The sequence below is a fragment of the Bos grunniens genome, chromosome 13 (genome assembly GCF_055505025.1).
Source record: "Bos grunniens cultivar Pamir isolate PY7600 chromosome 13, Bosgru_T2T1.0, whole genome shotgun sequence".
Classification (NCBI taxonomy): domain Eukaryota; kingdom Metazoa; phylum Chordata; class Mammalia; order Artiodactyla; family Bovidae; genus Bos; species Bos grunniens.
The window spans coordinates 3,913,080-5,055,984 of NC_141177.1; the positions used below are offsets into that span (position 1 = coordinate 3,913,080).

Sequence of the window (1,142,905 nt, forward strand, 5' to 3'; positions counted from 1 at the left end):
AGTGTGAGATGGAGGGTGTGCAGGTGTGTGAGTGCACACTGTGATGGGGAATTTCAGGATCCAGGTGGGAGAGTGAGGGGCCAGCGATGGTGAAGGATGGTGGCTGAGGGAGTCTGGAGAGCACTGAGGCAGTGTGTCCCTGTGATTGTGATTCCTGGGGCTCACGTGGGTGAGGTCCAGGATGGACAGTGGTGTGCGGGTGGCAAGGTGTGTGCTTGTGCGCGTGAGCGAGAGTGACTGAACGTCAGATGCTGGTAGGGGGGAGCGGGTGAGAATGTGTGTGTGTGTGTGTGGCTCGCGTGTGAGTGCAAGAGTGAGCCCGTGAGAGGATGGATGCAGTGTGAGCTTGGTGGCGTGTGCGTGTGCACACAGGCGGGCATGTGCGGGTGAAAGTGGCGTGCGCGGGGGCGGGGGGAGGCCGGGCGCGCGCACGCGGGGCGTGGGCGGGGGGCGCGCGGCCGGGTGGGCGCTCGTGGGGGGCGCGCGGCGCGGGCCGGGGGCGGGGCCTCTGCGGCGGCCGCGCGCGGGCCCGGCGGGCCGCCCCCCGTGGCAGGCGCGGCGCGGGCGGGCGGGCGGCGCGCGGAGCTCGGGCCCATGGTGCGCCCGTGTCCGTCGGTCGGGCCGCGCGGGCGGCTCCGCGCGTGGCCCGGCGCTCGCGAGCTCGCCCCGTCGCTGCGGGCCCGGCCCGCCCGCTGCCGCCGCCTCCTCCCCCGGGGCGGCGCGGCGCCGGCGGGCGGTGGCGCGGAGGCCGGACCGGGCGGCGGCCCAGGCTGCGCTGGGGGCGCGGCGGTCAAGGCGGGCGACATGACGGACAACATCCCGCTGCAGCCGGTGCGCCAGAAGAAGCGGATGGACAGCAGGCCCCGCGCCGGGTGAGCGGGGCGCGGGCCGGCCGCCCTCCTTTGTCCGCGCGCGGCCGCAGCCCGGCGCCGGGCGGGGCGGGCCGGGCCGGGCCTGACAGGTCGGCCGGCGCCATGAGCCGGCGGCCGAGCCCGGGGAGGGGCGGGCGGGGAGCGGTCCGGCTCCGCTCGGCCTGGCCCCGCGGCGCGATCGCGTCCCTTTCGGGCCCGAGCGCCCGGCTGCCGGGCACCTCTGCCCGCCTTGCTTTAGGCACCGCGGGAGGCCGGGCCCGCCCGGCGCTGTGGACCTGGGATCAGCCTCGCCTTCTATCCATTTTATTGTTTCCTCATTACGCCTTGTCTTCGTAATTCCGATTTGGTCAATATCGAACCTCGCTCTTCGCCTGGAACCGCCCTCGGGAGCCGGGAAATTCTCGGTTGGCATTGCCCCCGCCGCAGACCCGCCGCGGGGTCCCCGCCCGGCCCCGGCTGGACCGCTGGAGGGCGAGAGCAGCTCCTGCTGGTCGCCTGCACCCCCTCCCCGCGGTCCCCACAATTTGAGGAAGGAGCCTTGCCCGGCAGGGGCGGCGGCTGCCACCTGCTGTACCCTTCCGCAGAGGAAGGGCCCTGGGCCGCCTCGTGAGGGTTGCACTCACTCGGAAAGCGGAGGCGCGGGTGTTTTGCGCCCTGACAGCTTCCCATTGGGAGGAGGGCGCTGACCTGTTGAGGTTTTAAGGGGCTGTGGCATCACCGGGGCAGAGTTAACCTGGGGAGGGGGTGCGGGGGGAGGCGAGCTGGTTAAAATGCCGATTCCTGGCCCGCCCCGGCCCGCTGGTGACTGCTTGGGGTGGGACCTGGAAGCGTGCATTTCCCGAGGCTGCCCAGGTGGGGCTGCAGTCGCCGGAGAAGGCAGCTGGGCGGGGCCGGGCCCCGCGGGCAGCCCTGCGCTTTGGCGTCGGGTTCTCCCCGCGCACTCCCGGGTGGCGGCCGCTTTGTGCCGCGTCGGTTGCTTGATGCAGGGGCGTGGGCCGGATGAACCCCTAGGGTGACTTCACTAGGTGCCAGTGGGATTTTTTGAAAAGTGGGGGAAGGGATGATGCCAGCTGCCATTTTGTGGGGTCTTTGTCCCCAGTCTTCCTTAAACCTTCCGGGGAGGAGGCCCCGTTGGTAGAAGACAGGCCCAGCGGAGTCAGGGCCCACTGCGAAGATGCTGCAAAACGCAGACTGAACTCAGGATCTCTGAGCCAGAGGTGAACTGCCCTCCACAGCTTTCTTCACTTTTGGCCTACGTTTTAGTCCCGACCTCTCGAGGCTAAAGAACGGTGACAGCTTGAGCCCTATGCCTGGAGGAGGGCCTGCGCGTAATAACACCCTCAGTGAATATTTTAATGAGTTTATAAGATCAGTGGACTCTGAGGACTCTAGTTATTAATTCATGCAACAGTTATAAAAATGCCTACTGTGTGTGGAGGCTGTGCTGGGAGATGGGTGCAAAGCTGAATTAAACAAGCCCTGACCAGAGGTGTGGGCCTCCTGTCGCTGCTTGTGCATTGGAATCACCCTGGCAGCTTTAACAATTACCATTCCTGCCGCGGTTTTGACCTTTGAAATAAAAATCTGGAGTGGGACCTTTATCTTTATCTGTCTTATCTGCCTTATATTTTCATGGCTCCCTGGATGGTTTTAATGTGTCCGCATAGTTGAGAACCTCCCATTCAGTGCAAGAGAGAAAATGCAAATAATTATTTAAAAGTGATGATTACCATGGGAGAAATATGCATCCTTAGCATAGGGGCCCAGACGGAGTGTGCCAACAGTTGGGAAAAAAGGTTTCTGTTTAGTATTGGAGTGGAGGATTGCTTCTCCTTTGGAATTTGCCACCTGGGAGCTAATTTATCAAGTCAGGTCTCTGGAATTCCAGGTGTTTGCATATATGTTCTTGTATTTGCATTTTTAGGAGTAGCCATGTCAAGTTGGGGATCTTGGTATCTGGAAACACTTTTGGAAAGCCTTCTTGTAATTTAAGGGTGGGAGGTGAGGTAAAGAAATAAGAAGCAAACATATTTGTGATGGTCAGACTCTCTGCTGGGCACTTGAGGTAAATGCATACTTAATTGCTCAGTTGTGTCTGAGTCTTTGCAGCCCCTGCCAGGCTTCTCTGTCCATGGAATTTTCCAGGCAAGAATACTGGAGTGGGTTGCCATTTCTTGCTCCTGGGAATCTTCCCAATCCAGGGATCAACCTGAGACTCCTGTGTCTCCTGCATTGGCAGGTGGATTCTTACCACTGCGCCACCTGGGCTGTGTTTAAATCCTCATAACCACTGTGTGAATTTTTGGAGTTAGTTTCTTCATTTTATAGCCAGGGAAACTAACGTTCCGTGATGCTAAATAATTTGTTGGAGGTCATAGGGATAGTCAGTGTGGGGGGATGGATTTGAACCTGATCAACTCTTTTTATCTAATGGCTCTAAGCTGTAGGATGGTTGGAGGATTTTGTGGTTAAAGAAACCAAAAACCTAGGTGCCACAGGCCCCAGGAGACAGAGTATAATTAGTGCTGGGATCACTCAGCATATGCCAAGACATGCAGTTGATTTGCTGGAGGAATCCCGTAGCCCCAAAGCTCTTTTCTGTCTTGAGAAAGTTACCACATCCTGATGTTGAGAAAACTATTGCAGTGGCTTTGTTAGGACATGAGCGTTTGCCTCACATCTCTGGAAACCTTTTTTCTGACATCATGTGCTTTGGTTCTGGCTAAGTGAAATCCTCCTCCTGGTGATACTGGTTAGGAGCATGGGCGCAGGATTGGAGAACTGCGTGCAAGCCTGGGTTTTGCCACTCAGTAGCTGTGTGACTCGGGGGAAATTACTTAACCTCTCTGGGTTTTAGTTCTTTCACCTGTAAAGAGGGACTAACAGTAATTCTGTGTGTGTGCTTATGTGCTCAGTCGCTCAGTCATGGCCAGCTCTTTGCACCCCCATGGACTGTAGCCCTCCAGGCTCCTCTGTCCGTGGGATTCTCCAGGCAAGAACACTGGAGTGGGTTGCCATGCCCTCCTCCAGGGGATCTTCCCAACCCAGGTCTCCAGCATTGCAGGTGGATTCTTTACCATCTGAGCCACCAGGGAACCCCGTAATTATGTGTACCTCCTAGGATTGTTTGAGACTTAATCCATCGTAAATCTGGAACACTAAGCACTCAATACGTCTTAGACATTTGCTGGGCCAAATAGTGATAATTAGATTTTTGTGTGAGGTTTGCCTTTGGTAGTTTCTGGAACGCTCCTTTGAGAAGAAGGACTTTTGATGGTGGGAAGTTGAGAAATACAGACTTCATTGCTGTCTCCTGATCAAATCCAGGAAATGATTAACCACATAAATGATTCCAGCCAGATAAGTAGGTGCCCTGGTGTGATAGGTAGAGAGCAGGTTGGGCAGAACTGAGACTTTGCCTTTCCTGAGTAATGATAAGGGCTCTCATGGCCAAATTGGACAGGATGCTTTGACTTTTCCATGTATTTGGACTTGGGGAACAAGGAAATTTTGGATGTGAACTGAATTAAGAAACAGCTGACTATTTACAGTTTACTTCAGCTTTTTTTGGGGGGGCACACAACTTTATTGGGGTTGGTGGCTTCCTGGTGGCTCAGACGGTAAAGAAACCGCCTGCAGTGCAGGAGTGCTGTGTGCTCTGCTTAGTCGCTCAGTCTGTCCGACTCTCTGCGACCCCGTGGACTGTAGCCCGCCAGCTTCTCTGTCCATGGGATTCTCCAGGCAACAATACTGGAGTGGGTTGCCATGCCTTCCACCAGGGGATCTTCCCAACCCAGGGATCGAACCCAGGTCTCCTGAGTTGCAGGCAGATTCTTGACTGTCTGAGCGACCAGGCAATACAGGAGACCCGGGTTCAATCCCTGGGTTGGGAAGTTCCCCTGGAGAAGGAAATGACAACCCAGTCCAATATTCCTGCCTGGAGAATCCCATGGACAGAGGGGGCAACAGTCCACGTGGATACAGTCCTCGGGGTCACGGAGTCCGAAGGGACTGAGCAGCTTACACTTGGGTTAGTTTATATCACATAAAATGCATCCGTTGTTAAGGTACAATGCATTGATTTTTTAAAAATTAAATTTACAGAGTTTCTGTAGTTCCTCACAGTCCAGTTCTTGAACGTCTCCATCTCCCCCAGAAGTTCTCTCATGCCTTAATCCCAGGCTGATTTCTGTTTCCATAGGTTTACCCTTTCTGGAAATTTCATATAAATGGAGTCATAAACTGTGTTGTCTTTGTATCTGCTTTTTTTGGGGTCATTTAACAGAATGGTTTTGTAATTTTAATTTTAATACAGTTTTTAAAGGTCACTGTCCATTTATGTGCTAAGTCACTTCCTAGTTACGTCTGACTCGTTTTTGCAACCCCCTGGACTATAGCCCACCAGGCTCCATGGGATTCTCCAGGCAAGAACACTGGAGTGCGTTGCCATGCCCTCCTCCAGGGGATCTTCCCAGCCCAGGGATCAACCCCAAGGATCTTACACCTCGAGCATTGGCAGGCGGGTTCTTTCCTACCGGCGCCGCCTGGAAAGCCCTGTGCCTTTACAGTTGCCGCAAAATACTGGCTGAGTGTTGTGATACATCCTCGAGCCTGTCCTGCACTCAGTAGCTTGTATTTTTCCCTCAACAGCCCCCTCCCAACTGGTAACCACTAGTTCGTTCTCTGTAAGCCTGCTTCTTTCTTAACGTCTTATTTTATATTGGAGTACACTTGATTATCAGTATTGTGTTGGTTTCAGGTGTACAGCAAACGGATTCAGTTTTGCATATACATGTATCCTTTTCAAATTCTTTTCCCAATTAGGTTGTTACAGAATTTTTGAAAAAAATTTTATTTATCGGCTGCAGTGGTTCTTAGCTGCAGTACTCGGGCTGTTTGCTCTTTATTGCTTCATGTGGGGTCTTACGTTATGGCATGACAACTCAGTTGCAGCTTGGGACCTAGTTCCCTGACCAGGGATCAAACCAGTGCCCCCTGCATTGGACGAGTGGAGTCTTAGCCGCTGGGCCACCAGGGAAGTCCCTGTTACAGAGTATTGAGCAGAGTTGTTAACGCAGCGGTTTTAAAGTTCCCTTTTATTGCTTAAAGATTTCCATCGTGTAGGTATACCATACTTTATGTCTTCACCACGATGGACATTTGGGTTATGTCTTGTGTTTGGCTGTTGTAAACAGTATCACTAAGAACATTCAAGTCTTCATGCGGACATGCTTCCCTGTCTCCTGTCCACGGTGAGCGTTTGAGACGGAGTTTGTCGGTCGTTCCTGGCTCTTCCATGGTGGTCCTGTGGGTTCCTGGTGTCATCTTCCTCTGTCTTCCCGTTCAGAGTTGTGGTTGCTCAGGGCTTGCTCCTGGCCCTCTTTGCCTTTGGAAGTCTGGGTTGAGCTTGTGTGTGCTCATGGCTTTGTGTGTGCAGACTCGGTCGCTTGGTCACATCCAACTCTTTGCAGCCCTTCCAACTGTAGCCTGTCTGTCTCCTCTGTCCATGGGATTTCCCAGCAAGAATACTGGAGTGGGTTGCCATTCCCTCCTCCAGGGGATCTTCTGGACCCAGGGATTGCACCCGAATCTCCTGCGTCTCCTGCATTACAGGCAGATTCTTTACCTACTGAGCCATGGGGGAGCCCTTCCCTGGTGGCTTAGATGGTAAAGAATTGGCCTGCAATGCAGGAGACCCAGATTCAATCCCTGGGTTGGGAAGATCCCCTGGAGAAGGGAATGGCTACCCACTCTAGTATTCTTGCCTGGAGATTTCCATGGACAGAGGAGCCTGGCGGGCTGGAGTCAGTGGGGTCAAAAAGAGTCGGACACGACTGAGCGACTAACACTTTGAACTCATGGCTTCAGTGACCTTCAAGTCCTTCTGCCGTCTTCCTGAGTCCTCCTCTCAGCCTGGCTCCCACTGCGAGCCGGTCTTCCTCCAGTGTTCCCATGCACGGAGAATGGTGTGCCAGTTCTTCAAGGCAAAACCCTGACTCCCAGGATCCGGATGCTGCCTTCAGCCTCCTCCTCCTTTGCTAATCCTTTCTCAGGGCCTCCCCCTTTTGCTCCCTGAGTTGGTCTGGAATCTGTTCCTCTTCTTCAGCATTGCTGCCACTGGCTCAGCCTCCTTGTCTTCTTCTTCATCATCGGTTGATACCCTTCATCCAAGCTTTTAATTGTCCAGTGAGGTCTCCACCTCTCAGCCAGAATGTGTGTGCTACGTCGATTCAGTTGTGCCCGACCCTTTGCGACCCTATGAACTGTAGCCCTCCAGGCTTCTCTGTCCATGAGATTGACCAGGCAAGAACACTGGAGTGGGTTGCCATGCCCTCCTCCAAGGGATCTTCCTGACCCAGAGATCAAACTAGCGTCTCCTGCACTGGCAGGCAGGCTCTTTACCACTGAGCCGCCTGGGAAGCCCAGATATGGCCAGATGCTTTGATCGTGGGCATGTTCTGCTCAAAGCCCTCCAGGGAACCATCTTACTAGGCGCTTTGGCCCTGTACTGTCCAGCACGGCAGTCACTAGCCTCCTGTTTAAATTCCGGTTTAGAATAATTAAAACTAGATTAAAGTTTCAGTCCCACGTTTCAGCGTCCAGTCCCCACACGGCCAGCGCCTGCTGTACAGGTTGGCCCAGAGACCAGCAATCCCGCCGTTACCCGAAGTGCTGTCGAACGGCACTGCCAGGACCCTTGCCGCCTCCTGAGCTGATCTCAGCACACTTCGGCCCCTTCCTCCACCGCGTCCAGCCACGTGATCTGTGCTCACTGTCTCCTCCCGGCCCCCTCTGGACGCAGGGCTTCTGCACGTGCTGTCCTCTGCCTGGAAAGTCCTCCTCTCCCCTCTTCATCTGGCCGAAGCTCCGTCTTCCATTAAATCCCACTGAGGCCTCAGGTCCTCAGGGGAGACTTGCCTGACGTCCCCTCTGCAGAGCGGGTCCCATTCTGGGAGCCTCTCAGAGCGCCTGCTCCTCTTCTATTTTGCTCAGTTGCAGTTAGACATGTCCTTGTGTGACCCTTCAGCTGGGAACACTGCGGGGCCCTGGCTGGGGACAGGTTAGTCACCATCGCATGGAGCCTGGCACGGAGTAGGTGCCCAACACATCCTTCTTTTTTTAAAGAAGAGAACAAGTCTACACTTTTATTTACTTTTCAATAAGTTTAAATCCTTGAAGGGCACACCAAGAGTCGGATTCTGTGTCCAGTGGCCTTAGCAAAACAAGTTGCTTTGCAATTTGGCACGAATCACGCTGCTGTTTCCACAGGCGTGCTGCCTTTCCCCAGATTACTCTGGTTGTGTCACGTTTTCCTCCCGGAGTTACTGTGCTGTTCTTTGTTTGGTACACATAAGCACGTCTCTTGCCTAGATAGAACTCAGTGTTATCTTGAGCGCGTGTGTGTGTGACTGTGTGTGAGCACACATGTGCTTGCTCGCTTGCTTGGTTGTGTCCGACTCTTTGGGACCCCATGGACTGTAGCCCACCAGGTTCCTCTGTCCATGGGATTTCCCAGGCAAGAATACTGGAGTGGGGCTGCCAGTTCCTCCTCCAGGGGATCTTCCTGACCCAGGGATTGAACTGGCATCTCCTGCATTGTCAGGGGGATCCTTTCACCACTGAGCCACCTGGAAGCCCAGTATAGCTTCAGTTTTCAGGCTGTGTGCCCCCTCTGGTTCCATAGGCCCCGCTTGTAGCCAGCGAAAATGGCCACGGACCGCAGCCTTGCAGAATGTTTGTCGTTTTACAAGTCCTCCTCCTAGCCGCCTCCACAGGGGCCAAGATGACTGAAAGGGCTGTAAATCCTTGTTGAGAGAAAGCGTGCCTGAAGCAGGTCTCCAGTTTATAAAGAAACGGAGCCGCCTCTGCTGTTGAGAATGGGGCGGAAGGGACCTTCCCAGCTGGTCCAGGCGGAGTCTCGGCGTCCTCAGCTCTACGTCCGAAGGACGCCTGTTGGACGTTCTTGGAGTGCTGCTCACTAACCATCTGCTCCTGTGTTTTCCTGGCTCAGCGGTCTTCCCTGGTTGGGGGGATCAAGTCTGCCTGTCTTAGCCGTGTGGTCTGAAGGCAGGGCTGGAGGTGCCCGAGGGGCTTGTGACGTGAGTGCCAGGAGAGGGGAGTCTCAGGCCAGGAGACTGGGTGCCCTCTGTCTGCCTCTCTCTCCCTCCGCCGAGGGGCGCCAGCCCGTCCACTCCTGTGATGGGCTCTTGGCTGCCTTGGATGAGAGAACAGCCCGGGCAGGCGTTGGCAGCGGCCCACCCGGAAGCGGCCTTTGTGCCCTCTGCCAGCCCCGCTGCACCGGTGCCATCCATTTCCTGGTACGGCCTCCCTGCCGTGGGCCCGCCCCGGTGCTGACCAAAACCAGACCAGTGCTCCCTGCCCAGGTGGGCACAGGTGGTGACATCAGCTGTGGAATTACACACCAACCCAGGTGGAGATGCTGAAAGGGAGCAAGTGGGCACAGGACCGAGGAAGGCCAGGGCGCCTGCTGCACACCAGCCCCAGGGCAGCAAGGCGGCCCTTTGAGCTTGACCTCTGGCCCCCATGCGTGCAGTCAGTGGGAAGGAGGAGCCAGGGTCACAGGGTATGGAATAAGCCATCTTCAGACTTTTTGGGCTGTTACTTTTCAGCGTAGAAAGTTCTCTCAATATTTCTACCCAGGTGCAAATGATGGAAGTCACTCGTGAGGGCTGTCCAAACATGAAGGCCACCTTTGGGAATGGCCATGGAGTGGCTCGAGCTTCACTCCCGAAAGCGACTGGGCTTTGGTTTAATTTGGAAAGAAGAAAACCCATCGTAGCATATCTTTTTGATGACTTTTACTGAAAGGGAGAGAATGTGCTTAGTCACTCAGTCCTGCCCGACTCTTTGTGACCCCAAGGACTGTAGCCCGCCAGGCTTCTCTGTCCATGGGATTCTCCAGGCAAGGATACTGGAGTGGGTTGCCATGCCCTTTTCCAGGGGATAGTCTCAACCCAGGGACTGAATCCAGGTCTCCTGCATTGCAGGCGGATTCTTTACTATCTGAGCCACCAGGGAAGCCCAAGAATACTGGAATGGGTAGCCTGTCCTTTCCCTAGGGGATCTTCCAGACCCGGGAATGGAAGGAATCAGGGTCTGCTAAATTGCAGGCAGATTCTTTTCCAGCTGAGCTACCAGGAAAGTCAAAGAGAATGGTGCTGATTTTTTTTAAAGTGAGCTTTTGCTGAATTTATGTGATTTTGAAAGATTGATTTACGCATTCAGAGCTTGGCCTGTGGAAAGCATCACCGAAGATCACTTTAGGTGGCTCAGGGCCAAACATTGAAAGGCTTGCAATTATGTTTATGGTTCCTTCTGTTTATGCCAAACGATACTTGTCTTCTTTTTGAAGTAGTGACAGGAAGTTGCCTTTCTCATACGTTGCAGTAAAAAAAACACAGAGTCAGTTTAGACGTATGAAGTCAGTAGTAGTTGGGGAGCTTTGTAGATGTGCTCGCGTCATGGCTGACATTTAGGAAGCGCTGGCCTGTGCTGACATGGTGCTCTTGGTCTAAAAATATAATGGTATTGTTACAAAGGGGAAAGAAGAGGGATAAGCTGGTTGTGCTAATAGAGTTAAAATTCTAAAAAATTATTTTTCTAATTTTATTGAAGTATAGTTGATTTACAATGTTGTTAGTTTCTGCTTTATAGTAAAAGGATTCTGTCATGCATTATGCATTCTTTTTCATATTCTTTTCCATTATGACTCTGTACAGAATATAGTAGGACCTTGTTTATCCATCCTGTGTATAATTGTTTGCATTTGCTAATCTCAAACCTGGCTTCCCTGGTGACTCAGTGGTAAAGAATCCACCTGCCAAGACAGGAGGCCTGTGTTTGATTCCTTGGTCAGGAAGTTCCCCTGGAGAAGGAAATGGCAACCCACTCCAGTATTCTTGGGCTTCCCTTGTGGCTCAGCTGGTAAAAAATCCACCTGCAGTGCGGGAGACCTGGGTTCAATCCATGGGTCGGGAAGATCCTCTGGAGGAGGGCATGGCAGCCCACGCCAGTATTCTTGGCTGGAGAATGCCCATGGACAGAGGAGCCTGGTGGGCTACAGTCCACGGGGTCGCAAAAGAGTCGGACACACTGAGCGACTGAACAACAAACCACAGCGATCCGAAATCCCCAAGCCACCCTCCTGCACCCCTCCCCCCACCGCCGTTGGCAGCCACAGACTGTTCTGTCTGTGGGTCCGTTTGTGTCTCATGGATGCTCCTTTAGATCATACTTTAGATTCCACACAGAAGCGACATCATGTGTTCGTCTTTGTCTGACTTACTTCACTTGGAATGGTACCTCTAGGTGCATTCATGTTGCTGCAGGTGGCATTATTTCATTCTTTTTTCCCACGGCATGGGGGGTCTTCCCCAGCCAGGGATCCAGCACGTGCCCCCTGCATCGGAAGTGCAGAGTTTTAACCACTGAACCACAGGGAAGTCCATTTCCTTCTGTTTCATGGCTTAGCCATGTCACTGTGTTTGGTTCCACATCTTCTCTATCCACTCTCCTGTTGATGGGCGTTTAGGCTGCTTCCACATCTTGGCTGCTGTGAACAGTGCCGCAGGGGGCTTTGGAGGTGCGTGTATCTCTTCAAATTACCGTTTTGTCCGGGTGTGTGGCCAGGAGTGGGACTGCTGAGTCATATGGCAACTCTGTTTTCAGTGTTTAAGGAACCTCCATACTGCTTCCCAGAGCGGCTGCACCGGTTTGCATTCCCAGCAGTGTGGGAGGGCTCCTTTTTCTCCACACCCTCTCCTGCAGTTGTTATTTGTAGACTTAAAAAATCCTTTTTCTTTCGCCAAGTCATCCAGGAAAGAAATGCTTTTAAAACCGTGGTTGGTTTGCCCTGTTGATCGGGGATCTTATCGTTGCTTTAATCATTGTCTAAGGTTTGAGGGGATTGTGCGAAAGGACAGTTGGAAGGGGCCCCATGGAAAGAAAGGCTTCTTGTGTGAACTGGCAGTTGGGGTGAGCTGAAGGCTGTTACCTCCTTCCCCTTAAATCTCTGTGGCGTTTGCCCTGTGTCGGGGCGGAGCCTGCTGGCTGCCCTGCCTGAGAAAGAAGCCACCTGCGGAGGGAGCAGTGCCCTCCCCGTGGAGCCGGGCCTGGCAGGGCGCCTCCCTCTGCCCGGCCATCTGCTGGGCCACGGATGAAGTCGGGTTTGGCCAGGTTAGACGTCAGGGTTTGGCTAGCCCTCAGCCTCCGCCCCGTCAACGTCTTCGGTTTGACAGTTCTCTGCCGTGGGGGCCTGTCCTGTGCGTTGTGGGAGTTTGGGCAGCAACCCTGGCCTCCACCCTCTGGAGGCCAGTAGCCCTCCTATAACCTAGGGTCCCCCAGCTGGCACAGCCCGAAGGGCCCCCAGATGTTGCCGCGCCCCCGGGGGTGGGGGAGTAGGAGTGGGCAGGACCGCCGCAGTTAGGAACCCCTGGATGAGTGGAATGTACGTGTTCTGTGAATGGCCGTGGCCTTTGTTGTCCTTAAGGTGAGTCATCGTTTCTTTACAGAAATAAAAGAAAAACCCGTTGGGCAAGAAATTCACGTTTGGACCATGTTCTCAACTCTGAGTTCAGCTTCTCGACTAAGGAAGCCTTGAGCTGTTGGAATAGAGCATTTGGGAAGTATTCTGGGCTGATGTGTATCCCTGGTTGAATTTACACACCAGGGTCCTAACTGTGCATCTTTTAGAAAGTACTGTGTTTGCACACAGGGCCTTTAGAGAGGGGATCAAATTACAGTGAGTCATCACGGCGAGCCCGTAACCAAGCTGAGTGGTGCTCTAGGAAGAGGAATTTAGGATGAGAGGAGAGACACCAGGGACAAGACGACAGGCCACGAGGACCCAGGACAGAGGTGGCCATCGGCACGCCAAGGAGCAAGGCCTCCGAAGGCACCAAATCTGCTGACACCTTGATCTGGGACTTTGCAGCCACCAGAATGATAAGAACATAAATTTCTGTTGTTTAACCGCCCAGTCCGTGGTGTTTTCGTATGGCCGCCTAAGAAGGCTTAATGCAGGAAGCGTCTCCTAGTTATTTGTAGGTGAGGAGTCTCTTGGTGTCAGTGGTAAACTTTTATTTTAAACCGATGGATGAGTTCTTCAGTGATTTTCTTTAGACAGTCCAGTCTCCCTAAGCGTATTGCAAGGTCATGTGTGCTAGAGCTGAGTACCACCCGCTCCCGTAACCTAAAGCACACCCCGCGTGCTCCCCAGGGAGGAGGCACCGGTTCCAGATGTTTCCTTGTGTTTACAGAGTTTACGGTGGTCACATTTCCAGGTTGTGCTTTGGATGGTTGGTTTGTTAATTTGGACTGTGCTAGATTAGTCTGATGAGGAGTATAATAGTTGCTCACCCCAATGTGTGCTGATTGGGCTTCCCTGGTGACAGCTGGTAAAGGATCTGCCTGTGATGCAGGAAACCTGGTTTGAACCCTGGGTCAGGAAGATCCCCTGGAGAAGGGGATGTCTACCCACTCCGGTATTCTTGGCCTGGGGAATCCCATGGACAGGGGAGCCTGGCGGGCTACAGTCCAGGAGGTCCCAAGGCGTCGGACACAACTCAGCAGCTAGCACACTATTGGGCTTTTCTGTAAGGGCTTGCGGATACAGATGAGCGAACTTTTTGGCTAAGCCAATACGTGCTTTGCTTCTGGCGGAAGCAGAGAGCAGAAATGATGTGACGGGGAACTTTTAGGAACTTCAGATTATCCCAGTGATTGTGAATTCTTCAGAAGCGCAGTTTCTGTTTTCTGGGTTAGTTTGCATGTTGATCCGTATTTTCCTGATTCACTCTGTGTGAGGGAGACGTTCCTGGTAATGGAGGAAAAGGGCAGAACACGTGTTTCTAAAACGTCTGGACTCACCCTTTGAATACCTTTTAGCTTGTATAAAGCAGTCAGTCCCCAGGGAGGGCCAAAGAAAATGTAAAACCGGAGAACTGCCCCACCGTCCTGTTCTTCCCTCTTTTTTTGTTCTCCAGATTAAAGGCAATTTGAGACTCTCCTAGAAGGGATGACACAATTGTGTCCGGCTAAGTCAAAGGACCGGGAAGTAAACAGATAAGGCCACTTGTCCCGCGGGCAGGGCTTTTTTTTCCCCTAAATCACCTGATTAAAAACTATGCATATATACACACAGGGAAGTGCGTAAATCTTAAACGCACAGCTTGATGAGTTTTCATGAAGTGAACACACCCCTGTAACTGGAGGTGAGTAAACAGGCTGTGACCTCAGAAGCCTCCCCTCCTCACCTTCCTCCCCCGTCCCATCGGCATCCTGACTTCTAACAGCAGAGACTGGGCCTGTTTCTGACCTACAGGTGAATGTGGTCATGGAGCGGGCACCCATTTGTGCCAGTTAATTCTCGCTGCGTCTGTTGTTCGTAAGGGGTGACCACGCTGCCGTTTGTTAGAGTTTGCTCACTTCTGTTGCCAGATGAAGTCGGTGTAGGAATAAGTCATTGATCTGTGAACAAGGAGGGGTTTAGGAGTGTCGACCCTCAAACAGTCAACAGTCCAAGGACTGGGCTTGCTATCTTTGCCTCAAAACCAAAAGAATTGATAAATGACTCACCCAAGGGCAGAAGCTGAAACAGTTTGGGTAGAATCAGGACTCAAACCCTAGTTCTTTTTTTTTTTTTTTTTTTTAACTCTTTGTTTTGTTTGGGAGTAGAGAATCTGCCTGCAGTGCAGGAGACCCAGGTTTGATCCCTGGATCGGGAAGATCCCCTGGAGAGGGAATGGCAACCCGCTCCAGTATTCTTGCCTGGAGAATCCTGTGAACAGAGGAGCCTGGTTCTTCTCAGATATATTCTTGGAAGCAGCTTGGTCTTTCTTTCTTTTTAACTTGGCCATGAGGCATATGGGATCTTAGTTCGCTAACCAGGGATCAAGCCCATGCCCCCTGCATTGGAAGCTCGGGGTCTTAACCACTGGACCACCAGGGAAATCCCTTTTTTATTTTATTTTTTTTGCATTTCTTAGTTTACATTTTTTTTTTTAAGAATCAAAGTACCATTGGTTTCTCACCTTATGTGTTTTCTGGGAGCAACATGTTATTTCTGCTTCTGTTTACTCTACAGCCAGAGACCCCTTCTTAAGGGCAATAGTAAAAAAGTCTCAGTTGTATTTTAATTGTAAAGTCAGTGCATGTGTATTAAAGAAGAATTGGAGAACAGAGAAAGCTACTGACTGAGATGCGGGTGTTAACTTCTCCGTTCAGCGGCGCCGCAGTTAGCACAGACCTTTCGGCAGACGCTGTCTTCTCCCTGTCTTGTTTTGTGTGGACGTCGTTTGGTGAGTTAGACCCATGCAGCACATGTGCTTTTATTCCCATTTTTTCTCACCCAGCACTTTAATGTAAAGCTTTTGTTTGGTGTCCTGACGTGCTTTGTAAACGACACTTTCAGTGGCAACCTGCTGTCTCTGAGGAGGCATCTTTAATTCACATAACCCAGGACCCTGGATGCTCACAAGCTGGTTCTTACCGTGTTGTCACTTTATATTCTGAACGCTGGCCCTCCAGAGCAGAGGCACCCTGCACCCGCGGAGGCCCAGGCCTGGGTTGCCGTGACCTCATGTTTGCTGCGTGACTGGAGATGCCCCCGTTTCGGTCCACCTGGCCGCTCCCTGATGCGGCCCGCGATCTCTCATGTTTCCAGGCTGTTGCGTTAACTGGGGTGGACCTTTGTCAGACAGGCGCTGATCGCCCCTAGACAGCCGGGGGGTGTCCGGGGAGCCTGGGCTCGCTGGAGAAGAGCCCCTGTACCGCCGCCAAGGGTGGCTGCCAGGCCCTGCGGGGACCTGCCTGACCTGCCCAGAGCCCCCCCCACCGGCTCCCACATTGGAGACTTCTAAACACTAGCATTTAATTGTTTTCCAGTATAAAAGTAATAATTTCTGTTAAAGAAAACTAGTGGTTTCTCTTATAGAAGAATTAAAGATGCAGTAGCTGCAATTTAAAGCCCAACTTCCTGTTAATACTAGGTATGTTTCCTTCTGGGCTTCCCTGGTGGCTCAGTGGTAAAGAATCTGCCTGCCAATGCAGGATACACAGGTTCTATCCCTGGGTTGGGAAGATCCCCTGGAGAAGGAAATGGCAACCTGCTGCAGTGTGCTTGCCGGAAAATCTCAAGGACAGAGAAGCCTGGCGGGCTACAGTCCATGGGATCACAAAAGAGTTGGACATGACTTATTGCCTCAACAACATATTTCCTTCTGATCTACACTTTTATCAGATGGCTACTGCTGCTGCTGCTGCTGCTGCTAAGTCGCTTCAGTTGTGTCCGACTCTGTGCGACCCCAGAGACGGCAGCCCACCAGGCTCCTCCATCCCTGGGATTTTCCAGGCAAGAGCACTGGAGTGGGGTGCCATTGCCTTCTCTGCAGATGGCTGTTAGGTGACATTATTCCATTGGGTTTGCTGTTAGAAAAGAAAACTTAGTACGTAGAGGCAGTCTTGATGCATGAATTTTTGCTACCCCTTGGGCAACTTTCATGGGCTCACATCCCCAGGTCTCTGGGTTAGATGGAGCTTGTGAGTACTCAGGGGTTCTCACCATGTCTTAATCACTGAGCTACTCTTCTGGAAGGGCTTTGCTGTGTTACACCCTGGAAAAGCCAGAACGGCCCCTCCCAGGTCAGGAGATGGGCGGTGGCCTCCTCCAATCATTTACATTTTTCCTTTTGCCGAGTGCATACCCACGAGATTGGGAAAGTTTTAAAAAAGGAGAGAAAAAGAAGAGGAAAAGTTTTTCCTTTCTCTGTTTCCGAGTGTCTGAGATGGATGGAGCTGGAGGGCAGGGGGCCTGCAATTGACTGCCCGTGGCACATTCTGTGTATGGACTGGGGCCCGACCGCCTCGGGATGGTGCATTTGGTGGTCATGAGACATTCAGTGTTTGCTGAGTGAATAAAAGTCCTTGTAGATCAGTTTCTCCTGACAGAGCTGCGTACAGACATCACGTCTGCCACCCTGCAGAGAGAGGAGCCCCGGTCCTGTTCCCGGGGGGCAGCAGCATCAGGAGAGGTGTGACTGTGTCCCCCTCGGACCAGCCCCTCCACCCCCTGGTTCCAGAAGTCGACTACCCCCAAGCGACAGGTGCTGTAACAATCTGGCGTTTTACAGGTGCCCTTGGAAGCTTCACTTGTGGCCATGCGGGGCTGTCTCAGCACCAAAGCCACGCCTGGTGGGCAGCGCAGCCTCTGGGCTGCGGTCCAGGCCTCCAGGGGGCAGGGGAGGAGCCAGGCTGGGAGGAAGGAGGCTTCCTGGTAGAGGTGCTGGCTCCCCGCGGCCAGGCTCCGCTGCCCAGGACCCGGAGGGGCCCAGAGCCTGGATGCGAGCGGGAATGCCTCTCTCTGGCCCTGTGACTCTGGCGGGGTGAGTTCAGCTCTCTGAAAATGGGCATCGTGATGGCACTGCTCAGGGGGTGTGAGGACCGGATGAGCTGATGTCTGTCGTGTGCTTAGACCTCAGTGTGTGGCCCATGGCAAGGGCAGGAGCAGAGATAGCCACTATCAAGGCTGACCTCGGAGGGAGGAGCCAGCAGGGGGTGGGCAGCGGCCTTTGGGACCCGCATGCGTCCTGCTATGCCTCCATCGTTGAGTTCTGGTGGTCTGGACAATCCAGGCATGATTCTTGGAGTCTTTGGTAGCGTGAGGTCTCCAAAGGCGGGTTCTGGGATCTGTCTGCTAAAGCCACAGTCCCCTCAGCCCCCTCCAACTGCAGGACTCAGTGCAAGATGGGGAGCAAGGAAGGGATGCACGTTGATGGCTTCTGCCGGCATCCAGCGCGCACCGAGAGCTTTCTGCATGTGCTCGCTTGGAGTTCTGCCCTCTGGGGACTTGCCTTCCGTGTCATCACTTAACTCCATTCAGTTCTCTGGGATCATGTGGTCCCTGCAGTGTGCCTGGCTCTGCCTGGGGGCGGCTGCACTCAGACCTCTTCTGGAACCTGTGAGCAGATGGCCTAGCTCAGTGTCCATGCGTGAGGTCAGGTCCCTGCGTGCTGGGGGCCTGGGGCGTGTGGAGGGCTTCCCAGCAGAGAGACCGAGCACCTGCCGTATGCCAGGCCTGGGGCGGGAGGTGAGTAGAATCTGGTCTCCGACCCACAAGCTTGGGGCTGAGATTTTGGCTCCAGACTGAGAGCTGTGTGCTGTTTTGCAGCAGGCTGGCTTTTTGGTTTGTTTTGTTTTTAAATGTAAGAAGTTTAATCCGTCACAGTCATGTAGTTCAGTGTTGAAAGGTGCAGAAGTGTGTGCATTGCAAACCCAGCCTGCTTCCCACCTGCTCCGTTCAGCTACCTGGTGCCCTTCCCCAGGCGAACGCTCGTCAATTTCTTCAGTGTTGTTCTTTAACCATTGATGAAAACAGTACAGGTATTTTGTATCTAGCTAAAGAAATGCACATAGATTTTTCCCTTTTTTATTCACTTGTTAGTACCCCTTACACAATACAACATACTTTTTTCACTTAACATTATACCCTGGGCTTGTTCCATATCAGTACATGAAAAGCTTCTTCGTTTCTTTAAAAACAGTTTGTTTAAAGTGGCTTCATAGGGTTCCGTTGAATAGATGTACTTTTTTTTTTTTAATTTATTTACTTTTGATCGGAGGATAATTGCTTTACAGTATCGTGTTGGTTTCTGCCCTATATAGGCGCGAGTCAGCCATAGGTTATCTGCGTGTCCCCTCCTCTTGAACCTCCCCCTCCCTTCCCACCGTCCACGCCCTTTGGTTGTCGTTCAGCACCAAATGTGAGCTCCCTGCATCATACAGCAAATTTCCACTGGCTCTCTAATCTTCTAATCTCCCATAGGGTCACAGAGACGTACTGTGTTTATTTAACCAGTTTACTGCGGAGCGCTTGCTGTATCCCAGGCCTGGGGTTCAGGTCATTTCTAATGGTTTGCTCGTACTAGTAATATTATGGTGAATGGTCTTTGTGCCCTTTTCTGAACATACGGAATATCTCGAAGGGTAACGGTTGGGTCAAAAGGAATGTCCATTTGTAATTTTGGGAGCTCTTGCCAGGTTGCCCTCCAGGAGGTGACACTGATTTAGGCCCCTCCCCGCCGTGAAAACGCCTGTTTGGCTGTCCTGGCCAGACACAGGTGTTGTTAGGCTCTTTGATCTTGGTCATCATGCTGAGCAGAAAAAAATAATACCTCAGTGTGGTTTTAGTTCTGCCTAGTATTTTAAAATTGAGTCAGTTGCCAACATTTAAACCTGAGGGTTGGCCCCTTAGGTGTGTGTTTGTCTTGTCTTGAAGAGCGGGAGGGTCTGTTGCGCTGGGCCTGTGCAGAAACATCCTGGAAGGAGCTGCGTCCTGCCCTCGGGGTCTGGGCTTCTCAGGAGCCCTGTCCCACTGGGTCGTGCGTTTATTTTTGTTTGTTTACTCTTTTTTGCCGGGCTTCTGTGGATTTGAGTTTGCCAGTCCTGGTTTAGAGAGAAGCAGGTAAGTTTAAGGGAGAACAGAGATGCTTCCTCTTCTTTTTGGGAATAGCAGAATGGGTTTCGAAGGATAAGGAGAAGTTGGATGGTGGGCTTGCTCGAGAAAGTCTGGTGTGGGTGAGTCTTGCAGAGAGGTTGGAAGTTGGAGGAAAGTAGACCAGCAAGGAAAGATCTCTCGGAGTTCTGGAGCCCGCCTGTCTTGACTGCAGTCGGTGGCCTGACAGTGAGGACCTGGGATGAACAGGTAACAGGGATGCACACGGGTTCGTCAGTAGTGAATCATCGTGGGGTGGGATGGACGTGAGAGGCGTCATGCGTGGTGAATAGCCGGAGACCAACAGGAGACAACTTAAGCCATGAGAAATAGGGAGAGAGGAGTGTCCGCCGTCCGTGGCTGCCCCCACCCCCAGAGAACCTGAGTTAATCCCGTGCGTGTGTGTTTTCCAGAATTTTTCCTCATGCATACATCAGCATACATTACTTTCATTAAAACGTAGCATAGTAAATTGCCTGTCTTGTGCTTCGTTTTTTTCCTCCCACTTTATCGCTTGGATCTCGTCCAGCCAGCGTGTGCATCCCTCCCTCATTCTGTTCATGCTGCAGGTTCAGTGTCCGGGGGTCCGTCTGCCACGGGCACCTGGTTGTCCCCAGCGTTTTGCTCTCTCTGTGTGTTGCTGCTGTGAGCACCCCAGTGCGTTTCCCTTCAGTCACCTTGTACCAATATTTGTGAAAGATGCGTCCAGGGTGGCCTTCTAGGTGAGAGGATCTGGGCTTTACATTTGCAGAAGTTGCCACGTTGACGTGACCTTTTTCACTGATACACAGTAGTCCCACCTTTTTTGAGCTTTTGCTTTCTATGGTTGCAGTTAGGCGTGAGGGACCCAAGAATCTTATGTGGAAAGTTTCAGAAATAAATGTATTGTAAGTTTCACGTTGTCTACCCTTCTGAGTCGCGTGATGAGACTGTGTGTCTTGCTGCTCAGTCCTGCCCTGGACTTGAACATCATCGTTTCTCCCGCCTGTCCGGCCTGGTGGCCACTCAGCCCCCTCTGTTACCAGACCGACTGTATCGCAGTGCTTGTGTTCAAATAACCCTTATTTGACTTAAAAATGGCCCCAAATAATGATGTTGGCAATATGGATATGTCACAAGGAAGCTGTAAAATGCTTCCTTTAAGTGAAAAGGTGGAAAGTTCTTGACTTAAAAAAAAACCTTATGCTGAGGTTGCTAAGATGTACAGTAAGGCTGAATCTTCTGTTCATGAAATTGTGAAGATGGAAAAAGAAATTCCTGCGAGTTTTCATGACTTCAAACTGCAAAGATTACGGGCACAGGGTGTGTGATAAGTACTTAGTTAAGGTGAGAAAGTCATTTAATTCGTACTGTAAGATGTTTTGAGAGAGAGCGCACATTCACATAAATTTTATTGTTTCAATTGTTCTATTATCAGTTACTCTTGTTAATATCTTACTGTGCCTAACTTATAAGTGAAACTTGATCGGCAGGTCTGTTCAGGGAAAGCACAGTGCCTGTGGAGTTTGGAACCACCCTCGGCTTCAGGCACCCACTGGGGGATCTTGGACCGCGTCCCCCATGGATAAGGGGGTAACTGTGGTCTTGCTTCTTCTCCAGACAGTAGCATTCCTGTGGCCAGAGATACTTCAGACTTCAGTGGACTGCTTCCTTCTTTGCATTCTTCTAGATTTTACATTCTCCCAGTTAAAAATCCCCTGTTTCTGGAACAAAGAGCAAGGTTTCCCTTCATGCCTTCCCTTCCATTCCTTCCAGTGCCCCCCACCCCGCCCCGCCCCCAAGTGCTTAACAGTTTGGGTCGGGACCAGCCGTTCAGTATGGCAGCTCCTAGACTCACATGGCTGTTTTTGGTCATTAAATTCACGAACTGAAATTTAAATTTTGTGTTTCCAGTGCTCAACAGCCGTGTGTGGCTAGTGGCCGCCGTGTGTGACAGTGCAGCTAGGGAATATTTCCCGCATCACTGACACGTAGGGGACAGACTCGGGACTGTTCGCATTTTTGTTGTTGTACAGTCGCTAAGTCATGTCCGACTCTGCGAGCCCATGGACTGCAGCACACCTCTGCAGGCTCCTCTGTCTTCCACTACCTCCCAGAGTTGCTCAGACTCATGTCCCTTGAATCAGTGATGCCATCCAACCATCTCATCCTCTGTCACCCACTTCTCCTTTTGCCTTCTGTCTTTCCCAGCATCAGGGTCTTTTCCAATGAGGCGACTTTTCACATCAGGTGGCCATAGTATTGGAGCCTCAGCTTCAGCATCAGTTCGATATGAATATTCACAGTTGATTTCCTTTAGGATGGACTGGTTTGATCTCTTTGAAGTCCAAGGGATCCTCAAGAGTCTTCCTCAACACCACAGTTCAAAAGCATCAATTCTTGGCATTTGGGGCCAGGTTACCCTCTGCACGGGGCCAGCCTATGCACCCTGGGATGCTCAGTGGCACCCTTGGCTTCTACCCACTCAATGCCCTTAGCCCTTCCCTCCCCTGAACCTGCAGCTGTGATAACCAAACTTCTCTCGAGACGTCGCCAAGTGTCCCCAGAGGCAAACTGACCCCATACTCACATTGAGAACCACTGCTGCTGGCTATTCCTCTGTGCTGCTTTTTAGAAACACTGTGTGTATTTAGTGTACAGTATTATCCAAGTTTCAGATGTACCGTGTAAGGGTTGCAGTCATCTGTATTTACTATAAAATATTGGCCACATCCCCTGTGTCGTGCAGTATATCCTTGCAGCTAGATGGTAGTTGGTGCCTCTTAATCCCTTTCCCCTCTCTCGCCCCTCTCCCCAGGTACCCACAGTTTGTTCTCTGCATTGCGTTTAATTTTTCCTTGCATTCTTCCTGGATCTGCCCAGTGTCAACACTGAAAAGTCTAGATTTCTGGACTCCGGCTTCAGGGAGGGTGGATACGTCACAAAGTCAATTTAGCAAATATTTGCTGAGTGCCGGCTGCTGGCGGCAGCACCAAGGCGGAAGCGATCGTTTCTTTGGAGGCTGCTCCTTGTTACACGAGTTACCTTCTCCAGAAATGCTGTTCCCTTGGCACGTCCCTCTGTGGTGTTTGCTTTACCCCTTGCGTTTGCCCAGGTTGTGTGAAAGCACTGCACATCTGGCCAGCAGGCTACTGGCCATCAGCGCTTCTGTTTGTTCTAGAGTCAGACCGTAAGAACGTCCCCTTTGGTTTCCCTTAGTTTAAATGGTCTAAGCTGGGAGCAGCGTAAGCTCAGTTATTTCTAGCCTTCCATCTTAACCTAGTTGAATCACTGTTGCTAGTGACAGGCGAGAAACTTTTCATGTGTTTTTTTAATCTGAAAAAATAACTCGAGAAATAATACGTACTGTTAATGGAATGCCTGTTATGTGTTAGGCATTGTCTTATGCCCTTTGTATATAACGTCCTTAATCCTTTTGATAATTCAGCAAAGCAAGCTTTTTTTAAAATTATTTTTATTATTATTTTTATTATTATTACAGACAGGAAGAGAGGGAAGCATAGAAGTGGAATTGTCCAGGGGGGTGCATAGCTGGGGTGGAGCTGGGCTGGGGTTTGCGTGTAGATCTGTCTGGTTTATAAGCCAGTGTTCAGGGACTTCTCTGGCAGTCCAGTGGTTAAGGCTCCATGCTTCCACGGCAGCGTTCGATCTCTGGTTGGTGAATGAAGACCTGACGTGCCAAACAGCACAGCCAAAAAAAAAAAGGCAAGCCGGTGCTTATTACTTCGCCCACGTGGTCCTGCTGTTCTGAAACTGGGACTCCTGTTCCTTCTTTTCCAGCCTCTGTATTAATTTCCCACACTCAGGGGTTCTATCTTGCAACCCCTGTCCCCAGCCTGTCTAGAAGGTGGGATAGGAGCTAATGTGTCTGGGAAAGTGACAGACGGCTCAGTTTGGTGTTGAGAAGCAGCAGCAGGGTGACAGGTGCCCCCACAGCTCCAGGCACGCCCCCCTTGGGCCTCCTGTGGGGCTGACTTCCACCCCTGGACGGATGGGGTGTGGGGCAGCTGCTGGAAAAAGAGCCATGGGTATACATCCAGATGTCAACTGGGGGCCTGGCTGCTCGCTGCCTCTTCTGTTTTGACTGATGGGAGGTGCCAGGGGAGGACGTCATCACTTGGAAATTTGCCACCAAGCCCACAGCTTCGCTGCAGGACAGTGGTTCCCCAAATACAGGCAGATGCTGGCTCCAGGTGCTACAGTGGTAATATCTAAGTAATTCAAGGACAGGAAGTAAGTCTCATGCAGACATAAAGTGAGACCCTTAACTTCCCTTTTCAGTTTTCCTTCAATATTTCTAACCCTGTCAGGACCCACTTTTTTTTTTCTTTTTCTTTTTAATTTATTTTTTTATTGAATTTTGTTGTTTTCTGTCACACCTCTTTTCTTAAACAAAATTTTGGCTGCACTGCACCTTCATTGCAGCCTGCAGGCTCTTCGATGCATTGAGTGAGACTGAGTTGTCCCGTGGAGGGTAGGATTTTTGTTCCTCCACCAGGGATCGAACCCACGTCCCCTGCATTGGAAGGTGGATTCTTAACCCCTGGACCACCAGGGAAGTCCCAGGGTCCACTTTGGAACAGCAGACACTTGCTAATGTCTGTGCAACGAAGAGAGGACGCAGAAGCAACAGGCTGGAGGCTTAGGGCCCAGGGCCCCTGTATCAGTGGGAATTTAGTAACATTTGCTTCTCCTGATGTGGATTTTGTTGTTTACCTTCTATTTATGGCAAGTGATACTAGTTTTCCATTTATGATAGTGTTACTGTGGAAAATTCTGAAAGAGATGGGAATACCAGACCACCTTACCCGCCTCTTGAGAAACCTATATGCAGGTCAGGAAGCAAGAGTTAGAACTGGACATGGAACAACAGACTGGTTCCAAATAGGAAAAGGAGTACGTCAAGGCTGTATATTGTCATCCTGCTTATTTAACTTCTATGCAGAGTACATCATGAGAAATGCTGGACTGGAAGAAGCACAAGCTGGAATCAAGATTGCCAGGAGAAATATCAATATGCAGATGACACCACCCTTATGGCAGAAAGTGAAGAACTAAAAAGCCTTTTGATGAAAGTGAAAGAGGAGAGTGAAAAAGTTGGCTTAAAGCTCAACATTCAGAAAACAAAGATCATGGCATCTGGTCCCATCACTTCATGGAAAATAGATGGGGAAACAGTGTCAGACTTTATTTTTGGGGGTCCAGGATCACTGCAGATGGTGATTGCAGCCGTGAAATTAAAAGATGCTTACTCCTTGGAAGGAAAGTTATGACCAACCTAGATAGCATATTCAAAAGGAGAGATATTATTTTGCCAACAAAGGTCTGTCTAGTCAAGGCTATGGTTTTTCCAGTGGTCATGTATGGATGTCAGAGTTGGACTGTGAAGAAAGCTGAGCGCCAAAGAATGGATGCTTTTGGACTGTGGTGTTGGAGAACTCTTGAGAGTCCCTTGGACTGCAGGAGATCCAATCAGTCCATTCTGAAGGAGATCAGTCCTGGGTGTTCATTGGAAGGACTGATGCTGAAGCTGAAACTCCAATACTTTGGCCACCTCATGCGAAGAGTTGACTCATTGGAAAAGATTCTGATGCTGGGAGGGATTGGGGGCAGGAGGAGAAGGGGACAACAGAGGATGAGATGGCTGGATGGCATCACCGACTCAATGGATGTGAGTTTGGGTAAACTCTGGGAGTTGGTGATGGACAGGGAGGCCTGGCGTGCTGTGATTCATGGGGTCGCAAAGAGTTGGACACGACTGAGCGACTGAACTGAACTGATTAAGTTATCTTTTTTTTTAATTTTTTTAATTTTTTTGGCTGTGTCGTGTAGCATGTGGAATCTTAGTTCCCTGACCAGGGATCGAACCCAAGACCCTACATTGGAAGCTTGGAATCTTAAGCATTGGACTGTCAGGGAGGTCCTTTAAGTTACCTTTTAAGGTACACTGGTTGAAATAAAGGACAGGAATTCTCAACCAAGGCATAACTGGCATTTGGGGCTGCATCATTCGTGGGGGGGGGGGGTTTGCATTGTCCTGGGTTTTCTAGAATGTTTAGCAGAATCTTGACCTCCTCCACCTAGGAGACACCAGTAACTACCCCCCTTCTTCCTTCTGAGAATCACTGATTTAAGATATGCAGATTGAGAGGACTTCCCTATTCCCCTAGTGGTTAGGACTCCCACAGGGGACGCAGATTTGATCCTGGTCTGGGACCTAAAACATTCCACATGCCTTGAAATGCAGCCACCCCCCCCCGAAAAACACGTTCAAATTGAGGCAAACTTAAGAACTTAGAAAGTGGAGGTGGTTGGTATGTGGAAATCCCGTGTGTGTGTGCGCGTGTACGTGCGCGAGCGTGTGTGATTGCTCAGCAGATTGCCTTCAGTTGGGGGTCCGCTTACTGATGTTCCCTTGGCTGAGGAGAGTTTAACCTTGTAGTTTGCTGTGTGGAATCTTCTGCCAGCAGAAAGCAAACAGAACTCACATAAATAGTCAGCCTGACCGTCCGTGGTTGTCTTCAGCTTTCCTTAGAAACATTCCGCTCTGGGAGTCATCATTACAGGATCATTACAGGATAGGGAGAGAGTTGCTGTGCACGGCAGAGTCAGTGACCACGAGGAAGGTTTCTGCAACCGGAAGGGTGTGCTTGTGCTCAGTGCGTCCCCTCCCCGTTCTTTCCGCACTTTGCCCCACGCTGGGCCGCCTGGGTGACTCACACCCAAGAGCAGGAATGGGGTTGGACTCCTCCAGGTTTCCCCGTGTTTCTCTGGCCGACACGAATGAGTTACTTAGAAGTGAAACCTGTCCTCATGGGAGCCACCAGCAGCCTCCCTGCCCCACCCCCAGCACTGGTTTACTGGAACCAGGATGCTATTTTTAAGAAAGAGCATCGTGTTTCATCATGGAAATTTTGAGCATCTGAGCAGGCGACTTGATGGCTTGCCAATCTTTAGAGTCCTGAGCCCACGGCCTGTGTGTGCTCAGCTCTGTACCCAGCACCTCAGCAGGACATGCCTGGCCCGAAAGCGGAGGGACAGAAGGCGGGTCTGCCGCTGACAAATAATTATGTAAGTCGTGATGGCCACATCGGGATGCTTTGCTTTCAGCTGGCAGCATCTCAAGGGGCTGGCGGGGCTGGCAGTGCTGGGCTTCCTCCTTCGCAGCCTGTGCGTGTGCTGGGGCCCCGGGAGGAACATTCTGCCAGTGGTCTTTCTACCACAAGGGGCTGATAAGGGTCGTAATTCTCAAGATGCCTTGTTTACAGGCCCTCCTGAAGGATGTGGTGCCTTTTTTGGGCGAGAGTCGGGGTTGGGGATGTGTGTCTCAGAGCAGCCTAATTTCATCAGAGCCGGGCAGGTGCCCAGGCACCTGATGAGCTGTCCTCTGAGGGCAGCCCTTGGGGTCAGCTTGCCTACAGCTGGCACGCTGGCCCGTCTCCTGGTTATGTGGGGCTCCGAGTCATCTTCCTGGCTGTTCCTCCAATGTGTTGCTAAAAAGGAGAGATGGGCGTGGAAGGAGATTATTTTCCTTCTCTTCTTTGATAGTAATCTTGGTGTGACTAGCACCCTGCTTAGCTTTGAGAATAAGACAGACCTGCTTCAAGACCAGAATCAGCTGTTTCTCACATTTTGTCAGACTCAGGGTTTTTTTTTCACCTGTCCCGAGCTTTCCTCTCTCATCTGCAACATGTCAAAGTGATAAAAGTTCTTATTGTTATGTATTTACTTTCTAAATCTTAAAAAAAAAAACAAAACAGATCCTGCTTTTCGAAATAATTTGGGCTTGGGGACAGAGCATCTTTGATTTGGACCACAGCTGGCTTTGTAGATGCATCAGCTCTGTTTTCCCTGCCTACTGAAGGATGAAGCCCCATGTGGGGCTGCGGTTCTGACCCAGTGATGATGCTTTAGAGAGAGAAGTTCTGGGAGGGCGTGGCCTTGACGGTGTGGGCGTGTCTCTTCCACAGGTGCGGCGAGTGGCTGAGATGCTGCGGGGGAGGCGAGCCCAGGCCCCGCACCGTCTGGCTGGGGCACCCGGAGAAGAGGGACCAGCGGTACCCTCGAAACGTCATCAACAACCAGAAGTACAACTTCTTCACCTTTCTGCCTGGGGTACGTACCGGCCGAGACAACGTTGTTTTTTCCTTCTTACAGCACGCGTGTGCAGTGGTACCAGTCTTAGAAGACCGAGGCTCCTGCCGCAGGGCCTGTGAGCTCCCCGTGTGTTTTCCACGTCACCCCAGCCACTGGCCGTTCACCTCCCTTAGTCCTGAGCACCTGAAAGAGGTTGCCTTCTGTCTGCAAGTCTGTGAGACGCCACCTGATCGGTTGGAATAACTTCACATTTATTTGGTGTGTTCGGCCTAAGAGGAGTGAAAAAGATATTTTGAGGGCCTAGCTTTGTTACCAAAAAAAAAAAAAAAAAAAAATCAGTGCCTATATTTCCCCCGTATTACCCTCTTGGAACACATATTCAGAATAGAAAAGTTGGAGGATAAAAGTGTAGCGAGATTTTTTATTTCTTTTTCCTTTGGCTGTGCCGTCGTAGCTGCAGCCCGGGGGTCTTTTGCTGAGGCGAGCAGGCTCAGCAGTTGAGGCACACGGGTTTACTTGCCCCACAGCATGTGGGGTCTTAGTTCCCCGCCCAGGGATTGAACCTGCATCCTCTGCGTTGGGAGGTGGATTCTTTTTTTTAATTTTTAGAAATATTTATTTATTTGGCTCTGCTGAGTCTGAGTTGTGACATGCGGAATCTAGCTCCCGGACCAGGGATCAAACCCGGGCCCCCCTGCATTGGGAACTTGGAGTCTTAGCCACTGAACCAGTAGGGAATCTCGGGAGGTAGATTTTTAACCACTGGACTGCCAAGGAAGTCCCAAGAAATCTTTTTAAGATAGATTTTAATACCTCCAACCAGAGACATTTTCTATTAACATATTTGCTAATGTTTGTTTTGCTTATATTGCCCTGCAATTGTCTGTTTTGTTCATTAATTTATACACATCAACAGACAAGCCTTCTGAAAACCTTCCCCCCCCAGCACACCCTTAAGTTAAATATTGATTTTTATCCATTGTGACCTCCAAAACTTCACCAGCTGGCTGCAGAAGCAGCAGCAACAATCAGTTCCAAAGCTGAAAGAAAAAAAATCACTGATTTACTGAGAGAACATGGAAACAAATACTTTATACTGTAGCATAAGGTCAGCCTGAATTTCTTTTTAATAATTGATTGATTTTTGGCCGTGCTGGGTCTTCGCTGCTGCCTGCAGGCTTTTCTCTGGTTGCAGCGAGCAGGGGCTTGCTCTCTAGTTGCAGTTCGGAGGCGTCTCACCGCAGAGGCTTCTCTTGTCGTGGGGCTCAGGCCCTTGGGTCACACAGGCGCGGTGGCTGTGGCTCACTGGCCACAGGGCCCAGGCTCAGTAGTTGTGACCCACAGGTCTCGTTACTCCATGGCCTGTGGGATCTTCCTGGACCAGGGATCGAATCCGTGTCTCCTGCATTGGCAGGCGGATTCGTTACCACTGAGCCCTGAGGGAAGCCCCAGAATGTTTCTTTAAGGGTGATTTTTGACTCCTTTTATCAGTACCTGGTTCAACTCTCTCCCCTGGCCCCTGAAATCTCAGTATCTAAAGTCAAGTGCAAGTTAATTCCTCATTCATGGAAACTCTGAGGCACGCCAGGCCACTCTCCCGCATCTCACAGCTACACCGCCTGGGGTATGTGGAACATCCATGTCTCCATGGCAGGGCAGGAGCGAGGGGCTGGACGGTGTCCTGAACACACTGGGCATTTCTGCTTGTTGCCTGATGGCCAGATGAGTCGGGGTATGGATGACACTCCCAGGGCACGTGGGGCCAGTGGAAACCGCCAGAACCCTCCTGCCATGTGGGGTGGAATTCTGCTGTAGTTACTTCTGACGTTGGAATCACACCGTCGAGACATCAGTGTATCTCTCTTTTGATTTAGTCTTACAACATGAGCCTTTTGCATTAAACCCTCTTCAGTGGCATTTGGAGTGGCCTTTTCTGCACTTGGAGAAGAAGTTTAAGAAATAAAACCTAACAGCTGTTGTCAGGGACTCCACGCCCAGAGGTGCCCGCTGTGTTGAATGTGGTGTTTAGCATTCCGACGGGTATCATGTGCTTCTTTACTTTGACAAATGATGTTTTCATCACCCAGGTGTGTTTCTTAGTTAACAGGTGTTAGAGTGTGAAGTGTACCAGGTACCACGTGAGTTGCGTTCTCCTGGGGGAGTGCTTGAAAGGTCACCCATCTGCCTCGCTCCGAGTCCACCAGCCTCGAGTGTCTCCTGTCTCTCTCCACTGCAGGTGCTGTTTAACCAGTTCAAATACTTCTTCAACCTCTACTTCCTGCTGCTCGCCTGCTCCCAGTTCGTCCCTGAGATGCGACTCGGAGCGCTCTACACCTACTGGGTTCCCCTGGTGAGTCAGTTGGGGCATCCTTTCGGGGGGGTCCGAGGCGGCTTCTGTCCTTCAGGCGGCTGGAACAGGACGTGGTCTTTCAAGGGAGCGGACGCCCCCAGCCCAACATGCTGGGAGCCCCCGAGGTTTTCTGGTGGCGCTCTGTTCCGCCCACCGCCAGGGCCCACGGCCGCGGCGCCTGGGCTCCGCCTTCCGTCTGTCTGTCCGCTGTCCAGTCTCTCCTTGTTTCAGCAAGCGTTTCCCACCTGCTCACCGCGGGTTGCTGGGTACTGGGCTGGCACACAGTGGTCCCGAGAAAGGCAGGGCCTCCGACCCTGTGGCTTGTGCTCTTTGAATTGTTTTCTGTTTATGATGTAGTCTGTGTCAGCGTGAGGGGTTGACCACGGTTCTGCGCTTGGGTGTGTCTGTGTATGGAGTGTGACTCACCTGAGACTTGTAAATAAATACATGGAGGTCTGGAAGGTTCTTCACCAAAGCTAGTAGTTTTCTTTGGAACAGGGTTGAAAGTGTTCGTCACTTAGTCTCTTTGTGAGCTCATGGACTGTAGCCCACCAGGCTCTGTCCATGGGATTCTCCAGGCTAGAATACTGGGGTGGGTGGCCATTCCCTTCTCCAGGGGATCTTCCCAGCCCATGGATCAAATCTGGGTCTCCTGCGTTGCAGGCAGATTCTTTACCTCTGAGCCACTAGGGAAGTCCTTGGAGGGGGGGTGTGGCCTTTTATTAGGTATTTTTTATCTTCAGGTACAGAGACATCTGTCTTAAGTCACCACAGTGCCTTTCTGGAAGCTGGAAACTTATGGGAAACTACATTAGCTCAGATGTGTAGTCAAGGTGTTTGAAACCGCTTATAGAGTTGCTCCCTCTGCAGGGGAAGAAGACCACGTTGGTTCTTGGGGCTGGTGACCAGGGATCAAAGTGTTGAACACAACTTGAAGGCAGGTGCTGTACCCGGTTCTGGTCTGGGATGTGTTCCGCATATCAGTACTCATGATGCTGACCCCAGGGACTGCAGAAGCCCCTCAGGGAATACAGTGGGGGCCCGTGTGGGGGCCAGGATGACTTGCAGGGCTCCCGCCCTTCCATCGAGAGCCCCGCTCCAGTTCTAGCCCGTGTCTCTTTGCTGAAATGATGCTCAGACTTTCCAGGAGGAGCCAGGAACCTGACTTCTGGTACAAACAGCCAAGTCCTGGTTTTCCTGGGCCTCTGGCTGTAGAGAGAAGCCAGGGTTACCAGCAGCCTCCGGCAGTCCTGAGGCTTCTAAGTGCCCATGGCCTGAGTTTCCTGTGATGGTTCATACAGGAGGAGGCAGTCGTCTTGCACAAGTTCTTCCTCTCTTTCCACGGGCTGCAGAGAAGGGGGCTTAGGGGTCAAAGACAACTGGACGACACCTGTTTCCCGGTGACTGCAGCTGATTTCTCCTAAGTCCCCTAGATGTTTATTCGAGAATCAATATCCAGTGCTTGGCTGAAGTACACTTTGAAATGTGTCTGACCGCCCTGAGAGTCCTCTTGTTTCACGCCCAGCTGGGAGCTCAGTGGTTCAGAACGAGGGCTGTGGGGCCAGATGGTCGCCCTGCAGCCTCTTTGAGAAGCCGTGTGATTGTAACTAGCTTTTCCGAACCTCGGTTTCCTCATCTGTAAAGTAGGGGGTGGGTGATCGTGTCTGTTCCCATGGCTTGTTGGGAGGTGTGGTGAAGTACAGCCAGCAGAATGCTTCGAATAGCTCCTGACACATGGAAAATTCTCAGGAAATGTCCTCATTTGAATTTTAAAATTCTGGTACCAGTGCCATTGTTGGTCGTCGTGTGGATCACGTCTTAGCTGTTGGTGACAGTTTTTCTTTTTTTAAAAAAGGTATTTATTTATTTGGCTGACTTGGGTTCGAGCTCTGTCCTTGCGGTGCACAGGCTCCTCTCTGGTTGTGCTGCGCAGGCGTAATTGCCGTGTGCCGTGTGGGGTCTTAGTTCCTGGACCGGGGGTCAACCCCACATCCCCAGGATTGGAAGCAGATTCTTAACCACTGGACTCCCAGGGAAGTCCTGGTAACTTCTTTCTTGATGCTAATGTATTCGTGGGAGATGTTCCTCAGGAAACAGATGAGATAATCAGTAAAATTGTATGAAGATCAGATAATAAATCTAGATCTCTTTGTTATTAAGGCTCAGCCTACACGATACCGAGGTTTCTGTTCCCTGGGTGTCGCCAGGACCTGTGGTCGGGGCAGGATGTTGTCACCAGCCCAGAAAGCTCTCTTTGCCCCTCTCAGTCAGCCCACCTCCCCACGCAGAAGTATCTGCCTTTCTGATTTCTTTCAGGAGTTTTGCTTTAATAGATCTTTTTTTTTTTTTTTTTTTTTTTACTGCACCTTGTGGCTTATGGGATCTTAGTTCCCCAACCAGAGATCTAACCCAGGCCCTCAGCAGTGGAAACATGGAGTCCTAACTTCTGGACCTCCAGGGAGTCCCCAGTAAATCCGCTCTTGATGTACAGCTTTACAGAAGAGTCTCAGCGCCTTCAGGATTCTGTCTGTTCACTGTCACCACCTCTGATTTCCTTACAAGTTTAGACAGCCCTCCACTGCCATTCAAGCTTCTTTTTCAGTATCTTTGGCCCTTCAGCCAGTTCAGTTGCTCAGTTGCATCCGCCTCTTTGTGACCCCGTGGACTGCAGCACGCCAGGCTTCCCTGTCCATTGCCAACTCCCAGAGCTCGCTCAAACTCCTGTCCATTGAGTTGGTGATGCCATCCAACCATCTCATCCTCTGTCATCCCCTTCTCCTCCCGCTTTCAATCTTTCCCAGAATCAGGGTCTTTTCAAATGAATCAGCTCTTCCCATCAGATGGCCAAAGTATTGGAGTTTCAGCTTCAGCATCAGTCCTTCCAATGAACACCCAGACTGATCTCCTTTAGGATGGACTGGTTGGGTCTCCTTGCAGTCCAAGGGACTCTCAAGAGCCTTCTCTGACACCACAGTTCAAAAGCGTCAATTCTTCTGCACTCAGCTTCCTTTATGGTCCAACTCTCACATCCATACATGACTACTGGAAACACCATAGCTTTAACTAGATGGACCTTTGTTGGCAAAGTAATGTCTCTGCTTTTTAATACGCTGTCTAGGTTGGTCATAGCGTCTTTTAATTTCATGGCTGCAGTCACCATCTGCAGTGATTTTGGAGCCCAAGAAAATAAAGTCTGTCACTGTTTCCATAGTTTCCCCATCTATTTGCCATGAAGTGATTTGGCCCTTAGGGACCTCCAAAGCTGGAAGGTTGGAATTTATATCTGGACCACATTTGCATCTCTTTGTAAAGCAGTTTCTAGCTTAAGAGATGGCAGGTCCCCTGGGATTGGTGAGGGTTCTGTGTGTGTGTATGTGTTGGGGGGGGGGCGGTCACAGACGTGGTAACTGTGCGTGCGAGCTCCCTGGCTCTTAAGGAGTTTCACTCAGTGGACAGTCACTTTCAGCTCTGGGTCCCAGCACCTGACTGTGCGACTGTGTGCGAAGTTACTCAGTCATTTCCAACTTTTTGCGACCCCTTGAACTGCAGCCCGCCAGGGTCCTCTGTCCTTAGGATTTCCTAGGCGAGAATGCTGGAATGGGTTGCCATGCCCTTCTCCAGGGGATCTTCCCCACCCAGGAATCGAACCTGTGACTCTTGTGTCTCCAGCATTGGCAGGCAGGTTCTTCACCACTGTGCCACCTGGAAGCCCATGGTGACTTAGGAAGCAGTGTTCATATGCAGCAGGGAGGTTAGCCCCTCCTGTCTTTGTGATAAGCACACACTTACCATTAACATCGATGGGATTTAGCCAGACCCACCCAGAGAGAACTGGAAACTGGAACACTTGAAAAAATGAACAACCGAAACCTGGATTCTGGCCCAGGACAAAACAGCAGCGTGCAGTGTGGTGGGGGCGGGTCCTGCAGGCGTGGGCCGCGCTTCTCCTGACCAGGTCTTCTCACCTCCCTGTGTGGTCTGGTCCTGCTTCCATTCTGAAATGTACCGGTTCTGCTGTGGCTTCAGCGTGTACTTTCCTTCTGATCGGAAACAGGAGAAATCCTTTGATGGCAAAGATGTATGGGCCTCGGGAGGGGTTCCACGAAGCGGCACATCGCTGGCTAGATTTACATAAGAGATTTAACATCCTTTGAATCGAAGTTAATATATCGCCCGGGGTAAACAGTATGAAAATGAAATCTTCAAAGAATTCACGACTGCTAATAACCTCAGGGGCAGTTGTGCCCTCTGTATTAAAAAAAATGACTTTAAAAAGAGAGATGACAAGGCTCTTTTGTAAGAAAAATGAATGGCTGCTCTTGCTTTTATTGATACGAGAAGAAAAATCAAGACGAAAATAGATCCCTACCATGGGTGACAGACGCCAGTCCGCACCAGGTTTTCCGAGTGGGGATATCAACGCGGGAAGCGGGACGGCTTAAAGTGGGGATATCAACGCGGGAAGCGGGACGGCTTAAAGTGGGGATATCAACGCAGGAAGCGGGACGGCTTAAAGTGGGGATATCAACGCGGGAAGCGGGACGGCTTAAAGTGGGGATATCAACGCGGGAAGCGGGACGGCTTAAAGTGGGGATATCAACGCGGGAAGCGGGACGGCTTAAAGTGGGGATATCAACGCGGGAAGCGGGACGGCTTAAAATTTTCCTTTTACGAATGGGTGCTTATGTACGAGTGGGGATATCAACGCGGGAAGTGGGACGGCTTAAAATTTTCCTTTTACTAATGGGTGCTTATGTACGAGTGGGGATATCAACGCGGGAAGTGGGACGGCTTGAAATTTTCCTTTTACTAATGGGTGCTTATGCAATCAATACTTTAACATGAGGATTCCCTTGGTGGTTCAGTCGTTAAGACTTTGCCTCCAGCGTAGGGGGTGCAAGTGTGTTCCTGCTAGGGGAGCTAAGAGTCCACATACCTTGTGGCCAAGTAAGAAGTCCCCACCCCACCCCGTCCCCTTCTTACAGAGGAATCTAACCAACAGTTAAGGAGTGGGGGCTTCCCAGGTGGTGCAGTGCTAAAAAATCTGCCTGCCAATGCAGGAGATGTAAGACATGTGGGTTTGATCCCTGAGTCAGGAAGATCCCCTTGGAGTAGGAAATGGCAACCCACTCCAGTATTCTTGCCTGGAAGATTCCGTGGACAGAGAAGCCAGGTGGGATATCGTCCATGGGGTCACAAGAGTCGGACATGATTGAGCTCACATACACACACACACACACACACACACAGAGACCTTATAATAAAAAAAAGTTCAGGATATTGGAAAATCTTCAGCAGTGTATGGATATTTGTTGGTGTTTATGTGAACAGTGTTATGGCTGGAAGTTGATTTCCCTACTGGCGGGTCAATACAAATAGGCATCGTGACTCATTTTGTGCTCCGGTGGCCCCCCTGCTTGGTTCCACCCATCCAGGTTTCTGCAGGTGCAGAACGTTGCGGCCCCTGAGAGCAAGGACTCTGGAACAGGAGCCCCTGAATGATCACTCAGGACCTTGATGTCCCTGGTTTAGTTGCTAAGTCGTGTCTGACTCTTTGAGGCCCCGTGGACTGTCGTCCGCCAGGCTCCTCTGTCCGTGACATTCTCTAGACAAGAATACTGGAGTGAATTGCATTTCCTTCTCCTGGGGATCTTCCCGAACCAGGGATCCAACCCAGGTCCCCTGCACCACAGGCGGATTCTTTACCAACTGAGCCACCAGGGAGGCCCATTTTCTTTACCTCTGAGCGTCTCAGTCTCTTCCCGGCTAGTGTGGCCATCCCAGGGGTGAACTGCTCCAAGGGGGGGAAGTGCTCCGATGGCACCCGGCGTGTGGCGAGTGAGCCACAGACGTCAGGGGCGTCCCCGCCGCTCAGCCCTTACCAGCGGCCGGACGGCTCTGGGGCTTCTGTGTTTCTCACTCTTAGGAGCCCTGGGTGGGGGCGAATGGGACGTCCTGGTATCTGCGAGGGTTTCTCGGGGGTAGGAGATGCAGAGAAGTGGGCCTGCTGGGGCTCGTGCACCTGAAACCCTGCTGCCCTGGTCTTCTGGTCTCTTCTGTCCCGGCCCCAGGGGAGGCCGGTGGCTTTCAGGCCGGCTCACCCTCTCTCTCTCTCCCTCTCACTCTCACCCTCTGTATCTCTCTCCCTCTCTCTCTCATGCAGGGCTTCGTGCTGGCCGTCACCATCATCCGAGAGGCGGTGGAGGAGATCCGATGCTACATGCGGGACAAGGAGGTGAACTCCCAGGTCTACAGCCGCCTCACGGCGAGAGGTCAGCCTCCTGCTGCCCAGCCCCAGGGGGTGGCGGGCGGGGTGGGCATTGGGTCCCAACTTGGCCACGGGCCGCTGACCGTCAGGGAGCAGAGTTCACAGCCCAGGGCCGTGGGGTGCGGGCGGTTGGGGCGGGACAGTTGCTCAGTGGCCGAGCGACTGAGGGAGGCCAGGGTGTGCCCCGGGCCTGGGGGAACTCTGGCCACATCCCTGGGCCATCACTGTGCCCCTGGAGCCCGTGCTGACGGCTGACCTGTGCCTTATCCACCCGGGATTAATTGTGCGCTCGTGACTTTCTCCAAGCACTCACCCCTTTCCCCCGCTGGCTGAGGAGGCAGCCCTTCTGTTGGCGTTTGGGTGTGTGCATGCTCAGTCGCGTCTGACTCTCTGCAACCCCATGGACTGTAGCCCACCGGGCTCCTCTGTCCATGGGATGCTTCAGGCAGGAATACTGGAGTGGGTGGCCGTTTCCTCCTCCATGGGATCTTCCTGACCCCAGGGATTGAACCCACATCTGCTGCATTGCAGGCAGATTCTGTGCCACTTGAGCCCTCTTGGTGTGGAGACTGTCAACTCTGTCCTACACAGGTTTTCAAGGGAGCATAGCTCTAAAACATATTCTTTCAACATTACAAAACTAGTGTGACAACTTTGCAATGTTAGTTTTTTAAGAAGGCACCAGACTTCATACTAAATGTTGCGTCTGTGAAGGTTTCTTTGGAGGGATCTTATAAATTTTCAAAATGGAAGAATAAAGAGTGAATAATCTGACCCGAAGAGAATTGACTAGGCACACTTTCATTTGAAATTTTGAAATGGTGGAATTTAAAAAACCCATTCAAACACACCATGGAGAACCCATGAAACAACCCAACTGATGTCGACTTTTATTTCGAAGTACGGATTCTACCTAGATTTCCCATAGGAAATAAGAATATTACCTTAAACACCCAAGGATGACTGATCCCGTTCAGGGATTAATGTTTCAGGAACCGGTGAGGGGGATAAAAGCTGTGCTTTGCCTCCAGGAAATTGAGAATTCTGAAGGAGATAAGATAGATGCCTGAGGGAGCCTGCACCCAGCCGGGGTGTGAACTGCTTTATGGGGAGTGCCTCAGTCTTCGCCAGAAGCAGTTCATCCGTAGTTTCTGGGATCTGAGAAGACTTTTCCTTCTAGGAAAAATTTTGGAGAAATTTATTTAAGACTCCAAAAAAATTTTTTTTTTTTTAGTATAGACGCATGACGGCTTGCTTCCTATGTGGCTCAGTGGTAAGAATCTGCCTGCCGGGCAGGAGACGCAGGTTCCATCCCTGGTTTGGGAAGATCCTCTGGAGGAGGAAATTGCAGCCCACTGCAGTACTCTTGCCTGGGAAATCCCATGGTCAGAGGAGCCTGGCTGGCTGCAGTCCACGGGGTCACGAAGACTCAGACGCGACAAGTGACTAGATAGCAACAGCAGGAGGGTGTGAGAGTATTTTGCGTTAGTTCATTTAAGGAGATTTTCATAGTCGGTGGTCTTAAAAGTTGCCAGTCTCTGGGAAAAGGTGGGATTTAGAGTTGGTATAGAAATGTCTTATTATTGCCGCTGCTGCTGCTAAGTCGCTTCAGTCATGTCCGACTCTGTGTGACCCCATAGATGGCCTCCCACCAGGCTCCCCCGTCCCTGGGATTCTCCAGGCAAGAACGCTGGAGTGGGTTGCCATTTCCTTCTCCGATGCATGAAAGTGAAAAGTGAAAGTGAAGTCGCTCAGCCGTGTCCATCTCCTAGCGACCCCATGGACTGCAGCCTACCAGGCTCCTCCATCCATGGGATTTTCCAGGCAAGAGTACTGGAGTGGGGTGCTATTACCTTCTCCACTTAAACTACTTATATTTAGGGCGTTTTGCTACCTAAAGAAAGAAACCCCAACATAATCTTTGCAAAGGCAGGTGGCGTGGGCTTTCCACGGGGGTAACCAGAAGACCCCCCTGCAAGACATGTTTTTGTGGTTCGTGTATATTAATCCTCCATTAATAACATATTCTGACTATAATGTTTAAAACACTCGGCAGCCCACAGAAGCTTCACCAGACAGGGTGCGGTGGGTCTCTGTCCAGCTCAGGAGGAGGGTCTGGGGACCCCGTGCATCGCCGTCCAGGCTCCACACCTTCTTTGCTTCTTTTCATATTGCAATTGCTTTTCCCGTGAATGATTTTTTTTCTGCCCTCCCCTGCAGACCCCCTTTCTCAGCCCCCGCTTTAGCTTCCTCCAGCTCTTGAAAAGATCGTAAGGAGAACTGGCAGATGCTCCTGCGGTAAAAGCTTGTCGTCCTTTGTGGGTCTCCTTCTGTGGTCTGTGGTTCCCATTGTCACGCCAATCCAACGGGACGGGAGAACGGAGCAGAGTTCTGAGTGTCAGCCCAGACCCTGGCTCCACAGAAAAGAAGGCACTGAAGAAAACCACCAGCTTGGAAAGCGAAAGCACAGTGGGAGTGTGTGTGGGGGAGGGGTGGGGATGTAGTTATTTGATACACTTTGGGGGAAGGGCCAAGGTAAGAAGCTAAAATTAGAGGATTTCAGAGAGAGGAAGAGAAAGAAGCCTTTTTTGACCTTACCATTCAATCGCTTAATATTTTCTGGAGTCAGGGTTTTCATCAAGATCTTTTAGTAAGTTCAAAAGCAAAGGGCAGCAGATACATGCATGTGTAGCCATGCAGGACTATTTTCTGTTTTTATCACATGGCATCTTAAAATGTACTTTTCAATACTATTTTTGGAATTCAAGAAAGTTTGGAAACCAAAACATCAAGTCCTTGATCATGAGATTGTAAGCCATAATATTTACCTACGTTCTGCATCATTTCCTGGTTTATAATAGCAACACTGTATTAATACTAATATAGTTAAATAATTGGGGAAAGAACGTGAAAGTGTTGGTCGCTCAGTCGTGTCTGACTCCTTGCGACCCCACGGACTGTAGCCCACCAGGCTCCTCTGTCCATGGACTTCTCCAGGCAAGAATACTGCAGTGGGTTGCCAGTCCCTTCTCCAGGGGATCTTCCCGATCCAGGGATCGAACCCGTGTCTCCTGCATTGCAGGCTGATTCTTTACCATCTGAACCACTGGGGAAGCCCAAATAATTGGGTAGGGGGATGGTGATAATTTCTAACTAGCAAAATAGTTGCAAAAATTATGTGGAAAACTCCTGTTTGCCCTCACCTAGGTTTCTCAGTTTTTAACCTCTTGCTTTTTAATACTCTCACCTCACCCTTTCCAAGTCCTTGGAGAATTAAGTTGCAGACATTCCCTTTTAACCCCTTCATGCCGGTGCTGCTGCTTAGTCACTAAGTCATATTCAGCTCTTTTCAACCCCATGGACTGTAGCCACAGACTGGTTTTCCAGGCAGGAATACTGGAGTGGGTGGCCATTTCCTTTTCCAGGTAACCCCTAAATGTGTGTGTCTGTGATAGTCATTAAGTTGTGTCTGACTCTTTGCGATCTCATGGACTATAGCCCACCAGGCTCCTCCGTCTGTGAATTCTCCAGGCAAGAATACTGGAGTGGGTTGCCATGCCTGCTCCCGGGGATCTTCCTGACCCAGGGATCGAACCCGGGTCTGCTACAGTGCAGGCAGATTGTGTTTAATTCCTAGTAGGATGTTTCTCTTAAATAACACAGTATAATTACAAAATCAGTAAATTTATCATGAATATATTACTGTTAACTTTCTCTATACTTTTCGCTCAGAATTTGCCATTTGTTCTTTAAATGTTTTTTAATAGTATTTTTTTTTTTCCTAGTCCAAAAAGCAGTACAGGTTTGCCAGTTGCATTTGATTGCTTCCTTAATCTCCTCTAACTTGGCAGAGTGCCCCAGATTTCTTTGTTGTGACATTGACATTTCTGAAAAGGACAGGCCAGTTTCAGGCCAGTTACTTTGTACTCTGTCCCTCAATTTGTGTTTGTCTCAAAATTAGATTCAAGATATCGCAGAGTTAGTATCATTATAAGAATGTCAATGGCACAGATTCTGGGATGTTGCCAAAGTTTTAGAGGCATTATGTTAGTCAAATTGAAAGAGTTCTAAACTTGGAGGGAAAAAGTTGAGTTTAAATAATTGAACTTAAAACCCTGGAAATCATGAACTTAGCACTGGGAGGAAAAATGGATAGTGTTTTTTTAATTGCTGCTTCCAAGGGTTTAGATCATCTTATTTCAATCAAAATGTGTCTAAAGCAACACACCAGTAGATCAATTTTTAATGTAATTGTCATAGTTTAATAAGAAGTATTTGAAGCACTTTAATAGTAAAATTAACCTACGTGTAGAAATGACCTTTTATTCATTCTTCAAGAGTATTTGAGACTCCAGCGCTTTCAGATTTTGTGATGGGTTTCTGTATTGCAGAGATAAACATGAGAGATTGGGACTTCAAGGAATTAACAGTGCAGCAAGGTATCCAGACAGGCAATTTAGGATGATTATAAAATGTAACTTGTAATTATACTGTAGAGGCACAAGCATTATGGCCCTTCCAAGCCACCACTGCATTTCTGGTCCTGAGCACAGTGCCTGGTGGGGGAAGAAGTTAGTGATTCCGAGTTTGTGTGCCGCCCCTCTGCCGTGGCGGCAGATCCCTTAAGCAGTCAGTGAATTGGGGATAATAATGGTGCCTACCTTAGAGAGCTGCCGTGAGTAAAACTCTTGCATGAGAAGAGTTTAGCACTGGGCTGGGATTAGATCTGTGCCCGAGAAAGGCAGCACGAGTGGTATTGTAGCAGGGCTTCCTTAAATATTGGTGGAATGAGCTGGAAGTTATGGGAGGTTATGGGAGTGCATCAGGCAGGAGCTGCTGGTGTCTTCCCAGAAGAGGTGACCTGCACCCTGAGTCCTAGAGGACAAAAGAAGGCAGGGCTGGCTTTGTGATTTGCAGTGCTGAATGCAGGATGAACACAAGGGGCAAGGGGCCCCCGTTCAAAAATTGTTCAGAATTTCAAGATGGCACAGCATAGCGTTAAACCAAGTCACAGCCGCTTCCGAGTGCATCCCCCTGTGCTGTTAACGTGGATCACATGCCCGGGAAGTGGCCTGGTAAAGAATTCTCCGGGGGACTTCCCTGGTGATCCAGAGGTTAAGAAACCTGCCTTCTAATGCGGGGGACTAGGGTTCAGTCCCTGCTCAGGGAACTAAGTTCCCACACGCTGCAGGTCAGCTAAGTGTGTGTGCCAGTTACTGAGCCAGCGCGCTGTAGAGCACGTGCTCAGCAAGTGGAGAAGCTTGTAAGCCTCCACAAAGACCGGGCACAGCTGGAAGAAAGGAAAAAGAGTCCCCCAAAGGTCACAGACAGTGATGGTTAGAAGCATGGGGGACAGAATTCCATGTTCTGGCTCCATCTTGTTCTTCTCAATTCAGCCTTGTTTCCTGAGCCGCTCCTTCCCGGGAAAATAGAAGAAAAGACTATATAGGCCAGTGAAGACCTGAGACTCCGGGCAAGTTCATTTTGTGATCCAGGAATCTGTCATCACGGCATGCAGCAGGGAGATGGTGGCATTGGAACTGTTAGAAAAATGCTGTCCAAAGTGGGAAGCAGGAGAGGAAAAAACAAAGAAAGGTTTTCGACTATAAACCAGCCAGGCGCTGGGTAAGGTCTGCTCTGTACTTTTTAAAACAGCCTCATGGAGGTGGGTTTTACAGATGGACGTCCGAGGCTCAGAGAAGGATAGCGTCGTGTCTGAGGCGGTGGGGCAGTTACAGGATAGAGCTGTGGCGTGAGCCTGATGTAACACCTTCATCTGTGAGTCTGGTCACTGCTGGGCCCTGAGCTGAGGCTCAGACTTTCCCGTAGTCTCTTAATAATTGTCACAGTGTTCAGCTTGAGCACATAGTTTAAAAACGCGTTTTTGAAATGGAAGTCTTGGTTGATTCACAGCGTGGTGTTACACTGTGTCTGTTTCTGGGGTGCAGCGCAGTGATTCAGTTATATGTTGAGTTGGCCAAAACGTTTGCATTTTCCTGTGAGATCTTTTTGGCCAACCCCACACATATATATGATGGTGGTTTAGTCACTAAGTTGTGTCCAACTCTTTGACCCCCATGGTTCCTCACTAGATTCCTCTGTCTGTGGGATTTTCCAGGCAAGAATACTGGAGTGATTTCCTTCTCCAGGGGATCTTCCCAACCCAGGGATTGAACCCACATCTCTTGCATCTCCTGCATTGCAGGCAGATTCTTTACTTCTGAGCCAACTGGGAAGCCTTTTCAGATTATTTTCCGTTACAGGATTTATTACAGGATATTGAATATACAATATGACAAAACACATTTCTGAGTCCAAAGAAGTCGATCCAGCCTCCTCATTCTGAGGCAAACTGTTGAAAGCCATATAAGAAGGGTGCTTTTAAATAAGTAATCATCCCCTTTCCTCCTGCTTGAAATCCACATTTAAACCTGATCAGAGACTTAAGAGAGGTTCTCTGACCTTTATGCGTTTTATGACTTTAATGGTAGAGCTGTCTTTCCAAATTAATAGCATTCAGTGGCCCTGGAAACACCAAAGCCGAAGGAGAGAGGGTCTTAAAGTCATAGCAGGCTCAGCAAAACTTTGTTTTGTTACTTGAAAGATCTGGCTTGGGCCAAGAAATAATAATTGGTAAAGGAATTATTTTTCTTTATCTTTGACTTTCCCCAAACCCAAACTTTTTTTCTGAAGTGGGGAACCTGCCTTGCTTATCACAGGTGGGGTGTGGGTAACTGGTTTCAAATTTTCACCAGATGAATTCCAGGGGTCTTCATGCCAGGAATGTTTTCCCAGCCTAACTTGTGATCAAGGGCTAAATGAAGCAAGTGGATAATTAGCCTTGAAAGAAAGTGCAAACAGAAGCACAATTAAACAATTGCTGGTGCTTCTTTCCTGCTGGGGACATCTGGGCACAGGGTGAACCGTAAGTCGTAAGTCAAAGGTCTGTGCAAAATGGAGGGAATCTGTCTTTTCAGCTTTTTAGGACAGAGGTGGTGTAAAAAACGGAACTGGTATCTTCACCCTTCCGTTCTTTCCAGAGTGTTCCTCCCTGCTGCTCTGTGCACCCTTTGCCAGGTACAGAGCAACCTCAAGGATCTCACTTCCATTTGAGAGTGATGCATTTTTAAAGATTTAATTCAGAATCCGCTTTACCGCATTGCTTAGGACTGCAGTGAATACGACTAAAATTTGAGGTATAAAGACACACGTGTTTCCTTTAGGACCTTGTATCGCAGTGGAGTTCGTCAGGAGATTGGATAGGGCAGGGAGCATGGGGTCACGAGTGGCTGTTGTTTAGCTAATAGTTAATTAGCTAAACGGAAACTCTGTATTCTTAAACACGGGCACCATTTACGTTTTCAGAGTATGAACTCTGTCCAGACGTGGGATGACACTAAAAAAGGCTTCATACTTTTTTTGAGAAGAGAATTACAGTCATGGTCTTTTACAACTTTTTTATTAAAAATCATTGTAAACTTTATTTTTGAAGTTGGCGTGTAGGTGATTTCCAGCGTTGTGCCAGCCTCTGCAGCACAGCAGAGCGACTCGGTTAGACACATACAGACGCTTCTTTCTTCTGTGTTCTTTCTGCTCTGGCTTCTCACAGGACATTGAATGCAGTTCCCTAAAAGTCTGATTTTCCTGAAATATAGTTGATTTACAGTGTTATGTTAATTTCTGGTGTACAGCACAGTGATTCAGTGATACATATATATATTCTTTTGCACTGTGGTTTATTACAGCTCATTGAATCTAGTTCCTGTGCTAAACACTAGGACCTTATCCATTTTATTTGTAAATAGCTTGCATCTGCTCAGTGATGGTCATTGGATATTCCTGCTGCAAGACTACTGCAAAGGTTTTTACTGAGGCTCTCAAATACAGCTCAGTAAGCAAAGCATTGCCCAGGCTTCTCTCATCAAGATTCAGAGCATTAGCTTTTACAAGTCTTAACTTAAAATAGGTCTTGCCAAACACTTTCCCATACATTTTCTGACAGATACGAAGTTTGTTATTTCAGACTCATGAGGTTCCTTTTATTCTTTCAAACTTCTCAAAATTCACTTTATTACAAACCACTGGTGAGCTGATCTACTGTTTAACCAAAATAAAAAAGCAACCCCGGAAGAAAATCTCCCGTGCAAATTGCTCTGTTATCTCTCCCGACAGGTATTTACCCCCTGCCGGGGGTGTTGGTCTCGTCCATCATTATTGGGCACCAGAAGCAGGGGAGGACCATTTATATATTTATTTTAGAAGCCTCTGTTGAGTATGAACTTGTTAAATTTCAACTCCAGCCTCTCTTTTTAAAGTTCCCGCTAACGTAAACAAAAGCCCCGGGAGGCGGCCCGTGGGGTTTATAACAATGCTCTTCCACGGTTTGCCTGTTTTCACACAACAGTCTTTGCTTCGGCTTTGGGCAACGCGAGACAACCCGACTGGAAGACGAAAATGTCAACTTCAAACCTGTGAACTCTGCCGGGTCTGCAGAGGCGTTTTCGTGTCAAGCCCAGGAAACGTACACATGCTATAGAATTTACAACTCATCACTGTCACAGTCAGATTAGAGTGCGAGTTAGAGAGTTGTACATTAACCAGGGTTAGTGCATGGAGCTTGCTGCAGAGACCTACAAAGGCAGTTAATGTCCTGCGTTCACAATGAAAAATAGAAGCATAGCTGGAGGTGTTCGGGGGTCAGAAAATTGACCCCCACGCACTAGAGCCCTGGAATTTACTGTTTTTTTGCGGGCGGTTCTGCAGTTTGACTGAATTGTCATTTGCTTGTTTCGACTCATGGAAAACATCTGGTTTCTCTCTGCAGTGTAGACAAACTGCCCTTATTCTGAAGCTCTCATCCATGAAAAGCATGGTTTGGGCTCAATAGGTTTGCTTATGAAAGGCTTGGGGGTCCATCGCTGCAGAAATAAACAGATCTAGTAATTGGAAGTTCGTTCCCCATTATAAACTCCGACTCAAGAGACGGCTTGGGTGAAGTGGCCGAAGCTGAACGGGGTGCATTTATTTTATAGAAGGCATTTCATGATTTAGGATGTGGCCGGCAGGCAATCTGCCACTTAACCTTTGAAAAATCTCTTACCCAACTTCTGTAGAGTTTCTGCAAAGATGGTGAAAATCCCAGAGCCAAGAGGTTGGAGGTTGAGTGTGACAGGGTCTGAAAGAGAAGGGAGGTCTGGGGGGCAAGGTGGGGAGTTCTGTGTCTTCAGTCCCTAGACCAGATCTTCTCCTCCGTTTGTAAAGGTGTGAGTGCACATTTTCACTCCTGTGCAGGACCAGCTGTGTAATTTGTGGTGCAGAATGAGAATCCAGGGTCCCTTGTTTAAAAGTTATTAAGAATTATGGTATGAAAAGAGTAGACCATTCGCCCAAGGGTAAGGGGATCAATGTGAATACACAGGTCACATGAATACACAGGGCTGGGCTCTGTCTCTAGAAGCTTTAGGAGTCTCTGGAGTAGATGGAAAAAAAAAAAAAAGGAACAGAAAATCGGACCCCCTGGGAAGTAGGTCTGCTGACTCCCAGTGGAGTGTTAAGAGAGAATTTTCTTGCAGTCCAATAAGGGACTGTAGGGAGAGTGCCTCTCTCTCTCTCTCTCAGAACAATTTATTTATTTTTGGCTGTGCTGGGTCTTTGTTGCTGCACTAGGGCGTGCTCTAGTTGCGGTGCACGGGGGCTCCTCCTCACTGCGGTGCGCAGGTCGCATTGCAGTGGCTTCTCGTTGCAGAGCACCAGCCCTAGGGCGTGTGGGCTTCTGTAGTTGCAGCCCATGGGCTCAGGAGTTGTGGCTCCCGGCTCTAGAGCACAGGCTTAGTCGTCGTCGTGCATGGGCTTAGTTGCTCCAGGCCTTGGGGGATCTTCCCGGACCAGGGATTGAACCCACGTCCCCTGCGTTGGCAGGCGGACTCTTCACCACCGAGCCACCGGGGAGGCCTCAGGCTCCCGTCTCTCTTGAGGTCCAGGTCATCATCACTGTCACTGTGCTATTTCTCAGGCCTTGTTTTCCTCTGTCAGGAAGATGGGGAGCTCTGCGAGAGCGTGACGGTTTCTGCTCTTCCTTTCTTTGCAGGAACGCTGGTGGAGCACTCAGAACAGTGGCTCAGGCATGGTTAGACATCATGCGCTTTGGACCCCTTCCACAGTTCTGAGACTCTTCTCTTTTGGGGAGTTAATCCCAGCCACTGCGTGCCTGGGTCTTCACCAGTGACTCTGGTCCTGTTTCTGTCCTGCCGCAGCGGTGGTTTCTTTACCACTCAAGGCCTTCTTAGAGATGGCGTGTCATTCAGATGTTGGATGTGGGCAGCAAAACCCCCAGTGATGGAACCGAAGCATGGATCTCTGCTTCCCCTTCTCTTTTCTTCCGGCCGCTTTCCCTCCTTTCGTTCTTCTGGTTTTGCCTTCTCTCGTCAGAACGAGCAGGTACATGTGTGTTCTGCACACAGATGTGAGCCAGACATTCTTGTTTTTTTAATTTGGAGGATATTGGCTCCCCAGTGTTGTGTTGGTTTCTGAGGTACAGCGGCGTGAACCAGCTGTGAGTGTACACATGTCCCCTCCCTCTCGGACCCCCTCCTCCCCTTGCCCACCGTCCCACCGCTCTAGGCCATCACAGAGCACCCAGCCCAGCTCCCTGTGCTGTGCGGCAGCTCCCGCTAGCTGCCCTTTTAATGCTCGTGAACCGCGCAGTTTTCATCACCCCAGAATGGCAGCGTGACCCGAGATGTGCAGACTTACAGTCCGGCCTGTGTGTTGGCTCAGTGGAGCGGGTGAGACTGAGGGTCCCCCTGTGTGGAACCTGAAAGCTGAGGCTCCTCCCCCCGAATACTAACATGCTAATGAGGGGCTGTGACTGAGACTCCCCAGGGACCTCGGGGCGGAGGTGCCCCTACCCCCCGCCCTCCTCCCGACCTGGAGCCCGGTACAGTAGGAGGGTTTGTCGGAGGGATCGGCCTGCTGGGGTTGGTCAGAAACTGCTCTGCAAGCGCAGTGGATTAAAGGGGTTTTTGTTGAGGCAGAGCAGATGGACAGAGAGGCAGAGTTCAAATTAACTGACCGTAAATCAGAACCCTGCCATGGAAGGGGAAAGTCTGGGCCTGGTCACTTAGAGGTTGGAGCTAATTTAATTTATTATATATTTTTTCTTATTGGAAGAGCCCCTCATGTTAACTCTTAAAAAAAGAAAAATCATCGTGAAGCATTTAGAAAGTACATATGCCAAAGAAAAGGATAAATCTCTTCTGTCCCTAGATTAACCTCTTTAGGATAATCCCCCTGATTTTGTCCTCTGTCTTGCTCACATATCCAGGCACATCCAGATGCAGTTATTGTTTAATAAGAATTATAACAGTGTTCTTCTTAGGGTTGGCTGTTCGGAGAAAACGTGTGAGTAGGTCTTGAAGATCAGAACACAGGCTCAGGGATGGTTTGGGTCAGGCCACTAGCATAAATTCCAGTGAGAACACCAAGGACAGTGTGTAAATTTATGTTTGGGAAAGTTGGGGTGGACTCAGGCGAAGGAAAAGCTTACGGGCACCGGGGGGTGGGGGCAGGGGGACGCGCTGAATTTACCATCTTCCCTCCAGGAAGATCCTTGATAAGCTGCTCAGAAACAGCAGTGTGTCTGCTGTGCGGTTTTTCCCTGTTGCCCCCCTGGTGGGGCCAGAAGCATTGTTCAGGCAGGAAGAGAATTCTCTGCTTCGCACCCCCTGTTCATTAATGCATTTCTAATGAGCTGACTCTTAGGATTAGCACAGGTTCTCTCTGCAAAGACCGCAGCCTCACCGTCACCGATGCTTTAGGCCAGTAGGTTCCAAGGGTGCCCCCGCTCAGGCTGTCGGCTTGAGTTCTGGTTTATGGAAGCGAGGCTCTGTGGGAGTCTCCCTTTCCAGGGGAGGGAGGGTCCAGCTGGGACCGGCTAACCATCTTGAGAGCCCTCTGCATCGTGTCTAGACGTCATTCGTGTTTGAGAGCTCCCCTTTTAGCACCAGGTCTCCTCACTGTTACCATGACAAAGTTTAATTAAGGACAAACATTAGTTAAAGATCAAACCCCGTGGAACTCAGAAAGAATTGTTTCAGTTGAAGTCTTCGGAATGCTTTGAAGCATCTCAGCAGTGATGAATTACTGGAAAGACCTGTGGCATTAAATGATGTGAAAAGTGTCAGATAAAATAATCTGAGCTGCGTGCACAAGTTCCTGGTGGGTGAATGTTGGGTGTATGTCAGATGAAGGAGCCCACAGTGGGGGACAGCAGATTCAGGACCCCTGGACTTACTAAATGGGGCTAACAGGAGGTGCCAGGAGCATGAAGATTTTGGTGGTGGTGCTCCCTCGTGTGGGGATCCCGTCCATCACGAGGGTAAAGACCCGCATCCTCCGCAGGCTTGTTCACAGCGTGCTGGGCCACCTGGCCGCCCACAGACCTTCATCTCTGTGCTCCACGCGATGCTTCTGGTCTTGCTGAAGGAGTTCCAGCTTGCGGCCACATGCATACATGTGCTGCTCTCTTTGTCGTCTCATGCCTTTTTCCCGATGCTGGTAGCCAGAATCATCTGGTCAGGTCTGACCTCATCTCTTCTGTAAAGTGCTTGCTGACACCTCCCCAAGCCCCACTCCATTCACTTATTATGTGTCTCTTGCCGCCTCTGCTCCACGGGTGCAGGTCCACGGAGCCCACCCTTGGATCCCCTGGCCTCCAGCAGGTGTTCCACTGAAGGGGCTTGAACGTGGGGGGAGTCGTCACGTGCCTTCGGGGTGCCAGCCACCATTCTCCGTCCTCCTTCAGAGGGGGCGGTGTCCGTCCTTCCGGCTTCCTTTCTGCACCCACCTGTCTCCTGTCCTTCCACACACTGTTTTGTACTCACAGCATCTGTCCTGCTGTCTCTCTCACAGCTCATGGGTTTGCAGACTGCAGCTGGCAGACCAAATTCAGCGCACCACCTTGGCCCGGGAGCCGGGAGTGGTCTTGACGTTGTGCAGCGTAAACGCACAAAAGACTGTTGGCCTTTGGGGGGAACAGCTGTTGGGAGACGAGTTGTTTATTGGCTGCAGAACCTAAACCGTGTTCTGTCCCGCACTCCCCAGGACGCCTCTGTTGACTCCTGCACGGGACTGTGGGCTCTTTTAGGATGAGGGACTGTCTTCTTTGAATTCCTAGACCATGGCACTTTAGTAAATGTTTTTTGAGTTGAATTGAATTTCTTGTTTTTTCTTCCTTCCTCTGAAGTCAGGTGGGGTGCGCCTCTTGGTGCTGACCTGTGAGACTGGGAGCAGATGGGGCCTCTCTGAGCCCACTTCCCTTGTCTGAAAGCTAGAGATTCTATCTTTTCTGATGGCCATTGAGAGGAGGAAGTTAAGCCATTAGGATGTCAATGTGTATACAGCGCTTAGCATAGAATCCATGTTTAATGTTATTATTTATCCAGATAAGCATGCAGCCAGAGTTGTGTGGTCTGATTATAATCATGTAAGCCATTTGCTGTTGTTGAGTCGCTAAGTCATGTCTGACTCTCTGTGACACTGGACTGTAGCCCGCCAGGTTCCTCAGTCTGTGAGATTTCCCAGGCAAGAACACTGGAGCGGGCGGCCTTCTCCTCCCCCACATACAAAGCATGCCGTTGTGTTCATCCCTCAGCTGTGTCCGACTCTTTGGGACCGTGGACTGTAGCCCACCAGGCTCCTCTGTCCATGGGATTCTCCAGCCAAGAATACTGGAGGGGGTCATTTCCTTCTCTAAGGGATCTTCCTGACCCAGGGATGGAAGCAGGGTCTCCTGCATCGCAGGCGGATTCTTTAGTGTCTGAGCCACCAGGGAAGCCCGTATGAACCATACTGCATAGCAGTTGCAAATTTTAAAAAGTCATTTTGGGTTAGCTGCTTTCTTTTTGGTGGTGCTGAGAATTCAGTGTTGGTCTTTTGACCGTGGATCTGCCTTTGGATTTTCTTCCCCATTTCTGTGTGTGGATGTGGCTAAATGAATCTTTTATAGTGCTGATTGAGAAGAGCCTCTAAAGTGCCATGAGGACAGAAGATCTGACTTGAGGCCTGTGAGCCCTTCCAGGGCTCTCAGAAGTGGGGATCAGGTTTTGAATTGGTCTCTACAGCAGATGAACCTTTTTTCAGAGAGGCAGGAGATGCTGTAGCTGCTGGGTTTGGGGGGCACATCCTTCAGGGTGTGCAGGCTGGCGGACGCTCTGTAGAGACACAAGGACTTGAAATGAATTCAGACGTGATATATCATGGGCATGTTTCCTTGCAGGGACGGTAAAGGTGAAGAGCTCCAGCATCCAGGTGGGAGACCTTATCATCGTCGAGAAGGTGAGAGCGGAGTCTCGCGGCTTGTGACTGCTGCTGCCTGGGTGCGCGTACGCGGGGCGTGGTCACGCTCACTTCACGAATCCTGCCCTGCGATTCCTGGATCTGTGGCCATAAGCTTTCTGGGCTCTACCCAGCACCTTTGCCTGGGAGAAACATGAAGCACACACACAAAATACTGTTTCAAGGTTTCTGTGCTGCTTGGCCCGAAATCCCGCTTGCAAACACGAAGAGTATAAGCTCTGCTTTCCTGTTTGATGTATTCTTTGTTTGGGAGTCTTTTTGTTTTTAACTCATCATAAAGTTTTTTCCTAGAGGCCCGCTGCCCGTATCAGCACATAAAAATATTTGGCATTTGCCTGTTGAACAATTTCAGGTTGTGTATTTTTGACTTGAATGTTGTGCTTTTCTGTCATTTTATGGGGAATAGGGGTTAAGTGAAACAGAAGTGTAAGAAGGCCACAAACGCACTTTTAAAAAGAGCACTGTTGTTATGTTACTCCAGCCAAGGCTCGTATCTCCCGGTACTGTGTACGCTGGGAGGTGCTGGATGCGGGGTGGCCCCGGAGAGTCTTGGAATCATACTTGATTAGGAAAGGACTGCATCTCAGCTTCTTTCTGTAGGAAGTGAACTCTGCTCTTTTAAAAGGATTAAATCTAAGAACTCACAGTTGATTTGAGGTAAAGCAAAGCTCTCCTGAGTGGCAGCTGCGAAGGCCCTCGCAGACCTCTTTCTCTGTGGCACACTTTCCTGTTCACAATTACACGTGGGCTGCTGCTGGCGACCCTCTATTTTTTTTGAGCGTGGCTTTTTTTCGCTTCTTCCTACTTGACTTCCTTATGTAAATCCCACCCAAAGCCAAACATCAAGCCGAAAAACTGGTCGAAGCAGAAAGATGAGGCTAGCCTACGTCTGTCTGTAGTTTCGGCAGACAGCCTGGACGAGGGCCAGCTTGGGGAGCAGGCTTTGGGCCTCCCCGGCCCGGGTCTGCAGGCTGCAGTTGCAGGAGGTAATGGTTGGGTTCGCCAGAAAATGGGAAGCTCTCTTTTCGAGATAAGATTTCAATAGGGGATTAGCAGTGTAACAGCAGCAGCCCAAGATTTTTCAGATTCAAAAACAGGGTAAATCCCCAGCTCTGTCTCCGACAAAGGCAGACACTTAAAAGAGGCTGTGGGTTTTGGTTGCCCCCTCCACTCCCCACCGAGTGGGCAGGGGGTAGGGGGGTGCGAATCCCCACACAGGGGCACTCACGGTAACAGTCTCTCTGTTCATAACACAGAACCAGCGGGTCCCTGCCGACATGATCTTCCTGAGGACATCAGAAAAAAACGGTAAGCATCTGGGATCAATTTTGGAAACAGCCATTAACCTTTCAGTGGTGATTTGGCAAAATAATCATTTGAAAATGTAACAGAAGTGGATGATCATTTTGGAGCCATGGAGGCAGACCAAAAATGTTTCTTTTCATAGAGCAGTCTTTAAAAAGCAGGGAGGGTGGGGCGGGGGGCTTGGTGCATGCCGGTCAGCAGCTTCTGATCACGACAGCAACAGTGGGACCTCTGCTGAGTTGCTGCTGGGGGGTCACATGCGGTGGCTGGGCATCCCCCGCCCCGCGCTGGGCTGCGTTCAGCTCAACCTCTGGAGTTGGTGGGATGAGGAAGTGTGTCTAACACACAAAAGCCAACAGCAACAGACTCTTCTGAGAAGATACTGGGAGGTGTGTCGCGAGGTGGGGCAGAGAGAAGCCGGGCCAGGGAGAGCGGGGTGGCCTTCCCCCAAACCTCGGCTCAGGAGCGGTGGGGCCACGGTCGCCCCGCCCGTCCGTTTATTCTTTGTTTACAGCCTGTTTGCCTTAGTGACCCTCTCCAGTCTCCTTCAAGACCCGACGTGTCACAGTTACCACTGTCTTCCCGTGTCCTGGGGGTTTGGTTCCAGGACCTGCCCCCCTCCCCCCGCCAACCGTGGGTACCAAATCCACGGATCCTCACATCCCTCACGTGAAATGATGCTAGTCACTCAGCCGTCCGCATCCACAGCAGGGTTGGAGGCCTGGCTGTATTCCCCGGGGTGGCTGCCCCCTCTGCTGCCTGCCTGCCTGCCTCATCATTTGACTCAAATCTCCTTTTTATTTTTGTTATTTAAGCTGTTCTCAGGAAACAAGGCCATTTTTCTCTTGCCTAGCAGGCAGAAGCAGAGATCTTTGAACCTCAGAAAAATCCACGTTTGTATTCTTTGGAGCTTGCTGCAACCTCATTCTGTGACGAATTTAATAAAAGTGAGGATGAGGTTCATATTTAATTTGTTGTTGTTGAGTCGCTCAGCTGCGTCTGACGCTGTGACTCCATGGACGGCGGCACGCCAGGCTTCCCTGCCCACTGTCTCCTGGGCTTTGCTCAGACTCCTGTGCATCCAGCCATCTCATGTTGGTTCTCGCCCCCTTCTCCTCCTGCCCTGGGTCTTTTCCAGCCTCAGGGTATTTTCCAACGAGTTGGCTCTTTGCCTCAGGTGGCCAGAGTATACTAATGAATGATACGTTAAATCATCCAGGGTGCGTGGAATGCGCTCCCGTTAAAACAGTCCTTTAAACAGTACAGCTTTGTCCTCGGGTTGGGCCTTGTTTCCTTGTCAGTGAAAATGGATTAGGGTCTCAGAAGTCTTCTCTTTTTTCCAAAAACAAAACAAAAAAAGATGGACTGGAAGGGGTCTTCCTGAAAGTTCTCAGAAGTCTTACCTTCAGTGTCGGGATATTCGGTGGCTCCTCTGGTGAAACGTAGAGCTGCCTGCTCAGACGTGCACACGTCAGGCTGAACCACGGAGCTGCCTGCTCAGACGTGCACACGTCAGGCTGAACCACGGAGCTGCCTGCTCAGACGTGCACACGTCAGGCTGAACCACAGAGCTGCCTGCTCAGACGTGCACACGTCAGGCTGAACCTGGCACCCGTCACATGTGCGGGGGAGTCACGGCCGAGGGCTCCGTGGTCCTTCCCAGGTCGGAGCAGTTTGCGTGAAGCAGCTCTCTAGTCCTCAAGCTGGGAGTCGGCGCTCTGACACCCTCGTCTGTGCACGCGAGGAGACTGAGGCTCACAGGGAGCAGCTTCCTCAAGTTCCGCAGCCTGTGAGCCGTGGAGCCTTGAACCCAGGAGGTTCGGTTCCTGAGAAGGTGCTTGCAACGCCTGCACCTCGTAGAGGCGAGTGCTGGTGAGCCTGTGCCAGCCGCTGTCTGGGGGTACCATCACTCCCATGGAATCCTCTGCCGCCAGCTTGTGAGGTCTGCATTTCTCCCCAGTTTACAGACACGACAGGCTGAGGCTTAGCACGGCCAGGAGCCCAGCCCCGGCTCCTACTGTGAGTGGAGGAGCGGGGATTTAAACCCAGAGCTGATGGCGAAAGCGGGAAGTTGGGTATTACTTCTTGCCTCTTGGCCGTTGGTTGGCTCTCCTGACACGGACCAGAGCAGGAGCTGTCAGCGCCCCCGTGGTCGGGGTCAGGGTGGGCATGTGGTCCTGACCCGCAGGTGTACAGAGGGCGCCCCCTCTTCCCTCCACAGGGTCCTGCTTCCTGCGGACGGATCAGCTGGACGGGGAGACAGACTGGAAGCTTCGGCTGCCCGTGGCCTGCACGCAGAGGCTGCCCACCGCCGCCGTGAGTAGCTTTCCCTGCAGAAGCCCTCCGACAGCCGTGTCTGGGTGGGACTCTGATGCCCACCTCGGGGGCCACACGGGGGGCCGCCCGCTGTGAGGCGGGGCTGCAGGGGCCCCAGATCCTCCTGGTGCCTCAGGCGCTCGCTGGTTGCGGGCCACGTGGCCTTGTGAACCCCGATCTGGCCGATGGGGTTGATGGTCTCTGGCGGGCAGCTCCAGCCCTTAAGAAACCTTGACAGAGCACCTGGGATGAAATTAAAAGGCGACACAGGTGCCCGCTCCTCCGTGCATGCTCTCCGAGGGCGTCGCGGCCGCCGGGACTCGGTCCTGCGGCTCTTGTCTCTCTGCGGAGGCCCTACCCTGCCCTAGAAGCCCTCAGACAGGCCAGCGAAAGGACTGTTTGTGATGGATTTCCCTCTCGCTCTGTCCCCGTGCCCGCCGGCTCCAGCTCTGCCTTCCGACCCCGGCCCTCGCCCTTCTCCTCCAGGAGCAAGCAGACCCGCTCCTGCCTTGTGTGCACAAGTCCCTGGGGTTTCGTTTGCTTTTGAAACCTCGTTGATTTATTTGCTTCTGTCTGGGCCGCGTCTTGGTTGCTGTGCAGGCTTCCTGCAGTTGTGGCGAGGGGGGCTGGTCGTGGGGCATGGCTTCTCATCGGGGTGTCTTCTGTTCTTGGGGCGCCCAGGCTCTAGAGGACAGGCCTGGTAGTTGTGGTGGGTCCACTTAGTTGCCCCAAGTGAGGCGTGTGGGGTGTCCCGGCCCAGGGGTTGAGCCCGTGTCCCCTGCATTGGCAGGTGGCTTCCTAGCCACTGGACCGCCAGGAAACTTAGTCCTCTTTCCTATTGTTTTGATAGTAGCCACCCTGATGGGTGTGAGGTGTTCTTGCACACTTGTTCACCTCTCTGCCCTTTCCGAGGCTTTGCACAGAGTCAGCGCCCTGTGGCCCTTTGTTGAATGAGCGAGGGTTTCGGTGGGTTTGAATGACTCTTGTAAACGAGAGTGTCGCAGAGCGGGAGGGATGTGCACCATCAGTTAGTTCTGGAAAAGCCGGGTAAACACAGACTCTCCCCTTTAGGGCTTCAGGGTGTTTGGGGATCTTGCAGGTAGAGATTCCCGGACTAACTTGCGGGAAGGTTTCCTCCTTCTCCACCTGCCCCGTGGTTGTGAGGCCTGTTTGGAAAGTACAGTTGCTTTTGAAAAACAGTGGATGCCTTCCGAAATCCCTTTTAATCGTGCACTGACTTTGTTTCCAAAACGTCACTCCCGTGGGACAGGACCTTCTTCAGATCCGCTCGTATGTGTATGCAGAGGAGCCGAACATCGACATTCACAACTTCGTGGGCACCTTCACCCGAGTGAGTGAGCCTCGAGGGGCACAGGGTCCTGCCTGGGGGCATGACCGGGGTGAGGGCCCGCTGCCCACTGCCAGCAGGGCTTTGTTGGGGCGTAGCTTTGTGTCATGTGGGGGTGATATCCCCATCAGAACACTCCACCTTGAAAACTGACATGATTCTCAGTAAAGGCGACACAGCTGGGAGTTTTTCCAGCCTCCCAACAGCTGTCGTCGCCTGACTACTTAGAGCCAAGTGTTCTTGTAATTAATGTTATTCTTTATGTCTTTTTCACATGAAGCCATTTGCTGTTGTTCAGTCGCTAAGTCATCTCTGACTCTTTGTTACCCCATGGGTTGCAGCACACCAGGCCTCCCTGTCCATCACCAACTCACCACCATCATTTACTCAAACTCATGTCCATTGAGTTGGTGATACCATCCAACCATCTCATCTCTGTCGTCCCCTCCTTCTCTGGCCTTCAGTCTTTCCCAGCATCAGGGTCTTTTCCAATGAGTATCCTCCAAGTCCTGTCCACCATGGTTACAACTTTTAAACCATATCCCAACCTTTCGGAATAGAAATTAAATTTGGATTTGAATTATTTTAGGCATCTGAGATGATAGGTTTATGGAACCTGTATTGAATTGTTCCTGCTCTTGTTCTAGAAGCCCTCAGATAGGCCAGCAAAGGGCTGTTTCTGATGGATTTCCCTGTACGTTATCAATCCCACCTTGTGAAATGTTCCTCCAGTGCTGGAAGCTTGCGTTTCTTAAATCATGAACTCCTGTTTTCAAGTATTTCCATGGGACTGAAACGCCAAGAATAAGGGTTTATGAGTTTGGTCCTTCTCTCCTGGCTGGGCTGTTGGCTTCCAAATGCGGGGGTCATCCTCTCTTCCTTTCTTGCAAAGAGCAGGCTGGAGACAGCAGCAGGCTCTGTGCAGACTTGGGTGGGCCAGCTTATGTCCATCTGCTCTTTTGCAGGAGGACAGCGACCCCCCGATCAGCGAGAGCCTGAGCATAGAGAACGCGCTGTGGGCCGGCACAGTCACCGCGTCAGGTACGTGCCGTTATGGAGGAATGTGTTAGCAATTTGAAGAGGAAAGCAGATCCTCCGGTATAATGAGAATAATCATCTGTCAGTTGGGAAAATGAGCTGTCGGTCAAATGGCGTTTTCCACTGGCTGCTGCACCCCCGGGGAATGAAGCGGCCATCTAATTGCCCCCGGTGCTTGGAGGCGTCTAGAGGGGAGGCTGCCCTGGCCTGTGGACTCGGCCACAGCGTCCGCCCTGGGAATAGCCCCTAATTGCCACGTGAGATTGACGTCCTAATCTGTACCAGAAAGTGGGTCAGCCTGGATGTCCGGACTCTTGTGTCCATGAGGGCTTCCCAGCTGGTCCTGATGGTGCCCTGGTGTCGGAGACTCCCAGGTGACGTAGAAATTGTCTGGTCCTCTGGACTCCAGAACACAGTTTGTGGGATGACGTGTTGAGGCGCAGGAAGGAAAGGTTGGGACCCTGGGGTGCAGCTGAGCAGAAGGGCTCCAGGGGCTGTGCACTCCTGGGGCAGCTGGAGTGATGGAGGTGGGGCCGCCAGTCTGTTGGCACCTGCTGTGGGTCACGTGGTTCACTCACCCCCCAGCAGTACCCCGCACGCAGGTGCTGGCATCGTCCCCATGCTGCAGATAGGGAACTGAGGGCCGGTGAGGTTAAGCAACTTGCCCAAGGTCACACAGCATGTAAAAGGCAAAGCTGGGACTCGAGCCCAGGCGTTTTGCCCAGAAGCAGAACTCTGTTCCCCTGTTATCACTATATTATATATGTCATTGGCTTGGCCAAAAAGTTTGTTTGGGTTTTTCCATAACATCTTATGAAGAACTCAAACAAACTTTTTGGCCAACCCAATATGTAATTATTAACATGTAATTCCACTTCTGGCAACTTCCTGTCTTTACTATGGGAGAAGTCTGTGCCGCGCCCCACCTCCCCTCCCAGCCCGCTTCCCTCTGCTCACTGCTGCCCTGCAGCTCTTCAGTACAGAAGGCGCTCAGTCAGGATGCTCTCTGAAAGGAGAGGGACCCGCACAGCCTCTGCACAGGCTGCTTCCCACACACTCTGCACGTGGGCAGAGACGAGCTCAGCTTCTCAGCCTCAGTCTCAGAGATTAGAATAGGAAGGCGTATCTGCCGGGCACTGTGTGTACAGAGTGTTGTATCCTCCATTCCCTTGTTTTGATCTCTCAACGCTAAATGAGGACACTTAACGGAATAAGGAGTTGAGTCTCAGAGAGGTCGAGCGACTTGCCTAAGGCCACACAGCCTTGGGGAGATCGTCTCCTTGGAGGAGGAGACGGGAAGGCACACTGAGACCTGGAAGATGGAAAAAAGGTTTCACATAGCTCCTCAGAAAGGCACCGTGAAGTTAAAACACGCATTCTTTCCCCACTTGTGTGAATTCTTTGTGTTTGGTGAGGTGGGACGAGAGAGAGCCGTGACCCCCAATCCAGAACTGTTACTCGCCATGCCCCGCAGTGGGCGTCTGCTTTGCAGTGGGTTTGAGGAGCTGGGCGGCTACCATTTCTTTAGCCGGCCTCCACTTCTCCCCGCGTAGATGTCTGACCACACTCTGGTTCTAATATAAACACAAAGTTAAATGCAAGCCATTTTCTCCTTCCGTTTTCAACTCCAGAAGCAACCCTCGAGAGTAATCTTAAGTATTTGAGATTTCACTTCTGTGTTCCCTTCAGAATCTAGTTCCTGTGTCTTGATCAGTCCACTGTTATCAGTTGGAAATTTAAAGAATAAAAAAGCTTCCCAGGCAATGCTAAGGGTCCAGCTGCACTGGCTGGCATCAGTCTGTAGGAGGATGCAGTTGCCATGGTAACCGGGCTGCTAGGCTGCGGTGTCACTGGGGTGATGATAGACGGGAGAGGCTGGTGGGGGCTCGGCAGAAGCGGAACCTGGGCGTCGCAGATCCCAGTGCTTCTCAGGCTCTCCATGGAAAGGGACGTTTCTTGAGCCCCTGCCCCCATCCCCAGTGTGCAGCACGTCAATCGGTGCCCCTGCTGGGGCTGAACTGTGACCAGCGTGCGGGTCACACCGTGCGGGTCTGATAATGCCTACTGGTCTGTACCCTGTTCCTCGGGGCTTGTCCTGGAATCGCAGACTCGTGTCAGAGCAGTGTCTGGTTGCTGTAAACCTGTCGAATCCTCCCTCTCTGGGGCTCACCCTCTCTCTCTTCTCGGACGGGGTCAGAGGTCGCCGGCAGCAGCACTGTGGTGGAGGGTCTGAGGGGCTGGGGGAAATACCTGACCCCAGCAGCCCGGCTGGCTGGAGACCCTGGCAGGCAGGATGGAGTGGACACCACAGCGGGCAGGCGGCCGAGGGAGGGCTGTGTGAGGGGAGCCGCCGGGGATGTAGCCTCAGAAGTGGGGTCGGGGTCTGGGGGAGTGGAGGGGCGCAGGTCAGGGGTCTTCAGGGCTGAGTGGGGACCGTGATGAGTGGAAAGTGGGAGCCAAGCGGGTTGGCTGAGCTCAGCACCTGCCGGAGATGCGGTGAGGACTGAAGACCCAGTGGCCTCAGATCTGCCAGTTTTCCAGAAGAAACCACAAATCTTTATTTGTATATATATTTTAACATGCAAGCTTCTGTATTTAAAAGTTGGCAACTACTTCAAAACCTTAGGGACTTCCCTGGTGGTCCAGCGGTTAAGAATCCGCCTGCCAGTGCAGGGGACGTGGGTTCAATTCCTGGTTTGAGAAGGTTCCATGTCCTGTGGGACAACTAGGCCCATGCACCGCAACTCGTGAGCAGCCCCCGCACCCCCACTCCACTCACTGCAGCTTGAGAAAGCCCACCTGCGGCAGTGAAGACCCAGCACAGCCAGAAGCTGAAGAGACAGAGCTTTTGAGCACTGGGCAGACCAGCGCGGCTCTGTGGACTGCTGGCGTGCTCTTGCGGGGTGACTGAGGCTGGGGTCTGCATCTCCTGGAGACCGTTTCGGTCCTGGGCACAGAGGGGTGTAGGGGAGAGGGCGTCTCCAGCAGCCTTTGAAGGCACCAGGATTGGCCAGTACTAGATGGGGATGCTGCCCTCGGGGGCCCCTGTTATTAGGACTCTCTAGAACCCTGGACGCTGGGGATTGGGACCCACCCATGTCCGCTCTGGGGTGAGAGCCGTGGGTGCACGGCCACCCCTGCACACCCTGAGCTCAGCTCCCCCTGTCCGACCGTCTGCGGGGGGTTGGCTTGCACTCGCTGGGGCTTGCCATCTTCCTGGGAGCAGGCAGGCACTCTCCAGCTCTCCGTCTGCTGAGCGCCTCCCTGGAAGGGAACCACATTGTGCAGGAGACTGTATCGACTAGGGGCCCTTGGTGTCTCCCCTGGGGTCTCTGTCTGAAAGACATGGCCCCAGCACTCCATCTGGGGTTTGCTCCTTTAGCGACTCTGTTTGAATCTCTTGGCGGTTTGGGTGCGTCCCTCTGCTGGTGCTGTGCCAAGAGCTGAGGGGCCAGAGGAGAGAAACTTAGGGATTTCCTTTATCCCGCGGAGCCCAGGCTGTTTGTATTCCCGGGATCTTCCCTGAGTGCTTGGCGGGGCTGCCCCTCTCGTGTTTCGGGTTTCAGCTTAGATGTCCTCCACTCTGAGCCCGCGTCCCCGGTCACCGGCGCACGCCGGCCCCCTCACTCCGAGCCCGCGTCCCTGGTCACCGGCGCACGCCGGCCCCCTCCCCAGCCCCTCCTGTCTGTTTCTCTCCTGGTTTCATCAGGGTGCCGCCAGCCCCGTGCTGACCGGGGTGCTGCTGCCCTTCTTGACTCTCCACCTGCCCTGCTGTGCGGAGCATTTCCCTGGCACATCCTGAAAAGGGGAGACAGAGGTGCAGTTTTGATGGCTGTTGCCCGTTTTCCCCCCAGATAGGCTGCTCCAGCGGATGCCCCAGCCAGCAGCGTGTGCCAGTCCATTTCCCCACCTCTGGGCTCACGCTATGTTCTCACGCATCTGAATTGCTATTATGAGGATGGGAATAAGAATTTCCCATTTTTTTGGTTTTTGAGTAGGGTAAGCATCTTTTCTCATGTTAATTGGTTTTTTGGGTTTCTTTTAGATATTGTGTATAACAATTGATGTCTTTTTTAAAAACAAATGATGATGGAAGGGTGGAAGGAAGGGGTAGGGGAGTTCTCAGGAAAGAGCTGCCATCCAGACAGATGCCTGCCAAAGGTTCTGGTTGCACACCAACTCTGAGCGGAATCACAGTCCGTGGGAAGAACGTGCTCTGATAAGAGGGGCGTGTTCATAGGTTTCCAGGGTAGTTTGTGAATTTGCAGGCACCTCTGGAAGCCTGTGAGGCCAGTGGCATGAAGGACAGGCCCCCACCTCCCCCCGACCTCTTCTGTTCTCCGAGGCAGCCAGGCCCACAGGCCAGCAATGCCCAGTGGTGTGCCTTTTTATTTGTTTGTTTGTTTTTGTTTTTTTAAATTTTTTATTTTTTTTGCGCCTTTTAAAAAAATTAATTTATATTTATTTTTGGCTGCACTGGACCTTCATTGCTGTAGTTGGGCTCTCTCTAGTTGCAGAGAGTGGGTTTCCTGTTGCCGCGGCTCCCCTTGTTGCTGTGTGTGGGCTCTGTGTACCTGGCTCAGCAGTTAAGGCACGCAGGCTCTAGGGTGTGGGCTTAGGAGGTGGGGCACGGGCTTAGCTGCCCTGCGCGTGGGCTCTGTATACCCAGCTCAGCAGTTTAGGCATGCAGGCTCTAGGGTGTGGGCTTAGCTGCCCCACGCGTGGGCTCTGTATACCCGGCTCAGCAGTTACGGCACGCAGGCTCTAGGGCGCGGGCTCAGGAGGTGAGGCACGGGCTTAGCTGCCCCGCGGCGTGTGGATCTCCCCAGGCCTGGGGTCGAGCTGCTGCCCCTGCGTTGCCGGGCGGGTCTCCTCCACTGGGCCCGCAGGGAAGCCCTTCCGGGGCACGTTCAGCAGTAGTGGGGATGCCCTGCGCCTTCACCGAGCTGGATGGCCTGCTGCCCTTCTGTGGCTGTTGAGCCTGAAATGAGGCTAATGAAAGTGGGGGCTGCATTTCACTGTCTTTTTCACTGAATTGAAGTGTGAATGGCCACACGTGGCTGGGAGCTTTCCTGCCGTCTGTGTGGACACAGACATCAGTTGGCCCTGGTGTAAACTCGGGGACTTTTCTCGCACTGCAGACGCTGGACTGAGAAGAGGTGTTCTCGGGCGCGTCAGACCCTCTGAAAGCCTGCCTGTCTGCACTTACATTTCTCTGGGTTGTGTTTCCTTCGTCTTAGGTACTGTCGTGGGTGTTGTTCTTTACACGGGGAGAGAACTCCGGAGTGTCATGAATACCTCGAATCCTCGCAGTAAGGTCTGTACATGGTTGTGGGATGTGTTTTCTTGCCAGAACTTTCTGACTGATGTGGTTCGATGATTGTTGTTGGTGGGGTGAGAAGCAAGACTCAAAAACAGGAACCCCTAAAAGTGTGACTTCATTCGTATAAACTTACTGTCTTTTTGTGTACATGTTTGTGCATAAGTGTGTGTGTGTGTGTGTATGCTGTGCTAAGTCACTTCAGTTGCGTCTGACTCTTTGCGACCCCACGGACTGTGGCCCACTAGGCCCCTCTGTCCATGGGATTCTCTAGGCAAGAATGCTGGAGTGGGTTGCCATGCCCTCCTCCAGGGGATCTTCCCGATTCAGAGACTGAACTCGTGTCTCTTAGTCTCCCGCACTGCCGGGCAGATTCTTTACCCCTGCCGTGACCTGGGAAGCCCATATATATATTTACACACACAATACATAAACACATATTCAAATACGTGTTTGAAGATATTGTGGTTGGGTTCCAGACCATCACGTCAAGTGCGTGTCACTACAAAGCAAGTCACATGAGTATTTTGGTTTCCCAGTGCATATAAGTTATGTTTACACTATTCTGTAGTCTGTTAAAGTGTGCAGGAAAAGCGTTGTCTCAAGAAATGTACACACTTTAATTTTAAAATATTTTGTTGCTAGAAAATACTAACTCTTATCTGGCACACACACCTTCAGTTTGTAAAAAAAAAACATGGTATCTGCAAAGCTCTCTGCAGTTAAACAAGGGCTGCCTGTGTATGAATACATAACATTTTAAAAGTTTTAAAATGAAGTATTGAGTCTTGAGGGGCTCCCCAGGTGGCGCAGTAGTAAAGAAATCTGCCTGCCAGTGCCGGAGACTCAGATTCAGTCCCTGGGTCAGGAAGATCCCCTGGAGAAGGGAATGGCAACCTACTCTAGTGTTCTTGCCTGGGAAATCCCATGGACAGAGGAGCCTGGAGGGCTGCAGTCCATGGGGTCACAAAGATTCAGACATGATTTAGCAGCTAAACAACCACAGCTGAGTCCTTACTGTCTGCCACGTGTAGTTGGGCACCCTGTACCCACATCACTTTTAATCCTTACACCGGCCTGTCAGCACACGTCTGCAGCCTCTTCTCAAGAGGAGAAATGGCCTGGAGAAGCACCGTGCTCTGGCAAAGCTGCATAGACCTGGATTCAAACCCACACCGAGCTGCTGGCTCTGGCACAGCCTGCAGAGTCAGCTCTGGAAGTTGACCTAATGGCCCTGTTCCTGCTTGAACACAACAGGACCCGCCCGCCCAGCCCCACCCCTCCTCCAGTTTCTTAGAGTCAGAATATTGCAGAATGATTTCCTTTGTCAGTACCGTGAAAAAATATCAGTCATTTCACCTCACCGTTACAATCCCCATGACCACCATCATTACAACTATCATTTCAGTTCAGTTGCTCAGTCGTGTCCGCCTCTTTGCGACCCCATGGACTGCAGCAAGCCAGGCTTCCCTGTCCATCACCAACTCCTGGAGTTTACTCAAACTCATTTCCATCGAGTTGGTGATGCCATCCAACCATCTCATCCACTGTCGTCCCCTTCTCCTCCCGCCTTCAATCTTTCCCAGCATCAGGGTCTTTTCAAATGAATCAGTTCTTCGCATCAGGTGATCAAAGTATTGGAGCTTCAGCTTCAGAAACAGTTCTTCTAAAGACTGTTCAGTACTGATTTCCTTTAGGATGGACTGGTTTGATTTCCTTGCAGTCCAAGGGACTCTCAAGAGTCTTCTCCAACACCACAGTTCAAAAGCATTAATTCTTTGGTGTTCAGCTTTCTTTCTAATCCAACTCTCAGATCTATACATGACTATTAGAAAAACCATAGCTTTGACTAGGCAGACTTGTTGGCAAAGTAATGTCTCTGCTTTTATAATATGCTATCTAGGTTGGTCATAACTTTTCTTCTAAGGAGTAAGTGTCTTTTAATTTCATGGTTGCAGTCACCATTTACAGTGATTTTGGAGCCCCCCAAAATAAAGGCTCTCACTGTTTCCATTGTTTCCCCATCTATTTGCCATGAAGTGATGGGACCAGATGCCACGATCTTAGTTTTTTGAATGTTGAGTTTTTAGCTAGTGTTTTCACTCTCCTCTTTCACTTTAATCAAGAGGCTCTTTAGCTTCTCTTTGCTTCTGCCGTAAGGGTGATGTCATCTGCGTATCTGAGGTTATTGATATTTCTCCCAACAGTCTTGATTCCAGCTTGTGCTTCATCCGGTCCAGCGTTTTTCATGCTGTACTCTGCATAGAAGTTAAATAAGCAGGGTGACAATATACAGCCTTGATGTACTCCTTTCCCAATTTGGGACCAGTCTGCTGTTGCGTGACCAGTTCTAACTGTTGCTTCTTGACCTGCACACAGATTTCTCAGGAGGCAGGTGAGGTGGTCTGGTATTCCTGTCTCTTGAACAATTTTCCACAGTTTATTGTGATCCACACAGTCAAAGGCTTTGGCATGGTTAGTAAAGCAGAAGTAGCTGTCTTTCTGGAACTCTCTTTCTTTTTCTATGATCCAATAAATGTTGGCAATTTGATCTCTGGTTTCTCTGCCCTTTCTAAATCCAGCTTAAACATCTAGAAGTTCATGGTTCATGTACTGTTGAAGCCTGGATTGGGGAATTTTGAGCATTACTTTGCTGGTGTGTGAGATGAGTGCAATTGTGTGATAGTTTGAACATTCTTTGGCATTGCCTTTCTTTGGGATTGGAATGAAAACTGACCTTTTCCAGTTCTGTGGCCACTGCTGAGTTTTCCATATTTGCTAGCATGTTGAGTGCAGCACTTTAACAGCATCATCTTTTAAGATTTGAAATAGCTCAACTGGAATTCCATCACCTCCACTAGCTTTGTTTGTAGTGATGCTTCCTAAGACCCATTTGACTTCACATTCCAGGATGTGTGGCTCTAGATGAGTGATCACACCATTGTGGTTATCTGGGTCATGAAGATATGTTTTGTATAGTTCTTCTGTGTATTCTTGCCACCTCTTCTTAATATCTTCTGCTTCTATTAGGTCCATACCATTTCTGTCCAATATTTATTGTGCCCATCTTTGCATGAAATGTTCTTTGGTATCTCTAATTTTCTTGAAGAGATCTCTAGTCTTTTCCATTCTGTTGTTTTCCTCTATTTCTTTGCATTGACAGCTGAGGAAGGCTTTCTTATCTCTTCTTGCTATTCTTTGGAACTCTGGGTGTATCTTTCCTTTTCTCCTTTGCCTTTCACTTCTCTTCTTTTCTCAGCTATTTGTAAGGCCTCCTCAGACAACCATTTTGCCTTTTTGCATTTCTTTTTCTTGGCAATGCTCTTGATCAGTGCCTCCTGTACAGTGTCACTAATCTCCTCTCATAGTTCTTCAGGCACTCTATCAGATCTAATCCCTTGAATCTCTTTGTCACTTCCACTATATAATGGTAAGAGATTTGATTTAGGTCATACCTGAATGGTCTAGTGGTTTTCCCTACTTTCTTCAATGGAAGTCAGAGTTTTGCAATAAGGAGTTCATGATCTGAGCCAGTCAGCTCCTGGTCTTATTTTTGATGACTGTATAGAGCTTCTCCATCTTTGGCTGCAAACAATATAAGCAATCTGATTTCGGTATTGACCATTTGGTGATGTCCATGGGTAGAGTCGTCTCTTGTGTTGTTGGAAAAGGGTGTTTGCTGTGACCAGTGCATTCTCTTGTTAAAACTCTGTTAGCCTTTGCTCTGCTTTATTTTGTATTCCAACTATATTACAACTATAAATGCCACTTACTTGAGGTTTTAGCCTTATCTAGGGCCATGTTTCTGCAAAGTGATGAGTTTCATGGGCTGGTTCCATTTTTTAAAATCATGTATTAAGATAAATATAGTCATTAAAATAGTAATGTTCAGGAATGCATCACCTAAAAATCAGATGCCACGGGTCATGTGTGCCCTGACTCTCCGTGCAATACAAAACCAGTGCGTGGTGTAGAGCTGGGTCACTTCACGGGTTGCTGGGAGCACGGTGGAGGCCATGCAGAGCCCAGCACCACTGAAGGCAGCAGTGACCCGCTTATATGTTTCCATGCTAAATCTTTAAATCATTAAGAAAAAATCAAAATGAGATTCATTGAGGTCCCTGGGATGTCGGTTACTCCGTGGAGCCCAGTATTCTCACCCAAAGTTGTGGGGATCCACAGAGCCTGCTGTCTCACCCGGGGTGCAGGTGTCCAGGGGGAGGCCCAGCCCTCCGGGCGGGCTGTGGGCCGCAGCAGCTCACGGCGAGTTTCCATCTGTGCCGCCCGGGCGGGCGGGCTGTGGGCCGCAGCGGCTCACGGCGAGTTTCCATCTGTGCCGCCCGCAGATTGGCCTGTTTGACCTGGAGGTGAACTGCCTGACGAAGATCCTCTTCGCAGCCCTGGTGGTGGTGGCCCTGGTCATGGTCGCCCTCCAGCACTTCGCCGGGCGCTGGTACCTGCAGATCATCCGCTTCCTTCTGTTGTTCTCCAACATCATTCCCATCAGGTGCGCTGAGAGCGAGCCGGTGCCGCAGCGTTTGCGCGTCTCTGTCTCTCTGAAGGTTGTGCTTTTGTGGTTTTGAGAAGGAGCTGGTCCCTTGTAAGGGGTGACCTGGAACAGGTGGGGTGTCATTTGTGCTGATGTTACGGCACCCGCGGTGTGTGTGTTGGAATCGGCGTTGAGATACAAGCAGCTTTTTGTGTGTGTCCTGTTAACCCGTGTGCTCTGGTTTTCTGCCCAGCCTGCGTGTGAACCTGGACATGGGCAAGATCGTGTACAGCTGGGTCATTCGCCGGGACTCGAAAATCCCCGGGACTGTGGTTCGCTCTAGCACGATTCCTGAGCAGCTGGGGAGGATTTCCTACCTACTCACAGACAAGACGGGTGAGTGTCCGGGGCCCTTGCAGGATTCAAAGTCAAAGAAGATGCTTGGACTATCTTTCTGGAGGTATTAGAGATGAGTGTTGCAGTTCTTTTATCCTCTTCATCTTTGGATGAAGATAGACTCCTTGGTGGACATGATGATGATAGCAGCAAAGCCCTACTGAGTGCTAATCGTGTGGAAAAGCACTGTTCTGGGTGTCTGTATCTGGTCACTTAATCCTCCCCTGATATTGTGAGCTTGGAGTTATTAAGGGACTTGGTTGCATGACTTGTCAGAAGCATGTCGTGGCCGAAGTAGACTTTGAACTCAGACAGACTGGCTTCAAGTCCTGACCCTGAAACCACATCTTAAAATGCCTCTTTACAGTCTAGCACCTGTCAAGTTACGAGGTGGTTGTAGTGGTTGAGAGCAAGTGGGGAGACCTGGGTTCAACCTTCATCTCTGCCATCTAGTGAACATGGGATAAAAGGGGATCTGTTGCAAAGATCTGGGAAGGCAGAGCAAAGCTAGATTTCAGGAAGAAGAACCAGGCAAGTTCTAGCTGTGTCAGTATCAGGATGGTCTCTTGACTTGACAGCAGTCATCTGTTGTCTGTGCGTCTGTCTGGTCAAGGTTTTGATTCCTTCAAGATTGAATCTGATTGGCCTCGTGTATGTCATGCCCCGCCCTCTTGGCCAATGGAATGAGTCAGGCACTCTGATTGGCATTCTCTCTAGACCATCCCACGAACCAAGGATGATCATTTCCCCTGGACCTCTAAGATTCTGTTTTTAGAAGAAATTCTTGGATTCCAGGCTGACAGAATATCACAGATGTCTACTCCAGCAGAAGCAGTGCTGAAACCAGCGTGTGACATAGAGTAAACTCTCAAAAAAAACAAAAACAAAAACAAACAACTCTCGTTGCTGTTAATAATAGTAAGAGCTTCAGGATGCAGGCACAGTTATTCCTTGCTTTGTGTTTCAGGAACTCTTACCCAGAATGAGATGGTTTTCAAACGGCTCCATCTTGGCACTGTAGCCTATGGCCTCGACTCAATGGATGAAGTTCAAAGCCACATTTTTAGTATTTACACCCAGGTAAAGCCTTCTGTTTTGATACCCAAAGTGATTTTTAAAAATATTTACTAGCATCTCTATTGGGAAGGATTCATAATGCCATATGATTCACCCATTAAATGTGTACAACTCAGTGGGTTGTTTTGAATACTCAGAGTTGTGTAACCCTCGCCACAATCTGTTTTTATCTTCATCACCCGAAAGAGAACTGCCATACCCACGAGCAGTCACTCCTCGCTTCCCCGCACCCACCTTTCCTTCCAAGCCCGTGGCAATCACTGGCTCTTCATATTTTGAATAAACCTGCAGTTGAGGTTTTTCCCGTCTTCCTCATCCCAAGGGTTGATCTACTGAACTACAACTAATGGATGGTAGGGGAAACATGGAAGAAAATTATTTGCCAATAACTAGTATCAGAAACGGAGAAGGCAGTGGCACCCACTCCAGTGTTCTTGCCTGGAGAATCCCAGGGACGGGGCAGCCTGGTGGGCTGCCGTCTCTGGGTTCGCTAGGAGTTAGACACGACTGAAGCGACTTAGCAGCAGCAGCAGAAAAAGCTCTGAGAGTGTGATGGTTCTCCTTCAAGCTTATAGACATGTTTACTTTTCCCCAGTTATGAGCAAGAGCAATCAGTAGTTACTGGACTGCCTGTGACATAATCACGGTGTAACTGATGAGCTTTAGTTCCTCATCTCTTTTCAACTCAGCAATCTCGTGGAAGAAATGATCAGAAATGACTATCAACTTATCTGCTTCTGGTTTTCTCCCCTGCTACAAGATTTTTCAAAACCAGTCTTTTTTTTTTTTTTTTTTTTAGAGAAAGATATTACTTGTAAGTGTCCTAAGAGTCCTAAAATGTTAGACCGGTGGATTGCCACCTTGGCTGTTCATCAGAATTCCTAGTGATGTTTTAAAAAATAAATAGAATAAAAGCAAAACAAAAGACATTGGCTTGGGCCTGATCCCCTAGAGATTCTGGCTCATTCAGATGCGCTTCTGTGTGTTAAAGAAAGATGATAAACAAGCAGTTCCCTTGGTAATTCTGAAAACACACCCAGAGCTAACGTAGATCGCATTAGACCAGCTACGGGTTATGACAGTGGTTTGAGGACAAGAGAATAAAGAGGCCATATTTTGCTTGAATTTGTCCAAGTAGATACTGATTCTGTAGTCAGAAGGCCAGTTAAAAATGTATTTTTGTGTAAGGATCGGAGAGGGACTCTCTACGTGCTTAGCGGCACAGTCAGAGTCAACGTTTCATTTTCTGGGACGTTTGCCAGCTGGCACACCTGGACGTCCGGGGCGTCTCCTGAGCGCAGCGGGCGGGGAGCGGAGTCTGGAAGCGAGCGTGGGTTTTACGTGAAGAACAGCTCGCTTGATCCACGTCGAGTCATTACCTACAGCCAGCACGAAGCACCTGCCATTCCGCTGGCTGCCTGTGTGGGCATCGTGGCTTGACTCTAAATGGATCCGTGGACCTTTTTCAAAGATGGACTTTAAGACTGTTGGAAAATCACAAGGATGCGGTTGGGCTGGGGGGAGAAGCCACAGCCCACCCCGGTTCCTTTCCCCCCTGTCTGACCCATCTCCCAACGTCGTGTCGTGGGGTCTGTGCTGGGCTCCGAGTGTCACTCTCTAGGGGGCTTCCCTCTCTGCCAGCTTCTGCCGCCCTGTCAAAGCTGATGGCTCCCGTGTCGGCATCGACCCGACCTGGAGCTTTAGCCTGGAATCCTTGGCATCCCTGCTCACGCATAAGGAGAGCAGTGTACCCACATCCCGTCCTTCTCCCTGCATCCCCTGTGTGCTCAAAGTCGTTCTCGTCTTTGTAAGCACAGTGCCCCTTTGCCCTGTGAGCTCCGTCCGGGGGTTTGGGAAGTGGCCACCTGCCTGCAGTCACAGGCCCGCCCCCCTAGACCACCTGCTTGGCTTTGGTTGTCATCCCCTCTCGCTCAACAGGCAGAAGCTGCAGTCTCCCTTGCCTGGCTGTCTGCAGAGACCCTGCAGGGTTTCCCTGCTTCGCTCCTCCCCACCCTGGTCCTGGCAGCAGGGTCTGTGGTGTCCAGCGTGGCCTGCATCCCCTCCCCACCCTCGCCCATGGTTCAGCCTCTCCTCCCGCTCACCCCAGTACACCACGGCCTGCAGCTTTGCGGCCAGGGTCGGCCACTTCACTTCTGTGTCTTGGAGTAGTCTTCCCTCTGAACCGCCCCCCTAGTGCCCTCCGGACTCCCCCGCAGGGGTCACCGTGTGGATCGTCACGCTTCTCAGCCCCTGGCCGGGTCCCGCCCCCCTCGGAGCCCCGTGTCAGCGGTGCCGGCCTGCCGACGGTTACGTTAGATGGCGTCGTGCATTGCAGTACGAGCCCTGGCAGGAGGCGCACCCCTGCCCATCCTGGTATTTTTAAGAGCTCGTGGTATTGACAGAAGCCACCCTTTCTCCGATGTTTGTCTGGTTCAGCTTTGTGGCCCATTTTGGGGGAGCGCAGATAAGCCTCTCTGTCAAGTGCTGAGAGTCAGAAAACAGCCTTTTTTACGGTGAACTCTCAGCACCCTTCCTTAGCAGAGGCTCATAAATTGACTTGCCCATCCTGGCCTTGGTTTAAAAGAACGGGGTGTGATGGGGAGAGGCTGGGGCTGGTGTGGACACCCCTCCCCCAGGGAGGCCATCTGCACCCTTCTCTCCGGACAGCGAAAAGCTGCCTCACAGATTCTTTTGTGAGGACAAATATGAAGCCTTTCCTGTGTGTGTGTGTTTAACAGCTTTATTGAAGTATAACGTACATACCATAACATTTAGCGATGTTAACTATACTGTTTAATGCTTTTTTCAAGTAAATTTACAGAGTTGTGGAATCATCCCCACAATCCAATCTTACACTGTACCCACCCCCTCAGTGGGATTCTCCCGAGCCCATTACAGCCGTCCATCTGCCCTTTAGGGATTAATAATAGGATGTTTATAGCAGTGTCTCCTAAATACAGCGTTTGGAACTCCTGGGCGAGATGGCCAGGGACCGAGTCAGAAGCTCTCGGAGTGGTGGCTGGACTTACAAATTTTAACAGGTGAACCAGGTGATTCCAAAGGGCAACAGAGGCGCTGCAGCTGCTTTGATTCTAATTATCTAGTTGCTCAGCCATGTCTGATTCTTTTGTGACCCCCATGGACGGTAGCCCACCAGGCTCCTCTGTCCCTGGGGTTTCCCAGGAGTGGATTGCATTTCCTTCTCCAGGGGATCTTCCTGACCCAGGGATCGGTCCTGCATCTTCTGCACTGGCAGGGGGATTCTTTATCACCGCGCCACCTAGGAAGCCCACCTTGAATCTAAGGTCCGCCGTTATTTTTCAGAATATCGCTGTTCTAGATCTGTGAACTCCAAAGCAGAGGGTGCAAGGTGACCCGTGGAGGTGCAGGAAAGAAAGATTTGAGTGTTCACGCACACTTCAGTTTCATCTTCAAAATTAAAGCAAAATTTAAACCTTACTAAGAGCATGAAGATTGACCTGGGACCCTCCCTCAATTTATCAGACGAACATTCGTCAGGTACAGTCCTTGAAGTGTCCTTCAGAAGGAGTCAGAATTCTGGAATTGTTTATTTTCGAAACATTGGAATACAGACTGTGTTTTATGAGTGTCTAGGTGACTGGTTTTAGGGATGTTATTTAACTAAATTAACCTCATAAAAAAGGCAGGTGGTTTTACAAGATTCCTGCAGGGAAACTCCAGATGATTAATACAGGCCCAAACAAACCACAAAGAAATGGCCAACACATTATGAGGGAAACCCATGACAGGCTAGGGAGATGTGATGATTTTTCCTCTGGCTTATTGATTCACTTACTGACACCTTTAAAAAATTGAGAGATGGCTCACAAACCATAACATTTGTCCTCTTAAACGTACGGGTCAGGGTGTATTAGTACATCCTCAGTGTTCTGCAGTCACCACTGCTATCTAATGTCAGCGTGTGTTCACCACTCCAAAGAGGGACCCTCCCTACCTCTTAGACTCCCACCGTTGCCCAGCTCCTGGCAACCACCCTTCTACTTTTTGTCTCTGTGGGTCTGCCCATTCTGGACATCTCAGATGCCTGGAATCAATCAATACCTTTTGCACCTGGCGTATTTCACTTGGCGTAACATCTCCAAGGTTTTTCCAGGTTGCGGCCTGTGTCAGCACTTCATGCTCCTTTATGACAAACAGATACAACAAGTTGAATCTGTAATTTTAAATAATTATAATTTTAAATCTATAATCCTCAGCATATGTCATTTTGAACTTTTAGCTAACTCTGTGAAATATGCTCTCTTCTTTTTAACACGTCATTTTATAATCTTTTGCCGTTTCTCAATGCACAGTATAACTTGAATACACATGTGGGAAAGGTACTTAAATTTTTTTCTCAACATGGTCAGAATATGGCAACCCACTCCAGTGTTCTTGCCTGGAGCATCCCAGGGACGGGGACGGGGGAGCCTGGTGGGCTGCCGTCTATGGGGTCGCACAGAGTCGGACACAACTGAAGTGACTTAGCAGCAGCAGCAGCAGCAGCAGTCTGTATATTGCCTGGAATATGGAATCATCTGTTTTATTTTACTCACCCTGGCAAGTGGAAGTATCTTTAACTTTTATTGATACATGTGTCTGAGAAAAATCATGACTGGGAGCCACGTGGTGTCCTTTGTCAGAGAAAACCAAGACTAGTGGTTTTGAGTGTTCTTCTAGGCTGTTTTATATGGGCGCATTCTTATTTTTTTTTAAAAAACGTAGTTCACCTTGTTACACATATTTTGATCTGTGAACTGTGATTTTTCACTTAATAGTTTGTCTCTGATACTGTTGTAGGATTTGGTAGAGTTGGAATTTACTGAGCGGTTTTTCCCTTTTCTGTTTAACGAGTATGTTGGTGAGCGTGTGAGTTTGTGCTTTACTTTTTGCACAAGACGTGCGCAGCGTGTGCTCGGCCGTCAGTGGGTGCTGTGCCCAGCTGGCGCGTCTCTTGCTCTCTGCATCCATAGGGAGCACAGAGAAGACTATGTTTTCTCAGGGAAGAATTTTTACTCGTGTGTTTTTCTCTAGGACACAGAGCTTACTTTGTTTTTTAGTCATTAAAAAAGAATTCCAGTCCTTTCTTAAGATGCATTTTTTTGTTTTTTGACTACAGAAAAAATAAATTAATGTGGATCGGTACAAAGAAAAAAAATTGAGGTCACCTGTATCCACATCAGTCAGAGATTCCCGGTACCAACTGCATAAAACGCCATGCCGGTTGACTGCCTTTGTGCGTCTGCGGAGATGTCTGCTGTGTTTCTCTCTCTCTCTCTGGTTCTTTTTTCTTTCCAACAAGAAGTCATTATATTTTTGTAATTCCTTTAAACTAGAGCTGAGGATCAAAATTATGTGTAGAATTGAAAAATATGTATATATGCCTGGACCCTACTGTATTCTTTAAGTGACCGGGACCTGGGCATATATATTTAGATTTCTTAAAATCTTTCCTGGTTATTCAGTGAAGCATTTCTGCCTAAGACCCACTGTTAGGATAACACTGTCCAGCTTCCCTTTTTTCCCCACACGTGTCGTAGTTATGACCCTTTTGAATGGTTTTATAACAGGGCCAGGTAGGGGTAGAGTGAGGAATGCACCTCGGAAGGAAAATTCATTGAGATGGAAAAAAACGCAGTCATTAAGACAAATCATATTGTAATGCAGTATTTAAAAAACTCAAAACGAAAGTAAAAAATTCAAATCTTAAATCGACAGGCTCCAGTTGAGCACTTGCACAGGTTGGTCTCACCGTCCTGACCCTGGTTTTGTGGCAGCAGAGGGTGCATGTCTGGTTCCCGGCCTTGCCGCGATGACGGGATCATGGCGGGATCATTCTTGGTTGTGGGGGCCAGCCTGTGCATTGCAGGCTGTCCGGCAACATCCGTGCCCTCCACTGTCTAGCTGCGTGTAGCACACTCCCCCTGCTCTTTGTGACAACCCCACGTATCTCCAGACACTGCCCAAGGGGGAGGGCAGAATCTCCCAAGCTGAGAACCCCTGTGTTATATGTGGTTCCATTTCAATAAATTGAAATTTGTTGCCTTTGTCATACAGAAAGGTGTGTACTGTCACATGGTAAGTGTTAGTTGCTTAGTCGTGTCTGACTCTTTGTGACCCCATGGACTGTAGCCCACCAGGCTCCTCTGTCCATGGAATTCTCTAGGCCAGAATACTGGAGTGGGTAGCCATTCCCTTCTCCAGGGGATCTTCCTGATCCAGGGATCGAACCCAGTTTCCCACATTGCAGGCCCATTCTTTACACTCTGAGCCACTGGGGAAGCCCAGCTATTACGTAGTAAATGTTATATTTTTTCAGTCACTTAGCCTGTAAGTCAGTTGATTCATTTGGAAGTTGTAGCTCTGAGCCTGTCTCTAGAAGAGTGGCCCTTTGAGGTTAATGAGTTATCAGCTCTGAGCTTTATTTGGAGAGTGATGTGGACCTGTTGAAACAGGAATTCCTTCTCTTCAGTAGTGTACTTTTAAGCAGTTGCAACCCATTTGTGGTATCTGTTGATCTTGTGAATGTTCAGAAGTGGTAGTGTTTTCACTGCATTTGGAATAGAAGATGGGTAAGAGAAGGCAGATATTCATGGTGACTGAGCATTTAGTTTTTGTATTACTCTTTCCTGAAATATAGGCTGGGGTTCTCATCAGGAAATACCCTTGCCATGGATTATTAACGAGAAATGGAGGCCTCTTTTTTTTCATGGAGTCTCCAGGTCTCATTTGTTTGCTGGGGTGGCGTGGAATGACCGAGACACCCCACGGTGCGGGACACCCACCCCGGGCCCGAGGCAGGGGCCTGTGTGTGCGGAGAGCTTGATTCTTCACCCGACTTCTGACCTCACGAGGGCCTAGCGTGTCCTGCCCTCCTTAAGAGGACCTGTGGCTTCCCCCGTAGGGCAGAAAGGGCCGTAACCTGCCTCTGTGGATACCACATCTGTTTTTATTTTCCCCTGGTATTTTTTAAGTAAGAAGAAATGTGTGTAGGTTAAAGGGCCTATGGGGAGGAGGCTGGACTGTACAATGTGAAGCTTTTCCATATGGGCAACGTGGGGATGCTTAACAGCCGGACCCAGTGCAAACGCTGGCCGAGCCCCTCGTAGTGGCCAGTGCCTTCCTGGTGTGTGCGGATCACCATTTGGTGCATGGAGGAGCCTTTTATTTGCAAGTTAAATCAGAGTCGGTGGTTGTGACCCGTCTTCCCTGAAACATCTTAGTAGTGTGTGTCCTTAGTCTCTTCAGTCATGTCCGCCTCTCTGCGATCCCATGGACCATGGCCTGCCAGGCTCCCCTGTCCATGGGATTCTCCAGGCAAGAACACAGGAGTGGGTTGTCATTTCCCTCTCCAAATCTGACCTGAGACAGGCCAAAACGATCTTAGTCGTAAAGGGGGATACGTGTCAATTTCAGAGAGAGACAAAGGAACGTGGAGGCAGCAAGTCAGTTGCTTGCGACGTTGGTCTGATTCAGTCACCGTCTTCTAGTTTATTGTCAAGTAGTTCCTTGATCTGAGAGTCGGGTCTTTGCAAAAATCTGGGCTGTGTTTCTCTTTTTGCCTTGCTCTGGAGTGGTTTCACCTGGAATGCAAAGCCCCAGGGCTCTGTGTTATCCCACATTTAAAATATTAGTGGAAGTATCTGACTCCTGTAGACATAATCAGATTGCTTCTAAAACCCAAAGGTTTGTGAAAGATACCCTTAATTCAGCCTTCCCTTCAGACCCACTGTTGCTGAAACTTGCCAGCCAGAGCAATTACTTTGTCAAAGGTCTTGTTATTGCTCCTAATGGTAAATAATAATTTGGTCCAGGTGCTGAGGAATGTGGGCAAAAAAATGAAGACACACGTCCATGGCCAGAACATAAATTACAGAACTTTGAAGAAAAAAAAAAATTCTTGATTTAGCCTCACTACGAGAGGGGACCTTTCTGTAAATCTTCAGTCCTCGTTATAATTTTAGAATTAAATTCTTTATAATTAAAAGCACTTGGCAAATAATGATTCATTTAAACTGTAGTTCTGATATATTACTCTAATTATTGTTACCATGCAGCGCCCTTTGGCCTGGAAGTGAAACCCGTGTCCTCTTGACACCAGAGGTTAACAGAGCAGGAAGCCAGAGCGGTGTGTGTGCCTGCGTGACCAGAATAATTTAGTAATTGTCTAATTACCTGAGCAGTCTGATGCCACTGCTAAAAATAGTATTAAAAAATTAAATGAAAGTCTTTTCTTGTTTCTCATAACCCATCTGTTCTCTATTTTGGGCAACCATGTGTTCATGGGTATAAAACATGATTCATTTTAAAAGATCAGATCGCTTCTCCTCTGTTGGATAAAATATGTTTTTAATGGGATGTACTATATAGTAACTCATAAACAGCTCTCGCTTCTGAGACTCAGTTGTGGAGGTAGGGAGGCTCTGATATTTTGTCCTAAATTGTGACTTAAAATCTGGAACCGATGTTGGTCAATTTGATATTTATTTCTTCTTAAAAATGGCGGGGGGGAGGGAGAGTGTCAGATGAGGACTTCTCACCATTATCTCAGGAAAATTAAGTTGTTTGTTCAACAAATATCAGAGGCAAGTTATCTCCTGCCCTTGGTACTAGAATTCAGTAGACAAGCTATCTGTTCTCACGATCTAACAGGAGAATTACCAGGTAAACAAGCCAGTTTTAGTCAGTGAAGACAACAGCCCGTGGTTCCCAGTGGGGTGGGCACATGAGGCAGAGCCAATTAGGGGGTCAGGGGAAGGCATCTTTGAGGAGGTGACGTTGAATCTGGGGCCTGAACAATGAGGTGGAATGAGCTAGTTCTGCAAAGATGTGGGAAACAGTCTTCCAGGCAGTGGGCACAGCAAGAGCAAGGGCGCTGAGGCAGGATAAGGAGCTTGGAGAGAGGCTGGTCAGGTGGGTCATGGGAGGCATCTGAGTTTTACTGATCACTAACTCATAGACTACTGACAAGTAGTCTTTCTAGTGGCCTTAATTTTTTGTTATATTTTAAGGCAGTAGAGCAACTCAGCACAGCACAGAGCAAAGCAGTAGAACCCATTCTTCAAAGCAGAGCCTTCATGGTACCCGACGGTACACAGGTGGGGATGGGACTGCTTGTCCTCCACGTTTGATGCTGCTGAGTGCGTTTCTCGGGGTTCTGCTACTCCACATGTGGGTTGAAAACCAGCCCCTAGCCCACTCCTCTCATTGGCAGGAAACCGAGGCCCAGAGAGCAGATGGGCCTTGCTTGAGGCCACACAGCTGTTGACACCTAACCCGAGTATCAGACTCAGATTTCTCACCTTCAGTTCAGTTCAGAAGCTCAGTTGTGTCCGACTCTTTGCGACTTCACGAACCACAGCACGCCAGGCCTCCCTGTCCATCACCAACTCCTGGAGTCAACCCAAACCCATGTCCATTGAGTCGGTGATGCCATCCAACCATCTCATCCTCTGTTGTCCCCTTCTCCTCCTGCCCTCAATCTTTCCCAGCATCAGGGTCTTTTCCAGTGAGTCAGCTCTTTGCATCAGGTGGCCACAGTACTGGAGTTTCAGCTTTCAACATCAGTCCTTCCAAGGAACACTCAGGACTGATCTCCTTTAGGTTGGACTGGTTGGATCTCTTTGCAGTCCAAGGGACTGTCAAGAGTCTTCTCCAACACCACAGTTCAAAAGCATCAATTCTTCGGTGCTCAGCTTTCTTTATAGTCCAACTCTCACATCCATACATGACCACTGGAAAAACCATAGCCTTGACTAGACGGACCTTTGTTGACAAAGTAATGTCTCTGCTTTTCTTTTTACCGTGTTGCTCAAAACCTTTTCCCCAAGACTTAACCCATAAGGAGGACAAGCCATGTGCTGAAAGGTATAGTGAAGAGGTGGATGAGGGCTGTGTAGGCTGGGCAGCCGCTTCTTAGACAAGAATTAGGGTCCTTGGTCGGTGCCAAAGGCAGAGCTTGAGCACACTTCAGTTAACTCTTGAAAATCGACCTTGAGTGCACTTCTGGTACCATTTTGCAGTATGTCTTTACTGATGTTCTCCCTGTCCTGCCCTGGGATGTTCGTTGCCCTTTAGAGCCCCATTGAGGCTGTCTTCCATTTTAAACTGCGAGGAATGTACAGGTAAAACGGTGGCTCTAAACTGGGCAGGATTTTGGTCTCCATGGGGCATGTGGCAACCTCTGAAGACATTTTTTGTTTGTTCTCCTGTGACACCTGGGGTTGTTTCTGGAGTCTAGGAGATGGAGACGGAGACGCTGCTGAGCATCTGCTACACACAGCATGCGCCCCCACCCAATAGAGAATCATCCTTCTCAAGAGTGAGCAGTTGCTGTTTACTCACTCAGTCATGTCCATCTCCTTTGCAGCCCCATGGACTGTAGCCCACCAGGCTCCTCTGTCCATGGGATTCCCCAGGCAAGAATACCGGAGTGGGTTGCCATTTCCTTTTCCAGGGGATCTTCCTGACCCACGGATCGAACTTGCGTCTCCTGCATTGCCAGGCAGAGTCTTTACCACTGAGCCCCCAGGGAAGCCCCAAATGTCGGCAGTGCTGAGGTCCTGGTCTGAAACACCAGCATCGCTGGCAGTATAGCAGAGCCCCCGACACCACCCACCATTCCTGGGTAGAATCGCCCACATACCCAAGACTGTCATTTCTTCCTTTGTTTATTTTGTTTGTTTTTGGCTGAGCCCCAAGGACTGAACCCCTGAAGTGCGCGCCCTTAGGGTGGCACGTGCTAGAGCAGGCGGGCGGGAAGCAGCGAGTCCGCCGGCCCCTCCCTCCCCGGAGGCCCCTCCTGTCCTGGCCCTCCTCGCTGTTCTCCTCTGCCTCGCTGTTCTCCTCTCCCGCAGCAGCCCCAGGACCCGCCGGCTCAGAAGGGCTCCGCGCCGACCACCAAGGTGCGGCGGACCATGAGCAGCCGCGTGCACGAAGCGGTCAAGGCCATCGCGCTCTGCCACAACGTCACCCCCGTGTACGAGTCCAACGGCGTCACCGACCAGGCCGAAGCCGAGAAGCAGTACGAGGACTCCTGCCGCGTGTACCAGGCGTCCAGCCCGGACGAGGTAAGCCCCACGCACGCCCGCCGCCCGGCTGTGCCTCGTGGCGAGGCCCGCGAGCCAGGTTGATGCTGGGCCCCTAAAGGCCCCGCCCTTCGTCCGGAAGGAGCAGTCTTGACCTTGAGATGCATCATAAATCAGGGAAGAGCAAGAGATCTGTGTGGTTCAGACAGACAGCGCACGGGTCACAGGTCCCTTAAATGAACCACATTCCTTCAAAAAGCTTTATTGATACAATCCACATAGCATGCAGTTGCCCCTTTAATGGAAATACAGCTCAGTGTTAATAGTATTTTCGTGGCGTTCTGTAACCTCACCACAGTTGATTTTATTTATTGATTAGTGAATTTTTATTTATTTTGGCTGCACAGGGTCTCTGTCGTGGTGCTTGGACCCAGTCGTTGCTGCATGTGGGCTTAGTAGCCCGACAGCATGTGGGACCTTAGTTCCCTGACCAGGCATCGAACCTGTGTCCCCTGCATTGGAGGGCGGGTTCTTAACCCCTGGACCACCTGGGAAGTCCCCACCACACTCGACTTTAGTGCATTTTCACCACCCCAAAAGGAAGCACTCCATGCCAGTCTTCCCACAGACCCCCACCACTCCTCCCCGCAGCCCCTGGCGAGCCCTGACCTGCGTTCTGTCTGGGTAGACTGGCTGTTCTGGATGTTGCGTTCAAGTGGAAACACCTGCTGTGTCTCGTTTTCTGCCTCATTTCTTTCGCTTCGCGTGTGTTTTCAAGATTAATCCACGTAGGGGTGTGGATCAATTCTTCGTGCCTTGTTTTGAATGAACGGTATGCTTTTGAATGGATAACACTGTGTTCCGTTTGTCTGTTCTCTGGTTGATGGGCCTGTGGAATGTTTATATCTGTTTTTCTGTGAACCTCTGTGTCCAGGTTTTTGTGTGGACATGTGTGTTCAGTTCCCTCGGTGTGCGTATAGGAGAGGGATTACTGGGGGCGTTAACTTTATGTGTGACCTCGGTTTCACAGCGTGTCCTTTGGGTTGTGTCTGTCTGAGCTTTGCCTATGATGATGTCAGGTTACGCGTTTCTGGCACCGGCCTTGGTGTCTGGACTCACACGACGTTGGCGTGTCCCGCTCTCAGAGGTTCTAACGTAGGTTTCTTGGCTAAGGTGGTGTCCCCTAGAAAACTCTCCTTCCGGCTGAAGTCGCCGTTTTCTGTGACTGACTCATAACACCAGCCCCCTGGGTGACAGGGTGAGGGCTTTAACCAGAGTTTGTTTTCAGAGCCCGGATTCTTTGACTTTTCTGCTAAACCTTTCACTAAACCATTTTTAGACACCACTAGATACCAATTTTCATTAATTTGAAATATAGTCCCTCTATTAGGTTTCAATGTATTTTTTTCTTAAAAAAATGAGAATATTAATATTGGCAAAGGTTTTACATCCTCTTTTTTTTCACTTAATGTTTTATCATGCCTGTTTCTAAATTTTGTTGAGTATTATTAGAACACAGTTCTTCAGATTTACTGCCCGTGAATGGACCGTGACATCTTTTAACTGCTCATATTTCTGGAATTTAGATTATGCCTTCATTTCAAGCAGCAGTAGTTAGAAACATTTCTAACGGGCATCCTTGCACCTGATGTTTGCAGAAATGGTGTAACTGGGTTCATGATTTGGCCAGGTATCTCTGAGGGCCTCCCGTGGGCCAGGCACTAGGAGTCTACATTAAACAAGACACCAGGCCACGTCCGTAGGGGCAGCTGGAGTGAGACAGTGGAGCACGTGGATCCTGGGTTCCCAGCTCCACACCTGGGCAGGTTTCTTATCTTCACGGTGGATCTGTGGCATGGGACAAGAGGGTGTTGTGAGGCTTTTAGTGAATGGTCAATAAATCCCGCGGGTCAAACTGAATGAACATGTTTATGTAAATTACAAGAGCGCTTCCCGGGATTTTTTTTTTTAACCATTTTACTCTTCCACCAGGATTGCAGGGAATCCCAACTGTTATTAGTCTTACTAATTTCAAGAAGGAAGGAGGGGCTTCTGTGGTACATGAAGTTTTATTATTTATTTTTTTTAATATGTATGTGATGACAGTTGACTCATTGGAAAAGCCCCTGATGCTGGGCAAGATTGCGGGCAGAAGGAGGAAAGGGCGTCAGAGGGTGAGACGGGTGGCTGGATGGCATCACTGGTGCAGTGGCCATGAACTTGGGCAAACTTCGGGAGATGGTGAGTGACAGGGAGGGCTGGTGTGCTGCAGTCCGTGGAATCACAAAAGGTTGGATGCGACTGGGTTACTGAGCAACATCAGTGACAGCTGACATTCACCATGCACCTGGGATTGTGTGAAACTCTGTCTCTGTTATTATTTAATGCTCACAGCAGCTTTGGGGAAGTGCTGCAAGTATTAGTTACTCAGTCATATCTGACTCTCTGATCCCATGGGCTGTAGCCCGCCAGGCTCCTCCGTCCATGGAATTCTCCAGGCAAGAGTACTGGAGTGGGTTGCCATTCCCTTCTCCAGGGGATCTTCCTGACTCAGGGATCGAACCCTGGTCTCCCACATTGTAGGTGGATTCTTTACCGTCTGAACCATGTCAGTGACTATTACTATTTAATGCTTCCAACAGCATTGGGAGGTGGTTTCTATCATGACCTCTGATTTACAGATGAGGAGACAGACACACAGAGAGGGTAAGCAACTTGGCCAACGTTGCATAGCTGGTGAGCGCCAGAGGTTGGTCCCAGGCAGCACCTGCTCTTGCTGGCTCAGCCTTCAGCCTCCTGGTAAAGCGTGTGGTTGAATAAATTGTAGACAGAAGCCTTGGAGTTAAAGGAAATGTTGCAGGAAGGGAAACCTCTTCCAGGGTCTGAGAGCAGGCTCTTGTCTAATACTCAGAAAAGAACTGTCCGAAGAGACAGACATGCTGGAGACTTTACTGGGAAGGGGCACCCTAATAGAGAGCAGGAGGATAAGGGAACCAGGAGAACTGCTCCGCCATGTGGCTCCCAGCCTTGGGTTTTATGGTGATGGGATTGGTTTCCAGGTTTTTTCTGGCCACTCTGCCTCAGGGTCCTTTCTGTTAGCACATGAATTGCTCAGCCAAAGTGGCTGCCCGCGGGAAGGACTCTGGGAGGTGGCGGGACACGTGGTGTCTCCGTTTGGCCTTTCCCGAACTCCTCCAGTTGGTGGTGGCTTGTTAGTTCCGTGTTCCTCACTAGGACCTCCTGTCTCGTGCAGATGGTTACCTATGGTGCCTGGTCAGGGTGGGGGGTTTCAGTGTGCTTCCCCTAACAGACTGAAGCGACTTAGCAGTAGCAGTAGCAGATACTACTCAGACGGAGGGGCCTGGTAGGCTACAGTCCATGGGGTCACGAAGAGTCGGACACGACTGAGTGACTTCACTTTCACTTTCCCCTAACAGAAGCAGGCTTTTCTCCTGTGCCCCATTCGGCTAAACTGTTCCTGGAAGGAAAGAATTCAGGCTGAAACTCATTCATGTGTTTTGAAAGTCTAGACCCCTCTGAGAACATCAGTGAGCTGGTGGTTGATGTGGTCGAGGGAGGCACAACGGGAATCTTCTCCAAAGGTCAGGAAGGACACTTGGGTGTGTCTTTCCCCGTGAGGTCCTTTCTTCCTCCTCCTCTGGGGCAATGGAACGTGTCCCCTGGGAGAGTCCTCCTTCCGTCTTCTCGGTATTTGTGGAAGAGCTCAAACTGTGAAGCCCAGTTGATCCGTGACCACTGATATCTGAACCAGGCTTTTTAGGGGTGAAAAATGTGGTAGCCCTTGGCCACATTCTGAGATGGGACTTTTGTGCAGAAAGAGAAAAGGAGGGAGGGACTGTAGGTACGGATGGAGTCTACTGATCTCTTGGGACTTCTGCCCTGGAACAAAAAGCTTGTCTCTTTTGTCACTGTTTCTTCACCGGGGTTTGCCTGCTTGATCTTGCTTTTCCATTTGGGAATGGAAGGATGTTACCACTGAGTGGGCCTTGTGAGAAAGGACCAGAGTCTTGATAGTTATGGGCTGGGAACCAGTAGCTTGTGGGTGTTTGGTAGAATTTAAATTAGAACAGGTTCCAAATGTTGGTGGTTGGATGAGCACTTCTGCCTCTGGGCTCCTGTTGACTACTGACACGCATCTGTGGTGGTCTTTAATGCCTGCCTGCACCCCTGGTTCCTGCTGAACTTTGATATATTTGTTTTAGAGCTGTGCAAAGGTTTACCACAAAGGTAAATCTTCCATGGAATGCTGTGTGCTTCTCAGCTCCTTTTTTGTTAAAGAGAAGAGCCCTTTATCTCTGCTGTTCGCTAATTACCTTTGGATTCAGATTTGTTCTGTTTTGCTAAGATTCTGAATAGTGTTTCTTTGTAGAAAGATATTTTCTTTTGGTCTTCGGTGTCTTCATAGAGGTCAGTGTTACTTTCTTGGTTTCCTTTTCCCCGTGACTTTTATTTTTTTATTACTCAGTTATTTCAGGTTTATGATAGAGAATGTAGAGAAGAAAAAAGGTAAGCCAAACCCTACCAACTAAAGGCGTGTTATTGTTCAGTTGCTAAGGTGTGTCCAACTGTTTGTGACCCCGTGGACTGCAGCCCACCAGGCTCCTCTGTCCATGGGATTCCCCAGGCAAGAATACTGGAGTGGGTTGCCATTTCCTTCTCCAGGGAACCTTCCCAGATCAGGGACTGAACCCGAGTCTCCTGCATTGGCAGGTGGATTCTTTACCACTGAGCCACCAGGGAAGCCCCACTAAAAGGTGTAACCACTGTTAATATTTTCCCCACCAACCTTTTAAACTACTTCGAAAGATGCATACCTCGAAACAGAAATCTGTGTATGTAAATAGACCATCTGACAGAAAGTTGGCCGAATCTGTTGCCAATGAAATCTTTCAGAAAGTCGTCCTGTTTCCAGATCTCTTTGGGATTCCATGTAGGAGCAGCGGGGTCTAGAATCCTACCTTTGAAATTCTATATCAATAAAGCCTCACCGGTGCGGGCAAGGTCAGTTGATGGAATACATACAGAAGCCAGTATCCGTTTTACTTCGGAGCTGCTGGAGTAATTCCTACCAGTTGGCGCAGGATTCATTTCCTGTAACAGAAAGCAGGATTTCCTAAATTTGTTTCCTGTGCGCATTCCGCCTGGGAAGCCTTGAAGTGTCCTTATTCAGCTACTGATTACAGCCTGGGGGCAGCGCCCGCCCCCGCCCCGGTACAGTGGCTCCCCAGGGAAGTGAAATGGCTGAAGTCTGCTGGGGAGAATTCTGCCCTGACCGCATCCCATCCTTTCGAGGATGTTTGGCACCGTCAGAGGTGGGGTGCAGTGGAGGGGGCTTCTACAGACTCTAGAGGTGGAGAGCATCCCTGTGTCCATTAAAATGTCAGGGGCTGGGAGTGATGCAGACGGGGTGACAGAAAAGGGGTGTGCTGTGAAGGTACAGCGCTCTAGAGGTGGATTTTACTTTTTGTTCCCCACTCCGGTCTTCTCGCGTGGAGAATCCCATGGACACAGGAGCCTGGTGGGCTACAAGCCAGAGCTCTCATGTCGCAGAGCCAGACACAACTGAAGCAACTTAGCATGCTCTCATTATTAGAGTAACAGGGCTTCCCTGGTGGCTCAGTGGTAAAGAATCCGCCTGCCAGTGCAGGAGACGGGTTCAGTCTTTGATCCGAGAAGATCCCCCGTACCGGCGAACGATGGAGCCCGTGCACCCCAACTGCTGAGCCTGTGTTCCAGAGCCTGGCTTTGTGACAAGAGAAACCACTGAAGTACTGCTACTCGAGAGTAAGCCCTGCTCTCTGCAACAAGAGAAAAGCCTGTGCAGCAATGAAGACCCAGCACAGTCGAAAATAAATATATATATATATATCTAAAAGAAAACAGTAGCAAGAGCTTTTTATAGAAAAGTAAAAAATTAAAGAAAAAAAAAGCCAAAAATATTTTGATGTTTTTGCTACCTCTGTCTTGTATGTGTGTGTATATATATACCTTATATGTTCAACGACCTTGACTCGTTGCCTTGCGTTGTCCCTTTCCGGTGACCATCTATGATGGGAAGGCTCTTAGTGACTGCTGAGATGCGGCAGGGGTCATTCTTCCTGCCTCCCAGGCGTAACACTTCGGTGGCCCCTCTTTTGGCGTCGTGACTAACGTCGTGATGGAGGGCCTTTCGTGTTCAGCCCCCCTGTGCATCGCAGCGCCCACAAAAAGTCCCAGCTGTCTCATTTCGTGTTTTCTTAGCCCTGTTGCAAAGAGTGAGGAGCAAAGCTGTAGGGGAAGGGAAGCTCGTGGCCTTGAAGAGGGGCTGGCAGCCTCCCAGTCTGTTCACAGCCTTGAGGCTTTTTTCGCTTCCCTCCACGACTGCATCCCTGTCCCTCCTGAACGCCTCCTCGTGCCTGCATCTCGGCCCCAGGCCGTGGACAATGCCAGCATTCAGACGCGCGTGGGGGAGTGGAGTGTTGACGCAGAGTGGTTTGGGAGGCTGAGGGAGCTCCACCGTCACGTGGCCAGGCACTCGGGCCCGAGGGTGAGGTCAGAGAAACCCTCCGTCAGTGTCATTTATTAACCATCGGGCTGGAATCTTGAAATAGGAGTTCGGTTGCTCAGAACAGAGGGGTCCTGTGTAAAAGGCAGGACCGTGGGGTTGTGGGGGACACGAGAAAACTGTCGTATTCGCCTTGTTTGGTTTGAGCTCATCCGTGGACAGACGTGTGAAAGTTCGGTCCTTTATCGTGTTCGTTTTGGCCAGCGTGGATTAAGTAAATAGTAGTTTCTGAATGGCTAAATTTTAATGGACGGGATGCCACCCTTCCTTCTCAGATACTCATTTGCATCAGAGTTAAGTGATAGGAGGCTGAATTTTGAGTATAAGATCAAGGAAATTTAGATCAGGGAGTGGCCCTTTATTCTGCTACCTTGATCGCCGATTCTTTGTGAAAAGAATGTTTTAGCCGCAGTTCGTGGGGTGTGGGACCTTAGTTCCCCGACCAGCTATTAAACCCGCATCCCCTGCAGTGTAAGCTTAGTCTTTACTACCGGACCCCCCGGGAAACCGCCTGTCCACTGATTCTTAAACGTTGCTGGCTCCATGATGGTTTATTTTTTTAATCAGCAAACTTTAAAAATCACTGCATTCTGTAAGAGTTAGCTTCTCCTGAGAAAGATCAGAACCTGGAAGACTGGGCCCGCTTTCTGCCTGGCAGCAGCGAGCGAGTGGGGCGGCTGCTGCCTGTCCCCCGGCGCCCCGCCCCCGCCCCGGAGGCCCGCCCTGCCCCAGTCCACTGCCTGCCCTGTCCTGTCGACGGTCGAGCCTGCAGCCACCCTGTGGCACATTTTGGAAACTTTTTTTTTTTTTTTTTTGGAGGATGGTTGCTTTCCAGTGTTGTACTGGTCTCTGCCACGCATCACCATGAATCAGCCACAGGTGTTCATGTCCCCTCCCTCTTGAACCCCCGTCCTGCCCCGGGCCGCATCCCACCCCTCTGGGTTGTCTCGGGGCCTCGGGTTGAGCGCCTTGGGTTATGCGGAAACTTCCTAGCAGCGCTCTGGTTGGCGTGTGATGCTGTGTGTGTTTCAGTGCCGCGCTCTCGGTTCAGCCCGCCCTCTCCTGCCCCCGCTGCGTCCTCAGGTCTCTTCTCTGTCTGCATCTCTATCCTGCCGGGCAAAGAGGTTCATCAGAAGTACCGTTTTTCTAAATTTCATGCATGTGCTTTAATATATGGTATTTGTTTCTTTCTGACTACTTCACTTTGTATAATAGGCTATAAGTTCATCCACCTCATTAGTACTGACTCAGATTTTACGTTCCTTTTAATGGCTACATAATATTCCGTTGTATATATGTACCATAACTTCTTTATCTGTTGGTCTTTCGGTGGACATCTGGGTTGCTTCCTTGTCCTGGCTATTGTAAACAGTGCTGCAGTGAATATTGAGGTATGTGTGTCTTTTTCAATTACAGTTTTTCAGGGTATATGCCCTGTAGTGGGATTGCTGGGTCATATGGTGGTTTTATGAAACTTATTTCTTCAGTAAAGAATACCCTAGGTCTGTGGATACATTTATAATCCTGAAAGGCTGGCTTCAGGCAGACTGGCTACTCTTTGTAAGCCTGGCTGTTTATCTGATTGAAGGCCACCAAAGAACCCTTTTATTAATAAATCAGATAGTGGATTTGTGCGTGTTCTTACGTTTCGCATGTATCCTGCTTTTGACAAGAATTCAAGGCTCTTTAGCCTGCCTGGCATAATTCCCAAGCACACATTCCCAGGTACAAAGGGAAAGTTATTAAAACTTATCACAGATGGCTCGTTGCTGACCAACAAATGATGAAAAAGCCCTTTCACGGGCAGCTCTGGCGAGAGTTCTTCAGATGGGCTTTTATTTTCGTGGGGGCAGGGTAGAGTGGCAGACTGTTTTTTTTTCCCCTGACCCAAACCGGAATATGCAGCCAACTCACAGAGCCAGATCCCTGCTCTGGCACTTTCTTGGTTTCTAGCATTTGGCTTTGACTCTTAATTTGTTTATTCATTTACCTAATGCATGCGTGAACGCTCAGTCGTGTCCAACTCTTTGTGACCTCGTGGATTGTAGCCCGCCAGGCTCCTCTGTCCATGGGACTCTCCAGGCAAGAGTACTGGAGTGGGCTGTCATTTCCTTCTCCAGGGGATACTCGCTATGTAGGGATCGAACCTGTGTCTCCTGTGTTGGCAGGCTGGTTCTTTAACACCGAGCCACCTTATGCGACGTCTTTTCCTGCTGCCGTTTTGACCTCTAGATAACTTTACCCAAGGCCCTCTAAGACCCCTACTGAGTGAGACTCAAGACCCCTACTCAGACTCAGTGATACTTCAGGTGAGACTTGAGGATTTGGCAATATGGAATGATTCTTTTGAACTAAAGCTCTGACCGCCTAGGGGAAGAAGTAGCCTTATTCACATTCTCTTGTTCTGCGAAGGGATAGCTAGCGTCCCTTTTTGACCCCTGAAATGTCTGTCTCCACCCCAGTTGAGAAGGCCTAGATAGCCCCCCATTCTGAACAGCTCTCTTCTGAGTAGGCCCCAGGGGATTTTATGTCTTCTGATAGAAATCAGCTTTAAATTAAGGCTGACTTAATGTTAGTTGAAGTGAGAGAGTGGAAGGTGAGAAAGAAAGGCCCCCGCAGGGCTCATATCCTGTTGGAATCAGCCCCTGAGGAGACCTGTGAGCTTTTGATTAGGACCTTGGCCCGGGGGTGGGGGTGGAGGGCGGTGGGGGCGTTGCTGAAGCGGAGTGCGGGCCGAGAAGATGTTTCCGTGCCTGGCAGTTCACGCTTACCCGGAGCTCGCGTTGCTGGTGCTCATTTGAGATTTCCGGTTCAGCTTTCCCTCCAGCACAGTCCTGTGGGGTCTGTGCCAGGGGGCATCTGGGCTGGCTGAGGCCAGAACTGCCCCCACAGCCCTGCAAGCCGCTTCCCGTTTCGGATCCTTTCTTTTTCTTTCTTCTTTTTTTGGGCCAGCGCTGGGGCTCCGTTGCTGTACGCGGGCTCTCTCGGTGCCGCGAGTGGGGGCCGCCCGCCCGTCCCTGTGATGCACGGCTTCTCACTGTAAGGACCTCGCTTGTTGCGAAGTCCAGGGCACGTGGGCTCAGTAGTCGTGGCAAGCGGGCTGAGCTGCTCCGCAGCACGTGGAGCCTTCCTGGACCAGGGATCGGCCCTGTGTCCTCTGCATTCGCGTGTGGACTCTTAACCACTGGGCCACCAGGGAAGTCCTCTCGATTGACATTAAGAACAGGCTTTCGGGGACTTAGCGCATCTCCTTGAAGCCCAATATCTCAGACTTTTCACATCATTTCAGAACAATTAAACACGTTTTTAAGGAGTGAAATAATAGTTGTTTAAAAGCAGGGATAAAAAAACATCTGTTCCCTAGCAGTCCTGTTAGAAAGCATCAGAGGAAGAATTATTTTTTGTTTGTTACTAAATTGGTATGTAAAGGAGGATGTAAATTTAGTCAAGCTTTTGAGTCTTGTATAGACCTAGGTATTTATAATCTCTCACATTGTGTAGGGATATTTATTTACTTAATCAAAACTAAAAATGCTAAAAATAAAAGAAATACATGTATACACTAAAACGTTTCAGTAGCATACATGGAGAAAAGGAAAGGCTGGAAGGAATTTCTCTTTGTGTGTATGACCCAGTGAGCATTTTAATGCACACAAAAGTGAGAGTCGCTCAGCCGTATCCGACTCTTTGCGACCCCGTGGACTATCCAGGTCTCCCGCATCGCAGGTGGATTCTTTACCAGCTGAGCCACCAGGGAAGCCCAAGAATACTGGAGTGATCTCCAGTGGATCTTCCCGACTGAGGAATCGAACTGGGGTCTCCTGCACTGCAGATGGATTCTTTACCAGTTGAGCTACTACTCAATGTTTTTTTTTCATATATATGGATGAGATTTTAAAAATATTTACTGATTTTTTTTCATTTTAAACTCTGAAAGAAAATTGTTAGTAGATAAGACGGCCATACTGAAATTCAGAGTGATTAGAACAAACAGTTACATGAATGCATTTCTGAAGACTTATGCAAGTTAGTAGCAAAAAATAAATTACTACTTGGGACTTCCTGGCAGTCCAGTGATGAAGCCGTTGCCTTCCAATGCAGAGGATGTGGGTCCATCCCTGGTTGGGGAGCTAAGACCTCACACGCCTGTGGCCCAAAAGCCAAAACATAAAACAGAAGCAGTAGCATAACAAACTCAATAAAGCCTTAAAAACTGGTCCACATCAAAAAAAAAAAATTACTTGATTAGCTCTGTCTTTGGAGGTGGAGGTTGGTGGGGACTAGGAGGTGGTGAAGGTCGGTGGGGATTAGGAGGTGGAGGTTGGTGGGGATTAGGAGGTGGAGGTTGGTGGGGATTAGGAGATGGAGGTCGGTGGGGATTAGGAGATGGAGGTCGGTGGGGATTAGGAGATGGAGGTTGGTGGGGATTAGGAGGTGGAGGTCGGTGGGAATTAGGAGATGGAGGTCGGTGGGGATTAGGAGATGGAGGTTGGTGGGGATTAGGAGGTGGAGGTTGGTGGGGATTAGGAGGTGGTAGAGGTCGGTGGGGACTAGGAGGTGGGCATGTTTGGGGGCTGTTACTCTGCCCCCGGTGCCTCCTGTCCACTTCCTGATGGTGACGGGGAGTCAGGGGTGCCAGGCGCTCACGGAGGATGCGCTGATGTGCGTGCACCTGGTGTTCTGAGGACGGGCGTCTGGATGGCCCGGGATGGGCACTTGTCTTGGGCCTGGGTCTGCTGGACCTAGGGTTAGATCTCATCTCAGCCCGTCGTAGCTGCCAGTTGGGAGCAGCTCCCCTCCCGTCTCTGTCTGTTTCTTCATCCCCCATGTAGAGCTGGTTGGCAGTTCCTGCCTCCGTGGGCTCTTCTAACAAGTGGACACGATGCTGTCATCCGTACACCGTAGCTCATCATCCTTGCCGTCCCCCTTCCTGTGGCAGCGGGGGGTCGGGGCGGGGTGGTCGCCCCTTCCCAGCTCCCCCCTTTTCTACTCCTCTTTCCTTCTTTCCCTGAAGACCCCAGGCCAGATTCCTCTGCAGACATGTTTCATTTTCTTCACGGGCATTTAAAACATGCAGCTTACTCGCTTACACTGAAAAGTTGAGAGCGCTTTTGGACAAGGTCGGGTTTCTGGGTTTTCTTGAGAAGCTGGAGCCGTGCCCGCCCTGGGCGCCCATTCCCGGGGGACGGCCACCTCCAGCTGGGGCTCGGGCCCTTGCCGGCTGCCGTCCCCAGCGGTCTGGCCCTCGCCTTGGAATCTGCGTCCTCCGTGCCTTTTGATGTGCAGAGAAGCAAGCCTTGCTCAGGCTGTGAAAACCTCTAGCTGGTGACTGGACCCGTCCCCCAGCAAGCGCAGAGGGCGGCGGAGGGCATGGCTGTGCACCAGGTCAGCCCCCCAGCAAGCACAGAGGGCGGCGGAGGGCATGGCTGGGCACCAGGTCAGCCCCCCAGCAAGCACAGAGGGCGGCGGAGGGCATGGCTGGGCACCAGGTGAATCCAGGTTCGGCCCCGGAACACCACCGCTCACAACTTGGGAGCTTCTCCGAGCCTCGGTCTCCTCACCGGCACAGACCAGCGTTCTCACCCTCATCAGGCCTGCCGCGTGGGTGGGCTGGGGGTGATTCTCTGTCGGGGCGGGGGGCTATTCCATGAGGTGTGGAATGTTTAGCAGCTCCTGGCCTCCCGACAAGATGCCAGGAGCGAATGTCCATCCTCTGCTTGGCTGTGACAGCCAGCACTGTGCCCTTGGGGGGCAGAGCTGCCCAGTGGAGAGCTACCGTAGATTCCGTCCCAGTCGGGTATCCGTGAGGTTTAATGGGGAGCCTGGACGTGCGTGCCAACCCCCTCCCCCGCCACGCCCGCCTCGTGCTCCTTCTTTCCCCATATTTGCAGTTTGCTCGGTGCAGACTCTTCCCGATGGGACCCCTGGTTGCACTGGTCACCCTTGAACCTGTGTAGCTCTCTCCATGGTCTGGCTCGTGGCTGCTTTAGGGAAGAGAAGGCAGCCGTGAGCCCGGGGCGCCCGCAGGCCTGAGCTGGGTGCTGGCGTGTCGCCGTGCCAGTGCGCCTCCCCGAGGGACGCAGGCTCCGCCCCAGCTCAGCTGTCTCCGTGTGCCCGTCCGCCTTCCTGTTCGTTGGCTGGACCTGTGCACCGGGACGCCCGCTGTGTGTCTGACCTTCGGCCCTCGCCTCGTTTAGGTGGCCCTGGTACAGTGGACGGAAAGCGTGGGCTTAACGCTGGTGGGCCGTGACCAGTCTTCCATGCAGCTGAGGACCCCTGGCGACCAGATCCTGAACTTCACCATCTTGCAGCTCTTCCCCTTTACCTACGAAAGCAAACGCATGGGCATCATCGTGAGGGTGAGTTGTCTTTCGTTTATGGCTAAAAATTGTTTTTGTTTTTTAAAAACGCACCTAAGTCTGGTGTGTGTCTCTGGCTGGACGTTCTCTCTTACCCCTTTCTTCCTCTAGTATTGCCTGTTGTTTAGACCAACCAGAGGACACAGTTCCCTCTGCAGAAAGAGAATTTGTTCTTCAGTTGCACAGATCTCTGATAGCTGCTCAGCTTTTTGGTCAACCCCATTTCAGAGTGAAAGGTCTAATGAGCGTAGATCAGGCAACTCTTGGTAATAATATATTTCTCATTGTATATTCATTTAATTAAAATATATTTTTTCTATTGAGGTGAAATTCTGGACATGATTAACTTATTACCATTTAGTACATTCATAATGTCGTACAGCCACCGCTTCTGTAGGGTCACCCCCAAAGGAAACCTCATAGCATTAAGCAGTCACTCCTCAAACCTCCTTGCCTGTCGTCTTTGGAAGCCTCCAGTCTTCTTTCTGTCCCTAGGATTTACCTATTCTGGGCAGTTCATGTAAGTGAGATCACACAGTATTCCTGGCTCCTCTCACTTAGCCTAAAGTTTCAGACATTCATCCATGTCGTGCCTGTGTCCATGCTTCGCTCCTTTTTATGGCTGAATAGTATTCCACGTTGATGATCCATTCACCCATGAGCGGGTGTTTGGGCTGTTTGCAGCTTTTGGCTGCTGTGAGTAGTTGGCTGCTGTGAACACTCATGTAAAAGGATATAAGTACCTATTTTCAGTTCTCCAGGTTAGATGCCTAGCAGTGGGATTGTTGGGTCTGTTTCCCAGCTGCTGGATAATTCTCTTTTAACTTTATGAGAAACTGCCACAGCTTTTCTGCAAAATGATGCACTCTTTACATTCTACCATGTGAAGTTCTGGTTTCTCTTCCTCAATGCCTGTTATTTTCCCTTTTCTTTTCATTGTAGCCATCCTGGGTACTATGATGTGGTATTTCATTGTGGTTTTGATTTGCATTTCTCTAACGGCTAATGATGCTGAGCATCTTGTCATATTCTTATTGGTCGCTTGTATTTCTTCCTTGGAGACGTGTCTGTTCAAGTCATTTGCCCACTTTTTAATTGGGTTGTCTTTTATTGTTGTCTTGTAAGAGTTCATTATAAGGTCTAGGTCCCTTATCAGAGATATGACATACAAATATTTTCTCTCATTCTGTAGCTTATGTTTTTGTTTTCTTGATAAAATTCTTTTCATGCACGTAAGTTACTCATTTTGATGAAGTCCAATTTATTTTTTTCCTTTGTTGCTCTTGACTTTGGAGAAGGCAATGGCAACCCACTCCAGTACTCTTGCCTGGAAAATCCCATGGATGGAGGGGCCTGGTGGGCTGCAGTCCATGGGGTCACTAGGAGTCGGACACGACTGCGTAACTTCACTTTATTTTTTCACTTTCATGCATTGGAGGAGGAAATGGCAGCCCACTCCAGTGTTCTTGCCTGGAGAATCCCAGGGACGGGGGAGCCTGGTGGGCTGCCGTCTGTGGGGTCGCACAGAGTCGGACACGACTGATGCGACTTAGCAGCAGCTCTTGACTTTGGTGTCGTACCTGAGAGTCATGAAACCCAAGGTCATGACAATTTACCCCCGTATTTCCTTTGAAAAAGTTTTTGTAGTTTTCTCTCCTCTGGTCATCAGTCCGTTTTGAGTGACGCTCCTGCGTGGTGTGAGGTGGGGTTTAGCCTCATTTGCCTGTGGATATAGAGTTGTCCCAGCATCGTTTGTTGCAGAGACCATTGTTTCCCCATTGAATAGTCTTGACACTTTTATCGTAGTACAATATTTTCAGTGATTTTTCATTCATACAATCACAAAAGTTACTGAAAACCTTGTGATCACGCAGCAGCGTGTCATTTTGGCCTTGATGTTTCAGATTTTCTTTTTAAATTTTTTGAAACTTTTATGGAAGTACAGCATACACAGAGAAAGGTGCAGACTTCATAACATGCAGCTTAAGTGTTTGCAAAATTAACACAACTTGCCTGGCGCCCAGAACAAGGCCAGAGTGCCTCCACCGCCACCCCAGAAGCTCCGTGTGCCCCTTTCTGGTCTTGCATCCTTCCTCCCCACAAGGGCCTAGCTGCTGTCCCATTTCTACCATGGACTGACTTTGTCTCTTTGAGCTTTACATGAAGGAAGCTGTAGATGCCCTTTTAAATCCTGCCTTAAAATGGCTTTTATTTTTAATTAGTTTTATATTTTACAAAAAACTCTGATTTTTTAAAAATTATTTTTAATCGAGAACAGATATACTTTTGGAGAAGGAAATGACAGCCCACTCCAGCATTCTTGCCTGGGAAATCCCATGGACATAGGAGCCCGGTGGGCTGTATAGTCCATGGGGTTGCCAAAGAGTCAAACACGACTTTGTGATCAAACAGCAGCAACAGCAGCAGCATTAGACACGCTTTTGGCTCATTCTGTTGGCAGAAGCGGGTCACTGGGTCCAGCCCCCTCACTTGAAGGGGGAAGTGGGAATCATTAAAGAGGCCGCTTCTCCAGGTTAAAGTTAGACGTGGTCCTGATGGTCCAGTGACCCACGGCAGGGATGTGCCTTGAAAACAACGCCCTTTAAGGGATTTTATGTCCCTGAGGCCAGTAGGTCCCCGGGGGATGTATATCCGGGGATACCGGATGTATATCCTTGGCAGTTTTAAGTGGGATGAGGGCTTTTTCTCCCTTGCAGTCCCTGCTTTCCCACTGGCCTGCATCCTGCCTGCTCCGTGCCTTCAAACCACGTCTTGACTTCATGTCTGATGTCAAGAACATCCATGGCCTGGAAGCAGCCACATGAATCCTGTGGGCCGGTGTTTCCTGAGGAATTACTCATTATCTCCTATTTTAATTTTGTCCCAGCCATTATTTTTCCAAGTTCTAGGGCCGTGGGCTCTGCTGGAGTCATTTGGGGGTTGAGTCATCATCAGATAGTCCCGATATCAGCTCTTCTAGAAGCGGGCGCAGTATGCCCTGTCCCTTGCGTTGCGAAGGGCTCTCATGTGCAGACTCACGTCATAGATTACAAGCCGTGACCCCTGGCTCTGCCCACAGCAAGAGTGGGGTGTATGTCTGGGATACTGTTGGATAGGCACATCTGTCGTATTTTAAAATGGCTCTCTGTCCTTCCCAGGTAATACTTTAAAAAATCAGCAGTCGCCTAAGGCATTCAGAACAAATGCATGTTAAAGCCAGGGGGTAGATCCATTCATCTGTAGTTTCACCACCCAAAGACTCACTTGCTCATGCCTGCCTTTTCAGGGAATTTCCCTTCTGTTTTTTCTGTAAGCATAAATGAGTGTAAATAGCCACACACGTTTTTATAAAATTGACATCAAACTCTACCTAAAACTTTGTAAACTCCCACCCCCTCCATTGAACGACAGGTATGCTAAAAATATTCTCCTGCCATTAAAAGATGATTTTTATGATTTTGATGTGCACTCGGCGTTCTGTGGGAACGAATGCAGCGTTATTTAATCAAACATCCCTTCTTGGACACGTGGATTGTTTCCTGTCTCTCACTACGAACAGTGAATCCGTGCATGTCCATCTGTGTTAGTTGTCTTTAATGAAACCCAGGTTATTTCACGGATGTTCCTGTTTCCTGGCCTGTCTCCCTCTCTGGTTTTGCTGAGTGCAGCGCAGGGCCGTGGGGCTAGCTCACCTCTCTGCACAAACCTCACTGTCCTCTTTTCACCAAACGCCTCTCATCCTGGAGCCATCTTACCCCCGGGGACGTGGGGACGTCTGGAGACATTTTTTGGTTGTTACAACTCAGAGGGTGGTGCCACTGGCATCTAGTGGGTAGAGGCCAGGACAGCCTCCTAACAAAGAAGGTTCCAGCCCGAATGGTCCTCGTGCCAGGGCTGAGAAACTGTTCTCAGGTGTCCATCTTTTCTGCCTGTTGTTTGTCCAGTTACCTGATGTGAGGAGGTTTGCCCTCAGTTACAAAACGGTTCTCAACTTGGTTTAGTGACTGTTGACACTTTTTTTTTTTTTTTAATTTTCTTTATTTATTTGGCTCAGTTGTGTCTTGGTTGCAGCACACGGGCCCTAGTTATGGTGCTTGGGCTTAGCTGCTCTTCAGCATGTGGGATCTTAGTTCCTCGAACAGGGGTCAAACTCGCGTCCCTTGTATTGCAAGGCGGATTCTTAACCGCCAGGCCACCGGGGAAGTCCCTGTCAACCCTCAAACACCTGTGAGCTCGTGGGCGGAACTGAGCAGCATCTGAACAGTCACAAAGCAAGGTCTGGTCTTTGCATGAATCTCTCTTCTGAGAAGGTCGGCCAGGTTCGAGAAGCCGGCTTCCTTGGGGCTTGTGTGTTCGGCTCTGGGCTGCTGGTTTTGTTTTTGTTGTTTTACAAGATGTTCCATCGCCCTTCCCACACCCTTCCCATGTGGCGTGCCGAAGTCGGATCATTGGTAGAGACCCAATGACTCTTGTCATTGTCTGAATAAAAGAAGCCTTTGGACAGGTGCCAGAATCAGACCACAGTGGAAAAAGATGAGGCCCCCGAACGAGGCAATGCAGCAGGCAGATCTCTGTAAATTTACAGTGTGATCTTGCCATGATATGGGAACAGGGTAACCTTGCGATGAACTCGGTGGGAGGAAGTGACGAAGGCGAGGAGAGAGTTGGTGCAGCATTCATATTGGCCGAGATGCCCGAGCTCTTCCGAGCCCCTTCTGGAGCAGACGAAGCTGGGGTGGGGGCATCATTTCCCACAGCGCCTTTTGGGTGAAGGGGAAATGAAACAAAAAGAGAAGCCTGACGCTTTCGTGTTCAGACCCCATAGCTGTCTTTGGCCCGGGTCACAAGCAAGCGCAGATGCAATCCATCAAAGAAGCGACCTGCATTTGTAATGCTGCTAAGCAGGTGCCTCTTTGTGGCCTGTGGGTGCTTTTACGAGTAAGCATGCTGTTCGAAAAGATGGTCAGCGATCAGAGGCGCTCAGAAGTTACTTTAGAAGATGAAACCACTGATTTGGCACTGAGAATTTATTTCCTCTTCCATGAAGAGCTTAGAGACCATGCGTTCTGGGCTTCCTGGGGCAGCAGAATTTAGGCTCGGGCAGTGGTGGTTTTGCTGGTACCCTTGCCCGTCTCCACTGCTTCCAGGTTCCCTGTGATGAAGGTCATTGAGGAAAGAGTCATGGGATAAGAATCAGCAATTTCACCATCAGTTCCTTAAAGCCAGGGTTTCTCAACTTCCGCACTATTGACGTTTGGGGTCAGATGATTCTCTCTTGCGGGGACTGTCATGGGCATCATAGGCCGATTGTTGTTGTTCAGCTGCTAAGTCACGTCCAACTCTTCGTGACCCCATGAACTGTAGCCTACAGGCTTCTCTGTCCATGGGATTTCCCAGGCAAGAATACTGGAGTGGGTTGCCATTTCCTTCTCCAGAGAATCTTCCCCACCCAGGGATCGAACCCACGCCTCCTGCATTGGCAGGTGGGTTCTTTACCACTGAACCCCCCAGGGAGCCCCTAGGATGGGTAGCAGCATCCTTGTTCTCTAGCCTTTATATGCGGGTAGCACCTCTGGGTCGAGACAGTCAGATATGTGCCAGGACAAGTTGGAAGTCCCCTGGGGACAAAGCCACCCTCATTCAGACCCCTGTTTTCTACAAGCAGTGCAGCTGAGGGTCGTGAGGAGTTACTGTCACTCCAACAGGAATGATAACACTGGGCCAGCAGTTTTGTAGGTGTTGGCCCTTTGCTCCCTGCTCTCTGTAGATTATCTCCCTTAAGCCCCAGCAGCCACGTGGTAAGAGTTGTTAGGATCCTGGCTTCACAGAGGAGGACAGTGAGGTCTAGAGATGAGAAGCAGTCCGTCCAGGTGCACATAGCCGGGAGCTGGTGCTGGGTCTAAGCATCTGATGCCTGGGCTGCGATGTCACCCTCTCCCCAGAACAGCTGGTCGGTGTGCACCGAGAATCTGTGTACCTTCTTCTCTAGCTGACTCCTCGGGTTGACGGCTGAGTTAGGGTCCCGCTGGACCTCATCTAGGGTCCACCTCTACCTAGACTGGTGGTTCTCAGCTGAGGCACTGTGTCCTCCAGGGGATGTTTGTTCATATCTGGAGAGATTTTGGCTGTCATCATGGGGCCTGCTGCTGGCATCTCGTGGGGAGAGGCCCAGGGACGCTGCGGGAGATGGTTCAATGCACAGTCCAGCCTTCTGGTGGCAAAGAATTCTCCAGCCTCTACCTAATGTTAACATCACCGAGGCTGAGAAGCCCTGACCCCGAGAATTATCTTACTTCCCAAACTCTTTCCGACACTGGCAGCCCTGTGTATCGATTTAAAACGGTCTTACAGCACGGGAGTCCAGTCCTGCTACAGTAGTCACACCTGTAAAAAATTCTTCTGCCCTTTTGATCTTGCTTCCATCCTTTAACGATCTTCCAAGTGCTTTGAGTTTTCTTCTGTTTTCTGTGGCCTTTGCCCCAAAGTGAGCTCCCCCTCCGTCTCGCTTTTCATCTCTGGCCGAGTGAGAACGCACAGCGACACCCGCGGCAGAAGGACAGTTCGTGCAGCACCGCTCGTGGGCAGCGGGCGCTGGCGCGGCAGGCGGGCTCCTCCCGCCTATTCACGCTTCCCGCCCCTCCTCTAGGATGAGTCAACTGGGGAGATCACGTTCTACATGAAGGGAGCGGATGTGGTCATGGCAGGCATCGTGCAGTACAATGACTGGCTGGAGGAAGAGGTATGTGCCACGTGGGACGTGGAAACGGGCCCTGGAAGCACGTTCTGGAGCCCGTCCCTTGTGTGGAATGGGGGGTGGGTGCCTGCGTGCATTTTCTGTGGCCGTGTAACAGGTCACCCCCAAACTCAGCAGCTTAGAAAGATGTGTTGTTTCTTACAACTTCTGCGAATCCGCACTTCAGGCACAGCTCAGCCAGGCCCTCTGCTCAGGTCTTGGGCCGGGGTCAAGGGGTTGCACAGGGCCGGGGTCTCATCTGAGGGCTCGGCTGGGGCAGGACCCGCTTCTGAGCTCACTTAGCAGTTGGCGGCGGGATTCAGCTCCGCGGTGGCTCTTGGCTGGAGGCAGCCGTGTTCCTCGCGCTGTGGGTCTGTGCGTAAGGCAGCATACATGTGGCCCTGGCTTTGTCAGAGACGGCAAGCACAGGAACAGGTTAAACAGAAGCCGCCTTCTCTGAAATGACCTTCCCTCGCCTTGCCATGTTCTGTCTGTCGGGAAGAAGGCCCTGGGTCCGTTGCATCCTCAGAGCAGGTGATCATACAGGGATGTGGGTACCAGGAGGTGGGCGTTGTGGGGCCCCGATCCCAGGCTGCCTTGTCCAGGTTGTGATGTGGGAACTGGCCATAGCCTGGAGGGAAGGAACTGCCCGTGTCTCAGGCCATTTCTGTGTCATCTCCCAGCTCCAGGTGCAGAATTCACATTTTAAATTCAGTAAGAATAAATTTCTAATTAGCTAGATAACAGTCCCACATGCCGACAGGGGCCGGGCAGGTAACTCAGATGACTGAGACGGGCCGGGATGTGTTTCTGGCAGAGTCCCACTGTGTGTATGAAACATGTGGGCACGTCCTCACCTGACACTGTGTTTCACGGGAACAGCTGCCTCGTGGCGTCATTGACTGTGGTCATCTGGGAAAGTGCTTTTGTCAGAGGTTCAGTTTTTCCAACGAGCCAGAAATATCCACATTTAAGTCAGGCTGCGTTGACTTCAATTTTGAACCCCTTTTAGAAGGTTTGCTCAGGGAGACGGCTTTAGGAGGAAGCAGTGTTGTGATTTGCCAGGGGTCCTCCCTGGACTGGAAGGGGGTCCCATCTGCTTCAGCCTCCAGCCATCCCCAGGGAGAGGTGGGGACTCAGAGCTCTCAGCACGGCTCTCCGCTGACCGCGGTCTGCTTTTCAGTGTGGAAACATGGCCCGGGAGGGGCTCCGGGTGCTCGTGGTGGCAAAGAAATCTCTAGCAGAGGAGCAGTATCAAGACTTTGAGGTAAGTGGGCTCTGTGACTTTTCTGTTGGCTTTGAGCCCCACCCCCCTCACCATCTTCCCTCCCTTCCTTCTGCTCTGGCCCAGGCCGATGTCATTTCCGAGCACACCAGGTTCTTCTCTCTGCCTAGAACTCTCCTCCCTCGTAGCCCCCCTCCCTTGCTGCCTTTGGGTCTCAGTTCAAATGCTTCCTCCTCCGAGAAGTCTTCCTGGCTCCCCGTCTAAGGCAGTCCCACCTCATCCCTTCCCTGTTACCCTGTTGAGCTTCCTTCGTTTGCATTTATCAACAGCTGTAATATGACGACTTTGTTTATGTGTATATTTCAACGCTCTTTTTAGTATCTTCTTTTTGGAATAAAATCTTCTTGAGAGCAAACTTTATTGGTCTGGTTTGCTCTTGTACCCCAGCACTTAGGGTAGTCATTGTAAATCTTCTAGGAAATTTGAAATGAAACCTTCAAATTTGAAATTGTAAACTTTCTTGGGGCTCTGATGTTTTTTAAGCTGTAGAAAGTGTTGGCTGTGAACTAGGTCATTGACTTTCACAGCCAAGGCTTCCGGTGTAAATATGTCTTGTTAATTGTCATCCTGTCCCATGGACTGTGTGTTCCTTGAGGGGGGGGTCCTTGTTGTACCCCCTGTCCTGGCACAAAGCTGAATGACCATATTTATACATGCCTGGAAGGGAGAGAGAGAGCAGGCTGCAGGGAGAGGCTTCTGGGGCCCTTGTCCTGCTTCACCCGGAGAAGCTGTGCTTGAGTCTGTCCCTTTCACATGCGTGAGCTCTCTGTGAAGTTAGATTTAACAGGAGTTCTAGCCCTGACGCATTCTGCCGTTTTCTCAACTTTAAAGGCATATGCTTTGAAATGACCATATCCTTGCTAACCGTATAAAGGGGGGATAAACGGAAGGGTTGGGTCAATAGTCTTTGGAAGTGGGACGTCATCTTTAGACAATCTGGTTCTTGGTTACAGTGTATGTTTATGGGGGAGAACCGACTGTTTTTTGAGGTCTGCTGCTGCTGCTAAGTCGCTTCAGTCATGTCTGACTCTGTGCGACCCCATAGATGGCAGCCCACCAGGCTCCCCCGTCTCTGGGATTCTCCAGGCAAGAACACTGGAGTGGGTTGCCATTTCCTTCTCCAGTGCTTTTCGAGATCTAGAGTTGTGCTAATCCTTGTGAAAACTCAGTCCAGTTGGAGCTATTATTGTCTCTTCATGGAGGAAGACAGCTGAGGCTCAGAGAAGTTTAGCGACCTGCTGGGAGTTGCACAGCAGGTGAGCGCAGAGCAAAGGCTGGGACTCTGGTCCCTCCACCTCCGGTGTCTGGGCTGATGAACTTGGAAGGAGGCCGAAGATCTCAGTTTCACCACTTTGAGGTTCACCCAGGGCTGGGGCCCCTGCCCTGCGTGGGCCTGGCCTGCCGTGCACCTCCCCACCCCATGGCGTGACTGTGGTCCCTGATGTGTCCCAGGCCCGCTATGTCCAGGCCAAGCTGAGCGTGCATGACCGCTCCCTGAAAGTGGCCACGGTGATCGAGAGCCTGGAGATGGAGATGGAGCTGCTGTGCCTGACGGGGGTGGAGGACCAGCTGCAGGCGGACGTGAGGCCCACCCTGGAGACGCTGAGGAACGCCGGCATCAAGGTATGGCGAGCCTGCCGCCTGGCAGCACATCCAGGCTCAGACGAGTGGTCTCTTCAGCGGAGGGTGAACATTAGAGATGGGGCAGAGGCTGGAAGCCATGACAGGGAGCACAGGGAACCGGGTTTGGACGGCGACCTGCAGCGCTCCATCCTTCCTGCACTGACAGCCCGCTTTCAGAAGACGTCTTGCGTGTCCTTTCGCTGGTGGCTGCCCTCTGCGTGCTGGGTTCCATGAAGGCAGGACCGGGAGCTTCACCTTAGCTCAGGCCCACAGTATCCTGCACGCTTGGGGTGTCTGTTACATGCTGTCGAGTGGCCGGCTAGCCATCTGTTTTATGGTCTAGGTGAATGAACGGCCGCCTGGCAGAGTGACCGCCCGCCCCAGCACCCTGCGGTGTTCACGTTTTCGTACTCTCCTGTTTTGGGGCCAGAAAGTTCATATCCAGTTGTTTAATCTGGAGAGGCCAGTAGAGGGCGTCTGGGGAGCACGCTCCATCTCAGTGGACCCAAGAAAGGGATTAGCAAGCTCTTGGGTTACAAGATGAAAGTGTTAGTTGCTCAGCCGTGTCTGACTCTTTGGGACCCCATGGACTGTAGCCCGCCAGGCTCCTCTGTCCATGGGATTCTCCAGCCAAGAATGCTGGAGTGGGCTGCCATTCCCTTCTCCTGGGGATCTTCCTAACCCAGGGATTGAACCTGGGTCTCCTGCACTGCAGGCAGGTTCTTTACCATCTGAGCCACCAGGGAAGCCCTATGGGTTAGAGGCTCCTGAAGATAACGTAGGTTAGCGGCTTATCTCTACCCAACCACGTCCTGGGGCCCCCGTCTAGCAGGCGTCGTTATGAGCAGGACGGTGTGAACAAGAGACATGAGGCCTGCGGCCATAAACCAGCTCCGGCCACCTTCTAGCCCACAGGGGCCTCACACGTGTGTGGGCGTGTCTCATCGCAAACCAAACCGTCCCTCGTCTTTGGCCCACAGGCCTGGTTCATTGCAAGGAAATTGCCGGCGAGATCCCATTTCTGCACAAAGTCTGACGTCGGAGAGGCCCATTTCTGACGCCTTGGGGCGTGTCGTGTTGCTGCCAGTTCCTAAAACCTCTCCTCTAGGAACCTGGGAGACTCCGAGTTTCTGCCACTGGCTTTGTCCTGAAATTCTTTTACTCCTTAAAACCATTCTCTCCAAAAGAGGTGTTTTATTCATAGAGCGTGCACTGGACTTTTGCTGGTTTCCATTGTGAGAGGGGAGGGCGTGGAGTGTATAGTTAGGGGTCTGGCTAGCTTGTCATGAGGGTCTAACGTGTGGTCTTTCACAGGCCGGGGGGCATTAGAACTTGGGAACTTCCACTTCACTCCCTTCCCGGGTGCAGCCCCCCAGGCCGTGTGAGGTGGCTCCAAACGCAGGCTCTCATGCCGGGAACCACAGACCTGGGACTGGAGCTTCCCCGTGGGGCCCCGCCTGTGCTCCTGCGAGGGATGCAGCCTCAGTGCGCTCAGGACTTTCCATGGTTTTCTGGAACTCTAGCCTTCCAGCTCCTGTCCCAGGGTTTGCTCTCACAGAGAACCCCGAAGACTGGCACCGACCTGGGATCACATAAAGCAATATTGTTATTATTTGTAATTGGAGGATAATTGCTTTAAAACCTTGTGTTGGTTTTTGCCACACATCAGCGTGAATCAGCCAGTGGTTATACATATGCCCCCTCCCTCTTGAACAACAACACTGCTTTTAAGACCAGGTGGGAGATGGAGGGAAAAGACTGACACACTCTGGGGGTCAAATCCAGAGGCAAGGGGCCCCCAGCAGGGCCTGGTGCCTCGTCCTGGGGGTTCAAATCCTGCCTCCCCACCGACGACTTCTGTGGCCCTTGACTGGTGGCCTGACTTCACAGCACCTCCATTTCCTGTCTCATAAGGGTGTGTGAAGGGACAGTGCCCTGAACGCGCACAGGGTTAAATGCCCAGAGCTGAGGCGGTGCCTGGCATGGTGAAGAACCTTCATGGCTATTTTCTTCCCTGCTCTTCCCCTCACGCCAAGGTGTCCCTGCCCCATGACTCTAAGGTGCCTGCACCCCCACCGCCCCTCCTGGGAGCAGAGAGAACAGAGTTAAAAAGTGAACAAGCGGAGCAGGAAGTACATTGGTTTAGACTCTGCAGATCTGGGTTCTGGGCCTGGTCGGGACAGGGGCTAACTCTGTGACTTTGGGGGGCTCACCTACCCTCTCTGAGCCCACAGCAGTGAGACGCAGAATGTTCTGTTACAGGGTGATGAGGAACTTGGCATGTTTACCGTTGGCAGTTTACAGCTAGGGTAAAGACTCCCTGGCTCAGACAGTAAAGAACCTGCCTGCAGTGCAGGAAACTCAGGCTTGGTCCCTGGGTTGGGAAGATCCCCTGCAGGAGGGAATGGCAGCCCACTCCAGTATTCTTGCCTGGAGAATATCATGGACAGAGGAGCCTGGCGGAGTATACTCCATGAGGCGAAGGAGTCGAACACGACTGAGCAACTAAACACTTCCACTTTCAAGCCCCCTGAGGTCACACAGGGGAATCCGACTGTGTAGAAAGACCCCATGTAACGTGGCAAATCAGTGTTTCTTGTAGGACATGGAAGCAATCCCCCACCCATATGGCCTTCCCCTTCATTGAGATATTTACTGCTTTAAGAAAAATTCCCAGAAAGGGGGTTAGGAGGGCAGAGGCTGGGCTCCATGATGTCTGCCGAAGCACGTGCCAGTTTCCCGAAAGTGCTGCGCCAGCTTTTGCTCCTCCAGCAGCAGGCACACAGGGTCTTGAAGCCATTGAACCAGGGCTTTCCCTGCAGTGCTTCGGGGACATCGTAAGCCTCGAGGTAGTTGGAGCTGATCAGTTCAGCGCGATGTGTTTGGAAACCCAGCTGACACGGGCGACAGGCCGGCTTGAAGGCTCACCGAGGGGATGTCTTCCCTGCGGTCATTTCAGGTTTGGATGCTGACGGGGGACAAGCTGGAGACGGCCACGTGCACAGCAAAGAATGCACATCTGGTGACCAGGAACCAGGACATCCACATTTTTCGGCTGGTAAAGCACTCTCGCTTCGGGGCCTTGTGGCGGGGGTGGGATGCTCTGTTTGCCCTGTAACCTCATAATCTCACGTGGGCCCGTGTAGGGGGACGGGGAGGACGTTACCACCTAGGGTGGGGGAGCTCAGGGCACTGGTTTGGGAGGACTTACTGAATGGCCCAGGTGAGGCTGAAGGATTCCTTCCGGAGGTGGTGCAGGGGCTCCTGGCGACCGCCTCGCGTTAACCCGTGCTCTTGACCTGCTGGGGGCCGTGGTCCCTTGGAGAAGCTGACGGGATCCAGATAAGCTCATACGCGTGAAACTGTGCATATGAGTCTAGGGTTTCACTGAACCCTTGAAAGCCAAGTCCTTGGGTAGGAAATAAATTTGAGATCACAGATACTGGCCTGCCTTCCTGAAGGAAACCCTTGAGGGGCCTTTAGAAGGAGGCATGGTGGGTGGCAAAGGAGAATTCCCTGCCCTGGTGGCAAGCCCTCGGCCGAACAGTGCAGGCGAGAGGAGCCCCTCCAGGGCTCGAAGCTGAGGGCTGATTGGCTTTACTGAGTCGTGAGGCGAGAGCCACCGGGTCTCCTCCGGGGCTGAATATGGTGGTCCTACGTGTCTGCCACCCGAGCCACCAAGCCAAACACCTGGGGGTTCTCTAGATGTTCTAGGGGTCTCCCCACACCGCCACCCCTGCCTTTAGTCCATAGCACGTTGAAGCTTTAAGAAATCTAGCGGTTTCTGGAATAGCCCAACCAGCATCACACAGAGGCAGATACAGCAGATCCTCATTATTCATGGATTCTGTATTTGCAAATCTGCCCGCTCATTAAAATTTATTTGTACCCCCAAAATTAATACTCGAGCTGCCTTCAGAGTCGTATACGGACATGTGCAGAGTGGCGTCGCCTGCCGAGCGGGTTCCCAGCTGAGGTGGAGTCAGGCGATGCGCTGTCGTCTTGTCTCAGCCCTCGGCTGGACGCAGGGGGCCTTTCAGTCTATTCAGTGCCACCTGGTTTTTTGGCATTTTTGTGGGTTTTTTTGTTAGCAATCTCACGGTTTAAAATGGTCCCCAGCACAGAGCTGAGTACTGACCATGTCCCTGAGTGCAAGAAGGCCGTGACGCACCTCCCAGAGATCAGCTTCCTTCAGGTGTGAGTTACAGTCCTGTTGGCCATGAGTCTAGTGTTAATGAGTCAACTATACCTATGTATATTACTAAAAAAATTTTTTTTGAGGTACAGTTGATGTACAATGTTATATGTTGCACATGTGCAACATTTTGGTTTATAGTTTTTTAAATGGTATATGCAGAAGGAAATGGCACCCCACTCCAGTATTCTTGCCTGGAGAATCCCACGGACAGAGGAGCCTGGCAGGCTAAAACCCATGGGGTCGCAAAGGGTCCGACATGACTGAAGCACCTTAGCACGCACTGCATTTATAATTATAAAATATTGGCTGGATTCCCCGTGTTACACAATAGAGTCTTGTAGCTTATTTATGTTATACACAGTTGTTTGTGTCTTTTAATCCTTTACCCCTGCCTTGCCCCACCTCTTCCCTCTCTTCACTATTCACAGTTAGTGTGTTCTCTGTATCTGTCTCTTTATATTCATTAGTTTTATTTTTCAGATTCTACACATAAGTGACAACATGCAGCATTTGTCTTTCTCTGACTTATTTCAGCAGTATGTATTTCCAAAGATGTCTTTAAACAGAGACACATAGAAATCAAGGTTATGTAATGACCGATGGACAAAAATATTGTGACCAGAGGCTCACAGGAGCCTAGCCCTGTATCTCCCCCAGCAGCGGTGGTTCAGTCATCACTGAGTGTTCACAGCGACTTCACAGAACGTAACTGTTGGACATAATGAGAATACACGGCATGCTCTAGGATTCTGGTGGACTATGGCTGTGTGCTGGTCACCTATTTTTTTTTAAATAAAGTTTTATTTAAATGCAAGATCTGCCCATCTGTTCCGGATTGTCTGTGCTGCTTTGGCAGTGTAGGGGTGGAGTGGGGTAGTTGGGGCAGACTGTGTGGCCCACAGAGCGCATCATATTTCACAGCTGATTCTTTGTGGAAAAGCCAGCCGCCCGGCTAGGTGCCTGGCTTCTGAGGCCTGCTCTGAAATGGACAGGCTGTGCTCCTCTAGCCAGGCTAACACATCCGGCCTGCGTCCGTTTCCTTGCACATACAGTAGAGCCTGGAAGAGCCCTTGTGAGAAAGAGGGGGTGAAAGTGCAGGAAGAGTACTTAGAGCAGTGCCGGGCGCAGAATGAAAGGACACGGGCCTTTTGCTCTTCCCTGGATTATGTGGGTCCCAGCCTTCCTGGGGGAAAGGCGAGGGGACGGTTGGTGTGCAGACCCCCCTGATGCCCACAGTCACAGCAAACGGTCTGCTCTGGCTCGGGGGTCGGTGGCAGGGGAGGGTGGGGTTCCAGGCCGGGGGCCCCAGGAAGTCGCCACTTGTTGCCAGCGGCTCAGAGCGCAAGGCCTCCTTCACTGTCTTCCCTTCCAGGTGACCAACCGCGGCGAGGCGCACCTGGAGCTGAACGCCTTCCGCAGGAAGCACGACTGCGCGCTGGTCATCTCCGGAGACTCCCTGGAGGTGGGCGCGGGGCCCGCCGGGAGCTGCCGTGGGGGCGGAGGGGGGGCCGTGGCCGACCAGCCCCTCTCCCCCGCTGCCGCCAGGTGTGCCTCAAGTACTACGAGTACGAGTTCATGGAGCTGGCCTGCCAGTGCCCGGCCGTGGTCTGCTGCCGCTGCGCGCCCACACAGAAGGCGCGCATCGTGCGTCTGCTCCAGGAGCGCACCGGGAGGCTGACCTGCGCAGTAGGTAGGCCTGCGGCCGCGCCCGCTCACCTGCGGGGGACGGGCCCGAGGCTGCGCGTGCCCCTCCAGGGGACGCCTGGTGACCTTCGGGGGATGGCCCACGGCTGCGCGTGACCTGCGGGGGACTGGCCGCGACTGCGCATGACCTTCGGGGGATGGGCCCGAGGCTGCGCGTGCCCCTCCAGGGGATGCCTGCTGACCTTTGGGGGACGGGCCGCGGCTGCGCCTGGCCTGCGGGGGCGGGCCCCCACTGCCACACGCTTCAGGTTCCCAGGCCCCTTGACCCAGGCCATGGCATTGATACCCCTTCCCCCCTCTGACCCTGTTTCTGTCATTATTTTCGAGTACTTTGCTCTGAGAAAGCGTCCAGAAGGACGCTGAGGGCGTTCCGGGCCTTCCTCCTCGGTTGGTGCCTTGTTCACTATTGACACCAGCACAGCAAAGCCCCGGAGGTGAAGAAGACCACGCTACGGAGAGGGGTCTGGGTCCAGTCTGCAGGTTTTCCCTAGCTGGGGATCCACGGGGGTCTTAGTTTGCCCATCGGGAGCCCGTCTGCTCATTGGTAGAATGAGAGAGGACCCGCGGCTCCCTCGAGGTGCCTAGGCGGATTCAGAAGGGCGGTAGCCTTTACGAGGCACGTGCTTCAGTCGCAGTAAGCCGGGTAGCATCTGTCATCGCTGCTGCTGATGGGACCCCCACCCCTTGGAGGCAGGCCCCGAGGGGCTGTAGACCCCCACGCGGCTTGGACATAGTCCCCTCGCTCAGTCAGCCAGCCAGGCCCCTCGGCCGGTCGCCCGGTCCCTCTGACTCAGCTCCTCTGCCGGTAAAAGAAGCTGATGCCGCAGGCTGTTGGAGAGACTGAGTGGACAGACAGGACAGAAACTTAGCCTGCGACGGGAGGCAGCAGTGGACGAGTCTGTAAAGTGACCATGAAAGGCGCGGTCGTGTTTCTCGCCTCTCCCTCCTTGCTGACCTTCCTGTCTGGTCTGTGCGCCCCGCAGGCGATGGCGGCAATGACGTCAGCATGATCCAGGAGTCAGACTGCGGCGTGGGCGTGGAGGGAAAGGTGAGCACGGATGGGGCGAGTGCGCTGATTTCTGCCCCGGGGTCAGCGTTAGGGCATTAGGTGGTGGTCGTGAGGATGTCAGAGGGGAGCCGCTCTGCTCCAGCGGCTGGGGTTTCTCTTTCCCTCCGAGATGCAGCTTCGGTGCTTCTGGAAATTCTCTATTAGAATTACAGAGCATAAGGAACCAGGTCTGGTAATTACCTAGTGTTACTACCTGGAAGTCAGAGATCCGTGTCCCGGTATCTTACAGACAAATGCTGTCTTTGCTTGCCCGGACCTAATCTTTGTTAGTGTCTTGCTACATTCTTAGGGAGCAGCGAATGCTTCCCTGGTAGTGTTGTCAGTAAAAGCCTTAGTTTTGCACTGGGGGTCCTCTCTCAGGGGTTATGGAAGAACGGGCATGGTTTGCTCCTCCCTAAAATGCTGTGGCAGCTGCGAATTTTTAAAGGTTGTGTGTTACAGTCGTTTTTCTTTTTCCTTCCCTGTCAGCTGTGTGCCTTCCACCGATCGTTTGCCCTGCCCTGTCCTTTGTGGCTTGAGATGACCATAGGCCAGAAGGTTGAGCCCACATTTGTTAGCTCTGTGTGTGGAGTGAGAGTGCGGAGGCCTTGAATGAGGGCCAGAGATGCTCTCTCTGCATTTTGTCCCATACATTCATGCATCTGGATTTCCCAAAAATGTTTTTTTTTCCTTTCCACCTTTTTCCCTGGTTTTCTGGTTCTCATCCAGTTAACAGCTGCTTGAAGTTGCAGAGCTAAATGATCCTTGAAGAAGACGCTAGGTCTGAAATCTGTGTGATTCCTTTAATGCAGGTTGTAAAAAGCACAGTTGAGGTTAACAGATGGAATTCTTTACACGATGCCGTATAGTACGGGAACATTTTCTCTTCTGTTAAAAGTTACAGTCTGCTTCCTTTGTTTTCTGGAGAATAAAAGTGACAAGTGCTCACAGTAAAAAAAACCACAACAATGTAGAAGTGGGTAAAGAACAGTTTTTCTTTTAGACAGCTGCATCAAACTAGTAAGTGATTATTCTCCTAGAATTTTTGTCTATGTGTATACTACTTGTAATGGGGATGTATATAATTTACATGTACACACACATATATACATGGGATTCCCAGGTGGCTCAGTGGTAAAGAATCTGCCTGCCAAGCAGGAGATGCAGGTTCGATCCCTGGGTCAGGAAGAGCCTCTGGAGGAGGAAATGGCAACCCACTCCAGTGTTCTTGCCTGGGAAATCCCATGGACAGAGGAGCCAGGTGGGCCACAGTCCACGGAATCACAGAGTCAGACACAACTTAGCGACCAAACAACAACAAGCTATATATGTACACCTCACGCACATATGTGTTATTCTCATGTGCAATTTAACATTTAAAACATTGTACTCTGTTTGTTTAAAATGAAACTTGCCTAAATCTGCTGTAGCTTAGATTTCTTTATGCATCAGTACATGTAGATCCATCATTTTGTATATTTCCTCGAACTTTCTATTTTGAAAAATGTAACTTCGTCAGAAAAGTCAAATGAGCACCTGTTTACTCTTTGCTTTGATTTACCAGTTATTCGCATTTGTCACATGCTCCTTCTCCTTCCTTCTCTCTCTCAATCAGCTGAAAGTAAGTTGCAGATATGTTACCCCTCAATGCTTCAGTGTGGATCTCTTAAGAAAGAGGGCATTTTTCTACATACGCAAAATAGCATCGCCACAGTGTAACATTGATGTATAGTGATAGTATATAATATTCATGGTCTCATTTCTCCAAGGGTCCCCAAAATGTTTAGAAAGGAAATCTCCAGAAGCGGTGGAGGCTCACAGCCTGCGTTTACTTGCGTGCTTCGCGTCTGTACTCTCCTCTAGTGGAGGACACGTCTCTCCGCCTGTTTTGTGGGCGAGGCGGTGTATTTCAGGACGTTGATTTCTGAAGCGTTCAGGCAGTTGGAGCACAATCCCATGACGTCTGTGGGCCGGGAGGGTTTGCTTATGGTTCTGTGTTTTTGGTGTAAAGGGCGCATAAGAGGAGTTTGTGCCTTCCTGTTCACCACCAGGAGGCCGTGATGTCCGTCTGTCCCATTGATAGCATCTGTCACGTGCCTTTAAAGAATCCCATAATATGGCTGCACTCTAAATTATTTCCAGTTCTGTGAATGTGCAAAGCTGTGTTTGGGAATGTTCGATTTAGTACCATCGGGAGCATCGGCTGCCCCTCCGCCCCATACGTTAACTCTTAAGGGAGCTGAGTGCTCACTGCCTGTCTTGGAATGATTCTTTGCTCCTGACTCCCATTATGGGTTGGGCCTAACCCCCAAGGCTTAATACTAGATCCGTTTGACCTCCTAATTATGACTATCTGTGCTTTGGAATGTTTTTTATTTAAATAAATTCCTCTTTTAAAATCAGATTTAGACTCAGACCACCAACTGTGTATAGCTGGAAACCAAAGAATTTCTTTATTGAAGTTCTTCAAAGATCTCCTTACCAAGGTCTTGCTTTTTCAATTAAAAAAAAAAAACATGTGTTTGCCTTGACCTCCCGTGTCCCTGATGGCGCCCGATTCCGACGTCCGGTCCCAGGAGGGCAAGCAGGCTTCGCTGGCCGCCGACTTCTCCATCACTCAGTTCCGGCACCTCGGCCGCCTGCTCATGGTGCACGGCCGCAACAGCTACAAGCGCTCGGCCGCCCTCAGCCAGTTCGTCATCCACAGGAGCCTCTGCATCAGCGCCATGCAGGTGGGCGCGGGCACATGGGGGGCTGCTGCGGAGAGTGCCTGAGAAGCAGCTTTGGAAGTGACCCCGCCGGGCCAGTTCCAGCCCTCCTCTCTGCACCACTCCCCCCGCAACTCCGAAAGAGCTCGGAGCGCCTGCCTGGAGCCCTCCTGTGTGGGGGCCAAGGCTGTGCTTGCTCTGCAGCGCGTCAGCGTGGGGCCTGGCCGGGGCACGAGATGGACGGTGGTATAGGTGACTTGGGTCCGTGTATCGGGGTGCGTTGTCCCCCTTAGTCTGCCAGAGAGAAGGACGCAGAGGTAAACGCCAAATGAACACTCCAGCTCGGAGTCTTCCGCATGCGGAACCGAGGACCGGCAGACAGCAGCCGTAGACAACAGTGTGCTTTTTTGAGAGCGTCCTGTGCCCTGGGGCTGAGTGTTCAGAGCGCGGGGGTACGTGCTTTCTTCACTGTAGTCTGTGCCCATCCTTCAGATGGGGAGGCTGAGGCTCAGTGAGGGCGCGGAATCGGCACAGTATCCCTCAGGGATTTAGTCCACCCAGGCAGGGGCCCCTGGTGCCTGCCCTGTGAGTCCAGGTCTCCCCTCTGCCCTCCATTCTGGGGGGTGCGTGTTGCCTCCACCTAAGGGGGCGCTTGGTGGTGAGAGTGGGGCAGCCCAGGGCACCTCAGCTCTGTCTCCAGCGCAGCCCGGCTGGGAGTCCAGCGTGCTCCTGGCAGTCGTCCGTCCTCTCGGGGAGTTGAAAGTGTTCATCGCTCAGTCGTCTCCGACTCTTTGTGACCCCATGGACTGTAGCCCATCAGGCTCTTCTGTCTGTGGAATTCTCCAGGGTAGAACACTGTACTGGGTTGCCATTTCTTCCTCCAGGGGATCTTCCTGACCCAGGGGTCAGACCCAGGGAGTAAAATCTTGCTTTTCACAAAGGATTCTAGAATGTATAAGGTATCTTCCTGCTTTCTGTCCCCCCCAGCTCCTTCATAGTCTGTCGTCGGGCCGTGGCAGTGAAGTCGTGGTAGGGAGGGGGCCCAAATCGGGGAAAGAAAACATTCTGGGTGTTGACCATCTGTTGGCTGATTTTCTTCCTCGGGCATTTAGGTGAAAAAGAGCCCCAGTTAAGTGGTGAGAACTTAGGAATGGTACATCTTGGAACCCGTATCCCCAGGTGTCTCTGAGACCTTGAGCAAGTCACGTTACCACTCTGGGCTTCGGTCTTTCCACCTGTCAAGGGGGCATCGCTCTGTTCAAGGATCTTGGCCCTGGCCCCGCAGAGAGGCTACTTGAGAAGCAGAGAGTTTTATTAAGGCATCAAGTGCTGAAGGCGTCCTTAATCACAAATAAAAGCAGAACAGGCTAATGTGTAAAGCTAAGGTGGGGTTTTATCCTTTTACTTTTTTATTGTGGTAAAAGCCACGTAAAACATCGTTTAAACCGCATGTAACCGCGCGCTTCAGCGGCACTGAGTACAGCCTTCACACAGCTGTGCGATTCTCATCATCGTCCGTCTCCTGAATTTCTCACTTTCCTAAACTGAAACTCTGCCCATTAAGCACCAGCTCCCCGTTCCTCCTCCCAGCCCCTGGAATCTGCCAGTGCGCTTTCTGACTCTCTGAATTTGACTATTTTAGGTTACGGTGTTGTTTTAATTTGTGGGAAGCTGTTTAAACGTATGTGTAGGACACCCCGCCTTCAGGACTCCCCTCTACTGGCTCATCTGTGCATCTGCGGGCTGGGCTGGGGGCGGTTCTATTTTCAATATCTATCGCACTTATGACTGAAGGAGCTTTAAAGTCATTTTCATCAACACAATCAAAACGCTAACAGCTGCTGTGGTTCATCAGACCACATCTGTGCTCTTATGTTATGTAAGCTCATCAGTTGGACTGGATAATGTCATGGTTTTAATCACTGGGAGATTAATCAGCTCATTCCCGGGCAAACACACACAAGCTGGCCTGGATGAATTTACTTCTGTAGTGCCCGTGTGTTACCATAAACATGGATTCAGAGAAAAACAATTCTAGCGTGAGGAATTGTTCTTTGTGCTATCGAGGGAAAAACAAACAAACCATCCCTTCATGCCCAGTAAAAAACCCCTTAACCCTGTCCACTGTGCCAAAAGTAACTGGCTGAGAGAGTCCCCTTAGAATTGCACCTTGACAGTGGCCTCCGAGATGGATGAAGATACAGTGTGTTTATTTTCCACAGTGCTGTTTCCAGGGCGAAGACGGCGTGTTCAGTCTGGCCCATTTAGAGAAAGAGGTTCCTGACTGATGTGCAAAACTGAACACCAGGATTCTTGACCTTCTTCTGGCCCTCCTTCCTGGGCAGCAGTCTGTGTGAGAAATCATCTGAAAGGAGGCTTTCATCTTTCATTTCCTTAGTCACACCCAGGGCAGAGCCAGGCTGCCCGTGACCATGGCCCTCGCTGCCACCTGCGTCCTGAGCTGTGCGCCAAGCCAAGGCCCGTGACGGGTGATGAGGGGAGAGGTCTCTGGTCCCACGCTCTTTCTAGCCGCCAGGCTGGCCCAGCGTTTGCTCCCATTTGTTGCTCAGCCACTCGGTTGTGTCCGACTCTTTGCAACCCCGTGGACTGCAGCACGCCAGGCTTCCTTACCTTCACTATCTCCTGGAGCTTGCGCAAACTCATGTCCATTGAGTCGGTGATGACATCCAGCCATCGCATCCTCTGTCCTCCCCTTCTCTTCCTGCCCTCAGTCTTTCCCGGCATCAGGGTCTTCTCCAGTGAGTCATCTCTTCGCACCAGGTGGCCAGAGTACTGGGTCCTGCCCTCAGTCTTTCCCGGCATCAGGGTCTTCTCCAGTGAGTCATCTCTTCGCATCAGGTGGCCAGAGTGCTGGAGCTTCAATGTCAGCGCCAGTCCTTCCAGTGAATATTCAGGGCTGATCTCCTTTAGCATGGACTGGTTGGATCTCCTTGCTGTCCAAGGGTCTCTCAAGAGTCTTGTTCAGCACCACAATTCAAAAGCATCAATTCTTTGGTGCTCAGCCTTCTTGATAGTCCAATTCTCACATCTGTACATGACCACTGGAAAAACCAAAGCTTTGATTAGACAGACCTTTGTTGGCAAAGTGATGTCTCTGCTTTTTAATATGCTGTCTAGATTGGTCATAGCTTTTCTTCCAAGGAGCAAGCGTCTTTTAATTTCATGGCTGCAGTCACTGTCCACAGTGATTTTCTTCCATGTTCAGTTTTTAAAATCCTTCAGGCAACAGCTGTCCCTGGCCTCCGGTAGGTTTTGTACTAATTAGCTTAGGCGGTCACTTTGCTTCTGTTGGGGTCGGTAGATGTTCAGAGAAGGAAGTAACAGAGCGTCAAGCCTGGTTTTATCTCCCCAGCCAATTTTTCATTGCTAATATTTTCCAAATCAGGAAGCAGACATTACAGCAGGGGTTGGTAAATATCTTTATTGCTTTTGTCTGATTGCAAAAGTAGTAGGTTATGGGCTCTTTGTAAAAATTTCCAAGAGAAGTAGAACGTGTAATATGAGAAGGGAAGCCTCTGTGATCCCACCCTCCAGGGTAACTGGTACATATCCTTAGGGTGGAGGATATTTTTCTGTGTCTGTTTCCATGCACATGCCAGCTTGTTTATCGGTTGTACACCTAGAGAGGCGGTGGTTTTGAGCCATTGGGTGTGAGGGTTCTGGGGACAGCACAGGGCTTGAATCCTGCAGGGCCATTTATCTGCTCACTTTCCTCTTCTATGATGTAGGCGGTATTGCGGCATGATCTCATGGGTTGTTGTGGAGACTCACCAAGATCAGATACAAGGTATTCCCAGGTCCGGCTTTTGTGCAAGTTAAATGTTTACAGAGGAGCTAAGAGTGGACCCTGGAGCTAAACCCTCTGCTGTGACTCCTGGCTCTGTCCCTTGTGAGCTGTGCTGTCTTGGGCAAGTCACTTAAGCTCCCTGTGCCTCACTTCCCTCATCTGTAGAATGGGTGCGATGATAATAGCACCTCCTTTGTAGGGTTGCTGTAGGAATTAAATGAGCTGATAGCTTAAAGCACTGCAACAGGCAGGCATAAAATAAGCACTCTATGAGTGTTGATGCCATTTTTGATACACACACAGGGGCTTTGCTTACAGTTTTTGGTAACGTCCTTTTTTCTCCTTGGCACAGGCTGTGTTTTCCTCCGTGTTTTACTTCGCCTCTGTCCCCCTCTATCAAGGATTCCTCATCATCGGGTAAGAAAGTCCAGGCACAGTATTAATTTTTAATGAGCCACCCCTAAAACACCACAGAAGAAGGAAGACGCGTTGTGTTAAAGACGCCTGGATCCCCAAGTCAAGGCTGGTCTGGCAGTCTGGTTTAGAGCCTTCTTGAGTGGATACAATTTTGCACTGAGAGCTCGTAACCAGACTGCAGAGGTGGAGTCCAATCTGTGTATGGTCCCTCTGTACCTGATGACTGAATAGTGCTTGCCCGCGAGAGCCTGAGGGTATCAGATAATTGGCAGCCAGGCAAAACTTGAAGTCCCTGAGGGGTCTTAGGAAAAGCAGAGAGAGGGGCTCTGGGAAGGACCCTCGTTGCCATGGCTGCCTGCAGCGAGCGCCTGCTGGTGAGTCTCTGAGGCAGCCAGAGCCTGGCTCCCGGGGGCACATGCCCTTGGGAGAGCTTGTGCCGTGACCTACGCTGTCCCTTGGACGTTTGCTGCCGTCACATCCACCCCTGTTCCTGACCTGGAATTTGTGGCGTTCCTTTTGACCTTTTCAGAGGATGTGCTGGTCTCTGAGTTACCCAGGGAGGTGGAGTCTGGTTTCCACCCGCCCCAGGTAGATGCTGGTAGGGCGGCTGGTTACCAAGGCGGGAGGCACAGAGGGGCCGGCTGGTCCCAGGGCCGTCTTACAAAGTGCGTCTTCTGACGTTCAGCCTGAGAGCCGGCACTGGGGTTCTGCCTGCTTCTAACTGGGGAAAACGGCCTGCCCTTTGTCAGGCCCTGGAACCGGGGCGGAACCTGCCAGATCAGAGCCAGGCCTTCAGGCTCCACGTGCCTCCCCGGGACCTGGTCCCCCTTCCCTCGGGTTTCATCTGCTCGCTTCCCCCGACCTGCGCGGCTCTGGCCACGTGGGCCGCCTCGTTGCTCTTTGCACAGGACAGACACACTTCCACCTCAGGGCCTCTGCCCTTTGCTGCTGTGTCCGCCTGGGAGGCTCCTCCCTGGACACCGACACGGCCACCCCCTTTCCTCTTGTGGGCATTTCCTCAACCATCTCACCTCCCGCCCACCTTCTCTGCAGTCACACCATCTCACCCCATGTCTTGTTCCCTCTTCCCCCTCGTGTTTCCTTCCTCAGCACCTTACCTCCAACGCGCAGCACGGTTTACGGAGTTTGTTTTTTGACTCCCAGCACGGGAGCGCTCTGAAGGCAGGCGATTTTGTCTGCTTTGCATCTCGCATCTCCAGGGCTTCACACCGGCCCCGGCGTGCTCCAGGCGCTCCGTGCACGGTTGTTCAATGGAGCGGTGGAGCTGGTCTCCAGAGGCGGGGGGCACCTGGCTGGTGTCCACTGGCTGGCTCTTCGCTGAGGGGACCTTCTTTCTCGCAGGTACTCCACCATCTATACCATGTTTCCTGTGTTTTCTCTGGTTCTGGACAAAGATGTCAAGTCGGAAGTGGCCATGCTGTACCCCGAGCTCTACAAAGACCTGCTCAAGGTTCCCCAGGCGCCCGCCGGCTTCCTCCTCCAGCCCCGCTCCCTCCTCCCTTCCTGCTTGCTTCCTTCCCACCCTCCCTGCTGCTTTATTTAAATTATAAATTAACGTGTATTTAATGCAGCATGTCTGCCTTATACAGGCAAATGTTTTCTGACTTAACCCACAAAGCTATTCTACGGCTGTGGTCACGTCTTTATTTTTATGATACGTTTCTTAGACCTTTTCTCACCCTGTCAGCAGAACGTATAGTATAGACGCGACTCACACGGTTCAAAGACCTCACCTTTCTGCTTCTTTTAACGTATTTCTCACGGACACTCCACGTCTGATGTGAATACACTTGGACTGATGGCTTTCTTTTGAGAGGAAGGCGTGGGGGCTTATCGTTTTCCTTAAACTGTCGTATGCACACACAAAGACTTAAACCGTAACACAGATAGGTCAATAGAAAACAAGCCCCTCGTACCTTTTTACAAGCCCCTGACAGTTCTGTTCTGCAGCTGCTCCGTGTGCCCCTGGAAATGCTCTTAGGTACCGTCCAGAAAAACCTTTGTGTGTGTGTAATTGCATATTTTTGTCCTCAAGGAATTTTTAATAAGGAGCAGCTTTATTTCATCTAAAATCACTTATCTTTAAAAAAAGTCATTTCTCTAATGCATTTCGATGTGTGTGAGCCACTGTTCCCATGAAAACAGGCAGATTGTCTTGTCTGGCTGGCAGAGGGGCGTCTGAAGGCAGCTGGCGCCCTGGCTGAGCCCCGCCCACTGACCCACCCTGTCTCTTCCTCTCTTGTTCAGGGACGGCCACTGTCTTACAAGACGTTCTTGATATGGGTTTTGATCAGCATCTATCAAGGTAAGGATGGGCGAAACCATTGGCTGTCTTGTGCTCTGGCCTTGGCCTGAGGGTCAAATTTCCTGTGCTGTGTCTGTAGAACATGAAGAGAAAGAGCTAGAATCTTGAGACAGCAGTCAGGAGCGTGGCATTGGGCCCCCGGAAGCCCCCTCTGCAAGTCCTGAGGACGTGGTCGTGGGGCCCAGAGTCACACGTGTGAGGTGGTGCTGCCAGCTGAACTGAGACAAAATCAGAGAAAGAGCTACTCGCTCAGTCGTGTCCCACGCTTTGTGACCCCATGGACTGTAGCCTGCCAGGCTCCTCTGTCCATGGGATTTTCCAGGCAAGAACACTGTAGTGAGTTGCCATGCCCTTCTGGGGATCTTCCCCACCCAGAGATCGAACCTGGGTCTCCTGCATTGCACACAGATTCTTTACGCTTGAACCCCCAGGGGAGCCCAGAGAAAAACGTAACCAATACCAATCAAAGCTTGCCGGGGTGTTGGAGTCACTGTAACAAAAAATGCTTGCTTTCTGGGATGTCCTGATAGGTTTTCTGAGGTCCAGCCTTAGTTTTTTAACAACGTATTTACTTCCGCAGGCTCCAGAGAGGGTCCCTCAGACTAGAGGCTTTGTGAGATGATATACTGGATATACTTTGTGAGATGATATACTGGATATACTTTGTGAGATGATATACTGGATATACTAGAGGCTTTGTGAGATGATATACTGGAATATGGAAAGGCTGTCTCCCAGGCGGACACAGCCCTCTTTGTATATACTTTTTTCTCACTCTGTTTAGAATTTCTGTTTACTGGTGTGTTTTGTAATGTATCTGATGTATTTGTACAGTGGGCCTGCTTTCTATGTCTTTCTGCACAGGTACACATGGATAGTTCACAAATACATATTGTCCGTTAGGGATTCATGCTTAGTGATTTTTACTGATGAGGTGATGTGCAGGTAAAAAGTTTAGCAACCATTGCATTTGTTGGTGAGAGGCTACCCTGTCATTAGAACAGTCTGAAGGGGTCTTTTTGATAGGTGTAGCAAAGTGACATGTGTGTATCTGGTTGAAGAAAGCAAAGCCAATGTGAAAGCTCCTAGTACCAGGCAGTGGCCCTTTCCTGCACCCCTGCTACCCCCAGCTCTGTTGTGATAGACTCACCTGAGCTATCACCAGGGCTTCACAGTCTCCTGGCCCTGCTCTTAAGCAGTGGCCTCACATAGCTAGTGTGTTTGATGCACACGAGACATTGTCCGTTCAGTTCCTGCAATTCTGGATGAAAAGGTGCTTATCTAGACTCTCCGCCACTTTGCTTTCTCTTCTCAGCACGGGTGCAGCATTTTTCGAGTGTCTCTCAGCTGCCTGTTTCTTTGGTGCATGTTTGGGGTGGGTGGGAGGTAGAAGAGCCGAAACGTACCATTCACCGTCATGACTGTTTTGAGGTGCCCAGTTCAGCAGTGTTCAGTATATTCCCGTTGCTGTGAAACCAGTCTCCAGAACCTTCTCAGCTTAGAGAACAGAAACTGTGTGATCTGTCCAGCAGCAAACACGCCTTTCCCTCCTCCCCGCAGCTCCTTGGTAATCACTCTTCCCCTCTGTGTCTCTATGAACATGACTACGTCAGCCCTGGTGTCAGTGGATCCCACAGTATTTGTTCTTTAGTGGCTGGCCACGTCTGTCATTTCAAATAAAGTACAAAAACCTCTGTCTCTTGTTGCACCCAGTCCAGATAGTTACCACCTTCTTCTGCCTCTTTGCCTGTCTTTCCTATCTATCTTTTCCTCTCCCTCCCGGGGATCAACGCTCACTTGCATGTAAGTCAGAAGCAGTGTAGCAGAACTAGGGACTTCCCTGGCTGTCCAGCGGTTAAAACTCATGCTTCCAGGGGTGTGAGTGTGATCCCTGGTTGGGCAACTAAGATGCCACACGCTGCGCAGCGTGGCCAAAAAATTTAAAAGGAAAAACAAAGGAACATAGGAAACCTAGGATCTGCTGCCTGTCTCTCAAACTCCGTGAAGGCCTCTCATTACCGTCCTTGACCAGACGGTACCCTTCACGTCTAAATGCAGAGGAGAGGGGTCAGGCTGGGCGAGCAGGGGGGCTGCGGGGTTGGCATGAGCCCCTCCCATGCGGACCCCCTCCCCATGCGGACCCTTCAGGCAGACCCCCTCCCCATGTGGACCCCCTCCCCCACGCGGACCGCCCCCCACGCGTACCCCCTCCCCATGCGGAACCTCCCCACGCGGACCTCCTCCCACGTGGACCCCCTCCTCATGTGGACCCGCGCCCCACACAGACTCCCCCACGCGGGATCCCCGCCCCACACAGACCCCCCCAGGCAGACCCCCTCCCCCCGCGAACCCCCTCCCCCACGCGGAACCCCTCCCCATGCGGAACCTCCCCACACGGACCCCCTCCCCCACGTGGACCCTCGCCCCACGCGGGACCCCCACGCAGACCCCCCCCACACGGACCTGCGCCCCACGTGGAGCCCCTCCCCACGCGGACCCCCTCACACACGGACCCCCGCAGGGAGCACCATCATGTACGGGGCGCTGCTGCTGTTCGAATCGGAGTTCGTGCACATCGTGGCCATCTCCTTCACGTCGCTCATCCTCACGGAGCTGCTCATGGTGGCCCTGACCATCCAGACGTGGCACTGGCTGATGACGGTGGCCGAGCTGCTCAGCCTGGCCTGCTACGTCGCCTCCCTGGTGTTCCTCCACGAGTTCATCGGTAAGGGCCCCGCCCACCCCCGACGCAGACACACACAGCCTGCCCATCGGGTGGAGGGGTCTCAACTTGGGAAGGGAGGCGGCCCCTCGTGGCCTGGGCCCTGTGTCCAGCAGGCCTTTGCACTCAGCAGCCCTCCTTGTCTCACTGGCATCCCGTGGGGCAAGGGACCGTTGACAGTCGGCCTCCTGGAACTGAGGCCGGTGGGCGTGATCTCAGTGCTGAGTGTGGTCTTTAAATCACGCCCTGTGCCCACTGGCTTAGAAGGGGATTTGTTTAATGTGAGGACCTGTTGGGCTTTCTCCAGGGAGCTGGTCACCGTGCTGGGCTCCGTGGAGCTGGTGCTCCAAGTCAGGCTTGCTGGAGAGTAAGTGACAGTCAGCAGGACTTAACACTGCTCTTGGCTCGAGAAGCTCTGCCTTATCGCAAAGGCATCTTCCATCCCGCCTCTTGTTTATCAGCAAACTGCTCCTTAAAATTTTGATAAAGCAGCATTCCGATGGAAGGTGAAGTCTTAGAACAGTTTCACACTCGCTTGAAAAGCCTCCCTTCGGGTTTTGTGAGCACCTACATGTGCGCTTCAGTGCTTGACTCCGGGGAGTCACAGAGGCTTGCCAGACAAGCCTGCCCCCAGGAGCTTCAGTCATTGCTTTAGACGCGGACCTGCCCTAGGACTGGGCAAGCAGCCCATGGGGGGGCCTTCGGGGTGGCACTTAGTAGGTGCTTACTCAGTGCCCACTGCATTTCCCCAGCTTCTGCTCAAGAGGCAGGGGAGATGCCCCCAGTTCTCCTGGTACTCACTAGCTGTCGCTCCTCTCGCAAAAACCACCTAACCGCAGGGACGACTGTCCTGCAGCCAGGAGGGGATCTCACGCCAGCCCCCCTGCCCCCAAGGTCATGCTCGTCCTGACCAGGGGTCTCCACCCCCTCGTTCCACCCTCAGACCTGGCTCCAGCTTCTGTGACTATTGCCGAGATGAAGGCAAAAAGCCGCTCCGAAGCAGAACCATGTGTTTGAGTGTCCCTTTCTGCCAGGTTTAGAAAGAAAAACCTCCAGCTGTCAGATTCCAAACCAAAAGCACCTGGAAGGCCCCGCCCCCTCACCCCCCACGCCGTAGTTTTCCTTTCCCAGTTGTTGAAAGTAGCATTTCACGGAAGATCCGGAAGCCGCAGAAGCAGGTCAGAGGGAGGAGGGGAGCGCAGCTGTCCGGCCGATGGCCGGGCGTCCCCTACCCCCGCCCACCGCTGTGCTCTGTCTGCCCGCAGACGTGTACTTCATCGCCACGCTGTCCTTCCTGTGGAAAGTGTCCGTCATCACCCTGGTCAGCTGTCTGCCCCTCTACGTCCTCAAGTACCTGCGACGACGGTTCTCGCCTCCCAGCTACTCGAAGCTCACGTCCTAGGCCGAGCGCGGGAGGGGACCCCGGGCTGCGCACACGCCTGGCGGGCAGAGTCCAAGCCGCTTCCTGTTGACCTCCGCCCGGGGACTGTGCGGGCCCGCCGCCGAGGCTCTGGGCTTCTGCGGAGCCGTGGCCTGGCACATGCAGGAGGCAGGCGCCCGAGGGCCCCAACAGGCCTGTCTGAGCCCCTGGCGGTTCACGGAGGACTGAACGTGACTCTGAAACCCCGTGGCCCAGCCAAGAGGTTGGCCCGTGCGTCGCCATGCAGGCTTCCTTACGACTTGAATTTCGTTGTCCTGTGCTGAAAGTTTCTGTCCAGTTGAAAACTGTAGAGGGTTTCTTGTTGTTGTTTTAAACCATCCCAACGTGTGTGCACTTTTTACATTTTTCTGCCCTTAAGATAACTGGTTTCAGAGAAAGATAGAGCTCCTGGTGTCGGTTTGGGGGAAAAGACGGTGCTGTTTGGTTAAAAAAGTTCAGCAGACGGTAATCTAAGTTTTGAAACGCTAAATATCCTCTCGAAGGCAGCCTGGCTTGTTGAAACGGCTCTGGATTCCTGGAACTACAAAAAAGCTGTGAGAAGGGAGTGAGAGAGGCACGTTATCTTTCCCCCAGCTCAGCGTCTACAGCCCCAGCGTTCACGTTAACGTCACCTACCACCTCGTAAAGAATTTCAAAAGTGTTATCTTGCTTCGTTTGGACCTGGTAACAATTACAAAGCCCGTGGCTATCTGAGGACACCCTGGGACTTTGTTCTTTTTCAGCAGGAAACGTGCCACTGGGCGGCCCCTCGTCGTGCCGACAGCGTGACAAGAGACTCAGCTAATTCTTTAGACAACGTCGCACATGTGGCTCAGACCCTCCGAGTCCGAAGTGGAAAGGTCAGGGACAGGAGTCTTGACGTCCACAGGAGTCTGTTTCCAGTTAGGAGGGATTGCTGAGGATGCAGCGACAAAGGGGGACGTGTCTTAGCATGTTGCGGGTCATCGGTGGCAGCTTTGAGTGAGAAGCCTGGGGTGGGGGAAGGCCTGGGCTGTAGCTCTGCAGTCAGGGCTCGCTTGTACTGCCTCCGGATTTCAAGGGAAGCTTGCTCAAAGGCAGCCGCGAGTGGAGATTCCTCTCCCCAACCAGGGTGGGGCCCTTGCGCGACTGTTTCTTATAAAGCCATGGCTTCCGGTTTCAGAGGAAGAAGAGACTTTGCGAGCGCTGGCCGTGGCCCGGCAAAGCTTTCTTGGGTTTTCAAGTCTCCCTCCAGAAGCCACATGTGCGTGCCAGAAGGGTTAGGTTGGTGGATCTGCAAGAGCTGATTGTGCTTGAGATCTTAGATTTGTGATAAATTCTTTCTGACTGTGTCCCCTCCAGCTCTTTGGCCTGGTTCTTCTTGTGCTTCAGAAGTGTAAGTTGTGGCCACCCCTCCACGGGTAGGCCCGCCCTTGGATTGCTGGGGACGCCAGGTCCTTGCGTTTGGACCGCTGATACACTGATGTGTTTCCGTTGCCCTCTTAAAACTTTATAGAATGACAGTAAGTTGCAGGCGTTGCTAAATTGACTATGACATCACTTCTATTTTTGTTTCCAAGATTCTGCAGTTTTGTGAGATTTTTCCCATTCTGTCCCAGCCATTTCTGCCCCACAGGAAATAAATGTTGCATTAAATGAATGGTTATTTAGGAAGAAGATCTTGCTCCAAAACTTTGAGAAAGGCTGAGCCAGTCTGACGTCTTTGCTGGGTGATTTTATGTGGTTTCAGAGGTGGGACGGGAGGAAGGTGTGCTCAGTGTTCTCGCACCTGTCTGTCTGTCTGGAAGTCAGCCCTGTCGACTCAGGAGTCTGAAGGTCCTTCTCCCCTTTCTCAAACCCTGACCTTGACCTTGTTCACAGACAGGTGATGGCTTCCACAGGAAGGTCTCCTGGAACCCTCAGTAGGAAATGTTTAGATTAACAGCAGAGATGGGGAATGAAGATGGTCTCTTTGGATTTTTTTTTTACTTCCCAACTTTGATCGAGGTGCTTGAGTTGACTTGACTGAACTCCTTACTGGCATCTGAGAGGGAGAAAGGGTCGAGGGGAGTGGAGGAAGCGGTGCCCGGAGGTCGCACATGCTGTTTTGTGCTGTGCACAAACCCGCTTGCTCAGTCTGTCGACCACACCCCGGTGGAGGCAACCAAGAGCTGAGGATCCGACGTGCGCGTGGAGATGGGAGACCGTGGCCACCTCAGAGAGCTGCCCTGCCGGCAGGCAGCCTGTTGCCACCGCCTGCAGGAGTGCCGAGTGTCTAGGAAAACACACACCCACTTCTCAAACGCTGGAGACCCGCAGGGTGGGAGCCGCGAGTCAGCTGAGGGCACTGGATCCTGACCTGCACACATCAGACGTAACCCTATAGAGCCAGTGCACACGGGCGCTTCCTGGCTTAGCCTCTCTGTGGGCAGAAGACAAGGACAGAAGCAAAAGCCCCCATTTTACAGGAAGCTCCTGAGTCATAAACCTGAAGCATAAGAATTCTGTTCACCACCTGGGAAGGAATTTAGGAAGCGCCGTTGACAGCTTGGAGAGGTCCCTTCACCTTGGAACTCAGTGGCCCCAAGTCTCCCACAGCCAGTTTGATTGGAAGCCAGAGGACCCCCCCCCACCCCCTCCCCGCACACAGGCACAGTGCTGTTTAAAGACTTTCCTTCAAAGTTTAACAAAAAAAAATGACACCTCCTCCTGCCCTGCAACAATACTAGATACTTCTTTTGTTATTGATGATGATTTTTCTTGTCTTTTTTGGCGATGGTGGTCTGCGTAGGCAGGTGAGCACTCCGTTTGGTGTGTCTTTTCTCTCCTCTGTTCCCTCCTCCCTTTCTTCAGGGGAATGACCCGACGAGCTTCTCTGGCTTGAGTGACTTCCTGTCTCCGCCTGCCTTGATGCCCGTTTTGAGAGCCTGTATGCCCCCGTGTGCGTTCCCAGTGGTGCTTGGTGAGGCTGGCCACACTGACTCGGGCTGCTTGGGGCAAAGGACGTTTCCCCGAAGCGAAGAAGGGCAAGCCAGGCAGCACCTACACTTTGGAGCAGGACCATCTGTTTACAGCCACCTGGAGCTGGGAGGCCGAGAGCTGAGATTGCTCCTGCTTCATTGTATCCAGATCCCAGACTGACTTTCCTAGCGAAACCCTTTTCTGTAGCAGTGATGTTAAATGCCAGCGTCTGCTTACCCTTTTCCCCGTATGGTTTCTGCTGAAAATTTAGACTATGCTGACAGTACTTTTGAATGTATTTTGAGCTTTTGTGCTCACTGGGAACTGACACGATCATGCCTATTTTTCCTCCCCCAGACTTTTGCTTTCATACTTTTGTTTTGTTTTTCCAAGGGTGGGGATGGAACGCCCTTGAGCGTTGATGGGGCAGCATTTTAAACCTCCGCCAAAATTGCAAATGGGACCTATATGTTCTTCTGCTCCATCCTTTTTAAGGCCAACACCCATCAGCCATTTTTATCTTTGACCTTTTTTGCGTGTTTGGAATGTGTGTGTGTGTGTGTGTGTGTGAGCGCATGACGTCACCTCAAGTGTTTGAAAGACGTTCGTGGTTTTCACCGTGTTAGAATCCTGTCAGTCATGGTTTCCTTTTTCATTAAGAAATATGCAAGGAGCTTTGCAAAGGCAACAGACTTTATTTCTCTCACCTTCTTTTAACGTAAAGCACTTTTTTTGTCGTTTATATATACTTCTTAGGAAATAGTCCCATGAATTATGTCCACTCTCTCTTAGGAAAACGTGTGTATGTTACGCTTTTGTGTGCAACCCAGTAGCACGGGGGCAGTGTGGCGGCGCTTGGGGATTTGCAGGATCTTCTCCAGCCAGCACCTTGCGCCCGGAGTCTGGTCTTCTCCATCACAGTGTGGCTGGAGGCACTGTCTGTCGGTGTTGCTGGGCAATGTCTGTGAATATTGTATTTGTTGGGGGGCAGCTGGGGAGGGGGCATGGTATTTGCAAAAAAAAAAAAAAAATTGTGGCTCATTTATTGCTCTGTTGTCATGGGTCTGACTGAATTCCTCTAGGGCTCCTTGACTTCCTCATTAGTAGATTATCTGTAACCCTCACGGCAGATATTCACCAGGACAGCGTTTTTTGATTAGAGAGGAGCTCTGGTACAGAACTTGAATTTAGCAGGAACTCCCAGATGATTTACATTCTTGATCCCATGATGACACACATGTGATCCTGCGTGATTCTGAACGGTTCTGTTTTCATTGTGTGCCAGCGTGGCCTGTTGCTGTTGCCCAATAAAGCTTGTGTACTTTATGCCTTCGGGGATCATTTTAATTTGTGCGGAAACATGAAATTCTGGTGTCAGAATGAGAGCTTTTTATGAGAATGCTATTTTGTGTGTGTCTTGTACATAAAAAGTAAAGAGCTTTTTCTCTGGGTAAAGAACTATCTCGATTTCAGCAAAAAAACCGCCACAAATCCATGCGTTATTTATTATTCTGTACTGTTGCCTATTCCAGACATGTTAGAACTTTAAAAAATGATCTCTGTTAAAAAAAGGCAAACATTCATGATTCATATTTTATTTATACCCACAGTCTTTGATTGCTTTGAGTATGTTTTATTGGGGGCTTCCCTGGTGGCTCAGTGGTAAAGAATCCGCCTGCTGATGCAGAATACATGGGTTCAATCCCTGAGTCAGGAAGATCCCCCGGAGGAGAAAATGGCAACTCATTCCAGTATTCTTGCCCGGAAAATCCCATAGACAGAGGAGCCTGGCGGGCTACATACAGTCTATGGAGTCACAAAGAACCAGACACAGCTGAGCAACCAACCAACCACCTTTTGTTAAGTGACAGAAGATTCAGGATCACAGTCACTTAAGTTTTAGGGAAAAGAGGTTTTGAAGCTATTGTGTAGAATGCAGAGGACATTGTGTTTCATTCAACATGTTTGTCAACCAGGGGCGATTTTGTCCTGCAGGGGACATGGGCAATGTCTGAAGTCATTTTTGGTTGTCACAGCTTGGGGGGTGTGCTCCGCTGGGATCCAGCGAGGACCCTGCAGGGACGCTGCAGGTCACCCTCCATGTCACCGGGCAAGCCCACCCACCACAGAGGCTCACCCAACCCAGCGTCCGAAGTGTTGAGGCTGAGAAACCCACCCGCATCCTGCACACGTCAGTTCTGCCCTCTGTAGGAGCCTTCATTTCCAGAGGAGCCCAGCAGTATAAACTCCTTGTCTCAAGAAGCCGGTTAGCATCCAACGGGCCAAATGTTTTAATTAGCAGCTTTTAGCAGTGCAGGCTGCTGGTGTCCTCTCGCTGGCTGTCAGCTGAAAGGGCCGTTCTCAGCTTACGGATTAGAGAGGGGATTGTACATTAGCTGTGCCCTCGTCAGCGGCGGCTCCCTGGGCCCATGGGGGACGCATGCGCTCCAGGGCAGAGGGACGGTACTTTTCCTAACCGCATGCGGTCGATGTAAAGGCTTCAGACCACACTTGCCTGCTGTGAAATTCCATGACCGTGCAGGCACTGCTCCCGCCGCGCCGCTAGGGGGCACCTGAGGATCAAAAGACCTTTCTATTTCCTGTTTTCACCAGCCCGCCGGGCCCTCCATACCCGACTGTTGTTTCAAGATGCTGCTTTCATAGCTTCAGAATTTTATTTCATGGCCAACGGCTCCCTTAAAAACAGACATTTCTTTTTATGTTGTTGACCGGACTGTTTTGCTGGACTTAGCTTGAAAAAAAAAAAAAAAACAACCCAGCAAGATGGGAGCCGGCTGAGATGAATATTTATTTGATCTCGTATATTTGCATTTTTGAATAATTGGCAACTGGGAAGCCTTGCCCTCCTCGCTGCTCTTCGGGCTAATAAGGTTTAGAGACGAAATGTTCCATCACCCCAAGTACTTTAGCTGTTTTTGTTATGAAACTTTTCAGGGTGACATGAAACCCTGCGGTATTTGTGAGCTGATCTGTAAATGATGGATTTGCTCACCTCAAAATAGAACTGTAGTCGCTCCAGACTTTCCACAAGTCGGAGCACAGTAACAGAATTCATTCAGGACTTGCTAATTTCCTACTTTAAATGGGTTACATAACAGAGCGTCCCGCCTTCTCGCCTCTCAAAACTGCCCATGAAGTGATGGTGAGATGTATCGTTAAAAGCTAGAAATAGCTTTGCTAAACTCTGGGAAAAAGATGAGTTGTTTTTTTTTTTTTTTCCTTCTAATAGTCCCCCCTTCCCTTTTCTCATCCAAACATTGCATAATGTTAAAAAAAAAAAAAAAGTCAAATCTTTCCGTGGGATTTAATTTCGTTCTCCATGTGGCTGTGGTCGGAGGGGTAACTTAAGTACTTTGGGGGCTGGCAGATTTTTGGAGGGTCACGCACTCCCGGATTGGTTTTCATCTGAAGCTTTAGCAGAGAAAGACACCCGATCCTGGGGTTTTTCCCCTTCCCTTCCCCCCGCCTTTTGTGGATGAGTTATCTACAACGTAGCATCTTTTCAGAAAGCCTGCCTTCTCGTAGGCATGCCAGAGTAAAGCCACACTCCACTTTCCATACTGAGGTTTTGATTTTGAAATGGATTTGCCTTAAAATTTGGGGTAATTGGATCATATGTAAAGTCCCCAGCCCCACAACGTACGTTCAGTGACCAGCCGGGTCTCGTATCTTAGAACTCAACCTGCAGGTTCTTTTGCTTACGTCGGGAGTTTGGTGTTTCCAAGAGATTTAAGAACTTTTTTTTTTTTCCCCTTTTATTGGGTCTAGATAAACCCAGGAATATGTATTATTTTACTTCCTTCCAGAAAGATTGCCGAATCCAAAAATAAGGGATCAGAGTTGTGTGGAATATACTGATATTTTAATTCATTCTTTTGCTAAATATTTACTGAGCACCTACTATGTGCTGGGTACTGTTCTTTAGGCTGGAGGCACAGGGGAGAACAAGATGGATAATCCCTGCCCTCGTAATGATTATCGTCTTCTGTGTGGGAGACACGAGACATGCAGATACAGACTCCAGTGTCCTCTAAAGAAAGCAGGGCGAAGGGGAGACAGAGGGATGATCTGGTATAAGTAAGGAGAGAGGAAGTGATGGGGTCAGAGAAGAGCCCTTCAGGGTGGACTGCTGGCACAGAAGCCTGAAGGATGGGAGGAAAGGAACCGGGGGAAGTGGTGTTCAAGTAGCAGGGTGTGCAAAGGCCCTGGGGTTGAAAAGGCTGAGTGTGTTGGAGGAGCAGAAAAGAGGGCGCATGGCCAGGGTGCTGAGATGAGGGCGGGGAGGCAGATGTGCCCCCCACCCCCGTCCATGGCATCCAGACTGAGTGCTATGAGAACCAAGCAAGCGTGTTAAAGTTGGCTCGTGAGTGTGTCAGAAGCTGAACTGTGTCCGAGGGGCCCACTGACCCATCCCTGCCTGTCTCTGTCTCCACCTCTGTGTTCCAAGGGGGTTCCGGTGAGACCATTCCCACTGGAGTCAGCCCTCGCCCATGCCGACTTTCTGCATGACTTCACTGGCATGAGCGACACTAACTCTTACATAAGGGGGAGAAGAAGCTGGTCCTTGGCTGAAGTTTCCTCTTGCTTTTCCAGCAAATACTACAAAGGGTCTCTGTTCAGCCCCGCCTGGGGTGCTGTGAGCAGAGCTGATTGTTCTCAGGCAAGCCCTGGAAAGCCGGCCACCCCTGATGGAGAAGGTGAGTCTGAAGGAAGAACCAGTAGAAGGTACTTAACTGGGTCACGTTCTCTGAAGCTGCCACATTTCTTGAGTGTGCCCATTTGGGCTGGATTTCGAAGAGGAAGCCCTTTGCAGTCATGAACTGCGTGCGGGAACCCAGGCTGTGTTCAAATTCCTCCTGAAGAAAGAAATAATAACGAGAAACAGGCTGTGGAAAAGAATGTAGTTAGTGTCTTAAAGATGGGCAAATATTCATTCTCATTTGTCCCTTTATGTGAAACAGATTTTTTAAAAGGCAATTGGAGTAGCTAACAACATCCAGAGCCCTGCTGATTCGAGTGGGGCTGAGGGTGGAGGCTCCCCTCGGCCCACACGACTAATCAGACCCAAGAAAAGAGGTGAGCTGATTAGCCTGGAAGTTGCACAGGAATTCTTCAAAGATGCGGCCAGTAATTAGAGTGTAAGATGCTGCTCGCTATGCACATAACTTAGCATAATTTTATTAGGCAGCTCATCACCACCAGAATTAAAGAAAATCAAGCCAGAAAAAAAAAAAAAAAACCCGCTCGCCAGGCAGCCTGATGCAGATGTGGAGACTCCCGCTCCAAAACAGCTTCATGCTTGAGAGACACCAGGGGAAACACCACCTTTCTTCTGGGCCTGATGGTGGGTGGGAGGAGAATGAATGCAACGGCCTTTCAGGGGATGGGCTGGAATTCGGTGGGGGGGGGGCGGGCAGCAAAGGGCACCATGCCCTGGACACAGCTGGGATGAGACAGACCCGAATACCCATCCCCACACCTACTGAGTGAACCGAGGCTGATGCCTTAAGTTCTCTGAGCTTCAGTTCCTTGCCTGCTATTAGGAATGGGAGCCCCACCTGTGAGGCCAGCCTCGAGGCTCAGGACACAGCTGTGGTCTTCATTCCAAGCGGAGGGCGGGCTACAGATAGAGGATTGGGTGTCTCTTCCAAGCTCCAAGTCCTTCACAGAAATGGGCTACTGTGCATGTTTTCTTCCCAACCTTGAGGTCACCTGTGTGGATAGAGGTTTTGAAAGATTTCAGACTCTGGGCACAGAGGTCATATCCCGCCTTGACTCTCGCCACGCCTTCCTTGACTTCACAGATGCTTTCCCTTCAGAAGGCCCTGCTCTGAGCGGCCCCTCTTCCCCGACCCACTCCTTCCAAGACGCAGTACTCGGCATAGGACGCCCACCTGCCCGCCTTGCGTGGGGCTGACCTGGACATCCCTGCCCGGGGCTCACACCCCTGCAGGACTGGGGGTAGATGGAGCCAAAGAGGATGTCCCCCAGGCTCTACAGACTCAGCAACTTGGGGTGGAGAATGAGAGTGGATCAGTCATTGGATTGGCAAGTCATTTAACACATTTTTTTTTAACATGAAAACAGATTAATAGAGCAGAGGGCAAAATCTGCTTGAGTTTGAAAAAATAAACCAGGAGACTTGAGAGAAGTGAAGGGGAGTGGGTGACGGGAGCCCATGCTGGGGTGCTTCCTCCTGGGCTGGGCTCTTGAGGGTCGTGGAGGGGCGGCTCGGGAGGGACTGACTTCCGGTTTCGTCCTCAGCCAGCCCGGGACCTGGCCCGTGGCGAGGGTTCCATAAACCTTTGTGACTTTGAGTTTGCTTTTTTGTGGTGGTAAAACTTACCCAAAGTGTACCATTTTAAACCTTTTAAAGTGTACGGTTCGGTGGCGTTAAGTCATCGAGCTGTTGTTTTTTGTTTTTATTGGGATGTAGCTGATTTACAGCGTGGTGGTCCCCGAGTTTTAAGAGTGAGCTCTGGAAGATTCAGGAACCGGACGCGAAAAAAGTGGGCCTTGCTGTGTTGTGGCGTTTTACGGTTGAAAGTGCTTTCCCACCTGTTCCTGCTTCTGTGATCGGGAGGTGGTGGTACCCTCATTTTGCAGATGAGAAAAGTGTCGTTGAAAGAGACTACGGTTGAAGCGGGGCCACCGAACAACACAAGTATTCACAGCACTGTTCACAGGCGCCATAAAGGGGAAGCACTCCAGCCGTCCATCGGCTGATGAACGAGACGTAGTGTGTCCATCGCTAGGGAATGCTATCCAGCCTCAAAAAGGAGCGAGGCTCTGACACGGCACGACGCGGTGGACCTTGAGAACACTGCCGACTGAAATACACCAGTCACTACAGGCCACACGGGGCTTCCCCGGCGGCTCAGCTGGTAAAGAGTCCGCCTGCAACGCGGGAGACCCTGGTTCAATTCCTGGGACGGGAAGATCCGCTGGAGAGAGGATAGGCTACCCACTCCAGTATTCTTGGGCTTCCCTGGTGACTCAGCTGGTAAAGAGTCCACCTGCAATGCGGGAGGCCTGGGTTTGATCCCTGGGTCGGGAAGATCCGCTGGAGAAAGGATAGGCTACCCACTCCGGTATTCTTGGGCTTCCCTGGTGACTCAGCTGGTAAAGAGTCCGCCCGCAACACGGGAGACCCTGGTTCAATTCCTGGGTCGGGAAGATCCGCTGGAGAAAGGATAGGCTACCCACTCCAGTATTCTTGGGCTTCCCTGGTGGCTCAACTGGTAAAGAATCCACCTGCAATGCGGGAGGCCTGGGTTTGATCCCTGGGTCGGGAAGATCCGCTGGAGAAAGGATAGGCTACCCGCTCCAGTATTCTTGGGCTTCCCTGGTGGCTCAACTGGTAAAGAATCCACCTGCAATGCGGGAGGCCTGGGTTTGATCCCTGGGTCGGGAAGATCCGCTGGAGAAGGGAAAGGCTACCGGCTCCAGTATTCTGGCCTGGAGATTTCCATGGACTGTTAAGTCCATGGGGTTGCAAACAGGACACAGCTGAGCGACTTTCACTTTCATAGGCCACATATTGTGTGATTCCGTAGTTATATGGAAAGTCCAGAAGGGGCAACTCTCTAAAGACAGAAAGACAGTCGGAAGGTGGGGGTGACTTTTAATGGGTGTCTTATGTTCTAAAATTCGATTGCGATGATGGTTGTACCTACACTAAAACATTAATTAAACACCATATGGGGGTGTGTAACTTCTATTATATTTTCTAGTATATAACGTGTGTCAATTCTGCAAAAAAACAGAAAAACCAAGCCCTGCCAAACTGTGCCCAGAGCGGCTGCGCCGGTTTCCCATTCCACAGCAGCAGGGGGGCTCCGGCTGCTCCGTGTCTTCGGCGGCACTTGCTGTTGCCCCTTCATTTTGTCATTCCGATAGACGTGTGGTGGTCTCTCTTCATCGTTTTTAACTGTATGTTCCTAACGGTTGACAACATCGAACATCTTTTCATCTGCTTGGTTGCCACCCACGTCTTCTTTGGTGAAACGTTCCTGTTTTCTCCTTGTTGAATTCTGAGAATTCTTTGTGTGTTCCATATGGAAGTATATTGTTGATTATGTGACCTGCAAAAAATGTTTGCCCACCTGTAGCTTGTCACGTCATTGGCTTTGTCGTCAGTATTGCTCATCCTAGCCACTCTGGGGGGAGGTGCATGGTGGCATCTCACTGTGGTTCTAATTTACGTCAGATCATTTCTTAGCCTGGTGTGTGGGGTCTTGGTTCAACAGCAGCTCTGGTTTTGTGCAAAGTGCTTTATATACAGAACCTTTCTGAAGAGGGAGAGACTGTCATTATCTTTTCTACCAGCAAGGTTTGAAGAGATTCCGTGACTGGCTCAAGGTCACACAGGTCCTAGTTAAGAGATGGGGAAGGATAGGAACTCAGGTCTGTTGTCTTAAAGACAGCTGCCTGTTTGGAGCTATAATCCCCTTTAACCCTCAACTTCAGGCTCCTGGTAAAACGAACAGCCTGACTTCTGTCCAACAAGCTGCATTCTGTAATGCTTGTTGTGAGAGGTGGAGAAACGCCAGCGAGGACGACGCATGCCCTGTTTATCTGACTCCCGTCATTCCCAGGGACCCTTCTCACCTCCACCCCTGACATAGCAGCCCCCAGGAAGTTGCCACATCCTCTGGCTGCTGTCATTGTGGCTGTCCCCACCTTCTAATTATGAGCAGAGTCAGCCCTGAGATGGGGTAGAGGTCTCAAGTCATAAGTCATCTCAGGGGTGTTGTCATAAGGAAGAGATCCCCTGGGGTGTCGAAGGGTGCCATTCAACGTTCACGAGCGCCTGTTGGATGCCAGGCAGCTTCTGGGCCCTGGGGATGTGACATTCATGGCCCCCCCCCCCCCCGAAGGAGCTTTTGTCTTATTTGGAGGAGAAATAAGCATCACTAAATCTTTGATCAGATATCCCTTCTCAGAGAGGTCTTTCCTGACCACCATGTCTAACTTCCCCTGTAGCTCCCTGACACTTTGCCACGCTCAGTAGCTCAGGCGTGTGACCCCATGGACTGTAGCCCGGCAGGCTCCTCTGCCTGTGGGATTCTCCAGGCAAGAATACTGGAGTGGGTTGCCATGCCCTCCTCCAGGGGATCTTCCCAACCCAGGGATCGAACCTGTGTCTCCTGCATTGGCAGGCGGATTCCTTACCCATTCAGCCACCTGGGAATCCCCTCCTTACCCCTTACCCTGCTGTATTTGTCCTCAGGCACTTAGGACTATTAGAGCCTTTTTTTTTGGTTGTTTTCTTTGTTTTTTTCCCCCAGTATTGCCCACTAAAATGTATGCTCTTGACTTATTGGCTATTCTGAGTACCTAGAAAAAGGTCACACACAGTGAGTGTTCAATAAATGTGGAGTGAATACGTGAAGTAAGCAAATAAGGTAACTGCATTTTGCAACGATGACTGTGATGAAATTCAATCAGGGTATCATTAGGGAGGCTGGAGTGGGGTAGGGGTGAGGGATAAGGACTGTATATAGCTATCTCAGACTTGGTGGCCAGGGAAAGGTGAATTTTGAGCTTGAATCTGAGAGTTGAAAGGAACCAGGATTCTTAGGTATGAGAAATAAGAGTATTGGAGGCAGAGGAAAAGCATGTGCAAATGCCCTGTGGCAGGAAGTTCTCAGGGTGTTGAGGGAGAAAAAGAGGAGCCGTGGCCCCTGCGCTGATGAGTGGCAGGAAGTGAGTATTGTTATCTGGTAGAAAGGCATCCGTTTACCGCCCTGGGGCTGTCTCCACCAGGCCGGAGCTCATGGCCTTCTGACCTTTCCTGGCCAGCTTAGACAATGGACCTGCTGAAATTTCCATAGACCGAAATGTCAAGGATGTGGCTCATACCCCGGACCACATTGCTTGCCCCAGGTATGACTGATTTTTTTTTCTCCAGGTCCAGGGTTGTGGCTTTTGGTAGCTGGATCAAACCATGAGAAAGCTCTTGATTCTTGAGAGAATATCCACTGGGCTCAGGAGATGCCTCTCACAAAAGAAACTTCTGTGAACCACATGGCTTTCAAATGGGGCGGAGTGTGCTGTGTCTTCCACCTGTTTTGTCTCATTGAGTCCTCACAGTAACTGTGTGCTTGGAATTAAACTCCTCTGACAGATAAGGAGAGCAAGGTACACTTATACTCCAGACCTGGCTGATTAACTCCCTGTGAAATGCTGGGCAGATGATGTGCTCTGAGCCTGAGGGTTTTCATCCATGTGTGTACATGCTGTTTGTTTAGTCTCTTAAGTCGTATCCGACTCTTTTGCAACCCCATGGACTGTAGCCCGCCAGGCTCCTTTGTCCATAGGCGTTCCCAGACAAGAATACTGGAGTGGGTTGCCATTTCCTTCTCCAAGTGATCTTCCCGACCCAGGGATCAAACCCACATTTCCTGCACTGGCGAGCGGATTTTTTTTTTTTTTTTAACCACTGAGCTACCTTGGAAACCTGAGTGTATGCATGCCTAGTCCCTAATTGATAACGCTTGTTGGGAGAAATAAATGTATTGATATATGGGAGATGGCCAGTATGGCGCATGAACACATAAAGCCATCCTGTATCAGTTACAGCTCCATGTTTGCATACAACCAAAATCAGCGGTGGCAAAGCTTAGCCAAGAATTGGGGGAGGGAGGATTTATTGTCAGACTGGAGCGTGGGCTTGGAACAGACAGAACCAGGATATGCTGGGATACAGCTAGCAGGAGCTAATCCACCTACAGTCAGGTTACTGCAGCTTGTTTTATCACCTCTGGCTTTATTTAATCCATCAATAGACATGAGTCAATGGACATGAGTTTGAGCAGGTTCCGGGAGTTAGTGATGGACAGGGAAGCCTGGCGTGCTGCAGTCCATGGGGTCGCAGAGTCGGACACGACTGAGTGACTGAACTGAACTGAACCTCACATCACTCCAGAGTTAAAGTCCTGGTGGGAGAATCTGATGAATCCAGTTTGGGTTGCATGGCCAGGTATTTTGACTCACAGTTCCTCCAGATGGTCTACCATGGGGAAGAGGTAAGTTTTAAAAGGATTGTTTTTGTTTCACCAAGAAGAAAAGGCAAATGGACGTTTGGTGTTCAAAGAATAACTGTTCCTTACAGTAATAATGCTGGCTTTGCCCCTGAACTCCCTGATCAAGATGTTCCCTCTCTGGGTTTCGGTTCCCACTCTGAAATGAAGGCACTAAGTTCCACACCAGGGTGACCCTCAGGGTCTCTGGAAGAATTTTAGAAAAATGAAGACACGTTCTTTTGATCAGCTTTGAAAACGTGTCCCGGAAGTCCCTCTTACATCTCATTGGCCAATACCAAGATACCCGCCCACCCCTAAACCAATCACTGTTGAGAGAGGAACGCAGGATGACCAATCAGATTTGACCCCTGCTTTTCATTGTTCACGTGGCTCAGAAGGTTAAGAATCTGCCTGCAATGCAGGAGACATAGGTTTGATCCCTGGGTCAGGAAGATCCCCTGGAGAAGGAAATGGCAACCCACTCCAGAATTCTTGCCTGGAGAATCCCATGGACAGAGGAGCCTGGTGGGCTGCAGTCCATGGGGTCACAGTCAGACACGACTGAATGAGTAACACTTTTTCACTTTCTACGAAGCCACTGTGGGAGAGGCAGTTGACTGACCCCAGCATGGTCTGCAATGCTTTCTCTCTCTCTTGTTAGACGGACTTTTTGAACCAGTGAAGCTTGGGTGGTGGTCCTGGGGTCCTTCTCAGTCCGGAAGTAGCCATAAAGGTTGTGCCCTTACTGCTCCATGGAACAGCCCAGAGGGGCGCCACGTGTCACCTGCCAGGTAGCTCAGCCGCCCCAGGTATCAAACCTAGCTAAAATGTGCCAGAGCCAGCGGCGAACCTGAAGAAGAAAGAAACACCAGGTGGTAGCATCCAATAAATAAGGGTTTGGGCTGAACTGAAAAACAAATCCACCTTGCCAAGCACCATGGCTGCACTGGTGTTGACTTAAGGCAGGTTTTAATTATGGTGCCAAGTAAGCTTGGCTGTGCAGGTTGGGGGCTGTCCCCAGCTCAGCTGTCAACTCCGCTTACCTTCCAGAGAGCTGACAGTTACATGGTGGCACTTTCCCACTCGTGTGTGACCTAACACAGCCACTCTTCTCAAAAGTTGGTAACTAAATTTGAGGTGCTGAAAGAAATATTGCAATTGAAATAATGCTTTAGGGAACATTTATGCGCCTTGGAGTGAATTAATGTCTCGGGGAAAAAAGGCCCTTCTCTAAGCACAAATATATACTTTTCGCATTCCTTTTTAGGTACCATGGATTTTAACAGCAGTGTAAATCAGATTTTACAGGCCACATATTTCAAGTATGGAGTTCATTAAATGTGTGAAATTTGACATTTGCTTCAGGGCGTGGCTAGGGTCCCTAGTAATGAATCACAAATTGTGTCGGGCTTTCTGATCAAGTTCAAGATGCTAAAACCCCTGTGGAGTTGCACAAAAAGGCAATTTCATTCCAAGCCTTCCCCAGCCTGATTTTCCCTCGAACCTCCCTTCACTGGATCGGGTCTTAATAGGCGATGTGGTTCTGCCATCCTTATTCGAATTGAGAAGCATGAGTCCCAGGTTCTTTTAATCGATTTCGGGGTGGTGTCAAGGCATTTGTTAATTCACTGGCCATTTACTGGACACCTACTCTGTGCCAGGCTCCATGCTGGCTCTGGAGATGTGGAGGTAGAATAAACAATGTCTTACATGGTGGAGTTTGTAGTCTGGAGGGGAAAGGAACGTAGAATAATTAACTACTTTCGCCAATAATTAGGAAGCACCAACTGCAAGAAGTGTTATAAAGGAAAAGACTGGGGTGTTATGGGGCCCAGAAGAGGTTCACGTCTTCCCCTAATAGATGTTCTTTCTTTTTCTGGGATTACGAAAAGCCTTTCTTATAATGTTATTTATTTCCTTAGTTGTTTTTGGCCGGGCTGGGTCTCTGTTGCTGTGTGCCGGCTTTCTCTGGCTGTGGTGAGCGGGGGCTGTTCTCTGCTGCGTGGGTTTCTTACTGCGGTGGCTTCTCGTTGTAGAGCACAGCCTCCAGGGCACACGGCCTCCAGGGCACACAGGCTCCAGGGCGTGCGGCCTCGGTAGTTGGGGTGCCCGTGTCTAGTTGCTCCGCAGTGTGTGGGCTCTTCCCGGACCAGGGATGGAACTGGTGTCCCCTGCATGGTGAGGTGGACTCCTAACTACTGGGCCACCGGGGAAGCCCGGGAAAGGCTTATCTAAGAGTCACAGTTCACCTGAGGCTTAAAGGATGGGTAGATTCTAGGAGACCAAGAGAAGGGGACGTGGAATTGAGGGACCGGAGGTGGTGACCGGGCAGACGGTGTGTCCTGCCCTCATTTAATCAACGACTAAATGTTGGTAGACCACTTGCGCTCTCGGTTAGTCATCATGCTGGAGAGAAAGATGTGGAACTTGTATCAGCTGAGACTTATGGTTGTCAGTGACAGGAGCCTGGGCATTTCTTGACTCACATATCTAAAAAGTAGAGTAGAGTCAGCTTCAGGCATGGCTGGATCTAGGGTGAAATTGCTATCTAGCATCTGCTTCTGTCTCCCGGCTTTATTTGATTGGATGTTTGCTTCTTTCTCGGGCAGAATCTCTCCTGGTGGCCTTCACTGGGCCCCCTGCAACTTCCGGCCTGCATCTTTTTAGCCTGGCAACACCACTAGAGAGAAAGAGACAGAGAAAGCCCTTCTTTCTCAATAGTTCCATCCAGAAACCTAGTTCATGTGGCCACCCCTGAACCAACTCCTGTGTTCAGGGGAATGTAGCACGCGCATCAGCCCCGCCTGGGTCACACAGTCCCCTCCTGGAGGTGGGACTGGGGGCAGCCCCCTAACCACGTGGACTCAGAGTGGGGAGTGTGTGACTCCTCTCTCTTCCCCCGAGAAGACTGAGAGTTGAGTTGCCCAGAGAAAAGAAGGGGAATGATGGAAAACCAGAACAACGGACATCCACCACAGGAAGGTTTAACACCACAGTGAGGAAATCCGGTATTTATCTCAGGAGGCAGTGGGGAGCCATAGAGGGTTGTTGAGCAGGGGAGCGATATTATCATCTGAGCTCTCTTTTGGGAAGACACCCTTGGCAGGGATGGTGGGAGAGGGGTGGGTTGGAGTGAAGGAGAAGAGATGAGATGGTGGGAGAAGAGGCTATGGTGATGGGTCAGGAGTGCGATGGAAGTCCGGGGTGTGGCAGCGACTGCCTGAGTGGGAAAGGAGCCCCGGTAGGAGGAGGCGGCTGGGTGGGATCGGGACATGCGGGGCGTAGGCCAGGAGGCCCGGGAGCCTGCGGGGTACTTGTGCAGGGCAGGGAGTTGGGAACCACCCGCTTGGTGATGGTGGCGTGCTTGGAAGGACGTGACCCCAGGCGAAGACAGGGCTTTGGTAGGAGAACAGAGGGGCCCGGGCTCTCCTCTGCGAGCATTTGGGGGCCACTTGTGAGTCCCGCGGGCATTTGCGTTCTGACTCCAGGGAGGGGTGGCTGTCAGAGCGAGATGCCATTTTCCACAAAACTTTCCAGATGTTTGCTTTGTTGGTTTGCTTTATTTATTTATTTTTAAAGTGGTAACAACAGAGAGAAGGAAAGAAAGGGAAAAAAAAAGAAGCAAAACCAGCGTTGACATGGAAGAGCCCTTGAGGAGAGGGGCCTGGCGAATGCTGGGGAGGCTGGGCGGGGTGTGGGGACCCTGCCCCCCCAGGACCCACTGGGGGTCCTCCCTGCCCTTCCGTCTGGGGTCAGCTTGTTCGCTTCCCTTCTCTCCAGACCCTTGCAATCTGTCAGGGAAGGAAGCCACTGGGTTTTCCAGCCACAGTGACTCAGACGCCCCAGGCCTCTTGCCTCCGTCCAGAGAACAGCCACGAGGCTTCTTCCAAAAGGTCCTTGGGGAGCCGCTACCTCCCGCTGAGATGTGTCACCCCGACCCGGCGCCTGGTGGGAAACATGGCTGACCTGGTGGGACGCACAGGGCTTGTGCGCCTCCGTGTCATGGTGTTCAGTCACTAAGTCGCGTCCACCTGTGACCCCATGGGCTGTAGCCCGCCCGGCTCCTGTGTCCTTGAGATTCTCCAGGCAAGTATACTGGAGGGGGTTGCCATGTCCTTCTCCAGGGGGTCTTCCTGGCCCAGGCATTGAACCCACAATCTCCTGCATTGCAGGTGGATTCTTTGTCACTGAGCTACCAGGGAAGCCCAAGCCTCCGTTTGCTCATTTGTAAAATGAGGACTGTGGCTTGGTTACCTCCTAGAATAACATCCTAAGGAGGAAGCAAAGGAATGCCCAGCAAGCTCTGACCTCTAGGAGGCATTTCTAAACAGGAGGTTGGCAGTGGGTCTTTACTTCCAGGCGTGGTGTCCTTGCCAACAGGAGAAGTCACTGTCTGAAGGAGGACGGTGGAGTCTCAGTGCAAATTCCTCTCGGGCCACGGGGCTGGTCTGTGCAAGGAGGCAGGGCTGGTGGTACCTCTGAGCCCTTGTGGGGCTGGACATCAGTTGAGACATGCTTGGAGTCAAGTAACCTGAATTGAAACCTGGCCCAAGCTGCTAAGTTTACCAGATAAAAGACAAGATGCCCAGTTAAACTGTAATTTCAGATAAGCAGCAAATAGGTTTCTTGCCTAAGGTTTTCCAAAATATTACATAGAGCATACCTATACTAAAAAAAATTATTATCTGAAATTCAACTTCAATCCATGACCTGTGCAAATGTACAAACTGATCTAAGTGAAAAGAAAGAGTTTATTATTGAAAATGCCACGCACCGATGTTGCTGACAGCAATTTTGGGCTTATATCCTTCTACTTCAGGAGGAAAGAGAGAATGTCTGTGTGGGTGGGAGTCTCTTCTCTAATAGTTCACACTAAAGTCCCAGAGCCGGTTCTTAGTGGCCTGAGCCAGTCAGTCTAGACGCTGGTAAGCTGGAGACCCAGGTCACATGCCCATCCTCAAAGCTGGGGTGGACGCAGCCCTTCTGAACAGCATGAACTGAGAGAAAGGTTTGATCTCCAAATAGGAATCAGGGCACCATTTCCAGAAGAAGAAGGCAGGGGTGTTGGGGGTGGGGGCAAAGCCCAGGAGTATCTAGGATGCTCCCAGCAGGCTGTGGCGTAAGGTTCCTCTCACCCAAAGGACCCTGCGGCCCAGTCAGGGTTTAAGGTTGGTCAGGATTGGGACCTGGAGATGGTTGGCTATGTCCTGGGCTGTGAATTCTCGGGTCTGGGAAGGAAAGCTGGTGGCAGAGAGCTGGTGGCCCTTCTTGCAGCCTTCCTTCCATCATTGCTCCCGTTTTGGTTTTTAATGAGTTTTGCTTTTCAAGCTGATTATAGTGTGTGATTTTATGCTGCCTCTCTGACTGCAAACTGAATCAGTTCACTTCAGTCGCTCAGTCGTGTCCGACTCTTTGCAACCCCATGAATCGCAGCACGCCAGGCCTCCCTGTCCATCACCAACTCCCAGAGTTCACTCAGACTCAGGTCCATCGAGTCAGTGATGCCATCCAGCCATCTCGTCCTCTGTCATCCCCTTCTCCTCTTGCCCCCAATCCCTCCCAGCATCAGAGTCTTTTCCAATGAGTCAACTCTTCGCATGAGGTGACCAAAGTACTGGAGTTTAAGCTTCAGCATCATTCCTTCCAAAGAAATCCCAGGGCTGATCTCCTTCAGAATGGACTGGTTGGACCTCCTTGCAGTCCAAGGGACTCTCAAGAGTCTTCTCCAACACCACAGTTCAAAAGCATCAATTCTTCAGCACTCAGCCTTCTTCACAGTCCAACTCTCACATCCATACATGACCACAGGAAAAACCATAGCCTTGACTAGACGAACCTTTGTTGGCAAAGTAATGTCTCTGCTTTTGAATATGCTATCTAGGTTGGTCATAACTTTCCTTCCAAGGAGTAAGTGTCTTTTAATTTCATGGCTGCAGTCACCATCTGCAGTGATTTTGGAGCCCGCAAAAATAAAGTCTGACACTGTTTCCACTGTTTCCCCATCTATTTCCCATGAAGTGATGGGACCGGATGCCATGATCTTAATTATCTGAATGTTGAGCTTTAAGCCAACTTTTTCACTCTCCTCTTTCACTTTCATCAGGAGGCTTTTTAGTTCCTCTTCACTTTCTGCCATAAGGGTGGTGTCATCTGCATATCTGAGGTTATTGATATTTCTCCCGGCAATCTTTATTCCAGCTTGTGCTTCTTCCAGCCCAGTGTTTCTCATGATATACTCTGCATATAAGTTAAATAAGCAGGGTGACAATATACAGCCTTGACGTACTCCTTTTCCTATTTGGAACCAGTCTGTTGTTCCATGTCCAGTTCTAACTGTTGCTTCCTGACGTGCATATAGGTTTCTCAAGAGGCAGGTCAGGTGGTCTGGTATTCTCATCTCTTGAAGAATTTTCCACGGTTTATTGTGATCCACACAGTCAAAGGCTTTGGCATAGTCAGTAAAGCAGAAATAGATGTTTTCCTGGAACTCTCTTCCTTTTTCCATGATCCAGTGGATGTTGGCAATTTGATCTCTGGTTCCTCTTCCTTTTCTAAAACCAACTTGAACATCAGGAAGTTCACAGTTCACGTATTGCTGAAGCCTGGCTTGGAGAATTTTGAGCATTACTTCACTAGCATGTGAGATGAGTGCAATTGTGCAGTGGTTTGAGCATTCTTTGGCATTGCCTTTCTTTGGGATTTTAATGAAAACGGACCTTTTCCAGTCCTGTGGCCACTGCTGAGTTTTCCAAATTTGCTGGCATATTGAGAGCAGCACTTTCACAGCATCATCTTTCAGGATTTGAAAGAGCTCAACTGGAATTCCATCACCTCCACTAGCTTTGTTCGTAGTGATGCTTTCTAAGGCCCACTTGACTTCACATTCCAGGATGTCTGGCTCTAGGTGAGTGATCACACCATCGTGATTATCTTGGTCGTGAAGATCTTTTTTGTACAGTTTTTCTGTGTATTCTTGCCACCTCTTCTTAATATCTTCTGCTTCTGTTAGGTCCATCCCATTTTGGTCCTTTATCAAGCCCATCTTTGCATGAAATGTTCCCTTGGTATCTCTAATTTTCTTGAAGAGATCTCTAGTCTTTCCCATTCTGTTGTTTTCCTCTATTTCTTTGCATTAATCGCTGAGGAAGGCTTTCTTATCTCTTCTTGCTATTCTTTGGAACTCTGCATTCAGATGCTTATATCTTTCCTTTTCTCCTTTGCTTTTGGCTTCTCTTCTTTTCACAGCTATTTGTAAGGCCTCCCCAGACAGCCATTTTGCTTTTTTTGCATTTCTTTTCCATGGGGATGGTCTTGATCCCTGTCTCCTGTACAATGTCACAAACCTCATTCCATAGTTCATCAGGCACTCTATCTATCAGATCTAGGCCCTTAAATCTATTTCTCACTTCCACTGTATAATCATAAGGGATTTGATTTAGGTCATACCTGAATGGTCTAGTGGTTTTCCCTACTTTCTTCAATTTAAGTCTGAATTTGGCAATAAGGAGTTCATGATCTGAGCCACAGTCAGCTCCTGGTCCTGTTTTTGCTGACTGTATAGAGCTTCTCCATCTTTGTCTGCAAAGAATATAATCAGTCTGATTTCGGTGTTGACCATCTGGTGATGTCCATGTGTAGAGTCTTCTCTTGTGTTGTTGGAAGAGGGTGTTTGTTATGACCAGTGCATTTTCTTGGCAAAACTCTATTAGCCTTTGCCCTGCTTCATTCCGTATTCCAAGGCCAAATTTGCCTGTTACTCCAGGTGTTTCTTGACTTCCTGCTTTTGCATTCTAGTCCCCTCTAATGAAAAGGACATCTTTTTTGGGTGTTAGTTCTAAAAGGTCTTGTAGATCTTCATAGAACCGTTCAACTTCAGCTTCTTCAGCGTTACTGGTTGGGGCATAGCCTTGGATTACTGTGATATTGAATGGTTTGCCTTGGAAACGAACAGAGATCATTCTGTCAGTTTTGAGATTGCATCCAAGTACTGCATTTCGGACTCTTTTGTTGACCATGATGGCTGCTCCATTTCTTCTGAGGGATTCCTGCCCACAGTAGTAGATATAATGGTCATCTGAGTTAAATTCACCCATTCCAGTCCATTTCAGTTCGCTGATTCCTAGAATGTCGACATTCACTCTTGCCATCTCTTGTTTGACCACTTCCAATTTGCCTTGATTTGTGGACCTGACATTCCAGGTTCCTATGCAATATTGCTCTTTACAGCATCAGACCTTGCTTCTATCACCAGTCACATCCACAGCTGGGTATTGTTTTTGCTTGGGCTCCATCCCTTCATTCTTTCTGGAGTTATTTCTCCACTGATCTCCAGTAGCATATTGGGCACCTCCTGACCTGGGGAGTTCCTCTTTCAGTATCCTATCATTTTGCCTTTTCATACTGTTCATGGGGTTCTCAAGGCAAGAATACTGAAGTGGTTTGCCATTCCCTTCTCCAGTGGACCACATTCTGTCAGATCTCTCCACCATGACCCGCCTGTCTTGGGTTGCCCCACAGGCATGGCTTAGTTTCATTGAGTTAGACAAGGCTGTGGTCCTAGTGTGATTAGATTGACTAGTTTTCTGTGAGTATGGTTTCAGTGTGTCTGCCGTCTGATGCCCTCTTGCAACACCTACCATCTTACTTGGGTTTCTCTTACCTTGGGCGTGGGGTTTCTCTTCATGGCTGCTCCAGCAAAGCGCAGCCACTGGTCCTTACCTTGGACGAGGAATATCTCCTCACCGCCGCCCTTTCTGACCTTCAACGTGGCATAGCTCCTCTAGGCCCTCCTGCACCTGCGCAGCCACGGCTCCTTGGACCATGCAAAAGACTCACTCTGAGGGAACCTGGCCCAGGACTAATCCGGTGGACTGACATATCTTCACAGAAAGGAAGAGAGGAAGGAAGGAGCCAGGGAAGTGGGAAGGGAAGGAAGTGAAGGCAGGCTGAACATCAGTAAGCATGAAAGTAAGCAAGCGTGATTGCTCAGTCATGTCCGACTCTTGGCGACCCCATGGCCTATAGCCCACCAGGCTCAAATTCTTGCCATGGAATTTTCCAAGCAAGAATGCTGGAGTGGGTTGCCATTCCCTTCTCCAGGGGATCTTCCTGACTCAGGGGTTGAACCCGGGTGTCCCATTGTAGACAGATTCTTTACCGTCTGAGCCACCAGGTCAACAAGCATAGTTCCTGGAACAGAAACAGTCCCCCAGGAGTGATGCCATTGGCTTCTGCTCCGTGAGGCCAGGTTCTATTTGATGACTCTGTCTTGGCTGTCCAGCCGAGGCAGAGCTGCTAGACAAGAGTGGGCTGCAGAAGGCGCTTCCAAGGCCGCATCAGGTGGTTCCCAAATCGGGCAAATGGAGGGATCTTCCGGAGGGCGTGGATCTTCCCACATCTGCCTGCCTCTGAGAGAAGCTGCCACGCACACATAGGGGCCGGACAGTTTGGGGGTAAAAAGATTGGGACATTGGATCCATTATGCCCTGAAAATAAATGCGTCTAAAGCAGTATTATGTCTCTAGTTTGCCTCTAGAGCTGAGGTCAGCAAACTGGGTTTGTAAAAGGCCAGATAGTCGATATCTTCAGCTTTATAGGCTGTGTGGTCTCTGCTGTAACCCAATTGCACCACTCTACCGTTTTGTCAGGGAAGAGGCCAGAGACGATCCATACATAAACATACATGGCTATGTTTCAATAAAACTTTATTTATAAAAGCAGGCAGTGAGCCAGATTTTGTAACAGTTTGTCAACCCCTGGGCTAGACCAAAGCAATTGCAGCAGTTAGTTGTCCACGTCCAGGAGCTGGTATTTTTTTTCAAGTCAATATTACTAAGTCCTAATTTACATATAGTGAAATGCACATTTTAAATAGACAGCTCAAACAGTGTCCTTCACCCCATCAAGACACAGACCCCCTCTGCTGCTGTGTGCTGGTGACCCCACCCTCCGTGCCACCAGCCGTTGCTCGGAGCGCCCTCCTCTAGACCACTCAGGGCTGCTTTCCATGTTTCACACAGCGTCTCATTCAGTCTGCAGAAGCCGGCATTCGGACCCTTCCGGTCTGTTTCAGGGGTCTTTTTGGTCATTGTCATGATTTTCAAGTGTATCTGAGTTCTCTGACACACTACCCTTCAAAAGGTGAGGGTGGGCCCTGTCCCTTGGCCCTGGAACTTGGGCTGGACTCGCCGGGTGCATCGGGGAGCAGGTGTGGTGGGGTGGTGGGAGTGACTTCTGCGATCGGGTCTTTGGACTTCTGGTTCTCTGGTCTCTCTGAGGAGGCCGTCTGCCATGCCCTGAGAATGCTCAAGTGGCCTAAGAGGCCCACATGGGGGAACTGAGGCCGCCCACCGGCACCTACGACCTGTGTGCCAGCTATGGGAAGACACTTCCTTGAACCAGATCTCCCAGCCCCAGCCAGGCCTCCGGATGACTGCAGCCCTGGCTGGCTTGACTTCAGGGCAATCAAGGACCCTGACCCCGAACAAGCTGCTCTCGAATTTCTCACCCACTCTATGTAAGAGAAGGGTGTTTATTGTTATTTGCAGGTGCTAAATTTTGGGGTGATTTCTTATGCCTCCCTGGATTACTAACACAGTCACTGACACTGCATTGTCCATCTGTCTACCCACCCCTCTGTTACTCATTCAACAAACATCGATCTTTAATATATTTTAAACAATGTATAAAGTTTAATGCGAAGAGTTGACTCATTGGAAAAGACTCTGATGCTGGGAGGGATTGGGGGCAGAAGGAGAAGGGGACGACAGACAATGAGATGGCTGGATGGCATCACCGACTCGATGGACGTGGGTTTGAGTAAACTCCGGGAGTTGGTGACGGACAGGGAGGCCTGGCGTGCTGCGATTCATGGGGTCGCAAAGAGTCGGACACGACTGAGCAACTGAACTGAACTGAAAGTTTAATGAAATTTAGAACGATTTCTATAAAACTTGCTAAAAAAGTTTTGAGGGCAAACGCTCACTTTACAGAGTATGCTTCAGTTATCTGACAGCAATGCTTTCTTTGGATTTATGTGTTTTTTACTGAAGTATAGCCGATTTGCAGTGTTGTGTTAGTTTCTGGCATGGAGCTGAGTGGCTCAGTGTGCATTCATATACATATTCTCTTCCATTACGGTTTACTGCAAGATGTTGACAGTAGTTCCCGGTGTTACATAGTAGGACTGTGTTGTCTTCAGTTTTACACGTAGCAGTTTGTATCTGCTCATCCCAAACTCCTGATTTGTCCCCCGCCACCCCACCTGTTCTCCGGTAGCTATGAGTTTATTTTCTTTGTCTGTGAGCCTGCTTCTGTTCATAGGTAAGTAAGTTGATTGTGTCAAGTTTTAGATTCCACACACAAGTGGTGTCATATAGTATTTGTCTTTCTCTGACCTGTGATAGTCTCTAGATCCATCCATGTCGCTGCAACTGGTACTACTTCATTCTTTCTGTGTATTCCGGCGTGCATGTGCACCGCATCTTCTTTATCCATTTATCTGTTGATGGACATGTAGATTGCTCTATCAGCAACGGTTTAATAGCTAACCCTGCACTGTGAGCAGTTCTCTTTTGAGCATATTTTTAATATTAACTTTCGCTGCCTTCCCGTTTTGCAGATGAGGAAACTGGCTCCCTGAACGGCTGAGTCACTCTCCCCAGGCCCCACGGGCAGTCAGTGGTGGAGCTGAATCAGAGCCCAGGCCCAGTGTCCTCACCACTGTGCTGAACATGCCCCTGTCCCACTTGGCTTGTCTCCAGGGAGACACTCACCACACACCTGGGGGTCTACCTGCTTCCGCGTCTGTCTCTCTGCAAGGCTTGTGCTCTTCCAGGCCAGCGGTTGTGGTTCAGTTGCTATGTCGTGTCCGACTGATCCCATGAACTGCAGCGCTCCAGGGTCTCCTGTCCTTCACCATCCCCCTGAGCTTCCTCAAACTCATGTCCATCGAGCCAGTGATGCCATCCAACCGTCTCATCCTCTGTCTCCTCCTTCTCCTCTTGCACTCAATCTTTCCCAGCATCAGGGTCTTTTCCAATGAGTTGACTCTCTGCATCAGGTGGTCAAAGTATTGGAGCTTCAGCGTCAGCAGCAGTCCTTCCAGTGAACACTCAGGACTGATTTCCTTTAGGATGGACTGGTTGGGTTTCCTTACAGTCCAAGGGACTCTCAAGAGTCTTCTCCAAAACCCCAGTGCCGTGCCTTTTCTGTCTGGTGCTGGACCCAAAGCAGGACATCAACAAGTGTGTTTTGCCCGTCTGGCTCGTCAGCTGGAGCGGGGATGGATGGCTGTGGCCCGTGTTGCCCTGGGAAAGCCCAGGGGTCCTGAACAGCAGTGGCAGTGCCCTTCTGCTCGGGCATGACTCTGTCCTCCCCACAGAGGCAGACGGCCCAGAGCCCACTCTCCTGGGCCAGATCACGACTCGGAACACAGAGAGCCCTGGAGTAAGAACTCTGCTCCCCACACTTGGCAGCCCAGAGCCAGCCAACTGGGGTCTGGGATGAGCAGTGTTTATCCTGGAAGGCCCAACCTCTTTTGTAACATTCACTCATTGTTGCCAGGAGCCCAAAAATACCTTTATTAATGGAAAAACAGGGATGGCTCCACAAAGAAATATTTTGACAAGCCCGGAGGAGCCAGCGGGAAGGTTCAGAGCACATCCTCAGGAAGCCGGGGCCCCTTATCTTCTCGGGAGCCCGCCGGGGGCGGGCAGCACGCTTCTCCGGCCGCGTTTCTGAGCTGGGCCCTCAGGCTCGGCTCCCTGGGCTGGATTGTGCTGAGGTGGCTCCTGCAAGACAGCCGGGTCACCCCCGGCAGAGATGCAGCTCCCCAGGGCTCAGTGGCGTCATCCTGGGTGACTGCCCCATCCAGGCATTCCCCTTTGTGGCCCATTCCCTCGGACTGCACCAGAGGACTGGGGCTGCTTCTAGACAGCTTTCCGGACTCCCTGGTACAGAGCAGTGCCTCCTAGGGGAGAGAGGTTCGTGGAGACCCAAGGGCTCAGGTAACGGGTGTCTTCCAACAGTTGCCCTTGCAGAGCCTGAGGCTCCCTAACATGTGCCGGGTGGCCACTCCTCACCACAGCTCTCCAGTTGGCTAATATTATCCCCATTTTGCAGATGAGGAAACCGAGTTACAGAGAAATGAAGTAGCATGGTCATAGAGTTGAGCAGAGGGGGAGCTGGGAGCCCAGCTGGCTCTGAAGCCTGACTCTTAACTCCACCCACGGCTATGCTTCTGAAGTGCGTATCTGATCATGTTACTCAGTATCTCTGTACTTGGTACCTTTATTCTTTTAGAGTAAAATCCACCTTGACTAGGGAGCAAGTTTAACTGTTGTACAGAAGACCCACAAATAGTAGGAGATCCAACAAGTTAGATACTTGTTTTTCTCTTACAAAAGAGCCTGGGTGGGAGGGCCAGGGTTGATATGGAGGTGCCATGATCCTTGGGCACCTGAGCTTCTTCCATCTGCAGCCTGGTCTTCTTTAACCCAGTTTCTTCCTCATGGCCTAAAATGGATGCTTGCGCTCCTACCATCAAGTCCCCATTCTAGCAGCAAGAAAAGAAGGGAAAGTGGACTGTATGTCCTGTCTCTTTAAGGGTTTGATTCTAGGCTCTTCCGCCTAGTGACCTATGGCAAGTCATTTAACCTCTTTCATCATCTTTGAAAAAAATTTGAATTTCTTTCAAAGGTTATGATGGTTAGATGAGTTAGTGCATGTCAAACACTTGGAAAAGGGCAAAGTATAAACATTCAATAAATGTTAGTGACTATTATGATTGATGCCATTTAGACAACACTGTTCCTGACGGTCCCCACCCCACTCACGTGACTAGGCTATGTCGCTCTCACATGTGTTTCGTGGCTCCCCAAGCCTCTCCCACTGCAGCCCGAGAACCCTGCTTGGTGATGTGTGTTGAGCTCTCTTGCCGCTCTGGGTGGAGAGTTTCCAGAAGACACGCACTCTCTGTCTGGTTTTCCCACTGTATCTCTAGCAGTGAGTTCAGGGCCACACAGCAGGCGTCCAGAAAACTTCTGGAACGTGTGAAAGGGTGAGTATTTCCAGTGACAGAAGGTTCACTACCACAAAGGAGGCTTCCCCAGGGCCTTTGAACGTGCCGTTCCCTCTGCTCTCAAGGCCTTTCCCCAGCGAGCTGTGTAGCTGGTTCTCATACCTGGTTCAGCTCTGCTCACCTCACCTCTTCGATGAGGCCCGCCCTGACCACCTGGTTAGACCGGCCCGTTTCCCCATCCTTTTCTGCCTTCTCGCTGCACTTTCTGTCTCCTCCCTGGCATGTGTCACCACCCATCCCTGTCATCTGTGTGCCCTCTCCCTTACCTCCCCCCAGGCTGTAAGCCCCGGTAGGACGTGCTCTGAGCCTGTTTTTCTCATGGCGGTAGCCCCGTGTCCAGATTTTTGCAGGTATGTGACAATCTGGTGGAATCAAGCAATAAAGCAACAAGACAGGCCGATTGTTTTTTTGTTTTTTTAATTAAAAAATTTTTTTGTCTGCACTGTGGGGCAGGTGGGATCTTGGTTCCCCAACCAGGGATTGAACCACGCGCCCTGTAATGGAAGACGTGGACCCTTTCTGGGGCCACTGGACCACCAGGGAGGTCCCCAGCTGATTCTTCAAATACGAGGGGAGGGGCTTCCCAGCTGGCTCGCTGGTAAAGAATCCGCCCGCCAGGGCAGGAGGCACGGCTTCCATCCCTGATCCGGGAGGATCCCACACGCCACGGAGCAACTAAGCCCGTGCGTCACAAGTACCGAGCCTGTGCTCTAGAGCCGGGGAGCCAGAACTACTGAGCTCAAGCACCCTGGAGCTGGGGCTCGGCAAATGAGAAGCCCCCGCTGGCCACAAGGAGAGAAAAGCGCAGGCGCGGTACGGAGACCCAGCACGGCTAGAAATAAATGAATGAGTAAATAATTTAAAAAATAAAACATGAGGAAAACTCTAGGTGTAGGCACCTCAGTCCCTTTATTATTTTTTTAATTTTATTTTAGTTTTAAACTTTACATAATTGTATTAGTTTTGCCAAATATCAAAATGAATCCGCCACAGGTATACATGTGTTCCCCATCCTGAACCCTCCTCCCTCCTCCCTCCCCATACCATCCCTCTGGGTCGTCCCAGTGCACCAGCCCCAAGCATCCAGTATCGTGCATCGAACCTGGACTGGCAACTCGTTTCTTACATGTCAGTCCCTTTATTTTTTAGACCAAAGAAAAGCCAGAATGTTTCAGCCTGAGCTCTCAGAAGAATGCAAAGCAGATAAAGCTTCCCTTCTCCCGGCCTTTCCTTTCCTTCTGCCCGCAGCGGGAGGAAGGCAGGCCGAGGAGCCGTTCCCTCTCTCTCCACGTCAGCTCTCCAGCTTCTAGGAAAATCTTCCCCTGCCCGCGGGCCCGGGCATCCCGAGGGCTGCCGCCGGCCTCTGCTCCAACCCCGGTGCAGCGGCGGAGGGCGCCCCGCCGCGGGGGCAGGCTCTCCCTGGAAACTCGCCGTCAGCAGCCCGATGAGCTGGCAGGGAGCGTCCGGGGCTCTCTCCAAATGCCTCGGAAATCTCCCTGTTGGGTCACATTCCGGCTTGGGGGACCCTGGGATTACCAGGGTTCTGGGAGGCAGCCAGTGGCTGATTGGGAGGTAGCAAGATTCAGCACTTCTGAGTTGGAAAAAGCGGCGCCGGGTATTATTTTGGGAACAGTCCGTCATGAGAACCTCCAAGAGCAGATCAGGCAGGCTATGAGAAGCAAGACAATGTATTTTGAAATGAACCAGGCCGGGGAGACACCTCGCTCCTCGCCACAGCCACGGAACGGGGCGTTCTTTCCGCATGAGGTGAACCTTTCCATCGCCTGGAAACGGGGAAAGCCTCTCCAGCTGCCCAGCCGCCTCCCCCGTTCCTGCTTCCCTGCCAACCCCAGCCGAGCATCCCAGCCACCCCCTCGGCCATGTGACCGAGCGAGCGAGGGTCCTCCCCAGCCGGCTGAGAAGGTGGCCAGAAGCTCAGGCCGGCCTGCCAGTCATTCGACAAGCCTCGACAGGACCTGGGAGTGTGGTTCCGGAGCCAGGCTGCCACTGTCCAAGTTCACGCTCTGTCTGCTCCTTACTGTTTGAGGACCTTGGGTCTCTGCCACTCAGTTTCCTCACCTGCAAAATGGGGAGAATAGTAGTCTTCCTCCTACAGGATTGTGAGGACCAAATGAATTAGTACGTAAGGAGGCTTGGGAGAGCCTGGCCCATAGACATCACTCGGGAGATATACCGTAGGATTATTTACTGAGTACCCACCAATTCCAGACATCATTCCAAACCCCAAGTAAGGCGGGCATGGTCCTCTTTTCCTAATCTAGTGGGGAGATGAGTCATAACCAACTAAATGAACCGATGAGACAATTTTTACATTCTGTTATTCACTCAACAAAACTTTTGGAGGTCCCACCGTATGCCAGGCATCATTCTTGGTGCTGAGAATAAAGCAAAGTCCCGCGCTTGTAGCATTTATATTTTGTTGGGAAGCAAGGGAGACCTCTGATAGAATAGTGAATATGTCATTTATTTGTGGCAAGTGGTAAATGTTCTACCGAAATACAGCAGGCACTGTGATGGAGATTTGTTTGGAGGGGTTGGGCTCCAGGGCAGAGGAGCCGGTTTTGAAGATGAGGGTCATAGAAGAATGTGTTCATAGGGTGACGTTTGAACTGAGACTGAGAGGATCAAAGAAGCCAGCCATGCGAGGTCATGGGACAAAGGGCTCCAGGTGAGGGGCAAGGAGCGCAAAAGTCACCAGGTGGGGCCAGGTAGGGCAGGACAGTGAGGCTGCAGTGGGTGAGCGAGTGGGGGAGGGAGGGAGGTGAGAGAGAATGTGGGGGTCAGGGAGGGTCTTGGAGGCCGCGTGCCAGTTCGCTGACATTCACTGCAGTCTTGGTTCCTTAGGCTTAAAGGAACACGCGTGTGATGTCTCTGTGGGCCTGGAGCAGTTTCTGTGGTTGGCATGGCTGCCTCACCCGCAGTCTTGGCTGATGGCAGGAGGCCTCTCTCCTCCACCACGCGATCTCGCCCAAGCACTGCACAGCGTGGTGGCCGGCTGCCCCCTGAGGGAGCGAGCCAAGATCTCAAAGCAGAAGCCACACTTCTATAACCTAGCTTAGTGGTCACATACTGCCGTCTGGGGATGTCCTAGTGTCCCGCAGGGTGGGAGGGAGCTGGACAAGAATCGGAATACCCAGGCGGGCACCACCGGGACCTTCTCGGGGGCTGGCTATGACAGCCGTGGTGAGGTACCTGGATTATATTCTAGGAGGGATGAGAGAGCTCTGAAACGGTGTCTTTGGTGGATGTGGGTGCTTGGTAACTGCTGTGTGTGGTGGCAAGATGAGAGCAGCTTTAGTACCTATGTATTTATCGAGTGCTTCCTGCGTGCCAGGCACCATCCTTACTACTTCATTAGATACACCTCAAGTCCTCACGCCTCCCTAAGAGGTGGATGTAGCTCCATTTTACAGGGGAGGAAGCTGTTGTTTAGTCGCTCAGTCTTGTCTGACTCTATTGTGACTCCATGGACAGTAACCCACCAGGCTCCTCTGTCCATGGGATTCCCCAGGCAAGAATACTGGCGTGGGTTGCCATTTCCTTCTCCAAGGGATCTTCCCAACCCAGGGATCAGACCTGCGCCTCCTGCATTGCGGGTGGATTCTTTACTGCTGAGCCCCTAGGGAAGCCAGAGGAAGCTGAGACGTCCTCAAAGAAACACTATCCAGGGTAAGCCCTGGAGGCCAGTGGAATTACCCAAGAGAGGAGAGCGGAGACGGGAGGGAGAGGAAGTTAAGCTCAGATGGTTCGGGGGCTCTGAGCACTTCTGGAGGCAGAAGCATGGAGTTCAGAGTCGTCAGAGGTCAGAGATGAGGCTGGAAGGGATGGGGGTAAACTGGATAAACCTTTGTAGACTGCCTATGGGATTCTGGACTTTCTGCTGAAGGTAATTTTATATATATATATATAATCATATATATTCAGTGGAGCAACTGAGTTGCCACTTGAGAGGCAGTACTGCTTGGTGGGTCAGAACCTGGGCTCTAGAACCGGGTAATTGGGGTTCCAACCTTATCTTTGCCACGTCCTTGCTGTGCAGCCTAGAGCAAATTGCATAACCTTTCTGTGCTGTAGTTTCCTCCTCTGCAAAGTGATAATCCTAGGGTTGCTGAGAGGAGGCAGTGAGTTTCCACCTGTCCCACAGCAAGTACTCAGGCAGCAGTCATGTGATAAGAGATCTGTAAGCCTCGTCATTCTGTCTTTCGTATGTCGGGGTCTCTCCCACCTTCTGTGTTTGAGACACACGGGAGCCCTGCCTTCCAGCCAGGAAGGGGTTGGCGGTCAAGGTGACTGACGGGTCAGGAGGACCCAGGCTATAAACGTAGCGAGAGGACCCATGGGTGCTCGCCTCGAAGCTGCCCAAGCGCTCTTAAATATTCCTGGTGTTGAATCAGTTGTCTGGGCAGCATCAGTAAGTGATGTCTCAGCAGAAATACCTGTGTTTCTTATTTAGGAGGCTGTCGGAGGGGAGAGATTCTAATAAAAGGCTTCCCCGGTGATTCAAGGTCTCCTTCAGCCCGTGTGCCTGACAGTCTCCCTGGGCCTTTCTCCCCACGGCCACCTGGACGCCTTCTATTTGCTTTGATTCAGCTTCTCTCTTGCTTTTTCCCCATCTGCTGGCTCCTTCCCACCCCAGCTGAGAGCTTCTATTTTTGGGAGTTTTCGTGGATAATTTAGTGGGCGGAAGCTCCCCACCCACCCCCCTCGGAGCATCCCTTAAAAAAAAAAGGGAGAGTGCTCGAGAGAAGTGAAAAACAGTGGGTGGTTCAGTTCAAAAGGACAAAATATTTCTTGCCCTGGCACTGGGAGAGGAAAGAAATTGTCTGAGGAACCGAAGAGCAGCTAAACTAAGAAGCTGAGAGCTGCAGCCCATAAGGGCAAATTAGGTGACTCAGCTGCGACTCCCCCGGCTGCACTCCTTGTAGTATTAATGTGCTTTAAAAGGGAAAAATGCTTAACTGTGACAAAGAGTGGGCTCTATAAAACTGTGCTGAGTGCCAATTCTGTGGAGTTCCAAAAGGCGTCCCCCTCTCAGCAGCGCAGGGCACCTGCGGAGACCGGGCCCGCCCCCGAGGCCTGAGCCTGGGTGGGACGGAGTCTAAAATTATCCCGATAATGAGTCTGGCAGAGGAGGGCCCAGCGTGCCCGTTTCCTGCCTCCCTGCTGGTCTCTGAGACCTCAGCTTCCAGGGAGGCCTCAGGGAGGCAGGGGCATGGTGCCAAGAACACAGGCATTCTGGCCAAACAGAGTCGGGTTCCGATCTGGACTGGCTGTGTGGACATCAGTGCACAGAGCCTTGGTTTGCTCATCTGTAAACAGGGCTTCCAGCATCAAGCTCAGTGGGAGTGTGAAACAGGCTAGATGTTGCAGAGAGGATGTGTTAGGCCCTGGATGCAGCTGTGTTTAATAAAGGGAAGCCTGGAGGCAAGGGGCTTCCCTGATAGCTCAGTTGCTAGAGAATCAGCCTGCAATGCTGGAGACCCGGGTTCGATCCCTGGGTTGGGAAGATCCCCTGGAGAAGGGAAAGGCTACCTACTCCAGTACTCGGGCCTGGAGAATTCCATGGACTGTATATAGTCCATGGGGTTGCAAAGAGTCAGACAGGACTGTGCGACTCAGTGGAGGCAAAGGCCATGGACAACAGGGTCAGTCATCCTGCCTTAATGACTACTCAGTCCTTGAGTGTAGGAAGGCGAAAAGAAAACCTACACACACACACCTCCATATATATAAGCAGTATATGTATACAGACATACGTTATATACATTTTAAGCATTTATTATATACTTTAACGTTCTTAGAATCACATCCTAACATCAACCCCGAGGAAGGTGCTCATAGTGTACCCATTTTACAGACTGGGTAAGTGATCCTGTGGCAGAGCCAAGCCTCTGATTCTAGAGCCTGTACTTTATGCTGCCTCTCAGGTTGCCTAAGCGCCCACCACCCTATAGGACTTTCTGCAGGACAGAGCTCTTCTCTTCTGCTCTGTTCAACCCAGTAGCCACCAGCTACAGGTGGCTTTCTGAGCGCTGGCGATGTGGCTTCTGCATCAAGGAACTTTTAGCTCTCTATTTCATTGTTAATTAAATTTTAAGAGCCCATGTGGCTGGTGGCCACGCTGGCAGCCGGCGCTGGGCTCACCCCTCCCAGTGTCCGCGTTACTCTGCAGGGGACGCAGGCGCAGGGATTTACTGAGGACCCCGGCAGAGCTGGCTTGCTCTTCAAAGGCTGCAGGCGGAGGCTGTCCGCAGTGACGATGGCTTGCAGCCTTACCCCAGAGGCCTGGGCCCAAGAAAGGCAGCTGAGGCGGAGGTTCATTCATGGTCAGGATGATCCACTTGTCTCAGCATGCCCCAAACTTTCCCGGCTTAAAAACTCAAAGTCCTGCATCCTAGGAACCACCTCGACCCCAGGCAAACCGGGGCGGGTGGTCACCCTATTCTTGCCCCCAGATAATGGGGTGCCGGGACCTCAGAGGATGGGTCTTCCTCAGTAGGGTTCCCTGAAAAGAATCTCTTCTCTGACCTCCCTGGCTGCCCTGTGGTGTCTGCCGGGGAAAACCAGCAGGCAAGTCATCTGCCTTCTCTGGGCCTCGGTTTCCCTTGTAGAAAGTCGGGGAGAAGGCTCTCCTACTGGGAGGCTGGCTGCAAGGAGTTCGAGGCAAGGTCGCATGGTAGGTGGGCAGATACAGCTGCTTTTTTAGGGGGGAACAGTGTTACTCAAGCTGGAGGCCACCCTGCCTGAAGCAGGCTTTGAAGTGAGCTGGGTGGGCGTGGGGGTCTTTGTGGGACCACATCTCCAGCAGGGGTGGTCACGTCCGAGAGCCCAGCGAGGCTCCAGTGGGTCAAGGCGTGGAACGCAGAGCTGCCCCACCTATGGAGCCACCCCTCTCAACGTCCCTTCAAGGTCTGTAAGAAAGTGTGGAGGCGCTGATGAGTCAGCAGCCTTGGTGCTACCCAGAGTTTTATCAGTGCCCACGACAGGGTCCGAAATGGCCATTTGCAAAGTCAGCTTTATCTGGGGGGCCCCCAATTTCCCACCCTGTGCACAGGGGGAGAGGGAAAACCAGGCTGAGTTCAGAAAGAGCATTCTGACAGCAGCACCTCCCCCAGCCCTCCTCCCTTCCGGGGTCCCCGGCCTGTTGATGGGGGCCACGCGTGGCATCCCACAGACCATCCTCTGGAGGCTGCGCAGAGTTCATGACATCCCTTCCCTTTATTTTCCTGTTTATTCAGAGCATGTGTAAACACATGCGTTGCCTGGTTTCGGCGTCTCTTTGGCCATTTCATTATTGCTGGAGCCTCTGAGCATCACTGGAAACCTTGGGTTTTCTAAATGAATCTAAAAATAGACCTCTTTGAAAAAAAATCTTGGAGAGTTGACACAAGGCACCGTTATTTATTTCTTTTCCCTCCTCCCCTCCCCCCCTCTCTTCCCACACTTCCCTCTTCCTCCGCATCAGTCCTGAGCACAAAAATTCTGGGCAGCCGGGTGTCCCCAGGGACAGGGAAGGGCCCCCTTGGTCAGTGTCCAGGGGCCCTTGGACCCCCTGAGATGTCCGTGTGAGCCCTGGGCGACATGCTCTGAGAGGCGCCCGCTTGGAAGACGGGGGTCGCGGGTCTGGGGGGCGCTTGGGAGCCTTGGGCAGGGTTTATGCAAAGCTGCAGCGGGCGAGGGAGGCGGTGGCCGGGGCGATCCTTGCGAACGGCCGCCTGGAGCTCGGGCAAGACCGACTTGGACACTCCCACGCCCCCACCCCCTTCCCCTCGCCGTCGCCCGCATCGCTCCGTCTCCCTGACTTTTCTCCGCGAACAATCAGGGACTTGTGCTGGCGGCCGAGGGAGCCACGGAGCTGGCTGGCCGCGGAGCGGGCGACGTCATGGATTCCTGAGTGTGAAGTTTGCAGGAAAGCCCTTAGTTTTGGAGATGGACGGGATCCAGCGGTTTCCATGGCGCTGGATAAACAGGAGGAAACAGTGAGGGAATCCCGTTATTTTACTGCATTGAAAGCCTATAAACACGGAGCGCGGGGAAGGAAGTCGCGTTCCCTCTCGAGTAAGCCCGAGCGCCGAGCCGCGCCGACTCCGCCGCGCCGGGAGCCGGGAGCCGGGAGGCGGGAGGCGCGCAGCTCCCGGGCCGCTCGCAGGCGCCTCGGCCAGGGCAGCCCCCTGAGCATGCTTTAGAGAGGACGGCGCCCCCCAGGCTCCGGGTCTGCCCCCGCAGAGCCCTCTCAGCCCGCGCGCCGAGCCCCCGTCCCCTCCAGATGCAGAGAGAGGCTGCGCTGAGACGGGGGCACTGCGAGCCCCTCCGCGCCATGGGGTCTGTGGACCAAGGTAACTGCCCCCCGCCCCCGTTCCGGCCGCTTCCTCCTCCCGCCTCTCGGCCCTTTTCCTTCTGCTTCTCCCCAGCCAGCGCTTTCGGCTGCCGGCGGAGGTCGCGGGCAGGCCCGGGGACTCCGCTTTCCCAGGGCGCACAGGTAGCGTGGCCCGGAGGACGGGCGCCCCCACCCTGGCTAAGGAGGGGGGTCGGGGGCGCCGACTTGGGACCACCTCGCGCGGGGGCAGCGAAGCGTCCCGAGGCGGGATTCCTTCCCCGGGCCAGCCTGTCAGAAGGATGGTCCCTTCCGTGGGACACCCGGAGGGATTCTCGCTACTAACCGCGGGCTGCTTAACCATTTCCGCGCTGGGCTTTGGGAGCAGATGTCAGCGGTATTATCATCATCATCATCATCATCATTATTTAGCTTTTTTTTTTTTCTTTAGGAGAACAGGCTTGGTACTTTACTATCTAGTAATGAAGGCTTTACTTTTTAACAGAGCCGCAGATGCTCTGGGACATTTAAACAATTTTCTTTCTCGTTTTTTTTTTTTTTCTTCTCCCTGATGTGCCTAGTGGATTCAGTGTTCCAGTTCCCCCTTTAAAGTGCAATGTACCATCAGTTTGTTTCGCGATCTGATTACACTCTCCTTTCCGTGTTTCTGTCTCTTTTCCCCCTCCTCTTGGAGTTCACCCTGGAATCATACTACTTAGATCTTACGGGAGGGGCTTAACCTATACGAATATGATATGAAAATGTCCCATCTGGTTTGGGATTGTGGAGGGGTTTTGGCTGTCCACCAACCCACCGGACTTGAAAAGTAGAAATTAGGCGATGGGATGTGTTTTTCGGAGGCCAGTCCCGGGAAAAGTGGGGGGCATGGCCCGGAGGGCAGGGCTGCAAGAGTTAAATGAAATAAATATGCGTAGGAGGAGTTAGCCTCGTGTCATAAAATCAGAGTTGAATGTAGGTTTTGTGCTCTGCGTGGCTGATTAAAGTTCTAGGGGGGAAGAAATGACAATTTCTGTAAATAAACCTGAGGGGCTATTTTTTTTTTTTTGAAAACCGGAGTGGGGCCAAATGCCTTGGGTTAGGTAAATGGTGTGCTTTGCCACAGTGGACTCAATGACATATTTTTAGCTGAGTTGCACTTTTGAAAGCAAGACCCTGCCAACACGGGACGTTTTAACTGGTACCAGTTTATCCTGTCCTCGGCTGGTGGTCAAGCCTATGACATAATGACCAAAATCAACACTAATATCGCATCACCTGTAAAAGGGGTGCTTTGAGACAGGCGACAGATATATTAAGGATGGGAATGGGTTTTTACTGCCATGCCATGTATACTGAAAGGCAGTGTTTGATGTTATGATGTGGGGGTGGGGGACAGACAAACGCCAAAATTAAGTCTGTTTGGAAGAAGAGGGTTGGGAAGAGACTTCTGTTTTACAGTGTGATCTCACGCGAGCCTCACCTCTGCTCCAGGTTTGTGAACTTGGTCCTCTCTCCAGGTTTGGAAGTGTGTGGGTTTTGTGTGTGCACATGCATTGCCTCACCTCCCCAGCCCACGCTCGTGTGTCCAGGGACTGTAGAACGTGCATGCTAGTGTGTGTCCACATGTGGGAGACAGGGCACCGAGTTGTTCCCGGCAAACGACTCTTGGCATGCCAAAGCGACTGGGCACACAGGCTGCAATTCCAGGCTTCAGAGACAGTTGGCATGAGAGGCGCTTCAACTGTGCCCGCATCGGGGTCTCCTGAGGGAAACCCAAATGGCCCTTCACACTCAAACACCACCAGGAGCAGAGGGGCAGATCTCAGGGTGCTTGCAGATGGGCGGGGTCATTAAATAGCAAATAGAAGTATTTGCATGGTAAGAAAATGCCGACCTTGCTGTGCAGTTTTGGGCCGAGGCTCTGGGAAAAACTGAAGATCCGAAAGAGGTGTGTTCAGTTTTATCTGCAGTGGGATGATGGAAACTATTTCAGGAATAAACAAACTCAGGGTGAGCTCTGCTCACTCCCAGACGCAAATTCCCTGCCTTCTGCCTGGCTTAGAATTTCTGCTTCACTGCATTGCAGCTGTGTGATCTTGGGTGAGCGACTTAAACTCTCTGGGCCTCAGTCTCCACATCTGTAAAACGGAGCCAATAATAATGTCTCGCTTAAAGAAGGTTGTGAGAATCAGTGAGGTGGCACACGTAAAGCATCTAAAATGCTGCCGTGCTTATAGTCAACACTGGATAAATACCCTGTGATTCCTATTAAATGCAAAACAGTAACATATTGATATAGAAACTGGATTTCATGGCAAAATTCTTTGAAGAGTCACAGTACCTTAAACCTCTCAAGAGACTCTAACTTCTTGAAGCTTCCCAGTGACACAGGTTGGGCTAGGATTAGGGTTTGCCAAGCCTCCATTTCCTCGTCTGTAAAAGGGAATAGACAGTGATGACCTCATGGGGAGTCATGAGCATCGTATGAAATCATGCGTATAAAGCACTTAGCTCTGTGTTTAACATGCGCTTAACACATACTGGCTGTTATTATTTTCTGACAGTTGAGGACTATGAGAACCAGCTCTGCCCAGGATCACAACCCAAGTTTGTAGCACAAAGCCCAGCACCTGGCAAGGTCTCTGTCGCCTTCCGCGGGGGTGAGAGAGCGTTACCAGCGCTGACTGGGGGCGGCAGGGCTGGGGGTTTGACGCGTGTGAAGCCTCTCATCGTCAGGGCTGGAGGAGGGAGTGAAGCGCAGAGCGGGCAGGAGCCACTCTAGCACTACCCGCAGGCACCGGCTGGGACTCGGACCCAGGCTCTCGACCGCGCGCTCTGCTGCCTCTGGAACTTACTGCTGTTATCATTGGGTATCGCACTGTTCGGCGGATGAGGACACTGAGGAAGGCCAGACCCTTGTCCTGGCCTCTTTTGCCAACATTGTGTTGGTCCTTACCATATCCTGGAAGAGAGAGAAGTCTGTGTGAGGAGGGTGGTATGGAGGGGACAAGCATCCTTGATGCAGACGGGGAAACTGAGGCAGCCTCTGATTTGTCCCGGGTGGAGGGTGAGTCAGGAAGAGCGCCTCGCTTTGCCTCAGGAGCACCATCTCTCCACTTGTACTAGAGGACTAAATGTCCCTGGACGGCCAGGGGCTGTAAAGCCAGTATTGCTTTCTTCCCACGCAGAACTCAGACCCGCTCCAAGAGCCCCCAGCTCCTGGCTGAGCCCCTCCCTGGCTACCCAGTCTGCACCTCCTTCACAAAGACCTTGGGCTTTTCCTTTTCTTCCCAGAAGTTCAGAGAGAAGCACTCATTTCCCCAGATGCTCCTGCCTTTATCAAGAACCTTTCTTAGGTCAGCGGAGGACAGGGCCAGGTTGTCCGGTTCTGTGACTCTGTGGTGGATCCCAGTTTCTATATCCAAGTCGTCAGCAGCTTAGGATCTGAGTGAGAGGTTCAAACCTTGGCTCTGCCACTTGCTGGCTGCGTGACCTCATGCAAGTGATTCACTCTCCTGTGCCTCAGTTTCCCCACATTTAGAAAAGTGTTAGTGATGTTGTCTGGAGTGTTGGTTACTATATGTAGGAACTGAGTATCAACCAATCAGAATGCCAGGAGCAGTGTCCCAGGAGACTCGCCTGCTGGACCAGACTTTAACCCTTCATTTACCGAATTGTAGGGAGGGTCTAAGATAGTGAAGGACAGGGGAGGCTGGCGTGCTGCAGTTCATGGTTGCAAAGAGTCAGACATGACTTAAGACTGAACGACAACAATCAGGGAGGGTCTCGGGCTTCCCCGGTGGCTCAGCAGTAAAGAATCCGCCTGCCATTCAGGAGATGCGGGTTCCGTTCCTGGGTCGGGAAGATCTCTTGGAGGAGGAAATGGCGACCTGTTCCAGTATGCTTGCCTAGAATATCCCAGGGACAGAGGAGCCTGGCGGGCTACCGTCCACGGGGTTGCAAAAAGAGTCGGACACGACTTATTGACTAAACAACAAAAACCATAACAGGGAGGGTCTCAAGGCCGCAGAGGCCCCTGGAGGGAATGACAGATCGTTTACCAGTCTAAGGAGAGTTCCAGTCTTTCAGTAAGCAGCATGAACCTCAAACTACTCAGTTAATAAGTGCTGCTATTATTATTGTATAATTCATTAATTCAATATTTATACACTCCAAATCCAACCTAAAAACAACAGTTGCCGAGTGCTTCCCACACATGTTCTCATTGGCTAGCTCTCACTACACACACGTGTGATTGAGTATTTCGGCTCTGACCTCGAAGAAGCAGGGCAGGTTACTCTTTTTGTTCCTTTGCTGGATGAGGAATTCGAGACTCTGACCGCCCAGACTGGACGGGGGCCCTCCTGTGCCCCACAGGCCCCCACCCTGCCCTCTCCTATCCTATGCGCCTCACACTGATGGTCGTTGTCCATGACACGTCTGCATCCTCCTCCAGAACTGAACACCAGGAACCAGAGGCGTCAGCTGTTTCATTCACTCCGGGGGCCCCAGCGCCTGGAATGTGCCTGACACTCAGTGGGTTTTCAGTACTTTTGTTCCGTGGATGGAGGAATGAATGAATGACGCCCAGTAGGGTCGCTTGACCTGTTGGGGCCACAGAATTAAGACTTAAACGCCGAAGCACCGCTGCTGTCCTCTGGCTCACTCGTTCCACCTCTTTTTGACCATGATGGTGGTTTTGACTTGCGCGTTCTCCCACCAAGCGCTGGTGACCTAAGCAGGCTTCCTTGTGGGTCATCAGCAGGCCCACGCTTTCATGCTGTTGTCTGGAATGAGTCAGTTCCCAACAACAATAACGACCGTGACAGCCGCCACCGCTTCCCGAGCGCCCGGGATTTGCCAGGCACCGTCCCAGGGCTTCTCCACCGCCACCGCGTTGGCTCCCACCCAGCCCCATCTTGGACAGGGAGGGGTGCCCGCTGCGCCTGGGGCACATCGCTGGTGGCAAAGCTCGGAAGCAATCCCCTTGCACCCTGTTGCTCCCCGTTAGGGATGGACAGTCATCGCAAGGAGGGCATCTGTTTTCCCCACCAGACTGTATATACTGTAGGGCCGAGCAGTAACAGACATTATCTTAGCGGATTCTCCCAAAATAACCTGACTGGTTGGAATTGAGTATGATCCTCCCATTTCAAGAAGAGGAAACCAAGACGGGGCCTGGTCAAGGCATTCAGAGGGCAGCACCGATTCGGAAAGCTCTGTTTTTAAGGGTTGCCCAGTCCTGCCTCCGGAGAAGGCAATGGCACCCCACTCCAGTGTTCTTGCCTGGAGAATCCCAGGGACAGGGGGCCTGGTGGGCTGCAGTCCATGGGGTCTGAGAATCAGACATGACTGAGCGACTTCACTTTCCCTTTTCACTTGCATGCACTGGAGAAGGAAATGGCGACCCACTCCAGTGTTCTTGCCTGGAGAACCCCAGGGACGGGGGGCCTGGTGGGCTGCCGTCTGTGGGGTCGCACAGGGTCGGACACGACTTAGCGGCAGCAGGCCTGCCACTGCTGCTTCTTGCAGCAGGATCGCCCGGCCAGTGAGCTGGGTGGGCTCACGGTGGGGCTCTCTCCTGCCTTCCACCTGCCCCTCTGGGCCGCTGAGGAGCTTCTGGCGGCCCCATCCCTTCCCTGTCCAGCTGGGACCTGCCAGCAGGGACCCATTTCCTCAGAGCCTCTCTTGTTGGCCACATCTCCGCCTTGCACTTCTTTGCCCTGGGCCGCCAGGGTGCCTGTGTCCGGTGCCACAGCTGCTGTGGGAGCAGGTCCGGGCTGCCCAGTTACCCCTTGGCGCCCCCCAGTCCTTCCCTTGGCCTTGGCCTGAGCCAGTCTTTCCACCCCGGGGTCCCTGCTCCTTTTTTTTTCCCACATTTTTCTTCAAGGCCCAACTCATTCTTACCTCCTCTTAGAAGCCGCCTTGACCATTTAATTCATTTTCATCATTTCAAGCATCTCCGATGTACCGGTTGCCCTTCCACAGGCCGGGGATAAAGTGAACAAGACTGAGGGTGTCTGTCCTCACAAGGCAAACCTCAGGGCAGCCACCCAGGAACATCCAAGATAAACTGGAATGGTGTTAAGGGCTAGAGACCATACTAGGAGCACAGAGCTGCGAAGGTCTTGGTTTATACATGTGTGTGCTGCGTGGGTGTTTGAGTTTCCTGTGGCTCCAACACAAATTACCGCAAGCCGGGTAGCTTGAAACAACAGAGGTCGATCTATTCTCGCACAGTTTCAGAGACTCAACGTGTGAAATCAAGGTGTCAGGGCTGTGTTCTCCGGAGGCGCAGGGGCACGACCCCTCCCTGTCTCTTCTGGACCCCAGTGGTCCCTGGCGGTCCGCGGTGTTCCTTGGCTCCTAGCTGCGTGTCTCCACTCTCCATCTCTACCTTGACATGGCCTTCTTCCTGTGTGCGTCCTCTCCTCCTCTTACAAGGATGCCAGCCATTGAATTTGAACCCTTAGCTCTGAGGACCTCATCTGGACTTGATCATATCTGCAAAGACCCTCTTGCCAAATAAGATCACAGCCACCAGTTCTTGAGGTTAGGACTTGAGCATATTTGGGGAGAGGATGTAATTCAACACACACTCGCGGGGATAATTCACACTCGTGGGTCCCTTCCTCTCTAGAGATGTCTAATTCTTTGACCTCTGAACAGTGAGGGATCTGTCTCTACAGTATCTCAGGCGGAAGGAACAGTGAGCCCCAAGGCCCAGAGGAGAGAGCTGCGCTTGGGATAGTCCCGAGTGGCTGAAACAGAAAGGGAGGGAGGAGAAGTGTGATACAAATAGAAAGATGGGGGAAGCAGGCCAGGGCGGGACCCAGCAGGATTTTGCGAGCAGTTTGAAGTTCATTCTTTGAAGTTCATTCTCATGGTAATGGGGAGGCCCTGGGGAAATCAGAAGTCACTGAGGGTGTGAGTTGCTGAGTCTTTTCAGAGAATCACACTGACCATTAAGTGGGAAACCTCTCCCAGGTAACCGGGGATGCTTAGAATACAGGTGGGAGGTGACTGCAGAGGCCTGGGCAGGGATGAAGGGCTGGGGCCAGAGTGGGGAGCAGGGAGTGGGGAGGAGTTGGTGTTTCCCTGTCTGCAGAGACTTCTCCTTTTTGGTTTCCAAACTGTGCTCCCTTGAGTCCTGGGGCTGCGAAGCGGTGGTCCCTATCTTTGGCTCTCAAGGGCACTTGCCATCAATTTTGTGAGTAATATGGGCCTCTTCCAGTGGGTCTCCTCTTGGCCCAGCCTGGACTCCCCCGGCGGCCCCTCCTTCCCTCTCTGCTATCACCAGGAGTCAGAAGGCTTCTCTCAGTGTTTCATCTTAGTCCAAAAACGTCCCTCAGCGCATCCACCCTGAGCTAATAACCCAGGAACACTGTGACTCAGTAATGAGTATCAGACTGCTGTGGGACAAAACCACTTCCGTGGTGGCATGTGTGACTTCGAAAGTAACATCACGACCTGCTCCATGCCTTAGTTTCTTGAGCTGAGCAGCGGGGGTGACGGTAAGCGTCACACGCGGCGGAAGCTGGGAGGCTTGCAGATCAGGTCTGTGCTGCTCTCGGTGTGGACACAGTGATCAGTGCCTGTTAGCTGCCATTTTCACTATTATTTTAGGGTTTCAGAGTCAAGTTGTTCGTTTTCTTCAGCCTACTAACCGACAAGGGCTTCCCTGGTGGGTCAGTGGGAAAGAATTTGCCTGCCAATGCCAGAGACTCGGGTTGGATCCTTGGATTGGGAAGATCCCCTGGAGAAGGAAATGGCAACCCCCTCCAGTATTCTTGCCTGGGGAATCCTATGGGCCTGGTGGGTAGAGTCCATGCAGTGGCAAAGAGTCAGACACGACTTAGCGACTAAACAAGAACAATTAACCTACAAGAGTCCTTCCTGATTTGGATAAATCGACTTTATTCTAAGTCTTTGGGGTCTCTTCTGAATGACCTAGCTCAGTCACTCAACCAGTGAGTTCAGAGGGGTTTGTGGAGGCACGGGCTAGGTGGTACGGAGAATATCCAAGATATATAAGCTGTACTCATTTACACTCGAAAGAGAGGCACAATCGTGTGTGAAACCATTCACATGCAAAGGAACTAAAAGTTTCAGTGAAGTCTACTGATTGTGTTGATAGAGGAATTTAAGAGAGAGCGGGCAAGAGGGAGGCCCTGTGGTCTTTTGGGAGGGGAGGGTGGGAGATGCTCTGGGGTGTGGCTGTGCTGGAGGGAGGCTGGAGGCTTCCAGATCCCTGAGGTCAGCTTGCTTGTCCGCATCCCTCTCTGACTTCATAGATTATGGACTCGACATAGATGCTTGAGTCTGCAAGAGTAGGCAGGAGAGAGGATGGATATGGGAGCCCCGACCCTGGGGGTGCGGTCATCTGGGGAGACGGCCGGGTGACAGAAGGGTGACGGTGGACAGAGGGAGACGGCAGACGGTTAAGAAATAGTTCTGGGGTTGGGCAAAGGCTAACCAATGTTCCATCCCCCAGCTAACCAGCCCTCTGCTGCTGCCATTAAGGCTCTGATTCAGTGGAAGGCGAAGCTCCCCTGGCAGAGGGATGGTGACACCTCCTGCTTAATTAAAGGCAAGAACCGCAGTTTAAGGGCTAGGTGAGTGTGCTGACCGTGCTCTCCCGTGAAATGTCAGTTCCATAAGGCGGAAGGGAATGTGCTGTGGAAGCAAGGGATGAAGAGAACAGACAAAGCCAGGACAAAGTAGGTGAGCAGGGATCAGGGCGGACGAGTTGAGGGCCCGGAGACCAGGGTCTGGTGCCCACATGCCCACAGGGTGGACGGGGGCAGCGGGTGGGGCGGTGGTGACCCGAGAGCGGTAGAGTCACCTGGAAGCTTCTACTCAGCCCCAGGTGGCAGGGCCACAGGGAGCACAGGTCCCGTGTGGCCTGGTCTTCCCGTTGTGGGGAGCCATCAGACACTTGAAGTTTTAAATGAATACTCTCAATTAAAAAAAAAAGTTCAGATTTAAAAAAAAATTACGGGGCAGGCCAGACATAATATGCCTGCAGGATGGGTTTGACCTGGGACCACCGCTGCTGTGCTGTGGGGTGTCTCCTTACAGTCCACACCTCCATTTGGGTTCCGGCTTTTGGTAGATCCCTGTTTTCCTGGAGCTTTAACCCTCTCTGCCTGCCTGGTAGTAATGAGGCGGGGTGGTGGGGGGTGGCGCCAGTTTCAACAAACTGCCTTCCGCTGCAATCTTCTCCTGGAAATTATCTTTCTTACAGCAGAGAAGTCCTGTCCAGGCTTTGAAAGATGGTGTTGATTGTAGGTTGGAGTGAAAGCCAAGTTTGAAAGTGTCTTGTGGTTCCCCCAAATCATGAGGAGGTCACCCCTGAAAACTGGCTTTGAGGGGAGGCAACGTGGAAGGGGACGCCAGGACACTCAGTGGTCGAAATATTTTAGAAATCGAAATTGATGCAAAGGGACTTTGTGGTTACAAATCTGCCTTCCACTGCAGGGGGTGTGGGTTTGATCCCTGGTCGGGGAACTAAGATTCCCATATGCTACAGGGCAAAATAGTAAATAAATAAATACAAAAAAATTGATGCAAAAATCTACGATGAACCAAAAATAGAAAAAAAATTTAAGTAAAGACAAGATCTTTATTATTCATTTTTCCTTTTACCTCAGGGTCTAGGATGGGTCCACACAGCACTGATAGTGACCCTGTCTTTATTCCAAGTGTAATAGTTTGCTTAACATAGATTTTCTTTGTATTTATTTTTATTTTTAAAACATGTTTTATGAAAGCATAGTGTATTTGACTATTGAGGTTTTTGGTTCCCTCTTGAATTTTGCCTCACTTGCCTCACTCTGGTTCCAGTCCTGAAGGAGTCAAATGCATCCATCTGTAAATTAAAATATTAGCATCTCGAGTGATAATCCCCGGATGTACTTAAATTGAGGGGCGGTCCTTTCTGGAATCTGGGAGAGCTCCTACTTTTCCGATTAAACACATTTCAGGGCCTACATTTTCTAGTTAAGCTTTTCTTACGATGGGGTCGTTGGGATGGTGGGGTTTGGGCTGAGAACAGCCCGTTAGGGCTGGCTTTGTAGTGCGCAGGGCCTAGCATAAAAGAAAATTCTCAGCCCCTGGTTCAAATATTGCTAAGAATTTTAAGATGGTGGTGGCAGGGTGTTAGACCTTGTGGTCCTCTGGGTGCAGGGCCCTGTGGGCTAGCACAGGTTGAACCCATGAAATTGACCTTGGCTGCTGCTCAGGTTAGCACTAGAGCCTCCTGGACCCCCAGCTGGAACGGGGCCTCAGGTATGAGCTGATTTACTGGCCCCCATTTTACAGATAGAAGAACTGAGGCACAGAAAGGCCAGCTGACTTGCTTAAAAGTCACAGAGTGATTCAGAGGAAGCACTCAGATTGGATCCTGGGCCCCCATTCTGTGATCTTCCTGATGGTACCACAGGGTCACCCCAACCTCGGCCAAACAATGATCTCTTCATGCCTGTGGGTGCCATTGACCTCCAGGAAGTTCAGCTTGGAAGAGGAGGCAGCGACTGGATTCAAATCCATCAGTGTTGTTATAATGACCCCAGGAATCTATTTCCTATACCAGAGCATATTTTTTTATAAGTCATTTTTTTTTCTTTTCCTTTTGAAAAAGAAAAAAAGCATGTACAGGCAGAATTTCCCTGAAGCCACTGAGTCAGATGAAATGTTATTTACATAAAAATAATTACAGGTGTCATAACCATGCTAGAGGCTGGGCCACCGGTTGTGCAAAACACCAGCTTTCCGGACATCCCTGACAAGTCCCATGAAACTGAGGCAACCAGGGACTCAGGTTCGCCTCTCGATGCCACTTTGTGTTCTGAGAGATCTCTCAGGGTGAGCTCTGTTGGGCACTCTCCTTCATCCAGTCCTTCGGCTCCTTCTTCGAGAGTGCCCACCGTGCCCTGGGAACGCTTCCAGGATCTGGGGCTACAGCTGGACTTGCCAGATTAAAATACAGAATATCCGGTGAACTTTGAATTTCAGGCAAACGATGAATGCATTTTTAGTTTCAGTATGTCCCATACAATGTTGGGGGACATATTGAGCTAAAAAACATAAGCGTGCATTGTTGTCCAAAATCCAAATTTAACCGAGTGTCCTGTGTTTTTGTTCACTATATCTGACAGCCCTGGAGACAGCAGTCAATAAAACAAACCTTCTTGGTCTTGTGGGGCTTACAGTCGATTGAGAAGAGGCAGAAAAGATGAGCAAGTGCACTTATGAATAAATATGCTGCCAAGATAAGGGCTTCGAGGAACACAAAGCAGGGTCAGGGGACGGAGGAGGCCAGGGGGTGCTATTTTTATTGGGATGATCGTGGAAGTTCTCTCTGAGGAGCTGACATTTGAGCTGAGGAATGAACAAAGCAAGGAAGTGACATTTATCATTGTGAATAGTAGGTGCAAAGGCCCCAGGGTAGGGCCACGCTTGGTATTTTCAAGGAACAGCTGGACGATTGAGGAGTGGGTGGCAGAAGGAAGTCAGAAGAAGGGACCGTGGCCAGAGATGATGCCTAAAGGGGGCTGGTGTGGGGCAGCTGATCTAGGACCCTGTCGGTCAGGGTGCTTGTGTGTCCCTCCCTGACGCCTACGGGAGCCTCTGCCCTCATCTTGTTACTTCCATGTTGGCCCTTACAGGGATCCCTTTCAAAATATCCCTTTGGCTGCTCCATGTCAGGGCCGGCGTGGAAGTGACGAGGCCAGGGAGGACAGTCATCAGGGTGACAGATGACGTGCACTAGGCTTGCCGGGGTCGGAGGCGGAACGGTGAAGCTGGTGAAACGTGATGGGATTTGGGGTTTTTTGGTTTGCTGAGGGGGTTGCCTGTGGGTGTGAGCAGAGAGAAATAGAGGACTTGCTCATTGGTTTTCGGTGGGAGAAAGTGATGAATGGGAGGGTGATCTGGCTGGGAACTGTGGGAGAGGAGCAGTTTCAGACGATAAGTAGGTTGGTTTGGACAGGTGTGCTCCACGGCGCCTGCTGGGTGCCCAGATGCAGCTGTTGAGTGGACGGTGGGACAAGTCCACTCCTTAGTCGCTCTGTCCTGTCCACCTCTGTGACCCTTTGGGCTGCGGCCCACTAGGCTCCTCTGTTCATGGGGTTTCCCAGGCAAGAATACTGGAGCAGGTTGCCATTCCCTTCTCCAGGGGATCTTCTCAAACCAGGGATCAAACCCATATCTCCTGTGTCTCCTGCATCACAGGCAGATTTTTTAACTGGCTGAGCCATTGGGGAAGCCCTGGGAGAGGTAGAGACTGAGGCTAAAGATGAGCTTCATACCAGAAGGGGGAAAGGAGCACAGAGCTATGTGTTGGCCGGGGTTGGGGGGGTCCTTCCAGGGCCTTCTTGAAGGGGCCTCAGCACTCAGAGTCTCCTGGGGTGGGGTTGGGTGGGGTGGGTGGGAGAGTTGGTATACTCTGAGTATTTGTATTCACTTGCAATCAGATTATGCTGCCTTTTTAAAGAGGCAGCCGGCAAGAGGAAAAGAGAGAACTCAAGGGTGGACTAGAGGGTGAGAGTGTGCTTCCGCTGCTTCCTGTCCTCCCCACGGCCCGCACTCCCATTGTCTCTTGCCTGGATGGCTGCATGAACCTCCTAATTGGTCTTCTTGCTGTAAACCTCATCACCTTGCAGTTTCTTCTCCACCCAGAACCCAGAGCAACCGATTAAAACCCCAAATGTGGTCTTGTCACGTACCTGCCTAAATGCACTTCAGTCATTCCTCATTGGTCTTAGGTCCAAAATTCTCCACAAAGTCCCCACTAATGCCCCAGCCTTACCCCACACCATCTTCTGGTCCGTCCCCTCCAGTCTTTTCTCTGTTCTTCCTGCCTCTTCCTGCCTCAGGGCCTTTGCACATGCTTTCCCAGCTGGCTGTTAGTTCTTCCCCTCACTCTTCGCTGGCTACCTTCTGCTCAGCCTCCTGTTCTCAGCTCAAGTATCACCTCCCTAAGGAAGCCTTTCTTGAATTCCGTGTTGACATTATTGTTGTAGCCTCTGTCCTGTCGTCTGCTCTCCTTTCACGGCACTTGTCTCAGTTTGTAATTATACACTAGAGTCAGTGCTTTTGAGTGGAGCTGAAATCCTGGGCCAGGATCAGACGTGTGCTAGGATTTGCAGACCCTCAGCAGCCTCACTAACCTCCCATTGCACTTCTGTTGGGGAGCCCAGAGGAAAGCTCAAAGACCAGGGCCTCCATAAGGTCAGCGGTGGGGCAGAGGGCAGGTTGACAGAGCTGCACCGTTGGGGCCTGCATCCCAGCCCGCGCTTCCGGAGTGGCCTCTGAATGCATAAAGGTCATGCATTATGCTCCTTGCTTCTAACAGCACAAATTATTTATTTTGGAATTGAAAATATGCCATCCCCCAACTCAAGCCCCAGCCTTCAGAGTGGCCTGTAGAGAAGAAAACGCTCTCACTTCCCAGCGCTCTAGCAGAAACTCTGTTCTGGGTCAGGACCTAGTCTGAACCCCTTCCCTTTAAGAGCTCTGATTTGGCACAGATTCCAGATTCTAGAAACTTAAAAAATATTTCTACTGTTCAGAGGAACAACTGAGGCAGTTAGAGTATTATTGCCAGGTCCTGAACCGTTCTCACAAGGCAGTCTATTAAAGGGATGGTGATTTTACCTTTACTATGTCATCTTATTATTGGCTGTCTCAGGAGGATGTCAGTTGGGGGTAAGAATTTAGATTCTTGCCCAAACAATGGGGTGGCCAGATTAAGTCTTAGAGAGGAGGGTCCTTAAAGACAAATATAAGGATCTTATATACACAAGGACAGTCAGACTCTTTTATCCATCCATCCATCCACCCGTCCATCCATCCATCATCCATCCATCCATTCAGTCTTCCACCCACCCACCCATCCATCCATCATCCATCCATCCACTCTTTCATCATCCATCCATCCATCATCCATCCATTCATCATCCATCCATCCATCCATCCACTCTTTCATCATCCATCCATCCATCATCCATCCATTCATCATCCATCCATCCATCCATCCACTCTTTCATCATCCATCCATCCATCCGTCACCCAAACATGCACTCATCCATCCATTCATCTATCTGCACATCCACACACCCATTGTACATAAAGCTGTGAATGAATCAATCATGACCCCTGCCCGAGTGGATCTCACAGGCTAATGGAGATAAAAATGCTCTGATTGGCCAAGCCTGGGTCATTTGTACACTTCTTTGCCAGGGTAGTATGGGACAACTGGGTCGATAATTTACCAGAATTGCATCATCAAGAGTAGTTTCCCAAAGGAACACACTGGGGTGTTGTTATCAGAAGCAGGGGGGAATGACGCCAGGTACGCAGAATCAACAGATGTCCTCTAGATTAGAGGCATTTAGTCATCATGGCTGGAGGGATGAAAAGAGACCAGTGAGGATGACACTAGCCTCTCCTTGTCTGTAGCACAAGGACAGGTTGGTTCCTCTGATTTTCCCTGGCTTCTCCTTGTCTGTAGCACAAGGACAGGCTGGTTCCTCTGATTTTCCCTGGCTAAATTTCAGGGTTTGGATTCTGAGTCCTGTCACAGGGACCCGAGAGCATCCATCTCTTTCTGGATCATTCTGTTGTTTGGTCGCTCAGTCGTGTCTGACTCTTTTGCAACCCCATGGGCTGTAGCCCGCCAGGCTCCTCTGTCCATGAGATTCTCCAGGCAAGAATACTAGAGTGGGCTGCTATTTCCTTCTCTAGGGGATCTTCCCCACCCAGGGATCAAACCCATGTCTCCTGCATTGGCAGGCAGATTCTTCTGCCACCCGGGAGGCCCCTCCTTCTGGATGCTTGGGCTCTCAGCAGTCCTAGTGTGGGTCATCTCCCCTCCTCCACCTAAATTTATAAGCCACCCCTAGGATACTTGCTGGATTCACCTGGTGTGTGTATATTTATGCTTAAGAAACAAACAAGAGGATTTTTTTTTTTAATGTTCTGACAGCCAGAAAGAGCTTCCTAAGACTGAAAATGCATGAGTCTTGGATCCAGGCCCAGGACCCTGGAATGGAGTTTGTGTCCAAACCAGTGCTTCTTACCCCAGGCCACACACTGGAAGCATCTGGGGAGCTTTTACGAAATACTGATGCCTGAGTCTCAAACATTCTGATTGTAACTGGCCCCTCCTAGGACCTAGCTTCTTGAATTTTTTTTAACAGCTCTCCAGGTGAGGCCAATGTGTAAGTTGGGTTAGGAGTCACTGGTCCAAGTGCAGTTTGGGAAACCCTATTCATTGCCGTATCTCTTTACCAACAGGATATAAACATGATGAGGGTGGTAGGGACCCGGTCCTGCCGACGGCTGCACCCCCAGGATCTGTGGTAGTACCTGGTACCTAGCAGGTGCCCAAAAAAGGTCTGGGGAATGCATAATGATTGACAGCTTCCCACGAATCCCTTAATGGAACCGAGATGGCTCCCCTGAAAGAGGGCATCTTCTCCACCCTCTGGCACTTGGGGAAGGATCGGAGCCAGTCCCCATTTCAGGTCAAGCTGTGGCTCTCAGGGAACCCCTGAAACTCTCCCACCTCCTTTTCTGATCCAGTAATTCTCAACCCTGGCCGCCCTTTAGAATTATCTGAGGTCATTAAAAAGAAAACACCTTCAAGGGGTTTGGATCAGAACCTGGGAACAGGCATTTTTACAGCGTCTCAGGGGACGCCAATGTGCCGTAAAAGGAGGCCGCTGGCCGTGTCCCCTGTACCTCTGTGAGCCTGCTTTCTGACTGGAGCTAACTTGGTGCAAGACCCCTGGAAGGGTTTTATAAGGGGGTGTTGGGAGTCGGTTCTTATGCGTTGTTCCCTAAGTGCCTGTTCACAGCGTTCACCGTGGATGCTTGCCTAGAAATGCACATCTCCGAGCCTCTCCTCCAGACCTAGTACTCAAGCTCCAGTGCGGGCCTGGGGATCTGCGTTCTGATCAATCGTGCAGGTGTACTCGTCCCCAGCTGCCCTTTCCACCTGCACTGCCCTCTGACCTGCTCTGCCACACTGAGCTGCTTCTGCCTCTCAGTTTTGGTTCCCACCTCTGAAGCATTCTTCCTCCAGGTATGCCCAGCAGTCAGGTTCCTCCGAATGCCATCTTGCCAGAGCCCCCCCCACCGCCACTTCTTGCCCCCCGACAGCTGAGGGGACCAAAGCCGCCCCAGCCCCCAGCCTTTCCCCTACATCTCTGGTGAGCACTCTCCAGACAGCCCAGGGGGATGCTCTTTGTTCTGGAGTTTATCTCGGTCCTTACTCTTGCCCCACCAGGACCTAAAGGTCCCCGGGCGAGAGTGTCTGGTGCCTGCTGGTCCCTGGAGATGTCAGGCGGCCAAGAGGTGTAGATGGAAAGGCAGGTAGGACTTGCGCCTTGCCAGTACCTGGGATTCTTCGCCAAGTCCTGGATGTGACTGATGGAGGTGGCAATCCAGCCGCAGCTGCGGGCTCACAGAGGCTCAGGTCTGCAAGAGAAGGCAGTGGGTGCACCCCCCACCCCCGACCTTGTTGGTGTCAGCCGGTCACCCAGGGCAAAAAGACAAGTGGCTTTCTCATCCGGATCCTGGGTCCGGCAGGGCCGCAGAGCTTAGGCGGGGAGGGTGGAAGCGGCGGCTGCGCCCGAGCGCCTGGCAGGTGGCTTCGCGCGGCGCCGGCGGTGCGGCCGGGACCAGGGGCGGCCTGCTTCCTCCCGGCCGTCCCCGCCCTCCCCGGTCCCGGGGTGTCGCCCCGCCCCGCCGGCCGGGCCGCGCTGTCCCCGCCTCCCCTCCCCGGGCTGCAACAGGTGCCTCCGGAGCAGGAAGCGCGCGCCGCCGCCGCTCAGCTCCCCCGGGCGCGCCATCCCCGGACCCCGCGTGTGTCCCCACGAGGACAGTGACCCCGCCGCTCCGCCCGCCTCTCCGCCCCGCTTCCTGCTCCCTTCGCCGTCGCCGGCGAGGGGCCCGCGAGTCCACCGAGCCCGCCTCCGCCCCCGGCCCGCCGCCCGCCCGCCCGCCGCTCCGCGCGCCATGGACGCCCCGGAGCCGCAGCCTGACCCCGACGGCGGGGACGCCCCGGGCCACGAGCCTGGGGGCAGCCCCCAAGACGAGTTCGACTTCTCCATCCTCTTCGATTATGACTATTTGAATCCTATCGAAGGTCGGTGGAGGCTCGCCCCGGCCTGGCCCCCGAGCCTGGGCTGGGGCTGGGGCCTGGGCAGTGGCCGCGGGTGGGGCCCCTTTGCCCCACGCGTCACATTTCCTGGGGGGCCTGAACTTGAGTTGGGGGGAAGTTGCCTCTCCCCAGGTGAGAGGGAGGGCGGGAGCCGTCGGAGACTGCAGCCGCCTTTAGAGGGCACTAGGCTCACTCTGCCTGGTGGGGCGCCAGTTTCCAGTTCCTTCTCCCCGAGGGTCCCTGGTAGTGAAGCAAAAGGGAGCAGGGGTCTCAGCTGGTCTCTGGCCCGCCGTTGGTCATCAGTGCGCGGTGGAAGCTATGGGTTTTGCCTTTGGAGGGAAGAGGTGAGGAAGCCAAAGAATGGAGTTTTTCGGCCGGGACTGGTGCAAAAAGAGGGCTGGTGAGGCTGATCCGCCCACCTCCGACCCCCACCGTGTGCGAGCCCTTGTTGGGGACGCTGCGCTGACTCTAAGGAGGAGGCTGTCTGTGTCTAATGCTAGAGCGTGGTTTGCCCTCGTCTTAGGCGGCTGGCCCATTTCCTCCCTGCGTTCTGCCGCTGCCGTTTGCACATCACCTCACATGCTTCAGTCTGAGCTTTATTAAGTGGGCCCCACCCCCCGCCCCACAGGCAACCAGACTGTGGGGGCTTGGAGGGTGCCCGCCTGTGGTTTCAGGAAGGTGCAGGCTTATTCCTGCCTCAGCGACCTGTCAGTCCCTACCTGCAAGTGCGCTCTGCGCTGGGGGCTGGGGATTTCCCCCCGCTGGGCCGTCATTTCACGTGTTTAACAGGAGCCTTGGTCAGAGGAGGCGGTCGCACACCCAGCCTCACTGTATTTTTCTGGTTAGCAGGTTGTCTTGGAAAAAAACAGAACACCAGACAGGCTTCCTGATTTTGACAGCCTAGCCCAGCCAGTGCTTGTTGAAGCCTTGGGGGCAGGCCTGTTGGTGACTTCCAGATGCACTTGGGCTCGGCTGCTTCTGGGGAGCAGGAAGGGGTTGTGCTGGCTGGTGTGTGTAGGAGGCCCTTTCCGGACTCTCCCAAGTTTGCTGTTTCCCAGAGATGCTGTGTGAGGCAGAGAAGTTTCAACTTTCCCTCCGCAGCGTCTTCAGGTGAAACTCCAGGTGAGGGCCTTGCTTTGACTTCAGAGATGCCCTTCGATCGGATACCAAGTGAAGATGGTAGTTAGTAATTATTCTCTATTTTGGCTGGAGATGGAAATAATTAGCCAGCCAAAGAGACCAGTCTTCTTGAGTTGCAATCTGGAGGCCATCCTTTGCTTTGAAAAGATACAATTAAGAATCTGCAAATGATCCCTCTAGCATCCGTGGTCTTGCTCTTCGTTAAGATTAAAGTCATGTTTGGAGGGAATACTTACACCCCTCCAAGATTCACAATCAACGGATTTTTTTTTTTTTTCCTGCAGCGGGGAGATTTCCGGGGAAATAGTTTCTAAGCCAAATCTGATGGGAGGTGCTTTTTATAGTTTTTCTTGGCAAAGGGGTGCTTGGTGGCTGCCAGATGGGTGTCTAAATGACCATGGTGAAGGCCCCAGCATCTATCTTTAAAAAAAATAAACTTTATTTTTGGAAACAGTCTTAAATTTACAGAAAAATTGTAAAGAGAGTACAGCAAGCTCTTGTATACCCAGCACCCAGCTCCCCATAGGAGGAATATCCGTTAGCAGGATGCATTTGTTACAATTAGTGAGCCAATATTATGATACAGTTTTATAAAGCTAAGTCCATACTTTGTTTAGATTGTACCCCCCCCCTTTTCTTAATGAGCTTGACAGTTTTGAGGAATACTGACTAGGTGCATTGTAGAATGTCCTTTCAGTGGGGTCTTATGTTTTCCTCATGGTTAGACAGGGCTATGGGTTTTGGGGGAGGAAGACCACAGAGGTAAAGTGACCATTTCCATCACATCATATTGTGGGTACCTACCATCAACATGATTTATCATTATTGATGATAGCCTAGATCACCTGGCCGAGGTAACCTTTGGCAGGTTGCTCCACCATAAAGTTGCTGCTGCTGCTAAATTGCTTCAGTCGTGTCCGACTCTGTGCGACCCCATAGAGGGCAGCCCACCAGGCTCCCCCGTCCCTGGGATTCTCCAGGCAAGAACAATGGAGTGGGTTGCCATTTCCTTCTCCAATGCATGAAAGTGGAAAGTGAAAGTGAAGTCACTCAGTCGTGTCTGACTCTTAGCGACCCCATGGACTGCAGCCTTCCAGGCTCCTCCGTCCATGGGATTTTCCAGGCAAGAGTACTGGAGTGGGGTGCCATTGCCTTCTCCAACCATAAAGTTACTCCTTGCCAAACGTGCAGCCCAACTTAAGGATGAGGAATTATGCTGTGGAATCTGTAATCAGGCCTTGCTGGGAAGGCACCAGGACAGAAACGTCATGGCTCAGTAAGAGAAGGGATGCTGCGAGCCTTGAGAGGCTGAAGCGAGCTGTTCCAGATGTGGGTCAGGCTCAGTCTCACCCAGATGTTAATAGCAGTCACTTTGCTCTGCTTCCGCATGATGGAACTCCCCAAGGGTCAACACTAGTCCGTGTCTTGCTAATGGGCTTTGTCCCACATGACAATATGTTGGTGGTACACGTGAGGTGTTCTCTTTAACTCTGGGCAATGGGCTTGGCAAAAGGCCAAGAAAGGAAGAGGATTGCTCCTGGGACAGACATTGTCAGGAACTGGTGACGGCACGTAGGGAGTTGGGGGAAGTCAGATGCTTATTTTGTGGAACCTGAGCGTGTGGCAGCTGTGATTAGCCCGTGTAGTACCCCTCCAACCATAGAAGGTACACACTTCACAGAAGGTTGTCACCTTCATTTTGTAGAGGGGGTTGATGAGGCACAGAGAGGTGAAGGAACTTTCCCCAGAAAGCAGAGCAGGTACACGGCAGAGCTGAAATGTGAGCCCGGCAGTCCTGCTCTGGAGCCCTAGAGTCCTGCTCTAGATCTTTCGGATCTACCGTGTGAGTTCTCGTCCCCTCACTTGACGAGAGATGCGCACAAAGCAGTTAGGGGCCTGGCACCGTGCAAGACTGGAGTTTAAAACATTACTGACAAGATGATCTTGGGTAAGTCATTTAATCTCTCTGGACCTCTGTTTGCTCAGCTGTCACATGATTGAATGATAGTACTTACCTCATACAGGCAACTGTTTGCCTTGAATGGCTTAACCCATTCACATCACTTAACACAGTGTCATTTGTCACTAGCTTTTTATTAAACCTTTGATTTCGTTAATAGAGGTGCTCAGTTCATGTGAGTCATCATTCACTTACTCATCCATCTAACTATTGAGCTCCTATGGTGTTAGATCCTGGGGATGTAGTAGAAAATGAGACTCAGTCCCTGCCCTCAATCAGTTAGTGTCTCTAATTGTTTTTCTGTCTAATTGCATCGACTGATCCCTCCAGTAGCATCTACATGGTAGTGGAAAATAGGCATCTTTGCCTTGTTCCTCACCCAGGCAGGAGAATCTTCAGTGTTAGCTTTAGAATTGAGGCATATGTATTTATGTTAGGGAAGTATCCATCCGTCTCTATTTTCATAAGAGTTTTGATTAGGAATGGGAGTTGAGTGATGCCACAGACTTTTTAGCATCTATGGAAAAACATGATTTTATTCTAAGATCATTTATATTAATAGCTTTCCTAATATTGAAACGTTCCTGGTATTAACCCCACTTGGTCACTGGGTATTATTTTCTTATGGTGGTGGGCCTGGCATCTACTGGATAATATTGTTTTAAGATTTCTTTTAGCAGTGTTCACCTGGTGGCCGGTAAAGAATCTGCCTGCAATGCAGGAGACCTGGGTTTGATCCGTGGATCAGGGAAGATCCCCTGGAGAAGGAAACGGCAACTGACTCCAATATTCTTGTCTGGAAAATGTCATGGATGGAGACGCCTGGCAGGCTGTAGTCCGTGGCATCGTAAGAGTTGGATGTGGCGTAGCAGCTAAGCCGCGAGTGATGTCTGTAATGTGCTTTTTGGTGTGCTGTCAAGTCTAAACGTCTCTCCTTCTCTATGTTCAGGAACAACGTGTGTATTGTTGGGACTATCCAGTTTCTCCCGTTGTGATAGGATCCCCTGTGAAGCCATCTGGACCTGGTGCCTTTTTATGGTCTTGTTCTGGGATAACTTTCTCGATCGTGTCTATGGGAATTGGGCTGTATCCATTTTCTATTTTGACTAGAGCCAGTTTTGGTAAACTTTCTTCCTAGGAAATCACCCACTTCACCTTTCTGAATTTTCAGATTTATTTGCTTAGAAGCATGCAAGGTAAACTCTTATTTTCTTTTGAGGGAAAGAGCTAAATGCATAGTAATAGAAAGAATGCAGACAGGGCTCTGGGGGTCCTGGCTATGAGCCCACCTTGGAGGGGAGAGGCGTGCTGGCTGTTGGTAGACAGAAGTTTAATTTCTTTGTATGTGCATGTGAATTCAAGGCATTCTTACTTCTTCCAACTTGTAATACACTGGGAAAGACGGATGGGCCCTGGGGATCCCCAGTCACCTCCAGCGGTGCCAGATCTTCTCTGGGCCGTGTTGGGAGGGCTTGCTCCCAGTCTGCCTCAGTGAGTCTGGCATGCCCCTCCTCTGGTAAGCGGATGCATATGGCGTTAACTTTGACCTTTCAGAAAGGAAAATGGACTCCTGACCGTTGCTTATAGTTTGTTCTGCTGATCCTCAAACTCTTTGGGTCACAGACCTCTGAAAGGCTGATGAAAGCCGCAGGTCCCATGTACCGCAGGAGCACACTGCACGCGTGTGTCCCTTCTGCACCTGTAAAGCCCGGGGTGAAAGGCACTCAGTCGTGTCCGACTCTCTGCGACCCCAAGGACTATACAGCCCACGGAATTCTCCAGGGCAGAGTACTAGAGCCGGTAGCCTTTCCCTTCTCCGGGGATCTTCCCAACCCAGGCATTGAACTCAGGTCTCCTGCATTGCGGGCGGATTCTTTACCAGCTGAGCCACAAGGGAAGCTCAAGAATACTGGAGTGGGTAGCCTATCCCTTCTCCAGCAGATCCTCCTGACCCAGGAATGGAACCCGGGTCTCCTGCATGGCGGGTGGCTCAGCTTTATACCATTTTCAGGTAGAGTCACACTGACCCAGGAATGGAACCCGGGTCTCCTGCATGGCGGGTGGCTCAGCTTTATACCCTTCTCCAGCAGATCCTCCTGACCCAGGAATGGAACCCGGGTCTCCTGCATGGCGGGTGGCTCAGCTTTATACCATTTTCAGGTAGAGTCACAGACCCTGCTGTCGCCCGTTCTCTAATGTCACCTGCACTTGAGCTCAGGGCCACCTGCTCTCGGCCCATTCACAGGGCACAATTAAAGCCTCATTCTTTCAGCAAACACTCATTGAATGCTGGTTTTGTGCCAGGCCCTGTGGGAGTACACAGATGAATGAAATGTGGTCTTGCCCCTGTCTGGCCCCCAGGCCAGTGTGGGACACAGCCTGGTAAACAAATAGGGACAAATGAGGTGCTGATATACAGCATCACGGGCTTTTTTTTTTTTTGGTGCTTACTAAAAATAGAGCTCTACTCTAAGCAAGCGAGTTCGCTAAACACATGTGACATTCAGAGACGTTGCCGTCTGTGTTGAGTTAAGGACAAGCCTTAATGAGCCTGCTTTGTGCAAATAGCGTCTCCAGGTGCAGCTGGAAAGGTGAAACGAGGGCTGAGTCGAGCAGTGGCCTCGTCGAGGGAGGAGCAAGAGCTAGGGAGAAAGTTGCCTGAATCATCCTTTACTATTGAACACATGTCATCCCAGCTTCCAAATTAAAGGCCGTCTGTTCTTAAGGCGCCCTCAGCTTTTGATCAGAAGTTGTTTCGGTTGCTCTTTGGGGCCCCAGGGACGGTAGCCCACCGGGCTCCTCTGTCCATGGGATTTCCCAGGCAAGGATACTGGAGTGGATCGCCATTTCCTTCTCCAGGGCATCTTCCCGACCCAGGGATAGAATTCGTGTCTCCTGCGTTGGCAGGCGGATTCTTTCCCACTGACCTCCCAGGGATGCCCTTGATCAGAAGTAGAGGCTCTTAAAATCTTAATGCTGTGCTATTTGAGTTGGTGCCCAAGGCTTTTTAGTCCTGTAAGATGATGGGATTGAATACATTTGAGAAATGCAGCTTTGGTGGCCAGTGGTCCTTAATCCTGGCTACAGACTAGAATCTTTCAGGCATACCCAGGACCCATGAAGTCAGAATTCTTGGGGGTCAGTTCACTTTTGCTGAGAGTCATGAGCAGTACACGGCAGGACAGGCTTCGAGCCCAGGCAGCTGGGGTCCTGAGTCCCTGTCCTCAGCACTACAGTTCAGCCAGAATCTCACTGACCCCAGCTTTCCTGGGTACCCTTAATGCCAACATGGGCTGCATTCACCCATGATGTTTTGGTATCTATGCAATTATCAGTGGACTGTTCACTGCTATCCTAATGGGATTATACTCATAAAATATGCAACAAAAACCCAAGTGGGGAAGGACAGAATATAAACTGGGGTTCTGCTATTTCTGTATTTCTCTCTACAGCCCAGTGGATTGTCGTGCATGCCTCCCGGGGCACGTGTCCCCCCCCCCAAAACCACGGCCATAGGCCTACTGAGCCAGAGCAACAGGACTGAAGTCAGGAAATCCCGGCTTGAAATTCTGACTTAGGTGTCCATTACTAGCTTGGCCTTGGCCAAGTTGAAGTGCCGGGCATTGGCGAGCGCGCAGTAAACCATCGCCTTATAAATGGATGAGAAGTTGCATAATCCCCGCTGAGTGGTTTGCCTCCAGGCAGGTGATTTTGATCCTCTCCGCTTGTGTTTTCTCATCTGTGAGATGGGGGTGGTCAGGTTCCCGCAAGGCAGTGTGACTGAGTGCGGGCAGCGGGGCTGCGTGAAGGTCGGACGGCAGGCTGGGAGCAGGGTGGTGGGCTCTGAGAAACCGTCGGGCTCACCCACCTTCTTGAGAGCGTTGGGTCCTTGGAGGGGAAAGTCTCTGCCCTCGCCTTTAAGGAATCCTGAGCCTTAAGAGGGGCTTCCTTGGTGGCTCAGAGGTTAAAGCCTCTGCCTGGAAGAGAAGATGCCTTTTGGAGATGAGTCACTGGCCGCGGGGCTTCAGCTGGCATTGCAGCATGATACCTAACTTACATGCGATTTGCATGCATGCTTAGCTGTGTCCAAGTCTTCGTGATCCCATGGACTGGAATCCACCAGGCTCCTCTGTCCATGGGATTTCCCAGGTGAGAATACTGGAGTGGGTTGCCATGTTCTCCTCTAGGGGATCTTCCCGACCCAGGGATCGAACCTTGCCTCCTGCATTGGCAGGTGGATTCTTTACCACTAAGCCACTGGGGCAGCCCTCTGTAGGGGGTCAGTTCTGATGAAAAGCTTGCCCGGGGCATGGGTCCCTGCCTCAGCCGCAGAAGTAGGCCAGCTGCAAAAGCTTTCTCAGTTGTCCAGACTCTCAGGCTGCAAGGTTCCCTGAGGCTGCTCCTCAGGGTCCTGCCCCGGCGCTGCGGACCCCTGACCCTGGGCCAGGACGCGGCAGCCTTGGGAAGTGCCGTGTGGTGGATGTCTTGTGGCTTCCCCCCACTAAGGGACTTCCTGTCTCCTCTCTCCCCAGCACAGGAAACAGCCACAGGCGCCCCAGAGCTTCGGCCAGACCCGGCTTCCCTGGGCTGGTGCGAGGTTGGGTTTTACTGATTGTTCCCAAACCGAGCTCAGGGAAGAAGGCAAGACTCGCCCTGGGGCTCTTCCTGGGCTGTGTCAACTTTCCTACCTGGAAGAAAGCCCGCGGCGGGTTCCTCCAAAGCAAGAGGAACGGCCTGTGACGTTTTCCTAAACTTTGTCCAAAATGTGGAAACGTAGAGACGATGGCATCATTAGCTGCCGTGTTCCCAGCACCCGGTCTCTATGGTTACCTACTGAAGGCCAGTCTTATGTCCCCCCCTCCTCAGTGTGTGCTCTGCATCACCACTTCTGCTTGCTTTAAATCACATTGCAGATGATAGAATATTTTATTAATAGATTAGGATGTAGCTCTCAAATATAAGGGCTCCTGAGAAAAATCCAATACCATTACCAAACCTAAAAAGCTGTATTGCGTGCTAAGTTGACTCAGTCGTGTCCGACTCTTTGCGACCCCATGGACTGTAGCCCTCCAGGCTCCTCTATCCATGGGGTTCTCCAGGCAAGAATACTGGAGTGGGTTGCCATGCCTTCCTCCAGGAGATCTTCCTGACCCAGGGATCGAACCCACATCTCTTAAGTCTCCTGCATTGGCAGGCGGGTTCTTTACTGCTAGCGCCACCTGGGAAGCCTCCAAAGCCATAATCTTTAATTTCAAACGTCCAGTGTTTAAACTTACTGCATGTCTCACAAGTGTCTTTTCATGGTTAACTTGTTTGAACAAAGATCCAGACAAGACCCGAACATTGTAAATCATTGACGTGGCCATTAGATCTCTCTTACTTTATAAAAATCCCCACCAGTCTGTTTTCTTGCCTTTGTTGAAGAAGCAGGTCATGTTTCTTGCACTGGCCTCCGTGTGACAGACTTTGCCAGTGGTGTCCCTGTGGCACTGTTGAGTCTTCTTCTGTCCCTTGCATCTCTTACAAACTGGCATTTAGATCTGAAGTTCTGTGCCGTAGACTTTGAGTGCTGTTTTCTTCTGCAGAGAAATATATCCAAGGTAGAGAGGACGCTACAGGAAGAGCAGAGAGATTGCTTTTCCTGAGTTGGCGTTTGGGACCATCTGTGCGTCCTGACCTGAGGTTTTGAGAAAAAAGGGAATTTTCTCACTTGGGCCTGTTTCAGTTACTAAGATACTAAGTTTCTAAGAGGCAGTGCTTCTGCGTGAATTTTAATTGAGCCACGCCTGAGTGAGCTTTCTGAAGGTAAGAAAGGTGCCTGCAAAAGCTCAGGATTTATAAAGGTCCTTATCAAAACAAACCTTCTTGGGCACGCTGAGAAAGGTGGACTGTGTTAAACGAGCGCGGGGAGGGGTGGGGGAGCCTTGACGTCTGCAGTGCTTGCGTGCGTTATTGTAAAGACCACAGAAAGGGGCTGTTTACCTGCATGGTCCTGAGAAGGTGGGCTCCGGGTGTGAAATCCACAACCCGTGACCTCATCTCTGTTGCCATGGAGAAAGGAGGAGGTCATTAATGCCCGGGGTCGGCAGGAGCCTCTGATGAAGTGTACCCGCCCCCGGGGACAGGGCACTGAAGTGAAAGCTCCTGGCGATGAGTGTAAATAAAGAAGCCATCTGTCAATCAGGCATTAATTTTAAGTCTCTGCCCCTGGCCAGGGGTTCCAGGGCCCCCACTGTTTTCAAGGGGAAGTTTACACTTGCATTTCAAGTTGGCTAAAAGAAAGGTGGAAACCAGCTTTTCACGCTGTGTCAGGAGTTGCGGGGCTCAGTGGGCACAGCTCTTTGAGGCACTGGCATAAAGGTGACGGGGGTCTTGGCCGAGTGAGTTGGAGGAACCAAAGCAGAGAAGGCGGCCGGGCCCCTGCCTGTGTCTCCTTGCGCAGGGCCTTGGCAGAGAGGCGGGGTAGCCGCGCGCACAAGGCGGCCGGGCCCCTGCCTGTGTCTCCTTGCGCAGGGCCTTGGCAGAGAGGCGGGGTAGCCACGCGCACCCCGCTTCAGAGGGAGGATTATCTGAGGTCTGTTTCTGGTTGATTCTTCTGACCAGATCTTTTCTTCTCCTTTTGGCAAGGAAGTCACCGGAGCCCCTCTCTCTGCTGTGTGCCTCATGACAAATGGGGAAAGACTGTCCTCTCTTAGAGAAGGGCCTCTCTGAAGCACAAATCCCACCTCAGATGGCTGTCTTCCTGAAAAACGGAGGCAGGGTGGCATGGTGACTGGATAAGCCAAGGCTGATGTCGGCATCTGATGGACTATTACACGGCCATGAAAAAGAAACCGTAACTGCATACGATGTGGTTAAATCTCAGACATAAGGTTGGATTTACAGCATGTACATGTACATTCCATACAGTTTTATGTCATGGTCACAGCAGGCAAAGCCAGGCCATAGTGAGGGAAGGCAGGCGAGTGGGTCCCCCTGAATGAGGGTTATTGGCTGGGTGTGGCCACTAGGGAACCATGTAGCAGGATTGAAGTGTTCTGTATCTTGAATGGTGGATGCACATTTGTAAAAAGGCGCCGAGGCCTTTTAATATCTTACGGCATCTAAATGATGTCTCAATTTGAACCCCAGCTCTGCCCCTGGTTTCTTTCAAAAGGTTTTTTTTTTTTTGATGTGGATCATTTCTTAAAAGCCTTTATTGAATTTGTTGCAATCTTGCTTCTGTTTTATGTTTTGGTTTTTTGGTCGAGAGGCACGTGGGCTCTCAGCTCCCCAACCAGGGATGGAAGCGCCACCCCTACACTGGAAGGCGAGGTCTTCTGGACCGCCAGAAGAGTCCCTGCCCTGACTGTTCTTGTCCCTGGGGCTGAACCCCCACCCCCCTCAGCTTCCCTGGCCCCCTCGGTGACACAGAGGAGTAGATGGTACCTGCCTTCCAGGTGCTTGTCAGCCTCGTGGTACACAGAAGAGCTCGAGGCGCAATGAATGAAGGCAGATGGGAAGGTCTTTGAAGTTCTTGAAAGCATGAGGGCCCCATGGAATGATTCCACCCGGTTCTTTCCATCCCAGTTTGAGGATGAGGTGGGGTTTCATGTCTATCAGATGCCTGGGCCCTGCCCTCCCATCCGGAAGCTGAACTCGAGGCCTGCAGATTTCACACATCTCTCCACTTCTCTCCAGAAGGAGGACACGCAGGTGCATGTGGATTTGCAGACAGCCATGCCAGTAGCCAGTCTGTAAGACTTGGAGCTGGCACACTGTCCTGGGTCCTGGGTCTCGGGCGCCTGGCCTCACAGCAGGCTGCCTGGGAGGCAGGACCCAGCGCTCCTTTCTGTCCTGTCTGAAGGCAGACAGCTGTCTTAGCCGGGGCAGGGTCAGCAAAGAGCACGGCAGTCACGGTGGCTTTTTCCAGTGGCTCCACGTCGAACGAGACAGGATGGTAAACTGCCTTCTTTCCCTTGCTGGCATCTCTGGACCTGACTTAGCTGGATGGAATTTCTCACCTCTCACGCCCTGCGTCTGTGTGTGTCATTTCTGAATGAAGGGTGTGACCACCTGATTCTCCCCGTCATCATTAACACACGATTCATTGATCGGGAATCCAATTACTGCCCGCATGTGTGTCTGCTGGGGGCCATAGGGGCATGGGGGGCCTGTTGGAAAGTTTGCTGAGCGCTGTATGTGTTACTCAAAGCGCAATCTGTAACTTTTCAAAGAAGGTCTTTCCTATAGGTGGTGCAAGCCGCCAGATGCGAAGTCCATCCAGCTTCGGCTCCTCTTGGCGTTTCCTGCAGCCCCTAACACACAGGGCTCATGAGAGCCGAGGGATGGAGGGGAGCGGCGGGACCCCCAGGACCCCCTCCCTCCCGCTTCGCTTCTCTCCGCCCTCTTGCTGCACGTGCGGCCGCCAGGTTGTAGAAGCTTCACTCCGTTGCCATGGCAACAGACTGTGATGTCTCAAACCCAGGGCCCGGGCCTCCCACCACCTCGGGGTGTGAACGGTGGGTCTGTCGCTTCAGACAGGGGTGGACCTCGGCTCTGGGGCTCGGCCGCTGGGCCGCGGGGCGTCCGGCCTGCGGCCGGATCCTGGCTCCTCTCCTGGCGTCGTCGTTGAAGTCGAGCGCCCTGGCTCGCGCGGCCCCTCCCCCTCCTGAGGACAGACGCCTCCTGGAGCTTCCTGAGCTGGCTTTCTATTTTAGTCATTCTATTCTGCTTCCTGAAAATTCCACCAGCTTGTCCTCGGCGGAGAGAAGATGTTCTCTCGTTGTTCCTTTTTTCAAAAGCAATCTGTTGGCCGGTGGGTTGGCGCTGGCGGCGGTCTCAGACTTGGCCGTGTGTCCTTGAGGGTGAGCAACAGGAGGGCAGGAGCTGGGCAACAGGAGGGCAGGAGCTGGCAGAGAGCTCCATGTGGCCTGAGTGAGGTTTTTAAATAATCGTTGACTCAATCCTGGGGCAAACGGAGGGATTATGAGTATTCCAGAAGAAAGGAATCTGTGTCGTCTGTTGTCTAGGGCAGCCTACCTCCTCATGGGGCTCCGGAGCAGTTCCTGTCCTGGGGACACCTCAGTTTTCTGTGTTGGGGTGAAGGCGTCACGATCCAGGAAATATTCCCTTTTGTGAGTTACGGGGCTGGAGGAGCTGGGCTGCCTGAGACCGAATCCGGTTTTGCCACTTAGCAGCTGTGTGATCTTGGGCAAATTAATCACCCTCTCTGAGCCTCACTTTCCCCTTTTAGAAAATGAGGACCCTATCATCTGCTTCGAAGGGTTCTTGTAAGACAAATGATGCTGCTACTGCTGCTGCTAAGTCGCTTCAGTCGTGTCTGACTCTGTGCGACCCCATGGACTGCAGCCTACCAGGCTCCTCCATCCACGCGATTTTCCGGGCAACAGTACTGGAGTGGGGTGCCATTGCCTTCTCCCAAGACAAATGCTAGTGAATGTTAAATACATACAGAGTGCTTCTTGGTGTGGAGTAAAAGGTGGAGACGTGTCACAGTCACTTTTGTTGTTGCGGTTACCTTTGTTCTTCAGTCGCTCAGTTACGTCCGACTCTTTGCAGCCCCATGGACTGTAGCACACCAGGCCTCCCTGTCCTTCACCATCTCCTGGAACTTGCTCAGACTCATGTCCATTGAACTTTAGTGAGAGTTAGTTGATCAGCTCCCAGGTAGCCCAGAGGAAGGACAAAGCATGGAACGAAATGAGTGTCGGAGGCATTCTTTACCTACTCCACATATTTTCTGAAGGCTAGCAGAAAAAGAGAATCCAAAGTGCTGACCGATCCATTTTATTTTTATAAAGGTTTCTTCCCTTTTTCTTTTTTAAAAGAAGTCCCTGGTGGTGGGGTGGGGGGGCCGGTGTGTGTCACACTTTAAGTTGTAAAATAAGGGAATGAAAACAGAAAGTGTTAGTCACTCAGTCCTGTCTGACTCTTTGTGACCCCAGGGACTGTAGCCCATGCTCTGTCCATGGAATTCGCCAGGATACAGGAGTGGGTGGCAATTCCCTTCTCCAGAGGATCTTCCTGACCCAGGGATCAAACCAGATCTCCTGCATTGCGGGCAGATTCTTTACCATCTGAGTCACCAGGGAAGCCAAATGAAAGCAGAGAGAGGGTAGAATTTTCAACTTAAATGATAATTCTTTCCATAATAATGATACTAACATCCCAAAAGGCCTTATTTATCGAGTGTTTATTTTGTGTGTTTTGGATTTCGTGTGCGTGAGATGAAGTGTCAGGTGGGTATTGTCACCAACCTCCGCCCCGTATTATGCATGAGGACTCAGAGGACCCCAGGTCACACAGCCGGGGTGCAAGGCTGTGCAACGGGGGCCTCAAACACCGTGTATGGACCGAGACCCGGATCTCCATGCAGACGCCCTGCTGCGGTGGGGCTAGAGTGGCCGCCTCGGCCTTCTTGTCTTCCGGTTCCAGAGAGTGGCCAGAAGTCTCCCCAAACGTTCTTAGGGCCTGGATGTGGGGTGAGCCCCTGAGAGCCTGATGGGATAGGGAGGGCGGTGGTGATGTGGCCTCTCAGATGTCTGTTGCAGAAGCGGTTTACCTTCCAGGGCTCACAGGGAGCCGACGTCTCATTTCTGAGTCAGTTCAGGTGTGACTCATGGGCTGATGTTCCCAGCAGTGTTTGGGGCCTTGGCCATGTGCAGGCCCCGGGGGGAGGCCCCGGAGCAGTCGGGCCTGGAGCAGGGGTTCCCAGCTGGAGGCGATTCTGCCTGGCAGGAGAAGTTTGGCAAGCCTGGGATGCTTCTGCTTGTTCAAACTGAGCAAGGACTGGGGATGCTACGGACGTCTGGTGGGCGGAGGCCAGTGTGCTGCTAAACATCCCAGAGCCTCCACAGCAAGGAATTTTCTAGCCCCAAATGTCAATATTCTAGCCTGGAGAAGTCCAGGGATTGTATAGTCCATGGGGTTGCAAAGAGTCGGACACGACTGAGCGACTTTCACTTCACTTAAATGTAAGTAGTCCTGAGGTTGAGAATCCCTAGTCTCAGGTCTGCTGGGTTCAAGTTGCATGACCTCAGGCAAGTTAATTCACCTGTTTGAACCTCAGTTATCTTATCTGTAAAAGGGGAGTAAACAGCGCCCATCTCATAGGTTGTGGGAATTAAGGAATGGACTACTTGTAATGTACTTATATCAGAGCCTGCCATATAAATTCTCAATAAATTAGCTGCTGCTGCTGCTGTTCTTATTACTGTTATTATCATTGACCTTAACCTGTCTTCAGAAAGCTCACAGTCTAGTAGGGAGACAGAGAAGTGAATCTGAACTTGATAGACTTCCCTACATGACTCTGTTCTGGCAACACTGCAGAGTCTAGTGTCTGAGCCAGCCTAGGGAAAATCAGGGAGGGCTTTCAGGAGGAGGTGGCCCAAGTGAAATCTTAATGAACAAATAGTGGCTTCCTAGGAGAAGTGAGGACAGGAGGTATGGAAGGGTGTTCTGAGCTATGGGAGTAGCACATGCAAAGGCATGGAGGCACAGAGGACCTAGAGCAACAACCTCTGAATCCCCCATCTCTGCTCCATCCTCTGTCTCTTTCTGAACACTGATGTGTGGAGTGTGGGCCAGGTGCCTCCCACGGCACGTGGGGTGGTTTTATGCTCTCCATGGGCACATTACATAAGAGGGCCATCCTCTTGGCAAAGCTGCTTCCCTCTAATCTCCTTAGAAGGAGTGAGGTGTCAGTGTATCTTTAACGCCTTTCTTTCCTGACGTTTGCCATTTCCTCCTCCCACTTCCAGCTTTGGAAAAAATGTAGACTTTCTGGGGTCGTGGTAATGTCCTACATCTTGATTATGGTGATGGCTACCAGTGCATGGAACATTGGGCAAAACTCATTGAACTCTACACTCAAAATCCGTATGTAGAAATGATGCCTTACTTACAAAAAATGAGCATCGAGGAGGAAAAAACAGTGGGCCTGAGGCTGGAAGCCTTGGGCTAGCAACAGTGTCTCGCTTGAATTTAGTAACTTTTATTTGGATTGTATTTTTACCCTCCCTTCTATTTATGGAGGTGACACTGATTTTCCATTTGTGGCAGCAGTGTAAAGTTTCCTTAAAAAAAAAGTCATATGCGAATGAATTTAAATAGAAATATTAAGTAAATAATATTCACTGGTGGTACATGAATATAGCAAAGATCATGCAAGTGGTAAGAAAAGCAAGCTCTTTGGAAACCCTTCTGAGAGAATCGGGTGCTTCTGACATGAAACAAACTTGGCCCAGGGCTGCGTGGGCACGGCGCGGGCTGCAAGGGAGCTGTCTGCAAGGGTGGCAGCTGTTTACAGAGACACAGTGAAGAGCCCTAGCTACTTAAAGAAATAGCTGAACGATGAGCCTTTTGTCTGTGAGAATTACTGTCAAATGCCCAGGAAACTGAGAATTAAATAATTATAAATTACCCCCATATTCCTTGCTTGTGCGTAAACTTTCAAAATCCTGGGGAGAGAAAAGAAAAAGACGCTCTGCTGCTTGGATTAATTAAAACCAATGTAAATGCTTTAAGTGCTTTTGCTCAGCAGACACTGGCCTTTCTGTTTTTCATTGCTGCCCAAGAGTGTGAGTGATGTGTGTTTTTAAGTTTTCTGTGACTTTCACATCAGCCCGAGGAGGGTGTTTCTGCTAAGAGGTAGCTCGGTTTTTCTGATAAGGCTGGAATTTTTGCTAAGAGGCTTTCTGTGTTTTCTTTTGCAGACTGTTGTCAAACATGGATTTGACCTGGATCTCCTCCTAGATTAAAAATCTATGCTCTCTTACCCCTCAGGAAGGGTGTGTGTGTGTGTGTGTGTTTGCAGGCCCAAATGCAAGTTGATAATGAAGTGCAGCTTTACGAGAACCTTAGACCCTACAGACTCTAGCTAGAAAAAATGAAAAGATTTCAGAGCCAGAAGCAGCCAAGGAGACAGACTGGGTTTAATATTGTCCTGTTCCAAATGAGGAGGTCGAGACCTAGAGATGGTGGGGGACTTTTCCAAGGTCACATGGCTAGTCAGTGGCAGACAAGGACTGGAACTCAGGCCCCTGCTTTCCAAACCAGGTGTCACTACTCGAGACCATCTCATGTCACCCTGCTCCCCTTGGAACGAAATAAAATAAAAACATGTCTTTTGAAAATTGTATTTCTACTCTCAACATAATACAGAAATCGGACTCTCCTTTCTGCCTCTGCTCCTCGTTATTAATACTTAGTTCTTCTCCTTGGAGGAGGTCCCTGTTACCTGAGACTTGCAGAGAAAACCCTACGCACCCATCAGCATTGTGTGTGTGTGTGTGTGTGTGTGTGTACACACTCCCCCTCTGTTTCTGTCTTATGCATACTGTGTGCATCTTTAACACTGCTGCTGCTGCTAAGTCACTTCAGTCGTGTCCGACTCTGTGCGACCCCACAGACGGCAGCCCTCCAGGCTCCCCGGTCCCTGGGATTCTCCAGGCAAGAACACTGGAGTGGGTTGCCATTTCCTTCTCCAATGCATGAAAGTGAAAAGTGAAAGTGAAGTCGCTGAGTCGTGTCTGACCCCCAGCAACCCCATGGACTGCAGCCCACCAGGCTCCTCCGTCCATGGGATCTTCCAGGCAAGAGCACTGGAGTGGGGTGCCATAACACTATCTGGTGGTTATTATATATCAATGCAAAAGGAACCTTTTCCACCCTTTTATAGCTGCATTATATCTCTCTGTATGAATGACAGAATTTAACCCATCCCCAGCCAATGGATAGAAGGTTACTTCCAGTTTGGGGGGATTAAGAACAGGGCTGGACTAATTAAACTTATAAACACATCACATTGCACACAGGAGTGTACCTGCAGGAGAGATTTCTGAAAGTGCCATTGCGTGGTTTCAAGTGTGCATGTTTGGAGTTTTGATACTACCCAATCACCCCCTCTTGAGGTTCTGTCTGTCTACCTTTTGGTTTGGATGTTAGCATCTTTGAGTAGCAGTTTAAATATTTCGTGCTTTATTCAGCAGACTGACAGTATTTTTGGAGGGCCTGCTTTGTGGGCGATCCTGTCCAGGCGTTAGGGGTCCAGTGGGGGCTGGGAGCTGGGGAGAGGCTGAAAATATAAACAAGTAACTGGAGAATTACTGAATTAGAATTGTGAGGAGTGCAGTGGAGCAGAGCAGGGACATGTGCGTGGGGTCTGATCTCGTCAAGAAGGTCAGAAAGACTTTCGGGGGTGTGTGACACTTTAGCAAAACTCCACTGAAGGAGCGGCCTTAGTTACCGAGAGAAAGAGGGCTGGATGGAGTTGGGCAAGGAGCTGTTGAGCCAAGGGAACAGCAAGTGCAAAGGTCCTGAGGCAGAAAAGAGCTTGGCACTTTTTGAGAAGAACAGCCAGCGTGGCCAGAGTCCAGAGAGGAGAGGCTGGAGAGGCAGGCAGAGGCTCCGCCTGGCCGGCCTAGTTGAGGTTATCCTTACCCCGGGAGCTATGGAAAGTCATTTCTGGGCTCCCACCTGAGGAGGGGCACCACCCGAACCCTGTAAGATGAGCTCAGCTAAACCAGATAGCACTTCCTCCAGGGTGGCCAGCCCAAAAGGGGCACAGAGGAGGAGGGGCATCCCCGTTACAGCCACCAATCCTGCTGTTACAGAGCAAAAGCCAGCCACAGGCTCTGCGTGAACAAAGGGGCAGCTTTGTTCCAATAAAGCTTTATGGACACACACAACCAGCTTCTGTCCATGGACTGGAGTTCGCCTGCCCCTTAGCAGGATGCGATTCTCTAAACAGATATCTGATGTGACATGAGCTGCTAACGGGTTAGTGGAGAAAAGGTGGCTGGGAAACGGGGTTGGGAATGATCTTTTTGATGGGCCGGTCACAGGAGCTGCGGACTGAGCAGGCGGGTGAAGGGCAGCAGCCAGGTGGAGGCTGGGGAGAGTTCAGGGAGAGGGAACTCCACAGCAGGAGCTGCTTGAAGAATGGGGGACAAAGTCAGCAGGGCTGGTGCTGGGTGAGCCTGGGGAGAGTGGGGAGAGGTGGGTGGGGAGACAGGCTGGGGCCAGCCCGTGCTGAGGGCTGGCCTGGGGACATCTCGGGGACAGCCTTTAAGCTGGATTTCACTTTACAGTGGACATTTCAATAGACGGCTGCTTGGAGAGCGGACCAGAGGGGGCGAGTGTAAAAATGGGGAGACCAGGGAGGGAGCAACTGGCTCAGTGGGAGAGGGTGGTGGGAGGGGGCGGCACGATAGTTAATTTGTTTCTCTTTTAATAGAGGAGTCAGACTTAGCTGATGGATTGGACTTAAGGGCATGAGAGAAGAGTAGAGGCTGCCCTGAGCAGCAAGAGAGGGTGTGTGTGTGTGGTGGTGGTGGTGGGGGTCTTCGCTGACTCTGGGAGCTTGAAGGAGGGGCAGGATGGGGTGGTGGAACAAACAGTAGTTCCCTCACTAATTTACCCTCCAGCCGTGGCTTCTTTCGAGATGGCAGCAGAAACCTGAGTTAGGCAGCCACCATTAAAGAAAAAATCGGATCACTTTGTATCCACTGATTTTACTAGTTTGGGAGCTCTGTAGTTATAGCTGTCTTTTGGGGGCCGAATAGCTAGCTCATCTGTGGAATTTCCAGTCCTGTTCGTTCTGTATTTGGGTGACTCCCTTCCCCTCCCTGGACCTCAGTTTCCTCATCTGTAAAATGGCATGAGATGAGACACGGCTCGAGAGTCTGGGCTGGAAATGAAGCCGCTTTTTACACGTGGGCACAAACATCTAGGATTTGAGCCTGGAGAGGGCTCCACGGCCTCCAGAGCTGGTGTGGCCACCCCCTTGCATTCCTGTCACTGTATCACAAGGGTAGGATGATCAGATGGCCTCGGTCGGTGTTTTTCGAACTGTGGGTCAGGACCCACCGATGGGACAGGAAATCTGTTTAATGAGTTATGACCAGCATTTAAACAAAGTAACCCCAGACAGGAGGATAGATAAGAGTGCATGGGGTAAGTATTGTTTGGGGAAGCTTTTGTTTAGTTGCCAGTGAGTATGATGGTGTGAACCGAATTGTGAAATAAAAGGGCACCTCCTCTAAGGGACAGAAGTTTGGAAGCCTTCGGGCGGCCAGCCTTCCAGGTCTCTGGCTGAGGCTGCATGGCTCGGGCCAGCTGTGCTCCTGTGCTAAATCCTCCCCGCTTTGGTCTCTGTTCAGGGAATCTGGGATCAAGTCACCTCAATTTCCTTCTGTGAGAGAAGGAGGTTCTAGCTTTGGGGTTTGGCGCAGTGGGGATTAAAAAAAAAGAAAACAGGAGGCAAAACCCAACCTGTGATTGTTGTGCATCAGGACTTGTGTTTTAGAGGCTTAAAAAGACCCCTCCTTCCCTCCTTCTCTTTCCAGAAGAACCGAGTGCACATAAGGTGGCCAGCCCACCCTCCGGACTCTACCCCGATGATGTCCTGGACTATGGCCTCAAGCCATACAGCCCCCTGGCCAGTCTCTCTGGCGAGCCCCCTGGCCGGCTGCGAGAGCCGGATAGGGTGGGGCCCCAGAACTTTCTGAGCCCGGCCAAGCCACCGGGGGCTTCGGGCCTGAGCCCTCGGATCGAGATCACTCCATCCCACGAACTGATACAGGCAGGGGGGCCCTTCCGCGTGAGAGACACTGGCCTCCTGGGCGAGCAGCCGCCCCCGCCGGGGGTGGCGGCCAGCCCGAGGTTCACGCTGCCCGTGCCCGGCTTCGAGGGGTACCGCGAGCCGCTTTGCTTGAGCCCCGCTAGCAGCGGCTCCTCTGCCAGCTTCATTTCCGACACCTTCTCCCCCTACACCTCGCCCTGCGTCTCGCCCAACAACGGCGGGCCCGACGACCTGTGTCCCCAGTTTCAAAACATCCCTGCTCATTATTCCCCCAGAACCTCGCCAATAATGTCACCTCGAACCGGCCTCGCTGAGGACAGCTGCCTGGGCCGCCACTCGCCCGTGCCCCGTCCGGCCTCCCGCTCCTCGTCGCCTGGTACCAAGCGGCGGCATTCGTGCGCCGGGGCCTCGGTTGCCCCGCTGCCCGCAGCCTCACCCCAGCGCTCGCGGAGCCCCTCACCGCAGCCCCGGGACGACGGCGCCCCCGCCGGGTACCCCCCCTCGGCCGGCCCTGCCGCCCTCATGGATGCCTTGAACAGCCTCGCCGGCGACTCGCCCTGTGGGATCCCCCCCAAGATGTGGAAGACCAGCCCCGACCCGTCGCCAGTGTCCGCCGCCCCGCCCAAGCCTGGCCTGCCGCGCCACCTCTACCCGGCCGTGGAGTTCCTGGGCCCCTGCGAGCAGGAGGAGAGGCGGAACTCGGCCCCCGAATCCATCTTGCTGGTGCCACCCACCTGGCCCAAGCAGCTGGTGCCGGCCATTCCTATCTGCAGGTGAGTCCAGCTTTGGAAGGGATTTACTCTGCGGTCCGGTTTTAAGAGGAGGTTTTCTGGTGTTGAGCATGGGACTGGGGGTGGGCTGGGCTGATTTTCAATCCTAGCTCTCTCTCTGTTCTTGGCTGCCAGATCTCGAAATTCTCTGGGGAAAAGAATCTCTGAGTGGCAGTGTTCCCGTCTGTAAAGTGGGTGTAAGTGTACCTGACTTCCTGGATGGTCCCAGGGTGCCTGTGACTGCTCCTAAGGCACCTGGCGTGTTCATTCATTCACTTATTTAACAAGTGTTTATCAAACACCGGCTGTGTGCCAGGCACTAGTAACAGGTGTTGGGGAGAAAAGGGTGAACAAAATGGAGATTCTGCCTTCGTGGAGCTGACATGCTAGTAAGCACAAAGGTAGCCTCAACACGTGGAATTTACTATCTTTCTATAAGAAGAACTGAAGTTGGTAGGCATCTACTGTGTGTTTCGATATCGCAGTCAGTGATATAGAGGCCCTCTGAAAATGTGGGAGCCAGAATCTTCAAGGAGCTTCAAATCTTGGCAAACTGCAGTGTGCAGACTTGGGGTCTCCCAGTCTGGACCTGAGTCCTGGCTCTGCCCCTCACAGGCTGTGTGATCCTGGGCATGAGTGTCGCTGCCATCCTGCTATGCCCAGGTCAGGCATCACTAGTCATGCAGGGTTCTCTGTCCTTGAGCACCTTTTCGATGCTATGCCCAAGGCGGACATTGCTAATCAATCAGAATCTTCGTTCTCATTGAGCACCTCTCTGGGCCTGGCTTCATTACCTGTGAGGTGAGGATAACAACAGAACGGACCTCATTTATTCTTGTTGAGGATTAGGTGAGAGAATACATATCAAACTCAGCATAGAACCTACAGAAGTAGGAGCTCGTGAAAGAGACAGCTGTTACTGTTATCAGGGGAATCTTATCACTGCAGAGGAAGCACTTCGTTGCTTCCTTGTTGATGAGCTGGCTGCTAGGAGACTGAGCTTCCAATAGCTGTTAGAGTGACGATGCTGGCGATCGTAGTCACCAGCATGCCAGGATGCTTGCTGTGTGCCAGGCACGCTTCTAGTATGCTCTCTCTCTGGATTATGTCAGGTAATTCTCCCCCAAACCTGATTTGCTTATATATTTGTCTTCATTTCAGTGATAAGGAAAATGAGGTGCACAGCAATTGGGAGCAGATGCTGTTTTATCAGGTCAAGAATCGAAGCCTTATGCTGTTACCATTACTCCAGTGGTTTTTAAAGTGTCATTTGCTTTTAGCAAATGCAAGTCTTTTTTTTTTTTTCAAATGTTAACTGTCAAAATCCCCCTACTCCCCTGCACCCCAGACCAAAGTGGACTGAACGGAGCTTCTGGTCTGACGTGTCCTCCAGGGCAGGTTCTGAGAACACCATGCCATCGTAGGTCAGTCAGTGTCCCGTGAGAAAAGGAGTTTCTGGGTTTCATAGGGTTCAATGACTGCCTCTGTGTAGGGGCTACTCCCAGCTGTGGGCAGAATGTGCGGTCATTTCAAAGGCCATCTGGCCACAGAGCTCTGAGGCTCAAGTTTCCTGGAGCCAATCAAGAACAACAGCTGGTGCAGGTTGAGAAACCGGGGCTCAGAGGGGTGAAGCAACACTCCTGTCAGTACCCAGCTAGATCATGACCAAGTTGGAAACCAGAATTTGAGATTCCTGACCCCTTGTTCTTCCTAATCAACTCCTGGATTGACCTCCAAAACATGATTTGTGTCATTGGGAGTGAGGAGGAACATTAATGTAAGACATGATTGTGAGGCATTTATCTGAGACTTGATTGTATATGAAACCCTTTCCTATTACGTGGCTTGATCTGAGAGGTTCTGATGGGTTAGAGTCCTTCCGCCCCTACCAAGTGCCCAATCTGTGCCAGCCCATGAGACATTTCCAAGAGTTTTCTATTAGATTGAGAGGATGGGTCATTCAAAGAAGTCTGATGATGATATTTATCTCAGGGAGTGTGGATAACTCTACAGGGGCTGAAGTTCATGTGCAGAATGTCAGATTCACTCCAGTGGTCTGAGTCTTAAGATTGTATTCCAGTTGTTCTAGAAGCAAACAAAGTTAGAAGTTGGTACTTAGGGATATTGAATTGAATCTTCTACTCACTATATTTTTTGATTAATACAGGGGTGGAGTGATTTTTCAATAAGCCTTAATTTGCTAACTTTAAACAATTTTAAATTGAGAATGTGAGACTAAGAATATATAACACAGAGGGCACCTTGGTTGTAGGCAGAGCTTGAAGGCATCTTGGAACTGTAGCCAAGGTAGAAATAAAGGCACTTTGGACACCTTGAGATTTCAGGGTTAGAGGAACTTCACGGGGCAATGTCATTATAAAGAGTGGCTAGAGATGTGCTTGCATAGTGAGGATGTGAGGATGAGTTGAGTGGTATGTTCAGGTTAAGCTGCAGCCCTGATGGAGTGTGTGAGGTTTTCCCCTCTCCCCTTGGAATTGCTCTGAGAGAGAAGGAACAGAATTGGCCTCATTGCAAATGCTTAATTAAGTCCAGTAGCTTCTGGCAGTTCTGGACTTAGCAGGAAAGACCATCCTGATTAGATTAATGTTTCCTCCTACATGTGAAAAATCAGGACACAGTGACCCAAATTCATGCATTTGCAGCTTCAAAGCTACTTTGAACACGCGAGGGTTCCGTGAAATAAAACTGCTTGTTCAGTCTTTCATTTATCCTTCCATTTGTTCATCCGCCCACCCACTGAATATTCGTGGAAGACCAGGCATTGCTCTAGACTCACTCCATGAATTAAATATTTCCTTGGACCTATTTTAAATAAATTAGTAAGATAAGACATAAGGAAGAGGTGTGGAAGAAGCAAGAGGCTTAAATTGGAGCTTTGACTGTGTCTTCCTCTGTGATCTTGGGAAAATGTTTTTAGATTCTCTGGGACTCTGAGTGCATGCTCTAGATATAGACTGTCAAGCCTTCAGTTATCTCTTCAATGACATAATTCCAAGCTCACATCAAGTACCTGTTGTGTGTGCTGGATGGGGTTGAGATTTTATAGTAAAATTAAACTTAATGGCTTGACCTCAAAGATCTTACAACTTTCAATATCATTAATAATATAGTCAGGTTGTCTGACACTACCAATACCATTAATACAGATTGTCAACAGGAAGTAACATTTATTTGAAATAGACATTACATGAAAAATAATTATAGCTGATATTTACTGAGCATTTATTGGGCTTAAGCTCTTTCTGTGATCTCAGTGTCTCCACTTCATAGTTGAGGAAGCTAAGGCCTAGGGAGATGGAGGTATTTGCTCAAAGTCACACAGGTATTTGGAGATGGAGCTGGGACTGGAGCTTGGGTGTGTAACTCCAGTCATGCTCTTGACCTTCATTCCTATTTAACTGTAGGGAATCTCAGTGGTTTGGCTCATCCATGCCAAAGCCGGACACCTCCCTGTGGTTAGATGTTCTATACTTGACCCGAGAAGTAATGACTATGACTGGGAAAGGCCTCTTCCTAAATTTATTTTTAATTGAGATAATCAGACATAGAAATAAGAGCTGGGAAAACACTTCAGATGCCATCTAGTCCATCTGTGGTTATAGGAGACTGAGAATAAGAGTTGAAGTTGCTTACTTAAAGTCACATGGCAGGTTAGTGACCCCATGGGACCCCTGATTCCTGTGACAGTTCCTTGTCCCACACTTACTCCTTTGCGGGGGGGGGAAACAAACCATCCTGTAAGGACTATCCTTTAGAGGTGGGAGGTGATATTTTTCAAAATTCCCAGAGGAAAATAAGATGCAGCAGTTAGAAACGTGCTAGAACTAACATGTCGTGAAATGAGCTTCAGAAATTGCGATGTCAGTCATTCCGTCTTCATCAAGATGGAAGAGAAAACAGAGGAGGAGAAAGATCACCTCGTGAAGAGCCCCGCCGATCATGTCTCAGGAACGTGTGCCTCCCAGCAGCCTGCACCTTACCGGGTGCGGGTGGATGGTTTTCAGGGAAGGGGCCGTTTACGTTTATTGAACGGGGCACCGGGGGGGTCTCACTGCGCACGTGACCGCTCTGTCTGCTCTTCCTTCCAGCATCCCAGTGACCGCCTCCCTCCCTCCGCTCGAGTGGCCGCTCTCCCACCAGTCCGGCGCCTACGAGCTGCGGATCGAGGTGCAGCCCAAGCCACACCACCGAGCGCACTACGAGACGGAGGGCAGCCGCGGGGCTGTCAAGGCCCCGACGGGCGGCCACCCTGTCGTTCAGGTATGGACTCGCGTTCCCTTCCTCCCGTGTCCTCGTGGGCCACTGGGCCGCTCACTGCTGCGGAGCTTCTGTTTGGTGCTTATTAGACTGCGGTGCGTGTCTCAGCTTCCTATTCCTCGAAGGGATGGGAAGTCTCGGATTGAGTTTCGGACGCTAAAAAAGCCACTCAGAAGCCAGGAAAAAAGTCTTCCTGAGCTGGATAAGGATCGAAGTGATATTCATGCTCTGTCTTCTTCCTTCTCTTTCTGATTGACAAACTACTGTAGCTTTAGTGGAGGTGTTTGGATTGAAGGTTTCTGAAGCCATCATTTTGTGCTTAAATTTTAGGTGAGAGTCCATTAAGGAAAATCAGCATACTGAAAAGTGGGAAAAAGTTAAAACTATACACAGTCCAACTACCTAGAATATATATATATATATTTAGCCTTTTGATGTTTCCTGTTGCTTGTTTTCTATTCCCAGACATGGCAGTGTCTATCACTGTACATTTATATACTTGATGTTACAGTAGCTTGTACTTTTTTTTTTTCTCTTTACATTATACCCAGAGCATTTCCTACTGTTTTTTCCTTAATCATTATCTTTTATGTCTGTGGCTTTTGATTTAACCTCAGATATTTTTTTCAAAATAAGTAGAGAATTTTTTTTTTTCCCTCCAAAATGATCAGAGTATTCTTAATTGTATAGTCTGGTTAACCAGGAACTGATGACTGGTGCTTACCTGCTAACTCAATTAACCAGCCCTTTAATATATTTAAATTAATTTAACTTTTTTTTTTAATTTGCCTTAAAGTGAAGGCAAAGTATTTAAAAGTATAAAGTGAGGGCAAAGTATAAAGTGAAGGCAAAATACTTATCAAAATATTCTATGATAAGAATCTGATGGTGCATCAGAACCTCTGAGAGTAGTTGTTAAAAATGCAGATTCTTGAGCATCTGCTGAAGCTGTGTGACATGAGCACAATTCAGACGAAAACCAAACATACAGACCTTAAGCCCTAAAATGTCCACAGATCGCTTTGAGTGCGTGTACCTGGTTAAGGACTTTAGTGATACTAGTCGGAACTTCTAAACCCTGGTAATTGTTTTTTCTAAATCTAACATCACAAGTTTGGGTGGATTTGTTTCTATTCATTGCTTTTCGTTTACCGCACGGCACGTTTTCCTCTTTCTTTGCACGTCTAGTAATTGCTGGCTGTGTGCTGATACTGGGACGGGGATGTGCGCTGGGCATTGTAGAGACTCTTGGTTTTATTGTCTTCCTCTTAAGGTAGTTCAGTTTCTGACTAGTCACTTTGAACTTTCATGGGTTTGATTTTACTCTTTGTTACGGGGGACCTGTGCAAAGCCCGAGGTGTTCCCCGTACCCTTCAACTTCATAGGGTTAGCCAGTAAAGTCCTTCTTTTGTGGATCTAATTGAGGCTTGGTTTTAAATTTTTACTTAAAATTTTTGTTTATTTATCTATTTTTGGCTACACTGGGCCTTCGTTGCTGCATGCGGGCTTTTTTCTCCAGTTGCAGAGAGCGGAGGCTACTCTCGAGTTGCAGTGCTCGGGTGTCTCGTTGCTTCTCTTGTGGCGGAGCGTGGGTTCCCTGGCGTGTGGGTTGCATTAGGTGAGGCGTGAGGGCCCAGGAGTTGGGGCTCCAGGGCTCTCGAGTGTGGGCTCAGCAGCTGTGGGATGGGCTAATTGCCCCAAGGCATGCGGGGTCTGCCCAGACCAGGGGTGGAGCCTGTGTCTTCTTCGTTGAAAGGCAGATTCTCCACCTCTGGACGGCCAGGGTGTCGCAGACTTGGTTTTAGACTGTGTAAGGGTGGGTCCAAAGTAGGCTTTACTCCAAGGCATGACCTCATTCTTAAGGCCTGGTCTTTTCGGATGCCTTTTGGGGAGGTCACTCCTCTCTGATGGGCTAGAATTCTGATATTCCAGCTCCGCTGAACCTCCAGCTTCTCTGTTTCCCTTTTTACCCTATAGCTGCCTCTTTCTGATAAACCCTGCACATTGCCCCTGTGATTACTCAGCCCAGCCCTTGCTCACGGACTTGGGGAACCCCCCTAGCCCCTTCCCCCTCTCTGATGCTTTACTCACAGAATCTAGCTGCTTCCACAGCCTGGGACTCGGAACCCTGCCCCCACCCCTTGCTCAGCAGGACCTCTGTGTTCTGTTTGAACTCCACGCTCTGCATGTGGGAGGGAGAGTGTCCCCAGGCAGGGGGCTGCAGGGGACATGGGTTCACCTCGCGTGTCTCCTTTCCCTCACGGAGCACAGTCGTATGCTGCCTGCTGTCTAATGCCTGAAAGCAGTTGGCTTATTTTTTCCTGGGTTGAAAAGGCACATCCGCCTTTATCCTTTCATGACCTCCGATCTCAAATATATTCAGCATTGTTTTAACTTTTTATTTTATATTGGAATGTGGCCAATTAACAGTGTTGTGGTATTTTTAGGTGGACGGCGAAGGGGCTCAGCCTCAAATATCCGTGTGCCTGTTCTCTTCTAACCAACCCCCCGCCCTGAAAGCAGTGGACTTACCAACTGTTGTCATATTTTATAGATTATGATGGTAGGGCTGGTCTCATATTATTTGCTCCATCATGCTTGAAAATTGATTTTTAGAAAAGAAAATCTTCATATCGTTATCAAGTGAGGCTTATCTACTCTAGGATGAGAACCTCCTGGCCTGGAGGTGGTGGCAGGGTATGTTGGAGTCAAAGCCTTTGGTTGTAACCGAGAGAGAAACTCATTGAAAGGCAGTGAGCAAAGGGGGAGTGTATGAGGAGCCTACTGGAGTTACATGTAATCAGGTCAGGAGATTCAGCTCAAGAAGAACTTGGGCTGGTAGTTACGAGTCCAAGATTTATTTCTCTGCTCAGTCAATCCAGTCAACAGGTAGACACGTCCTGCAGGAATCTGCTGAGCACCTGCCCTTTGCCATCTGCTTAATGCTGAGGTTCAGTAAAGACTGAGAGAGAAGCTATGGTCTTCTTCTCTATGGAGCTCACAATCTGGGGGTATAAAGTTGCTAACTTAAATAATCATACAAACAATAACATTGCAAACTGTGGCGAGTGGCAGGAAGGAAGCGTGCATGAGGCTCTGGGCGTGTAAGATGGAGGTCAGTGTAGACAGGGGAAGGTTTCCCTGGTAAGATTTCCTTGACGACGAGACCAGGGCTGAGGATGCGTGGTGGGAACAGTAGGTGCAAATGCCCAGGGGCAGAAGGAAGCAAACTACGGCAGAGGAACTTGAGGAGCCAACGTAACTGGACTGTGAAGGGCCGGGGGAGGGCGTGGGTGGCCTGGTCAACCAGTAGGGAGGATTTGGCTTTCATCCTGGCGCAGGCAAAGCAGGGAAGAAACAAGAAGAGCTGGGGGGCTGTGCCCACGGTGTCTGTCCTCGAGGGGCTGCGTGGTGTCTTTGCTCTCTGGTTATTCAGCAACCCTTTGTGGAGCACTGCTCTGTTCCAGGCATGGTTGTAGATTCTGGGATATGGTATGAACGAAACAGCCAGAAACCCTCACCCCCATGAACTCACAGTTTAGCAAGATGATGCAAATAATAGTTAACACTTAGTGAGCACTTATCTCATGTCAGACCCTTTGCAAGTGAGATCTGTATTAAGCTAAATTTATTTAATCCTCAGAAAAGCCCAAGGAAGTAGTTAGAGTTAGGTCAAGGAGATGTCAAGGACCTTACTCAAGGTCATAGCTCTCAAATGGTGGACTTAGAATTTGGACTCTGGTGTCTGGCTTTGCCTGCTAGACAGCTTTTCTCATCTTCCACATCTCTCTGCAGACCAACTTTCCCTGCCTCCTCGTTCTCACCAGACAGAGAAGACCTGGTGGAAAGATGCCCGCACCTCCTGCCTGTCAGATTTTCTATGCTGTCTTAATTTTAGTCCCTCACCAGCTCGTTGGAGTCCAAATCCTGACCTTTAGGGAGATCCTAATTGGCTCTGATTAGGAAGGGTGCCACCCACTGTCCAGTTAGCTTGGCCAGATAGGTCAGACCATGTGCAGTGCAAGGCTCTGCTCACCCATTCATCAAGGGCTGGGGCCATGGAAAGTTCCAGAAAAGGAAGTAGACTGCAGATGCAGTTCTGAAGGTGTCCTCTACGCCGTGCCTGGCATTCACGCTTCTCCTTCCAGCAGCTCCCCAGGATCCATCTTTTTTCTTCTTTTTTTTGGCTGCACATGCAACACTCAGGAGCCTAAGTTCCCCGACCAGGGATCAAACTTGCGCCCCACCCCGCCTCCCACAGTGGAGCCACTGCGCCGCCAGGGAAGGCCCTCTGCCCCTCTTCTGGTTCATTACTTTGAAAACCCCAGTGTATGACTTAAAAATTTTATAGCCATATCCTCAAAAGACACAAAGTGAAGCCTTTTTTTTTTTTAATCATTTGAATAGGTTGGGTTTTCTTCAAAATGAAATGTGCTAACCCCTGATTTGTTTTAGCATAGGAAGTCATTAAAAAAAAAAAAAAACCCTCTTTGAAAAATGACAAGAAGAGGGGGCTTTAAGAAGACAAGGACTCTCAACCTTTAAGGAGGTGTGGAAACCTTTGTCAAAGCCTGGAGGATTGCCCTTCCAATCCCAGAAGAGCCCTGCTTCGCACCCTGCCTAGGACCTCCTGCCAGTTTCTCCCCTGATCTCTGTCTCTCTCCATCTGTGTCTATTTCTGTGCTGTGCCCTGGCTCTCTTCTCCCTCTCAGTAACTGGCTCCCACCCTTCTCTTTATTTGCCACACTATAAACCTTCACTTTTTCTGTATGCCTAGTGGTTTTATGCGCCTCTTTATATGAAAATAAAATGAGTACATGACCATTTCTTCCTCTTTCTTTAAATATAAAATTGCAAATCTTAAGCATATGCCATGTTCAGCTGTTTTTTTTTTTTCTTTTGTCTTTTCTTTCTCTTGAATGTCAGTTGGTCTGGGAAGAAAGTCTGCTCCAAACTTTAAATGCTTTTCAGATCTCATGACTCATTCGCTCGGTGAATATTTTGTCGAGGACCTTCTGTGTGCCAGGCAGTGCGCCAGGCACTGGTAAAGTACTGATGGGTGTGAGATGGATGAGGTCTGTGCCCTGGTGGAACTCCAGGGGGTGGGCAGGATGTGCCAAGCAGACCAAGATGGTTTGGTGTGACTGTTGCTGAGATGTGTGTGGGTCAGGCAGGCCAGATGAGGCCATCTGGGATTATACCTGGACTCCAAGGTAGACTGACAGCTGATTGGGAGTTCATCTGCTGGATGTGAAAGTTGGGGGTGACTGCTGAGACAGAACGAGCTGTGCCAAGCAACCACTACTTGGATGATCTGCATTAGACGGAGGATCTCTCTATGGAGGTGACTTATCACCTGGGGCCTGGAGCAGGTGATTGAGCCAGCAAAGAGAGGAGTATTGCCCATCCTCTCTGTCTCTCTTGGTGTGGTGGCGGAGGGGGAGTGTTCCGTGTACAGGACACAGCACATGCAAAGGTCCTGAGGCAGAGAAGAACGTGTGAGGACCCGAAGGAAGGCCAGCATCACTTGACTAGCCTGGAGGGTGATGGTGGGCAGGACTCATAAGCCAAGATGAGGAACTAGGGTTTTATTTCAGGGCAAGGGGAAGGGAATGGCGAGTTTTGAGCAGGGAAGGAAGGTGATTCTGATTGAATACTTTGGGATCACTTGGGCTTCCCTCTAAGGAGTGGGTTCCTCTAAGGGAGGAAGCAGGGAGGCGAATTTGACAGGCTATGGCAGTGCCAGGTGGAAGGCCAAGGTGGTGAGGATGGGGAGGTGGCATTGGGAGGGGAGAGAATGGGTTCCATGGTGTGAGGTTCAGGACTCAGTGCTGGCTTGGCTGTGGGTAGAGGGGAAGTATCATCTGCCACTCCGGAAGACTTGGGGTGAAAGTCATTTTCTTAGGGGAAGATTACAAGTTCATTGTGGGGTGAGGGAATTAGGAAGGGCTTGCGAGGCATCCAGGCAATGATGGCAGGTCTGTGGTTGGGTGTATGAACCTGGAAGTTTCACCTGCTGCTGCTGCTAAGTCGCTTCAGTTGTGTCTGACTCTGTGCGACCCCAGAGACGGCAGCCCACCGTCCCTGGGATTCTCCAGACAAGAACACTGGAGTGGGTTGCCATTTCCTTCTCCAATGCGTGAAAATGAAAAGTGAAAGTGAAGTCACTCAGTCGTGTCCGACTCTTGGCGACCCCATGGACTGCAGCCCACCAGGCTCCTCAGTCCATGGGATTTTCCAGGCAAGAGTACTGGAGTGGGTTGCCATTGCCTTCTCCAGGAAGTTTCACCTAGAAAGCTCTAAATCCCATGGAACTAGAGCCGATTTTTGGTTCTTTCTGAGGAAAGAATAGGCTATGGTTCTTTCTGAGGAGTCTGGGTATCTTAGCTCTTTGACCTGACTTTGACCTGTAGGGATCAGAGAAAGGGAACCACTCAATTCACCTCGAAAGAGCCACATGCCTTTTGGTGGAACCTGGCCATCATTTCCTCGTTCTATTTCAGGGCAGGAAGCAGTGGTCCTTGGGTGGACAAAACTGGCATTCAAAGGCAGCTTTGTAAGGTTGGGCTTTAAGTGTTTCCCTGGCTCTTTAGCTGATGGGAGCTCATAATACCCCAGTTGAGAGCTGCCTGTATAATTCCATTGTCACTTAACCCTTTTCCTGCCTGCTTCCAGACCCTTTCACCTTAATCCTGCATTAGAAATTCCCCTAGAGGACACTCAGTTTCTTCGTCCATCCTTGTGTGGGGGCTTTTGATAAATGTTATTTTCACCACTCTCTGGGACGTGTCTTCAACTGAAAGAAGGATTGGAAAGCCATCCTTTTTGTTAGAAAGTAATCAAAATCCGAGGCTGTTTAAGCACACTACACACCTCCAAAGACAATACTCCTGATTCTTTCCAACAGATGTTCAGACATCTGGAAACAACATGGGCAGCTCCTTTAGGAGAAATTCCTGGCAGATGCAGAAACCTGATCTCAGCTTCGTCCTGGGTAGCAGGACCGAGCTTCGCAGGGAGAAAACCCGGAGGCCAGCCGCACCTGTCCCAGTTGCCACCTTCCCAGCCCAGAGGAGGCCAGTCAAGTCCCTGAGCTTTCCTCTCATAAAACAGATGACAGGACAGTGATTTTCATCCTGTTGGATTTGGGCTTTTGTCCTTGCTGCGACTCACTTTAAATTACATCTGAGACAGGGGAGAAAGAAGCCAGATGGGGTTTCCTCCTTACCAGGCGAAACTGGAGTCGTGACAAGGAGCCTCACTTCTCTGGCAATCGGCTGGGCGTGTTGGCTTCTGTCGACTCATAAAACCCTGTGCTCGGTGAGGCTGGCTGGGGAAACGGAAGCGGGATTTGCTGAGGCTAATTGGTCTCGGATCAGGGCTGCTGCGTTTGCGTGACAGAGGTTCCATCAGACCTTCTGGGGAAGGAAGGGAGAGGGAACGACGCTCCAGCTTCAGGGGAGGGGCGTGTGCGCCGATCACCGGGGGCTCATCTTGCTCCTTCCTTGGCTCGGAGTTCATCACTAGGCACCTACCAGGTGCCCGGCCCCGTTCCAGGCACTGGGAGTACAGCCGTGACCGAAACAGAGACAAATTCCTGCCCCCATGGCGTTGACTTTTCTGGCTGCAGTGAGATAAACAATACATCTAATAAATAGGAAAATTCAATAGTGTGTTGGAAGGTGATAAGTGCTGTGGGAAAACCTGCCGGGGTGGGGGAGGGGAAGTGGGCATGGTCGGATAGGCCTTCCTGAGAAGCTAGCATCTGAGCCCGGAGACCGGAAGGTGCACGTTTCTGGGGATGAGCGCTCCGGGGGGCCAGGGCCACGCTGGGTGCGGCCTGGGGACAGAGAGGAGGCCTGCGTGGGGAGGGCAGGCTGAGTCAGGACCTGCGAGTAGAGGGCGGGTCCCAGAGGATGCGCAGACTCGGGCCTTGGGCTCTGCAGACTCACGTGCCGGAAGGTGGGGGCCGGGAACACCGGGTCTCTGCGGGATCCCTCTGGCTGCATCTGAGGACTGCCTTCCGGGGGGCTGGGAGAGAAGCAGCGAGACGCGGGAGGCTCTCATGGTCTGGGCGACACAGGGACTGGCACTGAGGGATGGGAAGCCTGAGAGGTGGTCGGGTTCTCGCTGTGTTCAGGCTAATCAGATTTTTTTTTTTTGAGACACGGGTCACAGGCTGGAGGCACGGTGTGGCCGCAGTCTTGGGGAAGGCTGGAGTCCCGAGGGTTGAGCAGGCCTGCCCTCGCCACTGTGATGCTCCTGTTTTCAGAGGGGGCGACCGTCTGGGGCTGGCTTGACCCGGCCTTTTCCTTTAAAGGTGAGGGTGGGCTGGGCTGGGGTGGGGATGCCGAGGCCAGCTTTAGGAGGAGCCGTCCTTACTGCCCTGCCTTTGTCTACATATCAGTCTTTTGATTGTAACACTGGCCACTAATTAAAAAAAAGAATTTTTTTAAATAAAAGAGTACAGACCAAACCAAGTGTATCTATGGGCCAGATGTAGCCCCCCTGGGTGATCTTGGCTGGGGCTGGAGTGCTCATGTAGGCCTTGCGAAAGCAGGGAGACAGGGGCTGGCCTTCAAGGTGAGCCGTGGCGGGGCGGGGCACAGAGGATCCTGGGGGCGGGGCCTGCAAGGGGGCGGGGCCTGCACTGGGGGCGGGGCCTGCACGGGTGGAGGGGCGGGGCGGCGCGGGGTTGGATGGTGCAGTGTGCTCGCCTGACTGCACACCGGAAACACCGAGGGAAGCATGAGGTGCTCACGGGACAATGGAAATGACCATAGGTGCTCATGGGTGAGCACCAGACCTCGCCCACCCCTCGCCCCCAGGGTAAGCAGAGAACGGAGGCTCTAGTATCTTGAAGGAAGAGCTGTTCCAGAAAGAGAACAGTGCTCGCAGTGCGTCTGGCAACCAGTGGGAACATACAGAGGAAGCTTCACTTGTTCATAAACAAATCCGTGGGTCCCTGTCAAGGGCCAGGCGCGGGGATTGAACAATAGCGGCTACGTGTGCTCAGCATCTTCTGAGGACTCTCCTTCGAGTGAGCTGCTTAAATCTTTGTAGCCACGCAGTGGAGTGTGGGTGGTAGGATGACTCGTTTTACAGACAAGGGCACTGGGACACAGAGAGGGTAGACTTGGCTGATGTCACCCAGCCGGTGAGTGGTGGCTCTGACGTGGACACAAGAGGTGTACAGGCAGAACCCGCACTGAGAAGAACCATCCTCTGAATCCTGGGAGACAGCGTGGAGGTTAGGGCTGCCTGTTCGAGCCTCCCAGAACTGTGGGCTGGTTCTGCCCATAATCGTGTCTGTTTATTGAGCGCTTACTGTGTGACAGGCGCATCGCATGGAGGGGCTCAGGCAGGCATGCTGTCCCTGCTTTGTGAGCAAAGCTCGGGGGCGCTGAGTGCCTTCCCCAGGGAGCAGACGGTCACTAGTGACTCTGACCAAGCTTCCCCTGTGTGCCACCTGCAGGAGGCACTATTAACCCCATTTACAGATGAGGAAACTGAGGCTCAAGGTCACACCCCTTAGCAGAGAGGGCGATACCAATGCCTACTTCCTAGGGCTTTTGCAAAGATAAATGACTTAAAATGGGAAAACGCATAGGACGGGGCCTGGCGTGCACCAAGCGCTCCCCGTGTGTGCAGCATCCCTGATCCCTGTTGTTATTTGTCTTCCTCTGGACCATCCTGTTAGGATAAAGAAGGGAGCCTTTTTTTCCCGTGTGGAAGTCTGGTTTCATGCTGTCACCCTGGCGCTGGGGTGGACACGAACGCAATACTGATGATACGATGACACGTGTGCCCATCATTTGCTGGCAGGTACCTTGGGTGAGGTCAGAGGACTCGCTCAGGGTTGCGTAGCTGAGGCGTGGCGGGGCTGAATTTATACTGAAGTTTATCTGTGGCGGTGCTGGGTCTTGGTTGCGGTGTGTGGGCTTTCTCCGGTTGCAGTGAGCAGGGGCCCCTGTCTACTTGTGGGGCGTGGACTTCTCACTAAGGGGCTTCTCTCGTTGCCGCGCACAGGTTCTAGGGCACGCAGGCTCAGTGGTTGTGGCACAGGCTTAGTTGCCCCGTGGCATGTGGCATCTGACTAGACCAGGGATCGAACCTGAGTCCCCTGCGCTGGCAGGTGGATTCTTAACCACTGGACCACCACGGAAGCCCTGGAGCTGAATTTAAAAGCATACCTGTAGGGCTCCTTGGCCAAACTGTTTCCCCTGCTGTGTGTGGTCCTCAGGCTCACTGCTTTTGGCTGATTCTGAACATTCTGACTCAGGTTTGGAAAAGTGTGTGTGTGTGTGTACATATATGTAATATTTTAATATAAATGTATAAACACACATATACTGTATGTATATGTGTGTGTTTATGTGCATCAGGTATGTGTAATGTGTGATCATATATATGTGATTTTTGTTCTATTTTTCTTATCTTAGTATGTATTCAGCATTTGAAAAGTATATAAAACAGGAAGCAGACAGCCCCCTTGTCACCTGGAGAGAACGAATCTCCTTGCTTTGGTGTTTTCCCCACGCTTGCACACGTAAGCTCATGGCACCCAGCTTCTGCCCTGCCCCCTTCCTTTACTGAGTCTGTGTTTATTTTCATGATTTCCGGGGAAAATAGCTAAGGTTGGGAGCTGCTTTGCGTGCCTTCGTGTGTGAGTGGATGCCATGCTGCCATGATTTCCGGAAACACCCGAGGGCACGGAGAGGTTAAGGAAGTGGGTCAGCCTCGACCTGAGCCTAGAGGCTCCAGCTCCAAAGCCTGCCCCCTTAGGAATCGTAGATGATCCTTAGATAATTTTCCAGCTTGCTCCTAAGGGCTTCTGTTGTTGCCTAGGTATTTGGGGGAAAAAGAATCAGGAAATAAATCCCCTCTATTTGAACATCAAGACAGACTTCCCCTTGCTAGGGTGCTTAGTCTCGTGCTGCCCGTCACCCTTCCCCGCACCTGGGTTCCTGCCCACCCTGAGTTGTTCTCATCACACTAGTTACCATGTCTGTGAACAAGGATCAGCTGACCGCTGGGGTCTCAGGTCCCTCACGGCGCGTTGGAAAGCATGTTACTTCTCTTTTAGGATCTAGAGGGGATGAGTGTGTGAGACAGTGCTGAGTACAGCCAGCTCTGGTTTCCTGTACCACTTACTTTTGGGGAAGGAAGTGCATTCACATGATACCGAGTCCGAAAGATACAAGAGATGCGCAGGCCAAGCCTTACCTCCCTCCTCGGACCCTCAGGGGCGGGGGCACCGTCTCCCTGGAGCTCCAGTGTCACCAGTTTCTCGAGTCCTTCAAGGGGCGGTTTGTGTCTGTCCTTGTGGCTGGGTGCGTTCTTGTCATCGCCTTCATCACTGGCGGTGTAATTTATAGAGGTTGGCAGAATGCCCTGCATATTTAAAATTGCCAATAAATGATCAAGGCCATTATTACTGTGGAGCTTAAAAAGGCACACATTTTGATTTTCCAAGTAGTAAGTAAAGCTGAGTGGATCTTCTTGGCATCATTTACTTAACCAAATGGAACTCTCTCATTCAAACTTAGGTTGCTGTTAAGGGAATTCCATCTCCCTAATTTGACATTTATTGTAAAACTGTAACTACTGCCCTAATGAATAGTTTTGGAAGCTGCCCCAAGTAAATGTTTGTTAAGCCTTGGCTTTACCTGTCCCTAGGAGAATCCCAGGGACAGGGGAGCCTGGTGGGCTGCCGTCTATGGGGTCGCACAGAGTCGGACACGACTGGAGCGACTTAGCAGCAGCAGGTATAGTGATGTAAAAGAATCCATCAGCCTACACTGGCTGTATCCCACATCTATGCCTGTATCCTTTCTCTCTCCATCCAAAAATGATACATTGACAATAAAAGCCACGATGGTATCATTGTGGGCAGGATGGTGTGATTAAAAAGTAGCAAGAAATTCCTGGAGTGGGATTGAGTGGTTTTCCTGCTTCTCTCTTATTTATTCAACAAACATTGACGGGGCTTTCACCACACGCCGGGCTCCACGCTGGAGTCTCCCCTCAGTTCAGTCCATGCACCTTCACCACACGCCGGGCTCCACGCTGGAGTCTCCCCTCAGTTCAGTCCATGCACCTTCACCACACGCCGGGCTCCACGCTGGAGTCTCCCCTCAGTTCAGTCCATGGACCAATAGCACAGACTTAATCAAAAGCAGAGACACTACTTTGCCAACAATGGTCCATCTAGTCAAGGCTATGGTTTTTCCAGTGGTCATGTATGGATGTGAGAGTTGGACTGTGAAGAAAGCTGAGCACCGAGGAATTGATGCTTTTGAACTGTGTTGTTGGAGAAGACTCTTGAGAGGCCCTTGGACTGCAAGGAGATCCAACCAGTCCATTCTGAAGGAGATCAGCCCTGGGATTTCTTTCGAAGGAATGATGCTGAAGCTGAAACTCCAGTACTTTGGCCACCTCATGTGAAGAGTTGACTCATTGGAAAAGACTCTGATGCTGGGAGGGATTGTGGGCAGGAGGAGAAGGGGACGACAGAGGATGAGATGGCTGGATGGCATCACCAACTCAATGGGCATGAGTCTGAGTGAACTCCGGGAGTTGGTGATGGACAGGGAGGCCTGGTGTGCTGCAATTCATGGGGTTGCAAAGAGTTGGACACGACTGAGTGACTGAACTGAACCTGGGGGCTTGTTCAAAATGCAGAGTCCCAGGTTTCTCCACAGTCTGCCAAGTTGGAACCTGCCTTGTATAAGATCCCCTGGTGATTCATATCCTTTCGGGAAAAGTTTGCTGACTGGAGATGGGGATAGATTAGTGAACAAAACAGACAAAATCCCGTGTTCTCACAGAGTTGGTGTTCTGATGAAGTGAGACACACAGCAAACAATAAATCTAGTGAAAAAGAAAGCAAGAAGGAGAAAAATGAGGCAGGATGGGGGATGGAAGACAGTTGTGAGTTGGTGAGGATGCTGTCTAGGGAAGACTTTCTGAAGAGGTGAGATTTAACCAGATTTTCGAGTCAGGGAGAGAATACGTTGTGTCACTGTCTTGAGGGAAAGTGCTGTAGGAAGGGAACGGTGAGTGCAAAGGCCCTGAGGCAGCAGCCTTCTTGGTGACTACTTTGGACACTAGTTCAGAGGTGGGTTCTGACTAGGAATTAAGTATTAATAGTGAACATGTTTTTTTGCCCCATATGACCTTTGCTGTGGCATTTGAGTGCCTTTTATATGACCATGGAATGTAGACAGAGGTCCCCCGTCGCAGCCCAGGGAGTCTTCTGTGTGTCATTGGGTACAGTTGCACAGGCTGTGCACTGCACAAGGGTGCTGCCTATCACAAGGGCGCCTACTCACATTTGCATTTTTATCAAGACAGTGTCCTGACACATGCCTTCTAAGGGTGCAGAGGGAGAGGTGTCTTTTCCTAATTTGTACAAAAATGCCAGGCAACTTAGCGATGGCCCTGGTGATATAATTCTTAAAAAGAGGAAAAATCTGAGTGTGAGTATCTGTAGGTTAGGCACATTCATCAGCCTTTGCACCGGCTGCTCAGCTCATTGATATATTACCTGGTCCTTTAAGACATTTGACTTTACCTCTTGGTGGCAAGAAGGGCATTTCTGCTCGTCTGAAAGGCCTCCCTTCTCCAGGCCTTTCTTTCTCACCGTGGGGTTTCTGTTGCTTTCTCCTTCCTGCTCTCTCACCAGCCGGCGTGGAGCCTCATCAGCTTCCACCTCTGCCCGAGCCTGACTGTGCAGCCCCAGCCCTCACACTTCTCCTCTCTGAGCGGTGGGGCCTTGGTTCTGAAACAGGGGGTGCTGCTCTGTAAGCTCCCTCCCACCCTTACACTTACATGAGCCTGTGACTCAGATCAATAAGTGTCACCTGAGTAGAAACGCCTGCATTTAGTTCTGTTCACTTTGAGGTGGGAGTTCCAGCTTCTTGTCACCTCGGCCTGCATCACTCGCATCATTTCCTACCTCCAGAGTTGACTCATTCATGGACTTGAAGCTAACTGGTTTAGAGTTTGGGGATCCTTGAGCTAGAAGGAGACTTAGAAATCATCTAGCTGAATGATTGGTGTGTTGGCTTCATGCCATTTTACTGAGAGGTTTAGTTACTATCTCACTGAGGGCCTCAGCTACCATTTTAGTGAGGGCCTCAGCTGCTGTTTTACCAAGGGCCAGACTTTGCTCAGCTAATGTCTCATTCCATCTTGCACCAAGTGCTTGAGGAGGGTACAGTCATCATTGGTTTACATTTATCAGATGGAGGCTCAGAGAGATGATATGAATTATAAAGTTTATTCGATGACTAAATCGGCAGAGCTACCACTCGGAGTGTTAAAAGCAGAAGTTGGGAGTGTATTTTTTATCAAGCATGTACAACACGCCAGACACTAAGTGGCACCTTGCCTTACTCATATTTCCCCTACGAATTGGGTACTATAATGAGAAAGCGGAGCCCCCAAGAAACATGTGGCTTGCCCAGGGTAAGCATTATGCCAAGAGTACGTGGAACTGTTTCAGATTTCTGATCTTTCTCTCCTTGTGCGCATCTCTCGGCACCCTGCTTGCCTGTCGGCATCCGTCACAGGCCTGTGTGTCTGTGCCAGGGAGGGTGACGCTGGCACTTCAGTGCCCCTGGCCCCACCATACTCATCACCTCCCCTCTGCCCCCTGGGGCTCTCATCCCCCCTTGTCTGGGTGGCACTACGGCTTCCTAACTGGTGTCCCTCCCCCCGCGTGTGCCCCTCACCCAGTCTGCTCCCCACACAGTGGCCAGAGGGTCTGTCTGGGACATGGATGGGTCCACAGCCCTCCCTGGTTCTGAATCCTGCTGTGTCCCCTCCCGCCCTGATCACATGGACTCCTTACTGTGGACTTCGGGGCCCTGTGTCCCCAGGCCCCTGCCTGCCTCTCTGCTCGTCCTGACGCCTGCCACGCTCACCATCCTGGCGGCCCTCAGCGTCCTGTCTCAGGGCCTCTGCACATCTGCACATCGTTCCTCAGGGCCTCTGCACGTGCTCTTCACGTTCCCAGATGTCCACACGGCCCTCGTCTCTGCTTCACTCAAGTCTCACTTTAACGGGTACCACAAAGAAGCTTTCCCTGGTTTCTCTGTCAAAATAGCTACCCTCGTCCTCTGCCACCCCTGGTGGCTCAGAGGGTAAAGCCTCTGCCTGCAAGGTGGGAGACCTCAGTTCAGTCTCTGGGTAGGGAAGACCCCCTGGAAAAAGCAATGGCAGTCTACTTGCCTGGAGAATCCCATGGTTGGAGGAGCCTGGTAGGCTACAGTGCATGGGGTTGCAAAGAGTCGGACACAACTGAGTGACCTCACTTTCTTTTTTTCCTCTGCCGTCCACTCCCTTGTTCTTTGGCGGTGTTTTTTTCATAGCCCGAGATAGTCTCCCTTCCACCTCTCCTTCCACCCCTCCCTCCAGCTTACCCACCCGCCCACCCTCCATCATGGCTCCATCCCAGGCCTGGACACCGTGCCTGTCACTCTTAGGCACCTAATGTGCAAGGGTGTCAGTTGAGGGACCGTCCCCGCTGGCCCTCAGAAGGCTTGGGGGGCCCCAGTTCGCCTTGGCCCCGTGGACAGATGGTGCCCGGGGGCGGGGCTGCTGGCCCCGGCGGCTCCTCGGTGGCTCTGCTGTGCTGAAGGAAGCGGAGGAAGGAAGTGACAACAATGAAGAAGGGCCAATTCAGAGCCCTGGGACGTGCCCAGGCTTCCGCCGCCCCTGGTCTCTCTGCCCAGCGTGACTCGGGCTCCCTGGAGGCTAACAGAAGTGCGGACTTGATGGAATGGGCACAAGTTAGTTTTATAATGAAGAAGAAGAAGAAGAACCTTATTTTTCACTTTCCTTTTTTAATCGAGAAGTATGCCGTGGGTGTTTCCTTGTGGTTTTTAGTCAAAGGGAGGATTGTGTGGAGCCCAAGTTCCCCTAGGGGCTGCAGCTTTGCGTGAGTCTAACTTTAACTTTGAACGCATGCTTTCAGGGCTGTGCTAGGATCGGGCCTCCTGGGCTCCGGCTCGGAACAAGGCAGCAGGCTTGTTCACTGTGCCTCGAGGGCCCTGTCCGTGCAGGCCGCCTCCCAGCTCTCACCCCGTCGTCTTCCTGTTCCGATGACCCCTCCTCAGCCTGCCCTGCAGGGGGAGGGGTCCAGGCGGGTGGAAGGAGCTGCAGGGAACTCGGCGTGGATGCCCATTGCGGGCGGTGTCGAATGTGGGCTCCTGGGCTCGGGGTAGCGGCGGTTTCGGGCTCAGCCAGGCGTCTCTACCGAGGGCTGGTTGTGCAGAAAGGGAATCAGACAGGGAGCTGCCGGGGTGCGTCCAGAGAGTCCGTGTACCCTTCCCATTGGGCCCGCACCCCCGTGTCCTGCTCCCACGCATTTTGCTGGTGTGTGTTTAATTTTTTGGTGGACTTGTTTCTCTTTTTGGGGAAGCAGAATCGCTCCCCAGTGGGGGGTGAGGTTGGGGGCGAGTGTGTCGCCGTCTCCTCGGGCAGAGGCACAGCCTTGGCAGGTGCGTCGCCAGGTGCCAAGTGCACTTAGGGAGGCTGTGACTCGCTGGGGACCGGGGTGCGGGTCTTGCCCTGTGGTCAGACCTGAGTCCCCTCTCAGGGCTGGGACAGGAGTAACATTCTTCAGTCAGGGAGGGGGGGTTTCCTTACCTCTTGGGCCCATCTGCCCACCCCCAGCTAGCTGCTGAGAACAACCTACGTCTTAGGGGATGACACCCTAACGCCTGCCCCTAGAACCTTCCAGGGGTTTCTAGGAGGTCAGGTTGGGCTGCATCCCTCATTCAGTCGGCAAATATTGACCACGTGTCAGCTCTGCACCCAGGGTGGAGAGAGAATCAGTCTCTGCCTTCAGGGAGTGCTCAGTCTGCTGGGAGAACTGGACTTGGGAATACGGGAGGTCTGAGGGAGGCGGTTGATGCAGAGTTAATAGCAGGGGGAGGGACAGAGCCCGGTGCCCTGGGTTCGCACCCTGACTCTGCCAGTTACTGGCTGTGTGACACTGGGCAAGTGACTTAACCTCTCTGTGGCTAAAGTGGAATACTGACGGTACTCAGAAAAGAGATGACAACGGAGAAGCGTTAAGCAGAACACCCGGTAGAATGAGTCCCATAGAGGTTAGGTATTATTATTATTCTTTTTATGGAGATAAGGATAAAGCAGATATGGATGTACTAGAGGGAGGAGGTGGTGAGGATCTGGGTTGAACGACTCACTCTGCTCAGAAAATCTGGGGCAGCTTCTGGGAGGAGGTGACATTTGAGCGGGGTGTTGAGAGATGTGAGGGAAGAATGTTCCAGGCTTCAGGAACAGCCTAGAAAGCGTGCAGAACTCGGATCTCGAGGCCCGAGTCTGTCCGCAGATGGCTTTAGCAGCTCAGGACATCAAGTTGACACCAGTTACCAACGCTTACAAATTCGGAGATTTCTCTTAAAAGGTTGGACCTCTGGCTGGTGTTAATAATCAGAAGGTCTGGCAACACTGGGCCCGTGTTCTCTGTGTTAAGAGTGCTCAGGGGTTGGGGGGGCTGCCCTCCGTTGAGGTCAGCGCTGGGCTCCCGGGGCCCCCAGTTGTAACCACGTCTAGTGTGTTTGTTCAAGTCCTTCCTTGGTTCCTCTGGGCGCCTTGATGGTGACCCTGGGTAGGGATTTGTTACTGGTTGTGGGAAATGCTTGGAAAGAAGTTCCCAGGTCTCACCGACTTTCATGTCTAAGCATTTTTGTTGTTCAATCCCTCAGTTGTGTCCGACTTTTTGCACCCCCATGGACTGCAGCACACCAGGCTCCCCTGTCCTTCATCTCCTGGAGCTTGCTCAAACCCATGTCCAGTGACGCCATGCAACCGTCTCATCCTCTGTCGTCCCTTCTCCTCCTGCCCTCAATCTTTCCCAGCATCAGGGTCTTTTCCAAAGAGTCAGCTCCAAGCATAGGTGGCCAAATTTTTGGAGCTTCAGCATCAGTCCTTCCGTGAATATTCAGGGAAAAAGGACTTTGGATTTACCCAAAGTCTTTTTAAAAAAATATGTAGATAGAAGTGAGACTTTGAATTATAAAGTTGAACTTCCCCTCAAGAAAATGACAGTGTTGTCCTTCATTTCAGTAGTGAGGGGTGGGGGTCTGTTCTTTTGCACAGATTTTTCATGGAGATCAAGGAAGGATAATTGAGATGTGAATTAAATTCTTCATCAGGTGACACACTGAGGTGTCAGCCTGGCCAGCGTGGTTGATTTGAGTTCCGGCACGTGGGAGCGGGTACGAGGGTGTTTATCATGCGTTTCAAGCTCAGAAAGTAATGGAAAGAAATGGAACTGAACCCCATAGATTGAAGACAGGGAGCCAGTTTGCTTCCCTTGGCCCCTCCAAATTCCATGCTTGCTAAAAGCAAGGGCTGTAGGCTTTATCTGCACTCTGCCAGTGAGCAAAGGAAATCCCAGCTCAGAACCGGATGAGGCTGAACCCGGCAGGACCCACACGCCCTGTGGTACTGACCCAGCCCCCAGCTTCATCTTGGGCGTTGAAGGTGGGTTTTGTCTCTTCTCGCCCCTGAAATGATGGAGAAGCTGCATTCGCTTTGAGCGGCGTATGAGAGGCACACTCAAACTCCCATCAGAAAGGAGGCTTTGGGGTGGCTGGGGTTCTGGCCCTGCAGACTGGGGCGGGGGCTCGTTCTGCCTGCCGGGGGGTCAGCTCTGAGACCCCAGTGCCTGGACAGGAGGCTGGGGAAGCCTCTGAACTTGCTGGTGGGCCCCAGTTGTGACCCTCCCGCGGGGTGCATCCGGGTCCCCGTGCAGCCTCCTGTCCCCACGTGGCACGCTTGCGGGCGGCGGGCACCCCCGTTCGCAGTCGCGTTCGGTCCAGCGAGTGGCCGTCTTCTCGCTCATTGTCTCTCTCCATGAACAGAGGACTTGGGCGTCCGGGCAGCCTCCCAGGCCTCGCTAGTCCTTGAGGAGGGAGAGTGTTTCCTTCTTACAACAGACTTCATTTCCCTTTCCTTCCAGAAGCCCTTCTTGGCAAACTCTGGCTTCTCGGCCTCTCACCTCCCTGTCTAGGGAAGTGAGAATCTCGCCCTTGCTGTGAGGGGACCGGGGGTGGGGGCCCCGGGGGGCCTCTCCGCTGGCAGCCGAGTTCCAGCCCCTCACCCCTCACCGTCCCCAGTCTCTGAACACAGGCCGAGCGGTGTTCAGCTCTTGGCTAGGGTGGGCTGCCGCCGGAACGAGCAGAAGTCTGAATGGTAGCAAAGGAAAGGGCTCTGGGGCCTGAAATAACAAATCTCTTCAGAGTGAAGTGGAAGGGAATCGCTGGTGTGTGCTGCGTTTCCACTTGAAAGTAAAAGGATTTTTCAACAAAGAGGAAATGGGAGGAGCCGCTGTAGCAGAAGAGCAGCTGGCTGGGGAAGCCTCTGGACTGGCCTTTGGTTCCCAGCTGTAACCCTTCCGAGCTGGGTGCCTTGGGCGGCTTACTTCACCTCTCTGAGCTACCGTCTGGGGGTGTCACAGTGCGCGGTGCCAGCTTGGCCTGGGCGGCAGTGTGGGCCCCACCCCTTCCTCTCTGTTCTAAGGATTCATGAGCCGAATGAATGAGTGATGACCCTGAGCTGCCTTAGAGAAAGGCTTGAAATGGGTGATGGTAACGCAGACATTTATGGAGCACTCACTATGTGCCGGGTGCTGTTCTAAATCTCTTTGCATGTATTATTTAATCCCCGAGGCAGTGAGCACACCCGAGGTGGGCGTCTGTTTCTACCTTTGTACAGACAGGGCGGTGCTCTGTAGCCCCAGTGAGTGTCAGACCTAAGACACAGATGGGCCCTGAGAAAGCTGACGGTCAGAGACGCCGGGTTCCGGGCCAGGCTCTTTGCTGGGTCTTTCTGCCCATCCTGGTAGGAGAGCATCCTGGTGCCAACGTCAGCACGGACGAAGGGGCTGTGCGGGGACTGAGCTGGACTCGGTGCTGCCTCCGCACGCTGACCTCTCGGCCGGGTCTTCTCGGGGTGTTGGGCCAGGCGGCTCTTTCTGCAGAGCTGCCTGGGATGGAGGAGCTGGCTTGCATCCAGAGCCATAATGGGAGGATCTCTCCTCCTGCGAGAGAGGCGTCACAGGTCCATCTGGGGCGTCACCCCTGAGTGGGAAGGTGAGCGGAATGGTCTGCGAGACTGAAGCGATTTCTCTGGTACATCATTAATTTTCCATTATTCAGACGTGACATGATGCCATTAAACCTCATCCCGTGTCCACAGCAGCCCCGTGAAAACACAGAGAAGAGGGTGAACCGTGCATTGAGCCCTTACTATGTGCCCACGCGGTTGTAAGTTGCCCGTGTGTAACAATTCATTTCCTCTTCACGAGTCTGTGGAATAGGCAGGCACTGTTTCCATTTTACACACGCAGACACATTTTTAGAGGGTCTGAGTGGCTTGTCCCAGGTTACCAGCCAGCGAGTTCAGCAGCCAAGACTCGAGCTTGGGTCTGCCAGCTCCCAGCCCCGCCCCCGGTCTACACCGCTGGCTTCCCCTGCTTTGAAATCCCTTCTTCTGGTTTCCTGATGAGAAATCCAGGGCCCAGAAGCTTTGGGTGACTTTGCAAATGCCACACGGTCCACCAGACGCCCAGGCTTGCAGGCTCAGCACCCCGGCCTCTTGGAGATGCTGGCCCCAAACTGAGGACGCCAGCACGCAATGGTCTGACTCCGTGGGCCCGCGGACATGGCGGTGACCAGAGGACACAGGGCGACATGAAAGGAAGGCGCTCGGCCTTGACAGGGGCCCAGCCCCGGCGCTGGCTGGATGCAGTTAAAAGGAAAGTTCCCGATAAGGAGATGCTTTATCACGCCTCTTGACAGGCGGCGCTTCCTCCCTTTTGCAGCCCGAGCCTTAAACCTCTTCCAAGCCCCTGGCGTGAGGCCTCGGCCGCCTCCCCTGCTCCCCGTTACCCCCGCCCCAGGGGCTCCGGCGGGTGGGGGAGGCCATTAGCCATGGGAGTGGGCCTGGGGGTGGGTGGGTGCCAACCCTTTGAAACAATCCAGGGGGCGCCCAGGCCGCCCTTATCTTGGCCTGTTGGTGTTTCTGGGCCGGAAAAGGGAAGCGCAAAGAGGAAAGCCTTTCTCCTGTGGCTTTTGTATTTGGTTCACATTAAATGAGGCGGGGTCGGGGTTTTGTTGTTTGTTTTCCCACTTTTCAGCGCGAGGATGACGGATGGCTGTTGGCGGTGCCGGCGCCCGGTTCTCTGGGGGTGGCACGCCACCCGCCTGGCCGTGCTCATGCGAACCCACCCCCGGCTGTGGCCGGAGTCTCTGCTGCGGCTCCTGGACGAGCCTGGAGGGGAGGGCTGTGCCGGGTCCAAGTGGGGGTCCCTGGGCTCTCGGGGTTAGCCCCGCGGAGCTCCGCCAGCGCCCGGCGGTGCCAGGGTGTGGAGGGCTGTGAATTCATTCACTCCGGGCCCTGGCAGCCAGCGGCCTTGTCTAGACAGGAAGATGTGTGTGATCGGATTGAAAGACCAGGCTCCTGCTGGGTGAGAAGGAGCCCGGAGCATCGGGGGCCCAGGATCCGGCGGAGGGACGTTTCCGGAGCTGTGTGTGAGGGGCGGGCCACGGGGAGATGGGGACAGACCTAGAGAGATCCTTAGGTCTTTCCTGGAGAGACGGGCGGGGCCTGTGTGCTTGCTCCCCATCGGTGGGACAAGAGTGAGAAGTGGATAGATGGATGCCCGAGCAGGTATGCGTGTTCACAGATGTGTGTAGAGACCCGTGTCTACCCAGGGGGTGCCCCTGCTGGTTTCTACTAGTTTATGGGAGTCTACTGTGAAGTTTTCAGGATTCTGCTGTTTTCCTATAGTCTATGCCTCTGAGGTTATTTATATCCAATGTCTCCCTACAGTGGAAATCATCTGTAGGGTCCACCACTGAACATCCCTTCCCAAACCCGGTAACTTTCCATAAGTGAAAGTCGCTCAGTCGTGTCGGGCTCTCTGCGATTCCATGGAATTCTCCAGGTCAGAATATTGGAGTGGGTAGCCTATCCCTTCTCCAGGGGATCTTTCTGACCCAGGAATTGAAGTGGGGTCTCCCGTATTGCAGGTGGATTCTTTGCCAACTGAAATCAACCATGGTGGGAATATTTACAACATGAAAATCAGCAAACCCTACAAACTGAGCTTTCCCATGGAGAGCGGGTTGTCAACCACTTAGCCCAGCCCTGGGGACCCCCCAGGTGCCCACACAGAATGAGGACAGGCAGGCTGGCCCATGGCTCCCTGAAAACATGGCCGCTTTTGGTTCCAGGAACATGCGTCGGTTTTACACCTTGGTGGGTTTTCTTTTTCCACTTCCTTCTCTGCACACAGGACCCCTCTGCTAGCACACAGGCAGGGCAGCGGTACCTTTTCTTCTTGCAGAGCTTCTCAGCTCCTTGAGCAAAAGGTTTGCTGAGCCTGTCCTGTGTCCGGCTCTGATGGAGGTAGATCTTTAGCCAGTCCTGTCCCCTGATGATCGCCTGGCTCCCGAGTCTGCCTGTGTTTCCCCCAGCACTGCCTCTGATGGACTTCTACGTCAGTTAGCGTTCTTCAAACTGGGGTTCCCTGGGGCTTCCTAGTCAATGAATTCTGTGGCGCTTAGTCAGCGTTTTAGAGAAACATGTATAATTGTTTTCTTGGCACCTTCATTTTTCTGGGCATTTACGTGTACCTTTGATTGCTTACTGATGATCCTGCTTCCCTATTTGTGGTAGAGACATAAAGTTGAATTACTTTTTATTCTTTAAAAATTTTTAATTGTGGAAAATTTGAAACATATATTAAATGAGGGAGAATGGTACGATGAACCCCCTATCTACTTATCAGTTGACAACGATCAACATTCTGTCAGCAGTTTCTACTGAAGAGTTTTGAAGAGCGTTATTGTATATCCAGATATTTCTAGTAGCTTTAACTTGAGTTTATTAGTTCTTTTTTAACATTTTAAAATTGAGATATATTTGAGGTACAATGTTGTATACTTCATAGGTATACAGCATAGTGATTCATAATTTTTAAAGGTTATATTCCACTTATAGTTATTATAAAATATTGGCTCTGTTCTCTGTATTGTACAAGATAACCTTTTTGTTTATTTATTCTTATACATAATAGTTTGTATAACTGTTTATGGTGTGCATACAGTATGAGCAAGCTCCAGGAGATAGTGAAGGACAGGGGAGCCTGGCATGCTGCAGTCCATGGCGTGGCAAAGAGTCGGACACAACTTAGGGACTGAGCAACGGCAGCCTTCTATAAATATTTGTATAGCTACATATTATGCAAAAGATGTAAAATGTATTTTAAAATGTTTCTACAAGTAAAAATACAAGTTACATTGTAAAAGAGAAAGATTCCGTAACTAGCCGCCCAGTAACAGCTTAGGAACACGGCCAGAGAGTGAGTGAGGTCTGGGGACATTGTGTGGCCCCCGTGGGTCTCCCCCGCTCTGAGGCAGCAGGAGCAGAGTATCATACTAGGGTCAGGAGGGTGGACCTTGGACGCAGACCCGTCTGCTTGGAACCCTGGCTTCTCCCTTCCTGACTGTGTGACTTTGAACAAACTGCCTAACCTCTCTGCGCCTCAGCTCCCTCATAAAATAACAGTGTCTGCCCCACAGGGTAGCCACGAGGACTGGATGGGCTGATAGCTGCTGGACAATGCCCAGTATGTAACGAGCACTCGGGACATCATTAGGTGCTTCGGTTGTTATTAAGATGATGATTAATTATAGCATCCCCCACTATATAAATTTTCCCTAGACTGGCTTTTTTTGTTTGTGTGTGAATAGAGAGTGCTCAACAAATATTTGTTGACTTGAGTTTTAAATTTTTAGAAAACTGCCAGGCCTGGCACCTTTCAACCAGGAAAAAGGAATTCGGAAACCAGACAGAAAGTAAGCAGCGATTTTATTTCTAGCGCACACCATCGTCACCCCCGCGTGTGTCAGACAGACAGCCTCTCTAGACACTCATTCCAATTGTGCCTAAGAGGGCAAGCAGACTGGAGTGTCATTGCCTGAAAGGTTTCTGAGCGGTTGGATCTTTTGACTCTCTGTCTGTGGCACTTTCTTTCAGATTGACTTCAGTACTGGCTCTTAAGACAAATCAATTTTTATGAAGCCTTGTGCACCAAAATGTCTACTCTTTGAACGTTGAGTATTTTTTAAATTGAGGTTCACCTAAGCATGGTCATCTTATTCCCACTGAAAGGCAGTCGAGGGGGATGTGAAAGTGTGGAGGAAATGGTAGGATGGTGGGACGATGGGTCTTTCAATTAGGTTTAGGTTACATCTGCCGGAAACCCCAAATAGCTGCTTCAGACACCCAGAAGCTTATTTTCTTATGGGGACAGTCTAGAGATAGGGCCTCCAAAATACTACGAAGTTATCAGGCATCCAGGCTCCTCCTGTCTTCCTGTTCTGCTCAGGGTCGCCTCACAGTCCAAGATGATTGTTGGAGCTGCTGCCGTCGCATCCGTATCCCAAGCAGTATACTTCCAAGAAGAAAGAAGGCAGGACGAAAGGGGCCCTCTCCCCAGTTAGCTTCCTCTCAGGAACTTTTGTGCAAGTCCTCTCCACGCTTTTGTTTACATCTCGTTGACTCATACCTAGTAATGTGGCTGCATTAATCTGCAAAGGGGCTGGGAGGTGTGGGTCTCAGATGGGCTTGTTGCCACCTGAGGTAACAGAGATTCTGTTACTGAGGAAGGGGAAAGGGATAATGGGTGGAGAGCAAGTGGTCTCTGCCCCAACAGATGACCTTGAAGAAAGACATTATAACACTGACTTTATAATACAATTTAAAATTTTTGAGAGATGTGAGTCCTTCCTGTATTACCTGGTTTTCCGTAGCCTGTGGCCTAGAGAGTGCTACTGGATGCCACTTCGCTGTGTCTGACTCTGCGACCCCACGGGCTGCAGCCCGCCGGGCTCCTCTGTCTGTGATGCTCTCCAGGCAAGAGCACTGGAAGACGTTGCCACTCCCTAGCCCAGGGGACCTTCCCGGCTGAGGGATTGAACCTGTGTCTCTTAACATCTGCTGCACTGGCAGGCAGGTTCTTTACCACTAGCGCTATCCTGGGACGCCTGGAGAGCTAATAACAGGGCTTTGGGAGGGGTCCGTGGAGGATGCTTCCTGATGAGACGGCAGGAAAGGTCTAGGATGGATGATCCCAGAGGAGTGATTTTGTTCTCAGAGGGCATTTGACAGTGTCCAGAGACTATTTTTGGTCATCATAACTGAGTTGGGCAGGGGAGCATCTTGTGGGCGGAGCCAGAGATGCCGCTAAACCTTCATAATGTACAGGACAGTTCTGCCCGCGTGCCCCACCCCCCATCCCTGCACCCAGATTGAAAAAGTGAAAGTTGCTCAGTCGTGTCTGACTCTTTGCGACCTGGTGGATTGTAGCCTGCCAGGCTCCTCTGTCCATGGGGTTCTCCAGGCCAGAATACTGGAGTGGGTACCTGTTCCCTTCTCGGGGGGTCTACCCAACCCAGGAATCGAACCCAGGTCTCCCACATTTCAGGCGGATTCTTTACCAGCTGAGTCACCAGGGAACCCCAAGAATACTGGAATGGGTAGCCTATCCCTTCTCCCGTGGCTCTTCCTGACCCAGGAATTGAACTGGGGTCTCCTGTATTGCAGGCGGATTCTTTACCAGCTGAGCCCCCACCAGGGAAGCTCCACAGAGAATGAGCTGGCCCCTAAACCAACCTCAGTCAATCGTGCTGAGGCTGAAAAATCCCGATTCACCAGTTTTTCAAAACCCCACATCTTCAGTAAATTGTGGGACAGTGATAATCTCAGATGTCACCGTCCATCCGGAGAGGTACCTGACTCTCCACCCAGGGCTTGTGTGGTCAGTCAGTCTTCTGAGAACAACTTTCAGCTTCACAGCCCTGCCCTGAGAGGCTGTCGGCTGAATGAACGAATAAATGAATGAGTGAATGAGCACGGGGCTGCCTCCAGAAAGAGGTGAGTCAGGCTGGATCAGCCCACATGCTTCCATCATGTTGTGAAAGCCGGCCCCGAGTGGCTCCATACAAGAACGGGCTCCTTGTTCCTAGATGATGCGATCTGTTGATCTGCCAAAGGGGCCCTGCCTCTCCCCAGGTCACCGACAGAGGCCCGTCTCCGCGCCGTCTCGCCGTGCGCAGGGTGCTAGGGTTATGCAGAGCCCTCCAAAAACCCACCCTTTGAAACGAAAGAAATTGGATCTTTAAAATCCCAAAATAGAGCGCTGAAGGGTACACATCATGTCTGCCTTCTCCTTTTTTCCTCTTTGTGGCAAAAGTGACTCAGAGTTTTTGGTCTGGATCCAGAGAGACCTGCGTGGCCTTTGGGGTGGGGGCAGGAGGGGTGTCATTTGATTGGGAATAACTCACCGTTTTAGTGCCTTGACTGGCTCAGCTGCCTGTCTTGCATTTCACAAGTTCTGGCATTTCCCACCCCACCATCTCTGGCTTCTTTTTCAGCTTTTGGCCCAAGGGAAAGAGGAGGGGCCAGAGTTTATGCCTCGCCCAGATGGCACTGTCTTTAGTGGAACGTTTATGTGAGCTGAGCTGCATTTTCTTTGGGATATTTCACCAGAGTGTTCAGAGGGGCTGCCCGGGAGCTGGCTGTGGGTTCTTGTCTCGGCATCCTCGGGTGTTCACGCAGCTGTGTTGGGTACCGCTGGTCAGAGTCAGATAGGTGCACAAGGGCTTCATGAGCTACTTCAGTCCTCCATGGCCCCTTCCAGGGGGCACTCAATTTCTCCCCCTTCCCTGCTTCTACCAGAGCCCAGGTACCCTGCAGACGTCAGACACTTTGTTCCTCAGTATCAGGTCGATGCCCTGGGCCAGAGGCTCATGGAGAAATGTTTTTGAAGCTTACTCTTGCTTGTTGTCTGCTCTTTGGGTGAACACAAAGGCCCGTGTCTCACCTTTCCTCACCATCTCCAAGAGGATACCAAGTCAATGCCCTTTCAACTCAGTTTCTCCCTATGTTCATCTCTAAATGCTACTGGAAAAGAGATTGTACACTTAATTTTTCCAGCCTGAGTTTGTCTCCTCTTTGACTTCCAATGGAATCGGCCTGGTATAATATGTCTCTTTCATGGTGAGACACATTCCTGCAGACTGGCTCAAGTGGTAGTGAATTCAGGCAGACTCCAAACATGGGGATTCTCTTCTAGACATGAATAAGTCTCCTTTCTCAGGGTCACTGGAGGATGAATCACCTGGCTGTATGTGGAGCCACATAGGAACCTAAGAATTAATCTGTTCATTTATTTACTCAGCAAATATTTATTGAACATCTGCTATATGCCAGGTACTGTTCAAGATGTTGGGACATAGCAATGAATAAGCTTTCATTCTAGCAGACAGACAATCAGCAATGAGCCAATGCATAAGATAACACTTATCGAAGGAAATCAGCAGGATTGATGGAGTGACAGTGAGGAGGCTCAGCTTTAAAAAGGCTGCTCGGAGAAGGCCCTGGATGTAGGCTGAGACCTAAAGATTCGGTTGCCAGCCATGAGAAGACCTGGGGGAAGAGCGTTCTAGGCTGGGGGAGTGTAAGTGCAAAGGCCGGGGGGTAGGAGTAAATTCAGTGTGTTTTAGGAGCAGCCTGGAGGCCCATGTGGCTGGACCAGCGTGGGGAGATGAGGTTGGTGACATGGGCAAGGGCCAGATGATGTAGGGTTTTGTAGACTGTGATGAAGCTTTTGGATTTTCTAAGTGCACCTTGGGGTTATTACATTTTAGAGACCAAAGAAAACTTTCCAAGGTGGTTTCTCCCAAGACCTTAGACTAGAAGGAAGAATTTCATTGTCCAAAGTCACCCAGCCGTAGGTGAAGGGATATTCATGAAAGTTGACATCTATTGAGTGCTTGCGACACGCTCTGTGTCACTGAAACCTCCCAGCAACCTAGTGAGGCTGTGTTATCATTAGTCCCATCAACAGATGAGGAAACTGGGGCCCTGAGATGTAAATGTCCTTCTCTGCTGTGATGGAGTCAGGGACCCATGCCAGGATGTAACCCCAGACAGTCTGACTTCTCCAGGGTTCCTGCTCTTCATCTCAGGGTTACACTGGTTCTACCCAGGGAGGAGAACAGAGAGATGTGACGAGTACTCGCTTAGCTTCTTAAAGCAGCAAAAAAAAAAAAAAAAAAAACCCCAAACCCAAAGCTCCTTCCAAAGGTCGACTCTGAAAAGGCTTGCATATTTCAGTCCAGCACTTCCAGACTCATCTCCTAGGTGACTCAGTCGCTCCTTGGCCAGGAAAGAGAGTTGCTCAGGATGGGGGTGCCGGTGGGGAGCCGTGGCTGAGCAGACGTTTCTGTTGGGTGGACCAGAAGCTGGGGGCTGAGTGCACAGAGGGGTGGGTGGGGCCAGAGAGGGGAAAGTCGGTGTCTGGGTGGGCGGGGGCGGGGGTGCACACTGATCCAGTTTCTTTGTTCAAAGACCCCTGGGGGGCTCTGGGAAGAGGGCTGTGGGGCAGAGCACTGGGTCCTGAACCCCATTCGGCTCACGTGCCTGCCTCTGATCTCGCCACACTGTGTTCCCCGGCTTCCTCCGGGTTTCAAATGTGGACGTGGTAATTGGAAACAAATTTAGCGTGTGCCAGGCCATCTAGCCGCTCTCTTTAGTCGGCGTGCTTGCTGTGCGGTAGATGTGTCTGTTTTTAATTTCCAGTGATGCGAGAAATATAGAATGACTTGATTCTTAATTTAGAATACCGAGAGAGACTGACTGGTTTTGTTTTCGAGCCCGTGCAAAACGTCTCATTCTCTTTTTAGGGCTTGGTGTGCGATTTTTCAAAACGTGGCCCTGTGGAAGGGGTTGGGGGGGGGCAGATAGGGATCGGGGGATTAAGAGGCACAAACTACTACGTACAAAATAAATAAGCTACACGGATAGATTGTACAGCACGGGGAACAGAGCCAATATTTTATAACTATAAATGGAATATAACCTTTAAAATTTGTGAATCACTACACTGTACACCTCAGACTTATGTAACATGGTACAGCAATGATGCCTCGGTTGAAATAAAGTAAAATAAAACAGAATGTGGCTCTGGCAGAGACGCCTCTGGCCCCAGAGGTCTCCTGCCAGGCTGAAGACCGCCCTGGCCGGGGGCATCCCCCGCTTGGCTGAGAAAGCAGACAGAGGGCTCGGCCCCGTCACACCCTGGAGATGCTGCCACCTCTTTTTGGAGCAGGGGGAGTCCAGGTGCCAGTTGTCCAACCAGCCGAGTCCTGCCCACACTGAGCGGGACACAATGGTCTCTGCGGGCCAGGAAGATAATTGTGGTGCCCGCGTGGGCAGCGGAACCGCCCTGTGTCGTGGAGGAGGAGGGCAGGTCTGGAAGGATGACAGCCGCTCAAACTCTTCCCAAGGGGCTCCCCTCCCGGGGTCGTGTGCGTGTCCAGCACCTGCGTGCTGTTCTAAGCACTCCAGAGGCCTCGGTGAGCAACATAGGGAAGTTGCTGATGCCCTAGTAGGGGAGGGGAAAAAAATCACATAAATACATCTCGGAGCGTCTGGCGATGATGAATCTCTGTTGCAACACAAAGCCACGGGTGGGTGGGTGAACTGTGAGATGGGCGTGGGCTGCCTTGTTGGGACGAGCAGTCAGGCAGAGCCTCTGATGGGAGGTCAGCTGGGGAGAGGCTTGAGAGAGCACGGGGATGAGCCCTGTGGGCATGGGGGATGAGCGCCCCAGGCAGAGGGAGCACTGCATGCCCAGACCCGGAGGCCGGAGTGTGACCGTGCTGCACGGCTTGTTGGAGGGCAGCAAGACCCCTGTGGCTGCAGCGGAAGGATCCGGGAGGGTGGGCCGGAGGTGGAGGGTCTTCTGAGCCACGTTAAAGACATTGGCTTTGTGACCTGAACTAGATGTTTGCCCTTGGCGGGGTTGGGGGGGGGGGTGTTGAGCAGAGAAGCGACAGGATAGAATGTACAATGGTTGTTGTTTTTCCCCAAATATTTATTTACTTGGCCACGTCGGGCCTTCGTTGTGTCCCGCGAGATCTTGCGTCCTGGCGCACGGACTCTAGTTCCGGCTCACGGGCTCGGCAGTAGCAGAGTGCGGGCTTCGTTGCTAAGCAGCTTGTGGGATCTTAGTTCCCAGATCGGGGATTGAACCCTTGTCCCCCGCTTTTCAAGGTGTAGTCTTAACCACTGGACCACCAGGGAAGTCCATCATGTACAGTTTTAAAGTACATTCTAGCTGCTTTGTGCAGGAGATCATGTGAAAAGGGGAAGAGACGGGCAAGGTGGAAGCAGAGAGACCAGGAGGGAGGTTAAGGTAGCAGTCCAGGCAGGAGATGGGCCCAGTGAAGAAGAGTCTACCGCAATGGTCAGGGCAAAAGTTGGTGGTAACTGGACTTGCGAGTCACTGGGTTTCCAACGTTGAGCCACCGAGACTTGCCGCTCCCCTGGAGGTGGTGTGTGGGTGCTTCTCTGCTGGTGTGGGCCCCTTCCCCTAGGCTCGAGGGGGCCCTGCTGGCACCTCTGCCTGCCCCTTCCTTTGCTGGCGGCCTCCGCCTTGGACTCCTGCTCCTGGGTTTCTGTGGGTGGGTGCTGAGTCCTCAGTGTCTTACAGGATGGGATGGGCCAGGGCACATGCTTTTATGCCTTTATCGCTTTTGTTTCCTTCTTTGTGGCTTTTAAAAGAAATGTCCGGGTTTACAAAGGGAAAAGCTGAGGGGCTCACTTTGTCTGAATGGATTTTTGGCTTTTCTCTTCTTATGTTACACCTTCTTTTGTGTTGAACTGTAACCCACATATTGGGTTCAGGGGAGCTAAAACCACGGGGTCCGACTGAAGCCCAGTAGACATTGTAAAGTAAGGCCTGATTTCTTTTCTACTTTTATTTTGGATATACACTTACACACCACACATACACATAAACACACGTCCCTTCTCCACCCTAGAGACACAACAGATACATTCGTTCTCACAGTGATGTTTTATTTTGGAGATTATTCTATATCAGTATATAAACAGCTTCCTGAGGGTGCCCCATATGGTTGCCCAGCTTGTGCACTGCACAACTCGAGGGGTTGCCATTCATATTCACTGTGGTGCTGGCCCCCGGCATACTCATTCTTTTTTTTTTAATAACAGCGTTATAGACCATGATGCACTGCTCCTGATGTAACTGGTGCTGTTCTGATGGACCTTTAGGTTGCTTCCAGTATTTTGCTGGTTTAAAGAGCGCTGTATTTAATAACCTTGTCATTAGTTTTTTGTTGCACATCCATGGGATAACCCACTCACTAGGAGCAGAATTACTGCAGCCAAGGGAGTGTAGTAATTTGTAATTTTGGCAGATAACTGCAAAATGCTCTGCCACAGGTTTGGGCACACCCTGTTTCTGCGGGCTCTGCTCTTGGGTTCCTGCATTTCCACCAGGTCAACTCTTACCTGGGTGACGCCCTTGTTCCGTCTTTTGTGTCAGTCGGACATGGAGCAGATGAAGGAAATATCCTTCCTGCCGTAGACGTGGGTTCAAATCTCTGCACTGCAGCTTGCTCGGTTGGGCATCTCTGAGCCTCCATTTCTTCTTCAGTAAAAGGGCAGTTAGTTGTTCACGGAACTTCAGGAGGATGGAAAGGGACCGGACAGGCAACAATTAATTGGGCACCTAATTGTATCCTGCAACTATGGGAGGCACAACAAAGAAAACTGTTACTGGGAACCCCCACCTCAACCAGGGAACAAGGAAAGACTCTTGGGAAATAATATTTGAGCCGCACCGCAGTATGACTCGGAGTTAACTCGGAGAGAGGCTGCTTCTGAAAGGTCAGACGCAGGAGCCCGTGGTGACGGCTGGGGGCGTGATGTTGGCTGGGGGGCCGGATCGCACGAGGGCTGGGGGCGTGATGTTGGGTGGGGGCCGGATCGCAGGAGGGCTGGGGGCGTGATGTTGGGTGGGGGCCGGATCGCACGAGGGCTGGGGGCATGATGTTGGCTGGGGGGCCGGATCGCACGAGGGCTGGGGGCGTGATGTTGGCTGGGGGGCCGGATCGCACGAGGGCTGGGGGCGTGATGTTGGGTGGGGGCCGGATCGCACGAGGGCTGGGGGCGTGATGTTGGGTGGGGGCCGGATCGCACGAGGTGGTGGTGGTGCAGCCAGCGGGGGCTGGGAGTTTAGAAAAGTCATTCTGGCCTCAGAACAGAAGATGATGTGTGAGGACCAGGCAGAATGCAGGGAAGCTCCTTAGGAGGGAAGTGGTGGTGTTTTGGATGGAAGTGAGGGATGGGGAAATGGTGATGGATTTGAGTGCCCTTCAGGAAATCACACTGATAGGACTTTGAGACGGAGCCACTGTGGAGGTGAGGCACAGGGAGGATTAGGGAGGAGGGATGAGTTAGGAATTTTAATGATGTTTTTAATATGTGCTCATTAGGTGGCTATGTAATGCTTGTTGGGACCACTGAGACCAGTACACTCATGGACTAGTTTTCTTGGTGTGTGTGTGTGTGTGTGTGATGGGAGTGCAGTTGGGGTAGCTCATGGACTACTTTTCCTGCTGTGTGTGTGTGTGTGTGTGTGTGTGTGTGCGTGCGTGTGTGTGTGAGTGATGGGAGTGCAGTTGGGGTAGTTCATGGACTAGTTTTCCTGGGGAGTGTGTGTGTGTGTGCGTGTGTGTGCGTGTGTGTGTGAGTGATGGGAGTGCAGTTGGGGTAGCTCATGGACTAGTTTTCTTGGGGGGTAGGGGTGTGTGTGTGAGTGAGTGTGACAGGAGTGCGGTTGGGGTAGCAGCTGTGTTCTGCAATTTTTTACATCTAAAAATAAAGGCAGAATTTGGGATCCATGTGCGTTTGTAACAGACCTTCGCCCCACGTGCTGTGTGGCAGTTGGGAATTACAGTGAAATATCCCCATGGGCTTTTTCCTTCTTTCACAATGTAATCTTTGAGGATGATACCAGTTTCCTAATATTCCAAATTCGACAAAAAAAAATGCTACCTAACATTGTTAAAATTTGATTTTAGTAAAATTCAAAACAGTTTCCTTGGCCAGTTGCCATTTTGAAAATCAATCCCACATTTTAGATTTGATGGCAGCCTCACGCATCTGAGAGTATTTAAAAACTCTGAACAGAGTTGATAGACGAATGGTTTTCAGGGAACTGTCATTTCTGAGTTCTCATTGCAACATTATATAAGAGGGAATGCTTGAGCAACCTAAATGCCCAACTGCAGGAGGCTTAAAGCTGTGGTCCAAACATACGATGAACGATGAACACGAGGGGTGCAGGGAAGCTCAAAATTTAAGGTAGCACTCACTCTCAGGTACCCAGTTTGCATTTGCACAGCCCTGAGAGCCAGTGCCTCCTTAAATCGTGTGCCTGGGCACGTCACTAGTCTTGTGCCAATCTAAGCCCCGGGAGATTCTATACAGTCATTTGTGATTGTCCCATTAAACAGCATTTAGCGACAAAGGGCAATGGTCACACCATATCTAAAATAGAATCCCAGCTGTGCTTCCCTAGAAGCACCTAGAAGACGAGTGTGGAAAGACATATACCAAAATGCGTATTTATTTTGCATGAGTATTTTCTCTGTGTTGTTCTATTACTAAGTCATGGACAACTCTTTGTGACCCATTGACTGCAGCACGCCCGGTTCCCCTGTCCTTCACTATCTCTCGGAGTTTGCTCAAACTCACGTCCATCAAGTTGGTGATGCCATCCAACCATCTCATCCTCTGTCATCCCCTTCTCTTCCCACCTTCAATCTTTCCCAGCATCAGGGTCTTTTCCAATGAGTCAGTTCTTTGCATCAGGTGGCCAAAATATTGGAGCTTCAGCTTCAGCATCAGACCTCCCAATGAACATTCAGGACTGATTTCCTTTAGGATGGACTGGTTTGATCTCCTTGCTGTCCAAGCGACTCTCAAGCGTCTTCTATAATTCATATATTTTTATATTGTCCATTTTTTCCTACAGTTTATGATGAGCCCTTATTACTTTCATAACAAGACATTGCAAGTATCATCGTGTACCAATGCCCTTTGATCTGGGCATCAGGAGAGTTAAGTTGCCTCTAAGAGTGGGCAGAGCTTGAATCTGGGGGTGAGGGTGGGTCTTATGAGCTTTCTCTGGGAAACTGGGGGTCTCTGAGATGCAGACACCATTCCTTGTATTCCTTGTTCCTTTGAGAAGGTGGGATGGACCCGCCTGTCTTAATAGACACAGTCTGAGATCTGGGAGCATCTGGAGGCAGCTGACAGAGAGGAGGTGGGTCTGGCCGCGTCCCTGCGGTTCCACCGATGGCTTTGGAGCTGTAGGTCATGAGCAAGTGGCTTAATCCCACTAAGCCTCAGCCCTCTCACCCCAAAAGAGACGGCCCTGCCTTTCCCTCTGGATGCTGCTGTGCGGGTGCAATCAGCTCTGACACCCGCCTGCCTGTGGAGCAGACCCTCGTGGTCAGAAGCACCCCCTTCTTCCTGGAACCTTGTCGACTGCCTGGGAAATTACAAGACGTGGGACACACTCGCTCTCGGCTGCAGCAAGTGGAGCCTCTTCTGCTTTGGAAGCTCGCTGACTTCGAGCTTCTGGGTTGCCGCGTCTGGCAGGCGGGCGTCTGCTATGGCTGGGAGGCCACCCTGCTTGACTAGTGCCCCTGAGATGACCTTATCTTTGGAGAAGCCTGAAAAGAGGCCTCAAGACCCTGGTCTTCCTCTACTGGGGGACCACAGGGTGTTTGGGACCTCAGGGGTGGGTCGTGCCTTCCCAAGACATCAAGCTCTGTTTGCAAGACCCAATCACTCAGTTTTTGAAGAAGCAAGTAAATTGCTATATGTTCTTATCAAACCTCCAGAGAACTGGCAAGACTCCCCCGGAATGCACATGCTCTGGGCACCTGCTGCCACCTTCTGGGGAGGGGGAGGGTGGAGAGGGGAGGGGAGGCTGTCTTTCGAGGTTAGGTGGTGTGGTCCTCCCAGCCCTCCACGTCAGGGGCTTTTCAGCTGCCCACAGAGACGAGGGGGTGAGTGCCTGGGTTTCACCACGCGCGAGCGTTTCGGGTTGCTTTTCGCGTGTTGAGTCTTTCACAGTCTTTCTTCGCTCCTCCATTCAGTTCTGTCGTATCACCTCTGTGTTTTGAGTTGCATCATCCTCTGATGACAAGAAGTCTTGTTTCGTGGGCACCTCCTGTGTGCTGGGCTTCGGGGCCCTACAGAGGTCGTCTTATTTAGCCTTCAAAGAGCCCTGGGAAGTGGGAGGTGATGTCCCTGTTTCACAGGAGCAAACGGAGGCTCAGCGAGGTGGGGTCGCCGCTCTGAGGTCACACAGCTGCTCGTAAGAAGCAGGGCCTGGATGGAGAGCTGTGTGTATCTGACCAAACATGAAATCCCTGCTCCCACCCTCTCTGGGAGGGGGAGCTCACGCGGGTGAGGTGGGCTCCGTCTGCGCACGTGGCGTCAGCTAGTCCAGCTTAACCAGGGGTTGCTCCGAGACCTGGAGAGTTCCTGCTGAAAGCAGCAGGTTCCTCTCTCAAGAAGCAGCGTTATTTGTTTTGGTTGCTGTTGCCCGTTTCTCTGCTTCCCTCCCTCCGCCTGCCTCCCCCGCTTCTTGTTCAGCAGGAAGAACATTCTGGATCTTATCATTTAGCACTGGCTTGTGTCTCCTTTGAGAACCCAGTCTGCTCTTTCTGACCCATAGCCGTAGATGATAAAGCAGCTGTGAACCCACCAGATGGCAAGGACACAGACAGCACCCTGTGGAAATGGACTTAGAGCCTGGAGGTCCAGAGCACCCTGCCCTGCCCTACACTAACAGTGCCCACTGAGGTGCACTGCCAGAACCTCGCCAGTCTCAGTGCCCTCATGTATAGAATGGGCCCATCCTGCCTAGAATTGTTGCCATACGTGTGAAACGTGGAGTCTGGTCCTTGGCCTTGCGGGCAGCGTATACTTAGTCACCGCACTGTTGTTGATGGTGGCCATTGACTCTTAGTGATCACGCTGAGCAAAACAAGCACACTTCCTTCTAACAAGGACTTCCTGTTCAAGTGGGAAAGAGAGAGGCTGAGCAAATTCACAACTAGCAAGACAACGTCAGGTGGTAACGAAGGGACTATTCCAGGGTGTGTTAGTGAATCTTTAAGATCCCCTTTTCTGGAAAAAAGAGACCCGGCTTTTAGCATTTGCTGATCTCTGTGGATGTCCTCACCATGGTTGGTTTCAGGCTATCAAAATGATGTCTGGTGGCTCTTCAAAATTCCTGGAAGTTTAACCAACTGACTCTTGCTAGTCTGAAAGAGCTGGCTCCAGCACTGGGCATATGTAAACAGTGGTGGTTTGGGAGAGACCTGAAGATCTGAGAGCTAAAAGTACCAGTGAAAGAAGAGTATGTGAGCAGAGAAGATGGCCATGCAAAGGCCCTGAGGTTGGAGAGAGCTTGGTGTGCGCAGGGAACACGAGCTTGGCTGGTGTCGGCAGGAGCGTAATGGGGGGCAGACAGAAGACAGAGGCTGGGCTGTTGGCAGCCTTACAGACAGACCATGGCATCAAGTTTGAATTTTATTCTCCGGTCACAGGAAGTCTTTAGAGGGTTGTAAGCTGGAGGGGGCGGTGGATGTCTGGGTCCGATTTGCATCTTTTTAGGGCTCTGTGGGCGGTTCTGTTACACACCGGCAGGAGGTCATCGAGAGAGCAGCAGCAGTCACTGGGCAGGGGGAGGCGGTGGTGACCTGATTAACATGCCGCTGGGGAGGAGGGGAACCAGAGGTGGCTCGACTCAGCCGTGGGGCTGTGACAGATTCCGTCTCCCGCTGTTCTCTGGCTATTTACCCTGAATGCACGCAGCCTGTGATTTCTGCTCTTAGGTCATGGGGAGGCGGACGGAGCCTCAGACCATTAGGGTCACTATCTATGCCAACTACTTTCCTCCTTGATTCTGACTGGTTCTGTAATTACCACCTCCTGAGAAATCCAGAACAGCAGGTGAGGAGAGATGTTTATCTTGGGTCCAAATGATCAACAACAGCAGAATCTCTTCTGGACACTGCCCTTCTGTGATTTTTGTCTGCATCAGTACCTTGTTCTGCAATTTGCGTGGGTGGGGGTGGAAAGATAAGACTGACGGCATTTCCACCTTTGCCCAAGGGTGCTTCTCGGGTGTATATCGGACACGTATGTAAATGTTGTGGGTGTCAGCTTGTCAGCTCATGAAGAAGGTTGCCATCTGGCCCTGCTCCACCCTGAGCTTGCCTCTTGGTCTAGAGCTTAGAGGGGCACGAGAGATGCTATCTTTCTGGACTGGCATCGTCCGGTAGAACCTTCTCGAGGATGAAAACGTCCTGTTATCTTGCCGTCCATCGTGGTAGCTGCACTTGTGGCTCCTGGGTGCTTGTCATGTGTGGCTCGTGTGAGAAACTGACTTCTCAGTTCACTTTTTATGTGATCTGCTGTCTTGAAGAGCAGAATTCTAGACCACGTGTGATCACCTATTGCCCTGGAGCCCTGGGTTTATGGTTGACTGGACAGCCCACTGAGCCCTTGTACAGCTCTGTGGAGTTGTGAGTGAGCTGTCACTTGTCACAACCCCGCTTCCTCCCAGTTGCAGAGAACGGGGCAAAGTCGCAGAAAGAGTACGGGATTTTCCCCGCGCCTCTCAGCTGCGGAGTGGCCAGATAGGAACCTTGCTTCTAACTCTTAGCTCAGCATCCTTTTCTCTTTTCTGATGTATAATTTTCAAAAACCAGTGTTAAATTTCACAGGTTTCCAGGCAGCTCTTCTGCCTGTAACTTTGTGGATCAAGTTAAAGTCCTCTTGGCCTTGACCTCAACCTTGATCTTCTCCTCCATCCCTGGAAGTGATCATGGTATGGTCCTTTTGGAGCACATCTGTCCACACCTTTTGCTCTTGTATTTACATGAGTATAAATGAATGGATCAAAAGCATGCAGCATTAAAAATAATAAGTGGTATCCTGCTATGCATATAAAAAAAATTTTTTTTTTACAAGTTGCTTTTCTCTTTCAGTTGTATGTCTTCAATCTTCCTGGGCAAGGTCATAGATTCCTACCATACTGTTTTTTTAAACTGTTGCAGTCTTTCATTGCCAGGACATGTTATATTACTCAGAAGCCTAACTGATGAAACGAGGTTCATCTACTCTGTTCATGTTAGTAACCATTTTCGTGCTTACCTCTTGTATGCAGATTTCATCTAGGGTACATCCTGAGAAGTGGATTTATTAGGTCATAGGGAATATGTATTTTTAATTTTAATAGCTGCTACTTGAAAAATAGTTAAACTATTTACGTTCTTATCAGCTTCAGGAGAGTGTGTTCTCACGGCCTCCAGAATACCTGATATTATCAAATATCTACGCGGGTGCTTCTCTAGTGGGTGAAACATGATACTGCATAGTTGTTTAATTTGTATTTTCCTGTTTACAAGGCAGGTTGAACGTCTTTTCTATGCTGATGGTCGTTCGTTTTTCTGTGAGTCACCTGTTCAAACCTGTTGTCTGTTTCGCTGTTGGGTTGTTTTTATTGACTGATTTAGCAAATTGCCTTAGAATGCCTGCCACGTGCCAAGCATTGTTCCAGGTGCTAGGGATTCCGTGGCAACTTCAATCGACAGACATCCCTGCCTGCGAGGTGATAGTCCAGTTGTAGGAGAAAGACCTAAGCAAAAGGAACTGAGAAAATAGATAGGATGTTTTATGGGATGAAAAGAAGGGGAAGAAATTAGGGAGAGCCACTGGGGGTAGGACTCGATTTTAAATAGGATGGCCAGGAATCTGGTCCTTTACTTACTCATTTGTAGTCATTCTTTTGTTTAAAATATTCATTTATTTGTTTATGGCTCTGTTGGGTCTCCACTGCTTCTCACGGCGGGCGGGGGCTGCCCTGGAGCTGTGGCGCGTGGGGCTCCTCCCCGTGGGGGCTCCTCCCTGTGGGGCTCCTCACTGTGGCAGCCTCTCTTGTTCCAGAGCCCGTGGGCTCAGTTACTCCATGGCACACAGGATCGTCCAGGACCAGGAACTGAACTGGTTTCCCCTGCATTGCAGACTCAACTGCTGGACCTCTGGTGAGAAGGTCACCAGAGGTGAACTACCCCACCCCCTTTCTTTCCCCCAGGAATAAGAACACTGAGCATCTGTGGTAGGTGTTAGGGATAAAACAAGGAACATAAACCTGGTCCCTGTGTTTTGGAACTTAGAACTGTTTTTTGTTTGTTTGTTTGGTGCTAAGCTTTCCTGGAGGGGTGTTCTCTAGCGTCCCAAGGTGGCTATGGAAACTCACGGATGGCTATGATTGTGCCTTTTGGCGTGTTTGTAAAACTTAACTTCTATGTGAGCTAATGGTGTTTTGCAAGTGTCCAGTACCCACTTCTTAAAACTTAAAAAGTTTGCAGTTTAATCTTCTACATTCCTCTGTGGAACCACTGCTGTCCCTGAGCTGAATTAATCTAGGGGGAATATTTGTTGCCATCTAAGAGTTAATACAGTGTTTAATGATTTCATTTATTTACTTGTTTTAGGCTTTCTTCTTTCTTCTCCCGTCCCCCACTCCTCACTAGATTCTAAGTTCCAAAATGCAGGGACCAGGTCTCTATTCCTTGTTTTATCCCTAACACCTACCATAGATGCTCAGTGTTCTTATTACTGGGAGAAAAGGGGGGTGGTTCACCTCTGGTGACCTTCTCACCAGAGAAGTCCCCTCTGTAGGCATACTTTACATATTAATCCTTTGCCTATTATACGTTACACATATTTTCTTCCAGTCTTTAATTCTCTTTTAACCTCGATGACAGTACTTTTGCCTTGCTCTTTTTAAAATTATGAAATTTGACTTGTTAATTGAAATATAGTCATATAAAAGTTGAAAGTTCCTTCTTCTGATCTTTCCAGGCAACCACTGTCAAGAGCTCTGGTTTATCTTTTCCAATTATTTTCTGTTCTCACTACCATCTCCGTGACCCCAGTCACCAGTGAAGCATAGTTTCTGGCTGTTTCTCCATAAATGCAGCTCTGATCTATCAGATTCTTTCTCAAGCTGCTTAATATTCATTTTTAGAGAGGATCCCTGTAATTGATCCAAGCATTCCCCTCTGACTGGCGTTCGGGTGGTGTCCAGTTCTCCATCACTCTAGACTCAGCAGCAGTCCTGTGTCCTCTCTGCCACTCCGGTGTGTCTCTGGTCTTTTCTGTCTGTAGGGACTCCAGCCACCATTGCTGTTGTTCAGTCGCTCAGTTGTGGCTGACTCTTTGGACCTCGTGGACTGTAGCCCACCAGGTTCCTCTGTCCAGGGGATTGTCCAGGCAAGAGTACTAGAGTGGCTTGGCATTCCCTTCTCTGGGGGGTCGTCCCAGCCCAGGGATGGAACCCGCATCTCCTGCACTGGCAGGCGGATTCTTTACCCCCGTGTGTTAATGGTGCTGTAACAGTTGGTTTTGTTTTCTCACCGTCAGCTCCACGGCTACATGGAAAACAAGCCCCTGGGGCTTCAGATCTTCATTGGGACGGCCGACGAGCGGATCCTTAAGCCCCATGCGTTCTACCAGGTACATCGAATTACAGGGAAAACCGTCACCACCACCAGCTACGAGAAGATCGTGGGCAACACCAAAGTCTTGGAGATTCCGCTGGAGCCGAAAAACAACATGAGGGCAACGTAAGGCCGGGGGCGAGGGCGCCAGGTCCTCACAGGGAGGGGGAGGGCTGCGCGGCCGAGGTGTGGGCTTGACTCTGTGGAATCGATGGGAGCAGCTTGATGGGGTCTCCAGTCTGTGATGGACCCACAGAAATTGCTGTTTTAAAAGTTTGCACCTGAAAAGCTCTAGACCCTGATATTTTTCAGGTGTGTTGAGAGGAAGGCTGCTTACCCACCTTTAGATGGTGTTGTTCGGAATGAGGCTAAACTTATTTTTATGAAAAGTATTTATTTGACTTAAAAATCATTAAGTAATAATGCAGGTAGGTCTAACCTCACGGGGCTAATGTGCATGTTGCTAAAATGTGGGAAACATTGCACCCATGTGTTGGAGTGTAAACAACTTTATTCGAGACTAATCTCAAACTTGAGAACTGCAAGCAGCCTACGAAGAACTCCCAACTGTTAACCTTTTCCACGTTTGCTTTATGACTCTCTCTCCCCATCCCTCCGTTTTTTCCGGAGCCAGCTGAGAGTTAGTTGCAAACGTTATGCCTTTTTTACAGCAAGGTGCATGCGTCAGATTCAAGGTGTTTGCTGGCGATACACTGTTCTTACTATCACATAGTCCATAACCAATTTCCCCCAGTTGCGTGTTTGAGTTTTTTCAGATACTTTTGAGAGGAGAACAGCTGGCATGCAGAATCTCCCTAGAGAAGTAACTTCCCCTGGGGAGTTTCCCTAATTGCTTTGTGTTAAGACCCCCCACTGTGGTCTTAATTCCTGGCTGAACAACTTACCCGTATATTGCGGTCGCCCACTGTGGGTGACCTCCAGCTCCCTGAGATGGTCGGTGGTCAGTGGGTTCTCTCCTCTCCGGCAGCATCGACTGCGCCGGGATCCTGAAGCTGAGGAACGCGGACATTGAGCTGCGGAAAGGCGAGACGGACATCGGGCGGAAGAACACGCGCGTGAGGCTGGTGTTCCGAGTGCACATCCCCGAGGCCAGCGGAAGGATCGTCTCCTTGCAGACGGCGTCCAACCCCATCGAGTGCTGTAAGTTGGGTTCTGGGCAGGGCGGGTCTGTGGCAAGTGCAGTGGACACGACCTTCCGCCCCGGGCCTTGGCGCCTGGGCAAGGTGCCCTGCAAGACTGTGCAGGGCCCACGGGGATGAACGGCGGCCCAAGTTGACCAAAGGGGCCAGAGGCCGAGCACATTTCAGGGTTTCTCTATGCTTTACTTGTGGAGGGTTTCATGTGAAAAATAATATGGCTGAGAAGTGGCCCACAGCTTGGTTGAGGAGATTTGAAGTGTATAACATGTTGGGCTGGTCTCAAAAAGGGCAGATGCAGTTGGAGTGAGTTGGCTGTACTGAGGGTCCTCTTGCTGGTCCTCTTCTCTTCTTTCAGTAGAGTAATAGCATCATCACGGTGGCTCTCGCTTACAGAATGGTGACTCCGCCGGCTACTAGGCTGAGTGTTCAGTGTGCACTCTTCCTGTCCTCGTGCCCTTTTAGAGAAGAAGGATGGAGATGAGGGGCTGGGTGACTTGTCCCAGCAGAGTGGGCTTTGAGCAGGAGCTTTGGTATACAGGAGCCAGGCATCCCCATCACCCTCAGTCCATCCGGATGTTTCCTGAGAATCTGCTCACTGTCTTGTGCTGTACTGAGGGCCTGCAGATGAGTGTGATGTTTTCTCTGTCCTTGATGAGCCTGTGGTCTGGTAGAGATAAAGATACCCAGACAAAGATGCAGGAGACTTTCAGAATCCTCTATGGGGACGGGGGCCAAGATCTGCCGTTTGACAAGGCTCTGAGCAGAGACCTGGCCCAGCTCCCCCAGGCTTCAAAAAATGAAACTGTTCTGAGCTCATTCTTAGGTACTTTGGGCAAGTTTGTTGTTGGATTTTGTAGTTAGACTTGACAAAACTCACTGTCAGCTCAGCTTCTGAGCATTTAGAAGTCATTTTAAAAAGCATAAAGAGGGAAAGATGTAAACATTGTTACAGAAACAAAAGCTGTTTATATAACTTTTGAAGTCTTGTTCTTCTGAGAATTTGTTTTTTATGTTAGAATAGTGTTCCATATTCAGTTACGTTTCAGGGTTTTCTCCCCCTTTTTTACTGGACATTTTACCATAATTAGGTGTCACAAAATCAGCTCCCTACAGAGACCAGGGAGGTGATGGACATGAGTGTGGTGGGTTGTGGGGTCAACAGTAGGTGTGGTGGAGACTGGGGGCCAGGATGGCACGTCGGCCGCCTCAGTCGGCTGCTGTTACTGAAACCCAGCCGGCGTTTTCATGTGGGAGTGTCGACTCAGTGTGGCCAAATCTTCTGATTTTTTTTTAAAAAAGATAAACCTATAATCTCATGATTTTTATTTTATTACTGGAGTATAATTGTTTTACAGTGTGTTCATTTCTGATGAACAACAAAGGGAATCAGCTGTAGGTGTACATATGTCCCCTCCTTTTGAACCTCCCCCCGCCCCCTGCTTCCTCCCACACCTCTAGGTCATCACGGAGCACAGGGCTGAGCTCCCTGTGTTACACGGCATCTTCCCACGAGCCATCTTTGTTACACACAGTACTGTATTTATGCCAATTCTACGCTCCCAATTCATCCCTGATTTTTTAAAAGCAGCAACAAATACAAAACACTCTGCGGGTCAGCTGAGGACTGCACATGGCTTAGACTCATCAGAAGTAGTCTTAATCAAACACCCATGAGCAAAGGGAAAGTATGAATATTTTACGCAGAATGCGTTGAGGAAGACTGGCCTTCAGCCAGCAAGGGGACCGGGTGGACCCGCTTTGAGAGAGGAGCTGGGACTTGGTCTCGATCGGTCCTCGGAAGAGGAGGAAGGAGGCCTGTGGTCTTTCCCCAGGCTGGTAAGTCAGGGTGGGAGTCAGGCTGGATCTGGTGGTGAGTCTGTGCTGTGATGTTAGAGAAGAGAGACCCAAAGGCAGACAAAAAGGAAAAACAAGTGTTTGAAAAACATCATCTCAGAAGCCCTGGAATTCCCCTCCTCTCCCCAGCAGAGCCCGCCCTGGGCCCCCAAGTGCTGGTCACGGTGGCTGCCCCGCCCTGCTCTTGGTTTTGAACATCTCAAGATGTTTGGGGAAGGAAACTCAGGCTCTTCCTCGGTGATTGGGGGATTTTGAGAAGATAAGGTCTCCCCTTTCTGGCAGATGACTCAGTCTTCAGGATGGGGCTGTGGTTTTGCAGCAAGGTGGGGAGCCGGAGGGACCATTGACAGGAGCCCCGTCCCTCTCCATCTTTGGGTCCTTCCAGTCCCTTTATCTCCTGTCAGCCTGAGATTTTTAAGGATCGTCACTGACTGCACGCACCTCCCCAGGGTGTTAAAAAGTAGTTTGAACTTTGAACAGAGCATTTTTTTTTTCTCATAAAAATGCATTTGAGTGATTCACCTACTGTGCTTTGACAGATAAAGAAACCGAGACTTTGTTGGTAAGGTGATGCACTCGTTTTTACTCGGTCTCCAGCTTTCTAGTTCTCTGAAATGCCTGCTTTGGGTTCTGTAACACCCGCCCTTCTGGTAAGACCAAGCAGAGCTACTGGTGGACTGCTTTCCCTCTCACAAAGGGAGACAGAATCCTCTGCCGCTTCTGTCTCCTCCTCTGCTCTGTTCTCCTGGATCGGCACCTGGCAGTTTCGCCAACATCTATGGGCTAATTGGCTCCCCGTTCATTTGGTTCTTAGGGGTGCATACAAAATTTGTTGACAAAACAGCCCATGACATGGATCAGCACCGAGCGTCCACGCCAGTTCTCTTCAGTCGTGTCTGACTCGTTCTGACCCCGTGGACTGTAGCCCACCAGGCTCCTCTGTCCATGGGATTGTCCAGGCAAGATTACTGGGGTGGGTTGCCATGCCCTCCTCCAGGGGATCTTCCTGATCCAGGGACCCAGCCCACATGGCTCACGTCTCCCGCATTGGCAGGCGAGTTCCTCACCACTGGCAGCACCTGCGAAGCCCTGTATCGACACGGTGTATGTACTATAAATATTTCTTCACTAATTGACTTCATGCACACTCTTCGGGGAAGGTGAGCTGGTAAGGAAAACAGTTAGTGGGCTGCTGCTGATTTGCAGGGTTAACTTACTGACTTTGGAGGAATCTTTACTATGGGATGGCTCAGGGATCAAGGGTGATTTCTCAGAATCTAGTGGAAAAGTATCGAACAAGACCCTGGAGGCCACTCTTTAGAAAGCGGAGTTACTTGCTGGAAAGGCAGGTCCTTCCGTCTCTTTTCTGGCCAGCGCGGCTGAGGCCATGTCTCACCTGTGCCCAGACAGACGCCCTGTTGTTCCCTAGCCTCGTTTCCACCTGCTCTTCGGTGCTGCCAAGGAGGTCTTTTGGGTTTCCTCCCCTCTTCGCAGCAGAGAGACTGTTTTGAACCTTCTTGGGTCTCCCAAGCTCTGGAGGCCACCCCCACCCTCGCCAGGCAGATAACCCTCCTCCCACTCGCAGGAGAACGTGGAAGAGGTCAGAAGGGAACGCCCTGCCTTGCCCAGCAGTAAGCCTCCACACGGTCGCAGCTGTGGGCAGCCTTCCCGCGTCGGGCCCCTTCACGTGGGACAGTTCTCCTTCCCCTCGGGTTGCTCCGAGCTCTAAGCTTCAGCTGCAGGTTCCCTGTGATGGAGGGACCCATGCTGTCCGTCTTGTGTGAGTTCCCAGGACGGGTGAAGCCAGATACCACCGCTGGGGAGCCTTCCATCGACAGACATCGATTCTCAGGGATCTGGAGCGCACAAGCCTGGAATCAGCATGTCGGCAGGGGTGGTCCCGTCTTGGAGGCTCTGGGGAGACTGTTCTAGGCCCCTCTCCTGGCTTCCGGTGGGGGCCAGTGGTCACCCTCATTCCTCGGCTTGTAGACACATCACTGCAGTCTCTGCCGCCGTCTTCATGCAACCTCCTCTGCACGCGCCTCTCTGACTCCTGTGAGGTCACTGTCATTGGGTGTCAGCATCCCCACTCCAGGATGACTTCGTCTGCATCCTCGTTTACATCGTGGAAGGCTCCGTTTTCAAACGAGGGCGAATTCTGACTTCGGGGTGGATGGGAAGCTTTCTCGGCTTCCCTCTCCTCTCTGCTCTGCAGTTCCCAGATCCGCCGGGATCTTCCTCCTGCTCCCGGGCTTCTGCCTGCACTGTCCCCTCTGTCCAGAACACTAGTTCTCGGTCTTAGCTGCGTGTTGGAATCACCTGGGAACTTGTAAGAAAAAATACGATGCCCACATCTGAATCAGAAACTGACTCAGCTGGTCTGCAGGGAGGTCTGGGCCTGGAGACTTTTAGAGGGGCCCGGTGATTCTGACTCGCTCCACCCCGCACCCCCATGAAGTTAGACACCCACCGCCGTGGCCCTCCCCCACCCTTTCACTACTCAGTTAACCCTCGTTTGTCCAAAGCCCCTGTTTAGACAGGCCCCCATAAAGGGCAATCTTGCCCACACCCCACAGGGTTCAGGGTTCCCCTCTGTATTTGCTGACACCTAATTTACCTGTCAGTCTCTCAGTTAGGGTTAGGGACCAGTGGGGTGTCAGTCAGGGCCTGGCACACAGCAGCTGACTCTAGAATGTTTGTTGAAAAATTGAAAGCATGACGACAAGCATCCCCAGGCTGCTCGGCGGGGTGGAAGGGCAGCGAGGAGACAGAGTGGACGCGCCGCGCGTCCTGGGCGAGCCTCCCTGGGTTTTCTCCCTGCGGGCCGAGGGGCCTCTCTGGTCACCACAGCCATCCCCACCGGGCCGGGCCCGCCCCGCGCAGAGTGCAAGCTCCCTTGCTCATTCTGCAGGAGTTGGGGGTGTGGGTACGAGGTGTGGACTAGAAAATGGCTTTTCTCATACACTGTTTTCAGTGTCTCTCTTGTGGCACAAATCTCTCTCTCCGAGGTGTAATTCAGATGCGCGAGATGGCGCAGACGCGGTGGGTTCTGACAGATGTGCACACCCATGTGACCGCCACTCGAGCAAGATCAAGGGCGTTTCCCTCCACCCCTGAAGGCTTCCTCCTCCCCCACAGCCATCGCCCCCTCCCCAGCCCCCCACGCAGGTAACCACTGTTGCGGTTTCCGTCACCTCCGTGGGCTTTCCTTCTCCCAGAACTTTGTGTCACGGGCTAGTACAGCGTGGCCTCTTCTGTCTGGTTGGTTTTACTTAGCAGGATGTTTTCTGAGATCCAGTGCTGTTATTGCGTGACTTGGTGGTTCTCTCTCTCTTTTTTAATTGCTGAACAGTATTCAACTGTGTGAATGTAACAATTGTTTATTTACCACTGGTAGACATTTGGGCTCTTTCCGGGGTTTGAGGATCATGCATAAGGCAGCTGTGAACATTCTCCTTCAAGGCCCTTGTACACAAACACTTTCTTTTCTTTTGGGTGAATACCCAGAAATGAAATTGCTGGGTCATGGGGGAAAGTGTATGTTTCAATATATGTGTTTTCCAAATCATTTTACACTCCGTACCAGGGCATCTGGGAATTCCACTTGCTCTACATGCTCCCCAGTACTTGGCTCTGTCGGTCTTTGGAATTACAGTCTTGCCGGTGAGTGTAAGATGGTGTCTCATTGTGCATAACCCATCGTTTGCATCTCTCTGAAGGCTAATGTTGCTGGCCCTAATCTGTGTGCTTATTGGTTATCTTATGTCTTCTTCACTAAAGTGTTAGTTCAAAGATTTTGTTCATTTTTGTATTGGGTTACTCATATTTTTACTTTTTAAATTTTTGACTGTGCCACGATGCATGGCTTGCGGGATCTTAGTTCCCTGCCCAGGATTGGACCCACACCCCTTCATTGGAAATGGAGTCTTAACCACTGGATAAGCGAAGTCCCTTGTATTTTCATTTATGCATTGTCAGATTTATGTATTATGAATATTTTCCCCCAGTCTGTAGCTTGCCTATTTATTTTCTCAATTGTGCTGTATTGAGAGGATCAATATTTTATTTTTATGAAGTCTTATTTTATTCTCTTCTTTGGGGATTACTATTCTTTACATTCCCTTAGGAAATCTCTGCCCATTTGATGATAGCAGACACACTCTCTTCTGGTTTCTTCTAAAAGTTTTTTGATTCTGGCTTTTATTAGTAGATTTAGGGATACAAACCATCTCAGATCTATTTTTGTGTGGGGTGTGAAGTAAGGTCCAGTCCCATCATTTTCCATATGGAAATGCAATTATTTCATATGCCGTTTTCTGAAAGTGAGAGCGTAGAAAACCTGCCTGTTCCTCCCTCGCCACCTCTCCCTTCCCCTCCACTTCACTCCCGAAGTCTGACGTGGGAGGTGGGTGATCGCACGGCAGCGCTTTGTGGGAATCCTTAGAATGAGGGAGACCAGACGGGCAAACTGATCGCACTTTGCTTCATGAATCAGAGATGCTGTCTTGTCCATCTGCCCCGCCAGAAGCCAGAATGACCCACATGATTCTTATGGGCTCCTTAATGTTATTCTTGCAATTAAAACCATATTTTGTTGTTTCTGCTATTCAGTCGCTAAGTCATATCTGACTCTTTGTGACCCCGTTAACTGCAGCACGCCAGGCCGCCCTGTCCTTCACTGTCTCCTGGAGTTTGCTCAAATTCATGTCCTTTGAGTCGATGATGCTATTTAAGCATCTCATTCTCTGCTGCCCCCTTCTTCTTTGGGAGTATATCATGTAGTGCTAGGAACTAGGGATCCAGCAACGAACAAAACAAAGTTCTGGCTATCCCGCAGGTCACATTCTAGTGGGGAAAACCCACAGTCAACAGGCTGGCAAGACTTCAAACAACTGAATGTCATGATGGGCTTCGCTGGTGGCTCAGTGGTAAAGAATCTATCTGCTAATGCGGGAGATGTGGGTTTGATCCCTGGGTTGGGAAGATCCTCTAGAGTAGGACATGGCAGCCCACTCCATTCTGCCTGGAAAATTCTGTGGACAGGAGAGCCTGGTGAGCTACGGTCCATGGGGTCACAGATTCAGACTTGACTGAGTGACTGAGCACACATGCACACTTATTTATCTATGGCCTCACAGTGCGGCACGTGGGATCTTAGTTCTCCGACCAGGAATCGAACCTGCACCCCCTGCAGTGGAAGCGTGGAGTCTTAACCACTGGACCGCCAGGGAAAATTTGTTTAGCACTGCGCCTAGCACAGAGCAGATGCTCATAAATACTTGAAGACCAAAGGAAGAAAGGAGATGAGGGAGACAGGGAAGAGGTGAAGGACAGGCAACAATTATTAGTCACCCTTTGTGTCGAGCACTTTCTCCGTTGCTCCTGAATCCTTGTGAGAACTCTAGGAACTCAGCATCCACTCCCATTTTACAGACGGGAAATCTAAAGCACAGAGAGGTCAAGCTAATTGCTTGTGGTCACACCGCTAGTAAGGGGCCAAGCCAACTGTGACGTCCATGTCCCGCTGAATCCCAGGACATCCAGGCTGAGCTCCATCAGGAGTGACAGATTGATTGATTAATCCTCTCATAGAAACTGGAGACCAGCTCAGCGACCCTCAGGGGGCTGTGGGTGCCCTTCCATAGCTCCATGCTGCGTCGCCTCCTTCGAGGCAGTGTAGCAGCAGATCTGGGAGGACATCAGGGCATGGAGCAGAGGGCAGGTAGGCCAGGCCGCCTCCCTGAGGTGGCTTTTAAGCAATGACCAAGGAGCCACGTTTCAGAAACATCAGAAACCAACGTGATGGGAAGCAGCAGCAGGCCGCTGGTTAGGACTGGGGACCCGGGTTCACATCCTGCCTCTGCTGCTCACTCACTGTTTGGTCCCAGGGAAGTTACTTAGTGCTCGGTGCCTCAGTCTTCTCATCTGTAAAGTGGGGCTGGTAAGAATGTTGATATCTGCATCAGTACAGGAGAATGACCCCAGTATCTCTCTTGTGGTATGGCTTGTCCCGCCCCCACGGCAACCGTCCCCGACGCTCTGCAAAGCACATGTTACCTGCCTCTCTCTGCCCCTGTGTCACTGCCAGGGGCACACAGCCCAGGTGGCAGCAGGTACGGGGGCTCAGCAAACACTTTGTTTTAGGGGAGCTGGCAGCAAGCTGCAACCCTGCTGCTCGGCAGAGCTCAGATGGTTATCTGCTATGGGTTGGCTGGGTGGCGATTACAGGAAAGCTCGGTTTTGGGGAGCCCAGGATTGGGGTGGCTTCTCTGCTGATTGACAGGGTTACCTGACCCTGGGATTGTGGCCTTTTACCAAGCTCATTTTGCAGGGGTGGGGCAGGTGAAACTCCCCTGTATTGAAGAGTTGCTGTGTGCCCCCAGCTGCCATGTATGTTAACTCATTTACATCCTCATCATAGCCTCAGAACACTTTTTTTTTTTGGCCTGATTCAAGGTCACAAAGATTTTCTTCTATGTTTCTAGTTTTTAAAAAAAGTTTTATCATTAAAAAAAAATTTGGCCACACCGTGGAGCATGTGGGCTCCTGGTTCCTTGACCAGGGATCAGACCCACACCCCTGCGTTGGAAGCATGGAGTCTAACCACTGGACTGGGCCACCAGGGAAGTCCCCCAGCCTCGCAGACTCATCTTAAAGACTGAGCTTGTATCTAGCAAGCTGAGGTTCAGAAGGGCTAACCGATTTGCTCATCACATGGCTGGCAAGGGCGGAGCTAGGGGTTAAAGCCCTTGTCCAGTTCTCTGCTGTGGCTGCCTGGGTCTCTCAGTGGCCAGGGAGCTCACTAGTCACGTGGGGATTCGCAGAGCCCCCGGAAGGGTCTTGGTTACTGGAGACCCATGGGAGTATCCTTTGGGGCTCCTTGTGAGGACAACGCTGCGGGGTCTGGAGGGGAGGTCCCAGTCCTGCAGGGCCGGGGTTCGTGTTCCATTTTCCATATGAGAAAGCTGAGACCTGCTGAGGCCCAGAGCTGGAAGGCGGTCTTCAGCGCCGTGGACCCCACCCCTGTACTGTGGGTGCTCACAGGCCCCTCCAGAGGTGAGCCCCCCACTCAGGGAGAATTGAGCTCCCCTGTCCCCATCTCCCGCTTCCCAGGGAAGAGCCAGCAACACCAGGGTAGGGGCCTGAGGGGCCGTCTGCCAGGCCTGCTCCCCGCCCTCCCGGGCGAGGCCGAAGCACTGCGTTCCGGGCCAGGCCAGGCTCACGGCCAAGGCCAGGGGCCCGAAGTACAAGCAAGAAGGGCTGTGCGGCTGGGGGATGGTCAGTGCTGGAGCCCGGGTGAGACTGACGTGGCGGGCGGGGGGCCTCCCGGTTCAGGCTGGCTGGCCGCTTTCCCACTGAGTCTTCCTCATTTTACTAAAAAGGAGTCCCTCTGGGTGGGGGAATCCCACAGTCTGGGGTCAAGCTCTGCCGGCCTGCCTGCCGTAGCTGTGAGCTCCCAGGCATGGAGCTCCTCCTCTGGGAGGCTCAGCGCCCTCAGCACCAGAATGGGAATCGTTCCTGCTCTGTGGTCTCATGAAGTTCAGCCATAAAAATAAACAGAACTGACGCTCACAGAGCTCTGACGAGGTACCACACACTTCCCGTGCGCCAGCTCATTTAATCTGCAAACAGCCCTCTGAGGTCAGCAGTGTGTGATGCGTTCCCATTTTGTAGATGAGAAAACAGAGGCGCGGAGAGGTGAAATGACTCGCCCAAGGTTCCCCAAGCTAAGATATCAGCGAGCTGGGCTTCAGACTCAGGCAGTCACCTGTCGGCATCCTTCCTTTGACCCGTGACCATGAATTGCCTCATTATGTATGTGCTTTATAATGTAAAGAACAATGTGTATGAGAAGTCTCTGGGATCCAAGGCACTCTCTGCTGCAGCTATAACCATTTGCAGTTGTTAACAGATGCCACCTACACTGCGTACCTGGTCTCCCTGGCCAGCCTCTCCTCTCCCCTGCGGTTCTCCAGCATTCTTGGCCAGGCAGCCCCATGACGGAGAATGGCAGACAGACAGACAGCAGTGTTCCCTGTCCAGGCCGACCTGGAGGACCCGCCTGGGGTGAATTTCCTTCACTTAGTCTTTGCTGCCGCGGCTCGACTCCCCGTCAGCCACTGTTGCTAGTGAAAGTAAACACCCATACGGGCTACACCAGCGGCGCCCTGTTGATTCAGAGCTCATAAAACCCAGGAGCCCCAAGCCACTTTATGACGTGCCAGAATCCAGGGGCAGGAGCCAAGCCTGGGGACGTCTCCCGGCTTCGAGGGCCACCGCGATGCTTCAGCAGGAGCAGAGGGGCTGGCCTCCGCCCACAGGTGAGACGTGGGCCGTGGGCTTAGCTTTAAGCTGCTGACCCGCCACGGCTTGCTTAGACCACTCTAGGGCTTGGGGGCTTGGGGGGCTGGCCCCGCTGATGGTTGAAGAGCCAAACGGGACTTGGTGGGGGCCGTCGGGGGTGGTGATGCAGGCCTGGGAGGCCCAGTGGGCTTGCGGGGAGCCCTGCCTCTGTGACGGTGTCACCCCAGTGAGTAGCCCTCAGAGAGGGAGAAGGAAGTGGACCCCGGGAGGGCACTTTCGGTTGCTGTTTGCCTCTCCTCAATTTCCTCTTTCAGAGGCTAATTGGATTCCTCTGCTTTGCTTCTGGGCTCTCTGAGGGTGCAGGGCCTCCCCTGAAGGAGGTCCCCTGGTCCTCAGGTGGCCTTTTAAGTGTGGGGCTTGGCTCTCAAGCAGAGTGTGTGCAACAGGTCACCTGGAAAGATTGTAAAAATGCAAATGTCCAGCCTCCTCCAAGAGACGCCGGGGCCCAGGGTTAGGGCCATGGCCTGGGTGGCTGCATTTTTATTAAGCGCCTCCCCCAACCAGGTGACCCGGGAACCCCACTTTGAAAAATGCTGGGGCTCAGGGCCAAGACACCTGGGTTTGGGGTCGGGATCCAGCAGGAACCGCGCCGATGAGCGCAGTACTGCGTGTAAACACGCGGACACAGTCACAGGTATCGGTTGACACAGGGCAACCGCCCCAGGAACTGCAGCGCATCCTGTTGTTTGCTTTCCCGGCTGGGATTTATTAAATCAAATATGCTTTCTGTGAATTCTCCCATTTAACCCTCAAACAGCCTGTGGCATGGGTCTGCCGATGGCCCCGTTTTTCCGATTTGGCAAAGTGAGGTTTCGAGTCGGGAAGCCCCCTAAAGGGTCACCTGGTGGGGACTTGAGCTGAGACCGAGGACGGTCCCACGTGGCAGCCTCACCTGGGCAGGGGCTGCCCCTCCATGGAGCCGAGTTCTGAGCATGTCTGTCTGTCTGTAAAGTGGTAGCATTAGGGCTGGAATGTCGTGTTTGTTTCGACCCCCCAGGTGATGCTCATGTGTAGCCAGGGTTAAGCAGTACTTCTCCCCCTTGACAGCTCATAAGAGTCAGCTGGGTTCCTCGTTAAGCTGCAGAGTCTTAACAAGGCTCAGTAGGACTGGGGTGGGGCCCAAGGTTCTACATCTCTAATATCACCTTCCACCCCCAACCCTGTTCCTAGGATGTAGCCCACACTTTGAGTTGCAAGACCACAGTTCAGATAAAAGCTTACAGGAAGCGAGGCTGGACTCTTGTCTGTACATTTTCTTTAGAAAAGATGGTTTTCGTTCAGGTAAGGAGAAGCAGGGGTTTCCTTGGTGGCTCAGACAAAGAATCTGCCCGCAATGTGGGAGACCTGAGTTTGACCCCTGGGTTAGGAAGATCCCTGTGGAGAAGGGAACGGCTCCCACTCCAGTATTCTTGCCTGGAGAATCCCATGGACAGAGGAGCCTGGTGGGCTACAGTCCACAGGGTTGCGAAGAGTCTGACACGACTGAGGACTAAGCATCAAGGAGAAGGGGTGGGAAATGAAGGTTTGGTCAGAGGAGGATCAGTTGGTTGCCTGAACCTACGAGGCTTTGGAGGGAGAAGCAGTGATGTTGCTCCAGGAAATGGCCAAGCTGTGTCCACAGCAGTGCTCGGTGACTCACAGAGCAGCTGGCCGGGCCAGCCTCCCGCCCAGCGCTGAGAGCCCATGGCCACGTCCAGTCTCCAGCCTGGCTGGACGCGAGCCCTTGGCCAGCTCGCCCGAGAGTGATGACTCAGGCGTTCCACCTGCAGAATGGGCGGCATGGGTCTTGAGGCCTTCCCACCCATCCATCCCTGGGACCAAAAGCCCCTCCTCGCCCCCGAAACACATCCAAGGCAGATCCGAAAAGCCGGGACCTGCTCTTCTAGGCGGTGTGACTGCTGTTTTCACTGCTAATAAATCTCCATTGATGGCAGCTCAATTAGGAAGTCACACAAAACTCCTCTATTGAAAGAAAGGATTAATAACCCAGCCCATGTGGGAGAAATTAGCAGCTCCTGCTGAGAGGCCTTTTTAATATGTGCCCATAACTGGGAGCCCCTTAGAACCACACTGGCTGGCTTGGCCCTGGGAACAGAGAGCCTGGGCTGAGCCTGGGATGGGGAGATACTGGCCGGGAGGTCACTGAGAGTCCCGGGCTGTGTTTTCGACGTAGAGTGTCTGGGAGTGTCTTATCCACAGCAGACTCCTTGAAGGTTGCCGCGTGCACGGTTGCCGCTGAAGGCATGGGTTTCAATGTGGCTCCAGGGCAGGAGGGACAGGGTGCTGGACCTGGAGGCCCAGGCCGGCCGGGAGGGCAGGGTTAGGCCCGCGCCTAGGGCCTCACACGGCTGCGTCCATGGCTCCCGGAGGGGGCGGTCCGCCGGCCCCTGGCACAGAGAGGGCTGGCCCTCTGCCCAGTCCTCGGGCTCTGGGAAGGATGCCAGGAGCTCAGGCTGACTCACCCAGGGGGCGGGCCGGCCTCCGCGGCCCACGCTGCCAAGGCGAGGCCCAGGGGATGGTCCCTTGTGTCGGCCGGACCTGTTTCCCACCCTGCCCAGGGCAGGCATCTGGAGAGGGTCTTCACTCTTTCCTGCAGCCCACCCTCCAGAAGAACTGGCTGAATGGAGGGGCTAAAGGAGGGGGCTCTGGAGCTGGGCAGGCCAGCTCTTAGGGCTCAGGTCAAATCTCAGTATCACCATAGCTGACTTCTAGGCTTCCGTTTTCTTCCGGAAGGCATATAATTTCATTATACTTTTTGCCTTAGAAGGTTATGGTGAGCATTCAAGTATATCATTGTAGTTAAACAGTCAGTCTGTCCCATTACTCACTGCAGATACAGATGAGGATATTGAGATATTGAGATAAATATGTTTCAAGATATATTGAGATACATCTGTATCCACACCTGTCTCCATCCATCCATCCATCCCTACATCCTTCTCAAGCACCCCCTGCTAAGTCCTGGGCCCTGGGCCCAGCCCTGGGCTCACAGCATGCGTAAAGCGATGCTCCTCTCTTTTGGGCTTATGTTTTCGTGGGGAAGAGATGAAATGCAGAGGAACCAAGAACGCTACAGGTAGCGTTTCTGAAGGTGGAAAGCTCTCTGGGGATGAACTAAGCAGGATGGAGCAGGATAAAGAGGTGGGGGGGGCACCGCCAGACAGATGGACAGGTGGTCCTGCTGTGTTAGCTGGGAGGGGCAGGGTGCAAGGGTGGGGCAAGGAAGCCTCTCTGAGGAGGAGACATCTATGTAGAAACCTGCCAGAAGTGAGGAAGGCAGCCGTGCTGGCAAGCGGGGAGGAGCCTTCCAGAGAGGAGGGCTTGAAAGTGCAAGCATTCAAAGATGGCAGTGTGCTGTGTGTGTTTTAGAGATGGTGAGAACATTCTAGAAGTGTGACTGGAGGGGAGTGAGCGAGGGGGAGTGCTAGAAAATGTGGTCAGAGACGGGATGGGGGCGAATGAGTTCAGAGGCCAAGGCACCTACACTCTCAGGAATTAGGCCCTCGAGTTTGCGTGCGTGAGCCCTTTGTGTGTGGCTGCCGTCAAGTGTAGAAGAGCGTGCACTCTAGCAAAGGAAACCTCTTACAAAAAGGTTGATTTGCCTATCCTTTTACTAAAAAAAAAAAATCAAATTCGTATTCTCCTCTCCTTCCTAAAAGGAGAATAGGCATCGGTCTCTTGAGTCATGAAAATGAAACTTGTTGTTAGGAGAAAATTAGCCCCAAAGACTTCAGGCACGTTGACAAGAACATAACATTCGCAGAGTCGCTGGTTGCCAGGGGTGAGGGTTGCGCGCTTGCAGTGACAGCAAGTGACAGAGGTGGGCAGAGTGCATCGTGTCCCGTGAAATCTCGGGACGGTTCCGAGTGGGTGTCTCCCGTCATCACAGCGACGTCTTTTTCTCTCGCCCACAGCCCAGCGGTCCGCCCACGAGCTGCCCATGGTGGAAAGGCAAGACATCGACAGCTGCCTGGTGTACGGCGGCCAGCAGATGATTCTCACGGGACAGAACTTCACGGCCGAGTCCAAAGTCGTGTTTACCGAGAAGACCACAGGTCAGAGCGCCTTCCGAGCGCCGTACGAAAGTGACCGTCTTTTTCTTCTTAGTTTGGGGGGTTAGATCCCACTGTGTAGCGTTTTCCTTACTCACTCGGGGAGATTTCCTTGTCTCCAGTGACCTTGATATCCACCTGGCCCACTGCTGCCTGAATGTCCTATGGTGTATTTTAACTCATCCTGGCTGGTTTGGTTGGATGAGAAGGCTTTTCCCACCCCCAACTCTTTTTTTTTTTAATTATTTTTTACACATAAGGAGACACCTTTTTTTTTTCTTTCAGATTTTAGACTTACCAAACAGAGAATAGTAAGAGCACAAAGATTAATCATACATGCTTGACGTCATACCTCCAGCCCCTGGATATCCCGGGTTCACATCCTGCCTTTGCTACTTGATTGCTCTGTGATCCTAGACAAATTACCTGACTTTTCTGTGCCTCTGTTTCTTTATGAATAGAATGATTATAACAAGAGTTATTACCCCATAGGGCTTTCACGTGGGTTAAACGAGTTAATACATGTCAGGTAATTATGACAACACCAGGTATATTGTAAGTCAATAAACATTGGCAGCTTATATTTTTATTGTAACTAATACTGCGGTCTCTCTGGTTGTACTTGTAGGACTAATTAAGTAGTCTTCTTACACATGAAACTCCACGCATATCTTTTCTGTTTATGTTGGGTTTATTCCCGTGTGGGATTTTGGGTAGTCATTTTGAGAGCTTTAAGTACATATTGCTTTGTAGAATTCAAATCACCTTCCGGAAACTTACAGATTGGAAACTTCCACCAGTACTGGGCCAGTAGTGCTTTCAACCCATCCCGGAAATGCCCTGTTTTTTAATTTAAAAAATTGTACTGAATTAGTACTTGATTTTTGTACACCTTTGCTATGAGAGGTTTAATGGACATGTGTATCCTTTCTTAATGTGGGCCATCTGTGAATGTGTTTACCAATGAGGACGTGTTAAAAAGACCATGGTCTGAAGTAGGAAAAATATCAGGTTATATAATTGGCTTGATAGTTATGGGTGCTAGGTTGAGCTTTTTTTTTTTTTTTCTTTCCTATGGACATGATTTCAGGTCAGATCAGAGGCGAGTTGATGTCTGTCTGTCTGCTGCCCTGAGGATGGCCCTGAAAGGGGCCGTCACTGACGGGGGGCTGCTTCCCACATTCACACAGAGCCTGCTCTTGGGATGGGCTGCCCCGTGTCCAGGGTGTGAGAACTGCTTCCTCACATCTTGGAAGCACGGCAGGAGGCACATGATTTGAAAGAGGCTTGCCAACGCCGCTGCAATAGAAAAATGGCGTGAAGTGGGGCTCACGGTCAGGCCCTGCGGGTGTGAGGGCTGTGATGATGTCGTGAGGAGGAGCGCGGACGTGTAGGTGGGTGTGATGCGTCTGTCCTGTGGCGTCCAATCCTTTATTGAACCGTCCTCCTCTATTGGGCGTGAGGCTGCTTCCAACTTTGTGCTGTTCTGAGTGAGTGAACTCCGGGAGCTGGTGATGGACAGGGAGGCCTGGCGTGCTGCGATTCATGGGGTCGCAAAGAGTCAGACGACTGAGCGACTGAACTGAACTGAAGTGTCTCCGTGACGCGCCTCCTGTTCGTGCCTTTGGTCAGCTAGGCGAGGGCTCACGCGCTCCAGCCGGACAGCTTGTGTTCAAAGCCCAGTCCTCCTCCTTCCTAGCTGGGGGACCTTGGGCAAGCTGCTTAGCCTCTCTGGGCAGCAGTTTCCTTCTCTATGTAACGAGGATGGTGACAGTCATACCTTATAGGGTGGTCATGAGGTTAAGAGTTGTAAATGCTCGGTTCACTTGTCCCTCGGAGTCTGCAGTGGATCGGTGCCAGGAGCCTGATAGATACCAGACTTGGAGAGTGCACAAGTCCCTTGTACTTCCTCTCGTGTACTTTAAATCGCTGTACTAGGTAAATGCTACGTTAATAGTTGCCAGTGAGTGGCATGTTCAAGTTTTGTGTTTTGGAACTTTCTTAAATTGTTTTTTGTTTTGAGTATTTTTGTCTGTGGTTGGTTGAATCCATGAATGTGGATCCTACGGATACAGAGAGCCAGCTGCTTACAGCAAGTGCTCAGTATGCATTAACTCATGCCGTTTGTTACTGTTCCTTCCTAAGGTTGAGGCCGGCATGTGCTGTCTTGGGTTTCAAGGCGTTGCACATCCTGACACGTTTTGGAGGAGGCTTTATTTTTCAGGTGGTGAAACAGTGTACACTATTCTCAATGGCAAGAAGTTACTGGGCTCTCATGAGACAGAGAGCAGACCTTTGTGGCTGGAGTAGAGGCTGGTTATCACCAGGAAGTGTTTTGATGAGCAGAGCCCAGAGAAGTCTCCTGACGCCAGGTAGAGACACAGCCTTGACTTAGTCTGCACGTGAGTACGGTGATAGGGAATCGTGGTGGGAATCATGGTGGGTTCTCGAGCAGGAAAGTGGCATGAAATGTAAATAACCAAGTTAGCATTAGCCTCCTCAGCTTGGATGGGTCTCTAGGACCAGGAAATCATCCTGCTGGTCTTGTGCTGACTTCCACAAGAAGTGTGTGGCTTCAAGGCACCTTACTGGCAGAGCGGAAAATGCTGAGAATATATAGACATCGTGTCCAGGTGAGCAGTCTCCTTGGGGAGCTGCTGGAAGTATGGAGGGATGGCTTGCAGACCAGGTGCTACCAAGTTCCTTGTGGAGCTAGGAGCCAGACAGCTTTCAACTGTCCTGGGAGTGCAGGTACTTGTGAGGCTACTCAAGGGCCTCAGATAGGTATTTGCTGGATGGATGGATGGAAGGATGGAAGGCAGGCAGACATTTACTCTCCAGCTTTCCTTCTCTTGGTTTCAGAAGAAATTTGTTTACCGCTTGAGGGGAGAAAAACCCAGAGTCTCTTTCAGCTTTGAAAAGCTGCATGTTAATAAGAGGAATCATGAAGTTTCCTCTCTGTGGGCGTGCCTTGTCTCATCTGACAGACAGGCAGGTGGCTAAGCCTGGAGAAGCTGGGGAACTCGCCTGCAGATAGTATCCAGCAGCATCTTGTTATTCAGCTTCCCTGGACATCCGTTTTCAGTCAATGAGTTAACAGTTTTCCCTCCCAGAGTTAAACTCGTCGGCAAGCAGTGGGCACTCAGTGCGTCAGGAGTGTTCCTTGTTATTTTTACGGTCTCCCCAGCGTTTTCCTTGTTCAGGCCATAGGTCACTTATTGGATACATACTGCCACAGGCATAGGCCTCGTGGGCAAACTGTGGGAAGCTTGTCAGCTGCAGTGGTTACCAGCGTAGCTATGAGGTCAGACGGCCTGAGTTCGAATCTGTGATCTGCATCTGGTGGCTTTGCCATCCTGGGTAAGTCATTTCACCTAAGTCAGCATTTCCTCTTTTGTAAAATACAGATGACTTACTTCACTTGAGAGACGAGAAAGTTAAATGAGAGGATACAGGTTACACTCTTTGCATGGAGTTTGGCATTTTAGGCTCTAATGTTAGCATCTTGCATAGATGCTTGTTAAATGTTAGTGATTGTTATTATATTTAGATGGTGGAAGGACAAGGCTGAGCATGATTTTATCTCATGGAACCAGGAGACACTGAAAAACAAGAACGAGTAATAATAAACTAGGTGCCAGGCCTTATTTGGTGCCCTTGGTAGGTATTAATATTAACAATCTGATTCCTCATGACAGCTCTAGAAGATAGCTACTATTCTTTTTTTTTTTTTTTTCCCTTTTTTGCTGAGAAACCGAGCACAGAGAGGTTAAATAACTGGTAAAGATCACACAGCTGGTGAATGGCAGTGCTGGGCTGGCCCCTAGGAAGCCTGATCATTAGCTAGTCTTGCTTGGTCATTAGCTGTTCTACTCTGAAAAAGGTCAGAACCAGGTGAGCCTGCCTGAAGGTCCTTTAGCTGCTCTGAGACACTGACTTGAACTGTTTTGTGGTGAGACAGCCTCTTGAAGTCTGCAGTGGGTCACTGAGGGCAGGAGGGTCCTTTAGGACTGTCCCATGTCTGATCAAAAAGACTCCGGGGTGGATGCGGTCCCTGGACTGATGCCAGCAGACAGGCTGGGGTGTGCGAGGTGCCCCCGGGCCCTGAGGAGTGGAGGGCTTCCCTGGAGGGATGTCTGGCCCCCAGAGGCTCCGACAGGTTGTGGGGGGGTGCCCTTGTATTCGCAGGGAGCCACTCCTGCTCTTTTGACCCCAAGCACTTGCTGCCCAGCCCGGGACCGCCTTCTGCAGGGGGAATCCCTGTTGCTCAACTTCTTTTTTCCAAAACGGCTCCCCGTTCCCATCTCCATGGACAGTTTGGCCGGCCGGGCTGCTGCGGGGTGGGGCGGAGTGGAACAGTTGAAGTTTTCCAAGGAAGGGGAACCCCAGCTGGTTCTCACATTAAGGAAAGGTGACAGCCTCCTGGGCTAATCTTAGCCCCCACGTTGGGTCATCGGCACCACCAGCTCCAGTGTGCTTTTTATAGCTGTCGACTGAAATGGAATTGGCAGTTTCCACTCCAGCAGGATGACAAATTGGAGGATGGTGGAAAAACAGTAGGAGAAGGGGAGCGTGGTGTTTCTTAAGTTAGAAAAGCTCGGTGTTTTGGAAAGTGGCATCTTATTTATAGCAGCAGTAATAATAATGATTATTATATTGTTTTTATTACTATTTTTAATGATTTGCAGGACTTCTAGGGGCCCGCGCGAGCTGGCCCTGGCCCATCTCTCCGATTTCGGCCCTTTGGACTTGCCCTCTTGCTCCTGGGGCCTTAGCTATATTGTCTTCACTCTGTCGTCAGCCCACTCTCCTTTCCATCAGAGGAGCGTTGCTTTTGCTGTTTCTGGTGGCTTGCATCACCCCATTTCTACAAAGCTCGACTCAGAGGTGACGTCCTTAAGGTGCCCCTCCTTGACATCTGCTCCGAAGGTGCTTGACCTCCCCCCCTTGCCCTTCCCTGCCTCCTCTGAAGTTCTTAGCTCTATGAGAATCACCTTTTTTAAAAAACCGTTTATTTATTAATATTTTGGCTGCACCAGGTCTTATGAGATCTTTAACCTTTGATGTGGCATCTGAGATCCTTATTTACAGCGTGTGGGATCTAGTTCCCCGACCAGGGATTGAACTCTTCGTCGGCACTGCAGGGTCCTAGCCCCCGGACCACCAGGGAAGTCCTGTCTACTGGAGAGATCTTGTCTATTTTTTTTTTTTTTTTGCTCATTTATTATCTAGTCTCACATATAGAGTTCCTTGAGGGCTGGAACGTGGCGTTTGCTGCTGTGTCTGCAGCATCTGGAACGACCTTGGCACCTAGTAGGTGCTTGTGGTGGTGGTTTAGTTGCTAAGCAGGTGTTTATACATATTGCTGAGTGAATGTATTTAATCGTCACACCAGCCTGGAGAGGCAGGCAGCATTACTCCCATCTTACAGATGAGGTCACTGAGGCTCACAGAGGTCAAGCCATGGGCCCCAAGTCAGCTCCCAGCTGGTGACAGAGCTGGAATCCTGGGGAACATTTATCATCAACCCTAGAGGGATCTCGCAAGTCACATCCAAGAGAACAAAGAGGAGCCCCACAGAACGATCCGGAGCTTTCCCATTGACCATTTTCAGTAATTGCTGAAAAGCCTTTCTATATTCTCTGAAATTTAAGAAATGTGGAACCTCTGCAGGCAAAGTTCACCCTGGGAAGTCCAGGCTGTTCCTGACTTCAGCTGGTAACCCTGGCCCCCGGCCACCCAGGCCTCAGGCGGAGTCGGGGGTCCCAGCAAAACATTGCAAAACAGGAAAAAATCTAAGGACACAAAAATAAAAGTGATGTGGCAGCGGAAACGGGGTTGCCATGGCTCCGAGCGACTCGCCGCGCCTGGGTGGGATCCAATGTTTTGGAAGGTTCCTCCACATGACACAGGGTTTTGGAATTTTTCAGCTGGTAAATCTTTCTTAATTCAGCACCCCCCCGCTCCCCCTGGCTCCAGCCAAGTAGCTCCCTGGCCCTCTGTGTCCCGCGGGGGCGTAGGTTGGAAATGTGCCTGTGTCGGATTACTCAGCTTTGAAACTTAAATTGTTTGAAGAGAACTTGTGTTTTGTTTTGCTGGATGGTTTCTTGGACCAGTCTGATGGCAGAGGCTCCTATCACCTGTTGAGAGGGCAAATTGATTTTTTAGAAAGAAGGCGTGGGTGGTGGAATTGGAATTCCCTCTTTCCCACTGAGTCATCACATCCTAATGTGAGTCATTTTATGACTTGGAGGTTCCCAAAGGTTGTATTTTGAGCTTTGTTTAATAAATATAAATGCATATGCTTAAAATAAAAATTTTTTGCTAAATTAAGTACTTTTCCGTGGATTCGTCCCCTGGAAACATTGGAACTCACTTAGAGAAGACACCTCCTCTTCCCACCTGTTTTTCTCCATGGGTTTGGCTTCACCGCATCTGGTGTCTTCTGAAACAATTGACTTGGTCTGGAAGTCTCTCTGCCTTGGACTTGCCTCTGGGAAAGGTCAGCCTTCAAACTGGGCTTGACCATGACTAAGGCTCTGTAGACCTTTGCCCTTGGTGACTCACGTCCGCGGTGTCACAGGTCCCTTGGGCCAGAGCCCACCACTTATACACAGCTGGCTGGGGCTTTGAGCGTTCCCCCAGCAACAGAAGTCAGATCGCAGCTCAGGAGCCCACCCCCACCCCCAGAGATAGAGAAGATGGTCTTCTTTTCAGAGGGCTGTTTGCCTGAACTCCAGTCCTCTTGTATGCAAGAACAGACTTTGAAAAAGGATCCTGGTATTTCAGTGTCTTAAAAAGAGGACATGAGTTTTCTGATTAACATGGGCCCTGGTGTTTTCACCATCAGGAATTGTTCTTGGCGCCAACAGACTTTCTGTAATTTGCAATTAGCAGGATGGAATTTCCACCTCCGTCGAGAAAATCATATCTTTTATTAACGAACTGTTTGACACCCTCTTGCATTATTTTTTTTCCTACAGTTTTGGTTGCGTACTTTTAAAAACAGTAGGAGTGCTATGTGTTTAAGGGTAAGCAGGCTGAATTTTGGATCGTCCGGCAGATTTGGCTTGAAGCCTGGATAGACCTCATCTTTTGTGCTTTGGGACTTGGTTTCCCCATCTGTAAAAGGGGGTTTGGTGGTATTTGGGCCGTAAAAGGAGCTCAAGGGTCTGAAAGTGCTGGGCCATGGTAGGCGCCCAGAAGACTTCAGCCGACTGTCCACGTGTCCTCTGAGAGCTCGATTTACTTACCTGAACGAGTAAGGCCCAGGTTGGTTTCTCGTCTGGGAGAAGGGTCCTTCCTGGCACAGGCAAGCCTTTCCCCTCCTCTCAGCTCCCAGCCATCAGACCCTGCTGTCATGCCCGATGCGATGGAGGGAAACTGAGGAACGTCCTGCCGCCTACCCCCTCTCACAGATGGGAAGCCAGCTCACCGAGGGGGGTGGGCAGACTTCCTTGAGTTGACAGCACACGTCAGAGGAAGGCTGGGCCCCACACCCCAACTTCCTGGCTCCCTGAGTGACTGTGGGGGCTGGTGGAGGACACCTCGGGATGACGGCCCATCGCTGAGGAGAGGTGCCCCTGGGCTGGGATGAAAGCTGAGCTGAAGTCTGGCGTCTATGCAGATGACGTGCTGATGCTCTTCTGGCCTCGTTCCTCCAGGCACGCAGCCCCCGGGATTTCCGTGGCTGCTCCCTAGATATTTATTAGAAACCTAGTGTGCACAGGTTCTGTGCCAGGCCCTGGGGGCAAATGACCAAGGAGATCCCTGCCCTCAGGGCATGGCTAGTTTCAAACTTGCCTACAAGGAGGTCACTTTGAGATCGGATGAGTGCTGTGAGGACAGGGGAACCAGTCCTAGGAGCAGGACCAAAGGGTCTGGAGGTTAAGAGAAAAATACAGGATGCTAACCTGAATCCAGATTTCTTAGTATGAGTGTGTCCCACGCAGTGGCACAGAGCTTGGGACATACCGGTCGTTTAAAAAGTATTCCTTGCTTGCTGAGATTCACATTTAACTCCACAGTCTGTATTTTGTTTCTTATATCTGGCAAGCATGGGCTGTGTAGTCAGGGAGGGCTTCCCTGAGGACATGCCTTTGCACGGAGCCCTAAAGGCGGGAAAGAGGGAGCCAGATGGGTGCTCGGAAGAGTGTCCAGGCAAGAGGAACTGCCCCGGGCCAGGGTCCCAGCATGGGGCTGAGCCTGGGGTGTTTGGGGAACTGAAACCAGACCCAGGCGGCTGGTGCAGGGCGAAGGCGAGTGCGACACCAGTCAAGCCTGGAGAGGTCATGGGGGGCAGGGGCCAGGTCAGGCTGGGCTGTGTGGATGTGGCGAGGAGTTTGCATTTCCTTCCAGAAGCGAGTAGCTGTTGGAGGCTTTTAAGCAGGGAGATGTCATGATCAAATTTACATTTTTAAGATTGCTTTGGCAATCTGCACGGAGAATGAGCTCGGGGTGGAGGCGGGGTGATGGAGCCGTCCCTGCAGTTGTGCAGATGGGGACACGGCAGGTGGGGTAGGCCTACCAAGGATGTGGGGAGGCGGAAGGAAAGACGGGAGGTGTAGGAATCAGGCTCTTCCTTGCCAGCTCTCAGGAGACCCATCGAGGGCAGTGGCACCATTTCTGTTGTTCAGTCCACTCAGTCGTGGCTGACTCTGCGACCCTGAGGACTGTAGTCCTCCCAGGCTCCTCCGTCCATGGGATTTCCCAGCAAGAATACTGGAGTGTGTTGCCATTTCCTTCTCCAGGGGATCTTCCCGACCTAGGGATCGAACTTGCGTCTCCTGCGTTGGCAGGCAGATCTTTACCACTGAGCCACCTGAGGAGCCCAGTGGTACCATTCTGGGTGGATGAAATCCTAAGGGGCCATTCCTGACCGCCCCCCCCCAACCCCGCATCTGCTCGGCTCATTAAGCCCTTGCATCCAGGGAGCGTGAGTTTTTCTGCTAGTTAAGCAATCGTAAAGAGCAGACCCAAATGACTTCAGCCATCTTCATGGAGAAGGGAGCTAATTTTAAAAAGCAGAGCCAGGCCTGGGAAGCATCACAAGCCGTTTCCTAACCCAAACTGACACTTTGATTTCCTCCCGGTTTGCTTGGAGCCCAGTGGCACGCTCACGGGCCCCAGTGAGGACGGGCTTGCTTCCCTTCTTCTGGGAGTGTGCTCCTTTCTGAGGGGGTGCTGACGTGAGCCCACCGTTGACACGAGGCTGACTGCGGAGACTCCAGCCCGGCCTGCTTGCTGCTTCCGGATGCGCTGCTCCATCAGGGGGTTCAAGAGCTGCCTGCAAGAGCTCCACGGGACCATCCACCCACAGACCCACTGGCCACGGGGCCGAGTGTTCTCCTGGCGGCGGCGCCAAGTTAGAGCAAAGGCTGGGATATTTCTTGAGCCGTGTGCTTCCCACCCCATTGTTTCTCTTACAGAGTCTTGCTGAGGCTTCTGTAGACCCAACCTCTTTGCCCGAAGGAGCTGGCTCTTTTAGCCTCTGAGTAAAGACTTGGAAGAGCCTATTTTGTGCTGGCTGCCAGCCCCTCTTAATTTAGGACAGGGGAAGTTTGCCCGAACATCTGCTCGAGAGACCGAAGTCCTTTATTTCATCTCAGCCCAGAGCAGTAGAAGCAGACTTGGTCTTCTCGAGCCTCTTCTGTTCTGGGCAGGTTTTCCGAGTCCCGGACCTAGGGTAGCAACCCGGAGTGGATTACCTAGAATTATCTAGAACTCGGGCTGAGTGGCTCGGGTTGAGTTTGACTCCTTGTCTGCACCTGTAATGCCAGGCTCCTGCAGTCAGTTCCCTCAAAGGACTCTTCACAGACAGGCGGTGATTTTGCTTCGTGGGGTCTTTTTGCAGAGTGGCCAGTAGCCGGCCGTTTCCTGAGCTCTGGCAATGGGCTGAGTGCCGGGGAATCCTGAGGTCAGTTTGTGCATTTAGTCCACCTGTGTTTGTGGAGCATCTATTAAGCGCCAGACATGTCGTCCCGGGAGAAAGCAGAGAACAAGTCGGCGGTGTGGCCCTGCTCTCTGGGAGCGTGTCCCCGCCCTCCATTCAGGCAGCCAGGCCAAATGTCTAAAACTGCCTTTGGGGCCTTAAAAAAAATGGAAATAATGGTGGAAAGACCCATATTTGAAAGGAAAGAAAAATCAGGCACCGTGCCACCTGTCAGAATTATTTTTTCAAGAGCAAAATCTTCGTTTTTTTAGGTGAAATTTCATCTTGAAATGGCAGTAGCTAGTTAAAAAGTCACTAAGCCATTCTGTAGGCCAGTTGGCTTTAAAAAACAGAGAGAGCTGTGGTAAAGTGTACGCTGGGCTTCCAGGTGGCTCAGACCGTAAAGAACCTGCCTGCAGAGCGGGAGAAACCCGGTTTCATCCCTGGGTCGGAAAGATCGCCTGGAGAAGGGAATGGCAACCCGTTCCAATATTCTTGCCTAGAGAATCCCATGGACAGAGGAGCCTGGCATGCCACAGTGCACGGGGTCTCAAAGAGTCAGGCACGACTGACTATACAAACCACACACAGCATAACACTGGTCATTCTAACCGTGTGCAGGCGTGTCGTTCAGGAGTATGGAGATGCAGCCACAGTGCTGTGTAACAGCGCTGTTTTCAGGACATTTCCTGTTTCTGGAACAGGAGATCTGTGCCTGTTAAATGACACCTCCCTCCTCCCCCAGCCCCTGGGAACTGGCAGCCCCTTTTCTGTCTCTATGAATTGCCCTATTCTGTGTGCCTCATATGAGTAGGATCAAACCATCTTTGTCCTTCTGTGCCTGGTGTATTTAATAATGTTTTTAAGGTCTGTGCTTATAGCACATATCAAAATTTGCTCCCCCTTTAAGGCTAAATAATATTCCACTGTATGTATCAGTTCAGTTCAGTCACTCAGTCATGTCTGACTCGTTGCCACCCCACGGACTGCAACACGCCAGGCCTCCTTGTCCATCACCAACTCCCGGAGCTTGCTCAAACTCATGTCCACTGATTCAGTGCTGCCACCCAACCATCTCATCCTCCATCGCCCCCTTCTCCTGCTCCCTTCAGTCTTTGCCAGCATCAGGGTCTTTTGCAGTGAGTCAGCTCTTCGCATCAGGTAGCCAAAGTATTGGAGCTTCAGCTTCAGCATCAGTCCTCCCAATGAATATTCAGGACTGATTTCCTTTAGGATGGACTGGTTGGATCTCCTTGCCATCCCAGGAACTCTCAAGAGTCTTCTCCAACACCACAGTTCAAAAGCATCAATTCTTTGCCACCCCACGGACTGCAACACGCCAGGCCTCCCTGTCCATCACCAACTCCCGGAGCTTGCTCAAACTCATGTCCACTGATTTGGTGCTGCCACCCAACCATCTCATCCTCCAGCTTTCTTTATGGTCCAAGTCTCACATTCATACTGTATGTATAGAGCACTTTTGTTTTTCCCTTTATCCACTGATGGTCACTTGGGTTGTTTCCATCCCACAGACCTCTGTTTTCCTTGAAGAAGCACTTTGCTGCTTCAGCCACCACTTAGATTATAACTGTTACTTACTGCAGTGATGTAATAAACTCTGATCATGTCAACAAATGACTGAATCCTGAGGCATGAAATGAAGTCATGGCCCCTGAGGGTGTCCTGTAGGACAGGTGATGGTGAGGGTACCCAGAGGGGATAAACTTGGTCCAAAACAGGGGACTTCAGCTGAGTCTTGAAGGCCAAGCCACCGCCAATACCCACCTACCCTCCATTAACTTGGCGGAGGGGCTGCATGGGCTTGGGAATCTGCAGCTACGTGATGGAAGAGCTCAGTTCAGCCAGTGAGAGGCTGAGGAGGAGAGCGAGGCACCAGACATCAGCATCGTCCCTTTCTTGGATTAATTTGTTACTTGATCTTCTGACATAGCTCACACTGCAGCTAGTGGGGATGTGGTTTTTGATGAGGACCTGTGCTTAGCTCAAACTGCCTTCTGAGAGGCGGACACATGTCTCTTCAATGACCTGTGACCTGTCTTTGATTTTAAAAAGTGAGGATTTTCTCAGAAGAGCTCTATCCGGGGTTTCACACACCGGACGTACCCTGTCTCGATGACTTGACTTCAGATTCCTTGACATCTGTCCATCTGTCCTCCCTTGCTTCCTTTTGAGCAGCGGCTGATGTCAGCTCCTGGTTTTTCCCCTGCTCCTGTCAGCAGCCTTTGGAGCTGCTGACACTTTTGTACATTCAGACATGAAATGTTTACTAGACACCTGCCATGTGGTGGGTGTTGGTGAGGCAGTGGCAACTCTTAACTTGCTCCCCTCCACAGAGATCTCTTCCCTTTGGGCGTAAACCTGTGTCTCCCCTCGTCATTTCAGGAACTGCAAGGCCAGGACACGCAGGCTGACTTGTTGGAGACGGCTCCAACCGGCTTAGTGCTTGTTCTTCCTGCAGGTCATCTCGATTGCATCAGCTTTGGTGGCAATCACGACTTTTTATTACTTATTATGTTGGGAAATATGTCCTCTACAAGTTGAAATAATGCCTGGAAACTCAGTTTCTTTGGGTAAACCTGCTGGTCCAAGACGACATGGTTCAAATCTGACCTATCACAGAAGCTGCTAATCACCATGCTTGCAAAGGGGGTGGGGGTCGTCCTTTGGCCAAATGTCGGGACACAATACATACCCAGCCCACCTTGGAGAGGTAATGCTATACCTGAGCAGATTAAAGGCTCTGAGCAGTCCTGCAGTGAAGAAATTCACTTGCCTGACTCTGCTTTTGCCAAATGCTTACTAGCTGGTAGAGCTTGCTTTCCTTTCTCATAAACCCATTTAATATTCTTCAGAGCCAGTGCTCCACAAAACACCCTGGAAACACTTGTGGAAATGATTTGTTTTAGCCCCAAACTGCCCACTGGCCAATGTAGGTGGTCAACAAAAGAAATCTATTATTTGCAAATGCAGAGTTTTGTTTGGCCCAACTTGTTGGCCCCAAACTGGGGAGCCAGAGCCCTGCTTCAGGGAAGGAGGGTTTACCACTGAAACCTCTCCATGCCTGTTGTGACGGGTCACGTGAGAGCCAGGCTGTCTGTTGACTAAAAGGTGGAGGGTGGGCGCCTGTGTTCCCTCCCTCTCCAAGGCCTCACGAGCCAGGACATTGTTTAAACCTCTGAGGACAGAATATGCGAGCCACCTGTGTTCTCAGACGATGGAGAAGTCATGTCTGGGACAGCCGTGGGTCTGTAATGGGGCCCCTGCGACAGTCTTGGCATATGCAGAGCATTTTGGAAATAGCCTTTGGTTGAACAAAGCTTATTATAAAGTAAAGCGTATAACAATCTTTGTATTTTAAAGAAAGATGTAGATATTTAAATATAGAGAAAAAAGATAATGGTTTTGGGATGATGGACAATTTCTTTTTTTTCCCTGGTTTTGTAGCGTTGCCCAGTTTTCCATTGTCCATGTGCCTTCTCTTTGCAAAAAGAAATATGTGTTTATAGAAATAAAAATACGTGTATATACATACGTGCATACCTAGTGCACACATACAGGTGTACTTTACTGAAATGATCTAACCTAGAAGCCAAGATCAGTATAAGTTGGTGAGTTTTTGTCTTAAATCTTCGGTTGCTAAGAATTCCTTCAAAGTCTGTCATTTCTAAATTTTTCCAGATGGGCAGCAAATTTGGGAGATGGAGGCCACGGTGGATAAAGACAAGAGCCAGCCTGTAAGCACCCACACGCGCTGACCGGATGACCTGTCCTGTCCACCCCCAACCCTTGTGTTCTCTTTCCCTCTTTTTTCTCCTTCCTTCATCAACATCCCAGTGCTTTGGACCAAATAGGCATTTAGTGGGCATTGACTTGACGAGTGAATTACATGTTTCCTGAGCATCAGACCCTCTGATTTATAACAGTGACATCTTAATATACTTTGATAGAGTAAGTAGTAAGTCATCTTTGCTGCAGCTGAAAAGTCAAGTTCCCTTTAATTAGAATTTTGCCTGTAAGCCTGCAGGAAATGTCATGAGTCTTTTTATTTTTATTGAACTATAGTTGGTTCACAATATGCTGTTGGTTTTGGGTGCACAGCAGAGTGATTCGGTTATGTATGTGTATACATATATATCCATATTTTTAAAATTCTTTTCCGTTATAGATTATTGCAAGAGATTGAATACAGTTCCCTGTGCTATAGAGCAAATCCTATTTGTTTTATACAGAGTACTGTGCGTCTGTTAATCCCACACCCCCAGCGTGTCCCTGCCCACCATCCTTTTAGATGGGCTGGCTCACTGTGCTTAGGACCTTGGATAGGAATTTACTTGCGGTTGCAGTTAAATTACTGACAACTTTCTTTCAGAACATGCTTTTTGTTGAGATTCCGGAGTATCGGAACAAGCACATTCGGACTTCGGTGAAGGTGAACTTTTACGTCATCAACGGGAAAAGAAAACGAAGCCAGCCTCAGCACTTTACCTACCATCCAGGTAAGGAGTTCTCTCTGGAGGCCCCTTGGGCGTGAAGAGGCGGCTGTGTGTGCGGGTGAGGACGCCTGTGATCTGCTGGGCGGCTTTGGGCAAGTGACTCACCCTGTCTCAGCCTCAGCTTCCTCCTCTGTCAGATGGCACCTTCCTTATGAGAGCTGTAGAAATCCAATGTGTGTAAAGTGCTTGGGACCGTCTACATCAACGACATTAGCTACTGTTATTAGTATTTTCCTTTGCAAGGGCAGAATAAGAATGGGGCACACGTAGGCTTGTTTACTGGAAGACGGCAAGGTTGATGACTCCTCTCTCTGTCGTAGATTTGATCACAATAGAGGCAGAAAGTGAATATGCCCTAAAAGCCAGCTCCTTAGGGACCCCACAGTAGGTGGTCACTTGGTGGATAAACAGTTACTGAGTGGATCACCAGGCCAGGAGGCCTCATTCCCACCAAGCACTGCAGTCCCAAGACAGGCAGCGAGAGCCATGTTTCATTCATTCCTTTGTCAAGAAAATATCTGAGTGCCCACTCAGTGCCAGGTACTGTTTAGGGTGGGCTTCCCTTGTGGCTCACACAGTAAAGAATCTGCCTGCAATCCAGAAGACCCAGCTTCGATCCCTGGGTGGGGAAGGTCCCCTGGAGAAGGAAATGGCAACCCAAGCATTGCCTGGGAAATCCCACGGACAGAGGAGCCCAGCGGGCTACAGTCCAGGGGGTTGCCAAAGAGTCGGACACAACTTAACAACTAACCAGTAACAACTGTTCAGGGTGCCGGGGTCCCAGCATTGAACAAAAAAGACCAAGAAGAAGAATCCTCTCTTGGAGGAGCCCACATTCTAGTGGGGGAGGGGCAGGTTGAGATATAACTGAGCACATGGAGTGCACAGACATTTCAGAGGATGCTGAGTGTGGTGAAGGACGGCAGGCAGGGAAGGGATGGGAGCTGCCAGGGCAGAGGCAGGAGGTGGAGGCATAATTTTACATCAAGCTTTTGTCGGAGCTCTCCCCCTGGGGGAAAAGACAGCACATGTCCCAGGGCTGACGGCAACCCCCCAGCCACTTTCTGCCGTCGGAAAGACCTATAGTTCAAGGCCATCACCCAAGGTCAAACTTCTAACCTAAGACAGTGGCACAGGGGGAGCCTCTTGCCCGAGCCCAGATCTCTGATCCCGGCCGTCTGGCCTCCCAAGGCTGTGCTCCTACCGCCATCTGCCCATCCTCCATGCCCCCCGGCGGCGCTAAAAGAGGTCCGCCCGGTGTGCTCTTCTCTTCTCGCAGTCCCAGCCATCAAGACGGAGCCCACTGATGAGTACGACCCCGCCTTGATCTGCAGCCCCGCCCACGGGGGCCTGGGGAGCCAGCCGTACTACGCGCAGCACCCGATGGTGGCGGAGCCCCCCTCCTGCCTCGTGGCCACCATGGCTCCCTGCCAGCAGTTCCGCTCGGGGCTCTCATCCCCCGACGCGCGCTACCAGCAGCAGAACCCGGCGGCCGTCCTCTACCAGCGGAGCAAGAGCCTGAGCCCCGGGCTGCTGGGCTACCAGCAGCCCGCCCTCATGGCCAGCCCGCTGGCGCTGGCGGACGCCCACCGCTCCGTGCTGGTGCACGCCGGCTCGCAGGGCCAGGGCGCGGCGCTGCTGCACTCCGGCCCGGCCAACCAGCAGGCCTCGCCCGTCATCCACTACTCGCCCACCAACCAGCCGCTGCGCTGCGGGAGCCACCAGGAGTTCCAGCACATCGTGTACTGCGAGAACTTCGCGCCTGGCCCCGCCAGGCCCGGCCCGCCCCCTGTCAGTCAGGGTCAGAGGCTGAGCCCTGGCTCCTACCCCACCGTCATCCAGCAGCAGAACGCCCCCAGCCAAAGAGCCGCCAAAAACGGACCCCCGGTCAGTGACCAAAAGGAAGTGTTACCCGCGGGCGTGACAATCAAACAGGAGCAGAACTTGGACCAGACCTACTTGGATGACGGTAAGAGGCTCGTCTTCCTCATTGCGCCTGAGTTCCATGCCCTGTAGCCAACCCCCACCCCCACCCCAGCAAGCTGACTGTATGGCCTGGGTAGCCTCCTTTACCTGTTTGGGGCCTCGGTGTCCCCCTCTTTAAATGAAGGGAATTGGATAAGATGATCTTTAAGGCCTCGCCCAAGTCTGTGCATGAATCATTGCCCAACAGGAGTTTGGGGTGGGCATTAGGGGTTTTAGTTGCTCCCCCCTAAAACCATGGCAACAGAAAGAGCAAGTGAGGGCACTTCTGGCCCTAGGAGTGTGCTCCGGGTCACAAACTGGGTCCGTTTAACTGCTTCCACTCTCTTTTCCATCTGCCAAATTTAGACCGAGGATAGGGCAACAGAAAGGAAGGAAAGCTAACCTTTTATTCCTGGAGAGAAAGGGAAAAAAAAACCTCCCACTGTATAGTCTTCTGTTGTGTATTTAGGGGAGGGGGTGGGGTGGAGGGAAGGGGAGATCTTGAAGGGTGGCTGCCTCGGAAGGGTGCATGAATGGGGGCTCGCAGGCAGGCTGCAGGCGGGCTCCACCACGTGCCCGTGGAACAGAGCCGTGCATTGATGCAGGGAAACAGTGAGCTTCCGCTGTGGTGAGCCCAGCTGATGGGCTGGTTGGGCCAAAGGACAGATGCAGAGGCAGCTTTGTGTCTCTAGGTGCCCGAGTCGGGTGGCAGGGCCCAGCGGGGGGGCAGGCTCGTTGGGAGTGGCAGTGTTGATGGCGTGGGTCTGTGATCGCAGCGAGGGAGGGTGAGCTGTGTGGACAGGACTCACCTGGGACCAGCCAGGTGCCGCTGCAGGGGCAGAGAGGGCGGGGTGGGCAGAGCGGCCTTCCCCTGGGGAAGGAAGGAAACGGGTGGCTTGGATTTCTCAGTGAGAAGGAAAGCCTGTCCCACTGGCTGGCATCTGCAGCTCCAGCTTCGCCCTTGACTGGCAACAGCATCTGAGACACCCTGAAATGTCAATTATTCAGGAAAATTTACTGTCAGGAATGCACCCAAGGCATAGGAAGTAAGGCAGAAAGCTTCGAAATAGCCACAATAGTTATCATGAAGACCAGGTGCTAGGTGTCAGACACAGTGAGTGCAGGGCACTCACTCAGAGACTGTTGACTTTTACTTTATGCAAAGTTTTGACAATCCGCCATGTTTTGTAGTTTCCACGTCCCCTCTCTAGTAAAAACTATCTTTCAAAACCTTCCCCCCAAGTGGACCCAGCAAAGGTCCTGAGAACCTCTTAGTTTAGAGTCAGGCTGCCCCAAGTCCTTACAAAGGTGACCTCGGTACTGCTGAGTTACTCACTGAGCTCACTGGTCCTGATCATTCAAACGCAGATCGAGTTAGGAGCACTGTGCTCTGTTTTAGAGAGAGAGACCCTGGTGCCATCCATTCGCAAAACAATGTATACCCGAAATGGCCGGCGAAGATCAAGCGTCGATGCTTAGCTGAAAGGGGTAGAAGACTGCACTGGTGCGGAGCGCCTTCCCCACTGAGATGATGGAGTGGGCTGTAACCCGACCGCTCTCCATGAGTCTGCCCAGGGCTGGATCAGGCAGAGGCGCTCCATGAATAAGTGATGCCGGAGCAGGGGCTGAAACTGTCCTCCCCTGACTCTGTCCCACGTTGCTTTGGTCTCTGGAGTAGGAAATGTGCTGGCCCCTCCCACCCTGTCCGTCATCCCACCACACAGACCAACACGAGCATCTTGGAAAGAGAACGGGGTCAGTTGCATCAGGACCCACGATCATTAGTAAGCTCTGAGCGCCTCTTGTTGCTCAGATAGAGGCTTGTGTTAAGGGGGAAGCAGCTGAGCGTGGGAGACCCTTTGGGGCCTCTGTCTGTCTGAACACAGGCAGGTTCAAGGTCAGAGTGAGGATGGCCTCCCAGAGGGTCAGTAACACGAGTCAGCTCTAGGGCTGTCTTGGAAAACCAAATACAGTGAACCTGCTTCTCTGGGTGGAGCCTTTTTTTAAGTACACTCTCCGTAAGCCCAGGCTTCCCTGCTGGCTCAGTGGTAAAGAATCCGCCTGCCAATGCAGGAGACACAGGTTCAGACCCTGGTCCCGGAAGATGCCCTGGAGAAGGAAATGGCAACCCTCTCCAGTATTCTTGCCTGGGAAATCCCATGGACAGAGGAGCCCGGCAGGGTACAGTCCATGGGGTCGCAAAAGAGTCGGACATGACTGAGAGACTAAAACAAGAAACCATAAGCCCAGTTCCCTGGAATCTCAGGAGGCGTTCTCTGAAACGAGGGTTCTGTGGCTGGAAAAGGGGAGAAACACTTGATAAAACCAGGTTTTCATAGCATTTGTTGACTGCTCGACTTCTCAGAACCCTTACTGACCTCGTGGACACTCTCGGCTTCTAAAACAAGAGAGAATTGCTCCATCACCTGTACGACTCCAGGGGTGCTGCTCACATCGAGTATACTCTGTGTGAACAGAGCCCTTCCAGCTGTACAGCCTGGCGGGCCTGGGACCCCTTTCCCCTGACGTTCAGGAAGAGTAACGCGGAGGCATCTCAGAGTTCAGAGCCAGCCCTGTCCCATCCCGTGGGCTGTGTTCAGGCTTCATGTTCCTGGGGCCAGAGCGGGGCATAGGGCAGGGGATGGTCTCCACCTGTGTGGCCCCAGATGCAGCCCTGTGGCCGCTGGTGAGATGCTCTGCGCCTGACTGGTGGTGTCCCCAAGCCTCTGCCCAGCCCTGGTCCCTTCAACGGGAAGGCGCCCGTGTGGCCCGTCGTGTGCTCAGGGCTGACTCCAGCCTGCCCCACCGCTGTAGCCGCCAGGAAGAGGGCTACAGCGTCGTCTGCCAGCTGCTGGCTTTGAGGTCCCTCTCGCAGACGCCTTCTGGCCCGTGTACTCACAGAACGTTCTCAGGCTTCGCCGTTGACTTCATGAAGGTGGGGTTCAGACCGGTCAGCTCTCTGGCATTTCTTCCTGACCAGTAAACTGGAAATCCCGGGGTCATCTCTCTAGTCTGTCTGGGAGGCCTGCTAGGTCCTTTTCCATCCCTTTGATCAATTCCCCAGTGGAGATCCCCCCAGAAAATATACTCTGGCTGCCCAAACTCCAGCAGAAGATGCTCCCAGGGGCAAGGATGGGGGGCTGTTTCTCAGATGCCATTCCTCTGCCTTGGGATTTTGGAAGACTTGACTTTCTTTGGTTATTTTGTGAGAGCTGGGCTGACTTGCTTTGAGGGTCAAAGGAAGGTTCCGCAGCTGGAAAGGGAAGGGGTCACCACGGAGGACTGGGGTCCAAATGCAGACGCGTCACCCTTGCAGTGGCCACGCCGCCCTGCTGTGATCCCGGGAAGCCCCGGCCCTTGGCGCTCTCTCCCCGACCCTTGGCTCACAACCCGGCCTGTCTGCTCTGCGTCCCACCTGGTCCCACCGCTCTCCTTCCCAAGCTGCATTCCTGCACACAGACGCTGTCTGTCTTGGCCCCTCTTTTTTTCCCTTGGAACTCCAAAATGCAGCTTCTGCTTTCTCCACTCCAAGGACTCGAGACGTTTTCCAAAAGTCTCTTTCTGAGCTAGCAAAATAAGTGATATTCCAGGGCCAGTGTATCCTCACTCCTCTGCTGTGTGCCTGCCTGGACCCAGGCTTGCTTTCACAGTTCTTCTGAAATGCGTGCTTTGCACACACGTTCAGTTTTTTTCCCCCCTCTGTCCCCCTTGTCCCCTTCTGTAACTGGCTTCTCGCTCTAAAGCCCCAGGCTATACCTGGGAAATACCTTCAGCTCAAAACAGTAGCCTGATCCTGAGAGCCCTGAGCAAATCCTTCCCTCCCTCCTTTCCCGCTCCCACGCATCGGGCTCCTCTCCTGACTTCCTCTCCCCTCTCCTCCATCTTGATTTAACTGGTCACCTTCTCTGTACCCTGGTGGCTCAGATGGTCGAGTCTGCCTGCAGTGCAGGAGACCTGGGTTCAGTCCCTGGGTCAGGAAGATCCCCTGGAGAAGGAAATGGCAACCCACTCCAGAATCCTTGCCTGGAAAATCCCATGGATGGAGGAGGCTGGCAGGCTTGCAATCCATGGGGTTGCAAGAGTCGGACCTGACTGAGCGACTTCACTTTCTTTCTTTCCCTGTACCAGGCACAGTCCTGGGACTCAGGGATGCGCTAGTGACAAGTCAGAAGTCCTTGCTCTCGTGGGGTGTCTTCCGGGTAAAAGAGGCAGATGTTAGCACAGGAGGTAACAGACAGGCGTCTTGCAGACGGCGGTAGAAAGCCACGAGGGAACGCACACAAGGTCAGAAGCCAGAGTGTGGCTGGCTGGGGGTGGTACAGCGAGGCTGGCCCTGAGAGGTGGGCTTCAGGGACGATCCGAGGGAAGGAGTTTCAGGAGGCAGAGTCAGCAGGCGGGAGGCCATGAGCTCCGAGGCGTGGGCTACTACTCTTGGTGGGTTTTCGTCAAGAGGGCACCGTGAATTGATTTCCCTTCTGAGGCCGTCACTGGCTGCCTTTGGACAGTGGACAGTAGGGAGGCGAGAGATGGAAAACAAGGGCTTTGCTTCCTTTTAGACAAACCCCGAGACAAAGGCAGTGAGCCCCGTGGCCAGTGCTGTGGGGGAGCGCGCAGGGGCAGGGGGATGGCACGTTTGACAGAACGCTGCCTTGCGAGTCCTCTCCTCAGTGCGCTGGTTGGAGACAGAACTTGCACTGCCAGAGTGCGGTGAGTTTACAGGGAGTTCTGACCCGTCCCCTGCCCAGGACTGAGGGGCTGCTGCATGTGCACCCCCAGGGCGCCTGCCTGGGGCAGGTCGGCAGTGTGTGCGCGTGTGGGGGGCAGGCGGGCGGGAGAGGCTCCGGGAAGCGGGGCCTTGGAGGAGACGCCTGCGGGGTCCCGCTGGTGACATGGTCTCCAAAGAGCTGCGGGTTCGCAGGTCCTCAGGCCGTCCCGTCATGGGCTCAGGGTGGCGAGCCTGTGCCGGCAGCCTCGAGACGCTGCCGCAGACAAGAACGCCAGGGACGGTGGGGAGGCTAGGGATTCAAAGGAGATCCTCCGTCCCCTTGTCTTAGGGAGAAGGATGAGGTCTCAGTGATGACCAGAGCCTCTGCCGTTGGCTCTTAAGGATGGCAGATGGTGTGTGTGTTTATACATGTCAGAAGAGCACGGACCAGTTTGGTTGTGGATCTACTTTTCTGTTCTTCATAGGAACTAAAAAATCGTTTCTTGAAATACGTTAAATAAGTTTGATTATTTCTACACACTGAAATGCAGGCACACTTAGAAATTAGTGGTGTGTGCTGAGTCTCACCAGGTGGACTGCCGTGCAGTTACCACCCGGGCCATGCAGGACGCAGCATGTGGTTAGGACCCCAGGAGCCCCCACGGCCGTTGCCCTGCCTTCCAGCCCTGGGAGTTCGTTTTGCCTTCTTGCAGAAACAGAAGTCATGCAGCCACGCTCTCCTGTGTCTGGCTTCCTTCCACCACCAGTAGCTTGCGAGATCCAGCAATCCTGGGTGTAGCTGAGGTTCATTCATTCTGTTGTCCGTGGAGGGAATTTTCTGCAGCCTCTGTGTCCATGTTGCTATTGATAGAGAGGACTGGGTTGCTCCTCATTTCATGGAGAAGCCGTGTGAACACTCTCGAACTCTTCTTTGGCCGTCCACACAGACGGTCAGGAGTGGAGCCCTTGCCAGATGGTTTTCCAAAGTGGTCATACGAGTTTCGATGCCCACTGCAGTGCAGGGGGTCGTGTGGAGTGGTTTGAAGGGTAGTTCACTTTGCATCTTCTGACTCTGGGACCGGCTCTCATTTCTGATGAAGAGACCCAGTTACGGGGGACTCAGACCCAGGAGCAGCAGGCTGTGTGGGTATAGGAGCTCTGACCTGCTCAGATACTCAGGGCTGCCAAACACGCGTTAAGGTCTGCGCTTGTAAATACGGTTCCTAAAAGACGTCCAGCAGTTATCATTCGCTCCCGTAATAGTGACAGTGGGCATCCTGATAGCCTGCTTCCCTTCAGGCTTCTTGAGGTGCCTTCTGCAGCCTTGCCTTTATTTTGGTCCCTTTAATGCTCTGACCTTTTTTGTTCGATGAGAATCCTCCATGTGGACAAAGGGTAGGGAAAAGCCCCAGAGAAGGCACCGACCTGTGACTCTCGGGGGTGGCCCTTCCGGCCCCCAGAAGCAGAGGGTCCACGGGGGGCCACACACGGCTCAGGTTCAGTTCCCTGGTGCCCCTCTCTTCCTGCCCCAGGAGAGACCTGGACAGGTTAGAGTGAGCCCCAGACTGGCCCGTGGTGGCAAGGCAGCCCCCAGGAGCTTTTCCTTGAAACTTGGGCACCGCACGGGTGCAGCGGAAGGAGCTGGCCACCCTTGCGTGAGCCTCCGTGGAGGTACTTGCCTGGGGCTTCCAGGCCGTTGAGCCAGAGGTGCAGCCGGCCACACGAAGTGTTTTCAGGACCGGAGTCTGCCCTCAGCACTCTGACCTCCGTTTGGTCTTGTTTGAATCTTCTGCTTCCCTTATTCTCGGTTCTCAGGACTTACTTGCCATGTCTCTGTAAGACACGTTGAATGGAGCTTTGAAATTAGGCTTCGTACTTACTTGTGGCCTTGCTGTGCCTCAGTTTCCCCATCCATGGAATGGGCACGATCCCAGCTCCTCCCTCGTAAGGTGGTGGTGAGAGTGTATTGAGTTAAAGTGCGTCATATCTTAGGAACAGGGCTTTGCCCAAAGAACTCCCCAATAAATGTTAGCTGCTCTTTTTGTTTCTGAATTTAATTGACTTCTTGGAGGACAGGGTTCAAAATTTTTACCATACGTCTGCTTAAGAGAGTAAAAATCAGCTATTCTGGTCTTTGGCGATGAGCCCATGTGCCCTTATACCCTGTCTCTTCCACGTGGGCTGGAGTAGGGGGGACAGAGCCCCAGGACTCGGGCTCATGGTTCCCTTCCCAAGCTTCTCTCCGGGGCCATGGGCCATCTTCCCACACAAGGGGCCGATGCCCTGGGCCCAGGGCCAGCTGCGTGCCCGGTGGAGCGTGAACGTCAGGCCCAAGTTCTGCTTGCTGTGCCATTGGCAGAGGGTCCCAGCCTTTTACCCAGAGGCTCAGTGTGCCAGAGCGTGAGAACCAGGCCAGGGAAGAGTGGACAGACAGACAGGCACACCCTCCAGCGTGTGGGAAGTGGGGAAGCACACCTGCCTGGCACGGCTTTGTCCGGCAGGTCGGGGGGCTTTCACTGGGGCTGCTCAGGGCCCACGGCAAGGCTGTCACAAAGCAGCTCGTGTTTGGAGAGGCGGGCGAAGCCCACGACAGCCTGCCTGCCGCTGACGACGGCCGTGCGTCCGGCCGCTGCGTTGGCCCGGGAGGGCTGGGCTTCCAGGCAGCCTCCCTGGGGGTGGTGGCGCTGACAGAGGCCGACATGCAGGGATCCTCTGCTCTGATGAGAACCGAGCACAGTGCTTGCCTGGCTGATGGCACCGTGGAGAGTGTGACCTGGGTGTTGTAGCGTGGGGCTGGGCAGGGCACCAGAAAGCACCAAGACCAGGTTGAATTCACACGCCTTTTGTGGGCACCAGCAGAGTCCAGGCTTCTGCTAAAAGCTTTGGTCAGCCGTCTTTTTTAAAGTTCATTAAAAGATATCTGTATTTTATAAAGGCAGTATGTCCGCATGCTTGAAAAAAAACAATACAAAAAGATACCCAGTGACGCCTTCCTCCCATTTTTGCCCTGCTCCTTGACACCAGTTTTCTCAAGCCTTCTAGAGTAGTGTTTCTTGGTTCTGTTTTGTTTGTTTAATCACTAATGCCACCCTTTCCACTTAGGCTCCTTTTAAAATAATTTTTTTCCTAATCACCACCCCCATGAACTGTCAATCCCAGTACCAGGCCCTTTGCGGGGCCACAGACCATCGTGATATATAAGATCGTCCTCGCCCTTGGGGATGTATCGTCCCAATTGGGAATGCCTGCTGTGGTTTCTGTTTGTAGTCGTGAGCACAAGCAGATATATCTTCTTCTTTTCCCCCTTGGTTCTACCAAAGGGAGCAAAACACGCCACAGGCCCCCGCAGTCGGGAATGAGCGTCTCTCGCTGTTGCAGGCAGCACTTAGGCACCCGTCACACGGGGAACGGGCGGGCGTGTCGGGCGCCCGCTCTCAGGAATGGGATGTCTGCTCTGAGGGTCCAGCTTTGACTCGGGGCCTCTGGCTGTAGAGCTTCTGGAATTGTCTTCCTGGCTCTCAGGCTGGCCTCAGCGCTTTCCTCCTTTGTGACCTCAGGCTGATGACAGTGGCCCCCGACTCTCAGGGTGACCACGGGCATGGAAACGGCAGCATCCCTGTAAGGAAAGCACTCTGACCCGTATGTGTGCGTGGGGTGCTCAGTGGTTCATATTCGTTTCTGCCACCACCATCATCGATTCTGGGCCATTGCTACCGTCTCCGTGTTTGTGTCCCCTCAGTTTATAAGTTAAAGCGTATCCCCCGGTGTGATGGCTTTAGGCCATGGGCCCTTTGGGAAGTGCTGAGGTCCCGAGGACGGAGCCCCATGACCGGGGTTGTTGCCCTTAGAGAAGAGACCTCTAGTTCCCTTCCGCCCTGTGAGGCGGGGATGAGAAAGCAGTCGTCTTGGAGGAAGTAGGCTGTATCTGCCGGCACTTTGATCTTGGACTTCGCAACCTCTGGAACAGTGAGAAACAAATATTTGTGTTTATCAGCCCCCAAGTGACTATTTTGTTATGGCCGCCCGACCTGACGAAGACAGACATAGGAGGAGGGCAGAGCTGACTCTGGAGAAGAGCTCCGAGGCTGACTCTCAGCCTGGGTCCTTGTCACCCCGCTGGGCTACTTCCCGTTAATTCAGCAGAGGGAATTCAGAGTCTCACTGGAAAGGCCCGAAGTCCACAAAACTTGCCTGGAGAGAAGCCCTTCCGATGAATATTCAACCCTGAAGCTCCAATACTTTGGCCACCTGATGCGAAGAGCCAACTTATTGGAAAAGACCCCGTTGCTGGGAAAGATTGAGGGCAGGAGGAGAAGAGGGTGACAGAGATGAGACAGTTGGATGGCATCACCTACTCCATGGCACGAGTTTGAACAAACTCCAGGAGACAGTGACAGGCAGGGACGCCCGGAGTGCTGCAGTCCGTGGGGTCGCAGAGTCGGACGCGACTTAGGGACTGAACGACCACAGAGAGACAAGCCCACAGAATTTGTGAGAATCGCGGTCGCCGATCATGGAGCCAGTGGCGGGTCTGCCTCCCTCTCCCCCGGGAGAGGCTGCTGTCCCAAGGGCACCTTTATTTTGCCCCTCCTGATGTTTCCTCACTTTGTGAGAACCTCTAGCTTCTAGCTGTGGCACTTAGCTGTCCTTTCATCCCAAATCAACGTGTACTTTGCATTGCTGGCTTATGAAAATTCAAGAGGCCACCTTCCAGCTGACTCCAGACCCAGAAGTGCTCAGCCATCTTTTTGAGATTCTGCAAAGCAGATGTTTTCAAAGGAATGTGCTCTTGCATTTTGAGGTCAGATGCTACCAAACCACAAGAAAGCCTATTCTCAGACTTGCTGTCCACTCAGCCCGCATTCCAGAGCAGCCTCTGACCCACAAAGAGCAGGCAGGGCCCCAGAAGGAGGACCAAGGATATTATTTGGTGTCATCCGAGGGCCCCCCAGTCAGCCACCAAAACCCCCAGTTTTAGCTGCACTGCGTTCCGTTTCCACCTTCAGGATGAGGTTGTGGTCTGGTGGTAACAGGTGAACGTCCTGGTGAAGGAGTAAGGTGATCAGTTAAGCAAGATATACGAGGAGGTGAGCATCCAGACCTTTTTTTCCAAGGCTCTTCTGGCCTTTCGTTCTTCCTGGCACAGCCTGCAGAAGTTGCTAGGGCTCACTCCTTCCCTCAGTGTAAGTGCCGGGCAGGCTGGAGACGTGGCTTGTTTCAGGGTCGTGAGCAACTGGGTGATTATTGTAACGTCATTCCGTGCAGGACTGTACTTGTGATGGATCTTGCCTCATCCCAGGTAATCACCTAAGATCGTGCAGAATGCGTGAATTAAAAAACACAGAACTCCCCAGTATCAGCTTGAGCTGTAATTCATTTCTCTCTAGCAAAGTTAGAACTTGAAAGGCGATTTAGTTATTTGAGGCTGTGAACTATATTGGAGGGGGACAGTCAATCAAATCTTATTTCAATACTAAATTTTTACTTTGTACTCCCTACCTTCTCTGGTATCAATAGATCTATTTCAGATAAATAGTAAAGTTTATTTTCATAGGGGGGAAAAAAAAACACCCTTCTTTAATGGAATAGCCCTTGTTTTGTTCCATTCCACAGAGTTGAGCTTTGGGTGCATTTTGTCTTTTCTCATCCCCGAGCTTAGTTCTGGACTCTCTTTTCTTGCTGTGGACCGACTCAACTTTATTTTAGCACCATTTTCTTTTACTTTTCATTCCTTTCCAAAAACAAAAAGAGAAAGGCTTTGTTCTTGGGAAATGATGAAACCATTGCTCTGGCTCTTCTCCACCGCATTCCTGACACCTCTTTAATTTGTTACTGGCCCTGAGATCTGGTTAGCTGAGACCGTGGCTGTAAGTGCAGGGCTGGAGCCTGGTTTGCTCATCCACCATGTCAAGTGTCTCTCTCTCGAGGGGAAGTCAAGGCACCCTGAGGGTGGAGTGTGAAGAGGGAGTCTGGGCAGGTCCTCAGATCCAGCCCCTGCCCCTTCCTGGCGTCAGGATGACATCGCGGCGTCCCTTTCAGCTGCCATGAAGTCAGCTCTCCAGCCAGGCGAGCGAAACAGTGTGTGCCGCGGTCATTTTACGGTGAGCACCAAGAACCCCGACCCGGCTTTATGACGAGGTTGTCTGTTGTAGGCGGTTTGGACTTAAGTCCCAGGCATGCTGCAAACCAACAAATGGGTTTCATCTGAAGCCCGTTAGTTCCACCATCCCGGGAAAGTTGAAAGGCCGCTCCCTGGTTGTTAAGTTTCCAAACACCCTGGGCAGAGCGGGGGTTCTGTTGCATAAGCCGACTACGTGGGGAACGCCTTTGAAATGTTCTGCAGCCGGTTCTTATAGATTTCTGGAAGGGGATGGTGTCTTTTGAATGCTCAGCTTTATTGGAGGCCTAAAAAAGAATTGACCCAGCGTTGATGAATGCACCCTTTCCACGCCTCACAGCTGGACTGAGTTGTGGTCTCTGCAGGGCTTGGCACGGGGGTGCCCACTGGAGCTCCACGGCCGGACTGGGCCTGCACATATTTTGTTTGGCCCACGCAGTGTTTAAAAAAAATATTTGGATTAGATGCCAACGTTTAAAAACCAGGAGATTGCATATAAAAAGACAGATTTCCGGCTTTCCTTGGAAAATCCAAAGATCTGGCCGCCCTAGGCCCCACATTCTGCATGGCGGCTACCTGGAGTCAAAGTCAAGGCTGGTGCTAAGTAGAGACCCTTTCTAGACAGAGCACGCACTTGTCCGTAGCTGCCCCCACCCGCTCCCATCTCCTGAGGGTGGATGGAGTGTCCCTCACTTTTTACCAGCACATCGGTATGTTGGTATTGTCGTTCCTCTTACACTTGGCCGACCCCGCCCAGCCAGGGATTCCATCAGACCTGTTTGGCGTTTGCCTTTGTTACCAGTCGTCAGGAAGTGCCACTCACATCTGTGGCTGCCCAGCCCAGCACCTGGTGCGCAGAGGGGACTTTGGAGGTGTCAACTCCCTCTTGCTTCCCTCCCTCTCCTTGTGGCTGGAGGTAAGATTTAAACACACCTTTTTGGATGAAAATGCTATAAGTATATACAAATAGAGAGTAGCACAATGTACCTACTTACCCACCCCTCAGCTTCAGCTGTGGTCAACTCATGACCAATCTGGTTTGTTCTACACGTCCCCCTTAACCACCTCCATTTCACAGTAATAATTTGAAGCAAATTCTCTACATCAAAAATCCTGGATACCAAAACCTTATCATTTCATGTGTACAGCTTCAGTATGTGTATCTAAAAGAAAAGGGTTGTGAAAATATTCATAATAAACCACTAAGTGCATGAAACTTAACAAAAATTCCTTAAAATTGGGAAAGAGCTGGTGTATAAAGTTCCAGTCATCTCACCATATCATAAAGGTTTTCTCCTTGTTTTATTACTCTGTAGTTTGAATCAGGATTCAGACCAGGCCCATACAGTGCCTGTGGATGCCGATAGTGTCTAAGACTGTTGTCATTCAGAGGTTCCCCCTGTAGATTAAGTGGCAGGACCTTTTTTTTCATTTTATCATCATCGTCATTATTATTTAGCAATTTACTTGTTGAAAAAGACCAGATTGTTCATCCTATAAAATTTCTCACAGTCCGGCTTTCACCAGTTATGTCCCCATGGTGAGGTTTAGCCTGTTCCCCTGTCCTCCATATTTCCTGTAAGTTACCATGGTGAGGTTCAGCCTGTTCCCCTGTCCTCCATATTTCCTGTAAGTTAGCAGTCAGTTCTGGTGCTTTCTTGGATTCGGGTTTAGTTGTTTTGGGCAAGACTGCTCCGCGGTGGGAGCATCTCTCCGTCAGGAAGCACATGGTGTCGGGTGCCATCCTCTTGGTCGTGATACCAGCTGCTGACAGTCTGTGCTGAACTGCATTAATTTTAGTGGTGCAGTGATTGCAAGGTGGTGATTGTTGTTCAGTCACTAAGTCGTGTCCGACTCTTTGCGACCCCATAGAATGCAGCACGCCAGGCTTCCCTGTCCTTCACTATCTCCCAGAGTTTGCTCAAACTCATGTCCATTGAGTCAGTGATACCATCCAACCATCTCATCCTCTGTCACCCCCTTCTCCTCCTGCCTTCGATCTTTCCCATTATCAGTGTCTTTTCCAATGAGTCAGCTCTTGACCTCAGGTGACCAAAGTATTGGAGCTTCAGCTTTAGCATCAGTCCTTTCAATGAATTTTCAAGACTGATTACCTTTAGGATGGACTGGTTGGATCTCCTTGCAGTCCAAGGGACTCTCAAGAGTCTTCTCCAGCACCACAGTTTGAAAAGCATTGATTCTTTGGTTCTCAGCCTAATTTATGGTCCAAGTCTCACATCCGTAAAGTGGTTATATTCCGTTCTAATTCTGACTTCCCTTCCTTTCTGTTAGCTGGAAAAGTTCTATAAAGAGAAACTTTCCTTCATCAACAATGGTAGAATTCATATAGGAAGAGCAGGATGAATGCTGGATTCTTTCCCTCTATTTACCAGTTTTTTAAATAATGGTTTGGTTCATTAACATCCTCCAGTGGTGATCAATTTAAGGACTTTTTTTTTTTTAAAGTACCATTATGAACTCATAGATTGAAACATAATTGATGTTTTAAGATTTTAATGGGCTTTTTCTTGTTTCTTTTGTCCTTATCATTTGATGGATCTAAATAATGACTTCCTCTCCTTTCTCCCCCTGGCTTATGAAGCAGTGTGCTCAGATATTCTGAGGCATCAGGAAAGAAAGATTTCTATATGTAAACTGAGAGTTGTATTCCCTACATGTGTGAAGGGGAAAATCATAAAATAGCTCTTGAGTGCCAGCTGGCTGAGATATTCCTTGCAGCATTGTGTGGTTTAAATAGTTAGTTTGCAGGGCAGGGGGAAGTTATGTATTGATGAGAATGTAGAGGGCTTCTGTAAGTGAAACCCAAAGTAACAATAGCTTAAACTAGATGGATGATTTCTTTCTCATGTAACAGCACAGACATGCGCAATCCAGGGCTGGTATTCTGGTCCCATGGTGCCAAGACTAGGCTCTTTCTTATCACTCTGCCATTTTTAGGAGGGTACCCTCATCTGCACTGTCTAAGATGGCTCCTGCACGCAGGAGAGGGTCCAGGAAAGGGGGGAAGAAAGGCATGTCCCGTCCCTTTAAGGTCATGACCTGGAAATTGAATTTATCCCTGTATCTGATGCCTCATTGGCCAGAGCCTTGTCATATGACCACAGTGAGCTGCAAAGGAGGCTGGGAAATGTAGTTTTTATATTTACCCAACCAACTTCCCTGGTGGCTCAGACGGTAAAGTGGCTGTCTACAATGCGGGAGACCCGGTTTCGATCCCTGGGTCGGGAAGATCCCCTGGAGAAGGAGATGGCAATCCACTCCAGTACTAGTGCCTGGAAAATCCCATGGACAGAGGAGCGTAGTAGGCTACAGTCCACCGGGTCGCAAAGAGTCGGACTCGACTGAGCGACTTCACTTCACAACCATGTGCAGAGGGTGGTGCTGGTGGCCCAGAGGGTGACGCGTCTGCCTGCAATGCAGGAGACCCGGGCTTGATCCCAGGGTGGGAAAGGTCCCCTGGAGAAGGGAATGGCAGCAACAAAAACACTCCAGTATTCTTGCCTGGAGAGTCCCATGGTCGGAGGCGGCTGGTGGGCTGTGGTCCACAGGGTTGCAAAGAGTCGGACGTGACTGAGCACCTCACAGCCGTGTGCAGAGCTAGTGGAAGACGGGAGAATGGATTTCGGGAAAAAGGATACAAAAGGAGGTCGGATGTTTTGTTTAATCTTCATAGGAGTTACCTTTCTCTATTCCACAAACATTTATTGAATCCTTCCTATATGCCAAGTGCAGTTACTAGCTCCTGGGGACACAGCAGTGCATAGTAAAGGTCCCTGCTTTCAAGAAGCTTACCTCCCGGTTAGGAAACCCAAACAAATAGCTAAATGAAGATGCAGTTGTCTCTCTGTATCTACAGCGACTTGGTCCCAGGACCCCACTGCCGATACCAAAATCCACAGCTCCTCAAGTCTCATATATAAAATGATGTAGTATTTGCATGTAACCTATACATTTCCTCACGGTTGCTTTAAATCACTTCTAGATTAATTGTAATACCTAATACAAGGTAAATTCTATAAACAGTTGCCTAGCTTTTAGAACTATCTGAATTTTTTCCCCCAAATATTTCAGTCCATGGTTGGTTGACTCTATGGCTGTGGAACCGTGGATGGGGATGGCTGACTGTGTATAATAATGTCAGGTGGTTATAGTCTATGAAGAAAATCTGCAGCAGCAGAGGGAAGAGGCCTCAAGTCCAGTTATTGCTGCTGCTGCTGCTAAGTCGCTTCAGTCGTGTCCGAATCTGTGTGACCCCATAGACGGCAGCCAACCAGGCTCCCCCATCCCTGGGATTCTCCAGGCAAGAACACCTGAGTGGGTTGCCATTTCCTTCTCCAGTGCATGAAAGTGAAAACTGAAAGTGAAGTCGCACAGTCGTGTCCGACTTTACGTGACCCCATGGACTGCAGCCCACCAGGCTCCTCCGTCCATGGGATTTTCCAGGCAAGAGTACTGGAGTGGGGTGCCACTGTCTTCTCCACCAGTTATTGCTAATTCTCCTCAAATTCAGGGAGCCCTTCTCCTCAGACTCAATCCAGAAACCCCAAAGCATTTGTTACCTCTTCCCGGAACAGGTCTCTTAGCTTGCTGTTGACACTGGGGGCCACTCATGTGTCCTGGGGCCTGCCTGGTGCGCTGCAGGACATATAGCAGCAGCCCTGGGCTCCACTCGCCAGATGCCAGTAGCACCCCAGCCCGCCCCGCCCCACACCCCAGCTGGGACACCCAGCAGTGACTCTGGTAACTGCCAGATATTGTCTGGGAGGAGAACTGCCCCCAGTTAAGAACCACCAGTCAGAAGGGTCCAGTGCTTGATTCTGCTGGAAACAATAGCTTCATAATGTTGAGTGTTGACTCTAAAGCTCTGTTTCATAGACTGGAGAGTTCTGGGCTCCTGCGGGGTGTAGGAAGCCCCTGGGACCTCCTTCTTGGCTACGTTCAGTGTTTCCCCTGGTGAGCGCCCAGGACAGTGGCTTCAGGATCAGAAGATGTTGGTGAGTAGCTGTTACCAGAGGAAGCTTGACTCGGAGCCCCACGTGGCCTCTTCCTTGCTTGTGGCCTTGGGCGAGGCACGTGTGAAAAGCAATTTATAGGCTGTTGTGTGCCCCACAGATACGGGGGAAGGCTCCTCTAGCGTGGGGCTGGCAGGCTGCCGCCCCAGGAAGCTGCCAGGAGGCGTCTCCCTGGGGCGTTTCTTTTCTTGCTTTACCTTTAAGCAGCTGCTGCCCGTTCATCGTCCCTTCTCTGAATGGACATTCACTGCGCACCCACGGTCTCCTGGGCTTTGTGCCAGGAGCTGGGCTGAAACAGTGACTGCAGCAGACAAAGGCCCTCCTGGGACCAAGTCTCTCGGGGAGATGTTAATCAGAAGCCAGATGTGAGAGCTGGACCATAAAGAAAGCTGAGCGCCAGAGAATTGATGCTTTTGAACTGTGGTGTTGGAGAAGACTCTCGAGAGTCCCTTGGGCTGCAAGGAGACCCAACCAGTCCATCCTAAAGGAAATCAGTCCTGGGTGTTCATTGGAAGGACTGATGCTGAAGCCGAAACTCCAGTATTTTGGCCACCTGATGCGGAGAGCTGACTCATGTGAAAACACCCTGACGCTGGGAGGGATTGAGGGCAGGAGGAGAAAGGGACAGAGGATGAGATGGTTGGATGGCATCACCGACTCAATGTACATGCGTTTGAGCAAGCTCCAAGAGATAGTGAAGGACAGGGGAGCCTGGTGTGCTGCAGTCCATGGGGTCGCAAAGAGTCAGACACGACTGAGCGACTGAACAACAGCCAATACGAATTTCAGATGGGCTCAGTGCTCTGAATAAAACTCAGAAGTGAAGGTAGAGGAGGGTGTATCTTCAGATGGAGCCATCAGGGACAGCCTCCTTGAGGAGGTGACCTTGACCTGACGGAGGAGGTAGCGGCAGGGAATTCCAGACAGAGGGAACAGCCTGTCTGAGTGTTGGTTTGTGTGGGGGAGAGAAGAGAGGCCTGGGATAGTTGAAATTCACGACCAGGAGATGAGATTTTAAGGGCAGGCCAGATCTCAGACGGCCTCCGAGGCCATAGCAAGAGGTTCAGATTTGATTCCTGAAGGGAAGGGAAGGGAAGCTGCTGGCAGGTGGAAGGTTGCAGTCTGGATGTATGTTTGACAGGCTGGCAAGTACAGGAAATAATTATAATGTAACAACAAGCCCTCCCAGTTAATAAGCACCTTTGGAAGGCAGAGACTAATTATCTCCGAAATCAGGGCTGTGAGACCAGGCTGAGGAGTGGGGCGTGATTGGTCTCAGGTCTCCAAGCTCGAGGCTCAGGGGATGAGCTCTTGGAAGCGTGCGTGTAAGAGAGTGATCTAGATTCAATTCATAAACAGAACGGAGCCTTGATCTTGGGCCTTTCACTCCGTGTATCTGATGAGACATCAGAAAAGTAGCTTTCCCTCCAGACCCAGGGATCTGACTGCCTCCTGGACGCTGTGTGGACACCCGGCAGGAACCCCAGCCTTGGCCAATGCTCAAGTGAGCTCATTACCTGACGCTACTCTGTTCCTGGCCCCTCTCCCCTATCTGTCATTAAGGCATTTGAGATGTTGCCATAGGCAAGTGACTTAATGTCCTTGACCTCAGTTTCCCCATCTGTAAAATGGGAGTAATAGCAGTACTTCAGGTTTAAATGAAGTGATGTATGAAAAGTGCATGTAGGAGGGTCAGCTGCGTGGCTGGCACTTGTCAGCTTCAGCATTGTGCTCTGTCCAGGGTTGTGCCGACCCTCCTTTACTAGCTGATCAGCACTTGCAGTTGAGGCCGTCTGTGCAGGCCTCACAGTGAGCCCCACTGTCAGGGATGCTGGCCCAGGCCCTCTGGACACCCTGCTGCATGTAGGGTGCGAGAGGTCCACTGCAGCCCTGTTCGTGCCAGCAGAGGATCAGAAGCAACCTCAGTATCTGATAATGAGAGTCAGCCACACCTGGGGTACTGAGCGGCTGGAAACAAGAGTAGAAGAGGGACCTTTTCCTGTTAGTTTTTATGGTTTGGAATTTTTTTTTTTTTTTTTTTTTGCCGTATGCATGTGTTTACTTTAAAAAAAATTAAGGAAAAAAAAAGATAAAAGGAAGGGACACATTTCAGGTCCCAGCAATGACCCTAAAAGCTATTAAATAATATTTTAAATGGGGATATAGAAACAGAAAGCTTCGGTTATGCCTGCAGATGCACCTCCCACTGTTTGGATGTGTTACTGTCCTCATCCACCGCTCTTGGCTTTGAGTGGAGGAGAACATGTCGCAGTGTTGAGTTTCTCTTGCTTCTGAACCCGTGCCCAAGCCATCACCTCTGCCTAGAATGTCCTCTCCTCTCCCTGGTGCTTTTTGAAACCTGACCAGCATTTCAAGACTCTGACAAGCTCTCTGCTCCCTGCAGCCGTAGGGTTTTTCTGTTCGTGCGAGTCCTGGAGACACACCTGGTCCCTCGCAGGTGCTGTTCATTACATACACCTTTCAGGTGTTTCTCTGTGTTTTTTCTCTCTCGCTCAGCTCAGGGCTCCGGGTGGTGAGGACCAGTGTCTCTACCTGGTCTGCATCCCTGCTGCCCTTGGGCTGACTCTGCACGTGGTAGGTAAGCCCCTCAGCCTTTTCTGAAGTCCAGCCGCGCTCCGTGCACGCGAGATGCTCCCCACATGTTTGTGGAACTGAATGAATATCCCAGAATGTAACGGAGATTATATCCTGCCTGGGTCTTAAATGACTTACAACTATTCATCATAAAACCACAGTGGTACTGCTTCTTTTTAATAATAATAGAAGCTAACACTTAGATATCACTTATTATATTCCAGGCACTCTTCTATGACATCGTTATATTAACTTATTTAATCTTCACAAAAGCCTCATGAGGCACAGACTATAATTATTCCTGTTTTATAAATGAAGAAACAGGTCCAGAGAGGTTAAATAACTGGCCCAAGATCACACAGCCAGTGAGTAACTGAAGAACAGTGAATAAAGAATACAGATATTCTTTATCTAGTTTTTTTTTTTGGAGAAAGATGCCATACGTTTCTTTGGGAGTTCAGGAGCACAAATACAGCCCAGAGCAACTGCTTGCGAGGTGTGACAGCATGTAAACTCTGGGGAGACGACCTGTGCTCCAGGTCCTAGAATCAGGTCTTAGCACTACAGCTTTGGAACCAAGGGCTGTGAGCTTTGCAAAAGGCCATTAAAAAAGTTTGAGACGTAGCGGGCAGAACCACAGAATTGAAGTAGCAGATGTTTAATCAAATGTCTGTAAACCTAAGGTGTCAGGCAGTCACCTTCCCAGGTGGCTCTAGTGGTAAAGAAGCCCCCCTGCCCACGCAGGAGACGTGAAACACGGGTTCGATCCCTGGGTCAGGAAGATCCCCTGGAGGCAGGCATGGCAACCCACTCCAGTATCCTTGCCTGGAGAATCCCCAAGGACAGAGGAGCCTGGCAGGCCACAGTCATGGGGTCACAGAGTCAGACACGACCGAAGTGACCTAGCACGCACCCACCTTCCACCTTTACAGCACTACTTATATTTCCTGTGAGCAGTGGGGACATCTTACTCGCTTGGCATCATAAGGCCAGCTTGGAGTTTGGGGCCCTTGAGTGTCCCACTGGCCCTTGGTGGAGAGGCAGTGTGGGTTCCCATCCCTGTGGGGACCACATGGGGGCTCCCGCAGGCCCCCTGGCCCCTCCTCGATGCCATGCTCTCCATGCCCCCGACCGCCCCGTGGACCTGACAGAGGCTGAGTCCAGAGAGTGGGCCGGGGCAGGCCTTCAAAAATGTGCTGGCTTCGGGGCCCACGAGGAAATCCACTGCTCGCCTCCAGCCGGCAGCGCTGCCCAGCGCTGGGCCATCCCGGGGCTGTTGTGACAGCAAAGCCGAGCGCCATGGAAACGATTGTGCAATTGCAGGAGCGGGCCGCCGCAGGGCCGGGCAGCTGTTCTCTGCCGGGTCGGCACAGCTTCGACCTGCCCCCTGTCTGCGTGGGAGCCTACGGAGCTCAGCCAGGGTGCCCTTTTTGCAGAGACACCCACAGGATTACTCCCCCTTCTTATGCCAAGAGGTGGCCCTGCTGCCTCTGGTGCCCCGATTCTGACTGCCGCCTTCCAGCGCCCCGTCCTCCTGGAGGCGCGTCCCCTGGGGACGCCCCGCAGTGGGCATCCGAGCTGGCGCGGGCCTTCCCTCTATGAGCAGCGCCGTGTTTGCACCCAGGCCTGGTTGGGCCCTCCCTCCCCTCTGGGGCTCCAGGCGTTTCTGGGGGCGGAAGACAGAAACCAGCCCTGTGTTTTCCAGGCTGCCAGGCTTCTGAGAAATTCACGCCTCAGCCCAGAAACCCCTTCTCCCACTCAGCCTCGGCCCCTTTCAGAGAAGAGGATACCCGCCGTTCTGCCCGCCGGCTTCCTGTTCTCCTCTGAGGAGGGGGAAGGGTCTGGGGAAGGACTTCAGCCCCGTCCCCTGGTGCCACCCCTTTGGGCCCCGGCCCTTCCCCCACCCCAGCCCCTAGCTGTCTGATGTCAGAGTGCAGGCCGTGGGGGGCACCTGGCCATGGCTGGCACCATTCTGGGAAGTTTCCTAAATCCAAACTCTAAATTGCAGCCCTGGGGTACTGAGGTACTGGCTGCCTTGAGGGATCCACTGGACTTTCAGGGGCCCGTCTGTTTGGCTGATGGTAGGGAGGCAGGAAGGAAGTGCTCACATAGGGGTGACTGGCAGACAATGCCCCGAATTCCCATGGGGGCTCATTCAGGCCGACGGATCTCGGGGAGAAAGAGGATGAGATGTTTCCACGTGGACACTGGCACCTCCAGTTTCTGCGCTGGAAGGTTTGGCATTCTGGCCTCAATTCTTGAAACACAGTTAGTTCTCCTCCAGCTTTTGCTGAGCACCTCCTGCGCTTTGCAGAGAACACATCCGAGGGCACCGATTTGGTGACTTGCGTTGTGGTTTGTAACGCGGCCACACGTGGTGTAGATGCCTGTGCGCACGTCCGAAATCAGGCCTGCAGAGGACAAGGTCTGCAGTGGGCTGCAGGAGAACCGAGCTGATCCAGCCAGGGCCTCCCTGGACCTCAACGGTTAACTCTGGCCATTTCAGGTCTGAACAGAAAGCTTCTGTCTTTACCATTAAACCAACGTTTACTGGCGAGGCGGGAAGGCAGAGCAGAGCGGTTCCAAGCCTGCGCCCTGGACTCCTGCCTGCATTTAAGTCCTGGCTCGGCCACCTGTGGGCCGAGCAAGGCCCCCTCAGCTGAGTTCTTGGTTTACTGAACTGCAAAATGGGAAGAATAACAATACCACTTACTCAGGGAGCCTTGTGAATGCCTGCTGGTTAATGCATGTAGATTCCCTAGGCCAGGACCCGGCACCGGGCAAGCGCTCAGAAGGTGCCAGCTTACAGATCGACTTCTCGACAGCTGAGGCAGCCGGGTCAGGTGCCAGGTGCCGGGTGATTGAGGGGCAGCCCCTGCCCGATGAATCTTACAGTCTAACAGGGAAGACATGATAAATACGACAGAAACGTGTTTCTGATGGTGAGACACGCTTTGAAGGAGAGACGCAGACGCTGAGAGAGGAGACTTCAGACAGGGTTGTCTGGGAGGGCCTCTCAGAGGAGGTGAGCTTCTCTTGTGCCCTGTGTGCCAGAGGCCCCCTCGCCTGCTCCCCCACGGGCATGCTGCCGCTGTTCCCCGGGCTGGTTCTTGGGTCGGAGGCACAAGGTGGTCTGCCTCGTCTCGTCTTCCTTCTTGGTTCGCTCCATCCCCATCCCCACCTCCTCCTCCTCCTCGTCTGCACGTCTCCCACCTCCTCTCTTCTCCCGTCCTTCTCTCTCCCTCTCTCCCTTCTTTCCTTTAAATGCCAGACGGCCTTCACTAAATACACGTAAGATATAAAAAATAATACAAATGAATACTGTGTACCTACCCCAAGTGTAAAGAAAAAGAGCATTATCATTGTCTTCGTACTCTTCTGCCATCTAAAAACATTTTGTATTTGCAAATCTTTCAGTTCTGTTTCTCTACAAGAGAAGTCTTCTAAAAAGAACTTTTCTCTGATTTCCATTCTCAACAGTGAACCTCTTTTTTTGGCTAATTTTTTTATTAAAAACTTTTTAAATTGTAGTATCGTTCATTTACAGTGTTGTGTTAGCTGCAGCTATACAACAAAGTGATTTAATTACACACACAGATATTCTATTTTATATATACGTGTGTGTGTGTGTGTGTGTGTACTCAGTCGCGTCCAACTCTTTGCGACCTGTGGACTGTAGCCCACCAGGCTCCTCCGTCCATGGGATTCCCCAGGCAAGAACACTGGAGTGGGTTGCCGTTTGGGGATCTTCCTGACCCAGGGATGGAATCCGAGTCTCCTACACTGGCAGGTGGATTCTCTACCACTGTGCCACCTGGGAAACCCATTTTCTATATATAGTATGTTAAACTCTTCACTATCAGACTCAGTGCTCAGGTTCTCGGCTGCCTCATAAACGCCCTTTCCCCACGGTTTGTCTCGACTGTTGAAATGGGTTTTTCCGTTTCTTTCGCCTGTCCGGGCGCCCCTCATCTTCTCCCTGAGCTGTCCTTGCTTTGGAGAGACAGGTGGCTTGCATGTAGCCTGGGCTTTGCTGGCTGCAGCTCCTCGGTGCCATCGATCACTGTTGCTCCGTCCTCAGCATTTCCTGTAAGTCAGTATTGAAACGAGCACTGGATCAGGTTGGGTTTGACGCTTTGGGCGAGGCTCCTCCTCAGTCGTGTGCTCCTCCATCAGAGGTGCTTGGGTCTGCTGTCTCTCTTCTGCAGTGGTCATATCCATGATGCTCCAAGCCTGGATTGAGCACAGAATTTTTTTCACTATTTTTTTTTTAAATTTTGAATTGGAGGATAATTGCTTTACAATATCATGTTGGCTTCCGCCAGACAACAGTGTGAATCAGCCGTAAGCACACGTGTGTCCCGTCCCTCTTTAACTCCCCCCACGCGCCTTGTCCTGGGTGGTCACACAGCACCGGGTTGAGCTCCTGGAGCACAGAATTTTGAATGTATTTTTTCTTTCCTACCACCTTAGACTTACTGCTATCCTCACTCAATTTTGTGTTTGTCTGTTTGCTTTAAAAAAAAATAATTTCACCACTTGTTTGACTCTCTGAGCAAGATGTTGGGCTGCCCGAGTCCTGAATGCTCGAGAACTTTACATGAACGAGGTCCTGCTCTAACTGGTTTTCTGCACCTCGCCTTTTCCTTCAGCACGACGCCCGTGGCACTCACAGGCTGTCGTGTTCGTTGCTGCTCTTCTTCCTCTTCTCTGCCGTGTCGTAGTTCCTTGTCGAGCTCATCAGTCCACTGCGTGGATTGTGGACATTCGGTCATTTCCGGTTTCTTTGACCCCTGTGCTGGTAGAGACCGTGCTTTCCAGAATGTCCCTTCTCTGCACACAGAAGAGTTTCTGTTGGGCTGTAGTCACAAGTGGAATTGCTTGGTCACTGGGTGTACCCTTCTGCTGCGTTAGTCAACAGCACCAAAGTGTCTTCGGAAGTGGTTGTGCCAGTGTATTCTGCCATCAGCCTCGGAGAAGTCATTCCCTGGCTCCGCATCCTCCCACCGTTTGATACTGTGCGATTACGCGAGTGTTTGCACAACTCGTGTGGGCGAGATGCTGTCTCTCCACAAACAGCAACTTGTAACAGTTAACGTTTATCTTTGAAAAGGTTTGCACTTTCTGAGCATCGTCTGGGACGGTGCTACCGAAAATGTGTCATGGGACCCACAGCATCTGTGTGACTCGTGTCAAAGTGCAAATTCTTGGGCCCCGCCCACCCCAGACCTGCTGAATCAGAAACACGCGGGTTGGGCCCAGCAGTCAGCGCTTTTACCAGCCTGCCAGTGGCTGTGAAGCTCCTCGAGCCGGAAGAACCGGTCTAGGATTCTCCCCGGACGACAGACAGTGACGCTTCTCCCTTATTGTCTTCCACTTACATCACGGTCTTACCTTTCACACCTAAGTTTGTAATCCACCCGAATTCGACTGTCGTGTCCAAAACCGAGTAAGGTTCTCATTTCCTCGATTTCCATGTGGACGAGGGGTGGTCCCAGCTCATCCGTTGAGAAGTCCGTCCTTTCCCTGCGGGCCTGCAGCCCGTCAGCGTTTTCACGTGAGTGCAGGCGCCTTCCTGGTCTCAGCTTTGCTCCACAGAGTTTGTCCCAGTGACAGTTCTTAATCGGCCGCCTTGCGGATATTCTTGATTTCTGGTAGGTTTAGTTATCCAGTAAGTGTCTTTTGGCTTTTCTGCAGACACGTTAAGAGGCCAGCTTGTCAGGCTTGACACAATGGCGCTGAATTCTGATGTCAACTTTAGATCATCGAATCCTTCGTTCAACTTGGGGACAGTGGACACTGTACAGGATTGGTGTTTATGGGGTCCTTCTCAGGCCTGCTCAAGGGCCTCTGTAGTAAAGTGCGCGCCCCCCTCGCAGGGGCTTGCTGTCACTCTGGCCCCTGGCCCCGCCGCATGGGCTGCACTGCACCTCACAAGTTCATCACTGTGGTCCCCACACCCACGTCCTCCCCTAGAAGCTCAGTGGCCCCAGGAGACACGTCCTCAGGGTTGGGATGACGGAGGGCTGTGGCTGGAAAGCTGACCCTCGTATCTTTAAGTGTCTCCAGTTTCCTGAGGCTAGGCTGCTATTAGAAACCTGCCTCCTGCTAAGGTCTTTTCGTGGGCAGTTTGTAGCCACATCCCAGCTGGCATATGAAATGCGCTCAGAATAGAGATGCTTACAAATGGAGAAACAGTTTCTCCTCCTTGAAGCTGGACCGAGTGGAAAACAAAGGTTGAGGGCCCCAGGTCCCACAGTCGCGTCTTATTAAGCCTGTTCGCGGCGTCATTTAACACGCCAACTGCGTATTGAGCTCGGTACGAGGTGCTCTGGGGGCGGTGGTCCGTGTGGGACTCTGGAGCCAGGACTCCACTGGTCAGATAAGGAGCCCATGGGGGACAGAGAGCACAGCCCACAGCTCAGAGCCCCTGGATTTCCCCTAGGACAGCAAAACATGATTCCTTCTCTCGGCACCTGCTCTGCAGAGACGGGTATCACAGCACCCCATGTTCGACCACGATGGAGTCCACACTGGGTCGCCAGTGCTCAAAAGCCAGTGTGTCCATTCGTTTGTTCCTTCTCTTGCTTGGCCGTTCATCTGACAGCTATTTATTGTTCGTTGCTGGGGATTCTGCAGGGAACACATACTGCTCTCCTTGAGCTCCTGGTAACACCAGGCAGAACAAGTGCTCTGTCGAGAGGTAAGGTAGGGCCGAGGGGCATGGAGAGTGGTGGCGGGGGCTGCTGTTCCAGAAGGGGAGCATCCCAGAGCTGACACGAGCAGAGATCCTGCTCAGGGACGCCTGCAGCTCTCTAAGGGAAGAGCACCCCTGGAGTGGGAACAGCAAGTGCAAGGGCCCTGGGGCAGGAGTATGCTTGGTGCATCTGGAGTGTAGAAGGCAGGCTGGGAGGCGGCGCCGAGGACAGTGAGGAAGAGAAGTGCGTCAGCTTCGATCCTAAAGGGACAGCCTTTGCCGAGGCCAAGTGGGATCCGTGGGTCACAGCAGGGGTTGGTACTGGCTAGTGAGAGTTCATCCAAATGGGATTCTTACGAAAGGCTGGTGGGTGTCCAGCTGTGGAGAGTTGCAGCTGGGCAGCCACTCACCTCTGTCACCTTCTGGGATCGCCTGGATCTCCCCATCAGACAGGCCCCTGCCTGGGAGGCTAAGATGGAGAGAGGGTGCCTCCTGTGCCACCAGAGCCAGAGCGACACCACGGGTGGGCACAGGCCCTCCCAGGTCTGGACACACAGGCTGGGTGTGGGTCTGTAGGGAGCGGGCTTCAGCTTCCCTCTTCTGCTGGAGATTATTGCCAACAGAAGGGAGCGGGGACGGCCCTAGTCGCACCTGGGTAGCTGCCATCTGTCTCTGTTTTGGCTGCGCGGATTCTTCACTGTGGCGTGTGGGTGTCTCCTGTGGGGTGTGGGCTCTAGACCGCGTGGGCTCAGTAGTTGCGATACACTGGCTTAGCTGCCCCACGGCACGTGGGATCTTAGTTCCTTGACCAGAGGTCGAACTTGCGTCCCCTGCCTTGGAAGGCAGATTCTTAACCGCTGGACCACCAGCAAGTCCTGCCATGTCTCGAACCCCAGGCCTTGGCTGTACATTAAGTCTCAGGAATATCCAGCACCATCTCACCTTTTAGATTTGTACCCCAAGCTTGGCCTTGTGGCCCCAAAGGGGCCAAGCCACTCTTTGCGTATTAAAGCTCCTCCCCTAGATTAGCTACAGTAAACATGCTGTGTTAGTGCACTCTCAGTTTTCCTTGAGTACTAGATGGCTGACTTCTACTGTGTAACCCTGATAAAAGTTGGGGTCTCCCAAGGACCAGACTCTGCTCAGAGGTGCATTCAAAGAAGCAAGTTCGGACTGCCAGATGATAATCATGAAAGAATTCCTATCTCCAGCAGCTTGACGCACACTGGATAGGTTTAAATTCTGACTCTGTGACTTAGCATGTATGTAAGTTGTGTATGACCCTTAATCTGTCTGTGCCTCAGTTTCATCACCTGTGAAATGGGGACAGTTAATATCTGCTCTGTAGGATTACCAGAGCAGACCGAGGGCATCTCCCCCGTCTATTTAATTAGAATTAAATAATTATATGTGGAGTGCTGTGTAGAAAGTGTGATATAAATTTAAAAAATAATGGTAATTATTATTCTGCATGAAATTATCACTCCACTCCCCTGTGTTGAAAGGCAAATTCGTAACCACTGGACCACCAGGCAAGTCCTGCCATCTCTCACGTCAGAAGGTTTCATCTGCAACTAACAGAACCGCTGACCTACAACCTTCCTATTAACTGGGGTTTCAGACCAGCCTCTGGAGGCCATCAAAAACCAGAATTAACTGGGAAAATTCTGGTTAAATCTGAAACAATCAGGAGTTTGTGTCTCATTCATTGACTCAGCTGTCTCTCCGTGAACATTTACTGAGCACCTGCTGTGTGCCGGGCTCTGTCCTTGGTGCTGGGGTTACAGCAGTGAGTGAGAGACAAGGTGCCTGCTCTCACGGGGTGATGACAACCCAGCGAGGGGCTAATGTTACCATGTCCTGAGCTTCAAGATACATGGTCCTTCTAGCCTGAGCCATGGAGCCCTCCCCACCAATCAGGAGCCGTCACCATGGTAACCGTGTGCAAGGGAGAGGCGGGCTTCACTCTGGCCCAGCTAGTGCTAAGCTTCTGTGAACACTGGCACATGTCCCCGGAGGCTGGCTCAGCACAGGGCACCTCCCCCCACTCAGTGCTTGGCACCTTTTTGGCTGCCAGCCACCGACCTGCCCTCCTCCCAGTTAGCACCTCAGCTTCTTACTAGAAACTGGAGCCTCAGAAACACTGTGTTTACTCATCCCGAGAGCTGAGGACAGTTTGGGACGAGGTGGAGCGCTTTTCTCGTAGGTCCCGCGGTCTTGCTGGTGAGACGCTGGGGCTGCTGGGGGGCTTGGCTTCCGGGGCCTCTGGCTTGCAGAAGGTTGGTGACTCAGAGGCCACTGTGCGTGCTGCTGGCCCAGTGCAGCCGGCGCACGGTGGAGGGTGGCCTGGGTGGGGGCAGGAGGGCCCTGTCGGCAGGATGTGAAAATGCACCTCTGGGGGCCCGGCTGACCTCAGACCCACCCACGCTGCAAACTCAGAAGCAGCTTCCAGGGTGAAAGTGCTTTGGTGAGAGAAGGTGGCCTGGTCACCCATCACTTCAATCTGTTAACCAAGTGTTTTCTGTGAGGTAGACTAGTACACGCTAACCATGTTAGTGGGAACGGAGGCCAACATGGGGTTTCCTGCTAACTTGCATCGTTCCGACTGTACGCATTGGCCAACGTCTTTCTAAGAGACACCCATTTCACAGATGAAGAAACTGAGGTCCAAGAAGTGAAACGACTGGCCCCCATTCCATGGTGAATGTGTGTGGGGGGCGCTTGCCACATGCTGGATGCTGTCTACAGCACCTGTGTCAACTCGTTAATTCCCTCCAAAACTGGTACCCTCCCAGGTTAAGAACCAGCATCGCCCACTTTCTGCAGGGCAGGTGCAGAGTGGGTCAAGGCTTGCCTCAAGTCGTGGCAGGGCCGGGCCGGCTGGACTTGGACCCTGCAGCCTGGCTGCCCGATGCGTGCTTCCCTGTGGCTCTGCCCGGAGTGTAGGTCCCTCCCCACAGCACTCAGCCTCTGCACCCGGCTGGGCACGGTCACCACCCTCAACATGTATGACCCCAGACACAGACAGGCCACACCGGTGAGGTCAGGGTGGGAGGGGAAGGGGGCTGTTGGCCAGAGGAACCGGGCTGCAGTTGAGGCTGGCTGTGTGCAGAGAGGCCGGGTGCATGGCAGAGAGAGGCGGCTTCGCTGGGGCAGAGCCACGTGGCACACGGGTGTGTGTGGCGCTGGGGAGCATGCCGGGGCCCCACAGCGCCTGCTTCTTGCTCACACCCGTGAGCTCACTTGCCCTGACCGTGACCCCGGGTGCCATGCTGGCAGACGCCTGCCATGGGGGCGCATGCAGAGATATCAGAGTGGAGGTCTTGGGCGGAGCAGCTGTCGTAACAGAATTCCAGAGACTGGAAAGGCCCACCTCCAAACATCATTGCACTGGGGGTCCGGGCTTCCACATGGCAAGCTGGGGGACACAGTTGGGTCCCCAGCATGAACTGTGCTGCCCCAAGCAAGGTGAACGTTTGATCGAGGGGCCTGAGTCAGGAGTTAGGGTTCTATTCGTGTGTCCTGGGAGAGTTACGGTATCTGAGGGACACCTGGGCTGATATCACACACACACAGTCCTCGCCGGGCACTCCAAGTGCTCTGTGAGGTGCCAGCCGTCCATGCCAGGCCCGGGGCTGTGACTCTCGCTGGGAAAAGTTTAGGGTCTGGTCCCTGCTTGGTCCAGGCAGCCAGTGGCTTCTTGGCCTGCACAGGGTGGCTGGGGAGCCCGGGGCCCAGGTGTACCTCGGGGTCACCCAGCTCCTTGGCCCCGCCCACCCTCCTCCTCCTCCTCCTCCCCCCATCCCCTCCCCCTCCTCCCCGCCCCCCTCCTCCCCCACCTCCCCAGGCGGGTGGCGGGCAGGCTGTCAGGGGGGCTCCACGGTGTGGGCTTGCCAGGTGCATGGGAGACAGCACTCGCTGGACGGACAGTGAGGTCCATCAGTTCTTACACCAAACTGGGCTGAGGGCCTTGAGAGGGAGACAGATGTGGCTGAAAACTTTCGGGGGCCAATTTCAGGATCAAACACCTAAGCCTGATGGAGCATGAAGTGGCCAGGATGCCTCCCTGGGCAGATGGGCTTAGGTCGGGCTCTGGAAACACATGGATAAATGTAAGGGTGTCCTTCTTGTTGGGGGGTGGGGAGTGGGCTGTGTGGTCAGCGGGTCATGACACGTGGCAGGACACAGAACAGTCTGGAAGGTGAACTGATGGAAGGATAAGGTGGAGATGAGACAGGGTGAGTCAGCAAATAGCCAGTGAGTCCTTTCTAAGCAGCAGGAGCCATGCTGGTTTTCGAAGGAAAGGTGGTATGAGGCAGGCCTGGACTTCTTCTCAGAGGCCTCGAGGGACTTCTGTGCGCTCGTGACACGAGGAACAGAGCTCAGGACGGAGCGGCCTCTTGTTGCCCCGCGCTCCCCTGCTCACCCACGTGGCCTGTCTGACCCGCCTCAGTCCCCTCCCCCACACAGGCAAGGCTAAGGACACACATCCTCACAGAAATGCTTGGCTAATCCCTCTGACCTCCAAAGACAAAGCTGGCTTTCCAAACAATTAGGTATTTATTTTATCATCTCATTTGTGGTTGCAGACTGAGCTGTGGGTTTGGGTCACTCTCTCCCAAATCTCAGCTGGTTGGAGTAACGAGTGCTTCTCTTTTGCTTCTGTTTTGTTTTTGTTTTAAAGGCAACGGCCCACGGTGCAATGCATGCTTTGTGGCTGATGCCGCTCGGCAGAGCTCTGGGGCCAAGGCCATGATGAAGTGGCAGGGGATGAGGAGGCAAGCGTGGTTTGTTCAGAATGCTTTCCTGCCTGTGGTTGCTACCTTAGAAGCCGTGCGGTTGCTTGATAGGAGAGGTGCCTCTTAGCTGCGTGTAATCGGAAGAAATTCTGCTGAATTGGAGGAAAGGACGGGGCAGAAGAGCTCAGCTCAGCTCAGGTCTCAGTTGATACAGTTGGTTGGTGCCTCCCTGGTAGGGCTGCGTAGCTTAGAGAGAGGCTGAGTTTCTCTAGCTTAGAGAAAGTTTCTCCCTAGATGGTAAGTTGGTGTGTAATCATGGAAAAAGCGGGGATGGAGAAAACAGTATCGCATTCTGTACTGGTTGGGAGGGACCCCGGACTTTCCGTTATAAAATCATTAAACTGAACGTTCCCAGGACCAGTCTGCCTCGAGAGCCCCATGCAGAGGAGCCTGGCAGGCCACAGTCCATGGGGTCGCAGACTCGGATACGACTTAATGACTAAACCACCACCAGGACCAGTCTGGGCTTCCCTGGTGGCTCAGTGATAGAGAACCTGCCCACCAATGCAGAAGACACAGCTTCAATCCCTGGGTTGGAAAGAGTCCTGGAGAAGGAAGTATCAACCACTCCAGTATTCTTGCCTGGGAAATTCCCTGGAGAGAGGAGCCTGGAGGGCTACAGTCCCTGGGGGTCACAAAGAGTTGGAAATGACTTAAGTGACTCAGCCCCCACCAAGAGCAGCCTGCCTCCTCTGACGCAGAGGTACAGAGGCCTTCCCACTGAACGCCATCCCCTTCAGACGTGTGCTGTGTTCTCAGGAGGCTGGGAGCTTGGTGTAGAACTTGCCAGGTGACAGAGGGAGTTTGTGTTTTATCTGCTGACACCCTGCACTTTCATGTTAATTATCTCTGATAATCAATGAACCATTCCTAATCCATATCCTAAATCCACGAGACTAGCAGGACAGTTCACTGATTTATGCCAAGGACTGGAAAAATGCCCATCACTGTATTGGTCCTCAGTGGTAGCCTCATAGAAGACCGCAAAAGAGGGGCAGCGACTGGGGACCAGCGGCCTCTTTCCCTGCCTTTGGGCGGGTTTCCAGGTGTCGCTGAGGGAGCGTGTCGTAACTCTAAATGCTGCCTTCTCTCTCCGTGTCCACGTTACTAACAGCTGACCAATGGCTGGACTTCGTCTTTAGCCATGTAGGGAAACAGAGCTGTGTTCTTGGTTACTGGGGAGGACGGAATGGGCTAACCTGTCTCCCTTACAGCTTTTTCTCATCCTTCCGTCTTTCTTCTTTACTGTCTGTGTGGCTGAGCTGATGAACATCTGCCTGTGACTAAGGCAGCTCCGTCTCCCAGCAGTGTCTCCAAGGAGGCGTCCTGATCCCCGCTGTGTGGGAAACGGAGGCCCAGGCAGAGGCTGTGGGCTTCACATCACGTTGCCTGAGTGCTCTCGTGCCGTGCTGCTGCAAAACTGCATTATCACCCGTTCCCAGGGCAGCTCGATGATCTCACACGTGTGACAAGTCCTGATCTAGGACTAGCACCCGCGGAGCCAGGACAGTTCCTGGATGGCCCCCTCCATCCTTCTCCACCTCAGTAACGTGACCTGAGAAGTGGCCAGCAGAGTCCCAGCCCCCAGAGATAACTGAGGAGGAAGTAAGGGGCATGGGCAGCCCCCTGCAGAGTGGGAGAGCTGTGGTCAAGGTCTGGGCTGAGTTGAAACAGGCCCCACCTCTGGCTCCTGGTGCCTGCCTTCCACCAGGCAGTGGACGATCTAAGGTGAAAATTCGTAACTGAACCAGAAGCTGCACCTCAAAAGTCTGCAATCGAGCCGATCAGTGTGATGTTTTATGAACTCTCTGAACTCTGGACAGGGGGAGGGGCATGGAGCTGGAGCAGCCCTGGGCTCCTGGGGGACCCGCTGCTGGTGCGGGGGTTTCACCTTGATTCAAAAGTGCGGCTCCAAGGGTGTGACCTTGGACACGTACATGGTACCGGTCCCCACTAAGTGCAGCTTGAACGGTTGCTGTTGTTCAGTCGCTAAGTCGTGTCCGACTCTTTTGTGACCCCGTGGACTGTAGCTCACCAGGCCCCTCTGTCCATGGGATTTCGCAGGCAAGGATACTGAAATGGGTTGCCATTTCCTTCTCCAGGAATCTTCCCGACCCAGGGATCAAACCCGTGTCTCCTGCATTGGCAGGCGGATTCTTTACTGCTGGGCCATCAGGGAAGCCCACTTGAATTGGTGGGTAAAGTGCAAACATCTAGGCCATGTTAGCACCTTGGAGCCATTTTTTCCCAGGAGCAACCACCAAGGCCATATGTTGTGCCTTAAATGCCAAGAGGACCAGCTGGGTTGGGGGAAGGACCAGGAATCCCGAACAGAGGCACGGAGACGGGGGAGGGCCAGTGCTGGGGGCCAGACGAGAGGTGGGGGAGGCTGTTAGTTTTGGGTAGACTTTGAGGGCAGATCCAGGAGCATCTGCATCTGGAGAGGATGTGGGCTGTGACCGAGATTGACCCGAACGACCGGAAGGAGGGCGGGTACGTTTCCTACGATGGAAGGAGTGGAGCGGGGTACCGGGGGCGATGGTGGTGACGATCAGGAGACAGGTTTTGACTGTGATGTTTTGAATGGCTCGTGGGAAGTTTGACATCTAAGTCAGACGTTCAGGGCTGAGGTCTGGGCTGAAAACAGTCCTTGGGTCATTTTAAGGCCCTGAGTGGTGAACGGGCAGACAGCCTCTGCCTTGGGTTTGGAACCAGCCAGCATGTAGCGGTAGAGACAGGAGATACGGTGAGGGAGCCGCCTGTGGGCTTTTCCGCTTCAGGAGAGGGCCTGGAATCCGTGGTCCACACTGTTCACAGCCACTACAGAGGAGGAGAGGGGAGACGAGCAGCAGCCCGTGCCTAACCCAGCCAGTCCCCATCAGGCCAGCCCTGCCTGGAGCCCAGCACGTGGGACTGCCTGGACCTGCAGACGAGATCTCACTACCGCGTGTCCTGTGCCTTGCGGATGAGCACGCGGGGCGCTCGTGCCTTTCTGAGAGACTGTCCGGGTTTACCTAAGCACACAAATAAGGCTACATCTAGGCAGGGGCGAGGTCATCCCTGCAAGAAGCTAATCCCAGGAAATACTTCTGAATCAGGCACTCAAAACGCACCCTGGTCTTCTAATTCAGCCACTTTAAAGGGGGATTGAGAAAACCGGTACTTTGAAAGCTGTAGGCATGCAACAGCTACAGAGCGGGGAAGTGAGACTGGAACGGACCTGAACGCCTGTAACATACACAGCTCCCGCCTCCTCTAAGCACCTTCAGTTGGGCAGGGGCTATAAAGATAGTAACTTGTCAACCAGAGAAAAACAGGAAGAAAGTGTACAGTGGTGAGAATTTGCATGCCCACTGAGGCTGTCTCTCTCTTGCAGAGGAAGCAGGGGTCAAATGTAGCGTAGGCAGAAAAGCCTGAAGGAGGCTGGCTGCATTTTGAGTAGCTGCCTCATCAGATTCTGATTTTCTGATCTGCCAGTGTTCTCTCTTTAGCTGGCCATGATTTGAAATTGCATGGCATTCCGGCAGTACAGTCATTTTGTCTCGCTTTAAAGAAAAAAGACAAAAAAACACTACCCTTATCTTTGCTGATGAACTTTGATTTCAGAGATTCCTGTTTCTTTGTACCAAGTCCCTCATCTCGGTGATACTACCCTGGTTTGGGGTGAATTCTGGCACAGGTGTTAAGACCATACAGAATTGGGGCTTAAACTATGGCCAGAGGGTTGAGTTCTATTCTGGGTTCTGAGAGGCCCTGGGTCAACAGCTACTCATTAAATGCATAATATTAGCATGAGTTGGAAGTGTAATAGAGGTCGAAGGTGATTTTTTTTTTTTCTTCTCAAAAATGGTTTTGCAAATCTTTTTCAGAGCTGATAGACACACACCTTAGCTGGATACAAAACATATTATGAAACAGAATGACTGTGATCTTTGATCCGAGAAATCAAAGTTAAAGGTAATTGATATCTTCTGCCTTTCCTTTTGTTTTCCAGCTGTGTGTTTCCTTACCTTGATTTTTTTTTTTTTAATTAAAGGAAAACTCTACCACCTGAAGGCCCTCTCATTTTCCAGCATTTCCTGCTCTTGAGGGCTAGATCCCACCACCCCCAGGGGACATAGCTGAGAGTCTCCAAGGCTGGAGCCAGTGGCTGGGTGGGGCGTAGGGGGTGGCTACGCGGCGTGGGGTGCCTGCATGCTCTCCCAGGGGACCCAGCACCCTCTTCCAGGGAGGAGGCAGCAGAGCTGGGTCCCAGCCTTTGGAAGCTCTGCTCCTGCCCTGAGTCAGCTCCCTGGCAGTTTTGTACCCCGTGCGTGGTGTCTGCAGTGAGGGAAGGTGTTCTCCGTCAGTGGTGGGGCGTTCTGCATTGGGGAACGAGAGAGGGGGCAGGCAGATCAGAAACCTCTGGAGGCACCCAGTACTTGGGTCCTCTCCAGTCCTGTCGTCAACGCAAAGCTCCACCTCCCCCCAGGGGCCTTCTTACCTGCTTAGGAAGGGGTTAACCCACCACTCGACTTCTGGATATGAAACCAGGCTCTGGACCTAGGCTAGAGCTGGGTGTGGTTTTCCCACTGAGCTCAGGAGATCCCCCCCCCAACTCTGGAATCTGGGCCTGTGCAGAGGAGCCCAGGTGACCGCACTGGGAGCAGGAGGCTCGGGGGTAGAGACAGTGCCTTTCCCTTCCCCTTGCCCTTCCCGTGCCTCAGCTGCCACTGCTGCCATCTACTCCCCTGCAGCTGGTTAGAATCCGGGAGCACGTGCCGTGCCCAGCACATGGTGAGTGCTCGCCAGAGGCCAGCCAGTGCCAGTATTTCTGGCTTATGTGCCTCTTGATGTTCTACTGGGCTGTGACTTTATAAACACAGTATTGACCGGAGACGTATTACAGCCACAGGCGTTAGTTTCTGTAGAAATCCCCTGGTCAATGATGTGTTAATTGTCCATCTGTCAGTGACAGCGGGTTCATTCCATCACAGGCCAGACCCAGAGGCCTCGGTAGCATCACACGCCCCACGCTGAAAACCCAGTAAAAATAACTATCCAGTGTCACCTCCGTCAGCACACACAGCGGAGCTGACGTCCCAAACCCTGTTTCCCAGAGGAGGATGCCCACTGAGATGTACCAAAACTTCCCAACAGCAGCATGAACCTTAGCAGGGCGGCGGGTTTCCCAGCACATTCCCCACCAGTGACTCTCAAACACCATCGACAGTGGAAAGGCAACATTAACACCAGTGACCCTTGACTGACACCCAGCAGGGACTAAGAGTCCCACCCGCGAAGTCTGCGTCCGGGGGCCAGGATGACAAAGATGCAGCTGAACGATCGGTGCTCAGACCCAGCCAGTTATCAAAGAGCCTCTTGAACGTGCTTCTTCCCTCCCTGATGTTAGAACTTGGCAATGCTTGTGACCTCGCGGGGGCCTGGGACCGCTGGCAGGCTGCCTCTGCTCTGCATGGCCTCAGAGGGGACTTACCATCACGTAACTCTTCAGACCCCACCCACGGCTTTGGGCTACAGGCCTCGTCAAGGGGGTTTTTGTCCTTTCCACTGAGCTTCTGAAGCCTGGCCCTTCTAGAAAGCTGTTCTCCAGCTCTCAGTGCCTCCAGAGCCCGTGGGGATGGCTGGGAGGGGAGAAAAGGCTGCGGAGGCACTTAGCAAGTGAAAATCTCTGTGAAACCCCAGTCATGGGAAGCCGAGGGGTGTGACATTCCATGCTGGCAACGGCCCCCTTTCCACCAGCTCGTGGGGCAGTCGGGCTTGGTGCTCAGGACACAGCAGGAGCTGTGGAGTTCACACCTGGCCTTCAGAGTGGCTTTTCCTGAGCACAGCTAGGGCAAGAGGGGGAAAATATCCAGAGAGTACATCACGGGCCTTCTGGTTCGGCCGCCCTGATGTCCAGCCATCTCACTGGCGCCGTTCGGGCCCCGTGGGGAGAAGAGCAGCCAGCACAGGCGCAGGCCCCCAGGGGGCTGACCGCCCGTTAGCGCACCCTGCTCCGCAAGCAAAACGCGCAGACTCGGCCTCTGGCCTCGAGCGCGCCACCTCCCTGCTCTGGGAACCACTCTCTGACTGCCCTGGGCTCTCGAGGGCCCGCACACAGTCTGACCAGACTTGGGAAAACATGCCTGAGGTTTGGGAGAGAAACAGGATGAGGCCCGTCCCCTCCTTCCCGGTGCTTCTTTCTCAGGGGATTAAGTTCCAAAATCAGCAGTTAAAGGGAAGAAAGCCTAGAATAGTCAAAATTCCCTGGAAAGTCTTAAGTGGCACCTCTGGTCTATCTGTGTGGGTTTCTGTGTGCAACTCTGAGTGGCCATTCTCCAGCAAGCTGAAGCTGGAGAACCTCCGAGCTCGGTCAGGAGAAGGAAGTCAGCATGCAGGTGTCTGGGCCCGCAAGTGAACCGGAAAATTCCTGGGGCGGAGTGGGATGCTAGCAGAAATTGGTTTCAAGAAATTTAACACTAATCAACCCAGAGTTGTTTAATGAACAATACTAGTAAAAGGCATTGATTCCCCCGACTGGCACCCCTGAAAAGCAGGGAAAGAAAACACACTCTGCTTTCCTTTTCTTCCTTACTATTGGTGTGTTTACTAAAGCTGGGGAACTCTCTCTCAGGCCAAATGCGGCCCCCGGCCTATTTCGTTAAAGTTTTATTGGCACACAGCCATGCCCATTTGCTCACGTATTATGTGGCTGCTTTCATATTGCCTTTTTTTTTTTTTTTAAAGCAGAGCTGAGGTGTTGAGTAAGGGGCTATAATAAAGCTGAAAATATTTTTATCTGGCCCTTTATAGAAAAAGTTTGTTAACCCTGCTATGTTCGTTTTATGTCTGTAGCCATTAGGATTGTTATTGTGGTATCTCTTTATATATGAATGACCTTTGTCATGTAACCTGCAAACATGACCTATTTCTTTTATGGAGTTTTAAAGAAAAATGTATAATTTTTATATACTTACATATAAGTAAGTATATCTTACATCTGTCTGTCTTTTCTTTCTGGTTTCAGCCCTGGGTGTCACTTTTAGAAGTCACCCTGAGGTTGTAGCCGTGTTCGACATCCGTGTTTTCATCATGGCCCCTCTCTATAAGGGTAACAAAAGGTCAGGGGTGCTTGTGGCAGACTGAACACTGCTGGCCTCAATTCTGTTCTGAGAAAGTGATTCTCAGTGACCACCTTAACCACTCAGCACACGCGCCTCTGCTCATTCAGCTAGCAGAGGCTGCCCTGGTCTTTCCGGACTCATACAAATGATGCTGAGGGTTCCAGGGCCCCAGGAGAAAGCTGATGGCTAGCAAACGTCACAGCACAGTCTCTTTACCCGTAAGGTGAAGCCATATCATTAATGTACAGGTTAATAAAATGGCTGTGGGTTCAATCCTGATCCCTCCCCCTTCACCTGCTATGCCAGGTGACTGCCTGTCTTTCTCCATCTATAAAAGGACGACTGTATCGCTAGGTGTGGTCTAAGAAGTGACTGAGGGCTTGGTGCAGTGTCTGGCACACAGCTCTGAAAAAAAGTGAACAGCTTATATTCTTTAATGGAGAAGCAGCTCCAGGCAAACAACTTACCAACAACCCATTTGTCAGCTGGATAAGAGAAAAACCAGGTGGCCTGGGCTGGTGGTGTGGGGTCCTCATGGTGGGCTAAGTTGCATGCTGCCGTGCACGGCTCAGCGAGCAGACAGGTGACTCGGATAAGGTGGCCCAGGAGGGGCAGAGAGCCTGGAGGACTCAGAGTTTGCTTCTGGAGGGAGTCAGGACCCCAGGGAAGGAACGTAAGGTGGCTTCCGGGCAAAGGCAGTACTCAGGAAGGGGAGCAGGAGGGAAGTCAGGATATGGACAGGGAGAGGAGCCATTTGGAGAACTGCCCGTGGCCGGATTTGGGAAGAGGTGGCATGTGATGGGTGCCCAGGACGCTCACTGGAAGAAGGACATACTGATGACTGACCCGGCAGAGTGGGCTTCCACACTCAGACCTCAAGAGTCCGATTTGGAGCCACATCCCAGTGTGGACAGTGTGTCCTGAGGCTACCGAGCCTCTTGCTAAGCTCTCCTTTCTCATTAATATGTTATTCAGTGCTTCCCAGTACCAGGGCACCTTCACGAGCCCGGGGTGCCGGAGGGGACAAGAAAACAAAAGAGCTAGGATCGTGAACCGCCGGGAGCTGGTGTATGGGGGAGACACGGAGGCTGAGCACCACAGGCAGGGAGGGGGCCCTGCTGATAGTCCCCAGGGCCAGGTGGGGTCACTGCTGATTGTCCCCAGGGCAGGGAGGGGTCACTGCTGATTGTCCCCAGGGCCGGGGCCAAGCCGAGGCCCACAACCCGGCAGAGGCGGGAGGCATGCACTGGGCCTGGGGAGGACGCAGAGCGGAAGGCCGTGGTTGGCTGCGGGGGTGCGGGAGGGCAACAGGAGGCAGGTCACACTGGGGACTAGACCAGGGGAAACGGGCCCAGGGCAGGGCTCTGGGATAAAAGGGACCTTTAGCACGAGGTGGGGGCTTCCCTGGGGGCTCAGTGGTAAAGAATCCGCCTGTAATGCAGCAGACGTGGGTTCGATCCCTGGGTCTGGAAGATCCCCTGGAGAAGGGAATGGCAACCCACCCCAGTATTCTTGCCTGGGAAATCCCATGGATGGAGGAGCCTGGTGGGCTGCAGTCCATGGCTGCAGTCACAAAGAGTTGGGCATGACTTAGCAACTGAACAGCGACAGCAAATCACGCAGTGGGCTGGAGTGAGGAAGGGAGGCTGAGATGGGACAGAGAAGAGGCGGCAGGGCCAAGGGTACATGATGTCAGCTCCCTGCTGACATCATGAGGTCCGTCCAGAGGCAGGGCAGCGCAGTGGCCCCCCTCCCCTCCCACCCCAGGGCTCGAGGTCGCAGAGGTGGGGCCTCTCAAGTCGGGGTGAGGTGGTCCGGTCGAGACCCGCCTCGAGGAACGTGGAGCCCATGCTTCAGCCAGACCCCCGTGAGGCCACAGCCGCGGGCACCACCCCGCGCCGCTTCAGCCACGGCGGGGGCGGAGCGCTGGGGTTTCCGAAAGGTTCCTCTGCCCAGAGGAGCGGCCGTGGGCCGAGGGGCCCGCCCGCGGGCTGAGGGCCGGGGTGGTCCCTGTCCACCGGGCGGGGGGCTTGGCCGCCCCCCAGCCCCGAGGAGGGAAACGACCCTTCTGGTGAGCGCGGCGCTGTCAGCAGTTCTGCCCAGCCGTTATTTTTAGAAAACTGAGGCCGTGGAGTTTCCATTGAGGATTGACTCCTCTCGGCTTCCTAGGTTGAGAAAACAGGAAGCCCTTCAGAATCCGGGCTTTGAAAAGCTTCGTGTGAAGCCGCACCGGGCCCCACCTCCGCCCCTGGCACCGCGCGTTCTCTCCTGCCCCGCGGCCCCGCCCAGGACCCCCAGCCCCTCACGCTTCCCAGAGGCCGGGGAGGGGGGTTGGGGGGCTTCTTCAGCCAGCTCCTGGTTCGGGGCCCCTGGGAGTCAGCTGGCAGCTGGTACACAGTCAGTGCCCAGTTAGAGCTGGTTAGCTGAACACATGAGTTCCTATCAATGGGTCCATTCCTGCACTTGAGAACCAGTTGTCACTCTGATACACTGTGTCACTTTCTCTTAGGACATCTGCACATACTACCCTGCACACCAACATCTGCTGTAACCTGGGGACTGGGATAATTTTGTGTTGTTTCATTTAAGCGTCTCAACAACTGTAGACAGAAGGGCATGTCTATACAATGTGCAGACGGGGAAACTGAGGCACAGAGCAGCTCCATCGCTAAGGTGAGGCTCACCCAGTGAGGGAGTGGCAGAGGTGGCGTCTAGCACCAGCCACCTGGCTCTGGACCCTGAACCCTCGACCTCTCCCTGCACCTGCTCTCAGCACACATCTGAACAACAGGGAGGGTGCTGATTCGCTTCTGCCACAAAGCACAGCCCACTGATGCAAAGCACTGGGCTTCCTGTCCAGCACCAAGCATGGGGGCAATCAGTACCCGTCACAGCCGACAGCTACAGCCACGCAGTGCTGGGCACCTGGCGTCCTGCGAGGCTCCTTCGTGCACATCAGAACCCAACATCCTCACCATTTTGAAATGCACACACAATAAGGAGTGTCACTCTGTAGAGAAAACCGAGGCTCGGGGAGGTGAGGGCACGCAGCCCGCTCAGTGAGAGAGCTGAGGGTTAGACCCGGCTCATTCGGCAACAGAGCAGAGTGCATGTGCTCTCTCCTTATTCTGGGCAGTGCACTCTTCCCGGCAGGGGTTTTCCAGGGAAAAGCACCCTGAACCTAGGAGGGCCGGTGTGACCACGGAGGGACTCTGGACCCATCTGAACACTTAGCCCTCGCTGCTCATCTCCCATCTCTATAGTTTCAGGATAAGACTTGAGATAAGAAAACGAAGCAGAAGGAGCCTGTGGGAAGAAATTCAATGCTGGACTGGGAGGGGGGAGATCCACCTCCCTTTGATGGGATCCGGGGGGTCTGCCCCTGGGGCCAGCCCACACCATCAGCTGCAGTAACCAAGGTGCGCACACACAGATTAAGGCGGTGCACAGCCCTGCCTGGTGTCTGGGCTGCCTGTGACGGCAACTCTTCCCCAAGAACGCTGAAGGCAGGCTTTCGTAATCGCCACTATTCCAGACCTTCCTGTCCTGATTCTAGGAGCCGGTGCCTCAGAGAAGCGGGGAGAAGGGGAGAGGAGGGCTAGTTCCTTGATGCTAGTGGGTGCCATCGCCTTCTTGGTTCCCTGCTGATTCCCCAGTCTCCTGGGGCAGGGGGTAATGGAACTTTCCAGGGTCCCTGGAGGATGCTGGTACTTGAGAAGGCTCATAGTGTGACCCGGGAGGAGGGGTGAAGGGGTGGAATTCCTGCTTGTGCTGAAGAGATGGAGGTTTTGTTTGCACTGACGCCTGGTCCTGGTGGGGGCTCCGCCCACTCTCCTTTTAAAGGCCCCTCTTCAGAGCTGTAGGTTTTGTGGGTCAAGCTGTGTTTTGGTCACAGAGTGGGTGTTTTCTGGATGTCCTAGTAACAGACAGAGTTTGGTATAAGTAGAGCACCTCAGTGCATTCAATAAAAAGGAGACTGTGTTCCCTAAATCATGCCCCGTGGCCCAGCTCCATTCTGCCACCACAATTTTTAAAAGTTACCATTTGCGCAGTTTTCACTAACAAACCCATCCACAAAATGGCATCATTTCAGGGGGTGGGGGGGTCACAATGTGGGAAGGCATTTCTTATGTTAAAAGCTGTCGAATGTATTATCGCAAAGCACAAAAACCTGTTTTAAAAAACAGCCCGCTTGAATTAGGTTCTAGAAAGCTGAGCACATTCGTGTTTCTCCTGCCATCTCACTTGCCCCTTCTCTTTCTTTTGCAGTCAATGAAATCATCAGGAAGGAGTTTTCAGGACCTCCCGTCCGAAATCAAACGTAGAAGTCATTCGTACGACACCGTCCACATCGCTGACCCGGAGCCTCCCAGGCCCCCTCGCCCTCCACCCTAGCATCCACCCTGCCCCGGGGCTGCGGGCAGGGCCAAGTGCCCGCTGAAAGCTGACCTTCATTCCCGAGCTCGCCGCCTCTCTCTCTGCATCCCGGGTCTTGCTCTGAATCCCAAAGAGCATCTCCGTTGACTTTGACGGTGTCCCATCCAAGCCTTAAGTGCCTGCTGACCCCAGATACATTCTGATCAAGACCGCCCGCTGGAACAGAAGATGGGGGCGTGGCAACTGAACCCCAGCCTTCGCCTTCACTTTCTCGGGTCACCAATATGACTCTTGTACCTTTTGAAGGAAAGGAGGTTCTCCCACAGAGCAACCAAAGGAACGTGGCCTAGCTGACAGGCTGGAGAGAAACAGAGAACTCGGCCCATGCTCACCTAGCAGTCACATGGGCCTCACCGTGGATGGGCCACAGCTCAAGCTTGGTTTTTAGATTTTCTGCTTCTGAAGCAAAAAAAAAAAACAAACCCAATCTGGCTTATACAAGCTCACCTGTTAAAACTTCTTGGCCTTAAGTTATGACATGTGTCTGTTTCCCCCCAACTTTCTCTGCTTTCAAAAAGCTGGCTGGAGGGGGGCCTTCTCGGCCAGCTGCCTTCCCCCCCTGCACGGGACTGGTGGGCGTCACCCCAGCTGCAGGGTGAGCACCGTCCACTGCGGCCGGACAAGCTTCACAGCTCTCTGCTCTTCCCACTTACTTTTCTCCAACAGCCCAAGTGATTTTCCATAATGTAGTTAAGAAGAATCTCAAGCATGTGCATTGAATTTTGAGAAGGAATGGCAGAAGGGCTGAAGCAATCCACTCCCCCCTAAAAAATAGCCATGCAGGTATCTTTGTTAAGTGAAGTGTGGTCATTGGCGGGTCCAAGTGTTTCAGTGGGTAGGTTCCTCCAGGAAGAAGGCTGAATCCCCTGTCCGGCCTAGACTCAAAGTGGGACACAAGCTCAGGATTTGGCTCCAGAGTTCGATGGTTACCTTTGCCTGGACCCACTGAAACCCGCCCCCTCCCTCACCCCCAAAGACCCATCTACATTAGCTGCTTCATCCAGCAAGAAAGTGACCTAAATAGAAGCAAACCCACTCCCTGCACAGCCCTCAATTTGAATGCACTCAGCTCAGACCACTGAAAAGGGGTGCGCAGCGTATCCCCCCCACCCTGTTTATCTCTGCGGAGTGCACCCACCAGAGTCTGTCTCCCCTAGAGCAATTTTTGCAAACGAATAAAACCCTCCAAGTTCTTGGCAGGTGAGTTTTTAATCACACAGATGTTTGTTTACACTAATTGCAGAGACCCCAGGACAAGCCAGGGATTCCTTTTCAGATGTTAATTGTTTCTCCCCAGGCGGCATGGAGTGTAAATACTCCTAACAGTCTTCAAAAGGCTTTGCTCAGGCCTTCTTCCTCGTAGAGCTGATAATCACTCTGAGACGGGTGGCAGTTAAGGGTTCCCCGTGGGTTTTCTAAGTTTTGGCTTTGTCGTCAAGTCTCCCCAGAGAGAGAAAACCTTTTGACAGCTGGACCAGAACTCAGGACCTGGTGACCTGGGCCTGCTGTGTGTGGGGCTCCAGAGAAAGCAGAATGCCTCTGCAGCCACCTGTCTGCACCCTTTCAGTCAGGACCTAGCATTTCTTTTCCCCCAAGGAGGGGGACTTTTCCACCCACCCCAAGCAGAGTTCAGCAAAATTCTTTTCAACAAACAGAGTGTCAGTAAGAAGCTGACCGCCATTGCAGGATGCAAACTTCCTGGGATGCAAACTTCTTCCTCGTTGATAAAAAGTTCCTTATCTAAGCAGCTTTACCCAAAGAACTCTCCAGCAATACTGACTTCACGGGGAAGGGGCTCGAGCATTTGGTGAGCAATCTATTCTCACTTGACCTGGCTGGGAGCCTTTTTTTTTTTTGCACGTGAGGGAATTTGGCCTTTCCTCGGTTACCTGAATGTTCTACCCAAGTGCCTTCCTGCTGTTGTGGCAAAGTCGCTCAGCTGCATTGTGCATGGGGTGAAAAAGGACTAATGCGTTTCCCATCACTATTCTAACCATGTTAGTGCAAAGGGCCTCCTAGTAGCTCAGATTTCTCTACGTATAGATGTATGTGCTTGTGTCTGTAAGACACAAACCCTTTTTTTTCTAAGACATCCTAGCTGGGTATTATAGGAAGCACTTTCATAAACAGCTATACCAAATAACAAAGCAAAGAGAAACAAAAGCATTAGATTCGAGATGTAAACAGGCCAGAGGACGTGTAACAGGGCGTGACGGCAATCAAGAAAGTTTCGTCAGTGACAGAGGCCGGGGGAAGTTTTGCCGAGTAAACCGTTCATGGGATATTTTCAGTGTGGGAAGAGGCAGTAGGGCCTCAGAGAGAGAGAGGAGGAGGATGTGTAAACTGTCAGGATGGGTGTGTTGCACGTGTGTTAGAAGGATCTGGTAGGTGGAGGTTTGCACTTGCTACATCCAAGGTTGTGTAAATAGATAACCCTTCCAACAGCAATCTGCCCTGCTGCTGAATGTAGTATATTTCCAGAGTTTGCGAGTCTTCCTGTACTGTACAAAAAACTGCTGCTTGATAATATATAATGGCAACCCCAAATTAATGAGTATGGTATTAAATTTTATTTTCTTATCTGTATTTTTATGCTTTGTATCTGTCCTCAAAATATCACATCCTTGTTGGAATTAGAAAATATTTATAAGTGGTTAAAAATCTTTTTCAAATGTCTCTTTTTACATATCTGTTGAGGATTTTTTTTTTTTCTTGAGAGAGGGGATGTATTCTTGAAGATGTGTTACTCCTTCCAGGAGAACAAAACAAAAAAAGCCCACCTCAGAGCCCGTCTCCTGTCTCCTGGAAGAAGCCACGTCCAAAGGCAGGGGAGGGGTGGCTTCGTGGGAGGCGGAGGCACCTGTGTGCTGCGGGCGGACGCTGCCAGCTTCAGCTCTGAGCCGCCTTCTTGTCACTGAGACCTGGGAAGTGTCTCGGGCCCCAGTAAGTGACCCAGGAGGTGATTCTGAGGTGATAGAACTGCCTGTGTTGTAACGGGGAGTCTAAAAAGGCTCACGTCCACGGAACAGAAGCGCAGGCTGCGGCTTACTGAGCTGATTCCATCCTGGTAGACAGACACGTCACCCAAGGGACGCCCAGAGTTCTCCAGCAGAGACGCCACCCCGACCAATCGAGGCGACTCCTTCTAAGAACGGGACGCACAGACGAAGCCTTTCTTGTTTACATCCAGTGGTCAAGCCATCCCTCTCAGGAAGCCAGCCTTGGCCAGCGTGGGAGCTGTCGTGTGCAGACAGATCGGAAGCCGATGTGTTCTCATTTGTCACTCTGGACTAAAGGGAGGCTTGAGTTTGTTTATTTTCATGTCAAACCCTTTCCAAGTGCTTTTTATTTTGTTCAGAATTGAAAGAATGTCAGGGTCTGGTTAACAACTGTTTGCTTTACGTTTACAAGAGGCATGGGGTTGTGACATTTTTGACAAGCTGGGGTAAACCTTCCTGAACTCAGTCTTGGAGGGCCAGCCCCTTGGGGGTACCCAACACATCTTAACCCTGGGTCTTGGGCATTAAATCTCATGGAGCCAAACCAGCCAATGCAAGTGGTTTTCCTGCATTCCAGCTGATTGCCTAAGAAAAAGAAGCGTCACATGAAACTCCTCCCAAACATCAGTTTCTCTCAGTTTTCATTAGTGTCTTGAGTTACAGCCAACACCACTGTCTTAACCCTGTTTGAATACAAACTTTCCTGGTGGCTGGTGAGCTAGCTGTGCTCCCTAAGCCAGCTCTCCTCTCAAAAATACAAGCTGGGGTGTTGAGTGCTGGAAAAAAGGATTAAAACCCTGCCTTTAAGCGGCTGCTGGCCAATTAGAATAAACTCCGCCTACTTAGTTCAGGCTTTAGATGCAAATAATGCGATCAGCAGGTGCTCTCAGCAAGCTGACTGACCTGAACCCACGGAGGCTGCGGTTGGGACAAGCTGAGCACCTGACACACAGCTTGTCAAAGAGCCTCACTCCCCGCTATTGCCTCTAGCGTCCTCAGAGGGGAGAAGATGTGGACAACATCCTTGTTAACTCTCCAACAAACAATAAGTCTCTCTCCTGGGGTGGTGCTGGAAGGTTTAAAGATTCTGAAAATCTTGACTGTTAAGATAAGTTTGAATACATCACATTCCCATGCAAAACGTTTTTAATCTCCAGTTTAATGTAGTTTATTTTTGCTATATGTAAAGTATTTTTATACGGCTTGTATCATGATAGTTTAGCAATAAAACTGTTGAAAGCAACGGCCCCTTGGGTGTGTCTCTTCTCTAGAGCTGCTGCTCAAATACCCTTCCATTTTGAGTTCACGTAACAGCAGGGCCTATTTTGTGTGCGTGCATGAAGCGTGCGTGGCTCTCCTGCTCGTCTCAGCCCTGTGAGATCGGCACTTACCCATTTTGCTTCTAACCTCTGACATTATCACTTAAAGAACTACTTATTAGGCTGTGTCAGGTCCTAGTAGCCACGCGCAGGATTTTGGCTGCGTCAGGCGGGATCTTCTGTTGCGGCTCATGGCTCAGCGGTCACAGTGCAGGGCGTGGGGGTCTTAGTTCCCTGACCAGGAATTGAACCCAGGTGCCCACATTGCAGGGCACTTTCTTAACCACTGGTGGTAGTTGGTTTAGTCGCTAAGTCGTGTCCAGCTCTTGCGACCCCATGGACTGGGCATCTTCCAGCCTCCTCTGTCCATGGGATTTTCCAGACAGGAATACTGGAGTGGGTAGCCTTTCCCTTCTCCAGGGGATCTTCCTGATCCAGGAATCGAACCAGGGTCTCCTGCATTGCAGGCGGATTCTTTACCAACTGAGCTATGAGGGAAGAGGGAAATCCTAATCACTTTATATTTACAGATTTGTTATAAAGGATACAACTCTGGAGTAGATGAAGAGATGGAAGAGATGCATAGGGCAAGATTGGAGAAGGGGCTTGAAGCCTCTCTGCCCTCTCTGGGATCATCACCCTCCCTGCCCAGCACTCGATTCACCAACTCAGAAGCTCTCCAAGCCCAGTCCTTTAGAGATTTTTCCTGCAGTTTCATTACGTGTGTGTGATTGATTAAATCACAGGCCATTGGTGAATCTGGGGCTGACAATTCCAACCCTCCAATCATGCCTCCTTCAGCAGCCAGCCCCCTTCCGGCAGCTCTCTAGGGGCCCCCAACCACCAATCATCTCATTAGCATACAAAAGACATTCCTAACTCTCTGGAGAGGGCTTCCCAGGTGGCTCGGTGGTAAAGAATCCACTTGCACTGCAGGAGACCCAGGTTTGATCCCTGGGTCGGGAAGATCCCCTGGAGAAGGAGATGACAACCCACTCAAGTATTCTTGCCTGGGAAATCCCATGGACAGAGGAGCCTGGTGGGCTACAATCCATGGGGTCATAAGAATCAGACACAACCTGGAGACTAAACCACCACCTCCAATGCTCTGGAGATGACGATTTGAGGAGGCTGTGTGGAAGGAACCCTGACCTCTGAATCAGAAGCCCAAGGTGACAGAGCCGTGTGCTCACTCCAGGTCTGTCCTAACCCCCCTGCTCCCCCACTGCAGCTCTGCTATCTTGAGTCTCTGGACCCCTCCAGAAGCAGCATCCAGGTGAACAGATTCACAGCATCCACTTGGGCCAGCTCGCAGGGGGTCCCACAGCTCTTACGTGAACTGGGCTGAGCTGGTCACCTGGAAGGCAAAACGGTCTCCTGCTTGAACAAAATCCCCAAGTTCCCCCAAATTATTTTTTACCATCAAACCCACAAGCAGAATTAGATATTATAAAAACTAGAATTTTCTGGCTGGCTTCCTCTTTATAACAGTTTTTTCTCCTTATAGCTAAAGCATCTATGAAGTTTGGGAAAAAGTTGCTATTGAGAGTCTTAAAGTAATACAGTTCAAAGGTCATCCAACTCTTCAGCGCATCCCCTAAACCCCAGGGGAGCAGGGTCCCTGCCCCAGGCCCTGTGCTTCAGGGACCACTCCACCCCACCACACCCTGCATTTGGGATACCTTCTTGGGGACCTCCCAAGCCCCTGCCAGTGCCTGGGACCAGCTGTTCCACGTGGGTAGGGCATCCTAAGCATACACAGGGTCCTACATGAGTGCGGGTTTGAAAGGCCCCTGGTCCCCCGCTCTGGGGGGGCCATCTCATCCATTTCCTTTGGGGCCCAAGGTTAGCCAGATGTCCCAGAGAGCTCCAGGACCCATACCTATAGGGCCCAGCCAGTTCCCAGAAGAGCTTCCTGGTGAGCAGATTGCTCCTGACAGCCAGCACAGGATTTCTGTTTTTGTGGGATCGTATGGCATTGGGCCAAAAGAACGGGGCTGAAATGTTGATTTGTGTGTGCACGTGCTCAGCTGCTTCAGTTGTGTTTGACTCTTTGCAACCCCATGGACCATAGCCTGCCAGGCTCCTCTGTCCATGGGATTTTCCCAGTGGGAATACTGGAGTGAGTTGCCACGCCTTCCTCCAGGGGATCTTCCTGACCCAAGGAACAAACCCGCGTCTCCTGCATTGCAGGCAGGTTCTTTACCGCTGAGCCACTGGAGAAGCCCATGAAATGTTGATTTGAGTATGACTCATATCACTTATAAATACAAGAGTCCCACAAGAAATATTTTCCAGGAACACCCCCCAACCCACACACTCACCCTAGCAGCAACTCTGCCCCCTCACGATTTTTGCTGTGCCTGTATATACCTGGCTGTCTTTAAATTCACTCACTTTCTGAAGACCTCATGTCCCTTTTCCTGACTAGGACCCAGAATCATCTGAAGCAGAAAACAAAATATACACCTATATAGATAACACTATATGACTGTTTAAAAAATAAATCTGTTCTACATTTATGTGAGCTACGCTTGGTAAACAAATTCAGCCTGTGCCTCAGTTTCCCCAGATGTAAAATGAAAATAAGAATAGTCCCCATTTCACAGAGCTTAATACATGTTAACTATTAATACATCTACTAGTTAAAATGTTGGGAAACTAATAGTCAAAGCTGGGCTTCAATTCCCCAATATCTGGCAGGAAGCATTCAGAGCTTTGACGACAGGTCTTAAATTTTTCTAACTGGATAGCTAGTTAGCCAACTAGTTAACTAGTTAAAGCTGCAATCTTGAACTTATCCAACTTTCAAATCCTGAAACAATAAGGAAACACACCCTGGGGCATCCGACCTCCCCTCCTGGGGGAGACTTTGCACTTCTGCTGATGTCCCTTGCTCCCTGCAGCAGAGAGGTGCATACATCTGTGCTGAGAAGGAGAAGTGTAACACTAGCTTATAACACATGGGAGATTAAGAAGGAACAGGGCTTCCAGGAGAAAACAACGCTGACTCCTACACAACCTTTTCAGGTTCACAGAAGAGAAGGAAACAGATTTCCCGGCAAGAGCAGGTTGACTATGAAATAACCCTGTGATGGAGGCACAGACCACAAGCATCATCAAGAAATGAAAGCAGAGTAGTTTCTTTTGTTGAGGAGCCCTGGGGGCTGTGATGAACTGGACCAAGCTTCCTCCAAAGAGGGCTTCCCACTCTAAACTATCTCTGCTTCCACTCTCCCAGTAAAATTCAGAAGTCCAGCTTGGTAAATGGCTTCAGATCAGTTCAGTCGCTCAGTCACGTCCGACTCTTTGCGACCCCACGAACCGCAGCATGCCAGGCCTCCCTGTCCATCACCAACTCCTGGAGTCCACCCAAACCCATGTTCACTGAGTGGGTGATGCCATCCAACCATCTCATCCTCTGTCGTCCCCTTTCTTCCTGCCCTCAATCTTTCCCAGCATCAGGGTCTTTTCAAATGAGTCCGCTTCACATCAGGTGGCCAAAGTATTGGAGTTTCAGCTTCAGCATCATTCCTTCCAATGAACACCCAGGACTGATTTGTCCTTTAGGATGGACTGGTTGGATCTCCTTGCAGTCCAAGGGACTCTCAAGAGTCTTCCCCAACACCACAGTTCAAAAGCAGCAATTCTTTGGCACTCAGCTTTCTTTATAGTCCAACTCTCACATCCATACATGACCACTGGAAAAACCATAGCCTTGACTAGACGGACCTTTGTTGGCAAAGTAATGTCTCTGCTTTTTAACATGCTGTCTAGGTAAATGGCTTAATACAGAGTTACCACCAAAGAGATGGAAACCCTTGCTTCACTGCAGGATTTGGGGGATTCTTGGTTTACTAGAGATTTTAGACTCAAATTCTGCACTGGGACTTCCCTGGTGGTCCAGTGGCTAAGAATCTGCCTGCCAGGAGAGGGTGGGACAAAATGAGAGAGTAGCACTGAAATACATGCATTACCACATGTAAAACAGACGGCTAGTGGGAAGTTGCTACACAACACAGGAACTCAGCCTGGTGCTCTGTGACAACTAAAGGAGCAGAATGGGGCGGGAGGTAGGTTCAAGAGGGAGGCAACATACGTATAACTCTGATTTACGTTAATATATGGCAGAGACCAACACAACACTGTAAAGTAATTATCCTCCAATTAAAAATAAATGGGCTTCCCTGGCAGCTCAGACAGTAAAGAATCTGCCTGCAGTGCAGGAGACTCAGGTTTGATCCCTAGGTCAGGAAGATCTTTGAAGAAGGGAATGAAAAACCACTCCAGTATTCTTGCCTGGAGAACTCCATGCACAGAGGAGCCTGGCGGGCTACAGTCCATGGGGTCACACAGAGTCAGACACAAGTAAGAAACACACACACACATATCCATACTCACAAATTTTTTAAAACAATCCACCTGCCAATGCAGAGGACACAGGTTCGATCCCCGGTCTGGAAGACTCCACATGCCTCGGGACGACTAAACTGGTGCGCCCCAGCTATGGAAACCGCATGCCCTAGAGCCCGTGCTCCGCAGCAAGAGAAGCCACTGCAATGAGAAGCCCATGGCCGGAACCAGACAGCAGCCCCCACTCACCGCTGCATGAGAAAGCCCGCGTGCAGCAACCTAGTACCAGCACAGCCAAAAAATAAAATTCTGCATTGAACTCCAGATACAAAGTACAGTGATAATCGGATCTTAGCTTTTTTGTAAAAGTGGGGGTCAGAGGGAGCAGCTGAGGGTTTTCTATGAGCTGCTGATGAAACACCCCAGATCACAAGGCTGCTGGTTTTCACTGGTTCTCAAAGTCAGGGCTGCCATGCAGATCTGATGGAGAGCTCTCTGCAATTAATACCTTCAAGACAGTTCTTGAGGAAAAGCATTCATAGGACCATTTTGGCACCGGATTTCACACACCTTCACATATCTGCTCCAGATTCACGCACCTGCCTGCGTGACTTCTTCACTCTGACAATCAGGAGGCATCTCTAGCTCAACACACCCCTAAGCTTCCTAATTTCCAATCTCCTCTCTCCACTGCCGAGCCCCAACCCTCTAGCACACCCTGTTTTATGACACCACCATCTAAGCATCTGGGAGTGGCCCTGGATCTCTCACTGTCCCTGGGCCTCCACAATCAGCAAGCTTTGGTGGCTCCATCTCCAGAATCCCAGCTCTGCCTCGGGCCCACTGGGCCACCTTTGCCTTTAGCCCCCGGCTGCCCTGGTTCATGCCTGCCCTCCCTGTCTGCACAGTGGCTTCCCTTTGCATTTATTTTTTCCGCAAATTTATGAAGGCATGATCGACAAAGTGTGCATAGTTAAGACATACAACGTGGTATCTTGATATGTTAAGAATTGTGAAACTGGAGGAGATTACGATGGCAGAGTACAAGGGCGTGCACGCAATCTTCTCCTGACAGAGCACCAGAATAGCAACGAACTGTTGAACGACCGTCGACAGGGACACTGGAACCCACGAAACAAAGATACCTTATGTCCAAGGACAAAGGAGAAGCCACACTGAAATGGTAGGAGGGGAACAATTATAATAAAATGAAATCCTATACCTGCTGGGTGGGCAACTCACAAACTGGAAAACAGTAATACCAGAAGAGTTCTGGCACTGCCATGAGGATTCTAGCCCCACATTAGGCTCCCCAGCCTGGGGACCCAGCCAGGGGACTGCGAATCCCCAGGGAATCTGACTGAGGGCCCGTGGGATTTGATTGCAGAGCTTCCATGGGACTAGAGGAAACAGAGACTCTTGGAGGGCACAAACAGGGTCTTGTGCACACGAGGACCCAGGGGAGAGGAGCAGCGACCCCACAAGAGACTGAGCCAGACCTACCTGTGAGTGTCTGAGGGTCTCCTGCAGAAGGGTGGGCTGGCAGTGGCCTGCCACGGTGGTGGGGGCACTGGTGGTGGCAGTTGTGGGAGATGCGTCTCAGCACGTGCCCTCTTGGAGGTACCAATAGCCCTACTATAGAAGCCGATAGATTCCAGGACTGGGTTGCTCAGGCCAAACAGGGAGGGAGCACAGCCCCCACCATCAGCAGGACTGAATTCAAGTTTTACTGAGCATGGCCTGCCCACCACAGCAAGACCCAGCTTTCCCCACAGCCAATCTCTACCATCAGGAAGCTTGCACAAGCCTCTTATCCTCATCCACCAAAGGTCAGACAGAAGAAATAAGAACTACAAGCCCATCAGCCTCCAGAACTAACACCAATGAAAAGAAATAGGATTATGTCCCAGATGAAGGAACAGATAAATGCCCAGAAAAACAAAGTGGAGATAGGCAACCTCCCAGAAAAAGAATTCAGAATGACAGTGAAAATAAATCAGGATCTTGGAAAAAGAACAAAGGCAAAGGTTGAGAAGATGCAAGAAATGTTTACCAAGGACCCAGAAGAACTAAAGAACAAACAGAGGTGAACAGTACACGAGAAGAATGGTGAAGTTACCTGAGGACAGAACGCAATGAATTTGGTAAAGTTGCAGGTTCAAAAGTTAATACACAGAAGCTGCACTCAATATGCCAGCAAATTTGGAAAACTCAGCAGTGGCCACAGGACTGGAAAAGGTCAGTTTTCATTCCAATCCCAAAGAAAGGCAATGCCAAGGAATGCTCAAACTACCGCACAATTGCACTCATCTCACATGCTAGTGAAGTAATGCTCAAAATTCTCCAAGCCAGGCTTCAGCAATACGTGAACCGTGAACTTCCAGATGTTCAAGCTGGTTTTAGAAAAGACAGAGGAACCAGAGATCAAATTGCCAACATCCGCTGGATCATGGAAAAAGCAAGAGAGTTCCAGAAAAACATCTATTTCTGCTTTACTGACTGTGCCAAAGCTTCTGACTGTGTGGATCACAATAAACTGTGGAAAATTCAGAAAGAGATAGGAATACCAGACCACCTGACCTGCCTCTTGAGAAACCTGTATGCAGGTCAGGAAGCAACAGTTAGAACTGAACATGGAACAACAGACTGGTTCCAAATAGGAAAAGGAGTACGTCAAGGCTGTATATTGTCACCCTGTTTATTTAACTTATATGCAGAGTACATCATGAGAAACGCTGGGCTGGAAGAAGCACAAGCTGGAATCAAGATTGCCGGGAGAAATATCAATAACCTCAGATATGCAGATGACACCACCCTTATGGCAGAAAGTGAAGAAGAACTAAAGAGCCTCTCGATGAAAGTGAAAGAGGAGAGTGAAACAGTTGGCTTAAAGCTCAACATTCAGAAAACTAAGATCAGGGCATCTGGTCCCATCACTTCATGGGAAATAGATGGGGAAACAGTAGAAATAATGGCTGACTTTATTTTCTGGGCTCCAAAATCACCGCAGATGGTGGTAGCAGCCATGAAATTAAAAGATGCTTACTCCTTGGAAGGAAAGTTATGACCAACCTAGACAGCATATTAAAAAGGAGAGACATTACTTTGCCAACAAAGGTCAGTCTAAGTCAAAGCTATGGTTTTTGCAGTGGTCATGTATGGATGTGAGAGTTAGACTATAAAGAAAGCTGAGCGCCGAAGAATTGATGCTTTTGAACTGTGGTGTTGGAGAAGACTCTTGAGAGTCCCTTGGACTGCAAGGAGATCCAACCAGTCCATCCTAAAGGAGATCAGTCCTGGGTGTTCACTGGAAGGACTGATGTTGAAGCTGAAACTCCAATACTTTGGCCACCTGATGCAAAGAGCTGACTCATTTGAAAAGACCCTGATGCTGGGAAAGATTGAGGGCAGGAGAAGAAGGGGACAACAGAAGATAAGATGGTTGGATGGCATCACCAACTCGATGGACATGGGTTTGGGTGGACTCTGGGAGTTGGTGATGGACAGGGAGGCCTGGTGTGCTGCAGTTCATGGGGTTGCAAAGAGTCAGACACAACTGAGCGACTGAACTGAACATGGAAGTTTAATGCATTTCTATATACTAACAATAAAAGATCAGAAAGAGAAATTCAAGATGCAATTCCATTTACCATGGCAGCAAAAACAATAAAATACCTAGGAATAAACGTACCTAAGGAGACAAAAGACCTGTACTCCAAAAACTATAAGATGTTGATGAAAGAAACTGAAGAAGACAAACAGATGGAAAGATATACTGTGGTCACAGATTGAAAGAATCAATATTGTCAAAATGGCTATGCTACCCAGGTAATCTACAGATTCAGTGCAATCCCTATCAAATTACCAATAGCGTTTTTCACAGAATTAGAACAAAAAAATCTCAAAATTTGTATGAAGACATAAAAGACCCCAAATAGCCAAATGAATCTTGAAAAAGGAAAAAAAAAAAAAAAAGGAGCTGGAAGAATCAGGCTCCCAGACTCTACTACAAATCTACAGTCATCAAAACAGTATGGTGCTGGGAGAAAAATAGAAATACAGACCAGTGGAATAGGATGGAAAACCCAGAAATAAGCCCACGAACCTAGTCAGTTAATCTATGACAAAGGAAACAAGACTACACAGTGTTGGAAAGACGGTCTCTTTAACAAATGCTGCTGGGAAACTGGACAGTCACATGTCAAAAGATGAAATTAGATCATTCCTTAACTCCATACACAAAAGCAAGCTCAAATTGGGTTAATGACCTAAATGTTAGATTGGACACTATAAAACTCTTAGAGGAAAACATAGGCAGAGTACTCTCTGACATAAATCACAGCAACATCATTTTTAATCCATCTCCCAGAATAATGGAAATAAAAGCAAAAACTAACAAATGGGACCTACTTACAAGCTTTTGCACAGCAAAGGAAACCATAAATAAAAACATAACCTACAGATTGGGAGAAAATATCTGCAAATGTGATGTGACTGATAAGGGATTAGTCTCAAATTTACAAACAGCTTATGACACTTAATAGCATCAAAACAAACAACCCACTCAAAGAAACGGGCAGAAGAGCAAACAGACGTTTCTCTAAAGAGGACACACAGACGGCGAATGGGTGCAAGGGGGGACGCTCAAAGTCACTGATCACAGAAACGCAACTCAAGACTGCAAGGAGATCACCTCACCCCAGTCGGCGTGGCCATCATCCGAACATCCGCCAACAGTACACCCTGGAGCGGGTGTGGAGAGAAGGGAACCCTCCTGTGTGTGGGTGGGACTGTAAATTGGTACAACCACTATGCAGAACAGTATGGAGGCTCCTTAGAAAAACTAAAAACAGCTACCATAGGACCCTGCAATCCCACTCCTGGGCATGTATCCAGAGCAAAACGTGGCCCGAAAAGACAGATGCACTCCAGTGTTCACTGCAGCACTGTTTACAGTAGTCCAAACACGGAAACAACCCAAACCTCCATCAGCAGAGGAGTGGATAAAGAAGACTGGCGCGTACGTATAAATACACACATATATACACAATGGAATATCACTCAGCCCTCAAAAAGAATGAAACAAGTCCATCTGCAGCAACATGGATGTACCCAGAGTGTGTCACACTGTGGGAAGCAAGTCAGAGGAGGGGAAACATATGACATCCTTTATATGTGGAATCTACAAAGAAATGATACATATGAACTTACAAAACAGAAAGGGACTTATAGACTTAGAAAATAAACTCATGGTTGCGGGGGTGGGGAGGAGGGGAAGAGACAGTTAAGGGAACTATCTCTTAGTTTGGGAAGATCACGTATGGGCACAGTGCTATGTTTAAATGGATAACAAAAACCTACTGTAGAGCACATGAGCTCTGCTTGATGTTCTGTGCCGGCCTGACCTGGAGGGGGTTTGGAGAAGAACGGATGCGTGTGTGTGCGTGGCTGAGTCCCTTCACTGTTCACCTGAAACCATCTTAACACTGTGAATCGGCTATGCCTCAATACAAAACGGTTTTGGTATTAAAAAAAATAATAAAAATAAAATTTTTAAAAAAACTATGAAATTGGAGGACATAGTGCTGATGAAATAAGACAAACACAGAGACCCACACACACTGCATGGCTTTACTTACATATGGAATCTGTGAGAGAAAATGAAGTCAAAATCTTAGAAACAGAAAAAGCGGTTTCCGAGGGTGAGGGCAATAGTGAGGGGTTGGTACAAGGGTACAAAACCTCAGCTGTAGTTCTGAGGATTTCATGTAAAACACAGTGACTGGAGTTAACACTGAGTGTGTGTACGCTCTGTCCTGTCTGACTCCGCAACCCCACGGACTGTAGCCCGCCAGGCTCCTCTGTCCATGGAATTTTTCAGGCAAGAACACGGGAGCAGGCTGCCATTTCCTACTACAGGGTATCTTCCCAACCCAGGGATCGAACCCAAGTCTCCTTCGTCTCCTGCATTGGCAGGCATATTCTCTACCACTAAGTCACCTGGGAAGCCCCAAGAGCATATCACCATTGTATCACGGAAATAAGCTAACAGTACAGCATTCAAAAAAAGTAGCAGACGGGACTTCCTGAGAGGTCCAATGGTAAAGAATCTTCCTCTCATGCAGGGGCCATGGGTCTGATCCCTGGGCCGGGAAGATCCCACATGCCTCAGAGGAACTAAGTCCGAGAGCTGGACTACTGAAGCCTGAGCGCCTAGAGCTGTGCTCTGTAACAAGAGAAGACAGGACAAGGCGACTAGAGAGCAGTCCCTGCTCGCTGCAGGGACAGAAAACCGCATGCAGCCAGGAAGACCCAGGGTGCAGCCAAAAATAAAGAAAAGGATAAATAAATAACAGTAATGGATGTGTCATTTAATGGGGGGTCCTTTCACAGTTTTTATCATCTCATCATGATGTACACTTTAAATATTTTACAATTTCACTTGTCACACCTCAGTAAAGCTGAAGACGACATCGGTGTTCTGTGGGAGAAGAACAGTAGAAGACTCCTACTCTGCCATCTCGCTGGTATCACTTTTTAAATTCAAAATAACAGGCAGCTCAGTCACTTAGGTCTGAGAGGCTTAGCAGCCACCAGCCACAGGACCAAGACCTTCCCTTCTCGTTTAGAATGATCTAGAATTCTGTCAAGACTTGCGACAACCTTCCCTGCTCACCGCTTCACCAGACTCACCTCTGGCCACACGGTCAGCCGGTCTTGAGTTCCTCACCCTGTCCCAACCCATCTCACCTCTGTCTCGGCTTTGCCAAGAGCCGAAACGCTCTGACCTCGAGGTTCGTGGACTTGCTCGCCCTCATCTCTTGGGTCCTCAATCAAACATGTCACCCTCAAAAGGCTTCCCTGACCTCACAGAATGTGGGGTCTCCCCCTCCCCCGCCCACCCCCCGACACAGACACACACACACACCCAGCACAACAGAATCGGACTGGAGTTGATACTGAGTGCGTGTTTGTCAGTCTCGTCTGACTCTGCAACCCCGTGGACTGTTCCAACCACTGGCTTGTTTACCGTCTGCCTCCTACACCTGTAAATTCCATGAGCGCCAGGACAGTCTGTTTTGGCTCAGTGCCATGTGCCCAGACCCTGCCCTCAGGAGGCCCTCCGGAAGTGTGTGCAGAATGAACAAACACGTCCACGTTTCACACACGCAAGTGACACGAGGAACAATGGGTTCATCCGGAATGCATGGAAAATTCATCATTTCCTAATATTCAACACATTTTAAAAAGCCAAACATCTGACTCCTGTCCCGTATGTCTCACTTTGTTCACTTCTAATTACACATCCGGGGATGATTCCAGACTGGCTCCTGGAGCGAGCCAGCTCCCTGTGCTGCAGACGGCAGTAAAGACCATCCTTCCTAGGAACCCAAGCCCGCCAGGCTCTTATCTGCCTTCTGGCACCCTGCCGTCACCCGTGGCCCTGCCGCCTGTAAAAAAGCTGGCTGCTTCGGCTCCACGGCTCCCTGGGGACAGGGAAGAGCGGGGCGGCCGGCCAGCTGCCGTTTACAAGCCGAACGCGACCCGCGGCCGCCCCGGGGAGTCTGTTTGACAAGGTGAACCTGAAGGGCAAGGCGCTCCTGCTCCGCCAGTCACACTGTTGACGCGCTTGGCCGGCAGCTCGCCTCCATCTGGTCCTCTGCAGACACAGCTGCGGCCCGCCGCTCCCGGACCAACCTTCTCAGCGGCTCTCCAGACGCCGCGGAGCGGGCCAGGGCACCGCGTGGGCGCCGCGGCCTCGCGGAGGGTCCGACCTCCGCACCGCGGACGCCTCGGCTGCTCCGACGGGCCCCCGGCGCCCAGAGCGGGTCTGCGCCTCTGAGCGCCGAGGAGGGGGCCCCAGCACGCTCAGCCTCACCCTCGGCGCGAACCGTTTCGTCCTTCACCCCTCCTGACGTCAGGCTGTGAAGCCGCCCCGCATCTCCCCCTCCGGCGCCCACCCCAGCTCCCAAAGCATGGCCGCGGCGTCTCTGCTCTCCACACCTCATGGGTCACCGTCAGCAAAACCCCACATGGGCAGCCTTTCCCGCCCAAGTGCCTGGTGTTTTTGCGCCGAAACCCACCCGCCTCCCAAAGCCCCGGCTTCCCTCACAGACGGCCATGGTACATGATCCCAAACGCAGTGGCTTAAAGTGATTCAAATTCGCTACCTTACGGCTGTGGAGGTCAGAGGTCCAAAATGGTGTCACTGAGCTCAACTCGAGGTGCCCGCGGGGCCGTGTCCCTCCTGCGGTCTCGTGGGGAGGGCCGGCTTCCCGGCCTGTGGGCCTGCCGCCATCTTAGAGCCAGCAGCCGCCATCTTAGAGACGCACCCTCTCTGGGGCGGCGTCTCCGGCCTCCCTTTTATAAGGACGCTTGTGGCTACATTGGGCCCACTTGGACAACCCGCGTTAGTCATTCCACGCACAGATTAGCGATCACACCTGCAAGTCCCCCACTGCCGTGTAGGGTAACGTGCACAAGCGCCATGGTGTCAGTAGACCTCTCTGGGGAGTCGTGGTCTGGCCCTCGATGCCCCTCAGAGGGGCTGCCTGTCTCCCACCACCCTTGTATCACTGGGCTCCAGGTTAGGGGGCTTCTTTACTTTTTTTTTTTTTTTTTTGCCACTTCTAGACTATTCTCCACCCAGGCACTGTCCTCATTTCTCAGCAACTGTAGGTCTTGAGTCTGGGCACTTTATTCTGCTGTACCCCGTCTTAATTTTCAGCAATTTCATCCCCCTCAAGCGGTGCTCTGGCCTTCCTGACTTCTCAGTTTCTCCAGTTCTTCTGGTCCTGTGACACTGTCCTCCTCCATAGGCCATTCTACCCTAGAGCTGTGGTGCTCAAACCTGCGTGCTCATCAGAAAGCTGGGGGTCGGGCTGACGAGAACACAGATTGCTGGCTCCACCCCCAGAGATTCTGACCAGCAGGTCTCGGGTGGGGCCAGAGACCCGCATGTCCGACCAGGCCCAGGTGATGCCCAGTCCTGGAACCACGGCCCTTAGTCCTCGGAGTGCTAGCAACCGTAGCCCAGCCTCCCACCGACACTGTCTCAGTATCAGGCACCCCCCTTTCCACACTGTCTTCTCCAGCTCCGACTCCAGTAACCCCACATCCCACCTGCCACCCACGATCCTTTGCCTTTCCACCTTTTTTTTCACTTTTCCCTGTCCCTTGACATGCTCCCTCTTCCCCCCTCCCCAGCTTAAATCCCACAGACCAGCATCACCCACCCGCCCAAGCTGGTTAAATCCAATGCTCTGTTTCCTCCATGCCCACAAATGTGGCCACAGAAAAACATAAAGGCACTGCAGACCATGACCGTCACTGCCTGGACACCAGAGACCATTTCTCCTTGTCCTCCACTCCAGACTCTTCCAGATGCCCTCTCTCTCTTTGAACTCCCAGCGCCTCCTCCAGCCACCCTGCCTCTCTTCTCCCAGCCTTTCTTCCTATTTGGGAAGGAACACAGAAGCAGCTAGAAGGAGCTGCCATGAACTCTTACCACCACACCTGCCCCACTAGCATCAGGGCCCCTGTGCTCGCTTGGCTTTGCCTTTGATACTTCAAAAACCACCCTGTTCCTTTCTTAGATGTACCCCCTCCATTCCCTCCCACCTTCTCAAGACATCACCCAGCCTCCTTCTCTATTAGACAAATCTGATCAAAATACAAATACGCAGTTGCTTCTCCTATCTCAAACATAATTGTGAATCCTACAATTCCCCCTTCAGTGATTGCCTTATTTCTGTTTTCCTTTACAGTGAAACTCTTTGAAGTACTGTATGTGTCCACCTTCTCCCATGCCTCTCCCCTCCCATTCTCTCCTGAACTCACTCCCATCAGCTTCCATGCCCAGTGATGCTACCCTGTCAAAGTCATCAGCGACCCCAGGTCCTTATTAAATCAGTGGTCAATAGTCCACGGTCATTTTGCTGGAACGGTCAGCAGCACCAGCAGGTTAAGCCTTCCTACTTTCCTGACACGCTTCCTTCACTGGCCCCAGGCCCCCAAGTCACTTCTTTTCCACTGGCCTCTCCTCACCATCTATCTCTGGTTCCTCCTCATCTTCCTAACACTGGGATACTCTCAGGCTCAGCTCTTGGACCTCTTTTCCATCTGCCCTGGCTTCCTTGGTGACCACACCCAATCACTTAAATACTATCTCCGTGCCCAGACACGTTTATATCACCTGCCTGCCCTGGATCCTACCCCTGAATTCTAGACTCAATTTTCCACCAGCCTACTTGATAAACTCCATTTGGAACTGAAGGTGGCATCTGGTTCGACAGTGAGGAACTGAGGCCCTCAGTCCACAGCCCAGGGAGAATCGAGTCCTGCCAACAGCTGCTGATTTTGCCTGGAAAGGGATCCCACCCCGTCAGGCCTTCAGCAGCCTCTCGGCTGCCTCCTTGATCACAGCCCCATGAGTAACCCTGAGCAGAGGCCCCAGTTAAGCTGCTCCTGGCTTTCAAACTCAGACTGTGAGATAATAAATGTGTTCTTTTCAGCTGCTAAGTTTTGAGGTAATCTGTTACACAGCTACAACCAATGAACCATTACAGAGAGCTCAAGTAACCAGCCTGAGGTCATACTCCTGTTGGAAGGGAGTCAGGATCCAAGCCCAGTCTATCCCCTACATCAGTGGTCCCCAACCTTTTCGGTCAACTCATTAGAAAAGACTCTGAGGCTGGGATAGACTGAGGGCTGGATAAAGGGATGACAGAGGATGAGATGGTTGGATGGCATCACCGACTCAATGGACGCGAGTTTGAGCAGTCAGGAGTCAGTGAAGGACAGAGAAGCCTGGCTTGCTGCAGTCTATGGGGTTGCAAAAGAGTTGGACGTGACTTAGTGACTGAACAACAACCTTTTTGGCACCAGAGACCAATTTCATGGAAGACCATTTTTCCACAGAAAAATGGGATTTGGAGGGATGGTTTCAGGATGATTCAAGTGCATTATATTTATTGTTCACTTTATTTCTAACCTAATGCCGCTGCTGATCTGACAGGCAGTACGGTCCTTTGGCACGGAGGCTGGGGACACTCGCCCTAGACCTTGTGTTTTTAAATTTCAAAACAGGGACTTCCCTGGTGGTCCAGTGGTTGGGACTTCGCCTTCCAATGCAGAGGGTGTGGGTTCAATCCCTGGTCAGGAAGCTCAGATCCCACATGCCTTGTGGCCCCTAAAAACCAAAACATAAAACAGAAGCAGTATTGTAATAAATTCAATAAAGACTTTAAAAAGAGCCCACATCCACACACACACAAAAAGCTTTACAAAAATAAACTTCAAAGCATACCACATCTCAGAACATTCCCCATCTTGAGTTACAACGGACGTTTCCACCAGCACCTCTGCAAAGCAGAAGGCCACCTGAGAGCGCCAGCCCTAACAGGAGGATGGGTCTAAACATCGGCCTCCTTACTGGTCTCCGTGCTTCTCCCACCCACTCGCTCAGCTGCCAGGCGTTGGTTCTGAGGCACCAAATGGACCACATCACTTATAGATTTAAAGCCCCATGATGACCCATCCAGGGGTCCTCAGGCTGCCGTCCGTCCTGTCCAGAGCTGGTGCCCACATGTTCACTGCACACCCCTCCTGCTCGCAGTCCACAGACCTCCCTCTGCTGGGTCCTTCCTCCCAGGCGGCCATCCACCCCTACGTGGGGATTCTGGGGGAGCCTCCTCCCGCCCACTCAACACCTGGTCACATGCTCCCCTTTATCCTCACGGCCCCCTCTCCTGGGTCCCGAGCATCAGCATTTAAACTAGCTGGGTGGCCCCTGTCTACATAAACCAGAAATAAAGACGGAGAAAGTCATCACCCCCCACACCCCTCTCCAGCCCCTGGCCTGGCTCTCTCCGCACACCCCAGCCAAGAAAAGAGCTGTTCACGCGTCTTGTCCCCGTGTCCTCTCCTCCTGCTCACCCTCCATTGCTGCCCTTGGCGGTCTCTGCCCACAGCATGCTGCCAAAACCAAGGCCACTGGGGCCCTCCTCCAGCTGAACCAAATGGGTCCTTCTCGAGCCTTCCCTTCCTGGGCTTCTCTGCAGCGTTCCACACTGTTGACTGCTCTCCACCATGTGAACCTGCTCCTTCGCTCTTGGTTTTCTGGACATCCGTGCACCTGTCTTCCTCCTGCCCATTGGCTCCTTGTCCTCCGCAGCCCAAACGGAGGCCCCCCAGGCATCAGCCCCCAGGCCCTCTTGTCGTCTCCTCCACGGGGACCCCGTTGCTTTGACTCCCATCCTGGGATGAACAAAAGCTATGTTCATTAGCTTCAGTTCAGACTCTTCTTCACCCACTGACACCCCAAGTAAATGGACCTGGGGCCCGTCACCTCTCCACAGCCCTGAAAACGCCGTTCTCCTCCTGTGAACCCCTCTCTGAAGACGACATCACCATCAGCTCCACTGTCAGACCCGGAACCCCAGCCTTCAGCCTGCCTCCCCCTCCCCAGTCCCATACGGTGAGCGGAGTGCCCCCCTGGCACCCCCATCTCCATACCCCACTGCCTTGGTTTTGGTCTAGTGCCTATTAAATGACCCCTCCCCGACTGTCCTTTCTCCCCCATGAGAAGGTCAGCTTCCTGAGGGCAGGGCCCCATCCGTCCAGCCTGCAGCTGTGCCTGCAGCTCTGAGAAGGGCCAGGCGCGTGGCAGGCACTCCAGTGTATGAGGGATGGACGGACAGCGCGCAGTCAGTTTTCTCTGGGGTCCGTGGCTGCAGCCCGCCTCCTGGGATGCTCTTCCACTGCAACCAGCATGGCCTGAGAGGGCTGGGGGTGTTCGGAGGGACACAGACTTCCTCCTGCACTTGACTCAACCAGAACCCCAGGTCAGAACCAAATCACTCCTCTGGTGTCCAGCATGTAGCAAAGGAGAGAGGGAACCCATGGTGGCAGGAGGCGTGCGGGGCCAGGAAATCAGGCATCTGGAGTGAGGTCAGCTGAACAGTGGTCCCCAGAGAGGTCCACATCCTGATTCCTGGGACCTGGGGCTATGTCACCTTATAAGGCAAAGGGGACTTTGTGACTGTGATGATGTTAAGAATCTGGGGGTTGGGAGATTATCCTGGATGATCCAGGTGGACCCACTGCCATCACAGAGTCCTTTATAGGAGGGAGGCAGGAAGGTCAGAGAAGGAGCTGTGGTGGCAGAAGCAGAAGTCAGAGTGATGTGAGCCAAGGAACATAGGAAGCTTCTAGAAACTGGAAAAGGCAAACAGATTTTGCCAGATTCTGCTCTGGAGCCTCCAAAAGGAGCAGCCCGGCTGACATCTTGCCTTTAGGACTCCTGACCTCCAGAAATGTAAGATAATTAATTTGTGATGTAAGCCATTAAGTTTGTGGTGACTTGTTGTGGCAACAGGAAACTTGTAAGAAATAGTAGTAGCTAATCTTCCCTAACAACCTGCCAGGTGGGCGCCAGCCACTTCAGTGGGCCATGAACATGGACCGAAAACTCAGGCTAAAATCCTGGCCCTCAATGTGATGGTGTTAGGAGGTGCCTTTGGGAGTAATTAGGTCTTGAGGGTGGAGCCCTCGTGAAGGGGATTATTGCCCTTACAAAAGAGGCTCCAGAGAGCTCTCCTTCCAGCCCATGAGGACACAGGGAGACGTGGGCAGTCTGCAGGCCACAAGAGGGTCCTCACCAGGACCTGCCCATGTTGGCATCCTGCTCTCAGACTCCCAGCCTCTGGAACTGTGAGAAATCAATTCCTATTGTTCACAAGCATCTTCCCCCCTACCCCCCCCCCCAACTCCGCCCCGCCATCATGGTACTTGGTTATAACAGCCCAAACGGATGGAGACAGTCATTCCCAGAATTCTGCCAAGAAGGCTCTCTTACCTACATTTTACTCATCAGGAATCAGAGGCCCCGAGAGGTGGCATGACTTCCCCAGGGCCACAGGACTGGCTGCAGCAGAGCCCAGCTGCACAGCCCCGGCTCTTTGACTCCGAAGCCCGTGTTCTCCCATCTGAGCCGCACTGCTTCTCCAGTGCCCCTCCACCTCTTTGGGCTTCAATTTCCCCATTTGTCTCATGAATCGATTTAATTAGATCAGCCCATCCAACCAAACACAAACTTCGTGAGCTGTTAGCAGGTGTTCCATGGGGAAGGGACTGGGGGAAGCAGGTTTATGGTATGATATCTTTGGAAGCACTGAGTTGGAGTTTGAAAGCTTTTCTTGCTTTTTTTGCTGCAGGCCTTCTCAGAACCTCTCAGAGACGAAGAGTACTGCGGCTGTTTAAAAGGTGGGCAGTGCCCACAGCATTTCCTGCCTGGCTGACCCATGGGGCCATGTGGAGCAGAACATTGCTCAGGACTAAGTCTGGGGACACCTCACTCTGAAATGCTGATGATCTGGACAGTCTTTTCATTTACAAAGGGCCTGGGTTCTATGAGCTTTCAACCTCCCCCCACCCCCCCACCCCCATCAGCGGTCTTCAACTGATGCTAATACTGCTAAGTTCTGCTCCGAGGAGGGAGACCCAGGTCGAGTCTGCCACTGAGCCCCCAGGGAAGCCTGGCTGTAGCCTGCCTCCTGGGATGGCTCCTTCCCCTTCTCTGAGATTCCTGTCATTGCACTGACAAATTGCCACAAACATGTGCCTTAAAACAGCGGAGGGTTATTGCCTTACAGTTTGGGAGGTCAGAAGCCTCTGGGCTACAGTCAAGGTGCTGGCAGGGCTGTATTCCTTCTGGAAGCTCAAGGATTTTTCCTGCGTTTTCCAGCTTCTGGGGGCCACCCCCACTCCTTGGCTCATGCCCCTTCCTCCAGCTTCAGCACCAGCAGTGGCAGGCCCAGCCTTCCTCGCAGCCTCAGTCATCCACGTTTACGGGCTCTTGTGGTTCCATTGGACCCACCCGGGTCCCCCAGGCCAGTCTCCTGATCATGAGGTCAGCTGACTAGCAAGCTTAATTCCAGCTGCAACCTTAATGCCCCCTCTCGAGGTGGCATCCATTCACGGGTTCCAGGTTCTACGTGGATGTCTTCAGGGGCTGTTATTGTGCTTCCCTCGCCTCCTCTGCTCAGCTCTGAACTCAGCACAGTAACAGTGCTCAGAGCTGTGCCTGTGATGCTCTCACCACGGCCCCTGGGGCGGCTGGCGCCCGTCACCCCTCCTGACAGGAAACCGAGGCTCAGAGGTGTGAAGTTGCCTGCTGAGGCCGCCCAGCAGGAAAACAGCCCAGCTGGGGCTCATGGCCACGTCCACGCATGCGCCTCAGGAGCCCAGGCTCTTGGCCACCATGGGGGCACCTGTTACCCGCCACGGGCCAGCTCCTCCCGCAGTGAGTGCCCCCACCGGCTTTGCTCAGGAGAGTGGACACAGTCCTAAGCTCCATGCGTCAGTTCCACAGGCCTGTGAGCACACTTCCCTGGCCCTCAGGGTTCTCCTCCCTGGGCCTCCGCCAGCTAGTGTGCAGAAACACTCGACGTGCAAAGACCCCACGCGGGCCTCACTGGGTGAGTCTGTATAAATGGTGGCCGCCCTTTGGGGGGCGGGGAGTGGTGATTCTCCTGACTGTATCATAAAGCCACAGACAGGGCTTCTTCCCTGGCGGCTCAGCGGCAAAGAATCCGCCTGCCAATGCAGGAGATAGGGGTTCAATCCCTGATCAGTGAAGATCCCACATGCAGTGGAGCAAACAAGCTGTGTGCCACAGCTACTGAGCCTGTGCTCTAGTCTGGCAGCCACAACTACCGAGCCCACCTTAATGCGAAGCGTGCTCTGCGAACAAGAGCAGCCAGCGCCATGAGAAGCCCGAGCGCTGCAACTCAAGTAACCCCGCCCGCCACAGCGAGGGGAAAGCCCACGGGCAGCGATGAAGACCCAACACAGCCGAAAACAAATGCATGAATAAAATATAAAATGACTGACTTGGAAAAAATGAACCATCAGTAAGTATTTTTCTCAAAAGCTGCGCACAACATTGGAAATCCAACCACCAGGGATGTGAACATGCCTGGTTCTGTTGAACCAGAATCTGGTGAGTGCCTGGGCCAGGTGCTTCTACTCGGGTCTGCTCACAGGGTCCATCCAGAGCACCTGGAGACTTTGCTCAGTAGCTCCGTCCTCACTGCACATCCCGGGAAACCGAGGCCGGGTAGCTGGGTGAGAGCTCCTACTCATTCACACGTGTACTCAACAGTATTTACTGATGCTGAGGATGTGTTCTGGACACAGCAGGGGAGAGCTCACATTCTGGCAGGAGACAGACTGTGAACCGTAGACACAGAAGGGATGGAGATGAGTGACGAGAGCCACGAAAGAGGGAAGCGGCTGGTCAGGCCAGGGGGCTGGATGGGCAGGTGGGTGGGCGCTGGTAGGGTGGCTGGCTGAGTGACCGTGAGTGTTAGGGTGTGCCTGGAACCAAACGAAGCCCGGATCACAGTCACACCGTGGGCCAGGGCTCTCCTTGTTTTTCAGGCCAGATGTGAGGCTCCAGGAGGGCCCCCTCTGATGACCACACGGCGTGAAGTGGCAGAGTTAGGACCTGAACCAGGTCTGTGTGCCCCACACAGGTACCTGTAACCCCTGCCCCCAGACGGGACCACGAGGCCACAGCATGAGGGGGTGCTGCCCATGAGCCTCAGATCAACACTGTCACAGGGTTACATCAAAACACAGCCGGGGGCTGTCCTGGTTCCCCAAGCAAGAGAGGAAGAGGACGAGGTGCCCCTAAGGTGGGTGGGGAAGACCCGCTCAAGGAGGTTTGTTTGGAGGGTCTAAAAACCCAAACCTGGCCACGAACGCTAGTACGGAAACGCACGTCTTCTCCCCGTGAATATTACAAGTCTTAGAAATCCAGCTTCCTTCCCAGGCCAGGCTGGAGGGGGGTGAACTCCTGCCAGCTGGAACCCCAACGTGCTCCCTAAGTGGGTACAGCTGTCGGCTTCTGTGTTTCGGAACCGTTCACGTGTTACTGTGACATTAAATACTTTTCTTCCTAATGAGCACTTCCCCCTCAAACGTCCGAAGGTGAAAAGAGACATCCTCTGGGCCCAGCCAAGGCCAAGTCTGTGAAGAAATTTCCCTGATGCGGACACTGGGGCACGTTCTGTTAATAACACGAGGAGTGCTTCCTGAGGCAGAGACGCTCGGTGGAGCCCTGCTGCCCCCTAGAGGGACAGGTCCCCGAGGCCCAGGCGGGAGGCGATGCTGGTCCTGGGGCCCGGGGCTCCCCCTGGGCCTCCTGTAAGGCCCCCCTCTCCCCCGCCTCTCTGCCCCTCCTCTGCATCTCACTCCAGGACCACCTTTCGCCTGACCTCCGTCCATCTGCCACGTCAACACGTTGTAGGAGGAGCCCCCAGCTCCACTAGCCGGTCCCAAGCTCCCAAGGACTCAGCTCGCTCTGCCCAAAACACTGGCCCCCAGGACACTTGCCAGGCCTCTCTGAAGACTTTAAAGCCCCCAACCCTAAAGAAAATAGGGTTTTTATCCCAGCCTCCAACCTGATTCAAACAAGCCCATTCTTAAGAGGTAAGATAAGGAAAGAGTAGGGAGCTCTAAGGGGCTTCCTAGGTGGCTCTAGTGGTAAAGAACCTGCTGCCAGCACAGGAGACATAACAGACTCGAGTTCGATCCCTGGGCTGGGAAGATCCCCTGGAGAAGGAAACGGCAACCCACTCCAGTATCCTTGCCTGGAGAATCCCACAGACAGAGGAGCCTGACGGGCTACAGTCCACGGGGTAGCAGAGTCGGACAGGACTGAAACGACTGAGCATGCACGCAAGGAGCTCTAAGATGTTTCAGGATGTTGCATGATGACTACTTTTAGGGTCTTTTTTTTTTAAATAAATATTCCTCAAATTATTAACAAAAATTTGTGGTGCCTGGCTCTGCTTGTGAGTAAGAACATTAACATTTAATTATTCCTCAGGATTAGCTGTGGCTTTTGAAGCAAGTTCTAGGAACCCTGTGGTTGTGAAGGAACCTCACGGGTTCACTCCCTGAACCCTCGGGGTGGTTCCAGGAGACTGTGTCGTTGCTGCCAGCACTTTACCTACGAGGAAACTGAGGCACAGAGGGGTGCAGCAACTGGCCAAGATCACACTTGGCCAGGAAGTGAGGGCACGCTTCCAACCTGGTCCGGCTCAGCACCTGGGGTCCAGCCCAAGTGTGACATCTTCCGTGAAGCCTTCCCTGACCTCCCTGGTTGAAGCTGGTCCACCCATCCCGCCCTAGCCAGCCCCCAACCCTGCTGGTCTTGCCCCTCCCTGCTTTCCTCTGCAGCTCTACCTGCAACCCGCGGGAATGTTTGTTTCTGCTGGGTCTGCCTCCCGCGCTGCAAAGTCGGCCCTGTGAAAGCAGCTAATGGATATGTTTGCGTTGCTTCAGTCTCCCCGGGACCCAGCACTGTGCCTGGACCGTGGCAGGTGGTCCCTTGATATTTCTGGAAGGGAGGGAGGGAGGAAGAAAGGAAGGGAGGCGGTTTCCGTTCTCAGGAAGCTCCCACTTAATGGGGGGAAATAGGTCTTACTGACCGTTGCAGGTTAAATGGGGCCTCCCGGTGGTGCTAGAGGTAAAGAACCCGCCTGACGATGCAGGAGATGTAAGAGACTCGGGTTCGACCCCTGGGTCGGGAAGGTCTCCTGGAGGAGGAGATGGCAACGCACTCCAGTGTTCTTGCCTCGAGAATCCCATGGAGAGAGGAGCCTAGCGGGCTACAGTCCATGGGGCCACAAAGAGTCAGACACGACTGAAGTGACTTTAACATGCATGCACGCCTCAGACCCCACGAGTGTCCACCAGGAACCTGTGAAGGTTACCTTGTTTGGAAAAAGCGTCCTTGGCATTATCAGTGACCTCAAGGTCATCCTGGATTATCTGGGGGTGGGGGTGGGGCCTAAACCCAGTGCCGAGTGTCTTGCTAAGAGGAGGAAAAGGCAGAGAGACCCAGAGACGGCCTCGTGAAGACGGGGGCAGAGACCAGGGCTGGGCTGCCACGAGCCAAGGAGCCCCTGGAGCTGCCAGAGGGACCGTGGCCTGGCGGACACTTTGATTTTGGACTTCCAGCCTCCAGGTCTGAAAGAAAACAGATTTTGGTTGTTTTAGGCTAGTGAGTTTGCGGCAATTTTTTATAGCAGCCCCGGGAAAGAAACACACAGGCCACCCACAAGAAACACGGTTGCTGTTTAGTTGCTAAGTCGGGCCCGACGCTTCGCCCACAGACTGAAGCCCGCCAGGCTCCACCATCCATGGGACTGTCCAGGCAGGAAGACTGGGGTGCGTTGCCATCTCCTCCAGGAGATCTTCCCCATCCAGGGATCAAACCCGCGTCTCTCGTGTCTCCTGCATTGGCAGGTGGATTCTTGATCACTAGCCGCCAGTTCACTGACGCTCAAGCACCTCACAGGAAGGCCTCACAGGACACAGACACTAGGGGTCTCATCCGAGGAGCTGCTCCCACAGGTGGGTGGTCAGCTCAGCGCTCCAGGCCTGGGGCACTTGCCTCTCCCTGGGCAGGGGTGCCGGACGCCAGGCCTCTCCGGCTGTGCCAGTCACCACTGCTGCCATGAGCAGACCTTCACAGTATTTTCTATCCCGCCTTTTGGAGCCCCTGGAATCCCCCCTTTCCCTCAGCCCACACCCCTGCCAAATGCAGCCACCGTCTTCCCTCCAGGTGTGTCTCTCAGCTAAACACACAGGCGCTTGCCCCCATCCTGTGCAGGCCCCCACCCCCACCCTGCCCAAGGCCACGGCCGCCCCTCACCGGGAGCTTCCCAGAGCCCCCTGGTTGGAGGTGACCGCTCCCAGTCTGGTCCCTTCCAACAGCCTGCAGGCCCTGGGGGATGGAGGTCTCATGCCCACCTGTCTGCACAGACCACGTGGCACAGAGTAGACAGCAGATAATCAGAACCAAGACTGTGTTCGGGGGTTCAGGGGTAAAGAATCTGCCTCCCAATGCAGGAGACACAGGTTTGATCCCTGGGTCAGGAAGATCCCCTGGAGAAGGAAATGGCAACCCACTCCAGTATTTTTACCATGGAAAAATCCCACAGACACAGGAGCCTGGCGGGCTACAGTCCATGAAGTCTCCAAGAGTCAGACATGACTGAGCATGCGAGCACGCAACTGACCTTGGTCAGCCTCAGCTTTCTGCTGCTCCCCAGCCCATGTAGCCAACCTCCTCCCCTCTCCTATCACCGCTGACCTGGAACCCCACTCACGCCCTGCTCACCACCTCTGACCACCCCTTTGCCACCTCACCGGCTCAGAGCTTCTCCCACGGGGCTGAGCAGGCTTTGCCTTGGGCTCTGTGTTCCTAACGGGACCTCCGATTCTGCCACCAGATAGCCCTGCCCAAGTGGGTCAGGGGCTTTGACCTTCCACTTTGACCTCCCAGCTCCTGAGAAGTACCCAACAATGCCACTCAGACCACAAACTCCAGGGGTGCCTGCCTGGCAGGACGCTGCTAGAACAGACAGCTCCGTGAGAACCGCGTGGTCTGTGATGACTCAGTAATAGTGGCCGGCGTCGCATGACGACGACCACGACGGTGACAAGCGTCCCTGTCGCCCCCGGCTGGCCCCAGGTCAGTGCGCTTTCCGGGGAGCGGATGGGGGACGGCACCCCAAGTTTGACTGAGGCCGCGCCCCCCGCGCCCCTCGGGCCGTGCGGGAAGGCCCCGGCCCTGGCCTCCGTCCGCGCGACCCTCCTCATCCTGCGTCGGTTTCTGTGGTGCTGGTGGATGTTTTGAAAATGATGCGCGCATACTTCTGAGGTCAACTTCTAATCAGAAACGACTTCTAGACGGTGCCCTGGTTTAAAAAGAAAGAAAGAAGAAATCGAGTGAGTCATCATCCAAACCATTTGAATGAAACAAAGACACAACAAACTCTCTGCTTTCCTCTTGCGCCAGAACAGATTACCTCAGCCCTGCAGGGCCCAGCTGGAGGGAATTAAAGGCGATCTCCGGCTCCCCAGATAGGAGGGCGGCGCAGACCCGCCATGACTCACGGCGAGAACCACAGGGATGCAGTCGCTCCGGGCAGAGTCTGGAGCCCTTGCTGGGCCTGCGGCTGAGTCGGCGGCTCCAGAGGGGGCTCTGGGGGCCGGGCGCTGATGAGTGGGGGACACAGGAGGCCAAGAGGTTGCAGACCCTCTGGGGGGTGGCGAGAAGAGACCCCGACATTGCAGGGACCGCCACCCCCCAATCCCTTCCAGGGAGCTGGAGGACACTGCCAGACCCGGGTGGGGGTCACAGATGTCCCCAACGCCCCCGCTGATGGCTCGAGGCGCAGTGCCAGCAAGTCCTCCTCAAGATTGTCCCAGGCTCGCCTCCCACACCCTTACCCTGTGGGGAAGGGACAAACACAACCGTTTGCTGGGAGTCGTGGGCTTCCTTCTGGAAAACTGCGTCTGCCAAGGTTCTGAACTTGAAAGACTTTGCCAGACAGACTTTTCCTGGGAGTGGGAGGGAGGCTTGACGGGACACAACAGAGGGGACAGGCTGAGCTGGCTGCGAGAGGGGGGCTTTGGACTGCCCCCCGCCCCACGAGCATTACTCCAAAAGGCTCAACTTCCGTTCAGGGTCGTCAAGGTGATGCAACGCTTTGAGAGAATTAATTTGGGGGGAAATTGAACTTGTTTCTAAAACGATAGCAATAATACATAATAAAACATTTTGTTTCAACAATAAAAAAGAAGTATTAGCTGCAAACATGAAGACAAATGTAATATCTCAGGATATAAATATCCGAGGGGGGGGGTGCAAAAAGTAAAGTGTAACAGGAGAAGTCTGCTTCCACCAGAGACCTCTCCCGCCCCCTCCCCAGGGGTGTCAATTCTTGGCTCAGGTTTTCTAGTTTTTCTGATGGTGAAATTTTGAAATTGAAGTCACTCAGTCGTGTCCAACTCTTTGTGACCCCATGGACTGTAGCCCACCAGGCTCCTCCATCCATGGAATTTTCCAGGCAAGAGTACTGGAGTGGAGTGCCATTTCCTTCTCCAGAGGATCTTCCCTACCCAGGGATCGAACCCGGGTCTCCCGCATTGCGAGCAGATGCTTTTACCATCTGAGCCATGAGGGTTTTCCTTTGACAATATGTCTACTTCTGGATTATCCATCCTTGCTGTGCTCAGTCACTCAGTCATGTCTGACTCTTCAAGACCCCATGGATTGCAGTCCGCCAGGCTCCTCTGTCCATGGGGATTCTCTAGGCAAGAAGGCTGGAGTGGGTTGCCATTCCCTTCTCCAGGGGATCTTCCCAACCCAGGGATTGAACCCAGGTCTCCCGCATTGCAGACGGATTCTTTTAGATGGTATTGATCAATTCCTTCCATTGAAAGATAAAGAAATGAGTGCAGTTATTCTGACCTCACTCTGTTGTTACCTCTTGCCTCCTAAGCACGTTAGTTACGATAGTTTTACTTCGCAGACCCTGAGATCAGTATGTCCGAATTCAAATGCCATCTCCGCCGCTTTTGGCTGGATGACTTTGGACAAGTTACTTACCCTCTCCGTGTTCCAGGTTCCCCACTGGTAAAAATGAGGATACGGATAATCTCTGCTTCACAAAGTTTTCATGCAGATAAAAAGTGTTAATTTATGCTAAGTGCTTGGAATAGTGCCTGCTATATATTGTCTCACTGTGTTACTATTATTTCTCATCATTCTGTTCTAGAATTTAGAACTAAATCTTCTTTGAACTGTCAACTGTTGTTCAGTCGCTAAGCAGTGTCTGACTCTTTGCAGCCCCACAGACTACAGCACACCAGGCTTCCCTGTCCTTCACTATATCCTGGAGTTTCCTCAAACTCATGTCCATGGAGTCAATGATGCTATCTAACCATCTCATCCTCTGCTGCCCCTTCTCCTCCTGCCCTCAATCTTTCCCAGCATCAGGGTCTTTTCCAATGAGTCAGCTCTTTGCATCAGGTGGCCAAAGTATTAGAGCTTCAGCTTCAGCATCAGTCCTTCCAATGAATATTCAGGACTGATTTCCTTTAGGATGGACTGGTTGGATCTCCTTGCTGTTCAAGGGACTCAAGAGTCTTCTCTAGCACCACAATTAAAAAGCATCAATTCTTTGGCACTCAGCGTTCTTTACGGTCCAACACTCACATCCGACTGCTGGAAAAACCAAAGCTGGGAAAAGTGTAGAACTGCCAATAGGCTGACTCCACAGACCGTGAACCAACAAGCAGCACCAAAACATCACCAAGTAAACAGTATTAAGTGTGAAGGGATCCACGAGGAACCAAATGTGATTCCGAGTCACTGAAAGTTCACCACTCAAACGAGAAGTTTCCAAGTGTCAGGTCTGACCCCCACTCTTCTAGTTTCTTTCTAGCATTCTTTTTGACTCTTCTGTATAATTGTCAACTGACGTTTTAAAATAATATATATGCCCTCCTCTTTCTTAGATTTTTTTTTCAGGAGGTTGATATAAATCCTTGGATAACTTTTTCAAATAGAGTACATGGATGGTGAATTTTTAAATTCTTGAATGCCTAAGAATATCTTTATTTGGTTTGGCTACATAAAGAACCCTAGATTGAGAACTTTTTTTTTTCATGTAATATTCTTTTTTTTTAATTTATTTGTTTTAATTGGATGCTAATTACTTTACAATATTGTGATGTTTTTTGCCATACATTGACATGAACCAGCCATGGGTGTACATGTGTCTCCCTGTGCTGAACCCCCCTTCCACCCCTCTCCTCATCCCATCCCTCTGGGATGTCCCAGTGTACTGGCTTAGAATGCCTTGTTTCATGCGTCAAACTTGGACTGGTTATCTATTTCATATGGTAATATACATGTTTTGAGAATCTTTTACCCTCAGAACATGGAATTCATATCCCCATCATCTTCTGGCATCCAGGTAGATGACAAATCTGGTGTTAATCTGGTTTTCAATCTTTGGTAACTTATCACTTTAAAAATTATGATTTCCAAAAGCCCATAGAGTAGCCTTTTTATTCTTAATGTTTTAAAATTTCCCTGGAAATTTTGTCTGTAGGTATGCATCGTAAACGGAACCAGGTGAAACATGTAACCTAAGGACTCAAGTCTTTCCTGGAGCACCCAGAAATGTTCTTTTCATTTCTTTTATTATTTCCTCCCCTCCACTCTCTCTCTTATTTTGAAAATCCCATTTTATAGCAGCTGAAACTCCTGGATTTATCCTCCTTGTCTCAAATTTTCTCTTACATTTTCCAGCTTTGTCTCTTTACATTCAGGGAGATTTTTTCAATTACGTACTCTAGATCACTAACTTCATCATTGGCTATGTCTTATTTCTCAGTTCACTCATGGAAATGTTTAAATGTAATCCTATTTCTCATTTTCAAAGATGATCCCTACTTCTCTGATTACTCCATTTTCATAACAACCTGCTCTCGTGGATGCAACAGTCTCTTGAATCCTGCTAAGATTCAGAGTAGAATGAAAATACTTCTTCTTCGCCTCTTTGAATACTCTCTGCTTATTTCAAAGTAATCAGTTTATCCATTTTGAACCTTCCCTTTTGTGATGTTTGTTTTCTCCAAATGTCCTGAGATCCCCTGAAAGTAGTTTTGCATTTACAAATAAAGGATCAAGATAAAGACTGTCAGAAACATGGGTTTCTTCTTCCTTGGTGAAGGTTTCTTCTTCCATGGTGGGGTCAGCCATGAACTGTGTACACGTGGGCAGAGCACGCCTACCAGTGAGCCTCCCTATAATATACAAGGGCAGAGAGCAAACAGGCAGGCCAGGGAGACCCCAGACTGCCAGAGCAAAGAGGTCTAAACAAACAAAGGGTTTGCTTTTCTCTGCTAGAAGGAGGTCTGCAGTAGGCGGTCCACGGATGGCAGGGGCTCAGTGTCATGATTAAGACCCAGGCTCCCCCTGGATACCCGCTTGTCCTAACTGACAGATGCCACTGCACTTGCAGAAACTCCTGAGCTTCCAGTAGGAAGAAGAAGATCAGAGAAACAAGAAGGGAGAGTGTTTCTATCAGAAAGTTGAAAGCTCTTCCAGAAATCCCCAGCAGATTTCTGCTCAAATTCATGGTCCCAAGGGGAGACTGGGAGATTGAAGTTTTTAGCCAAGTACTTTGTGATGTTGACCAAACGAGGGTTCCTCTTAGGAAGGAGGAAGGAGATGAGACACTGAGGAAACTATTAACCCTGTGTGTGGTGGATGTTTTCATATCTTCCCCCAGAAGGGGCTGTTTATTTCTACCTGCAGCCCCATGTCTGTGACAGAGGTCTCCATTTTCTCTTCTCTCTTAGCCTTGTGGCAGAATTGGTATTTATCTCCTGATATTAACATTTGCCTTTCTTTTTGGAAGGACTGATGCTAAAGCTGAAACTCCAATACTTTGGCCACCTCATGTGAAGAGTTGACTCATTAGAAAAGACTCTGATGCTGGGAGGGATTGGGGGCAGGAGGAGAAGGGACGACAGAAGATGAGACGGCTGGATGGCATTACCGACTCGATGGACATGAGTTTGGGTGAACTCCGGGAGTTGGTGATGGACAGGGAGGCCTGGTGTGCTGCAACTCATGGGGTCGCAGAGTCGGACATGACTGAGTGACAGAACTGAACTTGAACTTGACTTGGGGCTAGGACTCCCACTTTTACTGGGCATGTGGCCACCGAGAAGGATCACATGACCCCAACCCTCCTTGCAGCTAGGGGCGCCCATGTGGCCAAGTTCCAGCCAATGGAATGGTGGTGGAAGTGAAGGCTCCCACCTCTGGGTGTAGCCACGGAAGAAAGAGGGCATGTGCTTTCCCCTCCCCTCCGCCCTGTTGACCAGGTTCCTCACCCTATCACAGCACGCCCGGGGACCCTTTGGGCATCTCCCTCATCACAGCTGCTTACAGAGGAGCTGGAGGGAGTTCTGATATCCAGCCCATGAGTGAGGGGATCCTGGGTCCCCTGCATGTTTCTCCTTTCTGCTTCTTTACCTGCAGTGACACTTCTCTTGAAGCCCGGTGCTGCCACTACCTGGGTGTTTGCTCAGGGGGCAGACCCTGTTCCCTCACTGTATCCCAGCCGCTCAGTCATCTCTGACATAGGAGTCACCATGCTTCCCGTTGGCCCCAGGTACCCAGATGTTCTCACTGACCCCAGGTGAAGCATGTCTTACTTCATACTCAATGTCACAAACCCTTATCTTTAAAAGGGCCCACCTTGTCCAGAAATAAATCCATACATGTATAGTCAATTTAACTATGACAAAGAAGGCAAGAATATACAATGGAGAAAAGGCAGTCTCCTCAATAAGTGGTGCTGAAAAACTGGACAACTACACGTAAGAGAATGAAATTAGACTAGACTCTAACACCTTTACAAAAGCAAACCCAAAATGGATTAAAGACCTAGATGTAAGACTGGCTACTATAAAATTCCTAGAGGAAAACATGGGCAGAACACTCTGATGTAAGGTGCAGCAGTATCTTTTCAGGTCCATCTCCTAGAGTAATGGATATAAAAACAAAACTAAACAAATGGGACCTAATTAAACTTAAAAGATTTTGTACAACAAAGAAAATCATAAAATGAAAAGGGAATCTACAGAATGGAAGAAAATATTTGCAAACAGCGCAACCAATAAGGCATTAATTTTCAAAATATATAATCAGCTCATATCAGATCAGATCAGTCACTCAGTCATGTCCGACTCTTTTGCGACCCCATGAATCGCAGCATGTCAGGCCTCCCTGTCCATCACCAACTCCCGGAGTTCACTCAAACTCACGTCCATCGAGTCAGTGATGCCAACCAGCCACCTCATCCTCTGTCGTCCCCTTCTCCTCCTGCCCCCAATCCCTCCCAGCATCAGAATCTTTTCCAATGAGTCAACTCTTCACATGAGGTGGCCAAAGTACTGGAGTTTCAGCTTTAGCATCATTCCTTCCAAAGAAATCCCAGGGCTGATCTCCTTCAGAATGGACTGGTTGGATCTCCTTGCAGTCCAAGGGACTCTCAAGAGTCTTCTCCAACACCACAGTTCAAAAGCATCAATTCTTCGGCGCTCAGACTTCTTCACAGTCCAACTCACACATCCATACATGACCACTGCAAAACCCATAGCCTTGACTTAGACGAACCTTTGTTGGCAAAGTAATGTCTCTGCTTTTGAATATGCTATCTAGGTTGGTCATAACTTTCCTTCCAAGGAGTAAGCGTCTTTTAATTTCATGGCTGCAGCCACCATCTGTAGTGATTTTGGAGCCCCAAAAAATAAAGTCTGACACTGTTTCTACTGTTTCCCCATCTATTTCCCATGAAGTGATGGGACCAGATGCCATGATCTTCGTTTTCTGAATGTTGAGCTTTAAGCCAACTTTTTCACTCTCCACTTTCACCTTCATCAAGAGGCTTTTTAGTTCCTCTTCACTTTCTGCCATAAGGGTAGTGTCATCTGCATATCTGAGGTTATTGATATTTTTCCTGGCAATCTTGATTCCAGCTTGTGTTTCTTCCAGTCCAGCGTTTCTCATGATGTACTCTGCATATAAGTTAAATAAACAGGGTGACAATATACAGCCTTGACGTACTCCTTTTCCTATTTGGAACCAGTCTGTTGTTCCATGTTCAGTTCTAACTGTTGCTTCCTGACCTGCATACAAATTTCTCAAGAGGCAGATCAGGTGGTCTGGTATTCCCATCTCTTTCAGAATTTTCCACAGTTTATTGTGATCCACACAGTCAAAGGCTTTGGCATAGTCAATAAAGCAGAAATAGATGTTTTTCTGGAACTCTCTTGCTTTTTCCATGATCCAGGGGATGTTGGCAATTTGATCTCTGGTTCCTCTGTCTTTTCTAAAACCAGCTTGAACATCAGGAAGTTCACGGTTCACGTATTGCTGAAGCCTGGCTTGGAGAATTTTGAGCATTACTTTACTAGCGTGTGAGATGAGTGCAATTGTGCGGTAGTTTGAGCATTCTTTGGCATTGCCTTTCTTTGGGATTGGAATGAAAACTGACCTTTTCCAGTCCTGTGGCCACTGCTGAGTTTTCCAAATTTGCTGGCATATTGACTGCAGCACTTTCACAGCATCATCTTTCAGGATTTGGAATAGCTCAACTGGAATTTCATCACCTCCACTAGCTTTGTTCGTAGTGATGCTTTCTAAGGCCCACTTGACTTCACATTCCAGGATGTCTGGCTTTAGGTCAGTGATCACACCATCGTGATTATCTGGGTTGTGAAGATCTTTTTTGTACAGTTCTTCTGTGTATTCTTGCCATCTCTTCTTAATATCTTCTGCTTCTGTTAGGTCCATACCATTTCTGTCCTTTATTGAGCTCATCTTTGCATGAAATGTTCCTTTGGCATCTCTGATTTTCTTGAAGAGATCCCTAGTCTTTCCCATTCTGTTGTTTTCCTCTATTTCTTTGCATTGATCGCTGAAGAAGGCTTTCTTATCTCTTCTTGCTATTCTTCGGAACTCTGTATTCAGATGTTTATATCTTTCCTTTTCTCCTTTGCTTTTCGCTTCTCTTCTTTTCACAGCTATTTGTAAGGCCTCCTCAGACAGCCATTTTGCTTTTTTGCATTTATTTTCTATGGGAATGGTCTTGATCCCTGTCTCCTGTACAATGTCACGAACCTCATTCCATAGTTCATCAGGCATTCTATCTATCAGATCTAGGCCCTTAAATCTATTTCTCACTTCCACTGTATAATCATAAGGGATTTGATTTAGATCATACCTGAATGGTCTAGTGGTTTTCCCTACTTTCTTCAATTTAAGTCTGAATTTGGCAATAAGGAGTTCATGGTCTGAGCCACAGTCAGCTCCTGGTCTTGTTTTTGCTGACTGTATAGACCTTCTCCATCTTTGGCTGCAAAGAATATAATCAATCTGATTTTGGTGTTGACCATCTGATGATGTCCATGTATAGAGTCTTCTCTTGTGTTGTTGGAAGAGGGTGTTTGCTATGACCAGTGCATTTTCTTGGCAAAACTCTATTAGTCTTTGCCCTAATCAGCTCATATAACTAGTATCCAAAAACAAACTACCCACTCAAAAAATGGGCAGAAGACTTAAACAGATATTTCTGCAAAGAAGACATACAGATGGCACAGGCACATGAAAAAAATGCTTAACATCATAATTATTAAAGAAATGCAAATCAAAATGACAATTATGTATCACCTCACTCCATCATTAAAAAGTCTACAGGTAACAAATACTAGAGAGGGTGTGGAGAAAAAAAACTCTCCCATACCAAAGGTGGGAATGTAATTTGCTGCAGCTGCTATGGAGAACAGTGTGGAGATTCCTTAAAAAAATAAAAATAGAGTTACCACGTGATCCTGCAATCCCTCTCCTGGGCATATTCTGGAAAAGACAAAAACTATAATTTGAAAAGATACATGCATCCCAGTGTTCACTGCAGCACTACTTACAGTAGCCAAGACATGGAAGCAACCTGGATGTCCATCAGCAGATGAATGGATGAAGAAGATGCACATACAGTGGAGTATACACACACACGTGGAATATACACACAGTGGAATATACACACTCAGTGGAATATACACGCACGGTGGAATATTCCTCAGCTACATAAAAGTAATGAAATAATGCCATTTACAGCAACATGGATGAACTTCTTTGACAAAAACTGCAACGTGGATCATACTAAGTGAAGTAAGCCAGAAAGAGAAAAACTTATGATATCGCTTATATGTGGAATCTAAAAAGAAGATACAAATGAACCTATTTTTACAAAACAGAAAAAGACTCACAGACATAGAAAACAAAGTTATAATGCAAGGCAAGGACCTAGCCCAGCCTTGGGATAGACAGCTCCCAATAGATGATTGAGCTTTTAATTATTATACTTATGAATTCATCCTCTCTAACCAAACTGATGTTTTTCTTGACCTATCGATCCAGGTTAGATTTCCAAATCCAAGGCACAGGTTGTACTACAGTGGTCCCACCAGTAGTATCCAACACGTGGATGTGTTCTATGTCACCCCACACAATTGTTTTAAAACTTGAGACGGTTGCCAAAGGAATTGCTTAGGGTACAGGTCCAGATGCTGGATTGGAGACTGCAAACGACAGCATCTTAAAGAAGAGACCATTTCTTCTGTCTCTCTGAAAACAGGCCAAGGATAAGCAGATGGATATGGAGGCTGCATGGAGCCAGGGGACCCAGGCTCCCTCCTGCTTGTTCCTCTGTCTCCATTCCAGAGTGTCACCCTCCGGAAGGTCCACCTTGGCTCACCATCGCGTCACCTGGGCCCGCATTCAGCCTGCAGCAAGTGGGCAGGGGAGGGCTTGTTCTGTTTTTGAGGGCAAGGCTTGGCAGCTTCCCACATCACTTCAGCTCAGAGCCAGCCCACCGGCCTGAGCTTGGTCATTTGGCCAAGCTGCTGAAGGTATGGTTTATTCAGGACTGTCACAAGCCCAGCTAAAATCCAGAAATGCCATCATCGAAGAAGAAGGAGAAAATCAATCTAGGGGGCAAACAACTGTGTCTGACACACTGACATTCAAAAGTGAGGACATTTTAGATGGGGGCACCTTGTATAAGCGTAACTAACATGCATGGGCACCTCTGTGTGGCCTCCCGACACTGTGGGCTGGCATTCAAACTCACTGCTAGGGATGGCAAAGCTAAGTTCCCTCCTCTACCCTGTCTGGGTGCTGGATGGCCATGCTGGAGAAAGCTTCAGAATGGCCCAAGGAGTAAATGCCACAGCCCCGTTCCCTGAAGGGTGGCATCATCCCACTGTCTGCAGTGGACAGTGTTCTTGCTCTCAGTTCCTTTCCTCCTGATCCCTGAGGGCTGTCCAGGCGCAAGGCTTCCTTCCAGAGTGTGCTCGCTCCCGTGTGGGCCTGGAAGAGGGAGCACCACAGAAGGGCCTTGAGGGTGCTGTCAGCATCACCCCTGGCCTGGACACCTGCCGCCCGAGCTCCCCAGCCCTTCCAGGCCCAGAAGCCGAGGAGCCTTCTAGGGAAGCTGAGCTGGCGCTGGTGAGGCTGACCCTCCAGGAGGGTGCTGGGCCACCCCCAGGCCACAGCTCCGGCTGCTGTGATGCTGCAGAGTCTGCCTTCCGCCTCCCCGAGGGTCGCAAATATTGCTCCCGGAGATTAGCTGGGCCCTGAGCTCCCGACAGCAGCCTCTCCAAGGGGTGCGGGGAAGGACTGAGTCACGGCCCCCAGCTCTTTCTAAACTGGACTTAAAATGAAAAAATAAATAAAAGAGGGAAAGGGCCTGATTGTTTTTAAGAGCAGAAGAATGAGCTTTCTTTGTGCTCACACGTCTCCAGAAGGACCCCAGGGAGTGAGCTCAGAGCAGCCGCCACCCCCTCTCCCCCCAAATTCACCTTCAAGGTGAAGCCAGGAGCCAAAGAAAATATTGTGATAAAGTCTAAGTTACTGCTGATGCCTGCCTGGCCACTTGATTAAGTGAGTTGAGTGCAAACAAATCTCCCAGCTCCTTCCTCTCTGCAAACGTGGGTGGGGGAGGCCAGGCCTGGGCTCAGAGCCAATCCTTTGCCGGCCAAGCACTGCTCACTGCCCTGACCACTTCTTCTCTTGTTTCTCTCTCCACAATACACAGGACTTGCTGCCCAACATGCGGGGCCCAGTGCAAGGTGAGAACGCAGGGCCCGTGTTCAAAAAGCAGGCAAAGAAATGTGGCTACAGGTACTGGAGGTACTAAAATATAAAGTTTTTTCCTTTCTTCTGTGGTCTCTCTCTTGACTTGTTAGAGTGTTTTATATTTGCTATTTCATGTTCTAAGTATAGGGAAGCATTTTAATTTGAATGATGGTATTAAATTATATTAAATTCGTACGATATTAAGTTCACAGATGGCGTGTATTTTTGCCATCCATTTGAACATGGCACAATCCCAATTCTAAATACAGACAGAAGAGCATTTACCCCGTAAGCAGAATCACCAAAGCTACACAACTTCTATTTCCTGGTCCGTATAACCATGTGTAGTCCACCCAGACCAGAAGAGTGAAAATCATACAAAACAAACTCAACTCTTTTAGAGCTGACCCTTGTACAACATGGGTTTGAACTGCACAAGTCCACTTATTGTTGTTCAGTTGCTAAGTTGTGTCTGACTCTGAGATTCCATGGACTGCAACACACCAGGTTCCCCTGTCCTTCTCTCCCGCACTTTCCTCAAACCCATGTCCATTGAGTCAGTGATGCCATCCAACCATCTCATCCTCTGTCATCCCCTTCTCCTCCTGCCTTCAATCTTTCCCAGCATTGGGGTCTTTTCCAATGAGTCAGTCCTTTGCATCAGGTGGCCAAAATATTGGAGCTTCAGTTTCAGCATCAATCCTTCCAATGAATATCCAGAGTTGATTTCCTTTAGAATGGACTGGTTGGATCTCCTTGCAGTCCAAGGGACTCTCAAGAGTCTTCTCCAACACTACAGTTTGAAAGCATCAATTCTTTGGCACTCAGCTTTCTTTATGGTCCAACTCTCACATCCATACATGACCACTAGAAAAACCACAGCTTTGACTAGATGGACCTTTTTTCAACTAGAAAAAACAAATAAAAAGAACACTATTCCCAGTTGGTTGAATCTGCTGAATCAGAAGCAAGGCTAGAACAGCTGATTGCAGGACTTGACCTGGGTTTGGGAACCCACAGCGGGTCCTGGAACCAGTGGGCCCCGGATCCTGGGCGCGTGTCCCTCAGTCCCTGCTTGGCGCGTCTGCACACCCTCTCTGCCTCCCGCTCGCTGGCGAGTGGGGGAGCACTGACAGGAGAAGGAGCTGTAGGCTTCGCCCCACCTTCCCCTTCCCTTCCAAGTCACCATTTTCAGGGCAAACAGCTGACTAATCCGGGGAAGTAACCCACATAAGAAGGGGTTCCGCAGTCGTTCGGATTTCTTTCTGTCTGTGTCTTCTCACCGCATTCAGAGCAAACTCTGGTCCTGGCAGAAAGCCCGTCTCTGGGGGCTGACAGCATTCCCAGTATGGTTCAGTTATGAAGGTAACACATGCACCTTGGACTCGCTTTGAATCTCACTGAGCTGCCCTCCGTGGTGGGTACCCAGGGATTCCGACATCACTGGGAACAGCAAACATGTATGGACAGAGGAGCCTACAAACCATGGGGTCACAAAGAGCTGGCCCCGACTTGGCAGCTGAACAAGGAACAAGCGTTCCGTTGTGCTGACCTGCACATCTGGCTGCTCCACACCCTAGTCGATGGACATTCCGGTGTTCCAAGTTACGGGCTTCTGTGACCCCATGGACCCTGCCAGGCTCCTCTGTCCATGGGATTCTCCAGGCAAGCATACTGGAGTGGGTACCAATTCCCTTCTCCAGAGGATCTTCCCGACCCAGGGATCAAACCTGAGTCTCCTGCGTTGCAGGCAGATTCTTTACCATCTGAGCCACCAGCAAGTGGATAGTTATCTCCTCGCAATGAGGACCATTAACGTTGGTCCTGTAACTTTCTGGATGTTTCTCGGGGCCTATGACACAAGATAACTTATTGAAACCCTTTGATGAATTCTCCAGGGGCTTCCTGGCCCACTAGACCACAGCACACACCCCTGATGGGCCAGCAGGCCCAGAACTGGCCTTTTCTCCTGCCCTCCCTCACTCTGCGCCAGGTACCCAGCCTCTTCCTGAGAATGAAGCCTATCTGCTTTCCACCTGGCATCGCCTGCACCTGGAATCCCAGCCCCTGCTCCGAGTGACTGCCTCTTCAGCCTTCACGTCCCAGATCCACGGTCACCTGCTCTGAGAGCCCTGCTCTGACCACAGAGGGCCTCCCCGGCATCCTTCATCCAAGATCAGACCCTTAACTCCCACCAGGGCCACGCTCGGTGCCGACGGGACCAGCTTGAGTTACTGGACCCGCCACAGTGTGGGTTAGACGTTCACCGCTGGCTTAGGCCGTGTGGGCAGCACCTGCCCGCGGGCCGCATCTGCCCCACTGGCTTTGTTAGTAAAGAGTCACTGGACACAGACCGGCTCCTTCGTGGGTCGTCTGCAGTGCCTTCCTACCACACCAGAGTTAGCTGTGACCCGGCGTGACCTGCGAAGCCTTAAGTACTTACTATCTGGTCCTTTGTCAAGGCTATGGTTTTTCCTGTGGTCATGTATGGATGTGAGAGTTGGACTGTGAAGAAGGCTGAGCGCCGAAGAATTGATGCTTTTGAACTGTGGTGTTGGAGAAGACTCTTGAGAGTCCCTTGGACTGCAAGGAGATCCAACCAGTCCATTCTGAAGGAGATCAGCCCTGGGATTTCTTTGGAAGGAATGATGCTAAAGCTGAAACTCCAGTACTTTGGCCACCTCATGCGAAGAGTTGACTCATTGGAAAAGACTCTGATGCTGGGAGGGAGTGGGAGCAGGAGGAGAAGGGGACGACAGAGGATGAGATGGCTGGATGGCATCCCTGACTCGATGGACGTGAGTCTGAGTGAACTCCGGGAGTTGGTGATGGACAGGGAGGCCTGGCGTGCTGCGATTCACGGGGTCGCAAAGAGTTGGACACGACTGAGCGACTGAACTGATCTGATCTGATCTGGTCCTTTACTGAATATGTTTGCTGATCCCTGAGTTCAATTAACTAGAGCTTTCTGCTAGACCCAGGGTGGGGTCGGCTTCTCTGGGGTCTCAAGGCTGCATTAGAAAGGCATGGGTGCGTGTGCGCTCAGTCACATCTGACTCTGCAACCCCGCGGACCCTGTGACCCATAGGCTGTGGCCTGCCAGGCTCCTCTGTCCACGGAATTTTCCAGACAAGAATACTGGAGTGGGTAGCCGTTTCCTCCTCCAGGGGATCTTCCCAACCCTGGGATCAAATCCTTGCCTCTTGTGTCTCCCACATTGGCAGGTGGATTCTTGGTGCCACCTGGGAAACCCGCATCAGAAAGGGGACAACACCTAAGGTGGTGGAGCTGCTAAGAAGAAAGGGGAAGCGGGGGTGAAAGCTGAGCGATCAACCCACAGTTCCCGTAAAGGCAGGCGTCCACAGAAAGCGTGCTCCCCTTTGCGGCAGTGCTGTGATTTGCTCAGTGAATTTTACGAGAAGCAACGTCTAGACAGCTTCTGCATTTTCATCTTCGCAAATACCGCCGCTGTGCGCCCCTGTCCGCACGCGTCCCCTGAGCCCCACCTGCTGCTTCTCACCTGTGGTCGCAGGAGTGGGCCTGAAGCTCTCTGCACCAGCCTCTGTCATCTTCCAGGGTGGGTGGGAGGTGGAAGGCTGGCCCCCTGCTGCAGGGCGGCGGGAAGGACATCTGTGTGGACTGGCTGACGCCAAGGGAGGGGCCTCGTGGGAGTCCGCGCAGCCTCATGGCGCGCCTGGAAGGCTGGCTCTCTTGCTGCCGTTCACCCCACGGAAATGGAAGTCCAGAGGCGCACACTCACTCACTCAAGGCCGCACAGCCTGTCAGTGGCCCAGCAGGGAATCCGATTCAAGATGTCCTGCACTATGGCGTGCTCATACGGACGGACTGGCTAAGGGCACTGCACTGTAAGGCTCTGCGATGGCTTGAGAGGGTTAAAAGCATCCCAAACGCAGACCCCCTCGTAAGTTACACCTGCTGGATGCCTCTGTGAAGTCTTCTGCCAAAACCAGGCGTTTTTGTCCCGCCCTCGGAGAGAAAACTGCTCGTGTGTCTGTGCAGGAGGAGCAGCACAGTGACCCGAGCTGCTAGGTCCTCAAGGGGGACGGCAGTGTCCACTCGGGGTGGCGTAGGGAGCAATCGGGAGTGTGTCCAAAGGCCCTGGGATGGCAGAGGGACAGCCAGGCCCGAAGACCGACAGTGCCCATTCCCTGGACAGTCCGGGATTGTGATAACCTTTTTCTAACACCTCCTGGTGGGGAGACCTTTCAACGATGGGCCCTAGAAAAACCACTGCAACCAGCACTCAGCTGCCCGCTTCTATAAACCCACCCAAAGGATCGGTGCTGGGGACACGGCACCACCCACACTGGCGCGTCCTAAGTTCAAGTCATCCCAGCCTGCCCGTGGGGTCTGGGCCACATCTGAGTGCCAGCTCCATGCTTATTTTATATACATGGATAAATATATATTATATATGTTATCTGAGTATACATGTGTGCGCTCGGTTGCTCAGCCATGTCTGACGCTTTGCGACCCTATGGACTGTAGCCTACCAGGCTCCTCTGTCCATGGGATTCTCTAGGCAAGACTACTGGAGTGGGTTGCCAAGCCCTCCTCCAGGGGATCTTCCTGACCCAGGGATCAAACCCACCTCTGTTGTGTCTCCTGCATTGACAGGCTGACTCTTTACCACTGAGCCACCTGGGAAGCCCAATGACCCATCATAGCTATGTGATAAAGCTCCATAAAACTTCCAGAGTATGGGATTCAGAGAGCTTCGGAGAGGATGAACACATCCGCGGACCAGGACGGGGGTGGGGGGTGGCCCCAAGTCCACGAGACAGGCTCCCAGCACTTGGTGCCCTTCTAGACACCGATGTGTATCTTCATCTGGCTGTTCATTTGGATCCTTTAAAATATGCTTTATGACAGCGTCCGCAACTTTTTCGGCACCAGGGACCAGTTTTCAGGAAAGACAGTTTTTCCACAGACCGGGGTGGACAGGGGATGGTTTAGGGATAATTCAAATGCATTATATTTATTGTGCAATTTATTTCCATTATTATTACATCAGCTCAGATCAGCAGGAATTAGTTCCCCGAGGCTGGGGACTCCTGCTTTGTAATAAACTGATGATAGAAAGCAAACTGCTTTCCGGGGTTCTGAAGAGGGAGCTGGGGGAACCACCCCCCCCATTTATTGCCAGTCAGTCAGAAGCACAGGCTAGCAACCTGGATTTGGATTTGTGTTGAAGTGGAGGAAGGGACAGTCTGGTGGGACTAAGCCCTTAACCTGTGGGGTCTGTGCTGACTCCAGTTAGTGTCAGAATCGAATTGAATGGTAGGACACACAGCCGGTGTTGCAGAGGGACTTGATGTATGGAAACACAGCTTGCATCAGCATTAGGTAGTACGTGAAAGAAACCAGGGACCAGGGTTTTTTTCCTGCTCAGTCTGGCATTCAGGGCCTCCCTGTCAATCTTAGCTGCCTTGTTTTTCCAGTACAAGTTAAGATAGAAAGAAGACACCACACCCACCCCCGGCCCTCTGGTTTCTACTTCTCCTTGGCCTTATCTCCACAAACCAACACAATTTATTCTCATGTATGGATCCATGCAGGGCTTCCCTGGTACCTCAGCAGTAAAGAATCCACCTGCCAATGCAGGTTGACTTGGGTTCAATCCCTGGGTCGGGAAGATCCCCTGGAGGAGGAAATGGCAACCCACTCCAGTATTCTTGCCTGGGAAATCCTAAGGACAGAGGTCAGCTATAGTCCATGCTGTTGCCAAAGAGTCAGACAGGACTGAGTGACTGTTGTTCTTCAGTTGCTAAGTCAAGTCTAATTCTTTCCAACCCCATGGACTGCAGCACGCCACGCTCCCCTGTCCTTCACTACCTCCCAGAGTTTGCTCAGATTCTTGCCCGTTGAGTTGATGATGTCATCCAGTCATCGCATCCTCTGCTGCCCTCTTCTCCATTTGCCCTCAGTCTTTTCCACCATCAGGGTCTTTTCCAATGACTCAGCTATTTGTATCAGGTGGCTAAAGTATTGGAGCTTCAGCTGCAGCATCAGTCCTTCGAAAGGATATTCAGGACTGATTTCCTTTAGGATTGACTGGTTTGATCTCCTTGCAGTCCAGGTGACTGTCAAGAGTCTTCTCCAGCACCACAGTTTGTAAGCATCAATTCTTTGGCGCTCAGCCTTCTTTCTGGTCCAACTCTCACATCCATACATGACTACTGGAAAAACCATAGCTTTCACTAGATGGACTTTTGTCGGCAAAGTGATGTCTCTGCTTTTTAATACCCTAAGTTTGTTACCACTTCCCTTCCAAGGAGCCAGCATCTTTTAATTTCATGGCAGCAGTCACCATCCGCAGTTATTTTGGAGCCCAAGAAAATAAAATCTGTCACTGCTTCCAATTTTTTTCCCTTCTATTTGCCATGAAGTGATGGGACCGGATGCCATGATCTTGGTTTTTTGAATGGTGAGCTTTAAGCCAGCTTTTTCACTCTCCCCTTTCATCCTCATCAAAAGGCCTCTTCAGTTCCTCTCCACTTTCTGCCATTAGACTTAGCGACCGGACAACAACAACACGGATCCATGTACAGTCAACCCACCCCTAAGGCCAGATGAGACCCTTGAGACTCCAAGTGTTTATCAGCCCAGCGTCCTCCCAGGAAGCTGAGCTCTCCCCAGCAAGATTGGCTCACTGCATTTTGGCAGAAGCGGCTGACATAAGCCAAGCAGACAGGCTTCCCAGGACCCAAATGCCCTGGGGCTCCCAGAGGTTGGAAGCTCTGCCATCGGCAACTCATCGTGTGACTCATCGCTTTCCAAGGTCAAGCATCATTTTGAAGGTCGACTGTTGCCCAAGGCTCTGGAGGCCATACCCTTAAATAGTCAGGCTTGCAGGTCGCCTTCTTGCCCACCATTCCTTGCCTCCATTCCACAAGCCTTTATCTGAGTTTCCCCAGAGTATGCGGGACACTTTCATAAATCGTCTGGGGATGTTAAACCCCAGAGATGCCAAGCCTCCTCCCTTTCCCACCCAGGGATGCCCCTGGGGCCAAGGGTTAGTCACAGGCATCTGGACTGACATTATCCAGCGCTGGCACTAAAGTGGGTGTCCTGACGGGAGGCTCCCTCCTGGCTCTACCTCATGTGGTGTGAGTCAGATAGACACGTGTGCAGAAAAACCCTGAGTGCATCTGAAGCTCTGTTCCCACCAACAGGGCTCTGGATAAGGCCCTAAACCTGAGTGTGAGCCCAAGCTCGGGACCCTGAGTTTGGCGAGGCAATAGGCCAGTCACAACACCGCCGCGTCCCCAGCAGGCAGGAGCCTCCCAGGAGGGTAGCGTCTCAGCAGCAGTTGTGTGCTGGCCCCATTCCCAGGGCAGCCTGGACTGCGGTGCTGGACAAAGCGTGAGACCCTTCGGGCCACTGGCGTCGGCATCATGCTGGGATCTTGTTAAAAATGTGGGTTTCTAAGTCCTAATGCAGACCCAGTGAATCAGAATCTCAGTGTCACACATTTTTAGTAAGCCGCCCTGGGGAGGCTTCAGCACAGCACTGTGGCCCACCCATTAGTCTAAGACGCGTGCTTCCCAGATGGCGCTAGCGGTAAAGAATCCGCCTGCCAGTGACGTAAGTTCAGTTCAGTCCCTGGGTTGGGAAGACCCCCTGGAGGAGGAAATGGCAGCCCACTCCAGTATTCTTGCCTCGGCAATCTCATGGACAGAGAAGCCTGGTGGGCTACAGTCCATGGGGCTGCAAACAGGACTCAGTGTCTGAGCACTGAGTCGAAGATGCAGAAGGGAGTACAGTCAGCAGACACTGGCTAAGTGCCTTGGGTGACTGCTTCCCAGGGGCCAGCTGCGGGCCAGGCACTGCCCTGACCCCTGGGGATTCATAAAAGAAAACAACGCCTAAAGAGCAAAACAAAAAGGTGAAAGATGAAATAAAAACAGAGAAAAGCCCTGTCCCTGGGCAAATTTCAGTCTAAGGCATGAGTGCGTCTTGGTATTGGGGAAATAGATGACAAAAAGCAAACAGAGTAGAGGGTATTCAGTGCTAGGAGGGAATGAGACCTCATGGTGGGCGCACTGAGAGGCAGGGGCATTTCAGACAGTGGAGGAAGGCCTTTCTGGGGTGCAGTGGAGGGGACTGGGCTCAAGAAGGGCCGTGCAGAAGGTTCCAAGTGCGACAGCAAGGGTCAGGCGTGCTGGACATGTGACCCACATCACCCCACTGGACGCTCTCAGCTTCTCCAAAAAAGCAAAGCTGAGAGTGTTGGTTGCTCAGTTGTGTCCGACTCTTTGTGACCCCATGGACTGTAGCCTGCCAGGCTCCTCTGTCCCTGGAATTCTCCAGGCAATACTGCAGTGGGTAGCTATTCTCATCTCCAGGGGATCTTCCTAACCCAGGAATCAAACCCAGGTCTCCCGCACTGCAGGCGGATTCTTTACCAGCTGAGCCTCCAGGTTCCCTACACAGGGTTTACTAGGCCCCACCCTCCACCCTTTTTCAGAAACTGCCTTCTAGCACCTCCATCTCAATCAGTGGCAAATCCTTTACCAGTTTCTAGGAGCCTCCCATGGCTGCTACAACAAGGTACCGAAATAGAGGTATAGAACGACTGGGATTGATTCTCTCCCAGTTCTGGAGGCTGGAAGTCTGTTATCAAGGCGTCCGCAGGGTTGATTCCTTCTGGGGGCCCTGAGGCTAATCCAGCGTGTCCTGTCCCCCTAACTCCCGGGGCTGCCTGGCCATCTCTGGTGCTCCCTGGATCACTAGACACATCACGCTAGTCTCTGCCCCCATCCATCTTCCTGTGTCTGTCTTCTCTGTGGGTCTTCCCATCCTCCCCTTTTCTCACAGAGACTCTGAGATTGGGTTTACGGTTCACTCTATTTCAGGATCATCTCATCACGAGATCCATAATTACATCTGCAAAGACTCTTTTTTTCAAATAAGGTCACTTTCACTGGTTTGGGGGGTTAGGATGCAAGCATGTTTCTTGGGAGGCCCCTATTGAACCCACTACACAAGTTTCTGAGGTCAGAACATGGTGACCTCTCCATGGGGACTCTTCCTTATAACGGACCTCCAATCCATCGGCCAATCCTGCTGGTCCCAGCTTCAAAATATACCCCAAATATCTCCTTCACTCCCTGCTCCCTCCCCACTCCCACCTGGGCCCTCACGGCCGCCTCCTCAGGGCACCTGTGCCCCTCAGTCTGCACTCAAGTGTGACAGCAGAAGGGCTCTGTCAAACCCCCGGCAATCAAGGCCCTTGTTGGCTCAAAACTTTGCAGTAGCTTCTCGTCTAAGTAGGAGCAGGGGCAAGGGTCCCGATGACATTCCAGGGGGCCCAGGTCTCCCCCATCACTCTGCTCCCTCTGCTCCCTCCTCCAGCCCCCATCGCTGCTCCGCAGCACAGGCTTCGTTTCCACTCAGGGCCTTTCCTTCTGCTGTTCCCTCTGCCTGGATAGCTCTTTCTGGAAACATTTCTCAGACATTTCTATCTCTGCCTCAAGTCTTTGTTTTATTGCTGTGGTTCAGTCACTAAGTCACGTCTGACCCTTTTTGATCCCACGAACTGCAGCACACCAGGCTCCCATGTCCTTCACTATCTCCTGGAGTTTATTTAAACTCATGTCCATTGAGTCTGTGATGCCATCTCATCCTGTCACCCTTTCTCCTCCTGCCTTCAATCTTTTCCAGCATCAGGGTCTTTCCCAATAAGCCAACTCTTCGTATCAGGTGTCCAAAGTATTGGAGTTTCAGCTTCAGCATCAGTCCTTCCAATGAATATCCAGGGTTGATTTCCTTTAGGATTGACTGGTTGGATCTCCTTGCTGTCCAAGGGACTCTCAAGAGTCTTCTCCAACACCACAGTTTGAATGTATCAGTTCTTTGGCTCTCAGCCTTCTTTATGGTCCAAGTCTCATATCTGTACATGACTAATGGAAAAACTATAGCTTTGATTCTAAGGACCTTTGTCGGCAGAGTAATGGCTCTGCTTTTTAATTTGCTGCCTAGAAGGCAATGGCATCCCACTCCAGTACTCTTGCCTGGAAAATCCCATGGACAGAGGAGCTTGGTGGGCTGCAGTCCCTGGGGTCACTAAGAGTCGGACACGACTGAGCGACTTCACTTTCACTTTTCACTTTCATGCATCGGAGAAGGAAATGGCAACCCACTCCAGTGTTCTTGCCTGGAGAATCCCGGGGACGGGGGAGGCTGGTGGGCTGCCGTCTGTGGGGTCGCACAGAGTCAGACACGACTGAAGTGACTTAGCAGCAGCGGCAGGTTTGTCATAGCTTTCCTTCCAAGGAGCAGCACCTTTTAAATAGCCCCAGAGCAGTGAGACCAAATCCAGCCAGAAGTCTGAAGAGCGGAAGGCCGGGTCAAACCTCCAACGATGCTAAGTGGAGCACCGCTGTGAACACTGGCGAGCACAGAAGAGGGTCCGGGAGGCCGGCGTTCCCACTGTCCTCCTGTACGCAGTTCACAGAGTGGCATCTTCTTCTTGCCTCTTGTTTATTCTGAAATGGCATCTGCATAACCCCATTCGATTTCTGTTCCTTGTTTCTCAACTTTCTATTTAATGTGGTTGCGCTCGGTCTCAGTGGCAGCAGGCAGGCTCTTTGCTGTGTCCTCTGCGACCATTCCTTGTGGCGCACGGGCTTAGTTGCTCCACAGCACATGGGATCGTAGTTCCTCAACCAGGGATGGAACCTGTGTCCCTTGCATTGCGAAGGCAGATTCCTAACCCGTGGACCACCAGGAAAGTCCCCCTTGTTTTTCAACTTAAAAATCAACCGTTTGCTTTCTTCTGAGTTGCAGGACAGGACGTAAATGTTACAAACCTCAGCCTGGCAATCCCAGTGTGTATGTAAGTATTCTTCTGACTTGGTCCCGCTCTGCAAACTTGTTTGAGGTCGAGGCACCAGGTAACCAGACAACACACTTTGTGAGGATTCTGTCCTTCAGCTCTCAGGATGCCCCAGAGGTCATTCAAATATTGCACGTGTGCAGACAAGCCAGACAGGTCGAGGCCTGTTTAAAGTCACAAAGTTGCCACGTGGCAGAGCTGGGATTTGAGCCCAAGCTTTTGACATCAGAGCACATGCTCTTAACTACTGAGCTACATCTTCCATTTCCTTTAAGACAGAATATCTCGGCCTCAATGCAATCGATACTCTGGGCCATAAGATGCCTTGTCGTGGGGGCCTGTGCTCTACGCTGTTGGGTGTTTGGCACCATTCCGGCCTCTACCCTTTAGATATTAGGAACACCCCCGTGACCACTGAAAGCATCTTCAGATATCACCTAACTTCCCCTAGCGGCAAAACCACCCTGGTTGAGACCCTCTGCCTTAGCCCAAGCTCTTCTCTCTGGTCTTTGAGTCCCAGTGATTCCTGATCAACTCCACTGCCCACCCCACTCCCCACCATGCCCATCCCACTGGGCTCCCACTAGAGAAGACCCCAGTTCCTCTAAGCTTCCCCATAACTCTAGAGCAAACCTCTAGGATTTCTAGAAAAAGCTGATGAGGGATTAAGAATAAGAACAAGAAGGTAAAAGAGATGGCAGAAAAGCTGATTCTCGGTAATGCCTCCTTGAGGGAGACAAGAAACGTGAAGCAGAGCCTTGAAATGCTTTTCTATCGGGGGAGGTTGGGGCAGACACAAGTAGATGGTAAAAGCGGGGGCAGATTCTCAGCTACAGAGACCATGGCTGCTTCCGGGGTGGAGCGTGGAGACACACTCCTGAGAACACAAGGAGACTGCTCCTTTGGCTTTGCTGAGCCAACTGTACTAGAAACAATAAACCACTTCCATCCCCAAATCTGTAATGAAGACTCAGGTCAGTGAATGACGGGAGAAACACCAGGCGATCCTTGGTCCAAGCACTGTTTTGGGGGGGGATCAGAACTCCAGTTCTTTTGGGATGACCTAGTCACACTACATCTCTCATGGTACAGAAACTGCTGAATATCAGCCAATGTCCAAAGACTACACTTCTTAGCATCCCTTGCAGCTGGATATGGCCATATGACCATGACTTGACCAAGGAGGCATAAAAAGAACTTGGGTGGAGTTCTTGCCATAAAGGTTCTATAAAAGGGAAGGTGTGAGGGCCCTTTGGTCCTTCAGTTTTTTCTGGCTGTTTTCCTAGAAGGCAGATGTGAAGGCTGGAGCTGAAGCAGCCACTCTGAATCATAAGATGACCTTGAGGATGGAGGCCACATGCTGAAGATGGCAGAACAGAAAGATAGTCATTTGATCTCTGATATTTTTATGAAAGAATAATAAACTTTGACCTTATTTAAGGCATAACGTATTGTGGGGTGGGGTGCGGGTCTTCTGTTATATTTAGTGAAACCTAATCCTAACATACAATTGGCTATAGATGGAAGTCTGAAGTTGGATTCATTCTCTGAACTTTTTTAACAAATGCAACCCTACACATTTGGGATTGTTTAGATTTTACAAAACTTAACGTTCTGTGTTTTAATGGCACATCTTGGGACAAGGAGCAAGAAAGGGAACCTGCCTGGTATTGCTGTGTAGACAATACTAATTACAGTGACTGGAAGTAACAAACAAAAGTAGTTTCTTGGCTGAGGGTGGGGATGGGGTGGAGATCGGAGGAGGGCATCAGGTGGGTATGAGCTGGAAATATATTCCATGGGTGGGGATAAAATTCGTGTTTATGTGATTAGCAGAATTAGATGCAGATCAGCAGGCATAGCTGGAGTTTGTAAACAGCCTTTTGAGTGTTCGCACATTTTTTCTGGTTCGATCAAAACGAAACATCATTAAGAACAGTTCATTGCGAGTTGTCATCTCTGCCAGGGCCTTGGGAGGCATCCTCTGGTCACGTCAGGCTGCATGTAATTGTCTTTGAAGTTTGTATATGCCAAGTGCTTTGAGGGCCGCAGGCTAACAGAGCTCTGGCAGGAAGAGGTTTTGAGAGCGTCCATTTACCAATATGGGTTTAGCCTTAACTACAAAAACTTCAAGCAGTCATAAAATGCAGCCTTTGCTGAATGAACCTGAAAATAGGTTCAAGTGGGGTGAGCTCTCAGCCATCCAGAAGGAATGAAGTCATCTTAAGATGAAATGGCTGGGAACCAGACTGTCCCAGGCCTGTGGGCGATTGAATGAGACCGGCCAGTATTAAATCCCTGGCCCATCATCCGTCAGCCATCGTCACCCTGGCCAAGTCCCTTCACCTCTCTGTGCCTCAGTGTCCTCATCTATAAAATGGGAACAAGATTAGAAGCTGACACATACTGACAGATTGCTTAGAACAGCCTAGTTCATAGGAGACTTGCGACAGAGATGAACCGATTATTATTATTATTTAGCCACAATTTTTTTTCTTTTTTTAAAAGAAGATTTTTTTGATGTGGATCATTTTCAAAGTCTTTATTGAATTTGTTACAATATTGCTTCTATTTTATGTTTTGGGTTTTTTGACCCTGATGCAGACAGGTTCTCAGCTCCTCGACCAGGGGTTGAACCTACAACCCTCTCTATTGGAAGAAGTCAAAACCCCTGGATCACCAGGGAAGTCCCTGTTCCACAGTTCCTATTTCAAGTTAGTCCTCCCCAAGGTGTTTTTTTTTAATTGCATGATGTTTAGTATGCACACTTTTAGTATATTTCTTCCATTAATAACTGAACAAGGAGAAAGTTCAGAGAGGCATTTCTACCTCCTGTTCTTATTTTAAAGCAGATAACACTGGAAGAAGTTTTAAAACATCAAATACAAATGGGTTTAAAACTTTAAAACAACTCAGCAAAATAGTTGCCAGCATGTCCAAATCTCTCATTAAAAGAAAAAAGAGAGAGAGACAGAGAGAGAGATTAGGTTTCACCCTGAGTATGCTTTATGATTAGCCTGGTTTCATGAGTTTGTTTCCAAGTGAAGGTGAGTTTTACATGCAGAAAGGGAATCCATGGAACTTTTGCTCTACAGATAGGCCAGGAGGTCATTCCAGGGAATAGGTCAATGGGTGGGGTGTGATGTCCAGTCTATATCAGGAAGCAGTTGGCACTGGATTGCTGGGCCCACCTGGATATAGCCTTCCTGAAGCCTTCTGTTTTTCATGGGAATGGCCCATGTGCTGACATCTGCTCACAAAAAAGAGAGCTGGCTGACAGCGCTAACCCAACATTTGGTTAAGTCAGGAGGGACTGGGGACTCCGGCCTTTGGGTTTTAAGCTCAATCAGACGGTACAGATGGCATCTGTTGTTTGGGTGTTACCTTTAGTAACAGCACCCTGATTTGCTTCTGTGGGGACACCTCTCCTTTCTTATCAACCTAGGTTGTATGGGTGGAGTCACTCTTATTCCAGACCAGGGGGCAGGCATGTGACCCAGGCCTGGCCAATCAAAACACCACCTCTCCATGGCTACATTGGGGTCTCCATGACCCCGGGTGGGCCAGTCACCCTTGACTTCAGGACTTTTGCTGGAAAGATTTGGAAAGATATGCTTTCTTTCAGCTGAGGTTTCTAAACTTGTTTGATGTGACTCGAGAGTCATTGGCAGGGAGGGATGGAGAGGGGAGTCTGAGCTAGTTTTGGGAAGTACTTGCCTGAGAATATAGCCAAGGTAGAAGAACTGACATCAAGGGAAAGAAATTTCTGGAAACACTGCATCCTGAATCCTGCCATGCCCTGATTTTTCTCTTACATGAGCAACTGTGTTTTCTTCTTTTGGCTTAAGTGCATTTCCACCGATTTCCTCTGACTTTAGCCAATAGGCTCTTGACTCACCTAGGTAGAGCACTGAGGCCGTAGAGCAGTTTCCCCTGGGGGCCTGGCCACAGATGGCAGTGGAAGTTGGCAGTGGTAGAGAAGCAAACCTTACCAGGAGGCCGGAAGCCAGGTGGGGGCCCGTGTAAGCCACTAAGGCGCCAGGACACGAACAACAGTCGCCATTCGTCACAGTGCCCGCAAGGGCCATTGGTGACACAGAGCTCTGTTTGTGCCCTCCCCAGCGGTGACCCGGACCACTCTGTCAAGCCCACTTCCTCTAAGTCACCATCCTTCTCATACCAGCTGGAGGGTCTTGTATTGGCACTTGTAACCAATGACAGTTGCCAAAGATGAAGGGCAGACTTGAAACTAAGAGTGAGAGCAAGTAGTATTTCTGTTGACCCATGGCAAGGGGGAAGGATGAAGGAAGGAAAGAATGTTATATATGTTTATTGAGCATTTACTGCGGGCCAGGCATGTTCCAGGCCTTTTATAAATATCCTCTCATTTGATCCCCACAATTCTGCAAAGTGGGTCCTACGACAATCCCTGCCTTACAGATGAAGAAACTGAGGCACAGAGAGATGACCTTGCCCAAGAGTGCACAGGTGACCACCAGCAGAGTCTTAATCACTGCGGAATCGGGGAGAGCTCACTGAGCCCTACTCCACACCGAGCAGAGTGCTGGGCACCAGGGAAACGATGGTGTGTCAAAACACAGATGGGCCCTGTTCTCACGCAGGTTGAATCCTCTGACGTTATCTTAGGAAAGACACTGGTTTGTACTGTTGGTGTTGTTTAGTCACTAAGTCGTGTCCAACGCTTAGCAACCCCAGGGACTGCAGCCCACCAGGCTCCTCTGTCCATGGGATTCTCCAGGCCAGAATGCTGGAGTGGGTTACTATTTCCTCCTCCAGGGGATCTTCCCGACCCAGGGATGGAACCCACATGTCTTCCGTGTCCTGCATTGGCAGGCAGATTCTTTACCACTGAGCCAGCCTGGAAGCCCTATTAACTTGTACACCAGTATCTTATCTGCCTTCTCCACCAGAATGCTCACTCCACGTGGGGAAGCAGCTCACGGATCTCACTCATAGTCTTGTCTCCAGGGCTGAACAGGACCTGGCATAGAACAGGCACTCAGCGTTTGTTCAGCAAACAAGGAGCTCTAGAGCAGAGGTTCTCAGCCTTATTACTGCTGACATTTGGGGCTGGATCACTCCCTGAGGAGAGGGCTGTTCTCTGCATCGTAGAGTGTTTAGCAGCATCTCTGGCCTCCATCTATTAGGTAACAGGAGCATTCCCTCTGAACTCCAACCTCTATGGTTGTGACAACCAAAAATGTCTCTGTGCTTAGTCGCTCAGTCGTGTCTGAGTCTTTATAACCCCATGGACAGTAGACCCCCAGGGCCCTCTGTCTGTGGGATTCTCTAGGCAAGAATACTGGAGTGGGTTGCCATGCCCTCCTCCAGGGCATCTTCCCAACCCAGGGATCGAACCCAGGTCTCCTGCATTGCAGGCAGATTCTTTACCATCTGAGCCACGAGGGAAGCCCAAAATATGTCTCTGGATACTGCCAGATGTTATTGGGGAGGAAAAACCCTTATCCGGAGAGTTAGAACGACTGCACGGACGACAGGCATGATCACCTGAGGTTCAGGAACCGAGAGCCTCGGAGGGGCTGACATAACACATATCTGACACACAGAATGGCTGGTACCTACGTCAAGCTCCGGAACCATCTGTTATGTGAGTGGCCACGAGGGGGCCTGAAAGCTGAGAAATGACTTGAGCCCACAAGTATGCTGCAATTCCGTTAGCCCTCGAAACCCTGAAATCTATACATCTGTAGTGGCGAGACGGAACGTTCAGACCCTGAGTGATGTCAGAAAGCAAGTGGGCCCAAACTTAACCATTCCAAGAGGTGTCCTATTTCAGAGGCTCTGCTGGTTTGAGGAGTGGCCATTTCTCAGGAGGGTGCCCTTTGCAGATGACAGCAAAAACGTAATGTCATTTGCCTTTGCCACAATTGGCAAAAGTGAGTTTTCATCAAGAGGGTTCTTATTTCCTTTGAGAGGCATGTTTCTTCCAGCAATAGAACTGGAGGAGAAAAAAAATTCCCAAAGTGAAATTTTGGTGCCCTCTACGTCATTTCAAACTGCTCCTTCCCCAAGATTTTAATAGAATGTAAAATAAGTAAGATACAAAGATGTCATGTAAAGCGCAGGGGACAAAGCCAATATCCTATAAGAACTTTAAATGGCATATAATCTATAAAAATATCAAATCACTCTGTTGTACACCTGAAACTAACCTAACATTATAAATCAACTATACTTCACAAAATCACATACGTAGTATATAAATCCTGTTGCTGCTGCCATTTAGTCACTAAGTCGTGTCCAACTCTCTGTGACCCCGTATACTGCAGCCTGCCAGGCTCCTCTGTCCATGGGATTTCCCAGGCAAGAATACTAGTGTTGCCCTTTCCTTCTCCAGAGGACGTTCCCAGTCCAAGAGATCAAACCCATGGCTCCTGCTTGGCAGGCAGATTCTTTACCACTGCACCACCTAGGAAGCCCATATAAATCAAATATTACATATAAATTATGCGTGTGTTTTATTCTTTCTTGTTTTCTTCCCCCAGGTGCCTGTAGCTATTATCTCATTTAATTTTTGCAACAGCCCTCCTAGGTAGGAAGTTACTAATCTTACTTTACTGATGACCAAGACTGAGGTAGGCAGAGGTTAAGTGACCTGCCCAAGGTCACGGCTGTAATATTTTCTATCACCAAACACAACACCCTCATCCACCAGGTCACTCTGATCACAATGGTGTCTTTCGAACTTCCGACTTCCCTCCACTCGCACATCCAACCCAGGGGCAGGTCCTGTGGGCTCTGCTTCCAACAGACGCCCCAGGTCTGGTCGTGTCTCCTCTGGCTGGCCGGCCAGCCTGGTCCAGGCCATCCCTGACCTGCAGGCCTGCATCAACCTCCCCCTCTGCTCCTGGTCCCTGCAGCCCTGACCAGGCCCATATGCAATCATGATGTCACTTACATGAGGAATTAAAAATATGACACAAGTGAATTTACCGATGACACACAGACTCACAGACACAGAAAAGACACTTACAGTTGCCCAAGGGTAGGGGAGGGATGTGGTGGGGGTCTGGGGTTAGCGAATGCAAACCATTATCTATAGGATGGATAAACACCAAGGCCCTACTGTAGAGCACGGGGAACTGTATCCAATACGCTGTGATAAACCATGGTGGAAAGAACGTGAAAAAGAATATATATAACTGCACCACTTTGCTGTACAGCAGAAATTAACACAACATTGTACATCAACTACACTTCAGTAAAACAGAGTTTTAAGCATAGTTGACGTTCACTGAACACCTACTATGTGCCAGATATTAGTAATGCTTTATGTACATAATCTCACTTAATCTGCTAAACACCTGATAAGGTAGGCAATGTTGCTGCGACTCTCATTTTAGAAGTAAGAAAACTGAGGAGCAAAGAGATAGTCACTTGTGTAAGTTGAAAGAGTTAAGGATTCACATCCAGGCTACCTGGGTCCATAGCCCACCTAACACAGCAGGTTATTTTAAGGGTTAAATGAGATTATGCGCGTACAGTTTTAGCTCAGCGACCAGCATAAGGCAAACACCCAAAAAACATTGCTGTACAAGTTTAACTTCAGCTAAATATAACAGAAGCCCAAATACAGCCTTTAAAAGGTGAGTTTCCTGCTTCTTTCATGAAGAGGGCAGTACAGGTCTGGCACAGCAAGGCTGGCACAGAACCATTAACATCCCAGGCTCCTGACTTAACCATCTCAGCACAAGCTTCCATGTTCAATGATGAGCCATGGTCCAAAGTGGCTGCCAGAGCTCCAGCCATTTTGTTGGGAGTTCCAAGCAGGAAAAAGAAGACCAAGAGAAGTGGGACCAAAAGGGATCACCTTCCAGTGAATGAGCGAACTTTTAAGAGCTTTTTTAAAAGCCCATCTGTTGACTTCAGCTTATATCTCACTGGCTACCTCCATGATAAAGCAGGGCTGGGATGTGGCTCCAATGCCATACTAAATAAAACTGGGGTTTTCTTGTTAGTGAAGAAGGGAAAAATGGATACTGAATAGGCAGACTAAGAGTTGGCCTTGTATGCTGCTGCTGCTGCTGCTGCTGCTAAGTCGCTTCAGTCGTGTCTCTGTGCGACCCCACAGACAAATAAACAAGGGAAAGCTTGTTTATTTATACAAATACTATTAATCAGAAGCCCCACATATAAGAACGCAGTGCTCACACTGAAGTGGGGGGGGGTGAGTGCCCTTGGTTCCTTCCATGCCCCTCACTGTGACCTTGAATTAACCTCAGAGGTCCCCAGGAGGATCACACCACACAATATGAAAACACTCTCTTAACCTCAGGTTTTTTCACCTCCCTGTAACCTCCATTTCCTCACCTGGAATTTGGGACTGATAAAGGCACACCCCCATAAGACTGGGATGAGGACTTAATGTGATTGAACAACATACATCGCGGTCCAGCATGTTGCACTCAGTGCACATAATGCTGCTGTTCTAACCGGACAGAGAACAGCACAGCCCAACATCTGGCCTGGGAGTTTTCAAAAAGTGTTCTCTTGGCTTTTTTTTTTTTTTTTTTTAGAAAACCAGTGTGCTGAATCCCACGTGGTTGGCAGGAGGCCACAGCGAACTGGGGGCAGCACAGAGCACCACCGAGTGCCAGGGCGTACCCCACCACAGTGTTTTTCCACGGACTCTGCCCGCCTGGCCCCGGCTGCCAGCGGGAGCCGAGGTCCCCGCAGAACGGCGCGTCCCGGGCAGACCGCGCGGTGCTGCCCGTGGTGACTCACGCCTGTCTGTGGGCAGCCAGCACCAAAGCTGGCACACCCCGCTGCCAAGTGGGCCTCGGCTGGGCCTGCTCCCCCCGGGCTGGAGCCCCTCCAAGCTTCTTTGCTGAGCCTCAGAACCTCAGGCCCATCCCGGATTCCACCCCGATGGGTCATTTATGGCCTGTGCTCAACCCAGGGCCTGAAACATGCACACTTAACCTCCCACAACACGGATTCGGCAGACCCTCGTGGAGACACAGAGCACCACAGGGGCAGCGAGCCATCAAGGAGACAGACAGAGATCCCCTCTTCCTCCCTCCCCACCCAGATTCCAGCTGGCTATTCAGACCATGGGTTTGAGGACCTGGATTTGATTCCTGGCTCTCACAGCTTGACTGGGGGGCCTTAAGGAAGTAATATAACTTCCGTGGGCCTCAGTTTCTTCATCTGGAAAATGAAGATGGGGACAGTCCCATTTGGTGAGGACTGGTGGAGGCAATGCATGGGAAGGGCCTTGCCTGGCTCTGAGACAGATCCAGAGTCACAGGCCACTGTGGCCATCACCTTACCACAGAGCTTTCCATGCCTCACCTTTGGGCTCCATATTATCTCTCTGGCCTCATCTTTTTCGCATCACATGGTCCAAGCACATCACCCTCCTTGCTGATCCTTCTGCATACTTGAGCTCTGCCTCAGGGCCTTTGCACCCGCTGACCCCTCTGCTTGGAAGACTCTTCCACACAGTGAAATCCTTCATCTCCTTTCAGTCCCTAATCAGTTGTCACCTTCATAGTCTCATCTTCCTTACCTACCTTTTTTAAAACTGCCATTCCTTCCACCTCAGGAGTCCTCTTGCCCACTTTATTTTTCTCCATAGCACTTAACCTTGATTTGGCATTGTTTTGGGCATCATCTGTCTCGGCCCATGTATTAGCTACCTATTGCTGCATAACAAATTACTCCAAAATGTAATGGCTTTGGGACTTCCCTGGTGGTTGAATGGTTAAGACTCTGTGCTTCAAATGCAGGGGGGCACAGGTTTGATCCCTGGGGAACCAGGGATCCACATGTCCTGCGATGCAGCCAAAATAAAAATTAAAAACTTAATGGCTTAAAACAACAAACACTGATTATCTTAGAGTTTTTTGTGGATCAGGAGCATAGGAGCAGCTTAGCTGGGTGGTTCTGGCTCACAGTCTCTCCAAGGTCATAGTCAAGACGTCACTGGGGCCATGGTTTGACGCGAAGGCTCGACGGGGGCCGGGGGGGTCTGTTTCCAAGATGGCTCCCCCACACGGCTGAGGGTGGGAGGCCTCAGGCCCTCACTTTGCACAGCTTGCCACGCCGACGTGCTTCAGCGTCCTCACAACACGGCCGTTGGGTTCCCTTGGAGTGAGAAAGTCAGGCGAGAGCATGATGGAAGATACCACGTCTTCACAACCTCACCTCGGAGGCCACCGCCATTGCTCCTTTCTGCGTGCAGGCGTGCGTGCGTGTGACGTAAGTCAGCCCCGCCCACTGTGGGAGGGGATTGCACAGGGTGTGAACACGGGGAGGCGAGGATCACGGGGGCCCTTTGGAGGCTGGCTACCGCAGCCTGGAAGCATGTAAATAGCAGGAGATCGTATCTGCTTTGTTCACTGCTGTGTTTTCATTTTCTATAACAATGCTTGGCACATATGATGGGCTTAATCCATTTTTTTGGATGATTGAATCAGTGGATGAACAGGACCAGGTGGAAATGAGCCAAAACAGAATGTACAGGCTCCTCTGCGGGGAGGTGGGGCTTGGCCTCTCCAACAGGCCTTTCCTCTGGGCAGCCTGTGAAGGACTCCAAGCACTCTCCACAACTTCAGAATCAGGGGGAAATAAAAAGCAAAGCAACAGGGTTTGAACACAAAGCCACTTCCTCCCAGTATGCCCAGAGTGTTCCAGTACACAGGATAGACATGAGACTGTGTTGTAAAGGCGCTGGGTTAGATATTAGGAGGTCGGACATCCAGTCCTGGCTAAGACACTTGATTGACAAACTACTGAAGTTTAGTTTGTTATTTTTAAATGGGAGCACTACACCTATTCTGCCTAGTACCCAGGGACATAGTAGGTTTATTCATTCATGCTGGTCGCTTAATTATCACCCTGGACTTCATGGATTCACAGTTCAGCGAGAGACTCAGGGGCTGGTACAAATCTGAAGATAGCACCAGACAATCTGACATACTGTCCTGTGCCCTGATGAACTGAGAATCTACTAAACCTTGTCTATAACACCTATCTGCAGGAGGTACTTTTACTCCCATTTTACAAGAGAAGCAGTACAGTTTCAGAGAGGTGAAGTAACTTGTTCTATGTCACACAGCTAGTAACTCTAAAAGACAGAAACTAGGCTTTCTGACCTCCGGGCCTTTCCCATGATACCGGAACTGTCTCATAAATGTTTTAAACGTCTACATTTAAACAGTTGGGAAGGACATTTCTAATAAAAGCCCAAGTCAACTCACTCACCGCCACGTACTTTTCGATGTCATAATTGTTTGTGGGTTTGGATTGTGTCAACTCAGCGAGGTTGGAATTCCCAGAATTCCTTCCCCTGCAAAGTTTGTGATTAGCATGGGCCACAGGAGACATTTGAGGCAAGATCTGAAGACAGACGTGCAGAAGCAGAGCCGCAGGTTTCATGGCCAGAGGGCGGCTGCTGGGGGCGCTGTTGTGGCCGCCTCCACAAGCGCTTTTCTGCGGGCTCACCTGGCTGGCCTGGGCCAGCAGGAAGCCCCTGCCTCCAGCGCCTGCTCCATCTTCTTTCAGCTTCTCCAAATCCTGGGCAGGTGCCTGTCTGCGCTGAACCTTCTCCTGCAGGTCACTTGGGTGGGGTTTTGAGTCTGTCCTGTGGGTTCTGGCTCGTCCCCTTGGGCTTCCAATTCTCATCCATCCTTCCTTTGTGGCAGCTACCCTGCTGACACCCAGACTCACATTCAAAGAAACAGGTCACATATGCTGCTGAACCAGCTCTCACATTTTGCATGAGGTCACACTCCTGGGGGCAATCTCTCCCATTGACTTTCTTTCTCTGATCAAACCCTTATACTATAGTGTTGAGCTTCCAGATGTTCAAGCTGGTTTTAGAAAAGGCAGAGGAACCAGAGCTCAAATTGCCAACATCCGCTGGATCATTGAAAAAACAAGAGAGTTCCAGAAAAACATCTATTTCTGCTTTATTGACTATGCCAAAGCCTTTGACTGTGTGGATCACAATAAACTGTGGAAAATTCTGAAAGAGATGGGAATACCAGACCACCTTACCTCCCTCTTGAGAAACCTGTATGCAAGTCAGGAAGCAACAGTTAGAACTGAACATGGAACAACAGACTGGTGCCAAATAGGAAAAGGAGTACGTCAAGGCTGTATATTGTCACCCTGCTTATTTAACTTATATGCAGAGTACCTCATGAGAAACGCTGGGCTGGAAGAAGCGCAAGCTGAAATCAAGATTGCCTGGAGAAATATCAGTAACCTCAGATGCATGCAGATGACACCATTCCTATTGCAGAAAGTGAAGAAGAACTAAAGAGCCTCTTGATGAAAGAGAAAGAGGAGAGTGAAAAAGTTGGCTTAAAGCTCAACATTCAGAAAACTAAGATCGTGGCATTCGGTCCCATCACTTCATGGCAAATAGATGGTGAAACAATGGAAACAGTGACAGACTTTATTTTGGGGGGGCTCCAAAATCACTGCAGATGGTTATTGCAGCCATGAAATTAAAAGACGCTTACTCCTTGGAAGGAAAGTTACGACCAACCTTGACAACATATTAAAAAGCAGAGACATTACTTTGTCAACAAAGGTCCGTCTAGTCAAGACTATGGTTTTTCCAGTGGTTACGTATGGATGTGAGAGTTGGACTGAAAGCTGAGCGCCAAAGAATTGATGCTTTTCAACTGTGGTGTTGGAGAAGACTCTTGAGAGTCCCTTGGACTGCAAGGAGATCCAACCAGTCCATCCTAAAGGAGATCAGTTCTGGGTGTTCATTGGAAGGGCTGATGTTGAAGCTGAAACTCCAATACTTTGGCCACCTGATGTGAAGAGCTGACTCATTTGAAAAGACCCTGATGCTGGGAAAGATTGAGGGCAGGAGGAGAAGAGGACAACACAGGATGAGATGGTTGGATGGCATCACCAACTCGATGGACATGGGTTTGGGTGCACTCTGGGAGTTGGTGATGGACAGGGAGGCCTGGCATGCTGCAGTTCATGGGGTCGCAAAGGGTCGGACACGACTGCGTGACTGAACTGAGCTGAATTGAGTGCTAAGTTGCTTCAGTCATGTCCAAATCTGTGATCCTATGGACCACAGCCCGCCAGGCTCCTCTGTCCATGGGATACTCCAGGCAAGAATACTGCAGAGGGTTGCCATTTCCTTTTCTAGGGGATCTTCCCAACCCAGGGATTGAAACTTCATCTCTTAAGTCTCCTGCATTGGCAGGTGGGTTCTTTATGACTAGCGCCACCTGGGAAGCCCTTGTACCAAAATTGGAGGCTAATTCTCATTTCTGTACTTTAAAATATAAAAATTGAAGCCTATCTTTGTAGCTCCACTGTTTGCAAATACCTATATCCAAAATCTATGAGTGTGTAAATAATACCTATGCATGTTACAAATCATGGTTAAAAGCTCTGCTTAAAGTTTTAAAGAAAGACACTCAAGACAATGGGCAGGACTGTGCAGAGAGAAGGAGGGGGCTGGGATGTGAGGAATTCCCTTGCCTGTGACCCAGACTCCTCTGCCTACTCACTAGGTGGTTTTCCCGGGGGCCCTGGACTCGGCAGTGGCTTTGAGGGCAGGAGGATCTCGGAGCTGGCTGTTGGAGCATGCGAATCAGACTGTCTAGTGGAAAATCCTGATGCCAGCTTAAGCCTGGATGGTAAGCACGTGGCTAGACTGAAGGGAAGTGCCTGCTCTCTGGGAAGTGATGTGTCTTGCTTGACAATGCCAGCGGGCACTATTTGATATCCGTAAACTTTTCCAGGCTCTCAGAGCAGAAGATGAGCAACCCCATTTTTACAACCGCAAATAGTACATTCCTAAGCTTGTGCGTGTGTGTACACGCATGGCCTGAAAAGGACCGAGCTGAGTGTAAATCACAGAAGTGGAAGCTTCCTGCCTCTCACCTCATCCGTGATTCGGCTTCCATCAGTGTCAAGGAGAAGATAATCATGAGTACAGAGCTCCCATTGGTTGGAACAGAGCTGAAATATTTATTATATAATCTTTGAAACGCTCTTTATTTTGTACTGAAGTAGAGACAATTAACAAATGACATTGTGATAGCTTCAGGTAAACAGCGAAGGAACCCAGCCATACATAGACGTGTATTCCTTCTCCCCCAAACACTGCTCCCATCCAGGCTGCCACGTAACATGGAGCAGAGTTCCCTGTCCTCACTGGTTATCCATTTTAAATACAGCAGTATTTATACAGTACACATCCATCCCAAACTCCCCAACTATCCCTGCCCCCCCAACCACCACCCCAGCAACCACAGGTTCACTCTCTAAGTCCATGAGTCTCTGTTTTGTAAGTTCATTTGTATCATTTATTCTTAGATTCCACATGTAAGGGATGTCTTTTAATACAAGTTTGCTGACCTCCGATTTATTCTATACTCTTTGTGAGCAATGAGGTACCCAAATACTTCTCTATTGCTTTCATGTTTTCAGTAAATAAACTGAGCTTCTTTAGCAGGAAATCTAACAGCTCCTGTGAGCCTCTGACTTCCTCACCACTCCCATCGTCTAAGAACTCAGGGATTTACTGGGTCCGAAGGGGGCCAGCCCTTCTTGTGAACAATGGAACTGGTGAGAGGGAGCCACGCACTCCATGCACTGATTCTTCTTGCCACTAGGGGTCACTGTTGAACATGGGCTGTGCACACTCACCCTGGCTCTCCTAGTGATCAGACATGATAGTAGACACAATTCTAGGATTGCTCGATCTGGAAGAGATTCCAGCTGGGTCACTTGCCCTGTCGGAAGCAGCCCTCCGAAAAGCTCACCCGGGCTCTGACTTTGGCTCCCAGGCTCCCACCGTGCTGATGATTTCCCAAGTGGGTTTCTTGGCCTTCTCAGGCACCTGCCAGGCACGCGGGTAAGTGCACAGACTGTATGATCGTATTAGAGCCATCCCAAACCACTCGTAAGGTGGCACGCTTAGCTCCAATTTTCAAATGTGGAAACAGACTCCGAGAGGCTGTCTGACTCGCTCAGGCTCACACAGAGGAGAAGGAGCAAGGCTGAGATTGAAACCTAAGTGGTCAGACTCCAGAGACTTCCCTGTTCACGCTTCTCTCTAAAATATCACCTCCTCTGTGGGCAGAGGGGGGCGGTGGGAAACAGCTCTCCCAGGTTCTTCATGCTATCCCCAGCCCCTTCCCTTGGCAGCTTCCCCAACCCAAGGCAAGCACAGCTATATCTGCCCTGGTGCCCGGCTCATCAGAGCTCCGTGAGGCGTTCAGCACTCATTCACACCTTTGTCCTCTCTTTATGGAGCACTGCTCTGCCAGGCTTTGTTCTTGGCATGAGGACACCCTGGTGAGCAAGACAAGCAAAAATCCCCGCCTTCACAGAGCTGATGTTGTAGAGGGGGAGACAGACTGTCAGTAAATCATCCACCACATGACATCACCAGGTAAATTCAAAGGCTGTGAGGGGAAAAACAGAGTAAGAGGGATGGGACGAAACTGTGGGGATGGCACTGTAGATGGAGTGATCACGGAGGGCTTCCTTGTGGCGGTGACAACTGGGCAGGGACCTGAGGCCAACATTTCAGGCAGAAGGCACCGGCAGTGCAGACACCCCGAGGCCCAGTGCTGGGAAGGAGCCCGGGGACCTGGAACAGAGCAGGGGTGATATTAGGGCCGAGGGGCCCAGAAGGCGGGGGTGGGGTGGGGGGTGCTGGGCAGGGCCCACATGACGCAGGACCTTGTGGGAATTAGGATTCTCTTCTCCGTTCAGATGCAACGAGAGCTCTTTGTCTGGCGGGGGTGGGGGGGGGTGGGGGGCGGGAAGGGGATCTCGCTATGCTCCCCACACCTGGCCCATGGGAAGGACACAGGTCCCTTTAACTCAGGATGCACCTCTGTCCCCGGGGCAGGCCCTGCCCTTACCCCTCAGAGCAACCACAGCGTGAGACAGCAGACTTGGAGCGGGGACCGTGGTGCTGGAAACTGTGACTCACGGTGGGTCCTGGCAGGGCCCCTCCCACCGCTGTATCTGCTTTCTGTGGCTCTGGAAGGCCCGCACCCCCCGGGGACCCAGGCCTGCCCCATCAGAGCATCTTTCCCTCCCCCGCAGGCGAAAAGTCAGGGAAAACCGAGCCTACCACCCTTCACCCGGGACTGGGTTTCCCCAGGGCGTGAATGTTCCAGACCCAGAGCCCGAGGCCCGATCCCCCGCACCCCAACTCCCCCCAGATGGCTTCCACGGCAGCACTCTCACAGCCCCGCCTGGTGGGCCACCCCCAGAGCTCCGTGTCCTTCAGGCTCAGAAAATGTTTATTTTTGCATCTGCCAGTTCGCAAGGCAATTATCGGTAACCGAATCCACAGCCCAGGAACTCTGACTTCATCGGGACACTGGATCCTGGGAAGGGCAACACTTCTGGGTCCTGGGCTGCCCACAGACACCACGAGGGGAGCTCTGCACCGTGGAATCAGGTGACATCACGGCGGCTGGGGTCCGAGATGTGACGTGAGGGCAACCCCGAGGGGCCAGACCCGGCGTGTCTGCGGGAGCTTCCCCTCCATCTGCCCACCAAAACCCCAGGCGCTGCTATTTCTGGCCTCAAGAGAAGATGGATTCGGTGGTTGTGGGAAGGAATTAGCTGTTAACGGTCTTGCTATAAACAAAGATCAATTTCCAATTCTATGGATTTTTGAGTGGAGGGGGTTTAAGGTAAAATTCATACATTTATAAAATACTTCTAATGGGATTTGGTGGAGCCATCCCTAGCACCCTAGAAGAGCATGTAACCAAGGAAACGCCGGAAAAATTTCCACACCCCTCTGAGCAAACACTGTTTCAACTCTTCTCTTTAAACACACACACACACACACACACACACACACACACAGCCAGTTCCTCTGAAATGCTTTCAGCTAAAAGTCTGAAATTTTCAAGTTGATTTCCTGGGCCCTTCCATTTCCTAAAATATCAAAAATGAATTGGCAAGGATTTCCATGTCCGAACTGGCCAGAGAGAGGACGAGAGAGACTGAAACGGCTGAGAAGAGAAGGTGGCGTTGTGCAGTAGGGCAGAGCCAGGGACACGTCCCGAGCCCCGAGTTCGAATCCTGCCTCTGCTCCTTTCTACTCGGGCCATGTGGGGGGCAGGTTCCATCTCATTTCCTTAAGGGAAACGGAGATAGAGATGCTTAGCTTTTCACATGTGTTTCGGGGAGGACTGAGTAATGCCCCATGTGTAGACAGATTCTGTAAATAGAGTGATTGTGTGGATCACACATCAGCTCATACAAAAAAAAAAAAAAAAAAACAGCTTTCATCTGCTCTCACGTCCTCTAACCCCTGGCTCAGAGCATGCTGTCCCATTATCCAGACCCTGGAGATTTCGGGCCTGAGGGGTGGTGTCTGTCGAGACGGCTCAGTACTCCTGAGCCTCAGGCCCAAGTTCACGTTTCTTACTGGGGTGTATCCTACAGCTAAAGCCTTGCCTCTTTGCGCCTTGGTTTCCTCCCCAGCCCAGCTGTAAGGACCTAACATGATATTTCTTACTAAAGTGTGAAATCAGCCCTGAGGGGGATGAGAAAGCCAGTGATGGAATTTGTCCCCGGAAGTCCTCGGAGGGGCTCCACTGGCCCCCACAACCGGCTCTGACCCTGTGGCAGGCAGCTGGGCTGAGAGATGGCAGCCCTGATAAAAACAGGGGAGCGGGGCTCAGGTCTCTCTGCAGACAAAACTGCGGGGAAGCTGACCTTTAGAAGATGCTTCCTATGCGTGACAGCCCATTTGCACACCCTGAATGACATGTCCGCTTCTCCGAGTGGTTTCTAGCCCCTGCCCCTCCTGCGCCCCCTCCAGCTCGGCACCGCGGGCCTTTGGTTGCAGTTTACTATCTTTGGCTGGGAAGCTGGCCGGCACGGCAGGAGGTTTAGCTGCATCCCTGGCCTCCCGCCACTAGATGTCAGTAGCACTTCCTGAATCATTATCCATCAATCCCATAGTTGCCTTTACCTTTATAAAACATATGCTCCTGTATGTAAATAACACACGATTGCTTTTCAAGCTTCGAACTTAATATGAATAAACGGTATACATAAGTAACAATAAAAGACTATGCCTTTCTCATTCTAAAATGATGGGTTGAGATCGGTCTGTATTCATAAACATAGCTGTGGTTCCGTTCCACTGCGGATACGGCACAAGGCATGTCCCTGTCCTCCCGTTGATGGACACTGTATGTCCCTGTTACATGTGTGTGCACACGGTCCTGAGATGAATATCTTCAGCACGGCTCCTGAGGTACGGACCGGCACTGGTAATAGACTTTCTAGATCCTGGGGAGAAGGAAATGGCTACCTACTCCAGTACTCTTGCCTGGGAAATCCATGCACAGAGGAGTCTGGTTGGCTGCAGTCCATGGGGTTGCAAAAAGTTGGACACGACTGAGTGACTAACACTTAGGAGTGAGGTCAGCTGCACGCATCTCATTAAACCTCACCCCTGTTTATGACTGCCTCTCTCCCTCTGCCTAAAAAGGACTTTGGGGATCACCCACCACAGTCCCACTCCCCCTTTCTGGATGGTGCACTGACCCACAGGTGGTGGATCCACGACCCTATTCTCACCCCATGCTCCCACCTTCCTAGAAACCCCACCGCCTCTCATGTCTCCTACATTACCACAGGACCCGGAGGTCAGGACCAGCATCGCAGTGTCCCCAGCTCGAAAGCACCAGGCGCTCACAGGCCCACCCTCGACGCCAGCTGAACAAACCCCACGTTCTGCTCCAGCTACCTGGGCAGGGGCTGTTATCAACCCCGCCACAAAGGGGAAGAATCAGAAGCTCGAAGAGGTTAACCCAAAGTCATGCAGCCCCAGAGCGGCAGGAACCCGAACTCAATTCAAAGCCCACACTCCTCCTGTCATTGCTCCAACAGGCGGAGAGTCAAAGTCATTTCTTCCAGTCTTGGAAGGAGCTTCAACGTGTCCTTTGAAGGAGGGCCGGGGGCTCGGAACTAAGCTAAACCTAAGCTCTGAGGCTAGGTGTGGAGAATTCTCCGCGGGGAGACGAGCGGTTTCCTGCTCCTCACCTTCCCCACCCTCACCTGGGCCCTGGTCCCAGGACGCCCCCACCCAGGGGACCTCATTCGTCTGGAGTGGGGGTGGCCTTGCTTCTCCAAAAATTAGAAAACCAGTGGATGCTGTGTTAGCTCTCCTCAAAGCCGGCATCTGGGTTGACACAGTTCACTTACTCCGTGCCCTTTACAGTGTGGGGAGACAGGCCAGGGGGCCAACTGGTCTGGGCCATTAGAAGACCCCCATTTAGACTTCTGACAGTACCTGTATCTTAGATGAGTAATCATTGACCTTTATATGAAAAGCATTACCTGAACACAAAAAACTTAAAATCGACCACAATCCTTATAGCCCTTTTAGCTTTACTTTTTTTTTTTTTAATTTTAAATTTTAGGGGCTTCCCTTGTGGCTCAGTGGTAAAGAATCTGTCTGCTGATGCAGGAGAGACCAGTTCGATCCCTTGTCTGGGAAGATCCTACGAGCTGCAGGACAGCTACGCCCGTGTAACTAAGCCCGTGAACCACAGCTATTGATCCTGCGCTCTAGATCCCAGGAGCCACGGATTCCGAAGCCCTTGAGCCCTAGAAGCCTTGCTCCGCAACAAGAGAAGCCACTGCAATGAGAAGCCTGCACCACAAAGAAGAGGAGCCCCTATCCACTGCAACCAGAGAAAAGCCCATGTAGCAGCGAAGACCCAGCACAGCCAAAATAAAATAGCAGAATTATTTAGATTTTTTTAAAAATGGTTTTTGCCTTCCTCAGCTTCTGAGAGGCCCTGGTTAGGTGTCAAAATCAAGACGCTTCCAGAGCTAAACAAAAGCCAGTTTATGCAAGACCCAAGCCTGTCACAAGTCAATTAGGGTGCAGACAAGACAAACGTCTTCTAATCAGTTCCATCCCCACCCACTTCCAAAAGTCTCAAAGGAGTAAACACAACATCAGAACCACATGAAACAGAGGCTCTGTGACTTCTTTGGGTCCCAATCCTTCTGCCCATCTCATGGCTGCTCGGGGCCTCTCTCCAGGGAGATGTGCAGAAATGCACACAGCATTTCACATTTGTGAAATGGAGTCTGGATTCCCAAACTCCATCCCGGACCACTTAAGTCCCCCAGAAGCCTCAGACAAGGTTTCTGGAAAAAGCAAGTTAAAAATAATAGACATGCAATTCATGATCCACATGATTGTCCCCCGGCGGTAATAGTTGAGTGTATTCTATAGGCCCCAGACTCACCGGCTGGAGGCACAGACTCCGTGTGAAATGGATGTGGGTCCAGTGCATGTCTCTCTAAGGAAATGACACCACCATTCAAATGGAAACACAAAAGGGCCAGCCTCTCAGAGCTGCCAAGAGGATCCAGTCGGTGTCCGTAAGGTGCATGGAGGTATACCCTGAGTGCCCCACAAATGCTCTCACCAGCACCATGGGTGCCTCCCCTTCCGGGGTCCCTGAGCCTAGCCGTCAAGCCCAGAGCTGACCTCCCGCTCTGCCCCCTGGAGGACGCCAGGCTAAGCTCCATGCCGCCACGAGAGGGCGCCCGTGCCCTTCCTAACACTAACATTGGAAGGACTGATGCTGAAGCTCCAAAACTGTGGCCACCTGAGAAGAACCAACTCATTGGAAAAGGCCCTGATGCTGGGAAAGATTGAGGGCAGGAGAAGAGGGCAACAGAGGATGAGATGCTTGGATGGCATCACTGACTCACTGGACATGAGTTTGAGCAAGCTCCAGGAGATGGCAAAGGACAGGGAAGCCTGGCGTGCTGCAGTCCATGGGGTCGCAAAGAGTCGGATACCACTGAGCGACTGAACAACTATAATCTTTTAATAGCCCTATAATAGAGCATCTCTTATTACAGCGCTTTTACAGATGGGGAAACTGAGGCTCAGAGCAGTAAGTGACTTGCTGTAACAGTGACTCTGGTCCTAAGAACACAGCACAGAGTGTAAGACCCAGCTGGGACCCAGAAGGGGAACCCACCCCAGCATCACGAAAGCGCAGTGGCTGGGATGTGGAGAGAGGAAGCTGCGTGCCCACGGCCACACAGCAGGAAAGGGCAGCGTGGAATGAGGACCAGGCCCTCCCCGGCCTGCTCCCAGGCCACGGGGGCTGCAGCGTGTCCTGCAGGGGCAGGTGGGTCGGGGGCACCCCAGAGCTGCACTGTTCCGCTGAGTGACCTGCCCGTGGCCAGGGGAACCGTGGGACCGGAGGGTCCTCTGGAGGAGTTCCATCAGAGACAGGCCACGTAGCCAGGATGGCTGTGCCCCTGGATTAAAAAATACATGTGGCCAGGTCAGCTTAGCAAGCTTTAGCCCCAAGAGGCTGAGGTGCAAACTTCTATAAAGTGGGCGCAGGTTCCAGGCCCCATCCCAGGAGAATCTGACACTACGGGTCAGAGACAGGGCCCAGGAGTGTGCATTCTACAAGTAACTCCTTCTCCCATCCATGTCGTTTTTGTGGCAGGTGGCACATGGTTCCGACGGGGAGAAACCCTGGTTGGAGGGAGAGGTGACGAGATGAGACAGAAGTGGTGAAGTCCTGCAGAACCGAGCGTGGTGGCCAGGGCTGCAGGTCGCTGGCTGCCACCTGCCTGCCTTGCTAGCACTGTCCTGTCTTGGGGGATCCTCCCACCCCCGCAGCCCTGAGCTAGAAAATTCACCCTCCTGCGGTGCTGGAGGCCAGGGGGGTTAGTTAGCTTGTCCAAAGTCATCCGGGAGTAAACGGACTGGCGCAGCTGGATTTGGAGCCAGGCAGACTCACTGCAGAGCCTTTAAATCCAAAGCTTATCATCAAGTGGCTTCTGGGGACACGGCGATGCACAAAGCCATTCTCGAGGCTTCCCAGGTTGCCAACACTTGGAAGGGGAAAAAATAGAAACTAAGGTACGGAGGACGTCCTACATCTCATGGGCCTCTGACGCAATCTCTGTCAGGCCTCATGACAGCCCTGGGGGAGGGGTGACTGCACCCATTTATCACATGAGGACACCCCAGAAACACAGAGGTTAAGAACTGCCTAAGATCATAAGGTTTGGTGAGTTTAAGATCCTCTGAAGGTCAAGCCGGGTCAGTCTGGGCCCAACGCAGTGCCCTTACCCTGGTGTCACGGAGGCTCATCACTGCCAGTTCCCTGAACCTCAGAAGATCACAGTAGGCTCTGTATCTGTCAGCTTCTGCTGTGTAACAATACATCCCAGAGCTCAGTGGCATACTGCAAACATTTATCCTCACGCTGAAAGGTCTGCAGGAAAACCGACATGGCTTCTCTCCACGTGTGTTTATTCTGGGACGCAGGGTGAAAAAAGAGGCCATGATCCAAGAGTTTGTAATGTCCGCGGGTAAAACCAGAAGCTACCAGGAGGACAAGCAGAATTATGAGATCACTCTTGCAGTCTAGGCTCAGAACTGGCAAATAGTCACTCTCACTCCCATTCCATTGGCTGAAACAAATCATATGGTAGCAGCAAGGGGGCAGGAATATACTCCTTCAGTAGAGGCTTGGGAAAACAGGGAGAAAGAGAGAGTTTGCCAAAAGCCAACCTACAGGCTGCTCTGGAGGATCTGAGTGCTAATGACCCCCTCTTCCCTGAGATGTTTTCAAATACTCTGATACCAGGATGCCAAATGCCTAGTCTCTATGGGGGAGAAGAGAAGACGGCAATTCTGCAATGGCAAGACAGGCACTGTAAGTGAGGCACGCAGACAAGACGGAAGACAATAGGGAGCGGTGGGGACTGCGGCAAACTGGAGCACACAGACCTGCCCAGCTGGCGGCTGCTCCTCCGCTCCTGCAGACTGCTGACGGCGGTGTTACATCTCCACCGAGTCTGGCCACCCTTGCTGGCTTGGGCCTGGCTCCCAGGCATCCTGCTAGGCTTCGTGGCAAAGATACGGCTCCTGGAAGCAACAGCTAGGAGACATTCGCTGCCGTTTTCTGCTGTGCTGCGCACAGACCTTCTCAGCCCTGCTGGATATCTGCCCTGGGCCCCTCATTACGCCTCGATGGGCTCCTTCCCCCGCAACCCAGGAGGCTCAGGCTGCCTTCCTCCCCTAGAACTCTTCGCTGCGGGGAGGGGCTGCCACACAAGCCCATTCATTATTAGTGCAAAAATAGTCAGACTTGATCAAAAGAAATGTGAATTATCACTAATTGGCCTGAAAGTTCAGCAAGATTGCTTTGTGGGAGGAGGAGGCGAGAGTAAATTGTTAACCAGGGATTAAACAGCCTGAAGCAGAAGTAGGTAACGCTGGGGGGGTCACAGCTGGGAAAGGACCCAAGTGCCCGCTGCCTCGAAGACCCATGCCAACCTGGGGATGTCAGGCAGGAGACCAGGCCAAAGTCTGGCTCCGCCCCAAGCCTGCTCTCCCACCGTCGGGGTGCAAGCCCTCTGTGTTAGGCTCCCCTGCAGCAGAATTTGTCCCCTTTGCAAGTTTAACATGCAGCCCTCTTTTTACAATGGAAACAGCACCCCAACATCTGGGTGGGCCATCCCACCCCAGCTGTCACTGTATGCGATTGGCTGGGGCTGGCTCCACTCCCAGATCAGTGGGAGGCTCAGGCCCGCTCATCTGGGTGGGTGGGAACCTGGTTCACAGCTTCTGTTTCCCTCTCACGGAGGAGGATGAAGGCCCGGGGATGGCGTGCCACGTTGGCCATCAGCAGCAGGAGCCTGCCGTCAGCTCGGGGCCACTCACAGCCTGTGCCCAGCCGGCCAGAGTCTGAGCCAAAGAAAAACAATCACCCAGGATGATCCCGGCTTTGTTTCAGAATCTGCTATTTTGCCTTGTGGCTATTTGCCATAGATTTTTTTGTTGTTGTTTTGGGCATTGATTCTGATGTAAATATATATATATTTACATATATATATTGCATTCAAATCTAACTTATCATGATCACTGAACTTCAGGGTGTCCCCTTACATCTTGTGCTCGAGGTGAGTGTCTCGCTCTCCTTACCCCATTCCCGGCCCTGGTGCTCGCAGTCGGAAGGGCCTGGGTCCCTCTTGGCTCAGCCGCTTACAGATCTGTGCGACCTGGAACAAACTGCATGGCCTCTCTGAACTCCAAGCAGCTCACCTGCGACTCAGAGGTGGCGATACCTGCCAGGCTGGATGAAAGGTGGTGATGGATGTGAGCACTCCTTGCAAACCGTGGTCGCTGAATCTAAGGGGTGCTTCTGTCTGCACGTGCCCAGTGCTGACCACGAGAGCTCACCTAAGGCTGGGCACTGGGCCGAGAAGATAATGTGCTTTACCCCACTAGAGCCTCACCACAGGCCCTGGGATTTTGGCCAGAGGAAATAAATTCTACAGTTAGAGTGGCCCCATTTTCCAGATCAGGAAACAGGCACAGACAAGGGCCACTCGGCAGTGAAATGGTCAGATCCCGGTGGAGGGGATGCACGTGGAGCATCAGGGAGGAAGCCTCACGCCCGAGACCGACTCCAGAGCTGAGCTGAGTGGATTACGTCCCCATCGCAGCATCCTGAGGCTCGTGAACTTGCTTTGCTTGTTGCTTTTGATGAGTTTTTACAGCTGTGCATGCTCAGTCACTCAGTCGTGTCCGACTCTTTGCAACCCCATAGACTGTAGTCCACCAGGGTCCTCTGTCCCTGGGATTTTCCAGGCAAGAAGACTGGGGTAAGTTGCTATTTCCTCCTCCAGGGGATCTTTCTGACAGAGGAATCAAACCCACGTCTCCCGAGTCTCTGGTTTTACACTTGAAATGACTATAAACGGCCATCATCGCTGCCTGCGTATGACTGGTGACAGCAGTGTTGATGTTGGCTGCTGCTGACCTCCTGTTCAAATGCAGTGACGGGGGCTCGGGCCATCCTGGCCAAACCCAGAGCCGAGGGAGCGATAAAAACAAAGCTTTTCTCAACAGATGGCGAAGCCCCCGTGTGTCTGTGTCATGGAGCAGAGCCTGCCGGCTGCAGGAAGGACCACTGGCCTCTTGTCTAGACTACGAGCTGCTGATGAATGGCTTGGACTTTCTCACTTGCTTACATCTCGTCTTCAGTAGAAAATTTCACTGCCCAAAACTACACGTGTGGGTACCCAGTCGCCCCAGTCGTGTCTGACTCTTGGTGATCTTACGGACTATAGCCCACCAGGCTCCTCTGGCCATGGGGATTCTCCAGGTGAGAAACTGGAGTGGGTTACTATGCCCTCCTCCAGGGGATCTTCCCACCCCAGGAATCGAACCTGCATCTCCTGCATGTCTGGCATCGCAGGTGGATCCTTTACTCACTGAGCAACCTGGGGAAGCCAAAAACTCTACATACTGTCAATAAACTCCCTAACTGGCATTCAAGTCGAAGACATTAGCCTACATGTGAGCTTTAATATAGTTTTGTTATTTTTTGTAGTTCACACGTGTTAAGTTTTCATTTACTTTAATAATAGAATACTGGACAGTAGTGAAAGGTTTATATTCCAAAGTTTAAAAGTTTATTTTTAAAAAAAGACTGGGATTTGAATACCTGCTTCAGGTATTTCTTGTATGATCCTGGGCAAGTCAGCTAATTTCCCAGCTCTTCTGTTCTTTTATCTCTAAAGTCGGCACCACGATAGCCATCCTAGTTACTACCTGGGGATTCTGTGAAAACAAACTGGGATCACGCACGGGAGAGCATTTGGTGAATGGTCCAGGGCCTTCCCTGGTGGCTCAGATGGTAAAGAATCTGCCTGCAATGCAGCAGACCCAGGTTCAATCCCTGGCTTGGGAAGATCCCCTGGAGAAAGGAATAGCAACCCGCTCCAGTATTCTTGCCTGGGAAATCCCATCGACAGAGAGGCCTGGCGGGCTACAGTCCATGGGGTCACAAAGAGTCGGACACAACTGAGTGATTAAGTTTCACTTTCCCGGGCCATACACGTATAAAGGACTGGAGAATCAGGTTGATAGCTAAGAGATGGGATTGGTGTTTGGGGAGGTAGAAAATAAATATAAATAAGACAACTGATGACCAAGGTGAAACATGTCCAGCTATGGCAGATTGGCTGAGAAACATGAGGATAACCAGGGGAGAGATGGTGTCAGCATTTAGAGATCCTGGTAAACAACCCATCACTCTACAAGGCACATGTAACAGGTTTTCAAATCACAGCATAGCAAGGACCAGAGGGAAACTCGGTGCTTAGATGTCCAGTCCAGCTGAGTCCTCCTCCCCTCCTGGCCAGGCTCCACCCCCCACCTCCAGACCATCACCTCTGCCTGGAGCTGGACCTCCAGATGCCACCCATGACCTCCCCCCTCAAAGGGCGCCACTCCCTTCAACCCTCCCCCTGCACAGAGGATGGGGTAGACCTCCTAAAGATCAAACCTGCTGATCTGCTCCCTCGTTAGAAACCCCTCTCAGGACTTGCCACTGCTCCCAGGCTCTACCCCAAACGCATGCTGTCGTCTTGCCCTGCGGTCTTTCCGAGCTCCCCCTTTGTCGCCCACGTTCCGTCATACTCCGCTGTCTGGTAACGAGACACTGGCCACACTTCCCCTCAGGCCTCACCTCTAAGCATCTGGCCCTACTGCCTTCCGATTCAGTCCTCAAGACTCAGCTCAGTGTTCACCTGCCCCAGGAAGCCTTCCCTGAAGCCCACCCATAGGCTGAGCACCTGTCTGTGTACCTGTGGCTGTGTTCATCCTGCCATCAACCCCACGACTAGAAATAATCCAGCTACATAACTCTGTCTTTAAAATCTGAGCCACCTCTGTCCTCCCATCCGCAGCCCCGACGCGCGCGCGCGCGCGCACACACACACACACACACACGCGCGCACGCATGGGACCAGGATATAACCCTCTCTGGATCAGTCCTGCTGGCAACTGATTGTCAGGTGCTCACTGTCTGCCCGACCCAGGGCTGGACACGGGGCTTCCCCGATGGTCCAGTGGTAAGGAATCTGCTTGCAATGCAGGAGACTCAGGAGATGTGGGTTTGGCCCCTGCGTAGGGAAGATCCCCTGGAGAAGGAAGTGGCAACCCACTCAGTTGGTGTGTTGGTGCTTAGATGTCTAGTCCACTAACCCCCTCCCAGTATTCCTGCCTGGGAAATTCCATGGACAGAGGGGCCTGGTGGGCTACAGTCCACAGGGTCACAATAGTTGGACACAACTTACTGGGCACACACGAGGGCTGAACACTGAGTCCTCCTCACTACCCTCTGAAGCAGATGGTAGTATTATTCCTGATCTGAGCGGTCAGGGACCCGGTCAACACTACTCAGTCACCAAGGGACAAAGTCAGAGGGAGTCAGACCCAAGTCCATCAACCCCCAGTACCTGGCAGAGTCCTTAGCCAACATCTACTGAATCCAAGTGCAGTTCTGGGAGTGAATAAGCAGATTGAAGGTCTCTGTGAAAACGTCTTGCTGAGTGTAGCCTGGGAGGCCCTGTGATAAATCAAGGGAGGGGGCTTGAGCGGCCTCTCCCGCTGCAGTCCCGAGCGCTGCCCTCCCCCACAGCTGCCAGCTCTGTCCTAGCCGCAAGCCCTGCCCTTTATACTTTAAACATCTTTCTCGGGGATCTCCAGGCAGTAGCTGAACCTTGCAGAGATGGCCCCCGAGGGATCTGCGTGGGTGGGAAGGAAAGGTGTCCGACTTCCTACCCTTCCTCCTTGCTATGAGCCATACCTTTGCAGCAACATGTGAGGGTGGGGCGACTCAGAGATGCTTTATGCAGCCAGGATCGTACCAACAGGTATCAGTCAGGACTCTTGCCATCAAACTGAATTTATGAATCTGTACAACCATCTAGTGCAAAATTAACGGCTTCAGGAATGGCTGGATCCAGGCGTTCAAGTGATGCCACTAGAACTCCCATCTTGCCCTCTCCCCCTCAGGTTTTAGCCCTGCCTTCCTCTGTGTTGGTCTCAGCATCAAAAAGACTCTCCCAACTCTGGTTGCCAGCAGCTCCCAGTTCGCCTCTTACCCATTCAGCCCATTCCTAGTGGGATTCCTCTTGGCTATTCTTATACAAGTCCCCAAACCAAGTGGCCCGACTTAGGTTTCTCTTGATGCCTGAGCCATCAAGGTAGGTCAGAAACAGAGTGATGTCCGCTGGCCAGGCTTGGGCAATTCGGCCACCCCTACAGTATGTGTGGGCGAGGAGGCCGAGGGGGATTTCGTCCCCACCCAAATTGCCGGATCTGAGGGGAGAGGGGCAGCAGTGTCCCTGCAGGGAATCCAGGCCTTATTTTCAGCAGTGACTGGGCAGAAAAAAATCAACAGACATTTACGACAAAATGTCTTGGTGAAATAAGAAGTCTTTCTTCTGCAGTAAATTTCTCAAGCCTGAGCCCACGCCAGGGACCCCAGGACCCTAGAATTCAGGATTCTCGTGAAGGGGCCCTAAAAAGTGACAATGCACAGGACGCCTGGCTCGTTTATGACGGCGACTTTCCACACGCCCTCTCATGTGTCTGGCTAAGATGATATCAGAATTCAAAGACTCAGGAGAGCAGAAGCTGTAAAAAATAATCTTCTATTAAGCCCCGCGCCGCCCCAAATGCGGTGGCATTTGGAAGACGAAACCAAGGCCGTTCCTTTGGAGATAGCAGCTATTTTCCAATTGCACTGATAAAAAAGGAAGACATGAAGTAAAGTGACATTTACGTGCTAGGAGAAGCATATTTTCTTTCCTACTCCAAAACCATTTCAGGAGCTGGGGAAGGTGGGGGTCGTTGGTGGATGCCACCCCCACGTCTTTTAGGCTATGGGAGCATCTGGCGGGGGGGGTGGGGGGCTGCTAGCCTCAGCAGCTGGGGGGGATTCAGCCTCCATGCCTCGTGCTGCCCACACCCCCACCCCCATCTGCTACTCCGCTCCCCACAGACTGAAATACCAGCCTGTTTCAGCTGAGAAACGTGGAAATCCAGAAAGGCAAGGAGGGGCGGTGGGGAGGAAGGAGAAGCGATGAATCACTTTTGGACGGCTGCCTCATCCGCCTGCCTCGGCAGAGCCCGGTGGGAGGAAGAGCTTGGGAGTCGCAAGGACCCAAGTTCAAGATGCCTCCCCTGCAGGCGGGCAAGAGGCCCCAGGCCACTCACCCTGCTGAGTCTCAGTTTCCTCATCTGTACAATGGGGATCGTGCCTCTCATGGGGTCAGTCTAAAGGGTACGCAGCAGCTGGCCCAGGGTGGCCTGAAGTGCGTTGATCGTCTCTTTCTCCTCCTGGAAGGCGGGGCCGCAGTCTCAGGCTCCATCAGCATCGCCCCCTCTGTCTAGACCAGCGCCCATCAGTTCCTGCCCAGGGGCCCTGAGACCCAGCGGCTCAGCTTCCCAGGCCGACTCCTCCCGCTCCCGCAGGCCCTGCTTTGACCTCCAGCACATTCTCCATCCCCAGGCTCCACCCATGCGGGCGGTTGGGTGTTTCTGCCCTCCCCAGGGCTCTTTGTACTCAAGGCCTTCCCTCTCCCACCCCTCCTTCTCCCAGGGTCAGCTCCTTCACATCATTCCTAACCTCTGCTCAGATGTCACTTCCTCCAAAAGCGCTCCCTGACCACCCTGGTGAAAGCGGCTGTCCACACCTTAGTCGCTTTCTAGCTCATCTCTCAAAAGATGAGCTCGTTTATTTGTTAGCCTGCTTCTCATCCCTCCCCCAGGAGAACACGAGCATTAAGAGGCAGGGGCCGCCCCCGACGTGCTTATCTCCATGTCCTAGGGTCCAGCGGCCTGCCTGGGAGAGTGAGGGAAGGAAGTTGGAGACCCAGCCCTCACCCGACTCTAGAGCCTCTGCTCCTGACACCCCGGGGCCTGGGTCTCCCCACCTCCCGCCCCCAGCCCCCTCACATACCCCGCCCTCCCCTGGACTCCAGTGCCCGGTTCTTCCCCCATGTAGATGGCTGCCTAACATAAGGCACTCCACCATAGCTCTTCCTCCTTCCGTGTCGTGGGGGCCGGTCCAGCTCGCAGATAACACTTGCACGTCCCGTTCTGAGGGAGCCAGCAAGCGTAATGTCACCCATCTGTCAGATCTGCCTACCCCCCGAACATCCCCTTCTGGGAACAGACCCCTGTGTCCCCTCAGGAGATCCACCTTGCCCCACCCGTAGCCCCTCGAGCTCTGATGGCATCATGATGACCCCAGCTGCAGGGCTGGACATGTGACTGCATTTGGCCGATAACAAGGGAGCATTTTCCGAGCTACAGTGATTGGCTAGGAATGGTCACGTGTCTCCAGCTGGCGCCACTGACGTGGAATCCAGGACTGTTCCTGCACCTTAATTAGCACAGAGGCACTGTCTCTCTGCCGGAAATGCCAGCCCATTTGGCATCAGGTCAGCCATGGACCTCTCTCTGCTGGGGACCAGGCAATCTGTACCGTCCAGGGCACATGTGACCCTCCCTTCTGAGCTCCAGAGCCACAGGGCCACCCCCAGCTGGACGTCTCAGCTAAGACATCTAACAGACACCTCAAACGCAGGGCTTCCCACACTAAAGTCCCTGCTCCCCACACCAGCTGCCCCTTGTACTCCTCCTGTGTCCCTCAGTGAATGTCATCTCGAAGATAAATATATCTTATATCTCGTAGATATAAGTCTGGAGCTGACAGCCGCCTTCCCACCACGGGGGGACAGCCTGACTGAGAATAAAGCCAGCATTCAGGGCAGCAGAGCCCAGAGACAGAGTCTGATGATGCTGCTCGAGCACCTGGATCCAGCTCTACCTGAAGGAGGAAGATTCCATCCCTAAAAATTTCAGTGGCCCAAGCCAATAAATTTCCTTTTGTGCTTAAGCCAGCTGGAGCTGTACTTGTCACCAAAATGGTTCTGACCCATAGAGCATTAGTCAGTCGTGGGGTAGTCGAGACGTGAGGCAGCCAGGGGGACCGTGGGCTGCGTTTGACCCAGAGAAGCAGCACCTGCCCCGGCCCTCCCCCACCCCCCCCCACCCCAGCTCCTGAGCAGTTCTCTGCTAGAGGGACCCGGTCTGCCTGGAGCACCCTGCTGCTCTCTCTCCAAGAATCAGACAGCCTTCAAGTCTTTCGAGGCGAAAAATACATCAGAGGGAGTTAGTAGTCATGTCTTTGGAGGAAAAAGACTTGCTCAGCCTTTTTGAAGGTGCAAAGAATTTCCAGCATGCAGGAGGCCTCCCACCTGCCATCCGTTCCCAGGCCTGGATCAGGCATGCCTCTTGGAGGCTGTGTGCACTTAAAATGGTACCTGGGGGGCGGCTGGGGCCCAGTCCAGCTCTCCCAACAGGCAGGTGTTCACCTGAACCCACAGCAGCTAGAGCTCCAGAACAAAGCAGCCCCATGGGGTGCAGCCCAGCTCCCTGAACCCCGCCTTGGAGTAGAAGCAATGGCTGGGGGTGCGAGGCCCCAGGAAAGGCCTCCTCAGTGTCAACTGACAGGTGTCAGGCTCTCAGGAAGAGTGACAGCCTCTAATCCTCCTGGGATCTCTGACTGCAGGCAGACAGACAGTTCTCTCCCCGCTGCTGGGCCCAGGAGGAGGGCCTGGCTGCATGGGGGATGGGCCGGGCGCTGTTTGGTTCTGGACGCCCCTCCTGGCTGCAGCGACGCCCGACACTCAAGAGGTGGTCTGCAGACAGGAGGAGAAGCACAGTGCTGCAAGAGTGTGGGCTCGCAAAGACCCAGCCCCAGGTCTGAATCTCGCCCGGCGGGCCAGCTGTGGGCCTCTCTCTGCCGGGGACCAGGCAATCTCTACCATCTAGGGCACGCCCGGCCTGGCCCTCCCTTCTGAGCTCCAGAGCCACAGGGCCACCGCCCAGCTGGACGTCTGGGCTGAGACATCCATCAGACCCCTCAAACACAATGCTTCCCAGACCGAAGTCCCTGCTCCTCACACCAGCTGCCCCTTGTACTCCTCCTGTGTCCCTCAGTGGACGTCCCCTCCAAGCCCTCCTCAAATTGAATTTCTCCCTGATTCCTCTCTCCCCCGCTCACCTCCAGACAACCAGCCTCTCTCCTGTGGCTTCTCCCTCTGAACTCACTCGCCCCACCAGGACTTTCCAGCCCAGCCTTCTCCTGCCAGGGTTACCTGAGCAGACTCCTGCCAGGCTTCCCTTGCTCACTGCTACCAATTCTCCCCTCAGCAGCCAGACTGATGATCCCCAAACACACACTAAAACTCCCGCAGGGACGATCCTTTGCCAGCCCAGCAAGGCTCAGTTCCTCACCCCGGCTTACAAAGCCTTTCCTGACCTGATTTCCAGCCTGGCAAGAAGAAAGTATTCACGTGTTTCCTCTAAACCGGGCCAACTTTTTCAGGAAAGGGCCAGATAGTAAATATTTTAGACTTTGTGGGCCATATGGTCTCTGTCGCAACTACCGCGCCTTTGTAGCGGGAAAGCGGCTGCAGGCATTACATAAATGAATGGCGGTGGCCGTGGGCCAATAAAACTTTATTTACAGAAACAGGTGGTGGGCCAGATTTGACCCATGGGCCATAGTTTGCCAATCTCTGCTCTAAAGGGATGAGCTCATTTCTCACCATCTCCACATTTCAGATGCCTCTAGAAAACGGCGACAATAATCCTCACGTTGAAGAGCTGGTGAAGGATTTCAAAGAACCCGTCAAGCGCCTGGCATAGAGTCTAGAACACAGTAGGCGCTCAGATGGTGATCACTGTCACTAAAACTTATCACGGCTTTCCGTTTCTGCATGTTTAAGCGTCGATCAGGCCTGACTCCAGAGCAAGGTGGTTTTCAGGGTGGAGACCCTCCTTCTCCAAAAGCCTGACTCCAGAGCAAGGTGGTTTTCAGGGTGGAGACCCTCCTTCTCCAAAAGCCTGACGACACCTGGTGCATTTACACACGTGCTGCAGAACCATGTAGCTGAGCACCTACTGTGTGCTGGGCACTGGGCTGCATGTTGCTGAGTGATCCCCATAAATCATGAGGCAATATTCACCCCCCTGAGGCCAAGCTAAAGAAGCGGAGGGAAAACTTCAAGAAATTACTTGTTCAGGAGCATGCCTACTATGTGTCAGGCCTCATGTAGCACCAGGGCTGCCCAGAGGAATGGGAAGCAAGCTCTGCCTCTAAAAAAGGCACGGCCTAAAGAAGCTATTTCCTCTTGACCTTGAGATTTCTCCCTGGCCTTGAAGCCAAGTCTCCCACTCAGAGGGAGGAAGAGGCGCACTTCGCCTTGGGTCTCTCCAGGGCTCTGCAGGCCAGGCCTGCGTCCCCTCCATCTCCTTGATGGGGCCTGGGGATCTGATACTGAGTGAATCTGGCTTCTTCCTTTACCCGGGCGGAGCCTTAGCAGGTCCCAGCACTGAGGGTAAGAGGGGAGGGGCGTCCTGGGTCCTGGCTGACTGAAGATTCCACGTTGGTTCACGAACAAAACCTTCTCTCTGGCCTGCATCTTCCAATGACGCCTCTGTACAAATCCCAGCTCACCTCCCATCCAGGCTCCTTTTCATTCACGAGGCGGAGTTCTGGGCTTCTTCCCTAGAGAAATTAAGTGTCTCGTGCAGAGACTGTGCTCCAGTACCCATTCCCCACTCGTCTCTGTGAGAGACAGAACCCCTGCTTCTGGTGGGACACAGGGATGCCCAGTTGGCCACTTGGGCAGGGCTGTGTGCCCAAGTGTCGTTCTGCAGGATGCCTCTGGAGGAAGTGGTGCGTGCTTCTTTCGTCTCTGTCTCCCTCCTGCTACTGGGGATGGGGCCTTGCAGTTGAGGGGAGCCAATCTTGGGTTACCCAAATGCGAGGAATACCCGGGGCCTCACGGAGCCTCACCAGGGAAGGCGCGGGGTCCCCGAGGCCACTGTCCCGGCTCTGGAGGGTCTCATCCAGACTACACGTGATAGACAGACTGCCTTGGCCGAGCTACCGTGCTCCTGGGTTCTTTGTAACCACAGCTGAGTCTGAATCTTAGTTAACGCGTCACACAGACTGGCCTGACATCCCAACATCTCACCGGTGGCCACAGCACTGGGCAAACTAAGCAGGAAGTTAGGACTCACTAACCCAACATCCGCGGGACACTTCCTGTGTGCTGGGAACGGAACCAGACACTGGAGGGGCTACTGAGACGAGTCCACATCCTTGGTTGCCACTTAGCAAGAGGAAAAGAAGAATACCAATAAAGACACACGGGATACTTTCCATATAACAGACCCATGAGATATGTATGCCCAGTGAGAGCTGCCATTGCGCAGATGTGCAAGCCGAGGTCTAGGAAGATTAGATTATTGCTATGGACTCAACTGTGTGCCCCTAAAATTCACATGTTGAAACACTAAACCCCGATATGACTACATTTGGAGATAAGATCTTCAGGTTTCTTGTTGTTCAGATGCTAAGTTGGGTCTGACTCTTTGAGACCCCATGGACTGTAGCCCACCAGGCTCCTCTGTCCTCCACTATCTCCCGGAGTTTGCTCAAATTTGTGTCCTTTAGGAGGTAATTAAGGTTAAAGGAAGCAATAGGGTGGGGTCCTACTGTGGTAGAACTGTGACCTTCTAGAAGAGGAAGAGACAGCCGCCTCTCCGGCCCTCCATGTCTGCCCTGTCCCTTCTCCCCTCCTCTCCATCTCTGTGGTGTCTGCGAGGACACAGGGAGGCAGCCCTCTGTGGGTCAGGAAGGGAGCGCCCGCCGGAACCCAGTCACTCTGGCCCCTGGTCTCAGCCTTCCAGCGTCCAGTGCCGTCTGTTGTTTGAGCCGCCCAGCCTGTGGCTTTTTGTGACGGCAGCCCTCACAGACTGAGACACAAATGCAAAGCCAGGCCATCTGACTCCAAACTCTTCTCCACTCATCCTCCACGAAGACTATAAAGAAGCACATTCCAGGCAGACTAGTCCCAAATGACCGCTGACGTCACCCCAACAAAAGAGAACAGTTCACCTTCACGGGGTCCTCACGGAGAGCCTGTGTTGGGCTTCGTGTTCTCCGGGCATGAGGTCTCTCCTCGCTCGTTACAGCGCCGGGAGGCATGTGCTGCTATAATCGCCGGAGGTCCTGCCCAACTCTGCACCACTGCCTCATTCTAAGCCAGATGGGAACAAGCTCTCACTTGTCCTCTGGGCTGTGAGCGCCTCAAGGCCATGGCCTGTCCCTCACGTGTCCCCTCGTCTCAGCACAGAGTCTGTGGGATGGTGGGCCTTCCAGGCTGCGCTGGGAAAGTGGCTGAATCTATTCCTTTCTACTGGAGAAGGAAATGGCAACCCACTCCAGTATTCTTGCCTGGAGAATCCCAGGGACAGACGAGCCTGGCAAGTTACAGTCCACGGGGTCGCAAGAGTCAGACGCGACTTAGCGACCAAACCAGCATCACCACCATCCCTTTCTACTTTTTTGTCCATTGCCACCGGCTGTGCACACTTCCTGCTTTTGTGCCCAGCACCTGGCACCCTTTTTCTGACAATATTGCCCTAGTAATGTCTTACGGACTGGCCATCGGAACTCTCCCAAAAAGGTAAAACGTGTGTGTGTGCTAAGTTGCTTCAGTCGTGTCCAACTCTGTGTGACCCCATGGACTGTAGCCTGCCAGGCTCTTCTGTCCATGACACTCTCCAGGCAAGAACACTGGAGAGGGTTGCCACGCCCTCCTCCAGGGCATCTTCCCAACCTAGGGGTCGAACCCAGGTCCCATGTCTCCTGTTCTGGCAGATGGTTCTTTACCACTGGCATCACCTGGGAAGCCCAAAGTGTTGGCCAAAGCCTAAATTAATCAGAGCATAGCCCTCACCCACCCACACCAGCCACAGGGACAGGGGTTAGGATGAGCCCTTGTGCCAAGGAGGTAGAAGGACATGCCATTCTTTGCCACTTTCTGGGAGCCCGTGAGGATGGATGAGGGGCAGGAGCTGTTGCCTTCTTGCTCCCAGGCAGAGCAAGGGACTGAAGCCAGCACAGAGGAGAGCGGCTCGCTGTGACAGCGGGAAGCTAAGGTTCTGCCCACAGGTGTGTCTCTGAAGACGGACCTAGCCCTGGGTTTTCCTTTCACCCACCAATACATTTTCTCTCCCTCTCTCTTTTTCTGCTTAAGTCATTTTTGAGACCAAAAGTGTTCAAATGGGGCACGTTGTATGGGGCCTGTCTCCTACTTTCAATAAATTCCAACTTACCTTTTCAGGAAAAAACTCCCCTCATCTCCATGACTCTTTTTCCAAGGCTGGTTGGTCCATACAGATGGTTTCAGCATCCGCTGTTCGTCCCGTTCATTCACAATAGTGTTATAAGGTCGCTTCAAGGAGGAGGATCAAATACGACAGCATCGATTGCCTGAAGAACCGGCGCTAGGACTGGGTCTCAGCCTGTCTCACGTCATATTTAGATTCAGATCTCTGTGTCTCATTATTTTAAGGAGACCACAAGTTCCACGAGGAAAGCATGCCCTTTGAATGTAACAAATGACAACGAATGCCTGAGGGGGCCTGGACTCTGGCGAGAGGCTGTGAATGCAGAGGATAAAAAAAGGTCATTGTCTTCTCCAAGGAGGACGCAAAAGCGGAACAATTGCACCGATAAAAGAACGTCCCGACAGGGTGCTTCTCGGTCGCTCGCACTGGCTAGCTACATCGAGACCTGTTTCCCGCGAGTGAAAGTGCAGGTAAGATCCGGCCTCCGGGCTGGACGGTCCCGAGGTTTAACAACGCCCCCTGTGACCAGGTGTCTGCTATTTCTCAGCTCTGCCATCTCAGCAATATCTTCAGCAAGGCTGCCTGCTCGCACACGTACACCTTTCTACAGCTGCATCCAACCCGAGGGTCCAACCCAGACTTGCCCATGAGTGTCCAGGAGTCTGCAGGGGAGGCGTGGGTCGGCGGGGGCCTGCTGCAGGGTCGGGGGCACTGAGTGCAGCAGTGCACCATGGGACCTTTTAGAAGGAGGTCACCACTGTCTTCATTAGCTCCACCATAGTTTGGCCTCAGGTCAAACAACAGGGAGGGAACACAGCCCCACCCATCAACAGAAAACTGGATTAAAGATTTACTGAGCATGGCCCTGCCCATCAGAACAAGACTCAGTTTCCCCCTCAGTCAGTCTCTCCCATCAGGAAGCTTCCATAAGCCTCTTACCCTTCTCCATCAGAGGGCAGAAAGACTGAAAATAATCACAGAAAACTAACCAATCTGATCACATGGACCACAGCCTTGTATAACTCAATGAAACTATGAGCCATGCCATGTGGGGCCACCCAAGATGGATGGGTCATGGTGGAAGTTCTGACAAAACGTGGTCCACTGGAGAAGGGAATGTCAAACCACTTCAGTATGCTTGCCGTGAGAACCCCATGAATAGTATGAAATGGCAAAAAGATAGGACACTGAAAGATGAACTCCCCAGGTCAGTAGGTGCCTAATATGCTGCTGGAGAGCAGTGGAGAAATAACTCCAGAAAGAATGAAGAGATGGAGCCAAAGCAAAAACAATGCCCAGTTGTGGGTATGACAGCTGATGGAAGTAAAGTCCGACGCTGTAACAAGCAATATTGCATAGAAACCTGGAATGTTAGGTCCATGAATCAAAGCAAATTGGAAGTGGTCAAACAGGAAATGGCAAGAGTGAACATCGACATTTTAGGACTCAGCGAACTAAAATGGACTGCAATGGGTGAATTTAACTCAGATGACCATTATATCTACTACTTCAGGCAAGAATCCCTTAGAAGAAATGGGGTGGCCATCATAGTCAACAAAAGAGTCTGAAATACAGTACTTGGATGCAATCTCAAAAACAACAGAATGGTCTCTGTTCGTTTCCAAGGCAAACCATTCAATATCACAGTAATCCAAGTCTATGCCCCAACCAGTAACACTGAAGAAGCTGAAGTTGAATGGTTCTATGAAGACCTACAAGACCTTCTAGAACTAACACCCAAAAAAAAAGATGTCCTTTTCATTATAGGGGACTGGAAGGCAAAAGTAGGAAGTCAAGAAATACATGGAGTAACAGGCAAATTTGTCCTTGGAATACAGAATGAACCAGGGCAAAGTCTAATACAGTTTTGCCAAGAGAACACACTGGTCACAGCAAACACCCTCTTCCAACAACACAAGAGAAGACTCTACACATGGACATCAACAGATGGTCAATACCAAAATCAGATTGATTATATTCTTTGCAGCCAAAGATGGAGAAGCTCTATACAGTCAGCAAAAACAAGACTGGGAGCTGACTGTGGCTCAGATCATGAACTCTCTATTGCCAAATTCAGACTTAAATTGAAGAAAGTAGGGAAAACCACCAGGCCATTCAGGTATGACATAAATCAAATCCTTTATGATTATACAGTGGAAGTGAGAAATATATTCAAGGGATTAGATCTGATAGACAGAGTGCCTAAAGAACAATGGTCAGAGGTTCATGACATTGTACAGGAGGCAGGGATCAAGACCATCCCCAAGAAAAAGAAATGCAAAAGGCAAAATGGTTGTCTGAGGAGGCCTTACAGATAGCTGTAAAAAGAAGAGAAGCAAAAGGCAAAGGAGAAAAGGAAAGATATACCCATTTGAATGCAGAGTTCCAAAGAATAGCAAGGAGAGATAAGAAAGCCTTCCTCAGTGATCAATGCAAAGAAATAGAGGAAAACAACAGAATGGGAAAGACTAGAGATCTCTTCCGGAGAAGGCAATGGCACCCCACTCCAGTACTCTTGCCTGGAAAATCCCATGGATGGAGGAGCCTGGTGGGCTGCAGTCCATGGGGTGGCTAAGAGTCGGACACAACTGAGCGACTTCACTTTCACTTTTTCACTTTCATGCATTGGAGAAGGAAATGGCAACCCACTCCAGTGTTCTTGCCTGGAGAATCCCAGGGGCAGGAGAGCTTGGTGGGCCGACGTCTATGGGGTCACACAGAGTCAGACACGACTGAAGTGACTTAGCAGCAGCAATCTCTTCAAGAAAATTAGAGATACCAAGGGAACATTTCATGTAAAGATGGGCACGATAAAGGACAGAAATGGTATGGACCTAACAGAAGCAGAAGATATTAATAAGAGGTGTCAAGAATACACAGAAGAACTATACAAAAAAGATCTTCACTATCCAGATAACCATCATGTGGTGATCACTCATCTAGAGCCAGACATCCTGGAATGCAAAGTCAAGTGGGCATTAGGAAGCATCACTATGAACAAAGCTAGTGGAAGTGATGGAATTCCAGTTGAGCTATTTCAAATCCTAAAAGATGATGCTGTGAAAGTGCTGCACTCAATATGCCAGCAAATTTGGAAAACTCAGCAGTGGCCACAGGACTGGAAAAGGTCAGTTTTCATTCCAATCTCAAAGAAAGGTAATGCCAAAGAATGCTCAAACTACTACACAATTGCACTCATCTCACACGCTAGTAAAGTAATGCTCAAAATTCTCCAAGCCAGGCTTCAACAGTATGTGAAGCATGAACTTCCATATGTTTAAGCTGGATTTAGAAAAGGCAGAGGAACTAGAGATCAAATTGCCAACATGTGCTGGATCATCGAAAAAGCAAGAGAGTTCCAGAAGAACATCTACTTCTGCTTTATTGACTATGCCAAAGCTTTTGACTGTGTTCAGTTCAGTTCAGTTCAGTCACTCAGTCATGTCTGACTCTTTGCGACCCCATGAATCACAGCACGCCAGGCCTCCCTGTCCATCACCAACTCCCGGAGTTCACTCAAACTCACGTCCATCGAGTCAGTGATGCCATCCAGCCATCTCATCCTCTGGCGTCCCCTTCTCCTCCTGCCCCCAATCCCTCCCAGCATCAGAGTCTTTTCCAATGAGTCAACTCTTCACATGAGGTGGCCAAAGTACTGGAGTTGCAGTTTAGCATCATTCCTTCCAAAGAAATCCCAGGGCTGATCTCCTTCAGAATGGACTGGTTGGATCTCCTTGCAGTCCAAGGGACTCTCAAGAGTCTTCTCCAACACCACAGTTCAAAAGCATCAGTTCTTCGGCACTCAGCCTTCTTCACAGTCCAACTCTCACATCTATACATGACCACTGGAAAAACCATAGGCTTGACTAGACGGACCTTTGTTGGCAAAGTAATGTCTCTGCTTTTGAACATGCTGTCTAGGTTGGACATAACTTTACCTCCAAGGAGTAAGCGTCTTTTAATTTCATGGCTACAGTCACCATCTGCAGTGATTTTGGAGCCCAGAAAAATAAAGTCTGACACTGTTTCCACTGTTTCCCCATCTATTTCCCATGAAGTGATGGGACCAGATGCCATGATCTTCGTTTTCTGAATGTTGAGCTTTAAGCCAACTTTTTCACTCTCCACTTTCACTTTCAAGAGGCTTTTTTGACTGTGTGGATCACCACAAACTGTGGAAAATTCTGAAAGAGATGGGAATACCAGATCACCTGACCTATCTCCTGAGAAATCTGTATGCAGGTCAGGAAGCAACAGTTAGAACTGGACATGGAACAACAGACTGGTTCCAAATCGGGAAAGGAATGTATATTGTCACCCTGCTTATTTAACTTATATGCAGAGTACATCATGAGAAACACTGGGCTGGAAGAAGCACAAGCTGGAATCAAGATTGCTGGGAGAAATATCAATAACCTCAGATATGCAGATGACACCACCTTTATGGCAGAAAGTGAAGAAAAACTAAAGAGCCTCTTGATGAAAGTGAAAGAGGAGAGTGAAAAATTTGGCTTAAAACTCAACATTCAGAAAACTAAGATCATGGCATCTGGTCCCGTCACTTCAAATAGATGGGGAAAGAGTGGAAACAGTGTCAGACTTTATTTTTGGGGGCTCCAAAATCACTGCAGATGGTGACTGCAGCCATGAAATTAAAAGATGCTTGCTCTTTGGAAGAAAAGTTATGACCAACCTAGATAGCATATTCAAAAGCAGAGACATTACTTTGCCATCAAAGGTCCGTCTAGTCAAGGCTATGGTTTTCCTAGTGGTCATGTATGGATGTCAGAGTTGGACTATAAAGAAAGCAGAGCGCCAAAGAATTGATGCTTTTGAATTGTGGTTTTGGAGAAGACTCTTCAGAGTCCCTTAGACTGCAAGGAGATCCAACCAGTCAGTCCTAAAGGAGATCAGTCCTGAATATTCGTTGGAAGGACTGATGCTAAAGCTGAAACTCCAGTACTTTGGCCACCTGATAAGAAGAGCTGACTCATTTGAAAAGACCCCGATGCTGGGAAAGATTGAAGGCAGGAGGAGAAGGGGACGACAGAGGATGAGATGGTTGCATGGCATCACCGACTCAATGGACATGCGTTTGAGCAAACTCTGGGAGTTTGGGAGTTGGTGATGGATAGGGAGGCCTGACGTGCTGCGATCCATGGGGTCACAAAGAATCAGACATCCCTGAGCGACCGAGCTAAAATGAACGAGGGTCCAAACAAGATGCACACTGATTGGACACCCTAGGTCACATGCTGCCTGCGAACCAATGCCTGGGAATGAAATAGACGGTGCGGATCCTGTAAGCCAATCAGGGCCCAGCACTGGGCCCAGGGGGTGGAGTCAGCTTTCCACAAAGCGCTGGCTGAATGGAGGCAGGGTATGTACCGGAAGGAGCTTCAAGGAGCTCCAGGGAGGTGGGAAGGAAGGAAGGGCTGGTGGCAGACTCCCACTGTGTGCTCTCAGAAGTGGGAATCGGAGCAGACTGCCCTGAGCGGACTCGGAAGCCTTTCCTCCTGCCTCCATCACTGGGCTGCGCTCGTGTCCAGCGCTCAGGATTTCCCCGTGGACTCCTCGGCAGCAGAAGCTGGCCTGACGTTTCTGAACTGCTTCCTAGCGCCTGGATCCACAGTACCCAGCGTTTGCTGTTCATTGTCTCATTTAACCACTGCCTCGGGAATGGAAGCCTGGAGAGCCAAAGCGCCCTGCCCAAAGTTGTTGGCCTGAGCTGAAAAGTGAACCGCACCTTGTAGTCCTTAGTTCCTTACTTGGAGAGGTTTAGGCACCCCCGTGTGCTGAGTGCCTGGCTGGGAGATGGGCCTTCAGGGTAGACAGAAAATAGAAGACACCTCTCCACCGAGCATCACATTGTGTTTAAAATAACCCCACACAGTTCACAAGGGCTGCCACCAGAGCCCTCTGCAAATACCCAAGTCGGAGATCTCTGTTGCCTTATTTCATTTCTCTGCAAACTGCAGGAAAATGTAACTGAAGCATCCGCTTCAGGCCTCATGATGCTCTGAATTAAAGTGAATTCTGCCACGAAAAAACTCGACACCGTGCTACACTGTTACGAGCACAGCGACATTAGCCATTGCTTTCTAGAATCTGCAGAATCAACACAGTTACTGATTTTTGGGGGAGAAGGGGGCATATTTCACCAGCCGGGTCACCTGAGGACAGGTGTGCAGAGCATGGGGGGCTCCGTAGAGCCCGAGGCAGCCCTCTGGCTGGTCCTGTGTTCTCTACCGCGTTCCCCTCTCTCCCATCTGCTAGAAGTGCCAGTTAGCTCCCTGGGCTTGGAGAAGCTCTCAGCTGCTCTGCCTCAGCTGGGTCCACACCTTCTCCTCTGCAGTCTGCAGGCGAGGGTTCCAAGAAGTCCTTTCTCCACTCGGGTAAGTCCCTTCTCTGATGGGTCGGGGCCAAGGTAGGGCAAGGGTAGGTGGGGGAGATAATGAGGAAGGAGTCACACGGGGCCCGTCGCCACCTAACAGAGCAGGGCACTTGGCATTGGAAGCCCACGGAAGCTTTGAGTCTGGACGTTTCCACTTCTCCGGCCTTCTTGACTGTGTGAATGAGTTGCCTGGTGCTCTCCTGGAAGCAGCTGCCCCACTTTCCTCTAAACCCCTGGAGCCCTTCGTCAGCCTTGCCTCCTGGAACTTTGGTTCTTCCCGTCACATCAGCTCCACTCCATCAAATTCACCCCCAGTTCACCTCTGCCTACAGAGGCCTCTGAGGAGAAGCAGCCTGGCACAGCTGGCCCAGGAGGCTGGCACAGCCTCCCAGAAGCAGGAGGAATGTGCCTCGGGACTCTGGAGCGGGGGCCCCATGGGAGCCGTGTAGCTTAAGCATTGAACTTCCTAGTCCTGAGCGTCATCCATAACCTGAGGACAAAGGTGGCACCTACTCCCCTGGAGGTGCACCCCCCATTCCTCTCTGACATGGACATAAACTTCAAGCCCCCTTGCAGCAAGGCTGCCACCCCTAACACCCTCCCACCCCCAATTCTGGAGCTGCCACAGATATATCTCAAAAAGATATCTTGAAGATCCATGAGCATGTAAAATGTTTACCAGGGACTTCTTCGGTGGCTCAATGGTAAAAAAACAAACAAACAAAAAAAAACTTGCCTGCTAATGCAGGAGATGCAGGTTCGATCCCAGGGTTACGAAGACCCCCTGGAGAAGGAAATGGCAACTCACTCCAGTATTCTAGCCTGGGAAATCCCATGGACAGAGGGGCCTGGCAGGCTATAGGCCATGGGGTTGCAAGAGTCAGACACAACTTAGCTACTAAACAACAACAAAATGTTAACCACAATGTCGACCTCAGAAGCATCCAGCACAGAGCCACAATTACTATGGCCTGATGATGCTCAATTTTCAATATCTCTGTGCCTCAGTTTCCTCATCTGTAAAATGGGAACAGTAATAACACACTCTCAAGAGGTTTAAATGAGCTGCTGTAGGAAAAACACTTAGCACAGTGCCTGGCCCATAAAAAAGACTCGGTAACTGTTGGTTACTACACAGTTAAGTATTAAAACTAAATAACCGAGAGGCAGTGGGGCATGGTGAGAACAACTGATCTGTAATTTCACTTAGTCCAAGTCCAGTTTTTACCACTTATTAGTTCCTAGTAGAGAAGTTCTCCACCTGCTCTGAGCCCAGTCTCTTCTTCAAATGGAGATAATGATTGTGTAGGTTCATAGGGTTGCTGGGAGGATTCATAAATTTTAAATGCCTCACTGTGCAAAATCCAGTTACCATAGCAGGTCTGGCTGCTAGCCTTTAAAATATCACTTACAAAGTTGGCCCTCAGTGGCATCGGGGAAGGTGTATTTCAGGAAGGCTTCCACCATTCCCTAGTAAGAAGAGCTAAGCTATTTGTACTGACAGTGTGCTTTCTGCTCAACACCTGCTTCCCTTCTGGGAAACTTGTTACATGCCAGGCGCTGAGGGCCTATTTTCCAGCCCCAGTAAAGACCCTGGGCGCTGAGTCTCTAATGAGTCTCCCTGGTAGGCGACACTGTGCGTGTGTTATCACAGCTAATTGCTGGAGAAGTTCTGCTGGTCCTGTGACTCCCTGGCGGAGGGCTCTGCACACTTCTGCCTGGTTGCCCTTGGACTTCACTGCATGCGCCTTTTCCCTTGTGGATTTCCCTCTGCATCATTTTGCCATAAGAAGTCATAGCCATGAGTTCATCTATATGCTGAATCCTCTTAGCAAACCATCATTCCTAGGGGTGACCTTAGGGAGACCCGATCCACATACTACCTGCCCCAGGGTTAGTGCTCAGGAAGTAGAGTCCTCAGATATAAGTTTCCTGGGGTAGTCATGGGCTCAATGTCCTTAACTGTAAGAATCAAACAGGAGGGACTCCCCTCATGGCCCAGTGGCTAAGACTCTGAGCTCCCAATGCAGGGGGCTGGGGTTTGATCACTGGCTAGGGAACTAGATCCTATATGCTGCAACTAAGATTCAGTGTAGCCAAATAAATAATTTAAAAAAAAAAAAAAGAAGAAGAAATGAGAGACTCCTCTCCTCAAAAAGTAACTTGTTTTCCATTTTTTAAAAAAAAGTTCAAAAAGATATTTATTGGCATGAACCCAGAACTTACAAGAGTGGCAAGAACAAAGATATGCAGTCAAGAGAGTATTTACAGCCTCTTTCATCTCAAATTCTAAAGAAAATTCTATCAGCTTCGCTTTTGCTCTCTGGGAAGGAAACTTGTCTGATTGACTACGGGGCTTTTTGATTGGACTAATCAATAAGGGAGATAAAGTGAGGAGGGGTGAGTGGGGGTTCCAGTGGGAAAGGAGAGAACTGCCAAGGGGAGAAAGGGATAGATTTGGGAAATCAGGAGAGGGGTCAGAATCAAAGAGCTGGGAGCTTCTCTGGCGGCCCAGTGGTTAAGACTGCACTTCGTCATGTAGGGGATGAGGGTGAACCCTCATCCCCCGAACTCCCCACCTCCCTGGTTTGGGAGTTAAGATCTCACATGCCTAGAAGCCAAAAAAACAAAAGTTAACTCAGAAGCAATATTGTAAGACTTTAAAAATGGTCCACATCAAAAAATCTTTTTAAAAATTCAAAGAGCCCATGAAGGTTGAATTAGAGATCCTTTTGTTTCTTTAATTTTGTTTAAATGTGGTAGATAAAGAGAAGAAAATAACTTTTTGGCAGCCATTGTGTATTGAAGGACAAAGAATTGGGAAAGAACTTACACATACAAGGCACAAGATCAGAATTTCTTATGGGAAAGAACCTGCAGCAGGTTCTTTGAGGGCAAACATCTCCCAGTAGATTCTGGAATTAAAGACAAATTAATCACATATGCATAAGATGGGCTCCTGAAGACTCCTAAGATTAGAAAAGAATGAACAGCCACACTCTCCAAAGGAGACAGACAACCATCAAGGCAGAAGATTAATTTATGCAAATAAAAGGCATAAAAGATTATTTGAAGAGGTACTTCACAAAGAAGGAATCTGAAATGGCTACAAACATACGAAAGGGAGCTGAGCTGCCGTACTTATCAAGAAGACACAAGTTGAAACCACACAGCAATACCAGTGGGCACCCTCCTGAAAGGTTGATGTGAAAACATCATGCGTTAGCAAAGAAGTGAAACAGCTGGGATGCCAGATACGGCTGCTTGTAGAGAGAGAATAAGTGGGTACAACTACTTTGCAAAACTATTGAGCAGTAGCTTCTGAAGCTAAACATATGTATAACTTACAACCCAGCAATTCTGCTCCTTGGAACATACCCAGCAGAAATGTGAACATATGTTCACCAAACACATGGGCAAGAATGTTCATAGCACTATTCATAAGTAGTCTCAAATGAAAACACACCCCAAAAACTCACCAACAGAATAGATGACGGTTTCAGGTAGGGCTGGATCCAGTATTATAAACGATGTCATTGAGAATCTGCCTCCTGTATTTTGACACTGCCTTCCCCTCCGCCCCTCCTGGGTTTCATCCTTCGAGAGGCTATCTGCCTGTGGCAACCCCAGCAGATCCACACTTGCAGCTTTTACTCCAACTTTAGAAAGAACCATTTTTTCTTTCTAAATGAAAAAAATTTCTCTTCATAATGAAAGAGAAGTTGCAGAAACAAGTCTCCTTTAGCCTCCGTGGGCCACGGGCTAACATCTGACCAAATCCCTGAAATCCAGGAAGGGAATGTGGTACTTATCCAACCGTGGGTCAGACCTTCCCCCTGGAGCCTGCGATAGGGAAGGTCAGTGCCATCCAAACCTCATAACCTGAGGATGTGAAGGGAGAAGCCCCCTGCAAAGGAAAACAAGGGCGCTGTTACCCTATTACCAGCACAGCGAGGAGAGGAAAGTGAGCAGGTCAAAACCATGGCCACGGACTTCCCTGGTGGTGGGGATAAGAATCCGCTTGCTAGTGTAGGGGACCCAGGTTCGACCCTGGGTCTGGGAAGATTCCACATGCCACAGAGCAACTGCTAAGCCCATGTGCCACACGTGCCGAGCCCTTGTTCTAGAGCCTGTGAGCTGCGACTGGTGAAGCCCCTAGGCCCTCTGGAGCGTGTGCTCCACAGGAGGAGCCACCGCGATGAGAAGCCCGCCCGCTGCAACGAAGAGTAGCCCCAGCCCACTGCAACTAGAGAAAAGCCCTCACATAGCAACAAAGACCCAGCACAGCAGAAACAAAACAAAACCATGGCCGCCCCATGGGCCTGCTTATTAACTGTGACCTGAAAGAATGTTTTCTGGGACGTCCCTCGTGGTCCAGGGGATAAGAACCCGCCTGCCGATGCAGGGCACGTGGGTTCGATCCCGGTCTGGGAAGACAGCACGTGCTGAGGGGTAACTCAGCCCGGGCGTCACAACAATGAGAAGCCCACGAGCCGCAGCTGGAGAGTATCCCCCAATCTCTGCAACTAGAGAAAGCCCACACGCAGCAATGGAGACGCAGCATGGCCAAAACAAACAAACAAGTAAACCTTAAAAAAAAGAACAGTGTTTTCTGAGCTGTACCAGGGTGTGTGACCTGGCACTTAATGGTGTCTGATAAATGGTGAATGCTCTGTACCATCTTGTCCTACACTCATGCCCAGGGAGGCTGGGGACGAGGGTCAAGAGCACAGGGTCCCTGCCTGCAGCCACCGCAGAGCTACTGTGTGTGCAGGGCCCTGCCAATCACAGCCACTCAGCCTGACAGGAGAATCATTATTCCTTTTTAATCATGCAATTGAAACAAACAAGAATCAGGTTCAGATTAATTCAGTAGAAAAGTGGTTTTGTGATTTGCAAGTCAAATATGGGCTTTACACTTTCACTCCAGTTTAAAAATCACACCTTCCTGGGATTACTTGGGAAGGCACGGGGTTAGGGGGCAGAAGACCTGGTTTTATACTGTGGTTCTGATGCTGCTGCTGCTAAGTCGCTTCAGTCGTGTCCGACTCTGTGCGACCCTATAGACGGCAGCCCACCAGGCTTCCCGTCCCTGGGATTCTCCAGGCAAGAACACTGGAGTGGGTTGCCATTTCCTTCTCCAGTGCATGAAAGTGAAAAGTGAAAGTGAAGTCGCTCAGTCGTGTCCGACTCTTCGCAACCCCATGGACTGCAGCCCACTAGGCTCCTCTGTCCATGAGATTTTCCAGGCAAGAGTACTGGAGTGGGATGCCATCGCCTTCTCTGGGTTCTGATGCTAATACTGACTAATTAGTGTCACGTCTCAAGCCAGACGATGAGCTACTATGGGCCTCAGTTTTCTCATCTGTAAGATGGAGTCAGTGTTGTGAAGATTACGGGCATGATTGAAGCGTCAGAAACAAAGAACCGCTCTAACTACTTAAAAAAAAAATTACTAGAAGGCAATAGGTGCTTACAAAAGCCACTGGCATTTCAAAAGGGGCCGTCTCTGGGCTGGCTTTCCAGGAAAAACAGACCACGGGCTGCTGGCTTCAAGAACACACAGCAGAAGCTGCGATGCTGCAGACAAGAAGCCTTCTTCACCTCTGCACAGATCCCTAAACATCTCACATAATTGGCAAATGGTCACTGAAATCCAGGTATGGAAAAACTGGATGGTTCCAGAAAACCCGAGGCAGCAAGGAGACAGCCTTGGCCTCACCCTCCTCCACATCTCAACTGGTGGAGCAGAACTGCGTCCTGAGTATCCCAGGTACGAAGGAATTGGGGAAGTGGTTTCTTTTTCCTTCCTTCTAGCCTCTGCAGTACAGGACGACGTAACAGAAGGAAGTTCAATGGGATGATGACAGCTGAGAGCAGTGTGTCGTCAAGCAAGGCCCTGGAGAGTTTGGGGGTCCAGCGGCCAGTCTTGAGGAGCTGCCGGACTCATCTGTGGCCCCCCGGTATCTCCTCTCAAGCTGGCGCTCTGAGTACCGAAGGATCCTGGAGGTCAGTCTCTCAACCGCAGTTCTGCAGGGAAACGATCGTCTGACCTTTCCAGGAAGCCTGCCTGGTTCCCAGCCCCAGGCGGGGAGGGGAGAAGACTGGCAGGGGGTGAGCTTGTTGTCAAGCATTGTTCCTGAGCCCCTGTCCTCTCTGTGCCCCGCCCTGCGGTGCTGGGCTGTGTCTCTGAAACCACCCTCTGCCGGCTGGTGGGGCTGGAGGATGGAGGAGCACGCGCTGTACATGTGACATGTGTGGGCTTTGGAGACAGACATAGCACACAGCTCCCCCGTTTAGGAACGGCAGGGCCTGTGACGAGTGGCTTCATCCTTCTCAGCCCCAGGTCTTCATCTCTGTAAGAGGGACAGAAATAGTCTGTCCACGCAGAGGTGAGGCGACAGTTCGTCACGTCCGTGGTGTAAAGCACGAAACACTCATATCATCAGAGGCAGCATCCTTCAAGTCAGACTCTCTCCATAGACAGTCCTTATCTGCCTAAAGACCTCTGGAAAGATACCTGGTCCCTCCTGTGAAAGCCCATCATGCAGATGCTACACGCAACCACCTCCATCCTCCTCCTCCCCTATCGGAGTCGCACCCTCCTAGAAAAGCTGAAAGTTGCAGAAGCTCTGTCGCAGGGTCTCTTGCAGTCAAGCGTGGGTGTGTGACCCTCCCCTGGCCAGTGGACATTAAAGGGGAGGGTCTGCTGGGGCTTCTCAAAAATGCTTCTCACTGCGGAGAGAATGAGCTGCATCAAGAGAACATCGCCTCCTCTTCTTTCCTAGTTTGGACGAGTTATTCTCACCTGGGGGTGATTTTGTCCCCCATGGGGCATCTGGCAATGTCTGGAGGCATTTTTGGTTGTCACACTAAGTGGGGGCTGCTACTGGCGTCCGGGGGGTCGAGGTCGCATCCTGTGAGGCACAGGGCAGCTGGCATGACAGAGACTGCTGCTGCCACGTCGCTTCAGTCGTGTCCGACTCTGCGACCCCACAGACGGGCAGCCCACCAGGCTCCCCCGTCCCTGGGATCCTCCAGGCAAGAACACTGGAGTGGGTTGCCATTTCCTTCTCCAATGCATGAAAGTGAAAAGTGAAAGTGAAGTCGCTCAGTCGTGTCTGACTCTTAGCGACCGCATGGACTGCAGCCTACCGGGCTCCTCCGTCCATGGGATTTTCCAGGCAAGAGTACTGGAGTCTGCCCAAAACACCGATAGTGCCAAGGTCGAGAAAATGGCTCTGGAGGTGGTGGTATAAATAGATGACATCTGGACGGTGGCAACTATTTTGAGACCATGCAGAAAGGTTTAGAGAGCCACCGAGTTGACAAGGGTCCTGACACGAATGAGCTGCTGATGGGAACCTGGAAGCCCCATTCTTCAGGCTTCTTGTTGAGCAGCAAAAACTAACTCCTCTTATTCCAGTCACTCTTAATCAGAGATGCTGTTATTTGCAGCCCCAGATAACAAATCACAGTGAGAAACGGGCTGAGACAGAGAAGATGGAGATGAATGGTAGGAATGCTCACTTCTATACAGCACTTGTTACTATGAAGGGTTTCAAACATACAGAAAGCTGCAGAGAATCACAATGGGGTCAACCCCATGTGTATACCGTCCAGATTTAACAAGTGTTAGGGTTTGCTAAATGGCTTTCACACGATGCCCGCTGGCGGCTCCTCTGCCCAGCACACTGGCCTTGTCCCTGCTCCGTCACGCTGATGTCGTTCAGGCTTTGACTTCAGCTCTAGGTCTTTAGGGAAGCCCTTTCTGATTTTGCAATTTCCTCCAGGCACTCTGAGCTCCCCCTCCCCTGCCTGTCTGTTCTCCCAACCCCATCTGTGAGCTCCCTGGTAGAGGGGGATATGGGGAGGGGCAGATTCTGTGCATTACCCACTGCTGAATTTCCAAAGCCTGCCACAGACGGGCTCCGAGGGTTGATGGTGAGAATGAGTGGGCGAGTCCCTGCTTTCCGGGTGATAAAACTGAGGCTCAGAGAAGCTACAGTGACTTGCTTAAGATAAGGCTTGGAATTTGCTCCAGGTCTCCCGAGGTCCCACTACACCACGCTGCTCTGAAGCAAGTTTAAAGTCTGGAGTTCCTTTGAGATTGGCCTCGGGCTGTTACTGGCAGGGAAGGAAAGTTTGATGTCAGATTCCACAAAACCAGGTCTGCCGGTCTCCTGCACTGAAGCGACAGCAGGCAGCTTGTGAAAAAGCTGACTTCCACACCGATCGCAGAGCTGCGGGGCTGAAAGCCGTAGGCTGAGCCCCAGGTTCCGTCACTGTCGGCAAACTCCCCACGTGGCCCCAAGGTTCACTGACACTGAGGACCTCTCGCGGTCCTGGAGCACGACCCGGAGGCCACCTGCGCTGCCCTTCTTGCCCGTTTCCCAGTCTCTCTTAACACGTCTCCTCAGGCCGGCCCCTGGGATGCAGGGTGTGAGGCTGTTGTCGGAGGTAAGAACTCAACTCCCCCTGCACATTCCTCACTTCATTTTTTTTAAGATGATTAATTTAAAAAAGTGTGAAAACCACATTGCCCACGAACAGCATTTTCACCTTGAACGTGTGATCCTTGAAGCAGTGGCTGTCAAAGGGAGTAAAACTGCTGACCCCTTAGTGACAGAGAGGGGACTGGCAAGTGTCTTTGGGTCCAGCTTCTGGGAACGTCAAGGTGAGAGGACCCGAATCTCTCAGGAACCAGGGTGGGTCCCTCACACCGGGGTTGAATCTCTGCCGCTCCCTCTCTGTGGGGTCCTGATCAAGTCCCTTCAGTTCACCTGTAAAACGGGAGCAGTAATAGCTCTGCCGCAGCGTGGCAAGATCACACGGCTCCGGAAAAGCACTTGGCACAGCCGCGGGAATAACGACAGGGCGACTCTCCCATCTGCTATTCCTACTGTTACATTCCCCGTGAGATGGAATACTGAGGCTGTCTCGAGGTTCAGCCATCCCAGAATTAACAGCCTTCTCTGAAATCACGTTTTATTTCACAGCAGGTCGAACGTTTGCTGACGTTGTTCTCAGCATTATTACTGTAGGCAGGTGACATCTTGCTATTAATGCCTGTGATTTATCATTTCTGGTAAGCCACTTTTGCCTGGAGACATCACCCTCCTCCACGTTTGGGGGCATAAACTGAACTCCCTGCCTCTGCTGGGAGAGGGAAGCAGAGGAACAAGAGAAGTGAAGAGGAGACCATCTCAGCTTCGGGGTCTCTAAGAGTTCCACCAGGGACCAAGGTCAAGAGAAAGGGCAAAAGCCAACGTTTATGACCTAACATGTCACAAACATAAGCAACACATGAAGCCAAATAATCTTTAGGAATAGTGAATGGTGATTTAAGAGGCAGTACATTTCAGCAGAGGGGGAAAAAAATCCTTCTGTGACACGTGTGATGGAGTTGAGTGTGTATAGAATGACATGATTCCAGGACTTCCCTGGTGATCCGGGGGCTAAGACTCTGCTCCCAAACTGGGGGCCCGAGTTCGATCCTCGGTCAGGGAACGAGACCCCACGTGCCACAGGAAGGTAGAAGATCCCGCACGCTGCAGCTAAGACTGGTGTGGCCAAATAAATAAAAATAAATAAATATTTTTTTTAAATGACATGATCCCAGAGGCTCCGTGGATAAGGGGAAGCTCAGAGAGAAGAGCTAGTTTGTCACTGAATAGGACGCTCCCTCCCTCTGTCTCCAGTGCAGTAGAGAACGACACCGCCTGAGAGTTTGGGGACGCGATCGGAAGTGGCCGGCCAGGTCCTGCGGGCTCCCCTCCCCACCAACGGGGCGGCAGGAGCGAGCACGTGAGCTCGCATCTCCCGTGGCCCCAGAGAGTGCGGGGGCATCTCGACGTTCCCCAAGCCCCTGAGGAAAGCAAGGACGGTTACAGAGCCAGCCGTGCGTACGTGCTGCTGTTGGACTTCCCGGGTGGCGCAGGTGGTAAAGAACTCGCCTGCTAACGCAGGAGACGTGAGACACAGGTTCAGTCCCTGGGTTGGGAAGATCCCCTGGAGGAGGGCATGGCAACCCACTCCAGTATTCTTGCCCGGAGAATCCCATGGACAGAGGAGCCTGGACGGCTATACAGTCCATGGGGTCGCATCAGCAGACAGAAAAGGGCTCATGATGCAACAAGGCTGGTGTTGTTCCATCAGCTGGAGCCTAGTAAGAATCAGTGGCTGTGCGTGGTCATCACGGGGAGGAGGGGTGCTGAGGGCAGAAAAGCAGACGTTACCTCCCTCTCATCTCAACACGAGCACCTCCAAACACGCACCACCCTGGGGGTGGGGGTGTGTGTGTGGAGGGAGTCCCCAAACAGCTGAGTTTAAACCTGAAATGACCAAGAACAAAACCTGGAAACAACTCCCTTGACTTGATTACAATTTCTACCACTGACAAGAGTGAGAAGTTGAAGTCAATGGTCAGAACAAAGGTGTAAATTGTTTTGCACGTCTGCACTTGTAGTTTGAGAAACCGGACTCTGCACGAGCATCTTAATAGCAGCGGATGAGATCTGATCCCGCCAGCAGCCTGTGCTGCCCCGAGGCTGAGGCTCAGCCTCTGTTTCCTCACCACTGAGAGCATGTGCACTGCTCCGCTCATGTTTCAAGATCTATTGTGGGGCTCAAATGAGATCATATGTGTGAAAAGGCTCTAAAAATACGAAGCTTCGAGGAAGCAGTGTGGTGACCGTGATGACAGCCACAGTGATGATAGCACGGTGGCGGTGACGTTTGCCGGAAAAGCCAGGAGGAAGTCGCGTCTGCCTTCATCACGCCCGACATTTCAGAAATATGCAGAAGAGTTGGCAGTCCTAGAACCACAGAGCCCCACCATGCTGTAGAAATGTAGCCACGACATGAAGGGAGAAGCTGATCCTTGTGTGATGGACAAGTCTCGTTTGAATGACAAAGCTTGGAAATGACGTCAGTACACCTTTGAAATCGCAGTGATGGCATTCGGCTTCGACGGCTGTGTCGGGATGTGAAATTCACAGAAAGTGAAAAACGTGGTCTCGTCCCCCAGAGCTCATGCGCTGCTGTGGGTGGTGGGGAGAGAGAATGACTTGTCACCAACTCAGGAGGGAGCAGCTCCCCAGGAGTGACTGTTCCCAGACAGCCGGAGCCAAGGGGTGACTGTTCCCGGACAGCCGGAGCCGAGTGCCAAGCTGCCGTCATAGGACCTTGAGCACAAAGCCAGGATTCATGTCTTTGTTCAGCAACTGGTGTTTCTCTGTGTGATTTACAACATCACGCAGTGGGGGCCCCCCAAAGAGTTAAGAGTTCACCTTCAAAATCCCACAGTTCAAATTCCAACCGTCAACTCTGTGAGAGACCCCATGTCCTTCAGTGAAGTCTCTGCAATGGATTGAGTGTTTGTGACCCCCACCCCCCAGATTCCTACATTGAAATCCTAATCCTGATATGAGAGTATTTGTAGGTGGGGCCTTTGGGAAATCATTAGGTCATGAGGGTGAAGCCTCCGTGAATAGGATTAGCACCCTTATACAAAGGGGAAAGAGAGGAGCTTCCCTGGTGGCCGAGTGGTTAAGAATCCACCCTGCAAGGCAGGGGACGCCTTGTAACGTGGGGCCAGTTCAATGCCTGGTCCAAGAAGATCCCGGATGCCACAGGGCAACTGAGCCCGGGCACCACGACTACAGAGCCCATGCTCTAGAGCCCAGGTCCTGTAACTACGGGAGCCTGCATGCCCTCCAGCCCGTGCTCTGCAGCGTGAGAAGCCACCTCGGTGAGAAGCCTGCACACCACAGCTAGAGAGCAGCCTGTGCTCAGCGATGAAGGAAGGCCCAGTGCAGCAGGAACAACAGAAGGGACTGGACACCTCCCTCTCTTGCTCAGCGTAGGGGTACAGGGAACCAGCCGGGAAGAGGCCATGCTGGGGCCTGACCATGCTGGTGGCCCGATCTCAGAGAGCCAGCCTCTCGATCTCTGAGAAAGAAATGTCTGTTCTCTAAGCCAGGGGTCCCCAGCCTCTGGGATCTAATGCCTGATGATCTGAGGTGGAGCTGATGTGATCAGAATAGAAAGTAAAGTCCGCAATAAATGCACTTGAATCATCCCCAAACCAGCCCCGCCCCCCACTCTGGGTCCATGGAAAAATTGTGCTCCACGAAACCAGTCCCTGGTGCCAAAAAGGTTGGGCCTGCTGGTCAAAGCCACCGAGCCCGTGGTTATTTGTTGTAGCAGCTTAAACACACGAAGACAGTCCTTTGTTGCTTAATTAGCCAGAGGCAGTTTCTGTTGCTTGCAACCCAAGAATCCTGAATGCTAGGTACTGGCCCCAGTTGTTAATAACATGCACCAGCTGGCACGTGACTCCTGCCCTGAGATATGAATGCCCTCCTGTCACCCCAGACCTGTCCCTGGTACCCCACCCCGAGCTTCCTGTGATCCTGTAGGCAAGTGGCTAGTCCCTGGCACAGCCGGGGCCTCTGGGTCCTGCTCCAAACCCGCAGCTGTCTGTGGCTAAGTGCTGAAAACCACCGCTGCACAGACAGCTCAGCAAGCCACCCTCCTCTGCAGCTCCCTCCTCTCCCGACCTCAGTTTAGCCATCTATGAAATGGGCAAACTGAGCACACGGTACGGCCTCCTCCCCCAGACGAACGGGCACAGAGAAGCAGAAACAGCACTTCCCAGATGTGAGGAGTGCTTCTCACTCTCAGATCGCACAACACAGAGGTGACAAAACAAATCTCCCAGCAGAAAACGCCGTCTCCCAAAACAAAGCAAGCATTGCTAGAGGCTCTGAAAGAGACCCAGAAGTGATAAAAACAGCTTCCAAAGAGTCAGAGGCTTTAAAAAAAAACACAAAACACTGCATTTCTAAGCTTGGGTGTCATGCTGCTCTGCCTCCGAAGCGTCTCCCCACTGTTCTTGCTGGGGGTGGGCAGGTGAGGATGCGACAGGGATGGCAAGGCGATTTGCAGGAGGGCCACTGACGGGCCTCTGCTGGTTGGGGAGGCTGCCCCGCTCTGCTATGTGTCCAGGCTGAGAATCACTCACACTTCCTGTCCTGCAAGAACCCTGGAGAGTCCTCAGATGGGGACCTCCAGGAAGAAGTTATGATGCAAGTGTCGGGGGTGGAAAGAAGTTAGTTCTGCAAGGCAGAGCCTTTTCGCAGAATCCCAGAGCTTAAACAGCCAGTAAGAGCTGGAGAGACCACTCTCTTTCTCACCCCAATGCCCCTGCCTGTTCCAGGGAGGGAGAGAGCCCACGTGGGTAGGAACCGTGTCCCTGCATGAACGGATCTCAGGATGCACTTAGCGGGGTCTGAGAGCAGGGTCTCCAGCACAGGAAGTAGGCAGCTCAACCGCAGCGCTGGGGCGGGAAGCTGCCCGCTTAGGGGCCTTGCTGCAAGGCGCTGCGCTGAGCCTGACTCCTGCTAATCAGCTCATCTAATCTTAAGTCTTCTCATTGCTACTCACTAAGGCTGGGGAGTCCAAGAGCTCACCCAATGGGACACGGCTAGGACGCAGCAGAGCTGGGCCTCACAGGCAGGCCCCTGTCTCCAGGGCCCACGTCTGAGCCCATCTGCCCTTCTGCCTCCCACACGTGGCAGTAGGGGTCCCGCGGGTGTCTCCAGGCAGAGGCAGGCCCCCAAGGAAGTCCCCACACAGGGACGAGACGGGAGCCTGTCTTCCCACTTCCCACACCTGCAATTGAGCATCCCTGATCTTCAGAAAGTACCTGCCCAGGGCCTCTAGGTTTCTCTGTGACAAAGCAGACTCTCCCTAGGCATGCAGCTCTGATTTAGAAAAGACTCAAGGCCTGTTGTGGGTGGACGCCTGAGGCCTACAGGAGCCTGGCCAGGTGGTTGATATCCTACCATTCCCAGCAAAGCCCCCAGACCAATCCAGGAACACCAGTTCTTTTTACTTATCCAGGAGAAAGCAACTCAAGCAACTAAAAAAAAAAAAAAAAAATCCAAGCTTTCTATTTTCACATAAAATTCCTCAGTTTGTAAATGTTGGAAACTTTTAAATTTTTAATCAGAAAAAAAATTCAGCACAATACAGCTCATAGACCACCAGCTGGCCTCTCTCTCCAACAAGGGTACAATCTGAGGTCAGAGAAGGGGTTTACCTGATGGAGCCTCCACTTGCCTCTTCTGTGAAATGAGTTTACACTAATCCAGTTTAGAAGGAGGGAAAATCAGAACCAGTGAACAACAGGGGTTCAGTATAGAGAAAGACATGTGTCTTAGCCCCCTCAGGCTGCTCTCATAGAACTCCACAGACGGGGTGTCTAAAACAACAGACACTTATTTCTCATCGTTCTGAAGCCTGGAAGCCTGAGATCAAGATGCTGGCCAGTTTGGCTTCTGGTTGAGAGCTCCCTTTCTGGTTCGTAGATGATGTCCTTCTTGCTGGGTCCTCACATGGTCTTTCCTAATAGGATGATGGAGATGGAGGTGGAGGTGGAAATAGAGGTAGCTGCTGCTGCTGCTGCTGCTGCTGCTAAGTCACTTCAGTCATGTTCGACTCTGTTTGACCCCATAGATGGCAGCCCACCAGGCTCCTCCATCCCTGGGATTCTCCAGGCAAAAATGCTGGAAGTGGGTTGCTATTTCCTTCTCCAATGCGTGAAAGTGAAAAGTGAAAGTGAAGTCGCTCAGTCGTGTCCGACTCTTAGCGACCCCATGGACTGCAGCCTACCAGGCTCCTCCGTCCGTGGGATTTTCCAGGCAAGAGTACTGGAGTGGGGTGCCATTGCCTTCTCCGAGAGGTAGAGCTATGCTATGCTATGCTATGCTATGCTATGCTAAGTCACTTCAGTTGTGTCCGACTCTGTGTGACCCCATAGACAGCAGCCCACCAGGCTCTGCCGTCCCTGGGATTCTCCAGGCAAGAACCCTGGAGTGGGTTGCTATTTCCTTCTCCAATGCCTGAAAGTGAAAAGAGAAAGTGAAGTCGCTCAGTTGTGTCCGACTCTTAGCGACCCCATGGACTGCAGCCCACCAGGCTCCTCCGTCCGTGGGATTTTCCAGGCAAGAGTACTGGAGTGGGGTGCCATTGCCTTCTCCGGAGAGGTAGAGCTAGAGATTGCTAAAAGCAATCTGAGAGTCACAAGCTGGAGTTCTGAGCTGCTAAAGCATCCGGGAGCTGAGGGAGCAACATGCCCGAAAGGAGAAAGGTGCAGGGCAGTGAGCCCACTACAGTGAGGTTTTCCCCTTGAGGTACGTTCTGAATTCTTAAATTGCACGTGATGAGAGTCCTAAGAACAGCACCTGGAAACAAAGCGGTTTAGGGCCGTCTCCTAGCGCAGGAGGCAGATCGCTGAGTCCAAGAACCGCCCAGGAGGATGAGCCCCAGACAACATCACAGGCTGGGTGTCTGCAGGGTGGCACCCTAAAGGAGAGGTGACCAGAGGCGTCCCGGTCCCTCCTACACCAGCTGCCTCCCAGAGGGCAGGGGACTCACCTCTGGAGGCAACTGCAATCCAGAGATAGTAACTTTTCATACACAACGTCCAACATTCAGTCAAAAGTCACCAGGCATGCCAAGAAACAAGACCAAGGGAAAGGGGACGATAGAGACAGACCCACAAATGTTGCAGATACTAAATGTAGCAGATGGGGGTTTTAAAATCACATTGGCAGGATGTTCAAGAAAAATCGTAAATGGCATTTAAAGACCTCTGTTCTCCTCCTCCAATACCCACGTGGTTTTATAGGTTGAGCTCCACCCAACATTTGAGGAAGAGTCAATTCCTGTCTCCTATAGGTTCTTCCAAAAAGTCGGAAGAAGAATTCCGAGTTAATGGGACATGGCTTGAAGCTGGAAGAAGAATTCGGAGTTGTGGTACATGGCTTGAGAGGGGAAAGTGTCAGATGGGGAGAGTGGTAAGCCAAGTCAAAGGTAAGAACATGGGAGAGTGCCAAGGTCAGAGGTAGGTTAAACTGGAGACAAGTGAGTAGAGAGGGGATAAGGCTGGACTCGGTGGTCTTTCAGATCAAGGTGAAGACGTCACAGATGTGCACTGTGGATGCGGGGAGGCGACTTGGGCTTCTGACTAAAGGCATGACGCAGACACCTCGGGCATGCCCGTCCTCATCCCATCCCAAAGTGCAGATCAGCAGAAAAGCAACCTCTTCCAAAGTACATTCCCAACTTGCAAGCAGGCATCTCGTTCATGCTTATGCGTGTTTCAGAAAGAACTTGGCCAGTAGATCACTCAGCATCCCCTCAGACTCCTTAGGAAGATCCCAGCATTGCAGTGACGACCTCCGTTCCTCCTCCCACGTCCTGTGGAGGTGCTGGAAGAGGCACCAAGGGACCGCCACCCTGGCCAGGCCGCCACCGTCTCCTCCTCGTTGCAGGAGCCTCGCTCCTCCCTGACCCTCCCACCCCACCTTCCCACAGCCAAAGGACCCTGTCCAACTTGAGCCATGTCACGCCCTTCTGCTCAGAGCCCTCCAGTGACCTCCCAGCACACCCCGCCTGGCCTTGCTGCCTCTCTAGGGCTCCCAGGGAACCTGGGAGAGAAGGAGCCTGCGAAACAGCGCTGGCAGGGCCTGCCTCAGCTGCGTGCATTCTCCGGGCGATTAAGCACATGAACTACTCTGTATGCAAACAACCTCCAACAAGCCGTCCTGGCTCGCAGACTCCAACAGAAAGCAGTACTACCGATGAGCTAAATTAGACTTATAAATAATGTGTTGGGTTCGGTCTGCTTGTGCTCGGCTGGGAATGGGATTTTGGAAGCATGGTTAAGAGCCGATTCATGATTCAAACACAACATCAAGTTCAGCAACACTGCATCGGAGGAATAAGAAATTGGCGAAATGAAGTACGGCATGCTCTCCGAGGTATAAACAACAACAGTAATAATGAATTTGCAATTGTTTCTCGCTCCAGAAGGATATATGGGCACAAGAAAGTCACTCAACTTTCTAGCAGCCTGACAAAATGTGCCCTGGCCCAACTGCCCTGGCTACGCCTCCTGGTCAGGGGGCTTCATGGGACACGAAGACTGGGTCTGAGCTCCACGCTGGTAATGGACACGCCCCAGACGTGCAACAAAGCCGCAAAGGTGACAACCCGGACACTGGCGCTAAACACGGGTGTGCGTCCTGCGTGTGGGCTGGACCAGAGACGGCGAAGGGGACCAACGTGCCTGACGACCCCAGTGTTAGGGAGCGTCTGTTGTAGCATTCCAGGACCGTCCAGCTCTGGAGAGACCGCTCTGGTTAACAAAGTCTGAGTCTTCCCTGGGGGTTCAGGGCTAAAATCTGCCTGCTGATGCAGAAGACCAGTGTTCAGTCCCGAGTCCCCGCGGATCCCACGTGCCTCAGGGCAACTAAGCCCACGCACCGCAACCACTGAGCCCGAGCACTGCACCCGCTGAAACCCACCCACACCCAAAGCGCATGCTCCGCAACGAGAGAAGCCGCTGCAGCGAGAAGCCCACCCCGCAACAGAGAGAGAGTACACCCCGCTCTCCCCAGCTAGAGAGAGCCCACACACAGCGATGAAGACCTGCTACAGCCAAAAAAAAAAAAAAAAAATTAAATAAATTAATGTTTAAAAAGGTCTGCCGTGGGTACTGGAGAAGGGAAGCAGTCACGTGCATAACATTTCTATCCACTCAGTTAATCAGCAAATATCGAATACTTACTCTGGGCTGGGAGACAGTGTCAAACCACAGAAATAAAGGTCTGCTTTCCTGGAACTTAAATTCTAAAGCTCTGTGGCCCAACATGGAGCCACAAGTCACATGTGACTCTTGAGCACTTAACACGTGGCTGGGTCAAACTGAGATGTGCTCTCAAGTATAAAATACCCCATAGATTCCAAAGACTTGCTAAAATGAGCCATCAATTATCCCATTAATAATGCTCACGTGTTGAAATGATAATAGGGGATTAATAAAATGTATTAGATTCATTCCACCTGTTTTGTTGTTTGTTTGTTTGTTTTTTTCAATGTGGCAACTAGGAGACTTAAAATTATATACGTGGCAATTTCTGCACGTGGAACTCTCTTCCCACGGAACAGCACTGGTAGCTGATAAACAATAAGTTATCAAATAATGGGTTAAGGTCATTTATGAACGTGATAGATGCTTTGAAGACACAGCAGGATATGGTATAAAGAGAGAGAGGGCAGGATATTGCTGTGGTTCAGTTGCGCAGTCGTGTCCGACTCTTTGCGACCCCGTGGACTGCAGCACGCCAGGCCTCCCTGTCCGTCACCATCTCTCGGAGCTTGCTCAGACTCATGTCTAGTGATCCCATCCACCATCTCATCCTCTATCGCCACTTTAAATAGGACGGTCAGGGACTTCCCTGGCGGTCCGGTGACTAAGACTCCGAGCTCCCAAGGCCGGAGGCCTGGGTTCCATCCCTGATTAGGAAACAAGATGCTACATGCCCCAACTAAGACTTCACGCGCTTCAGCTAAGGACCCTGCGTGTCCCACCTAAAAGATCCCATACGCCGCAGTGAGACCCAGAGCAGCCAAGTAAATAAACAAATGTGTTAAGTGAATAAATAAATAGAATGGTCAGTGTTATGGGCCAACAAAGTCTTTCCCCCAAAATTCATATTCTGAAGTCCTGACCTGCAACACCTCAGAATGTAGCTGTGTTTGGAGTCAGGTATTTGGAGTCTTCAAAGAGATCACTAAATTAAAGTGAGGTCCCTAGAGGGGGCCCTTGTCCAGTATGACAGTGCCTTATAAGAAGAGGGGATCATGACGCAGACACGCACAGAGGAAAGACCACGTAAAGATGCACGGAGAAGACGGTCATCTGCAAGCCAAGGAGAGAGGCCTCCCTCAGAAGGCACCAACACGGCAAGCACCGTGACCGTGGGCGTCCAGCCCTGAGGACTCTAAGACAATACCTTCTGTTGTTGAAGCCCCCGGTCTGTGTGATGGCAGCCTGAGCTGACTGAGACAGCCAGGAAGGCCTTGCCAAGGCGGTGACACTGGAGTTGAGTGACAGCAACGACCCACCTCATGTTATCTCTGGGATAATTCTGGGTCCAGGAAACAGCAAGCACAGAGGCCCGGGGAGGGGAACAGGCAGAGTGGACTCTGCAGCTGGCTCGAGGCAGAGGAAGGCGCAGAGGCGGTGGGGGTGGGGGGCGCCGGTAGAGGGGCCAGACCTCAGCATGATTGCGGGGCAGTCACCCCCGCCCCCAGTCCCGCTACGATACACTGAACGTCACTTGATGTAAAACCTCCTCTGTGGAACGTTCTCCAGGATGTCTTTAAGAAGCTCCGTGTCCTGGAATCCACGTATGGCACCCTTCACTTAGAATCTGTCAGCCCTGCTGCAAACCAGATGCAGCCCGACAACCATTTCCCAGGCTCCGCGGGTGAGTCAGTGCGGCTGAGAGCCCCGGGGCCTCCAGGAACTGGGCTCGGCCAGTGGGGACACTCGCAGGCACATTTAACACCGCCTGTGCTGGGGAGCTGGGGGCCAGAAAAGGACTTCACGGGATGGAACAGGAGCGTCCAAGAACAGGAGGGCCGACACCGGTCTGAGCTGCGACGACCTCATTGGGAGGGGGTGGAGAGGAGTGGAGGGCTTGCGGGTGTCCGTGGGGCTCCCCCAGACTTCCACAGTGTAGGGAGGAATGAGAAACAACAGTGGGGACCAGCAAGCCTGGGACCCCCGAGGAGGGCTGGCTCCCTGCTTCAGGGAAGCCCTGAGCTGGAGGGGAATCTGAAGAACGTCTAGCCCACACCCACTTGTTTTCCACTTTTTTTTTTTTTAATTTTTGGGTTTTTTTAGACATGCTGTGTGGCATGTAGGATCCCTCCATTTTATTTATTTTGAAAATTAGCATGTGGGACTTCCCTAGTGGTCTGGCAGCCAAGACTCCACGCTCTCAATGCAGGGGGCCCAGGTTCAGGCCCCGGTCAGGGGACTGGATCCCACAAGCTGAACCAAGAGTTCGCATGTCTCGTCTAAGACCTGATACAGCCAAATAGATAGATAAATAATAATAAAAAATAACATTTAGCTACCTGCTGCAAGGGTCCATTCTCCTTCAGAGCCACAGAACTTTCCGTGTCTTCCTTCCTCCCTAGATACTCGTTGTTACCACTTTATATGTATTTGCTTATTTTTGAAAAAAGAAGTGTAGGTCTGACAACCAAAGACTAATGAACCCATAGGGGATGGAGAGAGCTTGTAGAGGGGGCTGGGGAGGGGGCGATGCTTTACTGAGTCACTGCTATACGTGGTCTGGTCTTCGGGAATCTTGTCCATGTTTTAGATAACAAAAAAATTAAATTACATCCACAAGAATAGCGGAAAATCCTAACACTGAATAGAAACAAAGGCATTAGCTGTATTTCAATCACACAGAGAGGGCTAACCTGAGTAACTTCTAGGCCTAATACTTGGGTCACTAACCCTCAGACTGAAGACAAAAAAGGACTCAAATGTATCTAGCACTCTGTTTAGCAGTCATGCTGCAGTGGTTTGGATACTACAATTGTGAAATGATTTTGTGTGTGTTGTAGGATGAAATACACGGGTGGACACTTTGGTTGTGCTGAAAGCCTGGTTTGCCACCATGGGAGATGGGAGACCCAATGTGGAAGGCAAAGAGGGGCCTGTGGTGTCAGGCTGGAATTAAAGATATGGGTATAAATTCAGATATCGGTACAAACTCAGATTATACACAGTCGTGTCCCCTGAGCAGCCGAGAAGCTGTGACAGCCTGGTAGCAATGGAGCATCCAGAACCTAATGTTGGTTTCTAAGTACCACCCCCCTGAAAGAACCCAGGGCCCCTTGAGAAATGGCTGAATCAGGCTCAGAGCAGGAACAAAAGGCAAGCAAGGTAATACCTTGCTGTGCAGAAGGTGAGGAAGAGTTCAAAAATGACAAGATCGTATAAACAAGACGCAGATGGAAGACAGAAGACAGTTCATTTCAGGGCTGGTAACCGGACAAGAGGGGCTTCCCAGGGGGCTCAGAGGTGAGAATCCGCTTGCCAGTGCTCAGCCCCACCCTCCAGAATTATGCAGGCTCACTCAGGGGAATGCATGTTCCGTTGCTGTTTCAGTGGGTTGCTGCTGGCTTCTATCAGCAAGAATGTGGTTTAACATGCCCAGGGGACTCCAAACAACACGTGTGCCCCTCTCCAACTGGTTTCATTACAGTCAGGAGTAGGCAAAGCTTTAGACTTGCTCAGTCTTCCCCAGCTTGCTTGTACAACATCGGGAGAAGATGGAAGCAATTTCCTGACGCTGAGTGCAAACATTCCACTGGTTTTAGGGTTCAGCGATGGGAGAGTGGGGCCACTTCCTGGCTCCCCCCACTGATCGGCTGTGTGAGACAGGGGCAGCCACCTCATCTCTGTGCCTCTCGGTTCCCCATCCAAAAGACAGGTGCAGCGAAACCTGCCCAAGCAGCCGGGAGAAGCCACAGTAGGAGTCAAACCCAAGAGCACCTCTGGGCTGCACCGCGCAGGGGAAGAACGGGGAGGAGCACGCGGGACTTCCCTGCTCACTCTCAGCAGCGTCCCCCGAAGGGAGAAAACGTGCCTGTCCTGGGGAGGCAGCGCTCAACGCATTTCATGTGAGATCCAGGGGCTTAACACATGTCACAAGTCTTTTAAGAGAACACGAGCAGCTTGCTAAGCGCCAAGCACCATGCCGTGCCCTCCACACATTAGCCTGTTGGACGATCGCAGAGACTCTGTGACCCGGCCACCCATGCTTGGGCTTCCCTGGTGGCTCAGCTGGTAAAAAAGTCCGCCTGCAATGCGGGAGACCTGGCTTTGATCCCTGGGTGGGGAAGATGCCTTGGAGAAGGGAAAGGCTACCCACTCCAGTATTCTGGCCTGGAGAATTCCATGGACTGTATAGGCCATGGGGTCACAAAGAGTCAGACACAACTGAGCGACTTTCACTTTCACTATGAACTGTATTCTTAATCCCATTTTAATGACAGAGAGTTAAAAGGATAAAATAACTTACTCAAGGTAATGCAACCAAGAATCATCAGAACCTGGATTTGACTCTGCCCAGAGGCCTTGTCACCCCCATCTTAAGTGGGCTGAACAGTGGCCCCCCCAAAGACATGCCCCCATCTTCATCCCTAAAACCTGTGAATATTTCCTTAGATGGCACACGAGTAAAAATTACCTGATATGGCAAAAGGTGTGATTAAATTAAGGCTCTCCAGGGGAGGCATTTTGGAGAAGGCACTGGCAACCCACTCCAGTACTCTTGCCTGGAAAATTCCATGGACGGAGGAGCCTTGTAGGCTGCAGTCTATGAGGTCGTGAAGAGTCGGATGCGACTTAGCGGCTTCATTTTCACTTTTCACTTTCATGCATTGGAGAAGGAAATGGCAACCCACTCCAGTGTTCTTGCCTGGAGAATCCCAGGGACAGGGGAGCCTGGTGGGCTGCCGTCTATGGGGTCGCACAGTCAGACACAACTGACGTGACTTAGCAGCAGCAGCAGCAGAGGAGGCATTTATCTTGGAATTTGGGTGGGCCCTGCATGTAATCACAAGTATCCTTATAAGACAGACACACACAGGGCTTCCCTGGCAGTCCAGTGGTGAAGAATCCCCCTGCCAATGTAAGGCATACGGTCGGGGAAGATGCTGGTCTGGGATCGATCCTGGTTGATCCCTGGTCTGGGAAGACCTCACACGCTGCGGAGCAACTAGGCCCACGCACCTCAAATACTGAGCCAGCACTCTAGAGCCCGTGGGCTGCAACCAGGGTGCCCACGCACCACAGCTGCTGAAGCCTGCATGTCTAGATTCAGTGCCCTGCAGCAAGACAAGCCACAGCAATAAGCAGCCCGAGGACCGCAACTCGAGAAAAGCCCTGAAGACCCAGTGCAGCCAAAGATAAGTAAAAAATAAGTCTTTTTTTTAAAAAATAAGAGAGACACACGCAGAGTGGACAGAAGTTGGTCCACCAGAGATCAACACGGACAAGGTCTAATGACCAAGCCGGGGTGACTAGGAAGCATCTGGGTGTGTAATGCAGGTCAGCTGGTCAGCGGCCATCGTGGCCTGCCTGCTGCCCCTGCCGGCTCATGCCTAGGTGGAAGTGGGTTCTGAGAACTTTCCCTGAAGCGCCAGGTACCCTGGGAAGTCTGGCTGGCACAGTTATGTGGGGTGTGGTGGGCAGCCTAATAGTCCTCCCAAAGTCGTCCATGTCCTAATCCCCCCAACTGGTGAACATGTTACCTTACAAGGCAAAAGGGACTTTGCAGATGTGAGTAAGTTAGGGGTCTCGAGATGGGGAGATGACGCTAGATTGTCTGGATGGGACCAATGTCATCTCGTGGGTCCTCACAATAGGGAGTCTGGAGTCAGAGGAGGAGATGTGAGGACAGCTGCAGAGGCGGCAGTGACGCTGACCCGGGAGCTAAGAAATTGGGAAGCTTCTAGAAGTTGGAAGAGGCATGGAAATGGATTCCTCCCTGAGAACCTCCAGAAAGAACACACCTCTGATGATTCACTCGGGACTGGTGACCTCCAAACCTTAAGATAATGAATCCGCGTGGTTTTAGAGCACCGGCTCTGTGCTGAGAGGGCCTGCCTGCTGCTCCTGCCAGCTCACCCTGGAGGGAAAAGGATGCTGAGAACTTTCCCTGGGGCCACAGGACCACTGGGAAACCTGGCTGCCACGGTCAATTATGCGGGGTGACGTGGCAGACGGCGGGCTGCAGGGGTGTGTGTGTGAGTGTGTGTGAGAGTGAGTGTGACAGGCAGTGAGGCAGAGAACAGGAGCCTGAGACTTGGAAACAGAGGTAAAGAGCGGTGTGTGTCTTTCCACACAGGCAGTGTTTCCTTCCGTCTTCCCTCACTTTACAGAACAAGGGCGGGATCTGGCTCTGTTTGCACTACGCGCTTTTTCCCAATAATACTGTTGTTGTTCAGTAGCTTAATCATGTCCAACTCTTTGGGACACCGTGAACTGTAGCATGCCAGGCTCCGCTGTCCTTCACTGTCTCCCAGAGTCTACTTAATCTCATGCCCATGGAGTCGGTGATGCCATCCAACTATCTCACTCCCTGTGGTGCCACTTCTCCTCTTGCCTTCAATCTTTCCCAGCATCAGGGTCTTTTCCAGTGAGTCAGCTCTTCGCATCAGATGGCCAAAGTATTGGAGCTGCAGCTTCAGCGTCTGTCCTTCCAATGACTATTCATGGTTGACTTTGTTTAGGACTGGCTGGTTTGATCTCCTTGCTGTCCAGTTCAGATCAGTCGCTCAGTCGTGTCTGCCTCTTTGTGATTCCATGGACTGTAGCATGCCAGGCCTCCCTGTCCATCACTAACTCCTGGAGCTTGCTCAAACTCCTGTCCATTGAGTCGGTGATGCCATCCAACCATCTCATCCTGTGTCGTCCCCTTCTCCTCCCGCCTTCAGTCTTTCCCAGCATCAGAATCTTTTCTAATGAGTCAGTTCTTCGCATCAGGTGGCCAAAGTATTGGAGTTTCAGCTTCAACATCAGTCCTTCCAAAGAATATTCAGGACTGATTTCCTTCAGGATTGACTGGTTGGATCTCCTGGCAGTCCAAGGGACTCTCAAGAGTCTTCTCCACCACCACAATTCGAAAGCATCAATTCTTCAGTGCTCAGCCGTCTTTATAGTCCAGCTTTCACATCCATACACGACTACTGGAGAAACCATACCTTTGACTACATAGACCTTTGTTGGCAAAGGTTTTTCCCAATAGTGTCTTCTTAATAACAGGAACCACGATGACAACTAGAAACTGCTGGGTTTTCACTGTGGGCCAGGCACTGTTCTCAACATTTTACATGTTTTCTCATCTTAATTCTTTAAAAAAATTTTTTTAAAATCTTTTTATAATTTTTGAAGACGACTTTCCATTTCCAGTTATAAAATACCTATATTGCCCGTGTTGTACAATTCATCCTTGTCATCTGCTTCGTTTCCAATGGTTTGTGCCTTCTACTTCCCCACCCCGTTGTGCCCCCTCAGCTGGTAACCAGCAGTTTGTTCTCTGTCTGTGAGTCTGCTTCTTTTTGGCGTATTCACTAGTTTCTCATGTTTTTCAGATTCCACGACGAGCGTTACCGGGCAGCATTTGTCTTTCTCTGCCTGACTTAGTTCTGTAGGCACGGCGCCCTCCAAGGCCCTTCATGTGGCTGCAAATGGAAACATTTTGTTCTTTTTTACGTCTGAGTAGTATTCCATTGCGGAGAAGGCAATGGCACCCCACTCCAGTACTCTTGCCTGGAAAATCCCACGGATGGAGGAGCCTGGTGGGCTGCAGTCCATGGGGTCGCTGAGAGCTGGACACAACTCAGTGACTTCACTTTCACTTTTCACTTTCATGCATTGGAGAAGGCAATGGCAACCCACTCCAGTACTCTTGCCTGGAAAATCCCATGGACAAAAGAACCTGGTAGGCTGCAGTCCATGGGATGGCTAAGAGTCGGACACGACTGAGCAACTTCACTTTCACTTTTCACTTTTCACTTTCATGGATTGGAGAAGGAAATGGCAACCCACTCCAGTGTTCTTGCCTGGAGAATCCCAGGGACGGGGGAGCCTGGTGGGCTGCCGTCTATGGGGTCGCAGAGTCGGACATGACTGAAGCGACTTAGCAGCAGCAGCAGCAGCAGCATTCCATTGTGTGTGTGAGCCACGTCTTCTTTATCTGTTCATCTGTTGATGGACACCCAGGTTGCCTCCACATCTTGGCCGTTGTAAACGGCGCTGCTGTGAGCACCGCATCTAATTGTTTAAAAGTCTCGGGTCTGCACTGGGTCTTAGTTGTGGCACACAGGGTCCTCGTGGCATCATGTGGGCTCCGGGCTCTCCAGCTGTGGCTCGTGGGCTCCAGAGTACACAGGCTCAGTAGTTGTACCGTGCAGGCTTATTGCCCCGCGGCATGCGGGATTTTAGTTCCTCACCCGGGGATAGAACCCACGTCCCCTGCATCGCAAGGTGCGCTGTTACCCACTGGATCACCAGGGAAGTCCCCGTTGCATCTAATCCTCAAGGCTGCCATATCAGTTACAGGCTGCTGAGAGCTATAAGAACACAATATTTTTTAAACAAGAAAATTTCTCATACAAAGTCACTTCTCCATTACCCCCTGCCGAGACTGGCGCCTGCATCATGGTAGGGGTTCAGTAAACATTTGTGGATGAATGCACCTGTGGTCTGGTGGGGGAAGCAGGTCAGTCACACAGGTGCACTGTCCTTCTGGTGAGCCCCTGGTACAGTTCAGGGATGGACCACACTCCAGGGTGAGGGTGGGGTCTGGAAGGTCGTTTCTGATAAGGAGAGTGTAATTCTGAAAAGTGAAAGGAGGGTGTCTGTGGTCAAAGCAATGTCAGCGTGGGTGACACTGTTAGGGAAGGAGATGGAAAGAACTGGAACCTGCGAGAGAGCCCGCGTGGTGTGGGACAGTGACCCAGGGGGCTGAGGCCGGCAGGTGAGTTCCCGTGCCTGCGGGAGCAAGTCTGCACAACCTCAGTGGCTAGCACAGCAGACGCGTGCTCTCCTGCGGGTCTGGTGGCCAGAGTCTGAAGCCACGGTGTCGCCAGAGCCACGCTCCCTCCGTGCTCCAGAGGAGCATCCTCCCTTCCCTCTTCCCATTTCTGGTGGCTCCTAGCAGCCCTTGGCTTGTGGCCACATCACCCTAATCTCTGCCTCTGTCTCCACGTGGCCATCTTTCCTTGGTATCCTCTTCTCTTCCTGGAAGGACACCAGTCACTGGATGTAGAGTCCTATCCAGAAAACCACCTTTTCATTCCTTAACCTAATGACATCTGCAGAGACCCAGTCTCCATTGAGCTCACATTCCCAGATAGTAGGGTTTGGATTTGGAAACATATCTCTTTGGGGGACACTATTCAATCCAATACAAACCAACTCTCTCAATGTTTCCAAAACTCACCTTTTCCAGCAGCCGAGGGCCCTGGAAAGCTCCCCCTCCACTGTCACCAGGATTGAATTAATAAAGAGCACTGGTGAATGGACAGAAGCATTCTAGAAACGCCGCTGAGCGCATCAAACAGGCTCCTTCCTGCGTCTGGGGGATATATTTAGGCCAGTGGGAATGCAATTCAGTCAAGGTCCCCCAAACCCAGATGGTGCCCTCCCCCGGTTTCGGGAGTTGTATTTCACTTGGTTGAAAAACTACAGCCAAAATGAGAATCTCAAAATAAGAACCGCCTAAGGATCAAGAATATTTGAATTGGAAAACATCCCCTAGAAGTGTCTGGTCTCTGTCTGTCTTTTGTTACCTTTTCCTTACCACCTAAGCATTTCCCTTGCAGCTCTTTCTGATACCAGCACCCCTCGCCAGTGAGCCACCACTTGGGGGCTTCGTCCCTGGGGTAGGGGGGCCGGGAGGGAAGGATGGATTGGTGGGAAAGGCAGCCAGTCTGTTCTGAATGGTTCTCAATCACTCGGCGTCTTTTTCCAGCCTCGGCTAGAATTAGACTTCCTCTTCTCCCTTTCTCCTCAAGGACCATGCATTATGGATGAGGACTATTTCTTATTCAGCAGCTGAGAATCAGTCTCCTATCAAAAACACCTCTTTCATATGCTCTCAGAAATCAACACCCCCCTCTGAACTCTGAGTTTTCTGGCCTGGCTCTGCAGAGGGGCCTGCTGGATGAAACTCTTGAGCGACAAACATTCGAAATGTAAAATGCGCACAGGCTCCCGCTGCAGACACACACGATGTGGTGGGGAAGGACCACCCAAAACATCGCTAGGGCCCCTGGGTTGTGGTCATTCTAACCGAGGGAGAGGAGGGGCAATTGCAAACCTTAAGACAAGGGGTCTGTTTTGCAGGTGGATGGAAAGCTACTGAAATTTTTGCTTTGGATTCTGTGTGGGCGTATTTCCTTCACCGTCTTGTGCCTTCCTTTTCCTTTATGCTTCTAAGTCCACCCTACGATGGGGCTTCCCAGGTGGCTGGGTGGTAATTCAGGAGATGTGGATCTGATCCCTGGGTGGGGATGATCCCCTGGAGCAGGAAATGGCGACCCACTCCAGTATTCTTGCCTGGGAAATCCCATGGACAGAGGAGCGTGGCAGACTGCAGTCCACGGGGTCGCAAAGAGCCGGACACGACTGAGCACACAGCACACTGCTCTGATTCAGGGGGGAACCCGGGGCCTGCTTCACCTCCTCGCTCCTCACATGACCGACCCGTCTATGCACTTGTCCCAGGACCCAGCTAGTGCTGACTCATCCAGGCGGTGGGGAGGGGAGTGCCCCTTTACTGGTTTCCCTGGTAACGAATGAGCCCACCTGACGTCAACTCCCCTGTAACTGATACTCTCGCCACCCCCTGGGAGCAAAGACTGTCACCCTGCCTCTGGCGCAATGCACACGGTGGGGTGTCTGCCACCCCAGGACCTCGCTTCAGACGTGCAAGCTCCCCCTCCTCTAAACCGCTGGTGTCTCAAAAAAATGGGGGGGCAATCAATCAAAAGCATAAGAGATGCGGCCAAACCTTTCAGTTCTAAGTTCTGAGATCCATTGTACAGCATTATGGCTACAGTAAATATAGAGCTAATAATAGCATCTTGTACACTTGGAATTTGCTAAGGGGGTAGTTCTCACCACACACCACAAACAACAATTCTGCCAGGTGATGAATGGGTTAGTTTAGCTTGACTGTGTTATCATTTCACAACATACATACATCACACTGAGCATCTTAAATATATACAATTTTTATTTGTCAATCATACTGCAGTAAAGCTGGGGAAAAACTTTTTAAAACAGAGAGAGAAGATAAAGGTCTGGATGCAAATTCAGTTTGGTATGACCCTCATTATTCACGCACAGAAATAAAGGCTGATAGAACTTGACCTCGAAACAAGAGAAAAGGAGAGAAAGAATCGCCACTGGGAACAAACAGTCCAAAGATAATAAAAGTAATTAGGTGGGTAATTTTCTTCTTTCTATTTCTAAAATAGCCATCATTAACATATGTAAGCTAGTTTTCCTAGCGGGCTAGTTTCTTAAACCTGCTTCCAAGCCCTACTCAGGGAGACAGGGAGACAGGAAGTGTGCAAAATGCATTAAGTTTCTGCATTCTGAATTTTTCGTTTTTACAATAAAAAAATTCCCTATACGAATTGTGCTAACTAATACTTGAAGAAAGCAAAGTCGCTCAGTCATATCTGACTCTTTGCGACCCCATGGACTGTAGCCTACCAGGCTCCTCAGTCCATGGAATTTTCCAGGCAAGAGTACTGGAGTGGGGTGCCACTATGGCCCAGATGCTGGTGTACATCCTTTGCATGTATCCCCCTGTTAATCCCCTGTGAGATAAACGTGATGCCTATCCCCACTTCACAGCTAAGTGAACTGAGACACAGAGATGCTGAGTGATTTATCCAAGATCACACAGCTGCAGCTTGGAGTTGAAACAAAAGCTCATCATGACGGCCTCCAGCAAGGGTGGTGCTGAAGTGACACCATCTGACTTTTAAGGCAAAGTCCTAAGAGGCAGTGCAGCACCTGCTTGGGTCACTCAACATCTCCTTGGCTCCCAGCCCCGCCTGTGTGGGTCACTGAGCATCTCCTTGGCTCCCAGCCCCGCCTGTGTGGGTCACTGAGCATCTCCTTGGCTCCCAGCCCCGTGCTATAAGGAAGGCCAGGCCGTGTGGGGAGACCATATGAAGAGGACCCAGAGCTCGTGGCCCTCCTGAGCCCCCAGCCACAGCCAGGACCAGGCTGGCAGCCACATTCTGGAAGCAGGTCCCTCAATCCCAGCCAGAAGCTCCCCTGGCTTTATGTCCCGTGGGAGAGAGATGAGCCTCCCACTAACCTGGCCCCGGTAGCTGATTTGTGGGCCAAATAAATGACCACTTTTGCTGATGTCGCTAAGTTTGGGCGTTGATTAATGAGCAGCAGAGAACTAGAAAGTAGGGAAAACCACTAGACCATTCAGGTATGACCTAAATCAAATCCCTTATGATTATACAGTGGAACTGAGAAATAGATTTAAGGGCCTAGATCTGATAGACAGAGTGCCTGATGAACTATGGACGGAGGTTTGTGACATTGTACAGGAGACAGGGATCAAGACCATCCCCATGGAAAAGAAATGCAAAAAATCGAAATGGCTGTCTGGGGGGGCCTTACAAATAGCTGTGAAAAGAAGAGAAGCGAAAAGCAAAGGAGAAAAGGAAAGATATAAGCATCTGAATGCAGAGTTCCAAAGAATAGAAAAGAGAGACAAGAAAGCCTTCCTCAGAGGAAAGCAACAGAATGGGAAAGACTAGAGATCTCTTTAAGAAAATTAGAGATACCAAGGGAACATTTCATGCAAAGATGGGCTCGATAAAGGACAGAAATGGTATGGACCTAACAGAAGTAGAAGATATTAAGAAGAGGTGACGAGAATACACAGAACTGTACAAAAAAGATCTTCACGATCCAGATAATCATGATGGTGTGATCACTGACCTAGAGCCAGACATCCTGGAATGTGAAGTCAAGTGGGCCTTAGAAAGCATCACTACGAACAAAGCTAGTGGAGGTGATGAAATTCCAGTTGAGCGATTTCAAACCCTGAAAGATGATGCTGTGAAAGTGCTGCACTCAATATGCCAGCAAATTTGGAAAACTCAGCAGTGGCCACAGGACTGGAAAAGGTCAGTTTTCATTCCAATCCCAAAGAAAGGCAATGCCAAAGAATGCTCAAACTACCGCACAATTGCACTCATCTCACACGCTAGTAAAGTAATGCTCAAAATTCTCCAAGCCAGGCTTCAGCAATACGTGAACCGTGAACTTCCTGATGTGCAAGCTGGATTTAGAAAAGGCAGAGGAACCAGAGATCAAATTGCCAACATCCACTGGATCATTGAAAAAGCAAGAGAGTTCCAGAAAAACATCTATTTCTGCTTTATTGACTATGCCAAAGCCTTTGACTGTGTGGATCACAATAAACTGTGGAAAATTCTTCAAGAGATGAGAATACCAGACCATCTGACCTGTCTCTTGAGAAACCTGTATGCAGGTCAGGAAGCAACAGTTAGAATTGGACATGGAACAACAGACTGGTTCCAAATAGGAAAAGGAGTACGTCAAGGCTGTATATTGTCACCCTGCTTATTTAACTTATATGCAGAGTACCTCATGAGAAACGCTGGACTGGAAGAAACACAAGCTGGAATCAAGATTGCCGGGAGAAATATCAATAACCTCAGATATGCAGATGAAACCACCCTTATGGCAGAGAGTGAAGAGGAACTAAAAAGCCTCTTGATGAAAGTGAAAGTGAAAAAGTTGGCTTAAAACTCAACATTCAGAAAACGAAGATCATGGCATCCAGTCCCATCACTTCATGGGAAATAGATGGGGAAACAGTGGAAACAGTGTCAGACTTTATTTTTTTGGGCTCCAAAATCACTGCAGATGGTGATTGCAGCCATGAAATTAAAAGACGCTTACTCCTTGGAAGGAAAGTTATGACCAACCTAGATAGCATGTTCAAAAGCAGAGACACTACTTTGCCAACAAAGGTTCATCTAGTCAAGGCTATGGTTTTTCCTGTGGTCATGTATGGATGTGAGAGTTGGACTGTGCAGAAGGCTGAGCGCCGAAGAATTGATGCTTTTGAGATGTGGTGTTGGAGAAGACTCTCGAAAGTCCCTTGGACTGCAAGGAGATCCAACCAGTCCATCCTAAAGGAGATCAGTCCTGGGTGTTTATTGGAAGGACTGATGTTGAAGCTGAAACTCCAATACTTTGGCCACCTAATGTGAAGAGCTGACTCATTGGAAAAGACCTGAATGCTGGGAAGGATTGGGGGCAGGAGGAGAAGGGGACAACAGAGGATGAGATGGCATCACCGACTTGATGGACATGGGTTTGGGTAGACTCTTGGAATTGGTGATGGACAGGGAGGCCTGGCGTGCTGCGATTCATGGGGTTGAAAAGAGTCGGACATGACTGAGCGACTGAACTGAGAGAACGAGAATGGTACTAGACCCAGCTGGCCTGGGAAATCTTCATCAGCTTCCTGTTGGGGGAGGAGACCTCTCTGCCCAGGGCAAGAAGCCTGCCTGCTGCTGTAAACACATCTCTCTCTCTCTCTCTCAACACAGTCTGCCAGCTGCAAATGTCCAGGGCAGCAAAGCACATTTCTCCCATGGAGGAAATTCAGGCCAGAGCTGGACAGCCATCAGGGAGGCGAGTTGTGCAGCAGACATCTCCCAGCAGCACCGTCAGGTGGAGACAGGTGGGAGGAGGAAGAGGCAGGTGGTCAGCACGCACTGAAAGCTGCATCTCTGCTCCAAGATGTTTCTGGCTCTGTTGACAAGCCCCTCAGCTGACTGGGCCAAGGTTCCCCTCGACCGTTAACATCTTTCCCCATCTCCATCTTGCCAACTCTTTCAAGTCAAACTTACACTGTGCTCAACCTCCGTTTCTCTCTCCCTCAGCTGGAACCATCAGCAAATCCTACCTCCCTTCATAGTGTGGCCATCACTGTCCACCCTAGTCCAAATCACCTCTCTCACCTGGACCCCTGCAGTCACTTCCACCCTGGTCTTCCTGCTTCTGCCCCACCGCTTGTCCTCCACAGGTAGCCAGAGGATCTATTTGAATGTAGGTTAGGTTGCATCACAAAGCTCTCTGGTGGCTCATCCCACACGGAGGAAAAATCAAGTGTCCCCCGAGATGCGTCAGGATCCAGCCCCCTCTTTCCTATCTCACCCCCTCACCCATCCGTTCCCGCCACCCTGGCTCTCACCGTTCCCCGGGTGTATCGGGGCTGCTCCAAACTCAGGGCCTTTGCACTTGCTATTTCCCTTTTCCGGAATGATCTTCCCTAAGTATCTTCGCGGTTCATATTCTCACTCTTTTCACTTATTTCCTTAAGTTGACTTTTCAATAAGAGCTTCCTTCCCTCTCAATCTCAAAACTGAAACTCACCCCAACACTTCATCTCCCCGCCTTTGCCTTATATTTTCTCCTTAGTTTTTACCCAATATGCTAGATATTTGCAGAACTTCTTTACCTTCTTCTGTTTTCCCCACTAATACTTCAAGCCTGGGGGGATGTGACTTTTGTCTGTTTTGTTCCCTGCCAAATCCCTAGCACCTAGAGCAAAGTCTGGTTCATAATAAGTGCTCGATAAATCTTTGTTGAATACATACAGACCTTCGAGACTCAGTCTGACCCTTGATTGCTCGAGGAATCCCTTCTTAGGCATGCCCACCCCAACCCCCGTGGTGGGGGAGGCGCTTACCCGAACACAGTAAGGTCATCAACAGCTGCATCGTTGTCAAAACCACTTACCCTGACTACACACCAACCTCTGTGTCAAGCTCCTCATAGGAGACATGCCAGGTTAAATACAGCATACAAATTTGAACTTCATATAAAAATTATTACTATTTTTGAGTGTAAGTATGTCCCACACAATACTTGGGAGATGCTTATACTTGAGGAAAATTGTTTATCAGGCACATTAGGCACAAGGGTCCTGCAGTTTTATTTGCTGAATGTGGCACACTTACTTAAATACTATTTCATCTTATTGTCGTGAGGTAGGCGTGTTTGCTGTGCTTTAGTGGGGAGGCTGCAGCACAGTGGCTGCTGGGGGCAGGGGAAAAAAGACAGCCAAATAGCTCTGTCAAACCTGGAACCAAAAGAAAGATAAAATGTTGGAGCCACCTGCTATTTCAAATGAGGAAATAAAGAAGAAGTGACGAGTGGCTTCAATCCAAGCAAAAAGAAGTGAGCCTCTGCCTCTGAAAAGTGAATGAAACGGGACTTCGGGAGAAACAGCTTCTCCATTGTGGAACATAAAAGGCGCTGTCTCCATCTTCGAGGATGAGCCAGGCTCTGGATAAGACACGGCAGGGATTTCAGCAGGTCAGGAGGACTCTCGGGAGAGCAGATAAGCGGGTTTTCAGGGTCCAAGGCTGGTCCCCTCCAGGGAGGCAGGCTGCCCTGCAGGAGGTCAGGAGCGCCCCCTGCAGGAGGAGCAGCGGTACTGCTGGGTTATCAGTACATTGGTCATTAGCGTGGAAAGATTGAAGGCGGGAGAAGGGGTGCCAGAGGATTAGACGGTTGGATGGCATCACTGACTCGATGGACGTGAGTTTGAGTAAGCTCCGGGAGTTGGTGATGGACAGGGAGGCCTGGCGTGCTGCAGTCCATGGGGTCGCAAAGAGTCGGACGCGACTGAGCGACTGAACTGAACTGAGTGTGTGCACGCTCAGTCGTGTCCAGCTCTTTTGAGACCTCGTGGACTGTAGCCCACCAGGCTCATCTGTCCATGGGATTTTCAAGCCGAGAATTCTGGAGTGGGTTGCCATTTCCTTCTTCAGGGGATCTTCCCAACCCGGGGGTGGAACTCGTGTCTCCTGCTTCTTTTCTGGTAGTAAAATTTCCTCTTTTCATACTATTCATCATATATACTACATTTTATTTTATTAACATCTTTCTCCCACAAATAGGATGGATACTTCATTCTACCAGGGTAAAAGTATACTACTTTTTACTAGTCTTGTTCACTGCTGAATTCCCAACATCTAAAACAGTTTCTAGCAGGTGAAAAGTCATCAAGACATGTATGTTAAATAAATGAATGAATGTGTGGCGCTTCTAGCTGGGGCCTTAAGGGAAGCATTTGGAGAGAAGAGCTCAGAGGCAAGGCTGCTGGGTTCTGCGGGGGGTTGACACCCTGATCAGACCACAGTGACGGGGTCTTGACAAATGGTCAGAGGAAGTGATGGTGGCCCCAGCGGATGACACAAACCCCACGGAGAGCTAGAAGGATGAGGGTCACAGCGGAATCAGGGAATAGCAAGACTGCTGGTGCGCTGGATCGCTAGGGCCGAGTGGAGAGGTGAGACACACGGTGGATGCGGGAGGGTCTCATTCGAAGCCCCGAGAATGCTCAGCTTTGGGGGAAATGTTCCCTCTGGTGCCAATCCTCTGGCCTGCGTGCAAGTTCCATGGGCTCTGCTGCCCGGGTCCAGCCCCGGTGGATCCAGGGAAATTCGAAGGAGAGACGGCATCGGCGAATACACTGGCTTTAATTAAATATTAATTAGAGATATAAAGAGTATTGGAATAAGGATAGCTCAGTGGGAAAATTCAGTGGAGAAAAGAGGCTGAATAACTTGGTTTACATGGAAAGCTAGTAAAATTCCAAGGCAAGGAATTTATGTCACCTACGTAGGCCGCAGGCGTCCTCCCGTTCTCCCAAAGGAGAAGAGACACTAAGGCCTCCCCGGTCAGATCTTAGAAGCCCAGGCATAATTAGTAGGCTTGACGAGCCTCCACGTTCCAGATGGGGATTCAGCCAGAAGGTGAGAAAAAGAACGACACGGGGAGACCAGTCTTTCGAGGAACTGATCCCATTTTTCATTTTTCCAGGGTCTGTTTTTATACACTGAGATGTTATACAAAAGTCACGTGGGATCAGCAGTCCTGACTTTTATTAAAGTCAGGTGCTTCATACAAATGTATACAGAGGTCTTAGGGGTGTTACATCATCTTCTGGCCAGGGGGCCTGCTGACAATTTATTACCCTCTCCTTGTAACAGCGGTCAGTTAACCAGAACACTTATTTCTCCAGGGGTGATTATTCTTAAAACAGATGCCACCTTCCGAAGGTACCAGATAAAGTTACATTCCTATTGGGTGAGGGTGTAGTGGGTTTTAATTAAGGAAAGAATTTACTTAGCCTAATGTCTAATGTGATTAATATCAAAGGTTAATACTTATTTCTTCTATATATTCATTAATGTGTATAAGGGCAGGGGATGTGGAGACTTAGCAGCAAACATTGGCTCAACAAATGAAAAACCCTTCACCAATACAATTTCTAATCAGCCCACTATACTATACTAATAGTTTGCTAACTTCTCTAAAGAACCTGTTTTTAGAAGGTTTAAAGCATCTCGTGCCTCTCACGATTGGGAGGCTGTGAACAATCACATGTGGCCGGACAAGCCTGTCAGGCAGGCTAGAGAACCTTCAGAGGAGTTTGTAGGTTGAAACACTCCTATCATGCCCAGAAATTATTATTAACTGGAGCTCTAAGTTAACTCCTTCTCCAAAAGAGGTGGTGGGAGACAGCTCCCCGTAAAGTCAGAGGTGTAGGTGAGAGCACAAAGTAGTAAAGTAGGCAGACTCTGGTTTTGGGGGTAGATGCTCGAGAATTTCCAGGGGGACTCCTGAGGCTCGATCCCGCCTTTGCGTATGCCAAGCCTCCTTCCTCATGACCTTTGCCATGGGCGGAGTTCCTCACGCTGGCTCCCGGCACTCTGCCTTGTGTGGGAAATGAGTGAACCCTAAGATTTAGGTTTGAGGAAAGGGTCTCACCTGGACCAGCCTTGGTTTCAGAGGAGGACCACAGGCTGAATCCCCCAACCCCTCCATCAGTAGGGCTGTGTCCTATGCCTCTCTCCTGGGAAGTCACAGGCCTGGGGAGGATCTGAGGGCCACAGCATCACCAGGCCATCCAATCACCAAGTATTACTCTGATCTCCCTCAGTTCAGTTTAGTTCAGTTGCTCAGTCATGTCCAACTCTCTGCAACCCCATGGATTGCAGCATGCCAGGCTTCCCTGTCCATCACCAACTCCTGGAGTTTCCTCAAACTCATGTCCATTGAGTCGGTGATGCCATCCAACTGTCTCATCTTGGTCTCCCTCTAATCCATCTAATTTCCAATCCATCTCGTTCAGCCTCTCAGGTGTGCAAACTGCAGAGATCCTCAGCTGACCACATGTCCTGACTCCGGTTCAGGAAATACAATCACTCTACATGTAATCTCCAAAAAGACACCCTGATGCTCTGAGACAGGGTTGGGGTTCAAGTTCTGGAGCCAATAGCCCAGGAAGAAGCTAGACTCTGCCCCTAAAAACAAATGACCCAAATAGCCCTGGGAGATGTCACATGAGCAGCCCTGCCCAAAGTATCCTGTGTCCTTTTAAAGAGTGCTTTTCAACAGGCGTTCTGGGGAAGAATTGGCCTGGTTCCTAAAACCCCTAATTGTGTGTAATTTTAATAAATACAGTAATTAGGACTCACTCTGACTTACAATTTAGGTGGAACTGCATTTTTACGGGAACAAGAGAATTAAGCGGAAAGAATTTTAGAGCATCTCTGAATTCACGGACCTCACTCCTAATAGGGAAACTGGCTCTTAGGACCTCAAAGTCGTGTCCAGAAACCACTGCTCTTTTGGTGGCCCCGTGGGAGCAGGGAAATAACAAACAAAACTCCTGCCCTGGCTCTCATCAACCTCCTAAATCTAAACTTAGAGAATAGAAGTTACAAGATGGCGGCCTACAGTCCATTGTCTACTGTTTAATGGACTCCGTTCAACAATTTAAAAATTCAGAAATTTCAGCTTCTCTTAACACCTCAGAGGCCAGGCCATGCGGAGCCTGCATTCCCGTCAGACAACAATGTGCTGAAAGCAAGTGGCATGTTTGACGAGGCTCACGATCCCTACTCTGCTGCGGTGGCCACTCGTCCTTATCGGCTCTGGCACCACCCACTTTCAATGCTCTTAGCATTCGCAAGGCAGGGCAGCCATCCTCTGTACCCATGTTTCTATCAGAGATGGGGAGATGTAAGGCTGATGGCCAAATGGTTCCAAGAGATACGTGATAGGTCGTGTGAGTTTATGGATGAGATGAACATGGCCAAATCTTTCTTGACTGAAAATATCACCCCATCACTATCACCCAGGGTCTTTACTTGTTTGTGAGGCCTTGCTAGGTCCTGGTAGGCGTGGGAATTCTTAATCCCTTCTCTTGTAGATTGCATTATGGTTCCCAGCTCAGGCCACTCCCCAAGACCATACCGTTCCCCCGACTAGGGTTAGGATGCACTTCCCCACCCTTCACCCTTCGCTTCCCCACCCTTGGGCTCAAGCAAATGACCTGTTTGGCTCATGGGATTTGGACAGATGTATCACAAACATAGGCTTGTGGGAAATTAGGCTTACACTCCTGACCTTTGCCATGGCCGTGAGAAGTGGCAACATTTCAGGTAGCCTCTATTTCAAAAAGAATGCAGTTTGGAGCCACGCCCTCAAAGAGCCCAGCCCTGATCAGGCAACCCAACACACGTGAGCAACGGGAAATTAGAAATCCTCATTGGTCACAGGATTTGGGAACGGTTTGTTCTGCTGCAGTGCTGTGGCATGAGCTGACTGGCACGTCTGCTGCCGTGGAATCTCGTAACACCCTCCTCCTTTTTGTTATTGTTTGCTCACTTAGTCCTGTCTGACTCTGCAACCCCAGGGACTGTAGCCCACCAGGCTCCTCTGTCTGGGCATTTCCCAGGCAAGAGTACTGGAGTGGGTTGCCATTTCCTTCTCCAGGGGATCTTCCCGACCCAGGGATCAAACCTGCATCTCCTTCATTGGCAGGCAAATTCTTTACCCCTGAGCCACCAGGGAAGCCCCTCTCTTCCTTTTTTGAGACCTCACAGTGTTGCAGGTATGGGTTCTTTATATGAATAGTGTTTCCCTTCCACGAGGTATGAGATGAATCTGGTTAATTGTAGGTCTTTCTGTCAGAGACCACGGACCCCGAGCAGCTACTCCTCCAGCATCTTAATTTGGAACTCACCCACTTAGTCACAGTCAGGCAGCTTGTTCAGAATTTCTGAACATCATCGGGCTTGGGGAAACGAATGGCACGCACAGACAGGCTTCACTTGTTTTCAAATACAATATGAAGATGCTCGACGGAATCCATACAATGTGATCGCTATGCACCCGTCGACAGCCGGTTATCCAGGGCACGTGGAGCCCTGAGTGTCTTCAGGGAGAGGGTGCTGGGTGCTTGACAAGGTGCAGCGGCGTGTTCATCACAGACCCGTGTCAGAGCCCAGGAGGAGCCGGGTCCACGGCAGGAGGAGCACGACCTTGGGGCTCTCTCCCTCCGCCCAGGCGCTGGATGTGGGGTTTGCTGGGGCCCAGGCTGTGTCTTCTTCAACTAGCCCTGTGGACCCTCTTTCCAGGAAACCTCACCCCTCCCCAGGGCTCCAGACTGGGGATCTTTGCCAGTGTCTGGTTTCGAAGCCCAGACTCACATCAAGGACCTATTGGACAGGCCTGCTTCCATCCCTCACAGGCAGCTCACACTTAGCGTGTCCAGGCAGGGCTGTCTGCCCGTATCTCCCTTTCCTCTAGCAGTAACTAGGACCACCCAACTGCTCCAGGCAGAAACTTGCAAGTCATCCTCCGCATCTTCCTTTCTTCCCCCTCCCGACCCCATGCCTGAGCCAAGCCCAACAGATTCTACTTCCAGAACCCGTCCACTTCTCTCTCAGTCTCCACGGCCAGCACCTAGTCCAGGCCACCGGGGCGTCTCGCCTGGATTTTCTCAGCAGTCTTCCCTGTTCCATCACCACCTGCAGCCTGAATGAGCACCTTGGAAATCTGGAGATGTGTTGGTTGCTCCGGTGGTGGGGACACTCCATTGGAACGGGGCAGGCTGGGGGTGGGGATGAGGGGGGCCAGGGATGCCAGATGACCTGCAGGACCCCCACAGAAAGGCCTGTCCCCAAACCAGTCAGGCTTAGAAAGCGCCCCCCACCCCCGCCCCTGACTTGCACATAGGAGAAAAATGGGTGTCAAAGTATTCCTCCTAGAATTCAACTCCTGTTTATATATAAAAAAAGGACGTTTTTGCATGACTGACAAATCCTGGATTTTCCAGGAAAGCAACTATTGTGTAAATAAAAAAAAATTAAGAGAAGTCTGAACCTCTCTATTTTAATCTTATACAAAGAGTTATTCGCCATTTTGGAAAATCACCTCACCTGTAGAAATGCCAGTGGCCGCTGTAATAATCTGGTCACTCTCCCTTTGCAGCTGTTGTCTGCTGTTTCTCTGGGGTTGCATGTAAGTGTCAGCGCACTTTTTCATCTTCTTAGCAGTTATACAGGAGTGTTTGCTTACTGACAATATATAATATTTTACTAGAAATTAATTTCTTTTGACTTCTCCTAAATAAACTACTAATAAACCAAATCACACTTCGGGCAACACGCACATGCTAACCTAAAACTGTATAGCTAGGTTGTATGACTATTAATTTTATTTCATGATAGTGAAGGAGGTGCTGTCAAACCCGTTATAAGGGAAATCACTGAATCTGCTAGGATGGGAAACCATTAATTCAACAGAAATCTCTGGAAATAGATACGGAGAGGGTGGGGGCGATGTGGGCTCCTGAGAAGAAATATGGGAAGAAATATCCACTGTGAAAAATTAACAGATAGCTTGCAGCCAGAAGGCATTTAGAAAATAAGGAAACAGGAAACACTGGGGAAAAAAATCTTTGATGTTGAAATGATCTTTGTTCAAAAAATTAGAAGGAAGAAATTTCCTTCCAAGTCAGCAGACTTGGGTTTTCATCTTCCTCTTCAAAGGAGAGTTAAACAACCCCTGTGAGCTTTCCGCTCCTGGGAGATTTCAGGGCCCTTAGACGCAGCCTTCGGGGTCTGCCTGGGGTCTCCACCCTGCCCTCTTCTCTCCAGGCTGGGAAGGAGCAACAAAGGAACAGATCTAACTTTTTTATGTTTCATCAATGAGTCAGGATAAGCTGGAGGCGACGTCCATGGGGGTCTGGGGTGAGCTGGGAGCCTGTGGTTCAAGGAGGGAGTTTTGTAGAGAAGCCTGTTCAGAGACTTAAACATGTTCCTTTTATTTCTTTTGCCTCAGGACTGCTGTCTGTAGAAACAAGGTGTTTTGTTTCATTAAAAAAATCCACTGAAAACAGAAATGTCTCAATTAATTATCCCCTTATCCAAGACTGTCAAAGAAATGTGGGTGCCAAGAGATGCTGACAGCAATAGCTCCTGTCTTGCCCCAAACAGGCAAAACAGCGAGGAGGTGAGCTGCAGCTCAGGAAGAAAATATATAGAAAAGTATTGACAATTTGGGTACAAGGCAAAAGATACTGCATACTCTCTCAAAATCAGAACAATTCTGCCCAAGCTTTGGCTATTGCTCTGGGGCAGTGGTTTTTAAAGTATGATCCCTGGACCAATAGCATCAGTGTCCCCTGTAAACCTGTGAGGGATGCAAATTCTTGGATCCCATCCAGACCTACTGAATCAGAAACTCTGGGGGTGGGGTCCCGCAGGCCGTGTCTTAACCAGCCCTGTGTTTGAACAAGGGGGTTCTGACGAAGGCCAAAGCTTGAGAACTGCTGTTGAGAACATGTAGCTCTTGTTTGACTTTCCATGTCTTTCTTGATTGAAGCCAAGATTCTGGCTCGAAAGAATACTTACTGTATGACTCCATTATATGAAATTCAAAAACAGGAAAAATGAATCTATGCAATAGAAATCAGAGAAAGGTTACCCTGGGGGGAAGCATTATAAACTGATGGGGGAGGGAAAGATGGAGTTTTTGGAGTGTTAGACCGTCTGCGTCTTATCTACTCAGGTGTATACATATGTAAATACCACCAAGCCATGCGCTTCAGATTTCTGTACTTTTAAAATGTAAAAATATAAAGCTCCACAGGTAATTCTGATGCCCCACTGAGGTTGGCAAAAGAGACCTATTTCGCCCACACCGGAAAAAAAAAAAAAGGGCTTTTTATTCTGAATATTGCTAATTAAAGCTTCCAACAACGCAGCCTACTTTGTTCCAAAACCATACATGCAAAAACCGTGCCTTCTAAAATGGATGAATTAGTTGGCAATTATTTGCTTTGCAGAAGTGTTCACAGTGGGGTTCCTTTAAACGGCCGGCTCCCTTAGGTACCTTGGAAAAATGGGATCCAAGTTGCCAAAAGGCTATGTATTTGCAAGTGTTAATAGAGGTACAAAGTCTTGGTGACTTATTGGTTCTGGAGGGGAGTCCAGATGGGAGGTGGGAATTCAGCCGTAATACTGTAGACAGAGGTCATCTGCCATCTTCAGTTCTTCATGTTCTGCATATTGATTTACGTGGGTGGAGGGTAAACCCTTTAAGAATGGAAAGCAGAGACCACAGAAAACCCAATACCCTAAAAATGTAATAGGGGGACTTGCCTAGTGGTTCAGTGGCTGAGATCTGTGCTCCCAATGCAGGGAGCTTGGATCTGATCCCTGGTCAGGGAACTAGATCCCACATGCTGCAACAAAGATCAAAGATCCCTTGAGCTGCCACTGAGACCTGGTTGGTGTTGTTCAGTCACTAAGTCACATCTGACTCTTTGTGACCCCATGGATTACGGCACGCCAGGCTACCCCATCCTTCACCATCTCCCAGAGTTTGCTCAGATCCATGTCCACTGAGTCAGTGATGTTATCTAACCAACTCATCCACTGCCAACCTTTCTCCTTTTGCCGTCAATCTTTCCCAGCTTCGGGGTCCTTCCGCAGTTGGCTCTTCACATCAGGTGGCCAAAGTACTGGAGTTTCAGCTTCAGCATCTGTCCTCTCAGTGAATATTCAGGATTGATTTCCTTTAGAATAGACTGGTAGGATCTCCTTGCAGTCCAAGGGACTCTCAAGAGTCTTCTCCAGCACCACCATTTGAAAGCAACAATTCTTTGGGGCTCAGCTTTCTTTATGGTCCAACTCTCACATCCATACAATGACTACTGGAAAAACCATAGCTCTGACTACACAGACTTTTGTCTCTGCTTTTTAATACACTGTCTAGGTTTGTCATAGCTTTCCTTCCAAGGAACAAGCGTCTTTTCATTTCATGGCTGCAGTCACCATCTGCAATGATTTTGGAAGACCCGGTACAGCCAACTAAATAAATTTTTTTTTAAATGTAATGAGCTCAGTGTAGGAGGAAGATGGCATCAAGGCAGTGTGGCTCAAACTCCACACACGTTAGAGTCACTGGTGATCTTGTTACGATGCAGAGGCTGGTTAAGGCCTGAGATTCTGTGTTTTCCCCAAGTTCCCTGCGGAAGACAATGCTGCTGGTCTACGCACCAGACTTCGTGAGAAGCAAGGACAGAGGTACCTTACATGGATCATCTCTCTTCACCCTCACCACCAGGCTCTACACGTGTGTTATTATTCTCATTTTACAGATAGGGAAACTGAGGCAGAGGCCAGCTAAGCTGCCCAGCTAGCAGGCGGGGTCTGAACTCAGGCCTAGTCCGACCCTGGTCTTCTTGCCAAGACAGTCATGGATAAAGCAGAGCAGGAGCAGACAGGAACTTCCTTCTCCACACTCCTAGCCTCCCCTTTCCCCACCTCACGGCTGAAGGTAGACAATTAGCTAGCCTCCAGCCTCGCTCTGTCTCCAATTATATTCAATTACAAACGGAAAGCTATTTTTGGTGAGGAATGTAGATGAGGGCTGTGGTAACATCCCCTCCCCTCCCTGCCACCCTCTCCACCCTCCCTGAAGCTAAAACTTCAAGAGAATACCAGTAATTAGGACTTGGCTGGGGACCAAGGTGCAGAATTTACCTTCCCTATTTCCCAAGTTAGTCTTTGCTGTGTTTCCTGTTAAACCTCGGGAAGCATCTTCTTCCCCTCACAGCCCATTTCGCAGTTACACAGCAGTGGGGTTTATGAAAGAGCTTCTTTTTTTTTTTTTTAATCAAAATTGCATCTCCAGCTAATCGCTCTGCCTTTCCCCCAGTGCGCACGCCAAGCATCATTTTGAAAGGTGAGTTCCTGGGGGTACCAAGTGCTTCTAACTGTGAAGAGAGATAAGAAATGCAGAATGATGAAACTCCCAAGACACACCAAGACAGGGGAGCCCAGGAGGCCGTGGTGGCCTCCCGCCACGCCTGAGGAGCTGAGCCACGCACACAGGGCTGTAGGAGGCTGGGAGCTCATGCGGGGACCTGCTCTCCCTCCAGCACTGGGTCTCACTGGCACTCTCACTCCAGACTCCCGTCTTGCACTGAGCCTGGTTCTGTGCAGATATGCTGACTGCTGAATATTTAGAAAAAGGGATTCTTCCCCCTGTTCCTTTCAGACCCCAAGTAGGTGCCCTCTTTAGTTCCATAAACTCAAACACCAGGCAAAAGCAAGCCTGAGTAGCTATGTTGTGTGTGCTTAGTCGTTCAGTCGTGTCCGACTCTTTGCAACCCCATGCACTGTAGCCCACCGGGCTCATCTGTCCATGGGATTCTCCAGGCAAGAACACTGGAGTGGGCTGCCGTGCCCTCCTCCAGGGGATCTTCCCAACCCAGGGATCGAACAGAGTCTCTTATGTCTCCTGCAGTGGAAGGCGGGTTCTTTACCACTAGCGCCACCTGGGAGGCAAGAGTAGCTATGTTAATTTCAGACAAAGCTGACTTTAGAACAAAGGCTATTTCAAGGATAAAGAAAGGTATTGCATAACGATAAAGGTGCCCATTCTCCAAAAAGACATAGCAATTCTAACTGCATCTGTGTCTAACAACAGGACATCAAAATAGACAATGCAGAAAGTAATAGAACTAAAAGGGGAGATATATTAATATATCAATGTGTTAATAGTTGGATGTTTCAACATTCTTTTCTCAGTAATTCATTGAACAAGTAAGTGAAAAATCAGTTCGGATACAGAAGGTCAATATACGACTACCCACCACATGGACCCAACCAATATTTATAGAACACTCTAATCCAGCCACAGAAGAATGCATGTTCATCTCAAGTGTGCCTAGAACATTCACCAAGATGCACCATCATCTGGTCAATAAAACCAACCTTAACAAATGTACAAGAATAGCAATCATACAAACTATGTTCTGGCAAAATTAAATTACGATTGTACAAAATTAAACTAGAAGTTGTTGACTGAAAAAATGCACACTCTAAAGGTTGAGGATTGTGGTTTACTTAGCGGACAAGAGCGGAGACTGAAGCCCGGGATACAACCTCTCAGATAGCCCTGAGGAAGTGTTCAGAAGAGGTAAGGGAGAAGCCAGGATCTACATGGTAGAAAACTATAAAACACTGACGAAAGACCTCAAAGAAGGTCTAAAAAAAGGAGAGACATAATGTGTTCATGGATGGAAAGACTCAATATTGTTAAGGTGTTCATTTACTATCATCTGATCTATAGATTTTAAATCCCACAAACTCTTTTGTAGATATAGACACAAAGTGAAGTCGCTCAGTTATGTCCGACTCTTTGTGACCCCATGGACTATAGCCTACCAGGCTTCTCTGTCCATGGGATTTTACAAGCAAGAGTACTGGAGTGGGTTGCCATTTCCTTCTCTAAGATATAGACAAGCTGATTCCAAATTTTATACGGAAAAGCAAAAGACCTAGAATAGCTAAAACAATTCTGAAAAAGGAGAATGAGGTTGGAGGAATCTCACTGCTTGGTTTCAAGACTCAGTATCAAGCTACAGTGATTACGCTGATATGGTATTGATGAAAACGTAGATACGTAGGTCAAGGGAGTAGAATAGAGAGCCCAGAGATAGGCCCACACAAATATGCTCATCTGGGTTTTGACAAAGATGCAAAGGCAATCCAGCAGAGAAAGAATCATCTTTTACACAAATTGTGCTGGAACAACTGGACATCCATATCGAGCCGTTACACGGCTGCCCGCTGCTAGTAACGGCGAGCCATTGGTGACCATTACAGGTGGCTCAGCAGTAAAGAATCTGCCTGCCCAGGGAGATGTGGGTTTGATCCCTGGGTGGGGAAGATCCCCTGGAGAAGGAAATGGCAACCCACTCCAGTACTCTTGCCTGGAAAATTCCATGGCAGGCTACAGTCCCTGGGGTCGCAAGACAGTCAGACACGACGTGTTTAGTATTAAGTGTTTTCCATGCGTCATAATATTTAATCTGTACGAAACACTGTGAAATCAGTATTGCTAATATTTCCAGGGCTCAGATATGGACACTGAGGCTAAGTATTTGCCTGAAAGCAGTTACTGTGTGGTAGAGCCAGATTTCAATCAAAAAGTCTAGCAGCAAAGACAGAGTTCAAAACCACAGCAGCCAATTTGTCTCAGGCAAGTCACTCAGTTTCTCTGAGACTCAGTTTCCTTATCTATAAAATAGGAATGTTAGTGTTTACTTCCAAAGGTTGATGCAAGACTTAGAGAATTTAGAATACCTGGAGCACAGTAGGTATTCATTTGTGTTCAATAAATGTTAGTCCCACCTTCGCCTCATCCCTAAAGGCCTGTCACTGGCAAGGCACACAGCTTGTGTGCTTCTGCTTGTGGCTGACATGCTGCTTCTCTGGGTAAATAGTGGTGACTTCCTCCTTTTGTGCCTAGATCAGTCTGCAGAGAAGGGCCTTCAAGGTCCTGGGTCTGAGGACCAGAGATGCCCCCAGGCTTGAATCATCCTCAACTCTGGAAGGAATGACTGGAGTCTGAAGCCAAGACACTGTGTCTCAAAATGACTCAATACATCCTCCTCCAAGATGCCTCGAGATCTTCCTGATGCCAAGAGATCGTCCGGATTTCAAAAATTCATACCTACTCGTCCACCCCCTTGTTCACTCATTTGCTAAATATCTACTTGCTCGGTGATTACAGTGTATCTGCCACACTCTAAGTCCTGAGGATGCAGAAGTAAATTAGACATCTTCCCTGCCCGGGAGGAACTCACAGGAGAAAAAGTTACAGACTGTGTTTTCTGACTGTCCAGCTCCTTTTCAATCCCCTTGCCCTTCTTTGGGGGAATTTCTGCCTTTCCACAGCAGAAGCCAGAGACTCAGTCTCCCAGCATCCCTTGCACCCAGGGCATCATCATGTGACACAGGCTCCACCAATCAGACATCGTCATGTGAAATTTCAATTCTGAATTGAGCGACTGAAGACACATATGCCCAGAGAGCCTAGTTCTGAGTGTCTGGCTTTGGGAGGCATTAGGGGCTCTATTCAGTGAGATTTTAGCTTTATTCCTGATTGCATAGCCTCCAAGCTGCCTCCAGCCCTCCTGGAGATTCTTTGAACCACCTTATCTCCTTTAACAAGTTTTCTATTAAAATGTCTAGAGTAGATTCAGTCATTTGCAAGTAAGAAATCAGGCTGATAAGGGAGCAAAGATAGTCAAACGGTTAACTATGAAGTGGTGTGACAGGGGCTGTAAGAAGGAGCTATTCGGCTGGAGGTGAAGAAAACAGTCCCCCTGCAAGGCACCATAGGAGAGCAGTCACAGCCCAGTACTTGGGGTCTGAGTCCTGGGTCAAACTTTAGCTTGTGATGTTAGCTCAGTTGCTCAACCTCTCTGACCCTTAAATTCCTTTTCTTTGAAATGGGGACAATAATATAACTTAGTCAAGGGTTGTGATAATAGAAAACCTCTGTGAGGCAAATGCTGTTAAGTATGGTAAAGACTCACTAAACATCAATACTGATCAGCAGCCATCAACCTCACCAGCCCTGCTGGGGGGAAATCTGGGACGGGATCTTGGAGGAGAGGACATTTAAACCCAACATTAAAGAATCAGCATTAGGAATATACCCACAACTAACACACTTGTTGCACTGGATTGTCTGCGAAGCAGAATCAAATTTTACCTTAAAAACATAGTATAGATCTCAGGACTTCCTTGGTAGTCCAGTGAGTGAGAATCTGCACTCCTAATGCAGGGGGCCTGGATTCAATCCTTGACCAGGGAACTAGATCCTGCTTGATGCAACCAAGACCCAGTGCAGCCAAATAAATAAATAATTTTTTTTAAGTACAGTATGGATACTGACTGTGATATGAGTGAAAGAAACCAGATACAAAACAGTCTGTCCTGTATGATTCCACTTGTACAAAATTCTAAAACAGGAAAGACCCATCTATAACAACAGGAAGAGGATCACTCATTTCGAAAGGCACGAGCTAGGGGGACTGACTGCCGAAGGGCACAAGGACGCTTTCTGGAGTGATAGAAAAGTTCTATGTCTTGATAGCAAATGTGTTTACATGTCTGTATGTGCTTGTCAAAACCCAAACTGTACAGGTAAAACAGGTGTATTGTACTGCATATTAATTATACTCCATAAAGTGTCCGACTCTTTGTGACCCCATGGACTGTAGCCCACCAGACTCCTCTGTCCATGGGATTCTCCAGGCAAGAATACTGGAGTGGGGTGCCATTCCCTTCTCCAGGGGATCTTCCCGACCCAGGAATTGAAGCCAGATCTCTTGCATGGCAGGCAGATTCTTTGCCATCTGAGCCACCAGGCAAGCAAAGTTTATTTTAAAGATGAGTAACATGGCCATCCAGAAGCACCGGCAAAACCTAGAATCCCTTCCCCTCTGTCCCCTTCTCCTTCTCCCTGCGTCCTTTCTCCGTCTGTCCCAGGGAGCGGACATCTCCCTGTCCTCTGTCTCCTCAGCCCCGCCCAACACCCAGTGGTTACTTTTCCACATCCTGCTTCTCTCTCGGCAAACTGATGGCCCCAAGCTACACAACTCCAGTGTGTCACTACAGCTTGTTAACTTGGAGTCACTCGGACAAATTCCTTTCCCTCCCATCCAGTTTTGAATTGAGTCAGGAAAAGACAGACTGGCCAAACATTACCAGAGTTGGAATTTATGACAAGCAGCTACTCTTTCCAGAAGCCTCTGCTAGCACCTCCCCTGTGGGATGACTCAACAGAAGCTCTCACCCGCCCTCTGGTTGCCCCGCCGCGGTCTTCCCCAGCAGCTCCCATTATGGTTCCACTCCACACGTGCTTTGTAAGGTGTGCTAGACCCTGGAATCTGGGGATGCGGTGATGACCAGTGGGTGGCCCCTGCCTTCAGAGCGTTTAGGGTCTGGTGGGGCCCCAGACAAGTTAACACTGAGATGACAGGGCAGCATGGAGGTGCTAGGACAGAGGTGGCACAGAGTACTAAGAAATATGGAAGAGACACGGCGGGAAGAGGAGCGATCAGGAGGGACATCTGGAGGAGGTGTCCCTTGGGATGAGCTTGGAAGGAGGAGGGGGAGTGCCAGAGATCTTGATTTTTAGCTCATATTAATAACTAGCCTTTGCTGAGCTCCATCGATGAACCAGGGTCTGGGCTTAGCTTTTTACATGTCTTATCCCATTTCAACAATTGCAACCACTCTCTCCATGTTCCCAATGAGGAATCCAAGACTCAGAGGTAAAATGATTTGCTCATGGTCACCCAGATAAAGAATAGTAGTAATTAGAGCTACCAGTCCAAACCATTTTCTCTCTGCCAGGCTCTTATTCTACTGCATCTTTTTGACAATCCAACCAACTCGGTTTTAGTATTAGAGCCTGTTTAAACCTTCTCCAATGCATGAAAGTGAAAAGTGAAAGTAAAGTCTCCCAGTCGTGCTCGACTCTTAGCGACCCCATGGACTGCAGCCTACCAGGCTCCTCCGCCCACGGGATTTTCCAGGCAAGAGTACTGGAGTGGGGTGCCATTGCCTTCTCCGAAACCTGAAAACACTGAGGCTCAGAGAGGTTAGGTGGTTTATCCTGGATCACACAGCCAGAAAGTCATAGATGTAGGATACAAACACAGACAGTTCAGCTCCAGATCCCACGTTCTCCAGCACGACACTCACTGCCAGACACGTTCCGAGGTCTGCACTCTCAGCACAAAAAGAATAGTCTCTTAGGAGGGCAATGTGCAGGGTAAGTGAGATAAACTCTGGAAAGCTCTAAGCACATGTCTGGCACACCACAAGAACCCCGTACTACTGCCCAATCTTTACAAAAATCATTTCTTTGTTTGAGCACACCAGGTCTTACTTGCAGCATGTGAGATCTAGTTCCCTGACCAGGGCTCGAACCTGGGCCCCATGCATCCGGATCATGGGGTCTCAGCCACGGGACCATCAGGGAAATCTCGGCTGCTTTTCTTATGGAGCGACACGAAGGCACAAGAAGTAACCCGTCCTCCCAGCACATGCTTGCTGAGCACCAGCTGTGCGCCGGGGGGCATTGCCGGGGATGCAAGGCGGGGAAAGACAAGGGCCCCAGAGCCCACCGGACTTGCAGTTCATATTCAAACTGCAAGGAGATTGCAATCCTGTTCCTCTTAAAGGTGAACCAGTACCCACAGCAGGAGATATGATTGCATTTACTATACGGTCTCAAGTTATATTAAAAAAGAAAAAACAAAAAAAAAACAGCCAAGAAAAAAGCTTAGGCAAAGAAATGCACCCAAATGCTAATAGCAGTTGACTTTGGGTGGCAGGACAATGGATGGATTATTTTTTTTCCTTTTAATGCTTTTCTGCATTAAGGAAAACTTTACGGTTTTCCCTGTGGGGAAAATGTTAAAGAGGCGAGAAGTGGTTATGGTCCCAGGCAAGGACAGCGGCCCATGTGGGCATGTCCCTAAGTCTGCCTAACCCTCTCAGTCCCTACCAGCCCTGCCACCCCGCTACCTGGCCCAGACCCTGGAGGAGCAGAAGGCCCTGCTCGCCCTCCAGAATCCCATCCTCCAGCATCATGTCTTGGGTCTTCACACCTCTGCAGTCTCCATCCCCCCTCCCCTCTCCCCTCAAGTTCCTCTGCCAAGACATTCAATTTCATCCAGAAAAATAATGAGACAAGGGTTCTAAATTGGAACGAAGAAATGACATTCCTATTTATTATTTAATCTGGTCTCAGACTTGAATGAACACTTCCAGGGGTAATTACCGCAAGACTCCAAATTCATTTCTAGGAAGCAGTCGCCAGAGGCGTGTGTGGAAGGTAACGGCACAATTCAATATTTATGAAGCAACATTTCCCGAGAACATCAGGCCAGTGAGGCGCCTGGAGAAACCTCACCCAGCGAAGATCAAAAATCAGGATGGTTGCTTGTTTTCAGTGTACACACACGTATGCACACACACACACACACACACTCACTGATTCTGGCCCTTCATTAGCCTCACCCCTGGGCTGTAAGAGGGTCAGAGGAGTGGGGAGCAGGCTTCCAACACAGACCCCCAAACCAGAGAGAGCCCAGGGAAGTCACGTCTTCACAGATATTCAAGCAACTTCTGCTCTGAAAGAGCTAACCATCCAAACACACACTCCCTGATGATCTGTCTGTACGGCAGACACGTGGCATGTTTACAACATGACACAAAAGCCTCAACCATAAAAGGAAAGTTGGACAAACTCATCAAAATTAGGACCTTCTGCCCAACAAAAGACCCCATTAAGAAAATAAAAAGGCAAGCCGTGAACTGGGAGAAAATATTCAAAATACACCATATCAGACAAAGCACTTGTACCCAGAATATATAACGAGCTCTTGTCGTCGTTGCTGAGTCATTAAGTTGTGTCTGGCTCTTTGCGACCCCATAGACCATAGCACACCAGGCTTCCCTGTCCTTCATCTCCCAAGGTTTGCTCAAATTCACATCCATTGAGTCAGTGATGCTATCTGACCATCTCATCTTCTGCCGCCCTTTTCTTCTTTTGCCTTCAATCTTTCCCAGCGTCAGGGTCTCTTCCAATGAACTCTTACAACTCAGTAAAAAGACAAAAACCCAATAATAAAATGAACAAAAGAGTCAAACAGACACTTCAAAAAGGTAGATTGAGAAATGGCCAGTAAACGTGTGCAGAGGTGCTCCACATCTTTTGTCATCAGGGAGCTGCAAACTAAAACCACATGAGATATTACCGCAAATCCATCAGAACAGGGCAAGTTAGAAAACAAAATGACCTGATGAAACCAAGTGTTGCTGAAGGTGGGAAGCACCTGGAACTCACACGCAGCTGGTGAAATGTAATATGGTTGCTCCACATTGGAAAACATGTAGCAGTTTATTACTAAGGTAAATGTATACCAATCATATGACTAAGCAATCCAACTGTTATGCATTTATGCAAAAAAATAGAAATTAAAAGACTTGCACATGAATGCCAATAACTGGAAACCACTCACATTCTCCAATCAACAAGTAAATGGATAAGCAATCTGAGGTCCCGTTGTACAGCAGAATAGTACTTGACAATAAAAAGTAACAAACGAATGCCATAAGCAATAACATGGATCACATAGAAAAACAAAATGCTGAGCTAAAGAAATCAGACGTAAAGGAGCCCAAATGGCGTGATTCCATTCATGTGAAGTTTGAGAACAGGCAAAACTAATATATAATGATTGAAAATGAAGTGGTAACACCTGGAGTGGGGTGAGAGTTGGAGGCTGGCTCCCAAGGGACAGGAGAGAACTTTCTGAAGTGATGCTGTGCGCTGTGCTCCGTCGCATCCAACTCTGCGACCCCATGGACTGCAGCCCACCAGGCTCCTCTGTCCATGAGATCTTCCAGGCAAGAAACCTGGAGTGGGGCACCATTCCCTTTTCCTGGGGGTCTTCCTGAGTCAGGGGTCGAATCTGCATCTCCTGTGTCTCCTGCATTGGCAGGCAGATTCTATGTCACTGAGTCACCTGGGAAGCCCTTCTGAAATGATGGAATCGTTCTGTCTTAACCGAAGTGACGGTAGCAAGAGAGTTTACAGGTGTCAAGACTTGTCAAGCAAAAAAAAAAAACTTGTCAAGCTCCATGCTCAAAACATGTGCATTTTATGACATCTGCATCAAATCGAATTAAGTCAGTTAAATTTAAAAAGAAGAGAGGCTTCCCTGGTGGTCCAGTGGTTAAGAATCCACCTGCCAATGCAGAGGACATGGGTTTGATCCCCGGTCTGGGAAGATCCCATATGTTGCGGAGCCACTAAGCGCCTGCGCCACAACTACTGAGCCCGTGCTCTGAAACAATAGAAGCCACTGCAATGAGAAGAAGCCCTGGCGTTGCAACAAGAGCAGCCCCTGCTCGCTGCAACTCGAGAAAGCCTGCACGCAGTGATGAAGACCCAGCACTGCCAAAAATAAATAAATACATCTTAAAAAAAATAGAAGAACCATTTCCTCCGGTTTCAAATTTTATCAATTCCAACGCTCACCTAACATCCTCCTCTAAGAAGACTACAGAAGCAGCCGGCCTCCCCAGACCCACACTTTCCAAGCACACCCAAACCCACATCGACCTCTCCTTCCTCTATGAGCGCGTATGAAAGGCTTACTGCGTGTGCTGTTTCTCAGGAAGCAATGCAGCAAAACTGTTAGGAGCACAGTTTGAGAGGGAAATGATTTGAAATCCAAATCCTGCTTCTATTCACAACGTTTTTGGCAAGAACATAAAGACTCCTGGAGACTGCTGAAGGTTCTCGCAGGTATGAGGCAGTGCCTCCTCCCAAGGGCACATGGCTTCCTGGAATGAGAACTATATTTCCCAATTTCCTTGCTGCTTGAAAGTGAAAGTGTTAATTGCTCAGTCATGTCTGACTCTTTGCGACCCCATGGACTGTATAGCCTCTGTCCATGGAATTCTCCAGGCAAGAATACTGGAGTGGGTAACATTCCCTTCTCCAGGGGATCTTCCTGATCCAGGGATTAAACCTGGGTCTCCCGCATTGCAGGCAGATTCTTTACCGTCTGAGCCACCAGGGAAGCCTGTGAGTACTCTGTGTGTGTGTGTGTGTGTTAGTTGCTTAGTCGTGTCCGATGCTTTGCGATCCCATGGAATATAGCCCTCCAAGCTCCTCTGTCCACGGAATTCTCCAGGCAAGAACACTGGAGTGGGTAGCCATTCCCTTTTCCAGGGGTGTCTTCCTGACCCAGGGATCAAACCTGGGTCTCCCGCATTGCAGGCAGATTCTTTACCATCTGAGCCACAATTTCCCAGTTTCCTGGATGCTTAAGGTGGCCTTGTTTCACCCCATTGGCCAGAATGCCATGAGGCCCCTTCCAGGAGCCTCCTTAAGCCACGGTGCTCCTACCCGCTGGATCCTGCCTGCCTTCCTCTCTGTGCCTGGAATTTGTGTGCCACCATAATGGGCCGTGCACCCACACACATCAAGTGATGGGGCCTCTGCACCAGCTACACCACCCAGCTGCCATGCCTCTCAGCCCTGGGCACCCACACCCATCATTTCATGAAAGAGACAAGCATCCCTCTTGCTTGTTTTTGAGTTTCTGTCAGCTTTAACCCAATCCCAGACTTAAATGAGTACATCTCAGGAAAGCTGTACATTTAAGATCTACATTTGCAAAGGCACAAAAAAGCTCAACAAGCTGCCTAAGGAATTAGAGGCTCAACATGGCTGGAATATGGTGTTTGGGGGGCGAGTGGGGAGGTGGATGAGACCACTGGAGCCTGCAGGCTGTTATCCAAAAAGAACGGGGACACAGCCAAGGAGGTGAAGCCCGGCAGTTGCAGGCTAGCCGGGCATTTTGGACCAATTCTTCCATGTGTTCAGAAACGACTGGTTGCAGGGAGCCCAGTGTGGGAGCAGGGAGGCCCCCCCAGAGGCCAGGTGGCCTCAGCCAGGCTGCCCCCATCTTCCACGCACCGTTCAGCTAATGAAAAGTTTCTTTTGCTGGGTCTTAGGGATACTGACATCTCGAGCCCAGATGCCTTCAGAGGCCCCAGCAGAGGAAGGAGCAGGGATGGGAGATGACAGAGGTTGGGGGCAGTGGCAACCGGCCAGTGTGGACCTCACCGCAGGCAGCAGCCACCCCAGCCCCTGCCCATCCGTCCAGTGCTGCTGGTAGGCACAGTCCCGGAGTCCCCGGAGCTTCCAATTTTTCAGGGGAAGCTCAAAAGGTGGATTTTTGTGTAGGAACCTAATTTTCTTTCAGGCGGGCAGACCCTTCCTGTGAACATCAAAGCAAACGTGGCCTCGGGCAGAAGCGGCCTGGCAGGCTGCCAGCGTGTGGCCTCTGAACTGCCTTATCTTCCTTCTCTGGCTTCCTCTCTCCAGGCCCACCACCAACATTTTAAATGGAAATTCTAGGACAGGCACAGGCAGCAGGAGAGGGTTAGCACAGATAACGCTTCTTTCAGATTAACACCACCAGGGTTTCAATCAGCTTGCTGGATGATCTCCGGCCACATTTTCTTTTTTTTTTCTTTTGTGTGGGAACAAGAGAATTTTAGAAAATAAATGCAAGGGAGGAATTGGGATTTCCCTCCAGAATGCTCTGGACCCTTAGGAATCCTGGGGACATGCTGCCCACTCCATTCAAGGCTTGGGCCCCTGCATCGGGGTCTCATCCAGCCTCACCCACTCTCTCACCCTGAGAGTTCATCTTTACTGAGCTTGGTCATTAGCAGCCCTACTTCTCTCCCCCCACATGGCTCCCTGAAAGCAGCTGGCTGGAGATGAGAGATCGGTGTACTTTGTAGATACTTCATAATCTCTGGCAACTGCCTCTGGACCTGCCTGCTCCAGCCTTGATGGATAACCCTCTTCTTCATGACTTATAATAAAACTTAGAAACAGTGACTCCTAGGAAATTTTGATCCAGTTTTGCAGACAGATGATGTGGCAATCCAACATTTTACGGAGAAAGAACAGGGATTGAGAGCTATGGCCCACAGGCCATCTCTGGCCCCCGACTTGGCCGTGTAAATAAAGTTTTACTGGAACAAAGTGATGCCCATTTGTTTTTGTGACTCCCTCTGGCTGTTTTCCTGCTGCAATGGCAGAGCTAAGTATTTGCAGTGAGACCCAGAGACCGTATGACCTGCAAAGCCTAAAAGATTTATGATCTGGCCCTTTGTAGGATAAGTTTGTCCAGGTACAGAGAAAAGAATGAGCAGGTGTTGAGGGTCTGCTTTGTGCCAAATTACTGTTAGGGACAGCAGGCACATCCGGGCATTTCCTCCTCAAGCATTCTTCAGAGGGAAGATCTGTTATCTCCCATTTTAGTAAAAAGAGGTTCAGTGAAGCCAGCTTGCTCAGGGACCCCATGAGGAGATCTTCCCCTGTGTGTAGAGTCCAAACTAAGCCCAGCCCCCACCCCACACCTGTGAGTCTTGCTGGAGTCGGAACCGCCCCCAGGAAGGCATTTTGGAAATTTGAAAGGGGCAGTTAGGAGCACCACTGGCCTTTAGAGGGTGAGGACCAAGGATGCTGGCTGCCCTGCCACACCCGGCACGTCCTGCAGGGGAAATAACTGTCGTGTCCTGCGTGCAGCACCACCTGTGGTATTGGAGTCACAACATAACAAAAAGTGCCGAAGCAACTCCGGTGGGTTGTTTTATGTACGAGGTGAAAGCATATGACCACTTCATTATGCTTTTCTTTAGTCACAGAACATTCACTTAAATATGCAATATTATATAAGTTATTTTTCTTATTTATTTTATGGTATGGTATTACATTTTTAAAAATTATGTGTATAGGTAAGTTGTTTTATCTATGAATATCAGTTTAGGATGGCAAAGGGGATATTATAAAATAGTTGTTATCAAGACAGAATATGGCCTCTGAGAGTCAAAAATATGCCCCACACGATGGGTCAGATAATTAACACAGTGACCTCGAGCCCGCCAGGCTCCTTTGTCTATGGGCATCCTCCAGGTAAGAATACTGGAGTGGGTTGCCATGCCTTCCTCTGGGGGATCTTCCCGACCCTGGGATCGAACCCAGATCTCCTGCATTGCAGGCGGATTCTTTACCAGCTAAGCTTCTAGGAAGCCCCTTTATGTAAGCTATTTTCCTTTTACTTATTTTATGTTATGGTATTATATTATTTTTTAATTATATGTATATATAAGTTGTTTTATCTTTGAATATCATTTTGGGATGACAAAGGGGATATTATAAAATAGTTGTTATTAAAACAGCATATTGAGTGTGAGAGTCACAAATACGCCCCACACGACGGGTCAGATAACTAACACAGTGGCCTCTCGCTCCATCAGGCTCCATCGTGGCCCGTCTGGCCACCGTCGTGCTGCACCAGTTAGCACCTGCCTCCCTCAGCAGCACCGGGCTGGGAGCACGGCCCTCCCCTCGCCCTTCGTCATCTGCGAGACGGTGCTGCCAGTGCCTTCCTCACCAGTCTGAGTGTGCACAACAGCAGTGAGTGGGTCTCTCCGGGAGGACCCCAGTCACAGACAGCAGGGAGGAGCTGCTTTGGGGATGAACACTGGAGAAGTGAACAACGCATATGACGATCAGGGCTGACTTACTGAGTGACGCCACGGATGGGAGCCTGCCAGGCTCCTCTGTCCATGGGATTTCCCGGGCAAGAACACTGGAGTGGATTGCCATCTCCTTCTCCAAGGGATCTTCCCAGCTGCTCTCTTGAGTGCTATCTGTTGAACAACTATATGTGCCCTAAGCATGGGGGACCCAGCAGTGACCATGGATGGGAAGAGCTCCCACCCTATAGAGCTGACAGAGATAAATCAGTAACACCAACTCAGACTGTGGCCATTTCTACGAAGCAAATAAGCAAAGTGACAGAACAGGAAAGCAGACGGAGGGCGGGGCAGGAGATCTTGGCAGAAAGGGCGAGAGGCCTTTCCGATGGTGACATGAAAGCTGAAGAGTAAAGGAGGTGTGGGCATGTGAAGGGATGGGCCAGAGTATCCAGGTCTGAAGAAAATGAGGTCCTGGGGCGGGAAAGTGCTCGTTTGTTGAGGGCCGGGGTTCTTCGGTGTTAGAGAAGAGGGCAGGTGCAGACGACAGCACACGGCCTTGAAGGCCACAGTGAGGAACTGAGCTTTATCCTCAAGCAGCTGGCAGACAGGAGGGGCAGGAAAGAGTAAAAAGATCCTGGGGTGTTCAGAGGACAGTGAGGTCGGCCTTCTGTGAGCACGGAATGTGTCTTGGGAAAATGAGGTGGGAAATGAGGTGAACTCAGGCCACGTAATTCATATTTTATGCTGCCGAACCTAAGATACTACCATATTTCAGCAGCGTGGGGAAGGCAGTATTTCAATATTTCTGAGCCAAGATGGATAGGGGCCACGAGAGCCTGGAGTCAGGCAGGCTGGGGAGAAGCTTCTATTAGATCAGCTGCATGAACTGATGGAGAGCTGGGTGGGGGCGCTGGCAAACAGGATGCAAGGCCAGCCGGGAGCAGAGCGTGAAGACAGACGTGCGGTGAAGGACGCGGAGGAACTCAAACCAGGGGGCAGACGCGATCACACCGCGCAGGGGGAGGTCCCAGATGCCCGGGCAGGGGATGGGAGACAGACTCCAACACATCTGGAAACAGAGACCCTCACATCTCCTTTGGTAACCAAATGCATGCATCCACCCACATGCTAAGGAAACTTAAGGCACGTTGGGATGAAATAAAGATTTTTTTTTTAATCTCCCAATTACTTGGAAGCATCCTTTGGTGCGACAGAGGCAACCCTGGATGGAAATGTTTCCTGACATGTTGTGAAATGTGATTTAAAATCCTGGGCAATTCCTTTCTCCAGGTAAAACCTTTGCGCAAGGACCGAGATGCTAGACGCCTCTGTGGGCTGCTCCCCTCCTCCCACGAGGACTGCTCTGGGGCTGCCCCACGCCTCCTCCTCTCTGTCCCCCTCTCAGCTGACGACCTTAGTCACCATTTAGACCCGTCTGCCATCCTACTTCTCTGCTACCCCTTTACAGATAAACACCTGGACAAAGCTGCCTGTATTGGCTACTTCCTCTTCCACCCTCCCCATCTCTTGAGCCCGCTCCACTCAGGTTCCCCTTCCCAGCATCATGGAGGCAGCTTTTGTGTGGGTCACAAGGGCCTTCATGTAACCAACCCCACTCCATCAGCACAGGGGAACACTCGTCTCTCTTGAAATCCTGGAGGACGTTTTGCTAAGGGAAATAAGCTGGACGCAGAAGGACAGACACCACATGGGCTCACTGACACGCAGTATGTAAAACAGCAGGACTCACAGAAGCATGGAGCGGAAAGGTGCCTGGGTGGGGAAGGTGAGTAAATGGGGGGATGCTGGTTGGAGGGTATAAACTGCAGTTACCCGGGATGAACACCTACTGGGGATCTAACGTACAGCATGGAGACCATAGTTAACGGTACTCCACCATGTCCTTGAAATTTGCTAAAAGAGTGGATCTTAAAGCGATCTCATCCCACCCACACACACACATTAGTAACTATGTGAAGTGATGGATGTGTTAATTAGCTTGATTGTGGTTATCATTTCACAAGATATACATACATCAAAACAACTAGTTGCACATCTTAAACATGTAATCTTCATTTGTCAGTTACATTTCAGTAAAGGTTAACAAATAAAAGCAAGTATATGCTGGACTGAAGTGTCTCCTCTAAATTCATGTCAAAGCCCTAATCCTCAATGAGACCATATTTGCTTAAAGAAGGTCCTAAGTTGTTGTTCTTCGGTCACTAAGTTGTGTCCAACTCTCTGCGATCCCAGGGACTGCAGCACAATAGGCTTCCCTGTCCTTCACTATCTCCCGGAGCTTGTTCAAACTCATGTTCATTGAGTCAGTGATGGCATACGACCGTCTCGTCCTCTGTCACCCCCTTCTCCTCCTGCCCTCCGTCTTTTGCAGCATCAGGATCTTTTCCAGTGAGTGGGTTCTTCGCATCAGATATCCAAAGTATTGGAGCTTTGGCTTCAGCAAAGTCCTTCCGATGAATACTCAGGGTTGATTGCCTGTAGGGTTGACTGATTTGATCTTCTTTCTGTCCAAGGGACTCTCAAGACTCTCCTCCAGCACCACAGTTTGAAAGCATCAATTCTTCAGCACTCAGCCTTCTTTATGGTCCATACATAAAGAAGTCTGTACATGACTACAAGAAAAACCAAAGCTTTGACTATACGGACATTTGTCAGCAAAGTTGTATCTCCGCTTTTTAATATGATGTCATAGCTTTTCTTCCAAGGAGCATGAAATTTTAATTTCATTTAATTTTTTGAAATTGAAATTAAAAGGTCATAAGGGTGGGGCCCTAATCCCAAAGGGTTTGTGTCCTTATAGGAAGAGAAAGAGACACCAGAGCTCTCTCTCCGCCCACATAAAGACATAGAAAGGAGGGGGCTGAATGCAAATCAGAGGAGGATTCTCATGAAAACTCGACCAGTTGATAGCCTGACCTCAGACATCCAGCCTCCAAAACTGTGATAAAATAAATGTTGTAGTTTAAGCCCCCCAGACTCTGCTATTTTGTTATGGCAGCTGAGCTGAATAGGATGGGTGCCCCCAGAGGGCTATGAACTGGCAAAAAAAGAAAAAGCCTCAGAAGCCAGGAGTGCTCAGTCAGGGCTCTAGATGAAAGGATTCTTCAAGTCAAAAACATTAAGTGCTTGTCAAAGTTAAGTGATTATTAGAATCAAATGATGCCAAGTACAGTGTTTCAACAACCTCAAACCAGTGGGACCCAGGGCCAAAGGTCTTTCTGATGAGCATGTGAAGGGCGAGGTGGACCATTTCCATTTACAGAGTATGTCCTGCATGCACAGCACATCAACAATGACAATTACACCCATTTTACAGATGAGGAAACTGAGGCGATACAAAGAGAAGAGAAGCCATTTGCCCGAGATTAGGCGCTTTGGAAGACGAGAAGGGGGAGTGACAAGTGGGGTTAGTTGCAGCCTCTGTCCCCGAGGAGGTTCCTGGCAATCCCCCAACAGTCACACCCCATTCAGGCCCAGCCTGAGCTCCCGCAGGAAAAACAGGAGTCGAAAGAATACGATTCAAGTCCTGGGACCGCTCACTGCTTGTTTGCTGCGTGACTCTGAGCAAGCTGCCTTGTGTCTCTCAATCTCAGTTTGATTTGTAAAATGTGATGCTAACAGGGGCTCTGCTTCCCTCATCAAGGGGGCTCCGACAGTCCAGGGAGACGATGCAAATGAGGAACACTTCACTTACTACCAAGTGGCAGAATACGACTGTTTCAATAGTGGCCGTATCTGCCCCTGGCTGTATCAGAACCCACAATACCAGGTATGCCACCTGACGTCCTGTAAAGTCTTGCCACTGGGAATTCCCCCAACACCTGAGCTTTCTTCCTTCTGCAAGTCTGACCACACAGAAGAGGCAGAGCACAGGTTACCTCGGCCCCTACTCCTCTCCAGATAAATCTCCAAGAGTCTCCTTTCACCCCACCGCCCCCCCAAGTCAACCTCCGTGGAATTCCATCTTCTGAAAAAAAGCAAACAGATCACTTAATACTAGAAAACCAGCAGCTGGGGGCAGCCAGACTGTTCTCCATTTCTTTTTTTTAAAAGGTCTTTTAGGAGACAATTAACAAAGGCTAAGATGGAAGGAGGAGACAGAACAGAGAGCCCCAAGACTTTTCTAGGTTTTCTCAACAGACTCGTGGTGACTTAGAACAAGTGCAAGACCTGGATGCCCAGGAGATGTGATGAATGATGATGATGTGAGGTTTTAAGTTTTTGTTTTTAACCATTAAGATCTCACCTGTGCCCACAGGGCTTGGCATATAGCAATTGTGTTAACATCCCCCTGGGACAGGGCACTGAATGATTTAGTAAGTAGCTAAATCTTCACAGGCTTCCCCAGTGGCTCAAAGGTAAAGAATCCATCTGCAATGCAGAAGTCCCAGGAGATGGGGGTTCAATCCCTGGGTTGGGAAGATCCGCTGTAGGAGGGCATGGCAACCCATGCCCTTGTATTCTTGCCTGGAGAATCCCATGGACAGAGGAGTCTGGGGGGCTATGGTGCATAGGGTTGCAAATACTCAGACATGAGTGAAGCAGCTTAGCACGCATGGAAGCCTTCCCACCAAAGTTGGCCATTTGCTACTGGGTACAGACTGTGCTACAGAACACTGGTCTCAGCCCATCATGACAAAGAACAGGGTTCACTGAGCACCTGGTGGGTCGCAGTGCCATTCTCAGTGGTCAGCATGCATCATCACAGTGCATGATCAGCATGCGTCATCACAGGGCGTGATCAGCATGCGTCATCACAGTGCATGATCAGCATGCGTCATCACAGTGCATGAGCAGCATGCGTCATCACAGTGCATGAGCAGCATGCATCATCACAGTGCATGAGCAGCATGCATTACTGTGTGTGTGAGCTTAGTTGCTCCCTCACGTCCGATTCTTTGTGGCCCCGTGGACTGTAGCCCACCAGGCTCCTCTGTCCATGGAATTTTCCAGGCAAGAATACTGGAGTGGGCTGCCATTCCCTACTCCAGGAGATCTTCCCAACCCAGGGATCCAATTATTTTCTTTAACTCTCACCAGTTTGCCTTTCAGGTAGGGATATCTCCATCTTATTGATGGGGAAACTGAGGCTTGGAGAGGCACAGTCAGATGGGGCCCAAGGGCACACACTCACCACTGACTTAGTGGCATCATTTGCTTCCAAAAGCCACAGTGCCACCAGACTCCTAAGTCCTCTCTGGGACAGGCAGGCAAAGCGAATGCAGGCCTGGTGGGGACTGGGGGGCTGGCAACACACAATCCCCTAACGGGAGGTGCTCACAACACATGGAGGACAGATACTTGTAACATGTGCATCAGGCCAGTGGAAGTAGCCACCTCTAAGTCCACATGCTGGGGGCTTCCCTGGTGGCTCCGTGATAAAGCATCTGCCTGCCAATGCAGGAGACACGAGTTCCATCCCTGATCCAGGAAGATCCCACACGCCGCGGGGTAACTCAGCCTGTGGGCCACACCTACCGAGCCTGTGCTCTAGAGTCCGGGAACCACAACTACTGAGCCCATGTGTTGCAACTCCTGAAGCTTCGTCACCCAGAGCCCACGCTCCCCAACTGCAGAAGCCACCGTGATGAGAAGCTGGAGCATCACAGCGAGAGAGCAGCCCCTGCTCACCGCAACTAGAGAAAAGCACAGCAGCAGCAAGGACCCGGCGCAGCCAAACACAACTGAGATAATAGGTGTTTTTAAAAGGCCACATGCTGTATGATTCAATTTTATGACATCCTACCAAGGCAAAGCTACAAGGACAGAAAACAGATGAGTGGGTGCCGGGAGCCGAGGGTGGGGAGGGTTTGACCGAGAAGAGGCAGCAGGGGAAACGTGTTGATGGGGGGATGGAGAAGCTCGGGGTCTCGGCTGTGGTGCGGGTCACACTACTCGGTGTTTGTCAAAGCTCCCAGAGCCTAAAACAGGCGACTCTTCAGATCAGATCAGATCAGTCAGATCAGTCGCTCAGTCGTGTCTGACTCTTTTCGACCCTATGAATCGAAGCACACCAGGCCTCCCTGTCCATCACCAACTCCCAGAGTTCACTCAGATTCACGTCCATCAAGTCAGTGATGCCATCCAGCCATCTCATCCTCTGTCGTCCCCTTCTCCTCCTGCCCCCTCCCAGCATCAGAGTCTTTTCCAATGAGTCAACTCTTCACATGAGGTGGCCAAAGTACTGGAGTTTCAGCTTTAGCATCAGTCCTTCCAAAGAAATCCCAGGGCTGATCTCCTTCAGAATGGACTGGTTGGATCTCCTTGCAGTCCAAGGGACTCTCAAGAGTCTTCTCCAACACCACAGTTCAAAAGCATCAATTCTTCGGCGCTCAGCCTTATGCACAGTCCAACTCTCACATCCATACATGACCACAGGAAAAACAATAGCCTTGACTAGACGAACCTTTGTTGGCAAAGTAATGTCTCTGCTTTTGAATATGCTGTCTAAGTTGGTCATAACTTTCCTTCCAAGGAGCAAGCGTCTTTTAATTTCATGGCTGCAATAACCATCTGCAGTGATTTTGGAGCCCAGAAAAATAAAGTCTGACACTGTTTCCACTGTTTCCCCATCTATTTCCCATGAAGTGATGGGACCGGATGCCATGATCTTCATTTTCTGAATGTTGAGCTTTAAGCCAACTTTTTCACTCTCCACTTTCACTTTCATCAAGAGGCTTTTAAGTTCCTCTTCACTTTCTGCCATAAGGGTGGTGTCATCTGCATATCTGAGGTTATTGATATTTCTCCTGGCAATCTTGATTCCAGCTTGTGTTTCTTCCAGTCCAGCATTTCTCATGATGTACTCTGCATATAAGTTAAATAAGCAGGGTGATAATATACAGCCTTGACGAACTCCTTTTCCTATTTGGAACCAGTCTGTTGTTCCATGTCCAATTCTAACTGTTGCTTCCTGACCTGCATACAGATTTCTCAAGAGGCAGATCAGGTGGTCTGGTATTCCCATCTCTTTCAGAATTTTCCACAGTTTATTGTGATCTACACAGTCAAAGGCTTTAGCATAGTCAATAAAGCAGAAATAGATGTTTTTCTGGAACTCTCTTGCTTTTTCCATGATCCAGAGGATGTTGGCAATTTGATCTCTGGTTCCTCTGCCTTTTCTAAAACCAGCTTGAACATCAGGAAGTTCACGGTTCACATATTGCTGAAGCCTGGCTTGGAGAATTTTGAGCATTACTTTACTAGCGTGTGAGATGAGTGCAATTGTGTGGTAGTTTGAGCATTCTTTGGCATTGCCTTTCTTTGGGATCGGAATGAAAACTGACCTTTTCCAGTCCTGTGGCCACTGCTGAGTTTTCCACATTTGCTGGCATATTGAGTGCAGCACTTTCACAGCATCATCTTTCAGGATTTGGAATAGCTCAACTGGAATTCTATCACCTCCACTAGCTTTGTTCGTAATGATGCTTTCTAAGGCCCACTTGACTTCACATTCCAGGATGTCTGGCTCTAGGTGAGTGATCATACCATCGTGATTATCTGGGTTGTGAAGATCTTTTTTGTACAGTTCTTCTGTGTATTCTTGCCACCTCTTCTTAATATCTTCTGCTTCTGTTAGGTCCATACCATTTCTGTCCTTTATCGAGCCCATCTTTGCATGAAATGTTCCTTTGGTATCTCTGATTTTCTTGAAGAGATCTCTAGTCTTTCCCATTCTGTTGTTTTCCTCTACTTCTTTGCATTGATTGCTGAAGAAGGCTTTCTTGTGTCTTCTTGCTATTCTTTGGAACTCTGCATTCAGATGTTTATATCTTTCCTTTTCTCCTTTGCTTTTCGCTTCTCTTCTTTTCACAGCTATTTGTAAGGCCTCCCCAGACAGCCATTTTGCTTTTTTGCATTTCTTTTCCATGGGGATGGTCTTGATCCCTGTCTCCTGTACAATGTCACGAACCTCATTCCATAGTTCATCAGGCATTCTATCTATCAGATCTAGGCCCTTAAATCTATTTCTCAGTTCCACAGTATAATCATAAGGGATTTGATTTAGGTAATACCTGAATGGGCTAGTGGTTTTCCCTACTTTTTTCAATTTAAGTCTGAATTTGGCAATAAGGAGTTCATGGTCTGAGCCACTGTCAGCTTCTGGTCTTGTTTTTGCTGACTGTATAGAGCTTCTCCATCTTTGGCTGCAAAGAATATAATCAATCTGATTTTGGTGTTGACCATCTGGTGATGTCCATGTATAGTCTTCTCTTGTGTTGTTGGAAGAGGGTGTTTGCTATGACCAGTGCATTCTCTTGGCAAAACTGTATTAGCCTTTGCCCTGCTTCATTCTGTATTCCAAGACCAAATTTGCCTGTTACTCCAGGAGTTTCTTGACTTCCTACTTTTGCATTCCAGTCCCCTATAATGAAAAGGACATCTTTTTTGGGTGTTAGTTCTAAAAGGTCTTGTAGGTCTTCATAGAACTGTTCAACATCAGCTTCTTCAGCATTACTGGTTGGGGCATAGACTTGGATTACTGTGATACTGAATGGTTTGCCTTGGAAATGAACAGAGATCATTCTGTCATTTTTGAGTAAATCACACCTTAAACAAAATGGAAAAAACCAACAACAACAAATCTGTGGGCCAGAGTTGAGTGGCAGGCTGCCTTTTTGTGAGTTCTCCCCTACGCTGCACTGGAAAACCAGAATGGCCAGCTTCCACGTGACACACACATGGATGATTGTTTGAACTGGTCCTTGTGTGTGGCAGGCAAAGGAAGAGATGAGGCGAAGGAATCACTGGCTGGGCCTTGAACTTCGCCCTGTTCCTCCACTCACTTGTAGGGTGACCCTGGGCAAGTAGCCTCTCTTCTCTGAGCTTCAGTTCTCTCTTAAACTGAGGAGATGATACCTTCCCTAACACTGTTGCTGCCAAAACTAGACAAGATTCTCAAAGTGACGCTGCCGCACACAGCTTCCTGGCTCAATGGAGTCTCCCATCCCTTCATCCCTCATGGCCTCCAAGGACTCACATGGATCCAGCCATGGTTCCCTTTGGTGGCCAGATTTCCCAAGGGTCCTGGGTCACCCTTAGCCCATGGACCAAGCCCACTGGGGAAAAGCAGACTGTGACTTGCTTCTTCTCCAGCAAGCACCCTGAAGTGTCCACCCATACACACCAGGATGGGAACCCTTAGCCCATGCCCCCGCCGCCACAGTATTACAGGTGAGTTTTTCAGAGCAGCTGGGTATGGCATAACCAGGAAGACAGAGCAGCATAGTGGTTAAGAGCGGAGGCTCTGGGTCCAAGTCTTGGTTCTGCCACGTCTTTACCAGAAGATGTTGAGTAAATCACTTCAGGTCCCTCATCTATAAAAGAAGGATGCCAACAGCACCCGGGTCTCAGGCTTATTGAGAGGCTGAAGAAAGAACGCTGCACTTCAACGGCACCCAGTAGGGGTTAATCAGACGCTACCTGCTGCTTCCAGACCTAATCTCGATGATCATCACTCTCCCCGGTAATCCGTCTCCTGATGACTATTTTGTAAGGAGTAAATAAAATAAAGTTCTCAGTGAGGTACTTAGGGCTTAATAGATGTGTGATAAATTGCCACTATCATTATATCATTAGTGTTACTATTGTTGAAAGATCACGCCTCAGAGGCCGCCGAGTAGGAACAGACACGCACAGATGGGACAGTGGATTCCCGAATCCAAAATGCCACAAACACTCTTACTGCAGAAACTAAAAGTGTCTGGGCCCCATGGTCTCAGACATGAATCAAAAGAGACCAAGAAGACTCTTTAAACATCCAGAAAATATTTTTTTTTCCTTCTTATTTTTTTTATTTTATTTTATTTTTTTATTTATTTTTTTGCATTTTATGTTATTTATTTTTTTTCTAATTTTATTTTATTTTTAAACTTTACATAATTGTATTAGTTTTGCCAAATATCAAAATGAATCTGCCACAGGTATACATGTGTTCCCCATCCTGAACCCTCCTCCCTCCTCCCTCCCCATACCATCCCTCTGGGTCGTCCCAGTGCACTAGCCCCAAGCATCCAGTATCGTGCATCGAACCTGGACTGGCAACTCGTTTCTTACATGATATTTTACATGTTTCAATGCCATTCTCCCAAATCTTCCCACCCTCTCCCAAATCTTCCCACCCTCTCCCTCTCCCACAGAGTCCATAAGACTGTTCTATACATATCAGTGTCTCTTTTGCTGTCTCGTACACCAGGTTATTGTTACCATCTTTCTAAATTCCATATATATGCGTTAGTATACTGTATTTATGTTTTTCCTTCTGGCTTACTTCACTCTGTATAATAGGCTCCAGTTTCATCCACCTCATTAGAACTGATCCAAATGTATTCTTTTTACAGAATAATATTAAATAATATTAATATTATTAATTAATATTAATAATATTAAACCCTGATCTATCCAGAAGCCAAAGAACAAACCTTTGGAAACAGACCGAAGCGCAAAGCGCTCACAAGAGGCCACAGAGTGAGCCTGCAATGGAACCCAAAAGGATCCAGCCCCCAGCTCCTCCCAGATTGCCAAAGCAGACCACCACCCCCATTCATGAAGCCCACAGTCAGACAAGGGGGGATAATGAAGCACTAGCAGGAAGGAACTTGGAGAGAAGAATCAGGTCCTCAACTACGCTGACTGCCAGAAAGGCTTGTTTCCGCTTCTCTCTCCAATCATTCAGTGTTCTGCCCCACCGGACATCCAGCAGGAGCCAGTCAAGGCAACAGAACCATGACAGCGCCTTTTCTTGCTGGACACTTTGCAAAGTTGGAGAGAAGTTTGCAGGGTCCTTCATGGGGTCAGGACACGGGATGGTTTGGGTCCTGCTACTCCGAGGCTGGCTTTTCCCCTCCTGGACCAGAAGAGGGGCGGCTGTTGCCCTCTGCACACTCCTCCTCCTTCGCTGCTGAAGTTATTTCCGTCTTAGCAATCGCTGAGCATCTAGCATTGCTCACGCACATGCGCACACGTGCACACACAGGCACACACAAGGAGGGAGAAGGCAAGAGGCAGACAGGACAGTGACGGAGAGGGGCTCTGGCCGGTGCTCCCCGCATCTGTCATGGTCAGGTGGGAAGAAGAGAGACGGTTTGGTTTGAAGCCATCGTCCTCTCTCCCTGACCGTCTGAACCCGCCCCTGCCTTTTCTTTCTTGCCCAGCAACCCTGGGATGAGCTGAGCTCAGCTTTCCTTGGACATCTCCTCTGTCCTTTCATCTTGGTCCTGCGCCCATCATCCAAACTCCATCCCAGAGCCTCCTCCTCTGAGAAGTCCTATTGGACTCTTTCACTGCTGCTGCTGCTGCTAAGTCGCTTCAGTCGTGTCTGACTCTGTGTGACCCCATAGACGGCAGCCCACCAGGCTCTGCCGTCCCTGGGATTCTCCAGGCAAGAACACTGGAGTGGGTTGCCATTTCCTTCTCCAATGCATGAAAGTGAAAAGTGAAAATGAAGTCACTCAGTTGTGTCCAAATCTTAGCGACCCCATGGACTGCAGCCTACCAGGCTCCTCCGTTCATGGGACTTTCCAGGCAAGAGTACTGGAGTGGGGTGCCATCGCCTTCTCCGGACTCTTTCACTACTGATCTCATTTAAAAAATAATTTAAGGAATTTTTAAAAATCATGTTACAGTGGCAGGAGCTCTGTTTAAAGCAGCAAACAACACACATCCCTGCCAATAAGGTGCCTTCTGCAATCTGGGTACCCCTGGGTGCAGCCCCTCCCCTCAGGGGGCCTGATGGTGTCTGCATCATGGGGTCTTTGCAGGTGAGCAGGAGAGTCAGAGAGATCGCTCTGCTTCCTCCCACCTGTGCAACCGTGAGCAGTCACTTAGGTTCCCTGACCCTCTCTTCCTTCCTGAAAATGGGGTAATAGTATACACCTGGGCTTCCCTGGTGGCCCAGACGGTAAAGAATCTGCTTGCAACACAGGAGACCCAGCTTTGATCCCTGGGTCAGGAAGATCCCCTGAAGGAGGGAATGGCTACCCACTCCAGTGTTCTTGCCTGGAGATTCCTAGAGGAGCCTGGTGGGCTGCAGTCCATGGGGTCACAAAGAGTCGGACACAACTTGGCGACCAATGCTTACTTATTGAATATATATATATACCGACCAGGTATGAGGCAGGTCAAGTGTTTAAAATCCTGCCTGATATATTGCAAGTGCTCAACAATAAGTTATACTTTTATTATCAAGTTTCAGTGTATTATTAAATGATTCTTTTCATTTACATTGTCAACTCCTTATCAGCACCAGTCTCCCATGCTCCCTGTGAGCAAAGGACAGAGGAGTTCCTTAGTTCCGTGAGGAACTCCGTGTTTGGTGATGGTGGATAAAGTTGTTCCAGTTTAAAAGATTAATAGCTGCAAACATTTTCCTAACCGTAGCAGCCAGCCTTTTTTGATATGGGTCAGTTTATTGGTGGCTTTTTTGGGTAGGCAGCATGTCACCCAGCCCTCGAAGCCATCCTGGGCGTTTGGTCCTGGCTCTCTCGCTTCCTCAACCTCAACTGGCTGGGCCTCTCATGCTTCCGGAGCGTTCACAGCTTGCTCCCCCAAGTCCTTAAGAGGTTAGGACCGTGGAGTCAGGCAGACCTGGTCAGAATCCGGGTCTAGTTGTATTTATTTATTTAGCTGCCCCGGGTCTTAGTTGCAGCAGGTGCGATCTTTCGTTGCCACATGTGAACTCTTAGCTGCAGCCTGGGGGATCTAGTTCCCTGACCGGGGATCAAACCCGGGGCCCCCTGCACTGGGAGAGCAGAGTCTCAGCCACTGGACTGCCAGGGACGCCCCACCAGGCCTCGTTCTCTACTACCTGCGAACAAATCAGATTATCTTTACTGGGCTGTCCAAATGTCTTCTCCAAAGGTCACTGGAGACTGAACATCTTAATGCACGGGGGAGGCCTTGTTTGCAGCAGACGCGGTAACTGCTAACTGCCTGCCACCATCATTGCCCGTGTGGGCAGTGGCAGCGGCGTTAAGACTGTGCCTTAGAGAGAATCCGAGTCTGCGTGTTGACATGGGCCCTGATTTGTGTGAATTTGGGAAGTTCTGACATAAAAAGCCAGGTTGCAAACTCTAACGCCTGCAGTGGATAAAGGCAGCTAGAAAGAATTAACCAACCCGCCAGGGGGGCTTCGAACATATTAACAGTTCCCTCTGATTGGACTAGTGGCAGGCACCTGACCTACAGCCGGAAAACCCATTGGCTGTCCATGAGCCAATCAGATTGGGTCTGTTTTCAAATGCAGGGGTGGAGAGAGGTACTCCTGATGGAACCCAGGTGGGCTTTGGGTTGAGATGACTAGATTTGGTTCTGGGCTTCCCCACAGTCTGAGGAACTGAGCCTAAGGGGCAGAAAGAGAGGTGGGCAACCACGTGATTCCAGGCAGAGAGGGACCTCCAGTCCAGGGATGGGAACATCCAATCCGTAGGAATGTCCCTCTGGCCCATTCAATCAATCCCTCCAAAGTCTTCAAAACTCCCTTCAGGCCTGAGGAGGCGGGGATTAAATAAATCCTTTCAATAGAAAATTATGCAGTGTTTAAAGTAAATGAGGACGATCGACAGGAACTGACACGGAAGGATTTAAAAGACATATTAAAAGTGAAAAGCAAGCTATTAATCCATATACATAGCATGATCCCACTTTCAGCTTTGAAAATGTATTTAAAGCAATGAACTACATATGGCACTAAGAATAAATCTCGAAATCTAATGTTGAGTGAAAAAGAAACAGAACAAGGTTTATAAATTAAAAGCACATTCACACTAAAACCATGCTAAATATTTTACAATATATACATGCCTCCAAGTACATAAATCACATCCATGATACCCACGCCAGGGATGGGGGTGGCAGTGAGCTTTGCATGGTAAATGATGGCAGCCTTTGTGGCTGGCAGAATTTTAAGGCAGCCTTGGTGAGTCCTGCCTTTGTGTGATCCCCTCCCCTTGAGTGCCAGCAGGACCTGTAACTTGCTTCCAGCCAACAGAATATGGCAAAGGTGATGGGCGAGTACCTCCTCTAATTAGAATTCAGTACAAAATACAGCAACGGTGACTCCCTGACAATGACACGTTACATAAGATTCCGGCTCAGCAAATGAGAGTGAAATGCTCCTGCTGGCCTGGAAGACATAAGCTGCCATGCTGTGACTGCCCTGCCACAGGTCATGAGAGGACTTGGCAAGGAGCCACAGAGGCCTCTAGGGACTGATAGTGACCTCTTGACACCAAGGAAGCGGGCACCTCAGTCCTGCTACCGCAAGGAACCAAATTCTGCCCAACAGCCACATGCATTTGGAAGTGAGTCCCAAGCCCAAGAAAGCCATGCATCCTGCTGACACTCCAAATCCAGCCTCGTGAGTCACTGAGCAGAGAACCCAGTTAAGCTATGCCAAACTTCTGACCCTACACAAATTGGGCTCATGAAATTACACTGAGTTAGGGCTTCCCAGGTGGCACTAGTGGTAAAGAAGCCCCTGCAATGCAGGAGGCTCTCCTGGAGAAAGGAATGGCAGCCCTCCCCAGTATTCTTGCCTGGAGGATCCCATGGACAGAGGAGCCTGGCGGACTACAGTCCATAGGGTCCCAAAGAGTCAGACGTGACTGCAGCGACTCAGCACACACACACACAAGCTAAATTTGTGATCATTTGTTACACAGCAGTACATAATTAATACTACATTTAATTAATAATACATAATTATTATGACATTTAATTATGGGAAACAGGGAATATGACTACTCCAACTGCCTGCCCCTGAGGTAAAAGAGTAAATAAAATTAAATGTATCTTGAAAGTGAAAGTGAAAGTCGCTCAGTCACGTCCAACTCTTTGTGACCCCATAGGCTGTAACAGTTCAGTTCAGTCGCTCAGTTGTGTCGGACTCTTTGAGACCCCATGGACTGCAGCATGCCAGGCCTCCCCGTCCATCACCAACTCCTGGAGCTTACTCAAACTCATGTCCATTGAATCAGTGATGTCATCCAACCATCTCATCCTCTGTCATCCCCTTCTCCTCCCGCCTTCAATCATTCCCAGCATCAGGGTTTTTCAAATGAGTCGATTCTTCTTCGCATCAGGTAGCCAAAGTATTAGAGTTTCAGCTTCAGCATCAGTCCTTCCAATGAATATTCAGGGCTGATTTCCTTTAGGACGGACTGGTTGGATCTCTTCTGTCCAAGGGACTCTCAAGAGTCTTCTCCAACACCACAGTTCAAAAGCATCAATTCTTCGGTGCTCAGCTTTCTTCACAGTCCAACTCTCACATCCATACATGACTACTGGAAAAACCATAGCTTGGACTGAATGGACCTTTGTCAGCAAAGTAATGTCTCTGCTTTTTAATATGCTGCCTAGGTTGGTCATAACTTTTCTTCCAAGGAGCAAACGTCTTTTAATTTCATGGCTGTAGTCACCATCTGCAGTGATTTTGGAGCCCAGAAAAAGAAAGTCTCTCACTGTTTCCATTGTTTCCCCATCTATTTGCCATGAAGTGATGGGACTGGATACCATGTTCTTAGTTTTCTGAATGCTGAGTTTTAAGCCAACTATTTCACTCTCCTCTTTCACTTTCATCAAGAGGCTCTTTAGTTCTTTGCTTTCTGCCATAAGGGTGGTGAGTGTCATCTGCACATCTGAGGTTATCGATATTTCTCTATAGTCCAGGGAATTCTCCAGGTCTGAACACTGGAGTGGGTGGCCCATCCCTTCTCTAGTGGAACTTTCCGGCCCAGGACTGAACTGGGTTCTCCTGCATTGCAGGCAAATTCTTTACCAACTGAGCCATGAAAAAATATTCTTAATCTTTTGTTTTGCTTTTGGGGGTTCTTTTGGCTGTGCTGCACAGCTTGTAAGATTTTAGTTCCCGGACCAGGGATTAAACCTGGATCCTCAGCAGTGAGCATGCAGTCTTAATCACTGGACGGCCAGGAAATTCCCTAAATGTTTTATTTGACAATTATGCCTCAGAGAAGGTGAGGTTTGGTGCAGGGGACTAGTTTCAAACACAGAAAGAAGACAATGATGTTCTAAGAAACATTAGCACCAAGAAATCATATCACAATCTTTCTTAATGAACATGGTAAGTCACATACTAGCCAACTGTTGACTAAAAATGATGCCTCAGAAAGAAAGCAAAAAATAGGACAAGCCATTGTGTTTTTTCCTTTCAGTTCTTCCTTACTCATCTTTTAAAAAAAAAAAAGAAAGGAAAAAAAAAAAAAGTAGAGCAGGAGGATGTGCACGTATCCAGAAGTGAAATAAAAGCAGTTGAATTAGTTTTGTCCATTCTTCTGGCAAGAATGAAATATCTAGTCCTGCAAACACTATAAAATACAAATCGCGTCGTTTCAGAGTTTCCACATATGAGCTAAATGTTTATATTTGCATTCTAAGTAGGCATTGCACGATATAAAGATGAACCATAAAATTCATGCTAATTTAAATTTTGCTTTACTTAGAATGACATTCAATAGCAAGTACAAAACACGATGACAAGTTGAGAGAGATCACAGGGGAAAAAAAAGGAATGAGCTTTATATTTTAGTATCTTTAATGACACTTTTCCCCCTGCTTTTTGAACTAGGGCCTTACAATTTTTATTTCACACTGAATCCTGCAGATTGTGTAGAAATGCAACAAAGTGCTGTGTCAGGTGTAGCCCGCACAGGGAGGCGAACCTGTGCTCTTCAAGCGTCTCTGAGATGGACGACCTTTATCCTAGCTCCACTCCTAGTGCCTGGGCACCAATCCACGTGGGGCAGGATCTTCCCTACAAGAGAAGGTCCTCTCTACAGGAGGCTCTTCCACCGTCCCCCTCCGGCAAATCCCCATAGGCAAAGAGTTCCTTCCAGTGCTCCAGGACTTAGGACACCTTCTGGTCAACTGGTACCGAGACCGCCCCCTTCTCTAAACTCCCTGAGCCCCGAGCTTTCACCCTGCTCTGATCTCAGACATTCCCTCTGCAAACTGCTGTGACAGGGATGGTTCCTGGTGCATTTTTTAAAAGTCATAACTGAAAGCTGGACGGTGATACCTGCCAAGTCCATCGAGGAGCCTGGGGGGGAAGGCTGGAGTGTCACGACACCATGGTGTCAGCTTCCAGCCGTCTGCGTGTCCGTTATCAGCTGTCTTCCTGGCTGGGACGTGCTCCAGCAGCTGTCTGCGGCTCGCCTCCCCTGAAGAGACTAAGGCCAGGGAGAGCCCATGCCCAGTCTCGTCCCTGGATGTTACTTTCCCCCTCGGGTGCAAAGCGGCTCCCGTCGCCTCCCTCCCCCACCTGTCTCCCGGCACTGAGGAACGACGTGCTTTGTATTCTTGTGTCCTCTTCAAGCTGAGGCTTTGGCCCTTCTAATCTCACCCCCCAGAGCGGCACTGTTTTGTTACGCGCCTACAGCCAGGCTCCTTTCCCCTTCCCCTGGCATTCTCGTTTGCCCCCAAACTCAGCATCAAGCTCCGGAGTGGGCCAGCCTGCTTGACGTTGCTACCTTCAGACCTGTCTTCCTGCACACGCCTCCTGAGGACCACGCGCCCGCGCACACATGCGCACGAGCCTGCACACGCACCAGGTTTTGTATTGGTCACCACAGCTGTGAGCGGCCGGGTGCTTGGCTCCTCTACACACATGGTCTCGTTTGACCCTGTGAGGGGAGGGGTTATCCTCCACCCCACTGTCACAAGAGACCCAACTGAGGTACAGAGAGGGGAGGAAGTGACGTTTCCTCGTGAGAGACTGACCCTCTGACCCCAAAGTCCACGCTCTTCCCACCTGGCGCGGATCTGGAGGAGAGACGCGAACGCGGACGGAGCATCCTCTGTGCGCCAGGACTGCGACCTCGTTAACAGCGTCTCCTCCGTCATTACGTGTTCTCCTGTTCTGATCTCACTCTTTACATCCACTAGGGAAGCTTCCCTGATGGCTGAGTCGGTAAAGAATCTGCTTGCAATGCAGGAGACCAGAGTTCGATCCCTCGGTCAGGAAGATTCCCTGGAGAAGGGCATAGCAACCCACTCCAGTATGTTTGCCTGAAGAATCCCATGGACAGAGGAGCCTGGCAGGCTACATACAGTCCATGGGGTCACAAGAGTCGAACACAACTTAGCAACTAAACCACAACCATTGACTAGGTTCAGATTGAAGGATTTCTCCCTCTGGTTAGATTTTCCTTCTCATCCTATATTTGAAGTGAATCATCTCCAGCACATTCCCAAACCTGGAAACACATTGGGATCATTCAGGAGGTCCTCTCACCCCAATAGGGGTCCCTGGAGCCCCAGACCCACTAAGTGGAGACCCCTGGTGATGAGCCCAGCAATCTACATTTTAAAGCATATCCATGACACTGTCGCAGCCAGTGCACTTGGGAATCCCTGAATCCTTTACTGGTGTTACCTAAACTTCATTGTAAAAGCAGAGACATTACTTTGCCAACAAAGGTCCATCTAGTCAAAGCTATGGTTTTTCCAGTAGTCATGTATGGATGTGCGAGTTGGACCATAAAGAAGACTGAGGAATCCCATCCCCTCCACACTTCCAGGAGAGAGAGAGAAAAGAGAGAAATAGCTAGTTTGGATAGAAAACTGCCTGGAAACACAATGCCCAGATATTTCTTTTCCCCAAGTGCCCTTACTATTTGACTTTTAACCAAGAATATCTAACTCCTCTTAGAATATATAACCAGCATGCACAAGGCTCTGGGTCTACAGCTGAGGACCATCACACAGCAATTCAAGAATCATGCAATTGTTAGAAAGGACTTTCCTTCAGCTTTTTACTTTCATTCAAAATACCAAACTGGTCCAGGCTGTAAGAAATATTTCATCCCCAAGATACAAACATCTTTTCTCTTCCAGATCACAAAAGAGGGAATATCAAAACCCAAACACCATGCTTCCCTAAATCTGCAATTAATTTCTTGAGAGTCCCTTGGACTGCAAGGAGATCAAACCAGTCAATCCTGAAGGAAATCAACCCTGAATATTCATTGGAAGGACTGATGCTGAAGCTGAAGCTCCAATACTTTGGCCACCTGATGCAAAGAGCTGACTCATTGAAAGAGACTTTGACAGAGGATGAGATGGTTGGATGGCATCACTGACTCAACAGACACGAGTCTGAGCAAACTCAGGAGATAGTGAAGGGCAAGGAAGCATGACGTGCTGCAGCCCACGGGGCCGCAGAGTCGGACAGGACTGAGCAGCAGCAGCAGAACTATTTACGCCTCTGACGTCCACTAATGTCATAAATCAAGCTTTTCTTTCCCAGAAAACTGGCTGTTAAACATATGCGAGGGTACCTGCAGCCCTCAAATACCTGCATGCATCATAATCCCCTGGTGATGTTTAGTAGATCAGTCGTGTCCAACTCTTGTCGATTCTATGGACTGTAGCCCCACCAAGCTCCTCTGTCCAGGCAAGAATACTGGAGTGGGTAGCCATTTCCTTTTCCAGGTGATTTTCCCAACCTCGAGATGGACCTTGTGTCTCCTGTATTTCAGGCAGATTCTTTACTGACTGAGTCACCAGGGAAGCCCCTGGGGGCTTGATAAAAAATGCAGGCAGCTGGAGACTCCTTAAGACTTCCAGAACCAATACTGGGTGTGGGACTTGAAGATCTGGAAATTTTTTTCAACTAGAGACCCGGGCAATTTCTTATCCACAATGAAGTTGCCTTAGAATATCAATTAAGTCTTCCTAATTAGCAAAACAAATCAGATGAAGATACTTTCTCACTGGCATTCTTATCTCATTAAGAAATTATTTTCAGTGCATGTTGAAGACTTCAATCTGAGATCCAGTGAGTTGCTGTCTCTTACAGCTTCTGGGCAAAGCACTTCTCCCCCAGACCCTGTAGAAAGACCATCAGGAAACTCAACGGAGGCTTCGTCCCCTAAGTGTGCTGGTTTCTGACCCCACAACCAAAAACATCAGCCTCCGATCTTTTTTATAAAGATGATGCGTTGGTCAGAAATTTCCATCCTCAAATGTCCCATCGGGCCTAGGTTCAAGTTCAGACCCTTTTGAAATGGTTGGAGAAGGTTAAGAATCGAGAAGCTAAACGATTAGGAGAGCATAAAGAAAATCCTGATTAATTACATAATCTAAAACTTTATTGAAATTTGCCAAGGTATGCCTATCCCCGGGGTCATCATGCACGCATGCTCAGTCACTAAGTCGTGTTCGACTCTTTGTGACCCCACAGGCTGTAGCCCGTCAGGCTCCTCTGTCCTTGAGCTTTCCCAGGTAAGAATACTGGAGTGGGTTGCCATTTCCTACTCCAGGGGATCTTCCTGACCCAGGGGACAAACCAGCATCTCCTGTATCTCCTGCATTGGCAGGCAAATTCTTTACCACTGAGCCACCGGGGAAGCCCGCTGGGGTCATGGAACTGGGCAAATACGGTCCTTGTGGGGACTGATTCTTCAGCCGCTGTTCCAGTTAACAGCAATCAAGCTTAATATCCCCTCACATTAGGTAGGAGCTTATATTTAGTTCCTCACTTGTTCTTCCAGAAGCCCCACGAGTCTGTGTTTCTGTCCCCATGCGACAAACAACGAAACAGTTTGAAATAAGAAACTTGCCCAGGTTGATGACGCTTCTTAAATATAGATCTCTAACCATGTGTATTAATTTCTTATCCCTGCATTGGGGCTTCCCAGGTGGCACAGTGGTAAAGAACCCACCTGCCAATGCAGGAGACGTAAGAGACACGGGTTCAATCCCCGGGTCAGGAGGATCCTCTAGAGAAGAGCATAGCAACTCACTCCAGTGTTCTTGCCTCCAGAATCCCATGGACAGAGGGGCTTTTCGGGCTACAGTACAGAGGGCTGCAAAGAGTCACACATGACTGAAGAGACAGCATGCACGCACGCGTAACTATCACAAACTTAATGGCGTAAAACAACCCAAATTTATTATCTCACAGTTTCCATCCATGTGTCTGGAGTCCAGGAGAGGATTAACTGGGTCCCCTGCTCAGGGTCTCCCCAGGCTGAAATCAAGGTGTGGCTGGAGCTGTAATTCTCATCTGAGTTTCTGCCAAGTATTATGCAAATTAAAATATTTACTCAGGTTTTTAAAGTAAACTCACTGTATTAAAACGCTGTCCTAAGCAATAAATAATGTCCACACAAGTCCCAGCTTTGATGGTCAAGCCCTCCTTTGTTCCTGATGATACATTTTAAAACAAACTTGTGATTATTTTTAAATGTTTTAAAGGTTCCATCTAAAGTCATCTTGTGTACCTACTGTACCTGCATCACACTTCAGGACTCCTCACTGGACCATATCTGGGCCTCCTGACACCATAACCAGCTCTAACAGGGCCCTGGGCACCTGACGCCTCATTTCTCTTGCCAACCAGCCACAGCGAAGCTACAAAGCCCAGGCTGCCAGACCCAGCAAGAGCAAGCCTGGAGACAGGTACAGGCTTTTTCATATGGAGCCCCTACAGATTTGATACACACATTATCAGCGCCAGAAATGAATTTCCACAGCATGTCCCAGAGTGTTCACAGATGTTTTGGGAACCTTAAAAAGTATCTTCCAATACAACGTATCATTTAACCTTCACAAACTGTGAGGTCCTTCCCATCATCCCCCCTGTACAGCTGAGGAAACTGAGACCCAGGGAAGTGGTAGGGCAGATTAAAAGGCAAATGTAGGTCCTCTGATGCATTCAGCAACGTTTTCCACGGCATCACTGCTCTTTCCCAAACAACCTGCTGGTTCTCCCGCAGGGACCACTGCCCTTTCTCTCTTGGTAATAGAGCTCACACATCTTGTAGCCGAGCACTCAGCTACTAGGGATGAAGACTATATTTCCCAGTCTCCCTTGCAGGTAGGAGCAGCCATGTGACTAAGCACCAGAACATTGGGATGTGAATGGAAGAGACAAGGGTAACTCCTGGAAGAGTCCTCCAAGAAGGTGGGTCTGCCAGCTTTTGTCCTTCCTCCTTCCTGTTGGCCTGAATGCAGCCATCCACCAGCCCTCCTGGACAATGAGACAGCCTTGGGCCATAGACACCGGGCACAGGGAAACCGCAAGCTGGAGGGATGCTCAATCCCTGGGGATGTCTGGCAGCTGAACGGCCCTCCAGGCATCAGTACTTTCCCTCTGGACTGTTACATAAGAGAGACATCAACCTTTACCTCAGTTAAACCCCTGCCGTGGAGGTCTCAGTTGTTCACAGCTGAGCCTTTTCCGAACTATTAATAATATAAAGTCACAGCAGGGAAGGGAAGGACCGAGGTCTCGATGCCCCCATTTTACAGATCAAGTCCTTGTTTTCTTGGAAACAGAACACCTGGTCTGCAGGAGAGGTAGTGGCGTCCCAGCCCACAGCGGGTCCTTCATGGACATGTAACCACTTGGGTGGAGCCTGGACCGAGTCCTCAGTGCCTGCCACCTACAAGCAATCCGGTGCTGCAAAGCTGTTCCTTCCGACAGCTCCCCTTAGTGATGTGTTCTGCAAGCCAGCTCCTCGTCAAGAATGGAAAAAAGAAAAACAAAATCAAAGCAGCCCCACCAAGCTTGCCAGGCACTGCCAAATTGCAGATCAAAGCCAACCAGTCTGGCAAAACTCTGACGCCTTCCTCCCTGAGCTCTTCGGAGCATGTGGGAAACAGCAGATGATGATAATAGAGGGGGATCAAAACTTCATTAGGGGGTGGAGGGAAACTGTGCCTAAGCTAAATAATGCCCACCCAGAGATGGCAGGGAAAGGAGTAGGTTTTGGCAGGAACGCGCGGACAAGCACAGAAGGCACTGTTGGACGGGGAAGGAAAGACCCATCACTCCTTGAAGCATCTCCAATGTTGACCTAACTCTACTGGGTCCACAGCCCTAGTCCAGCCCCTGGAACCCTGCCGCGACGTTTTCTCACTTCTTGAATTGCTTTCTTGCACATCAGTAACAACTGGGGGTGGAATCCTTCCCAATAGCAGCCGCCTCCAGCCCTAACTCCCCGCTGGATTTTCCCCAAGTAGCTTCCTATGGTGCTGCCAATATGCAATTTCTGGGTTATTGATTTTCACTGCCCCTTATCCTTCAGCTCCAGTAAAGGCCATGCTGCTGGCCTGGCAGGAGGAAAAAACAACTAATTGGATGTCAGTACACAGAAATGGAGAAATAATGGTAACTGTCACTACGGTTTATTTATTGCCTACAACGCGTCAGCCATTGTGCTGGGTAATTCAGGTCTTTAGTAATAATGGCTAATATTGATGGAATATTTACTATATGCTAAACACTGTGTTAAACATTCTCACATGTACTAGCTCATTAATCCTCTCTAAACTCTAAGAGGTAAATGATGTTCTTATCTCCATGTTACTGATAAGAAAACATGAGGCATGGCGGTGGGGACCCTTCTCAAAGCCATGCAGGTAAGAAGTGGCCAAAGCTAGGACTGACCCAACACAGAGCGCTTTCTGTCGCTGGGAGGGAGAGAAGCGTGAGTGGGCACAGAATGTACCAGAAACAGAGGCCCTAGGACGCCTGCACATCCCGTCACCACGCATCCACCTGTGGGTTTAAGTCACTCAGTCGTGTCCGACTCTTTGTGACCCCATGGACTGTAGCCCATCAGGCTCCTCTGTCCATGGGATTCTCCAGGCAAGAATACTGAAGTGAGTAGTCATTCCCTTCTCCAGGGGTCTTCCCGTCCCAGGGATCGAACCCAGGTCTCCCACATTGCAGGCAGATTCTTTGCTGTCTGAGCCATTGTGGCTCAGATGGTAAGTGTATCCCCTTACTCAGCTTTATCTTTCTCCACAAACTCATCGCTGTATTATGAATTGTTCATTGTCACATCCTGAATGTCAGTTCCATGAAGGTGGAGATTTTTTTTCCCCTGATTTCTTTGCTGCTATATTCCCAGCTCCTAGAACAGTGCTGAGCGCACAGCAAATGCTCAGATAATATTGGAGAAAGGAAGAAAGGGGGAGTTGGAAGGAAAGAGGAGAGATTCAATAGCACAGAGCACTGCTTAGAGAAACGGCTGCTGTGAGTACCATATCACAGAGGAAATGGGCACAGGCAAGGGGGCTAAACAGTAAGGCCCTGGACTCAGACTTGGGAGGGGCCGCAAGGAAAAACTCGGAAACAAAATCTGATTGGAAACTAAGGCCTTCAGGATCACAGTGAAGAGAACACACAGACAGACAGTCGGCCTTAGTCTGGGCAGACAGGAGGGGGTGGTGGGGGCACCAGCCAACTGGGAAACCCGTGCCCCCTTCAAGGGGGTAATTGGGGAGGGGGGACCGGATTTAACTCCAACCACTTTTTGGCAGACAGGAACACAGCCTGCAAACCAGACTTTTGTGATAGTCCAGCTTCTTCTGTTGGCATCAAATTCCAAGTTGTTGTCATCACTGGTATTAAAAGCTGTAGGAATGGGAGTGCCTCTCGGTTGGACTAACCCTCATCATAAAATCTAAACAACAAACTTTGAAAAAGCTACTTGAAGGCTCCAGAGACCAACCAGAGAGGAAGCGGTCTCAGCCTTCCCTGCCATGCTAGGCATGGTGAGGTTCAGGCCTGCAACCGCTCCTGGGGAAGGTTCGAAGTTCTTTCAGAAACAAAGAATTATTGTGTAGAAAAGTCCTTCTCTTACACATACTCCACTATTTTCAAGGTGTAAAAATCCAAAGGGAGGCTGGGTTTTAAAATACTTAGGATTGGCAGGAAGGTGGAGGAGTTGGAATGCTCATGCTTTGCTGATGGGAACGTAAAATGGTACAGCTGCCGTGGGAAATTGTATGGCGGGTCCTCAAAATTTAAAAATAGAACTGCCATATGATCCAGCAATTCCACCCAAAAGAAGTAAAAGTAAGGACTCAGACTGTATTTGTACACCTATATTCACAGCAGGACTCTTCACTATAGCTAAAAGGTAGAAACAACCCAAAGTCCATCAACGGACAAACAAAATGCGGCATATTCATGCGATGGGATACTGTTCAGCCTTAAAGAGGAAGGAAGTTCTGACACAGTCTATTTACCATGTGGATAAACCTAGAAGACATTATGCTAAGTAAACTAAGCCAGACACAAAAGGATTAACAGTGTACGATTCCACTTAGATGAGGTCCCTCGATGATGAGTCATACTCGTGGAGACAGGAAGTAGGATACGGGTCACTAGCGGCTGGGGAAGGGGTAAGGGAGGTTGTTGTTTCTTGGGTACAGAGTTTTAGTTTGGGATGCTGAACAGGTTTTGGAGACGGATGATGGTGATGGTGCCATAATTGTGAGTGTGCTTAACGCAGTGTACACTTAGATGGCTATAACGATAAATTTTATGTATATTTAAACATTAAGAAAAACACTTAGGAGCCCCTAGGACACAGTGAATTTCTTAAACTGAAATACCCATGGAGTGTGGACTCTAGGGTCCCAGATCTCAAGGGACACTGACTCTGCCAAGGTCACGGGAGGTTGTTTCCTTGGTCTAGGGCCGCTCTCTCACCAGCCGGTGTCCCAGGCAGGGTCCCCTTTTGGTGCTTTCCAATGCACCCTTTCCTTCCCACACTGTCTCCCCAGGACTGGGCACACGTCGTGGTAATATTTATAAATACAGCCACTTCTGGGGCGGATCCGTTTACCCCTCACCACCCCGTGAGGTCGGCACCATTGCCTTCATCTGACGGATGAGGAAACCAAGGCTCCGAAATGTTCAGTCGCTTGCCTGAGGCTTCACCGGTGGTTAGAGACAATGATAGGATATAAGCACAGGCCAGCCAGCTCTAGAGCCATATTCTTAACCGTAACTCCGCTGCCAGTCTAAGAGCAGCCATGCCTCTCACTCAGGAGTGAAGGGCCTTCTAAGCACAGATGAGCCTTGTGTTGTTAATTGTTGGGATTGTTCTCATCAGAGAAGCCACCCAGGACCTCGACGCTGATGTCAAGGGCCGCTCCCTGTGCTGGGTCCCTTCCGTGACCCAGGAGCCACCTCTCTCAGTCCTGACAGCTCTGCCAGGGGGGTCGACACTGCCCCGTTTCACAGATGAGGGCGGTGAGGGCTCAGAGTCACCGGCCAACTCGCCCAAGTCTACACCTGAGCCAGGGTTGAAAGCCAGGTGTGGCTGACTTAGAATGTCTACCCTGAAACCCAGCAACTCTCAGCTGTGGGGGGGCGGGGGGGGGCGGGTCTGTTTAGCCCCTCAGGGGACACTTGGCAATAGAGACATTTGGGGTTGTCTGGACTTGGGGGGGTGGTGCTGCTGGCATCTGGTGGGTAGAGGTCAGAGACGCTGCTATCCACCCCACAATGCCCAGGACAGACCCCACAGCAAAGAGCTCTGGCTCCGAATGTCAGCATAGTGAACAAGAGCGGTGCGAGGATCTCCATTTTAGGGTTTTAAAAATTTCCCCAAAGTCTTAAAATATACACCTCGGCACGTCAACCACGGCTATCTCTGTGAGATAGTGGTGGTGAGAATGCTAGTGAGTTTTATTTTCTTCGTTTGGCAAACTGCATTTTCTAAATTATCCTTGATGAATATGCATTAGTCTTGTAATCAAATGAATTCCAGCTTCTTAGAGAAGCCGGCGGGCTCCACGTTGGAGAACCCTTCCGGGTCGCCTTTTCGTTACCTGATGCTGTTTCAGGAGCTGAGTCATTGGCTCTGCCCCTTCGCAGAGGCTCACCCTAAGACTCTGCCTCTCTGAGCCTGTTTCCTCGTCAGTGATGTGCAGGCGATAAACTCTTGGGTCAGCGCCAGAGTGGCCGCTGAGATATCTGGTCACCTGCCGGGAGCTGTTGCTGCTGTTAATCTCTAAGTTGTGTCCAGTTCTTTTGAGACCCCGTGGACTGTAGCCCGCCTGGCTCCTCTGTCCACAGGATCTCCCAGGCAAGATCACTGGAGTGGGCTGCCATTTCCTTCTCCAGGGGCTCTTCCTAACCCAGGAGTCAAACTCATGTCTCCTGCATTGGCAGGCGGATTCTTCACCACTGAGCCAGGGGAAGCCCACCAGGTGCTATAGAGTTAAGCATTTCACATGCATTCTCTCAGTTCAACTCCCCGCAAGCTTGGGAGATTGGATATTGAATCTCAGGAAGGAGAAATACCTGCCTAAGATCGTGCCCATGTTGGTGGTAAGACTGAGGCTCGAACCAAGATATCATGGACTCCCAGAGCCTGTTCTTGACTCCACTCTGTACAGCCCCACTGCCTGGCTCCACACCAACCAGCAAGTTAACGACTCGAGCAATGGCAGCTTCTGCTATTCCTGCTCCTGGAGCTACTTGGCCAAGACTGCCCTTGTGAGATGGCTGAAGGGCTCCACGGGCAGCTGGGGCCCTGGGACTCCTGGAGCACCAGGGGTTGTGTTGTATCCATCACAGCCAGCTCAGCAATCAACGTGATACTGACTCAGGAAGCTGCCCTCCTTTAGCCTCCCAGGCAGAGGATAAATGCCAGGTGGGTCAGACTAGTCTCCTGTAGAAGCAGAGTGGGGTGAGGGACATACACTGGGGAAGCGGGGGAAAGCCCATCGTGAGGCTCCGAGGAGGCTGGGTGAGGCTCCCCTGGCTTTTCTCTGCCTCCGTCTTGTTCTGTCTTGGGAAGACGTTATCCTGCCCTCGTCAGGCTAAGGGCTGAGCTCTGGTGAGCCTGAAAGGATGTGGTGCTCCCCCAGATGAGGCCGGGCAGCTTCAGCCTGCAACCCCACGGAGGCAGGGCTGCCAGAGCAAGCAGATGTTTTAGCCTAAGTAAACACGAATGTGTTAGTTGCCCGTTGTGTCTGACTCTTTGCGACCCTGTGGACTGTAGCCCGCCAGGCTCCTCTGTCCATGGATCCTCCAGGCAAGAACACTGGGCTGGGTAGCCACGCCCTTCCCCACGGGACTGCCCCACGGGAGAACCTGGGCCTCCTGTGCTGCAGGCAGATTCTTTACCGTCTGAGCCACCAGGGAAGCCCTTTAGTATATGTCCCATGCAGTATTGGAGACATACTTATACTTTACAAATTATTTGTTCATCTGAACTTCACATTTAATTGGGCATCCCGTATCTTATACGACAGCCCTACACGGAGGGAAAGGGCTGAGGACTGCCTTGCTGGCCCCCGTCATGAAAAATCTACTTGGATTGGGCCATGGCGATCCCTTTCGAATCCATGCTGGGATCTGAATTCTCTCTGAGTCAGCCTCTGCATCTTCCTTAAAGGCACATTTAAAAAAAAAAATTTTATTTTCCTGCCTAACGTCCTCCCTTGGCTCCCCATTAGCCAGGGCTAAAGGCTAAACTCTTCGGCCAAGTGTTCTCTATGCCCTGTTGTGGCCCCAGGGCCTGGACATAGAGAGGGTCAGTGACCATCAGCAGGATGAGCAGACGCCTGGATCCCGGAGGATGCCCTGGCTACCTCCAGCCTCCCCGCGTCTCCCTCCCCCTCAGCATCCTGCCAGGGCCGCAAAAGCTACTCCACTCCTGCCTCCCAGCCCCCTGACCCCCAACTCCTCCCAACTCCTACTCTTTCTTCAAATTTCAGCCTTCTCTTGACCTCCACCCACGGCTTACGTAGTATTGGGCTGGCCAGAAAGTTCACTGGGATTTTCCATAGGATGTTTTTGGCCAACACAATAAAAAGCCTGCCCACCCAACTGAGCAGGCAGAAGATGCTGGCTCTACCCTAAGTACTCAGGAGTTTGTCAGTCTCCCCGCATCGAGGTCAGGTGGGTGGTCCTCTTTTTACACCCAGGAAGGGTGAGGCCTGATGCTGGGAAAGACTGAGGACAGGAGGGGGCGACAGAGGATGAGACGGTTAGCATCACCGACTCAGTGGACGTGAGTTTGAGCAAACTCTGGGAGAGAGTGAAGGACAGGGGAGTCTGGCGTGCTCCAGTCCATGAGGTCGCAGAGTCAGATGTGACTGAGTGACTGAACAAGGGTAAGGCCAAAATCTCAAGCCACAAGGTTAGGCCCCACTTTACCAGCTCCCCTCTCGGTTGCCTGTATATGGAACTTTCCGCCCTGGGTGGTAACTGCCTGTTGACTTGCCTGACACCTCTGCTGCCCATGTGCTCCATAAGCTGGGGCAGGGGTAGATAGGGTCTTGTCAGAACCTAGATCAACATTTATTGACTGCTTGCTACATTCCAGGCACTTTCAAAAGGTTTTATGTTTCACTCAATTCCCACAATAATCCCATGAGTTATAAGTATTGTCTTTATCCCCATTTTACAGATAAAGAAACTGAGGCACAGAGAGGTTAGGGTAGTAGGTCAAGCCTCAAAGCCAGGGGTCAGGTTGGGAGTCAGACTTGAGCCATCCCATCTAAGCAGCACATCTGCCTTTCTCCACCCGACTTATTTCACTCAATCCTCTCAAGGGCCATCCATCTTACTACAAATAGCAGATACTGTATGATTTCACGCACGTGGAAAATGAGAAGCAACGCAAATAAACAAAATCAAACAGGGATATACAGAGAACAGAGCAGTGGCTACCACAGAGGAAGGGGCAGGAGGGAGGTGGAAGTTGCTCAGTCGTATCCAGCTCTTTGCGACCCCGTGGATGATACAGTCCCTGGACTTCTCCAGGCCAGAATACTGGAGTGGGTAGCCTTTCCCTTCTCCAGGGGATCTTCCCAACCCAGGGATCGAACCCAGGTCTCCCGCATTGCAGGCAGATTCTTTACCAGCTGAGCCACCAGGGAAGCCCGAGGAAGGGCATGGGGAGGTAAAAAGGATGAAAGGGACCCACGGTGCAGTGGCAGATGGAAAGGGAACGTTCGGTAGTGAGCACCTGATGCAAAGAGCTGACTCACTGGAAAAAACCCTGATGCTGGGAAAGACTGAAGGCGGGAGGAGAAGGGGCACCAGAGGATGAGACGGTTGGATGGCATCACTGACTCAATGGACATGAACTTGAGTGAGCTCCGGGAGATGGTGAAGGACAGGGAGGCCTGGCGTGCTGTGGTTCACGGGGTCGCAGAGTTGGACACGACTGAGCGACTGAACAACAGCAACACTGCAGGGTATACAGAAGAGAAACGTAATGTGTGTGCATGAAACCCACATAGTGCTATAAACCAGTGCTACCTCAATAGAAAATAAAGGAAAACAAGAAACAAGAGTGAAGTGGTTTGCCAGAGGCCCTGCGGCTTCGTGGTGACAGCTGGGATGGGAGTGCTAGGCTGCTAAGGACCATGCCCACCACCCTGATTTCACAGCCCCTCGAAACCTAACGTGAGGCATGGAGGAGGAACGGAAACCAGTCAGGAGAAGTTGGGGGGGAGGGGTTGGTCAGAGGCGCAGCTCATGCAAAGGGAGGGTGGTGAGCAGGAGGGAACCCCCCAACCCCGAGGACCCAAAACCCCAGCATCCCTGGAGCACAGACTGTGTGGTGGGGAAATGGGACAGCCGGGGTGGTCAGGTAGGGACTTGACCCCGAGGGCAATGGGAAGCCACGGAAAGCAGGAGCAGAGACAGATTCACTGTCCCCTGCTCATCCCTCATTTGGGATCACGTGATCACTTCTGGCCGATGGGAGGTCAGACGTACCCTTTCCAGGCTGAGGCATCTAAGACCCAGGGCACAGACCTGCAGGACTCCTCCTGCCACAGGGACGCTGGGCACACAGGCAGGTAAAGGATGGGGGCCCTGGGAGATGGGAGGCGCCATTCCACAGGGAGCTTCCCTGCAGAGGCCCCGGATCCACAGCCTGCTCTGTGTCAGTGAAAAGCAAACGCTCAGTTCAGCCACTGAGGCTCTGAAGCCTGCTCACAGCAGCTGGCGCCGCAAGTCCAGCCTGACTACATCAGTATGTGGAGGACGAGACACCCATGGTGACTCACGGTGGGGGAGAGGCTTTGGTGGAGCAGGCCTAGTAGGTATCAAATTAAAGTTGGATCCGAAATACTGAGGTTTCAGTTCGTGCACATTGGATTTCCGCCTCTGTTCCACAGGCTGAGATCTCTGTTTTGTACACTGTGGGCACATAGTAAGTGGGGAATCAAGGCAGGACGGGGGGCTGGGCTGTCTCCTAGGACTCAGCCCCCCGTGGAGGAGCAGACAGGGGCTTGAGTTCTCACCCTACCACCAGTGGCTGGCCACCCACCCCTGGTCAGCTCCTTTTTTCCCTGTCTCCTGGCACTAGGGCTTTCCCAAAGCTTCTCTGCAGACCCAGGCTGGGGGTGCCCTCATCCTGGCCAGTGAGTTGAAGGAGCAGGTGTTAGTCATTCAGTCGTGTCTGACTCTTTGTGACCCCAAAGACTGTAGCCCACTAGGCTCCTCTGTCCATGGGATTCTCCAGGCAAGAATAGTGGAGTGGGTTGCCATTCCCTTCTGCAGGGGATCTTCCTGACCCAGGGATTGAACCCAAGTCTCTGGGGTCTCCCGCTTTGCAGGCAGATTCTTTATCAGCTGAGCCATCAGGCAAGCCCCGAACGAGCAGGTGAGTCTTCTCAGATCAGAAGACATCGGCTGAAAAAGACAGAGCCTCTTGCTCAATCCTGCTTTCTCCCTGGAGAGAAATGACACCCGTCTGAAGCTTCAGCCGCCACGTTGTGAGTCTGAGACAACAAACTGGGGGCCAAAAGGTCAACTCGGAAAGGGCCCTCTCACCACATGGGGCATCCTTTAACTTCTGCTCTCCAGACCTCTTGTTAAAAGAGCAAATATTCCCTGAAATAATGCCATTTGCAGCAACATGGACGGACCCAGAGAGTGTCATGCTGAGTGAAGTAAGTCAGACAGAGGAGGAGAAATAAATGACATCCCTTCGATGTGGAATCTAAAAACAAGTGATATAAATGAAATTACTCACAAAACAGAAAGAGGCTCACAGACTTAGAGGATGAGATTACGGATGCCAGGGGGAAGGACAGAGGGACGGGATAGTTAGGGAGTTTGGGATGGACATGTACACACTGCTGTATTTAAATTGGATAACCAACAAGGACCCACCATATAGGACAGGGAACTGCTCAGAGTTATGTGGCAGCCTGGATGGGAGGGGAGTTGGGGGAGAATGGACACATGTGTATGTGGCTGAGACCCTTCCCTGTGCACCTGAAACCGTCACCACATTGTTGGTTAGTCAACTATACCCCAGTACAAAAGAAAAAGATTTTACAAAATAATTGAAAAAAAATAAAAATTACAAAATTTTTTCTATTTCTTTACATTTGTGTCCATATAAAAAAGAGCAAATATCCTCATCCTTTTAGCTCCAGTTAGAAGGTTTTTTTGCTACCCAGATCCTAATGCTGCTGCTGCTGCTGCTAAGTCGCTTCAGTCGTGTCCGACTCTGTGCAACCCCATAGACGGCAGCCCACCAGGCTCCCCCGTCCCTGGGATTCTCCAGGCAAGAATACTGGAGCAGGTTGCCATTTCCGTCTCCAATGCATGAAGGTGAAAAGTGAAAGTGAAGTCGCTCAGTCCTGTCCGACTCTGAGCAACCGCATGGACCGCAGCCTACCGGGCTCCTCCGTCCATGGGATTTTCCAGGCAAGAGTACTGGAGTGGGGTGCTGTCGCCTTCCCCAGATCCTAATACACCCTAACAATTATGCTTTTCTCCTTCGCAACTGCAACCTATCAGTAGGGTAAATGGTTATCTCAGCCCAGGAGGATGAGTCTCACTGCTGAAGCAAGAAAAAAAAGCCACTGTCTCTGTGGGCTAATTGTCACATCCACCATTGGCATAGTCTGGAATCTGAGAGCTGGAGCATCCCTTAGTTGGGGATCTTGGCCTCTGATCCTGCAGGTTGTGGACATTCAAGGTCTGTGTTAAAAGCTTTACAGCCCAGGCCTGTATCGGAGGCTGATCGGATGCCAGCTGCTCTCAGGTTTCACATCTCCTTCCCGAAGCTCAGTGTGCAGCCCCACAGCCATCTGTGCGGGGAGCTTTGCAGGCAGACTTAATCATTAGCGATGCTTTACACGTCTGCAGGAGGCAGCAAGCCCGTGTCTGGGCTGCCGTGGCCTCCTACAGATAAATCCCTATTTCCCCAACCAATCAGGTCTCCATCAGGCTCCTGTCTGCTTCAGCAAACAGAACTCTGAGCCCAGCGATGCCACACCAGCGTTTACTTCTGTCTCATCACGCACATACCAATCTTAAATTCATAGAAAGTAAGAGTGGAAGGGATTTGAGAGGGCAGTGGGCCCAGCGTATCCATATTACAGATGGGAAGACTGAGGCCTGCAGAGGCGGTGAATTTGGCTCTGGCTCACGCTATGACTTAGAGGCAAAGCCAGAGCTAAAACCCAGGTCCCCATGGATATCAAAAAAATCTCTTAAATATAAACTGGACACAAACACCTATATGTCCACACAAGTATTACAATAAAGTAGAAAGATGTTCCTCTGGGTTTTGGAATGAGATCACGAAGATCAAGTGGTCAAGTGTATATAAGAAGCCACACTTAAAGTGGGCTGATTATTTTAAATGCGTCTTGTAATCGAGAAGCCCAGAGATGTGCCCGACTTCATCCAGTGAGCTGAGAAATCTCTTCTGGATGCTCCGTCTCACAGCTGTGCCATGCTCTGCTGACCCGTGCTGGGGGTCCCCATGGGGCGGCAGGACAGCCCTGAGCATCCCCAGGCCCACAGCCAATCACTTTTACAAGCCCAGAGGGAAGAAAGTGCCCCGCAAGACCCAGGGCCGACCCTCCTCTGAACAGCTAACTGCGGCCAAAGGACATGGCGCTCAACCCTCCTAGCCAACCACCTGAACAGGAGTGGGCCAGGTCCTCCCAGAGCCCTGTGCTTTCTCAGAGGCGGGGAAGGGGGTTCACTAGATGGCTGTGTCAGCGAGGAGTGTGAACTATAGTCCCTTTGGTGTCCCTACAGACCCCAAAACACGACTCCCACATGCGAGTGAACACGTGAATGAATGGCGTCTCATGAACACTGGCTTGCCGAACCGTCTGTGCTGAGTGCTTATGCTATAAGGCTGTGAGGACTCTCCCATCTCTCTTCATACTTTCCCCTGTCACAGCCCAAGTCTTCTGCAAGACCCTGGAGAAGCTGGTGAACAGGAAAAGCAAGAAGGGACCTATTTCGATTGTGCCAGTGGATCAGGAAAGGTCCCCACCCGATGCTGATCAAGACCTTTGCCCCCAGGCACTTCCTGCCATGACGGGACCCCTGACCTTCAGCACAAAGGACTGTCACAGAGCACAGAGCAGAGGCTTCAGAATCCGGCAGACCTGGGCTCAAGCCCCAGCACTGCCCCGTGTCAGCTGAGGGTCCTCCTGCACTTCCTGCCCCGCTCTGAGCTCAGTGTTCTCACCGGTGAGGTGGGCATAGCCAGAGAGCCTGTCCCTGGGGGCCGGAGGCAGAGGGGCCGGGTGACAGGACGGGTCGGGGGCACAGTGCTTGTGACACATCCTGGGTGACACCATTAGCTATTCGGGTCCCAGGCGCCACTCTTAACCCCTTTGATGTCCAACATACTTGTCAGAAAAGCACCTGGTTGGCAGGAACAGAGCCCTCTGGGGCTTTAATAATAAAGAAGGGGGTGGCGAAGCGTCCAAAGTATGAGAATAACAAATACAAGGGGCTACCATAGTCTACAGAAAAGTTCTGAAAGAATAATTCTCTTAATACCCCCAGTAATCCCGCTGGAGATCTGCTATTGCATCCCTTATACAGATGAGGAAAATAGAGGCTCAGAAAGTCTAAGTCATCTGCCCATTTTACACAGCTAGTGTCCAAGATCAGGGCTTTTAAACAGACATAGAGGACAGAGCTATGGAGAGGGGAGGAGAGGGTGAGATGTATGGACAGAGTAACATGGCAACTTACATTACCATATGTAAAATAGATAGCCAATGGGAATTTGCTGTATGGCTCAGGAACTCAGAGTTTGTATCAACCTAAAGGGGTGGGATAGGAAGGGAGGTGGGAGGAAGATTCCAGAGGGAGGGGACATATGTACACCTACGGTTGATTCATGTTGATCTTGGCAGAAAACAACAAAATTCTGTAAAGTAATTATCCTTCAATTGAAAAAAAAAATAAATTGAAAAAAAAAAACAAACCTGTGATCCCACCCTCCCCTTCATCAGGAAGGCGGCACGTAACCCAAGTTCACCCAATCAGAGTGCCCTGGCCTCCCTCCCAGAGGGACGGGGGTGTGGATGGACATGTTATCTGAAGACACCAATCCAATCCTGGCAGGGCTTTTACGGAAAGACCTCTCTCTCTGCAGGAGACGCTACGCAGGGGGCCACCAATTCCCATCTGCAACTGGGAGTAAAGTCAGATCCAACAGAACCGAACGGACTGGGAGTCGGGGAGAGGAAGTTTCCCAGAAGGAAATCAAGATGCTGTTTCCAGGGGAAGAGGGAAGGAGGGCTGTCCAAACAGCAGATGGTCATCACGGTCACAATTACCAGGGGGCTCTGCGAGCCACCTGCCAAGTATCAGACCATTGGCTTCCTCGTGACCCCAGATCACCCAGCACATGTACTGATCGGGTCCCAGTCCAGGAGAAGGGTCCAGGTCAGAAAATGATTCAAGGACCCCCCGATGAGCCAGGGAGGCACTGACTTTGCTCCCCAGTTTAAATGCGGGACTCAGATTATCCAAGTTTTATCTGCCACTCATTGCCCTCTCGCTGACACTAATTATTTTGTCTGGATGCTTCTCTAGAGCCAGGCTCTGCTCTTCCCCAGCAGCCTCCCCGGGGCTTGGCTGTAAACAGAAGGGTGGATGTGGATGAGCCCGGAGCGTCAGAACTGCGGCGCTGATAATGGGTGCAGCTGTGCGGTGAGAGCGGGATGAAGTTTGAGAGTCTGTCTCTGTTCGTGCGTCCCCATCACCTCCCCGCCACCAGCGCTGGCTGAAAATGACAAGACTACCTAGAGGTCATTTATCAACCCCACCACCTGCCAAGCCCACTTAGCACCTGGTCCCATCCATTCCCCCTCCTAACTCTTCTTCAAAATCCACTCTCTGTTGTCCATCTTTTTCCCTGTATCACCTCTGCCTGACCGTAGCATCCCTCTCACTGTTCATACCTCCACCCTTGCCGTGTGTACTAAGTCGCTTCAGTCGTGCCTGACTCTTTGCAATCCTGTGGACTATAACCCGCCAGGCTCCTCCGTCCATGGGATTCTCCAGGCAAGAAGACTAGAGTGGATTGCTCCAGGGCGTCTTCCCAACCAGGCACTGAACCCACATCTCCTGTGTCTCCTGCATGGCAAGTAGATTCTTTACCTCCAAACCACTAGGAAACCCTCCACCGTTGCCATCCAGAAGCAAATACAACCCTAGAATCCACTCCCCTCACTCATGAACATCCTGCCAGAGTTCCCTATTGCCCTCAGAATAAAGTCCAGGCTCCTTGGCTTGGAGGAACCTGCGTGGCTTGGCCACTAACACTTCTTTCTAGCTTTCTGTCACTATCTCACAATGAACTCTGGGTTCCTCAGATGCACGAAGTTCTCTCCCCTCTCTGAGGTCTTTGCTTTTGCTGTTTCCTCTACTTGCAACACTTCTCTCCCTTTCTTCACTGGCTTAAATCCCAGCCATCCTTCAGTGCTCAGCAGAGAACCCGTTGTCTGGAGAAATGCTAGTCTCCCCTGCTGCAGGCTCCCATAGCACTCTGCTCTCTGCCAGTCACGAGTAAACTGTCATTCTTTATTTGCCATAAAACATGCACACACAGAGTATGTGTTTTGGGTGGGGGAGGGACTTTGGCTTATTGTTCAGTTTCTCTAGCACAATGCTTGGTACATAAAAGGCACCCAGTAAATTTTTTGTTGGGGTTCCCTGGTGGCTCAGGGGTAAAGAACCTGCCTGCCAATGCAGGAGATGCAGGTTCGATCCCTGTGTTGGGAAGATCCTCTGGGGAAGGAAATGGCAACCCACTCCAGTGTTCTTGCTTGTGAAATCCCAAACAACAGAGGAACCTGGCAGGCTACAGAACCTGGGGTCGCAAAAGAGTCAGACATGACTTAGCAACTAAACAACAACAAATTTTTTGTTAAATGAAATGACCTTCCCAAATACTTATCCCTGTTTGACATTTTTCGCTTTTTTTTTTGGAGGATAGTTGCTTTACAGTGCTGTGCTGGCCTCTGCCATACATCAACATGAACATTTTTAGCTTTTTATTGAAGCACAATGCACATGTAGAAAAGCGTGCCCATCATCAGTTTACAGATTGGGGTGGCTACAAGACAAAGCTGCTGCACAGGTTTTCCTGTAAATATAAGCTTTAATTCTACCTGGGTAAATACCTAAAATTGAGATGCTGGGCTAAGTGTATATCCAACTTCACATAGAGACTGCCAAACCACTTCCAAAAGCAGCTTTACCGTCTCACATTCTCACCACCACAGTCTAAGAGCTCTGGTTGTTCTGCTTCTTTGCCAACACTTGGTATTGTCGGTTTCTTTTATTTCACCCATTAGATTAAGTGTCTAGTGGTATTTTATTGTGCTTTTATTTGCTGAGTGCCAAAGAATTGATGCTTTTGAACTGTGGTGTTGGAAAAGACTCTTGAGAGTCCCTTGGACTGCAAGGAAATCCAACCAGTCCATCCTAAAGGAGATCAGCCCTGGATGTTCTTTGGAAGGAATGATGCTGAAGCTGAAACTCCAGTACTTTGGCCACCTCATGCAAAGAGTTGACTCATTGGAAAAGACTCTGATGCTGGGAGGGATTGGGGGCAGGAGGAGAAGGGGACGACAGAGGATGAGATGGCTGGATGGCATCACTGACTCGATGGATGTGAGTTTGAGTGAACTCTGGGAGCTGGTGATGGACAGGGAGGCCTGGTGTGCTGCAATTCATGGGGTCACAAAGAGTCGGACACGATTGAGTGACTGAACTGAACTGAATGCATAATACATAAACTGATTCAATGAACATGAATTTGAGCAAAACTCCAGGAGGTAGTGGAGGACAGGGAAGCCTGGAGTGCTGCAATTCATGGGGTCGAAAAGAGTCGGACACAACTTAGACAACAAATGCATAATGAGGTGGAGCATCTTTTTGTGTGCTTATTTGTCATTGGAAAATCCCATGGACGGAGGAGCCTGGTAGGCTGCAGTCCATGGGGTCGCTAAGAGTTGGACACAATTGAGCGACTTCACTTTCTCTTTTCACTTTCATGCATTGGAGAAGGAAATGGCAACCCACTCCAGTGTTCTTGCCTGGAGAATCCCAGGGATGGGGGAGCCTGGTGGGCTGCCGTCTATGGGGTCGCACAGAGTCGGACACGACTGAAGTGACTTAGCATAGCATAGTATAGCATATCTTCTTTGATAAAGTATATTTTCAAACCTTTTGAGCTTCAGAGTTCCTTATATATTCTGCATTCAAATCCTTTATCAGATAAGTAATTTACCAATATTTTGTCCCATTCTATGACTTGTTTTTTCCTTCTCTTAAAAGTATATTTCAAAGAATAGAGTTCCTAATTTTGATGAATTCCAATTTATTGATTTGTTCTACAGTGTGAAAACCTTCTCTGGGCAAAAAGCCAAGACAATCATACAACTCCTATTGACTCCCTTCTCTCAGAGATAACTGTTATCCCTGCTATATATGATCACATATGTTGCTTCTTTTTCCCCTAATTTTTGAATAATTTAAAAAAGAAAGGTAAATCTAGCCTCTGTTACTTCATCTTGATTTGAGTAAAAATCTCTACAAGTTTTGATACTTAATCTTTTCATTATTGAATTGAAAATATTTTCTAATCTCCACTGTAATTCCTACACTTGATCTTAGCCAAAAGACTGAAGAGTGATCCACTATAATTTCTTCTTTAACATATCAGTTATTTATTCCAAACACGTGGGAGTTTTCTAGTTATATTTGAATTAATTTCTAGCTTAATTCTACTATAATCAGAAAATATATTCTATGTGATTTCAGCCCTTTGAAATTTGAAGAGACTTGCCTTATGGCCTAATGTGTAGTCTATTTTGTTAAATGTTCCATGAGCTCTTGACAAAAACGTGTACTCTGTAGTTCTAGGGTGCAACGTTCTATATATGCCAATTATGTCAACTTATTAATAATGTTGATTAAATGTTCTAAATCCTTAGCTGTTCTGATTGTTGTTTTCCTACCAGTTACTGATAGAAGCATATTAAAAATCACTTAATAAGATTGAGATTTGTCTATTTCTCCTTTTGAAAGTGAGAGTGAAAATTGATCAGTCATGTCCAACTCTTTGGGACCCCATGGACTATACAGTCCATGGAATTCTCCAGGCCAGAATACTGCAATGGGTAGCCATTCCATTCTCCAAGGGATCTTCCCAACCCAGGGATCGAATCCAGGTCTCCCTCATTGCAGGCAGATTCTTTACCAGCTGAGCCACCATGGAAGCCCAAGAATACTGGAGTGGGTAGCCTATCCTTTCTCCAGGGGATCTTCCCAAACCAGGAATCAAACCAGGGTCTCCTGCATTGGAGGTGGATTCTTTATCAGCTGAGCCTGTCAATTTTAAGGCTATGGTATCATACACAAACAAATTTAGAATTGCCATATATTTCTTAGAGAGTGTGATTTTTATCCTTATGGAATATCCTTCTTTACCTCTAGTAATATTTTTACCTAACAGTGTATTTTCAGACAACACTAATATCTGAATTTTCTATGGTTCTATTTCTGTTGGCTGTATCTTCTCTTATTTTTTTTTAATCTTTTTGTCTTTCTGCTTACTTGTTGTTGTATGCTAGACATTGTAGGTGGAAAATGTAGAGGATTTTAACCTCTACATCATATTTTCTTAGAGTGGATTCTCCAGAAAGTAGAAGCTCAGACCTTGACCTGTACATAGACAGTTCATTTGGGGTGGTAATCCAAATGCACAGGCGTGGGGTTCTGAGTAGAATAAAACAGGGAAAAAGAAAAAAGCAATTTCTGGGCACCTCCTTGAGTTGGTCGTTACCTTAAGCTACTGGTGATTGATCCTGCCAAGACCTCCTAAAAAATATAAATATAACTCGGAATTTTCTTCCTGAAGAATGGAAGGGAGATGCACTTACTCTACAACTCACATCTCCCATTGATCAAGAGTTGCTCTGTAAGTGGATAACTCCCTTTTACTTCCAGGCTGCATGTGTATGAAAGGCAGGTTCCCACAGGCCCCAGAGAACCCCTGGTCTGGGAAGTTAAGGGATATGCAGAGGTTGATGCAGCGTTCTCGAGTGACACCTGCATAAAGCTAGCTCTGGGAGCTGTGGCTGCAGTGAGATCCAGGGCAACAGGATGCAAGGAAGAGCAAATGTAAATGTTCCGACCTCTTTCCAAAGATTTACCTCTGCTTCTGGCAGACAACCAGGTTAAAATCAACTTAATCCAATCAGGGACTGAGATGACTCACTGTTGAGCTTCAGTCTTTCTGAGAGAGGATCTAAGCTCGTCCTTACTCCCAGGGAGCAGCTCTCCAGGGCTCCAACCGAAAGCTGAGGCTGTTCCCCAGGGCCCCTCTTTCTTGGCAGGCCCTGAATGCCAGTGTTTGTTGCCCTAGCTCTATAAATCTGCCAAGAGTATTGCTCAGCCCATCAGCCCCTGCTTCCAAATCAGCAAATGCTGCAAAAGGAAAATTGTTTGAAATACTAGACTCAAGCCTGGGAGCTTCTCTTTTTTCCTGGGATCTTGGCCCCTCAAACCCTTAGCAGCTTTCTAAAACCTTCAAAGGGATTTTTTTTTTTTGGTCTAGGTTTCCCATTCATCCTCAACAGGAAGACTGGCCCAAGACAAGCTAGACTGCCATTGCCAGAATCAGGACACCCTCGGTTGCCCGTGAAAAGGTTAATGGTGAACATGGCACCATGATGTTAAAAACTGCCTTAGGGAATAGAGTCATCTCAAAAGCCAAGTCTGAGCTCTGCATCCGTTAAAGAATGGTTCCATCCTTTGTCATCTCTGCTTTGCAGGATCCTCCTAGGGCTGGCACAACGCCTGGCATTTAGCACATACTTAAAATGTACCAATAAATAATCTGCATACCAAGCTGATTTTGTGTCTGTGGAGGATGCCTGTAGGGGCTGGGAAGAGCACGCCCCATCTCAAAGTCTCTCTGCCGCTGCTAAGAAGCTGAGGTGGAGGTTCACAGACTTCCTCAGTCATAAGAATCTCTTGCAAAGACTATGATATCAGCTCATTTCTGGGCTCCTCTCTGCAGATTCTCATTCAGCCCTAAAGCCAGTGTCCATCAAGAGAATCTACCCAGTGTGACAACAACCCCAGCACTGATATCTGCCCAGGACCCGAAATTCTTGATTTAGGGAAGACTCAGTCTAGGGACTCCCCCTTGAAGAGGACCTCCTGGCTAAGATGAGCTGAGGTTGAAGGTACAGTATCTGCTGGGATGGTATTCTCTAAAATGTAGAACCTTTATGACTTCGGATGGTGAGGAGGAGGGAGCACCATATTAAAAAGCATTGAGTCAGAGAGGGGGTGGCTCCTGGTCTGTCGTCCTGTAGGATAAAGGCTCAGGACGGTGCTACGATGTCTCTGAGAGTCCTCTGACACCTGTCATTTCCCCTCCGACAAAAAAGGGGCAGGTGTCAGGTTAAGAGCCTTCTTAGGCAGCTGAATCTAGCTGGTATATAATGACATTACTTCCATTGTAGCTCTATTTCCTATAAATCCTACTTTTAGAACATGATCTTGGCTTCCTATTTGTGTAAGTTTCCCTTTAAGTAAACTCATGTGAGTTTATGTAAACAAAAATATTAAGTTACTAGTAGCCTGGTTCATATATAAATATGGCAAAACTCAGGAAGGTTGTGAGCAAAGAAGTGAAATTTGAGGCAGTGTGTACTTAAGGAGTTCTCCTTCACTTGGAGCAGACAGGTGTGACATGAAGACTCCAGAGAGCAAGAGAACCAAAGCAAATGACCTCCTCTAGGGCTTATCACCTGACCAGGGAGGATCCAGGGTGAGTGGGCCAGATGGTCAGGCTGCCTGAAGTGCCCTCTCCCTGGGATGCATTCCACTGGGTTCTAATGGCACATTTACCAGCGATCCTAGTTCAGATGCAAACATTCTGAGGAGTCGAGAGTCCTCAGTAGCACCCCCGATGCCTGCCCTTTGAGACTGAACCGGGACAAGTGTTCACCCACATGAAAGTTCTCACTTCACCCACCAGAATGGGGAAATGGGGGAAGGTGAGAACTTCCGTGTGGGTGCCTGGGACCTGAGAGACCCGGGAAGAATGCTGGAGCGGGCGGGTGCCTTCTTCATAAGCATTCACGAAATGTCCACGGGCCCCTGAACCTTCACCACGGTGGACCCAATGCTCACCATCAATGGGGCAGCTCTTCCCACTTCCAGAACCTTCCGAGTTCCATTAGTGAAGGCCACTGATTGGATCAGCACACATTTGCTGCAAAAAAACTGTAAGATCCATTCCACTCCCGCATATGTATCTGGAAAAAAAAAATGAAAACACGAATTCAAACAGATACATGCATGCCAATGTTCCAAGTAGCATCATTCAAAATAGCCAAGGCATGGGAGCAACCTAGGTGCCCATCAGCAGCAACAACTGGGTAAAGACGATGTGGGTCTATATGTATATATATACACACACACACGTAATGGAATGTGAGCTAAAAAAAGAGTGAAATTCTGCCGTTTGCAGCAATGTGGATGGACCGAGAGAGTATTATGTTCAGTGAAATAAGTCAGAGGAAGACAAAGACTGTATATCACTTACATGTGAAATCTGAAAAATAACACAAAGGAATATATATATGCAAACAGGACAGACTCACAGACATAAAAAAAACTTGTGGTTACCAAAGGGGAGGGACAGGGACAAATTAAGGGTGTGAGAGTAATAGATACAGACTATTATACATAAAACAGATGAACAACCAGGATTTACCAATAGCGCAGGGAATTATGGGCTTCCCTGATAGCTCAGACAGTAAGAATCTGCCTGCAATGCAGGAGTCCCAGGTTCAATCCCTAGATGAGGAAGATCCCCTGGAGAAGGAACTGGCAACCCACTCCAGTACTCTTGCCTGGAGAATCCCATGGACAGAGGAGCCTGGTAGGCTAGAGTCCATGGGGTTGCAGAGTCAGACACAGCTAAGCGACTAACACATACATACACACAGACAGGAAATTATACCCGTGATCTTGTAATAACCTACAATGGAGAATAATCGACAAGTACTGAGTCACTATGCTGTACACCCGAATCTAAAATTATATTGTAAATCAACTATACTTCAGTTAAAAAAGAAAAAAGTAAGGTCCGCAGATGGCACAGCCATGAGGGAGCAGAGGAAGTCAATGACCCTGCCCGCCACCTGACCTAAGATGAACGACTCTTCTTCCCCCAAACACCGTGACGGTGACAGAGCCACCCACGGCACTCACACCCACAGCTAATTTCTCATCGTGCAGCTTTCACAAATGAGTGACGGGGAAGATATCTATCAGGGAAATCTTTCTGCCCATGCAGCCACCCAGACTACGGAATGTTCTTCTTCTTCAATTTCTGTCTTGTGCGTCCTGCAGAAGCAAATAAGAATGAGTTAAGGAGCCTCTCTGGGAAGGCAGGAGATAAATATACATGTTTCAGAACCAAGAAACATCCCGCCTGTAAGGGATGGAGGCTGAAAAGAGAGGAGTAAGATGTAAAATGGCAGCCCAAGGGTCCAGCAGTGTGGTTGGTTTTTTTTTTTTTTTAATGTTTAAAATACGTAAACATTCAGATATCTAAAATAAAAAATCCAGCTATCTGGCTTTTCTGGAAAAATAAGTTCTGACCCCATGGTAGGAAAGATGTCAACTGCCTGGCACAGTGAGGTGACCAAGGTGCAAGCTCTCCGGTTTGCCTCCACCCTTCCAGCCCACCTCACTCATTCTCTCCCGAGTGATCAGCTCCCCTTGGTGTGCCCCAGATGGTTCTGGTCTTACAACTGAAAGTCCCGTGTCCGAGGCACCCAGTCAGTCCTGGACAAACCAAGACAGTTGCCTGCCTTAGGTATCTGCCTGGTCCCAAGAAACAGAGGCAATAATACTCACATAGTTTGTGTTTCATGCTAAGCAGAGCATCTTAACCAAATTAACTCCCTTAATCTTCACAGAAACCTCATAGTATGAGGCAGGTACTAAAACCATCCTCATTATTACAGATGAGAACCTGAGGCACAGATAGCTGAAGTCATGCCCAGCCCAGAGGACTCTGCTATGAGCTAGGACTTCAGTCTCATTCCGTGTGTGTGTGTGTGTGTGTGTGTGCACGCACGTGTGTGTTAGTCACTCAGTCGTGTCCAACTCTTTGCGACCCCATGGACTCTAGCCCACCAGGATCCTTTGTCCATAGGATTCTCCAGGCAAGAGTACTGGAGTGGGTTGCTTGCCATTTCCTTCTCCAGGAGATCCTCCTGACCCAGGGATCAAACCTGGGTCTCCCACATTGCAGGCAGATACTTTACCATCTGCCCACTGGGTCTCTAATCCAGGTGAGCCAAGGCCCCTCATTTTATGCTGATGTGAAAGGAAGGCACACGGGCTGCTTCTCACCCACTTATCCCCATGGCTCTGTGTGGCAGATGTGTTCCTTGCCTGTGTTAGTCGCTCAACTGAGATTCTATAAAGATGAAATACTTGGGGCTGTGGCAGCTACTTTGTGACAAAGGTCAAGCTTAAGGATGGAAAGTCAACAGATTCAGGAACAGAAAAGTCCAGCCCCCAAACCTCTTGTGGAGTGACCCCACCTCCAGATTCCTTTATATACTGACACTGTGAGTTCCTTACCCTGTTTTTGCAACTGAAGTAATGCTCAAAATTCTCCAAGCCAGCCTTCAATAGTACATGAACCGAGAACTTCCTGATGTTCAAGCTGGATTTAGAAAAAGTAGAGGAGTAAGAGATCAAATTGCCAACATCCGCTGGGTCATCGATAAGCAAGAGTTCGAGAAAAACATCTACTTCTGCTTCACTGACTACACTAAAGCCTTGACTGTGCGGATCACAATAAACTGTGGAAAATTCTTAAAGAGGTGGGAATACCAGACCACCTGACCTGCCTCCTGAGAAATCTGTATGCAGGTCAAGAAGCAATAGTTAGAGCCAGACATGGAACAGCAGACTGGTTCCAAATTGGGAACGGAGTACGTCAAGGCTGTATATTGTCGCCCTGCTCATTTAACTTCTGTGCAGAGTACATCATGAGAAACGCTGGGCTGGATGAAGCACAAGTTGGAATCAAAATTGCCGGGAGAAATATCAATAACCTCAGATATGCAGATGACACCACCCTCATGGCAGAAAGTGAAGAGGAACTAAAGAGCTTCTGGATGAAGATGAAAGAGGAGAGTGAAAAAGTTGGCTTAAGACTCAACATTCAAAAAACTAAGATCATTGCATCCAGTCCCATCACTTCATGGCAAATAGATGGGGAAACAATGGAAACAGTGACAGACTTTATTTTCTTGGGCTCCAAAATCACTGCATACGGTGGCTGCAGTCATGAAACTAAAAGACGCTTGCTCCTTAGAAGAAAAGCTATGACATACCTACAAAGCATGTTAAAAAGCAGAGACATTACTTTACCAACAAAGGTCCATCTAGTCAAAGCTATGGTTTCTCCGGTAGTCATGTATGGATATGAGAGTTGGACCATAAAGAAAGCTGAGCGCCAAAGAATTGATGCTTTTGAACTGTGGTGTTGGAGAAGACTCTTGAGAAACCCTTGGACTGTAAGATCAAACCAGTCGATCCTAAAGGAAATCAGTCCTGAATGTTCATTGGAAGGACTGATGCTGAGGTTGAAGCTGTAATTCTCTGGCCACTTGATGTGAAGAGCCAGCCCTTTAGAAAAGACCCTGATGCTGGAAAAGACTGAAGACAGGAAGAGAAGGGGACGACAGAGGATGAGATGGTTGGATGGCATCACCAACTCGGTGGACATGAGTTTGAGTGAGCTCTGGAGATTGTGAAGGACAGGGAAGCCTGGTGCGCTGCAGTCCATGGGGTCGCAAACAGTCAGACACAACTGAGCGATTGAAAACAACAAATATCCTAACTAATACACCACGGGACCCTCAAGAATGCCCTTGATTTTCCCATGAAGTCTAGAGCAGCTTGCTCCCTATTTTCCTTCTGTCTGTGCTCCTCATGACCTTATAGAGATTTCCAAGGTTTAGGGGCACCTTGTAAGCATGAGACACCCCAGACCAGTTTCACTATGCCAGGCACATTAAAGAGATCAGTTGGTTGATAGGCCAAAACGTCACCATATAGAAGGGAACCAATTCAAGAGAAGGGCCAAGTTTTCCTGCAATTCACTCAATAAGCAACTCTGTACGCTGGGCTTCCCTGGCGGCTCAGACAGTAAAGAATCTGCCCGAAATGCAGGAGATCCCCTGGAGAAGGGAATGGCTTGCCCGCTCCAGGATTCTTGCCTGGAGAATTCTACGGACAGAGGAGCCTGGCGGGCTACAGTTCATGGGGTCCCAAAGAGTCAGACATAACTAGCAACTAACACTTTCACTCCTCTTTGAGTTTCTACCAAAGGCCAAGAACCGTCCAGGTCGTGGTCACTTCATGTCTCTCGAATCACCTCACCCCATCGCAGCATCCTCAGGTCCTGCTGTGACACTCACTGCCTTTAACAGGACGCTTCACCTTTCTGTGCCTCAGTTTCTCCATATTTAAAATGGAGATAAAATAATTCCAGCCTCCTGAGGTCACTGGGATGATTTAATAAAACAGTGATGGCAATGTTTTCAACAAAGCACCTGGCATGTAGAGATGCTCCATTAATGTCCGTGATTATCTCTGTTTTGGGGTGGAAAGTGGAATAATTTAGTAAAGCGAGGACACCAGTGTTTCCATTCTGCAAGTAAGGAGCTTAAAACTCTGAGATTCTCTCAAGGCACCCAAATATCTAAATTTGAGTTTAGACCCAGATCTGTCCAAGTACAAAACCTATTCTAGAGAGTGGAATATTATTTTGAAGTAGGTAATAAAGAGAAGGAAAAAAAAACACAGGAATTTTTATCCACATTTGGGATCCTAATAAAAAAGCAAAGCTGCCTTTTGCATGGCAGCCTAAACATTTTTCAGTGAGACCTTTGATTAAAGACAATTACCCTTGCTTTGGTGATAGAAAAGCTGATCTCAGCAAATCAAGAAAGCTATCCCCAAATGACAATTGGAATTAAATATCCACTCAGCTACTCCAGATGGTCTCTGAAGCCATGGAACCACAAGACTTGATTACAATGACAAGTACAGGGTCACGGGCCCGGCTGGAAGAGAACAAAATCCACTTTCAAACGATTCTCCAATGACTTCAATTAACTGTGGGCTAAAGCAGACAGTTAGCTGTATAAGCATAGATCTCTGCTTTTAATTAAATTTCCTCTAGTCTAAATGCCGCTTTGAGATTTTCGGAAGGAAAACACAATATCCAGGAAATGCAATTGGATCTGATGTGTGTGTGTTGTGTAGAGTTCAGGTGGACCCTACCCCCCCAGAAGCACGTGTAAAAGCTCATATTTATAATTATTATTAGCAACCTTCTCATAAGACCCACACTTCTACTCACTCGGTTTCCATCCGTCCTATCTGCTAAGTCACTTCAGTCGTGTCCGACTCTGTGTGACCCCATAGACAGCAGCCCATAAGGGTTAGCAAACTCCAGCCCCCAGGGCCCAGCGTGGGCAGTGCTTGTTTCCCTAAACATAATTCTGGAACACAGGCTCGCTTGTTCGTTTCTTTACCTACGACTGCCTGCATGCGGCCCCAGCAGAGTGGAGGCCTTAGGTGGCCAGCAAAGCCCAAGACGTTTGCTGAGCCTTGCAGAGGCCGTAGGACAAAGCCCCCCTGAAGAGTCTGTCGGCCGTGCTCAGGAGTCTGGACTTCATCCAGGAGGCAGCAGGGAGCCACTGAAAGATTCAGAGAAGGCTGCAGAGTGGCCGCGGGGAGCGGGGGAGGTTGGAGCCCAGCCCCACCCGGGGCCACTCACCCCACCTGGATAAGGCTGCAAACTCCTGTGAGGCTACTTGGGTGCTGTTGCTGGTGTGGCCAGCCCTCCTGCCAGGGAGCAGAACCAGCCCCACAGGCCCGGGGGCAGTGCCCCTCCCCGACCAGGCTGCAGCCCCCAGACAGCAGCTGGAGAGACGCCAGGCTCCCCGTGCCACACAGCTCCCAGCTGGACAGAGCCCCGGGTGCCCACGAGGCTCCCAGCCAGATGGAGCTCCCAGCTGGACGGAGCCCCGGGTGCCCATAAGGCTCCAAGCTGGACGGAGCCCCGGGTGCCCACGAGGCGCCTGCCCCCACGGCAGACCCTTCCGTGTCCTCTTTCCCTTCCCCCACGGCCAACACCAAACCCCTGTCATAAGCTCTGCTTCTGGGGGACCAAACAAGACAGCTGGATCCTCCTCTAAGAAAGATCGCTCGGGGTGTCCCTCAGGCAGTGATGGGATGGAGTCCGGAAATCTGGTTGCGGCAGAAATGACGGGGCCCCGTGTCTCAGGTACCCGGGCCTCCCCCACCGCCAGTCAAGCACCAGGCCCAGACCGGACCCGCCTCCCTCCTGGGAGCTCAGAAACCCGGCCTCCTCCGCCCACCTGCACGGCGGCCCCCGGAACCCCGACACCAGCACCTCTTACCACCTCCCCCTTGACCACACAGCAGCCAGACGGGTCCTGCTCCTCCCGGCTCAGGCCCTCCTGTGGCTCCACTTTGCTCAGAATAAAGTTAACAACCTTCCTCTGAGCTGCAGGGACCTGCCGTGACTTGTGCCCGCTGCACGGCTCACCCCGTGCCCCCACCCCCGCTGCCCCCAACTCACCGGCCCTGGGCTCTGTGCACAGGCTTCCTCTCCCTGCTCCCGCTTCCTCCAGATCCACGCCACTTGCCCCATGACCCCTTCCGTCCCACTCAAAGATCCCCTGCTCATCGAGACCATTCCTGAGCACCCCATTTTAACGGCATGTCCCTCTCCTGACTCACAACCCTCCTTCTCTGCCCGGCTTGTCCCCATTGCACCGGCCACCATCCGACACCAGCACGGCTCTGATCTGCCGGCTTGGCTGAGGATTTATCACCCCCTCCCTCATAGCTCGGCTGGTAAAGGATCCGCCTGCCATGCAGGAGACTGTTGGGAAGATCCACTGGAGGAGGGATAGGCTACCCACTCCAGTGTTTTTGGGCTTCCCTGGTGGCTCAGGCGGTAAAGAATCTGCCCACTATGCGGGAGACCTGGGTTTGAGCCCTGGAGAAGGGATCGGCTACCCACTCCAGTCTTCTGGCCTGGAGAGTTCCATGGACTGTATCGTCCACGGGGTCGCAGGGAGTCAGACACGACTGAGCGGCTTGCACTTCACTTATCACCCCTTACCAGACCACGACGGCTTCCCTGGTGGCTCAGTGGTAAACGATCCGCCTGCCAATGCAGGCAACCCGCGCTGGATCCCTGGGGCGGGAAGATCCCCTGGAGAAGGAAATGGCAGCCCTCTCCAGTATTCTTGCCTGGAGAATCCCAAGGACAGAGGGGTCTGGAGAGCTCCAGTCCATGGGGCCTCAGAGAACTGGACACGACTGAGCGACTAAACAAGTAGACCATGAGCTCCAGGAGGACAAGTCACGAGTCTGTTTGCTTTCGCTGTATCCACAGCGCCCAGCAGAGCTGTGTATGGGCAGGAAGGTCCTCAATGAATGTTTATGTGGAGGAAAGAAGCGGATAGGGAGGCCTGTTCCTCTATTCCCTAGGCAGAGGCATCCACTTCTCCCCACTATTTCAGGTCCAGACCTGCTCACCCTCTCCCAGGCAGGCAGGCAGGCAGCAGAAAGGAATCGGAGAGTGAGCGGCCCGGCCCTGGGTCTCAGCTCTAACAGTGTTTCAAGATGTGACAAAGTGCAATCAGCACGGGCTGGACTTGCGTTCAAATCCCAGCTTCTCCACCGACCTGCTGAGTGACCCCAGGCGAGTTGCTAAACCTCGCGGGAGCTGAGGGCGCTAGTGGTGAAGAGTCTTCCGGCCAAAGGAGGCGACGCAAGAGACAGGGGCTCAGTCCCTGGGGTGGGAAGATCCCTTGGAGAAGGAAATGGCAACCCCACTCCAGTACTCTTGCCTAGAAAAGCCTATGGACAGAGGAGCCTGGTGGGCTACAGTCCATGGGGGTCACAAAGAGTCGGATGTGACCGAGCACACACATCTAGGGCTGGAGAGGTGGTCCACTGTTTAGTGCCCTGGGGGCCCTGTGAGGGGAACCGAGTAACTCAGAGTCTGAGTTTAGTGTCCTTGTTTGAAAGACGAGGAGAAAGATCATCAAAAAAGACTGTGCCTACTCACCCAAAGGACAGCTTTAAAAACAGAAGACGGTGCCCCCAATCTCTGAAGTCTTCCTCTAGAGCCGCCAGATCTGAGAACAGAAGTCTGCGGTTTCAGCTTAGCATTTAGGTTTAAATTAGTTCCACCTGCATCAATTTACTAGTAAAGAGGGTCATTTATGCCATGCTTTGAGTAGAGCAAGTTATCGTTTTCTTCGGGCAAGTCCACCAGAATGACCAAAGGGAAGGGGCGCGAGCTCAGGGGAGACCGTCCCATTTCCTTCGAATGACAGAAAACCACGTGTGAACCTGAGCAAATTTAATTTTCTCCTCCAGCTCAATATTTGCAGCAAAGATTTTGAGAAACCAAATTGGATTTTCGGGAAGGGGGAATGTCTTTTAACACGCGCCACTGCAGCTGGGCAGATTCAACTTGTTGCAACCAGAGGGCAGTTTCCCGGGCATGCCGAGGGGCTCAGTTCATGTGAGCCTAAGCAAGGAAACGGGGCTTCCCAGATGGCTCAGGGGTAAAGAACCTGCCTGAAATGCAGGCGGTGCCGGTTCGACCTCTGGGTCAGGAAGATCCCCTGGAGGAGGGCTTGGCGACCCACTGCAGTATTCTTGCCATGGAGAAATCCCATAAACAGAGGAGCTTGATGGGCTACAGTCCAGGGGTTGGGTTGCAAAGAGTCAGATATGACTGAGCACAAAACAGCAAAGACATAGACCTTTAGCCCTAAGCGGACGGGGAGGATTTTAGCCGAGGTCTTGAAGCACGTTATTCCCAGGGTCTCATAGAATTGGGAGAAATAATGACCCAGCTTTCAGAAATATAGACTTTGAGGAGGAAGATATTTTGGACACCACCTAGGAGATTCACCTACTATGCACCCAGGGCTCTCTAAAACTCTGGCCAGGAGAGAGTTTAAGCGACTTCAGCCATCAGTTACAATGACTCCTCCTATTAAGAAAGGTATTTTTTTCAATCCATCCTTTTCATTGCATCTCAGCGTCTCTGCTTAGTTCCTTGAGGATTCCTCTTGAACCAACAGACCTTAGGCTCCAGGACAATAGTTTCCCCCTAGAATTTAAAAACAAAACACTGTATCCTTTCCTTTGTAGACCAAGAAGTCAGCAAGTACTTTCTGTAAAGGGCCTGAGGGTACAGCATTTAGTCTTTGATGTCTCTGTTGCAACTAAGCTCTGCTATTTTAGAGCAAAAGCAGACACAGATGGTAAGTAAAACTAATGAGGAGGGTGGGTCTCCACAAATCTTCATCACTTAGTCATGTCTGACTCTTTGTTACCCCATGGACTGTAGCCCACCAGGCTTCTCTGTCCATGGGATTCTCCAGGCAAGAATACTGGAGTGGGTTGCCATTTCCTCCTCCAGGGGATCTTCCCAACCCAGGGATTGAACCCACGTCTCCTGCATTGGAAGGCTGATTCTTTACCACTGAGCCAGCAGGGACAGAAAAGGGGGACCGAAAGGGGCTCCCGATGGCCTGGGTCAACCAAGTCATCTGTCATCCGCCACACCTCTGCCAACTGTTCACCCAGAACCTGCTTGAATACCTCCAGGGATGGGGCTCCCTTTGGAGAGCTGGAAAATTCTTCTTAATTCAGAGTTATAATTGGTCTCCCTGTGACTTCACCTATGGATCCCACCCTCTGGAGTTTCAGAAAACAAGTCTATGCTTTAAGATACAGGACTACAAATGTGTATGTGTATATTTTGAGGGAAGATATAGTAAGAAGGAAGGAAGGAGATTCTACGTCATTCTACACCAACTCTGTGTGTGTGTGTGTTTGTGTTAGTCGCTGAGTTGTGTCCGACTCTCTGAGACCCCATGAACTGCGGCCCGCCAGGCTCCTCTGTCCCTGGGATTCTCCAGGCAAGAATACTGGAACGGGTTGCTGGGCCCTCCTCCAGGGGATCTTCCTGACCCAGGGATGGAACCCAGGTCTCCTGCACTGCAGGTGGAATCTTTACCGTGTGAGCCACCAGGGAAGCCCTGGTGACTATGTATTGACATCTAATTAGGATTTACTGTGTGTTCCTATGCGCCAGGCACTTTACAGATATCACCCGGCTTCACACTCACAGCACCGCTGTATGAGGCGGGGATTGTTGGAAGCCCTTCTTCAGATGCCAACACCAAGGTTCAGAGAGCTGGCCGCCCCTTCCAGAGCCCCAGAGATGAAACTTGTCTGACCAGGAGTCACCCCAGGCTCAAGATGGCCTGGACTCTCGGCCAGCACACGCCCCTCCACGCTCACAGGCCTTGGAGCCTGGTCCTTTGCCTCGAAAGATTTCCCATTTGTGTTATTCAAGTATTGCTTTCCCTTTAAAAAAATTTTAAGCACAGGATTCACCCATAATCCCATCACACGCAGGTAACAAATATTACTGTCTTTCATATATATAATATATATGTGCAATCATATTTATACCTATATACATCGATACAGTCATAACTATACTTCCTCATATATATATAATCTGCATGTAGACAGACGGTTCGGTTTTTTACAAAACTGAGATGATACTATGTATGTGATTTTGTAACCTGTGTTTTCTACCCAACAGTGTATCTGGACCATCTTTCCATAGCAACACATAAAGCTCTGCATCAATTTTATGAGTGCCTGGCAGTCTGTACAGGGACACACCAACACGTTTCTAACTAGCCACCTCTCCTTAGACATTAATCTTCTCCAAATAGAAACGCTCCAACACATCTTTGCACACACATCTTTGTGTGAGTCTATTTCTTGGGTTACTGCCTATGGGGAAAGTGGGTGGGGGCCACAGGGGAAGTGCCTGGAAGCTTCGAGGGTAACCCTGGCGCTCCTTGGAGCCGTGTGGAGAGGGCTGGCTCCCCCACCCCCAACCCACATGGGATGCTATCTTTGTCTAATCTTGGCCAAGCTTTCTGGCCAGGGACGAATAATACGACTAACTACATCTTGTTCTAATGTGCTTATCTTTTATTGTGAGATTGAATTTCTTCCAACGCTAGGCAGTTCCAACCTGTTTCAGGCATCCTTATAGTACGACAGGATGCCCAAGGGCAGAGAAGACCCCAGGTGGGGTTCTGACCACACATGTTCTGGAGGCATCTGCCCAGGGCATCTCTGCCTGAGGGGATCACTGGTCCCACGAGGGCGCTGCCCGGCTGCCAGGGCCTCCGAGGATTTCAGGCTCCAGAGGTGGAACAAGACCGTCTGGTGGAAAGCTTGTGTGACCCAGTCCCCCAGGGTGGCATTGGAGACACCCACTGTTTCCACCTGCTCGGCACCCCGCCCTCCAGCCCAGCCTCTCCTGCCCTCTGCTGAGCCTGCCTCCAGCCTCGGGAAGAGGCTGAGCTCCGACCTGGGAGCCTCTGCCACTCTGTCAGGTGCCAGGTGCGTGCTTCAGCTTCCCAGAGCCTCAGTTTGCTCATCACATAGGCGGGGCCACAGTAATACCTTTCTCCCAGTGTCGCTGTGAAAATTAAATGAGATCAGTTGGCTAACACAATTTTATAAACCACCATACATAGAGCCAACTTCGTTTTATTTCACAAGGTCTGATTGAGCAGCTGCTTGCACTCTAGTATAATTGCTCCTTGAATATAAAGTAGGAGTGGGACAGCTCACAGAGAAGTTAAATTTATAGTCATTTGGTTTCACTGCCCCCACCTCTCCGCTCCAGGCCTCAGATCTGGGCCCTTCGCAAGGTTCACGATCACTAGTGTGTTGACTTGAATCAAGAGAAGGTGGTTGAGCCCACACCGGTAGGTCTGAACTGTTGAGCGCCTCCCAGCTTGCTGCGGCTCCAGAATTTGGCTGCTGCATGTCGTCTTTGGTTCATCCATTCAGCAGGCGTTGGTGAGCCCCAAATGTCTAGTCCTGTGCGGAGGAAATCCTCAGAAAGGCAAGAAAGAGACCCTATTGTCAAGCTGCTCAGCATGCCAAAGAGGAGACACACACACAGCCTGCACACTGCTGTGCAGACAGACAACCGCCAGGCCACCGATGACTAGAATCCAGACCTACATCTTTGTGCCGCCAGCCCAGAGTGGCCAGGGCTTGCTCAGCAACTGCCAGCTTCCTAAGCCAGTCCTTGGGTTCCCGTTTCATAGTCTCCATATGACATGTGTTTCAATGGACATGCCACCCAGCTGTAAATGAGGTAGGGGGTGGGGAGGGGGACGAGGGGCGATGCTTGGCGACAAAGCCAGAGAGAGTAGTCTTATGGCAAACAGCTATGCTGCCTGGCCTGAGAGAGACAGAGAGAGAGAGAGAGAGAGAGAGAATGAGACAGAGACGGAGGGGAGGGAGAAACCTGGAAGTGAAGGGGTTAGTCACTCAGTCGTGTCCAACTCTTTGCGACCCCATGGACTGTAGCCCGCCATGCTCCTCTGTCCATGGGATTCTCCAGGTAAGAATACTGGAGTGGGTTGCCATTCCCTTCTCCAGGGGATCTTCCCGACCCAGGGATCGAATCTAGGTCTTCTGTATCACAGGTGACTTCTTTACCATCTGAGCCACCAGGGTTCATAGGGAGAAACCTAAGCCCAAAATAGAGAACAAAACTTCTCTCCGAACACAGATTTTGAGCAAACCACACCTGCCTTAACAGAGGAATTAACTCCTTCGAGCCAGACCTAGGAGCCTATGAATCAGCTGGAGGCTTGTTCAACACCTGACCCCTGAGCCCACCCCCAGGGTCTGAGCAGGCTGCAGGCTGCCCTAACAACAGACCGCAGGCTGGGGCTCCAACAATGGACAGTTACTGCTCCCAGTGCCGGGGCTGGACGCCCGGGGCAGGAGCTGGCGCGGCCTGGCTCTGGTGAGAGCTCTTCTCCCGGCTGGCAGGTGGCTGCCTCCTCACCATGTCCTCACAGGGCAGGCAGAGAGCGAAGGACTACTCTTTGGGGTCTCTTCTTGTAAGGGCGCTGATCCCGCCATGAGGACCGCACCCTCAGGACCTCATCCAATGCCTCATCAACTCCCAAAGGCTCCGTCTCCAGACACCATCACTGTGGGGCTCCAGCACGTGAATTTCGGGGAACACAGGCTCCTTCTTCCTCTGCCCCCTCATGGCTCATGTCCTTCTCACTTGTAAAACGCATTCTTTCTATCCCAACAGACCCAAGAATCTTAACTCGGGGTACCAATCGTCCTGAAGCTGGCGTCCTCTACGCCAGCTGTGATCCTGTGAAACACAGGTTATGTTCTTCCAGAATACACTGCTGGGACAGGCACAAGGGAGACACCCTCAGGGCTCCCCTGGTTTGGCTCAGATGGTAAAGAATCTGCCTGCGGTGCAGGAGACCCAGGCTTGATCCCTGGGTTGGGAAGATCCCCTGGAGAAAGGAATGGCAACCCACTCCAGTATTCTTGCCTGGAGAACCCCATGGACAGAAGAGCCTGGCAGGCTACGGTACATGGGGTCGCAGAGTCGGACAAGATTGAGCAACTAACACTTCTTTTTCACTTTTTCAGACATTCTCATTCCAAAAACGACGGAAAAGAAAGAAGGGTTGACAGGTCCCAAACAAGCCTGAAGCTTCGCAAGGCAAATTCCTTGAGACCTTAGGGCTGAGCCTGAATCCGTGGGTCGGGGCCGGGCCCGGGAATCTGCAATCCTCACCTAAGTTCTCAAGATCCCGTACCTCAGACTGCGGTCTGTGAGCAGCTACTTGGCCGCAGTCTGAACTTGTTGCTGGTGTGGACGCTCAGGCCCTACTTACAACCTACTGAATAAGAATCTGTATTTAAGCCTACGGTGTTTCTTCCTGGAGGAGGGCATGGCAACCCACTCCAGCATTCTTGCCTGGAGAATCCCCACGGACAGAGGAGCCTGGCAGGCTACCGTCCGTGGGGTTGCAAAGGGTCAGACAGGACTGAGTGACTGAACACACACAGCAGGGCGTTTCGTGTGCTCATTAAACCTTGAGAAGCTGTGCTCGAAGCGATTCCCACTGAAAGAATACAAATACCACTTGGAAGGACTTCTCTGGAGGCTCAGTGGTAAAGAATCTGCCTACCAATGCAGGAGACGTGGGTCTGATCCCTTGTCTGGGGAGATCCCACCTGCCGCAGAGCAGCTAAGTCCGGGCACCGCCGCTACTGAGCCCGCGCTCCAGAGCCCGGGAAGCGCAGTTGCTGAAGCCCAAGAGTTCGTGCTCGGCAATGAGATAAGCCCCCACAATGAGAAGCCTGAGCACTGCAACTAGGGAGCAGCCTCCATGCTCCACAGCTAGAGAAAGCCCACGTGCGGCGGCGAAGACCCAGCACAGCCAAAAATAAATAAAAATTTAAAAAGATACCGCTTGTAGTATAATAAATAACAGCAGTGAAACAGGCAGGGTTCAAAGTGCTTCATGCATAGTAATTCATTTATGGGTCAAAATAATCCCATGAGCTAGGGACTATTATTATCCCCATTTTACAGATGAGAAGTGTGAGGCACAGAACAGTGAAATCACTCGCCAGTGTCTCAAAGCCGGCAGGTGCTGAGGCTGAGATTCAAGACCACGCCGACTGGCACCTGCTGCCCTCCCTGTAGCTGGTGTGCTCACCTGGGAATGTACAGCCCTGAGTCATCCTGCTGCCCTCCTGAACCCAGACACCTCAAACAAGGCTTTCAACCCCTCTGCAAAAATGCCGGACCTGCACTTACTCCAGCACGTCCTGTAGCTAAATATTAACAACACATACACATCACGTTGATTTTCTGGGAAGAAAACAGTTGTGCAGATTTGGGTATAATCATTAGATTTCTAAGGTCGACCAACTTAGGAGGAAAAAAAAAATCAGTGCATGCAAGAAGCCGTGCCCAGGGACTCACAGGAGCCCCGTGATTCAATTTCTCTATCTCAAATCTGCTCTGAGAATTATCAAAACAGTCCAGAAGGTTCTGGGGCAAGCACGGAGAGCAAAGAGGTAGAGTCATTTGCACTGGCCTCCAGCCATAAGGACTTGTTCGGACACTTTTCCGTGGTCTGCCCTTTGGACTGAAACTATTTTATAAAACCAAGCACTGTTCTTTGAACTTAAAATGACAGGACATGAAAAAGCACATAAAACAGGGCTGAAGCGCTTCATCGTGCCCTGCCGCTGCCAGCGAGGAGCTGTTTGTATCTGTATTTAGAGATTCCTTCCTTGCACCATTGCTGCCGCTGAGTTACCAGGTCGTCCTGTACCTAAGTGAGATCAACCCTAGGATTTAGTCCCATTTCCCCAAAGACAAACAGCCGTGAGATTATCAGAAGTTCCTCATGCTCTTCTACCAAGGAGAGGCCAAAAGCAGATTGATACAAGCACCATATGAAGAGGTGGTCTGCCTAAGACTTCCCTGGGCACAAGCCAAAGAACAGAATAACCATTAGCTGGTTACTCATAAATCGGAAGCCTTTATCAACGCAGAGAATCAATGCAGGCAAATCAAGGCTGGTAGGCAGACTCAGCAGTGGGAATTCAAAGTTTTCTGTGTCCTAGACAAAGATAAGGAGTGATGCTCCAACGGAGATGGGTGATTAAGGATCTGCAGACTTCAGGGCCGTAGCAGATTGTTTTCTCTCTAGTTCCAAGCAGCAGGAAAGATAAGGGCAATAAATGAAAATGTCACAAGGCAACCAGGAACAGAACAGACCGTGTCTGGAGGCCAAAGAAAGGATTCCCCTTTGATCAAAAAGGACTCTGTACATTTCAGCAGAGAGCAGGCCCCGCTCCCAAGAGCTCCCAGAGAGCCCCGGACCCACGCATCCATTTGTCTGTGGTGTTGACATAAGCATTCTGACAAAAGCTGGGGCCAGCCAACCAGAAATTCAGCCAGGAGCCCGCCCTTTGGGACTGGCCTCTGAAAGTCTGACCACGTGCAAACGCAATTTTTAATAGAGGATAAAGAGCTCATGGCAACACTATTTACAAGAGCGACAAAAACTTCCATGATCAACAGGAGGAGACTGGCTGAATAAACGTGTATCCTTCCAAACTGTGAGAATCAGACGGTCAAAGAATATCTAACAAAGTGGGGGAAACAGTTAAGAGTCAATGATAAGCGGCAGTGGGGCGGGGGAGCAGGACCCACAGGCTTCTCTGTGCCTGTATCGATCCATCTTCAAGAAGAAAAATAAGCTAGAAGAATAATCACCAAAAGTACTTATCTTTGAATGGTGGAAATGTGGGTGGGTTTTTTCCTTTTGTCTGCCTGCATTTTCTAATTTTCCATAATGAGCATGAATTACCCTTCAGTTCAGTTCAGTTGCTCAGTCATCTCTGACTCTTTGCGACCCCATGAATCGCACCACGCCAGGCCTCCCTGTCCATCACCAACTCCCGGAGTTCACCCAAACTCATGTCCATTGAGTCGGTGATGCTATCCAGCCATCTCATCCTCTGTCATCCCCTTCTCCTCCTGCCCCCAATCCCTCCCAGCATCAGAGTCTTTTCCAATGAGTCAATTCTTCGCATGAGGTGGCCAAAGTACTGGAGTTTCAGCTTTAGCATCATTCCTTTCAAACAACACTCAGGACCAATCTCCTTTAGAATGGACTGGTTGGATCTCCTTGCAGTCCAAGGGACTCTCAAGAGTCTTTTCCAACACCACAGTTCAAAAGCATCAATTCTTCAGCACTCAGCCTTCTTCACAGTCCAACTCTCACATCCATACATGACCACTGGAAAAACCATAGCCTTGACTGGATGGACCTTTGTTGGCAAAGTAATGTCTCTGCTTTTGAATATGCTATCTAGGTTGGTCATAACTTTTCTTCCAAGGAGTAAGCGTCTTTTAATTTCATGGCTTAGGATTAGCAAAAATAAAGGCCATGCATTAAAAATACATCTCCGATGTTGTTTCCTAATAGCGGTTACTGTTTACTGAGAGCTTAATATTTGCTTTATATATGTTATTTTATCAGGTAGTTTTAAAGAGCACACACAAGAGGTGGGTGCTGTCATCTGCACTTGCTCTTGGGGAAACAGCAGCTCCCAGCCGTTAGATGCCTGGCCTGCAGCTCGGTCGCCACTAAGGGGCAGGGCTGTTTCCAACGAGGCATGTCCAGCGCCAACATCCACGCTCTTAGCCCTGATGTAGGCCCAGAAAGGAAAGCCGTAGGCAGGGTTGCCAGATAAACTACAGGACGTCCAGGTAAATTTTAATGCAGGTACACAACAAATGCTTTTTTTTTTTTTTTTTTTTTTTTAGTAAAGTAGTATGTCTCATGGACGTCCCAGGTGGCTCAGTGGTAAAGAATCCACCTGCCAGTGCAGGAGACACAGGTTCCATCCCTGGGTCGGGAAGATCCCCTGGAGAAGGAAATGGCAACCCACTCCAGTATTCTTGCCTGGAGAATCCCATGGACAGAGGAGCCTAGTGGGCTACAATTCATGGGGTCGCAGAGAGTCGGACACGACTGAGCGACTGAGCACAGTATGTCCCATACAAAATCATTCATCGTAATTGTTCATTATTCAGACCAATCTACAGACACCGAGTTGTGATGGAGGACAGTACAGCATTTATCGTAAGGCGCCAGACAAGGAGCCTGGGCCAGCTAGTGCTCAGAACACCCAATCTCCCTGACGGGATTCAGTAAAGCATTTTTAAAGGCCAGATGAGGAAGGCGAGTCCCAGGGTATCTGGCTCGTGTACAGTCCTCTGATTGGCTGATGGTGGGTAACAGGAAGGGATCACAGGGGTTAACATTATCAATCCCCAGGCTTCGATAGGTCTGGGTACTACGTGCTCGTGGTCATTAAACAGTTAATTTCTTCCATTTGATGGGGGGTTTAGCATCTGTAAAACAACTCAGGAAATGTGCATCAGATACTATTATCTGGGTACTTTAGAATGGAGCGAAAGCAGAAACATGGGACAGGAGTCTGTCCCAGGAAGGCTCCATAGGGTCCTGCTCAGTTACAATCTAATTGGGCATCTTGTTTGTTTTCTGTAGGGAAATGACCTCTATCTGCACACTGCCATGGGGGAAGCTTGAAAGCATTGCAGCAATCCTGAGATTCTAGAAAAAGTGAGATTCGGGCCCCAGAGTTCCTCCAACAAGGACCAGGAACCACGTCAGCCCCCAGACAGGCCCAGAGAAAATCACCACGTATCTCAGGATCCCTTTTGTTACACCCCACTATGAAAGAATCTGGGGCTTTGCTGACTGATACAAGTTGGCTGCCTGCTTCAGACAACCCCATAAAAGAGAAGGATGCCGGAATTCATAGGCCGCACCAAGCAACAGAACTGAGCTCTTAAAAACCACCCCTCAGAGCACACCTACGTTTGTCTGGCTTTGCTGTCAGTGGTCAGGGTGAGAAGTGACTCGCAGCCCCCGCCTCGACCCCTCACCATGGGGCTCATGGTGACAACTCCGTGATCTTCAACCCCAAACTCAGACCAACGGTCCTCACTCTGGTTGCCCATTAGGATCATATGGGGAACTTCAAAACATACTGACACTCAGGTCACTCCCAGAAATTCTTTTTTTTGTTGGTGGGATCTTAGTTCCCTGACCAGGAATCGAACCTGTGCCCCGTGCATTGGAAGACGGACTCTTAAGCAGTGGACCACCAGGCAAGTCCCACTCCCAGAAATTCAGAACCATTTGGCTGAACTGGCGCAAGTGTGGGTACTTTATGTCGCACTCCAGGTGACCCTGGTGGCTCAGGGAGGGTTAAACATCACTGCGCTGGGCCAGCCCTCAAGGAACCAGAGGGTGAGGACAGTGGGCCCCACGGGGGTGGATGTCAGGTTGCTCTGTCAAATGGAGACACCAGGTAAAACTTGCTAGAATGCTTACACAGGATCAGCTCAGAGGGTGCTTCGCATAGAAAATACTTGGCAAGTGTTACTAAATATTTCTTTCCCTAGAATCAAACAGGCTAGCTAACATATATTACCTACCTGTTATCCCATTTAGTCCTCGGAACACCTCTCTAATGTAGACGTTACCATTGTCCCCCATTTATAAGATGAGAAAGCTGAGGCAGAGAAAGGGGATCTCTTTCTCAAGATTACCAGCTGGCAGTGGTGTGGGGCGGGGTAGGGGCTAAGACTTGAACCCAGCTATTCCCACTGCAGAGCCCCTGGCTTTCCATCTCTTCCTTGTACTATTTTCCTGCTTAAAGGGCTACTGAAGGGCAGTGACGTCCTCTGCCTCCCCACTCCTGGCCCTTGCCTGGCTGTGCCCCTGCCTTGAATGCCAGTCTCTTCTCTGCCTACAAGTCATAACCCTCCCAGGAAACAAATGGTCCTCTCCAGGCTCTTCCAGATGTCACAGGGAGCGTCCATCCATCCATTCATTTATTCTTCCCGTCCTTAAACAGACATGGAGTGAGCATCTAGTGAGTGCCAGGGACCGTGCTAGACACTGGACAGAAACACTGGGAGTCCTGGTGGAGCTTGAGGCCCTGTGGGGGAGACAGAAAAAAAAATACCAACCCACAAATAAATCACTGCTCCAAAAGGAGCTTTCACCTGACCCTGAGCATGAGAAGGCATCTACCAGTTTTATGCTGAGGCCGAGTGATTGGTCTTTCTGCCTGTTGAGTGGAGGATGATTGGCTGGGGGCTGAAGGTGAAGGCAGGGAGGTTGGGACGAAGGCAAGGGAGGAGGCTAAAGGAGGACTCCGGATAAGACAGGAAGGGGCGTGGCCCGGTGAGCCGCCTGCCGCTGCAGCTTGTAATGAGTGGTGACTGCGACTCGCTTGGGCCCTTGGGACACTCTGCAGTCTTTTTACTGTGTCTTATTTCATTATTGTATAAATTGCCTCCAGGGTAATATTCTAAATTTTTAACTATAGGGAGACACCAGGGGCCTGACCAATCAGAAGAGACTGTGACTCCAGGGCAGCTCATCAACCGGGGTTAGGCGTTAACCCTTTCACTGCTGGATTAATGGGGCGGTCCCAGGGGAGCAACCTGGATGGAGGAAGGGGTTTGGAGTATAACAACTTGTTGACCATGTTTTAACAACCAGTATTAAAACCAAGCGGTTCAGGACTTCCCAGGTGACCCAGGGGTTAAGAATCCCCCTAGCAATGCAGGGGATGGGGGTTCGACCCCTGGTCAAGGAACTAAGACCCCACGGGCCGTGGAGCAGCTAAGTCCGTGCGGCACCTACTGAGTCCATGCGTCACAACTAGAGAATCTGCAAGCCGCAACTAAGACTCGATGCAGCCAAATAGATACATAAAACTTAAAAAAAAAAAGAATGAAAATAAAATGAGAAAATTATATTTAAAAAACCCAAAGTGGCTCATATCAGCTAAGGCTGACTTCCTCACTAGTTTTCAGCTTCTAGTAACAAAGCTAGACTTAATCAAGATGAATTAGCCAGGCAGTAGTCACACAGGTGCCCCTTCCCAGGGGAAACGCCCTTGTGAAGGCTGGGCCAGTCTTGCATACTCAAACACTCCACAGGTATTTCCTGATGTTACTATTATTATCCTCCCTTCATGTTTGTTGCTGTTGTTCAGTCATTCAGTCCTGTCTTACTCTCTTGTGACCCCATGGACTGTAGCCCACCAGGCTCCTCTGTCCATGAGATTCTGCAGGCAAGAATACTGGGGTGGGTTGCCATTCCCTTCTCCAGGGGATCTTCCCGACCCAGGGATCAAATCTGGGTCTCCTGCATTGCAGGCAGATTCTTCACTGTCTGAGCCACCAGGGTGGAATCACTATGAGTTAGAAGTAATTCAAGTTAAATTGTACCTTTCTGGGTTCCACCGAGGGAACACCTTTCCTTCAAACGGAGTCCCTGGCTCCATGTCACTGGTTCTAACAGCCTTCTTCCAAGGGCTACATTTCTTCCCGTAACTACTTTGCTATGGGCTTTCCAGGTCTGCCTGTTATGTATAAATACACTTAACTTTTATGGGGTGTGTAGTGCTCTCATCATAAACCATCTTCTCCATCCGCAGGATTAGGGGAAGGGCTGGGGTGGGGGTGGGGGGGAGTGCGTGTACAGCCCAGCCCGGACCTTTGTGGTGAAAACTGATGCCGCCAGGTACCTCCCCAGCTGCTGCTGCTGCTGCTGCTAAGTTGCTCAGTCGTGTCCGACTCTCTGTGACCCCAAAGACTGTAGCCCATCAGGCTCCTCTGTCCATGGGATTCTCCAGGCGAGAATACTGGAGTGGGTTGCCATGCCCTCCTCCAGGGGATCTTCCTGACTCAGGGATCAAACTGGCATCTCTTGTGTCTCCTGCAGGTTCTTTACCACTAGCGCCAGCTGGGAAGCCCAAGCCAAACAATATTACCCCGAAGCCTTTAAATCTGGCCCATTGTTTTGGTGGGGAGTAAGACAAGATGCTAGAGGGCTTCCCCGAAGGCTCCGATGGTAAACAGCCCACCTCCAATGCAGGAGCCACAGGAGACAGGGGTTCAATCCCTGGGTCAGGAAGACCAAGACCCCCATGGAGGTGGAAATGGCACCCCACTCCAGTATTCTTGCCTGGAAAATTCCACAGACAGAGGAGCCTGGTGGGCTATAGTCCAAAGAGTCAGACATGACTGAGCGACGGAGCACACACAAGGCAGGAGGCTGGGGCCCAGCACAGGAGCCCCCCTTAACCTCACATCTCCATCATCCGGGCCACTGCAAGGACCTCCTCGCTCCAGTTTCCTCCCAGTTTACTCTGCGTTGCGCGTGGCCACTTGGACATTATCTCACATAGTGAACCCAGCTCATCACAGCCCTGCTGCAAAACCTCAGAGGCTCTTGGAATTGCTCTTAGAATAAACCTCCCACCCTTGCCCAGCCTCTTGGTCTGGTCCTGCCTTTAAAGCTTAATGGACAAGTTGATCTCAATAATAAATGGTGAGGAGTATTTTATTTCTGTTTTCAGACAAAGTAGCAGCTAAAGCCATCAGCTCTGGAGTCACATGGCTCATTCATTCATCAATTCAGTCAGCCGTCAGATATGTAGTGATGGCTTGCTATGCGCCAGGCTTGTTCCGGGCCTTGGGGGACTGGTGAACACGACACAGCTCCTGGCCGGGGCTGCTTTCCAGGGCGTGCAGACCTCAGAGCAGCACAGGAGCCAGGGTTTACAAGGGCTCCGGGCCCCTTCATGCTCTGCTGTGGCCCTCACAAGATTTGCAGTCATTTTTGGACACAGTCCTGGCTGCCTCTACAGGGTGCTCATGTTCTCATGGGGAGTCAGGCACTAAATAGAACCCTGATTTCAGGCCATAAGAAGTGCTAGGAAGAAAGTAAGCTATATTAACACATATATATGGAATCTAGAATGGTACTGAAGAATCTATTTGCAGGGCAAGAACAGAAATGCCAGATGTAGAGAACAGACTTGTGGGAGGGGGTGGGGGGGTGAGGGGGGACACACTGAGATGGTGGTGTTGACATCCACACACTGCCACGTGAGGAATAGCTGGCTGGTGGGAGGCTACTGCAGAGCACAGGGAGCTCTGCTCGGTCCTTCCTCTGCGATGATCTAGAGGGCGGGGTGAGGGGTGGTGGGTACGGAGGCTCAGAGGGGAGGGGATATATGTATACTTAGAGCTGATTCACGCTGTTGAACAGCAGAAACTAACACAACGTTGTACAGAAGTTATCTCCCAATTAAAAATAAATGTAAGGGACTTCCCTGCTTGTCCAGTGGTTGAGAATTTGCCTTCCAGTGCAGGGGATGCAGGTTCGATCCCTGGTCAGGGAACTAAGACCCTACATGCCACAGGGCTTATGCGTCACAACAGCGGTTCCTGAACACCACAACTAAGACCTGACCCAGCCAAATAAATAAATATATGTGTCCGTATATATATTTAATAAATTCTAAAATGGAAGCTATGGGGTGTACCGGCTGGTGACGGCAGGGAAGTCCTCCTGAGAGGGTGCGAGAGGGAAGTCCCCCTGAGAGGGTAAGAGCAGGGAAGTCCTCCTGAGAGGGTGAGCGCAGGGAAGTCCCCCTGAGAGGGTGAGAGAGGGAAGTCCTCCCTGAGAGGGTGGCAGCCAGCCAGAGGCCTCAGCGAGGAGCAGGGGCGGTGGATGGAAAGAACCTTCCAGGCAGGAGAAAGAAGAGCTAACGGTAAGGCCCTGGAGCAGGAACAGACTGCTGAGCTGGGAGAGCCAGAGGGCGGGGGAGCCCAGACAGGTCAGCTCCTGCCACCCCCATTCCACCCCAAGCAAAGCAGGGACTGCTGAAAGCAGCTGGACCCGAGTCCAGAGCTCCAGGCCCAGCCTGCCAGACCCGAGGCTGATCCCGAACCAGAGAACTTCCTGGCTCCCTCCCAACGCCCCCCCACCCAGCCCCAGCCCTGCAGTGGAGGGAAGTTTCCAGCCAAGCCCTGAGCTCATACCGGCTGGAGGCTTGCAACCCAGGAGGGTCACGTGTCCCCACACTACAGATGGGATGTGGGGGACGTGGGGGCGCTGGCTACATCCTCCAGGGCACGTGATGAGGGCCCAGCTCACCAGCACAGTGACTGGGAAAGGAACAGCCCCCCCAACAGCCCTCGGGTTCGGGGAGCTCGGCTGTGTCTGAGAACCCCTCCACTCACTTCTTTGGACCCATTTTGTGTCTAATGGGAGGCCCAGCCCCTTGCTTCCCCCAATTCTTTCATTCAGGAACCGTGCTCGTAATACACTACTGTACTATTATTCATTTTTCATGAACTGGATTGTGATTTTTTTTCTTAAAGACTTTTAAAAGGAATCATTGTATTGATACCGTATACTTGCCATAAACAAAAGGTAACTACTTTGTAATACCCACGCTATTCAGTTCTACCTAGATACTGACCCTGGTCTCCAGTGCACTGGCTTTGTTTAAAAGGGAGCATGCTCAGTCACTCAGTCGCATCCTCCTGTGTGACCCCATGGACTGGAGCCCACCAGGCTCCTCTGTCCATGGAATTTTCCCAGCAAGAATACTGGAGTGGGTTGTCATTTCGTTTAAAAGAGAGATTGTACGCACTCCCTGGTGGTCCAGTGGTTAGGGCTCTGCACTTCTACTGCAGGGGCAAAGGTTCAATCCCTGGTTGGGGAACTAAGATTCCACATACTGCTTGGCCTGGTCAAAAATAAATAAATACAAAAGGGAGACCGCATGGTGGGGGGAGTCCTTTCACAATGAATATGTATATCAAATCGCCACAATATACATTTTAAATATCTTATAATTTGATATGTCAATTGTACCTGAATCAAGCTGGATAAATAAATAAAAGAGAGAGTCACAACTATTAGGAAGAGATTAAAGAGACTAAGTGTGCTAGGAGCAGACACGGTCCCCTAAATAACAAACAACAAAAAAAACTGAAAAAGAAGAGAAAAGAGAACATTTCACTCTGTGATGCCATCTTGTCTAGCACCATCTTAAAGTGATTCTCCAGGAAACGAAACCCAGCTCTGTCCAACTTCAGTCAAGACAAGAGTCTGCTATGGAGCTGGTTACCAGGAACCCACCAACGCTCCAGGAGGACCAGAGACCCAGGCAGGGGCCACGGTGCCCAAAGCCTCCCGCAAACCCAGGGCAATTCCAGAGGTCCATGCTGCCCAGGACTGCCAGCACCATGGAGACTGGACGGGGCCCCTAGCAGGAGCCCTGCTGTCATCACCACCTCTAGGAGCAGGGCGTAGCTACCCCCTCCTACCAGTGTGGCCACCACTTCTCCATGTCACTTCTTGTTCTTACCCTCAGGCGTCTCCGACTCTTTGCGACCCCGTGGACTGTAGCCCGCCAGGCTCCTCTGTCCATGGAATTCTCCAGGCAACAATACTGGAGTGGGTTGCCATGCCCTCCTCTAAGGGATCTTCCCAACCCAGGGATCGAACCCAGGTCTCCTGCATTGAAGGCTGATTCTTTACCATCTGAGCCACCAGGGAAGTCCAAGAATACTGGAGTGGGTAGCCTATCCCTTCTTCAGGAGAACTTCCCAACCTAGGAATCAAACCAGGGTCTGCTGCATTGCAGGCAGATTCTTTACCAGTTGAGCTGCTGCTGCTACTAAGTCGCTTTAGTCATGCCCGACTCTGTGCGACCCCATAGACGGCAGCCCTCCAGGCTCCTCTGTCCACAGGATTCTCCAAGCAAGAATACTGGAGTGGGTTGGCATTTCCTGCTCCGACCAGCTGAGCTACTAGCTTCTAATTAAAAATCTGGGCGGGTTCATGTGACTGGCAGGATTGGGCTCATGCCAGTGTCCCCTCGCTGCAGAAATGGCTGGGAAAATGAGTACTTGACATTTTCAGCCTCTATCATGAGAGGTGGATTTTTGTCTCAGAAGACAGGAGATTCCCCAGGCACAGAAAGGGGATTTGAATACCAGTGTGGAAGAGGGTTCACACTGCAGCCTGGCCACTCTCCTCTGAAAGTCTGCCAACAGGGCTGGCCCTGGGCTTACACTCAGGAACTCAGATGTGGGGAGGGGGTCCCACCCCTGTGAACGGATGATGATGGCTCATTGCACCGAAAGTGTTTGTACATATGATGCAGTTCGTGTTGGACCCCTGCGGTCCTCCTGGGAGTCTGAAAATCTGGTGCCAGGCATAGGCTGCCTATGTGAGCAGCCCCCACTACAAACCCTGGGCACTGAGTCTCTAAGGAGCTTCCCTGGTGGGTAACACTCCACAGGCACCGTCACCCTCGTAGCTGGGGAGCTAACCGCCTCCCAGGGGCTTCCCGGGAAAAGACGCCCAGAGCTTGTGCCTGGTTTCCTCTGGACTCTGCCCCACGTGCCTTCTCCCTTTGCTGGTTTTGCTCTTCATCTTTTCACTGGAATGAGTCACAAGCACAGGGAGACCGTGTGCTGAGTCCGATGAGTCCTCCCAGGGGGCGCGGAGGTCTCGGGACCCTACACACCACCAGCGTCACAGCCTCCGAGCAACGCCAACTCAGGAAAGTCCCGACATGCTCAGGGTTCCCAACACTCCCAGTGACTCTTCAAGGCAGGGCTGTGACGTAGATATGGCAGTCTGGCTGGCCCTGTTAACAGAGGGGGAAACTGAGGCTCACAGAGGGGAGGGACCTGCCAAGACCTCAGGATCAGCAAACCGAGCTGAGTCCAGTGCTCTTGCCCTGGGGGGCTCGCCCCCAAACTCTCTCCAAGCTTAGAAGCTTGGGTCGGATTTTTTCTACCAGCTGAGCCCTCTGTGCAAGAAAAGCATTCCAGGCAGCCTGAGCCTTCTTGCAAATGGAAATGTTATTTCAATCGTGTCTGCACCAAACAGAGCGCAAACAGGACATTTTGCACCATGGCCGTCTAGCAGTTAAATGAGTGTCCCCTCTCCTTGGGCTGCCCAGGCGGTGCTAGTGGTAAAGAACCCGCCTGCCAGTGCAGGAGACATAAGAGACCTGGGTTCGATCCCTGGGTCAGGAAGATCCCCTGGAGGAGGACATGGCAACCCAATCCAGTGTTCTTGCCTGGACAATCCCCATGGACAGAGGAGCCTGGTGGGCAACAGTCCATGAGGTCACAAAGAGTCGGACACAACTGAGCGACTTGGCACGCACACACCCCTTCCCTTACACCTGCATGTCTCCAGGCTGGGACTCCAGAGTGCCTGCATCTGGATCAGAATCAGTTGGTGCCTTGCTTAACAAGCAGATTCTCAGGCCTCAACTAGACTTACTAAAGGAGCACGCCCACCAGGCAAGCCAAACCTGTCGTGAGGAAGCTCCCTGAGGAGTGCGTGTGGTCAGCACGAGCCCGCCGCATCATAAGCCCTCTGTAAATAAAAACTGGACTGGAGAAAGCAGAGACTGCGAGGACTTTGAGATAAAGGTCCATACTTCAGCGGGGTATGGGTCCAGCAACGTGCGTGCTAAGTCCCTTCAGTCGTGTCCAGCTCTCTGCAACCCTATGGACTGTAGCCCACCAGGCTCCTCTGTCCATGGGATTCTCCAGGCAAGAATACTGGAGTGGGTTACCATGCCCTCCTCCAGGGGCTCTTCCCAATTCAGCGATCAAACCCGTGTCTCTTACATCTCTCCACTAGTGCCTCCTGGGAGGCCCCCAGCCGTGTATTTGGAGCCAGTTCTGAATATTGAGAAGCTGAAGTTCTCAGAAATAGTTTACACGACTGGAAACTGTTTTCAGCTCAACTTAAAACAGGTGGAGCTTTGCCCCTTTTGTTGCTGCTTTTAATGTCTGGAGCCTGACACGTCTTCCTCAGTGGTTGTAGGGGCTGCATGATGGCCCCCCAAAAGATCTGTCCATGTCCTCGTCTCTGGAACCTGTGAATTCTACTGTATTTGGTAAAAGAGTGAATACTGCCATATAAGGCAAAGGATGTGATTTAAGGATTCTGAGAGGAGGAGTTTATCCTAGACTATCTGCTTGGGCTCCAAATCCAATGACGAAACCACTGTTATAAATCCATGCTCATAAGAGCGGGGCCAAGGCAAGCTTGACAGATGGGAGTAGAGACCGTGATGTGAGGATGGAGAGACTGGGGGTTGACTCCGCTGCAAGTCAAGAAGTGCTGGCCGCAGCCCGAGCTGGAAAGGGCAAGGAAGAGAGCGTCCCCTCGAGCCTCCAGAGGCAGGGTGGCCCTGCTGACACCTTGATTTCAGATCTCTTGGCTTCCAGCACTATGAGGAAATACACCTGTGTTTTATTAAGCCACCTACCGCATAATACATTGTTACAGCAGCCACAGAGAAGTCATACAGCCACGGAAGTTATTCCAGATTTTAAAAAAGGGAAGTCCCTGCGTTTGCCTCCCACACCCCAGGGCCTTTGCACATGCCAACCCTTCTGCTCCTGTGCTCTGTCTCAGCTCACCAGGGCCCAGCTCCTTCTCACGGTTCCTGTCCCTGCCCGAATGTCACCTCCATGCAGAAGCCTTCCCTGAACCCAGGCTTGCAGGGGAAGGCGCTGCCAGTCACTCTGCGGCGTCTTACCCCATTTTTACTTACCACAGGATAAACGACCTCTCAACTTGTTTACTTGATTGGAACCTAGTCTGTCTGCTTTGTGACCACAGTCCCCATGCCAAGTAGCTGGTGGGGGTTAAATCCACGTGTCACTAGAGGGGGTGATGTTATTTTATACTGAAACGGAGAAATACAAGCTCCATATGATCACATTTAATATTCCAGAGAACTCTTTAGCTACAAGAAACCTCCTCACTATATCCCAGCCCACCAGGCCACACTGTCCCTCCCTTCGGCCATAAGGTCACTTAGATGGGAAGCTGAGGCCTGGAAGGATTCACCCTCTGGCCACATCATGCTAGCTATCTCTGTGTGACCTTGAGTTTAATGTCTCCCTGAGACGAGGTGACCTCCTTAGTAAAGAGAGGAATTTTTTTTTTTACTACTGGCACTGGGTCCCATTGATGAAATCATTTCAAACTGCCCGAACCTGTGCTAAGCCTTTTCTTTTTCCTCTGAAGTATAGTTGACCTATTATATTGATTTCAGGTATACAACACAGTAATTCAATATTTTTATAGATAACACGTCAGTTATAAAATGTTGACAATTTTCCCGTGCTGCACATTCCATCCATATAACATTTATTTTATACCTAGCGGTTTGTGCCTCTTAATCCCCTTCTCCTATCTTGCCCCTACAGCTAGCTGCTCGCTAGCGGTGTGCATCTGTTTCTCTTTTGTTCTATTTATTTTTTAGAGAAAACATACACTATTTGTCTTTGTCTGATTTATTTCACTAAGCATAATACCCTCTGGGCTTCCCTGGTGGCTCAGATGGTGAAGAATCCACTTGCAATGTGGGGGACCTGGGCTCAATCCCTGGGTCCAGAAGATCCCCTGGAGAAGGCAGTGGCACCCCACTCCAGTATTCTCACCTGGAGAATCCCCATGGACAGAGGAGCCTGGTGGGCTACAGTCCATGAGATCACAAAGAGTTGGACATGACTGAGCGACTAACACACACACACACACACACACACACACACACACACAATACCCTCCAGGTCCATCCATGATGTAGGCTAGACTAGTCACACGCATACTCCTACTTGGTCCTTATGGTAATCCTATGGGGGAGGGGGTTACTATTATGGACCTAATTAATGGATGCAGAAACAGAGGCATATGAAAGCTTCATCACTGGCCCAGGGTTGCAGAGCTAGTAAGGTGGAACCCAGACTCTGAGCTATATACCAGGACACTGTTCTGCTCAAGACACCCACAGCCCTCAACCTTCTAACTCACTTTGAACGGTTGGCTGAGAGAGACTTAAATTGCTGACTAATGCATGCACAATGGCACACACCTGCCGGTCTTTAATCAGAGTCAATGTCTGGGGAAAACGTTTTTTCTTGTTTCCCTTGCTTTTGAAAACTTGTTGCAAGAGTCAGCATCCTGAAAGCCTGAACTTCTCTGCCCCTAAATCAAAGGGCAAGTGCAGAGACTTCTCTCGTGGCTCAAAGGTTAAGAATCTACCTGTCAATGCAGAGGACATAGGTTTGATCCCTGGTCTGGGATGATCCCTTATGGCACAGAGCAACTATAACTACTGAGTCCTCACCCAGAGCTCACGAGTTGCAGCTACTGAACCCACGTGCCACCACTACCGGAACCCAGGTGCCTAGAGCCCACGCACCACAGCAGCAGAGTCCACCACAGCTAGAGAGCAGTCCCCGCTCGCCACAGCTAGAGAAAGCCTGCATGCAAAAATGAGGACCCAACACAGCCATAAATGATTTTTTTAAAAAAGGGGCAAGTGCAAATTTTCTCTGTAAACACACAGTGGGGAGAACGTTCTCGTTATCATGGCCCTTGCATTCTTCACTCTCCAACTCCTGCTTCTCTGTCCACAGCAGGCAGGCAGACTGATCTACAGGTGCGGGGGGCGGGGGGGAGATGTAAAGGGCCCCTGAATTATTTACTATTAAAAGGCACTGAGCTGCCAGCTTCCTCTCTGAATTATTTAGCACCTCCATGTAAACTGTGCAATCCCAGCATGTCCCATTCACGTTAGCTCTGTGGAAAGTGGTTTTGTTCTAGGCAGTGTGACAAGCTCCCTGTCTCTTTGGCATCAGCTACTCTGTGCATCCTTAAGTCAGGAATAACTGATGTTGTTTGCTAGGGGCCCACAAAGTTCAGAATCAGGTCCATCACGAAACACAGAGGGGTTTCTGCCTCCCAGCAAAGATGAGATGACCGGGTTCCTCTGCAGGCGGAAAAGGCGGAGCAACACGTGCAGTGAGGTTTCAGTGGCTGATTCCCGAGAGCCCACTGGGGCCTCATGTATTTCCCCCAAAATATGAGACACCGACTTCGGTTTTTGCAGAAGCTGCTACACTGTTTGGTGGATAAGATGCATGTGTAAGACAACTGGAGAAAAAGGGCTCATCCAGCTTCCACCACTTAAACCTGCTGATCTCTGGCTCTCTCATTTCTCAGAATCTCAGAGTCCCCCGTTTGTAAAATGGGAGCAATGTGCCTTCCTTCCAGTGCTGTGAAGACTGAATGTGTTCGTGTAGAATATTAGGAATCTGTTCATCCATTTACACCTGACAGCATAAACATCAATTCCCCAGGGTCTGGGGAATACGCGAAATGAATCGATGAAAAAAATGCAGCTGGTGTCTGATTGGATAGACGGATAGAGATGAGCCCGTCATGGTCAAGCCTCAGACAATGTGGTTTTAGGAACACGGGGAGCAACTTTCCTTCATACAGTCCTGCCTTTCTCTGCTAAGCCCTGTGCAATGGATGAGCAATGCAGAAATACATTCAGTGAGTACTCATTGAGCACATACTAGGTACTGGGTACTAAGCTGAGGGGAGATAGCCAATGAATAAAATGCAGACAAAAATACCCATACACTCTAGAATGAAGGAGGTAGAATCACTGCCCTCAAGGAGCGTGGAGAGGAAGAGGGACAGGTGAGCAAGTCAGAGCACAGAGGGTCACGATGCTAAGCGAGGGCTCAAGGCAGCAACAGTGAGACCAAAACAGACACGTTGGGGCATTCGAGGGAAGTGTCACAAGGGGGCTTGTGTCTGAGCTGAAGTTCAGGGCTGTAAAAACACCACCAGCTCTAGAGAGGCTGGGGGAGGACATACTGGGATTTGGCTAATGATAGCTTTCCTGACTAGGGTAGGAAAGGAGAGTTTCAAAGATGGGGCTTTATGCTGCCATAACAGATGAATTTCTATGTTAACTTTAGGAGGTAATAAAAATTTTAATTAAACATCTGCCAGGTTACAAAAGGGCAGCCATCATGAAAAAATAATCCAGGTCATTTCCTCTTGAAAATAGCCAGTTTCAAAGATGGTCTTCGAAAGTAAATGGAGAAAAAAGCCTAATCAAATGTAAGATGGTGTCTCAGCCAGGCTGGGAGAGATTCAGCATGGACAATTTCGGGACATTTTGGCTTTCCCCTCTGCCTCCACCCCCCGTCCCTTGAAGGTATCTGTTTTTTAGCTGTCTCTGAAAAGAACTTGAAGTCAGCCCATTAATAGAATTCAGACAAATGTCAGCACTTCTCATGTACTGGAAGGGGAGGACTTGAGAAAAGCTTAAATGCTTGGGGCAGCCACAGGACCCTGAATTAGTCAGGACTTTTTTGATTGCAAGTGATTGAAACTCAACTCAAAACTTTCCACCTTCAGGCATGGATGGATCCAGGTGCTCACAATACAATCAATCAGGCCATGTCTGGTCTCCGTCGTCCTCTGTGTTGGCTTCTCTCTCAGAAGGCACGGCCCGTGTCCTTACCTAGTGGCCACTCTGGTCCCAGGTGTACTTATTATCAGCTGAGCAACCAGGGCAGAAAGATCGTCTCTTTTTTTAGTAACTCTCTAAAACATCTCAGAGTTAGCTCTGATAGCCCTACTGGGTCACATGCCAATCCCTAAATCGATCTGTGACCAGGGAAACGAGCATTCTCGTTGGTCACATGTCCACTCTTGGCACCAAGGGTCTGGTTAACCTTTTCTTTTTCATGATCAATCTAAGTTATTAATTTTTATTTAAGCTGTTTCTTGCTATGAGCATAGAGACAGAAAATCAGCCTACTGGTCATCATTTGATATACGTAAAGAAGGTGAGTCTAAGGTCCCACATACTTTTCTGGTCCGTGTGCAGAGTAGTAGTCCAAACCACGGATGCTGTGGTCCAGGCTCTCCTTTTTCATCTTCGTGGCCGGTTGGAAGCAGATTCACAGGTTGCTGTTGTTGCTGCTGTTCAGTTGCTCAGTCGTGTCTGACTCTTTGTGACCCCCTGGACTGCAGCACGCCAGGCTTCCCTGTCCCTCACCACCTCCTGGAGCTTGCCCACTCATGTCCATTGAATCGGTGATGCCATCTAACCATCTCGTCCTCGGTCTTCCCCTTTTCCTCCTGCTTTCTATTTTTCCCAGCATCAAGGTCTTTTCCAATGAGTTGGCACTTTGTATCAGGTGGCCAAAGTATAGGAGTTTCAGCTTCAGCATCAGTCCTTCCAATGGATATTCAGGGTTGATTTCCTTTAGGATTGACTGGTTTGATCTCCTTGTAGTCCAAGGAGTCTTCTCCAACACCACTATTCAAAAGCATCAATTCTCTCATGCTCAGCCTTCTTTATGGTCCAGCTCTCACATCCATACATGACTATTGGAAAAACCATAGCTTTGACTTAACAGACCTTTGTCAGCAAAGTGATGTCTCTGCTTTTTAATACACTGTCTAGGTTTGTCATAGCTTTTCTTCTAAGGAGCAAGCATCTTTTAATTTCATGGCTGCAGTCACCATCTGCAGTGATTTTGGGGCCCAAGAAAAGAAAGTCTGTCACTGTTTCCGTTGTTTCCCCATCTATTTGCCATGAAGTGATGGGACCGGATACCATGATATTTGTCTTTTGAAAGTTGAGTTTTAAGCCAGCTTTTTCACTCTCCTCTTTCACCTTCATCAAGAGGCTCTTCAGTTCCTCCTCACTTTCTGCCATAAGGGTGGTGTCATCTGCGTATCTGAGGTTATTGATATTTCTCCCGCCAATCTTGATTCCAGCTTGTGCTTCATCCAGCCTGGCGTTTCTCATGATGTACTCTGCATATAAGCTAAGTAAGCAGGGTGATAATACACAGCCTTGACATACTCCTTTCGCAATTTGAACCAGTCTGTTGTTCCATGTCCAGTTCTAACTCTTGCTTCTTGACCTGCATACACATTTCTCAGGAGGCAGGTCAGGTGGTCTGGTATTCCCATCTCTTTAAGACTTTTCCAGTTTGTTGTGATCCACACAGTCCAAGGCTTTGGTATAGTCAATAAAGCAGAAGTAGATGTTTTTCTAGGAATGCTCTTGCTTTTTCTATGATCCAACTGATGCTGGCAATTTGATCTCTGGTTCCTCTGCCACTTCTAAATCCAACTTGAACATCTGGAAGTTCTCGGTTCAGGTACTGATGAAGGCTAGCTTGAAAGATTTTGAACATGTCCTTGCTAGCGTGTGAAATGAGTGCAACTGTGCGGTAGTTTGTGCATTCTTTGGCATTGCCTTTCTTTGGGATTGGAAGGAAAACTGACCTTTTCCAGTCCTGTGGCCACTGCTGGGTTTTCCAAATTTGCTGGTATATTGAGTGCAGCGCTTTCACAGCAATCTCAAGGATTTGAAATAGCTCAACTGGAATTCCATCACCTCCACTAGCTTTGTTCTTGGTGATGCTTCCTAAGGCCCACTTGACTTCACCCTCCGAGATGTCTAGCTCTAGGTGAGTGATCACACCATCATGGTTATCTGGGTCATGAAGATCTTTTTTGTACAGTTCTTCTGTGTATTCTTGCCACCTCTTCTTAGATATCTTCTGCTTCTGTTAGGTCCAGAATAGACAGTGGTGACTGACTCCAGGGACAGGGCTTGGACCTAGTGTAGAGAGGGGGTCCCTATGAACTTGGTCCCTCATCCCCTCCATGCCACAAATTCCAAAGGACGACCAGCATGGTCACTTCCACCCCAGGGAGCAAGCTGAGAGCTCCTTGCCACGCATACTCCTCAACAGAGGCTGCCCCAGCTGTGGCTGGGACGGACCGCACAGTCCAGAAAGCCGGAACCCAGCCTCCACTGCCATCCTCAACCTGGACCGCCCTGGAGCCAACCCCTCTTGAACGGCAGAGACTGAGATGAAGAACAGGTAGTTCCCCTGTAAAGAACAGGAAGAGTGAGGTTCAGTTACCAAAGTAAGGGCAAAGGATTCTGGGTGGACTAGAATCCCCATCACCCAGGATAGTCCCCTGGGAGAGTTCATCTCAAGGAAAGGCTCTAGCTTGGCAGCTGAGCCTGGGACTCCAAGGGAAGGTGTGAATCTTGGGCAGCGTGAGGTCTGGAAATTGACCCCACCTTCGTCAGGCGGCCTTGACCATGTGGGCTTGAAACAGCACATAAAACGCTGACCAGCTTAAACTGGTTTTGCCTCCTTAAATAGGTTCTTGATTAACCGAAATTTGAATTATTTTAGAGACACACGTGCAGGATGGAATCCGTGTCTCCAGGACGTCTCTATGTCTGTCTCCATGTCTCCAAGACATCTCTATGTCTCTGCGTCTCCAGGACCCTGGATCCAAAAACCTTCAGTCTATGTTCAAGCTGGTTTTAGAAAAGGCAGAGGAAACAGAGATCAAATTGCCAACATCTGCTGGATCATGGAAAAAGAAAGTTCCAGAAAAACATCTATTTCTGCTTTATTGACTATGCCAAAGCCTTTGACTGTGTGGATCACAATAAACTGTGGAAAATTCTGAAAGAGATGGGAATACCAGACCACCTGATCTGCCTCTTGAGAAACCTATATGCAGGTCAGGAAGCAACAGTTAAAACTGGACATGGAACAACAGACTGGTTCCAAATAGGAAAAGGAGTATGTCAAGGCTGTATATTGTCACCCTGCTTATTTCACTTATATGCAGAGTACATCATGAGAAACGCTGGGCTAGATGAAGCACAAGCTGGAATCAAGATTGCCGGGAGAAATATCAATAACCTCAGATATGCAGATGACACCATCCTTATGGCAGAAAGTGAAGAGGAACTAAAAAGCCTCTTGATGAAAGTGAAAGTGGAGAGTGAAAAAGTTGGCTTAAAGCTCAACATTCAGAAAACGAAGATCATGGCATCCGGTCCCATCACTTCATGGGAAATAGATGGGGAAACAGTGTCAGACTTTATTTTTCTGGGCTCCAAAATCACTGCAGATGGTGATTGCAGCCATGAAATTAAAAGACGCTTACTCCTTGGAAGGAAAGTTATGACCAACCTAGATAGCATATTCAAAAGCAGAGACATTACTTTGCCAACAAAGGTTCGTCTAGTCAAGGCTATGGTTTTTCCTGTGGTCATGTATGGATGTGAGAGTTGGACTGTGAAGAAGGCTGAGTGCTGAAGAATTGATGCTTTTGAACTGTGGTGTTGGAGAAGACTCTTGAAAGTCCCTTGGACTGCAAGGAGATCCAACCAGTCCATTCTGAAGGAGATCAGCCCTGGGATTTCTTTGGAAGGAATGATGCTAAAGCTGAAACTCTAGTACTTTGGCCACCTCATGCGAAAAGTTGACTCATTGGAAAAGACTCTGATGCTGGGAGGGATTGGGGGCAAGAGGAGAAGGGGACGACAGAGGATGAGATGGCTGGATGGCATCACTGACTCAATGGATGTGAGTCTGAGTGAACGCCGGGAGTTGGTGATGGACAGGGAGGCCTGCTGTGCTGGGATTCATGGGGTCGCAAAGAGTCGGACACGACTGAGCGACTGATCTGACTGATCTGATCTGATGGTAACAATATATATGTTGCCAGCAGCGCCCTTTATGAAGCAAGAAGCCCGTCACTAAGGAAAACCTGACATCCAGCAGCACAAGTAGCTTATGGGGACTGATTCAAGACTAGCCCATCAGCTTCCAGGCTTGAAATTTCCCTAAACCCTTACATTTTATCCCAGAACCCTGGATCGCAGAGACAGATTTGAGCCCTGCCTCCTGCCTCCTTGCCTGTCAACTTGGCAATAAGCTTTCTTTTTTCAAAAGCTGGTGCCACAGTATAGGCTCCTCTGTGCGTCTGGCAGTGAGCCCATGATTGGTGACAGGCTTACCTGAAAAAGAGGGCAACATCCCCCTCCCCACCCCGAGCACAGCACACATCTCTGGCCTGCAGCCCACGTGGTGATCCCCTACCAGAGTACGTTGCCAGGGCAGGAGACAGGCCCTCTTTAGTTGCTGGGCTGACCAGTTACATGAAGATGTGAAACTCTGGTGGCAGGAGAGCCCAAAGGGATTTGCTCCCAAGCATGAGCAAGACCACAGGGCTTAGAGGCAAACAGCCCAGAGGATGCATCAAAAACCATGACCACAGAAGTCACCCACACTGGGGCCTGCCATGTCCACACGTGAAGCCCAGCTACAATCAGAAGCGTCTGACAAGCCCGCAGAACAGCCACAGTCATGGTCCACCTCCTCGCGGAAGCCACCCTGAGCATCTTTTATTTTTTGGCCGCGCTGGGTCTTGGCTGCTGCCTGAGGGCGTTCTCTGGTTGAGGCGGGAGGGGCTGGTCTCTGGCTGTGGGGTGGGCTTCTCACTGCGGTGGCGTCTCTCGACTCAGCACAGGCTCGAGCGCGCGTGGGCTCAGTGTTCGTGGTGAATGGGCTTAGTTGCCCCAAGGCATGCGGGGTCTTCCCAGAGCAGGCATCAAACCCGAGCCCCCGGCCCTGGCAGGTGGATTCTCAGTGGCTGGACCACAGGGGAGCCCTGCACTGAGCACCTTGGGGCACCGTGGCCTTGGGTCCTGACGGCAGCCCCAGGACATAAGCATCACCTTCTCTCTTTGACAGGTGGAGACACTGAGGCCCGAAGAGATTCATCTACTTGCCCAGAGCCAACCAACGAAAGGTGACGGAGCTGGAACAGAAACCTGGCTCTTCTTGACTGCACAGGCTCGGAACCACCCCTTCGCTATGGGACCCCCTCCCCAGCTAAAGGTTTTGCACACACCCACTGAGGGCAGTGGTACACCAGACCATCCAGGTTAGAGAGAAAACAAAGGATCACCCACAGACCAGAAGTCGACGTTTCCGTGGCGGGCCCCGTGTTCAGATCCCAGCTGCGCCTGTTTGGAGCTGCTGGCTTTCAGCAAGTCACTCTGGTCCCTCCAAGCTATCACCCGTCAAGAGGGGAAAATAGTGTCCTGGCCATCCCATAAGAGGCCGCGTGTTAGTGCTCATGGATGTGTTTGAAAACTACAGCGGGCTGCACAGATGTAAATAATCCTGATAATACCCTCCAAGGAGGAGGCCAATGAACGTATTAAATACTTCTGAGGGAGGAGACGGCGGTGTTGATACCACACTGTCTCAGCCCGAACAATGCCATCTGCCTCCAAATATTGTGATGTGGGAGGGAAGAAACAATCTTTATCCAATTATCTCCCTTATGAAGATGTACTGGAGTACAATTAATTCTCTATGCCATAATATTCTCTTAATTCGGGGTAAAAATAGGCCTTTCTTCCGGAGGCCTCTGCTATGATATGCGAAATGCCGCTTCCCCATTTGTAATATGCTAATACGTTGGTAATTAAAAGCTCCAAGATTCTGTTTAATGACTGTGTTTGGTTCGTTCAGGATAACCGCATCATCTACCCACTTTTCTGGGGTTCCCAGGCAGCATCTAGAGGGAAAAATAAGTGTTTGAGAGACAAGAGGAACCCTCCAGCCTCGCAGTGGTCCAGACACACCTCCTCTAGACTCTGAGGGGAGTATATGCTGGGAGCTTTCACCTCCTTCTCCAGTAAAGGGAAGCATTCTCGTATCATGAGCACTTGTTCCAGTCTTGTGACTTTGGACTTGACACTTCACCCGCTCCCGATTCCCCAGCGCCAACCACAGGCTAGAGGGATCAGCCAGCACACGGCTGACACTGTGGGCTGGGTCATTCTTCCAGGTGGGACCATCCATGTATCAGGACATCTGCCAACATCCCAGCCTCCACCCACAAAAGCCAGGAGCATCACCCTCACCAATGGTAACATCCCCAAATCCCTCCAAACATTGCCAAATTTCTCTTTTCATTGCACAGTCACCGAGTGGAGAACCACTTGACCGAATATAAAAAGCTGAAAAAGCCATTTAAAATTCTATTCCAAGGGGATCAATTAAATAAAGCATGGTGCATCCACCCAGTAAAATTTACTCAGCACGTAAGTCAGCCCTATAGGAACGGACACGGAACCATCTTCAAGCGAAAAGGTCAAGAAGCAGGACAGTATGTGTAGCGAGCTAATTTTCTGTTCCCCTTATTTGCATATTTGTTCCTTTGTTTACAGGATGTCATTAGCGGGGCACAAGAACACATAAATGGGTGAGCCGGACTTTGACATGGAAGAGAGATGCTTCGTATTCACATTTCTGTATGAATTTTGTGCCCTGGGCATGTATTACTTATTTAAAGAGTAAATAAAGTTTTAAAATAAACACCTAGCTCCTTGTCTGGCTCGGAACAGTCTCAGTAAATTCTGTTTCCGTTCTCTCCTCTCCACGGTCACAGCCACTCTCAGACAGCCTCAGACAGGATATTCTTTATCTGTCCCGTACTGTCTCCTGGAACATTATCAACAATTCACATCTTGAGAGCAGCTGCCCAGCCCTGCAGACTGACGCCCCCTGTGCCAGGAAGGCCGTGAGACTCGGGGGTTTCAGAGAGAGGAACTGGGCCCCGAGGCGTGGTGAGGTCAGGTCCCTGATTCTGCGCTGGTTTCTCAGGTCCTCTGGGACACTCACAGTCCAGGCTGACCCAAAGGCTGAAACGTGAGGTCCAGACACACAAATGATCCACTAGATCCTTTGCTATGTAAAAGAATTTAAATGGGACGCTTTCAAACTGTGAGTCCTTGAGAGAACACAAGCATGGCTTCCCTGAAAAGGAGCTTGACTGTCTTCACCATGTCTAGGAAAGTCTCTCAGATGATAAACATTGAAGTCCTACTTCATACAGGGGTCAGCTTAGGAGTAGTGAGCACGCAGCAAAATGATCTGCCCAGTATCAGATTCTTCATTTGCCAAGCAACACACGAATTGCATCAAACCAGTATTTTCCAGTATGTCTGACACAACTATGCAGAAAATTTTGAAACATTAAGAAATCTGGTAAGATGAGTTTGGAAAAACTGGGTTAAAAGAGGTTAGACAAGTTTCTAAGTTTCTTTACTGCAGGACTTCTCAGAGCATTTATTGAGAACGAAACTAATTTTTCTTGAAAAATTAATTTCTTTCTTCCTCCCTTTTGCGGGTCCTGTTCCTAGAGGGCACAGAAGCCTATCTGTGCTTCCTGCCCTGGGGCCGGTGGGTTGCAGGGTCGAACAAGAAGAAGCCTGAAACCAAAGGCTCTTTCTGCCTTTAATAAGGTAACATAGCAGGGGAGTGCGGGATGTCCTCTAGCAGCAGAGAAAGGGTGATGGGTTTCCAGGGTCTGAATGTTTGTGTCCCTCACCAAAATTCAAATGTTAAAATCCTAATTCTCAATGTGATGGCATTAGGAGGCGGGGACGGGTGTGATTAGGTTATGAGGGTGGAGCCCTGGAAAACAGGATTGCTCAGTTCAGTTCAGTCTCTGAGTCGTGTCCAACCCTTTGCAACCCCATGAATCCCACCACACCAGGCCTCCCTGTCCATTACCAACTCTCAGAGATCACTCAGACTCACGTCCATCGAGTCAGTGATGCCATCCAGCCATCTCATCCTCTGGCGTCCCCTTCTCCTCCTGCCCCTAATCTCTCCCAACATCAGAGTCTTTTTCAATGAGTCAGCTCTTCGCATGAGGTGGCCAAAGTATTGGAGTTTCAGCTTTAGCATCATTCTTTCCAAAGAAATCCCAGGGCTGATCTTCAGAATGGACTGGTTGGATTTCCTTGCAGTCCAAGGGACTCTCAAGAGTCTTCTCCAACACCACAGTTCAAAAGCATCAATTCTTCGGCGCTCTCTTTCTTCACAGTCCAACTCTCACATCCATACATGACCACAGGAAAAACCATAGCCTTGACTAGGCTCTCACCAGACACAGGATTGCTATGCGAAGCTTATTCAGTCATGTCAGACCCTTTTGCGACCCCCTGGACTGTAGCCTGCCGGGCTCCTCTGTCCATGGGTTTCTCCAGGCAAGAATACTGGAGAGGGTTGCCATGCCCTCCTCCAAGGGATCTTCCTGACCCAGGGATCAAACCCGGGTGTCTTATGTCTCCTGCACTGGCAGGGGGGTTCTTTACCACTAGTGCCAGGACCAGTGCTCTTATAAAAGTGACCCAGAGAGCCCTGTTGCCCCTTCCATCACGCGTGGACACGGTGAGAAGACAGCCATCTGTGAACCAGAAAGCGGGCTCTCACCAGACACTGGATCTGCTGGTGCCTTGAACTTGACTCTGCAGCCTTGAGAACTGCGGGAAATAACTGTTATTTAAGGCTCCCAGTTATGGCAGTTACTACAGCCTGGACAGGCTAAACAGAAGGCAAGGAGAGAAAAGAAAGAATGTGCAAAACTAGGGACAGAAAACATCCTGGGGCTTGAGAGCCCTGCACAGTGGCAGTCCCTGCCCCCCTCCAAGTGCACAGCAGGACTCCAGAGAAGCAGGGCCCAGCCAAGAACTCCATCCCCGAGGCGGCAGAGCCTCCAGACCAAAGGAGGGATCTCTCCCACGGTACCCGGTAATCAGGAGCACCCCCTCCAGACACAGCTCCCGCTGCTGTCTGAGACGCCCCTCCCAAGCCAGTTTACAGAAGCAAGTGAGAAAAAGCCCAAGGCTGAGCAAGACGGATTTCCTACCAGCCCAACAGAATAGCAGCTCAGAGAAAGCAGAGAGTGGTTAAAAGCACATTGATAACAGCAACAAGATGCAGGGCTGGGTGCACAGCTGAAGGCAGAGCCTGGGATTCGTGCTTCCAACAAGGGTTAATGGCGGGAGGAGTCTCCAAAATGGGGCGAGTGATACTCGGCTTCCCAACCCCTTCCCTTTCTGTCTGTAGGTCAGATGTCATAATGAGGCCTTGAGGATGAGAGGGAGCATGGTGAAGCTGCCGAGCTGACGGCTCACCTGCCGGGCGCACAGCCCCGCAGGGCGCGGTGGAGGAGGCAGACAGAGGAGAGGTGGCCCACTCAATCTCAGGGGGCGAAACTAAGCTGCCTAGGTGGTGCCCAGACACTGGAGGTGATTTGGCATTTATATCAATCAAGAGCCTCGAAAAATGTTGTGCCTTTTGGCCTAGTAATTCCCCTTCTGGGAATCCGTGATAAGGATTTCATATAAAATGCTGGGTGCTCTTTAGGTAAAAAGTTAAATTATTCATAATTGGGGAGGAGAGGAAAGGAAATACACTGAAGTCCAAGGAATGGGGAATGGACAAGTAAATTACAGTACATCCATCAGATGAACTACGAGGCAGCCATTAAAGTGAGGTTTATGCAAAGTTTCAGTGACGTGAGAATATTTCGTGTGAGGCAGCAGAGCAGGATGCAGACGTGCACATCTGGAACGTGTGACAAAAATGCATCAGAAAAATAACCCAAAGGAAACACAGTAAAATATTGTCCGGAGAAGGGGAGTGGAGAAGGATGACAAACTCAGGGGAAACGATTTTATAACAATCCAAGGTAGCATGTTTATTTAACTTATATGCAGAGTGCATCACGTGAAATGTCGAGCTGGGTGAAGCACATGCTGGAATCAAGATTGCCGGGAGAAAAATCAATGGCCTCAAATATGCAGATGACACCACCCTTATGGCAGAAAGCAAAGAGGAACTAAAGAGCCTCTTGATGAAAGTGAAAGAGGAGAGTGAAAAAGCTGGCTTAAAATTCAGCATTCAGAAAACTAAGATCATGGCATCTGGTCCCATCACTTCATGGAATATAGATGGGGAAACAATGGAAACTGTGACAGACTTTCTTTTCTTGGACTCCAAAATCACTGCAGATGGTGACTGTAGCCATGAAATTAAAAAGATGCTTGCTCCTTGGAAGAAGAGCTTGATAAACCTAGACAGTGTATTAAAAAGCAGAGACATTACTTTGCCAACTAAGGTCTGAATAGTCAAAGCTATGATTTTTCCATTAGTCATGTATGGATGTGAGAGTTGGACCATAAAGAAGGCTGAGCCAAGGAATTGATGCTTTCAAATTGTGGTATTGGAGAAGACTCTTGAGAGTCCCTTAGACTGCAAGATCAAACCAATCAATCCTAAAAGAAATCAACTCTGAATAATCATTGGAAGGGCTGATGCTGAAGCTCCAATACTTTGTCCACCTGATGCATACAACTCATTGGAAAAGTCCCTGATGCTAGGAAAGATTGAAGGCAGGAGGAGAAGGGGGTGGCAGAGGATGAGATGGTTGGATGACATCACTGACTCCATGGACATGAGTTTGAGCAAACTCCGGGAGATGGTGAAGGACAGGGAGGCCTGGTGCTGTAGTCCGTGGGGTTGCAAAGAGCCAGACACAGCTTAGCGACTGAACAATTGGCAGTTCAAAGAAGATTTCGTTCTGAGTGACTGAACAAGAACAAAGGTAGCAGGTGAGGTGCAGACGGGACTTTCCTGCTCGTTATTACTTCATTCCTTAAGAGCCCCCTGGATAGACGAGCCTGGGGGGTCAAATGAGATGACGCCGTGGTAAAGGTCCCCTCGAGAATTCGGAAATGGGGCTCTGGTTGGCTTCCTATGGCTGTCATCGTGTTGTTAAAACAACACAAATTTACTATCTCGTGGTTCCAGGTGAACTGGAATGGGTCCCCTGCTTGGGGTCTCACAAAGTTAAAATCAAGGTGTTCACAGGACCGCATCCCTCACTGAAGGCTCTGGGTGAGAATCCACTTCCAGGTTCACTCAGGTTGCTGGCTGAGTTGAGGTCCTTGTGGTTATAGGACTGAAATCCCCATTTCTTCCGGCTCTCAGCCAGGGCTGGTCTTCTAGTGTGTGTGTGTGTGTGTGTGTGTGTGTGTGTGTGTGTGTTAGTCTCCCAGTTGTGTCCCACTCTTTGCGACCCCATAAACTGTAGCCCACCAGGCTCCTCCGTCCATGGGATTCTCCAGGCAAGAGTACTGGAGCGGGTAGCCATTCCCTTCTCCAAGGGTCTTCGTGACCTAGGGGTTGACCCACTTCTCCTGCACTGCGGACAGATTCTTTACCATCTGAGCCACCGGGGAAGCCTCAGTCTCCCAGCGGCTGCCTGCATTACTCCTCATGTTTCTCATGTGCCCCTTCCGGCAGCAACAGCTCAAGCCCCTCTCAGGCCACACATCTTGCCAACTGCACCTTCTGCGGCATCTCTCTGATTCCAGCTGCAGACACTGCTTTGCTTGTTGAGTAATTAGACGGGACCAACCTGGATGATCTATGGTAATCTCTCTCCATTTTAAGGTCTATAACCTTAACAGTTGGAGAAGGAAATGGCAACCCACTCCAGTATTATTGCCTGGGAAACCCATGGACAGAGGAGCCTGGCAAGCTACACTCCGTAGGGTTGCAAAGAGTCGGACATGACTCAGCGACAGATCACCAGCCTTAGTAACATCAGCAAAGTGCCTTTTGCCAGGTAATGTAACTCACTGGCAGGCTCCAGGGAATTAGGGCATGGTTTCCTCTGCACGGCCATTCTGCCTCAAACAGACCCCAAGACTCTTTCCTCCTGATCACTTCTTGACTTGACTTCTTGATCCCCAGACACCACACATCAGAATGAGCCTCCAATTCGGCATCCAACCCAGAGGTGTCCCAGCTGGCCCCACCTCCAGATGTTGCCAGGTAATGTAACTGGCCCAGGGTTGGAACGCACCCACCAATATCAGCTGCCCGAATTCGGGGCAGTGCAAAGGTGTCTGACTGTTCTCTCCCCAGGAAAACTGCATTCAGAGAGAGTTTCAATGGATTTTTATGCAGCCATCACCATGTGGCCTGCAGCTACTGAAATAAAACATTAATCATGCAGCTGTAAAAAAATGTGAGAAAGCGGGAGGAGGGCCACTTCATTTGCCGCCCTCATGTCTCTGCCAAACCATCCCGGCTCGGACAAACACTCTTCCAAGTGCGATCCCCAGAGGCACCTAGGAGGCCGTCTCTGAGAAAGGCTGACTGTCAGCCCTCACCTCGGGCCTGCTGGCTCAGAGCCTCGGAGCACGGTGGCTCTGGAGTCTGGATGTGAACTGCGTCCGCCCCTTCGCACAGGTGATCCTTATGCACCTATTTAAAGCAGCAGCGGCATGAATGGACCTAGGGAGCGTCATACAGGCTGAAGTCAGTCAGAAAAACAAACCCCATATATTAACGCATGTATGTAGAATCCAGAAAAATGGTATAGATGATCTTATCTGCAGGGCAGGACTAGAGACACAGATATAGAGAACAACCGTATGGACGCTAAGGGGGAAGGGGGTGAGGGGAAGAATTGAGAGACTGGGATTAATACATTCACACTATGGACACCACGTGCAAAATAGAGAACCTGCTTTATGCACTGTGGGGATCTGAATGGGAAGGAAACTTTTTTAAAAATGGGGGATATATGTGTACGTAGAGCTGATTCATCTTGCTGTAAGTGGCAACTAACACAACCTTGTAAAGTGACTATATTCCGACAAAAATTATTTTTAAAAATAGACAAAGGTTTTTTTAAAAGCTACCACGCCAGGAAGGCAAGCACTGTTCTCAAAGTGTGTTCTTACGATGTTACGTGATGAATAAGTTGCTTTCATGTGAATGTTTTCACTGATAGTCTACCAAATAAAGCACAGCACGGCTAAAAAATAATAAAGCAATGGTCTCCGACTTTAAATCCTGAAGGTGATAAATGAGAAAAGCTTACATGCCTTGGGTGAGGGGGATCACAGAGTCCTGGACTCTCCCCTGAACTCTGAAACTAATAACACATCAAGAGGACGCCCTTGGGGAGCAAGAGCCAAAAAGGAGGATTATAGGGAAGAAAAAGGCCAGTGATACAAAGTGAGACAAGTAGGGTACAGCTGCATAGAGACCTGGGCTCAGGGCAAGGGGAAGGATGGCCAGGCCCGTCCGAGGGGCAGCGATGGCTCTCTGCAGTGGGCTTAGAGGATGTGCGTCCAGCAGAGTTACAGTGAGACACAGCACCCCGCTTCAGTGTCCAGGTTGAGGGTTCACCCAGGTCATCAGCTGTCTTACCCTGGGAAATAGCATGGGGGTTGCTTCCTTACCTGTAAGAAAGGATAATAACTGTGCTTTCTTCATTCACAGGGCTCTTGGGTAAGTTAGGGTGGTTTTCCACATAAACCTGTTTAACTTTCAAGCACTTACATCAACTAAGAATACTTCTGGCTGCAAATAACAGAAAACCCATGACCCAGAACTCAGAGGTTGGTTCTTATTGGCTATAGTTCACAGCCCGACAACATCAAGACGGCGGTCTCTGTGGTTCTCCAGGCAGGGCTTCTCAAACCCTAATGCGCACACACATACCACTAGGAGAGCCTGTTAAAACGTACGTTTCGATTCAGCAGATCTGGAGTAGAGTCCAGGAATCTGCATTTCTACAACCTGCTCCTCAGAGCACACTTTGAACAAGACACTTGGCCTTTCTCTCACGGCTACAAAACGACTGCTTCAGCTCCAGCCATCACGTTCGCAGGCGAGGCACAAAGAGGCATGATAGAAGTGTGTGTCACCCATATCTACACCTTTCATTTAAGAAAACAAAGCCCCTCCATGAGCCAGAACAGACATCCGCGTAGGATTCATTGGTCTCAAATGGGCCTTACAGCCACCCACGGCTTCATAGGAAGATGGAGAAATGAGAAACTGGATTGTTAAAGTTTAAGCCTTAAACCAAACACAACTCACCCAGAACTGCACCCTGCCACGCAGCATAACATCCATTTTGCTTAGCAAGGAAGGAAAGGATGGATGTTGGGAAGCAAACATCAGCCCAGCAGCACTCCACACCGCTTGTTATGTGAATGAAGCGCTTACCGCAAACTGAACGCCCTCCAGATGGTGGCAGTTTTCTCACCCGCATCAGCGTGTATCGAGCAGGCCGGAGGCAGGTTCCCTTCCACATCCCGTCACCCAGACCCCAAACAACCGCACCCAGAGTGGGGGTGGGCAGCTTCCCCAGGGCACAGCGCCTTTGATTCCCTGAAGCTGGTGTCCTGAGCTTGCAGAGTGTCCAGGTCCCTGGGAATGGGCCTTATATGTGTGGATATGTAAGCTTCCTGGGACCAGGCAGGCACAGAGGCACATCCTGGAGCAAACGGCCGGGTTGCCCCCCTTCTTTGTAGCTCACAGCCACCCAAGGGGACGGGTTCCCAACTTCACCAGTTGCCTTCATCCTCAACCCCAGCCTGAGACTCATCAAAAGGCAACATGCGGCCCTCATGACTCTGTTTCAAAGGAGAGGCCACTGCCTTCTTTCAAGTTCTGCAGAGCAAGTGATGCCCAGCAGATGTGCTTTGTGAATTTCACTGAGCAAGCCCCTCTTGGAAAAGCTGCCTTCCTTTTCCAGGGTCAAAAAAGAGGATGCCCGGGAGAACCTGGAAGTTCTGAAAACAGAACCTCACCTGCCGGCCTCTTACGGGAACACCCAGGGCGGAGGTCACCTCCTGGAGCAACCTCCTGACCTTCCAAGGTCGGTGCGCAGCAGCCTGGTTGACTCCCACCTCCCCGCCACTCATTTCAGTTCCATTTGTAATGGAGCCAGGTCACTTTATTGTCCTCATCACAGAGTTTAGTTTGCAGAGAAAATCGGAGGAGCCGGAAGGCGGGTTTTGCAAGTTCAACCTGCAGTCGTCTAACCGTGTGTGTGACTTTGTGTTTAGACCTGGTTACTAAGCTATTAATATCATCAGTGCTGGAGTTTCTCAAAAATAAAATTTTTAAAAGCCCTCCCTCAGGAGGCAGCTGTGGGGCGTAAAAAACATCAACCAGATTTCAGATCCGAAGGTCTGAGTTTAAATGCTGGGTTTTTTCCACTTTGCAGTTTGGTCATGAAGCTGAGCCAGTTTCGCTGACTTCATCTGTTTGGATATCGGTAATGACAATAACCAACATTTAAGAGAGGACTTAGGAGGCACTGGTCTAATTGCTTATAAGCATTAACTCATTTTGCAGCAACTATGAGGTAGGAATATATCATTAGCATCCCAGTTTTTCTGGGGAGTTGGGGGCACAGAGAGATTAAGTAACTTGCCCAAAGTCACACAGCTGTTAAGTAGTAGAGTTAAGATTCTAACCCGGGGGCAAAGAATCTTAAAAAAAAAAAAAAAAAGAGTGGATATATGTATGTGTGTAACTGATTCCTTTGCATACGTCTGAAAATGATAGAACACTGTGTATCAACTGTGTGCCAAGTCGCTTCAGTCATGTCTGACCCTTTGTGACCCCATGGACTGTAGTCCCCGCCAGACTCCTCTGTCCAAGGCATTCTCCAGGCAAGAATATTGGAGTGGGTTGCCATGCCCTTCTCCAGGGGATCTTCCCAACCCAAGGATTGAACGTGTGTCTCCTGAGTTGGCAGGAGGACTCTTCACCACTAGCACCACCTGGGAAGCCCACGTCAATTATAACATCAACTAAAACCCCAGCAAAAGTTTTTTTAAAAGATTCCAACCCTGGCACTTTGGCCCTTCTGCTCAGGTTTATTTCCACTCTGCACCAGAACACTTGGAAACCTAGAAAATGACTCTGATTATTAGGGATTACAATCCCCATCTTACACAGAAAGGTTATGTGACTTACCCAAAGATGCAGAGATTGCCCGCCTTCCAAACCCAGGGAAGCACAAGAGGCCAGCTCCCCTGTGAACCCCATCCTCCCTGCCCTTCTGTAGCCCACTCCTCACAAAGGCCCCCGCTATGGAGCTGTCCATCTGCAGCCCTGGGGGGACCCCACGCACACCGAGCACAGACCCTGTGGCCAATGACCTCAAACCGGAAGCACAAGCGTCCATTCAGCCCACTGGCAGGGAAACCATCTAAGCATCTTGCTATTTTCGTTTCTGCCAAGCCACAGGGGTGTTGCAAAGAACCATTTCTTTTTTCTTTCTTCTTTGCATTTAATAATACATAATCACCTTTCTTCAATCAGCCTGGGGGAAATGTGTGCTTGCCAATCTAACATTGAGGCTTAAAAAAAAAGAAAAATGGGAAGGGGGAAGGGGTGAGATGTATTTTCAATGCCCAGAAAGAAACTTCCGTGGTCCCTGAAGGGCATAGTGAGCAGAGATGGATACTGTGTCTGTGCTCCTCATGAAAGCCTGTAATGAATAAAGATACGAGGCAAGGGGCGGGGTGGGGAACAAACAGCCGCGTAACTGCTCTTCACCCACTCGAGGAAGCGCGGCCTGAGCAGCAGCCTTGGACACCTAATTAATCCCTCCCAGCGGGTACAGAGCCTTCAGTGCCAAACTCAACAGCTCCAGCTGCTGTGAACCAACATGTTCAGTGCTGTCCTGGTCTTTGTTCTAAAATAGCCGACGTACAACATCCACAGGAAGAGGGGAAAACACACAAAACAAATACTCCCCAGGAGTCTTAGGGGTAGATCTGACGGAGGCTGGCCCACGCAGCTGAGTTTCAATTGAAGGAGGGTGTTTTTTTTTTGGTTTTTAAAGGGGGTGGGGCAAGGAAGAGTCACAAAGATGAAGGAAGAGAAAACTGCCTATACAATGTCAGTTACAAAACAAGATTAATGATACATAAACCTATGTAGGAACTCTACTCTAGAAGCATCACACAATGATGAGGAGGATTAAGTGAGAAAATATAGAAACCACATTCTGCACGTGCCCGGCTGAGCGTTAACTATTTCCACCATCACCGTGCCCCCCAGCTAGCTAAGACGAACAATTACGGTTACAGTGTAACCAAGTGATTAGAACATGAGAAACGCTGGGCTGGAAGAAGCACAAGCTGGAATCAAGATTGCCGGGAGAAATATCAATAACCTCAGATATGCAGATGACACCACCCTTATGGCAGAAAGCCAAGAAGAACTAAAGAGCCTCTTGATGAAAGTGAAAGAGGAGAGTGAAAAAGTTGGCTTAAAGCTCAACATTCAGAAAACGAAGATCATGGCATCCGGTCCCATCACTTCATGGGAAATAGATGGGAAACAGTGGAAATAGTGGCTGACTTTATTTTGGGGGGCTCCAAAATCACTGCAGATGGTGACTGCAGCCATGAAATTAAAAGACGCTTCCTCTGGCAGGAAAGTTATGACCAACCTAGACAGCATATTAAAAAGCAGAGACGTTACTTTGCCAACCAAGGTCCGTCTAGTCAAGGCTATGGTTTTTCCAGTAGTCATGTATGGATGTGAGAGTTGGACTATAAAGAAAGCTGAGCACCGAGGAATTGATGCTTTGAACTGTGGTGTTGGAGAAGACTCTTGAGAGTCCCTTGGACTGCAAGGAGATCCAACCAGTCCATCCTAAAGGAGATGTTCATTGGAAGGACTGATATTGAAGCTGAAACGCCAATACTTTGGCCACCTCATGCAAAGTACTGACTCATTGGAAAAGACCTTGATGCTGGGAAAGACTGAAGGCAGGAGGAGAAGATGACAAGAGGATGAAATGGTTGGATGGCATCACCAACTGAATGGACACAAGTTGGGGTAAAGTGCGGGAGCTGGTGATGGACAGGGAGGCCTGGCGTGCTGCGGTTCGTGCAGTCACAAAGAGTCAAACACAGCTGAGCGACTGAACTGAACTGAACTGAACATTTATGGGAGGAATACACGGCTAGGGGCGCTTTATGAGTCTTGTCTTCACTTCTCGCTCCAGCAACCTGAGAGGCAGGTACAATTGTTGTCTCTATTTATCCAACAAGGAGACTGAGGCACAGACAGGCACCTTACTTGCCTTGGTGGATCTGCTAGAAATCGGCAGATTCCAACCCAAGGACTCTGGCTGCAGAGTCCAAGGTCTCAGTAACGATCAGGACAGCAGTGTAGTACCGTGGCTGAAAGGACAGGCTTCAAAGTCAGACTGACCTGCGTCCCAATGCCGGATCTGTGACTCATTTTTACCCAATAGAATCACAGTTTTTTAAACTTTGAAAACCCTCTGGCGACCATCTACTTAAACTCTCTGATTTCACAGGTACGGAAACTTGGGAGCATACGGGAAGGCCAGGCTGGGCTCACACAGATGGACCCTCGATGGATTCCTGTGGGCTAAACAGGCCATCCCCATCGTCTCCAGCTCACCAGTCTGGAGGATGACAGAGAGGACCATCCGCACCCCCAAGGCAGGCTGGTCCTCAGCACCACGATTCTACAGCCTGACTGCTCCCCAGACCCGGGACAGAGCCTGGGCGCAGGAGGCTGAGCACAGCCAAGGGCTTCCTGAACATCCCAATGCCATTTGGGGCCCAAGAAATCTGTGATTATTTGGAATCTCCCAAAGAGCTTCCCCAGGGCTTTCCAGGTGGCCCAGTAGTAAAGAACCCGCTTGTCAATGCAGGAGACACGGGCTCAATCCCTGCATCAGGTAGATCCCCTGGAGAAGACAATGGCAACGCACTGCAGTATTCTTGCCTGGGAAATGCCATGGACAGAGGAGCCTGGCGGGCTATAGTCCATGGGGTCACAAAAGAGTCAGACACCCAGAGAGCTTCCCTGGACCAAACTCAAACTCTCGGCACAAAGGGTAACTCCCAAAGCCTGCACTTTGATTCTTGGTTTGGTCAATACTATGCCACCAAGGAGGGAACACAAAACAAAGTTACACCCAGCTCAGAGAAGACTACTCACAGACTCCTTAAGCGTTTGACCTTTCAACTTTTTTTTTTAAAGTACTCTCTCTCTCCTCCAGCCTCAGGAATGACGGCTTATTTTGTAGAGTGCCTACGCCATGCTGAGTAGTCTCCTAAGGACCTAATAAACATACCTTAACCCTCATAGCACACCTGTAGCAAAGAGGAACTCGTTCCCCCTCTCCATTTACCGCTGTGAAAACTAAAGTGCACAGGTGGTCACCTGGAGGAGGCCCACTGCCAGCACGCTGCAGAGACGGGATCTGAACCCAGGCAATCCAGCCCCAGAAGTCGGGGCATAACCACTACACCGCACTGCCTCCCAGAGCCACAAGCAAATTCCCATTTCAGGGAACAGGTGCCAGTGACGTCCCCTCAGTGATGCCTGTGTCTCAGCCATCCCCTCCATGTTTGGTGCCTGCTTCCTACCAAACCGATTCCTTTTTCTTCCTTGTTTTCATTATTATACTTGTTTTCCCTGATTTTTTAGAGGAAAAAAAATTAATCCTGAATGAACCAAGTTTAGTTGCAAATAAAACTGAATAGTCCACAAGGGAAAGCCTGTAATTAGAGAATGCTAATCTCTGGGTGGTTTTCCACCCCCCTCCCCCAACCCCAAAATACACTAACATTTGCAAAAGAGGATTCATCTTTACCTAAAACTATAATTAAGCGGCTGCCGGCGGTTACCTTGGTGATATTAAAAAAAAAATCCTCCGCTATAGCTCCCCACACTGGATAATACAAACTCGGCAACCAAATAAGTCAACAGGTTGTCCAGGAAACTGTTTCCTTGACAACCAGGAAGATGGAGGGGGACAGAGAGTTGGGGGAAATGTCAGAGCAGCAATGCTGTATTAAAGAAGCAAAAGCCCCTTTGGCATGGCTGAGCGAGCTCCCCAACTGGTACCAAGCAGCAGAGCAGAGAACAAAAATGGCTTTTTGTTCCATGAGGAAGGCTGCTGGGAGGAATGTCAAAACTCACATCTCAGCGATCGGATGAATTTCCACTTGAGGGTATGGAACACGGGAGACTGGGGCTGCAGACCCTTCTAACTTAGAGAGCAAGCTCCATTCATTCTCTCCCTCTCTCACCAAACGTGCACTGAGCACCAGCGAGGTGCCAGCAAGTGCACGCCTCCCGGCTCCAGCCTGGGGTGGTTTTCCATGCTTTGAAACCTTGGCCAGCTGGGCCAAGAATTCAGGAGATGACAAATAAATTGTATGACCAACTTTCGGAATTTTAATGTCTGGGTTTCTCCTTGTACGTTCTTCCTGTCCCCCCCCTCCCCGCCCCCCACTTCTAAGCAAGGCCAGTTCTGTGCTTCCTTGTTTGCGCTTGGGGGGAGAAGGGAACTCAGGGGGTTGCAGAAGAGTGAAAGTAAGAAGGGTCTGCATGAGGATCTTACCACTGGCTTTGCTTTAAAGGACAAACAGCTTGCGGATGGGATTCAGTCACGTGACCTGGAAAATCTGGACAGGACACGAGTCCCCCGGAGGAATGCAGGAGGGGAGCAGGAGAGACAACCGTGGAGCCTGAAAAGATTTCTTGTAACTGTGAGCCTTCAACAGAGCGGGGGTCTTAGCCATGCTGCAGGTGGGTGGGAGTGTGCCATGCCCTTGGAAAGGAATGGTCACAGGGTCTGAGTCTGACCAAGAGTAGCTGGAAGGAGGCAGCAGACCTGGGGTTGGCTGAGCTAACACGTGCGGACAGATGATCAGGAGCTCTGCCCAGGGCTTCAGGGCTTGATAAGGCCCCCAAAGCTTTCTCCACCCTGGGGATGGAGCTGCGGGTGGATCAGAGAGTCCCAAGAATCAGCGAAATATCAGGGCTGGAAATAAAAATATTTTTGAATAAAGAAATGCTCTATTTCTTGCCTCGTAAGTCCATGGATAGAGAGCTATACTTGACACGTGTCATTTTCAACGCTGCATTTTCCAAACTATTGGAAAGTTCCTGCAGCTGAACTCTGCAGAGAAAAGAAGAAAGAAAGAAAGCGCACTCCAGAGGCATCTAGACCTGGAAACCCCAAATCTATTTTCCCTTTCATAAAACGTCTTTCACCTCTGATTGGCCTCACCAAATGTTTTGCCTTGTTCCTTGTCCAAATGTGCTTTTAATCAAATTATTCTCTTATCATAAACGAGATTCCCTGGTGGCTCAGACGGTAAAGCGTCTGCCCGCAATGCGGGAGACTGGGGTTCAATCCCCAGGTCGGGAAGATCCCTGGAGAAGGAAATGGCAACCCACTCCAGTATTCTTGCCTAGAAAATCCCGTGGATGCAGGAGCCTGGTGGGCTACAGTCCATGGGGTCGCAAAGAGTCAGACATGACTGAGCAACTTCACTCATTTGCTCGTCATAAACGAGAAGGGAACGCTGCAGTACTAGTCATCAGAGGGTGGACAGGAAACAGGAGTCTCCTCGCTCCAAAGCCTGGTTGATTCTGACAGAAAGGCAAAACTGACCTGAATCTATGACCTGACCCCACGTCATCACCACGTGCAGCAGTAACAACTCAGATCTGCCTCGCGCTTTCACAGCAGGCAATTTATTTGCTCTTTACAACTAATCCTGTGCTGCAGACGCCCATTTTACAGATGAGAAAACAAAGGCACAGGAGAAGCAGACTTACCCAGGGTACCCACAACCAGTTGGGTCGTGGTGCCAAGAACCAAGGCCAACTCTTCAGATCCCGTCTCTAACACCACCTTCTCCTGCGCTCACTCCTTGCCTTCCGCCTGGGTTGGCTGCACTCCTATGTCCTGATTCCTCCCTCCCCTACTGTCTTCTTTCTATTTTTTGGTGTCCCCTCAAACAGACTCCAGTGGTTCTCAACTGCAGGTGACCCCGTCCCCCTCTCAGGGGACATTTGATAACGTCTGAAGAATTTGTGGTTGTTATTGCAGAAGGAGGTGCTTCTGGAATAGAGGCCAGGGGTGCTGTCAACACCTTACAGGAGCTAGGACAGCCCTGCGAAACACAGGCTGATCCGACCCTGAATGTCCACAGTGCTGAGGGGGAGCAACCTGCCGCCAGAGGAAGATGAAGGAGTTTGCACACAGAAGCGCATGCAATAGCGCCTGCTGGGGAATTAGCTGTGATCTCTTGGGTTCATGAGGTTCACAATACGGCTGCAATTTGGGAAGTCCAGGTTACTTTCAATAAGGAAAGAAGAAAAACCACTCTGTGTACTCAGACGCCTTGCTTCCGAAGTTTATTCATTTACTAAGCAGTCATTAGGGCTTCCCAGGTGGCACAGTGGTGAAGAATCTGCCTGCCAATGCAGGAGACTTCAGGAGACATGGGTTCGATCCCTGGGTCAGGAAGATCCCCTGGAGGAGGAAATGGCAACCCGCTCCAGGATCCTGCCTGGGGAATCCCGTGGACAGAGGAGCCTGGCGGGTCATATGCAAAGGGTCATAAAGAGTTGGATGAGGCTGAGCACACCTGCACACAAGCAGTCATCGATTTCCTTCCCTAGGAAGGGGCCTGCCGTCCACAAGGAAGAAGTGTTTTGCGGACAAGGCCAAACACGGGCCTTTAAGTCCAAATGTACAATCCCGGATACAACACTCAAGGGCACTGGGATGAAGGTCCCGGAAGACCTTTCCTGCGTCTTGCGAGGGGCCTACCACTGGGTCTTTTCCTGGTGGAGGGAGGGACTGGACTTTGCTGAAATTCTTTCTTCCCAAATGCCACATGGATTCACTGTCTAAAAAAAAAAACATCCAGGAAATACAAATACACCCACAGGGCACTGCTAACAAATCGAAGAATCTCAAGCCCCAAAAACAACCAAGGATAAATTATTTTGCTCAACCACCTTTTTCTGCTTTTACACCCATCACCGCAGAACAAAGAAAAGGTCTGGAAGGTGAAGGAGATGAACAGGATTTGCATATTTAACAGCCGCAAGGAAGGTGAAACTAACGGGAGCCGAGATTATCACAGGAGAAGTGTAACACGGAGAGGCACGGGGTGGGGGGTGGGGGGACTGTTTCCCGTCTAAATAACAAGAGCTAAAAATACCCCGACACATGTCATTCACAAATTCAAAGGGTGTTTAGACAATACTATGATCAGACTGCAATTGATACATATTTTCCCCCCAGTGACTGAACACAGCCTGATTTTTAAGTACCAAGCAGCTGCCTCCAGGTTAAACTACTCATAAGTTTCTATTTTTGATTGACACACTAGGGGGTCCCAATCACTGCTCCTTCATCCTGGTGCCTAAAATCAGATGTTAGTGGAAGAGGAGAGGGAGCAGCTGAAAGGAGGCAGAGGGAATAACCAAAGAGAGGAAAAGCTTTAACAAAAAGCGGCTTCTCAGCAGAGGCGAAGACAGCCCAGAGCCCTGCCTATACCTACTCCTGCTTTCTCCCCAAACCAAAGAAGACTAGGGTGGTGGGGGGAACTGGGGGGATGACAAGGCAATGAAATGAGAACAGCCTGTGGCCCTGGAAATAATTAAATATTCCCCATTCACATCGGGAGGGAGGGGGGCTGAATAGCTCAATATAATCAGGTGAAGCTTTCTGGGACCTCAGATGTGAGCATGAACGCCCTCCCCACCCCACCCCAGCCTCCCCATCTCTTACTTACCCCAGCCCCACCTCCCCTCCTCTCCCCACCCCAGCCCGTCCTCCCCACCCACATACATATTCCCCTGAGCCCAGTTGGCTAAAGGGAAGGTGGTTTCTACGGAAGCCCAGAGATACATCCAATGTCTTTGAGTATTCTTGGGGAGAAGAAGGGGCGTCTGGGTTTTCTTTTCAGGGGAGTGGAAATGTTCTAAAATTTGATCATCCTGATGGTTGCACAGCCCTGTGAATATACCGAAAATTCAGTTGCAAACTTTAAAAGGTGACAGTTATGCATGGAAATTAACTTTCAACGAAGCTGCTCTAAAAAAAGATAAGAGAGACAATCAGGAAATTACTCTAAGTAAAAGCTAAGTTTGATGAGCCTGTGCTTTGCATAATAGAAAGACAATACATGTTTTGTGAGTGGATGAATGAATGAATGGAATTGTCCCTCCGGTCTTTAGATATTTATAGGTTCAAGCTTTAAATCAGGGCTGACCAAGTGATTAATGTTACCACTGGCCCCAATTAAAGGCCTCCCTGCAGCCATGCGCTTTGCTCCAACTTTGCTGTCCCTCCCTCTCTGAGGCTGGGCTTGGATATACGACTTGCTCTGGCCAGTGGGACAGATTAATGAACGCGATGCCAGCAGAGCCTGAAAAGCATGGTTATTGCCGCCTGTCCTCCTGCATGACTGGGACATTAGCTCTCTCTTGGACCGCTGCCACCACCGTGAGAACATGCCCGAACTGTGGGGAACGTGGACAGACACGGAGGAAGCAGAGTCCGAGTCATCCTAGCCCAGGCCATGCTAGACCACCAGCCCCTAACCTACCCACCTGCTGACCACAAACTCAGCTGCAAGACCAGCTGGGATCAGCACAACTGCCCAGCTTATTCCTAAACTCATGAGAAATAATAACAAGCTGCTGTCTAAAACCACTGAGTTTGGGGGTGGCTTGTTATGCAGCAGTAGCTACCTGATGGCACCCCACTCCAGTACTCTTGCCTGGAAAATCCCATGGATGGAGGAGCCTGGTGGGCTGCAGTCCATGGGGTTGCTAAGAGTCAGGCACGACTGAGCGACTTCACTTTCACTTTTCACTTTCATGCATTGGAGAAGGAAATGGCAACCCACTCCAGTGTTCTTGCCTGGAGAATCCCAGGGACGGGGGAGCCTGGTGGGCTGCTGTCTATGGGGTCGCACAGAGTCGGACACGACTGAAGTGACTTAGCAGCAGCAGCTACCTGATACCGGCTGCCTGACTTGAGATTTACCCAAAAGCTCAGGGGTGCCTGCTGCCTTCTCCCCTCCAAACCTGCCATCAAGAACTCTAATGAAAAGCTCCACCAAGGCTTCCTCTTAACTAGAGTCAGGTACACGATCATCCCCAGTAAGGAGAACAGAGAAATCTACCTTCAGCTAAATGAACAAAGACATCACCAAACATCTCCATTCCCTCGGGGAATACAGCCCCCTTAGCTGAAAAAGATTCTTAAAGAAATTCGGAAGGAGCAACAGGCTTCATTTCCATTCCTGCTTTGAAAGATGAGTTTTGTCTGAGTCACTGCTGAGCTGTTCTCTCTCTTCTTCTCTATCCATTTGCAGCCCGATTCTCTGCCAGGATTAAGACATCGTCTCGCCTTCTGATGTAGATGGAGATTGGGCTTTACCCTTCCAGTGGGATTCTTTTTCTGGTGTGACATCAAGTCCCAAGGTACACCAGAGCCAGCACTGCTAAGAGCTGGTAGAATCCAAAATATGATTTTCAGACTCTCTTCCAATCGAGGCAAAATGATGATGCAGTCTACCATCTCCCTACTCAAAGTGAGGTCCACCAACCAGCCACAGAGGGGTCACCCGGGAGTCTGCTACAAATGCAGAGTCTCAGGCCCCACCCCAGACCTACTGTTTCAGAACGTGGATGTGAATAAAATGCTGTGCATCCGGCTCTGTGATGCACTGGTCCCTGCTTCTCTGGGTGGACCTGAATCTCCCCTGATGCCAAGGCCTCTGGAGGGGCCCTGCAGGGGGCTTTCAAACTGAACCTTGGCCTTCATTGTTATTACAAGTGACACGTTCATCTAGAAGAAGACAAATTCTTCCAACCTCCAGTGCATGCGTGCACTTGCTCACGTGCACACACACACACACACACACACACACAAGCATACTTCCTACAGCCACGCTTAGCAAACCCTTCACTTGTGAGCCCTGCTTGAAAAGTTTTCTCCTCTGAAACACAAGCCTTTCTATCCTGAAGGGCCTTTCAAATGTCCCACTGAAACCCAGAGATTCATCCATAGGAAATAGTTAGTCTTGTCTTGAGATTAAAGGTTCCAAATGATTCCCCTCTGATGCCAACAGGATAGCTCCTTGCCTAAAATACAAGAGCTTTGTTGGAAGTAGTCTCCATGGAAATCATTAACCCAATTTATTAACAAGGAAAAAAAATTCTATTTTAAACTTTTAAACATCTTTGCGAGCTAATGACAATGAAAAAGGAAAGAACCCCTATAGCAGAAATTACACTCAAACTAAATGCTCTCTGAATTTTAACAATTTTATTTTAAGCTCTTAATAAGCCCTGGAAATCCAGTTAATTTAAATTACTGGCCACACACCAATTTCTTCCCTGAAATAACTCACAGCTTCAATCATCTCAGGGAATATTGCCCCCACCAAAAAAACAAAAACAGGGGATTGTTTATGTGCTACTTCTGCTGACATAAGAATTTCTAGAAATCTCTGAACTTTGGGATGAAAAGACAACTGAAAAACAGACGTAGGCTGTGTTTCCAAATGATTTCTTGTCCCCTGTCCACAATAACCTTTTCAAGAAGGAATTGGTGAGGCTGAAGGTGACTGTAATTATATGGCTACCAGCATTGAAAGAAAAAGCTGTGCAGTGACAAAGATAAGACCCGGGTTTTGCATGTTTTAGGCAACATGCAAATGTATTTTGGTTTTTTTCAACTTCAGAAGAGGGGGGAAGGTCTTATTTGAAAGATGTTCTCGAGGTGTAGCTGGTAGCAGGTTAATTAGAAAAATGAAATGATTGGGAAAGGGAAAATCTAACTGGCTCTCTGTCTTTGCCCAAGCTGGGAAGAAGTAGGATTTTAGGATCCAGCCCTCTCATTTCAGAATGTGGGGAAGTGAGTCTGCTCCAGCAATGTGCACTCGGCCACTGGAGTGCCTGATGGGGGCCCCCCTTTTTCTAGCTCCAGCTCCTGATTTTCCTCTGTAGAAGAGTTCTTCCTCTCTTTGTGGGGACTGGGCAGTACTGACCTCACCTCTCACTCCACAGGTAAGCGCTGGAACCAGGTCTGGCCAATCAGCTCATTTCATTTCCCCAAGTCCTCACTGATGGGTTCAGGGTTGGGCATGTGACCTAAGTCAGTCCAGTTGGAGTCCTCCCCGAGCTTTTTCCAGGAACTATTGGAAAAGCAGCGTTCCCTTTCCACTGGAGACACGTAGCTGGAAGCTGCCAAGGGTATGGCTGGAGCTGCTGGAACCTCATGAGAAGAGCTGGCCTGGGAATAAAGACAGCACAGTGGAAAGTCGAGCTGAGTGAGGGAAGCAGTCAGGCTTTGGTGAGCCCTGGATGCAGCCGCACCCGAAGCCTCCAGACTTCTAAAATACGAGAGCTGATAGATACCACCCTTTTTGCTTAACCAATTTTGAGTTAGATTTCTGTCACTTGCAACCAAAACCATCTATCTGATTCTAGCAAAAAAAAAAAAAGCCTTAGGGCTTTCATAAGAAAGTGGAGAGAAATAGCAAAGTGCTGCACCAAAAGGAAAAGTCTCACGAAAATATTTAATATATTCCCTTGCACATGAGCCTGCTAGTGCTCCAGATTTTTTAAATCTTATTTTATATTCTTACTAAAAATCTCCAGGGACTAAGACTCTGTACCCTCCCTCCTAAATCTATATGAGAACACACTATGAAGTGAAGATTTGAGCTTAAAGATGCAACATACGTCTGTAGGTGGCTCAGGAAATATTCTTCTGACTGACAAAAAAAAAAAAAATGCACCAACCAAACCAAAATCCTAATATTAGATTTCATGTGCTACCAAGTAAACTTTGTCTCTTATAGAATAAATTGTTTCTATAGAAACGAATGCTTTTCTAGCAACCCAATCCCTACTAGGGTTGCTATAGGAACAGATGGAGAAAATTAGGAAACTGTAGGAAAAGGTAAATGACTGCTCTGTGTCTTTTTTCCTGGAAACCCACAGAGGGCAAATGCCTTTTCGTTTCTGAATGCCTTGGTACTTGGAGCAGGCCACGGGAACACTTGAGAGTATAATTCTCACTCTGCTGCATGCCTGTTTCCCAGCAAGGGTTTTATCAAGTCATTAAATTTAATTCTGCATAGGACAAGTTTTACAAGAACCACCTTGTGAAGACTGTTTTCAAGGACCAGGGGTAGGCAGGAGCGTGAAATAAGGTACAGGGGTGTGAAAAATGTAATAATAAGGACAGAAAACCGCGCACGCACTACAGATACTGTCTTTTAGAGAGAAACCCTTCACTCGGGGAAACGTTCAAGTGCTCACGTTTTGTAAAAGCTTTGTTGTGAGCAGTAGCACCACGCAGCGTGGGTCTTGTAGTGCAAATGATAAGCACAGAGGTGAACGTTTTCCTTTCTTTCCTGGAGAGTGGGAAAAGAATACAAACACTGGCCCGTGTCTACTACTCAGCTTCTGGAATCATCTACTCATAGACAGGGCGTGACATCTGTCTATGGAGAATTCTCTCTCAACGTTCACCGGCTACGAAGCCAGTAGATGGAAATGGAGAGATTTGAAGCCAAGAGTTGTAGTCAGCAATCGAGAACCACATGCCTCGGGTGAGTTATTTCATTGCTCTGCATCAGTTTATCTACCACCGTCTGTAAAATGGAGCTAACACCATGTACCTGGCAGGAGGAACCTGTTTGCCCAGCTCTCTCCTGTCTCCCCCTTAGTCCCTCGAGGTATTCCCCGTGAGACAGAGCTACGGTCCCCTCACTTCTGAGCTGTGCACCCTGGCCCTATTTTTCCCTTCTTTGGTATAAACTTTTGTGTTTGCAAAAGCAATTGTTGTTCAGTCACTAAGTCACATCCAACTCTTTGTGATCCCATGGACTGCAGCACGCCAGGCTTCCCTGTCCTCCACTATCTTCTGGGGTTTGCTCAGATTCATGTCCACTGAGTTGGTGATGCTGTCCAACCATCTCATCCTCTTCTGCCCTCTTCTCCTTTTGCCCTCAATCTTTCCCAGCATCAGGGTCTTTTCCAATGAGTCAGTTCTTTGCATCAGGTGGCCAAAGTATTGGAGCTTCAGCTTCAGCGTCACTCCTTCCAATGAATATTCGGGGTAGATTTCCTTTAGGATTGACTAGTTTGATCAATGGAAAGGCAATGAATCCAACCAAAACTCAACATTTCCCAGCCTCCTTCCTTGCCCTCTGCAGCTAAGCTATGGCATTGTGATCACAGTTCCGCGTGTTGTGCAAAAATTCCTCGAATGTTCCTCAGCTGCCCCAGCTGAGAAGTGGGCCCCCTCTGTCTTTTGGCCTTTTTACCTGATCCTTGGAATGCAGACATGATGGCTCAAGCTCCAGCAGCTGTTTTGCACCATGAGGCAAACTTGAAGGCAGTGCTGCAGGAAAACACAAGAAGTCCCAGGCCCTGAAGACCAAGGAGTTGCCAATCCAGATGGCTGATTTCTAAAGGAAAATATACTTCCCTTTTTTGAAGCTACTGTCACTGCATAATATAATTCCAATGGATACACATCAGGGCTGCATTATGACTCACGGATCCTCGGTACCTGTAATTCATGAGCTCCTTCCTCCATAAAAAAAATTAAAATTACATTGTATGACTGCTGCTGCTGCTGCTGCTAAGTCACATCAGTCGTGTCTGACTCTGTGTGACCCCATAGACGGCAGCCCAACAGGCTCCTCTACCCCTGGGATTCTCCAGGCAAGAACACTGGAGTGGGTTGCCATTTCTTTCTCCAATGCACGAAAGTGAAAAGTGAAAGGGAAGTCACTCAGTCGTGTCCAACTCTTACTGACCCCACGGACTGCAGCCCACCAGGCTCCTCCGCCCGTGGGATTCTCCAGGCAAGAGTACTGGAGTGGGGTGCCATTGCCTTCTCCGATATTGTATGACTATGTAGGTACAAAGACAGATAGAATCTTGGCTAGATTCATTATTATGTATTCATTATTAGCATTATATTCATGTTTTCCTTATGATTTAAAAAAATTAAAACGGAAATGTTTTGTGGTTCCTAAAAGGATCACAGGTCCCGTACGTTCCGCACCTAATGGAGGTGTCCATCCATCCTGATATTCATGCCTTATCATGCTTTACCCCTAATAGAACCCGACAGTGAAGGTACTATAAGTCTTCCTGCTTTTTAGGTCAGGAAACTGAAGCCAGAGAACTTAAGTAACTTGCCCAGATTTGACTCCAGGTTCATCCAACTCCAACCCTAGGAAAGTAGCTATTTTTAGCACCCAAAGGCAACCAATTATTGCTAGAGCGATTATTATTATTCAAGCCAACAGCTCTGACTACTTACGAAAAAGACCTGATAGATGGTAACAAAGCAGAATGGACATGCTGACCTTCTGCTGGCTTCTTTTTATTTTAATCCACAAGATAAACCCAGCGACGAGCCCCCGTCTCTGCACGAAATGTTTTAAAGCCCCATCTTTTAGCACTGAATTTACTCATCCAACTCCACAAGGAAAATAACTCCACTTAGCTTGACAGACTGCACAATGAAAAGTAAATTATTTTTCTGGAAATGACCCTAAAAATAGCATGGAATGGGTCTGCTTATAGATACCGGAGGCAATAAGACTGAATATGCTAGTTTTAAAGGCACAGATGTGTTTTGAAACACGGAGATTCTTCTGTGGTCTCGAGAAGAAAAAACATTATTCTCCAGAGAGTACGATAAATCACACAGGGCAAGAACTTTGGAGTAAAAACAGCATGAACTTTGAGGGGATGGCAGGGCCCTCTATCCGTCTTCCATGCCTCGCCTTAACCGGGAGCCAAGAAGTCATCCCCCCGCCGGGCCATCATTGTTCTGCTTATTTCTTTTCATGATCTGTTACCACAAATTAAATGACAAGGAAATGTTGATGACACCAGAGGAAAGGATCGCTCAGCCTTACAATCCACTGCTACCGAGGGAGAGGTGTTCAAAGGGCTGGTTTTTAGAAAAGAGCTACAAGTTAACTGCCTTTTAGGCAGGATCTGAGTAGACAACTTAGGCCTCAAACAACTGCATTCATTCATCCAGCGCTTATTAAACGCCTTCTGGATGCATTGCACCATATCAGACACCGAAGGCCACTACAAGACCCTACCTTTGGAAAGTGAAGTCAGCATTCAGCGATGGCTTGGAACATACCCAGAAGAATCAAGCGTGTGACGGACGATACCTTCCCAAACTAAAGGTTAAGAATCGGGATGCTGGAGCCAGGCAGCCCCAGGTTCAAATCCTGCATCTACCACTTATCTGCAAAACAAAATTGAGGCAAAATAACCTGAGCCTCAATTCCCTGACCTTTGTCTTAGGGAATTCCCTGGTGGTCCAGTGGTTAAGACTCCACGCTTCCGCTGCAGGAGGCACGGGTTCCATCTTTGGTCACGGAAATAGGGTCCCGCCTGCTATACTGTGGGCCAAAAAAACAAATGCACCTCTGTCTTAGAGTAAATGGGAAAATTTAAATGAGGTGGTGCGTGTAAAGTGTTGGAGACACAGTCAATGTTCTTTCAATACTAGCTAGGCTTTATGAGGGAGGTGCTGCTTCTTGCTCTAAGCAGTGGTTACACTATCCAGTTCACTTTGTGAAAATTCACGAAGCTGTACATGTGTGACTTACTCACTTTCTGCGGGTACTGGAATAAAAAGTTTACATACGAGAACTGGATACCTAACGTTCAGCTGAAGACTGTTGAAATAGCAGTCCCATAAAAACCAGCTCTTGATTTCCCCATTTTCTCTAAAGCCTGCTTTATGCAAAAATCCCTGGTGGGGTGGGCTTTTTCTTTGGGAAGTGGGGGGAAAGACTGACTGTTGCTTCCGAGTCGACCTCAAACTGGGACTACGTGGAACAAGGGGCAGCGGACAGAGTCAGCCGGAAAGGCCAGAACCAACCCAACACAACAGGCAAGAAAGCCTCCAGAGACTTCTCAGAAACCTGGGGCCAAGCACCAAACTGCCGCTGGCATAAAATGGGGTTCAAGACAAACTCTAACTAGACAGGAAGAGGAGGGGACACCAGAGACCGGAGCCAAGCTATTTGGAACACGTGTTGTCGGGTTGACTCGAGAGGAGACATCAGGCACAGACTCAGATTTCCTGTAGACCCTGGCTACAACTGACCAAACATATGACCTTGGGCAAGTCCCCATGACCTTCAAGGCTCAGTTTCCCAGCCTGTAAAATGGGAGACAACACCTTCCATGTAGGTGAGAATTACGGAAAGTGCCTGGCGCACCGGAAATATGCCTTCCAAGGTAGCTGTTACTATGGAATTGAATTGAATCTGGCGGAAGACAGCTCTGCGGGAGCAGGGAAAGGCTGCAGCCTGTTGAAACAACTTTGCTCTTTTCCTATATTTCTGCAGACGTGTCCACAAGCAAAGACATGGCATTTAAGTTGATAGTTTGAGCAGAGGAGCTGCTCCCACACATCCCTGAGATGTTGGCTTTGGCCAAGGGGATTTAATAAACCCGGGGCCACGGATGCCTGGGGCTGGAGCACACCGGGGAGTGTAATGGAAACATGGATATAATTAAGAGGCGGTTCATTCGCAATAATTATGCACTGGTTGGTTAATTCTCTCAAGATGCTAAACAGCCCTTCCCTGGGGCTGTGGTAATTGACTCTGTCATCTGCCTCACACACTGCTGTCTAGAGAATTCTGCTTGGACAACCTGCTGACTCATTTTAACACACACTCATGCTCACTTTCTAAGCTCCCTAACAGACAGGTCTGAGCAGAACTGCCAGGGTGGAGACTCTGCTTGGGAGGGGAGGGGAAGGAGAGAGGGCTGGCGAAGGACTTAGCTGGGAAGAAGTGCTGGCCGCAGGGAGAGGGATGGAAGGAGAAAGAGCATGTGAGCCGGGCGCCTGTGGTGAAGTCACGGTGAGAGATAGAGGAGCCCCTACCGAGTTGCTGCAGGCAGTCTTCTGCTGCTGGGGCTGCTGTTGTTTAGTCGCTAAGACTTGGCTGACTCTTTGCGACCCCAGGGACTGTAGCCCACCAGCTCCTCTGTCCATGGGATTTTCCAGGCAAGAATACTGGAGTGAGTTGCCACTGCTTTCTCCAGGGGATCTGCCCCACCCAGGGACTGAATCTGCATCTCCTGCCTTGGCAGGTGGATTCTTTGCCTCTGAGCCTCCAGGGAAGCCCCGTCCTGCTGATGGGGCCTGTGCTCAGTCGTGTCTGACTCTTTTCAACACCACGGACCACCAGGCTTCTCTGACCAAGGGATCTCCCAGGCAAGAATACTGGAGTGGTGTGCCATTTCCTACTTCAGGGGATCTTCCCAACCCAGGGATGGAGCCCAGGTCTCCTTCGTCTCCTGCATTGGTGGGTAGATTCTTTATCATTGCACCACCGGGAAGCCCTGGGCATCCTGCTGATACCTGGAGATAAAAGGCCAGCAGTAGACCCCTGACTGGGTAGAAGACAAAGCACCCACATTTTCCTCACTGTTGTGGTCACGTGTCACAAATGTCACAAGGGTGACATTTTCCAGAGTGACACTTGTGTGGAGAAGATCCTCAGTCTAGGGATGGGCCAAGGGAAGGAGGGGCTGCCAGCCCATAATATGTCCTGTCAACTCCCAGAAACCTTCGAGCTGGAGTCCGTCTTGACTGAGGGATGCACGTGCAAGCACCAGCAAGGGCCCTGAGTCGGGCCAGATACGGGCACAAGCAAGACGAGCGGCTGAGGGCACCTGGAAGCCCACTCCACGCATGTGAGGAAAGCCGTCCATGCTGGGCGCAACTCACTCCCCAAGCTCACCAGGGTGTTGCTTCACAGGCACTCTGCTTCTAACAAACACTTCATCTGCTTCACAATCTTTGTCTCTTGCTGATTTTTTTCTTTAAAGAAGATAGGGACTGAGGTCCCCTTCAAGTTGGCACACCCCTTGCCCCTGCCCCCAGATCACTCAGGCCAGCTAGATTCAAACTTGCGTTCATCGCTTCCAGTTCTATGACCTTGACCAAGCTCTTGGAGCCTCAGCTCCTTGTGAGTGGGGATAAAAACCTTCATCTTGAACAAACTGTCGCAAGAATTTGAAACAACATAATGGATGGTGCCTGCGCCGTGAGGCTGTTTAATGAGCACTGGCTCTTTCTCTTGCAGAAGGACTGGGCTGAGCTCTGACACCATGTCTGAGACAAAATCAGAAAAGCTGGCAGCCGGTCCAGGGGAGCCAGCACAGGCTCTGCCCGCCGCTCGAGGAACCTGCTGTGCAACCTCAGGCAAGGCTCTTGACCTCTCTGAACCTCCGTTCTGCTTTGGAAAGTTGGAGTTACTCTTCCCCGGGAGGGTTGCCCGAGGATGAAATGGAACAACAGCTGGCACGTGATTGATCCTCAAGAAATGGGTCCAGGACCGTGTCCACCTACAAGACGGGCTCCCCTTGAAAGCCTGACCTCCAGGCACAAGTGGCCAGGCAGCATCTTCCTGTGGATTTCACAGGGACTGAAACTAGCTGGATTCCCGGAGGAGCCCCAACCTACTCTGAAGGCTTAATCAACTCCAGTGACTGCCCTTCCTGGGTCCGTCCAGATGGCTCCGGTCCTGGCTCAGCCCATCCTGGAGGTCAGACAGGAGAACAGAGCCTCAGTCAGGAGCCACCCCCTAGGCACTGGGAGCAGGGATTTATGTGTTAGTCGCTCATTCGTGTCCGACTCTCTGCAACCCTATGGACTGTAACCCGCCAGGCTCCTCTGTCTATGGGATTCTCCAGGAAAAAGACCAGAGTGGGTTGCCATTCCCTTCTCCAGGGGATCTTCCCGACCCAGGGATCAAACCCGGGTCTCCTGCATTCTGGGCAGATTCTTTACCATCTGAGCCACAAGGCAAGCCCAGGAGTAGGGGAGATTTCCCCAAATGTGCCCCCTTCCAGCCACCTGGATGGCAGCCAGGGGCATGGAGAACCCCTCTCATTTCACTGGTCCATACCGACCCCAGCTGCCGTTTCTCATGCTGCCCTCATGATGGAGAGAGGGCCCATGTAGCGGTGGGGGCCACTGTCCAGCTTCCTGTCCCTGAAGCTGGGACAAAGGACAGGAGTTAGCTTCCGGATCTATCACAATGAGCATCGGTACCTTCTCAGCCCCGCCTCCCTGACTCCACAACCCCCGTCATCTTTCTGCAACAGAAACGTCATCGTGCCGTCCACTCATAAAAAAGCAGTAGATTCCACCGAGCCTCGGGGCAAAGCCCACGGTCAAACACAGCGCACAAGGTCCTTCGTACTGTGACCTCTGCTGCCCGCCTCGGATTCACTGACCCCGCTCCCTGCCCCTCCTGACATCGTCCCCGGACTCGGCACACAAATGGCTCGGCGAGCAGACTGTGCGGTTCCGCACCTCCGCGCTCCTGCACCTGCTCTCCCGTCTCCCTGGAACGCCCACCCTCGCACTCCACCTGGAACATGCCTACTCGCTCTTCGGCACGGAACTGACATCAGCTCCCCACATGACGCTTTCCTCCACCTCACGAGGCCGCCGCTGCCTCTGTGTCTCCCTTATGCTTTGTGACCATCCTTTCTTTCCTTCTCGAGAGAGCCCCTGCCTGGAGGATGTTCCAGAGGACAGGGAAGGGCAGCTACTGCGCCATTAGCCTCCGGTAGCTGTGAAGCCACCGTCCAGCTGCTAGAGTCTAACTGAAATGACAGGCACGCCAAAAAGTCACAGGGGTACATGGTGGTGATGGAAAAGCACAGGGAGCTGAGCAATCCTGGGAAGAGGGTTTCAGTCTAGTCTGCATGTTGAGTCGCTTCAGCGGTGTCTGACTCTGTGTGATCCTATGGACCATAGCCTAGCAGGTGCCTCTGTGCATGGGATTCTCCAGGCAAGAATACTGGAGTGGGTTACCATGCCCTCCTCCAAGGGATCTTCCCGACCCAGGGATCGAACCTGCATCTTTTAGATCTCCTGCATTGACAGACAAGTTCTTTACCACTAGCGCCACCTGGGAAACCCCTCAACCTAGTCTGGGAAACAGCGAACCCCCTCCCCGGCCCCGAGAATGTGCTGTTTAAACTAGGGTGTACAGTATGAATAAGCATTAGTCAGAGAAAGAGGAGGACAACCAGAGAGAGAGCAGATGAAGACCTCGCAGAGTAGCTATGCCAGGGCGGACTCCACGCTGAGGCCATCCCCTCCTTCTCCCCACTCCTGCCCTGCTCCACGAGGAAGTCTTCGGGGACCGAGAGTCCCAAAGTCACTGTGACATATCCATTCCACCCCACTCCCGCCAGATTTTAATCAGCCATCCTGATCTGCTGACAGTGGCCTGGCTTCCGGTCAGTACCCATCAGTCGGGCAGTGGGTATGTCTGTGGAGCCAGCAAGATGTGGTACCTCCTCTGCCCTCCTCACCCACTGTCTGCCTTTCTCCCAGGCTATATGTTGCTCCTTAGCACTTATCACACTCTGGGGTACATCTGTTTATTAATTATTATCTTTAATTAATAATTAAAGTCTATGCTTCCTACCCCTAAACCCAGAAGGTAAGTTCAGGGATTCTCATCACTTTGTCCTCTGCTGTATCTCAGCATTTGGAACATGGACTGGAGCCGCCATGCTCCTCTGTCCATGGGATTCTCCAGGCAAGAATGCTGGAGTGGGTTGCCATGCCCTCCTCCAGGGGATCTTCCTGACCCAGGGATTAAACCCGGGTCTCCTGCATTGGCAGGCGGATTCTTTACCACTGAGCCACCTGGGGAGCCCCAGTAGCCATCCTGGGACCGGGTAATACACATCTATTGAACTGAGTCCTGATTTGAATGAATGGAGAGAGTGTCCCCAGAAATCGTCCATAAACATTTGGATCTAGTCAGCGTCTGGAGGATCTTGAGTGAAAGCCGATTCCCATTGTGTGCCCAGTACTGTGCTTGTGGTTAGAGGAGAAAGTTCCCGTTCACAACAGTGGGACAGGCGGACCTGACCACCAGTTGGGGCCTGAGGGGGGTTAAAGCTTTGTAACCCACATCTCCCTCCCGTGGATGAGTCTGTTTAATCAGCTCAGGCACAAAGCCTTAACGAAATAAACAGCGTCGCCAGTATTTTAAAAACGGACTTGGGGAAGTGATGCGTGGCATGCTGCACTGGGAGCTCATCACAGCCTGGGCGGTGGCTGAGCGAGATCGGGTTTGTCAGCCAAATTTTCAAAGCAGTTAGATTCATGTCATGGAATCAGATAAATAGACGGAGGTTCGCAAAAATTGAATAAACTTGGAATCACCACAAATAATGACCACACACACACACAAACACACACACGTGCACGCACATGCACATGCACACACGCACATGCACGCACGCACATGCACATACACACACATGCACACGCACGCACACACGCACGCACACTCACGCACGCTCGCCTTCTTGGCTGCCAAGCTCGCTGAACTCTGAATTATTCAGCAAGGAAAAGAGATGGGACAATGTGCTGTGGTGTCACTGGAAAGTGTTAATAGTTAACCCGAGGTTTCCTGAAGGGTTCCAAAGGGACAGCAGCAATGCCCCCTCCACCCTCCCTCCCGCTCCTCCAAAAGGCTCTGAAACAAGCGCCTTCTCACAGCCCCGTTGGCTCCTGCCAGCAGCCTCACAGCCCTTCCATGAACAAAGGAACGGGCTACCACACTGCAGCTCCCACGCTTCAGTTTACTCTTCATTCACGTCGAGAGGCATTCCAAGGAGAACATGTAAATGCCATGTGAACCTGGGGGCTTTCTGACCCTAGACTCCTCAATCCGTCTTCGTCTATCAATTTCCCTCCCCGGCACCCCTGAGCAAGCTCATTCTGGGCTCACAGACACTTGCTTCCCCTTCAGTGGAGCCAGGGGTCATCAGACGGATGACACCCTCATCGGGCCGCGGTGCCCAGGCTCCGTTTCTGTTGCCCGGTGCTTGCTTTCTAGCAGGGAGTATCTTTCAGGGAAGGCGGGACAGAGGACTAACACGGGCCAGCGTCTCCGAGGAGACAGCCGCGTTGGCCCGTGCTCGTTTAATGATCACAGGAACCCTCTAGTGTGAACAAAACTCGATCCTTGCTTTACAAACAGGGAAACTCAGGCTCAGAGGCGTGAACCCTGTAACTGGGATACAAACGCGGGGGCGCGTTCTGTCTAACACCTGAATGCATCCTTTCTCACCCACCAGGCAGCCTCTGAGGACTTGGCCCTCGCCCAGCCCGCCTTTCTGAGATTGGCAGAGTGCAAATAAGAATCCTCTCCTAGGAGTTTAACAGCAGATACAGCTCTACTAGTGGCCAGACACGTGAGTACAGGTACCACTGGAAAATGACCATACCTGCATTTTGTAGTTAACACAGTAGTTTCATCAAAAAGTGTATGAAATGAATAAACCTACTTTAAGCCACTGAAATGAATCATCCACTGTAACTTGAATACATAAATGTAAAAACGTTATGAAACGCTGAGCACTACAATCAGCACAGAAAGTACAAGGGCACATACTGCACATTTAATGCAAATTATTAGCATATAAAACCCAACAAAGTGTTAGGAAAGTAACATATTCAACACTGAATAAAAATAAAAGGAAGCTTTAATAACTGGAAAATTTTTTTAAATATTATGATTCATTAAATGCAATCGTTAAAAAATAAGTGTGTATCAGTGATGTCTCACAGTTGATTCCCGAGCATTTTGTCATGAAAAATTGTCAAGATGTTAAAAAAAACCCTACTCAGAGGAATGGAGAGGACAGCGTTAGCTAATCCAGGTATTTCCTTCTGACACTTTGATATTCAAGTAACTTTGAGACCCTTTGGAATAGCTGATTTCTTCACAGAGAGTATAATTTTTTACTGATAGGAGCCTGGGGTTTTCCCTTAAGGAAACTGTTGCCTGCTCACCTTCGAGCGCTCTCATGGTTTTCATAAACGGTTGCAGAATCACTGGGTTCAGCGGTGGCTGCAGAAGTCCCCACCTCAGCTCCAATATGGTCATGTTCTCATCACACTAACGTGGAGAACTTTCATTAGTGGCAGCTCTGAAACACACGCTTTGCCTTGTCAAATACATGTTATTTTTTCCTTCTCTTGAGGTTCATGGAGATGAGAAACACATTTTCTAAACAGGTGATCTTTTGTTCAATTAAAACTCTCAAGGAAGCATAAAGCTCTCTTGAAGTCTCGAGATATAAATGATTCAGCTTCAGATTTCTTAAAATAACAGTATTACCTTTTTTAAAGGCAGTATTTTGGTACTTAAAAATAGCATAGTATACCGGAATACAAAATTCATTAGCCCAGTTGCTAGGAAACCTGTGAGTGAGCGGAAAGTTAAGGTATAGATAGGTAAAAGGGTGTTTCTTCAAGCAAGATGGGAAAAACCAGAGTTAATTTTAGCAACTATGAGTAACAGAGAATGCAAGATGATAAGACGATACTTGATTGTATTGAGGGGTTTGTATTCCTTTAGAACATGCTCTTAATTACACCCTCCACTGAGTAAGTATAAATACTAATCATTAGAAATAATTAGACATGTTTGCTATTCTTCTAAATATCATCTTTATTTTCAAACAGCACATTGACATTTTCATTCTCCGTGGTTAAATAAAGACTCTGTGACTGGATCCGCCGCACAGTAAAGGCACCGACAGACGGACGAACCGACAACTTGAACTGCAAGTATTTTGCCACATGCATCTTGACCTTTAACATGTGACAAGTAAGAGGAGCCAGTTCTTGACAAAGAGGGAAAGGCTAAAAATGCTTTTGACAAATTAATCAGAGTTCTGCTTCCTGCTGAGTAAGCTCCTACTGAACTGACTCTCCCACAAATAACAGCAACAAACTCAGGGGGCAGAGGGAGCCACTGCAAGAAGGCACTGGAAAGTCAGCCAAAGTAGGTGGGCTTTACAGAGGCAGGGGCCCTGGAAGAAGGGAAAGGCAGGAGGTAGCTTTCCTAACTTTTTACACTTTCTTAGCCTGAGGTCAGGGCACAGTCAGTGCTACATGGGAAGCTAAAACTCTGATAGAAAACCCACAACCTTTCCGGCTTGAATAACTGGAAGACAGAGTTTGGAGCAACTGCAGCCGCAAGAAAGTGAGGGACGTCGGGAATCCTAAAAAGGAGAGACACAGAGAGGAAAGGCTCCCAAAGTCTGTGTATAAACTTTGCCCAAATCTCGGTCTGCTTCCCTGGCGGCTCAGCTGGTAAAGAATCCATCTGCAATGCAGGAGACCCTGGTTCAATTCTTGGGTCACGAAGATCCCCTGGAGAAGAGATAGGTTACTCACTCCAGTATCCTTGGGCCTCCCTGGTGGCTCAGTTGGTAAAGAATCCCCCTGCAATGCGGAAGACCCATCTATTCCCTGAATAGCATGAGGAAGACTCCAAGAAGCTTAGATAAGGGTTAAAAAAAAAAACACTAAACTAAGATATTACCCACTACTCAAAAGACAGATTTTACAATTTTATTTAAGGGTTAAAAAAACCCCACTAAACTAAGATATTAGCCACCATTCAAGAGACAGATTTTATGATTTTATTTCAATCAACTCAACTGCCTACAAAAAAAAAATCCAAAAACCAAACACTCTTTAGAAATGTAAAACAATCTTAAGTCTCTATGGTATGATATTCACAATGTTTAAGATAAAAACAAAATTATTCATCATACAAGGAAATGGGAAAATGTAGCTTATTCTCAAGAGCTACTATAACTGCCCAAAGATTTAAAGGAATACCTGATCATAATGAACATGATAGAACACTTCAACAGGAAGAGAAGATGCAAAAAAACCAAATAGAAATTCTAGGTCTGAAAAACACAGAATATGAAATAAAACTCAATGGGCAAGTATAATGGCAGAGCGGAAATGACAGAGGAAAGACTTGCTCACCTAGAACACAGGTCAACAGAAATTATCCAATCTGAAGGTCAGATGGAAAAAAAAGATTTTTTCCAAAAGTAAATAAAACCTCTGAAACTTTCAGGGCAATATTAAGAGGTCTAAGAAGATAATTCAGGCCGCTTAGGAGCAGAAAATCTGGATCCAGGAGAGTGGATCTCATGGCCACGTGGACACAATCACTAAGATATTAATCACGGTCTGTGAAAGGGAAATAACAGATTCAAGAAATATTCAGAAGAAAGAACATCAAGTCTTGGTAGTTAGTTAAATAAAGACGTACAAAAGAAAGAGAAATGCCAGATTTAAACCTAGAGTTATGAGACTATAAAAATACATGAATTAAAATGAAGAATTATGACATTTTTAAAATAAGAAAACTCAAAAAACAAGTGAGAAGCCAAGAGAATATATCTGCAACTAATTTTTCAGCTAATAATATATTACAGCTGTATCATAGGCATATATATATATAAAGGATTAATCTCTTAACTATATGAAGAACTCTTAAAAAGAGAGGAGGGGAAAGACCAAAAATCTGTTGGAAAAATAGGCAAAGGACATGAACAGTTAACAGAAAATAAAAGAGACAAACATAAGAAGATGCTCAACTTTATTCATAATAAGAGAAATGGAAATTAAAACTACATGAGTTATTTCTCCCCTACCAAATTGGTAAATTTACATATGCTTTTACTCTTTGACCCGCCAAATTCCACTGTTAGGAATTTATTTGCAGATATATAACTCCATGAATATGAAAAATATGCGCATGACTATTCATTGCAGCATTATTTGTGATAGCAAAATATGAAAAATCATCTAAATTTAAATGATCATCCATGGGAGAGTGATTGAATAAAATATGGTACCACCACACTTAGAATAATACGAAAGTGTTAAAAAAAGAAAAAAGAAGGAGAAGAGGAATCAGCCTGTGACCTGATATGCAGTTATTTCTTAGATATATTGTCACTGTCAAGGGGAAAAAGCAAGTGTGGGTGGGGGGTGTGTGTGATGGTTTCATTGAAACAAAGCATGGGAAGAAAAACCCAGAAATTCATGAAAACTGTTTGCCATAGTGTGAGATGAGGATGGGGTCAAAGGTCGAGAAGGGAAGCATATCCCTTTGAGTATAACTTGTGATATAGTTTTGCTTTTGAACCATGTAAATTAAATAAAAAGGAATAGAGGGATTCAAACCCTAAAATTGAAAACAAGCAGAAACAACTCTATCTTACAGCAAATAAATAATGTCATCCACAGAGAAAATAACTGATTCAAGTAATTTTTAGATGCTTTTCTAACTGGACACCCTCAGTGGACGGGACAAAAAGAACTGCAAAGAAACTCTGAGCTTGATTTAGGAGATTTGTGACAAAAGGACAGTAATTCTGAAAGTATTCTGTGTGTTCATAGATTAAATGAGTAATATACTACATTTTTTTTTGGAAATTAGGACTCTCGCTATGGGAGAATGAAGATACAAATATGGAATGAGGAGAGGTGAGGAAAATTTGGCAGGAAAAATCACTACGAACTCATGATCTAAATACAAACGTATCCTAGCTCTGCACTCAAAAGAGCTAGAAGTAATAACAAAAAAGCACACCCAGCATCAATCATTTCCCCTAGCATGCCCGTGCTCCGCAACAAGAGAGGTCCCTGTGATGAGGAGCTGGAGAACCGCAACTAGAGAGAAGCCCACGCAGAGCAACGCAGACCCAGCTCAGTCAAATAAACAACTAAATAAATAAATACCATGCCTCTTCTAAAAGGGGAAATGACTGATTCCACTTCTGGGGGAACATTCTGTTGTGTAAGCGAGTAAGTGATGCTCAAAACGGATGGAGATTTGTGAGAAGGCCAAAGAAGCCAGCTTGGAGGGGCTGCACCTGGCCAAATCTTGTGGGAAGTGGAGAGGTTCTGTAAGACCACAATAATACTGAAAATAAGAAACTTACAGGTGAGGGGGAGACACAGGCGGATGGAGCCCTTCTTGACGCAAGAACACCAGACAATAAGGGCTTCGCAGGTGGCGCTAGCGCTAAAGAACCCTGCTGGCTTCTTTGCGGGAGATGTAAGAGACAAGGGTTCGATCTCTGAGTCAAGAAGATCCCCTGGAGGAGGGCTTGGCAACCCTCTCCATTATTCTTGCCGGGAGCATCCCATGGACAGAGGAGCCTCGCAGGCTGTGGTCCATAGGATTGCATAGAGTTGGACACGACTAACGCGACTTAGCACGCATGCGAGCACCAGATAACAAATGTAGAATGAAAGACAAAATTAGAGATTGTAACTGCCAATATAATTATGGATTTCGGCAAGGATCATCAGTGGATGTTAAAACCATTGAAGAAAGGCTGTTTGGAACAGAACTGTCAGCCTCGACTGTTCCTTATAAAAGGAAAGAAGTCCCTTTACTAGCAAATACCACCTTGAATAGTGCTCAAAAGCAGCATTACCAGTGGTGGAAAGTGACTGACGTGATGTGCCTCCCAGAGGGACCCGGCAGTAAGTGAAAAACACCCCCTGTGTGACATTTACCAAAGAGATTTATTCTATATCTAGTCAGAAGGCAATAATTAAACACATCCAAGTTATTGAACACTCAAGGAGACAGCTGGCTGGTTCTTCAAAAATTGCCAGGGTTGGGCTTCCCTGGTGGTCCAGTGTTCAAGACTCCATCTTCCAATCCAGGGTTCAGTCCCTGGTCAGGGATCCCCGGTGCCACGCGCTGTGGTATGTGGGCAAAAAAAAATTAATCCCAGCGTCACGTGGAGCAGAAAGAACAAAGTCAATGGGAAGGGGGTGTGGGGAACATTCTAGGCAAGAGCCCTAAGAGACAGGACAACTGAATGTAATGTATAACCCTTGACTGGATCAGAAAAGAAAAGTAGCTTCAAAGAACAACAAGAAGGTCATTGGAAACTCTGAATATGAATTTTACGTTAGATAAAACAATCGTACCAATTATTAAGTGTTTGAGCATGATGACAGTATTGTAGCTACGTAAGAGAATATCCTAGTTCTTAGGAGATGCAGACTCCCGAGAGGTGAAGGATCATGATGTCCACAATCTAATTTCAAATGGTTTGGGGAAAAAAGTGAAAAATGTGGCAAAAAAATGAAAAATATGGCAAAAAAAATGTCAAATGCCAATAATTGGTGAAGGGAAAAGGTTGTCTGGTCATTGTATTATTTTTTTACCTTTTCTATAGATTTGAAAAGTTGGGGAAAATGAAGAATTGGGCATGAAAATCCAGTTTACATGTGTGGATAAAGGGAGCCCTCTTTCAGCAATAGGTATGAACGTTGCTAGAATAACAACAGGTAATTTGTTCACGGCTTTGTTGTGGAAAACTGGTTACTCAGCAACATCAGTGGGAAAAGCCCTGTTAGTTTATTTGGGGGGTTGGAAAAGTAGCAAAGAAAACCATTTAATGTCAAGTACTGCAGATGAATGAAACTCCAGCTGTCCCTACTCAGACAGAAAGTGAAAAATTAGATCTTACTGATGTTCGATTTCTGGGAAGCCACTTGGCAGAACTTTTCAAAGCCTGGGTCTACAGTTCTCTGCACTCACCCTGGTTCCTGAAACATTCGTGGCACACCCTGAGCTTGCCCAAGCTGACATAGTTGCCATCTGTGTCTTAAAGACACGCTAAAAGAGCGAGGCATAAAATACAGTTTTCTGCCATTTGTACACACTGATACATTTGTGTGACTGCAAAATGTTTCTAGAAGGAACCAAAAGAAATGGTAACTTATTCTCTAAGGAGGAAAACCAAGTTGCTACTGCTGTTACCTTTTACTCCATTGTTCTATTTGAATTTTTCCATGTGAATGCATTAACTGTTCAACAGAAATTTTTAAATTAATGGTGAAGAATGGGTGGAAGGATGGATGACGGGTGGATGATGGCTGGATGAATAGATGGATGAATGGATAGACGATGGATGGATGGATGATGGATGGGCAGACAGAAAAATGAGTGTATGCACAGCTCCCATCCCACACACCTGCTCCACAATACCTCCCTCTGGGCTCCACACCCCAATCACAAGGATGGGGCTGCTCCCAGGCTAATCTCCTATTTGAGGCTGGCTGACTCTGTGCTGTGTCTTAGGTCTTTAGTTTATGAAACACAGCTTCTCTCAGCCCTGCCTCTCCCCTGATTCTAGGACTCGCCCCCCGACCTCCTACAGCCCTGAGACACTGTCCCCTAGCCCACTGTGGTTACGTCCCTAGCCAAGGGGACTTCATCTGTCAAATCCTAACACCCATCCACTTTATCTGCAAGGACAGAACTGAATTGCAGCAAATTTCATGGCCTGGAATTGCTCAGCCTCTAGCACAGGGAAGAATTCTATTCACACCCCTGGGAAGCCTTCTGATGACTGGCCAAGGTACCTCGCTTCCCCGGGGACTGCCTGCTACCATCCTTCTCTCCATCGCTGCAGTAATGTGCTTTTTATAGCGATTTCTCTCACATCAAGCAGCCCCCAGGATCTCATCTCTCTGGCCTGGGGGGAGGGGGGAGCGGGGCAATGTTTCTGGCTGCTTTCATTTCCAGCACAGGGAGAGAAGAAGCATGCAAAGGGCTCAGACACCTTCCCACCTCCGCTGCCGGGTAGCAGCAGGGCAGAGGAGACGAAGCATGGAGTCCAGGTAGACGACGCCACCAGCAAGCATGAGTCCCCGGCCCAGGCCGTGATCCCACGAGAGTCTGCGTGGCAACAGCGAGGACCGTGGTGTCTCCATCTTTTACAGGCAGAAGGTCCTGAGGGTGCCGCCCCCCACCCCTTACCAGGCGCGCACCCGGCCCAACCTACGGTGCATGAGTGAGGACTGGCATCCCCTGGCTCCCAGCTCCTCCCAACCCAGCAAATGACCCTCCTGCGCAAGGAAGCCCCCACCCGCCCCCCTCCACACCGGGAGCATCGGCCAGCTGACACGGTCCCAGGGTCTAGCCGCTTGCCTCCTGGTGGGACCAGTTCTGTGCAGTTCACACGCCAGAGCCCCCCTCACCCGCCCACCACCGGGAACAGGCTGAAGCTGAGACCCCAGGCTGACTCAGTTTCTCTCCTGCCCCATGCTGCTTGCCTCAGCCCCTCTGTCGTGGGGGTGCCCCCCAGCAAAGCGCAGGCTCTGCCGTCCGGGCTCAGGCTCCGTCCCCGAGGAGCCCCCCTCCAAGGCAGTATTCCCCTCCAAGGACGCTCCTCCAGCAGCCCCTCTCGTCCGACTCCTACCACGTGCCAGGCACCTGCGGAAGGGAGGCGCATCCACGGCCGTAACCTCACAATAGTCCCATGAGCTGGGGCGATTATCAGCCCCGTTTCACAAGTGACATCAAAGGCGGAGACTGCTGAGCCCACTTGCCCCAAGGCACACACACAGAGCGGGGAGGGACCACCACACGGTTAGAGATGCCGGCTGCTGCCGTCCCGCTTAGGGAAGCTGAGCCAAGAGGGCGCTAGAACACGCGTCAGCCTCAGACCAGACGTCCAGACCGCTATAGGGCTCCTTCCATCACACCAGACCTTTTAGCCTCTAGTCAGGATTACGTCTTTAATCACAAAACCAAAAAAAAAAAAAGTCTTGTTAACACACATCAATTGGATCTTTTATTTCAAACAACCCAAGACAAATACAAACCCATCTGTGGTATCCTTAATCCCTAACATGATTAACCTGTTTACCATCTTTAATAACCTGATTACCATCAATGACTAGGGCCCCTCGTGGACGACAAGCAGGACAACAAAGCTCCGAGTTTTAGGGAGGCCCCAGAGCTGGTGTTCCTGGAGGACATCAAGCCTTTCTTTTAAACAGTTACACTTTTGGGGGGGCGGCCACGCCATGCAACATGTGGGGTCTGAATTCCCCGACTGGGGATTGAACCTGTGTCCCCTGCATTGAAAGCTCAGAATCTTAACCACTGAACCACCAGGGAAGCTCCAGAACATGCTGCTTCAACTAAGCCGCATCAGGTCCATGGGTATGATCTTCGGGGGCTGCAGGCTGGCCCTTTCTTACCCTCCAAACTCTCCCCACCCCCTGACCCCCACTAGCATCAATATCTTGCTAAGATTTTGGATCGCTTCATATCTGCCAGGTGCCAGGCCTAGTGCTTTCCCCGCATCTTCCCTTTTCATCCTCACGATCTCCTGTCTGGTAGGTACAACCAACTGACTGGTCAGAAACCCGAGGCTCAGAAAATTGAATAAACTTGCCCAAGTCTACACAGCTAGAGAATGCCAGAACCAGTGCTGGCTTCCGGGGCAATCTGAGTGCAAAGCCCGCACTCTCACACCCTACTGCTAAGGCCTGGGCCTTGCCTAGGTCCGCGTGGATCCCTGCAGCTGACCCTAAGGTGTGTTCTAACAACATGGCCCCAGGAAGCCAAAGACAGAACCGATGGGGCCTTTGGGTCCATGCAGAATCAGAAACCAAACTAAAACTCTCAGCCTGCGAAGAACATCCCTTCGTGTCCCTGGCAGAAAAACAGAGGAGAGATAAACAGCTGAGGCTGTTCCCAAACCTGTCAGCTATTTCCACTTGAACACAAAGACACTGAAGGGAGTGAGGCTATTTTTTTTTTTTTTTTTTCCTTTTTCTGAAAGGCCATTGGTAGACACTTCTGCCCTTGCTGGCGATAAAGCGTTCCTTTAATTATCAGTTTGGGGCCAAGTCCAGAAAGCTATTTTCCAGCACTATTGTTACAAGGAAATGAAAGGCTCCAGCCTCCTGAGCAGCTCTCGCCGGGGCCACGGGTGGTCACAGATATGCTACCCGCCAGAGAGTGTGGGTCAAGCGTCCAGAGGGAGGCCACTGTGGTGACAGCCCAAACGCAGAGAACATGACCCTCAGGAGTCCGTGACTGTCCCGGGGAACAGAGCCAGCACCTGGATTCAGCTGTGGACTTCTGCCTGCCTTCCTTCTGAACACAGGTGTCTTCAGGAAACCATGATGGGAAGGAGACCAAGAGGGTATTTCTTTTGCTACTTCTGACCCTCAGCTTCATTCCTGAGAACATTCCAAGGTCTTGCTGGCATGATCCCGATGTCCCCGGCTCCCAGGCTAGCCACTGCCAGCTGGAATCCAGATATTCAACTCAAGAAGACACAAGCTTTCCCCCACCCCCACGTCACTCCCCACCAAAACCTTCCCCAGCTTCCCATCACCTTCATGAAAGGGGCCCCACTCCTGCACCAAGCATTTAAGGCCGCTGTGATCTAGACTCTAGAGGCGCAGGGGGGATGATAAAGAGAACTGAGCTGAGCATTAGTAGCCCAGGTCTGGGATCATAGCTGTGTGACCTTGGACCAGTGCCTTTACTTCTCCGAGCCTGTTTCTTTATTATATATTGCTGCATTTTAAAATTACCACCTGGGACTTCCCTGGTGGTCTACAGGTTAAGACTCTGTGCTTCTAATGCAGGAGGCACGGTTTCGATCCCTGGTCTGGGAACTACGATTCCACATGCCAGATAGTGTGGCCAAAAAATTCAAAATAATAAAATAACTTCAAAAGTTAGAGGCTTAAAACAACACACTTTTGTTACCTCACAGTTTCCGGGGATCAGGAATCCAGGCATAGCTCCCCTGGCTCCTCTGTTCAGAATCTCTTACAGGTTGGAAAGTATCAGGCTAGCCTGCGGTCTCATCTGAAAGTTCAACTGACGAAGGATCCACTTCCAAGCTCATGCCTCTGGTGTTTGAAGCATTCAGCACCTCGGCAGCTTCTGGAGTAAGTGCCTCATATCCTTGCTGACAGATGGCAGGAGCCGCCTGAGTTTGCTGCCACCTGATCTCTCCTGCTTCATCAGAGCAACCACATGAGAAGAGCTGAAAGAAAGTGACAGAGGAGTGTCACTTACATGATTCAGTTCAGTTCAGTTCAGTCGCTCAGTCGTGTCCAACCCTTTGAGACCCCATGGACTGCAGCACACCAGGCCTCCCTGTCTGTCACCAACTCCCAGAGTTTACCCAAACTCATGTCCATTGAGTCAGGGATGCCATCCAAGATCTATCCTCTGTTGTTCCCTTCTCCTCCCACCTTCAATCTTTCTCAGACTCAGGGTCTTTTCAAATGAGTCAGTTCTTCGCATTAGGTGGCCAAAGTATTGGAGTTTCAGCTTCAACATCAGGCCTTCCAATGAATATTCAGGACTAATTTCCTCTAGGATGGACTGGTTAGATCTCCTTGCAGTCCAAGGGTTAAGTGGTTATAAAGAAATCCATCCTTATAGCCTAATCACAGGCATGACATCTTACACATTCTGCCCTACTCTGGTAGAAGCTAGTCACTAGGTCCAGCCCACATTAAAGGGGAAAGGATTACACAGACGTGTAAACACCAGAGGGTGAGGATCTCTGGGGGCCAGGTCAGAAGCTGCCCACCCGAGTTTCCTTCTCCCTCAGGTGCAAATTGGGTTTCCCTGGTGGCTCAGTCTGTAAAGAATCCACCTGCAATGCTGGAGACCTGGGTTCAATCCCTGGGTTGGGAGGATCCCCTGGAGGAGGGCATGGCAACCCACTCCAGTATCCTTGCCTGGCGAATCGCCATGGACAGAGGAGCCTGGCAGGCTGCAGTCCATGGGGTCGCAGAGAGTCGGACACGACTGAGCGACTAAGCACAGTACAAGGTGCAAACTATAGAGAGTTGTTGCAAAATTGAATTAGAAAACATAGAAAATGCTTAACACAGCGTCTGATGGATTATCAGTATCCAGTAACTGCTCCTCTCACTTTTCTTAGATCAGAATTTCTTGACCTTTATTTCATCATCACTCTCATTGCAAGGCTCCTGGACAGTGTTTTCCTGATTGACCCTCTCTTCTAACACCTCAGATATACTACACAGGGTTGAGTTCTGGAGGACCATTTACCACTGTAATATCTAAGATTTTTCACTCCCTGCAAGAACTAATTTTTTTCCCTGTTGGTGATACTGCCTCTGCAGCAAATATGTGCTCTAGATTCGTCTCATGCCTCCCCATAACTACAGGTGTGTTCACGCCTGTGTCCATGCATGCTAAGTTGCTTCAGTCATGTCTGAATCTTTGCAACCCCATGGACTGTAGCCTGCCAGGCTCCTCCGCCCATGGGATTCTCCAGGCAGGAATGCAGGAGTGGGTTGCTGAGCCGTCCTCCAGGGGGTCTTCCCAATCCAGGGATGGAACCCACGTCTCTATGTCTACCTGCCTTGCCGGGTAGGTTCTTTACCACTAGCGCCACCTGGGAAGCCTGTGTGTACACGCATGTGCATGCAAGCACACGTGTGTGCAAGCACACATACAAGCTAATGCCAGCGACACGGGCACTGCTTTCTCCTGATGCCGTGGGCTTTCTTCTCTCTCTGTGCTTCTGCTGACTGGTTCTCCCTGCCTACAGCACCCCCTGATCCTTAGTCATCTGATTGACTCCAGGTCACCCTTAAAAGCTCGACCAGAGCAAACGTGTGACAGGCAGCCTCCAGGATGACTCAATGATTTCTGCCTCCTGGTGTGCACACTCTTGTGTAAGCCCCTCCCCCTTGAGTGTAGGCTGGACCCTCTGACTCACTTCCAGCAAACAGAAAGTGGCAGAAGTGACGGACTGTTACTTTTGAAATTAGGTGACAGGACTTCCCTGGTGGGCCAGTGGTTCAGAACACACTTTGCGATGCAGGGGGACGGGTTCAATCCCTGGTCGGTGAATGAAGATCACGTATCCCCCTGGGCAACCGAGCCCGTGAGCCACAACTAGAGAGCCGCAAGGGGAGCTCCTGAAACCCGCGCGCTCTGGAACCTGTGTGCAGCAACCACCCTCACCTAGACAGTCGTGTGCCTCAGCGAAAAGATCCCACGTGACGTAACAGAGGACCCACGTGACATAACAGAGGCCCCACGTGACGTAACACAGGCCCCCGCGTGACATAATAAAGGCCCCGCGTGACGTAACAGAGGCCCTGCGTGACGTAACAGAGGCCCCACATGACATAACAGAGGCCCTGCGTGACGTAACAGAGGCCCCGCGTGAGGTAACAGAGGCCCCGCGTGAGGTAACAGAGGGCCCACGTGACATAATAAAGGCCCCGCGTGAGGTAACAGAGGCCCCGCATGACGTAACAGAGACCCCCGCGTGACATAACAGAGGCCCCGAGTGAGGTAACAGAGGCCCCCATATGAGGAAACAGAGGCCCCACGTGACATAACAGAGGCCCCGCGTGACATAACAGAGGCCCCGCGTGACTAACAGAGGCCCTGCGTGACGTAACAGAGGCCCCGCGTGAGGTAACAGAGGCCCCACATGACATAACAGAGGCCCTGCGTGACGTAACAGAGGCCCCGCGTGAGGTAACAGAGGGCCCACGTGACATAATAAAGGCCCCGCGTGAGGTAACAGAGGCCCATGCGTGACGTAACAGAGGCCCCGCATGACGTAACAGAGACCCCCGCGTGACATAACAGAGGCCCCGAGTGAGGTAACAGAGGCCCCCGTATGAGGAAACAGAGGCCCCGCGTGACGTAACAGAGGCCCCGTATGAGGTAACAGAGGCCCCACGTGACGTAACAGAGGACCCACGTGATATAATAAAGGCCCCGAGTAATGTAACAGAGGCCCCGTGTGAGGTAACAGAGGCCCCGCATGACGTAACAGAGGACCCACGTGCCACAACTAAGACCTGTGCAGCCAAATAAAAGACAAAAAGAAATTAGGTGACAGAAGACTCCAGTCTCCATCTTGCTCACTGCCAGCTTGCTAGCTCATTTGCTCAGTTGGAAGCCACCTGCCAAGTGGTGAGTGTCCCACGCAGAGGCTCCTGTGACAAGAACTGAGGTGGGGCTCAGTCCTACAGCCCACGAGGAACCAAGTCCTTCCCGCCACCTGTGTGACGGAGCTTGTAAGCAGATCCGTCCCCAGCTGAGCCTTTAGATGAAACCCCACCTGATGACAGGCAGCTCCTAAGCCCGCCCTGATTTCTGACCCACAGAACCTGTGAGCCCACGCTTGCTGTTTAAGCCACTGTTTTGTCGCTTGTTGCACAGCAATCCATAGTGAATACAACCAGCTTCTTTAGGAAGACTTAGCTTCCTGGGTGGCGCAACGGTAAAGAAGCTGCCTGCCAACGCAGGAGACATGAGAAATGCAGGTTTGATCCCTGGGTCAGGAAGATCCCCTGGAGTAGGAAACGACAACCCACTCCAGTATTCTTTCCTGGGAAATGCCATGGACAGAGGAGTCTGGGGACTATAGTCCCTGGGGTCACAAAGACTCAGACACGACTGAGCACACACACACCTAGCATGTTCAACCACAGACATACACACTCACTTAAACATATATTCCCATACACATAATCACACACGCACACCTACTCACACTTTCTCACACACACTCACGTACTCCCAAGTATTCCTGCATATCCATGAATGCCCGTGTCCTTACACATTCTCACATATGCACGTGCACACACACACACACACACTCACATGCACTCACACGCATTCACACACCAGTAAGCATGGAGCATCCGTCCTCCATGACGCCTTGTTCTTAGCATTGATCAAACTTCCTTGTCACTGCATCTCGACCATCCAGTCTGGCTCCACTGTGAACCCCTGAAATCAGGGACTGAGGTTTCATTTGCCTGTTTTTAGGGTCTAATATCTACAGGCATCAGTACATTTTAACACGTTAATGTTGTTCGTCCCTCCCCTCTTGAAGCGAGGGTCAGTGACTCACTCTGCTTCTTGAGTTGGCTGAGTCTCCTTTGCTCTTTTTCACAAACAGAAAGACTTTTCTTTTTAAGAATCCTTTGCCATCGACCTGCTTCCACTGATGACAGGAAATCACTTCCCGTCTTTCCTGGAAAACAGCCTGCAGACTGACTCACAGATGATAATGAGACAAAGATAAGAAGGACCAAGCCCCTGCATCCACCTAGAACACCAGGAGAGGAAAAGACACAGCGTTCTCGGGAAGGGCATCAGCCTCACTGTGCATGAGAGGTGATGCCAGGGGGTTCCTGGTTTCTGATGGTGTGACAAAGCAGAGTTCAGACAGAAATGCAGCAAAAGCGGGATGCATGAGGTTCACTTTGCGAATTTCAAAACTCTGAAGCCCAACTGCTTAAGCTTGGAACCAGCTCTGCCAAACCCAACAGCGTAGCGACCTGGAGCAAGTTACTTCGTCTCTCTGCGCTTGTTTCCTCCTCTTAAAATATAAATAGCCACAGTGTTTTCCCCCAAAGAGCTTGTGTAAGGAGTTTGAAAGGTAATATATGGATTGTACCAGAAACTACCATTATCATTGTTAAGTTCAGAAAAGAAAGATAAGGAGGAGTAGGAGCAAGCAGGGAAGGCTTCCTGGAAGAGGCAAAGTAGGAATAACTAAATGGATGGGATGAATTAAGCAGGAACTACTTGGGGTAGTAACTCTGGCAGATGAAACTGCACAGACCAAATGGAAAGATGACGCTGAATTGCTGGTAATCCCCAAAAGGAGGGCACTTTCAAGAGGTACAGATAGGGGAGCTGGAGGGTCACACAGCCTCGGGACAGACAGACAGACAAAGCTGAAGGCCAGGTCACCAGGGCTGTGTTTCTGCGTTTCAGTAGATGGAGACAGCAGGTGGCTCTGCCATGTCCTAGGGGGAGTTACTGGGCACAGCTGCAGCAACAGAATAGGAGTGAGGTCGTAGGTAACCATGGACTTGGAAAGGAGACTGAAGCCCTACTCCAGTGAAATAAATGTGTGAACTAAGTCTAACCTCAACCCAGCAGCATTGATTTGGTCAGAGATTACCTTTGATACACATTCCTGTGTGCGCAAGAAGACACGTCCAAAGACGGTCCCTGCAGCCCTGACTGTAAATGAAACCAAACGCACTGGATTTCTATAAAGCAGCATAGAAAGAATGAGATGAGGAGACAGCATGGTGGCCCCCCAGCAAAGCGAACGCAGATGGACCATAAGACGCGGCAGTTGCACTTCTAGGCATACACCCCAAAGGACTGCAAGCAAAGACTCAAATAGCTATTTGTGCACCCACGTCCATAGCGACGTCACGTCACTCATGGCTGCCAGGAGGTGGAAGCAACGCAAGCGTCCATCAACAGATGATAAACAAGACGCTGGTGTATACACGCAACAGAGTATTATTCAGCCTTACAAAGAAATGCAATTGAGAGACACACTACAGCCTGGATGAACCCTGGAGACACTGTGCTGAGGGAAATGGTTCAGTTCAGTTCAGTCGCTCAGTCGTGTCCGACTCTTTGCGACCCCATGAATCGCAGCACGCCAGGCCCCCCTGTCCATCACCAACTCCCGGAGTTCACTCAGACTCACGTCCATCGAGTCGGTGATGCCATCCAGCCACCTCATCCTCTGTCGTCCCCTTCTCCTCCTGCCCCCAATCCCTCTCAGCATCAGGGTCTTTTCCAATGAGTCAACTCTTCGCATGAGGTGGCCAAAGTACTGGAGTTTCAGCTTTAGCATCAGTCCTTCCAAAGAAATCCCAGGGCTGATCTCCTTCAGAATGGACTGGTTGGATCTTGTAGTCCAAAGGACTCTCAAGAGTCTTCTCCAACAACACAGTTCAAAGGCATCAATTCTTCGGCGCTCAGCCTTCTTCACAGTCCAACTCTCACATCCATACACGACCACAGGAAAAACCATAGCCTTGACTAGACAGACCTTTGTTGGCAAAGTAATGTCTCTGCTTTTGAATAAGCTGTCTAGGTTGGTCATAACTTTCCTTCCAAGGAGTAAGCGTCTTTTAATTTCATGGCTGCAGTCACCATCTGCAGTGATTTTGGAGCCCCCAAAAATAAAGTCTGACACTGTTTCCACTGTTTCCCCATCTATTTCCCATGAAGTGATGGGACCGGATGCCATGATCTTCGTTTTCTGAATGTTGAGCTTTAAGCCAACTTTTTCACTCTCCACTTTCACTTTCATCAAGATGCTTTTGAGTTCCTCTTCACTTTCTGCCATAAGGGTGGTGTCATCTGCATATCTGAGGTGCTTGTGCTTCTTCCAGCCCAGCGTTTCTCATGATGTACTCTGCATATAAGTTAAATAAGCAGGATGACAGTATACAGCCTTGACGTACTCCTTTTCCTATTTGGAACCAGTCTGTTGTTCCATGTCCAGTTCTAACTGTTGCTTCCTGACCTGCATACAAATTTCTCAAGAGGCAGGTCAGGTGGTCTGGTATTCCCATCTCTTGAAGAATTTTCCACAGTTTATTGTGATCCACACAGTCAAAGGCTTTGGCATAGTCAATAAAGCAGAAATAGATGTTTTTCTGAAATTGTCTTGCTTTTTCCATGATCCAGCAGATGTTGGCAATTTGATCTCTGGTTCCTCTGCCTTTTCTAAAACCAGCTTGAACATCACGTGACACAAAAGAACACAGGGCTTTGGGCTCTACGTCGTTGAAGTACTTAGAATCGTCTCACTCATAGAAACAGCTGGAGGTTGCAAGGGGCTGGGGATTGGGCGGGGTCTGGGGTTAGTGTTTAATGGGTATAGAATTTCAGTTTGGGGTAATGAAGAAGTTCTGGAGATGGATGGTGGTGATGGTCATCCAACAAGTGTGAATGGAATGGCACTGAAATATCCACTTAAAAATGGGTAGCATGGCAACCTTTATATTACACATGTTTTACCACGAGCACCACCCCAAAAAAAGAATACAACAGACCTGTAATTAACACACAAATTTAAAGAGAGGATTCATATTTTTTATAATTTACTGATTTTTGGCTGTGCTGGCTCTTCATCGTTGCATCGGCTTCTCTTTAGTTGTGGTAGACAGGCTTCTAAGGTGGCTTTTCTTGCTCTTGAACAGGGGCTCTAGGGCATGCGGGCTTCAGTAGTGTGGCATGTGGGCTCAGTCACTGCGGCTCCCAGGCTCTAGAGCACAGGCTCAGGAGTCGTGGCCCACGGGCTTAGCTGCTCCGCAGCATGTGGGATCTTCCCAGACAAGGGATCAAACCTGTGTCTCCTGCACCAGCAGGCAGATTCTTCACCACTGAGCCACCAGAAAGAAAGCGAAAGTCGCTCAGTCGTGTCCAGCTCTTTGTGACCATAGACTGTAGCCAGGCTCCTCTGTCCATGGAATCCTCCAGGCAAGAACACTGAAGAGGGTAGCCATGCCCTTCTCCAGGGGATCTTCCCAGCCCAGAAATCGAACCCAGGTCTCCTGCATTGCAGGCAGATTCTTTACCATCTGAGCCACCAGGGAAGCCCCTACAAAGAGGAACAGAGGGCTTAAGTAGCGCATGGTGCCACTATAGACACAGCCAAAGGGCCAGGGCACAACACCCATATCTGATGGTGGTCATTCCCTGGGAGGAAGAGACTGCGAGCCACAGGCAGGGGCCGGCAGGGGGCCCAGTGAAACAAGGGCCACCCTCCACAGCCAGGAAGCAAGAGCAAGGCCTTCAGCCACACTGCCTGGATTCAGACCCCACCAAGTAACTTTCCCCTCTCTGCCTCCTGTTTCTTCATCCGTTCCTTATTAAAAAGGAAACAATAGATCAACGTCATACGTTGCTGGGTTATTACATGAATTAAAACGTGTAAAGCCCTGGAAATAGTGCCAGGCACATAATCCTTTAAAGATGGCTAGCCATTATTACCATTGTTGTTATTATTATTACTCTGAGTCCAAATAGTGGGAAGAATAAAGCAAGATGTTCCAGAGACAGAGTCTGCCTGGCACAGGGGCCAGTAACATTGGTCCCCAAATGCCAGACGTGCAGAAGGACTTTTTCCTCCAGGATATGAAGCTGAGGCAGGGGCCCAATTGTGATCCATCTCGCAGACTGGTCGCCTCAGGACAGCAGCAGTCTCACGGTCTGGGGTCTTCCTCTCCAACCTAATTACCTATCCTCACCTCACCATCACTCGCTCACCCTTCAAGACCCTCTAATGGTGCTTAACAGTGCTTACCTCACCTCTCCCCAGCCTCTCCTAGGCAAGGCCCCCCACTTCCCTGAGTGTGAAACAAAGCTGGAATTCAGATGGCGTAAGGCACTCTTGGAAGGGCATGGGACAAAGTCAGCACAGTTACAGACATTGGCATGAAGACGGCTCTGTGCTCCCTGCCCCCCACCGCCTGCCCTCTGGGGTGTGACTCCACACCTCGGGCTCAGTCCTGGCTCCAACGTGATGCCCCAGGTTCAAATCTTACCTCGGCCCCACACAAGCCCCGTCTGCTGCCTTTCCACGCATGGCATTGCTCCAGGCATAATAATTGTGCCTGCTTCACGGCTGTCAGGATGATGAAATGAGCATGCTCCCCCAGAGCACCTAGAATCTGGCCCCTCAGAGTAAGCACCCCATAAACTACAGCTACATTACTGCCATATTCATATGGGTGAAAAAAACACCAGCAAACCAGTGTTTTCACAGGACAGATAAAGTAGCTAGTGGGGCAAGCTGGTTTTCCATTTCCAAATTATTCAGTATACAGTTAATCATTCGTCAACTGAAAAAAAAAGCACCACCTAAAATTTGAGGATTGTGCTTTTTCTGGCAGCTATAGACCAGGATGGGAGAAGGCGATGGCAGCCCACTCCAGTACTCTTGCCTGGAAAATCCCATGGGCAGAGGAGCCTGGTGGGCTGCAGTCCACAGGGTCTCGAAGAATCGGACACAACTGAGTGACTTCACTTTCACTTTTCACTTTCATGGACTGGAGAAGGAAGTGGCAACCCACTCCAGTGTTCTTGCCTGGAGAATCCCAGGGACGGGGGAGCCTGGTGGGCTGCCGTCTATGGGGTCGCACAGAGTCGGACACGACTGAAGCGACTTAGCAGCAGCATAGGCCAGGGTAACAGCCTCTCAGAGAGCTCTGAAGGACTGTTCTAAAGAGGTAATGGAGGAGCCAGGATACATAGGAGTTTTTGCTGAAAAAAAAAAAAATGTAAAGATCAAAAATTACTGTTTATCATAAAAAACAGATATCTCAAGTTAACAATTGCAGTGTTTTTCCATGTATGGGAGGATGCAAGAGTTCGGACTCATTGGAATTACGCCTTTGGTAGGATAAGCAGCAGGGCTATGGGGACCAGAATCCTGGTTTTCTCCATCCTGAGTCCCCTCAGGGAAGAGTCTGGGGCGGCTGCAGTGGCTGATGGCTTGATGACCACAATATCCTTTGTTTACTGAAATGGTATGCAACATTCTCTGTCCACATGCTCCATAATGTACCCTGCAGGCAGGTAGCAGGCTAGTGTATCAACAGTGTTAAACCAGAGACCCTGTGCGGAATGGCCCATTGGATGAGGTTTCTTATCAAACTCCAGATTTCAGTCTCCTCCTCTTGGAAAAACAGGGACTCCGAAGGTCACTGGCGGAGAAGGCAATGGCACCCCACTCCAGTACTCTTGCCTGGAAAATCCCAGGGACGCAGGAGCCTGGTAGGTTGCAGTCCATGGGGTCACTAAGAGTCGGACACGACTGAGCAACTTCACTTTCACTTTTCACTTTCATGCATTGGAGAAGGAAATGGCAACCCACTCCAGTGTTCTTGCCTTGAGAATCCCAGGGACGGGGGAGCCTGGTGGGCTGCTGTCTATGGGGTCGCACAGAGTCAAACACGACTGAAGTGACTTAGCAGCAGCAGCAGCAGGTCCCTGGAAAAGGCTCTGATGCTGGGAAAGATTGAAGGTGGGAGGAGAAGAGGACGGCAGAGGATGCGATGGTTGGATGGCATCACTGACTCAATGAACATGAGTTTGAACAAACCCCGGGAGATGGTGATGGACAGGGAAGTCTGGCATGCTGCACTCCATAGGGTCGCAGAGAGTCAGACACGACTGAGCGCCTGAACGACAACTGCAGGTCTGACCTGTAGTCTCCTGTGGCAACAACTGGCTGAATCTCTTCTCCCCACTAGGGGCAGCTAGCCATACCCCCACTGTATCTCCATCAGACCCCTACCCACTCACATTACTGTCTTTTCCCTGTTGTCATCCCAATTTGCCACCCCTGTAATCACGACCAGATACACAGAAATGAATCACAAGTGCTTCCTTAGTCAGGAAGTTTGGAAACAGGCTGGAGAAACTCTCAGAGGGACACAAATAATAAACTACAGCATAGCAGGTGATGCTGCTTTTGATCAAGAGCAGTAAACAGACAAGGAATCCAGGAGCCTTCCTGGAGGAGGTGACTACTAACTCAGTCTGGAGGGATGGAGAAGGTTGAGAGAGGAGCATCTGTGAGGAAGGGGTGACAAGGACAAAGAGGCCAGACACAGGGGAGTGGAGATGTATGCAGAGACAGCTCATCCAGTTGGTGGCCAGGTGCAGAAGACGAGGAGGCCAAGCTTAGGGAGGCAGGTGAGAGTCATACTGTGGAGCACCCTGAATGCTAAACTGAGTTCAGACTGTTTTTAAAGGGAAATACAGAATGACAGCGTCCAGAAGAATCTGAACGTATGGTGAGAAGTGCATTTGGTTCAGGGCCGAAGGCAGCATCAGAAGAGCAGTTACAGGACTTCCCTGGGGGTCCAGTGGTTAAGAATCTGCAGTTCGATCCCTGGCCCAGGCAGATCCCACGTGCCTCGGGGCAACTAAGCCTGAGAGCTACAGCTACGGAAGTCCATGTGCCCTCGAGCCCCTGCTTGGCAACAAGCAAAGCCTGTCGATAAGAAGCCACAGACCGCAACGAGAGCATAGCCCCCTCTCTCACTGCAGCTAAAAAAGGCCCGAGCGCAGCAACAAAGACCCGGCACAGCAAGCATGAACAAATAAATAAGCACTGGCAGTAATTCAACAGCAAGTTCAAGGGGCCTGAACTTTTGGGGGACCAACAGTATCAGCGAAATACACCCCCAAATCCCAGGGTGGGGGGGGGGTGAGCTTTCCGCCAACAACTTGCAAAAGTGTTGGAATATTAGGCTGAATTTTACAGGAAACTGTAGTGTTACTAGTTTTTCCAGCACAAGAAAGAAAGAGTTTATAACTTCAGGCATAAACAGGCTGATTAGGTATCACTGATTTTTCAGAAAGTCCATAACCTGCAAAAGTTAAGTGAATGTGATGCTGAATGCAGAGTAAATTACTATTGAAAGGGATTACTGGATCCCTACATTCACAGTGAAGTATCTGGGGGACTATGATAGAGAAATGTTTCATAAACTTAATAAGGAGGGGAAGAGTATTGCTAACCAGAAAGACACACTGTATTCCACAGTGATTCCCTCTAAGTATGTTGGACTGCCGAGGAATAATTAGGCACAATAATCATATTACTATGTCTAACTAACAACTATATCAAGACCCACTGCAGCATTTATGAATCTTAGTTGGTTTTTAAATGTTTTCACTAATTGTGATTATTCCCTTCAGCGTTTTCTAAGTGGTTCGATTGTGGTGCAGAAGGTGATTTTAGGTAGCACATAAATGACTATTTTGTTTTAATTTAATAACATTAGGGAATCTCTTATTGCATTTTTATTTTCTTTATTTTTTACTTATGCCAATTGATGTTAGTTTTTTCATTTACCATAGTAATGATACAAAGCTTATTCATAAAATAAATCCATTTAGCCAAAAAGAATCAGTTAGTTTAAAATTTTTTCAGTAATAGTATAGGTATTGTACTATGGTATGGACGTGATAAATGGATATGACAAATATAAGGAATGCAGAAAACTAAAGTTTGAAAAATATTGTTCTTAAATAAAATGGAGTTTTGATGGAATCTGATAAACAACTTCTTGGGTATTGTTTCCCTCTCATTTTGTTCTTTTTAAATAGTTTCCTATCATTTCTAGTATATTAGCATGGCAGGCTCTCATACATATTCGTTGGATAATTAAGTGAGCATTAATCAATAGAAGAAACTTACCATAAGACCTACAATTAACTGATTAATTCAGTGAACAGTGACAGTAACAAAGGCATTTATAATACATTGAATATTTTTTATATTCCAGACACTTAGATGTTTTACATATATTATCTCATTAAATGTCTACACTAATGTTATGCAGTATTCATTCTCTGCTTCTTACATAAAAAGTGAGGCAGAGACTAGTTAAGTTGCTTGTCCAGGGGTATCAAGTCTAAACTCTAAGGATATTTGAGTATGGTCTAAACTCATAAGGATGTTTCTGAGGTTTATTCAGCGGTTCACTAAGGTCTGACTCACTAATCTCTGTGAGTCTCCTGACTTACCTCATGGTCACAAGATGGCTGCCACAGCCCTAACACCACATCCCTACATGGGTACTCAGGCGAGGAGGCTTCAGGGTCTGACATCAAACAGCTCTCCTCTCCAGAACACCTCATAAAAGGAGAAATTTCTTTCTCAGAGGCCCCCAGCACATCTCCCCTTACATCTCATTGGCCAGAACTGTGTCACATGGCAACCTCAAGCTGCAAGAGATGCAAGAAGTGTCTACCACTGGGGTGTGCATACGACTGGCTTAGACCTGTCATAGCTCATTTCTGTGGCTGGTAAAGGACTAAGCTCTTTGAAGGGTGAGTTACTTTAGAAGACAACAAGGGGGAAGCTACTTTCAGAACAACAAGAAGAGAAAGAAAAAAGAGGTTCCCAGACTGTGAAGTGGTCAGAAGTCAGAAACCTGGGAAAACAGAGGCTCGTGAATCTTTAAAGCAGGCTTTCTCAATGTCAGCACGAGCAGAGGCAAGATGCTTCTCTGTTTTGTGGGAAGCTGTCCTGTGCACTGCGGTGTTTATCAGCGTGTGTGGACTCTACCCACCAGGTGCCAGCTGTGAAGCCAAAAATGTCTCCAGAAAAGTATCCCCCAGGGAGGGAGGAAGAGGAGAGAAGTGAAATTGCCTCCTGGGGCATTTCCCGACGTCACCTGGGCACGTCAGGGTTCTGGGCCAGCCTGAGTCACATGTAAAGAGTTTATGCAGACGCGGTGATGCTCTTTGCGGACCTAAGGGCAGCCAGGAAGACTTTCAGGGTTCGTGTTGGGGGCCACGGAGCCAATCTCAGGGTTTCCTTTGGGCCTTTGGAGAAGTTAGGAGGCTGGCAAGGCGTTTGAGGAGTCTCCGGAGCAGGTAGGGTGCAGCCAGCCCAGAGTCTGCTGGGAGGCACAGCCCCACCCAGACCACCAGCGTGGGCTGCCTGGGAGTGCGACCCCCATTCAGAAGGGCCCTGTGCCTGGGTGAATGCTCTGCTGTCGCCATCTTAAAAAGCTGAATATTTTAAAAATAAGGGCCCACGTTTTCATTTTGCACTGGACCCTGCAAACTCCCCAGCCAGTCTGGAAAACCACCCACCGGGAGGTGGCCGGGTTCAGTAGCCTCCAGGTGAGGCTGCGGTGTGGTTTGCAGAGTCAGCTGCTGAGAGCAAGGCAGGTAAGCGCCCTGGCTTGGGAGGCAATCTATCTGGATTCACTCGGTAGCTCTGAGACCTTGGGCCACTGCCGGAACTCTGCCCTTCAGTTTCCTCATTTGCGTCAGCAGAATGATGACGCAGTGACCTCACAGGGTTACCGTGAGGAATACAGCAGATGATAGATAAAAGCACAAAGCATCAGGCTTCACTGGTGGCTCCATGGTAAAGAACTCACCTGCCAATGCAGGAGACACGGGTGCAATCCCTGGGCCTGGAAGATCCCACGTGCCACTGGGCAACTAAGCCCTGCACCACAACTGCTCAGCCTGTGCTCTAGAGCCCAGGAGCTGAAAATACTGAAGCCCACCTGCTCTCGAGCCCACCCTCTGCAATGAGAGAAGCCACTGCAATGAGAAGCCCAGGTACCCAGTAACCAGAGAGCAGCCCCTGCTCGTGCAACTAGAGAAAAGCTCACTCAGCAAAAAACACCCAGCACAGCCAAAGATAAATCAGTACATTTAAAAAACATACACCAAGTACCAGATCTCATTTACACTAGGTGTATGATAGTTGACCATACTTATTGGCATAACCGTCACCGCTAGATCCCATGTGCTTCACAAATACAATTTCATACATTTTCTTAAATGATGCTGAAGGTACAATTATCCTCATTTTCCACGAAGCAGGTTAACCAGCTCCCCCAAGTCCTCAGAGCTAAGGGCATATCAGAGCCAGGATTTGAACCCAGCACTACCAGGCTCAAAGCCAGCCATGTTTCCACCATGCTACCCTGCCTTGTATCCCCCTTATCCCTCCAACAGCTCCCACTCCCTGAATGCAGAGAGCTGGGTCAGGCCAGAGGCTGTAGAACAGCTGTGGGGAGGGTGAGACAGTGGGCACGGGAGTGGCCAGGGGTGATGCAGCACGAGGGTCCGTCCCAACCTGCCGCTGCTCGGCATTTTCCTAGCTCTAACGACCCACGGCAGTCTGGTCCGGGGGCCTCCCAGTGCTCATATTCACAAGCCTGCTCTTGCTGCTCCCTTCACGGAAGTGATAGGCTAGCAGATTTGACTTTCCAGCCTGATAAAAGTAATGTATACCAAGCACGGAAGAATCGATGCTTTCGAATTGCGGGGCTGGAGAAGAGTCTTGAGAGTCCCTTGGAATGCAAGGAGATCAAACCAGTCCATCCTAAAGGAAATCAACCCTGAATATTCATTGGAAGGACTGATGCTGAAGCTGAAGCTCCAAAACCTTGACCATCTGATGCAAATAACTGATTCATTGGAAAAGACCCATCAAAGACAAAAGGAGAAGATGGCAGAGGATGAGATGGTTAGACGGCATCACTGACTTGATGGACATGAATCGGAGCAAACTCCAGGAGACAGTGAAGGACAGGGGGGCCTGGCGTGCTGCGGTCCATGGGGCCACAGAGAGTCAGACACGACTGAGCGACTGAACAACAAGGACCGCTGAGGTGCCCGGCATGGGGCTGGGTGTCTGAAGGAGTGGTAGTGGCCAGGGAACAAAGAAATGGGAGATTTTTAGCTCTTCCTCAAAGAGCTCATCTTCTTCCTGGAAATTCTGATATACTTATCTGTTTACTCATTTATTCATTCATTCGATGTATTCAATACTAATGTAATTGGAACAACTCACAAAAGAGAAATGCAAACATCTATGAACCATAAAAAAAAAGATGTTCAATCTCACTTGTAACAAAAATGCAAATTAAAACTACACTGGCCCACCTGAAACTAACACAACATTGTAAATCGCCTACAGTCCAATATGAAATAAAGATTAAAAGAAAAAAAAATAACACCGGTAAAGCATCTTTCCTCTACCATATTGGCTATAATCCAGAGATTTATACACAAGGTTTGGGGGTAAAACCAAGCCTCCTGTACACTGCAGGTGGTGATGCAAAACGCTATCCGGTCTGTTAAGGGCATTGACAATATCTGCAGAATTGCACATGCATTTACTCTTCGATGCAGCAATTCTACTTCCAAGAATCCATCCCAAAGATATGCTGGCAAAAATATAAAAGGACATATGCACTGCAGCACTATTTGTATCAGCAAAAGACTAGAAACAATCCACTCTCATCAAAAGGAGACCAATAAATAAAGCCCGGTGCTTCCACACAGGGGGATGGTCTGCAGCTGTAAACTGCTGCTGCTACTGCTGCTAAGTCACTTTAGTCGTGTCTGACTCTGTGCGACCCCACAGACGGCAGCCCACCAGGCTCCCCCGTCCATGAGATTTTCCAGGCAAGAGTACTGGAGTGGGGTGCCATTGCCTTCTCCGGCAGTGGTAAAAGGAACGAGGAATAACTCTTCATGCTGCTACAGAGTAAGCCCCAGAATAGACGGTTAAGTGAAAGAAGCAAGGAAAAGAAGAACATGTATAGAACTTACTGATTCAGGAAGGGCACACAAAGCTATGTGCATTTGGTTGTGTATTTATGTGGTTGATCACGTGTGCTGTGTGCGCACACTCAGTCGCGTCTGACTCTCTGCGGCCCTTTAGACTGTAGCCCACCAGGCTCCTCTGTCCATGGGATTTTCCAGGCAAGAATACTGGAGTGGGTTGCCATTTCCCCCTCCAGGGGATCTTCCAGACCCAAGGATCGAACCTGCGTCTCTTGCGTCTCCTGCATTGCAGGCAGATTCTTTACCACTGAGCCACCAGGGACTTCTAGTTGATGACATAAGTGTGCATATTTTTTAAAGATGGAAGGATAGGCCCTAAATACACATTTAAGATTATTAGGGAGGGTAGACTAGGGTGGAGGCGGCGGGAGTAAATGCTAGACCTAGTCTTGGGAAGTGTGCGTGTTTCATATGGCTGCTATAACAAATTACCCCAATGGGCTCAAAACAACACAGATTTACTCTCTTAGAGTGCGGGGCGGGGGCCCTGGGTTAAAGTCAAGGTGCTGGTGGGGTTGTGCTCTTTGGGGGGCTCTCAGAGAGATCCAGTCCCAGACCTCACCAGTCTTGCAGGCCACTCGAGTTCCTTGGCTTGCAGCTTCTGCTCTCCTCTCCATCCTCTGCTCTCGATGCCACAGTTTCACTCACCACCCCCTCTCCCACTTCCCTCTATAAGGACCCTTATGATTCCATTGGGCTTCCCTGGTGGCTCAGACAGTAAAGAATCCGGCTGCAAGGCAGGAGACGCAGGTTCAATCCCTGGGTGGGAAAGATCCCCTGGAGAAGGAAGTGGCAACCCACTCCAGTGTTCTTGCCTGGAGAATTCTAAGGACAGAGGAGCCTGGCGGGCTACAGTCCATGGGGTCGCAAAGAGCTGGACACGACTAAGGAAGCACGCACAAGCATTGGGCCCACCTGATTATCACGGATAATCTTCTCATCTCAAGGTCCTCAACCTCATCTGCAGTAATCCCTTGGCCATGTAAAGTAACATAGTCACAGCTTCCAGTCCAGAGATTAGATTGTGGACATCTGGGAGCAATGGCAGGAGAATTAATCAATATGAAAACCATAAAAATATTTTACATATTCATAAACAAAGTTGAATTTTTCACAAAACAATACTTGGGAAATGACAACAAATTAAAACAGAAGACACTGTGTGTCCAGCTGGTGCCATCACCTCACAGAGAGGGGAGATGTGCCAAGTGATTTTACCTTTTTAAAAAAAATTTTTTTATGTGGACCATTTTTTAAGTCTGAGTTGAATTTGTTACAATATTGCTTCTGTTTTATGTTTTGGTTTTTTGGCTGTGAGGCATGTGGGATCTTAGCCTCCCGACCAGGGATCAGTCCTGCACCCCCTGCACTGGAAGACAAAGCCTTAACCACTGGACCACCAGGGAAGTCCCCCCAACCAAGTGACTTTAACTGACAGTATTTTAACCTGCGTTATCCCAAGGGCAAGGGCTTCCCTCATATCTCAGTTGGTAAAGAATCCACCTGCAACGCAGGAGACGCCAGTTCAATTCCTGGGTCAGGAAGATCCTCTGAAGAAGTGATAGGCTACCCACTCCAGTAATCTTGGGCTTCCCTTGTGGCTCAGCTGGTAAAGAATCTGCCTGCAACGTGAAAGACCTGAGTTCGATTTCTGGGTTGGGAAGATCCCCTGGAGAAGGGAAAGGCTACCCACTCCAGTATTCTGGCCGGGAGAATTCCATGGACTGTATAGTCCATAGAGTCACAAAGAGTTGGACACGACTGAGTGACTTTCACTTTCACTTTTCATCCCAAGGGAAAAAAGGACTGCAAGTAAATCTTAAATTGCTTTAGTTCATCATGTTGTTGACGGTAACATTGATATTTTGCTATTCTGAGACTGCTGTGTGTGTGTAATGGAATAAAGAAGATGAGCAATTATGCTTTTGTTGAGAGAATTGGCGTGAGGAAAAGGAAACACAATGCACAATCAGTGAAATTAAGTAAAAACCCTTTGGTTCCTGAATTTGAAGTATGAAATCATGATTTATTGTATATACTTTAAGTCCTATTTACTGACACTACAGTGGGCTTCCCTGGTGGCTCAGCAGGAAGGAATCTGCCTGCCACTGCAGGTTCAGTCTCTGATTCGGGAAGATGCCCTGGAGGAGGAAATGGCAACTCGCTCCAGTATTCTTGCCTGGGACACCCCATGGACAGTGGGGCCTGGTGGCCTATAGTCCATGGCGTTGCAAAGAGTTGGACATGATTTAGGGACTAAAATAACAACACCAACCTAATGCTATCTTCTGAAAATACCTAGGAAGAATAACCAGCCCAGTAGCAATGAACACCCTAGCACCTAGATTATGGTCTCTACGTGTCATTTCCCAATAAAGGAACCAGAGCCCCTGGAGAAATGACTGATTCCAGGCCTGGGGCAGGAAGTATACAGCATGAGTCTGGGACATCTCATATCAGAAATCGGAGAAGCTACCAAAGACTGCTGCTAGGCATCACCCACCAGGAAAGGCCTCTGAGGAGAGGTGGCTTTGAGCTGAAACATGAAGAACAGAAAAAAGGCAGCCATGAAAGGATCTACAGGGAAACCAAGGACAAAAGTCCTAAGCCTGTTCAAGATGCAGAAGGAAGCCTGGAGTAGTATCCTAGACAAGGCAGAGGTGACAAGACAGGCTGGCGGGGGGCGGGGCGGGGGGGCGGGGGGTGGTAAGCCCTATCAGAGTCCCGGGAAGGAATCGGGACTTTTTCCTTCCTCCTAAGTGTAATGGGACACCACTGATGAATTTTAAGCAGGTGATGACATCATCTGAATTAAGTTTTCAAAAGATCCCTCCAGCTGCAGGGAGAAGGGTGACTTCTAAGAAGGCAAGAACAGCAGCAAAGAGCCCAGTTAAAAGGCTGCCACATCCCTCCAGGCAGGACATGATGGTGGCCTGGCTCAGAGGAGGGACCATGGAGGGTTGACAAGTTGGATTCAGGATTTGTTTTGAAGGGAAGACCAATGTGACTGCCTGATGGACTGGATGTGGGATGGAGGAGGGGGAGCTGAAATAAAGGAAGACTCCGAGGGCTTTAGGCTGATAACATTAGGGTTAGAAAGAGGTGAGGAAGATGGGGCAAGGGTGATCTGGGGAACGTTGGGAGGGGATCAGTGGAACTTTTTCTTAAGTGGAGTTATTGAATACATAGCTACATGAGTTTGGAGATCAAAAGAGAATCAATGCTGTAGATATAAACTTAGGATTCATCCCAGTATAGATGGTATTCTAAGACTTGGGAAAGAATATGATCACACAGGGTCTCTATGAGCTTCCCTGGTAGCTGAGCTAGCAAAGAATCTGCCTGCAATGTGGGAGACCCTGGTTCAATTCCTGGGTCAGGAAGATCCCCTGGAGAAAGGATAGGCTACCCACTCTAGTATTCTTGGGCTTCCCTGGTGGCTCAGACGGTAAAGAATTCCCCTGCAATGTGGGAGACCTGGGTTCAATCCCTGGGTCAGGAAGATCCCCTGGGGGAGAGCATGGCAACCCACTCCAGTATTCTTGCCTAGAGAATTCATGGACGGAGGAGCCTGGTGGGCTACAGTCCATGAGATCGCAAAGAATTGGACATGACTTAACGACTAACACACACACGCACACACATTTAGGGGTTACCCAGAAAAGGAAATGGCAATCCACTTCAGTATTCTTCCTTGGAGAATCCCCATGGACAGAGGAACCTGGCGGGCTACAGTCCATGGGGTCACAAAGAGTTGGACACGACTAGGCAACTAAGCAAAGCACAGTATAGGATCTGTATGCAGACAGGGGAGGTGAGAGAGACAAAAGCTAAGTCATGGTTTAGTCCAGTATTCAAGTCAGGAGCAAAGGAGGAGGCAGCAAAGAAGGCTGGCAAGAGGCATCAGGGAGGAAAGTGGGAAGCCAGGAGCATGTGAGGTCCCCAAAGCCGAGAAGGACGTAGCTCGAGGACAAGATCAACCGAGTCAGGGACTTCCTTGGTGGTCCAGTGGTTAAGAATCAGCCTTCCAACGTTGAGGGTGCAGGTTCAGACCCTGGCCAGGGAGCTAAGATCCCACATGCCGTAGGGCAGCCAAGCCCATGTGCCACAAGCACGGGGTCCACGCACCATGGAGCCCACTCGCCACAACTAGAGAAGCCCACATGCCCAGATGAAGAGCTAGTGCAGCCAGAATAAAAATCGACTAAAAATACATTTTAAAAAATGTTAGAAAGATCACCTGTGTCAAACGCTGCTGAGAGTTTGCAATTCTCTTGAGTAGATGGGGTGGTTCGAAAGACAATGGGCGGGGAAGGAATGGAGACGCAGGTATCCACTCAAAGGTAGGAAACGAAAGAAGGACTCTCCCCTGGAGGCGCTGGAGGGGCCACGGCCCTGCTAACACACCGGTCTCAGATTTCTGGCCTCCAGAATCATGAGAGAGTCCTTTTCTGTTGTTTCATTCCACCTGTCCTTGGCACTTTGTTCCCGTAGTCATGAGAAGCATATCCAGACTTCTAATAAGATTACTTCCTCCTCAATAATGGGCTTGCCAGATGGCTCAGTGGTAAAGAATCTGCCTGCCAGTGAAGGAGAGATGGGTTGGGAAGATCCCCTGGAGCGGGGCATGGCAGCCCACTCCAGTATTCTTGCCTGGGAAATCCCATGGACAGAGGGGCCTGGCGGGCTGCAGTCCATGGGGTTGCAAAAGAATCGGACACAACTTAGTGACTAAATACACGCACACGTGCACATGTGCACACACACGTGCACACATATGCACACACATGCATACACACACATGCACGCGCACGCACATACACACTCCTCGATAAATTATGTAAAACTTATCGCTTATCCCTGGTCAGGGAACTAAGATCTTGAATGCCACAAGGTGAGACCCCCAAAATAAATTAATTTAATTAATAATAGAAAAAAAATGCTATGTATAAATTACCCAAAGCTTAGGAATTCAAAGGATTTTTCCCGCCTAGCCTCTATCTATTCTGAAGCCAATATATATATATTTTTTCTAGTCTTATCTCTGAATATGTTACCTAATGCTTAATAAAGTCTGATTACACTACTTAATTACTTAAAACTTAACATGCAAATTTCAGAATTGTTAAGGAAGAAAATTAATTAGGCACCGCGGAACACTCCATCCATCACTTTTTAGGGGTGAGATTTGAAAATGCCTTATCACTTACGTGGTTACCTGAATATCATCTCCTTCTCCCCAAGCTCCCTCTAGAATATGGTTTTGTGTGTGGGCAGGGACAGGTCTTTCTGGTTCAACGTTATATTCCCAATATCCAGCCCATAGTATATTTTCATACAGTATGTGACCAAAACCTCCCAGCGAGAATTCTTCCTTCATTTTCCAGCAACGAGGATTTTTGGAATGGCAAATGAGCAGTGGCTGTAGCTTAAAATCACCAGCTGCATTCGCCCCTAACAAGAGAGGCAGCTTGTCCTTTAAAAACTTCAAGCACTGCCTTCTCCCATCTAGCCATGAAAGTCCTAGATGGTATCTTTTTCCAATTCTGTTGTTGATCAGTTGCTTAGTCATGTCTAACTCTTTTCAACTCCATGGACAGCAACATGCAGGCTCCCCTGTCCTTAACTGTCTCCCGGAGTTTGCTCAAATTCATGTACATTGAGTCAGTGGTGCTGCTATCTAACCATCTCATCCTCTGTGGCTCCCGTCTCCTCCTGACCTCAATCTTTTCCCAGCATCAGAGTCTTTTCCAATGAGTTGTCTCTTTACATCAGGTGGCTAAAGTATTGGAGCTTCAGCTTCAGCATCAGTCCTTCCAACGAATATTCAGGACTGATTTCCTTTAGGATGGACTGGTTTGGTCTCCTTGCAGTCCAAGGGACTCTCAAGAGTCTTCTCCAACACCACATTTCAAAAGCATCAATTCTTTGGCACTCAGTCTTCTTTATGGTCCAACTCTCACATCCCTATATGACTACTAGAAAAACCATCACTTTGACTGTATCAATCTTTGTCAACAAAATGATGTCCCTTGCAATAGAAGGCTTTTTTTATGCTGAAAATCCGCTGTTTAGTGTAGCCACCTTCGTGGATTATCTCACCTCGATCATCTGGATAACTTGCTGCAGCTTCTCCGCCAGCATTTGCTGCTGCTGCTTCACCCTGCATTTATCTGTGATGGAAATGGCTTCCTTCCCTAAACTCCATGAGCCTCTGCCAGCTTCAACCCTTCCTCCTTCAGTCCCCTCCCCTCCCTCAGCCCTCACAGAACTGAGGAGAGTCAGGGCCTTGCTCTAGGTCAGCTCTGGGCTTAAAGGAATGCTGTGGCTGGCTTCGTCTTCCATCCAGACCACTCAGACTCTCTCCACATCGGCAATAAGGCAGATTCGTTGTATTATCCTTCATGTGTTCACTGAAGTAGTGCTTTTAATTTCCTTCGAGAACCTTTCCTTTGAATTCGCAACTTGGCCAACCGTGATACAGAAGAGGAACTAGCTTTTGGCCTCTCTCAGCTTTGGACATGCCTTTCTCTGTAAGCCTAACCATTTCCAGCTTCCTGATTAAAGTGAGAATCAAGCAACTCCGTCTGCCTTTCATGTGAAGAGCTGGAGGTCACTGTAGGGCTATTAACTGGCCCGGTTTCAGTGCTGCCGTGTCTCAGGGAACAGGGAGGCCACGACAGAAGGAGGGCTGGGGGAACAGCCCGTTGTGCAGGGCGGTCAGAACACACACAACAGTCATCGATTAACTTCCTCTTCTTACATGGGTATGATCTGTGGAACCCCAAAACAATGAACAACAGCAAAGATCACTGACCACAGATCACAATAACAAATACTGATACAACAGTGAAAGTTTGAAATGTGGCGAGAATAACCAAAAGGTGACCCAGAGACTCAAGAAAATCACAGATACCAAGGGAACATTTCAAGCAAAGATGGGCACAAAAAGGACAGAGATGGTATGGACCCAACAGAAGGAGAAAATATTAAGAAGAGGTGGCAAGAATACACAGAACTACATAAAACAGATCTTCATGACCTAGATAACCACCATGGTGTGATCACTCACCTAGAGCCAGACCTTCTGGAATGCGAAGTCAAGTGGGCCTTAGGAAGTATCACTACGAACAAAGCTAGTGGAGGTGATGGAATTCCAGTTGAGCTATTTCAAATCCTAAAAGTGGTGCTGTGAAAGTGCTGCACTCAATATGCCAGCAAATTTGGAAAACTCAGCAGCGGCCACAGGACTGGAAAAGGTCAGTTTTCGTTCCAATCCCAAAGAAAGACAATCCCAAAGAATGTTCAAACTACCACACAATTGCACACATTTCACACATTCGCAAAGTAATGCTTCAACAGTACATGAACCAAGAACTTCCAGATGTTCAAGCTGGATTTAGAAGAGGCAGAGGAACCAGAGATCTAATTGCCAACATCTGTTGGATCATAGAAAAAGCAAGAGAGTTCCAGAAAAACAACTATTTCTGCTTTATTGACTACACCAAAGCCTTTAACTGTGTGGATCACAACAAACTCTGGAAAATTCTTCAAGAGATGGGAATACCAAAGCATCTTACCTGCCTCCTGAGAAACCTATATGCAGGTCAAGAAGGAATAGTTAAAACCAGACATGGAACAACAGACTGGTTCCAAATCAGGAAAGGAGTATGTCAAGGCTGTATATTGTCACCCTGCTTATTTAACTTATATGCAGAGTACATCATGTGAAATGCTAGGCTGGATGAAGCACAGGCTGGAATCAAGATTGCCAGGAGAGATATCAATAACCTCAGACATGCAGAAGACACCACCCTATGGCAGAAAGCAAGGAGAAACTAAAGAACCTCTTGATAAAGGTGAAAGAGGAGAGTGAAAAAGCTGGCTTAAAACTCAACATTCAAAAGACAAAGATCATGGTATCTGATCCCATCACTTCATGGCAAATAGATGGGGAAACAATGGAAACAGTGACAGACTTTTTTTTTTGTGGGCTCCAAAATCACTGCAGATGGTGACTGCAGCCATGAAATTAAAAGATGCTCGCTCCTTGGAAGAAAAGCTATGACAAACCTAGACAGGATATTAAAAAGCAGAGACATTACTTGGCTGACAAAGGTCCGTCTAGTCAAAGCTATGGTTTTTCCAGTAGTCACGTATGGATGTGAGAGTTGGACCATAAAGAAAGCTGAGCACCAAAGAATTGATGCTTTTGAACTGTGGTGTTGGAGAAGACTCTTGAGAGTCCCTTGGACTGCAAGATCAAACCAGTCCATCCTAAAGGAGATCAGTCCTGAATATTCATTGGAAGGACTGATGCTGAAGCTGAAACTCCAATACTTTGGCTACCTGATGGGAAGAACTGACTCATTGGAAAAGATCCTGATGCTGGGAAAGATTGAAGGCAGGAGGAAAAGGGGGCGACAGAGGATGAGATGGTTGGATGGCATCACCAACTCAATGGACATGAGTTTAAGTAAGCTCCGGGAGTTGGCAATGGACATGGAGGCCTGGCGTGCTGCAGTCCATGGGGTCACAAAGAGTCGGACACGACTGAGCAACTGAACTGACTGATGACCCAGAGACATGAAGTGAGAGGATACTGCTGGAAAAACGGGGTCGAGAGAATTGCCAGGTGCGGGGTTGCCTCAAACCTTCCATTTGCAAAACAAAAAACAAAAAAACACAGTATCTGTGAAGTGCAATAAGGCGAAGCACAAAAGAATGAAGTACACTGCGGTGTCTGGGCTGAGAAACCCCACCCAGAAACACAAGGCGTTCAAACTGGAAGGAAGCTCACACATCACAATACAACCCTCTCACTTTATTAATGGGGAAACTGAGGCCCAGAAAACGAAGCAACTTGTTCACACATGGAATAAGGAAGTGGCAGCACTGAATACTCGGAGTTCCCCTGCCAAGGCTGGAGTTCGGGCTGCTGAACCCTGAGGCCCCACGGCAGGAAAGCAGGATGGATTCAATAAGCTGCCAAGATGAGAGAAAGAGGGCCTCTCTCCCCACCCCTGACAATAAACACAATCACCATCATCAAAGCCAGAGAGCGACAGCGGGCAGCGGCGGCTGGCTGAGAACCGCCTCTAACGCTGGCACTCGGGACAATGCCAAATGCCAAACCACTGCAATTAGCCGTGCCATCCCACCAGCCGACTTCACGCTGGGCTAGTGGCCCAGATTGCTGAGAGCGCGTCGTCCGCCTCTAAACACCTTGGTGTCCACAGCAGTGTCCCCTGCTCTCCCTGGAGCAGGGCGCCCCGGGCTCTGGCCACGGGGTGTTTCCTACCTGCCATCGTCTAGCCTGAGAGTCCAGGAACAAAGAGATGGGGGCGGGCAGTGTTCCCCACCCTCTTCCTGCAGCTCTGCCCACAACCCTGCCACCCTCTCTCACCCCTAGAGGGGCGCTCCCCTTGAGTGGAGCGACGGAGAGAGGAGGGGGACGTACCGATCAGTACCTGAAGCGTTTATTAAAAGCTGGAATCAAGAGCTTGTCTACAGGGCCCCCGCAGAGACTGGGCCTCTTGCATACTGATGGGTTAACAGAACTGCTACCCAAACCTGGGAGTTTAAGCATTTTGTGGATTTTTCCATCAGAAACCAATTTCAGGGAATCAGTTGAGTTGGAAACATCTGTCATTCCCAGGTCCTCGTGGTGACCAGGAACCCATTCTGCATCTAGACTTGGAATTCCCAAGTCAACAAAAGCAATGTGCTTTAAGAAAAAAAAAAAAAGCAATGTGCCAGGTGGCTGGAATTAAAGCAACCAATTTTGTCCAAGACTCTGGCATTTGCAGAGCATTCCCGAATCTTCACTGAAACTGCACAACCGTCCAGAGAGGGATGGAGGAGAGAGGTTTTTTCCTTAATTCTTTCTGCTTTGAAGGTGCTTTTTAAGATACATTTATTTCTGTGACTGTGTCTGGTCTTAATCCCGGCACTCGGGATCTTCCATCTTCACTGTGGCAGGTGGGATTGTTAGTCGCAGCATGTGGAATCTAGCTCCCTGACCAGAGATGGAACCCAGGCCCCCTGAATTGGAAGTTTAGAGTCTCAGCCACTGAACCGCCAGGGAAATCCCAAGAAAGGATTTTTAACTGCATTTAACAAATGAGGATGTGCACTCTAAGGGCATGGTAATTTATCCAAAATCACCCACCTGGTCATGGGGAAAGCTGAAGTTCCAATTCAGGCCTTGTAATTCTCTGCACACATCCTGGTGGAAATGCTGCCGGCCTGACCAAAGTCCAGCCCACTGGGTTACTCCTGGCCCACTGTGACAGCCAACAAACTCTTTAGTAAAAGCTCAGGGCTTCAAACAAGAGTTCGAAGTCCACCCCGTCCAGATCAACTTCTCCGCCCTTCTTTGGGCCCTTAGAGGCCAACAAGTGCCTGCCTCCATCCTCTGACTGGGCCTGGCCAACGGGAAGCCTACGGAGGAGTGAGGAGCGAGTATGTTCACCAGGCGGCCTGGTTCCTCAGCCCAAGGTCAGTGGTTCTCCCCAGACAGCTCTCTGTCTCCACCACACTCTCTCTCCCTAGGATTCCGGTAACTGCTCCCTCACCTCAGCCCAGATGATCAAAATCTGCAGTTTGTCAAAAGGTGATAAACACTCAAGAGGGAAAGGAGACAGGACAGAGGATGGGGAGGCCCTGGGGGGCGGAGGTGGGGGGCGGCACTTTTAAAGAGGGGGACCCGGAGAGACTTCACCATGAAAGTGATGTCTGGGCCAAGACCTAAAAACAAGTCAGTGATCAAGCCGTGCAGGTATCTTAGGGAAGAATTTTCCTGACGCCTGGTGAGTTGGAGCAACTCCAAGGAAGCTGGAGCGGATGAGCCAGGGGTGGTCCAGGCATGAGTGGACTGCTGTCCCAGGTGATGGACTGGATTTAGGAGAATGCAGTCGGGGCAGGAGCCAGAGAGAGCAGGATGAGGGTGATCAGCACAGAGAATCCCTGACTCGCAGGAAAAGAGCACAAGGGACAGCCTCTGGAGGAAGGCTCTGGCTCAGCGCTCTGATTGTGAGTGGACTCAGCCCCGGACGTCACTTCCCCAGAGCTGCCCCCGCTGCTCTGGAACCCTCACCGTTTGACTTGTCCACCCTTCCTTAACCATTGTCTCTCATTCCACACGTATTTATTACTCACTGCCTCTCTCACTCGCTAATATTTAAAGGGCACGAAAGGGACTTCCCTGGAGATTCAGTGGTTAAGACTTCACCTTCCAATGCTGGGGGGTGTGGGTTGGATCCCTGGTCGGGGAGCTAAGCTCCCATATGCCTTGTGGCCAAAACACCAAAACATAAAACAGAAACAGTATTGTAACAAATTCAACAAAGGCTTTAAACATTGTCCGCATCAAAAAAAAATCTTTAAAAAAAAATTTTTAAGTAAAAAATAATGTGTGTGGAGACAGAGATCTTACCGGTCATGACCAAAGCCATAGCCCCAAGATCCAGTAGAAGGCTTGCCTCAAAGCAGGCACTCAGTAAATGTTTGTTTCAAGATGCATAAAAGAGCGGACCAATGACTGCACAAACTACTATTACGGCTGACGGCTAATTTTTTTTCTTTTTCCCCAAAGATTTTTCATTCCCGTCCGGATGAAATTAAAGGCAAGAGCTACCACTCTACCCCTGAGAAGAAAGCATATCTTTTAAGCATTCAGGGTCCAGGAGTCAGCAAAGCATTTGGCACACAGTAGGTGCTTTATAAATATTCAATGACTTTACCAGTAGCCTGAAGTGACGAGAATGCATTCCCCTCCAAACCCACCCCACAGTGTGTAAATGCCACAACAGACACTCTTGAAATAGGAGGCCATGTTTCGGCTGCCTTCTCTGCCCATTACTTCCCGTCCAAGACTCTGCCCCATACGTCAGAAGAATCCACATTGTGTGAAAGAGGATTAAACCTGTTTCAGTAGAAATGAAAGGAAAAATGGATAAGGTTCCTTTTTCCCTTACTTCAAAAGGAAGCTCTTGAAAATAAATGGGAGGCCCTGAGGGGGTGAGCATGAAGGATGCGCCATAACAAGGGTACGAAGAGAGGACAGAGAAGGTACCGGGAGCTCCATTCCGGGGTGCCTGAGGGGACTCAGCGAGACTGGTAGTCCAGACCTAGGGGGCTCCAAGGACAGGATCTGCGTCAGCAGCAAGAGGGCCGTGAAAGCCAAGCCCACCCCTGCAGACCACCCGCCGCCAGCAGCCTTAGCTACAGAAGCCCCTCATGGGAACAGACACCGAATGCCCATCAACAAGGGTGCAGAGCAGCCAGCTGTACCATGTCCACACAGTGGAGTACTTGTCTGTTGCTGTTTAGTTGCCAAGTCATGTCCGACTCTTTGAGACCCCCATGGACTATAGCCCACCAGGCTCCTCTGTCCATGGAATTTCCCAGGCAAGAATACTGCAGTGGGTTGCCATCTCCTTCTCTAGGGGATCTCCCCGACCCAGGGATTGAACCTGCATCTCTTGCATTGGCAGACGGATTCTTTTTTGCTGAGCCACCAGGGAAGCCCACCATGGAATACCACTCAGCAATGAAAACAAACCAACCAGTGACATGTGCAACAATAAGCCAGGTTTAAAGCTGAGCACTGAACTTTACACGGAGCCGAAGAAGGCAGACGCCAAAAAAAGCACACTCAGTGCGGTTCCACTCTCGTGAAATTCCAGAAGACGCAAAGCTTATCTATGGTGAAAGAAATGGGGACGGTGGTGGCTCCTGGGATGGCATGTTTGGAGGAGGAAGGCCTCACAGGAAAGGAGGGGGCACTTCCTGGGATAATGGAAATGCTCTGAACCTCGACAGGTATGTGTCTTTGTCAAGACTGATCAGCCCACACACTTAGGACCTGCGCATTTCACTGTATGTAAATGACTTCGTAATTTTTTAAGTAGCTGTTTTTCAATGCTTATTTGTTTGGCTCTCCTGGGTCTTAACTAGTGCGTGTGGGATCTTTACTTCCGGCATGCAAACTCTCAGATGTACGGCATGTGGGATCTAGTTCCCTGACCCGGGATGGAACCCGGGGCCCCTGCGCTGGGAACATGGCGTCTTAGCCTATGGATCACCAGGGAAGCCCCTAGGAGGTATTTTAAAAACATGGGCTTTGGAGTCAGGCAGATGAGCCCCTCAATTTTTCAACCACATGAGCCAATGGCTTCTCCTTTGTGCTGAGACCCAGTCTGAGAAGAATCCTGGTGAACGCCAGCTCCTCCTCGTCTCTGCACACCCAGCACCTTGCAGAGGGTGTGGCACGGACCTGGAGCTCAGCAAACAGTATCAAATGAACCAATCAAAGTGAGGCTAGATGTATGGCATTGAAGCATTTTTAGGAGCGAACTTTATCTCTACCAATAAATTCTGACCTAAAGCAAATGAAGGACTGATGCTGAAGCTCCAATACCTGGAGCCACCTGATGCAAAAAGCCAACTCATTGGGAAAGATTCTGATGCAGGGAAAGATTGACAGGAGGAGGAGAAGGGGATGACAGAGGATGAGATGGTTGGATGGCATCACCGACTCGATGGACATGAGTTTGAGCAGACTCAGGAGACAGTGAAGGACAGGGAAGCCTGGGGCGCTGCCATCCATCAGGTCGCAAAGAGTCAGACACGACTTAAGTGACTGAACAACAGAGCAAATGAAAGGGATTCCGCAGACATTTAGATGTTCATCACTTAGGAAAACTGTTTCCTAACCTGAGGATAAGCTGAAGTCCCTGAAATCCACCTGGATTATTTCTTTGTTCTGTATATAGTCATGGAGCACTGCTGGTGTGCCAGCTGCTTGAGAAAGAGGGGTAAATAAAGCAGACACCAGGCCCGGTCCCTGCCCCCACAGAGCTTGCGTTCTGGTGGGGGAGACAATAAACACGTAAATGAAACTCGGATAGGAGATTATTTGGGGGACTGATCAGAGCTCTGAGGACAAGAAAGTAGACGCTGCGAAGGAACGTGAGTTGGGGGAAGGGTTGCTCTGGATACAGGCGTCCGAGGCCGCCTGAGGAAGATACACCTGAGCTAAGACCAGAGGAGGAAGAGGGCTGGCGGTAGAGCTTTCCAGATGGCTGGTGCATAAGCAAGAGGTGTCGAGGCTGAGCCTTCTGAGATTCTGAAGAGCCCAGCTTGTATAATTAATGGAAAGAGCTGGAGCCCTTCAGCCTTGCTCTGTTGCTCACTTGCTGTGCAATCTCCACAAATCTCTTGCCCTCTCTGGGCTTTGTCTCCTTATCTGAACACTCAGAGAGGGTCTGCAAACAGTCTCTAGGCGTCTTCCCAATTATGATGATCCAAGGGGATCTGATAGGACACTTGCAAAGCACCTCCTGTGCCCTCTCAAGGTTCTGAGTCCAAAAGGACAAAAGACAGGGGGGACTGAGTCCACCAAGGCGGTGGCCTCTGGGGCCAAAGGGATTAGCTCTGAGGCTCTGACAGCTTTGCTGCTGCAAAATGAAGACGTCCTCCTGCCTACCACCCCTGTCCACAGGGAGAAAACCGGGTGGCAGAAACCCAGAGGCCTCCGCGCAGCTGTCGGCCACCCTCCGCCCGGCTGCAGCCTTGGAAATAAATGGTCCTGTCAGCTCCGAAGAGGGTGAGCTCAGGATTTCAAATGAAAATGAAATAAGAGGGAACGCAGCCCAGAAGCAATGCAAAGTAACAAGGGCACAGAAATCTTCCACTGGGGCAAGATGGATGCAGACAGCTGAGCAACGGGGCGCTGACCTTGGATGTGGGGACACAGGGGAAACGAGCTGATGCCCCGGGCTGGCTGGGGGCACCTGAGTTTCGGGGATCCGTGGGCTGGCTGGGGGGATCCGGTCCCGGCTTGCAGGGCCGCTGCTTTCCTGCCCCATCCCCACCCCACCCTCCTCTTGCTGAAGCCTTATTATCCTCCTGTGTGTCTGCAGAGCAAAGACCTCCAGGGCCTGACCTGCAGGGCGCCTAACCCCCAACCCTGTGCCAGGGCAAGGGAGCCTCAAGACGCACAGACTCCCAGCAGGAGAGCGGCATGTTCCCATGCCAGGAAACGAGACAACACAGACAAATGACCCAGGCGACATGGATGACTTTAAAAACCACCCTCTACCGGCACCTCCAGTCCCGCTGAGCCCCAGGCTGCAGAGTCATTCTGTGGACACGGCGGTCACGGCTTGTTGTGTTCCGGCTGTGTCCTATCCTGAGAAGTGACTTACCTGTTCCCTCATCTCTAAATCGGAGGGAAATAATAGCACCGACCATGCAAGGTCATTGTGAGAATTTAACGTAAAAAAAAAAAAATCTGAGAACAGTTTCTGGCATGCGGTCAGTGCTCTCAACAAGTTGGTGTATTTTAATTTTTGTACTGTTTACAGTTGCATTAAGTATGTTGCTACACATACCAGGAAAGCAACACAGCACCATCCAAGTGTTCAAAGAGCCATCTAAGTTCACTGATGTTAAGAAACTACAGCCTGGATTCATGGCAATCGCCTGACACTCCCCTCCCCCACCGACCCAACAATCTTGAGCGACGACACCCAGCCTCCCTTTGAGCCTTGCTGAGGCTCTGCCAGTGCACGGGGCTCTGATGAGCTGTCTCTCCTCTTAGAAGAGAAAACGTTGAAAGCAACGGTTAAAATCTGATGCCTGCAGGGGCCAGGAAGTTAAAGCAGATGCCTAAAGGGAGTCCAGCGTTAGCCATCAAGGAGCAGCGGCGACTGCGGCAATCTAGAGAACCACGTTTCATCGGAGGGAAAAAGCTGCTACCGTCTCTAGCCAGCTTTTGCCAGGGAGGAATGTAGGTCCAGGGTTGGCACATCTTTTAGTTTTCAAGGGAAGCCAGAAATCCAGATTTTTGTGTGAGATCTCCCGATGTTAAATATTGGCACATAATTCCTTATTTTTAAAAACATGGAAGCCCTAGCAAAATTCATCTGTTTGCACCCAGTTAAGTAGAGGGGCAGAGTCCTCCCAGCTGTTACTGGCTGCTGGGCAAGTGCCATCTCCCTGCAAAGAAATCAGAACATTCTGGCTGGGCTGGAGACAGATCTTAATTAAGCTCCAGGCGGAGTGCCTATTAGCTGATAAAGGCTTTGGGAAAGAGTGAGTGCAAGAGTCCCCCGAGAGCTGGAGCGGTGGAGGAAAGCTAAAAGAAGGGGGTGGGCTTTGAAGTGGGCTTTGGGGGCGTCAGACCAGGAAAAGGCAAAGCACAATCCATAGGAGGGACGGGACATGGATGGGGGATGGGGGGAGGGTGGAGATGGAGAGTCAGGAGGAACTGAAGGCGCCAACTCAGAGGTGTGCCCGTTCAAGTGTGGATGCCAGACGTCACACTGCAGCACTCTTGAGAAGATTCTATTAGGAAGGTGATCATCCGCTGCTCCGGGCTGGGGGCCCTTGGAGACAGCACCAAGGATGCAGGCTCCTCCCAGGAGGAAAGGCCATGCTTGGATCTCCAGACATGGAATTAACTGGAAGTCCTCTACCCTGAGCAGATCCCACTCACACTCGGATTGGCTACGTGCAGCCTCCTCCTCTGGAACTAAGCTCTTCCAAAGCCAGAAACTTGTCTTCTATGCGCTGGGCGTGTAGAGGATCCTTAATGAACGTGTGTTGTGTGAGCCAGTGAATGAAACCAAAGAACAAGAAAAGTGAAATTTCCTCAGTCGTGTCTGACGCTTGGTGACCCCATAGACCATACAGTCCATGGAATTCTCCAGGCCAGAATACTGGAATGGGTAGCCTTTCCCTTCTCCAGGGGATCTTCCCAACCCAGGGATCAAGCCCAGGTCTCCTGCACTGCGGGCAGATTCTTTACCAGCTGAGCTACAAGAGAAGCCCAAGAACAAGAAACAAGACGTCAAAGAAGAGGGTGCATGCCCACACTTCCAGAACTGAGCATCTCCCTCCGGGGGGAAATGAACAAAGTCATCAGAGATCACTCCACTCAACAGCCACAGAGACCTGGTGTTTGTCCAGAGAAACACCTCGAGTGGGGTGGCGGGAAGATGACAGAGGTACCCCATAATGATCAGAGTCAGGGAGGCGTCCTACGCCCCAAAGCCCCAGGGAATGGAGACGATGCATGGCCTCAGTGGGTGTCTTGGATCATTTTAGAATCGATATACTATAATAAAAACTACCGTATCATTTTAAGCCCTTTCCGGGCTAGGTGGTGCAGCTGAGAGGCTCAGGGCATGGACGGGCCTTGGTCCAGTCACACAGCGAGTCAAGGGGCACAGGCTGGACTGGGGCCCAGCTCTCCTGACTCCCAGTTCAGAACACTAGACTCAGAGCAGAGCTGGGGCTAGAGAGGCAGCTGAGGCCCTCGCCTAGGAAGCCAAATGTAAGGAGGGGCCACAAAGCTTCGTGATCAAGTTAACATTGTGATGCAATATCTTTTAAAAATCGAAATTAGTGCAAGACAAACCCAAGATAAGAGAGATAGCAACTTATAAAATAAAGACGTAAATTGTGCTCTTGTGGCCCTCAACCTCCCCCAGTCCACCTTGCTGCTGTGGTTCAGTCACTAAGTCACGTCTGACTCTTTGCGACCCCATGGACTGCAGCACGCCAGGCCTCCCTGTCCTTCACCATCTCCCAGAGCTTACTCAAACTCATGTCCATTGAGTTGGTGATGCCATCCAACCATCTCATCCTCTGCCACCCTCGTCTCCTTTTGCCTTCAATCTTTCCCAGCATCAGGGTCCTTTCCAATGAGTCAGTTCTTGGCATCACAAACCTTCACCCTGATCCTGATCCTGGCCCAAACAGGAGTCCCCAGGTGACAATTGCCCAAGACATGGAGAAAATTGTTGTGTGGAAATCTACGGAAAGATCACTCTAGGAAGAGGGCAGGAAAGCAGCAGAGTGCCAGGAGAGGTGGCAGACGAATGCCACCCCAACTCCCATCCCCACCCCAACTCGCAGGGCTGCATTTTTCCTGCAACAAGCCGTGCTCCAGGGACACTCAGCAAGACCCGCCAGGAGAGCTCATGGAGCAAATGGCACCCCCGGACCCCTCCCTGACATCCCCTTCCTAACTCCAACCAGTTGTCTTGCAAATCTTCGCCTTTTCATCTCAAGGGGCAAGATGGATTAAAAAGTTTGGCCAGCTCTGGACAACTCTTCTTGCCATGGAAAAACAACCCAGAACTTTATGACTTACTGACAGTGGGTTATGAATGGGAGGGAAAGCATGTCCTTAAACTGCTGACAGTAACTCCCTTTTACGGTATTTCCTTGGGGCCAGAGACAACACGTCTTCCTCCTGCCCCCGATTCTAAGAGCAGCTTGTCTTTCAGAGACAGACTTGGGCTTTTAGGTCAGCCAGGCTTGGATTCCTCGGAGAAGGCAATGGCACCCCACTCCAGTACTCTTGCCTGGAAAATCCCATGGACGGAGGAGCCTGGAAGGCCGCAGTCCATGGGGTCCCTGAGGGTCCGGCACGACTGAGCGACTTCACTTTCACTTTTCACTTTCATGCATTGGAGAAGGAAATGGCAACCCACTCCAGTGTTCTTGCCTGGAGAATCCCAGGGATGGCGGAGCCTGGTGGGCTGCCATCTACGGGGTCGCACAGAGTCGGACACGACTGAAGCAACTTAGCAGCAGCAGCAGCAGGCTTGGATTCAGATCCGGCTTTGCCATTTATTGTGAGGCCCCAGACGATATACCAAGATGAGACACAGCAACTCATGCTGCCGGGGGGTCCAACTTAGAGGATGTGACTGTGGCTGAGGGGCAAACCACAGGCAAAGGGGTGGGCACAACCCAGTACCAGCACACCACTCACAAGGGGGATGCCAGCCAGATCTCCCTGTGTTCCTAAAGAAAAAAAATGTGAAATCTTCTGATTTTTAAAAGTTGGCCAACTAATTCAGATTAGTTGGAAATTCAAGAAATTTAACATTGAAGAAAATGTTAACCCAGCAGGGTCAAATAAAACAGGTCTGGGAGCCAGAGCCCACCACCAGGCCCGACACGTGCCGCTGACATCCACAAATGCCCCGGCAACCTGCCTGGCACTTAGCGGGTGTTCAGCAAACATGGACCGTTCCCATCTTTCCCAGAAACTCTCCAAGCATCATCAACATCCATTTCCACACAACAGCTTGGGAAGGAATGCTTCTCGGGGTGGGACATGGAGATATGAAAAGAAGAGCTGAAAATCTGGAAGGCTCCAAAGGGAGGTGGGAAGCGCCGAGGGAATTCCTTAAAAGGATTTAAAAGAATTTTATTGGGCATAGTTTACCACGAGTCAGGGATAAGACCAGGCAGTAATTTAGCTCCTGGGCCCCGCAAGCAAGCCTGAGCCTATAGGGTGGATGGGGGCTGGGAGGGAGGATCCGGGCTTACTGAGGTCTCCACCACCATTTCAGGGGCTCTGTCCACAGGTCACCCCAGTACTGGACTCAGCACACGGGGTTCTGATAGGCCCAGCCCTCGGGCACAGCTCCTCCACACAGATGCTCCTAAGGTCCAGCTGATCCTACCCAATCAGAAGCAAGGCCCAGGGGATCTGGTAGCTCACAAGAACTTTGAAGTCAGACTCAGCTGGGCTGCGTTTCAAATCTACAACATCAGAGGCTCTCTGATGTGATCCCCCCAGACCACCAGCAATCGTGCCGTCAGGCAGCAGCAGCAGGGAACTCATTTGAAGGGCCCCACTGCAAACCCACGGAGACAGAAACTCAGGGGGTAGGGTCAACCATCCGGATTTGAACAAGCGGATTCAGATGCACAATACATTTGAGAACTCCTGCTCTCCACCTTTGCCCTGTGGTCGTCAGCAAGTCCTGGGCCTCACTGAGATGATCAACTCTGTCCTATAGAATGGTCCTTCAGCATCCTTCCACCGACGATTTCAGAAGCCTGGTCTATTTGTGCCAGACAGTGTGGGAGATACTAGGGGGACAGCACATAATCCTGACCCTGATGGAGCATGGGGTCTAGCTCTCGATGGAGACAGATGATGAGCGAGGAAAAAAGATATAAATGCCAATTTTCAGAAGTGAGAGGAAGGCAGGGCGTGACCCACCACATAAAGCTGCTTCTCACAGTGCGTTCTCGGGACCCCCGGAGCACTAGAGCCCCAGACTCAGGTGGATTTCCTTTCCTACATCCCCCAACCCCCTCTCTGACGTCCCTGCTGTTCCTCAAACACATCTCCTCGCTCCGACTTCAGGGCCGAGACCTTCACCATTCCATCCACGGGGAAAGCCCTCTTACCAGATCTTCCGAAGACGGGCTCCTTCTCCTTGTCCAGGCTTCCACGTCACCTCCCCTGAGGTCGAGCTGAAGCAGTCTCTCCCCTTACTCTGTACCCCAACCAGCCTGCTCTGGCTTCCTCCCTGCCTTTTTCTGAGCCTCCAATCCTGCGCCTCCCCGTGGCCTTCCTAGTCCTGCCTCTCTCCCAGAAGAACATGACTTCTTGGGGGCAATTTCTTATCATGGTCACCTCAACAGCATCAGCGAGCAACCGTCTGCCTAATAAAAGACACTCTAACCCTATTCCCAGGCTTCCCTGGTAGCTCAGTGGTAGAGTCCGCCTGCCAATGCAGGAGACGCATGTTCGATCCCTAGGTCGGGAAGATCCCCTGGAGAAGGAAATGGCAACCCACTCCAGTACTCTTGCTTGGAGAATCCCATGGACAGAGGAGCTTGGCAGGCTAGTCCATGGGGTCGCAAAGAGTCAGACAGACTGAGCGACTCAACAGCAAAAACAAACCCTATTCCCAGAAAGAGGGGGCGCTCCCCATCCTTGAGGAGGAGGAGGCCACAGGCTGTGCCCAGGGCAGGTTCTTCACGACCTTGCTTGGTTCTCTGATGGTGGAAAAGGGCTTGGAGACTGGAAGGAAAAGAGGAAGGGGGCGACAGGGGCGCTCTTGCGAGGCCAGCGACCCTGAAACGCCGGCTGCGCGGAGGCGCACCCCCTCTGGCAGAACCCTCCAACCCAACCCCCCTGGGCAAAAGCGCGACTCCTACCCATTCCGAGGCGAGGCGTCGCTCTCAGGCGGCTCAGGACCCCAGGGCCCAGTCCGAGTGCCCCGCGTCGGCCGGGGGTGCGGGCAGCTGGGCCTCGCGGACTCTGGGACTTGGAGGGAAAGGCACCTGGCATGGCACGTGCCGTCCTAGGAAGTTGACGCCGCCGGGCGCCTGCGGTCCCTGCCCCGCGGCGGCACGAGGCGCCCAGGGGCAGCGGCTCACCGGGACCTCCCGGAAAAGACACAAGACCCGGCCCGCGCGGCGTGCGCCCCGGGGCAGCGGAGCGGGAGCGCTTCACGTGGCACGTTGGAGCCCCGGGCAGCGCGCGAGGGGTCCGCGACCTGCGGGGCCCGGGAAGCACGTGACCCCAGCAGGCCGGCGCGCCGCGGGGCACCTGCAGCCCGAGCGCAGCGGAGCGCTGGGATCCCGAGGGCGGGCTGGCGGGGGACGCGGGGAAAGGCGGAGAGGGCGGCGGCCGGGCGCTCGGCGCGGGCGGCCCGGGCGGAGGCTCGGAGGGAGCCCGGCGCCGCGCGCTGCACCCGAGGGCGGAGGCCCGGCGCTGGGCCGCCAGGACACCCCGGGCGGGCGCCGCGTGCCCCCAGCGCTCCCCGCCGCCGCCCGCGCTCCCCGCCCCGCGCCCCGCCCCTCCCTCCGGCCCGCCTCCCGCCCCGCTCCCTCCCTCCCTCGGCGGCGGCCGCGCGGCGCTCCCGGCGCACTCGGAGCCCGGCGGGGACCGGGAGGCACAGGCGGGCGGCCCTCGATCCGGGTGCTGGAGCCGAGCGGGGCCCGGGGGCCGAAGTTGGCCGGCCGCTCCGGGAGGCGGCGCGGGCGGCTTCCAGCCCCTGGTCGCGTCCTCGCCGGGACCCGCCGGCCGCCGGGGGACGCGAGCCGCGGCCCGGCCAACTCCGCGGCGGGGACGCCTTGCCGAGAACTTGAGGTGGGACCCTGGCGCGCTGCAGCCCCGCCGGGCGCCGCCGGGCGGGCGGACTCGGGCCCGGGCGGGGGGAGCCGCACGTAGCTGTGGCCCCTACGGGGACCCGGAAGGACGCCGAGGGGGGCGGTCTGGGGCGACAGGGGACCCGGGAGCAGCTGCGCGCGGCGGTCACCCTGCGGGTCCGGCTTCTGCGCTTCCCTGGGGTCCCCCGGCGCGCGAAGTGACAGGGCGGGGGCCGCACCCCAGCTGTGGCCGGGGTTTCTCGCCGTCTCGCAGGAGGATCCGGGGAGGAGCGGGTGTTGGGGAGAGGTTGATGGAGGGGGGTGGGGGGTGGTCCGTCTGTCACCCGCTCATTCACTCCGTCCTTAGGTACAGTGGGGCCTCGGTCAGCGGGCTTTATTGAGTTGTTCATCAGGGCCACGAGCTTTTATTGAGAGCCCACTGTGTGCTAGGCGCTGGGGACTCTTGAGACAACTCTTCCTTGGAGGGGAAGGTGGCCTCCTCACCCTCGGGGGGCGCTCCCTACCCAGAAGGGGCTCAGCCTGAATGGAATCTTTGGGTGAGGAGAGAAAGGAGGGAAGCTCCTTCATTCATTCACGGGTTGGTTGGGAGACGGGTTGAGCGCCTACTATGTGCATCTCCCTTGCCAAATCTCAGGGGTTCGTTATTTCACTAACAGTTATTGAGGCGCTGTGCTGGGGAGAGAGCCAGGCAGGAGAGGGATGGGATGTGGGGCAGGAGAGGATGGAGCCGGCTTGCAGCTTGGAGAGAACACCCCTCACCCCTCTGTGTACAAGCAGGTCACTGGACAGCTTGCAGAATGGCCTTTCCTTGGTTCATCTACTGCATTCATTCTCAGGGGGAGGAGGGAGGCTGGAATAGGTTGTTGGATAGGAAGAAAAGGCATTTAGAAAGCTCCTTAGGGGGAGGGTTTTAATGGGGAGGAGGATTGAGAGAAGCCCATCTAACCGTACTGATGAAGGCAGGCTCCCACCAACGGGGTGTACTACAGAAGTTGTCCATTCAGCAGGCGTCTCCTGAAGCACTTGCTGTCCATAAGCACATCCAGGGTGCCAGGCATCAGAGTCAGCAGGGTGAACGAGGCAGTTGCAGAGACTCCCTTTGCTGACCCCTCAAGATAAACGCAGGGGAGGTGAGAGAAGGGAGCCGGAACCGCTCTGATTCATCGCGTGTGTTGAGGAGGGTGGCTTCTCCTGACTCCGAGAATCTGAGCCGAGGTTTATTCAGTAGGGCGTGTTTGATACCCACACGCATGACAGCACAGTCAGAGTCGCTCCGGGGAGCCTCACCCGCTCACGTTTCCAAGGCAGGTTTGGCACTGCTGGCGACCCGGCCCCAGGGCCGGAGCCAGGGCATGTGCCGGCTTTCTTGGGTGGACTTCTCAGATGAGCTTGACCATGTGTCCTCCGATCCGGAGCTCTGCAGAGGCACCCACCAAGTGGGAAGGGAGGGAAGGCGCATCTGAAAGGCAGGCGATGATGGCTCCTGGGGACTGCCTTCATCTGTCATTCCCTAAGAGCCCATTCCAGTGGAAAGATGTCTGTCATGGACACACTCAAACCCACAGGGGCTGTGAGGGTACAGCCTTGATCCACGTCCCAAGCCTTGAGGGCCAGGCGAGGGAAGCCCTGGAGTCTGAGGGGGGCAGATCTGGGAGTCAGGCTCCCATCCCACCGCCACTTTGAACCCCCTGCACCCCACACAGCTGGGCTGTGGCGAGGGTGAGGACGATGCCCCAGAGAACAGAAGGGCCCAGAGATGTGGCCTGGATGCAGGCCTGAGAGACTCCAACCAGGTCTGAGGAGTCAACCCCCGGGGCACTCTTAGGCGTCTTGACCTGGCCGTCTTTTCTCCACGTCCCCTTTCCGAATATGTGAGGCAGAGTCAACGTTTCCGGTGGCCAGAGATAGAGGGTCTGGAAATCCACCCTTGGTTGGCTCACTAAACCCAAAGATGGAGCCCCATGGTTGGAAAATGGCGGCTGGAAAAGCCAATCTAAAAGAGAGTTGATACAAAGGGGGAGGCAAGGAAGTCTGGCTGTCAGCAGTAGTCCCTCCTGGCCGTTTTTGTTCCCTAGCAGACAGTATCTGACTGACAGAATCCACTCAGGAGTCATGGTGGTCCAGGTAGGAGCCAAATGACGGCCTCACGGGGCACACCGCCCCTCCTTCCCCGCTCCGTCCCCCCGCAGCTGACCGCAGACACATGGCCTCAACACTTACTGAGGAACGAGAAGCGAAGGATTACTTAAATAGGTGTCCCCGCCTCGCTGCTCCCCGAGCCTGTGCCTCCACTTACCCCTGTGCTCCCGAATCAGAGGCCGCCAGGGGTCAAACAGAGAAGGACCCCCTGGCTCCTGCCCCAAAGCTCCTGGTAGAAGGCAAGTGTGTGTGTGTTTTTATTGTGCCAGAGGAACGTTTTTCCAGAGGCTGCCTCTGTCTGGGGGTGGGGGATGGGGGTCTCTGGATGTTCCCTCTTAGGGGGCAGGTGGGATGGAGGAGAGAGCCCAGCTCCCAGCAAGTATCCCCCAACCCCAGTGACTGAGGCCCCTGCTCACTGGAAGCAGGGATGGGGGCCAGCCCACTTGGACTGTAATGAGCATGGACAGGAGAGCATCAGGGAAGATGAATTTCTTACGCAGGCACAGCATTTCACAGGGATCCAGTGTGCCAGGGCCTGGGCCAGCCTAACGGCTGGATCCGTTTTGATTAACGGTCTAATTGAGGATTAATGCAGCATGATCCTCCTCTGAGTCAGCCCAGCCAGGAACCCTGACCATGACAGATGAAACTCCCCCGGCAGGGGAAGGACTGCAGAGAGAGACCGCTGGAGTCCCCTCAAAACCCGCTCGGGATTAAGGAATGACACGGGTTGGCAAGTGTGGGGAGGAGAGACAGAAACCAAAGCCTGAGGAGCTCAGGGAAAAAATGCTTTTTTGTTTTTTTAAAGAAAGTTGCACTGTGTTGGTTTGTTTCTTCCTGCCACATGCTCCTAACAGTGTAGCGGCTTAAAGCAGCACAAACTTGGTATCTTACAGTTTGGGGGGATCAAAAGTCCAGATGGCCCTCAGTGGGCTGACACCAAGCGGGCAGCAAGGCCGTGTTCCTGCAGGGAGAGGCCCTCCCTTTGCCTTTCCTAGCTTCTGGGGGCTCCCTTCGTCCTTGGCTCCTGGCTTTACCACATTCTGGCCTCAGCGTCTGCCATCACGTCTCTTTCATCTCCGACTCTGATCCCCTTGAGGGGCAGCTGCTCAGTCACGCCTGACCCTCTGCGACCCCGTGGACTTGCCTCCCTGTGATAGGGACTCTTATGGCGACGCTGGGCCCACCGGTCAATCCGGGCCCGTGTCCCCATCTCCAGCTCCTCAGTTTAATCGCAGTAACACCCTCCCTTTCACCATGTAAGGTTACACTCCCAGGTTCCATCCAGGGCCTGGGACGTGGGCCTCTTCGGGAGGCCACCCTTCTGCCGACCACAGGCCTGTGCGGCCAGTTTCTGTTGGCTGATGGGGAAGCGGAGGCCCACAGAGCGAGGCACTTGGCTTCAGCCAGGTGAGGAGAGCGGGCACTGGGGTCCCGCCCTCTGGAAGGCGATGTTGGCTTCACACTGCTCCTCTGAGGAAAGAAATGCCGGGGTGGGGCGGGGGAGCAGGCAGGTGAGGTGCCAGGCATGCTGCCCAGAAGCCATTCTAGCAAACAGGGGCCCCTTCTAATGCACCAAACATGGCTCCAAGCACTTAGCAGGCGAGTGGACAACACCCCAGTTTATAGCTAAGAAGCCAGGCACAGAGAGGTGAAGGTATTTGCAGAAGGCTGCACAGCTGGTGAACGGTGGGCCAGGCATCATGGTCCAGAGGCCACACGCTCAGCCCTGCTTGGTGCCTGCTACCCCACAGGAGAGTTCTGCCCAGAGACTGAAATGGCAACCCAGAACTCGATGAAACCAGTTTTGTTGATTCCTTACTCTGCTCTTGTGCAAATATCTGGTAGGACCAAGGATGTTTCCCCAGCTATGGGCAATTGCCTGCTTCTCCCCATCCCCAAAGACTCTTCAAAATCTTGTGCCTAGAAAATAGAGGCGAGGTACTGGACACCCTTCCACCACCAGGAACCAGCGATGCAGGGAGACAGTAGAATGCAAAGAGGTTTGCTCAGAGTCCCACAGACCTAACTGGACCCTGGCTTCATCACTTGCCACCAGAGTCATGAGTTTTCACCATTCAAAGCCTCAGTTTCCTCATCTGTAAAATGGGCGTGAAACCTCCATTCACCAGCCTGGTGAGGTCAACATGCTTGTCCCTGCTGTATGGGGAAACGGGCCTGGAAGAGGGCCAGTGACTTGGTGGGTATAGATGGCTGTATCAAGCCGAAAGGTTAACAGCAGAAGCAGCAGCAATAGCCAGACAAGCCTGACGGAGACCTTCCTCCCACCCTGTCAGAGACCTTCCTTCTGCCCTGCTCCCCGCTCCGGAGTCCTACCCCCACCCCCGGGTCCTGCACCCCACCCCCAGTCACACACTGGCCACAGAGCAGCCTCCAGGTGGGGGTGCTGCCCTTCAGAACTCCTTCTGGCTTCAGTGATCATCTCTCTTTGGAAATGTATACTCAACTCTCTGTCACAGCTTCTGAACGTCATCTTTCTCCCAGGAGGAAGAGAAGCTGCCTGGGGAGAATCCGCGGAGCTGTGGGCTCACGAATGGGCGTTCGATCAAGGCAGCCCCAGAGCAGACAGATTTTCTCACAAACCAGAGGGTCTCCACTTTCCCAGTGAGGCTCCCCTCGCGCAGGATCCACAGAGCATTCCAGAACCCCAGGGAGACTGGGAAGTCAGAGGGCTCCCAGCTGAAGCCCAGAGCACCTGGAAGGCCTGCCGGCTTTCCTGGCCCCTGCCTTTCCTCTCGCAAACATCAGCAGGCTCTCAGGGAGCCTTCAGAAATGCCGGTTCCTGGCCCCGCTTAAGGATTCTGATGAGAGGGTCTTGGGAGGGCCCTGGGGGTCTGTATCTCAGCTGAGTCCAGGGAGATGCTAAACCCAGTGGTGTGACAGTTTTTGTGCTCGTCTTTTTCTCTAACCTGGATGAAAACCCAGGGTGGTGCTAACCACACTCTTTAATTCATATCGCTCTGCATCACCAGGCTGTCTTAGTCACTGTTCCCTTCGTTCCAATCCCCAAGCTTATTCCCTCCCCCTGCCCTCCCAGGCACCCTCCCTGTGGTTGACAGAGATCCTTACATGTGCTCGAGTCTTTGTAAGACATGTAATGTTGTGTGTGTGCCCATTTACATAAACAGCAAAGTGCTATAAACTTCTGTTGTTTTTTTTTCCACTTGGGACCATGTTTTTAAGATCTAAATGTGTTGCTAAACCCGCATCTAATCCATTGCTTCCAGTTCCTGCGGAATCTACAGGCTTTTGCCATCTGCATCACTTGTTCATCTCCCCCACCGCCGGGAGGGACACGGGGAGACCTCCTAGCGCCAAAGCAACACGAGATATATTCTTGTGCCTTGTTCCTTGCTTGCATCTGAGTCCCCAGAAGCGGATCCTGAGTCAAGAGTTGGAGTGCAAATATATTACAGACAATGTCTGTCATAAGCCCTGTGGATCCAAGTCTGAGGGATATACCCAAGAGTGGGATTCCCAGGTCATCAGACGCCAGCGTCCTTCATTCCCCTTGATACCCCTCAGGCTTTCCCAGAGGCCATATGAGTGCATTCCCTCCAGCAGTGGGCTCTGGGGGGTCAGACAATGCTGGGGTCCAGTCCTGCCTAATCAGGTCAAGAAAGGAGTCATCCTTGGCTGGAAGAGGGGAGAATGACAGATCCCCCTCATAGCTAGTAATAATACAGCAGGCCCATTGAGGATCCCCTGCAGGTCAGGCGTTGGGCCAAGCACCTGTGTTATCTGTGTCCTCTGCTTTAGTCCTGACCATAACTCCAAGAGGTCAGAGCAACAAATATCCCCATTTTACAGATAAGGAAACTGTATCTCAGAGGCAGAACATGACTTGTTCAAAGTCACCCAAGACCTTGAACCCAGGTCTCCTGACTTCAGAGCTAGCAGGCTCTTCTGCTTCCCCACCTTGAGGTCGTCAGCAAATTGCCCCCCACCCCCCCACTCCCAAGCTGGAGTCTGACCAGCTTTTTCTCAACACCCGCCGTATTTGTTTCCAATTGTTACTGTGACACATCACCACAAGCTGAGTGGATTAAAACAAAACAAACTTACTGCCTCACATTCTGGAGAACAGAGGTCTGCAATGGGTGTTGCAGGGCTAAAATAAAGGCATGGAAAGGCTGCGTTCCTTCCCGGAGAGCCCAGAGGAGGGTGTTCTCCGTCTGTCTCAGCTTCTAGACGCTGCCCGCTTTCCTTGGCTCGTGGCCCCTTCCATCGTCAAAGCCAGCACTGGCCAGTCAGGTCTTTCTCAGCGTTTCATCACTCTGATGTACCCTCCTGCCTTTCTCTTCCATCTTTTAAGGACTCTGGTGGTTGCATGGGGCCCCCAGAGAGTCCAGGAAAATCTTCCCACCTCAAAGGAAGCTGGTTAGCAACCTCATTTCCATCTGTAACCTTGATTCCTGCTTGCCAGAGAAGCTAACATAGTCACTGCTTCCAGGAATCAGAAAAAGGATACAGACATCTTTTGGCCAGGGCTGGGTAGGGGCGGAGGAGTGTCTACCTGCACCCACACTCAGAGCTGGGGCGATGTGCAGCGTCAGCAAGGGGGTGGGTGCTGGGCGCTGAGCCCAGGGAATACCAGCCCCCGGGCTTTGCTATGTCCCTGGGCTTTGCTATGTCCCTGCTCGCTGGGCCCTTCCATCCCGTCCAGCCCAGCCAGGTCAGAGCTCCCCCTCCCCCTCCCCAATGATCATCAGGTCGGCCCTGGTGCTCTGATACCACCCATCACCCATGTGGGAGGCCCCATCCCTGACCTCTCTGTCTCTGATTGGCCCACAATTTCTCCTTCCATCATCCTGTAGCCCGGAAGGCTGCCTCTAACTTGGGCCTCCTAGCGCCACCTATCGGCCACCTGGGTGAATGGCACCCCTGGGATCTCCCTTCGTCCTTGTCCTTCCCTTCACCGCACTCCCGTCCCACAGCATGAGTGCCCTCAGCTCTCTCTCTCCAAAGCCCACCCCAAATCCTTCCGATTCTCCAGACCCCTCCACTGGTCCAAACCTCGGTGGTCTCTTTCCAGAGACAGAGGTGGTCTCCCCAGCCCAGCCTGGGACTTCTCCAGAGGATGCCCGGCCCACGAAGAACAAACCCAGCCCTTCTGTCACCAGCTGGCCCCACACGCTCGTCTTCTCCCACCTCCCCTCGCCCACTCTGCCTGGCCACTTGGCCTTTACTGCGGTGTCTGACCATCCAGCCCCATTCCCAGGTCAGGAGCAAGCTCTTCTAACTCCACCCGAGACACTGCTCCCCAGGTCCTCCCAGGGCTGGCTCTGCCCCAGCGTCCCCTCCCCTGAGAAGCCCTCCTGGGTCCCTCCAGCTAGCGTTGACCCCCCACCCCCACCCCAGTCATTTCCCATTGGCCACCTAGTTCTGTTTCCATCGCAACACTCATCACGGCCTGCAACGATCTGTGTATTTACTTAGAGGCTGTGTCCCCCACTAGAACGTCTCCTCTATGAGGACAGCACTGGCTCTGTCTGGTCCTCCGCTGTGCCTCCAGGCCTGGCCCAGTCCCACACGTGGTAACGTTGGATGAATGAATGAATGAGAGCTCCCTCAGGACTCCTCCTTCTCATTCCCACCATTGGAGCCCCTTTCTCAAACAGCTTCCTCTTCCTAAGTAGACGTATAGACCCTAAGAGGCAGAATCACTAGATCCCACCATGCTCTAGAACTCACAGACCTAACACCGAAATTTTTAAAAATCAGCTTTTTCGTGAGGGTAATAGCAGACTGAGTGAAAAGTAGCTTTATATTCCAGAAGCAGGACTTTGGCGCCTGTTTGTTCTATGAACCTTACCAGAGACTCTAGCAGGCAGAACTGTTACCCGCACCCCCATCAGGCTGGACAACCCTAAGACCAAAGGCTCAGGGCAAGCGTGCCCCTCCCTTCTTGAGCAAATTCAGCATCTGAGCCTCCCCAGGGTCCTCTGGCCCTCCGTGTACAAGCAGCCTGCACAAAGCAACTTTTTCTCTCCTCTTCATACTTGTCTCTGAGACAGGACAACTTTCCATGCAGGAGGCTGAGGCTTTGACTCACGGCTGATACAGATCATGAGAGAAAAAGTGAGGAATTGCTAATTGGGGGAGCTTTCAGCTGGAGGGAAAGCGAGGAGGGTTGAAAAAAAAATTCTGCAAGAAAAGAGGTGATTACAGACGTGGGGTTTCACAAGCGCTCTCCAGGGTTTGCAGGATGAGAGGAAGGCTCCCGTGCCTCCATCACTATTCTTGCCAAACGGAATGTCGTTTTCCCTCTTGTCTTTAGTGGCAAAGATGAAGCAGCATAGCTGAAAAGCTGTGGCACTAAAAGCTATCTTCCTCCTCCAAGGGATTCTGGCAGGCTCTGCCTAAGGAGACGAGTTCCAATTTTAGGTGAAGTTAAAAACACTCTTAACGCTTTAAAGTCAGATCATGTTTTTTCAAACACAGGTGTACCCTAGTTTTCCAAAACTTGAACTGAGAAACGATAGTTTGCCCCAGAGATAAATGCGTGGAGTGATGATTTGAGTTTGTGAAAGAATTTTTGTTAGGAAGGTGCCCCTCTCAGATGTGGAAACCTCCGTGGCTCCTGTGACGCACTGCTTCACACCCACGCGGGGCTGTGTGTATATGTGTGCAGCCGCGTGTGTTCCCGCTGAACATGCCCATAGCATGGATGGACACTCGGGCGTCAGAAGTGGATCTCCATTTGGGATTGACAGGCTTGGCTGGCTGATCTCCATTTGGAGTTGACAGGCTTGGCTGGCTGATCTCCATTTGGAGTTGACAGGCTTGGCTGGCACCACTGCACCCATGGGTGACGGAGCTGGGGTGGCGGGGGAGTGAGGGTGAATCTTAAAAGCAAAGTATTGGAACTTCCCTGGCAATCCAGTGGTCAAGACCCTGCACTCTCAATGTGGGCAGCCCAGGTTCCATCCCTGGTCGGGGAACTAGATCCCCCATGCCGCAAATAAGACCTGGTGCAGTCCGAGTAAAAAGAAAAACCATAACATCCAAGTATTGTAGACTCGTACTACACTACTTTTCCCCAGATCAGCGTAATTCTGGAGAGCTCTATTGCTGTCATCTAGGGATGTCAAACTCAAGCGCCTACAGTGACCAGGAAGGAAACACACATAAGGGAAGTAAAGTGGGCGTCAGGAAGACAATAAGGAGGGGTGGGGACGACAGTGGATTGTAGCAGGCCTGCCCTGCCTACGGAGTGACAGGCGTTTCTCAGCTGGAATTTGAAGCGAAGGTTGCCAGATAATCTGATTTTCCCCAAAAAACATATATGAATTTTTAAATGTCTTCATTTTTCAAAATCTTCTCCAAGCCAGGCAAAATATTTGTAAACCAAATGCAGCCCATGAGCTATGACTGCATAAGCAATCTGATTCTAATGGCACAAACCCTTAGCTTTGAGGACGGGGAAGGAAGAAGTCTGTGTAAGCTGAGATTTTAACCTCAGTTTCCTGGACGTGCCCTCATCGGATTGGCCTCACCAACAGGAAATGTACTTATTTGTTGAGCATTTCTTGGAGCGTTTATGTTGCTGAATACAGAGGTTCAGAAATGAGTAGAGCACGTTCTTCCCCCAGAGAGCAAGCAGTCTACTGAAGGAACCAGGCTTGCACACAGATCCTTCTAAAACAGGTGGCAAGTGTGGTGACAATAAATGGGGGTGGGTGGGGATGACACTTGATTTAGCTGGAAGAGCCAAGGAGGGCTTCCTGGAGGAGTGAGCAAGCCTGTCCAATTCAGTCCTGGGTCCTCAAGATGACGTTTGCTACCACACGAGCAAAACATGTCGCTGTTGTGACAATTGTGCATTTTTTGGACATTGCCTCTGATTTATGGCAAGTGATATGTTTTCCACGCATGGAACGAATACAGGCGGTCCCTTTGAGTTTAATACTTGTAACAGCAGTAAACAGTGGGAGTTCCCTGGTTGCACAGTGGTTAGGATTCCACGCTTTCATTGCCATGGCCCGGGTTTGATCCGTGGTCAGGAAACTGAGATCCCAGAAGCCACATGGTGCAGCCAAAAAATAAAATAAAACAGAATAATAAAGTAATAAAAAAAATAGTAGACAGGAAGTATTGAGTACCTACCATGTCCCACATACTGTGTTCAGTGGTCTTGGGTATGTAATTCCCTGAATCTTCTCAGTAATCCTATAAAGTAGATCGTATGGTTATACCCATTTTGCAGATGAGGACATTCAACAGCAAAATCTACGCTCATAACCACCACAGCAGAGCCCCTCCTCACACTATGGACATGGGGAGCAGGATAATTCTGTTGTGGGATCTGACCATAGGACTTTTAGCAGCATCCTTGCTCGATGCCAGTAGCATCCCCTAGTCATGACAATCAAAAATGCCTCCAGACATTGCCGTCTGTCCCCCGGTGACAAAATCAGGCCTGGTTGAGAACCTCTGGTCCACACTAAACTACTTTTCCAAGCTAAATAAATATCCCCCAAAGTTGGACAAACTTAAAACGTTAAGTAAATAACAGTACCAATGTAGGCTGTCAGCTCTGTGGGGCTGGGGGCCACAGCTGATTATATGCATGGCTGCAAACTCCCAGTGCTTGAAGCCACTCCTGGCTTACAGTAGTACTCAGTGCATTTTTATGGTGTAAAAAATGTGGATATGGAGGAATGGTAAAGTTTAGGAGATGCTGAACAATAGAGTGGCTCTTCTGACTCTTGAGTATCTTCCCTCAAGCTGCTGTAACAGAGTATCTAGACCAGGAGGCTTAAATAACAGACGTTGGTTGCTCTCCATCTGGGGGGCTGGGAGTCTGAGATCAGGTCAGGTTCTGACGAGGGCTGTCTTCCTAACTTGCAGGTTGGCTGCCTTCTTACCAGGCCCTGACTTGGTGGAGAGAAAGGAGACCCTGCTGTCTCTTCCTCTCCTTATCAGGGCACTAATCTCACCCTGGGGGCTCCACCCTCCTGACCTCATCTACGCCTGATGACCTCCCAAAGACCTCACCTCTTAACACCATCCACTTGGAGGTTAGGGCTTCCCTCTGTGAATCTGGGGAAACACAATGCGGTCCATATCAGCAATTAGCTGCAGGATCCACATTGTCCCCAGAGACTCGGGAGTCACTGAGGCTCTTTCCTCCCTTCTCCCCCCCACCCCAGGCCAGAGAGGGATGTGAAAGCTCAAAATGACCCTCCTACCGGGAGACAATTCTGATTACGACTACAGCGCTCTGAGCTGCACGTCGGATGCCTCCTTCCATCCAGCCTTCTTCCCCCAAAGCCAATCACTCAAAGGCGTCTTCTACCGCCGGGCCCAGCGGCTGCGGCCGCAGGACGAGCCCCGCCAAGGCGGCCAGCCCGAGGACCGCAGGCGGCAGATCATCATCAACGTGGGCGGCATCAAGTACTCGCTGCCCTGGACCACGCTGGAGGAGTTCCCGCTGACGCGGCTGGGCCAGCTCAAGGCCTGCACCAACTTCGACGACATCCTCAACGTGTGCGACGACTATGACGTCACCTGCAACGAGTTCTTCTTCGACCGCAACCCGGGCGCCTTCGGCACCATCCTGACCTTCCTGCGGGCGGGCAAGCTGCGGCTGCTGCGGGAGATGTGCGCCCTGTCCTTCCAGGAGGAGCTGCTCTACTGGGGCATCGCCGAGGACCACCTGGACGGCTGCTGCAAGCGCCGCTACCTGCAGAAGATCCAGGAGTTCGCCGAGACGGTGGAGCGGGAGGACGAGGAAGACGCGCTGGACAGCGAAGACCCCGACAGCGAGGGCCCCGCGGAGGAAGAGGGCCGCCTGGGCCGCTGCATGCGGCGGCTGCGCGACATGGTGGAAAGGCCGCACTCGGGGCTGCCCGGCAAGGTGTTCGCCTTCCTGTCGGTGCTCTTTGTCACGGTCACAGCTGTCAACCTCTCCATCAGCACGCTGCCCAGCCTGAGGGAGGAGGAGGAGCAGGTAAGGGCCCCGCCCCTGCCCCGGGGGAGGACGGGGCTGCTGCTGCAGGGACCACTCTCTGCCTGCCCTGTCGCCTCCTCCAGGAAGCCTTCCCTGACCACACTGGCTCAGTAGCATCCCAGTCCGTCGTTGTGTTTACGTGTGTTTACAAATGTGTCTCCGTGTGTGTCGGCCTCCTCCACATGCAGACCTGAGCTCCACAGCCTGTTCAGGTCTGCACTGTGCCCCCTGCCCACCGCAACAATGTCCAGCATGGGAGAGGCACTCAGCCACTCTGTTGAATGAACGGATGGATGGATGGAAGGATGACGCGATGTTTGATGTGCCTGGCCCCAAGCTGAGCACGTGACGTGCACCACCAAAATTTATTTCACCAACTTGCGTCCTTTGTCAGCCTTCCCAATTCCCTTACATGAAAAGATCCCAGAAAGCTCTTTGGGGTCCTGAATATGATGTTCATTGATAGATGTGTGTGTGTGTGTGCAGGCAACCTCAATTAGCCAGCATTGCTTTCTGTTAAAGAAGGGAGTTCCCGTAAGTGTTTACTCCAGGGCATGATGGGGTGCATGCCCAGTTCTCAGGGATACCACTTACTTACCGGCAGTTAATGGGAGCCAGAGGCTGGGCTGCCACTCTGCCTGTATCTTATTTCCCCAGCGAATTTTCCAGCATCCGAGTATGGGAGGTGTTCCCACAACCACCTGACAGCTGAGAACACTGAGGGAAAGCAGCTTGCCCAAATCCAGGTCTAACTGAGTCTGAAGTCTGGGTTCCTCAGTATGGAAGTATGGGTCCCACGTGGCAGCCTGGGACCTCATGTAGCCCCTCAGCTCAGCCTCCGTCTGTATGAGACCCATCTCTGGGACCCTTTCCCCACACGTAGGGGTTCCAGAAGCAAGGCTCAAGACAGACTGAAAAGTTTAGAAGGTGCAAATTGTGTAGGCACTGGAGAAATAGGTATGGCAGTATGAACTAAACATAAATATCATGCCAGCCAGCATTTATTGAGCACTGGCTGAGTACCACTCATGTGCTAAGGGTTTTATGTGAACCCTCTGATTTAACATTAAAACCACTCACCACGTGAGGGTTTTTCCATACATAAGTACTGTGGGGAAAGTAGCAATAGTGTTACATTTATAACTCTCAGGGAGTTTCTGACACTTCTTTCTGAATACATTGAATTTTAAAAGCCAGTGTTAAGAAAATACTCAACCAGTAAAATGAACACTCAATCAGTACAGTGAACCTTTGAGATCCATGAGGGGTAGATGAACCAGGCAGGGTTAGAGCCAGGTGGCCTGAATTTGAATCCCACCTCGTCCACTCTGGCTGTGCTTCTGTAGACAAGTCACTCAGCCTCTCTGTGCCTCTGTTTCCTGACATGTCAAAGAGGTTGTGAACAGGCCCACCTCATAGCGCTGGGGGGATTCAGTGAACGAGACGTGATTAGAACAGCGCCTGGCATTGCACATTCAGGAATTACTCACCGTGAGGACTATACGCCCCTCCCAAAAAGGAGCAGCGCTTGTCACCCGGGACCCGTCTGGAAGCACCTGTGCTTAGCGCTGATTTCTTCTTGGCCCCAACACACGCAACGCTGATTTTACCAGGAAAATACTAATAAAGCCACAGTTTTATTCAACTTCTGATACCTGCTTAAAAAAAAAAAGATACCCAGCCTTTTTCATGACTCAGTAAAAATGTCGTTCTTCAGTTTCATTTGGGGGACCAGTGGGGTTCACTGTCTCACCCGAGCAGGTGTTTGAGTGCCTCCTGTATTCAGGCTCCAGGGGGCAGTCGGGGTGATCAGAGCTTCAGGGTGCTCCAAGCCTTGGTGACAGCCCCGTAACCATAAGTATGGGGCACAAGCCAAGAGGGCTCTTGTGAGAGGCCTATCAACTGTGCTGGGGATACTTGGAGGGACGTACTCCAGGAAGGCTTCCCAGAGGAGGGGGCTTCCTGTCCAGAAGTCTGAGACCTCAAAGCCTCACCAAGTATCAGCTCATCTCTCCAGCTTCTCACATATTCCCAGAGACAGAGCTAATACGGCAAGTCTGATAGACCCAGCTGTGCCCCAGAACCGACAAGATGCCCAGGTAGAACCACGTGTGCCCTCCTCTCTGCCAAGCCCCTTTGAGGCTGAGGTCTAAACTGGGCACGGTCCCCCATGCTGCAGATCAGAGCAGTAACCTGACAGCCTGCATGGCAGAGGCACAGATGTGCCTGAATGAAATGTGGAGTGCTTTCTTTGTATCAAATTGTCACAACATTTAAAACCCAGGAGATTTCACGTAAAACTCCAAATTTCCAGCTTCTCTTAAAAAAATGGATGAGGCAGCCTCAAGACTGAGTTCACCTGGGACAGCCCTCAGGGGGTGCCAGGCAGGATGGCCAGGCTCCCCAGAGCCTCCACCCAACCTGGGCCACCTCCCCTGGTTTCGCTTTGCCTGCCTGGCCTTCACTTGGCACGCTGTCTAAAGACAGGCCAGTGCTCTGCCATCCATCCTGGTAACAGATCATCCTGGTGTGCCAGGCCTTTCCAGGCACTGGGGCCTGAGAGTGAACAATACACAAAGCGTCCTGTCCTGTAGGGCTACAGTCTTCTGGGGCAGGGTGGACAGGTGAGCAGAGCTGAGACAGACAGTAAAAACGATAAATAAGTAACTTATAAAACATATTTTGGAGGCGGGCATGGCAACCCACTCCAGTATTCTTGCCTGGAGAATCCCACAGACAGGGGGGTCTGGCGGGCTACAGTCATTAGAGTTGCAAAGAGTCAGAGATGACAGAAGCAACTGAGCACGCGTGCCCCTTGGTGGTATTCGTATCGCAATACGTAAATGTGTCAGATCAACTCGCCCTATGCCTTGTGTTTGTTATATGTCAATTACATCTCAATAAAAATAAATTTTAAGAAGAAAGAAGTCAGGAGCTCGTTTGGGGACATGATAACTTTGAGACACCTGTCAGACCTCCCCTAGGAGGCAGCTCCTTTGGAGTCTGGAGTTCAGGGGTGAGGTCTGGGCTGCAGAGAGATTAGGGGTAGTCAGTGTTGAGAAGATGCTTCAAGCTCCAGGCTTGCACAGGATTGCCCAGGGAGTGAGTATAACTGGAGAGAGGGGACCCAGGGACAGACATAGTGCCCAGACCACCCTGGCCCAGGTAGCACCCCCCAGGACGGAGCCCCGTGCTCCTCGCGGTGGAACCGCTGACCTCCCCCACTTCTCACTCTCCCAGGGCCGGTGCTCCCAGATGTGCCGCAACATCTTCATCGTGGAGTCGGTGTGCGTGGGCTGGTTCTCCCTCGAGTTCCTCCTGCGGCTCATCCAGGCGCCCAACAAGTTCGTGTTCCTGCGGAGCCCGCTGACACTGATCGACATGGTGGCCATCCTGCCCTACTACGTCACCCTGCTGGTGGACGGCGCCTCCGCGGGCCGCCGCAAGCCCGGCACGGGCAACAGCTACCTGGACAAGGTGGGGCTGGTACTGCGAGTCCTGCGGGCGCTGCGCATCCTGTACGTCATGCGCCTGGCCCGCCACTCGCTGGGGCTGCAGACGCTGGGGCTCACGGCCCGCCGCTGCACCCGTGAGTTCGGGCTCCTGCTGCTCTTCCTCTGCGTGGCCATCGCGCTCTTCGCCCCGCTCCTCTACGTCATCGAGAACGAGATGGCAGAGAGCCCTGAGTTCACCAGCATCCCTGCCTGCTACTGGTGGGCCGTCATCACCATGACGACCGTGGGCTATGGCGACATGGTGCCCCGGAGCACGCCCGGCCAGGTGGTGGCTCTCAGCAGCATCCTCAGCGGCATCCTCCTCATGGCCTTCCCCGTGACCTCCATCTTCCACACCTTCTCCCGCTCCTACCTGGAGCTCAAGCAGGAGCAGGAGAGGGTGATGTTCCGCAGGACCCAGTTTCTCATCAAGACCAAGTCGCAGCTGAGCAGCATGTCCCACGACAGTGACATCTTGTTTGGAAGTGCCTCCTCGGACACCAGAGACAATAACTGAATCCAGAGGTCGCACCTCGCCACCGCCACCGCCAGGATGCGCCCCCCGCTCCCCAGCCCTGCCCACCCTCTGAGGCTTAACGCTATCACCATCGCTGCAGAAGCCTCCAAAGGCACGTGCTGCTTCTGAGCGCAGCCCTGGCCTGGGATGGACCAAGCCACGCCCCAGGGAAGATGGCCCCACCCCGGCAGGGAACCCTGGTCCCCCAAGTCCAGATGTGAAGCCCAGCACACAGTCCTGACAGTACCCCCCCACCCCCCGCCCCAGCCCCCACGCCCTTCCCTAGTGAGGAGATGGCTTGTTCTTTCCACCATGTAAATAACATGCCCAGCAAAGACTCGCTTTGTGGGGCTGCCTAGGGAACAATACAAACAGCAGCTACAAGTCTGTCTTGAGTGTGGATCGAGTGCAATTAAAGAAAACCGGTGAAAAAGAGAAGAAAGCCTTCCCTGGGGCTCTGTTAAGAGAGGAAACGGCACTTTCCAGTAAGCCAGCCAGTGTGGTACCAGAAGTATTGGGTTAGCCTTTTTCCTTGGGTCCTTCCTACCCGGTGAGGCCCCGTGAGGTTGGGGGAAAGAGACAGGGTAGACACCTTTGGGAAATTGCTGGTAAATACCACAGCCCCTCACTCTTCTATCTCTTCGATTCTTCCCCTCTCTGAGGCTTTCCTCCCCACCTTTTCCTTCTCTCCCATCTCCTCTTCTCCTCTTTTGCACCTTAAGGCCTGTTTCTCAAACTTTCCGCCTAAGGCACCCCCAACAGTGAAGTGGACACCAAGTCAGCCCTGCTGACTACAAAGGTGAAGTCACTTCATTTTATCTTTAAAAATTAGTGTGTATTTTTTATTCTATGCCACATTTATCTTAATTTTTTTGGGAGGGGGGTGGAAATGCTTCAAACCATTTACCTAAATCTAAATGTAAACCTAGATTGCATTGGATTGATGCTTTGGGAAAATGGATCTCAGTTTTCTGGGCCACCTGAGAACACAGTCTGAAGCCCCCAAGGGTCTCTCTGGGCCCCTCAGAGACCCGCAGAGCACCCACCCGACCGGAACATCTCACGACCTCATGTAGTGTGGAAGATTCGGGGTAGGGCCTGAGCCCCAGGCCAGCCCACCAGGTCTGCTCTGCTCTCAGGGTTCAGAGGCCTCTGGTGCCCATCTGGGGAGGGGCTTCCCGTCCAGGCGGCGGTCACATGCCTGCCTCCACTCTCAGATGCTGCAGCAGTGTCGCTGTCTTCTTCACCCCTCCCCTGGGCCAGCTACAGAAAGCAAGCTCTAAAATAAACCCGAGACTTCCCTGACAGTCCAGTGGTTAAGACTCTGCGCTTCCAGCGCAAGGGACAGCATGTTCAATCCCTGGTCAAGGAACTAAGATCCCACGTGCCGCACAACACAGCCAAAACAATAAAGTAAACAAAGCAAATCTGGCCCCATCACTGTCCCGCCTAAACCCACAGAGGTGTATCCATCGTGCTGAGAATGACGCCCAAATGCCTGGCATTGCCTGCGCCCGCCGCGCCTCTCACTCACTCCACTCAGTCACAGCGGCCTCCACGCCGCGGTGTAGAAGCACCCAGCCCTGCCCACCGCGGGCCTTCACACATCACGTCCCTCTGCGGCGAGCAGGCTTCGTGAAGCGCACTGCGCTGGCTCCTCCCACCGCCGCCCTGACGCTCGCTGTACAGGGTCCGCCCCAGCGGCCCGGCCACCGCTGTCTCCCTCACCCAGTGCGTCCTCACACCCGCTGATGGGCCCTGGAGCCGCTCCTTCACTTCTCTGCTCCTCCCTTGCGGTCTGTGCCCGGGGAGCCCCGTGCGCACATGGCAGGGACTCAGCCACAGAGCTCACAGCGACTCCCGGCACCCACCGCAGGGCCCGGCACCCAGCCGGCGCTCAGCAAACACTCGTGCAGTGAGTGAAAGAGGAAGGGGAAACAGGAAGCCCGCCCGAAAGCGGAAAGGCGTTCGCTGTTAACGCTGGATACTGGGGCTTCTGGGCGCCTCTCGCGCTCCCCATCCCCATGTCTCTCTCTCGCTCTCTCTGTCTCTCTCTCATTCCCCGGCGGGGAGGTTGGACGAGGGCTTCCTCTGCACAGTAGACAAGGAGGCTGGAAATATCACACAAGTCACGAGAGCCTCGTTAAAGTCTCCCCTGACACCTGCTTCCAGTGGCGCACGCCTGAAAAGTAAGTTTTCCGACTAATTGGCTCTACCGTCCCCAGCCCGGCGGGTGTCACAGCGATCGGGCACTGCCGTCACAGTAATAATACCTTAGATTTATGAAATGACCTTTCTCCCCACTCCAAAGTGGCTAAGAGACATGGGAGACAGCTGAAAATGCTAAACAGACAGAAATGCGACACGAAGAGATTTAAGACAGAGCCTTTAAAAACTCCAGGGAGAAGCTGATAAATGGCAGAAACCGTCACAATATTGTAAAGCCGTTATCCTCCAATTAAAAATAAATAAATTTAAATTTTAAAGAAAGATTCCAGGGAGGGGAAATGGTGGGGTTTGGGGGAGCCTTGAATGGGCCTCGCTGGGAGGAGAGCTGTGCCTCCACCACACCAAGGACAGAAGAGGAGCCGGGGTCGCTGGGGGTCCAGGCTTCTGGCATCTTCTTGCCCAGATTCTGGTCTGTGCCAGTGGCCAAGGTGGAGACCCAAACACGGGCACCTCTCAAGGCCTCCCTTGAGGGACAAATACTCGAGATACTGAACTTCATGCCCAGAGTGGGGCTTAAGGATCCTTGGTTCAAATTAAGAATCCCAAGGCCTCAGGACAGCTAACTAGCCACTTCTAACACCATCATCAACTTGACCATCGTGGCTTTTCCACTCTTTTTTTTTAGAAATATGAAATCTGATGCAGAAAGCCAGCTATAAATCAGATTAAATGAAAGCCATTCTGATTGAAGTAGGGGCCCAATTCTTCCCCTGGCCCCAATGGGGCCTTCCTTTTGACCCCCATACAGGCAACTAGCTCCATACAGCTGGGGACAGCGAGTAGAGACAGTCACTGCTCTGGAGGAAATGGCAAATCAGAACTTCCCCAGTGTATCTTAGTTTTTTAGGACACGTGGACATTCCCCCCTCTCCAGCTAAGCCCGGCGCTGCCCTAAGACTCACAGTGGGAGTTGAGGAAGGTTGATTTCACAACACAGATTCTCAGGCCCACGTTTTAAGCAGGGCTGGGATCTCTCACCTTGGGCACAGAATTCAGGGGAAGCAAAAAAAAAAGGAAAAAAAAAACTTGGTCATCAAGATAAATCATATTTTAATGCAGTAATTTTTAAATCAAGATTCTGTTCAGTTCAGTCGCTCAGTTGTGTCTGACTCTTGCGACCCGATGAACCACAGCACGCCAGGCCTCCCTGTCCATCACCAACTCCCAGAGTCCGCCCAAACCCACGTCCATTGAGTTAGTGATGTCATCCAACCATCTCATCCTCTGTCGTCCCCTTCTCCTGCCCTCAATTTTTCCCAGCATCAGAGTCTTTTCAAATGAGTCAGCTCTTCACATCAGTTGGCCAAAGTGCTCAATGTTCTACAAACTCACAGTGATCACCACGAAGATAGGATCTGCCTTTGCACTTGTGTAACTCAGACCCACACGCCTCGCTTCCTGCCTGGACCCCCAGGATTTCCTGCGGCCCTGCTCCGGCCACCCAAGCCCGTGTCCCAAGAAGTGCAGGCAGAAGCCCATAGCCCCTGGCACCGCACTGCTGGGCATGGGCCCCTTGCCCTTGGAGGGGATCAGAATGGCCCCCAACCCCTCTCCCTACCAGAGTGAACCTTCCAGAACCAGGCCCCCGTCCTCACGGGGCCCGCACAGCGATGGGGAGAGCGAGAGAAACAGTGAAATGAGAATTGAAAAAAACACTTGCTGATGGTGAGCACAGGATGAGCCGGCAGACAGTGACTGGGGCCAGGGACAGGCGGAGAGTGGGCCCCGAAGACAGTCGGGAGGGACTCTCAGGGGAGGTGACCTCGCACTGAGGACCTGGAGGGGTGGGCGGGGCAGCCTTCCCAGCAGGCAAAGCCCGGAGGTGGGAGGCCCCAGGCATGTCACCAGCTGTCGAGGGAGCCTGTGAGCCCGGAAACACGGGCCCCCCGGGAGCAGCCTTCCTCCCGGGGAGGAGACTCAGGTCTGCACAGCGGACACTCTGAACAAACATTTCCAGAGACCTCACTCTGAGCCCGGCCCTCTCAGAGCAGCTGGGGACAAAACAAGCAAGCAAACGGCAGAGCTGGACTCGGCGCCCAGCACAGAGGGGCTGGCAAGTCACTGGGGAAAGTGCACGTGAAAAAGACTTCTGCACATCTGGGATGATCGGGTGCAGGTGCCCAGGGCGGTACGAGCACAGGGAAAGACGAGAGCTGGGAATTCCCTGGCATTCCAGTGCTTAAGGCTCAGATTTCACTGCTGGGGCCCGGAATCAAGCTCTAGTCGGGGAACTAAGATCCTGTAAGCTGCTTGATGTGGCAAAAAAAAAAAAAAGACATCAACTAAAGGAAGCATGGTTTACATTCAGATTTGCATTTGCTATTAATAAAATGGCCTTACTTATATTTTCTTTCAGAAAAAAAAATAAAGACAGTGTTCCTCCTAAAAAAAGACAGTGTTCTCCCGTCTTCCCATCCAGTCCTGTTAACGTGTATGGGGAGTTCGGCCACTTAACCGCTCCAGTGGGCCGGTCCCCAGCCCCTCTCACATGGACTGCTGCCTGAGCCCCCTCCTCGGTTTCTCCGCTCGCCTGCCTCCCCTCCCAACTGTTTTCGGCACAGCAGCAGAGGGGCCCTGTTGGAATGCAAGTCAGATCACACTCACCCACTGTTCAGAGTGTCCCCCCAACCAGCTGATGTCCCATCCCACTCAATCAAAGCTGGAGTCTCTCTCAGCCTCATCTCCGTGACCTGGTCTCCTGGTCTCCTTATCTCTCCTTTTACAGCAACCTCTTTACTCAGTGAACAGGCCAAACATGGTCCGACCTCAGGGCCTTTGCACTTGCTGTTTCCTCTGCCTGTTCGGCTCTCCCCTAAGGTACATCCACGTGCCCCCTCTCTCCTCATTAGGGTCTCTGCTCAGACGTCACTTAAACAGAGAGCCCGCATCTGACCTCCTGCCAGCAGCCTGCTCAAAAGACCATGCTGCCAGCATGCCCCAGGGTACTGACCACGGCTCTCCTGTATTCTGATGCTTGGACATCCAGGGCCTGGCAGACCCAGGGATGCTCCTCCCAGGGATGGCCAGTTCCTAAAGATGGTGAACCACACACCCACAAGTGTGCTTTTCAAATACAAAGCAGCCAACCTGCTTTCCTTCGACCACCTCTTTCCACCTCCCTTCTCGGGGTCTCACACACCAGGCCACTCTCCACCTGTCCTAATCACCCAGCGCCAGATCAGACCACCAAGCACAGCCCTATGACCAGAGCTTACTGCAGCTGTTCAGACTGGCCTGTCCTGAGCCTGCTCACTCTGCCTTGCCCACTCCTTTTCTCGAAACCACAGCAAAGCTCTGGCCCACAGTTTCCCCTCCCTCTGCCTCTGACCAGAAACTGGTTCTTCCCCACGTGGCCCCCCACAATGTGGGACATACCCTTCTTTGGGGAACTATGAGTATAATAAACTCTCTTTTCAGTGGCAATTGTCTCCTGACCTGTTGGCCTCGCCATACCTGAATAATAATAAAATCTATACTTTAAAACACCCAGCCTCTAAACCGGATTCATCCTCCGCGAAGAGCCTAGATATCATCCAATACCTTATGTATTTATTGCTCTTGGGCTTTGTCTCTCCACTAGATGACCAGCTCCAGGAGGGCTAGGACCTCACAACAGTATCAACCATCTGTCATAGCTCCCGGCACATAGTAGGTACTCAATAAATATTTGCTGACTAAACGAATCTGTGAATCCCTTACTCTATACAGAGGCCTACAAAATACATACACACATCAACCACATTTGTCCATACCTACGGTGGCATGAGTCTCATTATAATCTATTCCTGTTTACCGGCACCACAACTAAGCAAATAACCCACCCCCACCCAAGGTCACCTGATGATTTCCGCCTGGAAATCACCTCCACCTGTGAATGTGGTCCTCCACCAACATCCATGTATTATAACAAGATACTGTGAGAGTTAGTCTGAAAACATAAAACAGAACCCACAAAATTTTTTCATTTTCTTTTCTGAAAAGAACATGCCACTTACCCAAAGAACCAGTAAATGTGCAAATAAATAAATTTGTTGGAATAAATTTAAAGCCACCAACTAGCCTTGCCTTTAAAAATGCAGGGGAACGCCTAATAGGATTACATCCCAGGTCTGAATTATTGGGTAGCTATTGGCACTCCCCATGTTATTACTCTATATACATGAGACCCCATAAAGAAGTCCTTAGAATCATTCTCTAAATGATACAGCTATGTAATAAGGACAAGCCCAAGGAGGTGGTGTGTGACCCCATTTAACAGAACCACTGCTAAATAGATAGAAGCTGTTTTTCCATAAGGATGATTAAATGGGAAATGTCTCATTCTAGAAGCTCAGGGGGTTTTGAAATAGGCATAAAATTTACTCAGCAGTGAGAGTTAACCAAGGTTTCTGGGGACAGTTGTGGGGAAAGGAGAGGCACTGACAGAAGAGACGCGACAGCTTTATTCTTTGCCCTCAGTTACTCAGTCTTACGCATCCAAGGCTGCTCGGCCTCAGTTATTCAGTCTTACACATCCAAGGCTGCTGGGCTTTGCTCTCTGCTGCTAAGTCGCTTCAGTCGTGTCCGACCCTGTGCGACCCCATAGACGGCAGCCCACCAGGCTCCGCCGTCCCTGGGATTCTCCAGGCAAGAACACTGGAGTGGGTTGCCATTTCCTTCTCCAATGCATGAAAGTGAAAAGTGAAAGTGAAGTCACTCAGTCGTGTCCGACTCCTAGCAACCCCATGGACTGCAGCCTACCAGGCTCCTCTGTCCATGGGATTTTCCAGGCAAGAGTACTGGAGTGGGTTGCCATTGCCTTCTCCCGGGCTTTGCTTTCAGAGGAGAATAAACTGGAAGGCCCAGCTGAAAGTACATCCCCAAACACCAAGATTTATGGTATCTAGCAAAGTCTTGGGGTGGAGTCTTAACCACTGACCTGCCAGGGAAGTCCCAAAAATGCCCTTCTGATTTAAGTTACTGCTACTTAGGTGAACTAACCATCCCAGCTTGCTTAGAACTCAGGCTTTCCCAGGACGCTGCGTTTGGCATTCAGTGCTAAAGGCTTCCCAGGTGGCGCTAGTGGTAAAGAACCTGCCCGCCAATGCAGGAGACATGAGAGATGCAGCTCTGATCCCTGGGTGGGAAGATCCCCTGGAGGAGGGCATGGCAACTCACTCCAGTATTCTTGCCTGGGAAATTCCATGGACAGAGGAGCCTGGCAGGGGAGCCTGACAGTCCATGGGGACACAAAGAGTTGGACACGACTGAGCGCGCGCGCGCGCACACACACACACACACACACACACACACACACACACTCAGTGCTAAACTCAGAAAAGTCCCAGGAAAACCAGGATGAGCTGGTCACCTTACTGCTCGTCAGGCATTCTCTGCTTGCAATCAGAGGCAGATCCAGCTGATATGCCTACTGTTCCCATTTTACAGGTGGAGAAACCAAGATACAAGAGGCAAGATGAGGTGTATGTGACCACATGGCCAGTTAGTGGCAGAGCTGAAATCAGCGATCAGAACTTTTGACCTCTAATCCAGAACTATTTCAAAAACATCGTTTTTGAGGAGGAGTTGTTAGACCCAGGACAACACTAACTGCCCAGTTGGGCGGGCGCCTGTGGTCTGCCTCCCCAGCATCCACCCCCAGCCTCTGGCAATGGCCACTGGGACAGAAACTCTAGGGGCTCATGTACCGCCCATTCTCCCTTTCCTCCTTACTAACAAGCCCCAGTTCTATCCAAGTGCACTGCCTCTGAGAGAAATGCTGCACTTTCCAGCCTCCTTTGCAGCTAGATATGGCCAAATGAAAACAGTTCTGGCCAGTAAGATAAAAGCAAAGACTTGTAGGGGCTTTGAAAAGGCTCTTAACGAGGGAGAAAATGATCCTTCTTCTGTTCTCTCTGTTCCTGGAATGCAGATGTGATTGTCAGGTCTCTTGCAGCCCTATTGGACAGTGAGGTGACTCTAAAGGTATAAGCCACGTACCAAGGATGGCAGAACAGGAACTTGGTACCTGGGTCCTTGGGGGCATCTTAGGGCTGCCACATCCTGGACTCCATTCTCCAAATCAGTGTTGGGATTTATATAAGCCCTATCATCAAAGACCCTCTCTCTTCCTCGCTGGACACAAACCTGAATGGTTTATATACAGGAGCCTAGAAATGGAGCCAATACAGAAGAAACAGAACCAAGACATGGAAAGAGGGAAACTAGGTTCTAATGTCCACTAGGAACCCCTGGATCCAGCGGTGCCTGAAGCCATCCCTTCCCCTGGGTTTTTCATTCATGTGATCCAATAAATTAGGTTGCGGTCATCTTTAACTGACTGATACATACTGGAATTGACTTAGAAGTCCAGGAACGATCCTGTGACATTTAGCATCGATCAAGACACCTTTATCAACAAAAGCATCTTCAAGCTGAGGTTAGCACACTGGTCTTCAGAGGAGTCAGTCCACATAACTTTCTTAATTTGAATCACACCGAACAGACACATACTATTATGTGAGCGGGACACCCTGAAGGAGCAGGAAGGATTGCAAGTCCCGGGACAAACAGGAGGAACTTGGGCTCTGAAGCCAGAGAATCTCAAGTTCAACTCTGTGATAAGTCACTACCTTGCTGTGTGTCCCTGGGCAAGTTATTGAACATCTAGTTCGTCCTCTGTTTAAAAAAAAAAAGGAAGGAACAGTCACCCCCACCACACTGGGATGACATGAGGATTAAATGAAGCAAAGAAGACAAAGCATCAGGAACAGAAGCTGGCCACCCCCAGCGCTTGCAAATAGTAGCTACTGCTAAGACGGTTTACTAGTCTCTCCAAACTCAGCCAGAAACAATGACCTAGGTCTGATAAAGTAATAGCATATACAAGGTAACGGAAGCAGGCTTTGGCCTGACTTTCTATAACATTTCAAGGGACTTTGGCATATTTCCCATTTGTCTGCACACTGGCTGCTAATTACAAATGCGTGCTCGCACTTCGTTCCAAAAGACTTGGCAGAGCCATAATCTGGGGCTCTTTTCATTAGCAGAGAGTGAATGTGGGGGGCTGCATTCCTCTACAGTTACTCGGGGAGCTGGACTTCAGCCCTGCCTCCTCCGCAGCCAGGGTGGACCCCCTCTGCTGTGGCGCACGGCTCTGGCCACGTAAGGAGGACTACTGCCTGCCGCCCTGCTGGGTCCACCACCCGCGTCCATCACTGGCCGGCCGGGTGGCCCTGAGCTAGTTACCTGTCTTCTCTGAGCACTGTTTCCCTCCACTACAGAATGAGGGTAAGGACTGCACACCTTCCTTCCTCCCTGCAAGGGCTGCAAGGGGATGGGGAGAGGATTAAATGAGATAATGCAGTGAAGTGCTTGGCAAAGAGTAGATACTTAGTGATAGTATTTTTTTTTTCCCTAAAGCCATTTTGTAAAAAAAAAAAAAAAAGAAAGGGATATTCTGTCAGGCAGGATTGCTATGTTTCTAAATAGCAGAAAATCCAACTCAAACTGGCTTAAGTAGCAGTGATGGGTGAGTGGGAAGGAATGTGGTGGTGGAGAAAGGAATGTATAGAGAGGACACTTATACACTCACATCACTGAAAAGTCCCAAGGACATAACGCAGTGTCATGAGGCATGCTTCTCCCGTCTGCTGGTCCCCACCCTGTCATGTTCCCATGGTGAACACTCCTGCTCCACCAGGCAGCTCAAGACTCTCCCTTCCTGGTGACAACACGGCTGCAGCAGCCCAGCCCCGCATCTTCTCAAGTGTCGAACAGGAAAAAGCAAGCTATCTTTGGGGTAGCTCCTCCTGCCTTAAGCCCAGAGATTCACTCTGATTGGTGCCCAGACCACCTGCACATCTCTGAGTCAATCAGTGAGGCCCTGAGGAGGCAGTGTTCCGATGGGCAGGGTCCTGGAAACATGCTTCAACTCCTGGACAGCAAGCTGTCGTTGTTCAGTCGCTCAGTCGTGTCTGACTCTTTGTGACCCCGCGGACTGCAGCACGCCAGGCCTCCCTGTCCATCACCAACTCCTGGAGCTTACTCAAACTCATGTCCATCAAGTCGGCGATGCCATCCAACCATCTCGTCCTCTGTTGTCCCCTTCTCCTCCTGCCTTCAATCTTTCCCAGCATCAGGGTTTTTTCTAATGAATCAGCTCTTCGCATCAGGTGGCCAAAGTATTGGAGCTTCAGCTTCAACATCAGTCCTTCCAATAAATATTCAGGACTGATTTCCTTTAGGATGGACTGGTTGGATCTCCTTGCAGCCCAAAGGACTCTCAAGAATCTTCTCCAACACCACAGGTCAAAGCATCAATTCTTTGGTGCTCAGCTTTCTTTTTGGTACAACTCTCACATCCATACATGACTACTGGATAAACCATAGCTTTGACTAGACGGACTTTTGTCAGCAAAGTAATGTCTCTGCTTTTTAATATGCTGTCTAGGTTGGTCATAACTATTTTTCCAAGGAGCAAGCGTCTTTTAATTTCATGACTGCAGTCACCATCTGCAGTGATTTTGGAGCCCACAAAAATAAAGTCTGACACTGTTTCCATTGTTTCCCCATCTATTTACCATGAAGTAACGGGACCGGACGCCATGATCTTCAGTTTTTAAATATTGAATTTTAAGCCACCTTTTTCACTCTCCTCTTTCACTTTCATCAAGAGGCTCTTTAGTTTCTCTTGCTCTCTGCCATAAGGGTGGTGTCATCTGCATATCTGAGGTTATTGATATTTCTCCCAACAATCTTGATTCCAGCTTGTGCTTCAGACAGCGCAGCGTTTCTCACAATGTACTCTGCATACAAGTTAAATAAGCAGGGTGACAATATACAGCTTCGATGTACTCCTTTCCCAGTTTGGAACCAGTCCGTTCTTCCATGTCTGGATCCAACTGTTGCTGCCTGACCTGCATACGGGTTTTTCAGCAGGCAGGTCAGGTGGTCTTACTCCCATTTCTTCAAGAAAGTTAAAGAGGCTAAAAACAGAAGCCGCCAAGCAGCGTTCCTCTAGCGCCCTCTACTGAGAAACCTTTGCACTCGATGCAAAGGAAAGATGCTGAAAAGGAACTGGCCATCATGGCAGAGCTGGCATTGAAGGGTTGAATCTGGAGCTGAAAAGCAATAATTAGTAATTAGCAAACATTTCAGGGCTGGAGCTGTAGAAGCATCTTCCTGGCAGGAGCGGTGGGCAGAGAGAAATGCACAATTGCCGCCTATAGTAAGGATGGAACAGGTAATAAATAACAGCACGTGTCTTCTGCAGGTACCTCCCATTGCAAACCCAACCCAAAGCCAGAAGACAGTTAAGGGTGCAGGCCCTAGTGATCAGCCTCTCAGGGCAGAGAATGGGTCTGGGGGGATAACAGGGTATGTCCAGCTCAGCAAGCAGTCAGTACCCCCATTTTACACCTAGGAAAAGAAACTTGCCGAAATCACATACCACCCTGCTCCACCGTGCTGAACTGCCCAGCCCTGGAGCCATTCTACGTAAGCAGCAGTAGGAGGCGACAGAGGCCGTTGGCTGCTACTGCAGCGATTTGAGATACTCTTCAAAAACAGCATTCCTAGAAGCTCAAAGTTCAGTGTCATCCCTTCCAGCAATTTCAACAAATCTGTCTCTACTTGCCGCAGGAGGAGAGAGAGAAAATAACTTTTATTTCAATCTCTTTCCAATAAGGCTGCCCAGCAAGAGTTGTCGTTTACCAGAAGACGGTCTTTCATTTGCACACTGACCCAGGCTTCTGTGGAGTGAAAAGAGAATGAAGAGAGAAGGGAAGAGAAAGATGCGAAATGTAGCCCCACTGCACCCAAGCAGGAGGGATCCAATAATCGGAAAGCAAACCAGATAAGACAGCGCCTGTGATGGGTGCGGCCTGCAAGAGGTGTGCGTTGGCTTTTGAGCAGAAATATATTCAGCAGCTACTTTTTGCTGCAAACCTGGGGCCTAGGCGACCTGGTAGAGAGGGGGCTGGATTGCATTTGCCTCAGCAGACGCAGGTGTGCTTTTGGGTTGATCACAGCCTCTCTCGGCTCATAGTTTTGGGGTGACCATAGAGGCTGTTTCCAGTGAACCTGAGTGTGCTTTGAACCCTTGCCACCCAAACATGGACCTGTGACCCCTGGACACCTGTTGGAAATGCAGTTTCTACAAACTTTCGGCTGCCGGGAGGAAGGGTGGGGGGCAGGGACAGTTAGGGAGTCTGGGATGGACGACAGAGGGTAAGGTGGCTGGATGGCAGCACCGACTCGATGGACACGAGTTTGAGCAAGCTCTGGGAGTTGGTGATGGACAGGGAGGCCTGGCGTGCTGCAGTCCATGGGGTCGCAAAGGGACACGACTGAGCAACTTAACTGAACTTGGGGTGAACACGTAGACACTGCTGTTTTTAAATAGTTAACCACTAAGGACCTGCTGAATAGCACACGGGACTCTGCTCAGAGTTATGCAGCAGCCTGGAGGGGACGGGGGTTTGGAGGAGAGTGGATTCCTGTATACGCATGGCTGAGTCTCTTCGCTGTCCACCTGAAACTGTCACAACATTGTTTGTTAATCGGCCATACCCCAATACAAAGAGTTGTTTTTTTTTTTTTTAAAGAAAGAAATGCAGGTTCTTAAAAAGTGCAGGTGGTCAGGCCCCAACCCAGGCTTGTGGAATCAGAGTCTGCATTTCAACAAGAATCTAGGTGATTTGAGTACATGGTGAAGTTTGAGAAACGCTGGTCTACACCTACACAGGTGGGACCAGTGTCCTGTGGAGACAAAGGTGAGGGGACGCCCAGCTTCGTTCACGTTTGCAAAGAGGCACAGCCAATCCAGACCCTGAGCAGCATGGAGTCAGAACCCATCACACATGGCCAACCTAAGATTCTTTCTTAAGCTATCCAGAGGTTCTCAGCCCTGCTCACACTAGAATCTCCTGGGGCTTTGAAACATAAAAAATATTTCAAGATATCTACAGCAAGTGTAATGGAATATGAAATATTTGGGATTTTCTCTGTGGTAGATGTAAGGGAGGGGAAATAAAAAGCTTTTTCCTTCTACCCTCTAGGTTCTCAATTGGGCTTGGTTACAAAAGATAAACAGGAGAAAAGTATAAAAATTGATTTAATAAAACTTTTCTGTGATATTTCTTCATAAGGACAAAGACCCAAAGAAACGATGAGGCCTTAGGGCTTATATACTAGGCTGAAGAAAGAGTAGGGGCTTTCCCTGTGGCTCAGTGTAGAGAATCCGCCTGCCAATTCAGAAGACACAGGTTTGATCCCAGGGTCAGGAAGATCCCCTGGAGGAGGAAATGGCAACCCACTCCAGTATTCTTGCCTGGGAAATCCCATGGGCCGAGGAGCCTGGCGGGCTACAGGCCATGGGGTCCCAAAACAGTCAGACATGACTTAGCGGCTACAGAACAACAAGGAACCCTCAGCATTCAAAATGAGGGCCAAGGACCTGAGTACAGCATCAGCCTCACCCGAGGGCCTGTAGAAGTGCAGACACTCAGGCTCCAACCAGACCGACGGCACCAGGAGCTGCACGTTAATGAGCTTTCCAGGCGACCGGTGTGCGTGGGAAATGCTGAGACGCCCTGTCTACACCTCGTGGCTGTGGAATCAGGATGAAAAGAGAGAACTTAGAACTGAGCCTGACTTACACAGTAGCAGGAAGGAAGACAGGGGAAAAGATTTACCAGCAAATAAGCCTGAGGTCCTGGGCACAGATGCGACATAAATGCTCAGGGACGCCGCTCTTTTGGAGCTCGCGTGTATTCAGACATTAATGCGCCAGAAGCTGGCGTTCTGTATTCCTGGACTTCAACCTGGACGGCAACCAACTAGAGGCTACAGTTTGGTCTGTTTCTTGTCCTTCACCCCCACCTACTGGTTCATCTAAGAACTACAACCTGGAGTCCAGACAGCTCTTCCCAATGACCCTGCTTGTAAAGGTCTAAGCCTGTAAATTTCCATAAAAGAGGTTGTTGTTCAGTCACTCAGTCATGTCCAACTCTTTGTGACCCCATGGACTGCAGCACGCCAGGCTTCCCTGTCCTTCACCAACTCCTGGAGCTTGCTCAAACTCACATCCACTGAGTCAGTGATGCTATCCAGCCATCTTATCCTCTGTCATCCCTTTCTCCTTCTAATAGGAGGTAAAAACCCTAAAATGTCTATGCATCTGGAAGACATTCTCTCCAAGGCTTCCTTTTCTTCTCCATGTTCTTCTAGACCCTTTCTTATTGGCACGGGAAAATCATTCAAGCCAAGATCATGATATCCTGTCCCATCATTTCATGGAAAATAGATGGGGAAATGATTAAAACAGTGACTGACTTTATTTTCTTGGGCTCCAGAATCACTGCAGATGGTGACTGCAGCCATGAAATCAAGATGCTTGCTCCTTGGAAGAAAAGCTATGACCAACCTGCTGCTGCTGCTGCTGCTAAGTCGCTTCAGTCGCGTCAGACTCTGTGCGACCCCATAGAGGGCAGCCCACCAGGCTCCCCCATCCCTGGGATTCTCCAGGCAAGAACACTGGGGTGGGTTGCCATTTCCTTCTCCAATACATGAAAGTGAAAAGTGAAAGTGAAGTCGCTCAGTCATGCCCGACTCATCGAAACCCCATGGACTGCAGCCCACCAGGCTCCTCCATCCATGGGATTTTCCAGGCAAGAGTGCTGGAGTGGGGTGCCATTACCTTTTCCAACCTAGACAGCATATTAAAAAGCAGAGACATTACTTTGGCGACAAATGTCCGTATAGTCAAAGCTATGGTTTTTCCAGTAGTCATGTATGGATGTGAGAATTGGACCAAAAAGAAAGACGAGCACCAAAGAATTGATGATTTTGAACTGTGGTATTTGAGAAGACTTTTGAGAGTGCTTTGGGCTGCAAGGAGATCCAACCAGTCAATCCTACAGGAAATCAATTGTGAACACTCCTTCGAAGGTCTGATTTTGAAGCAGAAGCTCCAATACTTTGGCCCCCTGATACGAAGAACTGACTCATTGGAAAAGACTCTGATTCTGCGAAGAATTGAAGGTGGGAGGTGAAGAGGAAGTGAAGATGGTTGGATGGCATCACTGACTCAATGGACGTGAGTTTGAGTAAGCTCCGGGAGATGGTGAAGGACAGGGAGGCCTGGCGTGCTGCAGTCCATGGGGTCGCAGAGTCAGACACAACAGAGCAGCAACATCTCTTCCATGTCATGCAGGCATTTGACAGGTCGTTTTTCCTGGAAAGTTGAGATCTTTGCCCTGATGCCAAGCAGGACCCCATGGGGCTGGGCACGGAGGCCTTTTGGTCCCCCATTCCTTGTAGGCAATACTTCGGCCTCCATGACCCTCTCTGAGTTCCAAAGGGCAGAAGGCTGCTAATCAAACAGAGAAGCAACAATGTGCCGGGGTCCAGCCCCGACTGATCCAGGGTATTCGAAGGAGAGACGGCGTAGGCGAAGATCAGGAAACAATTGCTTAATTAAACGTTAATTAAGGATATAAAGAGTAATAGAATGAGGATAGCTCAGTGAGGAAATTTAGTGGAGAAAAGCGGCTGAAATAAGGATAGCTCAGTAGGAAAATTCAGTGAAGAAAAGAGGCTGAATAAAATTCCAAAGCAGGGAATTAACGTCACCTACGAAGGCCGCAGGCGTCCTCCCGTTCTCCCGAAGGAGAGGAGACACTAAGGCCTCCCCAGTCGGATCTTAGAAGCCCATGCAAAATTAGTAGGCTTGACGAGCTTCCCCGCCTCAGAGGAAAAATTCAGCCAGAAGGTGAAAGAAAGAACGACATGGGGAGACCAAATTTCGGTGAACAAAAAGGGGTGTACTTTATTTTTCAAAGTAGTTTATACCTTAAGTTGTGCATAGAGGATAATGGGGGAAGGGGTGGAGTCATGCAAGGACAGCAGTTCCTGGTTCTAATCGAAGCCAGGCTTTCAAACTTATCATATGCAAAAGTTCAGGTGATTTACATCATCTTCTGGCCAGGAGGCCTGTTAACATTTTAAGAAACTTATTTTTCTCTAAAGGTGATTATTCCAAAGTCAGGTGATTATTCTAAAGTCAGGCGCCAGCCTCCAAAAAGCATTGGATAGAGTTGCATTCCTATAGGGCAAAGGTGAGGTGGGCTCAATCAAGAAAAGAATTAACTCAAGCGTCCAAGGTTACAAACATTGAGGCTACTACTTACATTTCTATACACCCATTATATCAATCAATACACTGCCAAGGACACAGTAGGTAAGGGGTATGGAGACTTAGCAGCAAACATTGGCCCAATAAGTGAAAAACCCTTCACCAATACAATTTCGAATCAATCTTTTAACTACTCAAAAGAATCTGTGTTTAGACAGTTTAGAACATCTCCTGCCTCTCACAGTTGGGAGGCTCTGAACAATCACATGTGGCCGGAAAAAACCTATTCAGGCAGGCTAGAGGACTTCCAAAGGAGTTTGTAGGTTGAAACACTGTCACACCCAGGAATTATTAACTGGAGCTGTAAGCTAACTCTTTTTTCAGAGAGAGGTAGTGGGGGACAGCCCCCGTAAAGTCAGAGGTGTAGGTGAGAGCACAAAGCAGAAAGTAGGCAGACTCTGGTTTTGGGGGGTAGATGCTCGAGAATTTCCAGGGAGACTCCTGAGGCTTGATCCCACCTTTGCGTATGCCAAGCCTCCTTCCTCATGACCTTTGCCAGGGGCGGAGCTCGATCCCTGCAACAACGGAACCACCTGAGGCAAGATTAAAGGACCAGAAAGACTCCTCAAGATTAGGAGAGGACCGCCTAGGAGACTGTTACTGTTCAATTGCTCAGTTGGATCGTAGAAAAAGTAAGAGAATTCCAGAAAAATATCTACTGCTTCACTGACTACGCTAAAGCCTTTGACTGTGTAGATCACAGCAAACTGTGGAAAATTTTTAAAGAGATGGGAATACCAGACCACCTGACCTGCCTCCTGAGAAATGTGTATGCAGGTCAAGAAGCAAGAGTTAGAACTGGACATGGAACAACAGACTGGTTCCAAACTGGGAAAGGAGTACCTCAAGGCTGTATATTGTCAACCTGCTTATTTAACTTCTATGCAGAGTACATCATGAGAAACGCTGGGCTGGATGAAGCACAAGCTGGAATCAAGATTGCCGGGAGAAATATCAATAACCTCAGATATGCAGATGACACCACCCTTAGGGCAGAAAGCAAGGAGGCACTAAAGAGCCTCTTGATGAAAGTGAAAGAGGAGAGTAAAAAAGCTGGCTAAAAACTCAACATTCAGCAAACTAAGATCATGGCATCCAGTCCCATCGCTTCACAGCAAACAGATGGGGAAACAGCGCAACTTTGCAGAAGGAATGACGACTGTGGCTGCCCCTGTCCTGATCGCATATCCCTGCCTGACTGTAATCTCTCTCTAATCACCAGGGGGAGGGGTGGAAGGAGGCAGCGGTTTTGAGGCGCTAGCCGACTGTGCTCCCCTTTGCCCAGCAAAGTAATAAAGCCACTCTTCTCCGTAACTCTGTCTCCATATTGCTCTTTAACATTGGGGCACAGAGAGCCAAGATTTTGGCAACAGCCCCAGCAATTCCACTTCTGGAAAGTTATTTCACAGCAATAAGTAGGTATAAGTGCGAGAAGTTCACTGAGGCAGTTTTTAGGAGGAAAAAGACTGGGCATCTGGTGGGGGCCCTCACTGCAGGATCCGCAGACTGAGGCAGGGCTGTTTCACGCAGTCGGCTCCTCTTGCGTTGCTGCTGTTCAGCCCCTCGGTCGTGTCCAACTCTGCGACCCCATGACTGCAGCACGCCAGGCTTTCTTGTCCTTCACTACTGGTTTCCCTTCTGTTCCTGTGGATTTTACTTTATGCTCTTAAAAACATTTCTTTCTGAGATGTCCATTAGTTTTACCGGCTGCCAAAGGAAGCTATGGTGGAACGGAGCAGGGTCTTGTGGGGCCCTCCTGGGCACATTTCTTTCTGGGTTCCTTTTTGTCTTAAACGCAGGATAAAGGTTTCAGCCTCTCAGACCACACTCCCACACCCCACCCCACCCCCCCCACCCCACCCCCCGCCAAGTATCAAAGCGCAGATTCAATCAGTTACTAATCGGGGACCTAAGGGAATGTTTATTTAACTTCTATGCAGAGTACATCATGAGAAACGCTGGGCTGGAAGAAGCACAAGCTGGAATCAAGATTGCAGGGAAAAATATCAATAACCTCAGATATGCAGATGACACCACCCTTATGGCAGAAAGTGAAGAGGAACTAAAAAGCCTCTTGATGAAAGTGAAAGTGGAGAGTGAAAAAGTTGGCTTAAAGATCAATATTCAGAAAATGAAGATCATGGCATCCGGTCCCACCACTTAATGGGAAATAGATGGGGAAACAGTGGAAACAGTGTCAGACTTTATTTTGGGGGGCTCCAAAATCACTACAGATGGTGACTGCAGCCATGAAATTAAAAGACACTTACTCCTTGGAAGAAAAGTTATGACCAACATAGCATATTCAAAAGCAAAGACATTACTTTGCCAACAAAGGTTCGTCTAGTCAAGGCTATGGTTTTTCCAGTGGTCATGTATGGATGTGAGAGTTGGACTGTGAAGAAAGCTGAGCACTGAAGAATTGATGCTTTTGAACTGTGGTGTTGGAGAAGACTCTTGAGAGTCCCTTGGACTGCAAGGAGATCCAACCAGTCCATTCTGAAGGAGATCAGCCCTGGGATTTCTTTGGAAGGAATGATGCTCAAGCTGAAACTCCAGTACTTTGGCCACCTCATGCGAAGAGTTGACTCACTGGAAAAGACTCTGATACTAGGAGGGATTGGGGGCAGGAGGAGAAGGGAATGACAGAGGATGAGATGGCTGGATGGCATCACTGACTCGATGGACGTGAGTCTGAGTGAACTCCGGGAGTTTGTGATGGACAGGGAGGCCTGGCGTGCTGCGATTCATGGGGTCACAAATAGTCGGACATGACTGAGCGACTGATCTGATCTGATATGATCCGAAGGGAATGCTGGGAAAGATTGAAGGCAGGAGGAAAAGGGATAACAGAAGATGAGATGGTTGGATGGCATCACCGACTCGGTGGACCTGAGTCTGAGTAAGCTCTGGGAGTTGGTGATGGACAGGGCAGCCTGGTGTGCTGCAGTCCGTGGGGTCGCGAAGAGACTCAAATGAGTGACTGAACAGGAACAAAGGGAAGGCAGAAACAAAGAAGGAGCGACCAAGAAATGATACTGCAGCAACGAAAGGAGGGTCCTGGTTCCTCCGGGAGGGACACACAGGAACTGAGGCCCCCACCTGGGTGGAGGACAGCAACTTCAGGCTGAGCACAAGTTTCCTGGAGCACCGCCCTCTTACCTCATCACCAACAAACCAGAAGAAAGTTACCGCCTTCATCCCAGATTTTGCCTATAAAAATGTCTCCCCCCAAATCTCCGGGAGTTCAGGGTCTTTGAGCACCAGCCACGGGTTCTGTAACTGAGCAGGGCCCTCTGGGTCCTTGACAGTCCTTGATGACCATGAACATGTCGCCCCAGGCCTCCTGGAGCCTCCTGTTGTTGTTCAGTAGCCTAGATGGTTCCTATCCAACTCTTTGTGACCCCAGGGACTGCAGCATGCCAGGCTTCCCCATCCTTCACTATCTCCCAGAGTTTGCTCAAACTCAAGTCCATTGAGTCAATGATGACCTCCAACCACCTCATCCTCTGTCGCCCCCTTCTCCTCCTGCCCTCAATCTTTTCCCAGCATCAGACTCTTTTCCAATGAGTTGGCTCTTCACATCAGGTGCCAAAATATTGGAGCTTCAGCTTCAGCATCAGTCCTTCCAGTGAGTATTCAGAGTTTATTTCCTTTAGAATTGACTGGTGTGAGCTCCTTACAGTCCAAGGAACTTTCAAGGGTCCTCTCCAGCACCACACTTCAAAAGCATTGATTTTTCAGCACTCTGCTTTCTTTATGGTCCAACTCTCACATCCACACATGACTACCGGAAAAACCATAGCTTTGACTGTATGAACCTTTGTCGGAAAGTGATATCTCTGCTTTTTCATATGCTGTCTAGGTTTGTCATAGCTTTTCTTCCGAGGAGCAAGCCCTAAGGACTGATTAAGTTAACCTTGGTGACACCACCCTGTGCCTTCATCATCAGCCAATCAGAACTGTGCTCGATCTGATCACGTACCCTGCCATCCCCCAAGTATACACCTGGCCTTTAAAAATTCTTTGCCAAAATCTTTCAGGGAGTCTGAGGCTTTTTAGGGCCTGAGCCACTCTGTCTCCTTGCACGGCTCTGCCATAAACCACCTTCTGCTCCAAACCCCGACGTTTCGATTCGTCCAACCTCACTGTGCATCAGGCACGTGAAGCTGTGTTCAGTGACAAGAACACACAAAAAAAGATGCAGAGCTTCTGCACCCAAAGAGACTGGTTGATTTGGCTGTGGTATGAGCATAGCTTATTTAACTTCTACGCAGAGTACATCATGAGAAACGCTGGGCTGGAAGAAGCACAAGCTGGAATCAAGATTGCTGGGAGAAATATCAATAACCTCAGATATGCAGATGACACCACCCTTATGGCAGAAAGTGAAGAGGAACTAAAAAGCCTCTTGATGAAAGTGAAAGTGGAGAGTGAAAAAGTTGGCTTAAAGCTCAACATTCAGAAAACAAAGATCATGGCATCTGGTCCCATTACTTCATGGGAAATAGATGGGGAAACAGTGGAAACAGTGTCAGACTTTATTTTTGGGGGCTCCAAAATCACTACAGATGGTGATTGCAGCCATGAAATTAAAAGACACTTATTCCTTGGAAGGAAAGTTATGACCAACCTAGATAGCATATTCAAAAACAGAGACATTACTTTGCCAACAAAAGTCCATCTAGTCACGGCTATAGTTTTTCTAGTGGTCGTGTATGGATGTGAGAGTTGGACTGTGAAGAAAGCTGAGCACTGAAGAATTGATGCTTTTGAACTGTGGTGTTGGAGAAGACTCTTGAGGGTCCCTTGGACTGCAAGGAGATCCAACCAGTCCATTCTAAAGGATATCAGCCCTGGGTGTTTTTTGGAGGGAATGATGCTAAAGCTGAAGCTCCAGTACTTTGGCCACCTCATGCAAAGAGTTGACTCATTGGAAAAAACTCTGATTCTGGGAGGGATTGGGAGCAGGAGGAGAAGGGGACTACAGAGGATGAGATGGCTGGATGGCATCACCGACTCGATGGACATGAGTTTGAGTGAACTCTGGGAGTTGGTGATGGACAGGGAGGCCTGGTGTGCTGCGATTCATGGGGCAAAGAGTCGGACACGACTGAGCGACTGAACTGAACTCAACTCCACTGAACGAGCATAGCGTGGGATAGTCACTGAACTGTTTAAGAGAAATAGGCTATCTATGCGTACTGATTAGAACAATCCCAAAAGGACATTGTTAAAGGTGTAGAATGGTATGTATTATGGTCATATTTACATTTCAGAGAAGGACGTTTTTACATCTGTACTTGTGCACACACTTAACATCTCGGGAAGGAGACGCAGGACACTGATAACCATGGCTGCTCTGAGCCAGGGAACTGGGGGTCTGAGAGTTGGGCTGAATAATAGTTCCTTTTTGCTCTTTATCTTTTTGTATTGTTTGGATTTTGTCAAACATTACAAACATCTTTTTTAAAAGTTCAAAATGCAAGGTTTAACTAAATCTGAGGCTTAATCCTTGAAACCACAACATTTAATAGTCTCATGACATTTGTTGGAAAAATGACTACAAACTTAATTAAAAAAAAAAAAGCCTCACTAGGTCAAGTGCATGGTCCACGATGCTCGGGGTCCTCTCCCAGGAAAGGGCCCTTGGGGTGACCCCAGGGGAGCCGGCGGTCACATGGTGGATGGGGGGTCCCCAGTCTCTGTGTTTTTTTAGGGACCCCTGCTGTCGGGCCTCCCGAACACACCTTTCTTCCTATTGTCCTTGAACCTTTATTATATGGTGGAGAATATCTAAGTGGCAGGACCTTGAAGAAGAAAAAATATTTATCCTGTCTACTTTAAAAATATATATATTTTTAATTTGGTTTAATAAAAAGCCACATATCATAAAATGTGCCACCTGAACTGTTTTTATATGCACAGTTCATTAGTATTAAGTACATTCACGTTATGCAACGGACCTTCAGAACTTGCAAAACTGAAACTCTATACCCCCTGAAGGACTCCCCATTTGCCCCACCCACCGCCCCAGCCCCTGGAAACCACCATTCATTTCTATGATTTTATCTACTCTGTGCTGTGCTAAGTCGCTTCAGTAGTGTCTGACTCTTTGTGACCCCATGGACTGTAGCCCCCCAGGTTCCTCCATCCCTGGGATTCTCCAGGCAAGAACACTGGAGTGGGTTGCCGTGCCCTCCTCCAGGGGTCTTCCACGACTCTCAGGTCTCCTGCACTGGCAGGCGGGTTCTTTACCACTAGCGCCACCTGGGAAGAAGTACCTCTTGTAAGCCTTGGGTGGGACCCAGAGTAAGTCAGGTAAACTTGTCTCCGGTTCTTCATCCTCAAAGCAGGGATGAAAGTAGGAGTCACTTCACAAGGTCGTGTGAATCCAGCGAAGCCCTGTTTTAAAGCTGTTTGAACAATACCCGGCTCACAGGAAGTGCTGTATGAAGGTACGAAGGTCTGCTATAGTTGTGATGGTTGGGATGTATTTTCATGTCCGTTAGGGAAAAGATTAAACCAGAACAGCAAACCTATGACTTCATGAATGGTACTGCTTAAAATGAGACTAAAGTATGTTTTTAATTTTTAAAAGTTGATTTAAAGAAAGTTCCATTTTTTCCAAAGTTCAAGCATACAAAACGACTAATTTTTCCAAGGCGATCTGGCGCCCCCTCCTGGTACTGGGGAAGCAGCGGCATGCGGGTCCCCTACTTAGGAAGCCCAAAATGAGAACAGTGGGCGTCAGTTCTGTGGCTCCCTTTACTTAGACCCTGCTGTTCACCGGCCATCAAGGGCTCGATGTGGCCCAAGGTGAAGGTGACCAGGCCCAGCCAGCCACCCACCACGCACTCCAGGACCCACCTCTGGTTCCCCAGGGTGGCACAGTCCTGGCCGGCCTGGTTTTCTCTGGGGAAGGTCTACAGGTGTGAGGAAGCCCAGGGAAAGTCCAGCAGATCTTTCCGCTCTAACGTGGGTCTGGGCCCTGCCAGCCAAGACACACATCAGAAGGAAGGACTCGTCTTCCCTGCCCTGCTGCCCTTTGCACATCATGGCAGGTAGCAGTTGGTAGGTCCATAGGACACACCCCGATTTTTCCCAGTGCCTACATCCTCTGAGCCTGAACTTATCCTCTCCCCCACCTCACCTGCCAGAGGAGGGCATGGAATTCCACTCCAGTATTCTTACCTGGGAGTCCCATGGACAGAGGAGCCTGGTGGGCCACAGTCCATGGGGCCGCAAAGAGTCAGACACGACTGAAGCGACTACACGCACTCTCCTCACCCCCATGTTAACACACCTTCCTGTGCCTGACCACAGTGACGCCAAACTGAAACGTCAGAGTTTGGAGCAGAGAAAGGTTTCTTGCAGACCATACAAGACGTGGTGGCTTCTGCCCTAAAAATGGCTTCCTTGGTAGCTCAGACAGTAAAGAATCCACCTGCAATGCAGGTGCCCCGGGTTCGATCCCTGGGTTGGGAAGAAGGAAATGGCAAGCCACTCCAGTATCCTTTCCTGGAAAATCCCATGGACAGAGGAGCCTGGTGGGCTGCAGTCCACGGGATCTCAAAGAGTCCAGCATGACTGAGCGACTAACACTTTCACTTTCATGCCCTAAAAAGCCTCCAGCTCCTCAAGGGTTTCCGCAAAGCATTTTTAAAGGCCAGGTAAGGGAGGAGGGGGTCACTGGGCACCAGACCAGCTCGTGCACAGGTCTCTGACAGGCTGATGCTGAAAGACTCAGGGTTAACTTTAACGGTCCTTAGGCTCCAGGAGGCCAGGGGCTATGTGCTCTTGGTTGTCAAGTAGTTAACATTCCATGTGTGTGTGTGTGTTGGGGGGGGGTGCTTCATTTGTGCAAAACAGCTCAAGAAATTTGCATCAAATACTATTCTCTAGGTACTTCAGAAAGGAACTAAAGCAGAGGACATTGAGAAGTCTCGGGAAGCCTCAGTTTCCCCCTCCCACCTCTAGTCACACCAGCCTCTGTTCTCAATGCACAGACATTTCCCCCCTAGATCCTTTGCCTTTGTGGTTTCTCCACCCAGATTTCCACGTGGCTCGCTCCCCGCCTGCAGGTCTCTGCCTCATGCCATCTCCTCCTGAATGGCCTGCGGACACTGGCTCCCTACCCAGCTGACCCCCCGACTCTTGATGCCACTATCCTGTTTTATTCCCCTCGTGACACTCTCAACAGAGCAGGTGCTGTCCTTCTTTCCTTTCCTGTTCATCATCTACATGTCTCACCAGCTGTGAGCTCCTAGGAAACAGATCTGTCTGGCTCACTCCCTCAGCATCTCCAGCCCCTACTCAGTGTTGACCGAAGACTGGTTGAAAGAATGAGTATTATCTTCACTTTACACACAAGGAGACTTCAAGAAGACGGGTGACTTGCCAGACAGCAGTGTTCCTGGAGGTCACACCTTTGACGGCCACCACGCTGCCCAGGTCGGGTCAGGCCTCCCCAGTGAAAACGCTTTTCCCCTTTGGCGAAGGCTGGGGGCTCATTCCGACTCTGGTGACATCACGTGGGGGAGATTTAGTCATCGAGCAGTCTCCTGGCCCATGACTCACCCCCACTGACATTTTCAAAGCATGTGTAGACACAGTAACAATGGAACTTTTCACTCATGAGGAAGGGTAATTGGTTGCCTCCGTCCCCCAGCCACCAAATTGGCAAGTGAGACGCTGTGGACAAAACAGAACCCTCATGCATTCCCCAAGACAGACACATCACGCAGATTTTTTCTTTAAGAGTCATCAGCAATCCCAAAGCCTTATTCAGACCGTAGGATGAGTCAGAGTGAGTCAATTAATCATTTGACAAATCCTTATTGAGCACCTACTGTGTTCTCGGTGCTGGGATACAGCAGGGAACAAAACAGACCCAAGTCTCCGCCTTACAGAGCTGACATTCTGGTGACGGAGACAGATGTCAACAAATGAACAAGGAAAAACATGTAAGATGTCAGAGGGTGACATGTGACATGCCATGGAGAAAATCAAAGCATGGAAGCCCAAGAGGAGATACAATTTAACATTTCTTCTGGCCAGGGTTGGGGGAGGGGGAAGGGGAGGCACTTGATTGCACGGCTTATGGGATCTTGGTTCCCTGACCCAGCGATCAAACCCAGGCCCTTGGTAGCGAACGCTTGGAGTCCTAACCACTGGACAGCCAGGGAATTCCCTAAAGCTGCATGTAAAATTTTTGATTTAATTCAGTAAATGAAGGCTCCCTGGGAAGGAGACATTTGGGCAAAGCAGAAGGTATAGCCTATGCCAAGGCCCTAAGGCACATGTCTGGTGTGCTGGCGGTACAGCTGTGAGGCCTTGTGGCTGAAGCATGATGAGCAGGAGACACGCAGGAGGCCAGGCCACCGAACTGAGAGGGCAGCTGGCAGTCGTCCAGACAACTTGGCTTTCACTCTGAGTGAGACGGGAGCCTGGGGAGGGGTCTGGCCACAGGTGCGGCAGGACACCACTGAGGTTAGATTGCCTTTGTTTGCTTTGGGAGATCAGATTGAGATGGGCAAGGTGGGAGCAGAGACCAGGGATGGGCTTGTTCGGGCTCAAAGTGACAGTGCCTGAGGATTTCCCTGATGGTCCAGTGGTTAAGAATCTGCCTTGCAATGCAAGGGACATGGGTTCGATCCCTGGTCCAGGATGATCCCACATGATGCAGGGCAATGAAGCCTGTGCTCCACAACTACCAAGCCTGTGCTCTGGAGCCCAAGAGCCGCAGCTACTGAGCTTTCCACGCCCTAGAACCCGTGCTCCCCAACAAGAGAAGCCACCACAATGAGAAGCCCTCCTACCACAAGGAGAGAGGACCCCGCTCTCCATAACTAGAGGAAGCCTGCATGCAGCAACCAAGACCCAGTGGGACCAAAAATAAATGAATAAATAAACATTTTAATAAAAAAAAAAAACTATCTGCCTTTAGATAGTTAGGAAGTTTGCAATGGACATGTACACACTGCCATATTTAAAATGGATTACCAACAAGGACCTACTGTACAGCACAGGGAACTCTGCCCAGTGTTATGTGGCAGCCTGGATGGGAGGGGAGCCTGGGGGAGATTGGATACATGTATACCTGCGGCTGAGTCCCTTCACTGTGCACCTGAAATTGTTAATTGACTAAGCCCCAAAACAAAATAAAGTGTTTAAAAAAAAAAGAGAGAGAGAGAGAAATATTGAAGGAAAAAAAAAACCTTTTGAGCCATGCCTGAGTAAATGTGGGAATTAAAGGTTAAAAAGAAAAAAAGAATATGCCTTCCAATGCAGGGGACGTGGGCTTGATCCCTGGTCATGGAACTAACATCCCACCTGCCTCAGAGCAGCTAAACCTGTGCGATGCAGCTCCTGAGCCCACAGGACACACCAAAGTTCTCAAGCGCTGCAACAAAGACCCACACCAGCCAAACAAATAAGTATTTCAGAAGGAAGAAGATGTGATGGTGCTTGGACCAACGGAGGTGGTGAGAAACAGGCAGATTCTGGGCGTATTTTGCAGGTAGAGCCTAGGGTTGAGGGCAGGTGGGAGGAAGAGAAGAGGCAGCGTATTCACAAAGCCCATCGCCTCCGCACCTGGAAGCCGGGTGTCACTTCCAGAGCTGGGGACTCTGATGTGGGAAGGGTGGGTCCGGGAGAAGATCATGGCCATAGACCAGACCTGTTTGCACTCACACAGACCAAGACGAGACCCAAACATCAGTCCAGCACCAGGGAAACTGCTCAGCTCAGTTTACAAGCTGCAGAGGCAACTGTTGAACGAGTCTGCAGAGCTCCCGCTGATGGAGCTGAGAGGTAAGACGGGGCTGCTGGGGAAAAGAAAAGGATGATCGCTAAGCACAAAGGCCCCCTGCCCTGAGCCCCTCCCCAAACAGAATCCAGGCCCCAGGCTCCCTGGATCCTTGGTTCATCAGCTCCCACTTCCAACGTGGCTCAACCTCCGAACCCCAAAGGATATGCTTCCTAATCTGCAGCTTCAAATGAATGCCCAGCTCCCCTGGGAAAGAGCTCAACACAGAAGGGGGTGGGAACAAAAAGGGGCCAAGTCTCTTAAACAGCCCAAAGCGTCTCAAAATGAATAGCAAGTGCCCGGATGGTGCATCTCTCACTTTGGCCAGCAGTCGTGGCTCTGAGGAAGTCTAACAAGGCCATTACCGCCTGAAGACAAGCATCTCACACGGCTCAGATCACCCCCTGCTCCTGGCGACAGCAGGCGCCGTTTCTGGGTGGCTTTAAATAAAACAAGAGGGCCTGGTGCCAGGGGAAGTGAGAACTGCAGCCGCTGGCAACTGTGGGCCTCTCCCCACAGAGACCCGGGATGAATGGCAGTAGCAGGTGCGGCCCGAGGACCCGGCAACCCGCGCGGAGAGGCCTGACATTTTGTCAGGGATCCCTGCACGGGGCTAGCCGGGAGGCCCGAGGCTGTGGTGAATCCCAGGGACAAAGAAGAGAGCGCCCCTCCGGGAGTGCGAGGGTGAACAACCGACAAGCTAAGCAGAGTCCCAAATTGGGTTGAGAACTAGAATATTATTTCCGCAGTAGGATCTTTTGTTTCTGCCTGCCCAGCACCTGTCTGTCTCCACTTCTGGCCACAGAAATTAGTTATTTATTTGGAGAACTGTATTAATCACATCTTTTTATTATGCAGATCTGATACTGTGATGTTTGAAGAGACTCTAACCTTCCCAGGAAATCAGTCCTGAATATTCATTGGAAGGACTGATGCTGAAGCTGAAACTCCAATACTTTGGCCACCTGATGCGAAGAACTGACTCATTGGAAAAGACTCTGATGCTGGGAAAGACTGAAGGCGGGAGAAGGGGGTGACAGAGGATGAAATGGTTGGATGGCATCACCGACTCAATGGACGTGAGTTTGAGCAATCTCCAGGAGATGGTGAAGGACAAGGAGGCCTGGTGTGCTGCAGTCCATGGGGTCGTGAAGAGTCTGACACGACTGAGCGACTGAGCAACAACAACCTTCCCGGGTGGTGCTAGTGGTAAAGAATCTGCCTGCCAATGCAGGAGACGGAAGAGACTCAGGTTCTATCCCTGGGTGGGGAAGATGCCCCAGAGGAGGAAATGGCAACCCACTCTAGTAGTCTTGCCTGGAGAATCCCTTGGACAAAGGAACCTGCCGGGCTATGGTCCATGGGGTGGCAAAGAGTTGGACCCACTTGAAGTGACTTAGCACACACATCCCTCTCAGGGTTAGTCAGTTCCTAAAGATGATGGTACATTTCTTGCCTGGAGCTTGCTTTTTATATTCAAACCAACCAATTCGGAGCCACACCCCCATCACCTCCTCTATTGGTTTGGTACTCACACTCCAGGCCACGATCCAGCGGCCCTAATCACTCCAGACCCAGGGACCAAGCAACAAGGGGAGCCCCTCTGCTCCAGAGCCCACTGAAATTATTCAAACCAGCCAGTCCCGAGGCTACTTACCCTGTTTCCTTGTCCCGGCTCATGGAAACCACAAGGAAGCCTGCTGTCTCCCTCACGCTGACCAACCCTAGCGCTTCCGTTGTAGGTCCCCCATGGTACACGCCTACCTCGTAGAATCTGTGGGTATAAAACCATCTTTTATTTTTTAAAGATATTTATTTATTTTGCCAGGCTGAGTCTTTGTTGCGGCATGCAGGATCTTTAGTTGAGGCACGTGGGATCTAGTTCCCTGACCAGGGATCGAACCCCAGGCCCCCTGCACTGGGGAGCTCATAGTCATAGCCACCGAACCACCAGCGAAGTCTCTAAAACCATCTCTGCAGTGGCAGCCACCTCCTGAGCTGATAGCCTCACCCTTCCTGAATATACATACAAAACCTGCATTTTTAAACAATAATGACCTCTCCCCGTGCAGTCCATGGGACTGGATGCAGCTTACCCCACCTCTAGCCCCGTTTCAGGGGTGGGTATGTGACCCAGATCTGTCCAATCAGAGTATCCTATCCCTGCTTGCCTTTGTTAAATGTCCAATGAGAGTCCATCTTGAGATTTTAGCTAGACCAATCAGGAAAGAGTGGCTGAGAGGATCTCCTCTCTGCTTTGCTCCTCTGGCTCAGTTCTCAAGCAGGTTCTTCCCAGTGGGAAACCCAAGGACCCACTGGACTGAACAGCAACATTTATCAGCATCGTAGTTTTTTCTCCTGCTACGTTGAGCTTCACAGGTGCAGGAGTCGACCAGAAAGCTGGATTCAGTGACGGCTGCGATTTTGCCAATAAAATATATAACAGCAGCAGGGGCAAGGGTGTGGAGTATGTTGGAAAGTGATAACAGCAATGGACAACAGAATCTAAAATGGTTTGGAGGGGAATTAAAATACGGGGAGGGAGGAGCCAGGGAGCGAAAAGAAAAGGCTGCAGGGTCAGGGCTAGAGGAAATGAGTTGAAAGGTGAGGAACGGAGTGGAGCCAGGCTTTGGGGCCCTGATGTTTATGTAATTTAGGGACTCTCTTGAGTGTTATATGAGAGATATCCACCCCCCTGCAATATGCTACATTATAGTCAAAAAGGATTTTTGTGGTTGTAAATAATATACCTAATCATTTGAGACCATCAAAAGGAAGATTATCTTTGGTGAGCCTGACCTAATCAGGTGAGCCCTTTCAAGGGTATCTAGATGTCTGAAACAAAAGCCAGACGAATGTGTTCTTCCTGGCCTGGAGAAAAGCAAGTGGCCAGGTCCTGAACTGCCTCTGGGGGCCGCATGGCAAGGAACCACGGGGCAGCTTCGAGGAGCAGCCTGGAAGATTCTTCTGACAGCAGGGGGAGGACAGGGACCTGGGTCTAGAGCAGAATGCAAGCTGAGGGAGATGAACTCACACCCTAACCGCTTGGATTTGACAACGCGTAAGGGCGCTGGAATCAAGATTGCCGGGAAAAACATCAATAACCTCAGACATGCAGATGACACCACCCTTATGGCAGAAAGTGAAGAGGAACTAAAAAGCCTCTTGATGAAAGTGAAAGTGGAGAGTGAAAAAGTTGGCTTAAAGCTCAACATTCAGAAAACGAAGATTATGGCATCCGGTCCCATCACTTCATGGGAAATAGATGGGGAAACAGTGGAAACAGTGTCAGACTTTATTTTTGGGGGCTCCAAAATTACTACAGATGGTGACTGCAGCCATGAAATTAAAAGACGCTTACTCCTTGGGAGGAAAGTTATGACCAACCTAGATAGCATATTGAAAAGCAGAGACATTACATTGCCAACAAAGGTCTGTCTAGTCAAGGCTATGGTTTTTCCTGTGGTCATGTATGGATGTGAGAGTTGGACTGTGAAGAAAGCTGAGCGCCGAAGAATTGATGCTTTTGAACTGTGGTGTTGGAGAAGACTCTTGAAAGTCCCTTGGACTGCAAGGAGATCCAACCAGTCCATTTTTGAAGGAGATCAGCCCTGGGATTTCTTTGGAGGGAATGATGCTGAAGCTGAAACTCCAGTACTTTGGCCACCTCATGTGAAGAATTGACTCATTGGAAAAGACTCTGATGCTGGGAGGAATTGGGGGCAGGAGGAGAAGGGGACGCCAGAGGATGAGATGGCTGGATGGCATCACTGACTCGATGGACGTGAGTCTGAGTGAACTCCGGGAGTTTGTGATGGACAGGGAGGCCTGGTGTGCTGCGTGCGATTCATGGGGTCGCAAAGATCGGACACGACTGAGCAACTGAACTGAACTGAACTGAAGGGCCGGGGAATTTGACCTCAGCCTTCCTTTCGACTTCAATCTATTTGCACCTTCAGCTTCAGGGAATCTTTGGACGTTAATTTGTCCAGAGACTATTGTAAAGACTTTCTATTCGAATGCAAGACAATGTACTGTTGGCTTGTATTATGGGAATATATATGTGTGCAATCTATATGCACCTCTGATAAGCTATATTAGATAACAATGCTATTGTGGTTTAGGTGCTAAGTCGTGTCCAACTTCTTTTGCAACCCCGTGGGCTGTAGCCAGCCAGGCTCCTCTGTCCGTGGGATTTCCCAGGCAAGAATACTAGAGTGGGTTGCCATTTCCTTCTCCAGGGGATCTTCCCAACCCAGGGATTGAACCCAGCATCTTGTGTCTTCGGCATCGGCAGGCAGATTCTTTACTACTGAGCCATCTGGGAAGCCCATTGGATTATTAAGTCGGACACAATTTGAGATGGGAAAATAACAGAGCTCATTTTGAGTGGAGAGTACTGGGTAGGCCTGTGTTGACTCAAAGAATGAGTTTTTCCCAGCCCCCTGCTGAGTCATTGTTCCAGGAGGACCCACAGGAGCACTGGCTGATTCTGGGGTTCAGGAAGGCAGGCCCAGGACTGGGCTGAGAGACTGCAGTCCCGCGATGGGGACAGCCCGCCCCTGGTTGCCCACAGGCCTCCCTGTACGCTTTACAGTCAGAAGAACCAACGGTGGGAGGACGTGGGAGCACGATGCCTGTCCCCACTCCTCCCTCTCCCTGTGTCTGTGGGTCTCAACCCTGGCTGCAGGTGGGAATCACCTGGGCTCACAGGCTTTCCAGGTCCCACAGATAAAAACCCAAGACGTCTCAGTTCACTTTGTATTTCAGATCAGCCCCTTAAGGTGCTCAGTAGCTCAGCCCTATCCAACTTTTTGCGGCTCCATGGACTATAGCCTGCCAAGCTGCTCTGTCCATGGAATTCTCCAGGCAGGACTAGTGGAGTGGGGCTTCCCTGGTGGCTCGGGGGTAAAGAATCCGCCTGCTTCTGTAGGAGATACTGGCTCATTCCCTGGTCTGGGAAGATCCCCCATGCCACCGAGCATCTAAGACCGGGCACCACAACTGCTGAGCCTGTGCTGTAGAGCCGGGAGCCGCAACTACTGCGCGCATGCCCTCGAGCCCGTGCAGAGAAGCCGCCACAATGAGACGCTCCTGCTCCACAGCTGGAGCGCAGCCGCCGCTCTCCACAACCAGAGAAAAGCCTGTGCAGCAACAGAGACCAAGCACAGCCAGAAGATTAATTAATTAAAAAAAAAAGAATACCGGAGTGAGTTGCCATCTCCTTCTCCCAGGGACCTTTCCAACTCAGGGATCGAACCCGAGTCTCTTGCATCGCCTACCTTGGCAGGCGGGTTCTTTACCACTAGTGCCACCGGGGAAGCCCCTCAGATAACAAATACATTTGTAATGTATTAATAAATGTATCCATGCAATCTTTGAGACGTTACTTGAACTGAAAAGTTTATTTGTCGTTTAGCTGAAATACAAAGTTAATTAGGCCTCCTGTAGTTTATCAGATGACGCTGGGAGGTGGAGTTCTAAAAAAATACTGAGACCTGACCTCATCAACCCCGTCATCCTTGGCTGCCTCTACAGGGAGGATGAATGATTTCTACAGCTGATGAACTGGGGGAAGGGAAGTGGGTGGGCATATGTGCCTTGTCCCCTCCTGGCCCTTTTCTGAGACTGGTGGGCGTGTGAGGGGTACTCTGAGCGGTAGGGCACCTCTGTCCCTTGCGCAGAGCCTACCCACCAGCGCCCTGAGTGCATGGTGGGGGTCGGAGGGGGGTCGGGGGGGCGGGGGGATGGTGTATTAGCAAGGTTGGCTGAACCTAAGCACAGTCCCCAAGTAGCTCTTCTCGTTATTAAGGTAGAATCTCTTTCTCACTTGGTTGTGAACCTCCCTAGGGAGGGAAAGGATGTTAAGAATTGACACACACCCCCCAAAACTCCGACATCTGCCCCCTCCTCTCCTCCTTCAGGGCTTGGCTAATTCATACGCAGTCATCACCTATTAGCTAAAAAGAAGCCTTGCTCCAAGAAGCCTTTCCCAGACCACAGCAGATCCTCTGGCTGTGTGTTTTCATAAACCCCTCTGGATTTTCTTTCTCTCGAAAGTGAAGTGAAAGTCTCTCAATCCTATCTGACTCTTTGTGACCCTGTGGGCTATACAGTCCATGGAATTCTCCAGGCCAGAATACTGGAGTGGGTAGCCTTTCCCTTCTCCAAGGGATCTTCCCAACCCAGGGACCAAACCCAGGTTTCCCGCATTGCAGGTGGATTCTTTACCAGCTGAACCTCAGGGGAAGCCCAAGAATACTGGAGTGGGTAGCCTATCCCTTCTCCAGGGGGTCTTCCTGACCCTGGAATTGAATTGCTGTCTCCTGCGTTGCAGCCTGCCCTTCTCTCTGGCCCATATCAAAATTGCATTGACTGAAGCCGGATTTCTTGACCTCGACACAACTGAAATTTAGGGTCACAGAAATCGTTGTTGTATCTCTACTGTGGATCTTAGACTGCTTAACAGCATCCTTGCCCTTCACTCACTAGAAGCTGGTGACCTACTCCCCTGCCCATCTCCAAGGGGGACAACAAAATGTCTCCAGACATTGCCAAATATCCCACGCATGCTTTAATGTTCTGCTATTTCCATCATAATATCCTTAAGTGTCTAAACAAGGGACCCTGCAAATTGTGTGGCTGGATTCTGTTTGTGTACCTCATTTTAAGTTTTTTTTTTTTTTTAATGTGGACTATTTTTAAAGTCTTTATTGAATTTGTTACAATATTGCTTCTGTTTCCTGCTTTGGTTTTTTGAACACAAGGCATATGGGATCCTAGCTCCCCAACCATGGATCAAACTTGCCCTCCTTGTGTTGGATGCTTACCATTTTTTTTTTTTTTTTAATGCTTCTCTCTCTTAACACTGAGCAACTAACACTTTGACAGCACTGGCCTTGGGAGCAAAGAGTGCATCTACCTCATTTACTGCGGCACCCTCTGCGCCAGCACAGAGAAGTGCTTGAAAAATATGTGAAAATAAGGATCAAGCAAGAAGCTGAATCCAGGCCCTGGGGCTGCCATTCCCACCCCACACCCAACCCCCGCCCCCCACCGCTCCCCCGGCTGAGGAACAGAAGGAAATATAACCTCAGCCGACCTGCCTAAGTCGCTCTATTCAATAGCCTTCCTTCCTCAGGCTGCCGGAACATTCTTCCAAACTCCTCAAGCGTGTCAAGCGGCAAATGTACCCCGTGTGGTCTGTGGGCCTTTCTGGAAGGCTCCATATGCCATGTCAGCTGGACAGAGCGGTAATCCCCAGATGTAAGCAGATAAGGCTGGGGGAGAGCCTTCACACTGCATTTCCGAGCTCCACCCACTCAGGGCAGACCTTCGTTTTGGATTAACTCTGGCCAATTTAGCTTACCCTCCCTTCCACAAAATGGGAGTCGAGTCGACCTGCTGGGAAATCTTAAAACCAGCTGAGCTGAGGACAGCAGGCCCTGGGAGGCCAATATAACCCGCTCTAGAACAAGGCAAATCTACTTAGAATGGAGACCCAGATTTCAGGACACAGCAGTGAAGGGGAGATTTCTCAGAGTTATCTTGAAAAACGAAAGTAAAATTGATAACAACCAGCCTATATTTGCAGCAGCTTTCTTCATAATAGCCAAAAACTGGAAATCACTCCGATAGATGATTAAATAAAATGCCATGCAACCCACACCAGGACATTACTCAGCAACAGAAAGGAACAAACTTCTGAAACACTCAGGCAACAATTTGGATAGACCTTGTATCAGATTCCTAGGATGGCTGTAACAAAGTACCATGAATTGACTGGCTTAAAAAAAAAAAAGAAATTTAGAGGACGTCCCTGGTGGTCCACTGTTTTAAGACGGTCCTCCCAATGCAGGGGTCCCGGATTGGATCCTTCATCAGAGAACCAGACGCCCCACGCTGCAAGTAAAGATCTCACGTGACTCAACGAAGATCAAAGATCCCCCAGGCAACAACTAGGATCCGGCGCAGCCAAATAAAAGAATAAATATTTTTAAAAATTCAACCAAGGAAAAACAGTTGCCATGAAATCCTTGCTTCCAGATCAGGAAACTCAAGTGTGAAACTGTATCCTAAATATGCACACAGAGAATCTTAAATGAAGCAGTTTATGCAACCCATCCATTGGGAATAAAGAATGTGTCAGAAATATCTGTGCTTTGCTAAGGGTCTAGGTGTTCCAAGTGCCCTGACTCCAACCATGCAGTCTGAAAAGAAGACCAAAGTCTGTGCGGAAATGAGTCTGACCCGGTCCGGAGACCAACAGTGAACCAACAGGAGACAAGCTTCACAGCGGCCATTCATCACACTCACCGAGTCCCACTACGGCTCCAAGTTTGGTGATGATGAAGACACAATACTTGGGAAGAGCTGAAAAATTCATCCAGTCTACAAGAGAAACTTTTCTAAAAGGCTACAGAGGGACAAGACAGCCTGATCTTGTTAGTGACAGGATTCCCCTGTGAGAACCCGGCTCCCTGCCAACTACGTTATTTCGGGGTAATCTATTCACCTCAATGGGTATGAGTTTGAGCAAACTCCAGGAGATAGTGAAGGACAGCGAAGCCTGGTGCGCTGCACTCCATGGGGTCAAAAGAGTCGGCCCCGACTAAGTGACTCAGCAACAATGACAGTCTATCGTTGGTAAAAACAGACAATCGAGTCTATGAACAAAGGAGAGTTACCTCGATCTCCGAGTTGTTGAAGGATTAAAGGAAGCAATGTAAGTGGGGAAGTGCTCTGTAAGTCAATTACACGTATATAGTTGAGACATGAACTCCTGGAAGGCAAGCCCCACATTCTCATTATCTTGTATCCCTAGAGCCTGGCCAGTGCCTGGTACACAGTAGACTTTCAATAAGTGTCTGTAGAAGGAATAAATTCAAAACTCTTTTGCTAAGGAATACAGATTTTTTCCCCCCTAGGGAGTCTTTCTTCTTCTTTTTTTCCTTTTTATGGCCACGAGGCATATGGGATCTTAGTTCTGCAATCAGGGATCAAACCCATGCCTCTTGCACTGGAAGTGCAGAGTCTTAACTATTGGATCACCAGGGAAGTCCCCCTAAATGGTCTTTTCTTAACTGTATATATCAATAAGAACACGCAGATCAAAAAAAAAAAAGAATACACAGCTCATAGAAAAAAGTAAGCAAAGAATAAACAGAATTTTTTGTTTGAGAAGACTTTTGAACACATGAAAAACTGCTCAAACTTACTTATAATAAAAAATCTAAAATAACACAATAAGATTTTTAAAAGCTATTAGATTGACTAAGATCTAAGCATTCAAAAAGACTAGGCAAGGATGTTGGGAAACAGCCTTTCTTAAGCATACTGGTATGTATTAATACAGCCCTTGGAAAGGGAATTTGGTGCTGCCTACCCAGCAGGAAATGGCAACCACTCCAGTATTCTTGCCTAGAGAATTCCGTGGACAGAGGAGCCTGGTGGGCTGCTGTCCATGGGGTCCCGCAGAGTCAGACATGACTGAAGCGACTTAGCATGCATGCATGCATTGGAGAAGGAAATGGCAACCCACTCCAGTATTCTTGCCTGGAGAATCCCAGGGACGGAGGAGCCTGGTGGGCTGCCGTCTATGGGGTCGCACAGAGTCGGACGTGACTGAATCGACTTAGCAGCAGCACCAGCAGCACCCAACACTAGGACTGGACATACTCTTCGCCACAATTCTATTTTGAGGGTGGAGCACTGGTTTGATTCCTGGCTGGGGAACTAAGTTCCCACATGCCATGTGGTCTGGCCAAAAAATTTAAAAATAAAAATAAAACACTGAAGCTGATCCTTGTGAAGTGAGAGGGACTGGAACAGTGGACAGTATACACTACTTTTTAAAAAATGAAGTAAATGAATGGTGTAAATATCATTTGTCTTAAAAAGGTATATCTGCAAAAAGCACTTCTATGAGGCTGGTAACACAGCCTGTCCTTAGGCGGGGAACCGAAAGGATGGGAATTAGCAGCGGGAAGGAAGGGTTGCAATTTCTTTACACACCATTTTCTGTTTTGTTTTAGAGAACTTTAAAGCGCAACGTTGGTAAACCGAGTTCCCGTGTGCCGTTCACCCCGTCTCTCCAAAGTTAATACCGTGGGTGTCCGTGGTGCCTGTGTCAAAACCAAGGAGTTAACTATTGATTTTGTTCCCATTGCCCCAGCTCTTGCACTGATACCCTTTTTCTGCTCCAGGATTCAGTCCAGGATCCCATACTACATTTAGTATGTATCCCTTTAGACTGCTCAAATTTTACCATGAGCATGAATTACTTTGTAAAAACCAAGCATTTTTTAAAATGAAATGTATGATCCTAACAGTCATGGGATATTGATGCTTTGACGACATAGTGCTTCTTTAAATTAGAGGCAAATGTTTTTGAGGATAATAAAACCTCTCTTTCAGGTAATCATTGTGAATCATTTCTCTCAACAATGCTTTTAAACAAAAACTCTTTTTCTTGCTATTATTAGAGGTTCATTCATGGGTCTCATTCAGTCCCAAACATTACAGGTGCAAAGTTTCCAAGTATCAAGTGCAGACTCTCATTTCCGTCACTACGCTCTTCCACCTCCACTCTGATTTTCTATGTGTCATCGCTCAGTCGCTCGGTCCTGTGACCCCATGGATTGCCGCACGCCAGGCTTCCCTGTCCTTCACTGTCTCCTGGAGTTTGCTCAAACTCCTGTCCACTGAGTCAATGATGCCATCCAATCATCTCATCCTCTGTCATCCCCTTTATGCAGGTATATTTTTCTAAAAAATTACAATCACCAATTCACCAAAATAGGAGGAAAAATAAAAGATATTGACTGCTAGTGCATGCAGCTCCCCAATTCCAATTTTTCAGCCTTTGGAAAAATTACTTTATAATTTTACATATTAATATGCATGACATTAAAATGAATGAAAACTGTACTTCCCTTCAAAACTTTAACCATCTAAGATGATTAACTTCTAAATACGAAAACAATGAAAAACGTAAAAAACAGGTGTTAACAAATTGTTAAAACTGCTTTAGGCTTCTCCCATCACTCAGTAAGTAACCTCCATGACCACCCAATTAAATAAGATAAATCATGTGTTTCTGGGCTGTTTGTTTGTCAGTTCATTTGGTTTTTCCTATTTAAGCCTAAAGGCTCTATCCAACCTCCTATGGGCATATTTCAATGGCAAAAGCGTTTTGGAATATTAAAATTTATTTTCAACAATTTAAATTAGGAGATTTCAAGAAAACTCCAAATGTTCAGATTTTCTTTAAAAACAAATTTTTAAAAAATTAATTTATTTATTTTAATTGGAGGCTAATTACAATATTGCAGTGGTTTTTGCCATGCATTGACACAAATCAGCCATGGGTGTACATGTGTTCCCCATCCTGAACTCCCCTCCCACCTCCCTCCTCACATATTTTTTCTTTTTAACTTTTGGTCGCACTGGGTCTTTGCTGTTGCTCAGGCTTTTCTCTGGTTGCCGAGAGCAGGGGCTACTCTTCCTCACCGGGCTGGGGTCTCTCATCGCGGTGGTGTCTCTGCGCGCTGAGCTCAGGCTCTAGGCTCAGCTCAAGGGTTCACTAGTTGTGGCACAGGGGCTTGTAGGCTGTGGCTCACGGGCCCTAGAGCTCCTGCAGTTGTGGCGGTTGTTGTGGCTGGCGGGCTTAGCTGTTCCACGCCATGCGACATCTTCCTGGATCAGGGATCAAACCCGTGTCCCCTGCATTGGCAGGCAGATTCTTATCCACTGGGCCACAAGGGAAATCCTCAGATTTTGTTAAAACACTGAAGATTCATCACACTGTACCCACATTCCTGCCTGGCACGGTGAGCTAGCTGTGTGGTGGCTTTCAAGTGACTGTTTCTACTTCACCAGGGAACCTGGCTGACCACCTTTGCTCATTTCTTTACTTGCCTAGCCCCTGGCGTTATTGAGTTGGCAAATCCCTCTGAGCTCTGTGCTAAATAGATGTCTTGTTCATTATGTCATAAAGAGAAAGGTGATCTAAAAGTCAAGTTTTAGTGTATCAATGCATATATATGGAATTTAGGAAGATGATAACAATGAGCCTATATTCAAGACAGCAAAAGAGACACAGATGTAAAGAACAGACTTTTGGACTCCGTGGGAGAAGGTGAGGGTGGGGTGATTTGAGAGAATAACACTGAAACATGTATATTACAATATGTGAAATAGATGATCACTGCAAGTCCAATGCACGAAGCAGGGCATCCAAAGCCAATGCTCTGGGACAACCCAGAGGGATGGCATGGGGCGGGAGGTGGGAGGGGGGTTCAGGATGGGGCACACATGTGCACCCGTGGGTGCTTCATGTTGATGTATGGCAAAAGCCACCACAACACTGTTAAGTAATTAGCCTCCAATTCAAATAAATAAATTTTTTAAAAGTCCTGTTTTCTTTCACAGGTCTCAAGACTGCCAAAAGGACATTTATAGGCTGATAGTCCCTGCTGCGGAGAAGGCAATGGCACCCAACTCCAGTACTCTTGCCTGGAAAATCCCATGGATGGAGGAGCCTGGTGGGCTGCAGTCCATGGGGTCTCGAAGAGTCAGATACGACTGATCGACTTCACTTTCACGTTTCACCTTCATGCATTGGAGAAGGAAATGGCAACCCACTCCAGTGTTCTTGCATGGAGAATCCCAGGGACGGGGGAGCCTGGTGGGCTGCCGTCTATGGGGTCGCACAGAATCAGACAGGACTGATGCGACTTAGCAGCAGTAGCAGCAGCAGTCCCTGCTGTCCACAGCTGCCTCTTCTGTTATCTTAAGACCTAAGACCAATACTTGGTTCTTGGTAATCCATGATTGGTGGTGTGTGTTCCTAAAAAATGATACATTTGATGGAAAGACGGCTCCATTGGGGTGGCAGCACTGGAGAGAGAAAACTGTATTTGACAGAATGAATTGCTTAGAAGTGCAGGTTCTTCCAAAATCACAGGGGAGGCTGGGAAAGGAGCCTGACATCTTCAGCACTGCCAGCAAGAAAGATGGTGGGAGTTGGGAGGCTTTGGGGTGGACAACCAAGTTTGCCCCAGGTGCCCGAGTCGAGGTTGTGGAAACACTGCTTCCCTCGGCTCCGACGAAATAAGCAAGGCTTGCTTGGGAGATTTCTTCTACTTGAGAGTCAGCTGTTTCAACTCACCTGAACTTTGGTCTGTTAAATTCTGACTGGTTTGGGGGGCTCCCTAATCAGGAAGCACTGAGTAAGGAAAATACTGCTAATTAAAAATAATGCCCCAAACATCTTCCATCAATGTCAGCCTACTCTGGCACCTTCTCAACCAAAGTGCCACCAAGAAGGGAAATTTTAAGATATTAACCTTTTCTTTATCTTCAGCAAGCTATCCAACAATTGGCATTAAATGTCAGGAACAAAACACCTGAATAAGTCAAATTTTTTTTTTCAATTGTGAATAACTGGACTAAAATTAGAAACAAGAATCAGTGTCAGTATGTAGGACCTCATAGTTGTTGTTGGTGGTGGTGTTCAGTCACTAAATTGTGCCTGACTCTTTGCGACCCCGTGGACTGCAGCACACCAGGCTCCCCTGTCCTTCACTATCTCCCAGAATTTGCTCAAATTCATGTCCATTAGTCAGTGATGTTATCTAACCATCTCATCTTCTGCCGCCCCATTCTTTTGCCTTCAATCTTTTCCAGGATCGGGGTCTTTTCCAATGAGTCAGTTTCATAGTAAATTATAGTAAACTGTATACAACTACTTATCACCCAAATTCTGGGATGATTTAATTAGCTTTCTCCCACATCCTGAGTGCTCTGGAAACTATACTTCATCAAAGGTGTAATTAACCCCCTTTACTATTTTTATTTGCAAATTGCTTTCCCACTCCTGCACCATGCTTGTTTCCCTAATATTCCCAACCGACTCCAAAATTATCTGAACCTAAAGGCAGATGCATGATTTCAAGTGATGAGATGTTACTCTTACCTGGACAGGGTTACCTCAGGGTATATATGGGACGCTGGGAAAACACAACCTGTGAAAGAAATCTTCTCCTGAGCAAACTGGGCCACATACCTGACCGCAGGCTCTGAGGAGACCCTCTGCTGCTGTGGGAGGGAGCAGTTAATTAAATACAAACAAGCTTAAAAAACAAAACAACTCCTCTTCCGTGGGAACACTGTCAGGGGACTTACTGCCCTGTGTTGGCCCCTCTCCTTGGAGACCGTTCCATTTACCGGCTGTGACTTCTACATTGAGACTGTATTTCTCTGTCCCTGACCCAAGTGGCTCCTTCATACCAAAGGATGCGATGCAACAGTGGACACCTCGTACATGACACATCAATATCAGACGCTTCCCAGGGATTTCGCTCTGCGGCTCCTTCCCCAGAGAGAGGTCTGCAGACCAAGTGCAGCAGAGTACAGTCATGCTGCATCTGAAACACAAGCTCTTTCCCTTCCCTGATGAACAGGGCATAGACTGCTTTTCAAAAGTGAAAGCACGCACAGTCACACAGCCGAGCACAGCATACTGCTTAGGGCCCAGGCTCCCTGCTCAGACCATCTGGTTTCAAATCCCAAGTCACCAGTAAGTGCTCAGCAAATGTTAGTTGTTATTTTACTTTGAATAAAAATCTCCTGTTATGGTCCACAACCTACAGATGTTCCCTATCTCCCTAAACTTCTCCCCAGCTGTTCACAACCCAACTCGCTTCTTCAGTGTCTCCAACATTACAAGTGTATTTGTCTCAGGGTCTTCTCACTTGTTTGTCTTCTCGTATGAGCTATTTTCAGAGAAGGCAATGGCACCCCACTCCAGTACTTTTGCCTAGAAAATCCCATGGACGGAGGAGCCTGGTAGGCTGCAATCCATGGGGTCGCTAGAGTCCGACACGACTGAGCGACTTCACTTTCACTTTTCACTTTCATGCATTGGAGAAGGAAATGGCAACCCACTCCAGTACTCTTGCCTGGAGAATCCCAGGGACGGGGGAGCCTGGTGGGCTGCCATCTACGGGGTTACACAGAGTCGGACACGACTGAAGCGACGCAGCAGCAGCATAAGCTATTTTACCAGGTCTAATCAGCTTCTTCTCACCACTCAGCTTTTGGGTTTCATATCAACCCCTCTCTGAATCTATTCAAAATAGCTCCTTCTTCTCCAACCTAAAACATCACCATTTCATTTATTTTATGACACTTATCACTGACCTGGACAGGGTTACCTCATGTTACTTGTTGACTAGTGTCTCCCTGCCCCCATTTAAATATAAGCTCCATAGCAATAGGAAATCTCTTGGTCTTTGTTTTTTAGATTGAACCTAGGCCCTGGCAGTAAAAGCTCTGAGTCCTAACCACTGGACCACCAGGCAGTTTCCTCTTGTTCATCCTTACCCCAGAGCTCAGAATAGTACTGGTACACTTGATGTTAAATGAAAAGGGAAAAAGTTATGTAGATCAAATCCCATCTGACTGTAAAAACCTAGCTACAAGAGAAAAGTGAATTTCAAAGACTAAAAAGATCTGAGTCGTGTAATGGCATGGGTGGGCACCTGTCATATTCTCAACAGCCCATCTGCTGAAAAATCTTTCCCTAATTTGAAAAAAAACTTGGGCTAAGAGTTCTGCCTCCCTGCTGTAAACGTCAGAATTCAAAATCCCAGTGTCTCTTGCAACTAGGATAAAGGTATGTGACCAGGCTCTGCTCACCAGACACACCCTCATTAGACTGACTCAGAACAGAGCCAGTGCCAGAGCCAAGTCGCTTCTGTCGTGTCTCTTTGCAACCCTATGGACTGTAGATCTCGTCTGTCCACGGGATTCTCCACGCAGACTACTGGAACGGATTGCCATGCGCTCCTCCAGGGGCTCTTCCTACCCAGGGATCGAATCCACGCCTCTTCAGTTCAATTCAGTTCAGTTCAACCCCATGGACTGCAGCACACCAGGCCTCCCTGTCCATCGCCAACTCCCAGAGTTTACTCAAACTCATGTCCATCGAGTCGGTGATGCCATCCAACCATCTCATCCTCTGTTGTCCTGAGGACGAGATGTCATCTTCATCTCGTCCATGTCCCTTAGGTCTCCTGAACTGGCGGGCGGGTTATCACTAACACCACCTGGGAAGAGTGATGTAAGGCAACTTTGTTTTCCGGCCTCTGAGCTGTGGCTGAGAAAAACATCTTACACTGCTTTATTGACTACGTCAAAGCCGTTGACTATGTGGATCACAACTGGAAAATTCTTCAAGAGATGGGAATACCAGATCATCTTACCTGCCTCCTGAGAAATCTGTATGCAGGTTCAAAACCAACAGTTAGAACCAGACATGAACAATGGACTGGTTCCAAATTGGGAAAGAGGTACATCAAGGTTGTATATTGTCACCCTGCTTATTTAATTTATATGTAGAGTATATCATGAGAAATGCTAGGCTGGATGAAGCACAAGCTGGAATTAAGATTGCCCAGAGAAATATCAATAACCTCAGATACGCAGACACCACCCTCATGGCCAAAAGCGAAGAGGAACTAAAGAGTCTCTTGATGAAAGAGGAGAGTGAAAAAGCTGGCTTAAAACTCAACATTCAAAAAACTAAGATCATGGCATCCAGTCCCATCACTTCATGGCAAATAGATGGGGAAATAATGGGAACAGTGACAGACTTTTATTTTCTTGGGCTCCAAAATCACTGCAGATGGTGACTACCATTAAATCAAGATGCTTGCTCCTCGGAAGAACAGTTATGACCAGCCTAGATAGCATATTAAAAAGCAGACATTACTTTGCTGACAAAGGTCCGTCTAGTCAAAGCTATGGTTTTCCCAGTAGTCATGTATGGACGTCAGAGTTGGACCATAAAGAAAACTGAGCAGAGGAATTGATGCTTTTGAGCTGTGGTGTTGGAGAAGACTCTTGAGAGTCCCTTAGACTGCAAGATCTTTTTCACAGTTAATAAGGTATCTTTGTCTGTGCTGGAGTGCCTCATCCTGGTGGCTTCTCCCGCTGTGGAGCATGCACTGTAGGGAGCGCAGGCTCTGTAGATAGATGCCTAAGCTTAGCTGCCCCAAGACACATGGAGTCTTCCCAGACCAGGGATTGAACTTGTGTCCCCGGCATTGGCAGACAGATTTTTAACCACCGGACCACCATAGAAGTCCTGGCCCATAATGCTTTGAAACTTTAAAAGTTGTACTCAGAGATGCAAACATTTTACTTTTATATCTGTGATTTCTGACAATTATAAGCTTGCATACAACAATCAGCTGGAGAAGAGAGGCTCCCTTTGGATATGTGGGTTGACTCTAATATACACTCATAGGCCACATGTTCGCTTTTAATTTTGTTGTATATGTTGGAAGTTGGGCAGACTACCTGCCATTTCATGAAAATGCTGTTGCATAAGAAAACCAACATAAAATGCTGGAACAGATTAAAAGATACAAAAGGTACATTAAAGGGGAGTGATGGGGAGATGCTCTGTAGGTGTAAAGTCTCAGTCATGAAGGATGGGGGCTTCTGGAATCTGGTTTTGTACACATGGAGACTGTCAGGAGGGTGAAGTTTATGTGTTTGTTTGCCATGATTAAAAAAAAAAAGGAATTCACAATGTTAACAGAAGAGAAAACACACATAAGAATGTAGAAAAAGCATTTGATGAATTCAATGAAAACTCTTAGCAAATTGTAAATAGAAATTTAATCAGAGAGAGGTTATTTACCTACAGTAAAGCAATAACAGGTAATATTGGTCACATATTCAAAGTTTTTCACCCAAAATTGCGGAGGAGAGAAGAAATGTGTATTATTTCACTTTAATTCAATATTGTATTTGGCATCCTGGCCACACAGTAAAGTGAAAAATAAAAATAACAGATTGAACATAGAAAAAAGGACAGGGGAGGGCAGAAAGTTGGGACTTGGACCTGAAGATTTCAAAGCAAGCCACACAACAGTTTAGAAATATCTATTTGCACAACAGAAGGTGGAACCTGAAACTAAATCTAGAAAAAAAATCAGTGATTTATAAAAGAAACTGACAAACTACAAACACGGTTTCTATCTTACTAGACTGTAAGTATCTTATTTGGCTATTAATTCAAAACAATAAAGTGACCACGTCCCAGGTAATTTTAATGTTTAAATAATTTACATTTTAATACTGATTTCTCTATAAAAGGCATCCAGAACCCCAGTCCTGGTTGGTGGCTTGTTATGTACAGACTACAAAGTGGAGAGGTGAGTGATGGAAACCAAAATTATCTGCCCCCACCCCTCCACCGCCAAACATGTCTTCCATGAAATCAGCCCCTGGTGCCAAAATGGTTGGGGACCACTGCTCTAGGACGTATTTCAGCACTTGAAGTAGAAATAACACCCCCAAAATGTCTTCAGTTCAGTCACTCAGTCGTGTCTGACTCTGCAACCCCATGAATCGCAGCACGCCAGGCCTGCCTGTCCATCACACACTGCCAGAGTTCACTGAGACTCACGTCCATCAAGTCAGTGATGCCATCCAGCCATCTCATCCTCTGGCGTCCCCTTCTCTTCTTGCCCCCAATCCCTCCCAGCATCAGAGTCTTTTCCAATGAGTCAACTCTTCGCATGAGGTGGCCAAAGTACTGGAGTTTCAGCTTCAGCATCATTCCCTCCAAAGAAATCCCAGGGCTGATCTCCTTCAGAATGGACTGGTTGGATCTCCTTGCAGTCCAAGGGACTCTCAAGAGTCTTCTCCAACACCACAGTTCAAAAGCATCAATTCTTCGGCACTCAGCTTTCTTCACAGTCCAACTCTCACATCCATACACGACCAAAGGAAAAACCACAGCCTTGACTAGACGGACCTTTGTTGGCAAAGTAATGTCTCTGCTTTTCAGTATGCTATCTAGGTTGGTCCTAACTTTCCTTCCAAGGAGTTAAGCGTCTTTTAATTTCATGGCTGCAGTCACCATCTGCAGTGATTTTGGAGCCCCCCAAAATAGTCTGAATGTCTTAGTAAACAATAAACTGAGCTTAACTATTTTATCTGTAATCAACTAAGTTTACTACACCTTTCCAAGCATTAAAATGTACAATTTAAAGAGTAAACTTGGCAGCTTGCTTGGAAGTTCTATGGGGAAAGCACAGCTACTTCCTAGGCCCTTTACTGAAGACCCGTCCTCCTCCACCAGGGATGGCTGTGCGATTTCACTGAGGGCACAGCTTCGGGAGAAACGCTCATGGGAGCAGTGAAGGAGGAAGGAAACACCCACCTAGCTAGCCAGGTCGGTCACATCAACCCTGGCGGTCAAAGGGGCAAGTATATTACAACCAGATCGCCCTCACATGCTGAAAAGCTTTTTATTTTGGCGGGGGGAGGGGCGCAGGGCAGGCGAATGACCTGAATTTAAAACACACTACTTGCAGCAAGTGCTGCAAACATAAGACAGGTCACAGGAACATTGTCATAACCCCAATAACTACATTATTCGATAAATTACAATTTAAAAGATTCTTATAAAAAGTAGTCCACCTAATCACAGGTACTGTAGAATCCCAGGCTCCTCCATACATTACTGGGGAAAAAGTGCAAATAAATAAAGGTGAAAAAACTTTAGGTAACATGGCAACCCACACCCTTCGCTGGTCAGATTCCACCGGCCACCTCAGTACTGCGGGAACGTTCCATCGATTTTGGCAGCCCAGGCCATGAGCCCCCCGACAACGTCCTTAACTGTTAAAGAGTCCAAGTCTGCCCAGGACTGCAAGATCTTCACAGCTTTCTGGGAGTCATTGCCCAGTTTGCAAATCACATAAATGGGGACAGACGCCCCTTCCTGTGCGCCCTGCTTCCCTTCCCGGATGGCTTCTCCCAAGACTTTCAGGCTCTCCGCATCCCTCCGTTCCAAACTTTTCAAAGGGATGTGCAGGGCGTGAGGCAGACGACAGATGTCCACCTCCACTTGAGGCCTGACGTCCAGCAACAGGTGGGGTGACCTAGAATCCAGAAGTCGCTTATAGTCCGTAATGGAAATCCGCTCCTCCGGGCTCAGCAACCGGAGGGAGCGGCACTTATCCGTGGCCGACGAACCGCAGAAGCTTTCGTAGTCTTGCAGGTCGGTCACGGTGGGCCGCTCCCCGCAGGCGGCACAGTCGGGCCTGCGCCTCCGCAGCCGGATACAGCGGAAATCGCCTCGGAGTGCGTCAAAAAGCAACAGGCGGCCGCTGTAAGAGGGGCCCAGGCCCGCAGCGGTCTTCAGCACTTCCAACGCCTGCAGGCAGCCCAGGACCCCGGTGACCGCCCCGAGCACCCCGCCATCCGCGCAGCTGGTCACCGTCTCCGCCGGGGGTGGCCGGGGGAACACGCAGCGATAGCAAGGCCCCCCGCCATAGTGGTAGACCGTGAGCTGGCCCTCGAAACGCAACGCGCTGGCGGACACCAGGGGCCGGCCGGCGAGCACACAAGCGTCGCTCACCAGGTAGCGGGTGGGCGCGTTGTCGGAGCAGTCGGCCACCACGTCGTAGCGGCGGACGAGGTCCAGCGCCGTGGCCGGGGTCAGCGCCTGGGCGTAGGGTACGCACTCCACCGCTGAATTGAGGCGGCGCAGGGCAGCGGCCGCCGAAAAGACCTTGGCCTGGCCGGCCAGGGCCTCGCCGTGCAGCACCTGGCGGGCCAGGTTGCTCGCTTCGACCACGTCGTAGTCCACGAGGCCCAGGCGGCCGACGCCGGCTGCAGCCAGGTACTGCGCCAGTGGGCAGCCGAGCCCCCCGCAGCCTACTACGAGTACGGCCGCGGCCGCCAGGCGCAGCTGCCCCTGCATGCCCAGCTCCGGCAGCACGAGCTGCCGGCTGTAGCGCCGGATCTCCTCTCGGGACAGGGCGGCCCTGGGAGGCAGGGGCGACACCGGAACCGAGCGCGCTGACTCCTGCCCCGTCGAAAGGGCTGCCGCCAACCTCTGCTTCAGGGAACTCAGCTCCTCCTCACGCTGCGCGACTTCGGCCTGTAGGGCCAGCACCTCCTCCCTGGCCGCCATGCCGGGCTTCTTTCCGGAAGTCGTCGTTAAAGGCATTTCCGTTTCCGGCTTTTCTTCGTCGCGAGGCCGGAGTAAACCAAAACAAAAACTTTATGGAGCTTGAGCCAGGTGATAAATGGACCTGCATTTCTTGCGCCACCCTCAGACTCAGTGAAAGACTCACAAGTTCTTACTGTTTCCAAAGGAACTGCGAAATGAACCTTAGGAAGACTAGAACTCGTCCACATAGACCACCCCCCCTTCTCGGGATTTGGTCCAGTCCAATCCTTAGCCTTCCGCCCCGCGTGACGTATTTCTGCTTCCGGCCTGTCGCGCAGTTCCGCCATGGCTGCCGAGGAAGCAAGTCGTAGCTCTCCTAGGTCTCGGCGGGAGCCGAAGGGGCGCGTCTCGCGGCAAGACAAGTATTCAGTGCTTTTGCCCACGTACAACGAGCGCGAGAACTTACCGTTCATCGTGTGGCTGCTGGTGAAGAGCTTCTCCGAGAGGTAGCGCGCCGGGCCGCCCTCCCCGAGAAATGAGATGAGCTGGCTTTCCGGGCCTGGGTGTCGGCCGTTGGCGGCTGCGCGAGGCGGCCCTGCCCGGCCTCTCTTCGGCCCCCGCGGGAGACCCTGGGGAGGACGCCACCCTGCGAGGAAAGCAGAGGCGGATTCCTCTGCGCTTCTCTTCGTCTCTCGGATTCTTAGTCCCGCCCTTGGGTTTTCTGAAGCACTTCTTTATTGTACACTCCCCGACGGCCCTCTGCCCGCCTTTTCTTAGAAGGGCTGGCCACCCTTTTTAATGCCTGCGGGTCCGAAAACCTGACCTCCCTTCTCCCTTATCTAGACGATCGGGCGCTGTGGCCGGAGCCGGGACTCTGAGCGAGCCCGCTGTCTCCCGCCCCCGTTCCGAGGGCTTATGTAAGCAGGAGGTTTGGGCCCTGTGGGTTAGGGAGCTGCTGCTGGGCTGGGCAACCCTTCTGGAGAAGGCAGAAGGGCAGACTCGCAGGTGGATGTTTGATGTGATTGTTTAAAAAAAAAAACAAAACTGGGAGGTGTTGATGTTAGAGTTTGAAAATGTTTAAAGTTTTTCGTTTTTCTGTCTTCAGAAAATGCTATTAGTACGAATTACCTTGTTTTGGGGATCGTGTATAAATCTTTGATCTTTAGGTATCAGCATATACAAACTTCTCAAATTACAGTGCTTTGAAAATTAGATAATACCATATAGCTTTTATTTTTCCAACCGAGTCTTCTCAATCGAGAACGAGTTATTTCCAGACTTTGTTTTTCCTCTTTTGACTTTTGTTTTACAAATGAGAACGGAGACTTTGTTCACGACGTATTTGTAGTAAGTGCCCCTTACGCATTCGTTCTTTTACTAGTATACCCGAGGTAAAGTCTTCGCGGTCGAATTGCTGAGTCGACAGAGATGTGCTTAAGATTGGTAGTTAATGCCAAATTGCTGTCAAAAAAAATTATACCAGCTTAGAATTCTGCAACGTTCATCAGAGGGGGCCTTTATCCTCACGAACCAGCCAGCTTTATTAAACCTACATCGTGGGAAATACTGATAAGTGAAAAACACTGCTGTTTGATTATAATTATTTGAATCAAATCATTATCTTCACATTCATGGCTTTTCAAAGTTTTTATTCATGGCTTTTAACTTTTTTTAAAAATTTCTATTTTGATTTCTCAAACTCTTTTCCCAGTTAGAGAAACTGTCGTGTAGCTGATCTTGTCCTGGCTTGTTTCATGATTATACGGTGTTTTTTTGCTCTGTTCTTTGATGTAGTGCAGTTTATCTTTAGTGATTTCTGGGTGGAGAATGAAGTTTAATGGGGAACAACTGTTTTCTTTTCAGGTGGCAGTCAAATTACCTAAAGTCTGCTCAGCTTGATTCCTTTTAGCTACCTCTTCCTCAGGTGGTCTTGGTGCTTTGAAGTGTAGAGGGGAGTAATTTTGCTTATGAATGAAGTATCTCAGCACCACAAATAGAATCAACATCTTAACTGGTTTTGACTTGTAAAGCGCATGCCCAGATTTAGTGCCCTGTGGGGAACTGAAGTCGTCTTTGCTGTTAGAGAATAGATAGGCTGGGTTTTGCTTTCTTCCAAGTGTGCTGGGGGCTGACTTTTGTGTTTTTTTTTTTAAAAGCATTTTAACAGTGGAATGTGTTTTCTGGTTGTTTTCCGTGCATTTGTTTCTTAAAGCAGGACCAGAGGAAACATAATGTTGTGTTATGGGGGTTTATCTGTACCTCCTCTTTCCCCATAAGTTTACCAGTAAAGTTAACAAAAAGAATGTCTTCTTTAAAGGGGGTGGTGGAAGATGTGATGGTGAGCACAGGTGCAGCTTGCCAAGTATTCTGCTGACTTGTTTTTTGAGTGCAAACTATCACGTGAAGTTAATGAGAACTATAGAAAGACCTTAATTCAGAAGCACTGACGTCTTTTGTAGTTCTGTGCTTTTTATTTGATAGTGTGGGGTAATAGGTACAATTATTTGAAATAGTGGTATCAAAGACTATCACCATCCTCAAGTGGGGTTTTTTTAAGGGTGAAATAAAATCAGATTCCTGATTCGTTATTTAAATCTGTTGGGGGTTAAAAAGAATAATCATCCAGAGCCACTCAGCTGACTTGATACCTTTTAAATGTATTTTTAAAATAAAATTTCCCAAGTGGATAAGTAAGATTTCATATGATGTCCTGTCATATATAAATATATGATCACTAATTTTTTTTAACAAAAGAATATGTTTTATGTGTGAGAATTTTAACATCTCAGGATTGTATTGGAGAAGGCAGTGGCACCCCACTCCAGTACTCTTGTCTGGAAAATCCCATGGACGGAGGAGCCTGGTAGGCTGCAGTCCGTGGGGTCGCTGGGAGTCGGACACGACTGAGCAACTTCACTTTCACAAAATAAAATTTCCCAAGTGGATAAGTAAGATTTCATATGATATCCTGTCATATATAAATATATGATCAGTAATTTTTTTTAACAAAAGAATATGTTTTATGTGTGAGAATTTTAACATCTCAGGATTGTATTGGAGAAGGCAGTGGCACCCCACTCCAGTATTCTTGCCTGGAGAATCCCAGGGACAGGGGAGCCTGTGGAGTCGCACAGAGTCGGACATGACTGAAGCGACTTAGCAGCAGCAGGACTGTACAGGAGCATTTTCCAGCAGCCGGGCCCAGCAATAAGCAAGAGTTGCTCTTGCTGGCCCCAGGGCACCTGGCGGGCTTCCCTTGTGGTTCAACTGATAAAGAATCCGCCTGGAATGTGGAAGACCTGGGTCCAATCCGTGGATTGGGAAGATCCCCTGGAGAAGGGAAAGGCTACCCATTCCAGTATTTTGGCCTAGAGAATTCCATGGACTCTATAGTCCATGGGGTTGCAAAGACTCAGACACGACTGAGCGACTTTCACTTACATAGTTTGGAAGTGACATTCTGAATATTTGACATTTATTTCAATTGATAATTGAAGTTTTCCTTGTTAATTAACATGGCAATAAATTGCCACTTACACTAGGGGGGAGTTAGTGACTTTTAAATTGTTTTTTCGTTTCAGACTACTGTCTCCAAGCAATACAAATTTAATTTTTTTTTTTATTTTAGTGGTTTCAACTATGAAATTATAATCATAGATGATGGAAGCCCAGATGGAACAAGGGACATTGCTGAGCAGTTGGAGAAGATCTATGGGTCAGACAGAATTGTAAGTCATTTTTCTATCATATCAATTACCTTTATATGGGGGAAAGATGATAAATGAACAGTGCTTGGATTCCGTCTGTCTGGAAACTGAAAAGATAAAGAGCACTGATATATGCTTGGGATTTAGATACATTTTCATTGTGCTTGAGGTTTTACATACCTTTGGTATGTTGAGTCATTGGTAGATTTACAGCAGAACAGTGGGCCTTTGGATGAACTCTTTATGTCTGACTCTGCAAATCAGTTTCCTTGAAGGGCAGAATTAAAGCATGATACTGAATTCAGAAGTATTATAGAACTGGGAACTTCCCTGCTGACTCAGTGGTAAAGAATTCTCCTGCCAGTGCAGGAAGACTTGGGTTTGATCCCTGCATCAGGAAGATCCCCTGGAGAAGAAAATGGCAAGCCACTCCAGTATTCTTGTCTGGAAAATCCCATGGACAGAGGAGCCTCGTGAGCTGCAGTCCATGGCGTCTCAAAAGAGTTGGACACAACTCAGTAACTAAACAAGTTTTAAAGCTAGGTTGCAGTTAGGAATGCGTGCCTTGGGGTACTCTTTCTACCCCCTTCTGATGCCTATGTCAGAAGCTTTCTCTATCTCCTTTATACTTTAATAAAACTTTATTACACACACACACACAAAAAAGGAATGCGTGCCTTGATCTCTCTTGCTCACTTTCTGTAGGTGTTCTCGTCCTTTCAGTAGAGAATGCTGTCTGCAGCTAAAAGCTTGTAGCTGGGAAAGGTGACTGGTTGTTTTCATGTGAAACATGATTTTTCAAAGAACCTGGCAGTTTTATCTGTAGGATAGTCTTGTGAAATAGACTGAGTTTCTAAGTCTTAAACTTTCTCACTGTACCTTAAAGCCTGTTGTTCTACAGGAGTAACTTGGGCATTTTTATTTTTGATCAATGGTTTGCCTTTATGAATGCTGGAGTAGATTTTTTAGTTTACTTCAGCCAGTTCTTGGGCCAAAAACAGTTACATCCAGATTTAATTAGAAAACACATTTTAGACAGTATTTTATAATTTGCATGGATGAGAATTTCTCAGTCTTGGCACTACTGACCTTGGGACCTGAGGGTCTTCACTGTGAGGGACTGTCCTGTATGTTACAGGATGTTCAGCATCAGCTCTGGACTCTACCCACAAGATGCAGCAGTGACCCCCGCAGTGCAGCAACCAGAAATACCTCTGGGCATCATCAGACGTCCCTTTGCCAGCAAAATTACCACCTCGTGCCAAAGAGAGCCCTTTGGTATATGCATAAAGAAGTCTCTTGGAGAACCTTTATTGATACTTGCACTTCAAGAAGTAGCAATTAAGCATCAAACAAAATAGACTCTGAGTTCACATATTCTTGATTAATCCCAATAATGAAATAATTTCTATGCAGTCACAGGAGAGCTTAGTTAATGAGAAGAGTTGAAAGGAAGTGTGTGACACTGTCTTTTTTTGAATTTATTTGGCTGTGACAGGTCTTAGTTGTAGTATGCAGGTTCTAGTTCCCAGACCAAGGATTGATCCTGGGCCCCCTGCATTGGAAGGTCAGAGTCCTAGCCACTGGACCATCAGCAAAGTCCCAGGAAATATGTTACGCTTACGTACAGTGTAAGTCTATCCTGTGATGGAGCTTCCTTCCATCTCACAGGCACAATTCACAGAACTGTCACACCTCAGTCCTCTCTGAATATTTCCAGATGTACAAGTTTACAGAGGAGATAAAAGCTTAGATTTTCATCCTTTTAGCAGTGACTTTCAATAATGGTTGATTCATATTTTTGGCCAACAGTTCCTCAGTTCCTCTTGTATAGGTTCAGGGCCCACTGCACTGATTCACATAATGCATAGAATGTTCTCACTGTGTATTTCCATTTAACCTGGAAACATCAGCCTGACAGTGTTTTGAATCCTTTTATCTTTGAACCTCAACCTTGAGGTGTGATTGATTGTGCCTGCTGAATTGACCTCAAATTCTAAAACAACATGGTCTTCAAAGAATTCTGCTTTCCTCATCAACCTAATAAAATTTAAAAGGATGAGGGAAAAAATAGCATTTACTGTCACGATTTCTGAGTGGTACCAGGGAAATTGCCTACTCATTATTTTATCACTTTTAGGTCATTTAAGAAAACTACTGGGGGTGTGTGTGCATGTGTGACCAATAAGAAGCTATGCCAAAGATGGTACTTGCTTGCTTTTTAGGTCACATAAGTATATTCAGTTGGGGGGAAATTGAAGAAAAATTAGGAACCACCGTACAAAATCTCAGATAAAATATTCATAGATGCTTTGTTAGCTAGCCTTTCAAACTGACTGGAAGTAATATTTCAGGGGGGAAAAAAGATGGAGTTATTTAATATAAACCTTTGAAAGTCTGAAAATTAAAAATAATAAAATTCTTTGAAAATGAGGTTTTTTTTTTTAAGCTAAAACACAGGGTTATAGAAAATCTAAGATAAACTGTAAAGAATTTGAGTTTTCAGTGCAAATACCAGATGAGGTCAGTATTTTGATGGTAACCATCAAGCACAGCATCAGATAAAACCTGACACGTCATTTGATTTTGCTTAGTGAATTGTAACTACCATGGATCACTGACTGAATGTCTGGCTCTCCTGTATACGAGCTCACCAGGCAGGAATGTACTTTGTCTTTGTTTCTCCTCTAGACCTACAGCAGCTTGCGTGTAGTTAAAAAGTGTAACCTGTTTGAATTAAATTGAAAATCCTTTGTTTGGAGGTTTGCAGTCTGAGGCCGGCTGCCTACTTACTGCCCAGTGCCGGGGGTGGATAGGAAATGCTCAGTGGTGAGTCTTCATCCCCCTACCTCAGAAATTTGGTGTCAAACACTGGCATTCTACTTTTCCAGAAATTTAGAAAAAAAAGGAAAGATCTAAATAAGTCAGGGTTTATATGTGAACCAGAAAGTGTAGAAAGACTTAATTGACAAGCAATAAGAGAAAGAAAATCTTTTAGGAATATAACCTGAAGTCATGTGAGTGGACCAGTAGAGAATGAGATAAGGTCATCTAAGCATAAAATCAAGATAAGTTGATGAAATGTCAACGTTTAAAATCAAAGACGGAATTGAGAAAACAAGTATGGTTATCAAATATTCCAAAAAGGTATAAGTGAGTTAAATCCTCAGTTTTCTTAGGAAGGAATCAATAGATAGATTGAGAGAAGGCAATGGAACCCCACTCCAGTACTCTTGCCTGGAAAATCCCATGGACGGAGGAGCCTGGTGGGCTGCAGTCCATGGGGTCACTGGGAGTCAGACACCACTGAGCGACTTCACTTTCACTTTTCACTTTCATGCACTGGAGAAGGAAATGGCAACCCACTCCAGTGTTCTTGCCTGGAGAATCCCAGGGATGGGGGAGCCCGGTGGGCTGCCCTCTCTGGGGTCACACAGAGTCAGACAGGACTAAAGTGACTTAACAGCAGACCAAAAAAATACATTGTTTTTTTTGGTGGGTAAAAACTCTAGCCCCTCCTCCACTGAGGAGGAGGGGCTAGACTTTAAGATTTTGTCTGGGGTGGGGGGATTTGGGTAAAAGAATGTTACTTTTCCTTAAAAGCTGTTAAATTACTTGTTACTAAATGCAGTTTTTATTTTGGCAAAAAATGTTAGGCATATTGTGCTGTAAGTTCAAATAAATGCAGCAGTGTTTCTGTTAAAATGAGTGAGCACTTATTTAAAAAGTTTTTATTCGATTTTCGATTATTTGTGTTAAAATGCCATTTCTTATCCTTACAGCTTCTAAGGCCACGGGAGAAAAAGTTGGGGCTAGGTAAGCAGACCCTCTCATCCCCACCCCCCCATACCTGCTCCTTACCTTGGTAAGATTTCCCACGTGTAGTGTCCCAGTTTGGAACAGGGCCAAAATGCAGTGACCTCCTGTGATGATTTTTAATGATCTTAATGACATGTAGTTGGTTTAACTTGAATTGCCTGTATCAACCAAGGCCCTCTTAGGAAAACGGAAACTATTGTTAAGTCTTTCAATATAAGGGATTTAATACAGAGCATCTGGTCACACCAGTGAAGGAATTCCTGAGACGCCCAATGGAGAGTGAGGTTACTCAGAGATTAGTGCTACTGGAGGTCACTGCTACCCCCCGGGGCTGGAGCAGCGATGGAGGTGTTTTTAGAGCCGGGGACCCGGGCTACGTGCCCAGACGAGCTCTAATGGTAGAGTCAGGGATACCTGGTGGAAGCGGGAGCTGAGGAGGGAATCTGGTCCATGCTGAGAGGTGGAGTAAGGGGGAGGACTCTTGGACTTTTCCCCTTCTGCTTGAAATCTCTCTTCTTCCTGTGCTTCCCAAAGCTGTTTGGAAATCAGTTGACAAGAGAACAAATATAGTACCCTGTGATATATTTAGAACAGAGAAGGGATCTAAGGGCAAACATTTGGACCAGCACACTGCCTTAGCTGTAAGTTCTTGAACATTTCTTTAAACGTTTTTAAAAGGTTTTTTTTTTTTTTTTTTAAAAGAAAGCTGTTCTGGTTTTACAATGTAAGAGGTTATAGAAAAATCTCAAATGAACTCAATCTCGTTCTGAGATAAAAATCTTGAATGCCTTTATTTCTGTTGTTGGTCACAGTTGTTTTATGTTGAAAAGTGTTATTACTGAAAAATTGGGGGAGCGTGGAGGAAACACAGTACTTGGAAATTGAGTATCTGCTGTCCTGAAGATCCTTGATTTCATGGCATGATCAAATGTTCTGAATATCTGAATCCAGAAGGTTCTTCAAGATGGAAGTAATCTTGAAACTGCCCTGAAAGCCACCAAGAATTACTAACCAGTCAGTGGCAATCCAAAAACCTATAGTCAGTCACTTCTTAACAGAAGTCAGAAGAGTTCAGCCTTGCTAATAAGATACGTGTTGGATTGGGGCTAGAGAACACAGGAATTCGCATCTCCTGTTCCTGACCAGTTACCCTTACCTGCCAAGTCCTTGAGGAACTTTAGGCATAAGCGTGGCTAAGTAATTGCTAGTTGCACCTGTGGCCCCAGAGACAGGGTTCTTGTGTACCAGGCTTAAGGTGTGGAAGACAGTCCCTGGGTAGCTTTTGTGGGGCAGCACTGATGGGAAGAGCAGAAGCAGAGAGACAGGTTAGGTGGGGGTCCAGGCATCCCAAGATGGTGCCCAGGACTAAAGTGAGGTTATAGTTCACTGTCAGCTGTAGAGGACTAATGGCTTTTCAGGGATGCTTAGCGGTTTCTTCCCTGTTGAGATGTAGACCTCAGCATTTCCGGTGACTTCCTTTAATGGGTACAGATGTTTTCCTTTTTAGGAACTGCATATATTCACGGGATGAAACATGCCACAGGCAACTACATAATCATCATGGATGCTGACCTCTCACACCATGTGAGTGGTATGTTTCTTTATTAGCTCTTTATTATAGTCTTAGCCTATTTTACTGACCTACTGTTTATTCTTAATTTCAGCCAAAATTTATTCCTGAATTCATTAGGTAGGTATTTCTAATATTTGAAAGAATTATGATTCAAGTCATTTATCTTATATTGATTTTTTACTTCATTTTTCATTCATTAAAATGCTCATGCTGTTTTAAGTTTGCTATCAAAAATAAAACCAGTGCACAGATTTGAGGCATGTGAATATAGTTACAAGACTAAATGAAGTATTTTAGGGGCCCTGAGAGGACTAACTGAAAAATAATCCCTTTATTACCTAATTCTGTAAACACTATAGAAAATTTCTGTAAACCATTGTTAATTTCTATAAATGCTATAGAAAAAGATGAAAAACATCTTCCCTGTTAAATGGAATTAAACCCTGCATCAAAAGGGTAAAACCCTATGAATAGATGGGTTTTATTTTAGGAATGAATGCCAAAATCAGGAATCTGTCAAAATAATTCATTTATCACATTAACAAAGGAGGCAGTCTGATTACATCTATAGGTGCTAAAGGGTATGTCATAAAATTCACTATCCATTTCTTCTTAAAATTTTAGTATAGAAATAGAAGGAAACCACTTAAACATACTGAAGACAACCTAGTGCTAAGTTAGAGGTGTCTTACCTTTTTACTTTTTGCTGCACCGCATGGCTAGGCCACCCACTCCAGTATTCTTGCTTGGAGAATCCCATGGACAGAGGAGCCTGGCAGGCTACAGTCCGTGGGGTCACAAGAATTGGACACGACTAAGCGACTAAACCACCACAGCTTGTGGGATCTTAGTTCCCTGACCAGGGATTGAACCTGGGCCCTCAGCAGTGAAAGCAGGAGTCCTAACCACCAGTGGATTTCCCCATGAAACTTACCAAATGATGGAATATTGAATTAATTTTCAATAAACTCATCGGTGACTGTAGGTATACCAGATGTCATTAAATACGGAAATTTTAAGTAATGTTGTAACATAAGAATTAGCATATATCAGTAAAGGGTACAAAATTCTATTTATTTACAGGTAATGTAAAAACATTTTTAGAAAATCTAAGAGACCTTGACACCTTTCAGAAAAAGAACTTGGGAGCTGTTCTGAACATAAACTAAATAGAAAAACAGAGTCAGATCGTGTCCCCAACCTGTTGAGAACACTTCCAGGAGTTCTGTGAACACATGGAGAATCCACATCCCTTTACTTGCATTCAAACCACTCTGTGAAGTGGCCCCTGCCTTGCGATCTGAACTCATCCTCTGCCCCCCCTTTGTCTGAAGTGCTGTGTCACAGCTCCTTAATGCCAACTACTACTCCTTTGATCTCTGCATAGTCACCTCAAAAATACCTTCTCTGCTTGGATCACCAGTACCCCAAACTCCTTTGACCTGATAAGGCAGTGGAACCAGTGGACTAGAAAATGGATGAGAGATGCAAACAGGCCGTATGTAGGAGAAACGCAAATGGCTCATGAAACCTAAGAGAAGGTGCTCACCCTGGGATGTAGTCAGGGAAATGCAATTAAAATAAGCGTGTGTTACATGTTTGCTACCCGTTCGTTTTTCAAAATTAAAAACCTATGAAGCAATACACCCAGCACCAATAAGATGGTAGAAAATGGACACAAGTGATGGCTGGAAGGAGTGTGAGTTAGTAACTCACAGCCTTTTCAGAAAGGAATTTCTTGTGATATCTGTTAGAATTAAACATACGAGCTTTGCTTTAGCAATTTCATTGAAAGCTCAGCAGCTTTTTTAAATTGATAGCTAATTTATTTTTTCTACAGGAAGCAAAAGGAGGGTAATTTTGACATTGTCTCCGGAACTCGCTACAAAGGAAATGGCGGTGTATATGGCTGGGATTTGAAAAGAAAAATAATCAGGTATATACATATAGAAAGTATTTGGAATAAATTACCATGTGGGGTTTGTGAAATCAGATTGTGACTTCCAAACAGTATTCTCAGGTAGCTTCTTACCTACAATCTTTCCTGTGTTAGAGTATTTTATTTTGGATGCTTTTCACTTGGGGAAAATCTGCATAAACCTTTGAACCTTTCATAGAAATTATCTAATTCAGCAAAATTTATTCTGTGTGAACCTTCAGCTCTAAGTGAATTATTCATCTATTTTTGGATTAAATAACTTTTCAATATATATTTTTCTAATAATTTAAGATACATCATGATTTCAGCTTTTACTAAGAAACATGAAGTGGTGAAGCTTTGGAGGCAGACTTGGGTTAAACTCCTGATTCTGTCATTTAAATTACTGTGTCCCTTGCATATCTTGCCTTTTCTAAGCTTTGTTTTCTTCATGATAAAATGGAAGTAAAACAAGCTGTTTCAGTTTTTTGTTACAGCGTAACAGACCATCCCAAAGCTAAGTGACTTAAAACAAATTTATTATTTCTCTAAATTCTTTGGTTTGGCTACTGGTTCCTCCGCTGATTTCACTTGGGCTCATTTATGCAGTTTCCTTTGGCTTGAGGGTGAGCTGTGCTGGTAACTCCAAGATGGCCTCATTCATATGTTTAGCATATGGTACTGGTTGTTGACTGGGCCCACCTCAGTTCTCCTGCACGTAGCCACTCACCTGGAAAGCTGGGTCAGCTGCTTTACGTGGCCTCCTGAGGGCACCACCCAGAAGCACCACAGCTGCAGCTGCAAGCACTCCTGGGTGCTCAGCTCTGGGGCTGACACCACTTTAAACTCTGGTCAGAGCAAGCTTGTAATCAAGGGATGCGGAAATAGAATCCTCCTCTTGATGGGAAGACCCACAAACAATTGTTGACCACATTTAGTCTATCTCACCTAGGTTGTTGGACAGTGATGTTTCGATCTCGAAAAGATCTACCTAGCTTATTGCTTTTTGGTGTAACAACATACCTGAATTCTTACTAATAGTACTTGTATAAACTCTTACTAATAGCACTTTTTATCACTCTCCGTTCCTGTCAAAGGTTCTGTTAGGTTCAGTTTTGCCTCGTAACTGTGAAACTTAAAACATGTAAAAGCCTCAATCTTCAGTGAAATGAAGGGGTTAGATAAATGAGCAGTTTTCATTCTTTCTGAGGATCAGAATCATGTAGGAGGAAATTATATACATCTGCTCCCTATTCATCCTCCCCTCCTTTGTGCATACACACATTGGAGACCATTTGAATGGATCTCCAGGGATGGTGCAGAAGCCTCAGTAGTTTTCACAGGTTCTCAGAGGATTCTGTTGTGCAGCCACGGTTGAGACCAGCAAGTCAGTGAGATCACTGACTCAGGCCTCTCTGAATTTGGTCATTAAAACTAATATTTAAAATCAGGGAGTCCCAATGAGAGACAGTCTGCAACTTTTGGTTGGATCATTTAGTTGTATTGAGTTGTATCCGTCATGACTTCTTAATGTCTTCACTGACTTTATAGTAAAAACTGGTGAGAAAGATTATGTATCACTTGCTCAAGGTCTCATTTTTATGGTCCAGAACCTGAATTTGAACCCAAGTCTGTGACTCTAGCTGTTGTTTTGATTGTTGTTGTCCAGTCATGTCCAGCTGTTTGGGACCCCGTGGACTTGCAGCGTTTTGGTTAAAGACCCCAATTTTAAAATGCATTACCTTGAATAGATGTATAAATATATACATACATATGTACCACATACACATAAATACATATACTCTCACATTCCTTGGGTCAAATTCATTTTGTGGGATAAATTATGTCTTAGAATTCTTTTTAACGATCAGAAGCAAATTGAAGGGAGGGGAGTATGTTTTTATTAGCCATTATCCCAACTATATCCCTAGCTGTGTATTTTGTATGAAATAGGCTCTCCTAAGGAGCACCTTGATGGTTCCCCTGGCCTTGGAGAGAAACTTTTTTCCACGCTGCTTCCCTGCCACCTTCCCTCCCTCCAGAACAACTAGTTTTCTGAATCTGAGCACACTAAAACAGCTGCAGTACCAAAGTCATTTTTTCCAAGTGTACTTTACATCTTTTTGAAATGTTAATAATAGCTATTCGTCAGTAGTAGCTTATAATTGATTGATACTTCGTTGTGCTTGAAGCACAGACCCTAAAGTCATTGCTACGAGCTGAATGTTTCCGAATTCACGTGTGCCTTACCCTGGGAGTGTTGGTGTTTGGAAATGGGGTTTGGGAGAGGTGAGTGGGTTTAGATGAGGTCCTGAATGTGGGTGGGGCACTGTTGGTGGGATTAGTGCCCTTTCAAGAAGAAAGCCGGAAAGCCTGGCCTTTCCCCTCCTCCACCCTCCATGTGAGAAGGCACCATTTGGAGGCTAGGGACAGGATCCTCACCAGGAACCAAGTTTACACACCTTTATCTTGGACTCTTCAGCCTCCAGAACTGAGAATTGAGTATCTGTTGTTTAAGTCACCCAGTCTGTGGGTTACAGAAACCCAAGCAGAATGGATAGTCTCAGAGTAGAGGTCAGTTTCCAGAGATGGCCAAAACCCCAAACCCTTTCCCACCTTCACCCTTAAAAAAAAAAATAACCATTTTAATGCAAACTGAGATTGGAAACAGCCCTCCCTTGGTGATTTGAATCTGAAAAAGCAGCTTAAAATCCCTGATAGATCACTTTTCCTGTCTTGACAGATGTCCGCAATCCTAAGTTATGACTTTTGGCAGATATGCAAGTGGAGTTAAAAATCTATTGCCATTCTTACCTAGTGTTTGGAAAATGATTGTTTTATAGGTCATCTCCACACGTCACATTCAAAGAATAAAAAAATACCTATTCAAAGAGTAAAAAACGAGAACTGTCAGATCTCCTTTCACTGACAAATCCTTGCTTTGTTCCATAGAGTTAACATTTTTCTTGCATTTTTGAAATTAGTATAGCATTTTTAGCACTCTGCACTTGGCTGTATTTCTTTCGTGTAGAAACTGTATTTTATAAAGAAAACGTTTTCTTTGACAGCCGTGTGGCCAATTTTATAACTCAGATTTTGCTGCGACCAGGAGCATCTGATTTAACAGGAAGTTTCAGGTACAGTGAAAACTTGTAACTGTATATTTTCTACTATTTACAATTTCTTGCCTAAATCTCTTGCTTTATAATGACTTACTTAAAGAAACCCTTCTCATTTCCACCCCATTTTTGTTCTGGAATACTAAAAAAGGCAGATTGAAGTTGTTAGAGGTGCTAATGAATCCTAAACATCTTCTTAAGGGAAATACTGTACTTTTAAAGAGCAGGAAGGACAGGCTGGTGTGCTTACAGTGAGTGTCACCGCCCAGCCCTTGGGCCTGAGGTGACCACTGACTGCTCATTCAGAACATCACTTCTTGTCTAAGTGGTGCAAAGCCTCTTGCTGGGTCCTTGGGATTTTTAAATTTTTGCTTGTTTCTTGGTGTTTGTGTAATTTTAGACTTGATACAGTAGGTTACTTTGTATGATGGTGCCAGATGACTGCCAGATTTTTTTTAATCTCTGAAACTAAAATGTCTCCTCATCTCCTTTAAGATCCAGACTCCATGCACTACTTACTACATTATATTACCTGGTACACGCTTCTATCCATTAAGTGTTGATTCTTTTGACCTTTGATAGAACGCATGTGCGCATGCTCAGTCGCTTCAGTCGTGTCCAATTCCTTGCGACCCCATGGGACATAGCCCAACAGGCTCCTCTGTCCAAGGGATTCTCTAGGCAAGAATACTGGAGTGGGTTACCATGCCCTCTTCCAGAGATCTTCCCAACCCAGGGATCGAACCTGCATCGGGAAGCCCTTGTTAAAACACACAAATACAGAAATTAGGAGCCTGCTGTTGAAGGTAATGAATACTTCAAATGCAGCTGCAAGTCTGTTGGATAGCAGTTCAGAGACAGTAAGAGAGTCAGAAGTGAAGAGAGGAGCCATCACAAATTAGACGTCAGATAATGAAACTTCTCTAGAATTAAGATGTAAGTTGTTTTGAAAGCACAGTTTGGTGTATGAAAGATAGCTACAGACCCATATATACATCCTTCAGTTCCACACTTCGAGGCAGATGAATATATGAAGCCCACATGTGTTACAGTGATTTTGAATGAAGACCCAGGGTAGCTTAGTTGGTTGTGGAGATGGGGACTTTGCTTTGGGTCCTAGTTCCCCTAGTCACTTCATCACCTAGCTCTTTCTCTCATAGCTTTCTCAAAAACTACAAGAAAAAAGGTATAAATTGCTGCCTTTGTATACATTGAGGCTCGGGGGGAATTTTTTTTTTTAACCTCAGTGACTGAAAACAGAGCTCCCGAAGAAGATTAGAGTTCACCCATAGGACTTCCCCACTCCTGTCTCTCTTTGTAAACCTGATGAGCTTTGCCTTTGGCTTGCAGTCCCTCTAAAGTTAGGGTGTGCATTCATCTGTCTTAATTGTCTGTCTGTGACCTCAGTCACTGATAGCTGGTTCCCGCCAGTACTGCCTCAATCTTGTGATCCCTACTTCCTGTCTCTAACTTAACCAGGCTCAACCTAGAGGGACTTAGTTTATCCCAGGAATTTATTTACATCTCAGGAAACAGAAACTTCATAGATATTTATGAGGAAACACCTGATAATTGCTTCTTTCTTGTCATCGAGTTTATATTGTGCTTCATTATCTACCAACTCTGTTGTCCCAGCATTTGAAACAGTTTCTTCCTTTTCAACTTTAAATTTCAAGAAAAATTTTGAAACTACAAACAATGGGCGGTTTTGCTCCACATGATTCACTTTACCATATTTTAATAATTTCTAATAGTGTGATAGGAAGATAACTCTTTAAAAGATACTAAGGATTCATTTCCACGATTGTCCTAAATTATTTACCAAATATTTTTATGGCCTTTCCAGTTCAAGATAAATGTATCATAATCATCAACTGTGAGAACTTTTCTGTAGACAAATGGCCAGTGAAAGTTAAGTTTTTATAAATACCAGTGAACTTTTGGAAAGGTCAGGGTACATGTAGGAATGTATATTTATCGAGGTGTTCATATACATTTTAATTTCTTATAGGTTATACAGAAAAGAAGTTTTACAGAAATTAATAGGAAAATGTATTTCTAAAGGCTACGTTTTCCAGATGGAGATGATTGTTCGAGCAAGACAGCTGAATTATACTATTGGCGAGGTATGTAAATAATGTCAATTCCTCATAAAGAAACAAGGTTTAGACTTTTTATAATAAAAGGTTAATTTTCATAAACTACTGAGTAAATGTGGAAGGCTTCCAGGTGTCCATGCAAAAGAGTGAAAATTCACATTCTTTTAAAATTAATATATGTGACATACCAAGATCTAAAGCTTAACAGAAGGCAGTGTTCCCTTTTAAATAAATAAAAGTGACCGGTATCTTCATCCTTGCCTTTTCTTCTGACCACTCAGCATTATGGGATGAGTCTGTTTTCTGCTTTTCCCCTAGTCTTGACCGTCAGCCACCTACTTAAGTTAAAAATGAACGGGGTGGGACCTCCCTGGTGGGCCAGTGGCTAAGACTCCCGTTTCCACTGCAGGGTGCACAAGTTTGATCCCTGGTAGGGGTACTAAGATCCCACGTGCCATGTGGCCAAAATTAGTTAATTTTTTAAAAAAAAATGCCTGGTGAATCCCTTTTGCCCTACGGTCTATGAGTAGATGCAAAGGGCAGGAACTGGAGGAGCAGTTTGATACTCGTATTCAGAGCAGGATAATAGCTGACTGGAATGCCACTGCTCTTGGGGAAGTTGTAAGATTTTTTTAGCTTAGTGCTAAAATAGCGACAGCTGAACTTGATGGTGGAGAAGGGGATGGCAACCCACTCCAGTATTCTTGCCTGGGAAATCCCATGGACATAGGAGTGTGGTGGGCTAGAGTCCATGGGCCGCAAAGAGTCGGGCATGACTGAGAAACGAACACTAAACTTGATGGACTACTGGAAAAATTTCAGGCCATTTTACTTTTGGATGATAATTTTTCCTTGAAGCTTGAGTAAACCAACTTAATATTCAGGATCAGTGCCTTTCAAAACAGTAGATTTGGTTCATATGACCTATTTTAAGATAATATGCATATTATGTTTAATTTTGAAGACTTGGAGATGCAGGTGGTTACTGTAAGAATCCCATAATTTGCACTTAACCTTGAAGGACTTGCTAGCAGAGGAACAATCTTGTTTCTGTTGTATGAGTAATTGTTGTACGCCTGCTATACTTCTTTTCTCATATTTTTGAAGACTCACTTAACATATATTTTTTTAACTAGGTTCCAATATCATTTGTGGATCGTGTTTATGGTGAATCCAAGTTGGGAGGAAATGAAATAGTCTCTTTCTTGAAAGGATTACTGACTCTCTTTGCTACTACATAAAAGAAAGTTATTCATTTATACTTAATCATGTTCAATTAAGTTTAAACATGGAAAAAGCCTGGTTGCTGATTTTTATAAAGTGTACTCTTAGAACATAAATCATAAGGTAAGGCAAGTCTGTTTTCTGGAGAAACTCCGTTTTATACGTCAGATTAGGAAAAGGAGCAGTGTTCTCACTTTTCGTTTACATGTTGCTGTATTAAGACCTATAAATAAAGGTATATGGAATTTCCGCATAAAAATACTGCTGCTTTCATTAAAGTATACAAACGCAGGATTTCTTACCTGGGGAAGATTTTGAAAAAGACTGGATTCATACCTAATACGTGTCAGAAGTAAGATGAGTGCTAATCATATTCATGAAATACACATATGGCTGTTTCTATATGAACTGAAAAATACACACCTTTCCTGCTCTTTTAAAATGTACCCCAAATTTCTTAAACCAGATAATACATTTAGAGCACAATTTAAATTTGGGTCTTTGTAGCTGCTGACTTGATAGAGCATTTCACCTGTCAGGGCAAGTCGGTTTAAAATACATATCGTGCATTGGAAGCAACAACATTTTATTGCATAGTTGTTTTTTTCTCTTCTGGGCACAAACTTCTTTTGGTAAAGATAAACATTGATGACATTAAGGCATAAATCTAGCTGCTGTAATAATTTTTATTTTTTGGCCAAGTCATGAGGCCTGTGGGATCCTACTTCCCCAACTAGGGCTTGAACTGGAGTCCCTGGCAGTGAAAGCACCACGTCCTAACCACTGGACTGCCAGGGAATTACCACCGGTAGTAATTTTTAAACAACTGTTTTTTCCCTCAAAATAATTTGTCTCCATGTTATTTCAGGACCCTTAACAAAGCATACATATGAGTGAATCCCCTAGATGTCTTCTTTTGAGGAAACTGTTCTGCAAGTTAAAAGGTTGTTCAGTAAAGCCAGCACAGATACTCTGTTTACCCATTTTAAGTAGGTATTGCAAATAAGATCTTACTGCAAATAAGTTTCCGATTATAACATAGCTTTTAGATCATGTAGTATCTTTTAAAATTTTGAGTGAGACATACTTTAAGCAAATAAGCTTAAAATCAAGTTGACTTTTCCTTTACAAGTAAAAGGAAGAGGCGTCTCTAAATGAAATAAACATATTTATTGGACAGTATTTCTCTGACTACATTTTCCTAGTTTAATTTGGCTGCTAAAGCAATTTAAAATCTGATTTTTTCATTTGCATTCCCAACAGATCTTAGCAGAAATGAATACCAGAGTATACAACCTTTGGTGTCATTTTGAACATGACCTGTTCCGAGGTTGAATTCACAGAACATGTTCTAAGAAGGGCCAGTGCTATTCTGTCTCCCTTTTGTGCAGAGCCCACCATGGACCCCTCGGGGAAAGAACTTCTCTCATCACTGATAACAGCTAGGAAATTTATCATCACTGATGTGAAATTAGTTTTAAGATAACAAATAATTTTTTGTATGTTTTCTTTTTCATCTAAACCCAAAGTTAAATCTTTATTGTCAGCTATGTGGAGCAGAGATTAAATAACCACCTCAGAGATCTCACTACTAAAGTATTGCCTTCTCAGATGTCACTGGCGTAGGTTAGGTACCTTTTGCCTTTTTTAGTCTTTTGATTCTTACTCCTACAATCATTCCAACAGTATCACTGTTGGAATTCACAGTAAAGTATTTGGGCAGTGAAAATTTGGACCATTTGGAAGTTATTAGAAAAGAATCTGGACTATTTAGATGCATTTTTGTAGTAAGTCTAGTGACTTAAACACTGGAAAATCTATTTAAACATTTACATGTGAATCCAGCATCCCTTTTTACTTCGTAAATGGGGCCAAGGATGAAATCCAGATGTTCTCCCTTTGTATTGGTATTATCTCTGTATGAATCTAAGTATGGTATCTAAAAAAAAACTAAAAATTATTTTGTTTATTTCATATTAGTTGTTGCTAGTGTCTTCTGCAACATGTAATTAGATTCTTCATCTTTGTCTCTGTAAAATCAAACTGTTTTCAGTGTCCCCCGCTCTTCTTTTTTTTTACAACTTTTTCCAGCTATTGTTTTCCCTTGAAGTACTGATTTGGCTTTTAAAGATCTATTTTATCACAATTTCAGAAATGAATGGAATACTGAGTTGGATGAAACAGCTTGTTAAACCTGCTAACTGAAGCCTTAGACAGTAAGCTCTATGTAACCATAATTTGTACTATTTTCAATTAAGTCAGCTTCTTTGGGGATGTTACCTATTGTTTGACACTTAACTTGAAATTTAGAGAAACAGCAAAATAAGTGTAAGATGTACAGAGCACATCTTAACGGGTTTGGTTAATTCTCCACAATAGACATCATTGTTCAGTATGTTTAGCCAATGATAGACACTCAGCTATAAAAGATGGGTTCAAGAATGTTGAGATGATGTGTTGGCTGGGGTTGACCTAACTCTTCAAAGGCCTCCATTACGTTCTGTGCTATCCAAATTGTGGGAGCACTTAAAGTGACTGTCTTTGGGACTAGTCTGTGGTTTTCGAGGATCTTATGGAGGCCCACTGGCAACATCATTTCTCATCCTTGGCTCACTAGGCCAATGGCCTCAAAAAACTAGGGATCCCATTTGTTTTCTTCAGGCCAAAGAGAAGAGCCCATCACTGATTTGGAAGAATGCCCTGTCCCCGGGTAACAGCCGGCCTTCTGTAAAATGCAGGCCTGTCCACTGAATAGCCCACCCCACCCGCAAGGGGTCAAGCACCCATGAGTTGGGTCGCATCTCTGGTCGGTGTGTGAAGCACGAGGCCCTCACGCCTCCTCTAAGGCAGGAAGTGTCGGGCATGGCCGGCCAGGTGTCCTAGGCTTCCTTCTGCCGAGCCCGGGAGCGCGGGCTTCCCAGCACGTGGAGCCGCGGGGCTGCCCACACGCCCCTCCCGCCAGATGTAGTCCAGGCCCAGCCGGGCCCGCGCAGGGATCCCCAGCACGGCCACCTGACTGAGTGCAGGGCGTGCTGCGGCCCGCTGCTTGTACCTCCGCCGTCGGCGCTGTGACCAGAGGAAGGCGCCCGCCGTGCACAAGGGCCATGGAAGCGCACTGCGGCCATTATCCGCGGCGCCTCCTAGTGGGTCAATGGCAAATCCTTTTGGTTCTCGCGAGAGCTCCCCCTCAGTGGGGATTATATAATTTCCCTGAGGCGGGGATAGGGGTGCTGATGCCACCCTCCCTCAGAAAAAGTTACGTGCAGGCACATATGGAAGTGAGAGTTGTCTTTGGGGGGCATGGGGGGAAGGGGTACTGGCCCCCACTGCCCCCCCTACTTAGCTGGACAATGAGTCCTCTTATGCTAATGAGGTACTTACGTCACTTCCGCTCTTTCTCGGCCGCCATTTTGGCTAGGGCAGGTTCGGGGAGTCGCTCCGAAGCGCTTGTATTGTCTGCCGAGGGGAGACGCGGGATCAGCCCCCTCCCCCGCCCGTTGCCGCCGCCGCCTCCGCCGGCCCGGTCTCCCCTCCGCCGCCCGCCGGGATCCATGAACTGAACTCCCGCCCCCCCCGGCCGCCGCCATCTTGTGCCCCCTCCCCCTCCCGCAGGCAGCGCTAAGGGGGATTTTGGCGTCTCCTCAGACACAGCTCCCTCTCTCGGTCCCCGCTGCTGAGGAGCGAAAGGAGCGCGGCCGCCGCCGCCGCCGCCCGCCTGCCCGCGCCGGTGAAGCCGCCTCTCCCACACCCTCCGTCTCCTCCCTCCGCCCCTCCTTTGTCTGCACCGCTCGACGACGCTGCCGCCGCCGCCGCCCGCGCGGGGACTGGAGGGATCCGCTCGCGCCGCCGCCGCCGCCCGCCGCTCTGCTGCGCCCGCCGCGCCCCCCGGCAGCAGCCGCGGCCGCGGCGCGAGCCGGAGCCCACCGAGGCCGCCGAGCCGGAGCGCGACGAGGCCCCGGGCGCGCCCTCGCCGCCGCCAGCGCCGTGCCGCCGCCATCCGCCCGCCGCCGCCGCCGCCGCCGCCCGGCCCCCGAGCACGCCGGCCCCGCGCGCGCCTCGAGGCCGAGTCAAGGTAAGCCCGGCGGCCGCCGCGCGCGCGGACCCGCGGCCGCCCCGGCCCCCGGCCCCCGACCCTCGGCCCGCGCGGCTCCCGCCCGCCGGCCCCGCGGGCGCATTGTTGTTGGGACCGCACGCGCTCCCTTTGCGCACTCGGTGCCGACGGAGCGCCCGCCCCGGCGCGGACCGCTACCCGGGCTCTGCTCCGGGGTCCGGGCGCCTCCTCCTGCAGCCCGACCCCTCTTCCCCGCCCCGCGAGCCCGCGGAGGCCGGCAGCCGCCCCGGCCGCCAGAGCTTTTGCCGCTAGTGGCATCTCCCTCCACCCCGCCCCCAGCGAGAACCGAGCTGCTCCCATCCTTGGCACCAATCCCTCTCTCCCGACCCCCACCCCAAACGAGCCCCCCACGCACACCCCCAATCCCTGGGACGAGCCTTCTGCCGGGTCTCCCCACCTTTAGCTGGGGGAGGGGGGACAGGTTGGGGGGGCGGGGAGCATGCAGGGCACGAAGTGAAAGTCTTTGCCTCCCCTGTGCGGTCCTTCCTCCCCAACATGCCAGCTCCTTTCTATCCTGACCGCGGAGTCCTCCACTACCCCCTTTTCTCAATCGCAGCTGCCTGGTCAGCACGACCCCTTGCGAGCATTCTGAGCCCCAACTTTGCAATAAGATGGTGAGAAATGGAAGTCCAGAAAGCTGCGAGTTTGGTTTGGGTTTTTTGGTTTTTTAGTGCAATGAATGGGAATAGTTCTTTGAGCACCCATTTATTCACATCTTCTCTTCCTCTGGACTGCCTCCCTGCCCTCCCCTCCCCCCCAAATCTGGATGCCTGTCTGCTGGAAAAGGCGCGATTACCTCTCTTCCTCTTCTGCCCAAGTCCAAGCGCTAAGACCTAATATTCTTTTCAGCCACACACATACCACACTGAGTCTTCTTGATGTTCTTGCATTCCCCCGTTCCTCTGGACAGTTCTTGCCATAACCCCATTTCTCAGACAAAGGCTTAGGAGGGAAAAAGAACCAAACTGTTTCCTGTGTTTGCCATTTTAATGCTGTCCATCCCCACAGACCCAAGCCCTTTCCCTCATGCTTCTTGTGCCAATGTCTTGAACCTTCAAAACGAAAGGGAAAAAAAAAATCTCCTGGGTAGCTTGATAGAGTTTCTTTATAAATCTGCATTGTTGCTTCTGGTTTATGGCCATGAAGAAAATACCAGCCCCCACCCAAAATGCACCGCAGCCAAGTCGGCTAAAGGCGATGAGTGTTGGAGTCAGTAGGGGGCGCATTCCCTGCACTGGGTAAGGCTGCAGAGGGGGGAAGGGCCCCAGAGCTAGAGCAGGATGAGCTTCACAGCGCCTTCTACAGACCATGGGAAAATGGACCCAGCAAGACACTCTGACACTCTTAGTTGGTGAGCTGACAGCAACATGGTGAAGGATCAAGTGAGTCAAGAGCAGTGATTTTATTTCTATTAAAGAATCCACCCTGCAGTTTAGAAGTTTTCTCTTTTGACTTTTTCAAAGTGTTGACCCTTAGACAATCCACATTTGTTCTTGACGAATCACCTTGCCACATCTTGGTACACAGATTCCCCCTTCTCTGGAATTCTTCCGCCTTAAGCTTTGAATGTGTCACCATATCTTTCCAAGGTCAGATGGTAAAGGGAAAAGTTCAAAACCTGAGAGTAACAGGTTTGGGGGAGTATTGTTGATTTCATTCCTTCTTCATGGCCCCATGTCTTTTCAACTCTTTGAGAGTTCAAAATCCTTGAGGGATGTTAGATTTTAGTGGGGGAGTAATTTTCATAAGCATGTAGATGGGTGTCATGATTTGCAAAGCTTTGTTGGTAAACGTCAAGCCCATGTTGAGTTCTCCACTGTTAAACTCAACTGAGTTGATTGTAAAATTTTGCTTCTTTCCAACTTTGGACTTGAAATTGCCATTCATTATCCCAGTAGCCAACCGCCTTTGCAAAAGTGTTGACACCAGTCTTCTGTGAGCACCCACCTTCTTAGGGTGTGTTGATTTCTGTAGATTTTACTCCTCTTGTTATTTCCATAGGTGTGAGATGCACAATGCGAAACCTAGGCCCCAGCTTTTGCACCATGATGCACAGGGTTGTACTTTTTGTACTGAACTGATAGGTGGCCTAGTGGTTATGCCCTGTCCTACCATTTTGAGGATCTGGACTCCGTTCCTGCCTTGCTCTTTGGACCACATTGTCAATTCACACCGGTGGGTATATTCATTTTGGAGGGTGGGAACTGCAGCAACAGGGAAGCCAGAGATTTCTTCCTCTTTGGTCACCACCAAAGCCAACACTTCCAAATTTCAGCCTAGCCACATTCCTCAAGGAACCAGTTAGAGCTGGTTGGTTAGAGCTGGTTGCTGACATGGGTTCTGAACAGAGAAATGACTTGTGGCTTGTTTAAGAGAAAATTTTAAAGTTGCTAATATTGTTTTAATGATTTTCATTCTGCACTCTTGTGTATAAAGTACCTTAAGTTTTCAATTACTGTTATTTTGATGACCCAATCTCAAGAGTTGCTGAGCTTTTAGAAACCGTAAAGATTCTCTGATCAGAACAGGCCTTTCCATGAACATGTACTTGCTACCAAAGATTGGCAGTGTTTATTGACACTCGGGGTACTTTTAAGACCTTGATACAAGTGTTTTATAAAGATTCACCAAGGTAAATCTTTGGGAAAATAAATGTTGTAGTCTTTGAAACATATTTAACCAGTTGATGCTTAAGGGAGAATTTGCATTGGACATTTGCTACCAAGTAACATTTTGGTGAGTGAAAAGGAGGCAGCTTGGTTCAGGTATTCCATTAGAGACTTAACTATAATTGCTTTTATAATTTGTTTAGTAATTAGAAGAATCAGATATATAATCTAAATGGTATTACTTGTAATTTTTAAATACTGTTTAGTATTTGTTAAGTAGATAAAATTTTGACCTGAATTTGTGTTTGATATAGAGTTGTACAACTTTTTAAATGACTAATTTGAATAAAGTTTCTTCTTTGAGGGTTATGTTGGAGGTGAAGTTTGTGAAGGTGTTTCTGTTTGATTGAGTAAATTACGCATAAGATACAATGTTAACTGATGTCCTTAGTGGTAATAGCCATTTTCCCCCTACAGGAAAACTTGCTGTGAGCTCTTAAAAAGCATAAATTCTGCAATTTCAAAGGTTTCCTGATTTTGGCGTTCAAAAAAAAAGGTGAAACAGTTGGCCTTGAAGGGCTGAAATTTAGGTAAACTGTGAGGGTTTATTAAAAAGCCTCAATTAACTAGAGGGTGGGGAATGGGTATTCTATTTAATTGAACTTTAGGTAAATATTCCTTTGTCTTTGGCCCATTTTGAAAATTTCCTAACACTGCCTTACTAGAGACTGCTTTACTTTGAACTTTCTTTGGTTTTTGGTTCTTAAAGTCTCTGTGTAGGAAATAGAGGAAGTTGGACTGAATCTCTAAAGATCCTTGGTCCTCCTTATTCTGAAAGTCATTGGTTTTAAACATACCTGTTATGAATTTGTTTTACTTCAGTTTGTCTTTTTTCCCTTAAACCGGAGTGCAGGAAAAGTTATAATACTGTTTATATTAAGAATAGAATGCCACCAAGTTGGATAGATTAAATGGCAAGTAAGTTCTAGATTATTATTATTTTGATGACCCCGTCTCAAGAGTTGCTAAGCTTCTAAAAACCTGAAACATTCTCTGATCAGAACAAACCTTTCCATGAATGTGTACTTGTTTGCAAATAATCAATAGGCTTTTATCAAATAAAAATGGCTTTTGATTTTATTAGTGACATACACTCCTACATGTGTTTATTATTTGTATTTGATTGCTAGAAGTATAATTACATTAGGTGCATTATATATTGAAGTGTAACTACTGGTAAGTTTTAGAAAATATTAAAAGTAGTTTTTAGTATTTAAGTAGCAATCTGGTGGTTAATGTACACATTCTGACTGCACATTTAATTGTGAAAAATACAGTTTAATAAGGAAGATAGGGCTGTTCTGTTATAAAGGAACAAGTAGGGATCCCTCCTTGGGTAGGGGAAAAATAAAAAGAAAACTTGAGAATTTATTCTGAAAGTAGTATTTTTTCTTTTGAGAACCATGCATAAATAACAAAATGCATAAGTTGTCGTAGACCTTGGCAGATTGATTTTCTTAATAGATGGGTGGATATATACACACACACACACACACATTATACTTTTTTAGTGTTGAAATGATATATACAAATAAAATACAGATAAAAGGTCCGAATATCAGACGTAATGTTTAAAAACAATATATTTAAGTGCACAGGGGGAGAAAATCAATTAAATGTCAGGGTGTTTTTTTTTTGTTTGTTTGTTTTTTTAATCTGTTTAAATCTTAAACTTTTCTTTTAATGTGAAAATACAAAAATTTAATTCTTGTTTTATAAGATTAGAAACTAATTCATAGCTTACATCAAGATGCTCAAGTACTGTTATGTAATAAACTACTTGTTCAACCTAGACTTCCAAAGGACTTTCACTTTTAAAAAACCTCATAGAGTCTGTTATATCTTCAGAAGGTGAAATATTTTCCATGAGTGTAATTTTCATTTATTTGCCTAAGAGGCATGAACATGAAGAGAAATGTTACTCACTGTGTATTAATTATAATTAAATTCACAGACCTTGATGTGTTGCTAGCATCATGTAAACTTAGAAAGGTTTTCCTCCCCTGGTTCTATAAGAACTTGCGGCGTTAAGTCTGGAGTGAATGCCAGGTTTTGCTGATGTGCATCTCTGTTGGTTACACGGTTTGTGTTGTTAGTTTGGAAACTTGGTGTTTGAACCTGGTGTGAGCCAAACCCCACACTAATTAAGTGAATTGATATTTTGAACGTCGAGGCTGTTTCTTGTTTACACATTGGCACCTTCCACCTGGATTGCTGAGTGGCCACCGCTCCACGTGACTGTATTTTTCTGTTTGTTTGCCTGATTCAGTTCATTGGAAAGTGAGGGGATGGAGGATAGGGTTCCCTCAGTCTCTTAGGGTCTCAGTACCCCTTATACCTTTGTTTTGATCACAACCTGTCTTTGATAATCTGCCAGTTGAGGGGTCGGTGGAAATGAGAATTCATCCTCTGCTTCACTGGAAGGAGAAGGCTCTCTGTATATTAGCAGGCTTCTCAAACTGGGAGATACATATCTCTCTCTCACCTTGATTATGTAGGGATATGCTTGTATACAGGAAGTCACAGGTAAAATGTGAGCCAGCTATGTAAAGTGAGTTTTGATGAGGGGGTGCACATTTGTGTTCTAATAAGTGTAAAATGCAGAATTCTTTTCACTGTTACAGTCCTCAGTTACAATTTCTCTCCTTGTATGTGTTCCTGTCCTCTGTCTTCAGATGCAGTCACAGGCCTCCTTGGTTTTATTGATCCCTAGCTTAGTTCCAAGACAGCAGCTAGAGAAATCTTGATTATCTCAAGAATTTTAGCAGTGTTCCAGAAATAAAGGCTTGAAAATTAAGGAGAAGAGCATGAAAGACTTTGAATAGAATTACCAGGGGAAGACCGCCCTGAACGTATGCCACAGTATAAGACTGCGTTGTAGCTAAAAACACGCACGGAATCTGTAAGAGACTCCTGCGTGGACCATCTCTTAGAATTAAAAGCAAATCCTTCCACATCCTAATTGCTTCTCCAGTAAGGGTGTAGATTGTAATTGAGTCTCTTAGCTTTGAGCTGTTTGTATGTCATTTCACATATGATTTGGTCAAAGCCTTTAATATTGGTATCATTTTCTTAGCACTTTATAAACCATTCTCAATTCTCTGAGGACTGTCCTTGTTTCACAAGTAGGGAAATCAAGGCACTGCGGTGTGCAGCAGTGAAGTGAGCTTTGGAATGTGTCCGGCCCGGCTCCCAGGCCTGTGTTTGGAGCACAGGCTTTTATAGTGCCCCTGTGAGCTGTTGGGCTAATGAGGGCCCAGATGAGTGCTTCGTAACTCCATAGTGATGTTGTGTGTTTGGATGTCAGCTAACACCCAAGGATCCCAGGTAGGCCGTGCAGTTAAAGCATCTGGCTGTACACTAGCTTCTTGATGAGTGAGAGTTGTGCCAGTGGTAGTTGAAGAAGTAGCAACTGTGTGAGGTTTGAAGTTGCCTGTATAAGGATCTGAAAGGAAAGTTTGTTTATGGTCTGTTGCTCTTCCCAGTGTTTTGTTTTAGGACAGTCTTGTTCCTTCTCTCCTCTGAGCAGTAATTTTTGCTTAGACAGATAATTGCTGTCTTTTGCCCTTCTGCCTTTTCTGTCTTTTTCTGAACCCTCTATGCTCCCGTTTAAGAGCTTATGGAAACTTGAGCTTCCCTTGAAAATTTGTAAGGCTTTCCTTTTCTGGTGGGAGCTGGCAACAATTGAGGACCTGTATGAGTGGTCTCTTGAAACCTAATGAATCTGAAGAAACCTCTATCTAGAGGAAATGTGGTGGGATTTATTAAAATTTACATATTGTACATTTTAAGTCAGCAATTAATTCTTGCTCTGGTGAAGAAGACGAAGCGAGACTCGCTGTGTTCAAATGCAGGGAGTGCTTAAGAATCCTGGTTTGAGATCAGAAAAATAAAGCTTTTGTGGAAAGTGTAAGGATTGAGTCATCAAGTGGCAAAACCTGCTGTAAGAATAATGCTTTTGCTAAGCCTTGACTGTAGGAGATAGCTTAAGGTAATTCAAGAAAATTATGTATTTTGTTATTCAAGAATAGTAAGAAAAACATGTCCCATTACTATGGGGAAATTATTTTGACTAGTTTTGATAGAGCATGGAAAACTTACTAAGGAATTGAAAATAACTTACTTTCTATCTTAGGCTATTGAATGCACATTTATAAATGGACACATCTGGATGTCCTCTTAGACCTGCCTGTGAATTCATTTGATTTCCCTCTGTCACATCTCTGAAACCTGGTTGTCCATTGACAGCAAGCCGTTCCAAGGCTGTGCAGTTCCACGTAGGCGGTGTAGTGCTGGAGTCACTCACCACGGTGTGTCCCTGCCTTGCTGGGGCGCCTATTAAAATGGAGGAAATGTGGAAATGCTTCCCATCTCACACCCTCCCTGAAGCTAGATTGGGATGTAAGACATGTTCTTAGTCATTTTCTCTAGGGTTCTTGTCTGAAATCTGAATACTCAAAAGTGACAGTTTCTAGTTGTAGGCACTAGTCTTTTTGCCTGAAAGCCTTTTAACAGGAGTAACCCAAATTTTATATTATAAGTACACATGTACTTTATAAGCAAATTCTAGATCACACCTTTGTATTTCTGAGTCACCTAGGTTTATTTTGGGTACTTGTGGATGCTCTATTGCATTAACTATTATAAGGGCCACAGAACTTGTGAAGTTAATATGCGAACTCTAACATAAATGGCTCACAGTGATGTATAGAAACACTAATCTGTGTAAGTATAAATGCACATTATAATGCATTCAGGAACATGTATGGCAACCACATCTGATTCTCAGTTATAACAATAGTCTGTGCTTTTTAAAAGACTATATCCTGGTATGAACTCATAATTTGCAAAGGTATTGCTGTAGCTTCTGATCTAGTTTAAGGTAATAACTGCTCTAAGCATTAATTGGCTTCATCTTGATTCTTCTGACATTTGAACAGTGAAATGGTGTTATACTGGTTATGGCCTAGGAAACAGACCTCCAGAGGTTAAGTAACATTTTTAGAGTCACAAACCTAGTAAGCCGCAGAGCAAGGATTTAAACAGATCTCTAGATCTGTCGAGCTCTAGAGCTGTACTTTTCACTATGTTGTACCGTCTTTTCTAGCAGGGCAAGAAAAGTACTTGTACTATGTCGCCCTACTTATTGTATTACAGAAGTTTAAAGGTATGAAGGGCAGAGATTTTTTACACGTGGCTGATAGGAAGCTGAATTTTTGTCCGTAAAACCAATATAGTCTTGCTGGAAAACAAATTTTGAGGTCGGCTGTAGTTTTACGCTTCAGCTTTTTACCTCTGTCCTTCTGCTATCACTTCTGTATATTGTTACCTTACACCTAAGGCTTTGGCTGTTTGCAGACTGTCCAGATGGAGCAGGCAGCTCTGCAGTGTGTGCGCTCCCTCAGATCTCAGAAGCTCAGGGAGCAGCCGTGCAGTAAATGCAGGTTTTTCTCTGAACACGGTGGCCACAGTGCAGGAGTTTCTTCCACCCTCTCCTGACCACCCCTGCCGAGAATGAACTGTCCCTCTTAGCCTCAGAACGTTTAATCTGTGACGCATCTGAACGCATTTCTTTTTTCCATATACGTATGTGTGTGTGTGTGTGTGTGCATATAGGGAGTCAGCTCTGTAAGCCCTTTGTAGACAGGGACTATTGGTTCATTCTGCGCTTACTGAGTACATGCCATGTGCCAGCCACTGACGAGCGTGTTGAAACTTTGTGAGTCACAATGTGATTATAGTTTTGGTGACTGACAATGCGGTGAACTAGGTGGTTTACTTCCCGTTAGATTCTGGTTCAGTACGGATGAACCACACCAACACTAAAGGAAACAGTACTTGTTTAAGCTGTTAAATTTTTCAGCATTCTGTTACATTTGGAAAGGCTTCCTGTTTTGTTTTTCCTAGGGCCTCTCCTTTTGTCCAGTTCTATCCTGTAACTGTTTGAAAGAAACTTACGGTGATTTGAAAGTTTAATACATGAAAATTATGTGAAAATTTCTGTACTGCTTGCTGCTACCTGCTGTAGAATCATTTCAATTTTTTGCAAAATAAAAATATAATTGAACTTCTCATTAAAGTAACCCTACCTGGGTTAAACTGTTGGTTAAGACAGAGTGAATTTTACAATCTTGGACAAAAGTGATATAGTCCTCTGTTCCTGGTCTCTTGGAGTGAAGCAGTTTTGCCAGGAAAGTGAACTCTCTACTAAGGTTTATCTTTTTAAGTACTTAACAGTTTGGAGGCCATTCATGTATTACCAGAGAAGCGCTCATTTAATATAGTCCAAAATGGTCTAGAAATTTGTAAAGGCCTTCAGAGTTCTTTTATTACATCCAGGACTTGCTCTAAAGGATCTATCCTGTTCAAAGGAAACTTTAAACAGTCTTAACAGATACTTAATAACAGCCTTATCTGCTTCTGTATTCACTACTTTTGTCTTGTATTTTTCTGATAGTCACTTTTTTTTTTAACTTGAATTGTGGTAAAATATACAGGACATAAAATCGATGCATCACGTTAACCAGCCACTTTCAAGTGTACAGTTCTGTGCCGTTAAGTACACTCAGATTATTGTGCAGCAGTTACCACCATCCATCTCCAGAACTTTTACATCTTGCAAAGTGCAAACTCTGTCCCTGTTAAACAGTAAATCCTCACTCTCCCCTCCCTGCCAGTCCTCGGCAGCCACCTTCTACTTTCTATCTCTGTGAATTTCACTACTCTTGGTGTCTCAAGTGAGTGGAATCATGGAATATTTGTCTTTTGTGACAGGTTTATTTTGCTTAGCATAATATCTTTGAGGTTTTTCCAGGTTTCCAGTAGCTACTTTTTAAAAAATAAAAAGTGAAATGAATAATTTTCAATCCAGCATATCCAAAGTATTGTCATTTCAACATGCAGTCTATTTTTGGAAGGTTATTTATGAGATACTTTGCATTTTTTTTCATACTAAGCATTGGAAATCTCAAATATATGTTATGCTTAAAAGCAAATCTAGATGGGTAAAGAAGATATATTAATTGCCAAAAAGTGCATGGAAAGCTGCTCAACATCGCTAATCTTTAGGGAAAAGCAAATTTAAATTATGATGAAAGTAATAACCTCACACCCATTAAGATGCTTACTGTCAAAAAGAGAAAAACAAGTGTTGGTGAGGAGGTGAAGAAATTGGAACCTGTACACTTGGGAGTGTAAATGGCAGAGCCACAGGGTTACCACGTGATGTAGCAACACACACGTTTGTCTGTGAGAGCTGCTTGTACACCCATGTTCCCAGCAGTGTTATTCAGAGTAGCTGAAAGAGCAAGTGTCCACCAGCAGGTGAATGGATAAATGTGATGCCTACATAGCATGGAATGTTGTCCAGCCTGAAAGGGAAAGAAAATCTGATGTGATGCTACAGCTGGGTAAACCTTACAGGCATTTATGCTGAGTAGAATAAGTAGTCACAAAAGGACAGGTATTTATTATTCCACTTCTGTGAAGTACTTCGAGTGGTCAGAATCATAGAGGCCACCAGCGTGGTGGTTGCCAGGTGCATATGGGAGGGGAGAGATGGAGCGTTGCTCTTTGATGCAGATGGAGTTTCGGTTCTGCAAGGTGAAGGAGTTGTGGAGATGGATAGTGGTGATGGTAGTGTGGCGGAAGTTTAAAGCATCTCAGCTCAGTTCAGACTAGCCTCATTTTAAGTGCATAGGAGCCATGTGTGGCTAGTATCTGCTATATTGGAATGCATAATTCTTAAAAATTAATTTAGAAAATTTTCAAGCAATATGGGTTTTCTTGCTGTGTGAGTAAATGCTGAATAAAATACATTGATTCCCTTTTTTTGTGTGTGTGTTGTTGTTGTTTTAAGAAAAATTATGCATGCATAAAATCTGGAAGGATAAGTATACCCCAGTATTTACTGTTGTCTTGTCTTTGGGTAAAATTATTTGTGTTCGTCACCTTATCTACATTTTGTAATCTTAGGCCTGTTAACAGCTTAAAATATTTTTTGTATTTCATACAGTTCACCCATTTAAAGTATATGATTCAGTGTTTTCTAGTATATTCAGAGTTGTGCAGCTATCACCACAATTAATTTTTAAATATTTTCTTCACCCCACCAAGACCCTAGTTAGTACCCAGTAGCAGGCACCTTCTATTCCCTCCCTGCCCCCACAACTCCTCCAACCTTAGGCAACTTTAATCTCCTGTCTCTGAGATTTGCCTTTTCTAGATACTTCATGTAAATGGAATCATACAATAAGTGGCCATTTGTGACTTTTCATTTGGCATGGTATTTTTAGGGTTCATTGTATTGAGCATATATCAGCATTTCACTCCTTTTTATGGCTAAATCATATCCCATTGTATCGATATTACCACATTTTACTTAACCATTTATCAGTTGATGGAGATTTGGGTTGATTCTCCTTCTTGGATATTACGAATAATGTGGAGAACATGTGTGTGCAAGCTTTTGCCTGGACATGTGTTTTCATTTCTCAGTTGCCTTTGTAACAGTAATGAACAGGATTTGGCAGGGGAAAGGAACCTGAGCTTTAGAGGCAGTTGAGAGCAGACTAGTCCCCCGCCTGCCCTTGCCCTTAGAGAAAGAAAAAAGATGGCTAAAGCCTCTGCTTTTTCTAGGCAGTTCTCAGAACACTCTTTGAGCATGATAATGGTTAACTGGTTCATTATCATAAGGGAGACCTAGAATATACATCTGGCTTTTTAAAAGCTATTTTATTTAAGGATTCTAAGATTGTGGTTCTCATTTTGCAAGATGCTGCCATTACAACTTGGATAGAAAGCTGTCTCTCAGATGTGACCATCTAGTAACTGTCGGCATCCATAGTGATGTTCAAAGCACTGTAGGGCAAGTGGTCTCAGTCAGAGCTGAGTTCATGTCTCACTTCTTTGAAGGTAATGGGACCATCTGATCTGAGATGTATGTATGCATTCTTAATCTTATATCTCTGTTTGAGCTGGTTTGACTGAATTATTTATGGTTATTTCATCCTTGGATATTAAAGTCTTGACACTTTCAGATGTGTGTATATCATAGGCATTGTTTACTTTTAATTAATGTCAGTGATCAGAGCTTCCTCTGCATGGATAATAGGAAGAACACTGCATCCTAGGTCTGAAGATGACCTTGAGACCCAGCTCTGTGAGTGACACGCTCGTTGCCCTTAAGCCGGGTGCTTCTCAGTTGCTTCTCTGTAAAACAAGAAGAGTTTAGATTAAGTAAAACCCTAGATTCTTCTCAGTGATTCAGAGTGCTGCATTTTCATAATTGATTTCAGTTGATACTATGATTTGAAATATGAATCTTAATCTTTTGTCCTTCTTAAGGCCTGTATGTCCATGCCCCTTCAATGAGAAGATGCCTAAAGATTGTTGATAGTTATTTCTTTTGTAACCAGACACGTATTCAGAATAGAGTATCTTTTTCTCATCAGCTAAACCAGCTAATGCTGAAAACGATGGCACATGATGCCAAAATGAAAAAGGCTGTTTGTAGTCGTGTGTGTGAAGTGAATGCAGCCAATACAGATGCACCTTTTAGGAGCATTAGTTTAAAAATCATATTGAGAACTATGGAAGCATTGTCCCTCTTGGCCTGATCATGTCACGCCTGAAGTAACCATGTTTTAACAGGGCACCAGAGATTGGCCAGCTGGAGCCCATTTGCTGGGGACTGGCTGAGGTGAGGAGGGAAGGAGCTGTGAGAAGCACTGAGCGTGGGAGCTTGGAGAGGGGGCTCCTGGGAGGGGAGCTGGGAGGGGTGAACACCTGGAAAGGCTGTTGGGCAGCTCAGTGTTTAGACTTACGCAGCTGAACCGAGAGTCGTGGGCTGCTTTCACAGCGTGTCGAGTAAACTCATGAACACAACTGTTCCGCGCGGGACAAGCTGCCTGGTGGGGTTTGTGCTTCGCTCACACTAAGCAGTCAGGCAGACAGTCTCTTAGAGCAGAGCTGTGTGTGGGAGAGAGTCACACACTGTTTATAGAGAGGGGACAGAAGTGTCCCTGTGATAAAACATTTCTGTACAGGATGCTGTATCTAGAGAATACAGACATTTTGCCTTGCATAAATACAGTCTACCTACCAGAGAAATAGTTAGGAAAACTTAGTTATAAGGGGTTTAATAACTGATTTGGTTAAAAACTTGAAAATGTTTCTTTAATTGGGTTTCTTTTATTATCAAACTGAAAGAATAGTGGGAAAAATTCAGTTAGTAGTTAAGAACAGAAGAAAAATTAGTTACATTTCCTATTTGCTTCTTGTCTTTATTAACAGTGTTCTAATATGATTATCCTAAGCAACGTAATTGATGTTTAGTATTTAAATTTACCTTTGGTGCAAGTGTATCTTCATTGGCGAAGTAGTTTCTTTTTCTGATCCCTCTGGGCTTTCCAAATTCCTTGGCACTACTGAACATTTTCTGGTGAAAAGGAGACTGAACTTTCTTTTATGCTGCACAGTTTTATCCACTAATCCAGAGTAGCATTCTATTCCTGGATAGTCAGTTACTTGTTTTGTGGTGTTTGAGATTGAGGAAGAGAGGAAAAGGAGGAGACCCAGCTGCCTTTTATGTGAAGAGCCTGTGGCATCTGGAAGGTCTTTTGCCCACAGTTATAGGAAATTGAAAGATAAGCTGCTTCTGTTCGGGTCTGTGTTTTAGGAAAAGATTGAGTGGGGTGATTGCTTCCAGACTGGATGTAGGCTCTACACTCCCGATGTGTTCACTCATCAGAGGGTTGTTCTAGAAAGGCTTTACAAGGTTCATTTCCTTAAAATACAAATGTATAAACCTTTTTACATCTGGCTTAATTTAAATGTAGGGCTAGTGACAACCTGAAAAGCATGTAAGGTGTCTGTGTTCACCACTTGGGATCCCAGAATAGTCAGGAAAGATAAACACTTAATTGGTTATAAAAAGAAAGTGTTTTATAGTGACCACACTTTTACTCAGTGAGTGATATTTATAGTATTAAATATGTTGCTGAGGGGTGACAGAAATATGGAAATGAAGTTTTCCTTCTGCCTGAGTAGTTTTTAACTTAACAGGTCCAAAATGTTTCCACAAAGACATCACACACATATTTTTAAGTGCCATCATGGGTAGCAGTGGAGTACCTGATGCTTTAATTCTCTTCCTGTTTCTCTTCAAATGCCTACGCCTCTTAGAAAAGAGCATAACTTTAAATATTATTTAGTTAGATCAGTGGTTTAAAGAAATTTCAAATACTGACTTAAAAACCCCAGTTTGGGTTATATAAATACTTGTACCAACATTAAGTGGAATATTGTTTTAAGTATTTAGGATCTGAATTTCTTACATATTAATTTGGGTTGATGATGTACCAGAACTGAAATTGTTTATACTGTAGTATATTTGAATGTAGTATATATTGTAGTATGTATTTGAATGTCTTCCTGATTTTTTTTATTGACTTAGAATATATCGCTGCCTTTTTTTTTTTTCTTCACTAGTAATGGCATCATTTCTGGCCTTTGATTCTCCCCAACTCCTTACCAAAAAGATGTTTCCAGAGAGGTGTTTTTTTTTTTGTTTTTGTTTTTAACAGCTTTAATGTAGAAATATTTAGAAAACAGAGGAGTATAAACTGTGTCCTAATTCTTAAGCTTACTGTGGGCTTCCTGTAACTGTATTCTGATAAGACTGTAATTTTATTCAGGGGAGATTTTCAGTAAACCACTGGAATTCTGCTCTAGCTATCAGATTTAATGCTTTGGGTGACCTTGGCATAAATTTGCATATTGAGCTTAGTTTAGACAAGTTACTGTTTCAATGAGAGACTTGGAGAACTTTTCCTTCTTCCTCTTTCTATCAACCTGAGCCCCTCTCTCCATTTTTTATCCTTTTCATATTTCAAGTAAGATTTCTTTTTTTTTCTTTCTTTTTTTTTAATTTGGCGCCCTGGATCTTGGTTGCAGCACACAGAATCTTTGATCTTAGTTGTGGCATGTGGGATCTAGTTCCCTGACCAGGAATCGAACCCAGGCTCTCCGCATTGGGAGTGAGGAGTCTTAGCCACTGGACCACCGGGGAAGTCCCCAAGTAAGATTTCTTTAAAAACAAGGATTTCATCTCTTTAAGGTCAGGTGGGGGCAGTGGAAACCACTGGTTTAGACTAAGCAACTTATGTTCAGGTTTTACCAAAAACCTGGTCTGGTCTGCCTCTCAATAGTGTTAGAAATGCTTTTCTCCATGAAAATTGTAGGTTTGCATTCACTAGTATAACTGATATAGTACTTGTCATTCTAGCGTATGTTCAGATTTCACTTCCTACATAAAGTATCAGAGTTATGCCTGCAGGTGCTGGAAACCAGGACACACTACTGTATTTACTTCTGTATTTGCTGGCCTCTTAAATTAGCACCATATATTTTTATTAGCAACTTGAAACATGTAAGAATGCACATAAAAATATGAAGAATTTGTATACTGGAAAATGCTGTACTAGATCCATACTTGCAGTTATTTAAAATATAATCTGTAGAAGTTTGATTTGGAGGTTGTTTTTTTTTTCTTTCCTGACTCAATTATGTATGGCTAGTCAAAGGTTTCGGAGAAGGCAGTGGCGCCCCACTCCAGTACTCTTGCCTGGAAGATCCCATGGAAGGACGAGCCTGGTGGGCTGCAGTCCATGAGGTCGCTAAGAGTCGGACACAACTGAGCGACTTCACTTTCACTTTTCACTTTCATGCATTGGAGAAGGAAATGGCAACCCATTCCAGTGTTCTTGCCTGGAGAATCCCAGGGACGAGGGAGCCTGGTGGGCTGCCGTCTATGGGGTCACACAGAGTCAGACATGACAGAAGCGACTTAGCAGCAGCAGCAGCAGCAGACAAAGGTTTAATATTGGGTTTCATGGGGGTTCTTTTTGTTTTGTTTTTACTTTGATGGTGCAATTATAAATGCTTTTCTTCTAAAAACAGGGACAAAATGATGCTGTCCTTGATATGGTGTCTTTGCTGAGGGACTGCAGTGTACAGACAAGCCCTGCTGTCTGTTGGTCCTACACATCTTGCCTTCAGCCTCCTGAACTAGCACTGTCGTCTGTTGGGCTCCTCTCCGTGTTCTTGGCCCAGATGAGCCTGAGTGCAGCCCCTGACAAGGTTTAAGCCTCCTGGCAGAGCTCGTTTCTGAAACGATGGTTATTGTGTTTGTCAGTTAATGACCTCTTTGCCTAAATAAAGTTCACAGTCATTGATGTGTCATGATCCTTCTGTCAAGATTTGACCTGTAGATACTTTCTCGTGAGGCAGGCTCTTTCTGCTTTTACTTACCTCTTTGTAGTTGGTGTGAAGGAGTATTTTTGCTTTTGAGATAAGAGGTTCATGCATTTGATCAGTCTTATGTATAGTTAGAATTCATATGGTTTTAAATCATCTGTACCCTATGGCCTCAGATCACATATTTTCATTTCAATCATCTGACTCTTGCTTTCTGAGGAAGGAGTTATTTCTGAGAGGGAATATGGCCGGGATTATTAGTAAAACTTTAGTGTTTTGGCCCTAATCAGTAGGTGTGGGTATACTTTGCAGAGATTGATAAGAAGGAATATGGCTGAAATATTCAGTAGTGAATTTAAATCATTCTCAAAAATTGAAGATTTAAGTGTAGTTCATCAGATGGCATATGCTTAACCAAAATTCACTTCAGTTAATAAAAGACTTAGTAATGTTAACTCCATTATTAATGAGTTTGAACTTTTCCCAAAATCTTTTAGCATTTACCAGGTGTTTTACTCTTCCTATAAAGTGTTTTTGTTTTTAATTAATGAAACCAGGGCCCGATGCCTCTTTCAGAATAATTGTATCTTCCTGACAAATTGCTACTACTCCCAGTTCACGAATGTAATTATTTTGCATAAAATTCCCAATCTTCCCTCTTACTTACTTCCTCTTCTGTTTCCCACTACCAAAACTTTTGGTTGCAAGCACCATGAACTAAAACTTAAGCAAAAGTGATGATGTGCTTGTACTTGTTTATGAAAAGTTTGGGGGAGGAATGGTGAAATCAAGAGGACTGTCTTTCGGGCACAGCTGGATTGAGGATCTAGCAGCAGCAGCAGCAGCGGGAAAGTTTTCTGTTCTGTGCTTTTCTCATGCTCACTGTTAGCCCTGTTTGGGGCACATGTCAAAGTCTGTACTTTATCAGAATCTTAAGAGAGAGAACACTAATTGGTTAACCAGAGTCATATACTCTCTGCTCTGGCGGTTCCAAGAGGAAGCTGGACAGGGAGGGGAACGAGTGTCTCCTTTACTCCAGTGACCCAGTGCCTGCTGTATACCCGAGAAGCAAGATGGGCTGTTGAAGGGGAAGAACTGTATCCTGTTCAGCTCTCTATATTTAGCACATTAATGGATAAAGTGCTCCAAATGATTGATGAACCGATGAACAGTGGTTTCATTCTATTAAATTGGATATTTTCCCCTTTATGCTGTGAGCCCAGAAGTGTATGGTTTGGCTAAAGGAAGCTTTCCTTAGTATTCGGATAGTGGTGCTGACCTGCTGAAAGTGGCCATTCTGATAGCCAAGGAGGCTCATGAGAATGGTTAGCCACTTGGGGGCAAATCTGGAGAGCATGCCCATCCCTCTGTACTCCTTTCAGTGCCCACCTCTAGACAGTTTGATGTTATCGTAAGACACCTTCCTCCCTAAGAACAATGATGGTGAATATTTTCAGGTCTGTTCAGAAGTGAGGAGTTCCCCTTAACCTCAGGCAGTCAACTGCCTATTTACTCTGTCCTTCTCCCTTCCCAGTTAAGAACAGAATAAATAGGAAGGTGTGGGCCCTTTGATTCAGTTTCTGATTCAAAAGGCTTTTAAGGGGTGAAGCAGAGGCCAGTGTCTTTTAAATGTTTTTAAACAAGAATCAAATAGATAACATCAATGAACCCCAAAGGAAGCTGTTGATTTGAAGTTGTTTCTTAACAGCAAGCAATGAGCTGGGAAAAAAATAAAAAAACATAGGGCCCTTGAGTTCTTTTTCTAATCACCCATAATAATTCTAACATTAGCTGATAGAGGTTGTTGGAGACTTTCTTTCAAGGAATCTTTGGCTTGTTGTCGGCATAGAAAAACTGAAGAAATACACACAGGAAATGGAAGATAGGAGTAGGAGGGAGCCTTCTTCACTCATTGTATTTCTATACCATGTACCTGCTTTATATCTGAAAAAAGTGTTTTATTCAGTAAGTGAAAAGCTAGAGGAAGTTTTAATTGTTTTTGAGGGTGCTAACACACATGAATGTGTTATTCTAGCTCCAGATGGACAAAATTTTGGAGATGGTCTCCGTGAAGGGTACCTTCATCCAGGGAAAGGGGCAAATGATAGAATTCCCAAGATGATCAGAAATGTCAGAAACCTGCTTATGAAGACAGTTACCATCTTAACCGAGAATATTTTTCATCTTTCAATGTAAACTTTAACTTGGATTCCTCCTAGCTAATTGTAGAATAACCATTTTCTGTACAGCATTTTCCAGTAAGCAGTGTCATTATTTATAAGACTGTTTCATTCAACTCAAGTAAACTGAAGAAATTTACTTTATGGCTGAAATAATCATCTTTTATATGTAAGATTTTGTAGCTAAGCTCCCTTATGAGCATATTCTAACTTTTTCACAGCTGTAGGTAGATAACATTGGGTACCATGGAGCAGTGAGGTGTGCCTCACTCGGAAGTCTTACACCAACTTTGTTAGCTGTTGTGGGGCAGGCACTTAGAACACCGGTGTTCTCCGTAGGAAATGGGGTTTTCTTTCATCCTGAGCTGCAGTTTGACTCCCCAGGATGTTTTCTGTGTGTGGTGACATTTCCAAATCTTTCTATATTTGTTTTACTAAGATGTTGAGCTGCTTTTCCAGGAGGCAGGGAAAACCAGAAAGGGCTGTCTTTGGGTCACATCTCTGCTCTGAAGTGGAATGGGATTAACATGGAAGTTCCAGAAGAATTGGATTTGGGCCCATGGAGAGTTTATGAAATGAATGGAGAAATAAGATGTCTCTTCTCAGAATTCATTGTGATGCTTGGTCTCTTCAGAATTAGCCTAGAACACCTCCTTTATTTCTGAAACACTTTTCTGTCAGGTGGTTTTCTCTAAATGACCTAGTTTGTGGGAACCTTTTTTTTTTTCTTTTCTTTTTAATCAGTTTATTAAGCAACAGATTTTTTGAATCAAAAAGATGGTTCAAAACAATTTAGCAGTAAAATTTCCATAAGGGATAGTGAATTTGGCCTTTAATGCAAATCAGTTTGCACCAGAACTGACTTCCCTGTCTGTTGGCTAAAATACTGGGCAGAATGAGATGCAGACTGTGCAGAGGACGCCAGAGCCATGCTTTATGACTAACTAGGGTTCCATCGTGAGGACGTTTGTCTCAGTGAGCTGCATGCTGCTTTTGGCCTCACGTATACCAAGTTCTGGTAATATATCCAGATTTAGGATTTCTGGAAGTTGCTGGGGTTTTTGGTAAGATTCATTTTCCCCCTCATTTTTCATAGTTAATATTGATTTCTAGAATAGTAGTGCAGTAACTTATCTTACCACAGTTGAATTAGTTGACTTTATGATCGTGGTTTACAAACGGTGGTGGTATGAGAGTGACAGCCTTAATGATTAGAAAGCCAGATTTGCATGTACTGAACTTTAAATCCTAATGTATTGGCTTTTGTTTCTGCCTGGTTTTGGTCTTTAGAGTTATAGCCTGTAAATTTTATTTAGATTATTAAGTCAATGATAAATTTTTACCCTGCTCTGTAGGGAACATTCATGGTCACTTTGCAAGCCATACAAATTATCAGTTGCCCAAGTTTTATCTTATTTTCTTAACCATTGTTTTTAAGGAACTTGGAAAAGTGGATCTAAATTTCTGCTTTTATGTATTGGGTCATTTAAATAATTTTTCAGTTCCCTCATATACACAGAAGCTTTTCCTTTCTCAGAAGGATCCCCTGATTCTGTCAGTTAACCGTTTGTTCTGACGCCTAGTGCGGGCTGTCCCTGTCTCTGCACTGACTCCACGGCACGAGAGCGCCTTTGTCCAGGAGTGGTGCCGACTGTGGGGCGGGATACACGGCCATCCATGCCTAGTTTGGGTAGTGTGCAGAAACTCCCAGTCCCGTCACAATCTGCAGGATAGTTCCCAGGCAACACAAACTTACTTTCTCTGGCACTCAAGATTAGGTGGTAATGACACTGAAATGGTGAACATTTTTCTGTTTTCAGAGGTTCAACATCACAAGGAGAAAAACATTCACATTTGATTTTAAAGTAATCGGTTGGGATATAATCCTAATTCTCAACTTTAAATATTTCATCCCAAACTAGTTTTTTAAAGGTCTGATCAGAACTCTGCCTCACTGGATTCATGTCATCTACAGCATAAAATGTCCTGTTAGAGGTAGAGAAGGTCAGGCTGTGCTTCCTTTAAGGGTTCAGAACATACTGGATAAGGATATCTACTCACCTTTTTTTGTCATACTGGGCCAGGGTTTATGATCCTACCATCAGTGGAATTAGTAAATATTGCAAGTTGCTCGTGTTTTGACTTGACTTAAATTTTTTTTTCCAATAGAAACTATGTTCCAACTTCCTGTCAACAATCTTGGCAGTTTAAGAAAAGCCCGGAAAACTGTGAAAAAAATACTTAGTGACATTGGGTTGGAATACTGTAAAGAACACATAGAAGTAAGTAGCATGCCGTTTTCTAATTTTCACACGACTCAGCTTCTGCTCCCTTACTTTGTGTCGGTGGCCAGGATCGTTCGTTTTTAGGTGCGATTCTGAAGTTTAACTGCAGCATTAGCTTTGCTAGAACTTTCTCAATTAGCCTAACTTGTTCCCTTCTCCCTAAAGTGGGCTTTTTCATCTTTGCGTCCTGAAGCAAAAGCAGTTACCACTGAGAACGTGCCACGTCGGACGTTTTCTACTAGGTGCTTTAAAATGGTCTCTAAATTCAAATCCTTTAAAACAGCCCCTAGGGGGGTATAGGAATTCTTCTCTCAGATACGCATGTGAAGAACCAGCAAAGGACTAGGTCCCCTCACAGCTGAGCATGTGGCAGGTCTGTCTGTGGGACTCCGGAGCCCGTTCTCCTTCCGATGTGCCTGAGTGTTTGGCCGGCCTCCTGATTGCTGAGGCGCAGTGCTTGGGAGCTCGTCGTCTCTTTCCTCGGGTTTGAGCGTTTGTAGGCCCTTTTTGACCCATCGTAGACTATTGTCTTTCCCTCGGGAACAGTTTGCACTTTACAAACTGTTTTTCTCGCCTTTTATTCTGTGAGCTTTCTACCAGCCCTGTGGGATAACCAGTGCAGTGGTCTCCTCTTCTAGATCTCATTACTCTGATCTTGTGCTTAGTGGATCAGAAACCTCTGATTGGAAAGAAATGTTTAAAGCTGTTTTTCCCACTAGCCTTTTATGTTCCAGCTGGCCAGGGACTGTAACTACCTTGCCCATCTGTGTCTCCTCAGCACCTAGCACAGTGCTGGGCACGCAACAGGCACTTGGTAAATGTTGGGAAGAAATTGAAAGTGAAAAAGCAATTTCCTTCATGCAACAGGTTTTCTTTTCCTGGTTCCCTTACATACTCTAGGGGCATATCATGAAGACTAAAGCTTCTCAGAATTGGATTTCTCTAGCTATGTCATCCCCAGTGTGGAAGTTCACTCCACACCCTCTCCAATACTTCAGGTACAGGTAGATCTACCTGATGAAGTAGTCCATTTACTTCCCATGCAGTGGGGTAATCTTCACAAGAATAAATAGTGCAAATATTAAAGGTACTTTTCCTATCCTACATTTGATTTGTTCATCCCTATTACACCCACTACGTACTCTGGAATATATTTATGTATACTTGATATTCCACACTGAACTGTGAACCTTTTGGGAACAAGAGGAATTTTACCATAAAACTTAATATTCCTAGCTCAAGCTTGGGGGGGGGGGTCAAATTTTTACATAAGAGTAATTTAACATAATATCACATGCTTTCTTTGAGTAGCTGTCCTCCTTTGGGGGTTCAGAAATCCTGAGTTTTCCTTCTAGTCCAATCCCACCCCACCCCCATCTCCATAGAACATTTTTCTTCACGGAACCAGAATACCACATTTGTAGTGCTAAGACTGAGTGAATGTCGCTGTCTTACGCTCTGCTCTAATATTACAGCTGATGAGGTACAGCTCTTAAGAAGGGTGCTTTGGTATCAATACATGGCTTAATTTTTTACTTAAGTAGAGCTTCCAGTGGTTTCTTTGGAAACCTGGTGACCATGAGGAGAATGTTCAGTTGATGTACCGTGTTCACTGTAACACCCACGTGCCCTTTTGTTTTTCCTAAGAACCTTAGGACTCCTGTCTCGTTCTGGGTGGGGTTGACTTTCTGTTCATCTCCCCAGCCCTAGTAAGAGAGAGGATTTATATGTCAAGTTGGGCTAGAATTAATACCATGTTTTTGAAACTTCTCTCACTGTTTTCTAGGACTTTAAACAGTTTGAACCTAATGACTTTTATTTGAAAAACACTACATGGGAGGATGTAGGACTGTGGGACCCCTCGCTTACGAAGAACCAGGTAAGCGGCGCGGGAGGCTGCCCCAAGGCAGCGTTTCCCCTTTTCAGTTCTGGGCCTTTCATAGTGTTACATTATTTGTAGACAACCTAATGTGGAAAGTGTTAAAAATTTATTATTTCATACTTTCCTGAGAGATAGAGAAAAATAGGAAGAACTTTGGTCTAGTTTTTTTCATTGTCCTGAAACTATATGTAAGAGGAATAGCAAAGTTTGTCACTTCAAAGTTGTAACGCCCAGTGTGCACCAGAATCCCCTCTCCTCCTCTCACCCTGCCAAAAGTATTCTGGTTCTTCTGATTCTCAAGTGTTCCGTCCAGTGTTCAGTTTATCTAGGGTATCCATCATTTTTCTGTGTTGCAGTCCTTGTTTTTTTCTATAAAGGGGAAGTCAGGACTCTTTCTTCCATTTAGGTTTTCTTGCTCGTCTGTATCGTCACCCAGCCTCTGTGGGGTAGTCTGAGCCAGCACTCGGGCTGTGGGATAGGTGGCTCTGTAGGGTGGTAGAGGTGGGCAGCTTAACTGTTACTGATTGGAATTACAAACGGTATTAGGTAATCAAAGGCACCAGCAGTGCCGACAAATAGCAATAGGTGATGTTACAACAAAAGATAGAGGGCCACGGGCGATGTGTCTTCCCAGGGAGAAGTGATCATCAACTCAAACTGCACCATCATTTATTTCAGTGGTGATTGAATTCTGGATTGTTTATCTGTTCATCCGTTGGAACATACTTGGCAGGGAGTTAGTACTTTTAAATGCCACCTCAGAAATGTGATGTCATCTGGTTCTTTTCTTATTAATAACCCAGGAAAGGGTATTAACCAGCAGCCTTAAAATAGGAAAGCTTCCAGTAGGACACATCACTTAGTTAATTCAGTTTTACCAATACCAGAGAAGGAAAAGCACAGTACTTCATTTTGGTTGTAACCAGTGTCTGAAACAAGGTAGATTTTTTATAAGAAAAAAATGATCACCTCTCACCAAACTTGTGTTTCCTCTATCATGAAAGGACCAACTGCACAGATGTTAATGAACTGTTTCTGTAAGTTGCTCTTTGACACTAGTAAATTGTGCAGTGCTTGTTTTATTGGCTTTTTAATATCCTGCATTCCCCACATTCTGTAGGAATTTTTACTTAATTTCTTAATTTGAATCAGAGCAGCTGTCACTTCATTACTTCTTTTGAAACTGCTCTTGCTTGAGAAGAAGGAACAGCGTGGCTTACAGAAGAAAGCTGACTTTTCAGATCAGTGGGGTTTTGATCTCAGTGAAATCCGAATGCTACACTCGACTTAGATCAGAGGAGGGAATGTTTGAAATTTTTGAAAATGTGCCCTTTTTTTTCTATGAAAATTTTTCCATGATGGAAAGGATCAAAGGTGTGTCTTTATGTTGTATGGCCTAATTGCACTAGAACACTTTGGGGCCTGAGTTTTAGTGTATAGTGAGTCTGGAACCTTCAGCAACTTAACAGCTGTACTTACAGAGTAATTGTAGTGATTTCGCTTAGCTTATTCTTTGTCCTTTCTAATTATAAAATGTTTATCTTGAAGCCATTTGTCTTTGGGTTTCTCTAAACCAGTGAGCAAATGTGACTGAATGTGACTGTTCTTTTCTAAAAACACTGAGGAAAAATTCTGAATGGAGTTTTTATTTGTAACACCAAAATAAGTGTTTATTAGTTTACAACAGCGTTTTCATTTGGGTTTATATTAGGTTGGTACAAAAGTAATTGCGGTTTTTGTATTGTTGAAATTTACCTTTGCTGTTGGAATACACTTAAATAAATGTAGTTATGTTATACGTTTTAATGCACATGTCTCACTTTATGTTTTTTTGTGAATGACTTATTACTTGCTGTTTATATTTATTTTAGACTATGGAAAGGATGTTAGACAAAAAGCAAATTCAAGTGATTTTCTTATTCGTGTTCAAAATGGGTTGTAAAGCAGCGGAGTCAACTAGCAGTACAGTGCATTTGGCCCAGGAGCTGCTAACGAGCGTACGTGCACTGGTGGTTCAAGAAGTTTTGTGAAAGAGACGAGAGCCTTGGAGGAACGTAGTGATCACTCATCGGAAGTTGACAATGACCAGGAAGTTGACAATGACCGGGTGAGAGCCATCATCGAAGCTGATCTTCTTACTGCATGAGAAGTTGCCAAAGAGCTGAACATTGCCCATTCTACAGTTGTTCACGATTTGAAGCAAATTGGAAAAGTGAAAAAACTCGATAAGTGGGTGTCTCATGATAAGCTAACCGAAAATCAAAAAGTCGTTTTGAAGTGTCTTCTCTTATTCTGCGCAACAACAGTGAACCGTTTCTCTATCGGATTGTGACATGCAATAAGAAGTGGATTTTATATGACAGATGGTGACAACCAGCTCAGTGGTTGGACTGAGAGGAAGCTCCACAGCACTTCCCAAAGCCATGCTGGCACCGAAGAAGGAACGTGGTCACAGTCTGGTGGTCTGCTGCCTGTCTGATCCACTGTAGCTTTCTGAATCCTGACGAAATCATTACAAGAAGTACGCTCAGCAAATCGATGAGACGCACCAAAAACTCGACCACCTGCAGCCGGCACTGGTCAGCAGAAAGGGCCGGGTTCTCGGGCACAGCACCACCCGGCGCACGTGGCACAGCGGCGCTCACAGGCTGCACATGCCGGAAGGTCCGCCTCGGCCGCCGTGTCCACCTGGACTCTTGCCAGCCAACTGCCACTTCCTCAAGCATCTTGACAGCTGTTTGCAGGGAAAACGCTTCCACAACCAGCAGGAGGCAGAAAACGCTTTCCAAGAGTTGGTTGACTCCTGAAGCACAGGTGTTTACCACGCTGCAGGAATAAACAAACTTACTTCTCATTGGCAAAAATGTGTTGATTGTCGTGGTTCCTATTTTGATTTATAAAAATATGTTTGAGCCTAGTTATAATGATTTAAAATTCAGTCCAAAACCGCAATTACCTTTGCACCAACCTAATGTTTTATAAATTATGCATTTTGCAGAAGGAAGTTTTACTCAGATCAATGCATTACAGTTTCAGTTCTAAAAATTGCATTGTCTCTTCAACACTATCTTGGGGAAAAAAATCTAGAACCTGTTAATGCTTATCTGAAGTGGCATTCTGATTCCAGTTTTTGTCTTTTCTTTAGGACTATCGGACAAAACCTTTTTGCTGCAGTGCTTGCCCATTTTCTTCAAAATTTTTCTCTGCCTACAAAAGTCATTTCCGGAATGTCCATAGTGAAGACTTTGAAAACAGGATTCTCCTTAATTGCCCCTACTGTACGTTCAATGCAGACAAAAAGACTTTGGAAACACACATTAAAATATTTCATGCTCCAAACGCCAGCGCACCAAGTAGCAGCCTCAGCACTTTCAAAGATAAAAGCAAGAGTGATGGCCTTAAACCCAAGCAGGCTGACAGTGTAGAGCAAGCGGTTTATTACTGTAAGAAGTGCACTTACCGAGATCCGCTTTATGAAATAGTTAGGAAGCACATTTACAGGGAACATTTTCAGCATGTGGCAGCACCTTACATAGCAAAGGCAGGAGAAAAATCACTCAATGGTGCAGTCCCCTTAGGCACAAATGCCCGGGAGGAAAGTAGTATTCACTGCAAGCGATGCCTTTTTATGCCAAAGTCTTACGAAGCTTTGGTACAACATGTCATTGAAGACCATGAACGCATAGGCTATCAGGTCACTGCCATGATTGGTCACACAAATGTGGTGGTTCCCCGATCCAAACCCCTGATGCTAATTGCTCCCAAACCTCAAGAGAAGAAGGGCATGGGACTCCAGTCAAGAATTGGTTCCCTCGCTTCTGGAAACGTACGGTCTTTGCCATCACAGCAGATGGTGAATCGACTCTCAATACCAAAGCCTAACTTAAATTCCACAGGTGTCAACATGATGTCCAATGTTCACCTGCAGCAGAACAACTATGGAGTCAAATCTGTAGGCCAGGGCTATGGCGTTGGTCAGTCAATGAGACTGGGGCTAGGTGGCAACGCACCGGTTTCCATCCCTCAACAGTCTCAGTCTGTGAAGCAGTTACTTCCAAGTGGAAATGGAAGATCTTACGGTCTTGGGTCAGAGCAGAGGACCCAGGCGCCAGCAAGATACTCACTGCAGTCTCCGAATGCCCCATCTCTCTCTTCAGGCCAGTTAAAGTCTCCATCCCTCTCCCAGTCACAGGCATCCAGAGTATTAGGTCAGTCCAGCTCCAAGCCAACTGCAGCTGCCACTGGCCCTCCACCACCCAATACTTCCTCAACTCAGAAGTGGAAAATATGTACCATCTGTAATGAGCTGTTTCCTGAAAATGTATATAGCGTGCACTTCGAAAAAGAACATAAAGCTGAGAAAGTCCCAGCAGTAGCCAACTACATTATGAAAATACACAATTTCACTAGCAAATGCCTTTACTGTAATCGCTATTTGCCCACAGACACTCTGCTCAACCACATGCTAATTCATGGTCTGTCTTGTCCGTATTGCCGGTCAACCTTCAATGACGTGGAAAAGATGGCGGCTCACATGCGCATGGTTCACGTGGACGAAGAGATGGGACCTAAAACAGATTCTACTCTGAGTTTTGATTTGACATTGCAGCAGGGTAGTCACACTAACATCCATCTCCTTGTAACCACGTATAACCTGAGGGATGCTCCTGCTGAGTCTGTTGCTTACCATGCCCAAAATAACCCACCCATCCCTCCAAAGCCACAACCAAAAGTGCAGGAAAAGGCAGATATTCCTGTTAAAAGCTCACCTCAAGCTGCAGTGCCCTATAAAAAAGATGTCGGGAAAACCCTCTGCCCTCTTTGCTTTTCAATCCTGAAAGGACCCATATCTGACGCACTTGCACATCACTTACGAGAGAGGCACCAGGTGATTCAGACGGTTCACCCAGTGGAGAAAAAGCTCACCTACAAGTGCATCCACTGCCTTGGTGTGTATACCAGCAACATGACCGCCTCCACCATCACTCTGCATCTGGTTCACTGCAGGGGTGTGGGAAAGACCCAGAACGGCCAAGACAAGACAAATGCACCTTCGCGGCTTAACCAGTCCCCAGGCCTGGCACCTGTGAAGCGCACTTACGAGCAAATGGAGTTCCCCTTGCTGAAGAAGCGAAAGTTAGATGAAGATAGCGATTCACCTGGCTTCTTTGAAGAGAAGCCTGAGGAGCCTGTTGTTTTAGCTTTAGACCCTAAGGGTCATGAAGATGATTCTTATGAAGCCAGGAAAAGCTTCCTAACAAAATACTTCAACAAACAACCTTATCCCACCAGGAGAGAAATTGAGAAGCTGGCGGCAAGCTTATGGTTGTGGAAGAGTGACATTGCTTCCCATTTTAGTAACAAGAGGAAGAAGTGTGTCAGAGACTGTGAAAAGTACAAGCCTGGTGTGTTACTGGGCTTCAACATGAAAGAGCTAAACAAAGTTAAGCATGAGATGGATTTTGATGCTGAGTGGCTCTTTGAAAATCACGATGAGAAGGATTCCAGAGTCAATGCTAGTAAAACAGCAGACAAAAAGCTCAATCTTGGGAAGGAAGATGACAGTTCCTCAGACAGTTTTGAAAATTTGGAGGAAGAATCCAATGGAAGTGACAGCCCCTTTGACCCTGTTTTTGAAGTTGAGCCTAAAATCCCTAATGATAACCCAGAGGAACACATACCGAAGGTAATTTCTGAAGATGCTTTAGAATCTGAGAAGCTAGACCAAAAAGCGGAGGATGGTTCAAAATATGAAACTATTCATTTGACTGAGGAGCCAACCAAACTAATGCATGATGCCTCTGATAGTGAGGTTGACCAAGATGATGTTGTTGAGTGGAAAGATGGTGCTTCTCCATCTGAGAGCGGCCCTGGTTCCCAACAGGTGTCAGACTTTGAGGACAACACGTGTGAGATGAAAGCAGGAACCTGGTCCGATGAGTCTTCCCAGAGTGAAGACGCGAGGAGCAGTAAGCCAGCTGCCAAAAAAAAGGCTACCGTGCAAGGAGACAGAGAGCAGTTGAAGTGGAAGAATAGTTCCTATGGAAAAGTTGAAGGGTTTTGGTCCAAGGACCAGTCACAGTGGAAGAATGCCACTGAAAACGATGAGCGCTTATCCACCCCACAGATCGAGTGGCAGAACAGCACCATTGACAGTGAGGATGGGGAGCAGTTTGACAGCATGGCCGACGGGGTGGCCGACCCGATGCACGGCAGCTTGACGGGGGTCAAACTGAGCAGCCAGCAGGCTTAAGGGCCGGCCTCTCGGGCCTTGGTGACAAATGCTGCGGCCTGGAACTCTGTTCTCCTTTCAGTTACGACTGCAAAGCTGTGTTCTAACTGGTACTGCCTTTCGAGTGCCGGGTCATCAGGCGGTGGGGACATGTGGCCACTCCAGTCCCAGTGGTCATTTCTAAGTCTGTGACACGTGATTGGCTGATCTTGGCTTTAGAACGCTCTGTGACAGACACAGTAACTAAATGTGAAAAACCAATAAGCTGGTGGCTCATGAACGCACATGAGAAAAAGCAGAGGTTTGTTTTATCTGCCGTCTCACCATTTCTTTCCCTCTGTAAAACAGTGTCTGGTTGGACGTCCTTGAGAAGCATTCTCCTGATTACAATGGTCGTGCAGGGCCAGCACACAAGCTACCAGTCCAGTGTGTACAGTAGACTTCGGGGAAATCAATTTTTTTCATGTATTCATTCTGAATAGTTGAAATGTATATTTGTACAGTCTTTTAGACCTATTCAAGTGAAGCTTACGATACTGTTACTGTGTACCCATCATAGACTCTTTTCTTTTTTAGTGTTGCCCTTGCTGTGTAATAAGCGCTGTATCTAGCTGACCTAGCAAAAGCCTGAAACTACGCTAGTGTGGACTTCGGGACAGACTTAGTTTTTGCACATAACCTTGTACAATCTCGCGACAGAGGCCAGCCACGTAAGATATATATCTGGACTCTCTTGTATTATAGAATTTTTCTTGTTCTGAATATCCTTGACATTACAGCTGACAAAAACAAAAACTGGTATTTCAGATGTTTTCTGAAATCTTTTAAGCTAAAAATCACATGCAAGAATTGACTTTGCAGCGACTAATTTTGACACCTTTTAGATCTGTATGGAAGTGTGTTGTGTTGAAGCAGCAGGCCAATGAGTGCTGCTTTTTGGATATTTAGTTTTATCTTTAGTTAAACACCACCCTGGTGTATTCATTTATACCATCTAATATATGACACACTGTTGTAGTATGTATAATTTTGTGATCTTTATTTCCCTTTGTATTCATTTTAAGCATCTAAATAAATTGCTGTATTGTGCTTAATGTAGATACTTACTTGCGTTATTACACCTCCAGTCCTCTGTGTCCGTCACATCTTGTACCAGTTGATGCCTCATCAGAGAAGGAGGCACAGCCACCGAGGAAGCTTGTGGAAGACCAGGAATGGCATAAAGAACGCTTTCTCTCAAGGCTCTTGTTACACATTCTTTGGTTCGGTTTGGCTTTTGTCTGTTACCTTTTTAATCACTAAAATAAACATCCTTGAATTTTTTCAGGTCCCCTGTTGTTAAGGATCAGAACCTGCTTAGATATGTAAATGTCTCAGTGATAAAGGATGTAAACATAAATAAGCATTGATTTGCAAGCAGAATCTTACTACCCTGGTGTTCTTTCTTCTAAATGAAGTCCATGTTAGTTTTCACTTCATAATGGGAACAGTTGTACTAACCAGGCAACTACTCTTCTTTTAACTCTGGACCATCTTGCTATTAAGAGAAAGGCTTTGGAGAGCACATGTTCTGGGGGCTATCAAGATGCAGGAACTGGTAGGGCGCGAGTGACCCCGTACCAAAGAACAGGGAGTTAGGAGGTGGCAGAAGTGGTCCAGTGTGTTTGGTGGTGGTAACATGACGGGATGGATGCTCTTTAGTCCATGCGGAGGCTGGTCAGTCACCTTTCAGGGACATTGGCTTAAAGAGTTCTGAAGTGGACTAGTTTCCATGATTTCTAAGACTCCAGAAAGTTCAGTTTAACGCTTTTGTTACCCGAGAGCAAAAGTTTGACCAGCCTCCCCCCAAAATGTAAAGCTGTGCCTCTCAGAACAATATAGGAGAAAGCACAAGAATGGACTAGAACCTTCAGGGTGTTTGGAGCTGGCACGGAGCTAATTTTTTTTTTTTTTTTTTTGAGCTATTTTAAACTGTCACACAGATAGATTATAAATTCTGTGGACATCCAAGATGCTGCAGATTACCTAATCAGAAAAGGTGGCGTTGAGAACATGTCTTACCTGCATTTAAGCCATCTCACATTTGCTTTGAAATTACTCTGCCTAATAGGAAGAATTTAGCCTGGTCTTGTGAGTCCTACATGAAGTACTAGTGAGACTTGTGCAGTATAGGGGTTGAGGGTGGGGAGGTGTGCTCCGGGCTGGACATTTGAGCAGAGAGATGAGGACGCTTCTGTGCTGTGGTGGTGTGAGTGGGCCTTGTCAGCAGGGGGAAAAGAGTTTAGCCACCTAAGGACTGGAAATAAAGATTCCCCAGTAAAAACTGTTGGAGAAGTCCTGAAAGTGTCTCAATAAAAGCCATTTTAAAACAATGCCGTTGCTACTGTTTGCTTTTGGAATAATCTGGAAAGAAAAGCTGGCTTTCTGCCATCTTCTAATTAGAGAGGGTCTATAACTGTAGACTGAATAATCCTGTAGATTTTCTTTTGAACAAGGAAAAACAAAATTCCAGAGCACTTTTTGCCCTCTGTGGCCAGAAGTTCCAGACTCAAACTGAGTAAGCACTGTGGTTTCTCTCCCGTTTCAGCACGTAGAAGCATTTTCTTGTCCCATCTTTGGTTCCTTACCATTGAGTAGTACGAGGGTCTTCAGCAAACAGCTCTTTGTTCCCTCTTAAATTCCAAGCAGAAAAGGAAATGCCCCTTCCTCCCCTTCCCAACCCCCATGGCTGTGTCTGTCTAGCCACTTGTAAAGATTCACACTTCTTCAAAAGGGAGCAAAAAGATTTGAAAATGATTTATATCAAAGATTGAGGAATGCCCCACCTGAAACACTTCTCTAGGGGCGATTCACCTTGCTTTTGCCAAATGAGTACCGCCATATAGACGGGTGTCTCCCTGCTCTGTGGACTAAATCTTAAGGTGGGGCTCCCAGATCATCTTGACACTACAGCTTGAGAGCCACTTAGCCTGAGTGATGGATCTGATTTTTACCAAGAAGTTAGGTAGAGCATGCTGAATCTGGATTCCACAGAGCAGCTGGTCAGCCTTCTGCCCCTCCCTTAGGCAATGGTCTTTTCAACCCATTTGACACTTATTTCTAACCCACCCAGTAGCTTATTGGCCTGGCACCAGTTGCAGGCATGTTTCACCAAAGTGTCATGTAGGAACATAACTCCTCAACCCCCAGAGGACCAAAAATTAAGGCAAGAGACTGCTCTCACCAAACTGAAATGCATTCCGACATACCAGTTATTAAAGGGCCGCCTTGACGTGATCTAGAAAAAGACTGAGATAAACCAGACAGGCAAGTTAAAAGATAAAAAGGTGTTTTCTACCAACTGCTACTGGGTTAGCTCAAAAATGGATCAAAACTTGCACAAAATGATTATTTGGAAAAGTATTGGCAATTCTTTGCATCCTGCTACTTCCATCAACAAACTCTCAAAAAATTAATATTCACTAGAACTTGAATCCTAGAGGCATTACGACTTAGTGGAGTTGTATTTAAAAATCTGCATGTAAGGCATAGCTGCAGATACCCTGAAAATCCTTGAGTCGTGTTTTCAAAGGGCTCCAGCTACGAGGATACAGGAGGGACGGGCCCCAGGATTTCCAGGACACATGCTCTGCACCGCGTAAATGAGGTGTTGCGGGTGTCTGTTTTTTTCAGCATATGTACAGTGTGCATCTGTGATGCAAACCAACCGCCACGCTCGCAGCAGGACACCATCAGTACCCCCTAGAAAGGCGTAAAGGCATTCAAACCTAAACTGGTTGTTGCAAAGATTTGGCTGTACCTTTATTAATGTCTTCTTACTACCAAGTGAAACAAAATGGATATCCTGATAGCAGATTGTTCACCTGGAAGCTGATAAAGCAAGAGGCTAGAAATAAAGACCTTTTCCAAAGCACGCATGTGATCTGTCGCCATCAGGCCTGAAGCAGAAGGCAACAGCTGTGTAAGAGGGACAGCCATCTGGGAGTCAAAACTTTTAAGACCCCGCGTTGAGGATGGCAGGTGAAAAGATGCCTGCACGGCTGCATCTGCTGGGCTGGCTCTATTGGTATTGGCTTCCCCCGGGGGAGAGGACTCCAGAGGCTTAAATACAGAGTCCTCCAGGCCAGGGGTGAGATTCCACCTTTCCCAGGAGTTTGACACTGTTCATAAAATCGCCCCAAGCTCACCACACATCCTGAGCACATATTGACTCAACAAGAACTTTCCAAACATCGCAGAAGTGTTTAGTTGCAGGGCACTAGATGCCAAGATAATTTGAATCCTCAAAACAGTCCTGCCTCACACCCCCACCCCCTCAAAAAAAGTATTGTAAAAGGAGTGTTAGTTCCCAGGACATGATGCTTGAGCAAAGCCAATTTGTCCCAAGACTCCACCTGGCAGAGAGGAGATGCTTATTTGGACCCAGGCTATCAGAGTCCACAGCCCCTGGGTTTCCCAGCCACACCATCCAGCCCTGATTCTGGCTGAAGACTACCCTCTTGAGAAAGGCTTTCCCTGCTGTGAACACAAAGACACGTGAGCCCCGGGTTTTAAACCAACACCTACTTTCCCCAGCACAGTGTCTCCCAAACGACTCATTCACACTGCCATCTTCGTCATTTTTGCCACATCTGCCTAACAGCTGCTTTACATACTTGGTATGTTTCAACTCCCCTTTTTAGAAGGGAAAATTATTTTTGCAAGAAAAGTCCAACCAGCGTGCTTTGCTATTAATGGTAGCACCCCTGAAAACACAAGGCAAAACGTTAAGACTGAAACTGTGCCACCTGCCATCGCTTGCCGAGGGCTGTGAGCCCGAGACTTGCTTTGTTGGTTAAAAAGGAAAATCAGAGGGATCCAGGGCAGACTAGCACCAAGATGAGACCTTTTCCTTGACCCAGGCAAGACTGGAAAAATTGGATATGTCTCTGTGGACTCGTGTTACCTAACGCATGCCAGATGGCACCAAACCCATTTGTCAACAGATGGCTCCCGTTCAGTGTTTCCCAGGGAAGTCTCTGCCCATCAGTGAGTACCCAACTCTTCTTACCTGGTTTTAGACTCCTTTTTATGACATAGGACTCTCATTGGCAGTTACGGGAACTCCAACTCAGATTGGGCTTTTCACAAAGGAAAACGCAAGCAGCCGTGGTGCCCAAAGAAGGCAGGCTGCTCAGCGATGCGGGCAGGGCCTCCGGGCCTCTTGTCTTCTGGTCCTGCCACCCGCCTGGTCACCTTCATTCTAAGCAGGCACCCTGGCGTTCTTGTTGCTTCCCATTCACCTGCCCTGAGAGAGGGCATCGCCTCCCTCGCTACTGAGCAAGGGTCCTGAACTTGGGGCCAATTGGACCATTCCAGAACCAGTTTCCATGCTGGTAGGCTTAAGATGGGCTTCCCTGGTGGCTCAGTGGTTAAAAAAAAAAAAGCCTGCCAGTGCAGGAGACTTGGGTTCAATCCATGGGAAGGAAAGAGCCCCTGGAAAAGGAAATGACCACCCACTCCAGTATTTCTGCCTGGGAAATCCCATAGCCAGAGGAGCCTGGCAGGCTGCAGTCCATGGGGTCGCAAGAGAGTCGGGCACTGCTTAGTGACTGCTGCTGCTAAGTGACTTTAGTCGTGTCCGACTCTGTGGGACCCCATAGATGGCAGCCCACCAGGCTCCCCTGTCCTTGGGATTCTCCAGGCAAGAACACTGGAGTGGGTTGCCATTTCCTTCTCCAATGCATGAAAGTGAAAAGTGAAACTGAAGTTGCTCAGTTGTGTCCAACTCTTCACAACCCCATGGACTGCAGCCTACCAGGCTCCTCCATCCATGGGATTTTCCAGGCAAGAGTACTGGAGTGGGGTGCCGTTGCCTTCTCCGACTTAGTGACTAAACATCACCAAACAAGGCTTAGACCAGAACTACCTCGGTGAGTCACTGTGAGCTAGGTTCACCTGGATGGGCTTAGATCAGGCAGTACCCATCTCTGGAGCTGAGGCAGAATCGGTTCAACTCAAGCCAGAAACCAACTCAAACCCAATTACACTCGGGAGGATGTGAAACGGATATTGAGGTCTCGACACTCTTCAAAGGAAACCTTGAGATTTTTCTTAACTGCTCTTGGAAAACATGTCCCAGAACCGGCTGCGTCTCCAAATCACCTGGGGAGTTTTAACACTTAGAGATCCTGAGGACCCTCCCCCAGAGATTCTGATGTAGTTGGTCACAGGCTATGGCCCAGCTGACTTCAAAGGACAAGTAAGCCGGAGAACCACCATTCTTTTTTTTCTTTGGTCGTGCCTTCTGGCATGTGGGATCTTAGTCCCCGACCAGGGATCAAACTTGTGTCCCCCTGCAGTGGAAGTGCAAAATCCTAACCGCTGGACCACCAGGGAAGTCCCTTTTTTAAATTATTTTAAATTTTTTCCCACCATTCTAAAGACACAAGTGAATGATGCTACAGCATGAACCTTCCGCAGTTCATCTCTTTGCTACCAGTGGTCTCCTGGGTAAGACCACTGATTTTATTTCTCTCCATTCAACAAACATACCCTCGCCGGACAGCCTGAGAACCCCCGTCTCTACACCCAGAGGTGCAGTTTGTGTGCAGAAAACAGCACGTGTGCAGCTGATGGCCTGATGTCTCCACAGTTCCCTGGGAGCCATGAGGAGACCGTGGGTGTACACAGGGCACCCTTACTGCAGGAGAGGTCACTGCTGCAGCCACCCCAGCCCTGGTGCCCAAAAGAAAAGCACAGACTTCATCATCCAGGGTGCTCCTCCAGGTCTCCTATGCCCGCTCCTCGGGCACATCTCCCCCTGGAAGAGCCTTGCTGATGAAACACTGACCGTTAGCATGTATGATGGTGCTGCTCCCTGGATGACCCCATGAGGAAGTCCTTCCGGTTGAGGGGCCGACCTCCAGCATTCAGGCTTGGCTTGACTTGGTGCCTTGAGGGAATCTTGCCATTCTCCTGATACATGCCCCCAGCAGCCATCTATCCATCTCCTTCCTCAAACTCGGCATCACGGGCCGACAGCAAAGCACAGTCGTCAGAAGTCCCAGTAAAGAAAGCAGAAGCAAGGCTCCGGCCACCGGCCCTGCCCAGCTGCTTGCAAGGCTAAAATGCATCCAGATGGTGCTTCCTGATAAGATGAATTCTGATGATTTTATGTCTACAGCGAACACACGGGGCTCAGAGAGGAAATTCTGTGACAGCTGCTCAGTCATAATCGCTTTGAATTCTTGTAAACCCAAAGATGGTTGTGCTCTTGACCAGGACACAAAGCACAAAGCGGAATTTTGTTTGAAGATGGAGAGGGAGATGCCCTGAGGCCTCCAGGTGCCTCGGTCAACAGGTTGTCTTGGAAGAACTGATAGTCCTGGAAACAGACCCCTTTAGGGGTGTCTGCCCAGCTTCTCACCTCTTCTCTGGAACTCCCCTTTTGACCCCAAGAAATAGCGCTTTTATGATGAATGGACATTGAGTTTTGTCAAATGCTTTTTCATGCATCTATGGAGATGACCATAAACATCTATGTGAAGTTTTTTTTACTTTATTCATCCAAGTGTGTTGCACTGATTGATTTTAAGGTGTTAAACCCACCTTGTATCCCTTGGAGATAGTCCACTTGGTCATGGTGTATAATCCTCATGGTGTATAATGTTTCTGGATTCAGTCTGCTAATAATTTGTTGAGGACTTCTGCAAATGCAAATACCAGTGAGTCCAGGCATGTAGAGAAATTAGTGAGATAATCTGGATACAAGAGAAACATGGAGAGTGAGGCCCTTCTAAAGGGACTCAACTTTATTGTCCGGCAAGAATATGAACCCAATACTGCCATATTTTAGTTTCTGAGTAGAAGCTGAAAATCCAGTTCTTCATGAGAAATGTCCTGATTTTTAATTGCTAGCAACTTATTTTAATCAAATTTTTTGAATAGGGAAACATCGAAATATCAAAAAGTATAAAATAAAAATGGAAAGCCCACATCTCACCGAAAGCAGAATGTTCACCATTTTCAAATATTTGTTTATCCTCCCAGAGAACTTTAGCGCTTTCCTTTCTTACACAGACGATAGCATATCGTGTCCTTCTTCTTCCACTTTGGTTTTGGGGATTCTCCACACCAAATCGTAAAGAACTCCTAATCCAACTTTTACATCTTCACAGGATCCCCCCACCCATGCATGTGTGGCGGTACTATAACTGAGCCAATCCCTAGTTGATGGACACTTAGATTCTGTCCCATCTCTTGCTATTTCAATGTGCCGTGAATAAATTTTTGCATTTATCATTTCTCTTGTGTGTGTATATTGGGAGGCTAGATCTCTAGGGATGGAACTGGGTATGTACATTGTCTAAGAGCACATACATTTCTAACTTGGATAGGCACTGCCCGTGGACCTCCATGAGAATCGTGTCCCACCACCAATGTATAAGAATGCACCTTTCTTCAAGATTTCACTAACAGTGTCATCAAAAACATTTTACTTTTGCCAGCGTGATAAATGAAAACTGAGTATTCAATATTCTTTCATACTCGCAGATTGAGGTTCATATCTTTTCATATTTTGAAAATGCCTTTTGCATAGTCTTTTCTGTGAAACACGTATTCATATTCTTTGCTATTTTGGGGGGTTTCTTTCCTCTTATTTATTTGTAGGAGATGTTTATATATTAGGGGGATCATCCCTTTGTAGTACAAGCTGCAAACATATTTTCCTAGTTTGTCATTTGGCTTTTGCATTTGGTTAGAATTCTGTTGTTTTGTTTTTATTTTTTATTTTTTGGTTGGATTTTCTGCTTGTTTTTGCCATGCAGAAAATTTAAACTTTTTAAATATCACAATTTTCTTCTATGGCTCCTGGATTTTTTATGATTCTCCAATGTTTCTGCCTCCTTATTCTATAAATTCACTTTACACATTGAACTCCTCCTTAATCCATTTGGAATTTTGGAACTGTTCCTGGTGTACAGAGTGAGGTATGGAACTCACTTTATTTTTTCCAGATGGTAACCGCGTTGTCTCAACATGAAAACAATTTTGAAACAGTTTAGGGCAAACCACACGGTTCTGCCAACCTGTGGGCCACCGTTCTGAAACCTCTTGCTCTGGACAGATGTGAAGTTCACATCCATGGCGAGCGTGGGAATGATCAAAGGACCTAGCTCTTCTGAAGACTCACAATGGCCTAGGTTCCGGCACCCCTGTCCGAAAACAACCACCAAAGAAGGAAAAAGACGAAGATCGCCCTTTCCCTGGCTGCAAAGTGACCCTTGCCGTGGCCTTTGGGTTTGACCCTCCAAGGGGTTTGACCCTTGGTGGGTTTGACCCACCAGGGCTTTCGTCGACTTGCCAGGAGACATCCGACACTTGTTTTGAAGATGACGCCCGTCAGGGTACCTGGCCCCAGGCCAGCACCTCAGCTGCTCAGAGGACCGAAGTCAGCGATTCCTAGCAGGCCCTGTGCCCTGGCTCGCCCTCCCGCTCAATGTCTCCAAGCGTCCCTAAAATTTCATTGTTTGGTACTGCAACTCCAGGAAACTTGGGAAACCAATTCTAGCTCATGAGTCACCGTCTCCCCATAGATGCTGTCAAGGAAACTCACCCCTCCTCACTGCCCTGGGGGTGTGGGGGTGACCCTACAAACAGTCCCCGGACAGCAGAGTCGGCTAGGTGGAGTAGGACTCCGCAGCTCTCACTCGCCATTGCCTCCTCCTTACGCTGAAAGGTAGGGCCGTTCCCAAGGCCCGGGCCCTTGGATGCCAAGAGCCCACCAAGAAACACAGGCCAGTCGGCCCTTCCCCGGCCCAGCCCCGTCACCGTCACAGCCCCCTGCTGCCCAGCACCCATAGCCAGGCCCCGACACAGGTCATCGCTCCCTCACTGCAGCCCCAGAGGCAGGCGCCCTTATTCTCTGCCTCTTACTGGGGAGGAGGCTGGGCTCAGAGAGGGCAAGCCACGAGCCCAGAGCCACCGGCCCAGAGCTGCAGGAGGCGAGGGCTCTGAGCCCTGGGCCTGCGGGTCTCTACTTCAGGACACTTTGCGGCTGTGGCTTGATCACGTGACCCCCACCTGCCTCTCCCGGGCCCTCGGTCCAGGCTTTGGAAGGAGAAAGAAGCATGGGTGTCTCCAGCCATCAACACATCCCTGGTTTTCCAGAAACGTGTGCCCTCGCCGCTTGTCTGAAAAACGAACTTCCCATCGACTCTCCACTCTCCCTCAGCAGACCGGGGCACCGGGAAGGGTCTAAGCTTCTCTCTTCGTTAAAAACAGTCCTGCTCAATATAACGCAGCCATGACAACGAACGGTCAGCAGCCGCAGGGACGCTGCCCACAGACTCGGCGGCAGCCGCGCGAGCGGGCACAAAGCCGCCACGCTGAGCCTGCACACGCCAGTCTGCCTCCAGGGACAGAACAGAAGCCCAGACAGCAGCCCCGTGTGCGCTGTGAGATGTCAGGATGCTGTTAGCTTGGGGCGGGGGGGTCGGGGTTGGGTGGTTGGAAGGGAGCAGGAGGGGCTTCGGACAAGGAGTGCGCGCTTCTAGACGGGGTGAGGGCCAGGCAGATGTGTTCAGTGTGCGAAGGTTCAGTGACCTCAACACTGGATTTATACTTCAGTAATGGATAATAAGGTCTCAACGTTTTAAAATAAGTTTACAAAATTATCTGTATACAGAAACACTGGCTCTACTTGAAGCGAGGGCTTCACGTAATATCTTATTTTAAAAAGTATCCTAAAATTGACAAGGCTCAACTTTTTTTTTTTTTTGCCTTGCTACTACTGCTCTCTTGCCTGATTCATGATGTCAGATTTCCTTGAAACTTGAATGCAGGTCTGCAGAACAGGGTGTGTGTGTGTGTGGTATGTGTGTTGAAATCTGAATGCAGGTCTGTAGTACAGGGTGTGTGTGTGTGTTCTTAGCTCTGGGAAAGATTCCAGAAACTAGAAATATCCATCACCAAAGTGAGGAACCCAACGTTTCGGGACGATAGCTCAAAACCCATCTACATAAGAAGTTAAAGCAAACACCCCTTGGGAGACCTCAGGAAATCCTAATGGTCTCGGCATTCTGCTGGGCATCTGAAGGCCAGAGCTGTGCACTCCCCTCAGGTGAGGAGCTTTAGAATAAGCAGCTTCTGAGGATCTGGCTTGACTCGGTAGCAGGAGCACCCATCAAGGAAACATTTACACCAGGTGACCTCTTGACACTTTATTGAGATGGTTCACAGGGCCAGTGGGCACTGGGGTTCAGACAAACCAGCCAAATCAGATGGACCTGAAGCCATGCACCCTGGTGACACCTCCCAAGACCCCAATAATTCCTGTGCAAAGATATCCAAGTCCCACAGCCCACCACCTGGGGTGACCAGCTATCCCCAGGGGTGACCACCTCGTCCAGACCATCAGGCGGGCCACAGCTGGTGCAGGAGGCCTTCCCAGCTCATCACCGAGGCACTGTCCACCTCCTGGGTCCCAAGCGCTTCTCCAAACCCCATGCACCCCCATGAAGCAAGGGGGAAAACTCAGAAAACGAACCCACAATAATAAAAGAAAAGAAGAAAACCACATCTGCTCTGCACACAGATTTCACTTCCCAACACCCGGATGGCAGGACGGAAGCGCTCACAGACGCCTTTGGCAGCTGGGGGCTCGGGGCATCACCTCCCCCACGTCCACGGGAAAATAGTCCTCCGTTCTGTACAACACGGGCAGCTCGAACGTCGGGGCCACCGGTGCCCATCGCTTCTGGAAAGACAGAAAACCAGGTGCCCTGTCAGTCACGTGAAGCCACCTGTTCTGAGACCCAAGAACTCCAGTAGCAGGAGTTCACCCCGCAGGGAGGGTGGTCCAGGTGAGCAGAGTCCATGATTCTTCAAGAATCATGGTGAAGAATGAAGAATCAATGTCACAGTGCCTGCGACAGCCAAAGCCAGCCCACCTGACACCTGATGGGGACCGGAAGGGCCGGTCCGTGTGCCCAGAGCTCCGTAGTGTTTGAAAGGACAGGCGGAAGAGGGTTCTGGGAGGATGGCTGAGAACGCGGCTGCACCTCAGGCCACCGAGTGCGAGGAAGTGGCATGTAGGACCCGCAGCACCGGGAGTCTAGACCTCACCTCAGGCCGCCGCTTGGGGATCTGGGGTCGGCGATAGTTCTGTGAGCGCCCATCTGTGCTCCTGAAGGCCTTGCCATATGCATGGTTTAAGAAGGGCTTACTTATGTCCCGTGTGGGTCTTTGTGGCAGGGAGATTGGGGAGGGGAGATTTTCCATCAAGCAATGGTCTCCAAGCTCTCCTAACCCTACAGGTTACATAGGCATCTCTGGGTCAAACCGGTTTCACAGAGGACCGCCCCAAACAGTGCTTCTCAAACGCGGCTGCACAGGGGACCCCCTGCCAGAGTCCTGGATGTTTATGCCCAGGCCCCGCCCCCAGAGCCTGACGTCATCGGTCTGGGGTGTGGCCGGGCACCTGGGTATTGCAAAGCTCTCAGGTGATTCTCAGTTAGAGCCGGGGCTGATCCCGTGACCTGCTCGGAGGAGGGAAGTTCTGCAAGGCTCCCAGGTGTACCTGGCAGACAAATACGGGCATTAATGTGGGGGTCCGGGGGGCAGAGGGAGGAGGTTCTGCACATCTCCACCTGGGGTCCCTCTGACCACCTTCTGGTCCTCCCACCCCCACCCGCAGCTCCCTCTGCTGTGTGATCTACAGGCCCTCTCCGCCCCCAGGTCCTAGCTCCGCCCCCGAGCCCCAGCCCCGCCCCAGGCCATAGCTCCGCCCCCAGGCCCGCCCCCTGGGCCTCAGCCCCGCCCCTGGGCCCCAGCTCTGGCCCCCAGGTCCCAGCTCTGCCCCAGCCTTCAGCGGCCGTCACAGGTGCCAGCGAGTGGTGTGGGGCTCCGGTCCACGGTTAATAACAGCGCCACCAAAACTCAGCCCCCCATGAGCCCCACACTGCCCTGCGTGTACCCTCACCTGCCCCATGCTTGTCCCTGCAGCAACACCAGGCCCGCCCTCCCCACTGTGGCGGGGGGCGAGGGAGACAAAGCCCAGGAAGGTGCCTTACCCGCCACCCCCCCGACCTGCAACTCCGAGCGCCTGTCCCCTCAACTCCTACCTTACGCGCGCTCGCACCCGGCCAAGGCCACCACTGTAAACACGACGCAGCCCCAGTCATCAGGGGCTCCCTGCTTATCCGCAGACAAGGGAGCCACTGGGAACACACCCCCAACGTGTGACGGGGAATGCAGGGCTCAGAGGTTCCCAGGGGCTGAGGACCTAGGAGGGGCTGTGTGGGGGGCGGTGGGAAGGGTGGTGGCCAGGCTGCAGACACCCCGTGTCCGTGTGGACAGTGCTGGGGGTGTGTTCTGGGCCACGGGCACCAAGGTGGGTCCATCTGGAGTCAGGCTGGGTCAGCGTGTGGACAGGAAGTTGTAAACCAGGGCCAGATGATGTGGGCTCTTGGAGGTGGTACCAAGAACTTTATCCTAAGAGATCAGGAGAGAGACAGAGGGGGGCAGGGAGTATGTGTAACGAGATGTGTTTTAGAAAGAGCAGAAACCAGACTGGAGGGGAAAGAGGGGACCAGAGCGGAAGCTGTTACAGGCAGGCGTCCCTTCAAAGTGAGAGTGGCCGGATTTGGGGTGAGAGAGAACAGACTCTAATGTCTGAGCCCTGAACTCCCCACTCCCCACCAGAGCTTGTCTCTGCTGCAGAAAGAAACCACCAAAGAATACCTTATCTACCTTATTTCAGATGAGGTAGAACTCACCTGGGGTCCAGGGACTGCATACCTCCCTGAGTCACCACCACCCACGTCTGGAAAACTGGGACCAGCAAGCAAGTCACCTTGGCCAAGGGTCTGCCTCATGTAAGGGAACATTTAACCAGCAAACGCCGGGTCAGCTGCTCTGGGCTCAGCCTGCATGGCGGGGTGGGGGAGGTACTTGGGCAGCATCTTCCTAGGCTGCCCCCCACGCCTGCGACTGGACTCGAGTCCTCCCATAGCACCACGACCAAAACACAGCTGGGAAAGGAGCCCCAAGATTGTCTCACAGCCTCAAGGATGCCGTCCGTGGATAAGCCATCGTTTTAGATAATCCTCACCCTCTTTCTCCTGAGATCTGACCACTGTGGTGTCTAGAAAACACAACAGGCAAGTAATGACAGTTAAAAGACCAGCTCCCTTGTCCTGACACATGGCATGGGGGCTAAAGTGCACCTTCCTCTCCTGATCTCGGGACCCAGGGCAAGGGGCCAGGCCAGAGCTGGTATCCCTGTCCTGGGGATGCCGGGCCTCTTGACCCCGTTCTTTTCGTACTTTTAAGAATATTTATTTATTTATCGTATGTATCTGGATGTGCTGGTCTTAGTTGCGGCATGCGAGATCTAGCTGTGGCATGTGGGATCTAGTTCCCTGACCAGGGATCAAACCCCAGCCCCCTTGCACTGCAAGCTTGGAATCTTAGGCAGTGGACCCCCAGGGAAGTCCCTCCATGTTCCTTCTGAAATGGTTCTCCCAACAGGGATGGGGCTTCTGCCTCCTCTCTCAAGGAGACAGGCTCCTGGAAGAAGGAGAAAATCCATACAACGATGAAGGAACCAAGGAGAAGGAGTCCTGAGAGACTGCGGAGCGGAAGCATCCTTCCTGCATTCAGGGGGGCGGGTGCCCGGAGAGGTGAGCCTTCTGCTGACACCGTGGGTTACTAGAGAATGGCCACGTGTGCGCTCGCAAGAGGAAGTCCCTTCACCCGGACCCCACAGGGGCTCACGAGGACGAGACATCCCGGATGAGCTTGCTCCCCTTTTCCATGGGGGACCCCCAGCCTGGGAGATGGCGAGAGACACCCTGGAGGCCAGTTCGCCCCTCCACACTGGCCCTGGGCCCAGCCCCGGACAAGTTCTTGGGGCACGTAGGAAATTTGTGGGAAAGTGACTCACAGCTCATCGGAGCTCTGGGCCTGCAGTCAGCCGGGCGGCGGGGGGACCCGAGCTGAGCCGGGGGCTCAGAACGTGGCCGCTTCCAGCCCTCGATGCTGCTCTTGGAGGACGGGTGGGCACGGGATGCTAGCTCAGCCTGTCCAGCCTCCACGTCCCGCATGGGTATCAGTGCCTTGATGGTCTTGAGGGGTCCCTGGTATCAGCTCCCCATCCCCGCTGCCCTCCCCAGCCCCCCAGCTGAAGGAGGGGTGAGAGGAGGCCCGACCCACCCGGGCCGTGACTGGTCCAGGGGTGAGCAGATGACCCAGGATCGTCCAGTTGAGAAACAGGCTTGGGGCTCTGGCTACTGGGAGAGGCATGTTTTCTGCCCCCGTCGGCCCTTCCTAGGTTCCTGTGAGGACGGGCCATGAGCCTGGAGGTCACTTCTGCCCCCATGCTGGCAGTCGATTCGGCCCAAGAAAGAAGCCAACACAGGGGAGCAGGGGAGCAGAGCTGGGAGGTGAAGCAGCACAGAATCCTGACAGGATCACTGGAGCACCTGAATCACATTTTGCCCAAGGTTAGTGTTAACTCGGCAGTGTTGGGCTCCCCCGGTGGCAGAGACAGTGAAGAATCCGCCTGCAATGCAGGAGACCGGGGTTCGATCCCTGGGTCGGGAAGATCCCCTGGAGAAGGGCGTGGCAACCCACTCCAGTATTCTCGCCTGGAGAATCCCATGGACAGAGGAGCCTGGCGGGCTACAGTCCACGGGGTCGCCAAGAGTCGGACACAACCGAGCGACCAACACTTAATGTTACCTTGGGGCTTTTTCTGTTCCTGAGACCACGGGATTCTCTTCTTTTCTTAAACCAGGTTGACCTGAACAGTTGCCACTTGCAACGAAGCATCCTGCCTAAAGCAAACAATAAATCTGCAGGAGTGCAGGGAAGCGCCTGGAAACCAGCAGGGAAAGGGCAGGTGAAGGCTGGTGCGCGAAGCTGCAAACAGCCGGGCACCCCCGATGCTGTCCGGCTGAGCAGGACCACACCCTGGAGGCCCGGCCCCAGTCCCAGCCAAGGAAACCCAGCTCTCACGCCCATGCTTTCTTGGATTCTCAGGACGACCTGCAACAGGAGGGGCAGTCCCCAACTCAGAGGTCACATGAGCCAGGGAACCACGGAGCTGGGGTCCACTCAGGCCTCTCCGGCTCCAGGTCAGCCCTGCCCACTGCCCCACAAGGCTCCGGCCTCAAACCCAAATCCTGGAGAATCTCGGAGGGGACTTCTGAGAGCATCCCTGCCCATCCCTGGCCTGCAGCTGATGCTAAGATGCTTCTCCAGGGGCAGCCAGGTTCGCAAGGAGGCTTCATCCCTGCCCCCAGCCTGTGGGCGGGAAGGTTCCAGCAGGGGGGAACCGGATGGGAGGAAACCTGAGACCACAGGTCCAGGGCTCTGCCACCCTCCCCCCAGCCCCCAGCTGGAGGAGGGCCTCTGGAGCCGGGGCGCTGGGCCTGGCAAGCCCTCCCGGGTCTGCCCAGCCTCCCACGTCTTCCTCACTTCCACCCGGGACCCCCGCGTTCCCAAACCCGCAGCCCACACACCAGACACACACCAGTGTGTGTGTGTGTGTGTGTGTGTGTGTGTGTGTGCGCGCGCGCGGACGCACGCACTTGGTTGGCTACATGATTTTTAAAAACTGGAATTCATTTCAAACATGTTGAAAAAAATCAGATTTCTCAGAAAAACCAGCCTGCCAGCTAGCTTCTCTTGGAAAATCAGATGATCTGGAAGCTCCCGGTGGCTGGGCTGAAGCGCCCCTTGCGGGCGGCCCCAGGCCCCTGGCGGCCTCGTCGCCTTCCCAGAACCCACTGCTTCTGGTGGTGGATGCTTCAGGGCTGGCCCCCCTTGGCGGGTTGCACCCCTGACAAGTTCCTCTTCTGACAAACCCCAACTCGGTCACTGCAGCATGTGGCAAAGGAAAGCCTCAGGCCAGCCTGGGGTCGGGGCCTCTCCTGTGAAGCCCCCTACCACCCCAAGTCAGAGCACCATCTGCTGAAGCTGGGCCCACCTGCCTCAGGGCTTCATCTGCCCAGTCCCGCTCCCAGAAATCCCCCACGGCCCCCCGTGAGTCCCGGCCCCCTTCTGTCTCCCTCCTGGAAGCCCCAGCTACACATTCCCGAGCCTGGACTGCTTTCTCTGCAGGCCAGGCTCAGCACATTTGTTTTGCAAAGAGCCAGACAGTAACTGTTCACAAGCCCCATGGTCTGGGTCACAGCTACTCAGCTCTGCCCTTCCAGCACCAAAGTAGCCATGGGCGATGGTAAAGTAATGGTGTGGCTGTGTGCCAATAAAACTTTATTTACAAAGATGGAGGCAGGCCCCACGGACTCCCCTGGTGGTCCAGCGGGTAAGACTGCACGCGCCCAGTGCTGGGGGCCCAGGTTCAGTCCCTAGGCAGGGAGTTAGATCCCACATCCTACAGCCAAGAAATTCACATGCCACAACTGAGATCCAGCGCAGCCAAAAAAAAAAAAAGATGGGGGCAGGCCAGGTTTGGTATTTTTAGTTTGCCCCTAAATTAAATCTGCCTTCCTAAGTAGAAGAGGCATAACAAAGCCACCCCTGTATCTCCCATGCAAGTGGGCAGCGAGCAAGAGGCCTCCAGACAGAGGCTGCAGGGTCAGGGCGGGGCCCACTCACCCCAGGCCAGAGTGATGCCTGGCCGGCTGCTCTTGAGACGCCACTGCAACTCCATCCGGTCCCAACTCACTAAGCATCCTCCACTTCAAAAGAAACACCGCACCTCCATCCCACACGTGGGCCGGGTTCTGAGGCTCCAAGGTGTGGTCAACCTTTGGGAGGCAGAGGTGTCAGGCTGACCATGGATGCAAGCACAGGGAGCCAGACTCACCCTCGCCCGCCAAGTGACCAGGCACCTCCAGCGCAGGGGACTTGGAAGAGGCCCAACCTACTGGGTAAGCAACAACCTCGCCTCCTGTAACCCTGTTCAGTATGCTCATCTCTAACCCTCACAGCACTGCTTCAAGGCTGAGCTTTCCCATCCTTTAGAGCCTCACTTTCCTCTCGTCAGATGAGGATAATGCCATTGACTTCATGGGGTCCTGCCTGGAGCACAGCAGTGATTCTAGAGGTGGTGCGGCCACCTTGGCACTGTGAGGACACAAGCCACAGGCTTGAGGATGACAGTCAACTGGCCATTCAGGACTTCCTGTCACACAAGAAGAAGTACAAACCCTACTTGGTTAAACCACGTCAGTCAGGTCTCTGTTTCGTAGCCTGACGGATGTATGCTATTCCGCTCACCATCACTCCAGCGAGTAGCGAGCTGCCCACGGTCATGCAGCTATAAATGGGTGGAGCCGGGACTCAACCCAGGTCATTCGTATGATGAATGGAATGAGAACCAAAACACTGAAGACTTCTGGATCTCAAAATTGTCCCAAAAGGTAAAATGGAATTCCAAATAACTGAGGTATGCATTGCCCCCTGCAGAGGCTCCACTCCCCTTGCGTGGGGGCTGCACGTGGTGACTTGCTTCTTCGGCAGAACAGAGCAGGGGAGAGAGTGGGGTGGAAACAACCACCCAGGAGAGACACCTGTCAAACACTGCCTCGGCCAGATGGTCAAGGGCAACATCATCCGTGCTACGTCACATTGAGAGCAGGGGCCCTGGATCTGACGTGACGAGAAGGGCACTTCACCTCTGTGGTCTCCTCCCCCAAAACCCACAACCCCAACCTAACCACGAGAAAAACATCAGATCAGCCCTAATTGAGGGACGGTGTACAAAATACCTAACCAATAATCCTCAAAACTGTCAAGGTCATCAAAAACAAGCAGAGCCTGAGAAGCTGTCATAAACCAGAGGTGGCTAAGGAGACCCACGACTATCTATGATACTGAACAGAAAAGGGCACTGGGGAAAGCTAGCGAAATCTGAATAAAACTTGGGAGGTTAGTTAGATAGCAGTGTATCAAGGAGGGTCCTTTAGCTGTGACAATGCACCCCAGTCAAGCAGGATGCTAACAATAAGGGAAGCTGGGTGAGGGGTACATGAGAACTCTGTATCATCACAGCAACTTGTCTCTATCATACAAAATTGTACTGGGTGGAGGCAGGGCGAAACAGGCAGACAGCAGAAACATCCCGGTCCATCAGGACAGACCAAGCCCCCAGGCTTTCTCATCTCAACCACAGTGATGAGTAATGAGCTCTTCCTGAGTGCCCAGCCCACAGCGGAACCTACAGGCCCACAGCCCGTTCACGTCCAGCTGCTGAGACAGACGGGTGTTCCTACTCCCATTTTCCAGAAGAGGAAACAAAGGCTCACAGACACACCTGCCCAGGATCGCCCCACCGGGAACTGGTAGAGAGTGGAATTCAAACCCAGGCCCACCCTGGCCTAGCACAGCCAGGACCCAGGGGCCCTGGGGCTGACTGGGGCAGGGAACTGTGCTCTCGCCCAGGACTTGAGACATCCCTCCAGGATCTGCTTTCCAACCTTGGACCCTCAGGTGCCCCCCTCTAGCCTATTCAGAAACAGCAAATCATGGCCTTTGGGTAGCATCCGGCCCACACACTTGATAGAATCAGTTCAGTTCAGTTCAGTCGCTCACTCGTGTCCGACTCTTTGTGAGCCCATGGACCGCAGCACGCCAGGCCTCCCTGTCCATCACCAACTCTCAGAGTTTACTTAAATTCATATCCATTGAGTTGGTGATACCATCCAACCATCTCATTCTCTGTCATGCCCTTCTCCTCTTGCTCTCAATCTTTCCCAGCATTAAGGTCTTTTCCAATGAGTCAGCTCTTCACATCATCAGGTGGCCAAAGTACTGGAGTTTCAGCTTCAGCATCAGTCCTTCCAATGAACATTCAGGACTGATTTCCTTTAGGATGGACTGGTTGGATCTCCTTGCAGTCCAAGGGACTCTCAAGAGTCTTCCCCAACACCACAGTTCAAAAGCATCAATTCCTCGGTGCTCAGCTTTCTTCACAGTCCAACTCTCACATCCATACATGACCACTGGAAAAACCATAGCCTTGACTAGACGGACCTTTGTTGACAAAGTAATGTCTCTGCTTTTGAATATGCTGTCTAGGTTGGTCATAACTTTTCTTCCAAGGAGTAAGCAAGCGTCTTTTAATTTCATGGCTGCAGTCACCATCTGCAGTGATTTTGGAGCCCCCCAAAATAAAGTCTGCCACTTCACAGGATGGGCTGGTGCAAACTGTAAAATGCGTTACCTGCCACCGTGGAGGCACCAGGATGGTTCAAATAAACACCGCACCCCTGTTTCTCCTGAACAATGCAGCCACCTGGCCGCGCTGGGCCCGTTTCCTGCGGGCTGTGGCGACTTGGACCCCCTAGATGGGGCATGTGCCATCTGGTCTGCCACGGGCCTGCCTCACTCGCTCTCAGGACTTGCCAAGCCCGTGGGCATCCGGGCCAGCAGTGGCTCCAGGCTCACATCACCATGGGGCCATGGATGCTTCCAGTCCTGCGGCCTGGTCCCCTGGGGGCAGGGGGAACGGCCAGCCTGGGCCGCTGCTGGGACCAGTGGCTGCGCCCTCAACCCGGGGGCCCCCCAGGGCACGCCAGCGCCCGGAGTCAGGTGCGGCCCCGGGGCTGTTCTGTGGGGAAGACTGACGGCTGGGAGAGGGCAGGGCAGGGCATGTGCCCAGGGTCACACAGCTGCTAAACGGCAGAGCAGAGCGCCAAACGGGCTCTCCTGAGCTCCTGGCAGCGGCCTCTACCTCCGCCAGCCCGCAGGCCCTTCAGCCCCAGGCCCAGCCTCCCTTCTCAGCCCCATCAAGGCCTCCTCAGGCCCCGCCCACCTGCCCTGCCAGCCACGCCTGTGAATGCTGCAGGGCCCCCAGCCTTCCAGAACACTCTGACAGCTGTGAGCAGTGCCCCTCCCATCCCTCTCGAGCAGCCCCTGCGTGTCCAATCCTGCCCACAGGGTGGGCTGGCTGGCCCCACGGTGGCCACACGGACCAGCGCCCCTGCCCCCCAGCCCCTGGCTCCGCCAGCCCCGCCGGCCCGTTCAACAGGGCGGCGGCAGAGGCTGCTGCGGCCGCAGTGACGGGGACAGGCCTGGGGGCCCCCAGCTGGGACAGCTCCGGTGCAAGGGGGACCCCAGAAGCAGGGACGAGCTGGTGCAGGCTCGTGAGAGGCCACGCTGGCCCTGGCGACTTCCAGAGCCCTGTGGATCCCGCTTTTAGCTGGAGGAAAAGTGTTAACATGGAAACCAGCAGAGGAGGAGCCCCTGAAAGTTCTGCCAAGACACTGGCGACCAACTGCAAACTCACACGGGGTCTGGGAGGCAAGACAGGACAGCGGGTAGATGGAGTCACAGCACGGCCCCTCCAGAGCTGGGTCTCTGGGGGCTCCCTGACCCCTCCAGCCGTGGCCCCTCCGCCCTCCCTGGCCATCTCCTGGAGGAGGCGGGTGTCTGACCTGGGCTTTGCTTCTCATCAGATGGCCACTGAGGCTAACCGTCTAACTACTGTGCACTTACATGTATATATGTTAACTGGGCACCTGCTACATTTCAGAGACTTAAATCTGCAGATCACAAAGGCCCTTCCCAGATGAGGAAACAGGCTTTCGGGAATCCCCGGCAGTCCAGGGGTTAGGACCTGGCGCTTTCACTGCGTAAAGCGCATGTTCAGTCCGTGGTGACGGAGCTAGGATCCCACATGCTGTTTGTACAGCCAAACAAATAAAAGCACACAGTAAAAGCAACGCATGGCTCTGGAGGGGAGCCTGGAACAGAAACTGGATGAGAAGGGAAAATCTGGTAAAATTCAAAGTTCCGTGAATAACACTGGGCCAGTGTGGGAGGTCTTGGTTTTGACAACTCTCCCAGTGGTTGTCAACCCACCTGTCATGTGAGGTGAGGGGAGATGGGGAGACGGAACAAGGGGAGCCCAGAAGCTCTCAGGAGTACCGTCTTTATAAAAGGTTTTCTGCACATCTGAAATTACCCAAAATAAAATGGTCATTTAAAAATAAGCACACATGAGGGGCACAACACAGGTGAAGAGCTATCAAACAGTCACACTAACGTCCTAGTGATGAGGCGAGGAAGCCGGCAGCCAGACCTTCATCTCAGCCACTGCTCAGGACAGGCCTGGACAGGGGCTAGGCCTGGGTGTCCACCCCATTTTACTGAGATGCTGCAAGCTTAAGCTCCATGCAAAGCATGACACTTGCAGGTGACGGGCAGGCCCGGCCAAATGGCTTGATCTGATGCTCTGCTATCACTGTCTTGAAATTCTCAGTAAGCTGAATATTTTAGAAAACTTTTACTCGCTTATTTCTGGCTGTGCTGGGTGCTCCGTGCTGTGCTCGGCCTTCTCACTGCAGTGGCTCCTCTTGTTGGGGAGCTCGGGCTCCAGGGCACGTGGGCTTCCGTCGTTGCATCACTTGGGCTCACAGCTGTGGCTCCTGGGTGCTCTGTGGCGTGTGGACCCCTCCTCCCAGACCAGGGGCCAAGCCCATGTCTCTGGCATTGGTAGGCGGACTCTACCACTGAGCCGCCAAGGGGAAGCCCCTCTCAGTGAAGTCTTCACAAAGGGGCCCCAGGTTTTCATCTTGCATGGCCCCCGCCAATTCTGCAGCAGGCTGCGGTGACAGAGCCGGATTACAAACTGGGATCTGCGTTCTCCATCCTTAGGACAGTCACACGTGGTCAGCTCCGTGCCCAGCGTGGGCCCAGAGCTCCTGGTTGAGGAAACCTCATGGGGCCAAGGGCAGCTTGTGGCAGCAACGGTAGAGTTTGGGGAGGACCTCAGCGGATGGATTTGGCTGCAGCTGGGGCTATCCCAGAACAGATCAGGTAAAAGAAGACGCTTTTCCAGGCCAGGGCACCAAACCAGCTGCCCACGGCCAGTGGCCTCCCTGTCCCACTGGGGTTCTCCACGTCCACGTCCACGAACCCAAACCAACAGCTGGCCAGGGCCCAGCAGCTGGTCACGGTCTCATCAGAGCCATCCTTGTTTCACTCTGATGCCGATTTTCAACAGAATCTTCGAGGCTTCATTGGCTGACCTCGAAGGTGGTTGACTCCATGAAAGGATGTTGGAAACAGCACCAGTTAGCTCTGGGAAGCAGAGAGCAAACACACATACACGTGACCGTTTTGTTGGCATCCCGCACGTGGGCAGCTGTTCTCCGTTAAACAAGCCGTCAGGGCGAAAACGGAGGCAGCCACCAGGACCGGCAGGCACCGAGCAGCTGCCCACGGGCCCGCCTCGCACCCCTGCTCTTTGCCCAGGACTGCAGGAGCCTGCTGCAGGGCCACCCCAGGCCGGCACTGGGCTCCCGCCCCCCGACCCCAGGCAGGTGGGTGGCCTGGGAGCCTCTGACGGTCACTGTCACCATCCCGTCCCCGTGGCCCCAGAGGCGCAGACACGGGTCTCATGAGGCGCTTTCACAGAACTCAGCTCGCACACTGTCCTGGTCGGATTAGGACGTTTTATCCATTGGGCCCCCTGAGAGTGAAAAAGGACGTTTTCCAAAGTCTGCGACATAACATTTGAGAGCAAGAGAAAGGAAAAGAGGGAGAGAAAGAGCTTGGTGGAAACGGAGAGGAAGATAATTAGAGATGGGGGCTTCCCTGGTGGTTCAGACGGTAAAGAATCCGCCTGCAATGTGGGAGGCCTGGGATCGTTCCCTGGGTTGGGAAGATCCCCTGGAGGAGGGCATGGCAACCCATTCCAGTGTTCTTGCCAGGAAAATCCCATAGACAGAGGAGCCTGGCGGGCTACAGTCCATGTGGTTGAAAAGAGTCGGACACGACTGAGCGACTAAGCACAGCACACAGCCCAGAGACGAGACTCGGACAAAGGGAGGTAGAGACAGAAACAAGAAACAAAGGAGAGAAAAATATGGAAGAGCCAAAACAAGAGAGAGAGAAGATGCAGAGACGAGAAACAGGAGAGTTCAGAAAGAAGAAATAGATGGGAAGCAGGAGGGAGAAGATGGGGGGGTTGGTGAGAGGAGGAGAGGGAAGCGCGGAGAAGCCCCGACAGGAAACGGGGGGCTGTCGGGGGCGGGGGGCTCGGGCGAGGACCAGAGAGCAGACGTGATGGGAGCTGGGGAGTCGGTCCTGGGATACGGGGCCTCCCCAATCCCAAACCCAGGTGGTGTGCCCGGCAGGGACACAAGAAACTCCCAAGTCACCCCACCCTAAACCCCATCCCTTTGTCTAAGAAATAATAGTATTCTGAAAGGACAAAGGCCGGTGCAGAAGACAGGGCGGTCTGGGTGCAGCAGACTCCATCTGGCCTGAGGGACAGCACCAGGCTCTTCTCTCATCTGACTCAGGACCCGGGAGAAACCGCTGGGCTCCCCCTTCCACCCAGGGGCGGTGCCCTGTCCCTGGCTGCAAAGCCAGAAAGAGGAAGAGAGATTCCGGGCCGCCCCCCGCCCCCCACAGCCAGCCCAGGCCTCCAGCCCCGCATCAGGGGCGTCTTCCTTCTCCTCTCCTCCATGACTGCATCCACTGCGCCCAGGAGCGCCTGGTGCACGGCAGATGCTTAATCAGCAAGTGCTCGCTCTGCCTCCAGGCTAAGCCCTCAGGCTCCTGTTAGACCCCTCCAGCCCTGAGCCCCACCATCGCATCTCCAACCCTGGTTCCGCCTGCCAGTGCACCCAGAGGGACCCCCGACCCACAGCCACCTGGATGGATCTCCGGGAAATTATGCTGAGTGAGAAAAACCAGTCCCCAAAGGTGACCCGCTGTATGACTCCATCCATAGAACACTTCTGAAATGGCCAAATTTTTGACATGGAGGACAGAGTGGCGGCTGCCAGGAGCTGGGGAGAAGGCTGGGGGAGGGAAGGTGAAGGTGGTCACAGAAGGACGTGAGAAACCCCTCCGGGGCTGGGACCGTTCAGCCTGCGCTGTGGTGGAGGAGACAGGAACCTCACACAACAGGACTGTACAGAACAGATCCAACTGTACAGAACTTAAAACGAGTGAGTACAGGTAAACCTGGGGAAACCCAAGGGACTTCCCTGACTTCCAGTGGTTAAGACTCCCTCCAAGGCAGGGGGGCGGGTTTGGGGCTTCCCAGGTGGCGCTAGCGGTAAAGAACCCGCCTGCCAACACAGGAAACAAGAGACGCGGGTTCCATCCCTGGGTCGGGAAGATCCCCTGGAGGAGGGCATGGCGACCCCCTCCAGTATTCTTGCCTGGAGAGTCTCATAGACAGAGGAGCCTGGCGGGCTGCAGTCCATGGGGTCGCAAAGAGTCAGATACAACTGAAGCGACTGAGCACGAACGCAACCACGCAGGGAACTAGAATCCCACATGTCATTCGACGTAGCCTCCCAAAAAACCCAGGGAGATCCAAGAGCAGCAACAGATTGTATCAAGGTCGAAATCTCAGATGTGATGGACCACAGTTCTGGAAAATGCTGCCATCTGGGCAAAACTGGGCAAAGTGTACAAGGGCGCTTTCTATTCTATAAACTCTCACAACTGCATGTGAATCTCTAACTGTGTCAATGAAGAACTTCAATTAAACCACACACGCTTCCCCACCTCCACTCTCCAGGCCCCAGTGTCTCCCTATGGACCACCCCAGCAGTTCCAGCCTCCTGATCTCCACCCTTGCCCTTCCAGCATCTCCTTCCGTATCTCGAAACCCTCCAGGGCCCGGTCCTCGGACGATCCCAGGACCTGCTCCATCCACTCCCCTACCTTCACCTCCAGGTCCGACACACCGCCCACCAGGCCTCGCCTCCCGCCCCTGCCTGAGACGCCTGCACACTCCCCCCTCACCTCCTCCGGGGCCTCGCTGTGCCCCATGTCTCCTCAGGGAGGCCTTCTCTGACCACCTCCTGCCCCTAGACCCACATCACCCCCTCCCTCACCTCCTTCTCCCCCAGAAGGCACTGCATATGCTGCACTAGACTATGGCTGTTGGGGGGCGGGAACGCTCTCTGTCCTCCCCGGTTCCAGGATATGAAACAGCCTCTGGCTCAGATAGGTGGGGGATGATAAGTACTTGTTGAACGAATGAATGAAAAAGGAGGTGGTTGGCGGAGATCTGGCATCAAAGGAGTTAAGCCCGGCCCAGGGGCTGCGGAAGAACAGGGTAAAGGGCTGGGGTTGCCCACGTGGTGGCTCCTGGAGCAGCCAAGGCCTTCAGGGGAACAGAAGTGGAGACTTAAGGGGAGGAAGAGCCCAGCACAGAGGGGGATGGGCGGGCTGGCCTCCAGGCAGAAGCTCTCTAGGTCTCCCGGAGCAGAAGCCCGGGGTACGAAGAGACAGCAACCAGGACAATACCAGCAGGCTGGGCCACGCTGTCCAGCCCACGCCACCCACACGCTCTCGAGAACAACAAACCAGGGTGGGTTGGAGGCTGAGCTCCCTTTCTGGGGCCTCTTGGGGGGCCCGAGGACAAGCCGTAAAGGCTTCCCACCACCTGCCCATTGCCTCTGAAGTAGCTCAAGCCGCCAGTGGGAACGGGGTTGGGAGTGAAGGCAGGGGTCACAGAGGACCTCTGACCAGCACTTTTTTTTTTTAATTGAAGGATAATTACTTTACAATATTGTGATGGTTCTTGCCATCAACACGAACTGGCCATGGGTACACGTGTTTCCTCCCTTTGGAAACCCCTCCCGCCTCCCTCCCCACCCCATCTCTCTCTGTTGGCACAGAGCGCCAGCTCTGGCTTCCTGCATCACACATCAAACTCCCACAGCCGGCTTCACCTCTGGCAATGCACACGTTTCAGTGGTCTTCTCTCAGATCATGCCACCCTCCCCTTCTCCCACTGTGTCCAAAAGTCTGTTCTTTCTGTCAGTGTCTTGTTTGATGTCCCACACATAGGACTGTAGTACTATCTTTCTAGATTCTATATATATATATATAAATATACGATATTTGTCTTTTTCATACTTCACTCTGTATAATAGGCTCTAGGTTCATCCACCTTATTAGAACTGCCTCAAAAAAGTGTTCCTTTTTATAGCTGAGTAATATTCCACTGAGTACACGTACCACAACTTCCTTATCCGTCCGTCGATGGACAGCTAGGTTGCTTCCATGTCCAAGCTGTTGTGAACAGTGCTGCCGTGAGCCCTGGGGTACATGTGTCTGTTTCGATTATGGTTTTCTCAGGGTATATGCCCAGTAGGGGGATTGCTGGCTCATGTGGTAGTTTTATTCCTAGTTTTTTAAGGGGTCTCCATACTGTTCTCCATAGGGGTGGCACCAATTTGCACTCCCACCAACAGTGTAAGACAGTTCCCTTTTCTCCACACCCTCTCCAGCACTTATCGTCTGTAGACTTTTCGATGTTCTCAACATCCCCTCGAGAGCCCTACCTGGAGCTGCCAGTGCTGAGAGCGAGACCCCTGCCCTGGCATGGTAAATGAGGCCCCGTTCCCGAGTCCCTCCAATGACAGCAGTGCCTCTGTCAAGCTGTGTGACCTTGGCCAAGTCGCTGAACCTCTCTGTGCCTCATTCTTCTCATCTGCCAACAGGGCTAATAAAATTTCTACCTCAAAGGGCGTTTTACCCAAATCCCCCCAAAGTGCTTAGAAAACAGTAACTCCTCAATGAATGCTGGAGAATGGCATTATTTATTACTGCCCTCTGAATTTTTTTTTCTTTTCAAATTGGACTATACTTGATTTTCAGTGTTGTCTTTGTTTCTGCTGTACAGCAGAGTGAATCAGTTATACTGTAGCTGTATCCATTTTTTGTTGTTGTTTTATTCTTTTCCCATATAAGTCATTACAGAGAACGGAGTAGAGTTCCTTGTGCTATACAGCAGGTGCTTATTAGTTATGTTTTACATACAGCAGGGTGTATATGTCAGTCCCAATCTCCCAATTTATCCCTCCTCACCTTACCCCCTGGTAACCATAGATTTGTTTTCTACACCCACGACTCTACTTCTGTTTTATAAATACATTCATCTGTACCTCACCTGTTTTTTTAGATTCCACACATAAGTGATATAATGATGCGTCTGTCCGTGTCTCACTTATTCACTCAGTATGACAGTTTCCAGGCCCGTCCATCTTGCTGCAAATGTCAGGCCCCTCAATTTTCTTAAACGATGTCATTAGCTTGTGAACAGCCCAAGTGTACAGTTCTACAACACTGCGTTTTTTTTCAGTGTTCAATGCATTCAGTTTCAAAACATGAGTATTTAAACTAAACCACAACTGTGGAAGCCGGTTCTGCTTTGATTTTTAATTCCCAGCGACCCTCAGAAACCATCCAGCACGCTTCTCAGCCCCTAACACACGTGGCTTATCATCACGCAGGTGACCAGGCTCAGTGGAGATGCCCAGGAATGCCTCCTGGCCAGACAGGGACAGACCTCTGGGGCCACATGGGGCACCAGCCCTGAGACCAGCCCCCTGGCCCACGGCCTCCCGATTCTCCCCAGCAACGGCTGTCACCTGTGTCCTGCCTGCCCACCACCCCTCCTCATGCACACTCCTGGGAGCGGTGCCTGGGGCCTCTGGAGCCAGGTCCAGCCAGCCAGGAGCCGCCAGACACAGGAGGGGACACAGCAGAGCTGGGCCACAGTGCTGAGACCCCCGGCCCAGGTCACCAGGGGACGCCTCCCACGCAGGGCTCAGTGAGGTCCATCCCTGCACTGGCCACCTCCCTGCTCTGACTCCTCACTCCATTGAAAAGCCAGGACTCCCCACTCTTCAACCAAGTTTCCCCGGTTACTTATTAGGACTCTCCAAGTAACAGGAACTTTGGCCTTGACATTACAACATGACAAGGTGTGATGGTATCAGCCGGAACAGGCACCTGGATGAATTTACTGCTTAATGAGACGTGGCTTATTTTCCTGGCAGAAAGCTGACCATGAATGGAGCCAAGTTCAAGAACTTCCCAGGCTCCTTAGGTATTAAAGGATCACACTTTCTGCAGATGCCTCAACCCCAGCTACAGGCATCACAGGGGTTCCCACACCAGGAGGGACTCACCCACTCCATCCATCACGTCACCTGCAACCTGCAGTCATGAATGGGAGCTGCTGGTGCTCTGCTGGGGCCTGCCTCGCTCAGGACTGCCGTGCCACCCAGAGCCAAGCTGATGCCACACATTGGGCACCATTCCCTCCCACGGCCCTTTCCTGGCCCCTCTTCCCCTGCTTTCTGCCATGCACAGGAGCCCGAAGCACACACCCCACTCACAATTATCTGCTGTAACGCCCACCTCTGAGTTTACTCTCCAAGGTGAGTGTGAGCTGGGGCAGGGACCAGTGTCATCACTTCTGCGCCCGTTAGTGCTCAGCTCACCACCAATATCACTAACAGCGCCCCCCAGAGTCTCCCGCACACTAAGCACACCTCTGCAGGACCACCTCCCCCACCACCTCCAACTGTGGCCCCGCTTCTGTCCAACAAGGAGCCCCGGGCTCTGAGGACAGGAGGCGTCCTTGGGGCTGCCCAGGCAGCAGGCGCAGACTAGACGCACAGCCGGCCTGCCCCTCCAGTCCCCACCGGGAGCCCTCTCGGGCCCACAGCCTTTCTCTTTTCAGCTGAGGAGGGAGGTCCCAGTGAGAGCCCTAGGGAAGCTGGACAGACGCCAAGGCTGGGGGGAGGCTGGCGACAGGGGCAGGGTGCGGGCTTCTGTGTCAGAGCAAGGAGACACAAGGCCCCGGGCTCCACCCCGGGGTCAGGAGGACCCCTGGAGGAGGGATGGCAACCCACCCACTCCAGTATTCTTGCCTGGACAATCCCATGGACAGAGGAGCCTGGCGGGCTACAGCCCACAGGGTCACACAGAGTCAGACACGACTGAGCGACGGAACACATGGAACAGGTGGATGGACGTGAAGATGAACCGAGCCAGGGCCGGCAGGGGAAGGATCAGGGGACTGGGGAGCCCAGAGGAACGCTGCCTGGGGCAATCTAGATGGCTTCCCAGAGGTGCTGATGCTCAACTTAGCCTTGAACGACAAACAAACAGCACCCAGCAGGGAGCAGGCAGGGTCTTCCAGGCAGGGGACCAGCATGAGCCAAGACCAGAGACAGTGTCCACCAGGCCCAGGGAGGGCCACGAGGCAGCACTGGGCCCAAGGATGTTCACAGGGGGCAGCCCCGATGGCGGTGCTGTTAGGAGACGGGGCACTGCGTTCTGCCAACCATGGAGAAGTTGGGGTGCTCCCACGTGGGCCTCATCAGTAGGCCCTGCCCCAAATAAACACTCCTCTTTGTGGAAAGGAACTTCCTCCCCGCTCAAATGCGAAACAAAAATGTAACACTTAAAAAAAAAAATCTGATTCCCAAAGCAGCCGGCCAGGAGCTCTCTGTCCCTCCCTGGCACCCTTGCCACCAAATATCTGGACTCAAACAAGATCCGTTAACGTGTGAGTGCTGAGGAGCTCGGGGACAACGAGCCTGCTGGGGGCACTAACCCAGCCCCCCTCGCCTCCATTGCTGTGTTAATATCTGCCATCTGCTTTTTTCCCCCCCCAACCCCGCAATGGACGACGGGGCAGAGGAGGAGAGGCCGCTCCAGGGCCGGGAGAAGGCGCCAGGGGATCTCCTCTACCTTCTTTGTGCGGCCCCGAGATAAAGGCCCAGCCAGGCCAGGCCTCCTTCCGGGAATCACCCCTCCAGGGGGACTGGGCACAGCGAGAGGGCGGGACAGGGGGCCCCTGCCTCCCCGGGCCCGGGCCGGGCGGGGTGGGACGAGCTGGGGGCGGGGTGGGGGGAACGGCGGGGGGCGGGGCAGAGCCAAGCCTGGCACCGAGGCCGCTTGCAGGCGGGCCTGGCAGGACAGCTCCGCCCACAGCCTCCACCACCTCCAGAGAAGCCCAGGAGGCGGCCCCGGGCCGCTGGGCAGACATGGGCTCTGTCTGGCCCAGCTCTCCACTGCCTGGGGACCACCCCCAGAGGGACCCAGGGGGAGGGGGCCTCCAAGGGCCATGGACGCCTTCAGAGCATCCACTGATTAACGTTTATTAAACACCTACTAGGCGCTCGACCCAGTAGGAAACTCAAGTGCCCACAGGCAGGTAAGGACAAAGGGTGACGTGGGCCAGTTGGTGGCTCAGCGGGGATGCTGCTCGCGGGCCCAGACCTCTGCTTTTTCTTTTTTATATTTTTATTTATATTTTATTTGGCTGCACCAGGTCTCAGTCATGGCACGTGGGATCTAGTTCCCTGACAAGTGATCAAACCTGGGCACCCCTGCATTGGGGGTGCAGAATCTTAGCCACCAGACCACCAGGGAAGTCCCCCTTCTGTTTTTTCAAGAGAAGCCAGAGGTCTACATTCTTATGTAAAATTTCCTTTTTTTAGATGCTGGCAGCCAATTCAAATTTAACATGTACATATACCAAGCTGGCCAAAGAATACATGTTGGTGAGGCAGACTGAGGGCCTAGGGACCTCCAGTTTGCAACCTCCACCATCTAGGCTGTGGTTCCTGCACTTGGGAAGATCACAGAGAGAAGGGAGAGACCCTGAACAAGGTCAAAGCTGGGTCATATCTTGTCTCTGCTGCCTACGCTGTCTGACCCTGGGCAAGTGAACAGCCCTCTCTGAGCCTCAGGTCCCTTTCTCAGACGATACCCTTTACCTCTGGGGCTGTTACGGGAAGTTGAGACAAGGCACATAAAGTCCTTCATGAAAGTACTCAACACGCTGTGCTGTGCTTAGTCACTCGGTTGTCTGACTCTGTGCGACCCCATGGACTGCAGCCCGCCAGGCTCCTCTGTCCAGGTGTCCCACATTGCAGGCGGATTCTTTACCATCTGAGCCACCAGGGAAGCCCGGAAGAACTCAATACAACTGCCATGGTCTGGAGCTGGAGTAGACGCCCAGTAAAACTCCAGGTTGCTCATCACGCTGCTGCAGAAAGCTGAGGGCCCCTGCTGGGGCTGGCGCAGAGTGAAGGAAGACGCCACGAGCTTTCCCCTCATCCCTGGTCCCAAATGCCTCTGAAGGGGAGGGGGGCGGGGGACCTCTGGGATGCCGGCCATCAGCCCCAAATCCAGAGCTGGGGAGTGTGCAGGGTGTGACCCAGGGCACAACACATTTTTTCCCCCTCAAATGTTTAACAGTGAGAAAAATCAGTTGCTGACTTTCAGACATTACAAGATTCATATAAAACTCCACATGCCCAGCGTCCTCCCCCAAATAGGAAAATCTGGCCCTCCTTGATCCCGTTTCTGCAAAAGCTGCTTCTGAAATTCGCTACCTCTATCATTAAAGCATGGGCTCTACAATTTGCCACAGTCTACACCACTCCCTACTGTGTCACACCTGGCGGAACACACCCATTTGTGTTACCAGATCGCCCTGTGGGCAGGTGCGGGGCAAACAGGTGGGTCAGGCAGCTCCATGTCGCGCCCAGGCCACAGTCCACCCCGGCAGCCTGCTCTGTGCCGCGTCAGGACTTGGCCCCAAGTGGTTTCGCTCTTAGCCAGACAGCCTTCCTTGGAAAACGCTATACTGTTATCCATCGGGAAATTAATCAAAATGACACCTCGTGAACAAGATGTTTTGGTTTGGCGGAAAACAAACAGTGGCTGACAACAAATTAGTGAGGCTGCTCCGTGCCTCCGGGTGCGGGCGCTGAGCGGAGGGCCTGGCGTGGTCAGGACACCATGGTGGGCGCTCGGCCATCACCAGGACCTGGACCCGGGGGGCACGGCGACCCCTGCATGCTCTCCACGCCCCCTCCAAGGCCACACGCCTGCAGCCCCGTCTCACTTTCACTCCCACATGTGCCTGAAACGATCTCCAGATGTGAGGGGCCCTGTGTGTGAAGGCAGGGGGGTCGCCTCCTCAGGCAGGGTCTCTGGGATCATACACATGCCAGGAGACCTGTGCGCCCCCCTGAGAGCCCGTTCTCTCTCCCAATTGGACAAAGGCCCTGAGACCCGGCAAGGCAAGGGTCTCAGGGAGCTCCGGGCACAGCATGCAGGGTTTCCAGGCCAAGGAAATGCAGTCCTAACAGCTGAACTCTGAAGCTTGGAGGGCATGCCTGTGCCCGGCTCGGCTCTTGTGGTCAAGTCTAAACAAGACAGCGCTGACCCCGAATGCCAGCCTGAGCTCAGGGTACAGAATGAGCCCTGGAAACTCCCTAAAGCAGTGCACATCTACCCAGGCACTCCCTGGCTCCGAGCCCTCCCAAGGCCGCCGTTGGACTAGCGCTCGGGCCCCCTGTGTGGCCCGAGACCCCTGCTTTTGTCCAGGCTGCCCCCCACCTCATCTCCTACACCCTTCCTGGCTCCCCACACGGGACTCACTGCTGTTTCTCAGGACCCAAGCTCATCCCACCCCAGAGCCTCCGGGCCCGCCATCCCACTGCTGGGAACATCCCTGCTTTTGACTTCAGCCTCAGCCTTCTCTCACTCACCATCCGGGTCTCAGCTTACGTGGCCCTTCCTTAGAGGTCATCCCTCAGAGCGCAATGTCCAGTTACTGAAGTTTCTGAGGATTTGGTCATTGCCTCTATTCCCCCACTGGACATGTGCTTCCTGAAGTAACAGGTCACGGCTCTCTCCCAAGATAACGAGGGATAGACTCAAGAAGCAGATTCCTATCCTGATGCTCAGCCATGTAGCCCTGGCTAAGGGACTAAACCTCTCTGTGCCTTGGTTTCCACTAGCACCTCCCTTGTGGGGTCCTGGGGCTGAGAACAGCAGCTGGTCTGTCACCACCACCTTGAAACCTGCTCACCCTGGAGGGCCCAGGCAGTCTGTCCTGAACCATTATTTAAAGGCGCAGCTGACTTTGCAGACCCACCAATGCTCAGAACCCTCCATCTGAGAGTTCTGGACTCTTTCTTCTTTTTCTTCCCACTGCTTTAGTGGAGGAGGCCCTCTTCATCGCACATCAAATCGAAACCAGTTCTCTCGCAGGCAGACTGTTTCATGATCAAGCCCATGATAACCGACAGGTAAGCGATCTGAGGCCTGCAGAGGCTAAGAGACTCACCCACAGTCACACAGCTAAAAAATGCCATAGCCAAAGAGAGGCGTGATTCTGAGTTAGAGGTTTGCAGCATTGTAAGAATCAACATAAAAGCTCAATGGGAAACTTCCCTGCCATACAGCATGGAAACACGAACCTCTGTACCATGAAAATAGTCATGTGTGCGTTAGCATGAAAACTGAAGCCTAGAAGTGTGTACATTTTTACGTCTGGGCACAGAGGGCTCAGGGCACCAGGCCAGCCCTCACCCCGGTCTGGGCACTGACCGCACACTTCTCCGGCAGTTCAAGTCGGAGGCCAAAGGCCCAGCCTTCGGGGGGAGCGCGTGACGAGGAGGGACACTCAGCTGGCATCCCCAGGCTGGCCCAGGCCTTGGCCAGCACCGAGTCACACAGGCGGGGGTGCAGTGGGGCTTTCTGGCCCCACTGCTAGTGTCGGGAGACCCTGGCCCCATGCCCTGCGCCCTCCCTGACCTCCCCACTTTAGCTGCAGAGTGAGGGAGAAAAAAGATGCAGAAAGGAGGCCAGGAGGGCAGGTGGCGCTGGCAGAGTTAGCAGAACTGCAGACCCAGCCTCTCCCCACCCCTCTCTCTCCCCAGGACGCCTGCTCCAGCAGATGGCCGAGCAGGGAGGGGGCAACCCCCCCCAAAAAGGCCCCTGCCCAGCTCCAGGGGGTGAGGGCGGAGGGCCTCCTGCCTGAGCCCCTGGAGGGAGGCCCCCCGCTGATGCCCCTGCCTCCGGGAGGGCCTGGGGGCAGCAATGAGCAGCCCATTTCCTTTGAGGGGGTGGGCTTCCAAAGGAGTTTGGACAGGACTCTCAGCCCAAGAGCCCCTGCCCCGCATCAGCCCCTCACTGCATGGGGCAAGGAGGGTGAGTTGGGACAGGAAGGCAGAATTTGGAGGGCTCCTCGCTGCTGGGGGGAGAGGGGGGCCGTGTGGCCTCTGAGGGTGAGGGCAGTGGTCAGTGACGCGTCCACCTCGGCAGGGATGGAGGGGAACCGGCTGGACACAGCGTGAAACCCTGGCTGGGTGGGTTCTTCCAGACAGAAGAAACAGGGACCCACGTGGGGGCTCTTCAAGGACCCCCACCCCAGACCGCAGCTGCAGCGGTCGGAACCGGGTTCAGAGAGGCCCAGTAGGACCAGGCGCTGCAGTGCACCAGCTCCGCAGGTTCAAATCGCAGCTCCACCACATCCTGGGTGGGCAAGCGGTTTGACCCTTCGGTGCCTCAGCTTCCTCATCTGATGACTAGCCCTCCCTCACAGGATGGGCTGTGAGATCCCGGCAGGTCTGGGCCCCAGGGCGAGCTGCGACGACTCTGTATCTAGAAGAGCCCCTGCAGCTGGCGCCTTGGGTGCAGATGCAGCCCTGGAAACCCTTGGGTTTGCACTTGCGTGTGAGCACACTCACCCGCATCCCCTGGACCACACAAAGCCCTCCTGGGGCCAAGATCAACACGCCAGGGTCGCTGAATGACTCACCAGCCCTGGCTGGGACGCGTTTCCTGGAACAAGTCACCACAGGTAGGGCTAGGGGGCCCCCCGAGTCTGGCAGAGATGAGAGGGTGCAGGTCCCAGCGTGTCTGGCCACACCTCGATGGGATCCCGCAGCAGAAGCAGGCAGGGGACCCCATCCCACAGCCCCTCGGGCGTGGGTTCCAACCCCAGCACTGACCTCAGCTGCCTGACCCTCCCCTCCAAGCCTTGCCACTAAAGGAAGACACTGGTGCCAACCACAAAGGAGCCCTGTGGGTTACAGAAAAAGACCGTAAGGCACAGAGACCAAGGACCCGTCAGGCCCCATGTTAGGGCACCTGCTGCAGACAGCAGGCAGCCAGGGACCTCTGCCCTCCCTCCTCTGTGGTGCTTCTGAGCCATCAGTGGGCAGAGCACCGTGTGACTGGGGGGCCCCTGGTGCCCTGCAATAGTCACCATAACTTTAGGGAGAGGAGGACCAAGGAGGCTGCTCCCGACTTCACTGTCATTGGAGGGCAGAAGAGAACGCATTTGTCTAGAGAGTGCGCAATCCCAGAGGGCTTCTCAGAGGAGGTGACATTAACTTGGGCTCTAAAGGATCAGTAAGAATTCTGAGACCATGAACTCTGATGCCACAATCCAACTGCTACTGGCTTTGGGCCAGTCCCTCACCTGGAGGCAAGCAGGTAAGCAGCACATAGCAGTTTTCCCACCAGTATAAGGGGCACAGTGACCCTTCCTTTGGCATAGGGAGGAATCCAAGGAAGTAGCAGTGTGGGAGGGAGAGGCCTTGGCCAGCTGTGGGCTCGATGCCCCTCCCACTGTGCCCCGCCCTTCTGGCCTGCTGGAGGGTGATTTGTGCCCTGGGAAGGGGAACCCCACCTGAATTCTGGAAATGGCCCTGAGCCTCAGATGCGGAAGGAAGGGCCAGGAGCTGTTTCTAACCAGCATGGGAACTCCAGACAGACCCGTGGTTAGCAAACAGCAGGATTTACTAAACGGTGGATGAGGGGGCGGGCAGCCATGGCACCACCAATCAGGGAACACGGGGGCACCCCAGGGAGGGTCTGCGATGCCCCAGCCGCCCGGCCAGCCCCCCACCAGCCAGCCAGACGCCGCTTCCTGTCTGCAGAAGCCAGCCGTGCCCTTTGAACTCCCGTTTCCGGTGCCCCTCTCCCGGCTCCGGGGTCTTGGAGGGGGCGGGGAGGTGGCGATACTCACGTTCCCAAGCGCTGGGAGCCCCGAGGAGCCCAGCCACTTCCGCAGGGCCTGCGAGAGGGCCCCGTGGTCCCGCTCGGCCTGGAGCACGTGGGCCTCCAGGAAGGAGACGTGTCGTCTGACCATCTTGACAAAGGCCTGTCGGGGGAGCGGAGAAAGTAGATGCCACGGCTGCCTCCCTCCGCCGCCAGCAGCTACTGCCCCCAGCCTCCCTCTGGCCTGACCAACGGGCGCCAGGCTCTGGGAGACCTCAGGCTCGCTGGTGCCTTGCTGGGAGCACCTTCAGAAACCCTGACGGTAACAGTGACGCCCCTCCGGCCAGGCCAGGCCGAGCCTCCACTCCTATCCTTTCCCCTTCTCCCCCTAGTGACCCTCTGTTTAGACTATTTTACAGAGGGGAGAAACCAACGGTCAGAGAGGTCGGACCACCTGCCCAAAGTCACACAGCCAGGCAGCAGCAGAGAGGAGACTCAGGCTGCACGGCCTTCTTTATGAAAAATGAAGTTTTCCGAAATCGCTCTCTTTTGGTTTTTTGGTCACACCCATGCAGCTTGCAGGCTCTTGGTTCCCCGACCAGAGATCAAACCTGTGCCCCCAGCAGTGTTAGCGTGTAATCCTAACCCCTGGGCCACCAGGGAATTCCCCGAAATTGCTCGGTTTAATATTTGATGGGTATTGGGGAGTCTCACATTCAGAAACCGCCAAGGGGCAGGCAGATGACAAGCGAGTGAAACAGGCTGAGAACAGGCTGGGTGAGCTGAAATACCAGGTCCCTGGTCCCTGGGGGTCACTCAGCTTGGGGCTCTACTGCAAAACCTCCAACATTGAGAAAAGAGAAGGCTGGGGTCAGACCCGCTGGACTAGACCCAGGGTCTACCACTCACTGGTCGTATGCCTTTTGCCAGGTTACTTCATTTCTGTTACCCCCAATTTTAGTATCTGTGAAGCAGGAATCATAACAGTATCAACCCTGCTCAGCAGTTTAGCGCTTAGGGCATATTAAGAGCTCAATTAATGCCAGATAACATCATTTAAAAAGAAAAAACAGGACATTCAGATTTCATGAAAAATGTCTAGTTTTTAACAATGTTAGCAGTAACTCCAGAGTGTCTAAGACAAGGCTGTGCGGCCCACTTGTTTGCGACTCCTGGCGTGCCTGTGTGCCGGGTGTGTTCACGGGTCACGTGTGCCTGCACTGCTCGTACACCCGCGAAGGCCGCCAAAGGTGGCAACTCCAGGTCCATCTCAGACAAGCCTCCCCTCTGTGGGCCTCTCTGCTCCCAAAGGAAAATGTAGAAGGTTTTCCTGCACCAGGAAGAGGCAGGAGACCCTCTCGGCGCCAGGCCCCATGGGGCAGCCTCCCTTCCACAGACGGAAAGCCCCAGGCCCGCCCGCCCAGCAAGGCCCAGCACCACTCTGCCCTCTCTCCCTGTGTCCCACCCAGGCCTCCCTCTGGTTCCTCAAAAACTCCAGCCTCACTCTCCTCGGAGCCTTCGCAGCAGCTCCCTCCATGCCCGGGCACCTCTCTCTTCTCCATGGGTGAACCTTGCTTGTCTCCCAGGCCCGGGGTCCGCTGGGCCATCCACAGAGGGGCCATCCCTGACCACCTAGGCTAAGGCGGCCCCACCGCAGAGCTGCCCAGGCCCCTCTTCTTAGCTCTCCTCTCCCTCTCAACTTCCTGTCTGTCAGTTCTGGGGCCATCTCCTTCCAGAGTGAATTCTGGGAGAGCAGGTGCTGAGTCAGTGCTGTTCACAAGGCCACGACCAGGGCCTGCTCAGCTGGATGGCGGAGGCAGGAACGCATGCGCGCGTGAGTGGATGAATGTGCACAGAATGCATGTATGCACGGATGAAGGCGTGCACACGTGAATGAAGGCGTGCACATGCGAATGAAGGCACACACACGCGAATAATGCATGTACACATGAATGAATGCGCACATGCATGAAGGCTGCACACACATGAATAATGCACGCATGTACGAATGCACACACAGGAATGAATGCGTGCATGAGTAAATGAATGAATGACTGCATCCTTAGCAAAAAGACACTGGACGAGCCCAGGATGGCAGCACTGTTGTGTGGCTGCAGCCCTGTGGTTCTGGCAAGGGCAGAGCTGAAAGGCTCTGAATAAGGCACTTCAAGTGTGGGTGTGTGCATGTCTGTGTGTGTGTGTGTGCTGGGTGGAGGGGGAGACGAGGAGCCCTGGGCCGGGCTGCTTCTCCTGGCCTCACCGGCTGGCACATCTGGCTGTAAAGCCCAGAAGAAGTCCTGCAGCCCCTCCCTGCAGCCGATTCCAATTTTACGCTCCCTGCGTTAATGCCGCTGTGGTGGGGAGTGTGAGGGACGCGGAGGAATGTGCGCTCACGAGGTCTGAGCCGCCTCCAAAACGCCTGCCAGGGAGGGCAGGCCGGCCAGGCCGCGGCCAGGGAGAGGCCAAACCTGGCCAGGAAAGCTGACGGGGGCAGTGGGACGACCCTGCCAGGCATCCACACGGAGTGGGGAGGAGAGGGCACAGGAGGAGGCAGCTGGGGACTGTGGCCACCCTTGGGAGCAGAGGTGACTTCCACATGATTGTCTCCACCGTGAAAATGAGCCACTTTTATTATCAGAAGCGAGGGAAGGAAGAAAGGAAGGGAAGGAGGAGGGGGAGGGGTGAGAGAGACGGGACAGTCACATGGTCTAAAACACAGGTGTGAGTTCGGCTGTGCCTGAATCCTTGTGACAAAGGCCCCCGGATTCAGAGCAGGGCCAGGTCCAGAGGGGGGCCAGCACCCAACATTGAGGATGGGTCCGGAGCAGACTTCTGTAATCTCAGCTCCGCCACTCCCCAGCTGTGTGACCCTGGGCAAGTCCTGTCACCTCTGTGCCGTAGCCACTCTATAGAACAGGACCAATACCAGGACCTCGCTCTGCTGCGAAGGGTAGGCAAGCTCTTTCATCTAAAGCACTCAGAGTCCCTGGCTCACAGCAGTGGCTCAGTAACTTGGTTTTTTCTGGCCTGAGAGGTCACCCCCCCGGTTCTCAAGCCTCCTGGCCCTCAGTGGGTCACAGTGATATGGGAGCAGAGTGGTCCTAGGCTCCCTGGAGCCCCCAGCTGGCTGGGCAGAGTGATGAGCAGGCACTGGATCCCAGCTCTCAGCCTGTGGGCACCCCCGCAGTGACAGCCTGTCCTCCCCGAGCACCTGCAGGATGCCAGGGGCCAGCCTCACACCCTCACGATGACACACCCCACCTAGAGGAGGAAACTGACTCGAGAGGGGAGTGAGTGACCCGCGTCGCAGACCTAGGACATCCCCGGTGGCCCGGCGGATAAGGCTCTGTGCTCCTAGGGCAGTGGGCACAGCTCTGATCCCGGGTCAGGCCACTAAGACTCCCCATGGCGCAGTCAAAACAAACAAACAAACAAACAAACAAAAACCAGTCTCCAAGGGGCAGATCTGAGCCCCAGGCGGTCCAGTTCTGGAATCCATCTGCCTCAGCACAACGCTGGGTTCTGATCAGGTCCTACGTCTTGTATCGCACATAGCTCAGCAGGAAATATGGAGTCTCCCATTTGCCTTGAAATCCATGACCCTCTTGGACCAAGGTAGTTTTTCTTCTTTTTAACTAGGGCCCAGTTGCAGAGAAATCTCTGTATGCTCTAAGGAAAACAGCAGCCCAGAGGGCTGACAGGAGGCAAATGCCACCGGGCCTCGATGGTAGCAGACTCTAGGTCAGAGTGGGGACTCGGTGGCCTGAAGATTCACACCTCATGGGAGGGGAGAGTTGCTTCTCAGCTCCAGCTGTTCCCAAAGGACAAGGAGGAGTGGCTTGCAGTTGGTCTTCTCATCCCTGGCTGCCCAGGGCAGTCCTGGGCCCTGCTGGCATCTCCTAGGCTCCTGTGGCTCAATTTCTCCAGCCCCGCTCTGATCATCACCCGCCTCGCCCCTGTATCCTGGCCTTCCCAGATCCTTCTGGTCCATCATCTTGCTGCCCAGAGCCCGGAGCCTCCCACCGCCGAGCCTCTACCCCGGCTGTGCCCCCAGCTCCTTCCACTCACCCTCCAGGGCCTGTAGCGTCCACTGCCCATTCCCTACTGCCCTCCAGAGCACGTGCCTCTGAAGTCACCCTTGGTGAATGTGGCCATTAGAGTAATGACCCCACCCAAAGGTCCCCAGCCTCATTCCCAGAGCCTGTGAACATATCACCTTCCATGGCCAAAGGGACTTGGCAGGTGTGAAAAAGATCCTGAGCTAGGGAGACTGTCCTGGTAATCACGGAGGTCCTTCTAAGACGGCATCAGGAGACTCAGAGGAGGACAGAGCCTGGAAGATGCTGTGCTGTGGCTCTGAAGTTGGAGGAAGGCGCCACGAGCTGGGAGATGCAAGCTGGCAAAGGCCAGGACAGGAATTCTCCCCCAGAGAGAGCCGACCCTACCGACTCCTGCTGCCACGGTTCAGACTTCTGACCTCTGGAGCTGTAAGATGCTTAATTCATGCTGTTTTAAGCCACTCCGTTTGTGACAACTTGTCACAGCAGCCCCGGGAAACACAGTGGTCACGCTCTTGCTGTTTCTCCTGGCGGGAACCACAGCCTTGAACTCTGTCTTTCTCACTGTGAGGGCCTGCAGCGGCATCCAGTAGGTCCTCAATAAGCGTCAGAAGACTGAATACTAAGGGAAAATGGGGCTCGAGCGGTGGGGTGGCCCAAGAAGGCTAGAACCAGGGCTGCACATCTTTGCATTTTTCTGTCCTCCTTCAAACGTGTGGAATAAAATCCAAATGAATCAGCTATTCCAAGGGCAAAGTTTTAATTATATTCCTGCCTCCTTCTCTGCTGACAAGAATGTTAATTCTCTGCGAACTCCAGGGCCCACTGCTGGCTCCCTTCCTGGGCAGACTGCAGGGGCTCACGTCCAGTCCAGGCCACCTCCGCTACACTGCAGGCTCTTCCAGCCTTCCGGTCTTCACTGCACAAGGAGCCAGGAGCCTGACCCAAGGGCCCCAGTTTGAGGAAAAGCCTGGGCTCTTGTGGATGTGAACTGAAGCCCCCGCTTCCTGGAATCAGCTGTGTGATTCCTGGGAAGCGGGTGACCTCGAGGAAGTCCTGCTCCTCCACTGGGAGACGGCGAGGGGAAGGTGCAGACTCGCAGTGCAGCCAGGAGCCAATGAGACACCACGCACCTTGGCCCGGTGCCCACACAGATAAAAGGCAGGTGAACTAAGTCAGCAGTGAGGCAACAGGGCAGGGTGGGGACTGTGGGGAAATACAGAGCGCGTGCCCTGTCTGAGGGGCAGCTGCACCAGTTCTACCGGAATGCAGCCTAGGGAGTGGAAAGGTTCAGTTTCTCAACCTGGGTCATCTTCATGTGGGTGTTTACGCGTGAGTGTGCTCGGTCGCTTCAGTCGTGTCTGGCTCTTTGCAACCCCATGGACACCACTAGGCTCCTCTGTCCATAGGATTCTCCAGGCAAGAGTACTGGAGTGGGTTGCCATGCCCTCTGCCAGGGAATCTTCCCAACCCAGGGATAGAACCTACGTCTCTTGCGACTCTCGCATTGCAGGCAGATTCTTTACCACTGAGCCACTGGGGAGGCCTCCATGGGGGTGGATACATGTTAAAATTCACTGAATTGTACACTTATGATACGTACACTTTATGTATTTATACCTTAAAAAGTAAACAGGACAAACTATTTAAAGAAATACAGAGTTCTGAGAACTTCTAAATTTCCAAAAGCCGCCTAGGGATGTCTCTTGCGTTCCAGTCGTTAGGACTCCGAACTTTGACAACCGTGGCTCAGGTTCAATCCCTGGTCTCACAAGCTGTGTGGCAAGGCCAAAAATAAATAAATAACAAAAAGCAGCTTGAAATTTAGGTTTTTATAGAAAGTACCCCAATTTTAAAATGAGATTCCTTATATAAATTCATATTTTTTATATTTTAAAAATACCATGTAGGCCCCTTTTTGCCACCCACCCCCTCCACTGGGTTTAAGGCCTAACACTATCAATGCCAGATCAGCATCTTGGGAGAGAGGACGGAAGAGCCAGAACAAGTCCACAGACTCACAAAGAAAGTTAATTACCCTGTACTCACCTCCAGCTGGTCCACTTTGGCGTAGATGCCACGCATTTCCACCACCTTGGCCTTAAGGAGGGGAATGTTTTCTTCCAGGATCTGTGAGGTGTCGCTCCTGATCTGCAGGGAACAGGACAGCTCGTGAGCCCCTCTGCCCCAGCCCCTGCTTCCGCCTGCTCTGGGGGTGGCCAGGCTCTATAGAGACCTTGCCAGTGGCCGAGACACCGAGTGCCACTCTGCCCAAGGAGAGGCTCAGGAATGACCCAAAGTCCCAGGTGGGGACTGATGTCACTGCCCCTGGGGACCCAGACCCAACCAGGTATGATTTACTGAGCTACAAATTAATTGGGCTTCCCTGGTGGCTCAGATAGTAAAGAATCTGCCTGCAATGCAGGAGACTGAGGTTCGATCCATGGTTTGGGAAGATCCCCTGGAGAAGGGAATTAATTGGTTCCTGCAAACATCTAAAACAGCACCAGCTTCAAACTAACTATCTTTATTTTATTAACCACTGAACTGAACCAAATGGAAAGAATCAAAATCTTTCCCCTAAATTAAAGTTGAGCAAAGTCGAGTTTTTGTTCCACTGAAACTAATACTGGAGAGGGTTGCCATTCCCTTTTCCGGGGGATCTTCCCGACCCAGGAGTCAAACTCAGGTCTCCTGCATTACAGGCAGATTCTTTACTGTCTGAGCCACTGGGGAAGCCCTAATGATAATTAATAATAATCATTAACTGCTTCCTACATGTAGCCACTGTGTGAAGTATTTCCTGCACATCACGCATCTCACTTAAGTTTCTTCTGCTTGGAAGGACCCCAAAAGTGACTGTGAAGTTTGGGAAGCTGTATTTCTTGATCACTGAGATTGGACACTTAAGCCTCCATTTTCCTTCAGAGCCAAGAGGACAAGTCTAATCCTTAAGTGTGTGTGTGTGTGTATGTTTATGTGTGTGTGTTAGAGAGAGATACAATTTCCATGTTACCACAACCTCATCACGCAGAGGCAGTATACATATGACTCTCAGGTGCTAAGGAGCATCCAGATCCCCTGCTGCTGCTGCTGCTAAGTCGCTTCAGTCGTGTCCAACTCTGGAGGAAGCCTAATGCTGATTCCCAGGCCCCTCTAAGTCTGGTCTAGCTTGTGTGGGGTCAGCTGGCAACCCGTTTTTAGCCAAGCTCCACGCCTACACTGGAGCTTCCGCAGGCACCTGCATTTGTCAGCTGGAATAGGCAAAAGTGCTCAATATCTTCCTTTGTTCCCCCAGGCTGAATGTCTAGAGAGAAGTCTCTCCCTCAGCAAGACTAGTTCAGTCCAGTTCAGTCACTCATTCATGTCTGACTCTTTTCGACCCTATAGACTACAGCACGCCAGGTTTCCCTGTCCATCACCAACTCCCAGAGCTTGCTCAAACTTATGTCCATTGAGTTGGTGATTTCATCCACCCATCTCATCCTCTGTCGTCCCCTTCTCGTCCCGCCTTCAATCTTTCCCAGCATCACCGTCTTTTCAAATGAGTCAGTTCTTTGCATCTGGTGGCCAAAGTACTGGAGTTTCAGCTTCAGCATCAGTCCTTCCAATGAATAGTCAGGACTGATCTCCTTTAGGATGGACTGGTTGGATCTCCTTGCAGTCCAAGGGACTCTCAAGAGTCTTCTCCAACACCACAGTTGAAAAGCATCAATTCTCTGGCACTCAGCTTTCTTTATAGTCCAATTCTCACACCCATACATGACTACTGGAAAAACCATAGCTTTGACTAGACGGACTTTTGTCAGCAAACAAGGCTAACCTCAGGAGAAACTGCTAAGACACAGTGAAGAACAGGAAACTCATGGCAATCAGGAGCACCGGGATCAAAGGCAGGTCTTTTCTGCTGATTTCTAAAGAGGGGAAACACGTGAGCATCAGGAGGGACTGGTCCTAGCAACCCATGGGGTGAAGGGAATGTGGCAGAGACGAGATTCAGGGACCCCTCCCTGCCTTCCTCCGGATCTGTAGGAACTGGAGGGTTGAGGGTCTGAGGGCGGAGCAGGAAGACCCCTGTCCGCAGAGGCCTCTCCACTGGCTGAGAATGAGGGCAGCGGGGAACTGTCCACTCCTGCCCGGAAGGCAGACTGCAGGTCCTTGAGGAGGAAATGGAGGGCGTCTGAAACAACCCCAAGCCTTCCCCTGGGCTCCCCAGTAAGCTGGGAACCAAAAGGCAAAAACCAGGGAGGGCAGGATACCAACACCCAGGAGCATTCATCATGTGAATGATGAACAGCAGGAACTGTTCACTCTTCAACCTCATTGCATAGGTGATGAAACAGAAAAACCACATCATCTGGGCAAGGTCACAAGCTGCAAAGTGGGAGATGGTCGATTCTTTGGGTCTGAGGCCACCTGCTAATACCAGACGTCTGCAGATGTGTTCCAGTGGGCCCATGCAGAGCCAGCCTGTGTCACGCTTAAAGCCCCAGAAGTACAACCAAGCTAGGTGCCAAGATCTAGAGTTGCAGGCATTCGCCTTAGAAACTCAGATTTCTAGCTTCTTGTGAAAAACAGAAGCCCCAGCCACACTGAGCCCATGTTCCACGTGGCAACAATCAGCTGGAGCCAGGTGACAATGGCCTCCTTGGGTTAACCACAGTCCCCACCACTCCCTAAAGTCTCCCCAACATGGTGTCCGTGGCCACACCCTACACTGTTTCATCTTCTAGGGGAGCGGGAGAAAAGGAACACATTTCTTTTCTTACATCCAACTCACTTCACATCATCACGTCACAGACATCTGAGTTCATGCTTGGGCCTATTGCTCAGAAGAACAAAGATGGCAGGGAAGAATCAGTACTATCTGAGCCTCTGCTGGGACGAACCTCCAGCCAGGATTATGGACCTGGGAGCCTGTCATCTCCACTCCCCAGAGCTGGTCTCCGGAGCCCAGAAGTCTGGGCAGCGGATGCAGGGGGTTATCACAGAGCAAACGCGGCTGTCCTGGACGAGGCAGGGCCCAGAAAGGAGAGCCAAATGCACTTGACCTAAGAACACACGCCAATGCCAAATGCAACTGCTGGGCTGAGGCCAACAGGAAGTTTTCTCCGCTTACATGAGAGAGGGGAGAGTCCGCTCCCCACCAGAAGGTGGGCCCAAGGCCACTGGGGTTTCGGAGGGCCCAGACAAGCTGCCCAAGGCCCCGAGGGCACTGAGCTGAGCAGCCTCACAAATCCAGTTTCTGTGGATAAACTCATCGGTGGCATGACCCTCTGGTGCTTTGAAATTGACGACGCCGATGACCTCAGTAGCTGCTATTCATGGGTCACTTAAGACATAGTAGGCACCATGCTAAGCAATTATTATTAATTGAGTGCAAATGATACACAGTAAAGAGCCCAGGCCTTAGCCAGCGGCTTGATGAACTGGTACATGTGTTTACATCTGTGGAACCAGACCAATGCATGGAACACCCCTTGCTCTGTAAGACTCCCTCTAGCCTCCTCCCAGTCATGAGCACCCTCCCAAAGCTAACCTCTATCTGACTTCCATCACAGGGAGTGGTTCTGCCTGTTTTTAAACTTCAGATTACGGAGCTCCACACAGAAAGTGCTCCTGTGTCCAGCTTCTTTCTCTCAACAGCATGTCTGTGAGAATCACCTGTGTTGTTGTATATGGCTGGTCATTCTCTTCCACGGCTGTGCATCCCAGTGTATGAATAAACAACAGCTTATTTACTCAATTCTTTTTATTTTTCAGCGATGCCACAAGGCTTGTGGGATCCTAGTTCCCCAACCAGAGATTAAACCCGAGCCCTTGGCAGTGGGAGCACCGGGTGCTAACCTTTGGACTGCCAGGGAATTCCCTATTTACTGGTTCCTACTGCTGACTGGGGCTTCCCTGATGGCTCAGTGGTAAAGAATCTGCCTGCCAATGCGAGACACATGGGTTCCATCCCTGGGTCAGGAAGATCCCCTGGACAAGGAAATGGCAACCCGCTCCAGTATTCTTGCCTGGAAAATTCCATGGACAGAGTATCCGCGGGCTACAGTCTGTGGGGTCACAAAAGACTCGAACAACTAAACAACAGCTGCTGACAGATACTAGGTTGTTTCCAGTTGAGAGTACGACGGACAAAGCTGCCATGAACATTTATCTGCGAGTCTCCGAATGCTTGTTTTCACTTTTCTTGGGTTATTATCTAGGATTAGAACTGCTGGGGTGCAGGGTAAGTGTATGTCTGACTTTATAAGAAACAGCTGTGTGTTCCACGTGACTGTCCCTTTGCGTATTTCCACCAGCCAGTGAAGGGGAGTGTCAGCTCCCCACACCCTCACCCACACGTGCCACTGTCTTTTGCGTTCTGGTCATTCTAGCGGGTGTAAAGGGCACACCCTGCCTTGTCTATTCCTCATGGTAACTCTTTGGAGATGGGTACCATGTGCAGTGGGTGAAAGATGGCCACACATTCTGCACGTTCCTTCCATGAAGAAGAGGGGTCTATGTCCTTTCCCTTTGGGTCTGGGTAGGCTATGTGGCTCCTCTGACCAGTAAGATATGACAGAAGTCACGCTGTGTCAACTGCCATACCCAAGCATACCTCTATGTTCTGTTTGTTGGAATGCTGGCTCTGGGAGGCCAGACTGCCATGCTACGAGAAAGCCCATGTGGCCACGAGGAGAGGCTGTATGGAAGAGACTTGAGCCAACTAGTCCCCGGCCACCCAGCCCTCCCAGCTAAGACATCAGACAAGTGAGGGAAGGAGCCACCCTGGACGGCCTCACCCCAGCAGGTGCCACTTGGCTCAGACCAACCATACCCGCTGTGCTCTGTCCTGGCCCACGTGATAAACTGGTGGGTGTTTCACATCATGAAGTTTTGGGGCAGTCTGATGCTGCCACAGATACTCAGAACCAACCACCATCTCCATTTTACAGAGGAGGGAATCAAGGTACAGAGAGGTGACATACCATGGCCACAGCCTCACACTGGGAGGAGTCAGAGCTTGGGGTGAAGCCAAGAGGCATTATATCCCAGATCAGAAAAGGTGGTGAGCACATGTGTGAACGCTGGTTACTTAAGAGTGATCCGGGACAGACTGGCGGAGAACTTAATTCAACAGACTGGAAGCTGGACTCTCATTTCCAGGAGCCTGATTTCATCAGAAACGAAGTGTTTCTCTCTGGACGGCCACCAGGGAGACCAGCCTCTCTGGGACCTCTAACCTGATCGGTGTTCACAAAGGCCCAAGCAGGGGACAGCACTCCACGCTGGGACATCGCCTGCCTCCCACAGGTCCCCACTCGTCCGAAGCTTGGATCAGAAGAAAGAAGGAGGTCCCAAGCCAGGGCCACTAGCTGGATAGATCTCTTTCTGTACCATGGAGTCCATGACACCTGAGCACAGACACACTGGATAAGCTAACCATCAGCTGGCGGGACTGAGAGGATCTCTATAATCTAAATATCATCAGTGCAGAGCCTCCTCGTAGTGACTGCAAAAAAACAAAAACAACGCCTCCAAGGGCCACAAAGGCATCATTCTATTATGATGTAGACATGCTTATTTGCATATAAGCACATGGAAACAGTCTTCACTTTGACAGAAGTACACTCCATTCCATTTCTTAAAACACAGGACTCTCTTGGTCTGTTTACTATGTGCCTGCTTTCAGTAGGGCCCGAAGTACAGAGAAATTTTCTCTACCACAAAAGACACACATGCAGGATGGATGCCGCTGGCAGGTGGCAGGGGAGTCAGGAAGGCTCCCATGGGGACGGTGACGAGCTGCAAAGCACGTGTGCTCTCCACAGGGGGCAGCCACTACCCAGCTCGGCTGATGCTGGCCGGGTGAGGAAAAGCACCCAAGGGGTGGGGGGACGCGAGTGGAAGACAGATCTTTGCTTTTCCAAGAGAAGCTGGAAATCCACATTTTTTTTTTTTTTTTGCATGACATTCTATAAATGTCAGCCGCTTAGTCCTCCTTTCTTTTTTCCCAGAAGCATCCAACACGTCTGCAGGCAGGATTGGGCCCACAGGTCATCCTGCGACCTCTGTATTTAAAACCTTTGCATCAATGCATCTCTAGACTTTGAGTTCAGAAAGGACCTTCTCCATGCTGCATGCAACCTTGGGCCTCCTGTCAAGACAAACGCAGGCTTTGGGAAGCCTTGACGTTTTTAAGGCTAGTAAGGCTAGTAAGGCCTGGGCCCCTCTCTGTCTATCCAAGCGGGCTTTCATCCAGAGCTCTCATCATGGGTGGAGAGTGGGTCTCTCATCACAGGAGGAAGATGGGCTGGGATTTGAGATCAAAGATGTCTCAGGATCACCCGTCCCTACCACCTTCGCAATCCCCCTGCTGCGGGGGCCCACATCGGTCCGCTGCGCCCAGCACACCGCCCCCACAGACCAGTCCCTCTGCCTGGATGCCTGCCACCCCACCCCCCACTCCCAGCAACTGAATTCTTCTCGTTCCTCTTTCAAACCCCAAATTAATCACCACCTGTTCTGCAAAGCCTCCCCAATTTTCCAGGCACAATTTAACACCTCTGCTCCTCATATTTTTTTTTAAAGCAAACTGAGTCTTGGGATTATGTGCCTGGTTCCTTCTAGAACCTCTTTCCCTTCACAAAGCCTCCCATTTGCACCTGGAACACACCTCCAGGCCAGCGCTGATACACAGATCGGTTTCCCCGGTAACCTAGGGGATCAGAGACAGGGGGTGGGGGCAGGGAGACAGATTGGTCTCTCTCTGCATTCTCAGCCTCTTCACGGGACCAGTCGGAGAAGGTGAACGATGTTCCGATGAAGAAACGACTACTCAGCCTGTTCAAAGTCGGTCTCGTTACCTGGTTCCCACCTGGACCCACACCTGAACTAAAAAATCGGCCCTCAAGAGAAACACACACGCAGGTCCTCGTGGGAACGTCTGTTGCCTGGTTCACTGCAGCGTCCCCAGCGGCTGGCGCAGGGAGGCGCTCAGATGTGTGCCGAGCGTCGGGGGATGGAGCTGCACCCATCATGGAGGGCTGCTCTGAGGTGAGACGGGAGGACACGGGAAGCACGCTCCGGACGGAGTCTGGCACAAAGCAGATGCTCAACAAACGTGGCTCTCTGGGCTCTCACCACCGCATCTCCAGACACCCGGAGCCCTTCCCCACGGCCGCGCCCAGCTGGGCTTCCAGTGCTCCGGGGAGAGGCAGGCCTGCTCCCAATATGGAGCCCAACCCTTTGGGCCTCCAGGCAGAAGCCACGAACCCTGGCTGCTGGTGTGCCTTTAATAAGCTTGGGAACTTCCAGAACATTCTGTCAGTGCTCCTCAGGGCCCCTCATCTATCTGGCAACAATCCTGCAGACCTTGTCTTCCTGGCCCAGGGCACCATCTTCCCTCCAGCCAGGAGGATCCGTCTCCACACAACAGGGGAGGAGGCAACAGCGGAGCCAGCCAAGGATTCAGGAAGGCATTCCATGCCCGGCCCCGCCAGGGCCAGGGCCCGGCCGGGAGGCTCCCCCTGGGCCTCCCAGGCCTGAAGCCATTTCCTGGCTGTCTCCACATTTGCCTGGTGAACGGCGCCGAGCGAGGAAAGTTAAATATAGGCTTAGCATCCCCGCCGGTCGGCGCCCCGCATCGGGGCCGAGAGCGCCACCTGGTGGCCCGCTCCCGCCTCCTCCAAGGAGTGAAAGCGTCTGGGGGGAAGGGCGTTAACAAGATGGCCGCCTCGGGGAGCCTTGTGTGGAGAGAGAGAGGGAGAGGGAGAGGGTGGCTTCCCTAGGCCGGCCGCTGCCCACGCCTCCTGCTCGCTAAGCCACCTCCAAGATGGCTCCCCAGGGAGGCCCAGGAGGGCCCTGAAGCCTGGCCGGGGCCTCGACCCGCGCCTCCCAGGCAGGCCCTCACCATGTCAGCCAGGCCCTCACCATGTCAGCCAGGCACTCACCATGTCAGCCAGGCTGCAAAACTCTTCCAGCCTGAGGAGCAACCCCTCGATGGTCTCCTCCACCTCCTTCGCCTGAAAAGAGACAATATCCTGGAGATTAGCAAGTGGTTTCCAGGGAGACAAACGCCCTTCATTTTCTTTTTTTTTTTTAAGCAAACTAAATCTTAGGATTATCTGCCCAGTTCCCTCCAGACCTCCTTTCCCTTTTCAAAACCTCTCTAGCCTCATTTGAAAGCTGGAAGTGCTGGTGGCAGTCTCGATGCCTGTGGACGCCTCTGTTTAACTGCTCTGGTTAAAGCCACTTCGGACCATCCGCTCCATGCGGTTCTCAAAAGAGAGGAGATAAATAAATACCCACAGGAGATAACAAAGTGACCCTTATCACCACCCATGGTCCAGATAAGGAAACTGAGGGTCAGAGAAGTAAGGGAACCTGCTCAAGGGGCCCACATTCTCAGGTAGGTTTGAGTCCCCAGCCTCAAAGCCTGCTCTTATCAACACCGAAAAATGCCTACTGAGAAACACCATGGAGAGAAACAGTGAGCTGCAAGAGAGGCAGAATATAAAACTATCCTTGTATGAACACCGAGAAATGTACATGTTTCAACAATGGAATGTCATTCCATCTCATTTCAACTGGAATGACATGTGTGTGCATGCTAAGTCAATTCAGTCGTGTCCGACTCTTTGCGACCCTATGGACTATAGCCTGCCAGGCTGCTTTGTCCGTGGGATTCTCCAGGCTAGAATACTGGACTGGGTTGCCATTTCCTTCACCAGGGGATCTTCACGACCCAGAGATCCAACCCGAGTCTCATTATGTCACCTACGTTGCAGGCGGGTTCTTTACCACTAGAGCCACCTGAATGACATGTACCAAACTGCAAATAGGGGGTTAGCCGATGCAGGAGACACCAGAGATGCAGCTTTGATCCCTGGGTCGGGAAGATCCCTTGGAATAGGAAACGGCAACCCACTCCAGCATTCTTGCCTGGAAAATCCCATGGACAGAGGACCCTGGTGGGCTAGTCTATGGGGTCACAGAGTCGGACACAACTGAGCGCGCACACAAGGAAGCATACTTCCCCTGGGCTCCCTGGTGGCTCAGCGGTAAAGAACCCGCCTGCCACTGCAGGAGACGCAGGTTCAATCCCTGGGTCGGGAAGATCCCCTGGAGAAGGAAATGGCTACCCACACCAGTATTCTTGCCTGGGAAATCCCATGGACAGAGGAGCCTGGTGGGCAACAGTCCATGGGGTCACAAGGAGTTGGGCACAACGTAGAGACTAAACAACAACACTTACACCAAAAAAGTATTTGTTGTTTACCTGAAATTCATACTTGATGGGGAATCCTGTAGTTTATCTGGAGACCCTATTCATAGTGTGTGTTTAGCCCTGGGGAGTAGGAACTGGAGAATACGGTCTGACATGGGAGCTTTGAGTATTTTATGTCATGTGAAGGGTCCAAAACTCAAAAGTTACCAAGACCATGCAGTAAGGCAAATGAATGAAGCAGGCCACTGGGGCTCGGAGTGACTCAAGAAGCACTTGCCTAGTTTGAGAGCAGCCAGCCACTCAGAGAAATCAGGAAACGTGAGGCCAGGGTTGCCAGAATCTTCCATTTTCAAGAGAAGCCAGAAATTTTAACTTTATAGAAAACGTCCCGATTTTTAAATAGTGGCACATATATTTTTAAAAATTATTTTTCCTTTTTAATGCTTCATGGGCCAAGCAAAACAGAACATGAAGGGTCTGCTTCAATCACTTGCATAAAGGAGTAGTTTGAACCCTTTTCCCCCTCAAGCATGTACTATTTTCATGACAAATAAAATACCTGCTTTTTTGTCTTTTTTCCCCCTAATAACCAGGCATCTCGGAAGGAAGTTCAGTTGGAACATGAAGTACTTTCTCTGGTTTAAGAGGCCGAATTGCTCGCTGCAGGGAGGTGTTCCCAGCCGTTTCTGGGCAGGCCTGGCACTGCCCCCTCACCTGAAGGCTGCCCTCAGCGCCCACTTGTCCCCAGAGAAATGTTTATACAGTGCAGAAGCTGCCGCCTGCAGCCTAGGCTGTCGCTACCACAACCAAATAAACGGCTGCGCAAAAAAACCTCTTTCCGGCTGGAGTATAAATAGTACAGAGCTGCAATTTTAAACTCTGGAGCCTTCGTCTCACAGCTGGGACTATTTCTGTGCCTGACTTGGGGAGGCTTGACAGGGGAAGGGGACCACAGTGGAAGGGGGGCTGGAAACACACAGGAAGCCCCCCCCACCCCCCAAAAACAAAAGCATGGTTTTAAAAAAATGTCCTGAATGCACTAAGGGAGAAAGGAGCCGAGAGGCCACTGAGCTGGGAGCGGGGAGGTTGGTGGTTCCTTCGGACCCAGAGGAAAGCATGAGAGACAGGAGAGGGCACAGATCCGTGAGGGAGCACAGTCTAGATGAGTCGAGTCGAGTCTGTAGCCCGCCAGGCTCCTCTGTCCATGGGGTTCTCCAGGCAAGAATACTGGAGTGGGTGGCCATTCCCTTCTCCAGGAGATCTTCCCCACCCAGGGATCAAACCCAGGTCTCCTGCATTGCAGGCAGATTCTTTACCATCTGAGCCACTAGGGAAGCCCCAAAAGTGAAAGTGTTAGTTGCTCAGTCGTGTCCGACTCTTTGCCATCCCATGGACTGTAGCCTACTAGGCTCCTCTGTCCATGCGATTCTCCAGGCAAGAATACTGCAGTGGGTTGCCATTCCCTTCTCCAGGAGATCTTCCCGACCCAGGGATCAAACCCAAGTTTCCTGCACTGCAGGAAGATCCTTTAGTGTCTGAGCCACCAGGGAAACCCCAGATGATCTACACCCCAATCCAAACATGCCTGGGAAGATGGAAGCCTGGAGGGACACGAAGGACCACTGGCTGGGTGGCCTCTTCCCAAGACACACGTGCAGTTCTTTGCTCACAGGAAGAGCTCTGGACCTCTCCAAGCATGTTCAGGAAGGAAGTCAGTCCTTAGTTCCAACCCCATCTTCCCTCTGCCACCTGGGGGACCTTAACCCAGTGGCTTCCGCTGGGCATCTGGGTTGGCTCACCCAGGACAAGAAGGGCCACACCCACTTGGCAGGGTTGCTAGGTTAACCTCACACTGGGGCTACGTCCTTTAGCAGGGTGTGGGCACACAGTAAGCATGAATAAACCTCTCACTAGATAACAGAAGTGGCAAATCACTACACATGAATTATCTCCTTTGATTCTCACAAAAACTCTCTTCTGCAGGTGCCATAATTTCCCCCTTTCTATGAATTGAGAAGCAGAGGATCAGAGAGCTTAAGTCATCTGTTCAAGGTCACACAGCTAATACATCCTGAAGCCAGCATCCGACCTCTCTGACTTCAGAAGCTGGTAAGGACCAAGGTGCTCTCTGGGGAGGGGGAAGGTGTGCCCGCCTTATGCTTCCTGTCAACTACGGCCACGCTCACCCCCCACCGCCTCCGCCTGGTGCCCAGGGCGGTCACAAAGCAGCAGGAGGGGAGTGAAGAAATGATCTGCTGACTGCCTGGTCAGCTGAGCGAAGAACAGGCCCTAAGACATTCCCAACCAACAGGGGAGGATCGGCCACCCCACTGTGCCCCACAAATCATTCACCGGACAAATTTCTCCCAGAAAGGGGCCCCAGAAATACGATTCCTGCAGGCTGAAACCCACATGCCTTTTTAACCCAGCCCATAAGCAATATGAATGCCCTCACCATCCTTTGCAACTCCCCGGGCAGAAACTGTCCCACTCTGAGGGGAGGGAAGCAAGTGGTTCCTCTTGAAGTGACATTCAGGGCTTGACCAGTGGGGATGGCAGGTGGGCATTTTTTAATAAGTGTGAATTACAGCATTTACTGCCTTCTTCCACACCCCCTGATTTCTCCCAAAGTGCCAAGCCAAGCTTCCCAGCCGAGTGTGCCAAAAACCGAAAAGAGGCTGGCCCTGTCCACCAGTGACTGGCACAAGAAACACAAAAAGATCCTCCGCCATCTGTTCTTCTCCAGCGCCACAAGTGGAAACCCCACTGTCCAGGTGCTCAGGCCAAATACTTGGGAGGATCCTTGGCTCATCTTTCTTTCCCACCCCCCGCCCCCGACCCTATCCATCTTCTATGCAAACCCTCTCAGTTCTGCCTTCACAATACACCCCAGATCCAACCACTCTGGTGCAAGGCACCACTCTCCCTTGCTGGGACCATTGCAGTAGCCTGTTACTCACTAGTCCCCTCCTTCCTCTTTTGCTCTCCTTCAATCTGTTCCTCAGAGATTCTGTTAAAGCCAAAGCCCTCTTCAGCTCAGAATCTTCCACTCTACCATTCTCAGCCACTAGGATGGCCACGATCACAAAAATGGCAAGTGACAAATGTTGGTGAGGATATGAAGCAACCCTTAGCACCTGCTGGTGGGACTGTGAAGTTGTGCAGCTGTTTTGGAAACAAGCCTGGTTTGGAGACCAACCTCTAAAGGTTAAACATAGAGTTACCCTATGACCCAGCAATGTACCCAAAAGAACCGAAAACAGAGGTTCTTACAAAAAAAACCTTTTACATTATTCCTAATAGCCCACAAGTAGAAACAACTTGATGTTCATAAACTGATGGATGGGCAAACAAGATGTGACACGGGCACAGGGTGGAGTACTGTTCAGCCATAAAAAAGAATGAAGCTCTAATACATGCTACAGTGTTGATAATCCTTGAAAATAATCCTTACACGATTCCTTTTATGTGAAATGTCCAGAGGCGGCAAATCCAGAGAGACAGAAAGTGTGTTAGTGGTTGTCTCCCCATGGAATCGGTGGGGGGTCGGGGAGGGGAGCAGGGAATAGTTGCTAATGGCTATGAGATTTCTTTTTTGGGTGATGGAGATGTTCTGGAATTAGGTTGTGGTGATGTATGCACAACCATAGTGAATATACTGAAAACACTGAACTGTATGCTCTAAAATGGTAAACTTTATATTGCATGGATTACATCTTAACTTTGTATCTTCCACCTCAGTCAGCAAACACCTACTAGAGGCCTCCCCAGCCCCACACCATCATGACCTCATCACTGACTGCTCACTCCCCACCACCCACGCCAACCGTGGTCCTCACCCCAGGGCCTTTGCACTTGCTGTTGCCGTCACTGGCAAAGCTCATCTCACCCTTCCTTCCAGCCTGTGCCCATATGCTTCTCCTTTGTGAGGCCTTCCCTGGTCTGTGGCTTTCCTGCCATGCCCCATCCTGCGCCAGTTTCTCTCTCTCTTTAGCCTGTATTACCATTTACTACATATTTCACTTGTTTGTTGTCATCTTCCCTCAACAGAATGAAAGCTCCTGGTGAACAGAGGTTTTCATTTCATTTACCTGGGTGCCCCTAGGGCCTAAAATAATGCCTGGCACATAGTAGGTACTTGTGTTTCCTAAGATAGCCTTCCAACTCTCTCCATGTCTTTTCACAATATGACCTTGCCCCTCTGCCCATGGGGAGGCAGCATCATTCCTTTCCACCCCTGAACTAGCCTGCGACTTGCTTTGACCAATAAAATGTGGAAGCAACACACTGCTCTACATTTGACTCCGAGACTAGAGGCCCGGCAGCTTCTGGCTCACCCTCTTGGAAGACAACAGCAGGCAGTTCTGGTCTTCTGAGAGGCCTCGGGGGAGAGCAGTCCCGGAGAGTGAGAGGCCGTGGAGGAGAACCGAGGCACCCCGCCTGCCAGCACGAGTGAGGCCACGTTGGACCTTCGGCTGCCGCGGACCCCAGCTGTCTGCAGCCACATGAGGCAGCCCACCCAAGGCCACAGGACAGAATGGCTCAGAGGAGCCCGCCAACCCGCACAATCATGCACTCTAAACTGGGGGTCGTTTTTATCCACTGAAGTTGGGGGTGGTTTATTACCTGGCAACCGGTAACCAATATAATGCTCAATGAATATTTGTTGCAAGAAAGAGGGGAGGGAAGAGAAAAGAAAAAGGCCAGAGGAAGGAGGAAAAGTGCTCTCTTGGAAGAGGGACGGCCCGAGAACCGCGGCCTCGATGAGTGGTGCCTGAGTCCCGCTCTCCCATTCCTGGCTGCGAGGTCCTAACTATGCCTCTGACCATCCCTGTGCCTCAGTTTCTCCATGTGAAAGGGTGTGTGTGGGGGGAACTCCTCAGACTTTCTCTGTCTTGAGCTGGAAGCTGAAGAGGGTCTGGTAAGTTCTTTGTCTAGGCTACTCTTGGCAAGATGCTCCACCCACACAGGGGAGGACTGTGACCCACTAGGGTCTCCAAACTCAGAAAGAGACGGAAGCCAGGCAGGAAATGAATACTAGGGAAGGAAGCCAAGCTTACGATGCTATTTTCCTCACATTGCTTATTTCAGTTTCCCACTTTTGACAGAGACTTTTTAGTTTCCTCTAAGAAACAGCAGCATCACCAGCATAATAAATGGCAGCTGACACTCAGGCAGGAAGACAAAAGGGACGGGTGGAGACTGTGGCAAACAGAGGCCCCTGACCCCATCTAAAGAGGACAGCTGCCGCTTGGTTTGAGCGGATCATTCCAGGTGGGAATGCACCAAAACTGGTTTTATTCAAGATGAACGGTGATAGAGGTCTTTATACAAACTCTCCCAATTTGCAAATGTTGACAACTAACCTAAAAAGCTAAAAAACACTGTGACAGTCAAGCTCCGGGAGATGGCGAAGGACAGGGAAGCCTGGTGCGCTGCAGTTCAGGGCGTCGCAAAGAGAAGGACACGACTGAGCGGCTGAACAACGATGGCCAAGCAAGCCTCACTGCAAGCTGAATGCGGCCTTCACCCCTCTGGCTTATCAGTCTTTAAAACACAAACATCGATGAAATGTCCAGAACAAGCACATCTTTAGAAGCAGAAACTAAACTAGGGGCTTCCTGGTGGTGTGAGAGTGAAGAGGGCCAGGGTTTCTTCTGGGGACAAAAAAAGTGTTTTAAGACTGATTGTGGTTGACAGTTGTGCAACCCTATGAATAAACCAAAAGCAGTGAAATTACTGAAGCCTTTAACCGTGTGGGTCACAACAAACTGTGGAAAATTCTTAAAGAGATGGGAATATTAGACCACCTTACCTGCCTCCTGAGAAATCTGTATGCAGGTCGAGAAGCAACAGTTAGAACTGGTCATGGAACAATGGACTGGTTCAAAATTGGAAAAGGAGTACGTCAAGGCTGTATACTGTCACCCTGCTCATTTAACTTATATGCAGAGTACATCATGTGAACTGCCAGGCTGGATGAAGCACAAGCTGGAATCAAGATTGCCGGGAGAAATATCAATAACCTCAGATACGAAGATGATACCACCCTTATGGCAGAAAGTGAAGAGGAACTAAAGAGCCTCTTGATGAAAATGAAAGAGAAGAGTTAAAAAGCTAGCTGAAAACTCAACATTCAAAAAACTAAGATCATGGCATCGGGTCCCATCACTTCATGGCAAATAGATGGGGAAACAATGGAAGCAGTGACAGATTATTTTCTTGGCCTCCAAAATCACTGCAGATGGTGACTGCAGCCATGAAATTAAGATGCTTGCTCCTTGGAAGAAAAGCTGTGACAAACCTAGATAGTAATATTAAAAAGCAGAGACTTTGGCAACGAAAGTCCATCTAGTCAAAGCTATGTTTTTTCCAGTAGTCCTATGTATGGATATGAGATTTGGACCATAAAGAAAGCTGAGCGCTGAAGAATTGATGCTTTTGAACTATGGTGTTGGAGAAGACTCTTGAGAGTCTCTTGGACAGCAGGGAGATCAAACCAGTCCATCCTAAGGGAGATCAGTCCTGGGTGTTCATTGGTAGGACTGAAAGTCCAATACTTTGGCTACCTGATGTGAAGAACTGACTCGTTAGAAAAGATCCTGATGCTGGGAAAGATTAAGGGCGGGAGGAGAAGGGGATGACAGAGGATGAGATGGTTGGATGGCATCACTGACTTGACAGACATGAGTTTGAGCAAGCTCCAAGAGTTGGTGATGGACAGGGAGGCCTTGTGAATTATATCACAATAACACTGCTTACACACACTCTCTCTCTCTCTGTGAGAATCCTTCCAGAAAACACAAGGTCCGCTCGCCCAGGACAAGGCCGCTGAAGATCTACACCTTTTGTCACAACATTTTTAGAAAAGCCAGACGTTAGGATTTTTATGTGAAAACTCCACTTTTTTTAGGGCTGGCGTCTACTTAGCATTTTACAAATCAGATCACTGGGCCAACCAGAGGACACCCACGTGCAGCCAGACCAAGTCTGGGGGGTGGGGGTGGGTTCAGCTTTTGCTTGACACTTGGTGCTTCGCCTGACCTTGTCCTCTGTCCCCCAGCCAGGCTGGGCCACAGTCCACGAGTGCAGGATGGGGGTGAAAGTGAGCCCGGCCCAAGGACTGCGAGGCCTGCCCACACCCAGGGCAGGCAAATTAGGAATGCCGCCTCTTCTCCAAAGGCACTCATGGCGGCCCCTTCAGACGGCAATGAAAGCAAAGGTCTTTAGCAGAAGCAGTCTCGTCTCCGTGCACAGGATGAAAGGGCTGGACTGATGTCAGAAAGATCCTGGGAGCTGGGGCCAGCCACGAGTGAAGGCCTGGAAAGAGCAAAGGAAGGAACTCTCCTTCCTTGCGCTGGAATCCCAAACCCAGAGGGGCTGGCCCATCAGGTGATAATCCACTTCCCAAAAAGGAGACAGGGAACTCCTTCCTCCAGGCCCCCAAAGCAGCCCAAGTAAGCGTTCCCATCCCCAAGGGACCCTTGACCTTGAGGTCTAAATGTCCAGAAGGGCTATTATTGCCATGACCCTGACAAAAAGGTTAATTTGGCAACAGCAACTAAAAGAAAAAAAAATTTTTTTAATATTTATTGATTGATCTTTAGCTGCATTGGGTCTTAGCTGTGGCACACGGGCTCAGTTGCCTCGCAGCATGTAGGATCTTAGCTCCCTAACCAGGGATCCAACCCAAGTACCCTGTGTCAGAAGGCAGACTCTCCAACGCTGGACCACCAAGGACGTTCCCCTTAAATTTTAGAAGTATGTATCCTTGGACCCTGTAAATACCCCATTGAGGTATTTATCCTCCAGACATAGTTGCACAAACGCAGAATGATATAAGTACAGAGATACTCATTGTAATAGACTTTGTGACAGCAAAAGGAGAGGAACGGTTACCTAAATTACCATTCAGACCGACAATGAGATTGTTTGGCGGCTAGAAGCAACTGGCGCGCTCGCTGTGCACTCGCATGTAAAGCTAAGGCACAGCGAGTGAAGACCGAAAGATGCCGATGGGGGCGGGGACGTGGGCGGGGCCGCGGGCGGGGACAAGGGGCGGGGCCTCGTGGGCCCGTAGGCCAAGCCCGGCAGGGCGGCGCCTCAAGCATCCCTACGCGGTCACAGGGACCTTTGGATTCTGTACCATGTGCGCACATTTTTTATTTTTAAACAAAACCTATTTAAAGAGAATCAACTCCGGGCTTCTCTAGTGGCTCAGTGGTAAAGAATTCACCTGCCAATGCAGGAGTGAAGTGAAAGTTGCTCAGTCGTGTCCGACTATTTGTGACCCTATGGACCATACAGTCCATGGGATTCTCCAGGCCAGAATACTGGGGTGGGTAGCCTTTCCCTTCTCCAGGGGATCTTCCCAACCCAGGGCTCGAACCCAGGTCTCCCACATGGCAGGCGGATTCTTTACCAGCTGAGCCACCAGGGAAGCCTGATCCAGGAAGATCCCACATGCCGAGGAGCAATGAAGCCCGTGTGTCACAATTGCTGAGCCTGTGCTCTGGAGTCTGGGAACCGCAACTGTTGAAGCCCACGCACCCCAGAATCCGTGATCTGCAACAGAGAAGCCACCGCAAGAGAAGCCCGCACACCACAGCCCGAGAGGAGCCCCCGCTCGCCACAAGCCGAGAAAAGCCTGTGTGGCAATGAAGACCCAGCACAGCCAAAAATAAAATAATAAATACAATTATTTAAAAATCAAAACTCCAATCCACTTAGAGGAACCCACAGGCCAAATGTCCACCACATTTGCCCCAAGGAATCAATTCAGATCCTGAAACAGTTTAAGAGAACCGGGGGCTCATGTGGACCATGCAAGGAGCAACTATATTTTGCAAACCAAAAACTGGGATCTACGGTTGGCCTCATGTACACAGATAGAGAAAGTCAGCCCTGGACTTCCAGGCCTCCAGGAGGTCATGCTAGTGAGAAGAACTCACCATCTTCTGCACAAGTGGAGGCTGAAACCACCCTCCTGCAAACACAAAGTAGAATTATCAGTGCATGTCCCACCCCCACTCCCACCTGTTCAGAGAGCCCTGCGGGTGGGCGCGCCTCCCTTGCACTCTTACTTCCCAGCACCTGGTTCGGAGTCCACACCCAGTACCGGTTCCAGAAACACCTACAGAATGAATAAATGGATAATCGCAGCTAATGCCACAGACCACTTACTGTGGGCCAGACTCCGAGCGCACATCACCTCACCCAACCCCACAGCTCGGGAGGACGGGCAGAGGGGGCGCGGGGCTGAGATCCGAACCCAGGCCCTGTGGCTCTGGAGCTGACCTCCCACCACGCAGCCTGACCAGGGCAGGGGTGCTGGTGGGGTTGGGGGGCACACATCTGCAAAGGATGCTGCTTCAATGGATATGCAAGGAGTCAGTAGCCGGTGCTGTAGACACCGCAGCAGGCAGGATCGAAGGGTTTTCTGCCCTCTGCGAGTGGCGGGGAGCCAGCACCCCAGGCCTGTGGCAGGTCCCGCTTGCAGGGAGGCGAGCTGTGAGCTACCCACCAGGCTGACCATCAGAATCTCCAGAGAGGGCTTACAAGTCCAGATCCCCAGGCCTGGGGTGCCTCCTGGGTGCCCCCAACAGTCAGCAGCCACGGGGACTTTCCAACAGACGAATCAGTCTTGGTCACCCCGGGCATTTCAATCCTGCTGGAAAGCTTCCAGTATTGCAGTGCCCAGGAGGTGCCCACTCCAATGAAGTGAGGGTGTCAGGGGTGGGAGGCAGGCAGCAGTTCTCGTTGTTGGTGGAGATCACAGATGAGGCCGATGTGAGGCGCAGGTTGGGGACCACGCCCTACACCAGGGCTCACACCTTGGCCATACTCCACCCCACCCCCTAGAGACGGGTCTATCTTAATCTCTTATTTATAGGAGCATGAAATAAGTGGTTTCCTTAAAGTTTTTATTTACACCACACACACCTCTGGGCATCTTCTTTTCTCCCCTGGCTCCAGAATGGTGTGTTCAGAGCGGCTCCTGCTGCAACCATGAGGTCTGCTGTGCAGAAGCATCCCTACGTGACCAGCCTGCACGGGTGGGTACCAGGGTTACTTCCCACGTTTGGGACTCTGTTTCCAAGCTTCTTGGTTAGTGCTGAGAATCAGCAGACTGGGAGCTTTTAGCCACGGTTCCAAGGTGACCCACCCCCAAAACCCAGATGTCCTGTAATAAGAGACTATTCAGAGTCGGGAATGGGTCCTTCCACTGCTGGACAGTTCAGCCTGGGGAAACATGAACTTTCTTCTGAGAAACACTACCCTTCTCCAAGCGCCCACTTTGGCCTTGACTCTCACACCCCCGAAAGCTCTGATTCAGGGAGCCTGGCCAGCTCGTCCACCTGGATGTCCACATCTGTGATACCCCTGCGGCCACACCAGCCCCTCCAACTCGTTCTGGCACTACACTAAGTCCACAGACCTGATCCTGTCTTTCTCCTGCTCACATCCAGCTTGGCTCTGCTCACAGCTCCATCCATGACCCCTTAGAATCGAATTCCAGACTCCTCCCTTTGGGCCCTGCCCACTCTCTCCTTGATCACTGAGGTCCGCCTACTCGGGCACCTCCTGAGTCATCATCCTTCCTTGCTTCTAGCCGCACACGCAATGCCAGATCTCTGCCTGGTGGTTCCTTCCAGTCCTCCCTGTGTGTCTCCATCACAGCCCCCAGGTGTCTCCGCTGGGGCATATACCACCATTCGCTACTCTGTAGGATCGTTCCTCGCCAGCTCATCTCCTGTGCTTGAGGGCAGGCACTGCATCCATCTCGCTGGCCTCTCCCCTGTGCCTGGCACACTGTCTGGCCCGCAGCAAGTCCACCATAAGGATCAGAGGACTAAACTAACCCAGAACTATATCTCGAAACACAGTAGACTGTGCCCTGGAACCCACCCACAGAGTTCTAATCTGAACATCCAAAGTATGAGTGCAGAAAGGGGACTAGTAGGTCAAAAGAATAAGACACATGCCAGGGTTCCCAGAGGCACGTGGCGCCTACAGGTTGGACCCAATAAACAGTCTCTGCTTCCACAAAGAAACGGTCTCTCCTACATTTTGTCTTGAGACCCAAGGGCATTTGGGGCTAACTCATGTCTTCCTATTTCAGTCCAGACTCCTGGTTTGGAGAAACAGTTTCCTCTCCTCTTATCATGACTATAGAACGTCACAGGTTCAAGCACACGGGTAAGTGGTAACTGATGCCAGCTTCAGTAGAGGGAGACAATAAGGAGGGGTGAGGACCGTGGCAAACGGGACCACCACAAGGAAACTGGGACCGAGGATTTCCAGACTGTCCGTTATTTTAAACAAATAGGAAACTCAGATTTTTTTTTCATGAATATTCTCCATTTAAGAACCCCTTTGGAAAAAGGGATTAAACAACAACAAAAAAAGAGCCCCTACGTGAAGCGAACCAATCATATCAGAGTTCTGGATTCAGCCCCTGGGCCACCAGTTTGCAGCCCAGGACCTCATTCACGGGTTAACTCTCCCCTCTCACCTCTGCCCACTCAGGCAGAGCAAGTGTGAGCAAATGAAGTCCTTCACTTCCTTCCAGGCAGACCATGAACCCCATCTGTGGGCCAAACCTGTCCTGCATCCCAGCACAGGAACCAAAGGGAACTCTGAGTCTTGTCACGAATTCCCCCCTGGATGGGTATCAGGACTCAGCCATCCAGGAGAGCCCCCAAGAGGCAAACATCTCTTTCTCTCCCTGCCATCTTGAAGCAGATTCCGGAGACCCTGCCTGAAAGTTCCCCCAAAAGAGGAAGTTCAAATCAGAAAGAGAGAGAAAGTAAACCACAAAAAAGTTGGTTGGACAGAAAAACCCAAAAGCCCTAGAAAGAGTGAAATGTTCCCCGGTCAACTGGTCAACACGCAGCCCTTCAGCGGCTCCTCCGTCCAGGGAGGCAATGCAAAGTCCTCTTTCTGGTCCTCTCACTGGCCCCACCCTGCCCCACTGCCCCACCTTCTACCTGCTGTTCTTCTCCCCTCAGGATTACCATGCTTCATCCCACCCCAGGGCCTTTGCAAGTTCTGTTTCCTCTGCCTGGGACATTTTTCTCCTCCCTCTCAGGCTGGTCAACTCCTATTCATGCTTCAGAGCTCAGCCTAAACTGATGTCGCCTCAGGGAAGCCCTCCCTGACCACTCCCAGACAAAGTGGGGGTCTCTCTGCTACTCAGCCTCCTGGATCTCTGTGCTCCCTCTTCCCTGCAGATTCCTCAGGGGTTTGGAGAGGCTTTCCCCACCCAAGTCTCCCAGATACTCTCTACCACATCACCCATGCTGCATTCCCCATGGCATTCATCACAATCCAGAGGTTTTGTGTGTTACACGTTTACTGAGAGTAGGGCCATGAAAGTGGGGGGCCCTTGTGTGGTTCACTCCCAGCAAACAGCAGGGGTTTGAGGTGTTGAAGGACCCACCTCCCTAGGAACTCCAGGGCACCCCCAGGACTAGAGTCTGAGACTCCGACTGGGCTGCTACAGGAGGCTCCAGGCACCCAGGCCTGATCCCAAACCAGGCTTCCCTTTCCCAGCTCATTTGCCCATCTCTACAAACAGCTGCAGCACGAGGGAACTGCTAATGAATTAAGCTTTAAGTAGACGCTGCAAGTGACTCCACCCGGGCCGTTTTTGCTTCTTTTGGTAAATAAACTTCAGCAAGAGCCTGAAGTGCCTTTATTGCCGCGTGGAGCTACGGGGAGTTCGGCTCTTCATTACAGCCCTTACAAATGAGCATGAGCCAGCTCATGTCTGAGTTAGAGAGAGCCCCGAGTGAGCAAATGAAGTGAATGCATGCAGCTTCTCCTGGAGGCTGTCCCTAATCAGACAAAATGAGGCTGAGGCCCTGGGCACAATGACATCTTGCTGCTGAGAGTAAGGTGGACAAAGAACAAGAAAGACGCTCAGGTTACTTAAACCCTTAAGCAGGTACACAGGCTCAATGCCCATGCCTGGGGGTGTGGTTCAGAAATTACCAGACATCCACAGGATGTTGCTTATTTGGTGAGGGCCTCAGGTTTCACAGTTATGAGGCTGACATAGCAACATCCTAGCCACTGGGTCACTGCCAGGATTCGATGACACAGTCCATGAACAGAGTTCAGCATGCCGCTGGCACATAGTATATGCTCAGAAAATAGGAGGGATTATTATGTAATGGTAGTCATGTATGGATGTGAGAATTGGACCATAAAGAAGGCTGAATGCCAAAGAATTGATGTTTTCGAACTGTGGTGCTGGAGAAGACCCCTGAGAGTCTCTTGGACAGCAAGGAGACCAAACCAGTCAATCCTAAAGGAAATCAACCCTGAATACTAATTGGAAGGACTGATCCTGAAGCTCCAATACTATGGCCACCTGATGCAAACAGTCAACTCACTGGAAAAGACCCTGATGCTGGGAGAGACTAAACAGAGACAGAAAAGAGGGCAACAGAGATGGTTGGATGGCATCACTGACTCAGTGGACACGAGTTTGAGCAAACTCTGGGAGATGGTGAGGGACAGGGAGGCCTGGCACGCTGCAGTTTATGGGGTCACAAAGAGCTGGACACGACTTGCCAACTAAACAACATTAAGTAATGGCAGGACACTAGGAAGGTGAAGAACGATGAAGACCTACACTCTCCAGCATGGAAGCCGCCAGCCTCTCACGACTACTGAAAGTGAAAGACGCTCAGCTGTGTCCGACTCTTTGCGACACCATGGACTGCACAGTCCGTGAAACTCTCCAGGCCAGAGCACTGGAGTGGGGAGCCTTTCCCTTCTCCAGGGGATCTTCCCAATCCAGGGATCGAACCCAGGTCTCCCACATTGCAGGCAGATTCTTTATGAGCTGAGCCACTAGGGAAGACCGTTACGACTATTAAAGGCTTAAAATGTGGCTGGGCCACACCTAGGTGTGTTGTAAGCGTGATATACCAAGCCTGGTTTTGAAAACTTAGTCCAAAGAAGAAAATGTAAAAATCTCATTGATGGAGAAGGAGATGGCAACCCACTCCAGTATTCTTGTGTGGAAAATTCCATGGATGGAGGAGTCTGGTGGGCTACAGTCCTCAGGATCACAAAGAGTCAGACATGACTGAGCGACTTCACTGGCACTATAGTTTACTCATTATTCAAACTGTCCCCAAAAATAAGTGTGCCTTGAATTAGAAAAAAAAATAAAAAAAAACAAAAATATCATTGAATTCTTTTTACATTTATGACATGCTGAAAGGACATTTTGGATAGTTATTTTAAATATATTGAAACTTGTACATCTTAACCTTACAGCATTGTATGTCAATTAGATCTCCATAAAACTGGGAAAAATATATTGACAATTTCACATGTTTCTTCTCCCTTTTTGTATGGCTCCTAGAATATTTAAAGCGTTAAAAAAATAAAATTATTGGCTCATATTTGGCTCAAATTATATTTCTATTGGACAGCTCTTACATTCTGACATGGAAATATGTCCATACTATTTTTTAAACTGAGATAGAATTCACATACTATAAAATTTAACCTTTTAAAGTGTACAATTCTGTGATTTTCAGTGAATTCGCAAAGTTGTGCAACCATAGGCAGTAATTCCAGAACATTCTCATCACCCTGAAAAGATACCTTGTGCCTTATCATTAAGTCACTTCCTATTTGTCCATGCTATTTTGAATAACGAAAAGCAAGTTGCAGAACAGTATTCTAGTACCAAGCGGGGTTTTTGTAAAAACTAATTAGGTGTAATTGTTAGTATACATGCCTGCCTACATTTGTAAATGCATTTTTAATGTGCTTGGCACGATGTACACCAAACTGTGGAAGATGATTATCTCTGGGAACCAGAACTGGAGTGCGAGAGAAAGACAAAAGGTGCTTCCTCTTTATTTTAAATACTTGCGTAACACTTCTGAGATTTTAAAAGAGAATGGGTTGACTTTCTGGCCCTAAATAACTCCGGGTGAACTTGGGTAAACAACTTTTTCATGGCACTGTCAACATACTGGCTTCAGCTGGAAAATAAAGAATCCAGCGTTAGATCTACTTTTTATTCTGTGCTTTTAAAACAGCAAGAACAGCCAGAGATGAGGTATTTTTCCTCCTAGCAACAGAAGCGGACCGAGGCCGGGTGCGTCCTCACAGACGCAGCCTGCCTGCCTCCTGCGGGAATCTGGCGTCAGCTCAGAGCCGAGCAGGCCGAGCGCGCGGGCAGAGGCGGGACCGGGGCTCGGCCGCCCCGAGGGCCCGGGTTTGCAAAAGGCATCGGCTCTCGGCGCGCCTGCCTCTGGCATCCCGGCGGAGGCCGGTGAGGGCGAGGAGCGGGGGTGGAGAGGGGAGAGGGGATGCTCAGGTAAGGATGGGAGGCGAGTCTGGGCCCCTGAGAGCCGTGTTGGCTGGAGGACGGGGCGGGAGCGACCTGACGCGCATCTCTGGGTGACCCTGGGCAGCCACCGCGCCACCGAGGAGGAACCCCGGGGCCCCCCGTGCGTCCCCGGAGCCCCAGCGCCAGGTACGAGAAAAAGCTGCGGGGAAGCCCAGGGCCGGGCTCAGCGCTCAGGGGTACCCCCACCCCTATTCGTCCACTCCCCTGCTGGGGCGCGCGGCCCTGGACGTCCCCCCTCCCGCAACCCCGAGACCCGCCTCCCCCACTTCCAGCCACGTCCCCTACCTCGGCCCTGGGCTCGGGGGTCAGGAAGACCGCGAGCTCGCGCGCCCCGCCGCGCACGGGCTCCGGCCGATCGGCGTCCACGAGCAGCATCACGAGCGCTGCAGGGTCCGGCCGGCGGAGGCTGCCCGGGAGCCCGACGCCGTGTCCCGGCCTCGGAGCCCCGCCCCCGGCCCGCTGCACGCCCCGGGGCCCGCCTGGCGGAGGCGGGGCCGCTGCGCGCCGAGCGGAGCGCCGGGCCGAGTGGGCAGCGCCGCCCAGTGGCGCGCGCGCTCCCTGCGCCGGGACCCCGCACCACCTGGCAAACCAGCGTCCCAAACTCGCTTCCAGACGGCGATCACCGGGGGCTCCTTTAAAACGCCCCACGTCCAGGCCACACACAGTCTCTAGGGCTGGAACCTGGACATCTGCATGGTTTGATGCTCGCCAGGTGATTCTAACACACCGCTGAGTTTGAGAACCGTGGGTACAGACTACCCTGTTGCATTGAAATCCAGTGGAGCAGCGGGTCCCAGCTCCCATAGCACTTTAGAGTGGACCGGGGAGTTTGTTGAAGGAAGGAGAAGGGGACAGGGGATGGGACGGTTGGAGGGCACCACCGATTCCTCAGAGTTTGAGTTTGAGCAAGCTCCGGGAGTTGGTGAAGGACAGGGAAGCCTGGCGTGCTGCAGTCCATTGGGTCGCAGAGCGTCAGACACGACTGAGCGACTGAACTGAACTGGGAAGTTTCTAAAAGCCCGGAAGTCAGACCTCACCCCAGGCCTATTCAGGCAGAATCTCTGGAGGTGGAGCTTGGGCATCAGTAGTTTGTAAAGCTCCCCGGGTGGTTCCAGCGTGCATTCAGGATAGAGAACAGCTATCTCAGAGGAGCCTTTCATTTAAAGACCACCCCTCCCCCATCACCCCGCCCACCAGGCCGCTTCTAGGACAGCAGCTTGTTTGCGCCTGGCTGACAGTCCTAAAAGTTAGGGAAGCTGGTGTAGCGATCCTCTTCCTCCCTGGGGCAGATTTTAAAGTAAACTCCACATGGAATCCTTAAGCATACTAAATTTGACCCCCACCCCCTAAGATGCTAGTCTAGACTCCTTAGAGGCTGAAGAGGGTAGGGTCCAAAGCAATGCTAAAATTGTTCAGTCGCTCAGTCTTTGCGACCCCATGGACTGTAGCACGCCAGGCCTCCCTGTCCATCAGCAACTACTGGAGCTTGCTCAAAACTCATGTCCATTGACTCGGTGATGCCATCCAACCATCTCATCCTCTGTCGTCCCCTTCTCCTCCCGCCTTCAATCCTTCCCAGCATTAGGGTCATTTCCAGCTCTTTGCATCAGGTGGCCAATGTATTGGAGCTTCAGCTTCAGTCCTTCCAGTGAATATTCAGGGTTGATTTCCTTTAGGATTGACTGGTTGGACCTCCTTGCTGTCCAAGGGACTCTCAAAGAGTCTTCTCCAGCACGACAGTTCAGAAGCATCTAGTCTTCAGCGATCAGCCTTCTTTATGGTCCAACTCTCACATCCATACATGATTACTGGAAAAACCATAGCTTTGACTAGACGGACCTGCTAGTGAGTCAAGTTTTTAAAAATGTAAGGAGGTATCCAGAGGTCTAGCAGTCTAATTTTTCCCATGATTATTTTTCTTTTAAAGTGTTAATTTTTTTTTAAATCGGGCTTGGCTTAGGGCTAAAATAAGTATACAGGATTCCCCTTATCTCCATCCTGTTAAATCTGAATTTGTATTTTATCCGACAAGCTTAGGTAGGGGGGCCGTGAGCGTAGGCTTGGTGTGTCTTTTGGGTAATCCATCTTCCCCCTTCCACAGCTGTCCACTGCTAATTGCTTTACACCGTCGCCCAAATATCCAGGCTTTCGGGCCAGAGGAATATTCTGGAAAATTCTTGGCCAAGACTTGGGCCTCAGGTGTTAAGGAAAAGGATTTAATAGAAACTCACTGAACCTGTACTTGGACATTCATTGCTGTCCTGAGGCGTCTGATGCCCAGAGCTCTTCTGCATCACACAAGACAGCCAGGAGCCCAGCTCTGACCCTCACCCCTGCGCACGGAACCGGCTTCAGATTAGCCAAACAGGCTAAGAGCAGCAAACTTCCCCTGATGGAGGAATCTCAAAAACATAATGTTAAGAAAAAGAGAAGGAAAAGGGGCGGGGGGCGGGAAGCAAGTCGCAGAAGGCTCTGTAGGGCACGCTGCCATTAACATAAAGTTTTTAAAACACGCGAAACCGCACTATATATTGTTTATGGATACAGACATATGGAGTCAAAGTATAAAGCCGTGCACGGGGGTGCGGCGCCACATTCAGGAAACTGGTTACTTTGGGGTGGCAGGAAACGGGAGGGTACGAGAGGGGTTTCAATTATGTATTCCTAGTGTTCTATTTTTTCCGCTGATGCTTGTTACAGTATTTAAACTTTAAAGATGCCCAATATGACTCATTGGAGAGGGAAAAAAAATAGAAAAACCAAAACCCTAGGGTGTTAGCTAAAAATGCTGCCTACCCCGACCCCCTTTTCCTGGAGATGGGGTGTCGGGGGAAGAGATCCGCGCTCTGCACAAGCGTCATGGGGATTCCTACCCTGGGCCAAGTTGGCTTGCCAACAGGCACTTTTGCTTCCAGTCTTCCCCCCGCCCCCCCACAATGTAATGATGCCTTAGAAACATTTTGCTTAAAATGCAGCTGCCCGGAGCCCCACCCCAGCTTTCGGAGTCGGAGTCTTTGGGGAGAAGGGGCGCTGGGCGGGGGCACTCTGGAAAGCTCTGCGGTTGCCTGTGATGCACGCAGGATACCCAGGATAGCCCAGGGTGTGTCGGCGGGCTCAGGAGCCCCCGTGCGGGGCCAAATGAATGATTTGAAACAAAGAAGACAATTACAAACAAGTCTCCCCGGCCCCCCGGAGGCGCTCGGGGCGACCCCGGAGCCGGCGGCGCGCCCGCGGCCTGGAATGCAGCCCGCCGGGCCGCACCCTGCCCGAACCAGTCTGAACCAGCTGCGGGGACGGGGGCGCGGCGCGCCCGCGAGCTCCCCCTGGCGCCCGAGCCGCGCTCCGAGCCGCTCCGGCCTCCTGCCCGCCGGCTCCCTCCCCACCGGGACTGAGGGTGCCCTGGCCGCCGGGCCCCGCGACCCCCGAGGGAGCGCCGCAGCCACCCCCGAGCTGGGCCCCGAGGCCCCCCAGCCTCCCACCCCCCACCCCGTCTGGCTTCACCTCCAGCTGCAAAATGGTTGCCTGTGTGTGTCTTTTCAAGGTCACCTCTGTCCACTCAGGCCTCAGGCACCCGAAGTTCTAGATGAGCGTGGTTGCCAGACTCAGCTGCGCGTTGAAAACTCCTGGAGACTTCCAGAAAAATACCGATGCCCAGACCGCTCCCCAGAGACTGGGATTTAATCGGGCTGGGGACCGTGGCCTGGGTTGGGGAGGTTGGAAGGATTCCCCAGGTGATTCTATCTGTGCGGCTCCAGCGCTGGTTATCTCTGTGGGCCTGTGAGTCTGCAGCTACCCATTTCTAAGGTCCACTGTCCTCACTGAGAATGCGAAAACTTCCTGGGGGCCAGACGGTGTTCTAAACTCTTCACATAGATGCTTGCCTTGAATCTCCACCGCACCCTGGGAGACAGGGCCACTCTGCTGATACCCATTTTCGAGATGAAGAAACTGAGACCCGGAGAGGTTAAATCACTTGCCAGGGATTATAATTAGCTCCAAGAATTGACTGCTTTCCAATTGGGCTGGAGAAGACTCTTGAGAGTCCCTTGGATAGCAAGCAGGTTAAACCAGTCAATCGTAAAGAATATCAACACTGAATATGCATTGGAAGGACTAAAGCTGAAGCACCAATACTTTGGGTTCCTGTTGCAAAGAGGCAACACGAGCCAGTCTTTTCCCTGGAAAAGACTCTGATGCGGGAAACATTGAAGGCAAAAGGAGAAGGAGGCTGCCAAGGAGAGGATGAGATGGTTAGATAGCATCACTGACTCAGTGGACATGAATTTGAGCAACGGCTAGGAGATAATGAGGGACAGGGAAGCCAGGCACTCTGCAGCCCATGGGGTCACAGAGAGTTGGACACGATTTAGTGATTGAACAACACAACATATTGATGATTAGCAAATGGAAGAATCCAGGTGATTAACTGCTACTCCCATCCTGCCTCCCACAGGATGGCCCTGCCATTGGTCCTGGGGCAGCCGCCTCAGCCCAGCCTGGCCTGCTGGGTAGGTGGGTGGCTGCCCTGCCCCCTGTGCAGAGCCCCACTCCCCTTTTCACTGCCCTCCCAAAGGAGCAGCCAGCAATCTCCTCCTGCTCTCAGTTTCCCAAGTGAACTTCAGGTTCAACAGTGCAGTTCAGACCCCGCGCCCAGCCCTCCCTTGCTAGTGTGTCCTCTCTGAACCCTAAGATGCCAATGGGGACCCACAGAGCAGAGCTCGGACCTGCAGGAGGCAAGAGAGACCCCTGGAAGACAGTCTGTTTAAGGGGCCTCCTGCTCAGGAGCAGCCCCCGGGAGCGAGGGTCTCCTTTTGGTGGTGGGTGTGTCCTGGGCATCCCTCCTGCCTCACCTGAGTGCTGGCCCTGCCATGGAGCTTGACCCTATGGGCTGAATGTGTGTGTCCGAGTTCATACGTTGAAATCCTAACCCCAAGGTGATGGTCTCTGGAGGTGGGGACTTTGGGAGGTGGTTAGATCATGAGGGTGGAGCCCTTCCCTGCTGTAGCGCGCTCACAGAGGTGAGCCAGGAAGCCCAGGCTGGGGCGTCTAGTGCACAGGGAGATCTGCACCGCATCACCTCCACACGGTTGCCACCAAGACGCAGGAGCTCCGGAGGGAGATACACACACACACACACACACACACACGTACGTGTGAAAAGTGAAAGTGTTAGTTGCTCAGTCCTGTCCGACTTTTTGTGACCCCATGGACTGTATACCCCACCGGGTTCCTTTGTCCATGGAATTCTCCAGGCAAGAATACTGGAACGCATAGCCATTCTCTTCTCCAGGGCATCTTCCTGGCGACCGAACCAGGGATTGCTCCTGTGACTCCCACATTGCAGGTAGACTCTTCACCCTCTGAGCCACCAGGAAAGCCTCACATAAGCATGTGTGTGTGTATATAAGTATATATATACACACACACGCATATGTGTGTGTACACGCACACAATAAGAAAAAAAGAAAAAGAGACCCCGAGAGCGCTCCCTGCCCTTTCTGCCGTTTGAGGACACGTGGAGGAGTCAGCAGCCTGAACCCTGGAAGCAGGCCCTCACCAGAACCTGACCCTGTTGGCTCCCTGATTCTGAGCTTATAGTCTCCTGATCTGTAAGAAATAAATGGCTGTTGTTTATAAGCCATGCAGGCTAAGGTGTTTTGTTATTGCTAAGTTGCTAAGTCACATCCAACTCTGTGCGACCCCATAGATGGCAGCCCACCAGGCTCCCCAGTCCCTGGGATTCTCCAGGAAAGAACACTGGAGTGGGTTGCCATTTCCTTCTCCAATGCATGAAAGTGAAAAGTGAAAGTGAAGTCGCTCAGTCGTGTCCAACTCTTCGCGACCCCATGGACTGCAGCCCACCAGGCTCCTCTGTCCATGGGATTTTCCAGGCAAGAGTACTGGAGTGGGGTGCCATCGCCTTCTCCGAAGGTGTTTTGTTATAGCCTGGCCCAAAAGAAGACATTCACAGATGTGTTAGATTGCACATCACCATGCTTAAATGCTCAGCAAACTGTGGAAAATTCTTGAAGAGATGGGACTACCAGACCACCTGACCTGCCTCCTGAGAAATCTGTACGCAGGTCAGGAAGCAACAGTGAACTGGACACGGAACAATGGACGGGTTCCGAATTGGGAAAGGAGTTCGTCAAGGCTGTATACCGTCAGCCCGCTCATTTAACTTCTATGCAGAGGACATCATGAGAAACGCTGGGCTGGAGGAAGCATAAGCTGGAACCAAATTGCTGGAAGAAACATTAATAACTTCAGATATGCAGGTGACACCACCCTTATGGCAGAAAGCGAAGAGGAACTAAAGAGCCTCTTGATGAAAGTGAAAGAGGAGAGTGAAAAAGCTGGTTTAAAACTCAACATTCAGAAAACTAAGATCATGGCATCCGGTCCCATTACTTCATGGCAAATAGATGGGGGAACAATGGAAACAGTGACAGACTTTATTTTTTGGGCTCCAAAATCACTGCAGATGGTGACTGCAGCCATGAAATTAAAAGACGCTTGTTCCTTGGAAGAAAAGCTATGACCAACCTCGACAGCGTACTAAAAAGCAGAGACATTACTTTGCCAATAAAGATCCATCTAGTAGTCATGTATGGACGTGAGAGTTGGACTACAAAGAAAGTTAAGCACTGAAGAACTGATGGTTTTGAACTGTGGTGCTGGAAAAGACTCTTGAGAGTCCCTTGGACGGACTGCAAGGAGATCCGGCCAGTCCATCCTAAAGGAAATCAGTCCTGAATATTCATTGGAATGACTAATGCTGTAGCTCAGTACTCTGGCCACCTGATGTGAAGAAATGACTCATTAGAAAAGACCCTAATGCTGGGGAAGATTGAAGGCGGGAGGAGAAGGGGACGACAGAGGATGAGATGGTTGGATGGCATCACCAACTCGATGGACATGAGTTTGAGCAAGCTCTGGGAGTTGGTGATGAACAGGGAAGCCTGGCGTGCTGCAGTCCATGGGGTCGCAGAGTCCGACACGACTGAGCTACTGAACTGAACTATGCTTAAATGTCTGTATCTTTCAATATGGTGCCCTTTGACAGTCTGCACAGACATTCAGCTGCGGCTTCTCTCGATACGAAAGGAAAGCTTAGGAAGCCATGGGCCTGCACTGTGACATGGCAGTTAATGAGATGCCCTCGTTGGCACATTCTTCCTCACTTGGCCTCAGTCTCTCTCTGACTTCTCGGTCCGTGAAGGTTCTGGGTTCTGCCCCCGGGGTCCCCTGAACATGCCCCACGTCTGCCGGGCTCCACATCAGAGTACCATGTGTCTATGTTGGAGGTCTCAGCTCGGGGCCGACTATCCTCCCTGCGTTTCCGCCTAGTCTTCGAGGCCGTTCTCCCATGGCCTGTTTTCTGACCCCCAAACAGATGGGCCTTTTAAGCTTACCTTCTGCTACCTCGTACCTTCTGCTAAGTTGTAAGGCCACCGTCAGACAGGAAGTTCCCGAGGCAGAGCCCACGTCGGCCGTTTGGGGGGCTTACCATAGGAATCTAGTGATTGCCTTTGCACATACAAGTCTGTCCTCAATAAGCACGTTTCTCTGAAATTTGAAGTCGCCCTCCTGCTCAGCATCTCTGCCTCCCCACCAGCAAAACGATTTAGAACACAACCCCTCTTGAGAGAAGCACAGTGAAAAGCCAGGCTTTAAAAGCATTTTTTCGAACACAGTTTTGAAATGATCTCTCTACAGTAATGGACGACAGCACATCCCATTCTTCCTCTGTGAAAGAAGGCTTCTAATTCTCCCCAGGAATTTGATCCGTTTTTCACTGTGGCTTTTCTTTCCGCAACAGAGCTACACAAAGGGTCTTGTAGCTTTGGAGGCAAGAGGCCAAGGGTCAAGGTTCAAAGTGCTCCCTAAGCGTCGTTTGGCTTTCTGGCTAGCGCTGCATGTGTCCTGGGAAGTGAGAGGAGAATCATGGGTTTAGAGGAAAGAGGAGATTTTACCCCTCTAGCTACTGAAATATGAGGCTTCTCTGGTGGCTCAGTGGTTAAAAAAAAAAAAAATCTGCCTGCCAATGCAGGAGACCAGGGTTCGATCCCTGGGTCATGAAGATCCTCTGGAGAAGGAAATGGCAGCCCACTCCAGTATTCTTGCCTGGGAAATCCCATGCACGGAAGAGCCTGGTCGTTATAGTCTGTGGAGTCACAAAGAGTCAGACATGATTTAACAACTGAACAAGTTACTGAAATGTGGGTCCCAGGCTGTTTGTTCTGCCTCCATCTAAACAGACGCTGGAGGGAAGATGCTGCCCAGGAAAGTGTGAAGGGGCAGGACTCAGGTGACCCAGGCATGAGCTTAGGGTCTTCTGCAAATTCTCCTGCTGGCCAGAGGCCGAACTGGGTATTACAGGCCCACCATTCCTAATGCAAAACCCTCGGGGCCAGCGGGTTTCAGCATCAGGGCTCCCAGGTTTTGGAGGGGTCAACACCCTGTTATCACCCTGTTACCTGCTGTATTTCTCAGCAGAATGTGTCAACATTCACCTTCCATGAGCTAATTGGAGGTCTTAAATAAGTCTCATGCCAGTTCGGCTTAGGTTTTGCTGGTCATCACATTTCTGCTGGCCCGATGAAGAAAAAAGCAAATGGTTTTGTTCCCTGGATTTTGCTATGCTATGCTAAGTCACTTCAGTCGTGTCCGACTCTGTGTGACCCCATAGACGGCAGCCCACCAGGCTTCCCCGTCCCTGGGATTCTCCAGGCAAGAACACTGGAGTGGGTTGCCATTTCCTTCTCCAATGCATGAAAGTGAAAAGAGAAAGTGAAGTCGCTCAGTCGTGTCCGACTCTTAGCAACCCCATGGACTGCAGCCTACCAGGCTCCTACATCCATGGGATTTTCCAGGCAAGAGTACTGGAGTAGGGTGCCATTGTCTTCTCCGTCCCTGGACTTTAAAAGTATCAAAAAAAAAAAAAAAGAATTGTGGACTTGATTTTCTGTTTTGCAGCTGGGAAAACTGAGGCTCAGGAAACTGTGGCCCAGGCCCATGCATTTAACTAAGTGGGGTTGGGTTTCAAGCCCATGGCTCTTTCTCTTGTATCACATTGAGATAGATCTGAAGTTAGAAAATGAAGTGCCCTGGTCAAACAATATTCGTCAGACTATTTGGGACGTGGGAGTATATTTGTTTTTCTGCTTTAGGAGCCTATGTCTCTTTTCACTAGGGTTCAGAGGCCCTTTGCTGTCCTTGGCATTACATGGTACAGCATTGTCTACACAGTAGGCTCTCGGTAAATGAGATTCTGCTCTATGTGAAGCCTGCAGGCATACCAGCAGTGGACAATGAGCCAAGAGGGGCCTCTGGCTGTAACAACGAAGTTTAGCAAAGAATGAAGAAGAAGCATTTACTTTTTTGGAGATTATTGAGGATATGAGAAACCTCATCTATAGCATGACAGAATTTTTTTTAGACTTCTTAAAAAATAATAATTTTGTTTGTTTACTTTTGGCTCTGCTGGGTCTTCACCGAGAGGGCTTTTCTCTGGTTGCAGTGAGGAGGCGCCACTCTCGTGGTACAAGCGGTTCTCATTCGGCGGCTTCTCTTGTAGCGGAGCAGCGGCTCGAGGTGTGTGGGCCCCAGAAGTTGCGGTTCCCGGGCTCTAGAGCACAGGCTGAGCAGTTGTGGCGCACGGGCTCAGCTCCTCCGCAGCATGTGGGATCTTCCCAGACCAGGGATCGAACCCGTGTCCCTTGCATTGCAAGGTGGATTCTTAACCACTGGACCACCAGGGAAGCCCAAAAGATAGGTTTTTAATCTCTCTTGATCAGGGATCAAACCCTTGTCTCCTGTATTGGCAGGCAGATTCTTTACCACTGTGCCACCAGGGAAGCCCGACAGAATTTTTTAATTGATTTTAAATATAACTTAAACACAGTGAAATAACACAGTTGCTATAAAGGCAATGAGAATGAGGAGGCTTTAATTAAAACATACAGAATGCAGGACAAAGAGTGAGACGTGGACAGTCTTCTGGCTCCTGAAGGGCCCCTGCCAGGTTCAGAGTGAACCTCTGGGACAGTGACTAACAGCACAGCCTCTAGAGTCAGGCTGTCTGCGTGCCAGCCTCCAAAAGCTGTGTGATCTCGGTGGAGTTACGTAACTTCTCTGTGCCTGAATTTCCTCATCAATAAAGTGACATGATACAACTTCATGGTGCTGCTGACATGATTCAATGAGACAGTCTGCATCAACTGCTTTAAGCACTGGCTGGCGTAGAGTAATTGCTCAATAAATCCTACATTATAAGTGGAATATCGACAAACTAGAGTGTTTTCCAGGGAGGGCAGAGAAAATGGCCAGATAGGTAACATAGCTGATGGTGACAAGGATTTGGTCACCAAGAACACATTTAATAAATGTCTGTCCAGGCCAGGGCTTCCCGGTAGGTCAGTGGTAACGAACGTACCTGCAGTGCAGGAGACCCAGGTTCGATCCCTGGTCAGGAAGATCCCACAGAAGGAAATGGCAACCCACTCCAGTATTCTTGCTTGGAAAATCCCATGGACAGAGGAGCCTGGTGGGCTACAGTCCATGGGGTCGCAAAAGAGTCAGACACAACTTAGCGACTAAACAACAACTGTTGAGACAAACTGAACATAAAGTCAGTTTATGACCGACGTGATGTTCATGGGACTTCTCAGCTGGCACTAGTAGTAAAGAACCCGCCTGCCAATGCAGGAGATGTAAGAGATGTGGGCTCAATCCCTGGGTCGGAAAGATGCCCTGGAGGAGGAAATGGCAACCTACTCCAGTATTCTTGCCCAGAGAATCCCATAGACAGAGGAACCTGTGGCCTACTGTTTATCGGGTCATTTTCAAGACCAGAGTACTGAAGTGGGTTGCCATTTCCTTCTCCAGGGAATCTTCCCAACCCAGGGATTGAGTCCAGGTCTCTCGCATTGTAGACAGACACTTTACCGTCTGAGCCACCAGGGAAGTCCCATCGGGTCATCACTTCACGGCAAATAGATGGGGAAACAGTGGAAACAGTGACAGACTTTATTTTCTTGGGCTCTAAAATCAGTGCAGATGGTGACTGCAGCCATGAAATTAAAAGACACTTGCTCCTTGGAAGAAAAGCTATGACAAGCCTAGACAGCATATTGAAAAGCAGAGACATTACTTTGCGACAAAGGTCTGTCTAGTCAAAGCTATGGTTTTTCCAGTAGTCATGCATGGATATGAGAGTTGCACCGTAAAGAAAGCTGAGCACCAAAAAAAATTGATGCTTTTGAACTGTGGTGTTTGAGAAGATTCTTGAGAGTCCCTTGGACTGCAAGGAGATCCAACCAGTCCATCCTAAAGGAAATCAGTCCTGAATATTCATTGGAAGGACTGATGCTGAAGCTCAATACTTTGGCCACCTAATGTGAAGAACTGACTCATTAAAAAAGACTCTGATGTTGGGAAAGTTTGAAGGCAGGAAGAGAAGGGGGCAACAGAGGATGAGATAGTTGGATGGCATCACTGACTCGATGGACATGAGTTTGAGCAAGCTCCAGGAGTAGGTAATGGACAGGGAAGCCTAGTGTGCTGCAGTCCATGAGGTCGCAGAGAGTCGGACACGACTGAGCAACTGAACTGAACTGATATCATGTGATGGTCATGTGACTTTATGACATGTGATGACAGTTTGAAGGGGCTGGAGCTGTTGTGCCGGGAGAAAGTTTGGATTATCTAAAGGAATATTGCCAGGAAGGCATCAAGGAGTTCTGTGGGGCTTCTGAGAAAAGAACAACTGAGCCAGGAACACGAAAATTCGGAGCACTCCCACCTGCCTGGCTGTGCAGGCTGGTCATTGCAAAACTCCAGGACCACACTCATAGACGATAGCATGCATGGCACGCTCTGGAGTTGTGTGGAATTCCAGCCCACTGGTGGACCGCACCTCATCCCCACGTATGGGTGGAACCAGAGGAGATAGTGGGCTAGGCTTCCCGTGATGAGGTTACTGGTTAGTTGACTTGCTAAAGAAGTAGGTGAAAGTCATTCAGTCATGTCCCACTCTTTGTGACTGCACGGACTGTAGCCTTCCAGGCTCCTCTGTCCATGGGATTTCCCAGACAAGAATACTGGAGTGGGCTGCCCTTTCCTACTCCAGGCGAATGGACCTGGGTCTCTGGCATTGCAGGCAGATTCTTTGCCATCTGAGCCACCAGGGAAGCCCTGTTCTTTAAGGTGTCTTGGTAGTTAATCAAAAAGGAACTTATCTTGGGTGGACCTCACCTAATCAGAGGCGCTCTTAAAGCGGCTTTAGAGGTCAGAGCTGGAACGACTCAGGGAGGCATTCTCCCACTGGCCTGGAGGAAGGTGAGCGGCCATGCTGTGCTCCACGCCCTGGGGGCCACGGGCAGGAAAGGCTGGTGCCTCCAGAGTCCAGGGCCTCAGTCCTACAGATGCAGAAATGAATATTCTACCCACAAGTGACCTGGATGTGTAACTGTACCTAGACTTCTGACCCCCAGAAACTCAGGTGACACGTGTGTGTGGACTGAAGGCCTCTGAGCTCGTGGGCATGTGTTACACAGCGGGGGGAAGCGCGCACAAAGGTGTTACTAAGGGGGGGAAGCGCGCACAAAGGTGTTACTAAGGGGGGGAAGCGCGCACAAAGGTGTTACTAAGGGGGGGAAGCGCGCACAAAGGTGTTACTAAGGGGGGGAAGCGCGCACAAAGGTGTTACTAAGGGGGGGAAGCGCGCACAAAGGTGTTACTAAGGGGGGGAAGCGCGCACAAAGGTGTTACTAAGGGGGGGAAGCGCGCACAAAGGTGTTACTAAGGGGGGGAAGCGCGCACAAAGGTGTTACTAAGGGGGGAAGCGCGCACAAAGGTGTTACTAAGGGGGGGAAGCGCGCACAAAGGTGTTACTAAGGGGGGAAGCGCGCACAAAGGTGTTACTAAGGGGGGGAAGCGCGCACAAAGGTGTTACTAAGGGGGGGAAGCGCGCACAAAGGTGTTACTAAGGGGGGGAAGCGCGCACAAAGGTGTTACTAAGGGGGGGAAGCGCGCACAAAGGTGTTACTAAGGGGGGGAAACGCGCACAAAGGTGTTACTAAGGGGGGAAGCGCGCACAAAGGTGTTACTAAGGGGGGGAAGCGCGCAGAAAGGTGTTACTAAGGGGGGAAGCGCGCACAAAGGTGTTACTAATGGGGGGAAACGCGCACAAAGGTGTTACTAAGGGGGGGAAGCGCGCACAAAGGTGTTACTAAGGGGGGGAAGCGCGCACAAAGGTGTTACTAAGGGGGGGAAACACGCACAAAGGTGTTACTAGGGGGGAAGTGCGCACAAAGGTGTTACTAAGGGGGGGAAGCGCGCACAAAGGTGTTACTAGGGGGGAAGTGCTCACAAAGGTGTTACTAAGGGGGGGAAGCGCGCACAAAGGTGTTACTAAGGGGGGAAGCGCGCACAAAGGTGTTACTAAGGGGGGGAAGCGCACACAAAGGTGTTACTAAGGGGGGAAGCACGCACAAAGGTGTTACTAAGGGGGGAAGCGCGCACAAAGGTGTTACTAAGGGGGGGAAACACGCACAAAGGTGTTACTAGGGGGGAAGTGCGCACAAAGGTGTTACTAAGGGGGGGAGTTTCATCTCAAAGTGGGGGACGCGTTTGAAGTTGAGCTGCATGTGAATCAGCAGATAGGCTCCAGGAGTGTGGGGGCACTTCAAGCAGAGCTGGGCACCACCTCCCAGACTGTACCCCAGTACTCAGGGACAGTACAGATGGGGTTTCTGCTCTGCTGAAGCTCACCTCTAGATCACTAGAGGCTGCTGAACCTCTAGATCACTGCTTCCTAAACTTCAGTGTATCAGGTGAATGATACATCTCCTGGGGATTTTGGTAAAATGCAGATTCTGGTTCAGCCAATCTGTCCAATGACTTGGAACCACTATTCCTCAAGAAATGTGAATTAGAAGCCAGAAGAATCTCTTTCTTTTTTATTTTTTAAAAAATGTTTTTGGCCACACCACGCAGCATGTGGGATCTTAGTTCCCCAAACCAGGGTTCAAAACGTGAATGGAGATTAAATGGAGTGTGGTATCCTGGACTAGATCCTGGAACAGAAAGGAGATATTATTGGAAAAATGGTGAAGTTCAAATAAAGTCTAAAGTTCAGTGAGTAGTAATGTCCTGGTATAGACTGAATAGTTGATCCTCTTCCCCTTTCCCAAGTTCATATATTGAAGCTCTAACCCCCAGTGTGGGTATATCTGGAGACGGGGCCTCTAAGGAAATAACCGCCATGAAATTAAATGATGCTTACTCCTTGGAAGGAAAGTTATGACCAACCTAGATAGCATATTCAAAAGCAGAGACATTACTTTGCCAACAAAGGTCCGTCTAGTCAAGGCGATGGTTTTTCCTGTGGTCATGTATGGATGTGAGAATTGGACTGTGAAGAAGGCTGAGCACCGAAGAATTGATGCTTTTGAACTCAGACACACGACTAAGCGGCTGAACTGAACTGAGCTGAACTAAGATCATAAGGGTGTGGCCCTGATCCTATAAGATCTGTGCCTTTAGGTCTTTATGAGAAGACATGCACTCGAGCTCGAGCCCCCTCTCTCTTGCACAGAGGAGAGGCCACGTGAGGGCACAGAGAGAAGCAGCCCTCCTGAAGTAAGCCACGCCAGCACTTTGATCTTGGACTTCCAAACTCCACAACTGTGAGGCAGTACACTTCTATTGTTCAAGCCACCCAGCCTGTGGTATTTTGTTATGGCAACCTCAGCAGATGAAGACACGTACCAATGTTAATTTCTAGTTTTGACAAATGTACCGTGGTGGTGTAACATGTTTGCATCAGAGGGAGCTGGGTGATGCTGTGAAACCTTCCTGTGACTCTAAGATAACGCCACAATTTAAAGTTTGTCTTTAGAAAAAAGAATAGAGATAAAATGAATGGGGAAGATTTTTGTCTAGTGATGTGGGAAGATTACCAAAATACATTAAATGAGAGAAGCAAAGGGTGGAAAATGCTATTTTTACATAATAAGAAGAGGAAACATAATGCATTTCCGTACTGTGTGGTTTATCTTAAAAACGTCTATGGAGAGATAAGCAAGAAACAAATCATAAGTGTTACCTGAGGGAACGGACACTGTTGGGTAAACTGGGAACCAAAGGAGGTGCAAGTGTTTTCACCGTGTACTTTTTTTTTTTTTTTAAGCAAAAAAGAAATTTACTGGAAGGATTTCTGGGACCTCACAGAACTGAGAAGAAAGCTGAAGCACCAGGCATGAAAGATGTGCAAGAGTGAAGAGGTCAGGCAGCTGAGAGCATAGCCCAGGGTCAGGCTGCAGGAGCGGCATGAATGGGAAACCTCCTGGTTCTGCTGCTGCCGCCATAAACATCTCCAAATGTTGCAGGTTCTTTCGGTCACCTTCAGGTGGCAGGTGGGGGCACCAGTTGGCTAAACTTAAAACATCCCCACAGCCAGGGAGGAGGAGGGAGAAGACATCCTCTATTTAGCTTTCAATTGTTTTTATTGGGCAGTAGTGAATTGTGGTGTTGCAGAAGACTCTTGAGAGTCCCTTGGACTGCAGGGAGATCCAGCCAGTCCCTCCTAAAGGAGATCAGTCCTGAATATTCACTGGAAGGACTGATGCTGAAGCTGAAGCTCCAATAGCTTGACCACCTGATGTGAAGAGCTGACTCATTGGAAAAGACCCTGATGCTGGGAAAGATTGAAGGCAGGAGGAGAAGGGGACAACAGAGGATGAGATGGTTGGATGGCATCCCTGACTCGATGGACATGGGTTTGGGGGGACTCTGGGAGTTGGTGATGGACAGGGAGGCCTGGCGTGCTGCGGTTCATGGGGTCGCAAAGAGTCAGACACGACTGAGCGACTGACTGAACTGGGTGTCCTTCCATTCACTTCATGGGTGACTCATTTCAAGTAGCAGAAGTGTTTCTATGCCAGGTAATACCCCCCCATTTTGGAATAGTAGACTAGTTTCCACTTGGTAATGAGGATCAACTATGCCAGCTCACACCGCAATTCCTTCCTTTGCCTGTTGTTCCAGAGGCATGAGGAATCTGATTTTTTAAATAATTTAATATTTATTCGTTTATTTTTGGCCGTACTGGGTCCTCCCTGCTGCGAGCCGGCTTTCTCTAGCTGGGTGAGCAGGGCTACTCTCTAGCTGGGGTACACGGGCCTCTCACTGCGGCGGTATCTCTTACAGCACAGCACAGGCTCTAGAGCGGGCGGGCTCCATGGTTTCGGCTCCCGGGGCCTAGATTGCAGCTGCGGTGGCTGGTACAGGGGTGTAGTTGCTGTGTGGCGTGTGGGATCTTTTCGGATCAGGGGTGGAGCTTGTGCCCCCTGCATCGGCAGGTGGATTCTTACTCACTGAGCCACCAGGAAAGCCCCGAATCTGAAGTGCTTGAGTGGCAGCTCTAACTCCCCGTTCAGTGGAATCACGGTTGTATCACCCCCTGATACCGCGGGGTCTCCTGCAGAGGCTGGGTGGGGAGGCGCAGCTGGGGCTCGCCACGTGGACAGATGCGGGCAGCAGCAGCTCTGGGCAGTTCTCGCTGGTGGGAGCCCTTTGGAGGCTGCCGTTTTCTTTAGACCATATACTTTTAAAAACTTTTTTGGTTGTTTGAGTCATGTACATTTATTTTTCATCCGAATAACTGATTTTGTAAAAAGTAAATTCTTGAGGAGGAAGAAGAGGATTTGCTCTGTAGACACTAAAATGTATTTTGAAGCTTCAGTAATCAAAACAGCATGAAACAGCCCCAAAGAAGACAGAGAAACAAGTCAGTGATTTGGCTAAAACAAACCCAAGGACCTCTAAGAAATCAGCAAATGATTAAAGTGGAATTACAGTTCAGTGAAAAGCAGCGTCTCATTCAGCACATTATGTGAGAATAATCAATGGAGCATTTCAAAAAAAAAAACTCAGATCCTTACTTTTGCCTGATGGCCAGATAATTATCAGATGGATTAAATATTTAAAGGTAAGAACAGTCATAGAAGGATAGAACTTAGGATAAAAGTTGGGTAAACATTTATATAATTTGTGAGGGAAACTACTAGAGAAACGAATAAAGGATTTTACCATGGAAAATAATAAATTCCTACAGGATAAATACAAAAATCAATGATAAACATGCCGCTACTGTTTAGTCCTAAGTCATGTCCATCTCTTTGCGACCCCGTGGACTGCAGCCCACCAGGCTCCTCTGTCCACGGATTTCTCCAGGCAAGATTACTGGAGTGGGCTGTCACGCCCTCCTCCAGGGATTCTTCCTGACCCAGGGACGGAACCTCCATCTCCTGCTTGGCAGGCGATTCTTACTATGAATAACATAGTAAGGAGCAAATGACTAGTTAGGAAAAAATGATGACCAAAAGGTTTACTTCCTTAATCTATAAAACATGTTAAGGAAAGACCAATAACTCATTTTTAATTAAAAAAAATATTTATTTATTTGGTTGCACTGGGTCTTAGTCATGGCATGCAGGATCTTTAGTGGCAGCTCTTATTTGTGGCATGTGGGTTCTTATTTCCCCAACCAGGGATCAAACCTAGGTCCCCTGCATTGGGAGCATGGAGTCTTATCCTACCTTACCTAGACTACCAAAAAAATTCCCTGATATCTCAGTTTTTAAAATGTTTTGTAAATGACCCAAATAGAGAAGCTAATAAAAGAAGAAATACCAATAAACAATTTTTTAAAAGTCCTTCAGATTAATAGCCAAAGATATTTAAAGTAAAATAAAGACATGCTTTTCCCCCCTACTAAGTTAGGAAAGAAAGGCAATGCCAAAGAATGCTCAAACTACCGCACAATTGCATTCATCTCACATGCTAGTAAAGTAATGCTCAAAATTCTCCAAGCCAGGTTTCAGCAATATGTGAACCGTGAACTTCCTGATGTTCAAGCTGGTTTTAGAAAAGGCAGAGGAACCAGAGATCAAATTGCCAACATCCGCTGGATCATGGAAAAAGCAAGAGAGTTCCAGAAAAACATCTATTTCTGCTTTATTGACTATGCCAAAGCCTTTGACTGTGTGGATCACAATAAACTGTGGAAAATTCTTCAAAAGATGGAATACCAGACCACTTGACCTGCCTCTTGAGAAATCTGTATGCAGGTCAGGAAGCAACAGTTAGAACTGGACATGGAACAACAAACTGGTTCCAAATAGGAAAAAGAGTACGTCAAGGCTGTATATTGTCACCCTGCTTATTTCACTTCTATGCAGAGGTACATCATGAGAAATGCTGGACTAGAAGAAACACAAGCTGGAATCAAGATTGCTGGGAGAAATATCAATAACCTCAGATATGCAGATGACACCACCCTTATGGCAGAAAGTGAAGAGGAACTAAAAAGCCTCTTGATGAAAGTGAAAGTGGAGAGTGAAAAAGTTGGCTTAAAACTCAACATTCAGAAAATGAAGATCATGGCATCTGGTCCCATCACTTCATGGGAAATAGATGGGGAAACAGTGGAAACAGTGTCAGGCTTTATTTTTCTGGGCTCCAAAATCACTGCAGATGGTGACTGCAGCCATGAAATTAAAAGACGCTTACTCCTTGGAAGGAAAGTTATGACCAACCTAGATAGCATATTCAAAAGCAGAGACATTACTTTGCCAACAAAGGTTCGTCTAGTCAAGGCTATGGTTTTTCCTGTGGTCATGTATGGATGTGAGAGTTGGACTGTGAAGAAGGTTGAGCACCGAAGAATTGATGCTTTTGAACTGTGGTGTTGGAAAAGACTCTTGAGGCTCCCTTGGACTGCAAGGAGATCCAACCAGTCCATTCTGAAGGAGATCAGCCCTGGGATTTCTTTGGAGGGAATGATGCTCAAGCTGAAACTCCAGTACTTTGGCCACCTCATGTGAAGAGTTGACTCATCGGAAAAGTCTCTGATTCTGGGAGGGATTAGGGGCAGGAGGAGAAGGGGATGACAGAGGATGAGATGGCTGGATGGCATCACTGACTCGATGGACGTAAGTCTGAGTGAACTCCAGGAGTTTGTGATGGACAGGGAGGCCTGGTGTGCTGTGATTCACGGGGTCGCAAAGAGTTGGACACGACTGAGCGACTAAACTGAACTGAAGTGAAGTTAGGAAGAGCATAAAAGTAATAAATCAGGTGTTTTGGAGTGGGAGAACAACTCACGCATATCTCTGGTGAGGATGTAAATTAGAACAACCTTCCCAGAAGGGAATTGGATATATTCAGGAACCAATGGCCCCCACCTCCAAAAACAAAAAATACATACATATTGATCTAATGATTCCTCTTCTAGAAATCTATCCTAAGGAACTAATTGAACGTAGAATAAAAAGATGTATTTACAAAGCTGTTTACCACAACACTGTTTATAATTGTGAAAAAAATAGAAGCAGCAAATGATAGGGAATTGGGTTTTATAAAATGAAAGTTCATCTATATAACAAAGAAGGAGGAAGCCATTATAAGTGATGCAGAGCTGTACTGACAGAACAAAGACATTCAAATACATTGTCCTCTGAAGAAAGCAAACTGCAGATAATTTATATGTGTGCAACATCCTATTTCCATCGAAACACACATTAGGTAATAAGCATATATTGATGTGCATACGTGCCAAAAAACTTGAGTGGTTATTTCTGAATAGTGCTTTTTTTAGGGAGAGGGGACAGATTTTTTTTTACTATGCCTTTTTCCCTAAAATTTCTTCTGAAGTCATATATTACTTCACTGGACACACAGCTTCCTTAGCCGATCTTGCGTACATAATTTCATTCCCTGATAGCTCAGACAGTAAAGAATCCATCTGCAATGCAGGAGACCTGGGTTCGATCCCTGGGTTGGGAAGATCCCCTGGAGCAGGGAATGGCTACCCACTCCGGTATTCTTGCCTGGAGAATCCCAGAGTCAGAGGAGCCTGGTGGGCTACAGTCCACTGGGTCTCAGAGTCGGACACAGCTGAGCTGCTAAGCACACAGAAGAGGCAGTTATATATGCAAGTATACTTTTGTCTTTCCCAGATTGTCTCTGAAGCTCTGAGTAAGCTGAGTAAGACCCAGGAATAAATATTAAAAAAAAAAAACTTTGCCTCCAGTTTTGATTTTTGTTATTGATAAAAAGAACATCTAGGAATGAGTACTTCAACAACCACAACACAGATTAAAAACAATTAGCTTTAGGAAGAAAAGAGTGAAAATAAGCCTAATGTCAGTTTGTCAAGGAGACACGGCGGTTCTGAGAAGTCCTAATTGAGAGCGAACTATTCAGCTGGAAATAAGCAACAACTCAGGAATAAATTATGCATGGTCACTGTTAAATATTTTATCCATCCTTAACCATTATTTGTCTTTGCAAGGCTAAAAGAGGAGAGGGAAAGAAAACCCCCCAGTCCGATCTTAAGCATCATCAGTCTTGTATCTTGCCTCCCTCCTAAAGTCTTCGACATTCAAGCGTAAACCCTGCAAAAGAGGAAAAACGCTAACCATGATTAAAACAAGAAATTGGCAGGCTGAACTTGAACTTCACAACTTGATTAAGAGACGTCAAGGTGACCTCACCTTCTGTCTCCAGCTTTTCGTCCTTCAAAATCATGAACATTTTGCTCTGCTAAACGTGCTGTTTTAAAAAGCAACATTTATGAATTCTCGGTGACGACCAGGCAGAGGGGTTTTGTGTTCCCCTGGCATTCAGGCAGCAGCGGGACAGGACATCGGGGATATCTGAGGCGCTGTCAGAAGCTGATGTAGCCCATTCAGCCCTCCGCCATTTGGCCAGCTTCCCGGCCACTCGGCCTCCTCTCCTGGCTCTCTCCCTTCCCTGTTTACTTCCTCTCCCTCCCCTGTCGGCTTGGCTGATGGAGGCACACGCCAGCCCCACTGGGCACGGGCCCTGGGAGCACCAGCCAGGCCCTACGGGGGCGGAGGGAGGCCGTGGAGGCCAGCTCGCTAGAAGAACCTTCATGGGCAGCAACGAAACTGTGACGATTTTATTGCAAAGGTTTTACTCTTGTTTTCCACAGGGGACTGGAAAATTATTACAATGGCCATTTCGGGGTGAGATTTGTTTGAAGTTACTTTTCAAGTATTGCGTAGCATTTTGTGGGCTTCCCCGGTGGCTCAGATGGTAAAGAATTACCCTGCCAATGCAGGAGACCCGGGTTTGATCCCTGGCTTGGGAAGATCCCTCGGAGAAGGGAATGGCAACCCACTCCAGCATGCTTGCCTGCAGAATTCTGTGGACAGAGGAGACTGGGGGCTACAGTCCATGGGGTCACAGAGTCGGACATAACTGAGCAACTAACATTTCTACTTCTGGCATTTTGTATGGCATTTTGTGCCAGAAGTGTACATTATGTTAATGTTATAGACTTTTAAATTTTTTTTATTTAGGGCCACACCAGGTGGGCTGCAAGATCCTAGTTCCCCAACCCAACCAGGGATTGAAACTGTGCCCCTTGCAGTGGAAATGCAGAGTCTTATCTACTGGACTCCCAGGAAGTCCCTTTTAATCTTTTTTTTTCAGTACGTTAATGTTAATTCCACGTGCCAGCAGACTAGATGTGTGTGTGTGTGTAAATGCATGTACTCAGGTTAAAAATCAACTAGTTAAAAGCTGTCTGTGTGTGTCTGACAGACTCGCTCGGTATGTCTCAAGTCTGAAGTCAAGGGGAGATTCTGTCAGCAGCCAAGGACTTCTGTTCAGGCCTGAATGGTGGGTTTTCCATTTAATGCCAGGGCTCTTCCCTGTACCTGTGCTCCTAAGTGTATGGTTATGTCACCCCACGATTGTCCAGTTGGTTAATACATGTTGTGCAGTGTTCAACATATCGCACCGTTAAAGCTGTTAGTCCATTTTATCTTCATTTCAAATATCTGAATAATAAGCCTAGCATCCACTTGAATTCCTGGTGAGGGTTTTAAATGCTAATAAAACAGTAGACTTGCCTCCACCCAGCAAAAGTTACCTGTGTGTGTGTTTCTAAACCAGGAATCCTTTCCCACGCTTTCCTGCTTTACCAGATAGAGATTCACAGAGATGAAATCTGCATTCTTCGTAAGATACCTGGTGCGGATTGTTCCTCCTGAGAGTGACTGACTGGAGCTTCTTTCTGATTCCAAATGATTCTGGGGTGTCACCGGTCCGCCCAGGAAGCAACACTGACCAGGACTGCTGTTCCCATGCTGTCACCATCACGGCATTATTGGAAGGCCCACATTCTAAAGCCCTCTTTTTCAAGGTCCCTTTACCCAGGCTCGGCAGGTAACATTTCACCAAGTTAATGATTTCGTTTCTGAGTCACTAAGCATACAGAGTTTTACCTGAGTCACCCGGGGCACATACCTGAGACAGCAGCTGCAGGCTTCTGGGAATGTTGGGGAAAACCTGATTTGCAACTGACTACCCAGCACAGATTTAAAGCTAGCACAGGACAGAGAGCCTGGGAACAGGACTCTTATGTTCCATAAGAACAGCTCCTTGTTCTTTCATCGAGTGGAACCTGCTCCAGGTCGGCGTGGAACAATGCCGTGAATGCTATTCAACTGTCGTCTCAGGCATTGCTGGGGGATGGGACGGGAAAGGAATGCTATACTGATACCATCTGTGGGTGGGACTGTTCATCAGATTCTAGCCTTTTTTGTCTTCCCTTTTGCTGGATAGCCCGACACAAAAATCCAGCCCGGGGTTTTCCAAGGCTTGTTTCTGCACGCCTCTAATGATTTCTATGGGGAGTTACTATACTTGATCAACACTGCAATTCTGGAAAGTCAGATTATACTAATTTAAGGAAGTGGGATCCCTTGCACAAGGGGCCGGAGACCGAAGCTTGCTTTTGCCAAGTTAACAGCACGGTATACGCCCAATGAGAAAACGAAGATTTCTGTACATCTTTATGAATTTTAGAGGCGTTTATAAGCCGTGTTCCTTAATGCAGTTCTGCCAAGACTGACACAGATGGATTTCAGAACTTTTCAGACTGTCGTGTACACAGGAAGCACCTGGGGGGAGCTTGTTAAAATGTAGACTCCGGGCCCCACCAGCAGAGAGTCTGTTCTGCAGAACAGAGGTGGGGCCTGAGCGTGGGCAGCTCTAACTTGCATCCTAGTGAAGCTGGAGCTGCTGTCTGGGGGCCACGCTGGAGTCACATGGCTGGAGGACGGCTCTGGGCTGGTCACCGAATCCCTCTGGGCCTCAGCCATCTCCCTGAGAACGGACGGAACCGCTGACATCCAGTGGCAGCTTATTAATCCCTGGGCACTGTCCTCAACCCTCTGCACACACTACCTCACTCAGTCCTCAGGAGACGGTTTCACGGTGAAGGAATGAGAGCCGTCGATGGTCTACGGTTCCGAGCCTCTGAGACGGCACTGGCCACGGGCAGCCTGCAGGCATCTGGGGCCGGCTGGTCCGTGTGGTCTCTCTCATGAGTTGTTTTAAAAATCAGGATGTCTCATGGGACATTCTGGATTTCTGATATCGTCTTTTTAAAAATATCTATTTTTGTTTATCCGGTTGTGCCGGGTCTTAGTTGCAGCATGCAGGATCTTCAGCTGCTGCATGTGAGATCTAGTTCCCTGACCAGGGATCAAACCTGGGTCCCCTGCGCTGGGAGCGTGCAGTCTTGGCCACTGGACCACCAGGGAAGTCCTCTGGTATCTCCTTAAAAGTCTGAAGAGCTGGCAACAGTGGGCGTATATGTGCCCGAGTGGTAACGTGGTAACAACGCCACGGCGTGGCTGTGTGTCTGTGTCTAAAGGGAGACTCTGGTTTACCAGCCCCACCCACCCTACCCCACACCAGCCCCTTGGGCATTCCATTTACCCATTGCTACACTCAATAGGCCAGCAAATTTGGAAAACTCAGCAGTGGCCACAGGACTGGAAAAGGTCAGTTTTCATTCCAATCCCAAAGAAAGGCAATGCCGAAGAATGCTCAAACTACCACACAATTGCACCCATCTCACACGCTAGTAAACTAATGCTCAAAATTCTCCAAGCCAGGCTTCAGCAATACGTGAACTGTGAACTTCCTGATGTTCAAGCTGGTTTTAGAAAAGGTAGAGGAACCAGAGATCAAATTGCCAACATCCGCTGGATCATGGAAAAAGCAAGAGAGTTCCAGAAAAACATCTATTTCTGCTTTATTGACTATGCCAAAGCCTTTGACTGTGTGGATCACAATAAACTGTGGAAAATTCTGAAAGAGACGGGAATACCAGACCACCTGATCTGCCTCTTGAGAAATCTGTATGCAGGTCAGGAAGCAACAGTTAGAACTGGACATGGAACAACAGACTGGTTCCAAATAGGAAGAGGAGTTCGTCAAGGCTGTATATTGTCACCCTGCTTATTTCACTTCTATGCAGAGTCCATCAAGAGAAACACTGGACTGGAAGAAACACAAGCTGGAATCAAGATTGCTGGGAGAAATATCAATAACCTCAGATATGCAGATGACACCACCCTTATGGCAGAAAGTGAAGAGGAACTCAAAAGCCTCTCGATGAAAGTAAAAGTGGAGAGTGAAAAAGTTGGCTTAAAGCTCAACATTCAGAAAATGAAGATCATGGCATCTGGTCCCATCACTTCATGGGGAATAGATGGGGAAACAGTGGAAACAGTGTCAGACTTTATTTTTCTGGGCTCCAAAATCACTGCAGATGGTGACTGCAGCCATGAAATTAAAAGACACTTACTCCTTGGAAGGAAAGTTATGACCAACCTAGATAGCATATTCAAAAGCAGAGACATTACTTTGCCAACAAAGGTCTGTCTGGTCAAGGCTATGGTTTTTCCTGTGGTCATGTATGGATGTGAGAGTTGGACTGTGAAGAAGGCTGAGCGCCGAAGAATTGATGCTTTTGAACTGTGGTGTTGGAGAAGACTCTTGAGAGTCCCTTGGACTGCAAGGAGATCCAACCAGTCCATTCTGAAGGAGATCAGCCCTGGGATTTCTTTGGAAGGAATGATGCTCAAGCTGAAACTCCAGTACTTTGGCCACCTCATGCGAAGAGTTGACTCATTGGAAAAGACTCTGATGCTGGGAGGGATTGGGGGCAGGAGGAGAAGGGGACGACAGAGGATGAGATGGCTGGATGGCATCACTGACTCGATGGACGTGAGTCTGGGTGAACTCCAGGAGTTGGTAATGGAGGCCTGGCGTGCTGCGATTCATGGGGTCACAAAGAGTTAAGACACGACTGAGTGACTGAACAGAGCTAAGACCACCATTCTGTCCTGGTGTTATATTTCAAAAGTAGTAAGCTTTGAACTTTCTGCCGTTTCTTTCTTTTCTCCTGCTGTGCCATGGGCCTTGCATGATCTTAGTTTCCTGAGCAAGGCTGGAACCCAGGGTCCCAACAGTGAGAGCACTGATTCCTAAACCCTGGACTTCCAGGGGCCCTGAAGTCCCTCTGCCACGTCAGACTGAAGCTTCTATTGGGTTCATGTCCTCTTTATACACTAGATTTGTATCCGATTTCCTTATGGTAAATGCAGGCCAAATAAACAATAATACCTGAAACCCCCCCCCAAAATGTTGTCACTATTATGAGATTTAAACCTTCCTTTCAAATTCAGAACACCCCACTGGACCCCCAAACTTCGTTTCTGCTTTTACCATGTTCCTTGGTGAGGGCTGCTGTCTGTCCCCATGCACCTTTTGCACAGCAGCTTATGCTTTTAACTCTCCCCTTTATGAGAAAGGTGCGCCCAAACACTCGTGAACAAAGCTGCAAGTGACGCACCGCGCTCGCTGTCCTTTCACAGGCTCCTTCTGTCGAGACTTCCCTGGTGGCTCAGATGGGAAAGAATCCGCCCGCAACGCGGGAGACCCAGCTCGATCCCTGGGTCGTAAGATCCCCTGGAGAAGGGAATGGGCTTCAGTGAATGGGGTTGCAAAAGCCAGACACGACTGCGTGCCTAACAGTATTCTTCCGTGAGCCGGACATGACTGCGTGACCAACAGTATTCTTCCGTGAGGTGACAGAACCCTGACTCCCCGACTACTGGAGGTACCGCCGCTCACCGAGCCCGCCCAGACGTGGGTCTGGAACTGGACGGGACCACGGAGAGTGGGCTTTGAGGCCTCGACTGCCATTCATGGGAAGGGGAGGCTCCCTTCCGGGTGGGTAGTTAATGGCAGAAGGTATGCTAGAGTTGCTGCAGAACATTTTTGTCACCACAAAGGGGTCATTTGCCTGAGAAAAGTAGCAAACAGGATAGCAAAACCAGAAACAGAGATTCTAATAAGGCATCTATATGCCAATAAAAATTAATTTAAAAAGAAAAATAATGGAGATTCTAGCCTGTGTTGTAACATATAGCAGCCACTCGCTCCATGTGGCTACTTTAAATAAATTAATTAAAACTACACAGAGTTAAGGGCTTCCCAGGTTGCACTAGTGGTGAAGACCCGGGCTACAAAGACCCGGAGACTTTGAGACGTGGGTTCGATCCCTGGGTCAGGAACCCACTCCAGGATTCTTGCCTGGAGAGCCCCGTGGACAGAGGAGCCTGGCGGGCTGCAGTCCTCGAGCAGAGCTGGACACGACTGAGCGGCTAACACACGTGCGCATCGTTAAACATTTAGTTTCTCGGTTGCACCAGCCACAGCTCGGACACCTGTGGCTTCGCGGCTCCCGTTTGGATCAAGCAAATACAGGCCGTTCCCCTCACTGTATTAGGTTCTCCCAGCCGCACTGTTAACATATCTGTGCTGAAGTTCTAGCCCTGACTGTTCAGCTCTGTGAACCAATAAATCTTTTTTTTAGTGAAGCAATTGGAGCTGGGTTTACGGTATTCATAATCAGAAGACTCCAAACGTGGGAGTCTCCCGTTAGCTCTCTGGAGAACATGACCACAGGATTTCAGTTTCACTGGGGTGGTTTCTTTCCACTCAGGTCAGTGCCAGAAAAAATAATCACTGGGTCCACAAAAGTGCTTAAACAAATGGCACTGAAGAACATCCATGCCACTTCATCATTTTTGTATTGTTTCCCCAATTAGAAAACAATTGAGAACGTGGATTGAATGGATCTGAAAACAGATGCCTTTCCTAAGTCCCGTGGGTGTTTATCAGCCTAAGAGTAATTAGAATAATGGAAACACACAAGAATAGAAGTTTTTTAAGTGTTTTAACGTCAATAATATTGAAATAAAATGACACGATGTGCCTCCTGGCATGGTAATATGAGGATATAACATCGCATTCGTAGTGTTCTTGCCAGATACTTGAATCTAATTATGAGGAAACAGACAAACTCGAATTGAGGGACAGTCTACAAAACAATTTGTCTCTACTTTTTGAAAAAGGTCAGAAAGCTGAGCAACTGTTTCAGACTAAAGGAGACCAGAGATGTGACATGTGAATGCAACGCCTGGTTCGGGTTAGATGCTGGATGGAGGGAGGAGTTCTCTGTAGAGGACGTTATGGGGGCAACCGTTGAGACTCTAGTACGGCTTTTGTGTAATCCATATGACTGTCTCAGTTAGATCTTTTGAATTTGATAACCAAACTGCAATTGTATAAAGGAATGCGTGGGAGAACATCCTTGTTCTCTCATGCTTGTCTTCAGGGGCTCAGGGGCTCTGATCTCTGCAACCAGTTCTCAGATGTTTCAGGAAAAACAGAGATAAAACAAGTGTGGTATGATCTGGGTGGAGGGTATAGGCTGTACTTTTCATGCAGCTCTGTTCTACGTTTGAAATTATTTCAAAATAGGAAAGCAAGCAAGCCATCAATGCAGTGCTTTTTTCCCCACCTGGAAAAAAATAGCCTAGTATTTTCCATGGCAAATTTCTCAACTGGAAAACAAAGTGCTTCACAAGTGTTTGTCAAAGCCATTATACTACAGTATCTTTAATACAGAGACTCACATTACACTTAACATAGTTTGTGTCTGCTCTTCTGGCATAATTAATAGCAAATCCGTTCACTCTCAAAAATGTCCCAATGTCAATTATAGTCACTCTTACTTTCAGCCACTTTCTTTTTTGTAACGAAGTGTCGTATGAGTCAGTATGCTTCATGGAAAAAAAGAACATTAGCATTTTTTAAAAAATGAATTTACGTATTATTTGTATAATGGAAAAAATGTTACCTTTACTAATAATATCTTAAATAACGTTGCTATCCATCCCTGGGGATTACAGCAAACTAGATAATTATAATGAACTAGAAAAAAAGATTTCCTATTACACGGAGAACTGAGAGCTTTTTAAAACGGGAAGGCACCTAAATACAGCTTGTAAATAAAATACAAACTCGTAACATGAATTTATAAAATACACATCAAATGTTGTAAAGCAGCTAGATGAAGACATTAGCTTTTAAACGTCAAGACTTTCCACGTCTTCTAAGGTTCTCCCCAAACTGTTGAGACCTCAGCCACCAAAGTCACTGACACACACACATAACTCTTAAAGTTTGGTCACCCATAATTAAACCTTTCATCAGTCTAAAAGATGGGAAAACCAGAGCAAATGCCATCACTAGCTGCTGCTGACCGTTAATTCAAGCACGTTACGGCACATGACCAGAAATGGGTTGGCTTTTCCTTGCACGTTTTTCTTCCTGGTCCCCACCAATGGATGATGTGTGGGGTCTACATACATGATGTTGAATTTTTACCTAGCGGATTTGCTGTTTTTAAACTGGGGGAAGGAACTGGTTGTCATCCTGCATGCTGCCTGGCAGAGAAGTTAGTGCAGAGATCAAGCTAGCCAATTACAGGGTGACTAATTTGGAATTAGAAATGGCTCAGGAAGAGGGTGTGTTTTATTTCGGGCCTTTTATGATGTTTAGTATAAGTTGAATCCAATCCATATAGGCGATACCTATACCTAGGGTGGTGATAAAAAGTGTAACTAAGTGAATTTGAATTTGAAAGAGAAACTGTCACTTTAGAAACAACTTTTGTCTAATTTCAAACAATCAAACATCTAAGTGATAATTCTGGGATGGGTATCATGTATAACCTCTTACATTCTCTGAATTTAACCACATTTTAAATGCCCTAACCCTAAGCTGGGCATCGGCAATTACAGTGAGGAGTCCTAACCACTGAAATTCTAGGTGTTGAGCTTCTAAAAGTTAAGAAAGCTAGGATCTTGTTATAACGTAGCAATTTTCTCCCTTTTCATTTTCTATTTCAGGTGCTTGCTAAATACTCGTTGGGTGACTTTTCATGTATTTTTGCAAACAAGAAAGCAGCCTTTATACAAGTCTATCTTTATTTGTAAAAAATAATATACAACTAAAGCTAATTTGATTTTTAAAATCAAAGTTCATTTAGTGATAATGTACATTTTATAATAAAATTGTAGTAAAATACTGACATTTGATAGTTTAAACAAAGTATCATTCATGTAAAAATCATGTTGCATGTAAAATTTAATTAGAAAATTCATAGTTCACAAAAGTACATATATTTTGTTGATAGCTCATGAGGACATTATCATAAACTTACTTAAGATACAGAACAAAATTCACAGTTAGCTTGACATTTAGTACTATAAAATTTTAAGGTGAATCCACGGATATTTTTGTTAATAAGGTACACTTGAAACAATTCAGACTACCAATGAATTGACGTTTTATTGTATAACCAAGATCTGTTGGTTTTACAATATGTCTAGTAATCAATCACTTCACCAATAATTTCAATGAGAGATCCAGTTGAAAAGACCACTGACATATACTTCTGGGGGGACAGTTAAAATAAGAAGCACTAGCAGCTTTGATTTCCATTTTCATGAATACATACAAGACAGATCTATATGTTTACAGTTAAAAGTTGTTCAAAAAGTCAAGCCCTGAAGTATTTCTTCCCCTAAGAGAACAGTTCTGATGTTAAAACTTTGTTAAAAAAAAGAGAGAGAGAGAGAAAGAGAGGTAGTATGTGAAAGTATTTTTACTTAAAATGTTGAACCCCTGCACCGCTCATAATATAAATGAAATGTAACCTTCTACTTACTAACATTTTGCCATTCAAGAGTTAAGCTTGTAAAACTCAACAGAATGTTAAGCCTGGAATGCCATCAGAAAAGAGTGGTTAAATAAGCGGAAGAATTTCTATGAATTCAACAAAAAGTGCACTGTGTTACCTAACATCGTGCAGTTAATGGTTTAGTGATAATGTTTAGTGGTACAATGTGAACAAAATACGTTGAAGTATTCTGAGTCAAGTGATCTTCATTTAAGCAACTTTACTTCATATACTTTTACCATAGAAAATATCCTTCAAAACGGAGTCATTCGATTCTTCATTGTTTTACTAGCACACAATTGTTATAAGGTATCCATTCTAGCCCTATCATAAAATTAATCAATAAATAACTCTGAGCGCAACAGCCGTAAGCCAGGGGACTCGCGTAGTTCATACTATTCTCAGTCTTTAGATACAAGCTACGTAGTGCCTGTGCACCTCATACGACGAAACCAGGCAAGAACGAAAAGTTAGCAGCCTTACTCTTACCTTGTTCTAAGTGGATGCATCACAAAGTAATAAATAGCCTCTTAACATTAATCGAGATACACTCTACCTGTCAACGGTGAATACTACATGCTTTCCATAAAGTGTAGGCAGTGTTCCTACAAACCCCACTAAGGAAAACCCAAAACTTTCATATTAAAAGTGCACAAGGCTGTCCTGTGTATAAAAATCTCTTAGTTTGGGTGTGTTTTTTTTTTTAATGAAAATCATTCACACTACTCAAACACATTAAAAGGGTATAAAAGCAGACCAACAAAATACACAAACAAGAAAGGAATGATTTCCAATGAGATTCGGAATGAGGACAAGAAGACATGGGAGAGAGTCTCCCACATCAGCAGGGGCGATGGAACTGCCTTTCATGACATCTAAGGGATGCCTGAATGGAATGAGTTTGTAAATGTGGAAGTCACAGGAGGGACAAACGCAGATCTGATCGATTGTTAACAGTTTCTTAATTCAGGAACATTGCTTCAGTGCTTTGTAAGTTGAAGCAGCCCCTAAAAAACAGTTGGTTTGATTTCTTAGAAAATGAGGCGAGGGGGGGAAGCATTTGGAAAAACTGTTACAATTAGCAACAGAGGAACAACATTTAAAAAGTCAAAATAAAATATGGGCATATAGGAGCCAAGGTCCCCAAACTACCGAATTGACAGACTTCTTCACATTAGAAATTAAAAAATACAGTTAAGGGAAAAATTAACCAGGCTCTGCACAGCAGGTTAAATATGCAACCACTTCAAACGGAAATGATCTAGTCCTTAGGGTGTTTAGTTCTGGGAAATGTGCTAACATCCAGTTCTCTATAGACAAAATAGCAAAAGCACATCATTTCAGTAGCAAAGGCCCCTTTGTTTTAGACTTGAATTTACCTCTAACCCACCAAAGTTTATATGAATTATCAAACTACTATTTCAATAACATTTTAAGCTTGCGAGATATATATATTTATTTTTTTTTCATGCCTATCCCAGATCACTTGTTCAGAGGTATATAATGCTTGCAACTAGCCAAATTTACAAAGAGTCTCCGTGGCATCCTCGTTCAGAAGACATTCAAGCCGTGATGGTCTCATAGTGTGATGACCGTTCCATCTTCCTCTAAGAGTTTCTGATCTGGAGCACGCGTTTCGAACTCGGTGCCGGCGCCACTCGCTACTGGTGGTAAGCTCACTTCGTTGGCAGGGATGAAACCGTTCTGCCCAGATTCGAAACTGAGCTCTACCTGCGTGAGCGACTGCAGGCTCTCGGCGCTGGGCGCTGCCCTGGGGATCTGCCGCGGCTCCCCGCTGTCCTCGATGACGATGTCCTCCTCGTCGTCGCTGTCATCCTCCCCCGGCTCCAGGCTGGGCTCCGGCGGCGGCGCGCAGCTGGGGAGGCTGGTGTCGGTCGACTGGCCAGAGCTGCCCGAAGTCCGACTGTTCCGGACGACGTTGTTCCTCTGGTTGGCCGGCCGCACGGTGATGATGAGGTTGCGGCTGTTGGCGATCATCATGTCGGTGACCTGGTCGAGGCTCTTCCCGGAGACTTCGATGCCGTTCACCTCCAGGACTTCGTCATTGACAGCCAGCAGCCCCGTGCTCTGAGCCAGGCCCCCTGGCACGAGTCTGGAGATGAAGATGCCCGGGACCTTCTCCAGGCCGTGCGGGGTCACCCGGACGCTGGCCCCGTCCCGGATGTAGAAGCCCAGCGGTTTCTCTGTGCCGTACTTGTAGAGACGCACCCGGCGGTGCGTTTCCGGGAGAATGTCCACGTCGATGATGGAAGACACAGGTCGGAAGTCCTGCGGCAGGCTAATGACGATGTGCGGCTTTTTTCTGTGGTTGTCGGGCCGCAACACGTTGGTTAGAACATTCTTCTTCTTGATTAGTGTGTCTGTACCAAAGGCACTGTAGTCTGCTTCTTCTGTTCAAACAAATAAAATAAAATAATTATAGGAATGCTATGAAAGTACACGTTTATCTATGGTGGAATCTGTACAGAAAGGGCAACTCAAAACATATTTGGTACAGAAACAAAACTCGTTAAATATTAGCCCGTTGAGTGAACTCCGGAGTTGGTGATGGACGGGAGGCCTGGCGGGCTGCAATTCACGGGGTCGCAGAGAGTCCGACACGACTGAGCGACTGATCTGACCTTAAAAAACGGAGTGCAGTAGGAAGACACGCTGTGCCAGGAAAAACCACTAGGGGGCCCTCTCAAATAGTCCCCGTGAAATTACCAGCAGTTGACGTTAGGTTTTATGAAGCTCAAGGACTGAAACATTAAATACGGCAAATGAATCTCTGATAAGCCTCACACACACATTCTCGACACCATTTATAACAAGTTATTTACACTGTATTTTCCCTACATTTGTTCAAAACCCTCCAATTTGCATGTTTATATTTGACTTAATGACATGAAATTGGACACTTCTGAAGCTCAAGTACCTGTTTTAGAGGTTGGGCAGACTGTACAGGCAGATCTCTTTTATGGTGCCTCACAGATAATTTTTTTTTTAAACAAACAAGGTCTGTGGCAACCCTGCATCAAGCAAGTCTATCAATGCCATTTTTTTTCAACAGCATTTGTTCATTTCGTGTCTCTGGGTCACAGTTTGTTAACTCTCTCGGTATTTCAAACTTGTGATCGTTGATGTCACTACCACAAAAAGATGATGACTCACTGAAGGCTCAGGTTACGTTTTTTTTAAGCAAAAAGGTATTTTAAAATGAAGGGTTTTTTTAGACATAATGCACTTATTTGAGCCAACATTCATGTGACTCACTCCATTGAGATAATCGCTTTATTGAACCCACAATATATCCAAGGTCCGCCTGTAATTAAGTGTAATGGATAATACACATAAAATCATAATGAAATTAAATGAACGTGTATCAAACACAGAATTCTGGTCTTCTGCAAGTACACTCTCCCTCAGTTTTCTGGGCAAGTTCTTAATCTTTCATTTTCCCACTTTTCAAAGAGGCTGAGCCGAGACAGACACAACAGGTAGGGGGCTCTGGCAAAGCTGAGCGCGCCTGACCCGATAACGGGTGTGGCTTCTCTTGCTCCAGGCAGCTTCTCTTCAAGGACTGTAGGAATCTGTGTGGCCAGTCCAGCTTGTCAGAGAGTCTTGTATTTTTACATTTAAAAAAATCTTCCCATTTTAAAATGCTGCACCCAATTAAATAACAACAATAACCTGTTTAAGCTAAGTAACACCTGGGAGTGGGGAGTGACTTACTCTTCAAGTCAGCCATTGATTATTTCTGAGGTCAAACAGGGAGAACGGGGCACTAAAACGCGATCTTCTTAAATTGCGCAGCTGGAGGCAGACAGCCTACAAACCACACGCCTCGTCAGAGGACGAGGAAACAGAACTAACAGCAGGCACAGAAGGGGAAACCATGCTTCAAAAATAACTAGAGTGAGGGTAAACTAAAAAGAATCTCCAAGGATTAAAAAAATACGAATTTAAAAAGACAAAAGTACCCCCAAGATCCCAAGAACTAAAGTCCTAGTCTCCACCAGTGCTACAGAATGACAGGAACATCACCAGCCTGTGTCTGCAACACGGCTTCCATCTCCAGTTTCTTGTCCTCTCTCAGCCTCCTCATTGATGACTATTATTACCTTTACTTCATAGGAAATTAAGGGTACAAATAGGAGTACAAGTTGGAGAAGACTCTTGAGAGTCCCTTGGACTGCAAGGAGATCAAACCAGTCAATCCTAAAGGAAATCAGTCCTGAATATTCATTGGAAGGACTGATGCTGAAGCTGAAGCTCCAATACTCTGGCCACCTGATGCGAAGAGCTGATTCATTTGAAAAGACCCTGATGCTGGGAAAGACTGAAGGCAGGAGGAGAAGGGGATGACAGAGGATGAGATGGCTGGATGGCATCACCAACTCGATGGACATGAGTTTGAGTAAACTCCGGGAGTTGGTGATGGACAGGGAGGCCTGGCGTGCTGCAGTCCATGGGGTCACAAAGAGTCGGACACGACTTGAGTGAACTGAACTGAAGGGTACAAAGTACGTTACAGGCAGAAGACGGGCCCAGTTTTCTGACTAGACAGCAGTGTGCACATTCACGTCATACAGTGAATGCTCAGTGCACACTGAGAACTTCAGCGACGTTTTCTCGGGGCGCCGGAACACGCCTCAAAAGCTAGTTTCAGAGAAATGCACAAGACCAGGGGTACTTAATTTGGGGGCACTTTTACCACCGGGGGATAATTGTGCTTCATTTATGGAGAAAGTACTTACACTGTGTTCTTACAAAGACAGAAATTTACTTATAATTTGGCTTGGGAAATAAATCCACTGACAAAACAATCTTTTGGGCAAAATGTGGCCAAAAATCTATCAACAATCTTCTCCTGACTGTGTTCATTCAGAACTGGATGTGTCATTTTATAATCAGTTAAGAAAGCTCACACAATTTTTATGTGGGAAATTTCAGACGATACAGAGAACAAAACCAAGTTGCCTACATACCTACTCATGGGAAACCTGACCAAAAGCCCCCCCCAATCTGCATAATTTGGCATCGCCTCCAGACTCTGTTTGAATGCTCTCTGCTAAATTCTCAAAAGCAATATGCCCCAGTACAAAGGCACCTTTGTTCCCCCATCTAGCTAATCAGTTTCCAGCCACTGGGAAAAGAAATATTTTGGCGGAAAGCCAGGGTGCAGGGTGTCGGTTTAAAGTGTAAAGGTGAACATGTACAGGGACCAGGGCTGACGCTCCACCTGAGCACGTCTGTCAAAGTACAAAACTGGGAACGGGACCGGGGGTTGGAAACCTGGCTCATGGCAACCTTTCACTTGCATAAACCCAGGCTGACGCAACAGCGCGTGATACAGGCTCGTGCAGCAACACCTCACCTATCCCGAGCCCGACAAGCTCAGCTCACCGAGATGGATGAGGGCCTCCACCTGGAATGCCGCCGAACAGCCGGGCTGGATGTCTCACTTCTTACACACAGAAAGCTCCTGTGCTTCAGTCACCGAGAGGGAGCCCTGTGGGCCCTCCCTCTGAGCCTCTTATTATTTAAACATTAATCCCCAAACCCCTGGCTATGTCATTCCTCAGCTGAGTCATGAGTCAGGACTGAGGGTCCACTAGTGAGTGGCAGGCACAGATAAAAAACAGAAGCCTACAGCGAATATAAAGCAAACCTCAAAACGAACAAAGTATTTCTATAAATCCCAGAAACGTCCCTGCACAGTTAGCAAAACAGCGACCATTCCTGGGAGAGTCATCAAGAAAGTTTAAGACTATGATCCGTTTCAAGTTCTGCTGGAAGACAGGGAAGAATGAAATAGTTTGGGGAACTGTTCTAGTTAAGGGGTGGCCAACCTTTTTCTACAAAGAGTTGTACCATAAATATTTCAGGGTCCTGTAAGTCACATGATCTCTGGTGTAAAAGCAGCTGCAGGCAATACAGAGGGGACTGAGCATGGGTGTTTCCATGAAAACTGTTACAAGACAGCCAGCGAGCCCGAGTTTGCCAACGTTTGTTCTCATCCAAAATGATTAAAATGAAATAGATGTGGCAGCTTTTTAAAAGGATTAAATGTCACTCAAAGCAGTATTCACGTTCTGCAGATCCCTTCAGTTTCTAATACAAGGAAAATCAACCACCAGCTACTTAAGAAGCACCTACTGCCGCGTGGCCAAGCCTTGCGCTCTGTGCCACAGATCCGACACAAGCTGTGCGGAGGCCCTTTGCTTTCCAGGCGTTTACAGACTAACAGAGGAGCCGGCAATTAACCGAGAACCGGAAACCACCATGATTACAGAGATGCCAGGAGCTGTGAAGTACCCTGGGTTGAGGGAGCCTGTCAGTGGGTGTACAAGGGCAACGCCCGCCTTGCTCAAGGAAGTGAGGCTTACGCTGAGACTGGAAAAGAAACAGCAGCTCACCGGGTGGGAGGGAGGGAAGAACCTGCAGGCGCAGCCAGCCTCCGGAGAAGGTAGGCTGGGAGGGGAGCGGGGAGGAGCTAGAACCAAGTCAGCAGACAGGGCCCTGCAGACACCGGCCCCCCGGGGAAGAGGGGAGGGTTCCAGACTTCAGCCTAAGGCCAAAGGGAAGAAACCCCAAGGATTTTCTGGCTGCAAGCTGGAGAAGGGACCTGCGGGGCAAGGTAGGAGGTTACTGAGGGTGATTCAGGATGGCACCTGGCCTGGAGCAGAGGCAATGGGGATGGGAGATAAGCCTGAAAAATAATTAGAGCACAGTTTCAACAGGCTTGGTGACAAACTGATTGAAAGAAAAAAAAAAGTATGTGTCAAAGGTGACAGCCAGGTTTCTGACATAAGCAACTGGTGTCATACTGTGAGATGTTTCTCTACAGTTTCTTTTTATTTTACTTAATTTTATTTCTTTTGTTATTTTTTTTTTACAACTATTAAAATTATTTTCCTTAGGCCATTTCTGAATTAAACCCAACTCATTAAACGATAACCTTAAAACACATCTCCCAAGTCACATCTACTGCACGGCACAGTTCTAAGAGATGGCTGAAGGGCCACCCGGTTCCAGGTATCTGGGCCATAAGGCCATGTCCTGAGGCAGATGAGGCTTAAAGCAAGACCAGCAGTGTCCCCAGCATGCTCCTCTGATGAAACCTGCAGTACACACATGTTTGTCTGATGGCATACAAAAACAGTCGGCGGCAGTGCGGCAAGGAGCTGTGATGGTATCCTGATCGGATCTGGCGAGGAGTCCACGCCTGTCAGTGGGGCTCAGACCTGGCTGATCATCATCAGGACGGGATGGGAGGCTTTTGAAAAAATACACATTTCCCTGGCCATCCTCCAAACCTACAGGGATGACCTGAGTACTTTTACTGTATTTTTTTTTAAATTGGAATACAGTTGTTTTTCTTTTAAAGGTGTAACCTTTAAATATTGTCTAAGATTGTTTTCCATACAACCACCTGTACAAAAGAAGGAAAACTCTTTTTCCCTCAAATAAATGAGGAAATTCTAAACTCCAACAGGGCAAAGGGGGCTGGCAAAAGACCTGGGAATCCTCTCTGAAAATAACTTTTAAGATATCAGGTTTTTCTGTTTTGATTCTTGCTTCCACGATAACAGCCCTAGAAACAGTGCCTAGGGTTTTTCGCCTCTAATGATAAACTACTGTAAAACATAAAACTTTTCAAGATATGCAACAATGTGACCTCCAAAATCATGCTATGAAGTGGTTTATGCCTTCAATTGTGAGCTTTCACTTCAAAGAAACCTTATTTGATAGAGTGTACCAAATTTTAACAGGTCACATGGTTTCAAATTTTAAAATTGTGTTTCTGTCTGTCTTTTTGGTGCCATATCAAGTGCAACCCACTGCCCTGCTGATTCCTAAACTGGAGGCCACAGACCAGAAAAACAGAAAACATGTTATCATTAAGCAATAAAATGTAACCATACTTAATATCATGTTTTATATTAGCTTCCTAAATTTAATGTTCACTAAAGATTATGCAGAATCAGCGTTCTACTTAAGCATCTGTCCAGCTTTGTTTAGAAGAAAAAAAGTATCGCCACGAACTATAGGGCACTGCTTAACTCTGTAAGACCACAAACACCTTAACGCTGCCTAAGTAAGGTGATCCCAGGTCTCCGGGGGGCAATCTGGTAAACGTGGGCGGTGGGGGCCCTAGTTGGGGTGGCCGGAAGAGGCCCCTCTGAGACAGTCGCCCGCACTGAGGCCTGAGGGCAAGGAGGCGGCCTCCGGCGGAGCTGCAGGAAAGCGTTCCTTACAGAAGGAACAGCACGCGCAGAAGCACGGAGGCCGAGGCAAGCCCACCAGGCCGGTGGGGTTGGAAATCAAGGGGGCTGTCGTGGTTCTGGAGAGGAGGACGGAGGAAGGGGAGGCTGTGGGCCCAGATCAGGAAGGTTCTTGCTCTGTGTGCGACGGGAGCTACTGGAGGGTTTTAAGTGGGAAAGAACTGACTGACTGACTTCTCATTTTTTGCTTAAGTCATATCTGTATTAAACATAACACTTTTAAAAACAAAACTCTTCTGCTGAACACACCGCATTTTTCTAAATCCAACTCTAAGGGCTATGAATCCTACTGACATTTGCCTCTACTGCACAGAAAACTTCTGTTGACTGTGTTTACTTCAAAAGTCCCTTTTTGAAGAAGGGAGGAGCAGAAGATAACCACCCTTAAAAGAGGTTAGGATTAATCCTATGAGTGTTACAATGCCAGTAACATAAACATGTGATCGTATAATCCACAGCCTATAATCTTTCTAACAAAGGGGATAATCCAACAAGTTTGTCAGATGGCAGTAGTTTAAAAATAGTCATTCTACATTTAAATACACTTCCAAATAGCAAGTAAATTTTAATGAAAATTACAACCGCTAACAAGGAAGGCCTTTTATTCAACAATAATGATTTAAATCATTCTGTTTAAAATGACGAGTTCCACCCACATGTGCCGTCTTTCCTTCTCCAACATTCTACGCATAGCTGTCTAATAACCAGCCCTGGTCTTCGTCTCTTCTAGCTTTTCTGTCTACTCCCAAAACTTTCAACTATCGCTTTCTGCAGACTTTCAACTCTTTGCCCACCATTTCTGATTTTGCGCGTGACAAGGCTGAAACTCACTGGCCAGATAAGCTTTTTTTCTGGCCTAAGAGGAAACCAGTTTTCTTTCCAAGTCAATCTCTCTTCCAAACTATGCCTGTTTTATGGCCCTGTCCCAGCGATCAGGCTCCAGTCCAGGAAGCTATCTTCTGCTGGACTCCTCCTCAACTCTCTGACATCTGGTGAGGAGCGTGGTGCCTCTCAAGTCCTCCCCTTTATCTATCTCACCTCGTCTCCCGCTGGGGTGGAAGCAGGCAGCATCTCTCAGCTGCCTGCTCCTCACTCAGATTCATTCAGAGTCTTCCAGAAGTAACATCCTAGCTGTACCAGGCTCCTGTCACTTACTGAGGAAACCTATCTCAGGTGTCTCTGGGAAAACGAATTTGTGTGATTCTATTTGGTAAATAGTCAAGTGGTACAGACATAAGTTACCCTACCTACCCTCGGAGGTTTATTTTGTTGGTGGACTTGAGTTCCTCCAAACCCAGAAGCAAAGATACACAATCAGTGGAATTTCAGAGCCCTGGGAGTGGTCCACCGCTTATCAACTGGTTTGAAATAAAGTTTCGCCTTCAAGGGTAATCTCGGCCCACTCTCTCACACTGCTGGCTGGGTCGGTTTCCAAGCACAGCCAGGCCTGAATCACCCACCAGGACTGGGCTGGAGGCTGTCAAGCTGCCTTTCCAAACCTCCTCATTTTCCAAAGACAAAAGCAGCAGCAGCATGCATGGCGCCCAGCTACAGGCAGACACAGATACTCACACATGCAAGAGGCCACAAAGTTAAAAAAAATTTTTAGGGCTTTTTAAAGTCAAAATACATTGCAGTGCTTGCCATATACAGTGGTTATTTATTTATTTTTTTTTTACAGTGGTTATTTAAAACGTTCTTCTGCAAGACCAATTATCAATGTTTACATTCCTCCAAAATAATGACTTACTAATTTTCCAGATAATTAACTGATTGTATTTTCTGTGAGAAACACCTTAGAGGAAAGTGAACATTTAGTGGAGGCCTAGTGCATGCCATGGCACTGCACTGAGCTCTATTAAACCCCCAAGCAATGCTATGAGATGGTATGTTCATTCTACAGATAAAGACATTGCAACCCAGAAGAGTAAACAGCTTTCCTTCAAGTACCTAGTAAGGCCAGTCCTCTTGCCTGGAAAATCCCATGGACAGAGGAGCCTGGTAGGCTGCAGTCCATGGGGTCGTAAAGAGTCGGACACGACTGAGCGACTTCCCTTTCACTTTCATTTTCAAGTACTAAACACAGCATTTCAAAGTCGTGACCGACTCCCTGTGGCCCATGAATTGCAGCCCTCCAGGCTCCTCTGTCCACGGGATTTTCCAGGCAAGAATACTGGAGTGGGTTGCCATTTCCTCCTCCAGGGGATCTTCCCAACCCAGGGATCCAATTCATGTCTGTTGCATCGGCAGGTGGGTTCTTTACCACCAGAGTCACCTTAGTTGCCACCAAAAAGGGAGAATGTTTCTCTGACTCCAAAGCCACACTCTTCCTACCACATCTTTCTGAATGGACAAAATCACATTCAATGTAAAGATTCAATATGTTCCTAATTTCCATTAAGAAAAAGAATCTAAGGGTTTACAAAGTAATCAAAACTTTCTAAAGTGCACTTAATTAAGTGTAAAGATGTTAATAAACCAATAATATCACAGATGTCTTAACTCGTTAGTTAATTTGGTAATAAGATTCACACAAAATGTCTAATTCCTTAAATTTGTGGCAAACTCTGTATATCCTATCAATGAGGAATTAACAACTTCTAATTCTCAAACAATTTCTCTGGATGTTGGTACTTACCCTTTTTCTGTATAAAGATCCTAAGCAGTGGGTTGGCCGTTGAAACAGCTTTGTGATAATTGTCGTCATTATTTATAGGTAGTAAATCGCCATGGATGTCTGCATAGCCTACTAAAACGTCAACATTGGGTATTTTATGAACATGTTGCAGTAATCCATAAAACTCCTCAAACTTTCCAGGTTTTGACCTTTCCAGCGAAAACCGACGAAATTCAGCTCCAAACTACAAACAAACATATTAATTTTAAAAAAGGTAACAGGATCCAATCTTATAATGCATGACATAGAAAAATTCACAGATGCAAGTTTCCTTTAATAAAGAAGACAGCCACAGTTCATAGTCAGAAACCTCACTGAAAGTGGAGGTCTCAGTCGTGTCTGACTCTTTGCGACCCCATGGACTATACAGTCCAGAGTATAGTCCAAGGACTATACTCTCCAGGCCAGAATACTGAAGTGGGTAGCCTTTCTCTTTTCCAGGGGATCTTCCCAACCCAGGGATCGAACCAGGTCTCCAGCATTGCAGGCGGATTCGTTACCAGCTGAGCCACCAGGGAAGCCCCTAGAAACCTCATTATCTGGAGATAAAACAGCCTAGGGAAGACACAGAAATGTGCCTGCTCACTGCTGCATCTCTGAAGGGCATTCCCTTCAAGAGACACAAGCTCAACTGAATCCCCGGGGTACCCAGGCCTCACTGGGGACTGTCCTGCAGAGTGAGTCAGCTCAAACAAGTCCTGTCTGGAGTCCAGATCCTGACAACAGTCTTCCCTCCTCACTCAGGCCACAGGGTAACAAGGATGTGCCTAAGTCTCTATTCTGACTGTCAGCAAAAAGCATCTAGGTTTCCTCCTCCATAAAAGGAGTAACAACTTCACAGGAAGTGGCAGGAATTAACTGCAGCATACCCAAGTAGGACTTTGAACTTCTTGGCATTAAGGTACCATATGAATGGAGGCATATTATATAGAAGAAATAAATCTAAAGATAAGAAGTGTCTTCCCTATGTTAATCTTAAAAAAAAGGCAGCTTTATTAATACATTAAATATATGTCATACAACTACCCAATTAGTGCAGAAGTGTTTACGTGCTTGGCACAGTGCTAGGCCCTAGAGAATGAAAGGCTCGGGCCTGCACCCGAGCTCAGCAATTAGTGGGTAAAGAGAATAATTATATGAGCGGTATTAAGGAACCACACAAACAGGGAGGCCGGCACCTCCATCATACCCAGTATTTATCTTCACAATTCTGATACTCACGTCTGCTTCCCTACTCTAGAATCCAGATGCCACGTGATTTCAGTGGTTCTTATCTGACATGAAGGACTGGCTTCATCCAGTCCATAATGAACAGGATCTGTGACTTACTCTGAAACTAATGTGGAAACCTAAGAAAGATTCATCAGCCTTCCTCAAAAAGTGCCGCAGTCACACAAGTTTGGGAAATGCTATATAACTATAATCACGCTCTTGGGAATCACTGGGCAGACCAGTTATTAAAGACGAGGTGAAGCCCTGGGGTTGATGAAAACAGAAAAAAAATTTTAAACTGTTTGCCAAATGTGTTTGACCACTGAATTCCTTTTTCCTCTAAGTATCTATTATTGGATAGTAACACTAGTTGTACTACCAACAGGGCCTTAAACATCATGCAGAGAAAGTCCCTACTGGAATCATTTGGTTACAAATGTGTCCATTCACTTCCCCAAGGACCCCATGGGCTCCCTGGATTCACCACTTCTGTTGCGGCAAAGAAGTTTATCCGCCTTGCTTATACCCATACTATTTGCTAGTTTTCAATTAAAATGAAAACTCAGTAAAACCACCTCTTACTTCTAATACATTAAAAGTTTCCAAAACACATTCCTCAAACGTAAACACTAACATTTGTCAAGAAAATAAGGTGACTCACACCTAAAGCGCTCAAAAAGTTTAGTCACACCTTCACATTTCAAAGTAAATAAAAACTGGGGAACACCCTTCATATCAGAGTCAGTCTTATGATGTTATCAAAAGTCATAGTTTCTCCTCCGTTTTCTTTATCCTGGTATCGCAACATCCCAGTGCTTCTGACTCATCCCCAGGTTTACCACTTCCCCTGGTGAACGGGGGTAACAGTTGATAATTGGATATTTTAGGGCTGCAATGCTTTTGCTAAAGCTTGTGAATAAAAATTCTTTGCTCGACTTTTTCTCTTGCTTAAATGTTATGATAAAAACAATGGGAAATTGTAAGGCTTCACAGTAGATGTGCCCTTTTGCAAAGTTAGCAGAAAAAAAAAAGAGAAATTGTTATGCTTCTTGCAGCAGAACAACAGGATTAAGAGAACTTTTTACTACATGAAGAAAAATACAAAAATAGACATAAAATTAAGACCCAATCAACAACTATTAAAACTTTTTTTAGCCTGGTCTAGTTTGGCCTGGTCATGGGGATGGACACCAGCCACCCAGCATCTTTTGGTACAACACTCTAGAAATGTAAACTTGATTTTAGGACTGGTTCCCCATGAATAATAACCAGGAAATGTACAGCTCCATGACTATTCCAGGTCTTTGATATCTAAGACTGTTGAAGGACATCACCTTGATTAAGAGCTCTCTCAACTCTACAGATATAGGAAGATAAATGTTACCAAAATGTTACCATAAAGAAAAGTCACATGGTAACTGGTATCACAACTTAACTATACTTATATTTGCACGATCCATTACTTTATTTGTACCATTTTCCCCTTTCCAGGAGCAAAGATATGACATTGACAACTTGCTTTTAATGCAGAAGAAAAAGAAATCCTGAAATGTGGATCTGCATACCACAGAGTTGGGGTCACAACCTTGTCATTATCAACTTTGTAAAAAGCTGTAATATCACCACCAAAGCAGTGAAAACGGATGTATTGTTTCACCCATCTGTCCAAATACTGTTTAAATGGTGAAGGTGTCAAGTGCTTTTCTTTAGCCCCTTAAAAATAAGTGTGCAGTTAAAACACAAGGTGTCAGAGACACACTAGAAACCGCACCTCCCCTGGGCCTGATGATCAGCGGCTAGAACACGAGTGGGACCCTTGACTCTGTTTAAGAGATACGGTTCACCAGAAGCGCAGTAGAGCAGGCCAAATATATAATGGGCAGTGTGGGAAAGATTCACAAGCCAGTTGACAGAAGAGACGCACGGAAAGCCTGAAATTCTAGTCCCTACACGCTTGAGGTTTCCTAATCTGAAAGATAAATTACCATTTGACTGTATTCATCAGAGCACCTAGAATCCCTACTCATTTTTTTCCTATGATAAAAAGTAAAAGACCTGCTACCAAGATTAGGACCATGAACTGAATTTTAAGATTACGCAATATCGTGTTTTTCTTTTCTTAACCTCAACTCCCACAAACCCAAACTAGATTTATAACAGAAATGCTGTGAGAAGGTTCAACCATTGGGCACGGAACCACTACTGCCACTATATGCTAGAGGAAAAACTCTCTCTATTTTGTTATCTTAACTCTTAGTTCAAGCACGTCACTTCAATTCGCTATGGCAATTCCATGGAGGACACAGGAGACAGTGTATTCCTGAACCTGCTGTATTTCTGTTCTTATTAAGCAGAAGGGCTTTTAAGATTAGTACCTACTGTGATATGAGTTAAGTTGAAAATAATGTTTTAAAATGTTAAAAATGAATGCAGATCTCAGTTATGGCAACTTACAGGACTTCGCTTATCAACTCCAGATAATAAAAACCCTTTTACCCCAGAGAGCCTTCCTTACTCTACTTCACTGAAAATCACTCCTGGATTTTGCATTCTCCCTTCTACCCCATCCCCGTAATCTTATACTAGGTAAAATTTATTTTTGAAGTTGATACACTTTTCCTTTTCTCCTATTCTTCCCTGTGTTTTGATCTTCCCAACTCTTATTTTAAATGTTCACGGGCTCAGCTCCATGTGCTCTCTTTGGTATTCCAGAAGGCCTAAAACTTATCTTGTAAAAAGGGCTTTAAGGTTTTGTCATAAAAAGCAGAGCTTGTTGAAGTCAAAACCTTTCTGAGCCCCTGTCTTCTCCGAGAATCAGACTAGATTATCTAAGTCCCTTCTGGCTCTTCAATTCATGAAATGCATGCTTGAGAATGTTCTTGGGGCTGCCGATCATCTTCAAATTCCAGCTTAAAACCTCCTTTAGAAAGCATTCCCTCGCTAATCCCGATACACTGTCCTGCTCAGGGAGCCTTGCAATTTAGGAATTCAGAGGATACCCACACGTTGTCATCAGCAGATGGGCATACCGTTGGTCAAGAGGGAAAACACTTGACTTGAAAGAGTAGCAAGATGGAATGAGAAGGGTATCCAAACTCAAAACTGTGAAGTGCCACTCACACGAAAGGTGACCGCGTTCATTTTACAAGATTCAATGCATACCAAAGTTGCGCTAGAAAAATCCCTACAGGAAGCAAAAGCTAACTTTTACATTTGGGTGAGTACGGGTGTTTCAAACACTCTTCCCTCTCATGCCAGAAGGCAGAATTCCTCCAAACCTTTCGTACCACGCTGCGCTCGCTCAAATGCCCCCCCATCCTCGGGTATGCCTTGGGCCTGACTCTCATCCTTGAAGGGGAATGATTTCTTACGGAAGGGGATTAATCGCTCGGCGGGGCTCCTGCCTTACCTGGGGGCGGGAGCGGACACAAGGCCCCCCATCCTCGGCAAGTTCATTCCCCACCGTCTCCAGCCCCCAAGTCCCCCCAGAGCGGCCCCGGCGGTCCCAGACACCCGGCCAGCCCCTGGGGGCCCCAGGCGCAGTCACTGCGGCCCCCCGCCCCCGGGCTCCCCCAGCTTGCCCGGGCCCGCGCACCTTGCTCTTCACCTCCATGGTGCCCAGGCAGCCGCTGCCCGCCCCGTGCCGGTGGCCGCGGTTCATCCTGAGGCCGGGCCCGCGGCGGCCTCCTCCAGCCGGGCCGCCCCTCGGGGGCGCGCGGGGCGAGTGCGCGGCCGGCGGGCTCGGGACGCGGCGGCGGCGGCGGCCCGGGCTCCTCCTCACAGGCACCTGCAGAGGCGCGGCCGCGGCTCGCGTCTCCGCGCCGGGCCCCGCTCTGCTGGCTCCTCACGCAGCGGGACCGAGGGTCGGACTGGCGGCGCGGCGGGCGGGGACGCGGAGCCCGCCCTCCCGGCCTCAGCGGCGGCCGCGACGGCGGAGGCGGCGGAGGGGGCGGAGCGGCGGGGACACGCGCCGCAGCCTCGCTCTCGGCCGCCGGCCCCGCGCGCGCGCGCTCCCTCACCTCGGGCCGGGCCGCCGCCGCGGCGCGTGCGCGCGCTCACCTGCAGCCTCCGCCGAACCCGCGCTCCGCCCCCACCCAATGGGAAGCGCGCACCTGCGCCCGCGGAGCCAACCAATCGGTACCCGCCTCGCGCCGCGCGGGGGCGGGGCCTCCTGCTCGAAAAGCCCGCCTGCCGCCGTTCGATTGGTCCCGGGCGGCGAGGGAGGGGTGGGATCACCTGAAGCCGAGAGGGGCCCTCCGGACCCCGCAGGCGAGCTCCAAAGCGCATGCGCAGGCCCTGTAGTTTCCGCCCAGCGAAGGCCGGCCGGAAGCGCGAGCGCACCTGGAGACGCGCTGGGATGGGTGGGCCTTTTGCGCGCGCGCGGGTGCGCGCCTGGTTGCTCTGGACCCGGCCTGAGCTCGCGCTCCGCCGGGGCGTGGAGCACGCTTCCCAGTTGGTTGCCGAGCGCCGCGGAGCTGCCGGCTTTCTGCACCCTCTTCCGCCCCTTCCACTTTGGGATGCTGCAGCCTCCAACAACGCCCCTCCATCACCCATTTGCGTCCTTTGGTCGTCTGGCTTCAACTCGGTTGCAAAATTCCAGTTTTCGCGCCTCTGCAACAGTAACTGGAGAAAAATCTCAGGGCTCTACCGGCTTAATGTCGTTGGTAGAGACTTTTCTGCAGTCCAGTCAGGTCCCGTGGGGTCGAGTGGGCGCTGGGAGGGAGGGGAAGTGGGCAAAGGCCAGGAATGGCTCCTCGAAGGTCTGTACTTCTAGATCGGCCCTCCAGGGATTCCCCGCCCCCTTTGTCTTTTAAATTTACTTTTAACCTTTGAGGATTTTTCTCTCCCTCCAGCCATTTCTGTGCTATTCGCTGTGTCTACCAGTGACAGCCGCCAGATTGTGTTTGTCTCTGTCCCTCCAGTCGAATGACCAAGCTATGTTCTTGATAACAAGACTGAATCCTTCTCTTTAAATGCCCAGAGCCGGGTTTCTCCTCTCAAGGGATCCTTTGCAGCACTGCCAGTGCTGGGGTGGTGAGGAGGAGACTCCCAGGGCCCCCCACCCATCTGCAGAGGGGCTCATCACAGAGCTGTGGAACTCTCCTGTGAGCTGGACCTGGGCCTGCGGGGGGCCGTTCTAACCTGAAATGGCCAAGAACAGCTGGCTAGGGTGCCGCATTCCGCCGGAGTGCCCTGGGCCTTCCTCACCCTGTCTCTACCTTCATCCGTCCTCATGCGGGCACCCCTCCTTCCCAGCACTTTTGTCTAGATCCAGGTTCCCCATGTATTTCGGAGAAGGACGGCTGTGAAAGGCAGCGACCCCTCTGCTTTGCTGACTATGACTCCGAGTAGTAGCATCTGCCTGAGTGCCCGCAGGTACTCAGATCTGTCTCTGCCCGGTGCTGGACCTGGGGAGGATAGTTTCTCCATATTTACATAGCCTCACCTGAGTTCAAAGGTGGGCTTCTCATCTTCCCCCTCTGAAGGGTTCAGTTCACCAAGTATTCGTGGGGGAATTCAAAGTTGTTCTGGCCATTTTTGGTGGAAGTCCAGAGGGAAGGGGCACCATCCTACGCCGAATCATTGTAAAATCTGCCTTCTCTGCCTCCTGTTCAAAAGCACCTGCTGTGTGACTCAGGCTACACTGGACATGAAGTGTGGTGCTGTGATGGGGCAGCATGGCAGTTTGGTCTCAAGACCTCTTAATACTCTTAAAAATTATGCAGGGCCTCCAGGTATTGTGTTTATGTGTAGATTTGTCTTTGAACAGTCATTGTATTAAAATGAAAACTGTTGGGACTTCTCTGGCAGTTCAGTGATTAAGACGCCTGGCTTCCAACACAGGGAATGTGGGTTCAATCCTTGGTTGGGAAACTGTTTAATAAGATCCCATATGCTGCACAAGCATCCAAAAAAAATACAGTTACATTTAGAAAACAAAGTTAAGTTAAACTGAGAAATGTTTAAAACACAAGGGCGCACAAGCACGGGGACGTCCCTGGTGGTCCAGTGGCTAAGACTCCGGGTTCCCAGTGCAGGGGCTCTGGGTTCAACCTCTGGTCAGGGAACTAGATTCCACGTGCTGCAATTAAGATCCTGGTGCAGCCAAATAAGTAAATAAAAAGAAATACTAAGAAAAATACACAAGCACACATTCCAGTAGTCATCAGGGAGATGACATGGTCACAGGTCCCATCCCTTCTGGAAAATTCCATCATATACCTGTGTGACAAGGCGAGTGAGAAGAGCAAGTGACATCTTGGTGTTGTGAAAATAGTTTCGGCTTTGAGAATCCCCTGAAAAGTTCTCAGGGACTCGAAGGGACCACTGGGATGTCTGTACTCGGCTGTTACCCCCTCTCCCCGGCTCCCAGGGCCAGGTGCTGGGCCTGTTGCTGTGGGAGGGAGTGCTGAGTGGCTGAGCTTTATCACTGTTATCGGTAGTGATTTATCAAGCCCTTTTAAAAAGGAAGTTCGTGGGTGCCAACACACCTGCGTGGGCCCTGCATTCCTGGAGGTGTCGTCACGTACTCTCTGCCCTCCCCGGGGTGTGGCATCCCTGTTGGACTTTCCTTTCTAGAAGGAAGCATCGGGCCCGAGATTTCTGGATCTCCTAAGCGGAATTTGCTCTGAGGCCTGCGTCACACACATGCCCGGGCTGTGTAAGGAAGGAATGTGGAAAAGAGTTTGATTTTGATAAAGGTGTCACGGAGGAGGGGAGCCCTCTCATTCCGAGAGCGCTGTTCCGGGCACAAGTTTGTTTGCAGGGCCTGAAATTCAGCTTATCTCCAGAAGCATGAAGCCCAGAGAAACAGCAGAAATGGAGAAGGGTTTATATTCCTGTTCCTTTGGTTTGAAGAACTGAACTCTAATCTCATTTCCCGCCACCCCTCCCTCCCCACCCCCAAATCCTCAAGCTAAAGCTGATCAAGACCTACGTGGGGAATGAAAAGCTAGTCCCACACCTGGGAGAATTACTACTCAGTGAGCTGGGGAGATAAGCAAGGTGAGTGGATGGCACGAACTCTTTAAATTACAGGTTCACAAAGGCATTATTCAGGAATGGCGACCACACCCGTGTGCTGTCATCTCTCCAGCCCACCTCCGCTGCCTGGAAGAAGCTTGTGAGGGCTCCATTTCTGCTTCAGCCCTCTTTCCAACACTGTCTGTCTTTAATTCTACAACTTCACACGACTGCTGTCTGTTTAAATGTACCTTGTGAGGTGGGAAGAGTTTGTAATTTTCCACAATTCATTTTATTGATTTACATCTTGCATACCGGGGCTTTTTTGTTTCCTTCCTCCTCTTAGGAAAAAAAAAAATTTTTTTAAAGAGGTGAGAAGAAGTCACACATAAGGGTGGTGAGATTTCTTTTCAAGCAGTTTCTCTTGCCAGTTCTTTTTCTCCTTGATTGCTCAAGTGCCAGTTTTGATGGAGCTGGTTAATAATTCTTTGAGAGAGAGGTGAAGTGTACACTTATGAGTCTCAGACGACTCACCAAAGCATTTTAAGCCCTTTAGCAGAGGTGGAATTAAGTCACGTGATCTATTTTCTGGTTAATAGCTTATAACTCTCAGAAACGAATTAATTATTTTCCTGTAATGTAAGAAACATTACTGTCTTAGGTAAAAACCCGTCTTCGTGGGAGGCAGGCTGTGCCAGGCACAGTGCATGGTCCCCGCCCTCGAGGAGCTTGCTTTCTGACCCTTTCCCTCGGTGGGACTCAGTTTCTTTATCTGCAAATGCAGGCATCAGATGAGATCATCTTCACAGTCCCTTCCAGCTCTCAACATTCTGTGGTACCTAGAGGATAATGGAGACTCATCATTATTTCAACATCACCAGGGATGAACTAGGAATGAAAAGAGCAAACTTTCCATCAGGGTCAACAGGCAGGCAGCAGTCATCAGCTAAACGATTCCACTTCCTGGGAGGTGTTGATGAAGATGATGATAACTAACATTTATGAGGGTCCACTCTAGGGGCTTCCCTGGTGGCTTCGACGGTAAAGAATCTGCCTGCAATGCAGGAGGCCTGGGTTTGATCCCTGGGTCAGGAAGATCCCCTGGAGAAGGGACTGGCTACCCACTCCAGTATTCTTGCCTGGAGAATCCCACGGCAGAAGAAGCGTGGTGGGCTACAGTCCATGGGATCCCAAAGAGCTGGACATGACTGAGCAACTAACACTTCCACTCTGGTGCCAGGAACAGTGCTAAGTGCCTTCCCTATGAATTATCTTACTTTTAAAAAAAAACATGCATGTATTCATGTATTTGACCGCGCTTGGTCTTGGCTGTGACACGTGAGACCTTCAGGCTTCACGGTGGCATGCAGATTCGTAGTTGTGACATGTGGGCTCTCGATCCCTGACCAGGGATAGAACCTGGGCCCCCCGCGTTGCGAGGGTGGAGTCTTAGGCACTGAGCCACCAGGCAAGTCCCTATCTCATTTACTCTGAAGGTACAGGAAGAGCTTTATACTTGGAGGCACTGAGATCTTAACTTTCCGTAAGTGGTAGCTGTTAACTTGAGCCCTTGCTCTGCCCCTTGCTGGCTGGGTGACCTTGATCCTGTCCATCCAACTTACTCAGAGCCTCAGAGTCTCTCCTCAGATGAGAAACTAAATGGGAAACTGCTCTGCAAACCTCAGGTTTGGTGAGAACTCTAGTGGTTATTATTTAACACATAATATTACCTACCAAAGCCTTTGCTAGAATTTCAAGAAATTCTTAGAAATAAAATATAAATATGTAATAAACCATTCTTCTTGTTTTCACACAAGAAGAAAGAAACAAGAAAACAAGAAGTTTTAGTGGCCATCTCTTAGAGAGGCCGAGAGGCAGCCTGGAGGAGTCATTAAGGATGTGACTCCCAGATGCCTGCGTTCTGTGCTGCCTCAGCCGTTTCCTACTGTGCGACCCCGGTCGAGTTCTTGAGCTCTCTGAACCTCGGTATCCTCACCTGTAAAATGAGGATAGTTCAGTCGCTCAGTCGTGTCCGACTCTTTGCGATCCCATGAATCGCACCACACCAGGCCTCTCTGTTCATCACCAACTCCCAGAGTTCACTCAGACTCATGTCCATCGAGTTAGTGATGCCATCCAGCCATCTCATCCTCTGTCGTCCCCTTCTCCTCCTGCCCCCAGTCCCTCCCAGCATCAGAGTCTTTGCCAATGAGTCAACTCTTCACATGAGGTGGCCAAAGTACTGGAGTTTCAGCTTCAGCATCATTCCTTCCAAAGAAATCCCAGGGCTGATCTCCTTCAGAATGGACTGGTTGGATCTCCTTGCAGTCCAAGGGACTCTCAAGAGTCTTCTCCAACACCACAGTTCAAAAGCATCAATTCTTCGGCACTCAGCCTTCTTCACAGTCCAACTCTCACATCCATTACATGACCACAGGAAAAACCATAGCCTTGACTAGACAGACCTTTGTTGGCAAAGTAGTGTCTCTGCTTTTGAATATGCTATCTAGGTTGGTCATAACTTTCCTTCCAAGGAGTAAGTGTCTTTTAATTTCATGGCTGCAGTCACCATCTGCAGTGATTTTGGAGCCCCCAAAAATAAAGTCTGACACTGTTTCCACTGTTTCTCCATCTATCCCCATGAAGTGAGGATAAGAGGAGCGTTATTTGCCTTCACTACAGAGCATTTAGGCTACAACCCAGCACAGAGTAAGGACTCCTGAAGTGTTATCGATTATTGTCTTTATTGCTGTCGAATTATTGTTACCTACTGTCATAATAGAATTCATTGATGTAATTAAGTATTAAGTCTCAACTGTGTATACAATATGGTCCTTGACATGAGATGAAGAAGAATAATAAAAAGGATGAAGATATGATTTCTACCAGGGGCTTCCCTGGTGGCTCAGACAGTAAAGAACCTGCCTGCAATTCAGGGGACCTGGGTTCGATCCCTGGGTCTAGAAGATCCCCTGAAGGAGGGCGTGGCAACCCACTCCAGTATTCTTGCCTGGACAATCCCCATGGACAGAGAGGAGCCTGGTGGGCTACCATCCGTAGGGTCGCAAAGAGTCGGACATGACTGAGCAACTAAGCACGTGATTTCTACCATCTAGAACTTCACAGTTCACATATACATTGGCTCAGCAAATATCCTTGGATGCCTACTGAGGATCAGGCACGAAGACAGTAGTATGAATCGATCGAATTCTTGTCTCCAAGGAACATGTGTCTAGCTGAGATGTCACACCCTCGGAGAGATATCTTCTGGAAGTGATGTGTGGAGTAGTTAAGGCAGGGAGGTTTGTTGGAGTTGACATCCTGGAGCTCACATCTGGCTCCATCACTCACCAGCTGTGGAACAGTCGGCACACACCTCGGTCTCCCTAAAGACCACCTGTCTCTGGAGTGAAATGAAGAGAGTGATAATATCTACCTTCTTTGAACTAGTAAATATTTATTGAGCGTCTATGATGTGGCAGGCACTTTTCTAGATGGTTAAGGATACAGGAGTAGAAAAGACAGGACGCAATCCCTGCCCTCCTGGGGCTGACATTCCAAGGGAGGAGAGACGCAGATAGATAGGCAAATTAAATACTTAGAAGATATCATGTTAAGTGATGAAAGCTATGGAGGGAAAAAGCAGGGAAAGAGGATGGGGAGGCCTAGGGAGCTTGGGGGTGGGGTGAGGGCTAGAAGGGAAAAGAAAATTCCAAATAGGGTGGCAAGGCGGGCCCGTCTGGGAAACTGCAGAGGAGAAAGCCATCCTGGGAGCTTCTCGGGCTGGTGCGGGCAGGGTGGCAGGTTGAGGATGGGGGAAGCCTTCCAGGCGGGGGCTCAGCGTGGGCCTGATGATCCGAGAAGATAAAGCTCTCGGTGCCTGGCACACAGCTACGGCTCAGAAGACACCAGCTGCTATTTTGAGCCATTACTCAGCGCAAAGGCCAGAGTAGGAAAGAGGAGGTGGGAGCAGAGAAGTGAGAATGACTAAGTCAGCCTCGGGGGTGGGGGGTCTGGAGTGTTTCACCGATGAAGAGGCTTCGCTTGCAGTCAGGGCAGAGGAATGAGTAGGAGTTTGCTAGGGTCGTCGGGGGGGGGGGGGGCGGTGGGGGCGGGGGGGGGGCGGTGGGGGCGGGGGGGGCGGAGTGGGGCCGGCGGGGGAGGAGGCATTCCGGCCCGAGTGAGCTTGGCGACGGGGGCTGGCGGAGTAGGTGGCGAGCAGATGCAATGGGTCTCAAAGGCCGTGGTGGGGAGTGTCTGCTATCTCCAGTTGCTGCCGGGAGACTCCTAACATCTTTAAAACTGGGCACTGGAAGGAACAGATTTGTGTTTTAATAAGCTCTCCGGAGGAGGCAGGCACTGGGGCAGCGAGTTAATGAGTCTTACAGGGACCAGTGTAATTAAATGGCAAAGCGAGTGGCGCAGCCTGTGGGACTTCGGGAGGAGGCAGGCCGTCCAGCCGTCAGTTACTCATTCATTCAGCACATTTTTACTGAGACCCCGCTACGTGCCAGGCACCGCCCGCCTGGATGTTACGACTGCGGCAGGGGTGGGGGGTGGGGAATAAGACCATCTCTTCCCGAGAGAGACAGATGAGGAGCAATGAACGCGATTTGGGGGTGGGGGCACAAACAGGATTGCTTTAGAGCCCAGGCAGGAGGCGGGGAGGGCTGGGCTTGCAGAAGAGGGAGCCGCCCCCAAATCAAGGGCTCACCCAGCCCCTGGGTCTGTATGAAGGTGGGCTGCATAGGAGCAGGTCTCCTGGTTCTTTAAGAGAGGCTGAACATTTTTTTTGTTGTTGTTTTAATTTCCCTGGGGGTTCAGTGGTAAAGAACCCACCTGCCAATGCAGGAGATGCGGGTTCAGTCCCAGGGTGGGGAAGATCCCCTGGAGAAGGAAATGGCAGCCCACTCTAGTATTCTTGCCTGGGAAATCTGGTGGACAGAGGAGCCTGGCAGACTTCAGTCCCTGGGGTCGCAAAGAGTTGGATAGGACTTAGTGACTAAAACAGCAGTAACAGTCCTTCCTTTGCAGCGTGGTGTTAGTTTCTGCTGTACAGCCAAGTGAATCAGCCACACATATACATATATCCCCTCGTCCCTGAGTTTCCTTTCCATTTAGGTCCCCACTGGGCACTGAGTAGGTGTCCCTGTGCTGGACAGTGGGTTCTCATCACTTATGTATTTTATACAGAGCGGCGTGTATATCGCAACTCCAGTCTCCAATCGGTCCCGCCCTCCCTTCCCCGCTCGATGTCCATATATTTGTTCTCTGCATCCATGTCTCTGTTTCTACTTTGCAACTAAATTCATCTATACCATTTTTCTAGGTGCCACATAAATGAGTTAATAGTAGTACACAACTGTTTTTCTCTCTCTGACTTACTTCACTCTATAGGACAATCTCTAGGTCTGTCCACATTTGCAAAAGGCTCAGTTCAAGAGAGGCTGGGCATTTTCATGTGAGATTCCTGATTCCAGTAATTATTGGCAACTGATCAGAAAGAATGGAGTGACTGAAGGTAAGAGGAGTGTGTGTGTGTGTGGGTGGGTGGTGTGCACGAATTCTGCTTAGGATGGGTTGTGAGAAGAGCTCTGAGGAGGTGGCACTTCTGGGGTGAGAGGGGAGAGCCTGTGCCGAGGATGCAGGGGAAAAGCTTGATGTGTTCGAGGAGCTCAAAGGAAGCCGTGCCTGGAGCTTGAGGAGCGAAGGAGAACGGCGGGGAAAGGAGGGCAGGGCAGGTCGTGCCGGTCCTGTGATGACTTCAGATTTTCTTCTGTGTGTGTATGCTAAGTCACTTCAGTCATGTCTGACTCTTTGAGACTCTGCGAACCGAAGCCTGCCAGGCTCCTTTCCCAGGTCCTTTGAAAAGATGTCTCTGAACCTTGAGAATTCCAGAAAACCCCTCAGTCCCCGGCAAGCCCTCATTCATCTTCACAAACATATATGGATTTAGGTACTGTTATCACTTTAATTTTGCAGATGAGGAAACCGAGGAACAGAAAAGTTAAGTAATTCACCCGGTGTCACACAGATAAGCATCAGAGCTGGGGCTCAAATCCCAACTGTTGGATTCCAGAGGCTTCTAGGTTGCCCTTCATAGGGTCGAGTGAGTTTCAGAGATGGGTTTAAACGTCTTTCTTCCTTGATGAAATACATCATTTTATCTGGAAACAGAAAGTCCTGCCTGTGTCCTTTACCCCTTCCCCGAGACAATCCTACGGGTGAAAAGTCAGCTAAGAGTCAGGTTGCGAGACTTGTTGCCTTCTAGGAGCCTTCTAGAAACCCAATAGCCTCCAGGGGATCGGCCCCACGGCCCCAGCATCTGATCAGAATTCCCCATGAGATTTTTTTTCAGGGGGAGGGAGAGTGTGGTTCATTATGGAGAGGAGTTTCCAAAATGAAAATAAACCAGCAAACAACCCAACTTGTTACCGGAGATCCAGTGACTTAGCCTTATTAAGTTCAGTGTTAAGGAAAAGAGAACGAAATCGTTTATAGAAACCCTCTTCTCCCTCAGGAGATATTTAAGAACTGAATGTATTTTTTAAAAAAGTTTTTAAGGCATGCCAAGTTTATGTAAAATTATACCAACGACGAAAGAGACTAGAGAACAGCAACAGCAAGGCAGCCAGAGTCGTGCCCACGTCTTAGGCTCTTAGGAAACACAGAGGCAAACCAGAACAAGGAAACTGGGAGCGTGAGAACAGAGCGAGCCGGGGCACGGCTGGGGAGCCCAGTGCGACGGGCAGCTGCCGCGCCCGAGCTGGCACCTCACCCCCCGAGCCTCATCTTTTCAAAGGTGATCCAGAGTAGCTGCCTCAGACGGCTAAGAATTCCACCAGATGACAAATATGTCTCTGAACACTCTTTCCGGCATGTGTCAAGTATTGAATCCATAGTACCAGTCACTGTTCCAAGACCCTTTGGGGTTGTCCTTTTGGTTTGTGAGCAAGAACCCCCAAGCTAGGGTTTGAAGGCTCAGGCCGGGTCAAGCCTGAGCTGAGTGCGCTGCACACGTGGTGGCATTTATTTATTTAAATATTTGGCTTTATTTTATGTGTTTGTGTGGCTGTGCCATCTCTTACTTGCAGCACATGAGATCTTTGGTTATAGCATGTGGGATGTTAGTTCCCCAACCAGGGGTCTGAACGTGGACCTCTAGGTAGTCTCCATCCTGTGATACTTAACCCTCACCTTAACTCAGGTACGGGGCTTCTCAGGCGGCACTAGTGGTAAAGAATCCGCCTGCCACTGCAGAAGACCTCAGGCAGGAGGGGTTCGATCCCTGGGTTGGGAAGATCCCCTGGAGGAGGAAATGGCAACCCATGCCAGTATCCTTGCCTGGAAATTCCCACGGACCGAGGAGCCTGGCTGGGGTCGCAACAGTCACACTGAGCGACTAAGCCACCAGCACCTGACTTAGGGACTGTTGTTATTATTCTCTTTGCAGATGGGAGATAGGTGGAGGTGGGGAGGAGAAATGGTTTGCCTGTAAGCTTTACACAGAGAGGCAGGCATTAGGACCCAGGTCTCTTCTGACTCTGCTGTCTGCTATAACTCTACAGGGAAACGTACCAAAAAAAAAAAAAAAGTAGATACCATTTTTCAAGTTCCAGGTCTTCTTAAGTATAAAGAAGATCTAAGTATTTCAGGAAAGTGCCAGTGGGGCATTTTTAAATGGAACAAGGTATACCCTGCAGCCTTCCAGATTGGGGGTGGGGTTTGCTTATGTTCAGAGGTGAAATTTTCAGGCTCTCGGTGTTTCCCTCACAGTTGAAGAGCTCCAGGCAGACTTAACCCCATGCTCCAGGGCAGATCCCTGCCTACCATGCAATTCATCACCCCGGAGGTGAATGTGCCCTAAAGCATCTACTCAGATCCTTAAAATAGAATCCTGTGCGCCTGGCCTGGGTTCAGGATGATGAGGAGGTGGTTATCTGGGTTACTAACCTCTGACTTTTGTAGTTACGAACAGTAAATGTTACTTCTTATTTGTATATGAGCCTCATTGGTGAGTCAGTCCCATGACCTGGGAGGAAAGGTCTCCCAGCTCCATCTTTAAAGTCAAGAGGATGAACGCTTCAGTTCAGTCGCTCAGTCGTGTCCTACTCTTTGCAACCCCATGAATCACAGTACACCAGGCCTCCCTGTCCATCACCAACTCCCAGAGTTCACTCAGACTCATGTCCATCGAGTCTGATGCCATCCAGCCATCTCATCCTCTGTCGTCTCCTTCTCCTCCTGCCCCCAATCCCTCCCAGCATCAGAGTCTTTTCCAATGAGTCAACTCTTCGCATGAGGTGGCCAAAGTACTGGAGTTTCAGCTTCAGCGTCATTCCTTCCAAAGAACACCCAGGGCTGATCTCCTTCAGAATGGACTGGTTGGATCTCCTTGCAGTCCAAGGGACTCTCAAGAGTCTTCTCCAACACCACAGTTCAAAAGCATCAATTCTTTGGCCCTCAGCCTTCTTCACAGTCCAACTCTCACATCCATACATGACCACAGGAAAAACCATAGCCTTGACTAGACGGACCTTTGTTGGCAAAGTAATGTCTCTGCTTTTGAATATGCTATCTAGGTTGGTCATAACTTTCCTTCCAAGGAGTAAGCGTCTTTTAATTTCATGGCTGTAGTCACCATCTGCAGTGATTTTGGAGCCCAGAAAAATAAAGTCTGACACTGTTTCCCCATCTATTTCCCATGAAGTGATGGGACCAGATGCCATGATCTTCGTTTTCTGAATATTGAGCTTTAAGCCAACTTTTTCACTCTCCACTTTCACTTTCATCAAGAGGCTTTTTAGTTCCTCTTCACTTTCTGCCATAAGGGTGGTGTCATCTGCATATCTGAGGTTATTGATATTTCTCCCGGCAATCTTGATTCCAGCTTGTGTTTCTTCCAGTCCAGTGTTTCTCATGATGGACTCTGCATAGAAGTGAAATAAGCAGGGTGACAATATAGAGCCTTGACATACTCCTTTTCCTATTTGGAACCAGTCTGTTGTTCCATGTCCAGTTCTAACTGTTGCTTCCTGACCTGCATACAGATTTCTCAACAGGCAGGTCAGGTGGTCTGGTATTCCCATCTCTTGAAGAATTTTCCACAGTTTATTGTGATCCACACAGTCAAAGGCTTTGGCATAGTCAAGAAAGCAGAAATAGATGTTTTTCTGGAACTCTCTTGCTTTTTCCATGATCCAGCGGATGTTGGCAATTTGATCTCTGGTTCCTATGCCTTTTCTAAAACTAGCTTGAACATCAGGAAGTTCACGGTTCACATATTGCTGAAGCCTGGCTTGGAGAATTTTGAGCATTACTTTACTAGCATGTGAGATGAGTGCAATTGTGCAGTAGTTTGAGCATTCTTCGGCATTGCCTTTCTTTGGGATTGGAATGAAAACTGACCTTTTCCAGTCCTGTGGCCACTGCTGAGTTTTCCAAATTTGCTGGCATATTGAGTGCAACACTTTCACAGCATCATCTTTCAGGATTTGGAATAGCTCATCTGGAATTCCATCACCTCCACTAGCTTTGTTCATAGTGATGCTTTCTAAGGCCCACTTGACTTCACATTCCAGGATGTCTGGCTCTAGATGAGTGATCACACCATCATGATTGTCTGGGTCACGAAGATCTTTTTTGTACAGTTCTTCTGTGTATTCTTGCCACCTCTTCTTAATATCTTCTGCTTCTGTTAGGTCCATACCATTTCTGTCCTTTATCGAGCCCATCTTTGCATGAAATGTTCCCTTTGTATCTCTAATTTTCTTGAAGACATCTCTAGTCTTTCCCATTCTGTTGTTTTCCTCTATTTCTTTGCATTGATTGCTGAGGAAGGCTTTCTTATCTCTTCTTGCTATTCTTTGGAACTCTGCATTCAGATGCTTATACCTTTCCTTTTCTCCTTTGCTTTTCACTTCTCTTCTTTTCACAGCTATTTGTAAGGCCTCCCCAGACAGCCATTTTGCTTTTTTGCATTTCTTTTCCATGGGGATGGTCTTGATCCATCTCCTGTACAATGTCACAGACCTCATTCCATAGTTCATCAGGCACTCTATCAGATCTAGTGGCCAGGAACTTGGAAGTCCTAAGCACCCGCCCTAAATGAGGAACCTGCATCCCGGGCACTTCCTGTGGCTTCCTCTTCGTCCCTCCTACCATCCGTCACTCGATGATGCGCTCATTCATACAGCGAACTGGAAGAGCCTGCTGTCCTTTAGACAACTGCCTTCTCTCCGGGGACCCCGTGCTTTTCAAACAGGAGTGCCGAAGGGTCTGTTTTTCAAAGATTTCCCCATTGTCACGGATGGGCCCTTTTGTAAAAATAGGGTAAGAATGATCTACGTGAAAATAAATGAACTCTAAAAATACCAGCGACATGTGAAGAACAAGCCCCAGTTTTTTAAGCCCTGGTTTTTTTATTTAATTAATTTATTTTCATATTTATTTATCTGGCTGTGCCAGATCTTAGTATGTGGCACATGACTTCTTGAGTTGTAGGATCTAGTTCCCTCACCAGCGATTGAACCCAGGCCCCCGGCGTGATGAGCGCAAAGTCTTAGCCACTGAACCACCAGGGAAGTCCCCACAGCCCGGTTTTTTAGGGTAAGATTCAATAGCCCACATTTTCAGTAGACTTGTGCTTGAGGGCAGACTCACAATCCGGGGTGACAAATGTCTTCATGGGTCTGCGATTCCCCGAAGAGAGGGACATAAATCATTTTGCAGGAACCCAGAGGGTTCAGTCATACGACTAACAGAAGCAGTCTTGAGAATCGGGATCTCCAGCTTGAATGTCCCCACGCGTCCCGTTGTCTGCGGCTTCAGATTGTGGGGTGGAGCTGGAGCACAAAGTGCTAGACGCAGCCACGTCTTAGGAATAGTGGACGAAAAAAAAAGTGCAACAAACCGGTGGCCATAGCATAACAAGCCGACTCAGGATGTAGACGACAAAGCAGCGGGTGCAGTGGAGCGGGCAGTGTGGGGGAGAGTGGGGGCACCAGCTACGGGTGTCAGGGAGGCTCAAGCACGTGCCGTGCAACACGGGGAATAGAGCCAGTATTTTGTAATCACTGTAAATGGAGAGTCACCTTTAAAAATCGTATAAAAATAATTTTTTTATAGTCAAGCCTTTTGGAGGGGGAAAATGTCTCCCTTTTACCTTGCCTTTTCGCTCTTTCATTGTTCACACATACATTTAAGAATGGGCCCAGTTGCTGTTGTTTAGTCACTAAGTCGTATCTGATTCTCTGTGACCCCATGGGCTGTAGCCTGCCAGGCTCCTCTGTCCATGGGATTTCCCAGGCAAGAGTGCTGGAGTGAGTTGCCATTTCCTTCTCCAGGGGATCTCCTAACCCAGGTATCAAACCCAGGTCTCCTGCATTGGCAGGCTGATTCTTTACTCCTGAGCCATCAGGGATTATATATATATACACACACACATTATACATATTTTTACAAGTCTTGCTTGTTTCACTCAACAACATATCTCGTTGTTGATAGTTCCACTTACCACTTTCGTGCCTTCCCCATTCTTTTCCCCTGACTGTGCTTTAGCTCCGTGTGGGTACGTCATGCCTTATTTAGGGAGTCTTGTGATGGCCGACCCTTAGGTCATGCTTACTCAGTTGCAGTGAACTTTCTGTGCTTGTGTCCTGTGCACTGAGGCGTGTGCTCCTCTAGGATAGATTCCAGTAGGTCTATCAGTGGGTGTGCACACTTGAAATGTTGTAGGTACTGCCAAGTTCATCCTCCTGAAAGATAGTACGCGTCATCAACAGATTATAGAGTTGAAAGAAGTGCGGCTGGACTCATCCCTCTTTATGCGGATCAAGGGGCTGAAACGATGGGCAGAGCCTGGTCGAGGTCACATGTGACTGAAGACAGCCTCCTGCTTCTCTTTCCAGGGAGGCTGCAGAGTTTTCATCAACCTTTGACCACCCCCGATGGCCATTTACCTTCACTGGAGGTGTGTCCTGCACAGAACCAGGAATAAAAGCTTTGAATACTTAAGTTCATGTCAAATTTGAACCTCGATCCTTAAGACTGAGTCTTAAGACCCTTAAGAAAGGGATTGTGACTTGAGGTACTTTGCAGCCTCTCCCGGAGGAATATCTGATTTCTGTTGCACCAAATCACCCTGACTGTGTACAGGGACAGCTGAGTAGAGTGGGCGAGGGACTGAACCTGGCCTCCAAACTCAGCTGTGCTCTGACTTTGTGATTTGGGGCACGGTACCAGCCTCTCCCGGCCTCTCTGTACCCGTTTCCCCACCTTGGAAGAGGTAACCCTCTTGCAGAGTAATGATGATGACAAAGTCAGAATAATGTATGGGAAACGCTTGGGATGCTCCCAGAAAATGTTGGTTTCCTCCTCTTATCCTTCTCTTGAGGAATTTAATAAAAGGATCAGGATTTGCGTCCAACAGAGGGCACTGTCTGAGCTGGAGTGGGAGTCTTCTCAGCACAGAGGAGCTTAGTGAGATGCTCCCGTGGTGCTAATTTACTCCTGGAGTTTAGATTTCATTAAGGTCAGAGTCATTTTCACTTTCCACCAGTGCAGAGCTGCTCTGAAGAGGTTATTTAAGGACGGGAAGCGGCCACATCCCCAAATTCCACGGACACTCCCTTCCATCTAATCCCTCTCTGAACCTTCAGCCTCCTGAGTATCATCGTCTGTCTTCACTTCCCCATCTTCCGTGTAATCCGTCTCTGTTAATGGCATCACGAGCTCTCAGGCCATCTAGGACCGTAACCTCATTTTAGACCCTCTGTCTCTCTCACTCCCTGCTTCCAGGTAGTTGCCTGATTCAGGATATCTAACACATTGGTCCTTCCCTGTTGCCGCACAGCAGCGCCTGGGGGCAGACCCTCACGACCTCCTGCCAGGACTAGTCTCCGCATCCAGACAGGTCTGGGAAACCCCAATCAGAGCGTCACAGCCAGAGCCATCTGACCTGTGTCTCTGGAGCCCAGTGGGTGGGTGACCCCTCTCCCCTCTGTTAGCAAAGTGCTCAGGGCTCAGCAGGGCCTGGTGGCCCCAGCCCTCCCCTTTGGCTGCCATATCCGGAGAGCTGACTGTGTAAAGCTAAGGCCTTTATGGGTCTGGTGTCATTTACCCTCAGGAGATAGGAAATACTATTGCCCCCTGGTTTTTTTTTTTTTTTTTGGCTGTGTCACATGTGGGATCTTAGTTCCTTGACCAGGGATCAAACCCACGTCCCATACATTAGAAGAGCAGAGTATTAGCCACTGGACTGCCAGAGAAGTCCCACATTATCCTGTTTGGGACAGGGAAAGTTGGAGTCGGCGGAGTATAGAGACTTGCTTAAGGTCACATAGCCGGAAAGTGGTGATGCCAATCTTTCAAGCCCTTTGTGTCTTAACTGTGCTTCCCAACGGTGGTCCTCATACCCCAGGGGTGTGTCAAGAGGGTCCCTTGAAATGTCAAGAACGGCAGTGGTGCCTGGCTAACGTCCAACTTTAAAAAGATGAGTGGAGTCATTATTTTTAAATTTCTCTTAAAACACCAGGCAGTATAGGACTCTGTTCCCCACCCCACCGCCCTGCAAAAAAAAGGAATAAGCCTGAGGCTCAGTCACTTGCTCGGTTTTAGTGACACTCCTTGAGGACCGTTCAGTCACTTGGTAGTAAATTGCTTTAATTCTTAGACTACATTTTGTCATTTATACCCTAGTGGAACGCTCGCTGCTGTTTTCATCTGATAAATTAACGAAAAGCCCATATTACTGAAAAAATCAACATTAAAAAGAAAAATACATACAAAATAGCTATTTGGGTATATGTATAAGTATATTGTGTCTGCATTGTGTGTATTTATGAATAAAGTTACATGATTAAGGGGAAAAAAAGAAAAATTACATAGCAATGATTCTATACACACCTGTACTTTCTTAGGGAAGGCAGTGCTAATTAAAATCTGAATCGATCTCTCCTCACCTCTTAGAAACAAATACAAAAATTAAAAAACAATAATAAACTTTTCAGAACACAAAAATGCAAGGATTCCAAGAGAAGTAAGATTCAACAACAGGTGGCTGTTATGATCATGCCCTTTGACCAGAAAAGAAGCTTTGTGAAGTCAGGGACTGTGTCTTTTGTTGCTGGGTGACCAATTCCTGGCACATAGGAGACTGTCAGGGACTGTTTGTTGAGTGAATGAACAGCCATGATATGCTTGCGCCAGCCCAGGACGAAATGAGAATTTCCGCACTTGGGCCATTTAGGGAGAACTGAAGAGTGACCGGGGTTTTCTGCACTTTACAGTTTGTGGCGCTCTCGTCATCGTCTCATCTGATCCTTACAGTCGCCTGTGCAGCAGTGTTTCCACGTTTTCAGAAGTGGTTGGGAGAAGTGACGTGCTGAGTTCGAGGTCCACGGTAAAGGAAGAGGGGCCAGGTCTTTTGAATCTAAATTCGGTTCTCTTTCCACTGTCCTCCCAACCTAACTGGGCTGAAGGAGACCAGAGATGGGTGACTAAATTAATCAAGGTCTATATTTCTCATTTTTAGAGTGGAAGTTCTTTTTTAAATGTAATTTGCAGCCTATATTCCTATTAATCCTTGACCATCTTCTTTTTAATATTTGTTTGTTTATTTTTGGCTGCATCAGGTCTTACTTGCGGGCTTCTCTCTAGTTGTGGCTTGCGGGCTTGGTTGCCTATGGTATGCGGGACTAGTTCTCTGACCAGGGATTGAACCCAGTCCTCTGCACTGGAAGGTGGATTCTTCACCACTGGACCACCAGGGAAGTCCCAGAAAGGAAGTTTCGATGGTCATTCGTGTCTGCTCTGTTCTTGGACCTCTCTTTTCTATGACTTTTCCCCAGGTGATCGCTAACATCTCCTGCGTTAACAAGTGAGATCTTTACCACTAGGACCACCTGGAAAGCCCAAGAGCTAATGCAGGAGACATAAGAGATGCAGGTTCAATCTCTGGGTTGAGAAGATCCCGTGGAGGAGGGCATGGCAACCCACTTCAGTATTCTCGCCTGGAGAATCCCATGGACAGAGGAGCTGGTGGGCTACAGTCCGTGGGGTTGCAAAGAGTTGGACACAACTCAGCAACTAAGCACAGCACAGCACAGGCATCCCAAGGGGCGCAGTGGTAAAGAGTCCACCTGCCGATGCAAGAGACTCAGGTTGGATCCCTGAATGGTTAGAGCCCCTGGGAGGAGGAAATGGCAACCTGCTCCAGTATTCTTCCCTGGAAAATTCCATGGACAGTGAAGCCTGGCGGGTTACAGTCTATGAGGTCTCAAAGAGCCAGAAACAACTGAGCGACCGAGCACACACGCAGGCAGGCATCTCAGATTGACATGGTCCAAACTGAGCCCTTGATGTCTCCATCCCCTTCTCATCAAACAGTTTCTTCCATCTCAGCAGATGCAACCCCATCCTTGATCTTGTGTTTTCCAAACGGCCATTGGTATTATCCTTGACTGCTCTGCTTCTCTCATACCCCACATCCAGTCCTACTGGCTTGGTCTCCAAAGTATATCCAGTTACCAACCGCTTCTCATCACCTGCATACCTCCTACCCTGGGCCACGTCACCATCATCTCTCTCTTGGACTATTGCAGTAGCCTCCAGTCTGATTTCTCTGCTTCTGCCCTTGCACCTATGCAATCTGTTTTCCATACCACATCAGAAGGATCTCAGAAGTCCGAGGTACACCGTTGCCCTTCAGACAAGCGTCCTCTGCTTATCACAGGTTGCATACACACTCAGGTGGAAAGCAAGCTGGTGGCTGCACCATCCCCCTTTTATTTTCCGCCTTTTCAGAATTCCTATCTGTCACCAGCTAGGTTTGTTTGCACTGGGTCTTAAATTCTGACAATTGTATCTTACATCCCTCCCTCCTGCCCCACCTCTTTCTCTTTAAAAATATTTTAAGGCTTTTTCCATGGCTGCTAAAAACCATAAGGTAAAGATTCAAGTATATACTTTAAAAATCCATTACATAAAAAAACTGATTATATCTCAACAGTCGGAATCCAAATAGAATTCAACAAAAATTCAGCAAATATGCGTTTATTTTTGTTACTTTTTGCTCAGAGCAAAGTCAGGAGTTTAAGTGGCAGAAAGAACACACGTCTGCTATTTGATATTAGACAGCTGTCATCACTCCCGATACAGCGTTCACAGGTTATGGTTCGTCTGGCACTGAAATATACACACCCTACCTCCCTGCACAGAGGTGTCAGGAGTCTTCAGTCATCTCCTATGCTATGGTGGATTACATTTTCCAAACAACAACCACAATCTCTCCCTTAAGGAAACGTTATCGAAAGATGCGAGGGATTGGAATGTGTAATACAAAGCAGACACACAGAAGAATGAGTTTCATGGCGCAGGAAGAGAAGGACTGACTTTACTGCCTATAAAATAAAGTCCACGTGCTTCAAGTTGGCCTGACCCACCTGGTGCATCTTTTTTTTTTTTTTTTCTCCAAATCAACCTGAGGTTAGAAAGCCCTTTCTTAGCTGGAGGACTTTAGGGAGAAGCCCCTTCGAGCTCTTTCAATCTCAGTCTCCTATGAAGAGGGGTTAATGCGTCCCAGGGAAGTTCTGAGAAACAGGGGGACACACTCTGCTGGCCCCTATCAGTGTACTCTGGGTTAGAGGCAGGAGAGTTGTATTGTGTTGGACAGAGTTAAAAACCTAGTTGTCGTCTCCATGAGGACATGAAGAATGGTTCTGGGGAGATGCATGTGGGCGATGGGAGATACAGGCTGACAAAGGAGTGGACTCCTGGTGAATCAATGTGATGGACTAATGGATTCCCAGATAACTGGCCAAACATTATCTAGGGGATATTTCTGGAAGAGATTACCATCTGAATCAGTCCTCTGAGTAAAGATAAAGATGATCACCCTCACCAGTGCTAATGGGCATCATCCAATCTTTTGAGGCCTGAATAGAACAATATGGCGAAGGAAGGGTGAATTTGTCCCCCTGGTTTGAGCTGGAACACCCATCTTCCTTTGTCCTTGGTCACAGGTGCTCCTGGTCCTCTGGCCTTCAGACTCAGGTTGAGATGAGCCCCGCCAGCTCGCCTGTCCTCAGGCCTTTGGTATGTAAATGTACATGTTAGTCACTCACTCATGTCTGACTCTTTGTGACCCCATGGATTGTAGCCCGCCAGGCTCCTCTGTCCATGGGATTCTCCAGGCAAGAATATGGAGTGGGTTGCCATTTCCTTGTCCAGGGGATCTTTCTAACCCAGGGATTGAACCAGGGTCTCCTGCACTGCAGGCAGATTCTTTACCACTGAGCCCCTTGGGAAGCCCCCAGTCTTTGGACTCAGGCAGAATTATATCACCAGCTTTCCTGGTTCTCCAGCTTATAGAGGACAGATCAAGGGACTTCCTGGTCTCCATAGTCACATAAACCAATTTCTGCCATAAATCTCCTCTTGTATATCTATCATCTATCTATCTATCTCCTACTGGTTCTATTTCTCTGGAGACCCCTGACTAATACATTACCATAATTTTTGTTCTTCTGATTGAGCTAAACAGAACTCTGTCAAACCTGGGCACTGCTGGGATCCATACCTTTGCTTATATGAGCCCTTCTTCCTAGAAGACTCTTAGAACCTTCAGTTCAGTTCAGTTCAGTCGCTCAGTCGTGTCTGACTCTTTGCGACCCCATGAATTGCAGCACACCAGGCCTCCCTGTCCATCACCAACTCCCGGAGTTCACTCAGAATCACGTCCATCGAGTCAGTGATGCTATCCAGCCATCTCATCCTCTGTCGTCCCCTTCTCCTCCTCTGTCGTCCCCTTCTCCTCCTGCCCCCAATCCCTCCCAGCATCAGACTCTTTTCCAATGAGTCAACTCTTCACATGAGGTGGCCAAAGGACTGGAGTTTCAGCTTTAGCATCAGTCCTTCCAAAGAACACCCAGGACCGATCTCCTTCAGAATGGACTGGTTGGATCTCCTTGCAGTCCAAGGGACTTCAAGAGTCTTCTCCAACACCACAGTTCAAAAGCATCAGTTCTTCGGCGCTCAGCTTTCTTCACAGTCCAACTCTCACATCCATACATGACCACAGGAAAAACCATAGCCTTGACTAGACGGACCTTTGTTGGCAAAGTAGTGTCTCTGCTTTTGAATATGCTATCTAGGTTGGTCATAACTTTCCTTCCAAGGAGTAAGCGTCTTTTAATTTCATGGCTTAGCCTGCCCTAAACCAACTGCAATGTTCTGCTCAAAGACCACCTCTTCCAAAACGCCTTCCCAGATGCCACTAGTCAGACGCAATTTCTCCTAGCTCTTGTCTCCTCAAGCATGATTTTGCCTCTGTGACGGCCATTCTAGAAAACGGCTGTCAACAGGGCAGATTCCAGCACCCCCAAGAGGGGTTCCGACTCCTCAGTTTGCTCAGGTCCCAAGCCAGGTGTGACTCCAGATACCCGACTCCTCCTCAGCTCCAAAACCATTCGTCTTTGAACATCCCTGGTGGTCTAGTGGTGAAGAATCTGCCTGCCAATGCAGGGAGCACAGCTCTGATCCCTGGTCTGGGAGGATCCCGTGTGCCTCAGAACAACTAAGCCCCTGCATCGCAACTACCGAGCCCACGCCCCTAGAGCCCATGCGTCCCAACAGGAGAAGCCACCTCGACGAGACGCTCACGAGCTGCAACTAGAGGGTAGCCCCTGTTCTCACAACTAGAGAAAGCCCACACGCGCCACAAAGACCCCACATAGCCAAAAGTAAACCAAATAAATAAATCTTGAAAAAGAAAGGCCATCCACCTTTGCCCATCTCCCGTCCACTCTTCACCAGATATCGTTCTCAAATGCACACCTATACTGTCATTTTTTCGTTGCTCGTTCGCTAAGTCACGTCCAACTCTTTGTGACCCCGTGGACTGTAGCTTGCCAGGCTCCTCTGTCCTCTACTGTCTCCCAGAGTTTGCTCCAATTCCTGTCCATTGAGTTGGTGATGCCGTCTAACCATCTTATCGGACTTGACTTTCACCATCAGACACATCAACTGAGCTGACGTTGTTTCCACTTTGGCCCGGCCACCTCCTTCTTCCTGGAGCTCCTAGTAATTGCCCTTCTGCTCCCCAGGAGCATATTGGACATCCTATGACCTGGGGAGGGGTGCTCATCCTTGGGCATCATATCTTTTTGCTTTTCACACGTCCACGGGGTTCTCCAGGCAAGAATACAGGAAAGTGTTAGTCAGTCCGTCGTGCCCGACTCCTTTGCGACCCCATGAACTGTAGCCCTACCAGGCTCCTCTGTCCATGGGATTTCTCAGGCAGGAATACTGGAGTGGGTTGCCATTTCCTTCTCCAGGGGATCTTCCCGACCCAGGGATTGAACCCGCATCTCTTGCAGGAGATCCTGCATTGGCAGGCAGGTTCTTTACCACTGAGCCACTTGGGAAGCCAAGAGTACAGGAGTGGGTTGCCATTTCCTTCTCCAGGGGACCACGTTTTGTCAGAACTCTTCGCGATGACCCATCTGTCTTGGGTGGCCCTGCACGACATGGCTCATAGCTTCAGCGATTTACACAAGCCCCTTCGCCACAACGAGGCCGTGATCCATGTAGTAGTTAGTGCTGCCTAAAACCCTCAGTGACAGACTGTGGTGCCTTGAATGGGGCAACCCTGTCTATCTCTGAAGCTTGTCCTTTTGTTTTATTTGAGATGTAATTCAAACACCATAAAACTCACCCCTTTAAAGTATACAATTCAGTATATTTTTTTGTTTTTATTATATTAACAGAGTTGTACAATTGTCACCACTATTTAATTCCAGAATATTTGCATCAATATTTCAGGTGTTTGGCTGACCTTGTATTTTGTAGAGCATATGCCTGGGAGTAGAATGCTCATTCGGATGACTTTCCAAGTTTCACCTTCGAGGGACTGCTGGACTCTACCATCTCCCATCCCCCCAGCGGTGTCTGAGGATTCTTATCTCCCCACATCCTACCCTAGTCTCATCTGGTACCACTCTGCTCCTGGGTCTCCAGGCTCTAACCTCTGACGCCTGTAGGATTTTCCCGGACCAGGGATCAAACCCATGTCCCCTGCATTGACAGGCAGATTCCTTACCAGTGAGCCACCAAGACCACCAAATGGAAGATCTTAAAGGTGCCTGTGATTCTAACCTTAATCAGACCCAGTGTCTCATTGTCTATCCTGAAATGAAATTCACAAATAGTATAACCTGCTTATAGAGTGAAAACACATAGAGGTAATTCTCAAACTCTAAAACAGAGGAGGATAAGTGAAAAGTAATTTATAAGAAAGTTATATGTATTATAGTGCTGGAAGTCCCAGTGAAGTAGCCAGGGGCTTGAACTGAACAGGTGGACGCTCTGTGCAGGTGACGGCTGCACACGCAGGTAGAGCGAGGTGTGGGGTGTTGACCCCTCGTGTGCCACCAGCACGGTGAGTGGAGATGCTGCCAGTACTGATGCTCCAGAAGAATGACCAATGGGAGCACCCACACAGAGTCCAGCTCAGTCTTCTCTCAGTTTACACGGTCGCTGCGTTTCAGGAAAGTACAGTGTGTGTTTAAACCAAGCAAAAACCAGTCTGTGTTTAAATGTAAAATAGAGTTGTTTTCTAGGTTGACCGAACTGTTCCCGGGAAGAACCACCAGGATATACTCTTGCCTCGGGCTGAAACGTTCTTCCTCCACCCTTTGACCACGTGCTTCACCTATTCTTGTTTTAAAAAATATTTATTTATGTATTTGGCTGTGTTAGGTCTTAGCTGAGGCACACAAGATCTTCGCTGCAACCTGCTGGATCTTTTGTTGCGGTGCACGGACTCGCTAGCTGTGGCACGTGGGCTTAGCTGCTCTGTGGCACGTGGGATCCTAGTTCCCTGACCAGGGACTGAACCTGAGTCCCCTACATTGCAAAGCAAATTCTTAACCACCAGACCACCAGGGAAGTCCCTCAAGTCCAACTTGGAAGGTGCTTCCTCAAGAGAACCTTTCTAGCTTCTGCTACTTCTTCACTGTATTTAACATATTTAAGACCATTTGCAAGTGTACATTTATCCGTTTTCTTTCTATTCATGTCCGCCTCTCAGCTGGACTCTAACTCCATGAGGTCTGGACTTGAGACTTTCCTATCATTGTATCCCCAGCCCTTAACTCATGCCTGGTATGCAAATATTTGCTGCACGAATACAATAGTGCTCCTGTCTGCCTCCTTTGTTGTCCTGGGACTTCTTAGAAGACATTATTGTGCCAAATTTATCTGTGTCCTCAGTGCTAAAGATAGTTCTTCCTTTTATGTGGAAAACAGTGGTCAAATATTTAATGAGCAAATAAAAGCAAAAGCACAATTGGGCTTCCAACGTCCTAATGAATGAGCTGAGGACACAGCACGAGGTGTTTTGGTAAATCCTCCAGAAAGTGCCGTCATCCCGGGTCATGCTGAAGTCCTCTTTATAGCTGTGGTTTCAATAGGGAACCTTCGTTTTAACTGTGTTAATAATTATTTGAGCTCTAGCGGCTGTATAACAAACCACCCCAAACCTTCGTGGCTGCGTGTAACGGAGAGCTGGTTGTGTCTTATGATTCTGTGGGTTGGCAATCTGGTGGCTGTACTGGCCTCTCGTGACCACAGTCATCTGACAGTTTGATGAGGACTTGAGGGTCCAGGTGGCCACACTCAGGCACCCGGTAGTGATCTGGTGTTAGCTTGGGTGCCGTGGTTCTCGTTCACATGGACATCCATCTTCTAGGAGGCTAACCCGGGCCTCTTCACCATTCGAGGGTCCAAGAAGGTGAAGGCAAAGATAGAAGGTGCGAGGCGAAGGCTGCTTCCCAAGCTGCGCAGCCGTCACCTCTGCCGTGATCTGTTGGTCAAAGCAGGTCACGGATTCATGTGGCTACAGCAGTTCATCACAGGGGCTCTGGATCCAGGGGGCACGTTCACCGGGACGCATAATGTAGCAATCCACCACGGCAATCTCTCTGGAGGACACTCTTCCAGTTCCTTGTTCTGGAATCTACAGGGCAGCTCTGGGTCTTTCTTGTTGATGGAGGGTCCTCAGGGACCCTGAGTCTCCCCTCCAAATGTGGCATCTCCCTGTCTGGTCCTGGAGACAGAGTTGGAAAAGATGGAGGAGATTATGTTGAATCTGTTCTTTTCCAGACTTTTTTTGGTTTCATCTGGGGAGCAGGATCTCAATTTTGCTTTGGTGAAGTCATGATCTCATTTTATTTTCCTGCCATTTGCCTTGTTTCTCTTCCAACTCAACTGCAATAAAAAGTCAAGTTAATGGAGCATTCTGGCTAGTTCTGCAGATTGTACTGCAAAAGGACCTCAGGGTGGAGAGCACTGATTCTGGACCAAGACTCCGTGAGTTAGAATCCTGGCTTTGTCACTTGCCTGCTATGTGACCTCGGGAAGCGACTTCACCTTCCTGTGCCTCAGTTTCCACTTCTTAACATGGGGATCGTGATGCCCGGAAGAGTGTGGTGAGGATGGAGTAAGGAAAGCATTGCAAAGCACTCAGAGTGGGCATGGGACAGTCACCACCCCAGACAGCTGGGAAGGAGCCAGGTCAGGCAGATGTTCTATGGCTCCTACTAAAGATGTGTCTCGGGGTGGGGGAGGGGGAGGGGATGGGGATGGAAAAGGAGAGGTGGCTTCACTAAAAAGCAGCGTGCGATCTCTCTTAATGTATCTGTGAGACAGCGAAGCCGCCTTGTGTGGTTACTTTTGTTCATAACCGCCTCTCACTGCGGCCCTATTACAAGGTATTTGTGCTTTCAGTATAAATTATAAATCTAAACACATGCAGGGTTTGTTTTCCCCCCAAAGCAGATTCCAACCAGCACGAAACCAGCCAATCCAAATAAATTGTGCGCTTAAGCCCATTGTTTCCAGCACCATGTAAACTGCTGGGCTGTAAAGAATTGCTTTGAAGAAGGCACCCCCTTAGTCCCCTAAGCATCAGGGTTCAATTTAGGCTGCGTGTTTCTTGTGAAGAGTTTACTAGAAATCTGTGGCAAAGAGAGACACGCACTGGGGTGGGGGGTGCGGTGGGGAAGGTTTTCTTATCAAATTATACAAGATGCATTTACAGGATGTTGTCATAAAAGTACAAACTAAAGCCACAACCCTGAACTCCAGGAGAAACGCAGAATTCCGCAGCTGGGGAAGTCATTCGGGGAATGCGAAGGCTGCTTCCAAGGTTGTGTTTGTAAGGAAATGACAGTCACCAAGTGGAGAATGTCAGGTCCTCCGAGAAGCCCCGTGGGCACTCACGTGCGGAGAAGTATTTACTTAACTGGAGTTGGTTCGGAAAATATTTGACTCCGGAGGGTCCCTCAGGGAGTGTGGAGGGTGTCCGGGATTTTCCTTCAGGTCAGGACAAGGCCTTTGCTAATCCCCCCAACTGATAAGGCGCCCGGATTTTTAGGGTGGATTCATTCCTCCACTGAAGCAAGCTTTATGGCCTGACCAAGGCCAGAGGGGGATCCTGTCATTTCAGAGCCTTGCCCAGCTCTAGAGAGCCAGCCTCTAGCTGATGAATCCATTGAGCCTGTCACTGTGGACCGGAGGTGCCAGGAACTGGACTCTGAGTCAAGATGGGAGAGGAGAAGACACTTGCACAATGACAGATCGGAATATTTACCTCCAGGAAGAATCAGCAATTGGATGTTCTCTTTGGTGCCAAAGGCTTGATAAAAGAGGAGAGCTGTGATCCTACGACGTGCAGGAAAATGACGGGTTTTACCAAGTGGGACGAATTTCCTCCCGTCCAGCTCACCCCCATGCCTTTCCGAACGGGAGACCCTTTCACCATCCCAGACTCCGTTCCCTGTGTCTGCAAAGGAAAGGGGTGAGTTCAAAAAAGCTCAGCTAGGAGTGAGGCTCCTGGGTTCCAGGCGGGCTTTTCCATGAAAATTAGACAAAAGAACTTGATCCAGCCATCATTTATAAAGTCCCTTCTCTGCTCTGGCCTCTGAGTGTGCAATGGTGTGCGAGGCAGCCGGGGAAGAAGGAGATGCTATTGACAACGACAACCACGTCTATGCAACAGGAGCCGGCTGCACGCCCGGCAGGGCCTACACACTTTACAGATAATGTTTCAGTGCGTCTCAGTATTAAAGTGCGTGTGAATCACTTTGGGATCCTGTGAATCTGGTTCAGAGGGTTGGGGGTGAGGCCTGGGGCTCTGTACTAACAGGCTCCCCGGTGATGCCCCATCCTCTGGTGCATAAGACTGAGCAACAAGATTTTGTCTCGTCTAATCCTACAACAACCCATGAGGCTCTGTAGAGTTATTCCCATTTTACAGATGAGGAAACGGAGACGTCAGGTGACTTGCCCGAGGTCACTCACGTGCGAAGCAGAGGAGCCAGGACCGGACACCGGGGCCTGTGTGCTCACCCAGCTCTGCCGTGATGAGGCAGCGGGGCTGCCGGGCAGAGGACTCCCCGACAGACTAGGGCTTCAGAGAACGTTTTGGAGAATGTGGCTCCTTAGGGGGTTCCAGCAGGTTAACGGTTAAGGAATCAACCAGGTAAAATCCAGGAGGGCAGGAGGAGATGGCCCAGGGGTGAGAGTTCTGCTGGGGGAACCACAGGAGAGGGACGGGGTGGGGTTGCCGAGGAGGAGAGGGGTAGAGTCCCAGGCGCTGCGGGGCCTCCAGGGCACGGCTCTGACGTTCCCCCAGGGCTGGAAAACAGGTTCTCTAGAAGGATCGATAATCTTTCCGTTGACTCATCCTGCCCTGGTGACACTTCCCTGGGCGTCCCCTTCATTCTCAAGGAGGGCGGCGGGCTAGGAAGGGCCCTGCCTCGATGCCCTGCCCACCTGGTACTTGCTACCCGGGCTGAAATTAGCACTTGGCAGTATAGGTTTCCATTTGCATGTCTGTCTCCCACTGGAACGTTTCCTCCTTCTTCGTCTCTGTCCCTGAAAGCCTCAGCCTGGCATGTGGGGTGAGAGCACCTGCCCTGCTGACTCAGAGGGGTTGGGACTTTGGAGAAATGGTTTGACACCCTGGAAGGTGGGTGCCTGTGGGGGGATGCAGAGGGGATTCTGGGGCAACGGGGAGGAGTGTGGTCACTCAGTGACTTGGGAGGGTCCTTTAGAGTCATCATAGGTCTCCCTGCCAGACTACCTCTGAGCCCAGGGTCTCCTAAATGCCAGTAACTCAGCACCACCTTGGCAACCTGGTCATATCCATTTGCCACCTGGGCCCTTGTGTACTAAATATTTTCCTTTCCATCGATTTATCACCTAACATTTTTTTTCTGAGTTCATAGTGTTAGTCACTCAGTCAGGTCCAACTCTTGCCCATGGACTGTAGCCCATGGACTGTAGCCCACCAGGCTCCTCTGTCCATAGAATGCTCCTGGCAAGGATACTGGAGCGGGTGACCATTTCCTTCCCCAGGGGCTCTTCCTGACCCAACGATCGAACCCGGGTCTCCTGCCTTGCAGGCAGATTCTTTACCAGCTAAGCCACCAGGGAAGCCCTTGGGTTCATAAAACATATTTAAATGAACTTTCAATTGTATTTACTTGTTTGTCTTTCAGTTTTATTGAGATGTAATTTACACATAGCATCGTATAAGTTTAAGGTACACAGCATAAGATTTGACCTACATACATCATTAAATAATGACGCAATAACTCCAGTGAGCATTCATCACCTCATATAAATACAAAATAAAGAAAAATTTAAAAAAAATACTTTTTTGCTTGTGATGAGAACTCCGAGGATTCACTCTCTTAACAACCTTCCCAGGAACGTACAGCAGCGGTGATTATATTAATTGTGTTCTACGTCACATCCCTAGGACTTATTTATCTTTTTTTTTAAGGGTCTCTAGTTGAGGAGCACCGGCTCTCGGGCTCGTGGGCGTCTGTAGTCGCGTCTCCCGGGCTCCAGAGCCTGTGCTCTGGAGGACACGTGAACTTAGGTGCTGCACAGCATGTGGGATCTTCCGGGATCAGAGATCGAACCTGTGTCTTCTGCCTTGACAGATGGATTCTTTACCACTGAGCCACCAGGGGAGCCCCCTTATTTATCTTACAACTGGAAGCTTGTACCTCTTGACCACCTTCATCCAATTCCTCCCTCCCCCAAACCCCTACCTCTGGTATCCACAAACCGGACCTTTTTGCTATGACTTTCTCCGTTTTTTGAAGTGTAATTGACTTACAACGTCATGTTAGTTCCTGTTGTACGACACAATGCTTCGGTATTTCTACACATTACAGTATGATCACCACTCAACTCTCAATCGTAGGCTAGTTTGAAATTCTCAGAAAAGTTGCGAAGACGGTACAGAGACTCTTACATGGTTTGCACCCAATTTCTAGCTGTCCCCCTTGTTGCTGTCTTACACTGCTGTGTTCATTTGTCATAACTAACGAGCCAGTGTTGATGCAGCATTGTTAACTGACATCTGTGTCTTATTAAGGTTTTGTTAGCTTTTCCCTTATCTGATGGACTCCCTTTTAAACTTAAAAAAGTTAAAAATAGGAAAATGAAAGACAGTGGAAAACCACGCTCAGTTGGCAAACAGGATTCTAGCTGGACGCTGTTGGCTCGTGACTGGCTTACGCTCGAGGCAGCTTTCTCTTGGTCCAAAAGGGGATGTTAGTAGAGGGCAGAGGTGTTAAAGATGGGTGAGCACAAAGCGGAGACTCTCCCAGGTCAAATGGGACGCCAAGAGAATTGCCTCGGAAGTGAAATGACATCGGCACTGTAGAGTCAGTGGGACTGCTCCATGCCCACTCTGGGTGCCGCCCGGAGTCATCTCGGTCACTGCCCCGTGTGAGCCTCCCCTTGGGAACTGCCACCCTCACGTGGTTAGAAACTCCAAGTCTGAGGCTGCAGGCTTCCCAACCTGGGGGCTCCTTTCTGCCCTGGAGGACAAGGCGGAGGGGCTGGAGCCTCCACTGGCCCAGGGCTGTGGGGACATCATCTGTCTTCTTCATAGTAATGCCCCAGCTGAATCCCCAAAGCCTGCAGGCCCTGGACAAGGGGGGCATAGAGAGCTTTCTGGAGGATTCCATCGTGTCACAGCCCATGGGAAGGAAACCCCTTGCGTGGCCTCAGGCCTGCTTGCCCGTCGTGTGTGAGACGGCTGGTGTGAGTGGTCGGTGAGCTGGAGGGCTGAACCGAAACTGGGCTTCTCAGCAGCCCTTGTCTCGGTGAAACGTCTGAACTCATTCACGCTCATTCCTTTAGAAGGCTTCACACTGGTTTTAGTGTTTCATGACTTAGAGTAGGTGACATTGTTTCCTGAACCCAAGTCATCACTTTCCAATCCAGCACTTTGCTTTCAGATAGAGATCTGCTGGCCTCCTTTCTGGGAGACCAAAGCCCGCTCAGGAGTAATTCGGACAGCTCCCTGGCTCTTAAGGAATTTTACTCGGTGGAAAGTCACTTTCAGCTCTGGGTCCCAACACCTGACTGCTTGAGTGTATGCTAAGTCGCCGCAGTCGTGTCTGACTCTGTGACCACGTGGACTGTGGCCCACCAGGCTCCTCTCCGCAGGATTCTCCAGGCAAGCATACTGGAGTGGGTTGCCATACCCTCCTCCAGGGGGTCTACCTGACCCAGGGATCGAACCCGCATCTCTTACATCTCCCGAGTTGGCAGGCAGATTCTTTACCACTAGTGCCACCTGGGAGAGGTGATCAAAGCAGACCGTTTGCAGAATCTCTGGGTTCACTCCTCAGGGCTGACATTTAGTTCTTGGCTGACAGATTGCAGAATTCTTTGAGTTAGTCCAAGGAGGCCAATGGATGGATGAAATTTTCTCCGAGTATGGGGTGCCGTGTTGCTGGGCACCCCATATCTCTGGTTGGGACAGAGATAATTGATAAATCCATCTCACTTTTTGAAATGAAGCTACTACAGGTATGAGCACCACCCTTAAAATTTGCCTCTCCCCTTTCCCAGAGGTAATGACTCAGTGAAGTGTATATTCTTCCAGACTATTTTCCTGGCTTTATATGTGTTTCCATAGCATTTCATTTTATGTGTGTGTAAGGGCGGAGGGTTGCACAACCTAGATTATATTTATTGACTATACCATTCTGATCCCCTTTTCACTCACTAATACGTCTTGAAGACCTATCTCCATTGTAACATACAGACGCAGCTCACCCTTTAAATCCCTGCCTTGGATTCTTGCACATTCCATTTAATGTCTTTTTTTTTGGATGGATATTTCTGATGTTTCTTATGATAAACGTTTTTTTTCTTTTTTAAGCAGACGTCAATGTGCACGCCTCCTTATGGATGTGCATTAAGTGATGTTCTGGCTGGCAGTCTATGCTTATTTCTGGTTTTCGAAGTTATCGCCAAATTACCCGTCAGACTATCTGTGTATGGAGAGGGGTGTCAGTTTCTCTTCTTTGAGGTTGTTTATTCCCGGTGTCTTGTCTGCAGTGGCTGCAGGGTTGCAGGGAGCCAAGGGGTGCAGAGAGAAATTCATCTCTAGGTGTTACAGGCTGGGAGGCACCACAGGGGTGGGGACGGTGTGAGGGGGCGGTCTCCGTGGTAGCGTCAGTGGGGGCTTTGTTCCCAGGTCCATCCCTGAGCAGGATCCCAAACCGAGGCACCCAGGTGACCAAACCAGCCGTGGATCGTGTCTGGACCCCACTCTTGACTGGCAGACACTGCCAAGTTCATAGGAATTCCACATACATGTAACGGGGGGGGGGGGGCGCGGGGGCCAAACCCTGAAATCATTAGGTTGTAAATAAGGAAAAGAGGAAGGAAAAGAGGCTGACCACTAAGTGCAAAGACGTGAAGGGAAAAGGCCAAGCTAATTCCCATCCCGGAGGAAGTGGGAGGTGTGAAGAGGGATGAGACTTGAGGCGGGAAGCTGGACCCTGGGACGGGGAGTGCGCAGGGTCGGATCCAGGACAGAGGCGGGGGAGGGGGACTGACGGGAAAGAGGGGAGAAAGGAGAGAGACTGGGTGGGGGGACCGAAAGTGGCAAGGTGAGGGGGACGAGGAGAGAGCGGGAGGGGGAGCCTGCGTCGGGTCTGTTTGCGATTAGCACCGAAGCTGGTGCCGAATGAGTAAGCAGAAACTTCCAGGCATCCCCACACCCCCCTCCGAGGCCAAGCAGAAATCAGATGCTCTGGTGATTAATCGTGGAGAGTTCAGGACACGACCACAAACGCCGTGCAGACTTGAAATTAGCTGCCTTCCCCCGGCCCCCTTGCCAAGATGGGAGTGAGGGCCGGGCCGTGAGGGGTGGGGGCCCCGCCTGCTGGGGGCCAGCATGGGACTCTCCCCGGCGGAGCTCAGAGTGACACCGACGGGCGATCGGCCGCGGCCAGAGCCGCAGGCGGCATCCGGGGGGGACCGGGCCGGCCGGGGGGCCCCAGGCGGGCTTCCTGGAACCCCGCTCCGCGGCCGCCTGCACCCTGACCGGGCCCGATAAGAGCCCGGTCGCTCTATCCGAGCCCGGGGAGCGCCGGCCCCGCGAGGGAGGCCGGGCCGAGGGGTCCTCCAAGGCCATGTTCCGAGCGCACTGCCTCGTCTCCTGAGCCCCGCGCCGGTGGGAGCCGCCGCTCGTCTCAGCGATAAAGAAAGTCGAGCTTCCTCCAGGGGGACGGGGCGACTCTGGCAGAGAATGTTCGGACTTGCCGGGTGGTGAGTGTGGACCAGACTCTGGGGTGGGAGAGCGGCGTGTCCAGTGCATCCCACCTGGAGCTCCGCGAGCCCTGAGACTGAGATGGGATCGTAGGAGGACCTCGCTTTGTGGCCTTGGGCAAGTTCCTTCCCCCACTCCGGGCCTCCCTTTGTTCATCCCTAAAATGGGTGGTTGAAGGAGGTCGTCTTTAAGGGGGTCTTACTATGACTACTATTTTTATTATTCTTGTTTTTGACTGTGCGGCAGGCTTGCAGGATCTTAGTTCCCCGTCCAGAGATTGAACCCTGGGCCCTTTCAGTGGAAGTACAGAGTCCTAACCGCTGGATGCCAGGGAATTCCCTATGACTTCTATGTTTTGTGGGTCTGCTGCGCCAGGCGCTGCGCCAAGCATTGATGAAGCTTCAGCTTGGACAATCCCCTCCAGCCCCGGGGCGGGATAGAGATTCTTATTACTATTAGCCTCATCGTACACTGACAAAGGGAGACTCAGAGAAATGAAGTGACTTGCCCGAGGTCACGCAGCTGGTTGGCAGCAGAGATGGGAATCAGATCTCGATCTTTCTAACTTGCCTCTTGCTAAGCTCTGCACTTCCAGGAGTAGTTGGGACTTGTGTCCTCTGTATTCTCTGAGTCTGTGATGATCCCAGAAAGCAGAAGTGAAGGAGGAGAGGAAGTGTTGTGTATAGGAGGCCGGCAGAGGGACTGGACAGGCGAAGCCATAGGCCGAGTAGCCTTTGACTCTTGGGAGGGTCTGTCAGCCCGGGGATGGGCAGGGACTCCTGGCTTGAATGCAGAGGGCCTGATGCCCCTTGCGGTATTTGCTGTCCTGTTACAGGAGGCTCCTGGGGCCGTGAGAGAAGAGGGTTAATGTCAGGCAGGGGTGGAGAGAGCTGGGGGTGGGGACGATGGCACATGTCTGTATGAGGTTGTGTTCCAATTTTGTTTTGCCTTTTCAAAAATCTGTTTCGAATCATTCTGGGCTCCCACTGCTCCTCTGGCCCAAACAGAATTGTGAAACACATACAGTGCTTTCCACATGCCTCCCTTGGGGGAATCACGTATTCACATCATCGAGGCTATTTGCATATGCATCCCTGCAGCTGTGATAGCAGCAGCCAAGAGATAAGATGCAGATAAAGCCAGCGAGTGTCTCTCTGGCACCTACAAGGAGGAAGCATATTACATCAACGAGGGCTGGGAAATCCACGGCCAGGCCGTGGCAGGTGGGAAGTCCCTTGGGTGTCCGGCATCTGGGCAGAGCTGGAAGTCCCAGCACCCAGATGTGGCCTCCTCTTTCTTCTTCTCTTGGAAAATTCCACCCCATCGCAGCTGTGTACTCACTCCTTTCTTTCTGGGTCTGGCCCAAGCCCTCTGCCCTGGGCTTGACTGGAGACCTGACTGGCGGTCCTTGCTCAAGAGTGACCAGCTTGTCCCAGGAGATTCCCCTCAGTCCTGGGCAAACCCAGATGGTTGGCCACCCTATGCAGTTCTGCCCTTGATTTCTTCTTTTTTTTTCCTTTGCAACTTTGAGCTAGTGACTCGCTTTCTCCCATCTGTAAAACAAAAGGATTATTTTAGGAAATCTTTACAATCTCTTTGCAACTCTAAAATGCTGTGACTCTGGCTGGAGAGAGTCAGAGCACTCAAGTTCTAAATGCGGGTGAGACACAAGCTTAAAGAGGAGGAAACCTCCCTGTGAATCCCCCAGCGCATCAGGGAATGCGCTGGAGGAGGCTGGAATTCGGACGAGCTTGAAGAAGTGAATGCTGTCAGTGAGAACAGCCCTGGGTATCCACAAGCTTCAGAAAGGTGTGCGTTCAGTTGCTCAATCGTGTCTGACTTTTTGCAACCCCATGGAGTGTAGCCCGCCAGGCTTCTCTGTCCATGGGACTCTTGAGGCAAGAATACCAGTGGGTTGCAATTTCCTGCCATTCCCAGGAGTATGGGAATCTTTCAGACCCAGAGATTGAACCCTCAACTCTTGCATCTCCTGCAGGCAGAGTCTTTACCAGTAACACCACATGGGCAACTCTGTTGCCAACACCCATCTGGTGGGGCCAGACTCCACTGCTTAGTGCCTGACCTGCTGTGGGTTCCTGCCCCGCCGGGGACGTTCTCAGCTGTGTGGCCCTTGCACGTGGTGTGCTGGAGCCAGCTTGGACCCACTCGTGAAAACCAGTTGTCAGATTTTTAGGAACTTGGTGAACTCATTGGTAAACAGAACCATTATTAAAAATTAAACTATGTAGATTTATAATTAAATACATGATATTAAAAACAAAGGGCGTAGGTACTCAAAACTCATCACTTTCCATTTTTAAAAAAGCTACCTGGTTACTGATACTGGTGTTCCTGGGGATATTTACATCCTGTGTGTCTGTCTGGTGGAAATATCCAGTGCACTATTGCAGATCTCTTCCTGATTCCAATTTTTTTGCGACTTCAGGTTGGTAGCCTGAAGTCGGCCATGGGTGGGAGGAATGACACCAAGAGAAATCGCAAACAGTACAACTCAGGGCTTGATTTATTGTTTTGTTGATTATCTAGCTCAACAGACAAAGTGACCTAGACAAAGGAAAGGAGAAAAGGTTGATGCAGATTGAACACAGACGTGTGTTGTCTCTCTGCTTGGTGCAGTGGGAATAGCACCCAAAACCGAGGAAGTTGCTCACTTTGTGGACAAGCCAGGAAAGCGCCGACCTGCTCTCTGCTGTATCCTTTTTTCTCACTCCTTAGCGTGAAAGCAGATATCAGCCTGCGTTCTGGAAGGAACTACAGTCGCTCGTCAATTATAACCATAGGTTGACAATAGATACAAGAGTTGAGGGGCAAAAATCGATAACAACATCCTGTGTGAATCACTTGAGGAAATGAAATTTACGGAAAGGGGGTCATCGTACATTTTATGTTTATCTGTAAGTTGTCTGTTACACAGCCTTTGTGTCAATACAATCTACAGCAAACCTGGGTATATATGTGTTCGAGAGTGTGTGTAAATGCATAGATTTTACACACGTGTGCACGTGCTTACACACATACACTTTCCCCCGGAAAACTGGTTGTTAAAACCTTTACCCACACACCGCTGGCCCCACCACAGCTTGTGCCCAGGGTCTTAGAAATCTTATGGACCGTCCTGAGAGACTGTGCTCAGCTCTCACCCAGAGGGATTCAAACTCCAGGCAGCGGGCCTTGGATACAGTTCCTCTGCTTCTTCCTCTGGCCTCAAGCAAACCAACAGCCAAACTCCTCTCTCCTGCCCTAAGCACTGGAATGGATGCAGAGACTGGGAGGGGCAGAGGGTGTCGCTGGCACCAGCTGCCTCCAGGGGCCCAGCTCCGGCAGCAGGAAGGCCCCGCTCCCCGTGTCCCTTGATTCCCTCATTCATGCCCTCCCACGTCTGTGGGGTGTTTCCAGGTCGCCTCGGGGGCAGCTCCGTGGAAATCCCACCCCATTTCAGGTCTCACTCCTTCCATCCTTGTTGTTAATGCACAATACACGATTCTCTAATCAAAACGGCGTCTTGGATCACGGAGGAGGAACAGCTAAGCCAAACCTGTAGGGAAGTTCAGACCACCTTCTATTTTTAGAAAGCCTCGGAGCCAGGTGGGCTCTTTCCAGTCTCCCAGGCCAGCAAGCACGAGAGGAAAATATTTCTCATTCCCCTGCTCCGCCTTCTTAGAGTCCCGGCCAAGGAGGAGGCCCAGGTGGGGACACTGGCCGCCTCAGAGAAGCGAGGCTCGGATGGCAGGAAGTGAGCCCTGCCCGCAGCAATTTTAAAAAGAGCTAAAACCAGTTTGTTTGTTTTTTTTTTAATTTTAATTTTGCATGTAGGAACAGCAATCCTGAGTTTAAATCTCAGTGGGTCCCACTCCAGGCAACCTTTTCCAGACCGTTCATTCACTCACATGCGTGTGTGTGTGTGTGTGTGTGTGTTAGTTGCTCAGTCGTGTCCGACTCTTTGTGACCCCCATGGATTGTAGCCCCCAAGCTCCTCTGTCCATGGGGATTCTCCAGGCAAGAATACTGGAGTGGGTTTGCCATTTCCTCCTCCCAGGGACCTTCCTGACCCAGGGATTGAACCCGAGTTCCCTGCATTGCAGGTGGATTCTTTACCACTGCACCTCCTGGGAAGCCTATATTCACTCACATATGTAATTTTAATTTTCAAAAATGAGATCATTCTTACATTTTATTCTGCATCTTTCTTTTTTCACTTGATGATACACCTTGGGTGTTTTTCCCTGTGAGCACAGGAAGACCTAAAGCTTTCCACGCCTGCCCCCAGGAGGACTGTGAGAGGGGAGCTATGGTGACAACCATATCCCTGTTTTCACATCAGGTCTCAGATTTTCTATTAAAAATTTTTTTATATATTTTTATTATTTATCTGGTTGTGCTGGGTCTCAGCTGCAGCCTACAGCTTGCAGGATCTTCAGTCTTTGCTGGGGCATGCAGAACTCTTTTTTAAACTAGTTAATTTGGCTGCGTTGGGTCTTGGCTGCTTTTGTTGTGGCTCGTGGGCACTGCATGTGGGATCTTAGCTCCCCAACCAGGCACTGAACCTGTGTCCCCTGCCCCGCAAGGCGCGTTCTTAAGCACCGGACCACCAGGGAAGCCCCTGGAACTTTCTTGACCGCCGAACACACAAATAGAGCCCAGCCGCTTCCATTTCTCAGTTTAAGGACATTCTTGGCCCCACCGTCCGCCTGTCTCTGGAAGCTGACCGCTCCCCTCTGCCCCCGCGGCCACGGTCACCTCCTCCCTGATGTCTCTGCCGCTCCACCTGCCTCTCTGACGGTCTGTTCTGCACCTGCAGCCAGCGGGGTCTTGTTCAAAGGAGATCGGATCCCGCCCCTCCTCTGCTCAGGGCACCTCCTCCCCACGGCCTGGCAGTCCTAACCACAGCCGCCAGGCCCCACAGAACCTGGACCTCATCTCCCCTGCCCACCCCGTCACTGAACTCACTGCCGAGTACAGTCCTGAGCACAGTGTGGCCTCAGGACCTTTGCCCTTTGCCCTTGCTGCCCCCTCTGCCTGGGACACTCATTCTCCAGATCGCCACATGGCTCCCTCTGTACCTCTTGCCATCATCTAACACATGATACATTATTCTTCTTTTTCAAAATATCTTCTGCTGGAGGGGCTTCCCTGGTGGCTCCGCAGTAAAGAATCCACCTGCCAATGCAGGAGACACGGGTTTGCTCCCTGATCCAGGAAGATCCCACGTGCCGCGGAGCAACTAAGCCTGTGCACCATGACTCCTGAGCCTGTGCCCTCGAGCCGGGCAGCCTCGACTACCAAAACTCAGCAACAAGAGAATCCGCAGCAACGAGAAGGCCGCACGCCGCAACTAGAGGGTAACCCCTGCTCGCTGCAACTGGAGAAAGCTGGAGTGCAGCAACAAAGACCCAGCACCGCCAAACAGACACGATTATTTTTTTTAAATAAAAATGTGAGTTTCCTGAGGGCAGGATTCTCTCTCTCTTTTTTTTCCTGTTTTGTTCAGTGCTGTATCTATCCCATAGCACGCACTCGGTTAAGTCTTATGGAAATATTCGCTTGCTTCTGCGTTGACCAGCAGAGTCTTTACTACTGAGCCCCCAGGGAAGGCCTCAGTCCTCCAGATTTGGGTTCAAATCCTGGATCCCTTGTCAATGTGCTGTGTGACTCTGGGCAAATTACTCCACCTCTCTGCACCTCTAGAATGCAAGAGCGCTCTCTTCCAGAAGCCGCGTGAAGCCTTTCATGGTTCTTCTCCTGCCGTGGTGTTTCCTCTTGGGTTGTGTGCTCATTCCTGAAGCATCCCTGGAATCCTCTCATTGGTGTAAGGAACCGACAAGGCTCATCCTTGGAGCTGAGTGGGAATCAATTCCACCCAAACCAGTGTCGGTGAATCTGGACATGAGGTGGCCCCCAAATGGAAGTCACTCAGTCATGTCCTGCTCTTTGTGACCCCATGGACTATATAGTCCATGGAATTCTCCAGGCCAGAATACTGGAGTGGGTAGCCTTTCCCTTCTCCAGGGGATCTTCCCAACCCAGGGATCGAACCCAGGTCTCCCGCATTGCAGGCAGATTCTTTACCAGCTGAGCCACCAGGGAAGCCCTGAGGGGCCCCAAAGCCAGTGGCAACTCTTGGGGGAGCAAGCAGGGGCTGGGCCACAGGAGGGCAGGTGTCCACTCCAGGCTGGGCTGGTTTGGCCATTGACCTTGGTGACCATCTTATGGCCAGAGAGACTGTCCGGGACGAGTGGTGACCAGCACTGGTCTCTGGCCTCATCCACGTGAGGCTGACGGCTGTGCTTGGGCCGTTGCACACACACGTCTGGAATACCTATTCCGAAGGGTAATTCCCAGGGAGAAAGTGTGTTTATACTTTTCTTGGGGGGAAAATTCCATTTCTGTTGCCAATCAGTTCCGCTTGAGAACAGCTTTTCTCAACACCAGCATGTTGGCCGCCCAGGCTCGTGTTCTGTGGATGAGCTCAAAGTGGGGGGGAAAAAGTGACTTTTCTTTCCTTCTTGCACCCCCCATCCGTGATACCCGGCTGCTAGTGTTGAAAGGGGCCTGTAGCTCACTTAGTTTTCCTTGTCATGCTGACTCCAGGAAAGGCTATAAAAACCATCAGCGGGCCCCACTGGCCGTAACTGGCTGGAATGGAAGTTAGCTACCCCAGCGGCCGAGTTATCAGAAGCCGGTTGAGACGAAGATGCTTCAGTCAAGTCTCTTCTCCTTGCACCCGGGCCCCAGGCCGGCGCAGGGCGGGGGCTGCTGAAGGGAGTTTGTCTGTCTGTCTTCCTTCCCGGCTCCCAAGAGCTGCAGGGGCTCTTGGCAAGATGGAGCAGCTGGGAGACCGTGCAGTAGGCCGGTCCCCTGAGGGCCTCTGACGCCCCCTGCCCACACCAGGGCCCAGCTCTGCTGTAGCCACGAGCCGTGGACTGAGGTCCTGTGGCCTCAGTTTCCTCATTTTTAAAGTGATGGTCGTGGTCCTTCCTCCTGAGATTGCTGTCAGGACCACGGGAGTGGATCCACTTGGCGGAGCCCCTGACTGCACTTAAAGTCCTTCCTAAACGTCAGCTTTAAAGTTTAAACTGTATTTACCTGAGGCCGCACGGGGCCTTTGCTGTGGCGCACGGGGCTCTTTGTTGCTGCACACGGGCTTTCTCGAGTTGCGCTCTAGCTGCAGTGTGTGGACTTCTCATGGTGGTGGCTTCTCTATTTGTGGAGCTTGAGCTCTAGGGAGCGAGGGCTTCGTGGGTCCCGTGCACAGGTTCAGCTGCCTCGAGGCACATGGGATCTTAGTCCCTGGACCGGGGATCAATCCAGCAGCCCCTGTATTGGCAGGTGGATGCTTAACCACTGGACCGCCAGGGAAGTCCCTAAACGTCAGTTTTTATTACTGACTCAGGACCCTCCCACTCCTACTCCGCTGACACTCGAGGCGTGTGTGGTTGTGCCACTGCATCTTAACCCAGCCCCCTGTTGATAGACCTGTGATCGGTTCCAGTCTTTTGTGATTTCAAATCATGCGGCATCGAATCACCTGTATTGAATCTACCGCTCCCCTAAGATATGTGAACCCCACGATAACCTTGTCTCCGCACTTTCCTTCCCAGGGCCTGTAGAACGAGGAGAGGTGTGTGGACGAAGGGCCAGCCCCGGCCTGGCATGCAGACAGGCCTGTGGGACAGGGCAGGGTCAGGCCCTTCTGAGCCATCCAGCCCCCGTGATCCTGGCCAATGCCCAAGGTGGCCTGGAGAGAAGAAAGCTGTGCCATGCAGCTCTGCCCATCTTTTGCGATCCTCTTCCTCCAGGAAGCCTCCTGGGATCTGTGTTCTGACACTCGTGACTGTCTCTGCATGGATTTAGTACCATGGTGTCCTGCTCCCTTTTGAGGAGGGCAAGGCCTTAAGATGAGGAGTCAGGAAGGCCTGACTTCTTAGTCCTCCACCCACGTAACCCCCGGGGCCTCCATGTCCTCTTCTGTGTGAACCAGATAATAACAGTAATGACAGCAACTCCTCAGAAAGGTCTTGGGAGGTCTCAGCAACATAACATTGGTGGAATGTTTGACCCTGCGTTGGTCCTGAGAAACACAAGCTTGGACTAGGAATGTCGCCTGTGGGAGGGTCCAGCTGCCTGCCCGCTGGGCTGTGGGCACTTGCAGGCAGTGGTGTCCCGTCTGGAATCGAATATAAACGGAGCCCAACCTAACGGTGTGGCCTTGGGCTAGTCGTTCTCTTTCTGGACTGAGTTTTCTCTCAAAAATGGGGGTCCTGATGATACCTATCTAACGGGTTTGTTTGGGGAATTCAGTGAGGCCAGAGCAAATAATGCTTTGGACCTGGCAGATGCTCAGTAAACGCTGGCTATTGCTGGTATCATGCATGTTGTGTTACTAATTGTAAAACATCCTCCCAGAACCTGGCACAGCGTTGTACATGCCCTGGGTACTTTGCGAATCAAACGCACTGACTGTCAGGGCCAAGTGCGCTGGTTATAAGGTAGGGTCTGCGGGAGGCCTTGATGGAAGGCTCCATTTCTGCTGTGGTTGATCCCCTTAGAGAGAAGACGACCTGACCTGTGGTTCATGCCATCTGCCAGTGCCTAGCTCTGTGGGATGCTGGAGCCGGCGTCAGCACCCCCATTTTACAGATGAGGAAAAGGGGCTCAAGACGGGAGAGCCTCTCACCGTGTTCCACAGCCAGCTCACAGCGCAGCAGGGGCCGACCCACTTTTCCTGACCCTCAGAGCAGTGGTCCTCACCCCGCCTCGCACAGGAAATGGACCGCGGGGGTGAGATAGAGAGTCCCGCGTTGAGCATGGCCCTTGCACATTTCTGTCATTTTTGCATCTGGGGACACGGGGTGAAGAAACTCAGATGAACCGTTCTGGTTTCCTGGTGGACAAACACTGCTGACCCGGGGTGAGGGATGTTTGTTGCTGGACTGGGTCCGTCAGAAGCATGGTTTTATCTGGGTTTTTCCCTTCTCCCCTGCACCCGACTGCAGAAGATCCAGAGAGGGCGAATGTGCTGAAAACCTCAGGAGCTGTTCCAGGGTATCTGAAGGGCAGGAGGCCCCTGAACTGTGGATGCTGGAGGCCCCAGTCCCACCCAACCTGCTGTGGGACCTTCCTTGAACGAGAGAGCCCAGGAAGGAGCAGGGGGTCACTGCCCTCCCCTGGCCCGCATCCGTGTGCCCTCTCCTCTTGTGAGGACACCAGCCACGGGATTCAGGGACCCCCTGATCCAGTGTGACCTCAGTGGAACTAATTACATCTGTGATACACCATTTCTAAGTAAGGTTGTGTCCTGTGTCCCTGTGTAGACACGACTTTTGGGGGGACACCGTCCAACTCACGACAGCAGCTGATAGTCACCATTGTTATCACTTCCTCCACCGCCCACCGAAGCAGGACACACAAGTGTCGGCGCTTCTCTGAGTGCCTTTTTTTTTTCATTTTTAAAAAAGGTTTTTATTTTGTAAAGGAGTATAGCCAATTAGGGCTTCCCAGGTGGCACCCATGGTAAAGAATCCGCCTGCCAGTGCAGGAGACATAAGAAACACGGGTTTGATCCCTGGGTCGGGAAGATTCCCCTGGAGAAGGACATGGCAACCCACTCCAGTATTCTTTCCTGGAGAATCCCATGGACAGAGGAGCCTTGTGGGTTACAGTCCATAGGACTGCACAGTTGGACACGACTGAAGTGACTTAGCACGCGTGAAGATTAACAATGCTGATAGTTCCAGGTGGACAGCAAAGGGCCGAAGTCATACGTGTACATGTATCCATTCTTCCCCCGAACCCCCCTTCCATCCATGCCGCCACGCGACACTGAGCAGAGTTCCCTGTGCTATACGTAGGTCCTTGCTGGTTATCCATTTTAAATACAGCAGTGTGTCCACGTCCATCCCAAACTCCCTAACTATCCCTTCCCCCCTGAGCTTCTTGCATTCCTTCTCTCTTTATTCCTCTGGCCCCCTCCGAAGCTGTGCAAAGTGGTTTCATGGTTATCTATGAGACTCAGAGGGGTGGACTGACTTGCCCCAGCTCACACAGCTGGTAAACAACAAACCTGGCTTTCGGACCCTTTTCTCTCTAACTGCAAAGCTGACAAGGTTTCGAGCCCCTCAGATCCCACCCCAAGAGCTTGGGGTCACCGTACTTTTCCTCCCAGGATCCCGCCGTCTGAGACAGGCTCGCTCCTGGCCCACACGTCTCTCCAGAAACATCTCCCCCAGAGAGGCTATAAAAGGGCAGGGGGTAGGATTCTTTATTCGGGAAACATGAGGTTGTGCTCTGCCGCGGGTCGCTGGTGCCCGGGTCTCCTGTGGGCAGGAAGCTGGCGTGCCCCCCGTGTGTGTGAGAGCGTACCAGAGGCACTCACGTCATCCCTCACATCTGGGAACGTTTTCGGAGTCTTGACTGGGGGCTACAAATTGCAAAGGGGTCCTTTAAGGTGTGATTTATTCATCATCGAGACTGTGCTGTTAAATGCTCGCACAGAGTCCATTCACTCTGTCGGGCCCACAGCCCTGACTTCTCAGGCCGGGCCCGGCCATGGCCTGGCAGCAACAGTGGGGCTGGTTTTTTGATGTCAGCAGAGAGGGGAGAGTAGGGCCCGGGGGCCAGGATGGGCCTGACGGAGACAAATGAGCGCCAGCCAGATGGTGCCCTGCAGGTCAGCTTTCATCATGCTTGCCGAGGAAAGAACATGCTTTGGCTGATGGGAGGTGTGGGCAATTAGGAGTTGGGAAAGAAAAATTGTCATTTCCAACAACTGGGGCTTTGGGGCCAGGAAATATTGGCTCTGTCCGCCCGGAGAAAGTGAATGGATTGGACATCCCTGGGAGATCGGGGTCCCCAAAGGTCCCAGCTGGCCTGCAGCACTTGGTGGGGCACAGGACAGAGAGCTCAGCAGGCTGTCTGGGTCCAGGTCCTGCCTCCTTCCGAACACCCTGGTCAGCCCGCTGTTGGACGGGGATTATCGCAGAGCCTCCCCCGGGGGCTGCGGGAAGCCCTGAGCTAACAGCATAGGTCGAGTTCTCACTAACCCCGGCCAGTGTCCTCAGGACCCGGGTCCAGTGCGGGCCTGCCTGCAGACGCAGAGGAGCCGAGGCCGCGGACTTCTCGCTGTGGCTCCAGGGCCAGACCCCTAAGCCGCCCGCCGAAGCCGGGCAGGAGCTTCCTCCCTCAGGATAACTGGGAGACGAGTGTCGAGGTGGTCTCACCCGGCCTGGGTGGTCCGTGTGCTCAGCATCTAAGAAGCCAGGCCTGCGGATGTCAAGGGTCTGATTCACATTCCCAGCTTAGGGCCAGTGGGAGGGCAGACGGCGGCCACGTGGTCCCTGCGGTCCTCCTCAGGTGGCTCCAACCCCAGAGGAGAGGCGGGGAAGGACCGTGTCTTTATGGGCAGCCAGCCTGGGGTGGGGGGTGGGCCGCATGGCAGGTCCAGCTCAGGGGTGGGGATCACACAGACCTGGGGCGGGGAGCGCCTGACATCAGAGTCATCAAGGTGCCCAGGTCCTGTGAGCTGCATCTGGGCTACAAGTCTGTTCTCCAGACCTGGAGTCAGGTATGTGTCAGCATGTGAAGGCTGAGGCCTGACCCTTCCCTGACGTCCCCATCACCTCCAGGTCTGACTGCCTGGGGGTCATGGCTAGGCCGTGCCAGCCAGCTACAACTCTCCCATGAAGGCCAGTTTCTGGAGCTCTCAGATGTGTGGCTCTTGGCTTGTTTATCTCCACGGCTCCAAGCCCGACCAGCTTTTGGGCAACAGGAGCCCCAAAGTCTGTGAAGAAGGGACCGTAGAGCCCACCATGGGGGTAGCCGGTGGGGAGGCACAGGATGCTGGGTGCCCCGGCTGCAGGCAGCTCTGAGCATGGTCCTTTGGAGCCCAGGAGGCCAGCAAAGTGAGGATGGAGGGGAGGCTACTCCAGGGCGGGGGACCATCCCTGGAGGGCCGCTGGACCCTGACCTTGTGACAGCTGCTCAGTGAGGGACCTTCCTGGCTTCATTCCTATTTACATATGTATTTAACTTCATTTTGGGGTTGCCCTGGGTCTTGATCGCTATGCATGGGCTTTCCCTAGTTGTGGCAAGTGGGAGACACTTCCTGTTGCAATGCTCAGGCTTCCTGCTGTAGTGGTTTGGTGGTTTCTCCCGTTGCGGGGCACACGGCCGGGCGTGGGCCCTAGTGCACACGGCTCAGTATTTGTGGCTCATGGGCTTAGCTGCTCTATGCCATGAGGAATCTTCCCGGACCAGGGGTCCAACCCGTGTCCCCCGTAGATTCTCATCCACTGTACCACCAGGGAAGTCCCACGGCTCCACTCCGATGTGCTTTATTTCCTGATTCTAATTCCTGATTCTTCATTTCACTGCTCCAGCCAGAGGTCCCATTCATTCATTTTCTTAGTCTTCACAACGAACCCATAAGGCAGGGAGGTGCTATTATTTTATGCGCATTTTTAGATGGGGGAACGCACGTAGAGCTTAAGTGACTAGTCCTGGGCACAGAGCTAAGGAGGGGCTGGATTAGTTGTGTGTAGCTCCGTGACACACGACTCCAAAGTTTATCGGCTTAGAACGCTGCGTGTTTATAATCTCATCACTTCTGCGGACTGGAGGTCCAGGCCTGGCTCAGCTAGGTCCTCTGCTTCAGGGTCTCTCACAGGCGACAGTCAAGGGGTGAGAGGCTCCAGTCACTTCAGGGTCTGACGGGGGCAGGATCCTTTCCCATATTCTCGCGGCAGTGCCGGCAGGGTGCAGTTCCTCCACAGCTGTTGGTGGGAAGCCCTTGGTTTCCTGGCCCCGTGGCCCTCTCCAGCACAGCAGCTTGCTCTGTCAAAGTGGGCAAGCCAGGAAGGGGTGTGTGTGTGTGTGTGTGTGTGTGTGTGTGTGTGTGTGTGTGTGTGTGTGTGTGTGTACTTGAGTCACTGTCTTTTATAACCTAATCTTGGAGATGACATCCATCCCTTTCACTTTTGCCATATTCCATTCATTAGAAGCAAGTCACTGGGCCAACTCATACTTGAGAGCAGAGGGTGGGCGCCAGCAGGGGTGGGTCGTTGCGGGCCACTTTGGAAGCTGCCCAGCCTCAGAATGTTAACCCAGTTGGGTCTGACTCCACAGCCTGCTCCCCCAACCCCCTGCCCTGCCAAAGAAAGCTGAGCAAAGAGTTCTTTCCTCCCCAGTCCTAGAGACTGGCCACCTGTCTGCTACCCGCCAGGTCAGAGTTGGGCCGCCCATTCACGTACTCAGGGAGCATTTACTGAGCACCCACTATGTTTCAGGCCCTGCACAGGACAGCTGTGGTTCACACCCACGGGAATGTCCATCCCAGGGACTGACCTTGGGTAGCTAGCTGCACATGCCCTCCCACTGTCACGTGTGTGTGGCGAGAAACGTGTCCTGTGACTCATCTGAGATTTCTCAGAAGCCCCGGTCATAGGGCAACATGGGAAAGCGCTCGATTTAGTCTAAGCTGGCGAGTGTAATCTGATGGAGGCCTGGAGTAAGGCTCCCGCTCCCCCTGAGCCTCTCTCTAAGCGCGTCTGAGTCTGCGCACCGGGCAGGGATGCTGCGGGCCAGGCTCCCCGCCGAGGGGAGGAGGCGGGTCTGCAGCCACGTCCGATGCCTGGATCACCGCTCGCCTCTCTGGCACTTGTGGCTGCAGCTGGCGGCTGGAAGAACTCACGCTCTGGGCCCGGAGCCCTGCCTGGCTGGTTTGTCTCTACCTTGGCTCACACCCCCCTCCATCACCCCTGCATTTGGCCCCCTGCCTCAGCTGTCCACCGCCAGCCTCTGCTGCAGTCACTTGGTCCCTGCCCCGAAAATGTGTCCCCCCCCCAACCCCAGAAGGGATGTGTTGAGCCCCATCTTGGTCATGGGGGGACCCTGTGTAGCTGGGGAGAGTGGACCGTGGGGCTTCTTTCTCTTCAGCCTGCTGCATGTCTGGGTTCCCCAACCCCAAGTGGTGGGCAGTGGTTTCAAGGCAGCTAATTCCTTGAGCCTCCGGAAGATGAAGTTGCCTTTGGAGCTGACCCTGCGTGTATGAAAACACCAATAAATAGAAGTAGCTGACACACAGGGTGCCTATTATACACCGGGGTCTCTTCTCAGCACTTCACGCATGAGCTCAGTTAATACAGCAACTCTGTGAAGAAGTACTGTTAGTCCCATTTTACAGATGGGGACACTGAGGCACAGAGGAGGGAAATGGCTTGCTTGTGGTCACAGAGCCAGTAAGTGGTGGAGCTGGGATGTGGGCCCAGGTGCCCCAGAGTCCACGCTCTTCACCACTGGCATTCTCCATCTGTGTCCTCTCTGGGCTGAGGCAGAGGGGGGCAGCAGGGTCCTCACTTCCTCTGCATATGTTCCTGTGCGGGTAGTTGGCCAGCCCGGGGTCATGGCTGAAGGGAGGCCTTACTTTCTTGGTAATTTGGGAATTGCTATGTTCATGGAGAGCTAAGGGCCTTTCAAAGAATGTTTTCTCACAGTGGAGGCTTTTAAGAGGCTTTTAAGTCTCCTGTCTCGCGGCAGAATCTATTTGGATTGTCGGGAACTGAGTCTGGTCATGGTCCTGCTCTTTCTGCCTTTGTAGGAATCTCCCTCTACCCGGGCAAGTCGAGGATTGAGTTCAGGAGGGGAGGGCGGTTCCCCACAAAGCAGAGAGGAAAGTGCGCAATACTTTTCCAACCTGTTACAGAAGTAGCCATACACTTCATCAGTCACAGTCGTGACGAATGTGCTGAAGGAGAAACACACAGAGCAAGGCGGCTGTGCTGCAATCGTCTGAGCCCATTTAGGCCGCGGGGGCAAAGCACCAGAGACCCGGCGGTCAGAGCCACCATCTCAGCTTCAGTTCTGGGACCCAGCAGAGGCCCAGCTTCAGTCTCCCCACCTGGGAACAAGGAGGTCAGCCCGTCACCCTGAAAAGGTGGAGCAGCTTTCCTGGGAGTGGCCTGGGATGCTGAAACCAGGGTGACCAGGGAGAGCAGGTCGGGACCGCCCAGGGCAGAAGGATACAGGAGTCCCGTGGGCATCCCAGACCCTCCCCTCTCTCAGTTGCCTCCATCCTCTGTCCTCCCTGCCCCCACCTAGGCCAATCTAAATGAGAAGGCCCCTGTGTCAACCACTGGGCAAGCGTTATAACCACGAATTCTCAGAGACAACCCTGTGCAGAGAGTAGTGTCATCATCCCCATTTTATGTGAAGGAAAACTGAGACTCAGCCAGCTTGAGCAACTCGCCTTTCGAGAACGCGGCAGGCTGGGATTTGTCCCCCAGGGCTGTCTGACTCCACACCCTTCACTGTCCTCCCATGCCTGCGGGGCCATTCAGGTCCCTGGATGGGGGACAGAGTGGAGGAGAGAAGAATTTGCCCAGGGGGAAAAAAACTTCAAGTGCCAGACTCCAGAAATGCCCAGAGCTGTGAGCTGTGTTGTGGCATGCCTTCCCCTCACTGTGAAGAGCCGAGCTGTGGGAGCAGATGTCAGGAACTTTGAGCAGAAACCCAGTTCTGAAATGTTCTAGGACGAGGCAGGGAAGGGTCTTCTGGGGAAGGGGTGGAGGTTCCAGTCCATGTCACTGGAGGAGACGGGATGGGGGCGGGGTGGGGGGACACTGATTTTGCTGGTTGATGGTTAATGTTCCCTCCCAAGGATATGCATGATTTATGCCGGTGTTTTGAAACAAAATTCAACCAAGCTAGACTCAGTGCCCCAGGAAGCTAAGGAGATAGCCGTCCTGGAAACTGTTCAGGGTGGGGGAATAAAAGGATATACCAGACAATTTGCCTCCTTTCTGACTCTACCCATCCAAAGCAGAGGCCCCCCCCTTATCACTGAGACCCCTCGGGAGGCACCTTCCAGGCACCAACAGCTGAAGAAAGTGGTGTCCCCTGTCTGCATGCCTTTTGTCTTGGCTGGATCAAAGAGTAAAAACAAAAACAACCCCCTAGACATATTCGGTAAACCTGCTTTGGTCCCCATTCTGAGGCCTTCCTGGGAAAAATAACCTCTGCGTTAGGAGTCTGAGTTACATGTGATGAAACCCCAAGTCATACTGGCTCAAGCTGAAAAGAGAGTGGGGATTTCTCTGGTGGCCCCGTGGCCAAGATTCTGTGCTCCCAAAACAGGGGGCCTGGGTTCAGTCCCTGGTCAGGGAACTAGATCCTATGTGCCGAAACTAAGAGCTTAAGTAAACAAATAAATAAATTTAAAAATAAATAAATCCGTTGATGAATGTTTTTTTTTTTTTAAATAAAAAGAGAATGTATTGGCTCACATTTAAGTCTAGGATTAGGTACAGCTTCAGGTGTGGCTGGATCCAGTGGAGCAGTTAGGGGTGGAGGATCTTAAGGTTGATTTTCAGTGGCCTAGACCAGAAGCGATTTCTTTGGCTGAACCAATCATGGCAGCTGTGAGAATGTGATGGTCTGAATGGGTGTCAGTGGTGTGCACTGGGAAGTGGTGACGAGGTCACTGGTTGGGAGAAACCTTTGGTGCCATTGGAAGAAAAGTCACATCGACAGAGAGATCTTCTTAAGTTCCTGTGTGGTCAAATGAGATCTTAAGTCTCTGAGCCATTCCAAGCTCTGAGGACCTTATAGAGCAGCTGGATTGGCATGGCAAGCATGTGCCACGTAAATACCCCTCTTTCCCCTTCTTCAGTTCATGGCAGGCGTGAATGTTAATGGATCACAGCTCCCTTTCGCAGTGAGCTGCAGACTCCAACTCAGTACTGACTTGGAAGCACCCCGTATCCATCAGTTGGTGTTAGAACAGGGGCCGAAACGATATGCAATTTCTGTTCTAAGCCGGTGGAGTAAAGGAAACCAAAGTTCTGAGAGTTACGTTATTTGCCGAGTTCACGCAGGAACTCGGACTGAACCCGCATGACTCTGGCTGGCTGCCTTTCCTGTGGGATTCTGCCTGATTTGAGCCTTGAGAGGAGGTCTGTCCCTCAGTGGAGATTTCCATTCCGGACAACTGCTGCACGTGGTAAAGAAATAGGCTTGGGGTCAGAGGAAAGCCAGAAAGCCAGCTCAGGCTGAGAACATTCCCTGGGGCTGAGTGTGATTCGGCGGGCAGGGCAACTCATGTGGAAACCACCAGTCAAACCATTCGTGCACCCACAGAGCTCTCAATGGGCATTTGCGTGCCCTACCTTAAATATAATAAAACCCGGCCGCTCTACCTCAAATATAATAAGACGTGCTCTACTAGACACACTCTATTCACGGGAGATGATGCTGAATTTACTTCCTCCTGGGGACTGGGGTCAGAGTTGTCTTAGAGGGAAGGAGAAAGGGCTGGGAAGCCAGAAAGCAGAGACTGAGTCCTAACATAGCCTTTATGTTAGCCTTTATCCCAGCTCAGCCTCACCCAGTCTGAGGAAGAAAGTGCGTGCCGAACGACCAGCTGGTTATCTGGCCATAGGAAGGTACCGGAGGGGATCCTGACCTTACGGAGCCTACGTCAAGTATGCAACATGAATTTACTAATAACTTTGGAGGACTGACATCGGGCTCACCATGTGCCCTCACAAAGGCAAGAGATTTGTCTGTATCACCTTAGGGGACTTCCCTGGTGGCTCAGTGTTTAAGACTATGCCTTCCAATATCTGGGATTCGGGTTTAATCCCCAGCTAGGGGGCTAAGATCCCACATGCTGTATGGCCAAAAAATCAAAAAATATAGAACAGAAGCAACATTGTAACAAATTCAATAAAGACTTTTAAAATGGTCCCCATGGACAAAAACAAAATCTTAAAAAAAAAAAAGGAAGTGTGGGGGCTTTGCTTGCACTGCTTGCTAAATCACATCCGACTCTTTGCAACCCTATGGACTGTAGCCCACCAGGCTCCTCTGTCCATGGGATTCTCCAGGCAAGTATACTGGAGTGGGTTGCCATGCCCTCCTCCAGGGATTTTCTCAATGCAGGGATTGAACCTGCGTCTCTTACACCTCCTGCGTTAGCAGGCAGGTGTGTTCTTTACCACTAGGGCCACCTGAGAAGCCCTTTGCCTGCATTGTGAATCCCTGGGATCCTGCAGGCAAGAATACTAGAGTGGGTTGCCAGTTGCTTCTCCGGGGGGATCTTCCTGACTCAGGCAGGGATCGAATCTGGGGCTCCCGCATTGCAGGCAGATTCCTCCCCATCTGAGCCAGCAGGGAAGCCCTGCATTATCTTAAATCAAATTCACACAACTCTAAAGAGGAGGTGGAGTTTGCCCCTATGAACAGAGGCTGAACTGGAGGCTTAGAGAGAAGAAGCCACACTGCCCCTGGCCACCCGTGAGAGAGGGCAGAGCTGGGCTCCCAGTCAGACCTGCCCGACCCTGGTCCTGACCAAGCGCCAAGCCATGGGCTGGCAGACATGGTGAAGAGGGGCAGAAGGGAACGTGTGAGCCCCTGGAGAGCCATTCAGTCCGTCACCCCCAGCAGCAGGTTGCAAGCTGCTGCTGGGCTCCGAGAAACACATGGTCGGTCCCAGAAAGCACAGGGTGTGCCTTTGGGACGAACATCTCTGGGGACGCTAATAATGTAATAAGTGCCCTCTGTGACATTTAAGCTCGTGGCCCACAGAGACACAATCAGTTTGAAAGCTTCTGGTCTAGAACAAGTCCCCCTCCCCGCCCATTGTACAGGTGAGAAAACTGAGGTTCAAGAAGGCGAACTGACTTCCCCCAAGTTGCACAGCGGCGAGCCGTGGGGCCAGGACTCGAATCCGTATCGGGGTCCCAGTTCAGCTGACTCTGTTGGAGACCCATGAGAAATGATAGGGACCAAACCGTGGCGGGGCAGTGCTGGAGCATCCAAGTGGAGGGTGCTGGGGGTGCCCCAGACGGAGAAACCCCCAAGGGTGCTGTGCGCGGCGGGCGTGGGACGGCCGTGACGTCGGCAGCGCCCGTAACGACGGCAGCGCCCGTGACGTCGGCAGCGCCCGTGACGTCCACCGCCTGGGCTCAAACCCAGGCCCGGGACCTGGCATTTAACAAGCAGCCGATTTCACAGATGTGGCCAATTATTTCTGCTTCTTGATTTCCTTTGGAAATTCACTTCTAATACGTTTTGGCTCTCCCCGTCCTCAGGGGGGCCTGGCCCTAATCAAGGCAGCCTGACTGATGACAAAAGCAGAGGCTCCCAGGTAGGCTGGATACGCCCGCGCCTCCGGTGGGTCTGGCAGCCGCCGGAGGGAGAGCAGAGTTTGCAGCTGATCTTCTGCTCATGCGCAGTCAGCCCCTCGGAGCCTCTGGAGGGGCTGCTGATGGCGGAAGCAGCCGGAAGGGAAGTGCGAGGGCAGATGTGGCTACAGCCAAAGGCCCACGGTCAGCAGGGCTTCGCTGCAGCTTTTTTGGAAAAGACTCCACTCCTGGAGCCCACGAGATGCAGGTTCGCGTCCCAGAACCACACGGACCGCTGATGAGACTGGGTTCACCCCCAGGAGTGCCCGCCGAGTGCTGGGGCGCGGCCCGCGGAGTGCCTGCGATCGTCCCTGTGGTCCAGTAGACTCCCCGTGCACAGCAGCTGTGCTGCGGGGGCCCTAGCGAAACGGAAGGCCTATTTCTGCCCCTTCTCTCCCAGGCCCCTGACCTGCCCTTTGGCCTCAGGAGGTCCTGGCTTCACCCTTTGTCCAGGACCTCCAGAGCAACGCTGATAACAGCAGTGCTGAGGCTGAGAAGGGGTCGCCGTGAGGACAGCGTGTTCCTGCAGCAAAGCCCCAACCTCCTGCTGCCTCCTCCAAGTGCTTCAGCACAGAGCAAGGGAGCTTGTCCTTAGGGACATGCAAGGACAGGGCTTTGAATCCTACTCTCTCAAAGGGCTTCTCCCCACTTTGGCGTGGTGTGTTAGGGTTCAGGGGGTCATAAATCTGCTCTAACAATTGCAGGTAAAAGGAGGGTGCCTTGAAAGATTACAGAGATGTTCTTTTTGATTATACAAAACTAACAAACAAACACCAAATCCTAGAAAACCCAGTAAAACCAATTTGAAGAAAGCTTTGTTGATTCAGGTAATGGAAATTTCCAGCGGTAGGGTGGGTTTCAGGTGAGGTTTGATCCAGCCACTCAGCAACATCGTGGGGATTCAGACTGCCACAGCCCCTGTCCCTCTTCCATATGTATCTGTTTGCATGTGTTCCCAGAATGGCTGTTCCAACTTCAAACATGCATGACCCTTCAGTTCAAGGACCTAAAACAACCACAGTGTCCTTCTGCGTCTCTTCATTTATATTCCTGAGGGAGGGAATCAGATGTTTAGACTCATTCTCTCAGGCCAAGCACCGGAAGTTGTGTGTTTCAGGCCAGTGAGTGGATGGTCTCTCCTGGGTTCGGTCACGAATGGCCAGACCACAAAGTTCACGTGGTTGCTGAGGAGGCAGGATGTCTGAGAAGTGGTCACAGACCAGTCAGTCACCCTGATACCTTCCCAGAGAAGTGGGGATCCACAGGCTGGGGGCCACGAGTCCCCAGGGCCTCTGCAAGTCCTCCCTGGCCTGAAGACTATCTGAAGAGTCCTCATTTGTTCTAATTAGTAATTTTAGGGAAATTTTAAGATTGGTTCTGGTTACTTCCCCCACCCCCCCACCCCCCACCCTGCATAGCTATTTCTCTAGGCTCTGTTTCTGGTTCATTCAGGAGAAGAAATTCAGACATAGTTCAGGAGATGGTGTTGATCACCGTTCCTGAGAAACTGATCAGTAACTGCGTGTGTCCACCGTGAACAAGCCCAGGGTTATCCTTAGGTGGCTTTTGACAGGCAGCCTGGCTGCCTCGTCAAACACACTCTGCCTTATTTTCTTACTTTCATACCAGGAAAAAGGTTTGATCTTCAAAACAAAGCACAGACATCATCAATTAGACTGGAAGAACTTGTTTGGTCAAATTTAGAAGCCACAAGAAGGTCAGAGAATAAATTTAGAACTGACCTCTGATCCCTGAGGACCAGCAGTTCTGTCTGGCCCCGGCTGCCTGCTAACTCCACCTGCTGCCTTGAGTTTGGTTGACTTTTCACCTCTGACTCTGCATCTATTCTCGCAGGATAACGTGGTCTTTAAGAGCATGACCTGGCGTCTAAAATGCCTGTCTCTACTACTTCATAGGCTGTGTGACTCTGGGAATGTGCGTCATCATCTGGGCCTTAGTTTCATCATATGGTTTTGTTTTTTTTTTTTTACTCTTTATTGTTACAATATGGCTTCTGTTTTATGTTTGTTTGTTTGTTTGTTTTTGACCACAAGGCATGTGAGATCTCAGCTCCCTGACCAGGAATCAAACCCACATCCCCTGCGTTGGAAGGTGAATCTTAATTACTGGACCGCCAGGGAAAGCCCTCGTCATTTTTAAAGAAGAGGGGAGGGTAATAATAGCATCTACCTCATTGGGTGTGGGGCTTCCCTGGTAGCTCAGCTGGTAAAGAATCTGCCTGCAATGCAGAAGACCCGAGTTTGATTCCTGGGTCAGGAAGATCCCCTGGAGGAGGGTATGGCAACGCATGCCAGTATTCTTGCTTGGAGAATCCCCGTGGACAGAGGAGCCTGGTGGGTTACAGTTCATGGGGTCACAGAGTCAGACACGACTTCATGGGGTCACAGAGTCAGACACGACTGAGCAGCTCAGCATAGCGCATTGGTTGTTATGAGAATTGATTAAGCCATTTCTGTGTGCTAAAATATATATCACACAAAATTTACCGTTTTGATCATATTTAAGTGCACAGTTCTGTGGGATCACGTACATTCACACTGTTGTGTGTAGTCATCACGGCCGTTCATCTTCAGAATCATTTCATCTTCGCCCCCTGAAACCCTGCATCCATTAAACAATAGGTCCTCATCCCCTCTCCCCCAGCCCTTGGTAACCACCATTCTCATTTCTGTCTCTGTGAATCCGATTACTTTAGGAACCTCGTATAAGTGGAATCAAACCAGACTTGTCCTTTTTGACTGGTTTATTTCACTCAGCACAATGTCTTCAGCGTTCACCCATCCTGTAGCATGTGTCAGCATTTCTTACATTTTTAAAGCTGAAGAATATTCTATTGTTTGGGTAGACAGCATTTTGTTTATCCATTCATCTGTCAATAGACACTGGAGTTGCTTCTACCTTTTGGGAATTGTGAATAAATGCTGCTGTGAACACAGGTGTATACACATCTGATCAAGCCCCAGTTTCCACTTCTTACCCAGAGTGTGATTGAGATAATTTAAAAAGAGCCCTTAGCCCATGTTTGGTGTATAGTAAGCACTCAACATATTGTAGCTGATTTTAAAAAATCAGTATTAGAAAAATAGTGGGTAAAATTTTAAAAAATGCAAATGAAAGAATGAGATGACATTTTCCCCTGCCATCTTAGCAACATTGAAAAAATAATGCAGTTGCGACATGGTGAGATGGATTCTCTCATAGACATCCGTGGGTAATCTTTCTGGAAATGACTTGCAGTGCTAAATATGATGTATCGAGGTTCTTGGAAGTGTTCATACCATTTGACTCAATAATTCCACTTCTGAGAACTCATCCTAAAGAACATCAATTGCAGACTGATATTTGACTCTGGAGAAGTCTGTCACAGCTATCTTTGTAATATTGTGGGTGCGTCCTCTATTTCTATCCATTGGGGACAGTGAAAAAAATAAGGCTGGTGTAGTCCTGTCATGGCCTGGAGGAAGAAATGGCAACCCACTCCAGTTATTCTTGCCTAGGAAATCCCATGGACTGAGGAGCCTGGCAGGATACACTTCATAGGGGTTGCAAGGGAGTCAGACACGACTGAACAACAAGTCCTGTAATGGATCATTTTGTCGTCAGTAAAAATGCTGATGAGAATAGTGAAATGAGAAACTGTACGTGCTCCACCCTTTCATGCAAAAGAAGGTATAAATATTGACTATATTGATCCTATAAAAATATGTAACATTTATTGCGCGTTTAGTCTGTGCCAGAAACTCTGCTAAGTTCTTTCTTACTTACTCCTCCCAACAACCCGAAGAGGTGGGTACTATTATTACTTCATTTTACAGATGAGGAAACAGGATCCAAGTGGTGACTTTCAGTGTCACACAGCCAGAAAGTGACAGATCTGAGATTCTAACCCAGGCCCCTGGGCTCCAAAGAGTAGAAAAGGAATGGAAAGAACACAGTGCACTAGAAAATAACCATGCTCCTTGGAAGAGCAAGAGGGAGTTAATTTTATTTTCTTCCCTATGCTTGTCTGTATTTTTCCCTCCAAAGCCGGGGGTGGGGAGCGCGCATATCAGATAAACAGGAAAAGAAACAGGCAGTTGCCTGTTGCAAGCAGGCATCTTTGAAGATAAAACCTCCAGGTCTTGTGTCTCCTGCCACGAACTCAGTTTGTGTTCATTTTTTTCCTCTGGTTAAAGTAGAGCAGAGTGTCCTAGCTGTGCGTTCTGGCTGATTGCTTAATAATCATGGACACACGCACACACATACAACAGAAGAGAAGACAAAAGCCAGCAGTAGCCAAAACTCTGCTAGATCGATGCAGACTGTTACAGGCGCAGCTTCCAAAAAGCAGAGCTCAGTGAAATAAATATTTTTCCTGTGAGGAGAGGCTTAAATCGGTGATCTTAACAACCCCCCAATTCATTCCAGATCCTCTCCAAGTGGCTCGCATCAATGCACCCATCTTGATGTACTTAGGATCACTTAGTAACTGCAGCGTGCCTGAATGTCTGGCTGGCTTCTCCAGCTCGGCAGGGTGCCAGGGGCACTGGGCAGAGGGGCATGGAGGGCTTTGGCTCTGGGGAAGGCTCTCCAGATCTCCCCACAACTTCTTGGGGTCCCCAACTTTCTTTTCCCAGTAAACCATCTCTATTTAATCTAAACTGGAGGCCTGAGAATTCAAATTCTGTTCTTGGCAAAGCCGCCCCATTCCTTGAGTCCTGGAGACAATCTGCAGGAAGAATTTAGAATCAGGGACTTTGAAAACATATACACACAAAGAAGTCTGGATTATCTCAAAAACTGAGAGCTTCACTCTCCAGGCAAAAATGTGTCAATTGATGAATTCATTCATTCACTGGCTCACTCAACAATTGTTTACTGGGCCATCTCCTGTGTGTAAGATTTGATACAAAGCTAGTGTTAAGATAGTAGAAAGCCACTGGGGATACCAGATCCATCTATCTGGCAGATTCTTACTAAAGCCTCCTAGGAGCCAGGCACCTTCTGGGGAGGCTGGGCTGTTAGCAGGAAACTGCTTCTTAGGGCCTGGATTCTAGCTGGGGTGACAGAGAAGGAAGATGAAGCATGTAGGAATATCAGATGGTGTTAAATGCTAAGCAGATGAAGTAAAGCTGGGATGGGTGGTTGGGAAAAGGGGGGCAGGGGTGGTCCCACTTAGATGAGGGGCCAGGAAAGGAGATGTTAAGTAACAGCTTGCAGGAGATGAGTGGAGATGGTTCAAGAGGCACAGAAATTCAGTGACTCATGGATCATGCCTAAGTCCCCTTTCAGTTATCTTTCAGTTCTGATAATGCCAATCAGAAAGTCTCTACTTAATGTCAATATGTCTTTGATGCCTCCCTAAACCCTGAAATCTTCCCTGCTTCCCCTTGAAAGCTCAGAGGCTTGGTAGGCAAGCGTGCCTATCAGTGCTTGAACTTGACATTGTGTTTAGTATGACTGTTTTGCAGTTCCTGTTTAATATTACTATTGATGGCAAAGGATACTAACTCTTCACTTACAGTTATGAAAAGCATCTTTATAATTTTTTCTAGTTTTTGAAAAGGGAGTTGATTTGAAACAGTATTAAGGAACTTGAAATACAGGCGGTCCTCAAACATGGGGGAAATTGTAAAGGTGATCAATGAATGAAATTTGGGATATGCGAAAATCAGACATGACCCTTCACCTAGAGTTGCCCAGAGCCTGACTCGGGAGATGAAAGCTCATCCGTGTGACTCAGTCTGCGCTCATCGGTTCCCTTTAAGGGCTTCCGGAAGGGGGCACCGTTTTCCGAGGCTCTGATGGGTCAGGGGGATCTGGTCGGAGGGGAGGCTGCTGGTCAGGGCACCGCTGACGGCAGGGGCGAGTCTGGACCTGCCGAGCATGGCCAAGCAGGACATTCCGGGCAGCGGGAACAGGGAGCCGGGCAGCGGGGGTGGAAAGGCGGGGACGGCCACCAGGCAGCACGTGTGTCAGGGGCTGCGTTGCTGGGGGAGGCGGCCCCTTGGGAGACCACCCCAAGTGTGCGCTTGTCCCAGGACTCATCCTAACACGAGTTCCATTCATCTTGAGCACAGCCTGCCGGCCTTTTCTTCTGGGATGTCAGTGGACCCACAAGGCTGCGTTGTGGTTAGTCCCGTTTCACAGATGGGGACTTGCAGGCTTGGCCAGGTCACCCAGGCAAGGTGACGCATGGTAGGCTGCTCTCAGGACCTTAAAAAAAACCTCTGTTAAAAAAAGTCATAATTCACATACCATAAAGCGCACCGTTTAAAGTGTACATTCAGGGGCTTTTAGCCTTTTCATGAAGTCCTCCAACCATTGCGCAGATGTGTTGCTCAGTCGTGTCCACTCTTTGTGACTCCCTGGACTGTAACCCAACAGGCTCCCCTGTCCAGGGGATTCCCCAGGCAAGAATACTGGTGTGGGTTGCCATTTCCTACCCCTGGGGGATCTTCCAGTTGAGCTATTTCAAATCCTGAAAGATGATGCTGTGAAAGTGCTGCACTCAATATGCCAGCAAATTTGGAAAACTCAGCAGTGGCTACAGGACTGGAAAAGGTCAGTTTTCATTCTGATCCCAAAGAAAGGCAATGCCAAAGAATGCTCAAACTACCACACAATTGCACTCATCTCACACGCTAGTAAAGTAATGCTCAAAATTCTCCAAGCCAGGCTTCAGCAATACGTGAACCGTGAACTTCCTGATGTTCAAGCTAGTTTTAGAAAAGGCAGAGGAACCAGAGATCAAATTGCCAACATCCGCTGGATCATGGAAAAAGCAAGAGAGTTCCAGAAAAACATCTATTTCTACTTTCTTGACTATGCCAAAGCCTTTGACTGTGTGGATCACAATAAAGTTTGGAAAATTCTGAAAGAGATGGGAATACCAGACCACCTGACCTGCCTCTTGAGAAATCTGTATGCAGGTCAACAAGCAAGTTAGAACTGAACATGGAACAACAGACTGGTTCCAAATAGGAAAAGTAGTACGTCAAGGCTGTATATTATCACCCTGCTTATTTAACTTATATGCAGAGTACATCATGAGAAATGCTGGGCTGGAAGAAACACAAGCTGGAATCAAGATTGCTGGGAGAAATATCAATAACCTCAGATATGCAGATGACACCACCCTTATAGCAGAAAGTGAAGAGGAACTAAAAAGCCTTTTGATGAAAGTGAAAGTGGAGAGTGAAAAAGTTGGCTTAAAGCTCAACATTCAGAAAACAAAGATCATGGCATCCGGTCCCATCACTTCATGGGAAATAGATGGGGAAACAGTGGAAAAGTGTCAGACTTTATTTTTTTGGGCTCCAAAATCACTGCAGATGGTGACTGCAGCCATGAAATTAAAAGACGCTTACTCCTTGGAAGGAAAGTTATGTCCAACCTAGATAGCATATTCAAAAGCAGAGACATCACAAAGGTCCGTCTAGTCAAGGCTGTGGTTTTTCCTGTGGTCATGTATGGATGTGAGAGTTGGACTATGAAGAAGGCTGAGCGCCGAAGAATTGATGCTTTTGAACTGTGGTGTTGGAGAAGACTCCTGAGAGTTCCTTGGACTGCAAGGAGATCCAACCAGTCCATTCTGAAGGAGATCAGCCCTGGGATTTCTTTGGAGGGAATGATGCTCAAGCTGAAACTCCAGTACTTTGGCCACCTCATGCGAAGAGTTGACTCATTGGAAAAGACTCTGATGCTGGGAGGGATTGGGGGCAGGAGGAGAAGGGGACGACAGAGGATGAGATGGCTGGATGGCATCACTGACTCGATGGACGTGAGTCTGAGTGAACTCCGGGAGTTGGTGATGGACAGGGAGGCCTGGCGTGCTGCGATTCATGGGGTCGCAAAGAGTCGGACGCGACTGAGCGACTGAACTGAACTGAACTGGGGGATCTTCCCAAACATTGCCACCATCCAACTCCAGAACAGTGTTTATTTTTTTTTTTTTAAATCAAAGATTCTTTGTTTTTCCCCGGTGTGGACCATTTTTAAAGTCTTTATTGAATTTGTTACTACTTCTGCAAAATGTTTTGGTTTTTTGCCCAAGAGGCATGTGAGTTGACCAGGGATCCAACCCACACTCCCTGCATTGGAAAGGTGAAGTCTTAAGCACCGGACTGGCAAGGAAGTCCGCAGGGTAGTTTCAGCGTCCCCAGAAGACACCCTGGACAAGTGAGCAGTCATGCCCACGCTCCTCTGGTCCCGACTGTAGCAACCACTAGGTTATAGTTTCTGTCTCCCTGGATTTGCCTGTTCTGGACTCTTCACATAAATGGAATCGTGTAATACGCTGCCTTTTGTGTCTGGCTTCTTTCTGTCACCATAATGTCCTCTGGATTCATCTGTGTTGTAACATAGATCTGTGCTGCATTCCTTTAGATGGCTGGAAAATATCCCATTGTGTCAACGTACCACACTCTGTTTATCTTTCATCAGTTGATGAACATTTGGATAGGTTTTACTTCTTGGCTCTTAGGAATAACGCCACTGTGAACATTTGCGAACAGGCTTTGTGAGGACATATGTTTTCGTTCCTTTGGGGATATATCTGGGAGTGGGATTGCTGGGTCATGTGTTAAGTCTGTGTTTAACTCTTTGGGGGGAACTGCCAGGCGGTCTTCCTAGGCGGCTGCGCCATCCTGCCTGCTCACTAGCAGTGTCCGAGGGTTCCGGGGTCTCCACTCTTGCTATTTTCCATCTCTTGGGTTATGGCCATCTTAGTGGATGTCAGATGGTGCCTCACTATGATCCACTGGCATCCATAGCAGGCAAATGATGATTGTTCATTTTTCATCTAAAGCCATGATGGGAAGGAGGGGCTAAGTTAGCAGTCCTTCTCCTTGACTGCCTTCTTTTTTTCAAATTTTATTTATTCATTTATTGGCTGTGCTGGGTCGTCATTGCCGCTCGCAGCCTTCCCTAGTTGCGGCGAGTCGGGGCTGCTCTCAGCTGCCGTGGCTTCTCTCGTTGTGGAGCACAGGCTCTGGGCATATCGTGGCCCTCGGGCTTCGTTGCCCCGAGGCCCCGTGGGATCTTCCCGGACCAGGAATCGAACCGCTGTCCCCTGCCTTGGCAGACAAATTCTTAACCATTGGACCACCAAGGAAGTCCGCAGCTGTGATTAATTGGAAACTTACCGTCTCCACAGCCCAAGCCTCAGCCTGGTATGGCTGGAACTGGGGTCAGTGGGCACAGAAGAGGGAGGGCTGATGGAGGCTGGGGTGGGGATGGCTGGGCTTCATGGCCACTCTGAGGACCGCAGGGAGCTGGAAGGGCCGTCAGAGGGTCCCTGGGGTCTGAAGGCTGGAGAATTGGAGGGTGTGATGGGGCTGGCGAGGACTCGTGCCAGGAACAGAGCTGGGAGACGGCACCCACCTCTCCTCCGGGGCCCAGGGTGAGCTGCGTCCTCACAAGCACGGGCCTTGGACTTCAGCTTCACTGAGACCGAGGGGGCCAGAGTGAGGCCACAGACTCCACTCGGGGAAGCTGGAGCCAAGGGGGTCTTGAGGTGGGCAGCAGCCCCAGTGTGCGCCAGGCTCTGAGCGGGGCTCAGAGCTCCAGGCCTGGCCTGCAGCCCAGTAAGAACACTGGGCACCTACCACCCTCTGTCTCCAAGGTTGTGGCCTTCAGTCCTGCCCCCAGGACCTGGCTGGGGCTCATTCCTGTGCCCGTGGGGTGGGGGCAGGGCTCTCACGACCCCAGACTCAACGCTCTTTGTCAGCGGCCGGCTGATTGCTTTTGGGGGGGCGGGTAGAGTAGAAAATAATACCTTTATTGCTTTGCCAAAATGGGCCACAGTAGGCCAAGGCTTTCAAGACGGCGTGTCCCCACCGGCTGATGTCTAACATGTACAGTGTTCGTGTTTCTTGGGCATCTGCTATGTGTCCTCGTGACCTGCTCTGCTCTGATGCTTTCCATTCCCTACACGCTCATGCTCCGTCATGTCCCACTCTCTGTGACCCCCTGGACTGTAGCCCACTAGGGCCTCTGTCCATGGGATCTTCCCAGGCACAAACACTGGAGTGGGTTGCCATTTCTTCCTCCAGGGGATCTTCCCAACCCAGGGATGGAACCTGCATCTCCTGTGTCTCCTGCATCGCAGGTGGATTCTTTACCCACTGAGCCACCAGGGGAGCTGTGATGTTTTACTTGCATTTAATTTCCATCCCCATTCCAGAGATGAGCCAACTGAGGTCCCGAGCCCTGAGGGAGGTCTTGCAGCCCACCCTACACAGCTGATGAGAAGTCTAGTCGGGAGTCCAACCTCGTCTCTACCGACTAGGCCACACTAGGAGGGAGATGGTGTAGGAGCCTTCCGCTTTAAGGCCTCCTTTGCAAGGGAAGGGGGCCTCAGTCCATGGGGTCGCAAAGAGATGGACGTGACTGAGCAACTAACACTCACTTTCACGGGGGGCAGACGGGTTTCTATTGCCATGGAACGAATTGCCAGAAACCCAGCAGCGCAACGCAGTCCCCGTGACGGGCTCCCAGCTCTGGAGAACAGAAGTTGGTATTGGAGATAGTGGGTAGACCGAGTTCTTGTTTGGACGGTCTAAGGACAAATTTGCTTCCAAGACTGTTTTTGTTGACATCATGCAATTCCATGTGGTCATAGGACTATGGGCTTCCCCAGTGGATCAGTGGTAAAGAATCCACCTGCAATGCAGGAGACCCAGATTCGATCCCTGGGTAGGGAAAATCCCCTGGAAAAGGGAATGGCAACCCACTCTAGTACTCTTGCCTGGAGAATCCCACAGACAGAGGAGCCTGGTGGGCTACAGTCCATGGGGTCACAAAGAGTCGGACACGACTGAGCGACTGAGCAGGCACGCACACTCATGGAGGACTAAGGTTCTGCTTCCTCCCCAGCTGTCAGCCGGCAGCTTCCAGAGGCCTCTGGTGTTCTTGCCATGTCTTCAAACCCATCAATAGAGACTCTCTCACACCGAATCCTTCTCTTGCTTTAAACCTCTTCTGGCTGGAAGGGCCAGTCCTGCCTCAGGGCTCCCCTGAGAAGGCCAGGCCTGCCCAGGATAACCCCCTTTGTCACAGACAGTGACACACTCACAGGAGTAGTGTCTCCTGGTATTCCCAGGTTCTGCCCATGCTCAAAGGGCAGAGGATTTCATTCAAGCTCAAAGTCCCCTGGGATCGTCCGTCATGGACGATCTTAGGTTTGGGGGTGTTTTTTTAAGATTTTTTGGTGTGGACCGTTTTTAAAATCTTTGCTAAATTGGTTACAGCATCGCTTTGGTTTTATGTTTTGGTTTTTTGGCCGCAAGGCATGTAGGATCTAGTTTCTTGACCGGGGGTCGAACCCACATCCACTGCAGTGGAAGGCAAGGTCTGAACCACTGGACCACCAGGGAAGTCCCCTTAGGTTCTAATAATAACCAAATTATAGCCACAGGAACAGTGGTACTTCCTGTTACTCACTCAGAGCGTCGTGGTTTTCAGACTGACTACATCTGTGATCCGGTTGGAGCCTGACAGTGATGCTGTGAGGTGCGTGCATTATCTCCGTTTTATCCAGGAGAGAGATGGATGCCTCGTTAGCGTGTCTGGGGCTGGAGCCCAGATCTTCTGACCCCAAGCCAGCTGGGGGCCCTTGACGCCCACAGCTCCCCCGCCTGCCATCAGAACCCTCAGACCTCATTACTGTCCTTGGAAAGGATGAAGCATCTGTTTCCAGTCAGCCCAGCCCTTGGGGAGCGCTTCCCTGCACACTCACCCCGTTGGGTCATCGAAGCTGCGTTTACAGGAACTGCCCCTGGGCTGGGTGAAGCTCACCTCATTAGGCAGGAAAGCTAGGCAAGACTGAGGGGGCGCAGAATCAAAACAGCATGTGTGCAGGAAGGGACCCGCGGCGGGGGTGGGTGTCCGCCCAGGCCGCGATGCTCTGGCTGAAAGAGGGGGCCATGCAGTCCAGAGGGCTCTGTGTCAAGGAGCGGTCGTCACTGACCCTCATCTGCACACACCACGCCCAGGACTCGTGGATGCCCTGGGTGCCCACATCCTCCAGGTGCTCCACCCCTTAATACTAACCAGAGCCTGAGACCCCAGCGAGCAATCCCTGCTCCCCACCCCCATGCACTATCCCCAAGGATTCTCAAGGGTCTTAACATTTCTTCTAGACACATTTGTGCTGATAGATCAAGTTTTTTAAAATTTCCGTTCTTCTCCTAAAATTGCTGTCTTGTCCCCTTTCATCCCATGCTGGATACTGCTCCAGTTCTTTCCTTTTTCCCAGTTTTGCTGACACAAGTCTGCTGGGAGAGCAGACTTTGGCCATCTCTGTTATGACCTGGTGCAAAAGAATCTGGTTAATTTAAGCTGAGGGGGGTCTCCTGGAAAGCCATATGGGGTGGGGTGGGGCGGGGGGCTCCCTGAATGGATCCAGAAAAGCAGGCCTGGAAATGGCCTGAACCACAGGCTCAGGAACCCGAGGTGAGCTCGTGACAGACCTCGCAGTTGGGGGCTCTCCGCAGCCCGAGTGAATGACTCCTGCGTGTTGTCTCCGGTCCCTCTACTTGAGTTTCCTTCCCCGGGGAAGCCGTGTCTGCTTAGCCTGTGCTTCTCTCCTTAGTGAGGGGTGGTGAGGCTGGAAAAGCAGACCGATGGAAACCGGTGTGCCGTAGGGAAGAGCGGAAGTCCACAGAATCGGGGGTGATGGGAACCCGGGGGGATCCTGCGTGCTGCCCTCCCCTCCCCCACAGCCCCCCCAGCTCCAGCTGTCAATCATCAACACTCGCAGGCCTGTGCTTTCTTACTGGGAAAGATCAGCATCTCTCCTCCCACCGCCCCCGCAATGCTCAGAGCCCAGCTTAGCGTGTTCCAAACCTAAATACACCCCCCGGCTAAACAACGTATTTTTGACCTGTTATGGATTGAATGTGCATTCTCCCTGCAAAATATATGCCAAATTCCTACCCCCTCATACCTGCGAACATGACCTTGTTCAGAAATAGGGTCTTGGCAAGACTTCCCTGGTGGTCCAGTTGGGAATCCTCCTGCCAATGCAGGCGACAGGGGTTCGATTCCTGGTCCCGGAAGATCCCACGTGCCACGGAGCAACTGAGCCCATGAGCCCTAGAGCCGGTGCTCCACAGCAGGAGAAGCCGCTGCAATGAGAAGCCCCCGCTCACCACAACTAGAGGAAGCTGGCGTGTAGCAACGAAGACCTAGTGCAGCCAAAAATGAATAAATCGAAAAAAAGAAGTGGGGTCTTTGTGGATGAAGCAAGTTCAGGTGAGGCCTTTGGGGCGGGCCTCGGCCTAGTGATGGCGTGCTTGCTTATAACTAGAGGGAAATGCTTGTGAAGACAGAACACAGGAGAAGAGGCCATGTCGCCCTCGAGGCAGGACTGAAGGGCGCGGCTGAAAACCAAGGAAGGTGGGGGACTGGTGGCCACCAACAGAAGCTGGACTCGGCAAGCAAGGACTCTTTCCTAGAGGCTTTAGAGGGGACAGGGCCCTGCTGACGCCTTGACTGGACTACGGCCTCCAGAACTGTGAGACGATACATTCTACCCTGTTGTTTAATAATAGGAAGAGCCACTTCATGTTTTGGGTTTTTTTGGCCCAACTGCAAGGCATGTGGGATGTTAGTTCCCCAACCAGGGATCGAACCTGAGCCCCCTGCACTGGAAGCATGGAGTCCTGGCCACTGGGCCACCCGGCAAGTCCCACATTTCTGTTGTGTTAATGGTACTTTGTTAACAGCAGCCACAGAAAACTAAGATACTACCTCAGGTCTCTGACCTCAGCAGCACAAAGCGGTAGGAAAAGCCATAAATGATGGTTTGGTTTTTCCTTTTAATGAGGAGATTAAAAAAAAAAAAAAGAAAAGCACCTCCTGGAAACTGTACAGAAAAGGAACTAATTTTAACAGTTTCTGTTTTACAGATGAGGAAACTGAGGCTCAGAGTGTGTGATTTGTCCAAGTCAAGTAGTTAGAAGGAGGCAGAGGCTGGACTTGAACACAAGTGTTTTTGACCCCAAGGCTTGTACTCACCACTCTCCCTGAGAATGTGTGGACATTGCTCTCACGGGTCATTGCAGAGTCCCCAGATCCTAGTTCCCAGATGTCCTTTTTCTTTATTGCGAAACTTAGTGCTAGCTTTGTCCTTAAGGGAACTACCTGTTCCGACCACATTTTCTGGAATCCGAGCCTCTGCAGATTGAGCCCTCTTTCCCGGGTGATTTTCATTACAAAACGGGAGATGCATTCCCACCAAAATCATCTCCCAATAGACCCAAGGAAGAATGTTTGGCAAAGAAGGAATTAATTGGTAAACAGCTTGTAGTATCCCAACTCCAGTGTCTGCCTGGAATGTTTTGCAACACTTTCGGATTCTGATTTCAGCACAATTTGTTTATTTCAGGCTATTAAACCACATGCATATTCTTCATGCTTGGGAATCCACTGGCCACACGCTGAATGGCAAGAATGGAGACCCTCTCTCACTTCCCGCGGGCATTTGTAGTGGTTGATAGAGCAGGGCTGCAATCCCTGGGGAGACCAGTAGGGCTTTTCCTCCAACAGGAAATAAATTTAAGGCTGAAGATTCTTGCCCGTCAAGGCTTTGGGTGCTAGAAAATAAGGCTGTTCCTTTGGGAGCAAATCCTCGCAATGTGAGTTAACCAGCTGGCATGAAGTCACCCAGTCCTGAGAATTGGGCAAGAAAAAGTGTGAACAAAATCTGACTTTTCCTGCCTTCTTGCCTACCCCCACCCTCCACCCCCAGGGGGCACTGGAGCTGAAGCCAGGGTGCCTGGGACAGTCTCTGTCTACTCACACTGTCGAAAGAAAAACCAGAAGAACAGGCTGGTTTGACTTTTCTCTTGTAAATTGTTTACCTCGGGACAACCAGATGGCTCCTCTCTTGCTGACCCCTTGACCATTTCTCGTGCTGTTAACAGAGTCTATTAGCAAACAGTCCTGCTCCACCAGCCCACGTGCAGGAGTCCCAGGCCTGCGGGCTGGGGAAGCCTCTGGTATTCCAAGGAGGCTGACTCAGCACCCGTGGGCTAAGGAGCTTCATGGGGCGCAGGGTCCAGGCACTTGGGCTCTAAGTGGGGTGAGGGGCTGCCTCACAGTGTGGGAACAGAATGGGTGATGTAAAGACTCTGCAGTCCCTGCCCCCTCCCAGCCCCTCCCCCTTCACCCCCACCCCACCCCCGCCTTTACCATGAGAATACCCGGTTGTGATTAATGTTTGAAGGGTAGGTAGGTAGGAAGGAGACTCTTGGGGTTTCCCTGGTCCCTCAGAAGGTAAAGAATCTGCCTGCAATGCAGGCGACCTGGGTTCAATCCCAGGGTCGGGAAGATCCCCTGGAGAAGAAATGGCAAGCCACTCCAGGATTCTGGCCTGGGAAATCCCATGGACAGTGGAGCCTAGTAGGCTACAGTCTATGGGGCTGCAAGAGTCAGACGTGACTGAGTGGCTGAGCACCGGGGGGGCTCTTGAATTCCTGGGTGGTCAGCAGGGAGCTCTCTGCCACCCCTGCCTGGGTTCCATCCTTAGGCACCGCCTCCTTTGGGGCTTTGTGGGTGCAGTAAGGGGTGACATTTTTAATCCTTAGAGTTTCCAGAAGCCCCGAACTTGCGAACTTGCGGTGGGGTATAAGAAGCTGATAGACATTTTTAAAGGCTTGCTCTGGTTTTCAGGTGGGGGCAGAGGGCGAGTGGAGGCGGAGAAACCAGTGGAGACCAGCGAGGGGATGGGGGCTTGTCCGTGGGGTCCAGGGTGGGAAGAGGGGACAGACTCGGGGTGTTTCTGAGAAGCGGGGCGTGCGGTGACCAAGGAGGAGGAAAGAGATGCCCCGGGGGTCTTCCAGCCTGGCTGCCAGGAAGACAAAACTCTCTCCCAGGGACCTAGACTTCGGTGGTCAACAGTTCTGAAACAATTTCAGAGGTGGAAAAGTAGGTTCTTAACTCGGAAACACAGAAGGAATGTTCACAGAGCCAGTCACATAAATATTTGAAGCTTCTGTTACACACGCACACACATGCACGCACACCTCGTTACGTAGAAAGTAAGTGAGGGGCTGGAAGAAAATCAAGAAAAGATCACCATCCAGGATTTATAAACAGCCCCTGAAAATCAAGGAGATCAAGCTAGATAACTGTGCAAGGGAGGATGAATCTGTGAGTCCCAGAAGAAGAGACTCTAAGGACAAGGCACGAATGGAAATACACGTGTTCTCACTAGGAATCAGGTCCATGCGTGACTTCTGTCGAAGGGCACACCAGCCCATTTTAGAGACCTGGCAGGTAAGACCTCGGTTGAGAGAAGGCTGGAAGCCTGTGCTTGCCTTCCTCAAACTCAAAGGCCAGAATCGGATGAGATGAAACACCCACCTCCAGGTTTTGCTGAAATTCCCAGGTGGCTCAGTGGTAAAGCATCCACCCATCAATGCAGAAGACACAGGAAACTCGGGTTTGACCCCTAGGTCGGGAAGATCCCTGGAGGAGTGCGTGGCAACCCATTCCGATATTCTTGCCTGGAGAATCCCATGGACCTCCATGGGACAGTCCATGGAGTTGCAAGAGAGTCCGACACGCTTTCAAATGAGCTGATTTGGGTCAAGTGCAAGGTCTGATGTGGCTGTCTTAGCTCTTGCATCTTGGGGGTCCAGGCCTAGAGGAACTGGGAGGAGGGAGGAGGGAGATAAAACTTAGCAGGAAGGATGAATCCGATTTGCATAATAAAGGCTTGGTGGGAGGGAGCTGGAGAGGGGGCCCTGGGCTGGAGGAGGAAGGGTTGGTCTGCAGGCTGACAGATTGGAGTAGGGACTAGGAGGGGGCCAAGGACACGGCCACGTGGAGGCTTTCATCCCCCCCCACCCCCACCGCAAAAAATATTAAATAGTACAGTATTTTACGACTGGTATAAAGAGGAATGTATTATGTGATAAAATACATCCTATTAGTAAGTAATGTAATTTTATAATTTTATAGCAAAGCATTCCCTTTGACCTGAAAGTTCATTTTCAGTCTTCTGATTGTAAAAATAATCCTCTCATTTTTGTGGAGCCTCTGCCCTGTGACCCCATCCCTGGTGGAGAAATTGGCCCTAAATGTTCTTCACAGACCGCAGCCAGGAACAGAATTCTTTCCCAGACCTTTGGGCTGGTTTGGAGAGAGACTCCTGGGCGCTGATGTCCGGCTGTCTGGTGAGGGGATGCTCTGTGTCTCCAGGATACCAAGAATTCCAGTCGGTTTCATCCAGGGCAGAGTGGTTGGCCCAGAGCTCTGCCCGCCTGGCTTTGAATCCAAACCTGGCCTGGGTTGGGCTGCCCAGACCAGGCTGTGCGTTCAGCAGTCAGGTTCCTTGGGATTAAAAAGCTGCGTAGCCTCTGGGTCTCTCCTGGCTCCAGGTGGGGGTTTACAGTGAAGGGAGACCTCCTGCAGAGCTCGGATACCACAGCCAGCACGCCCGAGGAGGTTCTCATCCATGCCCGGGTGTGTGTACACGTGTGCATGTGAGTGTGAAGGGTGGCGGTGGCCCAGGCCCAGTGGGGGCCGTAGGCCCAGGGCCCCTGAAGACGTCAGGATGCAAGGACCCCCTGCGTCCCCCTCCCTTTTCAGGTCAGGAGAAGAAGCCTGAACAACACGTGTCGCCCACAGAACACTGCATCTCCTCCACCACTCCTCTCGCCCGTGAGAACTCTTTCCTGACCCCCAGCACGCCAATCCCGGCCTCGCCGTGCAGATCTGGCCAGCAGCCTCTACCCTGGCTGTTCCCCTCAGGCACCATGGTCACCATTCTGCCCCCCACTCGCCCCAAGGAACAGTGCAGTGCCTGCAGACAATCTTGGTTATCGCAACCGGAGGGTGGAGAGCTCCTGGTGTGTGTGTGTGGGGTACTGTAAATACAGAGGACAATGCTCACGGTGAAGATGAGCCTGCCCCAGATGGCAGCCGTGCTGAGCTAGAGACCCTCCCATGGCTGCTTCCGGATGGTACCCTAATTAGCACCTGACACCCAGGGGATACCTATTCACCCCTAGGATGAGGGTTAGGTCTACGCACAGCTGGGCCATGCCCACCCACCTGCAAGCATTTTACAGTGAATTTTTTTTTTTAATATGGTCGTGCCAAGGGGCATGTAGGATCTTAGTTCCCTGACCAGGGATTGAACCCTCGCTCCGGGATTGGAAACATGGAGTCTTAGCCACTGGACCACCAGGGAACTGCCTGAAGGTGAACTATTGAAGACCTACCGCTGCCACGTGTTAGTTCAGGCCATTTCCGTTCTACCAGCCTCAGTTTCTGCAAAATGGGGGTGGTCACAGTACCCGGCTCAGACGGGTGCTGTGGCGAGATGCCCCGTTCCTTTTGCCTGGCGCCATGTTTATTCCTGGTCCTAAGCGGACCAGGGTGGTGGTGATGTTCCCAGAGGCCCAGCTTCATCACCCCTACCTCCCCGGGTACCCGAGCCCCCTGCCCTGCGCACCTCCGCAGCCACACACACTCCCCTCCACGGACCTCAGGAGGCTGCTTCCGCTAAGACTTGCTGGCTCTTCCGGAAGACCCCTGGTTGACCTGCCGATGGAGTGTGTCAGTGGTGATCAGGGCCCATTTAAATTAAAACACCCTCTGAATATTTCACAGAAATTCATGAATCATCTTTGCCTCGTAAAACCCCAGTGGAGTTAGCTGGGCATGTAGATGATATCTGTGGACCTTTGGAAAAAAAATTGTTTTTTAAAGAGGGAAGTCTCTGCTTAGACCCCAGATTCACCCTGAAAAGCAGGGTTCTCTAGGTTGGCGGACATACAGTCAGCTTGGCCGTTTGATTACTGCCTGACCAAGGGCAGCTTAATCAACCTCTTGATTTTCTTCAAATTAATACTTTTTTCCAATTACGTTAAGGAAATGGCAACCCATTCCAGTGCTCTTGCCTGGAAAATCCCATAGACAGAGGAGCGTGGTAGGCTACAGCCCATGGGGTCACAAAGAGTTGGACACGACTGAGTGACTTCACTTCACTTCATTGTTTCACAAGTAAAACATGCTGTATATAGTTTACATCTTGCTCTGATTTTTTTGTTCAATAGCTTCAGTCGAGTCCAACTCTTTGCAACCCCATGGACTGCAGCATGCCAGGCTCCTCTGTCCTCCACTATCCCCCAGAGTTTGCTCAAACTCATGTCCATTGAGTCAATGATGCCTTTCAACCGTCTTGTCCTCTGATGCCCCCTTCTCCTCTTGCCTTCAATCTTCCCCAGCATCAGGGTCTTTTCCAATGAGTTGGCTCTTCAATTCAGGCGGCCAAAGTATTAGAGTTTTAGCTTCAGTCCTTCCAATGAATATTCAGGGTTGATTGCCTTTAGGAAAATTTACTTACATCTTATTTTTAAAATTTCTCATGTCATTCTTCCTCAAAATCATATTCCTAACAGCCACACAAATGGGTTATTGACCCTGGGTCTTGCACTTGGCCATTTGTAGCCATACCCCAGTGTTCCCATCTGTGAAATGGGCACGGGTGTGCTGTGAAGTCCAATGAGAGGGCCTGCCTGCCCTGTCCTGTGATGAGTCCTTGACAGGCTACAGGCTGGAGTTGGAGCAGGACAGGAACTCCTCCAGGCCTGCCCTGGGCAGGAAGGACACAGGAGGGCATGGACCACGTGATACACGGTGGCAGGGGGCCCTCTTGCAGCAGGGATCCTGACACCAGCGTCTGGTCGTGAACCGTCAGGAAGTTTCTGTTTGCCCTGCAGCTGTGGGACAGTGAACTATGAGGTCCAGCTGGGCTCCCCAAGAGCTACTTGCTCTTGTCTTACAGCAGAAGCCGGAATTGTCAGCTGATCTGTCCCCGTGAGGCTGTCTGTCTGTCTGCAGAGACACACCCAGGGTGTCCCCTCCTGGCTCCGGGTGCCCCTTCCACGATGGCCTCTGAGAGCTGGTGGGGACTCAGGAATGTGACCTGCTGGGCAGGGGGGTTTCTACTTGCTGTCTTTAAACCAGGTGTCCTTCAAGTCCATACTCTCTTCATTTAAACACAGCATTAAAAAAAAAAAAAAAAAAACCCACTTTAAATCATACAGAAGACGTCGGCTCTAAATGGACGGTTACCTTAAATGAAATTCAGCAAAAACAAAACAACTGACTGCATTCCAGCTCCTCCTCTGCTGCCCCTGGCTCTGTCCCGGGGCCAGCTCTGTGCTCTGTTGAACGGGAAGGGTGACAAGTATCAGGGAGTCAGGGAGCCGGGATGAAAAGGGGACTGAAGACTGAGATAACCCTTCAGTGGAGAGGCCCGGGCTGCGGTGCGTCCCTCATTGGCCCAGAGTGTGCCTGCGTTTTAGCCCAGTCCTCCCTGTTTACAGACCGTGAGACAGAGGTTTAGAGGGCAGCGAACTTGTTCAAGATCGCGTGCAGCTGGAACCACCTTCTCCTGTTTCCCTGGCCACGTCTCCCCAGTCCCAGGCAAACTGGCTTGGGAGGGGCTCGGCGGAGACTGGGGGAGCCCGAGCTGGCGGCCCTGGGGGTCTCCGCGGCTCCGATCCTGGGCAGGGGTCAGCAACTGGACTTTACGGGGTGGGGGGAGGCGCGAAGTTGGGGGTGGGTTTGGGCAGGGAGGGGGAGTTTTGGCTCTTCTGGCCCCTCCATTCCCCTGAGGGTGATCTGGGCAGGTCGTCTGACCCCTCTGGGCTGGGTCTGGCCATCGAGAAGACGAGGGAGCTGGACTGTGTCTGGCACAGACGGTCTGGTTCCCAGGCAGCCCTTCCCTCTTTGGTATAAACTCACACCCCTCATCCTGGGCTATTTTGCCGTTTCCTTTCCTGCTAAACCAAGGGCTATTTTGGAAACTCCTATAAGCAAACTAATCCCTGGCTGGCATTTGAGCGGATCTAAAAGAGCCCTAAGTGAGGGACACAGGCATAAACTCTGCCCAGCCCAGAGAGCCCACGCCGTTAAATTTAGAAGCATCACCTCCAAATGAGGTGAAATTGCAGGTTCCCGCGGCCGGCGGGCAGCTTTGGGCAGCACTGAACGGGACAGATTTAGCGGGGGCAGGGGCCGGCCCCCCGGCTGCACCTGGCGGGGAAGGCCCAGGACGGTCCCTTCAGTGTCTGGGGAGCTGCTGCTGGGTGAGGAGCCCCTTCAGCCGCCCCGCCGGCCCCGCGCTCCCCAAGCCTCTGGCGCCGGGCGGCAGAGAGGCAGCGAGGGACACGTCCTGTCTGCCAACGGAGGTTTGGTGTCTGCATGACTTCTGTGTCTCTCTCCTCTGCCCAGGGGCCCCCACGAGATCCCTGGCCAGTTTCTCAAGCCCTGCAGAGTGCCAGCGGCAGCCGACCTGCCCACAGCCCAGCCGCTAAAGGATCACGCTGGCGGGGGAAGAGGGCGGAGGAGGGGGACGGTCTTGCGGGGAAGAGAGGGGGCTCCAGGGTGCCTGGTCTCTGCTCTGAGTGGTCAGTTCTGCTGTTGTGTCGACCGTGGAGCATCGTTACGAGGATGAGCCTTGGTTAAAGGTGACAGACATCCGTTGGGGCCCGTCGGGAGCCCACTGGGGGCTCCTGGGAACCCAGGGGTCTCAGCTCGGCCAGCTCACAGCCAGTCCACCAGATGGGGGCGGTCCTGCAGTCCGCTAGGTGCGATCCCAAGGGTCCACGACCAAGGATCGGCCCTACCAGGGGCCGGTCAGGAGGGGGCGCTGCTGAGACCAGGCGCTGGTCCGAAGGGACCTGGGCTCCACATCCCCCTGAAGCCTATGGGGATGGCGCTGGGTTTCTCAGCCACCTCCAGTGCCGCATTCTAGCCTGGCAGGTCTCGATCATGAGCTTGCTTCCCTTCCGGGCCCCCGGTCCCCGCTTCAGGCTCATGTTGGGTGTGGGGGGTGGTTGTGTTATGTCAGCGCAGACCCCATAGAAGCAGGTGCAGCCTAGCATGAAGTAGCCAGGCTTTGAAGCCTGTCAGGTTCACGTTCAACCCAGCTCTAAAGGTTCCGCCCTGTGTGACCTTGGATGACTTATTTTTCCTCGGTTTCTTTATATGCAAAATGGGAACGATAATAATGATACTTGACTCCTACAGCAATGAAAAAGTGAAATGAGATTTTAAGCTTTTGGAGCAGGCAGCAGGCACAGAGCTGGCTAGGGGTCATCTGTCAAAAGCTGCTGCATTTGTAAGTAAAGTTTAGGTGGAATTTAGCCAGGCTCATTTATTTGCATATTGTCGGTGACTGCTTTTTTCTAAAACGATAGAGCTGCGTAGCTGTGACAAAGACTACAAGGCCTGCCTGCAGAGCCAAGAACTTTCACTATCTGGCCCTGACAGCAGACGCTTGTCCCCCACTCCCTGGAGTCCAGCACACAGTCGAAGTTCTTATCTTTATCCTGTTCTTCCATGGCCTCCACAGCCCGGTGAAGTCGGGGAAGCACGTGGCCTCTGGTCCCAGAAAGATGTGCCATGAATCCTCCAGGCCCCAGAGAACATCCCTGGCCCTGCTTGCTGGCAACTGTCTAGTGGAGGAGACAAAAAAACTCACCTTTCACAGTTCACCGTAATTGGAGTTGGGGACTAGGGGAGGTCCAGGACGGCTTCCTGGGGCAGGTGGCATCTGGGCTGGAGGCAGAGGGCGGAGGTATCAGTCAGGGGATCAGCCCCCACGTAGCAGCCAGACCTCAAATCGTTCAGTCACTCAGTCGTGTCCGACTCTTTCGACCCCGTGGACTGCAGCACGCCAGGCTCCCCTGTCCATCACCATCTTCCGGAGCTTGCTCAAACTCATGTCCATTGAGTCGGTGATGCCATCCAACCATCTCATCCTCTGTCCTCACATGGAAAACACAGAAATCTGAGCCAGCCTCTTCACCTCTTAGAGCCTTTTTCCTCATACGAAAAGTGGGGTCATTGGCCCTCACGGCCCTGCCGTGAACTGTTAGTCCACAGCCAGGGGCTGATACCTCGTGTGCGTCTGCACCGAACCTTAGATCTCCTCCTCCTTGGCCCTCCTTTCCTAGCTCTGGGCAGGAAGATGGTGGGTTTGTTCTAGCGAACTGCATGCAGAGGAACTGTAGAGCGGTTGAGCAATTGTCTTTCTCTTTTATCCTGAAGCGGAGGACTAGAGTGAGGCTGGAGGAAGGCCCCAGAAGGCCAGGGAGGGAGGGTGGTGGGGGGCGGAGGGGAAGGGTGGCAGGAAGGCGTTCTGGTCCCAACCCTCAGGGCGGGCATGCCCCAGCTGCTGACCTTGGGGGTCCCCTTGCCTGCTCCCTCCTGTTCCCTCACCCAGCTTGGTTGAGGTGGAGGGAGGGGGTGTTTGGCAGTTTGAGGAGGTTCCAGTGCCACCCAGAGCCTGTGCTGATAGGGGTGGGGGCAGCGGCGTGAAGATAAAAGTTTAACAACTAGCAAGGGGAAAAAAAAACCCTCAAAACCTAATTTGTAGCACTTGCCCAGTTCCACGCTGCACTTAATTCTATCGCGGCTGATTTCAAGCTACCAACATTCCTGACAATTTAACCTTCGACTCTTGTGAGCTGGTCCAGGCTGGCAGCCGTGCAGTCCAGGTAGGGACTGTGGGGGTCACGGGGGTCCCCCCGTGGGGCTGGGGTGAGCCCCCAGAGTGGGGGATGCCTGACCGCGTGCCTGAGAGGCGCTGGCATCCGCGTCCGTGTCTGAGAACTCTTGGGTCCTCAGCCTGGCTCTGCTGCTTCCTAGCTGGGTCCCTGGGCTCCCTTGTTGTCTTTCTGAGCCTCAGTTTCCTCATCTACTGAGCTAGGTAGCTCCTACGCCAAGGGGGTTGTGTGGAGCTAATAAGATAATTCACTTAGGCACTTCGTGCACTTATGAGCACTCAATAAATTGCCTCCGCCTCCAGATTGCATCCACCTCCCCGTCCGTACACCCGGCTGCAGGTCACAGGTCTATAGGGTGGGACAGCCCCGGGCACTGGGGCTCACCATGCAGTGGGTGCTCAGCAAACCGTCGCTGCTTCCCCCGTCAGGGCCAGGGGTTGTTCCTTGGCTCACCTGCCCAGCATTGGGGTCTCCAGGCTGGGGTCTCAGTCAGCTGACCGCCGCACAAGCAACCAGCTCTTTCCGGTGTCTACTTCACATTATGTGCTGTTCAGTCCGTTGTCTCCTTGATCCTTTCCTGAATTCCCATTTTACAGATGTGATCACTGAGGCCCAGAGCCAGGGAGTGGCCCAGCTGCAGCTGGGATTTGAGCCCAGGTCTGGCTTTTTGGTTTCCAGCACTCACCTAAGCACAGTGGGTGTGGGGCTGAGGGGTGTGAGGGGTGTTGGAGGAGGAGGAAGCTTGTGGGGCTACACTGATCTTCCAGGGGGTTCAGAGTGAGGGCTCTGGAGCCTCTGTCAGGGGCTACAAACAAAGTGCAGGGCTAGACACTGGACAGACGTGGCCCCAAGGAGACTGTTATTCCAGCCAGAGGCCCCAGGGTGGGCAGAGGCGTGGAGTCTGGACTCAGCCTCTGGGTTGGGGGACTGTGGGAAGCAGGGGCCTCACTGAGGGGGAGCAGGAAGGAGATGACGTGGTGGGGCAGACCCCCCCGCAGGCCAGTGGGGTCTCTGAAATCCTAGCACTGACTCCACCCTGGTCGAGGAGTGAGGTATGAAACTGTAGCAGCAGAGATTTAGGTTAGATATGCAGGAGAACTTTCCGATTGCTGGAAGACAGTTGGCGTTATTCCCAAGGGATGTAGTGGCATTTTTTTCCAGTCTCAAGATGGTTTGGAAAAAGGAAAAGTCAGGGTTCTAGGCCGGCCTCGCTGCAGCTGGGTCAGAGATGAGACAGTGGACCGGGAGCTTCTGGGAGCCTCCGATGCCAGTGGCCCGGCATCCTGTGAACTGGGCTTCGTCACCTCCTGGTCAAAACCTCACATGGCTCCCAGCTACCCTCAGCCAACTGCAAGGCTAGAGCCCTCCCTGGGGCCGCTGAGGCCCCCCGGCCTGTGCTCTGCTGGCCTCTCCAGCCTCACCTGGGGCCACACCCCCACCCACCGAGCTGCCCGTCCCTGGGTTGTACCTGGTCCTCTGCGCCTCCAGGCCTTTGCCTGTGCCCTTCCCCCCCTCCCTTTGTCCTTCTTCCCTCCTCAGCCTTGCCTTCTCAGCTCTTGGTTGCCTTTTCCATGGGTGGGTCTGGTACCCCCATCACTCTGCTAGGGACACCCTCCTGTCCCTGGTGGCTCTTAGCCTCCAGCTGGACCAGGAGCCCCAGAGGGCGAGGGCTTGGCCCATCTTGCTCAGTGTCTGGCTCACAGGAGATGCTCTATATGAGTTTGTGGAGGGGGTCGGGATTCCTGGCAGAGGGGCGGTGAGAGGAGCTGGCTCAGGACTTGCTGGACCCCCCTGCACGAGGACTCAGCGTTGCATAGGTGCTGAGAACCCAAGCGCAGAGTGCAGAGGGAGACCCGGTTCCCATCTTGCTCCTGCTCCCGCAACCTCACCGAGCCTCAGTGTCCTCATCTGTGAGCTGGGCACAGCATGGCCGTCCCCCTGGTCCGTTGGGCGCCCCGGTGGAGGGTGGTCGGCCTGCAGTCAGCACTTGCCAAGTGCCACTGCGAGGCTGACTGTCCTGCCCTCTCCCCGCAGGTGACCACCATGTCGGTGAGGCTGCGGTTCCTGTCCTCCGGGGACACGGGGACCGTGGGGGTCATGGGCCGGAGCGCCTCCTTCGCGGGCTTCAGCAGCGCCCAGAGCCGGAGGACCGCGTAAGTTCTGCCCACGCCGCGCGGGGGAGGCTTGTCTGAAGGCCAAGGACTGGGGAGGAGGGTGGTGAGGGCGTTCTTCTCTGCTGCCGGTGGCCCTGAGGCTCTCACTCCTGCCAGCCCCGCAGCCCAGGGCAGTGTGTGTGTGTGTGTGTGTGTGTGTGTGTATGCGCGCGTGCGTGAGACTCAGTGCTAGGAGAGACCTCTAATTTGCTTCGGATCCAAACAGGTGTCATCTCACATATTCCTGGCTGTTGATCCTGTAAGCTGATCTGCCTGAGTTTATCAGGCCCACTTGGCAGATCAGAAAACTGAGGCTCAGAGAGGTGGAGCCACTTACCCAAGGCCACACAGCAAGACAGATTCAGAGTTGGAACTTAGTCTCCTGGAGGTTGGATTGGGATAGAATGTCCTTCCTGGTTGATGGAACAGGAAATAGGGCCACCTGTGACCTGGGGCAAGTGACTTCACCTCCCTGAGCCTGGCTTCCCTCATGTGCCCAGTGGGGAGGCCCAGTGTCCTTCCCTTGCGGGCTTGCCATGTGGGTACAGGGAGGCGACATGTGGTGACTGCTGGGGCATGCTGGCACACAGTAGGGGCTTGTGGGAGGTTTCCAGGGAGGCGGAGCGGCCTCTGCAGAGACAGACCTGGTCGGCACTCACGCCCGGAACTGGGTTCACGACGGCTCCGTGATGTCTCCTCTAACCTCAGGGAGTGCCCGGGAGCAAGCTGCGTTCCCGCTCCTGGGGCCACGGCCCTGCCGGCCCTGGCATCCTGAGGGGCCCGCCAGCTGCCGGCCAAGCGACTGTGACGGCAGCTGAGCAGGGCGCAGGGCCTGGTGGGCCGGTGACCCCGTCAGCGACCTGAGCTCACCACGGTGCTCCCCTCCTGAGACCCTCCATGGGCTCCCGTCCCACTCAGAGTCCAGTCCTGCCCCCCAGGCCTGGCCGGCTGCTGCGCTGTGAGCCCCCACTGGTGTCTCTGCCTGCTCCGGGCCTTTGTTCAGCCCCACGCCCACCTCCACCCAGAACTCTCCCCACCCTCCTTCACCTGGCCCGGTCCTGCTGAGTCTCAGGGGCCTGAGCTTCACTGCCGTATCCTGGGGTGGGGAAGGGGGCCCCTGCCGCCATGAGGCTGGGCCCCTCATTCAGGCCCTCCCATCTCCCTCACCCCGCTCAGCTCCTCAGTTCCGAGGTGTGCCAGCTTTGAAATCCTGGAAGCACCCTTGGGAAAGCTGTTCAGTTAGTGTCCGACTCTTTGCGACCCCGTGGACTGTAGTCCGCCCGACTCCTCTGTCCGTGGAATTCTCCAGGCCAGAAAGCTGGAGCGGGTAGCCATTCCCTTCTCCAGAGGATCTTCCCGATCCAGGAATCACACTGGGGTCTCCTACATTGCAGGCAGATTCTTTTACCAGCCGAGGTCTGGTGAAACCCTAAGGAACCTGTAATTCATTCCCTACGTATTTCTGGACACCGACTCTGGTCAGGCCCTGTTCCAGGCTGCACCCTCTAAGCCAATGACACTCGGGTTGGGTGCAGCTGGAGGCAGGCGTCATGACGGAGTTAGAGCAGGGCAGGCAAGCAGGCAGCAGGGGCTACAGGGAGGAGGGACCCAGTTCAGTGAAGCTGGAGGGGAGAGGAGTCGAGTACTGCAGAGAGGGCGTGAGGGTGGGGAGGCCTTCCAGGCAGCGGGACAGCAGTGCAAAGGCCCTGGGGTGGGAATGAGCTTTGAGGGGCAGAAAGTGCGGCCGGCCGGGGAGAGAGTGCTCAGGAAGGGAGAGGACCCGATGGGGGCTCTTGGGACATGCACAGCATGAGGGGAGCCACGGACAGGCTGGCACAGAGGAAACTGAGGCCCCGAGATGGGGAGAAATTTGGCCAAAGCCTCAGAGTTAGCACCAGCACCCCTGATACTAAGCCTCTGAGGAGGGACCATGTGGGTGCCCCTATGAGGAAGGCACACAGTGGGCACTCCATAAATGCTGCAGAGAGGGTCTAGGGATGATGAGGAAAGCATACAGTGGGCGCTCCATAAATGCTGCGGAGAGGGCCTGGGGCGATGAGGGAGGCACACAGTGGGCGCTCCATAAATGCTGTGGAGAGGGGCTGGGGCGATGAGGGAGGCACACAGTGGGCGCTCCGTAAATGCTGCAGAGAGGGTCTAGGGATGATGAGGAAAGCATACAGTGGGCGCTCCGTAAATGCTGTGGAGAGGGGCTGGGGCGATGAGGAAGGCACACAGTAGGCACTCCATAAATGCTGCAGAGAGGGTCTAGGGATGATGAGGAAAGCATACAGTGGGCGCTCCGTAAATGCTGCGGAGAGGGGCTACGTCCAAACTGGCCAGGGAACGACGTTGTTTCTGCATCCAGTCATTTCTGAGCTGCGTCTTCTTGGGCTTCACCGGGCCCCCACCCCATCGGGTCTGTACAGGGCTGCCAAGGACAGCTGTGCCTGTCCCCGGGGGCCTCCCGCCCATGGGACCTGCCCTGGCTGAATGTGCGTGGAGCCGAGAGTGCGGCTGGGCCTCCGGGAGGGCGCCTTCCTCTGACTTCTACGGAAGAACTTCGGGCTCTGTCCCTGGGCTCTGCAGCAGGGAGGGGTCTGTGGACCCTGCCCGTGCTCACAGTCCACACTCTGCTGTCACGATCCCAAAATCCTTAGCAAGTGTTGACCAAAGGGTCCTGCGCTTTCTCTTGCCCTGCCTCATCACCGATTCTGCCTCCCGTCCTGCCGGCAGCTCTCCTCCTGCGAGGCTTCTGGGGGCCTCCGGACTCCCTGTATACATGGCAAATGTCCCCACTGGGAGCTCTGCACAAAGAGTGTGCCAAGGGGGATCCCCGGGCTCTTGCTGGCCTCTCCTGGATTCCTTGGGTCTCTGGGCAGAAAGAGAACTGAGCAGATCTGACCTGTTGACCCTAGAGCTCAGTGGTCATCAGCAAGGCTGTCTTGACCAGATGCCTGCAGAGTCTGTATCCCAGTCTGAGAGAGATGGCCTCGGTGGCTGTAAATGTCCCGGGCCCCTCCTGGGGGTCCTCGTCCAGCCCCTCTCAACCCCACAGGGAGTTCTAGAGGAGATGTACCCTGGATGGGGTCTGAGGTTCCTGAGTGGCCGCCATCGGGCCTCACCCTCTGCAGTGCCCTCGCCAGGGGTGGGGGAGACGCTGCCGCAACCGCAGGAAGCAGCAGATTTATCTTTAACTTCCTGTCCCTGTCCCGCGCCCAGGGGTCCGGACCCTTGGTTCTGGGGATTGGGTTTCAGGCCTCACCTTCTGGCTTAATGGCCCAGGTAATCCAACCGGGCTGAAACAGAGCCGCTCGCCAAGGCGCTCGGCAGTGGGGGCGGGTCAGGCAAAAATAACCTTAGACGGGACAACAGGAGAGCCGGGCTCCACTTAGGTGTCCCCAGCCCACATTCCTGCTCTGGCACCCTTTGACTCTGGACATTTTTTCTTTTTAATTGCATAATCAAAGAATTTACTTGGGGAAGTAATCTGGAAATTTTCCACTAAGGCATGAAGGACTGTTATTAATATAACCAGGCCATGTGTAATAAATATTGATACATAATAATATATTATAACATAAGGCATATATACTAAGGTGGGGAGGTGAAGAAGAAGGCCAGGTCTTGACACTGTCCCCTTTCTGCCCTGATTGACAGGCAGGGCTGCTCTTAACCCCTTCCTGCCGTTCCTCAGCCAGGTCTCCCCTCCCCCAGGCTGTGGCGCAGGGACACTCCCGAGCCAGGATCTGCTGCGATGTCCCCTTCGCCTTGGGAATTCCTCCGCTGACATGCCTGGGAAATGTCAGTGTGAAAACTAAGAATCAGCCCTTGATTTCCAAGGAGAGGAGACTAGAGAAAGGACAGATGGGGGCTAGAGCTCAGAGATGTCAGGAGGCACGTGCTGGCACCCAGGGAGCCCCCAGAGCAGACCCGACCGTGGCAGGTGTGTGGGTGTCTGTCCTCATCCCGGGCATTGAACCACCGACAGAGGAGGAAAGGTGAGCTTGCAGCGAACTCTGAGTCTTCACCCAAAACACGTCCAGTCGATACTATTATTTACTGCCCCATCGCCAGCCCCGCCCGCCTCCGGATCCCGCACCTGCGGCTGTCATGCACCCGGGGCCGCCAATGTTTCTCAACGACCCCGGGCAGACCGACCGGCTTGGCAGCCTCCTGTGAGGGATGGGTCCAGTGGGTCGCACGTGCCCATCTGGAAGCTTGTCTGGCATGCCGAGGGTGTTTAATATTTACTGAGTCCTAGTGTAACATCCGCCCCTGGAGGGTGCTCCCTGCCCTGGCGGTTGTGACACTGGGCCAGACATGCAACCTGATTTCACCATCCGGAGGCTGCATTGCTGACCCTGGAGTGGCCACCATGCCGGCTCCGAGTGGCCGCCATACCTGCTCCGTGGGACCTCAGACAGGCGCACAGGGCACAGAGCTTCCCCGGGAGACCGTGCTTTCAGGCACAGCTGGAGACCAAGGGCAGGGAAGCCTCCAGGTAGATGGAAGTGGGGCTGGCCAGGGTGCGCACCCGCTGGGGACCGTGGGGCCCCGGGAGCTGGCAGGTGAGCGGGGCTCCTGCAGCCCCACCTCCTAGTGGCGTGCCCACTGCACCTGCCTCCCTGCCCACCTGCTGGGGGCCCTGCTGCTGCTGCTAAGTCTCGTCAGTCGTGTCCGACTCTGCGCGACCCCATAGACGGCAGCCCAACAGGCTCCTCTGTCCCTGGGATTCTCCAGGCAAGCGTACTGGAGTGGGTTGCTATTGCCTTCTCCTGCCGGGGGCCCTAGCCTGTCTGAAACCTGCTTCTCTCGAGGCTACAATCCTGCCTGTCCCTGCCGGCCTGGAGATGCCAACTTTGCGGAGGCTGTGTGCTAAGAGGTGGGTGACAGGGCATCCGGGAGGGTGGGAGAGCGAGGCACAGAGCCCCTTCCTGGGCTGTGCAAAGTGTCACTGGACGTACAGTGTGTGGATAACAGCGACAGCAGGTGCAGGGGTGAGCGCTACTGATGTGACAGGCTTATGCCAGGGCTCCATGCACGTTACCTGGTCAAGCACGGCCTGAATGGAGGAGCCTTCCCTGGTCAACCTATTGAAATTCATTATCCGGCCTTTGTTTTTTCTGGGCTCTAGGTACTATCCGATTATAACTTTTCAATTGGAGTATAGTTGTTGTGGGCTTTCCAGGTGGCTCAGTGATAAAGAATCCCCTGCCAGTGCAGGAGACGCAGGTTCCATCCCTGGGTCGGAAGGACCTTCTGCAGCAGGAAATGGCAACCCACTCCAGTGTTCTTGCCTGGGAAATCCCATGGACAGAGGAGCCTGGAGGCAAAAGAGTCCGCTGGGCTAAGTCGTGCTAAGACATGACCTAGCAACTAAACAACGAAAATAAATAGTTGCTGTATGATATAAATGATGTATGCACTTTAAAAAATCACCTTATTAACTCCAGCATATATATAGCACTTACTCTTTCCTGGGAGCTGCTTGAATCTCTTTACATTTACTCACTGTCACAGCAACCCTTCCTCTGGTCCTCATTTTACAGATGGCAGGGCAGCTCACAGGGTGGAGGTTTTGTCACTGTTTTGGTCACTGTGCTAGTCCCGGCTCCTGGAATGGCATCTGTGCGTAATAGGAGCTCAGTAAATATTTCCTGAGTGAATGACTATCTCATGATAACTCTGTGGGACGTGCCTTCTCATCATCCCTCTTTTACAGATGGCAAAACTGAGGCTCCAGCAGATTAAGTACCCGTGATCTCTGGGGTTAGGATTTGGACATGGGCAGCTGACCAGGAGCTGTGTCCCAAGAAATGATATGAGTTTCTAGCTTGGCGAGGCCCCGAGGTTTCCAGGGTGGGGTTCCAGATCCTTCTTTCCCACACCATCCTTGGGACGGAGTTCTCAGCATGCCTGGGCAAGGCTTGGATCTGAATCTCTGGCACGCTGGTTTGTGATGTGGCATCCACGCTGGGGAAGCACGGGGCTCGGGGCTTGGTCCCCGTCAGCAGGGGGGCAGGACAGCGCTCCTGAGTCGACCGCAGGTCTCTGTGACCGTCCATGGAGCGGGCAGCGTCCTGACTAGACTGGAAAGGCAGCCCAGCACCCTGCCAGCCCTTGTGGGGACCACGGCTCATTGGTGGCCCAGTGGCCTGCTCCCAGGCCTGGTGAAGGAGCTGGAGCTCTGTCCTGCTGGCCTCCTGCCTACTTTCCGGACCCCAAGTCCCGACCCCATTCTCTGAGGACCTTGAGCCTCCAAGATTAGGCCTCTGGCCCCTTGGCTCCCATCAAGGTGCCTGGCTCAGAGAAAGCCCCACTTAGGGTGGCTGTGCACGTCACTATTTATTCAAAGCCTTTAGCAAGCACCGGGCAACAGCGGGTGCTCAGCGTGTACCCTTCTGCTGCGTCTTATCACTCGGCTCCCTGGGCCGTTGGGGGGATGGTGTCGGTGAATCCAGCGGCCCAGGAGCTGCAGGCTAGGGCTTCATTTTCTCTGCTCTGTGGAAATCTTAGTTGTCACTGTTAAGGTCTTTGAAGCTGGAACTTTGCTAGGACCTAACGCTCTCCTCCCCACACCCGTCCCGGGGTCCCCAAGGCAGGTAGGGCCCAAGATGCAGCACCTCCCAGCATCTTCCCGCCTCTGCTTCAGTCAAGCCTCGCCCTGCGGGACCACCGCCCCCATCACACACAACTCCGCCGGCTCCTCTCCACCCTTGCTCAGTCTGTCCGCTCACCTGGAACACCCTTCTTGGGGGTGGAGGTACCTGTGTTCCTGCTCTTCCTTCAGGGTCCAGCCAAGGGCCCTTGACATGTGGCATTTCCCTTGTTCAGCTTAGTTCAGTATTTACTGAGCCCCTGCTGTCTTCCAGGCTGTGTTACAGGGAAGGATACAGATAGGATACCATTACTTCAACAGTAATGGACATTTATTAAGCACCTACTAACTGACCCCACCCTGCCAAACCTTTGACTTGGTATCTGGGAGAATTTTTAGCATTACCCTCTGATTCAGGTTCTGCTGTATTCCCCATTTTACAGATGAAAAAAACTGAGGCTCGGGTAGTGTATTAGTGTAGAAGTGAAGTTGCTTTGACACAGAAACCTCCCAAGATATAGAGTCTTAGATGAGACCAGTTGCTCCTCCCTCCTTCTCCTGAGCGCGTGGAGCCGGTGGATGGTCCGCTCCAGGGGCGGCCTCTCCCAGCTCTTGTTGCTCAGCGGTCCCCTGAGTGGGTCCCAGTGCACGGGGCTGGAGCCTGCTGCTCAGCGCACCGAGAAAGCCCAGGAAGGGGGAGAAGTTCTCTTTCCGGGGGAGGGATGTGTTGGCTAGTCCAGGCTTGGGACAGCGGTTTGCCTCAGAATGCCTGTGGATGCATGTGTGTGCGTGTTCATGAGTGTGGCAATTTGTCACTCCAGCTCTCGCCAGACTACATGAATAAAGAGCAGGGCTGGGGAGACACCCCAGAGGAAAACTGAGGCGCTGTTAACAGAGGGAGGGGGGTGGATGCTGGGCCGTCAAAGCCAACAGGTGCCCGGCCTGGGAACGCCACTGGACTACGGTTTGGTCTTCATGCTGCTTCGCCTGCACAGAGCTTGCTGAAGAGCGCAGACAGACAGACAGCATTGGCATTCAGGCTGCTGGATTGTATTGCTCACTCTAGGCTAATTTCTCATATCAGGTTCATCTTCAAATTCAAGCGCTCATTTTGCAGATGAGGAAGCTGAGTCCCAGGGAGTCTTGACAACCTTCTTGAGACCATGCAGCTTGGGGGCAGGACTCAGCGAGGTCTCCTGACTGCCTGGGGCTCTGGCCACCATTCCCGAAGGGCTTGTCCCCGAGAAGGGCCATGCCCAGACCCCCACCCTGATCCCCCCCATCCTTCTCACAGAAAGTCCGTCCACAGGAACTCAGTGAGATCTCGGATGCCTGCGAAATCCTCCAAGACGTACGGCACGCTGAGGAAGGGGTGCGTCTGTTCAGACCCCAAGCCCCAGCAAGTGAAGAAGATCTTCGAAGCGTTGAAGAGGGGGCTCAAGTAAGGAGGCAGTGTGCTGCCCGTTGCATCCTTTGGCCTCGTCCGCTTGCTCCTCTCTGCCTCTCCCTCGGCGTCGGGGGTGGGTCTTGTCTGTGCGCGGCCACAGAGTGAGCTCCTGGTTATCCGTTTAGTCAACAAGCATGTCCTGGGTGCAGCCACATGCTCGGCCCCTTCCTTGGGCGCCGGGATGAGGGAATAATGGCAGGGGCCCTGTTGCCATGGAGAACACCCACGGCGGGCAGGGCCGATGGCCATAAAGGAGTAATGTGGTCAACACCGTAACTTCCACGCACCCTGAGGGCAGTGAGGAGTGGGCGTGGTGGAGAGGCAGCACCTGGGGGGCCTGCACGCAGGGTGGTCCGGAGGCCTCCCTGAGGATGTCCTGGCTGTTTCTGAGAAGGACCCATGACGCTGGCCTCTGGGGGACAAACATCCCGGGCAGAGGGAAAGCACATGCAAAGGCCCTGTGGTAGGAGCTTGCAGAGGAGCCGGAGGTCAGGGCCAGGGCGGCTGGGCTTGAGTGAAGGAGAGAATGACTGATTGACTGAGCAGAGGCTCGGACAGAGGAGTCAGTCACTTATTCCCCATATTTTTATTGGAGGTTTATCAAGTGCCAGCCACAGAGTTCAGTTCAGTTCAGCCGCTCAGTCGTGTCTGACTCTTTGCGACCCCAGGGCCTGCAGCACGCCAGGCCTCCCTGTCCATCACCATCTCCTGGAGTTTGCTCAAACTCATGTCCATTGAGTCGGTGATGCCATCCAACCATCTCATCTCTGTTGACCCCTTTTCCTCCTGCCTTCAGTCTTTCCCAGCCTCAGAGTCTTTTCAAATGAGTCAGTTCTTCGCATCAGGTGGCCAAAGTATTGGAGCTTCAGCCTCAGCATCAGTCCTTCCAGTGAATATTCAGGGCTGATTTCCTTTAGGATGGGCTGGTTTGGTCTCCTTGCAGTCCAAGGGACTCTCAAGAGTCTCATTGGCTGCAAAACACAATGTGAAAAGTCTCCCTCGGACCCACGGCTTTTTCTGTGTTTTCCAAAATAGGGGTTTGCTAAGACCCATTCTGGTCCCGGCCATCCAGACAGCAGGACAGCCAGCCTTTGTCTGTGAGGAAGGCGTGTCCTCCCCGCTCCCTGCCCCCCACAGCTCCCATGGCTGGGGGGAGGATATTGGCCTCTGGAAGCCATCACCTGTTTTCAGATCTGGGTTCAGACTCTTCCCTGCCTTGTGGACCCTGTACTGGGTGGCTTCCGAGTCAGTTTGCCCATCTCTAAAATGGGTATAATAACAGCAGCTCCCTCCTGTTGGCAGGGCTGTTGGGGGAATTCCCGCTTGGCACAGTGCAGGGCACACAGTGTGTGGGATGCGGAGGCAGAGCGGGCGGGGGGCCGGGTTCTCGGCGGGGGGTCTGGCTCTGCCCTCTGACCCTTGAGTCTGCTGAGCACCCCGCTTCTCCCCAGGCCCGGCCGTGGCTGCCTCCTCCGTGGAGCACCGCGCCCCTGCCCATTTCGTTCCTTCCTCTTCTCCTTCCCAAACTCCTCTCCCTCGCCCTCCCCGCAGGGAGCATCTGTGCGCCCAGCAGGCCGAGCTGGATTACCTGACGGGACGCCACAAGGACACTCGCAGGAATTCCAGGCTGGTGAGACCCCTCCCCAGCCCCTCCCAGCCGAGTGCCCGGGTTCACCCCCTTGCCTGCCTCGTGGGTGTGAACCTCAGTCTTGGGAACGCAGAGGCCGACAGAGTAGGCTTTATTTTTAATGAATGAACCTCACTTGGACCCAAAACAAAAAACAAAACTCCAGAAAAGCCCAATACCAAAAACAAACCAAAAAAAATACGATGCCCCGTTAAATTTGATTTTCAGATAAATAACAAATCATTTTTCAGTGTAAGTATGTCCCCTGCCACCTTCAGGACATAGTTACACTAAAAAAGAAACTTTATCCATCGTTCATTTGAAATTTAAATGGAACTGGCTGTCTTGTCATTTATCTGCTGGCATTTCCAGGACCCCCCTGACGGGGGACCTGTGTCTCTCCAGCACTCAGGTTTTTTCCAGTCCTGGGGAGTCCCTCTCGGCCCCCTCGTCTCTATCTGGCTGCACTTGTCACACCTCCCTCTCCAACAGCTGCGGCTATTCAGCTGTCTCTGTCTCTCCCTTCTAGAAGTAACTCTGAGGAAGGCGAGGCTTGTGTAGAGGTCTGTATGTTTTAGCTGCTCCCATTTCATAGGTGGGTACACTGAGGCTGTGAAGGGGCCACCCAGAGGGACGAAGCACGTGGGGCCAGGTTCCCAGTCTCTGAGAAATTGCTGTACAGTTACTGTTCTTTCCAAAGCCTTGGGAACTTCCCCATTTCTTAATTTCTTACATAGGGTTTTCATCTCATAATCCCACATATACGATGTCACAGATGCACACCTAGGAAAGCAGACGCCCCTCTGGGGGGTGGTCAACCATCTTTTCCCTATTGCTTGACTGACCCCCCTCCCCGATCTTCTCTGTCCCATCCTGTTTAACCCTTGAGGATCATCTAGTATTTATCTTTCCATATTTTCCTCCCTCGCCACCTTACTGCAAGTACGCAGACTGTGTATATATATAGAGGGATCTGTAAGGGTCACCTTACAAAGTGAAGTCACAACCTGCAAACTCTCCCCTGTCTTACTTCTTTTCGTTGGTGGTCGCCAACTTTGTGGAAATTTGTCCAGGCTCAGATATAGTGACCCTAACCCACGCGGGTAAGGCAGGGCCTGTTTTGGAAATAACTTACATGATCACAGGCACACCCATCGTGGGCACACTGTTTGTGGCTGCTTTTCATGCTCCAGAGGCAGGAACCATGTGGCAGGCCCAAGCTGCGCTATTTACTCTCTGGCCCTTTGCACAGAGACCCCCTCACCCTGACAATAGATTCTTTTCACTGGCTGTACCATGGCGCCTGGCGGGGATGGCCCAGTCTCCTTCCATCTGAACTCCTGGTGCCGCCGGCTGCCTCTTCCGAGTATCTGGTTGTGGCTGAAGTCGCCCCTTAAATAAGCAAATCACAGTGGTTCCCCTCTCGTTGAATTTGCACCGTCCTTTTCATAACAACGCTGTGGGGTAGGCGCGATGGTGTCTCCTCTTTCAAAAGGAGATGGAGGCTCAGAGAGGCAGAGAAGCTTGCCTGGGACACACAGCTGGCACGTAGAGTCAGGCCTTAGCTGGCTCCCCCAAAGCCCATGTGTTCGCTCATTCTTCCTGCCCGGCCTGGACCGCAGCTTGCTGACTGCAGGCCTCGGAGGACGGAGCGGCCGCTGGCTTTTTGTCCTCTGAGCTCGGGCGCCCCTGGGATGGAGGCTCACGGGTCTTGGAGGAACGCTGGAGCCCTGACACCTCCCCCTCCAACAGGCTTTCTATTACGATCTGGACAAGGTGAGGGAAACTTCTCTCCGCATGGGGTAAGCAAGGCGGGCCGCGGCTAGGCTTGGCTGGATGGGAATAATGTCTTCGTGGGTCTTCCATCCCCCGGCCATCCTATGGGAGGAATACTTGGGTTTCCTCCCCACTTGACAGATGGGGAAACTGAGGCTCGGCCATGAGCCTTCCTTAGGGATAGTGAGGGGCTGGCCTGACTTCGAGCCCAGCTCTGTGTCAGGACCTGCAGGAGAGTGGTGTGGGCTTGGGGTGGGGGGTGGCCCAGGCTCCTTTTAAAGCACCTTCTCTTCTTCTGGGAGAAGCAAACACGCTCAGTGGAGAGGCACATTCGGAAGATGGAGTTTCACATCAGCAAGGTCAGCCTGGTTTCAGGGGCGCCTCTCTGCTTGAGGGGGGGACCTCTGTGCCGTCAGTGGAGGAAGGCTCTCTGGGTGCCAGGTGGCTGCAGAAAGCCAAGGGGGTGCAGAGACCGTGGGGGCTGAGCCCAGAGGTGGGGATCAGGGGATGGGGTTAGAGGGCCGAGTGATGAGTCCAACCACCCGGTTGTACGGACGGGGCTGTAGAGGCCCGGAGAGGGACACGACGGGCTCAAGGTCACACAGCAAGTCCCTCAAGCTTTATGTGGGCAAACCCCTCCATGAACTCGCTCTGCTCCCTGGGAGCCCCGCGGGTGGACGGAACATCACACACGCAGCTTCCCTGTTTGACCGCTGAAAACCGCATCCACCCATCCCGCTCACTAGTTTTTATCGTGCCTGAGCTGTGCGCCAGCCGCTGCCAGGTGCTGGGGATGCGGAGTGCATGGGACAGACGCGGTCCCTGCCCCCGAGGGCGCACGTGCGCTGGGGGCGGGGCCAGCACGACGTGGGGTGTGGCCTCCTGAGGGGCTGGGGTGGGGAGACAGTCCCGGTGCGTGCGCCCGCAGGTGGGCGGGGCCAGCACGACGTGGGGTGTGGCCTCCTGAGGGGCTGGGTGGGGAGACAGTCCCGGTGCCGCGCCCGCAGGTGGGCGGGGCCAGCACGACGTGGGGTGTGGCCTCCTGAGGGGCTGGGTGGGGAGACAGTCCCGGTGCGTGCGCCCGCAGGTGGACGAGCTCTATGAGGGCTACTGCATCCAGTGCCGCCTGCGCGACGGCGCCTCCAGCATGCAGCGGGCCTTCTCCCGGCGCCCGCCCAGCCGCGCCTCCAGGGAGAGCCTGCAGGAGCTGAGCCGCAGCCTGCAGGAATGCGCCGAGGTGGGTGGCGGAGGGCCGGTGTGGGGGCTCACGGGGCCCTGAGGCAGCCTCTGCCTCTGCCCCCGGGGGTGGGGGGTCTCTGTCTGGCAGGGTCCGTGCCTGCCCCGTGGTCCATCCCAGGGCAGGCGGTGAGCCGCCTCCTGTGGGGCTTTGCAGGACATGTGGTTTATCGAGGGGGCCCTGGAGGTTCACCTGGGCGAGTTCCGCGTCAGGATGAAAGGTGACAGGGCTGGGCTGGGGTGGGGGCAGTCTGGGTGGAGCCTCGGGCCTTCTCTGGGACCTGGGGCTTGTGCTGAGGGTGGGGGGTGATGGTCAGAACCCCAGGGTTCCAGGCCCAGCCCGGGTTTCCACTCCTGTGACTTGTGACCTCGGGCAAGTCCCGCCCGCTCTCTGAGTTGAAAGTGAGGGCCCTGGTCTGCCCCTTGTCATCCTGATGGCTTAGCTCACTGCCCATCCCCCCGAAGCTGATGACCCCCAGTGTGGCGGGGGGCTCCCCGCTTGAGGGCCTGTGACCCACGGGGTAAGGACAGTGGACAGCGGAGAGACGAGCCCGTCTCTGTGTTCCAGGCTTGGTGGGCTACGCACGTCTTTGTCCTGGAGACCAGTACGAGGTACGCCCGCCCTCTGGGATCCGTCCTCAGGGCTCCCCGCCAGGCCTTCGGAAGTGGGGTTTCTGGGAACCAGGGTCTCCGCTGGGTTCCTGTCCCCCGCCCCAGTTGGCAGGGAGGGCCCCCAGGGGGTGGCAAGGGGGCGCGGCTGACCGCTCCTTTCTCGGCCCTGGCGCACAGGTGCTCCTGCGTCTGGGCCGCCAACGCTGGAAGCTGCGGGGCCGCATCGAGTCGGACGACAGCCAGACCTGGGACGAGGAGGAGAAGGCCTTCATCCCCACCCTGCACGAGAACTTCGAGATCAAGGTGGGTGGGGCCGGGGGGCGGAGGGCGGAGCGGGAGGGAGTGGGGGCGCGGCGCCCACACCCACCGCTTCGCCCTCCCCCAGGTGACGGAGCTGCGCGGCCTGAGCTCGCTGGCGGTGGGCGCGGTGACCTGCGACATTACCGACTTCTTCACCACCCGGCCGCAGGTCATCGTGGTGGACATCACAGAGCTGGGCACCATCAAGCTGCAGCTGGAGGTGCTGTGGAAGTGAGTGCGGGCGGCCGCTTCCCCGCTGCCCCTCCGGAGGGGTGGGGGGTGGGCGGGGGTGGTGGGGGCAGGGGCCTAGGGAGAGTGGGGTCGGCCCCAAACCCGCCCCATCCAGGACGGCGGAGAGACCTCTCCGGCTCCCCCTGGTGGCCTGACCTCACCCCAGCATCCGCCCGGGGCGGCCCGCCCTCAGGCTGCCACCTAGACAAGCAGGGGCTCAGACCAGACCCCTTTCTGCAGCCCTGTCCATGCTGCGGCCTGACCCCCGCCCCGCGTTTAAATTCTCTTTTTTTTCACTTTTGAATTAGTGGCTATTAAAGACCGGGGCCGGCCAGGACCCTTTATGGCAGCCTCCTGGGCTGGATTCCCAGGAGAAACCCACCTCTGCCTTCCTACACCCACCATCTCCTTACCTGCTGACCCCAGCGCCCACCAGGCACAGGGGTGAGCGGTCACCCTGCGGTCCCCCTGGGCCACCGCCACGGATGGGGGACGCTCGTGGAAAGCACCCCGGCCTAGTGTGGGGCTTTCCACTGAGCATCCCATCCTGGTGGTTTCCACAGGTTTTGGTTTTTGGTAGCAGAGATCTTTTTTTTTTAATCGCCAAATGAAACCTTGTGTTTCGAGGAAATTCCCTTCTCCTGACTCCCCAGAGCAGGTGCTGCAGGAGCAAAGGGGCAGACACACGCTTCCTCTACTCTGGTGCCCGTTCTGACCAGTTGGGGCCAGTCTGTCTTTTCTCCCTGGGGGTGAACTGGGTAGACTTGGAGGAATGACACTCCCGCTTCAGTGCCTGCATTTGTCTAGTGGGGGTGAGCACACCGCTCAAGCGGTCAGGGCAGGGGGTGGCCCTGCAGCGCCCTGCAACCCCAGGTCGGGAAGGTCCAAGGACCCAGGCGTCCGGCTGGCCCATAAGTGCCCTGGGCGGGCAGGACAGGCATCCAGGCAGGGCCCCTGGGCTGTGGGCCCTCGTGGCTGAGCTGGGCTCTAGACGCTGTGAGCAGGGCCAGCGTGCAGACAGGCAAGCCGGTGTCCACGAGGCAGGGAGGGCTGACCCAGCCCTGGCAGCTCCAAGGACAGGCAAGGGCCTGGCTGGAGCGTCGCTTCTCGTGCTTCCCCCGCAGGTCTGCATCTTCCCCCAGGACTGTGATGGGAGCCCCCTGACCCGGGAGGAACCTGTGGGGGGCGGTGATGTGGTTTACGCAGAAGATGGCAGCTCTGAGTGTCCGCTGCTGCTCTGCTGAGCTTCTCAAAGGGCCTCCAAAGGGGGGTCATTCATCGGCCCCTCCAAGGGGGCCAATCGCTGCCCCTCCCCATTTGGCTAAGGACCCTCGGGGCAATGGATATCTGAGACGTTTCTGGGAGGCTTCAGAGGGGGGACCTGGAGTCCCTCCACTGTGCCTGTCCACGCCCCCCCACACTGAGCCTCTGTCTCAAGTCCCCTGGTCCTGTCTGTGGTCCGATGTCCTCCGGCCGTCGATGACACCCTGGCCTCTGCTCTCCTCCAGCCCATTTGATACCGAGAGCTTCCTGGTGTCACCCAGCCCCCCGGGCAAGTTCTCCATAGGCAGCAGGAAGGGCTCCTTGTACAACTGGACACCCCCAAACACCCCCAGCTTCCGGGAGAGATACTACCTGGTGAGTGAGCCTCCCTGGGTGGGGATGTGGTGGGCGGGCTGGGATTGGGGGTGGGGGGTGTGACTCCCCAGGGGTCAGCACATGGTCAGCACGTGCACCTCCAGCTGCAGCAAGCTTTGGGCTCAGCCTTCCTTGTTTGGGGGTGTTTTGGGGTACCTTTTCTTTTTCACTGCCTGCCCTCTGTTCTGCGGCCTCTGGACTCGGTTCTGGCCTTGACTGGGTGGGGTTCTCCAGATGGTTCTGCCACCCCGGCCACAGCCTCGGGCTCGTTTGTTTCGCACTTGGAACGTGTTTCCAGTAGGTAATAGATTGACTTCGTTTGTGGTGAGATAGATACCTCTTTCCTGTGACCTCCAGGGGCCTGGGTCCCCTCCTTAGCACCCCTACTCTTCTCAGCTTCCTCCGTGGTCCTCCAGAGAGGCTCTGGGCCATCTGGGAGCAGATGCAGCCTCTCTAGCCTGTGTCCCTCAGCAGCCCTTGCCCTGGTGACGCCCTGGAGACCTTCTCTGTCATGTTGGCGCCATGCAGCATCTCGTACTTGGCTAAAAACTGCACTTAACAAGATACTGAGGCTCAGTTTTTGCTGTTACCAACAAGTGGGCAGTAAACGACCTGGTACACACGTCACCCTGTGTGTGTCGATGCCCAGGGAGGGTCCAGGCATGCGGAGCGGGACCACCCTGTCGCCCTCCTCTGGACCTTAGGTGGGGAAGGCAGCTTTAGATGAGCCAGGCAGCTTGTGCATTTAAAGGAAACTGGTTGTCCAGCCGGGGTGGTCCCAGCGTACTTTGCTTACAAAGTCATTTACGGTCAAGAGCATGGACTCTGAAGCCAGATGGCCTGGGCTCCAAATTCTGTCTATCTCTGCCTTTCATCTGCCGTGTGACCTTGAGCAAGTCACTCAACCTCTCTGAACTTCTGTTTCTGTATCGGAGAAATGAAACTAACAGCTCTGCCCCTATGGGGCTTTGTGAGGGTTAAATAAGTGACTTTGTAAATGAGGAATGCTCTCTGGAATGCCTGGCAGTTACAGGTGGTGCTGTAGGAACGTCAGCCATTGGTCTGGTTGATGAGGGGGAGGGCACAGCAGAGGAGGTCAGAGTTCGTGTATGCTGGCCTGGATTAAAATGCCCGCACGTCCATCCTTCCTCGCGCGCACCTTGCTTCTCCGGGGGCAGAAGTGTGCCACCCTCAGGGAGGTGTGGTGAGGGTTCACTTCGAGCTGACTAGGGAGCTGGGGCTGGAAAGGAGTGAGTGAGCGGGATACGGGGGGCCTGGCTCTCACCGGCGCTTCCGGGTGCTAGGCGCCTTGGCGGACCCCGGTCATCCCGCGGCTGTGGGTATACAGAGCAGACGTCTGGGGGCCACCCTCGGGGGTCTGACTCTGATCCCCAGGGCAGCTGCTGAGGCTGGCCGGCCTGTCTGTCTGTCTGTCTCCAGTCTGTCCTGCAGCCGCGGGCACAGCAGGCCTTGCTGCTGGACAGGCCGAGGGCCCCCTCTGTCCTCAGCTGCCTGTCCGACGGCGACCTTCGGGGCCCCGGCCTGCGGAGCCGCAGTCAGGAGCTGCCCGAGATGGACTCCTTCAGCTCTGAGGACCCCCGAGACACGGAGACCAGCACATCGGCATCCACTTCAGACGTGGGCTTCCTACCCTCGGCCGTGGGCCCCAATACCTCCATCGAAGAGGAGGCCCCAGAGGAACCCCCGCCCCTGGGCCTCCTGCCGGACATGCTGCACCTGGCGGAGGGTTCGTTCGTGGAGCAGCCGGGCTGGAGAGACTTGGGGGTGGGAACCCCCGACCTGTCACGGGGCTCCCCCTTCCACAACGACGCGCTCCCGGGGAGCCAGGGAGGCCCCGACGAAGGAGACCCCAAGGACACGGCAAGTGGGCCTGGGCTGCCCCTCGAGAGGCCTCTGCAGGAGGTGCTGGACCTACTGAGGTCTGTGGACCCTGCCCCGCCGCAGCTCCGGGAGCTGGAGTACCAGATCCTTGCCTTCAGGGACCGGCTGAAGGTATGTGGGCTCTCTGCGGGGGGCACGCCCTGATGGTGCCCTGACTGGCAGTGGGACAGGGAGCCTGGCATGTTAGGGAAAAACTGAAATAAACTTTTGGCCCACACAGTACTTAGGTTTGGTGACTTTGCTGTTTGAAACAGCCCCCGAGGGCTGGGCTGAGATGCTGGTCAGTGTTGCTGATGCACCTTGTGGAGGAAGTCTGTGTGCTGGATAAGTCTTGTTCAGCCTTGGCTGAGCAGCCTTTGAGCTCGGTGTTAAGTCAGTGATCAGCCTTTGCTGAGCAGCCTTTGAGCTCGGTGTTAAGTCAGCGGTGTGTCTATTAAGTGAGACGCCTTTAAGCAGACATAGGCACCCCAGGGGGCACCGTGGGAAAGGATCTGCCTGCCAGCACAGGAGACACAAGAGACGCGGGTTCCATCCCTGGGTCGGGAGGATTCCCTGGAGAAGGAAACGGCAGCCCACACGAGTATTCTTGCCTGGAAAATTCCATGGACAGAGGAATCTGGCAGGCCACAGCCCTTGGGGTCACAGAGTCAAACACGACTGAGCACACGCGCGCACACACAGACACAGACAACAAGGTTCTGTGCTGACAGGCAGATGAAAAGCATTGACCCGAGGCTCATGGCCTCTGCATTTCCCGTGCAAGCAGACTGGTTCAGTTTCAAATCCCAGGGGTCACGGTGACTTTATGCGCCGTAATTGCTGTGAATAACGGGGCCGTGTGTGTGTGTGCGCCTGTGCGTGTGTGCATACATACATGTGCACATGTTTTTTCCCCATCAAGCAAGGAAACATCTGCAAGCAGCCTTATTCTTATCTTGTTGCTCAAGATGTTCTCCCTGGGTCAACCTTCAGGAGCCCAGTTCTGACTCGTGGGGTCTGAGCTAGCCCCGTGCACTCTGTGGGACTCAGCCACAGGGGAGCGGCCCCTGCGAGGCTTTGATGACTTGACCCTTCCCGTCCCGCAGGCAAGGGCTGCCTCCAAAGTCCTCCCCTTCCACGCTTCCCTGGGAGAGGAGACATCTGCAATCCAGAGGCTTACCTGGTGGCCTTTGGCCCGGGTTGTTGGGCCTGACCCACGCTGTCTTAACAAAATAATTTACAATTAGCTGTCGATAGTTGAAAACTGGGCGGCTCCCCACAAAGTCGAGGTTTCTGGTTTTTCTTGGAAACGTTAACGGTCCGCCTCAGGCCCCACACCCCGGGTGGCAGGGCCCCTTGGGGAGGGCCCTGGGGACATGCCCCCCGGCCCGGGCGCCCCTGAGGTCTGGCCGTCGGTCCGTCCGTCTGCCCGCAGCCCCGCAGAGCTCGCCGGGAGCACGCATCCACTGAGAGCCTGATGGAGTGCATCCTGGAGAGCTTCTCCTTCCTCAACGCCCACATCACCCCCCACGAGCTGGCCCTGTTTGGGGGCTCCCAGGGCCTGCGGTGAGTGCGCCCCTCCCAGCACTGACCTGGAGTCCAGCCTCGGGCCCAGCGGCCTGCCGGCCCCTCAGCCCCGACTCTGTGTTGGTTTCTTTATTATGGCCCTGGCCCTGCCTGGCATGTGACCAGCGGAGCAAACAAGGATCACTCAGCTAGCCTTGAGCGTCTGCTCTGAGCAGTGGGCTTTCTTTTTAAATCTTATAAAACGACTCCGGTACACGCAGTAGAACCTCAGACCTCTGCGGAGCAATCTCGCAGCCCCGCCCCCACAAGCATGGCAGGCACCCACAGCTCAGCAGCACAGAAGTACACGAATGGGTTACATTTCTCCCCACCTCCCGGGACCCCCCAGGGAGGGGGTGCCACGTCCACCCCCTCAGGGCTCGGGCTCAGCCCGTCATGGAGCAGACACGGTGCCGGGTGCGCTGGTGTCTTACTCAACCCCCCGGTGGCCCAAGCTTGGGGTTCCTGCCCCCACTTTCCGGACGAGTAAACTGAGGCTCTGGGAGGCAGACTCATCCAGAGTCCCAGAGCTAGGGATTCGTCTGAGCCCCAGGCTTCTGCACGCCCCGGAAAGTGGGCGGGGCGGGGCGGCCTTCCCAGCCCTGCTTTGTGAGAGCTGTCACTCCCATTTGCCGCGTCTCTGTTTCTTAGTTTTCTCCCCAGTTTACCTTCATCTTCCTGGGACCTGGAGTCGGCCCCCGTGATCAGAGCTCTCCAGGGAGGGAGGGTTTCCTCTGTCCTTGGAGGCAGCTGAATGCTAACGGACCAGTCACCCAGTTCTCACTTCCACTCAGAAAGGACAAGAGCCCACCTCCAACACCGCCGCTGAAAGCGCCGTCCAGGGAGCTCACGGCTGGCGCCCCAGAGCTCGACGTGCTGCTCACGGTTCACCTCCAGGTCTGCACAGCGCTGCTGCAGGTGGGCGAGGACCTGGGGGGGCGGGGCGGGGTGGAAGATTCAAGATGGGAGGGGTAAATAGTCCTGTGGTCCTCAGGCAGCCCAGGCCATAAACCGAAGGCAGTGGTGGTGACTCTTTAGGTGGCAGATGCTGGAGCTCCAATCCAAACTGGTTCAGAAGGAAATGATTTGGTTCACAGACTTGAAAGGCCCAGAGGTGGGCTTCAGGTCCAGCTGGATCCAGGGTTGCAAACAACATCACGATTGGGTCTCACCCTCTCTCGGCTCTGCTTGCCTGTGCTGGTTGGCCTCATGCTCTGGCAGGCTCCTGGCAGCTCCAGCCTGCATCCTGTCCTCTCAGCTGCTCTGGCGAGGAGGAATCCCCAGACGACAGGGCGCTACCGTGGGGATAGGAGGGACGGGGAAGGGGCAGATGGGGAAAGGGCGGGTGGGGGTCATGGGCATGGTAGCTGACCTCAGAGGGCATGTTCTGGGCTAACCTGGCACACCGTGGGCTGCTTCCCAGAAACTGGGCTCCCCTAACCTGTCGAGGATGGTCCAGGAGTGCCTTCTGGAAGAAGCTGCGCAGCAGAAGCAGGTTCTAGAGACGCTTTCCGTGCTTGACTTTGAGAAGGTCAGCAAAGCAATGTCCATTGAGGAGAGTAAGTACCTGCTGTCCGGCCGTGTGAATGGCAGGAAGTGATGAGGATGAAAGCCCGTGGGGGGTGGGGGGCTCCTCTCCCTTCCCGACACTTGTCAGTCAATGGCACCCAGGGGACGCAAGTGGGGAGTGTCTGGGCTGGGACCAGACCCACACCATGGGGGCGGGAAGGGAGGCCAGCTAGCCTCGGTCAGCTGGGTGACCCTGGACGAGGGTCACTGCTCTGAGCAAACGAGTCGCTGCTCCGAGCCTCAGCTTCCCCATCTGTATAATGGGGAGGCCCCCGGGTAGGTGTCAATGAAGGAATCCCCAGCACACATTCAAGGCACACACGGCATGCTGCCCAACAGGGGCAGGGACCCCAGCCCCGTGGGACCTGCCCTTGTCCGTCAGGGGAGACTGGGAGCAGCAGTCCCGGGGGTGTCGTGGGGCCGGCAGGCGGTTACCAGATGAGGCTCAGGGCCAAAGCTGCTCGTCTCCGCAGGTGACGCCTGCGTGTGGGGAAGGGGCCTGCCTTAGGCCAGGCCGCACCCCCCTGCCCGAGCCCTTGGGTCCCAGGGGCAGGGACCCCCGGGCCTCCTCGTTGCTCACTCTTCCCCCCATGCCGGGCGGCTCTCTGAGCCCAGCCTTTCAGTCCTCCCACAGGCCACGCGGAGGAAGGGCTGCCTGAAGCTCTGGAGGGGCTGCACGGGGCCCGGTGCCACCCTGTCCTGCCCGGGGACGGCGCTGCTGGACCAGCTCAAGAAGACGTTCCTGCACAGAGTCAGGGGGAAATACCTGGGACAGCTAGAGATAGGTAGCCCGTCCCCTCCCCATGCTCCCTGGGCAACGCTGTGTGGAGCCCCTAGAGATAGGTAGCCCGTCCCCTCCCCGTGCTCCCTGGGCAACGCTGCGTGGAGCCCCGGGTCTGGAGCATCACCACCACAGGCCTCCCTCTTGCCCCTTCCGTGCCCGCCTCTGCTGCAGATGCCCCCGCGGCATCGAAGGGAGGTGTCGCTCACTTGACCACAAAGCACCTCCTCTTCCCGGGGGAGGAGGGTGGAGCCAGTGAACCCCGGGAGCGGCCTGCGTCTGTCTGTGGGCTGGTGCTTCTGGGGACCGGTTGATTGCATAGCTTCCACCAGAACCTTAGAGAAGGGCCCCCGGGGAAGGTAGGCAGGACCCTATCTGCTCGACAGCAGCATCGTGAATCTTGGCTGGACTCTTCCCTGGAACGTAGAGCTGTGGCATCTTTGTGTTGACCACTGAAGGGTGGCACGCGTACTCCAGGCAGTGGCTCTGGACCTCAACCAGTTCTAACCACCCACCCTGCCGCTGGGATTCAGACTGAGGGGCCTCAGCTGGAGTGTGTCCTCGTGGGAATGGGGGGTGCCCCAGAGATCCCGTGCACAGCCGTCACGGAGCCTCCAGACCGACCCGGCTGGGCTCCCGGGGTGTCGCCCAGGGGTTGAGACCCCCGTCTCCCCCTCACCCTCTCTCTGTGTCGCCAGCCTGTCGCAGGCTCCTGGAGCAGGTGGTCAGCTGCGGCGGGCTGCTGCCTGGAGCCGGGCTCCCTGAGGAACAGACCATCACCTGGTTCCAGTTTCACAGCTACCTGCGGAGGCAGAGCGTCTCTGACCTGGAGAAGCACTTCGCCCAGCTCACCAAGGAAGGTAGGGGCTGGGGCGGCGGGCCGGCGCCCCGTGTTGGGGACAGCCCATCGCGGAGCCCTGTGTCTCAGCTCTGCGAAGCCAGTTTTTCAGAATGCCTTTCCCCTCCAGCTGTTCTTTTGAGAACTAGATTTAATTACATTGTCTGTTGACTCCACATAGAAATGAGCTCCAAGGGCAGGAGGTTGTACGAAGCACAGCAGAGGTCGCAAGTGGACAGGAGGGTGTGCTGGGCTGGCCCGAGTCCCTGAAATAGGGACTGGCGTTGATTCATCTTCAGGGTGTATTTGACCCCTAGCTAGAACGCCTTCCTGGAGATTCCAGGAGGCCCCTTCGGGACCGGTTTGGGCGGGGCCTCGGTGGACACGTCTTGGGATTTGCTCCTCCATAGCTGATGTTCAGCCTGCAGCTTCCTGGACCAGCCGCAGTCAGAGGGGACCCCAGCTGCCCCCTTCTGTCTCTTCCAGTAACGCTCGCGGAGGAGCTGCAGTGCAGGGCCCAGACCAGGACAGTCAGGAAGCTGCAGGGGAAGCGGCTGGGCCAGCTCCAGCCCTTGCCACAGACGCTGAGGGCCTGGGCGCTGCTCCAGCTGGATGGACCCCCCCGGGCCTGCAGAGCGGCCAGCACCCGCCTGGCTGGCGCGGCCAGAAACAAGAGCTTTCGGGAAAAGGTGCGTGGGGCTGCCGGCGGCCTCTGTGGGCCTGTGAGCCGGGGGCAGGTGGGCTTCATCTCGGAGAAGCGCAAGGTGGGTGATGGGGGTGGTGCGTTTGTGCGATGGTCCCGACATGACCACAGTCTCGTGCGTGGCCATCCTCACCACGGGCGGCCCCAGTCCCGGGGGCGGGGCCGGGGTTGCCAAGCTGTCATGACTGCGTGTCCCATGCGTACCAGCTCACTCAGCTCAGTGTTTCTACAGCCACGTTGTCTATTCGGTCTCTGAGACGTCACCTGCGTGTAGGGTGTTCCTTCTTCAGAATTCTGACAGTTGCCCTCCTTTACCCTCGACTAACAAATGTGGCTGGCTGGCTCGTTGTTTGGTTCACTAGAAAAACCAAGAGACGGGACCCCTCCGCCTTTTAGGTTCCTGGCCCTGTGACTATTCTAGATTTAGGGGACCAGCCCACCAGGGTCGGAGGACAATACTGGGCAATACTTACCGTAGTCTTGGGCGCACCCAAGTGCCAGGCACATCCCCCATCCCCCCTGCTTCCTATGAGCCCCTAAAGCAATACTGCAAAGGAAGCACCAGCTTATTTTCCAGCTGGATGGACATGGCCATGGTCACGTGACCGATGGGGCAGGGTCAGAGCTATGACCGGAAAGAGTGATGAGATGCTTTTCCTTCTGGTGGCCTCACCAAAGCTCCCTGTGTTCAGTTCTTCTGCTGTCCCCCGTGGACAGCGGGTCTCTCTGATGTCGCATTTTATCTAGATGGTAGTTTCAGAATGCATTTTGTAAACATTAGATGAGTTTTCAAAAAAATATGTATTTGGCTGCACTGGGTCTTAGCTGTGGCATGTGGCATCCAGTTCCCTGATGGGGGATGGAACCCAGGCTCCCCGCATCGTGAGTGGAGTCGTAGCCACTGGACCCCCAGGGAAGTCCTAAGACCAGTGCTTGCAGATGAACTGAGTACCACAGCCTCCAACTCCATGCTGTGTACACAGGCTGTGAGCATACTGGAAGGCGGGCGGTGGGTAGTACCAAGGGTTATGCTCTCACCAGCCCCCCGTTCACAGCCACCTCATTTCCTAGGCCTTGCTCTTCTACACCAACGCCCTGACCGAAAATGATGCAAAACTCCAGCAAGCTGCGTGCGTGGCGCTAAGACATCTCCGGGTGAGTCTAAGCTGCCCTTGCTGGTGATGGAGAGAATCCTGGTTGTGATTAATGCTGAAGTTAGTGCATTTCGAAATGATTTCACTGGGACAAAAAAAAAAAAAAATCACTGCAGTGGAAAAGCACCGGAAAGAGCTGGCTGTAGAGAAACAGCCTCAGCTCTGCCAGCAGCCCTGTGGGCAGAGGCCCCTCAGCAGTGGCCTGGGGCACGTCCGCTCTGGCTCTGTGTGAGCAAGCAGGTAGCCCCAAGAGACTCACTTCTGTGCTCTTGGATTATATGGTTGAATAACCTCAATCTTGTAGAAAAACAGCGTAGAGCTTCTCTGGTGGCTCAGGAGCAAAGAATCCACCTGCTAATGCAGGAGACATGGGGTTTGATCCCTGGTCCGGGAAGATCCCACATACCTCGAAGCAAGCAATTCTGTGCGCCGTAACTATCGAGGCTGTGCTCTAGAGCCCTGGACTCCCACCAGCGAGCCCACGTGCCACGTCTGCAGACATCCACGTGCTCCAGAGCCCAGACTCCGCAACAAGTCATTGCAGCGAGAGGCCCAGCACCACAGCCAGAGCGGCCCCGGCTCGTTCCAACTGGAGAAAAGCCTGTGCGGCAACGAAGAGCCAAAACAGCCAAAAATAAACGAAAAAAGTGTAAAACGCAGAAATGCAAGTTACTCATCCTTTTTTTTGGTCACACCTCGAGGCACATGGGATTTTAGTTCCCCAACGAGGTTTCGAACCAGTGCCCCCTTAAGTGGAAGTGTGGAGCCCTGACCACCGACCCACAGGGAATTCCCCCAGTTATCCCTCTCTGTGCATGAAGTTTTAAAATTTATATGGAGTTCTGAATTACTTCCTTACGTTAGACAGCGCTCAGTGTTATCGCAGGGCCACAAAATATAAATAAAAAACAATAGCATATGTTTGGTTGCCCTGGGTCTCTGTGGCTGTGCCCAGGCTTTCTCTAGTTGTGACAAGTGCGGGCTCCTCTTTGTTGCAGAGCGTGGGCTTCTCCTCTCGTGGAGCAAAGGCTCTAGGCGCACAGGCTTCGGCTGTCGCAGCATGCTGGCTCAGTGGCCGTGGCCCACGGGGTGAGCTGCTCCGCAGCATGTGGGATCCTCCTGGACCAGGAATTGAACCCAGGTCCTCTGCATTGACAGGTGGATTCTTATCCAGTGAACCACCAGGGAAGCCCCTAAATGCTTTTGAGACTCTTGAGACAACACACCACTTTACACTCATTTGTGCAAAGATACAGATACGAGGGGGTGCTGGTTTTACTATTTGTAACTCTTATTTTAAAAAACTCATTGCCATTTTGCTAGATGAAAAATGCTCCGAACAGTCTAAATTATTTCTGGAAGGAACCAACAGGAAATTCTATGAGGTCCATCTGGTTATGATCAAATAACCAGGGAGTGGCCAGGAGGTCAGCGGGTGGGCAGCCGTGCCTGGACCAGGACACTGGTCACTCCTCTCCTGGTCTGACCTGGAGGGTAGGGTTGGGCGAGGCAGAGGAGGTAGAAAGGTTCAGAAGAAAGCAGGTCTTATTCCAACATGGGCCTTTCAGAAGGCGTCAGGGTGGAAAAGATGTTTGCCAAGGGCACTTCAGTGAACCCGAGGCCTCATGAGAAGCATGGAAGCCTTCAGAGAAGGAAGGGGCTGAGGTCGCAGAAGCCACGCTAGGGCTGGTTGTGCAGGGGTTTATGAAAGCGGACACTTGTTCCTTAAAATGTCCCCTGAGGGGTCTGCTTTCCCCCAACCTCGAACAGGGCGTGGAAAGCATCGATCAGATCGCCAGCCTGTGCCAGTCTGATGTGGAGGCCGTGCGTGCAGCCGCCCGGGAAACCACGCTGTCATTTGGTGAGGTCCAGCGTCCCGTACTCCCGACTGCGGGCAGGGCCTGGGGGGTGCCGGGGTCCATGGAGAGGTTGTGCTGGGGAGGCCACGGTCAGCTCCCCAGAGACGCAAACCCGCACACAGCACGGGCACCGCCAGCGACCCACTTCACCGCGCCTGGCGGGGGCAGGTTTCCTTCACGGTTGAGGAGGCAAGAGGCGCTCTGTTAACGTCTCAACCTGCCCCGTTTATGATCCGTGGGGACAAAGGCCAGATGTAAGGTGGGACTAAGGTTCGGCAGACCATGCTGGACACAGGGGCGGGTCATAGGGTCCACGTGAGCCAGGCCCTCGGGCTCCAGTGGCCCCGGAGGCCCGGGCGTCTGGAAGCACTGAGGCCACCATGGCTCACCAGAGTAGATGAGAGCGAGGCGGGGGGACAGTCCCCTGACAGACAACCTTGATATTTCAGGAGAGAAAGGTCGCTTGGCTTTTGAGAAGATGGACAGACTCTGCTCAGAACAGAGAGATGCGGCCTTTGGCCAGGAGGCAGATGTTGAAATCACAATCTTTTAAGAAGCCTCAGTTGATGGGCTCACATCCGGTGTCCTTGTCTGTGCTGTAGCCTGGCCCCAACACGGGGAGGGTTTTGGGAGGGTGCGGCGGGGGGGCAGGCTGAGCGCCCCCCGAAAAGCATCAACTGGCCGAGCTGCTTCCTGACCGTCCAGGCAGTTACGAAGCCCCGGGGCGTACGTGGGACTTCCGTCCCGGGGCAGAGCAAGCATGGCACTTTGAGGGCTGCACTCCGGTCCGCCTTTGGCTTTGAGCATCTGCCTGACTTTCCGCAGGTTGCAGAGCCGGTCAGTGCCGGCTGGTCCTGCTATGGGGAGGCTGAGGCTGGGAGTCAGCAGGGCAGCTAGCTCGGCGCCATCTGGTTCCCTCAAGCCCGGGACTGAGGCGGCGACTGGGCTGGCTGACCCTGCTAAGAAGGCGGTGTGGGTCGCGGGGCATGCGGGAGGGCCCAGCCAGGGTGTCCACTGTTCACTTCAGCCAGACACACAGCCCAGATGCCCGTGGAGCCGGGCGGCGGCCTGCCAACCACGGACCTTGATCTGTGGTTCTACGACACGAGTAAACAAGGACGTGGCCTCCGCGGAGAAGTCTGAGTGTCCTTTGCCTTGACCTTCACCAGTCAGAACAGAGGGGCTTCCCCGATGGCTCACTGGTAATGAATCTGCCTGCACTGCGGGAGACTCGGGGTTGGATCCCTGGGTCGGGAACATCCCCAGGAGGAGGAGATGGCAACCCGACTCCAGTGTTCTTGCCTGGAGAATTCCATGGACAGAGGAGCCTGGCGGGCTGCCGTCCATGGGGTCGCACAAGTGTGACGACCGAGAGCAATGAAGCACCAATCACAATGGGGTCTGAAGCAAGTCCACTCAGGGCTTGTTAAATACACTGCTGCAGAGGCCACGCGCTGGTCTGAAGAAAGATTTCAATGAACATCACATTTAAAGGAAGAAAACTAGTTTCCTATTTAAGTCTTAAGAAAACCCCAGAGTATCCTGGGATGTTTCTGGGTTAATACAGAGGCACCCTGGGTTCTGGATGTGGAATCCACAGTGGAATTGGAAAGCTCTATAATTTAAACATGCTCATTTGCATTTCATGTATATATTTTGTGCTCTTTGGTTTAATTCAGTATTTATTGCCTTGCCGATATGTTGTTTTCTGAAATTTCAATAAAAATAACTTTTTATTGGTGTTTCACTCTACCTGAGACACGAGGAAGGCAGTGGTGGTTTTCTCAAATATCCTGAAGGAAGAAGCCACCCTCACCCCCCACCCCATTCCCCAGGGCCCTTTCCAACGTGACTTTCTGTGAAGTGGCTGCTCCCATACACGCGGCGGCAGCGGAGGGTGGTGGTGGGGCAGGGCGCCCCTTGGAGTCTCCCCAGGCACCCTGAGTCCTCTCTCCTTGGACACCAGGAAGCCATCCTTCTTGGGCCCGGGGCCCTGTCTAATTTCTGCTCAAGGTTACAAATTTGTTTTTCACACTGGCATCCCACCTTCTCAGGAAAGCTCAGCTGCCCTTTTTTGCACCTGAGACGACGGTGACGGTCCCCACTGTCCTTGCTGGGCGCTCGGGGGCCCCGTGACCACAGGCTGTCTGCCCTGCTAGGCTCCACGCTCTCACTGGGAGGCCACAGCACCCGCAGCTTACTCAGCAGCCAGCTTTGAAACAACCGTAAAACCTTAAAGGACCTAAGGGAACTCTCTGTACTATTTCCTCAACATTTTGCAAATCTGAAATTACTCCAGAAGAAGAAGTTAAAAGAAAAAAAAACACCTTAGGGGAGAGTCCCGTTTGACTTCAGACTACATGAACCCATTCACTGTTACAGCTCCATCAGTTCCACGGCAAATGCGACTCGGGAAGGGGCTGAGAGGCGGTCCCCCAGCGAGGGCACACGTGTCAGGTTGAGCAGCTCTTCAAACAACTTGTATAAACTCGTCAAGTTATCCAAGGGCCCTAATACGCTGAAATGGTGAGTTCTGTTACTGCTACTGAGGGATAAGAATAAGAAGAGGCCCCGAAGCTCCAAGTAAACGCACCAGGCGGGGAACGTTCTCGCAGGCCAAAGACACCCACAACCCCAGCAGGCTGTCGTAATCCTCAGACGTGGAAAAGCTGCAGCCCCTCCTGAAGGACAGCATCTGCTTCGCAGCAGCAGGCATGGAAAGAGACACGAGTTGCCCAGCTTGGTTTAGGCCCATTAAGTGAAGAAATGGGAAGCACCCCAAATCCATGTTCTTTAGAAAAAAAGATTTTTATTGTTGCAACTAAAATGCAAACCATCATTTATATGGCAAATTGGAAAACTGTACAGTTTGACAGTTCTGTGAGGTCACAGAAGACCCTGAGACGCGCCCCCCCACCCCCATCATGCATCCACGTATACACACACCTGGAAAGGTATTATACCAAAACACCTGGCTTTTTTGTTTTATTTTTGTAAAAATGGTTTATTCTATGGCCATTGTAAAAAATAATGACCTGATGAGTAAATGTTGGCTTAAGGCATATAGCACAGCAGCTCACTACTTCTCTAACATACGGGCGACAGGACGCAGAGCCATCTGTTTTCCAAGGACAGGAGGTTAAACCAGTATATCCACTTTGAAATGCTACTGTATATACACACCCAAACTACTACATACACATACAGGACTTAACAGAACAGACGCACAAGCCCAGCTCACACACGCTTACAGCCTGGCCCCCAGCCTCATCTGCACCTCACCAAGGCCTACGGGCAACACCGCAGATGCTCCCCCATGGAAACTTCTTGCAGAGCTTCCAACACGTGAAAGGCAAAAATGTGAAAATGCTGGCAAAAGAGCAGCTCATGAGCCACAGCTGCCTTTTTTTTTCTTGGTAAAAAAAGCCACTGAATGTGGAGGTCATAGGTTCCCCCCACACAGGCGGAGTCCTGAGCACCATCAGTCCCCAGAGTTCGAGGTGGGGGCAGACGCCTCGTGCAGCAAGGCCCCCGGACCTAGAGGGCCACAGGCTGACTTGAAGGCCCGTCGTCCAGGATGTTTCAGGAAGGGCAGTTTCCGACAGTTGCCTTGGTTCCAAATCACGGTCCGCTCAAGCTGAGTGTGAACTTGGGCGCAGTGGAGGCTGATCCCAAAGGTGCGTGTGTGGGTGGGTGGGTGGGAGGGAGGACCCTGCTTCTCTCCATGTCCAGAGTGCAGGTGTGACTATGCTTCCCATACCCTTGGAATGTCTGAGCTGCAGTGGACCCAGCTAGAGCAGGACAGGCTGGGCCTCACTTGAAAGTCACCAGACTGTCGTGCCAGGAATTACGCAACTATCTGTTACTCGAAAACGTCATTCCACTGCTGAATGGCGACTATTTCAGCAACAGTCTTAGGAACCACAGCCACGTAACGATCAGACCGTGCAAAGGGAAACTGGACTTGTACACGGGGCACGCTAGTCAGCAGAGCGCTAAGTATTCCAAGCACGTCATATCTGATGGGGACACAGGAAGATGGGACATGCATCCTAATACACACAGAGGGAGTGGTGGCTGAGATCAAGGTTGAGCAGATAACTGGGGAGGTGAGGAACCGGGACAAAGGAACCTCACACCGTGTCTTAAATAGCCAAGTGTCCATTATCATTATCCCCTTGCTCTATGAACACACGCAGACTTCCTCTCAAGCTCCCCGCAGCATCACGACACGACAGCTCCCAGCCATCCTCCTACTGGGCACTGGTCTATGCAGAGGCTCACGGCAAAGTCCTCCGTTCCCAGCCCGACCTGAGGGTTCACTGCTGTAATTCTGGATGAAGCCCTTGGTGCAAGGCTGACATCAAAAAACTGGAAGCTGTTACTGGTTTAAGAAGACGCTAGTGCACTGTGGATGCCCTCGGGGAAACAATGTAGAAATAAATACGGAGTGGAGAGAGGCTCACTACGGGCAGTCTCCCAGGAGGGCGGAGGGAAGGACTGTGTGCCAGCCACCGAAGGCCCCCATGTGAGGCTCATCCCGCTGCCCATCCAGGCTGCCCTGCCCCGTGCCACGGGCACAGCACCCTCCTGTGCCCTCTCAGAACCGGGCTGTGGGTCTGGTCGTCCAAGCAGGGGAGGGGGAGGAAGGGGGGACAGTGGAGCCGAGGCCAAGTGCCCAGGAGGGCCGCTTCAGTGCAGACCCGCGGCTCAAGGGCAGCTGCGGCCCTGCCCGCTGCCTCACTCACGGTGGCTGCCTGCCAGGCGGACGAGGCTGGCACTGGGTCAGGCTGTATGTTGCTGCTGAACAGGAACTGAAAAGAAACCAAGTATTTCCAGACGAGCCCGGCACTGCAGAGCTGCAGACGCACGCACACCCTGGCCACCCCCACCTCCCACGAAGAGTTTGATTTTTCACAGGAGCTCTGCCTTCCCAAAAATCACCTCCAAAGAAAAAACTGTTTGCATGCTGCTAAACCGCTGGATGCAAAGACGGTTGCTTAGAAAAGAAGTAAAATGTGAAAAACCAACAAAGAACGAATCACCTTGGGAGGTGATTTCTGTGACCGGAGATTTGAGGCTCCTCCTTGGCCTTTTCCCTAACTTGAACAGCAACACGTTCCAACGGGGGGATTTCTGCTGAGACAGCATTCCTATTCCGGGCCGAGCGGAACCTGCTCCGTCTGGGTCTCGAGGCCTGGGTGGAGGGCCGGCAGCCGCCCTGTGGTGACCTCTGGCCCCAGGGGACCCTGAGTGGGGCTGGAGCGAGGCGGGCAGGGCGGGCAGGCCGGCCGAGAGGGGAGGGCTGTATGGGGAAACAGACGGCGGGACACAGCGGGACACCCTGAGCAGAAGCAGAAGCCAGGTTCTGATTTCTAGAGATGGCCTTCGCTGCTCTCCTTCTCCCAGTGGGGAAGTCCGCAGCAGGGGCTGCGCCCAAGCCAGACAGGGTCCGACCCTCAACCCTCTTCTCCAAAGGAATTTACATTCGTACACGTGTGGGAGTCTTTCCCTGGGAAATCAAATAAAAACTGTATCTGGTGACGCCAACTAAGGGCACAAGACAGTTTCGTTAAGTGCGCCTGGTCTTTTCTCCCCACCACCCCAGAAATAACAAAAAGCTGCTTTTTATAAAGGTTAAAAACAACAATGTGTTGTAATTCTATTATTTTTTTTTTCAAAAACAAATGAGCAAAAAAAAGGAAAAAAGAGAGAGAGAGACGTATTTGGCATTTCCTCTGCTTACTCCTGAATAGGTTAAGGCCCTGAGATTAGACTCTTCTACTCCTGGGACCACAGCGCCTCCAGACCCCAGTGCATCAATCCCCAGTCCTCTCTCGTTAGCCCTTCACAGTTCCAGACTCTGAACCCTCTGGCCTGCTTCTTCCAGGACAGGCTCAGCGCCTCCCCTGCACTGAGCGCCGCCGCCAGGCGAAGGCCAGGCTCTCTGTAGGCGGCCCGGCCAGCATGTCCGTCAGTGGAAACAGACCCTGTAGCAGAGGTACGCGCCGGCCGTGAGGACCGTGGCCACGCACACGTTGACCAGGAAGGGCTTCCAGTGGCTCAGCGGCTGGTCTCGCTCCTCTGCGGGCAGCGACGGCTCCCCCTGCGCAGGGTCTGCGCCCACGACCCGCCTTCTGACTTCAGTGTCTTGACTCGCGCTGAGGAGTGAGGGGGCAGAGAAGGGTTACTCACCCAGGAAAACAATGGCAAGGACGCTATTACCATGGGAAGAGCTGTAGGGAAGGGGAGCCCCCTGGAAACGGCCTGAAGACGCGGATACTGGCCGGAAGGCTGCCTGTCACCACCTCCTTCCCAGGGCCCGACTGTAGGGCCAGGGCAGGGGTCTGGGGCGAGGCCTGGGTGCATGCGGGCTCCCCCCGGTGCAAGCGCTCAGGGTCTCGGCCCGCTCCATGGTCTCCTGGCATCCTCTGGCTTTCAGCGCCCAGATCCACGCTTCCCTGCTCCTCACTTTCACCCACGGAATGTGGAGGGCACCTCTCCCCACGGTCTTCATGAATACAGAAACAGGACATGTGACACTGACGTGACACAAGCCGCGTGCCGGCACCTCTCTCACCCGTGGCCCACGATGAGCCCTCGGGTGGAGCACACCGGTCCACCCTCGAATGTCAGTGGAGGCCCGGGAAGCCGGGCACAGCCTCCCGCACTCAGGATCTGCTCTGGGAGGCTCCACCGGACAAGTGTCTCTAGAGCCCCAGAACCAGTGGTGCACGAAAAGTCCTGGGAGGAGGTTCATGGGTGGGGACTCAGGTCTGGAAGCCAGCATTTGGCAAAGTAACCAGGGAAGATCTGGGTGGTGAGCTTAGCTGGAGGGCCTGGCGGGGCACACACCATGCGTAACCTGCTCTCTCATGCATGATGTTCCCAAGCCCAGCCACAAGAATACACTCTGATCCCGTCTTTCAACAGCTGCAGAACATTCAGCACAGGGAGAAAGCCCTCCCGATACACTCCCTGGATACAGAATCAACCCACCTCTAGTTTTTCACCATTACAGGTGATGCCAGCATGAACACCTCTGCCTACACACCTCTGCACTCCGCACGCCCGCTGAGAACTGCTGCAGGCTGAATCTCAAGGTGCAGACAAACGTGAGGTCAGAGTGGGCGCTAATCTTAAGCTGCCCTCTAAAACAGCAGGCACTGAGGGCACTGCTTTCACGGGCTCAGGCTGACCCCTGTCCATCCTTCGAGCTCCTGCACAACGCCACCTCCTGCAGGCAGCCCTCCTTGACCTCCCAGGCAAGGCTGGGTGGCTCTTCTCTAAGGCTGACCACCTCAGAGTGCACCTCCATCAGTCCCGTCCATGGGGCCCCCACCACAACCTACTGTTCCCTTCCCAACAAGGTGGTCCAGAACACAGAGCAGGGGCCCTGGTCTAATTATCTCATTTCTCACAGGCATCAGTAGGTGCTCAATAATCTTTCTCAAACTGTAAGGAAGCAAAACGACAATCAAAGCTGCATGAAAAGGTTAAGTTCTGGGGGCTGAAGGTACGTGGTCAAGCCTAGACATCAGTTTCAGGACCTGCCCGAAGCCCGGCTCCTGTTTTCTGTCGCCGTCAACACTGGGCCACCTGTCGCGCCGGAGCCCCGGTTCCGAGAGGCACCACCAGGTGGCGCCAGACCCCGCTACAGTCAGTCCCTCTCCCTGCCAACCTGTACTCAGTCCAGAGGCTCCGCCAACCAGCAGCGGCGGAGGCGCAGAGCTGGTCCAGGGCCCGTCTCCCCAAGGACACAGAAGTACCAGTTGCCAAGAGGAGGCTGCCCGCCCCCGCCCCCTCCAGTAAGCCAGGACCCTCTTCCTTTACCTCTCCAGGCTGCAGGGGGCATTTAACGGGGCTCTGGTTGCTTCCTGGACGGGGCCGTCTTCTTTATCCTCCTCCTCAGTGTCATCCTTTACCCACTGATGGTTGGGGAAGAATTCCTTGCACTTCCCGTTGTGTGGCTCCAGGACTCGCTTGGGGGGCCGGGGAGGTGGGGGGACATGCTCAGGTGGGGGCTCCAGATCCTCATGGGAGAGCTCTTTCCATTGCTCCTTGAAAAAGCAGCAAGAGGAAGATTTCACAGTTGGTAATTTGTCAGGAAATCTGCTCCCTTTCAAGTGAGGGGAGGTGAGGGCTACATGAGGGGCCTTTCAGCTTCTTGGGTCTCCAGCCATGTGCTTGGAAGATGAGATCTTTGGAAAATAAAGTCTATTCTCCCTATTAATGCTCTCTGTGTGAGCACTTCAAAGAAACTGGAACATGGTGACAATTTCCACAACTTTCTAGCTAAACAGACTTAAACATGAACTCTAGCTATTTCCCCTGACATGTGACATTATTTCAACTTTGACAGTGAACAGCCTCCTTTAGAGACAAAAGTTTAAAACCAGCACACCCGGATTAAAGCAAAAGGAATGCTGACCTGCACTGAAGAGTCTCCCATGATGAACTTGGCGCCCTCGATCACAGCCAGGTAGGAGAAGCGGAGCTGGTCTGCTGTCTGGATCAGTCCCATCCGAAATTTCCGCATTTCTAACAAAACTTTCTTGATATCAACAGAAGAAGGGTCTTTCCTTTTGTCCATCTGAAAGCCAGAGAGGAGACACAGCTGAGTGAGGTCTGGGTGTCAGGTACAACACAACTGTACACGTCCTAGGGGAGCGTGAGCGGGAAAAGTGTGAGGGAAGGGGATTCTCTGGCTTCCACATCAAAATTAAAAGCACTGCTCCAAATGAAGCTGTTTAGGGTAAAGCTCCCTTGATGGGAGGGAAGCTGCTAGAAAGTCAAGACCAAAGCTGGCTGATTGCAGACAGTGACAGAGGGCCGCGGCCAGATCAGCCTGGAGGTCACTGCATGCTCTCTCTGCTTCCTGTGGTCTTGAGGGCCGTCTTACCAGCAACAGGCAGGTGTCAGCCAGGCAGAAGGTGCCTGACCTGCCGATGCCAGCACTGCAGTGAACCACGATGGGGCCGTGCTCACGGCTGAGCGAGCCCGACTCTCGGACTTTGAAGAGAAAGTTCAGAAACGAGGCCGGCGATTCGGGGACTCCGAAGTCAGGCCACGTGGTGTAGTGGAAATGTAAGATCTCTCGGGTTTCTCGAGACTGAAAGAGAAATACACACGTGACGACTCTCAAAGAATCACCTGAGTGAGAAGCACTGACTTCAAGTAAGCGTGAAGCGCCTTTCGACGCGCCTGCCTCCACGAGGAGTCTTTGTTCCCAGATTCTCTCCTCGGGACCACAGACTCAGCGGACAAGATCCGAGACCCAGGCAGGTGCCAGGCTGCTCCTGCCAGCTGCAACACTTTTGCCTCCAGGAGCCCTCATCTCAACGCCCCTCTCCCTTCTGCCGTCTTCCAGGTCACAATGACTTCTCTCTGTAAGTCAAAGTGATGCTGCACTACCGCCCACAGCAGTCTTGTCATCAGCGCCTCGGGGTTTCACACCAAAGAGTGGAAATGTAACCACAGGTGTGGGGCACCAGCTCTGGGGAACTTGGGGCTTTACGAGGCGATCGGGACGTCTCAGAGGACTGTCATTTTACAGAAAAAGGTTACTGACTGGGTCCCCAAAGACTGGAGGCTGCACGTGTGACCTTCTGAACAGACGGTCAGTGAGGAAGGGGTGTCATAAGACCAGCTGGCCCGGCCCCACAGTGAGAGTCTATGTGCTCCCGCGCTGGGTGCCTGGGCTCCCGGAGCTCTCGCATGCAACCCCACTAGTCCAGTTACTCCCATGCTCCAGATTAGAAGCCTGAGGCTTGGCAGGCACCCCCCTACTAGGTAGGGAGAAGGAGTTTCAATCTGAGTTGCCTGACTCCAGACCCCGCGTTCACAGCCTGCTGCAGGGACCCTTGAAGGTGGACCCTGACACTTGTCCTCGAGTGTTTCTCCTCGTGGCCCCATCAGCTCCCAGGGGAACTGTGAGGACGGCCTCTGGGGCTGATTCCAGCTCTGCTCCTCTGAGACTCCACTCCCAGGGCAGATAGCAGGCTGCCAGGGGGCGATGGTCAAACCGTGGTTCTCATTGAGGAGAGCCCTCACGCTAAGAGCCCACAGTCATGGGAGCCAGTCACGGGGCAAGTAAGGCCTGAGACAGGAATCCCACCAGCAGCGTGGAGCCAAGGGCCACGCCGGCACCCAGGTCGCCTGCCGAACAGCTGATGGAGAAACACTGGGCCAGAGACCTGGTGGCCGACAGTGCCCCTCCCCTCATTTGGCAAATGTCCACCATGTGCCTCCTGGGTGCCAGGTGCCACGAGGGAGCGACTCGGCCCTGCCCTCTTCCCAGAGCTCATGCCTCCGGTACAACCACCCTCCCTGACCTGAGGGTGACAGAAACGTGGGAAAGGACCCACAACAAACAGCAAGGACCTGACACCCGCAGAGAACACACACGGGTCACCCCGCACCAGCCATGACACATGCTGGTATCTTCCTGCAGAACTGGAACCAATCTGCTGATCACATCAGGATAACTTCGAGAACCACGCAGACAGCTCCACGCCTTCCTCCCTAGAAAACGACCTCCTTACATACTTTAATGGTTTAAAAAACAAACGTGTCTTCCTTTTTTTTTGGGGGGGTGGGTAAGAAAAGCACTTAAAAACAGATTTTAAAAAAATGGAATAAGAAAACAGGCCCAAAGCAAGTTCCTTCCTTAAATTCTTGAAAAGGTGTGGGTCATCTGTTTACTCCCTCCCTCATGCCTGCCCACTTCTTTCTCAAGGAATTCATTCCAGACGTACGCGCGAACAGATCCACAAGGCTCAGAACAGATTTTTTTTTGAAAACCACATTCTGTTAGAGCAAACAGATCTCCCCCAAACCTCTCTGCTCTGACGCCCAGACAGCGCGAGCCTCTTCTGCTCCGGTTGAATTCCATTCTCTTCAACGAGCGAAAGAAATTTTCTCAAGAGTTTATCAGAAGTCATTCGTAACGCCAAGCTCACAAGTGCTCAAAAGCATTAAAAGAAAAAAGTCTACCACACAATCCTCCAGGCACATTCCAACCCTCTGCCAAGATTACTCCTGAAAACTGCCCGTCTCAGCCCCTCCATCGGTCAGCGCGGGAGCCTGTGTGCGCCCCCCAACCCTCCCCCTGCCGCCACTCCCCACCCCCACCCCCCAGCTGCAGTGCCCAGCAGGGCGGGGCCTGGCCCGGCACAGTTCCCCGGAGCCGCAGGGTTTCCACCTCTCCTCCACGCCCAGGCACCTGTGCGGAGCTCTCCATCTCACTCTCACTATGAACCCACCCCAGGAGCCACAGCGACCACAGAGCAGAAGTCGAAAGTTAAGCTGCGAATGAAGACAAGGCCGGAGCAGACCCTGCCCATCAGCCCGCCCGCAGCCCTGGGGGTCCGTGCTCCTTCGGCCCCGCTGGAGCCCGCGAGCCCCTCACGGCGTGTTCTGGGCCTGCATTGCTCACACCACACACAGACCGCTGCGAGAAGCCTTCCAAAAGCCCGGGCTGCGGGCAGACTGACACGCGGGGAGACACGGTGCCCTTGGCTCAGGGCCGACAGTTTGAGGAGGTGGGCCGTGGGACTGCACAAGGCTGGGGTGCCCGCGTCTGAGGGAGCCCCCCGGAGCTCCCCTCCGTGGTCTCCGTCACCGGTGGGCGCGCAGGCGAGCTCTGCAGCCTCCCAGTGAACGGGTCCTCAGCGGGGCTGCTTCCAGCAGACCCAAGAGGTGGCCCAAGGCCATCATTTAATGAGAGCCGGCCCCTGGTGTTATAAACTCCCCGCCACCCCCACCAGAAGCCCAGGACTTCATCTAGAAACTTTACACTGACCACAAACTGGGCCTTTCTTCTGTCACTGCCGACTAGTGACTGTGGATGAGAGGCCCGCGTGCTCTGCTCGTGTTAACTCCCAGGCTATCATGTTAGACCTTCTGTAGTTGGTCTGAGGTAAAAACCTACCCTTTCCCCTAAGAACTGGTGTTAGCTGGGACTGAGAGTTCGTTCTGTGGAAAGGGAGGTACTAAGACTTGTCCGCCCCCCAGACACTGCTGGTCACCTGGCAGGTAAGCAGGTAGGCGCTGCTCACCATGGTGTGAAAACCGCATCTTGCTCAGAGCTCAGAAAACCACTGGTGCTAAGTAAGTCGCAACTGAAACAACACCTCAAGGAGATGTCACCAACGGGCCCGCCCCGGGCACTCAGGCGTGGGTCGTACTCACCATGAGGTTCTCCAATTCCAGCTGTCGTACTGTGTAATAGGACTTAATGTCTTCCGAGATCAATGTCAATTTCAAATTTGTGTCTTCAAAGACCATTTCTCTCTCTTCTTTCTGTGGCCAGTACTGTGCACATTTTAACTAGGACAGAAAACAGCGCCCAGTTACTGTGAGCAATGGACTGTCTATCTATGGAGTGTGGAGTACTGTCCATGAGCTTTATGGTAACCACCAAACCGAGGGTTTTCTGACCTTGGAAGCTGACATCAGTGTAAGCTGCCTGCCTCCTGGGGAGATGGGGCCAGGGCGAGGCGGGCAGACAGGACATGCACTCCACACCCAGCCGCCCCGGTTATCCGCACAGAGATGTGCTCCAGGCGTTGCATCCCCTCCCTGTCACCCAGGAGAGGAGCCAGCCTGCACACAAGGTTCAGTCTCTCAGGAATGACTTCATGTAGCCATTTCAAAGATTATCAAGAACCTGACTGGTGCCCTTGGCACAGCGCCGACTCCTTACCTTGGGGACGATGACAAGACTAGACTGTGAAAAGCTTGAGGGGTTGTGCATGCTAATTTGCTTCAGTGGTGTCCGCAAATTTTGGCGACCCCATGACTGCAGCCCACCAAGCTCCTCTGTTCATGCGATTCTCCAGGCAAGGATACTGGAGTGGGTTGCCATGCCCTCCTCCAGGGGATCTTCCCGACCAGGGATGGAACCCACGCCTCCTGAGGCTCCTGCACTGCAGGCGGATTCCTTACTGCTGAGCCACCAGGGAGCCCCTTGAAGGCTGTAATCAAATGCAAAGCAGGATCTAGAAGGCTTGAGAGGGGTCCTCCAAGGCTGGGGATCACCTCCTGCCCCATCCCACCCTTTTATTCTGGTCTGGTTCAATTCAGAAAGTCCTTTTGATGTTTAAGTTTAAAAATCCCAGGAACTACTTGATAGTCTTGATTTAAATGTAGCTCATTAACATTTTCCTTAAAGCAAGCAAGCTCCCAAAGACTTGGGTTTCATTTAGATGTCAAGAAGGAAAATTTGGGTCAAATTTAGTGCCAATGCTTTGTGTGAGCTGTTACACCAGACATTTCTGGTTGCTGATGACTATTCTGGACAAAACCAGCAGGTAGATGGGGAGAAGCTGCTGGGTCCATAAGCCAGAAGAACTGACACATCCCCAGACAGGGGCCCTCAGAGGCAGTATGACTTCCATCAAATGAAGTATCAGTGCATGTCAACAGCTCTTTGGGAAACAGTACAAGTTCAAGACACTTACAATTCAACACGCACTGACTCAGAGGAGCCAGGAGGCTCTTGAAGAGGCTGAATACAGAACAACAAATGCCCATTGATCCTGCTTTAATGAAAACCAAAGCCACAGAAAAAAGGAGGGAAACAAATTAAGAAACACCACATTGTGAAGCCACCAAAGCATCCAACTTTATGATCCCCAAACAGAAGGCCAGTAAGGTTTTCTAAAGAGCCTGGACATGGAAGTTTTGGACAGTTTCACCCATGTCATCTCCCTGCACCGATGTGCACGTGTGCATGCTAAGTCGCTTCAGTCGTGTCTGACTCTTTGACATCCTATGGACTGTAGCCCTCCAGGCTCCTCTGTCCATGGGGTTCTCCAGGCAAGAACACTGGAGTGGGCTGCCATGCCCTCTTCCAGGGATCTTCCCGACCTAGGGATCAAACTTGCGCCTCTTAAGTCTCCTGCACGGGCAGGCAGTTTCTTCATAACTAGCGCCACCTGGGAAGCCCAACTATCAGCATCGAAGTGATCCTGCCACTCAGGACACAGAAGCATTGGTGGCATTGCACGATCACGAATGCATGCTTAGCCACAGTGGGCAAGGCAGGTGAGAGCAAGACTTTAGAGGATGTTTAAAGGAGGCATTTATTCCTACACTTTGAATAATCAGATCTGTGTAATGCCTTGAGACACCAGAAACAAAGAAACCACCTTGGTAGGCCCAGAGCCACGAGTGCTGAAGTGGGCACCCAAGGCAGTGAGCAGACAAGAGTGAAGCCAAGCAGCAGAAATGCAGAACGGCCAGCTGCACTCAGAGAAAAGACCAGTGTTTTCATGTCTCATGGGCAGGAGAGGCAAGTCTTTTAAATCTCATCTCCACACAGCAAGCACTCACTTTCAAAAGTGAATATAAAGCCTCACAAATCTCTGTTATCTGGATAAAGACCAAGACTCTGAAACTTTATCGCTGAGGAATTTTGGCACACACCGAGTGTCAATCAACCAATACTTATTTAAAAATAGGAGTTCTTCAAAGAACTCTTAGGCATCTCCAGCAACATGCCACAGTCTGCTCTCTGTCATTTCCTGTAGAAGTTTTTTGCTGTAAACACATAAAACAAAACAGAAGCAGCACAAGATCACCATTTCCTACGACCCTATTAAGCTGATCCACAGGGGCCGGAAAAGGGGATTATTTTGTTGGAAAGCAGTCCTTTACTGAGTTAAACTGGAGGCATGTCTTGAGGGGGCAGCAAACAGCCACAGGCCAGGGCCAGTGCTGGCACCTGTTAGAGATGCTGTCACTACCAGGAGGGCGGCGTGAGAGTTCTCGGGTTCTTCTAAAACAGCTAGGGCATGCTGAGAAAAATCCACAAAGTCATCTGAGGTGACCCTCTGATGGGTGGGTGATCTGGCTGAAAGAATGATGAACACAGAGAACTAAAAGTGGAGTGTGAGAGAGACGGACAAAGCCTAAAGCGCCCGTGATATACAACTCAGGGTCCCGAGGCTGAAAGCCCTTGAAATCAAACAGCATCTCTAGTGGGGACTTCAGGACAGAGATTCAGGCGACGCTTCTGGGTGAACATGGCCTGGCTTATTCCCCCTGCCTAGACAACTTGCATTCCCGGCCCCTGCACACATATGCACGCTAGCTTATCATGTCTAAATGCAATGTCTACATGGAATGAATGAGAACTTTGGCCACTTGGACGAACCTGGTCTAACACACACAATCATTTTTTGCACAACTGTCTTCCAGGAAGTATATCAGGTCCCAAAAGGGTAATGGGTAGTTCTGCCAAAACATACGAGGGGGACCACTGGACACTATTTGGTGAAAGAAACCAGAAAACAAACATGCACTACACGGAGACACTCTGCAAGCTGGTTTTTAACCACAGGCTGTAGTGGAGAAATTATAATTAGATTAGTTGAGCAAACAAGACACTGCAACTTCTTATAATTCCCCCGGTCAGCTCTGATGGGGGTGGTAACTGAGAACGCGGATGCAGAATTTAAAGTGTTTATCCCAAGGAAGGTTCAAGAACCATAAACCATACACTGCTTTCCATGCCAATCTGCATGTCCAAGTGCCCTAGGGTAAAAAGGAGAGCTACAGAGGGAAACAGGGACTGCGCCACACCACCACAGTAACCACTGTAAGAACCACACAGGTGTCTCTCAACGGCCAGCACAGAAGTCCAAGGGGAAGGACGGCACAGTGGATCTGTGGTCTGCTTATGCTCAGCCTGGGTGGGAGGCCACGGAGGGCAGGGCCTGCTGAGGAGCACGCGGCCTGAGTACCTGGATCCCCTTCCTGGTGTCCTCTAACCACAGCAGCTGGAGCAAACCGTGTGCAAACAGTGACGAGGTTTCACCTCAACTTTTAGTGACAAACAAACAAAAGGCAAATGCTACCTTCTCTGATGAGTTTTGAGTAAGTCCGTCTTGATTTAAAATTCTCAACCCTCCACACCACGATAGAGTGAGTCGCAACCGTGGGCAAGTCTGCCTCCCTGGGGACACCGGACAGTGTCTGGGGACGCTTTTACAGGCTTCGGCCGCAGGCAAGGTGCTCCCAGCAGCTGGTGGGTGGAGACCATGATGCCCCAAGGCACAGGCTGGGTGTCCCTGCCCCTCGGCAGAGCGCGACCCGGAGCGGCAGCAGCATTGGGGCTGGGAGACCCCGATGCTCCTCTGTGCTCAGCACCCGCGCCGGCCACCAGGGTTCGCTTTCCCTTGCGGAGCACGTGCGTGGCAGGAACCTGATGTTTTGTTTCTTTATTCAAAGTTGCTGACAAGAAGGTGGTGGAGACGGCTTACTTCATGTTCGCAACTTTGTGTTTTACTAATCAAGCCAAGCCACTGCAGAGAAAATTAAAAAACCACTTTCACTGAAGACTTTTTTTTCCCTCAGACAAAACACACTGCTGCAGCACTTGAATATTCAGGTAAGTGCTTTATCTGTTTCTGTAGAACAAATGAATCCTTTCTTCTCAGAGAAAGAGGCAGAGGCAAAAAGACGACTCTAAACAGGAAATGTCCTAAGAGGGCCGTTTGCTGTCGCCAAGCCCCGTCCCTTCTGGGGAGAGACGGACGAGTCCGTGAGGCGGGTGCGTTACCCCTTCAGGTTTTCACTGCTCAAGTTTCCTTTGACACATTACTGCTTCACACTTTTACTTTTCCCGAGGGCCACGATGGTCCTTTCTCTGGAGGCAGGCTTCTCTGGAGCGGTCACGTCCTTCTGGAAGCCGGGACAGCGGCATCCCCGCTGAGTCCGAGCACGGAGCCAGTGCCGGCCCTGCCTGGGCCCCTCTTCCCACTGGCCTCCACGCTCCTCGGCTCTCTTCCCCTGGGGCCTCCACCTTGGAGGCTGCGGAGCCCCCCCGGCTGGCAGTGGGCATCAGGGAGAGGACAGGAGCCTGGGGGGACATGACACTACACCCTGCGGTGAAGACCACACTGTACCCTCAGGCGTGAGGGAGGTCAGAGGCCACGCGGCGCTGAGGGCAGCCACGCGCGCCTGGAGGGGCTGAGTGCGATTTGGGTCATTAGTCCAGAGAAGGGGCAGAAGACTAAAAAAAAAAAGTTTTTTTAATAAAATACAAGTCTGTTCTGGCTGGAATCGGCTGATGAAGGGAGAGAGCGGGGCCTAGCTGTACCCGGTCCAGCAGTCACACGGCGTATGTCCTGGGAGGCAGTGGGAGCCCCAGAAAGGTTTCAGCTAGCAAGAGGTGTGGGAGACCTGGTTTAGAAAGAGCGCTGGATGTAGAAGCAGAAGAGACTGAGGAGAGGCAGGAGTGGCCTGAACAAACAGGCTCACGTTGCAGAGTACGCGGAAGGGAGGCTCACACTCCTGAAGGGAAGTGCAAGCGGACACTGTCCCTGTGAAAGGAGTGGCCAGGGGCCCAGCGTCTGTGGGTCTGACAGGGCTGAATCTGCGTCCAGCTGCTCCCACCGTTTGGCTGTGCAAAGGGACACTTTACCAGAGAAAGCAGGCTCGATCAAGGCACAGTAGGAACTTGCTTTTCAAAGTGAAACTCTGCTCGCACCACTCCACGAGGCCAACAGAGCAGCACCAGAGGCACCGGGGAGAGGAAAGTGGGGCTCACTCACCAGTGCTGGGAGGCCGGCTGACAGGGTGGGGTGGACACCAGGGCAAGGGCTGTCTGACCTTTCTCTCCTTTAAATTCACCTGTTTATCTGACTTGTTTACAATAAACATGTTATTATGTACTGCTTCTTTGTATTTTTCTAACAGAAATCTAAAGCAACCTGAGGAGAGGAACAGACAGACGTCGCCCTTACGGACTGGCGCCGCGGGAGGCGGCGTGAGGTTCACTCACCGATCCTTTCTCCATCACTCTGTTGAGCATGACAACGCCCCTGCTCTTCTGCTCCCACACCATCTCCCAGAAGTGGCCGCAGGTGTTGGGTAGAGGGCCCTGCAAACAGAATCCACAGTGTGTGCATCTTACGTACAAACCCGCCCGGCGCGAGGCGCCCTCAGGCAGCGTGGAAGCCGTGGCTGCGGCCAGGGCCCGCCTCTCCCTGCCTGGTGGTCAGTAACCACAGTTCTATTTTCTACCACGTAGCGAAAGGTCATTTCCGTATTTCAGAGCTGGTTCAGAGCCGAATGACAGAGGAGAGAAAACACTGATTCTGCTCTCTGGTTTGGGCTGGCCGGAGCAAGGGCGCCAGAGATCTCCACGTCAGGGCGGGGGGCCAGCGAGCAGCACCGCTGGCTGCAGGTGAGCGGCGGCTCGGGGAGGGGCCCCACCCGCACGGCCTGGGACGAGCCACCCACCTCTATTCCTGCAGCTTCTCCACCTAGCTCGCTACCCGTTGGAGCGCCTGAAGTTCACAGGGCTGTGAAGGTAGGCAGACTTACTACGCCTTTCCACAGGACCCGGGACACAGCGAATACCCAACACAGTGTGAGCTCTCATCGTTACTATTAACGGCTAACCTGACCGTGGACTCCCCTCAACCTCGGAGCATGGAACCTAAAACATGAGGGCACACAGACAGGGTGGGCAAGGGCCGCGGTGCCACTGGCCCACAGCCGGAGTTCTCATCACGGCCCCAAACACCACTCCAGTCCAGAACGGCTCTGAGGGACTAAAGTCATGGAAGATCTGAAAGGGCACACACCAAACAGCCAATACTTGAAGGTGGGCGTGAAGGCCAGTATCTGTGACATTACTCTCCCTACAGGTTTAAAAAGTGAGACGAGAGCCTTGCATTATTTGCTTAATGAACACATTTTAAAAATGGGCACCGTGTTCTTGGCTTTGTGGCATGGAGATGAGCTCAGTCCCACCGTCCAGCAGTGCGACTTTGGGCCAGGCTGCTCGAACCCCTTACATAAACCTCAGGGCAGAGGGAGACCACGTCAGCAAGCAGCTGGGTACATCTGGGGTGTGATCTGACAGACAGACAGAACTTCACATGTGCCAAGCAACCGCGAGGGTGTGAGTGCGGTGAGGACAGCAGGGTAAGTTTTCACGGTGCTTTCCTAATGCCTGTTTGACTTTATATACCCTATCTTTGCTTTGGGCTTGCTGACCCCAGACCAAAGTTGAATGGCTGAATTCAGAAAGTAAGAAACTTGACTACCTCTAAAAGAGAAGTTCCCAAGAAGCCACTTTGCCACAACCTCTTCCCACCAGCTTGCCACCAAGGTCTCCCTGCCCCTCACCCCAACCCCAGAAGGGCTGGGAGGATCACGGGCTGAGGGCCTGGGGACTGATGTTCCGTACAATGACTGGGGGGGTGTTGGGCCGACTCTGGTCATGTGCGGAGAGGAACCCAGACAGAACAAAAGGGACAGTCAAGAAGGGCCACCAGGAAGACACCTGCCCCAAAGCAGACTTTGGTCATCGTGCTTCCTAGCTTCACTGTCATTTTAGCCTCCAAGTATTAGACAGGGTGATGATGTTCAGTCATCCTAGGACCCAAACCTAATGTAAAACTGAAAAACTGACATGCAAAGAGAAAAGAGGAAATCAGGATTTATATAGAGAGAGATTTAGACTGTGTATATCAATGTACCAGTAACAGATGAAGACTTGAGAAAATCGGTTAAAAGAGACCCCTTCACTCTTCCCCGGGCTCCTGTGGTCTTTGGGTCATATACCAGTGTTTCACAAAAGGCCAATTATGAAACCACTGTTGTGATTTCTTTTTCCATAAAGATGCCAAAAACCAATGGGAGTTTCAAGTGAGTTTGCATGCTCCTCCACATAGCCTAACTCACCCCTCCACCCCCAAGGAATGAGGACCATGCAGAGGAATTCTGAAAGGCCATCTGGATAAAGATTTCTGGTCTATTACTAACCCTCTTACGTGTCCATAAGCAGCCCTGATGCCCTGAGGCAAACGCCTAGGGACTCAACACAGGTACAGTCTTTTCTAGCTACTGCCTCTGTCAACAAACAAGACAACCCTGGCATTTTACTGCTGTTGTCTACAAACCCAGCAACACCATACTTCCCAGAAAAGATTCATGTCATGACCAGACTGAATCTCTGAAGGAAGACTTTTCCCTTCCATGTTGCTTTTTTGGGTTAGAAACCTGATCTTCTAAAAGATGTGGCAGACTTTATCTGAGGCGTGGATAGCGGCCCTGTCAGACTCTTAGGCTGACACCGGGAGAGGCGAAGCCCACTGGGAAAGTCAGGCTCTGCTCACCTGGGTGAGAATGTAACTCCTTTGGGCTTCTTCCATTCTTATCAAACTAGCGTTGATATAGTCGTTATCCTCTTGATGAAGCTTAATCCGACTGTGATCAACTGAAAGGCAAACCAGAACGCAAGGTTAATCCAGGGGACTTAAGTGCTTGCACACGCGATGTGCCCTATGGGGAAGCAGAGAAAGCGAGTGAGGCGCTCAGGGTGTTCACACTGGCTGAGTCCAAACTGTTCTGAGATTAACTTAGTGTCTCCAATAATGGGAACCGCTAGTACTTTCAGAAGGTTTCTCAAAGTATCTGAAACTTAATACAAAATAGCAACAGAAACAAATTACACTAAAACATAGATTATTAATTCTTGTTTGGGAAATCTGTTTTTAGGCTTTATCGTCTTATTTATTACTGTCCTCACACCTCAGAAGACTGGGGGGGAGGGGATGTCAAGGAATCTGTTCTCTGAGGCCTAAAACATACTTTTATGAGTGAAAAATGCAATGGCTTTGATCTTTAAAAGGGAACAAAATCCACCAATATTCCACCCAGTCCCCAGAGTTCAAGTTGGTACAATGAACCAAGTTGGTAAGATTTACGATCACGTCCCAGCCTCACCTGTGCCTAATGCTTCCAAGATTAAACAGCTGAAGTCTACAACAGGGTGAAAACTCACACCTTGAACTGCCTGATACAAGGTTGTCTTTAGAAAAGCTCAAGTACAACATATATGTCACAATCAGAGACACTTAAAAGAGAGTTTAACAGGAAAACACAGACTCTGAATCCAAAACACAACACCGAAAGTATATTAAAGTAACTTTCAGAATAGCTTTTAGAAACACACTTGCATTTGAAAGGTCTACCCCAGGGGACAGAAGAAGCACAGCCGCTTCTTCTCCTCTCTGCCACTGTCACAAAAGCCCTGCTTTCCCGAAGGCAACTTTCCTTATCCTGCCGGGGCCATTAACAAGCGCAGGTGGGTGTTTTATTTCTGGTACAACACAAGGGACGGTAAACTCAGGAGACGGCCCGTAAACAGTTCTCCCCTCACCCAGAGAGAAAGGAAAACCTAACAGGGTAAGCAGTTAGGGCCTTCTATTCGAAAGCATTCCAAAGAGACGTTTTAGTGAATTAGCCATTGTTTGGAATAACGTTTCTCATCATAGAGGGTTATTACACACTGAAATACTCGGGTGATACTGAAATGGGCCATGGAGATAAGCGGTCTCACAGCACTGGGTGGTGACCTTGGACAGACAACTTATCTTCTGAGTGCTGAGTTTTTCACCTGCCAAATGGAAGATAATAGGATCACCTTCTACCTTGAAACATTCTCCCCATTTCCTTCATAATTTTAAAAGCAAATTACCTTCTCTAGTGAAGAGTGGAGGTAGGGGAGAAAAACGCAAGGAGTTAAGACTGGTTAAAAAGTTTGGGAATTGTATCCCTGGAAGAATATTTCAAATGCTGTTTTTTTTCCCTCTGTAAAGCTGGTTTACAACCTTATTTAGATGAATACTGATCGAAATCATAGAAAAGAAATATGAAAGATAATATTGTTGCCTAATTCAGAGCGAGTACAGCAAAGTCTACAGACCAAGGGCTTGGTGGGCACCGTGTGCATGGTGTGAACTGCGACGGTGATTCTAGCGCAGGGCAGCTGGCCAGGGCCTCATGGCAGAATTCCCTGAGAAGAGGCCATTAGTATTATTTTTAAATAAAATCTATGTGCAGCCGTAGCCTGGAAGTGCTAAATCAAGAGAATCAGACACTGGGGCAAAATCCTGTGTCACCTGACCTAGACCCACGTGGTGGACGTGCCCAGCGGGCACTTCAGTTCCTGGCCGTCTCAACCACAGCCGACACTGAGAGTGAGACTCGGGGCTAAGCACTGATGTGCCCTGACTTCAGTCTGCGCCCAGTCCTGAGATCCCTGTGACTCCTGTGTGACTGAAGATCAGGGGAGAGGGCAACCCGCCTGAGGCCAGCAGCTCAGAGGGGCAGAGCGCCGCGGCAGCCGTCGGAGGCAGACTGCTTAGCGCCAGCCCAGGTCTGATTCACTCCGCCCCCCCCACAGCCTGGGGCACTGCACCATCCGGCAGGGGGCACAGCCACTCTTCTGTGGAGGGCACCGGGAGCTGCCCCTGCAGCAGGCTTCGGTAGGACGGGCCTGCCTGGGGGCCTGGCGGCATCGTCACGTCCCCGGCAGAGGGCACTGCTATGGAGCTGCTGCAACCACAGCCCTCGCTGCTGGGCGATGCCACGTGGAGGTGAGTCCCAAGGCTCTCTGTGACCCAGAGGAGGTGGTGAAGTTCCTGTCCTTCCCTCCTCTCCAGTTTTTCTCACTTTACACAGATTCTAACACAGTTCATTCACTTTCGAGATATCAGCAGACTGAAAGCCAATTACTTGGAAGGCAGAGGAGGCTGCCAGCGGGCACACTGAGAACTAAGGATAGGAAAGAGCCAGAAAAACAGTGATGGCGGAGGGGGTGGGCTGGGGGAGGCGAGGTCAGCGAGCAGAGCCGACTGCGTCTCTAGCTGAGGCGGCAGGTGAGTGCCTCCCCGACCCTGGCCCATGCCCGCGCAGGGCATCACTACTGGTCAGTACAATGCCTTGGGCCCAACAATACTGTCGCGGAGTCACCCGGAAGGGGTATATTACGCCTGCCATTACACACACTCAGCTGGTAGGAAATGATTCATCATTAAAACAGTAAAAGCTAAGGAAAGCGCTTTGAACTTTGCTGAATTTTCTAGAAACTGAAACCTTATCCCTCCTCCATGGGCGGAAAAGTGAGCCATTACTATAAGCCTCTAATAACTTCATCATAGGAAACAATCAAGTCATAAACCTCAACTGCTATTGATTTATTACCAAACCCCAGGGCTAAAGGAGTCTGAGAGGCCCACAGCCTCGGAGGGGCTGGCTGGATGGGAGCAGGTAACTGTGGTGTGTGAATACTTACAGGGACTGACGTCTCTGTACCTGTTTCGGTTTTTGTTCTTAGGAAGCTTGGCCACTCTGCATGGGAAGTCACTGGCTTCATGTCGGATATCCTACAAAATAAGAGATAAAGAGTTCTCTCTTGAAACTCTGGCACCAGGAACCCAGCTGACTGCGTGCGGGCCATGTGCCAAGCACTGAGGAAGACGCAGCACAGAAACAAACAGCAAAGGGGGCCGGGGAGTGAGGGAAAGGCAAGTGCTAATTCAAGAGGCACGTCCAAAGTCACGGGAGGGAGACAGAAGGATACCCGCATGCCGCAGGCGGGCGGCGGTGGTGTGGGGCCGGGAGCTAGAACGACGAGGAAGAGGGCAAGGAGATGGGAACGGAGCGCAGTACTCAGAACACCCAGCACAGCAGAGGCACAGGGGCTGGGGTTCACACTTTGTGTGGGGACGCTGAGTGGGCTGGTGGAGGAATGACAGGGCTGGAGTACACAGGTGGGTAGAGATCAGATCTTGGAGAGCCTTCTGTGTCAGGCCTGGGAATTCCATCTGCAACCTCCTGTAAAGCTACAGTTTATCAAGAGCAGATAAAAGGCCCCTTTCTGCCAAACAACTATCTAAACACTTTCCCATACGTGTGTGTGCGCGTGTGCACACACAAATGCCATCAGTTATGTCCAACTTTTTGCAGCCCCATGAACTATATAGCCTGCCAGGCTCCTCTGTCCACGGAACTTTCCAGGCAAAAATATTGGAGTGGGTTGCCATTTCCTACTTCAGTGGATCTTTCCAACGCAGGGATCAAACCTGCACCTCTGAAGTCTCCTGCACTGACAGGTGGACTCTCCACCACTAGCACCACCTGGGAGCCCCAATGCTTTCCCAGGGGATGGCAAACAAACCCCATTAAACCAACCGTCAGAAGGAGAGCGAGTGCCTGAGCTCACAGGAGACTGCAGCATGTGTCCTACCAGACAGACCACACACATCTCATTTTGCTCTTCTACATCAACACCACTATAACCCCACTTAGAGATCTTTTCCTTTACGTCTGTATTTTACTAGTACTGTCATGAAAGACAAGCTTGCCCAACAATGTGCATATACTCAATGCCGCTGAACTGTACACCTAAACATGGTTATGATGGTCAATCTTTGTTATGTATGTTTTACCAGAACTTTTTAAAAAAAGGGAAAGGCTGCAGTGAGAGAACAGGAGAGCAGACAACAGCAGCACAGCTTTGGAAGCTGGCAATCAGACTGATGAGCAGCTGGCAGGTGGGAGCAGGCTCAGTCACAAGCCGGTGGCTGGGAGAGCAGAGCACCGGCCTGGTTTCCACCACAGAACCCTCCAGAAGGGCAGGAAGCCTGCTTCTGGAACGAGGGGTGGGATTCACCGCAGGGGGGGCAGGGCTGGACCAGAGGAACTGCATCTCCGCCCCTACCTCCCCCTTCCCGCTGCTGGGTGCCTGCTGCCTCACACCTCTGCTGAAATCTGGAGATTTACTTTTTGGAAAATGTGAATCAGGGGGCAGAGTGCCGTCCAGGTGATATGAGCAAACAAGAGGAAAGACCAAAAGGTACCATCATGAGGGTATACAAACAACAGCCCACCTGCACCCAGAGGCCTCGAGGCAGACGTGTGCTGACCAGCCCCGTGCACCTGCTGGGAGCCTGCAGTAGACCCCGGAAGCCCCCCATCTTCATCACGTGCAGACCACTGATTAAGAGACGTCAGAGGAAGGAATGCCTCTAGTATGAAAGAGATCTAAAGGAAAAATAAAATGGGAAAAACAAGCCCCTCGGAAGAAATAGAGTGCAGAGAAACCAAAGCTTAAAAATATATTTATCATTAATATACTCAGAAAGATAAGATCCATACATTCATGGATTAAGAACAGGATGTTGGATAAAAATGTCTCTTGGAACTTGAAAACAAGAAATGGCAGAAATGATAAGCTTAACAGAAGAGTCAGAAGATAAAGGTAGAAGAAATTCTGCTTTTCCAGAAGGCAAAAATAATTAACAATGGAAAATTAAGCAGAATAAAATGCAAGGAAAGAAAACATTAAAAACTAGTTCAAGGAAATCTACCAGATACATCAGGTGCTCAGGAAAATGATAAAAGCAGACCCACACTGGAGCACAGTACCGTGCAGGTCAAGGGTCTCGCCAACAAAGAGAAGATTCTGTAAGTTTCCAGGAAGAAAAAATAGTTCACTTTCAAAAGGTAAGGGGATCTGAATGGCTTCAGATTTTGCAAGAACACTGAAAGCTGAATGGCAACAGAGCAATGCCTTCAAAATTCTGAAGAAAAATGATGTCCAACCTAGAATTCTATACACAGCCCCAATAATCGTCAGGCAAGAAGGAACGAGAGAAACCGCTCAGATCTGTAGGGCCTCAGAGACCCCACCACCTCTGCTCCATTTCTCAGCATCCACTGGCGTTTCCACCTGAGTGAAGGAAAAAACCAAGGAAGAGAAAGATGTAAGGTACCCAGGGGAAAAACAAACAAAAAAGGATCTACCACAAGAGCAAAGGCACAGGAAATTTCCACACAGGCTGTGGTGGGGGAGGCCCAGGATGACAGCTACGCACCAGCCCCAGGAGGCGAGCACCCAGACCAGACTAGAGTGACTCAAGAGATGGACATGCCAACAGCATGCCTCTGTCCAGCATACCCACCGTGACTGAGCAAGACCACCAGAGGGAAACAAGAATACCTGCAGTCCAGAAAACAGGGACGCCAACTGAGAAGCAAAACAAAGCGGTCTCAAGATGGACGCCGTGTGGCAGTCTTCAGAGCCAGTGACCCAGACAGAGGGACGGAGGTGTCCAGGAGGGATGCCTCCTCCAAGACCAGGGCTGCCGAGTCACCTGAAGCTGCTCTATCTAACACAGTAGCCATAAGCCACCTGAGACATGGTGAGTCTGCAAAGAGATGCTGTGCAAATGTGAAACACACATCGGGTTTTGACAACTGAGTACTAAGAAAAGAAATTAAAATATCTCAAATACTTGAAACATTGACTATTGGTTGAAATGACACTTTGAACATGCTGGATTAAGCAAACTATGTTGTTACTTTCATCTGCTTCCTTTTACCTTTCTTGCTGCATGCTAAGTCATTTCAGTCGTGTCTGACCCTTTGCGACCCCATGGACTGTAGCTGCCAGGCTCCTCTGCCCATGGGATTCTCCAGGCAAGAATACTGGAGTGGGTTGCCATGCCCTCCTCCAGGGGATCTTCCTGACCCAGGGATCGAACCCAGGTCTCCTACGTCTCTTGCACTGGCAGGCGGGTTCTTTACCACTAGCGCCACCTGGGAAGCCCCTTTCTTACTGCGGCTACTAGAAAAAGCAGAATTACATACATGGCTGGTACTTATTTCTATTGGATGGTGCTAACTGAGCTGGTGGAAAATTGCTGTGAGAGGTTCTCAGAAGGTATGAGAAGAGTTAACAACAGGTAGGGGCTTCCCTGGTGACTCAGGCAGTAAGGAAACTATGCAAATGAAGAAAAGGCAATTATTAACTACAAGAAAATCTATTAAAAAGGAAAGCATGACAGTACAGCACTACCTGTGACTGTGTGCGAGGCAACAATGTAAACAGTGAACACGGCTTTCACCTAGAAGTATCACAGGCTGGGGGAACGGGGCGGGGAAGCACGAGGGACAGCAGAAGGCGGGGGCTTAAGAAAGCCACATCCTGTATCTCCCTGAAGAGCTAAATTCATGAATCAAAGGATAGACATTTTCCTTAAAATCTGGGAACAAATGCAAGCTCGAAGCAGGCTCAGAGTTCAAAAGCCATTCATAAAGAGAAAGACTGGGAATGGGGAGATGTGGGCAGCCAATAACTGGATTATAAGACCACGGTGGTAGTATTTAACTTCTTAAACCATGTATACATTCAACTTGGATTTAAAGAGGAAGTCCACATTCTGCTATTTAAAAGAAAAACCTACAAAACGGCAAGGTTTTTGACTCGTACGAGCAAGATAGATAGCACCTGAAAAGTATGATGATATAAACTCACTTGAGATTAAACAAATTAGTCTAGTAGTAATGTATCCATCACATCTTTTATGGATGAGATTAAGCTTTTGGGGAAATGCTACAGAGCACAGAAAAATGACTTGAAGGGGGAAAAAAAAAATCTCATTTTTAAATTTCTTACTCTAGTTGTTATTTGGAAGTGTTCACCAACAGGTACAAATCTGCCTTATGACATGAAACAATCTTGATCAGTCCAGCTGGTGTGACTGAAAGAAGATGGAAGAAACAGTTGATATGAATAAACCACTGAAAAAATATTCATTCTGAGGAAATAAGGGCCAAAATAACAACAGTGTGCGACTGATTCTATGTAGCCGAAGGATCTAGTAATCTGTACTTTTTTGGTTGAAGAGAACACACCAAAACAGCTAATAAAAATATTGGGAAAATAGAAGCTATCCACACAATACTTTTAAAAGAAGAGTCTAAAATTAAGGTAGCCTCAAACAGTCAAATGCACAGATCTTAAATACGTAGTTCAGTCAGTTTTTCTAACCAATTTCTTTTTGTTTCCTGATTTATTTTTTCCCCAAATGTCATACTTTTTATTCAGTACTGGGGTATAGCCAATTAACAATGTTGTGACCGTTTCGGGTGAGTGGAGAAGGGACTCAGCCACACACAGACCTGTATCCATTCTCCCCCAAACCCCTCTCCCATTCAGGCTGCCACAGAACATTAAGCAGAGTTCCATGCGCTACACAATAGGTCCCTGCTGTCTAATCAATTCTGAGGTATAATTTACAAATAATAAAACAAACCTGGTTTAAGTGTTTCTCTATTTCAGAACTGCACATGAGAAATACATGCAGGCTCTAAATATGAATTTACATTTCACTCAGTAAAACAAAATGCCAGGATTATAGTATTAATATTGAGGAGTGATAAAAGCACCTATAAAATTAAAAGTTAACTACCAATAGTGGTTTAGAAAAATAGCAGATGAACCACTGTCCCTCGAAATGTGACAGAACTACAGCAAAACAAGATTTCTGCATTGGATTCATTTTGATATTTGGCAAAACTAATACAATTATGTAAAGTTTAAAAATAAAATAAAATTAGAAGAAAAAAATAATAAAATAAAAATAAATAAATAAATAAATAAAAATAAAAGGGCATCAAAGGTGAGCCAACCTTCCAACAGCTGAAGAAAGCAGACACTGACTAATGATCAAGTTTAAGGGGACTGCCATCACAAGCACATGGCATCCTTAGATCTTTTACTACTTTGACCAAAGATTAAAGAATCTACTGAGGCGTGCAAAACATCCACACAGAGAAAATAAAACAGGATAAAGGTCTTAAAGCTGATGATGAGAAGATGACTGTTGGGTAAATTTAGGAGCCAAGCCAAGAAGGAAATAGTAAACTTGCCATGAAACATATTCTCAGAAGCATCCCCTAAAAAAACCCCATTCAACATTTCAAGCACCATTCAAAGTGCACCTCACCCTTTCAGGGATGAGATCACAGTGAATGAGAACTGCGAACAGTGAAATGGCCCACACCAACAAACAGATAAGCTGCCCGTCTCCTTCCCTCGGACGGTGCTTCACTGGCTTTTCTGGAGTCTACTTCCTATTCTTGGTACAGGTTTCTTCAGAAATGTGACAGAGAAAGCAGCACGTGTAACAGACATCAAACGTTCACGCTCTCCTAGAGAACACATCTGACGGTGTGCGGCCAAGGGAGAGCTCACGTTCAGTCACAGCTTACTGGTGAGTGGTTTAAATTACACCGTGTCATTTTATATAGGCACTGGGTACCCAAAATGATCTGCCTCATTTCTACAGTGAATCATTTTCATGGGAGAGAAAAAAAAAACAAGTTCTTTTAAAATTATGACTGATCTGGGCTAGAAAGTTGGGATAAAGATGCCTGATAAAATTTAAACAAAACATCTGAACTGAAAATCGATCTTAAGAGGCAAGGTAGGGCAGAAACCATCATTACTTGAAAAATTTCTGAGGCTAGTTCTGACTCCCCATCCTTCCACACTCACTTAAGAAGATGACTGATGACCTCCCAGCGAGCACCCACTGAGCTCCTCATAAGGCTCTGGGAACAGAAGGAATCAGGGCCCAGAGTCAGTCAGTCTGTCTACTTACAGGAAAGCTCATTATCCATTATTTAAATACCTCCCAAATCCAATTAGGCAAAAGTCAAACATGGGGTAAAGCTGATAATGCTTTACGTGAGAGCTCTAATTTTTGAAAACACATAGGCATAAAAGCCAGGCTTGCAGAAATATTCTAATGTTTATAGCACTTTGTTAAGTTAAACCTAGCAATTTTGGTTTGAACATCCTTCTCTCTTCAGTCCCACAAGAGGGCGAATGTCTCTGGCTCCACTGTAAAATGCATTATTTCTCTTAAAACTATCCAAGAGTGATGAGGTGGAGCCAGTGTCTCATTAAAGCTGGGAGTCTACTGGGAAGGTCCTAGACTCTCAACCTTCCTAGCACCAGCCTGGGCCCAGAGTGGGCATTCAACCTAATTCTAATGACTGAATTAAGGAATGGTTCTAAAGGTGCTCAAAGAGTCCTTAACTGTGTACCAGTCTGATTCACATTATGCAATAGAAATGTTCTTGAAAGAGAATGCGTTTAGACCAATGTCTGGTCCACTCCTGCTTTCCAATAATAACAATAATTATTATTACTACTATTTTGCTTTGCAACTGAGTCACACAGCCTCTCAACAAGATAGTACTAAAAGAGCTACTGAAACACGAATTCAAAGCATAAACGGTTGTTTCAGATGGTTCAGACAGCCATCTGTTTCAAATGAAGGAAGAAAGCACTCCAACGGCACCCTGTATCTGCCAGAACCGCAGCTCCTCAGTATCTTCACATCTTCTCTACTCCCCACACCTCGTTTTACAAATGGCTGCCTAATTTGACTGTTCTAGCTGCTACCTAGTACTTTAAGGAAACTACTGGCTCTCAGAAATAGAGCTAGATCAAAGGGAAATACAGAAGTACAGTAAAGGCAATAATTTAAAATAAGAAGTGAACATATAGGGCATACATTTCCTGGAACTCTTGCAAGTAGTCACCACTGAATAGGAAGATATATATAGAAGTGGGGAGGGGGGCGGGGATGGCTAGACTAGAATTTTAGGAACCAAATCTTCAAAGTGACATTTGTGTTGAACAACTTTGTTACTCATAAATCTCATTATAAATGACAATATAAAATTACGGTATAGTAAAGCATACTGAGAAATACACAACTTTCAAAATCAGAAATTCAACGTCTTTCATGGTGAAAGCAATGCTGTACTCTGTCTATACTGGTTAATGGAACAATGTAATTGACTACAAAGATCTTTGTTGTGGTTTAGTTGCTAAGTCATCACTAAGTCATGTCCAATTCTTTGCCACCCCATGGACTGCAGCATGCCAGGCTTCCCTGTTCTTCACTATCTCCCAGAGTTTGCTCAAATTCATGTCCAGTGAGTCAATGATGCTACCTAACCATCGCATCCTTTGCCACCCCTTTCTCCTTTTGCCTTCAGTCTTTCCCAGCATAAGGGTCTTTCCCAGGGAGTTGGCTCTTCATATCAGGTGGCCAAAGTATTGGAGCTTCATTCAGCTCTTCCAATAAACCTTAGGAAACGATTATATTTATCCATTTATATAATCAATATGCCAGAAGTCATAGTCAATACTGCTAAACTGTAAGATAGTCTACAATGCTTAGATAATAAAAAGTTTAAAATTTAGTTAACGAGTAGCAAGCTTGCTTTGGTTTAAAGTTTAAAATGATTATGTACTGAATAGAAAAAGATGCTGAAAAGTAAACCCAGAGCCTCAGAATCTAATGTGGTAAACTGAGAGAGAGGAAGGAGAAATGAGCACAACCAGCCTGCGTTCAAAAGACAGCAGACCTGCAGTGATCAGCCTCGCCAGAGCCTATGGAGACGCTGGGTCATCCTGTCCACTGTTCGGGGGGAGGTTCAAAGATAATGGAGTTACAAATCACTACCAGAACAATTACGTGCATTTGGAAAATGACATGGAAAAAAGCAGAATCAAATTGTTTTACAAATTCCCCACAAATGAGAGGATGAGGGCAGGCATGGGAAGTGTGGAGTACCCTCCACAAAGTGGGCAAGGGGAACCGGGGAACCAACCGGTAGAGGTGGTGGGGCTGATTTCAGCTCTGAACTACACCCTCTGCTCTGAACACAAAGTGAGGGTCAATTAAACATAGAGAAGAACACAAAGGCACAGTCAGTTCAGTCGCTCAGTCGTGTCCGACTCTGCGACCCCATGAATCACAGCACGCCAGGCCTCCCCATCCATCACCACAAAGGCACAGCTAGGCTCAGACACAAAACAAGAACAAACGAAAACAACAGACCCCCCACTCAAAATCACCTGTAAGCACAATACCAAAAACAGAAAAACACACACCACCACCAAAGACTCGTTCTGAAAAAGATAATCAACTAGAAAAATAACTATTTCACATGAAATTTACTGTTGGCTTGTCAGGCGCTTTAAAGATAAATGTATTTGAGATCAGGGATAAATAAAGAAATTGTGTATAAAAAAGATGTTACATATACATCTAGGAAGGAATAAATGAAGCCACAATAAGCAGATAGGAAAGAATAAATGAGAAATCTTGAAATGAAATTGACAACCACTGACATTTAAACAACAGACCTTAACAGATGAAGATAAACTCTGCACTGAACACAAAGGACAGGCACTTTGGAAGCGAGTGCAGAGGGACACAGCGTGGACAACAGGAGACAGGACAGAGCGGCCCCAGGGTGCCTCCAAGACAAAAGTCAGTGCCCGCGTGCTAGCGTCAGAGTGAAGCTGCAGGATACTAGGGTAAAAAAAAATCTGCAAAGTAAATTGTATTATCCTTTGGACGCTTAATATAACGTTAACATTATCATTTATTTTTAACAACTCTATGGTTACACAGTCAAATAGTTAACAAAGAAATATGAAAATTGTGTTTTCAAGGGTCACTGACTTTAAACCTTATTTTTACAATCCTTGAAGTATCTGGTTTTTGTTTTTGTTGCTTTTTAACATCACTTACGTTTTCTGTTAAATGTCATAAATTTCACCTTGGGCAGAAATCAATAGGCAGCAAATGAATCAGACTTACAGTAACTGATGTCAGTGAAGCATATTGGAACAAGTTTTTTTTTTGAATGCTGAGAACCACAAAACCGTTCCTGTAAGAGAACAGTCTAAAAACTGAATCCACTTTCACTTCTGTTTTGTTTACCTTCTGCTTTCCATAAGGACAGTTGGCGTGTTCAGGCCCTGGGTTCTGCCACTTTGCCGAGGACAGCGGCACAGCTGACTGAGGACACAAGCAGCTGGCAGGCATCTGAGAGCGGAAGGTTCACAGCTTGCTTTACAAGGAACCAGACTGCCAACCACCAGCTTCCTCCCTCCACGTTTAATTTCCCTACAGGGACCTTAGGAACCCACACAATATGCCTACTTTGAAATAACTGAAAACCATATTTATGAAACTGATGGTATTCTGTGGATAATCTGGGAGTGTGAATGGGAGGGAAACAGAATGTCAAATGAAATCAGCTTTGGTTAAGCATTTAACACTCCAAGAGTAGTACAAGATTTCTTACCATAACCAAAGAAAAGGCTTTTGTATTACTGTTACCAAACAAGTGAGTTTTCTAAATACCTTCTCAATATAAATGTACTTTTCTACACACCATTTGGGGATTAGAGATGATGAAGGAAGATATGCCCATTGCTCAAAAGCATTCTCAAGTGATAGTTCTTTAGTGAAGCCACAAAAGTAAAATGACAATTCGGGGAAGAGAGGAAGCGGTGACCAAGCTCTTCTGCCTGGCTCTGCAAAGAACTCAGCGCATGCAGATCAAGGAAGCAAGGTTTACATTCAATGTTTGAATCTCTTCAATTCATCCAAATATTTACTTAGCACTGACCATGTGGAAAGCAAGAAGGACAGGAGGGTGAACAAGGGAGGCAAAGTCCTGCCACCATGGACCTTGTGCTCCAGTGGGGAAGACGGCCAGACAGACAGACACGAGGTTCTGAGCTAGGCGCTGCCACACAGAACTCACACAAACGTGCCCACGACTATTCATCAGGGACTGATGGTAAAACAGAAGGATTAGAGCTCCGAGCAAGCGGATACTCTACCTACACCCCCTCCCACCACCAGGGATCTGATCCCTCCTGGAGGAGCAGAACGAGCAGTTCAGAAGCCCCGACCTCCATCCGCACTTGCATTCCTTTCGCTTCCTCCTGGGCTCGAGCGCTGAAGTGCGCCTGAGAACAATGAGGGACACCAGGCACCACGCGTAGAAGCACACGCACCGCACGTTACGGGTTAATGAAGGACAAGCTGATCTATGAGCAGGCCACTTCTGCAGACAACCCAACGTTAACGGTGTCTTTCGACAAAGAGAGTTCTTCATGTCAACACAGCTCAATTTATGGATCTCTTCCTCTATAGTTAGTTTTGTGGGGAGTCTTGCTTAAGAAACGGTTTTCCATCTCAAGTTTATACACACACTCACCTACATTATTTTTGAAAGTGTAAAGAAAAATGTTTCCCATATAGTTTCACTTATATCTTGATTATGACTCAAAACGCTGGAATAAAACAGATGACAAAACGCCATGTCTGTCCCTCCTAACAGCTGTTTTTGTGCACAGTAAGCACTCCTTTAACCTACCAGCAGGCACTCAACGTCTGCTGAATGATGTACAATGGAACGGATGCCTGTCTTTGCCTTGAGAATGTAAGCATTTTTCCTAAGCTCTTTACATATTTTAAAGCCATCAATTCTTTGTCTGTGCTGGAAACCACTTTTCCAATTTATTTGTTTGCACATTTAATTTCCCTTACATAAAAATTTTTTTAAGTGTGGGAGGATGATCGTAAAATGTCATTATAGCAATAGAGCTGCCAATTGAGAGAATGATTGAGGGAATTTTTATTTTCTATTGTTTTCCGATGGTTTTCTAAGCACATATGCATTATCTAAGCAATAAAAAGTTTTAAAGTAGTTCTAAATTTTTAAGTAGTCAAAGCCTATTGACCTTTTCCTCTGCGATTTCCTTTATTGCTTCTAATGGTAGAACGTCGTCATCTTCTTCAGTATGTAGTAACACTTTAATAAAAAAAAAAAAATCTTAATCCATCTGGTTTATTTTCCTTCTACAATTTTCACCTATACCCACTCTACTGTCTCTAAATCTTAAACTAGGCAAAGAATAGGTGATTCTTCTCCTTCTGTCAGCCTAACAGTTACTCTAATCTCTGTGTCCCTTCAGAGTGCTCGACCTCCCTCTCCCTAATCTCAAATAGCAACAAAAACGCAGCTGCATCTGATCATTCAGATTTCAGAAAGAACAAATCACTATTTTTCAGAGAAAGAAAAACCATTAAAACTAGGTAGAATTAAAAAAAAAAAAGATTAATGAAGGCTCGACTCATTCTTTGCAACTATTTAGCAAAGATCAAGAGGAACACAGGAGATTAAAATAGTAGGAAATTTAAAAAACCCATAATAATATTCCTGCACTTACGACGACACTGCTCCTTTGTTCTTCTGTGAGGAGAGGGCAGGCAGCACGGCTCTGGCCCAGAGTTCTGCCCCCGTGTCTATCTGGTGTGTATTATTATGTGTCTGAACTTGTAGTGAAATACATGGAAAAAATGAAAACGTTAAATTATTTCTGTTCGCCATGTCAATAAGCAGATTGTTTTGTAAAAAGCATACTTCTCCATGTTACCTGACGTCTAAGTTTTTAACTTCTGTCAAAGCAAATTTTACTTTATTGAGTCAGTCAGTTCAGTCGCTCAGTCGTGTCCGACTCTTTGCAACCCCATGAATTGCAGCACACCAGGCCTCCATGACCAATTCCCGGAGTTCACTCAAACTCATGTCCATCGAGTCGGTGATGCCATCCAGCCATCTCATCCTCTGTCGTCCCCTTCTCCTCCTGCCCCCAATCCCTCCCAGCATCAGGGTCTTTTCCAAAGAGTCAACTCTTTGCATGAGGTGGCCGAAGTACTGGAGTTTCAGCTTTAGCATCATTCCTTCCAAAGAAATCCCAGGGTTGACCTCCTTCAGAATGGACTGGTTGGATCTCCTTGCAGTCCAAGAGACTCTCAAGAGTCTTCTCCAACACCACAGTTCAAAAGCATCAATTCTTCGGTGCTCAGCTTTCTTCACAGTCCAACTCTCACATCCGTACACGACCACTGGAAAAACCATAGCCTTGACTAGACAGACCTTTGTTGGCAAAGTAATGTCTCTGCTTTTGAATATGCTATCTAGGTTGGTCATAACTTTCCTTCCAAGGAGTAAGCATCTTTTAATTTCATGGTTGCAGTCACCATCTGCAGTGATTTTGGAGCCCAGAAAAATTAAGTCTGACACTGTTTCCACTGTTTCCCTATCTATTTCCCATGAAGTGATGGGACCGGATGCCATGAGCTTCATTTTCTGAATGTTGAGCTTTAAGCCAACTTTTTCACCCTCCTCTTTCACTTTCATCAGTAGGCTTTTTAGTTCCTCTTCATTTTCTGCCATAAGGGTGGTGTCATCTGCATATCTGAGGTTATTGATATTTCTCCCGGCAATCTTGATTCCAGCTTGTGCTTCTTCCAGCCCAGTGTTTCTCATGATGTACTCTGCACAGAAGTTAAATAAGCACGGTGACAATATACAGCCTTGATGTACTCCTTTTCCTATTTGGAACCAGTCTGTTGTTCCATGTCCAGTTCTAACTGTTGCTTCCTGACCTGCATACAAATTTCTCAAGAGGCAGATCAGGTGGTCTGGTATTCCCATCTCTTGAAGAACTTCCCACAGTCTATTGCGATCCACACAGTCAAAGGCTTTGGCATAGTCAAGAAAGCAGAAATAGATGTTTTTCTGGTACTCTCTTGCTTTTTCGATGATCCAGCAGATGTTGGCAATTTGATCTCTGGTTCCTCTGCCTTTTCTAAAACCAGCTTGAACATCTGCAAGTTCACGGTTCACGTATTGCTGAAGCCTGGCTTGGAGAATTTTGAGCATTACTTTACTGGCATGTGAGATGAGTGCAACTGTGTGCTAGTTTGAGCATTCTTTGGCATTGCCTTTCTTTGGGATATTTAATTAAAAAGCAACTTTCTGAGTAACTACTTCAAACAAGATCCAGCATAAAATAGCTGGTTGTTGTTGCTCGGTCGCTCAGTCGTGTCCGACTCTTTGCGACCCTGTGGACTGTAGCCCGCCAGGCTCCTCTGTCCATGGAATTTTCCCGGCAGGAATACTGCAGTGGGTTGCCATTTCCTTCTCCAAAAATAGCTGTACCTCAACAAATTAAATCAGAACATCTTTCCACCTCCTTCAACATATTCAGATGCAATTATTTTAAAGAAGATGCCTGTCAATGCAGTAGCCACAGGTTCAATCCCTGGGTTGGGAAGATGCCCTGGAGAAGGAAATAGCAACCCACTCCCGTATTGTTGCATGGGAAATCCCATGGACAGACAGGTCTGGTGACCTGCAGTCCATGAGGTCGCAAAGAGTCAAATACGACTTAGTGGCTAAACCACCACCACCACCACAAACTGCTTTAAAAGGGTTCTGTGCCCTCGTCTTCTCTAGTCATAAGCCATGGGCAACAGCTACATGATCTTTTGGTCATCTGCCTTCTTAGAATTGGATACATAAAAAATACATTTTCTATGGGATGGAAAGAGGCAGTAAACCTCTTCTAATAATATATGATCAATTTTTAGAAGCTTTTGAAAGCTGATGCATGCCAAATCTTTCCTCAAGAGGATTTGCTCAATATCTCAAAGCTATAACTAAAACTATATAGGAACTAAAAATCCATATACATATTGCTAGATACAGACTAGGGTCACTATTATTACATAAATAACTGAAGCTACTGCAGAAGCAATATCCCTTAAGATATTACAATAATAGCCAAACACTCTTCTTCCCAAGGCTCACAAAATGAAGACATTTATGCTGGTTTAGCAGGAAAATAAATCCCTAGGACCAAATAAAACAAATATTTTGCAAAAACCAGGATAAATAAAGAACTTTAGAGACACTAAGTCTAGTGACATTTTCATGGAACAAGCAATGCCTAAACTTGAAAAAAAGCTCAGCATTAGAACGTTTGCTTTCTTACTGCACTGAAAAGCAATCTTCACAAGATTACTCAGAGCAAACGGTGCATAACTTCAATAAGGTATGTTCATTAGAGAACAGGATAGTTAAAAAGCCAGAGTTGTAACATTCTTAAAAGTATTGGTCTTAACACCCAAGTGTATTTTTTAAAGCAAAGCCTTACATATGATGCCAAAGTCAAGTTTTGAGAATCACTTTCAGAACCCAGAGCACAATATATCATTGTACTTGCAGCCAATTTTTGGCCTTGCATTTCATGCTGCGCCAGTGTTGTGGGGCAGGTGGTCATGATCCCTGTCCTCATTGAGTTCCCACTCAGTGGGGAAGACCAGCTGTGGCCAAACACAGCACTACTGAGTGGAGTCCTGCTCGGAGGGGACATCTATTCACAGGAAGAAGGGAGAGGCATCGAGAAGAGCCAGTGACAGTGAGAACAGCAAACTCAGGAGCACCTGGGGAGCAGCCACATGGATGCAGAGCAGAGCTCTTCTGGCGCTGCTGACCTGCTGCGTCTCCTTCCCCATGCTGGCTGGCGCTAAGCGCAGAAAAGAAGTCAGACAGCTGATACCCAAGCTGTTTCGCCTAGTCTGTTCTGACACTGTTGATTCAAAGGAAGCCTAGAGCAACGAGGGCTGGGGAGGAGAAAGGATGGCCATCCTTGACTGGAGCAACCCCAGCAGCCTGCCGCCTGGGCCTCTCCAGGCCCATTTCAAAGAGGAGAGAGTGGGCCCGCAACTCATCCAGGCCTGCAACCCGGGTCTGTAACCCCCAGAGGCACACCGGGCACAGCTACCATGTCCTAAACCTGCCTCGGCTCCACAGGCTTCCCCAGAGACTGCGATCTGAGCCTCCTCAGCTCCAAGGAGCAGACACGCCAGGTCGTGTGTTTCCCCGCAGAGCACGACTCCTGCAGACGCATGGCCCTCATCAAGGATCCCGAGTTGAGTCGGCTAAACAGGACAAACCAAGCCGGGAGGGAGGAACGTGGAGTGAAGAAATCCGAGAAAACGTGAGGATGGCGCTGGAAAACAAACAGTGGCTGTAAGAAGCGAGCACCAGTGACCCCACTATCTCTGAGCACTCTGCTCTCGGACTTCCTCAACAGAAAGGTTGGGGTGATTTTCCAGTGATGAGTAACTTCCTGCCATGATGCCCAGGGAACGGCTGGGTGTGAGAGCAGCATTTCTTGGAAGGATGCGTCGCTTCCTCTCCACTTTTCCTGCAGGCGGTACGGCTCTCTGATGTGCTACCTTCCTGAAGAAGGCTTCACTCTATCTGAGATGGGATCCAGGCTCCCTGAACCCCACCCCTACAGACCAGCGGAGGAGCAGGTCAGCAGTTGGAGTATCAAGAAGGCTTTTCTGGAGCCCGGAGCCGGGCTGAGAACTCAGCCTGGTAGAAAGCACACCCCCCCACCCCCGGGGCCCTCTGCAGCAAACAATATTCAGGCAGGAAGGGCAAGTGCTGTCTTCCCAGCTCCCTGCCTAGCAGAGCATGCCATGATGTCCAGCTCCCTAGAGGCCGCACTCCGAATTTCTGTCCATGTATGACCGGGCTGACGGTGCCTCAGCCCAGACCCTGGACATTAATGTCAGCTTTCCCTGACATTTCCCTTTCCTTCCCAAGTCCAAAGGCGATGTGGCTCTGGCTCCTCTGATCCCTAAGTGTTCAATTTTTCTTTTTTAAGTATTTATTATGATGCTAGGATATACTTCAAAATAAATGAGAGCTGGGAGGGGTTAATGGGTAGGGACTACAGAGGAAAAAAGATGAGCCATGAGCTTATAATGACTGAAACTGGGTGACAAATACACAGGGGTTCGTTACACTAATCTGTTTCTATATGTTTGAAAGTTTGCATGAAGGGCCCTCGCAACTCAATTCTTTTAAGCAGGGAGGAACACTACAATCGGATGCATGTTTCTGAGAGACTACTCTGGCTTTACGGTTCTGGGAAGTCAGTGGCAGCAGCACAGGTTTCCCCCCCGAACTCCCCCATAAAAGTAAACAGGATGGCAAAACCGACAGACAACCCTCAGACAACAACGCCAACAAACCCCTTAGGGTTTTGAAAGTGCAAGGAAGTGGGGGACAGCCAGTGATTAAGACCCATGTGGCACTGCACTGTATGGGAGGAGGGAGGATCCAGACATGGGGGATTCTGATGGCTGTGATCAGGAGAACCCCGAAGCATCAGGCCTCACGGGGAGGTGTGACAGTCCGACCGTGTGTGCAGCCAAACCTGGAGCAGATCCTGCAGGCTCCGATTCACAGGCATCAGCAGGCTCCCCCTCCCCCAGGTACCCGGAGGCCCTCCAGACTCTCCCGACTAAGACCTTCCTAGACAAAGCCTGTACCGAGAGGCTTCTGGGAGTAGACCACATCGAGCACGGTAAGGACAAAAGGGGCAGAGGAGAGAGAAGGTTGAGATAATAGGTAACAACAGGAGGAACAGGGGAAGCAGATCCTGGAGACACAGAAGTCACTTCACAAAGGCAGCTGAAGAGGGAGCCCGAGAGCCCTGAGCTAGGCCGTCCACGGGATCCACCCCTTCCTCCTCAAAACTGCTAGGAAACTGTGTGCTTAAAGATGGCCAACAGACAAGGAACAGCTAAGTTCCACATAACATTACTATACGAGAGAACAAGGGAAAAAAAATACCCCTACGGAAAAGAAGAGCAAGCCAGAAAGAGGCCCACAAAAGATGAAACTAACCCAAGTTGAGAAGACCCTAAGAACATGGTAGAGGCTCAGGAAGAACAGTATGAATGAGGATGAGAACTCACAAACAAAGTGACCGGAAAACAGAAGGGTTCGAAAGGTTAGTGCAAGAAAGCGGGGATGAAGTAAAAAGAAAAGAAGGAAGTATTTTCAGAAATGAAGATAAAACAAGGAGAACCCAAGAGCAAACATACATGTTTAATGCCTTCAAGGAAACAGATATAGTGGAGTTAAAAAAAATTTTTTTCCAAAAAATATAACCAAAGAGAAATAGGTTCTCTGTACTGTTTTAATTGTGTAAGTTTGAAATTGTATTTTTTAAACGTGCAATTATATTTAACAATTTTTCTTTTACTTTAAAAGCTAATTAGATTTAAAAATTTTTTGAGGAAGTGAAAGAAACAGATGATAGAACAAGAAAATCAAACAAACACACAACAGGCTGAGTCCCTGAGAAGGAAATCAAAACAATGGAACAAAAGAAAATACTGCAACTTTGAATTTAAGACTCTCCTGAAATTAAAAGAAAGAAGATTTGAAACTATATATTAAAAGAACACAGATTTGGGAGGAGAATGACCCAAGATGACCAAGAGCAAGACACAGTTTAATAAATGATAACACTTTGATACAAAAGGTTAAGAAAAAACTCCTCTGCGCATCTAGCAAAAGGACCAAATCACTTAAAAGGCAAAAAAAAAAACCAGACCGTCAAACGCCCACAGCAGCGCTCTACACCGTGAGACATACAGTGGGGCAACATTTAAATTACTGAAGGAAATAACATGTGATCCAAAGATTTTTATATAGATAAAATGGTCTTCAAATAGTAACGCTGCAAACTGTTAGGAATATGCATTGATAATTCACAGAATATTTCTATAAACCATTCCCAAGGAACCTAGTAGAGAAGGAGCATCAGGCAACCGAAATGACAAGAAAGGTTTAAGGAGCAATGACTGTAAGCATTGAGGAGAGTCGGATACGACTTAGTGACTGAACAACAACAGAGCAGGCCTAAGACAAAAGGACGGCTGTGCGGCGGGCAGCGTGCATACAGCTCGGGGACAACCTCCAGAGGGGCCGGGAGGGCGGAACAGGAAGGGCAATTAGCGGCGGATACTAACTGAGGGTCTCTCAGACGCCAACCAGAAATACTTCGCATCGGATGCTGGGGGAGAGGGAAGGCGAGAACAGCTGACTACTACATAACTTCAACAGTGCTCACAGAAGGGAATCGCAGGAACAGTTCCAAACTGAGGGCATCAAGGGTACAGAACAGTGACATGAGTGTCGAAGGAGTCATCAGAAAATGCAAACATCCCTAAATACTCAAAGACTTAACTTATAAAATCCCTCCCAGGAATTATACAAACATGTCCAGTGTATACAATATAAAGGTAATGGAAAACTTCACCAGCGTTAACAGTCTAGCACTATCTACTCCTCCAAACACACAAAACAATGAACTCTTAAATAATGAATTCATTATTTTTGAATTGTTACTACTTGTTTTTACATAGACGGGCCCACAATATATGTATTAGTCTATAATATAATCTCGTTATCCAGCCATCTAACCTACCTTCATTTACTCAGGTAATTTTTCTAAAACTGCATTTTCTGGGTTTATCAATCACATTGCAAATAGAAGAAATCAAACTGTCAGCATCCACTGGCTCACAGAAAAAATAAGAGAATTCTAGAAGAATATCTGCTTCACTGATTAGGCTAAAGCCTTTGACTTGGGAATCACAATAGACTGTGGAAAATTCTTAGAGAGATAGGAATATCAGATCACCTTACAAAAAGACGCTTGCTTCTTGGAAGAAAAGCTGTGACAAACCTAGACAACGTATTGAAGAGCAGAGATACTGCTTTGCCGACAAAGGTCCGTCTAGTCAAAGCAGTGGCTTTTTCAGTAGTCTCACATCCATGCACAGATGTGAGAGCTGGACCATAAAGAAGGCGGCTGCTAAGTCACTTCAGTCGTGTCCGACTCTGTGCGACCCCATAGACGGCAGCCCAGCAGGCTCCCCCGTCCCTGGGATTCTCCAGGCAAGAACACTGGAGTGGGTTGCCATTTCCTTCTCTAATGTAAAGAAGGCGGAGCACCAAAGAATTACCACTTTTGAACTGTGGTGCTGGAGAAGACTCTTGAGAGTCCCTTGGACAGCAAGCAGATCAAACCAGTCAATCCTAAAGGAAATCAACCCTGAATATTATTCACCGGAAGGACTGATGCTGAAGCTGAAACTCCAATACTTTGGCCACCTGATGCAAAGAGCTGACCCACTGGAAATGACCCTGATGCTGGGAAAGATTGAAGGTGGGAGGAGATGGGGATGACAGAGGATGAGATGGTTGGATGGCATCACTGACTCAAGGGACATGACTGTGAGCAAACTCCAGAAGTAGTGAAAGACAGGGAAGCCTGGCGTGTTGCAGTTCAGGGCTCGAAGAGAGTCAGACACAACTTAGTGACTCAACAATTAGTTAAAAAAACTTCACCACTTTACCAGGTTTGAGAGACAGATTCTCTTGTTGAAGTACCTTCCACACATTCTTACGTTATTAAATCTTAATTATTAAGAGTTGCTGAACAAGGTTAGCCAGAACCGAACAGTTCTTTTTCATCAGTGGGAGCCTAACGTCCACTGAGATCCTATTCTGGACAAGAAGGCCCTCTCTTCTCTCACTCTCCAAACTCTAAACTGACACTCACGCCTCGTGTTCCTTCTGGGGTCCTTTCCATGTGCATGCCCTTGGCAGTTACCTCCTCCTGTGAAATTTCTCCAAGCGGTCTGTCTGGTCACCGAGCTTTCAGCGACCTTGTGCAGCTTCATGACTGGCATCAATCATCTTGGCTTCTCTCCCACTCTATTCATGCTTCCTGAACTCAGATACTTTAAACCAATTTCCTTCTTACTTTTCACATGTCTACTGTTTCTTTTTACTCCAAAATTGAAAACTTGGGGGTATTTTCTGATTATTAAGGTAATATATTCCCATTGAGAAAACTCAAACAATACCAAAAACCAGACCACGTATGAAAATCATATGACTAATGAAAAATCAACTGACCGCACATGCAGCAAGCAAGTGGTTATTGGCTTAATGAGAAGACTATTCACTCAAGAAATAAGAGCAAAATTCTCAAAGCCTCCTTTGTTACCTGTACTTTCCCTGTATATGTTTATTCTACTTACTTTGCTCTGCTTAAATTACAGGCAACTTGGCATTTACACATCCCTGTCAGGCTTTTTTTCAGACACACTTTGGTCTGTTTTGAATGGCACTAAATGGTTCTCTCTTCGTTACAAACCACCCAGAGGATCTTTGAGTAGCAGGGCCAGACACTGTAAACTGGCTAAACTGTCTACAGACAATCAGTAAGCTGGTAAAGTACATTCAGACTGACAATTCTGTTCTCAATCTACTTATTTCCCTTATGGGCAGTTGCTTTTTAAAACAAGTTGCGACAAAGCACATAAGGATATGAGAGGGATATATGATTAGGAGAGGAGATGCTTTTTGAGGGCAAAAAAGAAAAAAACTGGAAGGAAATCACACCACAAAATAGCATTACTAATACAAGAATCTATGGAAAACAGCACACACACAAATGAGCACAAGTAAAGCCGAGGAAACCTGATAAGATGACGAACTGCTATCAATGTCAGTATCCTGGTTGTGACAGTGCCTTACACTTTTGCATAATAGCATCAAGGTGGAGGAAACTGGGCAAAGAGTACAAGGGATATATTATTTCTCACATGAATCTAATTATCTCAATAAAAATTTCAATTAAAAATGATTGGCAGAAAATAGACAAAATGGTTATAGTACCTACACTGTGCAGTGATAGGGATAAAGAAAACTTTCATTCTTTTTTGTTTTCCATAGTAAACATATCACTGTATAATGAAATATAGTATACATTAGAAAAATAAAGAATTCTTAATAAGGGTTAAAAGGGTAAGATCAATACTTTAGTATTCTCAAAATATTATATAAAATCTCAATGTGAGTACTCTTCAACAAATCACGGGATTCTAATATAAGACAAATCCGTAATTTTAAAATGTCTATAAACAAAGAGGAGGTCCTACTTTCTGCAAGTGAACAATTAACTTCCGGGAGTCATTATCTCAGGAGGTGACATACTCTGGAGACCAGTGCTTAGACCATGCATGTCTTCCCTGCTTTCTTGAAAACTGCTAAGCCCTTGCTGTTCAAAAGGCTGTCCCACCCCACCCTGTAAGCCTCGCCGAGGCACTCACTGACCTCTTCACACCAGCTTAAAGCCCTTTCTTCAACACTCTCCTTGCACCTTTTAGTTTTCTTTCATGGCACTTTCCTCCGCAAGTCATAGTCTGCGTGACTGTTCATGTCATCGCTCTGCTGTGACTGTTACAGAGACCACAGGCCGTGTTTCCGATCACCCTCGCCTGTGCACGTGTCACTGCCTAGTGTCCTGCCTGGTATCCACGGGCACCCGATCAAGCTGGAATGAATTAAGTGTCAACATAATTTATATGAATTTATAGATGACCAGCATAATGGTCTGTAGGGAAAATTACAACTCTTCTGTTAGTGAATAATTGTTAGGTAGCTTACCCTTAAGTGCTGAGTCCTTAATGTGGTTTCTTTAATTTCATAAACATTTCTGAAGGGTGTACAGAGGTATCCATCTCACATGGCAACTAAATTCTATAATTTGCGATGAGGCAAAAATTACATGCAACTGAGATTAAAACACTGGGGGAGAAGATCTTGAATTGTCAACACTGAAGCCTGAGATATTTTAAAGATCTTAACTTCTTTTGTTTCTCTTTCACCTGCAGTCTCCCCTTCCTTGCAGAGGACATCAAGGCGTGGTCAGACAGGACAATGTGGTACTCAGAGGAATTTCTCTTTTTGCTTGTGGCACTATGTACAGTTTAACTAAGTGTGACTAACGCGTGCACGACACAGGTCCACAAGGTGACAGTAAGCCAGACGCCACGATACACTTGGTCCTGAGGATACAAAGGTCTGAAAGGCACGATCCCATATTCTTGGAGGGTTCATGTTCTAGCTAAGAAGAAAATAATATATAAGCAATAGAAGAAAAATACTAATTCACATAAAATGGAATTGTTAAAAAGGAGCAACATGCTGTTAAAAAAAAAAAAAAAAAAAGTGCTATTTGGCATGTTAGAGGCAGAATACATGCTTTCTCAGTGGCTTCCTTCCTGGGACCCAATACTAACTTTCCTCTAGGGAGATGGATTCCTCGGGTGGATAAGGGAAAATTACTGCATTCACAGAGGTAACAGAGAAAGCATACTCATAATATTTGCCATAGTTCTTTTAAAAAAGGGAACTGAACAGGACAGTCAGCTCGGCGTTGGGAGCAGGAGGCATGTGCTCCACGGAGGTGGGGCCTGTGAGCCGAAAGGAGGCTCTCAGCAGACAGGAGATCCAGCACCCACGATGACTCGGTCTGAAGTGCAAAGGGAACAGGGTGAGAAGGGTTTGAGAGGGTGGGGTGGTGGGGGAGGCTAGCCAGCAGAGCAGGCCACACCCTCCGCAGACCGGCTTTAAGCACCTGTGTTAGGTGAGGCCAAGGAATCTGGAGACGCCAGACCCAGCAACAGGGAGCCACTGGAAGTCTTCAAGTAGGACAAGGATATCCCTTCTCGTCCCATGAAAGACAGGCTGGAAGTGAAGGGCCCAAACCAGTTGAAGGGGACCGTAACGGCCAGAGAGGAGGGGGCCTGAATGGAGGCAAGGGGAGAAGATGAGGAAAGAAGAGGGTCAGACGCACACTTCAAGAAGGAAGCCGGAAGACTTGGCAATCAGCTGGAAGAAAGGGAAAACTAAAGAACTGAAGGTTACTTTAGGTTTTTAGTGCAACTAGGAACACGGGTTTTAGTGCAACTAGGAACACGACTGGAGTGACTTAGCAGCAGCAGCAGCAGGAGGAATAGATACATATATTAACGTGTAAACAAATGTCTGCTGATTTTATAATTACTCAGGGGATTTCACAACATACAAAAAAATGTTTAGTAGTTAAAAAATTTATCAAGCTTATTAAGACAAGATAAAGCAGTGCTTTATGTTACAAAATACATCCTTCAAATAAGAGCATAAGAAAGTCTACAGAAATGTATCTAATATAAAAAGAATGCATTAGAAAATATATAAAATCTTACAGGTAACCCATTTCTGTCTGATCTATTTTAAAAGAATGCAACATATTTGCATAGGTTAAAAAAAAGGGCTGTCCTTGAGTGATTTTCTGGCAAAATAATTAGATGTTTTCAGAAAAACTGCCAGTAAATTTGAGAGAGAAAGCCTAAAGTCTCATTTGGATAAAACTTGTTAAAAGCAAAAAGTGCTGTTTAATATGACAGCTTCCACAGCCAGACAAGCCCACTCCCCCATCCCTTCTGTGCTATGATTATTAAGAGGAATAAGATGCCAGAAGCTTCCATCACACTATGCCACAGCGCACTTGTAGAACAATGCATAATTCTGGGGAGCAGCCACATTCCACCTCCAGCCCCGCCTGACCCCACCCCCCTCTTGTTTACGATGACGGTAGACCCAATCTTTCAGGAGTGGTACATCACACCTTCCTTTCCGAGTGCGTGGGTAGGCCCAGTGTCCCTTTCTGCTGAGAAGTGAAACAGCAGCCGTCCAGTCAGGGACAATAAGCTGGACGTAAGCTAGCAGGGAACCTGTGCCCTGCAGCTCTCCACAAGCCAGTTCAAAAGCAGCCAGCTGCTAAATGGAAACACCCAGGGCGACTACGCCGCCAGCCTGCAGCCCAAGGCCCCCGCATCTCAGCACTGCTTGGTTGAGCACGAAGATGAAGTGCAAGCTGGCTATTTGTGGGTTCAGGGAGAGGAATGTGACATTTATGGGAGATGACAGCCCCGGAGGCAAACTTTCTCCAAGGCAGCAAGGGCCAGGCCTGCGGAGCCGTTCAGACGCTCTCTAGGCCCCGCCTGCTAGGCCTGGCTCGCGCTGCCCGTCCTTGCCCGTGAAGATCTCTGTGCATCAGGTGGGGAGGCCACAGAGGTCACCTGCCTGGAGGTTTACCCAGGTGCCTGAGGGACTCATCTTGGACTCTGTGGACAGTTTCCAAAGGTTTAAGTAGGAAGTGCGTTGTACAGCTTCATGTACTGTCAGGAAAAGGTCTTACCTGAAAACAAGTCTTAAAAAAGAAATATAATCAAGGGAAATGTTTCAGTATTAACTATAAAAGCTCTTATTTTCTGCAATGTGATACGCATCAGGGGAGATGAAACTGAAATACAGGTACAGTTTATAAAGTTTAGTCACCTGGGACTCTACAATTTCTCACAGCAAAATTAACAGGTGACAACTCTGCTACAGCATTTAATTGTGAAAACCTCAAAAAGACTATATATTTATTTCAAAAACAGGAGCCTCGGATAGGAAATTCAGGTGCAGATCAGAAGCAAAAATCCTGGTCCAAGCAAAAAAAAAGGTAACCAAGGACAAAAGGCCAATGTCTGGAGACCCCAGAAGACAATGAAGAGCTGGCCGGCCCGAGAAGTGCTGCGGGAGCTGCCGCTGTTCTCCAGCCCCAGAAGCACCAGCCTCATCAATTCCTCAAGCTCCAGTCTACCCCCCGCATCCCTGAGTCCAGCCTCTCCCCTAAACTCCATGGGAGTCCATCCTTACCTGGGGGGGAGGAGAAAACTACTTCCAGTGCCGAGGCCGCATGAGAACAGGACACGTTAACACACCCGTTCCACGCTCCCCCAGACACACACACGCTACCTCCCAGATGGAGCCTGGGATGATTTCTATTAAAATCACTGTTACGCATAATATTAAATATTATATATAGTAATCATCATATATAATAATTGTCCGGGAAAAGCACATATTAATATGGGCACTTCAGGGATACTGCAGATTAAATAGGTACCAGGGTAAGTCTGGACCTTAACCACCGCATTGATTCCATAGAAACAACGTTCTGTGTCACGAACAACGAACTTTCCACCTTCTGTACTGGACACGTTTACGTATTAGGGACTGTCTGTACTTTCATGCTTGGTTACCGTTCTAGAATCTGCCAGCCGGAAAAGTCCATCTGAACACTGTTCCCGTGAACTGACCCAAGTAAGATTTAAGGGACGCTCCGGACAGTCATAAACTTGGAGCCTCACACCCAGGTACTCCACGACACGTGAGACCGCCCACAGCCTTTTATCTGAGGCCTGTCAATTTAAAAAAGACAAAACAGGGAGATTAAAACTCAGACAAAAAACAAAACCTGTGGACACCGAACTTGGCCCCTCGGAGCCTGTTCTGTTACAGGCTGCTGCACCCAGCTTTCCGGCTGTTCATGAACACCTCTCCCAATCTGCTGAAAGTGAAAGTGAAGCCGCTCGGTCGTGCCTGACTCTTTGTGACCCCGTGGACTGTAGCCCGCCAGGCTCCTCTGTCCATGGGATTCTCCAGGCAAGAACACTGGAGTGGGGTGCCATTTCCTTCTCCAGAGTGCTGCAGGCTTGCTTAGGCAAGCCTAACACAGGCTTGGTTCTATCATCCATCCTCTTCAACCGGCCTTAAACACAGAGGCAGAAAACAACTACAGAGTAGACGGTGGAAGTATCATTTGTTGCTAGTTTGCAGCCAGTCAAATGTCCCAAGGCCACAGCGCGAGAACCCGCAGAGCTTGGTTCCGACGCCCACAGCCAACACCACTGGCCCCGTGTCCTCAGGGAAGCAGCCTTGAGATCCAACATGGGGCTAATTGCTACCGGTGGCTGCAGTGGCCTTGGGGGAAGAGGGTGGTGAGGAGGGGAAGCAAGGAAGGGGGAAACAAGACAAAGAATGTGATGCTGAGTGGGGACTCGGTAACGGAGACCACAACCCGGGACCGTGTTAGTATGCCTGAACCCAACCTACTGGGATAGAAATGCTTCCTGCTTCCCATAACCATCTTCAACACATTTTACAAGACTTCTGCCAACAGCTCTGGCTTTAATGCTATTTCAACTTTGTTCTCAACTGGTCTACCTCTGGCCTTCAAACTTGTTTAAAGGTACTTTCATGTTGAAAAACAACTTCTGTAAGGAGCAATGAGGGTTCAAGGTTAGCAGGTTGAAGGCAGGAGAGTGCAGCAGTGCCAACAGGAGCCCTCTACTCCGCTACTCCGACAGAAGGCATCCCCGGGCTCCGGGAGAGGCGCATCTGGAGGAAAGGCGCTGGACCAGGAAGAAAAGGACTCTCTGGTCACAAGTCTGCTTTATGACCACTTAATCACGCCAGGCCTCGGTTCATTCGAAAAAACAACCCTGCCTCACGCCATTCACCACAATGACTTGTGTTTAATACAGGTAACAGAAATGTGTGACGCCAACTGTGAAACTAAGGGTGTTTATACACGTGTGATTACATTCACATAAAAATTCCAGTTTAAAAGACAAACCTTCAAAAAAAAAAATCAAACCCAACAAGAAGCCAAACCAATCCAAAATACCCCTTCTTCACCAGATTAGACACGTCATTCCGCTCCAAGCCGTAAAGCCAAGCCTGCCTAGGCAAGAATAAGGCTTTTACGTTTATTTTTATTCCTCTCCTCCATTCAAACAATACCACTCCTTTCGAAAGAACCACAAAATGAGGGAAAAGTTGAGAGTCACAAAAAACAGAATAACCTTCAGGGTTGAACCAAGGATAATATGTTAAGAAAAGAGTTAAAAAAAAAAAAATGATTTCGTTTCACATGCAAATTCTTCACCTGCCCAGAATTTTGTTTTGCTGGAAATTTTCTGGCAAGATCAAAATCTCAGGAAATTCCAAACAAATGAAACTCTAAAGGCAAATTACTTAGGAAAAAGGATCTAACTTTAGAGACCCAAGCACGCTCCTCCCATTTTTGCCCAATTCTTTACTTTTATAGAGGAGCACCAAACCAACCACAAAATCATATGCTAACAGGAGTTCTGCATCCTGCAAGAGGACAACTCTGGCTTTCAACAAATGCCTCTATTTCCTGTCAGCACTGGTCAGTCGCAGCTATCAAACCTAAGGCGTTTCAACGAGGGAAGACTCCCCCCGGCTGACGACGCTCGTACTTGGCCAGCATGCGGAACACGAGGACTGAGAAGCCACAGGGCAAAGGCCCCTCCCAAGCGGCGAGGGCTGTGCACCGCCAGAGGCAGGACCAGCTGAGGAGGACAAAGGCGGTTTACAGGCGAGACACAGTTCCAGCGGGTGTATTTACGTGTGTCTGTGTCTATCTACCTGAGATGAGGACCACTGGAACGAAGCCCCCCTACATGCAGCGCACTGAAGGACACCAAGAATTCCACGCGGATCCGGCTCAGAAGGGCTTCTCATCTCAGTGGAGCAGGGGGTGGCTCCACACACACTCTCAAAGGTCAGAGAGAAAACAAAGTGTGTGCTAAACCGACGGTGGGTCAGTAACACATGGTCTGCATAACACTTACCAAGTCAGTGCCTCCCTATCAACCAGTCTCCAGTTCACGGACCCAAAGAGCACAGCTCATCGACTCAGGCAGGAACTACGTATTAGGTTCTTTTATGTGCCCGGCACTATACCAGGTACTAAGGGACAGAAATGACTCAAACAAAAGCAATCCAGCCAGTCCTGCCCTTTTGAAGACTTCTAAGACGGGTTAGCTGGCGATACGTACGCAAACAGGCAATTACAGGACAATGGGTGTCATTGCAGTGTCACCACACAGAGTGCTATGGAAGCGGAAGTACAGGGATGGGGGAGTCGGGGAAGTCTGAGAAAGCCTCCTGAGATGCCCACGCTGGCACTGGAAGGCAGAACAAGACTTGGTGAGGGAGAATGTTCCAGGCAGAGCAAACAGCAGACACAAAGGCCCTGTGGGGGACAGCGAGCTGACATTTCAGGAGCGATGCTCATTCTGGAAGCTGTGCCCGACTCCAAGGCCGTCTGGGAGCCACTCTGAATTCAGGGGCTGTTACGACTTCTGGGTGAACACCTGAAACAGCAAAGAACAGAGAGGCAGATGAAAGCAGCAGTGTGGGGGATGCACAGGGGCTCCCCCAGCAGAGGAGCCCAGGAGTGCAGGAGGGCGGCTGGGACTAACCAGCTGGAAAGGGAGGAGACATCAAGGAAAGGGAGAGGAAAGGAGCCCGGTGGAGACCGCGGTTACAGAATATTCAAGAAGCAAATGGGTCGACCGTGTTAAGTGCTGTTATGATAAGGATGCAAAGAATCCGTTGGATTTAGCAACAAGGAAGCGAACAGTGACCTTGTGAACAATTATTTTCACGGTGTGGTAGGGTGGAGCGTAGCTTCCCTGGGTCGGGGAGTGACCGGGAGGTGAACAATGGACACAGTGACCTATTTATTTCAAACATTTCAACTGGAAAGAGCTGATGGTGGGGGAATTGCTGCCAGAGAAAGTGTGCAAATGTTTAAGTGGTTCAAAAAAGATGGCAAAATAGACAGAGGGCTAAGGACACACACCTAAGTGTCACAAAGCTGTCAGAACAAGATGCCTTGCAGAGGCAGGATGGGAAGGCGTGGAGAGCACAGATATAAGGGCTGTCTTAGGAACAAAGCTCCTTTTTCCCGTCAAGAGAAATAAGGTTTGAAGGATGGCTGGCAAACTTCAGACCTGACAGCCAGGAGCTGGGGGAGACAGATCTGAGGTTACTGACCAGATTCCTAGGGGTCCATCTGCACAAGGGGAAGATTTTCTCCATAGCACTTAGGAGCGGGGGCCCAGGGAAAGACGAGCCGGTGGCTGGCTTGGTCCACGGCGGAGCTGGTCAGGTGTGCTGAGGGCAAGAAGGTGGGCAAAAGGGAGAGGTGGGAATACTAGAGAGGCAGCATTCCAGGGGACTGACCACTGCCTAAGGAGGGAAGGGGGCTTGGGCTGGAAACAAGCAGCTGAAAATCTGGCTGAAGGAGTAAACCCAGAGGAGGGAAGTAACTGAGGGAGGGGGTGTGGAGGCACAGGGTGCTATGACCGGAGAGTGGGAGGTCTGAGTCTAACAAGACAGCAAAGACAGAGATGACCCTAAGGGCCACAGCACGCCTATGGGAGTCGGACCGAAAGCAGAGACACGAACCGTACAAGGTGAGGATGGCAGGAGGCCAGCCCTAGCGAATACTGACGTGGTCCGCACGGACCGCAGCCGTGGGACAGAGGACACGCTGGGAGCCAGGAAAATTAGGGGAGACGGAGGGATGCAGAGGGGCCTACTTAAAACATAAGCAGCACAATGCAGGCGAGTAATTAAACCAGTCCTCAAAGGTGATTTACTGACTAGGAGATGAATCCCTGCTGGGGTCCTCTCTAAGATATACCCTCCACCTACACCTCCCTTCCAGCCGTAACTGTTCTCACTGTCTTCAGCAAATCTAAAGACACAGCAAAATCAACGAACTGGAGTCTTGTCCAGAGTTTGGACTTCTATTGAAGGTCTATTTTTATGATGCTTTCCTATTCACTTCCATCTTAAAATAGCTGCTCCATCACCCCACGCCTGGCGATATTCTGCCCGTTTAACTGCTGTGCTTAGTGATTCTGCGAAAGGTCTGTGAACTAGTGTTTTTCTACTCCACACGTCTACTGCTATGGATGTTCTGTAGTATATCCATTCAGTGACACGTAGATGACTCCAAAATACAACTGGAAGGAGGACAAACAAAACCAAAAGCACACGTAAACATCCTCCTTCACTATTAAAAGAAAAATGGTCAAAGCCTCCTTTAGTCTACTTCATCACCCATTAGTAAGAAAAACTCTTCCCTTTTCAAATCTCTGACAACTAGTAATCAACAATTATTCTTTAAAAAATAAAATCCCGTGTTACTTTGATACATGATCTTCATAGCCAGAATTAGAAAACGGGAAAAATAGATGTTTCACAACCTTAATGGTTTGCAGATATCTAATTCTGACTTCCTACACAGCAAGGAATGAGTTTAGTAAGTATGTGAATAGAAAACAGACAACATTCAGCAACTCATTCAGAATTGCTCAAGATGGTAATTTGTATGTTTAAATTTAAGTAATCATAAAGTCTCAGAATCTGTAATCATATCCAAAATGTTAAAATGCCTAAGAATTAAAGCCCATCGCTTAGTCATTTGAATCCAGGATAAATTATCGGCAAACTTATTTTACAAGGTACTAGACATGAAAGAATCACTCAAACAAAGCCATCTATTTATAGAGAACCGCTAACACAGACCACATAGTGGCATGAGCTGGCCAACACCATTAAAAATATTCTTTAAAGTTCACAATGAACAAATGAGACCTTTATTCTTAAAGTATCATCTGCAAATCAGGGGGATAGCCACATATTTTCAATTTGCTCTTAGTGAGTCAAGTTTATATTTAAAGAGTCTTTTAAAAACGATTTTACATGTTAAAATGTAACGCTGTTTTCTGTACAGACTGCAGAGTATCTGCAGGGCTTCTTGCCGCGGTGGCTGCTGTTGCTGCGATGCACAGGCTGTAGCGTGCTCAGGCTTCGGAAGGTGCGGTTCCCGGCTCCACAGCGCAGGCTCAGTGGTTGTGGTGTATGGGCTTAGGTGCTCTGGGGCATGGGGGATCCTCCCAGGGATGGGGGATCCTCCCGGATCAGGGATCGAACCCGTGTCTCCAGCACTGGCAGGTGGATTCTTGGCCACTGAGGCGCCAGGGAAGCCCAGATGTGACGCAAATAAACTGTTTCTCCTGAGAGCGCCTCTGCCTGCTGTTCCTTCTCCTGAATGCCCCAGGGCCCAGGTCTTTGCCAAGAGCGCGCTCATTACTGAACTGGGATTGTCTCTCTTCGGCCCATGCTAGCTGCACTGCTAAGCTTCTTAAGAGCAAGGACCGACTGTGTCTTTCTCGCGCACCACTTATCCTCACTGCCTCCCAGCTCATGTACTTGAATGAGTGAATGGGCTCTGCCTGAGAGGAGTGTGCAACTAGAGAACAGAAGAGGAAATGAAGGGTAGCTAAAAGCTTCAGGGAGAAACTGATCTTCAGTTACTGACTTTAACTGCATGTATACAAAAGGGTATGAAATGAGCAGTGCCATCATGTCACAGATTCAGGGCTGCTGAAACACTGAGTCAGTTCTGTCCTTCTGGGATTCAGCTTTAGGAAGGGAAAAGGTATAAACCCTAGAACAAAGATCCGAATTGTTTTACAATGGTAAAGAATCTGCCCTACCTAGTGCTTGTACTTAAAAAAATGCATTTATTTTTGGCTGCGCCATGCAGCCTGCAAGATCTTAGTTCCCTGACCAGGGACTGAACCCACGTCAGTGGGGGTGAAAGCACAAGTCCTAACCACTGGGCCACCAGGGATTCCCCTCTATTGCTTGTTCTGACTTATTACATAGAACACAGCTCTATGGAAGAACAGATGTTCGAGAGAGATCAAAGAAACAGCATCTCTTACAATAAATATGAACTTCTGTTGCTAACAGATATAGAGACCTCTCACATCTAGTCTGTTTTATATATATATATATATATATGTATATATTTTCTTATCATGGCTATCATTTTTTTCATCTCTTGCTAGAGTATACAAGGTAGAGAAAGAAACTTCATGAATTGAGACCCACAACAAATGGTATCATTCCTAACCAGGTCACAAAGCAAGTCATTAAAAACCTTACTTCTTAGATTTCTCAGTGCAATACATTTGGGCAAGTCATTCTTCTTATCAAGTCCCACATGGACTATCCAATTTAATTTCCAAGTTGATCATCAAAAATAGTTCATGGAAATAATTGAACATGGGACAAAAATATAGTCACACTCAGTTGCTCGAGGTGGAAAAATGGCGGCAGCTCCCAGCTTCCTCAGAATAGCAGAAGGGGACAGAGGATGAGAGGGAGGGGAAGGGCAGGGAGGAAAGCAGCCCTGCTTAAGGGTCTCATCCCGGCTTTCAGTGTCAAGGGCCCGCCCTCGGGCATTGGGACACCAGCCACCACATCTCAGGCTCGTATTCCCTTGCTCTGATTTCATCTAATGACAGTACTACTTACAAGCGGAAACATCATCTTAAAAATCATCTTAATTCTAATGCTGATAGCAAACTCTAAGGAAAAAACCCAGCCTGGAGTAGAGGCTCAAATCTAAGGGTCCAAGGGCTGGGTAGTTCATACAAGAGAGGACAGGCTGACCCACTGGAGAGCTGTGGTAAATGAAGGATACACATTTACTAGCGTTAGATTACTAGTGTGGAGTTAGCGGGAGTGGTGCCCCTGGGCCCACCAGACCACTATCACGCTGGGTTCAGACCGTATGACCTGCAGATGATTTTCAAGAGAAGTCAGAAACCCAGATTTGTATGTGATTCCTCCTGATTTACCAACAATGACAAAAGTTCAAGCTCCTCTTGTTTTTAAAACACTGTGTGGACCAAGCCCAATATAACTGGGCGGTCACCTCGTGGCCGAGGAACAGGTCAGAAATGCGGACAGTGGTCACAATCTTGACCTTCTCTTTCCAGGTGCTGATCGCCCAGGAGGCACAGCACAATCCCCTGCCTGCAGTGGTGCGTCGGTGTGAGCACGGCCACCAGGCCGTTGTAAAGCTGATCTAGGACATGGGAGACCTCAGGCAGGGAAGAACATAGAAGCTTTGACACCTAATTGTCCTCCTAAAGCATTTCCTGCTATTAAAGACCAATTTATGGTGTGTAATAAATGGCACTGCATGTAAAGTGCTTTGCCCAGTGCCTGGGGCATACAACAGACTTCAGTAAATGTTAGCTATACCGGGTTTCATTATGAATGAGCACAGAACATGGATCAGACCGTGTGTTTCTCCCTTGAATGGGAGATATTAGTCCAATTACAAAAATCTAATAATCCTCTTTAGACATGAGAAGAATTTCAGAAGAAACTGCATTCGTCAGCGTGGCAGTGGGTCATTTTATAAAATAATCAATTTATGCCTACATAGAGTGCATTCTTTATTTTTAAAGACATAATGAGGTCTTTGAAGTTTTGATTTGAGCTAATATGAAAATTTAAAGTTCTGTCTCACTGTTAGATAAGGGGGGAGCACGGAACACAGAAGGCTCCTGAATCTAGCAGCCGTAGGACATAAAGCCCCGCTTTTCCCAGCAAAGTTGTCCCACTCTCCTGGCTCTTCATCTGACCACGGAGGTGCAGATTGTTAGATTCCAGTCATGCTGTAAGGTTATCTGGTCTAATCACTACATTTTTTCTGATCCTGAATGTTAACTCCTTTGAGGTCCCACAATAGTTGAAGGCAGACCCAGAACCCAAACCCCGTGATCTCCCTTCCATCACCTCACAAGTCCCTGGGGGTATATCAGGGTGGTTCAGGGTGGTTCCTTAAGGGTGGGGAGCAAGGCAGCTTGGAACTAATGCTTTGAAGCAAAACTCCTGTGTGAACCTAACCAGTACTGGAAAGAGACAAAAGCCCAGTCTTTAGGAGTACAGGCTCCATTAATGAAGGGGACAGGGTGGGAAAGGTTTCCTATGCACAGTTACATCCCAGGATCAGACAGACTCTTTTTAAAAAATACCCTCTTAGCTGCTGTCCTGGAGCAGCAGTTCCACGCCTGGAGGAAAGAATCTAATTTACCTGCTGGAAAAGGACAGACATTACTCAGCAAAGGAATCGATGATTTTAAAAGAAAGCTGCTATGCTTCAAAGTGTCCAGCTACCAAATATGCTGAGAAAAATATGCTTTTGAAATGTAGCCAAGTGCAGAATATAGACTGAGTCCTACATTCAAAATTTGTCTTTCTAAGAAAGCATGTTTTAATGTCAGAGGATACAAAGCAAGCTGTGAACAGGAGACTAAAATTAGCTCAAACCACAAATAACCTAACACACTTATCACTTCCTTATGATCAACCTACAAAAATCAAACATTAAAAGCATTTACAAAACTAAAGGAGTGATGCCAATTTAATCCTTTAACTTCAGCTGTATCCTTTCTTCCTTCTAAAGTGGGCCTGACATGGAAACATTACCAAAGAATGACACTGTATTACTTCGAAGGCAAGTACAGGGGAAACCACTAGAGCCAAGTCTCTCCCTGTAAATAAAATAGCATGTACTGTGCAGCTCTTCAGTGGTTAGAAGGGTAACCACCTCCTCAAACTGAAGATAGGAAATTTTAGATGACGGACCACACCCATCTCCAGCTGCACTTCACACAAAGAGCCATGGACATGCCAGACTCCTACTGCAAACCAAACCTTGCCTCCATCTCCTCCAGCCATTTATTTCTTACGTTCAAAAGGAACATCGTCCTCCAATGAACAAAGTCTGTTGGGAAACAATAACAAGTAGTGGAACATGTTGCAAAAGGAAGCTTAGTTGACAAATATGGGTTCCTGGCTGGAGGAGGTACCAGTTTGTTAAACTTCAACTATTTTTTTTTACAGTTATTCTGAGTGATGACTACATTTTGGTAAGTTTTCTGAGGCAAGTTCAAGCTCAAAAAGGATGGAAACAAGTGGTTAAGAAAAGATGAGCATAAAACTTACCAACTGCTACTGTGCATTCTTCAAAACTACTACTAAAATTATGAAAGGCATTCTTACCAGTAAGTAGGAAAACAAGGCACAGGAGCAGACCTGGATACTATGATGAGGACAGATGCGATAAAACTCTGCTAATGGCACTAAATATTCCTAGGGTGCATTAAGAAAAACTGTCAGCAGGACATGAAGGAGTATTTAAATACACCTAGAAACAGCACCATGACAGGCACATGAAGGGCCCCTGAGAGCACAGCACACATCCTGGGGACGTGGATTCTCAACCAACAGTCAAGAGACATGTGGCCTGGCTGGCCCTACACCACGGCCACCTCACCCCGTGCACTGAGGGTTGCTCCAGAGACAGGCTTTGTGCCTGTCAACCCGATGGGGCTTAATGCAACTTCCTGATCTTGCACCACTCTGCTTCACCCCTTCACCCCACCTCTTAGGATGATGATCTGAAAGACCCTGGCAATAAGGAAGTGGCATCCAGGCAGTAGGGGAAGATCCAAGAAGTGGCATCCAGGCTGGGAAATTCCCCTGGAGAAGGGACAGTCTACCCACTCTAGTATTCTTGGGCTTCCCTGGTAGCTAAGACAGTGAAGGAGCTGTCTGCAATGTGGGAGACCTGGGTTTGATCCCTAGGTTGGAAAGATCCCCTGGAGGAGGGCATGGCAACCCACTCCAGTATTCTTGCCTGGAGAATCCCCATGGACAGAGGACCCTAGTGGGCTACAGTCCATGGGGTCGAGAAGAGTCGGACACGACTGAGCAACTACACATACACAGCACATCCACACGACAGAGAAGAACACTGGCGACACTCAACTCTAAGATGCTGTCAAGAAACAGTTCAAATTAGGGTAAAAATAAAGCAGAACAAGAACAACAAAAACCAGAAAACTCCCTCCAATACACCTCTGAATATCTTCTGAGAGGCCTCTTCTCTCTGTGCGAAGGCCACACAAATATTGACTAGCCACCGAAGCATACTTCACCTTTATCCCTGCAGAAGCAAACTCAGGCCTGACTCTGAACAGTGAAGCAATACAAGGTCTAAGAGAGATAAATATAACAGCGACAAATGTTTAACCACCAAGGGAATTTAAAGCTAATTTACCCTATTATGACAAATGCAGCTTGCCTATTTGTTCTCCTGAGTGAAGTTATATTCAGAAGTGATTTCACGTGCAGACATTTTTAAGTGACCCCCTGTTCTTCAGAGAACTCCAACTATTTGGAGTGATTACTTGATGTTCACCTTCCTGTAAGCAATTCACAGCAGTGCATAATTTTCTGAGTAATCAGTAGTCATCAGAATAAAAGTTAGCTAAGCTGTTTCCTGGGATTCAGTGAGGCAATTTTTAAATGTGATTCTTCAAAAGGAAGAGTTGTACCAATAACAAAGCCATTAGGTGGGAAGAAAAAAGTCAGGGGGGAGAACATTTAATAACAGAGTAATAGAGCTTATAAGGGAGAGTTTTCCCTCTCCAATCACTAATAAACCAGAAAAGCGCAGTCTTGGAGCCCTAGTTTTGCCATGCTCATCTTATCTTTGCAAGTCGTGCTGCTGGCCCACAAAAGCCACAAACACAACCGAGGCTCTTCCTTCTTCATCTGTCAAAGAAAGCATGCCTCACTCAGTCTTTGGGAAGCCTGCTCTGCAAGTAAAAGAGCCCAGGACACAAGGTTACTTGGGCCCAAAGGTTTGCTTCAACAAGTGGTTAACCTTCTTCAATAAGGACTCACAATTTCCTGGCACAGTACTAGATTAAGAGTAGTAGGGAATATGTGTATTTTTCTGAGAAAAATACAATCCTTAAGGGTCCCTTTGCTAATAAGCCATGCTGACTGTGTGATTCTGTGCTGCAGAACTCCTTAAGTACCAAATCTAATTACCATGGGGTATCCATAAAACTTTTGGAGAAAGAAATGGCAACCCACTCCAGTACTCTTGCCTGGAGAATCCCATGGACAGAGGAGCCTGGCGGGCTACGGTCCAGAGTCACAAAGAGTCAGACACGACTTAGCCAGTAAACCACAACAACCACCCGTAAAACTTTACATACAGCCTCGGTAGAAGCATAAGCATTTGGAACTGCAAATTAAATCAGGTCACAAATTGAAAAAGAAGAAAACTGAAAATCATGTATCAGTAGTTATTTTTATCTGCAGTGTGACTTGCACCACAGTCTCAAGACTGATTGATGGGGGCGGGGGGAGTGTCTGTGTGTGCGCTTGATTTTCCTTTGGCTATTTATTTCGGTAAAGAAAAGATCTTACGTGGGAAATGGTCTTATTCCTAGCTTTCAGACATTCAGAATTTACAGACTGTCAGTAAGTCACTTGTGATTACATCAAGCTGCCTTGAGAAAGGGGAGGGCGGCTGTTAGGCAACTCTGAAGCCCAAAGTGAAGCATTCTTTCTCAAATGCTGGAGCCTCAGGTACTTTGTTCCCAAACATGGCAGCTGTGTATACTAACATACTCTTCAAATGAATTTAGACCAGATGTAGGTTTCTTTCTAAAAGTACAACATACAGGGCAGCGACTCTTCGTGTGCCTAGCTGGGGCTGAGTCTTTCGTAAATTCTCAAGAATCAGTTCCTCTATCTTTACAGGAAAAACCACCAATTGCTACTTCGAGAAACACTGCAAGCGTAGCTCACATGTCAGTGCCACTCATTTTCCCACATTACTGAACCAAGGAAGCCCACTTATTAAAAAGGTTTCAATACCTCTTGGGGAAAAAAGCTTCGATTCTTTTGACTCTTGAACTATACTCACAAAACTTTCATGCATTTTTGAGCCTAATTGTATCCACTGACACCCACACACCTTACAAAACTGAGTAACCACTGCAGTGTTTACAAGATTACTTCAAGAACACTAAACTCTCTTTGTGAGTACATTAAAGACTTTTATTACTTGATGAGAACTTAGCGGTCAGTTAGGTCGAGGATTATTTTTACAAAGGAAGGGACTGAAGCTCAAAGCAGGGAAGGGACCCAGTCTGCCTAGTTAAGTGTTAGAACTGACTAGAGAAAAACCAAAAGATTCAACTACTCTCTTGGCCAGAAGTGTGGTCTGATCAAAGGCCAAAAATGTTTGCCTTTAATACTTTGGGGAAAAAAAAGAAAAATCACAGATTTTAAAAGGGTTACTTTACGGAGAACCGTATTTTTAATCCCACCATAGTCAAAACATATTTTACAAACCAGGTACATGTGAAGCCCTTCTGGAAGGCATGTGAGAATAAGTCAAGAGTGATGAGAAGAGAGTAATTCAAAAATTTTTAGAGAGACAAATATACTACCTCCAAGTTTCCTATTAAGTTCACCCCAGGCCAAGGACAAATCTGTTGTTAAACTGAAAGTTCCTGCGAAACACACTGGTGGTGTGAACTCCTACTGGGTAAGAACCCAAGCTTTTCTTCCAAGCCAGCACAGTAGGCAGGACCAAACTGCCTCGTCAAGCCATGGCTCCCACCGTGCTGGTTTTCTCTGCGTGGCCTCTGCTATCAGTACCGACACAGGCTAATCTATTAATGTGTGTGTCTACCATTCCTCCTCCCTGAGAATGTGAGTTGGGAACCATGACTCGTCTGTTGTCAGGGCCCAGAGCAAACGCTGACAGTCCATTCAACCCCAGCATTCCTTAAGGCACCCTAGGGCCGGTGCAAAGCACGCCAAGACGACTGAGAAAGGGGGAAGAGCTGACTTCCGTAGCTTGGACTCTACAGGAGATGAGCGCGGGTTCGAAGAAGCCTCTCCAGTGAGAGCATGGGGCTTTCAAAGAGATGGGTGTGAAGGTGTGCGGATGCAGACAAATGAGAAGGCCAAAATCTAGTGTGAGGGGCATGTGTCTGAGCCAGAAAGAGTGGGACTGGCAGCCTAAACAGAGTGTTGAGCCAAGGGACAGAGAGAAGGGTGTCAACATATTTTCCTCACAGGATTTAGCTGTTCCTAATGAGAGAGAAGGGTGTCTGAGAAGACTGCACCTTCCAGGGTGGCCAGAATAAAAGGTGTGTGGGAGGGAGGGGAAGGCTGGAGCCTGGCTGCCACGCCAAGGAGTCTGGACCTCACAGATAAACGACAGCGTAGAAGTAAATAGAGGAGGGACAGGCTCAGGTCTGTTTCTAACACAACTACTCTAGAGACAATGTGAAGACTACATCCGGTAGGGCGGGGGAAGATGTGGAGAGATGGTTGAGGGACCTTATTAGTATGTTTCTGGTTTCACTAGAATTTCTGTCATGTGAAACCAGAAATGGTAGCAGCATAGGCAAAATCTGAGAACTGAGACCAATGGATGGTAGGAAGCATGTCCTGGTGATCAGTCAATGAGATGTGGCAGAGGAATCAAGAACCACTGCAAAGTTCCCAGCACTCTTGGATATTCAAAACGTGCACCCAATGACTGGTACCAAACTCCACTGTCTTGGACACAAAGACCCAGCTGGACTTCCCATTGTTCCCAGCACAAGGAAACACGCCCAGCCTCTCTGCAGTCAGTATCAGCTGCTTACCACGAACGAATTAACAGAAACACTGTAGGGAGGGGCGCCAGCTTGTGCAAAACTCACACGCCATCAGGTAGGCTGATGAAAAACGCATGCCATTAAGAGCACAGCATGGGACGAAAACTGCCAAAAGGACTCCGCAATCCAAAGGATCAGAGAACGGACAGCTCAGAAAAAGGAAAAAGGCGGGGCGGGGGAGGCACGGGGCAGACGCAGTTATTTCGCGCTTTAGAGACTGAAAAAACCCTACAGGAAATTTAAAGATTTATCATGAAATTCAATATACATTAATTACGTTACTTAATACCAGAATTAAAAAAAATAGATTTGGGAGAGCTATTTGTGCTAAAATGCAAAATGCACTGGAGAGACCTTGGAGCCCAATGGAAGGTAACTGAAAATCCCTGCATTACTGGCGGGATACAGTCCATGGGGTCGCACAGAGTTGGACACGACTAAGCACATACGTGCGCGTGTGCGCACACACACATTATCCGCCAGCTGACTTTTTAGAACCATCTGGTATGGTTTATGATGTACTTCCAAAAGAACCAAAGTATTCCTATAAATACATCAGTGATGTCAAACAAATAATGACAGCAAAACATTCTTCCTTTCACTATTTCTACTTGTGCCCCCTGTTAATCTAAGAGGAGTCCAGACAATTACAAGCGCCTTTGCATGTTTCCAAAGTGGGGATCAGACACCTAAATTTAGTGCACTCAAACCAGGGCTACAAGAGAACATTTAGATCTAATGGGTCACTCAAGATGACGAGGGCTTCCCAAGCTCTCCATGTTATTTCCGTTTGTCTTTTTTTTTTTTTAACTGAAGTGAGTCATAGTACATAGATCTCTTCCTCTGCACAAAGCACAGTTTTTGTCTGAAGAGCATAGATTTACATAAAAAATTATTAGGAAATTTTAATGTTCACCTTAGACTATAATGACACAACAAGTATAGAACAGTGAGGAATTTTAGTGGACTATTGCTATAACATGGTTTTAACACAGTCAGGCATTAAGTCGTATTTCACAATGAAAGCAGCTATAAAAACAAATGTCAATTGGAAGAGTGGCCCATTTTACAAAGCCTGCCTCTAACACAGAATAAATCTTGCCTTCGAGTCACAAGCTATTGTTGCAATCTCTTTTATCTGAGACAATCAAATCATTCATACTGAAAAGTTGTGAACAGTGTCACAGAATCAAAGAATCAGAGATGAGAGAAATAGTGAAAATACCTGACCCCAGCTTTAAATTACAAGTGCATAGTTTTTCCGATTTTCATTCATTCAAGCCCACTCTTCTCATTCTGGCTCCAAAACCAATCCCTTTCCCGTCTCTTCTCTCTTGAGCACTCAGGGCCCGCTATGTATTACTTCCACTTTTCAACCCAGACATACGACCGTTTAAGTGATAGAAAACAACTTTTAAAGCCACCTGCACATGCTTTCAGAGCTGACTTTTTAGAGACCTAAATGCTTATTAATGTCTATGCTGTTTATTAGCATTAACGACTAAAACCAGTTATACTCACTTTATCAAACTGACAAACAGAATCTTTGCTTGAAACATTTGTTTCCTAAGCCGCCACATTCCTCAGCATGTAAAAGTCTACTTCATCCTTTGTTCTTTTCCCATTGTTTCCGAGTTTCTACATCTTTTTGTTCTAGTTAGAAGTTAGTATAGTGAGAAATAACTGCACTGCTTTGTTTACAAAAATTACGTATTATTTTAAAAATCACAATAGACTAAGCAAGCTCAAAGTGGCTTGGTAGAAAGTTGCCTTCATTGTGACATGCCACAAAATATTTTTAACTTCCATTTTCTACCAACCATAAACACATTTCTTTGAATTTCTGAAAAATAATGGTTTCGGTACATTGACACATACTTTGGAAAATCTGCCACCTTAAACTCAAGGTCATTTGAATTCTACATTGTTTTAAAATGCCACAGTTGGCTGTTAACACTTTTAACGATAAGAAGGAAAAGAGCTTCTAATTTCGATTTTGTAAAAGAGAAATATCTGTACTGCAAAGGTGAGAAAGCCTGAGTGGATAATTCTCTAAGATAAAAGAAACCACCTCCAGAAATGTGGCAATCCATTATGAGTCTAGAGAAATCTCAACATGTAACTCATGGGACTTCAAGGTGGTAGACAAACTTAAAACAATGAGGGAAATTTAATTGAAGACCATGCTCCATGCTAGTGGCTTGCTTAGCACAGTTTTAACAATGTTTGCGTGACAGGTCTCTCACTCTGCCCTAAAACAAATCAAATTCAACCAAAGGCTTTTTACAATATGAATTTGTTGTTGCCAACTGAGTCAGTTTCCATATAAAAGATTTTCCTCCAAAACTCCTGGAGGCCACCCCTACTTGAGACGGGGTACGTCATAATCAACTTCAACACTTCAGACCCAGAGTTTTGTCTTTTAAAATCACTTTAGTGTATTAAATTTGATGCAGAAAACTTGTCTACACATTCTCAGAGTCACTCGTGGAATTCATTCAGCTCAGAGACCAGACATGCAATACAATTTTATATATTGATCGACCGTACTTAGACAAATTAGAGTGGTTATAAACATTAGTCTATCAGAAGCTAATATACATTACATTGCAAGTAAAAAGAATCCTGTCAAATGAGCTTGATGCAAATCCACATGAAACCAAGCCTGCCAAAAAAAGGCTTCTGTTAGTCGAGCATACCAAAGAACTGCTTAAAGCTTTCTTCCTTTTTAAGTGGAGCTCAAAATAGATTTTAATACTACCAGCTGATAGGTCTCACAATTTGCCTTTTGAGCCTATAAGCCGAAAACAGCCTTCTCCCTTTACACAAGTAACAACATCTCTCTATTCTGTACATCGCTTATTTAAAATACCCAGTGTGGTTTTGGTTAATCCTCACAACCCCCGCAATGACATTTAATCAGGAGCAACATATTTTCCTCACAGGATTTAGCTGTTCCTGAAAGCAGACCTCTTCATCTTTTCTATCTGATGATGCAGACACATGGGAGAAACCCCACCTCCCTAAGTTTTTATTCATGAACCACCATAGCCCACAAGGAGATGAGGACTGGGAAGACATCATCATCTTTACCCTGACCAAAGGGTCGGATGCTCGCCGGAGAAAAAGATGCTGTTTTCGAGAGGGTAAAAACGCTAACCTCCCCCCGCGCTGCCTGCCTGACACGGGGTAACCCTCTGGCCCCAGTGGAGTGGGTGCTACAGACCTCCTGGCTGGAAAGCGCTTGAGTTTGATACTCTCAGGGCTGAGCGCACAGAGCAAATGCCTCTTCCTCTGACAGATCTTCCCTGATCCCCTTCTCTGAGACAGCCCCTCTCCCCTGAAGTCACTCTCGACCCGCTGATATTGTTTTCTTCGTAGCCCCTGTCACCATTTGAAATCATCTGTTCACGTGTTTGACGGCCCCCGTTCGACTCTAAGCTACCGGGGTGGATAGGATCTCGCGGGTCTCGTTCAGCAAACAGTACCTCCAGCGCCTCCGCGGTGCCTAGCACGGTAAGAGGCACGCGGGTGCAAATCCATCAAATGAATGAACAGGAAAGGGGAAAGGACTGTCATCCTTGGGACTCGACGCAGCACGGCGGCGACTAGGGGGAGAGGAAATATAAAAGAGCCCTTCTCCCCCCGGGGAGACAAAGGAAGGCAGTCCGCGGTGGTCCGGTCTAGGAAGGGAAGTGGGGGGCGGGCGGCGTTCTGCCCACCACCCCAAGGGACAAAGAGTGGCCGGGCAGGGGGGCGGGGTCGGGGTGGGAGGCTTCACGCCGAGAGCGGAGGCCGGCGGCTTCCAGGCTCGCGAGGTCGGTCAGCCGGGGCTGGAGGACCTGAGGAAAGTGGGGGGTCAACGGGGGGCTGCGAGGCCCGGGAGAGACGCAGGCCCGCCGGGGGACAAAGACACAGGGCGCCAGCCGCGGCCGCCGTCCGACCGGGTTCTCAAGCAGCGGGAGCCGAGGCGGAGGGCGGGACGCACAAGGAGACCGGGGCCGGGGGCGGTGTGTGTGAGGGGAAGGCTCTCGAGGCCTCAGGAAAGGCCTGCAGCGCTCCGGGGCGCTCCCGCACCTGGTAAATGGCCGCCCAGCTCCCAGCTCTGTCGATCTGCTCGAACTCCTTCTCCATCTCCATGACGGGCAGGGGCGGCTGCCGCGCCTCTCCCTCGGCCCCGCTGCGCCGTCTGCCGCTCTAGGCCGCGTCGCGCTCGCCGCCCCGAGTCCCGCCGCAAACCTCGGCTCCGTCGCTACCGCCGCCTCAGCCGCCGCTGCCGCCGCCGCCGCCGCCGCCGCTTCTTCATGTCAACCCGGCAACCGGAAGTACGCATCGCGCTGCCGCGAGCTCCGCCCTTCAGCCGGGAGAGCCAATCAGCTCTCGTAGGTGTCGGCGAGCACTTCCGCGGGGCGGGGCCGGGGGCGGGGCCGGGACAGACATCTTGCCGCGCGCGTTCCCCCCTCCTTTCCCGGACTCCAGGCTTGGGCGTGGCGCGCGCCCGTTGCCTAGGCGACCCCTGGCGCCCCGCCCACGGCGCATGGGTTTGCAAGCCTCCCCTCCACCCCACCCACGCGTCTTGAGTGCCCGCCGTGACGCGGTGCGTTGGAATCAAGTGACCTTGAAGCAGTGATGCTTCTTTCCTGCAGCGCCAGGGCCTAAGTCTCAGGGCTCAAAGCTGGAGGAGGCGCAAGGAGCAAGGGAGCGTTACGTGCTCCTTCCAGGCTCCCTTTAGCCCGATGTCTGCCCTGGTTTCTTGAAACTTAGCGCTTCATGGTTTACGGGACTGTTGGGAAAGGCCCCGCTATTCTCTGAATGTATTTTCCGTTTTGGAGTCTCCTGGGCGCTGCGGAAATGAATGGATTGGGATCTTGAAATGATTTTCAATATTTCCCCAAATAGCAAGGAAGTCCTGGTCAGACTGGATTCAATGTAGCACACATTCCACGGTGCAATAGTGTTGAATAATGGCAGGTTTCCGGGCCGACCTCCGAAAGATTCGGAAACGGGAATGTGTATTTTTCACCCGCCAACCCAGCTAATTCTGTACCTGTGGTCCTTGAAGCGCGCGTGAAAAGAGGTGGTCAAGCTGCCTTCCCGCAGGCTCTGCTTTCAGCCATCCACCTTTGGCTCTAGCGCCTTATTTGGATTTTGTGAACTTCGTGGGGTCAGAGACCCTGCAGGAGGGAATCATCTCTCTTCACTGTTCCCATCTCAAGCCTCCCCAAGAGTTATGTTGAATTCCAGCTCATTCCTTGAGTGCTTACGGTGGGTACTGTGCCAGGCATTTCAAGTACATTTTCTCATTTAATCTCTACAACCACCCTACAATATAGGCACTTTTATTATTCTCATTTTATAGATGAGGAAACTGAGGTGCTGGGAGGCAAAATCACTTGGCCAACGTACCTTTGCATATGGGTATGGAAGCCAGGATTCTAACCTGTCTCCAGGAGAAAACACCCTTTGGAGCCAGGCTGCCTAAGTCCGAATTGCAGCTCTATTGAATATAATACTGGCTGTGCAACCTTGGGCAAATTACCTAACCCCTCTCTGCCTCTGTTCCCTCCTTTGTAAAATGAAGATAATAAAAGTACCCACCTCCTAGGGTGGTGTGAAGGTTGAAAGAATATGTGTAGTCTTTTGGGGTCTTCCCTGGTGCCTCAGGGGTAAAGAATCTGCCTGCAATGCAGGAGACACAGGAGAGTGGAGTTCGATCCCTGGGTGGGGAGGATCCCCTGGAGGAGGGCATGGCAACCCACTCCAGTATTCTTGCCTGGAGAATCCCATGGACACAGGAGCCTGGCGGGCTGTGGTCCATGAGGTCGCGAAAAGTCAGACACAGCTGAAGAAACTGAACACACACAGCACAGTGCTTTTAGTCTGGTGGGTGGATCAATAGATACGAGCCCCTGTTATTGTATTCCATCAAATAATAGCAAATGGGAGATAAATTATTATTGGGTAAATGCAGTTGGTTTGCTAGGCAGTGTCTTCAGAAACTCTTTCATGGAGGGGGAAATTAACAAAAGATGTCCCTTCAAGTGAAAAGTTTGGGAACCCCACACTTGGCAGTTGCCTGATTTAAGTCTTAGCTATTTGACTCTCCAGGTCCGTGAACTCTTCCTGCCCTTGTTTCTTTAAGTGCTTGTTTGTCTGGAACTCACAGAAGAGCTCCTTGAAGGGGACAGAGAACAAGGCTGGTCCATTCCTCTCACATGGGCTGAGCTAAGTAAGTAAATAAATCAAATGCCCATATGGAGCCCAAGTGGCCCTCCTGCCTTCAGGGAGTGCCACCCAGTGCCTGGCGCGGCTTTGGAGTGGAGCCAGTGCTATGCACAGGGTGTTGGGGAAGGAGTGTGGTGCGGAGCAGGTCTGTGTGTGCCTAGTGGACGTATTAGTTACCTAGGGTGACCCTAGCAAATGACCAGAAATGTGTTGGCTTAAAGCAACAGAAATAAATTTTTTGAACAGTACTGGAGGCCAGACGTCTGAAGTCAACGTGTTGACAGGGCCACACTCCCTCTGAAATCTCTAGGGGAGAATCTTTCTTGGCTTCTTCCAGCTCCTGGTGGCTTCAGTTGTTCCTCAGCTTGTGGCAGCATAAATCCGGTCTCTGTCTTGTCTTTACTCAGTTTTCTTCTCTGTCTCCTCTTCTGGCTGTCTAATCTCCCTCTGCCTTACTCTTTGAAGGGTATCTGTCATTGGGTCTGCTGCTGCTGCTGCTAAGTTGCTTCAGTTGTGTCCGACTCTGTGCGACCCCATAGACGGCAGCCCACCAGGCTCCCCCGTCCCTGGGATTCTCCAGGCAAGAACACTGGAGTGGGTTGCCATTTCCTTCTCCAGTGCATGAAAGTGAAAGTGAAAGAGTCCTGGAGTGGGGTGCCGTTGCCTTCTCCGGTCATTGGGTCTAGGACCTACTCTAATGCAGGGTGACTTTGCATGGCCAGGTGATCCAAGATGATCTCATGTTGAGATCTGTGAATTAATTACATCTGCAAAGACTCTTTTTCTGAATAAGGTTGCATTCTAGGTTCTAGGGGATAGGACTCAGGTATATCTTTTTGAGGCCCCCCACTCAACCTACCACAATGGCCGAGGGTAAAACTTTGTCACAATATTGATCCTGAATGAAACCCCTCATTTCAGATTTCAGCTAGTCACTATGATATCCATTCTTCACATAGCAGCCAGAAAGTGCTCTTAACTTTTAGATCATGAAAACTTATATGTAAAATCCTCTGGTAGTTACCCATCCTTATTAGAATGAAACCCAAATAAGTCCTAACCTTGGTGTGCACTTCACCAAGCTCTCTCCTTTTTTTGTACTCTAGTCCAATTCTCTAATTCACTGAATGAGTTTCAACCTCAGGACCTTTGCACCGGCTTTTCCTGCTGCCCGGATCTTCTTGCAGTTCTTCTCACCCTTTAAATCCCAGGTAAAATGTCCTCTGCACACAGGTCTCTAACCACCATCTCTAAAATAGACCCCAGTCACTCTCTAACAGTGAACTTGTATTTTTTCATTTTTTTGCATCACAGAGTTCATCGCTGTGTTAAATCCCCCTCTGTATTCATGGGCTTGTTTGCTTTTCCTGCCCCCCACCCCCCACTAAAGCATTCCATGAGGGTAGGGACCTTGACCTCTTGGTCCGTGTTCCAAGCCCCTGATATTGGGTTGGGAGGAGAGACTTGAGTTGCTGGAATCCTCTGCAGCTCTCTGAGGCTTGGCTCTTGTCCATAACACTCTGCCAGTTCCCTGCCAAAGCCTGGCCTAGAACTAGCCAAGGCTTGATATCCCCTAGAGATGTGATGGTGATGTTGGGGAATCTTTTAGTGATGACCGGTTAGAAAATAAACAAATAACCATGTGTCATGATAGCTAAAACCTTTTCCTGGCAGGCCTGCCTAAGGGATGGTCTCACGCGATTTCCTAGGTCTTTCCTTCACAGATTTAGCTAATGGAGGAAATCAATGACCCATTAAACTTTTTAAAATGTCCTAAAGACTTGTCAGTAGAGAAGGATGGGTATTTACCAAGCCTCGGGCAGATCATTGACTCCTGACTTAGCAGTGTCAGCAAGTTTCCTGGTAAAAATCCATCCCAGTCTTTTTTTCTCGGAGGTAGACCAGTGTTAGGAGCTTGGGATTCAGGGGGAGAGCGAAGTAGTTTCGATGCGATGTCGCTTTCTCAGAGAGGCCCCTTCTAATGCCCCTGAGTAAACAGTGCCCCGAATCCGCCTTTGAGGACATATTTTCTCCCTACTGTTACCACGTGGTGTTATCTCATACATTTTTCTGTGTTCTCGTCTACCACTGCATGTAAACTGCATGAAGAAAAGAGACAAAGTCGATCTGATTTAGTGTTGTCTTCCTTGAGCTACAGGTCATTCCCAGATGGGCCCACCAGACCTTGGAAGGTTCCAGAAATCAAGACAACAGGGCTTTTTTCTACCTCATAGACTCGGACCCCTAGAATCCTTGCGGGCCCCCAACTCCTTCTGTCTGCCAGTGAGGATACACAGCCAAGAAGGGACACGGCCCTTCCCTCTGAGATTCACAGCTGCTCTCCTGAAGAGGTTTGGGCATCTGGACCAGTTGGCTGATTTGGTGACAGCCAAACACATCCCTGAGATGGGATAACTGAGATGAGTTATCTCCATCCCTGAGATGGGATAACTGACTCGGGACAAAACCCAGGCCCGCAGCACGGAAACTGGATGTGTAGAGAGAGCTTCAGCCATGGGTTACAGACATGCTAGCTGTGATGTTGCATTTTATTTTTTAAAAATAGTTTATTTTGGCTTTTTCTTAAAAAAAAAAAAAGAATTGTTTTTTTGGCTGTGTGGCACATAGCATCTTAGTTCTCTGACCAGCATTTGAGCCTGCACCCCCTGCAGAGGAAGTGTGGAGTCTTAACCACTGACTGCCAGGGGAGTCCTGATCTCGCATTTTGTATTTTCCAACAGTCCTAAAAGTCTGGTGTGATGCCATTTTGTGATGAGAAAACGAGTAAAAAGAGGTGAAATCAGTGAATACCCCAATATAGAATGTTGGTCTGACTGCAGTTGGTTAGAAGCTTCTAAACCCTAGGTCTGCTGCTTGCTGCCTTTCAGGCTTTGGGCAAGTTGCTTAACCTTCTAGTGGCAGCCTGGATGCTTTCCAGCGAGAAGAGCTCAACTGAAAGTAAGCTTTCACAAAGTGGGGAATTCACTGGCGCATGAAGCTGGAGAGTCCAAAAGTGGCTTCAGGCGCAGCCGCGTCCAGGGGCTCAAACCTCGCCGCTGTGACGCTCTTCCCCTCCTGCTGTCTCAGTGCTTCCCTCCGTGTTAGCTCCGGTCTCCTCGCCAGGTACCCGGGATGGCCCTGGCAGCTCCAGGCTCACTTCTTGCCGACTCAGCAACCCCGGCAGAAATAGTGCTTTTCTTCCCCTGTGGTCCCAGCTCCAGTCTTGGCCTTGAATCTCAAGGGTCCACTTGAGTCTCATATGCCATCTCTAAGCCAATCATTTTGTCTAAGGAAAATATTGGCAAATAAGTAAACTGAGGCCCAGAAAGGTCAATTTCTTACAAGGTCACACAGCTATAAGTATGGAAGTAGGATTTAGATAAGAGGCAATCTGGTTTCAGCACCTGTGCTCTCAGCCACAGTCTCTCCAAGAACTCCCATGATCTCTTAACAAATAATAACCACGTGTGCATGCTAAGTCATGTCTGACCCCATGGGCTGTAGCCCGCCAGTCTCCTTTGTCCAGGGGATTCTCCAGTCAAGAATAATGGAGTGGGTAACCATTCCCTTCTCCAGGGGCTCTTCCTGACCTAGGGCTTCACCCCAGGTCTCCTGCATTACAGGAAGATTCTTTACCATCTGAGCCATCAGGGAAGCCTTAATAATAAACCATGGATACATGATAATCGTGAGAATAATTATCCCAACAGCATGGTGTAGCTACTACTATTATTATCCCACATTTGAACTGAAGCACAGAAAGTTTCACAGCTTGCTTGTAGTTACACGGCTAAGAAATGGTGGTGTTGGGATTTGAACCCAGTTCAGCTCTAGAGGCTGTTCCTAATTCTGAAATTCTATGACTACATTTGAGTTCTGCACTGTTTCAGAACTCACAGGAAGGTTAGCAGCCCAGAAGCTCCTCCCTCACCTCCTCCCAGGACCTTCCCCATCCTTGTGAAGACTCTCCCACCTCCCTCCCACCCCGCCCCACCACCCCCACAAAATATTTCAGACTTGACTCCAAGCCGTTAAAAATAAAAACAAAAATAAATACATAAATCTAATCTGGAGCTGCCTCTCTTGCAAGGGTGAGTTCCCAGGGACTGGAGGGGCAGGCGCTCAGGGGAACTAGGGGAATCACGTGTCTTCTGAGAAAGGAGGGTGTGGGGCGGTGATTGAAGCAGGGAACCTTCGAGCAGGGAAGTTTGACTCAAGGATGGAAACTAGACCTGGCCCCATGCTTTCAGCAAAGGAAGGTTTCCAGAGGCCACCCCGCTACAGTGGTTCTGGGCGTAGATTCTGCAGTCTGGCTGACTTGGGCTTATGTGCCCTTGGACAGGTTACTTACCCTCTGATGGTCAGTTTTCTGTCTTTTATGTTAAGACAGGGATGTGATGGTTGGATGAGTTGGTGTCTGAGCCTTGTCTCTGGTTCAAGGACAGGACTTCATAAATATGGCTGTTATTATTGCGATTGCGTAGGTTGCTGAGTGAAAAAAGCTACCACCTGCTTCCAGATGTTTTCATGGTGTATGTTGCCACCTCCTATTTTACATTTCTAATTTTTGGCATGCTGCTGGAGGTGAGAAGGGCTGGCTTTGTGGGTGTGTCTCTCATCTGGTGGCTCAGGGGTAAAGAACCTGCCTGCTAATGCAGGAAACACAAGAGATGCAGGTTCGACTCCTGGGTCAGAAGATCCCCTGGAGGAGGAAATGGCAACCCACTCCGGTATTCTTGTCTGGGAAATCCCTTGGACAGAGGAGCCTGGTGGGCTACAGCCCACAGGGTTGCAAAGAGTCAGACACGACTGAGTGACTGAGCACACACGCACTGTGATCTGTGCAGCTGCACAGGGCCCCAGGCTTAGGTCTTTTTGATTAAGTATTTGCTTCAGCAGTTTTTGTGTTTGAAGATGGAAATAGCTTCCATTTGAGAACTGTCTGTGCAGACAGGGAGGGACTGGCCTGAACGTTCTCTCCTTGTGCTGGAGGGAGACCTGTGGAGAGGTCCCACACTTGGAGTGACTGAGCAGAGGGACCCAGGCTTGGGGAAATGGGTTCACAACTCTTTTGCTATCCTCACCTGAACCATGGGGAACAGTGGGTGGAGCTTTCCTTCGAAGAACCAGGATCTCCCCACTGCCCACATCTGGCGTAGGCAAGGGAGAGTAAGGGTCCACAGTCTAGAGGGAGAGGCAGGAAGGCCCCCTCTGTGGCAAGTAGACTGCCTCCCACAACACGGTCACAGGCTGGAGAGAAATGAGGAAGGAGACCAGCATGAGCGAAAGTAGGATGCAGGTACATGGCCTCTAGAAACTCTGTGCTTGCAATTTCATTTTATGTTTTCCTTTTCTGCTCATAATTCCCACCTGTTACACTCAAGGCTTCACTAAAATGTTGTTCACTGCTACAAGCTCATCTTATGTTGGGGGTTAGATGCTAATCGTTACCAACATCAATTCTCTTTTTCTTTCATAGGAACAGGATTGTACCTTGGCAATGGCTGCCCAACTAAAGACTACATTTCCCATGTTCCCTTGTAGGTAACTATGCCATGTGACTACATACTGGCCAATAGGATGTGGGTGTTAGTGATGTGGTCCACTTCTAAATCGTGCCCTCAAAGGCCTAAGCAGTTCTGGGCAGGGGGACAGGTAAGTTCTTTCTTTTGCTTTTTTACTTCATCCCTCTGCCTGGAGTGTAGGAGCGAGTTCCAACTTGAACTGTGCAGACAAAGGCAACATACAGGGGTGGAAGAGAAAAAGATAGAGCCCGGCCCATCACCCTAGACTGGTCATACATGGATTGTTCTATGAGAGAGACATAAAGGAGGCTGATATTCAGCTGATACATACAGGTCTAGTCATCATGGTTGCTTACAGACATTCTTACTGTTAAAAATAAACTTCTGCTTTGTTTAAGCCACTGTTTGTGGGAGTCTCATTTACAGTAATTGAGTCTGTTTTCTGGTTAACTCAGCCATGTTTTAGGGGGCTGATAAGGAAGAGGGCTGGGTAGTGCCTCCAGATTCAGATGGTGTTGGGGACAGGAGTGGCACCCTGTGGCAGGCAGTTAAGAGAAGGCAGACAAGGGCTGTAGAAGTCCTGGGAGAGACAGCTCACTGTGGTTGCCAAGCAACCACAGGGATGGTCCATGGGACATGTGAACATCCCCCAGAGATTCTGAGTAATATCCTCAGAAAGAACCTGATAAAGTTTAGTCTTGTTCATGTCATGGGGTCTGATCGTTAGTTAGACATTAAAGGGGAAGCTGGAAATTTCGGGGACAGCTGGGGTTAGAAACCATGCTCAGAGAATGTTAATTCCCTTCTGAGGCAGATACTTTTTGGTTGCCTATCTCCCCACCATTCCTTCCCCCACCCTTCTTCTTGGCTGACTGAGCCCACCCAATATAACAGAGGCAAAAAAAAGTGAGCTGTTCTTTTTCCAAGCCGTCTTGGCAGTTAGAGCATGGACATATAACTCAAATGCAGCTAATTCAATGTCAGGCAAAGTCCGCCCAGGAGCTCCTGGGAAAGGTTTCTCCCTCTTGTAAGAGACACGTGGAAGGAATTATGCTTCTTCCTTGACAGGCTAAGGCTGGAGGAGCACAGAGAGAGAGAGCCCTGAGTCCTTGACAAAGTCAGTGAGTTACTGAGCTGTCCCTGGAACCACCTGGCTCTGAACTTCTTTGTAATGACAAGCTTTTTTGTTTTATTGTTGAAGCTGCTTTTTTGTTCCTTGCAGCCAGAAGCATGCTAACTGATACACTGTCTTTGTCTTCTGTCTCAACCTTCCTCCAGCCCTGTGGGTCTCAAGTGTAACCTTTTTCCTTCTGCAGAGCCCTCATTGCTTTGGAAGTCAAGCTCTTCTGGAAACCACCTGCATCGACTTGTCACCGCTTTTCTTCTAAATAAGAATCTCCCTCATCATGTCTTACTTCTTCTTTTCAAACCAAGATCTGTATCTGGGTGGGGTGGGGTGAAAGCAGAACTTCAACCTTTGTGCAACCCTCTCTTTTGGCACAGATCAGTCCTCTTGTATTGGCTTTATCCGTCTGGATGTGTGTCTCTCTCAGCTGACCAGGAGCTTGTCTCATGCATGGGCTGAGGAGTGTTCATCTTGGTATACCTTTGAGTAGCTCAGGGCTGGGCAAAGGAGGTGCTCCCTGAATGCTTGTTGAATGACTATATGAAAGGATGAATCATCTAAACCCAATTTTATCACCTCCCTAAACAGAGCCAATTTCCCTCCCCACTGCCCTCCTACACTACTCTGGGACAAGACAGTTCTTGCAGAGGTAGGGACAGGAAGAAGTTAATTCAGTTCTCAGTTCCAAAGCAGCTTCTAATCCTTCTCTCCTTAAATTACCTTTAATCCACCCACTGTCAGCCTTAGCTCTGGTTCAGCTCAGAGCTGACTCTGACCCAGAGCATCTCAAAAAAAAAAAAAAAAAAGGAAGGAATGAGAGAGAGAAGAAAGGAAACTGTGTTTGTATTTAAATCATTTCAAGAAACATGGACGAACTAGAGACAGAAATGATGCGCGGTGGGCATGCTCTTCACTAAGAGTTGTCAGTTTCGGACCTTCCCCGCCCCCTCAGCTCTTCTAGTTACAACAGTGATACACGTTTAGTGAAGAAAGCTTGGAAAGCACATATGAAAGAGAGGAAACTTAGTGTTGTAGTCTGACCGCTTATGATGGTGACTGAACGTTTTGGTATGTGCATTTCCACATTTCTTTGGTTTGTCCCTGTTTCTTCCCCTCTGTCTCCATCTCCCTCTTTCCCTCAGCCCCTCTTGACTCACTCACTCTCTCTTCCAAGTAGCTTTCTTTCCTTCTCAAGTTTAAATACTTCTAGGATCTTCACCCTCCAGACTGGGTCGTCCTCCGCCCTCCTTAATAAACAACTCAGCTTGATCTAATTCCCGTCTCGTAAGGCAGCAGGAAATTCAGTGCCCTGGCCTCCGCAACACTTTCTGAGAAGTCTGAGTACCTTTTCCTCGAACTCAGCTTATCGCTTGTCTCTTCTCGCTCTCAATGGTTACTTCAGCCTGCTCTCCAGCTTCCCTTGCTCTTCCTGCATCGGTGGGGAATGCTTCGGCCCTAAGTCACACTCCAGCTGAGGCAGGTCAGAGCTTCGTTTCCCCACAGGATGAGAAACCCGGGGACAGGTGTCCCCCGGTCAGGCTCCTGGCCTGCGCATCCCCTCGGCCCGCTGTGTTCACACCCGCAAGCTTCCTCCAGTCACTGGAGTGGGCTTAGTGGCCCTCAGGGTCTGGTCGCGAGTGCCAAGGAGCGCGTGCCTTTGGGAGCAGCCCTCAGCCAAGGATGAGGGGAAGCTGGTGCGCAAACACCTTGACTCCCTGCTCCTCAAAGCAGGGCCTCTCAGGGACTGGTTGTTCCTGGACTCTTGGGAGTCCCCACGGGGGCGAGGTCCTCCTTGCCCACACTGGTGACTGGCTCCTGCGTGCCCTTCTTGTTCCCTTAACCCTGGACCAGTCCTCCCTAAGATCTCCTCTCAGGTCACTCAGTTGCATTCAGAGCTTTGCCTCCACATTGGCTTCTGGAGGAACTCTGCCCAAGACGGTAGACTTGGGCCTTTCCTTCTAACTAAAGGGCCATGAATAGAAGCATCGTCTTCAACCAGGTGTGATCCACAGCTTCCTGGCATCTTCAAAAGAGCAGAGCATCCCCACTGCTAGTCCTCGAGACATCATATATATTGGGTTTCATCTAGGCCCCCCCCATTACATATGCTTTGCAGCCACTACTTCATATATATACAATAAAATGATGAGGGGGCCCTCTGGGTTACTCAGTCTAAATTCAGAGCTCATCTAGCAGGTGGGGGCAGTCGCTTCTCTTCTGGGCTCCCTATGAGGCCATTTCAGCGGGAAAGCACCCGACTTCCTCTCCTACTTCCCCTCCCCTCCGTTTCCAAGCCCCTAAGAGCCAGAAGTCTCACTTGAACTGGGTGATGGAAGTGAGGAAGGTGTAGAAGAACTTTGCATCGAATTCTAATTTTGTTTTCTTCTTTTGACTGCACCATGTGACCTGTGGGATATTTGTTCCCTGACCGGGGATTGAACCTGGGCCCTCAGCACTGGGAGCCCAGAGTCCTAACTACTGCACTGCAAGGGAAGTCCCTTTGCTAATTTTTTTTTTTAAATCAAATTCTAGATTGAAGGTTTTTTTTCGAGCAAATTTTTAGAGAAATATAACATATATACAGAATAAGTACACAGTTTAAAGTACACAGTCTTAAGTACGCAGTTTAAAGAACTTCTCCCAGCTGAACACGCTCATGTAGCCAGCATTCAGATCAAGACACAGAGCCCGACCAGCCCCCCGAGAACCACCTGGTACCCCTTCCAGTCACATCCCTTCCTCAAGGACGACCGCCATCCTGACACCGAACACTCTGAGTTGGTTTTGCCTGTTTTGAACTTTGCGTCAGTGGACTCACTCCGAGTGTGCGCTTTCATGCCTGCCTTGCCTTCTTTCCATCGACATCGTGGCCATGAGATTCATCCGTGCTGGGTCTAGCTGTGGCTCACTGGTTGAGACCAACATTTTAATTTGAGGAGTTTCGAGTTTTAAGAGCTGAAAGGAGATAGTTTCAGTAACTAAAAGAGTCCCCAAAATTATAGAATTGGAGAGAGGTGGGTTGAGGACACCACATGTCTTGGGGCAAGTGATCAAACTTCTTGTTTCTCTATTTCTGTAACATGGGGCTAATATAAGTTCCTACTTCACAAGGTTCTTGTGAGGACTCACTGAATTAATGTCTGCAAGGTGTGCAGCGGCTTCCCTGGTGGCTCAGACGTTAAAAAATAATCTGCCTGCAATGCAGGAGGCCGGGGTTCCATCCCTGGATCGGGAAGATCCCCTGGAGAAGGGAATGGCTACCAGCTCCAGTATTCTTGCCTGGGGGACTCCATGGACAAGACTCACACACAAGGTGTGTAGAGCAGGGCCTGGCCTGTGAGGGGCGCTCCATGGAGGCCTGCTGCTGCCTCCATTCCTGTCTCTGCCATGAATCCTACCTTTACTCTAGATTTTTATTATTACCCAGAGGGAACACGGGGGTTTCAACACAGGATATTTGGTAGTAATTATTATAAAAATGATTTCATAGTAACACTTCAACTAGCTGAGACATATCCCTAGACCGGTTAGGTGTGTGTCTCAGGTAAAGCGCACGTCAAGCCTGAGAAGTTAGTACGGCTCATGCTTGTTTAACAGATGAGGCAACTGAGGCTCAGAGGACGAAGCAACTCCTTCGGGGTCACAGAGGGGGTTGGTGGTGGAGCCGGGGCCTCTCTGACCAGGGAATCCTGTTCTTCTCTTCAGCCTTTCACCTCCTTCTCATCTCCTGCTAGATCTAGCAGCCCTCAGGATGCCCTGGGGTGGTCCTGCCTGGCTGCCCCTTGGCCTGACCCCCTCCCGCTCCCCGGCAGCCGGGTGGTCCTGCCTTAGGACTTTCGGAAATGTTTTCTGTCTTGGTTTTCTCACTGACCTGTTCGCATGAGGCTCCACGTTTCTTGCGGGGCTCGTAAGCGGCACTTTGTGAGATACTGGATGAGTCGGTCATCCTCAGCAAACAGGTTCTCAGGTAGCCTCACGGTCGTGCTGCGGTGGCTGCGGATGTCGGTTTCTATGGAGCCGAAATTAGTCAACTGCAGTTATAGAATTCTTCTACTGCCAAATCATGAAATTGGTTCAGGCCAGCAGGCATGGTAAAGGAACTTGTGAGAAGGAGGTAGGCACTTTATAGAAATGGAGAAAATGCCAGAAGCAAGTTCGAAAAAGGCTTGAGAACAGGATGGCCTGAGGGAGCCTTGGTTACACAAGAGGGCAAGTCAGCTCTAATCACGTGTCTCTTAGGGTGCTTTGGCCGCAAGCAACAGAGAGCAGGGCTTCACACTGGCTTAAGCAGTACAGGAGCTGGGAGACAGGGCAGCTCTCAAGTCGCTTGACTTGGGGGCTCAAGAATGTAACAGAGAACCCAGGCTCGCTCTCTCTTCCCTCTGCCATCCACACGCTGGCTTCAGCTCATAGCTGGTTCCCTCTGTGGCTGCAAAGTCGTGGCCAGCAGTAATCAGGCTAAAAAATAGTCAGCATCCAATGGGGAGAAAAGAAAGAGTGGCTTTCTTGGACTCTCTCTTAAGAGTAAGGAAACGTTGCTGCCCGAAGTCCTCAGGACATCTATCCTGGTGTCCTGTGGGCTAAGGTGGGTTGGGGCCGTTCACCCCTGAACCAGTCATCGGCAAGAGGCATATTTGGAGGACATGTTTTGGCAACACTGGTAGACATCTGGAAGTATTAGTGGCATCTCACGGGTAGAAATCAGAAGTTTAGTCACTAAGTTATGTCCCAGTCTTTTGCAACCCGTCAGACTGTAACCTGACAGGCTCCTCTGTCCATGGGATTTCCCAGGCAAGAATACTGGCGTGGATTGCTGTTTCCTTCTCCAGGAGATCTTCCTGACCCAGGAACCAAACCCACATCTCCTACATTGGCAGGCGAATATTTACCACTGAGCCAACAGGGAAGCCTGTAGAAATCAGAGATGCAGCTAAGTACCCTTCAGTGCCAGGCTGGTGCCTCCCCCGTTCACACACTACAGAGAATTAGCTGTCCTGAAACGTCATCACTGCAGAGGTTGAAAATCCCTGGCTTAGACTAGTCAGGCCCTCTCTGCACTGGGTGTAATGGTTGGAGGGGAGTCGCCTACAGTGTCCACTGCAAGCTTTTGTTTCAGGCTTTGTCACTCTGTTAGGGACACTGTGTTAGGGATTCGAGTTTCAGGGAGGCTTTGTTTGGCTTGGCCTGGACCACTTGCCGACTCATAAGCTTATAGAGTGTAAGGCACCGTGGTTGACCAGTAGTTCCCCCACAGGAAGCTCCTGGTACAGGAAGCAGGAAGGGATGTTAAACTAGCAGAACAAAGCAAAAAAAAGCCCACCTCAACTTCTCTAAGAAGCTTAAGCTCTTGATACTGCTGGAGGGGACAAGTTTTAGGTCTTAACTGAGAACTCCCAAAACTGTGATCTCCCCCCAGAGAAGTGACATTCCCCTCAAAGAAGGAGAGGGAGACATCCCAGAATGAAATAGGGAAGTGGGGGAAGCAGGCAACATCCTGGGATGATGTTGGGGAGGAGCGGGGAGGGAAAGAGTACATGTTAACTGGACTTCAGAGATGGCTGCCATTCATTCTTTCCCTTCAGGTATGGGGTCTAACCTTCCACTCCCTTGAATCTGAACTGGCCTAGACTTTGTGTCTCTTTTGACCAGTAGACCATGGTGAAAGTGATCCTGGCCCAGTTCTGGGCTTCCTGCCTCATGGTGCCCTGAGCAACCATGGAAGAAATCAAGGCTAGTCTAGTGGGAGGGCACTGAGGTGCCATCTTGGAGGTCCAGCCCAAGTCAAGATGCATCAAGCCCTGTAGCCATCTGCTTGCAACGGCCTGAGAGAGTCCAAGTGAGAACCACTCAGCCGAGCCCAGTCAACCCATCAACCCACAGAACTGTGAGTGAGAAGAATAAACCGTTGTTTTTAAGCCTCTAAATTTGGAGGTGGTTTGTCATGCATCAATTGATCATGAGAACAATATATATAAAAATAATATATATGTAGTTAAGGTTTTCAATTTTAATATTTACGAATATTTTCATTAAAATATTTTATTATAAAAGTGTTACCAAAAATGGAGAAAAGAAACACCACCCCTAGTTATTCTGATTTAACTCCAATCACAACCACTGCTTGCATTTAAGTGTGCATTCTCCCAGTCTTCTTTCCTATGGAAGGTTTTCATAGGGCAATTTGAGAGCATATTTTTTCCCCTTTACCAACATGTCATCATCAATATTCTACGTTGCCACAGAGTTCTTGCAGCCAGCAAACTATATTAATAATGCCATTAACAGCCACTCATAGTAGATAGAATGACGGTCCCCTTAAAGATGTCTAGGGGCTTTCCAGGTGGCACAGTCGTAAAGAATCTGCCTTCCCAGTGCAGGAGATGCAGGAGTCGTGAATTTGATCCCTGGGTCGGGAGGATCCGCTGGAGAAGGAAATGGCAACCCACTCCAGTATTCTTTTTTTTTTTTTTTCACTCCAGTATTCTTGCCTGGAAAATTCTGTGGACAGAGGAGCCTGGTGGGCTACAGTCCATGTGGTTGTAAAGAGTCAGCTGAGCACACACACACACCCCCAAAGATGTCTATGCCCTAATCCCCTGAACCTGTAAATGTGTTGCTTTATGTGGCAAAAGGGACTCAGTGGCTGTGATTTAGGTTGAGGATGTTGAGATGGGAAGATTATCCTGGATTATTTCAATGGACTTAGTGTAACCACAAGGGTCTTTATAAAAGGGAGGCAGGTGGGTTGAAGTCAGAGAAGATAATGTGGGTCAGGAATCAGGGTCCGAGAGAGTGAGCAGAATATGCAAAGTTGTTTGCTTTGAAGATGGAAGATGTGCTGCAAGCCAAGGGATTCAGCAGCCGTCTAGAAGCTGGAAAAGGCCGGGAAACAGATTCTCCCCTGGAGTTGGTAGAAGGAACACAGCTCTGCCAGCACCTGGTTTTAGCTCCATAAGACCCATTGTTTTGGACTTCTGACCTCAGAACTATAAGATAGTAACTAAGCCACTAAGCTTGTGATCATTTGTTACAGCAGCTATCATAAACCAGTACATTGCCTTATCAATCATTTAACACTCAGTATCTTATTTAATTCCCACAACAGCCTATGAGGCAGGTCCTGTTACCATCTCTGCATTTTAGAAACGAGGAAGCTGGTGCTCAGAGGGACAAAGGGACTTCCTCAGGCCACAGAGTATTAAATGGCAGAGCCCAAGCTGGCCCACCATTTATGGTTATATTTATAAAACCCACTGGTATAGGATTTATTTGGACTTGGGTAAACATACAGATGTTGGTTTAAGCCTTTGTCATATTGCCATCTTTTTTTTCATTGTTTGTTCCTGTATTAAGTTAACATTGTGACTTCTGTGGAAGTCCCCACCAGCCATAAGATGAAAACCACAGTTTTGAAATTGCATGAGCCATTGACTCATTGGCTTTTATTGTTATTGGCACTGAAGTGTCTCATTTGAGAAGACAAAATCCCAATTCACTTTGGGGTTTGGTGGACCAGATGTAATTTTGAAGGTTGCTTAAATCTTAACCACTGTGTCAATCTTTTGCTTTTGAGACTGAGTTTTAATGACCTTTAAAGAAGCTCTGCAGGGTCTCTGAAATGGAGCGAAGTTTCCTCATCTTGCAGCAAGGTCGGTCAATCCGTGAGCTAAGTTCACATAGAATGGCATGAAATCCAGTAGTCTTCCCCCAGACTGCTTTTGCATTGATCTGTTTGGAACAATCTTTTTTAAAATTTATTTTTAATTGAAGGATAATTACTTTACAATGTTGTATTGGTTTTAGCCATACATCAACATGAAACCAGCCACAAGTATGCACATGTCCTCTCCCTCTTGAAGCCCCCTCCCACCTCCCCCCCCGTCCCACCCCTCTAGGTTGTCACGGAGCCCCAGGCTGAGCTCCCTGCTCTATACAGCAATTTCCCGTTCGCACCCTATGTTACACATGGTAATGTATATGTTTCAGTGCTGCTGTCTCACTTTGTCCCACCCTCTCCTGCTGCTGTGTCCATAAGTCTGTTCTCTATCTCTGTGTCTCTATTCCTGCCCTGCAAATAGGTTCATCGGTACCATTTTTCTAGATTCAGTACAATATTTGTTTTTCTCTTTCTGACTAACTTCACTCTGTATAACAGGCTCTCGGTTCATCCACTTCACTAGAACTGACTCACGGCCGTTCCTTTTTATGGCTGCGTAATATTCCATTGTGTTTATATACCACAACCTCTTTATCCATTCCTCTGTCAACAGATATCTAGGTTGCTTCCATGTCCGGGCTATTGTTCATAGTGCTGCAATGAGCTTTTTAAAAATTTTTTAATGTGTGGAAAACAGTCATTCCCCACATCTAACACCAAATGTCTGCATTTCCATAAAGATCTCCCAGTTTCTTACATGTAGATTGGTTCCAATGATCCTGGGTTCTTACTCCCTCTCACACAGTCCCCCACTGGGGTCAAGATTTGCTTCAGAGTTCTCACCAAGCTTGATTTCCCCCCAAACATCCAACTGATAGTCCTGCGCGCTTTTTTTGGCCACACCCACAACATGTGGGATCTTAACTCCCTGACCAGGGAGCGAACTCTCACCCCTGCATTGGAAGCATGGCATCTTAACCACTGGACTGCCAGGGAAGTCCTGATAGTCCTATTGTAGAGTCTTCTAAATAATTTACTTTTTTTTTTAATTAAGACATTATTTACTGTAAGATTTACCCTATTTAGGGTCAAGTTCTACAAGATGAAACATCCTATAATGCACAGGACAATCCCCAACATTGAAGCAATTCTGCCCAAGGTATCAATAGGCTGAGGTTGACAGCCTGCATCACAGCTGTGATTTCAAGGAATTTCCCTTTACTGTCAGCCTTCCCTTCCTTGTCTCACTTCCCCACTCTGGGATCCATATTTCTGTTGCTTCTCATCTGTGTATTTATTTGTTTAATGTCTCCTTTCCCGCCTGTAATATAAACTCTAAGGGGCAAGGATTTTGTCTCTTGTTCTCACCAGTTGCTTAATAAATGTGTTGAATGTATGAAAAGTACAAACAAAAACTATATTTCATAAAGCATTTTTAAAATTTGAGGATATGGGTGGTCCAGTAGTTAAGACTCTAGGCTCCCAATTCAGGGGGCCTGGGATGGATCCCTGATCAGGGAACTAGATGCCACCTGCCACAGGTAAGAGTTTGCATGCTGCAACTAAGACCCAGTACAGCCAAATAAATAAGTAAATAAATAAATAGTTAAAAAATAGAAGAATAAATTTTGAGGAGGCTTCTCTGGACTTCAGTCTTGGTGACTCTCTAAACATCATTCGGGAAAAAAAAATGTATGAGTGAGACAGAGAGAGAGAGACATTGTCTTCATAGACTCAATCTGAGCTGAAATTCTAGCACTGCCACTTAACTGCCACATTGCCAGAAACAAGTCACATGCCCTCATCTGTAAAATGGGAATTATAAAAAGGAGATTAGATGTGCTCATGGATGGCAGCACCCTGCACTTTGTACATGTTGGCTTTGACCTTCTTCTCTGTTTCCTCCTTCTCTTGGGTTTCCGGGTCAGCACTGGTGCCCATGGTCACCCTCGCCAGCCCACGCTGGAGGACTGCCCGCAGCGTGGTGGACAGCTCCATCACTGCCCAGGGCCCGTGCGATTGGCATGTTCACAGCAGGTCAACAAGGGAAGTGCCTGGCAGTTGACAGCCCCAGGTGGTACCGTCAACCACTGGGAGATGGGCATTGTGGATAAATGTCGCAGCTTCCTGACCCCTTCCCGGGACAGTTCTGAAGTGTCCTCTACCTCATCTCCCAGAGGTCCTCCGTGAGGTTGAGCCCCATGTGCCCACAGAGGTAACCAGCTCATTGACACGCCTGCCATTCTCCCTTCCCTGTCTCACCTCCCACTTCCTCATTATCCTTCCCAAGGTTGTTTCCCAGATAAACTACTTGTATCAGGGAGTAGCAGTCGCTATCTGTCGGCCTCAGATTTTATCATTTGCTCAGCTTCGTCTGCCCATCTTCTAGCTGTTAGCATCTTCATCTTTTTACATGAGTTTGTTTGGTGTCTTTTTTCCTGGCTGTAGGAGTCAAGCAGGCTAGAAGTGCTGAAGAATTAATGCTTTGTCCCTTCTGCCCAGCAGCCGTCAACCTGTGCGTGGAAGGAAGCGGTGTATAAATGCCCCCAGCTCCCTGGTCCTTCAGGTAGAATAACTCTGAGACACATGTTCTGCCCTAGGGGTGGGACGTGGGGTTAAGCTCCAGTTGCCCAGAGTAGTAAGTGCCTTGATAACTTGCTTAATCCTGGTTGTTCTTCCTTCCCTCACTTTCCTTTTCCCTATTGGTGTGTCTTTTGCCTTCCAACTAAATTACGTGTCCTTGAATCTTTGTCTCAGGGTCTGCCTCTGGGGAAACCCAAGTGACCATACAAGCTCTACTGTGGGGGGTTTCCAAACTAAGATATCCGTTAGATCAATTGTAGTTTCTCTTTAAATCTCTGAAGAATAGGAGGGAACATGCTATTGTCCCATGAAGCAGCATTCTTCTAATAATCCCACCTGGAGCCGAAACAGATGACTCCTGTTCACTGAGTGGAAGGACCTCGTCTTTCCCGTGGCTTTAACAAGCCTCACAGCCGACCCTTGGGTACATAGCCACCCCCTGTATTTCACACGGATTCCTTTGTCATCTGAAACACAGAGGATGCTCTGTTGGTAGCCCTGGAAACGTCCCTTGGGTCTCCAGTGGGGGGGGGGGGGCGTCTCCTGTTCCTATTTATTTAGTTACTTTCTGGGGATAGGCACACATGTTGAATGTTGGCAGCAAACAGTCTGGCTCAATACTTTCATTTGTTTAAAACAAAAAAATGTCAGAGTGGCTGATTGGAAATCCCACAGCAACTAGTCCCCCCACTCCCATGACACTTTGTTATTTTTCTAAAAATTTTTCCCCCTATTTTCTTTCTTTTCATAGTGGTGAGTACAAAGGGTGTTTGCTAATTCAGGGCCCTGCTGCATTGGGGGCCCATCTCTCAATGGTTGATGGTACCGCCTGGGGCTGTCAACTCCCAGGCACTTCCCCTGTTGACCTGCTGTGAACATGCTGAACACACGGGCCCTGGGCGGTGATGCAGCTGCCATGGGCATGTGCAGAGCTGCCTACCATGCTGCAGGCAGTCCTCCAGCGTGGGCTGACGAGGATGGCCATGGGCACCAGGGCTGGCCCAGAAACTCAAGAGAAGGAGGAAACAGAGAAGGTCAAACCAAGTTGCATCCTCTTCTATGCCAAGCACTCTGTGTTTCGGTTGGCACCACCCCTTATGCAAGTTCTCTGTCCAGGAGGTTCCTGTGACACTCCTCCAACAAAGAACATGTGACTTAGCACCAGCCAATCAGAGCAGCTGAAGTACAAGGACCATCATGACATGTGGTGCAGATTGGTCCAATCAGAGTTCATCTCAGGATTTGTTTGGTAGCAGCCAGGAAGCAGGTCTGTCTTGCAGCCCCTTGGGAGTTTAGTGTGGTTGGGTTGCTGACAAACAACTCGGCTTACTGAACGTCTCAATTCCAGAGGAATTTCAGATGCTAAAAAATATTTTTTTTCACCAAACACTGCTCATTATTGTATTATGTTAAATCTCCCTGGAGAGCAGATTCCTTACCAGTATTTTTGAGCAGCATCTGTCACTTTCTAGTCACTTCTGCTTGTTTTAAAAAGCTCAGTCTAAAATAGATCCAAAAAATCTGAGCAAATACCTGATTTAAATCTTGTATTGGTCAGAATATCAGTCCCACTGCAGTAAATAAAAGGTGAAATAATTGGCTTACAAAATGAAAGTTGAATCTTCTCTCATGGAATAGCCCAGCGGTTAGCGTCCAGTTCGCCATGGTGGCTCCACCTTGTCTGGGGTTCAGACTCTGCCTCGTTGCTGGGCACTCTTAATGTGTGACTTCCACTTCCTGGTCTGGGAGGACTGTTTTAGCTCCTACCATATTTCCGCCTGCCAGTGGGAAGAGGGAAAGGGAGGAAGAGGGCCCTCTGTTCCCTCCAAGGGCACAATCCGGAAGCTTGTCGTCACAGGGCTGGGGACGTGAGCCCTGGTCTCCAGCCTCCTCCTCCTTCCCTCCAGTCCTTCCCACTCTGCTCTGTGACCCCTGTGTGCAGCATCAAAGGGCTCTCTTGCCCTCTGGCTTCTGGTTGGGTTTGATCGATGAGAGACACTGGCAGGAGACGGGAGGAGAGGAGCAGCGCCGGTCTGGTTATTCCCCCAGCTCTCCTGTTGGGATCCTGGGCCACCGTGTCCCTTGACTGAAGGTCACAGGTCCTTCAGACACCCTCTTCAGAGGTCTTCTCTCCAGATCTGGCAACCGCTTCCATCTTTGCCCTTTGCACCTCCACTGTTACTACCTAGGGGTTGGGATGCACCCCCACCCCGCCCCGTTCCGACTGCTTAGTGGTAACACCCTCTCTGTTATTAGCCCTGGGGGCGTTGTAGCGTCCATGGGGGCTGCACCCCGCCCAGTGCCTGGTAGACAGTCCATTCATAGCCCTGCCCTCCTGCTGGGTCTCTGACCGGTAGGAATCCTCCTAACAGTCAAAGGCCACAGACACCTATATTATCATCCTTGTGGCACAGATGAGAAACGGAGGGACAGAGTGGTTAAGTCAGCTGCCTAAAGTCATAGGGCTAGTAAATGGGGGCACCAGGGTTTGAACCAGGGCGGTCTGGCTCCAGAAACTGCATTCTTTATCACTACACTGGACTTAGCTTCTTGAAATATGAGGCAAGAAGGACAAGGTTGTGGATTATCCTCCAAGTCATCATTAACTTGTTGGGGGCCTCAGTTCCTCATGTTTTTGGTGAAGGAGTGGGCTAGTCCAAGAGTTACGAGTCCCAATGCCTGTGGAAGCCGAAATCTGACATAAACAAGGGTCGTGGACTGCGTCACTGCCAAAGAAACACGCTCTCTCTTGCTTTCCTGTAACGATCTGGCCCTCCTGTCTATCTTTCCTTGCCCACTAGCATAGAGAACCAGGCACACAGAGAAGTCATTTAGAAATTACACTTGGCTGACAGTAACCGTTATCAATACTTGACCGTAGCAGTTTAAACCAATTAGAGGTTCCTTCCTTTTACTTAGAGCCAGTCTGGAAGTCAGCATTCCAAGGGGGTTGCTCCGTGGTGTGGACAGAGGTTCCGTTTCCTTCCATCTTTAGTACAGAACCTCTCTCAGGTCACAACATGGCTACTTAAGCTCCAGCCATCATGGTTGCATTGCAGGGAAAACGCAGGAGAGTGGCAAGGCACCAAGAAGCATTCTTGGAAGCCCCACCGTCAGCTTTCACTTGCAACGCACGGGCCACTCGGCACAAATGAGGTTTGGACTGAAGGATTCTTGGTGGTGGGATCTGTCCCGGGCGCTGTGCCCACAGGATGTTCAGCAGCATCGCCTCCTCTGCCCACTAGATGTCAGTAGTGCTCCCCGCCTGTAGCTGTGACAACCAGAAACATCTCCGGGGACGAAACTTCCTAGATTGGGAAACATTAGAGCACTCTCACATTCGAGAAAAGCTGGAAAATGTGATTTTTGAATATATCACCACCCCCAGCAGTGTAGTGGTGTAAGTACGAGGGAAATAGAGCTTAGATATGTGGATGCCAAACAGCAGTCCTTGCTCCAGGAGGTCTCATTCAATTTCCTCTTATCTGTACTGAAAGAGAAACAGAGACCTCAGGGCAGTGATGAACATCGTCAGTGTCAGGAGAGATAGAGAACCGTGGGGACTGTGGCAAACTTCAAGCAAAGGCCCCATAGAGGGGGTGAGTTCCAGCTGCTTCCCAGTAGGTAGGCCTTTGTGACCCAAAAGGGTTATGTGGGCCTTCCCTGGTGCTCCAGTGGCTAAGGCTTCCTGCTCCCAACGCAGGGGGCCCAGCCTTGATCTCTGATCAGGGTGCTAGATCCCATATGCCGCAACTAAGAGTTCGTATGGCACAACTAGAATGAAAGAGAGAGAGAGAGAGAAGAAGAAAGAAAGGGAGGAAGGGAGGAAGGAAGAAGAAAAGATCCTGCATGCTGCATCTAAGAAGATCCCACATGCAGCAACTGGGACTCGGCGCAGCCACATAAATTTATGAATTAAAAAAAGGATCATGGGACTGGAGTTATGAGAGATTCTGATTTTTCAAGAAAAACTAGAAACCAAGCCTTTAATTTGCAATCTGCCATTTCTAAATATTGGCAACTATTCGCTTTTTATAAAGATTTTTATGAATAGTGTTTGACCCATAGGTTGCTAGTTTGCAGTGAGTAGCTGACAAGATTGAAAAACTTTTTATTTTTAAACATATAGAAAAAATAGATAATACTTGGGTATTATCTTTTACTTTACCATCTTCCAACAATTATCCACATTTTGCCAAACTCATTTGGTCATCATCCTTCAAATTACCCTTTCTTTGCCAGAGTTCTTCTAAAAGCAACTGGTTGGCCTCGTGTCATTTCACCAGTGAATACTTGATAACCACTTTAAAAATTAAGTCACCACGCTGTTACCATACCTACCAAAGTTAGCAATGAGACCTTAGATGGAACCAGATGCTTCTTAAGGGGGCAGCTGGCTTTGCCATTCTAAACTTTACTAACTGATTCTCCTTCCTGTCTCCTGATCACCCTCGGTCTCACCTCTGTCCCTCCTTCTACACACCTAGACAGACAGACAGATACATAGATAGATACACACGTGGAAGCAGCAACACTGGAGTACACACAGACACACAAACACACAACTCGCAGGACACCCACGACACATTCCGCACACACGAACTCCGCAGCCACCTCTTTAAGAATAAAGCACACGTCCTGAACTTAGACCTGCAAGCTTTTCAAACTGGGACAGAGCCGCTGCCTGCCCCGTCCCCGCCCACATCCTGCGTCTCCCTTATGCTGGCTAGTTTTTGACCCTGGATGGTTCCCTCACCCAGGCCTTCATTTTCCTCTGTGCAAAACAGGGACAACAATTCCAACTCTCCCCCAGCAAGGGGGCAGGGAGGAATGTAATTGCAGGATTGCACACTCCTTGTCCAAGTATTAAAGTGCTTAATCATTACTGCCACCGCAGCAGCAATGATGAGGTGATCAGAAGCCCCAGCGGAAACAGACAGTAAATGAAGAAGTCCAGAAAGGGCTCTGATGGTCTGAACCTTCCGATTCCAGACAGTTTAAGACCCACGGCCCTTCTGTCCCTGAAGTCTTCCATTCGCCTTCTATCAGTTCATGAAGACTTTTTGGCAGCCTGGCAAGAGAAAAGGTTCAAAATCCAGATTCCCAACTCAAGCCGTTAAGGGAGAAAGATATTTTGCAGCTTGGTTCCTAAATTAGAAGATGATTTCTGGGTGTTTAAATATCTCCCTTTATCTCTGTGCCGCGTACACGACTGCTGACACAGCTCTGGGGCCTGGGTGGGGCTTGGGGTCAAGGGGAGGGCGGGTGATGCATTCTTTAGGTGTGTCCTCGGAGGAGATGTCCAAACAGGCCCCTGGTTCCTGCCATGCTCTGCCAAGGACACTCCCAAAATATCCAGGGGACAAATGCTATTTTTGAGGTTCAGCAGCCCAGCTGGTAAAGAATCTGCCTGCAATGCAGGAGCCCCCAGTTCGATTCCTGGGTTGGGGAGATCCACTGGAGAACGGATAGGCTACCCACTCCAGTGTTCTTGGGCTTCCCTGGTGGCTCAACTGGTAAAGAATCTGCCTGCAGTGTGGGAGACCTGGATTCAATCCCTGGGTTGGGAAGATCCCCTAGAAAAGGGAACGGCTGCCCACTGCAGTATTCTGGCCCGGAGAATTCCGTAGACTGTATAGTCCATGTGGTCGCAAAGAGTCAGATACAACTGAGCAACTTTCATTTGCATTTTAAAGGCTACCATGTCCCCCCCACCCACCCCCAGAATCTGATTTCACTCAGAGTTTGCTTTTAAACAGAACCTGCCTTGCCTTTTGATCTTCCAGGAAATTTGGTTTCTCTTGGGGTCGCTGGAGTAAAATGTGAATCAGCCTCAGTGCGTCTAGCCTTCTCATAACTAAACTCTCTTAATGTTTAAAATTTTCTCTCTTAATCTTTTGCTGTTTCTTTCCTATTATCACATAGAGAGAATGCCAGTTAAGTGCCTGATGTTAAAATTTAAGATGCCAGCTCTTTAAATCCAGTTCTTCCTGAAAAGGTACAAATTTATCGTTCCTAAGGGCAGTTTCTGGCCTAGTCAACAGAAAATGAGGATTTTTTGGTTCCTGTTGTTCTGCTTTTTAAATACGTATCGGAGGTCAACACCCTTTGAAGATGAATTCAGTTGAAAAATATTATAAAGTTGAGAAGTGGCCATTTTAATTTATGCAAAATGGTCGAGATGATGATGATGTAACGATCATAGTAGCATAAGAGCTGCTTTAATTTGAGCATCACTGTGTGCCAGGCACTGTGCTAAGCTCGTCACTAGCAGACCTCCTTTATAGTAGATATACAGCATATCTCATGTACAGTAGATATATAGAGAGACACATATATCTCATATATGTGAGATATATAGCATATCTCATGTATAGCGGGTACAGCTATTATTCTTATGATGACTTTTCCACCTCTTCCAGGAAGCCCTCCCTGCCTCTAGCCTCATGCCCTCACCCCAGGCTGAGTGTTCTATCCTTTGGACCATTAGACTTAGTGCTCTTTGAAATTACTTGATTTCATGTCCTTGAGAGCAGAGCTCATGTCTTATTCAGCATTTGTATCCTAAGGGGCCAGAGCATGGTAGGTATGTAGGTATATAGGTATATAGTTAAGACTTGTTCAATGAACTGAATAAAAAATCTTAGGCAAATTGCCCAGTTTCTCTGAGCTTCCTTTTTCCCCTCTCAAAAACTGGGTTAGCAACAATAATAATAACAGCTGATATTTATTGAGTCCCCATGTGGCAGAGATGACTGGCTGCTCTCCCAATATCTATTCCTTATTAACAGACCCTGATCTGGGCAGCAATGTGCCTCCCATGCAGCTAGGGGAGAAGCTAGCAGAAGTTGCTGGGTGGAGCTGATAGTTATCAAGTACACACCTTTCACCCCTCTTCATGCCCTCCTTCTTCGGGCCTAGAATGTGGACACAATGGCTGGCACTCTGGCAACTGTTTCGATCCTTGAGGCAACCTCAAGGATGGTGGAGCAAAATGATAGAAATCTAGGACCCCTGTGATTATCTATTCGTCATTCTAACCCTGGATATCACACCTTTTGATTTCTTAAGTCCATACAGGGAAAGGAGGAGTTGGCGATGGGAGAAAAAGGAAAAGAGCTCTATCTTAAATCACTTACTTGGGTTTTTTGTTTTATAAAGCCAAATGTAATTCTCACTGACAAGACTTGGCCAGGCCCATGTTCAGTGCTTTTACTATGCACCTCAGTTAATCCTCCCAATAGCACTTTTAAGCAGGCATCATCATTATCACTTCTATTTCACAAGGAGACAGAGACTCTGAGGGATTAAGTGACTGGGATTTGAAGCAGGCAGTCTGTGTCCAGAGCCAGCACTACATTCTGCTGCCTGCTTTACCGTGATCTTATGGGGGGTGTGGAAGTACACAGATACTGCAAATCACTGGATTCATAGTCACTGTTCATTCACTTATTAATTCATTTATTTAGTCAACAAGCATTTATGGAGAGCCAACTCATAGGCTTTATTAGACTTGGGGCTATGAAAACAACCAAGATGGTTGTCTGCCCTCCAGAAGTCCCCCCACTGGGAGGTTCTTTTGCTGTTACTTCCCAGGGGCAGATAGTGGGTCAGGGTCCCAAATACGGTGATGCACTGTACAGCCCCCGGACACCATCTACATGGACCTCAATATGAAGGATGCCTCCTAGATTTGGGCAGTCCACAACCCACACAACTGTATGTGGCAGCCCAGCCACAGACAGAATTGCGATGCAAAGCCTAGTCTCCAGTCTCCTACTTGGATGCCTTTCCATCTATTCCCTGTAATGTCTTCATCTGTTCCCAGATGCCTCTTACTGCTTGTCGATTCCAGTCTCTGTCTTTTCATGTTAGAAATGTTTCTAAGATGTCGGGGGCTCTTTACCTCCATTCATGTGGGAGAGGGAGGCACAAACAACTCTTTGGAAGCTCCATGTGTTTCTCTGCAGTGTGGCTGGGCAGTGAGCCAGCTCTTTCATTCTGGGACCCAAATATCATTATTATCAGTGTTTTTGCCAAGGAGGTTCACTTCTGCTTCTCTGTGGAGGACTCTCCCAGAGTCCTGCCCAGGAATCCTGCCTGTCAGGCTGCCTGTGTTCTGGAAGCCGAGGCAGGGAAGGGAGCTGGGTCTGACCATTTTGGCTCCTTGTTTCATCCCCAGCCTCTCTGTTTCAGTGTCTCCGGAAAGTAACTCCCAGACCCCTGCCGAGGGGGCGGGGCAGTCACCTGGCTACATCGGCGGGCAGAGGGGATCGAGAACCTTCCACCAGCTTCCAGTCGAGGTTCCTGTGCTCATCCCCTCCTGTTCCTTCACCCTCAGGAGCATCTGGCACCACCATGAAATTTTTTAAAATGGTAGGTGTGACTGATTGAATAGTTAATAAAATTAAGTTTAATTTTACTTAAATTTGGGACTTCTACTCCCCAACCCGATATAAAGTCTGGTGTGACTTTTATCACTATAAGTTAGTTCTGCCGATCAAGGACCCTGTGTAAATGGAATTATACAGCATGCATTCTTTGCTGTCTGGCTTTGGTTTTTTGTGGGGTTTTTTTGGCGGTGAGAAAGGCCTGAGTGGTTTATTGCCGCTGATTTCAGGCAGCCGCCCCTCATGGCCACCAGCCAGTCATCCTTTCCTGTCCTGGCGACCGAGCTCGTGTCCAGAAACTGCAGAGGCTCCAGTGGGAATCACCGTGTGGAAGGTGGGAGGATGGCCACACGGGCCCTGCCTCTGGTGGCACGGACTCAGGCCAGATCCCGAAGCAGGAGACGGCAGGCCCGGTGGAGATTCCGGGGAGGCCGGGCTGCACCCCACCTCATGCAGCCGACATCCCGACAACTCCTGTCTCCGCAGGAACCTCAGCTGGAGCCTCAGGGCGGGGGTAGCCGGCCAGGACTGCGGCCAGCAAGGCCCTCGCTCTGCGGCCCATCCAGGCTTCCGGCGGTGGTGACAGGTAAAGGGGGCCCTGGGTGGACACGCCCCTGGGGGGCCTTGGCCTCCAGCAGTTTCAGGCCAGGGTCCACCCCCAGGTGGACGAGGACCTGCGGTGCCCAGGGCCCTGTCTCGCGTCTTTGATTCAGGGACAATGTCTGTGAGCTTCACTCAGGCTGTTGGGTGTATCCATGCTTCATTCTTTTTCATTACTTTAGCTTGTACCTTCTATCCATCTATCTGTCTGTCATCTAATTTATCACAATTTATTTATCCACCTGCTGTTGAAGAACACTTGAGCCATTTCCAGTAATGAATAAAGCCGCCATGAACGTTCTTGAACGTGACTTTTGGTGGACATGTGAACCCAGCTCTCCAGGGTGGCCTGGGGCTCTAATTTGGAATCCACACGGGACCTGTCCTTGTTATTATGTGTGTGCTGTCTCAGTGCTTACTGGCCTCCTCCACTGCAGGCTCGAGCACCCAGCTGTCTACTTGATGCTGCCACTTGGACGTTTTACCGACCTCTTGACCTTACCATGCCTGACCCTGGAGTGCACCCCATCCCAAGCCAACCCCAGTCTGCTTTCCCCCGTCCCCCCGGCTCAGTCAACACCATCACCGCCCCCACAGTGCCTCCAGAAGCCAGCCCCCAGTCTTCTCTTCATTTGAATCCCTGCTCCTCCTGGTGCCACATCAGCCTGTGGATTCCAAGTTCAAACTCCCCTTTCAAATCCATCTTCTCCTCCCTGTCTCCACTGCCTCCTCCGGGTCTGACCACCTCATCTCTCTCTTAGATAGCTGCCCAGCCTCCTAATGGGCCTCCCTGTTTCCATCTTGCTTTCCTCTAACAGCTTCTCCAAATGGCAGCAAGATGCTCTTAAAATGTGAATCAGATCATATTCTTCTTTTGAATGTCTTCCCACTGCACTTGGACTCAAGACCAGACTCCTAAAGGGCGGTTTACAAGCATCTGGCCACCACCTGTCACATGTCATCTCTCCCAGGCACTCTCCTAGTCCTCGGGATTTACCACCTCCGCCCCCCCTTCTTTTTTTAACCTTGGGGACTTTTGAGTTTGCTGTTCCCTCCACCATTGTGTTATTAGTCCCTTGCATAACCTTTAAAATATCTTTTGCATATAAGCAAATATGAAAATATATTCTTTTCCTTTCCACCCCCTGAAAATGTCACAAATGAGTATATGCTGTACACATGGTTCGTTACATTTTTTGCGTGTGTGTTTTGCTTAAGAAGTCCTGGCGTAAACTTTACTTACCTATTCACACAAACCTGCCTCCTTGCTTTTTAAAAATGATTTTTGTTGATTTGCGTGGGTCTGTGCTGGGTCTTTGTCGCTGTGTGGGCGTTTTTCTGTAGTTGCAGTGGGCAGGGGTGCTCTCCAGTTACAGTGCACAGGCTTCTGATTGCAGCGCCTACCCCTGTGGCGCACTGGGGCACGCGGGCTCCAGCAGTTGTGGCTCCCGGGCTGTGGAGCACAGGCTCAATAATTGTGGTGCACGGGCTTAGCTGCTCTGCAGCACGTGGGATCTTCCCAGATCAGGAACTGAACCCATGTCTCCTACATCGGCAGGCGGATTCTTTACTGCTGAGCCACCGGGGAAGCCCCTGCCTCCTTGTTTCGTATCACTGAATTTTATTCCGCTGTAGGGATGGACTGCCATTTATTCATCCGGTCCTTTGTCAGCAGATACTGTTTTCATTTTTTTTTTGCTATTATAAACAATGTGATAATGAATAACTCTGTATATGCCATTTAGCATATGTATGAATAAACCTGTAGAATAATTGTCTATTATTTATTCATTGGCCACACCGTGGGCTTGTGGGATCTTAGTTCTCCAAACAGGGATGAATCCTGTACGGTGAATGCCTGGAGTCTTAACCACTGGACTGCTGGGGAATTCTCTGGTCATCAGTTTCTACTCACCAACTCAGTAGATTGTCAGACTGGGATTTCTGTTGATTTGATGGGGAGGTAAATGATATCTCTTATTATGCATGATGTTGATCATTTCTTTACATACTTAAAAGCCATTTGCTTTTCCTCCTCTTAGAACTACCTCTGTTTGCCTGTTTTCCCACTGAATTGTTGATACTTTTCTTCTGATTTGTTGAAACACTTTGTATGTCAGGTGAGTTAGCCTTTTGTGATTAGCCCAGTTTGCTTCTCGGCATTGAATGTGGTAAATCTTTTTAACCATAAAGAGTGTTTTTAACATCTTTATGTTGTCAAACATATTTATGTTTCATTTTAGCATATTTCAGGCTTCTCTGGTGGCTTAGATGGTTTACCACGCAGGAGACCCGGGTTCGATCCCTAGGTCGGGAAGATTCCCTGGAGAAGAGAATGGCAACCCACTCCAGTATTGTTGCCTGGGGAATCCAATTCCATGGACAGAAGTCTGGCGAGCCCCAGTCCATGGGGTCACAAAGAGTCAGACACAACTGAGAGACTTCACTTCGGACATTTCAGTTTTGCTTCATTATTCAAAAGGTCTTTCAGAGTCTGAAGTTATAATAGATTTATACCCATCATATTTTACTACATTTACAATTTCACTGTATACATTTAAACCCATGATCTTTTTGGAATTTGTCCTGGTTTAGGTGTGAAGGAGGTGTCCAACTAGATTTCCCCTCCCAGTGACTACCTGAATTGTTTCTTCTCATGTTCAGTTCAGTTCAGTCGCTCAGTCGTGTCCGACTCTTTTCGACCCCATGAATCACAGCACACCAGGCCTCCCTGTCCATCACCAACTCCCGGAGTTCACTCAGACTCATGTCCATCGAGTCAGTGATGCCATCCAGCCATCTCATCCTCTGTCGTCCCCTTCTCCTCCTGCCCCCAATCCCTCCCAGCATCAGGGTCTCTTCCAGTGAGTCAACTCTTAGCGTGAGGTGGCCAAAGTACTGGAGTTTCAGCTTTAGCGTCAGTCCTTCCAAAGAACACCCAGGGCTGATCTCCTTCAGAATGGACTGGTTGGATCTCCTTGCAGTCCAAGGGACTCTCAAGAGTCTTCTCCAACACCACAGTTCAAAAGCATCAATTCTTCGGCACTCAGCTTTCTTCACAGTCCAACTCTCACATCCGTACATGACCACAGGAAAATATAGCTGTTGACGCTGTTTAAGTGTTGCCTCCTCTCTGACTATCCTGTTCAAAGTATTTCCTATCTCAGTCCATTGTCTGTATCTTTCATAGAACTTAGTGCAATTTGTAGTTCTAAAAGCGTTTGTTAGCTTGCTCTTTTTGGTCTCTCCCAGTATGCCAGTTCCTTGAGGGCTGGGAGAGCTCTTTTTCACCATCATATACCCGACAGCGTGCGCAGCGCCTTGTACATAGAAGGTGTTTGTGGAGGACGTGTGATGTTGCTTCTGCCTTCTGGCATCTGTTTTTCCTTCTAGTATTTGCATTCCAATTTTCCTTTGACAAAACCACACCTCCATTGCTGCCGGGCCAAGGAATTTGAATAGTGTGGACTCCACCCACTGGCTTCAGGTGTGGGGCGTGACCAATCTGTGGCCCACCCCTGTCAACGGTGATTGGCTGAGATGGGCGCATGACCTAAACTCAACCAATGAGATACGACTTCCCGCCGGAGAGGTGTTACTGAGAGAGGGTGGGGGCATTCCCGGTACAGATTTTCCGAGGCCCTTGGCTCTGGGACAGAGGGACCAGCCTTCTCACGTAAAAATGAAAGGAAAACATAAATAAAAAAGGAGTCCTGACAAGGCAGCTATGGTCTCTCTCTTGTTGATCTTGAAAACAAAAAGAATATTGTAATTCTGCATCTGGGGTCTTTTGATGATTAAAGAGACGCTTCCATTTCTTTCAACCCAACAAATCCTTCTTGAGCGCTTATAAGCTGTGTGAGACTTGAGCTGAATTCTGGGATTGGGCTCAGATCCTAATGGTGATGCGTTCAGATACAGTTCAGATACAGTGGGCTTCTAAAATATTTTTGAATTAAAACAACATATGTCAGAGTTTATAAAATATAAAAGCAAAAAGGCCAAAAGACCTTTACTGACATAAAAAAAAACAACAACAACAAGTAATACTTGTACGTGGTTAGAAAAGCGAAGTCCTTCAGAAAGGTTCGAAAGGTAGTACACAGGTGTAATAAACCACCCCCACATTCAGGGGTTTAAAAACGGACATTTTTTAAAAAGCTCACAAGCAAAAAAATGGCGCTGAGTCTACTCCCCATTAACAGTTTCTTGTGGTTGCTTTCAGAAAACCTTTATACATACATAAGACTATTTATATGTATATACCAAAATATTGTTCTGCTTTTAATTTACAAAAGTGAATATAATATGCATCCTGTTCTTCCCCTGCATTTTTCATTTAAAAACGTCAGTAGAAAAATAGATGAGGGATATGAACACACAGTTCTCAGAAAAGGAAATACAAACAGCTCATAAATATATGAGAGGATGTTCACCCTTCTTTGTAATAAAAAAAAAAAAAGCAAATTAAAAGTCCACACAGAGAGCATTTCTCATCTATCAGATTGGCAAAAATCCAAAGTCTGATAGCACTCGAGTCTGCACGAAAAGACACACTCTCGTACCCTGCTGGTGGAAGTGGAAACCGGCACAGTCCTTCGGAGAGCAATTTGACCACATCTATCACAGTGACGAATGCATATACTCTTTGATGCAACAGCCCTAACTGCTGCAAACGAAACCTTCAGATGGTCTTGCTCAGGCGTAAAATGACATACACCTGGGATCATGTTTCAAGTAGAAGTTTATTATCAGGGAAGCTCTGAGGGCCAGACCTTGTTGGTCTTGCTCACCTCTGGGCCTCCAGGTCTTAGAACAGTCACTTGAACATAGCAGATCTCACAGGGACAATGCTTAATCAGTATCCATTTGCTCTTCTGCCTTCGTCACCTTCTTTTGCAATCAGGTTGTAACTATGCTCATTTCTGCCCAATGGGATGTGCAAAAATCATGGAAACCACTTCCAGCCTAGTCCTTAAAAAAAAAATCCATGAGACCTTCTAGCTGTCTCTTTGCCTGCCAAGTCCACCTCCAAGACCACCTATTCCAGACGGCATAGCAACAAGATGCAGAAGGGCTCTCCCTCTGGGTCATAATGTGAAAGTAAGGAACCAACCTTTCCTGTCTTAAGTCACTGCCACTTGGGAGGTTGTTATGCAGCATAGCCTGTCTTATTCTGACTAAAACGTAGGTGCTCAGTGTGTGTGTGTGTGTGTGTGTGTTAGTCGTCTGACTCTTTGTCACCCCATGGACTGTAGCCCACCAGGCTCCTCCATCCATGGGATTCTCCAGGCAAGAGTACTGGAGTGGGTTGCCATTTCCTTCTCCAGGTGCTTAGTAAACACTTTCAAAGAACATTATTGCACACGTAGCTGGATGAATGAGGGCAATCTTAGGCAAAGTTTTCAGCCACCATGTTTCTGGGTCAAGGTGGACATACTGAACATCTTGGTGCGTGCTCACACTCAGTCACTAAGCTGTGTCCGACTCTTTGCAACCCAGTGAACTGTAGCCCGCCAGGCTCCTCTGTCCATGGGATTTCCCAAGCAAGAATACTGGAGTGGGTTGTCATTTCTTTCTATGGGAGATCTTCCCAACCCAGGGACTGAACCAGTGTCTCCTGCATGGGCAGGTGGATTCTTTACCACTGAGGTACCAGGGAAACCCATCATCTTGGTGGATAGTGCAAGTTGTTCTCCTGAGAGTTTGCATTCATTTATAATGGCAACACACTCTGGTACTCTTGCCTGGAGAACCCCATGGACGGAGGAGCCTGGCAGGCTGCAGTCCACGGGGTCGCTAAGAGTTGAGCACAACTGAGCGACTTCACTTTGACTTTTCACTTTCATGCATTAGAGAAGGAAATGGCAACCCACTCCAGTGTTCTTGCCTGGAGAATCCCAGGGACGGGGGAGCCTAGTGGGCTCCCGTCTATGGGGTCGCACAGAGTCGGACACGACTGAAGCGACTTAGCAGCAGCAGCAGCAGACCCTTCCCAGGACTTCCCTGGTGGTCCAGTGGTTAAAACCACGCTTCTACTGTGGGGTGTGTGGGTTTGATCCCTGGTTGGGGAACTAAATCTGCATGATGCTCAATGTGGCCAAAAGGAAAAACAAAATTATACTCCCGCCAAGAGGTGTGATGAGAACCAACACAGGTCTCACTCTGCCCCAGGCACCGTGCTAGCGTTACATACATGTGGAACCAGCTCACCCTCGCAGCAGTCCTGTCGTGGTCCTGCTATTACTGTCCTCCTTATTTGGGAGAGGGAACGGCAGCACAGGGAAGTGAAGTAACTTGCCCAAGGTCACGCAGCTGGTAAGGCGAGCTTACCAGCTATAATTTACTGTCTAAATTATAAATTCCTCATCTCCTACTTCTTCGAATGAACTGGCCAAGGCCCAGGAATCTGTATTTTAGAACGACTCTATATATGCTACTGACAGTCAGCCAGGTTTGGGAATTCAGAGTCTGGGGGACTTCAGTTAAAGGTGCCAGAGCGATTTTGTTACCAACCAGGGTTTTTGGCCTCCTACATCAATAGAAATTGATCCGAGGCCAGACAAGAAATGCAGGCAAAGCTTTATTGGGGTCCCTGCTGCAGCAGGGCGGGGGGAGGTGAGAACAAACAGGTTTCCTTGCTTCCTTGCTTGCTCCCTCGGCTGAGGGGGCAGCAAGCTTGTTTCTTATAGGGGTGAGGGGTAGGGCATGTCCATGGGTCAGGCTGGAGGGGTGACTTAGGTGTTTCGCCCACCCCTAGGTGATGGTGTGTATAGGGGTTTGCTTTTGCTCCTGACACTCTGTTTTTGCTCCAGGATCCTCAAAAATGTCAGGTGGGCTCTTTGGCCTCTTTGTATCTTTGGGGTCCAGAATTTGCCCCAGCTGTGCAGGCACGCAGTTATTTTTAGGCCCATGCAGTTTCTTTGAATTCTGTTGCTGGAGGAGACGTGTGTCCAGGTCCAAGGATTGCAGCACCGCAGCAAAGTGTCCCAGGTCCCAGCCTGTCTCAGTTTTGTTAAAGCAGCTAAAACATCAGGGCACCCTGGGCAGGGTGTCTTCCCTGACATAGTCTTCAGTATTTGTAGAACAGGAATAAACTGATAAGAGTGCATCAAAACTGTGTACTTCTTTTCGCTGTTTTTTTTTTTAAGGATTTACTCCATGCATACGCTGTACGCAATTTTCCAAGTCAGACCCACTTCTTTAGAAATGTGGGACTGATGTTGAAGCTGCAGCTCCAATACTTTGGCCACCTAATGCGAAGAACTGACTCATTGGAAAAGACCCTGATGCTGGGAAAGATTGAAGGCAGGAGGCGAAGGGGACGACAGAGGACAAGATGGTTGGACAGCATCACCGAGTCGATGGACATGCGTTTGAGCAAGCTCTGGGTGTTGGTGATGGACAGAGAAGCCTGGCATGCTGCAGTCCATGGGGTCGCAAAGAGTTAGACACGACTGAATGACTGAACAACAATATTTTGAATATAACTTCATCTGTGGGGTTCAGAGACATAAGAGATGGAAATATGATAAAATTTCCCTTTTGCACGGAAGCCTGAGTTGGGATGGTGACTCTCCACCATGAAGTTGTCGGAGGCTCGGGTCCCATTAGCAGCATGTTGTCCCCATCCCGAAACCCAAGTGGCTGACCACCACATTTGCTTCCCCTGTTCACACCCCTTTGTCCATCCCTCAGTCACATGGCCACTTCCCACTGCAAAGGACTCTGGGAAATGTAGTCTTTGTTCCAACCAGCCATAAGCTTTTACGGAGCTTCTATCATTATAGGAAGGGGAAGACTGATATTGGGGGACAGCTTTCAGACTCTACCACTGAAGAGTATAGACTTTAGATTCTGGAACAGAATAGGTTACTCATTCCCAATAACAGCACCACACCATATGGTTTCAGAATTTCAGCTGACCGTGACTGCCAATTTCAGGAGGCCCCATTTGGCTGGTCGTTGGGATTTGTGGGCTGCCTTATGGTTGTATCATGCAATAAGCACATGTGGCTCCTCAGACTCATCAACAGTAATAGATTAGAGCCAACAATATTTATTTTTAAATTTCTTCTCAAGGGTGTCATCCTCAGCATCAGAAGAGAGGTTAATATTTTGCTGATTATGTAAGAAGTTGCGTGTAGAAACTGAAGATTTCTTTTGCTTCCCAACTTCTGATTTCTTCCAGCATTGTTAATGCCATGGATACATTGGGGTCTAGGTTCTGCCTGAATCACCTGCTCCTTATTCTAGCTCCATCTCTGGTGTTAGCAGAGTTCCCCCTGCTTCACCTCCCACCTGTATTCAGCTTGATCCCAAATAAGGCTCCTGTTTCATCGAGTGCATGCTAAGTTCCTAGGCACTCAGCTAGGTGAATAATCTACTTTTGGGAGTTTGCCTACCTGACATTTATTTCCTCTTTTTCTGATAAGAGCATCACAATTTTGTTGCAGAACACCCTGTCTGACTCAGTGCATGTAGCTACCAAGAGCTGAGCCTGCTCCTGTCCTTAGCTATGGGCGTATGATCTTGGCCTGGCCGACCAGTGTTCCATTTCCCCGGCCTGATTGGGTCAGAGAGAGACATGTAATCTGAGGAAGCCAGTGAGATCCAGGTGATCCAAACCATTGGGAATGAGAAGTTCTTTATCAGCTGGACTTAAAGATAGTATGATGTTCAATAAAAAAATAAATAAAATGAAATCTAAAATTAAATAAATAGGTTCAAGAGGGAGGGGACATATGTATACCTATGGCTGATTCATGTTGATGAATGGCAGAAACCAAAACATCAAGCAACTATCCTTCAATTAAAAATAAATAAAATTTTAAAAAGTAACATAGAAGACATAAATAAACAGTGGGGGAAAAAGATACTATTATGCCCTGGGCCTAAAGCTTCTGGGTTTTACCTTTGCCATCTTGTACTCATCCCTTCACTCAGCAAACGCTTCCTGGGCACCTACTGTGTGCCAGGTGCTGTCGTCAGCACGGGGGCCACCGTAGTGAGCAAACAAAAACTTTGCCTTCAGGAAGCTAACATTCTAATGGAGGATTCAGATTATAAACAGGTATTTAATGTGGTCGGAGTGTCACAGGTGACGGGGAGCGAAAAACCAGGATAAAGGGGCAGGAGAATAGAGGGCTGCTGTTTTATACAGCGTGGTCTGAGGAGAACTCTTCAAGAAAGTAATATTTAAGCAGAGACCTCAGGGAGTGAGGAACGGCCATGTTCCTACCTTTGGGAGCGGCGTTATGACGGGAGGATTTCAAATTTGAAGCAAAGCTCTGAAGCAAGAGCGTGCTTGCCTTGTTCAAAGAACAACAAAGAAGTCAGTGTGGCTGGAACCGAGAACACAGCGGGGAGAGGAGACGGGATGAGGGGACAGCCTGGGAAGGCCTGTGGCCGTGATGAAGACCCCGGCCTTCGTCCTGAGGGTGCAGGGGGGCCCCCAGAGAAGTTAGGGCAGGGGAGAACCTGGTCAAATGTATGCGCTAGGAAACCCACTCTGGCTGCGTGAGGGGGGACAGAGATTGGAGAACTGGAAATGTGAACTGAGAAGTATTTGGGGGGCTCTGAGATGAGCTGTGTGCAACCTAGAGCAACAGTCTCCACATTTAAAACTCGGCACCAGTGTTCGCAGCTCCAGTCACCCAGCCACTACCTTGGTTATGTCTGTCCCCTACTGCCTACAGTCTGTCGACCTGTAACATGTCCCTGCCTCCTTACTCAGTGTGTGTCTTTAAACAAACACATTTATTTTACTAAAGTATATTTATTTTTAAAGGCAATATGTTATTTCTACTGTATCAGTCAACTCAGGCCAGATTCTGCTGCAATAACGAACAACCCAAGAATCTCAGTGGGCTGTCGACTACAAAGGTTTGTTTCTCATTCACATTTCATGTTGTTTGCAGGTTGACTGCAGCTCTGGTCCAGGTGTCCTCTTTACTCTGGAATGCAAGTCGAAGCAGCAGCCCACCCCCTGCCTCTGACTCACAGCAGAGAAAGAAGAGCAAGTGGCAGGACCACCAGCTGGCTCTTAAAGCTCCTGCTTGGAAGCTTGACTCAGATGCTATTGGTCAAAGGAAGTCACACTGCCAAGACTGACATCAGTGGGGAGAGTTACCAGCGAACTGCCAGTAGGAAGGACTGATAAACATCGAAAATAACACGATCCGATACATCTACTGTAAATGGAAAACCAGCACCACTTGCCTTCAACAAAAGGCGATCACAAAAGTGTAAACATGAAAACATTTAAATTTATTAAATTGTGGCCAAATAACTTTGCCTTTTGAAGGCTCTAAGCCTAAGGCCCACTTGCCTTTTGTTCTAAAGGAAGATGGGTGAGCGTTAGAAAGGCATTGAAGACATATCAGTATCAACCTGTTGTTGTTGTTCCGTTGCCCAGTTGTGTCTGACTCTTTGGGACCCAATGAATCGAAGCACACCAGGCCTCCCTGTCCATCACCAACTCCTGGAGTTCACTCAGACTCACGTCCATCGAGTCGGTGATGCCATCCAGCCATCTCATCCTCTGACATCCCCTTCTCCTCCTGCCCCCAATCCCTCCCAGCATCAGAGTCTTTGCCAATGAGTCAACTCTTCACATGAGGTGGCCAAAGTACTGGAGTTTCAGCTTGAGCATCATTCCTTCCAAAGAAATCCCAGGGCTGATCTCCTTCAGAATGCACTGGTTGGATCTCCTTGCAGTCCAAGGGACTCTCAAGAGTCTTCTCCAACACCACAGTTCAAAAGCATCAATTCTTCGGCACTCAGCCTTCTTCACAGTCCAACTCTCACATCCATAAGTGACCACAGGAAAAACCTAGAGCCAGACATCCTGGAATGTGAAGTCAAGTGGGCATCACTACGAACAAAGCTAGTGGAGGTGATAGAATTCCAGTGGAGCTATTCCAAATCCTGAAAGATGATGCTGTGAAAGTGCTGCACTCAATATGCCAGCAAATTTGGAAAACTCAGCAGTGGCCACAGGACTGGAAAAGGTCAGTTTTCATTCCAATGCCAAAGAAAGGCAATGCCAAAGAATGCTCCAACTACCACACAATTGCACTCATCTCACACGCTAGTAAAGTAATGCTCAAAATTCTCCAAGCCAGGCTTCAGCAATATGTGAACCGTGAACTTCCTGAGGTTCAAGCTGGTTTTAGAAAAGGCAGAGGAACCAGAGATCAAATTGCCAACATCTGCTGGATCATGGAAAAAGCAAGAGAGTTCCAGAAAAACATCTATTTCTGCTTTCTTGACTATGCCAAAGCCGTTGACTGTGTGGATCACAATAAACTGTGGAAAATTCTTCAAGAGATGGGAATGCCAGAACACCTGATCTGCCTCTTGAGAAATCTGTATGCAGGTCAGGAAGCAACAGTTAGAACTGGACATGGAACAATAGACTGGTTCCAAATAGGAAAAGGAGTACGTGAAGGCTGTATATTGTCACCCTGTTTATTTAACTTCTATGCAGAGTACATCATGAGAAACGCTGGACTGGAAGAAACACAAGCTGGAATCAAGATTGCCGGGAGAAATATCAATAACCTCAGATATGCAGATGACACCACCCTTATGGAAGAAAGTGAAGAGGAACTAAAAAGCCTCTTGATGAAAGTGAAAGAGGAGAGTGAAAAAGTTGGCTTAAAGCTCAACATTCAGAAAACGAAGATCATGGCATCTGGTCCCACCACTTCATGGCAAATAGATGGGGAAACAATGGAAACAGTGTCAGACTTTATTTTTCTGGGCTCCAAAATCACTATAGATGGTGACTGCAGCCATGAAATTAAAAGATGCTTACTCCTTGGAAGGAAAGTTATGACCAACCTAGATAACATGCTGAAAAGCAGAGACATTACTTTGGCAACAAAGGTTCGTCTAGTCAAGGCTATGGTTTTTCCTGTGGTCATGTATGGATGTGAGAGTTGGACTGTGAAGAAGGCTGAGTGCCGAAGAATTGATGCTTTTGAACTGTGGTGTTGGAGAAGACTCCCGAGAGTCCCTTGGACTGCAAGGAGATGCAACCAGTGCATTCTGAAGGAGATCAGCCCTGGGATTTCTTTGGAAGGAATGATACTAAAGCTGAAACTCTAGTACTTTGGCCACCTCATGCCAAGAGTTGACTCATTGGCAAAGACTCTGATGCTAGGAGGGCTTGGGGGCAGGAGGAGAAGGGGACGACAGAGGATGAGATGGCTGGATGGCATCACCGACTCGATGGACGTGAGTCTGAGTGAACTCCAGGAGTTGGTGATGGACAGAGAGGCCTGGCGTACTGCGATTCATGGGGTCGAAAAGAGTCAGACACGACTGAGCGACTGATCTGGATCTGATCTGATCTGACTAGACGAACCTTTGTTGGCAAAGTAATGTCTCTGCTTTTGAATATGCTATCTAGGTTGGTCATAACTTTCCTTCCAAGGAGTAAGCCTCTTTTAATATCATGGCTGCAGTCACCATCTGCAGTGATTTTGGAGCCCAGAAAAATAAAGTCTGACACTGGTTCCATTGTTTCCCCATCTATTTGCCATGAAGTGATGGGACCGGATGCCATGATCTTCGTTTTCTGAATGTTGAGCTTTAAGCCAACTTTTTTACTCTCCTCTTTCACTTTCATCAAGAGGCTTTTTAGTTCCTCTTCACTTTCTGCCATAAGGGTGGTATCATCTGCGTATCTGAGGTTATTGATATTTCTCCCGGCAATCTTGATTCCAGCTTGTGTTTCTTCCAGTCCAGCGTTTCTCATGATGTACTCTGCATATAAGTTAAATTAACAGGGTGACAATATACAGCCTTCACGTACTCCTTTTCCTATTTGGAACCAGTCTGTTGTTTCATGGCCATTTCTAACTGTTGCTTCCTGACCTGCATACAAATTTCTCAAGAAGCAGATCAGGTGTTCTGGTATTCCCATCTCTTGAAGAATTTTCCACAGTTTATTGTGATCCACACAGTCAACGGCTTTGGCATAGTCAAGAAAGCAGAAATAGATGTTTTTCTGGAACTCTCTTGCTTTTTCCATGATCCAGCAGATGTTGGCAATTCGATCTCTGGTTCCTCTGCCTTTTCTAAAACCAGCTTGAACCTCAGGAAGTTCACGGTTCACATATTGCTGAAGCCTGGCTTGGAGAATTTTGAGCATTCTCAAAGAAATAGAGGAAAACAACAGAATGGGAAAGACTAGAGATCTCTTCAAGAAAATCAGAGATACCAAAGGAACATTTCATGCAAAGGTGGCATCGATAAAGGATAGAAATGGTGTGGATGTTGGCAATTTGATCTCTGGTTCCTCTGCCTTTTCTAAAATCAGCTTGAACATCTGGAAGTTCACGGTTCGCGTATTGCTGAAGCCTGGCTTGGAGAATTTTGAGCATTACTTTACTAGCGTGTGAGATGAGTGCAATTGTGCGGTAGTTTCAGCATTCTTTGGCATTGCCCTCTTCCAGCAACACAAGAGAAGACTCTACACATGGACATCACCAGATGGTCAACACCGAAATCAGATTGATTATATTCTTTGCAGCCAAAGATGGAGAAGCTCTATACAGTCAGCAAAAATAAGACCGGGAGCTGACTGTGGCTCAGATCATGAACTCCTTATTGCCGAATTCAGACTTAAATTGAAGAAAGTAGGGAAAACCACTAGACCATTCAGGTATGACCTAAATCAAACTGTTACCTAGATGTAATAAGAACATTCAAAAGAAAATGGAGTGTTATTGGATGGAGCAGCCCTGTACGTACCAAAATCTTTCCATGAAGCATCACTGGTATTTGGTCTATACTTTGGGAGATTCTGATTTAGAATCACTCTGGAGGAGGACGTAGGAGACTAGAAGCTTGAGGGAGTGATCATAATGAGAACTGCGTTCTCCCGGGTGTTTGCCGTATAATAGAGCGGCCTGGAGATGATGTCCCTGGATTACCCTATTTACACCTCAGTTCTGCCCTACCACAAAAGCACATTTATCTCCACTTTACAGCTGAGAAAAATGAGATCCGGAGAGGTTCAGCACCTTGCTCAAGACCACTGGTGGAGGGGACGAGGAGACACTCCCAGGTTTGCAATAAGCCTGAGGCCTGAAGGTGTAGTTTCAGTCTTGGCCACTTGGTGTCACTCTTTCCAAGCTGTAGGAAGACTGCCCAGCAGAGATGGGCCAAGCACTGGGGACTCTGGGCAGAGCTATTTACAAACTAATCCTGAAGAAGGCAAAGGGCCCCTATCCTGTCCTTCCTGTGAGTGTGCATAATTCCTGCCTGTTTTGTGTTTCTGAAATAAAAACTAGGTCTCACTGTTTCCGCCCTGAGCCAGGAGAGGAACTCCACCGGCATCACCTCAGCCAAGTCCGCGAGCAGCTGCGGTGTTCCCACGTTGCGGATGAGCAAAGTGAGGCCAGGAGAGGTGCACAGCTAATAAGTGACAGATCTGAAGCTGATTCAAGCCCCAGTATGAGTTGGAAGCTTAAGAGTTTTGATGGTACAGAATCCCCCTGCAATGCAGGAGACCCGGGTTTGATCCCTGGGTCGGGAAGATCCCCTGGAGAAGGAAATGGCAACTGCCTCCAGTATTCTTGCCTGGAGAATCCCATGGACAGAGGAGCCTGGTGGGCTACAGCCCACGGGGTCACAAACAGCTGGACGTGACTGAGCGACACACACACACGAGTAGGATGATTCTGTTAATCCTCACTTTTCATGGGATGTAACTCCATGATGTTCTTGGTAGTGAAGATAACTGGACTATTTAGGGGCGGGCACATATTCCGTTGTTGCTGTTCAATGTAGAGGTTAGTTTCCCCCTGGCTACCAAAAGGACACGGAGAGTCTACTTTTAAAGAATCTTTGAAGTTATTAATACCAAATATCCTTTGATAATTACTTTTTAAAAATCAGAAAATCCATCTGAGTAAAAATGAGATAATAAAAGTCACTCCAAATCCCCATCAGTCACCCACGGGTAAGTGCTGCAGACATTTTGGAGCATATCCTTGCAGGTATTTCTCCCTCTAATTTAAAGGATGAAAAACTTTAAAAATATTCATAAGAAAACACATTTGCATGAAAAGTAGTTGAAAAGGTACCACGAGATTTACAGTGGATATTCCCTGTCTAATCTGTAACCCCTGTCTTCCCTGGTGGCCCAGTGGTAAAGAATCCACCTGCCAATGATCCCTGGGTTGGGAAAGTTCCTTGGAGGAGGAAATGGTAACCCTCTCCAGTATTCTTGCCTGGGAAATCCCACGGACAGAGGGGCCTGGCGGGGTGGAGTCCATGGGGTCGCAGAGTCGGAGCACAACTTAGCTACTAAACAGCAACAATCCTTTAGCCCTGCTCTCCAGCTCCCAATCTCCAAGCTTCTCTGTCAGGAAGTCATCCTGGCTATCGTTTCTTGGGGATCACTGCACAGATATCCAGAGTGTAGATAAGCAAATGTGTACATGGATTCCTGTAGCTGTTTCTCTAAAGAGAAGCATACTGCACACCCTGCTCTGCACTGGTTTCGTTTTTTACTTAATAATGTACCTTGGAGATCTTTCCCAATCAGCACTAGGAGAGCATTCTTCACACATTCCATTGTCTGAATATCATAATTTTTCTAACCAGTCCCCGATGATACCATGTAGCTGATTCCAGTGTTTGACTGCGGCAAACAATGCTGCAATTAGTATTCCTTTCACAGGAGTCTTTCCATGTATGCGGATCTATTTCCGTAGGGATGAATTCTTAGCCCCTGAACTGCCCAGTCATAGGGCAGGTGCATTTTTAAATTTTAACACTTATTGTCTAAATGCTTTCTGAGGTCATGCCTACCAACTGACATTCAGGGCAATGACTGACGTGAGCCCTGGTTTCCCCACACTCCAGCCAACACCAACTATTATCTGACCGCTCCATCTTGGCCTTGCCGATAGGGGAAAAGTGTGTTCACCGTGGTTGTAATCCCCATAGTCTTCCTTTACGTTGGGAATTAAAACACATATCTAAAGGCCATTTATGTCTCTTTTCTGGTAGTAAAGCATTCCCATCCTTTGCCTATATTTCTATCGGATAATTGTCTCTTCATCTGCAAGAGCTCTTTATATACTAAGAAAATTAGGTCTTTGTTTCTCACAGATGTTACACATGTATGTATTCTGAAATCCAGGTATGTCACCAGAAATCCCCTTCTGCACCATGTTTTTCAGGCCTGAGATTATTTGACAATATGTTGTGGATCCCGTTCCATATAGTAAATGTGCCTGTGAAGCAAAATTATTTTTTAAATTTATTTTTAATTGGAAGACAATTCCTTTATAACGTTGAGCTGATTTCTGTTAACGACAGTGTGAATCGGCATAAGTATACATGTCTCCCTTCCCTCTTGAAGCTCCCACCCCGCATCACATCCCACCCCTCTAGCAAAACTATTTGTTTGAGAATTATTTAAAAATCATTCTGGTACATTGGAAGCTCATCCCCATGGCTCTGGATGTAGGTGAACACCCGTGTCAGAGAGGAGGATTATGAAGCATCCAGTAGGCGCCATCTGTCTATGCATGTTACATAATATAATCCTACCCACAACACTGGCGTAACATCATACCCATTTTACAGCTGAGGAAACTGAGGTCCAGAGGGGTCAAGGATTTGTTCAAGGTCTCCCTGCTGCTCTGTGGGAGAGCTGGGATCCAAACCCATGTCATTTTGTCTCCTAAGCCTTTGCTACCATCTTTCATGACCTTAAATCTCCACATTCCCACTGAGTCTGGATGAAGACAGCCCTGGGGTCAGTCCCTATTCCCCACTACCACTCCAGGCTGCAGAGCTTCGTGCAGTTTCGGTATGAAGCCACTGGGAGGCGCTAGGGACACACCCTTGTCTAACTAGCCGCAGCCTGGAAGGGACGCACTGTGGCAGCCTAAGTCGTTAGGCATTGCCGAATGGCCCGGGTCTAGAACCCCTGTTGTACAGGTCACACAAAACAACCAAAGTCAGTCCTGGCTCACACACAGAGAGTTTCACATGTGGGAACTCATTAATACCCGGAGGTGGGAACTGACTCCATCTCTGCCTTAGAGACGGGGAGACTGAAGCACAGAGAGGCTCGGTGACTTGCCCAAGGCCGCGCAGCCAGCAGCCAGCAGCCCTGGGGCCGGACCCGGTCCTCAGGCCCCAGCACCTGTGCCCTCAAGCACTGTATTCTGCGGTCCCTCAGGAAAGCACGCACTGTGTACGCCTCAGATCCATAGGGACATTCTCTCCTTCCACAAACAAGTAACGTCTCTCCCAGTTTTCTTTCTATGTGTTTTCATTTCCCCACTTTTGATGGAAACTCGGGTACACGAGATTTTTCATTTTCATTGCAATTATACTATGAGAAGAACACCAGCCTGAAGTGCCGTAATAAATGGCAGCCGACACCCACCCTCAACACCAGAGATGCGCTGGGGAGCAGTGGAGACTGCGGTCCCAGGTGGCTCAGCTCTGTCAGTCCTGGCACGTTGCTTCCTGGCACGTGAGCTGGCCCAATTTTGCAAGGATGGTATCCTTGCTCAGGTGTGTCCGACTCTTGGCGACTCCATGGACTGTAGCCCTCCAGGCTCCTCTATCCATGGGATTCTCCAGGCAAGAATACTGGAGTGTGTTGCCATGCCCTCCTCCAAGGGATCTTCCCAACTCAGGAATTGAACCCAGGTCTCCTGTATTTGCAGGCAGATTCTTTGGCATTATTATGGCACCTCAGGCAAGTGTTCATCTGAGCCACCAGGGAACCCCGAGAATACTGCAGTAGGTAGCCGGTCCCTTCTCCAGGGGATCTTCCTATTCCAGGAATTGAACAGGGGTCTCCTGCATTGCAGGCAGATTCTTTACCAGCTGAGCTGTCAGGGAAACCAGAGATCCAGATTTCTAATGTGAAATTTCCTAATTTTAAAATAGTGAAAGTGAAAGTCGCCCAGTCGTTGCTGACTCTTTGCAACCCCATGGACTATAGTCCATGGAGTTCTCCAGGCCAGAATACTGGAGTGGGTAGCCTTTCCCTTTACTAGAATTCTAAAATAATGACAATTAATTAAAAAATTAAAAACCCTGAGATGGCCAAAACAAAACATGTCTGAAGCCTGATTTGGCTTGAGAGCGGCCGGTCTTCAAGCTTCCTGAAGGGTGCATTCAAGGACCAGGAACAAACAGGCATCCTCTTAGCGCCCTTGGCCTCTCATGATCATTTAATTAATTCTTTTACCTATTCAGCCATACATTCATTCCTGCATGCATTCCACCCACCCATTCACCCATCGATATCCATGCATCCATCATCCATCCTTTTATTCATTCGTTTTGCCCACCTACTCACCCATCCATTCATCCATCCATCCATCTATTCGTCCTCCATAGGTTAATTCATTTATCCAACCATCATTATTGTCCTAGACCTCATGTGCTAGACTCTGGCCAAGCCCTGGGGACACAGTGAAGCCTGCGAACCCATCCTTTTCTTCTAGAAACTCATCATTTGGTTTCGTAGAAATGAGAAGAAGGAGGCCGTTCATAGACAAGGATGGAACCAAGTGGTGATAAATTTAGACGCCGCCATTTTCCAGCTCGGCAACCTTGGGCAAATCACCACATCTTTCAAGCCTTGGTTTCCTTCTCTGTGAAGTGAGGCTGACACAGTTGCCCCCAGCTGGCTCACAGGCAGGCTGTCCAGACCAGGTTAAGCTAGGTAACGCATGTGAAGAGGGGCAGGGACACGGTGGGGCGACCCCCGTTAGGCCGTAGGGACACGTGGGGCTGCGGTGTGAGGCGGCGTCGCCAGCCCAGGCTGGGGTCTGCGGAGGCTCTGGGGCAGGCCCCACGCTGGGAGAGGGCGTGCTGGGTCATTGGCCGCACAACTTCCCCCTGGTCGGCGGACACCTTCCGCCGGCCCAGAGTGCGCCGGGGTTCCCACTCTTGCTTCACTTCTAAAGGGCAGTTCTTTCTCTGACCACGCCGCCCCGCCCCATCCTGCCCCAGTTTGTGGGAAAACGCTATGGAACAGAAAGGGCTTGAGGGCTCCCCCTTTGCTAGATTCGTTGTTATTTTTTTCCCTTTTAAATTGAAACCATGCTTATTAAAGAAGATTAGAAAAAAACACATCAAACAAGAAAGAAGAAAAATTATTCTTTGTCCCATTCTTCTAATGCAACCACACCAAACAGTCTAGTTTTCTTTTTTCTTTTTCCTCTTTCTCCTAACCTAAGGTATGTCCGTGTCCGTGTGTGTGTGTGTGCACGCGCGCATGTGTGTCTGTGTGTTTGCAGGGTTATAAATCATACTGCTCAACTATTTAGTGTTGTGCTTTAGAAAGCTTTCCCATTATATCACAAGCATTTCCCCCACTGCTCATCTTCACGAACACATTTGAAGGGCTGCATGAATTTATCCAGCAAATGTTAAGTGAGCACCTACCAAAGCCTTTGACTGTGTGGATCACAATAAACTGTGGAAAATTCTTCAAGAGATGGGAATACCAGACCACCTGACCTGCCTCTTGAGAAATCTGTATGTAGGTCAGGAAGCAACAGTTAGAACTGGACATGGAACAACAGACTGGTTCCAAATAGGAAAAGGAGTACGTCAAGGCTGTATATTGTCACCCTGCTTATTTAACTTCTATGCAGAGTCCATCATGAGAAACGCTGGACTGGAAGAAACACAAGCTGGAATCAGATTGCCGGGAGAAATATCAATAACCTCAGATATGCAGATGACACCACCCTTATGGCAGAAAGTGAAGAGGAACTAAAAAGCCTCTTGATGAAGGTGAAAGAGGAGAGTGAAAAAGTTGGCTTAAAGCTCAACATTCAGAAAACGAAGATCATGGCATCCGGTCCCATCACTTCATGGCAAATAGATGGGGAAACAGTGGAAACAGTGTCAGACTTTATTTTTCTGGGCTCCAAAATCACTGCAGATGGTGACTGCAGCCATGAAATTAAAAGACACTTACTCCTTGGAAGGAAAGTTATGACCAACCTAGATAGCATATTCAAAAGCAGAGACATTACTTTGCCAACAAAGGTTCGTCTAGTCAAGGCTATGGTTTTTCCTGTGGTCATGTATGGATGTGAGAGTTGGACTGTGAAGAAGGCTGAGCGCCGAAGAATTGATGCTTTTGAACTGTGGTGTTGGAGAAGACTCTTGAGAGTCCCTTGGACTGCAAGGAGATCCAACCAGTCCATCCTAAAGGAGATCAGCCCTGGGATTTCTTTGGAAGGAATGACGCTCAAGCTGAAACTCCAGTACTTTGGCCACGTCATGCGAAGAGTTGACTCGTTGGAAAAGCCTCTGATGCTGGGAGGAATTGGGGGCAGGAGGAGAAGGGGACGATAGAGGCTGAGATGGCTGGATGGCATCACTGACTCGATGGACATGAGTCTGAGTGAACTCCGGGAGTTGGTGATGGACAGGGAGGCCTAGTGTGCTGCGATTCATAGGGTCGCAAAGAGTCGGACACGACTGAGCGACTGATCTGATCTGATCTGATGGTCTGTAGGAGAGAAATGATGGAATAATGCTGAGCAACATTCTGTGCCAGACACTGCTCTTAGCCCTTCAATTAAACCGCTTCTTCCTCGCAACCATCCTGTGAGGTGGTGCCATCATAATGCCTACTTTCTAGAGGAGAAAACTGAGGCCCAAGGTTGTACAGCTAATAGCGGAGCCAGCACGTGAATGCCAGGGGGTCAGAGGCACAGCCTGGACTCTGGCCGTGCTGGGTACTTCATGTTTAGTTGCTCAGTCGTGTTTGGCTCTGCAACCCCATGGACTGCAGCCTGCCAGTCTCCTTTGTCCATGGGGATTCTCCAGGCAAGAATACTGGAGTGAGTTGCCATGCCCTCCTCCAGGGGATCTTCCTAATCCAGGGATTGAACCCAGGTTTCCTGCATTCTTTGCCATCTGAGCTACCAGGGAAGCCCTATGGCCACCCACAAATGGTGACCTGAATCCAGAGGAGTTGGAGCTGAGACAGAGAATATATAGGAACATGTGACAGCCCTGAGGGAGCTCCAGACCCACCCTGGGCCTCATGGAAGGCTTCCTGGAGGAGGAGGTATCTTCTTGGCTGAGGAAGTGGAAGGTGAGAGTGCTGCAGACAGAGGAGCGGCACTTATGAGGCTCTGAGGTAGGAGCAGCGTGGGGTGTTGACAAGCTGACAACGAATCTGGCTGAGGTTGGGGAGGCGGGTGGGGCCAGATCGTGCAGGGGCTGTGGGTCCTGGGAATCTTGGGGAGTCCTGGGGAGCCCCAGAGAGTCGTCCAGCTGGGATGTGTCGTGACTGGGGAGGCTTTCCCTGCCCTGGCCTGGCAGGGCCCCTGCTTGGTCCCCACAGGGCGTCTGAGGCCCGCTGGGAGCTCCCGGACAGTTTGCCACCTCCCTGTTATTCTAGATGGAAGAAGGTTCTGGAAGGTGGGATCTGGACGGATTCGTTCACTTCTGTGGCCTGGCACCTAGATGGGTGCAGGCAGGTAAGACTCCTGGAATGAGGTAACAGCTGCCAGCCTGGGGAGATTCTGTGTCGGGACCGTGCCACGGCCGGGGAGACTGGGCCCCTCCGTGGCCCCTCGGGCCCCTCAGGGTGCACGGCCGCTGGAGGTGGGCCCGAGGCCGGAGCTTCTCCAGGACTCTGCTCTCACTTGCCTGTGGTGTCTTGTTTGGTTTCCGAGAGGCCCCGGTAAACAGGTCGACCCTGGTGGGGGCCCTCTCAGAGCTGATCCGAAGGTCGCAAGGAGTCGTGAGGAGCAGCGCGCGTGCAGCCGCCCCCGAACCCATCCCCCCCCCCCCCTTCCTGGCCTGGCTGGGACCCAGCACGGAGTCCCCCTCCTCTGCTCGGCCGAGGGCCTCCAAGGTAACTATTTGCTCCCGCCCCCTCCACCAAGCCCACTATCTTATCAGCTCAAACACTTCAGGGTTCAGGCCAAGAAGCCAAAGTCAACTTTGAAAAAGTCTTTAAAAGGCCAAAACACAAACACCAGGGAGGGCATTTGGAGGGGGTTGGAGAGGAGGGCGGGGAGGGAAGAGTGCTTGGCTTCCTCCAACAGACTGGAGACGACGCTCATGACTCTCTGGGCCCGCAGAGGTACGTTGGAGGAGAGTCACTGTTTTCAGTAGCAAACGACTGAATTCACCCACATCCATCGATTGGGGAATGGATAAGTCATGATGTGCTCTACAGTCTCTAAAAAGAGCAAAGCCAATTCCCATGCAGTGATAGGGAAATAGATTATAAAGTGGAAAAAAGGAAAAGCAGAAATACAAAGCTGGTTTGTGAATAATCAATCAGATCCTTTCTGTGTAAATAGAAAAGGTGGGGGTATATCTCCCTACATGCCTGTTGATGTGTAGAAATTTTCTGGAATCATTGCCTGGTGTCTGGAACTGTTAGCTGCTTCTGGGTCAGGAGTCAGGGGCAGACAGGTTTCTCATTATCCTCATGGTACCTTCCAAATGACTTCATGTCATGTTAAAGTATTATTCTAGAAATAAATAAGCTAAATAAGAACATCAATGATTTTGTTCCAGGCAAATGGCTGTAAAAGGTAAAGTGACTTTTAGCACAGGTCAGATTATTGAAGGTCTAGCTTAAGGGGAAAACCTAAGCCTAACTAGAGAGTCCTCCTAGTAACTGACCATATTCGACCAGGGTTTTCAAAGTTCTCTTGTGTTTTATAAACCTGGATGCTTAAAATGCACTTTCAAGACATCATCTCCTTGAACCTCTTGAATATTCTATACAGTAGGATCAGATCACTGGGTAGATTGATTCATTCCTACAACAAATAGTTACTGTTTTAGGTGGTGAGGTTAGCAATCAACAAGACTGGCAAGATCCCTGATTTCAAGATCTTCCCCTGATGGTCCAGTGGCCAAGACTCTGTGCTTCCAATGCAGGGGGACTGGGTTCAATGGTCAGGGAACGAAGATCTTATATATTGCAACTAAAGATCTTGCATGCTGCAGCAAAGATGAAAGTTCCCGCTGCTGCGACTATGACCCAGCAAAGCCAAACAAATAAATATTAAAAAAAATATATCCCTGATTTCATGGAGCCCATGGGACCAGAGGGAGTGCTGAACAAATAACAAGCAAACAACAGCAATGCAAAAAGCAAGTATGGTCATTGCAGGTGGAAGGGCCGGGAGGGGAATGAGACCAGGGAATAGGACTGATGATGGGTGGTGGGGGGTGGTGTGGGTAGTGGTCAGCAAAGGGGCCTCCAGGAGGTGATACTTGAACTGAGAAAAGCACCGATCACAAGAAAATCAGGGAGAGGAAAGTAGCAGGAGTAGCTAGTTCAGAGGCCCTGTGGCTATGCTAAGCTTTGCTTGCGGGAGAAACAGAGCAGTGGCCAGCATGGCTGGCGCTTAGACAGAGAGCCAAAGAGGGCTGGTAGGCCCACCCTGGACAGGGTGGCAGGGGCTGATCCTGAGGGCCTTGTGAACTTGGAATCCGGATGAGGAAACTGAGGCTCAGAAAGGTTATTTGCCCAAGTGAGAGTGAAAGTGTTAGTCACTCGGTTGTGTCTGACTCTTTGCGACCCCATGGACTACAGCCTCCCAGGCTCCTGTTTATGGAATTCTCCAGGCAAGAACACTGGAGCGGGCAGCCATTCCTTTCTCCACAGGATCTTTCCAACCCAGGGATTGAACCTGCCTCTCCTGTATTGCAGGCAGATTCTTTACCGTCTGAGCCACCAGGGAAGCCCAGTCTGCCCAAGGAGACACAGGTATCAGTGGCCAAGCCAGGATTCAGGCCCAGGTTTCCTGCTTCACATCCAATCCTTTAAAGAGTCGTGTACATCTACATGTAGCAAGAACATGAAGCATGTATTTCCATATGGCACAGCCCATGTTCTGAAAACATCGGTGTTTTTTGTTATCTTTTGCACAGAAAAGTGTGCACATCCTACAGAGGCTTCTCGCCAAGGGACAAACTCATCGAGTCAGCAACCAGATGAATGTTCCAGAATGAAACAGAACATCCCCAAAGCCCCCTGTGTGTCTCCTCCCAGTAAATCCCCCCATGGTTAACGAACCCCTGTGCAGAGTTCTAACCCCAGAGCTTAATTTTACTGCTTCTGGACTTTATATAAACGGAATCACACAGCATGGGCTCTTCCTTGTCTGGTTTCTTTCACTCAGCATTACGACTGGAAGATTCATGGTGTTTCAGTAGACTTTTACTGTGTTACTGCCCAGACCAAGATATCACATGAAGCACGCAAAAGTTTCCCTCCTCCAAAAAAAAGGCCATGAGGAAGGAGCTTACATGGGAAACCGTTCAAAGCATGTCATTCCGTGAAAAAGGCAGGGACAAAACAATACGTGTAAAGCAATCCCTGTTTTGCTGGGGGAAAGAGTTTTCCTTTTATGTGGAGCCAAAATGATTCTAGAAAATAAGTTATATTTTCTCTCGGCCACAGTGTACTATGCTGCTGCTAAGTCGCTTCAGTCGTGTCCGACTCTGTGCGACCCCATAGATGGCAGCCCACCAGGCTCCCCTGTCCCTGGGATTCTCCAGGCAAGAACACTGGAGTGGGTTGCCATTTCCTTCTCCAATGCATGAAAGTGAAAAGTGAAAGTGAAGTCACTCAGTCGTGTCCGACTCTTCTCGACCCCATGGACTGCAGCCCACCAGGCTCCTCCATCCATGGGATTTTCCAGGCAAGAGTACTGGAGTGGGGTGCCATTGCCTTCTCCGAGTGTACTATGAACTCTCTGTAAATCGAAATAGCCATTGGATGGAGGGACTTGCCTTGTATTTGAGGATGTGCTGAAGAAAAGATAGGATCTGCCCAATGGGCTCACCTGAGCTATTTAGGTCACGTCTCTCTCCCTCCTATCCCCACTTTGGCCCTGTGCTCATGGCGAACTTAAATACCTGTATCATGTGACTCAACCCTGGAGTCAAGGTTTCATGGATTTTATTTTTCCTTATTTGTTTATTCTAATTTGTGTAGAAAGAATAAGAAGTCTTGTGTGTTAGATAATAGCCGTGGCAGTGGCAACAATCTGACAGACAGAAAGGAAGCCTTTTCCATCCATAGTTGATGCTGCTGGTCAGGCTGAGAAAAGGGATGTCAGCTGACGTACCGAGTCAAATGGGACCGGGGACGGAGCCTCAATCCCCCTCGTCACGGCCAGAGGTGTGGTGGAGCAGCACTCATGGGGTCATAACGGAATGACTGTCACCAGACAGACTAGGATTTGAATTCTGACCTTGCCCCTTGCTAGCTGGGGAGTTTGGCTGCTACTGCTGCGTAACGAGCACCCCCAAACTTAGTGACAGAAGACAGCCATTATATTCTTTTGGATTTATATCCCTTAGATCCTGTGGGTCAGGAATTCAGACAAGACACAGAGAGATGTATTTCTCCATTCTATGATGTTGGCTGTCTCAGCTGGGATGACTTGAAGACGGGGGGGTGACTTGGTGCCTCGAGAGCACTGGTATCACGGGAAGTCTTCACTCGTGCAGTTGGCAGCTGGTTCCTCTTCAGGGCTGGCGGGAGGACACCCTGTGTGTGACTTCTCCATGGAGTCTCTTCACTTGGGCTGGTTGGGCTTCCATATAACATGGATGGCGGTGGGGCTCCCAGAGCAAGCGTTCCAGGAGATCACGCTGGAAGCGCAGGGCGTTTCAATGATCTGGGCTCAGACGTCACCAGGGATCATTTGTGTTTTGTCCGTTGATGCAGTCATAAAGGTCATCCGAGATTCAAGGGAAAGGGACAGGAGAGGTGGCGAGACCTCCCTACTCAATGGGAGGGGAGTCAAAGTCAGTTTGTAAGAAGAGCCTGAGGAGGATATCCGGAACCTGGAACCTCACACATGGCTGGGCGGAGTTTAGCATGAGGCAGACATTTTGGAAAACAGTTTGGAAAAGCACTTCCTCAAAAGGTTAAACATGGAGTTTCACCAGTCATTCTTCTCCTGCGTAAAATATATACTCAAGAGAAGTGGAAAGAGAAGTCTGTCAGGAGATGCATGGATAAACGAAGTGTGCCGTACCCATTCAGTGGAGTATTGTTCAGCCCTGAAGAGGGACACAGTACTGACACAGGCTGCATCCTGGGGAAACCACAGAGACATGCCAGGTGGAACAAGCCAGGCACCAAACCCCACAGACTGTACGATTCCATTTATCCGAAACATCCAGAAGAGGCATGTTCACAGAGACAGAAAGTGGGTTACTGACGCCAGAGTCTGGGGAGGGGTGAACGGGGAGTGTCTGCTAACGGACAGGGTTTCTTCCGGGGGCAAGAACCATGTTCTAAATTAGTAGTGATTTTTGTACAACTCTCTGAATATACCAAAATCCACTGGTTTGTACACTTTAAAAGGATTCTGTGGTGTACGAAGTATATCTCAGTAAAGCTGTTTCTCAAAGAAAAAGCAAGAAAAGTCATGAGGGTGGGCGACGCGGCTGTGAACCTCTCTAGACGATACACTGGGTGAACAGGAGCTCATATTCCAGTGCCTCATCTGTAAAATGGGGCTATTTGACAATCAAATGGGCTCCTAAGGTCTTTGGGGGATTAAAGATACAGCCCTGAGGCTGCATTGTGCAAGGACAATGCGGCTGGGTCAGGGTGAGTGAGGAAACTTTCTCATACGTGCCAAAAAGAGCCTGGACACACAGTGATTGTGACCCGAACCGCAGCTCTTCCCGCACCTCCGTGCCAGCGCCCTCATCTGGCCCCCTTACCTTGTGCCTGGACTACTGCAGTGGGTCTTCACTGCCTCCACGCCTGGTCCCCACCCCGCCCTCTACACACGCACACATGTACACAGTCCCTTCATGCAGCCACCTAGAGAGGGGCGTCCCCGATGACTCTAAGTCCAACCATGTCCCTCTTCTGCCCAGAACCTTCCATGGCTCCCACCTCAGGCAGAGGAAAAGCCACAGATCCTAGAAAGCCCTCAAGATCTGTACCCTGACGCCCCCCTGACCTCACCTCCTCACTGGCCCCCTCACCCTGCAGATGCACCGGCCCCTCACCGTTTCTCAGGCACACAAGGAACGGTCCTGCCTCGGGGCCTTTGCACTCGCTGCTCTTTCTGGCTGGAGCATTCTTTCCACAGATACCTTCAAGGTTTGTTCCTCACCTGCTTCAGGTACTTCCTCAACTACCACCTTTTCAGTGGGGCCTGCCTCAACCACAGCCTCACAGTCCGTACCCACTTTGGCTGCATTGTTTTTCTCTGGCATTTCATATATTTTTAACTTCCTTTTTTGTTCATCGTCTGTGTTCCCAGCTGGAACATAAGTTCTACGAAGTGGGGGATGTTCTTCTGTTTTGTTCACAGCTATGATCCCAGGGCCTGGCGCACGGTAAGCGCTCAGTAAACATTGCTTGAGCGAATAAAGTGTGAAAACAAGCAGCGAATGAAGCAGTGCCGACGGAGGGCAGCAGGGAGTGGTGGAGACTGGCACGCCGGTAACCCCGGTCCCATCTGCAAGGTGCAGCCAGCACTCGGCTCTACACAGCCTGACGTTTCCACGTGGGGACATGGACCCAGTATGGCCAAGTGCCGAGTGTTTCGAGGGAAGCCAGAAACTTCTATATTTATGTGAAATGTTTTGATTTTGAAACCACTGAACGACTGCTGATCAAAAATCCACACCGGCCGCCTATATGGATGTGTGCACGCAAGTGCGCTTACTTGCTCGGTCATGTCTAACTCTTTGCGACCCCTCGGACTATAGCCACCAGGCTCCTCTGTCCCTGGGATTTTCCAGGCAAGAATACTGGAGTCGGTTGCCATTTCTTCCTCCAGGGGATCTTCCTGACTCAGGGACTGAACTCACATCTCCTGTGTCTCCTGCCTTGCAGGTGGATTCTTTACCGCTGAGTCATCCGGGACACCCCTCTCTAGGTGGGAAGCTGCCATCTGTGACCTCTGACTTAAGTCACAAATGCTTCCAAAGGGGTTTCACAGAACCCCAGATTTCCGGGAAAGCTGACAGGACTTCTGAGAGCGGCAGCTGAAGAAGTAAACGTGGCCTTTGAGTGTTTCTGTGAAACGAATGGCATTTTCTTATTTAGGTTCTTGAGACGATTTTATTTTAGGGTGAGTTCCTTTCTCTTCTCATAACTCTCAATTCCACCCTCACATTTATGCCGTGCCCGGGCATCTTTCCGCCACGCTGGAGCAAAGATCAAAAGTAAATATTGGCAGAACATTGGTTTTACTGTGACCCAGATAAGGAACAGCCTAAAACGGAAATAGCGAGATTTTATTGTTCCTCCCACAACTTCCCTCCTCACCGGGCTCCCTCAATATTTAATTATGAATTTCACTTCATACAAAGTCTTGGTGTTAATTTGGTTGCCAACAGGGCGGGGCCTGAACAACTCCAGGAGCTCCAGGCTATAAATAACCCCATGAACAGCGCCCCCTGGAGTTGTGCCATGGCTGCGTACACGTGTCGATTCATATCATCATCTCATTCTCATTGACGGGGCAGAGGAATCTTTTTTGCTTCAGCAAATGTTTCCTGCTTTGTGAAAGAAACATGAGCACACAGAAAAATTCAGACAGGGTAAGAGGGTTGTGGGGCAAACTGTCTTCCTTCTGGCTTCACCTGATCTTTCCCAGTTCCTGTCTCCAGAAGCTCCAACTGTTGCTCGTTTTTTGTGTGTGCTTTTAACTGTGCGTACGAACCTCTCTCACTGTCTCCCTCTTTCCAGCTATATAGCATATCACACACATACACATCCATCCATATATGTACTGTGGTGTCTCTTTCTCCGTTTCCCACGTTTGCCTAACATCTCTTTTTGTACCAATGGTTTATACAAGGCATCGGCCAAAGACAGTTTTCTCAGGACAGATCTATTCTGCTGCCTGTTTTTGTACAGCCTGCAAGCTAAGAATGGTTTTTATATTCTCTTACATTTTTAAATGGTTGAAAACAAATCAAAAGAAAGATAATACTTTATGGCCCATGAAAATGATATGAAACTCAAAGCATCCGCGAGTAAAGCTGTGCTGGGACACTGTCCTGTGTGTTTGCTTTCACGCTCAGACGGCGTCCTTGAGGACTTGCAGCAAGGGCTGTGTCGCCCAAGAGCCCCGAGTGTTTACTGCGTGGCCCTCTACAGAAACTCTGTTCACCCGGCTCACGTTGCACACGTTCTGCTTTTTTCACGTAACCAGAGCTCCTGGAAGTCTTCTGCTCTCAGCACATGCAGATGGTTCCTGACTTTGTTTAACTTATGGCTTTTTGATTTTCAGTTGAGTTCAGTTCAGTCGCTAAGTCGTGTCCGACTCTTTGCGACCCCATGATTCGCAGCACGCCAGGCCTCCCTGTCCATCACCAACTCCGGAGTTCACTCAGACTCACGTCCATTGAGTCAGTGATGCCATCCAGCCATCTCATCCTCTGTTGTCCCCTTCTCCTCCTGCCCCCAATCCCTCCCAGCATCAGACTCTTTTCCAATGAGTCAACTCTTCGCATCAGGTGGCCAAAGTACTGGACTTGCAGCTTGAGCATCATTCCTTCCAAAGAAATCCCAGGGCTGATCTCCTTCAGAATGGACTGGTTGGATCTCCTTGCAGTCCAAGGGACTCTGAACAGTCTTCTCCAACACCACAGTTCAAAAGCATCAATTCTTCGACGCTCAGCCTTCTTCACAGTCCAACTCTCGCATCCGTACATGACCACAGGAAAAACCATAACCTTGACTAGACGGACCTTTGTTGGCAAAGTAATGTCTCTGCTTTTAAATATGCTATCTAGGTTGGTCATAACTTTCCTTCCAAGGAGTAAGTGTCTTTTAATTTCATGGCTGCAGTCACCGTCTGCAGTGATTTTGGAGCCCCCAAAATAAAGTCTGACACTGTTTCCACTGTTTTCCCATCTATTTCCCATAAAGTGATGCGACCAGATGCCATGATCTTCGTTTTCTGAATGTTGAGGTTTAAGCCAACTTTTTCACTCTCCACTTTCACTTTCATCAAGAGGCTTTTTAGTTCCTCTTCATTTTCTGCCATAAGGGTAATGTCATCTGCATATCTGAAGTTATTGATATTTCTCCCAGCAATCTTGATTCCAGCTTGTGCTTCATCTAGCCCAGCATTTCTCATGATGTACTCTGCATATAAGTGAAATAAGCAGGGTGACAATATACAGCCTTGACATACTCCTTTTCCTATTTGGAACCAGTCTGTTGTCCCATGTCCAGTTCTGACTGTTGCTTCCTGACCTACATATAGGTTTCTCAAGAGGCAGGTCAGGCCTTCATGATAGTGTGAAAGTGATACGTGTTCAGTCGAAACTGTAATTCTGCTTTTGAATTTTGATCTTTTTCCAGGCTCATGATATGCCGTCCAGTCCTCTCTCATGGTGCCGGGCAGGGCAGTGAGCCATAGCTCCCAGTTGGCGCCACGGTCACTAGAGTGAAGAGCTGATACACGGACAGCCGTCCTGGACCCAGACGTCCATCCTGTTCTTCCCCGTCAGCACCGTATCAATAGGTGACACGAGACATTCAGCATTCTATTATTAAATAGGCTTTGTGTTCATTGAGTTTGCCCAACTCTAGGCTAATGTAAGTGTTCTGAGCATGCTTAAGGTAGGCAAGGTTAAGCTGTGATAATAGGTTAGGTGCATCAAATGTATTTTCTTCTTCTTCTTTTTTTCAAGGCTGACTACATGGCTTATGGGATGTGACCAGGGGCTGAATCCTAGCCACTGGAGGGAATTTCCTTCAGTGCACTTTTAACCTAATGTTTTCAACTTACGATGCGTTCACTGGGACGTAACCTTATTGTAAGTCGGGGAGGATCTGCGTTGATCGACCTCATTCCTTTTAACAAAGGCTCTAGCGTCTCTCATTGCATCGCTGGGCCGTCATTGATCCAGTTCTTAGGACAGACCCCTGAAATTCTTGTCTAAATGAAAAAAGTTCATGTCTCAGGACAGTTTGAAAATTCCTGACAAGTACAAGAAATCCCAAGTTGTCTCTCTGTTTATAATTTATATCTTGTTCTTTGAGAAATGGAATTTGCGACAGATTACAACAGGAGGGGCAGGCCCAGTAAAACTGTAAAACTCCTAAGACAGAGGTGAAATGCCAGGAAAGGACTGGAGCCGAGATGCCTGCTCCCCCTAGCTTAGGGAGCCTGGATTATATTTGAGCTCGAGGCTTTATTTGAATCATATTTGCAGATGATGCAGAAAGCTTTGTGGGTGTTTATTTTCTTCAAGAAGGAGGTTGAAGGCAGAGGCCTCTGAGAAGCTGGAAAAAATGCCAGTCAGAGTAACAGAAAACAGTGTTTCCTACCCTTACAATCGCCAAATCTTGAAGTAAATGAATTATTATTAACAATATTTTTCTTTAACTTACATAATTTTGTAAAAACCTTAAATGTGGTTGTTTCATCTGGAGGAAAAATACCCATGAATTCATGGTTCTGATGAGTTAGTAATATGTGTGCTTTTTTAAATGCGTGTAAATATGTAATAAATACTAAAAGTTCTTTGAAAGCACGACTTTATCCACGTACCACCTACAATAATCTTGAAAACCTACATGGTGGTTGTGCTAAACATTTAAAATGCTGGGGTGTCAGACACCGGGGGTTACCACACCAGTCGCCATCTCTCCCTTCCTTTCTGCTGACGGAACCCTGCCTTTGTTCTGCTGGTCATGTACCCAGGCCTGGGAAATAAACCACATTTGATTTAAAGCAATTATCGCCATCCTATTCTCCTGGACCCGTGATTGGTCTAGAGGTAGTCATTTGCCCCAGTTCTGGCCAAAGGGAAGCTCTGCTGGGGGCTTCTGGGAAAGGATTTCCTCTCTGATAAGAAAGAGGCATATGAGGAGAGATCTGTTGGCCTCTTTTCTTCCTTTCCTGATTTGGCTGTAATTGTGTGAAGAGGTGATGAGTGAGCTGTGGCAACCATCTCGTGACTTTAGGTGAACAGCCTAAGGACGAGTTGCTGACTTGCAGTTGAAGGCAAGGAGCATTGGTCCTTTATGATCTCCCTGAGATTCCAAATATACCCTAGGGTCTCCAGTCTCCAGAAGTCTTTTAAAAAACAATAAATGCTATTATTATCTAAACTGCTATTGTGAAGCCTCTGAAAACTATCTTAAAGGATCCAGTTGGCTTTGTCCTTTAGAGCTGGCCTCCAAGAGCCTACAGATTCAGGGCCATATTCCAGCTCCACCAAGTACTCTGCTATCCTGGCAAGTGGCTGAACTTTGCTAAGCCCTAGCTTTTCTGATCATAAAATATTTATCTTTTGCAGTGACTTTTGAGGAAAAAAATTAAAATTCATTTAAAGCACTGGGAATATGAAAGTACTGTTAGTATTAGCATCAATATTATGTCTTTAGTATTCATATTCTCCTCTAAGGAGGTGGGGCAGAGACAGGAGGTTCACAGCACCTAACTAAAGACCACCAGCCTAGCACAAGCAGAGAAGAAGTTGATCTGAGTGTCAGAACTGACCACAAGCTGCAGATGAGTCAGTGCTTCATGGGACAAGCTTAGTGGAAGCCTTGGGGTCTAGACTACCAGAGTGATAGGCAGATTCCTGGCTGTGAACTTTCTGGTTCAGGATTCATGACTCACACTTTCCAGGAGCACAGATCCTACGTTTGGTCATCTCATCTTTTTAAAGGATGTGGGAAGCTGTCCTGGGTCCAACGGCTTGGAGGCAGTGGCCTGGGGGCCATTTACGTAAGAGACTGGAAAGATTCAGGGGCAAGGTCGTCACTGCCTTACGTTTGGTTTACAGAGCAGCTGTTGGCCGTGTCTATAGCAGCCTGAATGAAAGGAAATAGACCGGGAGGTATAGCATGAGCTGAAGGAGCCTTAGATGGTGAGTCAGTAAACTCGTGACTCCAGCGTGTGGCCCAAGGAAGTTTCTTCTCAGTTCCAGACCTCAGTATCTCCCTATGTTTAGTGGGGCTCCAGAGCAACCTAAGATCTTATGACAGATAGAAATGCATTTGGCAGCAAGGAGGTGGGAATGCAAGTGACTGATGTTCAAACAAGCAAGGGTTTATTTTTCCCCATAATAAGAAGTTCAGAGGGAGACTGTTGTTGGTCTTGACTTAGTGGCTGAAGAAAATTGGGCTCTTGCTGGCACCTCTGCAGTTCTCTCAGCTTCCCCATCATGGTTTCAGGATAGATGCTCAGTCCTTCTAATGATAAGAGGAAGAGAGGCAGCACCGTCCACTCTGTCCCCTTTGCCCCAAAGTGAAAAATTTCCCTGCATGCCAGCAACTCCCCTTACGTTTCTTTTGGCAGATCTGGTCACGTGATGGATCACATGCCTGAGCCAGCTGCCAAGGACGCTGGGAAAGTGAGGGCCTGGTCACTGTTGTGAAGGTGAGAAGGAGAAGGGAACGCACATGGGTTTGCCGAGCACAGGGTCTCAGGGCTGCAAACCCCTGATCCTGGCCCCCGAGGTCTCGGGTGTTCAGAGACACTGTTGTCCTCCTACGGCCCTTCCAGTGACAGTGGAAGCTGAGGGAACAAGACCTGGGTTCGAAGCCTGCCTCCGACACTGGCTCTTAGTAGGACTGTGCGAACGGCCCTGCATGTCTGAGACTTCACGTCTCCAACAGGATGGAATATAAAATCCAGCTCCTCCGCAGGGCTTCAGGGCCCTCTGCAGTCACACAGCACCCCATACACCAAAGGGCTCCACCTTCGGACCCAAACTGGGTTTACAGCTCTGCAGCTGCCATTTTGAAGTCCTTACTGATTTCAGAACAAGCGCCCTGCGTTTTCATTTTACGTCTGGTCCGGATAATCCCATAGCAGGGTCTGTGCGGTTTGGCAGAGCCTGGGTGGATTACCCGTTTACCCACTGGTATATAGTCCAGGTTTTTGGGTTGAAAATGACAGAAAAAAACCCAGCTCAAGAGAGTTTAAGAAAAAAGTGAGTGAGTGTGTGTGTGAGAACGTGTAGGTTTATGCAAATGGGACTTCCCTCATGGCTCAGACGATACAATGTCTGCCTACAATGCTGGAGATCTGGGTTTGATCCCTGGGTCGGGAAGATTCCCTGGAGAAGGAAATGACAACCCGCTCCAGTACTCTTGTCTGGAAAATCCCATGGACAGAGAAGCCTGGTAGGCTACAATCCATAGGGTTGCAAAGACTGACACGACTGAGCAACTTCATTTTCACTTTATGCAAATTGAAATTCTTGAGATGGGTTCAGCTTCAGGAGTGGCTGGATCCAGATGAGTACCTGCTCTTTAGGAGCCATGCCCCTTCCAGCTCTCAGCTCTCTTTCCTTCTGTGTCAGTTATGGTCACCCTGTAGCCCCAGGAATGCAGGCTGCCACTCTGCCAGGTCAGCAAGCCAAGTGGATAAAAGCTGAATTTCCTATGTTTTCCCAGCATCAGTCTGGGGTTGACTCGGGTTGGCCTGACTTGGGTCCCATGCCCATCCCAGAACCAATCCCTAGGAATGGGGGTGGAATATGCTCATTGCCCAGGCCTAATACACCTGTTGCTCTTGTTGGGGAGACAGCCCACTTCCTCTTGAGCCACATGGAGTGACAACGGGGAAGGAGTGGTTCCCAGAAGAGGGGAGGGGGATGGACAGTGGTCAGGTACAAACAACAGTTGGCTATTGAACACCCTCCCCCCACCCCAACTATCCCTGTTCCAAGGCCTCCTTTGTATGTGCTTGCTGCTGCTGCTAAGTCACTTCAGTCGTGTCTGACTCTGTGAGACCCCATAGATGGCAGCCCATCAGGGTCCCCCGTCCCTGGGATTCTCCAGGCAAGAACACTGGAGTGGGTGTGGTATGTGCTTAGTACTCCATAAATGTTTGTTAAATGAATAAGTGATTATACGAAGTAAACTACTAGAAGAAAAATCCATCTGATTTATCAGGATTTAAGAGCTCTTAGAGATCATTTCTGATTCTCCACGTCCGGCCCATTTTTGCTTTGTTCTCCCGGGCTGGCATAATTTCCACCTTCAGAACCCTGATTCCGCCTGCTGCAGAGCACAGCGAGGCTGCCTCACGGGGCCGAGTCCCCTGTGGGCCCCCGCCCACCGCAGGCCCAGGCAGATGAAGGCTGAATCAAGAGAGGCTCACTCTGCCCCGTGGAAAACGCCCAGGAGGCCCTGGCCCAGCAAGGAGGCAGCAGCGGCTGACCGAGGCAGGCACCGCCAGGCCTCTTTCCCGCCCTCATGAGCCGGCTTCGGCAGGGCACACTTTTACCCAGTGCTGTTTCGCGTCAAGAGCTTCCGAAGAATCCTCTCCATGCCTGAACCACACGCAGGGCCTGGGCAGGTGATGCCGCAGCAGACAGACTTGGAGCCTAGCACACTCAGGGACACACGCTCCACCTAAGGGGGTCCCGAGGACTCAGCTGCCTCCCACTGTGGCTCCGTGAAAAGTGTGCGAGCGGTGTAGCCAGACCTTCCGATTTTTCAGTAGACTGTTTTAAAGGCTCACAGCAAAATCGAGCAGATAGTACAGAGAATTCCTGTTCTCCCTGCTCCCACCCTATCCCACTCTCAGCCTTACCGCCTACCAACAACCCTCCACCCCACCCCCCTGCCAGAGTGGGACGTCTGCTACAATCAATGAATCTAATGGACACATCGTTAGGGACCCACTAATTACATTAGGGTTCACTCTTCGCGCTGTGCCTTCTGTGGGTTTGGACAACTGTGTCCTGGCACGTGTCTATACTGTCATAGTCTAGTGCAGAACCCTTTCACTGCCCTACAAATCTTCTCTGCTTCGCTCAGTCATCCCTCCCTCCCTACTAAGCCCCAGCAACTCCTGATCTTTTTAAAGTCTCCATAAGGTTGGTCTTTTCTAGACCTTTTGATTATCTTATTGCATTTTCTTGCAATACCCAGGGTTTTGGCTGGACTGCCAGCGTCCACTCTGAATGATAGATGCCCGGGTCAGTCTGGTTAAATATTTTGCATATTATTCCTGGAAATATTCCTTTCTTTAAATGCTGGTGATACATTCTAATTTTATGAAAACATCGTGCAGGCCAAATCCAATAGGCTGCAGGCTGCGTTTGACTCGCGGGCCACCAGTCTGAGAACTCAGATATGGGAATGAAGAAGGGCGAAGTTGGAGTCCCAAAGCCCTAGTCTGCTCAGCCGCTTCCGAGCTGTGTGGCCTTGGAATCACCTTGGTCTCAGCCCATCTGTTAAGTGAAGGCCTTGAGAATGCGATGATGAATAGGAAGGGACACAGTCGGTGCCCATCTCTGAGGCCAGATGTCCTGGCATTTTCACAGGCTCCCATGGACTGCAGTGGGCACAACAAGCCAAGACACAGATGTACGGCTCCTCTTGTAAAATCTGAAGACGGTAAAAACATCAAAAATTCCCAGACACATACAGGCGTTGAGGGTAGGGGGACGTAAGAGAACAGTGAAGCGAGGCTTGTTGCCTGCTTGGCTGGTCAAGGGGGAAATTTCTCTGCCTCCCGGAAACTCTCCATTACAACAACCATCTTGATGAGGGCAAAGGTGATCCTCGGTTAGGAGCCAGGCTGCCTGGGGCCTAGTCCTGGTCTTGTCATGTACTAGCTGTGTGCCCTTGAGAAAGTAGCTTCTCCTCTCTGTGCACCAGAGCGTCAGAGGTGCTGTTCTTATCGTGCTTCATGTGGTTGGTGCTGGGCAGCACATGGCTGTCTCCGGTGACCCTGAGGTTCTTGTCTGGAAGATCAGGGTCAAGTGAATTAACTCAGAAACGTGCAGGAAGTGGTGGGTGTCAGCACCAGGTAGTGGCTCCCTAAGCATCCACCGACGTGTTACTACCTCTGCTCCGGGCCACGTGCTTCACCTGCGATGAGCACTGCTGCACTGCAACCACCCCATTTTAAAGAAGAGAAAACTGAGGCTCAGAAGACAGTCTCAGAGAAGGGGAGGAGCTCTCTCAGGGTCACCCAGCTAGAGAGTGGCAGAGAACAAGAAGCAGCAGGAATGGAACAAGACTGGAAACAGCTAATTCTGACTCAGCACCCCTTGTCTCATGCTGGGCCCATTGCTTTAAGCTCATCATCTCAGTGTGGCTCCAACACCTTTGCCCTCCCCCGCCTCCCGGGCTCCATGCCTTAAGAGGGTGTACTTTCCACTGCCCCTAACCTCCACTTCAGAGGAGAGAAGGGCCCCACTCCAGACAAGGCTGCCAGAGCTGAGTCTAGTTCTCAAGGTTCAGGGATGGGTTCCCAGTGGGTGCTCTGGCCCCATGACCAGAGTCTCACCTCTTCTCCCCCTTTAATCCTCAGATTTCAAAGCACTTTACATGCATACTCTAATTAGAGAAGACACCTTCCTGTACTCCTAATAAACTCTCTTGTGGGGCCCCAGGGCATCAGGGCTGCAAACACCACTAATTCTAGGATATACTCACAGGATGTGGCCAGAACAGCCTTGACTCAGACTACGTGATTCAAGGTAGCCCCCCTCTTCTCTCTCTCTCTCCCCTCTACCTGCTGTTTTCGATGTCGCACTGATCAGTTGTTTGAAATTGTGTGTTTGTTTAATAGCATATTGACTCACTATCAGCAGCTACATTTATAGAGCGGCCACTACATGCTGGTCTTCATTTTGCTCTTACAGTCATCTCTCAGCACCCACAGGCTTCGCAGCTGGTGGTAAAGAACCCACCTGTCAATGCAGGAGACGTAAGAGACACAGGTTTGATCCCTGAGTCAGCAAGATCCCCTGGAGGAGGGCATGGCCACCCACTCCAGTCTTCTTTCCTGGAGAATCCCATGGACAGAGGAGCCTGGCGTGCTATGGTCCATGGTGCCGCAAAGAGTCAGACACGACTGAAGCCGAGGAGCATGCACATGCACACACACACACGCTCAGTATCCACAAGGCATTGTTTCCAGGACCCCTACAAACAAGGAAATCTACGGATGCTCAAGTCCTCTATGTAAAATGTCAGAGGATTTGCATATAGCCCACTTTAAATCATCTCTAGATTACTTAAAATACCTAATACAATGTAAATGTTATGTTAATTGTTGCTGGCATATGGCAAAGTCAAGTTTTGCTTTTTGAAACTTTCTGAAATTGTTTTTTCCAGATAGTTTCGATCCTCAGTGGGTTGAATCCACAGACGCGGAACCCTCCGTGTAAAGGACCGACTATGTCAACCTCTTGGGGCACAGAGAGGTTAGGTAACTTCTCCGAGGTCACACAGCTAGTGAGGAAGCTGTATGTAGTTGCTTATTTATTTATCTGGGTGTTTTGTGTTTTTCTCCCAACTCAACCATCCATCCATCCATCCGGTCATCTATCCATTCATTTTTCAAACACATTTCTTTAACGAAAACTATATGCCTGGCTGGGCTTTAGACCCTGGGAACACGGAAGTGATTATGTTCACTGCTGCATCCCCAGTGCCCCGTATGATGTCTGGCACATAGTAGTTCAGTTCAGTTCAGTCTCTCAGTCGTGTCCGACTCTTTGCGACCCCATGAATCACAGCACGCCAGGCCTCCCTGTCCATCCCCAACTCCTGGAGTTCACTCAGACTCAGGTCCATCGAGTCAGTGATGCCATCCAGCCATCTCATCCTCTGTCATCCCCTTCTCCTCCTGCCCCCAATCCCTCCCAGCATCAGAGTCTTTTCCAGTGAGTCAACTCTTCGCATGAGGTAGCCAAACTACTGGAGTTTCAGCTTGAGCATCATTCCTTCCAAAGAAATCCCAGGGCTGATCTCCTTCAGAATGGACTGGTTGGATCTCCTTGCAGTCCAAGGGACTCAAGAGTCTTCTCCAACACCACAGTTCAAAAGCATCAGTTCTTCAGCACTCAGCCTTCTTCACAGTCCAACTCTCACATCCATACATGATCACAGGAAAAACCACAGCCTTGACTAGACGGACCTTTGCTGGCAAAGTAATGTCTCTGCTTTTGAATATACTATCTAGGTTGGTCATAACTTTCTTTCCAAGGAGTAAGCGTCTTTTAATTTCATGGCTGCAGTCACCACCTGCAGTGATTTTGGAACCCAGAAAAATAAAATCTGACACTGTTTCCACTGTTTCCCCATCTATTTCCCATGAAGTGATGGGACCGGATGCCATGATCTTCGTTTTCTGAATGTTGAACCTTAAGCCAACTTTTTCCTCTCCACTTTCACTTTCATCAAGAAGCTTTTGAGTTCCTCTTCACTTTCTGCCATAAGGGTGGTGTCATCTGCATATCTGAGGTTATTGATATTTCTCCCGGCAATCTTGATTCCAGCTTGTGTTTCTTCCAGTCCAGCGTTTCTCATGATGGACTCTGCATAGAAGTTAAATAAGCAGGGTGACAATATACAGCCTTGACGTACTCCTTTTCCTATTTGGAACCAGTCTGTTGTTCCATGTCCAATTCTAACTGTTGCTTCCTGACCTGCATACAGGTTTCTCAAGAGGCAGGTCAGGTGGTCTGGTATTCTCATCTCTTGAAGAATTTTCCACAGTTTATTGTGATCCACACAGTCAAAGGCTTTGGCATAGTCAATAAAGCAGAAATAGATGTTTTTCTGGAACTCTCTTGCTTTTTCCATGATCCAGCAGATGTTGGCAATTCGATCTCTGGTTCCTCTGCCTTTTCTAAAACCAGCTTGAACCTCAGGAAATTCACGGTTCACATATTGCTGAAGCCTGGCTTGGAGAATTTTGAGCATTACTTTACTAGCATGTGAGATGAGTGCAATTGTGCGGTAGTTGGAGCATTCTTTGGCATTGCCTTTCTTTGGGATCGGAATGAAAACTGACCTTTTCCAGTCCTGTGGCCACTGCTGAGTTTTCCAAATTTGCTGGCATATTGAGTGCAGCACTTTCACAGCACCATCTTTCAGGATTTGGAATAGCTCAACTGGAATTCTGTCACCTCCACTAGCTTTGTTCGTAGTGATGCTTTCTAAGGCCCACTTGACTTCACATTCCAGGACGTCTGGCTCTAGGTCAGTGATCACACCATCATCATTATCTGGGTCGTGAAGATCTTTTTTGTATAGTTCTTCTGTGTGTTCTTGCCACCTCTTCTTGATATCTTCTGCTTCTGTTAGGTTCATACCATTTCTGTCCTTTATCAAGCCCATCTTTGCATGAAATTTTCCCTTGGTATCTCTAATTTTTTGGGGGGTGTTAGTTCTAAAAGGTCTTGTAGGTCTTCATAGAACCGTTCAACTTCAGCTTCTTCAGTGTTACTGGTTGGGGCATAGACTTGGATTACTGTGATATTGAATGGTTTGCCTTGGAAACGAACAGAGATCATTCTGTCTATTTGAGATTGCATCCAAGTACTGCATTTCAGACTCTTTTGTTGACCGTGATGGCTACTCCATTTCTTCTGAGGGATTCCTGCCTGCAGTAGTAGATATAATGGTCATCTGAGTTAAATTCACCCATTCCAGTCCATTTTAGTTTGCTGATTCCTAGAATGTCGACATTCACTCTTGCCATCTCTTGTTTGACCACTTCCAATTTGCCTTGATTCATGGACCTGACATTCCAGGTTCCTATGCAATATTGCTCTTTACAGCATCAGACCTTGTGTCTATCACCAGTCACAACCACAGCTGGCTATTCTTTTTGCTTTGGCTCCATCCCTTCATTCTTTCTGGAGTTATTTCTCCACTGATATCCAGTAGCCTATTGGGCACCTACTGACCTGGGGAGTTTCTCTTTCAGTATCCTATCATTTTGCCTTTTCATACTGTTCATGGGGTTCTCAAGGCAAGAATACTGAAGTGGTTTGCCATTCCCATCTCCAGTGGAACACCCAAAAAAGATGTCCTTTTCATTATAGGGGACTGGAATGCAAAAGTAGGAAGTCAAGAAATACCTGGAGTAACAGGCAAATTTGGCCTCGGAATACGGAATGAAGCAGGGCAAAGGCTAATAGAGTTCTGCCAAGAGAACGCACTGGTCATAGCAAACACCCTCTTCCAACAACACAAGAGAAGACTCTACACATGGACATCACCACATGGTCAATACTGAAATCAGATTGATTATATTATTTGCAGCCAAAGATGGAGAAGCTCTATACAGTCAGCATAAACAAGACCTGGAGCTGACTGTGGCTCAGATCATCAACTCCTTATTGCCAAATTCAGACTTAAATTGAAGAAAGTAGGGAAAACCACTAGACCATTCAGGTATGACCTAAATCAAATCCCTTATGATTATACAGTGGAAGTGAGAAATAGATTTAAGGGCCTAGATCTGATAGATAGAGTGCCTGATGAACTATGGAAGGAGGTTCATGACATTGTACAGGAGACAGGGATCAAGACCATCCCCATGGAAAAGAAATGCAAAAAAGCAAAATGGCTGTCTGGGGAGGCCTTACAAATAGCTGTGAAAAGAAGAGAAGTGAACAGCAAAGGAGAAAAGGAAACATATAAACATCTGAATGCAGAGTTCCAAAGAATAGCAAGAAGAGATAAGAAAGCCTTCTTCAGCGATCAATGCAAATAAACAGAGGAAAACAACAGAATGGGAAACACTAGAGATCTCTTCAAGAAAATCAGAGCTACCAAAGGAACATTTCATGCAAAGATGGGCTCGATAAAGGACAGATATGGTATGGACCTAACAGAAGCAGAAGATATCAAGAAGAGGTGGCAAGAATACACAGAAGAACTGTACAAAAAAGATCTTCACGACCCAGATAATGACGATGGTGTGATCACACCATCTGACCTAGAGCCAGACATCCTGGAATGTGAAGTCAAGAGGGCCTTAGAAAGCATCACTATGAACAAAGCTAGTGGAGGTGACAGAATTCCAGTTGAGCTATTCCAAATCCTGAAAGATGATGCTGTGAAAGTGCTGCACTCAATATGCCAGCAAATTTGGAAAACTCAGCAGTGGCCACAGGACTGGAAAAGGTCAGTTTTCATTCCGATCCCAAAGAAAGGCAATGCCAAAGAATGCTCCAACTACCGCACAATTGCACTCATCTCACATGCTAGTAAAGTAATGCTCAAAATTCTCCAAGCCAGGCTTCAGCAATATGTGAACCGTGAACTTCCTGAGGGTCAAGCTGGTTTTAGAAAAGGCAGAGGAACCAGAGATCGAATTGCCAACATCTGCTGGATCATGGAAAAAGCAAGAGAGTTCCAGAAAAACATCTATTTCTGCTTTATTGACTATGCCAAAGCCTTTGACTGTGTGGATCACAATAAAGTGTGGAAAATTCTTCAAGAGATGGGAATACCAGACCACCTGACCTGCCTCTTGAGAAACCTGTATGCAGGTCAGGAAGCAACAGTTAGAACTGGACATGGAACAACAGACTGGTTCCAAATAGGAAAAGGAGTACGTCAAGGCTGTATATTGTCACCCTGCTTATTTAACTTCTATGCAGAGTCCATCATGAGAAACGCTGGACTGGAAGAAACACAAGCTGGAATCAAGATTGCCGGGAGAAATATCAATAACCTCAGATATGCAGATGACACCACCCTTATGGCAGAAAGTGAAGAGGAACTCAAAAGCTTCTTGATGAAAGTGAAAGTGGAGAGGAAAAAGTTGGCTTAAGGTTCAACATTCAGAAAACGAAGATCATGGCATCCGGTCCCATCACTTCATGGGAAATAGATGGGGAAACAGTGGAAACAGTGTCAGACTTTATTTTTCTGGGCTCCAAAATCACTGCAGATGGTGACTGCAGCCATGAAATTAAAAGACGCTTACTCCTTGGAAAGAAAGTTATGACCAACCTAGATAGTATATTCAAAAGCAGAGACATTACTTTGCCAGCAAAGGTCCGTCTAGTCAAGGCTGTGGTTTTTCCTGTGATCATGTATGGATGTGAGAGTTGGACTGTGAAGAAGGCTGAGTGCTGAAGAATTGATGCTTTTGAACTGTGGTGTTGGAGAAGACTCTTGAGAGTCCCTTGGACTGCAAGGAGATCCAACCAGTCCATTCTGAAGGAGATCAGCCCTGGGATTTCTTTGGAAGGAATGATGCTCAAGCTGAAACTCCAGTACTTTGGCCACCTCATGCGAAGAGTTGACTCATTGGAAAAGACTCTGATGCTGGGAGGGATTGGGGGCAGGAGGAGAAGGGGACGACAGAGGATGAGATGGCTGGATGGCATCACTGACTCGATGGACCTGAGTCTGAGTGAACTCCAGGAGTTGGGGATGGACAGGGGGACCTGGCGTGCTGCAATTCATGGGGTCGCAAAGAGTCAGACACGACTGAGCGACTGATCTGATCTGATCTCTAATTTTCTTGAAGAGATCTCTAGTCTTTCCCATTCTGTTGTTTTCCTCTGTTTATTTGCATTGATCGCTGAGGAAGGCTTTCTTATCTCTTCTTGCTATTCTTTGGAACTCTGCATTCAGATGCTTATATCTTTCCTTTTCTCCTTTGCTTTTCGCTTCTCTTCTTTTCACAGCTATTTGTAAGGCCTCCCCAGACAGCCATTTTGCTTTTTTGCATTCCTTTTCCATGGGGATGGTCTTGATCCCTGTCTCCTGTACAGTGTCACGAACCTCATTCCATAGTTCATCAGGCACGCTATCAGATCTAGGCCCTTAAATCTATTTCTCACTTCCACTGTATAATCATAAGGGATTTGATTTAGGTCATACCTGAATGGTCTAGTGGTTTTCCCTACTTTCTTCAATTTAAGTCTGAATTTGGTAATAAGGAGTTCATGATCTGAGCCACAGTCAGCTCCACGTAGTAGGCACACAATAAATACTATGGATTGAATTAACAGGATCTTGTGCTCGGCCTGTGTGACAACACACATCTGTATAAATATTGACACTTCTTTCTGTGCCCCAGGGAGAAGGAAACTGCATTGTTGGCTCTTTTCTGGTTCTCCATTTTTTTTCCCATCTCCACACCTTTGCTAGAGCTCTTCCCTCTGGTGGCTTTGCCTTTCCCATCGTGTAGATCAGAGGTTGATACACTATGGCCTAGGGGCCAAATCTGACCCATCATCTGTTTCTGTAAATAAAGTTTTATTGGAACACAGCCACATCTCTTTGTTTCTGGATTATCCATGGGCACTTTTGATCTACAACAGAAGTGAGTAGATGTGGCAGAGACCTGTGGATCTAAACACTTATTATCTGGCTCTTTATAGAAAAGGTTTGTTGGCCTCTGATTCAGCTGACTTTTCCATATCTTTTAAGAATGAGTTGAAATGCCTCCTCCTCCAGGAAGCATTCTGTGATCTCCAGGCTGGTTTAAGGGTCTTTACTCTGTGTTCCAGTAGTCCCGTCTTCCCTCTAAAACAGGGTTTCTCAGTGTTTCCTAGTTGCCCATCCTCCATTAAATTTTAATACACAGATAATCTGTGTATCTGTTTCAATACACAGATAATCTGCGTGTCTGCTGCCCTTTGAAGGGCCATAAACCATGGTAATCTCGAAGTATTTTTTGCCTGTGTTGAGACTACATGTGAGCATAATTCCTATTGCTCTGTATGCATTCAGTTGAACAGAATGTATTGAGCACCTACTATGCGCCAAGCCCTGCTCTGGGCACAGAGGGCGACAAAAGCAAAAATAAACACACGGAACCACATCAAACTAAAAAAAACTTTTGCAGAGCAAAGGAAACCATCAACAAAATGAAAAGACAGCCTACTGAATGTGAGCAGATATTTGCAAATGGTATATCTGATAAGGGGTTAATATCACAAATATGCAAAGAACTCATACAACTCAACATCAAAAGAGCAAACCTATTAAAAAATGGGCAGAGGATCTGAATAGACAGTTTTCCGAAGAGGATGTACAGATGGTTGGCAGACACATGAAGATACTGAACGTCACTGATCATTGGGGAAAGGCAAATGGAAACTACGGTGAGATTTCACCTCACATCTGTCAGAGCGCCTGTCGTCAAAAAGACAACATAGAGCAAGAACTGAGGATGTGAAGAAAAGGTCAATGCGCTGCTCGGTTGGTCGGGATGAAAACTGGCGCAGCCGCTATGGAGAACAGTACGGAGCTTCCGCAAAACGTCACAGGTAGAACGACCATATGATCTAGCAATTCCACTTCTGTGTACTTTCCTGAAGAAGACAAAAGCACTTATTTGAAAAGATATATGCCGCTGAACACGGCTCCCTGGGTAACTCAAACAGTAAAGAATCTGCCTGCGATGCAGGAGAGCTGGGTTCAGTCCCTGGGTTGGGAAGATCCCCTGGAGGAAGGCATGGCAACCCACTCCAGTACTCTTGCCTGGAGGATTCTATGGACAGAGGAATCTCGCGGGCTACAGTCCATGGAGTCACGAAGAATCCGGCACAACTGAAGCGACACACACAGACGTACACATATCCCTCGTTATTGCAGCACTGTTCACAGTAGCCAAGATATGGAAGCAACCTATGTGTCCATCAGTGGGTGAAGAACAGGTGGTGTATATATACATGTATGTATATTAACCCCTTGCAGATACATCATTTGCAAACATCTTATCAGATATTTTGTCTGCCTTTCCCCGATGATTAGTGATGTTCAGTATCTTCAGATACTTCATTCAGAATCTGCCGGCCATCTGTACGTCTTCTTTGGAAAGTTGTCTATTCAGATCCTCTGCCCATTTTTTAATTGGTTTGCTCTTTTGATGTTGAGTTGTATGAGTTCTTTGTATATTTTTGATATTAACCCCTTATCAGATATATCATTTGCATACATGCACACACAATGGAATATTACTCAGAGATAAAATGAGATTTTGCCATTTGTGACAACACAGATGAACCTAGAAGGTGAAATAAGTCAGAGGACAAATACCGCTTGACATCACTTATATATGAAATCTAAAAATCAAGACAAATGAACAAACTTGATAAGACAGAGATAGTCTCAGATGCAGGGAATACACTGGTGGCTGCCAGAGGGAAGGGTGGGGGAATGAGTGGAATAAGTGAGGGAGCCTGAGGTACCAAAGTCCATGATAAAATACACCATCTGGGGGGTGTGATGTACAGTATGGGCAGCGTAGTCAACAACATTGTAATAACTTGGTGTGGTGACAGGTGGTAACCAGACTTATCAGGTGGCCATTTGGTAACATGTAAAAATACTGAATCACTATGTGATACGCTTAAAGCTAGTGTAGTATCTTAAGTCCGCTATACTTCAATAAAAGTTTTAAAAAATGATAGGCAAACCTGAAAAACACTAATTCCAAAAAGAAGCTATATAGACCCGCATGTTCACTGCATTTTTATCTCCAATAGCCAAGACATGAAAATAACGTGAGTCTCCATCAACAGATGAACGAATAAAGAAAATGTTGAGTGTGATGTACAGATAATATTAGATATATAATATAATAATTATGCAACACATACAATATATAAACAATATAATTACATATATTATATTACTGTACTATATTATTATTGTTATTATATAAAATATTATTACTGTATAATGTCATTATATATTAATATATTTTATATAATATATAAAATCATATATTATATAAAATATATAAAATGTAATATATAATTATATAAAATATTTAAACATTGTGTTATATATAATTTACTATTATTCAGCCATAAAAAAGAATGAAACCTTCCCATTTGTGACAACATGGATGGAAACTGAGGGCATTATGCCAAGTGAAATGTCAGACAGAGAAAGACAAACATCATATGATCTCACTTACATGTGGAATCGAAAACAAAAACAACTCAGCTCATAGATACAAAGAACAGATTGGTGGCTGTCAGAGCTGTGGAGAGTGGGGGCTAAACAGGCGAACAGGATCCAAAGGTACACATTTCCAGTTAAAACATAGATACATCATCGGGATGTGCTGTGCAGCCCAGCAGCTGTAATTAATAATACTGTACTGCATATTTGAAAGTTGCTGAGTGAGCCAACATCCGCTGGCTCATTGAAAAAGCAAGAGAGCTCCAGAAAAACATATATTTCTGCTTTCTTGACTATGCCAAAGCCGTTGACTGTGTGGATCACAATAAACTGTGGAAAATTCTTCAAGAGATGGGAATACCAGACCACCTGACCTGCCTCTTGAGAAATCTGTATGCAGGTCAGGAAGCAACAGTTAGAACTGGACATGGAACAACAGACTGGTTCCAAATAGGAAAAGGAGTTCATCAAGGCTGTATATTGTCACCCTGCCTGTTTAACTTCTATGCAGAGTACATCATGAGAAACGCTGGGCTGGAAGAAGCATAAGCTGGAGTCAAGATTGCCGGGAGAAATATCAGTAACCTCAGATATGCAGATGACACCACCCTTATGGCAGAAAATGAAGAGGAACTAAAAAGCCTCTTGATGAAAGTGAAAGTGGAGAGTGAAAAAATTGGCTTAAAGCTCAACATTCAGAAAATGAAGACCATGGCATCTGGTCCCATCATTTCATGGGAAATATATGGGAAAACAGTGGAAACAATGGCTGACTTTATTTTTCTGGGCTCCAAAAATCACTGCAGATGGTGACTGCAGCCACAATATTAAAAGACGCTTACTCCTTGGAAGAAAAGTTATGACCAACCTAGGTAGCATATTCAAAAGCAGAGACATTACTTTGCCAACAAAGGTCCATCTAGTCAAGGCTATGGTTTTTCCCGTGGTCATGTATGGATATGAGAGTTGGACTGTGAAGAAGGCTGAGCACCGAAGAATTGATGCTTTTGAACTGTGGTGTTGGAGAAGACTCATGAGAGTCCCTTGGACTGCAAGGAGATTCAACCAGTGCATTCTGAAGGAGATCAGCCCTGGGATTTCTTTGGAAAGACTGATGCTAAAGCTGAAACTCCAGTACTTTGGCCACCTCATGCGAAGAGTTGACTCATTGGAAAAGATTCTGATGCTGGAAGGGATTGGGGGCAGGAGGAGAAGGGGACGACAGAGGATGAGATGGCTGGATGGCATCACCGACTTGATGGATGTGAGTCTGAGAGAACTCCGGGAGTTGGTGATGGACAGGGAGGCCTGGCATGCTGCGATTCATGGGGTTGCAAAGAGTTGGACATGACTGAGTGACTGAACTGAACTGAGCAGAACTTAAACGTTCTCATCATGAGAAAAAATGTGTGTAGCTCTGTATGGTGACAGACGTTAACAGACTTACTCTATCATTGCACAATATAAGCAAATATCAAATTGCTATACTCTATACCTGTAACTAATATAATGTTATACGTCAATTGTGCCTCAGTCAAAACAAACAAAGAGAAGCCTTGAGTTACAGTTGTTTTGTTCTCCAGCACAACCTAGGTGTGACCTCTGGGCATTTGCTTATGCTTTTTCCTCTGTCTAGGTAGTCCTTTCACACCTTTGGCTCAGTTAGTATCCCATCCTATTTGCATCGCCCTGGTAGCTCAGCTGGTAAAGAATCTGTCTGCAATGCAGGAGACGCTGGTTTGATTCCTGGGTTGGGAAGATTCACCTGGAGAAGGGATAAGCTAGTCACTCCAGTATTCTTGGGCTTCCCTGGTGGCTCTGATGGTAAAGAATCCTCCTGCAATGCAGGAGACTGGATTCAATCCCTGGGTTGGGAAGATCCCCTGGAGGAGGGCATGGCAACCCACACCAGTATTCTTGCCTGGAGAAGCCCCATGGACAGAGAAGCCTGGCGGGCTACAGTCCATGGGTTTGCAAAGAGTTGGACATGACTGAGCAATTAAGCACAGCACATTTGCATCTCAGCTTCTATATCACCTCCTTAGGGAAGTCTTCCCTGATTTTCCAGACAAGATTCAGTACCCCACCCCCCAACCATGTCAGTGTCCTTACATCATTCAATCATTCATTCATTATTTCTTTCCTTCACTTAAACATTCAACCACTTCTCCACCAAACATCCATAGAGTACCCGCTCTGCTCTAGGATTTGTTCCAGGCACCGAGGACACAGGCACTGCTTTAATGGAGCTCACATTTGGGGATCATTCAATAAACAGGCAAACAGATAAGAGAACATCAGACAAACATGTGACGTGAAGTAAATGAACAGGGTCGCGTGGTAAGAGGGTGACCTCAGGGGTCCTCCCTGAGGAGGTGATGTTTGAATCAACATTTGAATCAAGAAGAAGGAGCTGGTCATGGAAAGATCTGGGTAAAGCATACCCAAGAGCGGGGGGTCAGCAAAGGCAAAGGCACTGAGGCAGGAACGTAACCAGCACAACTGAGAAAGAGCCAGGAAGGCCCTGCGGCTGCGGCCCAGGGGGAAGAGGTGCGCCTGGAAAGGTCGGGTGGTGGCAGGCTGTGCAGGCCCTAAAGACTGTCACACGGACTCTGGATCCTGACCTGGGAGCAGAGGGCAGCCGTCAGAGGGTTTTAACATGGTTCTGTGTTTCTGCACAGCCTCAGCCCTCTTCACCCTTTGAAGTTCTGCTTCTGCATGACTTTTGGAGTGGTGTCTGGCTTTTGACTGTGAGCATCCCGCAGGGGTCCACCGTGTCCCTTCTGATCCCCGAATATATGTCTAACTCATAGTAAGCGCAGGTCTCAGGTTGGGTGCCTCCAGAAGCAGGTACTGAGACAGGAATGCAAGTCGTGTATTTGGGAGGTGATCCTAGGAAGTAAGGAAGTGGGGACATCAAACAGGGAAGCGAAGGCAGCCGGTCCGGGGTCCATTTTTGAGCAGGTCACTGCTGTGGCCAGCTGGGGCTCACTCCTGCTGGGGACCACTGGGATCAGCAGAGAACATCTCGCCGAAGCAGTCCTACCTGGGAGGGAGGAAGTGGGTTTTTATCCATCACCTCCATGTCACTGGTTGAGGGCTGCCACCAGGGCATGAACTCTTGGGCACTTCCGGCCCGGCAGGGGCTTAACATGCTCTGCTGGCCGGAGAGAACCCTCAGCACAGAGACACAGGTGCTGGTGGTTGGAAGCCACTGGATGGTGAGCGGGGGTGGGCATGGCCTATATTTAAGTAACTCATTGACAGCTGACCAACAGAAGAGACAAGGAAGAAATGCCTCTGAACATGGTAGTGTGGGCTCCACTTCCCCTACAATTTTCAGTAAATCCCCAGAGCTCCTCAGGAGGTTAACTTTTTTGCTCCAGTCTCTTGGTTTCTGTGTGGCCAGGATAGAAGGTTCTGGAAGCCTGCCCTGCCATCCCAGCAGGCTGGGGCTCACCACATCCTGGGAAACTGAAGAGGAGAAATTTGGATTTTTCTCTAGGAAGCAGTTTCCTCAACAGTCCACAAGGCTTTATCAGTGTTCAGCCCTCTCTTATTGGGCAGGCGGCCCTGGTGGTCTGGGCGCTACATTCCAGGAGCAAAAAAAAAAAAAAAAACACCCTGCCCTTCTCACCCCGCCTGGGAAAACTGGACCACACTGGGATGGCACCCTGCCCTCCGCCCACCACCCGGAAACTGGCCTGGCTGGCAGCGGGGCGGGTAGGGAGGAAGGCAGAGCCGTTTGAACGTGTCCCTCGCTGCCACAGGAGGGGTGGGAGACGGCAGGGGTGAGCTGCAGAAACGTGATGAGGTTATCGTTTCCTCTTGATGCAGATCCCCTCGCCCCATGAGTGGGCCTGTGCAGACAGAGATGGTGAGCGATATAAAGATGCGGTGGGGCAGACAGATGCCTTTTGGATGAGCAAGTCAAAGAATCCTGCCCGTTACCTGGAACCCGGAGGCCTCCTGGTCCATCGTGAGTGGAGGCCACGGATGCATCCAAGCATCCTACAATGCCCTGGGCACTAGGTAAGCAGTGGGCATCGTCCCATCAGACCAGGTTTCCTCAGCCATGGCACTGCTGACATTTGGGGATGGATACTCAGTTCTCTACAGTGGGGGCTGCCCTGAGCATTGTAGGATGTTTAGACGCATCCCTGGCCACTCACGATGGACCAGGAGCAGTTGCCCATTCCCCGTCATGACGATTGAAAAGGATACAAAATTGCCCCTGTTTGAAAACCACTGCATTAGACCCACACGTACTTACACGAGGGATTATTTTGTTCCTAGCCCTGTGTTCAGTGACTTATGTATCTCAATGCATTGAGTCACAACCGACTTATCAGGCTGGGGCGGATGTGGCAGTCCCATACTGTCGTGCCCAGGCTGCTAACCTGTCCTCCCCTCCTTATGGTGTTGTCCTGGCCTCATGTACAACATGCCTCCACCCCACATTCATATTGCAGCAGGGAAATGGAGAGGTGGAACCTGGAAGTTGTCCCCATGGCTTAACACCATATCCCATTGGTCAAAACTTGGTCACATGGACACATCTAACTGCTAGGAAGGCTGGGAAATGTAGTCTTTATGGGGACAGCCCCATCCTCAGCTACAAGTCCCCCATGGAGCTGGGGAAGGATCAGTTCAGTTCAGTTCAGTTGTTCAGTCGTGTCTGACTGTGATCTCATGGACTGCAGCATGCCAGGCCTCCCTGTCCATCACCAACTCCCACAGTTTACCCAAACTCATGTCCATTGAGTCGGTGATGCCATCCAACCATCTCATCCTCTGTCGTCCCCTTCTCCCGCCTTCAATCTTTCCCAGCATCAGGGTTTTTTCCAGTGAGTCAGTTCTTCTCATCAGGTGGTCAAAGTATTGGAGTTTCAGCTTCAGTATCAGTCCTTCCAGTGAATATTTAGGACTGATTTCCTTCAGGATGGACTGGTTGGATCTCCTTGCAGTCCAAGGGACTCTCAAGAGTCTTCTCCAACACCACAGTTCAAAAGCATCAATTCTTCGGTGCTCCACTTTAGGACAACTGGCAGCCTCAACTATTTCATAGATGGGGAAATTAAGGCACGGAGTGGTTAAATATTCATCCAAGATCACCCAGAGAATAAGGAAATTAAGAAAAGACATGGATCTAAAGCGTGACTGCTCAAGGCCAGCCTTCTTCCCTCCTGTATCCTTGGAGGGTCCTCCATTGCCATTTATTGGCTCTAAAGGTCTCCTTTAGTGCAGGGCACTGAAAGTTTTCCTACACCACTAGGACTGAAGAGTTTCCTTTGGCCCCTGAAATCCACACCCTTTAGGTCATCCAGGTGCAATTTTCAAACAACCCAAAGGTGTTAGAGTCATTTATCTAGTGGAGCAAAGGGTCCAAGACCCCTGTCTTCCTGCATGTGCAGGTGGGAGAAATGTTGAGGCAAGCTCTCAGCCAAAAAGATTTACCTACACAGTAAGGACGCTGAGGCCGAGAGAAGGGAAGGGACTTTTTCAAGGCCACACAGCTGGCTCCTGGCAGAGACAGGGCTAGGACCCCAGATGAGGAGCCCTGACGAAGCACTGTCTTCCGGTTTCCAAACCCTGGGAGGCATCGCCCCTCCTCCACCTTCTCCTTGACTGTTCTCTGTCCTGAGCATCTGCCCCCTTTCCTGTCTTAATCCCTTTACCACTGTGTCAGTGAGATTTCTGGAAGAAGCTGAGGCTTACAGGTTGGCGACACCGTTGTTGTCTGTCCAACAGCCAGGCTCTCTTGTCTTCAAAAGCAGAACCTCGATTTTGTTAAGGAGTGAAAGGTGATAAGTTCAGCCCCAGGGGAGGGATTAATATGGGGCTAACTTAATCATATTATCCCATTCTTCATGATTTCAACTTACTTTCCTAGTCTTTTTGCAGTGTAGAACAGATGTGTGTCCAGTTCTGGCCAATTCAATGTGAGGAGAGTCTCTTCAAGGAGACTGTGGGAAAGATTATTTTCCCAGGTTAAAAGAGCTCAAGGAAAAAGGAGGTTCCCTTCTCCCCTCAGCACTTTCTCCTGTCTTGAACTCTGTTAAGGATGTGATGCTAGTGGTGGTGGCAACTATCTTGTGACCACAAGGAGACAAGGCTAACGAGAAGAAGCCAACGCATAGGGTGGCTAAGTGGAAAGGTTGAAAGTGGCTGGATACTGGGTGATACTGTTGAGACGCTGCCTTGACCCTGAAACTATCCATCTCCAGCCTTTTTGTCCTCTGAAAAAATTAAACGCCTTTCCTGTTTAAGCCACAGTTAGTGGATTATTCTGACATTTACTGCTGAAAGGGCTAAGTCACTTCAGTCGTGTCTGACTCTGTGCAAGCCTATGGACTGTAGCCCGCCAGGCTCCTCTGTCCATGGGATTTTCCAGGCAAGAATACTGGAGTAGGTTGCCATTTCCTACTCGAGGGGGTCTCCTCTCCCCCATCCCCTCCCAGGAATCAAACCGCATCCCTTACGTCTCCTGCATTGGCAGGTGGGTTCATAGCTAATATAATTATGCTCAGTCCACCATACTTTGGCCCTGGAGTTTCTACCCATCTCCCAGAGGGTAGGACCATCACTTATTTTTATGAGTGGTAGACGCCTCTTTTTTTTCCTCCTTGGAAGCTGATGGAGAGCGGCCCATTCAGGTTGCTTCGGTCCTTGCAGGATGAACGAAGTGAAGAAACACACGTACTAATTCTTGGGAGACTTTTGACGCTTACTCAAAAGAATGCAACGTTTGCTTATATTGAGGGGGGCGGCTTAGATTCTGTAATGTATTATTAGCTCTCAGAGTTTCACAGCATTTGAGAATTTTGGACTTAATAAAATGTCTATCAATTAGAAATGCTTGGGTGCTGATAACCGAAGAATCACAATGACCAACAGTTATATGCTGAACATAACTTGCCAGGCACTTTAATAGGCACTTCTCCTACACTAACTCATTTATTCTTTACAACCTCACGAGGAGATTTCTCTTCCCTCCACGTAGGGAACGCAGGCACGGAGCTAGTAAGTGACATACCCGAGGTGTGACGCCAGATAGCTGACTCCAGAGGTCACGCTCTTAGCTGCCTCTCTTTAGAGCCAAATAACAGTGACTTCAGCCATAAGAACACCTGTCATTTACTTAAAAAAGAGTTTAGCGTGGAGTCCTCTGACCTTGCCCTTTGCCATCCTCAGCACACTGGCTCTTGCCACCCAATTGGCACAAGATGGTGACTGAGGTCAAGCATTCCCGGGCCCCATGGCTCTATCCACGGCAAGCAGAGAAGGCAGTGGCAGCGTTGCCAACCCTCCTCAGTGGAAGAACAGTCTCCCTGGAGCGCTCTTCCCGCAAACTGCCTGTTGGATCTCATTGGTCAGAACCAGGTCACATGCTCACCTTGGACCAATCACTAGCAGACTGGCATGGATACGCCACAATTAGCTGACCAATCACAAATTTCCCCTGGGCAAGAAGTGACTGGCACGAATTGGGGTTCAGATAGAAAAGAAGGGAGATGAGTGGTGCGTGCACAGGAGGCAGATGGCGTGGATCCCAGCTGCTGACATTCCTGCGTGTGTAGAGTAAGCCTGGCTCTGCCTTGAGCTCTTTACATACATTATCAAGTCATCACACTATTATCATCCCTGTTAGGATGAAAAATCTGAAGCCCAGAGAACTTCAATTGACTTGTCTTAAATCACCCAGAGAGGAGGAAACTGGATTCAAATGCAAGCCCCTTAGAGACCCGCTCTCAACCCCTCTAGATGGGGTTGCCAGATAAAATAAAGGATGACCAGTTAAATTCGAATTTCAGATAAAGAAAGCAAATGTCTTAGTTTACATCTGTCCCAATTATTGCATGGGCTATACTTTTACCAAAAGAGAAAAAAATCTGTTGTTGATCTGAAGGTCAAATTTAACTGGGCATTCTATATTTTTATATGCTAAATTTGACAATCCTACTTAGGGTCACTGGGTCAGAAACCTCAGCACTGGTGTGGGAGCTTAGCCACACTCTGTTTGCATAATAAACACTAAGAAAATTCCACAAAGAAATATGCATTCTCCCATTTTTCTGGAAACCTGATTCCTCTTGGGTTATTATTTGTTTTCTTCTTTTCAAGAAGGGTACAGAGAAAATGTCCCTGCCCTCAGAAAAACAACAGTGTATGTACTGGGATAAATGGCTGCTGGCATTTGGTCTCAAGGCCAAGGAGACAGCAGGGAGAGGTGGGGAGTGTGGGGCGGGGGGGTCCTTTCTCACGCGCCCATCCCCAGTTGATTATTGCCAGGAAGAATGTGGACCTAGCTGAGTCCAATCCTCCAATGTTTGAAGGGAGATAGAAATCTGAGTTTTTATGTAAAATCTCTTTATTTGTGAACACTGGCTCAAATTTTATTAAAATGCAGCATGTGCCAAAGGAAACATATCTGCAGGCTTGTGGGCAGCCAGGGAAAACTGCTGCTGTTTCATTTGGGGAGATGAGGCTGCAGCTTCTGCAGGCAGGGGAGCAGGGGCCTGGGCTGCCGATAGGAGAGTTCGTGGGGCTAGAACTGCAGCCAGAATGGTCTTCAAATCTCCTCTCTTCCAGATGAGTGCTGTGTGAAGGTGGGGAGGCTGCCTAGCCTCTCTGTTTTCCAAACCATTCAGAGGATGTCACTGTACCCCTCGTACCGTGAGGCAGGGAGGATACCACTGATGGATCGGATGTAGGTGAGGTGCCTGGCATGTGGTCAGGGCGTGCTAATTCCTTTCCCTTCCCTGGTAAGGGCCCACACTTAAAAGTTTGATTTGAATGTGACTTGTTCATGCCCTTCCTTCTCTCCTCCCTTCCATCTCCCTTCTTTCCCTCTCTCCCCTTTCTCTTCCTCCTCCTCTCCTCTTCCTTCTTCTTTTTTTTAAAAAAATTAAACTGTGTGAAGATTCAGGGCCAGGTGTCAGGAGATGAGGGAGCAGGCTGTGACGCTATTCCAACCTGGAAGTGAGATTGGGGGAAGAGTCTCTTTCTCATAGGACCTCAGTTCCTCCCTCTGTGAAATGGGCAGGTCTGATTGCAGATGTATTATAGACACTCTTGCAGGGGTGCCAGGGTCAGGCAATTCTATGGAGATGTCTCAGGGAGGGATGGGGGCGGGGATGGGGGCCTTGGGGGTGATGGGAGGGGTTGCCTAGAGGGGGCTGAGTCAGAGGGCACTCTCAGAGCTGAGACCAAGAGAAGAACACCCCAGCAGGCAGTGCCATAGGAAGGCAGCAACCCCTGTCATCAGGGAGCCCATGCACACCCTTGGAGGAGAGCAAGGTCCCTGCCTATCTTGATCTGACCCCGGGCCCATCCCTGGGACTTGGGGTCAAGGCTCTTAACACAGCCTCCTGCCTGGAACCCAGAAACCCCAAGCCCCTCCTCTGGGCTCTCTGAGACCTGACCTCTGCTCACCTCCCCTCTCATCCTCCTTGCTCTTGCCAGTCCAGAGTCTGGTGAGTTTCTCAAACAGGCACTTCTCTTCCTGAGTCTCCAGGCCTGGGCACAAGCTATTCCCCCAACCTGGACTCTGGTCTCCCTCCTCTCCAGATCTCCCCAAGATCACGCTTCCTTCTGGTTCAAACGTCAGCTCAAAATCACCCCTGTGGAAAGCTCCTGCTGGTTCCCAGGTGATCGTGGGCCCTCCTGGAGCCCCGCCCATCTCCTCAGGGGGCCCACAGCCACCTGTGAGCTGTGTCTGCTTGTCTGCTCAGTCTGTCTGTCCTTCTCCTGAGGGTGGGGTCAGTCCTGTTACTATAGCCCATTCATTGAAGGAATAAATGGGCGAGTGAGTGAAAGAACAGATGAAGCTCTGCCAAGGATCTGGTATGTTTCCCAGGCTCAGGGGGTCTGCGCCCTCTCAGAAGGATGTCACAGCAAGTCAGATGCATCCTCAACCTCAGCCCTCCTGTATCACCCTGCTGCACTGATAAAAAAAAAAAAACCCAACACTCCAGCCAGGGCCTCCCAGTGTCGCTCTGCATCTAGCCCCGTTGACCTCTGTGACCCCACCTCCTCCCCAGCGGGCCCCCAGCCCCATCCCATCTCAGCCGCGCTGGCCTCCTTCCTGTTTCTTCAGCAACCAGGCCCGTTCCTACTTCCAAGCAAGCACTTTCTGTTCCCGGGATGCTCAGCCCCAGTCCGTCTTCTCATTTAGGCCTCAACTGTGTCACTCCAGTCTTCTTGCCCGGGAAATCCCATGGACAGAGGAGCCTGGTGGGCTACAGGCCTCGGGGTCGCAAAAGAGTCGGACATGACTTAGCGACTAGACTACACCAGCGTCACCTCAGGAGGCCTTCCCTACACAGCTTCCCGCAGGCCACCCTGTTTGCTCCCTTCCCAGCATGTATCATTATCTGAAATGATTTTGTTCATTTTCAAGTACTTGATCCACTTTTATCAGAGCTCATGGCCGTGCAGAATAAAGTTTTCTCCTGCTTTCCCTGTAGCTGGGTGCAGCCATACAACCAAGCTCTGACTCCCGGGCTGTGACTGGGAGTATGTGCAGCAGTTTCTGGAAACTTTCCTAGAGATTCAGCTATTGTTTGCCCTCTACTCACTGTCTTTCCTTCTCCACCCTGCCACCTGGAAGGCAGAGGAGAAGGCTGGTGCTGTGGCCTCTGTGTTGGGGCATGAACAGGAAGCCCACACCCTGGGGGTGGCAGAGTGGTGAACGGGACAGAGGGTGGGACACTGAGGGCCCCGTGGAATCTTCACACCCACCCCGAACTGCCTACATCTGGACGTTGTGCGTAGGAGAGGAAAATAAGCTCCCCTTGTTATTGCTGATGTTTTCAGATTAAGCTTCGTATATTTTATTATGAGTACATGTGTTTGGCCAAGGCAGTATAGTCTAATGAAAAATGTCAGAGTATAGGCTGGGTCTTTTTATTTTAACATGTGCTCCATAGGGCTTTGTCTAGAATTTTAGCGGGAGTATTGGAAGAGCCCTGGGTCAGAGAAAGGAGGCCACTTTCCTGAGGCCACACAGCAGGGAAGGGGCAGAGCTGAAGTGTGACCCCAGGGCCCCAGGCCCTAACCCCTGACTCTCTTTCTCAGAAGCTCCCGGCTTGAGGTGTTGCTGGACTTCCCCCAGGACCGTGGGCGGAGTGGTCTATACTTACCCTGCCTTTTAGGCCATTAGGCTAGGAGGCCCTTCCTTATTTCTCAGGGGCCCAGAACATGCTGGGACTGAGAGAGAAGACCCTGAGTGTGGGGTGCAGTGGGGATTAAATCCTGGCCCTACTGCTGGCAAGCTGTGCATGTCCAGGAAGAGCCCAGTCTCGCTGAGCTTCAGTTTTATGACAGGTAACCTCCCTGGGCATGATGAGTGCCCTGCAGAATTCCTCAGGTGCCGCATTTAGAATTCTGGGGACTGCCCTGGTGTCCAGTGGCTAGGACTCCACGCTACCAATGCAGGGGGACTGGGTTCCATCCCTGGCCAGGGAACTAGGTCCAACATGCGTAACTAAGAAAGAGTTTGCAAGCCACAACTAAAGATCCCGCATGCTGCAACAAAGGCTGAGCATCCCCCATGCTACAAGTAAGACCTGGCATAGCCAACCGAACAAATACTTTAAAAAGTAGAATGTCTGGCGTTCATGAAGGATGGAGTACTACATCCCACAGTGTGGAAACTTCTCAAGCACAGGTTGTATCATTGGTATTAAAAGGAGGTGGGCAACTTAATGCAAACTTTGGAATCAGTTTGGGTTCAAATCCTGGTCCCACACTGAACCACTGTGTGACCCTGAGCTAGTCATTCCCTTGTTCTGACTTTTCTTTGTGTCCTTGTCGGAAAACATGGATTCATTCATTCATTCAACACACATGTGCTGAGCACCCCTCAGGCGGGCCAACGCTGGGTGCTGAGATTCAGTGCTAGACAAGTCAGACCAAGTCCTCCTTGTGGAGCTGATATTGAGCAGGGAAGGGAGTCAGACAGCAAAGAAACAGACGCACATGTAGCATGACCACAAGACACATGAGGCGAGCCAAAGCAGGGGGAGAAAGAGATGGAGGGAGGGGTTCTCTAAGACAAGGTGGTCAGGGAGGCCTCCCTGAAGATGTGGCAGAGACCTGAGTGTGTGAGATGTGAGGTTCTAGGGTAGCTGAGCCTGGTCTCCCTCATCACCCTGTAACTATTCCTGGGCCTCCCCCGGCTGAATTCTTCCCCAGAGCAGGAACTGTGTGGTGGCCAACTCTGTGTCCTGGGCACTAGCCCAGAGACGACTGGGTGAGCCAGAAACACTGGGTCCCAGCCGCACCCCCCCAACCCCCCCGCCATGCTGCATCCAGCCCATCAGCAAGGCTGCCTGTCTGGCTTCCTAAAGTCCTCTTGAATCCATCCACTTCTCTCTGCCCACCCTCATCTCCTGCCTGGACTACTGCAGTAGCCCCCAGCCTTGGTCCCCCAGCTCCCACTTCACTCTCCCCACGTCACTGCCCACCCCACTCTCCCCACCTCTGTCTTCCCCATGGCATCTGCATCAGTTTCCCACGGCTGCTGTAGCAAATGATCACAAATTTTGTGGCTTAAGAGCACAAATTTATTTACTTAGAGTTCTGGAGGTCAGAAGTCTGAAATCAGTCTCTGGACTGAAGTCGAGATGCTGGCAGGGCTGGCTCCTGCCGGAGGCTCTGGGGAGAGGCTGTTTCCTTGTCTTCTCCAACTTCCAGTGGTGACTTGCATCCCTTGGCTTGTGGCCCCTTCTTCCCTCTTCAATGTGCCTCCTTTCAATCTGGTTCTGTCATTCTCTCTGCCTTCTCCTCTTCTGTGGTCAAACCTCCTTCAGCCTCCATCTTATAAGGACTCCCGTGATTCCGTTGGGCCCACTCAGATCATCCAGGATCATCTTCCCAGCTCAAGATCTTTAGCTAAATCATAGCTGCATAATTCCTTATGCCATACAAAGTGACGTTCAAAGGTCTGGGGGATTAAGAGGAGGATATTTGGGAAAGGGAGCATCATTCATCCAAAGGGATCTTGTTAGAACCTAAGTTAAGTCTTGCGCCTTTTCTGCTTAAAATCACCCTATAAACCCCAGCTCCCTCAGAGCGCGTGCAAAGCCCTTACAGTGGCCACAGAGTCCTACACAGCTGTGTGCTGGTTACTTCTCTAAGCTCCTCTCCAGCCCTGCTTGCTGGGCCTCAACACTCCACGCATGCGCCTGCCTCAGGGCCTTTGCACATGCTGTTCCCTCGGCCTGGAGCCTTCCGCCCTGCCTCTTCCCAAGGCTATTGCTTGGTATCCTTCAGGTCCCACTTCCTCAGAAAGGCCCCCTTGGACTCTGCCCTCCCTGTGACAGCCCTTCCCTCTCCCCACAGTCTGAACACAGTCTGAAGCTGTCTTTACTGTTTGTTTTCCTGTTGATTATCCACCATCCCCACAAGACTGCTATCTCTTAAAGACCCAGTAGGGCCGGTCTGTCTGGTTCTCTGCTGTATCTCCTGCACCAGAGACAGGGCCTGGCACCTAGCAGTGCTCAGGAAACCTTTGCTCCACGAATCCCTGTGAGGCCAGTTCCCAACAGCCCCCTCTGCTGTTGTGAATAAAATACAATCACATTTAAAGACATTCTGACTGTCCCGGTGACTTTTTGGCTTGATCTCTTTCTTCAGTCAGTGATTAAAACCCCGTCTTCACATGTGAAAAAACAGTGAGGCCTTGTTTATATTAGGCACGCAAGGGCTTCAAAGGGCCTGAAATAGAGGTTAGTTGAGGTCTCCTAAGGGCAGACGCCATCAGAAGTGGCCTTGGGTCTCGTGAGGGAAGAGCAGGGTCATGGGGTGGGAGCCCCGGCAGTGGGGCTCTCTGTCTGTGCCTCGGATTCCACGTCCGCGACTGGAGATTGTAACAGGGTTACTGCAGAGTTCTCACCTGTTCCACTAACAGCAGGGTTCTCACCTGTTCCACTTACAGCAGGGTTCTCAGCCTCCATGCTACTGACCTTGGGGGCTGGATCTTCCCTGGTGGCTCAGTCAGTAAAGAATCTGCCTGCAATGTGGGAGACACAGGTTCCATCCCTGGATCGGGAAGATCCCCTGGAGGAGGGCATGGCAACCCACTCCAGTATTCTGGCCTGCAGAATTCCATGGACAGAGGAGCCTGGAGGGCTACAGTCCATGGGTTCGTGAAGAGTTGGACACAACTGAGCAACTCTTATTAACTCATGTTCTCTGCTGTGGGGGCTGCCCTTTGCGGGGTGGGATGCTGAAAGGCCTCACTGACCTCCATCCCTGAGATGCCAGGAGCATGTCCCCAGTTGTGAGAATGCCAAATGACCCCTGATGTAGCCTAAAGCCTCCTGAGGGGAAAAAAATCGTGCTGGGCTAAGAACTGCCACCTCAGTTGAAAGAGACGATGTAGGTAAGGCATCTGGCTCAAGTAGCCTGGCACTCAGCAGCTGCTCAGGAAATGGGGGCTGCTATCTGCTCAATAGGGTGGCCGGGCTGGACACATGGCTCTGCCACTTAACAAGTTACCAGGTGGCCCTGAGAGAGTGACTCTAGCTTCCTGAGCCTCAGTTTCTTCATCTGGAAAATGGAACAATAATATGGCTCACTCTCTTGGGACTGTCAGGGGGCCTAGGGACCGTGCCCCATACCCGGTAGCTGCTTTAGCTTACTAACTCTGAGGATGAAGATGAAGGTGATGGCAGCTCCTGGGAGCAGTGGGGGCGAGAGAAAGGGCACTTTGCAAGTACAGCCTGGGGTCTCGAGACTGAGTGTGCCCCTGCATGAATGGGGACACGCAGTCACCCCTGCGCACCCCTGGGAGGGCAGCTGGCTCAGACCCTCGGCCCTGCTGGGGCGTTTAATAATTAAGCTGGATAAGGGATGACAGGGCTGGAAGGCCGGCAGCGAGCGGGCCCTGGCCTTGTTCGGCTTTGGTGACGTGACGGCCCTGGGATCATGGCCTTCTCAAGCCCATAAACAGGGGGCTGGGCCCTGAGGCAGGCAAGGCCGGGCCAAGGTCTGTGACAGTGGCCTTGTGTTCGTGTAGCGCCGGGGGTGGGCGGGGGGACGCCTGGCAGCAGTGGGGCCAGGGGCACTCTGGAGCAGGGGCTCTTTTCCGTGGGGTCAGCTCTCCCCTCTCCCCTTGCTTGCACCCTCTTTCTCTCTTGCCTTGCCCACCCCCTCTAGTTGTCACCTCCAGTGTCTCTGGCTCTCATCACCTGCCGAGTGCTGCCAGAAGGTTCCCTGCAGCTGGACTCCCACCATCCCTATTGTGGAGGGGGGACCCTGCTCCCTCCCCAAATGAATAAGGCCTGTGACTGCGGGCCCCAGCCCCCAGGTCAGGAATCAGAGGCCCAGGAGTGCTGAGTCACCAGCCCCCAGGGCAAAGCCACGTCCCACCCAGGTCTGGGGTCTCCCAAGCTTGCACTTAAACCTCACACCCCTCTGATCTCTGCTGTCTGTCTGTCTGTCCCCCTCACCTGCCCGCAGCTTTCTCTAAACCACTTTCTATTGCTGTTTTTCTGCATCTCTGGGTCTCTCAATTTCCACCTCAATTTCCCCTTTCATGTCCTGGGTCTTCCTCCCCCGCCCTCGGGGTCCCTTCCTTCTGGTTCTGTGTTCCTCTTCTCCGCCTCCGAGTCTCTGCGTCTTGAACTCTGTCTGTTTCTGCCTTTCCTGTTCGCTCCCCCCTTGCCTGTCTCCCCTGACCGCCCCGCCTCCGGCCCGTCTCCCTGCAGCCAGCCCTTGTCCCCACGCCAGCACATTATGTCCCTGGTCAGAGCCTGACGTCAGGCGGGGCCTGGCGGGCGGCCACGGCCGCTGCCGGGCAGGCAGAGGGAGCCGCGCTTTCCGGTCCCCAGCGCCCGCCCGGCCCTTCAGCCTGGGGCTCCGAGTCTCCCCGCCTGGCCTCCGCTGGCCAGAGTGAATGGTGGTGCTTGGCAGCCACCTGGTCCGGGCGCCGGGGACTGCAGTTCACGCGCCTCTTTCTCCCCTTCAGCCTAGCCCCCGGGCTGTAAGAGACAGCTCCTGGGCCTGCCTGGTCCCCAAGGGGAGATGCTGCAGCCTGGGACAAGACCCAGGGCTCAGTGCTTACTGTGTGACCTCGGGCGAGTCACCCAGCCTCTCTGAGCCTCATCTTTCCCCTCATCTGCAGGGAGGGTCAACTCTAACAGGGGGCTTACAGCCTGGGAAGCGCTCAGCTCACTGCAGGAACGGGGTGTCACCACAGGGCGCCCTCCAGCAGTCTTCAACAGGGGAAGCCTCGGAGAGGGATGGGGGTCTGGATGACGCAGGATTGGGGGACACAGCTGGTCTTCAGAGGGCAGGGACCTGCATGGAGTGGGCGGGGGGATGGCCAGGCACCATGAAGGAACACCCCACCCAAAGTACAAACAGTGCCCCTGCCGGGAAATCCTGCCTAAGCCCAGTTGGTCTCAGGCCCCATCAGAGCCTGAAGAAGTGGTTTAAAAAATGTCATATTTCTTGTTTGGTTTGTTTGGTTTTCTCCCCCTCTGATTTTCAAAAGCAATGCCAATTTCCGTGAAGGACATCTTGAAGGGCACCTGAGCATCCTGGTTTAAAACAGACTTTGGGGGGTTAGACCAACCTGGGTTCAATCCAGCTGTGTGACTTCTGGCCAGGGGCTTCATCAGCTGAGCCTCAGTTTCCGCATCTGTCAAATGGGAACAATGAACAAGACACATTAGAGAGTTACTGTGAAAAGCAGGCAAAACAATGCCTTTCAAAGCACAGAGGTCTGTTTTCTTGTCTTTTTTATTCTTCTAATTTTAAATATAGGAGTTACGGAGAAGTACGGAGATGAAAACAAGAAGGCCCCCCTCCAGAGATAAACAACACACAGATTTTTTGTGGAAATTTGGCTTAGTTAATTTATTTGTCCTGAGTTCCTTCTCTGGCCTGCTTTTTCATTTTTCACAAAAATAAAACCTGATTTGAAGTTTCATTTGAAAATATCTTTGCTTATTTTTATTATTGTTGTTTGTTTTTTCATCCGTGCATACTCAATCAGTTTAAGGGGCCTCCAGTGAGCTATGAGGTTGTCTCTCCCACCCCAGCCTCTGGCTCTGCTTCCTGGAAGCCAGCACAGTTAGCAGATTCTCACATGTCCTTCCTTCCTTTCCTGGGGTTAAATCATCTTTGGACACATGACTTCCAATTCCTCTATTCATTTTAGTTTTGTTTGTGTTTTTCAACTCACTTAATTATAAAGTATGACATTGCTTAAAAAAATCAGAACGCACAAAGAGAAGAAAGGGGAAGATAAGAAAAGTGGAATCTCCTGAAACCTTACTTCCCCTTCCACAGTTTGGAGTACATCCTTTTAGGCTTTTTCCACCACCTGACGTCTCTGCACATTCTTGCCTTCCCAGGTATCTTTTTTTCTTTAGCTCTGATCAAAGCTTGTGATGATATATTTGTATTTGATGATTAGATATTCTGATCATTATCTGCCTTCTCCACTGTGCAGAAAGTTCCAGGAAGCAGGGAGGGTCACGTCTGCGGCCCCCACAGCCAGCAGGGTGCCAGCGCACAGTAGGCCTGCACTGAATATTTTCCGAATGAAGGAAGGAATGGGTGACTTCTCTAAGGGGTTACATAATGTATTATCCTACCCTGTGACCTATTTCTTCCCACTTAGCATATCGGGTACATCTTTCCACGTCTCTAGCTAGGCAGCAAATCTCCATTTTTCATGTCTGCACGGAGGCACCACAATAAACAGCTTTTTGATGCTGACCAGAGACTTCTGCCCCGAACTGGGAAATTCTTTTTCAAACACAGATCCCTTAACGAATTCCATATGAGCCACCCGTGCCCCAGCCCTTCGGCCGTTTACTTTCAGCCTGACACTTCATGGGTTTCACGGGCCCATTGTTTTTTGGGACAAATCAAGATTTATTGTCTCTCCCTGACATGTTTTTCCAGAGAAGCTTAAGAGTGAAAAACTCATCCCACTCCCATCCCACTGTTTCCGCCAGTTGCCAGTGAAGTGTTCCGTACATGTGCTGAAGTTGGGAAACTGGGTATAACCCTTCCCTTCCTGGCTGCCTCCGTGCATACAGCACATGTCAAGCCCGTTCCTACCCCAGGGCCCTTGCACCGGCTGTTTCCTCTGCCAGGAATACGCTTCTCCTGGCTTGCTTACTTCAGATCTCTGCTCAAATGTCTTCTTCTAAGACAGGACTTCACAACCTTTTTTTTTTTTTTTAAATTAGCCTCTCTAAGTTACTTATCCAGTGTTATCTTTCTTCCTAAAGCTTCCTTTCTTAAGTTTTACCTGGTGGCTCAATAGTAAAGAATCCGCCTGCAATGTAGGAGAACTGGGTTTGATCTCCAGGTGGGAAAGATCCCCTGGAGAAGGAAATGGCAACCCACTGCAGTATTCTTGCCTGGAAAATCCCACGGACAGAGGAGCCTGGCAGGCTACAGTCCATGGGGTCGTAAAGGACTGAACAATGAATATCATGTCACATTATGTTTCGTTACACTCATATTTTGGATCACATTCATATTTAGTGTCCATGCCCACCGACTGTGCTTGTTATCTTTCCTACAGTAGCCCCAGCACCTAAAACAGAGCCTGGAGTATTGTTGTTGCTCAGTCGCTCAGTCGTGTCTGACTCTGTGAACCCAGGGACTGCAGCTTGCCAGGCTCCCCTGTCCTTCACTGTCTCCCTGAGTTTGCACAAATTCATGTCCATTGAGTCAGTAGTACAATCTAGCCATCTCATCCTCTGTCCCTCCTTCTCCTCCTGCCCTCAGTCTTTCCCACCATCAGGGTCTTTTCCAATGAGTCAGCTCTCTGCATCAGGTGGCCAAAGTTTTGGAGCTTTAGCATCGGTCCTTCTAATGACTTATTCAGGGTTGATTTCCTTTGGAATTGACTGGTTTGATCTCCTTGCAGTCCAAGGGACTCCGAAGAATCTTCTCCAGCACCACCAGTTAGAAAGTATCAATTTTTCAGTGTTCAACCTTCTTTATGGAGCATTGTAGGTGTTCAATATTGGTTGAATCAAGAAATGCTAATTCCAAGATTCCAAGCTTCCTTCCAAGGCTGAGAACTGACTGTCATTATTCATTCATTCAAGATTTATCTGTTGTGCCAGATAAATCTCTGTGTGCCAGAGCCTGCCTGGGTGCTGGGAGGACTACAGTGGGTAAGGCAAACAGGCCCTGCCCTTAAGGGGTGTGGTCAGTGGTCAGAGAGACACAACCACAGCTGGAGGAGGACATCCAGGTTGACTTGCTGGCCTCGGGTGGTGGAAAGAGAAAGGGGCCTGTGACCTGACAGATGCAGATTGCCGGCTCTCACTCAGCTTTTGCAGAGCTGAGTTAACTGTGAGGCTGACACAACCAGGAATGATATCCTTGTTCCCTTTATTGCCTGCTGTTCCTGCATCATAAGTGGAGAAGAAATGAAAAAGTGTTGCCAGAAACCTCTCTGCATTCCTCCCACAGGCCCAGCTGGGTCTTTGCTTGTGGAACTAAGCTCTGCCCTACTTTCTGGCTGCCCTGCACGTTGCATCCTCCACGTCAGGGACGTTCCTACCCTAGTGGCCACAGCTCCCCGACAGAGATGCCGGAAGATGCACATTCCCAGCCTCGCTTGGCTTGGTGCAGGCCTGAGACCTGGGGCTCTACCAGTCAGACACGCCTGCTAGAGATGTGTAATCAGAGAAGGGCAGGACAAGAGGTGTGGAGGAGAATGGACCTGGCCCTCAAGGATGCATTGGGAGGGGTCCCAGGAGAGCAAGCAGGCTCCCTTCTGGACAGCCCTGCCAGAAGACCTGGGCCTCGTTTCTGGCTGAATAGCCCTCAGTCCTAACTCTGTGCCCACCCCGGGATGACAAGTACTAACAGGTATTAAGAATGTTCATTGGAAGGACTGATGCTGAAGCTGAAGCTCCAATACTTTGGCCACCTGATGTAAAGAGCCAACTCATTGGAAAAGACCCTGATGCTGGGAAAGATAGAAGGCAGGAGGAGAAGGGGGCAGCAGAAGATGAGACAGTTGGATAGCATCACAACTCAGTGGACATGAATTTGAGCAAACTCCGGGAGATAGTGGAAGACACAGCAGTCTGGTGTGCTGCAGTCCATAGGGTCACGGAGTTAGACATGACTTAGCAACTAAACAACAAGAACAAGATTATTCATGTTCTTTGACTCCTAAATCCCTCTTCTGGAATTCTAATCTGAGGAGATAATCACAAATAGTGAAAGATGCACCAAGATATTTGCAGTAGAATTATGTAGAGTCGTGAGGAATCAGAAACTACCTAAACACCCTGTGACCAGGGAACGGGTTTAGTTAATCAGGCAATGATCCTGAAAAGAAGCCAAGAACTGATTGCTCCAGTGAAATATTAGTGGGACGCTCAGGGTTAAATGTTAGTGGGGCGCTCAGGGTTATGTACATCCTTGAGTGGCCAAAGAAAACCAGAAAACAGGTGAAAGAAAAGCTTGTTTTTCTCTCTTACACAAAAGAAGTGTGGAGATTTAGTCCAGGGCTGGTGGGGTGGCTTCATACATTCGTCAGGGATTCTTTCTTCTAGGCTTCTACCGTGGCCCAAGATAGCCACTCAGTTCTAGCCACAACTCTGCATTCCAGCCAGTGAGGAGGCTGGGAAAAAGCACAGGCACTCTCTCCGTAAGGACTTGGACATTATACCCCATGAACTTGTCACGTGGACACACTTAGCTGCAAGAGAGACTGGGGAGAGACTTGCCTGGTGGTCCAGTGGTTTAGACTCCAAGCTTCTGATGCAGAAGGCACAGGTTTGATCCCTGATTGGGGGACTAATGTCCCACATGCCACATGGTATAGCCAAAAAAAAAAAAAAAAGGCTGAGGAATGTAGTTTTTTTTCTGGGTGGTCACTTGCCCAGCTAAAATTTGAGATTTTTATTACTAAAGAAGAGGGAGAGATCAGAGAATTGGAGGGAAGCATGGGTCTTTGCCACAATAACAACAATTAAAATAACATCCAAGAGGATTCTGTGATAACATTTAAAAATTGTACAGTTTAGGAAAAGCAAGATTTGAAGGTGTGTGTAGAGTGTGATTGCAACTGCAAAACAAAATTTCTAAACAGAGGAAGCCACTCGGAGGACAAAACTGTTGGAAAGTTAGCCTTTATGGGGGGTCCTATCAGAGATGTCGTGTTTTCTTTTCTCTCTGTATTTTCCAAATGTCAGTAATTGAGGAGACCTAAGTTCTTGAGAGAATCTCTGTGCAGATTATAGAATCTACTTGAGCTATAGTTCATGTCATGCAAGTTTTTTCCTCGAATGTGTCAAGGTGGCCAGACAGGGAAAGAAGAAATGAAACGATCTCGAGTCACAGACAACATGATTGTAAATGGAGAGAAAGCCAAGGAACCCACAGAAAGTGGCTAGAAAAAGAGGGCCCTGGGACTTATCACAGGTTCAAGTCACAGCTGTGCTGAAATGCCAGCTCTGTGACCAGGGATAAACCAGCCGCCTCCCTGTGTCTGCATGAAGGAAGAAGAGCCTCCACCTCTGGGTGTGATGAGGGCCCAGAGGAAGCAGCTCCCGCAGAGCGCAGGCTGCAGGCCTTGGCGTGGAGCAGGCTCTCCACCAGATGCTCTCGGGCAATTCTGTCCTCCTAGGGGACATGCGGCAGTGTCGGGAGACCTTTACCACTGGAGCAGAGAAGAAGCTACCGGCATCTAGTGGACGAAGGCCAGGGATGCTGTTAGCATCCTGCAATGCACAGAGCAGATTCCCTCCGCAGGGACTGTGCTGTGTGCTGTGCTCAGTCGCCCAGTGGAGTCCGACTCTTTGCGACCCCATGGACGGCAGTCCACCTGGCCCCTCTGTCCATGGATTTCCCAGGCAAGAATACTGGAGTGGGTAGCCAGTCCCTTCTCCAAGGGTCTTCCCGATCCAAGGATTGAATCTGGGTCTCAGGCATTACAGGCAGCTTCTTACCATCTGAGCCACCAGGGAAGCCCCTAGAGAGACTATCCAGCCCCAGATGTCATTGGTTCTGAATTGAGAAGCGTTGCTCTCAGCACACCCCAGCTGTGACCACCGTGGGGCTTGTTTCCTGGCTTTTGCCGTCATGAACCGCGCAGTTGTGGTCAGCGGGGTCACACGCCAGTGGACATGTGTTCTGAGTGTAGAGTCGCTACAGCAGCCCTGCTCTGCCCTTTCCGAGCCTCCTGAATGCCCCCAAGACGTCTCCTTCCTCTTATCTTGGGCTCTACACTATGGGTTTGGAATGTGTCTGTGCCCAGGGGAGCTGAGAGAAGGGACAGGACGGCCGACAGCCCCCCACGCAGTGAGGAAACCTGTGGCCTCTGCAGGGCGGTTTCTGCCCTGAGCTTCCTACCCTGTGGCTCTGCTCCGCTCCTTGCCTCCACCCAAAACCCCCTGAGGCAGGCGCTGCCATCGCCTCCACTCCTCCATGTCAGAGAAGGGGAAACAGGCTGCGAGGCAGAACAGGAGACGGCAGCCGGCCCCAAAGGCGGCTCGCTGCCCCCAGACCTGGCTGGTCTGGCCCCCGGGTCCTTGTCCCGACTGCACGTCAGAACCACCTGGGGACTGAAAACCCCCGGGTCCCGCGTGGCCCCACTGACCCGATCAGGTCAGGCTTGGGTTTCGGAATCGAGCTGATCTTACCTGGATTCTTGGCTCCTTCACTTTCTGGCTATGTGACCTGAGGTCAGTGACTTCACCTCTCTGAGCCTCAGGTTTGTGCTCTGAAAAAAAGGGCAGTGTTAGCTGCCCGCTCGGAAGTTGACCACGAGGATTCAGCGAAATGCCCCATGTAGGCACGTGAGAGTGTGTGTGTGAGTGTGTGTGTGTGTGTGTGTGTGTGAGTGTGTGTGAGTGTGTGTGTTTAAGCTCTTTAATTAATTCTGTTGTGCCTGGCTAGTTACCTATCAATTCATGCATTATCCATCCAATCATCTATCCATCCATCCAGTCATCTATCCACTCATTTATCCAACACATTTATTTGACACAAACTGTGCGCCTGGCTGGGCTTCAGTCCCTGAGGACACAGAAGTTCCCCTCATGAAACTGACAATAGCAGCGTTGAGAGAACAGAGTGGAAAATAAATGAATAAATATGTTGCATAGAGTCTCATGTAAACAGCATGGGACGGAACTCCTCTTCCGGATGGGGTGAGACACCCATGTCTTCCGTCTGCCTTTCCAGACCCCCTTCCCCCTGCACCGTGTCTCAGGGCAGATTTGTGTGCAGAGCGTCAACCTGGGGAGCCCACGCCTCCCCACGGCAGACACAAGAAAACTCACTTTCGCAGCCTCTCTCGCAGCTTGGGTGCAGGCGTAACAGCTGTGTTTGAGAAACAGCAAGGGGGCCTTGGAGGTAGAGGTGGGACTTGGAGTTCAGACAGGCCCAGGGGCTTGTCTGAAACCGAGCAGCGGGGGCGTGGACGAGGCCGAACCTGAATCCAGATGCGCTGGATTTGCCGACTCCAGCTCTTCCCTGGTTTGTGGTCCTCACTGCAGGAAGGTTGCGTCGCATTGAAAGGCAGGGGATGGAAAATTAAGAAGCTCTGCCAGCCTTACAAGCTGAGGCCCACCTTGGTATCTGTCAGTCACATCCAGGCCTGGGCCTTGCATTTCATAAGCATGGGCTGGCAACAATCCTACCAGGTAGGATGAGCAAATCTGGGTTTGGAGTCTAGGTTTGGAGAGAGGGGTCAAGCAATTTGCTTGAGGCCACACAGAGAAGGATCGGGACACAAACCCACTGTGTATCTCCAAAACCTTTGCTCTTCGGAGTGCACCCAGCTTCCACCAAGGAGACCCACCGATGACGTAGCACCGTCGTGTCTGACCCTGACCACACTCTGAGTCAGGGTCGGCATGTCAGACTTCTTCCCACTTCCAGATGAAACCCAGAGGCACGACATATGGTAAGCTCTCAGTAAGTAACATGCCAGCACTGCAAGAAAGCATAACCAACTTACAGGATTTTGCTTGAGAATCTCAGAGGCTCAGAGGCTCTTCCTTCTCACATTATTTTTTTTTCCTGCTAAATATCCCTCATGTGAAAACTCTAGCTGACTCATTCTTTGACCTCATTTAATTCTTCTAAACTGGTGACTTTGAGATGGGGGCAGTGTAAAGCATTATCCCCCATCCCCAACCTGGGCTGTAGCACTTTTCTGTCCCGCTCTCCATCTATCCATCTATCTATCTGCCAACAATCCACCCATTCACACATCCAGCCAACTGTCCTATTCACTCTCTCCAACATTCCATTATTCCTCCACTGATCCATGAATTCAATCGTTCTCCATCCATCCATCCATCCATCCTGGTACCCACCAATCCATTCACCCACACTTCTATCCACCTACCCAATTTACTCAACTCTACCCAGCCTTCCCCAACAGTGGAAACAGTGTCAGACTTTATTTTTGGGGGCTCCAAAATCACTGCAGATGGTTACTGCAGCCATGAAATTAAAAGACACTTACTCCTTGGAAGGAAAGTTATGACCAACCTAGATAGCATATTCAAAAGCAGAGACATTACTTTGCCAACAAAGGTCCGTCTAGTCAAGGCTATGGTTTTTCCAGTGGTCATGTATGGATGTGAGAGTTGGACTGTGAAGAAGGCTGAGCGCTGAAGAATTGATGCTTTTGAACTGTGGTGTTGGAGAAGACTCTTGAGAGTCCCTTGGACTGCAAGGAGATCCAACCAGTCCATTGTGAAGGAGATCAGCCCTGGGATTTCTTTGGAAGGAATGATGCTCAAGCTGAAACTCCAGTACTTTGGCCACCTCATGGGAAGAGTTGACTCATTGGAAAAGACTCTGATGCTGGGAGGGATTGGGGGCAGGAGGAGAAGGGGACGACAGAGGATGAGATGGCTGGATGGCATCACTGACTCGATGGACGTGAGTCTGAGTGAACTCCAGGAGTTGTTGATGGACAGGGAGGCCCGGGGTGCTGTGATTCATGGGGTCGCAAGGAGTCGGACACGACTGAGCGACTGAACTGAACTGAACTGATCCTGCCTTCCATTCACTTCTTCGCTGATCCATACATTCAAGCATCATCCATCTGTCCGTCATCCATCTACTCAGTAAAAACATACCGACTATTGCCTTTGTGCTGAGCGCTACGCCAGACTCAGAGACGCTAGAAACAAACAGGGTTGGTGCTTGACCTCAGAGTACGACGGGAGAGACAGATACAAGGGATGCTATAGGAAGGGCTCATTCATTCATTTTTTCCACATGTGTTCCATACCTCCTCCTCTGTGTCGAGCAGCAACAGATGCTGGAGAACAAAGATACAGGAGCCGAGGTCTTGGGCACACGTCCTGGTGATAGAGACAGAAGCAAATATGAGCCCAGGCGGGAAGTGCTCGTTCCGCGATCACTTTCCTGTTCAGCACGTGTTCGCTGATGCCTCCCACTTGCCAGACCTGAGCCCTGGGGACGCCAAGGTACAGAAGACTCGGCCTCAACCACCCGGAGCACAGTCCAGTGGAGGAAATGGTCCAGTGGAGACATTCAGCAGAACGTGATATGGGCTGCTATAATATGATGAGGGTGAGAGCAGGGGTCCCCGGAAGCGAGGAAGGCGGCCAGTGGAGCTTTCTGGAGGAGCTGGGGCCAGGTCTGAGCCCAGAGGATGACGGGGTCTCCTCAGTTAGCACCGCTTTCCCAGGCTCCCCACGACTTTCTTTCCTCCCTTCTTGCAGGACAGGAAGGTCAGACCGAGGGCCCCCAGGACACCGCCCCCTCCCACCCAGACAGCTCTTTTGAGGCTCGGACTCAAGTTCTGTCTTGGGACAAGGCCCTGGGCAGCTGGCCGGCTGAACCTTGGAGACTGTCCCGCAGTGACCAAGGCCCACTGCTGACACTGAGGTTGTTTGTGCAAATGTGCTCCATTTGCCAGGCGGCCTTGTTCACAGAAGAGAAACAACGGCTCTGCTGGCGTGACGTATGGTGGGGTGTTGGGGGGCTGAGACTGTCTGCCCTGTATGGTGCCCTGGGGAACGGGGACACGGGTGCCGGTAGGGGCGGTGTGGGAAGGACAGAGCAAGGCGGAGATGGAGGGCAGCAGGGGCCAGAGCGTGCAGAGCCTCGCAGGCCTCAGGGAGGACTCGGGGCTTGATCGCAATGGTAACAGGAAGATTTGCTAAGTTGCTTTAGTCGTGTCCGACCCTGTGCGACCCCATAGACGGCAGCCAACCAGGCTCCCCCGTCCCTGGGATTCTCCAGGCAAGAACACTGGAGTGGGTTGCCATTTCCTTCTCCAGTGCATGAAAGTGAAAAGTGAAAGGGAAGTCGCTCAGTCGTGCCCGACTCTTAGCGACCCCATGGACTGCAGCCTACCAGGCTGCTCCATCCATGGGATTTTCCAGGCAAGGGTACTGGAGTGGGGTGCCATCGCCTTGCTTTGAGCTGGATTCAAATGGACTAAGACATAAGATTCACAACCTCCAGAGAGTATTACTTTGCTACACAGAAGAAACCAGCACAACATTGTAAAGCAAACCGTACTCCAATAACGATTAATAATAATAATAACCCCTCCAATAGCTAGCACTTAAACCACTTGGGTATTCATTCCTTCCCCCAGTAGTTGAGCGCCTACTCTGTTCCAGACACTCTTCCAGGCACTGGAGAGAAACAAAGGGGGTTGGATACAACAAACTCAGACTCTGCCTTCCTGGGGCCAGAGGGGTCACAGACCCTACAGCAAATAATCATACGGTCAAACACAGTGATCAGAGCCACCAGGGAGGGCTTCTCCGAGGTGATGCAAAGGCAGCTGGTTAGGTGCTTCATTTGGCCGGTGTACATGGAGCAGCAAGTGTGTCAGAGACTGTGCTGGGTGCAAGGGGTGTCACACGAGCCAGGCAGACCCAGTTCGTGCCCTCGAGGCGTAGACAGCCAGTGGAGGAGACACACCAGTAAGTGGACTGCACCAGCCTGGTGAGGGAAAGGCAGCTAGGGCACCGTGGGAGCAGGGAGGGCTTCCTGGAGAAGGAAGGTGGGAAGGAGTTGGACAGGAATTATGTGTGGGGTGAGGGAGGGGCTGGAGGGGCCGGCGGCAGGAGATGCTGCAGACTTGGGAGAACGTTCAGATCCATGGCAAGGAGACCCAAGACCGTGGGTGCAGAACGGCAGGGGTGTCTGCGGGGCTCCCTCTGTCTCTCTGTGTCCCCCCCCTTTCTGCCTCTCCACCTCTGTCTGAACCCCATCTTTGTCTCGCTCGTGACCGGCCTTTGTCTTGATCCGTCAGTGCCCGACAGTCTCTCCAATTCTCTCCCGTCTCGGCCTCTCAGCTTCTCTTTCTCTCTGACTCTGTCTTGCCTGCCCTGGTCATCTTCGCGAGATGTCAGTAAGAGACAAGGATACTGGGGGGTGGGGAGGGAAAAAACAAACGGGCGGGTGGGCAGGAAGCGAGGTCAGGAGCACAAGGACAGCTGAGCACAGGGACGGGCGGTGACTGAATGTTCTGTTTTGGAAAGACAGCTCTGGTCAGGGGCGAAGGTGGCTGACCACGAAACTTGATAACCTGGCCAAACTCGGGTCCTCGCCAGCCCTCCGGCCAGCAGCCCCGTGACCCCGTGGACGCCGCACAGAACCTCCCCAGGGGGCGGGGGAGACGGGAAAAGGGCCCCCAGGCAGTTTCTCCTCTGGCCAGCGAGACTGGCAGGAAGGGGTGGGAACAGGGAACGGTGACTTCTCAAGCGAGCGCTCAGCGTGGCTTAGAACGGGAAAGCCCTGCTCATCTCTGTATCCTCTCCCAAGGTTTAGCAGTGTATTAAGCACTTACTGGGCGCCGGGCACTGGGCTGACCCTCTCAAGTGGAGCGTGATGGCCTGAGACCAAGGGCCATACCTCCAGAGCGTCTGACCTTGTATAAGTTACTTAACCTCTTTCTTCGTGTGTAGAATGGGACTGAAGCAGAACCTGTCTGAACCACTGGAGGTCTAGAGTAATATGTGAAGTGCTCGGAATAGCACACGGCACACAGTAAGTGCTCGAGAAAAACCAAAGCTACTGTGATCTCAGGTTTGTAATTTGAGAGGCAAAGCTGAGGAGGCAGAGAGAAAGAAAGTGAAAGTGTTATTCGTTCAATTGTGTCCGACTCTTTGCAACCCCGTGGGAGGTCCATAGGATTCTCCAGGCAAGAATACTGGAGTGGGTTGCCATTTTCTTCTCTAGGGGATCTTCCTGACTCAGGGGTTGAACCGGGGTCTCCTGCATTGCAGGCAGATCTTTTTTTTTTAACCATCTGAGACACCAGGGAAGCCCAGTGAGTCAGGGTTGAATTCCCACTTCATCCCTTTCCAGCTCTGTGACCCTGGTTAAGTCTCATAACTTAACCGGGTATCAATTTTCTTATCTGTTCATTGAAGATGATTTTTTGAAAAACTTGTTTGGCGGCTCCAGGTCTCAGTTGCAGCATGTGAGCTCTAGTTTCCTGACCAGGGATTGAACCCGGGCCCCCTGCTTAGGGAGTGCAGAATCTTAGCCAGTGGACCACCGGGGAAGTCCCAGTTAAGATGATCTTGATACTCACCTCATCAGGGGTTTGAGAGCTTCTGTGTACGTATGAAATAGAGGGAAAGCATTCACTTCACAGGTAAAGAAAGTGTCCAGAGCACTTCGTTTTTTGCTCCATGTGCCCAGCAGGTTCCGCGTCTCCAGACCATCTGCGATGTGCTCGATCCTGTGCTCTTCCCATCCTAAAAACCACGCGGCCGGTTAGAGAGGGAGCAAGGCGCCTCGCAAAGTGAGTCCTGACAACCGTCTTCCGAGGCAGGCATTAGCAACCCATTTCACAGAAGTGGAAACTGAGTTCTGAAGAGATTAGACAGGCTGCCCAAAGCAGAGGCTCACGAGCACCTGCTTCCCTGGGCTGCTCTCGAAGTGAACTCCTGTGACAGCCCCCCCATTTCCTGTGGCGTCAGAGGCAACTAGGGCCTCAACCTCCCTCACACACTCGGCTGTGTGTTCCGGCCTCCACGCCCCCCTCCCCAAGCCTGGCCCGGCGCTGGCCTCAGAAACGTTGGTTGCTGTCAGACAGAATCTACAGGCCCAAAGAGCTGTGCTGTCCCCGTTACCTCTCCACACCCTCAGCCTGCTTCCTCATCCTCTGGCCAACCGGAAGGAAACTCAGCATGGCCCTCGTACCCCTGAACACCTCCCTCCCTACCAGGGCGAGAAGCAGGTGACAGGCACAGGTAGTATGGACATGGGGACAGAAGGGGGTCTGGAGCCCCAGAACCCTGGGTCCTCATGCTTGTGTGACTTTGGGCATGGCACTTCCTCTCTCTGCACCTCAGTTTTCTCATCTGTAGAATGGGCATAATCACCATAATATCCACCCCTTCAGTTGATGTGCAGGATAGAGACACAGCATGGGGTAGATGCTGGGAGGGGTGGCTGAGGACCCCTCTCCCAACCCCAGTCCTCCAGTTTGACTCTTCATGGTCAATGGTGAGCAGCTCATGAGACAGTAGCATGGTTAACAGCATGAGCCCTGGGGTCAAATCCTGCCTCTGCCACTTATTAGCTGTGTGATCTAAGACTTCAGTGACTTAACCTCTCTGGGCCTTAGTTTTCCCATCCATGAAGTAGATGCAAATAATAGTCCTCCCCTCTTTGAACTGCTGTGATGATCAGATGAATTCACAAATGTAAGGAAGAGGACCCTGCCAGGCACACGATGAGGGCTCACAGAAGAGTTTGCTGCTCTTCAGGATTGAAGGGGAGAGGACATGTGGTGGCTTCTGCATAATGTACAAGAGCTTGTGCCAGGGATGGAATGGGGGGCGCGGAGGAAGGATCTTCATCTGAACTGGGGGGCTGTCAGAAAGTTAGGCCCGCATACTGGGGGCAGGGCTTTGCCGAGGTCCCCCGTGGTCCCAGGAAGGGCTGTCCTACCCACATCCGTCCTCCCCTGGGAGCCGGCACAGTGCTTGCGCCTCCCTAAGGAGGGGGCTCCGTCCTTCCTGCCGCTCAGCCTGAATCCTTGGAGCCGCCCCTGATTTCTTGATTTCTGTTACATCTGGTCCAGCAGGGTGTCCTGTCCGCCTCTAGAACAGATCTAGACTGTGAGGTCGTGACCTTCCCCCACATCCCCTCCTCCAGTCTTCCCCTGGGCCTGGCCACCATGCCCTTCTGCCCGGACCATTGCAGTCACCTCCTCTCTGGTTGCCGCCCTTCTTCCCAGGCCCTGACAGTCCATTCTCCACACACAGTCAGGGGGACCCTTGCAGAACCTCGGTCAGGCCACGCTAAGCTGCTCGGGACCCTCTGGGGCTCCCGTGGACCCCAGAGGAAAGCTTTGAGCCTCTAGGAAGGATTCCGGCTCCCACGCTGCCCTGGCCACACTGGCTTCCTCCTCGCCCTCACACATGCCCGGCAACGTCCCAGCCTCAAGGCCTCTGCACTTGCTGTTTCCTCTGCCGGGAATGTGCTTCCTCCAGTTATCCGCATTGCCCAATCCCTCATGTCTTTTGAGTCTGTCCTCAAATATTTGCTCAGCGAGGCCTGCTCCGGCCCTGCTCCGCATGTAGAGCTGTACCTCTCTGAGGTGCGCCATCCCCTTCCCCGATGTATTTTTCTTGTTAGCACCGATTGCTAAGGAGACACATCTGAAATGAAACATGCTCAGTTGATCTATCAGCGTGTGTCCCTAACTCCAAAATGTCAGTGGGAGGAGCAGAGTTTGGACACGTTAAGTAGGGGCTGCGCCCATGCCTGCTGAGGCCTGGACACTCTTCCGGGGACTCGGGACCCAGCAAAGCAAAACACTGAGCCCCTGACTCCTTGACACACTAGTCTCACGGATCTGAATACTGCCACCAGCTGAGCAGAGAACTCTGAACCAGGGACTGTGTCGCTCCCCAGCCTCAGTTTCCCCATCTGTGCAGGGGACGATGATCCCTCCCTCTCAAGGCCATAGTGAGGCTCAGCGAGCAGAGGTCTCGGAAGTGCCTGGCACCCAGTGGGCCCTCGATCAGAGCTCGGACCTCCCTGGTCCAGCCCGCCCGGGGCTGGCTGTCCCCCAGGGGACTGTACTGGGAGCGTTATTTTTAACTGGGACTCCAGCGTGCTGGGCAGTGGCTCTGAAGGCTGCGGGGAGACCACAGGGAGAGCAACACCCCGGCTCTCAACGCCAGGAGACCGCGGCGAGGAAAAGTTAGGAGAGCCGCCCTGTGTTCACAGTCTGCCCTGTAGCCCTTTCTGCGAAATTATGTCACGTCACCCAGTGCTGTTTATAAACCGAGCGCTGTTTATAAACTTTCCCAAGCGGGGCGCCGGGGGAAGGGGCTGCAGCCCGGTCTCCCCACTGCTCACCGCCCCCGGGAGCTGTCGACGGCCCCTCCTACGAGCCCACGTTTGCACAGCAAAGTTGGGGTGCTGGCCTCCGGCCAGACGCTGCCCGTTTGTTTCAACACCTCCAAGTGCTCGCAGCTGACCAGCCCTGGGTATTTTTAAAACCCTGGCCTGGGCCAACCTCTTTGTCACATTCCGGTCGGGGCTTGGATGGAGTGCATGCCCCAGTTAGGGGAGCTGAGGGTTTGGGATTCATTTGACAACAAACCTTTCACCAAATTCCAGGGCCTGTGAGCCTACTGTGTGCCAGACCCTGTAGCAGGAATGGAAGCCCCCGGGGGCCAAACTCACAGAGTCTGCCCTCAGGTGGCCTCAGTCTGGAGGGGACATGGTGACAAGGGCTAGAACAGAGGCTGAGATGGCAGTTGTCACCCAGATTTCGGGACTTCCCTGGTGGTCCAGTGGCTGAGGCTCCACGTTCCCAGAGAGGTGGGCCCAGGTTCGATCCCCGGTCAGGAAACGATTCCACGTGGGTCAGCTGAGTTTGTGTGCTGCAATTAAAGATCCCGCATGCCGCAACAAAGACCTGGCATGTATAAACAGACTTAAAAAAAAAAAAGCAACAAACTCGAATATCTAAGGGCCAGCAGGGTGTGTAAGTGAATGAAGTGGGCCTGGTGTGAGGCGACAGGGAGGGAGGGGTCCGCCATGAACCGGCAAAGCTCAGGCCCATGAGGAGGCGACGGCCGCTCCCCAGCTCTGACCTCTGTCATCACGAGGGGAGCGTGCCTCGTGTGCTGAGAGCTTCAGAATTTTCAAGAGAGGCTGTAAATCCAGGTCTATGTGGAATTTCATGCAAAAAATCTCATGACTTTTAAATGTTGGCAACAAGTTTTTAAAAAAATGTTAAAAACATTCTGAGAGCCAAATGAAACCCATTTGTAGGCTGGACTCTGCCCACAGAGTCAAGTTGATGGGGGCAAGCCGTTTGTGCTTGCTGATGGAAAAGATGCATTATAAAATGCTCGCCAAATGCGAGCTGAGCACCTACTATGGGCCACTTCTACTGTTCTAGACCCCAGGGAAAGCACAGAAAGCCTGATGGCTGCCATTCCTGCCCTCATGTGGCCCATAGCCTGTGCTGTGCTGGAGGTGGCTTGTCCTGGCCGGCCAACTCTGCAAGCTGGCTTTTACACAGCCATCACAAAAACTCTAATTATTCGAAGTTACAGTTAATGATAATACAGATAAAGGCAACAGCTACTCAAAACTCGTCACTTTCTAACTGACATACAGTTTTCTGTGTTCTTGAGGTTATTGACATCTATTAGTGCATCACAAAATACTCTGCACCATCTACCATACTATGCGGTGGAAAGAGTATCTGAAGGCAGGACACTGGACATCTCTTCTCTACTCCACCGTCAGGGAAGTCATGCTGGGAGCTTGAGACTGGCCACAGGGGGAGAACTCACACCATAGAAATTGGCAAATGTAAACATCAGAGCTGCCTCCTTGCCGAGAGCCAGTCAAACATTTAGCAGCAAACCATGGTGAGACAAATATACTGATAGTAAGTAATATGTCAGATCGTGGCAACTACGATGAAGGAAAATAAAGTAGGCTGGGGTAGTGGTGAAGGTGCTGGCTATTTCACACGGGCACGTCGTGGAAGTCTTCTCTGAGGTGATGCTATTTGAGCAGAGACCTGAATGAAACGACAGACTGAAGCAGACAGATATCTGGTTGAAGAAGTTTCAGGCAAAGGGAACAGCAAGTTTCTGCCTAGGTCCAGAGACGAGTTTTCTAGCTCAGGAACAGGGAGGAGGTGTGTGTGGCAGGAACAGAGGTGGACAAAGGTCAGATCATACAAGGTCTCATGGGCCTCGGAGAGGAGGAGGTTTTTATTCTAAGAAGGAAGAGGAATTCTAGAGAGCTTTGCGCAGGGGTGCAACCTGCCTTAATTTATCTTTGACAAAGGTACTTCCTGCTGTGATGGAGCAAAGCTGGAAGCCTGGAGCCGAGGGAGGGGACTGTGGTCACAGTTAAGTGGGTGAGGGTGGCGGCCGCCTGTGCCCTGGTGGTGTGTCTACGACAGTGGCGCAAGAATACGGATTTGGACGTATTGACATTCGGCAGCTGAGTTGACAGGCCTTCTGATGGACGGGATGTGTGGGGTGGGGCAACAGGGAATCATATAGCCCCTAGGTTTTGTCCTGAGCCTCTGGGTGAAGAGCAGCACCATTTACTGAGAGGGGAAGATAAGTGGGAAGGGCTGGAGTTTTAGGAGGGGAAAGGGGAGGCTCTGAGGTTCTCTGTGATGTTTGAGGGGTCTGGGTGACTCCCGTGTGGAGGTGAACACTCGCCACTTGGACATCAGGGTCTTGCCAGTGGGAGGCCAAGGTGGTTCTGGAGGCAGTGTCTCATGGTTGCTATGGCAACCCCCAGGCAGGGGGACAATACTGCTGGGGGGTGGGGAGGGGAGTTCTGGGAAGGCCCCACAGTGGAGGAATTGTGACAGATAAGGAGAAGCATCTGGCAGGTGGAGAATGGAGAAATGGGGGAGAGCTCAGCAGGGCGCAAAGGCACAGTCTTTTTGGAGGATGGTGTTGGAGGGGGCCTCGGGGTGGGAGAAAAAGCTGGAAGGGCCCAGAAGGGCAGATCTCTCAAAGGACTGCTTTTTTTAGCCAAAGGTGGCAGGAGTGTACCCTCAGGGCATGGGGCAGAGCCTGTCAGCGGGTTCAGGGCACAAAGAACCCCTTAGGAAGGAAACGCTGCATCCACTCTGGCCTTAGGTTGCTCACGCAGAGGATCCCCTGGCCTCCCCTGTCCACGGTCCCCCCAGCACCCTGCCCCCAGTGTACACAGCAGAACACCCCTCCTACCCAGCCCAGGGCACTGGCCAAACCAGCCAGTTTCTTGGAGACTTTCACCGACTAACCAGGAAAACAAAATAACTCTGAAGAGAGGGAGGCAGGTCAAGGGAATATTCTGGAAACTTTGGTTTCTGGATTTCCATCGGGTGGAAGGGCCAGGAGGTCACTTCCCCAGATTGAGGGATGACTGAGGTAAACGCCGCCTGGCAGGGACTCGGTGTTTACAGGAACTTTGCAGCCGACCTCGGGTATAGTCCTGGGGGACAGGGAGGTGGCCCTGGACTCGGGTCTGCCCTGTCCCCTCTTCTTCAGGTCTGCGTTCAAAGGCAGGTTTTTTGCCACATATTTGCAGTGTGATCTTGGGCACGTCATCTTTCTGAGCTCAATTTTCTCGTCTGTACACAGGGGCAACAGTGTCCCAGGCCTCCTGGAGATGCTGGGGGACGAAATGATACAAAACAGATCAACAATTTAGCCCAGGGGCCTAGCTCATGCCAAATTCCCAGTAAATGTTGGCTGTCAATCATTATTTGCAAATTTATTAATTATCAATCACTTACTGTATAAGTAGGTATTGAGCTGTAGACACTATCTCAATTAAATCCCATTCCTTTCCTGTAAGAACTATCACTGACTCCATTTTACAGACAGGGAAACTGAGCCTCTGAGATTTGACCTGGCTTCCCCGAGGTAAGTTGTCACAGTGGACGCAGCTAGGATTTATCCAACCCTGCATTTGACCTCATAACCCATTCCTGTATTCGTTCTGGGTTCATTCCTGGTTCTGCCTCCTGTGAATGGAATCAGGCGCCGGAATTCTGGGAAACAATAATCCATGTGACCCCCAGGATCCGTCCACTCCAGCTGGGAATCCTGTCTTTCCCGGAGCCAGCCAGTTCAGGCTGCACCCTGGGTCTGGGGCCTGGACAGGACATGGATGCTGGCGGCCCCTCGGCAGGGTGTGCAGGGGTAGAGCCGTGCTAGGCCAGCCTGCGGCTGTGCCTCTGAAATCAGGAGTCCAGCCGGGCACCCATGTCCCATCAATAAACGTGCCCCAAAATAGCTCACGGGGCCTGGCCAGGGCAAGAGGACTGGGACGTCCTGTTCCCACCAGCTCTGGCCAGAGAGTGACTGTGTTCTTGGCCTTCCCCGTTGGAGGCTGCTGGGAGGGAGGGCAGAGCTCATCCTGCCTGTGGGCTCATGGGAATGAGCTGAGCCCTTGGGCACCAGCACCCCCAACTTGGGGCGCTACAATGCATCCCAAACACACTGAAGGTGGAACCGGGCCAATGGCTTTTATCTCTGTAGAGAGTCTGCTGGGGAGGTTAAGAACTTGGTGTGGGTTCAAATTCCTAGCTGTGTGCCTTTGAGCAAGTGATTTCCCGGCTCCGAGCCTTGGTTGTCTCACCTGGAAAATGGGAACAAACATTTTCTGGGGTTGCAGCGGTGCTTCAGTGAGAACGGGTTGGAGACTTGGCAGGTTTATCATCTACTCCTCTTCCTCCCTCACCCCCTGCAGTGTAAATCCCACCAGGCAGGAACCTTTATGGTGCACTGCTGAGCTCCAAGGCCCCTGGGAGGTGCCCACGGCCATTTGTTGAATAAATGAATGAGGGAATGAATGACTGGAAATGCCAGGCACACAGCAAGTGCTCAGATAGGCCTAGCAGTTCTCACAGTTTAATGTGCCTTTGAAAAAAGAGAAACTCAAGGATCAAATGTGACTCACATCCAGGGTCGGTCAAGATGTGGAGAAAGTTCAAGTGAGTCCAGGGGAAGAAAGACAAGGACCAGAGGGAACCGGAGCGCACGAAGCAGGGTGGATGAGGCTGCTGGAAGCAGGGGATGTGGGGACGGTGGACACTGGTCTGGAGTCCCGGGTCTGGGGTGCTAGGAGCACCAGTCTGCTGGTTGGACGTCCCAGGGAGCAGCGCCTCCTCACTTGCTACCTCCTGAGTCACCCCGTGAATGTGAATATGGGGGCTCCGGGGCTTCTGCACCTAAGGATCTGAGTATAAGGGGAAGGATGAGCGGGTTGGGCGGTTCACGCTCATATAATCCTAGCAACCGTGCTGATTCATGGTCAGTTCTTCAGTCTGCCTGCGGCCGAGCACAGGACTTTGCATGTGCCAATGCTCTGAATCTTGCAAACAGCCTTAGGAGATGGGTGCAACTCTCATTACTCCCATTTTACAGATGAGGGCACTGAGGCCCAGCTGGCGTGGGCTGCCCCAGGTCACAAGGACAGTGAGTGGTCAAGCCTCCTTTGCAGCACTCTGGCCACATGTGACCACAAAGTGTTCCCCGGACACACAGGCTCTTCTATCCCAGGTCCCTCACATGGAACACACTCAACCTTGTCTTTTGGCTGGGCCAGCATCACACTTCCTCAGGCCCGTCTTTGCACGCCCCTCCCCTGACCTCTCCCCACCCCCAGCTCCTGCTGTCTCTTGCTGAGCTGTGATGGTTGCATATTCGTCTGTCCTCAGGGTCTGGGCCTCGGTTGAGGAATCTGCATTTTCTCTGGGGCACAGTACCCAGTGCCGAGGGGGCACTGCTGGAAACTGTGGAATAAATGCACCCTGGGGCAGAGCTGTGAACCAAGAGTCTTGAGTCCATAATTGCACTTGGGCCAAGTGGTGGGTGGAGGGGATGCCAAGACCACCGAGTCTCAGGTTACACTCTGGGGCCTGATCTGTCCACATACAGAGAGACACCCCTGTCCAGTGGTCAGTGCTCAGGCCCCAGGGCACAATAGTGTGCGTTCAAATACCAGCATAGCAGCCTTCCCTGGTGGTCCAGGGGCTTAGAATCCACCACTCACTCACCTTGTGACCTGGGGCAGCCAATGCCACCTTTCTGGGCCTCAGTGTCCTCATCTGTAAAATGGGAGTAATGACAGTCGTGCCCATCTCCTAAGGCTTCCACAGGATTCAGGACCTGCCAATGGAGGGGGCACAGATTCAATCCCTGGTCCAGGGAGATTCCATATTCCTCGGGGCAACTAAGCCCATGTGCCACAGCTACTGAAGCCTTCGCACCCGGAGCCCTGGCCTCTGTAATAAGAGATGCCATCACAAAGAGAAGCCCATGCACATCAGGTAGAGAGCAGCTCCCACTCACAGCTAGAGAAAGCCCACGTGCAGTCACGAAGACCCAGTGCAGCCAAAGCTAGATAAATAAAACAGATACCAGCATAGCTACCACCCTTTCAAGGGGCCCTGGGCATGTGATTTCACCCGTGGCCTCAGTTTTCTCCATCTGAAAACTGGGAAAGCGATAGGGTTAGTGTGACCGTTAAATGAATCAAATATCTCAACAGTGCTGAGAATCATGCCTTTGTGTGCTTGCCAAGTCGCTTCAATCGTGTCTGACTCTGCTATGCTATGCACTGTAGCCCGCCGGCTCCTCTGACCATGGGACTCTCCAGGCAGGAATACTGGAGTGGGCTGCCATGCCCTCCGCCAGGGCATCTTCCCAACCCAGGGACCGAACCCTCGTCTCATTTCGTCTCCTGCATGGGCCAGTGGGTTCTGTACCACTAGCACCAAGAATCATCCCTAGCACATGCCAAATGCTTTACGAGCAGTAGCAGTATTATTATCATTAGGCAAGCTGGGTTAAGCCGGGCCAGAAGTAAGAAGTTTGGACTTCATCCCTGAGGGTTGGGTAGCAGTGGGCAGATTTTTTTCAGCTGGCTCTGAGCTGGTTTCAACAACACGGAGAGAGACGTGAGGGCGATGCTAGACGATCGGCACCAGGAGCTGCTGGGCTGTGCTCACACTTCTCTGCCGTGCCGACGGACCGCTCACGACACCCCGTGGGAGAGCCCTGGTGCCCCCTTTTCAGATAGGGAAACCTTGCCTCGGCAGCAGCAAGTCACCTGCCCAGGGCATACGGCCGATTAAATAGCAAACCAGGATTTGAGCCCAGTTCCCTGTTGCTGCTGCTGCTGCTGCGTCGCTTCAGTCGTGTCCGACTCTGTGCGACCCTATGGACAGCAGCCCACCAGGCTCCTCGTCCACGGATTCTCTAGGCAAGAATACTGGAGTGGGTCGCCATTTCCTTCTCCATCTCTGTTGCTACTATAACAAATTATGTCAAATTTAGTGGCCCAAGATAACAGACACTTGTTACCTTATGGCTCTGGAGGTCAGAAGTCCAACATAGGTCTCCCCAGGCTAAAATCAAACCCAGGGTTCGCTCCTCAGACTCCGCTTCTTGCCTTTTCCAGCTTCTAGATGCCACGCATATTCCTGGCTCACACCACTCCAACCTCGGCTTCCCTCAAACCTCTCCTTCTCGGACTCTGACCCTCCTGCCTCCCTCTCATAAGGATGCTTGCCATTACATTGAGCCTACTGCATAATCCAGGTTAATCTTCTCATCTCCAGATTCTTTTTTTAAATATATTCTCAGAATTGGATTAGAAATGTCCAGCCTAATTAAACAAATTTTTTTAACTTCTAAGATAATAAACTTCCTAATCTTTCAGCAGTAATATTAGATGCCAAAAGACATGGAACTATATGAAGGTTTTGAGTGGATATAAATTAGAAATCTAGCTTTCTGTTCACACTAAGTCAAAGAAGTGGAATCAACCATCATAAATTTTTTAGCTAGGCAAAAATTCATAAGTTTTCTAAAATATACATATTATACATACTATATAATATATATATATATGTGTGTGCATACAAAAGCTTTTCTACTATGCTTGATAAAGGCTTGGGAAAGAACAACCACAAAAAAAGAGATGGAGAAATTGGAAAACATAAACTAAATGAAATGGAAGCGATGAACATGAGAGAGAAACAAACTCGCTAAAAGTAAAGCATCCTCATATAGTCCAGTTGTTTTTGAACACGGATGCTCATTAGAAACGCAGCCCCATCTCTAGATTCTCTACCATGTCTCCCAAGTCCTTTTGTCACATGAGGTGGCGTAATGACAGGTGCTGGGGATTGGGACATGCACATCTTTGGAAGAGCCATCCTTCTTCCCTGGGGGCTCAGACAGTAAAGAGTCCGCCTGCCATGCAGGAGACCTGCGTTCTATCCCTGGGTGGGGAGGACGGTGGAGAAAAAATGACTACTCACTCCAGTCTTCTTGCCAGGAAATCCCGTGGACAGAGGAGCCTGGCGGGCTGCAGCCCAGGGAGCCGCACAGAGTTGGACATGACTGAGTGACTCACACTTTCACATTCATCTCTGGAGGGGCGTCACTCTGCTTGCCACAAACCTGGAATCCAGGCCCAACCCAGCCTCTGGGGCTTCCCGGGCGAGTACCCTAGGCTGCAGGATCTATAATGCGAGGTGGCCCGGCGTGGTGGTAGGGAGTGTGGGGAGCCTGGGTCTCTCATGCAATCCTGGGGTCTTCATGTAAGGAGGCCCCAAGGAAGGAGGCGGGCCAGGCTTGGACATGGGGTCTGGAGGCCCTCAGAGCACTACCCCAGCTGGCAGAGGAAAGGTGGGCCCCAAGCTGCCAGTTTCTAACAGAAGCTGGAAACCCTGGTTTTTATGTGAAATCTCCAGTTTTTAAGTGTTGACAAATGATTCAAAATTATGAAAAAAAAACAAAACCTTACACACACAGCACACACACCCACACTGTATATGAGGTTGCGTAGAACACATCTGAGGCCAGGTGAGGCCCACAGGCGGTGAGCTCCTGACGGCCAGCCTGCCTGGGAGAGAGCAGAGGTGAGGGCGTGCCGCGGGCAGCGGGTGCCGGACGGTCCCCGGAGGAGCCTGGAGGAGGCCGAACCGCTTCCCTGGCTCCACTAGGTGGGGGCAGCCTGGACAGGGAGTGGTCGAGAGGGGGCTGGGAGGCTTCGAGGAGATGGAGAAGCAGAGGGAAATCACACTGCGGCCGGATCAGTCCAGCCCCAACCCCAGCGGTGACCCCAGGGGTGACCCCAGGTGGGCAGGCTGCTGTGTGGTCTTGGACAAGTTCCCTGGCCTCTCTGCCTTCCTTTCCTCTTGTGTCCAGTTCCACGCATTCTGTGAGCAAACCCCCGATTTGTGCCAGGCACTGTCCGGGTCATGGAGTGGCATGAAGCAGGGCAAGCTCCTGCCTCCAGTGGCCATGGCCGAGCTGGTGGCGTGGAACGGAGCCTGGGCTTAATCACCAAGTGAGAACCGGACAGAGGTCAGTTCGTCTCCCTCCACCAACCCTTGCTTTTGCCGCCTTATCCCTAACGCAGCTGTGGCTCATGACGTCCACTCATTCACCGAGCACCAACTGAAAGCTACATATTCACCCTCAAAATCCGGAGACTGATGTCACTAGGGCTCCCATTTTACAGGTGGAGAGACTGAGGCCAGGACGCATAGATCGCTCAGTGAGGAAGGGGCTATGGTGGGAAGGAACCCTGACCCCAGAAACTATTCTCGCAGCCCCCCTCTGCCTTAACCTTTAGCTACTTACCAGTCCCTGGGAAGCTTAACGCCATCAGCTGGGGCCTCCTTGGAGGTAACATGGAGGAAATGTCCTCTCTTTGTGCTAAACTCGGTCCGGAATTACCTCTTCCCAACTTCAAATGGGCCCTGGTTCCTGACCTTGTTGACTGAGTGGCCCTTGGCGCCTTGAGAGGTTTCAAACAACCGATCCTCTTTCATCTTTCTGGACTTGGCATTTTTCTGTCTGTCTGCCTGAGGCTGTTCTGGCCTTTTACCATAAGTGTCCAGTCCCTGGACCCACTATGTGCCAGGCACTTGAGGGGCATGACCTCACTTAACCCTTAACAAGGCAGGTGCCAGGGCTAGGTGGGGTGAAATCACTTGCCCAGAGTCACACACCCATGAGCGGGATGGCTTCAAAGTCACCCTGTGAACCTCTGCACCACGCGGCTGCTCCCCACCAACTGATGGGAAGGGAGATTTTCTGCTCTTCCCCAGAAGCTTCACCCTCCTTCCAGCAGCCCAGTCTCAATGTCTGAGAATTTCATTTTCCATTAGTCCCCCTGGGAGGGCTCCTTCCTGGGACTGGGGAGCTGGGGTGCTGACGTGCTCTGAGGCCTCCCTCCCAGCCCCTTCTCTCGTGTCTGGTGTGTGGTTCCCGGGTGGGAAATTCTCCCCGATCTTGTCCCCCTCTAGTCTCCATCGCAGGGGCAAGCAAAGAAGGGCATGAAAGGTGGGCACTGCGGGCAGGGTGTGGGACGGGTTTTAGGGTCCCAGATTCCAGCTGCCCAGGGTAAGTCCGGTCAGAAGGGCGGAGTTGCCCAGATCGAATTCGGCTCGTTCTTATCAGCTGCAGAGCTCTTCGGGCAGGCAGTGTGGAATCAAAGGAGGCCAGGGCTATTTGCTTACTTTCTTTCCTCCTCTTTGGCAAAAGGAGATCAAAGCCAATCCTCTGCTCTGCCCAGCTCCCCCTTCCTCCTGTCCTGCTCTCCCTAAAAAGACTAAAAGGACACTAAAAAACCCAAAATTTGAGGAGGGTTTGTCCTCCCACCTCATTTTCCCTGGCATGACTCTGCTCTGAGCCCTGGCTCATGCATTTTACAGGAACAACGGCAACATTCCTGCAGGCGATAAGCAACAGATCTTATTATTCCCCTGGCAGAGGGGGAAACTGAGGCACCCTGAGGGAAAGTCACTCTTCAGAGGTCACTCAAGCTTCTGACTCCCCGGTCTAGGTTCTCAAGCCACACCCCTCCTCGGCGTCTGTAGGTCCACCAAGAAAAACGACGTGAGCATAAAGGGGGCCGACAGCAGGCATCCGAGCTCCAATGTCCCCTGAGTCTCTCTGCTGTGCCAGCCCTGAGTTCAGGGGCTACGAACTCCAGTGACTTCAGGGCCCAGAGAAGACACACAGATGATGAAGGCGGCTGGGGTGGGGGGGCCGCGTGGGCAGGGGGAGGCAGCAGCAGGGAGTGAGGGGGACGCGGTGAACAAGAAAGCCCTGGAGTTTCAACTCTGCGCCAGCCCACGGCTGCCTCAGGAAAATGAGGGTCTCGTACTTTTAAGGTTTTCAGGCAGAAACCCAGACATTTTATGTGAAATCTGTGTATTTTTTTTAATAAAGTGGAAAATGAGAGTCTTTTTATTTTAGTGATAAATGGAATAAATCAATAATGTGCTATGCTGGCACCCTGGATTCAATGTTCCTTCTCCCCAGTGAGTTCAAATACCACCTTTGTGATAGTTCTTCCCACCGTTCTTCTATTTCATACTTTTCCTTGTAAACTCCAAAATGAATTTATCCCATTAAACAAATCCTGTGGGTCACTACTTGAAACAGCATCGGTTTATATATGTTGGCACAACTGCCCTTTGAAAGATGTGAAGTCTCCCCACCTATTTTATTCTCATCTTATTTCCTGCCCGTTGGGAAGATATTTTAGTTTTCTTCCAAAGTCTCTTGATTTTTAAATGATGGCAAAACTCCAAGATGTTGGAACTGCGTGGCCTAAGTAACGCCTCCCCTGTATGGGCTGCGTCTGGCCCGGGGCCCCCTTTTGCCCCCTGAGATTCTGGCGGCCTCACCCCAGGGGGTTGGGGGTGGGGGAGCTGAACATGCTGTCATTCAAAGATAACCCTGTCCCAGGCGGAGAGATCTCCGGGGCCAGGGAACTCAGAGCAGGCTGGGCTGAGAAACTCCGGGATGTTCACCCCTTGACACAGCCCAAGGAAAGGCAGGGCACCCACTTCCTTCACGTCCAGCCAGATAAGCCTGCAAAGGCGACGCTTCCCTGCAGGGGCTCTGGCCAGCTCACTTTTAACCAGCTCTTAAAATAGCAATTAAAAGTAATCCAGATGGCTTGGTTTTTAAAAAGAAAATTTTTAAAATTGGAAGAAAACACAGTTGGTCCAGGAGTATCTACTGAGGCCCGCTAAAGCCAGGTGCTGCTCAAGGAGCTGTGAATGCGGTTCCAGCTTTGTGGTGTTTATGCTCTAGTGGGAAACACAGGTCGTGAATCCAGAAACAGATGGAAAACCAAGGTACCCCCCCGTGATGACAGGTGCATGAAGAGATGAAGGTGGTGGGAGGCGGGAGGGTCCGTGTAGATGGGCCCGGGGGTGGCCTCTCAGCGGAGGAGCCAATTTGCTGAGACCCGAGTGATGGAAAAGAGACATCAGGGAATCAGTCTCCCTGGTACTTCCAACACCCAGGAAAACCTCTGTGACTTCTCAGCGAATCTCCTGCCAAACTGTTATCTATACAGTTAAAAAAAATTGTTTTTTAATTTCCATTTTACATGTTTACATTTTCTAAAAACCAAAAGTGGCCACATAGTGTTTATAACCACCTTCTTTTCCTACTCAGAGTGTCAGTCTCCCATCTACAAACCAGTTGATCTCAGTAGCTACCCCACGTGAGGGTGAAGCAGGTGGCTGTGAAGATTACTGCCCAAGAAAATGGCCTATGGCAGATGATTGCCATTATTGCTATTTTTTTTTTAGAGTCACTTTTCAAGAGCAGCCCTGAGAGGTGGAGAGCATCATTTCCATACTACAGGGGCAAGTGGAAAGGCTGAGATGAGAGCTGGCTGGGGAGAGAGCAGGACGCCATCCCCACCCCCCACCCCCAGCCCCAGACTCTGCACCGTGAAACCTCAACCACATAGAGCCCCTTCCTCCCCAGAGAGGAAGTTGAGGCCGAACCCAGGGACTTGTTTTCAGTTGTTTTTTTCCTCTCTGCGATGTCGTTCGTTTTTTATGAACATCGCACTTATCTGATGTCACAGGTTGGGGGAATCCAAACCACAGATACAAATATGCCCTGTTATTCTTTGAAGGATTGTGCGGCGAGATAAGGGAGCTCGGCGCGGCGCGGCGGTGTTGGGGCCGGGTCGGGTACAGCGTGCAAGGAGGCATGGTTTGTTTTTGCAGAACTAGGAGCGTCAGTGTTTGTTCGGAGCCGTCAGCATCTTTGGTGGGAGCTTGGTCGCCGGTCGCCATCACCTGGGTCATGTGGGGTGTGCTTGGCGCTCACCCTTCCCGGGGCCAGAACAGCAGGTGGGGGCACAGGGGAAACCCACAGGCATCATCGGGACCACAGCCTCATCATCTCCTGAGAATGCTGCTGAGAGCGCCGGTGGCCCAGTGGTGCCTGAGGCTAACACACACCGCTCCCTGCCATCTTCTGGTAGATTCTGAGTTAACTCGAAAATCCTGTTTGGTTTCCCTGTGCTTTTTGAGACTGTCACTCGAACACCTGAATCCCCTCTCTGACCTAAGCACTATGAGGCCTGCAAAACCCTGCTTCCTCCCTGGCCCCCGTCCGGAGTCTAATCCACACGCAGTCAGTGAGGTCCTGTGAACACCCAAGTCAGGTCACACCCCTCCTCTTCTCAGAGTCCTCCTGCGGCTTCCACTGCACCCAGGGTTGGTGCCAAGTGCTCTCAGCGGGCTGCAAGGTTCTGTCTGACTTCCCCTTTCCTCCTCACTCCTTCACCCCTCCCACTCCCTGCGCTGGCCTCCACCGTGCCTCTTTGGGCCTCAGGGCCTTTGCACTTACTGCTCCCTTACTTCCTTGACTGCGATACATTCTTATCAGAGAGACTGTCCTTGACTCCCACCAAAATGGTGTCCCTTTCCCCAAATGCCTACCGCTCACCCAGCTTTCTTTTTCTCCCCAGCCCTCTGTTACTCCCTGACACGTCAGATACATGTTCTTTTGTTTACTGTCACTGGACCTAAGTTCCTGGGGACGGCTGTCTTTCTCTGGTGCCTAGAAGCTTCCTGGCACATTGAGAAAGCTCAGTCATTTCTCTTCTTGTGTAAATAAATGCAAGAATCTTGGAGCCACCTGGAACTAAGCCCGGTGTTATGTGGCAGCCTGGATGGGAGGGGATATTGAGGGACAATAGACACATATCTATGTACGGCTGAGTCCCTTCACTGTTCTCCTGAAACTATCACAAAATTGTTAATAGGTTATACCCCAGTCCAAAATAAAAAGTTAAAAAAAAAAAAAAAAAAAGAATCTTGGAGCCAACTACTACAGACCAAAAGGTTAGCTCAGGTCTCTAGGACAATGAAAACCATAAGGGACTTCAATCTTTTTTTTTTTTTTAACTTAGCTTTTAAATTTTTTAAAAAAATATTTTATCTTTTGGCTACACCGTGAAGCATGTGGGATCTTAGTTCCCCAACCAGGGATTGAACCCATATCCCCTGCATTGCAAGCAGAGTCTTAACCACTGGACCACCAAGGAAGCCCCCATAAAGGATTTTAAAGTGGGAACTTCGATCGATTGGTTGGGAATGATCACTGAAGCTTCTGAGAGAGGCCACGTGCTCTAACTGTGGGACACACACCTCGGGGGGATGGCTGGATTGTGTTGGGTGAAATATAGACAGTACCAGGGCCTCCTTCATCTCAGGGGTTAAATCAGATGACACATGCACGATGCTCAGTCTCGTGCTTGGCACGTGGTTAAGTGCTCAGCAAACGGTCGTTGTTAAGTACCAACTATAGCACAAAGGAGAACACGGAGTCAGGTTCTTGGATTGAGTGACTGCACAGATGGGCATGCATGAGACCCAGAATAAAGGAGGAAGTGTGGGGTATGGTTGAGGCCAAGGGCATCAGGGTCTGAGTGGGAAAGAGCTGAGAGCCCGTGAGAAGGGTCAGTGAACATGCCCACTTGGCAGGTGGACCCAGGGGAAATGCCAGGCCTGAGCGTACAGATCTGGGGATTATCAGTGCAAAGCTGGCAACTGAAGACCCGGGGCTGGCCCTAAAACAGAGAACATGTGCAGAAAAGGAGTAGAGGTGACCAGAGAGCCTCAGGGGCCCCCGTGTCCCTCTTCTGCCCGGACTTAGCTCCTCAGGCTGCAGAGGGAGTGCTCTTCTTGAGAACATGGAGTGATAGCCCCCTCAAATTAAAGAGGGTTCTCAGCCAGGCAGGAGAGTTGACGCTGGCTGTGGTTGGGCAACTGGCAAGGTCTGCCTCACCTCTACTGACCAGAGACTTTTATCCACCCTCTTCTCTCCTCCCCTCACTGCAATCTCATTCCCGTCCCTGCAGGTATTGGTCGTCTACAGGTACAATAATGCTACATAACAAACCACCCCAACCTTTTATTCTCTTGAATGTGGAGGGAAGAAAGGATAGAGACAAGAAAACCATAGGTGAGACTGAAAAAGAG

At 50.1% G+C, this 1,142,905-nt stretch overlaps 11 protein-coding genes, 9 long non-coding RNA genes and 1 other non-coding gene across 90 annotated transcripts in view; 12 read left to right on the plus strand and 9 right to left on the minus strand.

Annotated features, from left to right (window-relative positions):
• Positions 1 to 546: 546 nt before the first annotated feature.
• Positions 547 to 125,969, plus strand: ATP9A (ATPase phospholipid transporting 9A). Of its 8 annotated transcripts, none has more exons than XM_086331326.1 (28): positions 549 to 872; positions 27,351 to 27,495; positions 29,714 to 29,827; positions 35,991 to 36,099; positions 50,371 to 50,429; positions 51,707 to 51,758; positions 53,977 to 54,071; positions 55,342 to 55,422; positions 56,385 to 56,460; positions 61,698 to 61,774; positions 66,124 to 66,284; positions 66,520 to 66,662; positions 67,630 to 67,742; positions 78,617 to 78,829; positions 91,550 to 91,711; positions 98,358 to 98,450; positions 99,628 to 99,711; positions 101,182 to 101,352; positions 104,312 to 104,410; positions 106,923 to 107,012; positions 107,096 to 107,240; positions 108,238 to 108,302; positions 110,879 to 111,034; positions 115,171 to 115,235; positions 116,598 to 116,706; positions 117,504 to 117,561; positions 120,083 to 120,286; positions 121,549 to 125,969. In XM_086331326.1, the coding sequence occupies exons 1-28, from the start codon at positions 595 to 597 to the stop codon at positions 121,683 to 121,685; spliced, it is 3,354 nt and encodes a 1,117-aa protein (XP_086187452.1). In that variant the 5' UTR covers positions 549 to 594; the 3' UTR covers positions 121,686 to 125,969. The 8 variants fall into 8 exon arrangements, with proteins under 8 accessions (XP_086187460.1, XP_086187456.1, XP_086187452.1 ...); XM_086331328.1 differs by having other exon boundaries at positions 78,620 to 78,829; XM_086331331.1 differs by lacking the exon at positions 549 to 872 and adding an exon at positions 12,142 to 12,381.
• A 31,831-nt stretch (positions 125,970 to 157,800) lies between these two features.
• NFATC2 (nuclear factor of activated T cells 2) lies at positions 157,801 to 318,101 on the plus strand. 12 transcript variants are annotated; one of them, XM_086331339.1, is made up of 11 exons: positions 157,805 to 158,128; positions 194,729 to 195,737; positions 199,844 to 200,015; positions 240,453 to 240,655; positions 241,518 to 241,690; positions 255,822 to 255,962; positions 269,590 to 269,645; positions 270,281 to 270,407; positions 271,684 to 272,373; positions 306,186 to 306,273; positions 313,692 to 318,101. In XM_086331339.1, exons 1-10 carry the CDS (start codon positions 158,059 to 158,061, stop codon positions 306,227 to 306,229), a joined length of 2,685 nt encoding a protein of 894 aa, XP_086187465.1. In that variant the 5' UTR covers positions 157,805 to 158,058; the 3' UTR covers positions 306,230 to 306,273; positions 313,692 to 318,101. The 12 variants fall into 12 exon arrangements, with proteins under 12 accessions (XP_086187463.1, XP_086187465.1, XP_086187471.1 ...); XM_086331345.1 differs by having other exon boundaries at positions 195,240 to 195,737; XM_086331336.1 differs by lacking the exon at positions 157,805 to 158,128 and adding an exon at positions 174,886 to 175,261.
• Positions 312,727 to 625,039, minus strand: LOC147359985 (uncharacterized). The gene is made up of 8 exons (XM_086331246.1): positions 624,800 to 625,039; positions 623,694 to 624,720; positions 586,506 to 586,788; positions 506,523 to 506,647; positions 337,183 to 343,307; positions 330,702 to 333,721; positions 313,872 to 314,015; positions 312,727 to 313,338 (listed from the first exon to the last, which is right to left on the minus strand). Exons 1-3 carry the CDS (start codon positions 625,037 to 625,039, stop codon positions 586,766 to 586,768), a joined length of 1,290 nt encoding a protein of 429 aa, XP_086187372.1. The 3' UTR covers positions 312,727 to 313,338; positions 313,872 to 314,015; positions 330,702 to 333,721; positions 337,183 to 343,307; positions 506,523 to 506,647; positions 586,506 to 586,765.
• Positions 530,457 to 530,528, plus strand: TRNAR-UCU (transfer RNA arginine (anticodon UCU)). Its single transcript has one exon. It is a non-coding gene; the product is annotated as a tRNA-Arg (tRNA).
• Positions 624,406 to 641,209, plus strand: KCNG1 (potassium voltage-gated channel modifier subfamily G member 1). The gene is made up of 3 exons (XM_086331349.1): positions 624,406 to 624,630; positions 635,966 to 636,765; positions 640,006 to 641,209. The coding sequence occupies exons 2-3, from the start codon at positions 635,992 to 635,994 to the stop codon at positions 640,774 to 640,776; spliced, it is 1,545 nt and encodes a 514-aa protein (XP_086187475.1). The 5' UTR covers positions 624,406 to 624,630; positions 635,966 to 635,991; the 3' UTR covers positions 640,777 to 641,209.
• Positions 641,210 to 685,659: 44,450 nt separating this feature from the next.
• On the minus strand, positions 685,660 to 689,110 carry MOCS3 (molybdenum cofactor synthesis 3). Its single transcript, XM_086331356.1, has one exon. The coding sequence runs from the start codon at positions 689,029 to 689,031 to the stop codon at positions 687,628 to 687,630; it is 1,404 nt and encodes a 467-aa protein (XP_086187482.1). The 5' UTR covers positions 689,032 to 689,110; the 3' UTR covers positions 685,660 to 687,627.
• A 182-nt stretch (positions 689,111 to 689,292) lies between these two features.
• On the plus strand, positions 689,293 to 708,407 carry DPM1 (dolichyl-phosphate mannosyltransferase subunit 1, catalytic). 3 transcript variants are annotated; one of them, XM_086331374.1, is made up of 9 exons: positions 689,293 to 689,480; positions 692,603 to 692,702; positions 696,464 to 696,497; positions 698,008 to 698,084; positions 698,165 to 698,190; positions 699,914 to 700,009; positions 703,060 to 703,128; positions 705,122 to 705,236; positions 707,697 to 708,407. In XM_086331374.1, the coding sequence occupies exons 1-9, from the start codon at positions 689,320 to 689,322 to the stop codon at positions 707,766 to 707,768; spliced, it is 750 nt and encodes a 249-aa protein (XP_086187500.1). In that variant the 5' UTR covers positions 689,293 to 689,319; the 3' UTR covers positions 707,769 to 708,407. The 3 variants fall into 3 exon arrangements, 2 of the variants coding, with proteins under 2 accessions (XP_086187500.1, XP_086187499.1); XM_086331373.1 differs by lacking the exon at positions 707,697 to 708,407 and adding an exon at positions 706,346 to 706,692; XR_015138890.1 differs by lacking the exons at positions 698,165 to 698,190; positions 707,697 to 708,407 and adding an exon at positions 706,346 to 706,692 and having other exon boundaries at positions 698,008 to 698,091.
• Positions 708,408 to 710,369: 1,962 nt separating this feature from the next.
• Positions 710,370 to 740,371, plus strand: ADNP (activity dependent neuroprotector homeobox). 6 transcript variants are annotated; one of them, XM_086331350.1, is made up of 5 exons: positions 710,431 to 710,505; positions 712,546 to 712,719; positions 730,820 to 730,932; positions 732,722 to 732,814; positions 735,963 to 740,371. In XM_086331350.1, the coding sequence occupies exons 3-5, from the start codon at positions 730,825 to 730,827 to the stop codon at positions 739,068 to 739,070; spliced, it is 3,309 nt and encodes a 1,102-aa protein (XP_086187476.1). In that variant the 5' UTR covers positions 710,431 to 710,505; positions 712,546 to 712,719; positions 730,820 to 730,824; the 3' UTR covers positions 739,071 to 740,371. The 6 variants fall into 6 exon arrangements, with proteins under 6 accessions (XP_086187480.1, XP_086187481.1, XP_086187476.1 ...); XM_086331351.1 differs by lacking the exon at positions 710,431 to 710,505 and adding an exon at positions 713,631 to 713,743 and having other exon boundaries at positions 712,594 to 712,719; XM_086331353.1 differs by lacking the exon at positions 710,431 to 710,505 and adding an exon at positions 713,631 to 713,709 and having other exon boundaries at positions 712,594 to 712,719.
• A 9,867-nt stretch (positions 740,372 to 750,238) lies between these two features.
• Positions 750,239 to 810,086, minus strand: BCAS4 (breast carcinoma amplified sequence 4). Of its 28 annotated transcripts, none has more exons than XR_015138880.1 (10): positions 806,533 to 806,694; positions 789,586 to 789,657; positions 781,697 to 781,798; positions 775,618 to 775,752; positions 756,657 to 756,808; positions 754,776 to 754,866; positions 754,248 to 754,516; positions 752,156 to 753,177; positions 751,513 to 751,611; positions 750,239 to 750,789 (listed from the first exon to the last, which is right to left on the minus strand). XR_015138880.1 is itself a non-coding variant. In XM_086331361.1 (6 exons), exons 1-5 carry the CDS (start codon positions 806,620 to 806,622, stop codon positions 751,546 to 751,548), a joined length of 465 nt encoding a protein of 154 aa, XP_086187487.1. In that variant the 5' UTR covers positions 806,623 to 806,694; the 3' UTR covers positions 750,239 to 750,786; positions 751,513 to 751,545. The 28 variants fall into 28 exon arrangements, 13 of the variants coding, with proteins under 13 accessions (XP_086187487.1, XP_086187486.1, XP_086187497.1 ...); XR_015138878.1 differs by having other exon boundaries at positions 754,248 to 754,596; XR_015138884.1 differs by having other exon boundaries at positions 754,776 to 754,870.
• Positions 810,087 to 826,546: 16,460 nt separating this feature from the next.
• LOC147359992 (uncharacterized) lies at positions 826,547 to 829,169 on the minus strand. Of its 2 annotated transcripts, none has more exons than XR_015138892.1 (2): positions 826,812 to 829,169; positions 826,547 to 826,712 (listed from the first exon to the last, which is right to left on the minus strand). It is a non-coding gene; the product is annotated as an uncharacterized LOC147359992 (long non-coding RNA). The 2 variants fall into 2 exon arrangements; XR_015138891.1 differs by having other exon boundaries at positions 828,316 to 829,047.
• An 8,500-nt stretch (positions 829,170 to 837,669) lies between these two features.
• PARD6B (par-6 family cell polarity regulator beta) lies at positions 837,670 to 852,462 on the minus strand. The gene is made up of 3 exons (XM_086331387.1): positions 852,015 to 852,462; positions 847,169 to 847,391; positions 837,670 to 838,650 (listed from the first exon to the last, which is right to left on the minus strand). The coding sequence occupies exons 1-3, from the start codon at positions 852,078 to 852,080 to the stop codon at positions 837,818 to 837,820; spliced, it is 1,122 nt and encodes a 373-aa protein (XP_086187513.1). The 5' UTR covers positions 852,081 to 852,462; the 3' UTR covers positions 837,670 to 837,817.
• Positions 852,463 to 855,107: 2,645 nt separating this feature from the next.
• Positions 855,108 to 876,121, plus strand: LOC147359994 (uncharacterized). Of its 5 annotated transcripts, none has more exons than XR_015138896.1 (4): positions 855,108 to 855,424; positions 869,671 to 869,783; positions 872,404 to 872,476; positions 876,001 to 876,121. It is a non-coding gene; the product is annotated as an uncharacterized LOC147359994 (long non-coding RNA). The 5 variants fall into 5 exon arrangements; XR_015138894.1 differs by lacking the exon at positions 876,001 to 876,121 and adding an exon at positions 875,204 to 875,541; XR_015138895.1 differs by lacking the exon at positions 876,001 to 876,121 and adding an exon at positions 875,231 to 875,541.
• An 8,305-nt stretch (positions 876,122 to 884,426) lies between these two features.
• Positions 884,427 to 957,476, plus strand: RIPOR3 (RIPOR family member 3). Of its 9 annotated transcripts, none has more exons than XM_086331375.1 (22): positions 884,427 to 885,034; positions 929,803 to 929,921; positions 937,817 to 937,963; positions 939,521 to 939,599; positions 941,349 to 941,372; positions 941,678 to 941,731; positions 942,460 to 942,609; positions 942,766 to 942,829; positions 943,177 to 943,220; positions 943,398 to 943,523; positions 943,606 to 943,751; positions 945,260 to 945,389; positions 946,830 to 947,402; positions 948,706 to 948,836; positions 949,631 to 949,754; positions 950,260 to 950,395; positions 951,029 to 951,190; positions 951,885 to 952,046; positions 952,511 to 952,713; positions 953,799 to 953,882; positions 955,652 to 955,742; positions 956,190 to 957,476. In XM_086331375.1, exons 2-22 carry the CDS (start codon positions 929,812 to 929,814, stop codon positions 956,291 to 956,293), a joined length of 2,844 nt encoding a protein of 947 aa, XP_086187501.1. In that variant the 5' UTR covers positions 884,427 to 885,034; positions 929,803 to 929,811; the 3' UTR covers positions 956,294 to 957,476. The 9 variants fall into 9 exon arrangements, with proteins under 9 accessions (XP_086187501.1, XP_086187508.1, XP_086187510.1 ...); XM_086331378.1 differs by having other exon boundaries at positions 884,591 to 885,034; positions 937,832 to 937,963; XM_086331376.1 differs by lacking the exon at positions 884,427 to 885,034 and adding an exon at positions 925,048 to 925,446.
• Positions 957,477 to 958,529: 1,053 nt separating this feature from the next.
• PTPN1 (protein tyrosine phosphatase non-receptor type 1) lies at positions 958,530 to 1,022,160 on the minus strand. Of its 2 annotated transcripts, none has more exons than XM_086331386.1 (9): positions 1,021,929 to 1,022,160; positions 978,862 to 978,932; positions 975,879 to 975,979; positions 973,532 to 973,630; positions 967,933 to 968,070; positions 964,643 to 964,852; positions 964,172 to 964,333; positions 963,574 to 963,800; positions 958,530 to 961,901 (listed from the first exon to the last, which is right to left on the minus strand). In XM_086331386.1, exons 2-9 carry the CDS (start codon positions 978,920 to 978,922, stop codon positions 961,715 to 961,717), a joined length of 1,185 nt encoding a protein of 394 aa, XP_086187512.1. In that variant the 5' UTR covers positions 978,923 to 978,932; positions 1,021,929 to 1,022,160; the 3' UTR covers positions 958,530 to 961,714. The 2 variants fall into 2 exon arrangements, with proteins under 2 accessions (XP_086187512.1, XP_086187511.1); XM_086331385.1 differs by having other exon boundaries at positions 978,842 to 978,932.
• Positions 1,022,161 to 1,025,463: 3,303 nt separating this feature from the next.
• LOC147359997 (uncharacterized) lies at positions 1,025,464 to 1,027,149 on the plus strand. The gene is made up of 2 exons (XR_015138898.1): positions 1,025,464 to 1,025,939; positions 1,026,235 to 1,027,149. It is a non-coding gene; the product is annotated as an uncharacterized LOC147359997 (long non-coding RNA).
• Positions 1,027,150 to 1,029,152: 2,003 nt separating this feature from the next.
• On the plus strand, positions 1,029,153 to 1,051,731 carry LOC147359998 (uncharacterized). Of its 3 annotated transcripts, XR_015138901.1 has the most exons (4): positions 1,029,153 to 1,029,731; positions 1,049,164 to 1,049,343; positions 1,049,588 to 1,049,943; positions 1,050,395 to 1,051,731. It is a non-coding gene; the product is annotated as an uncharacterized LOC147359998 (long non-coding RNA). The 3 variants fall into 3 exon arrangements; XR_015138899.1 differs by having other exon boundaries at positions 1,029,154 to 1,029,731; positions 1,049,588 to 1,051,731; XR_015138900.1 differs by lacking the exon at positions 1,029,153 to 1,029,731 and adding an exon at positions 1,040,831 to 1,040,950 and having other exon boundaries at positions 1,049,588 to 1,051,731.
• A 26,525-nt stretch (positions 1,051,732 to 1,078,256) lies between these two features.
• Positions 1,078,257 to 1,083,646, plus strand: LOC147359999 (uncharacterized). Its single transcript, XR_015140037.1, has 3 exons — positions 1,078,257 to 1,078,541; positions 1,080,316 to 1,080,478; positions 1,083,269 to 1,083,646. It is a non-coding gene; the product is annotated as an uncharacterized LOC147359999 (long non-coding RNA).
• A 25,514-nt stretch (positions 1,083,647 to 1,109,160) lies between these two features.
• On the minus strand, positions 1,109,161 to 1,112,261 carry LOC147360000 (uncharacterized). 2 transcript variants are annotated; one of them, XR_015138572.1, is made up of 3 exons: positions 1,112,073 to 1,112,261; positions 1,110,542 to 1,110,631; positions 1,109,161 to 1,109,563 (listed from the first exon to the last, which is right to left on the minus strand). It is a non-coding gene; the product is annotated as an uncharacterized LOC147360000 (long non-coding RNA). The 2 variants fall into 2 exon arrangements; XR_015138573.1 differs by having other exon boundaries at positions 1,110,515 to 1,110,631; positions 1,112,073 to 1,112,205.
• Positions 1,112,262 to 1,119,582: 7,321 nt separating this feature from the next.
• LOC147360001 (uncharacterized) lies at positions 1,119,583 to 1,125,513 on the minus strand. Its single transcript, XR_015138574.1, has 3 exons — positions 1,125,167 to 1,125,513; positions 1,121,873 to 1,121,945; positions 1,119,583 to 1,120,557 (listed from the first exon to the last, which is right to left on the minus strand). It is a non-coding gene; the product is annotated as an uncharacterized LOC147360001 (long non-coding RNA).
• Positions 1,125,514 to 1,129,808: 4,295 nt separating this feature from the next.
• On the minus strand, positions 1,129,809 to 1,133,747 carry LOC147360002 (uncharacterized). The gene is made up of 2 exons (XR_015138575.1): positions 1,133,636 to 1,133,747; positions 1,129,809 to 1,131,243 (listed from the first exon to the last, which is right to left on the minus strand). It is a non-coding gene; the product is annotated as an uncharacterized LOC147360002 (long non-coding RNA).
• A 9,081-nt stretch (positions 1,133,748 to 1,142,828) lies between these two features.
• Positions 1,142,829 to 1,142,905, plus strand: part of LOC147360003 (uncharacterized) — a 3,207-nt gene continuing 3,130 nt past the window's right edge. Inside the window, exon 1 of the long non-coding RNA XR_015138576.1 lies at positions 1,142,829 to 1,142,905. This exon is cut by the window's right edge and continues 789 nt beyond it. This is a non-coding gene — a long non-coding RNA (uncharacterized LOC147360003).

Bases quoted from the DNA above. Each gene is read 5' to 3' on its own strand.
- ATP9A (XM_086331326.1), top strand. From the start codon at position 595: ATGGTGCGCCCGTGTCCGTCGGTCGGGCCGCGCGGGCGGCTCCGCGCG. The intron at 36,100-50,370 runs GTCAGCCTCCTG...GTTTCCTTGCAG, and splicing joins CAGCCGCCTCACGGCGAGAG to GGACGGTAAAGGTGAAGAGC. The intron at 104,411-106,922 runs GTAAAGCACTCT...CTTCCCTTCCAG, and splicing joins ACATCCACATTTTTCGGCTG to GTGACCAACCGCGGCGAGGC.
- NFATC2 (XM_086331335.1), top strand. From the start codon at position 175,132: ATGGACGCCCCGGAGCCGCAGCCTGACCCCGACGGCGGGGACGCCCCG. The intron at 255,963-269,589 runs GTCAGAGCGCCT...AAATTTTTCCAG, and splicing joins GTTTACCGAGAAGACCACAG to ATGGGCAGCAAATTTGGGAG. The intron at 270,408-271,683 runs GTAAGGAGTTCT...CTCTTCTCGCAG, and splicing joins GCACTTTACCTACCATCCAG to TCCCAGCCATCAAGACGGAG.
- LOC147359985 (XM_086331246.1), bottom strand. From the start codon at position 625,039: ATGAACAACTCAATAAAGCCCGCTGACCGAGGCCCCACTGTACCTAAG. The intron at 624,721-624,799 runs GTGACCGCCGCG...GGGTCCCCGTAG, and splicing joins GCAGAAGCCGGACCCGCAGG to GGGCCACAGCTACGTGCGGC. The intron at 586,789-623,693 runs GTAGGAGTCGCG...ACTTTCTTTCAG, and splicing joins GACGCCTCGCCTCGGAATGG to CTCTTCTCATGTGGTTGCTC.
- KCNG1 (XM_086331349.1), top strand. From the start codon at position 635,992: ATGACCCTCCTACCGGGAGACAATTCTGATTACGACTACAGCGCTCTG. The intron at 636,766-640,005 runs GTAAGGGCCCCG...TCACTCTCCCAG, and splicing joins TGAGGGAGGAGGAGGAGCAG to GGCCGGTGCTCCCAGATGTG.
- MOCS3 (XM_086331356.1), bottom strand. From the start codon at position 689,031: ATGCCTTTAACGACGACTTCCGGAAAGAAGCCCGGCATGGCGGCCAGG.
- DPM1 (XM_086331373.1), top strand. From the start codon at position 689,320: ATGGCTGCCGAGGAAGCAAGTCGTAGCTCTCCTAGGTCTCGGCGGGAG. The intron at 692,703-696,463 runs GTAAGTCATTTT...TTATCCTTACAG, and splicing joins TCTATGGGTCAGACAGAATT to CTTCTAAGGCCACGGGAGAA. The intron at 698,085-698,164 runs GTGAGTGGTATG...TCTTAATTTCAG, and splicing joins ATGCTGACCTCTCACACCAT to CCAAAATTTATTCCTGAATT.
- ADNP (XM_086331354.1), top strand. From the start codon at position 730,825: ATGTTCCAACTTCCTGTCAACAATCTTGGCAGTTTAAGAAAAGCCCGG. The intron at 730,933-732,721 runs GTAAGTAGCATG...ACTGTTTTCTAG, and splicing joins ACTGTAAAGAACACATAGAA to GACTTTAAACAGTTTGAACC. The intron at 732,815-735,962 runs GTAAGCGGCGCG...TCTTTTCTTTAG, and splicing joins CCTCGCTTACGAAGAACCAG to GACTATCGGACAAAACCTTT.
- BCAS4 (XM_086331358.1), bottom strand. From the start codon at position 806,622: ATGCTGCTCGTGGACGCCGATCGGCCGGAGCCCGTGCGCGGCGGGGCG. The intron at 789,658-806,532 runs GTAGGGGACGTG...GTCTCTTTTCAG, and splicing joins CCCCCGAGCCCAGGGCCGAG to GCGAAGGAGGTGGAGGAGAC. The intron at 781,799-789,585 runs GTGAGTGCCTGG...TGTTCCCTGCAG, and splicing joins TTTGCAGCCTGGCTGACATG to ATCAGGAGCGACACCTCACA.
- PARD6B (XM_086331387.1), bottom strand. From the start codon at position 852,080: ATGAACCGCGGCCACCGGCACGGGGCGGGCAGCGGCTGCCTGGGCACC. The intron at 847,392-852,014 runs GTGCGCGGGCCC...GTTTGTTTGTAG, and splicing joins CCATGGAGGTGAAGAGCAAG to TTTGGAGCTGAATTTCGTCG. The intron at 838,651-847,168 runs GTAAGTACCAAC...TTGTTTGAACAG, and splicing joins GATCTTTATACAGAAAAAGG to AAGAAGCAGACTACAGTGCC.
- RIPOR3 (XM_086331375.1), top strand. From the start codon at position 929,812: ATGTCGGTGAGGCTGCGGTTCCTGTCCTCCGGGGACACGGGGACCGTG. The intron at 941,732-942,459 runs GTCAGCCTGGTT...GTGCGCCCGCAG, and splicing joins TGGAGTTTCACATCAGCAAG to GTGGACGAGCTCTATGAGGG. The intron at 947,403-948,705 runs GTATGTGGGCTC...GTCTGCCCGCAG, and splicing joins CCTTCAGGGACCGGCTGAAG to CCCCGCAGAGCTCGCCGGGA.
- PTPN1 (XM_086331385.1), bottom strand. From the start codon at position 1,021,991: ATGGAGATGGAGAAGGAGTTCGAGCAGATCGACAGAGCTGGGAGCTGG. The intron at 964,853-967,932 runs GTGAGTACGACC...TTTCTCTTTCAG, and splicing joins TGGAATTGGAGAACCTCATG to TCTCGAGAAACCCGAGAGAT. The intron at 961,902-963,573 runs GTAAAGGAAGAG...CTCACTCCTCAG, and splicing joins GCCCCCTGCAGCCTGGAGAG to CGCGAGTCAAGACACTGAAG.